Genomic DNA, 1,105,260 nt, shown 5'->3' with positions numbered 1-1,105,260 from the left:
AATGCTTTCAGTATTTTTTCATTTCTCAAGCCCCTGACCCATATACATCTACAACTGAGACTTCTCTCCACTGCTCCTAATAGCCTAAGGACTAGTAACTAGGGTTTCTGTATCCCAGGAGACTGATTAAATAAATCCATGAATCAGCTTTTACTTCTAGAGTTCTAGGAACAATCTAGTTCTATTGTACAATCTGGGCCAGGCTGCAGCTTCCTCAAAAGGTTCGAGTTCCAGCTTTACAAAGGAATCAGTGGTGTGGAGCTGGTCTCACTACTCCACTCCCTAAGTCACAGAAAACAACCCCAAGCATTGAGTTCTACGTTTATTCATTGGTGCCATCAGAGCCCAAAACTTTCCCCAGTTTTTTTCCTGCTAAGTACTGGTCTTGCATGATGATCTGAGGAAACTTAAAAAAATGATATTTAGATTTGTTTAAATGTTTAGATTTGTTTGGGAAACACTACATGCTGTGTTGTCCACTTGGAGACTCATACAGTGTGTTAGCATATTGAAGGCTCTGAGAAGTCCTGCAAGAAATAAATTTAATATTGTTTATGTCCAAACTTATTTATTTTTCATGGCTCCTATCACGATGTCAAGAATGCACTTTGGGAAACGTTAGTCTACAGAATTACAAGCTCTACAAACAGTGCTTCTCTATATGATTTAAACTTTCTCACCCTTACTAGTTAGCTCATTTTTAGCATCCATGATAGTATGCACAGCACAGCCTTGACCATTTACAGGTTCTCCCAAGCACCTCACAGGTTTTCACTGTAGAATGAATTGAGCATCACAACCCTACATACGACAAAGAGAAGGAGGAACCTGGGGGTCCTAGGGACACAGAGCTGAACAGAGAGAAAGCAACCACAGACAGGTGACCAAGGTTCCCGCAGGGAAGGCAGCCCTGTTACCTGGCCCTGTTTTATTAAATCCGTCTTGGGTGGTTAGTTGCTCAGTCGTGTCCGATTCTTTGAGACCCTTTGGACTGTAGCCTGCCAGGTTGCATGGGATTTTTTAGGCAAGAATGCTGGAGTGGGTTGCCATTGCTTCCTCCAGGGGATCTTCCCAACCCAGGGATCAAACCTGTGTCTCCTGTGACTCCCACATTGCAGGCCACATTGCAGGATTCTTGACCCACCGAGCCATCCAGGGTGCCCAAATCCATCTTACATTTGGGGAAATCGAGGCTTAGAGAAATGAAATGCTTGCTTTAGCTGACACTATTCATTCAGTGAACAGCTTTAACCTGAACCCACATGGCTGACTTCGTATCCCCTGCTCTTAAACTTCATTACATTTGGCATAATCTTCCACTGTCGCTAATATCGCCACTTCGGAAAAGGCATCATGATACAGTGGGTGCAGGCTCCAGCCAGTCCTCAAGTTCAGCTCCCTGCTGCCCACTGATTAGCTTGTGGCTTTGCCTGGGGTCCCCTCTGCCTCCGATTCCTCATCTCTTCAACAGGGAATAGTAATCTGTACAGGTCGGTTGATAGGATGAAGGGACTTGGTGTTCAGAAAATACTTTGAATGCTTCTCATTACTATTCGAGTAAATGATAGTTGCTACCAGTTATTTTTATTATTATTCTCCATAGCTTAATTCTCATGTTTTACAGGTTTCACAGCCAAGACTATGTCAGGAACTGTCAGGAACTACTGGGATCAAATGTAAAATTGAGTCCCTCTCTCTTTCCTCTCTCCTAAAGCTGAAGGGGAACGAAGGGATCTTCATATGTGAAAAATCACATACTTGGCAAGTAGACTATATGATATCCACCCACTGTGTGGTGAAGCGTGAGAGCACCGAGTGTGGAACTAGAAAATAGAAAACATCCAAGTGACTTGTGCTCTGAGGCTCAGAGTCGTATGACTCACAATTCAGACATGAGGGTGAGTTTTGCTGGGTCAAACGCTTTCTTGCTGACTCATGGCTGTGGATGTAGCTGAGCGAGACAAGGGGATGCTGAGAGCTTAAGCGCTTCTCTAACTACTCATTGGCTTTTGTATTGATTGATCTAATAGCTTTGATCTATAATCTGGAAAATAACTCATGTTTTTTTTTTTTTTTTTTTTTTCCATAATGGTGGGAATACTTTCCTGAGGGGACTGAGCACTTTATATGACTTAAAAACAAAGCAAAATACCTGTGAACTATTTCCAATATTCCCAAAATTTCTCCTTTTGTGTCGTCTTTTGTCTTAACAAGGTTGATTACGTTCAGGATTAAAATTTAACATTGGCAGGGCATTTAGTACATCAGTATATTTTGATGACACCCTACTGCAGCAGAGAGATGAATTTCATATTCTATTCGGGTCAGCTATGTAAATCAGCCAGATTAATGAGCTTTATTAAATCATCTTAGTAAAAGCTCCACTGTCTTAACTGTTTACCTAAATCTGCGTCCAACAAAAAACAGCTGTCACCTTCTGACAAATCTTATTCTGAGTGAGAGTTTTCTTCTTACAAGGGGGAAATTGATATAAATTGTAATCCTTCCTAAATGTCCTATGTTGAATCTTTTAAGAGGATGCTCTGTTATAAAATGCAAGACTCGTAGATTCCAACTTACTGTTAAGAAAGAACACTGATGAAGGGGAGAGTTCAAGGGGAACACTGTGCTTCTGACATTTCACTTTACATGCCTAGCATTACTTTACAGAAATCATTGAACGGCTGTACATACAATTGTGTGGACTTGGGGTGTCAACATCTAACAAGTGTGGGGGACAGGTGGAAGTGGGTTGAGCTGCAACCCCCTTCCTACTCTTTCAGAAAAAATTATTTCCTAAATAAATTGATACATAATTTTAAAACTGCTAAATAATTTTTTTAAATGTTGAACATTCTTAAGAAAATATAGCTTTCTTTTCTACATTCAAATAGTTAACACAAATAAAAGCTTTTGTAATAAATAAACTCTATGTGTTCAAAGAAATAAAGCTAAGAATTCCTCTTGTTAGCAGTGTGAGTTGCCTCTATATACTTAGATTAACAAAATTGTCTTCTTTCGAAAAGTTTTTTTTTGGCCATGTCCCTTGACTTGTGGGACTTTAGTTCCCCTACCAGAGATTGAACCTGTGCCCCTGGCAGTGAAAGTGTGGAGTCCTGCCCACCAGACTGCAGGGGAATTCTCCAAATTGTCTTCTTTTTTTTTTGCACAGCCTTTTTTTTTTTTAAGATTTTTTTTTTCCCCTTGGATGTGAACCATTTTTAAAGTCTTTATTGAATTTGTTACAATATTATTCTTTTTTTATATTTTGGTTTTATAGCCACAAAGCATGTGGGAGCTTAGCTCCCCAACCATGAGTTTAACTAGCACCCCCTGCATTGAAAGGTGAAGTCTTAACCACTGGACCACCAGGGAAGTTCCTGAATGTATTTTAAAAGATATTCTAAGTGGATGTTGTATTATTCCAGATAATTCTTTTTCTAAGACATTTACTAATTGGTCAAGGCATTAAATCCAAGCATGGATCTTAAAACTCTCTCTGGTTAAGCTCTGGAACCTTGTAACACCCTGCAGCCCCCACCCCACATGTGGAAAACTAGGATTTACTGGACTGAGAAGATGAGCTCATGTTTCAGGCTGTAGGAGATGGTGACACAGTGACATGGCATTTCTCTTAGAAAGGGGACACTCGTCCCTGCTCTGACTGTCGGGGGTAAATCAGATTCTCAGGCTGAGACTTGGGAGACAGACCCTATGTAGGCAGAAGAGGGAAATGACCTTTGCCAGTTAAAAATGAATGTGCGTCACATCTGGTGATGACAAGTTTTACAGTTCTTTCAGGGCTTCTTTCCCTGGTTCATTTATTCATTATCATTCATTCAATTGAACCGTGTTTACTTAGGGATTTCCCTGGTGGTTCATTGGTTAAGATCCCATGCTCGCATTGCAAGGGGCCCGGGTTCAATCCCTGGTCAGGGAACTAGATCCCACATGCCACAACTAAGGGCCCAATGCAGCCACAGAGATCCCTTGTGCTGCAACTAAGACCTGGCAGAGTCAAATAAATAAAAAAACAAAAACAAAAAAACAATGTTTATGTAACACTAACTTTGGGCCAGGTAACCTGCCTGCCAATGCAGAAGACATGAGAGACACAGGTTCAAATCCTTGGTCGGGAAGATCCATCAGAGAAGGAAATTGCAACCCACTCCAATATTCTTGCCTGGAGAATCCCATGGACAGAGGAGCCTGGCGGGCTACAGTCCCTAGAGTCGCAGAGAGTCAGACATGACTGAAGTGACTTGGCATACAGGCATGTGTCAGCTAGGGCTCTAGGCATTGACAATCCATAAAAGATGAAAACAGTCACAAATACAGGACTTCATGGCTAAGTAAGTAAATTACATAATGTGTTAAAAGATTATAGATGCTGGGTAGAATAGTAAAACAGAGAAAAGAGATAATGAATGCAGATTCAGGTGGTGGTTTATTGTATTAATTGGTTGTCAGGTGAGGCCACCCCAAGAAGGCTGTATCAGATCAGACATTAAGGAATCAAGCCATAGCGATACCTATGACAGTTTTTGAGGTGGAGGAAAAACAAGCACAAAGAGCGTGAAGTAGGGGGTCTTATCTGGAGCACACTGGGGTGGTGATGAAAGAGGTCGAGAAGAGGTTGGACCAGTTTCAATGTGGGGGTGAGTGTGACAGTCAGAGGTGCCCCGGACAGGCGCTCTGGATATAGACTCATATGGTAGTCTAAAGACTTTGACTTGCATGATGAAATTATTGAACTGTTTTGCACTTAACGATGTATATGTGAATTAATAAGGACCTCTACCTTAGCAACGTAAAACATCAAGTTTTTGTTTCTACATCCATACGTTTAGCAGTGTTAAAACAGGTACTGGCTAAAAACTGCTGACTACCCATCCTGTCGTGTTCAGAAGAGCCTGGTGGACTATGGTCCATGGAGTCGCAAACTTGTGGTCCATGGGAACACAACTTAGGGACAGAACAACAACAGCCCACCCCACTCCCTACCCAAGTCTTCTGCAAAGCAATGGGTCTTGACCTTTTTATTAAACGTGGTCTATGTTACAAATAAGTGCTAGTCCCTGATTCTCCATGAAAAAAGACAAGAAAAACAGTTGATGAAAGAACTAAGGAATAAAGACAAACACAGAAGAAGAGAAGCCAAAGGGAGTCACCACCAAACAATTCCTTTGGCAACGAATGAATGAATGAAATCTGATGACTGTGACAGACCTCACATCCAGCCCCAGGTCAAAGCCTCCTGTGGTGTCCACTTCTCAGCTGAGCATAAGATATAAGACTGCTCTGATTTTGGTAAAGATTCATCTTTATAATCAAGAGCATTTCTTTTCTTTTCCTTTCTGTAGTCAGCAATCGAACTTTACGACTTTGCTGCATGTCATATAAAAACTTCAGTGAGTACTCCTTCTATCTCAAAACCTAGGATAATAGTATTCACATCTTTTATTCATTTAGTATTTCTTTTTTAACAGTAGGTGTGGAGGAACAGAAAGCTCTGATATAAGGCAGCTTTTCAAATAATGACAATCATGGCAATAATATATTACGTAAAACTTGAGTGATTACAAATGTGCTGGGGTTGTTTTAAGGGTTCTGCATGTATTATCTCATTTAATTTTTATAACCCTATGAGGAAGCTACTTTACATGCAGTCTATAACTGGAGAGGCAGTAAGTGGCAATCTGGAACTGAAATCTCCCTCATTTTGATTCCAGAACCTATGGTCATCACCCCGATGCTCCACTGACAGTGTTTTTTTTTTCTAAGTTGACTTTTTGTTATGGAAAAATTCAAACATGAACAGAAGTAGAAGGGATAGTGTAAAGAGCTCCTATGCACGCATCACCCAGTTTTGATAATTATCAAATAAGGCTAGTCTTGTTTCATCTATTTTCTCCCCAATACTGATAGAAAGTGAAAGTGAAGTTGCTCAGTGTATCCAACACTTTGCGACCCCGTGGACTGTAGCCCACCAGTCTCCTCGTCCATGGGATTTTCCAGGCAAGAATACTGGAGTGGGTTGCCATTTCCTTCTCCAATACTGATTAATTTTGAATCAAATCCAAGACATCCAGATCATTTCATCTATAAACATCTTAGAATATATTTCTAAAACAGAACTTTAAAAAAATAACCACAATACCATTATCTCATCTTAAAAGTATTAATAATAATTCACTAAAAATGACAAATATCCAGTCTCATCTTAAAAGTATTAATAATAATTCACTAAAAATGACAAATATCTCAACTCTTTGTAGTTTAACTACAAAGGCCATAATCTTTTAGGTAGGACATGATTTGGTACAGATGAAATAAATCTACCAACTCCTAATTGTATCATTTGTATTCCAGCATTGACCCTTAAATTGTGTTTGATCAGATGAGACTATTTTACATGCAAGTTGCTGAGGCCATGTATTTCTCCAAATGGCATAGTAGAAAGCAATAGGATTTAGGAAATCTAGTTTTCAAGTTTTGGCTCCTATGTTTAAGTTTACTGCTTGTATTCTTGCGCCTTAGTTTTCTATACATAAAACAAGGAACTTGAACAATCAGTGGTTTATAATTCAGAATTCCCAAATTCTAGAACTTTCTGAAGGTTATTTTACACACACACACACACACACACACACACACACACACACATATCCCAAAGGGGTTTTGTTTCGTAAATAAGATTCCCTTAGTGGACTGTCTTTCTAAACTTGAAAAGTGGAATCATTGGTGTTAAAAAGGAACAAGAGGTAAATGATTTCCAGTAGCCTCTTCCTCTAACACTCAATGTATTTATCTATCTACCCATTCACCAGTCCATTTATCTATCCATCGATACACATGCCTACCTACCTGTTTATCTAGGAAGACATACGTCTAAAAGTAGTTTTTTACTAATATGTGAAATGAAGCTATTGTTTTTCACAGAATCCAAAACACAGTCAAGCAAGTGAACTATAACATTATAAGTATGGTTACTTTGTTATGTAATATGGAGAAAAAAGGGAAATAATTGCAAGCTCCGATGAGAATCAGACAGGAGGGCTTATGTGTTTCTAAAGAGAAGATGGTCTTTGAAGTTTCGCTTTTCTTCTTATGGGCAGATGACTCTGACCCTCACTGTCCCCTGCCCCCCACCCAGCCTTGTTTTACCAAGAAGAAAGTGATAGATCATTAAAATCTCATCACTTAAGGGCTTCAAGGAAGAAGTGGCTTTCAAAGAACTTTTTTTTTCTTCTTCCTAGGCTATTAGCTTAATGAGCAAGAGAGAGGAAATAATCTCAGAAAGAAGAGTCTGAAGTCAAACGTAAAGAGAGAGGGTAGGATGGATGAAGAATAATGAAGCTCCATAAACAAATTTAGAGTTTAAAGGAAAAAAGGAAGGATATACAGTACTGCAGGACCTTGGGCAGAAGCTGGGTAGACAAGGTTCTCAAAAGAACCATTTAGCACCCCCTTCTTAATGCATGTGGAACTTGTCTCCAGAACAGAGGGCAGAGCAAAGTGCTTGCTTAGTGTGCAGTGATTCAATATGTCTACTTAAGTGTTTTAGTCGCTCGGTTGTGGCCGACTCTTTGGGACCCCATGGACTGTAGCCCACCAGGCTCCCCCGTCCAAGGAATTCTCCAGTCAAGAATACTGGAGTGGGTTGCCATTAGTTTAAAATCCTCCACAACAGCTTCATTCATCTTTAAGTGTTATCTGTAGGTGCTAGGATATTAAATAAGACACTCAAATATAAGTCATGTTTGAGGGATTAAGTAGCTTGCACATTTTCAAGAGATGTGATCAAAATTTATTTAAAACTGTTTACAGTCAAAATCATAAAAAGTGTAATCCAAGAGGATTTTTTTTTGGCTGTCCAATGTCTATTAATGTTCTACACAGAGAGATAACGTGTAAAATGCAAATATTATGAGTAGAAATTCTTAACAACTGTGGTGCATCCACTTGGCTCAGTCAGATCTGTGTTTCTCCAGATTCCTTTCCTTGTATGGTTCTGGGTTAGCGCAGGTCACAAGAGACATTTGCTGGGAGGAGAGGAAGGGCAGTCGCAGCCATATTTGCGGCACTCGGAAGGTCAGAGCCAGGTTCCAGAGTCCGCAGCCCACGTGGGTGCACATCACCCTTGACCCCATAGCGGGTGGGGTCATAGCATCCCGCCTCACCCCACCTCCACCTCTCGCGAGATCTTCTCTTTCGGCTTTTCCGAGGCTCAGAGCCAGGTGCGCGTGCATCTCTGCGCTGAAACCCCAACTTCTCCACCTCGGCGGCATGGGGGACCCAGCTTTCTTCCTCACTTGCCGGTCTGGCTGGCCCAAAGGCTCCATCTTTTCGTCCTAAGATGGGGTGCACAGCCGACAAGACGCTGCACCACCGGCTCTCACACGTGCACACAGGCCCCGTGCGTAGCAGTTCTGCTTCTTGATCAAATCTTGACTGATGCACTAACTCCATGAGGTAGGAAAACCATTCAGAGACTGAAATTCATTTGGTGCTTACTGGAAAAAATATCCTCCAGAATGCATGTCAGTCAGTTCAGTTCAGTTGGCTCAGTTGTGTCCCACTCTCTGCGACCCCCTGGACTGCAGCAAGCCAGGCCTCCCTGTCCATTACCAACTCCCAGAATCCACCCAAACCCATGTCCATTGAGTCGGTGATGCCATCCAGCCATCTCATCCTCTGTTATCCCCTTCTCCTCCCGCCTTCAATCTTTCCCAGCATCAGGGTCTTTTCAAATGAGTCAGCTCTTCACATCAGGTGGCCACAGTATTGGAGGTTCAGCTTCAGCATCAGTCCTTACAATAAATATTCAGGACTGATTTCCTTTAGGATGGACTGGTTGGATCTCCTTGCAGTCCAAGGGACTCTCAAGAGCCTTCTCCAACACCACAGTTCAAAAGCATGAATTCTTTAGTGCTCAGTTTTCTTTATAGTCCAACTCTCACATCTGTACATGACTACTGGAAAAACCATAGCCTTGACTAGACAGACCTTTGTTGGCAAAGTAATGTCTCTGCTTTTCAATATGCTGTCTAGGTTGGTCATAACTTTCCTTCCAATGAGCAAGCATCTCTTAATTTCATGGCTGCATTCACCATCTGCAGTGATTTTGGAGCCCCAAAAAATAAAGTCTGCACTGTTTCCAGAATGCATATAAAGTCTCCTAAACTGGCCAACGATATGAATATTGCTTGTAAAATTGTAACTGTTATTTCTTGATTCATCAAGATATCTATTAATTAATATTCTGTGCATTAAGACTAAAAGGTCAAAACTGAAATAATTCTAATTAATTGATATAATTTATTATAATTATAATGAATTTTAATTAAATTATAATTTACTTTATAACATATATTTTATATTTATAACTAATTATAATCATTAGTTATAATTCTAATAATTCTAGATTGCCAGCCTTCTGATTAAAGCAAACTTTCCTTTCTAACAAAAAACCTAAATAATTCTAAATAATAAATAATTATAATAATTATTATGTAATAATAATTATTTGCTAAAATAACCAAATTAATTCTAATAATCCTAGGTTAAATTATATACTTCAGTCAGACATTAAATACTTCTAATAAAAATTGAACATTCATTAAATGTTGAATGGAATAATTATTTGGCCAATACAGAACTCGTGTGCATGCTCAAGTTTCATACAACTCTTTGGGACCCCATGGACTCTAACCCTCCAGGCTCTTCTGTCCATGGAATTTTCCGGGCAAGAATACTGGAGTCGGTTGCTGTTTCCTACTACACGGGATCTTCCTGACCCAGGGATCTAATCAGGGTTTCTTTCGTCTCTTGCATTGGCAGGTAGATTCTTTATCAGGTCGCCACCTGGAAGCTCATAGTACCAAACTTATAGGAAGATAAATTTATCACTCTATGAAGTCCAACAATATAGATTTTTCAGCTTCATTGTGTATTTTTGCTTTATCAACTATAAGTAAACTCTCAAAATTAAAGAAACAAAATCAAGGAGAAATGTCCAAAACCACCCATCAAGAGTTTAGCAGACAGTTTCATAAATTTCATTGCTTCAGCAATTTCCAATTTAAAAAATTTTTTTAATTAAAAAAAAAAATGTTTTGGCAGTGACGTGTGGCTTTCGGAGTCTTAGTTCCCTAACTAGGAATGGAACCCATACTCTCAGCAGTGAACATGTGGGCAATCTCCACTTTTGGATGACATCCCCCCAATGCCATTCAGAACTCCAAACCCATGTCCAATGTCTGCTAGGTGTATTCTGTGGAGTAGTCCATTGAAATTTCTCCCCCAAACTCAATTTTTCCAACATTTCCTTACTCTGAGCAAATATACTCTTTCTCTGGACTTCCTAATTTCTGTTAACAGCAGAAATGGATATTTGTCATGATCTGTAGCCTCTAAGTATCTTTTAAAAACACTTCTAGGCTTCCCTGGTGGTCCAGTGGTTGAGACTCTTCCTTGCAATGCTGGGAACACTGGTTCAATTCCTGGTCCGGGAGGATCCCACATGCCGAGGACCAACCAAACCCGTGTGCTACAACTATGGAGCCCACACACCACAACTGCTGAAGCCCAAGCACCCTAGAACCCATGCTCTGCGGCAAGAGAAGCCACTGCAGTAAGAAGCCTGCACACCCCAACAAAGAGTAGCCCCCACTTGCCACAACTAGAGAAAGCCCGCTTGCATCAGTGAAGACCCACCATGGCCAAAAGATAAAATAAATAAATACGTTAAAAACAAACAAACCAAAGAAAAACCCCACTTCCTATCTATATCTGGGGAATTTCCCATGTGGTTAGTCCCATCCCAGGAAACTCCCTTGCACCCCCCTCCCTTGCAGCTCTGGTGAAGGTTTCTGACATACTCCACCCCCATCAGTTGTAGCCAGGCAAGTCTTCCACTTAAACGAGACGGGGGACAGAGTAGGTACCAGGTGGAATTCACTTTCTGGCAAGAGTGGTGGTTGGATGATTTGGGTTTTCCAGGATAGCAAGGGTAGAGTTTCTGGTTTCTGTTGCCCAGTTCTGAGGTGAGAATTGTGATGTCTGCTCCCCATAGCAGCAGTGGGAACTTGGTGGTATGATTTGTGCTCTGTTCCTGTTAAATAGTCTCCAAGCCTGATTCTTTGTATATTCCGAAGACTTTATGAGCTAGGTAGGCAGGATTAAACACTTAATCCAATTAGACCAGATTCTCTTACTTGTGATTAAGAACCGTGGCTAATGTAGACACATAAAAGGAACACATCAGAATGTTTTTCATTTCTAAGCAGTTGCAAGATTGGAGTCCTTTTGCATCTATCTGCAAAATGCCTTTAGAGTTTGTCTTCTTCTTTCTCTCCCAATGTCACTACCCAGAGAGGCTCCGAAAATAGCTTAATAGGCTATCTTCCATATATGAGGACAGTCTAAGCTTTTTTTATGTTTTAATTCGTTGAAGCTTCATGTCAACTGTGTGATATATGCACCATTTCTGCCTCCATGAAGCAGACAGAGACAGGTCTCCGAGAGACTAACTTGCTAGAAAGTTGTAGAATGGGGGCTGGGAGCCAGGTTTATCTCATTCTAAATTCCATGTTGTAGTAAAAACTCGCACATGAATGTCTCAGTCCTTCTTTCACACTTGACTAGAATGGGTTTATCCGGATCATCTCAGCCTATCTGCACCCCTATGCAGTGTCTTCAATGACTCCTTGGTGCCTTTGGATAAAGTTCACACATCTGACTGTCATCTAAGATTCTCAAGTCTGACTACGATCATCTCTTCTTCATCTTTATCTCATGTTGCCCATGTAAGGCCCTCATGTATAGAAAGAGGAGACTTTCTGCTTTTCACAAGCCACATCTTGTCTTTCCCCACCTCTTATAACTGCTTTCCCAGGTCTCTAGATCTAGAATGTGCTGTGTGTGCTCAGGTGTGTCCTACTCTTTGGGACCCCATGGACTGTAGCCCACCAGGCTCCTCTCTCCATAGAATTTTCCAGGCAAGAATACTGGAGTGGGTTGCCATTTCCTCCTCCAGGGGATCGTCCCAATTCAGGGATCGAACCTGCGTCTCCTACATTGGCAGGCTGATTCTTTACTGCTGAGCCATTAGGGAAGCCCAATATCTAGAATGCCTCCTCCAATTTTCACTTCTCTAAGAGTGACCATGTGTTGAGATGATGTGCTTTTTGTGTCTGCTTGTTGTGACCTATATTAATCCTATCAATCTTCACATTAACTCTAGGAAACAAGCCTTATTATTCATTTCCAGTTAAGAAAATGGTGGGTGAGAAGAGTGAAGAGATTTACAAAAGGTCATCAGAGTTGTAAATGGCAAGGTTAGAGTCTGGACCCAGGTGTGTCTGGTAGGAAGCAGGAGCTTTTAACCAAGGTGCCATCAGCTTTCAGTCCTACCTGAATGAGGATCAGAGGTTCCTCAGGTAGGAGCCTTCCTTGGTCTTCCCATCAGGAGTCATCTCTCATCTCTACATGCAGAGCACTTGTCTGATGAATCTTGGATAGCAGCTATATCAAGACATTCTACTTTCAACAATGGCCATCCTTACTCGTGCTTATTCATTCAGTCAACATGAGGTAGGAGATGGATGGGCTGTAGGCTAGACATTTACAACTGGCCTCCTGTTCACACCTCCTGGGGTGAGAAAAAGATGGGCTTCAGGCCAGATACTCACTCCCAGGCTTGTGTTTACATTTCCAGAGGCAAGAGACAAATGGGCTCCAGGCTACATATTTATGACCATCATCCTGTCTACATCTTGACATCTGCACTTCAATATAAGAAACAACAACAGGAATAGGGTAGATAACTAGACATTGGGTACTTTATGGTAGGATCAGTGAGGGGCTAAACCCTGCAAAAGATCAAGAGGTCATACACTTCCCATCGTAGGGGCATGAGCAAAGGCTTCACGGGGTCAAAAAGGCAGTGGGGAAGGTGGGCGGGGGGGGGGGGGGCAGACCATAGTAAGTCTTGCTATTTTCCTCTCATATGCCTTTGCGATGAAATTTGTCTTGACTGAGGGTTATATGCACACCCAGGGGTGGGTCTTGAGACAAACTGGCCAGGGAGGTCAAAAAGATGATTGGCCAAGAAGACAAAGACCATGAAGCCTCCCCCTTATAGAGGATTCAGCTTCCCAAGGGTGCAACTCTAGCAACTCTCTCACTGAGTTTGCTCTGTGCATCTTTCTACATGTACTTTGCTCTCCTAATACTTTACTTTCTTCTAGAGCTTCTATCTTCTTGTCTGATTCCTCCTTATAAGGCAGGCAAAGACTAGGAACTTACAGTCTAGTCACTGGCCCCTGTGGTTAAGGTTCCTGGATTCCATCAAAGTGACCAGGGTTCAATTGCCAGTCAGGGAACTAAGGTCTTTCTTCTAGTCGCTGCTTGCTACAAGCTGCTACTCACTGGTTCATTCGTCCAAAATCAAACACGTATCTCTTAAGTACCTATTTGGGGCTAGGCTACATCTTCATGCTAGGATACAGCATAATAAGCAAACTCCTTGCCCCTGTGGAGCTTATATACTAGTGGGGAGATATCAAATTGAAGAGTGTATATGTTAAATATGAACTGTCACCCTGCTTACTTCACTTCTATTCAGAGTATATCATGTGAAATGCTGGGCTGAATAAAGCACAAGCTGGAATCAAGATTGCTGGGAGAAATATCAATAACCTCAGATATGCAGATGACACGACCCTTATGGCAGAAAGTGAAGAGGAACCCAAAAGCCTCTTGATGAAAGTGAAAGAGGATAGTGAAAAAGCTGGCTAAAAAACTCAACATTCAGAAAACTATGATCATGGCATCCAGTCCCATCACTTCATAACAAATAGATGGGGAAGCAATGGAAACAATGACAGACTTTATTTTCTTGGGCTCCAAAATCACTGCAGATGGTAACTGCAGCCTTGAAATTAAACGCTATGCCTTAAAAAGAGCATAACTTTAAGAAAAGCTATGACCAACCTAGACAGTGTATTAAAAAGCAGAGACATTACTTTGCCGACAAAGGTCCATCTAGTCAAAGCTATGGTTTTCCTAGTAGTCAGATATGGATGTGAGAGTTGGACTATAAAGAAAGCTGAGTGCCAAAGAATTGATGCTTTTGAACTGTGGTGTTGGAGAAGACTCTTGAGAGTCCTTTGGACTGCAAGGAGATCAAGCGAGTCAGTCCTAAAGGAAATCAGTCCTGAATATTCATTGGCAGGACTGATGTTGAAGTTGAACCTCCAATGCTTTGGCCACCTGATTCCAAGAGCTGACTCTTTAGAAAAGACCCTGATGCTGGGAAAGGTTGAAAGCAGAAGGAGAAGGGGACGACAGAGGATGAGATGGTTGGATGGTATCACTGACTTGATGGACATGAGTTTGAGCAAGCTCCAGGAGATGGTGAAGGACAGGACAGCCTGGCATACTGCATTCCATGGGGTCGCAAAGAGTCAGACATGACTGAGCAACTGAACAATAACAATATTATATGTAAGGAGGTGATTGTTGCTATAGAGAAAAATAAGATTGATACGAATTGTCAAGCATAGAAGGCTGCTCTTTTCAATAAGACGGGAAAGGAAGGGTTTTCTGACCACGAGCTGCTTGAAGAAGTGAAGTGAAAGTTGCTAAGTCATGTCCAACTCTTTGCGGGCCCATGGACTATAGCCCGCCAGTCTCCTCTGTTCATGGAATTCTCCAGGCAAGAATCCTGGAGTGGGTTACCATTTCCTTTTCCAGGTGCTGCTTGAGTAGAGACATTAAGAAGTAAGGAAGCCAGCTACTGGAGGTCTGGAGGACAAGTATTCTAGGAAGGGATATCAGCATGGACAAAGCCTGAAAGGAAGAAGGCCTGGTACATTGTCTCAGAAACAGCAGGGAGACTGATAGGACAAACTTGCATGCACAAAGAGGACAGTGGAAGTGGACAGATGGGAGAGGTAGCAAGGGCAAATCGTGTTGGACCTTCTGCAAGCAATTTGTAGGGTCTTTTGCTTTTACTCTGAGTCCTATGGGAAGCACTGGAGGGTTTTGAGTGGAAGAGTGACTCTTGCATTGAGGGTAGACAATGGAGGCCAGTGGTAGGAGTAGAGAGGCCGGCTAGGAAGCCTTCGATGGTTGCAGTAGGCAAAGATTGGAGAAGGAAATGGCAACCCACTCCAGTGTTCTTGCCTGGAGAATCCCAGGAATGGGGGAGCCTGATGGGCTGCCGTCTATGGGGTCGCACAGAGTCGGACATGACTGAAGTGACTTAGCAGCAGCAGCAGTAGGCAAAGACAGCAGTGGTAGCTTGGATCAGGATGCACGATCTGTGTATGTTTTGAAGAATCTATGTATGTTTGAGGGTCTTTCTGAAGGATTTCTGGAATGTGATAGAAAAATAGAAGCCCATGATGGCTCCAGGGACTTGGGCCCCAGTACCTAAAAGGATGGAGTTGCCATTTACTAAGGAAGAGAAGACCATAGGAGAAGCAGGTGTGCAAAGGGAATTGAAGGCGTTGGTTAGAGACAGGCTCAATAGGAGGTACTCGTTGGACATTAGAGAGAAGGCAGCTGAACATGGGTTTGAAGTTCAGTGGACAGGACTGGACAGGAAATCCAATCTTGGGAGTCTTGTTTGTACTAAAATCTTCTTGACAGCAGGATCTCTGTTTAAAATTTGTGTTCAGGATTGAAGTAGGGGTTCAAATCATAACTACAGTGGAAAAAAACAGATAAAGAAGAAGAACTAAGAATAAAAAATCAGGCAGTGAAAGTGAAAGTCACTGTCGTGTCTGACTCTTTGTGACCCCACGGACTATACACTCCATGGAATTCTCCAGGCCAGAATACTGAAGTGAGTAGCCTTTCCCTTCTCCAGGGGATCTTCCCAACCCAGGAATTGAACCCAGGTCTACCGCATTGCATGTTCCCCACCTCCCCGAAAAATAAAAAAAATCAGGCAAAAGACCCATTAATATTTTTCTCTAGAGGAGCATTACATTACTAAAATCAAAATTAGGGGAATTATGAATACTTCAAGTAAAGTAGTAGTCTGTTTGTAGATCAAAGAACACAAACATATCATTTATGTGATTTTTATCAAGAGAGTTGAGTATGAGAAAGCAGAGAAAATGAGCACAACGGGCTGGAAAAAACTGACTAAACACACACATATAAATGCCTGAACAAATGAAAAACTATTTCTAGGGCAAATGAAAAGAAAACCAATTGTAGCAACAAACTTTCAAGAGATTAGCGATACTATTTCAGGAAAATGAATAAACATAAAGCTGAGCTTGACACACTAATGGAATAAATGTAGAAACTTAATAACTTGGGCTTCCCTGATGGCTCAGCTGGTAAAGAATCCGCCTGCAATGCAGGAGACCTGGATTCGATCCCTGAGTTGGGAAGATTCCCTGGAGAAGGGAAAGGCTACCCACTCCAGTATTCTGGCCTGGAGAATTCCATGGACTGTATAGTCCGTGGGGTTTCAAAGAGTCGGACATGACTGCGCGACTTTTATTTCTTTCACTCAATAACTTAGGAATACCAGAAATCATCGTCGTAACCAGGGATGGGAAATAGATAATTTCACTTATTATAAGATGACTCTATTGCAGAGATTATGAATTCATTCATCAGTTTGTTCTGATTTAGTAAAAGTGTAGGGCATAAGGCAGAATGATTGTGCATGCAAGGAACAGTCATTTTTAAAATAAAAGTAGACTTGTTATATCAAGACAACTTATCTACATGAGAAATAAAGTATATATTTGTTACTAAAATAGAAAAAAACATCTCGCTGAGCTTACAGAAAGGGGAGTTAATATGGGAGGTACCTGACCTCCGCCGTTAAGTAGCAGGCTGGATAATCAATGTCTTTTGAGGTTCTGTGACTCTGCTTTTTAATTTGCAGTATCACTGAAAGCAATTTCCTGGCATTCCACAATCTAGCTCCAGGGGCAAAGTAATTGGTGACCCCTGGTCTACGTAAACACTCTGAATAACAAAGATCACAAAAGGGACATTAGAGAGACATTCAATTTAAATTGCATGTTTCTAGGCTGCTGGTTCTCAAAGACGGAGCTTCAGAACCATATGGGGCCAAGAGTATCTTGGAAATGGGAAAGGTTCAGAAGAAAGTATGTAGGGAGGATTATGGTAATTAGAACTGTGGGATTTAGCTGGTTCTTCAGCTTTTGCCTCCCCCTCACCCTTACTCTTCAGTGGTCTGGAGTTGGTCCTTTTTGGACTGAATCGCTTGGACTCCCAGGAGGAGGCATTTTCCTGTCTTGTTTGAGTTGCATTTCTGGAAGTGACTCCTACTTTCGTAGCACCAGCTGCTGCCCTGGGCCCCTCCTCTGTGGCCCCAGGAACACTTTCCCTGGCCTTTCCCCTTCAGCCCTGAAGGTGATAGCGGCTTCCACTGTTGATAAGCCCTGGGAGACTCAACTTCTCTTATAGATTGCTTTTACCCTGCCTTTCTTTACCTTTGTGGACAGTCCCTTCTTTAAAATCTTTCTCAACCATTTAAATTGGATTCTGCTCCCTCCAATGACACAGGAGTGTTCAGTAATTTCTAAGTGGCAACAAAATAATTGAAGGGTAGGGACTACATAGTTTTATAATCCCTAACACACCCTCTATGACACTTCAAATGCAGTGCAATCTTAATGTATCTGTTCAAAAGTTGCTGATGAATTATAGGCCCTGTGCAGAGCTGTTTGCCTCCTCTGGCAATTGGATCCACCTCCCCCTTAAGAATGTCGTTTCTCAGTTTTTGAGGTTTCCAGTCATGTTCAGAGAGAATGCTGGAGGAACAGAGCTTCAACCTTGCAAGGCACAAAAAGGTGGTTTATATTTGTTATTGTTTAATGGGACTGGTAGAGAATACAGTGAGGGAAAGATTAAGGTCAAAATTATTTGAAAACTGATGTTCTCTAGTCTGCAACAAATGAAACCTCTTGTACATATTTGTCTTGCTGGGACTATGGAAGTCCTTGGAGATGATCCTCCACTTACCTTTGACTGATGCTGTCGAGTGTAATGAATGTATAAAGTAACATTTGCTGTACCATTAGAAAGAAAAACAACACAGCGCAGATATAAGCCTCTCGCAAGTAAAATGGGTCGTTACCAAGCTACATGTTGACTGGCAAGATTGAAAATGTCCAGGATTACCAAGAATTGACCATTAGTGAAAATGTACCAAAAAGCTTTTAAAGTCACTTATCTTATCTAATTATCTGATACCAGGTATAATTATGCTATTATATATAATTTTAGTACCATGGCCCATATGGTGTTAATTCACTCTACGTGCCATATTGAATTTCTAGTTTAAAATTATCAAATTCAGTAAGATGTATAAATGAGTTCTCTAATTCAGCTATTTTAAGACCTTCTGAGAGGGCTATTTATTCATTCATTTATTTATTTGACTTTTTTTTTTCCCCCGAGCACCAATTGTGTGTTATGTAAGGTGCTAGGTTCCAGCAGAACAGTGACAAATACTCTGTACCTGAGGCACAGACAGTCCAAAGGAGAGCAGGGTTGGGAAGAGACAAATGATTCCTAATAGGGAGCCATGCATAGTGGAGGGGGTGAGCTGGCATCTCTGGGGTGGGCTGGGGGATAGCTGAAATCATAGAGAAAATCATGTCTTAGTTCTCTAGCAGCTCTGTGGCATGTAGGATTCTCTTGGACCAGGGATTGAACCCATGTCTCCTGCGTTGGCAGGCAGACTTTCCACCCCTGAGCTACTGGGGAAGCCCAGGAAAACAATTTTAATGGATAAAATAAGTACAAATTATTGTTAGTGCTACAGAGGAAATAAGGTGTGTGTTGAGAAGCGTGGGCCAGGGGAATGGACTTTGCGTGGGACGTTCAGAGACGACCTCTCTAAGGAGGTGTTTTGGAAGGAAAGACCTGGAGGCTAAGAAAGAAGCAGTCACACACAGACTTGGGTGAATGTTGCAGGCAGAAGAATATTCCAGAAAGATATTCAGGTACTATTATGCCCTGAGGTGGGCGAACAACTAGACCTACTCCAGAAAGGAAAAGACCAGTGAGACTGGAGCATATCAAGAGAGGAGAGTGATCCAAGATGGTGCTGGAGGAGTTAATAGGAGCCAGATTCCAGGAGACCAGGAAGGCCAGGGCAAAAGGATTGGAGGTTCATGCTCTAGGAAGGTGTTTAAAGGCCCTGAGCAGCGAGGATGACCTGACGTAGCCCTGGCTGCTAGGTAGAGACTGGGTTGCAGATAGATAAGATTGAAAGCAGGAAGACCAAGCATGTGGTGATTGTCCAGGAAGGAAGTCATGGTGCCTGGGACTGAGGAGACATGACAAGAAGTAGGTACATTTTGGAGGCAGCTCTGCTCTGCCTTCCGACAACATTGTTGTGGAATGAGGTGGCCAGCATTTAATCATTGATGTCTCCTAGCTTTCTGACCTGGACAACCAGGTCTGTGAGGAAGCCATTTACTGAAATGTGGAAACATCAGATGTAGTGGAACAGGAAATAAGACATTTACACTTTAGAAATTGCGATTTGGTGGATTTACTAAGCTTTGCAGGGGGTGTGTGAGATGTAGGGAATGTTGGGGAGACTTCTAGAAGTCTAAAAGATTCTACATTCTGAGGTTAAGAAGGTTCTAATAACACATTGGGAAAAAGAACTACAGTAGGGATGGAGGCAGCTGAGAGACGAGGAGAGCCAGGCAAAGTGATGGAAGGTGGTACAATGCAGAGAGGGATTTGGGACACTGAGAAGGTATGATGATAGCTCATGAAATGGAGAAACCTGGAGAAAGCAGGTGAGCCTGCTGGAATGGCCAGCAAGGAGGTAGAGAGACCCAAGGAGCAGGGAGTGGGCAAGTACCAGGGCTGGCAAGGAGCCCCCGACACAACCTTCTGAGCGGTACCTGCAGATTTAGCAATCATCTCACCCAGGACACGGGCGAAAGTAGCTGAAGAAGGATGGGTGGAGGCAAAAACGAACAGTTAGCGAGGAAATGACAGAGTCGACTTGAATCCTTCAAGCAGTCTCGTTTGAAAGCAAGGTTGGCTTGGAGTGCTAAAACATGGAGCAAATTGCAGCGTGAGTGCACACGCTGAAAGGAATGAGTCAGTGGTCAGGGCGCACATGAAAAGAAGGAGGATTGATTGACAGAGAAAGGCCGAGAATACAAAGAACTTCTTAATATAGCAACATCCCTCATGGGTAGCACCTACCCAGTAATTTCTAGTCACTTTACCTTGATTTTCACATTTAATCCCCACAAGAACCCAAGAGGTAGAAACTATAATTATCTACATTTTACTGATAAAGTAGTTGAAATTCAAATATTTTGCCCAGGGTTTCTGAAGCTAAAAATCAGTAACACCAAGATGCAGGCTTTGTTCAGTCACAGGAGCTGCCTCTTAAAACCCTGAGCTGTACATTCTTCCCACTCTGTCAGCTCTAAGCCCAGTGGAAACTGACAAGTCCGTGTGTTTCCATTAGTTCCACGTCCATCAAACATACCTTTCAGGGTTCAACCTTTCCACTCTTCCACATATTGCCCGCCGCCATCCTAGGCACCCTCGGTGTGTGAACCAAAGCCGGCAGAACCAAATTCAGTTGTTTGGGTAACTCTTTCTCCAGGGCCGACTTGTCTAGGGAAGCAAGTATCAATATTAAGAGAGCTCATTCATTCTCTCGACAATGGTGCTGCTGCTACTTTTTCACCTGCTGGGCTTCCCTTCCCTTTCAACCTCTTCCTGACGATCTACATCCGGTTCAGCTCTCCACACCAGGTCTCTGCCTGCAATCTTCTCTCAAAGCAGGTCCTTGCCTCTATGTAACCGTCCAGCTGAAAAGCATGCCAGGGTTCTTCAGGCTTAGATGAAAAATAGGCAGCAGAATCATCACATCAAAATATCCACCAAGTCCCTCTCAAATAAGCTGTCTGGGGACCAAAGCTCAGAACTGGTCTAGGGCTTATTTTTCATCTGCTGGCTTCATCCTTGGTTTGTTTCAAACTCCATGTGGAACTGATAATTGATATTGGGCATCTGTACGCCCTTTGACTTTACCTCCTTTTAATCTCAATGTCTTCCTTTATTACCATCCCAGATGACCTACTTGTTTCAGCGTGAAGTCTAATACTGTTCTCTAGTACAGTGTTTTCCAAATCATGACTCACAGATTCTTGGGGCTGCCGTGTGTGTGTGTGTGTTCAGTTGCTCAGTTGTGTCTGAATCTTTGTGACCCCCTGGACTGTAGCCCACCAGGCTCCTCTGTCCGTGGAATTTCCCAGGCAAGAATAATGGATGGGTTGCCAGGCCCTCCTCCAGGGGATCTTCCCGACCCAGAGACTGAACCAACAACTCCTGCGCCCTCTGCATTGGCAGGTGGATTCTTTACCCCTGGCGACCCTGGGAAGGCAGGTGGATTCTTTACCCCTGGCGACCCTGGGAAGCCCCCAAATAGCAGTGCGTGCTTTCTGCCAAGTCTCTCCAGTCGTATCTGACTCTTTGCAACCCCATGTCCTGTCCATGGGATTCTTCAGGCAAGAATGATGGAGAGGGTTGCCATTTCCTCCTTCAGGGGCTCTTCCCCACCCAGGGATTGAACCTGTGTCTCTTACATCTGCATTGTCAGGTTCTTTATCACCAGTGTCACCTGGGGCTGCCATAACTCAACCCAATCAACATTTCTGCAGGTGGAGTAATTCTGACCTCTGGGTAATTCCACCCTCTGGTGTGTAAAGACTTTCTGGCCCCTTCTCAGGATCCTGGGTTTCCTGATAGGCAAGCCATGGATAGCAAATAGGGCAGTTCATCTGCCCAGGTACCCATGCGCCTGTCCAGATTCAACTATCCTGGGGTACCCTTGTCTTCGCTGATGGGTTCAGTTCCACCTGCTTTCCAACTGATCTAACCTTTGGAGTATTAATTATTTTCCTGGGCTCTAGTAATAGCCCAGCTTTCAATTCCAAGTTACTTAACCTCCTTTCTGCCTCTGATTGTTTGCACTTCACATCTGCCCCAAGGACCAAGTCTGATCTTATTTTCTCTAATGACTGTTCAGGTCTGTGCCAGGGTCACACCCATATCAGAAGCAAAAATTACACTGGAAAATTACCGATGGCATCAGATCAAAGCTAAATAATAGCTGGTGCATTGTTGTGAAAGCACGAACAATGAAGATTTTTTTTTTCCTGAATAAATGTCCTTTGATATCAGGTCTACCTCAATTACTGAAGATGTTAATTTCTCACATTGCTTTCTTTCATTGGAGGATTTGAATGTTAAGCTTGAAAAGGCCAACCAAGCTGCCATAGTAACAAGGCTAACCAGGGGCCAGATGATTTCTTTCTTAAAGACTGCCAGTCTTACATGTCTACAGCAGGGAATAAAAATTAGGAAATGCATCGGAGTATAAACACCTAAATTATGACATACAAACACCTAAATTATGAATGTTCTATATATAGGAATGTACTGTGCCAAGTCCCACAGCATGGGTGGAACGTTTTCTTCTTCTCCTTTGAGAGGCCCCGGTAGACCACGGGGCCTTCTCACCTGCGCCAGGTGCCAGGTGCCTGGCACAGCTGCGGAGGGGGTCCCCTGCCCCGGGGACTCTTCTCATTGGCAGGGGAGTGTTTTTCCTGACTGTTCTGAAAGTGGGGGTGTGTACTCACAGCTCCCATTCATGAGTAAAATTTCCCCTAAGGATGGTGACTAGATTAAAATCATGCTGGTCCACACAATTCCTTTCAATCCAACACATGGCAAAATTATTTCTCTTACATTTTGCCCTCACTGTGATTAAACGGTCATTGGTGGGACTTGCTTGGCTGCCCCGTGGTTAAGACTCTGCCTTCCAACGCAGAGGACACAGGTTCAAAACTGGGCTGGAAAACTACAGACCCTTGGTTGGGAACTACAACTTCAGTCCCATGTGCTGCAAGGTACAGCCAAAATTTTTTAAATAGTAATAAAATAGGCAACATTAAGGGCTTCCCTTGTGGCTCAACTGGTAAAGAATATACCTACAATGCGGCCCCTGGGTTGGGAAGATCTCCTGGAGAAGGGAAAGGTTACCCACTCCAGTATTCTGGCCTGGAGAATTCCATGGACTGTATAGACCATGGGGTCGCAAAGAGTTGGACACGACTGAGTGACTTTCACTTTCTTTCAAGCAACGTTAAAACATTGGCTGAACTGACACAGATAACACGTTTTTCTGTGTGCTTTGAATTATAAATTTCAATAAGTATAAACTTACATGTGAACTTCTGGAACAAATCCTTATACAAATTGAAAATTTCTCCTACAGGGGGTTCAGGTGACAACGCTTCTATCAGAGATAGTCATTCCATTGTCTCATACACAGTAGCGTGACTTGATTGTAGGCATTTTGATTCTCAAGTAAACAAACACATTTTCAATTTCATTTGACTTATTTTCGATGAAAGTGCCCATCTTTCATTCATTAAAATTTTCAGTGTTAATATTTAGAATCAAGGCAACAGAAGATATTTTAATCAACAGATAAGTTAGTAAAAGATGAAACCAGTCTGCAAATTTTGAATAAGTAACCAGTTTGCAAAGGAATGATAGAAGCCGACATATTCTCTGGACATCGTAAATTCAGATTCAGGCTTCAGACTCTGTCAGATGGGTGTCTGAAGACAGATAATCAGTGTGGATGATAAGTACTCAGCATGGTGGTGATCACCCCTTGTAGGAGTTAGCCCTTCATAACTCACAACATTCTGTCATATGCACCATCTCCTCGGACAGGCAAAAGGCCGGGGTTTCCTTTCCAGTGATAAGAATATCAGTCCCAGAGAAAGCAAATGACTTGCCCAAGTCCTTAGATGTACATGGACAAACTCAAAGTTCTTCTGCCTCTAACCCCATCATTCTACTATTTTGCATTTTTGTTTTAGGGTAAATATCTGACACAGAATACACATGACTTTTCAAGACTTATCATGAGCAGTTATGGGAAACAGCTTTACCTCTCTATTTTCATTATCTTCACGTAAAAAACAAATTACATTCTATCTTCTTTCTCCTGTTATTATAGAGAACAAGCAAAATGATAGCTGTCAAGCAGTGAAAAAACTGCGAGGTGTTAATCGCTCAGTTGTGTTCAACTCTGTAACGCTATGGACTGGCCTGCCGATCTCCTCTGTCCATGGAGTTCTCTAGGCAAGAATGCTGGAGTGGGTAGCTAGTCCCTTCTCCAGGGGATCTTCCTGACCCAGGGATTGAATCTGGGTCTCCTGCATTGCAGCAGCTTTACCTCTGAGCCACTAGGGTAACCCCCCAAAACTGTGAAGCACTGTCCAAAGGAGAGCGAGGCTAACTCGACTAGTCTTCATAAAATGTTTTTATTTCACTACTGATGATCGTTTCTTTTCTTTTTTTTAAATTAATTTACACAAGGCAAGGGAACTGGAAAATTTATTCAGAACAGTGTCAGCATTAGCGAGGCCACGGGTCGGTTTCAGGAAGGGCTGATCTTTAGCTCCTGTCGCCTACTGTGGCCAGTTGGATTTGCTCTCTGTCCTGCTAACAGAGCACATGGACGCCAAGCGAGGGATCTGCTGCGGCAGGTGGCCAGAGCCCCAGGCCGTCCTATAGACTGCTGACATGTGTGGTTTGAACTCCTTTGCCCAAACACAGACTAAGTGGTAAAACACATATCAGTGTGGGCTACCTGGTATTTTTCTCTGTCATCTTTGTAATCAAGCGTGATTGAAGAAGCACGAGGGAGCAGGTGGCCCACACAGCCTCACCAGCTGCACTTGCTGTGCTGTGCTTTCCACGGTAAACATCGCTATCCATTTGCTGAAAATCGGCTGAAAGTCCTCACCTGTCCCTTTAAGTCGTGATCATCTTAATTTCATTTGTGTGGACTGAGGGTTGTGTAGATCTGCTGTTAGATGACCCAGGGAGACTCAAATAAATATATAGCAAGTTGTGTGCATCTGTGCATGTGTATACATGCACACATACATGCATATAGGCACACAGATACATAGATACACACTTGCCCTATACATGTGTATACATATAAATACATGTGATGTATATACATATAAATAAATGTGCATGCATACGTACATAGGGATGTCCTAGGTCCTTCAGATGGTAAAGAGTCTGCCTGCAATGCGGGAGACCTGGGTTGGGAAGATCCCCTGGAGAAGGGAATGGCAACCCACGCCAGTATTCTTGCCTGGAGAATTCCAAGGACAGAGGAGCCTAGTGGGCTACAGTCCATGGGGCCACAAGGAGTCAGACACAACTGAGTGACTAACACACACACAGGTATATACATTTATGCTGATACATGTATGAACAACAACAACAAAAGATATTTATGTACATGTGTTTACACACCCATATGTATGTATGTGTCCTTCCCCACAGAAATAAAGGACTACTTTGGTTCTTCTCCTACCAAAATACTCAATTTCACCTCAACAAAGCCAGAAGGCACTGATCCACCTTGAACTAACTTCTGTCCTTTTTCTCTGAAATCGGCATTTCCTGAGTTCCACCATATACTGAGTATCTATACAACGAAGATGGAAGACTCAGTCCCCTCCTACAACAGAGAGCGACCCAGGCAACTGAACTGCCTCCTGCTGGAATTCGGTGGATGGGGTTCTCACGGGGTGAGTACAAGCATGTGGAGCTCACTGCCTACCTTGGACTGACAGGTTTTGACTTCCTAGGTCAAGGGTCGCAGCACCTGTTTAAAGGATACAGTTTAGTAGCAGGTGGAGTTAGGAGAGTCCCGGAGGGAGAGGTGAACTTGTGTGGGTGTGGAAGCCCAGGATGGCATGGCTCTGTCAGGAATTTTGGGTCATATTGGCTGAGAGTGAAGAAGTCAGTGAGGCCTGGTTTGGAGAAGTAGATTGTGGCTGGGACCGTGAGAGATGACCAGAAGAGATTGACAGAAATGAGAGAATGGGGTGTCATGATGAGATTAGAATTTGAGCTCAAGGAAGCCCTGGTCCATGGCCCAAAGGAAATCAGTGTGGGTTTTGTGAAAAATAAAGCTTTAATGGTGTGTATTATTTTTGTCTTGCTCTTCTTTTTCTTTTGGCTTGATTTTCACATGTATCCTTGTTCTGGGGAAATTATATGCGCATCAGTTGCATACAAATGCTTGGTTCCTCAGTCAGTTGATTCAGAAAGCCATAAGAAAAAGTGGATCCAGTCGAGGAGAAAGCATCGTAGATTTCAGTACGTGTGTAGCAGATGTGGATTCTGTGATCTAAACAGAAATACAGGAGGAGAGGCATGTGTGTGTTCCCCAGTAAATCTCACCACTCTGAGATGATGGATATGATTACGGCCCCAAGAGCGGTGAGAATTCCTGATATTTGTGTGTGACGATAGTCATTTTGAGGCATCCTTATGTCCGCTCTCAGGTTTGTATTTGGGGAAGCATCCTGTGAGGAGTCTTGCACATGAATTTCTAGCTCCACCATGCAGGGAAGGGAGCCAGGATCTGGTGAGGTGATGGAATTACCCTGTCTCTTTGATGATGGCTGCGGCGGAGCCATTTGTCAGCCCAAGTGCCTCCTAAGGATCCTCTCACCTTTTGTAGTTTCATTTTAAGGACAATTACTCTGTGGGTTGAATTTAGGGAAAATATTCCCCCTGCAACCTAAAGCAGCCTTGTTCTGAGCATGAATCTATCAGTGGTGGTGATGAAAAACGAAATTGTTCCCCAGCAGATTTTTATAGTAAATCAAGGGCTACATCAATTCTCCATGGGCGAGGGGCTAATATCTTAGTCCTCATGAGCATTTAAGGAAAGATATTATGTCGGTTTCCTTTTTTTTTTTCAAACTGCATTCTGCATGATGTGAAGGTTCCCAGTGCCAGAAGGAAACAGATAGGCTTGACTTTCTAATTACATTAGGGAGCCTTATGCATGGCTCTGGGCTCTGGTTCCTTCTGTTTACTGCCACACCAGAAATAGGAGTGTGCTTCTCCTATTTTTGAAACTTTTAGCTTCTCAATTTCATTTTTGCCCCTCTGGCACACACAGAAGTCTTTGAGTTGCTTGCTACTTAGACAAAAATCCTGAAAGAATGTGAACCGAATGTAAACAGTAACTAAATCTCAGGGGTGGATTTAAGATGGCATTTATCTTATGTATCTTCATTTATAGTTACCTTCATTTCTGGGCAATGAGAATATATATTTTTATAAACAGAAAAGCAGTAAGGCTGAATTCCATTTGGAAACATAAAAATGGCAAACCTTCTAAACCAAAAAGCACATGGCTTGTACATCTCCACATCACTTACACTTTCTAAGCAGTCACCTGTTCATAAAAGTTAGGATCTTAAAGAATCTCATTCCCAGTAAAACAAAATAATCCGGACAAGGAATCAATGGCTAAAGACTTATTCTTCTCACTGAAGGTGTAAGTAAGACAATGGACTTCAATGGGTCCCCTACAAAATGAAGTCACTGAGTGATCGCTGGCAGCCCATGGGATTCAATTTCAGTACATCTTATGTTAAGCCAGAAATGCTTTCTGAGCAGTGGTAGTGACAGGTGTGGGCTGCTACCCCTTTCCACATATGATCTAAATACCAATGCTTGTGTCATGATGTACAATGATCACTTTTTAAAATGTTTATTTACTTATTTGACTGCTCTGAGTCTTAGCTATGGCACCTTTAGCTATGGCATGTGAGCTCTTAGTTGTGGCATGTGGGTTCTGGTTCCCTGATCAGGAATTGAACCCTGCCCACCCTGCATTGGGAGCACAGAGTCTTAAATGCTATTATCAGGGCAAACTGGTAAACTGAAAACAGGAATAATCTCTTTCTATAATAAAAGCCTAATTTGCTGTGACCTCCAGAAGAATTTGGAAGTACCCACAGTCAGAGAGGGAAGCGTCTATTGTTAGACTGGTGAAGGCCTGGTGCAGTTTTCTGGTTAGTAAGTGGAACATACATTGCATATGGGGAGATAGTCACACTGTCCTGTTTCATTCATTGACAAACAAATCTTGATAATATATATATTAGTTCAGTTCAGTTGCTCAGTCCTGTCTGACTTTTTGTGATCCCATGGACTGCAGCACACCAGGCCTCCCTGTCCATCACCAACTTGCAGAGTTTATTCAAACTCATGTCCATTGAGTCGATGATGCCATCCAGCCATCTCATCCTCTGTCATCCCCTTCTCCTCCTGCCTTCAGTCTTTCCCAGCATCAGGGTCTTTTCAAATGAGTCAGCTCTTCGCATCAGGTGGCCAAAGTATTGGAGGTTCAGCTTCAACATCAATGAATATTGATGAATATTCTAAATGAATATTTAGGACTGATTTCCTTTAGGATGTACTGGTTGGATCTCCTTGCAGTCCAAGGGACTCTCAAGAGTCTTCTCCAACACCACAGTTCAAAAGCATCAATTCATCAGTGCTCAGCTTTCTTTATAGTCCAACTCTCACATCCATACATGACTACTGGAAAAGCCATGCATTTTTGTATTAGTGGCTAGTGATAGCTAAATTATACTAAAATAATAAAGTCTACTATAATTATGGTCCTTGAGGAATGGTAAGCTATGTGTTCCACAGTACACAAATGAGCAGTTCTCCATGTGGAGCATAGGGTAGCATATAAGGAGATGGAGGGACCCACAATAACTTTGAGGTCTGAGAATGAGATTATTGCATGCATGCTAAGTCACTCAGTCATGTCTGACTCTTTGCGATCCCCATGGGCTGTAGCCCATCATGTTCCTCTGTCCATGGGATTCTCTTGGCAAGAATGCTGGTATGGGTTGCCATGCCTTCCTCCTTCTTCTGAGAAGATTGGGTGTTACCAATAACCAGGACTGGGAATGCAAAAGAAATTTTGCATTTCTTGGGGAAATTATAAATTCACTTTTTGACATGTTGACTTTAAGTTTCTATGAGTACCTCCTGGTATTGTAAGTTACCAGTTAGTTATTGAACATGGGAGTCTAGAGCTCAGGAAAGTTCTGGGATAATGATAAATTGCCCATGTCTTATGGATCTGAAAACCTGTCTAATCTAACAGGTGTTGATCTCAGAGTGCTGTTTCCAACCTAGGACTCGAGGTACTGAGGTCAGACACTGAAGAGATGAAAGCTGAATTATCAAGACAGGGCATCCAGGTGGAAGTCAGTCCAGTTCACTAATCCAAAGGGGTTGAGTAGAGAGGAAAAACCGAGGCGTGGGGCAAAGGTGGTGAAATAAGGAGAAGCAGTGACCTTGCAGGTGGGAGCTAGACTTTAGAAGGAGACCCTGAGTCACTGAAAAAAGCCATAGTGTTTTGTATGGAGCGTCTGGAGTTCTGGCCTTGAGTATGGGATAAGATTGTATTAGTTTCCTACCCCTGCTATAGCAAATTACCCCAAACTTAGTGGCCTAAAACAACACAAATTTATTATCTTACAATTCTGGAGATTGGAAGTCCAAAATTGGCTTTGCACACTAAAATCAAGGCATTGGCAGATCTCCGTTCCTTCTGGAGCCTCCAAGGGAAAAATCTTTCTCCTTGCTTTTCCTAGCTTTTAGAAGTTGCCCATATTCTTGGCTCATGGCCCATTCCATCTTTAAAGTATGTTACCCTATCCTCAGCTTTCATGATTAAAAAGCATGAAAAATTTGCAGGAACACAAAAATAATTGAGATAATATACTTGCAGTGTGAAAATAGTCCAAAAGGAAATATGTCAAATGAATATTGTTTCATTAGAAATATGGGAATACAAATCACACTTTGGCCCTTTTCTCTAATTCTCAAGCATTCTGTAATGTAAAAAATAAAATAATTTAAAACTGCTTTTAAAAAGTGACATAGTAAAGAATTCTTCAGGGTCTGGAAGAGATGAAAGAAGGGACTTCCCTGGTGCTCCCATGGTTAAGAATCTGCCTTGCTATGAAGGGGCCATGGGTTTGATCCTTGGTTGGCGAACTAAGATCCCATATGCCCCGGAGCAGCTAAGCCCATGAGCTGCCGCTGTTGAGCCTGAAAGCCACAACTTGCAGAGAGAGTCCTTATACTGCAAAGAAAGACCCCTCATGGCAACATGCAACAAAAATTCTGAGTGCTGAAACTAAGTCCCAAGGCAGCCAAATTAAAAAAAAAAAAAAAGTGAAGAAGAAATAATAAAATTGGGGAGTCAGATGGCCACTGGTGGTGGGTGAAGGAGGAGCAGTTTCGGGGTGAGGTGGGGAGGTAGACCAGACAGTGAGGGATTATGTTGGAGACCATCAGAGCAGATCCCTAGTTAGGAAGGGAAAAATGAAAGCAAAACTTTCTGGAAGCCAGGGACCAGTAAAGCAGTCGAGGTGGTTGTAGCTGTTGTCATCGTTTTTAAGAGAAGGAGGGGATTCTCAATTCTGAACAAAGCATCAGGCAGAGCCGAGTGACAAGAGCTAGGCTGTTTTGAATGTTCTCTTTAAATTTTCCTTGATGACACCACGTGTCTTGCAGGAAAGAGAAGCAGTGCCTTGTAGTGTTACAGCCATGAGAATATGCTATGACTGGGACTAGTCTTCTCTCTCCCTAACTGTGGGAAAGGTATTTCCATTTGATGAGCCTCAGTTTCCTCATTTTTCACAAGCATGGTTTGGATTAGATGGTCTCTAATGATCGTTTAAGCTGTAATACTTTATATTCATCTCCGAAATCTCTAGCTCCATTGAAAAAGCCTTCACTTCTCTCTCTCGTGAGAATGATTAGACAGAGCACAATGGTAAAGAAAAGAGACTGAGGGTTTGGCTTCATATCCAGTTGTCTGATTCCTATGGAGGCCAAACAATTAGTTCTCTCGCCTAGAAGCACTTCTATGTGAGCAATTCAACAATTGAAAAAAAAAATGGTAATGCCAGAAGAAGTAGGACGATGAACTCTCCCTTTAACCAACATAAGGCACCATTCACCTTGGTGAGGATAAGAAATTACCATTAAGGTTCCAATATTTTTTCCTTTCACACCGTTAAAAAATACCATTAGGAGGAAAATTAAAGAAGTAAAGGAAGGTATGCACTGAAGAATGCATATTTACCTTCCAGTTAGATCAGGCCGAGGTGCTTTCTGAGAGGTACCCAACTGCGGGCGTGAAATTGCCAAAGGTCAGGTGTTTACTGCTATGTATTCAGGAGAAATACAAACGAGTATCTGGGCAGAGAGGGAATCCCATTGGGCATTTGGCAGAGACTGATGGCAGATTGAGGAGGGCTCAGAAAAAGGCAGAGGGAGAGACCAGCGGGGTGATGAGGACACATTTGAAAAAATGCATCTCCCAAATAGAAAAATGTTAGTCTCGGGCAATAAACAATGGGAAGGAATTTTATGAGTGCACTGGAAACAGAAGGAATCTTCTTCACCGTCTGTGTAACTAAGAATAGAGGTAACCGGAGTTTGAGAACATAGTTGCTGAATTTTGAGTATTATTCTGAGAGATATTAGTAGAATTTGCTGCAATTTCTATTAAATATAATAATGGAAGGAATCATTGGGACTAACAGAGACACACAGAGAGACTGCTGGTACTGAACTATCAAAGCAGAAGAGAAAACCAAACGAGAGACACATCCTTCAGCCACATGTGGTTAAGCTTTCTTCCGTTTCTTGTTAAAAAGAGAGTAGAATTAAGAGAGACCTACTCTGTAACATTCAATTTTGATAGATCTGCATTCATGCTTGACTCCACTGTAATTGTATGTACTTCCATTTTGCAGTGGTGAAAAATCAGCCGTTTTTACTGATGCTGTAAACTTCTTGAACTTGAACAAATTACTCTTAATTGTTCTCCAAATATGGAGAATACTACACCACGACACTTGGTGGAACTTGCAGGGGATCTTTGTACTTCTTGCTTTGTTTTTGGCTGTCAGCATGCGTGCAGGAGATGCAGGTTCGATCCCTGGATCAGGAAGATAACCTGGAGAAGGAAATGGCAACCCACTCCAGTATTCTTGCCTGGAAAATTCCACGGACAGAGGAGCCTGGCAGGCTGAAATCCATGGGGTCACAAAGAGTCAGACACAGATGAGCAAACATGCACACACCCTTGCCAGCATGCATTCCTTTTCACGAGATCAACCCAGTTTCCTTGCCAAGATGAAATACACAATGGAAGGAAGGAATTCTCCAGGGTGAATTCAACATGTTCTTGGAATTCTGATTATCTGATTAACCTGGATTAACTGAGTGATGCCTCTCCTCCTCTTGCTCCATTGTGTTCCATCATTCTCATTAGTGGTCTTCCACCTATAAGCAAAATGGCCCGTATGTCACAAGGAAGACTTTAATCTGATAGTGGGAGCAGGGAGAGGAAAGAGAAGGAGCTCAGATAACATTTAATACATGCGTAACATCACAAAGAAGGAAATCTGAGGAACAGTTGCAATTCTTGTTTCCATATCTCGCCTTTGGGTAGTAGCTGAGTTTTCATGACTTCCTTCTTCCCTCTACTTCAGTTTCTGCTTGACTGGAGTCCCCTGCCATGCATATGCTTCTGAGTCCTAGATGGACCTCTCTGTTTAGGTTGCATGAGTCATCCAATGGACATGGTATTACGAGACAGAATAGTTCCCTTCATACCTCTTCTTTCCGTCTTTGAGTGGCAGCGCCCTATTGTCCTTTGAGAGTGAGGATCAAAGAAGCCAACTGAATGCTAACCCTTCTTTGCTTGCTTGTCCAGTGGTATGATGCAAAACCAGGTTCCAAGGAAGTTGCTACTCCTTTGCAACCATGTTGCATCCCCTGCTGGAAATAGAACTCCCTTGGACACTAAAATCTCTCAGGCTAGCACATCTGAGTTACAGGGGCAGAAAACAAAACTTTCCTGAGTATCTCATTGGATCCAGCCATGAGTGAGGTCACCTTTGTGGGGGCTGTGTACTCTGTTTACTGAGGCCATGGCAAAGGCTACACTTGTTCAAAAGCAACAATTTCTTTAGTAGCAAAATTATCTAGGGCTTCCCTGGTGGTGCTGTGGTTAAGGATCTGTCTTGCGTTGCAAGAAACATCAGCTGGATCTCTGGTCTGGGAAGATCCTACATGCCATGGGGCAGCTAAGCCCACGCACCACAACTATTGAACCCATGCTCTAGAGCTCAGGAGCGCAATTACTGAGCCCACGTGCCTAGAGTCTGTGCTCCCCACCTAGAGAAGTCACTGCAATGAGAAGCCTGTGAACTGCAACTAGAGGGGAGCCCCTGTTTGCCACGGGTAGAGAAAGCCCATGTGTAGCAATGAAGACCCAGTACAATCAATAAATAAATCTTAAAAGTAAGTACCTAAAACTTTCTGGGTGAAAACAACCTGGATTTCAGCAGGACTGTAAATTCTATCCCTCTTCTTGTTTTATCCATTATGCTTCCCTATCTTTGAGTTTGATTCTCTCAGATTTGAAGAAAACAGCATCTCTTGTAAAATACCTCACTTGTTGTTTGCATCGCCTATTCAATAAACATTTTCAGAGTTGTGTCCCTACACTTAAAGTAGATATCCTCATCCTGGAAACTGTGAATATATTACTGTACCTTGTATGATAAATAGGATTTTATAGATACAATTAAATTAAGAATCTTGTGATGGGAACTTTTTCCTGTATTATCTGGATGGGCTCAAGGCACCCACTAGGATCCTTATAAGTGGGAGGCCAGAGGGTGAGAATCATAGGAGAAATGACAATAGGAGCCGAGGTCAGAGAGAGAAAGAGAATGAGGTGGGAAGAGAGAAATAGATGCAGAAATAGGAACAGAGCAGATACACAGAGATGTGAAGATGCTCCTTTGCCGGCTTTCAAGATTGAGGAAGGAGCCACAAACCAAGGAATACAGAATGCAGAAGCTGGGAAGACAAAAGAACAGTTTCTCCCTAAGAGTTGACAACTTGGTTTGAGCCAACACCTTGATTTGTCCAAGCAAAGCCCATGTTGGACCGCTGACCTTCATTTTGTATTTCTGACCTCTACAACTGTAAAATAATAGACCTATATTGTTTTAAGCTACTAGCAGTTTGGACAACATGTTATAGCAATGATAGGAAACTGACATACCTCTGACGACATCATTTGTAGCTACCAACTCAGATAATTCTTCTATCCTCCAGAACTATCTAGCTAGCTAACTTAAAAATCTTCGCTTAGCTGTCTCAAACACAACTCAAGCTCAAAAACTCAGGATCTTCTCACCAAAACTTGATTCTCCTCCAGTTTCCTTATTATCTTTGATTGCTACCGTCAACAACTCAACAGTTCAAGTAGAATTTTTGATGCCTTTCCCTCATCACCCCTAACCAAATATGATGGAGTCTTGTTGATTTTACCACCTAAATCTCTCTCTGTTTCAACTCCATCTCTCTGTCTCCACCATCACACTTTTATCTGACTACCATTATCTTTCTTTGTACGATTCTTGACTGGGGTATTCTCACCCACATCTTATGCATTCTCTGCACTTGATCCAAACTCATCTTTCATGGAAATCTGATCACAATTATTCTATGCTACAAAGAATTCGATGCTTTTCCACTAGCCTTGAAAAAGACAAAAGTTCTCACGCTAAATAAAATGTGATGTGTTACATGGCCCCAGCATCTTTCTCCAGCTGTACCTTCAATCACTGTTTCCCTGGCTCTGTCTTCTCTAGGCACTTTCGACTTCTTTTTTCTCTCTCTGAAACACCACGTTCCTTTCTAACTTATGGCTGTCATGCATACGGTTTGCCTGGACAAGTAGAAACTGGATTCTCTGGTTAGGCAGCAGTCTCAGAAGATGGGGTTGGGCAGAATGGTGAGCAAAAGGCCCAGAGATTCAGGGCATAGTTCAAGGGAACCTGGTAACCACAAGTCTGAAGGAGCCAGCAGATCTGGAAACAAGAAGACATTCCGTTGAAGGGTCAGTCCAGAGAGGAACCTGGGAACTGGCCTGGAAGCGGAGTTGACAGGTACTGAGAGGAGTTTTCTGAGCCCATTGGCATGTCAAATAGAAAAGGCAGAAGCTCTGGAGGGATGAGAAGATAAGGAGTGATCAGAGGGACACAGAGAACAGGAGAATTGTGGTAGGTAAGACATAAAGAGAAGTCAGCTGACATCGTCAAACAAGGAAGTTGAATTCATGGGGTTGAACGACAAAGAGGCCAGTAAGAAACGGAGGGGAATAATTGAGTGACTGGTGAGAAATGCATACGGTGAGGACGATCGCCACTAAAGAAGCTGGCCTGTGAAGAAAATGAAATGGAGCAGAAAGTTGAAGAGAACGTGTCAAGGGAGGTTTATGGTATTCTTTGTTTTAAGATGGGAGGGGCTGGTGTACGCCTAAATGTCTGTGAATTACTCATTGCTTTTACTTATTGTGTAAGTGATTCATTCGATCTTAAATTTTATATACAACTTATATATATATATATATATATATATATATATTCAAAGGAATACATGTACAAAGTTTTAAAAAGTCAAATGGCTCAAAGACTAATAAAAATAACTATACTCCCCCTGTCTCAACTTTCCATCTCCAAGACTTACTTCCTAGAAACAGGCTTAATGCTTTTAGCTGTTTATGTTGATATTTGCCATTGTGTCTCTGATTAATGTTCATTTTGGACATTCCTATTGACTCCCTACCATGAAAGATGAGGTAGAAACACTCTTAGAGAAAATCTAGGTACCCATATCATATTTCCTTTCCCCTATTTCCTCAAAATGGTTATATAACAATTTTTATTGTATAAAAAATAATATTTATTTTTATTTAAATAAATGTTCAGGGTTTACTGTATAATTATTACTCATGTGGAGCTACAAAGTGCACTATTATTGCCTTTCTATCTTGCACAATTTCTTTTTCATCAAATTTCTCTGTGCTATCATTAATTCTTCCCCACACCTCTCCAAGAGAATTCTGTATTCCTGTTAGTATACTCAAACACGTAAATAAACCAGGTCCATTTTCATAGCTGTTGATGTTATTGAGGCCTCTCTTACTGTCGACATCTTTTCTTCGGCTTCACTCCACCCTAGCTGCTCTCTCTTTATGCCTGAGGGCTGTCATCCCGGCATTTTCTTTGCCAAAATCCCATGGATTAACTCACACAGGCTCTTTCTCTGTCAGAGTCCTTGTTTCCTAGATCCTATGTCTTTGGCTTTCTTGGTTTCCTCTATCATTCTGGTAGCACAAATTCTCCAGTATCTTCCTAAGAGCCAAGGCATAGGAGGTAAATTTTTGAGAATTTCACATGTCTGGAAATGGGAGTAATCTATGCTCATACTTAATAATTCGTCTTGGAGAATTCTAGGTGCAAAATCATTTTCCACCAGAATTTGAAGACACTGTTCCATTTTCTTCTAGTTCTCACTATTGTAAATGGGAATGTCTGATGCCATTCCAATTCTTGATCCTTAACAGGTGACACATTTTATCTTTATGGAAGTTTTTGAAATTATCTTCTTAACCTTAGTAAACTGAAGTTGAATGATAATATGTCTTGTTCATGTTTCCAGTCATTGTATTCTTTCAGGATTTCTTTTTTTACAAGTACAAGTTTTTACTTGTAGAAAAATATTTGTTTCTTGATAACTTTCTTCTCTTCTTTCTGTCTCCTGTTTCTGAAATATTGAACTAATGAATGGACCCCTATTTTCCTATTTTTTCTCTTCTGTTTGCCTTTTCTTTTTCACCTTTTGGTGCTACTTTATCTTGAACTGTATCCTCCAAGCTTCTGTAGACTTACTGATTTGTATTTTAGAATATAGTGTTTTAGAAATAATGATTTCTAAATTTGAAAAGTTTCTAGTTATTCTTCAGACCTTCCATTTTGATGGCAGCCTGTTGTTTTTTTCATGGCTGCAATAGCTTCTCTAATTTCTCTGGTATGGATGCTATATGTTTGTATTATTTTATTCCCTGCTTCATATCCATCTCCCAAAGTTTGTTTCTCCTTTATTGTTTGTTTTGTATCTGCCTCTCAAGTTAGTCAGTTTCCTCTGGAGATTTGACTCTTGTTTATTTTCATTATTTATTAATTGCTGCTGTTCTGTTGCTCAGTAGTATCCGACTCTTTGCGACCCCATGGACTGCAGCACACCAGGCTTCCCTGAGCCTCACCATCTCCTGTAGCTTGCCCAAACTCATGTCCCAGCATCAGTCCTTCCAGTGAATATTCAGAATTTATTTCCTTTAGAATTGACTGGTTTGATCTCCTTGTAGTCCAAGGGACTCTCAAGAGTCTCCTCCAACACCACAGTTCAAAAGCATCAATTTTTCAATGCTCTCGAAAAGTCCTCTCCAAAAGAGTTATGTATTCCTGTTAGTATAATCTACTATACTAGTTAGTATAATCAACTTATTAAATGCTGATTGTTATTTATAGGCTCATATTCATATTCAGGGCTTCCCTGGTGGCTCAGATGGTGAAGAGTCTGCCTGCAGTGTGGGAGACCCAGGTTTGATCCCTGGGTCAGAAGATCCCAGGAAGATTCATATTCAGGTATAAAAACTTAAATACCTCAAAAAGCTGGAGGGATATCTACTTCGGTAGTGGTAACGTAGTTCATTACAGAATAATCCCCTACAAGATACAACTGAAAACACACACCAATATATAAAAAACATTCTAATGAGAGGTATCACAAGGCTACTAAGTCATCTAGGACTTGAGGGACCAAGATCTGTGAGAGAAGGGGAGGTGGGTCTTGCATTCTTTGGGACATTTCCCCTCAGAGCATTTGCAAATTCTTATGCAGCACAAGCTGAACTTCTTAAAGATGCTGTTTACTCTCTTGCCAGTGCATTCCTGATGGCCTCGGTGACTGTGGTATCCTCTGGGTCCTCCTGAAGAGACAAATCCCCAAGAGGGACTTAGGGCCTCTTGTGGTCTATCTACTCCAGCAGGCCTATCTTTATTCATGTTTAAGCCTTCCTCTACCACCTGCCAACCTCTGCCACCCTGTTCTCCTTTTGCCTTCAATCTTTCCCAGAATCAGGGTCTTTTCCAATGAGTCCCGCTGAGGATGAGATGGTGGGATAGCATCACTGATTCATAGGCTTGATATTCTCAATCTTTTCTCTCAACTTACATATCCCTGGCAACCAGTCTGGGGTCTTTAGAAAGGAGACTATAACATTTGATGATCATATGATGGACATCACTGGACGTGAACCTGGGCAAACTCTGGGAGATAGTGAAGGACAGGAAGGCCTGGCAGGTTGCAATAGGGTCGCAAAGAGTTGGACACGACTTAGCAACTGAATAATATCAACAACTATCTGCCAGAGAAATCCAGGCATTTCAGTTTTTCTCAGTGCAGGGCAAGCATGTACAGGCCTTGTTTAATAGTGAGTCTGCTTCAAGCCCCAGAATCCTAGACAGAGTATTTAATTTCATTTTCTGAGAAAGAGCCCCCAAATCAGTGTATTCTCACTTACCCAGCTTTGTATTCTGGCCCCCTTGATCAATCGCTCTCAAATCTAATCCCTGGGGTGCCCTGCTTGTTCCTCCTAGTCTGTGCCAGCTAATTCTTCCAGCTTCTATAGTGACTAATCTCTTTCCTCCCTTATCAGCCCCAGTACATTCCAAGCAAGGTTACACTGGGATTTAGCATCTAGTCATTCTTTGACAGCCACAGGTGTTTTCTCAACAGAAAAATGTTATAGTCTCCTTTCTAACGACCCAAGTCTGGTTGCCAATGATCTGTGGGTTGAGGAGAGAAAGGACTGAGAATATCATGATCAGTTTATGGACTTGCACTGAATCCTCTTGTTTTCAAGGTGAGTGAGTCATCACCTCTTTCCCCTGGTTGCTGTGTTTCTGAGCCCGGAGAGTCCCTGCTTCAAAAGATTTTCCAAAAAGCAATCCTTCTAATACTGAGCAAGGGAAGGGTGATTAATCGGTTGCAAAGTGGGTGGTGAGATTTAGGAGTCTGCTTCTTATATAACCAATCCTGTTTTCAACCATACCTTTATAAACTGCCTTTTGAGGTATGGTACCTCACACCTCCAGTCTCAAGTTTGTGCTGGGGTTTATGGCATAAATCAACTTGCTTCTCTTGCTATTTCTCTATGTACATAGACACAGCTTTCAGCTGTTTTTCCTTTGCCAAGTCAACAGCCATTCATTCATACACCCTCTTTCCAGCTTCAAAATTTGGTTGATGTTTTATCATCACCCACTGTAGATTTCTGTCCTGTTTCTCTTTGTCCTAGTGGATCTGCACCATTTGTGTTCCTTTATTCTTATGGATTCAGGGATGGAAGTGGAGGTAAAGAAAATAGGAAACCTACTTTCTTTACCTAGAAGCTCTGAGATCAGAGGAGGTGTAAGTTCTGATGGGACTTATCAGTTGAGAATTCAGGAGGGGAGAGGGATAATCAATTATCTGAGGGCCTTCAGAGGAAGGGGAAGATGGCATCTGGAGACGAAAGGATACATTTAAATCTGAGAGCGACCAACTCTTCCATGTGGTCAGAAGAAAATCCGAAAGAACCGGGTACAGACAGGGATAGCTCTGTGGTTGTAGATTGAGATTTGAGGCTGTTTCCCCCGAATGCCCTCTGGTTTGTTTCCTCTTGGAAACCTACCGTCTCTCATGTCCCTTGCCCACCTGCCAGTATCATTCCGGAACAGTTTAGATTAGTTACCTCTCCACTCTATCTAAGAGAAATCTCCCTTTCCTATGTGTTATATACATAATGTGTGTGTATGCTCAGTCGCTTCAGTCAAGTCTGATTCTTTGTGATGCTGTGGACTGTAGCTGACCAGGCTCCTCTGTTGATGGAATTCTCTAGGCAAGAATACTGGAGTGCATTGCCATTTCTTTCTCCCAACCTAGGGATCGAAACTGGGTCTCCTGTGTCTCCTGCATTGGCAGGCAGATTCTTTACCCACTGAGCTACTTGGGAAGCCCCTTTATATATAATGCTTCAGTCGTGTCCGACTCTGTGCGACCCCATGGACAGCAGCCCACCAGGCTCCTCTGTCCCTGGGATTCTCCAGGCAAGAATACTGGAGTGGGTTGCCATTTCGTTATATATAATAGGGAAAAGCAAAAAAAAAAAAAAAAAAAATTGTAAAGCACAACATGGAAAGCTCCATATGTCCAAAAACATGTAGCATTTGGCCCTGGCCTTAAAGAGTTTAAAACTGGTGAGAGGAGCTTTCCTGGTGGTCCTGTGGATAAGACTTTGCTTTCTAATGCAGGGGATGAAGGTTCGATCCCTGGTTGGGGAACTAAGACCCACATGACTTGTGGCCAAAAAAATCAAAACATAAAACAGAAACAATATTGTACCACATTCAATAAAGACTTTAGAAACTGTCCACATTAAAAAAAAAAATCTTAAAAAAATGTAAAACTAGCGAGGTAGATGATGTAGAAAGGTTGTTTTCACATAATGTGGCAAATTTTTTTATGGCACGGGGATATAGAGAATGTTATGGAAATACAGAGGGGGACCTCTAAGTCAATTTGGGGACAAGGCAAGATCCCCAGAGGAACTGAGGTCTCAGCTAAGCCTTGGATGATACTAAGTCAGCCCGGCAAAGGGGGGAGGGGCAGACATTCCAGAAACATGGGTTAGAACAGCCAGTGTGCGGTGGTGAGGAATATTTATCCAGCTGCATGGCAGAAACTATGACCAAAGGGGTAAGTGGAAGGTTGAGGGGTGCCCTGAGGGATGCTAGATAGTGTGAGGGCCAGACCACGGGGTCCTCTGGTACTGCTTCAAGGAATTAAAGAAATGTGCCATGGTCTGACTTGGAAATTGATACAGTTTGATTGGAGAAGCAATGGGTAACCCACTCCAGTGTTCTTGCCTGGAGAATTCCACGGACAGAGGAGCCTGGAGGGCTACAGTCCATGGGATTGCAAAGAGTTGGACATGGCTGAGCGACTAAACAACAACAAAAACAACAGTTTGATTAGGCTCTAAGGACTAAGGAGAACTCAGGGCAGGCTGGCAATTGGCAATGAGAGCCTGAACCAGGTGGGTGAGAGCAGGAATTGAGGAGAATAAGGGCAGCAATCACAGCCAAAAGACCAGACTGGAATCACTGCTCTGCCAATCACTTCTGCATTATGTCATTCAGCCTCATTCCTACGGACCGGAACCATACTCTCTGCCCTGTGATTAATTCTGGGCTCTAGAGAGGCTGAGCCGGTGAAGAGCCTGACATGCTCCTTGGCACATAAGCTGCGGTTTCACCCCCTTTCTTCACTCCGTGTTTTTAAGTAACCTCCAGTATTCCCTTGCTTTTGGGAGCTATTTGAGGCCAATTGGCATGACCAGTAAACATGCTCTGGGGACCCTCATGCTTTAAACTAGTGCGCACCACGGTCCATGTATCCTCTGTGATATATCGCTTTTATAGACTGGTGGGTGCACATACATGTACACACACACACACACACACCCCACATCCTTCTTCTCCTTCCTTTTTATACTATAGTCATCATCTCAAGGAAGCCATGACAAATCTAGATAGTGTATTAGAAAGCAGAGATAGCAGTTTGCCTACAAAGGTCCGAACAGTCAAAGCCATGGTTTTTTCAGAAGTCTCGTATGGATGTAGATGTGTGTGCATGTGAACTCAGTTGTGTCTGACTCTTTGCAACCCCGTGGACTGTATCCTGCCAGGTTCCTCTGTCCGTGGGATTTCCCAGGGAAGAATACTGGAGTGGGTTGCCATTTCCTACTCCAGGGGATCTTCCCGACACAGGGATCAAACCCGTGTCTCTTGTGTCTCCTGCACTGGCAGGCGGGTTCTTTACCACTGGTGCCACTGAGAGCTGGACCATAAAGAAGACTGGGCACTTAAGGACTGATGCTTTCAAACTGTGGCGATGGAGGAGACTCTTGGGAGTCCCTTGGACTGCAAGGAGATCAAGGCAGTCAGTCCTAAAGAAAATTAACCCTGAATATACATTGGAAGGTAGAGAAGGGAATGGCAACCCACTTCAGTATTATTGCCAAGAAGATCCCACGGACAGAGGAGCTTGGCAGGATACCGTCCAGGGGGTCACAAAGAGTCAGACACGACTGAGTGACTAACACACACACACATTCATTGAAAGGACTGTTGCTGAAGCTCCGATAGTTTGACCACCAGATGCGAAGAGCCCACTCATTGGAAAACACCCCAATGCTAGGAAAGATTGAAGGCAAAAGGAGAAGAGGGTGGCAGAGGATAAGATGTTTAGATAGCATCACTGCCTCAGTGGACATGAATTTGAGCAAACTCCAGGAGATCGTGAAGGACGGGGAGCTTGACGTGCTGCAGCTCATGGACTCACAAAGAGTCAGACGTGATGCCTTGGTGACTGAACAACAGCAGCAACACCACCTCCCATGGCTCCTGTTCTCCATTTTCTGGGCCAGGAATCCCAAAGAATTTTGAGGATTTTCAGAAATTCAAGATGTAGTAAAGATTCTGTGAAATGTATTTGAGCACCTAGCCTATGACATCCAACAAGAAAACACCTTGCCTCTGGGGAGTTTTGGAAGCACTGAGGCAGTTGGAAGGCTTCTAGTCACACACTGACCTTCTGAATCATTTGTAGACAACATGTTCCCGGGCTTTAAACTGATGGCAGTGAGGTAACTAACAGGTGTCAGACGTGTTGTTTCATTTTGCCGATGGAATAGCGTGGCAATTTCATTTTTCATTCTCCTGGTATGTATGACTCTAGGAAAAATTGACAACAAATTCTCCTTTAACCACGCTGTCTTTGTATATGTCAGCCTCCCTGATACCTAAGGAGCCTGCACTCCTAAGCCACATCTACTAGAAAATTCGCCATCTCTTCCAGATTCGCTGCAGATTTCAGAATCCATCTTCCCGCTGTGGGACAGGACTTGTCACAAATAGCTTGGATTTATGGATGTGCTTCTGCCGCAGAAATCGTTTCACCTTTTGAGGTAACCTTTACAAAATCATAAAATCAATCAGTTTTATTTGACATCCAAATCAGAGCTCTACCCCAAATAAATTGCTTGCACTTTATGCAGAGAACAAAACAGAGACGAGGAATGAGCCCAGGGCTAAGCGGAAGAGAGCACTGGAGTAACAGCAGGAGGATTTAGGGTTCACAGTTGACTAAGTGTCAGGCAGTGGCCTGAGCCTCAGTGGCCTTGGGTCTCAGCTTGTGATGCTGGGTTCCACATGAATACGCTCTCCTCCTTCTTCCTGGAGTGGACCAATGAGAATGAATTGCACACAGGTTACCTCTTTTTTTCCTACCCTGTTTGGCTTGGTGTCCAAGAAATTCGTGTAGATTTGTCTAGTGGGAAATCAGGGATGGGGGGCGGGTGGTGCTGGATGGGTGGGGAGGCAATTCTAGATGTATTCTCTGTTGGCAGAAGGGCTGTCTTTGGCATGGTGAATTTTAAAGCTGTAATGATTCATATGGTGAAGAAAGGGTTTTAAGTGTACAAACTGTGTGTGGGTGTAGTGTACAGTAGGTACATTTACATGGCATGAAAGAAAATTTTTACCCTTCTAGTGATTTTGCTAAGTTCTCTCCAAAGGCATTTATTAAGCTGAGAAGCTAATATCATGCAGTAGCTATCAACAAAGCCTCGGCTACTAGATTGTCATATTTCACATTCTGACTCTCTGAAGTTGCAAGCTGGTTGCAAGGATCTTTGGGCAAGATCCTTAAACACTGTAGGCTTTGGTTTCCCCAGCCTTATTCATGAGTATTAAGTGAGAAAATATATAAGTAGTAATAGTGCCTGGCTCCTGATGAGTGCTGAGCACTATGGATTTATTATTGTTATAATTAAGTAGGAATGGTTGGCCACTTTAAAAAATCTTAGAATTGGAGTGAAGAGCAGTCCTGTGTAATGCTTCAGATCAGGCAAACCCACGTTTGGGTTTCAGCATTTCCACTGTCCAGCTTTGGGTAAGTTCATTACTCACTCCAGTGATACTTATGTCCTATTACTATTGCTGGGAGTTTTGAATGAGCTAGCACGTGTACGGCACCTAGCATAACGACCAGTTCACAGTTGATGCTCAATACACCAGAGTGATAATTGCTAGTATCATTCATACATACACACGTTTTAAATATCATCATAAAGCCACATGCAACTTTTAACCATCTCATAGTGCATAGAATTTAGGTTGATCTTAGTGAATAAGGGCTTCCCTGGTGGCTCAGCTCGTAAAGAATCTGCCTGCAATACGAGAGACCTGGGTTCGATCCCTGGGTTGGAAAGATCCCTTGGGGAAGGGAAAGGCTTCCCACTCCATTATTCTGGCCTGGAGAATTGCATGGACTGTGTAGTCCATGGGGTCGCAGAGAGTCTGACACGACTGAGCGACTTTCACTTTCTTTCACTTTAGGTGAGTGAGGAAATCGACATCCTAGTCACAGAAAATTATCCCAAATGAAAGGGGGCACTATGATGCGTAGTGTCAGAATGATTAGAATAACCACTACTAAAATTAGGAGAACTTCAGTCTGGGAGTTCTGATGACTTAGGTGGTTGATGTTAGGATGTGGTTGCAATATAAATAAAGGACAACCAGATACTTCTTATATTAGTAATTGGATTTCTTTTCCAAAATATGCTAAATTGAAGTCATTTCATTGGGATTCAAGTTGTGGGACTGAGCTCTCTGCTGAAGGGCCGTATCAGCCTGGCAGCACTTTAAATGAAGCAAGCATCCGGAACACCACCAAGTCAGCATCTAACACCATAGGGAGCGCCTTTCAAGCCTGTCCACCGAATGAGGTTTGGGAAGAGTAGCCCCAGTCATAAATGGGAGGGCGAACTGAAGGAGCAATGTGAAAGGAAGATGGGTAGTTTTGTTACTCGACTTTCTCACTTGACCTTTTCACATATCCTGCTATAAACTTCAGGAAAGGTGGAGAACTTTAAGTACAAAGGACAATTACACAGTTATTTTGCATTCATGATTTCCTTTAGAGATTCGAGAAACTTTCAAAAAATAGTAAACTATGTGACTTTGGCCAGCTTGAGTTTTCTCAGATAACTATGAAAGGAGAAAAATCTTGTTTTTGCAGAATTTCCAACCTAATGTATCTCATGTTGAGGACATTTGAGGAAGCACACACACATTAATAGGTAGACATGAAACCCTCTGATTATGTGTGTGTGTGTGTGTATTTGTTTTGTTGTTCAGTCGCTAAGTCATGTCCGACTCTTTGCAGCCCCTTAGACTGCAGCACACCAGGCTTCTCTGTCCAGCACCATCTCCCAGAGTTTGCTCAAACTCATATCCATTGAGTTGGTGATGCCATGCCACCATCTCATCCTCTGTTGCCCCCTTCTCCTGCCTTCAATCTTTCCCACCATCAGGGTCTTTTCTAATGAGCCAGCTCTTCACATCAGGTGGCCAAAGTATTAGAACTTTAGCTTCAGTATCAGTCCTTCCAATGAATATTCAGGGTTGATTTCCTTTAAGATTAACTGGTGTGTGTGTTTATTAACCCTTTACTATTTTTTTAAGAGCAGTTTTAGGTTCAGGAATGGTGAAAGTGAACATCCTGGCCTTGCACCTTATTTTAGGGGAAAATATTCCAGTCTTTCACCATCAAGTATGGTAATAGCTGTAGGATTTTTGTAGATGTTCTTTATCAATTGAGGAAATTCCTCTCTCTTCTTAATACTGAGAGCTTTTATCACGGAAACTATTATTTTCTCAAGCCCTTTCTGTTCACCACTGAATCTCCAGCGTGAGCAGAGGGTCTGACACCTAATTGCATCATCAGTCAGTTCGGTTCAGTCACTCAGCCGTGTCCGACTCTTTTTGACCCCATGGACTGCAGCACACCAGGCCTCTCTGTCTATCCCCAACTCCCGGAGTCTACCCAAACCCATGTCCATTGAGTCAGTGATGCCATCCAACCATTTCATCCTCTGTCATCCCCTTCTCCTCCTGCCCTCAATCTTTCCCAGCATTAGGGTCTTTTCAAATGAGTCAGCTCTTCACATCAGGTGGCCAAAGTATTGGAGTTTCTGCTTCAACATCAGTCCTTCCAATGAATATTCAGGACTGATTTCCTTTAGGATGGACTGATTGGCTCTCCTTGCAGTCCAAGGGACTCTCCAACACCAAAGTTCAAAAGCATCAGTTCTTAGGTTCTCAGGTTTCTTTATAATCCAACTCTCACATCCATACATGACTACTGGAAAAACCTTAACTTTGACTAGATGGACCTTTGTTGGCAAAGTAATGTCTCTGCTTTTTAATATGCTGTCTAGGTTGGTCATAACTTTTCTTCCAAGAAGCAACGGTCTCTTAATTTCATGGGTGCAGTCACCATCTGTAGTGATTTTTGAGCCCCCCCCCAAAAAAAAGTCTGTCACTGTTTCCACTGTTTCCCCATCTATTTGCTATGAAGTGATGGGACCAGATGCCATGATCTTAGTTTTCTGAATGTTGAGTTTTAAGCCAACTTTTTCACTCTCCTCTTTCGCTTTCATCAAGAGGCTCTTTAGTTCTTCTTTGCTTTCTGCCATAAGTGTGGTGTCATCTGCATATCTCAGGTTATTGGTATTTCTCCCGGCAATCTTGATTCCAGCATCATAGTTGACACTTGAACAATGCAGAGGTTGGATTGCTGACCCTCACTCAGCATAGCTGAAAGTCTGCATGTAACTTCTCAGTTGGCTCTCCATAAACTTGTTTGCATAGTCGCTGCTTCAATCAAATGTGGATCATATTGTACTCTAGTATTATTTATTGGAAAAAATCTGCCTATAAGTGGACCTGCAGAATTCAAATCTGTGTTAATTAAGGGTCAGCTGTATTCTGTATATGATCAACTGTTGCGAGATAGGAATGAAGCGAAATGAAACCACCTGAGATAATTACCCTCTCTATTTCATTGAACAAAATTGTTTCTAATACTGTAAGTTCCCTACATACAAACCTTCAAGTTGTGAACTTTCAAAGATGCGAGCATACCTCTGTTGTATTGTACTACTCTATTTTTCAAGGTACTGTAGTATAAGATTAAAAATGGTTTCTTATTTTTTGTTTGCTTTTTTAAATGTATTACTTGTGTGGAAAGTATTGTAAACCTATTACAGTACGGTACTATATAGCTGATCGTGTTAGTTGGGTACATAGGCTAACGTTGTTGGACTTATGCACAAATTGGACTTAAAAACATGCTCTTGGATCTGAACTCATTTGTACGTAGGAAACTGACCATAATAACTACAAGAACATGGTTGTCCAGTAAGAGTTACCTGAAATTATGGCATATTAAACAATCTAACTGGGATATATTTCTGACAAGTCATTGTTTGCCAAAATAGACATTTACAGGGATACTACATGGAGGGTTGCTTGGGAAGAATCCAGAAATAATAGATCATGTGGCTGAAGGAAGAGTAAATAAAGTTTCCTTCTAACGATGCAGCTTGACGTCCAAGCTCCTGCACTTTCTGTGTTGGGTGACTTAGGACAAATCCTTTCACCTATCAGAGCTTCAATAACCCCCTTTGTGATATGGCGAGAATGGGAACAGCTCCCCAAGAGGCTGCTGGGAAATCTAAAGAGACAAAATGCAAGAGAAAGCACTTAGCGTATTGCTGAAGTGCCATAGCAATGTTATGTAGCTTATTGTTTCTGTGAAGAGTGACCCGGTAGTCCTTGAGAAAACACTGTACCGCGTGTTGTTCTACATGAATGCTGATAGAAAATGGGGCTCTGAGCTGCGTGTGTTGACATGATGTTTGTAGCCCTGCATTGTGTGTGTGTGCTCAGTCATGGCCAGCTCTTTTTGACCCCATGGACTGAGCCTAGCAGGCTTCTCTGTGCCTGGGATTTTCCAGGCAAGAATACTGGAGTGGGTTGCCATTTCCTACTCTAGGAGATCTTCTTGACCTGGAAACCGAACCCGTGTCTCTTGCGTCTCCAGCACTGGCAGGAAGATTCTTTACCACCACCTAGGAAGCAAATCCTGTATTAGCCTTATTCAGTCTATTAAATACTTGTGATGTGCCTACTAAGTGCCACTGTTTAAGCACGGGGAATGCATCAGAAAATAAAACATGCAAAATTCTGGGCCCTTAGGGAGCTTACTTTCCAGTAGGGGAGGAGAAAAGAAACAAAGTTAAAAATCATATAGAATATCACAAAGTGGAAAGTTCAACCAGGGTGGTGGGTGGGGGAAGTAAAGTAGGAAATGGAGATGGAGATGGGGAATACAATATTTATATAGTACTTCCAGCCTCTTTCATTTCATAATATCTATTTTTTTCTTTACTGTTATTCATTTGTTGACAATTCTAGGGAACCACAGGGAAATGAAAGTTAATTGGGAATTATATGTGTTTTGGAGCTCTTCTTTTAAAATTTCTGCACTATTTTTTTGTTTTGTTTTTTTAAAGCATACACTATCAACGATTTTGGAGCTTCTTTCCCTCCTGCCACAATATATGCTACTATGGCAAGAAATTAGTCAATTTAAAATTTGGCAAATACGTAGGTTAAGGGACAAATAAAACACGCTGTGGGGACATGAGGCTTCCCTGGTAGCTCAGACAGTATGGAATCTGCCTACCATGCAGGAGACCTGGGTTTGATTCCTGGGTTGGGAAGATCCCCTGTAGAAGGAAATGGCAACCCACTCCAGTATTCTTGCCTGGAGAACTCCAGGGACAGGGGAGCCTGGTGGGCTACAGCCCAAGGGGTCACAGAGGATTCGACACGACTGAGCAACTAACACTTGGGGACATGATGTGAAAGTGAAAGAAAGTGAAAGTGAAGTCGCTCAGTTGTGTCCGACTCTTTGGGACCCCATGGGCTAAGGTAGCCCACCAGGCTCCTCCGCCCATGGGATTCTCCAGGCAAGAATACTGGAGTGGGTTGCCATTTCCTTCTCCAGGGGACATGATAGAAGCACTGAATCCTCAGACCTCATTTTCTATCTTCAAAATGGTCTATACACATAGGAACATAAGGAACTTAAGTAGAAGGAGAGGAAAATGTTGCCCCCAAGGTCATGTCTGTGATCCACATAGAATGAAATCTTGCATATACCAGCTTTATGACTAAATATGAAATTCAACTACAATTGTCTAAATATGTTAAACAAGCTGATTTACAAAAACATAAAATATAGTGAGTCTAATTTGAAAACCATGAAATACAGACTGATAAAAAGAGTTCTTTCTCTAGGGTTTTTTGGTTTTGATTTGGTGTTTATATTTAATACTTTATTCCCTTACTTTTTAGGTTTTCTATAAGAACTTCAACTTCCTGGTTTCCACTTCTAAGATCCACCTTTTATAAAAGTAAATCGTTAATTGATCTTCTGGTGTTTGGACAATGCCGACGGCAGCATTGTGGAGCATGTAGGTGAATGCTACAATTTAGAGGCACTTCAGAAGCAATTCAATCAACTTATCTCTTTAAACACACTCCTACACCCCTGTGTACTCTCCTACACATGTTCTGTTTGATTTATTTTGTTATTTTGGATATTAAGCTCAATTCCAGAGATTTCAAATTGAATGATTCTTTGCTATTTTATTCCATTAATTATTATTATTAATATAGGGAGGTGAAAGTCTTAGTCACTCAGTCGTGTCTGACTCTTTGTAACCCCGTGGGGTGTAGCCTACCAGTCTCCTCTGTCCCTGGAATTCTCCAGGCAAGAATACTGGAGTGCGTAGCCATTCCCTTTTCCAGGAGATATTCCCGACCCAGGGATTGAACCCAGGTCTCCCACATTGCAGGCAGATTGTTGACCATCTGATCCACTGGGAAAGCCCCCAGTTGGGAGGTAGTCACCTAATATTTTAATATTCATTTATTCATCAAGTCAACAAATATTATTGGGTGTTTGCTCTGTGTTGGGCAGCATTCATGGTATTTCTTTTATCTAAACTTTGTAATGAGAGCAGAGTCAACTGGTAGATCTGGGTAGAGGAGGCCTTCAGGTTGTTGGGGTTCCCCCATCCTTGCATGTTGCAGAATCAGAATTACCCAGAAGAGGAAAGAATTGAGGCACATGGTTGTCCTAAGCCTTATTTACCTTCTCGTTCACACCTGAAGCTAAGATGGAGATGAAAGGCATCCACTAGTGTAAGAATATGAACTTGTTAATAGATTGTCTAAAAGGATTTTTGAGTTCCTATGATTCATGTGCTGCCTGATAGTTTATTTAATTGGGGGAGGAAGCATCCTACACGATTCATCTCCTAAGTTAAAAAATCACCATGTCTGCCTCTAATATGGTCTTTAATCAATGTGGAATACCAACTTCATATTCAAAAGATAGTCATGCAATGTTTTCCCCATCCCCCCTAGGTTCCTAACAAACTGTTACTTTGTGTTTTCATGGCAACTGTCTGCTACAGTCAGAAAGGGTTTCTAATGGATTGTCTTGAAATATTGGTAAGCAGTAGCCACAGAGGGGAAAAGCACATTTTCCACCATGGAGGAATTATACCCAAAGTAATAAGTTACAGCTCCCAAATTTGGGAACAGATTTCAAGGCTCTTGGTATCCAAAGTTGGGCTCCAAATGTCATGGACATTGTGAATTATAGGAAGAGCCCCACCAGATTAAATGATTAATATTGATAAATATTTAAATGTATATAAATGTAATTTATAAAAAAATATATCTTTAAAAGCATATCCCTCTTTTGAATAAGCATGAATGTATCACTAGAGGTTCAAGTTCAAGATTCTCATAAAAAAATCCCTTCTAGGAAAGACCCTCACCCCAACAACCTGAAGGTCTCCTTTTACTCAATCTACCTGTTGTCTCTGCTCTCGTTACAAAGTTTAGATAAGGGAAATACCTTGAATGCTACCCAATACAGAGACAATGCCAGGAATATTTGTTGAGTCAATGAATCAATGAATATTAAAATGTTATTCCTAATAGAGGTACTACCTCCCTCTGTGAAGAATAATAATTAGTGGAATAAAATGTCCCGGTGCTGGCGAGTTGCTGGTCCTCAGATGTCTGTCATTCATGTGTCCCTATTGGTGAGGACTTGTCATCCTTTACTTCCCACGGTTTGTATCATCAAAGTATCTCTTTAAATTTTCTAGAATAAATCTGTATCACAACGTTGAATATGCTTTTCAAGCTACTCATGCCCCAAACCCTCAAACTGATGTTTTGTTTCACTCTCCTTTCCTCCGAATAATGAATTCAGAACCAAAGGACTCACAAAAGACATTGGAAAAATGATGTCAGGAAGATTTTTTTTTTTTTTTTTTGAGAAAAAGTAGCTCATCTTGGGTCAGTGCTTTAGATAATAGAGTTTAACTGTGTCACAGATAGAGAAGAACAGTAATGTAATAGCAAAGCCCCAATTAAATTAAGGTGACATTTCCCCTTTTAAGGGATTATTATAAGAATGTTCATTTCTCCTCATTCCCTCAGGCTGTATTTTTGCCTAGCCCCTTAGCATTTGTTTTGGAAATATAGTTTATTTTCTTTTCCTAAGTCTGGGAACATAATGAGACTGACTCTTTCCCTGGGAGGCCTACACTAGACCTTTGTATGTGGCCCAGGAGACAGTCATTCGTGGCATTGGATTCATCACATCAGGTGAAAAATCAGAACTGTGATTGCCTAGACTAAGAGGCTTTCTTCCCCCTGGCATTACTCAGAAACAGGGAAAATCAATCACCTGTTTTCCAATTGTAAAAAAATTATCTAAATTTGTCTGTCTCTAAAAGAGGAAGAATGGCTTCCCAGGTGGCTCAATAGTAAAACCATCCGCCTGCCAATGAAAGAGACTCAGGGGACATGAGTTCAATCCCTGGGTCTGGAAGAAACTCTGGGTTGGAGAGGAGAAGGAAATGGCAACCCTCTCCAATATTCTTTCCTGGAAAATTCCATGGACAGAGGAGCCTGGTGGGCTATTGTCCAAGGGGTTGCAAAGAGTCAGACACAAGTTAGTGACTGAGCATACATGCCAAAGAGGAAGAACAGAAAAATGGATGCAATACGTTATTTTTTTATTGGCATATAATTGATTTACAATGTTGTGTTCGTTTGTCCTGTACAATGAAGTGAATCAGCAATGTGTATACATATATCCCCTTGGGCCTCCCTTCCCCCGCTCTCATCCCACCCATCCAGATCACTGCAGCACTATTTACAATAGCGAGAACATGGAAGCAACCTAAAGTCCATCAACAGATAATTGGATAAAGAAGATGTGATACACAAACACACTCGCACATATTTATACACACAGTGGAATATTACTCAGTCATTAAAAGGAACGAAACTGGGTCATTTGTAGAGACATGGATGGATCTAGAGTTTATTAAACAGAGTGAAGTGAAGTTAGAAAGAGAAAAACAAATATTGTGTGTGAGTGCATGTATGTGGAGTCTACTTCTGCCCAGTTGTGCCTGACTCTTTGTGACCACGTGGGTTGTAGACTGGCAGGCTCCTCTGTCCATGGGATTTTTTCCTAGGCCAGAATACTGGAGTGGCTTGCCATTTCTTCCTCCAGGGGATCTTTCTGACCCAGAAATTGAACCTGCGTCTCCTGCATTGCAGGTAGATTCTTTACCACTGAGCCACCTGGGCAAGAATAATGGTAGAGATAAGCCTATTTACAGGGCAGGAGAAGAAATTCAGATGTAGAGAATGAACATGTGGACAGAGTGGGGGAAGGAGAGAGCAGAACAAGTTGGGAGGTTAGGATTGACGTATACACACTGCCATGTGTAAAGTGGCTAGCTAGAGATAAGCAGCTGTCCCGCACATTGGACTCCGCTCGGGGCTCTGTGATAAAACCTTTTAAAAGCCCCTGTTAGACTGTAACACAAGAGGAATATTTGCACTGTGCCATTCTCACCCCTCCCTCTTTGCTATGGCTGCTGCCTCCCCAAAACTTGTAATTAAATATTTACTTTTTTCCCCCTTTTGTGTGAACCTTCGCAATCATCTGCTCGTTCTGTATCTACTGAGTCCCTCTGTGTTCCAGGACCTGTGCTGGGAGATACGCGGTGATATGGCAGGTTAGCAGCGCTTAAAGGAATCACGAGTTAGGCACGGAAATCCGAACCACACCAGTATGATTGGTGCCTTAGTGAAGTAGGGGCCCATTTAGGGAGCACCAGCAAGCTGTGCCTGGCATTTTGAGGATGGTCTCCGTATGTTTCAAAAAAGTTGTTATAAAATGTATTGCACACTGGGTGGCTTAAGATAATTGAAATGTTTTCTCCTACAGTCCTGGGGCTGGAAGCTTGAGATCGAGGTATCAGCAGGACCGCACCCTCTCTGAAGGCTCTAGAGGAAAATGTGTTCCATGCCTTTCTCTGGGCTTCTGGTGCTGCCAGCCGTCCTTGGCCTGCCTTGGCTATCTCTGTCTCCGTGGTCACTGGGCCATCTTTCTTCTGTGAGTCTGTATCTTCACAAGGATTCTCTTCTCTCTGTGTCTATTTGTGTCTCTCTGTGTCTCTTTCTTCTTACAACAGAGCTTCCCAGGCAGCACTAGTGGTAAAGAGTCCGCCTGCCCATGCAGGAGGCATAAGAGACGTGGGTCCGTCCCTGGGTGGGGAAGATCCCCTGGAGGAGGGCATGGCAACCCCCTCCAGTGTTCCTGCCTGCAGAGCCCCATGGACAGAGGAGCCTGGCGGGCTACCATCCATAGCGTTGCAATGAGTCAGACTTAGAGACTTAGTGTGCATGCATTTCATAAAATAATTTTTTTACTATAATTTCAAACTTACAGAAAAATAACAATATATCCCACATACTTTTCACCTAGATTTCCCAAGTGGCACTATTTTATTACATTTTAAATTATTTTCTGTGTATATACATATTTTTTGCCTATAAGATTTTTTTTTCTTTTGAACTTTTTATTTCGTACTGGGATATAGCTGATTAACAATGTTGCATAGTTTCAGGTGAACTCTCTTCTTATATGGATGCTGGCTATACAGTCCTGTCTGAATCTCTGTGACTCTGTGGACTATATTGCACCAGGCTCCTCTGTCCGTGAGATTTCCCAAGCAAGAATACTGGAGCGGGTTGCCATTTCCTTCTTCAGAGGACCTTCCCAACCTAGGGATCAAAGCCACATCTCTTGTGTCTCCTGCATTGGAGCGTGGATTCTTTACCAACTGCGCCATCGGGAAGCCCTGGATTAGGGGCTCACACTAGTCTCATAGGACCTTATCTTAGCTAATTATGTCTGCAATGACCCTGTTTCCAAGTAGAGTCACATTCTCAAGTACTGAGGGTCAGGGTTTCAGTAGCTCCTTCCTTTAAGAAAGAGGATAAAAAGAGATCTTGGTCCTGATGGATGAACAGGAGTTGCCTAGACAGAAGAAATGGTGTGTGTGTGAGGTAGTGCTAATAGGCATTCCAGGCAAAGGTAACACTGTTAGCAAAAGGTGATTCATTGTTGGCAGTGGGGCCAGAGGGCCACCTTAAACCTGGGCAAGACAGCCCAGCCCTGGGTCCCACCCTCCAGCATCCCTGCATATATGAAACACTGCCACACAGCGACCTCCCACTCAGTCCAAAAGAAATTCTTTGCAAGTCATTGGCCAGCTGAGCAAATAGGAATGACCTTAGGGGACTAGAACCGGAAGACACCTGGGCCCCCAGGCCAGAGAATGGGGGTGGTTGATGAGAGTGGGTAGTGCAGGCAGGGGGAGGAGATGACCCTGACTTCTGCCCATGGGGACCAGAGAGATGAGGTACTTTTGCCTCAAGCTGGCCACACTAATCACCCGTTATACAATGCTCTTTCGACTTGATACCTTATTTTTCCTTAAATGTGTCAAGACAGAGCACATTCCTTGGCTGTAGTTTGTTGTCATTGTGTGGTTGTTGTTGGTGGTAGTAGTTTATAAATCTGATTATTCTGCAGCTGACAGTGGGTTCATCATGCTCAGGCTGGCAAAGGAAATGATCTTCTGTGATATTACTTCCTCTTCCCCTGAACATCTGAACCCCCCCTCCTAGGAAGCCCAAACTTCTCAAGACTTGTGGTCCTTCCCATCTTTCCTCAAATGCCCTGCCTCTCCTATCTTCTCATACAACCTAAAACTTCATAAAACCTAAAAACCTTGACTAGGTATGAAGAAAGTTTTCTGTTAGACCTTAAAGATAATTTTAAAAAAATGTAACTGCGCAGGTTTACACTCTTGAGCAATATGCAAAGATGAGTAAATTCCAAAGATGAGTCAATTCACTCCATCCCATCTGAGCCAGCAGGGAGAGGTGGGGTTGCAGCACAATCTCCTTTTCCTTCTTTGGTGACTGTCCTGACTTCCTCCTGACGATGGTGAAACAAGAGTGAGGAGAACCGCCAGATACCCATCCATTGTTGTCTTCTAGGACCTTCCCTTAATAGTTCCACAATTTCCCCAAGCCTCCTGCAGCAGGAACTGCTGTTGTAAGACAAAGAAACTTATGCATATGAATGCACACATGTATTTTAAAAAGTAACAGGTGTTCAATAGAAAATACACTCATCTCTCTACACAGGAGCATCCTCTATCTATGCAGGAATTCTTGTATATGAGCCACTGCTTCCATCTCAAACGTATTCAAGGTTGGAGCCCAGTAAGCATTCTGCTTCTTGGTCTCCCACCATACTATTTATTCTTAGAGTTGGCTTGGTGGGAGTGGTTCCTGAGAGTGTGCAGTACATGCAAAGGGAGGAATAGATCTCAACTGGGTGCACTCCTCAGACCCTGTGTTGCTGTGTTAAAATATAGAGCTTTTATCTTTTAAAAAGTCACTCTCAATATATTTTAAAAAATGGATCCTAGAGACTTCCCTGGTGGTCCAGTAGTTAAAACTTCACCTTTTTATGCAGGGCAGTGTGGGTTCAATCTCTGATTGGGGAGCTAACCATTTTGCATGCCTCCAGGCCACAAAATCATTTCACATGCCTCCAGGTCACAAAGCCAAAACATAACAAATCCAGTAAAGACTTTAAAAAAATGGATCCTAAACAATGCAATGTGTCTCCAAGTTCCAAGTAATTTTCATAGCCTGGGGCAACTAAAGACATGGCAAGCTCTTGTTCATCTACTGCGATTAAGTTCCCAGTTCTAACAGGTATGTTTATATTCCGTCAGAATTAATGACAGAATTCACGGTCATCTCAAATGTGCTCTTCTATTATAAATGCATATTTTAGATACTTTCATGGTAATTCCTAAGCTTATTGGTTCATTCATAAAAAATATTATAGCTACAGTGTTAATTATAATGAAAACTCATAATTAGTCATACAGATTTTGTCTGAAATTTTTAGAATCTAGGATGTTATCAAACCAGTCAATCCTAAAGGACATCAACCCTGAATATTCATTGGAAGGATAGATGCTGAAGCTGAAACTCAAAATACTTTGGCCACCTAATGCGAAGAGCTGACTCATTGGAAAAGACCCTGATGCTGGGAAAGATTGAAGGCAGGAGGAGAAGGGGGCGACAGAGGATGGTTGGGTGGCATCATTGATACAATGGACATGAGTTTGAGCAAACTCCAGGATAGTTAAGGACAGGGAATCCTGATGTGCTGCAGTTCATGGGGTCGCAAAGACTCAGAATTGACTGAGTGTCTGGACAACAACAACAAGGATGCCATTGATACTAAGGTAGGAGGAAGTCTCTAGAGTATCTGAAAATTCCAGCATCCTCTGGGAATTTCCAGCCTTAAAGTCCATCAACTGGCATGGAATCCACCCAAAGACTACCTTCATCCTCTCTGGTGAGATTCAACTTAGCTGCAAAAGGAGTCAAGAAGGTGATTATAATAGACAAGCCATGAGAACAGAGCCAAATATGAAGTCTCTAGAGGTGGGTGGGCAAAAGAAGATTCTACGTTCTTAAATAACAATGCATATGAAGTCCAACTGGATTGATTTTCCTTTCAACACCCAGTGCCATTGGAATTAGTCTGCACTGGCTTCAGTGAAAATCAACATCCTAACCAGTGCTTCTCAGACTCTGCTCTGCATATGAATCACCTGGGGATTTTGTTATAAAGAAGACAGAGGGATTGAGATCCCTTATTTCTAAAATCTTCCAGGTGATCTTGTCTACAGATCACCCTTTGCTCATTGAGGACTAACCAGCATCTTCCCACCAACCACAGAAAACCCCAACTTCAATCTCAGACGTGACTTTGCATGGCATTCTCCATCTTCATTGAAAAATTAAGTGCAAATTGCTTCTTTTCACTTTTGCCTCAACGATGGTGTCAGAAGCAATAAGGTTTGAAAGAAGTAAACAGTTATTGAGTGAAATGAAATAAGTCCCTCTTCGGCAAGCCATAAAGCTGATCTCTGGCTGCATCTGGAAAGCTCAGATTCCTGATTCTCATTCCAAGGTGTTTATCCTTGAGAATGAAAAGCTGATGCCAATAAATACGGTTAGCTCAGCTCTAATGAAGCAGAGGGGCAGCCACCCAGGCTGGAGAGAGCGTGAGCACTGCAGGCAGTGGATATTGGCCAACTGGGGTTGTGCAGCTTAACAGCACCCATCTGAGAGCAAGTGGAAAAGCACTTCCGTGCTCAGAGAATAAATGGGGGCTGAGAACAGGCTTAAATGGTTTATTATTGCCTCATAAATTACATTCCATAAATAAAATGGCCCAAACGCTGCCCTGAGTTACTCACCTACAAAGCCAAGAGAGCTTAGTGCGGGGATCCAAAAGAGAACTGATGGAGCCAGTAATTTTAATCTTCAAAAGATGCCTTTACAGTTGGCCATAGACCTTTTAAGCATATTTACAGGCTCACCCGCCTAATTTTGTCTGTGTCTCTATGTTCGTTTAGGTGCCTCACAATCAAGCCACTGAAACTGGTGTTGCCTTCTCTTCCACACTATTTCCAAACAGCAATTAAATGCAAACTAAATGCAGTTAGACAGAAACAAAAAAAATGACTGCTCTTTAAGACTTCTTGTAAGCAGAACTCATCCTGTTTCAGTGGACCTACATTTATTCTTACCTTGAAGCAATGATTGCTTTCAGTGAAAAACAATCTGAGATTTATTCAGGGTGTTCTTCTTGCCTATGGCAGCAAGGATGGAAGCGCGGAGCTCAGCAAGGTGAGATAAAAGCAATTTGGAATTTCCTTACGACTCACCTTAAATTACAAAATTGGCTTGAGAGACACTGCTTAATTCCAGAAGATTCTTTCACTCCAGAGTTCATGTTACAGAGATTCGTCCCCAAACAGCTATACTGTCTTTGAAACGTAAGAAAGTAACTTCCTTTCCAGCAAATATAAAGCCTTTGGATTTAGACAAGGGTGAGAAAGAGAGGAACAGAACTCGATTTTAGACAGAAAAGTTATTTAAAACCTGAATCTAAAAATACATATATTAACCATTGCTAAAGAGAACAACTTGGAATGAGAGCATGGAAAATGTGTTTCTGACTCACATAAAAATAGCTAAAAAATATCCTGAAGTCCATGGGTGTAATTAATCCCATGGTTCCCCAAAATCTAAGCCAAGGAAAGAAGGAACTCTGAAAATGAGCCCTTTTAAAAAGGCCCCTGCGAGCCTAGGCTCATCTCAAATTTGTACTTAAGGAAGCTGAAAGGGCTGGAATATTCATGTCCTGACTGTAAGATAAGCCACAGAATCAGGTCTACCCAAAGGATTCCTTTTTTGGAATCAACTCTATCTATTAACATTTATACAGTCTATGATGTATGGTCCATCTACTCTTAGAATCATCTTTCTAATAAGCCAAGGTGAATTTCAAATGAATCTGCTTATCCATTCATCTATCCATCCACCATTTATTCATTCAAGAAACACTTATGCAGTAACAATCACATGACAAGTACTGTGCTAGGCATTAGGGATAAAAGCAGAACAAAACTCTCTTCTCTTCTCTTCTACACTGCCTTCTCTGCTACTTCCAGACAGATTTAATCACTCCCTCCTTTGCACTGCTGATGCTAATCCATATGCTTAAAAACTCAACTTGGTGAAAAATAGGGTTAAAATCCTTTTGTGAAAACTAAAAACTTTATCCAAGATTCCTGTGAGATTGAGAAGATTGGTCCATCTCTTGTCTATTTTTTTTTAAAGTACATATCTAGTTCCCTTTTATGACTATAGGGCTAGTATGAAGAAATTCTACCTGTTCACTAATCAAGTTTCTCTAGCTTCGAGACATATTAGATACAAATGTTGAATGAAAGAAAGAAGGAAAAAGTGCCTTTGATTCCCAAATACACTATATAGTCTGGCACAGTGTATTTGTCCTCCAGAAATATTTAATTTGGGAAAGTGAATTTACAGAGTCAACATCTGGTGAAGGAGGCAGATATAGAAATTAATCATTAGAGTCTGGTTAGGTCTCTTCTACATAGAAGTATGTCAAAAGGTAGTCATAATGTATGGGAGAAATTTATGGGCACAATTTATTGAAAGCCAGCATATTGGCAAGTTTTTCAGGCATTAGGAAATCTCATGGTAAGTGGACATGGTCAAGTCATTGACCCCTTTGTTGTCAGCCCTTTGTGAATGGACACCAGACCTCTAGGATTGGGGGTAATATATCATGGTTTACCTCTGCCTGGAGTATACACTATCCTTTGTTCTGATCATTCAGAGAGTGCTCGCTTCGGCAGCACATATACTAAAATTGATCATTCAGAGAATATTCAGGTAGTCATAGATAGTTCTAGTCTCTGTATTTGTTTTCTCTAAATATAATCATTTTCTTTCTTGTTTTACATTTACTATTGAATCAAAAATCTATGTACACGGGATTAGAATAAAATTTTTTCTACAAGGCTTATTTTAAAAACCCAGCAGCCTCTTTCACCTACCTCCCAACTACTTTGACTTTTAACTACTTCTATTTGATTATTTCTTTTGATTATACTTACATTTATCTAAATAATGTGCCATACAGTTTCTGTCACTTTTTTAGTTCTCGGCAGATGACTAGAATTTTGATTTTATAGACCCTCTCCTTCAGCGCATATACACACAGACCCACCCGTCCTGATATTCTTTCTTTTCTATAAAGGTTTTTTTGATGTGGATCATTTTTAAAGTCTTTATTGAATTTGTTACACCGTTGCTTCTGTTTTTTGCTTTGCTTTTTTGGCCGAGAGGCAGTGGGATCTTAGCTTCTGGACCAGGGATCGAACCCCCACCTCCTGCATTGGAAGGCAAAGTCTTCACGGTTGGACCACCAGCAAAGTCTCAACCAATATTTTCCTTATACAGTTGTATTGCAATGTTGATTTGCACCTGTATATGGTCTTTTTTGTTGCCGTAAATTTGGAGAATACTTCACAACTGTGATGGGTAGTGAACTATTCCATTTCCTTTCTTTTACTCATTTTTGGTGCTGAGATAGTAATTATTTTCATTGATTGTGGGGGGTTGCTTAATTTTTTAGGTACCTGTTACTGATTAATCCCTAAACTCTTTAGCATAAATGTCAGTCTCCTTTTCGACACACGTTTGGTAAGTCATCGGTTCTTTTCTGAGACATCCTTCCAGAGCCTCTGTCTTTCTCCTCCAATCCAGAGTTAGTGAAGTGAAGTGAAGGTGTTAGTTGTTCAGTTGAGTTTGACTCTTTGTGACCCTGTGGACTGTAGCCCACCAGGATCCTCTGTCCATGGCTTCCTTTTCTTGTTTCATGAATGTAGTAATCCATCTCAGTCTTTTTGAAGTGTTCTTCTTTCTACACTGTCTTCCTCTTTTATTCCAAGTTTCTTTTTCTTTTTATCACTTGTCTTTCAAGTCAACATATTTCTTAATGTAACCAGTCATCTTTCACTAGCTGCTTACATATGAGTGTGTCTATAATGTGCCATAGGAGAAGGCAATGGCAACCACTCCAGTACTCTTGCCTGGACAAGTCCATGGACAGAGGAGCCCGGTAGGCTGCAGTCCATGGAGTCACGCAGAGTCGGACACGGCTGAGCAACTTCACTTTCACTTTTCACTGTCATGCATTGGAGAAGGAAATGGCAACCCACTCTAGTATTCTTGCATGGAGAATCCCAGGGACAGAGGAACCTGGTGGGCTGCCGTCTGTGGGGTCGCACAGAGCCAGACACAACTAAAGTGACTTAGCAGCAGCAGCAGCAGCATAAAGTACCACTGGAGACTTTCGTGGAGAGAGCTTATTCTCAGATGAAATTCTTTATTGAGCAACCTGGTTGGTCATTTCCTGGGGGGCACTGATGGCTGTAAGAATTTTCAGGTCCATGTTACCTCTCACCAACTAGTCAGATTCTCCAAGGGAAAAACTTTCAATATACTGTCTATAAGGCGTTATCCTGACTGCCTGAATACAGGAATCAAATAGTGAAGGGGATGAAGGTAGAGGTTATTTCACAGTTTGATGTATGAGATTCCACTTTTGAGAAATAGACACCACCAGTGTAGCAGTTGGGCAAGCCCTGAGTAGCGTCACAGATGTCCTTAACAAATACTGGTAGCTCCATCCTCACTTCAGGTGGTTCTGCCTTGTGCCAAAGATTCTGACCTCCATATTATTACCTGGAGGTCATTCTCGGTGGTCCTGGAGCCAGCTTGGCCCAGTTCACAGAAAGCAGATCATAGGCATCTCTTCCCTATTCCATGATCAGATGATCAGAGATGTTACGTTGTTTGCTTGAAACTAGCTTGGGTGCTAGTATTTCTACGTCTTGAAGTTGGTAATGATGACAAATCGTCTCTCTGCACCACCAACGCCCTCCCCAACCCCGCCCCAACCCTGAGTTGGTTGTTAACCAGAACTCCATGGAGCAGGCTAAGCCTGCCCGTAGCTGTGTCTATAGTCTTTCCCTGTACAAGAACTCCTCTGGTTTACCCCTCTAAAAACACACCTTGAGTCTCCTGCCAGGGCTGGGGGTAAGGAGCGTGAGTGGGAGAGAGAACAGAAATGCAGTATCAATCTGCCTCTCAGATTTTCAAACCACCCCCCAGTTTTCCAGGCTTCCTTGTGGCTCAGACAGTAAAGAATCTACCTGCAGTAGAGGAGACCCAGGTTTGATCCCTGGGTCAGGAAGGTCCCCTGGAGAATGGAATGGAAACCCACTCCAGTATTCTTGCCTGGAGAATCCCATGGACAGAGGAACCTGGTGGGCTACAGCCCACGGGGTCATAAAACAGACACACATGACTGAGCGACTAACACCGTTTTTCACTTTCACGCTTTCTCCTGTTTTCCACCCTCTCTTCACACGCACTTTGAAAAGGACCTGGCACCCCCACGCCTGAGTTTCTGAAGCATAGCCAGGTTGCTTCTTGTCTTTACCTGCTGCTGGCTGAGGTTTCAACTTTCTCATAACTGCCAAGTCAGTGGCCATTCACCCATCTGTTTTCCAATGTGCAAGGTTAGGTTTCTGTTGTTTCCTCTTTGCTGAGGGTTTATGAAAGTAAAGTCAAGCCGCTCAGTCGTGTCCGACTCTTTGCAACCTCCTGGACTGTAGTCGACCAGGCTCCTCTGTCCATGGGATTTTCCAAGCAAGAATACTGGAGTGGGTTGCCATTTCCTTCTCCAGGGGGATCGTCCGAACCCAGGGATCGAACCCGAGTTCTAGCATTGCAGACAGACACTTTACCGTCTGAACCATTTTTTTAAAAAACCTTTTATGGTCCATTTAGTGGTTTGAGGGAGGGGTAAAATAAAGGTAAGCTCACTCTGCCTTTTTTTTTTTTTTAATCCCAAAGTTGAGCTGAAGATTCTATGGTGTGTTAGGGGCAGGCTGAGTGTCAGAGTGGTTCAGAGACACTCCTCGTACCCTGAGATCACCCAGAAGTACCTCGCAGGACCCTGGGCAACCCCACCACCAAGGCAGCCTTCCTTGGGCTCCAGGTAATAATACGCAGGTCAGAATCTTTTGGGGCAGGGCAGAACCACATAAAGTGAGAATGGAGTATTTGTTAAGTCCTTGCTTAATGCTCTTCAGGGCTTGGCCAGCTGCTACAAACTTAGCAACTCTGACTTTTTGAAAACCCCCTCTTACTGGTCTTTGTGAACCATGTACATATTTTCTCTTGGAAAAGTTTCCTAGTACCAGGGCAACCTGAAGCGATCCCGTGGATTTGAACCATTACCTGTCGGCCTGTAAATTGGTTAGAATTTATTTGGCAATTGAGTAATAACTAATCTTGCCCTCATTCCATGCAGTCTGAAGGTTCACACCATTCATCCTGTTAAATTCAGGTTTTCAGCTCCAAGAGGTAAGGAGACATCTCAGCGTGAATAATTCTGGAGAACAAAAGGCATTTCTGGGCAGATTACTGAACAAAAACGTGTGCCCGACAAGGATAAAGCCTTGCTGGCTCCCTTCCTTCTGTGCCTGGTGGACGGAACAGTGGTGCATATAGGGTGGCTGATGATTGTGGATTGAAAAACTTTTCCACTTTTGGTTGCAAGACTGGCAACAATTTGGGAGACAAAAAAAAAAAAAAAAAAAACCACTCCTCTGACAGCAGGCAACTACCCCGAATGGAAGTACAATCGAAAACATGCTCCAAAGCTCCTGGGGGACCTTGTGTCTGGTGATTGGCATGGGACGTGGTGGGTGCAGCCCTGGCCAGTCATTTCCACAAACTTCCTGACTTCACGTCCGAGAGAGCAACTTCCCTGCCGAGCCACGAGGGAAAGGGATCCAGGTATCTGTCTCCTTAAGATTTAGCTTTCCAATGTGGGAAGGCAGTTGATAAATGATTTCATCGGAACATGCGAGGCCATGGAGGAGTAAAAGAGTCTATTATATAAGTACATGCATTCGGAGTTCGAAATATGGGGGTCTTAACCTCTGTCCCACCAGCCTCTAGGCATTTGTCTTTGGGCAACTGTCTTTTGCTAAATGCCGTCTTCCGGAAAATGAAGTAATAGTAAGTGTCTGGGGAGGTTACTGGAAGGAGTCGGTGAAAGGCAGTAGCCCCCAGGCTGGCTCACAAGCTCCCTAAATGTTTGCTATTCTGGGTCGTTCTTATGGGTAGCGTGTCTGCCCCCAACCAGTTCAGAGTTCTTCCTGGGTGGCTGCTTTTGTAGATATGGATCAAGAAGCAGGGTCTCGTCTCTTGGGAAGTGCCAGGCTGCTCTCTGGAAAAGCAGAGGATGACTTAGTGAATCTGAGGGAGACGCAGGGCTGTGCTGAGCTTTGCCGCTCAGTCGTGTCCGATTCTTTGCGACCCCGTAGACTGTAACCCGTCAAGCTTCTCTGTCCATGGGGATTCTCCAGGCAAGAATACTGGAGTGGGTTGCCATGCCCTCCTCTAGGGGATCTTCCCAACCCAGGGATCGAACCCAGGTCTCTGTCATCACAGGCGGATTTTTTACCGTCTGAGCCACCAGAGAAGCCCAAGAATACTGGAGGAAGCCTATCCCTTCTCTGGGGGATCTTCCCAACCCAGGAATCGAACTGGGGTCTCCTGCATTGCAGACAGATTCTTTACCAGCTGAGCCACCAGGGAAGCTCTGAAGAAGATGCAGAGTTGACATTAAATATTTACTGACTATTCAGATCATATCCCAAAGCAGATTTATCTCCAGGAACATTTCACTTAACTTAAGGCATTAAACATCCATCCGGAGCATGAACAGGTCCTCATTTAATCACTAGTGAGAAGGTACCACAGAAAGCTTAATATCACATTCTCCCCCTGCCTGCTAGGGCTGCATCTTGACCTCATTACTTTCTCTGCCCCCAGTTTTACACCCACACAGTTCAAAGCCCAGGCCCTGCATCTCCGAGATAAACAGCCTCAGCAATGGTGTGTCTTGGCTTGAGCACAGAACCTGTTCCCTCAAATCCACACACACAGTGAACAATCATGCGGAAAGTTCCCAGGTTTAAAGCTGGTTTTGGGTCTTTGCTCTTCTCTAGGAGTTTTTAATTTGTTTTGAATCATGAAGCTTCCTCTGAGTGTGTATGTGTGTGTGAGTGTGTGTTATACCACACCTGACTGCATATGTGTTTCTATGAAGAATGAAACTAATCAGTCCACTTTTAATAATAGTGATTAGCAGTACACAAAGTCACTTTGGATTTCATTACATCCTATGCAAGACCCCCATTAACTCTGAACATATCAGGTATATAGCATATACATTAGCAAAAAAAATCTTGAAGTTTTCCATGGAGGATAGTAAATTATAAAGTAATCTTGATCTATATCTTTTATGATGCTGCCTTATAGGATGGGCTTCCCTTGTGGTTCAGCTGGTAAAGAATCCACCTGCAGTGCGGGAGACCTGGCTTCGATCCCTGGGTTGGGAAGATCCCCTGGAGAAGGGAAAGGCTACCTGCTCTAGTATTCTGGCCTAGAGAATTCCATGGACTATACACAGTCCATGGGGTTGCAGAGTTGGACATGACTGAGCGAATTTCACTATCATTTTCACTTTCCTTTTAGGATCATAGATTTTTCTTCTTCTTTTAAAATAGATTTTATTTTGCAGCTGTTTTATATTCACAGCAATATTGAACTGAAGATACAGAGGTTACCTGTATAATAATCTGTAGATTAATATCTGTAGATCCCTTGCCGCTCACTTGCACAGCCTTCCCCATTGTCAACATCCCCCACCAGAGTGGACAGTTGTTCCAATTGACGAACTGACGCTGACACCTCAAAATTAGCCAAAGTTTGTAGTTTACCTCAGGCTTCACTCTTGCTCTTTGTTGTACATTCTATAGGTTTTGACAAATGTGTAAGGATTTGTGCCCATGGTTTATTTTAATAGTTCTTCGGGCTTTACCACCTGAGAGAATAGGACTTGAATACCGAGATTTTCCTCCCTGCATTCCACAGGCAGAATTGTCTCAGCTGTGAAACATTAGAAACTTTTCAGATGATACAGCAAGGCTCCGACAAAAAAATTTTTTTTTTCTTCACCAGTTCTCAGATGAACATTGTCAATAAATGAATATGCTTTCAGGGACAGTCTGCATTGTTATTGTTTTCCCTGTAACTAAAGTTCAGCATCTCTGCTTCTCAACCATGCCGACTCCTGTTCTTTCCAAGGTCAAGTTTGCACAGAGAAGTTTAGACTGACCAGAGCCTTGACCCATACCTGGCTTGCGGTCATATCTTCCTCTTTTCTAGTTCTCTCCTGTTGCTGCCCAGAGTCAGCAACAGGGTTCTGGCTGCCTTAGGGTTCTGTTTGCCTTCCCCTCCTACTCCCTGCACTAGGCATCTTTGTATCACTGCCTCTTAACGCTGGAGTCTGCTCAGTCACCTCCTCATTGACGCCCATGAGTCTACAGACCATGTCCTCAAACCGCGATTTCTTCTTGTTTCTGCTGAAGACCATGCCCTGGAGTCAGATGAAGCCATCTTTGCCATCCTTCCTTGGGTACCCAAAAACGGATGTTGACTTCAATGCTATTTCTTTTCTCTCTAGATATGAAGGGCAGAGAAAGCTCTAGTTTTCATTGGCTCCATTATATTTTTTACAGTACCAAACAGCTCCTAAACTCTAACCTATGTGACAAATGGCCTATTTCATTTGCAAGCTATAGAATGGGGTACCTATGAACATTTCTTTAGTTAGTGGGGAAAAAAATCATTCTAGATTGTCCATGTTGGGACCATTCCCAGCCACCGGTGGGCTATTGCTTTACTCTCAGCCAAAGTTACAGCACTGAGCGGGGAGGCATGATTATGGAAATAGAACTGCGGACAACCGCCAACATGAGCACACATTATATAAACACAGCTCCAATTACCTTCATACATTCTGAATTTAGAAATCTCACCAATCCACAGATGAAAAACACTCCTGCAAGGATCTCAGTCTGGAATAATATAAAGTGAATGGATAGTGCAATCAGCGCAAGAAGTACCACGAGGCGTTTCTCATGCTTCATGCAACGTGCCTACTTTTCGAGCAACCTAAGGAGCTGAAGAGCCAACCGTAGTAGTTCATTTAACTTTTCAGATTTCCAGCTGCTGCTCTTGTCTCTGCTCCTGTTTGGACAACTGCCTGATGTTCCCTTCCCCTATAATCTAGCGTCCAACACCCTGCTCCTGATGTTGCTGCCTTCCACCTCCTTTTTACCAAATTATCTGAACAAGTAGGGATCTACTGTGGTACACAGAACAGCGAGAACCCCATCCCCCTCGCAGCTCTGCAATAGACCCAAGGGTGGCCTTTCAACTGAGAGATGGCCATTGTGGGTTTCCTTGGATTTCTCATCCAAACCAGAAGTGGCCTCTAAGGCTTTGTTTTGATCTCCTGCACTTTATCCCCGGAAGCCAATAACCTCTCTGACTGTTGGGTGACTGGCCATGGTCCCCTGGGAGCAAAATATGTCCTGGGCATCCCTGGCAGTCATTCCTGGCTTTGGGTAGGAGGGAGGATTAGCCATGCATGCTAACAAAAATGCTAGAATGTGGCTTGGGATTCTGAATAGGAAAAAGGCTTTCTGTAAAGTCAGAGCTTCAAGTAATTTCCTGCTGTAGTCGTCCCCACAGCATAAAGGGTACTCCCTCCATAGGATCCTCTCTGTAGGTCTTTCATCACCCACTGGCTATTCTTAAGGCCCCTTGGTTAAGTGAGATCTCTAGCCAACAAGATTCTATTAGCAAGTCATATTTATAAACTGCAAACCTCCTTTCATTCTGAATGAAGAGTTCATTTTATACATGATGCTGGGTGGAATACTGGACAAAACGCTGTGATATTTTGTCCGTTTTGGACAGGATATGTTTTGAAAACTTTGTCTTTTAAAATGAGAATGCTTTCTTCAAATAAAATCTCATATGGAAGCCTGCTATACACATCAGATCAAAATGTACCTGCTCTGGTGGAAAACAAGCTATATCAATTGCTTGGTCTGCTTTGCCTTGTTTCAGGTAGCAGTGCCCGAGACAGCCATGCAGAGGTCTTATAGCCCATCAGAGCGTCTAAAGAGCTCAGAACTAGGTGATTCATCAAGTTCTTTTTTTTGCAACAAACTACTATTTCCTAATAAAGCTGGACTGTTCAGTTTCAAACACCATCCAATGTCCATATGTTTTAGCTTGTCTCTATGTAAAAATAACACTGGCCTCAAATATACAAGTTGAAGCATAACCCAGGGGATATTAGCTAACAACAATTTTTGAAATAAAGCAAAATGCATAGTTAGTATCAAAGTCTATACACTTACTTTCATATGGCAAGCATCATTCCAGGTATTCTGGACCACCACACCTTCCATTACCTCATTCTTTTCCCTTTGTCACTTTTATCATTATCTTTGTTCTTGAAATCCTCAGATCATTCTTTTCTCTCTTACACTTCCGTCCGTGACCTTCTTTTCTCCATGTCTTCCTCTATTCCTCCTTTCCCCCTCCTTTTTTCTTCATCTGTAAATCGTTCATTTTTTTTCTTACTATGTTTGTGTTTGGCGTTTTCTCACCTGCTGTCTGTTCCTTCAACATCGGTCAGGCTAGACCAAGTTACAGTGCAATAACAAACATCCCCCAACCCTCCAATGCTCCAAGCAACAAAGTCTTAGCATTCCACACCGTTCATGGCAGTTTGTCAGGGGGCGCTGCTCATTGTGGGGAAGCAGACATTGTCTCCAGAAGTTTCTACCTGGACATGAAATGTGTATCATACCTTTTTCCATAGCAGTTCCAAACACCTTCAAAGATATCACTGTGGTGGGAATTGTTTTCAAGGGGCTAGAGACAAAGCCCTTGCATTCAGCATGTGAAGATTCTATATACAATCGAGAAATCAGAGGTGAATATATTATTTCAGTAAGACAAGCCAAGTTTCATTCTCTGTAGGAAATCCAGTACTACTAATGAATGAATGAAAAAATGCACAATTATTAATACCTTCTCTTTACTAAACTTTTCTATCAAATCAACCATTTTCTACTGTTCTGTATATAATTACTAATAAATAGTGCAGTAATCAACTTGCCAACATCTGTTGGATCATAGAAAAAGCAAGAGGATTCCAGAGAAACATCTCCTTCTGCTTCACTGACTACATTAAAGATTTTGACTGTGATTCATCACAACAAACTGTGGAAAATTCTTAAAGAGTTGGGAATACCAGATTACCTAACCTGTCTCCTGAGAAACCTGTATGCAGGTCTAGAAGCAACAGTTAGAACCAGACATGGAACAACAGACTGGTTCCAAATTGGAAAAAAGTATGTCAAGACTGTGTGTTGTCACCCTGGTTATTTAACCTATATGCAGAGTTAGTGATGAACAACAGCACGGACAGTAATAACACGCATTGGTGGTGGTAGTGGTTTAGTCACTAGGTTGTGTTCGATTCTTTGTGATCTCATGGATTGTAGCCCACTAGGCTCCTTTGTCCATGGGATTTCCCAGGCAAGAGTACAAGAATGAGTTGCCATTTCCTTCTCGATCCTTAGGTGGAAAATATTGGCCGTGCTTTATTTAAGGGAACCGGATATTCTGCGATAGAAGAGCCCCAGAGAAGAGGTGAGCAAGCACAACTCTTCCTGTTGGAGAGGTGGCTCCTTGGCCTCAGCTCCCCAGCCTCTGCAAAGTCTACCTTCCATCTGCTTTCAGAACAGACAAACAGCCCCGGGCGATGTAGTAGCTAAGGACTCCAGTTTGGCACAGGAGTGACTCATGTCACAGACAAACGTGAGTCATTGTGTACTGCTCAGGAGTTTACCCTCAGCTTCGCAGAATCATCGCTCTCCCAGGGCCCCATTACCACCCCCACCAAAGCTTTGAGGACTTTGAGCTACATTAAATGATCTATAGACTATAAGCAAGGAGTGGTACAGCATGCATAAATTGCAGTGGGCACAGAAGCTTCAGATGAATTGTAGGCATAATATATTTACATTTTAAGACAGGAGAAAAAAACCACAAAAATATGTGTGTTACATTTAAATGAAGGATATTCAGCATAGAAAGCAATTGAAAGAATTCTAATATGTAGGACTTCCCTGGTTGCTCAGATGGTAAAGAATCTGCCTATAATGCAGGAGATCTGGGTTCAATCCCTGGGTTGGGAAGATCCCCTGCAGAAGGGAAAGGCTACCCACTCCAGTATTCTTGTCTGGAGAGTTCCATGGATAGAGTAGCCTGGTGAGCTACAGTCCATGGGGTCACAAAGAGTCAGACATGATTGAGTGATTAATACTTATATGCTTACTTATGTATGTCTTATTAACTCAGCTGTGTCCAACTCTTTGCAACTCCATGGACTGTGGCCCTCTAGGCTCCTTTGTCTATGGGAGTCTCCAGGCAAGAATACTTGACTGGGTTGTCATTTCCTTCTCCAGGGGCTCTTCCTGACCCAAGGATCGAACCCAGGTCTCCTGCATTGCAGGCAGATTGGGTGGCTTCCCTGATAGCTCAGTTGGTAAAGAATTCACGTGCAATGCAGGAGACACCAGTTTGATTCCTAGGTTGGGAAGATCCTCTGGAGAAGGGAACAGGTATTCTCTCCAGTATTCCAGCATGGAGAATTCCATGGTCTGTATAGTCCATGGGGTTGCAAATAATAGGACCCAACTAAACAACTTTCACTTCATTCTTAACCATCTGAGCCATCAGCGAAGCCCATGTCTCTAAGTAAACACTAATTCCTCAGTGGTTGACATAGTTGAATTTGGGGGCATTTTCTACACATATGAAGATTGATTTGCATTTCAGAAACATACATCTTGTTACCAGACCCATTCTATTAAATGTCATCGTAGGAGAAGACTCAGGAGAGTAAGCAGTCATGAGACTGCAGCTAGCTGGAATTTAAATGTCAGGTGTGGGACAGGTATAAAGGACAATTTTGATCATAACTTGGGTCAAAATGATTACCTTTGGGTTGTTTTTCTATAACAGTCCTTTTCAGAGAGCTTATGGTTTATTGGTTCATGCTAAATAAAGCATATTATTTTTCATAAGAGAAAAAAACCCTGAGGTTTTGGGATCTATAAATGGTAAAGGATATTCAGTATATCAGAAGTAAACACATTTTCTTTATAAAAGATAATGCAAAAGCCTTTCCAGACATTCTTTTTTATAAGAATCTACCAAAGACAGAGAATGAGATGAGCACAGGGAGTGTTTCTCAGAAGCCAAACCAAAAAGAAAAATCTTAGGAGAGATAAACATTATGTCATGTTTCTGAAACTTCCTGATCATCCTTAAAGTCAACCATCTGTCCCCGATGACAGAACTCGCTGGATGAGACCTTGAGGAATGTAACTCTTTGTAAAATTTCTGAAACAATGAATTTGTTCCCCTGTATTCCAACTCTGTAGCAAATCTGTTACCCAGATGTAAATTTAGAAGCATCAGAGCTCTTGGCTCCCCGAAGGAAGAATTTCAATTTAGGAAAGGCATTATAGATTCTAACAAGAGAAGAATGCTCGAAACCTAAATTACCCCAAACAAACCAGGTTTGGACATAAAGGAAGTGGATGAAGAATTCAGCAGTCAGGGAAGGTGAGCGACTCTTACCACTGGGAGGAAATTACTGTGAGGGCAAACAGAAATGAAACTCACCAACTGAACCAAATGCTAAATAGACAGTGTGGTTTTGACAAGCAATTCACCTGTTGCAAGCATTTTCCTAAGTGTCACTTAGTTCATGAATAATCTCAAATTTGACATTCACCAAAGGTGTACGGGTACGTGTTTGTGTGAATATGTAGGTATATCACCAACTCTCTTCAAAGAGGCAGATGGTACCAGTAAAAGAAAAAAAAAAGTTGTCAAACAGAGAACCGCAGTATAAATCATGATAAAATCCGTAAGCCAAGTTAAAAACAGGATGAGTTGTACAAAGTCAATGAGAAAAGCTTCAAGGACAGGGGAAATTGTGGAAGGCTTCAGGTAGTTGGTGCTGACTTGGAAAAGTGCTAAGCAATAGATTCCACATAACTGGAAGAGGAGCAGGAGAATGGGTCCAGCCTCTGTAGGAAAGTTGATGGATGTAACCCCTCATGATAAAGCAGTAAGGAGAGGTAAGAGGGGCGGAGGAGGAGACGACAACTGGTAGAATGGGAAACAGCATCTTCCCTCTGAGATATAGGGACTGCTACTCCTTGTCCCAAAAGAGCTGACCCCTGGCATCATCTCAGATCTGCCCAGTGGAGGGTCATGCAACTCACTGGCTGTGGGTGTCCTCAGAATCTCAGACAAGGTTCCCTCTGATTGTGGTCCATAAGCTGGACCACAACACACAAGAAGGCTCTTCCCGATCCACTCCGACCACACCTAAGGTTGCTTGAGTACACGAGTGCATGCTAAGTGGCTTCAGCCATGTTCTGCTCCTTGTGACCCCGTGGACCGTAGCCCACCAGGCTTCTCTGTCCATGGTGCTTTCGAACTTAAAAAGGCTCGCTGAAATGAATCTGACATATTCACAATATGCCTAATAGCCATTGTACATGTGGCAATTATCCCACAAATAGGCCTTGTAAATCACTACATTGCTTTTACACTGCCAAACCAAGGTGGTAATTTTCCATCTCGTTAGATGTATCATAGTCACGATAGTACAGTGAAGCCGTGCACCCATCACCAACAATGAACAATTATTAACATTCTGTACTTCATGTTCTGATGTCGTATTTCAAGTAAATTTCAGGCATCATAACATTTTCCTTCTGAGGACTTCAGCAGCATCCATCTCTAGAAACTAAAGGCATTTTTCTGTATAATCACCAACCCTTTGCTATACCTACCAGAATTACCAATAATTCCTGCATCTTTTGCAGTTCTTGTTCCTTATTCAAATCTCCCCTATTGTCTCCCAAATGTGTTTTTATGACTCACATATTCAAAGCAGCCTTCAATCAAGGTCCACAAGTTGTGTTTGGTTGTTCCATTTCTTTGTTCTTTCTGAATCTTGCAGAGCACCACCACACCTCCTGCCTGTACGTTTTTATTTCCATGTTATCAACCAGCAGAGGTGACTGGCAGGGGTCCCATGGAATGTCCTGCCTTCTGGATTTGTCTCATTACTTGCTCCTTGAGTCATTTACCTTGGTTTCTAACCTCTATGCTTCCTGTAAGCTGGGAGTTAGATAAAAGCTAGTTGAAACATTTTGGGCAAAATGACTTCATTGATGATGCTGCCTGCTTCCGAGCAAATTGTGGTGATATCCGCATGTCCCACTTTCTGTGATGTGAAGATGGATCAGTAGTTTAAGGTATTTAAAAAGCCCACTTCTGAACACCCAAACCAGCCAGAGGAACTGCCCATCGGCTGGCTGTTCTGTGCTTGTATCAGACCTAAGTCCAGGCTGAAATCTCCCTCAGCAAGTCCTTCCCAGGCCTCACTGTCCTTCACGTCTTTGAACTTGACCCACTGGACTAGACCCTCAGACTATTACTCTGTTTCCTGTGCTCACCATGTGATTGGTAGGAATAACTGATAGATACAAGCATTCATAGATTTCCAGCACCTCCATCCACCACGACAGCTATCAGTTCAGTTCAGTCACTCAGTCGTGTCCATCTTTGACCCCATGCACCTTGAACTGCAGCACGCCAGGCTTCCCTGTCCATCACCAACACCTGGGGCTTGCTCAAACTCATGTCCATCGAGTCGGTAATGCCATCTAACCATCTCATCCTTTCATCTCCTTCTCCTCCTGCCTTCAGTCTTTCCCAGCATCAGGGTCTTTTCCAATGAGTCAGTTCTCTGCATCAGGTGGCCAAAGTATTGGAGCTTCAGCTTCAGCATCAGTCCTTCCAATGAATATTCAGGGTTGATTTCCTTTAGAATTGACTGGTTTTATGACAGCTATAGTTAAGAGTAAACTAATGAATAGCATCTAATTTTTGGTTGGGTGGGAGGAAAGAGGACAGGAAGCAGGCCAGAGAACACAAATAAAGGAAAACTGTATGCAAAATGATGAAGAAACCAAATAAAAAGAGGAATTTGGGGAGACTTTTTCTTTAAACTCATGGAGTGACATAGCCTGGTACCTAAGCATACGGGTGTATATCAGGAGACTGTCATTCACACTCCGGCTCTCTTACTGCCTGGCTCTGTGCTCCTGGATACCTAATTTAGCATCCCTGGGCCCTGTTTCCTCATCAAGAACTACCAGTAATAAGAGGACTTCGCTGGTAGGGTTTCTGAACCACTCAATACATAACAAGTGCTTAGCAGAGTATCAGTCACACAGTAAGAGGAGATCAGTGTTTAGAGGTTGCCACTCTTACTAAATCCTGCAATGAGTTAAGGAACCCTTTGCTGATCCTTTATTATTTTTTTAATTGCATTGCTTTTATAATTGAGTTTCTTTATTTATTCGGCTGCCTCAGGTCCTGTTTGTGGTACACAGGATTTTGTTGCATCATGCGGGATCTTAAGTTGCCACACAAGGACTCTCCAGTCGTGGTGTGCAGGCTCAGTAGTTGCGGCTCTCAGGCTTAGTTGCTGCACAGCATTTGGGATCTTAGTCCCCCAACAGGGATGCAACTTACGTCTCCTGCATTGCAAGGCAGATTCTTAACCACTGGATCACAGGGACATCCTGTCCTCTGTTTTTCCATTAAACTCTCATGGGAGAAGGTGAGGGAAAGTCACCGGAAGCTATAGTTTTATGGGAGTTTCCCTGGTGGCTCGGTGGGAAAGAATTCAATCCACCTGCCAATATGCAGGAGACATGCGTTTGATCCCTGGGCTGGGAAGAAACCCAGGAGAAGGAAATGGCAACCCACTCCAGGATTCTTGCCTGGGAAATCCCATGGACAGAGGAGCCTGGTGGGCTATGGTCCATGAGGTTGCAAAAGAGTCGGACACAGATTCTTTACCAGCTGAGCCACCAGGGAAGCCCAAGAATACTGGAGTGGGTAGCCTCTCCCTTCTCCAGGGGATCTTCCCAACCCAGGAATTGAACTGGGGTCTCCTGCATTGCAGGCGGAGAGCGACTTTACCAACTGAGCGACCAGGGAATCCCAACAACAATAGGAACTCTCAAACCCAACCTGACCCAAGGATGGGTTGGGGATGGGAGTAGAGAGCAGCTAAAATGGAAACTGTCTTTCCTTCAATGCCACAGGGCTGGGGTGCAGGATTTCTGGGGTGCAAAAATTCTGGTGCAGAATTTCCTCCTATTCTTCCCTACCACGTGACCACAGAGTTGAAGGGATTTCAAGGGGTCAGAGGCTTCTTCTCCACCTCCAGGCTCCTTAGCAGACATGACCCGAATCCAGTAGATTTAAGGGCGGTGTGGTTTAATGGGTCATTTATGACACAAACTGACCTAGGAATCAGCCAAGAGAGGGGCCGGAAAACAGAACATCACCAAATGCCCGAGGCAGACATCAGTGCCCCCAGCGTGGGGGTGCGCAGCGGACCAGGCCCAAGGCTGAGGGCTTTCCCTCCCTCTGAAACAAGGGCTTTCTCACCTGCAACAGCTGGCTTGGTGGGCACCTCTCAGAGAAGAAATCTCGTCTGCCTTTGGGACTTCCATCATGCGGTGCTTCACTTCAGTACTCAAGGCACTCTGCATTCCATCAAAGGTGAACGCAAAGAATCCTCCCACTTGCAAATTTACCCTGATGGGAGTTGATGTGCAAGGTTTCCCATTTTATCGAGCCACCCACCAAAGGCAGCAGAGAAAGCCTGAATTCCTCTACAAGTTTAGGTGCAAGCCAAACAACCCAGATAAACATTTATGGTTCAGCTTGAAGATCGTTTCCCCAAGCCTCATTTTTAACTTGGGGATTTTAACATGTGCAGGGGCATGTTGTCAGGATGATGACCCCCTCGGGTTGGGGCACGTGCTATTCAGTTTAGGCATCAACTCCCAGAGGAAGGACTTGCTCACTCAGCTCACACCTTTTTGTTATCGTTTATTGCTAAGCCATGTCTTACTCTTTTGTGACCCCATGGACTGTAGCCCACCAGGCTCCTCTGTCCTTGGGATTTTCCAGGCAAGAAGATTGGAGTGGGTTGCCATTTCCTTCTCTAGGGGATCTTCCTGACCCGTGGACTGAACTCACATCTCTTGCATTGGCAAGAGAATTCTTTACCACTAAGCCACCGGGGAAGCCCGCCCACACTTAGTGGGTATTGACTCCTCCGCAACATTAGTGACCGTCCTACATGAACATCTCCAGGAGCTCCGCACGGCAGCTGCATCCTGAGACATTCTTCCCGATCTCCCCAACTGGTAAGGAGAACACATACGGGGAGAAGGATGAGCTCGGAGGAGAGAGAGGAAGCTGCCGGAGGTGATGAACCCGTCCTCACCTTCCTCTCTGCACCTACGGCAGAAGGGGAAGGACCCACCTGTCATCTCAGTAACAGTTCGTCACACCAGCAGCATCAGGGGTCATGAGGAGCAATGGACAACGTCCCACAGCTGAGACCCCTGTGCTGCTCTCCTTGGGAATGCAAGTGGGCATGCACCAGGCACTGAAAAGGCTGTTCCCAGTGAAGTCATTGTCCGGGAACTCCAGTTAATTTTTAAAAATACAATTGCTATCTCGTTTTTGGTGGCTCAGATGGTGGAATCCGCCTGCAATGCGGGAGACCTGGGTTTGATCCCTGGGTTGGGAAGAGTCCCTGGAGAAGGGAAAGGCTACCCACTCCAGTATTCTTGTCTGGAGAATCCCGTGGACAGAGGAGCCTGGCGGGCTACAGTCCATGGGGTCGCAAAAAGTGACCCTTTCACTTTCCCTTTCCTTTTCACTAGCTTTGTCTCTTTCCTCTAGAACATGACCCAGAGACCTAAAAGGGACAAAGTGAGTGAAAGTGAAAGCCTTCAGGTCATGTTCTAGAGACTCCTGGAAGCCTTAAGAGCCTTTATAGGGCAGATATATGCGCATGCTCATTTGGCTTTCTGTCATCTCTCCATCACCTAAGCATAGTACGGGGCTCATGGAAAGGACTCAAATATTTCTTGCTGGATTAAACAGAAATGCACTTATTAATATGCAGTTAATATTAATGGTAGTTATTAATATGCAGTTAATGATTCCATATGACTCAGCAGTAAAGAATCCACCTGCCAGCGCAGGAGACTTTGGTTCGATCCCTGGGTCAGGAAGATTCCCTGGAGATGGAAATAGCAACCCACTCCAGTATTCGTGCCTGGGAAATCCCATGGATGGGGGAGCCTGGTGGGTTACCGTCCATGGGGTCTCAAAGAGTCGGACATGACTTAGCGACTAAACAACAACAACAAAGATTCCATAGTACTTTTTGTTCCTTGTATACTTCCTGTGTGTCAGCATATATATGTACATTCATTTTTTCACACATGTTATGTTACTGGCTTCTCTCAGTAACCACGTGAGGCAGTTATCATCCTCATTTAAACATGAGAAAATGAGTATTGCAGAGGTTCCACCTGGGTGGAAAGTGGTGGGGTTAAAATTTAAATCCAGGCCCATCCAGCCCCATCACTCAGATTTTAAACATAATGGAAAGGAAAGAAGAAGGGAGGAAGAAAGAAAAATTGGGAAAATGTCAATCTCACCCTCAAGATACTTATACTCTCACTAGAGGGACGAGCTACATTTCAATGGAATGATCAAATAAGAATGCAACACAATAAGTTGCCTAAAACAGGTCCTTAGGTTCAGGCAGCAAATGCCAGGAGAGGTCAGAGTTGGTACAGATGAATGCTTATGGGGTGGCTGAGGAGGTGGTGGGACTGGAGGTGGGGTTTGGAAGATGCCATGCTTTTGACAGTTGGTGGGATAAGGAGGGGACTTGGGTGGGATGAGAGCAGAACCACATGATTAGAAGAGAGATGGCAGCTGATCTGGTTCATACCCTGGTATGACGTGCCCTGGGTGCTGAGTAGGAAATCCCAGTGGGCAGGGGAAGAGGTGTTGAGTGGAGGGGTTACAAACCTTGATAGATCTTAAAGGGAAAGATGAGGCATTCCTTAGGCAGGCAGAGCGAGTGAGTAGCCTGGTGGGAGCGGTATTTCAGGAAGACTGGTCTGGCAGGGGTGGGCAGATGTCACTGCAGGCAGGGGTCTAGAGATTGAGAAAGCACCTTCCAGGGTTTCTGTCCCCAGAAGCATTGAGAGAAGACAAGCTGTCTTCCTTCTTTCAGCCGTACCCTGTGGGGTGGACAGCTCTGCGGAGAAGGCACAGGCATTTGCCGGGGCTGGGACCAGAGTTAGAGATGGGTAAATATTTGCTTTGTCTCAGCTGGAGAAGATGGATTTTTAATCAAGAGGCAGCGTGATTCATGTCACAGAGTGTACCAACAATTCAGGAAAAAGTCACTTCAGACAGTTGCAGAAATGGCAGGCGGTGCCTCTGGGTGTGTGCTCTCAGGAATGAGGCCCCTTCTGTCTCTCTCTCTCTCACACACACACACGTACATGTACCACACACAGGCACATACACATACATACCTGTGTTGTTACTCAGGTGCTTCAGTTGTGTCTGATTCTTTATGACCCCACGGACCGTAGCCTGCCAGGCTCCTGTGTCCATGGAATTCTCCAGTCAAGGATACTGGAGTGGGTTGCCATTTTCTTCTCCAGGGGATCCTCCTGACCCGGGGATTGAACCTGTGTCTCCTGCATTGGCAGGTGGATTCTTTACCTCTGAGCCACCAGCGAAGCCCGCATACGTGTGTTCACACATATATTGTCTTCCCCAAGAGCCTCACCCTGCTCTTTGGTGCAACAATGGATCCGACAAGTCTCTGGAGGACACCTGGGTTCTGGCTCCTGCAGTCACGCCAGAGCCCCTGCAGGCCCAGTTCCCTTGAAATCAGTGCCATGTCTTGGGCTATGATTAGAGGAGACTGATGACCAACCAGATTGTGCTCTACCACACCCTTACCGTGACCCCTTGACCCCCACAGAGGGCAGAATTCCAAGATGACCCCATGAACTCCGACCCCTGGTGTCACACCCTGCATCATCCCTTCCTCTCAGGTGTGAGTGGGACCCAGACTTGCTGGCAAGGCAAAGCAACAGGACATCACTCCTGACATTATCTGGGGAAGGAAATGGCAACCCACTTCTGTATTCTTGCCTGGAGAATCCCATGGACAGAGGAGCCTGGCGGGCTACAGTCCATGGGGTCTTGACAAGTCCGTGAAGTCGGACGTGACTTAGTGACCAAACCACCAACCACCACCTGTTATTACGTCCCGTAACTGTCCATGCACGACTTGCTGGCAGACCAGCAGTGACTGTCTCTGGCTTTGTAGAGTGAGACGCTATGCTGTGAAGGCCCTGGGAGGGGGCCAGATGGTTGTTAACCTCGAATGGCCCCCAGCTGATGGCCAGTGAGAAAATGGGCACTTTAATCCTATGACAATGAGGAGATAAATTCTGCCAGCAACCTGAGGGAGCCTGCCAGGCACATTCTTCCCTGTGTGAGACTCTATATGAGAACACAGTCTGGCCAGCACCTGGAGTGCAGCCTTCCGAGACCCTGAGCAGAGTACTCAGCCAAACTGTGCCTGGACGTCTGACTTGCAGAAATTGCGAACTGATAGATACACATTGTATTGGGCCATTATGTGTGTGTGCTGTTGCTTTGACTCTTTGCAACCCCATGGACTGTAGCCTGCCAGACTGCTCCGTCTATGGAATTCTCCAGGCAAGAATACTGGAGTGGGTTGCCATTTTTTTCTCCAGGGGTCTTCCCAACCCAGGGATTGAACCCACGTTTCCTGCATTGCAGGTAGACTCTTTACCATCTGAATCACTAGGGAGGCCCCCTATCATTAAGTTGGTGGTAATTTATTACACAGCAAAGGATAGCTAATCCAATCTTGTTTTCCTGTCTCCCCAAGAAGTTCAAGGTGCTATACGGGGAGCCAGAGACTCTTCTAAAACAAATTGAAGGAAGAAGCATGGTATGGAGTTAAACATGAGGACGTGGCAACAACTGGCTATGTAATCTTGTCAAATCATTTTCATTCTCCAGGGCCCAGCTCTCTCCTCTTTAATTTTGTGGGATCAGGTGAGAGAGTCTTCAAGTTTTCTCCCAGTTTTAATAGATTCTGACTTACAAGACTGATGAATGAACCTGTCTCTTGTTTGTTGAGCATCTGTCCATGCGGTGTGCTAAATTTTGTTACAATTCATCTCATTTAAATTTCAAAAAAGAATCATGCTTGGGTTATCATTACAACTGCTGGCAAAGGTAAGTAAACTGAGCCTCAGAGAAGTCTAATCATTTGGACAAAACCACATGGCTTGAATATGGTAGAGCGGGGAATCAGACTTCTGATCTTTTCACTGCATTATGCTGTACTGGAGCCCACGAGGAAGTCTATTCAACTATTTAGAGAAGCAATCAGGGAAAGAGAAGTGCAGAGAAACCTTCGGAGGGGACTTGGAGTTGTGATAATCAGGTAGAGGGCCATGTAAGTGGTAATTCAATCTGACAGCTAAGACTGAACAGATTCCAAGTGATGGCCTTGTAAAAGCTCAATCACTGGGCAGGTTCATCAGAGGTCACTTTAGAGTGGAGAGGAGGGAGAAATCAGGAATTTGGGGGATATCTTCCAACATACCCTCAACACTGATGGCTCTAAATTGGTTTTTGTGGCCCAGACATCTCTCTTCGACTCCAGACCTATGTCTACAAACCTTTGGTGGTCTCAGTTTCTGACTCAATACACCTCAAAACCACAGTCATAATTGTGCCCAGTGTCACCTCCATTCTGGGTCCCCGACTGAGATGAAATGATTTATGATCCACCCCAGCAACAACTCCCTCTGCTTGTCCTTTACTTCTAGGAAGTCACCTACATCTATGAATTTCAGCTCCTAAGATTCTTGAATCATTGTTCGCCTCATCACCCTAACTCAAATTTCCATCACTTCTCTGCTGGGCTATTTCAGTAGCCTCCTAACTTAGTTCCCTGATCACCCCCCTACCCTCTCCTTATGTCAGTCCATCTTCCCTATTACTTTCAAGGTGAACTTTCAAAACTGCAAGTCACTGCCGTATTTAAAGCTTTCGAAATGCTCTCTAGCCTAACTGGATGCATTTCAACTCCTTGATATGGCACACAGGAACACTGCTTTCTGATTTCTGCCTCCACTTCCACCTCATCTCCTGCCACAACTCCTTGCTGTCCTTAACTCTGGTCTTGCCTTGTCTATAGTTTACCCCCTACCTGGGTCGTTCTTGCAGTGTCTTGTCTACTTACTCATCGCCTCTATCAACTCATGGGTCTCATCCTCGGTGAAGCCTTTCTGTGACTCCTCCCAGAGCAGCCATGTGACACCTCTCCAGCTCTCACCCATATTGGACCCAAGGGTGTTACTGGCAGAGAAAATCATACATGTGATCCTCCCGGAAATGTGTAACAAAGCAGTGCTGCAAGCTATCCTAGGTGAACTCGATCAGCCTCCCGGTGTGAACACATCTGATACCACATTTGTTTCCTCTACCAGACGTTAGTTTCCCAGTGGCGCTAGTGGTAAAGAATCCACCTGCCAAAGAGATGTAGGTTTGATCCCTGAGTTGGGAAGATCCCCTGCAGTAGGAAATGGCAACCCACTCCAGTATTATTGCCTGGAAAATTCCACGGACAGAAGAGCCTCATGGGCTAAGGTCCATGGGGTCCCAAAGAGTCGGATACGACTGAGCACCATGTTCATGCATGCACCAGGCATTAAGGTAAGCTCTTAAAATGCGAAGGCTATGTCTAAGTCATCTTGGAATTCCTAGTGCCCAACACAATGCTGAAAGTTTTCTATGAATCTTTGCTTAGTGATTCAGTGAACACTTGTATAAAGTCTTCCAATGTCAGCCTGTAGAAGAAAAAGAACTTAAACTATACATTCAAATGTAGAATTCATAAGGATAGACAAGTTTCTTGGGTCAGCTTATGTTGGGCCCTTTTGGCTTTGCCCCACCAAAAAAACCAAAAAACAGAAAACAAATGCCAACTGATTGACTGGAATGCCATTAGTCTGACGATACTGGTGCAGAGAAATATAGCCAGTCCTTTCCAACTGTTTTTGATATGCACACAAGCTAATTTTGCTCCTGATGAAAAGTTTCAGTGGGCCTGATTCCAGCCACATGGAATGGATTTTTTTTTGTCAACTTTGGAGAAAATTGGCCATTTCAGCACAATTTAAAATGTGTCTTTGGAAGGTAAATTGGTGTCTTTGTAGCTTTCTGGGGAAATGTAGGTAAATATTTAGTTGCAGTGAAAATATCCAAGGACTGTAGGAAAGCTTCATTTTATTTACACATTGAGGAATGAAGGTTCTCTGCCCACTCTGTTTCTTCCATCTGAACAGCAGACATGGTTTTTAGCCTGCACTAGAATCTGAGCCTCTCTGGGGATTTTAACTCAGCCACATAACCAGCAGCACAAACAACAACACATTGGGAAATTGATGATATGGGCTCTGGCCTTTCCCAGTTATTTATGGGCCACTTTGGGGTGTGTGCACGTGTGCACACGTGTGTGAGCTCGTGCACGTGTGCACACGTGTGTGCGCTCGTGCACGTGTGTGTGTGTGTGTGTGTGTTCTAAGGCTTCAGAACTATTCTGGTCTAGGAATTCCACTACCGTGTGCTCTAGTTCAAAGTAGACCTACTGTCTGGACAGAACTTCATAACTGCCCAGGATATATACAGAAGTTTAGGGGTTGATTTGCTATGACAGTTGTTTTTATTTTAATGAGTCACAGAGAGTAGCAATGCTTGAATGCCAAAGCACAGTAGATTTTCGAGAGATAGGCTGAGGGAAGGAGGAAGAGAGAAAGAGAGGGGGAAGGGGAGGGGCGGGAAAGGAAGAAGAAAGAGCTAGTTTGGTGCTGAAAAGAGTTTCATTTGGAAGATGGAAAGGTCAAGCTTGGAGGACTCAAACCATAGAATTTTTACAGGAAGTCTAGAACAGGGAAGGACTGAGGACCGTCTATAAACATGATATAAGCAGTTTCCTCTCCCCTGAAAGGCCTGGGGTTTGAACCAAGAGAAGTGTGGCATGCAAGAGCATTGGAATTGGATCAGTGTCCCTGAGTGCCTCTGGTCCAGTGTCATTAACCAAAATTGTTTCGGAGGGAGGGGATGGATGAGAGGTTAGAAACACCAAATAGGCTAAGAGGGACCCCGTCACCCTCAGGGCCTATGCCCACCAGCTATTGGAACCCTGGAAGAACTGGAGCACCTTGCCTTATGCTCTGAGCAAACATGTGGCCTCGAACACTTAGGTGAAGAGAGCCTGGCCTATTCTCACTGATTCTTTTCCATTAAGTGTGGGGAAAGGCAGACAAGATGTCAAGAGGGTCAGTGGTCCACAGATGTCGGGGGTCAGGCTAAGAAGGAGTGCATGGGCCCCGTGACTGAGGTTGCAGCAGGACCCTGGACTCAGCAGCAGGTTGAAGGGCAGGACACCAGGGACCCACCAGCCCCAGGAGGGTCAGGGGCCTTCACCCAAAGCCCAGCGGTACGGGACACCCCAGGGGAGCTACCACAGAGGACTCTGACCCGACCTCCCGTGCCGAGGCCGGTGGTACACACCCACCCTGATCTCCCAGAGAAGAAAGCACACAGGACTTCAATAGACTGAATTTAAACTAAGAAATGTCTAGTCTTAAGCTGAACAATCCTCAAGAGGCAAGAGTTTCCCATCCAGCAGTGAAAATGAAGCCTCATGAGGAAATTTAATTCAGTTATTGAAAAATAAATCTACATTTCTCCACATCCTAATTACACTGCATACATGGTATGTCCACTAAATGCACACCATGTTGTTCTAGAGATAACACAGACTTGGTAAAAAAGTCAAGGTTACTGCCTTATTCTGAAGTCTGGGAGAAGGAAATGGGAATTTGATGGCCTTTTCGTGGGGAAATATCACCCCAAAATTTCAGGGTTGAGAGTCACAGCCTGTGCTTTATTTCTTTATTTTTAAATATTTTAATGACCAGGAGACTGAGGCTGAGGGAGACTCTATAACTCGCCCAGGAAAAGGATGAATAAGTGGCATGAGTAATATTTGAGCCCAGTTGGCCTCCAGACCCGCCTCCGCTATCTCCCCTACCTCCCCACCCACACAGAGAGTGATTTCTGGCTCCAGTCTTACTGCAATGCACTAGAATTACAAGTCTTTCACCTGCAGGGCTGTGGCCTCCCTGGGTACAGGGGACTCCTAACACCTGTCCATGGCTCCACATGGAGGGGGCCAGCTGTCCTCCTCTCCATGACCAGAGCAGACCCTGCTGTGTCCCCTCAAACCTGCCTCCTGCCCCTAGGGTGTGGATCTTCTTGGTTTCCTGCTAGAACAGGAAAGCTTAGGTGGAACCCAGAGCCATGGGTACCCAGGGCTAACCACACACTCATCTCCTGAGGACAGAAATGGGCACAGAGCCCCACCTGTTGGGGAGACCATCTGGCCCAGTTTGCCTGGAGCTAAGAGGGCTTGGGTAGTTTCAGGAACACAGGACTTTGGGTTAAAACCAGGAGGCTCCCAGGCAAACCTGGGTGAGTTGGTTACTTTACTCTCTTCCATGTGGGAAAGGCCAGGTCAGCAGGGGAGGAAAGAGCAGAGATCCTTGTGCTGGCTGAGTGTAGATGGCAGGGTCTGGGAGCCCTTCTGGAAGTGCCGAGTTACATAACAACATGGAGATGGCTATGATTCATCACCACCACAAGTGGAAGAACATACACACACCTAAATATAATTTACAAGTGGCTCCTCTTCATGGTATTGCACAACCGAATTAGCTCCTTTAAAAAAAAAAAACACACCCACTTTAAAGCACAACAGATGATCTGTACTTATGCTCCAAAACAGAAAAGTTTGCTCTGGTGGCAGAAACGACAGAGACAAACAGGACTGGGTTTGGACTCGGTTCTAAGAGAATTGTGTTTTTATTGTACGTCACCCGGGATGAAGTCCTGATCAACTTCCTACGTTAAATGCTGGTCTTCACGCGTGCAGGGGTTCCAAGCGCACAGGCTGAGTATACCTAATTCCCTGCACCCTGGGAAGGATGGGTCATGACTGAGGGGGTTGGGGGTGGGTAGGCAGGGTTCCTGAGAGCTTGCATCTGGAAAGGCAAAAATCTTGACTGTGTTTAGGAATGATTGATTCCTCCCAGGAGAAGCAGCTCATAGAGGAGGATTGTAACAGTCCACGGGGTTGAGGTTTCAAACATCTAGAACTGGGAACGGAGGCCTGGCTTGGCGAGGCAACAGAGTGCGCCCTGCTGAGTTTATTTTGGAAGTCTGTTTTGAATTTACAGCACTGCCTCTTTAGGAGGGTATTTTAAGATGCTCTGCCAACCCTCGAGGGCTCCAAGTGGCTTTTGTTTCTGTGCTCACACAGATGAGGAGCTAAACTAATTGAGAGAGTGACCCAAATTTGTGAGTGTCACAGCGTCTCACGCTTGGCCTGAATTCCCGCACCCTTTGCGCCGATCTATAGTCATGTCCACTTGGAAGTCACTCTTGGAACTACTGCAGATATTCCCTCACCCCCCATAGACATTGTCCTTACATTAACTGTCGGTCCTCCGTGGTCATGTCCCAAGGCCCCATGAAGAATCTCAAGGGCTGAACTCGACCAGAGGCTATTGGTAATGTAAACACAGCTTAGTCAAACAATGACTGTTTTCTTTCTTTGTGCAATAACCTCCATGCAGTTCCTGCTCTGATATCTTCCTCCCACTGAAATAATTTGGATGTCCTAACGTGGATCTACCCAAAGTTGTAAGGGTAGGAGATTCACGTTACAGCCTCAGAATGTTTTCATTTTTACTCCTCCAAGGATAGTTTTCTAGCCAAGAGCACCTCAAGCTGTCAACAGAATTTACTGAAGAAAATAAAAGGGAACAAGTACCCCTGCCCGTCTGTCCCCCACCCCCACCTCTCCCCCCACCCTCCATACACGCAAAGGAAAAGAAGGAGGCATTTCAGGTAATGGATGGGTTTGCAGGTGCTGCTGTTGGGGGGGTGGGGTGGGTGGCTGTCAGAGGGTCTTCATTTCTAATGGGCATTTTCCATTTACTTTATACATTTCTTTCTCCTGTTCCTTATTCCCAGCTTTCAATCTCCTTCATGATTAATAGATATGCCAGAAAGCCTCTTACGCTCTCTTTGGGAATTATGCTTATAACAAAGAGTAATTTGTGCAAAAAAAAAAAAAAAAAAAGCAAGTGGCTGAGAGAGGATGGGCCAGGGATGCTCAGGAGGAGGGAAGGAGGAGCTGGAGGCAGCCCAGCCCCGGCAGGCGGGTGTCCTGCCAAGCCTGGCAGTTGGTAGGAACAGAAGGCTTCAGATGGACACCTCCAGATCTGGGCTACAGATACACACATTTACCTGCACTGCGTCAGGCTCCGTGCTGCCAAGCAGGAGTTAGCCCCGAGTCCCAGCTCCTGGTTAACCCAAACAAGTTCTTCACTCCAGCACGCTATGGTTATTTTCTTTGGTTTATTTTGTGGCTGCTCTGCGGGGCATGTGGGATCTTAGTTCCCCAGCCAGGGATCGAACCTGTGCCCCCTGCATTGGAAATTTGGAGTCTTAAACCCTTGATTGCCAGGGAAGTCCAGTGGTTTTTTGCCTTAGGTACAATTCAAATAGGGCTTTGGGAAAGTGTTAGTAGTTCAGTCAGGTCTGACTCTTTGCAACATGGACTGTAGCCCACTAGGCTCCTCTACCCATGGGATTCTCCAGGCAAGAATGCTGGAATTGGTTGCCATTCCCTTCTGAAGGGGATCTTCCTGACCCAGGGATCGAACCCAAGTCTCCTGCATTACAGGCACATTCTTTACCATCTGAGCCACTAGGGAAGTAATGGTAGGTTATTAAGTTGCTTTGGGAGCAGAAAAAGAGGGACTGAATCAACCACTGAATGCAGAAGTGAAAAGAAAAAAAAAGAAAGAATTTTGACTATTTCTAGAGCCTTGTTATTCAAAGTGTGGTCCCTTGACCAGCAGCATGAACATCTGCTGGGAGCTTATTAGGAATACATCATCTCAAGCCTCAACCTTGAGCTACTAAAAAGGAATCTGCATCTGAAATCTGCACATTCCTGCTGATTCATAGGCACAAGAAAATGTGGAAAGGGCTAACCTGAGATTTCACTTGGAGTCTTAAAAAATCTCCTCCGGCTCTTCTGTAGCCCCCTCCCCTGGGTCAGTGGGTCTGCCATAGGGTACAGGCCTCAGTCATTTTTAAATGCTCCTTGGATAATTTGAATGGGCATCCAGAGATGAGAGGAGGAAATGGCAACCTACTCCAGTATTTTTGCCTGGAGAATTACATGGACAGGGGAGCCTGGTGGGCTACAGTCCATGGATTGCAAACAGTCAGACATGACTGAACAGCTAACACAGAAATCACTTTATCGACAATATAGTCAAAGCTGTGGTTCTTCCAGTAGTCACGTACAGATGTGAGAGCTGGACCATAGAGAAGAAGGAGCTCAGCAGTATTGATGCTTGTGGACTGTGGTACTGGAGAAGACTCTAGAGTGTTCCTTGGATATCGAGGAGATCAAACTGGTCTATCCTAAAGGAAATCAACCCAGAATATTCATTGGAAGGACTGATGTTGAAGCTGAAGTTCCAATACTTTGGGCACTTGATGTGAGGAGCCAACTCACTGGAAAAGACCCTGATGTTGGGGACGATTGAGGACAAGAGGAGCAGGGGGCGACAGAGGATGAAATGGTTGAACAGCATCACCGACTCAATGGACATGAGTTTGAGAAAACTCAGGGAGATGGTGAAAGACAGGGAAGCTTGGCATGCTGCAGTTCCTGGGGTCACAGAGAGTTGGACACAACCTGGCAACTGAACAAGTTACACGCTAGAACAGTGACTCTAAAACTGACGTCTCCAGACCAGCAGCAGCGTCACCTGGGAACCTGTCATAAATGCATATTATTGGGCCCTACCCAGATCTGCTGAATCAGAAACTTTGGGAGTGTAATCCAGCAATCAATGCGTCTACAAACTCTCCAAATATTTATCCAGAACCACTGCCAAAGGGGGCTTCCCAGGTGGTTCAGATGGTAAAGCGTCTGCCTGCAATGTGAAAGACCCGGGTTCAACCCCTGTGTCAGGAAGAACCCCTGGAGAAGGAAATGGCAACCCACTCCAGTACTCTTGCCTGGAAAATTCCATGGTTGGAGGTGCCTGGTAGGCTACAGTCCATGGTTTCGCAAGAGTCGGACAAGACTGAGCGACTTCACTTTCACTTTCACTGCCATAGAAGGCTCCAAAACAGGAAAAACAATATATTCAACTCTATTACTCAGAAACTTCCAGAAATATCCATTATCTGTGGTAGAAGGCACAAGTGACACTCCAGATTCTCCAGGAATTTATGCAACATGACTTATTAAACATCTCTGCCATAATTCCCTTTAACATCTGTTACTAAAATGAGTGGTTTGAGATCCAAGGTCCCTTCCAGCAATAAAACTTAGTGATTCTATGCTTCCAAAGCTATTACTTCAGCCAAGTTCATTGTCCTCCTAAATATGGCACCTTAGATGCTCAACCTGCTTTGCTTACATTGGTCTCTCTTTCTTTCCATCTTCCCTGGTCAGCTGCTGTTCACTTTTTAAGGCTGTGTATAAATGATACCTTATCCATTAATTGGTTCTCCAGCCAGAATGAACCCCTCTCTCCACATTTCCTCCATCAGGACTGATTGCATTTACTTTATTGTTTTCTATTAGACATTTGCCCGATGCCTTGGCTCTCAGCCATGTTTACTGCTCCTTGAAACAGAACTGGGTTTTATTCCTCCTTAACTACCCCCACCTTCCAGCACTGCCCTCCACACCCAGGAAGTAGCACATAAATACTGACTGCGTTGAAATGAATGGGGTTGAGGGCTCTCAGAATAATGTGGATGTAAGATGAATCATGACTGGCTTTTCAAATATGGTACACAAAAAGAATTCCAACTCCCTCCCACCCCCAACAAGAGCATAGCTATCATGAGTCTAATAAAGTTGACTCTGTTGCAAAGATTTGGTTTCAAAATAAGTCTAAGTCACATTCTCAGCTGCATGCCATAAAAAGAAGTTATGCCAAATTTTACAATGACTGACACAGGTTAGTCATTCAATAATTATTTTGATGGATGAATATTGGTAGAAAATATTCTAGAAAAAAAGTTATAGAAAAGTGAAAATGTTTTCATTTCTAATGTGTGTGTGTGTGTGTGTGTGTGTATGTGTGTGCTCAGTTGTGTTTGACTCTTTGTGACGCCCAGAGGCTGTACCCCACCAGGCTCCTCTGTCCACGGCATTCTCCAGGCAAGAATACTGGAGTGGATTGCCATTTCCTCCTCCTGGGGACCTTTTCGACCCAGGGATGGAATCTGCATCTCCATCTACCTCCTGTGTTGGCTGGCAGATTCTTTACAACCAGCGCTATCTGGGAAGCCCCTTCATTTCTAATACATAGTATATTTCTAACACACACACACACACACACACACACACACACACATGATACTTTTTGTTTAAATTTAATTTGGTTTAACCCTCTGTCAGACACATTAAACTTTATCTCATAATCTTCATAATCCTAAGAGGGAGATATTTTTATTCATCCTTCTCTGGGTAGACTCAGACTCAGGAGGTTAAATAATTTTCTCAAGGGTCTCTGGTGAGATAAGAAGCAGGGTAAAGACCCACACTCAGACTTTCCAAGTCCAAAACCTTTACTCTCTCCATTGTAGAGAAATGCTTGATATTTCAAAGATCTCAGAAACTCCCTGGTGGTCCAGTGGTTAGGATTGGGCGCTTTCACTGTCAGGGGCCCAGGTTCAATCCCTGGCCTGGGAACTAAGATCCCACAAGCTGTGCAGTCAACAAATAGATATATAAATAAAACAGATCTCAGAAGACATACTCGTCCTATTGTGACTTTTAGACCGTGTGTCTACGTGTCCTTCTACATCTGTCATTGACTATATACGTTTGGACGGGAAGACAACCAATAGAACTTCATGGAATGATTCTTAATGAAGTGAAAGTATTAGGCACTCAGTCATGTCCAGCTCTTTGCAACTCTATGGACCGTAGCCCTCCAGGCTCCTCTGTCCATGGGATTCTACAGGCAAGAATACTGAAGTGGGTGCCATTCCCTTCTCCAGGGAATCTTCCTAACCCAGGGATTGAACCCGGGTCTCCTGCACTGCAGGCAGATTCTTTACCACCATCTGAGCCACCAGGGAAGCCTGATTCTTAATGAGCCCTTTTTAAAGAAGAGATTGAAGTGGAGAGGAATAAGGGGGATGAGAATGAGGAACACAGCCCAAGTTCTAAGTAGAGCGTAATGGGTATGCATTTCTGTGCCTGCTATTCTTCCAAGAGCACTGTAGAAAGAGGATGTCAATTGCTTCTGGTGAAATAACTCACACACACATGCATCAGCAACCTATGGGCACATGCCCAGGGCCAAGAGCAGAGGCTTCACACTGGTCTGCTGCAGGTGCTGCCACTGATGTGCTCAAGAAATCTGCAAAATATGTGATAATTTCTCCCCCAGCTCCCTTCATCAACAGCGCCATCAGCTCATCCAAAGGGCTGTCTTATTTGCTCAGACTCTGGGATCCTTATGTTTTTGAAACATCTCCCTACAGAATCATCTTCCTTCTTGACCCTCGGCATTCCACATTTAACAATGACACTTCTGTGGGACAAATGGAGAGAGTAGCATTGAAACGTTATCTGTTACCTTATGTAAAACAGATAGGGGGGAGTTAAACTGTATAACACAGGGAGTTCAATCTAGTGCTCTGTGACAACCTAGAGGAGTGGGATGAGTCGTTGGGAGGGAAGTCTAAGAAGGAGGGGATCTTTGTAGACCTGTGGTTGATTTACATTGTTGTACACCAGAAACCAACACAGCACTGTAAAACAATTATCCTCCAATTAAAAAATAAATTAACAAAAATTAAAATGACCCTTCTCCTCAATCTCCCACTTTTATCCAGGATTACCACTTTGCCTTTGAGTGATAACGTCACTTTATACTACAGAGTGGATGGCTGATAGTCATTCTACACTCGGGAATGCATCTGAGGAAAAAAAAGTCACATGATCTTAAATGAGTTTTCACTTGGTGAAACATGTGGAATTATTTCAAAAGGTAACCTGGTAAGTATGTATCTTTTGGATGAGGGAGCATGATGTTCCCTAAATCCTTTTTCATCTAATCCTTGTTTTCCACGGCAGGAAATTGACGACCCTCTACAAGTCAGAAGACTCTTGGTCTGACTTGGGTCTCGAGACCTGGAGTTTTTTTCTAGGCTAAACCAGGGAGAATCAAGCCAAACTCATCAATATGTAAACTGAACTCAGAGAGGCTGGGGTCAAAGTCAAGCATGGTAGAAGAAGAGAGAGAGGAACCGGGGATGTTTAGGAAAGAGCTCAGTGCCACAAAGGAGACATGAAATGGAGCACTGGAGTCAACGGCACCACAAACAGAAGTTGTCATGGAAACCCCGTTGGAAGGCAGGCAGTTGGGTTTTGGGAACCGGATATAGCAAGACTTGATGGCACAAGAGCAGCACTGAAGTCCCAGAATGAAGTCAGATGCTGAACGGGAACACCGCCCCTTCTCCACCTCTGTGTCCAGAGGTAAAACCGTACAACACCCTTAGACCGGAGCGTGACGGATTTGAAAGGCTGATCTACCCAGCCAGGCAGCCTAAGAGTAAACGTGTCAGAATCTTCCCTTTGTGGCATCACAGTGCTCATGACTCATCCTGCAGAACAAAGTGATGGGTGGGTGGAATCTCTTTTACAAGATTTCCAAGAAGAATAGGTGGCGTGTCCATGTCTAGCTTTCAGCAAAAATGATTTCTCCACTCACTCAGATGTTCAGAGTGGAGGCAGGTGAAAGAACCGCTGCTATGGTTTCCTGGGCTAAACACTCCCTTTCGCCTGTGGACAGGAGGATTGTGCAGGCCTCGCAAAGATTGATGCCTCTGTTTTCTGGCTGAAACAAAATCTGAAATTATATGATTACATGGACTTGTAACGTTGGCACTCGTAATGCACATGGATTGGTTTTTCATAAATTCCCTCTTAAAGAAGAGTCTGTAGTACTAAATGCACACATGTGGTTACAAAAATTTTCCAGAAGAGGAAAAGCAGAGAGTGAGCCAGAGCAAAGAAAGAACTCTTTCAGCAACACATAGCAACTACAGAAGGCTGATTCAAAAGTGGAGTATGCGTGCATGTTTTCATACCTGAAAATGGAATAAGAGATCCTTCAGGACAGCAAATCGTATATATGAAGAGATAAGGTAAAACAAGCTGTCATAATGTCATCTGTAGGGTAAAGAAAGTAGGTGACTTCAGCATAATGAAGAGCTGTCGTGAGTAGTTCTAACTGGTCTCTGCTTCTGTGTTAAATAATATGATGTCTTTTTTAAATGACCCTAGTGACTTCCGTTTGTATTTGTGAGTTCTACCCTAACTTGAGGTTGGGTAAAACAAGACTTGAAGCACAATTAGAGGGATAGACAAGTGTTATACTTTTAAGTAATTGACATGTTAAGACCATGCCCATGACTGTCTTCCCTGAAGGACATGCTGGGACTTCAAGAATAGACTAGTAGTAGAAGGAAAGAAATTAGGACAGAAGAGACCCAGGCCGTGCAAGCAAACTTGATGGCATGATTTGTCACCTGGAGAGATGAGGCAAACATTCAACCGTTAACCAACATGCACTGGAGCCAAAAAGCGAGTAAGGCATGAGAGCGGACATTTCCAGGCAGAAATGAATATCAAAGTCGGATGATGTCAGTCCCTTGGTGCCAGGCAGGTTGTCTAGTTTGGAGCACCAGTTCAAGCGGAAGAATAGATAAAAGGCCAGGGTTAAGTTTCCCAAACTTGATTTATTTCCAGCAAAACTTAGGGCATGCCAGCCTAGTGGGCTGGGGTCCACTGCAAGGATTTACTTCCTACAGAGGATTCAGAATACAACTCAGGAATGTCAGTGGAAGTGGCATCTGTGGATCTCTGCCATGCCAGATACCTGCCAGGTATTTCTGCCAGGTATCTGTGGATACCTGTTGCCAGAAGCTTGTGTATCAGCAAGCTTGGAGCTGAGGCTTGGCTTGAGCTCATTTTGATATGCTGGCCACCTGACTTGTGTGAGTCAAGGTTTGATAAGGAAAACAGAAACGTACACGGGATACTTCCAGAAGAAAAGGTCAAATGCAGGGTGGCAAAGGCTTACAAAAACCTTTGGGAGAGGAATGAAAGATAATGAAAAGTGCTTTTGGAATTCAGGGCATGAGGAAGAGCAGGAATTTGAGGAAACACTCATCAATGACCCCAGGTGCCTGCATTCAGGTGACAGGTGACAGGTGCAGAAGCAGACCTGGAAGTCTCACCTTGGTCTTCCAGGAAAGCTTTGAAATGTGCCCGTTGCTGCTGCAAGAAGGCGTGAGAACAAATTCTCTCCTACCTTTGAATCTTGCCTAAGGTTTTCTTTCTGGAACAATCTATGTGGGAAACCTCTGGAAAGGCTTCTGGGAAATAAAATTTCCAGGTAATATGGCCCATGTGATTTGGAGAACAGAGAAAGGAGAAAGAGATGATCTGACACAAGGTCTAGGTGGCCCCGTTGATGGCTCAGTGGTAAAAAATCTGCCTGCAGTGTAGGAGATGTGGGTTTAATCCCTGGGCCGGGAAGATTCCCTGGAGGAGGGTATGGCAACCCACTCTACTATTCTTGTCTGGAGAATTCCATGGACAGAGGAGACTGGCAGGCTACAGTCCCAGAGGTTGCAAGGGTCAGATAGGACTTAGCAACTAAACCACTAACCACCAACCACCAAGGCCTAAGTGAGGAACACTGATAATATCCTGCTAGCTAATAGGACGTGATCCTGAAAGGAGTCCCTGAAATGGGTCAAACTGACCCATGAACTTAATAGGGTAGAGTCTGCGTGGAGTTGATGCTGGGCAGGAAGGACCAGTTGCTTCTGTAGAAGTAGCTGACTGCCATGGAAGAGCTTGGAAGGATGGCTTGAAGAAGGTGTGGGAACACGAAGGGAGTTGTAGACAGGCAGGTCCAACGTGATGATCTCCAGAAGCAACACCAACCACGTTCTGTCTAAGAGCTTTCCCTGGAGGATGCAGTGTAGGTGGGAAGCAGACAGCACCATCAACTGGGGGCAGCCAGGTTAGGAGGGAGATTCTAGAGTAGCCCAGGCATTCAGCTGATAGTTCCTGAAAATGTTGTATGAATAAAATATTGCTCTAGATGAAGCAAAGTTGCAATGGCCTGAATTAGGGCAATTGTTGCAACTGGGGAAAAAAGGCAGAAATGGGAGACTTTGAAAAAGAAGTTGATAGGACCTGACAGCTCAGTGGGGAGCAGGGAGAGACCAGAGGCCAGAGAGGCCCTGTCTTGTGATCGGGTGACCCTGTGGATCGGGCACCTCTGTTGGCTCAGATGGTGGAGTCTGCCTGCAATGCAGGAGACCTGGGTTTGATTCCTGGGTCAGGAAGATCCCTTGGAGTGGGGAATGGCAATCCACTCCAGTATTCTTGCCCAGAGAGTTCCACGAAAGAGACCATCCATGGCATTGCACAAAGTCAGATACGACAGAGTGGCTAACACTTTCACAACCCTGTGAGTGGCTTTACTAATTGAGATACAGAGCAGAGATTAAACACTGGATATGAGTAGTTTTGTTTGGGGCCTGCTTAGTGTGAAGTGTGTTACAATGTCTACATGGAGAGGTCTAGCAATCTGCTGAAGATGGGAATGTGGTCCTAGTGGACCACTGAGGTAGGTGACAAGTAGATTTTGATAAGTAGGGATTTTAGAAATTCCCCAGTCCTATTTGCTGACACAATTTGATGTCTGAAATCTAACTATTAGCTCTTCACACCATTAACTTAAAGCTAAAGCTCTTTAAGTTTCTGCGCTCGTGTGTCCCACATAGTGTGGGGTCTGGGCAATGGCCACCTCCATCAACCCTTAGCCTGAATATGGGCCTGAGCATGTATATGTCTGAGAATTACTACTGCTCTCAGATCTAAAAGTATCACCAGGCAGAACTAGAAATAGAGGGACCTTTCAATCCTACACAATGCAGTGATATTCAGAGAGACAAGGAGGTTTTGTCAATAGAATATACCTGTGATTTCTCTTCTGTCTTCATAGGCTCCTTTACTGCTTTTGAATTTTTATTTTTTTATTAAGAACTTGAATGCTGAAATCTCAGGAAATTCCAAACCTATTTCTCCTATCAGAAAGAGAGGAGCTCATCAGGTGGACTCATGATTCCATTAACATTGAATGGAGCATCTCCATTAAACCATGATTTACATTGTAAAACAGATGAATAAAAATGGAAGTGCTCTGATGGAAGGAAAATGTATAAAAGAATCTTTGAGGGCTATCTAAATTACATGAAATAATATCATGCGAAAACCCAGAGAAAGAAAATTAGAGAGAGAAAGGTATTGACTGAGAAAAAAGCAGAACTGAAAACCTGCAAGCCTATTAAGTGATGTGACTCATAGGTCCTAGTTTTTGCTGGATGGCTGAAGCCAGAGAACATTCAGAACTGCAGACAAACATTTACATGAGGAGTCCTGGTAGAGCAAGGGATCCCACATTAAAGGTCTGTCCTGTAGCTCACACAAGGTCATTATTCATGTGTTCATTGATATAGCTCCCAAGAGCCCCTCCCAGCCAAAAGCAATGGGTTTTACAAATGGCTTCAGGTAAACCAAAAGTATTGCTCATTTCAGTCTATTCCAAAGAGTTCAAGAAAACAAGTCAAGACCTATGTCACATGTTCCATAGAACTCTGGTTGCTTAAAATCACTAAAAAGTGGTAAGAAATGGTAAGTAGTGCTTTAAAAAGCAGAGACATCACTTTGCCGACAAAAGTCCATATAGTCCAAGCTATGGTTCTTCCAGTAGTCATGTATGGATGTGAGAGTTGGACCATAAAAAAGGCTGAGCTCCGAAGAATTGATGTCTTCAAACTGTGGTGCTGGAGAAGACTCTTGAGAGTCCCTTGTATAGCAAGGAAATCAAATCAGTCAATCCTAAAGGAAATCAACCCTGTATATTCATTGGAAGGACTGATGCTGAAACTCCAAAACTTTGGCCACCTGAGTCAAAGAGCTGATTCATTGGAAAAGACCCTAATGGTGGGAAAGATTGAAGGCAAAAGGAGAAGAGGGCAGCAGAGGATGAGATGGTTAGATAGCATCACCTACTCAATGGACATAAGTTGGAGCAAACTCTGGGAGATAGTGAAGGACAAGGAGGCCTGCTGCTGCTGCTAAGTCACTTCAGTCATGTTCGACTCTGTGCGACCCCATAGATGGCAGCCTACCAGGCTCCCCCGTCCCTGGGAGTCTCCAGGCGAGAACACTGGAGTGGGTTGCCATTTCCTTCTCCAAGGCATGAAAGTGAAAAGTGAAAGTGAAGTCGCTCAGTCATGTCTGACTCTTAGCGACCCCATGGACTGCAGCCTACCAGGCTCCTCCATCTATGGGATTTTCCAGGCAAGAGTACTGGAGTGGGTTGTCATTGTCTTCTCCAAGGGAGGCCTGGTATGCTGCAGTTCATGGAGTCGTAAAGAGTCAGACATGACTTCAGTTCAGTCACTCAGTTATGTCTGACTCTTTGCGACCCCATGGACTACAGCACGCCAGGCCTCCTTGTCCATCACCAACTCCCAGAGCTTGCTCAAACTCATGTCCATTAAGTCGGTGACGCCAACCAACCATCTCATCCTCTGTTGTCCCCTTCTCCTCCTGCCTTCAATCTTTCCCAACATCAGGGTCTTTTCAAATCCTGCTCAACTCTTCACATGAGGTGGCCAAAGCATTGGAGTTTCAGCTTCAACATCAGTCCCTCCAATGAATACCCAAGACTGATCTCCTTTAGGATGGACTGGTTGGATCTCCTTGCACTTCAAGGGACTCTCAAGAGTCTCCTCCAACACCACAGTTCAAAAGCATCAAATCTTTGGTGCTCAGCTTTCTTTATAGTCCAACTCTCACATCCATACATGACTACTGGAAAAACCATAGCCTTCACTAGATGGACCTTTGTTGCTAAAGTAATGTCTCTGCTTTTTAATATGCTGTCTAGGTTGGTCATAACTTTCCTTCCAAGGAGCAAGTGTCTCTTAATTTCATGGCTGCAATCGCCATCTGCAGTGATTTTGGAGCCCCCCCCAAAAAATATTTGTCACTGTATCCATTGTTTCCCCATCTATTTACCGTGAAGTGATGGGACCAGATGCCATGATCTTATTTTTCCAAATGTTGAGCTTTAGGCCAACTTTTTCACTCTCCTTTTTCACTTTCATCACAACTTAGCAACTGAATAATAACAACAATTATAGCTATAGGATGGTATGGGGCCTAGAACCTTCCCTCGTCCCTCGGTCAGGCTGGCATTGCTCTTATGTACTTCATTTATTTATTTAAACAAGAAGACCTTTGGCCAAAAAACAATTTAGAAATCACTGGCTTAAAGGATTGGTCTGTCTGACAGAATTAGATGTTAGATGGAAACAATATGCAGAGACATGAGAAAGATCAATGGTCGTATTCCCCTGGAGAGGGAATACGTCAAGGACATGCTGGAGCCAGCTTGTTTGTACCAGCTCACAAGGAACAATCATGCACAGACATCTCCTCCCAGCTCAGCATTCAGCGACTTCTCATTAGTAGCTTGAACCTGACCATGGGAGAAGTATTTATACCATAGACGTTGGCAAAAGTCACCCATCAGGGCCTTTTCTTTTTCTTCCCAGAGAGCCAGTTATAAAATATTGCTCAAAAATAAAATAAAATAAAACAAAATATTTCTCAGCATACCACTGGAACTTAATAAAAGATGATCTGGCTGGCAAAACAGCCACCGCCCTGTTAACCTCTGACCAAGGGCCTTCTGGGTACAGTCAAGTTAGGGACTATGCAAAAGTTTGTAGACTCTGGAGAGAGGGAAGGAGCTCTTCTGGGAAAATGGGAAGAATTAAAGCTTAGGCAGGCAGTCCAAGGCCCCTTAAGGAGGAGGTGAACATTCTAGATCATTCTTTCCTTAAGCCTTGTTCAACAATGTATCTTATCTGAGATGTATCTTACCTTTTTTTAGGTCCCCGAACTAATGATCACACAGCACAAGGTCTTACTCAGGAAAATGCTTTTCTTAAGCTCTATGGTAATAATTATAATTGTAACAAATCTTGCCTGGGAACCTTTTTCTCAAGACCAGTCCCCCTGATTACATAGCAACAGTTATATCTTACCCAGAGATGTTGTTGGGAACTCGTTCTTCCTGGCTAATCTTGTACTGAAATTATCTCAGGATGTATGCCTTGAGAAAGGATCTGATGAAATTCTTGCAACCTTGAGGTATTCTCTTTATCTATTCTCAGCAACGGCTTTGACTGTGTGGATCACAACAAATTGTGGAAAATTCTTAAAGAGATGAGAATACCAGACCCCTTTACCTGCTTCACAAGAAATCTGTATGCAGGTCAAGAAGCAACAGTTAGAACTGGACATGGAACAATGGACTGGTTCCAAATTGGGAAAGGAATTGGTCAAGGCTATTTATTGTCACCCTGATTATTTAACTTATATGCAGAGTATATCATGCAAAATGCCGGGTGGGATGAAGCACAAGCTGGAATCAAGATTGCCGGGACAAATATCAATAACCTCAGATATGCAGATGACACCACCTTTATGGTAGAAAGTGAAGAGGAACTGAGGAACCTCTTGATGAAAGTGAAAGAGGAGAGTGAAAAAGCTGGCTTAAAACTCAATATTCAGAAAACAAAGATCACAGCATGGTTCCTTCACTTCATGTCAAATAGATGGGGAAGCAATGGAAACAGTGATAGACTATTTTCTTGGGCTCCAAAACCACTGCAGATGGTGACTGCAGCCTTGAAATTAAAAGATGCTTGTTCCTTGGAAGGAAAGCTATGACCAACCTAGACAGCATATTAAAAAGCAAAGACATTACTTGGACAACAAAGGTCCATCTGGAATCAATATTGTGAAACTGAGTATTCTACCCAAAGCAATCTATAGATTCAATGCAATCCCTATCAAGCTACCAATGGTATTCTTCACAGAACTAGAACAAATAATTTCACAATTTGTATGGAAATACAAAAAACCTCGAATAGCCAAAGCAATCTTGAGAAAGAAGAATGGAACTGGAGGAATCAACCTGCCTGACTTCAGACTCTACTACAAAGCCACAGTCATCAAGACAGTATGGTACTGGCACAAAGACAGAAATATAGATCAATGGAACAAAATAGAAAGCCCAGAGATAAATCCATATACCTATGGACACCTTATCTTTGACAAAGGAGGCAAGGATATACAATGGAAAAAAGACAATCTCTTTAACAAGTGGTGCTGGGAAAACTGGTCAACCACTTGTAAAAGAATGAAACTAGAACACTCTCTAACACCATACACAAAAATAAACTCAAAATGGATTAAAGATCTAAATGTAAGACCAGAAACTATAAAACTCCTAGAGGAGAACATAGGCAAAACACCCTCTGACATAAATCAGAGCAAGGTCCTCTATGACCCACCACCCAGAATATTGGAAATAAAAGCAAAAATAAACAAATGGGACCTAATTAAACTTAAAAGCTTTTGCACAACAAAGGAAACTATAAGCAAGGTGAAAAGATAGCCTTCAGAATGGGAGAAAATAATAGCAAATGAAAAAACAGACAAAGGATTAATCTCAAAAATATACAAGCAACTACTGCAGCTCAATTCCAGAAAAATAAATGACCCAATCAAAAAATGGGCCAAAGATCTGAACAGACATTTCTCCAAAGAAGACATACAGATGGCTAACAAACACATGAAAAGATGCTCAACATCACTCATTAGCAGAGAAATGCAAATCAAAACCTCAATGAGGTACCATTACAAGCCAGTCAGAATGGCTGCTATCCAAAAGTCTACAAGCAATAAATGCTGGAGAGGGTGTGGAGAAAAGCGAACCCTCTTACACTGTTGGTGGAAATGCAAACTAGTATAGCCACTATGGAGAACAGTGTGGAGATTCCTTAAAAAACTGGAAATAGAACTGCCATATGACCCAGCAATCCCACTTCTGGGCATACACACCGAGGAAACCAGATCTGAAAGAGACACGTATACCCCAATGTTCATCGCAGCACTGTTTATAATAGCCAGGACATGGAAGCAACCTAGATGCCCATCCGCAGATGAATGAATAAGGAAGCTGTGGTACATATACAGTATGGAATATTACTCAGCCATTAAAAAGAATTCATTTGAATCAGCTCTAATGAGATGGATGAAACTGGAGCCCATTATACAGAAAGATAAAGACCAATCCAGTATACTAATGCATATATATGGAATTTAAAAAGATGGTAATGATAACCCTATATGCAAAACAGAAAAAGAGACACAGATGTACAGAACAGACTTTTAGACTCTGTGGGAGAAGGCGAGGGTGGGATGTTCAGAGAGAACAGCATTGAAACAAGCATACTATCAAGGGTGAAACACATCACCAGCCCAGGTTGGATGCATGAGCCAAGTGCTCAGGGATGGTGCACTGGGAAGACCCAGAGGGATGGGATGGAGAGGGAGGCAGGAGGGGGATCGGGATGGGGAACACATGTGAATCCATGGCTGATTCATGTCAATGTATGGCAAAAACCACTACAATATTGTAAAGTAATTAGCCTCCAACTAATAAAGATAAATGGGGGGGGGGGGAAGCTATGGTTTTTCCATTAGTCATGTATGGATGTGAGAGTTGGACCATAAAGAAGAGTGAGCACTGAAGAACTGATGCTTTTGAACTGTGGTGTTGGAGAAGAGTCTTGAGAGTCCGTTGGACTGCAAAGAGATCCAACTAGTCAGTCCTAAAGGAACTCAGTCCTAAATATTCATTAAAAGGACGGATGCTGAAGCTGAAGCTCCAATACTTTGGCCACCTGATGTGAAGAACTGACTCCTTGGAAAAGACTGATGCTGGGAAAGATTGAAGGTGAGAGGAAAAGGGGACAACAGAGGATGAGATGGTTGATTGGCATTACCCACTTAATGGACATGAGTTTGAGCAAGCTCTGGGAGTTGGTGATGGACAGGGAGGCCTGGTGTGCTGCCATCCATGGGGTTACAAAGAGTTGGACATGACTGAGTGACTGAAGTGACTGATTCTCAGGAGCCAGCTGAGAAGTATATAAGCCCTGCTTAAACTAGAGAGGTGGGGACTCTCCTGCCCCTTCCAGTGCCTCTTGCTGGAAGCTTTCTCTAACCCTGTTACTTTAATAAAATCTACACAAAGCTCCAAGTGCCTGAATCTGTCTTCAGTCCCAGAGTTAAAGCTGCTTCTTCAGAGACCACAAATCTGGCAGCACCGTTCACCGTAAGCTTTCAAAACACACCTTTGTCATGCGGTCATAGACATGGTCGTGGACCAGGGACCTGAGAGGTGTTGTGGGAAGGGCCGCGTGGAAGGTCCGGCTCTGGAAGGCAGGAGGGGGAAATTTCTCACTTGACCAAGGACTCCAGGTAGGGAAGCAGGTTGAGAAGGCCATGGGACTTGGGAGAACCAGTGACCAGGGCACTCTGCCAGCTATTATCTGCTTCCACTGGGATCTAAAGGGAAGAAAGATGGGCCCTGACAATGCATTGCTCAGGTATTACAGAGAATGTTCTTAGACCCCGAGTCAGTGAGCTCCAGGCTGAGCTCTGAACAACGTGGCAGAAGCTCTTCCAGAGAGGTGCTGGGTGGATCCCATCTGTGGTTCCCGCCTGGCTGAAGCATAGTTTGGAAATCTCTTCTCCCTTCCTCCTGCCTAAGGCTACTCTGACAAGTCATGTTTTAACCCTGAAGCGGCTTCTGACAATGTGAAGGAAGAGGGGAAGCTATCAAAAGCAGAATAAGAACGTCCTGGAAGACCAATGAAATTTCCTTCCACTTTGAGGGAGAAGTCAATATGTTTGAATGAGTCTGGGACAAGCCGGCCTTTGCCTGAAAAGCCCTCTTCCACGCTGTGAGTGTCTACAATGCAGGGATCAGTTCAGGCGATGAACGCGCACAGCCCGTCCGGGCAGTGGAGGTGGTGGTGTGGCATTGGCATCAGGCAGCCAAGCACGAGGCTGCAGGCAACAGAGCTTGCTCATCTCAATCCAGGGCCACAAGTTCAAAGGCAATGTCTTCCCCCAAAAAGCTGAGAGAGCAGGCTTGTTTTTCCTAGAGGGCGGCACACTTTCCTGATAGCTTAATCTGGAGAAGTAAACTTTGCTTCCTGGAGAAAACACTGGCTTAGTGACATTAACAGAAACGTACCCGAGGGCAGCTTTAAGAGCTGATTTACACAACAGATAACAAGTGTGACAGGGACAAGGACCCATCAGCCCAGATGCTCACCTCAGTGCTGGGTCCTGGAGACCTGTGGGCCAGCCTTAACCTCTTAGGTGCTGGACTGGGTGGGTCCTGGAGCTGGAGGATGGGTCATTAAGTGGCAGAAGGACACCCTGGAGGAAGGGGAAACCAGGCACTCGAGGCATCTGCAATGTCCTAAAAACCCATCGAGCTGTTCCCATACCTCTGGCTGTGAAAGTCTAACCATCCAGGATCAAAGGGGAACAGTCACTTCTGGAGGTGTTTCAGTTTATATTATTGGTAAGCAAATGCCTGGGCTTCCCAGGTGGCACTAGTGGTAAAGAACACACCTGTCATTGCAGGAGACATAAGAGACACGGTTCGATCCCTGGGTCAGGAAGATCCCCTGGAGGAGGGCCCAGCAACCTACTCCAGTATTCTTGCCTAGAGAATCCCACGGACAGAGGAGACTGGGGGGCTGCAGTCCATGGAGTTGCAAAGAGTCAGACATGACTGAGGTGACTTAGCACACGTGTGTGCAATGCCTGACCTTGTGAGCTTTGAGCTGGAGGGCTGGAGTCTGGGATTTATATTTCTCACACGCGTGTCAGACTTCACATCAGTTCTTTATTTTCCTCTCCCTCTTCAACTTTTCCATTTTTGAAGAACGCCTTTTGATGTCACGTGGATGACATTTATTTATTATCTTTCTCCAAACCTGCTGCGGCACCGGTCCCTTTAGTCACAATACCCATCCGTGCTCAGCGCTTTATATTTAGTAACTCTCTCAGAAAGATCTGAGTCTGCATTTAGCCCTAAATAGCTACAAATAAGGGAGTAGCAGCAAGAGCCCTTCGAAAGCTTTTGTAGGAGGTGTTGTGCCAGGGGTGGTCTGCCATCCCCAGAGCTACAGGTGTGCATAACAGCTATAGGCAAATGCAGGTGGGAACGGATTACAGAAAGCGAGTTGTGTACTGGGAAGCGCATCCCTCCACCCTTCTCTGAGACAGGTTGTAAGGAAACACTGCAACGTGTTTGTCTGTCTGCCCAGCCCTATTTAGTGAAAAATGATTGCTCTTTGCTTCTTGTTACCATGCTCAGATGATACTATGGCAACCAGGCTGCATAAAAGGGAGGGGGGGAGGAGGTAGAGGCTGCTTAGCAACTTGAAGATTTTTAAAAGGCAAGTACTCATTTTAACAGCAACAGTTTTTAAAATGCCAGTTTCGAGGCGAGGAAAGAGAAGAACATTAGAGAAAGCAAATGGGAATGAAACAGGAGAGGAGTTAAACAACAACAACAAAAATATGAAAAGAGAGAGAGAAAGACATTTCCATGACACTTCTCAAAGCTTTTTCATGTGCATCCTTATGGAAATCCTCGGAGCTTAGTAGGGTCTCTGTTCGCTGATGGGGAAACTGAAGCTTCCAGGGTGAGGGGTGTCCCAGTGCTCAGCTGGTTCATTAGGAGATAGCCTGGAACTAAGATCCAGACAAGGCTGATTTCAAATCACACATTGTTTATCACACCAGGTTGAAAAAAAAAAAGATTCAGACAATCTGAGAAGAGGATTAAAAAATAAAACTCCATGAAACTGTCAACAACGTGAAAAGAGACAGGCATCTGTTTTTCAGGTAGAATGCCACAAAAAGGACAAAAATACATTTAAACATATTGGCAGAATTCGGTGCAAACTGAGAGGTGCCATTTGCTTATTTACTTGCCTATTTAGGGCCCAAAGTGGTGACCAGCAGATGGTGTTGAGTTGAATGAACCGGAGGTTGCTTGCTCTGGAAATCAGAGCATCTGGAGAGAGATTCATGGACATTGCAAGGATTCAAGTTAGCGAGGGTGGAGAGGAAGGGAAGGGAGGAGGGAAGAACAGCTCTGACTTAGGAAGAGATTGCCCAAGGGGAAAAACAGGCCTGGAGATAGATGACCATGTAGTTTCCCCCAGGACCATGTAACCAGAGAGGCTTCAAGCGCCTACTCCATCCTCACTGACCACCGTTAACAGTTCACAGCTCCTCTGACACTCCAGCCCTCCACCCTGGGAAGCAAAACACTGGATGGTTAAAAAACGAAACAGGCCTCCAGCGTGGCGTGATGGTGGTGTTCAGCTTGATCACAGTGCCCAGTAACAGGCGACGAGGACAGCAATGAGAAAACAACCTGTCGGGCTCACAAGTCATCTCTGAGGCAGAACCTGTTTCCGTGTGGCAGAAAGAATTTCTGTATACTATATCCTTTCCTTAATATCCCAGGGTTTAGAGGTGCCATTCAAGATGGAAGGGCTGAATCACAACCACGCTGGTGGAAGCTTTGCCCTTGTTTGGGGGCATTCGGTGGAATATGTAGATGGGGGAGAGGTGGGGGTGAAGGTTGAAAAGAGCTGCTGGCTGACTTTCCTGCCTGCCAGCCATTTGTCTGTGAGCATTTCTTTTTCTTTCTTTCTTTTTTTTTTTTTTAAAAAAATTATTGAACTACAGTTGCTTTACAATGTTGTATTCGTTTTTATGGTATGGCAAAGTCACCCAGTCACACTAATACATATAGCCCCTCTCTTTTGGTTTTCCTTCACATCTAGGTCACGAGCATGGAGTCCAGTTCCCTGTGCTCTATGGCAAGTCCTCCTTAGTTATCTATTTGTTCTCTCCAGTTATCTGTTTTAGACATAGTATCAACAGTGTCAATACGTCCTGGACATGAGCGTTTTCAGAGGAATGCCATGTGCCAGGCCCCAGCGAGCTTCCCACGTTGGTTCTCCTCACCCTCACTCTGCGAGGAGACGACCCACAGCTCCGAGGGCCTCAGATCGCCCAGAAGAGGCCACTGTTGCCCTTCTGCTTAATAACACGTTGCTGACAAGACAAGTGTTGTTTTGGGCTCCAGTGGTCACAACCCAGCTCCGTGTTGGCTCTTCTTGGCATTGTTTCCACTTGCTCTTAATGGAATGGATGCAGAGGCATTAAGAAACAGTAAACAGGCTTCTTTCCCCTGTACTTTTGGTAACCCCAAGTGTCTAGGTGACTCAGAAGGCTCCTAACCAACCTGATGCCACCGAGGTTGGGTTTCTAGAGCCAGGAGTTTGAAGGACCTGGGACTGGAAGGGTGAGGCTGTCTTCCTCACGACACAGTAAAAATGCAACAAGTCAACTTCTGGCTTAGTTCTAATTTTGCCATTGGCTCCACCTTCCAGCTCTTCATCACCCCTGTCCCCCTGTGGAATTTCTTAAGAGCCCTAAATAGACTTCCCTGAATCCTTTCCTACTGTCCATCAATTCATGCCAAGTCTTCTGTCCCCGCAGGGAAATACACTTCCCATCCTGGCCGCTGCGAATGGGAACAAGTTACAATGGACATTTTACAGCATTTTCAATATACAAAATACAATTTTCAGATATACAAATCATTTTCAAATGCATTACCTCATTTATAGAAGAAACAGCTATAGTTGTTTACATAGCAACAACCCCAGTTTATAGATAATGAGGATCAGAGACAAGTGGTTTAGTGGGTCTCCTCCAATGTCAATTCAGTCACGAGATTACTCGGAAGCTAGTAAGGTTTGGGACAAGGTCCAACTCCCAATACCCTGATCCTTAAGGATTTGGAAAACTCCTTCTCTTGCGGGTTACATTAATTAAACCTAAACCTGCCTTTTAGAGCAAAGCAAAACAAATATGCTCTCTCTTTCAAATATTGGCCCTCCAAATATTTGAAGGCAGCGACTGGCTGCCCTCCAGGGCCTCATTTCTCACATTGGAAAGCACACGGAATTCACCCCAGGGAGTTTGCGAACTTGTCCGTTTTGATCCGGTAGTTTTGGGGCGTGGCCTGAGATTCTGGTTCCTAACAAGCCCTACCTCCTCCCAGATCAGTTGCTCAGAGCAGGAGAAAAAAAAAATCGTATAAAATTAAGAAAAAGACTTTTCATATTCTTGTTTCCTGTTCCCCTGCATTTATAAAAGCTCCCAACTCACATAGGGCACTTCATAAAGGTCCAATATATTTGGACAGAAGGGAGGTAGACGCAGTGACATAAAATACCTCCCCCTTCTTCATCCCAGCCCCATCCTTGGTTTAGAAAAAGCCTTTGCTTCTTACCCATTACTTAACTCATCCGATTAACAGTTATCCTCTCTAAATCGGGAATAACTGTAAAAAGGACTATTAAGTGCCTGGTGTACAAAGAAGTCAGAGAAGGCAGTGGCAACCCACTCCAGTACTCTTGCCTGGAAAATCCCGTGGTCGTAGGAGCTTGGTGGGCTGTAGTCCATCAGGTCGCTAAGAGTCGGGCATGACTGAGCGACTTCACTTTCACTTTCATGCATTGGAGAAAGAAATGGCAACCCACTCTAGTATTCTTGCCTGGAGAATCCCAGGGACAGAGGAGCCTAGTGGGCTGCCGTCTATGGGGTTGCACAGAGTCGGACACGACTGAAGCGACTTGGCAGCAGCCGCAGCAAGCAGTACAAAGAAGACGCCTAATAAATCTCAGTGATCACCCCGCAAACAAAATCGAACCAAAGAAAGCAGGAACTTAAGCAAGAATTGCCAAAACACTGTGTTCTCGCTGGAATGGGACAGGAAAAAATGCTCCACTGGAAAGAACACGCTGCAAGGAGCACGCGGTAGACCTCCCCGCAAGGGAAACGGTGCGGCTCACTGGGCGCCGACCAGGCTGCGGGGGCGCCCGGCCCGAGCTCTGCTGCCCTCTACTGGCCGAACGCCCGCCCGCGTATCTCGTCGCATCGCCGCGGCTCCCAGGGGACTTGCATCCTCAGCTGGTAGGTTATACAACATCAGACTGCAACCAGAGCACGTGTGAGAAAAGGAAATCACTGACCTCTTGGCGCTTCGATTAAATACAAAAGATAAGAGAAGCGGAGGGCGAGAAAATAGCAAGTGAATTCTCAACATAGAAGGGACCGAGCAAGGATGTACTCAAATGCACTCTGAGTAGGAGCTCTTAGAAGCAGGGGGACCACTCCTGTTTTGAATATGAGGAACCTGAAGCTGGGGAGAGATTGGGGACGAATGTTACTGAGGGAAGTATCACTAGGGAGAGACCCAGCTAAGTTTGGAAGGGGGGGCCTTTCTGACTTCAAAATACCAGGTTTCTATACCTGGCTCTTTCATTCCTTAGCTAGGGGGCTGGACCAGATACTCGGTCATGTTGGGTCTTGATGGTCTTCATTTTTCAAATGAGGGACTGACTGAGGTGGGCTCTGTGTTGCCTTTCAGTTCTCACATCCCGAGTACAACACCCCGAGAAGACCATAATTCAAACAGGCACATGCACCCCAACCTTCACTATTTACAATAGTCAGGACATGGAAGCAACCTAGATGTCCATTGGCAGTTGACTGGATAAGGAAGATGTGGTACATGTATTTGCTCTTCTTAAGGAGGAGTAGACTATGGGTTCATCTCCCCCAGGGGGACCCTGCGTTTCTCATCAAACAAAGCTACTGGGGACTAGCTTTCACACCCACTTAGTAGCCCCAGCATACTGAACCCCCTGACGTATTCTTCAATTAGTTAAGCCACTCAGTCATGTCCGACTTTGTGAACCCATGGACTGCAGCTTGTCAGGCTTCCCTGTCCATCACCAATTCCCGGAGCTTGCTCAAAGTCATGTCCATCGAGTCGGTGATGCCATTCAACCATCTCATTCTCTAATGTCCCCTTTCTCTCTCCTCCTTCAATCTTTCCCAGCATCAGGGTCTGTCCAATGAGTCAGTTCTTTGCATCCAAAGGATTGGAGTTTCAGCTTCAGCATCAGTCCTTCCAATGAATATTCAGGACTGATTTCCTTTGGGATTGACTGGTTTGATCTCCTTGCAGTTATATTCTTCAGAGGCTACCAAATTATTATAAAGCTGTGTCCCTGAAACAACACTTCAAGTTTTAAATGTCCGATCACTGGTGAAATTTACCAGAGTCAATCTTGCCCACTCAAGATACACGGAATGCTGCCAGGAAATGAACACTACAGACTGAGCTGGTTCATCCATGCCTGTCAGGCTCCAGGAGACATGAACATTTTTTATATTTTTTGGCATGAGTCCCTGAGGTCCCACTTAATGAGCTGGTGGAAACTTTACATTTTTTAATCTGCTTTTGAGGTAAGATCAACATATAAAAAGTTGTTTATATTTGATAAATACAATTTGATGTGTCTGGAGGTAAGTATGCCCTCAAAACCATCATTATAATCAATGCCATAAACTTATCCATTGCCTCCCAAAATTTCCTCCCCCGCTCTGTGTTCTTGTGTTTCTTTTTCTTTTTTTAAATCATTCATTTGCTTCAGGCATACTTGCTTTCAGTCTGAATCAATCCTCAAGGCATTTTAGTTTGGTTCTTTACTGATAGGAAGTGGGTGGACGTTTCAGTCCTGTCTAGTTTGGATATTGACTTATGACATTCTTCTAGTTCATTGTGATCTTCAGCTCATAAAATATTTTAAGGATTGCTTTGCCCACATAGGGCTGCGAAGCATCTCCGCCTCTCAGACAATTTAATGGAAAATTTCAAAATCCCAAAACAAACTGAAAGACACCTTAGAGATTATATGATCCCATTCTCTGATTTTATGGAAGACAGTCTGAACTATTTGCCCAAATAAGGATAGTTCTCTAGAAACAATAAAAGAAGATGGACCAGGTGTATTTTCCAGGACTTCGGATGGGACTTTGCACATATTGGGAGGAAGGCATTCGGAAAACTGAGTCAATACAGATTCAGGGCAGCTATCAGAAAGTTAGGATTTGGCCTGATTATTACATTCACCAGTGAAGAAAGTCAGATCTAGTGCCAAAAATAAATTATCATCCTTCCCAGAGCTCTCCCTCTGAACATGGTGCCTGGAGGGCTACTCCAGTTTCATGAAAACACTCTCTTCACCTCATCTAAGAAGGCCCAAATGATGTCCATTCTTGAACTGATGATAAAATACCAATCAAACACTAATCAAACCCACTAAGTCAGAGGCAGCCAAGTTGCAGTCAGAGATGGTATCTGGCAGAGTTTCCAGACTGAGAGCACATGCCAAACGTAACTGAACATGAGTATGATAAACAGCGATGGGCCTCTGACAGACTGCGATGCTGTCAGGACACGGTTTCCAGCTATTTTGGAATTACGGCGAGATGCTTGGGAGGTGCAGCTGCATGCCCCAAATGCTGTCATCCCAGCTTAGAGAAAGTTCCTCCTCCTGTTCCTTTAAAAAATAAATAAATAACAGATTCATTCTGGTTTTGTTTGTCTCTTAGTTGGGTGTTTTTGTCCCATGGACTATTTTCCCTACTAACATGGAATTTCTGTGGCTTGTCTTTTATTTCAAACCATGCAGAGAAATAAACAGGCTTCCCTGGTGGCTCAGATGGTAAAGAATCTGCCTGCCACACAGAAGATATAGGTTCGATCCCTGGGTTGGAAAGATCTGCTGGAGAAGGGAATGGCAACCCAGTCCACTATTCTTGCCTGAAGAAATCCACGGACAAAGGAGCCTGGTGGGCAAAAGTTCATGGGGTTGCAAAGAGTCGGACATGACTGAGTAACTAATACGCACACACACACACACACACACACACACACACACACACACACACACACAGAGAGAGAGAGAGAGAGAGAGAGAGAGAGAGAGAGAGAAATAAAACTACACAGGAATGCACAGCTTCTCCTACCCCAGGGTGCTTAGAAGTGAGGCAGTGGGGTAAGGCTTCATGAAGTCCCAGGATGAACTTGGCCCATGTTCCAGGAACATATTTATAACTCACAGCTTTTATTATTTTGCAGGGGAATGAGAAAGAGATGTCACTGACATATGATGGAGTAGTCAGTAAATTTACATGGATTTTTAAAAGATAAGGCACAAGATTTTAAGGAAATTCCTTGTTTGTAGCTACTGACCTCTGAGATGTTGGGAACCCACACATGAAAAATTTAAGATTAGACATTTCATTCCATCTACAATTTTTGCTTTAGAAATAGGATTACTACTACTGCTACCAGGACGACTTCTACTACTTACTAGTCTTACTATTAGTACAATTACTTTTTCTACTATTACTGCTACTCATAATTACAGGCATTTCCATTTTCTTTTTTTTTTTTCAAGTTGGAGAAACCCCAGGTCTCCAGGAGGATAGAACTGCTGCTAAGCTCCCCAGAACCTGAAAATAAGATGCTTCCTTCCACTTAGCATCTAAAGACACATCTACGTAAGAACTAATAATGGCTAAAAATAATCATTAGTAACACAGGCCACTCTGCCAACCTATTGGCCATCAGCGCTTATAAGCTTGTTCAAATTTACTACAGACGTCCCATGCCAATGTCTGCGTGACACACGGGGCTGAGTGGATGAGGCTGTGCGTGGCCAGGGGCCTTGGGCAGAGGTCCAGCTACCCAAGGCCTTCTTAATGCTGAGCTGAAGGGTCCAACGTGGCACCTGTAAGCCATCTGTGGCACTCCAGAGCGTGATCTAATTTAGTCTCCTCATGGCAGCAAACAATTTTAACAGTTTTTCAGTTAAGAAAACAGAAGACGTCTCTCCAGACTGATTAGTCACAGATGTGAAGGGGCTTTTATGGGGAGAAGTTTGCACGTGACAGCGATCACACAGAAGCCTGTTGTTTTCTCTTCTGGGTCTGAGATGCCACTTGCCAGTGTTTCCCAAAGGTTTGAGCCCAGTCTGCTCTTCACTGGAAAAGAACATCATGGCGTTCATTTGTTCATTCCTTCAACACACACTATGGAATTCTGCCCACGTGCTCTGCACTCTGCTAGAAACTGAGGACGTACGAGTGAACCACCCGGACTTATTTCCTCCCTCTGAGGAGTTTTCCATCTAGAGAGGGACACAGAGACACAAGCAATGCGAAGGGAAGAAAGAGAGTGACGCGTGACACATGGAAACAGAGCGGAGGCCTGACGCTGGACATCAGGAAAGACTTCCGGGAAGGAGCGCAGCACGTAAGCTAAGGGCAGGCGGAATTAGGCAAATTAGATGAGCTTCGTGAGGAGCAGGTTGGCAGCAAAGATGGCGGCGGCAGGAAACCGCCGGAAATGCTGAGGACTGGCGGTCAGGAAGATGGCGGAAGGAGGTGGAGACCGGATACCGGCAAAGGCGGAAGTAGACTCTGCATCGTCAGTGTCAGTCAGAGCAACAGGGCCACCTCCACAGCCGGGTCCATTCTCACTACTTTTGGCTAAATAGGTCAGGCTTTTGGCACCCCGTCACTTAATTTAACTAGGGGCTGTCCTACAGACACGTTCCCAGTTGCTGTGCGTAGGAGACTTCATGTGAATAAATGTAAGTCTACTGGTAGCTGGATTAATGTTAGCCACTCGCCCCCCCCGCCCCCAGCCATCCAGATGAGGCCCAGGCCTCCAGGTGGTCACGCAGGCAGACCCAGGGGAGAGGAGTGGAGGGGAGGGTGTGTTATCCCAGCCAGAAACAGGCCTTAGGAGAAAGAAAGCATGTGGCAGGACATGGTGCTCCCTTTACTGCTTCCTGAAATGTATACCTAGGTCTTTATGATCTCAAAAACTTACATTACAGAGTGTGTATACACATGTGTGCATGCATTTGTGTATGTGTGTATGCATTTATGTGATGTGGCCTTCCAGTGTTGGGATGTAGTGAGACCAGAGACGCAGGAGGTCGGAATATTCCTGCTCATGTACATTCAGCTTTGATTCTGTGAAACCATAGCAGAAGCCTGAAGGCTAATTAGAGGAAATCCAGCTTGAACTGGAGCATGGACCACAGCATGCAGGCTTCCCTGTCCTTCACTATCTCCCGGAATTTGCTCAAATCCATGTCCATTGAGTCAGTGATGCTATCTAAACATCTTATCCTCTGTTGTCCCTGTCTCCTTTTGCCTTCAAGGGTCTGGCAGGGGGTGAATTTGACTACATTAGAATGCAGAACTCTTGTTCACATAAAAATTCTACAGAGACGAATTACTAGCTGGTACACACACATAAACCTATCTATAACTGAAGAAAGACTTAGTATCCTGAATACACAGAAATGTACACACGAATCAATAAGAAAGCAACAAATAAGGAAACATAAGATGGACTCAAAATTTTGACCGAAGGGGGAGCATAAATATTCAATTACAATCTGCAAAGATTGTAAGTTTTTTAGTAATCATGAAAATGTAAATAAAACCACAGTGGGGACTTCCCTGGTGGTTCAGTGGTTAGGAGTCTATGCTGCCAAGGCAGGGGTCAGGAGTTTGATCCCTGATTGGGGAACTAGGATCCCATATGCCATGTGGGGCAGCCAAAAGATTAAAAACAAACAAAAACTAAACCACAATCAACTACATTTTCCTACTATCAGATAGGTAAATATTCAAATGCCTGATCAATGCTAAGTGTTGGTGAGGTTGGTGAGTTGGCAGGAGTTAATGGTACAAACAATCTGGGAGACACTTTGGCATTATCTGGACATTTTCCCTAGTGGCTCAGATGGTAAAGAATCTGCCTGCAATGCAGGAGACCCAGGTTTGTTCCCTGGATCAGGAATATCCCCGGAGAAGGGAATGGCAACCTATTCCAGTGTTCTTGCCTGGAGAACTCCATGGACAGAGGAGACTGGTGGGACTACAAAGAGTAGGACCCAACTGAGCACCCAAAACTGCAAGCATCCCCTAAAATCCAGCCTTTTCATCTTTATATGTGAGAAGTAAGAAATATTTGTGAATACTTAATTCAGGGACACATAAAAATAGTCATAGAAGCCTTATCTGTAATGGGTAACACTAGAAACAATCAAAATCTAAGGTTGAATGAATGAATCAGTGTGATACACTCTTACGGCAGAATATTAGACAATAGTGAAAAGAAATTATAGTTACAAGCATCTCTTCTCCAGGGGATCTTCCTGATCCAGGGATCCAACCCTTGTCTCCTACATCTCCTGCAGTGGCAGGCGGATTCCTTATCACTGTACCACCTTGGGAAGTTGTTCTGGATTAGGAGTGAACATGCTCCTCAGGGAGCACTGACAATGTCTGAAGACAATTTATTCGGTCCCCACTGGGGAAAGAGGTCCTACTGGCACCTAGTGGGTAGAAGTCAGAGATGCTGCTAAACATTCGACAATGCAGCAGCTCTTCACAGCAAAGGATATTCCAGCCCCAAATGTCAGGAGGGCAAAAGTTAAGAATCTCTGGTCTTTTTTATTTTGGCCATGCCACAAGTCTTGCAAGATCTTAATTCCCCCAAGCAGAAACTGAACCTGCACCCTTGGCAGTGAAAGCACTGAGTCCTGACCACTGGACTGTCAGGGAAGTCCCCGAGAATCTCTTGTCTTGATAGAACTGATGGGTGTGCATGCCTTTTCCTTTGTTTTGAGTATTAGAATCTGTTTTTATAGTTTTTAAGGTTCCCTCCTGGATAAGGGAAGTTTTGTTGTGATTGTGGTTCACCAACAGGGTCAAAACTATGCTTCTCAACAATCAAAGTATCTCTTTACTTAGTAGAATATGCCATTTGAATACTTTTCCTTTTGTCTTACACTACTTTACCTGTTGTCTAGCTGGGTGACCAAATTTACCTGCATTAACTCTTCAGGAGTCACAGAGCTAAATGTGTTTCATTTTATATCACTGATGAAATTGAATGCAAAGATGGAGTGTGTATCAATGTCCCAATGACTAAAGATGTCTCCTTTTTCCTTCAAAATCCAAATGTTTCCATTTTCCAAAGCAATCTAGTTGTGTTAATTCTGGAAAACAGATGGAAAATACTCTAATTAAAAGTAACCCCCAATCCATATCAGTGTTAGTTCTCAGGCTACAAGTAAACTAACTAATCAGAGATTACAGTGGCTTCAGAAAGGTAGTTATACTCTATGGAGCCTAAAAATCAATTCTTTTATTTTAATTAACTCTTTTAAGGGGTCTGGTAGAATATTCACCTGGGTCTCAGTGAGTTGAATGCAGCAGAACATTGAAAATAGCCATGGAAAGATTTTCAGACATTGTTTTATATAGCAGCCTCCATGTTAATCCTGATAAAAACAGTACATGAAGGATTCCTGGGACAGTTTTATGAAACAAGGCAGATTACCAGGCTTCACCTTGAGAGACTCAAATTACCAGGTCCAGGATGGGAGCCCAGAATATGTAACAAGCCCCTTGAGGTGCTCTGATGCATGGTAAGAAACCATGGCTTAGAACGGCATGCTTAGACTTTCTTGCTTGACTGTCAGTACGTTATTAAAGGCATTTCTCTTTCACGTCTGCCCTTTACTGCAGAGATAAGTGATAATGATTTCAAAGAAGTAACCTTGATTTACCACTGCTGTGGAAATGTTTGGCCTTGGCACCATCTTTTTTGCCAAGGCAAAATGAAATTAGATGCTGCATGTGAAAATACTTTATCAATTGTAAAGGGGAAAATAAGTCTATTTTCATGCACTCAGCAAATAGATTATAGGTTGACTCTCACAAGACAAGGTGTTTGAAGGCATGACTAAGCAGAGACAAGCTACAGAACATCGAGATGTGACTCTGCGTTGTTCTCTCTCATTTATACCTTTGAAAACAAGGAAGGATCCCTAGGGACTGTTTGCTGATGTTCAACAGCAGGAAAGGAGCCCCTGATTCAAAGAAGCTTTGAATCCTGGCAGTTTGTCAGAGTGGAAGAGGACTCAGCAGAAATACATAACCTTGCAAAGAGTACATCAGCAGATTTTTTTTTTTAAGGAAGTCTCACACACTGGGATTTAGAATCTTCTAGAAGACTTGGAAACCTGGCCACTTACTGTCTTCAGTTCGATTCAAAAAATTGCTACACATCTGACCCTGACAATATCCTTGAATTCTCCAAGATGACTCTCCCCATTTGTGGCAATGAGACAGTTGCTGTGAGGATTAAAAGAAACAACATGTGATATGAAATGTGTACACAATACAGCATGTGTTCCCCTCTGCTTGAAACCTCTGCTTGAGACCTAGGTACCAGAGTATAGGATTGGGCAAGGCTCAAAAAGGACCGAGAAGCCATGCAGTGCCGCAAATCCAGTTTATTATTACAGCCAGGTGTCATGGGAGCTTGGCATAGGGATACCGAATATACAGTGATAAAGGTCTGAATGGTGGTACTTGAAGTCATAGTTAATCTATCCAGTCCATCTTGATGAGTCCTCTGCCTGTACCCTCCAACACAAGCGCGCGCGCACACACACACACACACACACACACACACACACACACACACACACACACACACACGGGGAGAGAAGGAGAGAGGGAGAGATTCTCCCTCATTCTCCCCAGCAAAGGTCACTTTACTTTTGCAACAGTATTCCTCCTACCTCTGAAGTTTTGATTACCATCTTTCAGCTTCACTGAGAGTTCACTCGTCCTAAAATTTCTTCATAAAAACCTGCACCAGTGGTCACCTCCCACCCATTCAGTCAATTATCATGGCTGCCCTAGAATTAGCACGGCTTCATGGGTGTTGTAAATCACACATTTTTCTCGCCTGAGGGTGTGCTTTATCGGCAAAGGACACTTGGAGTGAAGTGAAGAGTAGCACAAAGCAGCAAATGAGGTGGGTGAAGAGTCCCATAGAAATCTTGCCTTAGTCAATTAATATGTGTTCGTGAGCCCTGGACGTGTAGGATGGGGCTCTTCCCACCAGGAATCAGAGCTCTGACATTTATTTAAAACTACCTTCAAAAATAGTTTAAAATCAATAGGAAAGGTGAGTCTCTTCATTCTACTTGCACCTCTTTTTAAAACCATTTATGAGACTTACTCAGCTTCACCCATCTTAATCCCCTGACATGGCTCCAAATGTCAATTTTAAAAAGTCAAGTTCACCTTCACAGAATTAAAATTTGTGAGCTCTGAATATATTAAAAGAATGTGCCACAGGCTCTCAAAGAAATTCTCAGAAAGGAGTATCAGAAATGTTTTAAAATTAGAACATGTGTGTAATCTTGAAGTTAATTGCTTTGAAATGTAACATTTACGTGGAAGGGATATTTGATCTGCTTGCTTAACGCTATCGGTTACATAATTTTGTTTTTAAAGAGAAGAATCATAGTTCTATTTCTCCAAAAACACAGCATCAGCGATTCTTTGTTTGAGCAGCACATAGCCCTTGAATATCTTCCAAGGACTTTTTTAGGTGAATTCAGGTGTTAAAAGACCACTTCAACATGACTTCTTTCTTCCCAGAGAAGAAGAATGTTTGGTGTTGGATGGTGCCTGTTAAGAAAGCAAAGGAATTCAAAGAAGGGAAAGAATGTGCCTTGGAGGGATAAAAAAGGCTTCAAGGAGATTGAGATGGACCTAGAAACATGGCTTGAATTGATATCAGCAAAGGCATAGAGGAGGACAGCCCTGTAAAATTACACAGGTGGGTCTTATGAATAGGCCCACCTGTTAGTACTCTGGGGGATAGTGAGAAATAAAGGTAGGACCGGGTCAAACAGTAAAATACCTTCAAAGGTGGGAAGAGGAGTTGGAGTATTTAATAACTTAGGCTAGAAACAGTCATTATAGATATTGGTGGTTTAGTCACTCAGTCGTGTCCAACTCTCTGTGGGCCCGTGGACTGTAGCCTGCCTGGCTCCTCTGTCCATGGGATTTTCCAGGCAAGAATATTGGAGTAGGTTGCCATTTCCTTCTCCAATAGACATTGGAGCAGGAGAAATACAGGGATAAAAAAAAATGTTTTCAGAAAATTAAACTAAAAGGACATCTAGGGGTTTAAAGCAGGAAGTAGAGGAATCTATTTTAGTAATATAGGCACGAGAACACTAGAGTAACAAGCAAATTGTTCACGGCATCCATGTTTTTTTGTTTTTTTAATTTATCCTATTTTCCTCAGAATTTCTATTAACATTTGTCTCTATTGTTAATGTGCTTCTTCTGTACCACCAGTGTGATTTCAAGAGCCCATGTTCCTCTTCTGCTAGATTACATATTGGGAACATATCATATATTTGTACTTTTAAATGAATTTTTATTGGCATATAGTTGCTTTACAGGGCTTCCCCGGTGGCTCAGTGGTAAAGAATCTGCCGGCCAAGGCATGAGACCCAGGAGACATGGGTTCGATCCCTGGGCCAAAAAGATCCCCTGGAGAAGGGAATGGCAGCCTACCCCAGTATTCTTGCCTGGGCAGCCCCATGGACAGAGGAACCTGGCAAGATACGGTCCATAGAGGCGCAAAAGAGTCGGGCATGCCTTTGTGACTAAACAGCAACAGTTGCTTTATCATGTTGTGTTAGTTCCTACACAACAGTTTAGGTTTGCGTACAGCAAAGTGAATCAGCTATATGTATACCTATATCCCCTCTTTTTGTGGACTTCCTTCCCATTTAGATCACCACAGAGCCTTGAGCAGTTTCCTGGGCTATACAGTAGGTTCTCATTAGTTATCTGTTTTATACTGTTTTACATAGCAGTATATATATATCAGCCCCAATCTCCCAGTTCATCCCACCCCTCTGCCCACCCTGGTGTCCATATGTCTGTTCTCTACATCTGTGTCTCTATCTCTGCCTTGCAAATAACTTCATCTGTATCATTTTCTAGATTCCACATATAGGTGATATCATAATATTTTATTTTTCTGACTTACCTCACTCTGTATGATAGTCTCTGTGTCTATCCACATTTCTGAAAATTTCATAATTTCATTCTTTTTTATGGCAGAATTATATATTTATACTTCTTAATGCCTTGATATGCCCCTAAAATTGCTTACCCATGGTTGACAAAGAAAAAAAGGGAAAATATTCATGCTGACTAAATTAGAGGAATTTTAAAGAATCTTAATAAGCAATAGAGAAGTTAGGGGAGATTGTCAAGGTTCAGTTCAATTCAGTCGCTCAGTCGTGTCTGACTCTTTGTGACCCCATGGACTGCAGCACACCAGACTTCTCTGTCCATCACCAACTCACAGAGCTTGCTCAAACTCATGTCCATCGAGTTGGTGATGCCATCCAACCATCTCATCCTCTGTCATCCCCTTCTCCTCCCACCTTCAATCTTTCCCAGCATCAGGGTGTTTTCCAGTGAGTCAGTTCTTCACATCAGGTGGCCAAAGTATTGAAGCTTCAGCTTCAGCTTCAGCATCAGTCCTCTCAATGAATATTCAGGACCGATTTCCTTTAGGATGAACTGGTTGGATCTCCTTGCAGTCCAAGGGACTCTCAAGACTCTTCTCCAACACCACAGTTCAAAAGCACCAATTCTTCAGTGCTCAGCCTTCTTTATGATTCAACTCTCACATCCATACATGACTACTGGAAAAACCATAGATTTAACTAGATGGACCTTTGTCAGCCAAGTAACATCTCTGCTTTTTAATATGCTGTCTAGGTTGGTTATAGCTTTTCTTCCAAGGAACAAGCATCTTTTAATTTCATGGCTGAAGTCACCATCTGCCATGAAGCAGAGCCTTTCCTTTTGGAGCCCAAGGAAATAAAGTCTGTCACTGTTTCCATTGCTTCCCCATCTATTTGCCATGAAGTGATGGGACCGGATGCCATGATCTTAGTTTTCTGAATATTGAGTTTTAAACCAGCTTTCTCACTCTCCTCTTTCACTTTCATCAAGAGGCTCTTCAGTTCCTCTTCACTTACTGCCATAAGGGTGGTGTCATCTGCATGTCTGAGGTTATTGATATTTCTCCCAGTAATCTTGATTCCAGCTTGTGCTTCATCCAGTTCAACATTTCTCATGATGTACTTACTCTGCATATGAATTAAATAAGCAGGGTGACAATATACAGCTTTGACGTACTCCTTTCCCAATTTGCAACCAGTCTGTTGTTCCATGTCCAGTTTTAACTGTTGCTTCTTGACCTGAATATAGATTTATCAGGAGGCAGGTAAAGTGGTCTGATATTCCACAGTTTGTCATTATCCACACAGTCAAAGGCTTTGGCATAGTCAATAAAGCAAAAGAAATGTTTTTCTGGAACTCTCTTGCTTTTTCTGTGACCCAACAGATGTTGCCAATATCCATTGTCAAGGTTAGCTCCCAATTTTCTAACCTACAGCATAAAAGAACATAGGTGAGAAGTCATCCATATTTTCACTTATCACTGTCTCATTACATCATCCTATTATGACATTATTGATTACCTGTTCTGTTTCAAACAAATGTTTTATCTCTGTAAATATGGCAAATGCAGGATCCATATCTATTTTATTTTTGTGGATACTACTTTATACTTTGCACTACTTTATCTTCTTCAAAATACTTAGCACCGTGAATGATACATGATAGGTTATCAATAAACATTTATTATACTGGTTAGCAGATTGACAAGTATTTATAAGGATTTCTCAGCCTCAGCGGTGTTAACATTTTGAGTTGGCTAGTTCTTTGTTGTGGAGGCTGGCCTGTGTATTGTAGGATGTTTCGCGCTGTCTCTGACTCCTGTCCACTAGATGACAATAATATCACAACGCTGTCCTGAGGGGGGCGGGGTGACATGGCCCTGGTTAGAGAACCACTGGCTGCAACAGATGCTGGCTTAGAGATATCAACTTAGGAGTCATTTGATTAAAGATGATGCAGAAAGTCTCAGTTCCCATAAGAACTGGAACATAGGGAAGAAATAACTGGTGGCTAAAAACAAAGCTTTGGGTAATGAGTATGAAATTAGGATTGTGGGGGTGCTGGTAAGGGGGTTTTCAAATAAATTGCTAATTCCATGATACATCTACCTGTACCTTGTACTCAGTGTCGGCCAGCACTGTCCAGCAGAAACATGAGAACCACGATATAATTTTAAATTTCTCAGTAGTTCTATTTTAAAAAGTACAAATAAACTGATGAAATTAATTTTAATAATTAATCATTTCATTTACTTAGAAATATCCAGAATATTACCAGCTTAGCATGTAATCAATATGCAAAATTATTCATGAGCTACCTTGGGCATTTTTTGTATGAAGTCTTCAAGAGGTGGTGTGTACTTTACACACGACATAGCACATAATTTGATTGCCTATTTTAAGTGTTCTATGGTTGCATATGACTGAGGGTTACCATATTATACAGATTGGGACAATTCAGTGCATTTAAACAAATGTTTTCCTTTTGGACACCAAGTCGGAAAGGAGGGGTGGAGTAAATTGGGAGATTGGGACTGATGTATATTTACTATTGTTACTATGGACAGAATAGATAAGTAAGGAGAACCTACTATTTATCACAAGGAACACTACTCAGTCGTCTGTGGTGCCCTAAATAGTCAGGTAATCCAAAATGGAGGAGATATATGTACACACATAGCTGATTCACTTTACTCTACAGCAGAAATTAACACAGTATTGTAAGGCAAATACACTCCAATAAAATTTTTTTAGAAAATCAATAAATGTCATTTTGTCCCTTTAATTTACGTGATTATTCTTTTCAGAGAGAGAGCTACAAGAGCTAGTGATGTGTCTGAAAATTTTTATAAATTTACTTTATAAACAGCAGGAGTCATATTTTGGGCATAGAGTTCGGTGAGTTTTGTTAAACACATGAGGCATGCAACCATCACAACAGTCAGAGTACGGAACAGTTCTCTCACCCCAAATAATTCCCTTGCGCTGTTGTTTTGTAGTCAAATTCTCCCCCACCTTTACTTCTATTTTTTTCTTTCTTTTTCTTTTTTTAGGAGTAAGATCTTCCCCTTTTACCAACAACAACTATATGTGTGTGTGTAGGTATGTATATGAGCTTCCTTGGTGGCTCAGTCAGTAAAGAATCCGGTTGCAATGCAGGTAGACCTGGGTTCGATCCCTGGGTGGGGAAGATCCCCTGGAGAAGGAAATGGCAACCTACTCCAATATTCTTTCCTTGGAAATTCCATGGACAGAGGAGCCTGGCATGTGTGGCAAGAAGATAGAGGATGAACAGAAAAAGAAGTAGAGAACAGTATAGAAGACAGAACCCCTCGACTCTTGGTGCCGGAAGCGTATTCTTTCTAAAGCACACTGCTCCAGGTGCAGTGAGCCTGGCTTCCCTTGCAGCCCCAGGAGCCCACTCGGACAGTGGGGGCACGTGTGCGCCCCGCCCCTCATTCATCTGTCAGTCCTCTGCAGGTTACCGGGATAGCAGGCCTCTCCCAGAATCCTCCGCGGGACCGATGGCAGATGGCGCCAGGACAGACGCAGAAGGGGAGCGCGGGCAAGCCCTCCACAGGTGGGCGGCTTCCTGCAGCCCAGAGAGAGGAGACCCTCGCTGCCTGCTAGCTGTTCCTGACACTGCGGTTTACGGCTTCTCGACCGCCTCCGTCTTTTCATGGCCTCGCCGCTTCACTGAGGAGAGAGACTCTGGAGAGGTAGCCCGGTGGTGCGTGTGCAGCTCCCATGGCGGACAGGCCGGGGCGGCTGCTCTCGTCACAGTGTAGATGACCTGGGCTGTGCCAGACACCGCTAGGGCAGGTGACCTTGGGCCAACTGACAGCAGTGGCCCTGGCCGTGCCGTGCCTCTCAGCATTCCATTCTGTTCACAAAGCCCAGGCAGCAGATGGGCAGAGGCCTGTGGAAGCGCCTCCCTCACATACATGTCACCGTTGGCACCCGACTTGGGAAGGGGAAGGCTGCCCGTTTTTTTGACGTTGCTCCAGGAACACATGCCTCCTGTCTTGTCCTCACAGGCTCCAGAAATACAGTTCTGCAAGCCACTCACACACCCACAACACGCAGACACACAATATACACACATGTGAGCACATTACCCGTAGTTCACGTGGCTGAATGTTTATCCTTGCGGTTTGCCATTGTAACAATGCAATTGTGGTTTTTAGGGTGTCTATTCTTGAAGAGCTCCTTAGTATTCTCCATATTTTATATACCTCTCCTAACACGTCTTTTTATCTCCTTCTTTCCCTCACATAAAGTCTTGAAAAAAAATCAGGAGATTGCAATGATGTAAAGGAAGGCACTGACCTAAATATATATGCATTAACTGGCCAAGTTCTTTGAGTAATTACGTTGTAAAAGTTAAGTAGGAAAGCAATGCTGTCAGAACCATAAAAATCCTTTTAGACTCCTATCTCATCCCTCCCACAGTTTTCTAGCACCATGTTTATGCTCGAAAACTAGGAAGGCCTGCTTGTCTTCAATGGATGGCTAACAGTTAGCTTACCCACCTCATTTCTGGTTTACTATGTAGTTCAACAAAACGAAATATTCTCACTGGCATGCTATGACAAATCTAGACAGCATTTTAAAAAGCAGAGACATACTTTGCTGACAGAAGTCCATACCTAGTCAAAGCTATGTTTTTTCCAGTAGTCATGTACAGATGGAGAGTTGGACCATGAAGAAGGCTGAGCATCAAAGAATTGATGCTTTCAAATTGTGGTGCTCGAGAAGACTCTTGAGTGTCCCTTGGGCAGCAGGGAGATCAAATCAGTCAGTCCTAAAGGAAATCAGCCCTGAATACTCATTGGAAGGACTGATGTTGACTGATGCTGAAGCTTCAATGCTTTTGCTACCTGATACAAAGAGCCGACTCATTGGAAAAGACCCGGATGCTGGGAAAGATTAAAGGCAAAAGGAGAAGGGGGTGGTAGAGGATCATATGGTTAGATAGCATCACTGACTCAATGGTCATGAGTCTGAGCAAACTCTGGGAGATAGTAGACGACAGAGCATTCTGTCATGCTATAGTCCATGAAATTGCAAACAGTGGGACACAACTTAGTGACTGAACAACAACACTGGTAAGCACTTTAAAAGAGGGAATGTCCTATGGTCACTGGGACTTTTTAGGCAAAGGAGAAAAACATGAAAGTAGTGGCAGAGGTAAGACAAAGTGTTCACAAATTCCCATTTCATTTTCTTCCTGGGCTTGTGGGAAGGCCAGCTATCCCCTGTATCCCCTGCCAACTGAATTCTGGCTAGAAAATGTGGACTGGAAATGACACATACCCCTTGCAGACCTAGCCCAGAAAACCACCTGTCAAAACCTCCATGTGCTTTCCTTGTGGGCCAGCCAGGTACAGGACATCCCATGAGGACTCAGAGGCCCCCAGAGATGGTGGAGCCATTCAGCAGGAGTCTGGGTTTCTGCTTGAACTTCGCCTACTCCTCCAATTCTCCAACCCCAATTTACTGTGAGATGAGCGAGAAATAAAACTCTGAGAGTCACTGAGCTTCTGGAGCTGTTTGTAACAGCATTTTTCCTTTCCTAATCCACACAGGTACCAAACACTGATTCCCAACTGTCCTCCCCTCTGGTCTCAGGGTAGGTTAATCACAGCAGGTGCTCCTTCACTTGGATGTAGCTCTGAAGGATATGATGCTTATGACTCACTGGGGACCAGGACTTGTCTCCTGCCCTGTTAATTCTACTACTGTTCAGTTTACTACTGTCTACTGTCCAACTTTCATATGCTCGGTTCGGTCTAGAGGGGAAATCACTAGAAATTATCTGGGTCTCCTAAGATCACTGGGGCAGCGGTTACATACTCGTTAGAGCCTGATTGGTGGTGCATTGGTCAATATTTAACAATCAGTTCTCTGGAACAAGTCATAGGCATATGTACATATATGTATATACATATATATACACTAGTCTATTATACACTTTACTGATATTAAGCATTTGTAACACAATTTAATTATAAAATGTACAATAGTCAACTGATTCTCATGGAATGCTTTCATCTATTGTTGCCAAACCTTTTTTTTTGGTGGGGGGGCCACACAGCATGTAGGATCTTAGTTCCCTGACCAGGAATGGCACCCATACCCTTTGCAGTGGAAGCACAGAGTCCTAACCATTGGACCACCAGGGAATGCCTTATGTTTGCCAAGCTCTTGCATCCATGCCAATCTATTATTGCAATTCAGTCCTGATTTGACAGTTACATCTCAATCTGCTAATTCATTTCCTGATAAGTTATTATTTTCAAATCTGTTGTAAAGCCTACTATTTCTTAGCCTCAGACAAATTATGTTCACTAAAATGAAACTTCTTTCAACTTCAGCACTGGCTATATAGGAACTTCACTCATTTATCAATTATGAGCAATTTTTTTCCCCTGAATTGCACAATAGTTTTTGACTGCTAAAAGAATATTTCTATAAGTTTTTTTTTTTTTTTTTGCTACTCACAATGTAATGACTACATGTTTCACCTGTATTGTTTTCTCCATTATTTTCTCAAATCTAAATCATGGGTTTGCAAAATTTATCTGTAAAAAGTTGTGCATAACACATAATGTCATAATCTATCATATCTACCCTTTTAAGTAAAGGTAAGTTAAGATAATATTTTTAGGCTTTGTGGTCCAGATGGTCACTCTTGAAATGATTCAACTCTGCCATTGTACAAAAGTAGTTATAGACAACACATAAACAAATTCTGCCTGGCTGTTTTCCAACAATACTTTATAAAAACAGATCATAGGCTGAAATTGACTTACTAGCCATAGTTTGCCAAACCCCATCCAAGTAATCAGCGAAACAATAAATCAAGTCTTGATATGTAGGTTTTGCCAATTTGTTTGGAGTAAGCATTCCTACCATGGTCAGTTTCAGACTACTGTTGAGATGTTGCTAAATGCAGAGTTGTAAGAAGAGATGCAGTAACTGAGCATTATATATTTCCACCAGACAGAGTAGAAATAACTGGAAGTTATTTATAATAATAAGTTATTAGCAACAATAAAACAATTAGATGTAATAAAATGATAATGAGTATTTGTAACCTTTGCTTTTTAAAATTTAGTTTCAATTAAAGGATAATTGCTTTACAGTATATCACCTTTGTTTTTAATATAATTTAATTGGAATACTAGCTTCCAAGGTGGCGCTAGTGGGAAAGAACTCACCTGCAAATGCAGGTTGGATCCCTGGGTAGAGGAGATCCCCTGGAGGAGGGCATTCTAGTATTCTTGCCTGGAGAATCCCATGGACATAGGAGCCTGGCGGGCTATAGTCCATAGGGTCGCCAAGAACTGGAAACAACTGAAGTGACTTAGCACGCACGAATTTTAATACTATAAAATTTGATTTTTAATAATGGCTCTATCTAACAACTGCTTACAAAATGGCTGAAAATTTATAGGATCTCATAAGACAGTATGAAATATTTCTACTACAGCACTTGATCCTGAAGTGTTTCTCTTCTCCATGGCTGCCGGATCAGAGTTGGAGCATGTCTCCCATTGATTTATTTTCTCCTGAAGCACAGTTTGAGTTGTTGGAAGGTAAATATTGAAACAGTTGTCTTGCTCAAAAAGGTAACTTTGTCAACACTTAAAACTTAAAGCACCTATCAGTTCTTACATCTTCGAAATTATGACACATTCATTGCACATATTAAACCAAAATATGCTCAATGTTTTCCTTAAACACAATGTGACTTTAACTTATCTTTACTTTAAAAGGTAAATATGATAGACTATAACACTCCATAAAAATTCTTATGCACAGCCTTTTACCCTTTTTAAACATCCACCTTGAGGTGAGGAAATAAAAAACTCAAATGTAAATACACTACAGCAAAAGATGTCCTTACATTGAATGTCTGTGCATGAGGCAACATGGTTGAATTAAAAAGGATGCCACTAGAATCAGAAAATGTAGGTTCATATCCTCATATTGATAGCTCACTGTATGATCTACAGAATTTCTAAACTTTTTAAAGCCTCATTCTCCTATCTATAAAGTTAATCATGAGGTTGTTTTGAGGCTTAAATGAGGAAAAAATATTACATGAATATCCTAGTGTTCAGCTCTTATAAAGCATTCAGTAAAAGGCAGCTATTATTAGTGTTATTCACTGATAACACTAATAATAAATAGATGTTCATCCCACCTGATTCTGCCTCAATGAAGCAATAGAAAAACCTATAATTCTGCTTCATTGACTATGCTAAAACCTTTGGTTGGGTGGATCACAGAAAACTGTGGAACATTCTTAAAGAGATGGGACTACCAGACCACCTTACCTGCCTCCTGAGAAACCTGTATGCAGGTCAAGAAGCAATGGTTCGAACCAGACATGGAACAATGGACTGGTTCCAAATTGGGAAAGGAGTATATCAGGGCTGTATATTGTCACCCTGCTTACTTAACTTATATGCAGAGTACCTCATGAGAAATGCTGGGCTGGATGAAGCACAAGCTGGAATCAAGGTTGCCAGGAGAAACATAAATAACCTCAGATATGCAGATGACACCACCCTTATGGCAGAACGCAAAGAGGAACTAAAGAGCCTCTTAACGAAGGTGAAAGAGAAGAATGAAAAAGCTGGCTTAAGACTCAAGACTAAAAAAACGAAGATCATGTCACCTGGTCCCATCACCTCATGGCAAACAGATGGGGAAGCAAAGGAAACTGTGAGAGTCTTTATTTTTGGGGGGCTCCAAAATCACGGCAGATGGTGACTGCAGCCATGAAATTAAAAGACGCTTACTCCGTGGAAGGAAAGCAATGACCAACCTAGACACCATATTAAAAAGCAGAGACATTACTTTGCCAACAAAGGTCCATCTAGTCAAAGCTATGGTTTTTCCAGTAGTCATGTATGGATGTGAGAGTTGGACCTAAAGAAAGCTGGGCGTCAAAGAATTGATGCTTTTGGACTGTGGTGTTGGAGAAGAGTCTTGAGAGTCCCTTGGACTGCAAGGAGATCCAACCAGTCCATCCTAAAGGAAATCAGTCTGGAATATTCATTGGAAGGACTGTTGCTGAAGCTGGAGCTGCAATACTTTGGCCACCTGATGCAAAGAGCTGACTCATTGGAAAAGATCCTGATGCTGGGAAAGTCTGAAGGTGGGAGGAGAAGGGGACAACAGAGGATGAGATGGCTGTATGGCATCACTGACTCGATGGACATGAGTTTGAGCAAGCTCTGGGAGATGGTGAAGGCCAGGGAAGCCTGGTGTGCTGCAGTCCATGGGGTTGCAAAGAGTCAGACACCACTGAGCAACTGAACAACACACCCACCTCATTATGTTTTGTCATCATGCAGTTGGTGATTACAGTAGTTACCTAAGTGCTGATTATTCACACTTTTAGTAGCTCAAAATTTGGATTGGGGGCACTGTATTTCAGGTACATATGTATCCAAATCATGCACTGGGGACCAGCAGTGTGCTGAATGTTCAAGATTTTTCAGATCTACATGGTTGAATTGGTAATTACCAATTATCCTTGTGGGAAGCTGAGCTTCTTATGCTTTTCAACTGTACATAAAAAGGCCAAAAGTGGCATGCTAGCATTGACAATAGCATAGTGGTTTACCATCTCAATGGTTCATCTCTACTTGGCAAAGCTATCTGAGATGGCTTGCCATAGCTGATTGAATGGCCTCAGTTTCCAATCAGCTTCACCTTTCCTGTTCTGTCTCACAAGTGGGTCACACTAGATTTGGCCATGGTATTAAGACTGAAGCATCTGCTGCCTTTTGTGATTCTATGGGAGCATCTTAAACTATCTCTGTGGGCTTCTCCAGCGCGTCAGTCATAAAGAATCTGCCTACAATACAGGAAATGTAGGTTCAACCCCTGGGTCAGAAAGATTCCCTGGTGAAGGAAGTGGCAAACTATTCCAGTATTCTTGCCTGGAAAATCACATGGACAGAGGAGCCTGGCGGGCTCCATGGAGTCACAAAGAGTTAGACACAACTCAGTGACTAAACAACAACAACAACAACAACAAAACTATCTCCACAAATGTTCAAATAATTCTTTAGGAAGATTTCTCATATTAACTTCAATATGTGGTAAGCATGATGCCATCGTACATAATTGAGCATTCTAACCCAGCAATTAAGGAGCAGGTAGGCATCTGTTGGTATTGCCCAGTATTGTTTTTCTCCAATAATCTTTTTATCTATTATAACTCTTAATGGTGACAGCACAGCCACATGAAAAATTTAATTCACTATTTCACTCTGAATCTTCCCAAGTTCCCACTGCAATGGCTAAAAATATAGAGGTGATCCCGGACCTTCAATACAATCACCTGAACTTATTATTTTATCACAATTTAAATACCCATGCAGTGAGCAAAACTCATATCCTTGACCATTTAAGAGTGGCTAATGATGTCAATCAAATGTCATAATAGTGATAGGTAAACTTGATACATTTGATGAAAGTATTTTCTTCATCATACGGAGTACATATAGTTGAAAAATAACTATGTGCTCATTTGTTTTGATTTCTTTCAACATCTAAATAAAATATTCATCAGATCCAATATTGTCCTAAGAGCTTTCTGAAAGGAAAGAGTGTATCTTTCTTAATGATTCTTTTATTTCCTTTTTTCTTTCAAGAAATGTGTGCTTAAACATGACCTCTTGTTGTTGTTCAATCGCTAAGTTGTGTCTGACTCTTTGCGACCCCATGGACTGTAGCACAACAGGTTCCTCTGTCCTTCACTATCTCCCGGAGTTTGCTCAAATTTATGTCCGTTTAGTCAGTGTTGCTTATCTAACTATCTCATCCTTTGCCACTCCCTTCTCCTTTTGTCTTCAATCTTTCCCAGAATCAGGGTCTTTTCCAATGAGTTGACTCTGCATAAGGTGGCCTAAATATTGGAGCTTCAGCAACCAACCTTCCAATGAACAGTCAAAGTTGATTTCTTTTAGGATTGACTAGTTTGATCTCCTTGCAGTCCAAGGGACTCTCAAGAGTCTCCTCCAGCACCACAGTTCAAAAGCATCAATTCTTTGGTGCCCAGTCTTCTTTATGGTCCAACTCTGACATCCGTACTTGTTAACGGGAAAAACCATAGCTTTGACTGTATGGACCTCTGCCAGCGAAGTAGTGTCTTTGCTTTTTAATAAGCTGTCTAGGTTTGTCAGAGCTTTCCTTCCAAGGAGCAAACATCTTTTAATTTCATGGCTACAGTCACTGCCTGCAGTGATTTTGGAACCGAGGAAAATAAAACATGACCTCTACTGGCTATATTTTGATAATCGGATACTTTAAAGCAAAATATCTTTATTGAGCTGAGTTGTATTTTGCTGCCTGTATATTTTAGTTCTCCAACTTCAAACCCATAGCAAAGCCATATTTTCTTGTCTAAGGAATTCTTGAAGAACTGAAAGCAAAAGCCCTTCACTCTTCCTGCATTGTGTGAAAACCTGAAGACACAGAAGAGATTATACTGGGCTTCCCAGAGGGGGATGGGAGAAACTTGTGTGAGGTGAGCAGAAGAAATACCTTTAGCAATGGGCTTTGTGAGACATTATCAGAAATGTTCAGAGTGAGCAAAACTGACTTGGTAGTTTGGGGGAAGAAATGTGTTTTCATAACCCCAGAGATCATAAGGATAAAGTAAGTGCTTGTTGAGTTGCAGGGGTTCCTAGCAAGAGCTGGGCAGTGGCAAACATGGACAAGAAACTCTTCAACAAACAGTGGAATTCTCTGCTGAACAGTTTTTCTACAGGGAGATGATAGATAGATAGAGATTTCCCCCCTTCTTCAAGGATGAAAAGATTTGAACATAAGACTACATATTCAATATATTCAACATGTATTCATTTCCAAGAAGACTTATTTGAGCTCTGCATACTGGATGTACATAAGCATCTGAAAGGATAGGAAAACAAAGAAAATATTATACAAGAAAAAAAAAAATACCACAGTTCAAAAGAAGGGCATGCATCTGAGTTGTCAAGAGGAAACAATCTGTGATGAAACACGTTTTGCACCAAGCAAAATCCAGGAGATTTTGCTTTTTTAAAATCTAATTTCTCTTCTCAATATGATTCCCTGAGATATTATATAATGAAAAAGGAAAAAATTGAGAGCAGGGAAAATTACTTTCAGAGGGAAATTGTTGTACTAAAAGTGACAAATATAGTGGCGGACCTAAGAACAGAATGAATAGTAAATCGAGAAATTAGATAAACAGCTCAAAAAACCCTTCCAGAGCAAGAAACAAAAAGCAAAACCCACAAGTAATGACTGTAAGAAAAATATAAAAGGCAAATGGAATAGATCCAGGAGACGTAATAGAAATAAAATAGGACAGCGCTTCTCAGACATTTTCCCCCAGAGAAATAACAACATAAACATATTTGTACATATCTGTAATGGGGGTGGAGGTGTGGTAGAAAATAAGGAAGGAGAAGTTCTGACCAGGGGTAGGATATCAAGTGATTCACAGTGAGCAGCGCATGTATTTTAAGTCTTCTAGCTTTTAAATTCTTGCAAATGTAAATTTTACTCCCCAATATATCTAGGGGAGTAAAATAAATCTTGTTTATTTAACACTAGGAGGATAAAAGAAATGTTTCATAGTGCTTTTGGCTATGAAAAGAACTAAAAAAAATTGAATGAACTTTTAAAGTATATTAATGAAAATTCTAAATAAAGGCTACATTAATAAGTACCCCCAAAGTTAAGTAAGCATGGAAGATTCTTGCCTTGGTAATTTGGCAACACCAGTATACTAGAATCTTATTTTTGATGGGATTCTAAATTGGAAGAGATAGAAAATATATCCCAGGGTCTGCACAAAATGGGTCATGCCATAGGAGACTCTGCAACCAACTTCCTCTTCTCTCTCCCCAAAATGACCTCTGAGACTCCAAATGGCCATACATGCATGGGTGATGACAAATCAAAATGGCAAAGTTCATGGAGGAATTGCATACTGGTTTCAAACCCTTTGGTTACATGGGTGATATAAAGTCTTGAATTTTGTTTAAGGATGTCATGAAAAAATAGTGACCCCAGGCTTCTGGAAAAGGTAAAAGCAACTTTGCTTCTTTCTGGAATGAAGTACCTTTACTGTATGCCTCAAATAATTCCTATATATATATCTTTTCACATGCAATGTAACACACAGCTCAAGTTAACTGAATACCCAAGAAAATTAGTCTTCGAGATAACTGGATATCCAAGAAAATTAGCTTCTCCATCTGTCATTCTTCTCTCAAGTTTTACACTGGAGACCACATGTTCCAGAAGGTGGCATGAGATGGCAAAGGGCTGCCTAATCCACATTGAACTTGAAAGGATTAAGATATGAACCATTACTATTTTTTTTTAAATTTTTCAGTGGGTTTTGTCATACATTGATATGAATCAGCCATAGAGTTACACGTATTCCCCATCCCGATCCCCCCTCACACCTCCCTCTCCACCTAATTCCTCTGGGTCTTCCCAGTGCACCAGACCCGAGCACTTGACTCATGCATCCCACCTGGGCTGGCGATCTGTTTCACCATAGATAATATACATGCTGTTCTTTCGAAACATCCCACCCTCACCTTCTCTCACAGAGTTCAAGCAGATGACATGATCCTCTACATAGAAAACCCTAAAGACTCATCCAGAAAATTACTAGAGCTAATCAGTGAATATAGTAAAGTTGCAGGATATAAAATTAACACAGAGAAATCCCTTGCATTCCTATATACTAACAATGAAAAGACAGAAAGAGAAATTAAGGAAACAATACCATTCACCATTGCAACAAAAAGAATAAAATACTTAGGAGTATATCTACCTAAAGAAATGAAAGACCTATACATAGAAAACTATAAAACACTGATGAAAGAAATCAAAGAGGACACAAACAGATGGAGAAACATACCATGTTCATGGATTGGAAGAATCAATATTGTCAAAATGGCTAATCTACCCAAAACAATCTATAGATTCAATGCAATCCCTATCAAGCTACCAATGGTATTTTTCACAGAACTAGAACAAATAATTTCACAATTTGTATGGAAATACAAAAAACCTCGAATAGCCAAAGTAATCTTGAGAAAGAAGAATGGAACTGGAGGAATCAACCTGCCTGACTTCAGACTCTACTACAAAGCCACAGTCATCAAGACAGTATGGTACTGGCACAAAGACAGAAATATAGATCAATGGAACAGAATAGAAAGCCCAGAGATAAATCCACGAACCTATGGACACCTTATCTTTGACAAAGGAGGCAAGGATATACAATGGAAAAAAGACAATCTCTTTAACAAGTGGTGCTGGGAACCATTACTATTTTAAGCCTCTGAGATTTAAGGGTTTGTCTGCTGCAGCAGCAAACCTTGATTATTAAGACTATTACTCATATATAAAGAAGGCTGTACTATGTACTAAAATATTAATTATGATTTATTAATTACATTAATATCAACAAATTTATATTAATTATAAATATTTTGAGTGAATTTTCATTTTTTTCCTTAGTTATCATTATTTTTTTCTTTTTTTTCATTTATTTTTATTAGTTGGAGGCTAATTACTTTACAATATTGTAGTGGATTTTGTCATACATTGACATGAATCAGCCATGGATTTACATATATTCCCCATCCTGATCCCCCCTCCCACCTCCCTCTCTACCCGATCCCTCTGGGTCTTCCCAGTGCACCAGGCCCGAGCACTTGTCTCATGCATCCAACCTGGGCTGGTGATGTGTTTCACTATAGATAATATACATGTTTCGATGCTGTTCTCTCGAAACATCCCACCCTCGCCTTCTCCCACAGAGTCCAAAAGTCTGTTCTGTACATCTGTGTCTCTTTTTCTGTTTTGCATATAGGGTTATCATTACCATCTTTCTAAATTTGATATATATGTGTTAGTATGCTGTAATGTTCTTTATCTTTCTGGCTTACTTCACTCTGTATAATGGGCTCCAGTTTCATCCATCTCATTAGAACTGACTCAAATGAATTCTTTTTAATGGCTGAGTAATATTCCATGGTGTATATGTACCACAACTTCCTTATCCATTCATCTGCTGATGGGCATCTAGCTTGCTTCCATGTCCTGGCTATTATAAACAGTGCTGCGATGAACATTGGGGTGCACGTATCTCTTTCAGATCTGGTTTCCTCGGTGTGTATGCCCAGAAGTGGGATTGCTGGGTCATATGGCAGTTCTATTTCCAGTTTTTTAAGAAATCTCCACACTGTTCTCCATAGCGGCTGTACTAGTTTGCATTCCCACCAACAGTGTAAGAGGGTTCCCTTTTTCCCACACCCTCTCCAGCATTTATTGCTTATAGACTTTTGGATAGCAGCCATCCTGACTGGCATGTAATGGTACCTCATTGTGATTTTGATTTGCATTTCTCTGATGATGAGTGAGTTGAGCATCTTTTCATGTGTTTGTTAGCCATCTGTATGTCTTCTTCGGAGAAATGTCTGTTTAGTTCTTTGGCTTATTTTTTGATTGGGTCATTTATTTTTCTGGAATTGAGCTGCAGTAGTTGCTTGTATATTTTTGAGGTTAATCCTTTGTCTGTTGCTTTGTTTGCTATTATTTTCTCCCAATCTGAATGCTGTCTTTTCACCTTGCTTATAGTTTCCTTTGTTGTGCAAAAGCTTTTAAGTTTCATTAGGTCCCATTTGTTTATTTTTGCTTTTATTTCCAATATTCTGGGAGGTGGGTCATAGAGGATCCTGCTGTGATTTATGTCAGAGAGTGTTTTGCCTATGTTCTTCTCTAGGAGTTTTATAGTTTCTGGTCTTATATTTAGATCTTTAATTCATTTTGAGTTTATTTTTGTGTATGGTGTTAGAGAGTGTTCTAGTTTCATTCTTTTACAAGTGGTTGACCAGTTTTCCCAGCACCACTTGTTAAAGATTATCAAGACTATTACTCATATATAAAGAAGCCTGTACTCCTATGTACTAAAATATTAATTATGATTTATTAATTATATTATCAACAAATTTATATTAATTATAAATATTTTGAGTGAATTTTCATTTTTTCCCCTTAGTTATTATTTTTTAAACAGAAAACCTTTTGCATGATCTTCTCTTGCAAACTTGGGACTGAAAACAATATAAGTGTTCAGGGCTGTATTAGGGTTTTCCTAACCAAGACTGCCAGAAGAAATATCAATAACCTCAGAAATGCAGACAACACCATCCTTATGGCAGAAAACTAAGAAGAACTAAAGAGCTTCTTGATGAAAGTGAAAGAGGAGAGTGAAAAATTTGGTTTAAAACTCAGCTTTCAGAAAACTAAGGTCATGGCATCCGGTCCCATCACTTCATGGCAAATAGATGGGGAAACAATGGAAACAGTGAAAGACTTCATTTTCTTGGGCTCTAAAATCACTGTAGATGGTGACTGCAGCCATGAAATTAAAAGACATGTGCTCCTTAGAAGAAAAGCTATGACCAACCTCAACAGCATATTAAAAAACAGAGACATTACTTTGCCAACAAAGGATCATATGGTCAAAGCTATGGTTTTTCCAGTAGTCATGTATGGATGTGAGAATTGGACTATAAAGAAAGCTTAGCACCGGAGAATTGATGCTTTTGAACTGTGGAGTTGGAGAAGAGTCTTGAGAGTCCCTTGCCAGCAAGGAGATCCAACCAGTCCATCCTAAAGGAAATATTCATTGGAAGGATGATGTTGAAGCTAAAACTCCAATACTTTGACCACCTGATGCGAAGAATCAACTCATTGGAAAAGACCCTGATACTGGGAAAGATTGAAGGTGGGAGGAGAAGGGGACAACAGATAATGAAATGGTTGGATGGCATCACCGATGCGATGGACATGAGTTTGAGTAAGCTACGGGAGGTGGTGATGGACAGGGAAGCCTGGCATGATGCAGTCCATGGGGTCACAAAGAATTGGACATGACTGAGCGATTGAACTAAATGGATGCAAAGATCACATTAACTAAAGTTCAAATAACACATATGTTTACATTAGAGCTTTCAGTGAATCAGCAGTAACTTCTTATTGATCAATGGGAAAGATCTTTACTATCAGTTGATAACTATGTCTCTAATTAAGAAATAGTAGTTGAGTCAAAATTAAGGCTAGCGAATATTTACCAAACAAATACCACAAGCCCAGCACATCTACAAATTCATTTAGTGCTCACAATCACCCTGTGAGATGGGTACTACTGTTATTGCCAGTTTCCATAACAGATGGAAGACAGATGGAAGGACAGAAAGATACAGCCACTCGCCCATGATCTCAGCCTGTCCCAACTGCAATGAGGATGGCAGGCCTGGTGGTTGGTGTCAGTCCTGGGTTTTCACTCCCACACTATGTTAGACCCTACAGGGTACTCTTCTAAATGAATCTCAAGAGGAAACCTGTCTTAAGGGGTTAAGTACCTACTGTGGATCCTTGGGGAAAACAGACCAGGGTGAAGCAAATGTGTTTCTAACTGATCAAAGTGACACCAGAGAGGGGAGGGAGGCTAAAGGTATAGGACCAAAGAACAAAGTACTGCTAGATCACCAAGTCCTGATGAGAAGTAATGGTTACTTAAGCTTTTCTAAGTGTGATGATTAATTTATGAATCAGCTTGAGTGGGCCAAGGGACGCTCAGATATCTGGTTAAACATTATTTCCAGTGTTCCTGGAAGACATCAGTATTGGAATGCGTGGACTAAGTAAAGAAGATGACCTTCCCCAAAACAGGTCAGCATCATCACTCAATTCATTGAGGGCCTGAAGAGAACAAAAAGGTGGAAGGAAGTTAAACTCACCTTCGATAGTGGTAAAGAAACTGGAATGCAGGAGACATAAGAGACATGGGTTCAATCCCTGGCTTGGGAAGACTCCTCTTGGAGGAGGGCATGGCAACCCACTCCAGTATTCTTGCCTGGAGAATCCCATGGACAGAGGAGCTTGGTGGGCTATAGTCTATAGAGTCAAAAAGAGTTGGACATGACTAAAGTGGCTTCGCATGTTCACATACCACCTGACTCATGGAGCTGATGCTCTTGACACTGTTGGTTCTCAGATCTTCAGATTTCATCTGGAATCTGCACCCTCAGCTCTCTGGTTTGTGGGCCTTCCTTTGAACTATATCACTGATTTTCTTTGGTCCCTGGCTTGCAGATGGCAGACTGTGGGACTTTTCAGCTTCTGTGACTGCATGAGCCAATACTTTATAATCATTCTCTTATACATATGCCTGCATCTCCTATTGGTTCTGTTTGTGGAGAACACTAATACACTATGCATAGTTTGTTTATTCCCATGATGTTACCAGCCTGAGATGGTTGCAAAGATGCCCCACATAAACTTCAAGCCTAACAATGAACAGAAAGGATCTTAGACATAGCCTAAGGAAGATAAGTCAGGAAAAGTCCACCTAACTTCCACCCTGGAAACCCCTGACACTGTTGTCAAAGTCTGCTACTTTGGGAGCAAGAATAGAAGGTTGGGGTCAAGGATGGAAAGAGTGAAAGTCTCTCCTTTCTAAGACTCTCCTTGGAAAGTCTCTCCTTTCCAAGTCTATTCCTTAATATTTAGGACACTTCATTTGATAACTAACTGGTATTAAGAGTGCTATCAGGGTGATTCAGTCATGAGAGGGAACTAATAAGTATTAAATATAGACTGTTGGTAGTATTTTAACTAATCTGGTGATTCTGCACAGAGCAGTTGCCCATGTAACCGAAAGACTCTCAGGAGAAGCCTCCATAGTCATTGACTTAAATAAATCCCCTTTGCTTCTAAGTTGTTACATGAGTTTCCCACAAGTTGCTGGGTTCCAAGTGTTGTCACTTCCACCCACAACTTTGATTTGGGGCCTGTGTCTGAAGACACTGTTGTTTGCTTGGTCCACAATCTCTCTAATTCCCCTGGCTTGACTCATCCAGTTGGTAGTCACATCACTTCCTTTTGGCCTCACATCAGTTTCTCTGGACCACAAATCTCTAACCATAAATCCACAAGCTCCACCCCGTCCCCAGACTCTAACAATGTAAATTCCATGTTCAAGACCTGTAATTTTAAGCCATCCCACTGTTATCTCCCAATTTTTATAAAATTTAGTAGCAGGTAGAAAACTGTATTTATAGAAAAATTTTCCATTAAACATGTTTATCCATTAAACATTTTGAAAAAAGTACAAAGAAATATTCCCTAATATGATGAAATTGGTAGAGTAATAGAATTAAAGATGGTTACCCTAGTTTTTATTAAATGTTAGATTACTTTAGTAATCGGAAGGTTGAATAAATAGGAAAGCAGCCTAGTTTTTTCACAAAAAGTTTTATCATTGCTAATAAATGAATTCTTAAGATTATATTCATGTAGGCATATGCACAGAAAAATGTGTTATATGTGTGTGTATATGTATGTGCATGCACATATACATATCAAGTCTTAGAGCTAGAAGGATCTTAAAAAGTAATCTTGCTTCCTTCACAAAATCTAAAATTATCTGTTGTGGCCTGTGGTCATTTTAAACCTATTTATATTTTAATTTTTGTATTAATCAGCTGGTTTGCCAGGAATTGCAGAGAGGCAGAGAGTCATTGAATATCAGAGCTAAAGGAAACTTAATAGCCTCAATTCAGGCCCCTGCCAGGAAAATGATGAATTTATAACCATAATAAGAAGTGACTAAGGAAATCAAGCTCAATTTTATTAACAGGTGAATCTTGGGAGTAATTGCGTCTGGGTCAAAAACCAATCCAAGATCACTCTCTTCTAAGAGGAGTCTTATGTTCAGTCCTTTTGCTATGTTTTTGCAGTGCCAAATTGGCAACTGAACCATTTCAGTCAAAATGGCAAAATATCATGCATTTAGTTGGTCAGCATGATACCAAACCATCATATTAAGAGATTTTTTCTTGCCATAAATTGAACATATTTTGGTATCTATTGGCATAGTCTTTATATATGATTATTTAGGACTTCTAGAGGCTTCCTGATGGCTCAGTGGGTAAAGAATCTGCCTTAAATGCAGGAGACACAGGAAACATGAATTCAACACCTGCACTGGGACAATCCCCTGGAGGAGGAAATGGCGACCCACTCCAGTATTCTTGCCTGAAGAATCCCATGGACAGAGGATTCTGGTGGGCTACAGTGCATGGGATTGCAAAGAGTCAGACACAACTGAGCAACTGAGCACATTTATGACTTTCACCTTTCGATGTCCTGCACTCCCAAGTATCATCCAAATCAGTTTAACTCATACAGACACCATTCAAAAGTCAATTAGTCAATTTCAGAGAGCTTGAAACTGACAATTGTGAGAGACAAAATAATAAAACTTCTAAAAGATAATATGGGGAATATTTTCATGATCCTGAGGTAGGCAAAGATTTAACAGTACACATAAGAGCACCAATTAGAAAGGTAAAGATCAATAATTTGAAAATCTCTCATCTAAAAATATCATTTACAGTGAAAAGGTAAATGCAAACCACAACTAGAAGATACTTATTTTCAATGGCAGAGAACTTATATCCAAAATACTTTAATCATCTTGAATCCTGGAACCCAAATTCTGGAAAATCCTGTGATGCCTAAGAAAGTACCAAGATTTTTTTTCTGTCCTTGAGGCACCTAGACCTAATATAGCTCATTTTCTATCTGGAGATAACTGTTTGCCTCCAGAGATTATAATATATCCCACATATTTGTTGCTTTGAGATTTCTGTTTGTTTGTTTGTTTGTTTGTTTTCTGGGAGGGCCTATGGCCTTGGGCCCCAGGGAAGTTAGGGACTTCTGTGGTATTCTGATCTGAGGCCTCCATTGGTGGGACTACATATTAATATGTCATCTGCGTACTGAAGGATGGCCCCTTCTTGTAGATATATTTCCCTTAGCGCTTTTCCTAGGTCCTGGGAGAACAAGGGCCTGGGAAGGCTGGGCTTCCCAGCCTGGGCTGTCCTCAAATCCCTGCATCAATACTGTCCATTGTTGCATTTAGCCAACTGGGGGCTAGTTCACTCAAAGGCAAACAGATACTGAAATGAGAGATGAACAGGGATGCAAAAGCAGGCATCCTTGAGGTCAAGCACAGTACACCATTTGGCATCTCCAGGAATCTGGACTAACATATTATGAGAATTGGCTGTAAGGGGATATCTAGGGACTACTGCTTCATTTCCTACTTTAAGGTCTTGTACCATCCTGTATTCCTCATTTGACTTAACTGGCAGAATAGGGGTATTGCATGGAGACTGACAGGGCACTAAGAGGCCATGTTTTAGGAATTTATCTCTGAGGGCTTGCAAACCTTTTTTTTTGCTTCCAACTTTATGGGGTACTGTCTCTTGTTAGGGTAAGTGACCCCTGGCTGAAGGCTAATTTGTACAGGTTGTAGAAATACAGGCTAATTTTTACATTTATAGCCTTCCCAGAGATCCCTTTGTTCCAAACTGCAGGGTTTACTGCATGTAGAATATGACTGAGAACAGGTGCTTGTTCTTCAAGCTGATTTGTCTTAGAGCCAAGAAAATGGGCTGCTACAGGCCTCCTAACCATAATATGGCTCCAAGTGAACCCAGAAGGTCTCTCCCCAGAGGGGAGTAGGACAGTTAGGCACAACTAAAAAGGCAAATGCTGTTCAAGTTGACGGTATGGAGATCCCTTAAAAAACTAGGAATAAAACCACCATATGACCCAGCAATCCCACTCCTAGGCATATACACTGAGGAAACCAAATTGAAAAGACACATGTACCCCAATGTTCACTGCAGCACTATTTACATTAGCTAGAACATGGAAGCAACCTAGATGTCCATCAACGGATGAATGGATAAAGAATCTGCGGTACACATACACAATGGACTATTATTCAGCCATAAAAAGGAATGCATTTGAGTCAGTTCTAACGAGGTAGATGAACCTAGAGCCTAGTATACAGAGTGAAGTAAGTCAGAAAGAGAAAGATAAATACTGTATACTGATACATATATATGGAATCTAGAAAGATGGTACCAATGAATTTATTTGCAGGGCAGCAATGGAGAAATAGACATAGAGAACAGACTTGATTTGTGGACATGTGAAAGAACAGACTGAAATGTGGACACGGGGGGAGAGGGAAGGAGAGGGTGAGCTGTATGGAGAGAGTAACATGGAAGCTTCCATTATCATATGTAAAATAGATAGCCAATGGGAATTTGCTGTATGTCTCAGGGAACTCAATCAGGGGCTTTGTATCAACCTAGGGGGTGTGATGGGGAGGGAGATGGGAGGGAGGTTCAAAAGGGAGGGGACATATGTATAATCTACGGCTGATTCATGTTGATGTTTGATAGAAAACAACAAAATTCTGAAACCCTTCAATTAAAAAAATTAATTAAAAAAAAAAAAAAAGGCATGTGAGAGCAAACGCTGTGCAAGTTGACAAGTGAGCAACCCGGTGAAGGAATGAGTGTGAGGCTTTCTGTCAACACCAGTCACTACAGCTTTTGGAGGAAAGAGGCCCAGTGTGAGAAATCAAGACAGGGTAAGAGGCTCCAGTATCAATTAAAAAATTGATTTTCTTACCTGCCACATCAAGGACCATCTGGGGCTCCCTGATGGAGACAGACATCTCATGGGGGGCAGGAGGGGCGGCTAGACTCTCCAGGCTGCCTCAGTCAGCCAGCATTGGGAGCAGGAGCCCCACTTCCCCTTGGGACTGGGGACAGTCCCACTTTCAATGACCTGTTCGTTTGCAGACTGTGCATGGACCGTTGGATTCTTTTTGTTGCTCTGGGGCCCAGTGGTTGGTTGACTTACATTTGAAGTATTTGCCCTTACTGGTTTTAGAGGAATAGATTATTGATTATTCCTTCTTCTACAGAGAGGTAAAAAATAGGCCTACTAAGTTTTTGGAGGAAATGTTAAAAGCCAAGAAACAGGAAGAACAGGTCCCTGCTCCAAACTGTACCCCTGCCACTAACACTTCTAGGTTAGGTGGGAGTTTAATCAGCTCACAGCACCACAAGGCCATGTGGTCCTTGATTAGAATGACTGTCAGGCAATAAAAGAGACGAGACCCCTTTTTGCTGGGGTAGGGATTTAAAACATTTCCTGTTGCTCTGAAAAATCAGGGCACTGGCAAGTAGGACTTTGGACACTGACCATTGGTCAAGGGGTGCCCAATGGCAGGTGGAGCCACCTGTTGTGTCTTCAACACATCAGAAAACTTGTGGAGAGTTAGTATCCTGCTTATCCAGAAGCAGGGAAGTCCTCATGGACAGTGAAGAAGAGAGGACACCAAATTCTGATGTGCCCATGACTGCCGCTATGGAAAGTAAAACAGTTTGAAGTATAATGGGAAGTGGGGAAAAGTGGAAACTCAGCCAAGAATAGAAAAACTGCACTTTAAGTGGATAATGGAGACCACTATTTTCCTAAGATGCTCTCCTCAAAAAAAGTCACCTTTTAAATGATTTGATTTCACCACTAAATTGTTTGCTCATAAGATAAGTGCTCAATTAAGGTAGAGAGGGAGTTGTGTTTGAAGAGATAATGTTTCAGGCTTTTAGATCCCATGCAGAAGATGAAACCCTGGGACTCAACTACTTCTTTAACCTGCCAGAATGATGCTTCCCATCCTCCATGTAATTGCTGCTGGGAGAGGCCGGCCTTCCTGAATTAGCATCTCGCCTGGACCACTCACTTCCCTTAAAGCTGATTACTGGTAGGGCAGCTTTGGAGATGACCTGAAATGAACTCTTAGTGTTGCCTGACAGAGGTGGCGTGCTGTGCCCCAGAAACATCAGAGGGTAATTTGTCTGTAATACTCCTTGACTGGATGGAAATTGGTTTACTTGGTTTTTAAGCCAGGTCAGGTTCCCCAGAGTCCTGGCATCTCATCTCTGGAAAGCAAGGTCAATTTTAATGGTGGAAGTTAGAGTGAAGAGGGAAGATGAGCTTCAGGGTGACGGGAAGAAGTTGTTTAAGTATCTACAGTGTTTACCTTCCCCTGGAGGTTATCCAGGCATTCCTTTTTTTTTCCCCTAAGTAGCAGATTGGAAGAAGTCTCACCGATGAGGGGAGTTGGAAGACACCACTGCACACAAGAATGTAGATATTAAATTCCACTTAAACACTGGATGCATTAGTCTCCAGATTGTTCTGGGCACAGTTACTCCTCCTGTTCCCCTGCCTGAGGAGCTCATTACATGGAAGGTCCCAAAGAAGCACGGTTTGTAGTGGTTTTCCCTGGGCTTCACCCTTATCAAGTGGAAAGGCCAAAAGCAAACTGAACCTTAATGATGCCATGCACCACCCATCAGATTTCTGTAATGCAGGAGGAGGGCAGATGGGTTTGATAATCACATGTTCAGAGAACTGTCCAGATGGTGAGTGAACAGGTGATTTATTGCTACAGAAGGCTGAGAAGAGATGCCTAAAGGGAGCAGGACCCAAGAGATCAGTGACTCAGTGATTTCTTAATGCCCTGAGCCACCGTGCCTCCCTCCAATCCCAACGTGACAACAGGGATTCCCTTTGGAATGATTTTTAAGATAACAGGAAAGAGGATTGAAGCTATGGCAATAGGATAGCTGGAAAATTCTTTTTTTTTTTTTAACTGATACGGATGCATCACTGATTTATATTTGTGGGGTTTTGGGTTTTTGAATCATAGAACACTTCCTTACAAAACATAAAGCTGTGGACTCTCTCACGTTCCAGGGTGTGTGCATGTGTGTGCCTGCATACATACTAAGTCGCTTCAGTTGTGTCAGACTCTTTGTGACCCCATGGACTGTAGCCCACCAGGTTCCTCTGTCCATGGGATTCTGCAGGCAAGAACATTGGAGTGAGTTGCCCTCCTCTATAGGATCTTCCTGACCTAGGATTGAACTTACATGTGTATACATATACACATATTCGATTTTTTTTTTTTTTAACAAAGGAAAGACACAATTTATTTTGCCAAATACCAAGAATAAATGCATGGGATGAAATCACATAATAATATTAAAATTAACTACCTAATAAATTTAAAACTTAAAAATGTATAAAACATCACAAACAAAGTTAAAAGTAAACTGGAGAGAAATTCAAACATGACAGATAAATAGAGCAAAATGTACACACGATTTGGAAATTTATCAGAAAAAGATAGGAAACACACAGAGAAATGGGTAAAGGTTATCAATATACACAAAAGGAAGCCTAAAAAAGCAACATTCAAATTCATTAGCCATCCGAGAAATGCAAGTTAGAGCAACAATGATTTATCACTCTTACCTGTTAGAGTGGCCAGTAAGTGTAGAAAGAATGCAAGGATTTAGGAGCTCCCATGTGGCTGCTGGTGGGAATTCAGACTGGAATTACCATCAGGGATTGCCAAACAGAATTTATGGAAGTTAGGCTCCTCCCCTCCGAGAGATGCCGGGGATTGAGCGCCTATCTTCTGACGTTGACCAGAGCAAAAATTAAATTCTTTTGGGAGCCTTGAGCTTTCGCAGGCAGGCACATCAGGTGGGGTTCGGGGATACGGACTTGATGTGAAAAAGTGTGTTACTGTTTGTTCACTCAAGCTTTTACAGGCCAAGGTTGAGGCATAGTTGTGAACAGGGTGGAGGAGTCTGGCCAGCCTCAAGTTGCAGTTTCTGTGTCCCTGGAGCCCACATGTGGCTGCCCGTCCAGAAGTCTGCCCTGAGGTCCAGAGGCTGGCAGTGATGGTGATGGGAATCCAGTGACAAGGCAGGGCTCAGACTGGAAGCCCACAGATCAGACTTTACAAACAGTTTCAGAGAATCTTTGTGCCCCAAACTTACCCATTGAGCTCAGTTTAGGAACTTCTGCCTTGTATACAGTATGAGGGAAATGCTCTAAGAACAAAATTCTACCCTTCAGAAAGTTTGAAAATCTTTAATTAAAGAGGATGGGGTGGATATTCCTCATCAAAGCAAATAGGTAAATAGGAGACTTTTAAAAAAATCTCTGATGGAAGCTAAATCCCTATTTGTTTTCAGTGTCTCTTTCAGGCTTCCCTTGTCAATTTGTCACTTCTATAATTAAATAGGAGTAAAACTTAGACATCTATTGACAAAATATGTATTTAGCATTTATAATGTGCAAACAAATATGCTGAGAGCGCTGCCAAGTATGCAGAGATGAACAAGGCACATTCTAAATGCTCAAAGAGACTCTGAAAACGCTGTAGAAATGAGATACTCATCACAAAGGCAACTCCGGCGCTGCACAGAATGTGGCTACAAGACATCAATCCAAGAAGATCAAAGAGGGAAACTTCATTTCCGGATGACAAAATCCGGGGAGGCTTCATAAGGGACACGCAATTTAAACTGATGTTAAAAGTGGTTTTCAAACGATTTCATCCTGAACCCTCAGTGAGAAATACATTTCATGTCACAGGGTAGCACACAGACTCGTATATATCAATATATTTGAATAAAAATTTCACAAAATTATTTTTTCTAGTTGTGGGTCAAAATAGTGTTATGTCCTATTCTCCTCTATGTTACTGTTCTCCATTTACTCTTGTTTAGCCCCCAATCATGAATGGAACCCATGAAGTTTATTTCACACCCCAATTGTTGTCAACAATTTGCTAAACACTGCCTTAATGGATAGGAGGGGTTGGCGTACTTTGTATGATTAATCTTGATCTTCAGTCACCCGGTCATGTCCAGCTCTTTGCAATCCCATGGACTGCAGCGCACCAGGCCTCCCTGTCCGTCACCAACTCCTGGAGCTTGCTCAAACTCACATCCATTGAGTTGGTGATGACATCCAACCATCTCATCCTCTGTTGTCTCCTTCTTCTCCTGCCTTCAATCTTTCCCAGCATCAGGGTCCTTTCTAATGTTGGCTCTTTGCATCAAGTGGCCAAAGGATAAATATCAACAGATATTTTCAGAAATCCTATGCTGGGTACCAGTATTATCCCTGATGAGGAAACTGGGGTTGGAGAGAATAACATGTTGTGACAGTTTGGAGATCACGCAGTCATTGGTAGCGCAATGGGAATTGAACCAGCTCAATATGACTGTGTAAAAGCCCAAGATCATGAAAAGGCAGGGAGGGAAGAAAGAGTGTTTGGGGCAGTGTCCAGTTTGGCTGTAGTGTTGGGGATAAGTAGGAAAGTTGACAGAGATGATTATAAAAGGAATCAAAGTATTATGCTTAAAAAATAATTTAAAGGGATTTACCTGGTGGTCGAGTGGTTAAGAATCCGCCCTGCAATGCAGGGGACATGGGTTCAATCCCTGGTCAGGGAACTAAGATCCCACGTGCCTTGGAGAAGCTAAGCCAGAGCACCACAACTAGAGAGTCTGTGGGCCACAACCTAAAGATCCCACGAGCACAACTAAGATCCAACTCAGCCAAAATAAGTAAAATAAAATAAGAAAAATTCTTCTTTGTCTTTAATCCCTTGTCTCATTCTCAAAATCCTCCTGGAAAATCTCCCTGCAACTTCAGACAAATTCTCCTGTATTTGATTTGTAGTTACATCCATTAAGAAATACAATCTGACTTATAGGAGATAGTGGAAAACTTGCATGTTTTATTGCTCTGGAAAACAGAAAAAAAATATGACAAAAAGCCTATTTTAAAAAATATCTTACTGGACAGATAGGACCTACAAGATGAAATGACTATAGGTATATTAAACACATACATATGTAAAGTGAAATGCTATTTTTTAAAAAATAAAATGTATAAGACACATTACGTGTATAATCTGATAGTCAAGAAAGAGAAAAAATATTTTCAGTTGACTCTTAGGATGCTTTAAGAAGTAGATGGGATTTAGAAAGGTAATATAAGAGAAGGCATTCCAGGTAAGGTAATGATAAAGTGAAAGTGAAAGTCGCTCAGCCATGTTGGACTCTTTTCAACCCCATGGACTATACAGTCCATTGAAGTCTCCAGGCCAGAATACTGGAGTGTGTAGCTGTTCCCTTCTGCAGGCGATCTTCCTAACCCAGGGATCGAACCCAGGTTTCCCACATTGCAGGCAGATTCTTTCCCAGCTGAGCCACCAGGGAAGCCCAAGAATACTGCAGTGGGTAGCCTATCCCTTCTCTAGGGGATCTTCCTGACTCAGAAATCGAACCAGGGTCTCCTGCATTGTAGGTGGATTCTTTACCAGCTGAGCTACAAGGGAAGCCCATGATAAGGTGAAGTTCAAAGAAACCTGGATAATGGGTGATGGTGGGAGGCAGAGTGAGAAAGGGGATAAGAGGTGGAAGGAACTGTAAGAAATTAGAAGGGTGATAAAGAGAGTCAAGACTGAACTCATTCTGCTGAAGACCATTAATGAGTCTTCACTAAATTATCATCTTCTATGTGAAGAACTGACTAATTGGAAAAGACTGATGCTGGGAAAGATTGAAGGCAAGGAGGAGAAGGGGATGACAGAGGATGAGATGGTTGGATGGCATCACCGACTCGATGGACATGAGTTTGAGTAAGCTCTGGGAGTTGGTGATGGACAGGGAAGCCTGGCATGTTGCAGGTCACGGGGTTGCAAAGAGTCCGACATGACTAAGAGGCTGAACTGAACTGAACTGATTGTTGTTGTTGGGCTTCCCAGGGGGTGCGATGGTAAAGAATCTGCTTGCCAATGCAGGAGACATTAGAGACTTGGGTTTGACCCCTGGGTCAGGAAGATCCTCCAGAGTAGGAAATGGCAACCCATTCCAGTATTCTTCCTGGAAAATTCCATGGACAGAAGAGCCTGGCGGGCTATAGTCCAGGGGATCCCAATGAGTCAGAGGCAACTGAGCACACATCAGTCTGACTCTTTTGCAACCCCAGGCACTATAGCCCGCCAGGCTCCTCTTTCCATGGGGTTTCCCAGGCAAGAATACTGGAGTGGGTTTCCACTTCCTTCTCCAGGGATCTTCCCCACCCATGGGTCAAACCTGCGTTGCCTTCATTGGCAGGTAGACTCTTTATCCCTGAGCCACCAGGGGAAACCATCAATCTTCTATAACTAATAGAAAATGTAGAGTATACATCTGATTAAGCTGAGAATTTCATTCTTATAATAGTAGAGAGAAAAAAAATCTAAGTGTAAAAACAAAGCCCAAACCTAGCTGTCATATGAAACCTTATCATATAAAAAACTATCTATTGCATCTTTTAAGTCATCCTTATTATAATTTGGAAGAGAGCAGCTACATTTTGATCTGATCTGGGGACACTACAGATCATCTCCAACCCCCTCATCCCCACCACAGTGTTTTACTAAATGCCTTCTGTTGTGTTCTTTTAAAAGAAAGCACAGAACTTTGGATAGCTGGGTTCAGGTTCTTAATTATGACTATGACTGCAATGTTCATGAAACCACAGTTAATAATCCTCTTCATATTCCAAAAGTAAGGATTTTATTCTGTGTTAATGTGCTGGATTATTTGTCTTTTTAAAAATACATTGCCTGCTCAACAAAAAATAGATCTCAGAGTATCTTTTTTGATTATTTGTGCTTTACAGTCAACATCAATATCATAGAAAGAATAATTCGTGATACAGATTCCACTTTGTCTGGCTATCTGCAGAAAGCAAAAAATTGAGCAGGGTATCTTTAATAACTTCCAAATTCTAAGACAATGTCCTCACTGTTTCAATTGAAAATGTGTCTTCAAGAGCTCAGTACTCTCCTTCCAGAATCGATCCAGTAAGGAGAGGAAAAAAAGGTTCTTAGCTAAATATTAAAACATCAATTTGTTTACCATTTGGGGAGTGAATGTGTGTGTGACTTTGAGGAAAGTATTTTCTTATTTTATCTATTTTGTATGAAAACAGCTAAAAATGGCTTGACAGTCAAGCATTTGTCCTCAAAATCTACACCTGCCTGAAATACAGTTAATTCTTATTTTATAATAGTTATGATTTACAAAGTAGCTGTGACTACTGGTGAATACTGAACCATTGCTCCTAGGAGAAGTACAGGGTTAGGTTCCTTTTAGCCTCTGGTAACATTTTTGTCAAGTGATTAATATGTACCTGTTTTATGTGTGTTTCTGTTTAAGGACATCTTATTTTAATATCTATTAATGATTTATTAACATTGAACTTAGCCAACAGTAGTATCACTCATGCCTAAACAGAGATAGTAAGTTGAAGGGTGTCCAGTATATTTAAATACTGAATAAAAGAAGTTAAAGAGTAATGTGTTTAGTGTGTCCTTGTTTTATAAGAACCAAAAGCTGACAAATTTGTGTCTGCACAAATGTGCAGAGTTGAAATATGATAGCACCAAGCTGTTATTATCTTAGGGCAGTAAAGGGAGGGAATGCAGAGAATGGTATTAACTTTTTCTTTATGCATCCTGTATTTTTTACATGAAACATAAAATAAACATGTTTTGCTAGTGTGTTTAAAATAAATTAAAATGTGTTTTATAAAATTTAATTTCTATTTATTTATTTATAGAAGATAAAAGTGGCAATAGAATTAATACATCACTGGTCTCTTTAGTCAGGCAGGAGAAACCATAAATTAAAATGAGGAGGCATTATATCTGTGATTACTAATGAGGGGTTTTTAATTATTTAAATTAAATTAGCATTAGACTCAAATAGTGCTAATAGAATTGCAAATCTTGGTAAAAGTTCAGTGTTATAGAAAATACAAATGATCAAAATGACTTGAGAAAAAATAGAAAACCTGGAAAAATAATAACTGTAAAAATGAAAAACTCATCAAAGAATTACTTCTCCAAACAGACTAAGCCCTGATGATTTTTGCAGCCAATACTTTTAAACAGATGATTTTAAAATCATAAAAACAGTTGAGGGAAGGAACAACCTATAAAAGAAACTTATTTATTCCATTGAAACAGAAATGCATATGTGTGTGTTACACACACACACACACACACACACACACACATACACACTATAAAAGAAAATGCATCTATCAGCTTGCTGGGAAAGAAGTGTGAAACTAAAGAACCAGAAACATTGAACAATATTTGGAAGAAAAAGCAGACTGGATCAGAAGGGTATAAAAACCAGAGAAAGAAAATTACCACACAAGGAAAAGCAATGTACAGACTAAAACCACACTTTCCCCCATTGATGCCCTTGGGCTACTTAAACTTGGAAGGGCTCACACAATTCATAGAGTAAAAACTTGACTTTGAGCTCCAAACTGAAAAATACAGCAAATTTAACCTTGTATACATTGAATAATGTATAGTAATATAATTTGCAGAACTAATAAAAAATAAATAATAAAAAAAGACAAATTTGTCAGGAGAAATTAAAAAATTTTGCCAAAACAACGGAAAACTTTTCAACTCCTGAATAACTGATAGACCACAGACCAAGAAAAGAAAATCAGAAAAGATACACAGGATTTAAACAATACAATTAGTAAGGGCAATCTAGTAGATATTTTGATATTACTAAAATACTCACCCACATACCTGTCAGTCGGGCTTCTCTTGTGGCTCAGCTGGTAAAGAATCCGCCAGCAGTGCAGGAGACCTGGGTTCGATACCTGGGTTGGGAAGATCCCCTGGAGAAGGGAAAGGCTACCCACTCCAGTATTCTGGCCTGGGGAATTCCATGGACTGTATAGTTTATAGGATCGCAAAGAGTTGGACACAACTGAGTGACTTTCACTTTCACTATCTGTCAGTCAGGAGCCAGTCAAGAAAAGAGAAGCCATGTTAAATCTTTAAAACAGGGGTGAGGGGATTTAGTGCAAGAAATTGGTAACACATGTGATGGGCAAGTTGCAATGACAGATGGGTGTTCTTGAGCCAAGAGATTAGCAGCAGTAGGAAGCCACCACCATGCCAAGCTGGGATCAGTAATAATAGACAGCCTTTTCAAGCAGTTTACCATAATTATTTGGAGAGGGATTTGGGGTCAGGGTTTGGTTTCCTTTTGCTTTTTTAAGGGAATCTATCTCCTTGTTCCTGGAAGAAGAGGTTCTGAAACTGCTCTTCACGGCTGCTGGAAGTTGAGGTCCAAAGAGAGAGCAACTTAATGAAGAGCATATGGTGGTCCAGGTCTGCTTCTTGACTTTCTAAACAATAAAATCTAAATATATAAGGATCATTCTCTGAAACAAGTCTGCAAAGACTGAAGCAGCAGAGCACTGCGTTCCAAAAATCTGTAAATTCAGAAAGCTTAACACAGAGGCATATCCTGGTGAAGTGGTTGAACTTCAAAGATGAAAGATTTCTGCAGGCATCCAGACAACAGTATCGTATCACTGAAATAGAGAAAGTTGTCAGGCTGGCCTCCAGCTCTCTGTGATGATGCTGCTGACTGCAGGGCTGTGTTCTCAAGGAAAGAGAGACTAAGAACTAGCATCAGGATTCCCTGGGTGGCTCAGTGGTAAAGAATCCGCCTGTCAGAGCAGGAGACACAGATTCGATCCCTGATCTGGGAAGATCCCACACTCTGCGGAGCAACTAAGGCCCTGGTGAGCCACAACTATTAAGCCTTTGCTCCAGAGCCTGGACTTCCCTGATAGCTTAGTTGGTAAAGAATCTACCTGCAATGCAGGAGACTCTGGTTCGATTCCTGGATCGGGAAGATTGGCTGGAGAAGGGTCAGGCTACCCACTCCAGTATTCTTGGGCTTCCCTTGGGGCTCAGCTGGTAAAGAATCCACTGACAATGCAGGAGACCTGGGTTCAATCCCTGGGTTGGGAAGATCCCCTAGAGAAGGGAAAGGCTACCCACTCCAGCATTCTGGCCTGAAGAATTCCATGGACTGTATAGTCCATGAGGTCGCAAAGAGTCAGGCATGACTGAGTGACTTTCACTACAGCCTGGGAGCCGCACCCACTGAGCCCATGTGCCGCAACTACTGAAACAAGCCCTCCCTAGAGCCTGTGGTCCAAACGAAGGGAAGCCACTGCAATGAGAAGCACACACACGGCAACTAGAGAGTTAGCCCCAGCTCAGTGCAACTAGAGACAAGCCCACGCAACAATGAAGACTCAGCAGAGCCAAAAATAAATAAATAAATAGAATAAAATTATATATAGAAAAGAAGTAGCATACCCTAAACCCTGTCTTTCAAGCCACTAGCTACATAATTTGGGGGAGGGGGCAAAGCAAAATGAAAAGGTGGAAGCCCTTATTTAAAAGAATTAATTTCAAGACTAGCAACAGAGCATTAAGTCAAGCACAAGTCCCTTCTCGGTGGGACCTGTACAGTAGCACAGGTTGCACACTGGTAAAGCTGGCCCTGCTTTCCAGTATAAAGGGAACACTCCGTACAAAGCACAGTGAGAACCCTCTTCAGCAAATCATCTGATGACAAAAGTACAGAGTGAAGTAAAACAAAGAACTCAGAAATGCAGAGACTACACTGGTGGTGAGTACTGAATTTATCTCTATGTAAAACAAATAGTAAACAACTTTAGGAATTATGGTTACAGAATATAAATATTTGACAATTAGAGGAAGGAGGAAATTGCTAATGCACTTATCTATCCCTGCAGGTAATCAGCTGATACTGCCTAAAATCGTATTATGTATTTAATGAGACATAATGACTCCACATTCTCAAGGTTTTTTTTTTTTTTTTTTTTTTTTGGTATCTTTCCTTAATTTTAGAGAGAAGTTTTGTGGGGAAATATCTCATGGAATGTAGAAACATTTATGTAAAGCTTAAGGGAATCTCATTGATTTTATTCAGTTTATTTTTCTTCTATTAAATTCAGATAAATTAATATTTAATACGTTTATTGAGCAATACAATGGCTATTTTTATTAAAGTCCAAGTGCTAATGATTATTCATAGATGATGGAGTATAAATATTTTCCTTTCATTTTTGCCTTTTCTGCAGTAACTGAATTCTTTGCATCATGTGTAAACAGAACCTAATTTGCTTTTATTTTATTAAAAAACATTTAGTCCAATATTCTCCAAACAAAAGTCCCCAGGCCGGAGGATTTTACCAGTAAGGGCTAAAACTTCAAGAAACAATGTTTCTATATGCAGGTTGTTTTAAAGCACAGACAGCTAGAAAATTTCTGACTTGTTCTACAATACACCAGTGGCAACAAAACAAGAGGATTCATTACAAAAAGCTATATAGCAATCATTATGAATATAAATGTAAATTGCTTTGAATGTAAATTAATATAACAATGCTACATAAAAAATTTCCAGCAGACTGGACCCCTAAAATAACAATGCTACATAAAATATTTCCAACAGACTGGACCCCTTCTGATCTGTACGTCCACGTGTGTATGTGTGTAACTGACCAGCATGTCACCAAAAAGTTGGACGTGAGACCGAAGCCTCCTTTTGCCCGAAAGTGCTGTGATGGAGGTGTTTTCTGCCCCCCACTCCGACACCCTGAAAAATCTTGGTTGGACTGAGGGATATGGGGAGCCATGGGCAACAAAGAAGTCTCAGAGATGGGCAGAACCTAGACTGGACTGAGTAGATTCAAACTGTGGGATTCAATGCTTCTTGGGAGAGGGGATACCACCCAGGGTTCTTGAAGTGGGAAACCAAGGGAGGTGGTGGGAGGGGTCCACCCAGAGCATCGGCACAGAACAGAGTGCCTTGCCTGCAGAAGGTTTTTAAAAAACTGTAATAAAAACAGCTACAGTTACAGGTTAGTCTGCTTTTTATTATCACCATGTGTTTTCAGTTCTACACAATGTCAGTGATAAAATGCTCCTCTGTGAAAAAAATCAGTTCCTTTCGGAACTAATTTTATACATATGTACATTTTAATTACACTTCATTTAATAAACATGGCATTTTACACAGAATTTAAGTCTGAGATCTCCAAGTTATACGGCCAGCCATAACCATGCAGAATTAGCTACCTAGGACTTTTTTAAGAGTAAGTTTGCAATGGCTTGGAAATGGTGAGCTTGCTTTGGGAACAATTTGTATCAACAACCTCAGTACTGCTACATATACCTATGCTTTAGTTAGAAATAAATAATGATAGTACCTGATGAGAACAGCTGGCTCATTGGAAAAGACCCTGATGCTGGGAAAGATTGAAGGCAGAAGGAGAAGATGGCATCAGACTATGAGATGGCTGGATGACATCCCCGATGCAATGGACATGAACTTGGGCAAATCTGGGAGATGGTGAGGGACAGGGAGGCCTGGTATGCTGCAGTCCATGGGTCTCAAAGAGTCGGACATGACTGGGTGACTGAATGACAATGATAGTACAATGATTATGAAGACAATGAAACATGTTATTCCAATTCTATCAATCATGTGAACTTTAAAATGTTTTTTCTTTGGATTTAAAACTGTGCAAAACAGAACTCACTGAAAAGGTGTAATATCTTGATTTGGTAAGCGAACATCTTAATTCACAACTGAAATCTATACATTTTTCTTCATGATTATTAATAAAGATAATTTTGTAGTACAGAGATGGGTTGGTCAAAAGGAACCTATCTCAGTGTGAAACACGTGCCTGAGATGGAAACCCCTGTTAAAATGGTGACATGACAGAGAAATTACAGCAATGGCAGAGAAACAGACGGGAAGAGAAAAGTCCTCGAGGCATTGAGCACATCCTGGTTCTTTCTATCTCAGATGATGGAAGTCAGTACTGAGGCCTCTGGGCTGAATAAGAGTCCCAAATTATTACAAGAAGGGGATCCCAGGGAAAGAAGAATAGATTTCTCTTGATTTGTTGGCCAGAGGCTGGTATTCTTATTAATTTGAATTTTCTTTGAAGACTTCTGCTTTGGCCACATATAGCAACTGGAAATGAACTTGCTTTCCCAGCAAAACCAAGTAGAAAACCAGACAAAATGAACAAGGCAACTTTGTTCAGAGACTGGATGACAGGCAGCGGCAGGGCTGTGATTCCTGTGATCAGGGAAACAAATGAGACAAGCCTCAGCTTTCTTTTTGAAAGACTTTCTGGATAACAATGCAGAAGTGGGGATTGGGTTGTTCTTTAGTCACTCAGCCGACTCTTTGTGACCCCGTGACTATAAGCCCAGCAGGCTCCCCTGTCCATGAGATTCTCCAGGCAGGAACACTGGAGTGGGTTGCCATTCCCTTCTCCAGGGATCTTCCTGACCCAGGGATTGAATCCATGTCTGTATTGCAGGAAGATTCTTTACCAAGGTCTAAACAAGAGTGCAGGGGTCGCCCTAAGGTAAGGCAACAGAGATGGGAGTTTGGGAAAGATGAAGCATCCAGAATTTGTGGGGAAAAGAAGAAGAAGAAAATGCTACATAGAACAAAAGCTTGTGCAGAGGTTTCCACTGGAGTCTGAAGTTTGGGAGGTATAGGAAATGCTACAAATTGACCAAAGTATTCAGAGAGCTTTAATCTGAACAAGTCTCAGAGCCCACACAGAGTAAGAGAAATTCCAGAGCCAAACAGCCAGGATGGAAAGCTGCACACCCAGGTATTCAATAAAGACACCAGAGGAATCAAGCCTTAGTGGTGGAACTTAGCTAGACCAAGAGAAAAAGACTGCTTTAAATGCACCCTAACAAAATGCAATAGTCTCACAATCATCAGTTGGTCCACAAGTAACTTAAGCAAAGTCCAAAATTCTCTACAGGCAACTAACAAAACCTGGAACTCAGCAATATAAAATTCACTATGCTCAGAATTCAATACAAAAGCATCTTGTAATTAAATTCTCCCCATAGAAAATGGCTTCACTGTTGAATTCTGTCAATTATTTAAGGTAAAAATAATACTGAAACTTCACAGACTCTCCAGAATAAAAGACCCCCTTTATGAGACACAGTAGCATAAACCTAAAGAACTTTTAAGAAAACTACAGACTAATATTCCTCATGAAAATAGGCAGAAAGGCTTTAAAAATAACAGAAAATCAAATGTAGTAATGAATTATAAATATGTACATATGTGTGAATGTATCAATAGCACACAATTTTATATATTAAATTTTTGTAGCTTAATTGAGCTTGCCAATGTGTATTATGCCTCATTTATAGTTATACAAATATAAGTAGTACAAATTAATTGAAAAAATTGCAACGTTTATATCTGTTAAGGGATTTGTATCTAGATTATACAAAGAACTCATGACTCAGAAATAAAAAGATAACCCAACTAAAAAATGGACAAAGGAGCTGAATAGCCATTTCTCCAAAGAAAAAATGCAAATAACCAATAAGCACATGAAAAATATTCAGCATTATTGGTCACTAGGAAAAAGAAAATCAGCGAAAACCCTATATGCAAAACAGAAAAAGAGACACAGAAGTACAGAACAGACTTTTGAACTCTGGGGGAGAACGTGAGGGTGGGATGTTTTGAAAGAACAGCATGTATACTATCTATGGTGAAACGGACCACCAGCCCAGGTGGGATGCATGAGTCAGGTGCTCTTGCCTGGTGCACTGGGAGGACCCTGAGGAGTCGGGTGGGGAGGGAGGTGGGAGGGGGGATCGGGATGGGGAATACGTGTAACTATATGGCTGATTCATGTCAATGTATGACAAAACCCACTGAAATGTTATAAAGTGATTGGCCTCCAACTAATAAAATAATATTTAAAAAAAAAAAAAAAGAAAATCAAAACCATATTGAGATACCACTTCTAGGATGGATATATTAAAAAGTTATTAATTAAATTAAAATAAATAAATATATCTTAATAAAAGATATATTAAAAAGTTAAGTAGTAACAAGTATTGATGAGGATGTAGAGAAATCAGAACAAAACTTGTGGACTTATACTTTATACACTGCTTGTGGGAATGTAAAATGCTGTAGACACTTTGAAAAACAGTCTGGCAGTTCCCCAAAAGGTTAAAGACAGTCTATCATTTGACTCAGCAATTCCATTCCTGGATACCCAAGAGAAATGAAAGCATATGTTCACACAAAGTTATCTTGTATACTATGTTCATAGTGACATTATCAATAATATCCAAGAAGGCAGAAACACTCAAATGTCCATCAACTAATGAATAAGATGAGCAAACTGTGGTACACCAATAATTGAATTGTTTTGTGGTACACTAATTCTTGGGCTATCCAGGTGGCTCAGTGGGTAAAGAATCGCAGGAGATGCAGGTTCGATTCTTGGGTCAAAAAGATCCCCTGGAGGAAGGCATGGCAACCCCACTCTAGTATTCTTGCCTGGAGAACCTCATGGACAAAAGGAGCCTGGTGGGCTACAGTCCATAGGGTCACAAAGAGTCAGACAGAGTGAAGAGGCTGAGCTCACACGCATGCTAAAGCTTATGGAGTTTCCCAGGTGGCTCAGTGGTAAGGAATCTGCCTGCCAACGTGGGAGTCATAGAAGATGTGAGTTTGATTCCCGGGTCAGGAACATTCCCTGGAGGAGGACATGGCAACTCGCTCCAGTATTCTTGCCTGGAGAATCCCATGGGAGCCTGGCGGGCTACAGTTCATGGGTCACAAAGAGTCAGACATGACTTAGCAACACACACTAAATGCTTAAAGCAGCATTGCGTATAATCATCAAAAGTGGAAACAATTCAAACATCCATCAATGGATGAACTGAATAAGCAAAATGTGGTATATTCATACAATGGATTTGGCCATAAAAAGGAACAAAGTATTTGTATGCTACTACTTGAAAGAACCCTGAAACCATGATGCCAGTCACAAAAGACTACATATTGTATAATTCTGTTCATACAGAAATCCGAAATAGGAAATTTGTAGAAACGGTAGATTAGTGATGAGGGGATGGTGGGCTAAAGGGTGTGAAGTTTCTTTCTTTAAGATTATTTTGATGAGGACCAATTTTAAAAGTCTTTATTGAATTCTTTACAATAGCATTTCTGTCTTAGGTTTTGTGTTTTTTTGGCTGACAGGCATGTGTGATCTGAGCTCCCCGACCAGAGATGGAACCTGAACCCCCTGCATTGGAAGGTGAAGTCTTAACCTCTGGGCCTCCAGGGAAGTTCCTGGGGTTTCTTTTTGAAGTGATGGAAATGTTCTAAAATTGACTGTGGTTATGGTTGCATATCTGTGAATATACTAAAAAACACTGACTTATACACATTAGAGAGGTGAACTGTATGGCATATGAAATTATATCTCAATAAAACTTAAAAAAAAATCTGTTTTCTTACATCTGTAATTGGAACTGTAGCATATGTTGTCAGAGAAAGTGCCAGGTTCCTAGGCCACACTGGCCCAGAAACAGTCATGCTCCTGAGAAGTCAACTTAGGACCCCAAACCATAGCCTAAATCCTTATAAGAAAACAAGTGAGGTCAAAACTCGAGAAACTGGGAGCACCCTGACCTAGGCTCCTACCCAGAACAACAGCTGCCAGTACAGATGGGCCTTGGAGGGGCTCCAAGGTACCCCAGGAAACGGTCTGGGTGAGACCAGCTCTGCAGCGTCGTACCATCAGCCACTGGGTGAACCCAGGAACTTCAAGAGCACCTCCCTCGGTGTGGCGGGACTCCAAATGACCTCTGGAAGGTCACACTGCGCGTGTCTGATTGACTGGAGCTGCTGGGAGGGGTGAGGCCGCGGGCCACAGGCTCCTCTCTGGGCCGCAGGGCTGCGAACAGCACTTCCGCTTCCGGCTCCTGCCGGGCCCCGCCCCAGCCTCTCTGGGCCCTTGGCCGGCTGCGTTGCAGTCACTTCCGTTCACCAGACTCCTGCTCCCTGGCCCTTGAAGAAGCAGCTTCTCAGGCTGAACTGCCAGGTCGTGTGCTCAGAGCCCAGGAGACTGATGTCCCCTTGCAGACTTGCATCCCATGGTCCACGTCACTGGGCACATGGAGGATAGGAGTGACACCCAGCTGGGGAACTTACACTTCATCTCTTCCTGGAATCCGGGACCTGAAAGAGTCTATAAGCACTTCTGGACTTCCTGCCAGCTCTGGGTGGTCTTGTGAGTCCCCTTACTGGAGCACTAGATGAGGCATCTCAGGGTTCCCAGGGCTGACCGCCTCCTACTGGACGGCCCAACAATATGGGCACTGTGTCCTGCTGAAACGGAGGGTAATCCTCAGTTTAGTCCATGGTGTCAACAGCAAAGCCCACTAAGAATCAGAAGCATGCCCGTGTGCTAAGTCATTTCAGTCGTCTCTGACTCTTTGCTATCCAATGGACTGTAGCCCACCAGGCTCCTCTGTCCATGGGATATTCCAAGCAAGACTATTGGAGTGGGTTACCATGCCCTCCGGGGCATCTTCCTGACCCAAGGATCGAACCTGTGTCCCTTGCGTCTCCTACATAGGCAGGTGGGTTCTTTACCACTAACCTTACCTGGGGAGCCCAGGGACCAGAAGAGGGGTGGGAAATACGATGGAATCTAGGTGATAAAGCTCGAACCTCTTCTTTCGTGCTTCGTATAGTTTCACTTACCTAAAGGGGACCGTGTGCAGAGGCCTGGCCCCTAACGGGTCAAGTTAGGTTCCCAGCACAGGACTTGTGCCTGGCACCAGAATTCAAGATGGTGGCAGCAGCAGCTGGCCAGCAAGATGCGGGCTTGTGAACAACCTTTTCTCTGCTTTGGGAGTCTCAGTGTTGGACTTGCTAGGGGGTGGGCAGACCAGCCTGGTTCTTTTTAAGGGTCTCTCAGGGACTCTAGGTCCCCCAGGACATGGCCAGCCCAGGGAGGTAGGCCCCTCCTGGGGTCCCCCAGTTCAATGTCACCCTGGTGGCTCTGCAGCGTAGCTTCCAGCCCAGGGTGCCGGATCACCCAAACCGGCAGCTTCAGCAGAAAAGCAGCCCTGGGATGGGTTGGCGGGGAAAGCTCATCTCCCAGTGAAATATTATTTGACCATAAAAGGAGTGAAGTAATGACACATACTACAACATGGATGACTCACAGATAATACACCAAGTGAAGTAAGGGCAGTCACAAAAGATGACATATATGAGCGTGATACAGGTATGAGTCTGTGTGTTTGAAGTGTCCAGAACAGGCCACTCTGTAGAGACAGGAAGTAGATTAGTGGTTGCCTAGGGATTGGGGGATGTGAGGGTTGGGGTGGGGGTGGGGTGATAGCTAAAGGGAATGGGTGTTTTGGGGGATGGTGATGAAAATGTTCTAAAATGGACTGTGGTGATAGTTGCGTAACTCTGTAAATGTAGTAAAAACCACTGATTTGTGTAGTTTAAACAGGTGACTTGTATGATATATAATTTATATCTCAGTAAAGATGTAATAAATTTCAAAAAAGAGTGTTTAAGAATGTGGATAAAATGAGAAGTTTCAGATGCTATGGATGAGTGAGTTGGGACAGTCATTACAGGAAAGCAGTTTAGTAGCACATAGTAAAATGAAAAATCACATCCTCTGTGACTCAGAAATTCCACTTTTATGTATGTGATCTGCAGCAGCACTCCTCAGTCCATGAGATAAAGAGCTTCTGCCAGAATGTAAATAAGTGCATCACTCCCTTTCTCTAAAAAGTTTTGCTATGAAATGTCAGGTGAAATGAAAAGTGTGCTTTGCTTCATAGTTTACCTTTTCTGTCACAGAATCCCTATCTTGCCAAGGACTATAAAAAGTTGTGATTGAGCACCCAGGTTGTGGACACATTTTAAGTAGCACCAGTCTGGGGAAACTTGACCATGTGCACAAAGAAATATCATAAACAATTATAATAGTTTATGATGGTGAAAAACTAGAAACCATTTAGTAATCAGTAGTGAATGAATAAGTGGATGGTGGAATATTGATTCAATAGAATGCCATATAATCACTGAAAGGAATTTAATACATAATTTTCAATATAAAAAAGAATATAATGTCATTTACATTAATAAAAAGAATACCACACAAATCCATGCTCTTTTTTAGGTTCCTGGAAACTTAAAAGAATTTTGTTTTTTTTTTTTTGAATCGATGAGAAGATATACCTCTGGAAAGAAGAGAATTCAGACTGGGAATAGAGAGCAAAGTGATTTCAATTTAACCCATAATGCTTTATCATATTTACTTTTAAAAAAATGATTTGAATAAAATGTGTCAAAAAATGTTAACAACTTTCAGTGTTGGATGGTAGGTTCATGGATACTTGATAAGTGTTATTTGTACTTTTCCATAGTTTTAAATTTCTCAAGAAAACAACACAAATAAGGTGGCTATACTTTTAGTAAATGATGGCTGCATGTTACCCAGATATCTGCTCCAGTTATACTAAGAAGCAGGAAGTGTGAAACTCCACCATCTGTTCAAGAAAGTTTGACATCCATGAAAAGCATGGAAACATCAAAGACTGACGTTTATGCCAGATGACAGAGCAGATAAAGCTGAGGACGTTTGGACAACTGTAACCATTTGGGCAACAAATCCTGGAAACAAAACTCAGATTCCTTCACAAGGAGCACTTAGATCTCCAAGATGAAATTATCAGTGATATTAAGGTTTCATTTGTGACTTTTCATTAATTTCACTGCTGGGGAGGACTGAAGAGCTTTGTTTTGGTTTTGTTTTAGTTGAATTAAACTTGTTAAAAGTGTAAGCTGTTCCAAGGAATCCTTATGTCTATTCCAGTCGGTTATTACAGGATTAAAGTGTTAAGTGTGGGGAGGAACCCAGCATCATTTGAAAAAATCACAGCTTAAGCTCATCTCCGCCCCCCCCTCCCCCACTAGAAATGAATTGTTTCTGTGACTCACCTTTGTGCTGATAAATGCATTCAAAGGCACTTGCATGACAGGAAGTTTATTTCTTTGCTGAACTTTTGAGCTGGAGACCTGCTGAGTATTGACTGTGGAGCAAATTTCTGAAAGTAGTGCTGGCTAAGTACTTCCTTGGTAAATGATGCCCCAGTTAGTAAGTAATTGGGCAATCCTGATGTCATTTCTTTTTTTGTTAATAATATCAGATATACTTATGTTCCAATTCCATCCATTGGTTTAAGGCAGACAAATCTACAAATTATAAGTCACAATATTGACTGCTACAAGCTCATAGATCATAGAACTTTTAGATAAAATAAAGTTTTCAGTTTTGTTTATTAATTCAGTTCAACCAAATTTTATTTGGCATTTACTGAGTCCCAGATACTTTGTAATGCATGAAGGATATAAATGAAATTTACATTTCACTTGAAAATTACTTTCTCTAGCTTATACTGGTTGTCAAATAGTGAGGAAAAGAGATATGTAAACACACATTTAAAGTTCAGTAAGGTGGTAAAAGACAACTATGAAGACTTTTAAGCCCCATAAGGGCTACCTTACCTTTTTCACAACTATACTCTCAGAACTTATCCTAATGCATTGAATATACTACATGAGTGTCTTATTTTAATGAACAAAATTACTATAGAAGAGGAAGTGGTTATGATAAAAACTCTTTTTTTTGTCAGATGTTATCAAGGACAGTTGGTTAATCAAAAAGTTTGGGTGAAGTAGGTATTTAAAAGAATATCTAACAAAACATTTTATTTTAAATAAAACATCATTTTGGGAATTTTTTGTTTGTTTGTTTGCTTGTTTTTTGTCAATCCTCTAAGAAAGGGTCAAGCCTTTTTGCATGCCCACACTTTGGAAAACTTCTTGTGTATACCATGTTTCTACAGAATCTTGGCTGATTTCCAGTTTCAGTGTATTTACAGACCAATGAATCCAAAATGACTTGCTTGAAGCACCCAAGTTCCCTATCCTTCTAGATTTTTTCATGTTTTCCACTAATTTCACACTTGTTTTGCCTATTCGTTTTTGCATACTTTTTGCATTTTTGAAGACCAACCTTCAGGGAGGCCTCTCAGCAGGACATTGAAATCATTTTTCAGAGAAATATATCATTTTCCCATGCACATTTCTTGGTTTATGTAAGCTTTAAGCTACATGATTACAGTAATCCACTCTGCTGGTACAAGTGGTTTGAAGTGACTTTGGTGACGATGTGCCCTTTAACAGTGGACGTTGATTCCTATAGCTCTCCAGCTCTCCTGAAAGGAAGCTCTTTGAGCTTTCGAATTCAATTGTTCTGTGTCTTCATTTTCCTTGCGAAGGTTTCCCAGTCTATGGAGCCTAACGTTGTGGTTCATACCCACTGTTCTTGGGCTGTCCCTCTATAGTTATGATACTCCTCCCATTTGTGGGTAGCTGATCTTGGGATAGGGCTTCCCTTGTAGCTCAGCTGGTAAAGAATTTGCCTGTAGTGAGTGCAGGAGACCTGGGTTTGATTCCTGGGTCGGGAAGATCCCCTGGAGAAGAATATGGCAACCCTCTCCAGTATTCTTGCCTGGAGAGTCCCATGGACAGAGGAGCCTGACAGGCAAGAGTCCATGGGGTCACAAGAGTCAGACATGACTTAGCAACTAAACCAGACGTGGTGAGCACATGCTGAGCTGATGGGAGAAACCAGCTGGAGCACCAAAGAACAGCCTTAAAAGGCGGCCCTGGGCACGCTGTGGGCATTTCACAGAGCCAAGGGCATGCTAGTTAATGTGAAAAGCTAGGAAGTGAGGATGTTAAGGGAGACTCTCTAATATGAGATGAATTGATGCCAAAGCCAAATTTAAAAGATTAAGATTTGCTAAACTAGGAAGAAAACTGCCCCAGACAAAGAGACAAGTCATGCAAAAATACAAAGTTCTTAAATAAAACTATGCTTGGGGGCTTCCCTGGTGGCTTAGATGGTAAAGAATCTGCCTGCAATGCAGGAGATCGGGGTTGGAGCCCTGGGTTGGAAGATCCCCTGGAGAAGGAAACAGCAACCCACTCCAGTATTCTTGCCTGGAAAATCCCATGGGCAGAGGAGCCTGGTGGGCTACAGTCCATGAAGACAGAAGAGTTGGATACGACTGATCGACTAACACTTCAGGGGGAATCTGGTTTATTTGGATGTATCTTGATAAGATTTTTTTTTTTTGAACCAAGAATTACTTCTCTAAGAGTGCTACAGCCAGGATTATCAACCACTCTTTATTAAGGTGATTAACTGAGACAGTTAATATAGTTGCCATCTTCATGACCTATTATCAAACATACCCTCTCTGTGGAGTTAACATTTGACTTGCAAGAGGGTAAAAGGAATGAAGAAAGAGAGGGAGGGAAGGAGTATACATAAACTGATTCAAAACAAAAATTTTCTATAAGAAAAATTCTGACTTACACGCCTCTGTCCATAGAATTCTCCAGGCAAGAGTACTGGAGTAGGTTGCCATTCCTTTCTTCAGGGGATCTTCCCAACCCAGGGATCAAACCTGGGTCTCCTGCATTGCAGGCAGATTCTAAGCTATCAGGGAAGCCCTGGAAAGGAAGGAAGAAAGAGAAGAAGGGAGAGAGTATACGTGATTTGATTCAAAATAAAAATTTTCTACAAGAGAAATTCAGACTTACATGGTACCTTACCCTGGCATCTTAATCTATGAGGTCTTTCATTTCACTAAAGTTGAAAGAGTAGCTTTAAAATTATTTTTCTTGTTCACATATATATTCATCATTATCCACCCCCAACACATACATACATGCATATATAAATACTCAATCCCTTTTTAGAAATACTATTTTATTCTAAAATATGACCATAAGCTCTATCATAGCATCATAATTTCAATATTGTTGTATTGTAAAAAATGATCATTATATTTCAATGCCATATGTAAATTTCCATGGAGAACCTTTCCCTCAGAAAAATGTATTTCATTATGAGGGCTCACGACATTTATAGAATTATTACTGACAAATCATTAAAGAATTACGCAAGAGTGAAGATCATCCTTTAGGTGAAAGTTTTTCTTTAATTGAGAAGTTATAATTTTGTACTCCAAAGAAGAAAGCTTACAGTAGGTGGGGCAGTGGGTAAAGAATGCTCTTGCCAACACGGAAGACACAAGAGACTTGGGTTAGATTCCTGGGTCAGGAAGATCCTTCGGATAGGAAACAGCAACCCTCTCCAGTATTCTTGCCTGGAAAATTCCATAGACAGAGGAGTCTGGTGGGATATGGTCTATGGGGTCACAAAGAGTTGGACACGGCTGAGCATGAATAAGGACCAGCAGATTCTTCTCTTCGGATGGTTAAATCGTCCTGTCAGAAACCTTTCTCATGTTTCAAACACCTAGTTTTCATACTGGATTTTAATGGGCCCATTTAAAACTGTACAGAAATATTTTCTCAAAAGCCATGGAAACAAGCAAATAGAAACAAATATTCCTAAAACATTTTTGCTTTATTGCAGCTAGAGAAGTTCTATTTTAATGCTTTGTTCAACTTTTTTGTGGATAAATATGTATTTTAGTTTAACTGATACCAAAATAAAGCACACACATGCTTTTAAAAGTTAAAAATTTCCAGTGTGAGAAAACAGAGCTTTTCTGTCCATATTTTCTGCTTCATTTAAAAATCTTATAGCTTCCCCCTCCCCCCCCCCCCCCCACTTTTTAGGAATTTACCTCATGTTGTTGTTATTGTTTTTCGCTGAAGTATAGTTGATTTACAATGCTGTATTCATTTCGTGCTTTTGAACTGTGGTGCTGGAGAAGACTCTAGAGAGTCCCTTGGACGTTAAGGAGATCCAACCAGTCCATTCTAAAGGAAATAAGTCCTAAATATTCACTGAAAGGACTGATGCTGAAGCTGAAGCTTCAATATTTTGGCCACCTGACGTGAAAAATTAATTCACTGGAAAAGACCCTGATGCTGGGAAAGATTGAAAGCAGGAGGAGAAGGGGATGACAGAGGATGAGATGGTTGGATGGCATCACCAACTCGAAGGACATGAGTCTGAGCCAGTTCTGGGAGTTGGTGATGGACAGGGAGGCCTGGTGTGCTGCTGTCCATGGGGTTGCAAAGAGTCGGACATGACTGAACGACTAAACTGATAGTTGATTTACGATGTTGTATTCATTTCAGTGTCCAGCAAAGTGATGCAGATACATATATATATGTGTGTGTATCTATTCTTTTTCAGGTTCTTTTCCCTTATAGGTTATTACAAAGTGTTCAATATAGTTCCCTGTGCTATACAGTAGGTCCATATTGTTTATCTATTTTATACATTATGATGTATATATGTTAATCATAAGCTTCTAATTTATCCCTTCCCCCTTTCCCCTTTGGTAACCATTAACTTGTTTTCTATGTCTGTGGGTCTACTTCTGTTTTATGTAAAGCTCACTTGTACCATTTTTTAGGTTCCACATATAAGCAGTATCATATTATATTTGTGCTTCTCTATGTGACTTAGTTCTCCTAGTGTGATAATCTTTAGATACACCCATGTTGCTGCAGATGGCATTATTTCATTCTTTTTAGGGCTGCATAGTATTCCATTATATATATATATATATATATATATATATATATATATATAATGTGATATATATACCACATCTTCTTTTTCCATTCATTTGTCTATGGACATTTAGGTTGATTCCATGTCTTGGTTATTGTATTTAGTGATTTTCAAAAATATGCACTTTCTTTGACAAGCATATTTTCTGACTGGATGTGTAGCCTAAGTTACCACTAAATTCAAAGGGAAAAGGGGGAGGAGATCTCTTGTGAATCTGAAAATAGTCACCTCACTTGAAAAACTGCTCTCATTAGAGTTTATACTTGTAACAAACATGAGTAAGGAAGACAATGTTATATCCCCATCTTGTGGCTATAATATGTATCATGAGGCATAAAGAACTAAAACCCATCTGGGAGATATATAACTTTTCCACTGAGTTCATCTAAAAATGTATCATCTAAATCATCCCCTATCACCAGAACCCGCTCAGGCATACCCTACACCACATGCTCACCACACACACACACACAGTCTTCTTCTTCATTAATGATCTCACCTATTTATTGCTTTCCCTGTTTTCAGTTGGCTAATGTTTATACTTCAAGCAGATTGCAATTTGGAAGATAAAATCCAAAAGCTAACTTTAAGTAACTCCTCTTCTCCACAGATTCCTCCCCCCCACATTTTCCCTCACCTCCCCCACCCCCAAATTTCCTGTTTAGGATTTAACCAGTTGAGTTGTGGAGTATTTGAAACTTTTGCCTTCTCAAAAGCTGAATCTCTGACTTAATGTGAAATTTCTATATATGGAGTCATGCACAGGATAACATAAATTTAAATCCTCAACTCTTCAGCATTGATCGACTGCTGTGCAAATCAGGAACCCCTTGTGCAGACTTTGTCATCTCTGAGCCTCACACCATCACCTGGGTGAAGATGGAAACTGCAGAAGGTCAGGCACCGTCAGGCAGACAAGTCATAAAGGCTTGTCATAAAGGCAAGTCATAAAGGCATAAAGTCATAAAGGTAGTCACGTGTCTACCAAGCTCATTAATCAATATACTGAATAAAAACAAACAGTATAGACTGTGTTTGTTTGAGAGAAATGCCAGAGATTTTGAGATGTATATCATTCATGATACCCAGAAATGTGCAGATTATTGTGTTTAGAATCAGTCATAGCACCTTTTGAGATCAGCAAGAGCAGAGAGATCTATGGCTAATAAAACCGTCATTTTAAATCAACATGAATGATATGCCTTGTGTTGTGTAGAAGTAGGGAGGGTCAGCGGTAGGCAGGATAATAATCAAAGCAGTTTTGTACTTAAAAAAGAAAACGGAAATTGCTGCTTTGTCAAAGTAGAGACCATAAAGCTTGAATGGAAACTTTCTGGATGGCAGCTGTGAATCTCTAGGAAGGAGAGAAGATGCTGAGATGTTCCTGTTTATCAAATTGAGCCAAGGATTAAAACTAAGATAAAATACTTGTCTAAGTATGGGAGACCCTCTGCTTACTTTAGGTTCCCTATTTAAAACTTTTATTAGATTGGATAGATATTACAAAAGTGGGTTGGTGCCAGGTAAAAAAGTGCTATTGGACAATAAAAATGATCTCTTATTCATATTTCCAAACTGCCCAAGATGTAATTTAATGTTTACATGGCTTCCTCTGTGTTTTGAAGTGTTATTATTTTAAGTCTTAAAACTCATATATGGCAATGATTTTGTGGGACAGACCTCCTTAAGACCAAAGCTGCTATAGAAAGTTATTTTAAGAAATATTAAAAAAAAGAAATATTTTCCATTTCCTTTTTTTTCACAGTGAAGATTATAAGTACTTGATAAAAACAAATGAAGTTTTCCCAGGTGGCACTAATGGTAGAGAACCCGCCTGGCAATGCAGGAGACATAACGAAATGAGAGTTCGTCTCTTGAGGGTTGGGGAGATCCCCTGGAGGAGAACTGGGCAACCACTTAGTATTCTTGCCTGGAGAATCCCATGGACATAGGAGCCTGGCCAATCACCATCTGTAGGGCTGCAAACAGTTGAGAAGATCCCCTGGAGGAGAGCTGGGCGACCACTTCAGTATTCTTGCTTGGAGAATCCCATGGACATAGGAACCTGGCCAACCACCGTCTGTAGGGCTGCAAACAGTTGGACACGACTGATATGACTTAGCAAGCACACACGCATAAACAAATAAACTCAAACATTGATAAGGAGGAAAGTGAATTTCCTGTTTATATAGGGTAAAGATGAGACGTGAAATGAGGCTCAGAGCTTGGTCATTAAAACACTCAGGAGTTTCACCATGTATGACAGCCTTCATCAAAAAGCCTGCATAGGAATATTCACAAGGCCTGCCACTAGGGGGCAGAAAAGACTACTTATGTGATTGAGTTTTCCAGATATGGCATTGATAAATAATATTTTTGCAGATTTGATGAGGAAGCAAAAAAAAAAAAAAAAGAAAAAGAAAACAAAGCAAAAAGAGCTTGTCAATTTATTAAAATAAAAAAGAAACAAAGGACAGCTTTGCTGTATATGTTTACTCAATTCAATTAAAAACACTGGCAGCTATGCATTTTATGTGCATTCATAAGAGCAAAACACAGTAGTGAAATAGTACCTAAGAGTGGAGATCCCAGGACAGTCCAGGGGATTGGCTCTAGGACTCTTGAGGATACCAAAATTCTAGTATGCTCAAGTCCCTTGTGTATAATGTGGTTGTTGTTCAGTTGCTAAGTTGTGTCTGACTGTTTAGAATCTCACGGACTGTAGCCCGCCAGGCTTTTACATCCATGTGATTCTCCAGGCAAGAATACTGGAGTGGGTTGCTATTTCCTTCTCCAGGGGATCTTCCTTACTCAGGGATAGAACCTGTATCTCCTGCATTGGCAGGTGGGTGCTTTACCACATAAGCCACCTGGGAAGTCCGTGAAATTACATGTTTACAGCAAACAAGTATTCTTTGTTTATCTGAAATCCAATTTTAACTGGGCATTCTGTATTCTCACTTGACATATCTGGCGACCCTATGAGTTCAGGATGCCTGGAGATATGTAAACAAGAAAACTCTTGAGACAATTGAAACGTATGGGTTGGATATTCAAGAGAAAGATCTAAAGACCAAGTCAAGGCAGTCACAGTGAATTTTAAAATTTTGCCAGACAGTCATTCCACAAAGGAGGCATCACCATCCCATTTCAAACTATTAGTGACCTAGGAATTAGTGTTCCTTAGGAGATATAATTGTGAATATCTGCTTGAGGGGAAGGGGTCCTTTTGATTCCCTCATAGCACTGAGGGTCATTCTTTAGCTGTCTTCTACCGTGTATACATGCTAAGTCACTTTAGTCGTGTCTGACTCTGTGTGAGCCCCTGGACTGTAGCCCACCAGGCTTCTCTGTCCCCGGGATTCTCCAGGCAAGAATACTGGAGTGGGTTGCCATCTCCTCCTCCAGGGGATCTTCCCAACCCAGGGATCAAAGCCGGGTCTCTTATGTCTCCCGCATTGGCAGGCAGGTTCTTTACCACTAGCACCGCCTGGGAAGCCCAGCTGTCCTCTCATTACCAGTCAACTTGACCAAAACATAGCCCATATCCAGAAGCGAAGACTGACATCATATCCTTTTTGTCAGTGACCTTCTGAAATCAATGGACCAAGATTGAAAAGTAGCTGATTGATGGTAGAAAAGTTTTCCCTAATGAACCCTAAAACAACAGCATAAAATTTAGCTACAATGTATTTCTTAACTACCATAGGCAACAGAATTTACTAGAATATAGCTGACTCTTGAACAACATGGGTTTGAATGGCACAGGTCCACATACACAGAGGTATTTTTCATTACATATATTTTATTTTTATTAATTTATCTAGCTTATTTATTCATGGCTGTGGCTGGGTCTTCGTTGCTGCACGCAGGTGTTTTCTACTTATGGCAAGTGGGGGCTACTATTTGTTGAAGTGAGTGAGCTTCTCATTGCCTGGACTTCTTTCATTGCAGCGCATAGGCTCCAGGTGTGCAAGTTTCAGTACTTGAGGCCTGTGGGCTCAGTAGTTGTGGCATATGGGCTCAGGAGTCCCCAGCATGTGGGATCTTCCTGGACCAGGGATCAAACCCGTGTCCCTTGCATTGGCAGGCAGATTCTTACCCACTGAGCCACAAGGAATTTCTTTGAGTTCTGATTCTATCCAAACTGTTTCAGCTTCCTGTCTTTGAGTGAGTCATTTACCAATTCCTTGGTTTTTGAGGTAGAGAAGGCAGCACCTGGATTTTGAACTGCATGGGAAGTCGGTACCTCTAACCTCCAAGTTGTTCAAGGGTCACCTGTATAAGAAAACCTTTTTGAGAAGCAGATATCTTTAGCACCCCCAAATAACTGATACATCTGTGAAAGTAAAAGTCGCTAAGTCCTGTTGGACTCTTTGTGACCCCATGAACTACACAGTCTGTGGAATTCTCCAGGCCCGAATACTGGAGTGGGTAGCCTTTCCCTTCTCCAGGGGATCTTTCAACCCAGGGATTGAACCCAGGTCTCCCGCATTGCAAACAGATTCTTTACCAGCTGAGCCACAAGAGAAGCCCAAGAATACTAGAGTGGGTAGCCTATCCCTTCTCAGGCGGATCTTCCTGACCCAGGAATTGAACCAGGGTCTCCTGCACTGCAGGCAGATCCTTTACCAACTGAGCTGTCATCTGTAGACAATTATAATTTAAAAGATATCCTATTACTTGATTATAGAACAGTTCAGAATAAATGATTTTATCCTAATGTTACTGAAAGCAATGATCATGGCAGTTTTTCAGAGTAGTAGGATATTTGGGTGGAGAGGGTGTATAAAGATCACAGCTGTATTTTCTGGTTGGCCAGAATTCCTTGTACCTTGCTGCTGCCTTCACAGTGAATGCAGGGTCTAGAACAGTGCGTGGTTACCTCAGCAACTCCAACCCCAGCAGAGGTGCTCAGAATGCTTTCTGTGAGTCTCATTTCCATTGATTTTGGACACCTCCCCCCCAATACAGAATGTTCAGCCTTTGCAAATTCCACCTCCCCCCCCACCAATTATTTCTAAGCATTGCTAGAGTGCCTTGCGTGTGCTCACCAACAAGCTCTGTTCGCTGCCTCCCCGTGGCTCTGGTTTTGTTTTCTAGCCCTCTGCTCCTCCTGGCCACATGGAAGGAGAAAGACTGTGTACTGACCTCACAGAAATTCCTTCCACGCATCCACAGCCTCCTTCCAGGTCCTGCTGCCCCAGGTAGCAGAGGGCCACCAGATCATCTGAAACCCACCGGGTTCTTTGTGCAAGTGGGGAAGCACACTCTCTCCACCCTTGGTATGCTTCTTTGTTTTCATGCCAAAGCAGTATTGGCTTGTACCAAAGACTTACAGAGATTTTAGTAAAATAACTCTCATCCCTTCCATCAAATTTATCACTAGTGGATGGTAAACATTCTGTGCTAAGAGGTCACAGTGACACCTGCTGGTAAAAGGAAACATTTTCAGCTACATCTTTTTTTTTTTTTTTTTGAGTTTGTGAAACTTTGTAGTCTGGCCAGGGGAACCCTGATAATTCAACTGGTAAAGAATCTGCCTGCAATACAGGAGACACAGGAGATGCCAGTTGGATCCCTGGGTGGGGAAGATCCCCTGGAGAAGGAAATGGCAACATTTTCCAGTATTCTTGCCTGGGAAATCGCATGGACAGAGGAGCCATGGCAGGCCACAGTCCCCGGGGTCACAGAGACTCGGACACAACTGAACACGTGTAATGACCAATACAAACAGGTCTAATACCTGGTCGGCCAGAGATGTTTTCTTTTTAAAGTGCTGTTCTGTGTATTTTTAATGATGAGTATATGATATTTACCATTTAAGTAACTATAGGAGATTCTAACCTAAATGGGTGAGCAGGTAAGGAAAAGTCTACAAGACCTCAAAATTGTAGGTTTTTTTCTTTAACATTTAAAAATACTAATTTACCAGCTCTTTTGGAACCCTGTGCATCGAGTTTCTACCTCCAGTTCTATAAAGACACAAAATACAAAATGAACAACAAACTTGTATCCCACTCTCCCACGGTAGTATGAAATGGTAATTGGATATGTGACTTTGAGAGCTGCAGAGCCTGGGTTCGAATCCCAGATCTGCCACTAACAGCTATAACCTTGGGCAAGTAAATGAATTTCTCTGTGGCTCAGTTTTCTGATCTATAAAGTGGAAATAAAAATAATAAAAGCTACCTCATGGGAGATGGTCCTGAGCTGGTATGTACAAATATGAGCAAATGTGGTCCCTAGAATATAGTAAGCACTCTGAGTTTTAAGGATTATTATGCAATTTAAGTAGTGTTATAAAAGGCTTCATATTAGTCCTGAACGATAATCTGGAGAAGAGTTAGGAGTGGAAGAAATAAAACAGAGCTTCAGATACATCAGATATTTTGTCAAAATCAACATGAAGGCAAAATGAATCTGTCAGACAATCCTAAAATTTACAAACCTTCTTGAAATTTCAAAACAAGAAATTTTTTGCTATTCTAAAAGTTTTACAAATTGTTTTATTTACTAGCCTTTGAATATACTGAAAAAAAAAAAAGTCGAGACAAAATAGAAAATCACCTTTGCATCAAGACAGAGTTCTCTTTCTTTTAAAATTCCAAGTGAATAGTCTTATCAGTTAAAAATTGCTTTGTATTTTATGCATTCATGGATATTAAATCCTAAATTAAATATAAGCAGATCCCCAAGACTAGCATATTATTAATACATGGCATTATTTGAGTAGCATTAATTGAAATTTTCCTAAGACAAACAAGCACTACAAGAGTGTTTCTTGACCAAGAATAGTTTGTCCAGGGACTTCCCTGGCGGTCCAGTGGTTAAGACTCCACTCTCCCAGTGCATGGGGCATGGGTTTGAAACCTGAGCAGGGAACTAGGATCCCACATGCCATGTGGCAAAAAAAAAAAAAAAAAAAAAAAACCCAAAAAACAAAAAACGATGATGACCACAATAACAGAAAGAGCTGCCCTGTGGTCAATACAGATCCAGCCTATACCTCTATATTGTTCTAAAACAGAGGTTTACACACCTTCTAGGGCCAGAACTATTTAGGAGGGACACAGACTCGAAAGAAAACAAAGCGACATCCACCATTTGGTTGTTCCCCTGCAGTAGAAGTGTGAGCCTTAATCCCTGGGCCACCAGGGAAGTCCCTAGACATCACAGACAGTATAAATTACAACTTTCATTGAAGGATTGTCTCAATTTTCTCTGCAACTGGTCTCTTGGTGTCCGACTGACGGACCATATCAGAGGGCCACCACCAGCCTGGGTTATGTCTCCTTTAGACCATGCCTCCAAATTGTCTTGGTCTATTTGAAGGACTGGCCACTCCCTGAGTTGAACTGCTGACCCAGGTAAAGGCAGTAGACGAGACTACAGCTTTCTGCATCTATCCGGTTTTATTCAGGCTCTGTTATTGATCTACAGACGGACATGCTGAGAAGTTTCTTAACAGGAAGGTTTTATGGAATCTTAATTATTTCAATAAACAGCTCTTATGTACTGTACCAGCTCAGTCTAACTTTCACAGTACAGTTGTGAAAACTTGGCACTGTGGGCTGAGTTCTTGCTAATTCATAGATGGATCAATACAGACAATTTTCAAGTGGCCTTTGATATAAAACACATCAGCTCAATGACTTACAGCTGTGGCCCACAAAAGATGTGTGCTAAAATACTGTCTGAACCAGGCAATTTTCTTTTTGTAGAACTGCCCTTGGCCCTAATTCATCGAGATGTGTGAGACAGTACTGTGCTATTACTATCCATTAAAATGCTTTTGAAGTTATAAACATTTACTCACTCATTCCACAGTCTTCTATTTGGCCAGCTATAGACTAGATGGAGTTCAAGATGCCAGGCAGAAACTAGTGAACATGACAGACAAGGTCCTTGCTTTTATGGAATTTGTATTCTGATGGAAGAAGACAAATAAGTAGTTAATAGCACAGTTTCATATACAAATCAAGTATAGAAAAGAAACAGGGTAATGAGATTTACTGGGCCTGGGTGGAAGGTTAGATAGAGTGGTATGGGAAGATTTCCTGGAGGAAGTGGCATTTGAATCAAAACCAAATGTGTAGTAGCAGTACTTTGGAATCCTGGGAAGATTGGGGAAAAGCACATTTCAGGCTTTGACTGCATATCACAGGGAACTCTATTCAATATTCTATAATAACCTATATTGGAAAAGAATCTGAAAAAGAATGGATATACATGCATAAATATATATATATATCTAAATGACTTTACTATACATCTGAAACCAGCACAACATTGTAAATTAACTATATTTACAATATAAAATAAAAATTTGTGAAATGTTGAGCAAACATAATGAAAAAGAGTAAGGTCAAAATTATCAACATATTTAACAAGGACCGATGTTGAAGCTCTAATACTTTGGCCACCTGATGCAAAGAGCAGACCCATTTGAAAAGACCCTGATGCTAGAAAAGATTGAAGGAGGAGAAGTGATTGACAGAGGATGAGATGGTTAGATAACATCATCAACTCAATGGACAAGAGTTTTTGAGCAAATTCCGGGAGATAGTGAAGGTCAGGGAAGCCTGGCATGCTGCAGTCCATGGGGTCTCAAAGAATCAGACCTGACTTAGAGACTGAGCCACTAACAACAGAAGATGTATTAAAGTCCTAACCGCTGGCTCTTGTGACTCTGACCTTACTGAGAAATAGGGTTTCTGCAGATTAACTAAGGTGTAAGTGTAGCTGAGGTCCTGCTGGACTAGGGTGGTCCCTTATTCCAATAGGACTGGTGTTAGAGAAGAGAAGGGACACAGAGTCACATGTACCCACAGACTACATGTCACATGAAGACACGGACACACAGCAGGAAGATGGGCAGGTCATGATGGGGACAGAGACAGGGGCAATGTGTCTACAAGCCTAGACCTGCCAGGGACTGCCGGCAACACCAGAAGCCAAGAGAAAGGCCTGGGACAGGTTGTCTTTGACTGGCTTCAGTGAGAGTGGGCCTTGCCAACACCGTCATTTCAGACTTTAGGCTCTGAAACTGCAAGAGACTACTTTTCTGCTGTGTTGAGCCACCCTGTTTGGGGGACTTGCTTAAGACAGTCCTATGCAACTTAGAAAGTCCCTCCTGCCTGTCACAGCCTCGCTGCTCCCCTCCAGGGGTACCTGTTGGCAGGCAAAGGAGAAATGAGGTTTGTGGAGACCCACGCTTGCAAAGCAGGATAAGAAAACTGGAGCTAAGAAATGCACATAATAACTAGTACAGTCTCTGAGATCTTAGATAAGTTGAAAAACTTCTCTAATACTCAGTCTCTCCATGTATAAACTGGGGAGAATAATACTATGGGGTCCTCATAAGAGCATTGAGAGAATAAATGCACATAGTTGACATAGTTTTGTACTTGTGAAAAGAAAGTGCTTAATAAGATACTTCTTCACATACAGAAAATCGTTAACATGAGTTGAAACTGAAGGAAAAAGGACTTTATTTCCTGAGCAAATTTATGGCATGCCCACTCTATTTTGGGTGGGAAATAACAGCATGATAAAATGTCAACTCTCATGACAATTTAAGAAAACCTCTGCATTTGGAGCTGGAAGAGGACACATTTGTAACAAATCTACCAGGCCAGAAGATGCTACTTGGAAATAACATCCCAAATATCTGAGTTCCATAAATCCTTAATCCTTTCAGCATCTCTACTAAAAAACTGAACCTGAGGGGGAAAACAGGGCAGTCGGTTTTTTAAATGTCATATAACAAGCATCAACAATGCCGATACCAAAAACACTGGACTGCTTTAGTTTTTCAAGAAGGTGCCTTCTGCTGCCTCTAACCTGTCTGAATTGGAATTTTTTTATTGCTCCTGGTCACAGAGCACGTTTCCGACAAAGCAAAGGGTCATTGTTGAATCCATTTCATTCTCTTCTAACTATGATAACAAGTTAAGCTTTAAAATGAAAAATTAAAAGGTGAAAATAAATTAGGAGATATTCTAGGAGACAACTGGAACAAATTCGCTCAAGTTCAGTTCAGTTCAGTCACTCAGTCGTTCACTCAGTCGTGTCCGACTCTTTGTGACCCCATGGACTACAGCACACCAGGCTTCCCTGTCCGTCACTAACTCCAGGAGTTCACCCAAACTCATGTCCATTGAGTCGGTGATGCCATCCAACCATCTCATCCTCTATCATCCCCTTCTCCTCCTGCCTTCAATCTTTCCCAGGATCAGGGTCTTTTCAAGAGAACAACTTAAAAGGAGGTTACGGAAATACAGATTCACCTGTGTTTTCCTTAAGCATACCTACCCTCAGAATTCACAGGAGTTGACTCCAAGGAGAAGGGCAGCAGGAACATTTGGGGTCTGCAAATGTCCTGTGTATATTACAGAGCAATTGCGGGGTACTGATGATGCCTCCCTAGGTCAGACCCCATAGCTCAGTCCCTACCTCCTGGCCCCTCAATAGTAGCTCTGACTTGGTCAGTGGCTGCCACACCCCATACCCTGTACCAGGCATAAGGAAAACAGAGGTGAACACAGACTTGGAGCCTAGTGGGGAAAACAGACCCTGACCAGTAATTGCATGTGTAATGATTCTTTAAGACTTCTGGAAATCACTTGTGTTCAGGTCATCCTTGGATGCTTTAAGGCAGTGGTCCTCAACAGTTTTGGCACCAGGGACCAGTTTCACGGAAGACATTTTTTCCACAGACCGGGCAAGGGGGAGATGACTTCAGGATGATTCAAGTGCCTTATACTTATTGGTCATTTTACTTTTGTGTAATTATTACATAAGTTCCACTTCAGATCATCAGCACTAGATCCTGGAGACTGGGCACCCCCTATTTAAGGGCTTTCCTGAGCCCAAACTTGTTTTTTGGAGAACAAACCTCCAAGACTGAGCATGTATATAGCAGGGCTAAACACTGCAGAGTGTCTGACTTCTGCCGGCCTCCAGGGGCTCTCTGGCCAAATCCCTGGCTGGATCTCAAATGTCCAGTTGCTCCAAACCTATGAGAAATTCACCCAAGGAAGTGCTCGGCAAACCTCTGACTTTGAGTTCCCCCCTGCTGTGATGCCCTGGGGTTCTAAGAGCACTCTACCAAATGCAAAAACCTCTCAGGGATCTCTTAGTTGTCGAAGGGTGAACATCCCCTAACAAGTGGCTACCCAAACACCAAGTTCATCTGCACAGGATTTGTGTTCAGTGATGAGCACTGGGAGCCTGATCAAGCAGACCACTCACTCACCAGCACTGAAACATTACCTGAAAACTCACGAATAAACTCATGAAAAAAGCCACTCAGAGAAGTATCCCATTTTTCTGATATCAAGAAGAGATCTGAAAAGTTTCAGCATTACTATCTCAAGGAAGAAGTGGAAGTAGTGACAGACTTTATTTTCTTGGGCTCTAAAATCACTGCAGATGGTTGACTGCGACCGTGAAATTAAAAAGATGCTTGCTCCTTGAAAGGAAAGCTATGACAAACCTAGACAGTATATTAAAAGCAGTCCGTATAGTCAAAGCTATGGTTTTCCTGTAGTCATGTACGAATGTGAGAGTTGGACCATGAAGAAGGCTGAGGACCAAATAATTGGTGCTTTTGAACTGTGGTGCTGGAGAAGACTCCTGAGAGTCTTTTCTTAGCCAGCAAGAAAATCAAGTCAGTCAATCCTAAAGGAAATCAACTCTGAATATTTATTGGAAGGATTGATGCTGAAGCTGAAGCTCCAATACTTTGGCCACCTGATGCAAAGAGCTGACTTATTGGAAATGACCTTGGTGCTGAGGAAGTTTAAAGGCAAGAGGAGAAGGGGGCCCAGAGGATGAGATGGTTAGATAGCATCACTGACTCAATGGACATGAATTTGAGCAAACTCTGGGACATAGCAAAGGCCAGAGAATCCTGGCCTGGCATGCTGCAATCCATGGTGTTGCAAAGAGTTGGACATGACTTAGCAACTGAACCTCAATGACCTCAAGCTCTTAAAACATGTGGCCATGTGAGGAGTCCACTGAAATGAATACCTGATAGTCATTAGCAGAGGCAGAATTCGGTTCAGTTCAGTCACTCAGTCGTGTCCAACTCTTTGCGAACCCATGAGCTGCAGAATGCCAGGCCTCCCTGTCCATCACCAACTCCCGGAGTCCACCCAAACCCATGTCCATTGAGTTGATGATGCCATCCAACCATCTCATCCTCTCTCGTCCCCTTCTCCTCCTGCCCTCAATCTTTCCCAGCATCAGAGTCTTTTCCAATGAGTCAGTTCTTGGCATCAGGTTGCCAAAGTATTGGAGTTTCTGCTTCAACATCAGTCCTTCCAATGAACACCAGGGACTGATGTCCTTTAGGAGGGACTGGTTGGATCCCCTTGCAGTCCAAGGGACTCTCAAGAGTCTTCTCCAACACCACAGTTCAAAAGCATCAATTCTTCAGCACTCAGCTTTCTTTATAGTCCAACTCTCACATCCACACATGACCACTGGAAAAACCATATCCTTGACTAGACAGACCTTTGTTGGCAAAATAATGTCTCTGCTTTTTAATATGCTGTCTAAGTTGGTCATAACTTTCCTTACAAGGAGTAAGTGTCTTTTAATTTCATGGCTGCAATCACCATCTGCAGTGATTTTTGGAACCCAGAAATATAAAGTCAGCCACTGTTTCCGCTGTTTCCCCATCTACCTGCCATGAAGTGATGGGACCAGATGCCATGATCTTAGTTTTCTGAATGTTGAGCTTTAAGCCAACTTTTTCACTCTCCTCTTTCACTTTCATCAAGAGGCTCTTTAGTTCTTCTTCACTTTCTGCCATAAGGGTGGTGTCATCTGCATATCTGAGGTTATTGATATTTCTCCCGGCAATCTTGATTCCAGCTTGTGCTTCCTCCAGTCCAGCATTTCTCATGATGTACTCTGCATAGAAGTTAAATAAGCAGGGTGACAATATACAGCTTTGACGTACTCCTTTTCCTATTTGGAACCAGTCTGTTGTTCCATGTCCAGTTCTGACTGTTGCTTCCTGATCTGCATACAGGTTTCTCAAGAGGCAGGTCAGGTAGTCTGGTATGCCCATCTCTTTCAGAATTTTCCACAGTTTATTGTGATCCACACAGTGAAAGGCTTTGGCATAGTCATTAAAGCAGAAATAGATGTTTTCTGGAACTCTCTTGCTTTTTTGATGATCTAGTGGATGTTGGCAATTTGATCTCTGGTTCCTCTGCCTTTTTAAAAACCAGCTTAAACATCTGGAAGTTCACAGTTCACGTATTGCTGAAGCCTGGCTTGGAGAATTTTAAACATTACTTTACTAGCATGTGAGATGAGTGCAAGTGTGCAGTAGTTGAGCATCCTTTGGCATCACCTTTCTTTGGGATTGGGATGAAAACGGACCTTTTCCAGTCCTGTGGCCACTGCTAATTAGGGGCAGACATGTTAAAATTCTATTATTTTTACATGGAGGTGTCAGAAGCTATAAGTGAAGATTCAGGAACCAGTGAGTTCTATCAGATTTGAAAAAGGGATGTTTGTCATTTTCTTCCACAGAGCAGCCTTCTCACTAAGACCTCTTCTTCCCCCTCCCCCGATCAGTTGTACGTCCCCTTGATGTGTTCAAATTGCTCTTTATCATCGGACATATACTTTTGACCCTGAGAGAGCCAGAAATGCTATTGGATTCTATTTCATCATGCATGGGACCAGCGTTGTTTCAAAGGAATGAATGCAAAGGTCAGTACTTTAGAGCAAGTGGGGCAGGATGAAAAAGAGACAGAAAATATACCAGAAAGTATGGTGTCCTTGGGAGAAACAGCCCCATGTGTGCGCAGAGCTATTGGCATCAGCAGGACAGGCTTTGAGATTTCCTGGAAGATGCCTTCTCCCTCAGGCATCCATGTCTTCTGTCCTGAGTGTTCCATAAAGTCCCCAGAAGGAGCTCAGAGGTTTAAATAGGCTCACAGATTTTGAGAGCTTTGGGGGTGGGGAGGTGGGGAGGGAGCGCATTAAGAAGGCTTAGTTTTTATGTTTAGCCTATTACTATGGCTTTTCATAAAGCTAAAAATAGGGCTCCGAGGGAAAGATACTCACAGAGGATCTTTGAAAGGATTACCATATTGATCTCTTCCATAACTGATTCTGTGCAACATTCTACAGCTATTGTCTGTACTGAATGGGCGTGTGCATGTTCAGCTGTGTCCGACTCCTTGGTGACCCACGAACTATAACCCTCCAGGCTCCCCTGTGCGTGGAATTTTCCAGGCAGGAATACTGGAGTGGGTTGCCATTTCCTACTCCAGTCTGTACTAAATATTTTGTGCCAATAAAAGGAGATGACATGATGTCAAGGTGAAATCTGGGCTCTGAAGTTAGACTTCATGGGTTTCATATTGTGGAGTTTATTTTTTTTTTGGTGGGGGCTTCCCGGGTAGCTCAGCTGGTAAAGAATCTGCCTGCAATGCAGGAGATCCCGGTTCGATTCCTGGGTCAGGAAGTTCCCCTGGAGAAGGGATAGGCTACCCACTCCAGTATTCTTGGGCTTTCCTGGTGGCTCAGCTGGTAAAGAATCCACCTGCAATACGGGAGGTCTGGGTTTGATCCCTGGGTTAGAAAGATCCCCTGGAGAAGGGAAAGGCTACCCACTCCAGTATTCTGGCCTAGAGAATTCCATGGGCCATATAGTCTATGGGGTCACAAAGAGTTGACACGACTGAGTGATTTTCACTACACTACCATTTAGAGAATATGACTCAGGTGCCCTCCGCTGCCATGCTACTCGGAGTATGCTTTTCTTTCTTCTTCTGTAAAGCAAAAGGTTTTATGTTTAAGTGAGTTTCCACCTGTGTCTACACTGCAGCACTTCTGAGAGGGAGAGCCCAGCAATGAGGACACTTCGCTGCTGTTTTGCTTTTTTCTTTCTTTTGAAAGGAAGTTGCTACCAGTGGCTCAGCGGTAAAGAACCTGTCTGCTAATGCAGGAGATGCAGGTTCGATCCCTGGGTCAGAAAGATCCCCTGGAGAAGGAAATGGCAACCTACTCCAGTATTCTTGCCTGGAGAATCCCATGGACAGAGGAGTCTGGCGGGATACAATCCATGGGGTCATAAAGAGTTGGACATGACTGAGTGACTAAGCAAAGAACAGTTGGACTTCATATTTTGGGCTTTCTTTGTATTTTTAAAATTGAAATATAGTTGATTTACAATGTTGTGTTCATTTCTGCGGTATAGCAAAGTGATTCAGTTATACGTATGTATACGTTATCTTTTATATGTTTTCCCATTCTGGTTGATCATAGGATATTGAGTATAGTGCCCTGTGCTACACAGTAGGACCTTGTTGCTTATCCATTCTATATAATTCCCAACTCCCAATCCATCCCCTCTCCCCTTGGCAATCACAGGTCTGTTCTTTCTGTCTGTGAGCCCGTTTCTGTTTTATGGATAGGTTAATTTGTGTCATATTTTATATTCTACATTGATGGTATTCATCTCTCTTTCTGAATTACTTTACTTAGTATGATAATCTCTAGGTCCATCCATGTTGTTGCAAATGGCATTCTTTCTTTTTTATGACTAATACTCTATTGTATATATGCACAACTTTATCCATTCATCTGTTGATCAACATTTAGTTTGCTTTGATTATTGTGAATAGTACTGCTATGCACAGAGGGGTACATGGATCTTTTTGAATTGGAGCTTTGTCCAGATGGATTTCATGTTTTGGACCTGCCATTTTCCCATTTTCCTGTGGCTTCATGATGTACAGAATTATTCCAGGTCATTGCATTGCATTGTGTGTGTGCTCTGTCGCTCAGCTGTGTCCTACTCTTTTCAACCTCTGTCCATGGGATTTCCCAGGCAAGAACACTGGAGTGGGTTGCCGTTTCCTCCTCCTCTGGGGGATCTTCTTGAGCCAGGACAAGAACTTGTGTCTTCTGCACTGGCAGATGGATTCTTTACCACTGAGCCACCAGGGAAGCCCTGCATTTCATTACCTCATAGGTAAGAGGAAGTTTAATAGAACCAAATTTATAGGGTGAAGTATTGTTTGTTATTAGCAATACATAATGTGGAGACCTAAAAGAGCTTATTTGTACCATGTACACAATCTTTCTTCCCAAGTATATTGTGAGTTTCTTTCTGATAGGCATGACATCTTAGATATTCCACACTGCCTGGGGTTAGACACTTGCTGGTGATGCCTGACTGTTCAATAATCCTTAACAGTTTCCTTTATGGCATCTTATTAGATGTGCAGTTTTAAAACTTGTTCAATTTTCCCATGAACCGTGAGGTAGTCAAGGAGATAGTTTCATCTCTAATTTATTATTGAGAAAACTAGCCTCCGGAATTAAATAACTTGTCTAAGCTCATCCAGTTAAAAATATCCAGAGTCAAACTCTGAACAATGGAGGTTGTTATTTCAAACTCAGTGGCTGTCCTGTCTAGGGCACCGGGATAATTTTTACGGTGCTCCCTGTTAGCGTCTGTGCCCGGGTGTGGTTGACAGATGGGGCCACGGGTGACTGAATGCTGGGCACCTGGGGAGGTCTCACAAAGAGGATGTGCAGGACACTGGGAGTGCAGTGCACATTCTAAACTCAGCCCATGATCGACTCAACGGACGTGAGCTTGAGCCGACTCCGTGAGATATTGAAGGACAGGGAGGCCTGGCGTGCTGCAGTCCATGGGAGGTTGCAAAGAGTCAGACACGACTTAGTGACTGAACACACATATACTCAGCCCTGTCCACCCGACTTCCTCAGCTTCAGGCACGATGCCCTTGGCACCCGCTCCAGCCGAAGGGAAGAAAGGCAGCAGAGAGGGAGAAAGCTAGAGTGGAGGCAAAGTCAGTCTGGTCTTTGTTTACCCTGCACACACGTGGGGCTGGGTCAGCCCTCAAGGGCAGGGAGGGCAAGGAGGGTCCCCTACTGCTCAGACCTCGGAATCCAGCGCCCCGTGCCCGTGAAGGCAGCAGACTCACTCTTCTTCCCTGCTGCTGGGACAGAGGCGGGAGAGTGAGGGTCTGTTTCCTCAGCCCTCCACTGAACACACAGAGGAAAATGTGGCTGGAATGCTGCTCCCCAGAAAAACAGCAGCATCGGGCCCCAGGGTTATTTTGTTATTTCTGTTGATAGGCAAGTTCATTCTCCGAAATAAGTTAAAGAAGTAAGGAATGGTTGGCAACTTTCCTGCTATGCCTGAGGAGTCTGGGTTATTGGCAACGTCTTTGTCTCCAGTAATTTTAGAAGATAAAAGCTTGAACTGTGCATAGAGCCAGCTTAAAAATGTTGCTTACAAACAGCCTGCTATCTCAGTCCTTGAAGAGGGACACGATGTTATTGCTTCTTCCTGTTGCAGGTGTGTGTGTGTGTGTAGATGTGTATGCATGTATGTGTGTGCCTGTGTGTGTTGTATGTGTGTGTACTCAGTGCTGCATGACTTCTTTGGGGCAAGTTTGCAAAGTCTTTCTCCACAGCTCCACTTTTGTCTCTCAGGGCATTATTATCTACATATTATCCCCTTTGTGGATGATGGCCATCCACTAAAAGCTTCTAATACATCACACATGTACAAATGCCATGTCCAAAAGATAGCATCCCTTGAGAGGCTCTGAGCTGGGATGACCCAGAATAAACCAGAGATGGGGGTTCTGCACCTTGAGACTCAGTGAGGTGAGAGGCTGAGGGGCAAGCAGTCATTCAGACGTAAAATTCTACCAGGAGCTAGAGATAATCCAGCATGCTCATAGATTATGAAATTAATTTACAATGTAGAACAGAGCCTCCCAGTTGGTGCTACTGGTAAAGAACTCGCCTGCCAGTGCAGGAGATGTGAGAGACTTGAGTTCAATCCCTGGGTCGTGAAGATCCCCTGGAGGAAGACATGGCAACCCACTCCAGTATCCTGCCTGGGAAATCCCATGGACAGAGAGGCCTGGGGTGCTACAGTCCATAGAGCCTCAAAGAGGCAGACACGACTGAAGCAACTTAGCATGCACACAAAGGCACTTTTCTCCTACTTTTTAAGCAAGGAGACCCACATTTTCCTCGTGTAATGACCTTGCAAATTATAGAGCTGGCTCTGCTCAAGGCCTAATAAGTAAATAGGTCCACAGTGCAAAAGGAGGCTGCATTTAGTGTCCACTCCAGGTGATATTATCAGAAGGGAACACTTCAGGATCTCAGCTTTTAAAGGGCAAGTGAGCAAAATCCCTGGGTACCTGTGTGAGAAAGTCTAGGCATTCTTGTACCACGATTGGTCTGCAATTTGGCCTTTAGGGGGAAATTCTACATGCATTCACTTCCAGCTCACACACTCTCACACCCTTTGCTTTGCACCCACCTTGGTGTCACTGGGCTGTGACCACAAAGACCAAAGGAAATCAGGTTGGAAGGCAGTTACATGAGGGAATCACAGTGGCAGTGTTTATTTTTCAAATAAATGCATGACAACAAATACAGATGTATTTCTTCAAAGAATATCGCTTTGAGATTTTGGCAATCTATGGTTTTTCTAGTAATTATGTACAGATGTGAGAGCTGGACCACAAAGAAGGCTGAGAGCTGAAGAATCGATACTTTGGAAATTTGGTGTTGGAGAAGACTCTTGAGAGTCCCTTGGGAATCAAAGCAGTCACTCCTTAAGGAAACCGGTTCTGAATATTCACTGGAAGGACTGATGCTAAAGCTGAAGCTCTAATATTTTGACCACCTGATGCAAAGACCCGACTCATTGAAAAAGACTCTGATGCTGGGAAAGATTGAAGGCAGGAGGAGAAGGGGACAACAGAGGATGAGATGGTTGGATGGCATCACCGACTCGATGGACATGAGTTTGAGCAAACTCCAGGAGATAGTGAAGGACAGGGAAGCCTGGCATGCTGCAAGCTGTGGGGCTGCAAAGAGTTGGACATGACCTAGCAACTGAACAATTTGCCTCTAGTTAAAATAAAACAGAAAGCTCAGATATAAGGACTCAGAGAACATCTAAAACCACAGAATCAGCGATCAATATGTTTTGATATGGGGAGGAGGGTTAAGGGAGGCTTGCAAAGGCCAGGGATAAATCACATTTGAAGACCAGGTGCAGGTGAGTGACTGAATCACTTTTTTAGAACTATTGGTGACCCACATAGAGCTTGAATTGTCTCTTCTATTATCACTGGACAAATGTAACGATTTCACAAAAGTCTGGGTACGGTTAAACTTACATTTGTGATTAAAGTAGGAGCTATAATTAAAGAGGATTTAAAAATGTTCAATTTAATGAAACATCAATTTGGTATAATAAGGAGGAACAATAAACAGCTTAGTGATTTTAACTAAAAATCACAAAGAGCAGACTCTTGAGGACTGTCTATGAAAAATGGAAGAAAGGAAGAAATAGCTGCTATAATTAAATTTCTTGTGTTTTCATTTTTCCCTGAAGATGAGCACTAAGATGAGCCACTCTAAGATTAGACACGATGCTATCTTTCCATCTTAGTTGTGTTGCTGTGCATTTCAATCTCCTTTTATTCACACCAACTCCTCCACATGCAGAGCCTGTCCATCACAGAGATGAACTTGTCTAGCTTATTGTTCATAAAGCTCAGACTAGCTGAAAACTATTTTGGTTTCCTTACTCAAATCAGATTTCAACTTTGATTTTTCAAAGGTTAATAGGTGAGTATAGTGGTCTGTTGTGTCAACAGGGCCCTGGAAAAAAATTAATCATGAAAGCAATACCGAAAGGTCAAAAGGAGGAAGGTGAAAATGCTATAATAAAGAAATCACAGAGCCTGTTATGGTGGGGTTGGTTTTTTTTTTTTTTAATTTAGAGGCATTTTAATTCAAACACAGAATCATGACAAATAAAATAAGACAGTATTGCTCCATGTGGTTGCTGAAAGTGAAAAGTGACAGAAGACACTAAGAAGTGGGGAAACAGATTTCAGTAGCTCATGATCACCTCGTGTTCTCTAAGGAGGGTAATGAAAGAGGAGAAATCCTAACAGAGGGTGGGAGGGAAAGGGATCCCTTATAAGGAATTTTTTTTAAGGGTTAGATGATATAAATGCAATCAGTACTGGGTGCTACAGAAAATGCAAACAACCATTATTTCAACACCAAAGAATTTGAATCTCTGAACTTCCATTAGCATGTAGAAGTGATTAATATTCTGTTCCCACGGTGAATAGGATAAGGTGGGGTACAGAAGTTGACGGAGATGCTGGAACAAATTTAACCATCCTGTGCTGTTGTTACTAATGCCATTGGCATTCATAAAATCCCAAGTTGCATTATGGGAACCTCAGCAAAAGAGAGGGTGTGGAAGTATCTCTATATGGTGAATGGCTGTGTGTGAGCATGGTGGGGATGGAGACTGCATTCCTTCACGATTTAAAGAGGATGATGCTTGTGGGACATGCTGGTATAGTAGTTTCCCTTCTGCTGGCAAGAGACTGGCACTGACCCCTGAATCTACTAGTCCTTCATAAAACAAGAAGATAGCTTAAGGAACCATGGGATTCTGGTCCAACATTCTTTTTGTGTGTGACTATGCTAGAGGTCTGTAAGATCTCAGTTCCTCAACCAGGGATCCAACCTGCACCCTCTGGAGTGGAATAGTGGAGTTTTAACCACTGGACTGCCAGGGAAGTTTCCCAACATTCTTGTTATAGTGCCAATGTTTCAAAAGAAAAAAATGAGGAAATAAAACCTTAACCACAAGAATAAACACCTGAAGTTATTGTTGTTTAATTGCCCAGTCCGACTCTTCTGCGACCCCAGAGATTGGGACTTTTCAGGCAAGAATACTGGAGTGGGTGGCCATTTCCTTCTCTAAGGGATCTTCCCGACCCAGGGATCAAACCCTTGTCTCCTGCCTGTGTCTCCTGAGTTGCAGGTAGATTCTTTATCTCTGAGTCATTAGGGAAGCCCAAACATCAGAAGATGAAACCAAAAAACATTAGCAAAATATAAAATAAATATAACTTGATATATGAATAATATGAGAAATATGAGCAAATAATTCTTTAAAGTAAAAACAAGAACAAAACCAACAAAGTTGGTTCTTCTTTTCAAATACTTTTCTGGGATATCTTTTTTGACTTGGTGTAATCTTGCTGAATGATTTGAACAGAACATCTGTCTAACAGAAAAAATGAAGGATGATAAGGTACATTTGAGATCAGCTGGTAAAGAATCCGCCTGCAATGCGAGAGACCTGGGTTTGATCCCTGGGTTGGGACGATCCCCTGGAGAAGGCAAAGGCTACACACCCCAGTATTCTGGCCTGGAGAATTCCATGGACTCAGTCCCTGGGGCCGAAGAGTTGGACATGACTGAGCCACTTTCACTTCACTTCACTTATTACACATCACAGTTCAAACACTTTAAATGGCTCCCCATTGCGTATGTAATTAAATGCAATTAAACTTGCATTTGTTACCTATTGCTACATAAACGACCACATCTAGTGGCTTAGGAACACATGTATTTATTATCTTACAGTTTCTGTGAGTCCAGGGTTAGGAGTCCGAACACAGCTTAGCTGGTCCTCTGCTCAGGGTCTCACCAAGCTGCCGTTGAGCAGTGGTACAGACCTCAGTTCTTGTCAGAGGCTCAGTGTGAAAAGATCCACTTCCACCCTTCCTGGACTGTTAGCAAAAATGGTTTCCTTGTTGGCTACAGATTTCATGATTCACGGTGGCTTGCTTCTTCAGAGCTGGCATTAGAGGAAGGGAATTTAGTCTCTCCACAATGTGATCCCATTCTACTTTTTAGGACTTACCCATCCCCAGAACTACTCTTCTAGATGTACTTCTTACTTAATATTCCAGCACAGCTGAACCTCATGTTATTACCTGAACACTTCCTTCAAATCCTTAGCTTCCGTATTTTTACATGAAGTCCTGAAAATACTCCTTAAAACTTCTACCTTTGTCTATATTTTTCTTTTCTGGGGCTTGTGGGATCTCAGTTCCCAGATCAGAGATTGAACCTAGACAAGACAGTGAAAGCCCTGACTCCTAACCATGAGGCCACCGGGGGACTCCCTGGCATCTTGCTGTTGTTCAGTTGCCCAGTCCTGTCCAACTCCTTGCGACCCCATGGACTGCAGAACACCAGGCTTCCCTGTCCCTTATCATCTCCCGGAGCTTGCCCGAGTTCATGTCCATTGCATTGGTGATGTCATCCAGCCAACTCATCCTCTGATGCCTTCTTCTCCTTCTAGCCTCAATCTTTCCTAGCATCAGAGACTTTTCCAATGAGTCATCTGCATCAGATGATCGAAATATTGGAGCTTCAGCTTCAGCATAGTCCTTCCAGTGAATATGCAGGGTTTATCTCCCTTAAGATTGACTGGTTTGATCTCCTTGCTGTCCAAGGGACTCTTAGAAGTCTTCTCCAGCACCACAGTTTGAAGACATCAACTCTTCAGCACTCCGCCTTCTTTATGGTCCAGCTCTCACAGCCGCATGTGACCACTGGGAAGACCATAGCCTTGACTATGTGGACTTTGTCGGCAGAGTAGTATCTCTGTTTTTCAACACACTGTTTAGGTTTGTCGTCACTTTCCTGCCAAGAAGAAATCATCTTATTTCATGCCAGTTTCATGGCTGCAGTCACTGTCTGCAGTGATTTTGGAGCCCAAGAAGAGGAAATCTGTCACTCCTTCCACCATTTCCCCTTCTATTTGCCATGCAGTAATGCAGCTGGATACCATGATCTTAGATTTTTTTTAATATTTAGTCTTAAGTTGACTCTTTCACTCTCCCCCATCACCCTCACCAATAGCCTCTTCACTTTCTGCCCTTACATCTACCTTTGTCTAAATGCCACCCAAAGTCCATCTCAAAGGTGTGCTGTATGCCTTTCTGAAATGTAATATTTTGCTAATACTTCCTATGACAATTGGCAATCCTGCCATCTACTTTTGGTTCATTTCAGAGGAATCAACTTTAAGAAGCACTGGCAGCTGCCCGAAAGGTACCTCCCAGGAAGACAATTGGTTCAAGGGTTGAGGCTCAGACTCCAGAACTGAGTCACCTTTATCACTCCTTTTCTTTCCCTTGAATTTCCAGGTTTGTCCTGTGATGTTCCATGTCACCTTCTCAGTTTTATCTAGATGCCTGGCAGTCCAGGCTGTCATGTGATTGGTTTCCCAAATACTGGTACTTTCTCTGCTCCAAGTTAGAACTGCCCTTCCCTGCCAGGAATTGTTCTCCACACACCCTTCCTCTCTCCATTGAAACACTTGGTTCTCATATTCAGTTGCTCTGTTTATGCAGGAAGTGCTCTAACTTTATAAAACTCACCTGAAGAAATCTCGCTAATATGCACATTCCTGGAACTCACACCCACAGTGTATAACAGTACATCTATTCTGGGTCCCAGGAATGAACAGTTTTTTCCGAGCACCATAGGGGTCTCTGATGCAGATAATTGATGCTCATACTCTGAGCTCATACCCATTCGACCCCATTATCTAATTTCAAACCTTTCTCAAATTTCTCAAGGTTGCTTCTTCACAATCTCAGTGTCAATCTCAGTAGCTGAGTGGTTCTCAAACTTTTCTTTATATTATAACCACCAGGGAAGCTTATAAAAATCCCAATTGCCAACCCACTTCCCATACCAATTACATGAAATTTCCCTTTGGGGTTAATTATTTTTAAATCAAGGTGTAAATACAGTATTTATTTACAGATTTTAAATATACAGTTCAACAAACATGTTCATCTCAATCACCAGCATCCTAATCAAGATATAGAGTATTTATATCTTGTTTTTTATATCAGTATTTGAATGGAGCCCAAGATACAGAGTATTTATATCAGTTCCAGTATCAACCTGGAACTTGCCCATTTGGGCTAACCCTCCTCTCCCAGAATAAACCAAGATATAGAGCCAGCAAGTTATAGACTATTTATATCAGTTCCAGTATCAACCTGGAACGTTTCCTCTTGCCCATTTGGGCTAACCCTCCTCTCTTTCCAGAAGAAACCACTGTTCTAGTTTTTAACCTCATAGGTTTTTTTTTTTCTTTTTCCTGACCTTGATGGAATCAAAATGGAATCATACAGAGTAGGTTTCATTGTTTCTGGCTCTCTTTCCCTTTTTTTTTTTTTTTTTTGCTCAATGTCACGCTTTTGAACCATTCATGGTTGGCAGGAGTATTCTTTAAACTTTTTGAAGTAGTTACAATGTGTATTCAGGTTTGAGAATCAAAACGTATCCAAATCATTTTCAACTTTCTATAGAGTGTTAACCAGAAGAGCTTCAAAAAGTACCAATATTCATGCCCACTTTCACAGGTTCTGATATAATTGGTCTGGGGTGAGAGCCAAGTATTGGCATTTTTTTTTTTTTTTTTTTTTTTTTTTTTTTAATATTATTTTATTAGTTGGAGGCCAATCACTTTACAACATTTCAGTGGGTTTTGTCATACATTGACATGAATCAGCCATATAGTTACATGTATTCCCCATCCCGATCCCCCCTCCCACCTCCCTCCCCACCCGACTCCTCAGGGTCCTCCCAGTGCACCAGGCCCGAGCACCTGACTCATGTATCCCACCTGGGCTGGTGGTCCGTTTCACCATAGATAATATACATGCTGTTCTTTCAAAACATCCCACCCTCACGTTCTCCCCCAGAGTTCAAAAGTTTTTGAAAGCTCCTCAATTGATTCTAATACTCTGCCAGCACTGAGAGCCTCTGAACTAGCTTCAGAGATAATGAAATTTCATCTCAAGTTTGTGCAGATCTTCTCCCAACCTTCTCTTCTACCTCAGAGGAGTTGGCAGCCTTTCATTTTTTCATTTGTGCTCCTGGCCTAATCATAGCTACTATTTTAGCAACACTTACTATGTAATATGCTAGTGACTTCCTATATATTATTTAAGTTTTACAACAGTCATGTTATCCCAGTTTGATAAATGAACAAAATAAGGTTTAGAAAGAGAAATTCTATAGCTTATAAAGATAGGAGCCAGAATTCAAACCCATGTTTATTATTTGCTGAGTCATACATTCCAACTCATATTATAATGTCATGTCAAGACTAAATGGACAAGCCTTGTTCATTAATTATACTTCTTCAATCTTTTCTTCTCTGTTGGCTTTTTTCTTTCCCTCCATCTACAATAATGCTTAGGTTTCTCTATCCCAAAATAAATAAAAATAAAAATCTTTCCTTTAAACCTGTCACCTTCGAGCTATGTCCTTATTTCTTTCTTCCCATCACTCCTAACCACTTGTGACTCCCATTTTACTCCTCCATCCATTGCACAAACTAGTTTCAGGTGCCTACCATGTGACTGAGTGGTTTTCAGGTCAGCGAGGATTTCCTAACTGCCCCAGTCAACCTTTCAGCTTAGTTTTCATTCTGTAAATTCTTAACCACTTTCCCCCCACTTTCTTTTTCATATACTCAACTTACTGGACACATGCCAGTGGGAGACAACTCAGTCTCAACTCTAACTAAAATAACAGTATTAATCAAGATCTATTAATCAAGACCAATGCTGAAGCTTCAATAATTTAGCCACCTAAAGTGAAGAGTCTACTCATTGGGAAAAACCCTGATGCTGGGAAAGATTGAGGGCAGAAGGAGAAGAGGGTGACAGAGGATGAGATGGTTGGATGGCATCATTGCAAAAGCTGGACATGACTTAGTGACTGAACAACAATCAAGACCAAATGAGGAACCAGATTTATGGTTATAGTGATAATTGCCTAACAACAGTAGGCAGTTGTAATAGCCTACTCTGTACAGATGGATGGCTCTGTAAGTTTCAAAGAGGAGACTATAAACTCCTCTCTCTTGGGATATAGTTAATTTTGTTGATTAGGTAAGACTCAAGTTTTAAAATCTTTGTGTTTACTCAGTCACTCAGTCATGTTGGACTCTTTTCGACCCCATGGACTATAGCCTGCCAGGCTCCTCTGTCCATGGGATTCTCCAGGAATCTGGAGTGGGTTGCCATTCCCTTCTCCAGGGAATTTTCCCGACCCAGGGATCGAATCTGGGTCTCCTGCATTGGAGGTGGATTCTTTACCTTAATCTGAGCCACCAGGGAAGCCCTTATAATTCTATTAACAATTTCAAAGTGAGTAAATGCTGGATTACATGATTTAGACTACAAGTATAGTAAGTATTCAGAGAAGAGGAAATACTTCTGGGAAAAGATAACCATAGACTAGTGTTTTGGTAAGTCTTAAAGAAATTCTAAAATTCAAGCCAGAAAGATGGGATGGGAAGGGTGTTCCAAGCAGGTGACCCTCTACAAGCAAAGGCAAAGAGCTCTTTTCCTTGATGATGGTTTTGTAAATGCAAGTTCATGTGCCCGACCACATAGTGAGGCCAAACAAACTGGAACATTGGAGTTTGGAGCAGAGAAAGGTTTATCGAAACACCATGCAAAGAAATGGGTAACTAAAGCCCTAAAAAACTCTGAAGGACTCCTCAAAACACTTTTAAAAGCCAAATGAGGGAGGAGGGGGTCATAGGATCTGTGGTCAGCTTGTGCACAAATCTCTGATCGGCTGATGGTGCGGCAGCAGGGTGGTGTCGCGGGGTTATTATTATCAGTCCTTAAGCTCCGGGAGTCCTGGGGGTATGTGCTCTTGGTCAAATAGTTAATGTCTTCCATTTGTTGGAGGAGGAGGGGATTTTAACATCTGCAAAACAACTCATGAAATCTGGATCAAATACTATTATCTAGGTACTTCAGAGAGGAGCTAAAACAGAGGATATGGGGGCATGGGGGACCGGTCCTGGGAGGGCCACATGGGTCCTGCTTGGTTCCAGTTCATCCTCTGATTTTTCTATCCCGCAGTTTCTTTAGTCTCCAGTCTGCATGTCTCTCTGCTTTCATTGGTCACCATGTACAGGCATGCTAAGTTGCTTCAGTCGCATCTGACTCTGCGACCCTAAGCCTGTAGGGATGGTCCTCTGTCCATGGGATCCTCCAGGCAAGAATGCTGGAGTGGGTTGGGTTGCCAAATCCCCTCTAGGGGATGTTCCCGACCCAGGGATGGAAATGGAGCCTCCTGAGGCTCCTGCTTTACTGGTGGATTCTTCATGGCTGAGCTGCCAGGGGAAGCCCGCTGGGCACCATACGCCACATTAAAACTCCTGTGCAGACTGGGTGCCCCATCCTTAGCTGTGTCCATCCACAAGAGCTCTGCTAGTGCCAAGCTCTTTGTCAGCTTAGAAGACGGTGCTGTCTCCCTGATTATACCGGACTTGGATCTCAGGATGGACAGTCTAGCCAATCTCTTTCCTAACAGTTCTCTAACCCCAGAAGAGTCTCTTTTCAAAGAACACAATGTTTGAAAACATTTAAAAATCATCTAAGGGTGTTCACATAGAAGCATAGCAGGGATGGGAGGGAGGCTTAAGAGGGAAGGGATGTAAACTTATAGCTGATTCATTTTGCTATACAGCAGAAACTAACACATAATTACAAAGCAGTTATGCTCCAAAATTTATTTCATTTTTAAATTTGTTTTAAAAAAGAAATAAAGCAGCATAGCTGGGACTCACATGGCCACAGCAGTATCACACCTACTCTTCTAAGAGATTAAGCTTGGAGTTTCTTTTAAGTTTTCACAAGTAAGATCCCTTTAATCTGGAACCCACATTGGAAAGTGACTTGTCCAACCTCTGCTTGTCCTAGATGGAGCCCTAGGAAGGGAATTTCCTCTCTCAGTTAATAGAGTTGCTTTCCAGACACTACCATTCAGGCCTCAAATTTCTGTGACTCTCAACTGTATCATAATGTCTTCCTCCTCACTGAAGAAATATTGTAGGAATCTGGAAGGTCCTGCAATAGCTGAATTTGTTGCCTAGTAGAATATAGATCAAAAACTTGCTTCATTTAAACATGCATCTTCACCAAGAAATCCATTTTAAAGGCATTAGAAAAAAAGTTTACCATTTTCTAAAAAAAAAAGAAAAAAATCCAGACAATTCATTTCATGAAAGTACTGCTGTCCTACCAAGACATATCATACTGTGGCCGGAGTTGCAGAAGAGCCTGACAGGGCCATAAACAGTGCTTCAAGTATATAGACTTTCTATAATTCAGTGGTGGTGAAATCAACATACCGGGAGGTGTTACCATTGGAAGGGCAGTGTGTTACACTCACAGATCTCAAGAGGAAGGGCACTCTCCACCTCGGGAGCTCACATAGGGGAGCATCAGTTCCGGTCAGGAGGCAGAAGAAGAGGGCTAACTACGGCAGGAGCCTTTATTGTGGCTTCCGTGGAAAAGACCAGGCAAGGCGGGGAATCAGGCTTACGACTGGCTACCTTGAATAATTTCAGTGGGCTCTGTGGCCTAGGGGCTGACCCTAGTGGTCTGGTACTTGGTCCTCGGATGATTAGGGATGGTGGGTCAGAGCGTGAGAGCCCAATAAAGAAGCTGGCTGGGGAGATGAGCTCTGTATTGTTCTGTGTGCATTTGACAGGACACTCTCGGTTTACTTCACTCTGTATGACAGGTTCGAGATCCATCCACATCTCTATAAATGACCCAATTCCATTCCTTTTTTTATGGCTGAGCAATATTCCATTGTATCTATGTACCACAGCTTCTTTATCCATTCCTCTGTTGATGGGCATCTAACATCATGTATTAATGCATCTATGCGAAATCTAGAGAAATGGTACATAAGGATCTATTCACAGAGCAGGAACAGAGATACAGACACAGACAACAGAAATAGGGACACAGCAGGGAAGGTGAGGGTGGGGTGAATTGGGAGATTAGGATTGACATATATACTATCCCGTGTGAAACAGATCCCAGTGGGAAGCTGCTGTATGCACAGGGAGCTCAGTAAGGTGCTCTGTGATGACTCAGCGGGATGGGATGGGGAGGAGGGAGGTCCAAGAGGATGTGGATACATGTCCACATATAGCTGACTCACATGGTTGTACGGCAGAAATTAACACAACATTGTAAATAATTATACTCCATAGGAAAAAGTATACTCTTGGATGAGTTTATTATAGGAATTGGCCAACTCTGGGAGAGGCAGTCTCCCCTTGGTTGACAAAGTCCCAGGTGTGAAAGCATCAGAATACAGAACAGAACAGACATGGGTAATACAAATGATTGGGAATGATGGGGAACGATAACTAGGGGAGAGTGAAATTGTAGGGTCAATGCTATCACCAATTATTTGTTCTTTTCTCACTTTACTCTGAATGGGAGACTAGCTGTGTATGCGTGTTTAGTCATTAAGTCATGTCCAACTCTTGTGACCCCAAGACTGTAGCTCGCCAGACTCTTCTGTCTGTGGAATTCCCCAGGCAAGAATGCTGGAGTGGGTTGCCACTTCCTGCTCTGGGGGATCTTTCTGACCCAGGGATCGAACCTGCGTTTCCTGCATTCTTTATATCATCTGAGCCACCAGGGAAGCCAGGAGGACTAGTTGTAATAGGTATTAATATGTTAGTCCTCCTTCTTCCTGCCTTTGGAGGACGCTACTTGAATCTGCCTTTCCTGTAGAGTCTCATACGGCTTTTTGGAGCAGGATGCTTTAAGATGTCAGTGCTTCCTAATTAGAGAAAGTCTCAGTAGCCAGATTATTGTGGAGCTAAACACCATGCCCTGCTTCAGAGGAGCAATTGCAGCTCAATGCAGGTGGCACCTGTACTGCTCAAATAGCTGTGCGTCTAAATGCTGGAATCCTGCTCTATTGGGTGCTCATTTTAAAGAAGAAAATGCATTTCTGAACGTGGGCAAGGGACCAATTTTAAAGGGAAGCTGAGTTTTACCCTTATATGAGTCTTTGACTTTGGGTTAGCAAAAGACTACTTCAAGATCCAAATTTTAAGTTTAAAACATAGTCTAAATTAGTGACATCATTTGTCCAAGGCAAGTTGCTTTCAAGATATGTAAATTATAGTATTGTCTTTAATCTGAGATGTTTAAGATCTATTGGTTAGTATTTTATTTTATTTTCTGCTTTCCTTGAAATGACTACTTTATTCTTGAGGATTTCAAGTTGTAGTAAGAAGAAATATTTATAGATAACATTAAAAGCTAAAAAGACAGTTGCTTATAAAATCATCTTCTTGATGGAATCATTTTGGAGTGCTGGGTTACAGCACATTGTCTTCTTCTTCTTCTTTTTTTTTTTTTTTGGCCATGCAGCATGTGGTATCTTCAGACTTCCCAGATGACTCAGTGGTAAGGAATCTGCCTGCCAATGCAGGGCACACGGGTTCCATCCCTGGGTCAGGAAGATCCCTTGGAGAAGGAAATGGCAACCCACTAAAGTATTCTTGCTTGGGAGAATTCCATGGACAGAGGGGCCTGACGGGCTATACTCCACGGGGTGTCCAAAGAGTTGGACACGAGTTGGTGACCAACAACAACAACATGTGGAATCTTAGTTTTACGACCAGGGATTGAACCTGCACCCCAGCATTGGAAGCTTGGAGTCTTAATCACGGGAGGTCAAGGAAGTCCTAGCACATCGATATCTGAGAGAACAATGGCTCCCATCCAATGGCCCAGTTACCCCCAGCACAGTGCAGTCAGAACAGAGAATCAATGCCTTGGTTTAACTCAGGCCTCCCTGGCCTTGTTCTCAGGCTTGTTACTTGGACCTCTCTAATTCTCGGTTATCTCCTTTGTAAACAGAGACCTTAAAAGGGGGTTTTAAACAGAATTTTTAAAATCATGGTAAAATACATATGACATAAAATTTACTGTCTTAACCATTTTCAAGTGTACAGTTGAGGGACATCAAATATTTTCACATTTCGTGCTACCATTAGCACTGTCCACCTCCAGAACTGTTTTCATCTTTCAAAACTGAACTCTGTACCCATTAAACAAACCCATCCCATCCCTTCTACTTCCAGCCCCTGGCAACCACCATTGTATTGACATTTTCTGTCTCTATGCATTGGACTATTCTAAACATCTCATGTAAGCAGAATCATACTTTATTTATCTTATCGGGACTGGCGTATTTCACTGAATGTAATGTCCGCAAGGTTCATCCATGTTGTAGCATGTGTCAGAATTTCCTTCTTCTCTAAGCCTGAATAAGAGTCCCTTGTATGCACATACTACTTTTTACTTATCCATCCATCCACCTGTGGACATTTGAGCTGCTTCTACATTTTGGCTACTCTAAATAATGCTGCTATGAACGTGTGTGTATCCATATCTCTTTGAAACTCTATTTTTGATTCTTTGGGGGAATATACCCAGAATGGAACTGTTGGATCATGTGGTCATTTTATTTTTAATTTTTTTGAGAAACCATCATGCTGTTTTCCAGAGCATCTTCACCGGTGTACATTCCCAGGATTGGATGTTTGTAAATGTCCTTTCCACACCTAAAATTATAGGACCCAATACCTGTTTTTAAATAATCCCTTTGAGCCATTTCCTCTTTACCCCGACATTCTGATCACCAAGGGAAAATGCCCAAGCATCTTTTACTTGGGCAAGCTTCTGGTGATCTTTCTCTTACAATGGACCTGGGGCGAGAAACCCTCCTGCCAGGTTGCGTTTCAGTTCAGTTCAGTTCAGTTCAGTTGCTCAGTCTTGTCCAACTCTTTGCGACCCTATGGGGTGCAACACGCCAGGCTTCCCTGGCCATCACCAACCCCGAGATGCCTCCTCCGGGAGCCTACAGTATGAACAGTATGAAAAGGCTGTGTGTTGCTCGCTTGTCAATATTCCCTCTGGTCAGTTTCGCGTAAAACAGGCGCGGAGGATGTCCAGAGATCCCGGGGAGCAGAAGCTGATGTCCCTGCGTTGCCCATGAACGTGGATGACGGAGGATGCTGTCCTCTGCGGGCTGGGCTGGACCTGGGCGCGCACCTGCGGCGCGGGCTCCCGCGGTGGGAGGGACGGGGGCGGCGCGCTGCCTCTGCTGGGACCGTCCCGCCGCCAGGGCGCAGCCGCGCTCCGACGGCCACTGGGGCGCACGGCGGCCGCGCCTGGGGTACCAGGTGAGCCGCGACCTGGGCGAGCTGGGCTCGGGAGGGAGGGAGCCGGCTGTGGGGGGGACCCGCGCTCATCCGGGAAAGGGGACCTGGGATGCGGGATGCCCCCACCCAGAGGGAACAGAGCCTCCGCGCCAGTCTCTGCTGCAGGACCCAGCGAAGGAGGGAGTCCCCGGCCCCCAACTTAACTACAGGTGTAGCACCCTGCGTCGTGGCTTGGAGGAGGGACGCACCTGGGGGCAATTAAAGCCTAGAATGGCCAGAGATTTGTCTCAGGGAGACCTGGAGAAGTTCCTGACTGTAGGTTTCCTCTCTTACCTGTTTCAAGACCGAGCGTTGGGACTCTGGGGGCAGGAAGTTCCTCTCTGACATTGGTTGGCTCCCCGCTCCGGATGCGTTCTTAGCTCACACTGTGTGTTTCTGGACTTTATAGTATTAACAAAGTCCAAAGACGCTGTCTGGCAAACCCCACCACAAACAAGCGGACAAACACATTTCCCCCTGAAATACTTCTAGTATATCTTGTTTTATTTCCTTGCTCTAGATTAAGCGAACTAATACGATCTCTAAAGCTCCAGATTGTATGTAAAACTTGTGTGTGTCTTTATGGGCATTTCCATAGATTTTCTTTAAGTGGAGAATATCAAAGATCAAATAGCTAAAATCACATCTTTGGGCTCCATCAGCATGGCAGGTCCTGAGGCTTTTCAGGGTACTGGACTTGCAGATGCTCCTCTGAAATTTTGGGTTTGTGGGAAGAGTTGGGGAAAGGGGGTTCCTTCAGGGTCCAGGGCAGACAACATTCACCCTCATCACAAAGGAAGGCTAAGAGTTGTTCTGTTTTCCACTAGTAAAAAATTCAACTAGTTTATAAATATGTAGATTAGGAAACTGGAGCTTTCCAGGCGGCACTAGTGGTAAAAGAACCTGCCTGCCAATGCAGGAGACATGAGAGATTCAGTTCAATCCCTGGGTTGGGAAGATCCCCCAGAGGAGGAAATGGCAACCCACTGGCAACCCACTCCTTTATTCTTGCCTGGGAAATCCCATGGATGGATGAGCCTGGTAGGCCACAGTCCATGGGGTCACAAAGAGTCAGACACGGTTGAGCGTCTCACTTCCAGTATTCTCGCCTGGAGAATCCCATGGACAGAGGAGCCTGTCCATAGGGTCTCAAAGAGTTGGATACAACTGAAGTGACTTAGCATGAAGACATGCACACACAGATAAGGATACCAGGATGAACCTTTGTGAATGAAAGGTATATCCAAGGTTTCTCTTGGTAACCACATGCAACCGCAGCTGCAGGGTTTCAGAGGACTTGGGGAGGGTGAGAGGGGCAGGGTCAGCAATGGATGGTAGCTTAGCCTTAGAGCAGCACTAGGAAAACCCAGGGTGTGCTGTGGGGAACTGCAGAGGAGTCGGGGGGAGGGTAGGATAGGAGTTTGCTAAAAAATTCTCAGCTACCCAAGAAAAATCACATTGCATCTTGCATCCCACTGGACTTGTTCCCTCCAACAGTCCTCCATGGATGCAAAGCAGTATATGCGGCCCTGTGAGTAGACGCCATGTCTGGTCCTGCCTTCTTTATCCACAAAAGCTTGCAATCCCAGTCTATGAGGTCTGTGGGTAGGCTGGTCTTGAACTGGAGGTCCTGAGCTGTGCGTTTTGAAAACATTGACATCCTACAGTTTGCCTTAAGCCCTTGCAATCTCTTCCCACTTTTAGAGAAAAAAAGTAGAGGCTAAAATAATGGGGTTTTCCATTTTAAGAAAATTCCCGAATCTTTGGTGCTGGCTTTTATTTGTGTGCTGTCTAGTTTAGTTGAAACATATCTGTCTGGATTTGTTGAAGCTTGATAGATTATTATCTCTAGTTTATAGAGAGTCTGGTAGTCCTAGCTGGTCTGTAACCTCCCTACGACTGAGATCAGCTGTTGTGGTCAAGGGTAGGGAATAGACTGCATTATTCTACAATGTCCTTTGAATGGACATGGCTCCTTTGTGGCAGCCTGGTGCTTTGGTAGCAGTTGTGAATTGCACAGGACTCCAGGACTGTTGAGGAAAGAAATCGCCTCATTTTACTTGGCTCACAGCCCCGACTAGTTTTTGCCTCCTGTTCTTAACCTCACACGTGTTTGGTAAACTCAAACTGTTCTCTCAGTGAGGTTTAAGGGATGGAGGTGACATTTCTCAGTCAGTCACTCTTCAATAAATCCCACATTGAACTGTTGCTTTTAAAAACAATGAGGTAGTTGTTTCTACCTACAGCCTGCCTTTTCCTGATATGATTATGCTTTAAAATGGACCCATTAATGTGGCAGGGGTTTATTTGCAATGACAGAAATTAATTTTGCTCCTTCCTTGAAAGCCATTAAAAGAACCAAACTTTTTTTTTAAATAACAGTTGCTGCTTCACTAGCTTTTCGGCACAAGATAAATTTAGCTGATGTTACTCATGATTCTTTTATTCACAAATGTTTATTGAGGCCCTCAATGTGTCAGCCCCTGGGGTAGGAGGTGACTTCTTGTTTCTGCTTTCAAGGAGTTGATAGATAGGCAATGAGGTCTTGAATCTGGACTTGCTAAGAACAGATTTCAGGAAGTGCTGCTTCGGGGACTCCCTGGCTGTTTTCTTTGGGGTCTAAATGACTGCCTTCTATCCATGCATGAGCACATTATGGCTTTTGGCCAAGGGACAGGCTGTGGTCCTCTGGCCTCACAGCATCCTTGCTGGTCAGCAGTGCCTGACTCCTATCACCCTGAGTGCTGTGTCCATGATAGTTCTGCCAGTAGCATCGTCCCTGAGGGTAAACTAACTGGACCAGGGGAAACACATTCACGTTGGATGAGTAATATATGGTCCCAGGGAGCATTCAGGCTTCCCTGGTAGCTCAGATGGTAAAGAATCTGCCTGCAATGCAGGAGACACAGGTTCAATCCCTGGGTCAGGAAGATCCCCTGGAGAAGAGAATGGCAACCCACTCCAGTCTTCCTGCCTGAGGAGTCCCATGGATAGAAGAGCCTGGCAGGCTACAGTCCATGGAATTGTCAGAGTTGGACACGACTGATCGACTAACACTTTCACTTTCAGGGAGCGCTGGCCTCTTGAGTGAGGATTCTGACAACTGCCCTCCCCACCTCTGGTAGGTTCCTATCCTTGAGCTATTCTTGCCCCAGTTCATTCACAGTAAAAGTGATAGAGGTTTAATGCATTCTGAGGTTTCTCCTGAAATCCCTTGAACTCTGTCAGATCCCACTGCCTTTGCAATGCTGTTTTCTTTGCGTAGAACTCCTTCCTCTCCTCTTGCCTGTTTCCTGAAAAGCTGAAATGTTCCCTCTTAGATGATGTTCCTTTAGGGCCCTGTCCAGTCCCCATGTAGCTGATCCCTTTCCTTTTTGTAATATGTTGAAAGTCAAAGGGTTAGTCACTCAGTCGCATCTGCCTCTTTGTGACCCCATAGACTGTAGCCCATCAGGCTCCTCTCTCCACAGAATTCTCCAGGCAAGAATACTGGAGTGGGTCACCATTTCCTTTTCCAGGGGATCTTCCCAAGCCAGGGATCAAACTGGGGATTCCTGCATTGCCAATTCTTTACCATCTGAGTCACCAGGGAAGCCCTTGTTATATCAGTAACCTTGCACTATTCATGTATCAAAGGACTTAGCAATTAACATGTGAAAGTCGCTCAGTCATGTCTGGCTCTTTGCGACCCCATGGACTATACAGTCCATGGAATTCTCCAGGCCAGAATACTGGAGTGGTTAGCCTCTCCCTTCTCCAGGGGATCTTCCCATCCCAGAGATCAAACTCAGGGCTCCCGCACTGCAGGTGGATTCTTTACCAGCTGAGCCACAAGGGAAATCCAAGAATACTAGAGTGGGTAGCCCATCCCTTCTCCAGTGAATCTTCCTGACCCAGGAATCAAACTGGGGTCTCCTGCATTGCAGGAGGATTTACCAACTGAGCTATCAGGGAAGCCCCTAGCAATTAACAGCTACCATTTATTGAGTGCTTGTGAGAGTTGGATGGTGAAGAAAGCTGAGCACCAAAGAACTGATGCTTTTGAACTGTGGTGTTGGAGAAGACTCTTGAGAGTCGCTTGGACTGCAAGAAGATTAGTCCTGGGTGTCCACTGGAAAGACTGATGTTGAAGCTGAAACTCCAATATTTTGGCCACCTCATGTGAAGAGTTGACTCATTGGAAAAACCCTAATGCTGGGACGGATTGGGGGCAGGAGGAGAAGGGGACGACAGAGGATGAGATGGCTGGATGGCATCACCGACTCGCTGGACATGGGTTTGGGTAGGCTGCAGGAGTTGGTGATAAACAGGGAGGCCTGGCATGCTGCAATTCATGGGGTCGCAAAGAGTTGGACACGACTGAGCGACCGAACTGAACTGAACTGAACTATTATGTGTCCAAGTGTTTTTCTTGTCTTTTTGGGTAGTGGTGGTGGTGGTATATTGACAGTTCTATGAGGCAGAGTTGTACTTTGTTAAAATAATTTCTCTGTCCATCTCCCCAAGTAGGCTGTGATAGTGGCTTGTACATCTGTGCATGTTATTCATTTGGTATCTCTAGGATCTGGCAGACTGCCTAATTAATACACAGTGGGCACTGCATAAATATGTAAGTGGATACATTTTACCAACAGCTATTTACATCTGAATAATAAGCTAATTGTAAGTAATTCTTCTTTTAAATGAACTTCATGCTGAAATACACAGTCAAAATTTAGGCAAACACTGATAAGCAAGAAGAAGAAAGTTAAAGTGCAACTCCCCCTCCTTCCCAGAACTGGAGAGTGTAAGCAACTTGCTTAGGGACACACAACTCCTCTTTGACTGAACAGAGTCAAGGTCAGGTCCTCTGGTTTACTGCAGTCTATCTCTTAACACTGCATGGAACTGCTGTTCCTTCTTCCCCTTCAAATGCCATGCACCCCCCTCCCCCCCAATACAACATGAACAGATTACATTAAATGGGTTGGAAGAGCTGAAATTTGAAAATGAAATCCACTGGACATATCAAGTTGGAATGCATGAAATCTACATTTAAAAATGTCCAGTATTCAGTCTTTTCATCCCTTTGCACTTCTCATCACACCCCTCATTTAGGGCCATCCAGACTGAAGCAGTTTGGAACATACCTCAACATAATAAAAGCTATATATGACAAACCCACAGCAAACATTACCCTCAATGGTGAAAAATTGAAAGCATTTCCCCTGAAATCAGGAACAAGACAAGGGTGCCCACTCTCACCACTACTATTCAACATAGTTTTGGAAGTTTTGGCCACAGTAATCAGAGCAGAAAAAGAAGTAAAAGGAATCCAGATAGGAAAAGAAGTGAAACTCTTGCTGTTTGCAGATGACATGATCTTCTACATAGAAAACCCTAAAGACTCTACCAGAAAATTACTAGAGCTAATCAATGAATATAGTAAAATTGCAGGATATAAAATTAACACACAGAAATCCCTTGCATTCCTATACACTAACAATGAGAAAACAGAAAGAGAAATTAAGGAAACAATACCATTCACCATTGCAACAAAAAGAATAAAATACTTAGGAGTATATCTACCTAAAGAAACAAAAGACCTATACATAGAAAACTATAAAACACTGATGAAAGAAATCAAAGAGGACACAAACAGATGGAGAAACATACCGTGTTCATGGATTGAAAGAATCAATATTGTCAAAATGGCTATACTACCCAAAGCAATCTATAGATTCAATGCAATCCCTATCAAGCTACCAATGGTATTTTTCACAGAACTAGAACAAATAATTTCACAATTTGTATGGAAATACAAAAAACCTCGAATAGCCAAAATAATCTTGAGAAAGAAGAATGGAACTGGAGGAATCAACCTGCCTGACTTCAGACTCTACTACAAAGCCACAGTCATCAAGAGAATGCATTCTAAGTCAGACAAACGGAGGTTCAAATCCCACCTATGCCACTAGATGTTATCAGGAATAGGTTGCAGTTTTAGTCTCTTCTGTAAAATAGAGATAATAAGAAATACTTCTCAGCTTTTTATCAAGTTTAGAGTTAATACTGTGGTGAAGTGCCTCATGGGTGATTATTTAGTTTTGGTGACTGAATCTTTTTTAAATTTTTATTTTATATCGGAGCATAGTTGATTAATAATGTTGTGTTAGTTTCAGGTATACAGCTAAGTGACTCAATTATACATATACACGTATCCTTTTTCAAATTCATTCCCATTTAGGTTACTCCAGAATGTTGTTCAGAGTTCCCTGTGTTATACAGTAGGTCCTTGGGAGAGGAGTTTGGGATTGACATGTTCAGGGGGGTGCTCAGTCGCTCAATTGTGTCCAGCTCTTTGTGACCCTTTGGACTATAACCCACAAGGCTTCTCTGACTATGGGCTTTTCCAGGCAAGAATACTTGAGTGGGTTTCCATTTCCTCCTCCAGGGCATCTTTCCAACCCAGAGATCGAGCCGGTGTCTCCTGCATCTTCTGCATTGCAGGTGGACTCTTTACCTGCTGAGGCATCAGGAAAGCCCAAGATTGACATGTACACACTGCTATATTTAAAATAGATAGCCTTATACATGATTAATGGTGGATCTTGTTGTGGGTAAGTCTCTAATGGTGATACCTTAGAGCTTGCCCCAGTAGCAGCCTGCTAAGTTGTTTTTTCACAGCTACACGTGGGTTTTTCCACTCAAATCCTTCATTTTAATTCTTATGAAGTGAACTGAAAGTCTCTCAGGCATATCTGACTCTTTGTAACCCCATGGATAATATGGGCTGTGGAATTCTCCAGGCCAGAATACTGGAGTGGGTAGCCATTCCCTTCTCCAGGGGATTTTTCTCAACTCAGGGATCAAACCCAGGTCTTCCGCATTGCAGGTGGATTCTTGGTCAACTGAGCCACCAGGGAAGCCCTTTTCACAGCATTTAACTTTTATATAATTGTTAGATGCCTTTAGTAACTTGCCTTACAGTCATTTTCTTAGAAATTCAATTTCTTCTCTTTGGAGATTAAAGAGAAAGAAGTGGCCAATTGAGGCTGTTCAAGCAATTTTTGTTTAAAAGTGGATCATAGTTTTCATTACCCTACCATTAATGTTTTCTATTTTCCTTTATCAGTGAGTTACTTTCTCTTGGTCCGTATTGCCAAACTGAACTCTCTTGTTTTCTTGCAAGATGAAAGGAGACAGCCATGAATGAGCCACTAGATGATTTTGCAAATGCCTCTGATTTTCCCGATTATGCAGCTGCTCTTGAAAATTGCACCAATGAAAATATCCCCCTCAAGACGCACTACCTCCCTGTTATTTATAGCATCATCTTCCTGGTGGGTTTTCCCGGAAATGTGATAGCCATCTCCACGTACATCTTCAAAATGCGGCCCTGGAGAAGCAGCACCATCATCATGCTGAACCTGGCCTGCACCGACCTGCTGTATCTCACCAGCCTTCCCTTCCTGGTTCACTACTACGCCGGTGGAGAACACTGGGTCTTCGGGGACTTCATGTGCAAGTTCATCCGATTCGGCTTCCACTTCAACCTGTATAGCAGCATCCTCTTCCTCACCTGCTTTAGCATCTTCCGCTACTTTGTCATCATTCACCCCATGAGCTGCTTCTCCATCCACAAAAAGCGATGGGCCGTGGTGGCCTGTGCGGTGGTGTGGATCGTGTCGCTGGTGGCCGTCATTCCCATGACCTTCCTGATCACAGCCACCACCAGCACCAATAGATCCGCCTGCCCTGACCTCACCAGCTCGGATGACCTCACGACCATCAAATGGTACAATCTAATTTTGACCGCCACCACTTTCTGCCTCCCCTTGGTGATAGTGACGCTCTGCTATACAATGATTATCTACACCCTAACTCAAGGACCTCAGATGCACAGCTGCCTGAAGCAGAAAGCACGCAGGCTCACCATTCTGCTGCTTCTCGTGTTTTATATATGCTTTTTGCCCTTCCATATCTTGAGGGTCATTCGGATCGAATCTCGCCTGCTTTCCATTAGCTGCTCCACTGAGCATCAGATCCATGAAGCGTACATCGTTTCAAGACCGCTAGCTGCCCTGAACACCTTTGGTAACCTGTTACTGTACGTGGTTGTCAGCAGCAACTTCCAGCAGGCTGTGTGCTCCATGGTGAGGTGCAGAACAGGTGGGGACCTGGAGCAGGGAAAGAAAGTCAGTCAGTCAAACAACGCTTGAAACGCTCCATATCTTCCGCCAGGATGAAATGTTGATAATTTAATTATAACTTCTAAGAAGTCCGGACTGTCTCCCTCAGTGGAATTCTCAGTCAATATTGTGCACTCAGGTCATCGTGTCCCAAAGCCAGGGTGGGGCTGCTGTGAGTTCTTTGCAATCTGTTTATTGAGATCTCCCCTTGGGTAGATATAAGAATGGGATACACGCATATCAGTAAAGAATTCAGATGCAGAGTTGGAACCATGGGAACTCAGGGCTCTCTGGGAGGACATCTAGTCTCACCAGCTTTATATATATATATAAATTATATATTTATATTATATAAATATATATATTTATATATAAAAATATAAATATTATATATATATATAATTACACACACATAGTTTATTGTTGCTGTTGTTTAGTTGATAAGTCATATTTGACTCTTTTGCAACTCCAGGAACTCCCACCAGGTTCCTCTGTCCATGGGATTTCCCAGGCAAGAATACTGGAGTGGGCTGCCATTTCCTTCTCCAGGGGATCTTCCTGATCTGGGGATCAAACATGCATCTCCTGTGTTGGCAGGCAAATTCTTTACCACTGAGCCAACCAGTATATATATAAAAATGGAAGTTCACCTACTTGCCATAGATTTAATGCCATGATAAGAGAAAGTCAATCGTCTAACTTTTTTTTTTTTTGTCTTTTTTTGGGGGGAGGGGGCTCAGATCTGTTTGTCATGAGCACCTAAACTACTCAAAGCCTTATTTGTGTATTTTTTAATATTCACTTTTAAAAAACCTCATGTCTTTAAATTTTTTTTTCAAAATTTGCTCTGAGATTACTAAACTGTGCTTTTCACTAGGCTTTAGTCAGTTTTGTAGATTAAAACAACTCAGTGTGATACTCTTGAGACAATTCAAAGATCTCCATGCAAATAGCTAAAACTAATACTTGCAAGATATTTGGGGAATTATGTTTTTATTGTTGTGGATAATTTTAAAAATTGTTATTGAGGGACTTCTCTGGTGGTTCAGTGGTTAAGACTCCATGCTTCCACTGCAGGGGGCACAAATTTGATCCTTGGTTGGGGAGCTAAGATCCTGCATGCTGCCCAGCATGACCAAAAAAATTTTTTTTAATGATTAAAAAAATAAAAACTCTTATTGAATTTATAAAAATTGTCATTTTATTTTAAGTTGTACTAGTAGTTATCAACATTTCTTGGATAAGGAAGAATTGGGGATAATAAAAGTACTTTTCAACATAATGTATATTTTTTCTTTTTTTTTTTTTTGGTCGCTTAGTTGTGTCTGACTCTTTTTGTCGCTTTGGATGTAGCTGGCCAGGCTCCTCTGTCCATGGGATTTTTCAGGCAAGAATACTGGAGTGGGTTTCCATTTCCTTCTCCAGGGGATCTTCCCCACCCAGAGATCAAAACCAAATCTCCTGTGTCTTCTGCATTGCAGGCTGAGCCGTTGGGGAAGCCCCATGTATATACTGAGTATTAAATAAAATCTAGCATTGTTTTGATTTCTGTGAGAAAATATTCTAGGAAATACTGATTCTCCTTAGATACCTTTTGTTTAGTGCCTCTGTTGAAAATATGTCCTCTGTTGTAACAGCTAAAGCTATTTCTGAATTGTGTGTACTTAATTAGCACTAAATGTAAATATTTAAGAAAATGCCTAGTCTGGATACTCGAAACCTTGGTAAATGTGTTGATACAATTAATAAACTAATTTAAAATCACCAAATAGGCTGATAATAGTTTTCTGTGAAAATGCAGCCTTACTGTTCTATTTACTTGAAGCTTATGTTCTCCATATTTATGGTACAAAAATAACTTTAAGAGCCAGTTATGGAATAAGGCTGGAACAGATGATTTAAACAAAGGAGAGGATACCATAGGAACACTTTGTTATTTTGGGGATCTTCTAGAACTTGCCATATTACTCAGACCTAAGTAAGGATGCTTGTTGGGATACTCCAGGTAAGCAGGGGAGAAAGAGGAAGGCCGGCAGCTCTGTACATGAACTTCTCTGGATGATGGTGCCTCTCCACAACCAACCTTCTGGGCCATCTTCTGCTGGGCTTGTGGGATCTTAGTTCCCTGACCAGGGATCAAACTCAGGCCCTCATCAGTAGAAACTTGAAGTCCTATCCTGGGTTGTTGTTGTTGTTTTGTAAATACCACGTGGAATGATTTACAATAGCCAGAACATGGAAACAGCCTAAATGTACATCAATAGAAGAATGGATGGAGAAGATGTGGTACATATATGCAAAGGAATATTCAGTTCAGTTCAGTCGCTCAGTCGTGTCCGGCTCTTTGTGACCCCATGAATCACAGCACGCCAGGCCTCCCTGTCCATCACCAACTCCCAGAGTTGACTCAAACTCATGCCCATTGAGTCGGTGATGCCATCCAGCCATCTCATCCTCTGTCGCCCCCCTCTCCTCCTGCCCCCAATCCCTCCCAGCATCAGGGTCTTTTCCAGTGAGTCAACTCTTCGCATGAGGTGGTCAAAGTATTGGAGTTTCAGCTTCAGCATCAGTCATTCCAATGAACACCCAGGACTGATCTCCTTCAGGATGGACTGGTTGCATCTCCTTGCAGTCCAAGGGACTCTCAAGAGTCTTCAACACCACAGTTCAAAAGCATCAATTTTTTGGTGCTCAGCTTTCTTCACAGTCCAACTCTCACATCCATACATGACCACTATTACTCAACCATAAAAGGGGATGAAATTGGGTCATTTGTAGAGATGTGGATGGACTCAGAGTCTGTCATACAGAGTGAAGTAAGTCAGAAGGAGAAAAACAAATACTGTATATTAACATATATATGTTGAATCTGAAAAAAAAAAATCAGTATAGACGATCTTATTTGCAAAGCAGATGGAGACACAGACATAAAGAACAAAGGTATGGGGGAGAGAGGGAGGTGGGATGAATCAGAAGATTTGGATTGACATATATACACTATTGATGCTATGTATGGAATAGGTAGGGGCTTCCCAGGTGTCTTATATGGTAAAGTGTCTGCCTGCAATGTGGAAGACCCGGGTTTGATCCTTGGGTTGGGAAGATTCCCTGGAGAAGGCAATGGCAACCCACTCCAGTACTCTTGCCTGGAGAATCCCATGGACGGAGGAGCCTGGTATGCTCCAGTCCATGGGGTCGCAAAGAGTTGGACACGACTCAGCGACTTCCCTTTCACTTTTCATGAAATAGCTAAGTGACGAGAACATACCACACAGCACAGGAAACTCTTCTCAGTGCTCTACAGTGACCTAAATGGGACGGAAATCCAAAAAAGAGGGAGTATATGTGTACTCACAGTTGGCTCATTTCACTGTGCAGTAGAAACTAACAACACTGTAAAGCAACTACACTCCAATAAAATGTTTTTTTTAAAGCCCTTTCACTTGAGGCCCGACTTTTCCATCTGAGTAGCCACACAGTGTGATTTTTGCTGTTTCTGTTGTTTAGTTGCTCAGACGTGTCTGCTTCTTTTGATACCCCGTGGAGTATAGCCCACTAGTCTCCTCTGTCCATGGGATTCTTCAGGCAAGAACACTGGAGTGGATTGCCATTTCCTTCTCCAGGGGATCTTCCCCACCCAGGGATCAAACCCACATCTCCTGTATTGGTAGGCAGATTCTTTACCACTGCGCCACTCGGGAAGCATGAGTTGCATTCAAATGTCCCCTGGGAAACTGAAAGCTCAGTATTTGTCCTCCCCACAACCTCCACCCATGGATACGCAGCTCCTTTCCTGGGCCATCACCGAAGTGTGACCAGATAGATCAGCCTTTCTACCATCATTGTTATTCTAGCTGTGGACTCAAGCCCCTTGCCTTTCTCTCTATTTCTTATTTCAAAGGTTTCATCCACCAGAGAAAATCCACCTCAGTCTCCTTCATCTCAATCTCAACTTGTCACTGTAGCTTCTTTTATCCTTTTCCTTCTTCCCACCAATGTACAGAACAACAAATCATCTCTCTTTCTAATGCTCATTCCTCCCACTGTGCCTTTGGTCCTTATTCTGCTCTCTTAGGGACTTGTGCCAACACTCAATCCCACTTTCTCAGATTTTTAACATCTTTATTACCCTGACTAGTTGACCTTAGCTGAGGAACATGCATCATTTTCCTTTATCCTCAGAATTCCTTCGCTTGATTCAGCAGTTCTGTCATTCTCTTATCTGACCGATTCCCTGCAGTTGTGGGTCAGGTACAGATGACTCTCTGCCCTCCAGGGTTCTGCTGATAGAATGTAATCACAACGATCCAAGCTAAATTAGATTCAAAGGGTCACTTTTCTTTTCCAGAGTAAAGCGTTGTGCGCAAATTGTGCTGGAGGATGCAGTTTGGAACTGAAGCCAAAAAAGAGATTGATGATACTTCTGAAACTAGAATGGGACCTGAATGCCCTTTGCCCAGTTCTCCCAGTTGTAGGCAGGGAAAGAGTATGAACAGAAGAGCCAAGCTCTGGCTGTCTGCCAGAGAGGGAGCTGGCTGGTCTGCCCATAGTCTAGGGACTGGAATCTGCATCCGGACACACCTGCTCTGAACTCAGGAGACATTAACCCCTCCATTTCATCTTTAACTTTGTCACATGTGTGAGGGTGTGCTCAGTCATGTCTGACTCTTTGCGACCACGGACTGTAGTGCACCAGGCTCCTCTGTCCATGGAATTCTCCAGGCAAGAATGCTGGAGTGGGTTGCCATTTCCTTCTCCAGGGGATTTTCCCAACCCAGGGATCAAACCCATGTCTCTTGCATCTCCAGCCTTGGCAGGGAGGTTCTTTACCAATAGCACCACCAGGGAAGGCTTCAAATAACCACAAAAATTAGAGAAATTAACAAGTGACCTCACATAGCCATGCCTTACTTTCACCAAGAATCAGCAACCTACCATCCTTGTTTCATCTATCCTTTCCCATAGATTTTTTCCCCCTAGAACATCCAACAGCTAATCCTAGAAAACAGTAGTTTCACCAATAAATTCTTTCACATTGATCTCATTCAAAACATATGATACCAAAACAAAATAAAAAACTGTCCCTTCATATTATCTAATATCTGATCCATATTTTCTCTCCCCTCGTTACCTCAAATGTGTCCCCTCACGTTTTTTTCCCCCCCAAATCAGGTTCCAAACAAGGCATATGTGTTACACTGGGTTAATAAATCTGTTAAATTTCTTTTGGTCTATTAGAGTTACCTCTCCCTTTATTTATGAACAAGTCCATTTGTCCTGTGAAATTTTCCACATTGTGAATTTGATTGTTTGAATTCTGTTTTGTTATTTATCAATAGTCCTCCATGCCTTGTATTTGTTTTGGAAACAGATACAAATACAAGTTGGAAGGTAGGGCTAGAGGTAGAATTAGATACAGGTTTGTTCTTCCCTGCCTCCCACCCTGCTTCCTTCCCTCTCAACCTCCCTCCTTCTCTCTTTCCCTCTTCTACGTTTTTAAAACAATATCTATGTATTTATTTGCCTCGGGTCTCAGCTGCAGCACTCCGGATCTTTCATTGTGGTGCATGGAATCTCTAGTTGAGGGGCAGGTTTAGTAGCCCCCCAGCAAGTGGGATTGTAGTTCCCCAACTAGGGATCAAGTCCACACCCACATGCAAGGTGGATTCTTAACCACAGAACCACCAGGGAAGTGCCTCTTTCCTTTCTTTTTCAGAAGCTCTAATCCACCAGAGGAGGTGTGTGATGTCCGACCACCTTGTAATGTGTTGATCGAGCAGGGTTTCAGGATGTATTAGCATGATCCTTCAATTATAAAACTAGCTTTCTAGTCATCACTTATTGTTGTCATAATCCACTGGGCCTTTCACCGTGGTTGCTTTAAAATTCAAGCATTCTTCTGCTTTTGTTAGTCATGGCTTTCCAGTAAAGATCTTTGATGCCTCAACTGCCTTTACCCCTTCCGCTCTGAACACATCTCTCACTGATCGGGTTTAGCTATTCTTCCACCTGTGGAAAGACATAAGGAAGGGATAAAAAGAGATATGGAAGCTTCCTCTCCAGTATTTCCTCCAAGAGACTTTAAGTGTTGATAGAATTTCTCTTCCATATGAGAAAAAAATTTTTTGATGACCATGAATTTTATTTTAAGTTAAGTTTTAATGAAGTACAATTGCTTTACAATATTGTGTTAGTTTCTACTATACAGCCAAGTGAATCAGCTATATGTATACATATGTCCCCTCTTTTTGGAATTTCCTTCCCATTGAGGTCACCACAGAGCACTGAATAGGACTCCCAGTGTTATCAATAGCGTATATATGTCAATCCCAATCTCCTAATTCATCCCACCCTTTTTCCCCCTCCTTGGAATCCAAACATTTGTTCTCTAGGTCTGTGTTTCTATTTCTGTTTTGCAAATAAGACTATCTACACAATTTTTCTAGGTTCCATGTATAAGTATTAAAACACGATATTGTTTTCCTCTTTCTGACTCACTTCACTCTGTATGACACTCCATCCATGTCTCTATTAATGACTCAACTTCATTCTTTTTTGTGGCTGAGTAATATTCCTTTGTGTATATGTACCACATCTTCCTAATTCATTTCTCCGTTAATGGACATTTAGGTTGTTTCCATGTCCTTGCTATTGTAAATATCACTTCAATGAATATTGGGGTGCATGTGTCTCTTTGAATTATGGCTTTCTATGAGATAGATTTTTGTTCTTTAACTCATTGAGGTTTACTGATCACAGCCATGCCTGTGATCCATAGGGTTGGAGCTGTCCCCTTGGGGAAGGAGGTCATCAGAGGAGCTAGAAAGCTGCTGCCAGGTTTGTCCTCCAAACCCGCCTTATTGCCTTTGTGTGTCCTTTTGGACCAGTGGAGGCCAATTTGTTTTCCCCCTAGAGGTTCTGATAAGGAGCAGAATAAGACATCATTCGTAACTACAAGGCCATGTAACACTTAGGGCCAAACATTAATTCCTGTTCTAATTTTGTTCTTAAATTCTACCCAACACCATTCAATATAGTCTATCTGATGTTATACAATTAGCTCAAATTATATCAAATGATAGAAGAAGAACAATAATGTAAAAATGACTGAAGGGTGAGAGCCACTTCTGTTACTGAGTTCCCAGGAAGAATAGTACACACTAGTGCCTTTTTTTCAATTCTATTTCCTTTGTTGTGCTTCTGTCTGAATATTTTCTATTGATCGTGCCTTGTATTCTATGCAACTTGCTGTTAACTGTATCTATTGAATTCCTAATACCGATACTATATCTTTTTCATTTATAGAATGTACATTTGTTTCTTTTAATGAACTCTACCATATCAGTGAACTTCTTTGTCTTTTAATCTATTTTGTCCTCCTTTCCCCATATTTTCTAGAACTGAATAGTCATAGTTATTTTACAGTTCTTATCTTTCTATAACTGGATTACCTTTGGGTCTACTTCCATTGACTGCTATCTTCCTCATTTTTATTAACCACATGGTTCTGTCTCCTTGCATGTCTATTTATTTTTGATTGAATGAATGAAATTGCCTGTGAAAGAATCAGACAGGCTTTCCTGAGAGGTTTTTGTTTCAGTTATTCTACTTTTCAATTCTAAAATTTCTTTTGATTTCCATTGCTCTCTGAAAGTTACACTGGTCTCACTCACTGAATAAATAATTTTTTCCCTTTAACTCTTTAAGCATGTCTAAATAGCTGCTTTAACATCATTGTCTGTTAAATCCAGCATCTGGCTTGTATCCCTTTCCCCTGGATGCTGAAACAGTTATGACAAATTTAGTGGCTTCAAACAGCACAAACCTACTCTCTTTCAGTTTGAGCAAACCCCGGGAGATAGGAAAGGACAGGGAAGCCTGGTGTGCTGCAGTCCATGTGATCACAAGGAGTTGCACTTGGCTGAGTGACTCAACAACAACTCTCTTTGGAGGCCAGAAATCTGAACCAGGTTTCACTGGGCTGATGTCAGGGAGTTGGCAGTCTTGCCTTACTTCTGGGAGCTCTAGAGAGGAAGTCATTCTTTTGCATGTTCCAGCTCACATACACCACCTGCATTCCTGGGCTCATGGCGCCTCCTTCCTTGTCAAAACCAAGAGTGTGTCATCTTCAAATCTGTCTGACTTGGGCTTCTATGTGAATATCTCCCATCTCTGACTCTGACTCTCTTGACTTCATTTTATTGTAAATCTTGCAATTCTGCAGATAATTCAGGGTAATTTCTTCATCTCAAAATCTGTCATTAAATCCCACCTGCAAAGTCTATTTTTCTATGTAAAGTAACATGTTTGGGGCTTCCCTGGTGGTCCAGTGGTTGAATCCACGCTCCCAATGCCCGGGGTCAGGGTTTGATCCCTGATCAGGGAACTAAGATCCCACACCCTTCCATATGTGTTTTGGGCTTTCCTGGTGGCTCAGAAGGTAAAGAATCCACCTGCATTGCAGGAGACGCAGGTTTGATCCCTGGGTCAGGAAGATCCCCTGGAGAAGGAAATGGCAACCCACTCCAGTATTCTTGCCTGGAGAATCCCATGAAGAGAGGAGCCTGGTGGGCTACCATCCATGGGTCACAAAGAGTCAGACACAACTGAGTGACTAAGCATGTAGGTAAATGTTTACAGGTTCTGGGGATTAGGACATTTTGGAAAGGGTAACACACAGCCTATCAGAATGATTTCTTAAAGGACAGCCAGTCAAAACAACAATAATAACAACATAAAGTGATCTAGAGGTCAATTTCTAATTGCTTTCTTTGGCTGTGGAACACATCCTTCTATTTTGTGTGACTTGATGCTTTACTGAATACTGGGTATTGTGAATGAACCATTATAGAGGCACTAGATTCTATTACTGTCCTTTGAAGACAGTTGACTTTTCCTCTAATAGACAAATCAATTACTTGCTAAGCACCTGGAAATTGCGTTGACTTGGTTTTACAATTTAACGACAGATTTGTGAAAAGCCCAAGATGTTTTCCAGCCCGTTTAAAAAGCAGGACCCAACTGCCAAATTCTGTTTCTCCTACGGTTAGTCCAGACTTGCTTTTAACCTTTTCCTTAAAGCTTGTCTAGAGCAGACAGCCCTTACTCTAGGGCGTGGTCTTTACTCCTAAGGCACAGGTTTCTGTTTCTCTTTGCAAAATGAGTTAATGAAGTGTTAAGGAGGTTTTTCCTCTTTCAGTTCATTTCAGCTCAGTCGCTCAGTCATGTCTGACTCTTTGCGACCCCATGAATCACAGCATGCCAGGCTTCCCTGTCCATCACCAACTCCCGGAGTGTACTCAAACTCATGTCCATCGAGTCGGTGATGCCATCCAGCCATATCATCCTCTGTCGTCCCCTTCTCCTCCTGCCCCCAATCCCTCCCAGCATCAGGGTCTTTTCCAATGAATCAAATCTTCGCATGAGGTGGCCAAAGTACTGGAGTTTCAGCTTTAGCATCAGTCCTTCCAGTGAACACCCAGGACTGATCTCCTTTAGGATGGGTGCAAACACCAGGTGTTGACCAGGAGTGTCTCTGATGCCATAATAGCATCTTCATGGTTAATTTCAAGGAGTCTCTCTGTGCAAACATGGCACTTGGCCCAGGAGTCACAAGAAATCTCCATGTATTTCTGCCCCTTCTCTCTCCATCATCGGTGCTCTGCTTCACACATTTTAGATACATCAACAATGTTAAACTCTGACCTCTGGCCTCTTGGCTCAGTGGGACCTCTGTGCTCTGGTTAGACTCCAGAACTCTGTGCCATGATCAGGAAATTATGCCTAAACAGCGAGCTGGGGTGAATGTGAGGCTCACAGTCTTGCCTTGTCTGCTGTCCCATGCCTGAAAGCCTTGGATTCACATATTTTGCCCAGTTTTTTTTTTTTTTTTTTTTTTTTTTTTAATTTTACATGTTGTTTCACACGTTGCTCAGTCATGAGATTCTCATTTTTCTAGTAACTTTATTTATTTATTATTTTTTGCTGTGCTGGGTCTTTGTTGCTGCATGGCCTTTTCTCTAGTTTCAAGGAGTGGTGTGAAGCTCCTCTCTAGTTGTGGTCTGAAGATGTCTCATTGTGGTGGCTTCTCCTGCTGGGGAGCACGGGTCTGGGGCACTCAGGCTTCCGTAGTTGCAGCACACAGGCTCAGTCATTGGGGCTCCCAGATCTAGAGAACAGGCTCAGTAGTTGTGACATATGGGCTTGGTTGCCCTGTGGCCTGTGGAATCTTCCAGGATCAGCATGTAGGATCTTCCCAGACCAGGGATCGAACCTATGTCTCCCACACTGGCAGGCGGATTCCTTAGCACTGAGCCACCAGACACTCTGCCCAGTTTTATTCATTGGAAGGACTAATGCTGAAGATGAAACTCCAATATTTTGGCCACCTGATGTGAAGAACCGACCCATTGGAAAAGACCCTGATGCTGGGAAAGATGGAGGGCAGGAAGAGAAGGGGATGACAGAGGAGGAGATGGTTGGATGGCATCGCCGACTCAATGGACCTGAGTTTGAGTAAACTCCAGGAGTTGGTGATGGACAGGGAAGACTGGCGTGCTGCAGTTCATGGGGTCGCAAAGAGTTGGACACGACTGAGCGACTGAACTGAACTGAGGAGAGACTCTTTGTTCTACTGTAGTCTATGGCAGGTGAGGGAGCAGGACCTACGTGGAACACTTCCTGTTCTTTTCACATCAAGAGACTGCTAAGCTTTTGAGGTTGAACCAGAAACATTCTTGACTTGAGGACAATTTTTTGAAACCTATAATTAATACCCTCAGAAGCATCCTTGACACAGACAGGAGTTCTAAAGGAATGATCATTCAAAGAACAAAAAATAACTCTGGGATACTAAGCTGGAGGAGATTAGTGAGGTTGTTTCAAACGCCCTCCATTCCCTGCCTATGACTTGATATGTTCTTTGTACCTCTACACCCTGCAGTTGGGTGTATTTCTGGCATCTTATTTCTATTTACCCTAACTGTTTGATATCTAGAAGAAAGTCTTAGGGGCTGGTAGTATGATGCCAGAGGTGTTTCCTGATCTCAGTGAGGGTGAAACTTCCTCTGACTTTTGTTCTTTTGTGTACATTTGAGGTTTTAGAACAGTGGGACTTTTCAAAGTGCACCTAAATCACTGAGCTTCTTGCAGTTGCTCTGTTTCCTTATTTTTATTTTGTCTCTATGATTCCATATTATATGATATAGGAGTATATGGTATGTGATAACATGATAGCATTTAATTTGTTCTCCATGATTTGAAAATATGCCCCTAGCCTGATCATATTGTTTTTCTTTTTGGAAATGCTCATTAACAGTACATTCATGCCTCTAAATGATGCTTTCTGGATTAATCACAATTCCTTCCACAAACATTTGAAAACTAAATAAAGATGCATAAACATTCTTTATTCTGTTTATATATTTGCTTATTGAATACAGGGTTTTAAAGAACAGAGGAAAGCCTACATGTTTAGAATTACTATATCATTTTAAATTTCTGTTCAGGTTAACTACCACCAGCACCTTCTAAACTTCTACTGTATGCGAAGTACTATGTTATACCCTGGAGACATAAACCCTAATAATAAACCATTTTGCTTTCAAAGATACTACAGTCTTGCAAACTTACTGTATTATTCATGTGTGCCTTTTAGGTTGAGTCTTTATATTGTCCTGTAGTCAAATCTCAATGAAATGTTATCAAATTCTTTTCACCATTTCAGTTTATTATTATTCTAGTTATATCTAAAAGGCTCAATCCAAAGGGAACATTTCAGGAACACATATAATTATCTAAATCCCTCTCACCAATAACCCTGAAGTCAGTTCTAGGTGGTAAATCCACAGAAATTTCCAAGGGTGCTAATTGTACATGATTAAATGCCCCATTTATCTGTTTAAATCCACCTAGAAGATGAACACCACCACAGTGTTTGGTATTAAATGCTTATTATTATCCCATTATCAGAGACCACATTATAAATATCTGTATCTCACATCACGAAAGTCAAGAAAAAAATCTACAGGTGTACCACAAATGATCTTCTTTGTATAAATAAACTATTCATACCTTCTTCAGCTTTTGTGAAATTTTCTCTAACTCCTCAGCCCAGGATAGCCAGTCCTACAAACTCTTTTTCTTATTCATGAAGCACTTTGGGCACTTTATCTTACAGGACTTGGATTATCACTCTTCTGTGTCCATGTGTTTTTTTCTCCCCAGTGAGATTTTTAGCTCCTCCAGCACATGGTCACGTGATGTTTCCAGCTCTTGGCAATATGCTAAAAGGTGTGATATATAGAACAACAAAAGACATGAGCCTCTTATAAAATGAGGAATACCTGCTTTTTTAATCCCAATTCTTACTCTCCCAATTTCTAGGTAGAGGGGATTCATGCTTAAGTTGAATCTTTAGATTTCCTTCTGTTTTTGGTAACAGCTAGATTAAATTTACTGTACAACCTTTCAATTGGAACCAGTGAAAATGGCTAAATAAAATATTTTCATAAATACCTATAAAAAATGCTCACTGAGCTGGTAAGAAACTAAAGAATCCACAAAAGGGAAAAAAAATAAAAATGAAGATGGGAAGCTAGATGTCAGTAAACAGCAGAAGCAGCAGTTTTCCAAACAGGAGCTGCAAAATCACGGTGGTTTTGAGCCTAGGTTTTTGAGCCCAAGATACCTGTGTTGGGAAGAATAAGGTGATCATACCTCCTGATTTATCCAGCACAGTACTAGTTAATGTCTGTTGCCCTGGTGTAATTATTAATTGCACCTACTTTCATTCTTAAAAGCATATGGAATGATACATGCTCATCTTAAGTATAATAGATAGGACATAATGTATGGAACTCAAAAAGGTAGGAGTTCTAATAGATCTCTGCAAAACTCGGCCCATCAATGTTAGAGGGAATATTAAATAAGACTACAAAGCAGAAGGGAACAGCATGTAAAATAGCCTGCATTTACTTTGACACTGGGTGGAAGGAAAATGAATTTGCCCCTGAGAAATCATTGTCAGCATCAAACTCTCATGTAAATTTGTTGTTACCTGCATGTTAAAATTGAAGTTCAAGTGGAGAATTGAATTTAAAGTGATTTCCAGATGGATAGGACTACCAGGGAACTGGCAGAAAACATATGCAAGACCTCTCTGAGGGAACAGGGCTTTAACCTCGGTCTCCGAGAATTCCTATTGGTAAAATTTTCAAGGAAAATGAGAAACACATCTAAAAATAAATCAGAAGAAGTGTCATCAGAAAGGCACAATGGGTGAAATAACCTACATCAGAATTAGAGAATAGAAGAAAGAAATTGTCAAAGAGTTCATATATGAGAAATATCAGACACTGATTGCAAAATAGAAGGTTTATTTTAAAAATTGAGTTTTATTAAAGTTTATTTTTTAATTGAAGGATAATTGCTTTACAGTATTGTGTTGGTTTCTGCCAAACATCAACATGAGTCAGCCATAGGGAGCCATACTTCTCCCTCTTGAACCCCCCTCCCACCCACCTCCTCATCCCACGCCTCCAGGTTGTTACAGAGCCCTGGTTTAAGTTCCCTGAGTCACACAAAAGACTGTCAAAATTGAGTCTTGAGACTTTCCTGGTGGTCCAGTGGTTAGGACTCTGAGCCTCCAATCATGGGGCATGGGTTCGATCCCTAGTTGGGGCACTAGATCTAGCATGCCACGTGGCTCAGCCAAAATAAAAATATGAATAAAATAAAAGACACCCCAAAACTGAGCAGCTTGAGAAAATCTTATTTATTTAAAAATTGAGTCTTGAGAAGAAGAGTGATGAAAGTGAGACTATAATATTAGTAAGCAAAAACCCCTCAGACATCTATAACTAACAGACATAATAAGTTAAAATAAAAATTTTGATAGGTAAAACCAGAGACCTAACACTGAAAAAGAAAATTGAAAAATTGGAAATAAGAACTAATTCCCTGGAATGGAACCCAAAGAAACAAGAAAATGAAAAATTTGAAGGAATTCCACCTTGAGAAAGTGAGAAAGCCCAATATATATCTGAGCAGATTTTTGGAAGGAGATTAAAAAAGAGAGTGGGAAAAAAACCAAACAGTTCAGTAATTAGGTCACAAGTATTTACTATATTAATTAACAAGCAGGCAAATGGATTATATAAAGTTTTTATATAGAACAGTGATGAAAATCTGTCCTAAACTAAGGATATGATTAATTCACTTCTGTTTACTGGGAATTATAAGTGATAGAGAGATAATCAATTAATCCAAGTGACGTCAAGAAATAAGAGGGAAAAAGAAACAGAAAAGTGGGACAAATGAGGTCATAAAATAAGATGAAAGAACAAATACAAGTATGTCAGTAATTGCAATAAATATGATGACTAAATAGTCCAATCTAAAGTCTAGATTTTCAGCTATAATAACAAAAACAGTGTTGAACTGGCCTAAAGATAGACAGATTCAGAATGCAATCATTTGCAAGCAGAGTGATATTACATGGTCAAAATATTTTCTAACATGGGAAATTCCCATGGACAGAGGAGCCTGAAAGGCTTCAGTTCATGGAATCACAAAGGGTTGGACATGACTGAGCCACTGAACACATACACACCAAGTCAAAACTTGCTTGCTTTGTTTTGAATGACTTTAATTTTACAAAATGTTGCAAAGATACTGCAAATAATTTATATATATATTCCTTACTTAGTTGTTGTGTAGTCTCTGAGTCATGTCCGAGTCTTTTGTGACCTTATGGACCATAGCCTGCCAGGCTACTCTGTACATGGGATTTCCCAGGCAAGAATACTGGAGTGGGTTGCCATTTCCTTCTCCAAGGGATCTTTCTGACCCAGGGATTGAACCCATGTTTCCTGCATTTCCAGGCAGATTCTTTACCAGTGAACCACCTGGGAAGCCCTTCTTACTTAGTTACTCCTACTGTTAACATCTTATATAACGATGGTACATTTGTCAAAATTTGAAAATAAAAGTAAAAAAACGTGTAGATTTTCAGATTACATTCTCGTGTAACTTGTGCTAAAGGTTCCCTTGAAGAAGGAATGGCAACCGACTCCAGTATTCTTGCCTGGAGAATCCCATGGACAGAGGACCCTGGCAGGCTACAGTCCATGGGGTTGCAAAGAGTCGGACACGACTGAAGCAACTTAGCTCATATTATGATGATGCTTATAACTTAGTGACTGAATAACAATAACAAAAACACCCTTTTAAAGAGACACATCTAAAATGTAAAACAACTTACTAACTAAACAATAAATATATAAATAAACAAAAGAAACACAAAGTATTGAAAGCATTAGAAATTGTCTCAACACAATATAATCTTGACGTGACGAGACGTGAAGTCGCTCAGTTGTGTCTGACTCTGCGACTCCATGGATTGTAGCCCATCAGGCTCCTTGGTCCATGGGATTTTCCAAGCATGAATACTGGAGTGGGTTGCCATTTTACTACTCATTAAACAATCAGTGCCAGTGTTCCTGGGCAGATGGGAGCTGTTGTTCACATATTCAGGGATCCGAATGCCTTTCAACTCATGACTTCTCTACTCCTTAGCAGAGAAGGCAATGGTACCCCCCTCCAGTACTCTTGCCTGGAAAATCCCATGGACGGAGGAGCCTGGTAGGCCGCAGTCCAGGGGGTCGCTAAGAGTCGGACACGATTGAGTGACTTCACTTTCACTTTTCACTTTCATGCATTGGAGAAGGAAATGGCAAGCCACTCCAGTGTTCTTGCCTGGAGAATCCCAGGGATGGGGGAGCCTGGTGGGCTGCTGTCTGTGGGGTCACAGAGTCGGACACGACTGAAGTGACTTAGCAGCAGCAGCAGCTACCCCCTAAAGCCTTGGAATCTTCTTAATCCCCCCTTTTTCTTAACCACCTTTCTTACAGTTCATTGGCAGTAACTGATCACAGATCTCTCCAAATGTCCTGGTTGTAGATCTTCATTATCTGGCAATTTAGAGATTAAAAGGCTAACTTTATGGCAATTGTCCCAATCACAATACATAAAGGCAGAGCAGATCACAGATAACTGCAATATAAAAGCTGCTTCAGGAAAGGGAAAGGATTGAGACAAGAATTCTGAAATCCTACCATGTAGGCATTGTGAAGACCACTGAGCCCTAGCTGTGGTGGAAGTTTCTCTTTTTTTTTAAAACATTTATTTCTTACAATCCTAGACACTGAGATCTCCAAAGTCAAGGTGTCAGCAGATACCTTCATTCTTTTTTAAAGATTTTTTTTGATGTGGACCATTTTTCAAGTCTTTATTGAATTTGTTACAATATAGCTTTTATTGTTTATGTTTTGATTTTTTTGTCTGTGAGGCATGTGGGATCTTAGCTCCCCAACCAGGGATCGAACCTGTGTCCCCTGCATTGGAAGAGGAAGTCTTAGCCACTGGACCGCAAGGGAAGTCCTTGAAGTTTCTGGATTAAACTCAATTCTATTCTTTAGAAGAAATTTCCTTTGCACTGTTCCCCACTGTCCTGGAGATTCTCCTTAATTCTCTCTCCTCTGAGGCAGTGGTTTCGAAGTCCTAGCAAGCATCAGAATCCCCTGGAGGACTTGTTACAACTCAGATTGATGGGCACCCTCCTGAGAGTTTTGGATAGAATTTCTGGAGAGTTTGCATTTCTAAAAGGTTCCTGGGTGATGGTGAGGCTCATGGTTTAGGGAACACACTTTGAGAGAACCTTTGCCCTAAGGCTCCATCTGAAATGCGCTCGAGGAATATGTCCTCTTCGAGGGCACACCATTTTCACTACCAGCTACCTACTGGGACAAGTTTGGACTCATGAAGGCAATTTTATAGTCACAGGCTTTTAAAAACAGACTGCAGTTTTTAATTAAAATTTTTTTTATTGTGTTAAAAGTCACATAATACAAAACATACTATTCTAACCATATTAAACTGCACGGTTCAATGGCACTAACTACATTCACATTGTTATGCAATTCTCACCATCATCCATCTCCCGGATTTTTCACCTTCCTCAGCTGAAACTCTCTCCCTACTGCCCACCCTTTGACCCCTGGCGTTTACCCACATACTTTGTGTCTCTATGAATTTGACTATTTTAGGTACCTTATATGGGAAGCCCTGGTGTCTCAGGGGTAAAGAATCTACCTGCAATGCAGGAGACACGAGTTCAATCACTGGGTTGGGAAGAGATCCTGGAAAAGGAAATGACAACCCACTCCAGTATTCTTCCCATGGACAGAGGAGGCTGATGGGTTACAGTCCGTGGGATGGCAAAGAGTCGGACACAACTGACCACACACACACAGGTACCTCATGTAAGTGGAATCAAATAGTATTTGCCTGCACTTAATGTATATTGGAATGCATTAAAGGTTAGCTTAATACATCAGATTGTAGTTTATTTAGCAAGACAATTCTCACAAATACTTAGCAGGTCTCACATCTATTTGCGTCCAGTAAACCCCATGTATGGATAACCACATTAATGCTTCCCTGACACAATTTTCACTATGATTCATACTTTTGCTTTCTACTCCCACCTCCCCTGGTTGCCTCTTTCACTACATTGGCAGGTACCTTGGGACCATCTCATAAAATAAACTTGAGTTGGAAAAAAGTAATCTTAATCTGATCTTTGGCACAAGGTCCCATCCTTTCCTGTAGCTGAGAATTCCTCAAAGACCTTTGTTGCTCAAAGTTCTTTCCATTCTAATTCTTAAATCCTGGCTTGGAGTGCAGAAACAGTCAGTTTTACCAATCCTTGAAACTCTAAATTTCTGGACTCTTTCCATCTCTGCTCTCAAGCCAACCACTTCTTGCTGGGACTCATTTTTCCTCTTTACACCTTGCTATAAGAAGTGAGTAGAAACCCACACATGCACTAACATTTCTAACTCCTTCCAACTGCTTCTTGCCGAGCTACACATCTGCTAGGCACTTGATCTGCTTTAAAAATTTCAGCAGGCCAAATTTTATGCCGCCATATAACAAAGCTCTGTACTTATGTCTTGCTTTATTTTTCTCGCTGCCTGCCAGCCACCCACCATGCCAAATCTGCACATTTTCAAATTTGTTAAGGCAACTTCCCATGTCAAGATGCCAATTTCCACATTGGTTAGGGTAATACTAGCTGATGAAACAAAATAGCCCTCTGGTTTAGTGGCTAATGCAATAGAAGTCCTTTTCTTCCTCAAGTGACTGTCCAACATAGGGGTTCCTGGTTGGCAGGCAATTTACCTGCAGGCAGTGATTCACACATCTATGTTTCTTCCATCTGTGATGTCGCCAAATTCAGAGTCTTTGCATCTTTATGGATGAGGAAATAGAAGGCACACACTACTTCTGAAGGTACCACATCACTTCTACACATAGTCCATTGGCAAGAACCAGTCATATGGCTCCATCTAAATGCAGAGATGGATTAACTCTTTGCTGAGTGAGCAACTGCTTCCCAATTACAACCCTATCCCTTGGCAAAGGGCAGGGGCATGAAACCTTGGCTGACTGTTAGCTTTCATTGAAATATGAAAGACAATTCAGTAACACTGTAGAAGGGATAGGAGCCCATCTTTAAACCTGGGGAAGGAAAGGATCTTTAAATAAGCCACAAAAGATACAACTCATAAAGAAAGTGTTCTTAAATTCAACTACATAAAAAATTAATGCTATACAGAGTGAATTAAGTCAGAAAGACAAAAACAAACCGTATATTAACACTTACATGTGGAGTCTAGAAAAAGGGTATACATGAACTTATTTGAGAGATAGAGGCATAGATGTAGAGAAACATAGATGCAGAGGGACATAGATGAAGAGAAAAAATTTATGGATCCAAGGAGGGGGAGGGGAGAGTGGGATGCATTGGGAGATTGGGACCGACACATATATACTACTGACATCATGTATAAAATAGATACAACGAGAACATACTGTTAGCATTGGGAGCTCTATTCAAAGCTCTGCAGTGACCTAAATGGGAAGGAAATCCATTAAAGGGGGGACATATGTATATGAATATCTGATTCACTTTGCTGTACAGTAGAAATTGGAAAAGACCCTGATGCTTAGAAAATATGAGGGCAGGAAGAGAAGGGGGTGACAGAGGATGAGATAGTTGGATGGCACCACCAACTCAATGGACATGAGATTGAGCAAACTCCAGGAGATAGTGAAGGGCAGGGAAGCCTGTCATGCTGCAGTTCATGGGGGTCAAAAAAGAGTTGGACGCCACTTAGCAAATAAGCACCAACAAGAGATTAACACAGCATTGTAAAGCAACTTTACACCAATTAAAGTTAATTTTAAAAAATTAAGAGCTTCTCTTCATCAAAATACACCATAAAGAGTGCAAAAAGAGAAGTCTGTCTCTGAAGGCTGCCTGCCAAAGACTTTGGCTATATTACCCACATACCCAGCGTATATTAAAAACTCTTACAAGTGAAAAAAATAGGTAACTCAGTAGAAACATTAAATAAAAATACATAGATATTTTCAGAAGAAGCAACGTGAACAGCCAACAGGTATGCGGAAAGCTGTTTCAGTTCAGTTCAGTCGCTCAGTCGTGTCTGACTCTTTGTGACCCCATGAATCAGCACGCCAGACCTCCATGTCCATCACCAACTCCCGGAGCTTACTCAAACTCATGTCCATCAAGTCGGTGATGCCATCCAGCCATCTCATCCTCTGTCGTCCCCTTCTCCTCCTGCCCCCAATCCCTCCTAGCATCAGGGTCTTTTCCAATGAGTCAGCTCTTCACATCAGGTGGCCAAAGTATTGGAGCTTCAGTTTCAGCATCAGTACTTCCAATGAACACCCAGGACTGATCTCCTTTAGGATGGACTGGTTGGATCTCCTTGCAGTCCAAGGGACTCTCAAGAGTCTTCTCCAACACCACAGTTCAAAAGAATCAATTCTTTCGCGTTCAGCTTTCTTCACAGTCTAACTCTCACATCCATACATGACCACTGGAAAAACCACAGCCTTGACTAGATGGACCTTTGTTGGCAAAGTAATGTCTCTGCTTTTTAATATGCTATCTAGGTTGGTCATAACTTTCCTTCCAAGGAGTAAGTGTCTTTTAATTTCATGGATGCAATCACCATCTGCAGTGATTCTGGAGCCCCCCAAAATAAAGTCTGACACTGTTTCCACTGTTTCCCCATCTATTTCCCATGAAGTGATGGGACCAGATGCCATGATCTTAGTTTCCTGAACGTTGAGCTTTAAGCCAACTTTTTCACTCTCCTCTTTCACTTTCATCAAGGAAAGCTGTTTAACTCGTTACAATTCAGAGTAAAGCAAAACTGAACTGCCGCAGGCTACCGTTCCTTGTTTCACTTCTGTCAGATGGGTAAGTGTTTAAAAGTTGGACAATAAGTACTGGTAAGGAGATGTAGTGAAGTGAATTATCTTATAGGACTGTCAGGAAAGGACATTTACACACTAGTTTGTAAAACCTCTTAAAGGTAGTGGGCAAAAGGGTATTTGCTTTTTCATTATTCTATAGTAAACTGTGTGTGTGTGTGTGTGTGTGTGTGTGATCTATTTCACAATTAAACATTTAAAGCCATAGTCTTGGGGTTTCCCTGGTGGTCAGGTGGTTAAGAATCCACCTGCCAGCGGACACAGGTTTGAATCCTGGTCCGGGAAGATCCCACACGCCACGTGTCAACTGAGTCCGTGTGCCTGTGTTCTGGGGCCCAGGAGCTGCAACTACTGAGCCCGCATGCAGAAACTACTGAAGCCCGTGCACCACGGAGCCTGTGCTACATAGCAAGAGAAGCCTCCGCAACGAGAGGTCCACGCACCACAACTAGAGAGGAGCCCCCACTTTCCACGACTAGAGAAGCCTGAACAAAGAGACAACCCAATGCAGCAAAAATTAATACAGATTTTAAAAAAATTTTTATAAAACAATGAACTTTTGAAATTGCACTTTAAGAATCATGGAAAAGATGGTCTTGGTGGCTCCGCCTTAATGACGTTGGAAACATTTTGTAACATATCATCCTGCTTTTTCCCCCTGCCCACCTATTTGGAACTGGTCCTTGGTTCTATCACGCATAAGCAGTGGGTAGCATGATTCTTTGATCAATGTGACATGCCAGTCTGAACAAATCCACTTCATCATTTGAATCTCTTGAGGGTTGGTGAATAAAGGGGTGAGAGGGCAGAGCAACGCAGGCTTTTCCATCCCTACACACCATCCTATGGGGAATCTCAGGGACGACGCCTACCGTCTGTTGATGTCAGAGGGGTTAATTAAGAAGAGTTGGTGTCATTTCCAATAATTACCAGGGATCAAAATTTACAGAAGGCACAAAAGGGGCTGGCAGCTGTACCGAAATGAATCTGCCCGGAACCACGCAGCCGCAGCTGTTACATCTCAGAATGTATTTTTCGAATCACCTTAGCTTTTTGAAAAGTCCAACCATGAAAATAGCCTGATTCCTACAAAGTTCAGTGCACTTGAAAACAGGAAGAAGGGCCACACAAAATGCCATATGAGTCTACAGTAGCCTTAAACACTGACACGACTCTTTCTATTTCTCAGAGAAACGTATTCTGAAGCTTCATCTCCAGGATCTTGAATTTAAAGACAGAAACAGACTCCTCTCTGTTAACTTTTGAATGAAAGTAACCAATCTGCATGGGGCTTCTCAAGCAGTTCTAGTGGCAAAGAACTTGCCTGACAGTACAGGAGATGTAAGAGATGCAGGTGCGATCCCTGGGAAGATTGGGAAGATCCCCTGGAGGAGGACCTAGCAACCCACGCCAGTATTCTTGCCTGGAGAATCCCCTGGACAGAGGAACCTGGCGGGCTACATTCTGTGGGGTCACAAAGAGTCAGACACAATTTAGCAACTAAACAACCAAAAAAACAATCCTTATAATGAATTATCAAGTAGTCTGAAGCAGAATTTCAAACAACCCCATGATGGTGAGCACAGGAAAATAGGTTAGAAAAATAAAGCAAAAACTGAATCTGTCCTTGTGGAATGGGTGGTGAAGTCTTCCTAGAATCCCACTCCCCCCGCCCCCACCACTAAGGGAAGACACCCCAGAAACCACTTCCAACACTAAGTGGGTACACAGCAGTCTCCCTCAGGTGAACTGTCGCTGCCCAATTGTACCTGACCTTGCTTCCAATGCCAGGAACAAAACAGTAACCACTAGAGGGCATAGGAAACCTTATTAGAAATAAAAGTGCCCCAGAGAAAACCATCAGCGCCTGAAAAACTGAAACGCATAAAATGTTCTCTTAGTCAAATACTGCTGGAAAAGGAAAAGGGAGGGAGAGAGGGGGCATTACTTTTTTAAATGCAATTGCTTCCTGTAAAGCCTGATTCTTCTTTTGGAATATGAATGAAATAGGTAAAATTAGTTCATGTACCACTTTTCCCATTGATGCGAAGCAATTTCTAACCTACCTTACAGTTTAGATTAGCCCGAAGATACCAGTGTCTTTTGAAAAAAGTTTTCATCCTGAAAGGTCCGTTATAAAAAAGTAATACAGTGGCTATTAAAGATTACAGCCTTGTTGGCTCACAAAAACAACACTTTTCTGACTAGCTCTGCTTAGAAAAGATTTCAGAAGTGACCTGAACCGAAGAGATGGGGCCAAGTGTGTGGAGATTTTGTTTGGGAAATAGTATGATCCTCTCTTTTAGGAATTTGATCGCTCCCTGAGCTCACTGGACTACAAGGCAATGATCCTTTTGACTGATTGGTTTACAGCCCTGGTTTGCATTGATGCAGGTGATGGTGGTTGCTGGTGATGTTCATCTCCATCTGTGTATGCCTTTTTCTCCAGAAGGTAAGAAATGCATATCAGCCTTGGAATCCTACTTTGTCATGAAAATGGATTGGTAGTCACGCTATGACTTCGCTTGCAACCACATTTCCTTTTGTGTCTGCTGAAGTCAAACTATCTCCATCTTACCAAAACCACTGGGAGTTCCTAGCTAACTCTTAATAAACATTGATGCACAAGGAAGACAAGAGCCTTTCCTGGTTCCACACCTGCCTGGGAAAGAATGGAGCAGAGGACGTGGGCTGGAAGGAGACACTGAGGGAAGTTTTGTTTATTCCAATAGATAGTCATTAGTTTTAAACCTGCAGGAAGAATAGAAGTCAAGGGAGAAATTGTCAAGAAAGAATAAAAAATTATCTTGTGAGTTATTTCGTTAAATGGAGTTCCTGGCAGATTAGAAGGAAAAGAAAGAGTGAAAAATGAGCCAAATGAGATTAACTCATTATAATAGAGCATATGTTGACGCAGAGACTACTATTCTCTTTGTCTTTGGGAAGAGAATTGTGGATGAAGGGCAAACGGGAACTTTTGGGTAACACTCTGATGTTTAATATAAAGGACTCAGTCGTGTGTGACTCTTTGTGATGCCATGGACCATAGCCTGCCAGGTTCCTCTGTCCATGGAATTTTCCAGGCAGGAATACTGGAGTAGGTAGCCATTCCATCCTCCAGCGGATCTTCCCGACCCAGGGATCAAACCTGCGTCTCCTGCATTGCAGGCAGATTCTTTATGATCTGAGCCACCAGGGAAGTCCTAGAAACAGGTATAGTTTCCAGAGCAAATAATTAAAGAGAATCTCATCTAAAACTCCCTTTGGTGTTAGAGGGACCCCCAAGTGAATAGAAATTGTAAGAATTAAGCTCTCTCCTTAAAAGGCAGTCCTAGTGCTTAATTATTTACCGTATACTTGGCTTGGCGTGTGCTACAGTGGAGACTTTCCAAATCAGAATTAAGAGAAACCACTAAAGCATAGGACAATGAAATGGCAACAATGATGATGCGGGTGATGACAAGAGCAAATTCTTTATAGTGCTCGTTTGTAAGCACCTTACATTTGTTGTTGTTTAGTAGCTCAGTCATGTCTGACTCTTTGCGACCCCATGGACTGCAGCATGCCAGGCTTCCCTGTCCTTCACCGTCTCCCAGAGTTTGCTCAAACTCATGTCTGCACCCTACATGTAATAGCTCATTTAATTCTTCCAATAACCCCATGAGTTAGTGATTATTATTAATGTACCCATTTTATAGATGGAACTGAAGCACAGAGATTAGGAGACTGGCACAAGATCAGAGAAGTAGAAGACACCGGAAATGGAGTTGAACTCAATTCATCTCAGAATCTACAATGTTAACCACTGGTCAAACTTCTTCTCTAATGGATAGATACACTTTGCTAGCATTTTTATTGCTCCTTATTTTATTTTACTATATCATTGCCTTCTACTATTATATTACTTTATTGTCCATTATCACCTAGGATTGTATGAATGAAACGTAGAAGTGTAGTCGTCTGCACATCCACGTCATTCAGGGGTCCCAGGCCAGCTACTTGGATCCCTGGTTAAGGAGATCACCTCATTATAACAGCGAGAACTACGAACATATTAGCTGTAATGCAAGGACCACAGGATGGAGTCTGCAGACCTGAGTCCTGTCGTGACTCACCCATTTCTGAGCTCTGTGCTCTCAGCCAAGTGGCTCAGCATCCCTGATGCCCCATGGCTTCTTTGTAAGGTGCAGAAACTAGTAACGACTACGTGTCCGAATGCTAAAAAGTTCATGTGAATTGTCACAGGCAATGTGCCTAGCCCGGAGTCTGGAATATAGTAGACAAGACATAGGTAGAAGCTCCCTCTGTTTACCCAGGTGCCTCGTGTTCACCCTACATGACATCGTATTACCGCGAAATCCTTTATTTTTCTCCCAACTATGTAGCAAAGAACACCTGTTTATCTCTTTCCTAGTCAGTACTCTTTAAATTTCTCCTCATGACAAAATCTTCTAACAAAAATGATAACTTACATTTATGTAGTTCTTGCTATGTGCTAGGCATGGATCTACACACTTCATCTATACGAATTCATGTAATCCCCACAACAAACTCCCAAATTAGGAGCTATATATAAGATATATTTTATACATAACTTTCATATTAATAAACTGAAGCACAGATAGCATTTAAAATCACACAATCAACACATGTTGGAGTCAGGACTTGAACTCAGATTCTGTGGGGCTTGCCTTCTGCACATGGTGCCGAAGATTCTCTGATAGCTCCTAAGGACCTCTGTCCAGGACTCTGCTGGTTCTGTGTGCGCCTAGTTAATGTATGACTAATGGCAAATTGACCTAATTGCATCAATATTTGCTCATTTTAGAAATGACAACAGTGCCTTCTTTCCCCAATGCAAAACAAACAGACCTGCCGTCTTTAAATAGGGTTGAACCAACCAACCCAATCCCATTCTTTCAAATGATTGCTCTTTGTGACGGTAGTTTCTTAAATACAATTAGATAATTCCCTCTAGGAGAAACAGAAACAATTTAATATTTTCCTTCCAAATAATTGCATTTTAATGAATTGATGGAACTGAGTCCTCATAGTCAATTGCTACTCCACAGCCTATGTTTCTTGCTAAGCAGCCTCAGTCATATACAACTTTTGCAACCCCAAGGACTGTATGTAGCCCGCCAGGCTCCTCTGTCCATGGGATTCTCCAGGCAAGAATACTGGAATGGGTTGCCATGCCCTCCAGGGGATCTTCCCAACCCAGGGATTGAAACCATGTCTCTTACATCTCCTGCATTGGCAGGCGGGTTCTTTATGACTAACGCTGGGAAGCCCACCTTATGTCGATCATCTTTAAATTACTGGGTGTGGAAAGAAGGCAGTGTTGATATTTTTGCTTATATCAGCATGTTTGTATCCACAGATTACTGGAGACTTCTCTTTTATGATAACATAATTATATAAGTGTCTACACACATTGTATACACACCCAAGTAATAATTTCAAAACACATCATGATTTTTAGAACAGATGTGGACACAACTGCCAGAAGAATCAAAACAAGCCATTGTTTGGTGCCATGAGCATACTTCTCTTAATTTGCTTTTTCTCCCCTCCCCTTAGGTGTTAAACGACTGTCATTATTTGTGTCATCTTCAGAGCCTAATCAAGTTCATTCACAGCACAAAATATTTTTCCACAATAGGACATAACTTCTATTAGTTTCCCTAGGCTTGATTATATGCTTAGATTCCTAAAATATTAAAACTGGGGGTCCCTGAGGGACCACCTAATTTATCCCCCTAATTTTATAGGTGGGGAAACTCCTGGTATATGGTTCACAGTGGGGAAGGGAGGCAAGGATCTGGAATGGGGGAAGGATGCTATTTGTATTTCTTTTTCTAAATTTCCTTGCCCGTGCAGACAGCTCATTTTCTTTGGAATTTTTTTTTCTTGTTCTGTTTTCTTTGATCTCCATCCCTCTTGCTCAGTCTTGGTGTCAACTGAAGCCTGGGTCACAGATCTGTCTCCTTCATACTCCGAAAGCTCCCATCATTCAGTGCTATCACCACAGGAAGGAGACTTTCTTTGGGGAGACGTGGGAGATGCAATGACAAAATTGCGCCTCCTGACCACACGGTAGGTGGATTTCAATTGAATCTAAGATTCCTCTTTTCATGACAGTCTCCTCTGCTGACTGGACTCTGGAGATGCACATTTCCACCTCCCACTGTGCTCCTTTTATCTCTTCAGTCCATTCCTCGACCTCTCTCCCCCGTTCTCTCCAAACTGTACGTACCTTTTCGGAGTCACTGTCTGTATTGCTTTTGCTAACCTGTCTCCTCAGGCGCCTTACACTCTGTGAGCTTCAGCTTATCAGTGCATTTTCCTAAAGAAAAACACTTCTTCCCCTGACAGAAATTCTGCTGCCAACAACAAGGCAATAAACACTTAAAAAAGAAAAACAGTTATATCACAACAGAAATATATTTAAAGGGCCTTTTGAACAATTAGACGAAGGCACTTCATTCCCTTAGGGTAGGTTGGGCAAGGTAACGTTTGTCCTGGGAAACTAAGGAGGCAAGATTTGGGAAGGGAAGCGTAACTAGGCAAATAGAGCTACCTGGAGGTGAATACCTATAGAACCAGAGGCTGACTGAGGGCATGGAGGGATTTCACAGTTCCTATGGCACTGGGAGATGACGTAGGGGAAGACAGGGTCTTTTATAAGCATTTAGATGGGTAACAAGATCTGTTCCTCTGGTTCTTTAACCCCTTAACTAATCATACTTACTCTCCATCCACTCTGACACCACCTTAGTCCAGACTGCCATATCTTTTTCTTGGGCTATTTTGAGGTACAGATGCAAGTGAGAACATGATACATTAGGACAATGGATTGTAAACTCAGGACAGAGTAAAAATGTGTGAAGGAGTGATAGGAGATAATCTGAGATGAATAGGTGCCAAGACTATTTCCAAGGTCAACTTTGCATCTACTCAACTCTTTTAGGTCTTGGCTAACTAACACATCTATTTACCCAGCTCCTAGGAGGGAGCATTCTACCACCAAAGTCTCTCTCCCATGCCCCTCTGGAAAAAACATGAATGAATTAAGATTCTAGTAAATTTCCAGCATAGTATGAAGTTTATTATGAAAATGAATATCAAAATAACAGTATTGTATTGATAGAGATCAAAGAAACTCGTAGCAACATTCCACATTTACAAGAATGGGTTGTAATAACGTTTAGTTATTTCCGGCCATCTGTTCGAACATGGAAATAGCCTCATTATATGTAAACACATAATAATAGCAGTTATTAAAATTTGATTCCCTTTGTAGTATACTCAAACAAAATGAGAAGCAGAGATGCTAAGGTACATTTTCTATGAATGTAGAATTAGAGAAATAATTAGATGTTTAAAAAAAAAGCCCTAGGGTTTGAAAATTCTTTCTAGGATATCTGAAATTTTTATTAGAAAATTCAAGGTGCCCCATAGATTAACCTAACCATTAGCCTAACCTTCATCACCCAGAGCTGAGCATGTCTTGTACGTGGAGGTCCACAGTCACGGATATGCTCTGCCTTGCTGTGCGCTTGTACTGACTGGTCTGTCCCAATCCTTTACATCTACTGAGGCTCTAATAAGTGGTCACCTCCTGCCCTTGTTTTGGGTGGGGAAAGGGCTCTACTACCCCCACTGGATTTTTTTTACTTTTGCTACTGTCGATCTCATGTGCTTGTGTCAAGTATAGCAACAGTTTGTTGGGTCCCAAGTCTCTGCCAGGCACCCTGAACAGTATTTTTCATGTTCAACTTCAATAACTTCAGCTATTGAATGAGTGCTCAGGACTAGAGAATTAGTAAACTAAACTGCCAATATTTAGTTCATCTTCTTGGTTTTCCAAAGCTAGTGTTCTTCTTGTATCTTCCTGTTCTTATGCCATCAGGTTTTCCCTGTGGGACTTATAGGCTACTTACAGAGGCTGAAAGCCTTTTCTTTGATATCCATTGAAAGAACGATATCTAACACTTTGAATCAATCTAAGTTTAGGTTTTATAGTTGAAGTAATCTTACTACTCATTCATTCACACTTGAAATTTCTTTGAATACATGCGGGCTAAGTCGTTTCAGTAGTGTCTGACTCTTTGTGACCTCTTGGACTTTAGCCCGCCAGGATCCTCTGCTTATGAAATTCTCCAGGCAAGAATACTGGCGTGGGTAGCTGTGCCCTCCTCCAGGGGATCTTCTCCACTCAGGGATCAAACCTGCATCTCTTTCGTCTCCATCATTGACAGGCAGCTTCTTTACCACTAGCACAACCTGGGAAGCCCCCCTTTGAATACACGTAGTCCTTATTTTGCAGATGCAAACTGAAACCATGAAAAGTGATTTTAATAATCAATTTGTGAAATTATGATCGCTTCTTGATCTTTAAAAATTTATGTTGAAACATTAAAAACTCTCTAAGTCAGTTGTAAACATAAAGGGAAATAATGAAAATAGTAAAACAATGTGAATCTAGTATACTAAAATTTAAAACACTAAGACATTGAGAATGAAAGTGCTTCATTTTTTGGTAAAAAAGTGTCGAGAGTGGTTTGAACAGAGCATAGGGCTTCCCTCGTGGCTCAAATGGTAAAGAACCTTCTTGCAGTGCAGGAGACCTGGGTTCGATCCCTGGGTTGGGAAGATCCCCTGGAGGAGGGCATGGCAACCTACTCCAGTATTCTTGCCTGGAGAGTTCCATGAACAGAGAAGCCTGGTGGGCTATATATAGTTCATGGGGTCACAAAGAGTCAGACACAACTGAGTGATCTACACTTTCACTTCTTTCTTCACTTTACTTTCTTCGCGTTGTGGAACTTAAAACCTGCACGGAAGAAGCATCTTTCCACGCACAGTTGAATCATCTTACTCCTTTCTAAGGCTGAGTCACTTTTCAACATCATGCTCTTGGTGTCTTCAGTGTCATGAAATATTGCTGGGTATTCTTTTAACGTGAAGCCTTTTGGCCAGCTTCACTTCCTCTGGGACATCTTTATCTTCAACAAGTTAAAAAATAGAACTACCATATGATCCAGCATCTCCATTTAGGGTATATACTGAAAAGAATTGAAGTCAGGATCTCTAGGCAATACCTGCATGCTCCTGTCACTGCAGTACTGTTCACAATAGCCAACTTATGGAAATAGCCCACATTCCTGTCAACAAGTGAATGGATACAGAAAACGTGGTTTATATTCACACAATGGGCTTCCCCAGTGGTGCTAGTGATAAAGAATCCATCTGCCAATGCAGGAGACACTGGAGACGTAGGTTCTAGGTTTGTCGTAGTTTTTCTTCCAAGGAACAAATGTCTTTTAATTTCATGGCTGCAGTCACCATTTCCAGTGATTTTGGAGCCCAAGAAAATAAAATCTTCTACTGATTCCACTTTTTCTCTATCTATTTGCCATGAAGTGATGGGGCTGGATGTCATGATCTTAGGGTTTTGAACATTGAGTTTTAAGCCAGTTTTTTTCATAAGCATATATGTACATCAAATTCATCAAGTCATAGACATTAAGTACGTAGCTATATATCAATTATACAGTTGATATTGTATATCAATTATATCGTTTTAAATTGTTTTTTAAATAAGACCTTCTAAGTTCAGAAAAGGAAAAGTAAATTGTCTGGGGACTCTGAAAGCTTTATTCCTGCTTTTGGTACTATGTGAAAGAGTCACTTTTAGTCTTTCTCAATACAAATCTTTAAATCTTCTCTTCAGAGAATTATTTCCATGAACATGTATTTGCCCAGTTCTTGAAGTCAATGAAAAAAAAAAACCTGCTTTCACTAATATTTACTTACTGCAGTTAACAGATCTAAATGTTAAATGGCAGCTGGCCACCTTAGTATCCAGTGGGAGTTTTCTTATCTTCTTTTAGACATGAATTTATTTGACTCTGTCATCCCAGACTTTCTTTGTGATAAGTCAAGATAGTTGCTCATATAAATAGTTTAGGAAGAAATACAAGGAGCCTCTGAAAGAATTTTTTAAGAGGTGATAGATTTAAGTCCAGATTCTCTCTGTACTCTGGAGGCTCAGATGGTAAAGAATCTGCCTGCAATGTGGGAGACCCAGTTTCGATCCCTGGGTGGAGAAGATTCCCTGGAGAAGGGAATGGCTACCCACTCCAGTATTCTTGCCTGGCGAATTCCATGGACAGAGGAATCTGGCGGTCACACATGGTCTTTGTGACGATGGGGTCACAAAGAGTCAGATGCAACTGAACAACTAACACACTTTCTCTTCATACAACACCGTACAATATACACTTCAATTCTTTCTTCCTGTTCTTTAAACATAGTAAAAAAAAAAAAAAAAAAAAAAGATACTTCATCAGTGCAATCTCTCCAGCCTTGAAGTGTCTTCTACAAAGAGCCTAAAACAAGCCCTACCTGGGGCTGAAAGAATAGCTGCTCTGTCTGTAAAATGTGGTATGTGAAGGGCGTCTGACTTTTATCGTCATTGTGCAAGGCTATGTTGCTATGGAATGCAGGAGGGAGCTTTCAGAATGATTATCTTGTGATTTTAAAGAGCCTTAATTATGCTAAAGGTGATATTTGGCCAATTCTTTCAACAATGTGGAGGGGGGGAGACTTTGTGTTCAAACGACTTAGTTCCTTAATTATTTTAAAGGTTCCCTGCTTGTGAAGAGGTCTTCTCCCACCTCCCCCCATGAGGGGAGCCCTTGGGCGCTTTCTGTGAAGGAGGTAGACCTGAGTTCCACTAGGCAGATTATCCTCAAGGACCTGCTTTAATAAAAGGAACAATGGAGATCAAACTGCACAGCTGTGATTGTAAGCTTTGTGCTTCCAAATTCCCCCATGCCTTAGAGTAGTTGAAGTTCAGGGCCTGCCATCTGTCCAACAAACAGTAATGGTTCCAGCTGTGTCCTCTGCTATACTACCCACTTATCCCTTCAAAGATCTAAGAACAGGAGTCAGATTTTGAATAAAAAGCACATGTCCTCTTTTGATAGATCAAGACCATCTCGGTGAGGTGGAGGATACTGTGTGCTTTCCCAAAGGAAGTAGTACAGCAAGCCTGAATTTGTTTGGAAAATAGCAGTGCAACCATCTTCAGGGAATTTCATTGTTACAGGATGCTCTAAAATGCTAAAAAATTTTTAAAGCAAAAAAGAGGATTAGCAATAAAACTATTAGTAAGTAAATATCAAAACTAGGAACAACTAACATTAATTCAAGAGACATTTAATGAGCAAATACTTAGTGCTGGGCAAGGCTCCTCTGGATGTTCGTGCAATGTATAGACTGAACAAAAGCACCTGGTTACTCACAAAGAAAGGGTTTCCTTGGTGGCTCGGTACTAAAGAATCTGCCTAGCAATGCAGGAGACACAGGTTCCATCCCTGTGTGGGGAAGTTGCCTTGGAGAAGGAAATGGCAACCCACTCCAATATTCTTGCCTGGGAAATTCCATGGACAGAGGAACCTGACGGAGTCAGAGTCCATCAGGTCACAAAGAGTTGGGCACGATTTAAAACTAAACAACAGCTCACAAATAAACCGTGTGGCTAGAGTTAGGGAAGGTTTTGGCTCTCGGGATAAAATGATAACCCCAAAAGACAGGCTCTCTCCTAATAGAGCTTACATTTCAGTGGAGGATGCAGACAGGTTAGTAGGCAATTATATATATGAGTGTGTTGAGTGTTATGTTTGTGGAGTGCTGTGGGCATACTCACGAGGATTCTGATCCAGGTAGAGGCTTCCAGGAGAAGGTAGCGAATAGGCTGACACCAGTAGGTAACTAGGATTTAAACAGGCCCACATGCAGACTGTGGGCAATGGGAAGGAACGAGAGTGGCAAAAGGCCAACAGTGTTACTGAGTTTGGTACTGGCTCTGCTTGAATTCCCTTTTAGTTGGAACATCAAGAGTAAGGATAAAGCATGAGGCTGGAGAGGTGGGCAAAGTCTGTCTCATGCACAGGCCAGTTGCCCATAGTGAAATGGCTGGAGCAGCGAGCAAATGTTTTCAATCAAGAAGGGGAAGGGGCCAGGTGACAGGATCTGCATTTTGAAGAGACCATTCCGAGTACAAGGTCCAGACTGATTTTAGGAGAATGGGAGCAGAGGGAAAATATAAGTGAGACTGCTTTGAACATACCCCACATTGTAGTTTTTACTTTGAAGCCATGTTAATAGTGTGTTTCAACAACATTTAAATAAATTAAGTAATCACTTAGAGTTGACTCTAAAATAAAATGGATGACTTTAACTATTTATCTATTTGGTAAAAAAACCACATGAAGAAGAGTTATTCCAAATGACTTTAGAAAACAGATTGATTGTCTGACTCTGGTGAGATAGATACAGAGGCAAAAGTACTGTGGAAAAAAATTCCTATGCTGTTTTCAGCAATTGTTTTATTATAGGAAATATTAATGTGACTATTCTGAGATTTTTCTGTGTGTTTTGTGAACAATATCAAACCAGTAGTTACATGAGCTTTTCAGCAGAATTGAAAGGAGATATAAATAAAAAATTGATGAGGTTAGGTGAAAACTTATAGGCTTGGATTTGAACTATAAATTTATGCTACATATTTCTGTGCAGAACATAATATTTATTTATATATATTTATGTTTATTATAAAAATTATAATATTTATATATAGATTTATTTATTTACATTTATATAAATAAATATCATATTTATATTATTATATTATATTGTTATACAATCTATTATATTATTTATATTTATTTAAGAAAAATATATTATTTTCTACTGTGTCCACTGAAAATGCTAGAAACAATGGCTGACTCATTTGCCATGATACAATTAGTACACAGAACGTTGTCTATAAATACTGAAGGGGATCAGGGATCTCTTGAGAATAAATTATCCTAGGTCTAATTTACAATGTGTACAAAACAAGCCTGTAGTACATTTTCACACTAAAAGAGCCTGTCTGAATTAGTTCCCATCAGCCAAAGATGAGAAAACTTTAATAAGTACTATGGATTAAAACACAGTATCTAAGTTTGGGTTGCTATAACAGAAATACCATAGACTGGACAGCTTATAAACAACAGAAATTTCTCACAACTCCAGAGGCTGGAAATCCAAAATTAGAGTGCCACATGGCCAGGTGTGGAGACCCTCTTCTGGGTTGCAGGCTGCTAACTTCTCCTGTGTCTTCACATGGTAGACAGCAGAGAGAGAAGCAAGTTCTCTGGAGAGTCTTAAAAGGGCACTAATCCCACTCATTAGGGTTCCACCCTCCTGACCTTATCTTATCCTAATTACCTTCCAAAGGCCCCACCCTGTTGTGTTTTTTTAAACTATTTCTTTTTCTATTTTTGGCTGTGTTGGGTCTTCACCGCTGGTTGGGCTTTTCTCCAGCTGCGGTGAGTAGGGGCTGCTCTTCATTGCAGTGTGTGGGCTCCTCGTTGCGGTGGCTTCTCTTGTTGCAGAGCACGAGCTCAAGGGCACTTGGGCTTCAGTAACTGCAGCCTCTGGGCTCAGTAGTTGTGGCTCCCGGGTTCTGGAGCACAGGCTCAACAACTCTGATACACGGGATTACTTGCTCTAAGGCATGTGGGATCTTCCCAGACCAGGGATTGAACCCCTGTCTCCTGTGTTGGCAGGTAGATTCTTCACCACTGAGCCACTGGGCAAGCCCAGTCTCATCTCCTAATACTATCATACTGGGGAGTAGGATTTTCAGATAAGAATGATGGGAAAACATGTTCAGTCTATAACAAACTACAAACATATTTAAACACATGAATTCACAATGAAACCAGAAACAAAACAATACGCAAATCAACAAAATAAATCCATCACTGGTCAGCATTGGAGGATGAGAATGACTGGTCTAATGACCAAAATTCCTTAAAAGTTTCAGTCATATGTAAACTCTTAGAGCAAATAGTCAGCTCCTGGATACAGGCTTACACCTCAGATTTAAGCAGTATAGCACGTCTCTGTGGTTTCTGTTTTGCAATGCTTAAAAATCTTATTTACACTATGGGTCTAAGAGAAAGCACATTATTACTTAAAGCAATAGGCCTCACTCACCAACCTGATAGCACCTTTCTCATTATAAATGGAACTGCAGTTCTCTTTGGGCTGTTAGCGAAATTTTTCTAAGGCTCTTCCATCATGTAAATGAGATTTCCTAATCAGTTATGTGCAAAGAATTCCCAGCATTCTAAAGAAGCTAACCCTCTAAGTTTAAATAAGTAAGTGTATCTTTTTAAAAATACAAAGGGTGACAGTTACAGAAGTAAATATCAAACACATAAACGTATTTCTCCCATTAAGTAATTTCCAAAGTTTGTCATTTTCTTAAAGGCAAAACAAACAGAAAAAGACTAATACAAATTTTACCTAATTGGGAAAAATCTCATAGTTTGCTAACTTATGACACCATTGTCTCTCTTTTTTTCCCTCTAAAAACGGCAGCAATAATAAGTAAAATTGTGAAGCTCTGAAAGAGAAAATAAAAGTTACCATGGAGAAAAAAATATAGAGTGGCTAATCTTATGCATTTAGTTTGGTTAATTGATTGCTTTCATTATATTTTTTAATGCAAGAAGAGTGATATTCATATGGGGATACCATAAGACATTGGATAGTAAACCTCATAAGTAACCCAATTTGTTTCCAGAATCTTACATCTCCTATCAGCCTTTGCTCTCTCTGGCTTAGGAAAAGTAGCTACCTGCAACCTAAACTGTAAAAGGATATCAACTTGCATTCGTTGTGCTCTTAATTAGTGTTTCTTACAAATCAATGAAGAAAAGCAAATGAATTAGAAAAAATGTGTGAGGGATGTGAAGTTCCAATTCACAGGACAGGAAAACCAGTGGTCAATAAGGACATCTCATTTATAAGGAAGAAAGAAGGATTAGGCAGCAAGTCATGCTATCTCTCACCAGCCTGGCAGACTGACAAAAACTACAAGTCTGACCAACAGAGATTGGATGAGGACATGGAGTAATAGGAACTGCCACGAACTGCTTGTCAGAACAGTAATCAATGTGTATTTTGAAGGGGAACTTGGCATCATCTAGAAAAGATGAGGGCTTCCCAGGTAGTACTAGTGGTAAAGAAGAGATGCAGGTTAGACCCCTGGGTTGGTAAGATCCCCTGGAGTAGGAAACAACCCAGTTCAGTATTCCGACCTGGAAAATTCCATGGACGGAGGAGCCTTGCCGATTATAGTCCTTGGGTTGCAAAGAGTCGGACACAACTGAGCACACACACGTCACATCACGTATATGTCTGTATGCCAAATATTGAACCTTATATAAATGATATTATATTACATATTCCTTCCTTGGTCATGTTATTTTTGTTTTGTTTGGGCTCACCATTAGCTTTTTAGGATTAATTTTTATATCTGTGATACATATAGCTATTGTATGTTCATTTTACCTTCTTGCAGTATTCCTTTGATAAACATACCACAACTTGTTTTCCAATTGCCTATGGATGATCAGTTAGTTTTATTTTCCACTCATTTTAAAACCTAATATAAACAATACTGCAATAAGCATTTCTCTGTAGATATTTCCTCTGGAAATGTGGGTGAGTTTTTCTGAGTGGACTCTAGTGTGGAGTACATCTCCTCAATCTCCACAACTTCTCAACCCTTAATACGCACTTAACTCTTAAAAAAAAATGAAGATTCTGATGCAGTAGATCTTTGGTGGGAATAGAAATTGTGCGTTTCCAGCAAGTCCCAAGGTGATGTCGATGTTGCTGGACTGTGGACCACCTCGGGAGTTTATGGAATTGTTTCCCAGGCAGCTTCTTAGTATATCCCAGTGTCCATGTATCTGTGAGTTTGGAGTTTCCATCACAAATGGGATTGGCATCCTCTGCTACGGAACCCCACGTGGCAAAAACACTGCAGGCAGCCTCTTGGGGCTGAGAGTCCCTCCCCCTCCACAAGCTCCAATAGAAAGTGAGAAAGTAAACAGTCAGTCCTACAACCACAGGAAGTGAATTCTGCCAGCAGCCATGTGAATTTGCAAGCAGATCCTTCTCCAGTCACACCTGCAGATGAGAACACAGTCCTGCCTGCCCCCTGGGTGGCAACTTTGGAGAGAGCCTAGCAAAGCCAAGCCCTGGTTCCTACCCCACAAAAATTGTGAGGTGATAAATGTGCATTGTTCTAATCACCAAGTGTGTAACAGCATTACACAGTGACAGGAAATGAACACAGCACCCTTCCACAAATAGTGTACAAATGCAAAAGACTTATACCTTCTTTCTCCAGCCTTAGAAATTATTCAACATGGTTTTACGTATATATGGCTTCCCAGGTGGTGCTAGTGGTAAAGAATCTGCCTTCCAATGCAGGAGACAAAAGACATTTGGGTTTGATCACTGGGTCTGGAAGATCCCCTGGAGTAGGAAGTGGCAAGCCACTGGAGTATTCTTGCCTGGAAAATTCCATGGACAGAGAAGTCTGGCAGGCTACAGTTCATGGGGCAGCAGAGAGTGGGACATGACTGAGCAACTAATTGCACACGCACACACATACACATGTATCTACTATCTTAATTTTTTAAGTCTGAGTTATATTCTAGCGATTTGGTTTCCAAATTTTATGTAACTAGTCCCATTTGATGGATTTCTAGGTTATTTTCCTGGGCCTTCAGAAGATCCCATACTGTCGCCATGAAAAATAAAATAAAAGAGTGACCTCAAATGCCTAGGAAGAAAGAACCAATTTTTAATAAACCTCGGCTTGAATTCCTGTTTACCAGCACTGTTTGTCTTCCTATCGCTTCTTTCAGCTGAGGTTTTAATCAAGGCTACTAACCTTTTGCTTTGCTCAGGAATGTTTTTTCAGGCATGCATGACTTCTCAGTATTAAAATTGGGAGAATAGTTGATCACCATGTATCCCCTTTAAAAGATCAAATGAAAGGAAAAACAACCAATTCCAACAATTGCAAGTGACTTCCTCAAAGCGATACAACTGAGTGACTAGGCATAGCCAGTAGTGAAGGAAGGAGTTGGGAAATGGTTCTGCTCATCTCAACTTAGAGTTCCTTCTGTGACCTCCAAAAAATAAATATGCAGCGTCTCCACTTTTTAACAGCATATTTTTAATTTTAAAAAAATCTTTAAAAATGTTTGGCCACACCTCAAGGCATGTGAGATCTTAGCCCCCCAACCAGGGATCAAACCCACGCCCTCTGCTTCAGAAGCTCAGAGTCTTAACCACCGGACCAGCAGGGAAGTCCTGCAATATCTGTCTCTAACACAAAAATGAAAGGAAGACTTTGGATTTTCAGAATAAGAATCTACTTCTTACCATCCAGAGTGATAAACCACTCAACCTAAAAGAGTAGTAACCACACAGGGCTTGGATTAGCTCCTCATGAAACAACAGAGTTCTCCTATTATCACCTGAAGAAAGTGGCCATCAGGTTGGAACAAATAGACCAGGCAGAAACAGTCTTTGAAAAAGAAGAGGCTGCGAATTTTACAATGTTTGGAGTCAGACAGGCTAGAGGCCTGGAGTCAATTATGTCACACCTCTGAATCTCAGTTTTCTCATCTGCAGGGCCTCGTAGATGGCGGGTGTTTAATACATACAGGCCCCCGATCTCTCCCTCTCCGTAGAGGGGATGACGGACATTCCACAAGGAGCAGGCAAGCAGGGTGTAACTTAATGCTGCTCCACACAGTACATGTCCCGGCAAGCAGGCTCTGAGCAGAGGCTGGAGGGAGTGTGTGACCTTGCTCCCTGCACACAGACAGAAGAGCAAGGTTTACTGAACACCCAGACATGGTAGATCCAGAGACAGAGACAGGGCCGATCTCTTCAGGAGTACATCTGAGTGTTTCTACAGGGAAAACAGGAGGTGTTTCTCAGGGCTTCCCAGCTTGTGCTAGTGGTCGAGAAACCTGCCTGCCAATGCAGGAGACACAAGAGACGCAGGTTTGATCCCGGGATTGGGAAGATTCCCCTGGAGAAGGGCATGGTAACCCACTCCAGTATTCTTGCCTGGAGAATCCCCATGGACAGAGGAGCCTGGCGGGCTACAGTCCATAGAGTTGCAAAGAGTCAGACATGACTGAGTGACAGTACGTATGAACGCTTTCTCATGGCTGCTGGGAAGATTTCTTGCTCTAGGTTTACACTTCCAGTTTTGTTGTAGGCATTCAAAGCTATCCTTCTCTTTGCTGCTGCTGCTGCTAAGTCACTTCAGTCGTGTCTGACTCTGTGCGACCCCATAGACGGCAGCCCACCAGGCTTCCCCATCCCTGGGGTTTTCCAGGCAAGAACACTGGAGTGGGTTGCCATTTCCTTCTGCAGTGCATGAAAGTGAAAAATGAAAGTGAAGTCACTTAGTCGTGTCTGGCTCTTAGCAACCCCGTGGATTGCAGCCTACCAGGCTCCTCCATCCCTGGGATTTTCCAGGCAAGAACACTGGAGTGGGTTGCCATTTCCTTCTCCAATGCATGAAAGTGAAAAATGAAAGTGAAGTCACTCAGTCGTGTCTGGCTTTTAGCGACCCCATGGATTGCAGCCTACCAGGCTCCTCCATCCATGGGATTTTCCAGGCAAGAGTACTGGAGTGAAAAAAAGCCTTTCAGATACTGGAAGACTGTAAATTAGAGTACTTTTCAGCCTTCTCTTTCATGGACTCAAAAAACCCAATTCACATACCACATCCTCAGGAACAGCAGACATATCAGTGTGGTGGCTTTGGGCCCTCCAACTGCAGCTGTCATTACACAGTTATGGGGCTCAGAGGCTCTGAGAAGAAGCTGTTACCTGGGCTTGCCAGCTCAGTAGTCAGGTTAAGTGGAAATAAAAGGAGCCCCAGGCAGCAGGCACCCTCCTTTCACTCATGGTAGTTCTAAATGGAGACACAGATGTCTATGTGTTTGCTATTTTTGGTTTTGAGAGTCCTGTCTGCTGAAGGGCATTTAAAAATAAATAAACCTGCCAATCCAGGAAACATAGGAGACTCAGGTTTGATCCCTGGGTTGGAAAGATCCCCTGGAAGAGGGCATGGCCACCCACTCCAGTATTCTTACCTGGAGAATCTCATGGACAGAGGAGACTGACAGGCTACAGTCCAAAGGGTCGCGGAGAGTCGGACACGACTGAGTGACTAAGCATAAACATCTGATGAGGAAGGAAAGCGAAATTATCAGTTGAGAGCAATGAAAGGTTTCTGATGATTTTTAGAATCAACAGGAATCTGGCGTCTCCCTCGTTTCACATAAGGAGGTGTTATGAGAAAGAGAGCTGTTGTTAGACCACTGTTTCTGGGCCACGGGGCCAAGGAAAGGAGCCAGAAAATGGGAAGAGCAGCAGACAAACTTCCTTTGGGAATTCAGACAGCAAGGAGAAGTGAAGCGGGGGTGAGAAGGGTAAGCCATTCTGGTTCCTTCTCTACTTTTTAATCCTCTTACATGGCTCAGTCCCCACTCTCACACTCTGCCTCTGAGACCTTTTCGTGATGGGCTTCCTGACTGTGGAAACCTATAATTTTTAAAGCCGTTTTAGGAAGAAGCCAGGATTGCCTCCCTGAAAATGTCATTCAAGGTTTTTGCAAGAAGCATTTTGGTCTCCTTGGTTACTTCAACCCATCCAGATGACGTGTGCATCTTTCACAGGGACACGCAGAGAGGAGGCGGTTGAGAACTCCAAGCTTTGGGCAACAGGGTGTAAACTACCCACATGCAATAGTCATCGTTGCAGAAAAGACATTTATGGAGAGCTGGAAAGGGACCCAATAAGGATGTGTGTTTCCACTGGTGAAGTTTTCACTGTCCTAAGTCATTCATTCACCGATGAGGTATTTCTTCAGCCCTAACCACTTTCCCCTTCATGTTCCTGCTTTTTGTGCAAACACCTTTAATCTCCCTTGCTCCTCCATACCAGCCTGGTCAATACCAATCCTGAAGAAAGCCAATATCTACTTATTTCATTTCTGCAGCTGAGTAGCCAAACTTTGGGTTAGCCAGAGCACACAATTGCATGTGTTAGTCTCACTTTAATACATGCTCATACATTTCCAGTAGGCATAAAATGCTGCTTGCTAATCTCATTATAGATTCCTGGCATTCCCTTTCCCATTTCCTAAAGTGACTTTTCAACACATTGTCCTCTCTGCTCAAACATCTTGCTTCTTTTTTACCCTTTTCACTGTTGACAGATCATCTTGCCCTAAAATTCGGAGAGAAATTACGTGCAATGAGATAAGAATTCCTTCCCCCTTTCCTCTATTAAATTCATCAACTTACAAGATATCAACCTATCCTCTTCCCCTTCCTTTCAACTGGGTGAATAATCTATTCCTGTTTCTATCCATCACATATTAACCATCCTCTTTTTCTTCCTCAGTAAGACCTTCACTCATATACGTGTTCCTTTTCTCTGGTGTCTTTGGTTTCTGTTTTGTACCGGATCATTCCAATGTAAAGCAAAAGTGCCTCCAGTCTTTAATAAAATCAAAACAGAACCACAAAGACCTCTCTTGACAATTTCCGCATAGCTACCGATTCCTTATTCTTTCTTACGCTCCCCAGGCAAACATCCTTGACGTGTTGTCCTAAGTTCCTATCTTCACTGCATCTTGAGATCCAGCTAACACTGTTCATCGGAGTTTCCAATGACCCTCACTTTTCTGCCTTCCTTTTCTGTTGTTGCCTTACCTGATTTCTAGGTAGCACTTTGTGCAGATGGACATTCTTTCCTTCTTCAAACACATTTCCTCCTTGACTTCTGTGATATCAATTTCTCCTGATTTTCCTTTTATTTCACTGGGGCCACTCACTCATACCCATTCACTCCTAGCCTCTTCTATTAACTCTTGCTCTTCTGCTTAGCTCTTACATGTTGGAATGGTCCCAGGGATATGTCCCGGGATTCCTTATCCTCTGCCTTGTACACTCTGCCTCGGTAGTTCCTTGTGTCTCAGTTAATTGTCATCAATAGAGTGAAAAGTCTCACATTTGTGAATATGCCAGACTCTTATATATAACTGATTAATAGATGCCTTTGCTTAGCAGCATACTTCCTAATCTTTCCCACATCAGTAAGTGATACTAGGAATTGAAAGTCCAAAGGGGATGGAGTCCTTTTTGTTTTCTCTTCTCCCTCATCCCTCAAACACAATCCATTAGAAGGTTCTGAGGACTCTTCCTCTAGAAGACATCCTGAATCAATCTGCTTCTCTGATTGCTATCTGTGTAGCAATTCATTACCATTAATGAATTCATTAATTCTCTGGATTGTTCCATTAGCCCCTCAATGGTCTCCCTGCTTCCATGTAGGTATTATCTTTATTTTAAGCATGAGGAAGCTAAATCTCAAAGGGGTGAAATGACTTTCCATATTTCAAAGGGTTTTCCAGGTGTCATTAGTGGTAAAGAACCCTCCTGCCAATGTAGGAGACACAAGAGATGTGGGTTTGATCTCTGGGTCAGGAAGATCCCCTGGAGGAGGGGTTGGCAACCTATTCCAGTATTCTTGCCTAGAGAATCCCATGGACAGAGGAGCCTGGGGGGCTACCATCCACAGGGTTTCACAGTCAGACATGACTGAAGCGACTTGGCACACACGCACACATTCATTCAAAAAACATTTCTGAGCACCTAACATGTGCTGCTGGACGCTTGCCTAGGTTACATGATGGATAGATGGCAGTTCTAGTTCTATCTGACACTAAAGTCCTATTCTCAGTCTCATGCTGCTATCAGGAATGTTCCAGAACATTCCATCCAATGCAAGAGAGAGAGAGAGACATAGAAAATAATACTGGTACATTGTACATACAGACTCTAGTGTGTAAATAGATCATGTGTTTCCTAAAAGTGACAACAGACCAACTGAGACTGAAGGCTTTGGGAAGGTTTCTTAAGGGAGCAAACTCATCTACAGAAGTTTCTACCAAGGAGTTTGAGCTCTTTTCCTTTACCGATATGGCTTACCCTATCCAGAATGCCTTGCAAGTCACATGCCTGGTTAATGACTACTCAACTTTGCAAAAGCATCACCTTATCTGGGAAATTTTTCTTAACCTCTTGGTGTCAACAAAGATTCCCTTTCTGTGTGCTTCTTAGTTGTCTGAGTTCATGTTTATCATGACACAATATGTTGTATTGCATTTTGGGTTTATATCTACAAATGATGTAGTCAAATGCTTTTAAAGATACTAGGTACAAATGATAAATCTAAATCTATATACTTGAAAAATCCATAAGAAAATCAGTCACTACACCAGGGTGAAAGACAAATTCAATTTCCTTAGGTTTTTCCAGTGAGTCACTTAAGACTCTTTTGCCTTTCTTAGCAAAACGGTGGTAAAGTGGTGATGGTGACATTCCCAAAGGCAAAAGGTAAATCTGAAGCACCTTTTCCCTCCCCTCTAGAAAGTGGAGATCCTATAATCAAACCATTATAGACTGAGCCATCCAACTCTCAAAGGAAGTGGGAACTAGGTGTTTTGTTATCATATACACACACACACATATATCTTAGTCAGAATGACTTGAAGTTTAGTTTTAGAGGATATTGAGACTCTTAATTTAACTCTTCATCTGGAATGCATCTGTATTCAAACAAAGTTGTTTATGGGTGGTTGGTGTAGCAAGTGGGACCCACACTGCGGAGAATCAAGGCCATCTCAGCAAGAGTGTTAGGATTTGGGCTCCTGTGAAGTGATTTGGGGAAATTTAAGGAAGCAGAGGTATACTCTGGATAGGGCACTGCAAGGGGTAATTCAATAATTGGGCTTCCTGATGAATTTTATTCAGAAGCAGAAAAATGGAGCGAAATTAAAGCTTTATCTGATACAAAAGAGGTAGTGACTCAAATTTGTCAGGATTACAATTTATAAGATATCCAAATATAGATATAGATATATACATATGATCATTTAGATGACCAGAGTATGTTTCTCATATATATTTGGTCTTCATACACAGTTCCTTGGACCCCTGCAGGATGGCAAAGGACCCGTTCCACACCTGAGCTTAGTGGTTAGGCAAACCCAGTTAGAACTCCTGAGGTCCATTGTGATGAGTGGACAGGTCTACTTGGTAACAGCTGTGGAGCCTGCAGGGAGCAGTCTGAATTGGTCCTTCCAGTCCCCTGGGCTCTGCATGAGGCTGCCTCTAAGGCAGAAGTCTTGGGCCAACTGTCGAAAAAAGCACTCTTGAACGTGATGTCCCAGAAGTATCATTTTTCCATGCTCTTTCAAATGTGTACTTTCACACACAGTCGATCCCAATAAAACCTGCAAAGCTACCACAATTTTTCTCTTTTAAGAAGGACCAGCTTCCAATTATAGGGCGGGGCTCTGCATGGCAAGAGCTAATGCTGTAAACCACAAGGATGGGTTCTGCACACGGTGACTCCTTGCTTATGAGCTTTTAATGTCTTCTTCTGTCACTGAGGAAAATGCTATTTACTCTCTGCCAGAGCTTTGGCTTCTGCCCTTGCCCCGGCCATAAATGTAATAGCCACTGTTTGCGCATGATGACAAATCAGACAAGGCAAATATTATACCTGCGGTGTACAAATCTACTTGAACTCTTTTTGATCCCTTATCACAAGGTTATTTGGATATGTCAGAGTAAGAGGATTTGGTTCTGTTTCCTTATCAGTGCAAATCTTGCAAGCAAGCGGAGAAAATAGGCAAATACAGAGTTTGATTCAAGAGGCATAGAGCTTGTCTTCTGTCCAGCTCCTTACCCTCCACAAAGTCTTTCTATCTTCTCCATCAGAAGCATTTGAAATTAGAGAGTCGATCAATGGAGGAGATAGGCTTTGTGGAGGATGGCGAGTTGCATTCAAATCATTTGTGTTCAGTTGCTCAGTTGCATCCAACTCTTTGCTACTCCATGGATTGAATGCTGCCCGGCTCCTCTGTCCATGGAATTTTCCAGGCAAGAATACTGGAGTTGGATTGCCATTTCCTACTCCAGGGGATCTTCCTGGCCCAGGGATTGAACCTGCATCTCTTGCATCTCCTGCATTGGCAGGAGGATTATTATGTGCCACCTGGGAAGCTTCCATTCAAGTCATGATAAGAGTTTAAGTTGAAGAATCTATTATTGGTTGTGTGATTCAACAGCAGTTAGCCTGTGGTGGAGGTACTTGCTTCAGCATGGCTGGTTGAAGTCAAACAGTATTGAGCTACAATTTACCATACATAGCACAGAGAATCCCCATGAACAGAGGAGCCTGGAGGGCTACCATCCATGGGGTCACAAAGAGTGGAACATGACTGACTGACTAAGCATAGCACAGCACAGTATCGTAGGTTAGTGTCCACTGGATCTAATAATACAGATAATTCTTTTTAGACCACATGCCCCACTGCAGCCACTACATTCTGCTTTGGCTCAGTTTTCTGCTTATGATTCAATATGAGGAGCAAATAGCTGCCAACATGGATCATAATGAAAAGAACTTAGTTAGCAGCTTGATAAAAAGTAAAAAATTCTAACATCCCACCTCTGAAGAACCTATGCTAGTTTCTAGGAGCACATTCCCAAATGGGTTGAATATTAAGGAGTCTGGAGTTGGCTTTTCTAGGGCTATGTTCTAAAGGGAAGTCCATGCTCTGACTTTGGGAAAAGAAACCTAGACCAAGGTCTGCTAGCAACCATTGTTTTAACTCCGGGTGCAACTGATTGCTTTATCAAAGAATACACAGTCTGCAGGTGGTCAGTTGGCTATATTTGGAAGATGACACATTTCACAAGGAGCCACTGCATGGATTTCTAATAGCCAAGCCTCAGTTGAGCTACCTTGTTTTCAGTTGCATGCTGAATGTCAGAAATGGGTGTTTATTGGTGAGAAGTGCTGATTTGTTGACTAATGTAAGGACTGTTAGAAATGGGATCTCATTGGTAAAACCAAAGTTTCTAAGATATATTAGAAATATTTAGAGACATCCCTCCCACCTACTCTGCCTACCTCTCACACAGCCATAAAATGGCTAGCAAGGACTATAGCCTGCTTGTGTAGGCAAAGCACCTGTGGTCCCTAAATGTCCCTTGGTCCAGCCATTAGTTAGGAGGGTTTCTGAATGTCTGATTACAGGGCCCAGAATACTGTCTCTGCAATGCTGTTGTGATTGGCTTATTGCAAAGTAAGGCCAGAAGGTTTGAAAACTGAAGGTTGGCACTTCACTGACCTTATGAATATTTTGTGCATGTTTGCCTCCTTGCTTAATGTTGATTTAATAAATGTCTTGCAGGTGGATTGGCATTTATGACATACCCTCTTTAGATTCTTGAATCATTTTTTGTAGCCACTATTCTAACAAACAAAAACACAGAGTTCTATGTGATTTTTTTTTAAACCTTTTCAAGATGTAGTTTGAAATAATTTTCTAGAAGGATAATTACATACTATGTAAGTACCTTTCTAAATATAGGGATCTGTGGGAAATTTCTCTAGGGATACAAGAAACAGGCAAGGGATAACAAAATGGAATTAGAAAAAGCTTTGAGTCCTTGAAGATGGCATTCAAAGAAAAAGACCACAAGAAAAAGGCAGAGAAAGATTTCTGCTTTGGTTCTGCCACTGGTTATCTGTGGTTGGATTTTCCTTTTGGACTTCATTATTGTCAGCTGCAAAATAAAGGAAATGAATAGCAAACCCTCCAAGGTTCTTAAATTCTTTTAAAAAATTATTTATTTGGCTGCACTGAGTCTTAGTTGCAGTATGCAGGAATTTTTTTTTTTTTTTTTTTTTTTTGTCACAGCATGTGAACTCTTAATTGTAGCATGCGGGATCTAGTTCCTTGACAAGGGATATAATCTAATCCCTCAGCACTGAGTGCGGAATCTTAGCCATTAGACCACCACGGAAGTCCCAGGAACCCCAGAGGGCAGAAGCAAACAGACTTCCCTACTTCTTTGGCAAGTCAGCAGAAAGGTGATTTTATCCCAAGCCAACTCATCCTTCTGCTTGGCACTCAGCTAACTGGACATACATTGAGATAAACAATGGCTCTAACAGCCCGTGTTCAAGGTTTTATCCTACCTAAGATTCTGATTCAACCAGAAGTTTCAGGAAAGAACTGAGTTGTCACTGAATCCTCAAATAAAAGACGTACACAATCCTTATAGCCAAATAGTGAAAAAAGTCCAACAGTACAGCCTTCAAAACCTAGGTTCAGACTGTAGATAATTCACATTTCAGAGGGGCAAAATGTACCATCATGATCCTTCTGTTCAGTTTCAGAAATATGAGCCATGGTGCTTCACTTTTACCAGCTCCAGAGGATTGGAGAGACCATTTAGAATGATCCATTGCTATCAAAAACTTTCTAGAATCTCAAGCTCAAGTCTTATTGTACCCATATCTCTGTACCTACACGCTGTTGAGATTAATTTTCACAAGGAAATTTTTTTTCTAGTTTTTGTTTTCTTTTTGGGTATTAAGATATGAAATTTCATAGTCACAGAGCAGACAATACTAAAGCTTTTTTCTTTTTTAAATAGAATAGGCTCTTCCCTACTTAATAGGTAAATTCCTAATTGATATTTATTTCTAGTTCTAGAATTAGGGGAGTTGGTAGCAGCATGGATGTGCCCCCTTGCTAAAAACATAGGGTTCCTCGGGTCAAAAAGGCCAGGGGAGACCAAGAACAGAGATTAGCAGTTTGACTGAGATTTATGGAGTCCTAAATACGCACTTTTCTGTCCTTGTAGATGCAATGGTACAAGAAGAAGTGCTGGAAGGGCCCTATTCTCTCTGAGTAGGAGGACTCTTTATATATCACAAGCCTGTCCACTGGGGAGTCTGATTTTAGCAGATAAATTGAGTAGGAGGTGTCTTGACAACTCTTTCTCATCCATTCTCTAACTTTACCCAAGAGAGACAAACTTATTAATTCCATCAAGACTAAATATTTCCATCAGGCTAATAATCTTTATATTCCATAACTGTGTTATCACACTTCTGGGAATTTAAGGGAATAATTCTAGGCAAGAAAATATAATTTTACCGGCTCTTTGTAGCAAATTGTTTATAATTGCAGGATCAGGACCATTGGGTTCAACATTAATATCGTACAAGGGGAATGTCATGGAAACCATGCTGCTTCCCTGATAGATCATCGACAGCAATAATTATTAAAGCCATGTGGCAGTCAGGGAAAGCATGTACAGTTAAATTTCAGCGAGAAAATAAAAACACAAAATACCACCTCTATTATGGTTGCAAAATATTAAATGTAGTAATATGGACCAATGAGAAAAAAAAGTCAAAATGAAAATATTTATCAGCAGTTGTTGTTGGATATTTGGTTGCCCTTTCTTGGATGTTTTGTTTGTCCTGTGTGGTTACTGTGTAGTCTAATTCTGGAGCAGCTGCTCTCCAGGGAAGCAGCTGGGACTATCTGGTCTCTGACAGAGCCACCTGGGTGTGTTTCATGGTACACGAGTCAGGTCTGGGATGTTAAGGCATTCGGTGAACACCACACAAAGCAAAATAAGAAAAGTTTTTGACCAAATACATGTTAAAACCATTTGCTCTTGAAATTGTTACCATACTGCTCCTTGGAACCTTAAGCATGTATGCTAACACAGAATGTGAATGGCCCAGAAGAGAAATAAATATGCAGGTCTTTCAAGATATTTCAGGCTCTGATAACATCTCTCCCGACACCCCTACCCACCCCCACACGTACCCCCAGTACCCGCATGGTCCGGGTTCTGTTGAGGAAGCTGGGGGTAATGTCTAGTTCTGACTCACGTTGCTTCTCTGCTCTGCCAGAGCCAAGCAAACACGGCTGCAGTGTTCATAGGGCACAGTGGTAGCTCTATGAGAAATTTCTTTTCATCTTTCAAGGTCCCTCTCAAGTGGCGCATCCTCTATGAAAACCTTCACAACCCCTGCAGGCAGAACTAATCCTACTTCTCCTTTGTTCGCTTTCCATGCCGCCTTTTGTCAGAACACAGCGTCCTCTTGGGCATGTCTTTGTGTCTGCTCTTCAGCTAGAAGAGTGATTTTCCCTCTTCATTATGCTTCAGCATCAGCTGGGAAGCTTAGCGCAATACAGATGCCCAGTCACTGTCCTCAGAGTTTCAGTTTCATTGGGTCTGGATCAGCAAGATCTGCCTGGGGATCAGAGCGACTGTGTCAGCTTCTCAAGGCCAGATGTGATGAGTTCTGCTTGTTTCTGTATTACTAGTGCCTGCCACTAGTGGGCAGACACAGACTTGTGCTAAGTTAATGTGCCATTGGGAGAAAAAAGAAAATGTACTTAAGTACGGATTGTTTAATTTCTCCTGGAGAGCTAGATTCCTTCGTCTGCCATTTTGATAATGGAAAGATGGCGACCAAAGTCATCCACAAGATGAGGGGGGAAAGAACACAGAAGGTCAGCTTGTGGGACATGAGGAAGAGTGAGGAGCCCTCTGGTGTGAATCAAGATTACTGAGTTTTCTGTTTCACTTCAGTGCCATACCTCACTGCTACTCTCAAGCCTCAAGGAATGGCTACTCCTGTGAAAGAGTCCGAAGTTCAATGGGCCGGATCCTGGACTGGTCTGGGCTTCCAGTTACTACCCAAAAGGAAGATGGACCAGAGCTATGTTGTTGTTATTCAGTCTCTAAGTCACGTGTGACCCCTTGTGACCCCATGGACTGCAGCATGCCAGGCTTACCTGTCCATCACGAACTTCTGGAGCTTGCTCAAACTCATGTCCATTGAGTCGGTGATGCCATCCAACATCTCATCCTCTGTCATCCCCTTCTCCTCCTGTCCTCAATCTTTCCCAGCATCAGGGTCTTTTCTAATGAGTCAGCTCTTTGCATCAGGTGGCCAAAGTATTGGAGCTTCAGCTTCAATGTCAGTCCTTCCAATGAATATGCAGGGTTGATTTCCTTTAGGATTGACTGGTTTGATCTGCTTGCAGTCCAAAGGACCCTCAAAAGTCCTCTCCAGCACCACAATTCAAAAGCATCAATCCTTTGGCACACAGCCTTCTTTATGGTCCCACTGTCACATCTATACAAGACTACTGGGAAAATCCATAGCTTTGACTATGGCGACCAGAGCTTAGATTAGGGCAAAGTGAATGTGGTACTCACTTTAGGTGCCATAATACTCAGTAATCAAGATAAATACTATTTTAATGCCATATTTTAAAAAAATCAAAAGGAAAGTAAAAAAAAAAAGGACTATGATAAAAAATCAACACTTTAACCATACCAGCACTTGAGGCAAAAGGAAAAATCAAATCCAAAAAATTTAAATCCTCTCTTTATTTAAAATTTGAAAAAGAATGTCTATATGAATAAAACTGAGTGACTTAGCTATACAGTAAAGATTGGCACAATATAAATCAACTATATGTCAATGAAAAATTAAATTAAAACATATTATGTTCATCGTGAACTCTAGCATTAATTTTGATTGTTTAATAGGTTGTATACACACAAACTTTGACTATATGACCAAAAGTATGAAGAAAAAATCCTCTGATATATACACATATCAGAGAGATCATTGCAAAGGGAAATATAACAGGGCTGTCAAATATAGAAATGGAACTAAAGATGGCTGAGAATTAGGATATTTTATGTGAAACCTTTTGAAATAAATGAACTAGGGTGACACAAGTGATTTACAGGGATTCCTGAAGTATTCTTGCCAGTGAAGTTAAACTAGGATGAGGGAGTTTGGGAGGCAGTATTCCACCCCTGGGTCGGGAAGACCCCCTGGAGAAAGGAATGGCTACCCACTCCAGTATTCTTGCCCTGAGAGTTCCATGGACAGAGGAGCCAGGTGGGCTACAATCCATGGGATCACAAAGAGTCAGACACATGACTGAGTGACTAACACTTTCACTTTCACTATTGGCTGCTTTTAGAAAAAAAATCCTAAACAGCAGAGTCAGTGCTAAAAGTCCAAAGCAGCCAAAGGGTGGTCACTGTGGGTTAAATTCAGCGACAGGAGATTGTATTCCAGACTCTGAGGGAAGGGGTGCTATGGGAATCTTGACCTCCGGCCAGGACACTGCCCACGGTCTGCCAAAGGTGTGTGGCCAGTGAACAGGATAGCTGTAACTCATGGGTGCATCCTGCTCTCCTGTTTAGGAACCCAAGCGAACAGAGTAGAAAACTGTGCACCTATCCACCCCAAAATAGGTGCGCACTGCTATATCTAAAGTGGATCACTAACAAGGACCCATTGCAGAGCACAGGGAACTCTGCTCAATGTTATGTGGCAGCCTGGATAGGAGGGGAGTTTGTGGGAAAACGGATATCTGTATATTTATGGCTGAGTCTCTTTGTTGTCCACCTGAAACTATCACAACATTTTTAACTGACTATAACCCAGTGCTTCCCTAGTGGCTCAGAGAATAAAGAATCAGCTTGCAAAGCAGGAGGCCTGGATTTGATCCCTGGGTTGGGAAGATCCTCTGGAGAAAGAAATGGCAAAACATTCCATTGTTCTTGCCTGGAGAACCCCATGGAGAGAGGAGCCTGGCAGGCTGCAGTCTATGCCGTCACAAAGAATAAGACACGACTGAGCAACTATAACTTTCACTGCAAAATAAAAAGTTTAATTTAAAAAAAAAGAAAAAGAAAAATGTACAGAAGCATGGAGACAGGGCTACCCAAAGCTCGTGGACTCAGTGTGGCTCCAGCGTCGGCTGGTTAGGGCTCCAGGTGTGGAGAGACCATGCAGAATTCTGAATGGCGAAGATTGGCTGGACAGAGCACTTGGATGACAAAGAGAATTGCTCTGCTGTCAGTGGGAGGCAAGGAGAGCTTCCTGCAGAGAGGGGTGCTGCCCCTGCTCTGTGTGAGGAGTGCCCTTGGCTTCCAGCTCCACCTCCAAGTGGAGGTTGAACACCCAGCCTTCCCTCTTGAAAAATCTGCTGGGAATTCCCATTCTGGATGAAACCAGGACTCCTAAGAAAGAAAGAAAGAATAAAAGCTACAGTAGAGAAAATCTTGGTTGGGGGTGCTTGAGAAATTCACTTCCTAGTTATGCTTAAAGGCACTGCTCACGGTCTATAATACACGCGTGGTGTACACAAGTGGCTTGATGTGTGTGACCATTTTCTTTTGGGGATCAGTGAAAACAGTTATTCAAGTTTCCCGAGCAAGTACGTTTCCTTTCTTTCCTCCATTCCCATACATCAACCAGGGCCAGAATCTGAGCATTAGATGCTCTTGCAGGGGCTGCAAAGATTTTCCTGAGAGGAGTAGGTAGCAAGAAAAAAAAAAAAAAAAGACCCCAGACAACTATCGGTATATCGCCTACTGGCAGACTTTCTTCCTACTGGGATGAGGACATTTTGTTGTTGCTTGTACCAAGATACCTTGACAAACTGTTCGTGGCCTTGATAAGTGAGGGCAAGGCGGAGGGACCCACCTTGCTCTGCCTTCTCAAGTGGGAGGCGCTGTGAGCGTCTGAAGTCGCAGTGATGGATGAGATGCCCTCGCTGGAGAGTGGAGATGAAAGGAGACGGATAGGGAAGGCTGACGCGGGGTGAAGGGCTGAGGTGCCTGGGGAGAGAAACCTGCCGGGCAGAAACTCACTCTCCAATCGGGCTGCTGATGCTCTGTTCACAATTAATCTGCTGCACCGGGCTTCGCTGTCGCCTACAGACCCGGCCTCCCTTGTTTCAACACCAGTGTATCAGCAAAAAAATCTATAAACAAAACAGGCTTCCACCAATGGTGCCTTGAAGGAAAAGCACAGCAAAACCGGAAGGGTTCATAATCTGTGTGGGGGCTCAAATACAAGGGGGTGAAAGGGAAATGAACTGAATCGTCACAGAATGGGAGCTTCAGGGGAAATTAAGAATGAAACGGAAATAAAGCCCGGAAGCAACAAGAGAGGAGAAAAAACAAATGCCCTTGAAATCACCCTTGGCCCTTGGCAGGTGGGGGAATGGAGGGATCAAGAATGAAATTCCTTCCTCCTGGGTTGGTGGAGCTCCTGTCAGCTCATTTCACTACTGCAATAAAAGGGGCCCCCATAGGCTGGGGGAACTGAGGACTTATAAGTGACTACAACGACTTACAAGTGACTACAAGAAAGTGGGAGCTTAAACACCACTGCGTGTCATGCACCTAAATGGCCTAATAGAATTTATTTTCCCAGAATAATAATAACGGATTTGACGAAAAGCTTTTACATGAGTAAAGAGAACATAATTTCTGAATATTTAATGCAAAATTGCCATAGAATAAAATGATCATTAAATATGTAAATGCTATCTACACATGCTTATTACTTCCATAACTCATCCCTTGCATAATCTGATCTCTGTGCCCTCATTTGTCACTTGGTCATGGGCTCCACAAATCAGAATGTGGTGCAGTGTCTCAGAAAGAAGTATGCTGATGAAATGCGGGAGGAATATCTCTTGTGGAGCTAAGAGGAAGTTTCTGCATTCAGCCTTGTTGGGCTTAATCAGAGGAGGAAAGATGGCAACCAGCCCCCTACAGAGAACTGATGGGATGCCAGGTGGTAAGGAAACATGTGGATCAAAGATAAGCCCAAGTACCCAATCTCAAGTACAGGCCAGTGGTCTCCGTAGGCTCCTTTCATGTAGTTCTTAGAAAAGATTTTTTAAAAAAATTTAAATTACCTTTTCTAACCGTCAGCCCTGCTAATCTAAGAAACTAAGTTCATATCCCAACAGGAGGCAAAAGTCTCCACAGTCCTCAGCAGCAACTCTTTTCCTTCCCACTGGTTTCTGGGATTTTTCTGAACGCTCCAACTTTTCCACAATGACCAAAGCTTCAGGAAGTTTCCTTAGTGATTTCTTTGATTCTTTCCAATGCACTTACTGGATGTACATCCCGGTTCCTCTCATGATCAGAACAGATTCATTTCCTAGACGAAACCCTTTGCTCCATATTATTTACGGTGGTTCTGCTTCCTCCATGGCACACTCATTAAGGATACAGTTTGGGAAACCCTGGTTTAGGTTACACACATGATTAATAAGAAACACTACAAATTATCCATTTTCAGCAAGCCCACTGGCCCCACCCGTTAGAGGGTTATCTAAATGAAGTGTGTGCTTTGCAGTCAGTGCCCTAGGGAGCTGTGGAGGTCTCTGATAGCTGTTGGTGAGTGCTCTTTATTTGCATTATTAGAATTAGTTAAGTGGGAACAGTGGGGATTAGTTAAGTGGGGGAACTTAATTAGTTAAGTGGGAAACCTACTGAAGTCCCTTCAGCTTGGTTGAATGTTTTAGCTCAAAAGAGGTGGAAGGTAGGAGTAAGAAGTTCCTACTTTGGACACCTCCTTATCGGATTCTTATAAGATTTCCTGCTGCATTTCTGGATGATCAGCTATAAGCTCTGAGTTCTCTATTAACTCTTTCTCTTTCATTTGCAAACAATAGAAGCTGACTCAAGAAACTTTTGATGGTTAAAAATGCTGTTTTTTTCTCACTTAGCTATATTTTTCTTAGAAGAGGACTCAACCAGTTTCAGGTGTGACTTGATCCAGGGACCTAGTGACATCATGAGGACTTTCTTTCCATCCCTCTGCTGCGTACCCTCCTGTGTTGGGCAGGATTTCTTTCAGTGGCTCCTGGAGAGAGTTCACAGCTCTAAGTCCAGTAGAACAAAGAAGAGAGTGTCTTCTTTCTGGTCACTCAGTCAAAGATTCTGGGATTGGCCTGATGGGACCTGAAGTTCTGACCGGTGTCCTTTGCTTAGCCATGACTTCTCTACTTGGCAGGAGAAGGTATGCTCTGACAATCCAGGCCTAGGTCATAGGCCTCAGTCCATCCTACTAGCTGCAACTGGAATATCTTGACATGAAGTACTGTATGATCCTGGGACTGAACACCAGTATGCAGAAGGCGGTTCTTTACAGTGAAAATAAGGAATAGTTGTTGTTGTTGTTGCTCAGTCTCTAAGTAGTGTCCTACTCTTTGCAAACTCATGGACTGTAGGATGCCAGGCTCCTCTGTCCTCCACTGCCTCCCAGAGTTTGCTCAGATTTATGTCTACTGAGTCAGTGATGCTATCTAACCATCTTATCCTCTGCCATCCCTTTCTCCTTTTTCCTTCAATCTTTCCCAGCATCAGGATCTTTTTCAATGAGCTGGCTCTTCACATCAGGTGGCCAAAGTATTAGAGCTTCAGCTTCAGCATCAGTCCTTCCAAAGAATATTCAGGGTTGATTTCCTTTAGGATTGACTGATTTGGTCTTCTTGTGGTCCAAGGGACTCTCAAGAGTCTTCTCCAACACCACAGTTTGAAAGCATCAATTCTTGGGCACTTAATCTTCTTTATGGACCAACTCTCACATCCGTACATGACTACTGGAAAAAACCATAGTTTGACTATGTACAGACCTTTATAGGCAAAGTGCTGTCTCTGCTTTTTAATATGCAGTCTATGTTATAGCTGTAGGCAGGCACAAATAGTCATCACTACTGTATCAAAACCAATATATAGCTACCCCAGGCTCATACTATAAAACACTTAGGGTTTTTCTGCATTACGTTTCTAGAAAGCAAATATAATAGGACATCATGGTTTCTAAAATTTTAATTCACTAAATGTTCATTGTTGAAATTTTAGAAAGTGCAGGAAAGCATAAAATAGAGGAAAAAAATTACAGTAATCTCACCACCAAGAGAAAATCATTGTAATCTTGTAGGTGTGTAAACTTTATTCCAAGTAATTTACTAAAGAGTATTTTCCATGTCATTAAATGTACTTCTACACGGTGCTTTTCAATAGTTGCATAGCTTTCCATTGTATGTTTCTATTTTTCAACCAGCCTCATTCTGGTAGACCTTTTAATTGTTTCTAAATTATGAACACGGTGTTTAAAATACTTACATGTAAATCTTTGTGACCATCTACAATGATATCCACAGGATAAACGCCAAGCAGAGAACCTGCTGTGTTAAAAGACATGAACATTTCCCAAATTCCACTATTTGCCATCCACAAATGTTATATCAACTTATGTTTTTACCGTGTATATTTTGCTGATTCTTCAATGATTATTAAAAGTATAATTTAAGCTTGCCAATTTGTTAAGCAAAAACAATATCATTGTTTCCCTGGTACTGCTTCATGAAGTTAATACATTTTTAATGTGAATATTGGTGCTTTTATGGGGATGCCAGAGGATAAGACGGTTGGATGGCATCACCGACTCAATAGACATGAGTTTGAGCTATCTCCTGGAGTTGGAGATGGACAGGGAAGCCTGGCTTGCTGCAGTCTATGGGTTTTCAGAGTTGGACACAACTGAGCGACTGAGCTGAACTGAACTGGCGCTTTTATATCTTTTTCTATAAACTACCTTCACATGCCCATTCTCAAAACTAGAGTATTTATATTCCTGATAGTTCTGTTGGGCTCTTCCTGTCTGAGGGGCATTAATTCTTTAATATATGTTAAAAATATTTTTCCCAGTTTAACATATACTTTTTAATTGTTTTTAATTGAAATTCAGATTTTTCTATTTTTCTATAGTCCAAAGAATCTTTCCGTTTATAACTTGCCTTTAATATCATTCTTAAAAATATTTTCTTTACTCCGATAAAGAGGAAAAACAGATGAAAATAAAAAAGAAATTCCAAAGTCTCTTCTAGGCACTCTGTACTTTTGAGTAGATATTTTGTGGCTCACTTCACTGGTGTGAGTTATATGGGGGTTCCAGGTGGCGCAGTTGGTAAAGAATCTGCCTGCCAATGCAGGAGATGCAAGAGATACAGGTTTGATCCTTGGGTTAGGAAGATCTCCTGGAGTATGAAATGGTAACCCATTCCAATATTCTTGCCTGAAAAATTCCATGGACAGAGGAGCCTGCCTGACTCTAATCCATGGAGTCACAAAGAGTTGGACCTGACTGAGTGCGTGCACACACAGATAAATTGCACCATTTCTGCTCCTGTCTCTCCCAATCTCCTTACCAACTAAGGGGTAAGTTGTTGACAACTATTTCTGATGTAATATAATGTTATTTTGCACTGCATTTCCCAAATGAATTTGGGTTTCCTTGCATTTGCATCATTCATTTCGAATGATATGTGTGTCTGTTCTGGTCCCAGAAACACAATGCTTAATAACCACTACTTTGTAGTGTATTTTATTTTCTGCAAGTGCAAGCCACCTCTTATTATTCTGATTATGTAAAATTTGACTATTACTGTATCATTCTTTGGGATACTCTGTAGGATTATTTTGTCAAGCTAAGTTCTTCTGGAATTTTTATCAGAATCACTTTAAATTTATGAATTAACTTTTAGAAAAGATCCTGATGCTGGGAAAGATTGAGGGCAAGAGGAAAAGGAGGCAACAGAGGATAGGATGGTTGGATAGCATTGCTGACTCAGTGAACATGAGTTTGAGTAAATTCAGGGAGGTAGTGAAGGATAGGGAAGTGTGGCGTGCTACAGTTTATGAAGTTGTAAAGAGTCAGACATGACTTAATGACTGAACATCAAAACTTGTCGAAAAATATTTCTTCCCATACAATAGAATTGCATATCCTCCTCCACCTTTTTTTCCCCCCTCTCCTAGAGCATCATCCCTTATTTTAAGCCCCACAAAACCAGGTCACATCTTTCCTCTGGCATTTGGAAATCTCAGGCCTGCGGCTGACAGCAGAGAAAAGGCTCATCTTTATCCTTCCTGGCCATCCCCACCATCCTTCTGGCATTGCCAAGGCCTTCCAGTGAGGACCGGGAGCTCTCTGTAAAAATCTTCACAGCCGAATGGGAGCTGAACTTGGAACTCCAGTTCTGCCGTGAGAAAGAGAGAAAACCAAGTCAATAGGTCCCTCCCATGGTCTTTGCTCTGACAGGAAAGAAGACAATTTGCAGACGCTCAGCCTTGCAGCAGGCTTCTCAAGGAAAACTGGCCAGAACTCACGGCGGCAGAACCGGTCATTTTCTTCCACCTCAGAGCAAATTCTTTTAGAGCAGCAGGAAATGAAATGGTATTCACACTATCAATTACCCCAGCTGTTTACCTAATGAACTCAGCTGCCGAGACAGCCATTTTCAAGACCAAAAGAATATAATAAGCCGATAGTAACCCTGCAGTAACAAGCACCTTGGCAAACTCAAGGTCTGAATTCAGGCGATTACAGTCTAGCTGCCAGGAAGATGCCATCCCTTTATTGACTTATAATGCTATATTATTTATGGGGATAATTATGCTTTTCTATCCCTCAGGGGCCCAGAATCAGAGAAAGTAAGCAATTTATGCTTATTCATTCAGCATGTGAACCAATTTCAAATTAGAATAGATCTCTCCAAGATCTATTATACGAGGAGTGGGCATCCTGCTAGCTTCGGTCCCTACCCCAAAGATCACAGGGCTTTAGAGGGCATTGTGTGAATCAGTAGGAAGTTGGTTCTCCTAAGTTCAGTGAAACAAATTTCTGTTTTTGTCAGAGAAATTTTGCCTGGAACTTTCACTCCCCACTCCCAAATGTCAGCATCTTATGCCTGCTCTCTGAGCTCCTTTATAGTATTGTATGTATATAAATGAAACTTTAAAGAGCATTACATATATTCCACAGAACACGGCAAGGGCGTTATTATTCCAGATGAAGAAAGAGAGGTTCAGAGTCGTGAAATTACTTCTTTGGTGGACACAAGTTAATAATTTTCATTTTACTGAACATAATTCAATTGTTTATTAACCTAATTTCCCACCAGGCTTCCAAGTCCTTGAAATCAGATATCTCCTAGTGAGATCTCAAATGCACTAGGCTCTGGTGTAGTTCCTGAGAGACAGTGGGAGTTTAATAATTGTTTGTTGAATAGGGAGAAAAAATTGAACCAGTCACTAAAGTATTGAAGTCGCTGAAATGCAGGGATCCAATCTCACTTCTAATAATTATTAGCCGTGTGAACGTGGGTCAGTCGCTTTTCTCTGGATCTTCGCTTTCCTCATCTCTAAAGTGGAGTTACTGACACCACATAGTACTAGACTGTTCTTTCTCTCTCACAGGTTTGTTGTAAGAATTAAATGAAATTCAGTGTGGGAAAAGGTTTGAAATAAATTATGAAGTATAGATAAAATGAAATCCATATTATTAAGTACTTGTTAAATACTGCATGCTGCAGTCCATGGGGTTGCAAAGAGTCAGACATGACTGAGCCACTGAGCTGACTGAAATGCTTGTTAATAGGAACTGATTGGTGGCTGAGTGATAAAGAATCCCCCTGCCAATGCAGGAGATGTGGGTTTGACCCCTGATCGAGAATATCCCCTGGAGGAGGAAATGGCCACCCGCTCCAGTATTCTTGCCTGGGAAATCCCATGAACAGAGGTGCCTGGTGGGCTACAGTCCGTGGGATCACAAAAGAGTCGGACACAGCCTAGCAACTGAGCATAGCACAGGAATTGATTAGATAAGAAGAGACCATGATGGATCTTTTCTTTTTTAATCCCTCTTAGCATGCAGATCAGAGCTGTTTTCATGAAATCAGTGTTTACTGAGTCTACTCCAGTAAATCTTTCATTTTGACCATCTGATCTCTATGCTCTGAACCCATTTGAGTGATGCAGTGGGAAGATCTGTGAATACAAAGGCAAAATATTCAGATTAATACTTGTTTTGCCAGTAATAAAGCATGTAATCAAATTACTTAAACTGGACTTTGGTTTTTATTTTCTTTCCTGTAAAACAGTGATGATGATCATGTTGGTGATGACATAAATGGAGGGAGAGAGGGATGGGAGGCTGTTGGCTAGATTACCTCTAAATTATGCTGAAACTTTATTATTCTGTGATTCTACGATTCTGTGATACGTGTGCTCTGAGATTTTATGATTATGGTCAAACTAGAGTTTAGAGGAAGCGGTGTGAATAAGATGAGATGGGTAGAGTTTGCATCCTATGTGTAAGCACACAGGGTCACTGATGAAGAATAAATCAACCATTATTTTGTAATAACTTCAAATGGTGTATAATCTATAAAGACATTGAGTCACTGTGTGATACACACCTGAAACTAATATAATATTGTAAATCAACTATACTTCAATAAAAAACACATAAAAAAGAATATCATGTCACCTTCTGCCCCTAAAAGAAAGCATTTTACATATAGCAGTAGGAGGTAAGACCTGACCCAGGCTTTGGCCTACTTTCCCTGGGGCTAGAGTTAGACTTCACTTCTATCACCAAGTACTGTTTAACTGGATGGCTTCCTCCTTAAAGAACTCCTGGAGCTTTGGCAGCCAGGCCAGACCGTTAGAACCTGAGACATTGACTCCATCAGTGAGGGGAGGGTACTCATGGGGATGTTGTCCCAGGCATCGGATGGGACTTTCTGAGGTCAGCACAAACTGTCAGCCCGAATGCTACTTTTTTTCCCTGCTCTTCCCACTTCTCCAGCTCTTTCTCCTTCTGGAGGTGTCCCCAGCTCCAGCCTTCTCCGTGTCCCTAATGAATATTGCCAGTTGTTGCAATTCTCCTGCAATATCTCTAAGAAATATCTACCTTTTTCTGGCAGGCTTTGAACTTTGCTGCTTACTCAGAGGATGGGATCTAAAATAAAACTGGCTTACTTAGCAGTGGGAATAATACAAATTTCATAAAAATCAAAGTCCCATTTTCTCTGTTGTATTTCACATGAGTTTCATGCGATTCACATGAGTTGCCATATTTTACCCGAAGAAATTGATGCTGCAAGTGGGGAATAAAAAACCATGCATTCCAAGTTTTCCATGGAAGCTTTTCCTATATCGACCACATTACTGCACTTCCACGGGACTGGTTAGTTACAGACTCTGCTGAGCCCTGATTCATATTCATGGGAAGAGAAAACAAGCCTCTTAAGACATTTTTGAACTTAAGAGTGAAGAAAAATGCCTTGAGGAGACATTTCAGCTCCAGAGTACAGCTCAGAGATACCAGATCTATGAGAAAGCTGATGATGAAAGACAAAAATATTTTTTAGTCATGGATTTTATAAGCTAAACCCTGGGGATTAGGTCTTGGTGGTGGAAGACTGTGAGAAGCACATGGGCAAACAGAGTGATGAGCAATTTTAATGACCTTTCCTATGAATAAAATAGTTTTATTACTTTGTACCTTCACTAAGGACAGGGGCTTAAGAAAAGGCAGGCAGAACAGAGAAAGATAGTGGGCTGTGACTTCACTGGTGGAAAATATATTTTCAAAATAATTGCACTGGACAATGGTGTGCCACTGGAAGGGACTAATTTTTTTTTTTTAATTGTAAATTATTGAGATCCAAACTCAGTTGGGGTCTCAGTACCATCCAGCAGGCTTCTCAGTTTTTTTCTTTAAACTGCTATCTTTCTTTGTTCAGAATGGCAATTTCAAGGTTTCTCTACTTATCTCCAAGCGCCCCATGCCCTATCCTGACAGATGCCCCAGAGATGACATTGGGTCCAAGTTCACAGTAAAAAGTAACAACCATCATGTCAGAACTCCCTTGATATCTTGCCTGCCACGTGCAAATTTACTGCCACTTGTACCCTATTAGTCAGTTAGGGCTGTGATAACAAACCACCTCAAACTGAGTGACTTTGACAACAGAAATGTATTATCTTGCTGTGCTGGAGGCCCGAAGTCCACGATCAAGGGTTGGTTATTTCTGAAGTTGCTAGTGAAGGATCTGGTTCAGGCTTCACTCCTGACTCCTGGTGGTTTGCTGGCAATCTTTGATGGCCTCTGCTGCATCACCTCAATCCCTGGCTCCATCTTCATATCTTGCACTCTTTGTACATGCATGTCTGTGTCCAAATCCACCTTTTTTATAAGGACACCAGACATATTGGATTAGGTGCCCACTGTACTCCAGTGAGACCTCATCTTAACTAATTACATTAGCAATGATCTCTATTTCCAAATCATGCCACATTCCGAAGTACTGGGGAGGGTTAGGGCTTTAACATAGGAATTTTAAGGAGATGCAAGTTAATCCATAGTGGGCATCCTGCCCCATTGTTTCAGAAGTTCTGTTCCTCTTCCATGCGGCTACTCCCTCTGCAGCTATTTTTGACATGCAACCATTCCTGTCTTTTGAGAAACACAGGCATCTTTTCTATTTTCAATAGCTACCATTGCTCCATCGATACCAACTCTTTCCAATCATCATGTGAACAATTCCACTGCTCTCCCAGCTCAAGAAGCAAGAACAAGCTTCCCATGACCTCACACCCACATCAGCTTTGCCCCTGCACTTTTCTACCTCCCAGGCTATGTCAGCTCTCTGCATTGCTATCTCCTCTTGGCTCAACTCAGTGCAACCTGGCTGCCTTTCTCATCACATCACTGAAACTGTTCTTGTTAAGAACAATGGTTGGCTTCCTCTGTGCTCATTGCTATGGCCTCAACAGGCTTCATCTCACCTGACTTTTCATCAGGACTTAACATCGGTGACCTACTCTAGAAGTGGTTGTGTGTTTCAGCCTCCACAGCTCCCCATTCTCCTGGCACTGTGTTGTCCAGTTTTCTTCCTAACTAATGAGCTACTACATCATGGTCCCTCTTGCTGGCTCATCTTTCTTTGTCAGTCCCTTAAAATGTCAGCATTTCTCAGAGTCTCATCCTCAATCCCCTAGACACCAAAGTTCCCCATACTCCAGTGACCATCAGTATGCTATGACTCTCAAATATATAAACAGTTCAAGCTTGGAGGGCTCTCCTGAGTTCCAGACCTAAGTATCTAATTATCTGTAGTCATCTTCAGGTGGATATCCACAGCCAGTTCAAACTCAGTTTAGTCTAAATTAAATTCATTATGAATTATTCAAGTCTATTTTTCTATCTATGCTCAATACTCAATCCATGGTCCTGCAATTTCCCCCAGAAGTGTCTAAGCCAGAAGCCTTGGATTCTTCTTTACTCTTTTCTTTCCCACACATCACATCCAACCACACCTATTCTTTATATCCTCTCTTATTATCTTTTGAAATTCTCCATCTGCTTCTGGAAGTTTTAGTTTATTTTAGGCTGAAAGCTGATGATTGAGATTTCAGGAATATCAGCCTGCTACCTCACCACCAACCAATCAGAGGAACATTACACCCTCTGAGGCCCTCCTACCAAATTTTGCTTATAAAATCTTCTTCCCTGAAACCTGCTGGAAAATTTGAGTCTTTTGAGCATGAGCCACCTATTTTCCCTGTTTGGGCCTTGCAATAAACCATTCTCTGCTGCAAACTCTGACATTTCAGTCCATTTGGCACCAGGCACACAAATCTGGGTTTAATGACAAATCTACATTTAAAAGCCGTGAATCTTATTGTGTACTTTTTATATACCTCTGTAATTAAAAACTTTTTTTAAAGAAATTCTCCCCTCCCCCCTACCAATGAGGACATACAGTCATAGGATCATGAACTTGAAACAGTGATACAAGAGGAACATGATGAGTGTGAATCAGGCTCATAGACACAAAATCAATGATTATCCTGTCTAGTTATTTAGGGCATGTGAACATGTCTTCTCTGCTACATTTAAGAAAAGGCACACAAGTCATGAAGATTACTGATTATTGCCCAGTGGGAAACACTGAACTTTTTAAAGTTTCTAGAGTTGCTCGTTGTATAGGTTCTACACATTGAATCCAAGAAAGAAGGGCTTGGGGCAGCCATGTGCCCAGCTGAGGGTTTGATAAGAAACAAAATGCTGAGCGCTTCTTGGATGAGAAATATATTCTGCAGCCATTTAGTCTACAAGTATTGGCTAAATGACCACCCTCTTCTCTCAGGAGAAAGGGTAAGAGATCCCTGAAGCAAAATAGAGACAGGTTGGATTTTTGCAGCATGGTGGTTACATGGTTCCACCATCGGTCATACAGGTGTCCAGCCTGAAGTGCAAGCCAGCCACCAATTCTCAGGAGTTCTCTGGAGGCTAATGCACTGACTTTCAGTCCAGAACGAGGTGTTGCTTATTAAATACCCGAGAATCACAAATGGATGTTTATGGAAGAACAGATCAGATTTGGTCACTACGTAGAACAGAATGATCTGTAACTCATATTAAAAACAGATATTAAGGAAATATTGCATTTGCCTACAGACTTTGTCCTAAAGGTCAAATGTATTGAAGCCTCATTATCCCAGCTTTGCCTCTGTGACCCTGGGCCTTCTGTAGCCAATGAGTCTCCTAAGTTCTATAGTTAATGGGAGTCAAACTCAGGCAGAGGTAAGATGGAGCAATGAGCTGAGATGTAGAGTGGAAGGAATTCTGCAGGCCTCCTGGCTGAGAGGAGATAGTGAGGGGAGACGAGGCAACCAGCCTGCAGAGTTCTGGGGCTCCAATGCAACATACTCTGAAGGTCCTCCCCTCCTTACAGCTATTTTTCTTACTCTTGCAGTTTGCTGGCAGCATTCTTACAATCCAGTGTTCTTTGGCACTTGCAGAAGACAAGTCCCAAAACAGCTGCCATCTTTCTAATTAATAGAATGATTACCAATACTCCATAGATAAGGAATACAATATAATATAAATACTATGTATATAAACCCTTGTGAATTAGTGATGCAATACAAATAGTTTAGAGAAGTTGAACAGGAAATAGTCAGATAATTTGCAAAAGAAGAAATGCAAGTCTTTAATTTACACTAAATAGATCCAAGTGTCACTCATGAAAAGTCTAAAGCAAAATGAGCTAGAGCTTTTCAGGTCTCAGTTTGGAGATGATTTGGAAAATAGTCATGAGTATACAGTAAGACAAGGCTTGCAAGACATTTGGTCCACACCCAAGGGTCCCTGATATTTGGTCCTGTCCAAAATATCCATGAGTATATGTGGTCCACACCAAGTTGTAGAAATAGACAGTGGTGATGATTGTACATTTTGAATATAATTAATGTCATTAAATAGTTAAAATGGTGAATTTTACATTTTATACATTTTACCACAATAAAAATAAAGTTTGAAGCACGTGGGCAAAATATAGAAAAATATTACAAAAATATTACAAATATTACAAAAAATAGAAAAATGTTACAAACTTTTGTCAGGGAGTTAATATTATATTATTTTTTCCTGATTTTTGTGATGTTGGAGGTTATATTTTGTAATTTGTTGTGATTTTCTCATTTTGAATAAATTTTAATATTGTTTTTAAAAAAACCTAGATAGAGTCAACAAGTAGCTGATATAGTTGTTACCCAAATGGTGTGTGTGTGGTTAGTCGCTCAGTTGTGTCAAACTCTTTGTGGCCCCATGGAGTGTAGTCCAACAGGCTCCTCTGTCCATGGGGATTCTCCAGGCAAGAATACTGGAGTGGGTTGCCATGCCCTCCTCCAGGGGATCTTCCCAACCCAGGGATCGAACCCAGGTCTCCCACATTGCAGGCGGATTCTGAGCCACCAGAGAAGTCCGTCCCCAAATGATAGGCTTGAGGAATAGCTAACTGTTCTAAGTCCCTCCATCTTGTTTAATCCTGCAGCATCCTTGGGCTGTGGGTACCAATATCCTCTTGTCATGGATGAGAGAAGTGAGCTCTGGAGATAAAGGCATCCAGCTTCTAATCAGAAGATCTCTCTGACTTAGAAGCCTGTGCCTATAGTTGTCACTGCATGATGCTGCCTCTGATTTGAAACTAGTTTAGGCTATAATATAGTTGAAGAAAATAAACTCTGTGCACATTCTATAGTTTTATTTTAAGCAAATATATGCAAAAGCCTGAAAATCTTAGACTGAAAGCAATGAGCTTTCTCTCTGAAAGAAAAACTGCCATCCAACCCTGGCTAAGTCACTGACAAGCCAGGGAAAACAGGCAACCATCTAGCTGCTTCGGGCCTTGGCGACAGCATCTGTAAAAGCCAAGTTGATAGTATTTACTGAGTGGCCACAAGGCTCAAGACTCCGGGTGAAGGTCTGAAGGATGCGGAGGCAGCTCCTGGACAACTCAGGATTTCGTTGAGGAGACAGGATCTAGTTGAGCGGAACAGATGGACCTGTAAAAGCTGGTGGAAGCCAGAAGACAGGCCATCAATTCTGTCTGGGGAGGCAACGCCTGATGGAGTGTGAGAAGGAAATTGATAGGCGTGTAACTGAGTCACCAGCCTTTGTTGCTTTGGGGCTCGGGGTTCAGGCTCCCAGAGGCAGTCAGTGAAATCGGTTCTTCCGGTGAACTGGTTGGGTGACGCCCCTGCTTTGCTCTCTTGAGTTCTCTTTGTTTATGATGAGTGATCTCAAGTGCCTGTAGGTGATTTACAAGGGATTGGAGATGGGGATGTCTGTTCTCCATCCTTTACACAGTCCCTGGTCCATGGTGTTTTTGCATGCGTGCGCATACACACACACACACACACACACTCCAGAAAAGGTGAAGAGCTTTGCTCTCAGTTCTCAGCAGAGGATGGCAGAGAGATTCTCGGGCACAATTCAGGTCTCTGCAAGTCCTAACCCAGGGCCTCCCTGCCCCCACCACCCCACTGCCTCCACCAGCTGACCAGCTGTGGACCCCCTCTCACTTCCAGACTCCAGAGAGTAACCCTTAGACTCTCTTTGTCCCTCCCTCCTCATGGCTCTGGCCCTAAACCTACTTTCTTTCTTTAAGTCCCTCCACCCCCTGGAGTCTTGACGTCCAACACTCTCAGGCTGGTCTTCCCTCACTGCTTCTCCTTGATCTTAGAGAACTTGGAGTGAGCTGTGAGTCACTCTATTCCCCTTTCCTGTTGTTTCTGTTGTTGTTTTGGTGGAGGTAGTTGTGAGGGAACTTTGGGTCCTAAAAATGCAAGACGCTGAAGGGTCATTTTAAGGAAAGAGATTCTAAAAGACAGCCTTTTTGTCTTTCCTTAATCTTTAATTACATCCCACATTATATTACCTTTATTTGCCTGTTTTTAATTCTTGACTTTTTTAATCCCCCCAAATTTGACTACTTAAAGGACCACAGGACCCTCCCAGCTCAGATACAAAGGAGAGAAGGTATTTTTGGCAGAGAGAACAGACAGAACAAAGAAAAAGAGATGGGAATGTGCATGGTACATTGAAGGCATGGAAGTAATCTAACCTCTGCAGTGAGTAGGGTCCTGGCAGATAGTGGTAGGAAATGAGTTCTCAGAAGTACATGAGGGCCATGCCATGAAAAGTCCTCAGTGTTTCAATTAGACATGGTGATTTTCTTTCTGCAGCAAATGGAAGGTGACCATGAAAAGTTTCTGGACAATTAATGATATGATTGTGTCTTTGTTTTGGTTACTTCTTGTGGTTGTGTAGAATGAATTAAAGGGAGAGAATCTAGGAAAATAATGGTTTTGCTAATTAAACAAATACTTATAAATGGCCGACAATCTGCCAGGTACTATGCTAAGCACTGAAATAGTGAACAGAATGGACAAAATCTCCTGACCTCACAGAGTTTAAGGGCTATTGGTTGGAATACTGTGGATTTGTGGTTTTAAATGGAGCAATGACAGTCAAAATAAATATGGAAGATATTTTGGAAGTGCCATTAACAAAATGTAGAAACTTAGAGCATGAGAGAAGGTGATAATAAAATTGACTAATTTTAACCAAGATAAAATTCAGAAAATTACAAAGTTTTCTATAAATGTCATGTGGTTCAGTTGGTAAAGAATCCACCTGCAATGTGGGAGACCTGGGTTCGATCCCTGGGTTGGGAAGATCCCCTGGAGAAGGGAAAGCTACCCATTCCAATATTCTGGCCTGGAGAATTCCATGGACTGTATAGTCCATGGAGTCACAACCGAGCGACTTTCACCTTCAGACATCCTAAGTATAAGCATCTTGTAATATATTCCTCAATGGTGTCCAGAAGGCAGTTGGAAATGTGCCTCGAGTTTGGGAGACAGGTGGTAACGACAGAGTTGAGAGACTTCAGAATATAGGTGATAACAGAAGCCACAGGTAGAGATGGAGTCATCCTGAGAGAATACGGATTGTGCGAAGAGGAGAACATGAAGCTCGGAACTTTGGAAGAAACATACCTTCAGCATCAAAAGGCAAGAAATTAACGAAGGAGCAAGAAAGATTAATCAAAGAAGTAACAGGAGAAGCAGGAGAAATGGATGCCTTGGAACTCAAAGGCGGCAAGTGTTTCAGAAAGGGATGAGCAGAGGTAAGTGCAGAAGGATGTTTAAGGTGGCTCAAGAGAGGATGGAGCCAGGACGGAAGCCCTAAGAATGCAGGTTTGTTTGAGTAGAAAGAGGCAATGGGGACATGTGATTTTATAAAAGAGGTGATAGCAAAGGGAGATCAAGAAATACTGTAAGGCAACTCGGTATTTCTTAACTTGAATCTAGATTTTTTTAAAAATTTAATTAATTAATTAATTAATTTTTATTTTTCCATTTATTTTTATTAGTTGGAGGCTAATTACTTTACAATATTGTAGTGGTTTTTGCCATACATTGACTCTAGATTTTTATAAAGAGTAGTTTAAGCGTTCTGTGACTTCCTCTGTGACATTTAACAACATTTCTTTCCTAAAATTTTCCCTGTGAATCCCAAGAGACAGCATGTAGGGGATGCAAAGGAATCAGCGTCTTCCCAAGGCCACCAGGGAATGTTTGAGAGTGGTCTTGCCCTCAGTCCTCACAGAGCTGAACCTGGGTCCCTCCCCCACTGTCTGTAGAACGGATGTGAGGACTGTGGTGACTCCACTGCAGTCCCAGCGTCTGAGGACATGGCATGGATGTGTTTCTTCTCTCACAGCAGTACAAGGACTTGGCTTCAGATGAAAGACAACCTTCCAATAAAGGCTTCTCTGTGGTCAAGACGTCTAGAAGCTTTTTGACTGCAATGCTCTTGAACATCCTACAGAAAATAGGATCTGTTGCGCATTTCAGCATCAGTATCTCTAAGGCATCAGACATCAGTAACTCATCTTCTTTGGATCAGCAATAAACTGAGAGCTCTTCTCTGGACCAGGCCTGTAGGAGATTTAAGGGATTAATAGCTCAACCTTCCTCCTATCCCCATGATGTCACAGCTTGATGCTGTCATAGGAACACCAAGGACCTCCCTTTGTTTTTTAGTGTCAGATTGCCTCTTATTTCCTCCCATGACAGTTTTCAGTGAGTTTTGTGGCTAGCTCATATGAATTTATTTGTTCAAGTCTGCCCCTTTCAGTTTTCCACAGAGGTTTCAAAATTAAACATAACCACCTGACCTTTTCAATTGGAAAAGTTCAGAAATTGGCCTGTTGGGAGCTCAGAGGTAATTCTGCCAGGAGCAACTGTGACCTCAAAGAGTCAATAGTGAATAATCAGTCAGAGATCTTGGGCCAAAAAATGACAAATGTGTAGCAAGACACAAGATGTCACGTATAGAGTCGATTTAAGACGAAAGCGACAGAAGTGACATTTCTGACAATAAACCTTCATCAGAAGAGGAGCTGACTGTTTTCAAGGGAGCTCAGAGGGACAAATGGAAGAAAGCGTGAGGGCCTCCATTCACCCTGGAGTTTGCACTGCAAGTGCTACATCATCACAGGGGCCAAATTTATTATTTAAAAATTACTCAAAATTGTTTTCCAGTCTTATTGGATTGTTGGGTAGCACCAGCAGAAAAGAGGCCAAGAAATGCTTTAATGAATGAGAGAGAAAAAAATATAAAGTCATAATTATATGGCTTGAAAATCCCTCAGAAATCTAGTATCTAAGACAAATAAACAAAATGTAACTGATTGTAGCTCAAATGTTCGTCATGAAAGTTCTATAAATATAGAAGTGTGTGAGAATAGAGAGTGAAAAATAGACCCATACATCCATGGCTGACTGATTTTAACAAGGGTGTCAAGACCATTCAACAAGGAAAAAATAGTCTCTTTAAGAAATGGTGCTGGGACAGCCGAACACCTACATGGAAAAAAATGGATTGGAACACTTATCTCATGTTATATACAAACATTAACTTCAAATGGATCAATGTCTTAGAGAGAAGAGCTAAAACTCTTAAAAAAAAAAACAACATAGGTGTAAATCTTTGTGACCTTGGATTTAGCTGGTGGCAGCTCATAAAAAATCCACCTGCAATGACGAAGACCTGGGTTAGATCTCTGGATTGGGAAGATCCCCTGGAGAAGGGAATGGCTACCCACTCCAGTATTTCTGGCCTGGATAATTCCATGGACTATGTCCATGGGGTTGTGAAGAGTTGGACACTACTGAGAAACTTTCACTTTCATTTTTTCACTTTCTAAGATATGATACTAAAAGCACACACAAAAAGAGAAAAAAATAAATAAACTAGACTTCACCAAAATTGGAAAATTTACATCAAAGGACATTATCAAGAGAGTGAAGACAAACTACATGTAGGAGAAAATATTTACAAATAAAATATTTGATAAAGATCTAGATATGCAGAATATATAAAAACTACTTTACAACTCAACAGTAAGAAGATAAACAAGCTAATTTTTTAAATGGCCAAAGAACTTGAATAGACATTTCTCAAAAGAAGTGATCCAGATGGCCAGTAAGCACATGAAAAGCTGCTCAACAACGTTACTCATTAGGTATATTAAAATCAAAACCATAGAGATACCACTTTTCATTCACTAGGATGGCTAAAATTAAAAAACAAGACAATAACAACTGCCAATGAGAACGTGAAGACACTGGAATCCTTGTTCATTGCTGCTAGGAGTATAAAATGGTACAGTTAACCTTTAACCTCAAAAAGTTAATCATAGAATTATCAGATGACCCAACAATTTTACTCCTAGGTATATACCTAAAAGAATTAAAAACAGATAAACAAGTACAGGTACAAGCACCTTCATAGCAGCGCTATTCACAGTAGCCAAAAGTAGCCCCAAATTTGGGAAACAACCCAAATGTCCATCAGGGAATGAATGGATAAAAAATTGTGGTATATACATATAAGAGGATATAGTCAATCATAAAAAGGAATGGATACATGTATATGTATGGCTGAGTCCCTTCACTGTTCATCTGAAACTCACACAATATGGTTAATTGGCTATACACCAATACAAAATAAAAAAATTTTTAAAAAAATGAAAAGAAATGAAATACAAACATAGGCTATAGTATGGATGAATCTTGAGTACATTATGCTAAATGAAATAACTTGGGCACAAAAGGTTACATATTGTGTGATTCCCTTTATATCAAATTTTCAGAATACATGAATCCATAGAAGCAGAAAACAGCTCGGTAGTTGCCTGGGGCTTGGGGGAGAGGCGGTTAGAACATGACTGTTCCCTGGGCACCAGGCTTCCTTGTGGGGCAGGACTGCCTTTTGGAAATAGGTAGAGGTGGTGACTGCACCAGATGGTGAGTATGCTAGTGCCACTGAAGTGCTCACTCTAAATGGCTCATTATATTTTGTGTGGATTTCACCTCAAAAAATTTAATTTTTTTTTATTGTGGTAAAAGTCACATAATATAAAACATGCTATTTTAACCCTATTTAACGGCACAGTTCAGCTGTATTAAGTGCATTCATGTTGCTGTGCAATTTCACCTTCTTAAAGAATGTTCCACCTTCTTAAACTGAAACTGTCTCTGTTAGATACTCACGCCCCATTTCTCCTCCCCAGTCCTCCACCCCCTGACTCCTAGCATCTACCACTGTTCGTTCTGACTCCAAATTTGACTATTCTAGGTATCTTGTGTAAGAGGAATCAAACAGTATTTGTCTGCACCTAATGTATATTGGAATGCGTTTTTAAGATTAACTTAATGTATGTCCTGGGGCTTCCCTGGTGGCTCAGATGTGGGAAACCTGGGTTTGATCCCTGGGTCAGGAAGATCCCCTGGAGAAGGGAATGACTACCCCCTCCAGTATTCTTGCCTGGAGAATCGCATGGACCGAGGAACCTGGTGGGCTATAGTCCACGGAATCGCAAACAGCCAGACACGACTGAGCAATTAATACTTTCACTTTTTCAATATATGTCCTACAAACACACTGTACCTTCTTTCTCCCCCTGCGCTATGCAGTAGTTATCTCATCAATTATCTAATCAGTTATCTGTTTTATACATAGTGACTGTATATATGTAAATCCCTGTCTCCTAGTTTATCCCATCCCTCCTTCCTCCCTTGGTGTTCAAACATTTGTTCTCTAAGTCTGTGTCTCTTACACTGTTGCTGGGAATGTAAAGTGATACAGCCACTATGGAGAACAGTATGGAGGTTCCTTAAAAATTGAAAATAGAGTCCCCATGTGACCCAGCAATCCCACTCCTAGGCATATATCCAGAGAGAAACATAATTCCAAAAAATGCATGCACTCCAATGTTCATTACAACACTATTTACACTAGCCAAGATGTGGAAATAACATAAATGTCCATCAGCAGAGCAATGGATAAAGAAAATGTGGTACATATATACAATGGAATATTACTCAGCCATAAGAGGAACGAAACTGTGTCATTTGCAGGGACATGGATGGACCTGCAGAGTGTCATAGAGAGTGAAGTAAGTCAGAAAGACAAAAATATTTTTTTTTTAAATAGAGAGGTATAGCTCATAAAATTGAAATCATGAAGTCCATACAGCACAACCTGGACTGTCTCTTTCAGGAAGCACTCGAACCTTGTAAAGTAAAGAAACATATTTCCATAAAGCTTGGCCCATGCCAATACTTCATATATTATGAAACTGCTTTTGAGAGGTGGGTTCACACCCAGAGGCTGTGGGTGGGTTCAAGGAAAATCCTTCTCTCAATTTCATCGTCTCAGGAAATCTCATGCATCTCGTATGCCTTTAGCTTGGGACTCCACAGAGCGACAGCACGTAGGAAAAGGCTCAAGAAAGCCAGTAAATGCATTCCCACTATAGCGACGCACTTCTTCAAGACACTATTACCTTTCTGGGAAGCATAACAAATGTTCCTGGGCAGAATTCCTCCTTCTCTGAGCTTCTCAGCTTGCTCATGCCATTAGTCTCACTGCTCCAGGCCACTTGTCAAAGACTCAGAGGTAGCAGACTACCTCAGGTATAAGGCACATCAATGCAATGCACTTACGTGGAAGCACCTCTGGCAGATAATCTCATGTCTCACGCTCAGTACCAATGTGTTGCTGTTCTCGCTAAACTGAGTCTGACTCTTTGCGACCCCATGGACAGGAGCCCACCAGGCTCCTCTGTCCATGAGATTCTCCACAGAAGAAAACTGGAGTGGGTTGCCATCTCCTTCTCCAAGGGATCTTCCCAACCCAGGGATCAAACCCGCTTCTCCTACATTGTCAGGGGGATTCTTTACCACTGAGCTACCGGAGAAGCCTACAGATGTATTAGTTTCATGGTAATTGTGTGTGTGTGTGTGTGTGTGTGTGTGTGTGTGTGTGAGGCAGAATATATTTGCTTGTGGAAGCCTCTTCATGAACATGGATCCAATCATCTCACCAGAGAACCTCCTGTCAATCAATGCCTGTGGGCATATCAGTCTTGCGGCCACAGAACTTCTGTCCTTCAGAGAGTAGAGGTGTCATTCAGAAACCAATGCATTAACCTAATTTCACCTTTGAAATAAGTAGATGGCCTCTCTGAGATGGAGGCAGGGAGGAGCTGGAGCAAAGTATTTGGTGAACAGTGACTCACTGGTCTCTGGAGGACTGTGGGACCAGGAGGCGAAGAAAGCCACCTACTGCTCAGCACACAACTGGGGTTCTGTCGCCCCAGACAGGCTGTGGAGGGGGTTGGGAGCTATTAGTCTCTGGCAGCATCCTTCTGAGATGGGGAACAGAGGGAGCAAGGAAATGCAAGAGAGGAAATGCAACCACTAAAGCGGAAATATACTTTCCTGCCCCAATCCAGAGTCAACTTTTTGAAGTCAAAACTTCTTTCTCTTTGTATGAGCTCTCTCTGAAAAATGTCTGATTGATCTGAAAGTGAATTCAGAACCCTGTGCGGCATGTAGCTGGTGGCGGTGGTACTGGAAGTGTCTGGGTGTGAGCTGGGTCATTAGAGTCTGCATTCCTAGCACCCACAACAGTTGTGTCCGACTCTCTGCAACCCCATGGACTGTAGCCCGCCAGGCTCCTCTGTCCACGGGATTCCCCAGGCAAGAATACTGGAGTGGGTTGCCATTTTCTCCTCCAGGAGACCCACCCAACCCAGGGATCAAACCCACATCTCGGGCATCTTCTGTATTGGCAGACAGATTCTTTGCCACTGAGCCATCAGGGAAGCCCAGGACAGAGTGAGGGTTAATTTATTTAACCTAAAATTTGAGATCTAATGTACTCCCGTTTCACCGAGCATTACTGCTGCTGCCCACAGCACACTTTGGTTCTGTGAGCGTCCAAACATCTTGTAGTTTATCTCTTCCACTAAACCCTCGGGAAGGAGCTGCTCTGTGTGTGTGTGTTTTGTTAATATGTTTGCGACTGTTTTCAGTGAATACCCATAGCGGGCCTTACCACCTCACTAGAAATCATTTCATTGGCTTCCTCTTACCTCATCTGGTTGACGCTTCCGAGGAAAGCTGCTGTGAAAACAACTTGACTCAAGTCTGTGATTTTGATAGGAAAAGATAAGAAGCTGGAGTCAGGGGGTGTAGGCAACACAGGGCAGTGGGAGCTGCCAGAAAGTGGGTGCATTGTCACAACACAATTTAAAAACTGTAGTGAAATCAATATAGTGTCAGTAAATATTTTTATCACCATGTACCTGCAATTCTCAGCCATGTCAATGCTAAAATACTCCTTCCCGCCAGGGCAAATCAAACCATTGGCCTGAGTGTTAATACATGATTATGTTTAGCATGTTCCTGTAATGCTTACTGTAAAATATTTTAAAATGTGGAAACATAGAATGTGTGCATGCATGCTCAGTTGTGTCCAACTCTTTGGGACCCCATGGGCCTGTAGCCCACGAGGGTCCTCTGTTCATGGGGTTTTCCAGGCAAGAACACTGGAGTGAGTTCCCATTTCCTTCTCCAGGGGATCCTCCCGACCCAGGGATTTGAACCCACGTTTCTTGCGTCTCCTGCATTGGCAGATAGATTCTTTACCACTGCATCATGTGGGAGGCCCATAGAAACACAGAGTATTAAGAACAAAAGGCAGCTTAGATATTCTTTCTTTCTTCATTACATTCTTTGATTGTGTGTCCACAGCTAGAGATGATGTTTATCAGGGCATGCCCCTTGTCCTTGAGAAGCTGGTAACGTCAGAGAAAGAGCAATCAGGACTTTCTCAGGGTCACATGGAATGTTGAAAGGCTGACTCAAAGCAGGATGGTGATCTTTTCAAATGACCTTCCTTCCCTGAGGGGTTTAGAGGAGGTAGGACCGCACAAATGACAAGGCCCTGAAACACCATCCAACCTTCGACCCCACAAAAAAAGCTTAAAATTCTTATTATTCTTAATGAAAAATGCGTTCCCAGTTTCGCATTTCCCCTTGGTACACAGGCATTTCCTGGAACTTTGCAAAGGCTCCTCCCATCCCCCCACCACTCAGTATAGGGATATTTTTCCAGCAGCACATTTTGAAGTTTCTGCTTCCAAGTTAGTCCTAACAGTTGCCTCCCCAGGTGCCTGAGCTGAGTCCTCCCTCTCCCCCCTACATACACCACCTCAAATGACTTTTAATTAAATCCAACTCAGTCAGTCGTGACTTACGCTTTGTGCTTCTGTTTTCTACATCTGAGGTTCTATTTATAAACCATTTAGTCATATGGGCCACTGGATCGGGAACCTAATTAGAGCTGTGCATTACGGCGCAGTGGCCCCAAACCTGGCAGCTCTTTCCTCCGAGGCAGGCTCTCCACTGCTTGTGGAGTGCTGACTGCACTCGCCTCCCCAGGTTTGTGCATTGATTGCATCTCAGAATGCACAAGATGGAATAGCTTGCCCACACCAGCCTCAGTGACTGAAGACAGGCTTTGGGAAGGTCCCGGATCACCATGCAGTGCTCTGATACCCTAACAGTCCGCTGGCACTAACGATCTTCAAGGTTGAAGCTCATTTCTCCTCCCATTTTGGATGGAAGCCAGGATTTAAATAAAAGAAAGAATGAGAAAAAGAAATCAAATAGAAATTCAGCCACAGGAGTCAAGGGCAAGTGAAATTGATTTTAAAGGGCTGGCTTCCAGCCACAGAAACAAAGATGAGGTGGAAACTGTTGCTGTGGGTTAAATCGCAGCCATCGGGGAGGGAGAGGTCTGCAATGAGAACGTGGACAAAACTGCTTCATTTTTAGCTTGGCCGGTGTCCTGAAGACTAAGGCAGTGACGCACTTTTTGAAATAAAAAAAAAGAAAAGTGCTCCCGGAGTAGTTCTGTCTGCCTAAAACTTAAGCAAGAGGAACTAAAATCAGGACAAAATGGGAGGGTGGTGGGAAGAGAAACACAGCTTGAATCCTTCAACTCCACATTGCTTCTAGTGTTTGATTTCTCTAAAGTCATATACTTTGCACGGTGTAAATAGCATGTCCAAATTTAGACATCATAACCCCACTTATGCAATTGACTGCCAACAATGTAAGATCTATTGAGAGGAAACAGCCTGAATTCAAGTGTTAGCTTTGCCACTTATTAGCTGTGTGGCCTCAGGCAAATTACTTGACCTCTCTAAGCCTCAATTTGTTCATCTGTAAAATGGGAGTATACGAATCATATCTAGATAATATGAACTGAGACATATAAGGTGGTCCAAGGCAATATTTGCACATAATAAAATCAGTATAAATTGTTTCCTTTTGTTATTAAATATTAATATTTTAAGCTGCTTCTCTTACATTTTTCTCAAAAATCATCTACACAAAATATTCATGTGCCAAAAAAATGAATTTTGAACCATATTAATATTATATGCAAAAATTAATTCCAGGTAAATTATAGCTATAAATAATAAAGTCTCTTCATAAATCTAGAGGAATATGAAAAAAAATGTTTTCAGTACTGTGTGGTAAGGCAAAAAAGATTTTAAGGAGGACATAAAAAGCATATACTATAAACATTATCAAAAAATTAGACTACTTTAAGAAGAAGAATTTCTTTAGTCAAAAAACATATTGAAAGAGGAAAATGCAAGCTTTGGCAAGAAAAGATAGTTGCAACCATACAAAGGAGTCATATCCAGAATGTACAAAAATTCCTGCAACTCAACAAGAAAATATCAGACAATACAATAGAAAATTGGACAAAAGAGTTGCAAACACCTTAGAAAACGTAATTTCCAAATGCTCTGAATAAAAAGATGTTCAACATCCCTAGTCACCAGACACATTTAATTGTTAACTACATTAAAATCCTTTATATACCTGACCAGAATGGCTAAAAAAAAAAGATGCAATGTGTACACACTGCTGTATTTAAAATGGATAACCAGCAAGGTCCTCCTGCATAGCATAAGGAACTCTGCTCAATGTCACGTGGCAGCCTGGATGAGAGGCAAGTTTGGGGGAGAACGGACACATGTATAAGTATGGCTGAGTTCGTTTGTTGTTTTCCTGAAACTATCACGACATTCTTAGTTGGCTTTACTCCAATATAAAATAAAAAGTTTAAAAAAGATGCAAAATACTAAGTGCTGGTAAGTATGCATAGCAATTGGGACTCGTATACTATGGATTGAAGGGTACGTGGAAAGAACTATTTTGGAAAATTGTTCAATGGTATCTACTAAAACTGATCCTGTGTGTGCCCTATGACATGGAAATTTCACTTCTAGATTTTTATTCATAGGTATGTGCCCCAAAATGTATGTATAAGACTGTTTATATCAGCATTATCATTAATAGAATAAACTAGAAAGAATTCAAATTCCAACAGTATAATGAATGAATAAATTATGACAAATTATTTATTCTACAATGAAATACTATAAAATAGCAATAAAAATGAATGAAGTATTGTTATATACAGTAATGGGGAGAAATCTGAAAAAAAAATCTGTAATAAGTCAGATACATAAAATAGTAGCACTGACTGGTTCAATTTATATAAAGTCTAAAACAAGCAAACAAATATATGATATTAGAAGTTAGACCTACGGCTGATTCATGCTGATGTTTGGTGGAAATCAACACAATCCTGTAAAGCAAGGGGCTTCCCTGGTAGCTCAGCTGGTAAAGAATTTGCCTGCAATGCGGGAGACCCTGGTTCAATTCCCATGTCTCGAAGATCCGATGGAGAAGGGATAGACTACCCACTCCAGTATTCTGGGGCTTCCCTGGTGGCTTGACGGTAAAGAATCTGCTTGCAATGCAGGAGACCAGGGTTCAATCCCTGGGCTGGGAAGGTCTCCTGGAGGAAGGCAGGGCAACCCACTCCAGTGTTCTTGCCTGGAGAATCCCCATGGACCGAGGAGCCTGGTGGGCGGCAGCCCATGGGGTCACAAAGAGTCGGACACGGCTAAGTATAGCAGAGCACTATAGAGCAATTATCCTTCAGTTAAAAATAAATTTAAGACCAAAATAAAGAAGTTAGGATGGTGGCTATCTTTAGGGAGAGGGTTTAGTTGTCAGACGAGACAAAGAGTGGGGTGCTACTGGGATGCTAGTAGTGTTTTATTTATTCAGTGATGGTTTCAGTGATGTGTTCTTGGGAAAATTCATTGAACATACGCTCATGACTTGTATACTTCTTTGTAAGTATGTTATACTTCACTAAAGAAATTTACTTGAAATTATTAAGGCTATGGAATTCTAACAAATATTCATAAATCAGCCAAACAGCAAATTTAACCCTTCATGTCTTAACATTTGGTTATAACCAATTTACCTCTAAATTGAACTGAGTGTGTTTAAGTATACGTGTGTGCATTGCTAGAATGTAAGTTCCATGAAGACAGGGTTTCTTAACTGATGATTTGTTCTTCCTGTCTCTGGATGCTTCAATAGTGTTTGATACGTAGTAGACAATAAATATTTGTTGAATGCATGAAAGAAAAAATTACCTTCATTTGATAAATTAGAGAAAAGTTCATTTAATACTGTATTTGTGGACCTGGAAAATAGAGCTTCTTCCCAGGAGGTATACATATTATGATTGATCTACTTTTATGTTTCCGCCAGCCAGTTTTTCTCAAGCAGAGTTCATAATTGGAGAGAATGATATATGAGGTACAGTCAACAGTGGGAACCAGCATGAGAGGCCATGAAACATAAAGGAAATTAATTTCCAAGCTCACCAAGATATCTCCGTATCTATCACTTAACAGAATACATACATTGCAGTAAAGACAAGTCTAAAGCAATTGCTTTAGTAAAAGGAAATCTATTTTCCTATTGGAACTCTCAGAAGCTAAATGGATGTTTTCACAAGAAAAAGTCCTACAATAAATGAGAGTGAAGAAAAGTCTTTTAGTGGGAAAAGGCACAAGATGGGGGGTGATCAGCTTCGAGACTTAGGTACAAGACAACTAGAGTTTGCTTTCTGGCTGCTGTCATTCCCACCTTGTTTATTGTTTGTTCGCACAAGTTTCCCAGTCTTAGCATTCTCAGTCAGGGAATACATTCCTGTGAGACCCTGACTTCCCCCTCTCCTCTGTAGGTTAGGGTACTTTTTGTATAAAATGAAGCTGGACTGTAATAGCAAGCTTCACCTGTATCAATAATGATGTCACATTCTCGCTTGAAAACCCCTCAAGTCTGAAGTTAAAGGTTATGTGAAAGAAATTTCTAATGTGGTAGATTCAAAATCAGGTCAATCAACCTTCATTTTCCTACTGGCTGAACCTGTACAGTTTGCCCGCAGAGATTCTAAAGCAATTGAGTCAGAGTACCTGAGGGAACCACCTCGTCCAAAATGGTTTCAGAGACCTTATGAGAACAGAGGAGAGTCAGGTCAGAGTCTGAACCCACATCTGCTACTCTTGTTTAGGGAGTGACCGTGAGCTTCAGTTTCCTTATTTGTGAAACAGATTAAGGTTCCTAGCTTGAAGATTTGGTGATTTAGCGTATGTGCTCCACAGATTAGCAGCTTGGTGAGTGGTATCATCTTATTCATCATTGCCATCATCACTGTTTTCATCATCACCATTTTCATCCCAACAGCCAGAAAGTAGCCAAGTCATGTGAACCCAATGAACCAGCAATTACTGCTGGTTGCAATCTGGATAGCAGAGAACTTGAATTTAGTTTCCTTCTAGCTGGCTTAGTTCAGCAGCCTGACTAGAGGTATTAATCAATTGAAGAAACTGGCTATGATGAAGGCTGTTTCTGGCCCTGTGGTTGAAGAGTAACTCATGACTGTGCTTCATATTTTCATCTGCAAAATGGGGATGAGCACCCACTTCCCCTCTCCCCAGCCATCATTTCAGCACTGCCCATCTTGGAAACTGGCTGTGGAATAAGCAGAATTAGCAAGGCGGGCAGCAGGGAGGTAGGAAGGCCCTTGGGTTGCTGGTTGGAAGCTGAGAACTGGAAATAATTCTCTCTGATCTATTGCCTGGAGAGCACCATGAGCCAGCTGGCCTGAGAAGATAAGAGAACTGTTCTTCTCTGCCCTGGGAGGTGCTGTTACCTAACAAGGAGTTGGGCAAGATGCTTAGGGAGCAGGACTTTTACTGTGTGCCAAAGTCTGCCCGCTTTTCATCTGGATTCCAATTTTCATCCTTTGCCACATTTAAAACATTATTTTAGATGTTCCCTGGAGGAAGGGACCACAATTTCTCCAGTTCTTCTCATACAATTTGTTCTAAGTGTAAAAGACTGGAGGGGGGGTGGGGCGGTGGGAACAGACATTGAATTAGCCAAATTTGAGATTGAAAAGAAAATGCTGATATTTTAAAAACATGACTCGGAGTCAGTAGATTTGCCTCATTGCTCTAATGCCCTGCATCCCTTCCTTGGTCTGTTTGTATGCTTGCTCTTGGAGTCATACTCTGCTTGAATAGAAGCAGAGTCTGGAAAACTAAGAGGAAGAATAGGGGGCTGTTGATTTTCACCCCTGCAGGCTGGTGCGTAAGAATGGAAATGAGCGCTGTGGTGGGCAATGTTGTGTCGACTTGACCAGCGTATGGTTCCATTTGTGGGCTCCAAGACCTATCTAGATGTTTGCAGTAAAGGTATTTTTTTTTCAACGTGATTCACATTTAAATCAATGTGAGTTGATTTCACTGACACCAATTTCAGTGTGTGAGCTTTCCGGCACCACCAAGCAATTCCCTGGAACCAGCTGAATGTCCTACAATTTAACTCAATTCTGATATTATCTACCTGGAGATAGAGTCAGATCCCAAAGGATAAGGGCTTAGTCCCACAAGACTGCTCCTTCCCCCAGAGGTCAACGGCAAGTCCAGGTTGTTGTCTGTGCCTCTGCTCACCTGGGTTTAGACTGGAAGTTCCCACAATCCTCTTCTTGAATATGTTTGTTAGAGAAGCTCATAGAACTCAAAGCAACATTTTACATACTAGATTACAGGCTTATTATAGTAAGATATAATTCAGGAACAGCCAGATGGAGAATAGATAAAGACCAGGGAGGTGGGAAGGGGTGGAGAGCTCCCATGCCCTCTCCTGGTGCACCCTGGCCTCTGGCAAAGGGCTCCCCAAATCTCCATGAGCTCACCAACCTAGAGGCTCTCAGAACCATTCCCTTTTGGGTTTCTAAGGAGGCTTCATGACACAGGCAGTATTGATTAAATCATTGGCCATTGGTAGTTGAACTCAATCTCTAAACCTTCTTTCTCCACCAGAAGTCAGGGTGCATGTGTGTTTTAGCAAGCCTCTGAACTGTAACCTTCCAGGCTCCTCTTTCCATGGGATTTTCCAGGCAAGAATACTGGAGTGGGTTGCCATTCCCATCTCCAGGGGATCTTCCTGACACAGAGATCAAATCTGAGTCTCCTGCATTGCAGGCAGATTCATTACCGTCTGAGCCATCCGGGAAGCCCTATTTGGCCTTTAGCTTGGCAAATTGCTCAGATTAGCTACCTGGGCATTGAACCTTGAAAAGAGACACATAATACTGACTGCTGAAAATGGAGTCCTATTCTGACATTCACAAGCCCTGAGAGTCTGGGGCAGAGAAGGGAAGTCCAAAGAGTAGGAAACAAGCTTCCCTGGTGGTTCAGATGGTAAAGAATCTGCCCACAATGCAAGAGACCTGGGTTCCATCCCTGGGTCAGTAAGATCCCCTGGGGAAGGGAATAGCTACCCATTCCAGGGTTCTTGCCTGGAGAATCCCAAGGACAGGGGAGCCTGGCAGGCTACAGTCCACGGGGTCACAAAGAGTCAGACACGACTGAGGGACTAATATTTTCACTTCATTTCAAAGAGTAGGAACAGGAGTTGGAAGGGATCTCGGGAAGGAAGGTGAAGAGATTCCAAGAAGACAGTATGTTTTCTTTAGTAATATTATGAATCATCAGCATGATAATATTCATAAACCTCAGCCTGGCCATCCTGTCACTGGAGATAGATCTCAACGTGCACACTCCCATGGGCAGCAGTGGCGAGCTGGGTACCAGAATGGCAGAGTGAAACCCCACGTCCTTGACCGCTTCTAGCCCCAACTGGTCATCCAAGCAAGGAGCCGGATAACCCTGCCCTGTCAGCTGCACCCAAGGATTTTACTTTCTTGATACGAGGAAAGCCAGCTCAGACTCTTTCAATTGACCTAACTTCTCCTCCCCTGGATCTCATCCCTGGGAACTAGACCTTATACCGCAGTGGGTTTTTGCTTGGCAGTAAATGTTTTCCTCACACTTCTCAATCTTTGCTTACATGCTCAGTCATCCAGTCATGTTTTAACTCTTTTTGTGGTCCCATGGACTGTAGTCTGCAAAGCTCCTCTGTCCCTGGGATTCTCTAGGCAAGAATACTGGAGTGGGTTGACATTTCCTCCTCCAGGGGATCTTCCCAACCCAGGGATGGAAACTATATCTCTTGCATTTCCTGCTTTGTAGGTGGATTCTTTAATGCTGAGTCACTGGGGAAGCCCTCTCAATCTTTGGTCTCTTAATATTCTTATTCTCCTTAAAAATAGTTATCATTGATTCAGTTTCTATTCTCTTATTCTCATTTCTAGCCCTTTGGTATTAATATTGCTCCATTTTGCAGAAGAGCCAACTGAAGCTGAAAGAACTTCCCAGTGTCAGAGGGCAGATGGGAGCCCAGTTGGCTGAGGGCTGGTACTTTAGCTGAGTTACAAGAGATTCCAGAAATGATGGAGAAACTCTATGGCTGAGGCACCTTGGACCTGAAAGGGACTCCATGGCTGGGCTCTGTGCACAGTGGGAAGCAAGAAGAGAAAGGAGTTATTTAAAATGAAAACCGAGAGCTCTTTATTCTCTCAGTTTAAATGCAGACCTGACATTAACGGCATGATAACCCAGGAACACTGACGCATCGCTCGTAATTAGACCTTGCGAGTCTTCATTCTTTGACAGATGCAAAGGATTTCAAAATATAATTAAACCTTCCAATACCCTTGTGAGGAGGCGGCATCATATTCATTTTACAGATGGGTGAACTGAGGCCAACAGAAGACAAGTCTCTGAAAGTTAACTCAGGAATTTGTAAGAAAGCATTAAGGAAACCCCGTGGTTCTCTGCTCCTCTATACTTTAGCTGAAACCAGCCCAGAGCAAGTGCTCTAGAATTTTTAAGGAAGGAATCAAGATTCCATGTGGTTAGGAAAACTTCTGGGCTTACCTAAAGGCTCAGATGGTAAAGAATCTGCTGCAACGCGGGAGACCTGAGTTCCATCCCTGGGTTGGGAAGATCCCCAGAAGGAGGAAACGACAACCCACCCCAGTATTCTTGCCTGGAGAATCCCCATGGACAGAGGGGCCTGGCAGGTTACAGTCCACGGGGTCACAGAGTTGGACATGACTGGGTGACTAAGCATGAAGGGAAACTTTTAACCCATATTTATCCATCAAAACATCTAAAGAAACCAAGTGAGATGACAGAACGAAAGTTCACATGTGTTCTAAGCCATTACAGTAGTTGCAGTGGATTTATCCAGGGTTTCTGCAAACGCGCTTGGTCATAGGATTCTATCACGATATTTGTTAATGATTTAGGTTTTCTGAATTCTCTGCTAGAGATTCTGATCTGGTCAGTCTGGGTGGATCTCACAAATCTGTATTTTTGAGAAGCTGCTGGGTAGCATTTTATAAACAGGCAAGTGTGGGAAATGCTGGATTAAACATTCAGTGGGTGCTTTGGAAGCCTATAATTTGTGGGCTTAGGACTGTGTTAGGTTCTGTAGACTCACAGTGTAAGAAACAACCTCAAAGGCTCCTTCCTTCCTCTTACTCAATGTAACGAAGATTGCAGCAAATGTTGAATGCATGTCTATTCTACTGAGCGTGGGGTTTGTTAGGTGCCTCTGAGATACAGAGGCTGTCAGTTGGAGGGAGGTGTATAGGAGAGAGTGGTGGGAGGGTGAGGTTAAGAAGGTGATGGGAGGCAGAGAGGAGGGGGGCTTGATCACAAAGTGTTCTCTAGGCCATCATATGGAGTTTTCACTTTTATTCTGAGTGAGAAGGAAAAACACTGGAGGGTTTTAAGTAGAAGTTACTTGATCTGATTTTTGTTTTAAAGGTGTCACTCTGAACGTTGTGATGAGAACAGCATGTAAGGGCTAAGAGCAGATAATATGAGACCGGAGAAGAGACTACTGCAAAGATCCAGGCAAGAGACCATGGCAGCTTGGGCCTGAGTGGAGGCAGTGATGGTGGCATTAATACCAAATGGTAGAATTGATTTTGTCTTTTGAATTTGTTAAAAGGGTGGATACAGGGCATGAAGGAAAGAAGGAAGCTGAAGATCCGGGGCCTCATTCTAGAAACTGCTACAATGGCATGACTCGATCTACACTTTGGTGAAATCTTTCTGGTTTTCAGCTGGAAGGCAGGTGGAAGGTTATTATAACAGACAAGAGATAAGAAAGGTTGACCAAGACTGGGTCTGTGAATTCTAAAGAAAGAGTCATGATGAGAGAAGCTCTGGAAGAAGAAGATGCAGAATTTGGGGACAAATTAAATGTGTTGGGTGTGACTGGTGCATGATGGACAGAGTGGAAGTCATCATGGTAGAAGAGACAGTGAGCTTTGGCTTGTAGACCTTGAGAGGTCTGTGACCCTTGGTTGAGCAGTCATTAAAAGACCATGAGCAGTTCTGCTCCACCTTTTGGCAGAGAAGACATGGCTGGGAAGTGGTAAAGACAACCAGTGATTTTGGATCTTATATGCTAATTTTCAGTTCAGTTCAGTTGCTCAGTCATGTCTGACTCTTTGTGACCCCATGGACTACAGTATGCCAGGCTTCCCTGTCCATCACCAACTTCTGGAGCCTACTCAAACTCCTGTCCATTGATGATGGCATCAGTGATGCCATTCAACCATCTCATCCTCTGTCGTCCCCTTCTCCTCCCACCTTCAATCTTTCCTAGCCTCAGGGTCTTTTCCAATGAGTTAGTTCGCATCAGGTGGCCAACATATGGGAGTTTCAGCTTCAGCATCAGTCCTTCCAATGAATATTCAGGGCTGATTTCCTTCAGGATTGATTGGTTGGGTCTCCTTGCAGTTCAAGGGACTCTCAAGTGTCTTCTCCAACACCACAGTTCAAAAGCATTGATGCTAATTTTAGATCTTGCCAAAAATAATGATTACTATAATATATGTTGCTTGTATTATGAATTTAAGCATCAGGGGAGCTTAGGAAATGCCTGGAGATAGAACCAGGCAGGATGTCAGTGATGAGTGGAGGGGACAGTGTGGGTTGAGAGAAATTCCCCAGCCTCCTTGAAATGGCCCAGCCCTACGAGCAGACTTTATAACCTGTGAGTTTTGTCTTAAGTATAATAAACACACTCATAAATTGTCTTTGCATTTTTCAGATTTCATCCAGGTTTTTTTTTACCTTTTCATTTTATGTTGGAGTATAGTCGATTAACAATGTTGTGGTAGTTTCAAGTATTCAATAAAGTGGCTCAGTTACACATATGCGTGTATCTATTCTTCTTCAAATTCTTTTCCCATTTAAGTTGTTACATAACATGGAGCAGAGTTCCTTGTGCTGTGCAGTAGGTTCTTGTTGGTTATCTGTTTTAAATATAGGAGTGTGTACATGTCAGTCCTACACTACCTAACTATCTCTTCCCCCCACCCATCCCCCTCTGGTAACCATAAATTTGTTCTCTAAGTCTGTGAGTCTGTTTTGTAAATATTCACTTGTAACATTTCTTTGTCTTTTCATTTCTAAAGTATGAAATGGAGAGCCTCGGAGAAATCCCCAAATGGGCTTTGAAGCCCTAATATGAGCCATATGGCATTATTTTTTCCCATTGTGCTTATAGGTTCAGAGGCTATTATTAACATTTAAAATATTTTCTGGGTCAAGGCGGGCCAAAAGTCCGTGCCCCTTTTCCTAGCAAATGTCTTTATGATTACACTGGAGATAAATGAATAATATATACAGACTTCTTTCCTTGGCGTTTCTTTGTTTGAGAAGTTTGTCTCCATAATTTGCATACAGACTTGTCCCTTGTTTCCCAAATGAGTGTGAAAAAACATCTAATGGAAATTTGCTGTGAGCCTTATAGGATTAAGCCACGGGGGAGATTATTAATAGATTTCCTTGTGGGCATCAATCTTTGCCCCAGGAAAGGTTATTTAAAAAGATCAGGACATCCACTCAGCTTGTGGGAAGAATTACCCATCATTACTCTCAGTGGTGTGATGGTTGGTTGGAGCCAAAATCCCTTTATGCCCTCCCCGGCATTAAGCTACACCAGCTCTGGAGTCCCCATCAGTTAAAAAATATCCAAGAAGTTTGCTTTTGTTAGAGATCTGAAAACTGTACATCATATCTAAGTACTGAAATTTGCATCATAGTGTAATTAAAAGAACCAGAGCCCCTCTAGCCCAGAAAAGGAGATATCATTAACTTTGGCAGCCCTAAATAAGCATCTCTACCCATTTGAAAGCTTCCACATCACTGACCCATGCGATCCCCCAGGAGTCTGAAGCTGGACCATGGGCAGAACTGCGGTGTGTACTGGTGACTTGAGGATCCTGAGGAAGGAAAGGGAATGTGAACTTTAGTCCTGAATCTGTCCCCAGGGGCCTCAAGCACAATAATCTTGGCAAAGTCTGTAATCAATAGGGCTACTCTGTCTCACTCATAGGATGAGGCTGACGGCAACGTGAGGAAGCAGATCCAAAATCATTTGAAAAGGAGCAGAGTCCTTTGATACTGTCTCAAAGCAGGAAGGAAGAAGACTTTGCTGAGAATACTTGGGAGGTAAAGGAGGCTGGAACTTGCTGAAGAATAGGGCAAGTTTTGTGCTCAGGGTGTGTGTGTGTGTTCAGTCAGTTGTATTCGATTCTTTCACAGCCCCAGGGACTATAGCCCACCAGGCTTCTTTGTCCAGGGGATTATCCCAGCAAGAATACTAGAGTGGGTTGCCATTTCCTACTCCAGGGGATCTTCCTGACCCAGGGATTGAACCTGAGTCTCTCGCATCTCCTGCATTGGCAGGACGACTCTCTGCCAACGCAGCACCTGGAAAGCCTTGATTCCCAGAGGGAAACACAAACAGAGTCACAGAGAGAGCATGCCTGGCTACTTGTGACACGTGGCCTCCTGTAATGCCTTCCCATGGTCCATGCCTTCTGATCTTCATGGTCTTGATTGTTGACTGGACGGTGACTTACTTCCAATGCCAAGAGCTGGCCAAAGTGACAGGGTGTCACTCCTAAGGTGAGGCTATAAAAAGCTGTGACTTCTCTCTTGCTGGCACTTTCTCACTTCACTTGCTCACTTTGATGAAGTCTGCCTACAACTGCTGAGTGAGCTTAGAAGCAGATCCTGACCCAGATGAGCCTGGAGGTAACTCCACTCCCAGGAGAGATGTTGTCGGTAGCCTTGTGAGAGATCTAGGCAGAGGCACCCAGATCAGCCATGCCCAGACACACAAAAATGATTAAGATAATAAGTGGGTATTCTACTAAGCTGATAAAATGTGGGATAACACAATAGGTAAGCAGTTCACCAATTAACCTAGGATAACCTGGAATGGTTCTGGAGGAAAAGAAACAAAGCGTCTGATGTAAAGAAGCTGCAAAGCTGTAAAACATGATCCTGACATGGGAAGAAAAGGGGGAAAAAAGGCTCCAATAAGAACTATGGCAGAAAGTAGAGAGAGAGAAAGGCAGAAATAAACAAAGGTCAATCAAATGAGATAGGCAAGGGCTATTCCTTCAGAGCTTGCGGTAGCAGGCAGGCAGCCACTGTGAGTTGCATTTGATAGAAACTCGACGGCAGGCAGGGGACCGGGAGATCGTCAGAGAGGAGAAAAGAGAAGGCGCGCCACCTGCCCTGAATGGACGCTATTGCCCTAGGGAAGCTGGGGGCGGGCGAACTAGGAGTGGGTCTCCTATGTGATTGATTAGGTACATATTTGGCTTTCTCTGCTTGGCCCCAAGTTAGAAGTGAGGATGCACATGAGGGAAGCTGGCAGTTACTAACCAAGACCTGATCATTTGGGGTCAGTTCTCAGGATTATTATTTGTCTTCTTGGATTGTTGCTGGAGATGTAGTCCTACTTTCTACCAGTCTGACTTTGAGTTGGCCAGCCTCTGGGGCTGCTTAGTTTAGATCATGTGCTGGTCGCTGCACATTGTGGGTCAGAGTTTATTATATATGGTCTAGCAATGGTCCATTTTGGGCTTCCCAGGCGGTCCTAATGTTACAGACAAACAAACAAACCCGCCTGCCAAAGCAGGAGACATACGAGACATAGGTTCGATTTCTGGGTTGGGAAGATCCCCTGGAGGAGGGCATGGCAACCCACTACAGTATTCTTGCCCTGCACATGGTTCATTTGTATATTCAGTCTCAGAGAGAAAAGAAGTTATGAGGAAATGGGGTGCTTGAACTAAATTGAGGGGATTCCACAAATGGACTTCAGACATCTGTAAACCCAGAAAGGGAAAGGATCGGGGGATCCCACTGCTTTTCCACAGACTTACAGATAAACCCACAATGAATAACACAGAAAAAGCTTTCTCCATAACATTGCTTCAGAAATCTGGACCCATGACAAGTCACTAGTCCAATTCAAGTACCTTGTGACCACGTTTTAGCCACACCTGTTTTTCCTTTCATTACCTGGGTCTGAAACCAGGTTTGCAAAGCCATTTCTACAATACACTTTATAGTCTTTTTATACAGTTTTCTTTGCTCTCTGTCACGCTTCTCTCCATAGAACTCGCATTAAAATGGACTCTTACACTCCAGGTTTTTCTTTTTTTTAGTACCAGTCCCCTGGAAAGTCTTCACCTCCGTGATCCTGAGTTGCAACGTAGCTTTCTTTGTTGAACTCCTTTTAATACTATCTTTTCTCACAGTCAGACTTTGGAGAGGTCCATTTTATTTTTCCTTTTAGATTTGCCTTTTTGCCTGCTGTTTAACTTGAAAATTACCCTCCACCTAGGAAGGTAAATGCTCTCTTCTCCTGTTGTTAGAATAAAAAATTATCTTGTAACTTTGCTCTGTCGGGCCAAGCTACATCAGATCAACACTCCCTCTTAGCAAGCAGTGACTTTCAGAAGGGGGACCCAGACCTGGATAATGACAGCAGGGCTTGTAATCTTGCCTGTGTTAATGAGGGTCTCTTCCTACCTGACTTGTAGGCCTTCTACCGAAGTTAAAGCTTCTCCTGCTCTAATTAGCAATGGCCAAAGGAGCAAGAGGGCTGCGCCTTTAAAGATACCCATCTTAGCCATTTGAACAATGCAGAGAACCATTATTTGCAGGCCTGACAGCAAAGATGGTTAATTAAAATAGTGACGATGCCAAAAAGAAGAATGACAAATGGGGGTCCCTCATTAATGAGCATGGTCACATTCTCTGTTCCCTTCTCCCCTTGCTCATCAGGAAATAGCAGAGTGGAGCCCCCAGGAGATTCCTGCTCAATTAGACCCCACAGGCAGAGGAAGCTGTCAAAGGTTCCGTGAAGAGAAAATTAAACTGCCTAATTTGGGAGGGAAGGATCCAGGGCATGGGCTTTAATGGAATATGCCACTGGCACTTCCAGGCCCACCGCTGATGGGACCGCCATTTGAAGTGGTACCCGAAGAGGTGGATATGTGGCATGAGGGAGAGACAGGGGTTTTGAAGTCACACAGGCCTGTGATGGGACCCTTACTCTAGTGATGTTATTCCACCCCTCAAAACCTGGTTTCTCACTGAAAAACACAAAGATAATAACAGTGACCCCATGTAATGTTGCATGAGATGATATGTGTGTATGTGGGCAAGTTGGCAGCAGAAGGCTCAGATCACACAGGAAAAAACTCCCTTTCCACCTTCCCATGGCCCAACACACCTGCCCTGATGGACTGCCTGCCTCTCCGTCATCGCTTTTGCAACCCGCCCCTCACGGAGGTGGGAGCTGTTTACAGTGGTCCACCCTTTGCCCCGCTGTCCAGTGTTACCTGGAGGGTGGTCCTGAAGACCTTGTCCTGGGCAGTGTGTGCCATTTCTTCTAGAAGCCAGCCCTCTAAGGGGAGACCCTGTTCCTTCTCTGTCTTTGTCATCTTCTCACCATCAGTCCTTAGTGGGACCGATAATCCCATGGGAGTTGGACACCTCCTGTTCCTCCACTGCCCCTATCAAGGAAGAGTCCTTGGATGGACTTGGGGAGCGAAAGAACCCGAATCCTTGCTCCTTTAGGTTGAGGGGGAACCCTCATTGGTGCTAGCATCTGTCTCCATGGAGCAGAATCATCTTGCTATCTGACCTTTGTTCTTTCCAATGACCCAGTGAAATCAGTAGGCTGGGCAGAGATCCTCAAACTTGGCAAAAATCTAGCATTTAGGGAGAGGCAGAACTATAAGCCAGATATTCCCAGGAAAAGCTGGAATATACTTTCCATTCTTCAGGAAATAGCCAATATTAGATTCTGTATCACTCAGGAAGCATGCATGCTCAGTCGCTCAGTCATGTCTGACTCTTTATGATTCCTTGGACTGTGGCCTGCCAGGTAGGTTAGGATGATCTCGGTGGCCTCCAACAGGCCAGGTTTATTTCTCCTGCAGGCTGCGTATCCATCCCAGGTTAGCTGGGGTCCTCCTTGCTTAGTTATGCTTGTAATGGTTTGCACTCTGAGGCCCGGACTGATGGAACAGGCAGTCTTAGGAGCATTGCTAACAGCGGGGACGGAGGGAAAGTCAGGTGAGCATAAGCACACAGTTGGTGGTGGTTTAGTTGCTAAGTCCTGGCTGACTCTGTGCGACACTATAGACTCTAGCCCACCAGGCTTCTCTGTCCAAAAGATTCTCCAGGCAATAAATACTGGAGTGAGCTGGCATTTCCTTCTCCAGGGCTTAAGCACTTGCTTGTTCCTAAAGCATCGGCCTGAAAGAGATGCCTTTCACCTCATTCACATCTCAGTGACCAGGCTTGAGTTCAGCAGGACCGGGAGGTGTGACCTTGAAGTGTGCGGGTTGAACACTGCTGAGCGGTGACACAGTCTGTCACCCACCCCATTGTTCTTTGTCTCAACTCCTGGGTGCTGTTGGAATGAGGGGAGGCTGGGGGTGGTCCACTCACCTTGGATAATGATGAGAGACTAGACGGAGGACTGTGGGCCCTTTCTCCTGCCCTCTTTTGAAAGCAGAGACCCAGGAAATATATACACAATAGTGTTTGCTTTGAAGGAGATAAATTAGAAGGTGATGTCTGAGTTTGACTATCAATAACATGTTTAGATCTTGGACTGAAAGTTAACATGTTAGCAACTGTAAAAGGAGACGCAGTATGTGCTATGTTCCCACCTCGGGCCTCTTCCCACAGGGAGTCAACCACGGTTCCAGGTATGAGAGCGATTCAGAGTCTCAAAGGTTTAAGACTTTCTAAACAATGTTCCACATTTTTGTTTGCTTGTTGGCAAAAAGAAAAAAAGCAGTAAGTAACTTGCTAGGGATAAAGGCCACATTCCCCCTCCCTGCCAAGAACAACAGAAATAGCCTTTCTGGGATGTTCAGTATTGCCATGCAGAAGACAGTCAGGGACCTCAAGCAGAGGCGAGCAGCTGGGTTCTCCAGGGCCGGAGCTCTACCAGGACAGGCCACTCGGCCTCACCATCTATATCTGCAGTGCATGGTTTATTTTCATCTTATAAAACTGACTTGTTTGCAACAACAAATAAAACCCCACAGATTCTCCTTCTGGTTCATGCAGCCTCTTCTGTATGGATAAATATAAAATACATTTACTTACTGATTTAGACTTCATATACCCCTACTTCTGGAAGGATCTGGAGTAGGGTCAGCTGTAAACTTCATGTGAAATAGGACAGTCAGAATGGAAACCAGAGCACGGACTGTGGGGTGGGAGCAGAGAAGAGGTTCCCACATCCCGGGACGGCTTCCAGCCCATTGAGCACCGACTTGCCTCCATATGTTCTGGGCGATGAGGCACCAAAGGCCCACATTGGCCTCCTTGGGAGGTTGCTGCCGCTGACAGTCCAGGTGATTATGCAGGTGAAGTGTCACTGGGAGGGCTGTCCTTTTGGCTTTGCTGGCACTACCTGTCCCCTGGTCTGGAGGCCTAGGAGAGGCTGATGGATGACTAGGATGGTGGTTTATTTGCTAAGTCGTGTTCAACTCTTGTGACCTCATGGACTGTAGCCCCAGGCTCCTTTGTCCATGGCATTTTCCAGGCAAGAATACTAAAGTGGGTAGCCGTCCCCTTCTCCAGGGGATCTTCCCAACCTAGGGATCGAACCCGGGTCTCCTGCACTGCAGGCAGATTCTTTACTGACTGAGCCACCAGGGAAGCTAGATGACTAGGATATGGGTGCAATGACATCTTAGTGCCAGCCCACCCATCAACAGCGTCCACAGACCTCTCTCCACTCTGGCCCCGCCAGGCCTCCCAGCTACCTTTCTTGGGAAAAGAAAGAGTTTGATCCACCTCTGTGCTCAGATGTTGACTGAGACGACCTTAAGATGGGACTTGATCCAAGGGGTTTTGTTCAATTACATTTATCTAAAATTAATGTATTGGCTAGCTATCAGAGCCAGGAAGTACAGAGATGAATAGGACAGAAAGTCTGAGCATGAAAACCCTTGGCCCAGGGCTTTCCTGGTGGTTCAGTGGTAAAGAACGTGCCTGCCAACGCAGGAGACAAGGGTTTGATCTCTGATCTGGGAGGATCCCACATGTCACGCAGCACCTAAGTCTGTGCACCACACCTGCTGGGCCTGTGCTTTAGAGCCGGGAGCAGCAGCTGCTGAGTCCATGTGCCACAACTACTGAAGCCTGGGAGAACTAGAGTCTGCGCTCTGCCACAAGAGAAGCCACCACAATGAGAAGCCTGAGCACTGCATCTAGAGTAGCCCCTGCTCGCCACAACTAGAGAAATGCCCATTCAGCAATGAAAACCCAGCACAGCCAAAAATAGAAAAATAAATTAAAATTTTTAACAATTAAAAAAAAAACCAACTCTTGGCTCAGCCCACCAGGACTCCCAGGCTTAGAGGGGCCACCCTGGTCCTCCTCCAGTCCTGCCATTTCCTGGTAGGGGGAAGGATTCCAGGTCCAGGAGGGATGTGTCAACTGACACCTGTGACCCTCCCTCATTCGACTTCACATTCTGGGTACACAGCGCCCCAGACTATCTGCCCAAACAGTATGCTGGACAAGCCACTCCTCAAGGTCCCACCTGCTCTGGTGGGAGTCCACCTAAGGGGTGAGTGTGGCAGAGAGAGGTGGCCACAAATTGGACTTCTAGCCTGAGGTGTCCACGGACTTGAGACCATCCCCCTCCCAGTCTGGGATGAAACAAGGAGTGGGAAGCAGAGGGAACTGGTCAGCTGGGGAGATCCTCTATTGGGATGCTCGTCCTGGTCCTCAAAATGCGGGGATGACCTCATGATTGGGCAATCCGGAGGGTGATGGCAGAGCAAAGGTTGGAGGCAGGAAGATCCCAAATCTAGAATGGATTTTTTTCTACCATCAAGGAGTTAATTCACCGCTGTTACCTATTTCTGATTGTTTACGGGAAGATTTGATCATGAAGGGCCAATGAAGGTGTTCAAGAGTCTGATTCTTCTTGTCTATCTAAATTACTATCTCAGGAGGTAAAGCAAACCAATTTACTTTGAGGCTTTCATCAAAGAAATCCGTAGACAGTCCAGGAACCACATGCTAACAAGATAGTGAGTCCTAAAGCAGGAAAACAAACTATAAAAGCCAAACTCAAACTAAAAGATATTGCTTCACGATAAGCTCCCACTTGTTCAGGCCAAGGAATCTGTGGATAGCAGTATCATAGGAAACACAAATATTCTGGTTAACTAAATGATAAGTTAGAATTATCTTCCCCAAAGAATCAAATAGGACAATGTTAAAATTATACTCAGTGCATCTCTGTTTTGTCACTGACTCAGCAATTTTGACAAATTGCTTTCCTCTTCCTCTACCCTACCCCCAGCTTTCTTTTTCTTTTTTTTGAAGCTGCCTATATATTCTTAGGGTCTTTCCTCCAAAGACTGGCTAAGAAGTAGAAGTGTATTAGTTGCTCAGCCATGTCTGACTGTTTGCAACACCATGGACTGTAGCCTGCCAGGCTCCTCTGTCCATGGAATTCTTCAGGCAAGAATACTGGAGCAGGTAGCTATTCCCTTCTCCAGGGGATCTTCTCAACCCATGGATTGAACCCGGGTCTCCTGCATTGCTGGCAGATGTTTTGTTGTTGGAGCCACCAGAAGTAAAAGTAGGTGAAGAGACCTTCAGTGGTCCCCTCGTTGTTATGACCAAAGACAGACCCAGAACTTGTCCTCAGGGAGAGTCAACCATGACCCTACAGGCATGGCCTCCTACACAGTTCATGGTTTCATTGCTGCGGTGGTGCCTCAATATCAGATTGGACTCTTCTTGATGAAAGTGAAAGAGGAGAGTGAAAAAGTTGGCTTAATGCTCAACATTCATAAAACTAAGATCATGGCATCTGGTCCCATCACTTCATGGCAAATAGATGGGGAAACAGTGGAAACAATGGCTGACTGTATTTTTCCGGGCTCTAAAATCACTGCAGATGGTGATTGCAACCATGAAATTAAAAGACACTTAATCTTGGAAGGAAAGTTATGGCCAAACTAGACAGCATATTAAAAAACAGAGACATTACTTTGCCAACAAAGGTCCATCTAGTCAAGGATATGGTTTTTCCAGTGGTCATGTATGGATGTGAGAGTTGGACTGTGAAGAAAGCTGAGCGCCGGAAAATTGATGCTTTTGAACTGTGGTATTGGAGAAGACTCTTGAGAGTCCCTTGGACTGCAAGGAGATCCAACCAGTCCATCCTAAAGGAGATCAGACCTGGGTGTTCATTGGAAGGACTGATGCTGAAGCTGAAACTCCAATACTTTGGCCACCTGATGGGAAGAGCTGACTCATTGGAAAAGACCCTGATGCTGGGAGGGATTGGGGGCAGGAGGAGAAGGGGATGACAGAGGATAAGATGATTGGATGGCATCACTGACTCAATGGACATGGGTTTGGGTGGACTCTGGGAGTTTGTGATGGACAGGGAGGCCTGGCATGCTGTGGTTCATGGGGTCACAAAGACTTGGACACAACTGAGCTACTGAACTAACAGTTATCTGGAGTGTGGTGCTCACTGAAAAATTCCCTTTAGTCAGAGAATTTCATTCTTCTCCCCTCTCCCTTCTGCACTGGGTATAGAACAATAGGTGGCTATTCAGTCAAAGCAGTCCTCTTGCTATGTGAGGTCCTCCACCTAAAGAATGTCCAAGTCCCTGCTGTCATTTAACTCTCCTTATATTCTTGTTTAACTCCATCCTTACCCATCTGATGACGCATTTATATGTTCAGTTGTTCAATCTGTCCAATTCTTTGTGGCCCTATGGACTATAGCCCACCAGGCTCCTCTGTCTGTGGAATTTTCCAGGCAAGAATATTGGAGCGGGTTGCCATTTCCTTCACCAGGGGATCTTCCCAACCCAGGGATCGAACCCACATCTCCTACATTGGCAGGTGGATTTTTTTTTACCAAGACATCCACCTGGAAATCCCCATCTGAAGATCCCCTTAGGCTTTCATCCCCACCCCCACCGCCCCCCCCCCCCAGACAACTTGGGAGATTTCTCCAGGAATCTGTGTGACTAGCAGAATAAAGGACAGATTTAGTAGAGAGCAAGATGACATCAGAGGGTGTGTGGGATGATGGGTCCTAAAGGCCCTGTTGTAGAGTGTTCACTTGATCCAAAGGTCAACTGGTCACCATTAACAAGACTGAACAGGGAGGAGGACACGACCAGGTGTTTGAAAAGCCAGAATATCAGGCCAAGAGGAAAGGTTTTGGAGGTGGGGAGAAAATTCTCGCATGCAGAACTTGGGACTTTGGGCTGAAGCAAGTGAAAGTGAAAGTCACTCAGTCATGTCTGACTCTTTGAGACCCCATGGACTGAATTCTCCAGGCCAGAATACTGGAGCAGGTAGCCTTTCCCTTCTCCAGGGGATCTTTCCAATCCAAGAATCGAACTGGGGTCTCCTGCATTGCAGGCAGATTCTTTACAAACTGAGCTATCAGGGAAGCCCATAGTTGACTTAAAATCCTAGTGCTAGTACTTATTAACTATATATCCATTAGGTGTTTTTAAATTCAGTTCCTCTGATCTTCAATTTCTAATTAGAAAAAGTCATAAGCTTTGCAGTATTACCATGAAGATTAAATAGGTATAAGGAGCTCCCACTGGTATAGTGGATAAGATAGGAGGCTACTCTAAACCAGGGCAGTGGTGGGAATGGAGAGGAGGAGATAGACTTTGCTGACAGCATCACCAGGATGGGATTTGAGGGTGACTAGGAGTTTGACCTTCAGTGACCCCCAAGTGTCCTATAGTTCATGGCTGAGCGTGGGTTAACAAAGGACAGAAGAACAGATTTTTTTTCAGATGATAAAAAACCAATAATGAGTTTCTTCTGGATAGTTAAATTGAGGAATGAGTGGAAGCCATTTAGGCACCAGTGGTGATTAGTTCACAAAAACAGAGCTATCTAGAGAGCACTGTCTATTTAAGACCCATCAGAATGGAGGTCCTTGTGGTCAGTATGGAATGTGCCTGGCTTGCCCAAGAGGACAAGCGGGATTCATCCTCTCATTGATTCTTTCACCTACTAAGCCATTCATCAAACATACCCTGAGTGTCTCCTATGTGGCGAACAGGCAGAAGTTGCCCTGAGCCTCAGAAACCTATCCTGTCTTAGGGTAGAGCATCTGAGTTGGCCACGGTTGCCCCTGCCCTTCAGTCCTGGGTGGCCAGGATGCCAAGCCTGTGTGTGGGCTGGATGCCAGGATATTTAGTAGGGCATGGAACGGGGTAGCACTGGGCTGTGGGTGTGGGTCGTGGCACAGCAGGAGGGAAGACCGTCTAGGCAAAGAGTGTCTGAGAACAGAGGAAAATGCTCATCCGCAGTAAAGTAGGTACAACACTGGACCAGAGAGGTGGGATAAGCACGTTCAGATGGTTGAGGATGAAGAGATTCTCTGAGGTATTTCTCGGGAGCAGGGGCAAGGCAAGAGTCTTTTCTGGGGAACCCGCCACTTGACTGTAGGTGATAAAGCGACTGCTAAAAACAATCAGAAATTAGTGTTTTGTAACAGAAGGACCCTATTCTTTTAACTTCGGTACCTGGCATCATGCCTGGTAGAACACACTCAGTGAATGTTTTATAGAGTGGAAAGAATAAAAAAAGGAATAATAGAAAGAAAAGAAGGAAACATCAGAAAGAGTTAAGTTTTTCTTTTAAAGATTTGTTTAAAAATGTGAACCATCTTAAAAGTCTTTATTGTATTTGTTACAATATTGCTTCTGTTGTTTATGTTCTGGTTTTTTTGACCCTGAGGCAGGTGGTGGGTGGGGGGGGGAGGGTGGTGGGTTGGGGAGGTCTCAGCTTCCTGACCAGCAATCAGACCCACAGCCTCTGCTTTGGAAAGTGAAATATTAACCACTGGACCACCAGGGAAGTCCTGGAAAGATTTAAATCATCATCCTTCTGGGATATGGATTTAGATGGCAATAAAGATATTGTAGAATCTCTATTGACCTTATACTGCATCATAGAAATTATTATGGGGGACAAAATTCTTGCTAATCTGAGTTTGGGGACTACTGAAAATTAATGAAAGCATGCTCCAATGATTTTGAGTAAAATTGGTCATCAGTAACTCCAGGATAGGGGACATCATAATACTATGAGTTAATTGCATACCTTTTCTAAATTTCAGAATCTAACCTAGGGGTGGCTTTGTCTCCTAGAGAGCAAAGAAAATGGCATTAGCAGAAGACCAAGACTCTTCAGTGGTTACTGAGATAATGTATCATCCTTGGTGGCTTCTACCTTCACATGGGGAGCAGGGACGGGGTAGCTGGGAGTGAGTGGCCGTGACCTGCAGCTGCGTGTGTGGACAGAAACCTTCAGGAATGGCTTCTTAGAACAGTGATACATATGCTTCTGCTTAAGACTTAGCTGGCAGGCGTCCTGGCAGAGCTCCTGGGCGTGATGCCCTGATTGGCATGAATTTAATGACTCCTTGTCATTTAACACCTGCAGGTACAGAGACAAGAGGGTATTAGTACAACTCCGGGAGAAAGTGGAGGACAGAGGAGCCTAGCATGCTGCAGACCATGGGGTCACAAAGAGTTGGACATGACAGTAAGTGAACAAATCATGCCCCAGATCAAGTGGGCATCACGAATTTGTGAAGGCACTGTCTTTCCTTTCCAGAAAGAATTATTTATGTTATATTTATTCAATAGCTGTTACTTTGATATTAACACTCACTGTTCTTACTCAGAAATATTTTAAAATTCTATTCTTAAATTTCAAAACTTCTGTTATTAACTACAGAAGATTGATTTATCCCCTCTCACCTCCTTTGTGTATATTACGGGTTTAGTTAGTCATAAATTAAACTTGAAAACTATTGTACTTCTAGAGTTCTGAGAAAACTTTCACTCCTTTAATTTTTTTTTTTCTCATTGAGCAAACACATTATTCACAGGAATTGATGACATCCTGAAAGCTAGCTGTCCCCATGGCTTTCAAACACCAGTATGAGAGGTCCCAATTTCCTCTTTATCCTCATATCTTCTTATTTCACATGCAACAACTGTATGAATTATTTAAATGATCAGATATGCGAACATCACCCAGAAGTGTGACAACTTTGAGTTTGAAATAGCTCAGTATTTCCAGACTAGGATAAGAACAACAGTGTGCTTAATTTACATTCTCTTATCTCTTTTTGATACAGTTATAATGGTAACAGTAGTAACACTGTGACAGCAGCAATAACAGTGTAAATCTCAAGTCCCAGATTACATCTAATCCTGGGTTCTTATATCAGGTAATTAAAGCCAACAAGTGGAAGCAGGATGAGAGAAGCATTTAAATGTAAACATCCTCAAGTCACACGAAGGAATGTCAAATAAATATGTTTGGATTCTTAATATTGGTTCCAAGAAAATCATGGCTTATCAGGATAACAGAACATAAAATAGAGGAGAAGCATAAGTAGTGAAATCATAAAACAAGAGAATATCAGAGGATAGCAACCTAAAACTCATAACAATTCTCGAACTAAAAGACAAAGGCTCAGACCATGTGAGGAAAAATAAAAGTGCGTGTACACTGCAAATTGCAAAAAGTTGAAAATAATGTTAAAATGAAAGGAGAATTTAAAGCATAAAGTATTAAATGATACAAAGAAGATAATTTTATATTAATCACAGCCTCATCAAAGCAAAATGGAAGTCATAAACAATAAATAACAAGTCCCCAAAATATCTAAGCTAAAAACTGTTATGAAAGGATCCAAGCACAGTTACACTGGGAGATTTTAACAGGCACTGTGTCTTTGATAAATTATGTATTTACATATATATATGCACATATATGTATATGTACACATGTAATGATTATATACAATGCTATATATGCAATGATAGTTACAGTATACCTTACATATGTATTTATATTATATATAGATAAATTTCTATAGATATATAATTTAATAATGCAATACATATTCTTTTCAGGTATCCATGAAATTTTTACAAAAATTGAGTACATACAAAGCCCCCAAAGAACCTCAGTATAGTTCAGAAAGTAGAAATTGTGCAGGCGGAATTACCTGACCACATGTTGATTTAAAATAGAAGAATAAAATGTTTCAAAATAAAGAAAAGGGACTGTTATAACCAACAGGGAGAAATTGAAAGAAACTTTGATAGAAAATGCACTTCCCTGGGGGCTCAGATGGTAGAGTCTGCCTGCAATGAGGGAGACCTGGGTTTGATCCCTGGGTCAGGAAGATCCCCTGGAGAAGGAAATGGCAATCCACTCCGGTATTCTTGCCTGGAAAATCCCATGGATGGGGAGGAGGCTTGTGGGCTACAGTCCATGGGGTTGCAAAGAGTTAGATACAACTGAGTGACTAACACTTTCACACTTGATAGAAAATTGAGTATAAGGACAAACTGTCTATAAAAATAAGAAGCTAAGCATTAAGAGATAGATAAAATTGGTGAGATTAAAAAAAGATAAAAAGCTAGACCAATAAAATAAAGGCTTGAAAACAGTTTTTTTTAAAAAACTACAAAGAAAATTAAAATGACAAACCCAAGCATAGATATAAGACTAAAAACTGAAAACAAAAATTAAGAGGTGGAAATGTAAAGTAAAATATATACAACACATGTAGGTGGGAAAATAAAAATATCATTGAGGGAAAGAATACAAGCAGGCAGGTTTTGGAAAAGATAAGCAAACAGAGGGAAAAGCCCCTCAAAGTAGAAAAGGAGGGAAAGTTAATTGTGAAAATCTGGAGTCTCAAAATAGAAAATGTGATGAAGGGCCAAATAATGGAGAAGTTGTAGAAGCACAGACTCAAAGGAGATTTCAACATTTAAAAGCAGACTTGTTTCTAGGAACTTGACAAGCTGAGCCAACACAGATTCCTCTTACATCTACAAACAAGTAGAAATGTTGGACAAAATATGCCATAGTAATGTTTCAAAACATAGCTGAGCTCAAAAGATAGGAAGTCTGCAGGTGCTAGAACAAGGACGACACGCGGCAGAAGGCTGCGGAGGCTAGTACTAGGAGGTCCGAGGCAAGTCTTCCTTCCCGGAGAGCAGAGTCCTGGTGATGTGTGTGTCCAGAGCTGATTGGGGTCACACCTGTCGGCAGCAGGATGGGGTGGACAGTGATCCGAGATACTTGGCCATGCAGTCCTCAGCTGAGCCTACAGGGTGCGTTGCAGCTGAGATGCAGCCGGTCAAAAGACCTGACCTTCAGCTCCACAGCAGAGTCATTCTACATGACCTTTCCGCAAAAGGTGGCATGACCTTGGAGGAGGCCAGGTCCCTGAGAGGCTCAACTGGGAGCTATCAGCCTACAGCTAACACCCCCAGCATCTTGGGAATGAGAGCTTCAATCCAGGGCCAGGAATGTGGTTCTGGAGACATACAGATATTTTTCTTTGATTCTATGAATAACTTTTCTTTTTTCTTAAATGTTCATTTAGCTCCATTTAAGTAATTTTGACAATCCTGAATATTTTTTCCTTCGGAGTCGTTGGGAAGATACAAATAATTGATCCATTGTCTTCTCTCCAACGGGGATACAAAGACACTTGAATAGATGCTACTTGTGTACAAATATATTCATTTCAGTGTTATTTATATTAGTGGAAAAACTGAAAATGACCAGAATGCTCCAAAATGCGGGAATGGTAAAATTATATGCAGCTATTAGAATTGTGTTTTCAAAGAATGGGTGCTAAGATATTAACATATGTATTTACATTGGATAGACTGCATGATTTTAATTTCCTAAAACACTTATTACCTAAATGTTACTCTAATTGCTAATGTATTAAATAATAGGAAAGAAAATAAATCAAAATAATGTCTGAGTTTGGCTCTATAATTTACGAACCTTTTAATGTTTTGTATTTCCCAAATTATCTAAGTTCATATATTACTTTAATATCATAAAAAAACAAATTATTTATAACACCAAGAAATAATTATATTGAATTAATCTACTCCATTACTTTTTAAATATATATTTGTTGTGAAAAATGATCTGTGAAATAGTACCATATTGAAAGCATATTTTCAATAATATATTTGAAATAATATATTTAAATTTTGTTTTTAACATTATTTTCAAGGTGAATGAGACAAAGAAGTAAATCTTGGATGTTTCTTAGTCCTTCTCTTAATTTGTCTGAGGTTTTCCTTGAAAGATAAGAGTCCCCCAAATGTCTCTCTGTGTGTGTAGATGTACAATTAACTTCCATGTTTTGGATTCTTTTTTATAGCTACTCCAGTTGCTCTAGAGTCAATGTCCCTTTGCATATGATTCTCACCAGATGAAGGAAGCTGGTTGAAGGACCTTTTTCTAAGGCTCCAAATCTCACTAACAAACAGCATAAGGGGCAGTTGACAATTCCCACCTCTACAGAACAAAAAGAAAATGATACATTGTATCACTCAAGGGATTTTTGAATGAAGGAAATTTTTCTCTCCTAGAAGTTAGTTTTGTTTCTTTGTATTAGAGGAACTAGTCTTAAAAAAAAAAAAAAAAAAAAAAAAAAAAAAATCTGGCAAACCATACACAGGGAAACTGGAGGCACCCATAATGGATTGCATTAATGTTTGGGTTTTCCTCCTCTCTCTCTCTTCCTCTTTCCTCCCTTCCTCTGGTTTCTTTCCTTTCTTTTAGCTTGAATTCCAGACTCCTTTCCTTTAACCCCTGTTGTTCCTCCTCCATCATTCTTTCTCAGACCTTTGCTTCCTCCTTTAAGTCTGCAAGTTGCTTTCTCCGTTTCTCTGTGAATTTCAGTGTGCTGAGTGGGCACTGAACTGGGGAGCCTCACCAAGAGTCATGATTTTAGAAATTCACATGTTTGAGAGTCTGTGAAACCCTCCCTGGCCTCAGAGATTTGAAATTGCTTCAATCTATATTTTCTTTGTCTTTTATGCTTTTAAAGTTTCACATCCAATAACCACATTTGTATCCAAAGCATGGATTTTTAGAATTTGACAAAGCTGATCCCCTGTATTCAATTTCCACAAATCCCTTAAAGTATTTAACCAGCTCTTCTCCTTTTGCAACGATGTCTAACAAAATCACAGAGGGAAACAGGTGTTCTTGACATCACAACAGTTTAATATGTTAACTTATTCATTAAATTGTGCTTCACATCAATGGGAATCCTCAGTTCTACAAACTATCATTTTTAAATAGCAATAAAGGTTGATAATCTCACAATACAATCTCCTAGTACCCGAGTTCATACATAGTATTGCACAGAAACAGAAAGAAATAGCTTAGGAGAAATCACTTACTATCTATTGGATAACTATCTTTACATCTAAATTGGGGCATCAGACACAAGTCCAGATTCTTCTTTCCACCATTTTTCATCTTGGATTTGTGAAATGAAAAATAATACAAGAAGGTCCTTCTGGGGAGGGAGGTGTGGAGAAGGAAGGAAAAGAAAAGATGGTCACATGATTTAAAAAAATGACAAGTTGGTGGAAATAAACGGGACTAAATCACACTGTCATCGTCACAACGACCGTGACAAACCGACACTGTTCCCTCAGCTTTCCCCAGCAAGAACGGAAGCCTTTCAGCACTGCCATCTGGCCCTTTGATAAATCCCCACAAACTACAATAGAACTTGTAACCCACGGAGGCTCCATTTAAGGTGCCGAAGGATGACAGCTGTAGTCTTGTCCATAAACGACCTAGAACACAGGCTCAAAAAACATCTGTGCTCTCGTGTCCTCAGATCCGTAGTTCTGTTAGGTTACCTCCAGTCCTGGCTTGGAAGTTCAGGGGCTTTTGTCTTGCAGCTGTTGCTGGTGTTCATAGTGAGGCCAGTCCTCTGGAAATCTCAGCACCTCTGCAAGGTAGGTTGGTTCTGCAGGTGTGTTTGTGAGGGTGGGTCCTTACGCAGCCTGCCCATTAGGCTACAAAACACACAGGTCTCAGAACCCTGCCCATTTGCCCAGAGGGGCTAATAAGGGAGTGAGTTCAGGTATGTCTAGGTGGATATGGTGAGAGAAAGCAGGCTTATGTCCAGTAGAGATGGAGGGAGGGGGGCAGAAGAAAAGCTGAAAGTGCCTTGGAGAAAGAATCTTTGCCATGCTGCTCAGAGATGACATGAATGGGTAAGGTCATTGGACTCAGCCAGCCCCAATACCCACCTGCAGACTTTCAGCTGGAGTTCTGCTGACCCGCGGAAGCACAGTAACAACAGAAAAGAAAGACCTTAGAGACACAGCTGTGATCAGATCACAGTGCCCTTTGCCAAAGTCCACCCCAGCTTTCTCTCTGACCCAGCTCCTGTTCAGTCCCTAAAATTATCCCGAATGCTCTGATCCTGTCTCACAAGCCTCAGGCCTTGTCTTGCTCTTCACAATGGCCCAAAGAATCCAAATGGCTCCAGACTACTCTTGACACTGAGGATGAAAACTGTCCCTGACTCACTTTCCTGTTTCCCTATTCCCTGGCACATATTAAACTTCTCATCTTTCCCCCTTTTAAAGACCTGCCTGCTTTTAGAAGCCCTACTTTCCTCTGTAGCTGCCCCTACTCTTTCAACCCCCACGTCTGCATGATCCCGTCCTACAAGCTCCGCTCTCAGCTACAAGTCCGAGTTGGAGAGGAGTCAGGTAAACCCTTGGTGGGAAGGTATTAGCTTATGAAACTGAAAGCATTCCCTCTCCCTGGCAAATGTGCAAAGTGATTCATTTAACAGCAAATAAAAATTTTAAGAACCAAAGCGGTATGTCGCTGATAAAATTCCAGGGACTGAGGAAAGAAGTAGAGAGGAAGGGAGATTTTTCAACCAGGAGTTCTCTTGCACCTTTGTAAAGCATTTCTATTCAGGCTGCCACTGATTCAAAATATTTCTACCACTGAGCTTCCCTAAGGAGTACATTCCCTTGGGCTTCATCTTGAATAGCTTTTGGATTGGATGGGGTGGACGTCCAACAAGAGGTGTTTGAGTGGTGATGCTTCAAGATTTCCCTGTAACACTGCCCATCTCTTGGCCATTTCACTCTTAATAAGAGGCTTCCTCCCTGGAGGCAGGGAGTTGAGAGCCAACTCTACCCCTCTCCTTGGCGTTTTTTGAGTCTCTGCAGTTCTATGAGAAGGCAAGGGAAGCTATAAATCAATAGAGATTGAGATTTCATATTCTTGCAATTCTCAATCCCAATACTGATGATGAGTAGCATAAAGTAGCAGAAAAATATGAAGCCAAAAGACAGGGGACTCTGAGCACCTGTCTTGTTAATAAACTAGAATCTTTAGGAAATCTTTCAACATCACTGAATCTCCATGGCAAACTATTGAAAGGGATTAATGAGCAACGGTCCTATTTTACATACAAGACTGGTGAAGATCAAATGAGATACTAGATGTAAAAATGTTTTGAAAAGCATGAAATACTATACAAAGTTACACATTTTAATCTTAGCCTTAGCAAAAATGGGTGATGAAATAGATGACATTGAAAAGTACTTGAAATATTTTTTCAATTCCTTTTTGTGTCAGAGACTGATAGTTTTGATTAGTATTAATTTTCACATTGTTTCTTTAATAATAGAACCTATATATTTATCAAGGCACAAGGCAACCAATAATGATGACATTTCCTGGTCTTCTTAGCAGCTAGATGTAGCTAATAGCTAGGTGTTAGCCTATGAGATGTGACTGGAATTGATATGCGCAACTTCTTCCCGCTTCTTCTAAGCTATCTGAAATAAAAATGAGATGGCAGGAGCTGCAGCAGTCATCTTGGACCATGAGTTGAAAGCTGCATGTTAGGATGATAAGAGCAAGAGAGGGCCTGGGATTCTGGTAATATCACACGGTTTTCTATTGTTGAGAGTAGGTAGCCAAAAAGTTAAAAAGAGACAGAATATATAGTACGTATCTTATTCCTTAATAATTTAAACACACACATACATAGACACTTTATCCCAGTGTGGTTACTGATGTTGCCATTGCCAGAGAATGAAAGGAGGGTCTACCTGGGAATTTCAGGAGTCAATAGGATGTGGAACTCCTTAGGGATTTTTCATTTTCTTTTTTTGCCTCTGCTGGGCTTTTAACACAGGTATAACTGGAATGACTTAGTTTTGGGTCTTAATATTCATTGGATGGACTGATGCTGAAGCTGAAGCTCCAATACTTTGGCCACCTGATGCGGAGAGCCAACTCATTGGAAAAGACCCTGATCCTGGGAAACATTGAGGGCAGGAGGAGAAGGGGGCAAGAGAGGATGGGATGGTTGGATGGCATCACCGACTCAATGCACATGGGTTTGAGCAAACTCTGGGAGAGAGTGAAGGACAGGGAAACCTGGTGTGCTGCAGTCCATGGGGGTCGCAAAGAGTTGGACATGACTTAGCGACTGAGCAACAGCGGCAACTTTAAGGTTGCTGGCCACTCATGGATCCTTAGACCCAGATGCCTTCTGCTGACATTCTTTCCCTGAGCTGAGGATCACTACACATGTAGGCGCACTGTCAATTTTCAGAGAACAAACTGCATCCTCACCTCTTCGTTTCTATCAACAGAGGACCGCGGGGAGAGGACGAGTGTGCTGCTTTAGAATGAAATGATACGAAGGGGGACGTTCATGTCGGTCTTTTTAATTTGCTCAGCACTGGCCTCGGGCCAATGCAGAGAGATGGTTTCTCCTCTGAACATCCTGATACTGGGTCTCCAGCGGAGCCTCACACATCACGCCTTCAGCAGTGAGGCCACAGAAAGCCTTTGGATAGAAACCCCGAGGCGCCTAAGGAACGGTGTGAAGTTAGCAGAGGCTGCCTTCAAGTCTCAACTAGGCACGGATTCTCTGCCAAAAATGTAAAGGGAGTTTAAAAGAAACAATCTGAACGCTTTCTAACTTGTTTTGATTTTCCACATGACAAAACATTGGATTGTTAGCGTGTGTGTGTGTGTGTGTGTGTGTGTGTGTGATTCACAGCGACATGCAGAACAATAATTTGCAGCTCTGCCATTCTAGGCAGCATTAGATCTTCGCATTGAAATGGGAAGACAGAGAGAAAGCTGCTCATTAATCCCAGTAGCAAGCCTCCTTTCTCACTACTTTAGGAACAAATAATCAGGAAGGGAGATGCTAATATTTTGTGAGCCTAATCTCTACCAGCTAACAAGCTATATTTTTGGCCCCTTTAACCCACCCCATCTACGGCTTAAGAAGTACAACTGCCTATAAAGTCATCAGTCTCTCAGCTCCTTGATGGATGACTGATTTGGAGGAGACTGGACTCACCCCAGGTGACATGGCACTGGCTTGGAGCTATCACACTCAGGTGGGTTAGACTCAGACCTTTCTGGACAATAATGGGTGGTTTCTAGCACGACTGGCAGGAAGCTATTATCCCATATGGAAAACATTATGGAGACCAAAAAAAAAAAAGAGTTTGCTCTCTGCAGCCAGCCAAATCTAGCTCACAACCCATGAGGAAGCTACTTATTGTCTGTGAATCTCACTTTCCACATCGTAAAATTGGGACAAACAGTATCTATCTTCTTGTGAATAGATCTGAGTTATGAAAAGGGCCTCCCAAAGTTCCTGGCACAAGGGAGGTCACAGTAACGCCTTTCCTCCCATGAGAGATGAAGCCGAGGGTAGTATCAGAAATATCTAAGCCTCTTCTCCAGAATTCTCTTTGATGGAGACACCAGGCTCCCCTCTGTGCAGGCGAGTGCTCCATGAATGTGGGTTGATTAACTCTCAACCCCAGCGAGAGTATTCTGGAGGCTGAGACGCGGCTTATGTAAAGCTGGCTTAAACATCAAACACGTTGGATATCAATGAAATAGGCTTTTCAATCTGATTTAGGGGGTTCACTCATTTTGCCTTCAGCTCCTTGAAAGGATTGATCAGATCAGTCTGTTGTGAAACTTTCTACTCACTCTGATCCCCTACTAAATGCTAGGCAAAGGTTTTCTACTCCCTCTGCCATATTTCTCCTCTTATTATTCAATGACATTGTGTTGTAGCTGTGGCTGGGAAGAGGTGAGAATAAGAGTGCTCGGGGCTGGTGCACTGGGAAGAGCCAGAGGGAAGGGATGGGGAGGGAGGTGGGAGGGAGGATCAGGATGGGGGACGCATGTAAATCCATGGCTGATTCATGTCAATGTATGGCAAAACCCACTACAATATTGTAAGTAATTAGCCTCCACCTAATAAAAATAAATGAAAATAAAAAGAAGAAGCACTTGGCAATGCAGCACATTTTTTCTGACCACACTCTCACAACAGGTAGAGATCATGCATGGAGAAAAAAACAATACCAGGCTACAGATATTCAAATGTTGGGAGGTAGAATCTTTCTAACTCCTGGAGTAAACAGGCACTGCATTCCATGTCTCATGGCCTAAGTCAGAGTTATTTTTTAAGTTAGTGATCTTGACTTTATTTTGCAAACGTGCTAGCTGAGCTCCTATACTAAAGGCCAAATTCCTTTTAAGTGTCTTTTCCTCGATGACAGTAGAGTTTCAAACCTGGCAGTGCTGTATCAGATAAGAGGCCTGCTCCAAATAGGAAAAACTCTAAAATAGCCCTCATTAAAAAAACTAAGGTTCTGCAGTCAGATTGGAAACGGTGGACAGGTAGTTATCCTCCTGCTTTTCTCCCTTCTTAATTTATCTTTCATTCCTTATACTGAAAATAAAAATTGGTGAAGGGTGTTCACCTTAGGTATTCATTAATAAGCCTGTTCTCTCCTGAATATCCTTACCCATGTTCCTTTCTCTGGGGCCACAGGCAGACATCTCCTGAATCTACTAGCTTTTCCATAAAAGATGGGGGAGAAGCATGGCTCGGGGATAAGATGCAGAGAACATGAGTCTGCAGTGATGGTCAGTAGCAGGGTAATCATGTTGAAAAACAACCATAACAACAAAACACGTTACACTACTTATGATTTAAACCACACTCAAATAGAGTTCAAAGATGAGAGCCAACAGCTGAGAGAGTTGGCGTTAAACCTCATGGGAAGGCTGAAAAAGCCTTCTCTTCCTCTCTCTTTCAACAGCAGTATTTCCATTAAAGAGACAATATAAACCGATCAGTTTCAGCAGAACATCCAAGCCACACTTTGGCTTTTCATGTGTACTTGAGTAGGTTCCAATTGCCCAACCTACTACCTGGGCTGCTGCTGCAAAAAGAAAAAAAAAAAAAAGAAAAAAAAAAAAAAACAATCCCAAGGACTCTTTCCTTTGTTGATGTTTTGCCCCTTGACCTTCTAAAGAGGTCTATCCCGTTGGGTGCATTCCTTACCCTACTTAATATCACAGATTGGCAAATGTCAGAAAAATAAAAAGAACCAGATGGATCATCTCTGGCTGGGAAAAGGTGAAGACAGAGGCAGCAAAGCGGGGAGCGGGTCCCAAGCAAGCCACCTACGGGCCAGACGTCCTCGGCGTGGTCCCACATTCTCCAAGGTGAGGCCGGTGCGCGCGCTCAGGCTCCCCCTTCCGCGGGAGGGGAGGCGGCGGCCGGGTGGGGTCACCACCTCACCACCTGGCTGTTGTAGTCCTCCGTGACGGCCCCCTCGGGGCTCGCCTCCTGCCGGGGCCAGCGGTGGCCCCTGCGGTCTCGCTGCAGCCTGCGCTCCCCGCGTCTCCTCTGCCGGTCCCTCTGGCGCTGCAGCTGCTTGGTGCGGTGGTAGCGCTGCTGGAAGAGATCCTTGGCGAACTCGTAGAGCTGCACGTCGAGGAAGTTGAGCTCCTCGATGCGCCGGCGGGCGCCCTCGTTGATCTCCACGTTGGAAGCCCGCGTGATGTTGAACTGCGTGAAGGGGGAGATGAACTTGAGGTTGAATGTCCTCTCGAAGAGGAACTGCGTCTTGCGCTGGAACTCCGTGAGCCCGAAGAAGGCCATGTTCTTGAGGTTGCTCTTGGCGCTCTGCAGCAAGATGGCATTCCTCTCGCTCTCGTTCATGAAAGTCAAGTTGTAGCAGCCCACCAGGCTGAGGTCGGCCAGCATGCGCACCTGGCGGTTGTTGGCCAGGTTGTAGGTGCAGTCCATGAACTCCCGCAGGCTGACCCCGGACCAGTCGTCCCCGGGGTAGCAGGTGGGCAGCTCGTCCGGGGTGGGGCTCCGCCCGTCGCACATGTGGAGGGAGGTTTTCCACGTGGCCCCTCTCTGGACGTGTTTCCACTCGCTCAGGTATCGGGACACTGGATCCCGCAGCATGGTGATGTAATAGAAATTCCTGGAAGAGATGAGGGGGAGAGCGTCAGTCCTCCTGAATTACAACCCTGCCCACTCGGGCCTCTGTAGCCTTTATATCAGCATTGAGCCCATGGACCTGTCTGCCAAATGGTCACCTGAGAATGTCCTTCCAGGGCTCACGTGAGTGGCGGCTAGGCCAATGTTCCTCTCTGTGCATGTTTCTGTAAACATGCATGAATGGGTTTTCCGTACCATTTTGCTGCGTTTTTTCTTTCTGCTACAGTGTGGGCAGCCTATTCCAGTATTCTTTGCCTGAAGAATCCCATGGACAGAGAAGCCTAGTGGGCTATATATAGTCCATGGGGTTGCAAAGAGTCCGACAGGATTGAGCGACTTCTGCTCACTCACAGTGTGGGGCGGGCTGGGGTTGGGGGAGATAGATCATGCCTTCATGCAGTAACTATTCACTGATAAATTACAACCAGCAAGAACACCTTACTTTAAGAAAACTCACCGTGATTATTGAAAGTTATCACCAGAATGATATTTTATCTGATCCTTTAAAAATTTTATCTGATCCAGATAAAATGATATTTTATCTGATATTTTATCTACTACTAAAAGGTACTTTTGTAGTAGATATTGGGGACTATTTGATAGGGAAACATGCAAGGGGGTTAAAATTATTTATCCAAAGCAGGAGACTAGAAAGAGCAAAGTGGAAAGCCGAGTCTCCTTAATCTTTTCTGTGTTAAGAGGTAGGTGGGGTAGGGGAAAGATGTGTTGTGTGGAGACTAACATTTACTGAGCACTTATTATGTGATGGAAACTGGACTGGGTGCTTTGTGAGTACTGGCACAGATAACCTTCAACATAACTTGTAAAATGGGTTTTATCATGACTTAAAAAAACAACCAAAAAAACCCCACAAAACCTGAGAACACAGAAGTGAAAAATACAGCCCAAGATCCTAGAGCAAATGAATACTTGAACTGTGATAAAATTTATGCCTATTTGATTTCAAAGCTTCTGTGCTTTCCTGGGCAGCAAATTTTAAAAACAAAAAATGTAACTAATATTTATTGAATGCCTATCAATTGTCAGGTGCTGTGGTTCTTAACAATCCCAGGTGTCATCTCATCTGATGGCACCTAATGGAGCACAGAGAAGAGATACATTTTATAAATGGTTAGCTCCAGAATGATTAGGTAAAGATCAGGGTACAACTGGCTCAAAAGCACAAGAGAGATGTGAAGAGGCCAGAAGGGATTTGGAACATCGACAGATAGAGACACAGCAGTAGGCATTAGAGAAAAGCAAATATTGATTCCAAGTCAGGAAAATCCTTCTCATCATTTGAGCAGCTGCCAATGGAGCGGGATGCCCACCCCACCTCTGTCACCAGGAGTGACACTCAGGGTTTGCCCTGGGCAGACAAAAACAGCTCTGAAAAGTTCTGAAAAGAACACTGCTTCCCCTGACAATCTAAACTGTACTAAAAAATTATCTATCTATCTATCTATCTATATATATATATATCTAGCAAAAGCAATGACAAAAATAAGGAATTGAAGTGTTAGTCACTCAGTCACATCTGACTCTTTGCAACCCCCATGGACTGTAGCCCGCCAGGCTCCTCTGTCCATGGAATTCTCCAGGCAAGAATACTGGAGTGGGTAGCCCATCCCTTCTCCGTGGGACCTTCCCAATCCAGGGATTGAATCGGGATCTCCCACATTGCAGGCTGATTCTTTACCATCTGAGCCACCAGGGAAGCTGGCGCTCTGTACTCTTTTTCATGCTGCTTTTAAAAAAAGGAATTGATGAGCTATATTTAAAACAATACATTTACTGTATTCAGTTATTTTGAATGTCTAGCCAGACAGTTTTGAAATGTGCTAAAGAAACTGTGGTGTTGGAGAGACGCTTGAGAATCCCTTGGACTGCAAGGAGATCCAACCAGTCCATCCTAAAGGAAATCAGTCCTGAATATTCATTGGAAGGACTGATGCTGAAGCTAAAGCTCCAATACTTTGGTCACCTGATGCGAAGAACTGGCTCATTGGAAAAGATCCTGAAGCTGGGAAAGATTGAAGGCAGGAGGAGAAGGGGACGAGAGAGGATGAGATGCTTGGATGGCATCACCTACTTGATGGACATGAGTTTGGACAAGCTCCAGGAGTTGGTGATGGATAGGGAAGCCTGGTGTGCTGCAGTCCATGGGGGTCACAAATTTGGACACGTCTGAGTGATTAAACTGAAAGAAAATCCAAAATCTTAAGTAATACTCTCATCCCTTTAAATCAGGAAGAAGAATGTACTGAAACCACCACAGAAAGGCCAGCCTGAGCCCTGCTTTGCCAATCACCATTTTTACATTACTCTGTTGTCTTTCTCTATGACAGATTGACAATTCCATCAGTGGGGGAAAATTTTCCAAAAGGTCTGAAGGGAAAGCTGAATATGACTGACATTGTTTCTGGGCTCCACAAGGAAATGCTGACAATAAAGATTTTCCGGATATTATATGGTTGAATGTTATATGACACATCATTATTAATCCTGCTTTGGTCCTATGTTGAAACTTGTTCACATTTCAGTTCTACAAGCAGAGACTTATTTTTATTTGACAGTGATATAATAAATATATAAACACAATGATGACGATGGTGGTTATAATGTAACTTAGGTGAATTAAGGAACTCAGACTCATTAGGACAGAATACCTTAAATCAGAGAGATCTTTGCTTGGACAAATAGGATCACAAATGGGAAATTTATAATTTTTCTGGTTAGTTGGATAAAATGGAAAATGCACAAAAAAGGATTTAAATGAAAAAGATGACAATCAATTGACAAGACTTAACCCCATTTATGTGTCTCAGATTTATACACAGTCCAGATTTTTAAAATAATCAAAAAAGCTGTGAGATTTTAGGGCTGAGAATGATAAATGTTTGTGGCATAAAGGGATAACTGGAACCAGCTGCTGGAATCTGAGAAGCTGTTGTCTCACTTGGAAAAACTTGCCAAAGAATTCCCAGTGCCTTTGCTCCATGGGAAATGCACATGGTCTCCAAGCTGACTGAAACTAGCTTACACTTAAAATGGTCTTGGTTTCAAATTTTATTCAATGTAACACTATGTTGAAACACTGATTAGGCAGATTTTAGGGTAATGTTTATACAAGTAAATCATTCTCAAATGTCTGCAGGTTCTACTAGCCAAATAGGTCAGGGGTCCATTTGTAAGTAAAACTAACTCTGACACAAAGACACAAAAATGTACTAGTGCGACATTCATACTGATAAAGTACAGAGTTGTCCCCTCCATGGTTCTGGAGCCAAGTGCCTGAGAGCATTTGGGTGTTGCTTTAGTCAGACATACTCTCCTGCATGGTTTGTTTCTTGCAATCCTGCAAAGCAGTCACGATAGAAAGCTAAAAACAATAGGATTGAAGAACATCCAACTATTGAAGGAAAAAAAAAAAATCACAATTTGACTCATCAAATCATTTTTTCTTCTGTACTTTCACTTGCTTTTCTACTCTCAGCCAGAAAACTTCAAGGTCACTGATGAAATGACATTCACCTCCAGGCCACAGGTCCAGCCTCATATGTACAAGCTTCACTCCAGTTTCATGAATCTCCTCCCCGCTCCCAAATGATGGAAACTCATTTTCTTCTGCTCCTGCCCAATTCAATTTCTAAAGAAAATTCTTTAAAAAAAAAACCTAAATGTTTTTTCATTTTATTAAAAAAATTTTTATTTTATATTAAAGGATAGTGGGCTAACAATGTTATACTAGTTTTAGGCATACAGCAAGATCATTCAGTTATGCATAAACATGTATCTATTCTTTCTAAATTCTTTTCCCATTTAGGCTATTACAGAACATTGAGCAGAGTTCTTTGTGCTATACATTAGGTCCGTGTTGATAATCTATTTTAATATAGCAGTGTGCACATGTCAATCCCAAATTCCCAATCTATCCCAACCTAAGGAAAATTCTTAGAAATACCCTGAAATCTGCAACTTTCCTTTTCAAGGCTTCCTGGTTCAACAACACAATGGAGGGCAAAACCAAGACCAGAGAAGGACAAGCAAGTTCCCCAGGAAAGAGCGTGTGGCCACGTGCAGAGGTTCTCCCAGACCCAGTCCCTTTTGACAGTCCCCTAAACAGAGGCAGAGCTCCATCTGTTCAAACACTTAAACACTATTTGAACTGTTAAACATTTTTCAGTTAAACTCTTCCCAGATTTTGGAAACATTAACAAGTAGACTATGATTTCCTCCCTTCACGCATCCATTCACTAACCTAGGAATCCTCCAAACATTAATCGAGCCCCTAGTTATTTGCCAAGCACTGGCTTCCCAGGTGGTGCTAGTGGTAAAGAATCTGCCTGTTAATGCAAGATACGTAAGAGAGTCGGGTTCGATTCCTGGGTCAGGAAGATCCCCTGGAGAGAGCATGGCCATCCACTCCAGTATACTTGCCTAGAGGATCCCATGGACAGAGGAGAGTCCGGCAGGTTACGGTCCATAGACTCGCAAAGAGTCAGACACGGTTGAATTGACTTAGCAAACACGTGCGCACGGGGCTAGGCAGTGGGGACCCCAAGATCACCAAGACATGGTCCTCAAAGTGATCTCAGGCCAGAGATTTTGGTAAAGTGGGACAGACGCTAACCACCAAGTTAAGGGACTGTTCTGCCAGTATCCCTGGATCAGAAAGATCCCGAGGACGGAGACTTTGTCTTAAAGACAGCTTGCTGCCTGCAGATTTCCTGTTTGCCACCTGCCTCTTTGAGAGTTTGGACAAATTCATGTAAGAATGTCTGAAAAGCAATTACAGCTCTTTAGAAAAATTCCTCTTGTGAGCCCAGGTTAAAGATGGCACAGCCTTGTGTACTCAGGAAACTTAGAGCACTTTGGTTAGTTCAGTGATCATTTCAGCTGACAATTGTTATAGGGACCATCATGGCTTACTACAGTGTAGAGACTAGGAGCATGTGCTTTTTGGTCTCTTGCTCGGCTGTAAGGTAATCCTATTAAAGAATTCGAAACACAGCACAAGGACACGACTGCCTTCCCTCAGTCTTTGACTTTTCCTTTGCTCATTTGCATCCTGCTCATCTTTCCTGGCCCAGCTCAAGCCTCATCTCCATCTCCCCTGGCTTTTCCAGCCTTGAGGGTTTACTGCATCACTTACTGCACTTTTAACATGTGTATGAAAGTCCTGTTCACATCTCCCCTTTAAGTTCCTTTTTGATAACTGGACCTTAGGCCTGGTGCCTCACAGCACCTCCACAAAGTCCTGCTCACTACAGATATTCAATAAATGATGCCGTGGAAAAGAAATGACCTTCAAAGGAGATAAGTGTATTCTAATGACTAAGGTTAATATTGCCTTTGACAAATAGGCCCTTCTTTTTTCCCCATAAAAACTAATCCGATACTATTTCTAAATGCCCAAAACATGTGAGAAGTGTAAAAAGACATAGAATCTTCTAATCCATCCATCATTCAATCATGATGGTTAATATGCAGAGAGAGTCGTGAGAGGCTTTAGGTAAAAGGCAGAATATTTCATACACCAGATAGTTATTAGAAATGAGATTTTTTAAATGCTAAATTTAGTGGTTTTCTTCCCTTCTGCTTCAAGAACCTGTATTTCACCAAGCAGTTAATTGTATTTATAATTGCTCATTTCTTTAATTAGCAAGTCATTTAATTAACATATGGCTTATTGAGGGTTTTGTGTGTGTGTGTGTGTGTGTGTGTGTGTGTAAGGAGCTGCTCTAGGAAATGTAGAGAATTAAAAAAAGAATAAAATGGCCTCAAAGTGTTATAAATGTAAGAGTGATAAATTAGGAAAAAAAAAAAAAGAGGCATTGATGAGCAAGTCATGGAGGTAAGGAGTGGACAAATACTTAAGAGAATATTTCAGTAGGGACAGAGAGCAGAGTGGCCTAATGAGACCAGCAAGTTCATGTTGTGCATTTCACTGAACGTTTGTCAATAAATGAATGAATGAAAAGAGGGACGTAAGCTCCAACTTATTGGAAAAGACCCTGATGCTGAGAAAGACTGAAGGCAGAAGAGGGCCACAGAGGAAGAGATGGTTGGATGGCATCACTGAATGGACATGAGTTTGAGCAAGCTCCAGGAGATGGTAAGGAACAGCGAAGCCTAGTGTGCTGCAGTCCATGGGGTCACAAAAAGTCAGACATGACTTGGTGACTAAACAACAACAAACGAGAACAGGGGGCTTCCCAGGTGACGCTAGTGGTAAAGAACCCATGATTTTGTTCCCTGGGTCGGGAAGATCCCCTGAAGGAGGGTGTGGCAACCCACTCCAGTCTTCTTGCCTGGAAATCCTCACGGACTGAGGAGCCTGGCGGGCTACAGTCCATGGGGTTGCACAGAGTTGGACATGACTGAAGCGACTTAGCATGCATGCAGACAAACTGGAACAGGATACTGAGGTCGGTTTGCTGTGAGTTCTGCAGGCACCTGTGCATTGCCAAAGTAAGAAAACTGTTGATGTGGGAAGCTTCATGGAGCAACAGAGTTTACGAGGGACAAAAGTAGGCAGAGACCAGGAAAGACATTGGACAGCCCTGGTGAGAGACCAGCAAGGAAGAACCCAGAACTGTGGGTACTGATGGGAAAGAATCAAGGAAGAATTATAAAACTATCATATGCCCACCTTCACCGTTCGTTCCCCTCCCTCACTGCCAGTCTTCTCTAAACCACCTTTGCCTCCTCTGTATGCCCTCCTTCCCTTCCATCTAATCCTTCCATTTCAGTTCTGTGATGGAAAAGGGGCAGCACAGGTATGCATCCAGAAATGGTAACTGAGGAGTAGAAGGCCCTGGAATCACTGTGCCTCTGCTGATTAAAAACTATTCCCTTTCATGAGGCTATGACATGCCTATCCAGTAAGAGCACATTTGAAGGAAACTACAAAATGCCAGGTTCACAATGAGGGTTAGTCATATTCCTTTGACCACCAGCTTAATGCTTGCAAAATCAAGCAACACAGTTAATATCGCCACAATGCACAGTTCAAAGCATTCATAGAAACCAGCTCAACTAGATACTCCTCCCTTCAGCCTCCTGTGATGTCCTCAGCAGAAGGTGGCCCTGCCCCCAACCCCACCCCTGGAAACCTGTGCTGCTCAAGCTTTTATCTTCATTCTGGGGACCAGGGAATGTCCTGTGAGCTGGCTTTATATATCACTCCTCCTTCAGCCTTCAGAGCATCTGATACATGACCTTGTACTTGATGGGTGTTCAGCTGTTCAATGTTCATGGAATTAATAAATAGATACATTTTATCAGCCACCATTTTAGGAGTTCTCATGGTGATTGTCCCCGGGAAACTGAACTTGGTGCCTTGATCTGCAAAAGTAGCCCAGGCTAATGATTTCCCTTAGCCTAGACCTTAGGAAATGTATGAGAAACAATCAATTTGTCCTCCTTCTTCTTGTCCTATAGACTTTTATTTTGTAACCTATTCTTCTGTGTTTTCTGTTTTAATTTTTCCAATGTTGTGTTGAGTTCTGCTGTACAGCAAAGTGAATCAGCCATAATATTATTTAACTTCTGTGCAGAAGACATCACGAGAAATGCTGGGTTGGAAGAATCACAAGCTGGAATCAAGATTGCTGGGAGAAGTATCAATAACCTCAGATATGCAGATGACACCACCCTTATGGCAGAAAGTGAAGAAGAACTAAGAAGCCTCTTGATGAAAGTGAAAGAGGAGAGTGAAAAAGTTGGCTTAAAGCTCAACATTCAGAAAACTATGATCATGGCATCTGGTCCCATCACTTCATGGCAAATAGATGGGGAAACAGTGGAAACAGTGTCAGACTTTATTTCTTTGGGCTCCAAAATCACTGCAGATGGTGATTGCAGTCATGAAATTAAAAGACACTCCTTGGAAGGAAAGTTATGACCAACCTAGACAGCATATTAAAAAGCAGAGACATTACTTTGCCAACAAAGGTCTGTCTAGTCAAGGCTATGGTTTTTCCAGTGGTCATGTATGGATGTGAGAGTTGGACTGTGAAGAAAGCTGAGCATCGAAAAATTGATGCTTTTGAAGTGTGGTGTTGGAGAAGACTTGAGAGTCCCTTGGACTGCAAGGAGATCCAACCAGTCCATCCTGAAGGAGATCAGTCCTGGGTGTTCACTGGAAGGACTGGTGCTGAAGCTGAAACTCCAATACTTTGGCCACCTGATGGGAAGAGCTGACTCACTGGAAAAGATCCTGATGCTGGGAGGGATTGGGGGCAGGAGGAGAAGGGGGCAACAGAGGATGAGATGACTGGAGGCATCACCGACTCAATGGACATGAGTTTGAGTAAACTCTGGGAGTTGGTGATGGACAGGGAGGCCTGGCATGCTTCAGTTTACGGGGTCACAAAGAGTTGGACACAACTGAGTGACTGAACTGAACTGATAAATATATATATCCCCTCCTTGTTGAGCCTGGCTCCCCTCCCTATAAGGTGGCCTTGGGGACATCGAAGGAGCTCTTTGGTCCTCAGCAGGGTGCAAGCACAGATGACCAGTCCATCCTAAACACAAGCTGATGCTGTAACTGACAGGGACCCCATGGGACCTTCGGGCGTGGGGGGCAGGGCTTTCCCCATATCCTCTGCTTTAGCTCCTCTCTGAAGTACCTGTGTTGTTAACTTGCTAAGTCGTGTCTGACTCTTGCGACCCCATGAACTGTAGTCCACCAGGCCCCTTTGTCCAGGGGATTTGATAATAGTATCTGATGCACATTTCCTATGTTGTTTTGCAGATGTAAACAACCTCCCCTTCTCCAACCAGTGGAAGATGCTAACTACTTGATGACCTTAAGTACATAAACCCAGGCCTTCTGGAACCTAAAGACTGAGAAAGTTAACCCCTGTGACTCCACCCTGCTGCCTCACCATCAGCCAGTCAGAGAGCTGTGCACCAACTGATTACAGACCCTGCGACCCCCCTTACCTCCTCACCTGGCTTTTTAAAGTCCTTTGCATGCCAAGTTGCTTCAGTCATGTCCGACTCTTTGCAACCCTATGGACTGTAGCCCTCCAGGCTCCTCTGTCTATGGGATTCTCCAGACAAGAATACTGGAGTGGGTTGCCATGCCCTCCTCCAGGGAATCTTCCCAACCCGGGGATTGAACCTGTGTCTTTTACGTCTCCCAGGCATAAGGTTCTTGACTGCTGAATCACCCCTAAAAGTTCTTTGCCAAAATGCTTTGGGGAACTCGGAGCTTTTTAGGTCAGGAGCCACCCGTCTCATCCCTTTGCAGGGCCCTGCAATAAACCTTTCTCTGCTCCAGACTCCTTCGTTTCAGTTTGGTTAGCCTCACTGTACTTTGGGCACATGAACTTGTGTTAACAATGTATGCATTTTTAAAAAGTGAAACTTAGGTCTCCCACCCCGCTGTGCTGTGTGCAGGAGTCATTTTCCAAATGCTCAGAATGGAATTAATTTCTTGACTCTCTTTAGAGCCACGCGCTCATTATGGACCGCCCATTCTTCATTATCTCATTGGAGTATTATCTGCACTGTTCTGTATCTGATAGGGGGAATCACAGCACTCAGAGCTTGGCAATCAGAATGCCCTTTGACACAGTGATGAAAAGGCCTTTTATTTGAGCCTTGAAAACAAATTAAGGGATTTAAGAATGATGTTCTAAGCAAATGGGAAATTGGGAACGATGATTGTTAAGTGTTGTACTAAAGAACTCTCGGGGGCTGACAATGGCATCTGTCAGAGCGATTGGTTCTAAGGATGTCCGGCATTGTGATGAGAAAATGGGAACATTCACATATCCTTATCTCACCCCACACAGAAACCACGCATCCCCCACCCAGCTGCAGTCACCTCCTCCCTGACAGCGACTTACAGAGCAGCCAGACCCCTTTGACTAAGGAATTTTTATCTGACTTATTACCCAAAGATCTTGACTCTTTTCAGTTGGGAGGATGCTGGGGAGAGGAAAGCCCATAGCGCTTCCCTGCAAAGGAGAAGGCTCGGTGTCCCTCTTCTTCCTGGGGTATCTGGTAACGTTAAAGGGAGAATACTTTGGAGGTAGTTGGTCTTTCTTTCTTTCTTTTTTTAAATCATTGATCCCCATGCCTAACCCCAGTTAGAAATGCAGTACATTGCCATTATGGAAAATATGAGCAATGAAAAACCATAAAAATAAAGAGAAGAGAATGAAAATTACTTAGAATCATGTCACTCAGATATAACCACAGTTAAATATATATTTCTTTTACAGATTTGAGATAATACTGTACGTTCTGTTTTAACATGTATTTAAAACTTAAAAGGGCTTCCCAGGTGGTTCATTGGTAATGATTCTGCCTGCCGATGCAGGAGACACAGTTTTGATCCCTGGGTTGGGAAGATCCCCTGGAGGAGGAAATGACAACCCACTTGCCTGGGAAATCCCATGGACAGAGGAGCCTGGAGGGCAACAGTCCATGGGGTCACAGAGTTGGACACAACTGAACAACTGAACAAAACCTTAAATATATCAGGGGAATATATTTTCCATCTTACTTAATATTCTTCCATAGGAGCATAGTGTTCCAATTATGGATGTACCATAATTTATGTGACCAAGCTCCCAGTTTTGGACAAATAAGCTGATTCTATTTGGAGCGGGGGCTACTAGAGACAATAATCTGATGAACTCCTTAAGCCATAAATATTTAGGCAGAGAATAAGTAGCTAGAATTTCTGACTGGCTTCCTAGGTGACACTAGTGGTAAAGAACCTTCTTGCCAATGCAGGAGACGATGGAGACTCTGGTTCATTCACTGGGTCAGGAAGATCCCCTGGAGAAGGAAACGCAAACCCACTGTAGTGTTCTTGCTTAGAGAACCCCATGGACAGAAGAGCCTGGTGCTATACGGTCCATAGGGTTGCAAAGAGTCGGACACGACTGAAGTGATTTGGCTTGTAGAATTTCTGAGTCAAAATTGCCCCCATTGGCTTCCCTGATAGCTCAGTTGGTAAAGAATCTGCCTGCAGTGTAGTAGACCCTGGTTTGATTCCTGGATCAGGAAGATCCGCTGGAGAAGGGATAGGCTACCCACTCCAGTATTCTTGGGCTTCCCTTGTGGCTCAGCTGGTAAAGAATCTGCCTGCAATGCGGGAGACCTGGGTTCCATCCCTGGGTTGGGAAGATCCCCTGGAGAAGGGAAAGGTTACCCATTCCAGTATTCTGGCCTGGAGAATTCCATGGGCTGTATAGTCCATGGGGTCACAGAGTCAGACATGACTGAGTGACTTTCACTTTCATTCACTTTTTATAATCAAAATGCTGAAGTATAGCTAAGCGTAGTTAGCATAGGCAAGGAGACAGCCATTCTGTGTGACCTAACTTCATGGGGTGTTTGGGGACAAGTTCACCTGAAAGTTGAGGGAAGGCCATGAAACAGGCTCTTGGCTCTGCCCCCTCCCAGCTGGGCCGGGAAAGATGCCCTGTTCAGATCCTAAGCCTAAAAGATGGACATCCTAGGACAGCCAAATGGGGTTTGTGATGTGGTGCTGAGGAAACATTCTTCCAAAAAGATTTGTTTATTCTACACTTAATGAGCAGCTGGAATATCAAATTAGAGGCTAAACATTTGTGGAATCAAATCCCACTCATCAACACTGCAGCTATATTAAAGCCGACATCTAGATCAGAAAGAGGGAAGTTCCTCGCCCGATTATATTCAGTACCAGTACTTCTGGACACAGCCTCCCTCTTGTGATGGAGCTTTTCTGCAAGTCTATGTATCAGCAGGGCTTCCCAGGTGGTGCTAGTGGTAAAAAACCCATTTGCCAATACAGGAGACGTAAGAGATGTGTGTTTGATCCCTGGGTTGGGAAGATCCCCTGGAGGAGGGCATGGCAACCCAGCCCAGGATTATTGCCTGGAGAATCCCAGAGACAGAGGAGCCTGGTAGGTTACGGTCCACAGGGTTACAAACAGTCGGACCCAGCTGGGGCAACTTAGCACACAGCACAGCTATCAGCTAACTTTAATAATGGGAAACTGCACATGTCAGTAAACCAACCAAACAAAAGCACGAAGTAAGAGATTTTTGGAAGATACCGGTCATTGGTCATTTTTCTAAGAGGAATAGTCAACCCCTCAACCCAGTTCACCAGGAAAAAAAAAGGTAGACTTTCTCAGTAAGATGCCATTTTAAATCTTGTCACATGGCTTCTTTGTATTGACACAAATCCTGAGAGCCTCAGACTCACGAAAATGCCATGGTTTTCAGGTGCTTGTCATATTTGCTTTCAGTTTCCCCCAAGTGGCCGCTGCAAGAATAAATTTCAGGGAATGCATGTTCCAGGGACGTGTTTCTGCTATCTTGCTGAGTACAGTTCCTCCCAGTACAGTTTCAGATGTGCCAGGGAGGGTCCTGCTCTCATGCATTATTCAGGGACTTCTGTGATTATTTGGTTCAGAGGCGCCCTGCTTTGCACTGGCGCGCTGGGACTCGGGCAGGAGGAGTTCTCTAGGCGCTCTGCTCTGCTCTGCAAATCTGTGGTTTATGCATGCGGGCATCCACCTGAAGCCTGGAGCCGCCCCGGCGTGAGATAAGGCCCAATTCAATCTCGGGCGCAGCGCTAATCCCCAGCTGGGCAACGCGGAACACCAGATAGTACACTCAGATTGTGTTATTAGGCCCGCGTGTTCAGTCGTGCTCGCTCTTTAGTTAATTTCTCAGGCGCTGCTTTCAGGGAATGTGGGAATTTCCCAGTAGCAGCAAGGCGGTGTCTTCATTGCCATTGTTTCTTAGCAGCTGATTTGGCAAAGAAAAAAGAAGTCAATCAGGGTATTCCTTCAAGGTCAAGGCATGCGTTTTGATATCTAGGTTTATAATTGACAGCTTGGGTCCAGGTTTTCCTAAAACATTGCAAGAACCAAAAATTATATCACCTGTGTCCAGATTTTGCTATGTTCTTCCCTGAAAGAGTCTTTCGTGTTAGCATTTTCCTAGATTCTGGCATCAGGTCTGAGGAATCATTTTTAACATATTTAACAAAATACTTAAGAGAGCGCCACCTGATTCCTTCTGGGTTCTCAAAGAAAGAGTGCCTTAAAGGTCATCCCCCAGGCAACAATTTTTTTAAAAAGATTTTTTTTATGTGGACCATTGTTAAAGTCTATTGAATTTATTACAACATTATTTCTGCTTTATGTTTTGTTTTTTGACCACAAGGGATGTGGGATTCTAGCCCTCTGATCAGGGATTGAATTTGCACCCTCCCACCCCCATGAATTGTAAAGCAAAGTCTTAACCACTGGACTGCCAGGGAAGTCCCCCCTGCAGACAATGATTAAAAGCAAGCTAAATTAAAATATGGAAAGTTTCATGTGAAACAAAAATTGTTATTAATAGCAATAATAATAATGGATAACATTTACTGAATACATACTATATCAAAGTGAAAGTGAAAGTCACTCAGTGATGTCCTAACCTTTGCGACCCTGGGGACTATACAGTTCATTCTCCAGGCCAGAATACTGGAGTGGGTAGTCTTTCCCTCCTCCAAGCGATCTTCCCAACCCAGGGATAGAACCCAGGTCTCCCACATTGCAGGAGGATTCTTTACCAGCTGAGCCACAAGGGAAGCCCATTATATCAATGTACAGTTCTAAATGATTTATTTATTAAAATGAAAATTAAAATTTTTATTGACTTTTCAAATCTAATGTATTTATTGAAGCAAAATTGGTACTAATAGCAATGATAATAATGGACAACATTTATTGAGTGCACACTATGTCCAAGAACATTTCTAAGTACTTCTATTAATCCCAAGTGGCACTAGTGGTAAAGAACCTGCCTTCCAATGCAGAAGATGTAAGAGACATGGGTTCATCCCTGAGCTGGGAAGATTCCCTGGAGGAGGGCATGGCAATCCACTCCAGTATTCTTGCCTGGAGAATCCCATGGACAGAGAAGCCTGGCGGCCTACAGTTCATGGGGTCACAAAGAGTTGGACACGACTGAAGCGACTTAGCATGTGTGCATGCATTGATCATGCAACTCAACCCTTTGAGTTACACAGGCTTTTAGATGATGTCTGACATTTCATAAAATGATGGGAGTTCTGACAGTCTCCTCCATCATCTTGTGTCAGGCTGTCGTAGAGATGCTTTGTGACGTAATGCATCAGTGGTCTGGGCTTTTGTTGAAGTCAAAGCTCCAGAAGCAAAATTAGCATCTCACGGTGAGGGATTTGTGTTTGCCTGTGGGTAGATGGGAGCGAGGCAGCACACTGCGGGGGCCGGGAGGAGAGAGGTACCAGGCTCCTCTCAGGGTCAGAGGTCAGCTACTCAGAGCTTAGGAGTAGTCCTAAACACACTTTTCCTGAGTTCACACACCCTCTCAACTGTGTAAAAAATTCACACTTGAGTAAAGGATATTAGAGACAAAGGGGAATTTACTGCAGTTCCATTCTTTTTTTCTTCTTTTTTTCCCATTAATTTTTTTTCTATTAACATCTAGTTCATTGGCAATGTTGTGTTAGTTTCTGCTGAAGAGCAAAGTGATTCAGTTAAACAGATATATACATTCTTTTTTCATATCCTTTTCCATTACGGTTGATTGTAAGGTATTGAATACAGTTCCCTGTATCACTCCCAAGTAACCTGGGAGACAAAAGCTGTAGTCATCTCGGGACAATAAAGTGTGGTTAGAAATAGCCATGCAAGAGAATTCAGATGAAGCCAAAGCTCCTGCAATGCCATAGTTCTTTTTCTGTTTTTAAAATAGGTCTTTTGAAACACAATGATACAAAGGTGTTCGAAAAAGGTTCTGGGATCCTGACGCTGGCTGATCTGACACCTTTATTCAGGAAGAGAAGATTCAAGGAAAATACAAGTCAAGCTCAACCATTGGGATGGATCATTAGCAAACAATTTCAAACATGTTGGGAGCATCACCTAAGGTGCCATGGAAAGAAAATAGGTTTGAAGTTAGAAAGATACAGGTTTCAATGTAAGGTCCACTTCACATTTGATGTGAGCTGGTCAGTGTATATGACCTCTAGGAGGCTAGTGTTCTCATCTAAAGAGCCAGGGTATAAATGCTTGCCTCATAGGGTTGAGGGAATTAATGATTAAAATAATGACTATAGGAGGTCCAGCAGTAGCTGCTGCATAGCAGACCCTCAACATAAGCCCACACTCTCCGCTTCAAAAGCTTCCCTTCTCCCATATATATCAGAGCTTCAGAAACTACCCAATACAGTGAAATTTTAAATATTAAACAAGCTGCGTTAATAATTTAAAAAATAGCTGATAGTGCTTTTCTATTTGTATAACATACTTATGGTTTCCCAAACACTTTCCTCATCCATTATTTCACTTGATTCTCAGTACAAAATTATGTCAGAGGCAGAATTTACAGATGAGGGAACTGATGCTCGCAGATATGAAAGGATGTTCCTGAGATCAAACAAATAGTGGAGCTGAAACTTTTCTTTTTCTTCTTCAGCTATGAGACGAGTTTATTTACTTACCTAAAAGTATTTGTTGATTATGTATTTGATGCTAAACACTATGTTAGATTCTTGGGGTATAATGGTACACAAGACGCAGCCTGACCTCAATAACTGACTGTGAAGTCTTCTTATTTTGTGCTAGTATAGTTAAGAGTTAGAAAGAAATTATGATATTAGCTCATTATTCTATGTTTGAGGATTCCACTGGTTTGTACATTAGCTCATGTTCTCTTTGAAAGCCCACTGAAAATGGAAAGCCAGAAGAAATACTAAGATATGGATGGCTTTATGCGTGCATGCTCGATCGTGTCTGACTTTTTATGACTCCATGGACTGTAGCCAGCCAGGCTCCGCTGTCCATGGGATTTTCCAGTCAAGAGTAATAGACTGGGTTGCCATTTCCTCCCTCCAGGGGATCTTCCTAACCCAGGGATCAAACTTGCATCTCCTGCGTCTCCTGAATTACAGGTGGATTCCTTACCATTGAGCTACCAGGGAAACCAGAACACCTTCAGGTAATATTTAAGTTGTGGGGGAAAAGTCATTCTGGAATAATAAATCATTTTTTCTATGTAGGCAGTTTTGTGGACTTCTGTTTGGAGGCACTAATATGTGGTGGTTTGTCCTTTTGGGGTGCCACAGCCACTGATGATCATTGGTTAGATCGGGGGTCCATGGCCCATTAGGAACCTGGCCACATAGTAGGACGTGAATGACGGGCAAGTGAGTGAAATTTGTCTGTATTGACTGATATTCCTCATCGCTCACAATACTGCCTGAGCTCTGCCTCCTTTCAGATCCATAAGGGCATTCTGGCCAGTTGTATAATTATTTCTTTATACATCACAATGTAATAGTGGAAATAATCGGGTGGAGAGGGAGGTGGGAGGGTGGATTGGGATGGGGAATATATGTAAATCCATGACTGATTCATGTCAATATATGGCAAAACCAACTACAATATTGTAAAGTAATTAGCCTCCAACTAATAAAAATAAATGGAAAAAAAAAAGTGCAGGATAAATGCAGTGTACATGAACCATCCCCAAACCATCTCCCTGCCCCCCTCTCCCCAGTCTGTGGAAACATTGTCTTCCTTGAGATCAGTCTGTGGGGATGGTTGTGTTAGAGGACTGTAAAATAGTGATACTATAATCTGATACTTTTTTTCTTCAATATTAGCTGCCATGCTTCTATAAAGGCAAATTCTCCCAACCTCCGTAAACTATGGGATCCTCCAAGGTAGATGAATCTTTGACTCATTTTATGTACTGGTTTGCAAAATAACAGCTTGCTTGCCTAGAATCCTTCAAAAGGGCTTTTTGTTGAAGCTGCTTGTTTGTTTTTATATCATTATGAGCTCATGAATATAAACATATTAAATGAGTTTCAAAACACTGAAGTCATTATTCTTACTGATGTTCAAATTATCTAATTTTTGATCAGTAGAAACTTATGAAAGATGCAACCTGAATCCCCTGGGTGCAGCCCCTATAGCTATTTATGTGTCTTCTTAAAGGACCTTGCACCAAAGATCAAGAAAGACGGTGTTAGAGATGGACATTTTCTGCAGGTCCTTAGGAGTGGAATGGTTTCTGCTCAGCATCTTATCCTGGCCAGTATTACCTGCACACCACAGTCCCCTTGTTTCACTCCCCACCGAGCCAGGTAACTGCAATTTGTGTTCATTACACCTGTGCATTGAAGGGGACATGGACCAGATGCCACCTTTAACTTTCATATGTCCTATTGAGGCCCGAACATCAGGGGTTTTCTCTTTCATTTTTCTTCTTAAGCTCACATGCGTGGCAATTTCCTTGGCGCTGGGAACAAAAGGCAGGGCAAGTGATTCATTTGTGACCAGACGTTAGTGTCACGATACATGCTAATCTAGAAGAAACCAAATGATGCTGCAGGAAATAAAGCAGAGCCCTGATGAGGCTCTCTCCAAAATCTATTTATTCACGATAAGAGCCTGAGCTCCTTCCAGAAGCCCAGTGACCACATGGACACTCAGCGGCATCTTTTAGCCACTCAGCCACGGTGCATTCCAAAGCATGGCTGTAATTCTGCCTAATTAATAACTCAATGACAGAAATGCAGAAAAATATACATGCAGGTTCATTTAAACCTACCAGAAAAAAATCAATTGGTTCTGTTTAAACTTTGCCTGGGGTGACCCTTCATCAATTGAAGTACAGAGCACAGTGACCTGAAACTGCAAATATTTTTTCTTCAGGCATGATTGAAGTATCAGACAGGAAATAACTTTCAGTATTCATTTCTTAGAGATTTTAAAACACTCAAACAAGGATACTTATTTTCCCACCTTCCTCTGCTATATGTAAGTCAGGGATAATAAGCTTTAAGATGTTCAAAATAATGTAGCTTGGAGTTGTGCTAGAGATGGCTTCTACCTTTGTGCAATCAATACCTGGATTAAAAATCAGAGGAAGCATCCTTTAAGAAATGGAATAACACAACTGCAACTCCCTTGCTTTGGGAAGGGAACTTCCCCAGACATATCGCCTCTGCATTTATTATTTATCTTGGTGATAAGAATCTGAGTTTAAGAATCATTAAAAAAAGAAGTAGCCTGTCCTTTTAACGTTGACACCAGCTACCGTCACTGCATCCTCCATTGAAATGATGTGGAATATGCTAACATTAATCTAAAAAAAAAAATTCCAAACTCTGGAGCAAGCAAACAAATGTAACCAAGAAGAAAGAGGGGGGAAGAATGAACGAAAAACAGCAACAATAAACCAGCTCAAAGCTTTTCATCGGTTTTCAGGTTAGGTTTATGACAGCCACAAGAGGGCTCTCAAATCTTTCCAAATGCAAGGTAAGTGCTGAGAGATGTTTTCCTAGTAATTAATTTCCACAAATCAATATTACCTATTAATGTCCATTATAGAGACAAGCTTCTGACTTCTGACACTTTAAGCTCAAGTTCAAGAGAGACTTTTCTTATAAAAATTCTAGGGGCCCGCAGTGATTGTAAGTCAAAACCAAAAATGAGTTGCACCTGTGATTTCCTGTGCCTGCTCTAGCATGAAAATTCCCAACACTGCAAATTTCATCAAAGGTTAAAACTGAATTTGAAGCACTGTGTATATAATGGAATACATTGACCTCCAGTGGATTTTAAAGGCTATTCCGCCTCTTTTTTGCCACATCCTGCATCCCCCAAACAGCCATGGAGGCTGACACACCAAAGTTAAAATGCAGTGACCCTCTCCTGGGGCAGTGAGAAATTTCTGGAGCCATTAGTTTTGGAGATTTTCAACTCCCGCTGTGAGCTTGATGCCATTGATGGTGTTTACAGCCTGTGCCACAAAAGACACATGGAAGTCAGAAGGGATTTTAATTTTCTGTTCAAGCTGAAAGGTAGGGCAAAATACTATATAGCATAATAGATAATGCTGCACATGGGAAGAATGGGAGGTTTCAGCAAATAAGGACAGACTGGAAACATAGCTTTCTCAAAGGTCCAGCAGAAGACAGAATCCCATCTGTCACCCCAACACAGGGAGAATGAACAGAACATCCCATCAGGTTAGTTAAAATATCAAAATCACCTGGCGCAAAGTCAGAAAGCCCTGTTGACATGAGATGACTGTGCATAGCCTCTTTGTGACTCCTCTGTCCCTGACTCTTTGCTGATGGCCTTTTCTCTAATGGTAAAATGATCCTATGGACAGGCAAGGATGGGTAGCAGTTCTATTGTCAGAGGGCAGGAGTGCTTCCCTGGCACCGTGGAGATGTGGTTTTTCTGGCCAGCCTGCAGTCCTGGACCTTGGCACCAGGAGGAGGGCTGAGGAACGCGGGGTGGGGGGGGCTCCGGCTCGGGCCACCGTGTCCCTCCTGATCAGAATGCCCACACCTCGTGCTCCTGCATTCACTCATCTCTGAAATTAAGAATTACCATAGAGTAAACTCCTAGTTAAAGAGGGTCAGCATTCTGCCTCTGTCTTGGGCGCTCAAGAGAGGTGTTCTGGAGAAACGAAGCTCTGTCTTAGGAAATTTTACACTGCTTGGCATGTGCCCCCAATACAAATGGAACCCAACCTCGGTGTAAACTATGTGGATGTTTTTAGCTAATACTTTTGGGAGTTGGTGGTTCCCCAAGTTTAATTTCCAGCTTGAAGAGGAGTAATCCCTCTTAATTTGCCTTAATCCTTCTCTTTTAGAATTTCAAAAAGTGCCTTCTAGGAAGCATCATGTATTTTTAAGATCTAATCCAGATTCCATTTAAATCCATCCTCTTTGACACTTAAGAGAGTTCCTTTTGCATTTTCCCACATTTATCCCATTGGCCCTGTATACTTTCCCTCATTGATGAAGCCTCGGAATATTGCCCTTTTGGTGGTACAAACCTTGTTAAAGCATTTCGGCCATGACCTGGGATTGACATCTAGTCTAGGGATTGTGTGCACAGACAAGAGCCTTCAGCTGGCCCTGACTCAGAGTCCTGCCCTTCCAGAGTGGCAGGCAGGACAGAGACAGACCCTATAATGGAGGCGAAATCCAGCATCAATCAGGATCAAACATCCAGATCCTTAACAGATCGTAACATATCGTAGGGCACTTTGGTTTTGGACAAAGCACATCCAGTCAAGTTTAAGAATGTATCTTTGCAATACTTTTTGATCTCTGTGCTTCAAATAACTCAAGGTCATAAAGATAGGGAATTTCCCCCGCCCTAAGAGGAGGCCAAATATTACAGGTTACATGTTTGTGTCTCCCTAAAATTCATATGTTGAAACTCTAACCCCTAATGGATGGTAATAGGACATGAGTCCCAAGGGAGGTGATTAAGTTTGGATGAGGTCCTGAGGGCAGAGCCTCATGCTGGGATTAGTGTTTTCACAAGAAGAAAAAGAAACCAGATCTTACTCTCTGCCATGTGAGGAAACAAGAAGACAGTGGTCTGCAAACCAGGAAGAAGTTCCTCACCACACACGGAATGTGCTGGCACCCTGACCTTGAGCTTCCCAGACCCTAGACCTATGAGAAATACATTCCTGTTGTTTAGCCACCCAGCATGTGGCATCTTGTTGTAACATGGGAACTGATTATTAGAGCAAAGGTGGGTGTTCTAGAGAAAATAAGGGAATTCTTTCTCCATTAGGCTTCTCTTTTCATAGAGCATCTGGTTACAGTAGTATGTGACCACACTAACACCAGATCTCTAAAGAAATTAAGTGACTAAACAATCCATTGCAATAAAAGAGTTTGGGAGTGAGGCTTGGAGAACTAGTCTTTCTCAATTTAGATATTACTAGCCCAACTGCCAGAGAAGGCAATGGCACCCCACTCCAGTGCTCTTGCCTGGAAAACCCCATGGACTGGGGAGCCTGGTGGGCTGCAGTCCATGGGGTCGCTAAGAGTCAGACACGACTGAGCGACTTCACTTTCACGCATTGGAGAAGGCAATGGCACCCCACTCCAGTGTTCTTGCCTGGAGAATCCCAGGGACGGGGGAGCCTGGTGGGCTGCCGTCCGTGGGGTCACACAGAGTCGGACACAGCTGAGGTGACTTAGCAGCAGCAGCCCAACTGCCAGTCTTTACTAATCAACACAAATCCCATCATCGATCCCTCACTGAAAAAAATGTTTTGGGTTGAATTGTTTCCTCAAAAGATGGTGAAGTCTTAGCTCCCAGTACCTGTGACTGGGACTTCATTAGGAAATTGGATATTTGTAGAGAATCAGGTAAAGACGAGGTCATTAGGGTGGGCTCTGATTCAGTATCACTGGTGTCCTTATGTGCGTGCTAAGCTGCTTCAGTCCTGACTGACTCTGAGCAACGTTACGGACTGTGGCCCGCCAGGCTCCTCTGTCCATGGGATTCTCCAGGCAAGGATACTGGAGGTGTTGCCATACTGTCCTCCAGGGGATCTTCCTGACCCAGGGATTGAACCCACGTCTATTGACCTCTCCTGCATTGACAGGCAAGTTCTTTACAACTAGCGCCACCTAGGAAGTCCTGATGTCCTTATACAGAGAGGAAACTTGGACACAGAGATAGACACCGTGAAGAAGGAAGACAGTGTGAAGACCTAGGGAGAGGCTGGCCATCTATAAGCCAAAGAATGTCTGAGGCTACCAAAAGCTAGGAGAGTGCATGAGACAATGGTCGCTCCAAGCATCAGAAGACCCAACCTTGCCCACACCTTGTGTGGATATCTAACCTCAGAGCTGGAGGAGAAGAAATTTCTGTTATTTAAGCTTGGAGTGCTTTAATGGTAGTAGCAAAACTAATGCAAAGGGAGACTTTTATTGGAGAAACAGATGAACAGACCTAATGGCAGAGGAATTCTCACTACCTGCATTTATTAAAACTGTTTTTTATTTCTACATATGAATGGATCACAAAGGATGATTAAACATTTGAGGAAAAAATGAGCAAACTGAATAACTGCCTAGAAGAAATCGGTAATTTAAGAAGCAAAAATATTATTGTGACTCTCAAGAGAAGTGACTGCACCATTAAATAAGAATAGGATAGGAGGAAACAAAGCACCAAAGATTTCTTAGAAATTAATTTATATATTGGGCCTGAAAATAGTCAACAGTCAGAATAAACCCGCCAGATATGATAGGGAGGAAGAGGACATGGAAAATAGGAGAAATTTAATTGAGACAAAAAGAGATAGATTCCACAAATTTAATGCTCATCTAGAAAAGATTCCCAAATAGAAAGCAAAGAAAAACAAGAAAGCACAGGAGAAAATAATAAAAATAAAAACAGGATATCTCCTAAACCTGAAGGTACATAAAATTTCAAACTGAAAAGGCCTGTGGAATTCAAATGGTGTGAATAAAATTTTAGAAGTCTAAATATCAAGATCCAGAAAGCTTCCAGAGAGGAAGGACCTAAAAAGAATTAAGATGGAATAGAAAGCAGATTGACAACAATTTTTAAATCAGAACTCCAAAGGCTAAAAAACACTGGGTCAGTGCCATCGAACTTCTGAGGGAAGATGATTTTAAATATTGAACTTTCTACCTAGTCAAATTATCAATTAAATGTAGAATTAAAAAACACTCATACGCTCAGAAAATTTCACTCCCCTACACTTTCTGGAAAAAGAGAACTGTATTTGAGAAACTATGCCAACATAAGTAAAAAAAAAACTCATGAAATAATGATGGACTCTAACATACTTATTTTAATGTCTTTAAAGGAAAGATTTACAATGATGACAACTCAGGCATCTCCAAGATATATGAGGGGAAATGGGTTCTCTTTAAACAAATACTAGGATTCCAGGATTGAATATTTTAGATAATAAAAAGAGGCACAGAATTCTTCTCTCCACAGGATAAAAGAAAGGCAGTTAGAAATTCTAAGAAAAACACAAAGCTAAAAGAGAAAGTCACAAGTAGATGCAAAGCAAGCTAAAACAAGACATTATTTTAAGGACTAAATGGAATGGAATGTGTGAGAGGAAAATCCACCCGACTTCAGTGGAGGTTGGAGGAATCAGTATACATTTCCTTTTTTTAAAAAAAATAAATCTGTTCACAATAGTTGTGGATATTTTACACAGTCACATTAAGCATCTTGTTTGCTGGTGTCTTAATTTTTGTTTTTACAATCATCCTATAGAATGAGTCCAGAAGTCTATGTTACATCAGAGGCTAGAGTGCAAATTTGAACTGTGGTGTTGTAGAAGACTCTTGAGAGTCCCTTGGACTGCAAGGAGATCCAGCCAGTCCATCATAAAGGAAATCAGTCCTGAATATTCATTGGAAGGACTGATGCTGAAGCTGAAACTCCAATACTTTGGGCACCTGATGTGAAGAACTGACTCATTGGAAAAGACCCTGATGCTGGGGAAGATTGAAGGTGGGAGGAGAAGGGGACAACAGAGGATGAGATGGCTGGATGGCATCATCGACTTGATGGACATGAGTTTGAGTAAACTCCAGGGGTTGGTGATGGACAGGGAGGCCTGGCATGCTGCAGTCCATGGGGTTGCAAAGAGTTGGACATGACTGAGCGACTGAACTGACCTAAACTGAGGGAAGCCTGGCCTGCTGCAGTCCATGGGGTTGCAAAAAGTCGGACACGACTGAGCGACTGAACTGAACTGAACTGAGAGTGCAAATATTCACAAAAGCCTTTCAAGATGAAGATGAAGCCAACAGATGCTAAGGGTGAAGTGAATTGATGGGGGTGGGAGGGAACATAATGCGCATGAATTTCCTTTTTTTCCGTAATGAAGAGTCAAGACATCTCTGAGTGATGGAGAAATAAACAAGGCATTTGTTCCTTGAATGCAAGTACGTGCTGATCCCTACAAAGGCAAGAGTAGGAGCAGCACCCTAGGCTGTGGTCCAGGCCTTCCTGATTGGACAGTGACAACACCCATGACAGAGAAGATGGAATAGATCCTTCTCCAGATAGAAAGTTGATGCTTTTTGCCACATTTACCTTCAGTCCAAATTACATTATATGGGACAGACTTTCCTAAAGCTGAATGTAGAGTTCATACCATACCCCTTTTATCTATTTTTAACACCTTCTTTCCTAGTTTGGCTTTTATTCCTTTTTGTCAGATCCTAGAATGGCTGTGGGGCAGGTAAACCTGCATTGACACTACTATCTTCCTGGAAGAAAATTGCAAAAATTTATCTTGAGACCCAACTAGCCTCAGAAGCAAAGGATTTATATATAGCTCCTCTGCCAGACCAGAAATAAGATAAGAGAGCTGGCAGAGCTGATCTCACAGGTACTGAGATCAGAGAAAAGGAATAGAAAGAATCAGGCCTCACCATCACCTGAATCCTAAGAAGCTGATAACCCTATATCAGATTCCTTCAGGCTCAAATCCGCAGGAGTTAGTGGCAACATAGAACCTTCCAGCAAACTCTAAGTCAGGTATCAAAGATACGTCTCCAGTGTCTAACACCAATGGCTATAGGGTGTGTGTGTGTGTGTGTGTGTGTGTGTGTGTGTGTGTGTGTGTGTGTGTGTGTTCAATTTTAAATACAAAGATCATTCATCATATTCAGAAGGAGAAAAGACACCATGATTGGTTAACAACTTTATAATGATCAGTGAAAGTTGCTCAGTTGTGTCCGACTCTTTGTGACCCCATGGATTGAAGCCCGCCAGGTTTCTCTCTGTCCATGGGATTCTCCAGGCAAGAATAGTCAAGTGGGGTGCCATTCCCTTCTCCAGGAGGTCTTCCCTATGATGATAAGAGCTTCAACCAATTATTGGAGTAACCACTATCTCAAAGCTTGAAGAATAAAATGGAATGGTTAGCAAACTAACAACTGTTATAGCAAAACCTGCCCCTCTGTGTAGCTCTTCATTGTCCCCATGTGCTAATGAGGAAAGAAAACAATTATCAGAAGGTTATCCTAAGAGTCAACTTCAGAATTCTTTGCAGGAGAACTGAGTTTGCTGAGTAACTTACCTACATTGGTGTGTGTATGTGTTTATAGAGCAAAAGCTCCAGTGCTCAGCATGGAGGAGCTGGGGGGAGATAAAGTGAGGAGACGGACACTTTTGAGAAGAAATTAATTTGAATTTGGAGTGAAGGGAAGTAAGAAGGAAAAAGAAGTTTCAAGAAAGAGAAAAGCAGTGTTAGGCCAAGCATTACGATGGAGGCAGGAGGGGAAATATTAACCAGAAGGCAGCTTCTGGAGACAGAGTGGTGGAAAGACTTGCAAAACAGAGATGACTGATTTTTTTTTTTTTTTTTTAAATTGGAATATAACTGCTTTCGGAGAAGGCAATGGCAACCCACTCCAATACTCTTGCCTGGAAAATCCCATGGACGGAGGAGCCTGGTAGGCTGCAGTCCATGGGGTCGTTAAGAGTTGGACACGACTGAGTGACTTCACTTTCAGTTTTCACTTTCATGCACTGGAGAGGGAAATGGCAACCCAGTGTTCTTGCCTGGAGAATCCCAGCGACGGCGGAGCCTCGTGGGCTGCCATCTATGGGGTCGCACAGAGTCGGACATGACTGAAGGGACTTAGCAGCAGCAGCATAACTGCTTTACGATGCTGTGTTAGTTTTCGCTGTACAATAAAGTGAGTCTGTTATATGTATACATATATCCCTTCCCTCTTGGACCTCACTCCCACCCACCCTATCCCACCCCTCTAGATCATCACAGAGCACGAAGCTGAGCTCCCGTGCTAGACAGCAGCTTTCCGCTAGCTGCCTATTTCACACTCAGTAGTGTATATACAACAATCCTAACCTCCCAATTTGTCCCACCCTCCTCTTCCCGCCCTGGGTCCACATGTTCATTCTCTCCATCTGTGTTTAAATTTATGTCTGTGATTCTGTCTTGGAAGTCCTCTTTGCCACCCCCAAACCATCAGTAGTCTGTTAATCTAACATCTTGCACAGTGTGTGTGTGTGGGGGGGAGACTGAGGCAATCTAGGAAAGGAGGTTGAATTTTTGATCTGTGCCAGAGTTGAAATCTCATTGAATTCAGGTTATCAACAAAAGGTGACCTTGAAAAGAAATGAATTCCTCACTGGGCACAGTAAATTGGGGAAGGATATCTGTGCTCCTTGCTGTCCCCCATTCCCCATTTCCAATTCTAGGACCCCAGCCCATCTAGTCAACCCCAGCCTCACTTCCCAAGTACATGCACTCTCTGGCCAAGACTCCTCCATTACCTAAGTCTGTTTTGAACAAGTTCTTTCTGATCTAATAAAAACTGAGTTTGTTACTGACTTGGGCTGGAGACCCAGGTATTTCTGGTTCTTTCATACATCCGACTTTGAATTTCAGGTCTCAATAGTCTTTGTATTTTCAACAAAGCTTTCTTTTGGTAGTAAAAGACAATTACAAAGGTAGGCACAAATGGTTATTTATTGCAGGTTTTCAAATTTCTAATTTGCTTTTAATGAGGTCTCTTATGGTTATGTTTTTATTCATTAATTCCTTCAACAGATACTTATAAGCCTACTATGTTGCTGTTCCTGTATGTTCTATGCTGTGAAGTCATCCCACCATTTTGTACACTTAATGTATTTGCTTCCCAGTATAGAAAAAGTTGAATAATATTGGCCTTTTCTTTGATATCCTTTTTACAAATAGCTGCATTTTTTCCCTATTTACATAAAGCTCAAGACACTTATTGAACGTTTTCCAAAGATTCTTTCACAGTCCAGCCAAGTGGGAGAAAAAGAATTGCTATTCCGATTCAAAGATGATTTAGGCAAAGGGCCCACGTCGTATCAGAAGTAGAAAAGCCCTTTAAAAATAGGCCCATTCCTCCTTGGTCTCTCTGCCAAAGCAGCACAGGGCAAGTCTCCTCATGGGGACTTATCACTCCCTAAGCTTACACGCTGAATGGATATTTCTTCCGCAGCACCAAGGTCAGTAACAAAAATGGCTTTTCATTTCTGCTGTTGGTTTTACACAAGTAAAGATGCTCATTTTACCTCATTAACAATAAAAAAAGATTCACACGGTCTAGGAGCCCGCTGCGCCTTCATATAGAGCATTGTTTCCTATCGTTTGTCCTAAACAGACCCAAGGGAGCCGGGAGGTCAGTGGAGAATTTGGCTTCAGATGGCCCCCATTACTAATACTTAGCATACTGTGCCCAGTACAGAGGGCTATAATTAAGCTGCAGAAAAACTTGAATGGTAATTTCTTCTTTTTGAGTAACACAGGTCATAGAAAAATTACCTAAGCTCTTCAGTCACGTTTTTTTGCTGTTTTGTTTTGCGTCTCATGGTCAGTTTTCCACTGGACGAAGGCAAAGCAGATTTTGTCACCCCAAGACGTACACCTAAGCTTTAAGTTGGGAGCAAATTCCCCAAACTCAGGGCAACTCAGGTCTCCCCCTCATTTCAATTTAACCACTAACCCATATTTAACACTGTCCTAAATTTGCTCATTGGACAGGTTTCAAACTTGGACACTACTGACTTGAAAAAATTATTTAACCTCTCTAAGTTCTATTTCTTTTGTGATAAAAATAGTACCAACCTCACAGGGTTTCCTGCGAGGATTTGGTGAGATACAGTAGGAAGAAATCTTAGCAGAGTCGCCTACATGTTGTTGTTGTTAAGTTGCTAAATAGTGTTTAACTCCATGAAATGTAGCTTGCCAGCCTCCTCTGTCCCTGGGATTTGTCAGGCCAGAATACTGGAGTGGGTTGCCATTTCCCCCTACGGGGATCTTCCCAACCCAGGAATCAAACCTGCGTCTCCTGTGTTGGCAGGCAGATTCTTTACTACTGAGCCGCCAGGGAGGCTCCCATCGATCAGCTTACAAGTACTAAATAAAGATCGGTTGGGCTTCCCCGGTGGCTCAGAGGTAAAGCATCTCAGTGCAATGCAGGAGACACGGATTCAATCCTTGGGTCAGGAAGATGTCTTGGAGGAGGGCATGGCAACCCACTCTAGTATTCCTGCTGGGAAAATCCCATGGACAGAGGAGCCTGGAGGGCTACAGTCCATGGGGTCACAAAGAGTCCAACACGACTGAAATGACTGAGCACCCACGCAAGATCAGCTACTCTCAGCCTTCACAAAGTTTCATGATAAAAATAATAAGTGATAATAACCCAACATATACCTTTTACGGGGCACTTCTATTGTGCTTGGTAAGGAGAGGAGACTGGTTTGCTTCCTCTTTTCCTCTTTGTCTGCCTTCCTTACTGAAGGGGGAAGAAGGGATTTCTAGTAATTTTGGATAGAGTCTAGAATGTGATGGCGTTTATCTTCAAAGTGAGCCTCCATAGTGAGACCACCTTATACTTGCTTCTCTCATGTTAGGGAGCCAGGATTCCTCACTGGGTTCTCCAGGTCTATACCACATTTTTCAAATTAGCCTTGACTTGAATTCAGCTTTGTGGTGTATTAGACGCAGTCTCAGCCCTTAATCAAGGGGAACTCTGATTCTATTTGACAGTGCTTCCTTAGTCAGGAACCCGAATGGTAGCCTTTTTGTGTGCCGGTCATAACACCATCATTTCAGTATTAAGATCCTACTCAAAATCCTTGCCCCCAGGCTCTGCGCCAAGTTCCATGGAAGCACAACCTGACTTAAGCTCCATAATCCTTAGGGAGGAAGGTGTCATTATTTCCACTTTCAGAGGACCCAGCCAGGTCTAGAGAGGTTACAACCCCTGTTCCAGAGCTAATAAGTCTTGGAGCCAGCATGTAAATCCAGGTCTTTTCAGTTGCAAAGCTGGCGTCTGTAAGTCTTATATAGCTCTGCCCTGAATGTGCAGGGAATTACAATAAGTTCAGAGATACCAAGATAATGAAAATGGTGCCTCTGTTCACAGGGTTTGTGGTAGAATCTAGAGGCACAGGGTCAGTATTGTGTCCCTCCAAGTGGCACCTGCAGATGCCCAGCACACAAGAAAGACCTGGGCTACTTCTCAGCCCCCTTGTTTTAGATATTAGGGATGCTACAACAACAGCAACAACAAAACCCAAATGAACAACAACAAAAAGAAAAAACCAATGACAGAAAAAAACATAGATTTGGTGGCTGAAACAATCATTTATTTCTCATTGTTTTGGAGGCTGGAACACCCAAGATAAAGGCACTGGCAGATTTGGTGTCTGATGAGGACCCATCTCCTGGTTCCCAGAAGGCCACCTGCTTGCTGAGTCCTAACCAGATAGAAGGAATGAGAGAGCTCTTGTCTCTCTTATGAGGGCACTAATCCCGTTCATGAATGCTCCACCCTTATGACCTGATTACCTCCCAAAGGCTTCACTTTTTAATACCATCCTGTTCAAGATTAGGAATTCAAAAAGTGAATTTGAGAAGATTCAGATATTTAGTCTTTCCCTAGTCATGCTGAATCAGAATCCTTCTGAGGCGGGCATGAAAAAAGAAAGTGAAAATGTTAGTTGCTCAGTCATGGCTGACTCTTTGTGACCCCATGGACTGTAGCCCGCCAAGCTCCTCTGGCCATGGGATTCTCCAGGCAAGAGTACTAGAGGGGGTAGCCATTCCCTTCTCCAGGGGATCTTCCCAACCCAGGGATCAAACTCGCGTGTCCTGCATTGGCAGGCAGATTCTTTACTGTCTGATCCACCAGGAAACCCTTTTACTTTTTCTTTTGCATATGACTCCTAAAGTAATTAAAAGTTGAAAACTGGTTTCAAGTTGAAAAGCTAAAAGACAAGACAGAATAAGATGCAACATCTTCTCAGGAAATCCTCCTAAAACATTCATCCATAACAGTTTTCTTTTTGTCAAATATATCTAAAATCTTAGCTGGAATGTACTTTCCTAAGGTTGCTTGAATCCACCAAACATAATTCTTAGGAAGAATCATGTTAGCATTGGATTACAATAAAAATTTTACTACTGGGTTTCACTTTAGAAAAAAGAGGACATTATTAAAGGACTAACAAGAACCATTACTCAAATGTGATGAATGCAAAATCGGAAGTCCAAGAGCTCTTGCCTTGCTTCTAAAATATTAAGCTAGTAGCTCAAAAAGTTACAGGTGAATCTATAAATTCTCCCCAGATTAGCACATACTTTGTTTTGCTCCTTTTTGGAGGAGAGTAATGCTACCAATTTAGAAACTTTTATCTTCTCACGTCTCATCTGCACTCTGCAGTAGTCGAGCCGAGCTCCCTTCTTTAATTCCCGTGGACCACTGCCTTCCTATGAATCATCAAATTAACTTCTCACATCTAGCTTCTATTCAAATCCAGTAATAGACTCCTGAAAGAAGTCTCCACTTCTTACTCTGACATGCAAAATTCTCTGCAATCTTGGCTCCCTCTTTTTTTTTTTTTTTTTTAAAGAATCCACTTCTTTTCAAAATTAAGTTTTTTCAATGGGCTGACCTACTTAAGAGTCTACATTCCCATATCTGTGCTTCCTCTTTTGCCTTTTCTCCTACGAGTGCTGAATCAGTAAGAATAGGCCTGGTTATCTGTAGTAACAAAACAGCCACTGACTCTCAGTGGCTCAGAACAACAAAGGCTTATTTTTTTTGCTTAGGTCACACGTCTGTTGTAAGCTGGCACAGGAGTTGGCCTCATCTTTCACACTACAGACTCAAGGGATGAAGTAGCCATTTTGGACATCGCTGATTGCCGTATCAGAGAATGAAGACAGCTCGGTGAGACTCAGACAGGCAATTAAATGCTTTGACCTGGAAGTGACACATGTCACTTTCACTGTCCACTCAGTCATCAGAGCTAGCCACATGACCTGACCCATTAGACTCAGAATGTGCAATTCCACCAGTGACTCAAATGGGAAAAAACAGGGGTAAATAGTGTTCATGAAAGTACTGGTTCATATTCTATCAGTACTAAAGGCTAGGTTCCAACCTCTCAAAACAGAGCCCAGTTGGATGGCAGTGGTGGTCTTTTTCCCTTCACTTCTGGAACTTTTACTTTCTGTTCCATTCATTTAGCGCTGTCATATTTAAATGTATTTTAAGTTATTATTTCAAGCATTTATGTCTTTTCTCCTCTGAGACCAGAAACCGTGTCATTTTGGAAATCATTCACCTGAGCTACCACAGTTAAGAGCACATAATAGATGTTTAGTAGCTTATCGAGGTATTGATTACCTTTCCAAATTACATTTAAAATACAGCATGTATCACATTATACTCTGATTTTTGTGTGTTTAGTTGCTCGGTAGTGTCTGACTTTTTGTGACCCCATGGACTGTAGCCCACCAGGCTCCTCTGTCCATGGGATTTTTTTCAGGCAAGCATAATGAAATGGGTTGCCATTTTCTCCTCCAGGGGATCTCTGCAACCTAGGGATAGAACCCACGTCTCCATTGCAGGCAGATTCTTTACCCACTGAGCCATTGAGAAAGCCCATTAGAACTGTGAACTCTTTGTTTAATCAGTTTAATTTTTAGGATAATAATTTCAAATACTATTTCCTTCGTTGTTTTATCAAGCACTGATATTTTATCAAATACTTATTAAATATTTTTAAATGTCTTGTGTTCTAGCCCAAACACATAGGATAATGCTTGAAAAATAAAAATCGCCCAACAAATATCTCATTGAATAATTCATTCTGTGTTCAAAATGATCTGATAAGAAACTATCTCCATTTTACAGATAAAGAAATTGATGCTAGTTTAGGGAAGTCTGGCAGATAATGCAGGATAGTATTCTTATGTGGCAGGCAGATTCTTTACCATTTGAGCCACCAGGGAAGCCCCCAGGATAGTATTCTTAAACAAAATAAAGTTTCTTTTTTGAGCTGGGTTCTTGATGGCAATCGAGAGAAGCCAGCTTAGCTAACAGGGGCAGAAAAGGAATTTTTATGGGCGGAGGGTGGACGGGAGGAGGTAAAGGAGAGCCTGTACAGTTGATGAGCCAGTTAAAGAATCAGCTCAGAAAGGAAAAGCAGGATTTAAAGCAGCAGGACCCAGCTGCAGTCCCACAGCAGGAAGTCTGCTGCAGAAGCCAGCCCTGGTGCCCTTTCCGCTGTCCCCTGGCCCCACTGCTGCTGGACTGGACACTCTGCTGTGACCCTCTGTCCATCTTCCACTCACCTTGGACCTGTGAGCCACATCCTCAAGAACAGAGGGCCTGGTACAAGCCTGGTGCAACCTCTGTACATGTTTGTACTACAGACGCTCAATTAGGCAAGACAGGGTCCTGCCTCCCTCTCATCTTGGGAGAGATGATAAAAAGAGCAGAAAATGAACCAAAATGGCAACTTCCCAATACAGTTATGTGGGGTTAATTAGACCCCATGAGCTGGCTTGGCATTCCTGACCACAAATCAAAAAGCCACCATCATCAGACTACCATATATAAAATAGAGAACAAACAAGGACTTACTGCAGTGCCCCAGGAACGATATTCAGTATTTTGTAATAACCTATAATGGAAAAGAATTTGAAAAAGAATACATGTATATATTGTCAGGTTTGGAGCCACATTGCTCAGAATCCCTTCCTCTGTATGGCTCTAGGTTAGAATTTCCAAGCATGAAGATAGGTGAGATTTGAGGTGTGGAAGCCTGGCAGCACCGCTTACACTCTGAAGTCATCACTGGGGAGAAGCTAAGATGTGTGCAGAGACGTGGTTCCCACAGGGTTCGCTTGACCTGCTCTGTATCAACAATATCTCAGTCTCAACATCTGGCCCTGCTGACCTCCAGACCCACACTACACGCTGTGCTAGCAAGCGCCAACAAGCCATGAGCAGTCCAGAACCCTCCATAGACTTCTACAACACACGCCTCTTGGCCCCATTATGCCAGTGATTTGTCCGTGCCTTCAAGACCACCTTGCAAGCTTCAACTCTTGCATCTACACCAGTGCTGAGCAATGATGCTTCTTAGATTTTAAAAATTTCCTTTTCAAAATGGTACAGATGAGCTTATTTACAAAACAGAAATAGAGTAACAGATATAGGAAACAAACTTTTGGTTACCAAAGGGGAAGAAGGGAAGAATAAACTGGGAGACTGGATTGACATAGACACACTACTATATACAAAACAGACTGCTAACAATGAACCTAATGTACAGCACAGGGAATTCTACTCAGCACTCTGCGGTGACCTAAATGGGAAGGGAATCTAAAATGAGGGGATATGTGTATACATATGGTTTCCCAGATGGCTCAGCGGGTGAAGAATCTGCCTGCAATGCAGGAGACACTGGTTGGATCCCTGAGTCGGGAAGATCCCCTGGAGAAGGAAGTGGCAGCCCATTCCAGTATTCTTGCCTAGAGAATTCCATAGATAGAGGAGCCTGTGGGTCACAGCCCAAAGGGTCGCAAAGAGTCAGACATGACTGAGCAATTAAGTACATGTTTATGTATAACTGAGCTTCATGCAGAAAACTAAGATCATGGCATCTGGTCCCATCACCTCATGGGAAATAGATGGGGAAACTGGAAACAGTGTCAGACTTTATTTTTTTTGGGCTCCAAAATCACTGCAGATAGTGATTGCAGCCATGAAATTAAAAGATGCTTACTCCTTGGAAGGACAGTTATGACCAACCTAGATAGCATATTAAAAAGCAGAGACATTACTTTGCCAGCAAAGTTCTGTCTAGTCAAGGCTATGGTTTTTCCAGTGGTCATGTATAAATGTGACAGTTGGACTGTGAAGAAAGCTGAGCGCTGAAGAATTGATGCTTTTGAACTGTGGTGTTGGAGAAGACTCTTGAGAGTCCCTTGGACTGCAAGGAGATCCGACCAGTCCATCCTAAAGGAGATCAGTCCTGGGTGTTCATTGGAAGGACTGATGCTGAAGCTGAAGCTCCAATACTTTGGCCACCTCATGCGAAGAGTTGGCTCATTGGAAAAGATCCTGATACTGGGAGGGATTGGGGGCAGGAAGAGAAGGGGACAACAGAGGATGAGATGATTGGATGGCATCACTGACTCTATGGACACGAGTTTGAGTAAACTCCGGGAGTTGGTGAAGGACAGTGAGGCCTGGTGTGCTTCGGTTCATGGGGTTGCAAAGAGTCGGACACGACTGAGTGACTGAACTGAACTGATATGTATAGCTGATTCACTTTGCAGTATAGCAGAAACTATCAGGATATAGTAAAGAAACTGTACTCCAATAATTTTTTTTTTTTAAAGAAGACAAGTTCCAAATACAAGAAGTGATGGAAAGCAATAGAACAGATCATGTCCTCATCAAAAAGATGATGAAAGGAAATTAGGCACAATTTTAAATCAATATAGTTGGCATTTTGGTATAATAAATATATTCTCAACAATGCAACCTGTCAAGGCTGAGAGAAGAAGTTAAGAAAAAGAAAAACACTCTAAATAATCCACTACATATTTTCAAAATTGAGTCCATAATTAAATCCTTTCACAAACTAAATCCCAGACATAGATTTCTTCACTGGTGAATTCTTTCATCTCTTAGGAAACAGAATACAACACTCTTACACAAAGTCTTCTAAAGGACACAAAAAGAGAGAAGAAATTTTCAACTCTTTATAAAATCAGAATAATCTATACTGAAAACAGCAACACCCTACTGAGAAAAATTAAAGATAACTTAAGTATATGGAGTAATACACCATATTGTGACAGTCACTCAGTCATGGCCAACTCTGCAATTCCAGGGACTAACCCATCAGGCTCCTTTGTCCATGGAATTTTTCCAGGCAAGAATACTGCAGTGGGTTGCCATTTCTTTCTCCAATATTGTAGCTGATAGACTACAACTCTCTCCAAATTAACTTATATATATATTATGCAATTCCAATCAAATTCCACCAAATAATATGCATACCATTCCACTGTTCCTCATTATGGTGTGTTTTAAAATAATCTATCAGTACTTTCCTTAACATTCAATACTTTTCATAGTGCATTTTGATTTTTATTCATTTTTCCTTTCATTTTTAGATTCATTTTATATTTGGAATTCTGGAATCAACCTCTATTTATGTATGTATATGTTTCTATAAATCAATAGAAAATAAAAATAACTTAAAAATAAAAGAATGGATATATGTATATGTATAACTGATTCACTTTGCTATACAGCGGAAACAACACAAAATTTAAAATCAAGTATACTCTATTAAAAATTTCTTAAAAAATTCTCCTTTTCAGATCCTTACTTTTCAACTCCTCCCACAACTGCAGAAATTCTTATTAGTCAATAAATACCTTCAGGCACAGTGGCTGTCCTTCTCTGATTGAGTCTTGATAGATCTGTATGCATGAGCTGAGCTGGGCCTTAGCCAAATGCACTTGGAAGGAGGGGAGATGTCAGCAAAGGTGCAGAACAATAGAGCCTGGGATGGCGGGGCGTGGTGATCCCACGTGCTTGTTCAGGAAAGAGGGAGAGGGCAAAGGGGGCTGACTTCCTGTCTTGGTGGGGAGCTGGCATGTATTAGTTTGCTAGGGGTGCTATAACAAGGTATTCCAAACTGAGAGACCTAAACAAAAGAAATTTATTGTCTCACAGTTTGGAAGTCAGAAGTCTGAGATCGAGGTATCAGCTGGTCACGCTCCCTTTTGAAGGTGTTGGGGAAGCATCTGTTCCTACCTTCTGGAGGCATCACCTCTATTGATCTCTGCTTTCAGTGCACAAGGCATTTTCCGTGTGTGTGTGTGTGTGTGTGTGTGTGTGTGTGTGTGCTGAGTCGCTCAGTTGTATCCCACTCTGCGACCCCATGGGCTACAGACCACCAGGCTCCTCTGCCCATGGGGGTTCTCCAGGCAAGAACACTGGAGTGGGTTGCCATTTCCTCCTCCAGGGATATCCCCAACTCAGGGATCAAACCCAGGTCTCCCGCATTGCAGACAGATTCTTTACCGTTTGAGTCACCAGGGAAGCCCTCCCTGTGTGTGTGTGTGTGTGTGTGTGTGTGTGTGTGTGTGTGAGCACCCAGATTTCTCCTTTTTATAAGGACAGCAGTTACACTGATTTAGGAGCCTCCTCTGCTCCAGGATGACTTCATTTAAACTAATTACATCTGCAAAGAATCTAGTTTCAAGTAAGTCACATTCTGGGGCATTGGGAGTTAGGATTGCAATATATGGATTTTTAGGGGACAATTAAGGAATTTAGGAAGATACATGAGGGAAAACAGACAGCTCACTTTGTGATGTAATTGTAATAACAGCCATCATCTTTTTAAGGGCTTGCTGTGTGTCAAGAATACTATTCATCTCTTCATGTGCTTCAGCTCACTGATTCTTTGTACGTGATTCTTAGTGGTGGTGGTAGTTTAGTCACTAAGCTGTGTCTGACTCTTGCAACCCCATGGACTATAGCCTGCCAGGAATTTCCCAGGCAAGAATACCAGAGTGGCTTGCCATTTTCTTCTCCAGAGATCTTCCCAGCCCAGGGATTGAACCTGTGTCTCCTGCATGGTAGGCGAATTCTTTACCAACTGTATTGTAGGCAGATTCCTTACCAACTGAGCCACCATGGAAGCCCAAGTAATTCTTAACAGATGATTAAAATTAACATTTCTGCTTTCCAGAGGGTTAGAAAAGAAGTCACAGAGAGGTTAAGTCACTTGGACAAGGTCACACAGCTAATTAGGAGCAGAGGTTGACTTTGGACCCAGATATTTCTGATGCAGAACCCTTGCTCTTAACCTTTATGACATTCCTTCTGCAGGGAAGTCCATGTAAGAGGGGGACCTAAAGGGCAGTTGTATCTGGTGAAGAAACATATTTGGAAAATATTGGCATAGAAAAAGATTGGGCATTCTGGAATCTGTCCAAATCTAAGCATATATGAATCTCACCTGTAACTGAAGTGTCAACATTTAACCTGATTCATAGTTATTTTGTTGTATGTATACATTGATCCACTCGGTTAAAACTATACTTTACACTCTGACAACCAGGAGGACTGAAGGTGTAGCAGGTGCTTCCCTGGCACTGGTTATTGTTTTAGGAAAGATTTCATAATATTTACTTTAATATATTTTTTCTAAACTGAGGTTGTGTGCCCATAACCTGATTAAATGCTAATATTCTTTTAAATTTCTACTGAAATGCCATTTTTTCAGGAAAATCTTCTCTCCCACAATAAAGCAGACACCTCTTCATGGTGCTCCCTGTTTGTGTACCATAAATCCATCAGATCGTGGTTCTAATCACTTATTTAGCCATCAGTATCTCTTAGTAGACTGTACACGCAGTGATGAGAGAGATTGAATCTATTTTGTTTCCATGACACCTCTAATATCTGGCACTTTGTTCTTGGACTTAAAAACGTTTCAAAGCTGTTGTATGTAGTGTGTATTGTTTCCATCCATGGATGTTATCTGGGTGAATTTATAGTCACCTGTTTGCTTATGTGCCCTTGTTCATCTCTACCACATTTATAAGATGGAATCAATCCCACCTCTAGCTATGGGCTGGGCTGGCTGGGTTGGAGGAGACCCAGGTTCAATTCCTGGACTGGGAAGATCTTTGGAGGACAGAATGGCAAGTATTGCAGACGTCTACAATTCTAGGTATTTGTCAGGGTGCATAGTTTTAAAATTAAATAAAAAACCATGAAATTAAAAGACGTTTGCTCCTTGGAAGAAAAGCTATGACCAACCTAGACAGTATATTAAAAAGCAAAGACATTGTTTTGCCAACAAAGGTCCATCTAGTCAAAGCTATGGTTTTTCCAATAGTCATGTATGAACATGAGAGTTGGACTATAAAGCTGAGCACTGAAGAATTTGTGCTTTTGAACTGTGGTGTTGGAGAAAACTCTTGAGAGTCTCTTGGACTGCAAGGAGATCAAACCAGTCCATCCTAAAGGAGATCATTCCTGAATATTCATTGGAAGGACTGATGCTGAAGTTGAAACTCCAATACTTTGGCCACCTGGTGCGAAGAACTGACTCATTGGAAAAGACCCTGATGCTGGGAAAGATTGAAGGCAGGAGGAGAAGGGAATGACATTGGATGAGATAGGTTTGATGGCATCACCGACTCAATGGACTTGAGTTTGAGCGAAGTCTGGGAGTTGGTGATAGACAGGGGAGCCTGGTGTGCTGCCGTCCATGGGGTCACAAAGAGTCAGACATGACTGAGTGACTGAACTGAACTGAACTGATAGTTTTTAAAAGCTCTGAAAGAGAATATGTGGAACATTGCTTTGGTGCTAGAACTATTCCTGTTTCTAGGTGCCCTAAAATATTCCTTGGATTAAACAAAAGCACTGAAGCCCTGAATACCTAGAACAAAAGTGTATAGATTCTTACAGAATTTCAACAAACTTCACTTGGATAAATGTAACACTGTAACAACTTGATAGTTTTCTAATGCTATCGAATTCAATTAGATTCACCGGGAGAAGATTGGGGCTTCCCTCATAGCTCAGTTGGTAAAGAATATGCCTGCAATGCAAGAGACCCCGGTTCGATTCCTGGGTTGGGAAGATCTGCTGGAGAAGGGATAGACTACCCACTTCAGTATTCTTGGGCTTCCCTTGTGGCTCAGCTGGTAAAGAATCCGCCTGCAATGCAGGAGACCTGGGTTCGATCCCTGGTTTGGGACGATCCCCTGGAGAAGGGAAAGGCTTCCCAATCCAGTATTCTGGCCTGGAGAATTCCATGGACTATACAGTCCATGGGGTCTCAAAGAGTTGAACAGGACTGAGTGCCTTTCACTTTCAGGAGAAGGTAATTGAGGAAACTGGCCACTCTAGTTCATTGCAACTTCCTGCCAGTGATCCATGGAGCAGTATCAAGTTTCATATTCTACTTCCTTTGGAAAATCCATTTATCTTTATCATATCATCAAGAATTGGGTTCCTTACCTGAAAAATGAGGAGAATAACAGTATCCACCTCAGAGTGTTTGGAGTGAAGTGAAGCTTGCTCAGTCATGTCTGACTCTTTGTGACCCCATGGACTATATAGTCCATGGAATTCTCCAGACCAGAATACTGGAGTGGGTAGCCTTTCCCTTCTCTGGGGGATTTTCCCAACCCAGGGATCGAACCCAGGTCTCCCTCAGCAGGCAGATTCTTTACCAGCTGAGCCACCAGGGAAGCCCAAGAATACTGGAGTAGGTAGCCTATCCCTTCTCCAGTGGATCTTCCTGACCCAGGAATTGAACCAGGATCTCCTGCATTGCAGGCAGATTCTTCATCCACTGAGCTACTGTTTGGGACAAGATAAAATGGGGTAGCACCAGCTAAATGCTTACTTAGCTCAGTGCTGGATGCATGTTAAGCAATTAACAAGTATTGTCACCATCATCATGGTTATCATCACCATCACCATGAAACCTTCACTACCTTCTTGGCATTTATGATTGGAAAGCACAAAGAAACGTTCCTGACCGTCTCAACCAAGTGAAATTTGCTTGACGGACAAAATAACCTTCAGTTTACCATCACGTTTCCTATTCTTACTTTTCCCTTGAGCCAATTTTTTTCATTTACATATTTCTAAGTGCATTTTTGTTCCAATGCTTAGATGCTGGCCTACAATCTTTGTGGAACAAACTGATATACAGACGTACACAGTTGTTTTCAAAGGGCACAGATGGACCGCAGAGAGGTGAACTGGCTTGATTCAAAGTAGTGAAGGAGGAAGAATTCTAAATCTTAGCTTTAGGCACTTTTTGTCTAGAAAGCCACTGAAGGCTTTCTTTGGCTGAATGTCTAAGCAATCCCTTCAAAGAGTTTGATGTGGCTTTTGCCACATTCCATGCTACTTATTGTTGAAATGAAAGCTTTCCTTCTTATTTGGCACCTTGAGGAGGGAAGGACCCTGAGGGAACAGATCACAGTAGCTGGAAAGGAAGGAAGAAGGAAGTGTTCCTGGAGTGTTGTGTACTGCCTAGGTAACCTCAATATCAACTAGTGAACTGATATAAGCAGGGATTTTTATATTATTAATATTAATCCATCCAGCTACAGAGCCCTTGAGGATTTACAGCAACGTGCTTTTGATGAATGTAAGCTTATAAATAACATTTGTAAGCCCCAAGCTCTACCTTTCAATACATAAGGCATTGCCTGCTTCACACTTGATACCACACAGCCTTGGGAGCCACATAAAGGACACTGGGGGCTGCCACCTGCCCTACGTTTGCGCTACCGAGATTGAGTTTTTTTCTGTGTTCTGACCACTTCAGTTGCATATCTTTCCTGCCTCCACCACTATCACTCCCATCTCTGGCTTTTATGCTCATATTTTTTCCATTTGGTTTTGGTAACTTGATTCCAAAGTATTGGGTTGGCCAATAAGTGCCATTCGGATTTTTCCATAAGATGCAATGGAAAAACCCAGACGAACATTTTGGCCAAATAATATTTGCCTTGGCACAGACAACCAGAAACCCCTTGTGGAATGCTGACACAAGCAATTCTGCCACTGCTCAGTCTTCACATTTATAAGCACACATCTTGCCCTTGAAGCTTAGCATCCCAGGTCCCCAGGATTTGTCAATAAGCATGTCCAGCGTCCTGCAAAGACAGAGGGAGAGATGGGTCCTAGATAGGTTTCCTTCAGATAAGCTGCAGCCTTTTGCAGGCAGGACCCACTTTGTTCCCACTATCTATAGGTTTTGCAGAGATAGAATCTTGTTAAAATGTCTTTTTTGAGGGTACATTCTCCCCCAAGCAAAGCCATCTAGATTTATATTCCACATGACTTAATAAGTGCTTATTTAAGCAGATTATAGAAAAGAAACAAAATCACAATTCTCCACTCCTGTTGTCAATGACTCCAGCTACTAGAATCAACACCCCTGTGACCCCTCCCCTCAGCCCTCCCCTCACAAAGCTTCTTGTCTACTCACTCTCAATACAGGATCTTAATCTGTGCACAAATAAATAAATTCTGTCAAGAGCTCAGATTTTAATATAGGCTGTATGCCAGAAAATACTGAGTTCCAACCTTGGTTTTAACTCAGAGTCTCTTTTTGGTCTTTAGAAAGAAAAACAAAGCAAAACACATTTTCTCATTAATTTGTGCCAAGTCATTCTCACCTGCCCCTCTGGGTACAGTGAGGATTAACGACTTCTATTTCCTAACAATACCCCAGTCCCTCCCTGGTAGTAAGTTAGGGATATGGGCCCATTAGCTGCAAATGTTGCTCTAGTGGCCTTAAAGGATTAATGTACCTCCCAAAGCCCTTAACTTACTGGGACAAATCTGGCTCAATGAGTTAATGGGCTAATTAGTTAATTGTCAACTCTGCAAAGATGCGAAGTATTGTTATTTTGCACTTTATTAAATTCTTGAGGATTAACAATAGAGAGAGCAGACGTTGAGAGGATTTGAAAGAGGCTGGATGATTATGGCGCGCCACAAACTCTTGTCCAGCCTCCACTTGGGGAGAGAGCTGGTGATGCCATTAATTATATCCTATGGGTATATGATCCAGAGAGGCTGGAAAGAGACTGGTATCCATCATGTACAAATCCTGTGGATATGAGAGTACCTCTCCTAAAGGGTTGCAGAATAATTGTCAGCTTCAATGCTACTAAGTGAGACAGAGATTATGGAGTGATGTGTCAACTGAAGCAAGGTCTGATCTGCAACATAACTGGATACATAGGATGGTGAGGTACTTTATATGGAGGCCTGATAGTGCCACTTGAAAATGCGCTTTACTTCAGAGCCAAAGAAAAGAGCAAGGAGAAAGTATTTGAAAATGTGAGTATTGTATAAATGAGAGTGAGGTGAGATCGGCACAGGGCAGTGAGTCACAGATGCTGTTAACAAAGGAAAGTCACTGGAAGATGTTCAAATGGTTCGTTGTGATCAGAGATGATATAGCTCAGGCGACGTGTTCCTGAGGAGCAAACTTTAAAATTGCATGAGCCTCTGGATGATTTGGGAATGTGTTCAATCCCTCTGCATACCAGTTCATTTTGAAAAATTGGAAATCCTACACAGAACAGTCACAGACCAAATGATGGATAATTAAGCATTCCTGGTACCACGGGAAGCATGTTTTATTTAAGGCTCTTGCCAACAAAAAAGCTCATTAGACTTTTGAAACAAAAGTAATGTACAAAGAACAATTGAAAAGTTGTTCTTAACAAAGTGAAGCTATGTAGAAGGGGGAAAAGGCTTCAAAATGGAATCTACACAAACACCAATATGCAGTCACAGATATTGTGCCCGAAACATTCCTTGAGAGGTAGAGTAGCTTGTCTGTGCAAGAGCCCTCTTTCATGATACCCAAACCCCGATCTTCTTGTTTGCAATCCAATCTCCTTACTCATGAATCAGGCTGGATGAGTCTAAGCCATTAGGGATCTATTGCTCCCAAGATGAGTAGTCTATAGGTGCACATGTAGCCAGTTCTGTCAACAAGATTTGAGAAGTTGTATACCGGTGCTTTTGAAAGCTTTCCTTCATATCAAATTTCATAGGTAAAAACTATCTCCTTTTCTATTGCTGGATGGTGTTCTATGTTGGTGTGCTTCTATTAAGTACTTCTGCCATCTTGCAATTATAAGGAAAAACAGCCTTTAGATGAAACCAACAGAGACCAACAGAAAAACAGAGAGCTGGAAGGAGCTTAGACGCTTGAGGACACTTCTGAGCTTCTGATCTGACTGTGACTTAAGTAATGAGAAGTTCACTGGGGTGATGAATTCCATTATTTATTTCAGTTGACCTTTCTCTGTTGCCTACAGCCAAAAACATTATACAAATCTAAAAGAAATGGCCACCTCCTGACCCCAAATTCCTGTTTGCTCTAGAAATGCTAAATGCAACATAGCACGGGTATAAAGAACACCAACAACAGAGTCAGACACAGGAATCTGGACAATTCAGACTCTGCCAGGGACTGTATGAACTTGGATAAGACACTTAAACTCTAAGTCTCAAGTTTCTGTCAATAAAGGGATAATAGCCACTATTTTACAGGGCATGTGAAAAGATTATGTAATAGATGGCACGCAAAGTGTACTCAGTAAATAGTAACCAAAATACAAACACACATACACTCTAAAGGCAACTCCAGCAGCTGTTTTCAAATAGGAAACAAATCAAGTGAGAAAATAAACACCATTCAAGCAGCAGGATAAATAAAACTAGAAAGGCAGATGGTATACTGGACAACATCTGAGTATAGGAGTTAAAGTCTATTTTTTTTTTAACACTTCATGCAAGACAAAGTACAAAAATATTTCTATTTTCTTCTGATCTCTTAAGAACCTAGCATCTGAGGGGAGGATCCCTGAGGAACCCAGGATCTGAGAAGTAAGTACTTGATGTTTTAGGGCTTTGAGATTATCAGAGAAGGATCGCATAATGAGGATGAGATGGAGAAGCCGGTGATGTTGATAGGGCAAAAAATAAAATAAAATAAAATAAAATTGAACATACTGATGCAGAAGCCAAGAGAAGAAAGCGTTCCTGAAAGATAGAGTGGACAACACTGCCAAATGCTGCTAAGAGGACCAAGTATAGCAAGAATAGAGATGGGGACACAGGGATTTCCATGAAGGAAGATGATTGAAAGATGACTGGAGTGGGCTGAGTAGTAGATGAGGATTAATAGATTGGAGACAATGACTATAGTTACCTTTCATATTCTACTAGGGCAGGATAAAAAGAAACAGGGCAGTAACTACGGGTCACTGAAGGTGTTTTTCCCTTCCTTTCTTCCTTTTAAAATGAGAGATGCTAGGACATGTCTGAATGTTGATGCAAATGATGCACTGAGGGAGAAAGTGACAGAGCAGAGAGGAGAGAGATGATCACAAGAGTAAAGTTCTCAAGGAGAGATAATGATGAGGAATCTGGCCTTAGGTAGGAGCTGGGAAACTTTCTTCATTTAATAAGATGGGAGGTACAGTGTGTGCAGACAGATGCAGGTACTTTGGTGGGTTTGTGAAGACAAGCAGATTTCCATCTGTTGACGTCTATCTTGGACAACAGACAACATGATATAAAAGTCAAAAGTTAAAGAATTTCCCAGAAACAGGAAAGTCTTACACATTTACCTTGTTGTGGATTTCAAAGTTTCGACCTTGGGTTAAAAGTTCGGAATTTTGAGAAAGAAGAACAGAATTCACCTCTAACTAGAGACCACTCTAATGGTTCAGACGCTGAGCTGCCTGGATGAAGCGCTCCTTTGGAGTAAGTAGAGTATAAATGCTTTGGGACAGGGTAGTCATGAGTTTAATAGGAAGATGATTTCTCTGACTACTATCCAATTGGGAGCAGTGCAATGTAGTAGAAAGAAAACGATTTGGGGTCAGAAGGAACAAGGTACACTCTCAGGGCTAAATCTGACACACATCAAATGTTTTGGGGCCAGTATTTTACCTTCTCTTCACTCCAGTTTCTCTAACTACATAGACACTTGTTTTGATGATAATTTACACTTAAATTATTATGCTAATGTATTTGATATGAGGCTCCCCAGGGGCTCAGTGGTAAAGAATTCACCTGCCAATGCAGGAGATTTGGGTTCGATCCCTGAGTTGGGAAGATTCCCCTGGAATAGGAAATGGCAACCCACTCTAGTGTTCTTGCCCGGAGGATTCCATGAACAGAGGAGCCTGGAAGGCTACAGTCCTTAGGGTCACAAAAATGTTGGACACGACTTAGTGACTAAACAACAACATTTGACATGAAAATCAAATTACATGGGAATAACATGAAGAATGTCCCTAACAGCAATAGGGACTATTACTAACTAGGCACCTAGTATGATGAAGTAATTCTGAAGTCTACTTTCTCTCTGTATATTGTTCTGGGCTAAATCATATACCCTCAAATTCATTTGTTAACAACCTATTCCCCAGTGTCTCAGAAGACGACTGCATTTGGACATAAAGTTTTTACAGAGGTGATTAAGTTAAAATGAGGCTGTTAGGGTGAGCCCGAATTCAATCTGTCCAATCTGACTGGTGTTCTTAGAAGAATAGAAAATTTGGACACATGGAGATATGCCAGTGGTTGCACACACACAGAAAAAAAGTCACGAGGACACGCTGAGAAGGTGGCCGTCTGCAAGCCAAGGGGAAGGGCCGCGGGGGAAACCAACCTCCTGACACCTTGATCTCGGGCTTCCAGCCTTCATAACTGTGAGAAAACAAATTTCTGCTGTTTAAGCCACCTTGTCTGTGGTATTTTGCTATAGTAGCCCTAGGAATACACAGTATAAATAGATAGAGATATATGTATGCATAATACAGACACATATATGTATAATAATACATAGTATAGATAGATAGAGATATATGTGTGTATAATCTCTCCTTACCTCTACATAGTAAGTGTTATTATCCTCATTTTATTATAAGTGAAGACACTGAATATTCCATGTCAAACCATAATAGAAAAGAATATGGAAGACACTGTGTATATATGTAGAACTGAATCCCTTTGCTGTCCAGCAGGAATTAACACATTGTAAATCAACTGCACATCAATAAAATAAATTAAGAAAATAAATGATGAGACTTAGAGAGATTAAGCGACTTCCTCAAGGTCACATATGTCAGGTGATTTCTTACCAAGTCATATTGACTATAGGATCCCTCTAAAAGGCAAGTGTAAAAATTGAAGTCATAGAAACAGAAATTTAAAAAAAATTAATTTATCTATTTCCTATAACCATACTGAGATCTCTAGCTTATACGCTATGATTTCATAGATTTTTTCCCCCCGTCATTATTTTCAGAGGTCCAACACCACTGTCTCTCCAAGGTTCATTAGAGTTTTTAAACATCCTTCTTACTGTGCCTTTTATTGGCCCCTTGTTGCAATTCTATCACTCAAACTCAATTAAGCAGATTGCTTATTCCCTCGGCCTTTGTTCGCATCTCAGCTGGATCACGCCAGGGGGTTGCAGCCTGCCAGTTCTGCCATGAGGTGCTCAGATTAGAACTCTGAGTGGGACCCAGATTTCTGGGACAGCGCTGCCATCAGATGGCGCCTGTGTCAGAGCAACCTGGGACCTGTGGCTTTGTAAGCATCTGCGCTGTCTGTTCTACCCTGCAGCGTTTTACTCCCATTCAAAGTGGGGCTTCGAATCTCCCTGTGCCTTCACACCTGGGCCCTGGGTGACATCCAGTGAAAGGGTCAAGGCATCTAATTAAAAGGCTCAGCCAACTGGATCTCATGCTCAGACGATCCTTCCTTGAAGGGCCAACTCTCTCCCACTCATAAATGGATTTTTTAAAGCAGGAGGGCTGTGGCAGGTTGCAGATGCCCTCAGCCTATGGATTTGCACAGCTTCATGTCTGGTAAGTTGTATTCAGGCCTTAGGTTCATAAGAAGACACCTTTATAGGCACAATGTTAAACAGATAGTGTATTCTGCATTATTCCCTGTTCCACGGTCCCCTGCTGAAGAGAGTCATCCACTCAGATCTCCGCATACACAGACAAGTAATAATGCCATGAAAATAACAGAGAGACGAAAAAGGTCATAGCTAGTTTCTTAAGCAACTAATATATGACAGAGCTTTTTTTTTTCTTGGATTCTAATATACCTCAGTCTTATTTCTTATTATAACTTGGCAAGTTGCCACTTATTATCAATGCTTCTCTCTCATTATTAAGGAGACCAAAACTTGGTAAATTTATGTAACATATCCAAGGCCTCAAAATTATAAAGTGTCTGAAACTCTCTCCATCTCCAAAGTTCATGTCTTTTCACTATATTAAACTTTCCTTAGTGAAGCATCACTGATACTCCCCAAATATGACTTTTCTTTAAAAAGTTACTCTTTGAAAATTCATTAAGTTGAATGGTGCTTTCTTGCACCAACAGTCTGAGCCGTTCTCCTGTTTTAGAAGCCTAGATGTTCAGCGATCCTTTGGATTATTGGTTTATTGCCATATCATTCAAAAGAAATGACAGTGTGTTTCATTTAAAAAATTTCTTTTGCATCTGAGGTTTTGCCAAGATCTGTTTATTGCTGTCATGTGGAAAAGGAAAATACGACGAGGCTTGAGATGTTCAAGTCTGAAGTTTCCCTTTCCCCATTCAAATAAGGGCCAGCAACAAATCAAAAGGCAAGATTTCATTTTCAGTGATTGACTTAGACAAACTAAAGACTGAATAAATGCCAGATGATTTAGAAGTGGTGACTGTTGCTTAAAATATGTGAATCTTGTTACTTCTGAAAGGTAACAGACTAGAAACAGATCTTCTATCAATACTAATGGTGACATCAAGGATCATGATAATGGTAATCTGGGTTTGTGGTGCTTTTTCCTTTCCACCATCTCAAAGCTGTCAACAGATGTATCAAGGAAGCAAAGACCACAAGCGGATATGTACAGTGAGCACCATTGGGCCGGACCACTATGCCTCATCTCCAACAAGCAACAGCCCCTCGAGGATATCCAGTTTCCTGCCATTTGATGGACACTGCATAGGAGAATTCAGTTAGATGTTTGTTGCCATGGGAATAAGGGTTAGGAAAAGAGCTTTTGAATGAAAACGGGTCTCCCAACATAAAACCCTTCCCTTTAGATAGGGTCCTCTTTGGGTTCTCTGGGGGCCAAGTTGACCACAATTTTCAAAAAACTCAGAAAGTTGAATGAGTAAAAGCATAATCTTTAAAAAAAATTTAGATATTTTAAATGTAACAACTTAAAAATAGTTACATTTCTATTGCATTTTTTTGTTTGAAAAATATAAGGCAGATACAAATGAATGAAGAAGAGAATCATCAACTTTATACAATTCTGAAAGCTGAGCAGTCAAGAGAATGAGACTGGGACTCAAAAAGACCAGCTTCAAGTATGCTTCTGCCACATGTTAGTTATATGGTTTTGGAGGTTGTCCTCAACTCCTTTCATCTTTAGGCTCTTCAACTACGTGATGGAAATAGTGTTTTACTTATAGAGCTGCTGGAAGACTTAAGAACCATAATGAGTATCAAGCATATTTGAAGTACCTGCCACAAAGACAACATTAAAAATAGTATGTTTTAAATATTAAAATTTATTATTAATATTATTACAGTATTGTGATGACAAGACTAGGAAATAATGCCATCAGGCAGTTAAAAATGGAGCTTTATAATATGCACTTCCAAAGCTAATAAAGAGGATGAAAAAGAGTGAAGGATTTGAGAGATAATAGAAGAACTTGGGCTGTGATGACTTTGCTATAAATAGATTTTTTTTAGAGGGTGGGCTATTTTAAAAGAAACTAAACTGCACATTTTTCAAAACTAGGTTACTAAGGTGGAAATCACAGATGAAAATCAATATGCTTTGCCAAAAATATAAACAAGAAAATTCATCAACTGGAAGAAGCATTGTTACAATGTGCATGCTGCTTCCATCTGGAAGAAAAATGCCAGAAAGAAACTTAATATTCATGACTGACACATTTTCTTTGTACTGTCAGTCAGCTGGAACCAAGATACGCAGCTGGTTGGAAAGCCCATCTCTACTTCATGTTTCATCTGATGACCTTATACATCAAATCAAGAATTGTGGGCTGAAACGACACTCTTCATCCTCGTTTATTTTTTTTCAGAGGATGGTACAGTGACCAAAATCTGCCACAATGTAGCCTGCTTCCTTTTTTCACCTTTCAAGTTCTCCTCAGAAATCAACACCAAGAATCCAAAAATAGTTGTCCACTTAATAACTCCAAAAATAAGTGAAAAAAAGAAAAAAAAAAACACTTGGTCAAATATCTTCTTTGCAGACAAAGTAATTTGTCAAATAGAAGATTCATTTTTGTTTTCAGAGCACTGAAGTTATGTACAGATAGCTTAAATACATTTTTGAGGGGAACTTAACCATAAGTATTCAGAAAATCTAAATGTTAGAAAGACCTTCATTGTTAAAATATATCTATATTTTATAGATCGCAAATTTCTGGCATCAAATCAAACCTTTCATTACAGTTTCCTGGAACTATAAACTGCATGGAGTATTTATCAGAAAATTTTGCATAAAGTAAAAATAACTCATTTACCAAATTACAAGTTCGGGGCTATACGTTTTCACACTGAAGGGAGTGTCAAAAGTTTTACTGTTTAATCTGTCATCAGGGATTGAAACAAGCCAACTGACACATAAAGAATGACGCTGAAGTGTCTGGTCTCAGAAAAAGAATCCCTGCCATCTTTCTGAGTGGAAGATGTCATAATTGCAAAATCAGTAGAAACACAAGTAGCCAGGTAAAGGCGTACCTAAATCTTCCCAATCATGCCACACAAGCATTTATTTTTAGTACATTTTATTTTTTCATAAAATTGCTAATGCCAAAGCTTTGTATTAAAATAAATAAAAAAAAAAAAAAAAAAAAAGACTCCTGCTTTTACTTAGAATGTCATTGTATCCAGTCAATAAGAAAATATTTGGGTGATGATGAAAACCTAAAATAGAATGCATTATGACCTTTAAACAATATTTAAGGTGGGAGGTATTTCTTACAACCATAATAATATCCTTATTCCCTCTCCAGGGATTCCTTAAAACTAGCATACAAATCCCAGAGCACTGTAGTGGAAATAAATTCCTAGCACCTCGGCCTTCTGAGAATTGATTGCAGGTTTATATGCCTTTGCTTGCTCTACGGTATAGAGCGAATTGTAAAGATACCCGGATGGTGGAGCGTGGTTGTGATTCTGTGGTCGGAGAGATTTAATTAGACAGCAAATGTGCATTGTCTAATGACGGCTGTTTAAATTATCAAGAAACACACTGCAATTCTCATGCCCACACACCGGAAGGATGCATGAGGTAAAAATCCAGTAAATTCTCTGTTGACATAATGGGATTCAGGGAAATACCATGTTACTGCTGGCAGGCTCACAACTCACCAACTCCCCTTCGCTAACGTCTGGACTCTTCTGCATCTCACAGATGATGGCGGCTTCTCCTCGGTCTCCCAGCTACCATATTTATTCGCCATCACATGGAGCAATTTCGTACATTGGCTTATTTCATCCAGAATCATGGTTCTGGTTTATGGAAGCTTAGCTTCTGTGGCAAGCAACAAATACCCAAGAGCTTCCAGGGCAGCAGTGATAACTGATGCTGGAATGAGGAGGAGCACCTCCCCAATCAAAAATCAGCCCCCACTTCTCCGCCCTGTCAGTCCTCACCATCCAGGGAGAAGCGGTGATTAGAATCCTGCTGTGCGCAGCTGTACTTCTCAGAACAGCCTGTTGGAGGGGGTGGGTACCCAGAGGGCACCTCATTACCACGACTTTCAGGCTGCAAGGTAAAGAGTAATGTGAAATGAATCCTTTCAACTAAAGGTCAGGCGAGACACCAACTCACTTCCTTTGCAGATTAAGCAATGCGTCTCATTTCCCTCTATCCCGCTCATGTACAAGGCATGGACCACACAGGATGGAAGAGAGGCAACTCTTGGCCATGGCCGGCACACTGGTGTGGTGCCCGGAGGGAAGGAAAACTTGCTGATTAGAGAAGGATTGATGACGGCAAGTGTTTTCCTGCCATAAACCATCCAGGCAGGTGTCTTTTAACTAAGATTAATAAACATATGTCACTGGCAAGTCTCTCATTACAAGATGCGTGATAATGGAGAAGCAAAATTTTCAAGTCAAATTGCCAGGCTGCCACAGAGCGAAATCTCTCCAGATAAACAAAGCCGTGCCAGCTCGAATAGGAAAAACTGCCCTTCCTGCACCTGGAATACTTTATACCCAAGGTAAATAGTCCCCTTTCTTTCTGGAAACAGTGAACTTGGACCAGAGGTCTCTCTTCCCAGGCCAAAACACAGGTTTTCAAATTTTTCCTCAACTGGCAGTCTGTGCTCATATGGACCAAAACAGCATCCTGTCCTCTAAGTTAATGCCTGAATTCAAGTAAGGGGCTATTTCAGAGACTGTCATTAAAATTGGAAGTCAGGGGGCTGCAGAGATCAATAGTTTCACAGGCAGCTACACAAAATGTGAAGATGATGGTGACAGATGTAGGAAGTGTTCCGTGGAACACCAGGCAGAAACACACATGGTCAATTCGGAATTGAGTTTCTCCCAGAATGTCAAAATGGGCCAGCGCTCTGAGCTCTCAGGGAGCCATCTGAGCTATAGCTTGTGTTTCAAATCCAGGGATCAAAGTATATATTTTCATTCTACAGCTCATATGTGTAAATCTATCGGTGAACATTAGTTTGCTGTGAAAATTTGGGCCAGTTATGCTCACAGAGATAGTTAACTGCTTAGAAAAGAGTATCTAATCCCCTTGTCCACAAAAGATAATTTTTAATGCTCCCATTTCCTTGAACTTGTAGTGGAATGGCAATCTATTTTTCATTTTAGACTTAGGGGCTTCCCAGGTGGCTCAGTGTAAAGAATATGCCTGCCAATGCAAGAGACACAGGAGATATGGGCTCCATCTCTGGGTTGAAAAGATCCCATTGGAGGAGGAAATGGCAACCTTCCAGTATTCTTGCCTGGGAAATCCCAGGAACAGAGAGGAGCCTGGCAGGCTTCAGTTCCATGCAGTCACAGAGTTGGACATGACTGAGCACACATGCATGCAATGTATATAATATATATTATAATAGAGCATGTAATATATAATAATATTAATATATCATATTATTCACATGTATTTGCTGTTGTTTAGTTGCTAAGTCATGTCCTACTCTTTGTGACCCCATGGACTGCAGCATGCCAGACTTCCCTATCCTTCACTACCTCCCAGAGTTTGTTCAAACTCACGTCCATTGAGTCATTGATGCCATCCAACCATCTCATCCTCTGTCTCCCCCTTCTCCTCTTGCCTTAATCTTTCCCAGCATCAGGGTCTTTTCCAGTGAGCTGGCTCTTCGCATCAGGTGGCCAAAGTATTAGAGCTTCAGCTTCAGCATCAGTCCCTCCAATGAATGAATATTCATGATTCACATGTACATTTGTATATTAAATATATATGTATATGAAATACATATGCATGCACACATATATAATGTAATATATGCTACCATTTACATGATTTAGGATACATGTGTGTACTATTTATATATAAAAATATATACATAGAGAAATAACAATAATATTATTTTGTCTAGAAAACCATTATATTGATAAGAAGTAGACAAGCAAACCCTTAACAAAAACTTACAAGAATTCATCATTAATTTCAATGTAATTTTCCCAGATTATACACATTGTTATCTTTTATAGCCTGGCATAGTTACGGCAACTAAATGTCATTGCACGTATCAAGTCTGATGGCTTGTCATTTTTGCCCCACATCAAGGATTCTGCACTGAGAAGGATTCTGATGTTGCATCTAGGTTCAAGAAGACAAGGGATAATCAATAAATGGTATCTGCTCTGACAAGTGGTTATTACATGCACATACCTGTCATGATTCATGCCATACCTAATAGGTGCTTGTTCAATGTTTATCATTGATAGTAAAGAATGCAATATTAGCATGCAAAATAGCAAAAGACCAAAGGTCAGAAGTTAAAGGGTGGTGGAAAGCAGCACGGGAAAGAGAAGCTTCATCATGAAAAAGAGGTTCAACAGGGTTAACAACTTGAAGAAATGGGCTGCTGCCTGAAGGACTCATCTTCCAACCTAAGAAGAATCTACTTCACATTGCAAACTAGAGGACCTGGTACTAGAAATAGCTATTAGGAGTCAAATGTAGAAGCTTCTTCAGAACTGCATCTAATGTCAGTGTGGGTAGCAGAGGGGAAAAGACCTTTAAAAACAGGATTTCATGAAAAACAGTAACAATTTAGCTAATCAAAGTACACATGCTCTTTTGTGATATTACAGAAATGTGTTAAAGGCATTGGAATGGTACGTTCCAGGAAAGTTAGATAACCATTTATCAGAATTTCTTGACGGAATTTATTCATGAGATAGCCAAAGTCACTCTGAATCAAGGTGGGACACCAGAACCACTGTGGAGACAGCTAATGAGCTGTATTATACGAATTTCAATGCATGGGATGGAGGATTGTGTGCTTTATTATGTCCTCAAGAAATCCTGACACATCTAAGATTGGGTAGAAGATAAACTTACAGATTTAAGAAGCTCGTAAATCCCAAGCAAGACAAATTCAAAAAAGCCCATACCAAGATACATCATAATCAAACTGCTAAAAACTAAAGGCAAGGCAGGTGAAAGTGTTGTACTATATACCAAGGAAGGATGAATCAAATGACTGAGCTTCTCACCAGAAACCAAGGAAGCCAAGAGGCAGTGCATTTTTTGATTTAACATTTAAAGAAAAGAACTACCAATGTAGTTTTCTATATCAAGCAAAATTATGTTTCAGGGATAAAGGTGAGATAAAGACAGTCTCAGAAGGAAAAATGAGAGAATCCAGCCGCAACAGATATACTCTAAAGAACAAAAGTTCTTCAAGAAAAAGAGAGATGATATCAGTGGGAAACTTGCAACTTCAGGAATGAAGAAAGCAAAACAGAAATGACAGATATCTGGTTAATATAGTAGACCATTTTTCTCATATTAGTCTTGAAATGTGACTGATGGTTGAAGGCAAAAATTATACTATTGTCTGACTGGGACTTAAATATATAGAGATTACAACTTAAATGAAATGAATGATGAAGATGATAACACAGAAGAAGAAGGGCTAAAGGACTGCTATAGTGGTAAAAATTTCCACATTCCACTAGAAGTGATAAAATATTCACTATAACTAGACTACAAAAAGTGAAGCATGTATATTGTAATCTTTAGCCAAGTGCTAAGTGCTAATGCAAATAGAAATATTTTCAAATTTTATAGACAAACTAAATTGGAATTATTTTAAAAAATTCAAATAATCTAGAAGAAGGCAAGAGAATGGGAAATAGAGGAATGTAAAACCAATGGAAAAAACAAATATAAGACAAACAATAAAAACAGAACAGTAGACCTAAATCTGAGCATATCAATAATTGTATCAAATGTAAACAGTCCACACAGCAATTAAAAGTAGAAGATTATCAGTACAGCCAAAAACAAAAGACTCAGTCATATGCTGTGTAAAATTATCTACTTTAAATATTACCAGGTATAAAAAAGGAATTACAAAATGACCCCAGGGTCAATTCATTACGAATATGTAACAATCTTAAATATATATGCACCCAACAATAGAACTTCAAAAATCATGAAGTAAAAACTGATAGGACTAAAAGGAAAAATGGACAAGCCACAATTAACCTCTTTTGAGTAAAACTGCACATCATCAACCCATGGAGCTCAGTGACATTTAAAGAACACTCCAAAAAGAGCAGCAAAACTATATGTGAAAACTACAAAAGGCTGATGAAAGAAAACCAAGAACTAATAATTGACCTGATGTACCATGTTCATAGATTAGATGACTCAACGTAGCTAAGGTACCAGTCCTCCTCAAATGGATCTATGCATTTAATATAATTTCAGTCAAGATTCCAAGAGGTTGTCTTATAGATAGAGGCAAGCAGATTCTAATGGAAAGGCAAAATAGTATAACCAAAAAAATTTGGAGAAAATTAATGCTGGAGGAATCACGCTACTTGATTTTAAGACTTACTCTAAAGCTATATTCGGAGAAGGAAATGGCAACCCACTCTAGTATTCTTGCCTGGAGAATCTCAGGGTCAGAGGAGCCTGGTGGGCTACTGTCCATGGGGTCACAAAGTGTCAGACACAACTGAGCGGCTAGTTTCACTTTCACTTTCAAGTACACTAAACTGATTTTTGACAAACCTGCAAAAGCATTTCAAAGGAGGAAGAATATTTTCAACAAATGATGGCAGAGCAATTGGATATCCATAGGCACAAAAAGAATCTTGACCTCAACCTGACAAAAATTAAAAATGGTTCATCAACCTAAATATAAATGTAAAGCTAGAAATCTTATAGGAGAAAACATAGAAACTTTCCTGATGTTGGGTTAGGCAAAGAGTTCTCAGATAAAACACCAAAAGCACAATCCACAAGAGAAAATTGGATAAATTGGACATCATCAAAATTGAAAAATGTTGACAGTGCTAACAATACTGCCAAGAGAAAGAATAGACAAGCCACAATCTGGGAGAAAATATTTGCAAATTATATGTCATAAAAAAAACTTGATTGCAAAATATATAAAGAACTCTTACAATAATAACACAAAGAACTCATTTTTTAAATAGGCAAAAATATTTGAACAGACATTTCAGTGAAGAAGATATACAGATGCAAATAAACATATGAAAAGATTCTCAACATTATTACCCATTGAGGAAATGCAAATTAAAACCAAATGTGATACCACTACATATAGTAGAATGGCTAAAACAAATTAGTATAAATAAATATGTATTGCCATGAATAAACAACAAAGCCAAGAGCTGGTAAAAATGGGGAACAACTAGTGATTCTCATACACTGTTGTGGAGAATGCAAACTGGTACAGTCACTCTGGGATACACCCTGGCAGTTTCTAAACATGCATTTTTCACTCTTGTGATAAGAATGATCTGACCCAGCCATCCTACTGCTGGGTATGTATGCCAGAGAAACGAAAATTTATCTTCACAAAGAAAACCGTGCTCAATGTCTAGAGTTGCTCAATCTATAATTGTAAAAAAAAATTGGGAACAACCTAATGCCATCAACAGGTGAAGAGATAAACTGTGTTACAGTCAAACAATGGCGTGTTCCTCATTAACAATGCAGAACAAACAATCAGTACATACAACAAATTGGCTGGCTCTCCATGAAGTTATGCTAATGAAAAAAAAAGCCCATCTCTAAAGGTTACATGTTGTGTGATTCCGTGTGTGACATTCTGAAAAGACAAAAGTCCCAGTGATGGAGAATAGATGAGTGGCTGAAGTAGGGGAGGATTTAACCAAAGGCAGCACCATGAGGACATTTTGGTTCTGTGCCCTAGTTGTAGAGATTGGTGATAAAAGTCTGCACATGAGTTAAATGTTATTGCACATCTGAAAAAAGTTAATTTTGCTGTGTATAAATTAAAAAAAATAAAATTCTCTTTTGATATGTCAGATGTTCCTGTTCATAATGTTCTCATGCAAAAGTGTGCCGTCCATTGTGTTTTGCCTCTGTTTGTAACTCTCTATCTCTGTATCCACCAACAGGAGATCCTTATAGTCTGTTAGAAAAAACACATGCTTTGGGGGCAAATCTGAATTTAAATTCTTGCCCCCCAACTTTATCCATATATATTAAGCACCTACTATATGCCAGGAATGTATAAGTTTCTTAGAATTGAAGGATAAAGAAAACAGAGATTTAGACAAGGAATTTACAATCTTGTGAGAGAAATGAACAGTAAACAGACAAATTCTAGAATAGGTAACTACAGATGATTGTAGGCTGTGGTGAGTGTTATCCAGAAAATAAACAGGGTGAGGCGCTACAGCAGGATGAAGGAGGGGCGGAGGGGACACTTGAGATCTGAAGGAGGACGATGAACCGCTCATGCCAAGGACCAGGAGAAAAGGCATGGCTGTTACAGGAAAGAGTAAGAATAAAGGGGCAGAGGTGAGACTGGGATGGTGCATTCTGGGGACAACAAAGATGCTGATGAGGCTGGAGTGTTGTGATGGGCAAAAGGGAAGAGGTGAAGCGGTCACATCTCAGGGGCGGGTAAGACATGGCATATGGTCAGGTTGCTTTTAAGGGCAATGGGAAGCCACTGGTTTTTCAGGTGTTCTGTGTTTTATTTCTGCTTTAAAGCGAGGGAGTGACCATGATCTTGTTTATATTACAATGTGACCTTTGGAAAATTCTTTTAACTTTGCATTTCAGTCTCCGCAGATGCCAAGCGGGAATAATCACACACTGAGCAAAAAGTTTGTGAGAATTATATATATTGGATTATATATATTGTATATATAATTATATATATTATATATATTGTCTAGAATTGTGCACGTTATAGCAGGTACTCAATAAAATGTGAGTTTCTTTTCTTCCATTGTGTTTGTATCCTTTTATTGCTCTTATGCTTGTGTGTGAACCTCTCAGTTCTGTCCCTTTTTTCCTACCATTCCGTCTTTTGCTTATTCTTTCTGACCTCTTGCACAAGCACAGGCAAAGCCTCTGGTTTCTGCTATCACTGCATACTTGCAGGAGCGGACTGGGAGATGGGCAGCTCTGATTCTATTTGGTTGCACTGTGTGAAGCAGCTATTTGGTAGATCACAATGGATTAAATTAGGGTGAGCCAGTTTTACGTGATTCAGCTTCATAGCACACTTAGACGGGACCATCACTGTTCCGAATTGCTTCTTCATCTACTAGAAATTAGATGGTTTTTTAAGACCCATTGCTGTCCTAAATTCTGCAATTCTATTCAGACCCATTTTCATCAAAGAAACACCTTTTCTCACTAGTATAAGTGAGTATCCTTCTCTCTGTCTCACTGCCTGGTGACCAATAGCTTGCCGGATTCTCTTTATAGAGTCACAACATTAATATACAAAGAGCTTTCCCAAACACTGCCTTCTATATTAGAGGCGTTCAATCCTTGCTATCTTTTTACCAGGCAAACTTCATGGCTTCATTGCACGAAACGTCATTTCCATGACTTCCTTGAGGATGACCCTGATAAAAGGTACAATGAAATTAGAAAATCAAGTCTAACAAATATAGTCAATTGATAAAGTTCTAGTTTGCATGTTCAATCTGAGGCACCCAATTTATAATTCCTTGAGAAGGAAATGTAACATCTGTAAAATACATTTTGCACAATGCTTTTTAAGCTAATTTTTGTTTGAAATAGAAATCCATTCTCCACTGCTTTTTAAGCAAAGCCAAGTCATTTTTATCTGTCTTCAGGCAAGAATGACATTATGACTCCTTACCTGAATAATGTCCTACAACATTATGTGTGTGCATCATATTAGATTTCAGCATATGTCATTTTATCCAGCTCTCTGCTTTCCCTGGACAAAAATAAATAGATAAATCTTTAAAGTTACACACTCTACGAGCTCATATCCTAAAGAGCAGCTTGCCACTCCTTCCCTCTTCTCCTCTTCTTTGTTGCATCTGCTAACTCCACTGTTTGAAGCACTGACTTTTACCAGGCTGGTCAGTTACACAGGTCATCTTAATTTCTGGAAGGGTTTTCATTCCCACTGTTAATCTTTCCCCAGATCCTCAGGAGGAGATAAAGCAGATATTGATACAAATAAACATGCAACTTATTTATTTGTATCAAATCCCCTTTCTTCTCAGCAGGAAGTGAATTTCAGCCTCAGTCTCTAGTCTCCCAATGGTGATGAATCAAAAGGTTACAGCCGGAAGAACTTGAAAATATCAAGATGAGGAGAAGCCCTCAGGGTCTGGCTGTCCTCCACTCACTCCCTCCTTCTACTGAGTCTTTCTTCGGGGTGTTGCCATTAAGCTCATTGGTAAATGTGAGGAAGCAGCATGGTGGGAGCTTCTGAAGATCAATGATGCAGCAAATATGATGGTTTTAAGGCATCCTCTTCTCAACCCAATCAATAACAACTTTGATGCTATTTCTTGATGCAGAGTTCTTACATTGCTCCCAGGCTTCTTCTGATTACATGTCATGTTCCTCTTCAAGAGTTTCTACTGCAGAAAACTGTACTCCTCATCTCCCAGTAAAAGGAATTGGTTTATACTGTCTCAAATTGTCTGGCAAAACTTCCTTGGTTTCACCCTGGCCATAAGTTGAGGTATCGATGCCTAAGACCCTGGAAGATTATCTTCCTTTCATAAGAAAGAAGAAATATCTTTACTTTTCTAATACCCCATAGTTATGTGGTGGTAGTAGAATTCACATTTTATTAGTAGAAAATATAAAACTATTTTGAATTTCAAACTCAGAGACAGAAAAGGAGATAGGCGGGGGGGAAATGCCAGATATTGCTACAGCCTGCGGGATGCTAAAACATTGAATAAAAAATAAATTCAGCCAGCCTTCTTGAGGTTTAGTTGGTAGGGTGTTCATGCCCTAATGGGACAAGGAGCAAAGAAAGCAGAGTCATGACCCACTATGGCTACACATCAGCCAAGCTCAGGCATACGAAGACCAGCTAAAGCTGCCGATGCCTAAGTAATGGTCCACACACAGCCTTTGTGCAGAGTGTAAGGGCTCATTCAGTGCCGTACCATATATGTTTTCATATTTTGGGGGTCATATCTGTTGAGTTCTGCCCCCAAGGCCACAGGTGCGAGCCCTGTACCAAGGCTACAGAAGTGGAGCCCAGAACCAAGATTACCTCCGAAGTGGTCTGAACTCCTTTGTAGCTGTTGCCAAAAGCCCCCTAATCATCACTAACAAACTTCCTGGCTCCAAATTAGGCAAAGATGTCCGTTCCAGTAATCACCCTAGAGTGCCCTAACCAATCATCTAACACCAATGTTCTGGCAGGAACTTTCTCTGTCTTGAGGCTATAAAAATTGGCTAATAACTCATGAAAACTGTTGACTCTTCCTGGCCTGCCAGGCATTGTCAGTCTGTTATGCTCAGAGCACCCACTTTTTCTCTGCTCTTCATCCTTAAAAAACTCACTTCTTTCTACAATACTCTATATCTGGAAATTCTTTTCCAACCTGCTCTTAGATTGCCTCAACAACATCCACGTTCCCCAGCTAAGACTCTTAATTCCTAAGACTCTGTTCCTTCGATAAATAATATGCTGTATTTTGCTTTCGTTTGATCACATGGTTTGAAATAATTTACTCTAGTTACGAATTATTTCAGATCTTATGAATTATTTTGGATTTGGTGCCTTTGTCTGTTCTTATAGACCATAACCTCCTAGAGTTCATCGTTCCTGACATTTGCGCTTGCCCATTTCTTCTGTCCCTTCCTAACAGGGACCCAGATATTCCCGTTTTAGTTATTTGGAAGGCTTTTCCTCTCTCTCTACTTAGAATGACTGATTTTAAGCGAATATCATACAAGTCTGTTTAAAGAAGCCTCCCAAATTTCAAAACTCCCTTTGTATGTTCACCGTTTTAGAGCTGGCGGATGGCCACTTAGCACTTCACTGCCATGAGTCTATGTGCAAGAAATGACACTAAAGCCAAACAGAAACAAAGAAAATTTGTTTTATTTGGCAATGATCTGATGTGTTCATAACAACCACTCTAGAGACTATGGAGAAAACTGGCAATCTTTAATTCTGGGATAATTTTACTGCCTTCAGTTTCCTAAATAATTCAATGGCCTTCTTGGCTTGACCATTAACATATGAAACCTGTGGAAATTGGGGGCAACAGCAGAGTTGGATGGGTAAATTGATTATATTCTCTGAAGAAAAGCCTCAGACTCTGGGAGAAAAGAGAGAATAGCTGAGACAAGTGTGAAATTTCATAATCAATATGGATGCTAATACATCACAGAATTTGCCTTATCATTTCTATGTATGTTCCTAACAGATTTCCAAGTTATCTACAACCATTGCTGTTTCACATGGAAAGTTTATATTAAGGCTAAGGGGCTACTAGACATGAGATAATTATTTGGGAACATTTATGAAAATAAGATTACTTTTTCAGGGTTTTAGCCTGTGATTTTTCCTTCAAGGTTTGACAACTAACTAATAATAATGCCAATAAACACCAACAATAACACGTTTGTCATTTCACCATAATAGCTAAGTAGAAGCAATTTTAGCTAAACATGATCATCCCTTGCAAACAAGATTTGGATTCACAAGAAATGAAAAAAGGGCTCACGTTTTCCCTAATAATGGAAAAGAGATTATTCTTGAGGCCCAAAGACAGCATAAGTTGTTTTGAATTGGGTTTCATCTCATTATTGATATATTTTCATTTGCTGAACTGCAGCAGAGTTATGATCTGCCCTGGTTTCCTGTTGAGAGTTTTATCTTTCCATTTTTATAGTACATGCTTTTTCAAAAGAGTAAACTTCCAGAGCAATTTATTTAAGAAGATACAGCTACTGAATATCAAGATCACTAAGAAACTGCCATGAATACACTATGGCTTTTCCTGAGAACAAAGCTTTGTCCTTGGCTCTCCCCACCTCTGATGGCATTTTGGAAAAAAAAAATGGCTTCAGGAGGCTATGTAGAGTTGGGCAGGTTGTTCACTGCACAAGGGCATCTAGCCAAGGGGTAAGTGGACTGAAATTTGGCCCACACTCTCCTTATTCAGCCGTATACCCTGGCACTGGGCTGCCTCCAGCTGGAAGAAGGAGGCCCTTTTACTAATTTTCACAGAGGCATTTACATGCTAGTAGAGGTCCTTATTTAGCTTGGCAGCTGACACTGAGTATGAAAACTCAAAATGTTAAGATTAAATTTTGCTTCATAAAGGCCAGAAGGAAGAGACTGTCTCCATAAGCAAGATTCGGGATTCGGAGATAGGGAAGGAAGAATTCCTCAAAGTCAGAAAGACATAGTTTTCTGCCTCTGGATAAGTCAAAATTAACTCCTTCTAGCTCAGCTTCATTATCAGTCAATTAGGTGCAATAATGTATATGTAGCAAGGTAAGAGCTACCCAGGTGGCTGAGTGGTAAAGAATCTGCCCGCCAATGCGGGCCACTCGAGTTCACTCCCTGGGTTGGGAAGGTCCCCTGAAGAAGGAAACGGCACCCCACTCCAGCATTCTTGCCTGGAAATCCCCATGGACAGAGGAGCCTGGAGGGCTACAGTCCATGAGGTTGCAAAGAATTGGACACAACTGAGTCACTAAACAACAACAATAACGAGGTAAAGTGCACCATATAACTTGAATTGGTCCTACACGTGGTGTCTCTGGATATACAAACCATTTTCACCCCATGTTCAGTCCTGTCTGACTCTTTGCGACCCTGTAGACTGAAGCCCACTAGGTATGTGTCAGGGAAGATGCTTAATAAATACTGTTTTATTTCCTCATATCTGTGCCCTGAGGACAAGAAGTATTTAACTTTGGTATATCACCCTGTATAATGTTTCTTATAAACACATGTATAATACAATATTCTGAGCATCTGTTGACCACGGCCCAGTGAGCACATGGCTTTTTCGTTCTCATGTCCATTTTCTTGCTCTGTCCAACATAACATTGCTCATTTTGTTTCTTTTACTGGATGTGCTTAGGAGCGAAGAGGAGTGCTGGAGTTGACCATCCGTGTTCCTGTTGAAACTAGGTATATCACAAATTTTTTGGCTTCCGTGGTGGCTCCGATGGTAAAGAATCTGCCTGTCATGTAGGAGACATGGGTTTGATCCCTGGGTCAGGAAGATTCCCTGGAGGAGGACATGGCAACCCACTCCAGTATTCTTGCCTGGAGAACTCCATGAACAGAGGAGCCCAATGGGCTACACAGTCCATGGGTTGCAAAGAGTCAGATATGACTGAGCAACTAGCAGTTTACCTCTGGAAGGTGAATCTCCAAATTGGGGGTTGGCAGGAGACCAGCAGCACCTGGTAGTCTAAGTAGCCCCAATTCTGACAGTCTTGCTGACTTTCACTCCCCCCTTGAGTCTCCCCCACCTTGGTTAGTATGAGCTGCACCCACATCTTGGCTGCCATTGTCCATATAAAATGCTGGCCTATGCACAGAGCCAAGTATCTTTCCTTGTTATCCCTTGGGAAAGCTGGAACACAATGGAGTTAAAAAAATAAAAAGGCTTCATGAAATATGAAAGGAAAACAGAAATACAACAACGAAAAAATAACAAGTGCAAACTCGGTCATGAGGTCATGATTATATCACACACATAGAATCGCAATATTTCATAGCTAGTATTTCACTGTCACTATCCACTGCTCATCCCTGTTAGGAGTGATGGGAAGATGGTCTCCTTGAAAAACACTGTATATATTTAGTACTTCCTGGTAGTCTTGCTTCAAGTTGATGCCTAATCAGTTGAGGATTTTTTTTTTTTTTTCTATCAGGATGTGATTATGAATATCAAAAGCAGCGATGCCAAGATCTTCTCTAACTGTCTGGGAGAGAATGGAATGCCTGCTGTGTAACAGGAAAAAAGCTGCCAAAATCTTGGAAGGTTTGGCACCTTGATAGAGGAAACAATGAATATTTGTTTACTGCAACTTTCCTGAAATATACATATGTTCTCTCAACTCGGGACTGGAATGATTAGGTTTCTACTCCCTTAATCCCTCAGCCATTTGTGACCTGCTTATATTGTAGTTCTATGAACAGTTGAGCAATGACATCATTAGAATGCTTCCTGAGGTTTCCTGAATTCTTTCAAAAGATGACTCTTGCTTTCGGTATATCATCAATTTTGCTGATCCAACAAGAGTCATTCTGCCAATGGATTAAGCGTCTACTATAGCACCACCCTCCTTTCAGAGATAATAACTGATGAGACATCTGTAACCTCATCAAGACTACTTTCGATAGGGCATCCTAAACACCCCAAAAGCCTTCTAAAGGATGACCACAGATCTTAGATCCCAATTCAAACTTGATAAAAGTGAGTAATGTTTTTAACTCTTTTGTTGGCTTCTGATAATTACTACCCAATAAGTAATCAATCTATAATTTAATACCACCTATTACTCATTGTGCCATAAAATCTACTATTTTTTCCTAACATCTCCTTGTATTTCATCCTCCTCCCTCAAGAGAATCAAGTACTTTTTGTTTTGCACCATAGTTTTCAATATATTGCAGCAGGCAAATTTTTGCCTTACAAAACCACTATTCGTGTGATATGTATAATATTCAATTAAGAATAACTTGGTTCTATAAGGCAGGCATGTAAGTTAAACATGAAGGTGTTAGGCCTCACTTATATTTGCCCTAAGTTTCCAGTCATTTAAAGGGTGAGAACATATCAGCATTAAAATTACACTCAAGAGAAACTATTGAAGAATTGCTAAATGGCAAAAACCACAAACAGGATCCATTCTCAATTCAGTTCATCCCCGGGAACTCCAGTCTGGCATCTACAAATAACTTAACTGCATTGGGCAGGGAAGCCAATATTTAGAGCCAATAGCTGTGTGCACACCAAGTTCTGGACAATTTATTATTCTGTACAGTAAAGGGCTGGCCCATAATTCACAGGCTGAGAGTTAATGAGAATATCTGTCCCTAATACCCATAAGAAAGATAAGGGCTGGTATAATGCGGTTTATCCAGGACTTCTGAGCCTTTCAAGGGCAGGAATGAAAGCCTCTGACAGCAAAATGCAACAAGAAATATTGTACTGACCTACAGGCTTCCTGTTCTCCCATCAAAACAATCCTTGTGTACATGCATTAAGGAGCAATTCATTCTGAATAACTGTTCCCAAATAACTAGATCCTTTTTAATCACTGGTATAATTAACTTAATGATATAATTGTGTGGCTCCCAAAAGAAAGGGGTAGAGAAGTGATAGTAATTTATTTCTTCCTCATAACTCAGCTGAAAAAACTAGAATATATATATATATTATATATTTTAAATACTATATGTAAATACATATATTCCATATATATTCTAGTCTAATATATATTTCATTCAAGGCCATATCTATCTATCTATCTATCTATCTATATGGGGAGAGCAGTGAGAAACAAATTAAACAAGGAGAAATTCCCGCAGATGACTAATTGTTTATTAGACTAAGTGCTTTTATTACAAACCTTTAGAAAGTAAATATATGCCTGGGGTTTCATCAGAGTGGTAATAAATATTAATAATGACCAACTGACGAGAGGTTTTAAATGGCCCTTCTAAAGCAATGTGTCAGCAATGCTGTATTCCGATGAAACACAGAATGAATGTCTGCATTAATGGCTTCTCCTCTGTTTGGGGTTTTAAAGTCAGGGATGTGCTCAACGGTCTATCCTAATGTCCCTCTAACTCTCTCTGCTATTTCCTCGAAGGTAGTTGAAATGTCTTGTAAAGAAGATGTGTTACCAGTCTATCCTGAAATGAACCTACCAAATCCCCTGCCTTAAATAAAAGCAGATTGTGTGTGTGTGTGTGTGTGTGTGTGTTGTCCTAGGTACCTAACAGTTTTTATTGTTCTCAGTGTGGGCCCTTTGGCCTGGAGCAGTGCTCCCCCAAATGGTTCATGGGCCAGCATGAACGTCAGAGTTTGTTCGAGCTGAAAATTCTCAGGCCCCTCCCATGGCCAACCTACTGCATTTCCGGAGCAGAGCCCAGGAATCTGTATTTGCAAGCTCTGCAGGTGATGTATTTGCTCACTAGAGTTTCTGAAGTATCGATCTAGAATTTTCCTGCACTGTGAATAAAGAGGGTATAAACAAGCAGAGATCAGCAACTAAATAATGCGCTTGCTGGCATTTTAGATTTTGTATAAATGGCCCATTGGATCAATGGCATTGCTTGTACACTGACTGAAGAGCTTGGATATTGCTTTTTATGAAAGTCATGTTTATGGGATCCCAAAAAGTGGTATTGAAACTCTTTTTTCCCCACTTGCATGGTGGCTTACATGGCAGGAAAGAATCTTTTCTCAGTTGAATCCTACTTCAGTCATAGTACAAGAAATGGAGTTTGAATATTCATGTTAAAATTCTAGATCCTCAAACAAGCGTGTCGGAGGAGACGTGAAGAAAAAGCTAGAGAAGGATGCAAAATGGACATAGCTGGAGTTTGTGATCATTTGCTCAGAAAGGCTTATGTGTATGCACTTAAATGTTGGGCCTGCAGCTGGTCCGCCCCAAATCACTGTTGTCAATTACTCTGCTACATGGTCAACTAGCTGAGGGGGTGATGCTAGGCAGCTCCCTCTGGCAGAGACAGTGTTCAGATTCTTTTCCCTTTAATCTGCTGCCTCAAAAGCAGTTAAGAGTGGTGCCTATACGCTGAGCCAGTGTGACCTACCTTCCAAGCATAAGCAAGGTAAACAAAGAGAGGAGGAAGCTACCGCTAGTGATTCGAAAAATAATGAAAGCATTCTTCTTCCCAGGCCCTCAGAAAGACTGTGAGTCCCTGAGACTCTACTTTGCCTGAATGAGAAGCAAAAAAAGAAAACAAGGAATAAGAAGATCTCAAAGATGTTTTCCTTTCCACTCCCTGGCTTCGTTCCTTTTTTTTTTTTTTTAATTAATTGTTATTGGAGTATAGTTGCTTTACAATGTTGTGTTACTTTCTGCTTTACAACAAAGTGAACCAGCTATACACAAACATATACCCACTCATTTGGATTTCCTTCCCATTTAGGCCACCACAGAGCACTCAGGAGAGCCCCCAGAGCTATACAGTAGGTTCTCATTAGTCATCTATTCTGTACATAGTATCAGTAATGTATATATGTCATTCCCAACCTCCCAATTCATCCCAGCGCCCTCCCATCCCCCCCTTGCCATCTATACATTGTTTGTTCTCTATGTCTGTGTCTCTATTTTCCTTTTGCAAATAAGATTCTTCTTAGCTAGAATGAGAAAGCAAAGCTACTATGGCTTCCAGTGAGAGCGGAAGATTTGGAAGTTAACCTGATTTTAATATTAGCTCCTTCCAAGGACACAAGGCATTCCAGGTCCTCAGCCAGGTCAGGGTGATGAGTATCTTATTCAATAAAGTTGTATCGATGCTTCCTGTTTTTCACTTTTAATCCAGGGCAGACTCAATTTTTTGAACACTTAATAATTAATTTCTAGGCTGATTGAGATTTGGACAATATAAGAATCTCACTGGCTTCATGCCTTGGCCTGCATTCCTCAACTCCCAGACTAATTTCTTCATCCTGATCTATTTCACATGGCTTCAGGCACAATTTATCACCAAATACCATCCAGAGCAGAAATTTCGTCAAAATCCTATCTGCTACCACATGTATACACCCAGGGCCTCAATTCAAGAGTTTCTTAAACAAACGAAAGCCGTGTATAAGATGCATAACAGGTTACATAAACGGGCAACGTGTTTTTGCACCCACACCTCCATTTCCTCCCAAAGTTATAATTTCTCAATATCACAACAGGTTGAGAACTATCTGACCTTCATTTTCCTAAGCCTTAGGGTGGGGTGCAAGTGTGCACTTATATGCACATGTGTTAGTGTATACAAATGCATGTGTATGTGTGTGGTCATCATAGTGCATCACATACAGGAGGTTTTGGTAAATGTTTGTTGAATAAACAATTGAAAATAATTATTAAATACTTGCCATATAACTAGCACTGTACTGTAGCTACAAAACAAAAAGACCACAGAGAGGATTTTTATGTGTATGTGAGGATTCCAGGCATGATGGATTCACTGTAATCTCGTAATTAATGGTTATTTATTAACTATAATGTGGGAAAGAATGTATTCAAAGAGTTCAATGAATATGCTGTTAAAAAATAGCAGGTAATACTTGCACTCTGCACAGAAATACACTAAAATAAAAAATACACTAAATAAATAAAATTTAAAAATTACACTAAAGTCCCTTTATCCAGAGTGTCTTCCCGACCCAGGGATAGAACTTGGGTCTCCTGCATTGCAGGCTGATTCTTTACCATCTGAGACACCAGGAAGTTCCCAATAAAAATACATTAAAGTTAGAAACACATGAGACACTCAGAGACTGGTTCAATTCAAAAGTAAGAGATCTCTTATACAACATTGTATCTAGAATGAACAATATGGCGTTGTAAATTTAATTTGCTAGGAGAGTAGATCTCATGTTAAGTGTCCTTACCATAATAAACAAATATATATAAATAAATATATGCTATTCATAACAATACTTTTTCAAAAGCAAGCTAACTCTGGAGTGAATCTCTTAAGAACATTAATCCTTTCAGATCTAATAGAACAAAGCTAGTATGCAGTTTCTTGCATGGACCAGAAGAAATCTCAGATAATCTTGTCGAAGGGCAAACATCCAAGCCAGGGATGGCCTTGTAGCTATATATTATACTTTGGTGACAAAGCCGGGGTGGGGGGTGTATTTTCATCAGAAAATGAAAAGAGTGATGCTGATGCAAGGTTACCTCTGAAATATTTCTCCGTGACACCCTTTAGAGAAAACTGCAATATTTCTGCTGGCTTGCATGTGGAAGGATTTCCTCTTAAAGATGCTAGAGACTCTCTGAGTCCCATGAACAATTAGCTGAAATCATGTAATCAGTCACCTCCAAATGTTATCCCACCTAGGCTCACAAAACTTGGACTTAATGATTTTCTCAGGCAACTCCCTCCCAAGGGAATTTCTGCCTGAAGAAAGGAGGGAGGGGGGTGGAATAGACGTATGCTAAAGAATCTTCTTAGTTAAGAGGTAGAAATAATAAGCAAAAGACAATTAGCACATGTCATCTGAACATTGGAAACTGTCCGCGTTCAAGGTTTCAAAATTCCCGCTTTTAAGATGACTAACACCATATTGTCACATTTACTTTTCAAAGGGATTGAAACAGAAGTTTTGCATTATATGATTTTTTTTAAAAGCAATGTGTTTTAGTTTGAAAACCGAGGTTCATAAATGTTTCTTGCTGGATCATTAGTTGTTGCCCTTTCATGTGGACACTGGGGAGAGAAAGGGAAATTCTAATTTCCACCATTTTAACCTCTATTTTTCTTGCTTTTTTCCCCCCTTACTACCTCGGGGTGACAAAGAAAAATGGAACAGAGACCAACTTGCAGTTTGGATTGATCGGTGACAGGCTCTACTGCTAGTTTATGCGGAGAATGTATACATGGAAATTTGGAAGAATTTACTCATACAATCAAATAAAAATCAGGTGCTACCCTGATTTCATTAACTGTAATAGCATTTATTACAGTGTCATTCCTACATCTCACATGAAGCTTTTGTCTCAAAATAGAATGTGTCCTCATCTCTTTCTGAGACCTATTTCATAGTAAAACAGCTGCCAACACTCATAAAAGCAAAAAAAAAAAAAGCTCTTTAACTCTGAGGCTATATTTAGTACACAAAGCTTTTGTTGAATACATTACCATATTCTTTGTCAAGCACTTGGTTCCAACATACAAGGTGAATATATGAGAGGTACATTTTGCTAGATGGAGAGAGAGAGATTGCAGGGGAGAGCCTCTGCTCAGAGAATCCAAGGTAGTATTGCCAAACCCAAGAAAAGTCCTTGGGAAAAAAAATCACAGAACGCTAGTGCCAGAGTGATCTTACAGTCATTTAATCCAACCTTTCCACTCTAGAGATGCAAGGACTGAGTCTGAAACTGAGAGAGAGAATGCATGGCTATTGAGTGCTTGAAATAAGACTAGTGCAACTCAGGGACTGAATTTTTAATTTTATTTACCTTGAATTCCAGCTTCAGTAGGCTCTTATGGCTAGTGACCATCCCTACTGAGTGACCCTGTAGTGGCTATTGCTTTATCTTTCTCCACCATCACTATAAAGAAAGCTGAGCACCAAAGAATTGATGCTTTTGAACTGTGGTGTTGGAGAAGACTCTTGAGAGTCCCTTGGACTGAAAGGAGATCCAACCAGTCAATCCTAAAGGAAATCAGTCCTGAATATTCATTGGAAGGACTGATGCTGAAGCTGAAACCCCAATACTTTGGTCATCTGATGGGAAAAACGGACTCGTTTGAAGTAAGCACTACTCTAGTGAGAAGGCTGCCTTCCTTCTTTCCATTCTGGCTTTTGTTGACATGGTAGCCAGACCTTCTATGGGACTTGTAGCCAACACAAAGTGGGTAAGACCTCGAGTTCAGTATTTTTTTGCTGCATCTATTATTGCAAATGGAATGTGTCATCTGGCAGCACCTTTATCCTCCACCTATGTCGGGCTCTGTATCTACGCGGAATTCTTTGGATTTGCTTTTGGGTGGCTCAGCTCAGTACTGTTTGAAACACTGATGGACCTTGTTGGACCCCAGAGATTCTCCAGTGCTGTGGGATTGGTGACCATTGTGGAGTGCTGTCCTGTACTCCTGGGGCCACCAGTTTTAGGTCGTCTCAATGACATATATGGAGACTACAAATACACACACTGGGCATGTGGCATAATCCTTATTGTCGCAGGCATCTCTTTTCATTGGCGTGGGCATCAATTACTGACTTCTTGAAAAAGAACAGAAAGCTGAGCTGCAGCAGAAAAAGGAAGGTAAAGAGGAGGAGACCAATGTAGATGCTGCTGAGAAGCCAAAAGAAGTCACCGATGCAGCAGAATATCCAGAGCATAAAGCCACAGAAGGAGATCCCAAAGAGGCGGAGAGTCCAGTTTGAACCTGTCGGACTGAAGGGTAAATGGTGCAGCTCATGACCCAAAATATTCTATTGGCCCTACCAGTGGTGCTCAATGCAAATACTAGACATTTCTGTGGGAATCATACCAGGGGTTTATTGATGGAATTTTTGTTTTACTCCTTACTAGTAGTCTGGATTAAAAATGCCTAGCCTTGGGAAGGGAGTGGTTGAAAAAGAATGAGAAAAGGAAGTCAGTTTGTGTGTTTGTTTCTGTGTTTAAATCTTTGCTTTTAACAGTGTCATGAAGATTATAATACGTGCCTTAATTAAGTTTTAGTCTTTAGGGAGCCTTAACTATTAACTATTCTGCTTAATTCATCCATTTTCAGGGTTCCGTTACAAATAAAAATAACTGCTTTGAGGCAAATCTAAAAAAAAAAAAAATGAAAAGATCCTGATGCTGGGAAAGATTGAAGGTGGGAGGAGAAGGGGATGACAGAGATTAAGATGGTTGGATGGCATTACCAACTCGATGGACATGAGTTTGGGTAAAGTCTGGGAGTTGGTGATGGACAGGGAGGCCTGGCGTGCTGTAGTCCATGGGATTGCAAAGAGTGGGATGTGACTGAACTGAACCGAACTGAACCATTACGTTAAAAAACATGGCCAATGAGTTAAAATTTGGATGAAAAAGACAAAAGTCATTTACAATGAATGAGATCCCCAAAGGTTTCTGGTCAACCACAAATATGGCATGCATTTCAGGCAAAAATGACCCATAAAACAAAGATCTACAAAAACCAAAACACTTGTGAGGACTTCAATTCTTCCTCATGAGCTGAAAAGATGAGAAAGAGTCAAAGTGGCACAAGAGAAGAGGCAGGTAAGTTCATCTATACCGTTTTCCTAGATTTCACATATATTTGCAAAGCAGAAAGAGACACAGACATAGAGAACAAATATATGGATACCAAAGGAGGGGGAAACAGACTGGGAGATTGGGATTGGCGTCTACACTACAACTGATGAGAACTGATTGCACAGCGCGGGGAACTCTGCTCAGCGCTCTGTGGTGACCTACGTGAAGCCGACTCTTTGTGACCCCATGGGCTGTAGCCTACTAGGCTCCTCAGTCCGTGGGATTTTCCAGGCAAGAGTACTGGAGTGGGTTGCCATTTCCTTCTCCAGGGGATCTTCCCAACCCAGGGATCGAACCCGGGTCTCCCGCACTACAGGCAGACGCTTAACCGTCTGAGCCACCAGGGAAGCCCTAAATGGGTAGGAAATTCAGGAAAGAGAGGATATATGTATATGCGTGGCTGATTCACTTTGCTGCACAGCAGAAACTAACATAACATTGAGAAGCAAGCATATTCCAATAAAACAAACTTTTCTTTGCCAAATTTAAAGATATATAAATGAAATAAGCAGGTTAAAATATATACACTACTATGTATAAGATAATGAACAAGGACCTACGGTATAGCACTGGATTAGAACTATATATAGAACTATAAATACTAAAAAAAAAAAAAAAAAAAAAAAAGGAGAACAAGCAGGAACACACTTGTCATTATGACCCCTTAACTGGCAAGAATCCTTCCTGAACAAAAATGATGTGAAGGAAAGCTTGCTGAGAGCAATCAATGAAGAATAACAGGGGAGCCACTGAGCAAGATGGCGGGGTTGGAAAGACTGAGAAAATCACCCTGCCCATCTCCTCTCCTCATTGTGCATGAAATCAATGCTGAGAGGGTGAGTAGGCAGCGGACACTAATCAAGTGTATTGGATTTTTATGGCTATGTTGGCAAGCTGGAGTATGACCTTGGGAAGCCGCACTTAACTGGCTATCTCTCTTGCTTCATCTATTTAAAGAAATGATAATGAGGCTTGGTTTCAAGTACTTTGGGAAGCCTAGGATGGAAGTGTAAGATATAATCATTACTTGCTTCTTTTTCCTTTTCCATCAGGCCATACTTCTCTCTCCAGTTAATAAGACCAATCACTTTCAAACTAGCAGTCCTAGTTTCTTGTTATAGAAACCCTCTTTGAAAACAGTCAGGCTTAATACTTTTTTTAGCTTCTTTCAAAATATAACAATTGGAGCTAAAATTAGTGTTGTTCGTGTACTCAATAGAAAAGGCTTTAAAATATTTAAGGAAGGAGCAAGACCATGTGAGGAAGTCCCTAGAATCTAAAGTGGGTGTGAGTAAATGTTGTTCTTACACTATGAACTATTTTCAATTAAAGTACAAATGGTTGTGATTCTGTAGGCACAGCTGCAAGTCATTGTAATTTCTTTCATTTTTACTGTTTTCCTGCACACTACATTTTCCTTTGAAAATTATTTTCTATCTTCAAGGTTATCCAAGAATAATTATCTTTGAAAAGCACGTCAATGCAATAAAACTTGTAACTCTCTTGTCCAATTTTTCCCCATTTATTTAACTTTTACCTATTCAAGAAATTCAATAGTGCTAGTTATATGTCCAACATTATTTGAAGTGCTTTACAAATATTGTCTCATTTAATCAACAACGTTTGAAGGTAGGTACCACAGTAACCTCCAATTTATAGAGGAGAATAATGCAAAAGGAGGTTGAGAATATTGTCCAAGCTGTGTATCTCCTAAAGGTGGATCCAGGGTTTGAACCCACCCAGTCTGGGTCTCTTAACCTTTGTGCTGTGCTGCGCTTAATGGCTCAATCATTTTTGACTCTTTGTGACCCCATGGACTGTAGCCCACCAGGCTCCTCTGTCCATGGGGATTCTCCAGGCAAGAATACTGGAGTGGGTTGCCATGTCTTCCTTCAGGGGAATCTTCCGAACCCAGGTCTTCCACATTGCAGGGGGATCCTTTACTGCCTGAATCACCAGGGAAGCCCAAGGATACTGGAGTGGGTAGCCTATCTCTTCTCCAGGTGAACTTCCCAACCTAGGAAGGGAACCAGCGTCTCCTGCATTGCAGGTGGATTGTTTACCAGCTGAGCTACCCAAACTTTGAAAGTGAAAGTGAAGTCGCTCAGTCGTGTCCGACTTTTTGCGACCCCGTGGACTGTAGCCCACCAGGCTCCTCCGTCCATGGGATTCTCAAGGCAAGAATACTGGAGTGGGCTGCCATCTCCTTCTCCAGGGGATCTTCCCGACCCAGGGATCGAACCCAACCTTTAGGCTATGTTAATTCATTTGAGGTATAATTTTTGAATGTCAAATTTTTGAATAACCTTGGTAAAATTAACTGGCTTGGAAAACTTCTTAGTAGGTCAAGCTTTTCTCTCCACTGCTTCTTATCTATGCCTTCTTTCCTCAGACTTCCAAAGAACCTAAATGGGCAATGTGCTACATCATTTCACATTTGCAAATCATTTCTCTCAAAAAGGACTAAACCACCCTTGTACAAGGGCCATATTAGGGGAGAAGATTGGTTCCAGTAACTTGTTTTTCTTTTTTAAATGTTATTGTATTTTTTCCTAAAACTTTAAGGACTGAAATGGAGAGAAGGCAGTCTAATGAAATAGAAAGAGGTGGAAGGGATAAGTAAAAAAGGAAAAAGAACAGTGAGAGGAATAAGGGAATGAAGGAAAGATGCAATACCTTTCAACTTTGCCAAGCCTTGTAAAATGTTCAGTTCTCACAAGATAAATTTAGTAAGTGCTAATTATTTAGAATCAGTGACTTGAACACTTAAAGAGCAGGTTGGGCTTCAAATAAAAATATCTCATTCTCCTAAAAAGAACCAGTCTTGAATAAGGCCGTTGAGCCAATGAATAATTCTTTGTTAATTTTATTCACAGGGCAACAAGAACAACCTGATAGGAGAGAATAAGGTTCCAGTTGGAGTCTGTACAGAGCCAGCCTGCAAGAGCGATGAATACAACTATAAAATCACTTTTTATTATTGAGTATATGCAATGTAAAAGGTTTAAAACTTGTGTCCTAACAACTCTCAACATTTAGAACATTTTAAAATAACTCTCCCACTCTGGTTTGATGGTATATATCTAAATAGCTACATGTTTCAATTGCAAGCAACTTGACAATCTCACACATGCACACCTTATTTTTTCCAGTTTTATTCAGCTGTAACTGATGCACATCTCTGTATAAGGTGTATAGCATAATGGTTTAACTTGCATATATTGTGAAACGATTACCAAAAGTTTACTTATCATCCATCATCTCATGTAGATGTAATAAAAAGGAGAAGATAAAAAAAGAAACAATTAGTTTTCCTTGTGATGAGAATTCTTAAGAGTTTCCTATCTTAACAGCTTTTCTATATATTACACAGAAGGGTTAATTATAGTCATTGTGTTGTACATTGAATCCCTAATACTTATTTATTTTCCAATTGGAAATTTGTACCTTTAACTCACTCCAGTGTTCAACTTCCCTGTGGCTCAGATGGTAAGGAATCCCTCTGCAATGTGGGAGACCTGGGTTCAATCCCTGGGTCGGGAAGATCCCCTGGAGAAGGGTGTGGCTACCCACTCCAGTATTCTTGCCTGGAGAATCCCCATGGACAGAGGAGCCTGGTGGGCTACAGTCCATGGGGTCACAAAGAGTTGGACATTACTCTTTGAGTCATGTTTGACTGAGCAACACTTTCTTTTACTCCATTTCCCCAATTCCCCTTCCCCCATACTCCACCTTTAGTAAACAGAAATCTGACTTTTTTCTAGGAGGGTTTTTTTTTTTGCATTTTTTTGTTTGTTTTGTTTTTTGTTTCTTTTTTGTTGTTGTTAGCTTTTAGATTCCACATGTAAGTGATAGTGATTCTATTATATAAATATAAAAAGATAATACATCATGGACATACATGGTTTGTCAGGGAATGGAAGATTTGATTACTATATGAAAATGAATCAATATAATTTACTATATTCACTAAAGGAAGAAGAAAAATTATCTCAATAGTCAAAGAAAAAAATGAACAGTATTTAATATCATTTATCATTTAAAAGTTCCAAAAGTTACAAAGGCAGTTTGACAGTAGAAATCTATAATACAATTCAGCACTTTAATAAGTAAAAGAAGAAAAAAAAATTATATACCTTCTCAATTCATGAAGAAAAATTCATGATAAAATTAATACAATTAGTAAGCTGGAAATAAAAGAGAACTGAGTCCAACAAAGAGTAGCTCCAAAAACCCAAATCCAAAACATTCTTAACATTTAAATGTTAGAAGTAATAGCTTTAAAACAAATAGCAATAGAACTATGTCCACTATCTGCTTTTATTCAACTTATATTATGGGTTCTTGCTCTGTAGTAACATATGAAAGCTAAAGTTTACAATATAAGAACTAGAATGGAAAAAATATGTCATTATTCACAGATAATATAATTACCTACACAGAAAATCTAATTACTAAATTAATAAAAGTTTAGCAATCAGGCTAGAAATAAGATTAACCCACAATCAATATACCATCAATAACAATTTTAAAATGCATTTTTTTAAGATAACATTTGAAATAGCAACAGAAATATAAAGTATCTAAAAATCTAACAAAAGATGGAGAAGACCATTATGAACATGTTTGCTAAGTGCTTCAGTGGTGTCTGATTCTTTGTGACCCTATGGACTGTAGCCCGCCAGGCTCCTCTGTGCATGGGATTCTCCAGGCAAGAACACTGAAGTGGGTTGCCATGCCCTCTTCGAGGGGATCCTCCCAACCCAGGGATTGAACCTGCATCCTTATGTCCTCTTCCTTGGCAGGTGGGTTCTTTACCACTAGCATCACCTGGGAAACTCCCTAAAAATCTAGCAAAAGATATAGAAGACCATTATGGACATAATTTTACAATGCTATGGGAAGACATTAAAGAAGTCATAACTAAACAAAGAGATTTAGCATGTTCAGGGGAAGAAAGACTTACTATCATAAAAGATACATTCCTCTCCAAATTTATCTAAAGATCAAAGTCCCTTCAGGGTTGTTATTTGTTTGCTTTTAAGAAACTTACCCAGGTGATTCAATGTGTATATTTAACAGCAAAATGGCAAGGCTGCTGAAAAAGATAAATAGGTTGTGAAGACTTGCCCTACAAGATCAATTTAAGGCTCCAGCAATTAAAACACTGTAGGGTAATTACAGGGATAGATTGGGGGGGGGGGCAATAAAACTGAATTGAGAGAACAGATTTATGACAGACACGGCAATACAAATCTCTAGGAAAACAAATGCCTCTTCAAGAATATGCCCTGAGACAACTCGTAAGTGAAGAAATTAAATTTGAACACTGCCTCTCACACCACTGACAAAAATCACCACTGAATCTTTTAAATATAAAAGGCAGCATTTTGCAGCTTTTAGAAGAAAATATACTCCTCGAGGTTGGAAACAGTTTTCAAAAGACACAAAAATTAGAAAAAAAAAAATGATAGGTACATTTAATTCCATTAAATTAAACTTTCCCTAAGAGATATTATAAAATTGATGAAGTCAGTTCAGTCACTCAGTCGTCTCCCACTCTTTGCAACCCCAGGAATCGCAGCACGCCAGGCCTCCCTGTCCATCACCAACTCCCAGAATCTACCCAAACACATGTCCATCGAGTTGGTGACACCATCCAACCATCTCATCCTCTGTCGTCCCCTCCTCCTTCTGCCTCCAATCCCTCCCAGCATCAGGGTCTTTTCCAATGAGTCAACTCTTCGCATGAGGAGGCCAAAGTAATGGAGTTTCAGCTTCACCATCAGTCCTTCCAACAAACACCCAGGACTGATCGCCTTTTGGATGGGCTGGTTGGATCTCCTTGCACTCCAAGGGACTCTAAAGAGTCTTCTCCAACACCACAGTTCAAAAGCATCAATTCTTCAATGCTCAGTTTTCTTCACAGTCCAACTCTCACATCCACACATGACCACTGGAAAAACCATAGCCTTGACTAGACGGACCTTTGTTGGCAACGTAATGTCTCTGCTTTTTAATATGTTATCTAGGTTGGCCATAACTATCCTTCCAAGAAGTAAGAGTCTTTTAATTTCATGACTGAAATCACCATCTGCAGTGATTTTGGAGCCCCCTAAAATAAAGTCTGACACTGTTTCCACTGTTTCCCCATCTATTTGCCATGAAGTGATGGGACCAGATGCCATGATCTTAGTTTTCCGAATGTTGAGCTTTAAGTCAACTTTTTCACTCTCCTCTTTCACTTTCACCAAGAGACTTTTAGTTCCTCTTCACTTTCTGCCATAAGGGTGGTGTCATCTGCACATCTGAGGTTATTGATATTTCTCCCAGCAATCTTAATTCCAGCTTGTGCTTCCTCCAGCCCAGCGTTTCTCATGATGTACTCGGCATATGTAACTTAAATAAGCAGGGTGACAATATACAGCCTTGACGTACTCCTTTTCCTATTTGGAACCAGTCTCTTGTTCTATGTCCAGTTTTAACTGTTGCTTCCTGACCTGCATATAGGTTTCTCAAGAGGCAGGTCAGGTGGTCTGGTATTCCCATCTCTTTCAGAATTTCCCACAGTTTATTGTGATCCACACAGTCGAAGGACTTGGCATAGTCAATAAAGCAGAAATAGATGATTTTCTGGAACTCTCTTGCTTTTTCAATGATCCAGAGGATGTTGGCAATTTGGTCTCTGTTTCCTCTGCCTTTTCTAAAACCAGTCTGAACATCTGAAAGTTCACGGTTCACATATTGCTGAAGCCTGACTTGGAGAATTTTGAGCATTACTTTACTAGCGTGTGAGATGAGTGCAATTGTGCAGTAGTTTGAGCATTCTTTGGCATTGCCTTTCTTTGGGATTGGAATGAAAACTGACCTTTTCCAGTCCTGTGGCCACTGCTGAGTTTTCCAAATTTGCTGGCATATTGAGTGCAACACTTTCACAGCATCGTCTTTTAGGATTTGAAATACCTTAACTGGCATTCCATCACCTCCACTAGGTTTGTTCGTAGTGATGCTTCCTAAGGCCCACTTGACTTCACATTCCAGGATGTCTGGCTCTAGGTGAGTGATCACACCATCGTGATTATCTAGGTAGTGAAGATATTTTCTGTACAGTTCTTCTGTGTATTCTTGCCACCTCTTCTTAATATCTTCTGCTTCTGTTAGGACCGTACCATTTCTGTCCTTTATTGAACCCATCTTTGCGTGAAATGTTCCCTTGGTATCTCTAATTTTCTTGAAGAGATCTCTAGTCTTTCCCATTCTGTTGTTTTCCTCTATTTCTTTGCATTGATTGCTGAGGAAGGCTTTCTTATCTCTCGTTGCTATTCTTTGGAACTCTGCATTCAAATGGGAATATCTTTCCTTTTCTCCTTTGCTTTTCACTTCTCTTCTTTTCACAGCTATTTGTAAGGTTTCCTCAGACAACCATTTTGCCTTTTTGCATTTCTTTTCCATGGGGATGGTCTTGATCCCTGTCTCCTGTACAATGTCACGTACCTCTGTCCACAGTTCATCAGGCACTTTATCAGATCTAGTCCCTTAAATCTATTTCTCACTTCCACTGTATAGTCATGATAGGTGCAAATTGAGAGAATATATTTACAACATATGTAACTGACAAGGTATCTAGAATATGCAAAGAAATCTTAACTATCAACATGAAAAGACATGATTCAGTAGAAAAATGATCAAAAGACATGAATAAGTATCTCATACAGTGGGAAATACAAATGGTCTAAAAACATTTTAAAATGCTCAACTCAATTATCAATCAGAAAAATGCAAACTAAGATCACAAGATCCCATTTTGCACTTAAGAGACTGGAAAAATAAGGTTCTTAAACTACCAAGTTTTGGAAAGTATGTGGAGCAACAGAAAATGTTACTACACCGCCAGTAGGAGTGTTAATTGGTGTCAACACATTGAAAAAACAATTTGGCATCATTTTCTACAGCTAAATTTGTGTACATCCTTAAACAAGTCCAGTACACAATGGGACAGGCCCAGGCATGTTAGTTAGTAGCAAACACTAGCAAATGCTGCAAATAACTTCAATATACATCAGTAGAAAACCAGAAACACAACAGTAAGTGTAGCCCATGGATCAATCATAGAAGTATTCACTCAGTGATGAAAGCATCTCTGAAATGAATACATTGACTGTGATACCATTACAGAAACTCAACAGGAAAGCAATATAGAATTTAGAGAAACCTGGGTATAAAACTTTAAAAAACATGATATTTTTTGTTTTTAAACTCAGAGTAGTTACTTCTGAAGGATATTCCAGAGTATGTAGGAGCAAGAAGATCACATATATAGCGTCATCAGTATTAGTAATAATTCTGTTCTTAAATCTGGTGATCGGCTCATGAGTCTTTGCTTTTAAATTATTAGCTTAAAAATTTTTCTATTCCCTAGAATTCCCTGGCAGTCCAATGATTAGGTCTCAGTGCTTCCACTGCTAAAGTCTGGGTTCAATCCCTGATTGGGGAACCAAGGTCCCACAGGCCATCTGGTGCAGTCAAAAATTAAAAGAAAAAACATTTCTATTTGCAAATTATGCAAATAAAGTGAAAGTCATTCAGTCATGTCCCACTCTTTGTGATTTTATGGACTGTAGCCCACCAGACTCCTCATGGAATTCTCCAGCCAAGAATACAGGAGTAGGTAGCCATTCCCTTCTCCAGGGGATCTTCCTGACCCAGGAATTGAACACAGGTCTCCTGCATTTTAGGCAGATTCTTTACCATCTGAGCCACCAGAGAAGCCTGTGCAAATAATTATAACCTAAATAATTCTATATAGTTCTCTATATATTTTAGATTATGTCTGTATATGTATATATTACATGCATTATACATGTTCAGTTCAGTTCAGTTCAGTTCAGTTGCTCAGTCATGTCTGACTCTTTGCAAGCCCATGGACTGCAGCATGCCAGTCTGCCCTGTCCGTCACCAACTCCTGGAACTTGCTCAAACTCATGTTCATTGAGTCAGTGATGCCATCCAGCCATCTCATCCTCTGTTGTCCCCTTCTCCTCCTGCCTTCAATCTTTATCAGCATCAGGGTCTTTTCCAGCGAGTCAGTTCTTCACATCAGGTGGCCAAAGTATTGGCATTTCAGCTTCAGCATCAGTCCTTCCAATGAATATTCAGGATTGATTTCCTTTTACATGTGTATATCCATTACATAATTTTTTTAAGAGTGGAGGTGCAGTATACTTTGTGTGTGTGTGTGTGTGTGTGTTTGTGTATGTGTGTGTGTATAGATAGATAGATATAGATATTTGTTATATATACCATATGCAACACGGTCCTGGAAATCAGCTTTTGTTCTTTTAAAAATAATATTCAAGAGAAATTACTTTATTAGCTATGGCAAGTTAGTTATATATTTACTCCTTTTGAATACATCGGAAATGGAGGTTTCACTTAAGAATGTATCCACTTGTATCAATTTCCACGTGTGTACATGTGTATTCATTTTCTAGGGCATAAAAAATTACCACAATTTTTTGCCTTAAAGTAAAGGCTCTGGAGGCCAGAGCCCGAAGTCAAGGTGGCAGCGGGTCTGTGCTCCTTCGAGGGACTCTGGGGAGGTTTTGTCCCTTCCCTCCTCAGTTTCCAGGCGCTTCCTTTCCTCTTCCAGCTTTTCTGGGTTACATCACTCCAGTCTCCACCTCTTTCTCACCCAGCCCTCTCCTCTATGTCTTTTTCATTTCCCTCTGCCTTCCTGGTATAATGACAAAATTGGATTTATGGCCCACTCGGATCAGTTGGGATGATTTCATCTCAGCATCTTCAACTTAATTACATCTTTTGTTGTTGACCAGCCGATCCGTCGTGTCCCACTCTTTGCAGCCCCATGGACTGCAGCATGCCAGACTTCCTTGTCCTTCACCATCTCCTGGTGTTTGCTCAGATTCATGTCCATTGAGTCAGTGATGCTGTCTAATCACCTCATCCTCTGCTGCCCTCTTTCTGCAAAGAACATTATTTCCAAATAAAGTCATAGTCGTAGGTTCCAATGGATATCTTGTGAGAAGGGGCATCAGTCAACCCATGACAGTAGGTATATCCACATACATTGTGTTTTAAATATTATTTACAAATCTGAGAAAATATTCATAATATGTGATGAGGGGAAAAATAGTTGTATTATTTCCTTAATACAAACATACAAAGATAGATGTTTGAAAGAGATATGGGCTAGATTATGATTCTGCCTGCGTGGAGGAAAACAGGAAATTTTAATTTTACATTTTTCTATGTTGCTTGAAAAGGTGTTTCAATGAACCTATAATTTTTTATAAACAAAAAATGATGCTCTTTTCACTTTGGAACTAAAACGCTATTGACATGTTTCTTTTTTATATTTTAAAAGCTTCACCAACATTTCAACTTAGGCTGACAGAACATAAAGGAAGCCGATGATATTTCACAGTATGCTATGTCATGCCTAGTGTCTTGCCCGTTGGGCAAAGTGTCCAGTGTTTCTTGAATTTGTTAATGGTTAATTGCTTTTTCTCAACAGAAGGCACACGGGTCAGACTCAGATCTGAGATCAAGGCCAGAGGAACAATTCTTCTTTCAAAAAGAGCTTCTTTCTTTCTTTTTTTTTTTTTTTTTTGGTCAAAGACATACAAAGCATTTTGAAAGCATTATCTCATTAACAATAACACTCCTGTTGATATAATGAAAGAATTGCAGGGAGGCGGTGCGTGGCATACCTTTCTCTTTACTTCACTGTCAAAGACAGACAGGCGTGTTAAAGGTGGGATGTGGCTTCCTAGTGATGAAGGGAAGGTCAAGGACTGGACCCAAGGTCAAGGTACTAATTCTTGTACAGGCTGCAGCCGTAGGATGCTGCATCTCTTATAATCCCTGTTTTTTCCTGGGGTTGTACAGAACTAGACAGCATGTATAGAAGCAATTTCAAAAGATGGTAGTTTTAGTTGTGCCATGTAACTGTCACTGTTATTAATATTTTTTATCAACTGCCTGTCTTGTAATGCTTGGTAACTTGGTACAGTTCTCTTCAATGATATTGTTGTTGGAATGTAGCCCACCAGGCTCCTCTGTCCGTGAGATTTTCCAGGCAAAAATACTGGAGTAGGTTGCCATTTCCTTCTCCAAGGGATCTTCCCAATCCAGGGATCACGTCTGCAGGAGACCCAATGTCTCCACCATTGGCAGGTGGATTCTTTACCACTGAGTCACCAGAGACGCAATGGTACTAGAGTAATTTAAATATGTAAATGAGGGAATCTGGAACATATGATTACTATGTCTTCCAGTTATTATGGGCAAAACACTTGTGAGAGATTTCCACTGTTATTAAGGACTCTTTACACAAAATAATTTCTTCTTCAATTTAATTATAGCATAATAGAGTGAGAGCCAAGAATTTTAAGTTTGATTTGTTCTTAGGCCCATGGAATAGGGTAATTGATAAATCCATTTCTTTATTAACTCTGGATTATGATACTGAGGGATATTTTGAATTAAATGATAAATGCAGCAGAATAAACCTGAGGAGAGCATAGAGGTAAACTCATGAAAGATAAAATTAGAAATTAATTAACAAGAAAACTAAGAGACTATAGAGCTGAGGAAATAAAAGTGTAAAATATATGAAGTTTTGACCAATCTGATAAAAAGGGAAATACAAATAATATTAGAAAAGTGGCATTTCTGTAGACACACAAGATGATTCTAAAAATTATCTGAGGGACTTCCCTGGCAGTCCAGTGGTTAAGATTTTGCCTTCTAATGCAGGGGGTTTAAGGTTCAATCCCAGGTCAAGGAGCTAAGATTTTACATGCCTTGTAGTAAAAAAACAAAACACGAAACAGAAGCAGTATGATTAGAAATTCAATAAAGACTTGAAAAATGGTCCACATCAAAAATAAATAATTAATTAAAAATGAAAAGTTATGTGAGTGTACTAAGTACAGTTGAAAATACCCACGAGAGGGGCAATTTTTAATGACCATATAAGTTACCAAAATTGACTAAAAAAATTTTAAATGTTTCAATGAACAGATGGCCATAGATGAAATTAAAATTTAGTTAAATCTCTATAGTTAAAGTACAACCCAGATTATTTTACAAGTGAATATCAAAAAAGAAAACAATGGTAATGAAGAATTTATTTAAACAATTCCAGAGCTTAGAAAAAGATTGAAAGTTTCATGCTCATTCTACAATGTTCATATAATATTGACCCAAAACTGGACAAGGAGAGCACAAATACACATATACACACACCTAAAATTAATATCATTATAAATGATCTAAATGCAAGATCTCAAATAGAATATTAACAAATCCAGAGGCATATTAGAAAATTAATGAACACTGCATTTATGTATATCATTTGCATGTCTGTGTAACTATATAGTTACATATATATTAATAACAAGACATTAGATTATATATATTGTGTTTTTTCACTTAAAATCTTGTTAAAATAATCTTGATTTCTTATCTTCAACAATGTTACTTTATCAGTTGCATAGTATTCCATTGCAATAACCATGTTAAGGCAAAATAAGGAAATAATTTACTCATATTAATCACAGAGCCTATTTGCAGTGATATTAGGCAAAAAAAAAAAAAAAAAAAAAAACACCTGACAGTTACACATTCTATGCTAGTTTCAGAAACTCACCAAGTAACTATGGAATCAACTGTAAATTTTCTATTTCAGTGAGAGTAACATGGCAGAAAGAGAAGGTGGACAAAGAAAGGCAATTCTAAAGATCTGGTGAACTAAAACTAGTTCAATGTCTGGGCTATCTATTGCCTAAATTAAAGGGCAATAAAGGAGCCAGGGGTAGGGGAGACCAGGGAATTTGAGGGAGAATACCAAGGGCTTTTCTGGTGGCTCAGACAGTAAAGAATCTGCCTGCAGAGTGGGAGACCTGGGTTCGATCCCTGGGTTGGGAAGATTCCCTGGAAAAGGAAATGGCAACCCACTCCAGTATTCTTGCTTGGAGAATTCCATGGACAGAGGAGTCTGGTAGGCTGCAGGCCATGAATTCGCAAAGAGTCAGACACAACTGAGTGACTGATACACCAAATGCCAACTCAAATGAAGCCAATTTGAAAAGAGCAAGAACTTACACTGTTATAGAGCACCTAATTTCAAAGAGTCTCTACCAGTCTCTCTACAAAGGGAAGAAAAATGCATGCTTATTATTCTTCACAGACATTTTTGAGGTTCTACTATAAGCCAGGCAGAGCAATTGGCAACATACAGTCACTTAATGAAGCTTGAAAGTGTCCACTGTAATGGATGAGATCAGGTAAAAACATTTATGAAAAGAAGTCGTCCAGGGAGAGAACGTAAGGATCGCATGTCAGACCCTTTCAAGCTAGCTTAGCTCTGATATAGCTGTGTAAATAGGGCAGCAGGAGTTACATTGATTGGTTCTGCATTCGGATTAGTTGTGATTAATTAATTCACCAGAACTCAAAGCTTCTCCTCCATATAAATTGAGAACTTTTAATTTTGGCTGGTGTTGTTCCTTTCCAACTGTATTAAAAGGTTTTGTCCCAATGACTTTCATTTTCCTAGGATCTTAAACCCCCAGGTCACTGGGGAACATGGCCTTGATCCAAGCAAGCATTGGATCTCTATTTCTCCATCCACAGTGACTGGCCCAAGAAAGGATCTAAGCAGGGCTTCAGGAAATCTTGTCTTGGAAGTTGTACCTGGGCTTCGTAAGACACAGTTCTCTCTATACTTCTTTGCTAAACAAGGAAGTTGGAAATCTGGGGATACCTATAACCATCTTTCATGCCAGATGGAAGGCACTTGTTTGCAACACTGAGGATGAAGTAAACATAAGAATGAAAGAGACAAGCTGAGAGATATATCAAGAAAAATGACCTACACATATGAGGTGAGATTCACCTCCAGCTTTCCATGAATGGATGAATTTATTTTTTACATTAGTTAAAATTTTTGACATTTACAATCAAACACCTCTGGAATTTATCTTCCTAATATCTACCCTGCTCCTAAGAGATTTTCATGTGAATTGATTCATGTGACACTCTAGCACCATCATTTTTTGATTATACTGTCTCCATGACCCTAAATCTCAATCTACTTCAAACACCATTGGACCCTTGTCATTACTCAAAACTGCCACACTATGAAGGGCTATCCTCTAATAATTAGAGAGATACACATATTCATTAGTAGCTGGATTATGCAAAATCAACAGTGACAGATTGCTTAATATAATTAGGTGTTATAAAGTTTTTAAAAAGATTCTTTCCTATTTGGAGTAGTAATACTGAAAAAAAGTTCAAGGGTTCTATATAATTTCTAGCTAAGCATATGGCACTTAAGAGAATAGATCGTGTTAATGATTTTCACAGTCCCTATTTTAAAACACAAGATATTCTTATATATTGATTGGTCTTTAACCAAAATAGACAAAAAGGGAAAACCATATTATTCCAATCTTGCTGAAAGCTAAGTATAATTGATCTTTTTTTTTCCCTTCATATTTCTTTCAGCCGTATGCTGCATTTTTAGGAAGCATATAGAGTTAATTGAATGTGATGAGCAACTGAAGTGTTTTGAGATAGCACTGGGATAATAGAGAGGTGAGGAGCTGGGCTACGGTTAATCATAACAACATCCCACTTAAAAGCTGGAATGCATCAGCAGTCTGCTGTTGCCATATTGATTTTGCTTAGCCCTTCTGGATGGAGTATCAGGGAGATTTTCCAATGCAGAATCAGGACAGATGGTAGGGAGGTTGGGGGAAAAAATAGTCTTGTAGTGTAATAGGAGTCAAAGCAAAGCTTTTTGAAAAATATTATTATAACTCCTTGACAAACAACTGACATCAAACCAAAAACATGTATTAGTACCGTGGCACAAATCAATGGCACAAGAGCCTTTCAATCTTCAGCAAAGTTCACTAGTTCTCTAGCTGTTTACTTTTTATCAATGAGGTTACACCTTTCAGGACTATTGGTATGACTCTCTTAGAGGTGAGTTTCTCAAATCATTTTAAAAATCATGATATAATACCATTAATTAGATTGCAGCTTCAGGGGAAATCTTGACCTGAAAAGGAATTTTCAAAATTACATTTAATTACAGAGTGTTTAAATTTTATATCTTTAATAAAAAAGATCATATTCATGAACCAAACATTAATGTTAGTGACTCATGATTTCCTATGAGATCAATATAGAAGCTCATATCATGTTATTCTTGTGATGCAAAAAAATGGAAGTCCACTCTTCCATAGGAAGTGATCAGTTTTATTTATTTTACCTGAAGCACTGGAAGTGACTATCCTATATTTAAAGGAGTCACCTCTATATAGTCACCTCTACTATCTTCTATAACTAACTACTAACTAACTATTAACTTCTATAGTTATAGAAGTTACTCTATCTTCCTTATGTCTATCTTTCACTTATTATGCTTTTTATTTTTTGATCTTTAGAATTTGAGAGGAACCAAGATAATTATAATTCTATGTACTTGCAAAAAGAGCCCAGTGGGGAAAAAAAAGTAGAATTTTGAGGTCAAGGGTTTTAATCCAATTCTACCACGTACTAAGTTTTTGACCTTAGACAGTTTACTTAACCTTCTAAACCTTCAATTCCTCAATGCAAAATTGGAATGATATCAAATAATGTTAAATATTATTAAGAAGATTAGACACATAATTATATAAAAGTGCCTGGATTAGTCCCCTTACTGTCCGTCAGTCTCAGCAAGAAAGTCTACTATCTCTTTAAAGAGAGAGTAAGGGACTGGATAATTTTCAAGTAGAGTTTCTTGCCTCTTCAATGAGTCTAATGCATTGCTTGGGTCTAGTCCTAATACGAGGGGACTGACTCTCTACATTTTTTTAGAGCCATTTTATGGCTGTGAGGAAAGCCAATTCAGCAAGAAATTGCTGTTCAACACACTGCTTGGGCTCTGTCTTTCTGCAGGAGTGGCAAAGGCTGAAGCTAAAAGCAAGGCACCAGGACCAAGGCCAAATGAGTAGAAGCAGAAGTTTAGGAGAAGTTTGCTTCTGTCCGGAGCCAGCTGCCAGATGGCTGCAAGAGCCAAAAAAGAATGGTCCAAGGGTGTGTATGCAATGACCTCAAGTTGGGTTAAGCCAGAGACCTAACTAACTGAATGCACTGAAATTGGTTCTGAGATATTAAATATTAACACTAACTGTAATTGGCTTCCCTTGTAGCTCAGTCCATAAAGAATCTGCCTGCAATGCAGGAGACCTGGGTTCAATTCCTGGGTTGGGAAGATTCCCTGGAGAAGGAAATGGCAACCCACTCCAGTATTCTTGCCTGGAAAATCACATGGACAGAGGAGCCTGTCAGGCTACAGTCCATGGGGTCGCAAGAGTTGGACATGACTTAGCCACCAAATCACCACTACCAACAACTGTAATTGACCAACACAGGCAACTCTTTGTTCTCCACAAGGAGGTGGCCTTGACCTCTTCCTCTGAGCTGAAATCAGTTCACTGAAGGAACGAAGATGACTTGTGCCTTGCCAAAACATAGCTGTCTCCAGTCCTGCTCTGACGCTCAGCTCCTAGAGAGATTTGACTCATTTTTTTGAAAGGACATACAGTCATGTATATTTTATGAGATGAGGTCTTCACTTTTATGACTCGGTTGGTGACTGCCTTAAATCTTAGCCCATGTGGTTACTACCACTGTTAAGTACTTTATTTGTTCTGTGTTTGCCTTTTGATCTCCTCCTACTGTCTCTAGAGGTAGGAACGCAGGTTCAGTTAAGATAATCGAGGACATAATGCTTGAGCTGAAAAGTGCATTAGAAAATACTTATTTAAACTTCCTCATTTTTACAAAGGTTGGGGGTGGTCAGGTGACTTGCAGGGATCATATGACAAGTAGTAGAGACAGGAGTAGAACTCAAGATGTCTTGAGTTCTCTTTTGTTCTTATGACACAACCCATTTGCTCTTGAATACAAATCATATAACCTGCTGGATACTTAGTAGGGCTTCAACTATAGATGTTGGATAAGTCACTGTTTAGCAAGTAATGGCTATGTACGACAGTACGATCAGTACTAGATCAGTAACTAGATTCCTCCGTGAAGCTGATGTAAAGTAGAAAATCTGATTTGTGTGTCACCATTTTCTCCCTGTTTCTTTAGATGTGAGAATTGTAAAACAGAACAAGTGGAAAGAGCTTAAGTAAAATGTATTGGCAAATGCTTGGGCAACAGCTTTGGTTCTGATGGGCAAATACGGTCCTGTTTTCCTCTGTCAACTTGGCTACCTTGCTGCCTCAGAAAGTTCTGCTCTCTGGACTACAGTGCATTTGCTTATGTGAAGTTGATATTAAAAATCTGGTTCATCAAAAGAGAAAAAAAGATGACTGTCAGAAGGGTAAGACTTTTTAGAACTGAAGACAAGCTGCTCCTTTCCAACTGAAAATGTCAAACACTTATTCATACAGTTTTTACCAGACTTGATTTATATGAGCAACTGCCAATCCTCAACCTCCCCCTCATGCAAGTGCAAATGGGAAGCCTGTTCATTCAGCCATTAATATCATGTTAGTTTTGTTTGATACCCTGAATAGAAAATCATTTCTTCCCTCCATGTGGGAGTTATTGATTTACCCCATCATTCTCTTTAAAATTCTCCTAGTTCCTAAGTACGTTTGGTGTTTACCTGCAGTGTTGTAAAAAATAGGATTATTTTCTTTATGGTTTTCTAGAAGTTTGACTTAAAAATATAAACATTGCTTATGACCTGACTTGTAATTTTAATTCACATTCTCCAAGCTCAGTGAAAATTACACCCTTTACAGAAAGAGAAAAAATCAAAATAAGATAAAATTTCACTTATGCTTCCCAGCAATAATATGGCTTATTTACTGAAACCTATGCATTTTTCTTAAGAACTTGCATATTATCAGTTTTTTACTTCTTGTATTTCTTAGATGAGCTATGACTTTTATAGAAATATTCTTTAAATGAGCACTCCCAGAGAGTGAGAGAATTAACACAAAAAATGACATGAACACAACTGGGATAGACGAAAACAAGGTTTTCAGTGAAAATGAAAAATAAAAGGAATAAAGAGGAGCAAGCTTGGCCCTACAGAATGAGTCACTTATTTCAGAAAGAGAAGAGGGAATCAGAAAACATGATTTACAGTACCATGGTCCAATAAATCATAGCCAAGAAAAAGAGTTGTAAGGCACAAAACATTTCTTGTGATATGCCTCTTCAAGCACCAGATTGATAAATCTTCAAAAATTAGTCCCTACCCTCAAATGTATATTACAACTGAGAACTCTCTTGAAATCTCCTGATTCACAACACCCTCATTGTCAAACTAACAAAGACAGGACCACACGCTGCGTTTTGATTTTATTTCATACAACAGGAGGACTAAGAGCTCTAGAAAGACTACAAAGAAACAAGCCCCCGTTTCCCCACTTCAAAAAGAATAGAAAGATCAGCTATTCACTGAGCAGGATTTCCACTGTCATTATGGGATTTCGCTCACAGTATGTAGCACTCCTTCAAGAGAAGAAAAGAGGGTGCTTAATGGCCACATTCTCCAGGGAAGGCTGGGTCATCACAGAAGCTCTCCCTCCCAGTACTAATGTTCAGTCCAAAGACTGCCAAAGAGGCCAGTCAGTACCCGAGTGACTGTTCGATCGTCTCTTGATAGTTTTAAAGCATGAATTTTGAGTCTCTCCACTTTTTTCAAACTTACTTTTTCCACATTAAATGTCTCTCTTTTGAGACTTGCCTGATGAATCACTCAGAACAAAGAATGACTTGAGACACGGCATAACTTAACCATTGGTTGGATCCTAAGGAAATGAATCACCTCCGGCAGGATTAATGAAATCAGACCTGATCATCGGAGGTTGTCAGTGAAGCATGGGAAGGATTGGCGGTCTCTTCCGGAGTCTCACACTCATTACCGCACCCCCAGGAGGAAATGTATCACCACTTAAAAAACCAGCCCCTTTGTCTGTAAGTCTTGGAGAATAACGAAAAGGTGAAAGGTGAAAGGGGACCTACATGTTTCTCAAGGAGATTCCTCTCCACCCCAACCCTGGCAGTCTGAACTGAGCTTTATCAAGGGAGCTGTCGGTCCCCAGCATTCCCTCCATTAGCAAAACAGGATGCCAATTCCTCCTGAAGTCAGTTTCACACACTCTTCTCCATCTAGAGCATGTAACAGGAAAATGAAATGAACATTGGCAGACACAGGAATGTAATTCTAGTTTATGAACAGAAACTTAAGACATTGGCGTTTTCTAGGAAAAAAAAAATAACCTCAGAATTGAAAACAAGCCTGAATATTCACCTGACATATCAAGGACCCGAAATTGTGGTATTTAATTATGTGTTATTATTCCTTTAGGATGTCTAGGATCTGGAAATCTTATAGCTATATAATATGACTGCAGTGGCCTCAAACACATTTATTGTTAACATCCAGGTATATATTTCTCTTTTCACTTTCAGTCTTTCTTTCCCCTTATGTTCTCTCTGTGTCATTTTATGTGTCACTGATAAACAGAATATTGTGAATTTCAGTTTTATTTTATTCAAACTAATCTCTCTGAATTTTAAACTAAAGAGTTTGTTCCTCTAATATGAAGTGAGATCACTGATATCTTCGGAATGACTTCCAATCATCTTACTTTATTGTTCCCATTTGTACTGATTTTATCTAGGTTTATTTTATTCTCTTTGCCATCATATTTTTGAAACAAATTTTCAAATTCCACTCCTCTGCCTTCTGCCACTGGCTAGGATGTGATGTACTCTGTTTCTATTCTTTAGTGGCCACTTACATTAACTAGGATTCATTCAGAGTAAGTGAAGCCCTTTGTAGTTTTTCATATCATAATAACTACTGGCTTCATACCCCCTCTTTCAGCAGGATACTGGTGTAACTTCAAAGCTGACACAACCCAACCTTGCTTACAGAGAAACGGCAGATTTTGTTAAACTTGTGAAACCACAGAATCACATGAAGACAGAGCAGCACAGGAGAAAGGCAAGTATATCCATCACGCTCCCATGGTTAGTCTGGGCTGAATTCATTCATCCACTCAGCCATGTATCCAAAGAGCAGATTTTTTTGTTGCATGCCCTCATACTCTTGGTATATTAACTTGATAGTAAAATCAAATGGCTTTATATATAAGGAGTTTGTCTTCACTGACTATATTGTGCATTTCAAAGGAACAAAGACATGGTTTTCAATTTATTTTCCATCCTTTCATTCAGTAGTTCTCAAACCTCAGTGAGCAGCGGAATCACAGGGGGATGTTTGACAGTCATGAGGGAGACCTGGGGATCTGCATTTTAAACAAGTACTTTATCAGACTGAGATGAAGCACAGTCACATGGTCTGTCCAGTCAAGTCTGCACTTGGTGGTGATGCGGTAAGTGTCTGCCACAATGAGGTAGGCTGTTGCACTAGAATGGGAGGAGGGAGGAGGCAACATTTGTATAAACCAGTAATTCAGGTGTTAATTGACAAGGTCTTGATTGTGTGCTGTACAGAATAAAAGTTAATCAGAAGTAACAATAATCATGGTTACATTTTATCTTTATATTAGTCTGACCCATTTCACCCCCTAAAGCTGTACCAAGAACTCGACTCATTCAAAATCATCTCTGGCTGAGAAGCTCTCAAAATAGATGAGGCCGATTAAGACAGCAAGGGAATCTTTGGGATTGCAAACATGTTATCCAGTGGCCAGAAAAAATTCACTTTAAGAGAATTTCAAGACTTTAATAATGCCACACAAAGTCAAACGGCAGCCAATCATACACTTTTCTAAAAGAAGACATATTTCTGGTGGGAGTCAATTGTTTTCCAGACCGTAAGTTAATTTGGGAAATAATCAAGAATGGAGTTTTTCTCTTTGTTAGTTTATATTTCAGTGGAAGTGGGAAATGCTTAATGTCAGCAAAGTGCCTTTGCTCTGTTGTTATTCAGTCACCCAATCATGTCCGACTCTTTGCAACCCCAAGGACTGCAGCACACCAGGCCGCTCTGTCCCTCACCATCTCCCCAAGTTTGCCCAAGTTCATGTTCATTGTATTGGTGATGCCATCCGTCATCTCATCCTCTGCTGCCCACTTCTTCTGCCCTCCGCCTTTTCCAAATCAGGGACTTTTCCAATAAGTCATCTGTGTGCATCAGATGACCAAAATACTGGAGCTTCAGCTTCAGTATCAGTCCTTCCAGTGAATACTCAGGGTTAATATCCCTTAAGATTGACTGGTCTGATTTTCTTGCTATCTAAAGGACTTTCAGGAGTCTTCTCCAGCACCACAGTTCAAAGGCATCAATTCTTTGGCGTTCTGCCTTCTTTACGGTCCAGTTCTCACAACCATACGTGACCACTGGGAAGACCATAGCCTTGACTATACGGGCCTTTATTGGCAGAGTAATGTCTCTGTTTTTCAACACACTGTCTAAGTTTGTAATTGTTTTCCTGCCAAGAAGCAATCATCTTCTGATTTCATGACTGCAATCACCATCCGCAACGATTTTGGAGCCTAAGAAGAGGAAATCTTTCACTACTTCCACCGTTTCCCCTTCTATTTGCCATTTAGTAATGGGGTCAGATGCCATGAACTTAATTTTTATTAACATTTAGTCTTAAGCTGGCTGTTTCACTCTCCTCCTTCACCCTCATCTAGAGGCTCTTTTGTTCCTCTTTACTTTCTGCCATTAGAGTGGTATCATCACATATCTGAGGTTGTTGATGTTTCTCTCACCTATCTTGATTCAGTTCAGTTCAGTTGCTCAGTCATGTCCAACTCTTTGCAACCCCATGGACTGCAGCACGTCAGGCTACCCTGTCCATCACCAACTCCTGGAGCTTGCTAAAACTCATATCTATTGAGTTGGTGATGCCATCCAGCTATCTCATCCTCTGTCATCGCCTTCTCCTCCTGCCTTCAATCTTTCCCAGCTTCAGGGTCTTTTCCAATGAGTCAGTTCTTTTCGTCAGGTGACCAAAATATTGGAGTTTCACTTTAGCATCAGTCCTTCCAGTGAATATTCAGGACTGATTTCCTTTAGGCTCAGTCATGTTCAGTCGCTGAAGCCGTGTCTGACTCTTTGTGACCCCATGGACTGTAACTTAACATACTCTTCTGTCTAAGGGATTATCCAGGCAAGAATCCTGATCTCCTTGCAGTTCAAGGGGTTCTCAAGAGTCTTCTCTAACACCACAGTTCCAAAGCATCAATTCGTCGACACTCAGCTTTCTTTATCGTCCAACTCTCACATCCATACATGACTAATGGAAAAACCATAGCTTTGACTAGATGGACCTTTGTCAGCAAAGTAATGTCTCTGCTTTTTAATATGCTGTCTAGGTTGGTCATAACTCTTCTTCCAAGGAGCAAGTGTTTTTTAATTTCATGGCTGCAGTCACCATCTGCAGTGATTTTGGAGCCCAAGAAAATAAAGCCTCTCACTGTTTCCCCATCTATTTGCCATGAAGTGGTGGGACCAGATGCTATGATCTTCGTTTTTTGAAAGTTGAGCTTTAAACCAGGTTTTTTACTCTCCTCTTTCACTTTCATCAAGAGGCTCTTCAGTTCCTCTTTGCTTTCTGCCATAAGGGTGGTGTCATTTGTGTGTCTGAGGTTACTGATATTTCTCCTGCAAATCTTGATTCCAGCTTATGCTTCATCCAGCCCAGGATTTTGCATGATATACTCTGAAAATAAGTTAAATAAGCAGAGTGACAATATATAGCCTTGACGTACTCCTTTCCCAATTTGGAACTAGTCTTTTGTTCCATGTGTGGTTCTAACTGTTGCTTCTTGACCTGCATACAGAGTTCTCATCTCTTTAAGAATTTTTCACCATTTGCCTTTGCTTCACAACATCATAACCTATACTTCTAACTCTTCACAATTATGTGCCAGCCAGTATCTAGCAATTATTTAATCAAGTATTGTTTCTGCTCTAGTCTTGTTGCCAGAGACACTGGGTGAATCCATTTTGGGAGCAGCTATCCTTCTGCCAGCCAAAGGTTGGCCTTTGCTTTTCTATTAGAAGGGAAGAAGATATCATTTTGCTGTGGTTCCAGAGCTAATTTGACTCTGATCTCAAGAGCCCTGGCCATCTGGACATTACATTTCTGCAAATTCTCTTTAAAAAGTGGGACAAAGGAACAAGAGAGAAGGAACTAGTAATGGAGAAAATCACCGCCATTCCTCCTTACTGACTTCTATTAAAGTACCACATGACTAGCAGAGACATGTCCAGAGCAAAAAGAGTAATGAATGACTCCAAGCAGGTAAAGAATATTTCACACTCTTGGCTCAAAATATGATACTCCATCCCACCTTGCAGGTGAGATTATAGCCTTTATTTAATATTTTAAAATTGTTTGCAAATGGTCTAATTTGATTGTTTTAAATACATAACATGGCATAAAATTCAAAGTTTGAAAATACATAGATTGTCCATTTGTTCCCTAGAAATCCAGTTCTAATCCACAGAGAGGCCTTGTCATCATTCTCTTGGGTATCCTTCCAGAACTATGCTATGCTCCTATAAAGAATTAATCAATGTGTCAGGCACTGAGTATGGCACATGTATCAATGAACAAAAGAGTCAATATTCCTTGCCTTCCAGGAGTCTACATTCTAGGCAATCAAATACGATAAATGTGATAACTCTGTAGCCTATTAGAACATAATCATTGCTATGGAGAAAATTCAAGCAGGGAACTGGAGAAGTAAGTCTTGGAAAGATGTAGAAATGGGTGGCAAAATTTAAGAGTGGCCAGAATGAAGGTTTACAAACAAAGTGACACTTGAACAGACTAGAAGGAGGGCAAATAGAGAGTTCTATGAACATCAAGGAAGAGCATCCAGGAAGAGTGAGTCTGGGAGGAAAGGATGGGAAATGAGGGCAAGGTACACAGTGGGCCGAGTTGGGCTGAGCTGTGTCACTACAACAAACTTGGCTTTGATTCTGAGGGCCAAAGCTATGGTTTCTCCAGTAGTCATGTAAAGATGTGAGATTTGGACCATAAAGAAGGTTGAGCACTGAAGAATTGATGCTTTTGAACTGTGGTGCTGGAGAAGACTCTTGAAGTTCCCTTGGACTGCAAGGAGATCAGTCAATCCTAAAGGAAATCAACCCTGAATATTCATTGGAAGGACTGATGCTGAAGCTCTAATACTCTGGCCACCTAATGTGAAGAGCCAGTTCATTGGAATAAACCTGGATACTGGGTAAGATTGAGGGCAGGAGGAGGAGGCGGCAGGCAGAGGATAAGATAGTTGGGTAGGACCACTGACTCAGTGGACATGAGTTTGTGCAAACTCCAGGAGATAGTGAAGGATAGGGAAGACTGGTGTGCTGCAGTCCATGGGATCACAAAGAGTTGGACATGACCGAGCAACCCAACAACAGCAGTGACATGATCTGACTTACATTTTAGCAGGATATCCTGGATGCTCTGTTAAGAAGAGCCTGAGGACTTGGGAGAGCACTAGGAAGGACATGGCAAAAATACAGTCAAAAGAAGATGACCTATGGCTTGGACCAGAAGGCAGCAATGAGGGTGGTAAGCAAAGGCTAGATTCTGGATAGACTTTTTGAAGGCAGAATTAACAAGAATAGACTATGGGTTCAAAGTGGGCTTAGAAACGAAGTCAAGAATTGAGAGCACCTCTGGGGATTTTAGCCGGAACAGAGAGAAGTGTCATTACTGAAATAGGAAACCTGAAGAAGCTTTGAGGGGAAAAGGAGAAGTTCAGTCTCAGCTATCCTAAGCCCAAGACGCTCATTAGACAGCAAATTGGAGATGCTAAGCAAACAGTTGGATATATGAATATGAAATCACAGAACAGATCTGAGCTGGAGATACAAATTAGACACTCATAGGCAAATCGATGGTGTTCAAAGCTGTGAGTTCAGAAGAGACTCTGACAGAAGTGAGTGTAGGGAAGAAGGGAATAGGGTGGAGCCCTGGGATCCTGCCACCGTTACTAGTGAAAACGATGAGGGAAAATCCAGCAGACTGACTAGGAGCAGCAATAGAGAGGAGGAAATCACTGTGAGATGTCCAAGAAGCCAAGGGAAGGAACATATTTCAAGAGGAGGCACGCCAATTGTACTTCATGCTGCTGAACGATTTATCAAGACCGAGGTCAATGGTAATATTGATGAGAAGCGTTTGAGTGGGACCAAAATGAATTAGAATGGATTTAGGCCTTAGAAGCAGAAGAGAAACTTGAGAAAATGTGTATAGATTAAGTCTCTTGAGGAGTTTTGCTGTAAAAGGAAGCCAAGAAGAGAGGTAAAAACTAGAGGGAGAAAATGTGATCAAAAGCAGATTTGCTTTTTTAACAGGAGAAACAAAACGCTTGTCTGAATGCTGATGTTGATGATCTAATAATGAGGGGAAGTGTGTGTGTTTACACATATTCATTCTGTTGTACATGTGATAGTTACATATTAATCTGAACTTTTTACCCCACTTAGCAACAGTACTCCATCAAGTTCAAGTTCTCAGTGGCCAGAAGACACACCATTGTTATCTTACCACTCTGAAAGAAAAAAATATTCTGCCACTTAAATATGACAGGCCATTATTTGAAAGACACATCCTGATTTCAGAAATGTTAAAATGTTAAAAAAAAAAAAAAGCACCTCTCATATACAAAGACATATGATCTGCATCTTGGTGTTTTTCTCCATCTCAATTCAAAGAAATTGAATTATTTTCATGAAAGTCTGAAGAATATTCCATTTTATTAATGTGTCTTAGCTTATTTAGCCATGTCTTTTTGGTGATGATTTACTCCTGTTCAATTCTTTGATGTTTTAAAAATGCTGCAGTGAATACCCTAATATAAACAATTATTTTTACCGTGTCTAGGTGAATCCATAAGAGAAATTTCTGAAAGTGCAACTGTCATCTTAAGGATAATTCAAATGGATGTTCATAAAGGTTTTATCAACCTTCAGCATTGTCTGAGCATGCCTTTGACCCACCACCAGCCAACATATGGTGCTGTCAAACATGTTAATCTTTGGCAATATGGTGTGGGAGGCAGAATAGTTGCCTCCCAAAGATGTCTACATACTAATCCACAGAACCTGTGACTATATTACCTTACATGGCAAAGGTGACTTTGTGATTAATTTAAGGATCTTAAAATGGAGAGATTACTTTGGAGTATTTGGGTGGGTCTCATGTAATCTCAGGGCTTCCCAAGTGGCTCTGTGGTAAAGAACCCACCTGCCATGGATTTGATCTCTGGGTTGGGTGGATCTCCTGGAGAAAGAAATGGTAACCGACTCCAGTATTCTTGCCTGGAAAATCCTATGGACAGAGGAGACTGGCGGGCTACAGTCCATGGTGTCGCCAAAGAGTCAGACATGACTTACTGACTAACAACAGCAACAACAATGACACATAATCACAGGGGTTCCTACAAATGAAGGAAAGAAGCAAGGGAGTCAGAGAGTGTGTGAAGCAGAGGCGAGTGATGCGATTCGTGACTTTGAAGACGAAGGGGCCACCAGGCAAAATGAATTCCTCTAGAAAATAGAAAGGCAAGCAAACTCTTTTTCCCCTAGAGATGAGAGCTTCATTAAAGTAACATGGAAACTTTCCTCCATTTTTCTATACTCTGAAACAGAACAGCATTGGAATTACTCATTATTTAACATTTCAGTAGAAGTGTGCTTTGAAATAATCGGTGTTACAGAAGGTGGTGTGTATAAATTTTCTAAATACTCTACTTTAATTACAAATTTACTCTTCTCATCTATATTATTTATTATGTTTGCATAGAACTGAGCAAAATAGACTCCTATGACTCATTTTCTACAGCATTTGCTCATTTAAAATTTTTTTTGTGTGTGTTTTGCTTTCTTTTTTCTCTAAGTCAGCTGATAATTTATCTTTTTTTCCTGTTACCTAACTTTTAGATTTACTTATTGGTTCTGTAATTTTTCAGTTTTCCCATTCATTAAGATCTGTTTTTATCATCCTCATCAGTCTTGTTTTTCTAAGTTAGAAATTTAAATTCTTTTTCTTGTTCATTATTAAATTATTTAGTACTATGACTCTCTCTGAGTATGAGTTTAGATGTCCAATTAGGTTCTGGCACATCATCATGCTTTCATCAATCCTTCTAGATGTATTACAATTAAAGTTTTGATTTCCTTATGTCTCAAGGATTAGGGGAAAAATTTGAAATTTCCACATGACTTTTTTTATTTTTAAATAGTTATTTTAGTTTCAATAGTTATATAATAACTTATAATTATAATATTTATAAATATATACTTATAATAATTATAACTATATAATAATAGTTATAATAGTTTCAAATTTCTCCTTTTATTGCAATTGATCAAAAATGACTTTGATCCTATTACAGCTTTGATGAATTTGCTGAAGTTTTATTTATGGTCAATATGTAATTTTTTTGCAAAATTAAAGTAATTAAATTTCCTAAGCATCTAAAAGAAGAAATAATCGCTGTTCTCAGGTAGTTGGTCTAATATGTTTATATATATTCCATATATATTTATGTGAAAGTGTTAGTCGCTTAGTCATGTCTGACTCTTCTGACCCCATGGACTATAGCCTGCCAGGCTCCTTTGTCCGTGGGATTCTCCAGGCAAGAATACTGGAGTGGGTTGCCTTTCCCTTCTCCAGACAATCTTCCCAACCCAAAGATGGAACCTGGGCCTCCCACATCGCAGGCAGATTTTTTTTACCATCTGAGCCACCAGGGAATCCCCTGTGTAAATACATATATACATTCCATGTACATATATATGTCATCTTATAAACTGTTATCTAGGCTTTCTGTACTCTTAATACCTTAATTATTTTTGTTCATTTGTTTTATTGATGATTGTAGCTTAAAGTCTCCAATTCTGCCTTATGTTTCTAGTGATTTTTATAATGATTTTGGTGTTGTATTATTTCATGACTGGGTAGTCACCTGGTTTGAGCTTCATTGTGGGCTGTACTCTATAGCCCTATAAAGTGTCATTCTCTATTTAGATTCTCCCCAGATTAAAATTCATCTGAAGTCAAAGTTTTATTTTTTTCACATCTGCCTGGGCTGTCCTTGTTTATCCTGTGACTTCCTCCCCTTGGGGGTCACTCAGACTTCTTTTCTATAGAATATAGGCGGGTTCTTTATTGCATGTCTGAGAGTCTCTGAGGTGAGTTTGACCAGTTTTTTTTTTTTTTTTTCTATTTTGCAAATTTCTTTTTTTTTTTTTTAATTAGTTGGAGGTTAATTACATCACATTTCAGTGGGTTTTGTCATACATTGATATGAGTCAGCCATAGAGTTACACGTATTCCCCATCCCGATCCCCCCTCCCACCTCCCTCTCCACCCAATTCCTCTGGGTCCTCCCAGTGCACTAGGCCCGAGCACTTGACTCATGCATCCCACCTGGGCTGGTGATCTGTTTCACCATAGATAATATACATGCTGTTCTCTCGAAACATCCCACCCTCACCTTCTCCCACAGAGTTCAAAAGTCTGTTCTGTACTTCTGTGTCTCTTTTTCTGTTTTGCATATAGGGTTATCATTACCATCTTAAACTATCTATATATGATAGATATAATTATTTCATCATTTATTGCTTATACTTGAAAAAAAAATTTACTTGAAGTATGGTAGGAGAGAGCACAGGTTCCAGGTATTTATTCAGTGCAGAGAACTTAGGAAGTCTGGAGAAACAGATACACTTAAAGGCCAGAAATGATGGTCTTGGTTTTCTCTATCATTTGCTCCTCAGATACAAAGCAGTGTTCTGACCCAATATCCTTTCTATGTTCTGAACAAGTTTTCACACTTTGAGTTTAATAGCCTTCCTCATGTATGCCAGTGCTTCTCTTATAGTGAATTCTTGTAATGAATAGTTCAGTAATGAATAAGAATTATTTGATTAGCAATTAGTATAGATATAGACGTACAGTATAGTATAGGATAGAAGTCACTAGGCTTCCCCGGTGGCTCACCGGTAATGAATCTGCCTGAAATTCAGGAGATGAAGGAGACGCAGCTTTGATCCCTGAGTCAGGAGGATCTCTGGAGGAGTGCATGGCAACCCACTCCCGTATTTTTGACTGGGGAATCCCGCGAACAGAGGAGCCTGGCAGCCTACGGTCCACAGGGCTGCAAAGAGTCAGAAGACATGACTGAAGCAACTGAGCGTGCACGCACATACGTAACACCTATAATGAGTTATCAACATATTTCCTGATTACTTTCCAATGATTCTTTCCTTCCCATGGCCATGTTCTGCCTCCAACACACAAAACACACAAGCTATTCTCTGACTTTTTAAAAATAAAAATGAATTTTCCTTTAAAGAGTCTGTGTGCTCCTCTGTTTTTTGTTTTCCTTGTTTTGGAAGGTGATTTTCATCATGCATCATCCTGAGCTCTTAAAAAAAAATCATGCAGGTAAATAGCACATTAGAACTTCTCAGCTAATGAAATGCACGCAGCTGAGCAGTCTACTGAGTTGTGCAATCGAAAGCCTGATGATTTTACTTTCTTTGTCAACTTTATATATTATCTTCCTAATTTGAGTGAGTATAAATGTCAAAATCCTGCATTCTAAATAGCCCTGCAGCATCTCAACCTTCAGCTTTTGGGGAGAATGCCAGAGTTTGTTCTCTAAGATACTTCTTAACTGCTAGTGATTAGCACCTCAAAGCTTGAAGGCACTCACAACTCCTCTTCAGAAGAAAATACCCATTAGCGGAAGCTGCACTGGTATGTGTGTGTGAATGAAGAAAAAGGAATTTCTCCAGACATCACATCCTGAAGAGAGAATCAAATGCTGGGTGAGCTGTCACTTGCTCATTCTCTGTGTTAATGCTGCTGCAGGCATTGAACATTTTAGTTTTCCATTAGCAAATAATCTTATTAAAAAGATGGTCATGATAACACTGACTGATGGAGAGGAAGCATGCCTGGTTTAAAATGCTCACAATTTATAATCAACTGCGCTTTAACAATGTAAAAATGTCATTTAAAATGCTGTGTATATTTAATCTATTTCTGAGGGAGCAATTACATCTATATGAAATTCTAATGATTTGAATGTAATGTTCATCAGAAGATTCTCCATTTTTATTCCAGTCCCCTCCTCTTTAACAAATAGTTACTTTCATCTATAAGAACTGCATTCTTGAATACTCAGTGATTATTATATGTCAGTGTCTGGGTAATGAAGGTGGAAGCAATGTAGAAGCAATCATAGTTTCACCATTTCTCACTGCTGGATGGCTATCAGCAGTTTCAGAACACTGACTTAGAAGGTGAGTATATGATCAAGTTGGCAGAAAAGCTTTTTTCCCTTGCAGCAATAGTGCACAGCATTCCTTTATCCAGCAAATATTTGTAAATGTTTCTCCGGTGGCTCAGACGGTAAAGAATCTGCGAGCAACACAGGAGAACCAGGTTCCATCCTTGGGTCAGAAAGATCCCCTGGAGAAGAGAATGGCTACCCACTCCAGTATCCTTGCCTGAAGAATTCCATGGACAGAGGAGCCTGACAGGCTGCAGTCCATGGGGTCGCAAAGAGTCGGACACAGCTGAGTGACTGACACTTTGACCTTGACTTTCCGATGTATTAGGTAACGTGCCAGACAGTGCCAGGTATATGTTGAGTGACGGATTGGTCCCTGTCCTGTTCAGACTTGTGGGCTGAGGAAAGGAGGTCAGATCATAAGGAAACAAGAAGGTAGGATTTTTATTTCAAGTCAGTGAGAAGTCCCTGCAAGGTTTAAGCAATGGAGTGTCAGGCTCTAACTCTGAAAAGGTTAGATGCAGCTGTTCCGCAGGCAGTGAACTAAAGGAAAGCTGAGCTGAAGCAGAGAGTCCAGAAGCAGAGAGTCCATTGTAGCAACCAAGGACCCCGTACAGGGGTGGCAGTGGGTGAATCTAAGAAAGTGGCAGTGGTATTTGCTATTGTTTGGACCTGGAGATGAAAGAGGAAGCGAATCACATGTTTCTTCTAAATTTCATGCTTGTGCTATGGGGCAGAGGGACCACTTCCTGCAGTCAGAGAATGCCGGCAGAGATAGACCCAGAGCACATCATGAGCCAGAGTGCTCCTAGTGCCTTACCTACACTAGCTACCCGGAATGATCGTCTTTAACTGCATATGGTTAAAGACGATCATTCCATATCACTGATGGAGAAACTGAAATTGAAAGAGGTCACAAAATTTGCTTGAAGTCATGACAATGAACTCATGACAATGGAGTCAAAATTCAACCTTATTCTAGCTTCTAAACTACCACTTTCTTCTCCCTCATGCCATTCTTCCCATAGCTTAGGAATTTAAAGATATGTTGCTTTCCTTCTTTTCTCTCTTGTGTTCTCCTTTGTCCTATGATTATTTGTTTTGGTCTTATTGTAAATATGTATTTATTATAAGATATCTTAAATCCAGTTAGGAATTTGGTAGGGTTATCAGGACATTTTAAAAACTGATGAATGGTAAAGTTACTAGAATACATGCACACACACACACACACACACATGCACACACACACACATAGGGTATTTGGATATCTTCCTTCCTTATTATCTAGATCAGTACCTGGATTAAGATAGTGTCTAAATTATAAAAAGAAATGAAGCACCCTTAATCATTTAAAAGGACTAGAAGTGAAGTGAAGTTGCTCAGTTGTGTCCGATTCTTTGTGACCCCATGGACTGTAGCCCACCAGGCTCCTCGGTCTATGGGGTTTTCCAGGCAAGAGTATTGGAGTGGGTTGCCATTTCCTTCTCCAGGGGATCTTCCTGAGCCAGGGATCAAACCCAGGTCTCCCACATTGTAGGCAGACGCTTTACCGTCTGAGCTACCAGGGAAACCCCAAAAGGACTAGAGAAAGTGCTAAAAACTGTTCTAAAAAGTCTATCAACAACAAAAAAATTGTGTTCTTTTTTTTTTTTTTTGGTAGCATTCAGTTCAGTTCAGTTCTGTTGCTCAGTCACGTTTGACTCTTTGAGACCCCATGGACTGTAGCACCCTAGGCCTCCCTGTCCATCACCAACTCCTGGAGCTTGCTCAAGCTCATGTCCATTGAGTCAGTGATGCCATCTAGCCACCTCATCCTCTTTTGTCCCCTTCTCCTCCTTCTTGGTAGTGTTGGGGAGATCCAAACACACTGAATAAACCAAATAGCTGCCCTAGTGACCCAATTTAGTTTTACTAATGTTTATCTAGTGCTTATTTTATGCAAGGTACTCTATGAGATTCTGAAACACAGTCAGAAAATTAATTTAAAATGACTGAGTGCAAGCAATATCTGGAGGATTGGAAAGTGGCTGGCAAATCCTCAAAAGAAAAAGATGATAAAGGGCAATGTGATGAACTGCAAAAAGATGACCAGAGGGAGCCAGGGGAATGAATGTCAGCTGCAGTTTGAGCTACAACTTTATTAATGATCTGGAAGAAGGCGTACATTAATGAAATTTCCAGATGATGCTAAATAGGGAATTGTCAAACACACCAGTGAAAACAGAGAAAGAATATTACGTGCAAAGGCTAATAATAGCAAGAAATAAAGGTTAGGCATACAGAAAAGCTATAACTGCATGGCATTCTACATTAAGAACCGCTGTATTCGACATAAAGAACAAAGATTCAAAAAAATAAATAAAGGCTAATTGGATTGAGAATGTACCAGAGGTGAGAGAGACAAGTAAAATAATAAAATCCAAGGAGACCAAGGTGTTATATATACAGAAGATGAAGGAAGTTGGAAAACCAATTGCTAACCAAATGGACTAAAAATATTTTGCAATGTTTTGCATATAGAAAGTATAAACCATTTTTAAAAGCCTCAAACAAGCAGTGAAACAGAAGGCAAGACTGAAATAGGTTACTGGTTGGAGCATCTTACACCATGAAGGTTCTGCCTCCTTCCTCTGTTTTTTTTCTAGTTCAAGGTGCAGGACAGCTCTCTACCCTTTGAAGGCAGAGCCTCTTTTGGAAAACTGCTGGCTGAAAGGATGGAAGACGAGCACTACATTTTTAAGTCAGTGAAGGTTCTGTGTTCAAAGCACCTCTGGAGGTTGGGATTCTAGATCAGACTGGGCATTCTATTTATTACCCCAGAAGAGAGATGCCCTCCCCACACCCCCACCCACCAGGACACCATCATTAACTACTGCAACTAGAAATCTACTCTTTTCATCTCCTTCTCTTTCTTAGATATACTAATTTTATCTAAGGTTGTCCTGGGATTAGACAGTGAAAGGAGACTTCAGACCTCACTTCTCAAGCACCCAATGTGCAATCCCATAGATGACTTATGGTGCTGGATAAGGCATGGATTACTCACCTACAGATGAAAACTTGCAATTTGGTATTAAGCAAATGTCTGGCTATTTTGCTTTCTCTCCTTCACACTTATACCAGATGGAGGAGGTAACTTCCATTACCATTACTACTTGGTTTCATAGTTTGGTTTTAGGTTAAATGGTACAAAATACTGTTTCAGAAAGCAGGACTAGTTCATTTGGCAATAACTATATGCCAGACCACTGGCGCACATTAGCTCTTTAATGCCCCATAACAATTCTATGACATAAAGATCACCAACTCCATTTTTGGAAAGCACTTCTTTTAATAAGACCCAGAAAAAACATGTCGCTTTTCCTTGAATATGATTATTTTTCATGTATTGGACCAGGAGTGGTTGATTAGAATTATGATTATGGGAAGGTACCACCAGTTTCATAAGGTTACCTGATAAAACTTTTCCACATTTGAGCCTGTTATATTGTAAAAATGGTGACAAAACAGGATGAAGTCATCAACTCTCTAACAATGAAAAGGACTATTAGATTTTGTTTAGCATAATTCATCAGCTAGAAAAATATCCAAGCAGTGGGTGACCTCCTCCTTCCAGGAGAAGATATGTTAAATATCAGAAAAAAGAACACTGTCTTTGTAAATATTTAAGGCTTTTACCAAGTTATGTTTAATCTCACTTCTAGGGTATCTTTCTGTTTTATCTATATTTTAGGATACAAAACGATGCCATAGAAACCTGAATCCTGAGTTTTAGATATGTCTAACACAAATTTGGCAAATGAATATAACATTGGGCTTCTTTATTCTTTCAGTAAATATTTACTAAGCAGAAATCAGAAGTAATATATCTCACTTCTGAACTTATATCCTGAAAGTTTATCTCAGTTATTTACCTTGTATTTATGTCCTTGTCCTTTCTACTTTATTTAATCAATAAGTATTTATTGAGTGGGTCCATTCTGTCAGGCCATGTGGGACTGGTTTTGCCTTCAGGAAATTTATGATCAGTGGACGAGACAAACAAGAAGATAGATAATTACAAAACTGGTGTTCTGGAGAGGAAAATATATGTAAGGAAACTGTCCAAGATTAGGGAAAGAACCATTTTAGAGTATAAGAGAAAACATCATTTGGCTTGTCACTCAGGTCTGGGAACTGTACTTGTTCCCATTAGTTAAATTAGATAAACTGAAAACTCATAGGTTCCTGAATAAAGTATTATTACCTGATCCCACCTTGAAAAAGAATAGATTCTAGACTTAAAGAATCTATTTCCAAGAAAATTAACTGCAACCAGGTAGAAAGTTTATGAATATTTATAGGAATACAAAAATATCCATCCCAACAAAGTAAAAATGACAATGCCTGGAAGCCACTCAAAAATTATCAGACACGCAAAGAAGTGACAAAATGATATCCATAATGAGGGGAACAATCAATCAAACAGACCAATACTAACCCAGATATTAGAATTAGCAGATAGGTATACTAAAAGCTTTAGTTTCAGATCCAAGATCCCCTGGAGGAGGGCATGGCAACCCACTCTAGTATTCTTGCCTGGAGAATCCCATGGACAGATGAGCCTGGCAGGCTACAGTCCATAGGGTCACACAGTGTTGGATGTGAGGCGAGCAGAAGTAATGCCATGGCAGGCAGCTTAGATTAGGAGTAGGCCTTCCTACTTCTGGGTGGTAAGATTATCAGGCCACCTGGATACAACCAATTAGCTTTCGCTTAACACTGACAGCTGTTTGCCAATTAGGAAATTAGGAATGGGGCGGAAACCCCCAGGAAAGTCCCGCGCGCGCAAAAGTTTTGACCAATGAAATTGCTTTGCAAACTTGTAACCAATCCGCTTAAACCAACTACCAACGGCTTGTGCTCACCCTATAAATTTGGGTAACAGCTTGGGCTCGGGGCTCTCTGACCCTGCGTTGGTTGCAGCAGAGGCCCTGGCTTGAGTCAGTAATAAACTTCCCTTTTTGCGAGTTGCATTGTCTTGGAAGCCTTCTCTATTCCCGCTCGGGGATTCGGACATCGGGCATAACATTTGGGGGCTCGTCCGGGATCCCTTGCCCGGGGGAAGAGAACACTTCCAGGACAGAGGGGAAGGATAGATAATAGCACCGGTGCTCAGGAAAACTCAGGAGGCCCGAAAACCCAGCACTGTGTTGTCGGCCGACGTTTGTCTGTCCGTGTGTTTGTCTTCGGCTCTCTGTGTTTGTGTGTGTGCCGGCATTGTCTCTGGTCTCGTTCTCTTCTGGTGCATCGCTCTCTTTTCTCTCTTCTGACTTATTCTCCTTCTCCCCTTCTTCTCTGATCTGCCCTCAACTCCTACTCTCTTCAGGTGTTTCAGTGAACAGGTGAATGGTTGTGGGGGCAATTGTTAAGTCCTGGCCAGGGCTACACTCTGGCGGACTCTGAAGGCCCTACAATAAGTGAGCCTCAGTAACTAGAGCCCGACCAGGTGAAACTCTCCTTTCACTCACAACCCCACCTGGGACGATTGTCAGCAGCTGTTGCAGGTGCTCTTCACCATAGAAGAACGGGAGCAAATTCTGGAAGAAGCGCGGAAACGGGTCCCGGGGGCCAATGGGAGGCCAACCGCCCAGCCTCATCTCGTGGACGAGGGGTTTCCTCTGTTGCAGCCTAACTGGGATTTTGAGCGAGCGGAAGGTAGGGAGCGTCTTCGAGTGTACCGTCAGACTGATGGCAGGCCTGCGGGCCGCAGCAAGTAAGCCGACAAATTTGGCAAAGGTAAATTTAGTAAGGCAAGAGCCCACTGAGAGCCTGGCAGCCTTCCTAGAGAGGCTGATGGAAGCTTTCAGGCAATATACACCTATGGACCCCCAGGCTGAGGAGTCACGTGCTGCAGTTCTGTTAGTGTTTGTAAATCAGGCAGCCCCAGATATTAGGAAGAAATTACAAAAGATAGAGGGATTGGGAGAACTGACGATATAGGCTAAAAAGGTATTTAATAATAGGGAGACCCCAGAAGAAAGGGAAGAACGAATTCAACGGGAGGAAAGGGAATTAGCTGAGAAGATCAGGAAGGAAGATAGAGGACATAGAGCGAGGGAAAACTGGAAGAACCAGCGGGAGCTAGCCCAGATTCTTTTTGTGGGGATAAAGGCCAGAACAGAATTGAGGGAACCTCGAGACCCCCCGACGAGAGAAAAAGAGAAACCAAAAAGGCAGGCCCTAAAGAAAGATCAGTGTGCCTACTGCAAAAAACAGGGGCACTGGAAAAACGAGTGCCCTAAGAGGGACCCAAGGAGAGGAATGACCCAGAGAGAGAGAATCTACCCTAGAACTTGAGTTCTATATGCGGGGGAAGACAGTGACTAGGGGAGTCAAGACTCGGCACCCCTCCCCGAGTCTTGGGTAACCATACATGTGGAGGGAAAACCCGTTGGCTTTGTGGTAGATACTGGTGCCCAACACTCTGTTTTAAATCAAAAACTGGGACCAATGTCTAAGAAAACCAGCTTGGTGCAAGGAGCCACGGGGACAAAAATATTATTGGACCACAGAATGAAAAGTAGATCTGGGGACCCACCAGGTGTCCCATTTGTTTTTGGTGATACCAGAATGCCCAGCCCCCCTACTTGGAAAAGACTTGTTGACTAAAGTTAATGCTCAGATTCATTTTGACCGATGGCATTCCCTGTGGATATGTTGGATAATTGCAGTCATGAGGAACTGGAAAATTCTGCTGAAGATTACATGTTAGATCTGAGGTGTGGGGACCCTGAAAATCTGGAATGTTTTCCTATTAGCCTGTCAAATGTAGGCTTTGTACCTCTCTATGGTGGAGATCAGACCCAGAAAGTTCTTGTTCTTTTTGCACTTGAGGACTCACTCACAGCTGTGGCCCTTTACCTTGCTGATCAGTGGTGGGCTATTGATGATATTGTGAAAACATCTGTCCCTTCTAGAGAGGGGCTTAAGCAGGTGAGAACTCTTGGGGAGAGAGTGGTTAAAGCAGGAAATGGAAGAGAAATGAGATCCCATTCCTGTGTCATAGCAGTACTGATTATGCTAAGATTCTGTGGAAGAAAGGAGAGGCCATTGGGTTTTATTCATTTAAGCCTACAGAGCTGGGAGAATGACAGTCATGGATGGACTTGGACAGGAAATACATGTCTTATCCCTAGCCTTAAGAGATGAATAAATACCTGTTGGCCTGGGCTGAAACAGCAGGGATGGGACTGGCCAAACATAGACATCCGGTTGTCATCGAGCTAAAGGCCGGGGCAACTCCTGTGAGGGTGAGACAGTACCCCATGAGCCAGGAAGCTCGGCGGGGGATCACTCCCCACATTCGACGTCTCATGGATGCTGGAATTCTCAAGTGGTGTCAATCCCCTTGGAACACCCCCTTACTGCTGGTGAAGAAGCCAGGGGGGACAGATTATAGACCTGTCCAAGACCTGCGAGAAGTCAACAAGTGGATGAGTGACATACACCCCACTGTCTCTAACCCGTATACCCTCCTGAGCAGTTTGCTGCCTGAGTACACTTGGTACACTGTGTTGGGCTTGAACGATGCCCTTTTCAGCCTACCCCTGGCGGCCCAGAGCCAGGAGATATTTGCCTTTGAGTGGACCAAGGGGGAAGGCCAACCGGTAGTACAATTAACTTGGACCCACCTCCCACAGGGGTTCAAGAATTCCCCTACCTTGTTTAATGAGGCTCTGAGTGAGGACCTCTACGAATATCGGACTTGCCACCCAGAGGTCATTCTGCTACAATATGTAGACGACCTTATGTTGGCTGGAACCACCGAGGAGGCATGCAGTCGTGCCACCGGGAACCTCTTACAGACCCTAGGCACCTTGGGGTATCGCGCTAGTGCAAAGAAGGCGCAAATAGCCCGGCAAGAGGTCACCTATTTGGGGTATAAGATCAGGCAGGGGCAAAGGTGGCTAACTCAGGCCATGAAAGAAACAATATTGCAGATACCAGAGCCCAGGACCCCTCGCCAGGTGAGAGAGTTTCTGGGGACTTTTGGATATTGCAGACTGTGGATCATGGGGTTTGCTGAGAAGGCCTGGCCCTTGTATGAGGGAAGTAAAGAGACCCCAAACTGGACTTGGACTGAACCAATGAAACAGGCTTTCCAGACACTCAGACGGGCCCTACTAGAAGCCTACCCTTGCCCTGCCTAACCCAAATAAGCCATTATGAAAAGCAAGGAATAGGAAAAGGGGTCTTGACGCAACAATGGGGACCGTGGAAACGGCCGGTGGCATACCTTTCGAAGCGATTGAACCCGGTGGCCACTGGGTGGCCGCCTTGCCTTCGCATACAAGTTGATGTATGGACAGCAACTACACCCCCCACGCCATTGAAGGGGTTTTGAAGCAACCACCAGGTAAGTGGATCTCCAATGCCCACTTGACACATTACCAGGCCTTGCTGCTCGATGCCCCATGGGTGCATTTTCAGACCCCTTGCTTCCTGAATCCAGCCACACTCCTACCTAACCCAGAGAAAGACTGCCCTCTCCATGATTGCAGCGAGATACTGGCTGAGGCCCTGGCGGCATGAAAGACTTAACTGATGTACCCCTAGACAACAGTGAGCTAGTATGGTTCACCGATGGGAGCAGCTATGTAAAAGATGGGCAAAGGAAGGCGGGAGCCGCCATAGTTGATGATTCAGGGCAGACGATATGGGCTGAGACACTTCCCCCAAACACTTCTGCGCAAAAAGCAGAACTGATTGCCCTAATACAGGCTCTGGAGCTAGCCAAAGGGAAGAGAGTTACCATTTTTACTGACAGCCGATATGCTTTCAGCACTGCCCATATTCAAGGTCTGATACACCAAGAAAGGGGATTTCGGACAGCTGAGGGAAAGGAGGTCAAAAATTTGCCCGAGATTCGCAGGCTCCTGGAAGCTGTCCAGCTGCCCTGGGCAGTAGCAATAGTACATACCCCCGGTCACCAGAAAGGAGAAGACCCTAAGGCACGGGGTAATATGATGCGGCCGCTGGAGAAGCGGCTAGCCGGAACTACGCCGCCCCCATATTAGCCGTGGGACTTCCACCTCCTGGTATGGGGACTCTGCCACCAGTTCCCGAATATTCCCTCCCTGATCTCGCCTGGATCAACAAGGATGCCACCCTCCAGAAGGATGACCAAGATGGAGGGTACCAAGACCAAAACAACAACCTGATATTGCCTGCCACCCTGGGTCGTAACCTGTGTGAACACCTGCATACGAGAGATAATTCAGGCCTGCAAAGCATGCCAACTAATGAGGGCAGGGAAGAAGCAGCACTCAGGAACGAGGTACCAAGGGGAAAAGCCAGGGCAACACTGGGAGATAGATTTCACTGAGGTAAGGCCAGGCAAGTACGGGTACCGCTATCTGTTGGTTCTGGTAGATACCTTCTCGGGGTGGGTGGAAGCTTTCCCCATTAAGGGAGAGACAGCAATAGTGGTTGCTAAAAAGATCTTAGAGGAGATAGTGCCTAGGTACGGGCTGCCAGTGACTATGGGCTCTGATAACGGACCCGTCTTTGTGAGCCAGATTGTACAAGGGCCGGCCCAAGCTCTGGGGACGAAATGGAAGTTACATTGTGAATATAATCCCCAGAGCTCAGGATAGGTTGAGAGAATGAATCGGACCCTAAAAGAAACTTTGACAAAGTTGGCAATAGAGACTGGCGGGGACTGGGTGACCCTCCTCCCCTTTACGCACTTTCTGAATCTTACCCCTTTTGAGATTCTATATGGAAGACCCCCTCCTGTGTGTACCTGAGGGGGGTCTTCCCCGGGGAAGGACCCTGGGGGAAATACCAACAATTCGGGCCATGGGGAGCCGTGGGGACCAGGAGAAAACTAGGCCAAGAGGGGTTCTTCGTGTGCCCGGGCAAACCTGTGGTGGCATGGAAAGTTATTATTGCAGGAGCTGGAGCTGTGTAACCTCTTGTGATGGGCCCCAGGAATGGGACATAGGAAACAGATTTGGTAGCCCTGAGTGTGGCTCAATCCCCAGGGCCAAGTACCTCAGCTATGGGCGCCTTGTTTGAGGTGGTCTTGCAGAATAAGAAAGGATTAGATTTGATTCTTCTCCAACAGGGTGAGGTCTGCACGGCTCTGGGAAAAGAATGTTGTTTCTATGCAGACCATACAAGAGTGGTAAGAGAATCTATGGCAAAAGTGAGAGAGGGACTGGCACAACGAAAGAGAGAATGGGAAGCCCAGCAGAGATGGTTTGAGTCTTGGTTTCAACGCTCCCCCCGGCTGGCTACCTTAATTTCCACCCTCCTGGGTCCACTTAACCGACCAGTATCAGCCAGTGGCCCAAGATGGAAAAGAGGAAGATTCCTCTACTTGAACAACAGACAGGGGGGAATGTGAGGCAAGCAGAAGTAACGCCATGGCAGGCAGCTTAGATTAGGAGTAGGCCTTCCTACTTCTGGGTGGTAAGATTATCAGGCCACCTGGATACAACCAATTAGCTTTCGCTTAACACTGACAGGCTGTTTGCCAATTAGGAAATTAGGAATGGGGCGGAAACCCCCAGGAAAGTCCTGCGCGCACAAAAGTTTTGACCAATGAAATTGCTTTGCAAACTTGTAACCAATCCGCTTAAACCAACTACCAATGGCGTGTGCTCACCCTATAAATTTGTGTAACAGCTTGGGCTCGGGGTTCTCTGACCCGCACCACTGCATTGGTTGCAGCAGAGGCCCTGGCTCGAGTCAGTAATAAACTTCCCTTTTTGCGAGTTGCATTGTCTTGGAAGCCTTCTCTATTCCTGCTCAGGGATTTGGACATCGGGCATAACATTGGACACGACTGAAGTGACTTAGCATGCACACAGGATACTAAAACTATATTCAGGACACTCTAACTGTATTTAACATGTTCAAAAACTTAAGGGGAGACTTTGAAACTATAGAAATAACTGCAAATAATCTTTTTAACATGAAAACAACTTACTTGATGAGATTAATCATAAATGAAAGAAAACATACTGGATGGGACTAATCACAGACTAGAGATGACCAAGAAAAAAATAAGAATTGGCAAACTGGAGGATATAGTCATGGAAACTATCCAAATGACTTTCCAAAAACTATCCAAATGAGGAATCTTTATTTTTCTTTTTTTTTTAAATGAGCAGAGTATCATTGAGTTCATGGACAGGAATAATCAATATGGTTAAGATTTCCATTCTCCTCCAACTGATCTATAGATTTAAAGCAATTACAATTAAAATCCCAGACATTTTTGTAGAACTTTTAAAGCTGTTCTAAAATTCATATGGTAACACAGCCACCTAGAACAGCCAAAAGAATTTTGGATTTAAGAATATATATGTAGAGTTTATTGTATGTCAATTATATCTCAGAAAAACTGCCTAAAAAGGTAGAGATAGAGCCCAAATCTCGTATTTTACCCTACTTCCCTCCCTGCTCCCACTTAATCAATTAAGCAAATTAACAAATTAAAGTTAATTTGTTATCTATTCAGTGCATTTTTTGTTACTTTTTCTACATTGTTGTGTGCCCAGACAATGTATACTACTGTTTTATGTGTTTCAAATGCACATAAAGTTAATATAAATGCACATTATATTTTAATGACTTTAATCTCTCCAGAGTGCTGTGAAGGATGTAGGAGCTTCACTTCTGAAGTTGTACTGCCTTCTGGGAAGAAGCCAGTATAATCCTAAGAGAGAAATAAAGAAATGAAGAGAAAACTTTTTCTGAAATGGAAAAATGAGACTGAAAAAAAAAAATTTGATGAAAAGGTTGGAAGAGAGGAGACAAAGAGAAAGCCGAAAACAGTGTTTCACAATGAAATATCAAAAGAATTATAGAATCAAAAAATAGGAATTAAAGGAATTTAAGATGAAACCATTAAAGAGGTCTTTAAGAGGTGCAGGAAAGGAAAGTAGGATTAAGCAGAAATGTAATGGAAAATGCTTTACGTAACAAACTACTAGTTAATTGGAGATCATGTTGAAGGGCTGGGAGAAAGGAGGTACCTGCCAGGCCAAGGTGTGGGGAGGAGGTACCCACAGCCGGGCTGTGAACGCACCATTGGAATTAATTAACCAATAAGCCCAAACTGGAAGGTTCTGAACACCTGCAAAGTGCCAATAAAAAGCGGATTGTGAGCACAACTCAAGAGAATCAACATCTATTGAAAGCTTTAACAGGTAGAATTAGGTTCAGCTGTGTCAGAAACCCCACAATAACAGTGATTTAACAAGATGGACCCTGGCCTCTCTCTCGTGTGAAAAATGCAAAGGTAGGCTGTACCTCACTGAAGGTTGCTCCACAGAGGTGTCAGATGCTTCCCAGGTATGCTCGTTACTCCTCCATCCCTAAGGTGGGGTCCCCTATCATGGTTCAGGCATGCTTTCTGGAGGCACCTTTTCCAGATTCCAGGGTACAGGAAGGAACAACAAAGAGCAAAAGGTACCTGCCGGCTGCTCCCTCCGGACTCCTGGAAGGCGCCACCCAGTACTTCTGCGTTCACTTTATTGACTGCGATTTTGTGTCATGACTACTCAGCACAAGGAAGGCTGGGAGATGGAGTCACTATTTACAGTGGCCTAAACCAGCTAAATATAAGGTTCTGTCATTAAGCAAGACGAGAACAAGGACTGCTAACACAATTAGAAGCCTTTATCACAAAGTCCTTTAGCCTAAGCACTTTCACACACATGTATTTTTTAAGTTTCAATAAATCCTACAAGATAAATATTACTACTCCCACTTTAGAGCTGAATAAAATGAGGTATCAAGAGTTCAGTAAATTATAAAAAGTTACATAGGATTAAAATCTAGATCAGGCTTCAAAACATACATTTTTTTCACAATTAAAAATGGGAAATTTAAGAATGAGAAATCCATTAAAAATGGGAAATCTTTCCTGGGGGGAGAGATTCTTGGGAGCAACATAAATGTAAAGACAAAAATGAGGCAGGAGACCCAGGCAGAATGGTTAAAATTTTATAAAAAAAAAACAATGTATTGATAATTTGGGGAGATTTTTTAAAATGAGAAATTGATGTCTATGGAACATTTTTTGTTTTTTGTTGGTGAAAACTTTGGTCCTTAACATATATCTTGTATAGGTTCACAATCTCTTATTTATATGCCAAATCCTCAGTCTCTGAAAGCCAAAATTTTTTCCCCATTTATCGGCAAAACCTGATGTAAACTGATGTGAGATGCTTTATATTTGTTACTTAACTTATTTTGTGTGACTATTGGTAAGTTTTCCTGCAAGTCAATGAACATAACTATAGAGACTGCTTATACAATCCCTGGACGCTGTGGAATAATAGTATATGTACAATATTACATTTAAAAGTCTGATACTTTTGTAAAAGAAGTATACTTGGCTCCCAGGGTTCAGATAAGGAAATGTAGATTCTACAATAAAAAGCTTTCTAACTATTGAAAATCAGATAAGGTAATATCTGTGAAAGTGCATGGGAAAGACTTGAGAAATTCATGAACATGTAATATGTTATTATTAGTCTATGGCCAGGTTGGCTCATTTACCTTTGGCTCAGCAAGTCAATATCTGAGGTTTTATTTTCTTCCATAAAAAAGAATGTGTATGTACATTTACCTTGAATATATATTTCTTAGACATTATTATTATTAGATAAATATTGTGATTTATGCTAACATTCCAATTAGCCCCGTTCAATTTGGTTGTGGAAAAATTCCTCCTCAGAGACAACACTTTATGTGTGGTTAATCCCCGAAGACTCCTGACTGGAACACAAATCAGCCGGAGAGGCAAATATGAGGTCATTAAGTCGATAAAGATATAAAAACGCTGTGTCTTGTTCTAAAATAATATGTCTGAGCCGCTCGCACTCAGGTGATATGCACCATAAAAACGCATAAACAGCTTGTTCTTCAACAAGAGGAATTACTACAAGCCTCAGAATACAGGTAATCAGCTTGAGAGAGTTTTGAAGACTTTAAAACTTGGCCGCAGTTGGCTCATTAATTCGCAGCTTCTTGGTCTCCACTATGCTCACCATGTGTCTTTCCACAAATGGTATGATTTTTCTTCAGTTTCTGCAGTGGTTATCATTATGTTGTCTTGCACTGAGTACCTCTGAAGAGAAGCAATGAAGACAGAACAGGAAGGTGTGCTAATGTGGATTGTTCTTTAATGACACCCTTAAACATGAGAGATGAATGACATAAAACATTGTTTCCGAAGTGAGCAGTGAACCTCCAGATACCACAAAACATGCATCCATGTCAGCATCTTAGGAGCCAGAGGCCTATCAAGGTCCTGGGATTATAAACAAAAAGAGAAAATCTTTATTTCCATATGGCTTTTTGTCAATAGGAGAGATTGCCTTTTGCAGCACACATTGCCTTCTCTTCTTTTAACTATTTCAGGATGAGAATAAAAACAAAGGATGGTGAAATAGCCACAAAACAAGATAGCAGTGGCTTAACCAGGTTCGAGAACCATAGCTAACTAACCATGTTAGCTCACCTAGAAGTCAATCATTCCTATAAAAATTAAAAATAAATTAAAGAGAAAAGTTGCCAATAATAGTCAATTAGTGAGAACACAGAAGACAAGGTCACTGAAAAGTTCTCTAAGTTCATTCTTTTCCTGACCTTCCTAAATGTCACGAGGCAAAAGAAAGCTAGTGTCAAATCCTCAGAAGGTAGGAATATGAACAGTTCTTCTCTGCATCAGACCAAGCAGAGGCATCTGCAGGGTTAGTACACGATGAGTAATATACAAGGGAGGAAGACCGGCTTGACCTTGTGGAGGTCATAATCTATCTTTCTGCGATAAAAGTACAAGAAGAAAACAAATTTTAACAAAGGCAGTAGCCATAGGTGACGACTAGGTCTTAGAACCAATAAACACTCTAGGTACTTAGAGGCGAGAGAGATTATTTAGGATTTTTCCACAAGTGAGGGCTTCCCAGGTGGCGCTAGTGGTTAAGACCCTGCCTGCCAGTACAGGAGACATAGAGATGTGGATTCCATCCCTGGGTCAGGAGATGTGGTTTCAATCCCTGGCTCAGGAAGATCCCCTGGAGGAGGGCATAACCCACTCCAGTATTCTTGCCTGGAGAATCCCCATGGACAGAGGAACCTGGTGGGCTACAGTCCATGGGGTCACAGAGTCGGACTTGACTGAAGTGACTTAGCACACATGTGCAGGAGCCAAGTGACTTCTTGTATCACTCTTTCCAGTGTCCTGGTGACCTAAAGAAATGAGCAGGGAGAAAGAGTGAGGAGAAAGGTGATCCAGGATAGATGCTCGGCATCTGGGGCCCCAAAGACACACACCTCCAATTTGTCAGCACCTTGTCAGGGAGGGTGAGAGTGTCCCCTTGAATCCAGAGAGAAATGTGACTGCCTTGCAGGTACAAGGTTGACATCAGAGAGGGGAGAAGGAACAGACATCGAGGATGTTAGGAAGCCTGGGATCTCGAGGCAGTGAGAGTTGTGTGGGTATTCTTGTTCTGGGATTAACTCAAAGAATCTCTAGGACCACTTTATGAAAGCTAGATTCACAGTGATAGGTAACCACATAGGTGCTAAATTATTTAACCACATTTTCTTTAGTCCTGCAAGCAGGAGCACCAATAAACCTGTGGAAAGACTTGATTCACCGAAAAAGCTGAGTGCAGATCGCATAATGTAAAACAGTAATTATGCTGGCAATTACTCATTTTAAAGTCTAAGCAAGCTGGCTTTAATAAACCACAAACCACATATCACCAATACTTTCCTTTTTATTACAATAAAATAGCACTTTCAAGCTTGTAATTGCTTTATAGACCTCGAAATAGAATGTTGATGAGATTATTTCCACAGGGTTCAAATATTTATGAAAATCCTAATAATTTTAAAAGTCAAAACACAAACATTAGCAGAAAAAAACCAACCTCATAAAATAAAACAGCCTCTCTGTTGCTTTTTCTGCTGTTTTTAAACCAAGAATTAATATTGGTCTCACATTTTCTGGCTTCTTCAAGTGGGAGATGCTTATTTCCCATTTCAAAGAAATGATTTCATAGAGAAATTTGGATGTCTGGGTTATTTTTAAAGGAACAATCTTTATAAAGGTGCACCTTTACTAAAGTTTTTTTTTAACCAAAAAGCTTTATTAAAGTTGTTACAGGTAAGAGGAAAGAGGAGACAAAAAGTGAGAGAAGAGGAGCAGAGATGGCTGATGAATGAAATGGAAATTAGTGGCCACAATGGCTAATGTGTTTACCAAATGCTTAGTCCATCTGGGTTGTTATAACAAACTGGGGTAGACTGAGTGGCTTATAGACAACAAACACCTTCTAATCATAGATTTGGAGGCTGGAGTCCAACATCAGGATCAGCTCTAATGAAGGTCTTCTGAGTTGCAGCTCGCTGATCCTACTCCTTATGTCCTCCAACCATAGAGAGCAGAGAGGAAGCAAGCTCTGGACACTTCTAAGGGCACTAATCCCATACATTAGGGCTGCACCCTCATGATCTCATCTAACCTCCCAAAGGCTCCACCTCCCAATACCATCACATTGAGGGATGAGTTTCAACATTTGAATTTTAGAGGATACACAGATATTCAGTCCGTAAAGTCAAATATAGTATTCATTCATTCATTCTCTCACTTAACAGATTTTATTTAGGGCCTCTTCAGTTAACAGCACTAATTTTTGGAAGTTATATCAGTAGTTATTCAGTTTTATTTTAAAATTAAATCTTATATTGCATCTTATTATATAAGATATATTAAAGAGGTATCTTATGAAGCTAGATTGTATGTCATGAACTCAAGGTTATAATCTATTTAAAGATTTTTAAGTAATTATTAACTTTTGGCTGAACCAACCAAAATGTGGGATTTTAGTTCCCCAACCAGGGATTGAACCTGCACCCTCTGCATTGGAAATGCAGAGTCTCAACTGCTGGGCCACCAGGGAAGTCCCTCATTTATAATCTTTATTTGCTATGGTCAATCACCACACAATATGACTATTTTGATAAGCCTTCAAGTTTGACATTGGTAGTTAGAGCAGTTAGTGTCCAATTTATTTTTTGCCCTTCCCTTTTTGTTGTTGTGGATTCCATAAAAATCTTGAATCATGCCAGAAAGGAGTCACAGTTGGTAAGACTTCCTTCACAGCATGACAGCATGTCCTGTCATTTCAGGGTCCTCTTCAATTAAATAGCAATGAAAGAAAGGCTTTGATCTGAGGTCTACACAAAAATGATTTAACCTGGTATTTATTTATAGACTCAATAAGTCACTGCTAGAGATATAGCGGTGAGAAGCTATCTGGTCACCTTTGTGAAATTGAAATCTGGCAGGGGAGACAGACATTATGCAAGTCATTATTTAATAATCATTATAATAAATGCTACAGAGTGCTATTGGAGTATGTGGCTAGAATGCTGACTCAGACTGGGATCCAGGAAATCTCAGGGCTGGAGGACTGGTTGGGTGTGGAAGGCTGCAAAGATGGAGATGCTTAGGACTCTTGAGTGGAAACTGAGTCAGGGAACTCCAAGGTGGGGCAGATTTGTTACTCTCATTTTATTTTGCTGGGTGGGGGGAGTCATACAAGGTGATCTCCAATGTGTTAAAATTTGGATATCACACCTCTGAGTGTACTTTATTATATTTTTAAGATCCAACTAAATGATGCATTTAAAACATAAAATTTGCCCCTCACACACAAATGGAACCTAGAAAGCACCTCTCTGGGATCTTTGTCCTGCCCTCTAATCACAGAAGTTTTGGGGACACAAGGACAAGATTAAGTTCAAGTTCACCACCTCTAGATTGATATCTGACAACTTCTGTCTCATTTCTGAGTGTTGATTTCCTCACCTGTGACATGAAAGCAATAGACCTACCTTCAGGAGATGTGAGGAATAAATGAATTTAAATATGAAGGGCCCCTTGAACACTCCTTAGTAACCAATAGCCATATAACACACATTAATATCCATTTCCTTATCTCTCTATCTCTTATTTGCTGTGCTTAGCCAGTCATGTCTGACTCTTTGCAACCCCATGGGCTGTAGCCCGCCAGGCTGCTCTATCCCTGGGGATTCTCCAGGCCAGAAAACTGGAGTGGGCTGCCATGCTCTCCTTCCCTCTGCAAAACAGGAAAGGAGATCCACGCCTGCCAGGGTTAATGTAGGGATTAAATGTCATGCTCTATACGGAAGCACACAGCATATGGTATACTCTCAAAAGTGTGTGCTTAGATGCTCAGTCGTGTCCGACTCTTTGCAAAACCATGAACTGTAGCCAGCCAGGCTCCTCTGTCCATGGGACTCTCCAGGCCAGAATACTGGAGTGGGTTGCCATTTCCTTCTCCAAGTCTCAAAAAGTATTAGGGAGGAAAAAGAAAACTGGAAAAAGCCTGAGAAATACGGCACTTCACACTTTCTTGGTTACTCTTCCCAGAACCTGCTCCCTCCCAGCACATAATCTATCAGTTACAGAAGGGCCAATAGGCTCCTGGTTACCTATCTAAACACCAGCCCCTGGGGTGCCATAGTGGAGACTGGCTTCATGCAAGAGGACAGCAAAATCATATCATCTGCCACATGAGTGTCCCTGCTCTATAAACCTGTACTTTCTTTCCCTTTCTTGACTATCTCTCTTTTAGATCTATGGGTTAAAAAAAAAAATTGATGTACGCTGTTCACAAATTACTCCTGGAAGTTTACTGCCATCCCGGACACAAGGCCTAGAGCTTCTCAGGCTGTGGCACTTCCATGCAATTTCCCAGCAGAGCTCCACAGTTCAGACTCTGTGATTTGTGGCTGGACCTCGACATCTGGCTCACCCAGAAGGAGGAAAGTGACATCAGGTGTTCTTCCATCACAGTCTGCCATTTAGTTCACTACATTACAGGCTAATAGTTGCTCTTCTATTTTGCCCACTTACTGCATTAGTGGAAAAGGCAAGAGCATATTCTATCTTTACCCGTGTTTTTCTTCTCCTTTTGCTTTGATTTGTACTGTATGCTGTTTTCTTATTCATCTTTTTAAAATACTTTTTAACTTACTTGATGTAATTTAAGGATAGTCTCTTTACAATATCGTATTGGTTTCTGCCATACATCAACATGAATCAGCCATAGGTAAACATATGTCCCCTCACTCTAGAACTTCCCTCCGACTTCACACTCCATCCCACCCCCCTAGGTTGTCACAGAACACTGGTTTGAGCTCCCTGAATCACATAGCAAATCCCACTGGCTTATCTATTTTACATATGGCAGTGTGTATGTTTCCATGTTACTCTCTCCCTTCATCCCACCCTCTCCTTCCCTCTGCTATGTCCACACGTCTATTCTCTATGTCTGCATCTCCATTGCTGCTCTGCAAATAGATTTGTCAGTACCATCTTTCTAGATTGCTGTATGCTGTTTTTTAAAAGTCTGAAAACCCCAGGAACAGAAATAAATGGCATAGATATAGGCATATATTTGGATAGATGGATGGCTAGATAGGTGCTGGACAGACAGATGAGAAATAGATTAGGTAGGTAGGTAGGCAGATAGATAAGAGCTAAATGATAGACAGGAAGGAAGGTGACAGAACTGTGGACAGAATTCTCAAGGTGCCCCCATCTCCAAATTTTTTCAAACCTTGTTTATTCAATCAAGCCCTAATCTAGGTGCTACTTTGAAGGAATTTTACAGATGTAATTAAAGCCCCAGGTGGGTCTGATCTCATCACTGAAGCTCTTCACAGCAGAGAGCTTTCTTTAGCTGATGGCAGAAGTCAGCAGTTTGAAGTTGGAAGATGGAGTGGGCCATGTGAGCAAAAAGGCAGGCAGTCACTAGGAGCAGAGAGCAATCTTGGCTGACAACCAGCAAGGAAATGGGATTTCATTATTTAAACCACTAGGAAAGAATTTTGTTGACCATATCAATGATTTGGAAGCAGATTCTTTCTCAGAGCCTCTGGACAACCACCCAGCCCAGCTAACATCCTGATTTAGGTCCTTGTGAAACCCTAGCTGACAATCCATCGAAGTCCACCCATAATTCTGACCAATAAAGCCATGAGCTAAATTTGTGGTAATTTGTTTTGCAGTAATATCAAGATAATGCAGACAGATATGCAAATAGATATCGCTGCCAGTATTCTGCATTGGTTAAAATATTTCAATAGAGAGTTAAAATTACTCAGTGACCTGGCATAGGAGGATTATTTGGTGATAAGTCTAGATCAGGGGCAGGGCTTCCCTGGTGGTTCAGACTGTAAAGAATCTGCCTGCAATGCAGGAGACCAGGGTTTGATCCATGGGTTGGGAAGGTCCCCTAGAGAAGGGAATGGCAACCCACTCCAGTTATTCTTGCCTGGTGAATTCCATGGACAGAGGAGACTGGCGGGCTACAGTCTTTGGAGTCACAAAGAGTCAGACACGACTAAGTGACTAACATACACACACACACACACGGTCAAGTTCAGCCCCTGGTTATTACTAGATACAGAATTTACATTATGTTCTTGGTTGCTATTTCCTCCAGAAAGATTTTAACCTTAGTTTAGTATTAAGTCAAAGATTCAAGAATTCATTTAACATGTCATTTAACAATTATGGGTTATGCTTTCAAGTAGTAGGCTTTAGATATCTAGTAGGCTATTGTAGTCATCTGTCCAGATTCCCCTTTTCTTAAAAAATCTTTCCGAGTCATATCAGCCCCTCAAATGGAATGGAACATTTGATATTATGGAACATTTGAATAATTTACAGACATAATAACGGTAGCTAATTCAAGAAATAAAGGCAATTAAATTTTCCAGAAAAAGCAAAAAGCAACCTGAGACAGGAAATAAAACTATGATTCACTGTTTGGATCTATTTTAAACCACATAAAATAATCATAATAATAAAAATATTTCTTATTGATTTTGACCTTTTAGAATTAGCTCAGAGACAAAACATTGAGATTTAATTATGATTATGAAAAAGAATGCAGATGTTATCAATCTGAATAATGTTAAAGCACAAAAGATAAAGTCTCAAAAGGTGGAAGGGGAGGAAAACAGTAAGAAGAATCCATCTTAGAAAGCAGAGCAAGAAACACTGCCTGTAATTGATGCAATAAGAAGTGTAAGATTTAAATATAATATTATTTCTTAAAACTCAGTATGAACTAATGAAGAAACTATACATCTTGATACAGTTATATTTAAAAATTGTGGAGGGAAGGTAGGAAGTGGTATAAGTTAGTACAATCATTAACTTTCATGATGGGAAATAGGTAATGTTTCAACTGATAGGATTTTCATCTTAACTAGAGATAGAGCAACAATGGCTAGAAGAAATAGCTAAAGGTAGTTAATAACGGTTGCCTCTGGGAAGAGGCACAAGTCATGGAAGGAAATCTGGAAAAGAACCATTGTGTGTGTGTGTTTTAACTATAAATAGTTCAATTTATACAAATAGATAATAATAGAATAAACATCACAGTAAACCCAGTTTTATCAAATTTAGTATATTCCCACATGTGCTTCAGATTTCTTATTTAAAAAGTGTTTGGAAAGTGTTTAATTAAAAAGAAATAAAATACAATAAAAGAACCTGATGGACCTCCCTAACCCATCATCTACCCTCCCTCCCTAGAGTTAAAAACTAATTGGAGGTTAGGATTTTATTTCCCTGAATGTTTTGTTTTTCGCTTCATATGAATAAATCCATAGCATAACCAGTGCTATTTTGCATGCGCTTAAACTTTAAATTTCCAGCTTACCATTTTTTCTTCAACATTACTTCTTAAAGATGTACCCATGTTTTCCATGATCTACACCATTCTAGATGTTTGTTTTTGCTATTTAGTATATTTATCAAATGACCCTTTTCTTTTTATGACCGCTGTACAATTTTCAAATTACTCCTTTCACCAATGGACAGTCAGTCTGTTTCCAAATCCTCACCATTAGGAGCAATCATGAATATCCTTGTAAATCCACTTGTGTGCTGGTGTACATATGTGAGGGCTGTTCTGGGCTATGTAGCTCAAAGAGAGTCCCTAGAGAGTAGAGAATGCACTCCCTCAACATTTTCACCTCTTGCCAAATTAATACATCAAATGATGCTGATTAAAATTTCCACCTGCAATGCATGAATATTGCTCCATCTTTCCAAATCTTGGCATTTTCAAACATTTTAATTTTGTGTGCTTGATAAAGTTAAATGGCATTACTTTGCTTCATTTTGCCTTGGCCTGGTCATTAGTGAGAAGCAGCATATTTTGGCATGTCTGTCAGACATTGGGTTTCCTCTTTGTGAGTGTTCTACCTTAACCTTTCAATTACAATTTTCCCCCCTTGGTAATATGTAGAAGTGATCTGTTGGGTTGACCAAAAAGTTCATTCAGGTGTTTCCATAACATGTTACAAAAAGACCCAAATGAACTTTTGGCCAACCCTGGCATAAGTGCTCTTGGAGGAGGCTGCCATTAGCCCAGCATAGAGCCACCAGAACTTACGCAGGACTGGGGAAACAGACTCTTGGAGGGCACAAACAGACCCTTGTGCACACCAGGACCCAGGAGAAAGGAGCAGTGACCCCACAAGAGACTGACCCAGACTTGCTGTGAGTGTCCAGGAGTCTCTGCTCGAGGCGGGGGTCGGCAGTGGCCTGCTGCAGGGTTAGGGGCGCTGAGGGCAGCAGTCCCTGCCTGGGACGTTTTAAAGGAGGTTGCCTTTACCTTCATTACCTGCACCAGAGTTTGGCTTCAGGTCAAATAATAGGGAGGGAACACAGCCCCGCCCATCAACAGAAAATTGGATTAACGATTTACTGAGAATGGCCCAGCCCATCAGGACAAGACCAAGTTTACCCCTCAGTCAGTCTCTCCCATCAGGAAGCTTCCATAAGCCTCTTATCCTTCTTCATCAGAAGGCAGACAGGCTGAAAACCACAATCACTGAAAACTAACCAATCTAATCACATGGATCACAGCCTTGTCTAACTCAATGAAACTATAAGGCTTCCCATGTAGAGTCACCCAAGATGGACAGGTCATGATGGAGAGTTATGACAAACTGTGGTCCACTGGAGACGGGAGTGGCAAACCACTTCAGTATTCTTGCCCTGAGAATCCCCATGAGCAGTATGAAAAGGCAGAAAGAAAGGACACTGAAAGGTGATCTCACCAGGTCAATAGGTGCCCAATATGCTACTGGAGATCAGTGGAGTAATAACTCCAGAAAGAATGAAGAGACAGAGCAAAAGCAAAACAACACCTAATTATGGATGTGACTGGTGATGGAAGTAAAGTCTGATGCTATAAAGAGCAATATTGCATAGGAACCTGGAATGTTAGGTCCATGAATCAAGGCAAGCTGGAAGTGGCCAAACGAGATGGCAAGAGTGAACATTGACATTTTAGGAATCAGTGAATTAAAATGGACTGGAATGGGTGAATTTAACTCAGATGACCATTATATCTACTACTGGGGGCAAGAATCCCCTAGAAGAAATGTAGTAGCCATCATAGTCAACAAAAGAGTCCAAAACACAGTACTTGGATGCAATTTCAAAAATGACAGAATGATCTCTGTTCATTTCCAAGGCAAACCATTCAATATCACAGTAATCCAAGTCTGTGCCCCAACCAGTAATGCTGAAGAAGCTGAAGTTGAATGGTTCTATGAAGGCTTACTAGACCTTCTAGAACTAACACCCAAAAAAGATTCGTTATAGGGGACTGGAATGCAAAAGTAGGAAGCCAAGAAACACCTGGAATAACAGGCAAATTTGGCCTTGGAGTACAGAATTAAGCAGGGCAAAAGCTAACAGAGTGTTGCCAAGAGACTGCACCAATCATAACACCCTCTTCCAACAACACAAAAGAAGATTCTACACATGGACATCACCAGGTGGTCAACACCGAAATCAGATTGATTATATTCTTTGCAGCCAAATATGGAGAAGTTCTATACAGTCAGCAAAAACAAGACTGGGAGCTGACTATGGCTCAGATCATAAACTCCTTATTGCCAAATTCAAACTTAAATTGAAGAAAGAAGGGAAAACCACTAGACCAGGCATGGCCTAAATCAAATCCCTTATGATTATACAGTGGAAGTGACAAATAGATTCAAGGGATTAGATCTGATAGACAGAGTGCCTGAAGAACTATGGATGTTTCCTGTACAGGAAACAGGGATCAAGACCATCCCCAAGAAAAAGAAATGCAAAAGGCAAAATAGTCTGAGGAGGGCTTGCAAATAGCTGAAAAAAGAAGAGAAGCAAAAGGCAAAGGAGAAAAGGAAAGATATACCCATTTGAATGCAGAGTTCTAAGAATAGCAAGGCGAGATAAGAAAGCCTTCCTCAGCAATCAATGCAAAGAAATAGAGGAAAACAATAGAATGGGAAAGATTAGAGATCTCTTCAAGAAAATTAGAGACACCAAGGCTAACTTTCATGCAAAGATGGGTTTGATAAAGGACAGAAATGGTATGGACCTAATAGAAGCAGAAGATATTGAGAAGAGGTGACAAGAATACACAGAAGAGCTGTACAAAAAAGATCTTCATGATTCAGTTAATCATGATGGTGTGATCACTCACCTAGAGCCAGATATCCTGGAATGTGAAGTGGGCCTTAGGAAGCATCACTATGAACAAAGCTAGTGGAGGTGATGGAATTCCAGTTGAGTTATTTCAAATCCTAAAAGATGATGTTGTGAAAGTGCTGCACTCAATATGCCAGCAGATTTGGAAAACTCAGCAGTGGCCACAAGACTGGAAAAGGTCAGGTTTCATTCCAATCCCAAAGAAAGGCAATACCAAAGAATGTTCAAACTACCACACAGCTGAACTCATCTCACATGCTAGTAGAGTGAAGTGAAGTGTAGTTGCTCAGTCATGTCCGACTCTTTGCAACCCCGTGGACTGTAGCCCACCAGGCTCCTCTGTTCATGGGATTCTCCAGGCAAGAGTACTGGAGTGAGTTGCCATTTCCCTCTCCAGGGGATCTTCCCGACCCAGGGACTGAAGCCGGATCTCCTGCATTTCAGGCAGATGCTTTACCCTCTGAGCCACCAGGGAAGCCCCTAGTAAAGAAATGCTCAAAATTCTCCAAGCCAGGTTTCAGCAATATGTGAATCATGAACTTCCAGACGTTCAAGCTGGATTTAGAAAAGGCAGAGGAACCAGAGATCAGATTACCAACATCTGTTGGATCATTGAAAAAGCAAGAGAGTTCCAAAAAAAATCTACTTCTGCTTTATTGACTATGCTAAAGCCTTTGACTGTGTGGATCACAACAAATAGTGGAAAATTTTTCAAGAGATGGGAATACCAAACTACCTGACCTGGCTCCTGGGAAATCTGTATGCAGGTCAGGAAGCAATAGTTAGAACTGGACATGGAACAACAGACTGGTTCCAAATTGGGAAAGGAGTATGTCAAGGTTGTATATTGTCACCCTGCTTATTTAACTTATATGCGGAGTACATCATGAGAAATGCTGGGCTGGATGAAGCACAAGCTGGAATTAAGATTGCTGGGAGAAATGTCAATAACCTCAGATATACAGATGACACCACACTTATGGCAGAAAGCAAAGAAGAACTAAAGAGCCTCTTGATGAAAGTGAAAGAGGAGAGTGAGAAAGCTGGCTTAAAACTCAACATTCAGAAAACAAGATCATGGCATCTGGTCCCATCACTTCACAGCAAATAGATGGGGAAACAGTGGAAACAGTGATAGACTTTATTTTTTGCAGCTCCAAAATCACTGCAGATGGTAACTGCTGCCATGAATTAAAAGATGTTTGTTTCTTTGAAGAAAAGTTATGACCTACCTAGACAGCATATTAAAAAGCAGAAACATTACTTTGCCAACAAAGGTCCGTCTAGTCAAAAGCTATGGTTTTTCCAGTAGTCATGTATGGATGTGAGAGTTTGACTATAGAGAAAGCTGAGCACTGAAGTATTGATGCTTTTGAACTGTAGTGTTGTAGAAGACTCTTGAGAGTCCCTTGGACTGCAAGGAGATCCAACCAGTCCATCTTAAAGGAAATCAGTCCTGAATATTCATTGGAAGGACTGATGTTGAAGCTGAAACTCCAATACTTTGGCTACCTGATGTGAAGAACTGACTCATTTGAAAAGACCTGGATGCTGGGAAAGATTGAAGGTGGGAGAAGGGGACAACAGAGGATAAGATGGTTGGATGGCATCACTGACTAACTGGACATGAGTTTGGGTAAACTCCGGGAGTTGGTGATAGACACGGAGGCCTAGCATGCTGCAGTCCATGGGATCACAAAGAGTCGGACATGACTGAGCAATTGAACTGAACTGAGCTGAACTGAACTGATATATATTCAAGATACTAATCCTCTGTTATACCTTACAGATATCTTTTTCTAGATTGTCTTTCCACTTGATATATGATACATTTGTATATAGATGTTACACATTTTAATATAGCTTAATTTATCAATCTTTTGCTTTAAAGTTTGTTGGAATTTGTACCTTAAGAAACCTCTCTCTACCAGGAGGCCATAATATATTCTCTGAGATTTTCTTCTACAATGTTTAAGGTTTTCATTTTCGCATTATTTCTTTAGTCCACATAGAAGCTTTTGGAGCCTAGTGTAAGCTAAGGGTATAATTTTGTCCTTGTGGATAACGAGTTATCCTAGTATCACTTACTGACTTGCCCATTCTTTATCTATTGGTTTATATGTTACCTTGTTATACTACATTTTCATTCATGTAGTATATGTACATTAAATACAGGAACTTTCTAAGGAGTTTTGTTCTGTCCCAGGAATCATCTATGTTTCACTATCAGATTTTCCAAAATATTTATTTTAATATTGTATGTATATTAACTTAAAAATAATAAGTATTAATACAAATAAAAAATCAAATAATGTTTTTTACTGCAAAGGCAGAGAATTTTCCCTTTTCTTTTGAGCCTCTATTGCTTTTAAAGAGCTTTCAGTATAATCACAGGTGGCTGCTTCTATCAAATCAGATTACTTTTACAAATGGTCACAAAATTGTTGAACGCACACGCTTTGGAAAATATATTTTATTTAAAATACTGGATAAATTACTCAGTCACATAATCTCTCTTGGTATAAAATAAAATTCATATATGGGAGGTATTCAGGATCTATTCTTGGAGAGGAGTTATAAACGGGCTCTAATGCATCTTTTGGAGCCATTAAGGCTTGCCAGGTAAATAATGTGTGTTTTAAACATCCCTGAATCTATATTTACAGTCATATGATAAATGGTAATGGCTCCAAAGAGAAACCTTAAGATCTAATGGGCATTTAAAACAGCCCCTCAATATGTATTTATGCAGGGGATCCAAAGAGACTCAAAAGCAGTTTAATTCTATTTGATCAACGGCGATCAATGGTTTTGAAAGATGTAGAATATTTAGAGTCCATATTTAAAACTTCTATAACAAGCAGGCTTACAAGCTTATGGTTATAAATGCTTCTTTGTAGCTTGGGGCAGATGTGGAACTTTTAAAATATCCCATTAACATCACACCCAAAAAAGGCCAAGAAAATTTAGCACAGAAAAAGATGACATTTCACAATAGTGAAGTTGTGGTACCAAACAAGAAAAGCTGGCTCATCCTTTTTATATCCTCAATTGGATTTTCATTTCATGTTACTCGGTAGGAGTCATTTTGAAGACAATTTCTCCTGAAAATAAGCTTTGAAGCTTTACTGTTCTTAAAAATCTCATTTGATTCAGTTTGCACCAGCCTTGGTTTCTGTTTCCTTTCTCTTCTCTCTTTAGAGTCACTTACATTTCCATTGTATTGTTTGCATCACACCTACTGAATCCTTTCAGAGCCCTGGGTGTGTGGGGAGGGAGAGGAGGTCCCAGAACCAGATTCTTGGAAAGCCTTTATTGACTAAATAAAGAGTGTCAAAAAAATGTGGGGGACATTTGGAAGCTACCCAACAATTGCTTATCAACATACGAAATGCTTATCAACATGTCACCTTGACTTATTTGGATAGTAAACCAACGTTTCATACTCTGGAAAAATGGCTACTTGACATCCCCAAAGGATTAGGTGCATTCCTCCATTCATTGTCTGACTACACACAACACCTCAGCCCTCAGCCTGGATTAACAGAAACTGTAGACTTTTGCTTGGGTGAGTTTGAGATCTCATTGAGTTCAACATATGGAATCCTAATCTAACAGAGTCTATCACCATGAAACTCAAATTTCTATAGCTCCAAATCATCCAGTGATGCCTAATTCACCCATTTCATCCTTTATTGGTGTTTTAAGTTCTCACAAGCCTGTTACATCAGGAAGTATCTACAGATATACTGGTGTCAAGAAACAGATATCTGTATCTCTTAGTGTTCATGCCCTAAAACTGTGTTTAATTCTCTCTAGCATTTTTCAATTTAGCCATTTTTTCACAAATCTAGGGAGCCTTGACACAGTCCCTCAGCCAATAGGTCACAAGAGAAAAATCAGGACTGGTTCACAGAATAAAAAAATGAAATCAGACCATTCCTGGCTGGCATCTTTGGACAAATATGCCATAGAAGAGTAAGTAATGCATCTGTTATTCCAGAAAACTGGAGTTCTAACAAGTCATATATTTCCTATTCTACTAGGACAGAGAATCAGAATAAGAAATCTTAACTTCACAGAGAGAATACTCATCGATCTACTCAATCTACTGCAACTATATTAGAAACCATGCTTTATATGGGATATCCCTGAGACTAAAAAAAATTTAGATTGAGCACAATCTGGATTATAAAATCACAAGGTAGGGATATAAAAAAGTATGAAGTCATAAAGAAAACCCACAGAGAGAGTGTGGCACAAAATATACAGGGAAACACATGGAAAGTCTGGAAGGAGACACGCAATGACACATAAATAGAAAATATGTGGGAAGGCAGTCCCTGAAAAAAGGCCTATGGATGTGCAGGTGCTTAATTGATGCTTTAGATGGTAGCTTAATAAGGAGACATCCTTAGAAGTTCAGAGAAAAAATATATGTATGCAAAGTAGAAACTAAAAGGTTCATAGAAGGACATGAAGTAACAACAGCCAGAGAGAATGAAGACAGGCAAAGATGAGGACCATCTTGTCATAAACACTCAGATTCTATTTTCATACAGAGAATTATTTAATAAACATATTTACCATATAAAAATGATTCATCTCAATGTTAAAGTGTTTATTTATTATTATTCTATTACTACTTACTACTTTATTAATAAATTGTGCATATGTTTGGGAATTTCTGCATTATATGTCATTCAAGTGCCCGGCTACCTTGTTCTCACCACATCATTATATGATTGATGGATGTTTTGGTTGGTCAGGCTCTGAGAATTTTAGAGAGTAGTTCGTTCAGGCTAGGTTAGGAGGACATATAGGTTGAGGCCAAGCAAGGGGAAAATAGGTTAGCCTAAGGTTACTGACTGGTGCAGCTAAAGGTCTAAGAAAGATGCCCAAGCTGCGTATGCAAAAGCTTAGTTTCTACAATCTGCTCACCTCCCTTTGGACTGGGAAGGTTACACATAAAGCAGGTTAAGATACAGGGCAGGTGGGAGGCATGAGTCAAGTGCTCGGGCCTGGTGGTCTGGGAAGACCCAGAGGAATCAGGTGGAGAGGGAGGTGGGATGGGGGACCGGGATAAGGAATACGTGTAACTCTATGGCTGACTCATATCAATGTATGACAAAACCCACTGAAAAAAAAAAAAAAAAGATACAGGGCAGACTCAGGACAAAAGTTATAGTTTTGTTGATGAGACCAGCAAAAGACCAGTCAAGGTATTAAACTGTTGAGAAGCACAAGAGAAACGTGCTGTTCTGAGACCAGCATGGTTCACCCAGATCCAGATACGTGCACTCTGAGATAGCCCTTGTTTCAACTTCAAGGGTTGGGATGGTTCACTAGGCCTGGTCTCCCAGGGCACAGGTAGGTTCAGCTTTCATCCAGAATTCTCCAGTAGGTCCTCTCACAGATGGAGGAAGCATTTCTCTGCACAAAGGGCCCCATCAGGGGTCTCTTGGTTTGGATCTGGAGGGGGAAGTTGTCTAGGAGACAGCACCTGCCAGGAGATGGAGGGATGATGGGGGTCCCACTGCAGTGGGATCAGCCTGGCAAAAGGAGCCTGGGGGCTGGGGCTGTGCCTGGCTTAGTAGGTATTTAATAAACATGTGTTACATAACAAGTAAAATAATGAGTTATCCGCCTAATTTCTGCATTTGTTTACAGAGAGAGTCTCCACTGTTCTTTGTGCTCTCCTACAAAAGGCCAATGCCTCATACAGCTCAGTATTATCGCTTTCATCTCTGGGACCTGAAGCAACCAACTCTGGGTGGGCTGTGCTCCCAAAGTCTTGCTGGTGGGTGTGGGGTTCTGGATAACCCAGGGCCAGCTGCCTGAAGGCAGACCTCTGCTGAGTCAGGCCCCCAAATGAAAGGAGCCAGTTCAGGCTGGGAACTGCACTATGGTTTAATTTCTAAATTTATTGTTAAATGACACTGCCTAATACTTCATCCTATTTCTTTTGGCTGTCTTTTTAGCCTTTTTCAAAATGTTAAACTGTACATTTAGTAGGCTAATTATATATAGTGGGAACATTAGAATAATAGTCATTGCAATAGACATTAATAGCATGGAGCAATTACTTACTATGAACAGAATTGGTTTAGCCACCATGCCTCCCTCATACGTCTCAGTGAATGAGTAAGGGCACAGAGTGGCACACAGTCCCCCACAGACAGGGACTGTAGACACGAGTTCAAATATAGCTCTGCCACTTAGAGCCCTTTGTTTGAATTCGAAATTATTTTTTTATGTCTTTTCCATGTTACAAAATAGTAATCATAATAAGGAAGATGGAGCTATTTCAATTTACCACTTCACATAGATATTAAAATTAAACAGTATCTTTAAATGTTTCACCTTGAGTCATCAATCTGGCACTTATTGATTGCTTACTCTCTTAGCTCAGGCTGCTATCACAAAGTACCATAGACTGGGTGGCTTAAACAACAAACATTTACTTCTCAACATTCTGGAACCTGAACATGTGAGATCAGGGTGCCAGCAAGGTCTGTTCAAGGACCCTCTTCATAGTTGATAAATCGACGCCTTCTTGCTATATCCTTACATGAAATCCATCTCTCTCTTTTCTCTTCTTTCAAGGGCACAAATCCCATTCTTGAGGTTTTCACCCTCATGACCTAAATTAACTCCCAGAGGTCCTCTCTCCAAACACCAACACACTGGGGGCTAAGGCCTCAACAAACAAATTTGGGGTATCACAAACATTTAGCCTGTAGCGCTTACCACTGGAAAAGGCTCCAGGGATACAAAGATGAATAAGATACATTACACAGCTGAAAGTAATACAGCATTGTAAAGCAATTATATCCCATTAAAAATAAAAGGTACAATGCCTTCACTGAAAGCAACAGTAGTCATATGCACATATGCTTCTATGTATGAAATGGAAAAGGGGAGTATGACAAAACCCACTGAAAAATAAAAAATTTAAAAAAAAAAAAAAAAAAAAAAGATGGAAAAGGGGAGAGAGTTAGAGCCAGACGTCAGGAGGGTGGGGGTGGGGATAGAAAAAAGATGGCATTTAGGAATAGGGTGGGAAATGGGTAGTCAAACATTATTTTTTCTCTTATCCTTTCTTCCATCCTATCAACAACTGAAAAGCATTTACTTGGTAACACTGCCTTTCCACTCCCTTGTTCCTCATTGATAGGCTTATCATTTTGCATCTACCTAGGAATGCTAAACAGATTGCAATGCTCTGCTGATGAGTGGAAGGAATAATCACCTAATTCCAGCTCAGTCAATGTGGTATCGGAGAAGGCAATGGCACCCCACTCCGGTACTCTTGCCTGGAAAATCCCATGGATGGAGGAGCCTGGTAGGCTGCAGTCCAAGGGGTCGCTAAGAGTCGGACACGATTGAGCAACTTCACTTTCACTTTTCATTTTTACACATTGGAGAAGGAAATGGCAACCCACTCCAGTGTTCTTGCCTGGAGAATCCCAGGGATGGGGAAGCCTGGTGGGCTGCCGTCTGTGGGGTCTCACAGAGTCTGACACGACTGAAGTGACTTAGCAGCAGCAGCAGCAATATGGTATAGTCAGGACTGTTGGGTCCCGCACCACTGGGCCATTTTCTCCCTAGAGACAATCAGTCTCTGGGTTGTGTATGAGGGCTACTCAGTTAAAAAGCCTGAACTATGTGTAGAGAGGGCGGGGGCCATATGAAGAAAGAAAAGAGAGAGGATGGTATTATTGGCGATAAGAAAATAAGTGAAGGGTATTAGCAATATTAGCTAATTGAATTTAAGCAAATATTAGCAAATTGAATATTACTACATCAGTATTTTTCTGACCTTTCTCAGTCAAACAGCCTAACAGAGGCCAGAGAAAGGGACTGGTGCCTTCTCAGATTAGACTGACCGTGCCTTGGGAGTCAGAATACTATTACTGAAAATTGCATGTTACACTCTGCAAATATGAGGTCTGATTTTCACATGGTCTCATAATTTTCAGAAACTTAATGCAGTCACTAGCTGGTCTCAGATAATTGTGGGGAAAAAATGTAAAGTGACTTCTAAGTGCAACACTTTTTATTTTCCACAAACATACTATGAAGTAGGGGACAGGTAAGCAAGAGCCCTGGAGTGATTTCTGACCGCTGTTTTCTTGAACTCATGACACCAGCATTTAGTGTTTTTCTGCAGGCTGTCTGAAAGGTTCACAAATCCAATATCCCCAGGAGTTATTTCATTAGATTTCCTCACTTTCAAACCCATGGTGCAATGCCCTTATTCCTTTGCTACTCTTATTGACTGACACTGATTATGCCATCAGCAAACCTCACTAACTCCACTGCTTCATTTAGATCATTAATGGTCAATAGAGGGTCTGAGATGGTTCACTATTAACTGCTTTGCATTCAGAGGACCTTTCATTCAGAGGACTTTCCTTTGTGTTTTGCTGCCTGCTTAGCTTGGCTCTCTGTTGGGAAAAGGAGAGGAGAGGGAAATAAATCCTGGTTCGTTCCTACATCCTTCCTATGGGGACACCAGCCCTGGGACTGTCAGAGACCTTTTATGAGCCTGAGGACACAGAGTGCAAAGATGTATCCAGGGGGTCTGGCTCCCGGCGTGCGTACGTAGAAGCCAGAGGAAACATGGCCAACGTGAGCCGCTGGCATCAACTACATACAGCCTGCTACAGTAGTTCTTCAGCATCAGCTCTTTGGTTCAGCCTGGATGCATCATAGTGTCGTGGAAAGGCTTGAAAAACTGCAGATTCCTGGGTCACACCTCTAGAGATCCTGATACAGTAGAAGTGAAGTGGAACTCAGGAATCATTGTTTGTTTGTTTGTTTGTTTTTAAGCTACCCTGGTGATTCTAATGCAAAGTCAAGTTTGAGAACTGCTATTGAGGGAAATGTTCAGCATCTCTCCACAGCCTGTAAGTGGCAAGGGCGGGAGAGAAAAGGAAGATTATCTGTTGATGCTGCCAGAAGTACTCAGCCATGGGGGCAGCTCTGAGTAGGTTAACAAGCTGTCACTCCTCTAAACTAGTATTTCCTCTAAACTAATAGTGTTAAAACACTTTCTAAAGATAGGTGTTTGTACACATGAAAAAATTTTTTTTAATAATTTTAAAATTAATTAATTATTAAAAAGCAGAGATATCACTTTGCCAACAAAGATCTGTCTAGTCAAAGCTATCGTTTTTCCAGGAGTTGTGTATGGATGTGAGAGTTGGACTATAAAGAAAGCTGAGTGCCAAAGAAATGATGCTTTTGAACTGTGGTGTTGGAGAAGGCTCTTGAGAATCCCTTGGACTGCAAGGAGATCCAACCAGTCCATCTTAAAGGAAATCAGTCCTGAATATTCATTGGAAGGACTAATGCTGAAGCTGAAACTCCAATACTTTGGCTGTATGATGCGAAGAACAGACTCTTTGGAAAAGACCCTGATGCTGGGAAAGATTGAAGGCAGGAGGAGAAGGGGATGACAGAGGATGAGATGGTTGGTTGGCATCACCAACTCGATGGACATGAGTCTGAGAAAGCTCTGGAAGTTGGTGATGAACAGGGAAGCCTGGCGTGCTGCAGTTCATGGGGTCATAAAGAGTCAGACACGACTGAGTGAATGAACTGAACTGACACACAAAAAAGAATTCTTCTTTTTGAAATTTAGTAATTTTTCACCAGTTTTTCTGAATGTCTTATGGACATCTAATAACAGCGTATGAGATACAAAATTTTAAATACATTTGTGTAGGCTATAAGATCAATATAAATTAAATATAAATGTACTATATTTAACTTATTAATGACATCATTCAAGATGCCCCATTCTTATTTTTTCTGCACTTGATAAAATATTCTCGGAGACATGTTAATACATCTCACTATGATTACATATTTTTTCTTTCTTTATATTTCTTCTTGCTTTATGTATCTTGTTTCTTTGTTGTTAGCGGTCTAATGGTTTATGATGTCTATCTTCTTTGTGAGTTGTATCTTTTATCATTAAAAATATTCATCTTTGTTTCATTTCAAATAAATAAATTTTTAGAAATATGTGTTTGTGGGAGAGGCAGAATGTTGCATATGGAATGGTGGAAGACAATGGATTCTTACAAACAGAGCTCATTTTAACCATCTCTGTCCTATTGAGGGTTCAACTCTGGTCCTAAACACATAGCATTCCCCATGCCCTCACCCTTGGCAAACAAAAGCCCTTCAACCAAATGGACCCACTGTCCTGAGAATAAATTTACTTGATCACTCGTTCTTGCCAAAACCTGACTCAATATCACCCCATCTAACCAACACCTATGCTCTTTAACCTACACAGTGCTTTGCCTGGTAAATATAAGATTTTCCTTGCTGTTGTATTTGGACTCATATTTTAGCTCTCAGAGACTTTTTTTTCATGCCTTTTTGATATAAGATCCAGGTTACTAACAGCACTCTCCACCCCTCAGTCCAGCCCTGGGTGTAAACACGACCACAACAGAGCTTCCAGGGGCCACCTGCTCACTTTCTAGGGGGAATGATCCTGGAAAAAGAGAAACATGATCATTTCCTTTCTGCTCTTTGGGGACAGATGTACTAAAAAGAAGTAAATTTCCTTATTTGTAAAGAGTAAAAAAGACGACTCACTATATTTCGTGGGAAGTGCCACGAGAAACAAGGAACCAAAGGATTATTCTAAAAAAAAAAAAAAAAGGATTTCTAGATGAGTCTGGATCTGGCAAACTCTTGTAATAAAAGTATACAACTCACCAGATACCAGGGCTTCCCTGGGGGTTCAGGTGGTAAGGAATCTACGTGCAATGCTGGAGACCCGGGGTTCCATCCCTGGGTCAGGAAGATCCTCTGGAGACTGGAATGGCTACCCACTCCAGTATTCTTGCCTGGAGAATCCCATGGACAGAGAAGCCTGGGGGGCTACTGTTCATAGGGTTGCAAACAGTGGGACATGACTAAAGTGACTTAGCATGCACACATGACTCATATTTTGTGAGAAGTGCCACAAGAAAAGGAACCAAAGGATTATTCTGAAAAAAAGTTTCCAGTTGGAGATTTGATGAATCGTGGCCACCTGGGTAGGTGTGCAGAGCACCAGTGGGAGAAAGAGGGGCTGGAGTGGTTGTTGGAGCCCATGCAGGCTGCTTTCCCCCGCCCCCGCATCAGATTCCTCATGTGCTACAGGCAAAGGCTTGCTTTGGAGGGAATGCACAGAGCGAGTTCCTGAGGATGTGAGTCATGGAGAGGACCATGAGGGTGGAGCTGGAAGCCACCCACTTTTAAGTTTCAGATGTGGGCTGTGGAAGGGCCATCAACATCTGGGTGTGGGTGTGAGGAAGGAGCTGGAAGAGGTTGGGAGGACTGAGTGGGCGCTAGGATCTTTTGGCAGCATCCTGATGGAACTCCTGATTCTAGACAAGGAAAAGTTCCTAAGCTGCATAGTATTCCACGCATGATATCACCTGGGAGAATCTGAGTACAGAATCACACTGACAGATGAGTTAACCTAAGTCATTATTTTCACAATTTCTGTCTTTCTAAAGGTTATACTTACATTGGTTCGTATGCAATTTAAAAAATCTTAACAAGTTAGCAAGGGAGGGAGGGATAAACAGGCAAAGCAATAAGACTCTTCTGTATATGAAGAAGGCAATGGAAACCCACTCCAGTACTCTTGCCTGGGAAATCCCATGGACGGAGGAGCCTGGTGGGCTGCCGTCTATGGGGTCACACAGAGTCGGACACAACTGAGTGACTTCACTTTCACTTTTCACTCTCGTGCATTGGAGAAGGAAATGGCAACCCACTCCAGTGTTCTTGCCTGGAGAATCCCAGGGACGGAGGAGCCTGGTGGGCTGACGTCTATGGGGTCGCACAGAGTCAGACACAACTGATGGAACTTAGCAGTAGTATGATACTGTAATACACACATATGTGGATATATGACATTATACAGTTGTCGAAACTCATGGAAGGTACCACACCAAGAGGGAAGCCTAATATAAACTATGGACTTGAGGGGATAATGATGTGCCAGTGTAAGTTCATTGGTTGTAATAAACGGATCAGCCCGGTGGGGGATGTTGATAGTGGAGGGAGCTGTGTGGGGCCAAAGAGTATATGGGCAATCTCTGTACTTTCCACTCAATTTTTTTGTGAACCTAAAATTGCTTTTAAAAATAATGTCTATTTTGCAATGCCCTATTAGAGTCTTTTTAACAAGTTAATTTGCTTTAATAGTTTCTGGGAAAAAAAACCAAACATCCAACGGCACCTCTATGCGATTCCAGGCAATCTGGATACTTGGCACTCCCCTCTCATCCCTGATAGAGACCTCAGGGTGCCCTGTCAAGCTGAGTTGCAGGTTCAGATATTTAGGAACTTGGGGGGATTCCTCATTCTTCCACACCTGCGACCTAAAGCTCCCTGACACCTGGTGTCCCAGTTCTCTGAGTTTCCATCCTGCTCCCACATACCTGCCTGCTTCTCCGCTAAGGCCCATGAGGTTGACTCTTTAGATGGTCTGGACCTGGTCCACTCAGTCTGCCTATAAGTCCAGTCCCTAGAGCTTTCAACTCATGAACAACATCTCAATTCCAAACTAGGAATTTAGACTTCTGTGTGTATGTGTTAGTCACTCAGTGGTGTCCGATTCTTTGCAACCTCTTGGACTGTAGCCTGCCAGGCTCCTCTGTCCATGGGATTTTCCAGACAAGAATACTTCCCTTTCCTTCTCCAGGGGATCTTCTGACCCAGGAATCAAACCCAGGTCTTCCGCATTGTAGGCAGATTCTTTACCGACAGAGCTACCAGGGAAGCCTCAATTGAGACTTGCCGTTTCTAAATAGATTCAATCATTTTAACTTCTGGTCTTTGCTCTGGATCAAATAATAGCATTAATCTATAATTATCTTTCCACTCGAGACTTCCACATCCATTTGCCCTATCTGACTACTGATGTCTGTCCTTGGCAAGATGGTTAGGACAGGCCAGCTTGGGAATGAGTCCTATAAACTTCCCAGATAAGATCTAGATTATGCATGGAGAACCAAAAAGACTCTCAGGTTAGGGTTATTCTTGAAAATACCTGGCGTGGAACCCCATCTGATTCGTGTAATGTTGACCAGAGACAGAGCTTGCTGTCTGCTGATATTTTTTTGTTGTTGTTCAGTTGCTAAGCTGCGTTTGACTCTTGGACTGCATAGCATGCCAGGCTCCTCTGTCCTTCACTGTCTCCCAGAGTTTCCTCAAACTCATGTCCATTGAGTCAGTGATGCTATCTAACCATCACATCCTCTGTGGCCCCCTTCTCCTCTTGCCTTCTATCTTTCCAGCGGATATTATAACCCACGAACCTCTATTTTGTGGGTCAGTGGTAAAGAAGCCACCTGCAATGCAGGAGACATGGGTTGGATCCCTGGGTCAGGAAGATCCCTGGAGAAGGAAATGGCAATCCACTCCAGTGTTATTGCCTGAGAAACCCCACGACAGTCTTTGGGGAGGCAAAGGAGTAGAACAAAACTTAGTGACTAAACAACAACAATAAAACCTTGATGTGCTTCAGGACAGGCCGTGGAGTTGCCTGAGATATTCAGGGCTAATTGGAAGTGCCTTCTGAGAACCACTGTGAGGACAAGGACTGAGACCAACATGTTCAAGTCAAGTTTTTTTTGTTTGTTTGTTTGCTTTAATAGCAAGAGACATCTCGCATCCTTCGTGAAGTGCCCCGGTAGTGAAGGAAGAAATCCCAGCCAATCCAGCAAACAGAACATAAGACAGTGATTATCAGTGAGTAGCGGTAACACTGATGCCTATGAATTTGCGACGTTTTCTTTGTTATTCCCACTTTAGTCATACGAAAATATTTGTAGCAATTTTATGCTGAACAAAAAGCAAGCGCTCAATCAGGCTAAGTGCCTCTGATGGGAGCATAACATTATTTTCATTCTCCATTTTTAATTAGGATGCACCAGAAAATTACAGGTTGGTTACTCTTCTCACAACCTTAACAAATGCAGATGAGGAGAGCTGCTTGGCGGGTTAAAGCTAAAATTCTCAGTGCCGTTTGTTAAATACAGTTCTTGAGCCCAGGGAAAGCCTTCATGATAGGCAATGCCAGTGTCAACAGATCATGTAGGAAAGTTCGTCTTGAGTGGAAGCTATCTCATAAGATACACATGGTTTGCTATTTGGAAGCAGGAAATCTTCCTGGTAACAGCCTATGCTCAGTATTTGAATTTCATGTTAATGGAAGCAATTCAGAGAGCAAATATGCCTAATAAACATGAATGTTTTAAACCTGGAAGAGACTGGACCTTGAAGATCCTCTAGCTCAATCATTTTAGCAGCCAAAGAGGTCTCAAGGTAGCTCTGAGTTATAGAAAGTTCTGTCTGAAAGACCCTAAGTGAGAGTCGCTCAGGCGTGTCTGACTCTTTGCATCCCCATGGATTATGCAGTCCGTGGAATTCTCCATGCCAGAATACTGGAGTGGGTAGCCTATCCCTTCTCTAGCAGATCTTCCCAACCCAGGAATCGAACTGGGGTCTCCTGCATTACAGGCAGATTATTTAAGCCCAAAGACTATCACTAAAGGAAGAAAAATCCCTATCAGCTGCCTTGTGCATCATTTCACTGGACTTCCCCACTGGTTCAGCAGGTAAATAATCCACCTGCAATGCAGGAAACATAGGAGACATGGATTTGATCCCTGGGTTGGGGAGATTCCCTGGAATAGGAAAAGGCAACCCACTCCAATATTCTTAGCTGAAAAATCCCATGGACAGAGGAGCTTGGATGGCTACAGTCCATGGGGTCATAGAGTCGGATGCGACTGAGCATGCACTGGAATGACTGCAGACAGCGTTTAACCTAAAAGGAAAGGACCACACGTTCTTTAACAGTTTCATCTGCAACTCTTGATTCTTCCTCACAACTCACATGGAGGGAACAACCAATACAGCCTCTAATTAATTTCACCGGGATATTGAATTCCATAAATTCTGCACAGCCACGTCTGTTCCTGTTCCTCTCATCTCCCTTTTACAGTCCTCTGCAAATTCTAATCATCACCTGATCCAGCCTCTTCTATCCATTGTCTATGCTATGTATTGTTTTTTCACCTCCCTTTGCTTACAGGTAATTCTTACAGTCTTTCTCATTAAATTATAAACAATCGGATCATGGAGACTCCTTTTTAAGTCCACTAAGTACCCAGAATATAGGAACACACTCTGAATATTAAATTTTGACTGACTTAAAATTTGACTGACTTCCCACCTCTGTGAGTTCTGTGCTGTTGGATTTTATTTTTGTGCCCAGAAAAAAGAAATCTAAGGCAAGTTAAATATGTTTATTTAACCATTTCCAAGAGTTATTTAAAATCCATCCTTGTCTAGTTTTATTCTTAAGCTCCATAATTGGGATTTGTCTATACATAAAGCGGAATCTCAATGAGCTACCACACTATTTGATTAGTCATTCTCTACATCTTCAGACGAGTAATTAGTATTTCACCTGTCTCAAATTGTACAAGTATCGTAGATGAAATGAAAACAAAGTGAAATGCTGGCTTTAACAATACGGCATGCCGGCTGTCATAATAGAAAAATTGTGACTCTGGTAACTGAGGCTCCAGAATTTAATTGACAAAAGAAGTATAGTACTTCTTTTGTTCAATGGTAATTTTGATTGATAGATCAACCCAGCTATTTAAAATAGCTTATTACTATCCAACATGTTTCTTCTCTCCAAATCAGCTAAATAAAATTGTTCTGCTTATTATGATGATCAAAACAACACTGTGAGTAAACCATTCCCCCTTAAATCATGACCATGTCATTCCAGGAGGTGAATTTCCACTCCAGGGATTACTTCTCTGGATGAACTGAATGGGACTTGGATGTCCCAATGCCCTTGCCATACAGAAGGAACCAGTTTACACTCATTAAGTCATTATCTAGCCTAACGATTAAACCCAACGAAATAAGAGTGAATCATTCGCTCTAGGGGAAGTGTGTCATCTATTTTAGGCCAAAAAGAAACGATTTTGCAAATGACCTTTTCCAGTGTGACAAGCAGTCCCTTTGAAGCCAGGGGGAAATTAAGGCCTCTTCTTCCTTACAGGGGATAATATTTCCTCCTCTCCTACACAGGCCCAGATATAATAGGATGACAAGCAAAAGATTCAAGTTGTTTCCTTGGCTTTAGGAATAACAGATTTATTAGTTTAGGTTTAATATGTTAAGATAAAAACCAGCATTCACAAAAATGCTGACAACGTACATGATGGGCTTGTTCGAGCACAAAGAATTGAAAAAAGGATAATGCAAAGCTTTGGACACAACTACAAACAAGTAAAATAAGAAGGTCTGCTGAGGTCCTGAGCAGGGCAGATACGTTTTAAGGAGATGGAAATGAAAAATAGTTTAAGGGCTGAAACTGTCAATAAGTTTAATAGGATGCAGCAAAAACTACCGTCACCAAAAAGAGCTAACATAATCTTGGTCCACTGCTCAGTAGAAATAAAGTAACTGAAAGGAATTATGCAATAAACCTGCAGTATTAATCACTGATTAGTCTGTATTTGGTATTTTGTGTTTGCTTTATTTAAAAATAATTCACATTTTTAAAAATATGCATCAGTCTCTGGAGAAAATTAGAGTAGAATATAAAAATATCCCCCTCAAGAAAATGAAATAACCCATCACTCCACCTTTCAAAAATAACCACGGGCTATTAGAATTCTGGGATCAAAACTATTTCCCCTTACACTTTTACTTTAAATGCACCATATCATTGTCTTCAAGCATGCACTGCTGCTGCTGATACCTCCTTCAGGGGTCAGCTTTATTTTGTCTGAATTTTCTCTTTTTCTGGAAACTTTAAGGACATTTTCTCAATTTCACATGGATATGTCTAATTCTGATGTTAACTAGTTTGTCCTAGTCAACACTCACTGGAAACCGTTAAATGGAAAAATCTTGTCTTCTATTTGCTCCAAAAATGTTCTTGCCTTGGTTCTTTTCTAGTTTTTCTGGCTGTATTGTCTCCACTCTTTTGGTGAAACTTTTAATTGTCATATGTTGGAATGCATGGGTCGATTTTAATGTCTCTAATACATTTAGCTCATGTTTTCCCATTAGTATTATTTTTACTATTGTTGCAATATACTTGTCTCTTTTTTGCACACAAACACACATATTAATTTCTGAGGGGCTTTTTTTGGTCTCTTTATCTTGTTCATGTCATCTTGTTCTTGTTTCATGAATGTATCATCTTCTCAAATATCCCTGAATATAATAGTTACAGTTATTGTGTATTACTTTCTGTTTCTTGAACATTCTGTTATTTTCTGGCAGTCTTGTCATTGGGCTTTTTCTTTCTTTTTTTCTTTAAATGTTGCATTCTTGGCCTCTTCTCAAAGCCAAATGATGCAGGCCTTACTTTCATCTGTCAATACCCAGGTTGGTAATCCTAATTCTTCCCAGATGTTAGTTTTGCTTCCTTAGAGAAAAGCTCTCAAATTTTTCACTCGGGTTTAAAGGTTAGTTGCATGATACTGTACAAGAGCACAAGTAAGAAAGATGTGGAAAAATCAACCGACCTTCAGCAAATACCTACTTTTCTGCTTCACTTCCCAGTCCTACCTAAAAATTGTCCCAGGGGCTCTGCCAGGCTCCCTCCTCTGTTGTGGCCCCATTAAAGTATTATGTATGCTGGGACTTCCTCCTCTCTGATTGGACACTTTTTACCAAGCTGTGTCTATCTTCTGGTGTGATAGTCAGTTTCATGGGTCAATTTGACTATACTAGGCTCCAGTTCCCAGTTATCAAACACTAATCCAGCAGCTGCTCTGAAGCTATTTGTAGATGAGATTTAAAGTTCCCAATTAGTTGACTTTAATTATGGGAGATTATCCTAGATCATCTGGGTGGTCCCGATTCATTTAGTCAAAAGGCCTTAGGGAAAAGCTGGAGCTTCTTTGACAAAGAAGGTATTCTATTTGTTAATACCTGCTTCAGCCCCTGCCATGAGCTCTCTGCCATGACAGCCTGGCCTGTGGATTTTGGAGCTGCCTAAGGAGCCAGGATCTTTGGGTCCAGGAAGATCCCCTGGAGAAGGGAATGGCAACCCACTCCAGTATTCTCACCTGGAGAATTCTGTGGACAAGTGAGCTTGGTGGGCTGCTGTCCATGGGGTCAGAGAAAGTTGAATACATTGAGGGATTAACACTTTCACTTTCAAGGAGTCGGAACAGTCATGTAAGCCAATTGTTTGTACTAAAGCCCCTATTAATATATAAATCCTACTATTTCTCTGGCTGGCTGCTGATGGATACCTTTAGAAATTTGTTGAGTTCTCTCAACCACCCAGAGACTCCTTCCCCGGTATAGTTCTGCTTACTGTTATGGATTTATACAACTATATTTAAATAAGTTATTATGAAGGAAAAACATATGAATATATATTCTTAGTCTATCACTTGATGCCAGAAGGCTCTGATGATTTAATTCACTCATTAATTTTGGATAATTCAGTTTTTTCAAGTTTTCATTATTAATATTATTATTATTGATATTGTGTGGCATATCATGTGTGAACCTTATATATCTCAACGCTTTTCTACACTAAGCTCCTACAAGAGAAATTGTTGAGTCAAAGAGTAATCACATTGTAAAATCTTTTGGTTATATATTGCCGAATTGTCCTCCAGAAATTTTAAGCCTATTTTCCAATCCTGCTTGTAATGTGTCTGAGTGACTACCAAAATTTCCAAGAGGCCATCGGACTGGAACCCCTTCAAATGAGACTGTCTGTTATGAAGGACAGAGGATCAGAAATTGTCCTATAATCAGGAGAACTAGGGATGGTTGACCCTAGAGAAGACTCAAATGGTACAGAACAGTTTTCATTATTTTGCCTCAAAGGCATAAACTAGGACCAATGAGTAGAATCTAGGAAGAGAAAGTTTTTGTTTTTGTTTTTTTCTGGCTAACATAAGAAAGAACATTAAAATATATTTTAAAAAATGTTTTTTTAATTTAAAGAGAACTACAGGGACTTCCCTGGCAGTCCAGTGGTTAAGATTTAGCCTTCCGATGCAGTGGGGTGTGGGTTCAATCCCTGGTTGTGGAACTAAGATCCCACATGCCTTGCAGCCAAAGACCAAAACAAAACAGAAGCAGTAGTGTAACAAATTCAATAAAGACTTAAAAAAATAAAAAGAACTACGATAGTACCCTTCGCTGAAATGGGTTTTCTCATCACCTGCCTTGTTTAAGCATTCAACCAGATGCTATTACTATCAATCATCACATGTCTAGGACTTTGAACCAAAAGATTTTTAAGGATACTTTCAACCCAGAGTTTCTAAGGTGTCTGTGTTTCTGAGCAACTGCGTGTATGTGTGTGTGTGTCCCTTATTTTGATACATCAAGTTGGTTTTATTCTCATAAGATTTAATACTATGGACAGGGAAAAAAGACATGACTGCCTGCAGAGGTGAGAAGCACATTACTGCTTAAGTTTAGTGGCTTTTAGGGTTTTAGGTCTGCAGGTGCAATCGGGTGCTGAGAGCAGCATGAATTTAAGGGTAAGATCTGTGCTGTTTAATTTAAAGAGGAGTCCCTTTTACAGGGTTAGAGTGAATTTCCAAAGGAAAGATATTCCCAGATCAAGAATGTGAATATGAAAGCAGTCCCTCCTGCCTTTAACCTTCCCCAGGGATGGGCTTACACTAGTTCTGCTGTTCCTTGCGCATGCCTGCTCAGCTGTGTCTGACTCTTTGCAACCCCATAGACAGCAGCCCACCAAGTTCCTCTGTCCATGGAATTTTCCAGGCAAGAATACTGGAGTGGGTTGCCATTTCCTGCTCCAGGGGATCTTCCTAACCCAGGGATCGAAATCCACATCTCCTGTGTCTCGTACATTGGTAGGTGGATTCTTTACCACTCAGGCACCTGGGAAATTCCCCCCCAAACTGTGCTTATAGCCAATAATCATTTTACTAGGAGAACAAATAGCTGAAACATGTTGGGTTATGCAGTAACTCCAATGCAACTCTAAAGAATCTAGCTAAACATTTTAAAATGGCATAACAAAGTCACATATATCTGACATTAGAGAAGGTTGTTCTATATTCAATAAGGAGGTTGGGAATCTGTTTCCATATTTTTAGTAAAAACAGGGGAACAGGACAATAAGCTTTTTCGTCTCTCACCTGTCGAGAAAGCAGCCTTACCTACATAAAGGTAGATAATACCTGAAGGGTGAATTCTATCTTACAGAACTAAAATGAAACTGAGAATTTGGGATTATAGATGCACATCAACCCTTGGGAGTCACTGCAGCTGAGTGTGAAACTTATTTTTTCCAATAGAAATTATCCTTTGGCCACAATGCTGTTTTCAAGCAAAAATTCCAAAATGAGCTTGATAAAACACAGACCAGACTATGTCTCCCAAGGCACATATTTTCTCTTATACAGTGAATTTTGAGAAAAATAATCAGATTTGTATAATTATGAACACAAGGTATAGGTAGATAAAACCAAAGGATTACTGTGTGCTAAGTTGCTTCAGTCATATCCGACTCTGTGAGACCCTATGGACTACAGCTCATCAGGCTCCTCTGTCCATGGAATTCTCCAGGCAAGAATACTGGAGTGGGTTGCCAATTTTTTCTTCAGGGGATCTTCCAGACCCAGGGATCGAAGCCATGTCTCTTATGTGTCCTGTATTGGCAGGCAGGTTCTTTACCACTAGTGCCACCTGGAAAGCCCAAAGCATTTATAGGAAACCAAAATTAGTAAATAAATGAGAGGGAAAATATACATTTTTTGTTTACTAATTTGACCAATAATAGCTATGCCAGAAAAAGAAAAGATGTGAAAAATGAACATCTGTTATTCCATGAAACATTATTAATATTCATATAGAAATAGATACTGCTGAATCATTGAGTATGGAATCTTAATGTAGTTTAATTATTTTCATCTTCAGGATTTGTACAAGCTCCCTGAAAGCAATCTGTGATTAAAGTTCCCAGCAGATTCGGGAATCTGTAGCTGCCCTAATACTGGCAAATGTCCTTGAATGTACTAGGAAATTAGTGAAGTCCCTGAGGCCACATAATTCTGAAGAAATGAAGAAATTATTTCCCAGAAATATTTGTTGTTTGAACAAATTGGAAAATTTCAATCTGAGCTGATGACTGAAAGATCAATTTTCAGCATTCTAAATGTTAGTCTTTTTCATCCTCATACGAAACTATTTAGTTCAATCAGGGCGGTTGTAGTTAAAGGACACTGTACTTAGGCTTAGGCGCAAGTTGGAGTGCTATTTCTCTCACATGAAAATAGTATTACCTTGAGTGTACATTGCTTAACTTCTGCCATTGTTTTTTTCTTCTGTAAAGTAGGAATACTAAGGAGAGATAAGAAAGCCTCCTTAAATGAACAATGCAAAAAGATAGAGGAAAACAATAGAATGGGAAAAAATAGAGATTACTTTAAGAAAATTGGAGATATCAAGGGAACATTTTATGCAAGGATATGCATGATAAAGGACAAAAAAGGTAAGGACCTAACAGAAGCAGAAGAGATTAAGAAGAGTGGCAAAGAATACACAGAAGAACTATACTAGAAATGCCTTAATGACACAGACAACCATGATGGTGCGGTTACTCATCTAGAGCTGGATATCCGGGAGTATGAAGTCAAGTGAGCCTTAGCAAGCATCACTATGAACAAAGCTAGTGGAGATGATAGAATTCCAGCTGAGGTTTTTCAAATCTTAAAAATGATGTTGTTACAGTGCTACACTCAATATATCAGCAGATTTGGAAAACTCAGCAGTGGCCGCAGGACAGAGAAGTTCAGTTTTCATTTCAATCCCAAAGAAAGTCAATGCCAAAGAATGTTCAAAGTATCCTACAGTGGTGCTCATTTCACATGCTAGCAAGGTTATGCTCAAAATCCTTCAAGCTAGACTCAAGCTACACTATGTGAACAGAGAACTTCCAGATGTACAAGCTGGGTTTCGAAAATGTATAGGAACTAGAGATCAAATCACCAACATTTGTCAGATCGTGGAGAAAGCAAGAAAGTTCCAGAAAAATATCTATTTCTGCTTCATTGACTATGTTAAAGACTTTGACTGTGTGAATCACAACAAACTGTGGAAAATTCATAAAGAGATGGAAGTACTAGACTACCCCACTTGTCTCCTGAGAAACCTGAACGCAGGTCAAGAAGCAACAGTTAGAACTGGATGTGGAACAATGGACTGGTTTAAAATTGGGAAAGGAGTGCGTCAAGGATGTATGATGTCACCCTGCTTATTTAACTTATACGCAGAGTACATTATGTGAAATGCCGGACTGCATGAACCACAAGCTGGGATCAAGATTGCCGGGAGAAATATCAAACAACCTCAGATATATAGATGACACCACTCTAATGGCAGAAAGTGAAGAGGAACTAAAGAGCCTCTCGATGAAGGTGAAAGAAGAGAGTGAAAAAGCTGGCTCAAAATTCAAGAAACTTAAAATATTCAAAAAAAACTAAGATCATGGCATCTGGTCCCATGACTTCATGGCGAAAAGAAGGGGGAAAAGTGGAAGCAGTAGCAGATTTTACTTTATTGGGCTCCAAAATCACTGCATATGGTGACTGCAGCCATGAAATTAAAAGATGTTTGTTCCTTGGTAGGAAAGCCATTAACCTAGACAATGTATTAAAAAGCAGAGACATCATATTGCCCACAAAGGTCAGTATAGTCAAAGTTATGAATTTTCCAGTAGTCATGTGTGGGTGTGAGAGCTGGTCTGTAAAGAAGTTTGAGTGCCGAAGAATTGATGCTTCTGAATTGTGGTGCTGGAGAAGCCTCTTGAGAGTCTCTTAGACTGCAAAGAGATTAAGTCAGTCAATCCTAAAGGAAATCAACCCTGAATATTCTTGGGAAGGACTGATGCTGAAGCTGAAGCTCTAATACTTTGGCCACCTGTATGAAGAGCCAATTCTTTGGAAAATATCCTGATGCTAGGAAAGATTGAAGGCAAAAGGAGAAGGGGGTGGCAGAGGATCAGATAGTTTTGATATCATCACTGACTCAATTAACATAAATCTGAGCAAACTTCAGGAGAAAGTAGGCAACAGAGAAGTCTGCTATAGTCCATGTGGTTGCGAATGACTTTGCAACTGAACGACAACAATGGTGATTAACAGAGCTAAGAGTTACACGAGATGAAACAGTGCTTTAAGAGTTAGTTAAGAGGTAATTTCTTTAGTAGTCAGGTATGGATATGAGAATTGGACTATAAAGAAAGCTGAGCACCGAAGAATTGATACTTTTGAACTGTGGTGTTGGAGGAGACTCTTGCAAGTCCCTTGGACTGCAAGGAGATCAAAGCAGTCAATCCTAAAGGAGATCAGTCCTGAATATTCATTGGAAGGGCTGATGTTGAAGCTGAAACTCCAACATTTTGGCCACCTGATGCGAAGAACTGGCTCATTGGAAAAGACCCTGATGCTGGGAAAGATTGAAGGCAGGAGGAGAAGGGGATGACAGAGGATGAGATGACTGGATGGCATTACCAACTCAGTGGACATGAGTTTGAGTAAACTCTGGGCATTGGTGATGGACAGGGAAGCCTGGCATGCTGCAGTCCCTGGGGTCACAGAGACTCAGACACAACTGAAGAGACTGAACTGAACTGAACTGAACTGAATTTCTTTAGGGTACATATCCACCGAATTTGCTATATTTCTTTAAGCTCTTCTCTTTGCTGAATTAAGTGTTCAGGTTGTTCTAAAGATATAGGAAAAGCGGAAAGAAAAGAAAAGGAAAAACTAAGCAGAGTTGCCTGAACTGAATAGCAAACTCTCAAAAGACCAAATGTGTCATCCTACAAAGTCAAAAATTTCACTACAATAACTTTACTCAAAGTTTTGTTCCTTTCTTCAGCCCTCTCTCTATAACTACCAGTATTAAGAAAAGATACAACAGGCTTCTTTCACTGGCCAACAACTTGAGAGATTATAGAGATCAAATGAGCAAGGGTAGGTGCATAGGAAAGCTGGCTACCACTCTTAGATTTAACAGTCCACGTTAAATCCTGTATCTTTGGTAGCCTGTCACCAGAGCAATCATTTACACATGGCCCTCTGACAATGTGTCAATCATGAGACAGCTGCAAATTAAATATTTTGGCTGAAAACACCCCCTCCTTATGTCAGGACACATTCGTTTGAAATAAACATTCTGCTGGGATGTGAAATGAAGCAAATCCATTAAAGGCTACTAGTCATGTGTTTGGAATCATTACTTTCTGATGTAGTATTTGCTGTTGTGCAGACGCAGAAACCATTGACCAGTGTGATGGATTTTCCATAGGACAGCAAAGGAGCTGCAAATTATAGAAGGCCTGCTGTGTGCCAAGGATGGTGGTGGACACTTTACTGTTTTATTTCCCTATAATTATCTATTAGGCTATCCTGGTGGCTCAGATGGTAAAGAATCTGCCTGCAATGCAGGAGACCTGGGTTCAATCCCCAGGTTGGGAAGATCCCCTAGAGAAGGAAATGGCTATCCATTCCAATATTTCCTGCCTGGAGAATCCCATGGACAGAGGATCCTGGCAGGCTATAGCCCATGGGGTCACAAAGAATCAGACACGACTTAGGGACAACAACAACAATATGTTAGGTGGGTATAACTTAGTTTAGCAGTTGAAACATTTGAAACCTATAGTTGAGTGGTGACAATAAGAATAAAAACCTTATTCAAATTTTTTCCCTATATCTCTCGTGGGCATTCATTTCACAAGAAACAAGACCCTTTCATGTGTTCTGAATGGATTTTTCTTGTTTCCCTATTCCAAGTTTCTGTGCAGGGCAATGATCTCTGCACAGAGACACCTTGAAAAATGATCCCAAAATGCATTTCCACAATTTCAGAAATCCTTGACAGTGCTTGATGGGTAATCTCCATCCGGTAGATGGAGGCAAACAATATAGGATGCCAAAGCCCAGAGTATTTCTTCTGCATTACCTCCTGGCCTGGGAGATGATTTTCATTTCAGATGATCCATGCGAGTCTGAGGGAACACACTAGAGATGTCTGTGTTGTATTTAAAAGATATCCCACTCTCTGGTTTCAAACACCAAGTTGGAAGGGAGCCGTGCAACAGTGTCTAGAAAAGCTTTTGTTATGAAAACTCAAAATACAAATCTATCAAAGATGACTTGATTGCATTTTGAATAGTAAACCGTATACAGCATACTGTCTGCATATAAATTATAACCCAAAGTAATGAATCCAAATGCTCTAGGATTCTTGTACTTTTGTCTTATGTTTGGAGTTGGTCTACTCTTTGTTTCCAGGTTTTTTTAAGGATAACTCTCTCCTTTTAATTTCTATTTCATTTAATTCAAAGGTTCATTCATGCTTTTAAACCTAATAGTTTAAGATGGGATGGTATGAACTCCCTTTGTAGGAACTGAGTCAAATATCTCAAGTCTCTGGTGTAGCAGGGAGGTGATTTCTACCCTTTTCTGTCCATGGTATCCCCCACAGGCTTTCTTCACTGTAATTCATAACGTGAGTAATTAAAGGACACGCAGAGCCTTTCTCAAAGTGGGCCACTTTTCCCCACTTATACCCTCTCTCCTGTGAACCTTCAACATATCAGTCAGTCTATGATTTGGCTAAATTATTAACACTGAAATAAAATCAAGACTGGAAGTTGCATATTCTTAATAAGAAAGAAGATGCCTGTGGACAGCATGATCTGAGGTATTACGTATTTCTCAATAAAGATCTACTGACAGAAATTTCGAGATGCTTCTAGAAATACGTATAACTGGACTTTCCTGGTGGTCCAGTGGTTAAGAATCCACCTGCCAATGCAGGGGATATGGGTTCGATCCCTGGTTCAGGAGGATTCCATCTGCCGAGGGGCGACTAAGCCCACAGATCACAACCACTGAGTGCACCAGCTGCAGCTGCTGAAGCCCACCTCCGAGAGCCTGTGCTCCCACCCAGAGAAGGCACGGCACCGCAGCTGGAGAGGAACCCCCTACTCGCAGCAACTAGAGAAAGCCCGCCTACAGCAGTGAAGACCCAGTGCGGCCAGAAATTAGCTCATTAGTTAATTTTTTAAGAAGAAGTATAGCCAAAGAAGCAGCTTTCCTCTTTCTAGGAGGAAGATGAGCCAACATCTGTACTGCATTTCCTTCAGAGGCTGCTCTGTCCATGGAACTTTCCAGGCAAGAATACTGGAGTGGATTGCCACTTCCTTCCCCAGGGGATCTTCCCAACCCAGAGATAGAACTCGTGTCTCTTACATCTCCTGCAATGGCAGGCGGGTTCTTTACCAGCTGAGCCACTGGGGGAAGCCATAAAGTAGGGGCATTCTGTATTTGTTTCTATATGTCAGTCAACCACACAATTGCCAAAAAAAAGAAAGAAAGAAAAAAATCCCCGCAAACACAAATCTTGCTGACTAGGCAACAAATTAATTCATTTTTGGAGACCATTTCATTAAGTATAAATTACGAAATGGTGCCTATTCTTACATGAATGGCAGTACAGATGGGGATGTAGGGTGTGCACATAGACGACACCAGAATGTAGTTTAGAATAAAAGCAAATATGCTACAGATCAGTATTTTAGGAACTCAGATGAGGGGGAAATATGGGAATTAAAGAAGAGTCTGGATTCTATGTCTCTATAAGTTTGTATCTATTTTCCAATTCCTCCACTCACTAGCTGCCGGAGTAGTGATTCCTACCTTCTATGACCTCTCAGCATGAGTGGTGATCACGTGCCTGGTGCTGACTATGGGTACTGAGCTAACCCTTACAGATGCCATTTGATTTAACCCTCAGAGCAATTCTAAAGGGTTGTACTTTGATTATTTTACAGAAGATGAAACTAGGACTCAGAGAAAGTAAATAACTCTCCCAGGTGACACAACTGATAAGCCGCAGAACATAGCTGGACTCGTGACTGTCTCTCACCAGCTTTCCTGCGGGGACTACAAGGGCCTAGCACAGATGCAGATAACATTGAAAAGTGAAAGCAAGCGAAAGTGTTAAGGTGCTCAGGCGTGTCTGACTCTTTGCAACCCCATGCACTGTAGCCTGCCAGACTCCTCTGTCCATGGGATTTTTCAGGCGAATGAATACTGCAGTGGATTTCCCTTTCCTTCTAGAGGGGATCTCCCCCACCCAGAGATTGAACCCGGGTGTCCTGCATTGGCAGGCAAATTCTTTAATGTCTGAACCTCCAGGAAAGCCTTAAGAGAACAGATGCTCTCTAAGAAGTAGCTCTTTGGATCACCGTTTAGACAGCACCTGCTGGACTTTGAAGCATAAGTAGGATTCAAATAAGTAGGCAGCAATAGGAGGATGCTTAAAATGGGGGGAGTCCTGCCAGTAAGGACATACTGTTTAGCATAGGGAACTCTACTCAACATTCTGTAATGGTCTACATGGGAAAAGAATAATTAATTCACTTTGCTATATACGTGAAACTGACACAAGACTGTAAATCACTATACTACAACATGAAATCCCTTTTATGAGGAATGTAAAAATAAGGGAGACAAATGAACTTATTTAGAAACAGAGACTCAGAGAGCGAATTTATGGTTGTGGCAGCTGGGGATGTGGAAGGGATAAATAGGGAATTGGGGATGGATAGGTACACACACCTATGTTTAAAATGGATAACTAACAAGGATCAACTATACAGTGCCTGGAACTCTGCTCAATGTTATGTGGCAGCCTGGATGGGAAGGGAGTTTGGGGGAGAATGGATACGCGTGTATATATATATATATGGCTGAGTCCTTTTGCTGTTTACATGAAACTATCACAACATTGCTTGCTAACTGGCTATGCCCCAATACAAAATAAAAAGCTTTAAAGAATATGGGGTCTTGAGTAAATAAAGATTGGTGAAGCACCTTAGGTAGGTCCTAAGCCGATCGCTGTGACTAGATGAAAGATACATGCCTGGAACCAGTGGGGTCATTTGTATGGTGATGGGCAACTTACTGAATGCAGATTATAAGCATATTTTATCACACTAAATAGGTAACTGTAGATGAGAGAGAGTTCAGTTCATATATAACCTACAGATTCATAGATTTAAGAAAAAACTCATTAAGAAAAATACACTTAAATTCTGAGGTTGTGAATTTGGCAGCTGACACAGTCAGAATAAACCTCTCTTTCAAGTTATTCCTTCAGCCATGTTCTTCAAGACCCGAAAAGTTGGGGGCAGCGATTAAAAACAGAAGGTAGAAAGAGTACCTTCGATCTACCAGCCTTTGGATTTACACCAAACTAATCCTACCTCTTCATGCCAGCAGCCAGAGGAAGTCACATCAATCACAAATCACAAAATCCATTAAAAATAAAAGCAAATTTTATTTGCATATAAAAGCATAGCATCCAGCTGAGCTCCACAGCCTTGCTTAGTACCAGCAGGGGGAGGTTTGAAAGGTTTTTGTTGACAAAATTGGAGCCAGAAGAGTCAATTCCTTTCAGGGATCTATTATCCAAATGGCACAAATGAGGACTAACCCGGTGTTCGATTGTCTCATTCATTGTGTTAGCCAATTTTTTAGTGGGAAATTGCGCTGTGTCAGTCACTGCGCCTCACTGGTTTTTTCTCCTTCCTCCATTGCCCATGTCCCTAAAAAGACCCTGGGCCTCCGTCCTTCCCAGATCTCCTAACCTTTTACTACATTATGCCCTTTGCCACCTATCAACATGTCTGCCCTCGTCCAAGATAATATTTAGATACATCCAGCCATGGTGTGAAGTGCCTCTTGGATTGACATACACACTACTAGATCATTTTAGAGATAGAAAGTGCTTCACATTTTTCAGAGATTGGCTGATATGTGAGTTGGAAATATATAATCATTTCTGCCCTTCATTTCCTGCAAATCTGAAATACCAAAGTGAGTTCAACTGTGAGCATGTTTAGAGACACTCTGCATATTGTAGTCATTTTTAAAATTCACCCTGTCTAGATGTGTTACAAACATAAGTTGCCCAAATTCAAAGTAATTGACTTTCAGCCAACTGTGACCAAATCATAAAAAAAGAACAAGCCATGTGTTACACCACAAAAACCCACCCCAAACTCAGAACTTTCCACCCCAAAGGAAACTTTTAATAGTCTGCCTTGAAATCACACACATATTCTAAAAATAAGGTATTCACTGGGGGTGGAGGGTATAAATTTGTCTCACTGCACAGATTATTTTTTAACAGAATTATTTTGTCTATTTGTTATACTGAAAATATTCACAAAAGGAACATTTTGCCACCATGCGTGTAAAAAAAATGGATAAATAAAGCCTCTTCTGGCTGTTTCAGAATATATTTGGTATTTGCTCCGTGTTTCTTTAACGAAAAGGAGAAAAGAGCCTGGAGGAAAGAAAGCAGTAAGCATGCATAAATTAAATTGCGTTTCTATCTCTGGTGAATATTAAATACCAAAACCCACATTTTAATATAGCTTATTATCACATGCCTTGGACTCCACAATGGGGAATAGTGTTGAAAAGTACCTATAGACAATAGATGCCAAATTAAATGCCTCTGTAACATATGGCCATGAATTCCATTCCTCAACACCAATGTTATACAGAGTTATCTTCTGAGTCAGTTTCCGCAATGGAAACATTAAGCGCTGGAGCTATAATTTTACATAGGGACACCGATTAGAAGACTGGAACAAACATATGGCATTTTAACTTTCCTTGACTGTAAGCGTGCTTGCTTTATCAAGGAGTCTTTCCTTTTTTCTATTTAGTTGCACAGATCATGAGCTTCTTGATGGAAGGGGCTGTCTCGTGCGTTCAGTGTCTCAGGAATGAAAGTTATTAGATGTACTAAATTAAAACAACAACAACAGCAATAAAAAAATGACTATCAATCCTTCTAAGACGTGCCTAGCCAACATAAGATAGAACATTAAACCCGAATAGGTTCAGTTACCTTGCATTCAATTGAAAACTACAATAACTCAAGACATTTTTTCGATGGCTTTGGCCTCTGAGCTGGGTGTACTAAGCACCGTTTCACCACTATTTACACAGGTAATAAACTATAATTATTAAAGGGGAAGAAATGCAGTGCTGCGGGCTAGACCACAGTCTGGTCTTTACATCAATAAAAACACCTTTTCACTTGTGACAGTTCTTTTCTGGGCTCGAAAGGTCATCATTTGCTTCAATAAATAGGCAAAGAGGAAGCCTTTCAAGCTGTGTTTGTAAGGAAAATGAGACCCCAAATTGGAGGAGACATGTATGGTAATGAGAAAGTGTGATGATGAGCTGTGTCTAAGTGCAGGCAAGTACCTTCCTCTTTGTATGAAAATTTAATGATGGGTTACTTTTCCAATGGGAAAATAATAACTTAGGTGAGCAAAGTTGTACATGCCAAAAATGAAATTATTTTCAGTTTTAAAATATAACCCCAATGCCATATACCTGCAATTTGGTCTGCCACTGTCATTAACTGAGCATCTAAAATGAACATCTCATTCTCTGAATCACTCTCTGGATTTGGCAGAGAGCTAGATAACATGACATGGATGTGGATCACGTCACTCAGCTCCTCAGAAGTCCTGGAAAATTATTCTGGGTAAAAGAAAGAAAACAGGAATGAAATGCATTAGTTGCCATCTTTCCCCTGGTTTGTCTGTGTGTAAGAGGTGATATTTTATCTTCTTGAGGGGTAATTCTACTTCTTCTCCCTTTTAATCTTATCATGGGGCAAGTGCCCTGTAAGATGCATGCTTAGTTGCTCAGTCGTGTCCGATTCTTTGCAACCCTATGAACAGTAGCCCACCAGGCTCCTCTGTCCATGGGATTCTCCAAGCAAGAACAGTGGAATGGGTTGCTGTGCCCTCCTGCAGGGTATCTTCCCAACCCAGGAATTGAACCCAGGTCTCCGGCATTGCAGGCAGATTCTTTACCAGCTGAGTTAAGTACTATTAGATTGTGAAGTGAAAGTCACTCAGTTGTGTCCAACTCTTTGCAATCCTATGGACTATACAGTCCATTTAATTCTCCAGGCCAGAATACTGGAGTGGGTAGCCCTTCCCTTCTCCAGGGGATTTTTCCAACCCCAGTTTCCCATACTGCAGGTGGATTCTTTACCAGCTGAGTCACAAGGGTACTTGGGGCTGTAAGATTAGGTTCAGTTCAATGACTCAGTCTTGTCCGACTCTTTGCGACCCCATGGACTGCAGCATGCCAGACCTCCCTGTCCATCACCAACTCCTGGAGCTTACTTAAACTCGTGTCCATCAAGCCAGTGATGCCATCCAATCATCTCCTCCTCTGTTGGCCCCTTCTCCTCCTGCCTTCAATCTTAACCAGTATCAGGGTTTTTTCTAGTGAGTCAGTTCTTCCCATCAGGTGGCCAAAGTATTGGAGTTTCAGCTTCAGCATCAGTCCTTCCAATGAATATTCAGGACTGATCTCCTTTAGGATGGACTAGTTGGATATCCTTGCTGTCCAAAGGACTCTCAAGAGTCTTCTCCAACACCACAGTTCAAAAGCATCAGTTCTTCGATGCTCCAATTTCTTTATAGTCCTACTGTCACATCCATACATGACTACTAGAAAAAGCACAGCTTTGAATAGACAGACCTTTGTTGGCAAAGTAATGTCTCCACTTTTTAATATGCTGTCTAGGTTGATCATAGCTTTCCTTCCAAAGAGCAAGCATCTTTTAATTTCATGGCTGCAGTCACCATCTGCAGTGATTTTGGAGCACACACACAAAAATAAAGCCTCTCACTGTTTCCACTGTTTCCCCATCTATTTGCTATGAAGTGACTGGACCGAATGCCATGATCTTTGTTTTCTGAACGTTGAGCTTTAAGCCAACTTTTTCACTCTCCTCTTTCACTTTCATCAAGAGGCTCTTTAGGGGCATAATTTATACGTGGCACACACCTACAGAACAGGCAATTTCAACTGCATAATAATATCTCAAATATCATTGTTGCTCAGCATACATTGATTGAATTAGTGAACAAATGTCATGTTTATTCTCTATGCAGAATTCAACTCAAATACTTCTTACTGCTGGTATGGAGCTCACTAGGTAAATGATTAGAAATACAAACTTGTGCTTGTGATGTAAACTGGAGTAAAGTCACAAAATACAATATGGCCTTTCTTCTTCCATAGTCTTATGCCAGATACTTAAGAATTAACACTCTTTCTACAAACAGTTATCCCATTTCCATCTTTTTTTTATGACCAAAAAATAAGAATGCGGTAATGAGAAATAAACACTCTGCATATAAATCCTATTGATCTCAGTAAAATCAATTTCTGGTCTACTTAGTGCCAAAGTGATAGGTTTGACCCACATTATCTTTTCATTGGTTTGCTTTGGAATCAAGACAGAGAGAATAATAGTTAAATGACATTTCTCTATTAAAAATAGAAGACTGTCAGATTAAGAGAACCAGCCCACTGCCAAGTAGGTCGCTTTCATGTGCAGTGTGCTGAATGCTTATTTTACGTATTGATCATTTTTTCAGCCATGTGTTATTGTTGCAAGCTAAAGAACCAAATAAAAATGCTGCATAAATATGATTTTGTTGCATATGTGTATACTACACACACACACACACACACACACATACATTTTTACATATACACACATACATACACACACACACAAAGCATTTTTCTACTGTGACTCTTCTGGTAAGCAGCTCTGAAATGCACCTAGTCACTTCTTGCTTGGCTGGGTCTTCTGTGGGCATCCTTGCTGTCATATGTGACTGTGGAATACATTGTAATTAGCTGTACATTTCATGTCATGGGGCTGCACTATCAAATGATAACAGGTTAGGGCTGTCAGTTCAAGTGTCAAGAGTATAAAGGATATTAAGTGCAGAGATGACAACACAATGTGAATACTGCAAATCCAGGAGTCACTCAAAAGTGTGGGCCTCTCTCAAGCAACAGGCTACCTTTGCAGGAGAATCTATTTGTAGCATCAACTGGCCCTCTTCACATTTCTAGCCAATATGTGCAGACTGAGAGCTTTGTTCTCAGTCTTGAGTTTTGGAGAAGCCTTTAAAATTATACACACAAGTCTACCAATCCTCTTTCCACTTATATTTCTGACTGTAAGTGAAGACATCATTCAAAAGTATTGACTGGTATCAATGATATACCAACATTTAATTAACTACTTAAGGCAACTCAAAAGTTAGACATTTCCTAATTGATCCTGCACATGGTATCTCTGGATATACAGACAGTTAACGTGTTTGCTCAGTCATGTCCGATTCTTTGTGACCCTAAGACTGTAGCCCACCAGGCTCGTCTGTCCATAGCATTTTCCAAGCAAGAATACTGGAGGGGCTTGCCATTTCCTACTCCAGCGAGTCTTCCCAACTCAGGGATCGAACCTGCGTCTCCTGTGTGTCCCTTGCGTTGCAGGCAGATTCTTAACCTGCTGAGCCACTGAGGAAGTTCGGATATACAGAAATGCAGTTTAAAACAGACCACTGTTTGGAGTATCCATGTAGAAACAAACAAAAAAAGGTATGTTAAGGAAAAATAATCAAGTTAAAAAGAGACATGAAGATAAGAGATAATTATTTTACCTGGGTTCCTAGAAATTTTATATCATAGAAAATACAGAACTTTTTACTCTGAGCAAAACAGTTTAGTTATTAGCGCAACGAATGTATGTGTGAATTCAGTGTTTAACCTGGGCCACTCAAACCTATTATCTCCAAAGTTACAGCTGCTTAATGACTTCTAGGTAAGTGAATATTAATGGGTGTGTGGAAAGTGACTCAGCTCTCCACTTAACCTTTCAGATTTCCCCGTATACAAAGATCATTTCAGTTAGAGAAGTATATAGGGTAACTTGGCACAGAAAGGCCTACTTCTATTGAAAAACAAACATTAGGCTTCAAATCCATCCACCCACGTTTCAGTTGCTTCCAGATACTGTGTGGTTGGTAATTCTTATACCACAAAGTTTCTATCAATTGAACATAGCAGTAATTGTGTTCTATTATGCTAAATGACCTGGGCATTATTTAGATTTTGTTATTATTGTTACTGAAGGTTTTTTCCCTACAGAAAAATGTTAGGACTCTTTCTGGTGCAAGCAAGTAATAGTCCAGTAATACCAATAGAATTTACACATATGGGACTTCCCTGTTGATCCTGAGTTTAAGAACCCGGCTGCCAAGGCTAGGAACATGAATTAGACCCCTGGTCCCAGAAGATTCCACATGCCACAGAGCAATTAAGCCCATGTGCCACAACTACTGAGAGGGCATGGCCTAGAGCCTGTGCTTTGCAACTAGAGAAGTCACCTTAGTGAGAAGCCCAAGCACCACAACTAGAGAGTACCCCCAGTTGTCACAACTAGAGAAAGTCCACAGGTAGCAATGAAGGTCCAGTGTAGACAAAAATAAAAATAAGCAAAATAGTAATAATAAAAAAATAAATTACACATATAATAAGAGGGCATTTCCCCCAAACTGAAGATGGTTTAACAACAATGTGATGACTTGGCCAAATAAATCAAAATCTATTAGTACAAATGGCTAACAACCTTGTCTCCACAGTGCTTCAGCTAGCACTTGCTTCGAACAAGTGATGAAAATAAATGAATTACGCACGTATTAAACCAATGATGAAATCATATCTGCTAGAACTCATGCTCTTACGATGTCTTTAATGAACATGCAATAAAAAGGAGCCTGCTTTAGAGGATTGTCTCTATCAGTAAAAGTTGTGCCAAGGCACACCAAGATTTAATTAAAACATCAAAATGTAAGGGAGGAACACAATTTGACAGATAAATGTGAATATCATGGCATTGTCACTGAGCTTTTCTAATGAGATTAGATTCTTCTTTAATTGACATTTCCAACTGAGGCACAGATAAAACAGATTTAATTTTTTAGAGCAGTTATATACAGCTGGACTGTAGCTGGGTGAACGGGGTTTGACATTTAAATATCATAAATGATATTTTATACGCTTCCTTCACTAATGCACTGTCAATATTAAGAAGGATAAGCAGATATGTTAAATACACAAGGCACAGAAAATAGCACAAGTGATGCAAATAAACCTTACAACAACACTGGTGCATCAGACCAACTTTTGTGAAACCAATTTCATTCAATGCATGTGGGGCCTTCTGTTAAAAAGAAAAAAGCCTCACAAAGAACTCCTAAAGGTAATTTCATGTTTATAAAAAGGAATGGGAGGACATAAAGTTTCTTCTGAAAATGTGTCAAGGATTTTTTTTTTAATATCGTTAATAAGGTCCTTTCCTGGAATTATTTTCATTTTATGTTAACAAACGGCATGGGAGAAATCCATCAGCTAATGCAAGGCTGTATCATGATCAAGACAAAAGAAATAAACCCATCATTTATTTTAAAACGTCAATATAAGAGATTCTTCCTTTATTGGCCTTTAATGAGCTTTCCACCATTAATTCACCTGAAGCATTTTAGCTTAATGAATGGAATTTGCTATTATGAAGTCTCTTTTGTATCAAGTCTAGCATCCAGGAACTGCAGCTCCAGTATCTATGCATGATCCACTATATTCAGTTCTCCAAGAGTTTCTATCTGGAGGTCCTCTGATAATTCAGCATGCATCAAAGCATCATTGTGTTTCTATGTCTTTATCCATAACAACGTAAGAACAAAGGAAAAACTAAACATAGAAGAGGAATAAAGCATTTAGCTATGGAAGGCAAGGTGTCCCTGAACACGGTCAATATAAAGAGAATATAAATGATATGAAGGTTGGATGCTTTAAAAATTATTATGCCACCTAATAATAACCCACAAGGACTTCCCTTGTGGCTCAGCTGGTAAAGAATCAGCCTGCAATTCGGGAGACCTGGGTTTGATCCCTGCGTTGGGAAGATCCCCTGGAGAAGGGAAAGGCTACCCGATCCAGTATTCTGGCCTGGAGAACTGCATGGACTGTATAGTCCACGGGGTCACAAAGAGTCAGACAAGACTGAGCGACTTTCACTTCACATGTCACCTAAATATTTATGAGTTTAATTTATGCAATTAAACTCATAATTTCAGTGAGTTTAATACTTATTTGTGAATATGAAGAGGTTATATATTCATGTATAAAGACATATGTGTCTGGTTATGGACAGGTAGTCTTAATAGCTATCCTTAGCCCTGTGTATTAATTAATGTTTTCTTGAGAGGAAAAATAATTGTTAGGTATATTGACTTGGATGGTGAAGAACCTGCCTGCAATGTAGAAGACTTGGGTTTGATCCCTAGGTTAGGAAGATCCCTTAGAGAAGGGAATGGAAACCCCCTCCAATATTCTTGCCTGGAAATCCCATGGACAAAAGAGCCTGGTGGGCTACAGTCCATGGGGGTGCAAAGGGTCGGACACAACTTAGTGACTAACACTTCCACTTTCTTATGAAATTTACTTTTTTAGTTCCCCAAATACTGAAGCATCCACTACAAATATGTATGAAGTACCCTCTTTGGTCCAGACACAAAACTAAATAATACATGTCATTGGTCTCCAATAGCTCAATCTATGGAATATATCCAAACAATTACATTAAATAAATCCTTGATTTTGCTTGAGTAGTCAACACAGGCTTTGCAGAAGGGGATACCAAACAGAATACTGTGCTAATGGATGAGGAGGCATTGAAACTGGCAGATTTCTAGATGAGGCATAAGAATAGGATTATTCAATAAATGGTCACAAGTCAGCAAGCCTAGACTGAGACAATGGTTTAAAAAGTGGGCTACACAGAACCTCTTGGTGCAGAAGGGAAGGGGGCGCAGAGGAAATGGAAGAATGAGTGTTGAGGACTCCTGACTCCCTACCCACAGGTGAACCGGAGCAGCCTCGTTTCATTCATTTTTCCTATCAGGTTGAAATTGGATTTCCTTTGAAGAAGTAGTCTGCTGTTAAGAAAAATATATTTGAAAATTAATTCGTTAAAAGTATATGATCCACAGTGGGATGAACAGGTGGCAATACTAAAAAGAATCTAGGTTAATGAAGGGCCATGCATGACCATCCAACAGGTTTGGACTTTAATCTTGGACAATGTGGCCAATGAATACTGTAATTGGGTTAGTGACAGGTTCAGTTTTGCTTTCTGGGGAAGTAAGTGTAGTAGCAGCAGAATGAAGAATAGTTCTCAGTGTGGGTAGCATGACAGAAGCTGAGAGATCCGTGAGAGTCCAGAGCAAAGGAAATTAGGATGGAGAGAGAGTACAGTCAAGCATCTGAGTATGAGGATGAAAGAAAAGTTGGATATCTCAGATTTGACAAAGGCGACTGGTTGAAAACAGGTGTCATAATTTCCCATTTCACAAAATATTCTTACCTTGCACAGCATAAACCTTGCTTTTTGCGCCTAGTTTTATTTCAAATATACATGCATATAACTGATCCAAACAAAATTTATATGACTAAGTGCTATTGTTCTTGTTGGAGCCGAAATTGGGGAGAATCTACAAACCGAGCCTATTATCCCAGCTCTGCAGCCTATTTCCCTTTCTTGCCCTCCTTCCTCATGTTTCTACCACCTCTGCTTTTAAGTTAACAATAGGGACTTCGGAGTTTCAGGAACACCATTTCTTATCACATCCACACTTCCCCGATGAATTCTAGAACTTTCAAGGCCAGGACTGGTCATTTGGAACTTTTGATCCCATTACTGGATCTCAGCAAATACCAGATCCTTACATGTTTGATGAATGCATGTCTGACGTCTGCCTCAAAGAAAGAAATGGCAAAAACCAATCTGCTGCATACAGTATGGTTGCCACAGTAACTGCGGGTTGACCTCCATGAAAGAAGGTGTCTGTGGACACAGGAATCTAGGGAAGAGCACAGACACATCCACATGGACATTTAAGTACCTTTATGTAATCCCTCATTCTTCATCCCACCCACCATCCATGACTACTAGAACCTTCAGTAATCATTGCCTGTATCACTTTGTGCTCAATTCTCTTCTATATCTTAGAGGTACTCAGATATATACGTGCGTGTGTCTGTGCAATTGTTTTATAGTAAGAATTTGTGTGGTTTCTGGGCTTTCAGGGTAGTGAAGAGTCCCTGGTCCTACCTGTCTCTGGGATGAGGCAGGTGGAGATGCTGCTGTGGGCCTTAAGCAAGCCTGCTCAGAGCTTTCTAAGGAGATGCTCGCATTTCTCATTATCAATGAACCAATTAGTTAACTAGTTGAACCATCAGTCAACTTTTGACTGTTAAGATCCTGGGATGCAAGCCTCTTGTAGATAATATGAAGATGCTCAGAACCCAAACATAAGTGCTAAATTGAAGTTGCTCAGTCATGTCCGATTCTTTGTGACCCCATGGGCTGTAGCCTGCTAGGCTCCTCCGTCCATGGAATTCTCCAGGCAAGAATACTGGAGTGGGTTGTTATTTCTTTCTCCAGGGGATCTTCCCAACACGGGGATTGAACCCCACACTGTAGGCAGATTCTTTACCACCGGAGCCACCAGGGCCTCCTAACATAAGTGCTGGTCCTACCCAATAGACTACTATGGGAACAGGTTGATCTGAAGATCATATAGCCTTATGGAAGTGCAATAACAAGCACGGAGGAACTTGCCAGATGGATGAGGGCATTGCACTGACTCCCTTGGTCCCTATAGGAGTGACTTCTTTGTTCTTTGACCACTCGAGGAAAGAGATGCAATTTTCCCATCATCTCCATACTCAGGGTGAGCTTGGGGTTGACATTTTAACCAATTGTTTTATAAATAACAAAAGCATCCATTTGAAATTCTGCTTTCTTTGTTCTTTTCTCCTCATGCTGTGCAGGCTGCATGAAGTGCTGATCTGATAAGAAAAATAAATAAATGATGAAGTGCATAGTGTGGTAATTAGTAGGTACACAGTTAATGAGGTAAATTAGAATCTGAATCAAAGTGACTCGATTCAGAATTATCATCAATTCTTCACATTGCTTCTGAGTTTCAGAAGACCTATCTTGCTTTTATCTGGTTTTAAGTGTTAGCCAGAAAGCGATAATAATGGATTATAAATAGGAGCATTACCAAGTATTGTAGGCCCAAGCCCTAAAAAATATTTCACTATGTTAAAGAACTGAGTATGAAAAAAAAAAGAACTCAGTATGAAACAATAAATAAATAAACGTTTTGATCGAGTACAATATTCACTTAAATTTGAAATGAGATTTATGTGAGTCTAGTATGACTCAAGTTCTCAAGAGGAGAAAAGAGATGTAATCAAATATTTACAACACAATGTCATAAGACATACAAGAGAGTTGAGCACAAAGTGATACAGGCATAGAGTTGCTAATAATATCTTGAAAATAAATCTCTTTAAAAAAGAAATACAGCACAGGGAATGAAAATTATCTGTAATCTTCTCTTTCATTTTAATTTTTTTGAACGACAAGAAAAAATGCTCAATATGTACGCACGCACACACACACACACACGTACATGCCTAAGTGAAAATTGAAATGCCAAGAAACACTCATGACCACTGTAGGAAGACCAGCTCATTCATGTCCTATTTAATAGAGAGGCTTTCAATACATCCAGATGCCACATCTGCCGACAAAAAGAGGAGGAGAGACAAAGATAGCCAAGATGTAATCAACGATATCTGACTCACTCACCTCCTCTTTTAATGATATGTCTCATCTTACAATTTATCTCATCTTTATTGACAGAGAACAGACATACTGTCAAAGTACAAACCAACCTAATTAACTTGCTTTAATATAGAAAACTCTGAGCCTCAAGACAACAGCATAGATGTTCTTGTACTTTACCCCATATTATGTAATCTAAGACTCAATATCATGTGATGATTTTCCTTTAATCTGAAAATTTCCCTGACCATCCGTAAAGATGAGCCATGCTCTACTTCAGAGATCTCCTGCACATATCATGATGCAGTATTGACAAAAGGCATATACAACAGAGACTTGAGATGGTTGGATGGCATCATTGACTCGAGGGACATGAGTTTGAGCAGACTCTGGGAGATGGTGAAGGACAGGGAAGCCTGGCGTGCTGCAGTCCATGGGGCTGCAAAGAGTTGGACACAATTGAGTGACTGAACAAAGTAAAATAGAAAGTCACCCCATTTCTACTGACTATGACCATGATCCCTCTCCTGTTTCTAGTTTACTTAGAGAGATTTCCTAACTAAAGAACCTGCTGATGGCCACACCCAATGAGAAGGTGCTGGAAGAACCAAAATAACTTTTGGGGGAACAAATCACAGCCATCTAAATTACTCTCCTGACAGAGTAATGGATCTTACAGATGAAAGGAAACAGAAGGTGTCATTTATCTTGACTTCACAAGACTTGTCAGATTTTCTCGGTCTTTTTTGAAGAGCGCAATCATAAATAATTTAGAAAATTATGACTTAGACCTCAAAAACTTTGAGCTAGACAACCACAACCGGGAAATGTGGACTTTCAAAAACACTGTTGTCTGTGTGTCTTAAGGAAGGCATGGGAAACATAAAGCAATTTATCAGGGAAACGTCTTGAGTCTGGCACTACCTACGATTGATAGGAGGGACTCCTGGATAATTCAACTTCATTTAATTCAGTTTGTTTCATTGAAATGTAACAAAGCTGAACATTGCACTGAGCATGTCAGTTATGATGCTTGTACCTTAGGAGCAGGTTTCTGGTTCAGGCAGCTTTACCCCATAGAGCCTGTTAGGAGTTGAATTTCGTCCTCTCAAAAGTTCAGAATTTGAATTCCTAGCCTCCAGTAGCTAAGAATGTGACTATATTTTGGAGATACGAGTCATTAAGAGGTAACTAAAGTAAAATGAGGTGCACTGTAATCCAGTATGACTGCTGTCCTTCTAGAAAATTCGAACTCAGAGACAAACAAAGGGAAAATGATATGAAAGCACAAGGAGAAGACAGTCATCTATTAAGACAAGCTAAGGAGAGAGGACTGGAATAGATCCTTTCCTTACAGTCCTCAGAGGGAACTAACCCTACCAGCACCTGGATCTTGGACTTCTAGTCCCTACAACTGTTAGGAGATAAATGTCTGTCATTGTGGCTCAGCTGGTAAAGAATCCACCTGCAACGCGGGAGACCTGGGTTCGATCCCTGGGTTGGGAAGATTCCTGGAGAAGGGAAAGGCTACCCACTCCAGTATTCTGGCCTGGAGCATTCCGTGGACTAGTCCACGGGTCGCAAAGAGTCGGACATGACTGAGTGACTTTCACTTAAGCCATCCAGCCTGGGACTTTTTTACAGCAGCCCCAGCAAACTAATACAAAGTCCTGCGCTAAGACGCAGCGCTGGGGTCCCTGGGGTGCACAGGTGGCTCTTACTGGACCAGGGCTTAGCAAGTGACACCGGGGGAACTCGTGTTTGGGCTGCTGACTCTGGGGGTGGCCGAGGACACAGCTGAATACCCAGCTGGACGGTGACTGAGCTGCCCAACCGACTGGTGTGCACCAGCATGCATGTGGTGGCTACGGCGACTCAGAGTCAAATATAAAGAAGGTACAGCTGCAAGGAGAAAAGCGACAGCACGGGGACAGACCATGAGGGCTCTCAGTGAACAGGTCACCAGCCCAGGTGGGATGCAGGAGACAAGTGCTCGGGCCTGGTGCACTGGGAGGACCCAGAGGGATCGGGTGGAGAGGGAGGTGGGAGGGGGGATCGGGATGGGGAACACATGTAAATCCATGGCTGATTCATGTCAATGTATGGCAAAAACCACTACAATATTGTAAAGTAATTAGCCTCCAACTAATAAAAATAAATGAAAAAAAAAAAAAAAAAAAAAAACTGGAGAGAGGGAACTCCTTCAAGCTGACTCAGGCTGATTTCCAAATCCAGTGCCAAACCTCACTTAACCTTACAGTTAGCTCTGCTGGCTCTCCCCTTCTTCACCTTCCTTTTTTTTTTTTTTTTAAATCACTTTATATATTTTATTTATTTATTTTATGGTGAGAATACTCATGTTCTACTCTTTTAGTTTATATAAATATAATAAAATTATACTTTAATTATACAGTACAATGTTATTCACTATAGTCACATGCCATACCCTTGATCCTCAGAACTTACTCATCTTGGAGCTGAAAATCTGTGCCCTTTGACTTACCCCTCCCTATCTCCTCCACCCTCCCAGAACTTGGCAACCACCCATTCTATTCGCTATTTCTAGGAGTCAGGTTTTTTTTTTTTTCCTTCTAATTTTACATATAAGTGAGATTGTTCAATATTTATTTTTCTCTGATTTAGTTCAGTCAGCATCATGGCATCTATGTTGTCACCAATGGCAGATTTCTTTCTTCATGATGGTTGAATATATTCCAATGTATATAAATATACCACGTTCACTTAGGTTGTTTCCATGTCTTGGCTATTGTAAATAACACTGCAGTGAACACGCGAGTGCAGATATTGCTTCTCAAGAGTGATTTAATTTCTTTTGGATGTCTACCTAAAAGGGGCATTGTTGGTTCATAGGCTAGTTCTACTTTTAACTTTTTGAGGAACCTCAAATACTGTTTTCCATAGTGGCTGTACCATTTCATATTCCCACAAACAGTGCACCATGGTTCTCTTTCCTCCACATCCTCACCAGGATTAATCACTTGTGTTTCAACAACAGTCATCCTAACAGCTGTGAGATGATATCTTACTCATTTTCCTGATGATTAGTGATGTTGAATGCCTTTCCTTGAAACACTTATGTAACTAGATGCCTGAGACACTTGATCTTACACTGTTTTAAAATAGGACAAAACTGTTGTTCCAAATGATAAAAGGAGAAGCATACAAATTGAAAATGAGATTTAGTTTTGGGAGAGACCATCCTTTATTTGAGAAGAAAGCTTTTCTCTCTTCCAAAAAGTGGGACCTTTTTCATTCTGCAAATATGAAAAAGTTTCTGCTCACTTAACCACTTTATTCTTGAGCTCAGTTAAATAACCAAAATGTCCTTTTTTTTAGAATGAAATAAAAATATATTTTTTAGTACTGGATTGAGTAAATTTTAATTATACAATACAATGTTATTCACTGTAGCCACCATGTCATACCCTTGATCCTCAGATCTTATTCATCTTACAGCTGAAAAATAATATACGTATAATATTTATTTATTTACAATAACATATATATATTTATAATATAGTGATGAATTATTGCTTCTCAAAGTCGGGAAATATAGCTCTTGATTTTTATCAAATATGGGTTTAACTTTAGCTCTTTAGGAAGAGCTAAATTTATAGAATTACATGTAAACTTAAAGTTTCAATTTATATCAATGTGTATGTGTGTTGGTTTTCTGTTTGCATTTTTGTCCAAACTCTGGCTTCTGCAAGATCAGGAATGGGGACTGAAATCCTACAGTAAAAGATGTAGGCCTGGACTTCTCTCCATCTTACCCTGGAAGAAAGGCTGGACTTGGTGCAGCCAAAGCTGGAATGGATTATTCGGATGCTACATTTCCTGGTATTTCACACTAAGGTTAAACAGGGTAAGAGGAATCCTTGCATTTATCTCTGCCTTCTCCTAAATCGTGACTTTTTAATTTAAAAAAAAATAGTAAAGAATAAAAAGGGCATAAAGTAATAGGGATATTTCTCTTGAGAATGGGAGAGGAGACCAAATCAAGTAAGAGACATCGACAAAAATGTTTAAAGCGGAGCTGAAATATCGGTCTACAGTGTATGGAGAGAGGGGAGGCATGGAGATGGAGGGGGAGGCATCGAGCTGGGGGCTAGGTTAAGAAGAAATGAGTCAGTGAACACTGCTGACCCCAGACTCAGAAACTGGAAGAGCCATGTGCTGCCAAGGCTCTCATCCTGAAGAAGGACTGTTTATTTCTGCTGAGGCTAAATCAGTTTGTGAACTCGAGAACCGTAAGTCCATTTGAGGGTCATGGAAGACAGGCTGAATGGAGGAACTCGTGAATATTTGCTGCTGGAGTGATGAGAAACCTGGCCCCTCTCCTACTGAACTCCCACAATGCTAGCAGCTGGTTCAACCCCTTCAGGAGGATGCTAGACGGTATCTAAGAAAAAGGACCACCTATATGAAGAAAAGAAAGAGAGAGAAATTGACACTTGGAAGTCACCCAGCCAGGAAAAAAAAAAAAAAAAGCTGACATATTTGATGATCTTCTTATAAGATTTTATTACTTACTAATAATATGAGCAAATATTCAGACACTTGAAAAAAATCTCCCTGCATAAAAGAGGTAAAAACACACCATTATTTTTAAAGCATTTGGAAGACAAGGAAGTTTAAAACAACTAATTAAAAGATCCTAAGGGGTGAGAAAATATCGTGATCATGAACCAAGAATTGAATGCTATTGAAAGGAGGAACATGGTATTAGATATTAAAATTCTAATATTAGAAATGTAAAATATCAATGTGAGGATCAGCAGGTACAAGGTAAGTTTAAGAAATCTCTCAGAGACTGAAACAAAAAGTTCAAGAAACAGAAAGCACAAGAGAAAATAATACATTCAAAAATCAATAAGGAAAATATCCTTGAAATAAAGGACATGAGTTTCTAGATTAAGTTGCCCACAAGTGCCTACAAAGCAAACCGACTGATAAGAAGTAACACCCGAACTAATCAGAAGTGAATTCCTGTTGTTTAAGCTGCTCAATCTGGGGTTCTTTGTTATGGCAGCCCCAACATGGGAACTGTGTCACTCACGGTGACTGCTCTGTCTAGGGCATGGGTCGAGGACACGTCCTTGCAGTTAGTTAGGCAGAGATTCGACTGAAGGGAATTGCCACTGTCAGTCATCTTGGGAAGACAGTAAACTCTGGTGAAGAAAATGAGCAGCTCTTTAAATACATAAAGGAGATAAGACTTCCTTCTGGTCTGAGTTCTAAAGGATTTGGGAGAGTGGGTATGATGGCTTTTGTATCCAGGACTCCTAAGTTCAGTATAAGTGAACAAGCTACTCGCAGGCAGTATCCTTTCATTTTCCCTAAGTAATCCGTAAACTCCTCCTGAAGTTCATGGCTGCTTCTGTTGCACTGGGAGGTCTGATCCCAAGTTTCAGAAGGCCTGATCAAGGGACAGTCAGAGTGGAACATCGGTGGTGGGACCCCCAAGGCAGGCAGCAATGCTCAGCAGAAAGCACTTACAAGATCTTTTGGCTGCACAGACAGCACGACATTTTCCATTTCTGTTATCTGCTCATTACTCATTTGACACAACAGTTTTTAAAGCATCAGTGGATTACTCAAAGTCTTGGGAAAATATCTGATTACCTGAAACAAAATCTGACTCAAATATAAAGAAAGAGCAGTTCAGTATTTTATTTAATGAGCCAAATCTCTAAACCTCCTCCATCTGTACCCATATATGTGACTTCCGTGTGTTAAGTCACCTCAGTCATGTCTGACTATTTGCGACCCCATGGACTGTAGCCCACCAGGCTCCTCTGTCCTGGGATTCTCCAGGCAAGAATAATAGAGTGGGTTGTCATGGCCTCCTGCAGGGGATCTTCCCGATTTAGTGATTGAACCCACATCTCTTACATCTGCATTGCAGGTGGATTCTTTACCATTAGCACCACCTGGGATGTCCATATATGACTTCTATCCAATAACAAGAGACACTTCTCCCTGGATGGAGCTAGGAACAATACTCCACTTGTGTATTGGATACTATTCTCTGCCCGAAAGTTCCTTTCTCTCTAGAACCACTGTTTCTCTCATTTCTCTCTTCTACTGAATTATTTCCACCAGAATACATTCTTACTGTAAGATCTCATTGGCTTAAAAGAATTTACTCTTGATCTCATAGTCCCTTCTGCTCTCACCCTATCCATTACTTTTTATACTAAACTCCTGGGGAAAAGATGTCTATATTCACTAGCTCTGCCTTTTATCCACCATCCTCCCGTGAAATTATCTCAAATAGATTTTGTCCCTATTACACCACTAAAAATGACTTTGCCAAGGTCAACAAGGACCCCCTGACTCGACCTCTTAGCAGCATCAAACACAGCTGGCTGCTTCCATGTTCTTAAAGTATTTTCTTTATTTGGTTTCCAGGACACCTCATTCTCCCAATTTTCCTATTTCATCTCTGGCCTCACTTCTTCTAAGTCTTCTTTACTGACTCCTCCCCTTCTTTTCAGATCTCAAAATGCCAAAGTGCCCCAAGGGCTCAGTTCTTTCTATAGTAACTTCATTTTCCACATTTACTCCTTCATTGATCTCATACAATCCCATAGCTTTGAAAATAATCTATAAAGTGATGACTTTCAAATTTAAGTCTCCAGCTTCAATTTGTCTTCCCAACCCCACAACGGTGTATTCTATGCTACTTAAGGCTCAATTTTCTGCTCCTCCTCCCAATCCTATTCCTCTCCCCTATTTTACGGAGCTGCAACCATGGGCTGAGTCAATAGAATAACTATAATGACAATTTCCTATTATTTTTTTTTCTTAAAACGAAAGATCTTTATAATGTACCTGCCTTATTAGAGAATTTTTAATATTTTAAAATAATATCATTTTCAGAGCAGGATTCAGAACAAAATAGTGATATGAAAAGAAATTTTTAAGTGTTAAAGAGAAGACAAAAGGTTACTTCTGTAATATAGGAAACTTGGAGAACCATCAAATCACACATATCCTCTGGTTACCAACCAACTCTTCAGAAACTAAATAAGAGGGCATAGGCTTAAACCACCTCGGCAAAAACTAAGGGAGGCATGAGAGAGGAATTTCTTGATGTGAGCCCAGATGGGTCCCAGCTAGAAACGGGCCACTAGAACAGGGAGACACATTGTCCCTCCAAGCATGTACAAGACTTGGTAGGCAGCATTTTGTTCTGGAAGATGTCAAGTCAACATGTCCTTCCTGCAGGGAGAAGCAGGGATCCAATGACCTCCTGAGGGCTCCACTCGGATTCACGTGCACCATTACATTACCACCATGCTTTGGCGACGCAGTACAATAAACACGTAACATTAAACCAGCTCCCATCTGGGGCTTTCCTGGCCTAGACAAACTCAGTAGCCATCAGGGTTTACACTCAAGGAGGTGTTCACATATGTGTGCCTCCAGCATAGCTTATTTTATTCTATTTTACTTTATTTTAATACATAGTGCCCTTCAAGTTTCCTTTGAAGTGTACCGCAAATAACAGGTTTTAGCACATCAGGTGATATTTTGCTTCCTGAAGCATTTAAATTAATTTTCTATTACCAATGCAAATGTGTACTTTCCAATTTACCCGCTGCACAATAAAACCTAATTTAAAGCAATTAATGTTCATTAATGGCCCCATCTGCATGTTTATCGCTTTATCCTTAAATACTAGAGACATGGTATCCATATTTTATTGCTCACTTCTTATCAGCAAGAATTCTTATCCTCAAGGGTAAATGTAAGACTAATGCGCCAGTATCTCATATCTTTATAAGAAAACCACATTGCTTTTTTTTCCCTGTAAAAATCTAGATGAACAAGTTAAATGTGCAGTATACCAAATGTACCTAATACCAAAAAAAGACGATTTGTAATGGTGTGCTTGCGTGGATGCATGCATGTTCAGTCACTTCAGTCATGTCCAACTCTTTGTGACCCTATGGACTGTAATATGCCAGGCTCCTCTGTCCATGGGATTCTCCAGGCAAGAATACTGGAGTGGGTTGTCATGCTCTCCTCCAGGGGATCTTCCCAAACCAGGGATGGAACCCCTGTCTCCTAAGTTGAAAGCAGATTCTTACTGCTGAGTCACCTGGGAAGCCCAATGATGCGCTTAGCTCCCTCCATTGTCTTTTCTCCACCCCCCCCACCACCCCCCGAACTGGTGTGACACAATAGTTAAATGTGCCCAGCCCAGTCCTGAAAGGATTTTGCCAGGAATGGATGGAGTGTAGCAGCAGCACTAGGACCTTTTCCTACCTCACCACCTTCAGCAGATCAGTGCCTTGTAGGGAACCAGCAGGTAGGCGTGGATCTTATGACATCACATAGCACTCTGAGCATGCACTAGCCTCAGCCAGGCATGCTCTGCCACTTACTAGTTGCTTTAGTTGTTGCACTTGAGGACACTAGCTTACCTTTCTGAGCATCTATTTTCTCAACCTGCATGATCAGGTTTTTCTCAGGACTGAATAAGGTTGTATGCTAGAGGATAAACATATCGTGATATCGACTGGTCCACACTTCCTGGGTTCAAATCCTGGTTTCCTCTCTCCTGCTCTATGAATATGTATGAATCTCTCTGTGCCTAGGTTTTCTCATCTACAAAACGGGCATCATAACAGCATCTTATCTGTTTACAAGAGCCCCATCATAGCAAGGGTTCTTGTAAAAATTAGAATGAGTTCATACCTATAAATAGCTTAAAACAGAGCCTGACAAATAGTAAAGACTTGGTGAACATTAAGAGAAAACACAGTAGGTACTTTGGAGACCGCAGCTATTTTTATTAAAGGTTTTTCCCTAAAGTCACAGTCTGTGGTGCTAAAATGTGGCTTCTGGGCTTAGAGACAAGAATCCTGGCACAAGGAATCGTGCAGGTGGTTGGTTTCGCCACCCCCACCCCATCCTAGAGGAAGGCATAGCAAGTACCTCCTCTGTGACGCTCATGTCTAAGGCCCTGACTGCCAAATGCATATAGAGTTCTTGAAACAGAGAAGGAAAAAAAAAAAAAAAAAAGGACAGAAGAAAAGTTGAAAGTAAATAATATGCTTACACTATTGTAAGAAAAAAAGCAAATGAGTTTGGATGGGATTTTTTTTTTTAAATAAAGTTGCTTAACCAAGATAACCCATCTGATTTCTCTATTCCTAAAAAAAGAAAAAAATAGAAAAGTTAATAAATGTTTCCACACGTGTGATTTCAGTGAAATTTACATTTATGAGTCATTATCATTTCGGTGGAAGGCAAAATGATGTTCAGCTTGTCACTAGAGGGGCAGATGGAGATAGAGTTTAGGAAGTTGACATACTAGCTGACAGAAATGAGTATAATTTACGTTCCAGCCAGCCCAATGGCAAGCAATTATCTCTGAACTAGGATAACAAATGTGCTTTTTTATCCTCAAAAAGTTGACATGCATTATAGAAGTTTCCAGAAGGCATATTTCCTGTAAAGAAGCAACTGCTTTTGTATTCAACATTCAGTACAAGAGCATAATTGGATACTGACCCTTTCAGAAGATTTGGTTACAAGTTAAAGTTAGATATTAAGAGAATAAAATCTACCTGGAGTTGTCTGCTACTTTCTATTTACTATTTGACTGTTTAAATATTGCCTTACAAACATACTTTTACTTAGTATTCAATACCATTGATGGATTTGGGCTTTAGCAAAATAAAAATTGCTTTATGCACAATCCATAGTCATACTATTTTATGAGGATCATAAATAAAACAAATAAAAGTGGGAATTTGATGTTTATCATGGTTTAAAAACGCTCTTAGTAGGAGAAAGACATTTCTGATTCCATGATTAGTTGACATCTACATAAGAAAAAAACACAAAAACTGGTAAATACACTGGTGTAATTCATCATAGATGACATGATATAATTAAAATGTGTTAATATAAACATTAAGACAATTTAAATGTCTTTTAGTGTGAATTTTGACTGTTTTGACTCAACTTTATTCTACATAAAAAAGCCACTGAACTAGATGCACTGTCTTATCTACAAATTACACATCTTGAAACAGGGTGAAATATTTATATGAATTACTTTCATTTACTTATTTTCATCAAGGCATAAAATATAGCTGCTATTTAAGAAAAAGTAAAATTCTGAAAATTAACTTACACAGAAAGATCAGAAATGTGCATCCACAGCCTGTTAGAAATGGAAATGACCATAGTAATTATCTAGTTCCAATCCCTTATTTTGGAAATAAGGAAGATGAAGTTAAAAATATTGCAACATTCTAAACATGGTGTTAAATAACAGCAATGGTAAAGAAAAAAATGAAACTGTCTTCAGTCCTTTGAAAATTAACCATAACTATTTTAAGTGTTAAAATCTTAATTTAATAAAAATATTGGAAATAAAGCAGTATCAGAATAAAATCAATATATAAAATGGTATATAATGAGACCCTGCTGTATAGCTCAGGGAACTCCACTCAGTGCCCTGTGTTGATCTAAATGGGAAGGAAATCCAAAAAAGGAGGAGATACATGTATATATATAGTTGATTCATTTTGCTGTACAATAGAAACCAACATAACATTGCAAAGTGACTATGATCCAACAAAAATTAATTTAAAAAGAAAAAAATAAGCATGATTAATGTAGTTCAATGAATTGATGATAATACACCTGCAATGCAGGAGACCTGGGTTCGATCCCTGGGTCAGGAAGATCCTCTGCAGAAGGGAGTGACAACCCATTCCAGTATTTTTGCCTGGAAAATTCCTTGGACAGAGGAGCCTGGCATGGGGTGGGAGGTGGGGCAGGGATCACGGAGTCAGATGTGAATGAGCAATTGCATACGCACACATTAAGGTATATTTTTACATGCCATAAAATCCACCCATTGCATATGCAGAATTAAATAATTTTTATAAATTTTTACAGTTGGCAGCCATCACCACAAGACAGTTTTAGACCATTTCCATCACTTCAAGAAATTCCCTTGAGCCTGTTTGCACTCAATCCTGCTTTAACCCCCAAACCCAGGCAACCACTGATGCACTATCTGTCTCAATAAATCTGCCTTTTCTGGACATCTCATATAAATGGAATCAAAGAACACAGAGATTTGTTTTTTTGTGTGGCTTCTTTCACGTAGGATAATGATTTTGTGGTTCATTCATGCTGTACAATGTATCCGTATTTTGTTCCTTTTTATATTGCTAAATAGAATTTAATTATATGGCTATACCACATTTTTAAATTCATAGGCATTTTAATTGTTTCCAGTTTGGGACTATTATGAATAATGCTTCTGTGAACATTTATGTACAATTCTTTGTGAGGGCATATATTTTTATTTCTCTTGTGTAGATTCCTAGAAGTGGAATTTGGAATTACAAGGGTATGTGGTAAGGTTATGTACATTTTTAGGAAACTGCCAAAATTATTTTCAAAGTAGTTGTATCATTGTGTATTCCCACCCAAATGTAGGTGTCAAATGTGTTTCTGTGTCTACTGAAATGGTCATATGCTTTCTGCTGTTTCTTCTCTTTATGTGGTTATTATACTGATTGATTTTCAGATGTAAAACCAACTTGCATTCCTAAGATAAATCTCACAGGCTCACGGTACATAGTCCTTTTTATATGCTGCTGAACTTGTTAATATTTGTTAAGGAGTTTGCCTCTATCTTTATAAGGGATGTTGGTCTATAGTTCTCTTCTTCCGTGATGTTTTTATCTGGCTTTGCCATCAGGGTAAAACTGACCTGAAAAAAAAATGAGATAAGAAGTGTTCCATTTTCGTCCATTTTCTGTTTCTCAAAACATATTTCTTCTTTAAATATTTGATGGAATGCACTAATTAAGACATGAGGGGCTGGACTTTTGTTTGTGGGACAATTTTAAATTACTACTTAAACTTCTTTACTTGTTCTGGTCTTTTCTGATTCTCTATTTCTTCTTGAATCCATTTTGGTAATTTGTAAACAATTTTTTTTTCTGCTCTGATCTTTACTGTTCCCTTCCTTCTGCTTACTTTCAATTTGGCTTGCTATTTTCTTTTCTAGTATTTTAAGTTGAAAGCTTAGGTTACATTGGGATTGGAAACTTTCTTTTTTGGTGTTATAAGCATTTAGAGTTGTAAATTTTCCTCTATGCATTGCTTTGATTGCATTCCATAATTTACATTTGTTTTGTTTTAGTCTTCATTCAATTCCAAATTTTTTTTTTATTCCTTTCTGGTTTCTCCTTTGACCCATGGGTTATTTAGAAGTATCTTAGTACCCAAATAGTTGGCACAGATTTCTTTCTGTTTTAGATCTGCAATTTAATTATTTTGTGGTCAGAAAACAGACGTTGCATAATTTAAGTTAAAAAATGTACTGAGAATTATTGAATGGCTCAGCACATAGCCTGAGTTACTTCTTATATCAGTTATTGAAGTGGATTGTTGAAATCCCCAACTATTACTTCTTTAATTGTCTATTTCTTCTTTCAGTTCTGTTGGTTTTTGCTTCAAGCATGTGAGTTTCTATTAAATGCATATACATCTATTGTTGTGATATCTTTCTGATGTATTGACTCGACATTATGAAATGTCTTCTTTGTTTCTATAATATTACTATATTAAAATTTATTTGATATTAATATAACTACTCCAAGCCCATAATCATTGCTTCATGGTATATCCTTTTCCAATCTTTACTTTCAAGCTATTTATGTCTTTGCATCTCTTCTAGACAGCATACAGACATCACAAAACAGCAAAAAAAAACTTGATTTTTTTCTCCTTAGTTAGCACCTTACGGGTTTAAATTACAAAGCCAATAAAGACACCATCTACCCTAAACAAGCAATTGTAAAGTTAGGTAATGAGACACAGTTTTAGCACTGTATTCTTAGGAAAATTTGCATACTTTTTTCTTTTAAGTAACTTTTCAATTTGGAAATAAGTGTTTAACTGTTCCTGGAGATCAGATATGGCTTCTCTGAGTTTCTAGTCACTTCTTGTCTTCTTTCTCTGTGGTCTTGATGACTTCAGATATCCTGTTAGTTCTAAGGATATAAGGAAAACTTTAAAACATTTCTTATATATCTTAAAACATTTCTTATTTATATCTTATTCCTTCAAGAAGGCAGCTTTTCTTATTGCTTACAGTATCATCAACCAGGTAAGTGACTGATGCCAACAGAGCAGGTGCTTCACTTTTTAACCTTAACAATTTTATGACTGTTGGGTGCTGACCTGCCAGTTAAGATTCATTGCTTCTTTCCAGCCACTACATGTAGACACTTCATCTTCTTCTTGTTCCCAATAATACACACTCTTCTCCCAAAGTCTGCCCTTCAAAACACATATAACAATATATTGCATTCTCTTGAGAATCCAATTGCATCCAATTCCCATCATTTAATATTTAGAAAATACACTGCTTCCATGTCACTTAGGTTATTCTTTCCATGGACCAACATACAACAACAGGACACTGTTGACCAACATGTCCCAGAGCTGGAACTAGTGTTCTGAATAAGTCCATCTTTCTCTGAACCTCAGGAAGATAGGAGTGAGAACTATCCAATGAGTTAAGTGTGAGGAGCAACATTTGGGAGTGAACAAAGGTAGACACATCTTTGTTGATTTCCACCTTGGGCAGGCTCAAGATGGCAAAGTCATCGTGTATCCTACAGACAATTCTAGAATGTCTAAGAGGACCATTCGTCTGCATTGTCATTGCTGAAATTGCTAGTGTCCAAGCAATGCATAATTATTTGACTCCAACCATAGTAAACTAAAGGGCTGTTTTATTCTTAACATTTCCCCAGTCTTTGAATTTATGCCTGAGACACCTTTATTAATTTTTGCAATCCAGGCTAACAAGTCTACCTACCATGCTTCATAAGGTAGATGACAAGGAGCACGGGGGGCAGTTCCTCTTGAAACTTTAAAATAACTTATCTGGTCAACCTAACAATTACAGATTTAGGGGGGCTCTAATTTTGGAGATAGGGTAAGTATTTAATATATAAATTTAAAAGTACAATTTAAAGTACCTGAAAAAAAAATAAAAAAAATAATAAAGTACCTGAAGACTGGAGGTGTCTTCTGAATTAGAGGCTTGCGTCAGATAACGTCTGTTTTTTTTATAAACAGGTAAAAATGATTTTATGTCTGTCAAATAAGCTGAAAGGATTTCGTGTGTCAAACATTTATTACTTATCTATAGTAAAAATGTTTTTTTAATAGTTTCCATTTTTGAAAGCATTCCCATATCCATTAATAGGCTTTATTCTTATAATAATTCTGGGAGGTAAGTGTTATTATACACAAATTACAGCTGAGACCCATTCTGCACAGTTATTAAGGGGAAGAATCTTGATTGGAATTCAGTTCTTCTGATGCTGTATTGAATAGTATATTTCACACTATACAACAGAGGTCTCTTCATTAAAAATTTTTCATTAAAAATTAAAAATTTCCTTGCTAGTCTTACCACATGTGTACAGAACAAGGGTACATATATTTCAGTATATGTAAGAAAAAATAAATTTAGTAATTGAGTTCAAAGACCACTAGGGAATTAAGTAAATTTTAGTGCATCTACAAATTAAATCCTACTCATTAAAAAGTACTGTGTAGAATACCTATTAGCATGAGAATATAACAATAATATGTAAGCAGAAAAAATTTACCAAAGACTGTGTAAACAGAATAGATAGTTCAGAGATAAATGCACACGTATAGAGTAAATTGCTTTATAACATAGGTGCCAAAAATTCAGCAGGAAAAGAATTTATTTATGGTGTGACATAATTGGGCTATTGTACATCATCTTGAGAAACTATGGGTGGGAAACATTATTGGAGAATAAACTACTAATTTCATTAATGCTCTGCTTTGCATATTACTTTTTTTGGGGAAGAACAAAAATTAATTTATTCAGTATATAACTTTAAACTGTACCTGGCATCTAGGTCCATGACCATAATTTACTTTTCTTGCATTTGAAAAAATATCACATGACCTGGTAGCTCAGTGGTAAAGAATCTGTCTGCCAGTGCAGGAGATGCAAGAGACGCAGGTTCCATCCCTGGACTGGGAAGATCCCCTGGAGAAGGAAATGGCAACCCACTCCAGCATTCTTGCCTGGGAAACCCCATGGACAGAGGAGCCTGGTGGGCTACAAGTCCATGGGGTCACAAAAGAATCAGATATGACTTAACGACTAAATAACTGTTAACAATGTTTTTCTCAGAGGTTCAAAGACAAGCTTCACCATTCCCTTAGTTTATGAACAAAGACATAGAAATATTAGTCTAATTTGGAAGCCCTTGAGGGAATTATACCTAAAGATATGTTTCATACATTATCTGATTTTTCTCTTGGCAACCAAAGATTCTGAATTATAATTAAACCAAAGACTCATCATCATAACAGTGAAAATGAGTGAGATCTTTTACTACCAAAAACTATGTTCAGCTCATTCCTTTGTTCTTGAGACGCAAGTTCTCCTCTCAGAAGATACAAAGAGACTTGAGCAGCCTGATAAAAGACTGACAAGTAAGCAAGGTCAGGAGACACATCTGTGCTCTGTCACATTGCAGCCTAATTTTCTTGTCTTCCCTCCACTCCCCTGCCCCCAGCTATTCCTACCAAACTTCCAGAGACAAAACGCACATCCAGTGAATATGGAAGGGGAAAAATCTACAGGTTTTTGGCAGAGTTTCATCTTATTCTTTATCACCAATGCCTGACTTCCCACAGCACTAGCTCTAGTAATATTCAGCATACAAGCAGAATTTTCTTCGTGGTGATGGCTCACCACGGAGGGTCTTTGAACCATCTTCTACATGAAGTAGTAGTTCTTTTATACAGGCTTCCAAGAAGACTGATTATTGGGGGATAGATACGAATGAAAAAACCAAAGCAAAAATCAGTAGTCCTCCCTTTGACAGCTCCCCTCCTTTTGACATGAGTTTTGACTAAGAATTTAAAATGATGATGTTTTCTATTGCATTTATCCTTCTGGACATAAGCCATAATCATGTGCATTTCAACCACTTTTGTATTCCCCATTGAACTTGACTTTGAAACTCATTTTCTAACATATATGAAATGTCCCCTGATCTAGTCTCCTTAAGACAAAGTGACCACCCACCGGCATCAGGGGTGGGCTCACAGTTTCTTGAGTCCCTGACATCATGAATATTTGGTTTTTTGGCTTTTTTTGAGAAATTGGGTTGAACTGAAAAGTACGAAGTAAGGAAGTAAGATGGTCATTTTATTTTTTCCTGACAGATATTGGCAGAGAAAAAAATATAAACTTAACAATGTCCTAAGGGCTCAGGTGATATTTGCCCTCCACTGATAAACACCTCAAAAAATAACAAAAATTGCTGGTAAGCCAGCCAAGACAGCCAAAAATCTCCTTCAACTCCTGATGGGAAAAATACTGGTTCTAACCTTGTCAAATTAAATAATCACTTCACACAGGTTAACTCTATTTTTTTTTTTCTAATAATGATGGTTTTCAGAATAGGCATATATAAGCATGTGTAAAAGATAAAGATGAGATGCATGTTCTTTTTTTTTTTCCATTTGAGATGCATGTTCTTATACTAATGATTAAAAACAAGTCACAGAGATGCTGGTTCCTACAGATTTGATTTGTTTCAATTAGGATATTTCTTTTTTGCAAGTGACATTTTTACAAACAAAAATTGCAAAAGGCTTTATCCATAACCTACTATCTAGTCTCTATTAAATGGGAAAGAATGAAATATAAGAATCAAATCCACAGTGAACAGACAATTGGGTTTTCTAAAACTCTTGGATCAAGATCCATGCAAGTAAAGAAGTGAAGCTCCCCTGCCTTTGCATTCACCTCAGGAAAGATTTTAGCAAATGCAAGATCCCAAATAGTACTGACATTTAAAAAACTTGCTCAGAAAAAAAAAAAAAAGAAAAACTTGCTCAGAGCATTTCTATTTTCTGGCAGAGCAAACAGCCAACCATCAGAGTCTGGTCATCAATTCATTGACAATTACTCTGCTGTGACTGGAATTTTGTGACACTGTAAGAAAATCTGTTCCATTTCCTTTTATCAATGTTGCTTTTTTTTTTAAGAGGCATTTCTTAAAAACAACCAAATAGGAGGACGTAGATGGCCCTGCAATGCCTTTTTAAATTTACAGTTTTAGAGTAATTACGAGTGTTATCGCTGACTGCAGCAATATTTCCAGAAACTGTGCCCCCACAATTCCTCAAAGACTGGAGGCATAATTCACGTCAAAGGTTACTAAGCATCTCTTTGACTGAATTTAGCCTTCCCTTCAAAGAAAGATACAGAACAATTTGTCCTAATGCACTGTACAGTCAAGAGCAAACAGGTGAGATGCTTTCAAACCATAAGGCTGTATATCAACAATTCAATATGAAGTGATGATGGCTGTTTTACTCATCAGCTCCTTTTACTGTGTGTACCAAGTATATCAAAGCAGAGTCATATCTTAAAGATAAAGAATGAGGAAGCAAAAGATAGACAAACAGAAGGGGGAAGAAAGAGAGAGAAGGACAGGAGGGAAGGGAGGGAGAGACATAGGTAGAGAAGACATGGAATAGAGAGAGAAAGGCAAAGAAACAAAAAGTGTGTTTGAGCCTCTCTTCCACAGATGCTGAGACCATAGATGGAGACGATGACGTGATGACTGACTGGCCGGGAGTGGATTATCTGAGTTTGAATGAGGGGGATTAGATTTACACACAGAAGGGCATCCAGCATGTCCCAGCACTACCTCTCCCAATGCTCCAAAGGGCTAATCTCTTCCTAGAGAGATGGCTGCTCCCCAAGACGAAAAGAGTTAGGAATGAATAAGGGGGTTGGCCCAACAGGCACAGTGTCGGAATATCTATGACCAAGGGATGGAGGCAACAGCTGGGAAAATGCCATATTTTGGGTCCCCATGCAGAGAAATATGGGCGACTCTCAGCTCACAGCGTGGTCCCTCTGCCCACACCACTCACACGTGACTGCTTTCACTCACGTGGTCCACAGCCATGACACCATCTTGCCTGTACTTCCTGCTACTTAACTTGAGGGCTTTCTTGACACATTTAGCTCAAGGGAAGGTGATATTAAGCTTCTATTATTGGACTGTATATCAAGTTTTCTATATATATTGGACTGCATGCCAAATATAAAATTGTATACTTTATATAAGTGTGTGTATATACATATATGCACACATACAAATATATATGAATACAGTTGTTCAGTGGTGTCCAACTCTTAGCGACCCCATGGACTGTAGCCCACCAGGCTCCTCTGTCCGTGGGATTTTCCAGGCAAGAACACTGGAGTGGGTTGCCATTTCCTACTCCAGGGACAAATACATATACAGACAGACACACATATATACACACATACATACAAATAAGCATGTATATATTATATATCTATACCACTTACATATATACAAATGATTTTATATATATACAATAGTATATATACTATTATATATATACTATATGCTATATATATATACTATATATAATATAGTAGAATTTATATATAATATATTAATGTATAATATTAGATATTATAAGTGTATATTATAAGTGTACTTATAATATTATATATATAATAGTAGATATATATATAATAGTATAATTTAATTATATATATAATTATTTTGTTGTTGTTCAGTCACTAAGCCGTGTCCAAGTCTTTGTAACCCCATGGACTGCAGTGCACCAGGCTTCCCTGTCCTTCACTAACTCTAGGAGTTTGCTCAAACTTATGTCCATTGAGTTGGTGATATATATACAACAATATATATATATGTATATGTTCTCCTTAACTCTCTTATCTCCAAAGTATGTGGTTCAATTCTTTGCTCATAACAAAATCTTTAGTAAACTTTTGTGGAATGAATGAATGTACTCATAATTCATATTTGTCATGACATACAATGCCGTATATTGCTATCATGACATGTATCAGATATGTAGAAGCTTAATACCTTGTATCTAGTCTCAGACATACATACATACATATATATATATATATATATAGTTGTATATATATCACCAACTCAATGGACATGAGTTTGAGCAAACTCCTAGACATAGTAAAGGACAGGAAGCCTGGTGCGCTGCAGTCCATGCGGTTACAAAGAGATGGACATGGCTTAGTGACTGAACAACAACAAAACAATTATATATATATAATTAAATTATATTATTATATATATCTCTACTATTATATATATAATATTATAAATACATTAATATATAATACCTAATATTATATATTAATATATATTATATTATATATAAATTCTACTATATTATATATATAGCAAAGAATTGAACCACATACTTCGGAGAAAAGAGAGTCAAGGAGAACATGGTTTCCATAGGTCAAATGAGTTTCAAACTGCATTAAGGAAAAGTCATGTAAAGAACTCATTGAGCACTGAACAATATGAAGCCAGTGTCCTGATACAGATAAAACCAGAGGCTGAGAAGAACTAAAGGAAGAAGGGATTTTCACTGTACGGTCTCAGGGTGGAAGGGCACAAGGAAATGTCTCTTGAAGGAGATATTTTAGAGTTCATTTTAACAGTTGGGGAAGGAGTAAGAGTTCTGCAAGCCAGTAGAGAAATATGAGCAGGGCCCTGCCAGAAGGAGGGGACAACATTCTGAGGAATCGCATGGAGGTTCACCCACCTGGAAAGGAAGGTGCAGCAAGGAAGCCACGCCAGGGACAAGGTGGTCTCTGATGTGGACACCGTGCTGAATCTAGGTCAGAAGACGGGCAATTACTGATTTGGTCAGGGATGATAATGGGGAAAACAAGGCATTTTAACTAAGTATTAAACAATAAATATGGCTTCTATGGTCAGAAGTGGGATGAAAAAAAAATTTCAGAAGAATAGAATGGCTTTAGGAAATGGGCGTAGGTGAGAACATAGTGACTTAGGGAATGGTGAATGTACAATTAGGATAAGAATCTTTGCTCATTCCTGGCATATACCAGTGAAGTGAAAGTGAAAGCCACTCAGTTGTGCCTGACTCTTTGCCACCCCGTAGACTGTAACCCACCAGGCTCCTCTGTCCATGGGAGTCTCCAGGCAAGAATACTGGAGTGGGTTGCCATTTCCTCCTCCAGGAGATCTTCCTGATCCAGTCATCGAATTTGCATCTCCTGCATGGACAGGCAGGTTCTTTACCAATATAGCTAGCTGGGAAGCTCCAGTCACCAGTGAGGAGGTGCTAAAGGATAATCACAGGACCAGCACTGTGGATCCAGAACTGACATAAAGGATGGATTAGAGAAGTAGCAGAAAGAGTAGACCATCACTGTACCGCAGCCTCAAATTAACAGGGATTTAGGTAACAGTCAGAACTGAATAGATAGAGATAGAATGACTTTGAAAACATCAGAAAGGTAGAACTATCTACTGCTATCACATAGCTTTCCCAGACTGACCCACCCACAAGAACACAGTTTTGCAGGCCAATAAATATATACCGCAAGCTCTCTAGGCTTATTTTGGCCATGGTTTGGGTCTGTATACTTTACTTCCCCTCTAGTATCATTCTCATATTTTGGTCTTCTGCCCTATTAGCTCAATTGCCTGTTTCCAGGCAAGTTTCTATATCTCTCTTGGACTTAAAATAAGTTCTACTTCCCCGATTTGTGATCCAGCATACATTTTTTGCATTCTTTCTGGTTCCTGGTTACTTCAGGTAAATGTATCCCTCATCCTAGCCTCAGCATTTGGACCAAAACCCCAAAGGTGGCTTACTTGTTCAGAATCTACCCTATTTCTTGAGGCCCCTGGAGGTAGATCCACCAACGGAGGACTTGGTAGAGGAGGACTTCCATATAGATTGGATGTGGGAAGGAAATAAAAGTAAAAAATCAACTGCCTTACAAGACAGGTCATTCAGTTATAGATATTTATAGAGCTCCCACTGTATGCCAATCATAGCTCTTCATGCTTGATACTAACCAGGGAACAAAACAACTAACACTTCATTCTCTTGTGTAGCTTGATTTCTAAGTGGGGGAGCCAATCAATTCATGAGAAATGTGATAATATATATAAAAGATTGAGCCTGTTTGAAGATGCTAAGTGCTATCGGAAAATTAGAGCCGGGTATGGGGGAGTCAGTACTGAAGGCAGAAGAAGTGGATGTGACATTGTCAGGCTGGCAGCCCTCATTGAGGAGGGGAGCTATAAGCCTAAACTGGATAGAAGATGGAGGTAATTGGCCAAGTAAGTATCTAAGGGAAGAACATTTCGGGTAGGAATAATAGAAACATGTCTAGTGAGTTCTGCAAACAGCAAGGACACCAGGATAGCTCCTTCATGGTAAGTAAAAGAGAATCTTACAGTACATGATCATAATAAATCTGGAGAAAATCTTGTAGGTTTTTATAAGCCATTGTGAGGACTTCGGTTTTCACTAGGCACATTTGAGTCAAGTAACCTGACCTGCCTGACATTTTTAGGGATCACTCTGATTGTGCATTGACGAAAAAAAGGAACAAACTGTGAATAGAAACAGAAAGATCAGTGAGGAGGCTTCTACAGCCACCCAAGTGAGACAGGACAACAGTCGCATCAGGATGCAGCAATAGAGACTGTGAGCAGGGAGCAGAATTGAGATGTGTTTCATGGTAGGAACAACAGGATTTCATCCTGACGAGTTGGCTAGAGAGAGGGATGGATGGAGAGTCAAAGGGTTTTGTTGCCCAAACAATGAAAAGATGAAATTGCTATAAAAACTGAGGCAGAGAAGAGAGTGGCTGGAGCAGATGCGTACTGATAATTGGGACTGCAGCTCAGCACATGTGGAGCCAAAGGCGTCTAATAGATACCAAAAGACATGTTCAAAAGACAGTTGGATGTAGAGGTCTACAGAGGGGTCTGAGTTGGAGGTATAGATTGGAACATGCTCACATATAAACTGCATATAAAATAATGAGACAGGATGAAATTACCAAAGGAATAAGTGAAAAGCAGAGGACCAAGGACAGGATTCAGAGGCCCTCAACACCAAGAGATTGAGCAGAATAATGGTGCTGTCCCGAAGGGCGTAAGAGAAAGCCTCCGTGTTGTGAGACATGGCCAATTCAATAAACGAGTTTCATTTTGTACATGCTGTGTTTAAGCTGAACTTCGAAATTCAGGTGACCACTAATGACGTGCTGATAAATATTTAACAACTGACTCCAGCAGAGGGGAGTGTAATTTGCAGCATTTACCAATTCCTTCAGTGTAAATATTCCCATCATGCCCGATCATAAGCTACCAACCAGAAGTCACAACAGTTAGTGGCAGCTGGAAACATAGGGCTAGGACTCAAAACAACAATTTATTAAATTTTTTTGAAAGTTTTTCTTCTCTTGTACAATATTCTGGACATCCTACCCATTATTTGGCCTACTAGGTTTTTGTGTTGCTTTCTGCTCCATATAATAGGATTTGATGTTGGTAAAAAAAAAAAAAAAAAAGAATATTTTAAAGTATACAGAGTGTTGTAAGTTTTGGAATTTGTGGACACAGATTTACGAGATCACCATTCATCAACAGAATATTTTTTAAACTTTTAAATTTTGTGACATCATCTTTAGTGAAGGGAAATTAAAGTCCTAGGAAAGAATGAAATCTTCAGAGGATAAACAGGAAAAAAACTAGAGGCAAGATGTAGGAAAATGTCCATATTAAGGGGCTCAGGAGAGTTTCAAGTGAAGAAAGCAAAATAAGAAGCTAAATTCTAGGGATTTCCCTGGTGGTCTGGTGGTTAAGAATTCGCCTGCCAATGCAGGGGACGTGGGTTCAATCCCTGGTCTGGGAAGATCCCACACGCTGCAGGGCAATGAAGCCTGTGCACCGCGGCTACTGAAGCCCATGTGCCTGTGTTCTGCAACAAGAGAAGTCACTGCAATGAAGAGTAGCCGCCACTCACCGCAACTAGAGAAAGCCCGTGAGCAGCAACAAAGACCCAGCACAGACATAAGTAAAGAAATAAGAAGCTATATTCTAGATTAATTTTTCAAGCTAGCATCATTTTGCTACTGTTACAAAGTAGCTTTTTTTCTCTTTCTCTCTACATATTTTCCCTGATAGGTGAAAGTATATCAGATACAGACAAGAATTTTTCCTTTTAGCCTCTCATAGAATAGACACAAGTTCTTCACCATACCTATATAAGGATTTCAGTTTGAACTTAACTAAGAAAAAAAGTACCACTTTCAGCTCTCCTTAAAATGAGTGTCATCAGGACATCTAAATACTCCAACACATACATTATTTAGACTTTCCAAATGGTTAATGTGGTTTCCTAGATGTGCTCAAAAACAGCTTTTTTAAGGTCATTTGACATTTGCTACAAGGCATTGCCCTGAACAGCCAACAGGCCTGTTGCACTGATAAAACACTAAGAAAAGCCACTAGAAAAAAGGTGGTATCTAGATAATTTGGTTTTTTGTGTGTGTGTGACTAACTTCGTTAAAGAACAGAATCAAATGATTGTTAATTTTTAATTATTTAGATATGAATCATGCTATGGATAACTAGACATTTGTTATAACAATCAGATGTATAATTCTAAAAGCTCTATTTAGCTTTGGGGTACAGCATATGTGTACTAATCCTGTTCCTAAAAATTTTCAGGACAGTCTCACTGTCCTCACAAATGTGTTTGTAATTGTCAACCCATGTATTCTAATTTTTTCATTTGAAAAACATTAACACTGTTAGCAGATCTGCTTTGGGTGAAATTATATTTAGGTTCCACCCCCAGTGTCTGCCGGAGGGTAGAGAAGCCTACCCAAATCTCAGAATTCCACTCTCTAGTGGAAAACCTATCAGAAATCTAACCCACATGCTGTCTGGGTCTGCACTCTTAGGATGGCTTAGCTTATGATCGTGCCAAACGTTTTCTCAAATCACCGTTGAATTTCTATCCTAGTTCTTAGCAGAAGCTCTGATTCAAAAGGGTGCTATGTTCTCAGGATATTGAAATTATGACTTAAAAAAGAAAAAAAAAAACCCAACAACAAAATCTTTTTTATTGTATTTTCCTGGTTTGAAAAATCAAGTTGAAGACAGTGAGCCTCTTCCAAAAGACAAGATCATTTCCTGACAGTTTGGGGTCCTTGAGCAATGTCCCTCAGGACCCATACATGAAATGAGGACAATACGGAGACCCGCGCGTTCACATAATTGATCCACTTTCATCCACATAAAGGGATGAGAAAGCCTCAAATTATTAACAGTCCAGTGCTTTTACAGCTCCCACCTACCACACACTTACTGCTTTCCGATTTCTCCTAATTGAATTACTGAGAGCAGACCAAATGACCTTAGTTGTCCAAGCACTATTCATCACATTTTATTTTACATGAATTTCATTATTAAAGGAAAATATTCCCTTATTCCATTTTCCATCTTCTAGTAATTATATCCGTGTCGTCCTAAGTTTTCTCTGACTTCACTTTTCAAAAAACAACTATTAACTTTCAATAAAGTCAGTGACCTTGTTTGAATGACTCTGTCCCCTCAGGTGACCTTGAGGCAAAAATTACAGAAGCATCAGTTGGGAAGTTTGCAAGCATTCTGCAAAGTATGAAAAGGGTAAGAGCTCTTCATCTCGCAGCACCAGGACTCATCATGGAAAGACATATAAATAGAAAGGGCAAATTCCAGCGACACGCATCCAATAAATTGGAGACTCTTGTCACAGTAAAAGCCAATTCAGCAGTTTATAATCACAATGTATAACGTGGTTACATTACTTATTTTTTACTCTCTAAATAAGGCATTTTACATTGTTTCTCTGTGTCATCCTTTGCATCACTGAAAATTCTAACTTTTATCTGCTATGAGATCGTCTTTCTGAGCTCGTTGACTTTCACCTCAACTGTTAGTAACAAGTCCTTTTTGAAATGACATTGCATCAAGAATCACAGATTTTGAAAAATCTGAAAGGTCACTTTGCTCCAAGTAGTGAAAGTGAAAGTGTTAGTTGCTTGGTTGTGGCTGACTCGTTGTGACCCCATGGACTGTGGCCGACCAAGCGACTCTGTCCATGGGATTTTCCAGGCAAGAATATTGGAGTGGGTAGCCACTTTCTTCTCCAGGGGATCTTTCCTGACCCAGGGATCAGACCTGGGTCTCCCACATTGCAGGGAGACTCTACTGTCTGAGCCACCAGGGAAGCCTGTTCCATGTAGACCATCATACAAAATAAACTAGAGGAGAAATAAGCTATATGTTTGTTTTTAAACTATTTGCAAGTACAACAAACTCCAGAACTTCTCTTAGCAATTTGCCTGGCATTTCATCCCTTTTAGGCAGGTAAATGGAATCCAAATTCTCTGGCCTGAATTGGAGTTGATTTTAAAACCAGCAATTAAGGTGAATCATCATTTTTTTCAATATATTAATTTATGAACTAAAGGAGTGTATTTGACACATATTACAGTGGTATCAACAGAATGTCCACACTAAGTGATTTCTATATTAAATGGGCTTGAATTTTTTCACATAACATGAATCCTATAACTAAAGTGCATATAATAAGGACAAACACACTTGTGAATATTTTCACACATGTTCAGGTATTCTCACCTCGATATTATATTTCACCTAAATGGAATATGTGAGAGAGCAGTAACATGAACAAACATTGGACAAATGGGAACATGGGTATGGGGTTAAGGTCCAGCTCTCTGACTCATGAATTCCAGTAGACAGTCACCCAAACTCCCTGCGCCTTAGTTTCCTCATTCATGAAGCTATATCTGAAGTCATATGATACTATAGGCCCATGTCGAATACCAGATTAATAGCAGGCTTTTGCTGTTTTCTCCTAAACCAAAACAAAGCAAAGCAAAACCAAACAAATAAATACACAAACACACACAAAATCAAAACCAACCAACTAAACAACAACAACAAAAAGAAAACAAAGACAGAAAAGGCAGAAAAAACACAGCTGGCCTTAGTTGATACCTAAGGTGGTTCTGAATTTTTCATCTTTGCAATGCTACTCCTCAAGCACAGTGTGAGTATTCAGCAACAGTGAGAAGTGCTACAGAGTTATTAAACCATGCTCAGCTGTGCCAAAGATGCTTGAATCCTATTAAACAATACATTTCTTTTCTTAAAAAAAAGTCTCAGTTTTCTGAATCTCTTTACATTTGATCTCTAGTGATTGAAGCACATATATTAGAATTGAGCAGTTAGTACATCTGGTATAGGACTGATGCAGCTTATAAAGCAGAATCTTTCCTCTACCCAAAACAGAATCTTCTTTGAGATCATCCTTCAAATGATTGTCATTTATGGAAGTATAGTATGTCATCTCTGCAGAAGGAGCCACTGAGGGAACTCAATTCCAGGGATGTCTTTTCTGAAACATGGTTTGTCTGTTTGCTGTATCAACAAGCAAACGAGATGTTTGAAAATTTTGTTTTCCTGAGTAAGATGCTCTTACAACATTACTGATCCTAAGGTACAGCCATGGCTTTCTGCTATTGATTTTCACATCCTATTAGGAGTTGGCCAGCCACATGTTATAAAGCCAGTCCTCATCACATCCCAGCAACAATGCCAATCAGCTTTCTAGGCTGCTTCCCCTCTTTGCACACCACCCCCTGAGGCAGTGCCCTAAATCATCCCACACAAGCCCTGGCAGATTACCAAGCCCACAGGCAACGGTGAACTCCAAACTAGACCCACTAAAAAGACGAACGTCTCCTGTCCACATGATGCTATTATAGGCATCTCAAGGCCTTCCCTGCCTTAAAATCAAGATTCCACTTTTTGCACTGATACTTCAAACTCCATTAAAAAAATAAAGACACTTTGACTCAGTATATATCTTCTTCAGAGAGAAAATATATGACCTGAAATCCATATAATTGATTAATCTGACATAATTGATCAATAGAAAATCCCTTTCTGAGGACAGACATGAATGAGGAGCCCCTCCAGCAGGTGAATCGGGAATAGTAGAGACGAAGGAGGTGGAAGACACCAAATATTTTGCTTCAAAATCATTCGTAATATAATAATAATGATATTCATATTATCATGTTGTTGAGCTAATTGAGAACGATAAACACCATTAACTGAGTCTTTCAATAGTGAGAAGTAGCATCATGAAAATTTTGGTAAGGACATCCAAAAAGCCTCTTCTCTATAAAGACAGTGAGAACATTGGTAAAAATTGTCAGAACTGACATGTTTATAACTGAAAATTAGCTATAAGCTTGCAGCAATTCACAGGGCATGTTTTTTAAAAGGATAAATGTCATTAAGAAGAGCAAGCTTTACAGTGCTTTAAATTGCCCTATTCCCAACCCCACCCCCAAAATTTCAGTGCTCTTGAAAACCAACAACCACAATCACAGTTAAAGCCAGCAGTTTGGCAGCCTTTGGAAGGGGAATAAGGAGACTGGAGTATCTTCAAAGCTCCATTCCCAGAGAGTTGGCCATTGTTTGACCTGTTTTGTGGTTTCCTAAGAGATCGCACTTGCAAGGCTGTCTTTAAATGTTGTAACTGGAAGCTCACCCGATGCCAGAAGCCTTTTTTCCAGGGGTATTTGGGGGAAAAAATATATATATAGGAGGCGATTGTTTAGTGCAACTTTCTGAAGCAGTGGCTAACAGTTGAGACAATAGGTTAACAAAAGCTTAAAAGAAAAAGATGGAGAATGAGATGTCCATATGAGGCTTTGAAAACCCCTAACATGTTCCTGGGAATTTAGAAGCCCATGTGCATGTGTTGGGTTGTGTATCTGACCAGGACTGTCTGTGCTCAGCAGAGACTAAAACATGCTAACCTCTGGCTAGACCTGAGGTTCTGTGCAAGCAGAAAATGAAGGCTTAAAAGCAGCAGTCCAGCTGAGTGCTAAAGGTGTTACCTAGTATACACACACACACACAGCGCTAGGCAAAGACTGGGGGACTAAGCAGTTCTAGGCTTTTAGGGAAGTCTTTGTTGAAGCATTAGCTGACCATTAAGATAACTGAGCAGAGACTTCCCTGGCCACACACACAAAAGAATACAGACACTATAGAATCTGTTCAGAAAAGTCGCTAAATAAACATCAACAGCAACAGCAACAAACCCTGGGGAAGAGGGAGAATCTGATTTCCAGATTCGCTATATTATATGAGGCAAAATGTTTAGTTTTCAACAAAAAATAGGAGAAATACAAAGAAACAAGAAAGGATGGCCCATACACACAATAAATAGAAAACTGTTCCTGAGGCTGGCCAAACATTGGGACTTAACAATAGTGAGTTTAAATTAGTTATTTCAAATATGGTCAAGGAACTAAAGGAACCATGTCTAAAGAGCTAAAGGGACAAATGTGAAAGAGTGTTTCATCAAACAGAGTATGTCAATAAAAAGACAGAAATTATAAAAAATCCAAATAGACATTCTGGAGATTAAAAGTATAGTAAGTGAAATGAAAAATTCACCTCAAGAGTTCAACAGCAGTTTTGAGCAAGAAGAATTAAAGATGAGTGAACCTGTAAATGAACTGAGATTACCTAGTCTAGGGAAAAAGTTTATAATTTTTTATATTTTTTATAAATTTATAAATTTTTATAATTTATAAAATTATCATTTTAAAATGATAAAAGGGTTGTTGTTGTTGTTCAGTTACTAAGTCGAGTCTGACTCCTTACTACCCCATGGACTGCAGCACGCCAGGCTTCTCGGTCCTTCACTATCCCCCAGAGTTTGCTTAAATTCATGTCCATTGAGTCGGTGATGCCCTCCAGCAAGCTCTGAACCTAACAAAACAGTCCCAAAATACATGTAGCAAAAACTGACAGAACTGAAGAGAGAGATAGAGCATTCAATAATAATAGATAGAAATGTCAATAACCCATTTTCAATAACGGATAAAACAACTGGTAGATGATCACAAGGAAATGCAAATCCTGGACAACACCATAAAACAACTAGACCCAATAGACACTTATTGAACACTCTACTCAGTAAAAGAATATTCTTAACTGCCCATGGAACATTCTCCAGGATATGTCATATGTTTGGCCAAAGGCAAGCCTCAATAATCTCAAATATCCATTACTAAAATGCAATGAATTAAAAATCAGTGGTTGGTGCATGAGAATTCACTCTGACAGACAGCATCCTCTTTTTCTTTCTTCATAGGAGTTTTCATAATGTGAAATCATAGTTCCGGGTCTGAAGACAGAAAAGCAGATAATATAGATACTGTGAACGACTTGTCCTTGTTTGCCTGAGACTTCTCAAGGGTTGACACTGATGTCCCAAGTACTGGGGATTCTCTCGGTCTTGAGAAAATCAGAGTAGTTGGTCACACTAAGGAAGAGCTAAGCTACAAGCGTTAGCTCACTGATGCCGCACAGCTAGGTGTTCACTCCATAAGTCAGAAGCGCTATCATCACCTAGGAGACAGCGCTGCAGCCAACCTTCTTTCCCTGACAACCCTAAGAGTCTTCTAGACCTCAGGAGGGTCTCTGTCTACACCTACAAGCTGCCCTTCTCAGCTACCACGGAAACAACATGTAGGAACTAAACTAACCCAGCCTTTGAAATAAACAGACTCTCCAAGATAGCACCACCACTTTGGAATGCATTCATAATGAATGAATGCATTACTGTCTCTTTACTTGTTTATTCTGCTTCTTCCCTAAGCTATTTACTCTTATGAGCAGGAGACTCACATTTTTGTTCACTACTGAACATTCAGTATCTAGCAAATGCCCGGCACCTGGTGAATATTCAATAAATATTTGAGTCAATGACCACGAATAATAACTTCTAAGGCCTTGCTCTTTATCCTCATCTATTGCCAGCCTTAAATTTTCCTGCCTTAATATAAATATAAACTAATAGTATGAACTACTCACATAGCATGTAGGCATGATGTCATTCTAATAAATTGACAGAATAAGCTTTTGAGGTAATCATCCCCATTTTCCAGATGAAGGAACTGAGGATAAAAAAAATGAAAGAATTTGTTCAAGACCTCAGAATTAATCTATATTTGTTCAACAGATGTGTGTTGTAATTTCTTGACTCTATCATCCTGGCAAGAACTATTTCTGTGTTCATACAATGTAAAATAAGGTGATTGATAAATGTTCCTTATAGAGACCACTTATAGAGCCTCTACTATTGTTTATCATATGAATCTGGTAAACTAAATGTTTTCATACCTAACATAAAGGCAGTACCAGCCAAGCCCCTCTCCAATTAACAAAATTCAAATTCACACACAGTTACGTAGGGCTACATAGTTGTAATAATAACCTCTGAATTCATTAAGCTGTGGCAAATTTTTAGTCCACAAATCCTGTCAAAAATTTTTTTCTTCCAATTTCTGAGGCAACCAAAAATCCCACTTTCATTCATTAGTTTATTTCTTTATTGTCCATCACCGACATGACTCCAAAACCTCTCCTTTTTTCTTCTTCTTTTTTAAAGAGAATCCTCAGGTGTTCATGCATGCTATTTAAACTAAGTTCCCTAAAGCTGAATACAACTTGTCTTCAAACAGCTGAGAGGAAGGAGGGCAGAAATCTTCAAGTATATATAAATTTATAGCTGGCTTCTGTTGAATTCCTGCTCTTGACAACTCGTTTAGAACACAATTTTCCAAATGCTACTGCTTTCTGGGATTCAGGAGAGAGGAAGAGAGCTCTTTCATCTCATTAGATTTGTGTCAACTCCATTGTAAGTTGCTAGCAACAGGAACTCTTAGAAAAATATGCCGAGCTTCCCTTTGGGGCTAGGCTGCTGAGATCTTGGCATCGCAAAGCATCAAAAGTAAATAAAATGACATACACTGTGTTCCATGCACAAGGAGGCCCAAGAGATAGGGTGAGGAATCCAGTCGATATGCCCAGGACCCTACCTCCAACGGCATGCTGCTGTTTTCTCCATATTCAGAGCTGCAGCCATGGCCAAATGACTCACTCTGAGCCAAATTCTCCCCTCAGCTCCATGTAGGCAACTTTATCCAAAGCCACAAAGGTGTATAAGCGCATCTCTAAAACTGACTTTTGGCAATGGTGCCACTGAATTCTCTTATGGGCTGCATACTTACCATGTGGGAAAGTGCCTTTCCACCAATTTTTGCACAAACATGAGCCTGTTTGCTCCTCTCAGACGGCAGCGCTTGCTGCAGTTACCTCACTTCTTAAAGCTTTTTGTGTTTTACCAGTCAGGAGCACATTTTGCAAGTCCCTGGCAAACACAAATGTACTTTCTTCTTGGCTTCCACACTTGCGGAAGCCAGATGAAGGGAACAGCTCTCCAGGAAAGCTTCAAATTTCATCAACCTGTAGGTGAAGTGATGCTCCACCTCTCAGTCAGGTTTCTGAGGGATTGTGTTTCCTTAATTGAAGAAGTAAAAGTGCAGAAGCGGAGAAGTGAAGAAAAGAGTTCAAGTTTTGCCTCATTTGAGAAGTATATTTGGATCCACCCCTCCAGTCTGCCCCCCTCAGGTTAAGTGGGCAGTTTCCACACCCCAAGCGCATCTTTTGGCTTACTCTGTGGGGGTGAGGCTTGCTAGGTACTGTCTGATGTGGGCTCTCTGAGGCAGAACCCATATTGTGGTTTTGTGAGGTATTTTTAAATTTTTTTTAATGGACTATTTCAAAAATCTTTATTGAATTTATGATATTGCTTCCATTTTTCTGTTTTAGTTTTTTGGCCACAAGGTTTGTGGGATTTTAGCTTCCCAACCAGGATTTGAACAGGCACCCCCTGCCTTGGAAGGCGGAGTCTTAACCACTAGACCTCTACGAGGCCCCAACCAACCGATAATTTTTACCTAGAGCAAAGAGTCCAGCAGTCGGATCAAGACGCATTTGCTGGCCACCTACTCTGTGCTAGGCACCGAGCCTCCTCCCAGGGATGGGCTGTCTTTCCCTTGAGGAACTTAGGGTCTAGTCAGTCCATGGATGCATCAGCATAATATTTATGCACAAGGCAACTAGAGATGACATGGGGTATGACCGAGATGCCAAAGGGAACACAGCAGATGGATTCATAATCCTGGTTGGTAGGATCAAGAAGACCTCTGGGAGAAGACTGTGCCAGTGATAAGTCCTGAAAATAAATATGAATTAAGTCAAGAATTAGTAGAGAGGGGAGTTCCAGACATGGGCAGCAGCAAGAACAAACGCAAAAGGGCACAGAAGACCATGCAGTGTACCCTGCAGATTTCAAGCAGGAGGCTAGGAACAGCAGGCCACTAAGACTGCAGAGGTGGGCTGTATCCAGGTAACCAAGGATGTTCTTAAACCTTATTTTTGAGAAAGATAGTCACTGAAAATTTTCAACTCTAAGGGAAATGGGCTCATATCTGTGCTTTAAACTGTTCAAAGTGGGAGCTTAATAAAGGGGCTGGCTTTTATTTGTGCAAGGTTGGAAACAGGGAGCCCAACTGGGAAGCAATTTTAATTGTCTTGGTGAAAGATCATAGGAGCCTGTATTGGGGGTATTATTAGGGCTGAGAGGAAGGCTACATAAGAAATATTGACAAGGCAGAATGGGAAGGATATTGCATTGTATTAGAGGCAGGAAGTGAGTAGCTTGATGGTCTCGTTAGACCTTGAGATATATGAGCTTGAAGTTCAGAGAAGTGTCAGGGATTAAGATTAACGTATGTGACTCCTAATTTTATAGGAGCTGAAATTATCCTTGAGAAGAGATGAGATGTTCCATGAAGAATTCTTGATCAAAGAGAGCTGCAGCAGCTGGGAATCTGGGGGCGGGGGGGAGAATCTGATTTAGAGGGTGATCTGGGGAACAGGTCCCCCTGAAGGTGACGAGGAGACATTTCCAGAAATCTGTATGTGAGACAAAAAGAGTGTGAGGTCTTGGAGCCTAAGGGATTTGCAAAATATGTAAAGACTTTTATAGAAAAGGCAGAGAATAGTGTCAATGCCCCACTGTGGTAAACAATCTAGAGTGATGTCCAATAGCTTAGGCAATAAGGAAGTCTTTGAAGTCCTTCTCTGTGGCAGACACACACATGCATATTGTTTAATAAATATACAAATGAATGAATGGATAAAACCAAGTCTTTAGAGACTTTAGGAAATAAAAATTGGGGCTTAATTTGTTGGGTGAAGGTTGATTTTCAAAGGACCCCAAATCTCAAGCTTTATGAATCCTTAATTAGACTTAATGACACAAAACAAGTCATTCTATCTCAAGCCTTTGCTTTCTGACTTTCCTTCTCCATATCCTTGGCCGTGCATATTAATAATGATAGATGAAGCAAGTCCTAGGGTGAAATTACAGAATCCAAGGATATGCTCCCTTCATCACTTGTCACAAATAGGACCCACTTGCACATTTATATGTATATTTGGGGTCACAGGTCAGCAGGTATGTTTGGAAACATGGAGAACTAGATGCCACGGGGTCAGAGTTTTAACACCAGCCCTTTCCTAGAGCAGCCTGTTGCCTTAATTTGAAGTAACAGGCTAAAGGATTTCTAAATTTTCTTCCACTTAAAAGTTTTTCTAGAGCCTTTACTCTCAAAGGCCTTCGGAGCATCCTAGATTCACTCTATAAGTGCTCAGCAAAGATGGTGGTCTCTAATTCAGTTCTTTGAGAGGAAAAGTTTTATTCTTAAGCAAACAGAACTGTTTGCTCTTTGTTTCCTGAACCAAGCTGAGATTTATTTTACTTTCTGGAGTTGCTCTTCATTTCTGCTTTCCCTGTTGTGTTTGTACATATGCCTTCACTTTATATTCCTGCCTTTCTCTCTGGAAGTCTGAGAAACGCTGGTCCCTGCCAATGAGCACACCCATGCTGACTGATCCATGGAAGAGTACCAAAATCCGCTCCTCCATACTTCGGCTCACTGCAGGGAGGAGGCCCACCGCCAACTTTGTAGCTTCCTGTGTTCCAAGAGTGACAGGAAAGCGAGATGAAGGAGCAAGAAAAGAATTAGAAGAGGTTCTGATTATATGTGTGGCTTGCAGCACAGTGAGAAGCGAAACACAAATAAATGGCCTGGCTGATTGTACCGTCAACATGCACATCGCCTTCACGTAGCCCCAGATTTTTACATCTACTAATGTCTTGCCTGGTGTATTCAGACGATGCACCATATGGACAGAGGCAATGTTTTCCTTAATCCTTAGTGTAGTGTACAGCCTGAACCATCAAAGTTCCACCACCAACACTAACAATAAAAAGAAATGGTATTGCTGCTGCAAAACAGTGATTCGCTTTCAGTATGGAAGCTGCTAAGGGCAGGAATCCTCTTTATGTTATATACTATTCTCAGAGCTCGCTGGGCGCTGACTAAACGGCAGAATCAAGGAGGCCCTCCTCTTTCGCTGACACCATACATTTAAGCATCTTCACGATCACCTAATTTCCCTGCTGTTTCCAAAGGTGGTACTTTGGAATTGCTTTGCAAGGGTTATTTTAAAAAATCAAATTGCAGAAAACAAAGTGCATTTGAAGTTTTACTAGCTGATATTCTGAGACCCCAAAGTTTTACTGATATTCTGAGGTCCCAAAGAAATAACCGTCCACCAGTTGATATTCTATAATTCCATGAACTTCAGTTAGGTCCAATCAATGGGACAGTACCTCACTCCTATCTTAATAAACCTGAGCTCTAACTTGCATGGATTTTCAGGTATGTCTCCATGGGATTTGCCAAATGGCAGTCCTTCCCACTCTGCTTGGGCATGCAGAGTTCCTTGGTTTTGTTTCAGGGAGATTTTCATGAGCCCCATAGAACTGATTCTGACATCTTATCATTGCTAGAGATGTTTAAGAAATATGTGACATCTCTACCAATGCAAATTAAAATTAATTGGCTCTTTGGGAAGTTTGCAATATTATCTGGATATATCTAGAAAAAAACCTTGAGTTGATGTTTAAGAAATACAACGAACAACCCAAGAATACTGATGTTAATTGCATATTAGTAACTCTGCAACCTGTCTGGGATATCAATAGATAACTAAGATGTTACAGACTGGAGCTGAAAACCGGTCCTTAATGATAACAAAATCTCCCAATAGAATTACTGGTAGTAAGGGTTGATGCAGGAAAAAAGAAAAATGGAATAAGTAGCTATTTCTTTTTCCAAATAAATAATATTTTTTACTCTTAGAAGTTTCTTATTTATTTACCTCATTAAATTTTAAGACTGTTGGACAAAATCAGTGTCTAATGTTATCAGTCTTTGAGAATGAAATTTATAGCATTCATAGCTGTCATTTCATGACAAAAAATTTATTATTGCTCTGCCCTTTGATCTAAACAGGGTCATGGGATGCTAAACTTTTATTTTCAGAAATAGAGAGGAATTGAAAAATGATACCCAGGCACAAAGGAAGGGAAATGTTCATAATCTGTGCTAGAAAAAAGACACTCTGAAGAAATATTTGAGAAAAGATGCGCTGTTCTGTACATGCCTGACCCTGCCCTTGAAACTAAAGGGGTTGCCTGAAATATTACTTCCACCTCACAGTTCACTGGATTACAACCCAGATCTGTAGACCATTAATTCCTATAGGAAATTAACAACAGGCCCTATCTCATCTGCATTTGCACTCTCACATTCCAAATGTCTCTGCCTTGAATTTACATTTAAGAATAAGCGAAAACCATTGATTTCTAATTATAATGGTTATAATTAGAGCTGCATTTATAAAAATGTAAAACCCAATAACATGAATTTCATTCACATCCCTTATTCCAATGGGCATTTTTTTTTAAGTCCGTCTAGAGAGGACTTCCCATTTCTAAAAGTATATGGTAGGCTAAATTTTCTGTTTCCCTTGGAAAGTTCCCAAAATGAATGAATAAAGTCATTTTTAAAGCATAGCTTTTCAAAGCCATCTTGGAAGTCATGGGGCTTCCCTGGTGGCTCAGATGGTAAAAAATCTGCCTGCAATGCAGGAGACCCTGGTTTGATCCCTGCATTGGGAAGATCACCTAGAGAAGGGAATGGCAATCCACTTCAGTATTCTTGCCTGGAGAACTCCATGAACAGAGGAGCCTGGTCAGGCTACAGTCCATGGGGTTGCAAAGAGTTGGACACAACGAAGTGAGTAACACTTCACTGGAAGTCATGAGTAGTAAAGAAATTCCAGATGAATCAAGTCTCCAAAATGAAGTAAAAGCCGGACCCCAGAGAAGTAAGACACCATCAAAACCTAAGGGTATAGGTATAGGCCTAAGGGTATAGGCCAAATCTTGGGACCTTGACTCACTTTTAGGATGGATTGTCAGGGCACAGCAGGTAAGAGGTAAGAGTAAGAGTCTTCTCAGAGTCAGAAACTTAATACAGTTCTAAATAAAGCTGAGATTCCAGAGTGGATGAGTAAATAATAAAACAATCCTCAACCCAAGAAAGGGGAGGAAGGAAACTTACATGACGCTGCCTGTCATAACTGGACACTAGGTATAAGGAAAACTAAATCCCCCTGAGAATTAGTAATCAAAAGGCAATCCTTATAGACACTGTGGAATTTGTAGCCCATGCTCATGCTTTCTGAATGTACTGATAAACCATTGATTGTAAGCTTGGACATCTTCTCTAGAGGAACTCAACATCAGGTTGGAGCTCTAATAGTCTTCACTGATAATTCTAAGAAAAACAAGGCAATCACAATAAAAAAGATCACCACACACAAGAAGCACACCAAGAATGTGAGATTGCAGAATCATCTGTCAATACAAAGATTTCAGATATTGAACACTTAATATTATTAATATAAAAGAATTATGTTTACTATCATCTAAGAAATAAAAGACTTAAAAACATGAAAAATAAGACATTTTAAAAAACAAATGAATGTTTAAAAGAATACATTGGATATACCAATATTTTTCATGAAATTTAAACTCAGTAAGATAAATTAGCAAAATCAACACAGCTAAGAGAGAAATAATAAACTTAAAGATAAATCTGAAGTAATTGATCAAGAGAAAAAATATTTTGAGTAGAAAATGTTGAAAAGATCACAGCTGCATCTAAATGGAGTTTCACAGGAAGTAATGAGTAAAATTGGGAGAAGGAATTATTGAAAAATATAATAACTAATATTCTCAACAATTATGAAAGACACTAAATTCATGTCAAAAAACCTAAAAAATTTCTGAGCAGACTAAATAAAAATATATTCACACCTAGACATTCTTAAAGGTTGGAAAAGGATCATACTAACTGAAAATATCACAAAGGGGATAGAAGTTAAGGTGAAAATAGAATGTGCAGAGATAAAGTCTCATCCTAATGATAAAAAGTTTATCAGTTAGGCATAATAATTTTAGACTTATATAAAACATCTCAGTAGCACAAGGTGAGTTTATACAGAGTTTATAAAAGTTTCCCCCAAGAATATATACTCACATATATGCTTTCACATAGATTTGGAGTAGCAATCTTTATTACAGCATAATACAAGGATCTACAATCTTAAAATTTAACATAAAATATTCTTGCCAGTAATATTCCTGAGATTACTGCTCCCTCTCTCCACCCTAATGCTCCACCCAGACTGCATGAGACTCTAATGAATAAAGCCCCCCAAAAAATAAGTTCACCACCCAAAATGGTTAAATAATCCCCCTAAAATTAATCATGTGAAAGCCAATAGACAAGTAGAAATCAATGTCTAAAAACAGATTTCAGATAACAGAACTATAATATATAAAATAAAAATTAAGTATAGTTTAAATTATTGAGGACATAAAAAGAAATTAAAAATATTTTAAAATTATGAGCCCTGTCACAAAGCCAGAGAGACTTGAAAAATTACTACCTGGAATTTCCAGGAATAAAATAATTGAAATATAAAACCCAAAAGACAGATTAATAGTGAAATAAGACCCAGATGAAGACAGAATCAGTGAACTAAAATATAGAGATAATAAAATTATTAAGGAAGCAGGACTGAAAAAAAGTATAAAATGTGAAAGAGTCATGAAAGGCACACTATGAAGGCCAACATTTATTCATTATGAGTTCCAAAAGAGCTATATATTTACGATGTGGGCAAAGCAGACAATATAGAGACTCCTGGGAAGAGACAGAAATAAGATATTTAGTGATTTTTGAAAGACACTTGATCAAACCTTGCCTGAAACCCTTTCCATACCTCAGTTTTTATCTTGTTAACCTACACACCCCTTAATTACTTAACCTCATTTATGTCGAGTATTTTGTTCTTTGCAAGTTAAGATTTCCTGACATTAGAAATAAGAAAATTAAAATTAGACTAAGAAAGTTAAAAAAAAATGTAACTGGCCATTAAACATCTAGAATAATAGAAAGTTAACACAAAACAATACTCCTCCCCCACCCCCATAATGCAGCTGCAAAGTATCATAAAAATCCCTTTCTTTGAGTGACTACTGCTATTTTAACTCACTAAGATGCTTTGGTTTCTAAAATCATTAACTCTCAAAAACTTTGTTGAAAATTATGTCAGTAAAAACGAAATACCCCACTCTTGCCTAGAGGATCTAAGCCCCTCTGACACAGAGGCAGCCTCAATTTCCAACCAAGTGCAGAGCTTCAAATAAGGGGTTTCTGGACACAACATCCCACATCTATCTTAACTTTGTCGTTTCCAAGGAAACAGGACCTCAGATCCACTTCACAGTCCAGACTTGATATTAAAGCCTTTGCACACAGTCTTGTTTTCCTCTGAGCCTATCCAAATACTTCTTTATTTAAGTTTAGCCTAAACTCCATCATCCCTCAAAATCCCATAATAACCTCTATCTTTTCCTTTGTTAGGCACGATGTCCCACGGTTTCCCTGGAAAGCAATCTCCCTCATTGGAATGGTGCAATATATCTGACTCTGCTGAATAAAAGGCCATTTCTGGTGATCTTAGGCTGATTAAGCGAGGACAGGAGGCAGGGTAAACAAACTAAATAAACCAAAATATAAAATTATATTTTTTGCATTTGGCTAAAGAGACTCATTGGGAAAGACCCTGATGCTGGGTGGGATTGGGGGCAGGAGGAGAAGTGAACGACAGAGGATGAGATGGCTGGATGGCATCACCGACTCGACGGGCATGAGTTTGAGTAAACTCCGGGAGTTGCTGATGGACAGGGAGGCCTGGCGTGCTGTGATTCATGGAGTCGCAAAGAGTCGGAAATGACTGAGTGACTGACCCGAACTGAACACAAAGAAAATCATGGAGAGAGGAATAGAAAAGAGGTAAATGCTAGTTAGAATCATTTGGTTGGACTGAAACTAGAGAGAGATTGCATTGATGTTAGGTTCTTGGAGAAGGGTAGTCTTGAAGAGAGAGAAAGAAGTTCCTTTATGCTTCATTAAGAACATGGAACAAATGGCAGAAGTGCTAAAAGAAATTTAAAAAGCCCCCTTTCTTCTGGTTGCCACTGCACGCACCCTTCCAGAGAGGGACAGTTCCTTGTTCCGTGCTGGCAGCCCACGGGGCTCCCAGAAAACCGAGTGCCGCCTAAAACAAGCGCCAAACACACTCTTGGATCCAACTGCCTCGCAGGTCTAGGGCCGGGCTTCTGGGCTGTATTGTCAGCAGTGAACTGGCAGTCATAAATGTCAAGCCCTGATCAGCATAATCCCCTTAGCTCTTCCAGCTTAGTTCACAGCGAGGAAAGGTGGCATCAACAAGATTTCCTATTTGGGGAAAAAAAAAATTTGCTGAACTTGGATCGACATAATGTTAGCAGTGTTAATGTTCTATATGGCTTCTATCTCTAGTAGGTTCGAGATGACTCCAGCATTTGTGGGAATTAGATTTTTTGGTAATCAAGGCAAAAAACAACATTTTGGTATATCTTCTCTGATTGCTCAGGATTGTTATTTTTCAGGTGAGGGGACCATGGAGAACATATCTGGTATAATACCTCAGTAAAAATACATTTAAAAAGTGAAGCATCACACTGATGTAGCTCCCTGGCAGCCTGTGTTTCAAGAAGCCCCTGCTCTCTCTCTTGCCTTCTTTAAGTCCTATGTCTTCAACCTTGAACAATGAAGGTCATCCCCACAAAGCCTGCGAAGGCTGTTATGAGTGTCTCAAACTCAGAGCATTTGTGTGAGTAAACGTGGAGGAAAACTCTACAAAAATCAAGCACAACTGGATTTTTAATAGCTTGAAAACTGCTCTACCCCTAACTAGTTCAGCTTTAGATTACTGCAGTCTCCTGGGCTCTTCCAGTCCATGTGTATGCTTTTCTAAGCAACTTTTAATGCCAAATATGTTGATTTTCTTGGCTAAAAGCATACTGAATAAAAAGCATCATAAAGTGTGTGCGTACGTGTGTGTGTGTGTTGGGAGAAGAGAGTGTTGATTCTAAATTGAACACTGAAAGATTATATGAGGACACAACTTTGTTTTATAGCAACAGTCTGGGGCATTTTTAAATAACTCAGATAGGTCATGCATGGATAGCCTCTCTCCCCAGTGGAAAAGCGTCATCACCAAACTCCATCAACTTTGCAAAGCACACCTCACCTGCCAATCTCTACAGGTGTCAGCCTTGCATGAAAATATGACAACCAGCATCTCAGAAAGGAAAGAGATCTGCCAATTCACCTACCTTGTATATTTCACAGACAGGAACTTTGAAAAGGTTTCAAGTCCCGAAGTTTGGTTGTTTATACTGATCCTGCCACTGATAAGTTGCCGGGGCCTGCCACCTGTCAACCTTGTCCAACCTCCCCCAAAAGGAAGCTGGAAAGGTGCATGTGCCATTACTGTAGAATATGGGATATTAAAATAAAAAATATTCCAGCTCTTTGATTTCCTCTGATTTTGTGGGTAATACAATAACCAGAATGAGATAGCTGAAACCAATAAAATCTGATTTATAGCATTAAAGGCAATCTTTATAGCACTTATTTATGGTACATTACATCTAAAATCCAATTTCACAGGCTGCTGTTTGAAACTTTCTGTTCAATCATAAATATACTACGTACACTGTACCTCAGTGCCATAGAGTTAGATTATATAAATGTCTGTATCCCCAGAAGGTATTAAAATTCGGTTACTATGGTGGTGAGTGAGCTTGACAGTCATTTTCCTAACCAACTCTTCAACCAAAAAGATCCAGTCAGCACTTGATAAATACTGAAACTGCTAGTATTCCTATCATTAAACCAAAAAAAAAAAAAAAAAAATCACTGCTCAAATAACTCTGTGTTCTGGAATGAAATTAATTGAAAAGAAGTCATATAGAAATGTGATAATTGGTGATGCTGAAGGATACTTGCTTCAACGTCATGGGGTACATTTTCAAGCCAGTGAGCAAAAGTACCTCCTTACAAGACATCATTGATATTAAGAAGAGACACATGGCTAAGTCTATACATGCTACTTTGGAAATATAACCTTAAGTGTCTACATTCGTACACTTCAATGGAGAAGACTATATTCTGTTCAATTACTATAATCATCGTCAAAGAGAGGGCAAAGAATGCAAGTTGACTTTCAGAGAACTGTCATTTGAATCTTAAGCAACTTCCTATTGGTTTAAAAAGAGTTTTATCTTAAATTTAACTCTCCATACACTTGGTTTGTGATGCATTAGATAAATGTAAGCAGAGAGGCTGGGATCTTTACTGGATCTGACAAGCAAGCGGACTCTCGCTCTGGGAGAGCTCATACCCCTTGGCAATGAAGTTTCCCAAACAGATTTCAGCCTCATTGTCATCCAGAAAAGTGCACCTGGCTTAGGTGCTAGGCTGGGAAGTCAATCTAGAATACAATTCAGAATTCAAATGTAAATGACCGAAAGTGGCAGAAATAGTGACTGGACTCAATCCCCAAATAACCGACATCCATTATGTCCCTGGCACATTCCAAGCATTGCCCTTTGCCAGGAGGGTATGCGGCTTGAAGCTCATACACTTAGAAGTTCTCCTTTTAAAAAAAAATAGAAATTTCAAAACTTAATATTATTTGGTAGGTCCTTGTACAAGTTCAGACAGTTCAGCATCATTAGTGATAACGTAAAAGTATTTCCAGGTCTTAATTTTTCCATATCATTTCTGATCCTCACACAAGTCCAGTAAGGTCAGCATTATTCTTCAGACTAGGAACCTGGGGTTCAAATTGGTTGCCCCAGAGGACTGAGTTAGGAATCTGCTCATTGAGATGCAAGCTCAAGTTTGTCTACCTTGAAAGCCATGCATACTGTTGCGTTTCAGTTTTAACTTGATTGAAGTTTGGGGTGTGTGATCTGGAGTTCCCTGACATGGGGTTTTAGGCCCCAGAGAATTCCCCACAGTAAGGGAAGGCTTGAGTATGAATCAGAGACACCTAGAGGGCTTGTGAAGCCACAGACCGTGGACCCCGCCTGCAGGATTTCTCATTCAGTAGGTCTGGATGGGGTCTGAGAATTTCCCAGGCGACACTGACATTACTAGTCCAGCACCGCACATTCAGCCGCTGACCTAGAGAAACTAAGTTAATCCCAACATTCTGTCCATCTGTTGCCTTTCCCCAGTGAAACCACGATTACTGTGGTTCAACGGTACCTTAACCAGCTCAGCTAAAATGGAGCTAAACCCATCCCTTTGTGAAAGAGTTGGGCTGGATTAACAATAGTTAGAATCCAAAGAATGCTGAGGAGAAAAAACATTACTGAAGAATTAGGTTGGAAGAACAGACATTACTAAAATGTAATTCAACAATGATAAACTCAATATATTTAAATTAACCTCACTATAGCCCAAATTTAAAATTGCTAAGTAACTGTAGTTAATGTAAACACATATAAGTACCCTAATTTTTCTGTAAATTAATAGAAAAATAGAATCAATGAATATGGTGAGAAACCAAGGAAAGAGAATCACCAGGTAGAGGGAAAAATAACTAAGAGACTAAGGGCATGAAATGTCATTTGAAATTGAGTTAGTAGGGTTTAATCAAGGTATTTAAATGCATTCTACTATACAGTACAACTTACATTCTGTATTTAAGTGAGACTCAATATAATAATGATGAACTTTTATTACACAAAAGCTATTCAGAGATGCTTATGAAATGATTGTAGACAAATTATCTCTATGACATACCACAAAAGTCACATACATAAATTAGTTTAAGATGTCAGCACTAAGTATATTAAGGTTCAAAAGACTTTAGTTCACTCTGAACTCTTAATAACTCTTGAATATGTTTATGGAGAGAAGAGGTAATACTTTTGCTATTAGTAAGTGTCTCATGGATTATTCTGTAGTAAACAAAGTGGGTATTTGCTCTTTGGTTGGAAGCCTATGCGACTCTTTTTTTTTTTAAGCAACTTATTAGGTGCCAAGGTTACACAAATTAATAAGATAGCAATTCAAAGAATTAGCCAGTGACATTATCATCGTTCTATTCTATCTGAAGAAAGGAAATAGAATTAATACAACTACCCAGTAAGTCATCTCAGAGAAAGAAACATAATTTGAACTTTGGGTTAATGAAATTTTTCTTCTGATAGGTATGCAACCTAAAGGGATACATGGTCAGAGATCCATAGTTTTTCCCCATAGTGATCTTTATATTGGAAAAAAAAGACTAATTTCTAAGAAATATTGTGAATATGGGCCCCTCGTTATATATTTTCTGCTTCTAGAAGCAAGGTTCTTGGGCAGGGTTTGTGTGCATTGGTGTCCAATAGGAATTGTTTAAAGAGTAGGAATTGGTGGCAAGGCTTAGGATAAGAGGAAATTAAGTTTTTCCAAATAGGATCACAGATTTTCAGGAAACGAACCAATGATTTTCTGGGGAACTGGTAATAAAATTTAGCCTTTAATCTAAAATGATATTAAAGAAAGTTTTGCATTGTTTTAGAAAATGTACCACCACTGGCAATAAATCTTAGCTCTGACCTCCTGTCAATTATCTAGTTTATGGATCAGTGTACAAGAAAACAATGAATTCCCAACAATTATCATGGGATACAGATACCTTCACATACAAGAGATTTCCTAAGAAAATAAATATATGTTCTATAATATCAGCATTTAATACCACTCTTCCTTTCTAGAAATGACTTCTATAAATTTATTTTTCACTCTACCTTTCATAGGCAGATGGTTTGAAAAAATACACTTTAGCAAAAAAAAAAAAAAACTCAGAACAAAAAAGTCACTTTTTCTCACCGGTATCAACTATATTTCCATTAATCTACAATATCTGAAAATAATCCTCTCTTAACATTCTTTTTTTTTTTTTTTTTTTTTTTTTTTTTTTTTAGGATATAAACCATGTTTTTATTTTTAAAAAACTTCAGCATTATGGATGAATTCAACTTTCTTTAAAATCAGTCACTTTCCTGTTAATGACAAAACAACAGTCAGAAGAGCAGATACTTCACTCTTCAGAGAAGCTGTGCAGTTTACAGAATTTGGACAGACCCGCTCTCTCATCAGCCAGTGAACAAAATAAAGTCGCTTTGGTAAATTCCATCAAGAAAAAAATATCTTTCCCCCAAAGCACACCAATAAATATTTATATTAAAATCCACAGAGCTATTTTAATCAGATACAACAGAAGAAAAATTCATTTTTACATTAATGTTTGTAGATAAGAAAAAGTATTATTCATGTGCATAATCCAACCCCACTCTGGCTTGCATTCGGCTATGAGGAATGAGGGGTGCGAGGGGCCGTTCTGCCAGCTGTGCATCACGTGTGTCCCCAAGGGGGTCGCAGGCACTTAGCATCACAGCACACCGGCACAGGCTCCCCGAGGTGGAGGCTGTCCCACCTGCCCCGCCCCCCCCACCCCGCGCTCTCTGCCCAGAACCTCAAACACACAGTCCCTTCCCTGCACCTCATCACAGGATTAGCCCAAGATGAGCCCGAAGCTCCTGCTTCAGATAGCTCATCTCAGTCACAGCAAGTGTCTCTAGAGAGAAGGACTCCAGTCAATGAGCTGAACTGTTTACCTGAGGAAACACGGTTTTCAACTCCGCTATTAACCACTTCAAGGTTCTAACACAAATAGGATTTTACCACCACTCACATGTCCCCCTTTCAAGGCTCGGTGAAGTAAACTTGTCTATTAGAAAGAGAAGGACATAGGTGATTTTGACAGACGCTACACAGATGACAGACACAGATGGTTAGATGACATGGAGACTGTGGCTAGACAGCTGGTAGTCAGATGACAGAGTGTCCACAGACTGATGGATCGAGAAATAGCAGGTGACAGGCAGGTGCTCTGTCACCCCCGTCACCCCTTGGGGTCCACAGAAACGCTAAATGACACCCCTTGTGTGGAACAGCATGGAACTGCTCACTGAATACCTTGAAGACAGTGGCTTTCACAAGGGAGGAATGCACAGTGTAACTGGAAGTTTTTCTTTTTAACCAGAAACCCCTACACCTGTTCTGATCTCAGAAACACGTGGTCCTCCTGTGGGTTGGGTCTGTCTTGCTGAGGACACACGTGCTTCATACCTGACCTGGAGCCCACTCTGTCAAGGAGTCAACAAGCAAGTTCGGAGACACAAGAGATGCTCAGTGATGCTCCTGAACCAGCCACAACACATAGCTTCTCAGGGTCCAACAGTCTCATTTGAAAAAACAAAACCCTGGGTGTTACAGAAGAGAGGCACTTTCAGCATTTTACCTACAATTTCAACTCTAACAAGCAAGTTAATATTTTCCAAACAAATTGAAGTGTCAAGTTATTAAAACTGATCCATGCTTTATAGCATTCTTTAGTCTGCAATCAAAATAAGAGAACAAACTTTTAGAAGAAAAGAAACATCAGTATTTAAAAGTTCAAGAACCTCAAGATGGGAACACTGTCACCATCTAATACGCTTGTGGGAGGTGAAGCTGTGTTTGCAGACTGTGTATTTCTGGGGATGATACAGCCTTCACTTCGCCAGCATTTAATTTGCTTGCATATTTTATGGTTTAATACAAAAGAAGAGTGAGCACAATGTGACGTGACCTTTGGAAGATTCACGTTACACCTGGATTGCAGGTTTCTGGCAACAGAAAAGAAGTGTGTGGCTGCTACATTCTTGTGTCATAGATTACAGGTTATGTGCTACATGCAGAGACAGGGATCAAGTCACAGAACACAGAACCGCAACTCAGGACACAGAAAGACAGTTTTGTGGCAAACAGCAAATCCCCACTGCGGTGAACTTCCCACCTAAGGTCAGCAACACGCGGGTGACAGGTGGACCCTGTGCGTGCCCACTGAGATCACAGGACGCCTGGCATTTCCTCACTTGGCATTTGAAGAGGAAAGCCAAATGAAACAGCACAGAGCAGATTCTCTGTGACTTTCATCTGGGAAAGACCAAACAGGACACTATACTAATAAACACCACGATACCGCAGACTCTAGGAATGTGAAGGAGATGAGATACAAAGGTGCACGATCAGGCAGGTTTTGGTGTGAGGACACGTGGGGGCTGGGTGGTCACTCCAGCTCCTCCCAGTCGTCCGTCAGGTGGCCTCTGCTCTGCCGGCGGATGCTGACCAGCTTCCCGGCCGACCTGAGGCTCCAGCGCGAGCTGCTCCCTGCACTGGCCAGGCTGGTGTACTTGGTAGAGCCCTTGGTGTCCTCCTGCCAGCCCGGCCGAGACACACGGTCACTCACAGGGCCGCCCGAGTCTGCTGCCACGTCTTCAAGGGCAAGTTTTGGAGGTTCCCAACCTTCTATCTCATCTGGTTTCTTAGACTGTATGTTCTGTTTCAAAACCAAATTGTCCCAAAATCCAGCCTTCTTCTCTGTCTTCAACTCTTCTTTTAATCGTAAGTTAGTGGCTCTGGACTTGGGGGATTTTCGTCCTTCCAGCAGCTGCTGCTCGTCATCCTTGTTAAATAGGGAAGTCACTTCTTTCCAGCCTCGGAAACTTGCTCCTGGAACCTGAGCAGCGGCGGGGGCGGTGGCGGGCGGCGCACCCCCTCGCAGGCCGTCCTCCTCCTCGGGGGGCTCGTCCAGGAGCACCCGGCTCCGGCCCAGCTTCCACATGCTGCAGGCGGGCTGGCGGGCGCCGGTGTCCCTGCGTGCCCCTCCTCGGCCGGCCCGCAGCACCGACGCCCGGGCTGCGGCTCCTGGAGGACCGGACGCTGCCAGTGGGGCCGGGCGGGGCCGGGCTCCTCTCTTAACATTCTTACAGAGCAGAAAAGCTCTGTAGTAAAATTAGGGAAATAAAAATTCCTGTTAGAAGCAGATCGCTTGAACAACGTGACTGCCTTACCAAGTAAACTTCAGGTCACATATATCAAAAGGTCCCAAGGCCGATAGGAAACCAGTTTACAGTACATTCTATCTGAAGAGGTGCTGCCCATTAGCAGGATCCCTAAGATGACATGTCCAAATGCACTTCACAGGTGTCACAAGGTCTTAAGACCTTCATGCTTCACCAAAATCTTCTAACCAGTTCCTCTAATGGTTGGGTTTATTCTGCTTCTTTTATTTTCAAGTTCACAGCAAGTCTCCAAACTCTAAACTAGGAAAAGACCTTGGACATGATTTAGTCTCTTCGCTTCCAAAACATCTTCAGGTGTGATTAACAGAGACCCAGAAAAGTCTACTGCTCTGTCCAGTGCCTACATGCAGGTGATGAAAGGGCCCAGCTTGATCGAAATCCTCATCACGTGATTCACTGGCCATCGACGTGGCTGTCACTGTGGCCTTGATCAATGATCCTCATGGAGCCATGACACCTTCCTTGGAATTACCTGCTCTCAACAGCGATTTGAGTGCACTGCATTTTGAAGAGCCAGTAAAAAGAGAAGCAGGAACTTGTACATGGAATTCTGAACTAGCTGCCCTTTATCTAACCCACAGAACAGAACTAGGATCAACTAATATAACAGAGGTAAAGTGATAAAGTAACAGGCTTCGTCCACCATAAAGCATGATACAAATACGATAAGGAATTTTCAAGATCATAAAACCTAAGATATTGTTCTGAGAAAGTTTTGTACAGGAAAACCTAGATGTCTTGCCAAAGATGAATGGAGTACCACAACATATCTGTGACAAATTGTCCCCCCAAATAAAATGATTGGATGCATTTTAAAGATGTATTATAAACAAATGTTAAGAATAATCTTATTTCAAAAATGTATCTGAGATGGAAACAAACCTGAAATTCAGCAAAAATTTAACCAGTATTTGTAGAAATTTGATTGCTTTGTAAAACTGTAACAAACTGTCAGTTCTAAGGGGAAGAAGTTAAAATAAAACCATTAATTCCAGATTTTCATAATTAAAAGGAAATACATTTTCAACTGCCTATAAAATGATAACATTATTTCCTGTCAGCAACTTTTATACATAATGCAATTCTGAGCCTGCAGTCGTCTTAAAACTATTTATAGAGCTCATAAGAAATTGGATTCTCACAAATTAACAGACGTTTTTCCCCCGTGAAAGACCAACTTGAACAAAGATTCATAACATAGAAAGTTTCTATTCTTCATGTGGCTTTTTTACTGTCTAGAAGGCAGAAACTTCGGGAGCTGGTGATGGACAGGGAGACCTGGCATGCTGCAGTCCATGGGGTTGCAAAGAGTTGGACATGACTGAGCGACTGAACTGAAGTGAACTGAACTGAAGAAGGCCTGTAACCCACCACCACCGCCAAAAGCCCCTTCCTGCTTGACTCCCAGCCCCAAGTCAGCCTTGCAAATACTCGCTAACCTCTTAAGAAACCTAACTGTCTCTCCTCTATCAAGCCTGTCCTGTCATCTCTCTGGCTTTACCCAGTTCTCCAAACACACAGCTCTATGTTCCTACTGCCCCTGGTAATAATCTCTGCATTTACTAGTCTATCTTCGTCTCCTAGACTTTGGACTCCAAAGACGTAGGGGTCCTTACAGGTCTGTGAACTCCAGCACAGCACAGGGAATGGCACTTCTGACGATCAAATAAGCTCACTCAGTTTGATAAAGCTAACCTTTCTCCTCAAATATCTTTTTATCGGTTACTTCCCGCAGCGCAATTAAAAAGAGGAAGTTTTCGAGACAAGCACTCTTTTGATTAATTTGCTCAACTCAGCACATGACCATAAAAAATCAGTCAAGTATTTAATATTTAGTATTTACTGCTGAGTTTACAATAACAGTGTTTTAATAGAAAATGGCATCATGCAGGCAGATAAAAAAATTCAGAAAGCACAAAGAAAGTTAAGTGATAGTCTAAGAAGAAGTTCTCAGAAGAAATAGTACATGGTGATTAAATACAAACAAACTTTCAAAGTAATAAGGTCAAAGTTTATTTCTTCACTACATACTGAACCAGGTCACACCCTAGTGCTGGGGAAGCCACACAACAATGAACAAAAGTCCCCTACTTTCAAAAGACAGCATGACTTAGTAGTGGTGAGGAAGACAACCTTGGATTTAGATTCAAGCTCTACCACATACAAGCTGTGACATCTTTTGTAAATTACTTAATCTCTCTGGGTTGCAATTTCCTAGTCTATAAAATGGGAATAATATTACCTATGTCATGGGTTGTTATGAGTTTTCACTGAGTTAATACTTGCAAAGTTTTTTAAAGAACACCTGGAATGTATGATATAAATAAATGCTTGATGACATTTCAAGGTGCTTAATTCTACCAAAAAGAGACAAACACAAAACACATCCATAGGTAATTGGCTGTGTGGTGATGACTGCTGTGAAGATATTAAGAACAGAGAGAGAAGAGAGGCTGGGGGTGGTCTTTCACACAAAGTGGTCTCCCCCAGAATGCCTCTCTGATAATGTGACTTCTGAGCTGAAACCTTAATAAGTGAGGGAGGAACTCTGGAAATCTTGGGAGAGTGTCACAGGCAGAGGAAACAAGTGAACAGGCTCTGAGGAGGGAGACAGCTTGGCACATTGACAGAATCACAGGAGATTAAGGCGAGGTGCTAAAGCAAAGCCAGAGAGGAGAAGAACGGCCAGGGGCCAGGTCAGAGCAGGAACGGAGAGAGGGACCCTGCAGGGCCTTGCAGCTCAAGGGAAGGACTGTGCATTTTAATGAGAAACCACAGGAGGATTTAGAATGGAAGGGTCATGCTTCTGAATTTTTGTGATAAAAGAATCACCATGGCTACTGTGTGGAGAAGACTCTAAGGGGTGAGCCAAGAGTGAAAATGGGAAGATCAGTAAGGAAACAACAGTCTAGGTGAGAGATGATGTGTCTTTGATGAAGGCGGAGGGGAACATGAGATGTGGCCTAGGTTAGTCCTCAGTTTCCTGACCGAGGGATGGAAGGTAAGAGAGAGGGGTCTAGGATGACTCCAGAGCTTGGGGTCCAAGATTCTGCAGTGATAAAGCTGCCATCAGTTGAAATGTGCAAACCAAGAGGAAGTTTTATTCATCATAGATCAGCTCATCTTCCTCTCCAGAAATCCTCAGTGAGCCCTGCTTACTTTGCAAAGTAAGTCCAGTCCCTGGATCTTCCATTCGAGGTCCTGTTGACACCACACCCACTTGGTCCATGCTCTTTCTGCTCCAGCCAAGCTCGACCCTTTTGCTGGTCCCCAGGCCTTCACGACTGGATGACTTTCTCATGATGTTCTTTTCCTTGGATGCATTTCTTCCTCTTGCATGCTTAAGAAAAGATCACTAAATCCCTAAGTGATTAACTTGGATTTCCAATTCTCTGATGCAGCTTCTCTGATATTTCTTGGCAGGAAGCGTTAGGCTTTGTACTTTTGTCACACATACTCCATTTTACCTTAAATTATTTTACATAGTTGTCTCATCAAACAGACCGAAAGCTCTTTTCAGGTAGAGATCATATCTTATTTTTATCAGTAGTTCTACAGTTCTTAACATACTACTTGCATTAAACAAACACATTTCTATCAAAATAAAACTAATACGTATTTCTTCAAATACTTCTGATATAAAACAACCAAGTGCTCTCTTTAAAACATGTTCATTTTGTCATTTTGTTATTTTTCATTCCTTCAAATAAAGGTCTATTTAAAATTTTTCTTCATTTATAAAATGGTGACAGATAAATTGGAACAGAAAAGAAAGTTATAATGAAAGGGAGAATCCCTATATGTAAGACAGCAAAAGAGACACAGATGTAAAGAACAGACTTTTGGAGTATGTGGGAGAAGGCAAGGATGGGAAGATATGAAAGAACAGAATTGAAACATGTATGTTACCATATGTAAAATAGATGTCCAGTGCAAGTTCGATACATGAAGCAGGGCACTCAAGGTTGGTGCTCTGGAACAATCCAGAGGGATGGGATGGGCTGGGGAGGGAGGTGGGCAGGGGTTCAGGGTGACTGGCTGATTCATGGTGATGTATGACAAAAGGACAATATTGTAGAGTAATTAGCCTCCAATTAAAACAAATAATTTTAAAAAGAAAGGGAGAATTGATGTGTCTCGGGTTTTTTGCTTTGTTTTTAAAGTTGACACAATTCTTTGGCTGATTATGAGGGTAATACCCTTGAGTTTTACATGATAAGGTTAAAAATGTCTCTCTGATATCTAAATATATAGTTCAAGCAATATGCCTTAAGATTTTATTTTTTCTTTCTTTCTTTTTTTTTTTTTTTTTAAGCACAGCTACAGGCTTCTCTGGGGAACTGGCTATAACACAAAGATTTGGTACTGTCTGTCTCTTCCATTTCAAAAAACTACAAATTATGCACTTTGAGACATGAGGAAGGAAAACATTGATTGTATAGGACATTTCAGTAGAGTAGAAGGTATTCTAATTAACATGATAATCAACACAAGGCTTTTTCATTGGAACAGATTGCATAATCGAACATTTTTATGGATTTTGATAAACATACTTTACTCTCAGAGGGATTTCAAGTTTCTGGTGTGATTCTCCTTTCTGGACACCACGGTACACAATTAAGGCAAAGGAAGAACCCAACATTAACTTATAAAGCAGCTATTAGTGATTGACTTCAGCTATAAGTCAATTGATTGATAAGGAAACAATGTCTGTCCCTGATAGTTCTGAGAACTGAATACACTAAGTCGTAGTTGGGGCACTGGAAACCACTAATGGCCTGAGAGATTCTCTAGCATTTTTTATATTCATGCATAAGCATCATTATCCATCCCAAATTTATGCTTAAAAATGAATAATTCTAGCTGGGGCAGGAAGAGCAGACAATTATTATTTTTTTTTTTTAAACTGCAAACTCTGCCACACGTGGAACCAAACATTTTATATACAAAAATCTTAATTTTCACAATAACCTGGGAGGTTGTTCATTTTATCCCCAAAGGCAAAGATGGAAGCTTGGAGAGATTAAGTCACTTCCCCAAGGCGGCAGCAGCCATTAGCTGTAGGAGCTGGGGGCTGAACCCAGGGTATCAGATGCCAGCGTCCACCCAGAGTTACTCCTTTATGTTTCTGTCTGTGTCCTGAGATCCCCCGTGTGCCTGTGTGCCCCGCACTGTGGTGTCACCAGATGCATTGGTGACGAGGAGCATAAAATCTGCTGTCACGCGGCTTACCTTACAGCTCTGTAACAGAGAAAGGAAAAGGGCTTCTCTGTCTTCCTGAAGATGTAAGGAGAAGGCCCTACTGCCCAAGCTAGAATAGTTCCCATCAACGTATGTTATTAGAAACATTAAAGTATTGTCTATTTCAAAGTAAAGTATGTTTGAATGGAATTGTTTCTATTAAATTTATGGGGAAATTTCCATAGAATTTAATTTTAATTTTCCCCCTGCTATAGTCCCACTTTTGTTAATTGAAGAATATGTCCCTGTGATCTTGAAAATGTGGAGCTGTGTCTGACAGGGCCTTCAGAAGAATCTATGAACACATACTAGGAGGCAGTGTCAGCTGAGTCCTGGTGCAGGCAATCGCCATGAAGTGCTCAGTTCTCAGCTAGCTATCAGATGCTCATCACATGCATTTGTATTCTAATGGATTGCTGTCAATAAACACCCATCTATTATTTATGCTTTGTAGCTCACAGAAACATTTTGCGCTGTCATGTCTGTGACCACAGGTTCTCAAAACATCCATATTCCTATTTTGAAGCTAAATTTTGCAAGGATATAGAAAATGAAAAAATAAAAATCCTCCAAGGTATAACCCACAGAGAAATCCTCTCTTTACAGTTTGGCGCCGTCAAGACATTTTTTTATTCATAGTCATCCAAACAGAAATTCTCTTCTTCTCATTTTGGACCATTTAAATATTGACTCATTTTATTTTTGCTTCATTTTTGCCCAGTCTTCAAACTTTAATGGAACCTTCTTTTGAATAACATTTATAATATATCATTTACTTTATGCATTGGGGTAGAATCATTTCAATTTTACTAGATACTTTGGTTAGTATTGGTTGTGGGAGATAACATGAACAATTTATAAGGCTCAAGAGACTTAAGAAAATATAAGTAGGTAATATTTCTTAGACAAACCCTAAAGAGTAAATAAAAAGCTATCGCTTTAATTCATTCTGTCCAATAGAAAGAAGCTATAAGTGATATATAATGGGATCAAAATGTGTGCTTCTAAGATGGTTCATCTACTTCAGACCTGATAATTAGTGAATTGCTATATTTTTCAGAATTTAGTCATTATTTCAAAATAATATTAATGTCGAAGAGGCTCCTATAATCCACAGGAACATTGTTAACTAATTGTTTTCCATTCCTTCTGTACAACATATCCCTTATCTTTAAAGGGAATAATATATCTCCACTGATAGGAAAGATTACTCTCAGGTCCCAAAACATATAAGAACTGGAGTGGAGGCTTTTAAAAAAGTCTGTTGATAAATTATTTAAAACTGACTGAGCTAAGAAACCACCAGAAGAGAAAATATTTACTAAATGAGGTAGAAATCTTAAAAATCGTCAACGCTGGAATACTTTAAAGCCCCTTCCCTGTTCTTCACACCTCTCCCTTTAGCCATCAGTTCTCCAAATGTCAGCTTGAACCCTCTGGCCAAATCCTGTTTCAGGGAATATACTTGTGGACTTGGCACAGCAGGCATTAAAGATGCCATTAAGCTGACATCTGCTCCTGGACGTGAACCTTAAACGGCCTGAAAGCATATAATGTGCTATGCCAGCTAAAGAGAAATAAAAAGCAAAAAAGAAAAAAATGAAAAGAAATGAATTTAAAGTATACTTAAATGAAATTTTAATTTAAAGGTGTGCATTGGGGTGTGCTCATACACACGTATATACACACTCATATGTTCCACTTGTTTTAGATTCATAGCCTGAGTACAGAATTGGAATGCCACAAGAGCTGCTCTGATAGTGACATATGTTTTGCATTATTTTTAAAGAACTAATCCTTATACTCTTTTTGCCAAAGTGTTATATTATCATTGGTGCTATTTATATCTCTGTGACCTTTGCCCATACAGAGAAAAGTTCTCTTCATATTCTTTTCAAAGAAGCCCAAACATACATAGCTAATAAGACAAAGGTATACGTCACCCAACATGCTTTGTCATCCGAAAGCACTGCAATTCTTTCCCCAGAACCCTGACTCCAAAGATGCTCTCAGTAGCTCCATCTCTAAAACGCATTGGAAATTAATGGAAAGTTGATTACACCCACTGCCTCTATTTTTAAAAATATTTTTACAAAGCGGCAAATTGTTTCCACTCAGTAAAAATGATGGATTATTGTATAGTTTGAAAAAATTAATGAACAGATGGAATATCAACCCATTATTCATTAAAATATTTCACTGGGTTAATTCAGCAAATAAAAATGGAGAAGAGCAGATGGCCATTTATAGTTCTCTTGATTTCTTAAACTACTTCTTTACAGCCAGAACTGCTCCTATATTTAACTTGAAATGCACAGCTCTCACCATATGCACAGTAAGCAAGTATTCATGTGACCTCGTAAACTTTTCATATAAGACAGCAATGATTTTTACGATTTACTTAAAGGAACGCTATACACTTACAAAGTAAGTTATTCCCATAGCCCCAGTATTCTGGGGATAATTTGAATTTCCTGGACTCAGTAGATCCTTGCCATGGTTATCTGGTTTGAAGTAGGTTCAAGTAGGCCCATGGGTAAAATTTCACAAAAGGAAGTGATCATCTTTGTTATAAATGCTGAAGTATGCCAAGCATGCATAAAATTATTACAGAGTAGGCAATTGTTTCTCTTAAGGCAATACTTTATTTTTTCATTATATCCTAATCCTATAAGTTACTGCCTTTGAAAAAATTTTATCCTCATGTAGAGCATATGGGACTCTCATATAAGCAAATGGAATTAACCACTTTGGAAAACTGACTGTATCTAATACAGCTGAACATATACATACTCTATGGCCAACAATTCCACTCTGAGGTATAAACCCAACAGAAGCACATACATAGACCCACAAAGACACTGCTATAAACTTTCTTAGATGCATTATTTGTAACAAGAAAACAACTGAGATAGAATCAGTAAACAAATTGTGACATATTTATACAATGGCATAATAGACGACGGAAATCAACAAACTTCTGCTATAAAACAACAGGAGTGAATGTTAAAAGCATAAAGCTGAGTGAAAGAAGGCAAACACAAGAGCACGTACTGTGCAGTTCCATTTATGGGAATGTCAGAAGTTGACAAAAATCACCGTGATGACAGAAATCAGCATAGTGGTCACGTTGGAGCAAAAGTGGGGAGCAGTGACTGAGTCAGGCAGGGGTAGTCTGAGTGCTGCTCGTGTTTTTTTCCTGCACTGCATACTTACGATTTGTGAACTTCTTAGTAAGTATGATAGACTAATCATTTTTAAAGTTTAACGTAGAAGACAAACACAATGAAGACAAAAGCCCTTTTATCAGTGCTAAGGGTAGTAAAGAAATTAGACCATAATGAACAGCAAGAATTACATTGTATCAGTGAACCCAAGTGATATAGTACAATAAATATATCTAAACACTATTTTCATAAAATTCTCTAGTCTCCATATTCACACCTTCACATTGACACCTTTCCCCTGTTATAGAAGACGATGCTTCTCACAAATGCTGAACCTTCCTCCTTCTGAGGAGCATCCTTTCATTTGTGAAAATCCTTTTCCCAATTCTCCTCCACGTGGCCTGTGTCCCATGACACTCTCCCCAGCCCTTCTGGTGAGCCAGGGATGGGTCAAGCCAGAGTTTCTCTCATGTACAATGTTCTCAATGGGGCAGGACAATTCTTTGTTGTGTGGGGCTGACCAGTTGACCCAGGCACTCTCACATGGTTAGTTTCCTTGAAACTAGGCTGTTTCCTTGAAACAGATGCCTGTAGCTTATAGGGTCTATAGTTCTTATAGCACAGAGCTCATGACTGGGATTCTAAGACGTTAGAGACAAGAGACCAGGAATAATGTCCATTCATTGCTATTCCACCTAAAGCTAACAGTGCCTGGGCATGTTACCTTTTCAGTAAAGGTCATTTGAACTTATTAAGCATGTATTCAGTAAATGTTCGTGAGCACCTTCACGTGTGAGGCATGGTTCTCAACAACAGGGATAGAGTGATGAATAAAGCAAACCAAATCTTGCACGTGTTGATTCTCTTCTAGTGAGAAAGAAAGAGATAATTAACAAGTAATAAACACAAAGAGAAAAAACAGCATAGTGATAAGTGCTGAGAAGTTAGGAAAAATAAGATAATATGATAGAAATCAATTGAAAGGGGACTGGTTACTTCAGAGGTTCTCAGCGGAGGGTGGTTTTGCCTCTGGAGACATTGGATTTTAATTTGTAATTGTCACAGCTGAGGAGCTTTAGTGGGCAGAGCTAAGGATGCTTCTGAACATCTTACAATACACAGGGCAACCCCTCTCCACAAAGAATTAGCTAAGCCGAAATGTCGATGGTACCAAGATTGAGAAACTCTGCTAGATGGAGATGAGGGAAGGTGTCCCTGAGGAGGTCCCACTGGACTCACTACCTGAATGATGATAGAGAAATCCAGGTAAGCAAAACTTTGAAGAAAAGGCTTCCAAGTCAAGGGAACAATGAGTGCAAAAGCCCCAAGATGCAAGTCAGTTTTGGTGGTTTGAAGAAAATAAAGAAGAGTTTAGGGGCTAGCTCAGTTGGTAAAGAATATGCCTGCAATGCAGGAGACCCCAGTTCAATTCCTGGGTCAGAAAGAGCTGTTGGAGAAGGGATAGGCTACCCACTCCAGTATTTTTGGGCTTCCCTTGTGAATCAGCTATAAAGAATCCACCTGCAATGTGAGAGACCTGGGTTCTATCCCTAGGTTGGGAAGATCTCGCTGGAGAAGGGAAAGGCTACCCACTCCAGTATTCTGGCCTAGAGAATTCCATGGGCTGTATAGTCTACGGGGTTGCAAAGAGTTAGACGTGACTGAGAGACTTTCATTTTCACTTTCAAAGGGGCTCAACTTAGCCCAGGGGAAGAACAGTACCATTAAGAAGAGTTTGGGAGGTCACGGTACATTCAAAATAACACTGGACAGCAGGCAAGGGCCAAGTCATTTAGGGCCTTACAAGTCATGGTAAGGAGTTTGAATTTTATTCTAAGTACAAAGGGGAACTCCTAAAATGTTTGAAACAGAGAGCTGACATAATCAGATTTTAAGAAAAGGCCCTGCCTACTGTGTGGAGAATGAACTGTAGAAGGTCAAAAGTGAGAAGAATGGGATGATAAGAAGACTATAGCCCTGGTCCAACAGAAATAAGATGATGACCTGGATGTATGTGTGGGGAGAGTTTTCAAATAAAATACAGGCAATCAAGCTAAATTTGGCTTTCAAATAAACAAAGATTCAATTTTTTTATAAGTACCATGCAATATTTGGGACATAGTTAATAAAAAAATTATTTATTGTTTGTCTGAAAGTGAAGTTGCTCAGTTGTGTCCAACTCTTTGTGACCCCATGGACTGTAACCTACCAGGCTCCTTTCTCCATGGGATTCTCCAGGCAAGAATACTGGAGTGGGTTGGCATTTCCTTCTCCAGGGGATCTTCCCAACCCAGGGATTGAGACCGGGTCTTCCGCATTGCAGGCAGACACTTTAACCTCTGAGCCACCAGGGAAGCCCTCAGGAAAGGAAGAAAATTTAACTCAGCATCCTTTATTTTTATTTGTAAAATCTGGAAACTCTATGCATGCATGAAAGGACAAATATCTGCATAGGTAAACAGAATAATACATACTCAGGAAATGAGCCAACTGGGTATTTTTCTCAAATGCAAAACTACAAGGTTGTGCATGAATGATTTCTGTATGAGAAAGAGGCATATGTTCAAGTATATATTGCTTATACAGAAGATCAATTAAGTGCCTAATCAATCTTGACATTTATATCTCCCATTCATTAGTTTAAAATCTCCAACTAAATTCAGGTTATCCCTCTAGTATCTTAGTGAAAGTGAAACCATATGTAATAAATTGATTCTCATTGTTTCCTAAGCTGTTTTCCATTCCCATCAACGGGGAACCCCAAACTTAAAACCCTGGCATAGGATTCTTGCATGACTTTTATTTTCAAATGAGAATTAATAAAATGTATAAGTTCTGTCAATTCTTTTGCATTTCTCTTAAAATAGACTCCCCTTCTTGTTCAGTCACTCAGTGCTGTCTGACTCTGCAACCCCATGGACAGTAGCACTCCAGGCTTCCCTCTCCTTCATCATCTCCCAGAGCTTGCTCAAACTCACATCCATTGGGTCGATGATGCCATCCAATCATCTCATCCTTTGTCTCCTTAGAAGCATCAAAGAAAAGAGGGGATTGGAACTGGGCAGAACCCTGCAGGCATCCCCTCACGTATGAAGTCCCCTCCTTGTACCCTGCCTTTTGCTTATAGAAAAGGTGAAGTCTCCCAAGTCTCCCTGAGTCACAAAAGAGCAAGCTCAAGCAGTTAATGCTTAGATCAATAGAGCCATAGACTCACACAACAACCTGATTCCCAGTGGCTCCCCAGGAAAAGAACACGCCTGCAATACAGGAGACACAGGAGATGCAGCTTCAATCCCTGGGTTGGGAAGATCGCCTGGAGAAGGAAATGGCAATCCACTCCAATATTCTTGCCTAAAAAATCCCACAGACAGAAGAGTCTGGTGGGCTACAGCCCAAAGGGTCACAAAGAGTTGGACACAACTGAGCAACTGAGCAGCAGGCATGCCACAGATTCAGTGTCTGATGCACATTCCTGAGTTGTTTTATAAATACTGTAACTGCGGCCAGAGGGAAAATGCTAACAGCAAGATGACCAGACTGCAGCCATGACAGAAGCCGCTCTATCTTGAGCAGTGCTACGGTTAGCACAACTCCAAGAACTGGCCTTAAGAGAATGGGATCAACACGATTACTATTAATCTATATCACTGTGGACATCGAAATAATTGTGGCTTGTTCTGCTCATATATGTAAACAGGCGACTACAACTGTCAGCAAAGAAATGCAACAGACCCATGTTGCCATTGTGCTCTCTAAGAATACGGTGCCCGATGTCAGCTTGCAGATGGACCCTCTTCCATCATCCCACAGAAACAGAATGATGTTCTGACGAGTGGGGACTTGCGGTATAAGCAGCTTTTGGCAGGAAAGAGCTCTCCTCAGGGGGCCCCTTTTGTCTTGTCAGTAACCTTAAACCAGCTCCCCCCAACCCACGCTCTCCTCATCTCCAGCCCACCTTCCAAATCCTTTGATCGCACAATACTTTGCCTAACCTGTTGGTTCTTTCCATAGATCAAAGAAGTAGAAATGAAGAATAAGTAATTAATAGAGAACAGATCTCTTCCCCAGACTCCCCTTCAGTAATCTCGCTAACAAACCATGCGAACAAGAGCATCTAAGGAAAGATCATAGGAAGTCGACAAGCAAACACCATGGGGGGAGGCAGCAACTCTAACCCCCTCTCTCAATGACTAACTGAGATTACTCTCCTTTTTCCCTTTAAAAATCTTCACGGCCAAGCAGAATTGTGGTTTTCGGGGGACGCTGAGTCCACCGTCTCTCCAGATTGCTGGCACTCTGATTAAAAGCAACCTTCTTTTCTATTAATACCCAAAACTGCCTCTTGGGTATTGATTTTCTAAGGGACCTGAGTTCGGTAGCACTCTTGGGTTTAAACCTTCCAGTGTTCTTTATCATTGCAAAGAATTGTAGACTGGTAATTCTTAGGCTGTGTCAGACTAGCAGGTATCTTTAATTTGGCTCACAGAGTAGTAAAAAAGAGTCAATATTTAAGGTTAAGAGCATTTTCTTTAAATTCTGGGTGTTTATGCTGCATTTGAAAGATCTGGCCAACTGGATCTGCATTTACTCTAAGCTGTAACAGTTGGAGTTGAAAAGAAACATTCCTCTTTACATAGAGTATATAAGACCTCACCTGCTTGGATGACTTGGTTGACATCTGACGCTGTGACCAAAACTGGATTATACCCATACACCTCTATCGCAAATATGAGATCTCTTAAAGCTCTTCCCCTGTTCCCCACTTCAGTCTAATAGCCCCAAAAATCTCATTTTGTCTCCTGCTCCTTCAGCTCCAATAGCTTTTATTTCATGCTCCTTCACCACATTTTCTCTTCTCTAATCCAGATTGTTTTTCCTTTGGTTTAACATTTTATTTAAATTGTTCTCACCAACACTGTTCATTACCTTGATTTCCCTCCTGACAATTGACACATATATTTTGTGGTTGTTGTTTAGTTGCGCAGTCCTGTCTGACTCTTTTGAAGCCTGCCATAGGTCCTCTGTCCTTGGAATTCTCCAGGCAAGAATACTGGAGTGAGTTACCATTTCCTTCTCCAGGGGATCTTCCCTACCCAGGGATTGAAACTGCATCTCCTGCATTGCAGGCAGATTCTTTACTGCTAACCCCCTGGGAAGCCCCATGCATATATTGCCCAGGTATTTGTAGGTGTTTGTCTTATCTCACGAAGACTACTCTGTTAGCTCCCTTGATACATATTTTAGCAGCTCTGGGCATCCCAAAAGCATTAAAACATTAGTGGTTGCATGAAATGACTATACCGCCATCTAATCAGCATATAAGAAGAAAAATGTACCTGAATACATTCCTTTATTTTGGAAGGTACACTAATATGCTTTGAAACTGGTTATTTTTTCTAAAATCTACTATTTTTTTAAAAAAAATAGCATGTAAGAAATAGAAACTAAGCAAGAACTTTAAAGTTCTCTAAAGTAATTTAATAAAGTCCATTTATTAAACTACACTATCTCATTTTATTCCATAGATATATTTGATTCTATGACCAATAAAAACTAAAAATTTCACTCATTTTGTTCTTACTTCTTATGAGATTATTAAAACTCAAAGACCTAATTTTCCATCATTTTAAGAAGGCTGATTACTTAAATGTTAAAGGCTTGAAATGAAGAAATAAATTATTCTCTGGGTTTGCATGGATCTATTAAGACTTAAGGAAATAGATGGGAAGCCTGAATTCTAAGAAAAAATTTCTAGTTATATGAGCAGATACCAAAATCTCTTTAAATGTCTTTGCAAAAAACAGTGAGTTTTACATAATTCACTTTAGTCATATACCTTAAAAGGAATAAGATTTAAAGTAAGTCCAAAACCTAATATTTCCTCAATTAAAAAAATTCTTTCCACATGATAATTACCTTTAAAGAAAATTTTAGGAAGGTTAAAAGGAAAAAAAAAATAATTAGTAAGAAATCCACTCACAGTAGGAATTAGCAAACAATCTATGTTTTCCTAAATCAGCTCCTCTTGATGTTTTGTCAGGATCACAAGGCATGACAAATTTAAATGGGCTTACTGCCGAGAACTAATCCATAAGGTACAACCATTTCATACACACACACACACACACACACACACACACACATATGCACACACACACAATACAAAGAGGTGAATAAAGTAGCAAACATGGATTAACTGCTTCCATTATAGCCAGTTAGTGAAGATGAAAATAATAATATTATAGACAAATCTCTTAGAAAAGGCTCATAGGTTAACATGCTTTGTGAAATATTGGTTGCATTGTTTATAAACATATATATATATATATATACACACACACACATATATATAGCTTGGAAGATGCTTATGCATTAACAAAGAAAAAAAAATTCCCAATCAAATTGAATCTTTGGAGGCAGTAAAGAAGAATTTGGAAGGGAAAAATACATTAAGGACATTAATTTCTAATTCTGTTACACCATATAGTGAATCAAAGTTGAAAAAAACATGAAAAATCGCAAGACAGGGAAAATTCATCATCAACTCAAATGTAAGATAGAAGTCTTCAATTATCCAAAAAAGATTATATTGTTCCTTACCCATCACCTGACTTACTGATATCAGAATATTTGCATAGCATCATATCACTTTAGCACTTGGAATCTTAATGCGTGTCTAAGACCTGTCTGTAGTTAGAAATACCACCAGGGAAACTCCTTATAGTGATTCATGCAAAGTTGATCAATTTGCTAGTGACAGAGGAAGGGCTAAAAGGTGGGTTTCTTGCTTTTGAAAAAATACTAATATTTTTTTAATTAGCTGAGTTAATTATTTGCCTTGCTGAGATCTTGCTTGTTGTTAGATTGTTGGTTTCCCTATTTTTTTATACAATAGCCTATTCTATCTATTGTAAGAAAGTTCAAGAAAGGTGTAAAAGGCTCTTTGATCTGGGATATGGCAGCTCAGGTGGTAAAGAAACTGCCTGCAATGCAGGAGACCCAGGTTCAATCCCTGGGTCAGGAAGATCTCCTGGAGAAGGGGACAGCTACTTGCCTGGAGAATTCCATGGACAGAGGAGCCTGGACGACTACGGTCCATGGAGTCGCAAAGAGTCGGACAGGACTGAGTGACTAACACTTTTACTTTCACCAAGCATAGTCTGGGAGATAGGCTTGGAAAGTGAGTCTAGGGGAGTCTCACTTTCAACCTCATCTATGAGCAAAGTGAGGTCCAGAGAGGTGATGTGGCTTGCTCTGTTAGCTGATGGCATGAAGGGGACGGAACTCAGTACCCACATAGTCTAGGGTTCTTTCCTCTGCAACTTGTCCTTGAGTTGTATCTTCAGGGTGAGGCTTCACTATAACATTGAAAGGGAATTCGTCTTCAAGCAAGATAATCATATTACATGTGAATGTGAACACCACACTCCAAACTCCATATAAATGACTTTTTGATTATTTGGTGTTGTTCAACATATCTATTATGCTCCTTGCAAATAGAATGGCTAAACAGTTATTGCCTTGGGGTATTGCTCATATGTCTATAGTGTTCATCACAGGCAAACAGGACCCAGACACTACCAACAATTCACTGATTTTAGAATTCAGAGTTGTGTCAGGCACTGACTGAATTAGTGCCATAAAACTTAATTAATTCATCCATCTTGTGGGGAATAGCATACATGGTGCGGGCTAGCAAATCAATAAAAAAACAAAGTCAGAAATTAAACAGTTTTGGAGAAGTCCATAACAATTATTTTGAAGTAAGTAAAAGTAACCACTTAGATACTGCCAAATATAAGTCCTGTAAGGCTTACTTCAATAACTGAATAACTTATCTGTAATTAGCAGATAAACTGTCTATATGCAAATGGCATCAGAAAGCATTTGAAAAATATGGCTCATCAAAAAATGTGCCATCAAATCTCATTTATCCCAAATTTTGCATGGAAAACATTTCCCTACAGGTTTTAGTCCAATTCTAGTTAAATGATCAAGAATATTCACAGAGGGACTTTCCTGACAGTCCTGTGGTTAAGACTCCAAGCTTTCAATGCATGGGGCATGGGTTCAGTCCCTGGTCAGGGAACTAAGATCCTGCAAACCATATCATACAGCCCTCACCTCCTTGCCGCCCCCCCAAAATACTGTGAGTAGCTGATAGTAAATACTATAAGTAGCTCTTACTACTATCAGAAATGATAGTGATAATAATTTATTTCCAGGCCTCAAAGGGAGCCTATATGTAATTTTCTACTCTGTGCCCAACAGACCTATGTGCTCTGAGGGTGAATAGAGGTGAAGGAAATTTCTCAAGGTAGCATCCAAGTTCTACAGCTTGTACCAGCATCCAGGGGTCCTCTGACCCTGATATGTACTTTTCACTCTTCCACTTGCTCTCCATGAAGAGCACAGAGTTCTGGGTTAGACTCAATGGGCTCTGATGTCATTTTTCTTTCACTCCCTAGGTCTCTATTTCTATGGCTTTATGTGTGCTATGATCTCAAGAAGAAAGATACACATTACACATATGTGCAATTGGAGCTTCAACTCACTGGATTCCAGGGACTCTAGAATTCTCTTCCATGGCTTGTTTCAGTATTTCATGGATTAGTACCTGAATTCAATAAATCCTTAAATCCTCAACTATTTTTGATTCGTCTGATTCTTTCTCCTGAACACTAGGTTTAATTTATAAATGAAACTGAGTTAAATATCACTTAGTCATGTAATGGCAAAGAAAACTGATAGCTTCTTATCTATCTACCATTAACATTACCAAGACCTAAACTCATGGACAATCTTTTTTCAGGCAACAATTACTGTGAGCCCCACTTTGGTGGGGAGAGCAGAGATGCCAAAAGAAAGAATCTTAGAGATTATTTTGTTAAATAGAGAAACACATCCATAGTAAATGCTTTTATGCTGCTAAGTTATTAATAAAGAGGAAGTTGAAATAAACATACACGTATGTTCAACTGTAGCTTCTCTTTCTCATGATCCTACATGTATGCCAATGTCAAGTCTATTATTGAGTTTACTAATATTGCTATAAATACTGAGCTGTGTTGACAGCTCAGTTTGGAGACTCTTACTGGTGAAATGTCACCTCTTCGTCTTTGTGTATGATAAAGGAGAGATATTGTTTGATTGATGTGTGTGCACACACATAACTGCCCATTGACAACAGGTTAGAATGACCAGATGACTTGTAACTGATCAACATATAGAGTTGAGCAACATACACGAAAGGAGGAAAGAAGCCTTGAGCTTTAAATAATTCCGTGAACAGATTAAGTGAGCATTCCTGACATCACTCTATCAGTGATTAGCATCTAGAATATTCAGGTTGATTTCTCACCATGCATATGCTCCAACCCCAGGCCTCCTAAACTACTTACTCACGCTTGCTTCAACAACAATTTTCTTGCCAGTATTCCTTCGCAAATCCTGTTTTCTTGCCTGAAATAGTCCCTTTCTCCTTTCTCTTCTCCACCTACAGAATTCTTCTCATCTTTAAATACCCATTTTATTTTTCACTTTCTCAGAGAAGCTCTAATTAAGTGTACAGTGGTCTCTCGGTATCTGCAGGGACCCCCGAGGAGACCAAAATCCACAGATGCACAAATTCCTTATATAAAATGGCATAGTATTTGCATATTATCTCTGTACATCCTCCTGTATTCTTTAAATTGTCTCGAGACTATTTATAATACCTAATATAATGTAAATGATCTGTAAATACAATATAAATGCTGTGTAAACAGTTTTCAGCTTGTGGTAAACTTAACTTTTGCTTTTTGGAACTTTCTGAAATTTTTTTCAAATATTTTCAATCCGTAGTTGGTTGAATCCACAGATATAGAACTCATGGATACAGAAAGTCTACTGTATACTTATTTATACTCAAAAGTACTTTGGTCAAGTCATTCCTGTATCACTGACCATAATGCACCATAATTACTTGATTAGTTATCACCTTACCCGTTAGACTGTACATTCTTTGTGGCCAGGATTGTTGGGTTATTCCTTGTCATATTTCTGCTGCTCCTTGGTCACGTGCTCCTTACACCTGCCAACAGGCTCCCCAGTGTCTTGCAGGCTGATGGGCATAGAGTAAGTTCTATAAATGTTTATTGCCTGAACTAGAGTGGGGGTAGCCAGTGGATAGTTAGGATCTAATGGGTCATTAGATTTGTGTGTGATGAAACCCTCCTAAACATAATGTGTTGACCCAAAGTCTCAACTCCTTGACCTTTCATTTAGGTTGCAAACCAGAGTGTATGAATCTTTGTTCATCCTTTTAATGTGCTATCCACTTAGATTTCAGGCTTACATTAATCTGAGATATTAATTCCACCAGCACTTTTGATGGAAGCTATAATTTATATCACAGAAAAACCTTTCTGTAGCTTAATATCCAGAGAGGTAAGAATACAAATGACATTAAACATTAACTAGGCAAAGAGGTATGAGTGAAGAAACTGTGTTGTGTGAAAGCTCAGGGCCAAAATGAAGGCTACAATATCTCACAATTAAAACAGGGTGAAATGGACAAGTGCCACAGGTCCTCCTGCATTAATCAGAAAGGACATAAACCAAACCAGAGGCACATTTATTGCTTAAAAAAATCTTCAAATCCCTGAAGTGCCTATAATTATTAATTATGTATAAACAACTCTGGAAGTGTTGACACTGTATATTCCTATAAAATGAAACATAAAATAATAATGCCTCAATCTTATACAGTCCCTTCAAGTTAATGGAAGATTGAAAAGGGACTCTGTGAAGTTTTAGGTAGACAAGCACTGATGACCACCCAGAAATGGAATCTGTTGTGTTAATACCTCCCTTGTTTACACACACACACACACACACACACATACACACTCTCTCTCTCTCTCTCTCTCTGACACTAACACCATATAGAGACAGTATGAAGTGGTCAATCCAACCCTATAATTGCTGAGTGACCCTGAACAAGGTTTCTATTACTTTAGGCCTAAAACTCCTTATTTAAAGGAAGGGACTAGAATACTGTTTCTTTATGTCCTTTCAATTTGAATACTCAATCATTCCTATTTCTAAGGCTTATTTATTGCTGCTCTTACTTTTCTCTTAGAGGAAAATGTTGGTAGTATGATAAAACATATGCAATTTTTAAGCATACTTGGTAGCAGTAATTTAGCTTATTTTAAAATGTTATTCATTGTGATGCTACCAGCCTCAAATAATAGAAAGTCTAACTTCACGCAAGAGTATTATCTCATAAGGGGGATATTCAGAGAGTGGATGGGCACAGGGCAGGGTGAAAGATATTATCAGGGAACTGGGTTCTTCCCCATCTTTCTGCTCTGACTTCCCGAGTGTCAGCTTCCTCTTCAGACTTGTAGCAAGGCGCTTGTCCTAGGGTACACTAGAGAATATGAAGACCAAACTCATAAAGTCAAATCTGGGAAGATGTCATCATTCTCCTCCAAGCTAAAAACCAAAAGCTCAGCAAAGCATCTTCTCCTCTCTGCCATACTATGAGTTTGAGAAGTAGCTACTGAACATCAGCACGATGCCAGGAGGCTTCCCTGGTGACTTAGATGGGAAAGAATCTGCCCGCAATGCAGGAGACCCGGGTTTGATCTCCCTGGGTTGGGAAGATCCCTTGGGAATAGCAACCCATTCCAGTATTCTTGCCTGGAGAATTCCATGGACAGAGGAGCCTGGTGGGCTACAGCCCATGGGGTCACAAAGAATTGGACATGACTAAGCAACTAATACAGACAGATGATGCCAGGATTGTTCATGATACAATTTTAAAAAATATAAAGGAAAAGCCATTCAGTCTTTCATTGTGAGATCATGACTAGTTCAGATAATGAAGCACAGTTGCCCCTCAGTATCTGTGGGGATTGGTTCTAGGACCCCTACTTGGGTACCAAAATCTGATGATAATCAAGTCCCTTACATAAAATAGAATAGCATTTATGTACAATCTTTGAACATCCTCCATATACTTTAAATCACTCCTAGATTACTTATAACACCTAATATAATTTATATGAATATAGCTGCCATTGCATAGAAAGTTCAAATTTTGCTTTTTGGAACTTTCTGGAATTTTTTTTTTTTTTTTGGCATATTTTCCATCTGAGTTTGGTTGAATTCATGGATGCAGAATCCATGGATACAGCAAATCAACTGTAAATCTGTTTCAGAACTTTAAAGCAGGACAGAGATACTCTTGCCATGAGGTTAACCCTGCCCTAGCTGACGCTCCATATATGGTTAGACAGTGTGACCTAATTCTTACTTCTGAAGAGCATGAATTCCATTCTTGCAAACTCTGTACTCAAGGATGATTTTTCAAAGGAATTTATTATCATAGGCTACACTGGCGTTACTTTTGAAGTGACCAAAGCTGAGAAATGCAGAATGCATTTCGGATTGCAACCAAGGGTTTGTGAGATGTTTAGAATAAGATTTTCAGCAAGAGTAAGCACAATCAGGTGGTGCTAGCGGTAAAAAACCCATCTGCCAATGCAGGAGACCTAAGAGACGTGGGTTCAGTCCCTGGGTTGGAAAGATCCCCTGAAGGAGGGCAGGATAATCCATTCCAATGTTCTTGCCTGGAGAATCCCCATGAACAGAGGCGCCTGCTTGGTTACAGTCCATGGGGTTGCAAAGAGTCAGATACGACTGAAGCGACTTAGAACCCATGCAAGCATAATCATAGTCGTTCTAGATTAAACTATATGACATATGGTATGTATAGTGCATTTCCAAACCCATTGTTCTCAGCTATATGCTGTTTTGTGTTGGCAAATATTATACTATGGTCTAAAATTGGACTGTGTAATGGAATAGTAATCCTAATACCCAGGTCTTAAATGTAGAGATTTGCAGAGTCAAATGGTAGTGTGTGTTAAAAGCACTATAGTGTGAATATATTATAGAATACCTAACCATGTCCCTATTTTATATTTCCAACAACATTGTAGTACTGCCTTCTGGAGCATAAGAGTGACAGTTTCTCTGCGTTGGAGACCTGGTAGGAGAACTCCTCCTGGGTCATGGAGTATGCACATTTTTCATTTTCATGAATGCTGCCAAATGACTTCCACAATGGTTGTACTAATTCCCACCAGCTGTATATAAGAGCTTTTGCTTCACTAAATTCTCATAAACACACAATATGATAAGACACTTTAATTTTTACCAATCTGGTGGGCGAGAAATGGCATCTCATTTTTTTCCTCATTTGCACTTCTCAGAATCCCAATGAGATTAAACTTAAACATCTTCTTCCATGTTCATTAGCTATGATAAGCCTTTCTTCTTCTGAAAAGTGCCTATTTGTTCTGTTTGCTCATTTTTCTACTGGAATGTTTTTTATTTCATACTGACATTAAGTTTTGCGGGTGCTTGTGTGTTAATGGTTTTTTTATGCCTTTGTTGTTATAGTTCAGTTACCAAGTCATGTCCATGTCCAGTGACCCCATGGACTGCAGCACACCAGACTTCCCTGTCCTTCACTATCTTCCGAACTTTGCCTAAACTCATGTTCATTGAGTTGAGTTGATGAGGCTATCCAACCATCTCATCCTCTGTCACCCCCTTGTCCTCTTATCTTCAATCTTTCCCAGCACTTATTCTTTTACTCTCTTTTCATTTGTTTATTCTTGATATGCTTGAGCACTATCCCAGAAGCTAACTGTGTAATTATTTAGGTCCATGAGCAATAGCTGTGCATGGGTGATCAGTTGCTTCAGTAGTATCTGACTCTTTGCAACCCCATGGACTGCAGCCCGCCAGACTCCTCTGTCCATGGGATTCTCCAGGCAACAATACTGGAGTGGGTTGCCATGCCCTTCTCCAGGAGATCTTCCTGACCCAGGGATCGAACCCGTGTCTCCTGTGTCTAATGCGTTGAAGGTGAATACTTTACCCACTGAGCCAGGAGGGAAGCTCCAAGGAATAGCTGGCTTATTTTAAAACTAAGGATGGGGAAGGGGGAAGACTCAGTGTAACGAGATAGTCTTTTATTTCTGTGAATTTAATTAAGAGCTCGTTATTTTAGATTTGCCCAGATCTTCTCATGAGAGTGCATCTCCGCATGAATTCTCCTGGCATTGTGCTTTCTCTTCCTGTTACCTCCATGTTTATTTGTTATGGTGTTAAAGAGGCCCTCCTAGTCAAATAGGGAATATCTTCTGGTTTCATGATGCTTAAGCAGCATGCCAACGAGACATTCATTATGCAAGGTGCTAAAGCAAAGTACTCAATGATCTGTGAAGGAAACAGAACTTCATCTTCAGTTTTTTAAAAGGACTCTCTAAGACAGATTATGGCGGTTCATCATAAAGGGGAAAAAAATAATCTCAAGTAATTTTATAAGACAAAAGAATAGCAAGGATGTACTTTCTTCACTTAAAAACACATAAACTACATGCAGTCTGAGTTTTTCCCAAACAAAGAATTCCTGAATAGGAGAAGAAAAGTTCTACAAAATGCATCAACCAGAAGTACTATACTAAATTGTCCAATTACTCATGCTCTATAGAAACTTCCACAATGCAGTTCACACCACTCGCCGAACTTGTTAGTTCATTTTCAACTGCAAGAAACAACAGGGCAGTTTCTTTTCCCTATTTCTGGGTGGTGAAAAATGAGTAAGGTCATAAACCAGATATGTATCATTACCATTTATGTCTGAAGAGGATACAGCCAATTAGATTTTTTTTTTGTCTTATCTGCAGGGCAATAAATAGAGGTAGGAGAAAAGTCAAGATGTTGCTTGTACACAGGCTGGCCTATGGAGATGGCGCAGACCTCACACTTGGGAATTGAGTGGGTGAGGGGGTGCACATGAAAGAACACTTGCACTTGGATTTACTTCTCTTACAAAAGCCCATCCTCTCAGAAGGAGGCTGTATCATAAAGGAAGGTGATGAATTTTGGCATCAGGCATGGAGAAGGAAATGGCAACCCACTCCTATAGTCTTGCCTGGGAAATCCCATGGACAGAGGAGTCTGATGGGCTACAGTCCACGGGGTCGCAAAGAGTCAGGCACAAGTGCACACATATGCATGTGTGGCTGTCCAAAACACAACATTAGTAAGTCACGTAACCATACAAGAGAAAAAGGTACGATAATACATACTTTGGAGGGACTCCATGAAGACTAAGAGATATGATCCATGTACCACGAGCAGCAAAATGCATTGCACTTAATAGATGCACAAAAGTTCTTTCAAATCCCTCCTTTCATATTCTGTAATGGGATGCACTAAAGAGCTGGGCACATTGAGCAGCTACATAAAGTGACGTGATTCTGTGGGACTATCAGAGGCCCCCTACACTCTACACTCTCTGGCGCAGGGGCCCCCAACCTCTGGGATTAATGTCCGATGATCTCAGGTGGAGCTGATGGAATAATAGTAGAAATAAAGTGCACAATAAATATGATGCACTTGAATCATCCCCAAACCATCCCTCCACCTCTGGTTCACGGACAAATTGTCTTCCTTAAAACCGATCCCTGCTGCTCGAGGTTGGGGACCACTGTCCTGGTGCATCTCCCAGTGAGGTCTGTTGATTGTGACCTGCCCTCCCTTCCTTATCTTACATACTTCTGATTCCTTCTCCCAAATGTAACTTAAAATGTTTCTTCCCACTGTTTTAAGATTACTTCAAGGATAAAAGCAAATATTGGAAAATGGGGCAGCTTTAAAAAATTTTTATCTAAGACTAATGGGTGTTCATTCTAAAAGAGCAGGGATCAAATATAATACTAATTTTCAAAGCCAAACAAATGCTGTTGGCTCTGTCACCATCTAAGACACGTGGGGTTTGATTTCTTGTTAAGGTTTTTTTTTTTTTTTTCCAGTCCTTTATAATACCTGTATGTGTGATAGGTTCACCCTTTCATCAGGAACGGGTCTGAAACAATGTGATAGAAAGAAATGTCTTTGCTAAACCACTGCCAGACCTGTGTCATGGGTCATTTTTTTTTTTTAATTAAAATCTCTTTAGATCATTACAAGTTTGATGTATTAGAAAAATTAAACTGAGATCAAAAGAAAACATTTTATCGGTTGAGTGGCTGACTAGCTTTCCATCCTGAGGCTCCTTTTTTATTTCTTCTAGTTGAATCCATTGCTCAGCCTAGCTCCTGCTTTCTCTTTCTTAACTAGGAAACCTGAGAGTTTCTATCTGGATCTCAGAGCACTGCTTTTGTGGATTTCTCTGGGTGTTCCCCTCCTGACCATTTGTGAACCCCAAACAAGGCACTTCTTGCAATTTCCAGAACTCTAAGATCTCTGAAGCCTTCTACCTAATACCTCATACTACATGGTAGGCGCCTAGCTCCTTCCCTCTGGGTGAAAGTCACGCTGTCCTTCTGCCTGTGGCAGGTACACAATGCAACACAACCCACAAAAGCCCTTGCCTGTAAAACATGTATTTGGAATACTATTGGGAAGAAAGTAAATCATTTTTCCAAAATAAATAAAAATTATTTTACTGAAATTCATTTGCAAGGCAAGTTTTTTTTCCTGTTGTAATTCTGAAAGAAAGAAATTCAACTCCCTCAGTCAGACCTTTGACTCTATATTTTAAAGAATCTGAGTGTCAAGAATAATTTAATAAAGACTATTTAGAAATTGTGTGGGAAACAAATCTAAATTTACTACTTACATATGATCTCTAGTGTTCAGCATCTTTTTTAAAGAAATACAATTTATTAGGCACTAGTGAAGGGCTTGATGCTAAGGGTTTACTTAATACAAATCATTGTATTTTATTCTCACAAGGTCACATTATCCTCAGAGGTGATTAAATAAAATGCCTAACAGGTAGCCACTAGTAAGTTCATTGCATATCTTTGAATTCAACCAAGAACACTCAGGCCACACTCAAGCCTCTCACTAGCACCTTCTACAGTGAACAGCATATCTGTCCTTCATTTAGTAGGTCAGATCAGCTTCAGGGATTTTTCCAACTATAAGCCTGTGGAGGGCCTGAGCTGAAACTCTCACAGATCTCAACCCTAGAGCATGCACAAAGGCATCTTGAATACATGATTTTTGATTAGGATGATAATAATTAAAAATAGAATTATATGAATGATCATAGGGAATACTGATTAGACCAATTTAATAAAATCTGCATTACCACTCCACTAAAGATACATTTTAGCATCTTGATGATTTAACAGAAAATTGCTATACTGCAATTCCCAACTGCACAAAACCTATTCTCAAGCATGATCATTATAATCTCGTGCTTTATTAAACATCTGAAAGAAATGGCATAATGGTCCTTCAAGGACAGCTCCATTAGGGGGAAAAAATAGAATAATCTACAGTATAATGTGTTTAAAACGCTTTTTAAAATAGTGTTGTCATTAAGGTGATCAGCACCTGGGTTATTCTCATTGAAACAGCCTAAGGTTTGCTGATTAAAGAGAGAATGACATACCCTTTGCCTGGCCCATTAAATGAACCAAAGATATAATCTATACACGTCTTCCTATGTCTAGTTTCATTAAGATGAAAATCTTCAAAAACCAGCTAGATATCAGTGCAATAAACTAGGCTGGGGAAAGAGGAACAGAATGACACATAGCTTTATTGACCAATAAAATTTAATTGACTATCTATATTCTCATTTAGAAATTGGTCAAAATGCCCCCCAAATTCAGTTTGATGCTAATAGAGCTTCCTTTTAAAGTCAGAACGTGCTTCTCAAACTGGAGAAGGAAAAGGCTACCCACTCCAGTATTTTCACTCAGAGAATTCCATGGACAGAGGAACCTGGAGGTCTACAGTCCATGGGGTCACAAAGAATCAGATACAAGTGAGTGACTAACACTTTCACTTTCAAGCTTTTCAAAAGGCATAAGCCTACCATTGTTCATCTACCCTTGGCCAAAACTGTATCAGGTGTTCAGAAGGCATCTTGTCCAAGAGTTAATGATTATTCCCCAATCTACCTCTTCACTTACAGGTGGAACTTACTGGTCTGAAAAAGGATAATAAGATTAATAAAACTTAACATTTCTATCATGACATAAAATCTACAATTTTCATGTCTGTTTCCACTTATAAATTCTCACATTAACAATAGTGATTCCCATTTTCCAGATGAGGAAATTGAGGCTCAAAAAGATGACATGACTGGCCTGAGATGACATTGATCTTAAATGGCTAAAAGAGAATTCCGAGCTAGAACTTCCAACTGGTCCTGGGCTCTTCAAAGGATGTGATCTTTTTTCAGTTAAAAATTTCCCCTTACCTGGCACTTGCCATACAGTCCAAATTCTCCAGAACATTATTACATGCTTTGTAAATGAATCTGTAAATGGTTTGTGAAAAATGAACCTCTTACGCTCAGCAGGCAGCAGGCACTGATAACCGTTATCTGCCTGCTGTGAGGCTTAAGGCAAGTTAGTAAATCTCTCTGAAACTTAACTTTCTGTTCTTAATATCAAAATAATAACATACTTGCCTTTGAGAGAAATCAACAAAATAGCATGTCAGAGGAACTCTCATAGAACTTGGCACATGGTGAGTTCGCAAAGCCTATTTAATATGCATCTCAGTTTGAGCATTATCGGAACCTACATGATAATTAAAGCTGTGAATGCAGTTTTTTTCCTTTTCAAAGATGGAGTTGGTGTGGGTTAAATAGTGCCGAGTGCACTGGATGGTTTGCTTATTTGTAAAATAGGAAATAAAAGAGCATTGGGAAGAGATAGAGATAGGACAAGAGCAAAAAGATTAAAAAGCTGAGAGAAATAAAAAGGATTTCAAGAAAAATGATACCTACACACATGCACATGCAGCCTATGGATGATAACTGCATGATCCAAAGCAGATAGAGTACTTAGATACTTATTACATCCTCCCATTAACTCTATGAGATAACTATTATAATTATTGTCCCCATTTTACAGAAAAGGACATTGAGGAACAGAGAGGTTAGGTATCTTACCCAAGGTCACACAGCTGAGATTCAAACCCTAGCTCTTTGACTCCAAAGACTGTGCTCTTTTCCCATGTTGTTCTGCTCCTGGCCTGTGCTAGGAATCAAAAGCAGCAGAGGGGTAGATTGGATACTGAAAATATTCAATTAGTCAACCACAGGACATCTGGGTCGATGGCAGAAACCACTTGAGTGCACTATGGTTTGGACAGACCTGGTCCAGTGCAGGAGGTCCCTAGGAACTTGGGATGATGAGACACAAAACAGACAGTGTTCTTCAAACACTTGCCAAGGTTGTTGAGGGATCACCTACATGGAGTGGATGTGGCTGAAAATGCTAAGTTCCCCCAGCAATCCATTTCCAATGTTGAGCTTGTGAGGGCTGCCCTTGCACTGAAAGCTCAGGGAGGTCTGCACAACGTACTGGAGAAGGAAATGGCAACCCACTCCAGTGTTCTTGCCTGGAGAATCCCAGGGACGGGGGAGCCCGGTGGGCTACCGTCTATGGGGTCGCACAGAGTCAGACACTACGGAAGCGACTTAGCAGCAGCAGCAGCAGCAGCTACCTCTGTGTAACATCCTCAGGGCTGTTCTGAGGCCATGGCCTGCCCTCCTTACTCATAAACACATCAACTTCAGCTCACCTGTCAGTTGCTGCTTATGAGTCCCACTACCTGCCTTTGCCACACAGCCTATCAGCTGAAGCCCTTCAGTACCATCTCTGCAGTCAGAACCAGCTCAGGCCGGGTGGCACCATTGCTGGTACAACAGGACACTTAACCTCCTTGACATTTAACCCCAGGAGTACATCTCCATCTCCAAAAAGACATACAACAGGATCTAACACCCAGGGAAGGTGCAAAGGCACGATGAGATGACACCTGTGAAAGCAATCTGGTGTTCCATAAATATTTACTAAATTTGGACGTCGGTAGCAAATATCACTTATGAATGGCTGAACTGTTTCTAGACTCTCACTGTTGGTGAATCCATCTCAACTTTAAAGATGATCTATAAATCACCTGGATTAAGTAGTTTACGGAATTGGATGTGACATCAGAGACAGGGCACCTCTTTTCCATACACCCCACAGTCGTGCCTTGCTGTGGCCGCTGCTACTGACATAAATGTGTGCAGCCTAAATATCTTGAGCCATGATTATATATCATTAATGTCACTTTTAGCATTGGAAAACTGCTTTTCTGTCATTTTTATGAGTAGTGACTCACCCATGCCTGGGATGCAGTTACTATTGTTAGCTCTTCTCATAGAAGTGGATGGTTTGGAACACACAAAATAGTTGGTATCAGAATCAGGATAAAAGCTGCACTTGTATTGCATAGCCCAATCCTCTTAAAATACGCTCATAGTTTCAAAGTAAATAATTTTCTCAATTAGCCCAAAAGGACACCCGAGTAGAAATTTTTTTTTTTTTAAACTGGGGTAATTCCAGTTGACAAATTTAGGGACAATGAGTTCTGGCCAAATCTGAGAGTGATTATGGAAATTTGAAGATGCCCATTTAGATTTCAATTTCTAGGAATAGATAAGTAAAAATGGCAAAATTTAAATAAAATATTCTTACACTGGAAAGGAACTTTATTTTAAAGCTAACGAAATGGAGGCCATAACTCAAACGACCTAGTTACATACCTAGTTAGTACAAAAACTAGCATTAAAACCAAAATCTCCTCCAAGTTCAGTGTCATTTTTTAAAGCATCATAAATATAGGGGCATGAAAATCTAAAGCATTCCTATTATTTTATGAGCAACCAGGTCACTCCTAGTTTAATATTTGAAATCTCGGATATCTCTCTAAATTTAAGAATAGTCTAGGGAGGGCACATGGTCAGTAGTGATTGATCAAAAATCCATTTCCATTGTACTTTCAAAATCTTCTGTGTTGTGGGTTTAAATAATGCTGTTTATTGGTAGTCTTATATAGCCTGTAATAAATAAGAATCACACAAAAAAAGAATGGCCTAGATTCAAGGGGTAAAGGCATAGAGCCACCATGACTTTCAGACCCTTCCTGAAATTTTCTACATCTCTTCAATTTGTATATACAGGAGATCAAAATATAATAATCTATGATACTAACTTAAGGTGGCTGAGATACTGGGCAAATAAATTGTCTGAAGCAATTTTCCTGCTTAAAAATTGAGAATTTATTGTCTCTGGCATTTATTGCCATTGACATCTGTGAAGATTTTCAGACAAGAATGTATTGTCTTCCACATCTCGCTTCAGTTCAGTGCACTGTATTCCATTCAGGACTTTTTTTTTTAAAGAACCATCTGTTTAAAATTACTTTATTAATTCCTTTTGGTGTATTTTTTGACATGTCTACAAATTAGAGATCATAAATTTTCTAATAACAAATCTTTCATAGAGCTCTAGGCAGAACCTAACATGAGAATCTAAATATAGAGGTGGTATTTACATATGCACCCAAGTAACTCATACATCATGGAAGCCAAGTTTGTTAACGCCAAGACCACCGGTAGGCAATCTCTAATAGCAGGGAACACAGTGCAGGTGGACTTTCCCTCAGGTCTAATGAACTCTGCAGGAAGGCTGCAATTTGACTCTCACTCTACATCTCCATCTTATCTCATCGTTTGCTTTAAAAATAACATATTTGACTTGAAGCTTAAGGCATACGTTTCCCAGGAAGTTTGCTCTCAGACCATTATCTCTTCATTGCGAGCCAATGGATCACTGGCCTGGTTTCCGGTGGTGTTCAGAAGAGCAAAAGGAGAATTAGGTGTAATACTGTTTGTTTACAAATATACACACAGCATCTCACTTTATTCTGCAGATCGTAAAACTTTGCAACCACTACGCAGCATCAAATCCCATAGTGTCTTCTAGCTCATGACTGGAAATACCCAAGGGAGGCTGGGGCTTCGATGCCCGGCCACAGGCCTGCAGGAGGGCATGGGCTGTTGAAAGATGGAGGGCTCATATGCCTAGCAGCAGGTAAGAAAGGGCTTATGTACTTGTTTGGTTACAATACTCATATTCATCTTAATTGTTGACTTTTACTGTTCTGTCTATACCCCCACTATAAGTAATTTACCCAAACATATTTTACAATTCTTTCTGTGGAGAGCAAGTTATGATACCTTCTCCATGAAACTCTTTATCTCTTGGCTTTGAGACACTGATACACTCTTGTTCTCATCCATTCTGAATGGTCCTTTCTCTGTTTCTTTCTCTTCTCCCTCATTTTTCTTCTGTCTTTTAAATGAGTATGAAATGCCAAGGTTCTGACCTCTCCTCTGTCTTAATCCCTAACACATCCCCTGAGTGGTGGCACTGCATTTTAATTACTGAACACGATCACATCTATTTCCAGCTAACTGCCTAATCAGGATATTTGTATTTCAGTTCTTAGCATTCATTCCCTAGCCTAGTCAAGTGCACACACCACACACACACACACACACACACATGCACACACACAGGACCAACTCCTCCTCCTAATTTCCCTAATGCTATTTATTGCACCAATATTCTGAGTCAGTCAGATTCAGACCTGCACCATTCCTGATTCTTTTCTCTCCATCAGGAAATTGCTATCACGGGCACTTCATGATGTGGCCCCAGTAGCACAAGCTTTCTGACATGGCTTTCTTCTTTGAGTCACCATTTAATTTACTCTGGATAAAACCAAACACCTCTTTGATTGTATTAATCTTATGCATAAAATACTCTGGGACAACTCCATGAAGCTTCAATGTAATTTAGTGGAATTACATGTAGAACTCTTTTTATTGAATTCACTTTATGGTGCCTCACATATACTGAGGTTTTCACAAATTGAAGTTTTGTGGCAACCCTGTGTCGTGAAAGTATATTGGCATCACTTTTCCAACGGTATTTGCTCACTTCCTGTCTGTCAGTCACAGTTTGGTAATTCTCACAAGATTTCAAACTTTTTCATTATTATTTGTCATAGTGATCTCTGATGTTACTATTGTAATTGGGGAGAGCATAAGATGGTACACTTAATGTGTGTTTTCTGCCTGCTCCACAGACTGGCCATTCACCCATCTCTCTTTCTCTCTTGGAGCCTCTCTATTCTCTGAGACACAACAATATTGAAATTAGGCCAATTAATAACCCTGCAATGACTTCCACATGTTCCAGTGAAAGGAAGAATCAATCAATCCAGCAAACTTGAATGTTGTCTTATTTTAATAAACTGTCACAGCCACCCCAGTCTTCAGCGACCACCACCCTGAGCAGTCAGCAGCCACCAGGATCGAGGTCACACCCTCTGATGACCAAAAGACTACCTCTCGCTGAAGACTCAGATGACGGTTAGCATTTTTTAGCAATATTTTTAATTAATATATGTACATTTTTTAGACATAATGTTATTGTACACTTAACAGACTGTAGTATAGTGTAAATATAACTTCCCAATGCACTAGAAAACCCGAAGATTCCTGTGACTCACTTTATGGCCATATTCCCTTCATTGTGATGATCTGGAACTCACAATATCTAGCAGATCTGTCTATAATCTGCCATTTAAGACCCTACCAAGGGTAGCCCTGAGACATGTCTGTGCAAGGGTATGTTTCCATGCTAACCTTTCATGTCCTGTTCTAAACACCAACAAATCTAGAGGATGTCTACCTATCAGAACATCTACTCTTTCCTCAGCCTTATTTCCTTCACCTACAGCTACTAAGATGTTACCCTCTTCCAAGCCTCAGTTCAAAAGAAAGTTCCTCTGAGAAGCCATCTGCGTCTACTCTTGGGCACATCCTTCTCTGCCCTGCATAGCTGTACAGTAGACCACTCTGACCACACCTACACAGGTGCCTTGACTTGTCCTCATGTGCATCCTTGTCCTAACTCACCACTGGAGTGGCAGCTTCTTGACACTGTGCCTCATTGACCATGGCAGCTCCCAGGGCAACCGACACATGGACTTGAACACAGTAGAGAAGAAAATGCTGAATTTTGAACAAGGGGTGTTTGAGCTCCCAGGTAGAGGAAAGAGGCACTATAAACCAAGAAACAGAAGCATCACTACATAGAAATGACTGGAAATAAGGAAAATAACTGCATGTGTGGGAGCTGCATGGACCCTTTTGAATGCTCTTTGAGTTTTATGAAGCCTGATACCTTCAGTGACCCCAGTGTCCACATCCATCACTGATCCGTAATGGCAGGAGGTCCTTTCCCAGCCCCTCCCTCACTCCTGTCCTTGTCGCTGAACAACACAAACCCCTACCAGACTCCAAGGGCCTTCCCTAGAAATTCTGCTCTAAATCTTTTTTCCGGCCATTAAAACTTGGCGTACTTCTTCTTCTACCTAATACGCCAGCCTGGCAGCTGGATTGCTTTGCTTTATGCTATGGCTGTTAAAGAGCTAGTCGCTCAGTTGTGTCCGACTCTTTGCAGTTCCATGGACTATTATAGCTCATCAGGTTCCTCTGTCCATGGGATTTCCCAGGCAAGAATACTGGAGTGGGTATCCATTCCCTTCTCCAGGGGAGCTTCCTGACCCAAGGTTGAGCCCAAGTCTCCTGCGTTGCAGGCAGATTCCTTACCATCTGGGCCACCAGGGAAGCCCATGCTATGGCTCTCCCTTGCTAATCGTCCTGGTGCCCTGAGCTTTGGATTTTTGTGTTTCTCAGTACCATCTTCACATCTCCTCCAGCACAAACCCTTAGCACTTGAACCTCAGCCCGGCGCCACCGATCTGCTTAAAACAGCTCTTAATACCCAGCACGTGCCTCCTCCAAGGCCACTGCCACACTCCAGGCTCTGGTCCACTTGCCCCCACTGGTCCTTACTCTGCCCTCTCCCCCTGGCACTGGCTCTTGCTGGCTTGGATATTTACCTTTTAGCTCCCCTAGATATGCGCTCAGAGCAGGCAACTTGATATACATCCAGAGGGCCCACAGCACCCAAGTGAGAAGGTCTGAGTTATGCCCTGGGACACTTGCTCTCAGGGACTTCCAGCTCTAGTTGACCTGGCTCTGACCACACGTGTGACAAGCTGACAGGAGCCAGCTGCCGAGAGCCTACAAACATACAGCAGAAAGCCCATGCCACCTTTAGGGCACTTGGGATCAGCTATTGCCTCTAGCTGCTTCTGCTCTTAGGTGACCCTGTAAGGCTGTGGTCAGAAAAACACAAAGGAACCTACTTCAGAAAAGGGAGACATTTTTAAGAGGAAAGACATTGAAAATATTATTGCAAGCCAGTCTATTTCCGCAATAGGTATATAGCATGTATCAAAGCAATAAATACAAGCACTTTGAATTGCTCCAAAACCCTTGAAATAAACCAAATTTCATTTTTAATGCATGCAATAAACTTTTTCCCTAGGATATCAGTTAAGATGGCTCTAACTTAAAAAATAAAAAATAACAACCGACTCGTTCTATATTCCTATGACTGAGAATAAATAGATCAACTAACTTTAAAGTTGGCAGGCTTACAGTTCTCACAGAGAAGAGAAATTAAAGCCAAACTGAAGATAAAACGTAAGTATTTTTTATATTTATGAAGTCTTAAAATTACAGAGCTGAACATACAAGGTCAATACAGAGCTGGCAGAGAGCTGCAGTTAGACATCTCCTACATTAGCTTTTTTTTCTAAAGTGAGAAAATGTGATTGAGGGGGTGGAGTTGTGGGCTGAGCCAGAGACCAGGGATGGGCCTTGGCTCTGGGGCTCTGAGCAATCTCTTCATCCTGAATAAACATTTGCAGGTAAATCCCCAACTCCAGGTTCTGCTAAATCTCTTCCCAAAGAAAAGTCAAAATATGAATTGTGAAATATAATGCTCTCTGGAGTATTTGCAAATTATCTTGTCTTTATTTTGCAATTATTTTGTGTTTTTTCCCTAGGTATTTGCATTCCGTCACCCACCAGCAGTAAGCTGCACAGGACAAGATTTCTGAGTGCAGAGAATAAAGCCTGACACGTTTGTTTCTTTATAAAAATCTGTTGAATGAATATATTTTTATTCTTACTGTGGTGATTTAGTCACTAAGTTGTGTCTGACTCTTGCAACCCCATGGACTATAGCCTGCCAGGTTCCTCTGTCCATGGGATTTCCCAGGCAAGAATACTGGAGGGGGTTGCCATTTCCTTCTCCAGGGGATCTTCTGATCCAGGGATCGAAATCACATCTACTGCATCTCACCAACCTCAGCACCTATTCAATGCCTCTCCAAAAAGGAAAAAAAAAATTTGCTTGTTCACTAAATATATAAGGACGATACAAGCACTATAATTTAAGGTGTCACTTTCAAAGGTAACATTATATTTTATCACTTTGAGAGCCTGTCACTGAAGCTGAGAAAGAATATTAATCTTCCTTGTATTTATCGCTCTGATCACTAGAAACTTATTAACATTTAATTGTCTTGAATTTGAATTTGGTTTCCAGGAAGCTTCAAAGAATTAGCACACTCTGAGTAAATCCTTGTAAGATATTAGTTTTTGATCTCAAAGGATAGTTAATTTAGCTTGTTTACATGACAGACTTGGACAGAGTTAAAGGTTAAATTCTACCCTGGAAGTCTAAATATAACTGGCAGTTGATATTAATAATTTTATAATTATGGAAACTATGATTAGAATTGTCTAAATACCTTGTGCTAGTAAAAAGTGTCATATGATTCTGATTCATCCTCCTGAGAGATGACCTGACTTTTGGGTTTTCATTACCCTTAGAATTATCAGCTTCAAAACAGCATTTATGAAAAGAAATTAACATAAACCTTTAAATGAGTTTTTTTCTAAAAAGCTACTTGCTCATATAAAGTTGAAAGTCAAAAACGAAATTACTTAAATTAATCATTCCTTTACTCACTCAACACATAATTACTGAATGCTTGGTTTGTGTTGTTTACTATGCTAAGTTTTGGTGAATGCAAAACAAACAAAAACAAATCCATAAGACACTGTCGCTATTCTTGAGGAGTATAGTGGGGGAGTCAGTTTTTATTTGTTGATTTCATAAGCATTGGTATTTACAAAGACGATATGGCTTAAGTTTACATTAGGCTGGAAGCTCCATGAGGGCAGGAGCTAGTCTGTGCTGCTCACCACTGAATCTCTAACGCCAGGAATATCAAAAAGTATGTGTTTCTGTGTGACATTTTCCAAGGTGTTGGTGCAGACAGAAAGACAGATGTGAAAACAGAACAACATACAATGTGACAAGTGACATAATAAAAGAATGCACAGGGAGCTTTATTGCCTCAGTATACTTTCTTAGCTGGCCTGCGGAAGGCAGAGAAACAGACATTGTTGAGCTGAAGCTCAGTTGGGACGCCAAGCATGAGAGGATGCTCCAGGCAGAAAGGAGGGCATGGGAACAGGAAAAGAACACAGCATACTCTAAACCCACAAAGTTTTATTACAGCTAACAAGGAAATTTCAAGAGTGCTGTAGATATCACAAGGATTTTTCTCAGGTTTCTATATAAACTGTTACCTAAGCAAAAACAATGTCTCTACAAGTAATTGACACGAAAACTCATAAATGGACTAAAGTTGATCTCTTATAATTATTTAATCAAAGGATAAAGAACCTTTCATTATACCATTTGAAAAGTTTGAGTTTTCTTTTTGAATATTATCATTTTTGATGACTTTCAGAAACATAGTTCAATGGTTTTCATAACACCTGAAATCAAATCAGAGCTGCAGTTGTTCCTGATGCAATGAGGATTTAATATTCTAAACTTCTATGCTCTGAACAAGCCAGCAGTGAAACCCCAAGCCCCATGCCACCATTTCCCCTAGTCTGTTAAACTATCTCAACTGTGTATTGAAAAACACAAATAAATTAATACATGCATTCAACCAACAAATAAATGGTGTTTCTTGGAGGCTGAAGGAGTTCTTTATTTTGTGTGCACATCCAGGAATAACTTCTCCTGAATGCCTTAGGAGAATAAAACTAAAAAGGTAAGTGAGGTCTGGTCATCCTTGGATAAATGGACAGGGAAAAACAGCTCTGGTCTTTTGGAATAGGACTGTGGGAAGGAGGGAGGGTGGGGGCAAGGCATAGTGCAATTCACAGGAGGGTAGCCAGGGAGCTAGTGTATCTGAAACTCAGTTGTAAGAGGAATGATTGGAGGTCTAAGGTATTTAGGTTGAAGAATTATACATTGACAGGAATAATGAACTGTTTTCAGATGATGTAGGGAAAGTGTGATGGTTAATTTTAGGTGTTAGTTTCACTGGACCAGGGGGTGCTCAGAAATTTATTTGCTCAAACATTGTTTTGGGTGTTTCTACAAATGTGTTTTGGATGAGATTAGCATTTAAATCAGTAGCATAAGTAAAGCAGATTGCTCTTCCTTGTTTGGGTGGGTCTCGTCCAATCAGCTGAAGGTCTGAAGAGAACACAATATTGACCATCCCCCAATTAAGAGACACTTTTCCTGTCTGACATCCTCCCTACTGAATATATGTTCTTCCTGAATCTATAGCCGCTTTCAGCTTTGAACTTAAGCTGGTATAGCAACTCTGCAGATTTTAGACATGAAATTGTATGAGCTCATACGATTATGGCTCATAATCGTATGAGCCAATTGCTTATAAAAAATCTAGATAGGTAGATAGATACAGAGAGAGAAGGGGCTTCCCAGGTGGCACATTGGTAAAGAATCCTCCTGCCAATGCAGGAGACATAAGAGACACGGGTTCAACTCCTAGGTCAGGAAGATGCCCTGAGAGAAGGAAATAGCAACCCACTCCAGTATTCTTGCCTGGAAAATTCCATGGACAGAAGAGCCTGGCTGGCTATGGTCCATGCAGTTTCAAAGACTCAGACATGACCAACTGACTGAGTACTTACAGACAGACAGACATATCTCCCACTGGTTCTGCTTCTCTGGAGAACACTGACTAGTATAGAAAGTAGTGGTGAAGGGGGGATAGCATGAGAAAACACAGAAGTTAAAAAAGTATAAGGCAGTTGGGGGTGACAGTGGATAGGTCAGTTTGTAAGGGCAGAGTTCTCACAAGGGCATCGTGGAGGAGAAGATGGAACAGCTAAATTGGAGCCATAGGCTTGATTCCTGCAGGTGTCCACATCAGCAGATGTCTTTTGAGTGAGGCAGGGATATAATTATCACAATGTTTCAGGAAGATGTGTCTGGATACAGGGCATAACCTCCTGAAGGAGGACAAGTCCAGAGGCCTTGCGTCTAGTCACACATTGAGGAAGAGAGAGCTCCTCTACAGAAACCTAGTTTTCAACCAAAAGAACTGAAAAATACTTTCAGTTAAAAATTAGGCTGGTTAAACTCGGAAGGGAAAGCCACCACGAAATTAAAACAAAATCACTGAACAAGAGGTAAGAAGACTGGGATTGTCCTTCTCTAAAAATTACATTTTTGCAACGCTTGCACTTTTCTGCCATTTTTCCTAAATAAAGCTTCACAGTGAAAGAGAATTGTCATGACTTCCTTGGGTGCCTCTGTGACAGCTTCATCTTTCAAACAAATCAATAGGATCAAAAAGGATTCACAGGCCTTAAAGCACCCCCAATCACACTGTAAGTCTTTTTTTAAAAAAAGTAAACTTTAGGCCAAGCAACATTAAGACCTAAAACTGGAACCGACTGCATTGCAATAGATAAACACAACTACTCACTGGAAACACTGGCCAAATCCCAAACAACCCAGATTATAGATGAAGAGGCAGAAATAATCATGGCGGCAAACAACGCATTGAGGCTGTATAAAGTGTGCGCGCTAAGTCATCTCAGTTGTGTCTGACTCTCTGTGACCCTAAGAACTGCAGCCCACCAGGCTCCTCTGTCCATGGGATTCTCCAGGCAAGAATACTAGAGTGGGTTGCCATGCCCTCCTCTAGGGGATCTTCCCTACCCAGAGATAGAACCACGTCTCCTGTATTGGCAGGCAGGCTCTTTACCATGAGCACCACGTGGGGAGCCCATATAAAGGGTAGAATTGATTAAAATTGCCTAAGTTGCATTCTTTCTCCCTCCTCTCTCTTTTTCTCTTTCTCTCTGCCTTTCACTTTTTTGACAACAAGGAAACCACTAAGGTTAATCTTAAGGAAAACTGCTCTACTATATTTAAGTTACAAAAGCAATTCTAAAGAAATAATAAACATCTCATTAATATAACACCTTTAGTTTGTCTCAAAGGAAAGATTTCTACTGATGGTACAGCTCTCTCTCCAGTGGCTTTTAAGCAATGAAAAATACTAGACGGATGAGTTGGGCAAACCACAAAAGGAGGACAGAGACCCTAGAATTGCTGGTGGATTTACTATGAGCTGATTTGGGCATCAAGTTGACATCCTGATGTAAATAGCTGCCTGAATCATACCAGGGGCTTCCCTGGTGACTCAGATGGCAAAGAATCCACCTGCAAAGTGGGAGACCTGGGTTTGATCCCTGGATTGGGGGAAATCCCCTGGAGAAGGGAAAGGCTACCCACTCCAGTATCCCTTCCTGGAGAATCTCACGGACAGAGGAGCCTGGCGGGCCCCAGTCCATAGGGTCGCAAAGAGTTGGACACACCTGAGCAGCTAACACACAGCCTGAAACTTCACCCATGCTCTGCACCCCCAGTGACTCTCTCGGGGGTTAATTTCTTCTAGAGATATTTATGGAACCCCTACTGATAGGAGCTCTCCCTAGTACCTCCTCAGTTCTACTCAGCTCCCACTGAGCTTGTTAGTAACAGCAAGCTTTCATCCACCTTACTCCCATCAAGTAGCCCAACTCTTGCCAGAGACAACAAGGCCACAGACTCTAAGAACCCAGACCTTCATACCTTTTCACTCCTGAACTTACCATTTTCCCTCTGGCATCAGCAATGGGATATCCAGATCATATGCTCCTCCTGCTGTTACCTATAAAGGAAAAGGCTGGAATAACTGTGGACATTGCTGGCCCTCCAGGAATTTTCCCTCCCTGATCCCAGGCCGATGCTGAAATATGTATTCTAGGGTAAATGCCCATTGTGACTTGGGAGTTTATTTTAAATTGAATCCTTAATATGCAAATGTAAGATTCACCTGGGGCACCATAAGAATGAAATCTATCTTCCATCCTGTCTCGCGCTTTTACATTTAAAGGAAAGAAGAGTAATTTTTAACACACCCCTACGATGGTTTTATGCAAATTCTTCAAGCTAGGCAAATTATTTTTGTGTTAAAATTTTTCAACCCCATAAAAACAGGAGTGAATTTATGTGGTATTTTAAAACGATGTTAGGCACATTGTAAAGCTATTTCATCTCATTTATAAAGAAGAGTGAACATAAAAACAGGCCATGGCATAATTAATAGTGAAATGATTTATGGCACCAACTCTTTCTCCATACATATTGATACATTTTCTGTAGATGGTACGAGTTCCTCCCCTCCAGACCCCAATCCCTGCCCTTGCCATATGAGAGAAATGGTACCAGGCAAAATTCACAATATGATGCTTAAACTCTCTAACTTACCTGCACACAGGCACATGCATACACACACACACACACACACACTCACACCCAGCTGCATGTGCACCATACTCCTGTAATGATTTTTCAAACTTGGCTGCATGCTAGAATTTCCTGGTGAGCCCTAAAAAATACTGAAACCTGAGCTCCACCCCCAGAGGGTCTGCTTTAATTGGCTTGGTGAGCAGCCTGGAGCATCGAGATTTTTAAGAGGTCCCAGGTGAGGCTAATATAAGGTCCAGATTGCGATTTACTACATTCAAAAATTTTAAGAATATGAGGCAAAGTTATCACATGGAATTTAAATGTTCCCTGTGAAATGACTTGAGTTAATTTAGAGGCCACACTATAAGGTTGCTCCATTTCTAATTCACCCTGCAATTGATTACAGCAAATTTACCAAATATTTCCTGGGCACCTACTATGAGCCAGGCACTGTGGAAGGTCCTGCAGATATAAGAATAAACAAGACAGATGTCAGCAGATGTCTGTGGGCAGCATTTTCTACTTCCTGTATTCCAGCTAATGTTTTACCTGTTATTGATATTTAAACTGTATCAGATGATTCTTGAAGTAGGTGTTGGATTTTTCCATTTTAAACTTCTGTTTTTAAATTTCTTTTTTTTTTTTGCTTTTTATTTTTTTATTAATTTTTTCCATTTATTTTTAAATTTCTTATGAATACACATGAAAGCTACTAAACTCGTATATGTTTATAACAGCAGTAAGAACACAGGTCATAAAATGACCTTGAAACTAATGATCATTTCAGAAATCACCGAAAGACACATAGGAAACATTATCTCTTTATGACAATTTGATCCTCTGTTGTGACATTTATAAGAGAAGCACAACTGAACTTCCTACTCTTGGTAATAAGACTGGTTTCCATCAGAAGTACAGTATTGAGCTATATCACTCTTCTTCCTGTGATTACTGATGTGGGTTTGAATATAATTTTAAATAAATTCTAAAATATTTGCTAAGCATTTCAAAAGAGTAGTTTGAGCTAAACAGGGATCACTGGACAGTAAATATGCCAGCAGCATTTATGGAATGTCATTCAATTTCTCTTGACTATGTTCATCTGAGAATTCTGCTCACAAATGGTTAGATGAGATGAACTGAAATTATTTCTTCATTTTTTTCCCCATTTATTTTTATTAGTTGGAGGCTAATTACTTTACAATATTGTAGTGGGTTTTGCCATACATTGACATGAATCAGCCATGGATTTACAAGTATTCCCCATCCCAATCCCCCCATTTCTTCATTTTTAAGGAGAACAGGAACACAACAAGGTGAGTTACCAAACTCACAATCCCACAATCCAACATGGAACAGACATTTGAGCAGGAATTGATTCAAATGTAAGACATATTTCAGCCCTGCCTAGAGTCCACTACAACTATCTACACAGGCTGCATTAATAATGTTAGCGAGACTTCAAGAGCAGTATCCAGAGACGTTCTCCAACATTTTTATTACATATTCACCAGGCAAGGAAAGCATTTCCCATTTTTTAATTATCAGAGATTCATTTGACTCTCTCTAAAATACCAATTTTGAAAGAAGTTTCTTCATTGTTATAATTTCCAGATATTCCTCCCAGTACAAGCTTCATTTCAAAGCAATACATGTGTGAATTTCTAACAAGGTTCATTTTTAAATAGTATAATGAGCCCAAGTCGCTCCCTGGTAGATTGCTGAGCCTTTCAGTCCAGTAGGGGCCCACTCATCACATCTATCAGACACCCACCAGCTGAGACTGCACCACAGAATTTGATATAAACATCATGCATGCCCAAAAAGGCAGAGAGATGAGGGATTCAAAGCTGGAAAATATTCATATTTTGGATTTTCCCATCTTGTGGGTCAAGAAGGAAAACTAACAGAACATAGTCTTGAAGGTGGAAACTGAAACAAAACAGAGATAACTAAAAGGGATTTACATCTGCTCAAACCCCTGTTTGAACATTTTCAGGGACAAAGAGCTCACCACTTCATTAGGGAACTCATTCCACTGTTAAGGCTATTTCAGTGAAGAATTCCATCTACCCATCATTAGGACTCCGGTGCAACACAGTTACTATTTGTTCTGCTATAGGCCGGCCATGTAAGTATTTACAGTTTTACTATAAGCTTTTTCTTTCTGAGTTCAATTCCTCAGTTCCCAAAACAGTTCACTATATTATACAGCTTCAGATGTCCTTCCATTGGATTTCCACCATTTTGAATGCTCTGTGGTTTGTAATTATTCCTGTCCATGAGTTGTTGTTTGTTGTTCACTTGCTAACTTGTGTCTGACTCTTTGTGACCCCATGAGCTGCAGCACAAAAGGCTTCCTTGTCTGGCACTATCTTCTGGAGTTTGCTCAGACTCATGTCCTTTGAGTCGATGATGTCATCCACCATCTGATCCTTTGTCGCTCCCTTCTTCTCTTGCCTTCAGTCTTTCCCAGCATCAGAGTCTTTTCCAATGAGTTGACTCTTCAAATCAGGTGGCCAAAGTATTGGAACTTCAGCTTCAGCCTCAGTCCTTCCAATGAATATTCAGAGTTGAGTTCCTTTAGGATTGGTAGGTTTTATTTCCTTGCTGTCCAAGGAACTCTCAAGAGTCTTTTCCAGCACCACAATTCAAAAGCATCAGTTCTTTAGTGCTCAGGCTTCTTTATGCTCCAATTCTCACATCTGTACATGACTACTGGAAAAATCATAGCTTTGACTATATGGATCTTTGTTGGCAAAGTGATGCCCCTGCTTTTAAATATGCCATCTAGTTTTGTTATAGTTTTTCTTCCAAGGACCAAGCACCTTGGAAGTGCTTGCTTCCAAGTACTTTTAATTTTGTGGCTACAGTCATTGTCCACAGTGACTCTGGAACCCAAGAAAGTAAAATCTGTCATTGTTTTCACTGTTTCCCCATCTATTTGCCATGAAGTGGTGGGACTGGATGACATGATCTTCGTTTTTTGAATGTTGAGTTTTAAGCCAGCTTTTTCACCCTCTTTTAAATCAAGAGGCTCTTTAGTTCCTCCTCACTTTCTGCCATTAGAGTGGTATCATCTGCATATCAGAGGTTATCAATATTTCTCCCAACAATCTTGATTACAGCTTGTGACTGGCTGTGAGTTAGTCTCTGAGTTAGGCATAATATTTCAGATTTGAGTTTACCAGGGCTGATGTCTATGGGAACACATCCTCCCCTGTTCTAAGCGTTTGTCCTTTGTTGCAATATCATGCTGTGGGCATCGGGTAAGTTCACAGTCTACTGAAGCCCTCAGAATCTATGTTAACATTAACTATTGTTAGGTCATGTCCCCCCTACCCTGAACTTATGCAGATAAGATTTCAAATTGAGTATTTTATATTTATTCCTGTCATATTTCATATCCATGGTTGAAACACATCATTCCATCCTGTTAAGAAAGCATTTTGATTCTGTCATCTATTCTTGGCCTTGGCCTGTTCAAGATTTTTTTCTAAATAACTTTTATGAAGATATATTTTAAAACGTATTTGCCATCCTTCATATTTTGTGTCTTACACAAAATTCAGAAGTGTCTTTTTTATGTGTAACTGAAGCACAATTTATCCACACTTGCCTGAAATGCTACTTAGAAAAAGAATAGATTCTGAACTTGATTCCTTTTATACAATGATTATAGGAAATGTCTTGGTCAAGAAATTGGCTTGGATCTAGATTTAAGGGAAGCTACATTAATTGCAAAGTTTTTGCTCAATGTTTAGGTAACTAAGAGTTAAGAGTTGACCCATAGGGAATAGGTGGGCTGGTTTTTTAATATCACTACAGATTTCAGCGTAAAGAATAAATATCTGCAAATCAATAATGATCTCTCATGGGAAGAGGCAACTGTGAAAGTTAAGCTTCTCTTTTTCAGCATGTGTTTTTTCCCATCTCTGAGAACAGTTCTTGAGGTTGGGCGCCATTACCCAATGAATGACTACCAAGATGAGTAGACCACAGGCTGGCAAGGAGCCCTTAAACCAACCTGACCTGGGAGAGGAGAGCAGCTAAAGTCTCCCAGGGAGTTATTCTATACTGAATAAATCAGATATTGAGTAACACGCTGCTAAGTATGCCCTACCCCAGGCTGTCTAAAGAGAAGATGGGAAGAGAGATAGAATCCTGTCTCTCAGTAAGGGTTGCATTCCCCATAAGGAGCCAAACTATGGATGTGTGAAGATACGAACATGGTCATGTGAAGAATTAAAACCATAGTTTCTTTTTTTTTCACAGTGCTACTTCCTAACTGAGAGCATCTTGTTTATATGATATTTTTTGAGGAGGGTTACCCACCACAGTTTTTCACTTGTGTCCGAGCATCTGGAACAGTAACTAGAGAGACTCTCAATGACTACATGAAGCTACAGGGAGGGACATTTTGAAAGACTGCGACCGAGTGGGACCTGAAATTAGCAGAGCAAAGACCCAGACTATGTCTCTAAGTGAAAATCCCCATTAAAGTTTAACCTCATTAGTCCTTTTCCCTTTAGTGCACACCTGAAAATGTCACGTGAACTATAAAGGGACAAACTGGGAGAGGTGAATGCAGTCACCTCTGTGTTTACCACTCTGCCTAATTCATGTGAAAATATAGCAAATATAGGGAACTGTGGTCAGGAGGTCAGAAAGGGACCAGGAATGAAGCGAATGCTCTGGACTGCATTAGGAATATGAGGCCAAGCTCCTCTTTCCGAAATATGCCAAAAGTGGGCCCTTGAAAGTGTGGGAAGCACTTTGCTTAATTACATATCTACATAATCATGAATAAAAAGCACCAAATGGGACTACAGATCACCTTGCAGGTGACATGCATCTAATATTTACATACAGGTGTTCAGTCAGAGTCCATTTGGCTCTGTTATCATGACATCCATTTTATCCCTACTCATCATGAGCATATCCGTATCAGTAGAAAAGCAGCTGGATATTGTAATAAAAAATGAAGATATACTGTATATATGGTTTATAACTTTTTCCTCCTTCTGCCCAGTCCAGTAATCCTATCCACAAATGTGAGAAAGTAACTTTGTTATGTCTTATTCTTCATGAGCCAGGAACCACTTTTTTCTTATGTAATTATTCAAATGTTATTTGTTAAGTATTTGTCCCAAGGAGTTTTGTGTCCCTGGGGATCCATGAATCAAAAAGGTTTTAGATCTATAAATATGCATAACTAATCCACAGGAGGTAAAAATATTTTGGTCCAATAAACTGAGAGAAAAAGTAAAAGCAAAAAAACTCTAAGAAAATGTACACTACATCTAATTGTATTCCTATAGTGTTATACTGGATCTCAATTGACAGAAGAACACTTGGACAGTTGTGGAAACACATCTAAATCAAATAATACAATGAGTTATAGTTTACCAAGAAAATCATTCTCATGAATAATTTAGCACTGACAATGATACCTTATATGTGGGGCCCTTGGGTGACTATTTTTGGCATCAAAATTACAAGCCATGACTAATGGGCAAACATCCCCAGAGGTTCAGTGAGGTCACACAGCATCAGTTGATTTGAAGAGGCTCCTCCCAGCTGGCCCTGGGCAGACATCAATCATCCCATTTTCAGAGTTTTCTCAGTAAAGTTATCATTCCCATTACATTTTGCATTTTCACAGCCCCTGTAATCATAGCTCCCAGGCACTACACATTGTTAATTTATTACAGTCATTTCAATTTTGCTAGTTAACTCTCAGGTTTCCTTATGTGCAAAGCCCTAGAATCAGTGAAAAGAACTGAAACTCCTAAGCTCTCAAACCAGTGTATGTTCTTAGGAATCAGGAGACCTGGGTTCTAATACCAGATTTTCTACTAATTATCTCTGGGACTAAGCAAAGTCACTTCTGATTTCTAGATCTTAGTCTTCCCATGAATAAACTAGAAGGATTGGACTAAACAGCCTCTGATATCCTCTTCAGCTCTAAGATTTTCTGGTTTTGTGTATCAGCGCTCTCAGGAAGATGTATCTGACACACATCTGTGCATAGATATGGATTAATCTGTTCCTGGGGTCACTCTTACTCTGCACTCTTTAAGTGCATCATCCATCCTGGTACTTGCCAGTTGACAGCTCCCTGTGGAGGACTCCATGTCAAATTTAATTCCTTAAGGCCCTCAGAATCAGAAATAAATAGGAATGCCTAGGGCTAATTTAGATGTCCCAAGCTAAGCAAAGAGAAGTGATTCCTTCTTGAGATTTATTTTAGAACAAAAATGGTTTGCAGGAGGAAGTGAAGGAATGGCATTTAGTTACAAGAGCATGTTAGTAACTAATGGCATAGCTTAAAATGTCAATTTAACGGATTATCCTCAGAGAGAAATCCATTAACCAAATTTAAACAACGTTGACGAGGCCCCTTTGGCTGAGGAGGCATTGGGGACACTGGGTTAGATAATGAGGATCAGATAATGTTCCTTAATACTGCTTGCCCTTCACATGCTTAGAATTTAGCAGATAAAATGAATCAAACACTTAAGTGAAGGGATACATTATAAAAAAGAAAAAGAAAGAGACATAGAATTGACAGCACATGATAGATAGTTGGGAAATCATGAATAAGTTTTATACCCAAGTACTGTGACAACCTCAGGATGAGCATTCAGAGAAAGTTAGAATTTGTTTTGGAAAGTGATTTAAAAGAATAAACGGGCTTCCCCAGTGGCTCAGCTGGTAAAGAACCCACCTGCCAATGCAGAAGACACAAGAGATGTGAGTTCGATAACTAGGCAGAGAAGATCCTCTGGATAAATACATGGCTACCCACTCCACTATTCTTGCCTGGAAAACCCCACGGACAAAGGAGCTGGCGGGCTATAGTCCATGGGGTTACAAAGAGTCGGACATGACTGAGCACACACACACTTGCTTTTCTGAAGGAATAAATACAAATCATACATCGGAAACTATCTATGAAGCACTGGAATTAGGTTGAACTCATCAGAATCCATTGTATTAATGTATTAAGGTCTACAGCAGTGCTCACCACATAGCAAGACCCAACCTGACTGAAGATTTAACAGCTCTGCCTGGATGTCCCAAAGTTAGTTTTCAAAGTTGTGTCTCCATAAAGGAATTCTACGCAGCCACTGGGTTTGACCCAACAGCCATGGCCCCCTCGTCTGGCTCATCAATGACCTATAGTCAACACTCTGCTCTTTCCATCCATCAGAGAGATCTTGGGAGGGAAGGAATAAACAAGATTCTCAGGTGGAGAAGTCTCAGTCCCTGGAGTATAGGACAATATCAAGCACATTTACGGTAGAAGCCACAGAGGAGAGTACCACTGGATGAGCGGGTGGTTGGGCAGTGCAAGCTCACAGCACTAGCTAAGGATATTACCCAGGGAACCTGGAGGACAAGCAGATGTGTTAAGATACAACAGGGAACCACTGTGGCTTTCTGATCCTCAGAGAAGTTACACGAGGGAACTCAACATCTCTTGTTAATCAGCCAATGAGCCACTAGAGGATTTCCCCTTACAATTCCAGTGACATATTAAACTGTGAGGATAACAATGAAGAACCACCTGAAAACAGAGTTTCAAATGAGCACTCCAGCCAAGTTGGGCAAATGCCTTCTTCCTTGGACTGGCTTTTACAGTCTTTACAGTCATGAGACAGATACAAATGTGGGCTCAGATTAAAGTTTGTAGAGAAAATGAGTAAACCAATACAATGACTACTAGAACAGGACATAAACTGATAGGGACATTTTGAAGCGTATAATTTCCCTATTTCCCAACCCCTTTGCCCAACATATAAAGCATCTACGTCATGTCAACCACTGTTTTTTTCCTAGATGGCCTGGGATCATTCTCTGTTAAGAAAGACCTGTTGAGAAACCTCAAAGGAATAAGCCACTCTCATGTCTTGATGATATTATCACAACATGCTTCCCAGGTGCTAGTGGTAAAGAACCTGACCGCCAATGCAGGAGACATGAGACGCAGGTTCGATCCCTGGCCCTGGGAGATCACTTGGAGGAGGGCATGGCAACCCACTCTGGTATTTTTGCCTGGAGAATCCCGTGGACAGGGGAGTCTGGTGGGCTATAGTCCATAGGGTCGCTAAGAGTCGGACACAACTGAAGCGACTTGGCATGCATGCAGAAGCACTGGGGAAGGCAAGGTGTTAAGATCATGTGAAAAACACAGAACAAGAGACCTTCCCAAATGGAATTTATAGGCCAGCGGAAGATGGAAGATCTCCTCTGTCCCAGCTTCTCTGTAACCCACCTTCACCAAGAAACAGTGAACTGGGTTTTAAAAAGTCTACTGAAAACACAGAACTGATAAAATTTAGAGATTTTTTTTGATAATTTGTCTTCAGTTTTTAAATGCTCCAAATACTGCTGAAATCAATTTCCACACATGCAACTATTTCCCTAGGACATCTCATAATGTTTTAAAACAAAACTATTTTCCTCTCAAATTGTTAATAAATTTATAATGCAAACAACCTCTATAATTAATATATAAGGCATGGAGAAAGGCATGGCCACTGTGTTTTTTTTTTCCTTTTCCTTCAAAGTGTGATTAGAATTACCTCATAAATTATTCACATGCTGTACTAGAATAATAAAACAGCATCTCTTTCTATATAAATCACTTCACTTATTTGGAGTATGTAGTAAAATTCCCTCAAAATGTTGTTTTGACAGCACGTAAGTCAAGGCACCTCGAGCGATGATTAGTACTTGGTTCTTCCTATTTTGAACTCCAGAGTGTGAGCTTCACACTTGAATTAGCATCTGTTTCATCTGCATCTGTTATACATGGAGCATAACCTGTAAGGTATGCCAAGCCTTCGGCAGAATTGTGAGGTTGAGGGGAAGAGTCCGTTTATCTCACTCCCCCCACTTTTTCTGGTACCCTCTTTACCATTTGAAAGCATCACTACTCACCCACTCCTCCCACCATGTCATACATGGATCTTAAAATAAACTTCTACAAATGGAAACAGACCTCTTTCTCTTGCTCCTCTATAAAGTAGATATCTAACATCCGACATCCTATACTATGAAAATGTCTCAGTCTTACCTAGAGATTATCATATTAAGTAAGTCAGAAAGAGAAAGACAAATAACATAGGATATCACTTATATGTGGAATCTAAAATATGACTAACTATGAAACATAAAGAAACTCACAGACATAGAGAACAAATGTGTGGTTGCCAAGGGGGAGGGGTAAAATATAGGATGGATAAACAACTATCTTATATATAGGATAAATAAACATCCTATATATAACATCAAGGAGAAGGCAATGGCACCCCACTCCAGTACTCTTGCCTGGAAAATCCCATGGATGGAGGAGCCTGGTAGGCTGCCGTCCATGGGGTCACTAAGAGTCGGACACGACTGAGCGACTTCACTTTCACTTTTCACTTTCACACATTGGAGAAGGAAATGGCAACCCACTCCAGTGTTCTTGCCTGGAGAATCCCAGAGACGGGGGAGCCTGGTGGGCTGCCGTCTATGGGGTCACACAGAGTCAGACACGACTGAAGCGACTTAGCAGCAGCAGCAGCATATAATATCAAACTATTATATGTAGGATGGATAGGACCTATCAAAGTCCTACTGTATTACACAGGACTTCTGGGGCATATACATACATATATATATGTATACATATGTCACTGGATCACTTTGCTGAACAGCATAAACTAACACAACATTGTAAATCAACTATACGTCAATGAAATAAATGTTTAAACATGTATCAGCCCTAGCATTGACTTATTTACTAGTATCCTGGCTTGAGACATACCAATGAAATTTACTGAACCAGGATAAAATGATTTTTTTCTGTTGTATTATAGTTAACATTTAATGATGTGAATAGCATCCTACAGGTCATTAGATAAGTCAGGTGTATGAGACACATCCCCTGTCCTAAGAAAAGCTTATGATCTCATGTCTGTAGGGAAAGAAACACATGTGTATAAACAAAGGAATGAATGGTTTGAATGAGGGGACAGCACAGAGAAATAAATATCCAATACAGGATGAAGATGGAACAGGGGATGGGGGCCTCTTTTCATCATGGTCTGTGATCAAGTCTTGGAGGCAAGAGAGAAGTACTTTAGTCCAACTCCCAGGGTATAAACTTCTCAAAAGAGTCTCACATTATATACAGAGAAAAGGGACTATAAATGTTTAAAGAATAATTCTTTAAGTGAGAAGAGGCTATAAGGGAGGGACCATCAGGTATACATAAGTGGAAGAGTCTCTCCCCAAAAGCAGGCTATTGACATTCTTCTGAAACCACATAACTTGGGTAGCATCCATGTGGGATGGATGTTTTTGCATAAATCATTCATGGAGAAAGTATTGCTAATCACAGAATCTTTTTTTTTTTAATAAACTTTTTATTTTGCATAGCTGCTTCCCAAGTGGTTCAGTGGTAAAGAATATGCCTGCCAATGCAGGAGACTCAGGTTTGATCCCTGGGTCTGGAAGATTCCCTGGAGGAGGAAATGACAACCCACTCTAGCACTCTTTGACTGGAGAATCGCCTGGCGGGCTACAGTCCATGGGGTCACAAGAGTCAGACACGACTGAGTGACTGAACACATACATAGCTGATTGGCAATGTTGTGAAAGCTTCCAGTGAACGGCAAAGGGACTCAGACACACATATACACGTACCATTCTCCCCCAAACCCCCCTCCCATCCAGGCTGCCACATAACATTGAGCAGAGTTCCCTGTGCTATACAGGAGGTCTTGCTGGTTATCCATTTTAAATGTAGCAGTCATCACAAACTCTCTGAGGGCCCCAAGGACCATATTTTACCTGGCTGTTTCAGATTTTCCTAAAGGAGGTTAGCAAGTACCAATCTGTCCCTTGGAGACCATAGTTTTCCATCTTGTTCAGCCAACCAAAGACAGCATTGCAGGCACCTCCTTGCCTTTCCTCCCCCCAGGGACAGATGGAGGATAGCCACAATTTCCAGCTGTCTAGAAAGAAACGAATGCCCTCAGCTAAGAATGCCCTTTATATTTGATCATTCAAGATATGTACAGATTTTTTTTTTCTCAATGCATCCCTGTGTGTATTATGCATGTAGAGAGGGAGCATCTTGTTTTCACATTGTCTGTAATAAATTATAAGTGTAACAACAGGAGCTTTTTCAATACTATTTGTAAATGCAGCCAGAGGCTATTAAGTGATTGGTGTATCAAATAAACATAATTAGTAAATAGCAAAATAACATGTTTGTAAACTGCCTTTGGAAATATGTGATTAGACCAAAGACAACAATTTCTGCCAAAGCTTCTAAGTGTTTCCAAGAGATACCAGAAAAAATGCTTTAACAATTTCATAACAACTTTGAAAAATTTCTATGTAAATCTGCTAAGAAGGTAGACGGTACATTTACTTAGTCCAAATGCTTTTTGAATGCCTGATGCTGAAAATTTAAGTGCAGGGGTATACTTAAGTGCACCATAATTTTTTCAGGGGAGTTAAGATGTGCTTGATTATTGACTATAAGTCTTTAAATTGGCATTTGATGAGGTTAAAAAGAGTTATAAATATACCTCCATGTGCAAAGTGCTCTCAGGCTCTGGAGTTATTCTCAATTACTAACACTTCAAATTATTCCAGCAAGTCAATCAATTTGGAGTGAGGGGAACTCATCTTGCCCTTATCTCTTACTGGCTTTATGAAAGGGAGTTTGCTTTGGCAACAGAAAGAGTCACCCAAACCCATCGATTCTTCCTCTGAGAAATGCAGAGAGAGACTCACATTTGTCCCTCACTTTTCTTCTTTTATCTCAATTCTGGTTTCTGCTGCAAACACTACCTATCGCTCCCAATCCATAGACATTACTCTTTCCAGAACCTCATTTTTCTACATGATCTCTGGTAAAGAACCTAAAACAGATCTCTATGCATACCTATTAGGCCACAAGTTTAAACCTTAACCTCACTGTCAAGGTTCTCCAAAATTTAACTCCACCCACATCTATATAATTTAACGTTCTACTAACCCCCAGTCAAACCATCTACTCAAGTTAGGCTGATCTCCTTAATATTCTCCTGGGTCCACCCAATTCCAGATACACCTCTGTTCTCCATGTCATTCAGGACTCTCTGCTGCAATGACTTAGCCTCTACGACCGGGATTCTCTCCCACTAACGCAGAGTTCCCCAAACCCACCCACCTGAGCAGGCCCCACACTGAAATTCTATGCATTTATAGGGTTGTTCTGCATTTCCCTGTTTTGTTGTTCTTTTGTTTGTTTTGTTTTTTCATTTTTTGTCTTCTCAGGCAGTTAGAAATTCCTTCTAAGAAAAGTGAAAATTTAACAAATTTCTTACCTCCTCTACAACACGAACATTGGTGCTGAGCAAACAGCATGTAAATAATTATAAGTGAGGATGACTTTGACTATAACGGCAACTAATATATATTGATTCTTTGTTTACATGGCAGGCAGTGCGCTACTCAACGTCAATACATTATTGCATTTAAATCTCATAACAACCACATGGAATAGAAATGGTTAAATACACCATTTAAACATGAGCAAACAGAGGCATACAAAGGTCAGCTTGATTAACTAGACAGTTAATCAAACAATTTCAAAGAGTTAGGTATACATAATTATTCTTGAGACATTTAATAATACGGTCAATGTATACATCTGCATCAAACTCAGAAATATATGGCTCTTAGAGCCCTTGGCTGAGTTTCATAAGCATTTATTTACTATTTACTCATTCATGCAATAGATATTAATCAAGCTACCTCCATGTGCCATATGCTAATTTCTAAACTCTAGGGATAAAAAAGAAGAAATATAGTCCCTGCCCTCAAACAGCTCACAGTTTTGGGCATTCCACAAAATAACATTTCTAGTCTTATTTTCCATGAGTTGGAGCTGGGGGAAGAATACTGTGAAATGTTGGAGAAGGAACAGTTTAAAAGCAATCAAGGTACAATAGTCATTCTAGGGCTTGGATGATCAATGCCTCATAGGGTAAAGAAAAAAGAGAAAGGAAAGAGATGTATAAGGAAAAGACAGATTGAGTATGTGAGAGGGAGAGGTGTGATAGAAACTTCTGGAAAAGCAAAGATTTCTAGAAAAATCATCTCTGGCCCCCTGGGGCAGTGCGCTTAAGCCCATATTTATCTGTCCGTTGCAAGGGTGTGAATGTGTGCAAAGACCTCAAGGCCAGATCAAATGAGACTGCGCTTCTTTCCAGTTTGGGGGCCTCTGGGGATTACTTTAATACTGAGCACTTAGTCATCATGTTTGATGGCTTTGGTGGCCTCATTTATCAAGGATCTATAGTTAAATTTAATTTTCTTGTGAGTGGAGGACAGACATGGCAGCCAGGCTCCTTGTCGCTGATCTGTCCCGGGTGATGTCTTCTGAAGTGGAAATGATGGATGCCACATGTTCTGGCTGTGATTAAATTTGCTTTGACAAAGCAGCATGGAAATCTGATTTTCAATAGACTTCTGCATTTCACCTAGTGCTGAGTAAACAGATACAGAACATAATGCTTACATGGCTGTCAGACCGACAGCTAATTCATTGTGCCCATCTAATCAGGCTGTCCATTAAATTATTATTTGTCAATAACACGCAGGATCATTTTGGAAACTCTTGAGGAATGGGCAGTTTGTTTTTAAGTAAATAAACATGGAGGGCTTGACAGTGTCCAGGGATTTTTCTGCGTGCGTGCATGCTAAGTCGCTTCAGTCGTGTCAAACCCTATGGACTGTAGCCTGCCAGGCTCCTCTATCCATGGGATTCTCCAGGCAAGAATACTGGAGTGGGTTGCCATTTCCTTCTCCAGGGCGCTTTCCTAGGAAGGACCAAATAGCTCATCAGTCTCCGTGGCCCCCCTTCTCTGAAGAGTCACAGCACCATTTAAGAAGTTTTTAGTTTCACTTCACTTGGCTCCCATTTCAAATGCAAACAACATCATCCAATTACAATAGAGAATGAAGCTACAAACATTGACACTTTAGCTCCCCAGTTTATCTTTAAAGGAGAATGAAGCAGAAAATCACATTAAGTGTGCATCTTATGTTAGAGCTTTTAACCTCCTGCCTAGCAGCTCTGAGTTCAGACCACCTCCTGGAAGAAGCTTCTGCTTTAGGGGGTTGCGGGGAGTGGAATGCTGGGGAGGGCTGTCTCATCAGGCCAGCAGAAGTGGCAGAAAGCATGATTAATAATGTTTTTTTTTTCCCCAATCAGTGGGGTAAGTACAAAACCTGGGTTCCATGGAATACTCGGAAATGTCCTCTTTGTTATCCTCACATAACATTTCCCCCTCCAGCCTACTTTCATTCAGACCTCTGCACTTTCATGGCTTCCCTGGTGGCTCAGATGGTAAAGAATCTGCCTGCAATGTGGGAAACCTGGGTTCGATCCCTGGATCAGGAAGATCCCTTGGAGAAGGGAATGGCTACCCTCTCCAGTATTCTTGCCTGGAGAATCCCATAGACAAAGAAGCCTGGTGGGCTACAGCCCATGGGGTCACAAAGAGTCAGACATGACTGGGCAACTGACACTTAGAGAATCCTTGTACTTAATCTGCACTTTCTGTACCTTTTAACTTACTGAAACTCCAGCCAAGCATTTTCTCATACTTCTGTGAGCCCTTCTTGAACATCTGGGCCTCCATCAACACTCTGCTTTTAAACTGACTCCACCCCTCTCCTGAAATACATCCACGTCCTGAAATACATTTGCCGCCAGAACCGAAGGACCTCATACTTTTCATATTACTAAAGCGTTGAAAGCATGCAGTACACTTGTGGATCCATACTAACTGAAAAGACTTGGGCAAGTTTCTTAAGCTCTATAACTGTTGCATCTCTCATTGGAAAAATAATATGCATATTAAAATGCAGTGGCAATAACTGCAGTGCAATTATTAGATGGAATAACGTATGTGTAGAAGAAATCATTTTTTCCCTTGTTAGTTAACCCTCGTGACACATCAAATAGGAATAGGACTTCTTTCTCAGAATTCCTGGGTAACCAGCTATCAGCCTTCCCATCATTGTTGCCCTTCCAAGAGACGAGGTGACTGAGTGAGAAGGTTGACTGTTCTTTCAATCCAGCTGGGGCGGGTCCTATCTCATAGGAGTGGGGTTTCTAGAACGGACTGCAGTACTTGTCTGGCTTATTGGGAGGCTGATATGTTTAATTCAGGAGAGAAGAAGAAAGGATGAAGTCTTGGCCTCGTGTCAAAGTTGTATTTTTCCACCCCACTCCACTGCTGCTGCTTAATCACTAAGTCGAGTCCATCTTTTTGTGAGCCCATGGCCTGCAGCCTGCCAGGGTCCTCTGTTCATGGGATTTCCCAGGCAAGAATACTGGAGTCAGTTGCCATTTCCTCCTCCTGGGGAACTTCCCAAGCCAGTAATCGAACCCACGTCTCTTATGTCTCCTGAATTGGCAGGAGGATTCTTTACTACTGTGCCACCTGGGAAACCCAAATTCATGTATACCCAGGATTAAAAAGTAGTAAGGCATATGGGTAAATAAGGATGAGGTGGAGTATTAGAGATACCTGAATCATCACTAAATGTCATAGGTTCTAGCTTCAAAATATACTCTTGAATTCAATGTATTCTTACCACATCTACCATCACTACTCTAGTCTAAGAGTTTATCTCTCCCAGCTAGCCTCTATATTCTCTCCTGCAATCTATTCTGATCTCCAGTAGCTACAGTAATATTTTACTTATAAATTAGATCTTGTTATAGTGAAAGTCACTCAGTCATGTCCAACTCTTTGTGACCCCATGGACTATACAGTCCATGGAATTCTCTAGGCCAGAATACTGGAGTGGGTAGCATTTCCCTTCTCCAGGGGATCTTCCCAACCAGGAAGATCGAACCTAGGAATTGAACCAAGGTCTACCGCATTGCAGATGGATTCTACCAGCTGAGCCACCAGGGAAGCCCAAGAATACTGGAGTGAGTAGCCTATCCCTTCTCCGGTGGATCTTCCCGACCCAGGAATCGAACCGGGATCTCCGGCATTGCAGGTAGATTCTTTACCAACTGAGCTGTCAGGGAAGCCTATATCCTACACCTAAATTCTACCTATGATGTTCCATCACACTTTGAATATAATCCAAATTTCTAACTCTGGATCAGCTCTTCTCAAATAAGCCTCAGGAGCTCAAAATATATCACTAGCATCAATTAAATTCTTAAAAATTATTCAGTACTTCAAAGAGCTTTTGTTTACGTGAATTATATCTATTGATCTCTGCTGTATCTTATATTAAAATTGAAAAATATTAAAATCTTAATATACTAATTCGTTTATAAATATCAATAACAAATCCATTGCATGTTTACATAAATAATGTATTTATATGAAAAAGTAATAATAACACTCACAAAAAAATCAGAAGAAAGTGATTGTTTTCTATTTTGCAAATCTTTTAAATGTCTGGCTTAAAAGATGACAGTTAGACTTATACCTGCTTCTGCATTTGATCTGTTTTGATATCTGATTTTCATTGAAAGATATGAGAAAATCTGGCTTTCAAGAAATACATAGTTGGACAAGGGAGGAATATTTTAATGTCATTCTCAGATGACTGTGGACATTTATCTTTGGTGCAAACTTGATGAGTGGTAGTGTCTTCAAGTTATTTAAAATGTGGAATTTGAAGCTTTATCAATGAACTTTTGTAAGGTATCACTATAAAATACATGGATCTGTCTTGCACTTTGAATGAATCTTACTCAGGCATGTTTTTTGTCATTATGCATTGGTCACTGTAAACTATCAGTTCATCGGGTTATGGAGAACTTCCAAATGTTAATATAATTCATTACATGATATTTTTAAAAATCACACTTGTTAATATTACTACCAATCTCACCAGTAAAGTCTTAAAGGTCTTTGGAATATTGGGTACCTGCCTTGGAGACTGATACAGATTTTCCAAAACATCTAATTTTCTCTTGAAAGCTCAAAGTTTATCATTAACACCATATAAAGATTTTATTTCTTTTCAAATGATAGCCTCACTTTCAAAGTGATAGGTTCATTCTTGAGAAAGTGTCTGCCAAATACCCATGTCAGCATAATCGTAAGTTGTAAGACATTATTTCAAGTAAAAAAACGATGTTCCATGAAAAACCTTGCCAGTTCAGCTCACCATCAACTGCACCAGTGCTTTTCCTTGGGACAATCGTCATCGTTCGGATCTATGGCAGAAGTGTTTAAAGCGTACTTCCCATTTCATGAAAAAGAATGCTAAAGAGATGCGTACTCACAGCTCAATGCAATTAATAATTGCACTGCTTTAACAAGGTCATTCTTAAGTGAACTTGACATCGTGTGAACTGGTCTTGAATGGCAATGAAGAATACAGTGACTGGTACCATTTAGTGCTCCTGCCTTGATAGATACTGGGGCATCGCCGTTGCCTTTCTATCAGGATTGCAAATATTAACACAGTAAATAGTTCTGACCTTACAGAGACCCCTGAGTGGTCCTCGGATCCCCAGGGGTCTATGAAGCACACCTTGAGAACAACCCAGCCTACTTCTCCAGGGCATCTCTTTGTCACTCTCCCACCTCACTCGGCCCCAGCTGCAAAGGCTTTCTTGCTATTTCTTGAACACGCAGAGCTTGTTTCTGCCTCAGGGCTTCTATATTTGCTATTTTCTCTGCTGGCGATGCTCCTACCTGTGGTTTATCCAGCTGGTCCCTCCTTCACTTCCGGTTTCTGTTTAAATGACAGTTCCTTCCAAGATGCTTTTCTTGATTTTCCTATCCACAAGCAGCTCCATCTTCCCCAACAGAGCCTCAAGAAGTTCTCTTAGCCTCTTACTCTGCTCAAGTTCTTCATACCACTCAGTACTATTTAGAATTCCATCATGCACGGACTTGCTTACTTATTGCTTGTCTGCCTCCCCAAGTAAATTATAAGCTCCATGAGAGCAAAGACTTTGTGTCATTCACCACTACAGCCATAATGCCTAGAAAATGCTGAACATGTCACAAGCAACAAACACTTGCTTGATGAACAAACTAATGTACATTTTAAAAGATCCCTTAAATGTTCTCCCTATGCTATTTTTCAGTGAATAAAGGAGATTCTTCTAAGTTAGTGTTGCCTAACAAAAATATGAGTCACAGATATAATTTTGCACTTTCTGGAAGCCACATTAAAGAGGTAAAAAGAAACAGATGGGAATAATTTAATAATCTATTTTATTTAACCTAATACATTAAAACCTTATGATGTAAACATGTAATCAACATAAAAATTATTAATATGTTCTACTTTCTTATTTTTCTCACTAACACTTTGAACTCTGGTGTTTATTGTACATTTACAAATGTTTCCATTCAGATTAGTTACATTTTAAGAGATAATTAGCCACTTGTCACTACAGGCTTCTGTAGAGGAACACACTGCCTAAGGAAAGATGGGGAAAAACTAAACCAAAGTATTTTTTTCTCCCAAACTTAATGGAATAAAGAAAAGTCAACAGTAGCAACTAATGATAATAATAATTAGAGATGCAATCAGGTAAAGGAGGAGTCCTTCATACCATGAATTTTACAAAAATTGTGGCTATGGTTGAGGCAAACATTTGGCTAGCTTCCACATTTCTATCCCTGTCCACCTCAACTCCCAGAAATGGAGCCAGGCAGAAAAGATGAATTATCAATTTGTTGGGAATTTTCACTAAAACCTCCTATTTTGGAGAGAATTAGAAGGAAGAGGTGAACAGGCAGCCCAGCCCTTAACTGTCCCTTCCAGATCTCAGCAGAAATAAAATACATTCTCCACAGCACCACACTGATTCGAGGGCAGAATTCTAAGGCTCCACACGGCATCCAGAGTGACCTTTCTAAAATGCAGTCCCGATCACGACACTCACCTATTTTAAATCCTTCAGTTGTGCACCTCATCCTCTGGAGAGGTTCCAAGCTTGTCAGTGCATCTCACAAGCTCCCCAGGCTTGAGCTCCTGTGTCCTCCCCACTCCTTCATCCCCTTTCATCTTGACCTTCGCATCTGCATCATACACTTTTACTACATCAAACAAATGGCAGGTCTTCAAATCAGGATCCTCTGTCTTTTCGCTGAGCTACTCTCTTTGCCCAGATTATATTCTGTCCTCCCTTTTCTTGGCAAACTCTAAAACTCCTCCTAATTCAGCTCAACAATTTACCAAAAGGCTTTTGTCATCCCCCAGGTTATCTAATCACGGGTCCCTGTGTTTACACGGTGTCCTGGGAACCCTCGGCCTCAGCACACATACAGCACCATAATTGTGGATCTGCTTGGACGTCTTGCCGACTGAAGCACAAAATCCTTGAGCTGAAGAACGGTGTCTTTCATTGCTTTGTCATCAGAGCCTAACACAGAGCCTGATTCATCACTCACACAACACAGGGTTGTAGAACAAGTGAATTAACATGTTTAGACTTGCTGTCACTTACCAGTCCTCATCACACTTATAACAGGTACATGACAAAAGAAAATTGGTAATGAAACAAAAACGTAGGCAGAATAATAATTCCAATGGAAGTTCTTCCAAAGTCACAGATTATATGAAATCATTGACAGCAAAACAGATCATTAAAGACCCAAAATTGGGTTTGGATGTAATTGTCTGTGTATGTGGGGTGTGTGTGTGTGTGTGTGTGTGTGTGTGTGTGTGTGTGTGTGAGTATACGTGTGTTTAGTACTGACACATTAGAAATATGCTCCAAGCTTTTGCATTAGTGTATTTTCAGGAGCTGGTGTGCCCCATTGGCTGAAGAGGCAAGAGCCAACCTTCCTGGTGAAACCCCAGGTTCAGAGTCCACTGATGACCAGGAGGGGTTGGGAGTGAAACAGAAAATGATATGCATAATTAACAAAGTACATTCATCTCCAATCTCCCATCTCCACCCACACAGATGCTGACAGTGGGCAGCTCAGAATTCACCTCAAGGCAAAACAACTATAGACCTCATTTTTGGCAGAAAGTAAATAATGTTCCTGTGGAAAACAAGTATGGGTTGTGAAAGGGATTGAGGTTCAATTTGCTTGCCTATTTCACACCCAAACACTCTCTAATTAATGCTCAAGAAACATGATTCAGAAAACAAGAGACATCTTTCAAAAAATGAATATGATTCTCTCATATATTTAAGGAGATGTTGTCACCATAAAATAAAAGCAGGATGCTATAAGAAAGAATCATATGTGAAAAGAAATAGGGTATAATTATCTTACTTTTATAATTTTATAATTATCACAAAATCCAAATAAAGAGTTGCAATTTTTTTTAGGAAATCTAGAACAAAGGAGAAAAGCACACACAAAAATATAACATTTAAGAGAGAAAAAGATTCAATCTAGGAGAGTCAACATTGAGCCAGTGGGAATTCCAAAAAGAGAGAGAGTACAAAAATGGAAGGATACAATCAAATAAATGACAGAAGAAAATATTTAAGACCAGAATAAAAATAAAAAGATTCTGCACCCCAGCACATCCTTGTGAAATTTCAGAACAGTCAAAATCAGCAGAAAATCCTCAGCCCAGAGGAAAATGAAACATGAAGATGATGTCCAAAGTATTCGGTGTTAGACTTTTCATTATCAACACTCGATGCTAAAAGACAATGAAACAGGGCAACAGAAACACTAGGGGCATTCCATTATCCAAGAGAGCTAGGCCAACCCAAAGTGTCAGTTACAGATGGGGACAAAACGCTCACATGCTTGGGCACTCAAGAACTCAGAAAACCTCTCTCTCGGGGACCATTTCATAGGAAGCTATTAGTGCATATGCTCCAATAAAGTGACCTGCATTGCATGCTTGATTACAAATCACCAACTTCCATAAACATAAATGAGTTATCAATCTACGAAAAGATATAGAGGAAATTTAAATGCATTGTTCTGATTGAAACTCTACATACTGCCTGATTCCAACTATAGAACATTCTAGAAAAGGCAAAACTTCAGAGATGGTAGTCTCTGTAGATCTGGGACAAGCAAGGGAGGATAAATAGGTGGAGCACAGGGAATTTTTTAAGTAGTGAAACCCTGTGATACTTTAATGATGAACACAGAACACCATGTGTTTATCAAAACCAACTGAATGAAGAGTGAACCTTTATGTAAACTAAGGATTTTAGTTAATAATAATATATAAATATTCATTCATCAACTGTAACACTAGTTAATGCAAGATAATAGTAATTACGGAAACCATAGTGAGAGATGGTATATGGGAATTCTCTCTACTTTCTGCTCAGTTTTTCTACGAACCTAAAAATAAAGTCTGCTAATTAAAACAATAAATGACAGCGCTGCTCCTCGTCCACCCTTCTGGTCTCCTTTACCTTGGTTTACATTTTTTATTTTCTTTCTATAACACTCATCACCTTTTGCTGTTGTTTAGTTACTCAGTCGAGTCCAATTCTTTGTGACCCCGTGAACTGCAGCACACAGGGCTTCCCTGTCCATCACCAACTCCCAGAGTTTGCTCAAACATGTCTGTTGAGTCGATGATGCCATCCAACCACTTCATCCTCTGTCATCCTCTTCTCCTCCCGCCTTCAATCCTTCCCAGCATCAGGGTCTTTTCCAGTGAGGTGGCTCTTCACATCAGGTGGTCAAAGTATTGGAGCTTCAGCTTCAGCATCAGTTCTTCCAGTGAACACCCAGGACTGATCTCCTCTAGGATGGACTGGGTGGATCTCCTTGCAGTCCAAGGGACTCTCAAGAGTCTTCTCCAACACCACAGTTCAAAAGCATCAGTTCTTCTGTGCTCAGCCTTCTTCATGGTCCAACTCTAACATCCGTACATGACTACTATACGGACCTTTGTCAGCAACGTAATGTCTCTGTTTAATATGCTGTCTAGGTTTGTTATAGCAGTTCTTCCAAGGATCGTCTTTTAATTTCATGGCTACAGTCACCATCGGCAGTGATTCTAACATATCTATATAGTTTACCTTTTTTAATTGCTTATTTTCCATTTTCCTGGCTACAGCGGGTATTCCACAAAGATGGGGATTTTGTCTATTTACTATACCTGTGCTCAAAATTACTGTTGAATAAATATAAAAACAAAGTAAAACTCGCCAAAAATGTGAAGTAAAATAAAAACAGGGATTCCTGAAAACAGGAGCCATTACCCAGCATATCAGTGAAAGAGGCTCCCTGCATGACCCCAGGCTGCTGACCTGAAAAGAAGCCTAACCACATGAGTGGGGGGATGGACAGACCTTAGGAGACTGTCTTGAGATATAAAGTAGATTTAGGAAGAGGTTTAGAGTTTCACGGCTAATAACACATAAGTGGGATATAAACTCATTTGGCCAGATTCCAAAGTTATGCCTGTGTCTATTACACCATTACTGCCTGCCTCCTAAGCTATATATTGACAAATCAATGTTGTCTCCCCAAGTTAAGTGTACACTGCCCAAGGGCAGAACTATTTGCTACTCATTTTTATACACCCTTCTGTGGCCAGCTCACTACTGAACCCATCGCTAGAACCCAATAAACTTCCACCGTTCAGACCCTGTCCAGAAACATCCATTCCTTTGCTCCCCTGTCCCCAGTGGTAGGTCAGCACAGGTAAGAGTTCAGTCTAGCCACAGTCATTCAAAGAACAGGCACAGGAGCCACCTCAAAATGGCCAATTTCTGTCCTACAATTTATGTGGAGCTTATAGGCCACTGAGGGAAGCCACAGTTCTTATCTAGCAAGCAGACTATCAGACACTACCAATTTCCTACCAGCCCACTAGGCATAGTCATTAACACCAACAGTTCAAGGAGAACTAAGGCCACCAGCCATTAACAAAGCGATTCAAATGCAGTATTAAACACGCTTAAACCCTTGGAAGAGTCTCCAGGTTTTCTCTGCCCTGTCCACTAAGATCACATCTTCTAAAAGCCAGGGAGAATGAACTCCATTACCTTGTGCTCAGTAAATAGCTTTTAAACAAGTGTTTTATCACTGTAGACAACTTACCAATAAAAAATAAAACAGAATGCACATATTGGGATCATAAACCCTCTATTCTAAAGTCATTTTCAGTCAAGATGTGAAAATAAATGTTTTTTAAAGGCTTGACAATAGGAAGGATAGGAATAATGTTCCAGAACTCAGAAGCCTGTCTTTTTTAGAAATAAGTGAAATGATTTGAGCAGGACTGCCGCTTCATAAAACAACCTGAAAACTGTAAGATGACTTTGAATGAAGGATAGGCATTATAAAATACAGCCTAATAAGTAAGTTCAAAAATGCTACTAGACATTTCCTTTTCAAAGACAGTTTCTTTTAATAGGAATACAATATAGATAAATAATTATATTATGCTGCCTTAATGCAGACATTCCAATTTCAACAACTTAAATATCTAGTTAACTACTCATTTAAGATAAATAGCTACCTACACCAAGCAAGTAATAGAAAAGAACATTTGCAGAATTTACTTTTACCATATGAGGGGGAGGAGAGGTAATGGTGACATACACAGGATAAAATTCTTCTGTAATACTTTTTATAAATAATTTCCAAAAATGCGATATAGCATATCCAATATATACTACATAGATTAAATAAACAGTACTGCTTTTCTCAATATACTCTAAGCAATTGAATTAACTAGTAGTATTCTAATTTCTTACCATAAAAGAGGAAATAAGAATTAATTTACAGTCATGCCCACTGCCTCATATATGACATTTAATTAATATTTGAATAGTCTTAATCAGAAAGAAATTCATGATAGTCTAGGTCTTACTGCTTTTCCTTCAGTAAAAATCTGTTTAGGTGATGGTGTCTCCATTATGGAAAACAAAGCACTTCAAGGAAATCCAAAATGAGCAGAGAAAGCAGAGGCTTTAATAAGGGTGCATGGGTCACAGCAACTGTCTAAATTTCTGGAACTTCCCCGGTAGCCCGGTGGTTAAGAATCTACCTTCCAATTGCAAGGACACAGGTCAGGGAACTGACATCCCACATGCTGTGGGGCAAGTAAGCCCATGCGCTGCAACCACTGAAGCCATACATCCAGAGCCCACGCTCCACAATAAGAAAACCCTGCACACCAACATAACTAGAGAAAGTCTATGTACTGCAATGAAGAGCCCAAACACTGACAGCAACAAAACACCAGCGCAGACATTTTTTTAATATTTAAAAATTAATAAATTTCTACATTAAGGAAAATTTACAAGTCCAATGTGGTAGATTTGATTATGGCCCTTGTGGCCCCTGTTTTCTGGTCTGCAACCCCAGCCCCAACCATATACTTCTCTGTCCCACTGTTGTTGGGTTGGCCATAAGATTGGTTTGCTCAATGGAATGTAGGAGGGAGTGATGATATGCCAGTTCAGAGCAAGACTTCTTGCCCTTCTGGAAAGACTAGACTAGAACAAGTGCAATTCTTTTCAATGTGTCCATTGAGGTCCTAATATAAATGATTGTACTGGGCAAAAACAAGGGCAAAATAAGGTTCGATATTTTCCTGGGCATAGAAAAAATGCAAATTAAATCTTTATTCCAAAATATGCAAATTAGAGAATATTTACATTTCATCAAAATATATTAGGGATGGAAAACATTTTGCTATTGGTTAGGTATTTATTGAGCATCTATTAAGTGCTCAACAGACATGAATATACAGGTGAGAAATACAGGTTAAGTAAATAAAGTTATTGACAGTCACATAGTAAGTATGTCATAAATATTAATGCTGTTACTATCTTCATCATCACCATCTAGACGAACAATAGCATATGTTATAATTACAATGCAATACAATAACTGCTAAATAGAACTCTGCACAGCTGAAATACAAGTATAGTGCACAAACAGCCTCTACTGCTTTAAGGGATTTGACAGTCTTCTAGAGGAGGCAGCATTTAAGGTGAAAGTAGGAAGATACCTGAGAGTCTGCAAATTCAAGAGCAGTAAAAAGGCATTTTAGAACATACAAAGGCACAAAAGAGGGATGTACTCAGCATATGTAGAATGAATAACGCAGAAATGACTCTACTATTAAAAGATAAACAAGGCCATTCCTTCAGGGCTACCATTAGCAAGGACATCACAAGCTCAATGCCTCAATGATAGTCTGATCCCCACAGTCTGGACTAATGGAACCTTCCTCCTGGGCTGCACACTCACTCAATGAATAGAAATGTCTTCTTCAATTCTTACAGAGGAATAAGAAATTCTACAGATCTTGTTTTTTATTAGAGCTACATGTTAGTCATTTATTCAAGTTACCAACATTTGGTATTCATAAATGAACACTCTATTATTCCTAGCTAATAGGAAACCAAGTCAAGAAGTACAGCAAGGAGGCCAGCCACCACACCAGCTTCAGAGCTCCTTCCTCGAAGGCCAAAGGGCACATAAAAATAGACAGAATTCTTACTAATTTCAGAAAGAATTCTTTGTTTTTTGTGCACAATCTGTGTTGCCTTGAGGTAGCTCTGACTTTCAATTGCTGTTCTCAGTTTTTTTGCTATAAATTACTGTTAGTTTACCTTCATCATTATTAACACTTTTCCCCTGAACTGCTTGCTACTAGACAACATCACTTGCATGTCTAATAGAATCTCAAATTTAACCTGCCAAAATCGAATATTTTGATTAACAACACTACCGCAAAAATACTTAAGTAAATTAATAAAAAGGATGTCATTCAGAGTTACCTTATTAGTCTATTCTGGCTGCCAAAACAAAAACATCACAGGCAGGGTGGCTTAAAAAAGCGGAAATTTACTTCTCACAGATCTGGGGCCTGAGAGTTCAAAATCTAGGTGTCTCCAGGGTTGATTTCTTCCTAAGACCTCTTTTCTTGGCTTATCAGTGGCCACCATGTGCTCCTGTGCTCACATGACTTCTTATTTTATGCTCCAGTAGAGTGAGAGAGATAGAGATCACTTTCTGTTCCTCCTCTTCTAAAACCACCAATTTTGTCATATCAGGGCCCCACCTTTAAGACTTCACTTAAGTATGATAGATTCTAAAGGCCTCAGCTGCAAATACAGTTCATTGGGGTTAGGATTTCAACAGATAAATTTTGGGAAGACATAATCCGTCCATTGGAGCAGGAAATGGCAACCCACTCGTGTACTCTTGTCTGGAGAATTTCATGGACAGAGGAGCCTGGCGGGCTACCGTCCACAGGGTCACAAACAGTGGAACACGACTGAGGAACTAACATACAATCTGTTCATAGCAGTTGCTTGTGTGTGTGCTAAGTCACTTTCAGTCGTGTCTGACTCTTTGTGACCCTATGGACTGTAGCCTGCCAGGCTCCTCTGTCCATGGGATTCTCCAGGTAAGAATACTAGAGTGGGTTGCCACGCCCTCCTCCAGATCTTCCTGACCCGGGGATTGAACCTGTGTTTCTTACATCTCCTGCACTGGCAGTCGGGTTCTTTACCACTACTGCCACTTAGGAAGCCCACAGCAGTGACCTATGGTGGCAAACTGCATCACCATTCACTCCAGTAGCCAGGCCAAGAAAGACCTTGAAAGTGGACTCCTTTCGCACTTTTTATATCTCACACTGAATTTATCACCAAATCCTTCTGGCTCTACCTTCAATATAAAGCCCAAGTCCAGTAAATTCTACCCTGCTCCAGTCTCATCAATATAGTAAACTAGGTGTCTTCTAGTCTCAAAATTATTACAACTGCTTCCTGTATGTGCCCCCTGCCTTCATTCCACCCCTGCTCTCTCCAAATCTATACTCTTCACAGCAGCCAGAGTGACCCATTGAAAAACAAGTTATGTCCTACCACCCCTCTATTCAGATGCTCACTGGCTTTCCATCCCACTGAAAATAAAATCCAAATCCTTACCAAATACCATAGGCTTACAAGCAAATTCCTAATCCCCATGCCAACCGCATGTCCTCCCCTTGTCTGTTCACTCACCTAAATACAACCACACTGTCCTCCTTTCTCTCCCCTGCACACCTTAAGAAGATTCCTGTCTCATGGTCTTTGTACTTACTTGTCCCTCTGCTTGGGAATCTCACCCCCAGAGAGTCACATGACTCTGTTTGTCATTTTATCTCACTCATTTCCGGTCTCTGCTCAAAGATATCCCCTTAAGAGATCACGTCCCTCTTCACCATGTTGAAAATATCTGCATGCCTTAGTTTGCTACCACAGTACTTTTTCCATAGTAATTTGATATATATATGTTCATGTACGTGTTTATTATTTATCTATCCCCATAAGCATGAAAGCTTTATAAGGCATGAAGTTTCCCCTTTCTCTTTCCTTCTACCGCTATCTCTACTTCCTTCTTTTCCCCACTATATTCCCTCTACCTAGAGGAGTACTTAGACTATACTATCAATTTAAGTAATATATCTTGGATAAACTAATGGATTTGGTTGTTATGGTTTCTTGGTTCATCTTATAATATGTGATGATACATATTGCATCAACATTATTTTAACCTATAATTTTCCAGTAACTAGAGTTGAAGATATCTGTGGGCTATGATACAAATGTAAACCATCCAGTTCCTCAAACCTACACTAAAGATGCCAGTTTTACACTACAAACTTGCTTCTACCTTATCATTGTATTTTTGTTATGTTGCCACTGGAAAATAAAACCTGAGAGCATGGACCACAGATAAAATGTTTGAGAACCACTGTGCTAACCAGTAATGAACAAATTCTCAGCAAAAATGAATGATCCTTAATAGTTGCACACAAAAGTATCCTTATTTACATGTCATTCACGTAAAGTATGCAAGTATTTATATATTTTATGAACACATCAATAATGTGAAACCCTACCCAAGACGCAGATGCATACCTCCTCAGACCATAGGCAGGACACAGATGTTCTCAAATATGCCTGTACAGTCTTCAGAGGAATATTCAGGGATCCTTGGATTAAAGTCATGAGTGAGATTTAGAGCCACGGCCATACACATGAAAGGTGGGTGAAGATTTTTAAATCACAATTGAAGACTTTGGAAAATCAGGGAAAGATTGCTAAAGGAGAAACCATGACATGCATTTGTTTCTGTTGTTCATCATCTAGTTTTTCTTCAGAGAGACACTGGTTTACAAAGCAGGGAAGATGAAGAAGAGAGACATGCAAGAGCCACATGACAATAGTAAGACATCGTGACCTAAAGAGTGTTGCTCTGAGCCATGGCGGCCTCTTGAACACCACATCTAAGAGGAGTGCCTAGTGAGACTGAGTGACAAGAGTTTTCAGATTATTTCATCTCCTTAAAACATCTTGCTTTCATGGTCCACATGTGCTTTATACAGTAAATATCAGTCCCTGTTACTACAGAAGCAACCACTTGAAAGGCTCCAGTAACACAATTACGCATAAAATCTGGAAGAACAGAGGAATAAAGAAACAGGCGTATACATAACAAGAGGCAGTACCCAAGGAAACACAAGCAAAGTTCAGATAGCTCTCTGCTGCCTCAAAGAGAGTATTGACAGTATGATGGCGCTAAAGATAAGAGCTCAAGAAAGTGATACAAGAGTTCAAAGAATATTTAAGACAACATAAGAAAATAAAATAAGCTGGCAGAGCTCAGACAAGAAGTGGAAGGGAAAGAAACATAAAAATTCAAACACAAAAATGAGGGTTCCTACACATAAAGCCAGGATCATGGTGAAAACCACAGAAAACAAAATAGAAATTAGCAACAATATTTAAATGTTGATAGACATGAAAACAAACTCCAAATGAGTGTTATTAGTATTTAGAAAGAACAGAACAGGGCAAAAATAAATGAAAACAGAAGTGTTCAGTGATACATTAGGAAAATAAATTGCTAAAATAAAAACTTGAATATTTAGATCTTATCCAAGGAAAAAAAATACAGAATTATCAATTTCAATATATACTATGAAAAGTCTTTGTACTTCAAGAATAAGGAGAGATATTATATAATATCTATATAGCATAGATATTATTATATTCAATAAAGCATGTTGGGGGAGAATATATTTGACAGGGGAAAAATACAGTTTGATCTCAGATTTATCCAAAGCAACAGGCACTGCTGTGTGATAGCAGTCCACAGAATTTAAAGGGGAAAAAAGGTTTTACAATAATGTCAGAATCATTCAACTGGGGTAGCAGGAAGATAGTCTAAGTGTAAAAGAACAAAGGAAAAACAATTTTCATGAAGCTTTTCCTAAAACCACTGAGTAGTTCTATCACTGTCTCTGGTGGAAGATCTACCCGAACTCTCAGAAACCAAAAAAAGAAAAGAAAGAAAAGGTTAAAGATCAGAAAAACGACATCAAGAGAAAATGATACATTATTTGTAGGGGATACAATTGCCACGTAGAGCAATCAAACTGCTAGAAGTAATAAGAGGGTTCTGTGAGGTTGACAGAAACAAGATCAACTTTACAAAATCAGTAGCATTTTTTTACAACAACAATGAACTACTAGAAAGTATAGTTAAGAGTCAAGATATTCATAATAAAAATAAATTTATGAAGTGTCTAGGAATTTTAAAAGAATTCATAAGTCCTTTATATAGAAAAATGTTAAATCTACTGAAGAACTTAGAGAAGGCATAACAGATGGAGAGTTCATACTCTTGGATGAAAAAACTTGATATTAACAAGAAGTCAGGGACTTTTCTGGTGGCCCAGTGGTTAAAACTTCACCTTCCAATACAGGGGGTATGAAGTGAGTTTGATCCCTGGTTGGGGAAATAAAATCCCACATGCCTCACAGCCAAAAAAAGCAAAACATAAAACGGAAGCAATATTGTAGCAAATTGAATAAAAACTTTAAAAATGGTCCACATTAAAAAAAACTTTTAAAAATTTTTTAAAAATTGTAAAGAAGTCAATCTTTTCTTAATCAATTTAAAATTCAGTGCAATGAAAATAAAAATTCCAGCTGATCTACTGGAGGATTTTGATAAACTCAATCTAAAAATTGTTTTGAAAATTTCAATGAAAGTTCCAAGAACTTCCAAATCAATTTAACATTGCAAAAGAAAATCAGAGATGGGGGACTTGCCATAAGGAATATTTTTTAAACACACAAAAGTCATAGTAATAAATACAATATGATACTGGGGCAAGAAAAAGAGACTAACTGTATATTCATATATCTTTGTATAAGATAAAGTTGGTGAATGTTAGTCTGCGTAGTCAGTAATGTCGTGAAAATTGACTCACTATATGGAGAAAAAATTTATATTCTCATCTAACAGTGTTTTCAAACCAAAATGTGGGAATTAAAGCAATAAAGTTAATAGTCAATGAAGTGGAAGAGAACTTTATAACCTAGGGATGCAGAAAGAATCCTTAAGAATAAGCCCCAAAGCACTGATATAAAGAAACAGTGATGGGTTTGATTAAATAAAAAATGAGAATTTCTGTTCCACTAAGGACACTGTGTACAAAGTTAACGACAACGAAATGATATACTGGGAGATGAGTGCAATCAGACATCAGTAAGGGAATCATATTGAGAACACCAAACGAATCAAAATCAAACAAAAAAAATCCACAATAAAAAATGGGCTGTGCAGATGTGTAGGCAATTCAGTGGAGGAAGAAATTCAAAGGCTGGGAAGCCCAAAGTCATTTGTATTTAGAGAAATTCAACATAAAGTAACATTGAGCCATTCCTTTAAAGCCATCAGACTGATAAAAACCAGGAAGCTTCGGGATGTCAGCTGTTGGGCAGATGTAGGAAATCCGAGAATCCTGCACTACCCATAGCTTACACAGCTGCAGACATTCCGGAGCACCACTGGTAAGTCAGGCATACCAGTCATACGTAAACCTCTCACCCAGCTACCCCCAGGTGTAATTTCTGAGAAATTCTCTTACAGTTGCATGAGGGACGTAAACAAGCATAGTCATCTCGGCATGGTTTGTAGAGGCAGAAAGCTGGATGGACACAATCTAAGTTTCCATGAATACAGCTCTGAAAGTTTGAAATGTGGAGAAGATTCACTAAGGATAAGGTGACCATGCCTCTCAGGAGCCTGGATCAATCCCATTGTGTGTCTACTGTCTTGATAATCTTTCTAATAGGGCCCTTTTTCGCCTCAGAAATGTCCTGTTTTGAAAAATAAATTATTCCTAATGCTATGCAGAGATGAAAGCAGGTAACTGGATCATGCTTACAGGAACATGGATAGAACCTAAAAATATCACGAGTGATGAAGGTAATTCAATGAGGTTAGCACAATATATGTAAAACACATATATGTAAAATATAAAATACATAAAAGTTAGGTAGAATACATATAACATATAAAATACACATAAAATCACAAAATATACATAAAATTATGAAAAATACAACAGTGCATGGGGCTTCCCTGATGGCTCAGACAGTAAAGAATCTGCTCACAATGTGGGAGATATCAGTTTGGCCCCTGGGTCGGGAAGATCCCCTGGAGGAGGGCAGGGCAACTTACTCCAGTATTCTTGCCTGGAGAATCCCATGGACAGAGGAGCCTGGTGGGCTACCGTCCATGGGGTGGCAAAGAGTTGGACACGACTGAGCAACTAACACTATTTTAATAACTACTACAACAGTGCATGTTTGATAAGGAAGTAAACTCCTATGCATCAGACACGTGGGGTATTCATCAAACATAGCAGAATGATTGTCTATGGGGTAGGGTGAACAGAATGAAATTATCAAATAAAAGAGAATAAATAATAGTGACAACAATAATAAAACAATGATAATAATTGTGAAAAAGAGGGGTTGTGTCCCGTGAACTAAAAAATGCGGTTAACTCAACCTCAAACTAAAATCCAAAATAACAGCAGTGGGAAGGTGGCTACAGCTTAACAGATTCAGCCAGTTATGGAATGAATCAAAGCAAAAGATTAAAACTCAGTAGTAGAAAGGCTCAAGGTAAGCATTCTATTAATTTAAATATCCCCTTAAAATTATGAAACCATGGGAATTACTATTACCCAGCAAAAGGTAAATGTTACAAACTTCGATAATATAAAACCTAATCATGTAACTAATAAAAATAGTGGGTGGTGGGGATAAAAGGGCAAAAGCAGGCTAATTTCCTTATCATTCATAGCAGGGAGTATACAGATAAAGTCTAAATTTCACACATGGTCTAATAATCATTGTAATTTCAACTTTGAAATTTCTTCAGTTCTTCATTAACTCTTCTTCTTAACTTTGGATGCCTTCAGGTTCCAATGTTCCTTTCAAAGGATTTGCCTGAATTTCAATTCCTGTAGGTTAATTTAGCTTCTTTTGTTAACTTCACATAAAATTCAACTTCAGAGTTAATATTAAACTTGTATATACTATATAATACATTCTAAAGTTATTTCAGGTTTATTCTTTTCAGTCTTTCGGCTTAGGAGGGGATCTGGGATGATGCTCACCAAAAGTTGGTAATTAGTAATTATATCTGAATGTTTATGTTCATTTCCTTGACTTCATATTTACAGGAATAATAGTTATTATTAATAAAATAGAGGAAAATAGTGGGTAAGTAGTGATACTGACTAAAAGCCTTCTTAAAGTGTTGGTTGCTCAGTTGTGTCTGACTCTTTCCAAACCTATGGACTGTAGCCCGCCAGGCTCCTCTGTTCACAGACTTTTCCAGGCAAGAATACTGGAGTGGGTTGCCCTTCCCTTCTCCAGGGGAGCTTCCCAACCCAGGGATAGAACCCAAGTTTCCTGCATTGAAGGCAGATTCTTTTTACCATCTGAGCCATCAGGAAAGCCCTCTTATTAGCTGTTAGATTATAAAATTATTATATAGATGGAAAGAAAATCAAGCACTGTGTGCCAAGATTTTCTCACCCCATACATTAATTGCAGAGAATTGAAAGCAAGAATGTTATTTTGAGTGAGATCTTAGTTGTTAAATTCTGCTCCCTTTCCAGAGATAAGACCCATCTTAGGATTTCAGAAAGGCATAACCCAAACTGAGTCTGATTTTACTCTACTGTTCCTGACTGGAAAGGCACAACCACAAAGGAGAGTGAACAGAAATGATGTCAAATTCATCACTGACAACCAACCACTCTCTATTCTTTTCAGGATACACACCATCACATTTTACATTAGAAGGTTAACCAAAATAGCTCCCAGGACTGGTGCACTAAATTGCCACACAGAATTCTCCAACACAGGCTCCACTGTAGTCATCTTTAATATCCACAGTTATTTGAGTTAAATGAAGTCTGACATATTCCCACATGGAAAGAGTAAGGAGAAACATTTTTTTTTTCAGTCTATTAAATTTAATTCATTGTGTATGTTTTCCTTCCTTATCAGCAGTTCAAATTAATTTTTCTCATTGTCAACTGGCTGACAGTCTCCCACATCTTTAAATCCGGGCACACAATATTTGCTAAGACTATCTGTACCCACGGGTGTGGAAAACAACATGTTCATTCCATTAGGTCTTTGCAAGGCTCTAACAATTACACAAAATAATTTATCCCTCAATGATCAGGTACAGCTGTATCTAACTCCTCCTGTCAATTTCCATTTCAGCAGCAGAAATGGTGATGTTCTCGGGAGAGGAGTGACTGGTTTTCAATTACACACGGCTACAGGTGGAAATCATCTGAAAATCATAATGCCTGCATGTGGATAACTTATGTAGCAAGATAATGACATTTGTACATCCTTTACAAAGGCTGATCCACGGCTATAACTATCTGATCAGTTGCACAGGCGGCAGAAATAATATGGATTACTCTAGTCACTGACTGCATTGAGCACTGAAAAAATGAACACCATCTAAATGAAAGGGCAGAATTTAACAGGAAAATAAGTGATAAATGCAATGAAAGATACTTATCCTATTGAGATGAATTAATGACAGACACCACTTGTAGAGACAACCTTAATGGGAAGTTTCCCAACTCCTCTAGAATTTGTGATGGAAAAGGGTTGACCATTACAGTACATCCCCTACACAAGAACAAGTCCTGTTCCTAGAGCACATTTGTAAATCCAATTTGTTCCTAAGTCCAACAGAGCTAGCCAAGGTGGGGCTTCTCTGATGGCTCAGTGGCAAAGAACCAGCTTGCAATGCAGGAGCTGCAAGAGATGTGGGTTCGATCCCTGGGTTGGGAAGATCCCTTAATAGAGGGCATGGTAAACCACTCCAGTATTCTTGCCTGGAGAATCCCGTGGACAGAGGAGGCTGGTGGGCTCCAGTGGTCCACAGAGTCACAAAGAGTTGGGCACGACTGGAGCAACCTAGCGCACAGGCATGCACACAAATAACACAACTGGCTATACAGTACAGTACGGTAATAGGTTTATAATATTTTTTGCACAAATATTACATTAAAAAACAAACAAAAAGATTAAAAAAAATTTTTTAATCTTACAGTACATGCATGCTAAGTCGCTTCAGTCTTGGCTGACTCTTTGTGACCCTATGGACTGTAGCCACAGGTACTGTATACAGTCTATACAGTACAATGCAGTGAAGTGCTCAGAAGCACACCACTTGTAGAGGGTGCATGACTGTGACACTGTATGCCAGACACAAGAACTAACCTTTGATTGGATGTGAGAATGCACGTTCACATCTTTGAAAGTTGTCAACTTGAGGGTTCACAGGTTTGGGGCTTACTGTATACAATCAAGAAAAACTCTTGGAATCAGAAATACTGTTTTTGAAAATTAATACTCATTCCAACATGTCTCTGCTTCATTTTTTCACTGCAAAGTGAGAAAGTCGGTACTTTTTCATTCTTACCTCTAACGGGTATTTTGAGGACAAATGGAAAAATAATATCAAAGTGGTTAGAACTTTTGGAAGAAAAGTTCTCTGTTAATCTAAGCTATTACTATTATTATCACCACCAACTGCAGAGTGGTTTCAAATCCTAAATCTAAAATCTAAAAGCTTTTTCAGACATCTATTATTCAAATCTTATTTTAAAATCCTGCATGATTTATTAATAGCTCCTTATTAGAGGTGGGTAAACTGAGGCCTGCAAAGAATAAGAAACATCCTCAAGGTTACATTGCGACAGAGCTGGTAAAGAAAGAAATATTGATTCTGTGCACAACATTCCAAACACAGTGACAAAGTGAAACAGAACCATTAATATCAGAAAGAGTCTGAACCAGCAACTTTTAAATTAAAAAAAAAAAAATCCAATTAAAAGCACCAGTCCAGCAAAAACCTTATACCTTTACAAAAGGAATATGCAAAACCACTTTTTTCGGCCTTTCTGAGGTCATATTTCTTGAAGTGACAGATATTTTAGTGAGAGTAAACAAAAAAGGTGCACTTCTGTGTAGGCAGTTTTTCTGTGTCCTCAGGAAAGGATTTTTAAAGAGTTCCCCAAATTTCTTCATTGAAAACTGGAGGTCTAATCAGGCAAAGTTGTCTTGATTTGCAATGTATATTTAGAACAGATGAACCCAAGTAAATATTTTCCTGCAAATACATTTCTCTCGATTCATTAAAACCCAATAGTTTCCAGAGTAATCTACATATGCCAGTATTCTCTGGGTGATGGAGAGGGTTGTTGGACAAAAGGCATGTTTAGGCTGGACAGTTCCATTTGTTGTTGTTGCTCTGTCCCTAAGTCATGTCCAGCTCTTTACAACTCCATGGACTGCAGCACACCACACTTCTCTGTCCTTCACTTTCTCCTGGAGTTTGCTCAAAACTCATGTCCATTGAGTCACTGATGTTACTAACCATCTCACCCTCTATTGCCCCCTTCTTCCCCTGACCTCCTTCTTTCCAAGCATCAGGGATTTTTCCAGTGAGCAGGCTCTTCACATCAGGTGGCCAAAGTATCAGAGCTTCAGCTTCAGCATCAGTCCTTACAATGAATATTCGGGGTTGATTTCCTTTAGGATTGACAGGGTTGATTTCCTTGCAGTCCAAGAGACTCTCAAGAGTCTTCTCCACACCACAGTTCAAAAGCATCAAATCTTCAATGCTCAGCCTTCTTTATAGTTCAACTCTCATTACCCGTACATAGCTACTGGAAAAACCATAGCTTTGATTATTTGAACCTTTGTTGGCAAAGTGACATCTCTGCTTTTTAATACATTGTCTAGGTTTGTCATAGGTCTTCTTCTAAGGAGCAAGCATCTTCTCATTTCAAGGCTGCAGTCAGCATTTACAGTGATTTTTGGAGCCCAAGAAAATAAAATCTGTCACTGTTTCCACTTTTCCCCCTTTTACTTGCCATAAACTGATGGCATCAGATGCCATGATCTTAGGTTTTGAATGTTGAGCTTTTTCACTCTTCTCTTTCACCCTCATCTAGACCCTCTTTAGTTCTGCTCCACTTTCTGCCATTAGAGTGGTACCACCAGCATATCTGAGCTTGATGATATTTCTCCTGGTACTCTTGATTCCCAGCTGTGATTCATCCAGCCTGGCATTTCACATGATATATTCTGCATATAAGTTAACTAAGCAGGGACAGCTCCATGGCACAAACTGAACAACACTCAGTCCTATGCCAGGGAACATTCTAACTAGCCTGGGCTACGCTGTGAGAAGTCTTAGAAATGTCTTTCAAATATAAAGTTCCACCTGAAAAGGCTTTTTATTGGGAAGAGCAGTCCTACAAAGGGGCCCCCCTTTCATGAGGCACTTGCTGTTCTGACTGTGTTTTTCATTCTAATGGAAGTTAGCCTGCTCATATTTTCTCACATTGTTTTGATAGCTCTAAACGGTAGATTCCCATCTTTGGGGAATTCTCCCACATGATTACATGGGATATAAAGTAGCAATTACAAAGGAATAAACTTGTCCCATAGTAAAGATATTTTCAGCTGCTTGGAGAGATTTAGAAAGTTTTGGAAATGCTTCTATCATGTGGATAAGCATAACACCCTTATAAGGAGGATGTCACCAAAATCTAGTATTTGAGTATATATTATAACACTTTGGGTCAGAACTTTCTCTTTTGGGATTCCATTTCCCCAAAGCAGCAGGCAGAAAAGCTAGACGTCCAGTCATTTGTTATTTTGAATTTCATTTGTACATTTCACAGTTGCACCTTGAAGTTCTAGTATTATTTTATTGAATATTTTAGTACTATTTTCACCTTGACACTCTAGTATTACTGTTACATAAGAGTTGGACAACAGAATTTACACATTCCATACATTTTTGCAAGCCATTCTATCATAACTGAACTTCTTTGAAGTCGTGGTCTGACATTACAACATTCTCATAAGAAACACATTGAAAGCAAAAATTAAAATGAACCCCATTTTCTTTTTTCTCATTGAACTATAATTACTGTAATATTGCACAAGTTACAGGTGTACAATATAGCAATTCAAAGCTTTAAAAGTTAACCTCCATTTATACCTGTGTGCATGCTCAGCATGTCCAACTCTTGTGACCCCATGGACTGTAGTCTGCCAAGTCCTGTCCATGAAATTCTGTCCATGGAATTTTCCAGGCAAGAATATTAGAGTGGGTTGCTATTTCCTCCTCCAGGGCATCTTCCCAACCTAGGAATCAAACCTGAGTTTCCTGCATTGGCAGGGAATTCCTTATACTTATTATAAAATATTGGCTACAACATAACCCTGTAGCTTATCTTATACACAATAGTTTGTACCTCTTACTCTGCTACCCCTATAATTGTCCCTGCCTCTATCCTTCTCCCCACTGATAACCACAAGTGTGTTTTCTATATCTGTGAGTCTGTTTCGATTAGGTTATATTCACTGGTTTGTTGTATTTTTTTTTTTAATACCCCACCTGTAAGTGAAATCATGTAGTATTTGTCTTTCTCTGTCTGACTTATTTCACTTAATACTGTTCAAGTCCATCGTGTTGTTGCAAATTGAGCCAATTTTCTAAGGGGGAAAGGTCATATTTAATTAAGTGAGATACTTTTTGACGATGTCAAAGCAACAGAGAACAAAGATGCCACTGACCGTCACTGAGGTGAAGGTCTGCTCCACCCTGCCACTCTGGAGCATAGCCGCCCGCGCCCCTCTTTCCCTCTCTGTTGCTTTCTTTTCTTGGTGTGCCTCCCTATTTCTGCCTCTGTCTCCTTCTGTCCCGGGCTTTCTCCTTTTCCTGTCTACCTCCTAAGACTTGCTGAACTCTGCTGGCAACACGCATTGCTAAGCAACTGCTAACACGTGTTCAGAATCCACTTCAGATATCTGAGGTTTCTGATATCTGAGACTCCCTAGCAAGAGTACCAGTTGCCACAGCCACCGGCTGCCAGCGGGGCAAAACAGGGTGGCCGTCACAGGTATGTTCAGAGTCATGCTGCTTGGGTTCCAAACCCACCTCCATCACTTATCAGTGATGCAACCTTTGGGCAAGTTACTTAACTTTCCCAGGCCTTAGTTCATCTTCCATTAAGTGGAAATAATGGTAGCGACTACTTCATAAAGTTTTGGAATCATTAAATGTACTCAGAGATACAATATTCAGCACGTGGCAGGACCTATAAGTGCTCAATAAATGTGAGTTATTATCATTAGTCCAAACCCCCCTACGACCCCTTCCATTTACTTGCTATTGTATAATACACCATGTTCACGTCTTCCCCAAGAGTGGACATTCATCTTACTAGGCTGGGATGCCTTCCCACATCCTTCCAGTTACAAATCCTATCTTACCTGATAGGCTCACCTCTGCCATGAGCTGATCTTAGATATCTCAGCGATCTCCCCATGCACTTTCTGTATCATTTATATTCTCAGACCCTTTCATTGTGAATTAGAAACTCTCGTGAGTAATTTTCTTGGTGTTTTCCATGTATTCTTGCTATCATCAGAACTAAGTGCCAACAAAGGCACTGCCCTGACCTGTCTGTGTGTGTGTATGTGTACTTAGCCACTCAGTCATGTCTGACTCTGCAACCCCAAGGATTGTAGCTTGCCAGGCTCCTCTGTCCATGGAATTTTCCAGGCAAGAATACTGGAGTGGGTAGCCATTCCCTGCTCCAGGGGCTCTTCCTAACCCAGGGATTGAACCTGGATCTCCTGCATTGTAGGCAGATTCTTTACCATCTGAGCCACCAGGGAAACCAACCCTGACCTACAGGCAGTTCCAAACAGGTGTCAGTTTGCTCCTTTGTGAACATTCTAGATGAGTTTGCTGTGCATTTAACCACAAAAAAGAAGTTTTCCAAATTTTCTCTTCCATTTCATTCAGTCTTAGCATTTAGAAAACAAGCTGTCCATGCAGGAAGAGTTCTAATCATCACACAAAATGAAGCTCACTGAAAGCCCATTTACTATAAAAAGCTCTTTTCTCACAGCATAAATAGTAGCTGGACGGAATGGATGCCATTTAGTTACGTTACACTCAGTTGTAACCAACTGCCCTAATCAGGAATTCTCAGCCCGGGGATGACAGCTCACATACTGGTCTCCCCACCCTATAGAGGAGAGTCTGTTATCAGAGCCTGAGTCAACAGCAGAAACTTTGCTAGTTAGTATGATGAATGTCAGAATGAGTTTCACTGGTGAAATTCATGGCTTGGTCATCCACATTAAGGATCTTAGAATTGTTCTCATTGGTGTTTAAGATATGGGCTTGTTTAAAATATTTTAGAAATACACTTCACAGCTTGGGGGTTAATCCTCATATAATTTACAGTTATACCTCCAGTTCCTCCACATCTACAGATTCAATTAAATGTGGACTGTGTAGCATAGTAACATTTTATTATTGAAAAATATCCATATATAATTGGACCCACTAACTTCCCAGATGGTACAGTGGTAAAGAATCCACATGCCAACGCAGAAGATGGTTCGATCCCTGGGGTGGGAAGATCCCCTGGAGAAGGAAATGGCAACCCACTCCAGTATTCTTGCCTGAAGAAGCCCACAGACAGAGGAGGCTGGTGGGCTACAGTCCATGGGGTGGCAAAGAGTTGAAAACAACTGAGCATGCATTCCTATTACCTATTAGTAAGTGGACCCAAGCAGTTCAAACCCATGTTGTTCAAGGGTGCTCCATGAACCAGAATTATGAACCAAGTTCTGCCTACGAACCTGGGTTCTTTCCACCCAGCTCTCATGCTTCCTCTTCCCACACATCGAAGGCCAACACATTATATATGATTTATTGCTTTCCTAATTCATCTGTTACACTCCTGATATACGAAAAAATCCTGATGAAGGTAGGAATATACAGTCTACAAAACATCAAATAAGTCTCAGTGGATTTGTTGCTTGATGAGCCAGTTTGTGAACTTGACCTTGACATATACCACAAAACTTTTGTTCTGAACAACATCCTTGACTGAATGAGGTATAAAAAGTATGGAGGTTCATTATCAGCACTGTGAGGACTGGTGTCTGCTCCTGTTTCCAGACCTGGCATTAGAAGACCTCCATAAAGCCACCAACAGAAATTTCCAAGGTATCCTGACTTCGGAATATTGTATATCTGACTCCAGTGACTATTTCTGGCAAGGTCAGAATATGCATCTGCTTTGTCCCTGTTTGCTAATAAATGGGTTCTTTAATAATATTTAAAAGCTCATTTGTGAGAATATTTAAGGAAGAAATCAGTACTTTAAACTGCTTGCCTGTGCATGTTGAAACTTATTCCGACCCATTCCGTCTGACAGTGTCCAATACTGTCAAATAAAAAAAAGAATGTGATATAAATGTTGACCAACATGGTCAATGTAAGATACGCTGGTACTTTCCTAACCAGAAAGGTGTGGCAATCAAATCAATCAATCAATCAACCAATATTTACTGAATGTCTGCTAGGTGCCCAGAACCATGAAACTGCAAGGTATCAGAGACTGGCACTTCAGATCTCTCCTAAAATAAATCTCTAATCTGGTCAGGAATAGGAAGTGAACAGTAGTCTACACAGTGAGGTTAGGGTACCTGAAGGCTGCTAGAACATTGTTATTTATGAGTCCAGCTTTCCTTGACAGGGAGAAGTTAGGTATCTGTCATGCAGAGCCTGAACAAACAGTCCTGATTTACTGCCCATACATTTGGTTATAGGTCTAAGGAGAGAAGGGAAGGATTGGACAAATGTAAGCAAGAGGATAAGATGTAGCAAGAATTAAGTCTCAGTTTCCTTGAAATGTTGCTTCATTCACCATTACAATTTTATACTACATGACAAAAGTTTTGTGGTATATGTCAAAGGTCAAGTTCACAAGCTGGCTCATCAAGCAACAAATCCAACGAGGCTTATTTGATGCTTTGAGACTGTATATTCCTACCTTCATCAGGACTTCTTAGCTTATCAGGAGTGTAACAGATGAATTAGGAAAGCAATAAATCATACATAATGTGTTGTTCTTCGATGTGTGGGAAGAGGAAGCCTGAGAGCTGGGTGGAAAGAACCTAGGCTCCTAGGCAGAACTTGGTTCATATTCTGGCTCATGGAGCACTCACTATGAGCCAGGTCCTGCTCTAAGTTTTTTGATCATATTAATCCTCAAAACTGCCCTGTGTGGTAGGTTGTTAGTATTACTGAAAAAAGTAGTGGGGCTTCCCTGGTGGCTCAGAGAGTACAGAATCTGCCTGCATTATGGGAGACCCAGGTTTGATCCCTGGGTCAGGAAGAGCCCCTGGAAAAGGAAATGGCTACCCACTCTGGTATTCTCTCCTGGAGAATTTCATGGACAGAGGAGCCTGGTGGGCTACAGTCCATGGGGTTGCACAGAGTCAGGCACAACTGAGCCACTGACACTTTTGCTTTCAATAAAGTAGTAGATAAGGAAAACAGATCACAGCACAGTTACATAATGTGCCCAAGGACAGCAGTTATTAAGTGGAATTGCAAACTTGGCAGTTTGGCCCCAGAATCCTTTCTCTTAACCACAGCGTCTGCTCAGAGGATGCAATGAAGGCTAGTGTGGGAAAAGTATGTAAATTAGTAGGCACTCAATACACTTGACTGCACTTTTCTCATGTAGAAGCCAACTGTATACACTGTGCATGCTCAAAGAATAGGCATGCTTCTGCAAAGCAGGTAATTGGGCTGTAAACAGCAGCATGCGCTGTGCTTCGTCGCTCAGTTGTGTCTGACTCTTTGTGACCCCCATGGACTGCAGCCCACCAGGCTTCTCTGTCCATGATGGCTCTCCAGGCAAGAATATTGGAGTGGGTTGCCATGCCCTCCTTCTGGGGATCTTCCCAATCCAGGAATCAAACCCAGATCTCCCACACTGCAGGATCTCCCACATTGTAGGTGGATTCTTTACCCATTGAGCCATGAGGGAAGCCCAAGAATACTGTAGTGTGTAGCCTATCCCTTCTCCAGGGGATCTTCTCCACCCAGAAATCAAACTAGGGTCTCTTGCATTGCAGGCAGATTCTTTACCAGCTGAATACAGCAGCATAGCATACTAAAAACAGCAACATAGCATACTAAAGATCCACCAGGCTCATGCATTGGAACTCAACAGATGTGGGTTGTGATCTCCCTCCCCACCTTCCCTCTCATCACCTTCAGAAGACATCTTATCATCAGACATGTGTCAACTGTATTATTTTTCTATATCTCTCCATCTCCTCTCATAATTCCTTCCACTCAAACTTTCACTTTACTAAAGAAAAATAGACATTGCCCAGATGTGTCATAAGCTGTAATGCATTTCATAGCTGAAGAAGACTACAATTGGCAAAAGCATATAAAAACAGCCAGAAATTTATTCTTTGCAAGCCAACTACAGTTACATTTTACGGTTCTAGTCTTACTGCACAATTGTATTTTAATACATTTCATGTTGGTCCAGTACAATATCATTGAACAACAACAACAAAAATCTCTCTAGAAAGCTACAAAGTGTGAGTCCATTAACTATGGGACTTTTCATGTCATTTCCAGAATGGCAGGCAGACTTCTTGATGTGTTGGGATGACATTCATCCTGAGCAGTGGCTGTCACTAGGTGTCCATGAATCAGCCTCATCCTAGGACTTGTGGTTTGTTAAAAAGTTTATCCTGCAGTCACATCCTCTTTCATCTGATTACTATGACAACCTCTACCTTTGAATCCCTTTAGTCTATTCTCAACAAAGTAGATAGAGTGATATTTTTAAAAGAGAAGTCATTAGGCTAGGAAATGTATATATCTAAAAAAACAAAACATACTTTCATATAAAAACTTGTACATGGATGTTCACAGAATTATTCATAATAACCAAAAGGTGGAGACAACCCAAATGTTCGTCAACTGATGAATGGCTAAACAACCTACAGTATACCCTTACAATGAAATCGCTGTTGCCATTTAGTTGCAAAGTCATGTCTGACTCTTTGTGACCCCATGGACTGTACCCACGAGCCTCCTCTGTCCATGGGTTTGACAGTAAAAGAAATGAAGTACTGATATACGCTAAAACGTGAGTGGACCCTGAAAATCTACAACACAGATGCTAAGTGAAAGAATCCAGACACATAGGACTATATGATGTATGATTCCATTTGCATGGAACATCCAAAATAGGCAAAATCTACAGATACATTCAACACCAGAAGACACCACATGGAACAGGAAATGCACAACCCAGTTGAGTCCATGCTGGCTTTACCAGCATGTCTGGTATCTTACCGGGAAGGTAAGAAAAGTTGAAGAAGGCTGTGGGAGTAGGCAGAGTTCTTCCTCCATGGCTTTTCCATGAGACTCATTTGAGCATCACGGTCTCGAGTAATCGGATCTCTTACCTGACAGCTAGCTTCCAGTAAGAAAAAGACCTAAAATGTCACATCTGCCATATTTTACTGGTCAAAGTCAGTCAGAAGGCTGGCCCTTTCGAGGAGGGGGAGTACAGACCTGTCCCCCACTTCCTGAGGGTAAAGCAGCATAAGTGTTCAAGGGGGAAGGAGTTGATGGCAGCATCTTTGGACAGAAGCTCCCAAAGCTTCAGGGTAATATCTAGGAATTACAAAGGTTCTCTCCCCACAGTCTTCAACTCCATTCCCAGGAAGAATGAAATCTGCCTATAGTCAAAGATGAAATGAATTATCCAGGGATAAAATGGGGCTGCTGGAATCTGGGGTCTTACATCTAGCAATAGGATAAAATGGATTTTAGGTGAACTGAGGTTGGAACCCAGCTCTGGCACCTGTCTTTGCAACTTTCTTTGGAAAATTTCCTTGGAACTCATTGTCCTTTCTTCTCACCCTCTTCTTAACCTGGGAGTTTGAGCCAAGGATGTCTTGGACCAGATCAGCCAGCTCACATATACCCTATGTCCAGCCTCATGCTGAAGGGATAAGAGGAACCACTGACAGTTCATGAGAGTAGCAGGTATATGAGAAGGCTAAAGTTTAGAGTTCTTTGAGTTTTTTGAAACAAAAGCATGCTTTGCTCTGCATGTATATTTTCTACTAATCTAGTATTAGAAGAATACAAAGGGAGATATTCAAAATTACTAAGAATTCAGATCTTTACCACAGTGTACACAATTAACAATGTGTGACCCTATGAATTCATATCAATAACGCTCCCCCTGCCCTTGGCTGGAATGATATTCGAGTCTTCATTAAATGGCTCTTTAACTAAACAGGCAATATGTTCTTTTCATTAAGTTGTTAATAATCTTAGCTTGAACAGGACTAAAGAAATCACTAAAAGAAGCCATCAACAAGACAAAAAAAATCTCTCCGCTTATTCTGACTATTTTCCTCATCCACGGTTCTACCTAAGATGGAAAAGCACAAGTTCTCAGGGTGGAAGTCGCTGTTAAAATTCTAAGCAGGTAATGGTAAAACCATTTTCTCTTAATAAAGGCTATTATAAAATATGGGCAATAGGGGAGCTGATAACTAGCCAAAAAATAAAAATAAATACAAGAAGGGATGTGTAATTCTTAGAAGTAGCCATAGCTTTCAAAACAAAAATCCTCATGACATAGCATCTTCCATGCTAGTGCTGAAAGAGAGGGAATGAGAAATTAGAGAATTAACACACTCCGCACCAACAAATTCTTGAATCCATGGACCAAGCACTGGGTATCATAAGTGGGATATGGAAAAAAACACATCCCCCCCCAAGGTGACTGTGGAAAAGAAAACAAGATGACATCAGTCAGGAGGAGAGAAAGAAAGATAAAAACAGAATAAGAAGAAAAGCAGGAGATTTCCTGCTTTCACTGGCGGTCCAGTGGCTAAGACTCTGCACTCCCAATGCAGGGGCCCAAGTTCGATCCCTGGCCATGGAACTAGATCCCACATGCAACAGCTAAAAGATTCCGCATGCCACAACTAAGGCCCAACGCAGCCAAATATATATATGTGTGTATATATATATATATATATATATATATATATATATATATATATATATATACATCTTTTACTTTATATTTATGTATTTTAAAAGCAGGAGGCCAGCTGGGAAAAGCCAAGAAGGAGGGTGCAAACATAAGAAGAGGAAAGAAAGAAAGAAAGTGAAGTCTCTCAGTCATGTCCAACTCTTTCAGATCCCGTGAACTGTAGCCTACCAGGCTCTTCCATCCATGGGACTTTCCAGGCAAGAATTCTGGAATGGGTTGCCATTTCCTTTTCCAGGAGATCTTCCTGATTCATGGATTGAACCTGGGCCTCCCTCATTGTAAGCAGACGATTTACCATCTGAGCCACCAGAGAAAAGGAAAGGTTAGAGTAAAATAAGATGGAGAAGCTCTATACAGTCAGCAAAACAAGACCGGGAGCAGACTGTGGCTCAGATCATGAATTCCTTATTGCCAAATTCAGACTTAAACTGAAGAAAGTAGGGAAAACCACTAGACCATTCAGGTATGAATAAATAACTAAATAACTCCCTAAATAAACTCCATAAATAAACCCCCTTATGATTATACAGTGGAAGTGAGACATAGATTCAAGGCATTATATCTGATAGACAAAGTGCCTGAAGAACTATGGATGGAGGTTCAAGACATTGTACAGGAGACAGGGATCAAGATCACCCACAAGAAAAAGAAAAGCAAAATGGCAAAATGACTGTCTGAGGAGGCCTTACAAATAGCTGTGAAAACAAGAGAAACTAAAGGCAAAGGAGAAAAGGAAAGATATTCCCATTTGAATACAGAGTTCCAAAGAAAAGCAAGAAGAGATAAGAAAGCCTTCCTCAGTGATCAGTGCAAAGAAATAGAGGAAAACAACAGAATGGGAAAGACTAGAGATCTCTTCAAGAAAATTAGAGATACCAAGGGAACATTTCACGCAAAGATGGGTTTGATAAAGGACAGAAATGGTATGGACCTAACAGAAGCAGAAGATATTAAGAAGAGGTGGCAAGAATACACAGAAGAACTGTACAAAAAAGATCTTCATGACACAGATGATCACGATGGTGTGATCACTCACCTAGAGCCAGACATCCTCAAATGTGAAGTCAAGTGGGCCTTAGGAAGCATCACTATGAACAAAGCTAGTGGAGGTGATGGAATTCCTGTTGAGCTATTTCAAATCCTAAAAGATGATGCTGTGAAAGTGCTGCCCTCAATATGCCAGCAAATTTGGAAAACTCAGCAGTGGCCACAGGACTGGAAAAGGCCAGTTTTCATTCCAGTCCCAAAGAAAGGCAATGCCAAAGAATGTTCAAATGACTGCACAATTGCACTCATCTCACACACTAGTAAAGTAATGCTCAAAGTTCTCTAAGCCAGGCTTCAACAGTATGTGAACCGTGAACTTAACAGATGCTCAAGCTGGATTTACAAAAGCCAGAGGAGCCAGAGATCAAATTGCCAACATCAGCTGGATCATCGAAAAAAACAAGAGAGTAACATCATCTATTTCTGCTTTACTGACTATGCCAAAGCCTTTGACTGTGTGGATCACAATAAACTGTGGAAAATTCTTTGAGATGGGAATACCAGACCACCTGATCTGCCTCCTGAGAAATCTGTATGCAGGTCAAGAAACAACAGTTAGAAGAACAGTTAGAACTGAACATGGAACAACAGACTGGTTCCAAATTGGGAAAGGAATAGGTCAAGGCTGTATATTGTCACCCTGCTTATTTAACTTCTATGCAGAGTACATCATGAGAAATGCTGGGCTGGAAGAAGCACAAGCTGGAATCAAGATTGCTGGGAGAAATATCAATAACCTCAGATATGCAGATGACACCACCCTTATGGCAGAAAGTGAAGAGGAACTAAAGAGCCTCTTGATGAAAGTGAAAGAGGAGAGTGGAAAAGTTGGCTTAAAGCTCAACATTCAGAAAACTAAGATCATGGCATCTGGTCCCATCACTTCATGGCTAATAGATGCGGAAACAGTGGAAACAGTGGCTGACTTTATTTTTCTGGGCTCCAAAATCACTGCAGATGGTGACTGCAGCCATGAAATTAAAAGACGCTTGCTTTTTGAAGAAAAGTTATGACCAACCTAGACAGCACATTAAAAAACAGAGACATTACTTTGCCAACAAAGGCCTGTCTAATCAAAGCTATGGTTTTTCCCGTGGTCATGTATGGATGTGAGAGTTGGACTGTGAAGAAAGGTAAGCACCGAAGGATTGATGCTTTTGAACCGTGGTGTTGGAGAAGACTCTTGAGAGTCCCTTGGACAGCAAGGATTTCCAACCAGTCCATTCTAAAGGAAACCAGTCCTGAATATTCATTGGAAGGACTGATGCTGAAGCTGAAACTGATATTTTAGCCACCTGATGCGAAGAACTGACTCATTTGAAAAGACCCTGATGCTGGGAAAGATTGAAGGAGGGGGGAGAAGGGGACGACAGAGGATGAGATGATTAGATGGCATCACCGACTCAAGGGACATGAACTTGAATAAACTCCAGGAGTTGGTGATGGACAGGGAGGCCTGGCATGCTGCAGTCCATAGGGTCACAAAGAGTCAGACACGACTGAGCGGCTGAACCGAACTGAATTGAAGTGAAACAACTTTATCACTAATCCAACAGGACTGGTGCCATAAGAAGAAAATACCACAAGGGCACAGAGACACAAGAAGAAAGACAGCCATGAGACAATGAGACAGAGAATGGAGTGATGCCTTGACAAAACAGGAGGCCTGGCGTGTTGCAGTCCATGGGGTCACAAGGAGTTGGACACGACTGAGCAACTGAATTGAACTGAGAGTAAAATAACCAGGTCCATCACTGTAAGCAGTCAAACTCTATTTGTTATTACAGCAAAAATATTCCTAATTATTCTTTATATTGCTCCATTCTTTAGCATGCATCCAAGAGAGGGCTCAAAGCAAGGTGTCTGGACAAAGTAGTCACAAGGAAGCGTAGGCTACTAGCAGGACCAGTAACAATATAGAAATCAGTCATGTCATTACTCCTTTGTTAAAACCCCACACTAATGGGTTCCTCCAGTATTTGTGCTCAAAAGCATACTTTCTCTTCTTCTTAGCCCTTTCTTAGTGGGTATGTATGTGTTTTGTTGATTTGAAATTTGATACTGCAAAAATTCCAACTGAGTTTGATAAAAGTACTAATTCCTAGACCCCACCTTCAGAGATAGTAATTTACTAAATATGTGGCAATTCCTGGCATCTGTAATTATAATAAGCTCCAGAGGTTGTTCTGGCACATCACAGACTAAAACTTACCAGCACGGTAGAAAGACTTGAACAGAGATTAAGGATATCATACTTGAGTCCTGACTTTGAACTAACAACTTTTAAGAAACTACCTAAGACCATGCGTTCTTAGGTAATCAATTACTATGCAAAATTTATAACAATATTTAGTCATTATGTTAAATATGTGAGATATTGACACTTCAATAAATCATACTATTTATCTCATAATTTTGTATGAAAGTGAAAGTGAAAGTCACTCAGTTTCTTTGAGACCCCATGGACTATACCGTCCATGGAATTCTCCAGGCCGGAATTCTGAAGTGGGTAGCCTTTCCCATCTCCAGGGGAATTTTTCAACCCAGGAATCAAACCCAGGTCTCCTGCATTGCAGGTGGATTGTTTACCAGCTGAGCCACAAGGGAAGCCCAAGAATACTGGAGTGGGTAGCCCATCCCGTCTCCAGTGGATTTTCCCAACCCAGGAATCAAACAGGAGTCTCCTGCATTACAAGTGGATTCTTAATGAACTGAGATATCTGGGAAGCCCGAATTTTGAATACCTGTCTCTTTTTATCATTCTACTACACTGTCATTTCTAGCACATGGCATTTGAAGTTTAAAAGACATGACCATAAGAAAAATAAGCAACAACAACAAAGAGAATGCTCAACCTTTTGCCAGAGGTTTTGACAAAGCAAATCCAGGATGCATTTCATATTTTGCTACTGCGGAAACAATGTAGTTCAGTTCATATGCTGGCATGCTAACTTTTCCCCCATAATATATACAGTCAGGAGGGTAACAATTTTATTTAAACTATAGGCTCAGAGAGAAAAATTACTCCATACTGTGCCACACACCATCACAAAGAAACACCATAACACTGATTTTTAGAATGGTTGTGAAGAATAAAATAATGAGTCATTAATTAATAATGGTAAACCCTGTAAAACATTCTAAAACTTAAATGAAGATCATTATTAGGTATATATGTAGCAAAGGGCTCTACTGTGATTCTTACATATGTATTCTATCAAGAAAGGTATCAAAGAATAATTTTGAATTCCTTAAGAAAAACCTTGAGAAGAGTGAATAGAGGGACACAGAGTTCTATAGGTAACCTCCGTCAGAATAACGAACTGACTGGAAAATGGGTATAGACAGACCTTTTGTGTTTTAAGAACAAAAAGAGAAAAGCTGCCCAACTTCCAGGTACAGGTCTTCAGAGGCAGTAAGAAAATAGCTGGTTCTAGTTCTGAAAAGGGATGAAATTAACTGAATAGCAAGAACCGTGACCTTGGGAAGCCAAGTAAAGGGCAACCTTATTGAGCGTGGCTCTGAGAAATTAAAGTTGTCCTCGCTCAAAAGTCAACACTGGCAGAGGGCCCTTGGCCAGTGTAGAGATGTGAATTAGCAGCATCTGTCAGAGCAGGGAGCATGGTTTTGCAAACAGCCACCCAACTTGGCAGCCGCAAGCAATAGCATTAGCAAACCGAAGAGGATTCAATCTCTTCACTCTTCTAATGGAAATTGAGCTGAACTTTCAGTCCTATTTGAATTGGAAAAACCCTAAGGTTTCATGGAAATTTTAAGAGAGGGAGGCCCCCCCAAAGGGTAGCTACTGCACTTCTGATCAATATATAAGAAAACTCAGATGAATTATAATTTGTGTTGAAAAGTCATGGAGGAGTACTCAGTTATCTACTCACATATATATACATTGGGTCTCAGTAAAGGCCATTCTTCTTTTTTAAAAAATGAAACGTTAGAAATGGTGCTGATATCTTAGAATTGACCCGTAGATGCTAAGTGTCAGAGCAGGTCAGCACCAGGGAGGAGATGAACCTCAGACTGAGTAGTCTCACGCAATAGCCCTACGCCCGGCCTCTGGACAGCTGGTGGAGTTTCCATGATAGAACAAGTTTTGAAATAAAACGAGGAGCTAGCCTCTCTAAAGTTGGCCAAGAGAACTGAGATCTTGCCCAGTTACTGTAGAAAGAGTATCACTGCCTGGTAATGTGTGGATTTAGCAGCAAAGGCAGGGAAAATGAGCCAAGTCCCTGGAGAATGTAGCCTAAACAACAAAATGGTAGATTGTGCGATACAGGAGTTGGGATGTCACGGTGAGAGTGGGCAGAACACCACCATCAAAGGCAGCCTGACCCATGCACAATTCACAGGAGGAGAAAAAACAGGTGGTTTATCCTCTAGAATAGAGATACACCCTTGAGGAGGATACATGTATAGGACTGGCCAAAATCTTGGGGTTTATAACATCTTACAGCAAACCCAAATGAAATTTCTGGCCAACCCAAATAGAAGCCCCAGAGTTATTAAGGAAAACACTCTCATAAGGGGAGCCAGAAGTGAAGTATTAGTAACAAAATATGGGTTGAGATTAGATCTTCCCACTCATTCTTCCACCAGCTTTTAATTTTTCTGTTTGATATTTGTTGTTGTTCAGTCACTAAGTCATGTCCAACTCTTTCCAACCCCATGGACTGTATCACAGCACACTTCCCTGTCCTTCACTATCTCCAGGAGTTTGCTCAAACTCGTGTCCATTGAGTCAGTGATTCCATCCAACCATTTTATCCTCTGTCGTCCCCTTCTCCTTCTGCTTTCAATCTTTCCCAGCATCAGGGTCCTTTTCAAAGCAGTCCATTTGGTATAGATTTAGGAAATCAGAGTTTCATAATAAAGCTGTCTTACCTGAGCGAGATACATCACTGGTGATGATAACATCTACTGAGCTGTTGTGAAGATTAACATAAATGGACCCGACAGGACAGTAGCCTTCATTTCCAAGGCCAGGCCTTCACAGTATCAGATAGTCAGGCTGATACAATGAGATACTTACTAAATATAGCAATGGACTATCAAATCTCTATGGATTACACACAAACTCACAAACTGTAAAGAAAGCAGGAGTAGTACAAGAGGATCTAATTACAGTTATCAAGAGGGGTGAGATTTCTAGTGCTGGACAAGAAAATGTGTGAGATTTTTCAATTCAGTTGAACACCTTTGGGAGTCAATTAATTTTTATGTGCCAGGCACACAAAACTAACTATGGACCAAGTACTTCCACAGGAGGCATAGACAAGGAAGAAAGACAAGGGGAGGCTGTAACTCGGGTGAATGTTGAACCAGATAGCCAATTATTGGGTAGAAGCTAGAATGAGGCATGATTAAAGAAATGCAAGATGTGTATTTGTTTATATTGATTACCTGGGTGAGGAGACTAGTTGGGGGAGTGGCATGGAAGGCTTTATTAATAAACATCAATTATGGCTCATATTGTACAATAAATTAATTCTCTGGGCGTGGGGAAACAATAAACAAATGATAACAAAGTGGTCTTTGAGACACATCTATCAGCAAAAGTGGCTGGAACTGAAAGATCTGAAAGTGAGGGCAAATATGAGCACAGGCTCCATGACCGTGGCCTCACGGAAGGGTTTATGATGAGTCCAGAAGGGACCACGTGTGTAGGTTGGCTAATAGGAAATAACACCAACAGCCAAGGTATAACTTATTGACAGAGCCTCAGATGGGCTCACATACATACTAGTAACCAAGCAGACAGCGGCAGACTATCCATTTACAAACGATGTCACATTCGAGGGCAGAGAGTGGGGAACTCCCAGTTTCACTACATCCTTCTCAGAGTCTTATAAATACACAGCTGCACTGTTGTGTGTGTCTTATGCACAAGAACACTACAATTATACAGTTAGTGATAACTCTATACTAGGACGATTCCCTTCCTCCCTTTGAAAACATACTGTTTCTCTCTGTTTCCTGCCCTTTCATTAACTGTATTGAGAAATGCATCCCTGAGTCCCTCCAGCCCGCACAGAGTACTGAAGCAATAACCATGGGGAGAAATACCAAATGTTATGCATATGGCGTTGGGAACAAGTTTCAGCATATTTACTTTGGTTTCTCTTTTGGATTTGGTTTTGTCTTGATTTTTGTTTTAGCTTTTCAAAATGTGTTTAGGTAGCAAAAAATAATAAGATAATTCCCTCAAAGAAATGAAATCTCTCCCTTGAACTTCACTGGTTAGAACATAACACTCCGATTATTGTGGGTCTTCTTCGGAACTGCTCCAAGAAAGTAAATGATGCTAAGAACTGACCCGTACCTGATGGTCCCCCAGCCTGATTACGAAGAAAGTCCTCATGGCAGGTACCCAGGATGGCTCACAGTCGCCAGTTACACACTCGTGTCCTAAATCCACAGTAGCAAGAGCCCCTGTGTGGTTCAGCATATGTGGTCCCCCCGGCTGTCCAGATGTGACTCAACATTGGCTGGGAGGACCACAAATAGCACAGCGTGCTCCCAGACTGGAAGCAGCACAGCCTGACTGTCAGTACAGTAATAGAAAAAGAGCGTGGGGCGATCACCAAGCTGGCCTACTCACTTTGCGAATGCTGGGAGAAGATCTATGTTTAATAATTTACCACTTTGGAAACATTCTGGGGAGTTCTATTTATAGACCAGATGATTCAGAAGAGCCAATAAAACACGACTCTCAAGTGACATCATGACCATGAAAAGCAATTGTTTGGTATTTGAAAAGACCAGGTCATTTAAATATCCTCAGCACTTTCAGTTGTATTACATGTATTAATATTTTAGATGAGTTTGTAGTCTGGCCAATGCAAAATAGTCCTTTCATAAATCTTTCAGCATTGTGAGACTACTTTCATTTGAATCACGCTAATATCCTTAAAATTCTGCCTTGCACTTTTGTTTTTACTTATGACCCTTAAAAATACATTGAACATATTTGTTCATGATTCAACAACTTATGACAATTCTGACCTCAGTTCATTCTCTGAGATTTACACTCATGTACACACGTTTCCACTTTCCTTTTTAGGATGCTACTATGAAAAGATGCCCTTCTTCCGTTGTACACCATAAACATGTAACAGTTCTAGAATTAAGATTCTGGGTCTAAACTAATTATGGATGTTTTCCTCTTGAATTAAGCTCAGCTGCAGCTAAATCCAAATATGTTTTAAAGGCTCTAATTCCATGAAATTGTACGATTGATTATAATTATTGCCTATATAACTAAAAGACCTACTTCTAGAAATTTAATATATTTGCCCCTATATGAAACTGTTGAATGCATTGCTAGGTTTCTTTAACATGCAAAGGAAGGCTCAGAGCTGAGAGTGAGAGGAAGAAAAGGATGGAATCAATTTGCTCTATACAAGAAAACATAATGAAATGTATTTCTGTTTATGTGGAGAAAGGAGCAGAAGTGAGAAGACAGAAAAATGACTGGCTGAGCTGCATGGGGGAGGCAATTTTAAGAAAAGTATTATTTGATATTCCATGATATAAATGTATTCTTCCTCCCAAACATTAACAGAATGTGCTCCAAACATATAAGAAGTATTGGAATGTGTGCGTGTAGGTGCAATTTAAACAAGTTGACACATGTCTGGCACTTGGGAAACTCTTAAAGAATGTTAGTTCTTGTGATTCATATTAATGTCATCTACCACTTACAATGTTGCCTAAAGATAGGAATACAAATACTACAGTACACATAAGCGTGCTGTTGAAGAATGATTTCTTTTCAGAAACCATGGGAAAATACTGGAGATTAAAAAAAAAAAAATCTCACCAGCATTGAGCTGCATTGAGCTAGTTACTATAATTAAGAATAAAATTTAATTCTATGTTTCTTAGTTGGAAGTTGAAAATAAAAACACAATGTTTTGTTTGTATCTTTTACTAATTTGAGAAACAATATATATGTTTATATATTCAGAAAAAAATTTCCTGGCACAAAATCTTGTGCGTTTATTGTGTGTCTTGATGAATTAAGAGTCATTGAGTAATATGAAGTGTTATTTACTAACTTTAGCTTGTTCTCTAAGTAGTCATTTTGCAAAACAAAAAATAAATCTGGATAAAGGCTGAAAGTATAACATTAAATCATAACTTCAAAGGCAGTTCTTTGGGGACAAAAAGTTAATAGAGGCTAGAAACACTATTTCCTTTACATTGATAATATAAAGATAAATCTTAAAGCATGTAAAGGAATGGTTTGGTTAACATACCTACTGTGATATAATTTACTATTTTTCATGAATGTTTCTGAGTATCACAAACTTTGTTAAGTTTGCGTCTCCTTAGTAAATAAACCACACACCCCTCAAAAAGCACACATACTGTATTACATGTATAGTCCATTACACATATTCCCTTGAAATCTTTTTGTATGTATTTTCCCCAAGAAGTAAAGAAAAACATGCCTTTTGAGGATTCCAAAATTTGGGGGGAAGTGGTGTGAAATGTATTCCTATGTATCAAAAGTGAGACTGATATGGAAGCATTCAAAATAACCAAGAATATTATTTTAACTACATATGTGTTCTACTTGAAAAAGGAAAACAAGTATATAGGGGGATTATTCACTGTATCAAAGATGATCCGATGAACACAACTGTTTATGGTCACATTCTTACTCACCAAATGCCCTTTTTCTGATCTTTATAAGTAGCCACTGCTTGATGAAGATAAAGCTAGAGAACAAAGAAGCTCAGCTTTGAAAACATAAGTAAGCAGGGCCAATGGACATTCAGTCAGACATGGCAGTAGAAGTCAGTGGGGATGATGAATCAACCCCCAGTCCAATTTTCAGGAACCCATCCCTCTTACTAAAAACACCTTGATGTACAAATACCAACATATGACCTAATAATACTGGATAGTGTATAGCATCAATAATTAAAAGATTTCATCTTAGAGGCATCCTCAGAGTCATCAGCTTTCAAGTGTAGGAAGATATTCTCAGCACGTTAAAATATAGCAAATGGAAGGGATACATCATCTTTTGCACTAAAATTAACTGAAGCACAGAAGAAAATATAAGCAGACAAATTGCCCTTCTTACCTGTTACAGGAGAGAAGAAGTCAAGTTTGTAGGGTCCATATACATCCAAGGAGAGGACGTTGAAGAGGGAAGAAAAAAAGAGGAAAGAAGAAAAAGATCATTTGGGGTAACATTAAAGTGTGGGGTAACAATAAAAATTAAACATTTTGCAAAGAAAACCATTCTCCTTCAATGGCATCTGATTGCATGAATTTGTTCAGTTAAATTATTTTTTTCTGCCAAGTAATTTGTCTGCAATGTGGCTGATCTCTTACTCCAGACACTCCCAGCTGTGCCTACTCACAGTGAGAAAAGTACAGGACCGGTGTCATTTTGGAACATAATTCTACAATACAGAAAACTCTAGCAAAAACACTAATGATATCAGTGTCACAGAGCAGCTGCAGGAACTCTGCAGTCATGTTCAAAATCACAATGAAAATGGATTCTGAGTCTGATGTGAATATAGCCCTACATCAGAGACCTGGCATGTTAGGTTCTAGACCAGAGCATAAAGCAAATATCACAATAAAGTGAGTCAAACATTTATTTTGTTTGTTTCCCAGTGCATAGAAAAGCCATGTTTATTTCCATGGACAGAGGAGGCTGGCTGCTACAGTCCATAAGGTTGCAAAGAGTCGGACACGACTGAAGCGACTTAGCACACACACAGCCTACTAAGTGTACAATAACACTATGTCTAAAAAACAATGTGCTTATCTTAATTAAAAATACTTTATTGATTAAAAACATTAATCTGAACCATCAGTGAACCATAATCATTTTGCAACAGTACCATCCAAGATCACTGATCACAAATCACAACAAATACGATAATGAAAAAGTTAGAAATATTGAGAGAATTACCAAAATCTGACACATGCAAAATGAGCCAGTGTTGTTGGGAAATTTGGTGCTTTGATTCACCTAATATTCTACATGAACATGACTTTCATATCATATAAATAGCAGTAACCATCACTGGAAACCATCCATGAGTTCTGGATTTGACATCACCGAAAAGGTTCCCTAATATCAGCCCTGCCAATAAGCATTAGGCCCTGTTAAGATTCATTTAAGACAGCACATTTGGAACTGAAGTTTAAGCATGGAGATATTCCAAGATTATTTTGTGGTCATTGATCAATCTCTTAGGCACTGAGGCACCACTCACAATCCCAAACCAACATCATCTCAACAGTGCTCCAGGAAATCTCAAGTATCCCAGCAGTTTGACCTTTAAACAAAGCTCTATTAGAATTTTCTACTTTTTCCTTAACTATTTTATGTTATTTGGGAAGGGTAGAAAAAGGAAAATCCACACGAAAAAGTTAGCTCTTCCTTTAAGAACAAACTGGATGCAACTCCAGTGGGTTTAAAATACTTCACAACAAACTGATCTTAATCAACAGGGTTCAAACTTATCCATCTTATCCTTGTTCTTCTATATGGATCCTTTCCAAGTAATGTTTCACCTCTTAAGTTCCCAGTCACCCTATCCCTTTACTCAACTTTTGCTAAACAATTTCCCTAAACTAGAATTTTACTAGTTTAAAAATTTTACTAGTTTACAAATTTTACTCAACAATTTCCCTAAACTAGAAATTCTGTCTCCCTGTGAGTCTGATCCAGTGGCATCTTTGCTACTGAAAAACACGTTATATCAGTTTACTACCTATATAGTTAAGAATGTCATTTATCAGATGGGGGCTGCTCTAAGTCCAGGCTCCCAGTCACTGATTTCAATCACTCTGTATATCTAATCTATCTATTCAAGGGCTCCTACTAAATAATAGAGAATTCACAAGGAAGTTCATATACTTCTGAAAGGAATCTGAGAACTAATAAAGTATCTTAGACTATTTGAGCTGGCCAAAAAATTCCATACCTATTCATAACACTAATGTTCATTCATTCATTCAAATCTCTCCTTCATCCATTCACGTACTCAACAATTTAATAAGCCCCCAATGTGTGTTAGGTGCTAATGTGTAAAAAGATATGAGGATAAAAAACCCTTCTCTCTCGATGTTCATCTGTTGAGTGAGAGTCACAAAGATACATGATAATATAATGTGATAAATGATTAAGAGTGGTGAGCCAAAGAACCATATGCTGCAAATTTCTCAAAGTGAATATATTTCTTAATTCTGAGAGCACACTCTATACTCCTTTCACTATGAATATTTCTTTTAAGATTAAAAATCATATTGTGTCATAGTCCTATTTAAAGTGCTTTAGACAATTCCCATGATCCCTCCCCATGGATAGTCCATCTGTCCTCAGATGCCTAGCTTTTTCCATCTCTCTCACCTCACCCCAAACCACTGCCCCCCTTGTCCTCTGAGCTCTGATCACAGTGTCCTGCTTTCAGTTCCTCCAAGATGCATTTCAAAGGCCCACCACTGGGCCTTTGCACTTGCTGCCCCCTCTTGGAGGAACTCTCTCCTCACAAGCTACAGCTTTGGGTAATTCTTATTCACCCTTCACATCTCTAGGATCACTTCTCTGATTGCCATACTCTCAAAAATCTGGTCATTGCCATGGTTAAATGTGTTCATAAAACCAGATTCCTTTCCTTCAGAACTCAGATCTCGGTTTGCTTTCATAGTTTCATGAGCACGATTAACTCCTTAATGACTGTCAGGTCTGTAAAATGGAGATTACATCTGCTTTAGCTCGTTAATCTTATCTTCAGTGCTACTACCTGGCATGATACAAGTGCTCAGAAAACACTACTTATTATCAAATCTGTTGATGAATTAAGACATTATTTAGTTTATGGCATACTTAAAGTAGACTTCCCAGGTGGAGCAGTGGTAAAGAACCTGCCTGCAACGCAGGAGACACCAGAAATGAAGGTTCGATCCTGGGTCAGGATGATCCCCTGCAGAATGAAACGGCAATCCATTCCAGTATTCTTGCCTGGAGAATCACATAGGTAGATGATCCTGGTGGGCTACAGTCTATAGGGTCATAAAGAGTCAGACACGACTGATCATGCACACATACATAAAGCAAAACTATAAGGAAAAAAAACAATATTTGCTGGGGACACATAGAAGTCAGGGAAAAAAAAAAAGTACTCAGCATTTAAGGCATGGCCATGTCTGTAAATTATCTTTTCTATTTAACAGTTTTGCTTAGGGTCTCCTTTGAATATAATGGCATCAACAACCAAGGGTAACATATGTATGTGAATTAATCTGTCTAGTTTTACACTTTCCTACAGATTTCTATTTCACCTACTTCCTTATATGCAATGTCTGATTGCACTTGAAGTGGGGCGAGACAAGTGCTATCTAGGATTGAAGGAAAGTCATTTTGAAAGCTGCTCAGGATCTAGACAGCCTAAGCTGTCTCAGCCCAGGAAATGACCTTAATCAAGTCACTGGATTGTTACTGGCTTCTAACAGCGCCGGCGAGGAGACCAAATAAAAAGTTAGTCCCCATAGGATAGACAGTACTATATCCAAGCTGAGCTTTATGGGGAAAAAAAAAAAAAAGCAGGAATGTGAATCCTACGATATTGAAAAATATTGTCGCAAGAGCAGAAAATACATTCTGTTTGGTTTCAAGGAGTCAGATTTGAAAGTTAATGACTCGGTATCATAACCTCCCAAGCAGCCTCAGCCTCTGATCAGTCTCCACTGCGAAGTACCAGAAAGAAAGCAGATTAACAGACCACCTAATGAGCTTGCATTTGCCCCAGGAGAAAAGCCCCTGAAGATCAGTGATACAGGTAACTAGTAAATACCACTGCTGATGCAGAAATAGATCACTCTCTGGGTTATTATGAGCAGGAATATTTATCAAGCCTCTGCAGTGTATGAGAAGCCCTGCGAATAATATACTTGAGGACAAGCAGGGGGAAATAGGAAAGAGCATTGTGCTGAGACTTCCAACAGTAATAACAGATTCTTTTCCCCCATTCGTATTCCTTCAGCTGGGCAGTTGATGAAGCACGCAGGGTGAAGATCTAAGAGCAAGGAAGTGAGCTTGTTGTGAAGAGAACAGAGGTGAGTAGGACACAGAGAACCGAGAAAGGAAAGGAGACGCAAAGGTGAGCTGGGTGACAGCACGGTCAGAGAAAGAGAATTTTGACAAATAATTAGTTTCTCTTTAGAGCTTGTCGCAGAGTGCTTTCCAGTTTCCAAAGCACTTCATACACACCACTTTATCCTGCCTCACGTTAAGCCTGTGAGACAGACTGGGCAGGGATCCACCACCCGGGTTCTTTTTCAGCTGATTACCTGAGGCTCGGAGAGGATGTAAGTTACCCAAAATCTCAGAACCAGCGAGTGGAGGAGTGGGATGGATCTGCTCTGTGTTTCTGACAGTGAACACATCTTTGGGGGTAGGGGGACAAAGAAACTCCACATTGTGAGGTTGGCAGAACATAAGCCTGGGCTTCCCTGGTGGCTCAAGATAAAGAATCTGCCTGCAGTACAGGAGACGGGGATCTGATCCCTGGGTCAGGAAGACCCCCTGGAGAAGGGAATGACCACCCACTCCAGTATTCTTTTCTGGGAAATCCCACGGACAGAGGAGCCTGAAGGGCTACAGTCCATGGGGTCACAACGAGTCGGACACGACTGAGCAACTAACACTTTCAGGGCAGGAGCCTGGGTAACTGCTGGTATTATAGTAGTCTGGGGGTTAAGCAAAGAAGCCTCTAGAAAGGAGAAATCCTTTAAATCTCATTTTTCTACTTTTAACTGATTCTACCAACGTTTACTTCAAACCTACTCTAGAGAAAAGTGGACCCTGAATCTTCCCTGAAAGAAACACACCACTTTCTTCTCTGCTTACACAAGAGGAAAAGCAAGGAGCACAGTTCTTGTCATGATTGCTTTTTGTAATCAACAGACACATTCAGATTCTCACTTTCCATCCTCAGCTTTTCTCGAGAGCCTTGACAAGAATCCTAGATCATGTGCTCTCGGATTTCAGAAAGTTCATCTGACTCCAACTTAACTGTTATCTAAGCACAGGACCGAGATATGCATGATATATTTGGAAGGTGCAGATCTTGAAATGCTTTACGCAAAGGAAACAAATTCTAATTCCCACTAAAACCCTAAATCATATTTTAAAATAGAAAATAAGGCTTTTTAGGTGGAGAAGGTGTTGGTGTGATTAATCAATCTTCTTTATGATTTGGAATGAATCTAAACAAAAAAGTGTCTAAATCATTTAGTTTTTCTATAATACGATGCCCTTTTCAAGGGCGAGGAAACATTTCTCAAGCAAGGGCCACTGTGGGCTCCTGAGCAGGCTGTGACCACACTTGAATCCACAATCTGGGGCTGTTCACACAAAGGCTGAGGAGCGAAGATGATCCAGTATTACATTAAACTTCCCCACAAATCATTTTTAAGGAACACTTACACCAAGATGGCAGCTGGGCGGGAGTGGATTTGTGGAGTAGCAAGGTGGAGACCAGAGTCCCAAAAGCCTCAAGGATCCAGCAATGGACCCTCGAATAAATATCGATCATCATCAAAACAAAGCAGACAAATTTGTGAAAGCTGCCAAGATCCACACTGGATCACTGGGCAAGTAGGACAGCTACCTGAAAAAGTTGCCTAGACCTACAAGGCACTCTGTATGAAAAAGAGATAAGGTTTTGTTATACTAAGGAGACCTGGGTGCTGCTTTTTATAGAAATATAACTTAGTTAACCTAACTAATTCTGTCCACTTTTCCAAATTATTAATCACCAAGTTCTCTTAATTTCATCTCATCGATATTTCTCAAATCCATCCAATAATTGTAACCACTGTCACTATCTTACATCAGGTTATCATTTCTTGGCTGTCTTAATGGAGCAGGTCTCCCTACCTCTCATTTGGATCCTTTCTAATCCATTTCTTATACAGCCAGAGTCATCATTCTAAAGTGCTCGGGACTTTGTCTAAAACCAAACAACGGTTCCCCTTTGTTCCCAGCGGAACAAGAGTTCCTTAAAATAAGTGTTCCTTCAAAGCTCTCAGTAATCAGACCTCTGTTTGCTTCTCCAGGCTGGTCTGTTGACATTTCTCTCTCTCTGCTTCGGTTCCATAACCATCCCACCTCCCTGGAACTAACTACCAAAGTTTAGGTATTGTTTCTTTTTCCTAAAACACTGTTGTCCGCACCGCCCAAATTTCTCAGTTAATCCCTTAGAAACCTATTCAGGCAACATCTCCTTTCTTGGGGTCTTAAGGTTGGATTGAATGTTCCAGAGTCAACCTCTGCTCAGCCCCGTTAGTGATCATTTCTTTGGGACATATAACTGTCTCTCTGCTTGACACTTCTCTGCTAGAGTAAGGGAACCTTGACACAGGGACCATTTTCTAGTTGTTATTCTATCCTCAGGGTTAGCACACAGTAAACCTTTAACGAGTATTTGTCAAATGACAAATAAATAAGTGAAAACTTAAATCTAAAAAGCATCTCTCCCAGCTTTCCTTCCCAGTTATTTCAGGCATTTAAAAAAAAAAAGAGAGAGAGAGAGAGAAAAGACTTCAAGTCTGATCAATCTGGCTTCAGATTCTTCTTCTACCACTTGGAAACTGTGTGATCCCAGTCAAACAACTTAGCCTTTCTTAGCCCCCAAATCTCTATTTGGGAAGTGTAATCACATTTCCATGGAGTAATCACACCTCCATTATGGAGTTGTAAAATTTGGAGTCATGAACATAGAACAGCCAGAGTGACAGGCACAAAGCAAATGTTAACCATAAAAAATAGGGATAATATTACTCCTGTTATTATTATTATTGATCACATGAAAACTAGTCCAATGGCAGCAGTAGAAATGCACTTACTTGGAAATGAGATGGACTTTTATTTCAAGCAGGAACAAAGAGTAAACAATTAGACTGGAAATGAATCCAGGGAACTATATGGGGGATAATGGACCTCTTCTCAGCTCCCCTGCCAGGCTCCTCTGTCCTCCCCATCCTTTATAGTTTTCTAAACACATTAGTTTTTTAAGCTACTCCCAATGTTCTTTCCTTTCTTGCCTCTTAGGACTCCTGTCATTAGCCCCAGCATTCTCCATGTTTTTGTCCCCTGTCATCTTTAAAACTTCTCTCTGCAAATTTCCCTTTTGATAGCCCTGACCAAGAAGAAGCAGGCTGTCAATGAGCACAAGTAAGACTGACCAATCCACCCTGACTTAAAATACTACGTCTTAATCCCAGGTCTTCAAAAGTCCATGTCAGTCATTTCACACACGTTGCTTGAATACCTACAGAGTAAGGCCTGGGGCACTGGGCTAGGTGCTTCTTTCTTCTCTAAACAAACATTAATTAGTTACAGACTACTGGCCACATCTAATTAGAATAAAATTTCTTGGAGAAAAGCCAGTCCCCTTCCAGACTGAGGCCTCCGTCATACCCAGACAGAGGGGGTTTATTTTGTTATTGTTGTCGATTTAAATAAAATCATGTAGCAAACGGTAGTACACATGATATTCCATTTTCGTATATGTGAAAGTAGGCAATTATTCATGAAAATTAGGCATTCGTTTGGTTGAATCAAAGGCATAAGGACATACATGCAACTCCGACTCTCTGCAACACCAGGCACTGCAGCCCGCCAGGCTCCTCTGTCCATGGGATTTTCTAGGCAAGAACACTGGAATGGGTTGTCATTTTCTTCTCCAGGGGATCTTCCCAACCTAGGGGTTGAACGAGCTTATGTGTCCTGCAAGTCTGCAGTGCTGGCAGATTCTTTACCATTGATCTACCAGGGAGAAAAGTATAGAACACTGTCATATATTAAAGCACATGGTAATATTTTTAGGTATTATATTGCTTTGCATCTTTTGAAATAATATTTGGGTATATTGGGTAAAATGTATTATTAAAACTAATTTCATTTACCTTTTAAATTTTTTAAATTAAAGCATAGTTCCTATGATTTAGTAATTAACTTCATTTAGGGGTGTGTGTTTATGTGGGTGTGTGTGCTCCCACAGATTCTTATTAAAATTTTCAAATGTAAAAGTCTGATTTTTCCAATAGTGGCCTCTGGCTAATTTAGTCAATGAAGTTTTAAAATTTATGGTTGGCCCACTTAATTAAACAGAGGTGAATGTCTATTTCCTAATTTGCTGTTTGACCCTATGGAAACTACTTAATTTCTTATCTTTTCTATTTAAATAACTATTTGCCTGCAATTCAGGAGATGCAAGTTGGATCCCTGGGTCAGGAAGAACCCCGGGAGAAGGTAAGAGCAACCCACTCCAGTATCCTTGCCTGGAAAACCCATGGACAGAGGAGCCCACAGCAGGCTGCAGTCCACAGCATTGCAAAGAGTTGGACATAACTTAGCGACTAAACAACAGCAACAACAAAATAGCTGTGTTAGCTTTAGAAGTACAGCAAAGTGACTCAGTCATCCACATACATTATTTTTAGATTATTTTTCATTATGGGTATCACAAGATACTGCGCTATACAGTTCCATACAGTAGGTCCTTGCTGTTTATCTATTTTGTATGTTGTTCAGTCGTTCAGTCGTGTCTGACTCTTTGCAGCACCATGGACTGCAGCACGCCAGGCTTCCATGTCCTTCACCATCTCCTGGAGCTTGCTCAGACTCATGTTCATCAAGTCGGTGATGCCATCCAACCATCTCATCCTCTGTCATCCCCTTCTCTTCCTGCATTCTATCTTACTCAGCATCAGGGTCTTTTCAGGTAGTGTAATTCTGTGAATCTCAAACTCCTAATTTATCCTTCCCACTCCCCTTTCCCCTTCGGTAACTCTAAGTTTGTTCTCTATGTCTATGAGTCTATTTCTGTTTTTGTGTGTGTGTGTGTGTTTGAAAATATTTATTATTTTTATTTTATTTTATTTTTTTTTATTAGTTGGAGGCTAATTACTTCACAACATTTCAGTGGGTTATGTCATACATTGACATGAGTCAGCCATGGATGAGACAAGTGCTCGGGCCTGGTGCACTGGGAAGACCCAGAGGAATCGGGTGGAGAGGGAGGTGGGAGGGGGGATTGGGATGGGGAATACATGTATTTCTGTTTTTTAAGTAAGTTCATTTGTACCATTTTTTTTTTTTTTTTTTTTTAGATTTTACATGTAAGTGATATCTTATGATAATTATCTTTGTCTGACTTACTTCACTCAGTATGATAATCACTAATTTGTCTTAACTTTTCACTTTGTGGAACTTGAAACTGTCATTTGAGGTCTGATGCCTGAAATAAAAAGTCAGGTTATACCACTCTCTTCTTCCCCATGTGTCCCTCTCCTCTGCCCTGTCCCCCATCACACTGCCTTCTGTACAAATTAAATGAAGCAATAGCATCCTGGAGAGTTTGCTGGTCCAGAATTCCAAAGGTTTACCTTCCTATACTTCTAATTAGAGCATGATATGTGGGGGGAAAAAATAGGCCACTGTTAGTCTCAGGGTCCTCATGAAGAAAGTGAAAAGAAATGCCACATGACCAATGTTTTACCAAAACTGGTTGGTTTAAAGCAACAACAACAACTCACAAAGGAAGTTGATGAGTTACTAACCTTTCTTAGTAACTCATGCCCCATATGGAATTCATGAAATTCCTCCTTACAACTTCTTCCAACCCTCCCTATGTGTGGAATACTCTAAATTATTCAGGCGGACTCAAAGACACTGTCAAAGCAACGTGTTGTCATTGTAAGCTCCAATCGACCATCCTTTGAAATGAACTCTTGCTTAAATACTGGTTTCCCATTACTTTCTGCACAAATATATTTCTCTTCCTACAAATGAAGATAAGTAAGTAAAGTCACTCAGTTGTGTCTGACTCTTTGCGACCCCATGGACTATAGCCTATCAGGCTTCTCCCATGGAATTTTCCAGGCAAGAGTACTGGAGTGGGTTACCATTTCCTTCTCCAGAGGATCTTCCCCACCCAGGGATCAAACCTGGGTCTCCCACATTGTAGGCAGACGCTTTACTGTCTGAGCCACCGGAGAAGTCCATACAAATGAAGATACTTCACCACAAATAGACCCCATCCTAATGAACCACATTCGGCAACATTCACAAGATCTAATGTCACCACGGGTTGTAAATACTTTCAAGGAATGATTCACGTCTTAGTTCTCTGCCTCCTTGGGCAACCCATCCATCAGATTTATCTAGGGATCCCGAGTAGCTGTGGAAGAAAATTAGCCTAATTATCTGTGTTCTTAGAGTATTACAGCTCCAGCAAAGATGAAGACAGACTCTTCTTATCATGTCCATGTCAGAGTTACTCCTTACATTTAAGAGTTTTCACTAGCTATGACAAAGCACCACTCATTCCTTTCAAAAAGAGGATAGTTCTTGCTGTTTTCAGATGGTGGTTGCTAAAATCTACCAGCTGCCTAGGTCACTGTGCATCTCAGCAGGTGAGATTATGTTCTTCTAAAGCAGTTCGAATATTAGGGCTGAGAAGACCAGAATGAGGTTTCTTTGTTCATTTCACGGTTCTTTGTTCCTTTTGTGGATGAAAAAATTTAGATGAGGTTAATCTAATTGTCATTAAGGGCCATTTCGACTTCTGGATTCCTCATTTTGCAATATGACCACAGATGTCTTTGTGCCTTACCAGGTTTAGTGAGGGACAAAGTTAGAATGATTTCATGTGATTTTTCCCCCCTGTGACTATGGTTGGATGAGTAAAGTCCCTCATTAACAATGCAATGGTTTTGCATACCATTAGCAAAACAAATTCAGGAGTTTTTTGTTTTTTGTTTTTTTTCCTGTGTAATACTTGCTGATGGGTAATGCCACTATTTTCTCAAGGCAATATTCTAGCCAAATCACTTCTGCTGATACGGGCCTTAACAGACTGCTGATGGTCAAGGAGAGGATAGAGGTTTCCAGGGAAATAAAAGGAAACTTGTGAAAACCCACTTGAAGAACACATTACACACTTATTATCAAGCAATTGAACTATTAGGTTTGTATTAATGCCCCAGGTCTTAAAAAATGTGGAACCTATTTTAATAACTGCTATCAACCACCTGTCATCCCTGTGTCATGATGTGTCCAGAGCTACATAAGCACAGACTGTCCTGGGAAAATGCATTGCTTAGAACCAGAAGCCAACCTTTAATCACCACCCATCTTCTTGGTCCGAAAGCAAAATGGATGACACTGAAGAGGAACAATAGCCCAGAGAATTAACACGTTCTAAACCCAAGAATATTCATGACATTTTATTACTAGTTATCAGAGCAAGAGTTTCCTAACGCAATATGTAAATTAAAGGTCCATACAGGAACAAAATAAATAGCCTTGGCCGGTGAGAAGAGAGTTGCATTTTAGCTTTGAATCTTGCTTTTCCCTACTTGGGAAAATTCCAATAACTGTTGACTGCGCCCCAAGAAGATAATGTGTTTCAATTACCAATCAATATGTAAAACGTTTAGGGTTTTGAGTTCTTCTCTAAGAAGTTCTTGCATTTAGCTTCCGTTTGATAGTATGCAATTAAAAAAAAAAATCCTGTGCCTCATCTGAGAGTTAAAAATATGGAGAGCAATATAATGATTATTCAAAAGAAATAACTAACACAAGTTCTAGCTAGAGACAATACTTGCTGTACTTACTACAATTTTTTTTATTATCCTGTTTGTATTAATTTGAACAAACCTCCCTTGGGCAAACACTCTAAGAGATTGTGATTTCTGGGCTTCTGATTTCTCTTCATTATGAGAAAATGATTCTTCCCCATAGTATGGTGACGAAAAACATGCCAGTAACTCCAAATCCTTAACTTAATATATTAAACTTATACTACTGTAGCCTAATATCAATAACCTCAGATATGCAGATGACACCACCCTTGTGGCAGAAAGTGAAGAAGAACAAAAGAGCCTCTTGATGAAAGTGAAAGAGGAGAGTAAAAAGTTGGCCTAAAGCTCACCACTCAGAAAACTAAGATCATGGTGGCATCCAGTCCCATCACTTTATGGCAAATAGATGGGGAAACAGGGGAAACAGTGGCTGACTTTAGTCTTCTGGGCTCCAAAATCACTGCAGATGGTGATTGCAGCCATGAAATGAAAAGATGCTTACTCCTTGGAAGGAAAGTTAAGCCCAACCTAGACAGCATATTAAAAAGCAGAGACCTTACTTTGCCAACAAAGGTCCGTCTAGTCAAGGCTATGGTTTTTCCAGCGGTCATGTATGGATATGAGAGTTGGACTCTAAAGAAAGCTGAGTGCCGAAGAATTGATGCTTTTGAACTGTGGTGTTGGAGAAGCCACTTGAGAGTCCCTTGGATTGCAAGGAGATCCAACCAGTCCATCCTAAAGGAGATCAGTCCTGGGTGTTCATTGGAAGGGCTGATGTTGAAGCTGAAACTGCAATACTTTGGCCACCTGATGCGAAGAGCTTACTCATTTGAAAAGACCCTGATGCTGGGAACAATTGAGGGTGGGGGGGAGAAGGGGATGACAGAGGATGAGATGGTTGGATGGGATCACTGACTCAATGGACATGGGTTTGGGTGGACTCCGGGAGTTGGTGTTGGACAGGGAGGCCTGGTGTGCTTTGGTTCATGGGGTCACAGAGTCGGACATGACTGAGTGACTGAACTGAACTGAACTGTAGACTAAATGCTTTTTTTTGTTGTTGTTTTGCATTCTCACAAAACCATCAATGCAGTAACATTGTGTTAAGCCAAAGATGCATTCTAAGTCCTATGCATGCGTGCATGCTAAGCCGCTTCAGTCATGTCCCATTCTCTGTGACCCTATGGACTGTAGCCTGCCAGGCTCCTCTGTCCATGGGATTCTCCAAACAAGAACACTGGAGTGGGTTGCCATGCCCTCCTCCAGCGGATCTTCCTGACCTGGGGTTGAACCGGTATCTCATGTCTCGTGCATTGACAGGTGAGTTCTTTACCACTGGTGCCACCTGGGAAGCTCTCTAAGTCCAACAACTGGCCCCATATGGATTTGACGTTACTCACTTCCCTGAGCCCTATATTCATTCTGTTCTTCATCTACAGGTCCTGTTACCAGTGTCCTTTATTTTGTTTGTTTTAAATGTTTCCTATCCATTTGAACATGATCCATCCAACCTCTAAGCTAATCTGACGAATCCTAATACCATGGTCCCCATCCATCCATTGTACAGATGTTCTCTAATGAGAAAAGCAGGCATCATCTCACTTATCCAAGCCTCGGCTTCATCTCACTGTGTTCCTCACCAGACTGAGCACGTTGCATCCCTAACAACTTCCTGTGACCCAAGGAAGCGGCAGTCTCAGTACCATGCTTGATTCAGGGCAGTCACATTAAGATGTGTCCAACAGGGAAAAAATATTGAGGGGGGGTTGTATATAAAATGAAGAGGATTCATTGACTAGCAAAAATCGATGAAGCAAAAATGAACCATTTTCCTCTCATTGATTTTCTCTGCTCATTGTGTGTTGACAGCCATCTCTGCAACTTTTCATTCATCTTGTAGTTTCTGGGGAGGCCATACAAGGCTACGGGAACACTCACAACACTTAGCCAGGCCCTTCCCATTCCACTGAGGTAAAACACCACACTGGAAAGAAAATTCTCACTGAGGAACAACTACAGTTTCTCACTGAAAAGTAAATTGCAGCCAACACGTTAGTGAGCAGCGCTGTCCTCGCTGGACTCTGATGAAATCACACCAGGACCTTTGCTTGGTGGCCTCTTGACTTTGTCTGGCTGTGTTCTCAGGCTTTCCTGTGAGAGCAGAGACCTTCCCTCTTCCGGACTCAAGCTCCTAGCATTCTAGAGAAATCATGCTCTACCAAAAGTGTCATCCATCATCTGTGAAAGCCAGGCAGCTTAAGTTCCTGCCAAGAGCAGGGGCAGGGATTCTGAGTAATTGGACGTCGCCTGTGTGAGCCAAGTGCCGCCAGCAGCTGGAGACAAGAGGTGAGGTGAGGAGAAAGCATCCCCCCTTCTTCCGGAAGAGGCTGCAAGGCCAGACCTCAGCTGCCATCTCCAAGGCCCTCAGGTGTGTGTCAAACTCCCTACCTATTTTTAAACAGCACATGCATTCAAAAACAAGTCAGCATGTACTTTTTGAAGGAGTTATCTACCATGAGTTGGCATGCAGTCACTTAGGCTCTAGAGAAATTCAGATAAAGATTAAACTCCTTTTGATACAAGCCAAGAAGACGGAGGAACCCAGCCCTGGCTACATTCCTCCCGTTTTGTTAATCGAATAAAGAAAACAATCTACAACCAACTAAGTCCCCATTTCCTTATTACCATCCCACCAGGGATACTCAAGACCATGCATGTTAACTACCTATCAGTCAATTACAAAGCAAGAGCACTCCGTGTTAGTCAACTCACCTACGTGCATGCAGACAAGGTGGGAATCAGAAAACACTTATAGGAAAGTGAGAAGGGCACAAACTTGGCTTTGGGAAGAGACTGGTGGTTTAGACATGTACTTGGAGAACTACTCCTCTGTCCATGGGATTCTCCAGGCAAGAATACTGAAATAGGTTGATATTTCCACCTCCAGGGGATCTCCCTGACCCAGGGATCGAAAGCTCGGCCGCTACATCCCCTACAAGGGCAAGTGGATTCTTCAGCACTGAGCTGCCTGGGAAGCCCACTCAATGTCTAGATGCTCTCAATAGGAGAATAGTGCCTGCAACATTGAGCTAACTATGCTATGTTGGTTAAGGTCCAGCATCTCTCATCTATAAAAAATAAGGTATTCCTACATAAGCTCCCTGGATGAACCCAGTGAATGAGCAGTGCCACAAGTAACCAGCCACCATCTTCCATTCCCCTGTCTTTCCCCTCCCCACTTCACTTTCTGGCCTTTTCATTCTTCTCCTTTCCATTCACAACGCTGACTGGATGCCTGTAAGTTTCAGGCACTGTGTTAGTCCCTAGGGATGCAAGTTGATTAAGGCGTTACTGTAGTCCTTGAGAAACTTTCAGTTCTGTCCAGAGGAACTGAGAGTTACAGCAATGATATGGCGCAGGGGGTAAGGACAATGAGAGAGGGAAACATCAGACACTAAGAAGTACAGAGGCAGGATTCAGGGCCAGCTCAAGGCAATCACGGGAGGCTTCTAGGAGGAAGTGTTTCCTTGATCTTAGTTTTAAATGGGAGTTCGTTACATAAGGAAGGGGAGGAAAGTCCAAAAGAACAGCCTGAGACAGTATGAAACATGCCAGGTTCAACAGTGATCCTAACTGGCCTCAGTCACACTGTTCACACATGAGGACAAATGAGAAAAAAACGAGGCTCACGACGTCAGCCAGAGGCAGTTACAGACTTAGCAGCTTAGCATACAGACCTAAGAAACTGGAAAGTGAAAGTGAAGTCGCTCAGTCGTGTCCGACTCTTTGCCACCCCGTGGATTGTAGCCCACCAGGCTCCTCCCTCTATGGGATTCTCCAGGCAAGAATACTGGAGTGGGTTGCCATCGCCTTCTCCAGGGGATCTTCCCAACCCAGGGATCAAACCTGGGTCTCCCACATTACAGGCAGACGCTTTAGCCTCTGAGCCACCAGGGATCGGAACTTACCCTTAAAAACGAAAAACCCATTGAAATCTTTTAAGTGATTGAGGACTATGGTAGTCGAATGCTGTGTCTCTGACTTTATAAACAATAGGACAGTTGCCAAGTCTGAACCCAGATCTGCAGAAGCAACCCCATTTCCACTCAGGATTCTGCCCAGGAGGAGCACATTCCACAGAGCCCCTGGCCCTTCAGCCCAGATTCTGAAATGATCAGACCCACACCTGGCTGCATCACGTTCAGTCAGAATCAGCCAGACCTCAGCTCCTGCAGATCCCAGAGCAAGAAAAATAAATGCCTGTGCTTTTCAGCCCCGAGATTTGGGTCACTGTTCATCACACTGCATTCCCGTAGCAATAACTGACTCATAGAAGTACTGAATCTATTTCTCCCACTTTTTTTTTAACCAAAATAAGAAGACGATGGTCTACTCAGACTCCAGAAAGAACTCATTTTAGATAAAAATAGCTCTTTTGATAAGGACAATATATCCCACTGTGGGACTAAGGGGAGTGGAGAGGAAGGTTGAAGCTCTGCAGGCTAAAATCACTTTCTTGTCAGTGAGAAATATTAGTGTTTGGAGAGTTTAGATTGCTTAAGGAAATGAGAGAAGATGGGAGAGAGATGCTCAGTCATTCACCAGATTTTTAAGAGCCTGCTGAAATGGGAATGTTGGCCTGCCTCCTCCGCTCCTGTGAGCAGAACTTCTGGGGGTTTCTATCACTCGTCCCCACTCCCCTGGCACAGGCAACAGGATCTGAGGACCTGTAAACCCAGAGGAGCAAAAAGAAAGCTTATAAGCAGGGAGAGCTGGTCTGTAAAAAGAAAAAAAAAATGGGGGTGAAACAGACAAGGAAGCAGGAGTTCATAGTTCATTGGCTCCAGAGGGCAGAGTACATCCAAGATCAACCATCTTGGTTCCCAGACATGCTGCTTCCTGTTCTCAGCCCCCACAAGGCCTGGCAGCACTTCCTGCTTTTTGATCTGAGATGTAACACTGAATCACAGTAATAAATCCTCCATTTGCCTAGGCAAGTAGTGTTATCGCTCAGTCGTGTCTGACTCTCTGCGACCCCATGGATAGTCGTCCAGGTTCCTCTGTCCGTGGGATTCTCCAGGCAAAAATACTGGAGTGGGTTGCCATTCTTTTCTCCAGGGGATCTTCCCACCCCAGGGATCAAACCCAGGTCTCCCATATCTCAGGTAAATTCTTTACTGTCTGAGCTACCAGGGAAGCACTTTCATTTGCTTAAGCTCAAGAAAAGATGTGCTACTCAAAATTGAAAGAAATCTGAGGAAAATAGTCATACATCTGCTAGGCATGAGGGATACAAAAGAGGCAGGACAGATAAATGAATAGATTTTGGCCAGCAGTTCAAAGTTGTGATATAAACACCGATGCTCTGGAATAACCTTCCCAGACTTGGACAAGTCTAGAAGCGGGCTATCGGTCTAACAGCTTATCAGAGAAGGTATAATCAACAAGGTAGAATGCCATCTAGATGACCAGGAAGAGTCTGAGGAATGGGCTCTTGGTTGAGCAACAATCAGTTCAGTTGAGTTCAGTTGCTCAGTCGTATCTGACTCTTTCTGATCCCATGGACTACAGCACGCCAGGCTTCCCTGTCCATCACCAACTCCTGGAGTTTATTCAAACTCATGTCCATTGAGTCAGTGATGCCATCCAACCAACGCATCCTCTGTTGTCCCCTTCTCCTCCTGCCCTCAATCTTTCCCAAAATCAGGGTCTTTCCAAATGAGTCAGCTCTTCGTATCAGGTGGTCAAAGTATTGGAGTTTCAGCTTCAACATCAGTCCTTCCAATGCATATTTAGGACTGATTTCCTTTAGGATGGACTGGTTGGGTATCCTTGCAGGCCCAGGGACTCTCAAGGGTCTTCATCAACACCACAGTTCAAAAGCATCAATTCTTCGGTACCCAGCTTTCTCTATAGTCCAACTCTCACATCCATACATGACTACTGGAAAAACCAGAGTTCTGATTAGACAGGCCTTTGTTGGCGAAGTAATGTCTCTGCTTTTTAATATGCTAAGTTTGTCACAAGCTAGTAAAATAATTCTCAAAATCCTCCAAGCCAGGCTTCAACAATTCATGAACCATGAACTTCCAGATGTTCAAGCTGGATTTAGAAAAGGCAGAGGAACCAGAGATCAAATTGCCAACATCTGCTGGATCACCAAAAAAGCAAGAGTGTTCCAGAAAAACATCTATTTCTGCTTTACTGACTATGCCAAAGCCTTTGACTGCATGGATCACAATAAACAATGGAAAATTCTGAAAGAGATGGGAATACTGCTTCTTGAGAAATCTGTATGCAGGTCAGGAAGCAAGAGTTAGAACTGGACATGGACCAACAGACTGGTTCCAAATAGGAAAAGGAGTACGTCAAGACTGTATATTGTCACCCTGCTTATTTAACTTGCAGGAGGAGTACATCATGAGAAATACTGGACTGGATGAAGCACAAGCTGGAATCAAGTTGCCGGGAGAAATATCAATAACCTCAGATATGCAGATGACACCACCCTTATGGCAGAAATCGAAGAAGAACTAAAGAGCATCTTGATGAAAATGAAAGAGGAGAATGAATAAGTTGGCTTAAAGCTCACTATTCAGAAAACTAAGATCATGGCATCTGGTCCCATCATTTCATGGCTAATAGATGGGGAAACTGTGGAAGACTATTTGGGGGGTGGGGGCTCCAAAATAACTGCAGATGGTGACTACAGCCATGAAATTAAAGACACTTACTACTTGGAGGAAAAGTTATGAGCAAAAATGGTCATTGGCTAACGTTGAGGGGAAATTTGCAGAGTGATCAGGACAGAATCCAGACTGCAGTGGGTTGAAGAGAAGAGGAGAAAGTATAAACAAAGGGAGACAACTCTTAAAACACTTCTGAGAACCACAACAATAGAAGAGGCAGGGCTTTAGGTGGAGGGTACATGGCTGGGTTGAAAAATTATTTTTTGCTGTTGTTGTCTAACGGGAAAGATATGAGGAATAGGTGTCACAGGTTACCTCTCTAGAAGAGGAAATCTTTTGTGGGAAACAATGAACAGAAGGAACAATACAATGAGATTGGAAAATGATATGTCAAGAAGATAAAGACAACCCACTCAGAATATGCGAGTTTAGTCAAACTAAACTCTTCTTATTACAAACCAACTGCTTGGGAGGAAATTATTTTGGGTGGAAAAATGCATTGCCATGCTCAAATGGAGTGTCTGAAAACTAATTACTGTTCGTAACTTATTCATCCCCAATACCTCACCAACATGATCCTTCTGTAATAGATTCATATTTCAAAGTGTGGAATGGAAAAAAATGTGCCAACTAGCAATGACACAGAGACCATACTCCCAGGTATAAAAGCAGTTGGAAAAGTGAATATGGGGAGATTTTTAACACGACTATATCTACAGCGTTAGTTTTCTTTTTATAACTCTCATTCCCCAAGGGTACCGAATGGGTGCCCAACAAATCATTGAAAATATGTTTTGCTGACTTTGAGGTATCTTCTATATGTATGTAGCATGTTTGATAAAGGCTTCCCTTGTGAAAATTAATTGTATTTTTAAATACAGAAAAATATTACTATAGAAAGAGGACCACCTGTTGTAAATTGAGCAGCACAGAGAGAAAGCATTGCACCAACCATATTTCTTAGAATCTCAACTGATTTTGATGTTTTTTAAGTCATTGCCATACCCCTTCTACCACCACCATCAGTGCCATTACTTATCACCACCACCATCATCATCACCATCATTACCATCACTAACACCACCATCAGTGCCATTACTTATCACCACCACCATCATCTTCACCATCACTACCATCACTAACACCACCATCACTGCCATTACTTATCACCACCACCATCATCATCACCATCGCTACCATCACTAACACCACCATCACTGCCATTACTTATCACCACCACCATCATCATCGCCATCACTACCATCACCAACACCACCATCACTACACCACCACCACTACAATCACCATCACCACTGCCACTGTCACCATCACTACCATCAACCATCTCAAAGACCATTCCTACCACCACCTCCATCACCCTTACCACCATCACCTCTACCAACATCATCACCATTAGCTAGTTTCCCACTATAATTTCTGAACCATGAGTTGCTATTTGGATCAGTCATTTCTGATATGGCTCATCCGGTTGCAAAAAAATTTCTGTGCCACTTTTTCTCCCGAAGCACCTTTCCTTCTCTGGTGGTGGTGGTTTAGTCGCTAAGTCGAGTCTGACACTTGCAACCCCATGGACTGTAGCCTACCAGGCTCTTCTGTCCAGGGGATTCTCCAGGCAAGAATACTGGAGTAGGCTGCCATTTCCTTCTCCTTTCCTTCTCTATTTGCATAATAAATGATAATCAGTAGACAAATGTGGGCCAGCATCAGGGGCAGAAATGGAGAATGAAGGCTCGGGGCAAGAGATGGAGGAGCAAGTACCAAGTAACCAGACTGCAGCAGTGACCTGGTTTTCAACACACACTGATGGATTTGTGATAGGAACTTATACAAGTACCATGTGCAGCCAGGGCTTTATTTTTAATGTCCCAGCATTGATCAAAAAAAGGCGGGGAATTCAACTAAGCCAATGATGGAGAAAACTAATTTCATGGTAAAATAATTCCAAAATGTATTTAAGGTGCACTGGCAAGACCATTTTCAAAGAAATCTGCATTACAAAACATGCATGGGAATTGAAGACTCCATTCAGATAACCTCCAGCTGCTAAAGAAACACTGTTATTCTTTTGCTCTTTCCCACTGTTTCCTGTAAACAATTTTATGAAGGAGAAAAGCTTCCTTACCACATCTGCCCTTGTCAAAAGAAAGGCACAGCATGGTGCAAATATGTTGTTTTGTTTCTTCCATTAGCAAATATTTCTTTTCTCTCCTAAAAGACATGAATAAACAAGAAGAAAACAGTGGTGCTGAAATTACTCACTAGTCTCCTTGAAGGAGATCAATATGGAACAGTAATCGAAAATGGACTTTTTTAGGTCTTGCCAAAGAGAGGAGCTTGGTAAAGGCAGCTCTTCTTGTGAATTACTGTATTTTACCTTCAGTGCACCAAGATTTAAAATAAATATTTTATGTCTTAAGAACATGTAAAATTCTAAATGATCATGTCATAGCCTTTATAAACAGAGCTCCATAATATATGCACAGTAGATTTGTCTTTTTGTTTAAGACGGTGACACCTTGACTCAGCATGAGTGTGTCGGTTTGACTTAAACTTTCAGTGGGAACAATCACTCAAACACAGTTATGGATTAGCATGTATTTTACTTTCAGTGTCCCTATTTTCCTTGCAGAAAAAAAGACATCTGATTAACCACATGATGCGGGTGGGGTGGGGTGGTGTAGTCTATTAAAATTCAAACGACCACACAAAATATATTCAGTCAAATGACCACAAAACCAAATAAATTCTTCATCAGTTCAATTTCTGTGTTCTTACTCACCCTTTTTTTCAATTTAAAGATGCAGTTTCTTGCTTCCTGTGCTTTCTCATAATTTATGAGGAAAACCCATTCAAGATGCCTAGTACATCATGCCATACATACATTGTTTGCACACTTGTCTCTAAGTCTGATTGGTCATTTTCTTAGATTTAAGGCACCGAAGTTTTCATTTAGGATGGTGTGGAGCAATTTCTGACATTTTGAAGTGTAAATAGTTGCTGGGAAAAGTCAACATTTAGATACACAGAAAGAAAACAGAAGTTTTAATCATTAGGAAGACACAGACCTTGAATGCCAACCTAAAAAACCACAGGACTGACCAACACTGACTATACCACACCAGGAATGGGTCTTTAATGAAGTCAGTTTCAAATTCCCGGGTTTCACTTGGCATCTTCACCCTGACTAGTACTACTTTCAGTCCATACCTAATTCTTGCACCAACCTTATTTTCAGCTTTATTGTGTAGTGAAGTTGAACACCATATATGTAGTGGGTAGAAACAGTGGGTCTACAGTCAGGCTACCTGACCACGAAACTAAATAAACGTTCCATCAGTTCAATTCCTGTATTCTTACACTTTTATCAGTTTGCTGCTGCTGCTGCTGCTGCTAAGTCACCCGAGTCGTGTCCGTCTCTGTGCGACCCCATAGACGGCAGCCCTCCAGGCTCCCCCAGCCCTGGGATTCTCCAGGCAAGAACACTGGAGTGGGCTGCCATTTCCTTCTCCAATGCATGAAAGTGAAAAGTGAAAGTAAAGCTGCTCAGTTTAAAGGCATCCAATTTCTTGCTTTCTGTGCTTTCTCATAATTTATGAGAAATGCATATTCAAGATGCTGACTGTACCTTTCAGAACTTTTTAAATTCTGACTGTACCCATCAGTAGTACTATAACTTAGGGCACATGATTTGATGTCTCAGTCTCAATTCCCCCATCTGCAAAATGATATCAAATAACAGCCATGTGATGCAGTTGTTTGAATACTGGATGACTTCATATATAAAGGCTGCTTATAGAGGAAATGCTAAATTAATTCTGTGGTTGTTATTGTCATCACTTATAATAATAATGATCATTACTTTAAATATTGTATGTGTTTGAGGTGTCCGGCATGATGTTTTGATAAACATACACACAGTGAAATGTCTAATATAGATGTCTAATATAAAATGTCTAATATGTCAAAATAACTTTGTCTATTGTGAAAAATGCTGTAACAGTACTAAAAGTTCAAGCAAAAAAAGCAAAAATAAACAATTAGGTCTACATCAAACTAAAAAAAAAACTGCGCAGCAAAGGAAACAATCAATGAAATGAAAAACAAATGGATGAATCAGGAGAAAATATTTGCATACCTAATATCTGATTCAAAAAAAAAAGGTTAATTCAAAATATGTATCCAAAATATATAAGGAACCCCTATAACTCAACAGCCAAAAAAACACCTCAATTTAAAAACTGGCAAAGGTCTTGATTAAACATTTCTCCAAGAAGATATACAAATGGCCAACAGGTACATGCAAATCAAAACCACAATGAGATACCACCTCACACCTCTGAAAATGGCTATTATCAAAAAGAGAACAGGTGACAAATGCTGGCTCTCGCAAGGATGTGAAGAAGAGGGGACCGCTGGGCACTGTAGATGGGAATGTAAACTGGGGCAGTCACTATGAGAAACAGTATGGAGTTTACTCAAAAAATTAAAATTAGAACAACCAAACCATCCGAGAATCCCACTTCTGGGTATATACCCAAAGGAAATGACGTCAATACCTCAAAGAGAGATCTGTGCTCCCAAGCTCATTGCAGCATTATTCACATGAAGTACTATTGTTAGCATGGTTGTCCGTTCCTATTGGTCATAAGGGAAAAGAGCAGGCTCTGTATACTTGTACAGTTTGAACAATGCCTTGTATAAGGTAGGTGTTCCACAACCTGTGCAGTCTCTGGTTTTTGCTAGAAATTCTACTGAGGTAAAAAATAAAAATGACCAGAGGCACAATTATAAAAGAATAATGAGAATTCCAAAAATATCCCATTTTGCAGCACGATCTTGCTTCTCTTTTCTCATGAGACTAATTAAAAGGAAAGGGGACTAAGGACAGATTTAAGTAAACGATGGTGCCAACTGCTATGATGGCGCTCCTGCATGTAATCCTGCAGTCATTTTTCCTCATCATATTAGATGACCATGCTTGAGAAAGACCTCTCCACTGAAATGCAAATAAGAACACAAGGAGAGTTGGAAGCACTTTCACATTTTAAAACACTGTACACAATGAGATCCATATACGCGATGCATTGAATTCTGCCAGCATGGAGGACTCCACCTTAGAAGGTAAGTTGATAAGTGCAACCACTAATGTGCAAAGGATTCCTTAGACAGTACTTAATGCCCACCCACCCAAAATGAAAAGCAGGACATGATGTCACGTTGAGAGAGAAAAAGCAACAAGCCAAAAAACGATCTCACTCTCAGTTCAATATGCATATCTTCCAGTTAACTTGCAAATGGGAGGAAGAAAGAAGAAACTGGAAAAATATGTATAAAGGCAAAACAATTGAAGTCGAGGAAACTAGCTTCAAGTGACACTGCTTTTTTTTTTCTAACCTTTTCCCCTAACGTGTCTTGCTAAGAAAAATAAAATTCTACTCAGGGGCACCAATCATTTTAATCTATGACCAAGGACTTTTCATGGGTGATGCATGTGTCCCCTCTCATCAAATAAATTTTTTCCAATTTAAAAATGCTAACATGCATGCATGCCAAATTGTTTCAATCGTGTCTGACTCTTTGCGACCCTATGGACCTTAGCCTGCCAGGCTCCTCTGTCCATGGGGATTCTCCAGGCGAAACACTGGAGTGGGTTGCTATGCCCTCCTCCAGGGGATCTTCCCAACCCAGGGATAGAATCTGCATCTCTTACATCTCCTACATTGGCAGGCAGGTTCTTTACTACTAGCACCACCTGGGAAGCCATGTCATTTCAGTTGAAAAATATTAAGAAAAAGAAACAAATCAAAATTATCTGTAATTCAATGGCTCAAAGAGAGAGATATCCTCATAGTTTGGTTTAATGTTTCATTTTTACATTTTTATTATTGTAAAATTGACCATGATATGATCACCTGGAGAAAACATATGAAGATTTTTAAAAATTATAACAAAGTAAGCACCTGTATCCATCCAGTCCATCCTAAAGGAAATCAGTCCTGAATATTCATTGGAAGGACTGATGTTGAAGCTGAAACTCCAATACTTTGGCTACCTGATGCAAAGAGCTGAATCATTTGAAAAGACCCTGGTGCTGGAAAAGATTGAAAGTGGGAGGAGAAGGGGATAATAGAGGATAAGATGGTTGGATGGCACCACCGACTCAATGGACATGAGTTTGAGTCAACTCCGGGAGTTGGTGATGGACAGGGAGGCCTGGTGTGCTGCGGTCCATAGGGTCGCAAAGAGTCGGACACGACTGAGCGACTGAACTGAATTGAACTGAAGCACCCATGTCAGCACCACCCACATTCAAAAGTAGAAAACTGCACCATCCTTTAGAAGTTCCTTGTTGCTCCAAACCCAGTTACCCTACACTTCCTCATCACCGCCATCCTCTCTTCCTGAGCCTAACACTTCTTTTGACACCTGTGGGTTGCATCTCTAAATAATGTTAAAAGTTTCATTTGTTAAAGATAAATTGTACAACAGAGGGAATCATTGCCATTATCTTTTTGTTTTGTTTTGATTTTTTGTTTTTTTTTTTAATAGCCGTTATCTTGTAGTAATATGTGATGGAGTATAATCTGTAAAAATGCTGAATCACTACATGGACTCTGTATGCCAGAAACTAACATAATATTGTGAATCAACTATATTTCAATAAAAATAAAATGCAAAGTAAAAGTTTTGTTTGTTAACTTGAGAGAAGTGAAATTGTACACTGTGTATTATCAGAGGCTTGCTTCTTTTCATTCATCATTACGTCTGTGCAAAACCCATCCGAATGAAGGCACAAGCTACATTCCAGTTATTTTTATAGCTGCCTAGTAGTCCACAGAGTAAGACCTCATGTAGATTTTGATTCTAATCCTGATGGTCATTTGGGTTGTTTCTATGTTTGATGCTAAGGTTATTTTTATGCATGTGTCCCAGTGAAAATTTGCAAGCATTCATGAGAGTTTCCACCTAATAGCAAGTACGCTGGGTTTAAAGGTTATATGCAGGTTCAGATTTACTCAGTAATACCAAAATGTTTCCCAGAGTAGTTATACCAATTTTTTACTCCAAAAAAATTGGATGAGAGTCCCCATCTACAACCTAACACTTAGTTTCATCCAACTTCTTAGCATTTACCAATCTGGAGGGTATATATAATTTAAATACTTAATGCTATTAAGCTGGAGCCTCTTTTTCTATCAGCTTTGCCATTTTGAGTTTCTCTCTGAGTGTTTCTGTGAGTGTGCACAAGTGTGTGAAGTGTCTTGCCAATATCATAATATGTTTATAATGGATACTACAGATGTGCTGTTTTCAAATTAAGAGAGGAAGTACTTCTCTGGCCTTTTATAGCTTTAAAACTTAAAATAAATATAGAAATGATTAGAGAAACTATCATGGTCAATAGCACCACTATTGACATTATTGCTCAAACTAGTAGTGGAAATCACTCTACCTCTTTTTTCCATTACCCCATCTTCCTTCCAGAAGGTAGATTCTCTACTATCTTCCAGTAGGTGATCAAATTCTATTGATACTACTTCTAAATTATATAGTTAGTTCTAGGAAACCTATGGTTCCTCTCTTTCCATGATATAAATATATAAGCATACGTACTTATGGGGCTTCCCAGTTGGCACTAGTGGTAAAGAACCCACCTGCCAGTGCAGGAGACATAAGAGACTTGGGTTCAGTCCCTGAGTTGGGAAGATCCGCTGGAGGAGGGCATGGCAACCCACTCCAGTATTTTTGCCTGGAAAATCCCTTGGACAGAGGAGCTTGGTGAGCTAAAGTCCATAGGGTCACAAAGAGTTGGATATGACTGAAGTGACCTAGCACGCACACATACTTATTTATAAGCTCCACTCTTGTTTCTAGAATAGCTGTTATGATCTATGGTGCTAGAAACATTTTTGTACAATGTGTATAAGCATTTCTCCCTGTGATATACATTAAAGTGGTATTTAGAAATATGGAAGTGTGTGAACATTTAAATTACTAAAAAATTCCAACAGTGAATGAGGGTTCTCCACTGCTGTTCCAACCACATAAAACTCTTTTCTTGGTAGCTTTAGCGAGTGAGTAGGGCTTCCCTGATAGCTCAGTTGGTAAAGAATCCACCTGCAATGCATGAGACCCTGGTTCAATTCCCGGGTCAGGAAGATCCCCTGGAGAAGGGATAGGCTACCCACTCCAGTATTCCGGCCTGGAGTTGGAGAAGACTCTTGCAAGTCCTGTGGACTGCAAGGAGATCAAACCAGTCATCCTCAAGGAAATCAGTCCTGAATATTCACTGGAAGGACAGATGCTGAAACTGAAGTTCAAATACTTTGGCCACCTGATGCAAAGAGCTGACTCTTTGGAAAAGACCCTGATGCTTGGAAAGATTGAAGGCGGGAGGAGAAGCGGATGACAGAGGATGAGATGGTTGGATGGCATCACCAACTCGATAGACATAAGTTTGAGTAAGCCCCGGGAGCTGGTGGTGGACAGGGAAGCCTGTCGTGCTGCAGTCCATGGGGTCACAAAGAGTCGGACACGACTGAGTGACTGAACTGAACTGAGAGTGGGTAATGGTATTTCACTGTGTTTTTAATTTTCATTTCTCTGAATAATGTTATTTAATACATTGTCATGTGTCTGTGAGCCTTATAATTTTCTCTTTCTTTTTTAAATCTTGGGTTTTTTTTTTTTTCTATTTTGTATTGGATTGTCTTTTTCTGACTAAATTGAGGAAGTACTCTTTGTTATCCAGGCACTAGTTGTTTGCCAGTTGTATGTGTTGCCAGTTTGTGGATTGTATTTTCACTCTGTTTACCAGTGCCTTTGATAAAGAATATCTTAATTTTAATATGATGAAATTAAATCCTCCCTTAATGATTTGCATTTTGGGGTCTTACATGATTTGGGTCTTTGTTGAAGAAATCTCTTTCTATCCTGTGGTCATGAAAACATACTCCTATATTTTCTTCTAAATGTTTTATAATTTACTCTTTCACCTTAGTGAAAGAGTAAAATTTTAGTCAATTTACCCTTTTATAAGGATATAATAGGCACCAAATTTCAATCTTACCATACAATTGACTAATCATTTGTCCATTACTGTTTATATTTACCCCCGTTATGTAATGCAATCTTTATAAAGTTTTCATATATACCTGTCTGCATTCTACTCCAGAGTTCTACACATTCAACTCTGTACATTGCCTAAATATGGACAATGAAATATAGACTTAAATACAAATTTAAAAGAATATGCCTCACTTCTTCTTCTTCATGGGTGTTCTGGATATTCCTTGGACTTTGTTTTTTCAAGTAATTTTTTTAAGCTTATCTAGTTACACAAATACATACCATGCTGTTGAGCTTTTTACTAAATTGGCATTGAATCTATAAATCAACTAGGAAAAAAATAACATCTGATCTAAGACTCTGACATATGGCTCCCCATTTTTTTGAGATTTTCTTTAATTTCTTTGTAATAAAATTTATAATCTTCTACATTTTTTCCTGGGTTCTATTTGTCTAACTTTACACATTGTTTAAATAGGCATATAGTATTATAAAACTTCTCTCAGATTTATTATTTCTTATTACTTTCATATGTTGTTACACTAACTTCTCAGGGTTAGCCTATAGAAATGAAACTCACTTTTAGATATTGATTTTATATCCAGCCACCTGCTAACCTGTTTCATTAATTCTAGCAACATATTTACATATCTTTTTGTGGTTCCTACATAGATAAGTTTTGAACAACGACAGTTTTGCTTCTTCTTGCCAATTCTTATTTTTCTTTGTCTTATTGCATCAGCACAGACCTCCAGTACAATATTGAATAGACGTAGTGACAGCTCTTGGCCCCAAAAAGAATGCTTTCAGTATGTCTCCGTCAGGTGAATGTTTGCTGTAAGTTTTGTATAGATTCTTTTCATCAGACTTTCATTATTCTCTTAGTTTGCCAAGAATTACTTTTCGGAAATCATAGATAGATGCTGAAGTTTACAAAATTCTTTTTCCCCTGAATCCATTGGAAGTTTAAAAAGATTATTGTTTTGTGTGATAGATTAATCAATTTGTTAAATAAACTTTGTATTCCTGAGATAACACTATATACCATCTTTTTGGATGTTATCTGGATTTCGTCTGCCACAACTTTACACATCTGCATCTAATTTCATGAGGAGAAGAGCTAAAATTTTTCTTCTAACCTACTTGCCTTTTCGCCAGGTTTCTGTATCAAGGATCTGCTTGCCCCATACAAGAGGTTTCAGACTGCCCGCTTTCTTCCTTCTGCTTGGAAAGAGTTCTGTAACATTGATGTTACCTGTACCCTGACTATCTGAAAACACTTGGCCCTGATGAGAAAGTTCAAGGTCTCATGGACTTGGCAGAAACCCCTGAAGTGGAAGTTAGCTTTGGAGCTCACCCAACTTCCCGAATTCCAGATCTCACTTGAATTTGGGTCTCTTTAGCTTTGTTCAGATTGTATTCGCTCGGCAATGCATTTATAGAAGATTTAAAATTTTTTTTTCTCCAGCTTGTGATTATTTTAATCAAGTGATCTTTCATAACATCAGAAATGGAAACAGTAAAGATCTTCTAATAGCATTTGACCTGTCCTTACTTCTCAGACCAGATATACTCAAGCCCACCTACTATACGCCATGTCTACTCTTACATATAGTAGAGGTTCAGATAATGTTTATTAAATGAGCAAATGAATATCGTTAACTGCATTCTACATATTTTGTTATTGCCGTTTTCTCAACACATTATAATTTTTACTTACATGTTTATCACCCAAGCAGAACTGTCAGTTTTTGAAGAATATGAAGCTGTTTATATCTGTTTATATGTCTTCTTATCCCCAGTGTCTAGCACATAAATTTACTGAATAAACGAGTGAATAAGTATACAGACAAATCAATCACTGTAGTTAATTTGAATATATGTAGGTTAAATTTTACCCAGATGCTTTTTAATATGCTAACAAATAGGTAATTAATGCAATGCAGGGAAACCAAGATATAAATCATCGATTTCTGCAGCAAAGTAAATGTACTGTCATTTAATTGGGTGTATCTCCCATTTCATGGAGTTGCTTATGTAAATTTCAGATAATTAAAAGCCTACAGTGAGATGTTCAATAGCACTCAGGATGCTTTTTGAGTTTTTTGCCCCCAGGCAGCTTGTTTTTGGCAGAAGATGTCCAGTCTAGATGCATTATATGAACATAAGTTATACGTCTTGACAAGATGCTCTGAACCTCATCACTGAAAGAAAAGGGATACAAGTAGATGGAGCTATGCAGGCATGCTGCCAGACCGATTTCCTTAACTGAAAACTACCTGCAAATAAAATTCAGAGCCATATGAGCTGTCTAATTCTTAAAGCCTCTGTTATGTGAAGTAATGGCCTCCTACAGTTTACCACTAAGTATAGATACATGAAAAATCAATACCAATGCACAGATAGTTCTCTGAAGAAGAGCAAATGTTCCTGCAATAACTAACAGTATCCAGTCTCAGAGTGTGTAGAGACCGGGTCAATGGCTGATTGACTCCGCTGCATTCAAAGTTGGAAGACAGCAGCCTGTTTCCTAACCTGAAGTTCAGAGAATATAAAATAACTAAATATATCTTTACAAAACATTATGGAGTCTTATAGAAAAATCTATGAGCACTGAGAGGGAAAGTGTTCTAGGATGGCGCTTAGTTACCAAATTAAAAGAAACTTGTTTCCTGTATATAAAACCATCAACAACTTAAATAACGAGTGGAAGAATTCCAAACAAATCAATTCACTTTCATAGTTAAACTCCTTTCACTTGTTTAAGTTTCTGGTAAATGTCTGATAGTTGAAAGCCAGACTTCTCTGTTCGTTGTTGGGTTTGCTTTCTGCTTCCACTAATAATGGCACAGTGACCTGGTTAAAAACCCACAGAAAAATGGTTCAATCTCGGGGAAAACAGCATCCTTTCACAGATTATTTCTGTGGCTGTGGTGTCATGTACAAAACCTTGAACTCCAAGTAAAAGAATCTACTGAAACTCTTGCCTTTCATAATTGCAATATAGTGAACTTAGCTACTCAAAAGTAGTTAAAATAAACCAGTTTGATCATTAATCATCATTATAGTTACAAAGAGAATCAAGCAAATAACCTTTCAAAATGTTTCTAGGGCCAAACTTCAAATTACTCCAGCAATTTTCAAACATTGAATTGTAAAGGGTTCTTTACAAATATATGCACAGACTGTAACCAGTTAATTAAAGCAGATCTTAATGATGACATTATCAATTTATCATTTTTAAGTTACAAAAACAAATGTGAACACCGATCATTCCCTTTATAGTTGGCAGGGCATCATTCTCCAGAAAGAATTTATTGTCTCCTGTGTGCCTAGAGCCAGGGAAAGAACAGGCTATGCGGTCCTGCCAAGAACTGTTGAAAACAGGAAGACAATTAAAATCACCCTTTTAGCGCAGTTAATAAGCAAGAAGGAACACAGTACAACACTACAACCACAGACACATCAGAATTCATCTTTATTCCAAAACTACATGCCTAGTCCTGATATCAGGGATTTAAACTGACCTACTTAGAACTGTAAGTGTTGCACTCTTTAGAACTGTGGGCTCCCCTTGTGGCTGAGATAGTAAAGAATCTGTCTGCAATGCAGGAGACCTGGGTTCCATCCCTGGAGAAGGAAATGGCAACTCACTCCAGTACTCTTGCCTTAAGAATTCCATGGACAGAGGAACCTGGCAGGCTACAATCCATGGGGTTGCGGAGTCAGACACAACTGAGCGAATTTCACTCACTTTCAGATACAGCCAGTGTTTATCCTTTACACACTACCCTGAAACCAGTATGACTTCCACAGTTTGTTGAACGCTTCCAATGCAACGACCAAGACTGTCTTCATTATCAGCAACTGGATGATGATCTTGACATCCCCTTTCTTGAAATAATCCATGTCTGTCAGGCTCAGAACAAGATAACATGCATATGTCTTTTTCCTTTGCCTGATGATTAGTAGAGAAATCCATTTAGTTTTTTTATTCCTTATTTATGATAAAATTCATAAAAACTGAATGGGTATGAATTATAATCTCAGAAGAGCACTGACCGCAAGGGTTCCAGTGTCCCTCCTGTCAAGACCAATTACAAACCACGAATGTTCTCCCTCTTTTCACAGCTTCTGTCTTACAAACTTCTTCTTATCAGTGTCTACTGCAGTCTCCACTTCCCTGATGATTTTAATAATGTCACAGCTCCCTCAGAATACGTACAGCAGGAAATAGAAATGTGATCTGGGAATTTTAACTCTCAAGCTGCAATTCAAAAATCATCTTTTTTTTTTTTTTTGTCTTGAGAACTTGACAAATGTAACAGATTGGGGAGAACAGTCTCTTAGAATCTATTTCAAGTGTTAAAAAAGGAAGTCAAATCAGAACCAAAGCACCTTGAGTCTGAAACACAGCTGTTTGCCCAGGCTTTGTCCCTTTTGATTACTCCCCACTCCTTTGAGTGAGTGTATCTCAGCACTTAGAGAGATGGTTTCATTAGAAGAACTGAGCAGAAAACATCTAGAAAAACTTCTTTGGGTGTTTTCTTAAAAGATGAAAGTATCATAAATCAGAGCCAATCCATAAACCGTATATAATTTTGTTACTACAATTTTATGAATAAATGTATAAAATAGAAAAATATAATTTGGCAATCCTAATGTGCTATGTATTCCCTTTTTTAAAAAAGATTTTTTTTTTTATGTGGACCATTTTAAAAATCTTTATTGAATTTGTTACAATGCGGCTTCTGTTTCATGCTTTGGCTTTCTGGCCAAGAACTATGTGGGGTCTTAGCTCCCTAAACAGCGACTGAACCTTCACCCCCTGCATTGGGAGGCAAAGTCTTAACCCCTGGGCCACCAGGGAAGGCCCACAATGTATTCTTGATTCCAAGTCACCAACCAGGTACCCCTGAGTATAGCAAAGTTCAGTAAATGGGTTTTGAATACATAAGGGTAAGATGGCAGTACGGGAATACAGAATACAAAACAGAAGTGGGTTAACTGAATGACAATAAAAGAAAAAAACACTACCTTGCTATTGGTCAAATAGTTCTTTTCTTACAAAATTCTATGTTTTTCCAGTTCCTAAAACTATATGCAATACTATGGAAAAAATGTTTCCACTATATATAGCAGCATACAGTAGAACAGGGGTATGGTACACTAGCTAAGGCCCTCTTAGCATTTTTATTCAGAAAAACATAATCCTCAAAGAAACACCTGACATGTTAAAAACAAAAAAGATAAAAAATTTACTGTTAAAAGTGCCTACATGGAATTTATATCTTAACTAAAACGTTTGAAATCTTCTTACTCAAGAGTATCTAATGATGAGATTTCCAGGCCTAAATTAACAGAGCTACTTCTCCCTGATACAGAAATAGGTTCCTATTGATCAAATTCAGCAGAGGGCAAACTAAGCAGTCTTGTCTGCCCATCTGTATGTGTTTTGCCAGCTCAGAATATCCCTAAAGAGGAACAGAAGTGCTTGGAATCAATACTGTCCAATTCAATTTTTTTTCATGGCTATCAAAAAGAGTTTGGTAATTAAGAAGCAATCCCATTAAAATGTCCAGCACCTATACTATAACCAACAGAGCCTTAGATGGTTCTCTGTTTCTGAAATACTATTTACGTGTTCACTTCGTACATCACATTTATAGAACTGCCACATTGTCACCAAGCAAATAACTGTTTTCTGTTTGTACCACCTATGCTGCCAGAAGCTGCAAGTTAAGGGAAATCATTTTATTTGGTTTGCAGTTTGAGATTCTTTTAAAGAGACCCAACCTGGGATTATCAAGCTTGTGATCTTCAGCATTTTTGCACTTTAAGCTAAGTGTTTCCATCAAGTGTTTTAAAGATAAATCTCAATCTTGCCATATTCAAATGACAGAAATTTTCGATTTAAAGGGTAAATATGTGTTTGACCCTTGAAGCATACATACGAACAAGAACAAAATGAGAGGAGAGATTCTAACCAGGGCCATTAAACTAATTGTATTCAGTCTCCATGAAATTGTTAGAGGTTAAACATATCAACAATTTTTTGCCTATTATTTTGCTACTTTATTAAAACATTGCATCCATAAATACTAAAGATGAGAAATTATTTGCATACACCAAGGGTAGCTATGGTAATAATTCAAAAAGATTAATTTATTTCATAAACATGCAAACATTATAATTATATACAGTAGCTACATTTTCCAAAGCAAAACCTCTAGACAGCATCCTAATACTTGACCTCAGACTGAAAAATACTATTAAAAATCAGGACTGCTCAGTAAAATCTATGATTTACATCAAAAAATTAGTTGTAAATGTAAGTAAATTTTACAATTTCATATAAACTAAGTTATAGGGAAAATCAGGTTAACCTAAGAAAGTGTTAAGTCAGTCATGTGTGGCTCTGCAACCCTATGGAGCGTAGCCCACCAGGCTCCTCTGTCCTTGGGATTCTCCATGCAAGAATACTAGAGTGGGTTGCCATTCCCTTCTCCATAACCTAAGAAAATCTCAGTTTAAATACCATCACTAAGGCAAAAAGAAGCCTTTGTAAGCCTCTAATTGTCACTTTCTCAGATGACTTTAAGATAAATAAGACAGAAGTGAAAGTGTCTCCTAGGAACTTAGAATCTAAGTTCATCATAGCATACAAAACTAAGGACATGTATAACAGATATATAAAATAAATATATATAGAATATATGAATAAGATTACACATTGTATAACTCATTACTAAGAATAATACACTCACTTATTACAGAAATGTATTTACATATCAATAATGTGTGTAACTGAAGTAGAGGGCTGTTGGACAATCAAATCTTGATATAGTGGGCCACTTGCCTCATCTGCAAACTGACTACAAATGGATAATGCATGTTCTTATTAATCTACTCATTTTTAGTTTTTCACAGCAGAAACAACTTATAACAAAGGGTCAAAATGCTGATTATATAGCTACATCAATCCGAGTATCTTCAGTCTCACATAGCAGTAGTCATAACAAAAGGTTAAAAATATTGATTATATAGTTATTATATACATGTTATCTTTACCATATTTATCCCAACACATCCAGATAATAAGGAAGAAAATGAATTTGTTCTTTCAAAAATTTACCTAGAACAACCGAGGCTCAGAATTCAACTAAACATACACATACTCTTCCACAAAAGATAACACAGTCTCATTACTCTGGCAGGAACAACTCAGAGGTTATACTTAACTTAAGAGGCCAAAGTTAAGCCAACAGTTTTTAAAAAGGTATTTTTCTACTGTAATTCCACTGACCTGGTTACTTCTGTTTCACAAAGTACAGGATTTCTGTTTCCACTATAAAATCACCATTAAAGAGTTTTAAACTGACCTAAAACCAAGGGCTAACTTGACCATGGATAAACAGTCCACACTGTTTTATAATAAAGACAAAGTTCAAAATGACCTAACCACTAAAATTTTATTTCTAAACTATACTAAAAGTACTAAAAGGAGCCAGTGATTTGAGTTTCATCTCGGCAAACACCAGCTTTCTTTCCATCTTGTTACATCTATCAAGTTCTGGGGAGTGAAATGTGTGGCCTGAGTATTCAACACTCAGTAATTAAGACACTGATGCTCAGTCATCCCCTTCCAGTGGTGAAAACACTATTCTTTGGAGAAAATACCTAATGGGACTCCTCTTACTTTGTTTCACTTCATTCTAATGTGATGCCACACTAATAAACTTTAAAGCAAAGTGGTCTTGGGTAACAGACATTGGTAAAATTAGTAGTCAGACTGACAAAAATATAAATGGGAAGGCTAAGTCCTGACTCAGAAAACAGGAAAGAGGAATTTATAGCACTCATCCTCCCATTCTCAGTTAATTCTTTGAACTTCCATTTATTTCAGCATATTAAGGATATTGTATACTCCTCTGCCTGGGTGGCATGAAGGTACACATCATGTTTTCTAGGGTTCAGTGATATCATTCCTTGATAAGAACAGAAGGGGCAGAGATAAGAGGTGTGCTTACTAAGTCACTTCAGTCGTGTCCAACTCTTTGCGACCCCATGGACTTTTTGCCAGGCTCCTCTGTCTATGGAATTCTCCAGGCAAGAATACTGGACGGGGTTGCCATGCCCTCCTCTAGGGGATCATCCCAACCCAGGGATCAAACCCAGGTATCCTGCATATGGGCAAGCAGGGACTTTACCACTAGCACCAACTGGGAAGCCCCCAAACAAGAGGAGGATTAGGTAATTAGCCACTAGGCTTAAAGTCTTAAAATGACAGCTTTCCTGCTATTCCTAACCACTCTCCAGGTGGCACAGTGGTAAAGAATCTGCCTGCCAACACAGGAGATGCAGGAGACAAGGGTTCGATCTCTGGCCAGGAAGATCCCCTAGAGTAGGTAATTGCAACCCACTCCACTAGCCTTGCCTGGAAAATTCCTTGGACAGAGGATCCTGGTGGGCTACTGTCCATGGCGTCTCAAAGAGTCGGGCACCACTGAGCAACTGAGCATGCATGCACACCTCAAGATGCAAGGATTCTACTGTTCATAGTGACCCACAGTCAGCCTGCCTACAAATTTACCTTTGCAATACAAATGAATCTCTCCATCCATGAAAAAACCCAAAACATGTTAGGCTGTAAGCAGAAAGCCCTGCTACTTTAGCAGATGCCCATCCAAACGAAGATGAAGCATCACGCAGAGCAGATTTTAGTGTAATCATCAATGCAACTTAAAAGCATTGATCTGACACATATTTAGCATCATGAATAATCATTGTGCTGCCTGGTAATTAGGGATAAATGTTATGTCCTTCATATAAATGACTAAAATTAATGTTGGGTTTACACAGCAAAATCACATTTTCATGGTACTACACTTTTCATTGAATTACCCCCAAAATCAATGACTGCTATCATACATACTGGGGCCTCCCAGGTGGTCCCTGGAGAAGGAAATGGTAACCCACTCCAGTGTTCTCGCCTGGAGAATTCCATGGACAGAGGAGCCTGGTGGGCTACAGTCCATGGGGTCACAAAGAGTCGGACACGACTGAGTGACTGTTTTCCCAGGTGGTGCTGTTGGTAAAGAATCCGCCTGCCAATGCAGGACATGGAGGAGACGCAGGTTCAATCCCTGAGTCAGGAAGACTCCCTAGAGGAGGAAATGGTAACCCACTCCAGTATACCTGCCTGAAGAATCCCATGGACAGAAGAGCCTGGTGGGCTACAGTCCATGGGGTGGCAAAGAGTTAGACACGACTGAGCAGAAGCATCAGTAGCATTTATGGGGACATCTCCACTCTGCATCAACACAGGCTCCGCTATGACATCTTTCATGGCCCATAGCTGAGTCCCTAAAATATGCCCTAATCTCTAGACCCTTGATCCACCTTGAAAGCACCTAGTGTAATATAGTCAACTCTTGACAACACTACTGGTCAAAGACCCCAGCATATCCAACTACAGCCACTCAGGTTGGAAATTTGACCATCTCTAAGGAACCAAAGAAAAAAGTCTGAGTTTAGAAGGTCAAAAGCAAGCTGGCTGGGGGTCAGACGTTAGGACTGAGACTAAAGATGAGACTCTTCTTCTTTCCTACCACCATATTTTCAAAGATCTTATACAATTCTTTCCGATAATAACCAACAGGGTAAAATAAAGAATAAAATAAAGGGGTGGAGGCCCAGAAATGGAAGTGCAGCTATCATTAAGACACTCATTTCTATATTAATATTTTGATCAAACCTAACTCAACAATAGTCAGCAAAAGTTGACCAGGACATATTCAAAATTACCAGACTACTCAGAGGTGGGGGGAGAAAGGAGTTTCAGGTGTTAGGAGGAGCTATGACAAATTGGAGTTTCCTGTTGCTGATTTCCAGGTGTGCGATGACTTTTGCATGATCAAAGGAACCAGGCACCAATGATGAACTTGTGACTGTAATAAAAATAGTATACTAGAACCAGTTTAGTTTTACTTTCATATGCCACTGAAAGAGCACCCGATACACTATTTGTGGAGAAGTGGATGCAGGCAGAGTCCAGATATTTTCACTTAGCAGTTCAGTTCAGTCACTCAGTCGTGTCCGACTCTTTGCGACACTATGGACTGCAGCACGCCAGGCCTCCTTGTCCATCACCAACTCCCAGAGTTTATCCAAACTCATGTCCATCGAGTCGGTGATGTCATCCAACCATCTCATCTTCTGTTGTCCCCTTCTCCTCCTGCCTTCAATCTTTCCCAGCATCAAGGTCTTTTCCAATGAGTCTGCTCTTCATATCACGTGGCCAAAGTATTGGAGCTTCAGCTTCAGCATCAGTCCTTCCAATGAATATTCAGGACCAATTTCCTTTAGGATTGTCTGGTTGGATCTCCTTGCAGTCCAAGGGACTCTCAAGAGTCTTCTCCAAAACCACAGTTCAAAAGCATCAATTTTTCAGTGCTCAGCTTTCTTTATAGTCCAACTCTCATATCCATACATGACACAATTCTCCAAGGTGTTTCTCCACATGTTGTTCCAGTTTTTGTTTGGCCTATCTTTTCAAGGGTGTTTGGATGGCAAATATCCTTAGAAGATAAAAATAGTGTTTCCTTCCAAGGTAAAGGTTGGTCTGGTTTACACACAGTCCATGATAAAATATTGGATTTCCTATACTCAGAGGTCCTCAGCTGTGCCACACGTCCACTGTGTACCCAGCATCCTAGGTGTACCGCTGTGTACCCAGTATCCTAGGTGTACCGCTGTGTACCCAGCACCCCACCTCCATGGGGTGACTTGGGGCAGGAGAGGTGGGTGGGGGCAAAGGGCAAGCAAGGGGAAAACAGAGAAGAGAACCAAAGCACCCATGAAGCTCATGCTGCTGCTTGTGCCGTGAGTAATAAGGTCCTTTGTCTCTGAGCCAAGGGTCTCATACCTTTGGCCAGCATCCCTGAAACTGTGAGGCTTGCGTGATAGCTTACAAGCAGAGTAAAATCTCTTCCCTAAAAGGAGTAAAATCTTACCCCTGGGATCATCCTCCCAGGTATCAGTTGCTATGGATTCTCCAATCCCCCTGGGAACAAAATACAGGAGTATGTCTTATCCTAGCATAGGTAGTTCTGGTAGTGAAGGGAGAATAAAAAGCCAGGTGAAGAACTTCTCCAAAACCTGAGAAACAGTCATATTCCCTGCTTCAAACACTCTAACAATTCCCTTTATTGCTTATCATTAAAAAAAAAAATCGCTTTTTAAGACACAAGTCTTCGTTTTCGATTCCTGATAGAATAGTAGGGAATTCAAATAAAATTAAGACACATTCAGAAAACAAAATCTTCTTAATACTAATTTTTAAAAATAAAACTTCAATAGCATTGAAATCAGACTTTTTATGGCCCTATATATTAAGGCAGCCTTCCCACAAAATATTAACCTTAAGTTCAGTCATTTTTCTGTCTCTATTTTTAGTCAATCTTTTGAGATGAAAAAGGGTGTTTTTTTACAATTCCCTGGAATATGAAAAAATGTCTCCTTCATCCTTGGGTTTCTTCTGCTCAACTGTGTCATTTGGTTGCAGCACAAACTCAATGATACTGTTTCAAAACATGGCTATTTACTCTCAAGTTCTGAGCCTCTATGAATTTCACAGGTTTCCTATATAGATTCTGTTGATGATTATAGTTCTCCTTGGTTAATTAACGCTCTGCAACATTTAATTTTGCATTACACAAATACCAGTAAAGAGATTGAAAAATAAAACTAGATGCAAATTTTATGCTCATTGCAATGCACAAATTAGGGCATAGAAAAACCCCTGGCTGGATCCAGAGTTTTCTTGTGCCAGCTAGAGCCTCAAAAAAAAAAAAAAAAAGTTAAATTATTTTTCACCAAATCAACAGAGGTAAAAGCGATCACATAAAAACCAGACTAAACAAAAACAAGTCAATGAGGCTGCTACACATAACGCTTTATACAAATGAAGTACTGTCAAAATACTTCCAAATGTCAGAAATTAATTTAGAAATGTATCTTAAAAAAAAAAAAAACTCTTAGTGTAAATCTGTTTTCTATAAATTTAGTCCCAGCCTCTCATTATCGCAAAAATATCTGTCTTCTCAATTTCTAGAACTGCTTCTATAATGTTATTTTGCAGAGTACATGTGGTCTGCCAGTATTATCTCTCAAAGGTGGCCTCCTTGATCAGAGTGTTTGAAGAAGATGGACTCGCAGGACAAAATCATACACAAGAACAATCAACCCTGAACAAGATGGCTTTTCAGAATTGTTTTTAGACATGCATAAATCAGAGATGCATTTGTGTTACCTAATCACCACTAATGAAGCTTGAGCAGAGAATTCGAACTTCAATATTTAGCTAAAATTTCAAAGTGCAGCATCTGAATTAAACTAATACCATTGCTTGGAAAGCTAAGATAAGGTATTGCCATATTTTCTAGCCAAACACTCAGGGCTGGATAACAGGACCATGTTTGTTACCTTTTAGACTAGAACAAAATTAAAATGCAAACAGATATAAAACCAACTTGCTTAATTTGGAAATTCAAAATTTAAAAAGGTATTTTGCCTTTTAAAATTAGGTTCAGTTCAGTTCAGTTGCTCAGTTGTGTCCAGCTCTTTGCAACCCCATGGACTTCAGCATGCCAGGCTTCCCTGTCCATCACCAACTCCCAGAGCTTGCTCAGACTCATGTCCATTGAGTCAGTGATGCCATCCAATCATCTCATCCTTTGTTGTCCACTTCTCCTCTTGCCTTCAACCTTTCCCATCATTAGGGTCTTTTCCAAGGAGTCAGTTTTTTGCATCAGATGGCCAAAGTATTGCAGTTTCAGCTTCAGCCTCAGTCCTTCCAATGAATATTCAGGACTGATTTCCTTTAGAATTGACTGGTTGGATCTCCTTGCAGTTCAAGGGACTCTCAAGAGTCTTCTCCAACACCACAGTTCAAAAGCATCAATTCGGCTTTCTCAGCTTTCTTTATGGGCCAACGTTCACATCCATACATGACTACTGGAAAAACCATAGCTTGGACTAGATGGACCTTTGTCAGCAAAGTAATGTCTCTGCTTTTTAATAAGTTGTCTAGGTTAAAATTATGTTATCTATGTCAACATCATTGAGGGTTTTTCTTTTTAATTGTAGAAAAATTAGCAATATGATTACCATCTATCTCTTTTTCCCGCTCTAACATCATGTGATTTTTGCTATGTTGGAGGAAATGAAACCTGAAAAAGAGCCAGAAATGAAATTGCACAAGTATAGTTGCAGCCATAGAGACTAAATCTCCTTCCATAATTTTGGAGGGTATTTTGACATGGCAAAAATCAGCTATTGGTTCCAGCTGGGGTCTTCACACAGGGGTTTCAAGAGTCTCCATTATGATTTCACAAGTCACAACCAAATGTTAGTCTAAGCCAGCATACTTGATACCCGCCCAGGCTGTTTTGCCAATAACATAATTTTTCCTCTTTAGCAGAGCTGCCACATGCTGTATGACAGTCTACAACTGCACTTTCGGCCACATCTATTTCATAATGAACAAGAACAGTTACTGCCTTTCCCTCAGCAGAGAAAATATCACCAGAGCATAATTTCTTATTAATCACAGGCACCATTTCTAAGGACAAGTTAGCTAGAAATCTCTTGGGAAATTTGTATGCTCAAGACAATCATCTCAACTTCTTGAGGGACTGGTAAATATTTGTACTGAAGAATGAAAGTTGGATGGCTAGCCTCCAGGGCATGGAAAGAATACTCAACAGTTATTCCAATCTAGCCAGGAAAAAAAAAAAGCTTAGAGGTAGGCAGGGATCTCTATTCAACACCAAATGTTTAAAGGTGTCTTTATCTAAAAATAAGCAGATCTCACAACAATTCTATAAATAGTCAACAATGGTGAGATATTTCACACAAACATCAATGTTCTGTTGAGATGAATTGACAAGTTTTTAAATGAGCCTCAAAACAAATTGTAAAAGTTCCTATGGCAAATACCAGGGGGAAAACAAGAAAGTAACAGTCTATCAAAAAGGCTCATAAAACTGATAAAAAGCCAACAGCACGACCCCGAAATTATGATTTTGTTCAAGCCAACTCATTTATGAGAACCACCTATCTCTCAGAGTGAGTTACAGATTCACTGAGCTACCACTGAGCAAAACATTCGTTTGAGGTCAGAGGAAAGCAGGCACCACACGAAAAGACTCGTGGGGTCTCTGGGAGCAGAAGGCATAAAAAGGTCTTGCTCACCTGGGGCTGCTCTACAATGTGTTTTTTAAAATCCAAGCTATGTACTTGATGTGTAGTTTTCTTAAGTCCAATTAGAGTTTTAGCAAGTAATATAATATATAACATTTTTATCTGTGCAAAATTCTTTGAAATTCCATGATCTCTTTTTGTATTGGAAAAGGGCAGCAGAGGGACCTGCTGCTGTTTATTGTTTTTGAACGTGTTCTTAAGAAGTAAATCTATTGTAATAAACAGCTGGACAGCCTATTACCTGCATTCTCTTTACTAAAAGACAACTAGATCACTACAGTGTTCTGAATATTTAAATATATGTAGGTAGGTGGATAGATAAATGTTAGAAACATTTTTATATGTTATACACACACAGGAGTAGGGTCTTCTGAAGATAAATCTAGGCACACATGCATATTTACTTATTCGTCTTTTTCAGATTTAACATGGTCCTAGTCTATAGAGAGGTCTATTTAGTACTGGTGTTTGGTAACAACAGAGCCATTGACCATGAGGTAGAGTTGAGTAAGGGAGCCAGAAGACTGAGTCAGGGGAAGCATCCTGTCTCATAGAAACTCCACTGGAACTAGGATCAAGCAGACTCATAACAAAGGCATGTTATAGAGAGCATTAGCAGTGTCTTCCTGAGGTGGGAGGGGAAAGAGAATGTTTTTTAGGCAATAGTTCATACTTAGCATGACTTCTCTGAGGTTTCCAGACTATACCTGTTCATCCAAAAAAGTAATAAAAATATATAAATTTATAAAATTTGAAAATATATTTATAATTTTAAATATATTTATATATTTAAAAATATATATTTACTACATATTTAAATATATTTTAAAATATATTTATAATTTGTAAAAATTATAAATTTATGTATTTATAAAGATTATAAATATATAAATTTATAAAGATATAAAATTGTACCTTCTCCAAAAATTATGCTCATTCTGTACCTGCTAACTTGCCAGCCATGACATGTAAAGATGAAAAAAAGAGAGACAGGCTCTCTCAGGCTGTCTCTAACAGAGACAGGCAATTAAACTGAACTGTAATACAGGCTAAGTGCTACAGGGGAGTTACGGAAATAACGTGGAAGAGCACCTTGTTGGGGAGGGCTTGGGCATTGGGTGCAAAGGCTCCCTTGGGGAGGCCCTCCAGAGGATAATCTAGAAAGTCAAGAGGATGGGAAGGAAGAAAAGCTGCGGGAGCATTAGATGGAGGGAAAAGGCAAAGGAGCAAAAAAGAACATGATTCCTTAGAAGCACAAGTGATGGGACAGATAAGTACTCTTTTTAGTATTTCTTAGGTACCATGCCCTGCAATAGACATGGAAATATCCTGAACAAAGCTGTGTTCAAGAGACCTATATGAAATAAGGACTGAAAGTTAAGCCAGAGATACACTAGGACAAGCACTAGATGCCATTTTAAATATTTTGGTCTTTAGTGTAGATGATTTTAAAAATTGACAAATTGTAAGCAAAGGGGGAATATGATCATATTTGCATTGGAAAGAGACACTTTGGAAGCACATATGGGGATGGTGACAATGGTTGATTATTTAAGAAATACATGGGAGTAAGTGGGTCTATTAATATATAAGAATACTGATTCCAAACAGGGAAAGGAGTACATCAAGGCTATATATTGTCACCCTGCTTATTAACTTATATGCAGAGTACATCATGAGAAATGCTGGGCTGGATGAAGCACAAGCTGGAATCAAGATTGCTGAGAGAAATATCAATAACCTCAGATATGCAGATGACACCACCCTTATGGCAGAAAGTGAAGAAGAACTAAAGAGCCTTTTGATTAAAGTGAAAGAGGAGACTGAAAAAAACTTGACTTAAAGCTCAATATTCAGAAAACAAAGATCATGGCATCTGGTCCAACCACTTCATGGCAAATATATGGGGAAGCAGTGGAAACAGTGGCTGACTTTATCTTTTTGGTCTCCAAAATCACTGCAGATGGTGATTGCAGCCATGAAATTAAAAGATACTTACTCCTTAGAAGGAAAGTTATGGCCAACCTAGGCAGCATATTAAAAAACAGAGACCTTACTTTGAAAAGACAGCCCTCAGATTGGGAGAAAATAATAACAAATGAGGAAACAGACAAAGGATTAATCTCAAAAATATACAAGCAACTCCTGAAGCTCAATTCCAGAAAAATAAACGACCCAATCAAAAAATGGGCCAAAGAACTAAACAGACATTTCTCCAAAGAAGACATACAGATGGCTAACAAACACATGAAAAGATGCTCAACATCACTCATCATCAGAGAAATGCAAATCAAAACCACAATGAGGTACCATTACACGCCAGTCAGGATGGCTGCTATCCAAAAGTCTACAAGCAATAAATGCTGGAGAGGGTGTGGAGAAAAGGGAACCCTCTTACACTGTTGGTGGGAATGCAAACTAGTACAGCCACTATGGAAAACAGTGTGGAGATTTCTTAAAAAACTGGAAATAGAACTGCCATATGACCCAGCAATACCACTTCTGGGCATACACACTGAGGAATCCAGATCTGAAAGAGACACGTGCACCCCAATGTTCATCGCAGCACTGTTTATAATAGCCAGGACATGGAAGCAACCTAGATGCCCATCAGCAGATGAATGGATAAGGAAGCTGTGGTACATATACACCATGGAATATTACTCAGCCGTTAAAAAGAATTCATTTGAATCAGTTCTAATGAGATGGATGAAACTGGAGCCCATTATACAGAGTGAAGTAAGCCAGAAAGATAAAGAACATTACAGTATACTAACACATATATACGGAATTTAGATAGATGGTGGCGATAACCCTATATGCAAAACAGAAAAAGAGACACAGAAATACAGAACAGACTTTTGAACTCTGGGGGAGAACGTGAGGGTGGGATGTTTTGAAAGAACAGCATGTATATTATCTATGGTGAAACGGACCACCAGCCCAGGTGGGATGCATGAGTCAGGTGCTCGGGCCTGGTGCACTGGGAGGACCCTGAGGAGTCGGGTGGGGAGGGAGGTGGGAGGGGGGATCGGGATGGGGAATACATGTAACTATATGGCTGATTCATGTCAATGTATGACAAAACCCACTGAAATGTTGTAAAGTGATTGGCCTCCAACTAATAAAATAATATTAAAAAAAAAAAATAATAAAAAAAAAATAAAAAAATAAAAAAAAAAAAAAATAAAAGAAAAAAAAAAAAAAAAAAAACAGAGACCTTACTTTGCCAACAAAGGGCCATCTAGTCAAGGTTATAGTTTTTCCAGTAGTCATGTATGGATGTGAGAGTTGGACTATAGAGAAAGCTGAGCACTGAAGAACTGATGCTTTTGAACTGTGGTGTTGGAGAAGACTCTTGAGAGTCCCTTGGACTGCAAGGAGATCCAACCAGTCCATCCTAAAGGAGATCAGTCCTGAGTGTTCATTGGAAGGACTGATGTTGAAGCCAAAACTCTAATACTTTGGCCACCTGATGCAAAGAACTGACTCATTGGAAAAGACCATGATGCTGGGAAAGATTGAGGGTGGGAGGAGAAGGGGACGACAGAGGAGGAGATGGTTGGATGGCATCACAGACTCAATGGATATGAGTTTGGGTAAACTCCAGGAGTTGGTGATGGACAGGGAGGCCTGGCGTGTTGCAGTCCATGGGGTCGCAACGAGTCAGACATGACTGAGTGACTGAACTAAACTGAACTGAACTGATAGAATTTAAGATTATTTAGTGAGCTGATTTGTAAAGATAACCCAGAAGCTTTGTGCCAAGAGAGAAAAATAAGTTCTATCATCCTCGTTTTTAGGCCAGAACGAATGAGAATGTAGGATGAGCAATGTAACATGGACAGTTCCACAGTGGGCACCAGCGATCGCATCTTCAGGAACAAGAGCAGCCCCTCCTCAGAAGACAGTTAGATGGAAATGAAGAAAGTTCTCTGAGGATAGGAGTGCACAAGGGAAGGCCTTCTGGGAGCTGAGAGTTGGGACACAAAAGAGAAGAATAGGAGAGAAAGAAGAGGTAGAAGGGGAAACGGGCTTTGGACATTAAAATTGAGAATTTGGGAAAGCTGCTGATCTTGCTATGTCAGTGATACCTCTAGGTCTCCCTCAGCTGGCAAATTTGAATGGGACTAACGTAGAAGTTTAGCATCCTTACATAGGGTCCAAGGAAGGCCCATTATGGAGTACGGAGTATGGAGAATACTACTGCAATGGTCCAGATACTGAGGGTTGTAGTGAGGATATGGATGAGTTGGAGATGAAAGAGGCAGAAGAAAAGAAGACTTGGGGAAACACCCAGAAAAAGAGGTGTGGAAATGACAAAGGAATTCCATGTTTCTGCTTGGATATGACATTAGTCTCACAAACTGGACTATGCAAGGCAGAAGAAGGACCATGTCCAGAAAGGCAAGCAGTTTGCCTTTCTGGATCTTGGTTTCCTTTCCATGCCTATGGATAACAGCATGGTCCTAGAGGACTCTGATGCCCACACCAGTGTTGGCTGTCTCTGCAGATAAGAATTCACCAAGAACATTCCGCTTTCAAATAGATCTCACCCACACAGCTCTCAGGGGCCCACTAACATTCTTAGTCTTTTCTACTACCAAAGCTGTGCATGAATTCAGTAAAAAAAAGAAACCCCTGGAATAGGAATAATGAAGCCCAGTTCCAGGCAGCTGGGAGTGCCAAGTATTCTTTCTTAAGAGGGAGGTCACACCAAAGACCTTGTCAATCAGATTCTGTTATCATTATGAGAGGAGAAAAATACTCCCACTTGTAACCCTGCACTAGTCTTCTCTCACATACAGGATTCTTTTACTGTTAAATAGCAGTTATCATACAAAAGCACACATATTTGAAGGTGTTACTGTTGAGTAGGTCAATATGCATAATAAGATGTGGCTGATTTAATTTAGTTTCAGTTCAGTGGTCTAAAAAGAAATCCTATACCTTAAAAAAAAAAGATTAACTTCCTCTGGAACTCATTTTTTATCAAAGATATAGATTTAAGATTGATAGCTATCTTGCAAGAATTACATAAATAAAACTTTTTAAATTAAAAACCCTAACATCATGATTTTAAATTATTGTTTCTACCAAAGTGGTATAAAGGAATATATATAATACAGGGTACTCTCACAAGGCTGATTTTCAGTCTTTAATAAGTAATGTTTTGGTAATAATGGATATTATTTGCTCTTTGAAAAAGGCATTTTAGGTTTCATAAAATATAATCCATGATTTCAAATTATTTTTTAAAAAACCATAAACTATAGTTAACTATAGTTAACTATAAACGAACAAAACTTATTTGGTAGTCATAAACTCTGGTTACCAACACTGATGTCAAGAATCCCTCTGACATACATTTTGCCCAACTGATTGTTACATTTCCTTAAAAAACATAATAGCTTCAGCATTTTCTTCTTCAGTAAACACTGGGTGATATCTGGTTCAACGCTTTTCAGCACAAAATTACGCCAAAGAAAAAGGCCCATGTAATAGGTTTGACCTATTGTTTTTACCTATTTCTTTCCAATTTTCACAACCTATTGTAGCATCCAGCATGCCTAATGCAGGGTGATTCATTTCTGACTCCACAATTGACCCTTAACGACACTGAGGTCACTCACTACATTTGATATCCCATTTTTTTTTTACAACTTCTCCTTACATTTAGATTATGTTTTTATTTAGACTGAGTATAGTATGCTCTAAATCTTGTGATCGTCAAAGAATGCGTTTACAAGCTTCAAGTGCAGTTTGAAATGAAAGGAAAAAATTCTTTAAAATGCTGTTTCAGCGGACACCATCCATTCAGTCTATTTATAAGAAATTACCAGATGAAACTCTTGGTCTCGCATCACTATTCTAAGAGATGTCACATATATAAATAGCAGGGTAACAATATCTGTTTTATATACCATATAATTGTATACTTGATCATGCTCAAATCCTTTTATTGCCCATAAAAAGGTGAAGTCTACTAAATATATTCCTACATAAGAAGCCATATCATTCAGGTATCATACTGAACCCAGAAAGCACAGTAAAAAATGTCGCTTGCATACAAACCCATTTGTATTCACTAAGAAAATTAGAATTTCAAGATTTTAGTATTAAGAAATTAATATTGATTACTGAATCACTAAGCTGTCTTGCTACTTAAATTTCATTCACCTCACAGAAATAAGAGTGAGACCTCACTGTTTAAGTCAATTTTAATTAAACATGTAATGTCCATTAGTAGAAAGCCCTCATTATAATACAACTTTCTTTTTGGCTTATTCCCATATTAGAGTCCATTCCGGAATAACTGGTTAGTGTTCTGAAATTTACATGCCTTGTGATATAGGCTATCACTTTGGTCATTCCCAAGAAAGCGTATGTATGTGGTTGAACTGCATGAAACTGTAAAGCGCTTCCCTTTATACAACCCAACCCCACATACAGGCTGCTCTAGGAAACTCACTTTCACCTTCAATCAAAGTGCACATGCCCATGACTTAAAAAGCAAACTGCTCAGAAGGATCTACAATCAAAAGAAGAGACCCCTGCCCCACACTCTATACTTTTCTCCACCTCTCCTCATCTGTTTCTTCCAGCTGGTAGGGAAATCTGTAATGTGGGAAAAACTGGAGTGCAACTAGTTCAGAGTGAGGGGTAAATGAGTCCATATATGTCACTTCTTAGAGGGTCAGGATCATAGCACATACAGTATAAATAAAATCTGTGATGACAATTACATTTTCATTATCAGAACTGACAATATCAAGATCTACCACAGTTATATTCTGTACTATAACTAGAATTAAGTCTTTGCCTACATGTTGATTCTGGAAGCTGAACACTAGGAAAGAGCACTTACTCTATTATAACTATGGGGAAATTGTTTACTTCTTCATCCAAGCTGCACATTGTTTTCTGATTCCTTACTATGGGCCAGACACTCTTCTACCTGCTGGGTGTAGCAATGAACTAGACCAACATGGTGCTTGCCTTCTAGTAAGGAAGAACAATAAACAAGCAAACAACTAAATAACACAATTTTAAACGGAAATTGGTGTCATAGTCCCCCTGCTGTGCTTTTTGATTTTTGAAAGAAAACATTTACAAAGTTATTCCTTCTTTTTAACAGTCTATGATTGCTCAAAATTAGCCAGTATTCTAGTTTGCTTCCCATTTGCACATGTTTTCCTCAATTTTTCCACTCTTTGTTCTTTTTTTTTTTTAACAACCAATTACCGATTTATTAAACAGATTGATTTGAGCATCTGCAATGGTGAATTCAACCCTGACTCCTGGCTCAGTACCAATGGAAATGAATTGCTTCACCATCTCAGAAGAATTGTGCAAGTCAGTGAGTCGCTTTAAATTCTCAAACAAAAACTATCCCAAGTCTTAGAACCTTCATCATGCCCCTTCTTCTCAAAATCTCTACAGCTACAGTCTTGCTGGGGTTCTTCAGGTGGAACCACTGCTGCCTCCACCACTCCAGAAGCCACATATAGTCATAATATTTTATATCATGAAAGGCAACAGGATTCAGAACAACTGGACCCCAAAGATAATTTCTCAAGATTCTTGAGAAGTTCCATTAGCATCACCTGCACTGGTCTGGAACAACCAGGAGGTCTTTGAATGGAGTCAATATACTTCTTGTGAAGTGATGTTCATAGTAAGCCAACTCCTCTGATTAAGACATGGGAATAACATTGGAATACCCAAGTAACTACTCTACAGTGAGCTAAAGTGGGTCAAACAAGAAAGAGCCAAATAAGAAAATGAGAGAGAGAGAAAGAAAACACAAGACTAGAAGTTATGAGATCTAGATGTGGATTCTAGTTCCATCCCTATAAAATGAGACCTTAAGTAGGGCACTTCACCTTTCTGGATCTTATCTGTAAAATAAGAATTCCACATGAGAAAAAGAAGCATGATGAAATATCGAGTCACACGCCAAGATCTTTGTCAGAACATGGTTAAAATTTATGCATATGTTAAATCTAAAAATGTACTTGTTTTATATACTTAAGGTGGAGGAGGAAGGAAATTGAATTATTATAGAATAAATAGACACAAGAACCAGCTAAAAGTGAAAACAGACATCAGTCCCTCGACACAACAGAGTATGTATTGAATGAATGAACAAACGGCAAGAAATAGACGTTTAGAGCAATGAAACTCTTAAAAGACGAATGTTGCTGACATTTGTAAAGAGTAAAAAGTCATGACATCATAACAGATGTCCCCCAGTGAGTCCACTGTTAAAAGTGTTACTCCTCCCTAAGATGGGTTGGAGATTTCCAATAACATTTGTCTGTGCCTCTGACTGTCAAAGGAATTTATTGTGCATTTACACAAGCAAGAAAGAAAAATTAGAAAAGAGACCCATTCTCATACTTTTTAACATGAGAAGTATCCCCACCAGAGTTACTAGGAAAACAAAAGTTCCCCTTAAATAATTTAAGTACCTTTTCATCAGATGCATTGAACCATCAACAGTAGTTCTCTTTCCCCTAGCATATCATGAACTGACTACAGCAAAAAAAGACCCTGAGCAAGAAAAGGCAAAAGTGTAGTATCACATAATAAATCTTTCTCTGCATTCAGTCTATTCATTTCTTACATGTTGATACTTCCTACAGCCCTGTTTCTGATCCCTTGTTTCTACTTTAAATAGTCATGAAGAATCAGAGTTGTCAAATCCTCTGAACTTAATTCAAGAATTTAAAATAGATAACCAGTAAGGATTTCCTGTATAATGCAGGGAACTCTGCTCAATACTCTACAATAACCTACATGGGAAAAGAATTTGAAAAAGGATATATGTATGTGTATAATGGACTCACTTTGCTGTACACCTAAAACTAACACAATAATGTTAATCAACTATATTCCAATATAAAATAAAAACATGTTAAAGAGAATTAAGTGTCCCCGTGTGTTCAGTGGTACAATAGTTCCTTTGGGATGAGGATGTGGCAGAGATGGTGGGGGAAGAGGAAAAATGAAAAAGAAGTGATAGCACTTCCCTCGCCTCCAGAATATAAAACATCTTTGAAGCATAGTAGACAAAACACTGAAGTGGCTGAGCAAGGAAATGAAACTGACAATGATATTCAGCCACCGAGGAGCAACCTCAGTGAATAACATGAACAAGGGACTGAGGCTGAGAAGGAAGAGATCAGTGCAGACTGAGTAGTCAGAGTGATCTCCCGGAAGGAGGGTCAATTACCATCCTGCAGGCGAATGGGCCTGGTTTGCATATGTGTGAAAAGGCAGGGAGGCAACTTGAGTTGCGAAACTCAGAACTCAGAGCAGAACTAAGATTACATTAGCAAAGAGACAAAGAGGGAATGGACCACAGGGTGGTTTAAGTTATTTGAAGAACACACACACCCTATTTGGTAACAACCATGGCCTTTGGGCTTCCCTGATGGCTCAAACGGTAAAGAATCTGCCTGCAATGCGGGAGACCTGGGTTTGATCACTGGGTTGGGAAGATCCCCTGGAGGAGGGCATGGCAACCTACTCCAGTATTCTTGCCTGGGAATCCCATGGATAGAGGATCCTGGTAGGCTACAGTTCATGGGGTTGCAAAGAGTCAGACACGACCGAGGACTACTAACTTGGCCTTCTAAACCACTGCCCTGAGGACTGTTCCCACAAAAAAAAAAAAAAATGAGGATAACTAGAACAGCTAAAAGAGAAAAAGAGAGGCCCTTTACCCCCTTTAATATTCTCCAACTCTATCAATAAATACAAAATATTTGAGTGCTTACTTTTGCTACTGGGTTGTTAGTAGTTTGATACTAACAGAATACAATAAACTGAGAGGCTTAAAAAACAGAAACTTATTTTCTCACAATTCTAAAGGCTGGAATTCCAAGATATAGGTGTCAGTAGGTTAGTTTTTCCTGAGGCCCTTCTCCTTGGTTTGCAGATGGCCACCTTCTCAGTGTATCCTCATATGGCCTTTCTTCTCTGAGCACACATACCTAGTAATTGTATGTCTAAATTTGCTCTTCTTATAAGGACCCAGTCTGATAGAATTAGGGCCCATCCTAAAGGGCTCTTTAAAGATCCCATCTCCAAATACAGTCACATTCTTAAATACTGGGGGTTAGGGCTCCAACATAGGAATTTAGGGAAAAACAAGTCAGCCAATAACATGTATAACTTATAAACATTTTAAGTGTTTCAATCATGAGATAAATTACACTGATAACTATACACTGTACTGTAAACACAGCATGATAAAATGGATATAGAGGTAAGTGATATGTCATTTAAAAATACAGATTGGCTCACACGGTAAAGCGTCTGCCTACAATGCAGGAGACCCAGGTTCAATCCCTGGGTCGGGAAGATCTCCTGGAGAAGGAAATGGCAACCTGCTCTAGTATTCTTGCCTGGAAAATCCCATGGATGGAGGAGCCTGGTAGGCTACAGTCCATGGGGTTGCAGAGTCTGACACGGCCAAGCGACTTCACTTTCACTTTCACGGATAAATGCAGCTTGAACAATTAAACTCCAAAAGTTTGCAAGACATGGGAGTTACAAATTTAAACCAGAAAATGATAATGTTGACCCTTGGTTCCCCTTCCTTTGGACGGATAAAATATCTGAATAGACACATTTTGGGGCAAGGCCTTTTGGTAAAATGACTGTGCCCTAGAAGAACGCAGGGCAGGAGTGAGGAACGCAGTAGAAAGAGCCACAGATCGAGACTTGGGCATTCTGGAGCCTGGTTCAAGAAAGAAAAGGCATCCAAAGAGAATGATAAAGAGAAAAGAGAGAAGTTAGGAAAGAACTACATTATAGAAGCAAAGAAAATAGAAATTGTAAGAAGAGGAAGTCAGCCAAAAGTCCACTCCTGTGAAGAAATCAGACAAATAAGGCCCGGGAAGACTCTATTGACATTGCACTTTGGAGTTCACTCATGACCTTCAGAGGAGCAATGCCAGTATAGTAGAGACAGTTAAAGGCAGACTTAATGAACTGAGAAGCAAGTGGGAAATAAAGTATAGAAAATTCGGGATTTCTTTTTTTTTTATACCTGGCTTCTTTTTTTAAAATCTGACCATTGGAGACATATGGTGGTGGTTTAGGGGAACCCTGGACAAAAGGAGTTTTTCTTTTTCTTCTTCTTCTTTTTTGTTTTTGCTCTTTTATTCTGTTTTCCTTTTTTAGTTTTCAAAGATGAAACCAGAGTTTATTTGCAAGTTTAAGGAAAGGGCTCTGCTTAGAAGTGGGGTTTAAGAGATCAAAGGAGGGAGGTCTTCTCCCTGTATTCCTGGAACCCATGTGTGAGAAATCCTAGCACTGTTTGTCATTCTCTGCTTTTAGAAGTTGTGGGATTAGCTGGGATACAGTTACCCAGAGTCGTGTCTCAATGGCCGAAAGTCGAGCTTTGAAGAAGACACAGAGAAGGGAGAATCTAAGTGTCAGTCAGGAGTCTGAAAAGATTTCTCAGCAAAGGAAAGTTTGCTGGATGGTCAATGTGTCAGGTTAACACAAGAGAGGAGACATTTCACACAGAAGATTTGTGCAAAATCAGAGACATGGAAAATACAGACAGACTCCCAGGAGGGGCCCACTTTGGAAAGGCATGGAGATACTTCTCTCTTAAAGAGGAAGGACAAAAGGAAATGTGGAAATCCACATGGTCAAGTTTTGAGAATGAATGGAGGGAAACAGAACCACAATCTCATCCGTTGTCTTCTTAAACAACATGAGCTGTTGGTCATATTTAACCACCACTTTTTTTAAAATGGGACCTTAGTTCCCCGACCAGGGATTGGACCAGGGCCCCGGCAGTAGAGGTGTGGAGTCCTAACCAATGGAATGCCAAGGAATTCCCTAACCACCACATTTTGAACTTTAACTTCTAAAACTACTGAAGTGCTTCAAGGCATTGTTTAGTATATCAAATATTGACACCCTCAGAAACTGATAATGTAAGATGGATGAGGTTGAGGGTAGTTTTTAAAATTTACCTGTAAAGAAAGGCAAAAACACTGAAGACAAGCAGACAAAAATGGTTCTGTCCATCAAGATAAAAAGCTCAGTTATAGGTGTAAAATGGAATTATTTGATCAAGAACGGAGGCATCGAATCTAGAATTCTTTTAATTAACTTTTTTATCATTCATAAAGAGGATTAGTTAAGGCTAATAATCTTGCAGAGGAGATCAAACATAAGCAAAAAATACTAGTGTAGAAATTGGAATATAAGTACATAAAGACCTGGGAAACACCTGATGCTGGGAAAGATTGAAGGCAAAAGGAGAAGAGGGTGGCAGAAGATGAGATGGTTAGATAGCATCTCCGACTCAATGGACATGAATTTGAGCAAACTCTGGGAGATAGTTAAGGACAGGGAAGCCTGGCCTGCTGCAATCCATGGCATGTCAAAGAGATGCGACTGAACAACAGCAAGGACGTAAAAAATAAGGGATGTTCAGCTCTCATAGAAGCAGTCAAAGTAAAGTTAATGCTATCTAGAGACCAGATCATCCAGAAAAAGCTCAAGAGCAAGTGTGGGAAGCTTGGGGAGAGGCGAATAAAGGATCTTGGTAAAGCTGGTAAGGCCAAGACCTATTAAGGTTAGAGGCAGGACCACCCAAAAGAGGAGAAAGGACTGTGATATGGAGCCAACTGGAACACTCCCTGGCACCCTTCAGAGCTAGCTCTCAAGTCTGGGTGAACTTGACCTCTATTTGGAGGTCAATGGGTCATCTGACTAGAGGGCAAGGGTACTCTAGAGAGTCATTCAAACAGCTAAGCCCAAACCTCACCTACTTTGACTGAGGCAGCCACCAGTCAAGGTAAGGAACTCAGGCAACTGCTATGATGGTTAGGATTGACAGGTAGCAAAGCAACAGAAAGAAAAGGCTGGGTGATGGAGCAGTTAGGGCTGCCACAGTAAGTCCCACAGATGGGGTGGCCTTAACCACAGAAATTCACTTTCTCACAATTGTGGAGGCTAGAAGGCAAAGACCAAGGCTGTAGGGTTGGTTTCTGCTGAGACCTCTCTCCTTGGACCATAGATGGCTACCTTCTCCCTGGACCCTCACATCATCTTGCCCCTGAGTGTGTATTTGTGTTCAAATTTTCTCTTCTTCTAAGGACACCAGTCATACTGGATTAAGGCCCACCCTAAAGACCTTATTTTAATTTAATTTCATCTTCAGCCACATTCTGAAAGGTTCTTGGGATTAGGCAATATTAGTTAAAATTTATTAATAATCATAGGCATACTTGCCTAGCTTTGGAAAATATAGCAATATTCAGATGACTACATTCTCCACTACATAAAGATGACACCCTTGCTCAATTGGGGAACTAGAACACTAAGTACAACATTGTTATAGACTTTTTCTTGTCAGAACTGAGCATTTTGTCATCATCCGATTATTCCACCTCAGATAAAGACAGAACACAAATTTGTGGAAAACGCTTTTAAGAAAATTTAAATAGACTGTGACTTTGGCCAGTTACCAAATTCATTTTTCTTACCATTTATTAGCTAAATAAGACTTAGGGTTTTTTTTACTTAAGATTTAAAGTCAAAAAAAGGAAGGAAAATTGCCATGCACTCTTCACTTATGGTTTTCAATATTTTAAAAAGAGCTTAAAGACCTTTTATTTTACACAATTGGCAGTAATTGTCTTTATAGTTTTATTGGTATTAATTTCATACAGCTCATTTAGAATGTCAAGCCACATATGCAACATAGTAATAAAGTTATTATTACTGCATAGAGATATAATTATAAGTAATTTTGATTCTCTCATTTTTGTCTTTCACATTCTTCTCATTTCTGCCCACGTTTTATAAGAATGAAGATGAGTTTGCTGACCTTTTACTAAAGAACATTTAGTATGAAGAAACTGATGATTTCATCCTGACTGAGTGAGGCTGGTGAAACTTTTATTTTCTAGCTCCATTAGCTTTTTCAGAGTAAGCCTGATTATAATATTGCTGCATTACAAATAAACTGCTAAATTTGGAGGAGAATGCAAATGCTACAAAACAGTAAATAATTCAAATAATATGGAGCCTTTTAGCCAATGAACCATAATTCAATACAATGGTTTTCTCCTTTATTAACAATTACTAGAGAAGACATTATTTAAAAGAAAAGAAAAAAGGGGTAAGAGGAAGAATAAAATTTCTCATTATTTGTTAAAGATGTGATAACATACATCATTAAGTATAATATAATAAAGTTTCTAAGATCAGGTCAGCAATTTAAAATATGTAGTAAATGTAATCTATGCCCACTAAGGTAATTTGCATGTTTCTACTGACTTCATTAGCTATAATTTTGAAGGACTTTACGGATCTATTAATTCTTACATAAGAGAGCATACTAGCAGGCACATGGTAGGGATAAGGTATCATTTGGGCAAATAATTTAGTCCCAAATGTAAAGAGGAAAAGCCAAAAAGAAATGGAAAGTCCTATTTCCTGGCCATGTGCTATGGTGGGGACAGAGTAATGTTCCCTTCTGGGTTAAGGAATTAGAACCTGGAGTCTTAAGAGGGGGAAAAACCCACTAATTTCAAAGCTTGTACCATTGGGGGATGAAATTCGAAGAGTGAAAGGTACCTTAGTGCTGACCCTACCTTTGTTCTAAAACAGACACAAGTGTAGATCATTGATTTATGCAAATATAAAACAAAGGACATACTGCACATTGAAAAGTTTGAGAAGCTGGGGCTTTGAGAAACAAAGTTGACCCATACGAGACAGTTTGTAAAATGCAAGAGTTGTAACTACACACACAGTCTTCTAATTGGAGAAATAGTGCTGGGCATGTATTGCTTGGTCCTCTGGGTAAGTATATGTTTTATTCCAGCTGTTTGCTCCCAAGTAACCAGAGCACAAGAACATTCAGATGGTAGAAAAACCTCTGAAAAGGAACTGAACTAGGCTAGCCAAATGTCAGCCTACAAGTTCAATGCATGGCTTTATGTAAAAAAGGAAATCCACAGACACTGAGGAATTTCTTAATTAAAGGATCTGTCTTTGTTCTTGCAATTCAGAAGAAAAGGCAAGGAAAAAGTCTAGTACTGCAGGACTACAGCTTTCTGGAGTGTGGCTGTCTTTGGGGAGAGAAAGGTTAAAGTCATGTCCCTGAGTAGAGGACGGGACCTGAAGGGATTGGATGTCTTGACTGTCAGTCACCTTGGAGACAAAGACCTTGAGACTTGGAGGTGGGAATAAACTGGGAAGACAGGAACTCCATCTTTTCTCTTGGTATTATTTTCTTAGCCTGGACCCCAAGGAAGATTCCTCAAAGGTAGACAAAAATAGTGGCAAAAATATGCCTCTGAAAGATAGAGACAGGCAGGGGGCTGGCCGAAGAGCACCCCATGATCAGGAAGGGCAGTGTGATGTGAGTGAGCAAGGAAGCAGCATCAGGTGGATGACTGGATGGACTCGTGACCTGTGAGAGGAACCATGAGTGTGTGCCTACGTCCTCAGTTGTGTTCGACTTTTTGCGACCCCAAGGACTAGCCCACCAGATTCCTCTGCTCAGGGGATTCCACTGGAGTGGGTTGCTATTTCCTCTTTCAGAAGATCTTCCCCTCCCAGGGATCAAACCCATATCTCCTGCACTGGCAGGCAGATTCTTTATCACTGAGCTACCTGGGACGCCTGAGAGGAGCCATAAGTGAGTGACCAAGGAGAAGTCTGTCTGGGTGCTCTACTTCTCCTGGGTCATCTCTGAGCTGCTGCTACAGGGAGTGACAGGATCTCCATGGTGCTAAAGAGATGATCAGGGCCCTCTGAGGCCAGCAAAGAGGGCAGCAGAAGCCCAGGCGGCAAAACAAGCAGATATTTGGGATGGAGGCTTTAATCATGGCCACGGTGAGGACCAGGAACCATAGCCCCGGGAAAGCCTGAAGTTGGCTTTCTTTACAAAGGCCACGCAGTGCCCAGCCTGGCAGCCCAGGCTCACGGAAGCACCGTCCCGGAAAAACATTAGTGAAAGGAGGTCATCTTGAAGAATCCAGAAGGAAGAAATTTCATGTACTATAGTGCACCAGGCAAAGGGAGCAGTTTGATTTTAATTTAAATGTGACATCATTTGTATTCCTCATGCTGGTGAGGTCTAGGATACATCTGCATACACTTAAAATCAATAACTCCCATGAAGCCAGAAATTAGGGCTACTTTAAATTCATACATGGGAAATTGAAAGACTGTGAGATTTTCTCAAACTTAAAAGTGTAATACCCCAAATTAGAGCCCAAAGCTAAGCTGAGACACTGGTTGCAATGTTGTCTCAGGGAGTGAATACCCAGCAGGCAAACTACAGCAATTTCTGAAGGCATAGTGATCAACGTCAATTTGGATTCCATGAATGAGCCCCCTAGATTTTACATGCCTTTCTGTCAGGGTTTATTATCTGTTAAGGAGTTTAAATCTACAATGGAAAAATATTTCTGTGAAATCCAGTAATACACGGTGGTTAACCGTAGCTGAATTTTATAAACTATTATTTGTCAAATAATTCAGGCTTTTCCCCAAACACAAGGCCCTGCATTATTCTGACAGCAAAAAGAGTTTTACCTAGTCCCTATAATTTTGCATTGAACTGACAGCCTATCTGTTTTACCTGGATTCTCAGAAGGTTAGGCATTTAAGCCCCAAAATCACTTTGTGATAGAAAATGTAAAGTCTTCAGAGCTAAAAAGACTGGAAATATCATTTCTTTGAACTTCAAATAATATCATATATGCCAGTTTAGGTTGAGCAGAGCATGCTGGCTGCATCTTTTAGACACATCTAAGAAATGAAATTATTCAGGGGAGTAACAATCAATCAAACTAACAATTACTGAGTGGCAAGTTCTCTTCTCCATCTGCTAAATTTACATTAAATCTGCTAAAATTATTTATAGTAGCTCATTTCAGCCTTAAAAATAATGAGTCTAGGGTTGAAGTTCTGGGTCCAAGATCATACAGCTAAATGGGGGAGCCGGTAGCTAAAACAGAGGTACCTAACCCCAACACCCATGTTCTTACAAAATCATGCTTCTTCCATCTGTTATTGAACCGGTATTTAACCATCAAAAAACCCCAAAATTTTCTGTCTGAAAATTTTTATTCTATTCTATTCTATTCTAAATCTCATTCACTGCCATTTAAGTCTGTTTACTTGAAATCTGTTCTTGTAAAGTTTTGAAACAGCTGGTCACTCCTTGGTTTAAGAACTCCCTCACACACACAGTTCTCCGAGATAATTAAATCCCCAATCAGCAATTTCTTTTTTTGGCTGAATAAGCCCTTTTCAGTGTTTCTTTAAAAAGATTTCTGTCCCTTTAAATATCTTGCAGCATCCCATATCATGTTGACTTTTACAGATGGAGTACTGGCACATGGTTTTTTTTTTAAGACTCATTTAAATTTCCAAGGCATCATCGATTCAGTGAACATGAATCTACACAAACTCCAGGAGATAGTGGAAGATGGAGGAGCCTGGAGTGCTGCAGTCCATGGGGTTGCAAAGAGTAGAACACAACTTAGCAATTGAACAACAATAAATAATTCCATGAACCAAGCTTTCCTCCCATCCCCATCATGTTCTTTAACCAACTATCTTCTATTCAATGCTGAAGCAGCTTGGTTCTCCATCGAGCATTTTGTCCTCAGCGAGTTTCATTATGATTGCTGTGATCATTTCTACCAATTTGCCAAGAAGCTGCTTCTATTTCTGAGTATTGCAGATCACTCACCATCCTGGTGAAATCCTTTGTGACTTCCATTTCAGTGTATGTCCCTGCTTGAGAGGCACCTGTGATGGACTCAACTGTGTCATTCCCACATCTCGGAAAATCCATATGTTGAAGTCCTAATCCATAGTGATGGTGTTTGGAATGAGAACATTTAAAGGTAACTAAGATTAAACAAAGTCAATGGGATGGACTCTAATTTAATATGACTGGTTTCCTTATAGGAAGAGATTAGAATACAGAAATGCATAGAGTCAAGACCATGTGAAAACAATAAAAAAAAAATGTCACCTACAAGTCAAGGAGAAACCCAACCCTGCCAACACCTCAATCTCAGACTTCTAGCATCCAGAATTGTGAAGCAAATTTTTGCTGTTTAAACCATCTCGTCTGTGATATTTACTATGACAGCCCTAGGAAACTAATAGAGCTCTCTATAAAGTCTCATTTCAGTAAATATAATATTAATTATTTAAACAGCCCTATACATATCAATATCATGTACTTAATACTGAACAAGGTATATATCACTTTAGCAGTATTCATGTCAAAAATACCTCAACTCTACCCATAAATAGGCATTAAATAAATCTTAAAATATGAAGCATTCTCCAAAATAATTGACCAGTGCTTTTCAAAATGTCAAAGCCATGAAAACAAGGAAAGATCAAGAATTGCCACAGAATGTAACAGAATGGGAAAAACTAAAGATATATGACAACCAAATACAATGTGGGATCCTGGACTGAATCTTGGAAGAGAAAAAGGATGTTAGTGGAAAACTGGTAAAATCACAATAAAGTCTGTTCTTTGGTTAATGGCATTCATTGTATCTATGTTGACTTGTTACTTTAAATAAAGGTATGACTGTTGTACAAAATTAACATTAGGGAAAGCCAGGTAAGAGGGTTATGAAAATGCTCAGTTCTATCTGGGTACTATTCTTACAATCCTAAAATTGTTTTAAAATTAAAAGCAAAATAATAATAAATGCATGATAATAAACAATGCATCATGAAGGCAAATCACAATATTTCATATCATTAAGGCAAATTATAATGCTTCATAATTTAAACATTTTATAAATTTATATGTTATAAATGTATTATAAAATGATACATATTACAAATGATAATATAAATAAATAAAATATATGAACCACTTAATAACCACCAGGAAAGAGAAACCACATATTTAATCACTGAAGTATCCTTTGAAATACTCTATATTAAAGAAGTGAAGAGAAACGAGCTGGATTTCATGGAGATCTGTTGGATTTTAATTATCACAACAACACTGTCATCTGTGAAACGTGACAACTGATAAAACAGGAGCTTAGAAGCATTTGAGTAACTCATCCAAGGTCACATACCAAGTGAGAGACCTGGATTTCAGATCCAAGTCCATTTAAATCTAATGCACCATGTTTGTTCTAAGGGTTAAGCAATAATTTGTATAGCCTTATCTACTAAACATTTATTTAATTATCTAACTCCATGCTTCCCATTCTTGGCTGCTGTTAGACTCACCAGGGGAGATATAAAAAGTCCTGAGGCCCAGATCCCACCCCAGGAGATTTGGATTTAATTGTTTTGGAGTTCAAACTGATCTCAGGATTTTAAAAATCCTTCCAGATGATTCAACAGGTAAAGAATAACGCTACTGGTTTTTCAATGTTAAAGTCATACAAAACAGAACTAAAAGCTTCCCAAAAGATAGGGCAGTCATATCTATTACTTTGGCCACTTGATGCAAAGAGCTACTGGGAAGGATTGAGGGCAGGAGGAGAAGGGGACAACAGAGGATGAGCTGGTTGGGTGGTATCACCAACTCAACGGACATGAATTTGAGCTAGCTCCGGGAGATAGTGAAGGACAGGGAAGCTTGGCGTGCTGTAGTCCATGGAGTCACAAAAAGTCGGACATGACTGAGCAACTGAACAACAACAAATCTGTTATTTGTCTGGGAATAAGCAAGTATCACCAAAATCAGTTCACTTCGATTTGTACAACATATTCCTTATGGGAACAACAAGAGGAGAAGAAACTCTTTGAAAGACACATGGAGAACAGAGACCAGCTGTAGAAGGGCTGTCATCAGCTAGTTGCACATAGCACCAAGAATTTAGAGACAGCTGACTTAAGAGAGAAATCTCCAAACTCTTCCCATAACAGAGAAGAAAGCAGTAAGCTTTTGACTAGTAGAAGTCAAATGACTTATGTCTTTGATTTTAATTTCCTTGAATCCTTTTAAAATGGCAAAGGGAGACTATCAAGCTATGTAAGACTCTAATTGAAAATAAACATTTTCCTACTTTTGAGCGGAATTAAAGCTGGGAAAAAAACGAATAGCTTCAAGGTGAAGAATGAAACAGGAACGCACCATCAAGAAGGCTGCAATGAGGGTGTTTGGAAACCATTCCGTTTGCCGAATTGTCAGCCATGCAAATGCTTATAGACAATTACAACCTCAAAAAAACAAATAAAAAGTGTGTAAGTAGGCACTTTGATACTTCTTCCTAATTATAGGGTTTACGAGCTGGATTCTAAAAACACAAATAGAGGCAATGCAAACAATAGTAACCCTGAAATGAGGTTATGAAGCTTATTAGCTGTACATAATTACACAGCTGTGACAGGTTGAAGGGACCCCAGCCTGAAACACAGTTCCTCTCCTCTTCACTATGGGGTCTTAGAGCAAGGGTGCCAGCTTTTCATGTTAGCAGAATTTTTGTATTTTTTAAAAGTACAATTTAGGTTCAATCTTACGGGACTGCCAATATTTGACCAGCAAAAATGGCAATTCCATATTCTGAGTGACAGTATGAAGATCTTCATCTCCCTTGGGTTTCTCAGGGGCATGGACTTGTTTTTCTAGAACCTTTCAAACATCCACAGCACCAACCAACCACAGAGCATGCTTACATACGAAAGGAATATTGCAATAAATGAAAGGATCTCACCTACTCTAGAGAAAAGCTGTATTTTCTAAAATCTAAGCGATTGAAAAGCCCTGGAAACCACTATTTGTGATATATAGACCAAATAAAATTTCATTCTGGTAATTGGCCTGGGTACCAAATTGCACCGGCAAATCAGTTGACTGTCTGGGGTTGATAGAGAATGGTTATTTACTGTCCCTCCTGATTTTTTTGTGCTAAGCTTTGGAATTCGGTTAGGATAGTTTCTCTCTCACTCTCTCTGTCTCTCTCTCACACACATCCATATACAAAAGAGGGCTTGTAATTAATAACATCACATATCCATAACTTAACAAAGGTTAATAATTGACTTCTCTCTTTTTTAATGTAAGAAAAAAGAATCTCAGAAAAAAATAAAAAGAGCAATCCACAAGAAAGGCACAAATTAATTCCAAGTTGTCTATTTTTGTTTTTGTTTTGTTTTGTTTTTAGTAATGAAAACCTCTGTATGAACTCATATGTCACACAAACATTTTATGTTTGAAAAGTCAAATATGAGCTTGGAAGATTTTTCTCATATATGCCAAAGAGAGATTTACCTAGGAGGTTTCATTCAAAAGCAGAACTGCAAAGTTCTCCAAGGCTTCGGGCAGCAAACTGCAGGATAGAATAATAAAAGCTCATATTTGTTTTGGGCTTGTCGTATTTGCTGTTCTAGTGCTTTAAACATATCACTTATTTAATCCTCACAATGATCTTAAGAGACTGGTACCATGTTTATTCCATTTAGTGGAGATGTGAGAGGTGGCAATGGGTTATTTTCCCCAAACCCCATGCCTCTCCATTTTTTGAGATTTACTTGTTTTATTTTTGGCTGCCCTGGGGCTTCATCACCGTGCGCGGGCTTTTTGCAATTTGTGGAGAGCGGGGGCTATTCTCTGGTTGCGGTACAAGGCCTTCTCGTTACGATGGCTTATCTCGTTGCAGAGCATGGGCTGTATGCTTCAGGAGTTGTGGCACATGGGCTCAATTGCTCCGTGACATGTGGGATCTTCCTGGACCAGGGATAGAACTCATATTTCCTGTGTTGGCAGGTGAATTCTTAACCACTAGACCACCAGGGACGCCTACCAAATGCTTCTTAAAAGAAAAGCTTGGGCTCTGCCAAGGCAGCCTCTCAGTAGAACAAGTGGTCAGACTCACCACTCGCCTGTTCTCACCTAGGTAGCTCACGCCAGTCAACCTGCTGCAATGTATCCACAGCCACATACCAGAATCACATAGCCCAGTTGTGCACTATCTTGATGCATATATTAGTTTATTACCACCTACCTGAAGTTTAGCTCAGTGGGAAAAAATGAGAGGCATTAATCTTCCAAAGAGGCTCACAAAAGTTTCTTTTATTATGGTCATCAATTCAAAGTTGATTGCAAGTTCATGGTGTCAAAGAATGCTGGTCAAAACACATGAGGATGTAGCCAATGCTTTTGCATTATGTTTCTACATGAAATGCTAGCAAACAACTTTAGGATTTGCAATTATTGCAATTTATTAAAAATTGTTATTGCTTTGTGTTTGGAAACTGATTAACTGAAATCATTTATAATTACAATCATTAAATAAGAATTGGTTTATTTCGACTCTTGCACTGAATGAAGCACAAACTGGAAAAAAGATTGCTGGGAGAAATATCAATAACCTCAATTATGCAGATGACACCACCCTTATGACAGAAAGTGAAGAGAAATTAAAGAGCCTCTTGATAAAGCTGAAAGAGGAGAGTGACAAGGCTGACTTAAAAGTCAACAATCAAAAAACGAAGATCATGGTATCCGGTCCCATCACTTCATGGTAAATAGAAGGGGAAATAATGGAAACAGTGAGAGACTTTATTTTCTTGGGCTCCAAAATCACTGTGGATGGTGACTGCAGCCATGAAATTAAAAGATGCTTGCTCCTTGGAAGAAAGTCAATAACAAACCTAGACAGTGTATTAAAAAGCAAGGACATTACTTTGCCTACAAAGGTCCATATAGTCAAAGCCATGATTTTTCCAATAGACATGTATGGATGTGAGAACTGGACAATAAAAAAGGCTGAGTGTCAAAGAATCATGCCTTCAAACTGTGATGCTGAAGAAGACTCTTGAGAGTCTCTTGGACAGTGAGGAGATCAAACCAGTCAATCCTAAAGGAAATCAACCCTGAATACTCATTAGAAGTACTGACAATGAAGCTGAAGCTACAATACTTTGGCCACCTGATGCAAAGAGCCAACTCATTAGAAAAGACCCTGATGCTGGAAAAGATTGAGGGCAGGAGGAGAAGGGGACAACAGAGGATAAGATGGTTGGATGGCATCACCAATTCAATGGACATGAGTCTGAGCAAACTCTCGGAGATCATGAAGAACAGGAAAGGCTGGTGTGCTGCAGTCCATGGGGTTGCAAAGAGTTGGACATAACTGAGTGACTGAACATCAACATGTTTTACCCATTAAACATAAAATATATCCATTGAATACACCCATAAAATATACCCATTAAATACACTGTGAGACATTTTGGGACCTCCCCAGCAGTCCAGTGATTCAGACTTCACCTTCCAATGAAGGGGATGCAGGTTGGATCCCTGGTCAGGGAACTAAGATCTCACATGCCTTGAGGCCAAAAAACTAAAACATGAAACAGAAGCAATATTGTAACAAATTTAGTAAAGTCTTTAAAAATGATCCACATCAAAAAAAAATCTTTAAAAAGAAATAATTTGAATTGTCTTTATTTTTATTGGAAATATTCCATTGCTCTGTAATTCATTGGTTGGGTAATGTCAACATTGGGTAAAATGTATCTGTGATAAATGTGATCAGTGCAATTGGATTTCATGATACTGGACTGGCTGGAGAATGATTATGCTTTATGAGAAACATACTCTTATACATACTCTTATAATCGGAGCATGCATAGTCCCTGTGGTAGCTTTGAATCCAGTCTTCATGAAGTGTAAAATTGGGATAACAGGTTTAGAGTATGCAATGCATGTGAATAATCCGGATTATCACTGCTAAGATAAAATCACATGTTTGGGAATGAAGTAGGTTTGGAAGGTCACAGGCTCTGTCATCATTCAGTCACCTGGAGAGCGACAGCAGCCTCCTAACTGGTCTTCCTCATTCCACATTATTCACCCTCTGTAGTTGACTCTCAACACAACAGCCAGTAAAACACAAGTTACTCTCCTATAGTGTCCAGCACCACCAGAACACCATATAAAATCCTGACCATGGCCAACAAGGTCCAGCTCCTTTCTCCTCCAGCTACATTGACCTCTTTGCCATTGGTCCTCACCCTTACGACATGGGCTCCAATCACAGAGTTTCTGCACCTGCTGTTGCTTCTGCCTGGAATGCTTTTTCCAAAGAGTTTCAAATGGCTGGACTCTCACTTCATGTGGGTGTTCAAATGTCACTCCTTGAGGCCTTGCTGTTCCCCCATCTCAGAATCACCTTCACCCACCCCAGCACACTCTCCATGAAGTTAACCCATTCTATTTCTCACTTACTTTTCACTACCTGAGGGCATTGTTGTTTCCTCCTTTTCCACTAGGAAATAAATCCACTGAGAGCAAGGACTTTAATCTGGACCCAGGACCCAGAATGCCAATAAATCCACTGAGAGCAAGGACTTTAATCTGGATCCAGGATACCAGAATTAGGGGCTTCCCTTGTGGCTCAGCTGGTAAATAATCCACCTGCAAAGCAGGAGACCTGGGTTCAATCCCTGGGTTGGGAAGATCCTCTGGAGAAGGGAAAGGCTACCCACTCCAGTATTCTGGCCTGGAGAATTCCATGGACTGTATAGTCCATGGGGTTGCAAAGAGTCAGACACGACTGAGCCACTTTCACTTTCACCAGAATTAGAATAAAGATGGGGCCCACATCTTAAAAGAAAGCAGAGTTTGAAAATAGATTCTATATGGATGCTCACTTTTCAAAAACCTATAAAGCTTGGGGAAAATATATGTGTTCCTAAAATATACGTAAAGGAGATTTTGTGTATTTATCACTCATTGGTGATTTTTGTGTCAATTATATATTTATTTCATTTTACTGCTATTATTTACTGTTAAGTATGTATGCTTCTCTTAATGTCCACATTAGAAATATATTACCTATGATGTTATGATAATATTGTATAAGCTAAGTGGTAGGACCAGATGCTTAAGAAAGCAAGGAAAAAGGGAAAAAAGCCAAAAACACTTTAAAAATAAAAAGAATGTTACTTTCTATTATGGCTTCCTGCCAGTTTGTTATTTTGGATCCCTCCAATCATATGCTTTACAAGCTTGCATTTGATTCCAAGAGTAGGCGCGCACCTCATTTGGAGGATAAGAGCGGGGGATGGTGTGTGCATTCCTAGATAGGGCTCAAAGAGAATTAGCACTAATGCAAATCACATGACAGGAAGTCCCCGTGGACATGCCTCATACAGAGCCAGTTCCTCCTTCAACTGCCTCAAAAATCTCATGGAACCATGGAACACCTTCCTCTATAGAATCCTCCAGATGTCATTCTTAACTGATCCTGACCATATACAACACTGCAAACCATCAACTTTGGTCAACAGGGATTTTCCGTACTCTTCATATTGTCAAAGGACTTCCACCAATCCCTAATTTCCTGATCAATGTTATCTTCTATTGTCTAGAACATCATTTGAGGAACTTTCACACCACTTTTATAAAGCCCACATTTCAACATTTAAAAGGAAACTCTTGTTTTGAAGAAAAGTGCATCAAAGTCTTATAAAAAAACAAGTGACACAGAGAGAGAATGCTACAGACCAAAGTTCACATGTTGCAGAACCCATCCAACTCGGAACGGCCCAGCGGATTACTGGTTAGGAGAGTTTTAAGTGAGATGTGCTGAGGCAGCCAGGCCGGAAGTATGCGGTACAGTCTGCCGAAACTCTCATTTGTCGTTGCTCAGTCGCTCAATCATGTCTGGCTCTCTGTGACCCCGTGGACTGCAGCACTCCAGGCTTCCCGGTCCATCACCATCTCCTGGAGTTTCCCCAAACTCATGTCCCTAGAGTCGGAGATACCATCCAACCATCTCATTCTCTGTCATCCCCTTCTCCTCCTGCCTTCGATCTTTCCCAGCTTCAGGGTCTTTTCCATTGAGTCAGTTCTTTGCATCAGGTGGCCAAGGTATTAGAGCTTCAGCTTCAGTGTCACTCCTTCCACTGAATATTCAGGACTGATTTCCTTCAGGATTGACTGGTTGGATCTCCATGCTGTCCAAGGGACTCTCAAGAGTCTTCTCCAGCACCACAGTTCATAGCTCTCAGAGTATATGGCAAAGAACACACATTAAGAGTGTGCTGTAACTTTGTTTTAATCACAAAAATACTTCTAAGATAAATGGTGCTATAAGAGATCAAAGTTAGGGAAGCATGAAACGTCTGATATGTTCAGATGAAGGTGATAATTATGTCACAAACGATGAAGCAAATTATGTAAAGATATGAAAAACTGAATTGTGGAGAAAATGAGCCAAGGCATGAAAACATGCATTCATTCAATAAACATTTACTTATCCATGTGCCAGAGAGTGTGTGCCAAAAAACATAGCCCACTGGAGAAGGGAATGGCAAACCACTTCAGTATTCTTGCCTTAATAACCCCAAGAACAGTATGAAAAGGTGAGAAGATAAGACACTGAAAGATGAATTCCCCATGTCAATAGGTGCCCAATATGCTACTGGAGAAGAGTGGAGAAATAACTCCAGAAAGAATGAAGAGATAGAGTCAAAGCAAAAACAACACCTAGTTATGGATGTGACTGGTGAAGTAAAGTCTGATGCTATAATGAGCAATATTGCATAGGAATCTGGCATGTTAGGTCCATGAATCAAGGCAAATTGGAAGTGGTCAAACAGGAGATGGCAAGAGTGAATGTCGACATTCTAGGAAGCAGCGAACTAAAATGGACTGGAATGAGCCGGACAAGACTGAGCAACTGAAAAACAATAGGGCAGTTATAATCTTTTTCCTTTCACTGAGAACTTAGGACACTGATAGTATCCTAAAGTTCTACACCAAGGAGCGAGGAAGTCATGAATGAATGGATGACTTAGTATTTTACAAATCTCAGTTCTCTTCTATCCGTGGTAACAAAGCAATCCTAATTTTGTAGCTAGTCTAACCAAAGGGTGTTTTGTAAAATAATCCCAAAAAACCAAGGTTTTAATAATTCAATGGTAATTAACATTTGTTATTAGCTTTCTGATGCGACTCTCAATTTCACCCATGAATAACCTCCAGGGCAGTCAGTATAAGTCTAGCATCTGTCAGGAACTCTCAGTAAAATATCAAAAAAAGTAAATTTTATGTGGTGAACTTTCCTTTAAAAAGGCAGAGACACAAGAGTTAAATTGCATAAAAGGTGTCAGTGGAGTAGAAAGAAGGTAAAACTGGAACTAAAATCACTGAGGTTAAGAACACAATCTCATTCACTAACTGTGGAAACCTCAGCAAAGGGTTTACACTGACTCGACATCCAGCCAAAGTGAGGATAACAGTACTACTCTCTGACTGTGCAGAATTGTTTCCCAAACCAAAGGAAAACCATGCAGGTAAGTCAAAAGCACCAGATACCCATCTATATGGCCTTCCTAGCCTAGGTTATGAAGATCTGCTTATTATATCTGTCTATAGAATATAAGGTGACATAAAAAGGGCAAACGTGGGCTCTGCTGTGATGAAAGTCATAAATCCTATGCTAGTGCATATTTGATCATCAAGGGTACACTATTTTAAAATATTTAAGATGTATATTTGTTGGTTTAAAGATAGCTCTTCTTCAAATGTTCACCTACTGCCAAAAGAAATAAAAATTTCAAATAAAATTCTTTATCCAGCAGAACCCTTCCAAGTGTCATCTCACAATGCATTCAGTAAATCTCTCATGAATCTGATAAAGAGACCGGATGAGGGATAGAACGAAGAAAATATACAAAGATCCCCAGGAAAGTAGACATAACATAGGGACCCTTTCAAACTCCAAAACTTAGCTTTCTTTTTAACTTAAAGATGCCTCATGAATATTTATTGGAAGAAATGATGCTGAAGCTGAAGCTCCAATACTTTGGCCACTTAACACGAACAGTCAACTCATTGAAAAAGACCCTGATGCTGGGGAAGATTGAGGGCAGAGAGAAGAGAAGGAAGGGGGTGACAGAGGATGAGATGGTTGGATGGTATCACTGACTGAATGGACAAGAGTTTGTGCAAGCTCTGGGAGATAGTAAAGGACAGGGAAACCTGGCATGCTGCAGTCCATGGGGTTGCAAAGAGTTGGACACGATTTAGCGAATGAACAACAGAAGATGCATCATGAACTCCTTTACATAAACGTTAAGCATTCATCAGGTAATCCCAGCACCCTCCTCCCCACCCAGACAGAATGAAGTGGATGACAGGATAAAGTTCCAGGGCAGGTAGATGTGTGTGAATTGTCAGCTGTGTTTGAATTGCTGCTGGTGGCTGGAGAAGAGGAAAACTCCCAGTAGCAGAGGAACAGAGAAGCAGGCCACAGACAAGCTGTGCCTGCAGGGTTGTACCCCAAAATTATACACAAGATTTTCATGAACCATATAAACTGAAAGTGAAAGTCATTCAGTTGTATCCAACTCTTTGCAACCCCATGGACTCTAGCCTGCCAGGCTCCTCTGTCCATGGAATTCTCCAGACCAAAATACTGGAAAGGGTTGCCATTTTCTTCTCCAGGGGATCTTCCCAGCCCAGGGGTCAAACCCAAGTCTCCCGCATTGCAGGCAGATTCTTTACCACCTGAGCCACCAGGGAGCAATCCCTCAATTATAGGCTGATTTGTGTTCACCAGAAGGTATATTGACATCCTAACCCCTAATCCCTACATGTGAATATGACCTCACTTGGAAATAGGGTCTTTGCAGATGTCATGAAGTTAAGAGGAAATCATTAGAGGGGGCCCTAATCCAATCATAAGTAGCTTGGGTTTGAACCCTGGCTTGAAAAGATCCCCTGGAGGAGGGCATGGCAACCCACTCCAGTATTCTTGCCAGGAGAATCCCAAGGACAGGGTAGTCTGGGGGACTACAGCCCATGGTGTCGCAAAGAGTTGGGCATGACTGAAGCAACTTTAGCACGAATCCAACAGGACTGGTGCATGAGAGGAAAATGCCCCGTGGGCGCAGAGACACAAGAAGCAAAGACAGCCATGAGACAGTGAGGCGGAGAATGGAGTGATGCCTTTACCAGACGGGAACGCCAAGGACTGTTGGCAAGCATCAGAAGCTAAGGGAGACAAGGAAGGATTCTCCTACACATCTCAAAGGGAGCCTCGCCCTGCTGAAACCTTGACTTTAGACATCAGTACTCCAGGCCTCTGAGATAATAAACTACTGTTGTTTCAAGTCACCCAGTTTGTGGTACCTGTTTGAGAAGCATTAGGAAACTAACATACTGTCTTATACAAAGTCATCTATATAGCAATCTCTCTCTCTCCACATATTTATCTTTCTACTATCATCAAGACACCATGCCAATTAGAGCTGGTGTTTTTGTAAATACTCCACCAGAGAATCCAACTATTCTCTGCCCAGCCCCAATCCAGTGCAAACGGGTCAAATTTACTTTTTTTCTACATAAGTTGTTCCATTTTTCTCCCTACAGTTCTATGCGGTTTTATTGGTACAGTTTTATTGGTTTTATTGGTACAGTTCATGCTACCAACACTTGAAGGATGATTCCACATTGAAATAGAAAAAGAACTCATAATTAGTAATTTACATGTGTTGATTAATTACATTTTAACTGAGAAGCATTCATACTAAATTGTTACAACTGAATCTTCTTATGATCTTTGCCTTGCCTCCGTAATTACAGAATGAAAGCCTTTTCTCCTCAATAAAGGAATTGCAGCATCTGCCTATTCAATGGACACTTGGGGGAAAAAAGGGTGACTTAAAAATTTGTGAAAAGTCTCAAGACAGTTAACCCATCAAGAAGGGATTTATGGGGGTCCTCCACGCCCTGTGGCTAAGCTTTGGGCTTCAGGAGATGCGGAGGTGGGTCAGGTCACTCCTGCCTTGAAAGGATTGCCAGTCAGCCGGGAAGAGCTATGTCTCCAGGAGGCTGGGCCAGCAGGATTCTGAAATGTGTTGATGACTCAGTGAAGCCTGGAGTTACAGCTGAGAAACAGGAATCTGACCCCAAACAGAGAGCAAGGTCGTGCTGCCACCTGAGAGTTTCCACGCAGTCACCGCTTGCATCCTCTCCTCCAGCCATTTCTTCTCCAGTTCAGTATTCAGGGCTCCTGGGAAGCGATCCGGGCATGCGCATGGGCTGCTGGAGTCACTGAACCATTTCCATCTCTCGTGGCGCTTACCGGGGAGAAGGAAGAGGTCTGGAGTGCTGAGCCCTGCACTTGCACAAGAGAGGGGCTTATCTGTCCGTCCTCCTCTGAGCCTGAAACTGCATCTCCGGCTTTGAATTACAATCCATCCAGAGCTAAATCTACAGCTCAGAACTCATTGAGAAAGGCAGAAGGTGCAATTTAATGTATATCTCTTTATACAATCAATCCTCATTATTTGCAGATTCCATATTTGCAAAATCATCCACTCGCTAAAATTTATTTGTAATGCCAAAATCAATACTTTCTGTGCTCTCGCGATCATTCAGACCAAATGCTCAGAGCAGCAAAATTTTGAGTCACCCAACGGGCATGTTCCCAAATGAGGTTGAATAGGCAACATTCTGCCTTTTTATTTCAGCTCTCATACTGCAAACAAGCATCTTTTTCGTGCTCTATTTAGTGCCATGGGTTTTTTACAATTTTGTGCTTTTTTCTTGGTAATTTTGCTGCTTAAAATGGTCCCCAAGTAGAGCTGAAGTGCTATCTAGTGTCCTAAGCACTAGAGACACAAGAAAGCTGTTAATGTGCCTTTTGGAGAAAATACGTATGTTAGATAAACTTCCTTTCAGGTATGAGTTATGGAACTGTTAGCTGTGAGCTCAGCAACAATAGACATTAAATAAGGTGTCTTTAAACAGAAACTTACATAAAACAACACTATGTATTGATTACTTGATGAAAATGCTGTGACCAGAGATTTGCAGGCATTCAAACTTGCAATTAGTATCCACTAATTCTAGGATCAAGTAGCATTCATTAATTCAGTGTTCACCATCACTTTATAAAATGTAACTACCACAAATAATGAGAATAGACTCTGTCTATACATATGCACCTGTACCTATGTAAAACTGAGTCTATATACACACATAAACATACTTACATGTTTGTGTATTTCTACTGTTATATATTACATCATATAGAGGCCATGTTATGTCACGTTATTTCACTATGCTTTTCCCTATATAGGTGGTAGCCAACAAAACAGATATGGCTCCATTTTTCATGCACCTTAAAGTCTAATCAAGGAGTCAAATATTAATTAGCAAAGTCCTTTGGGCTGCCAAGTGGAAAGGCACATTCACTAATCAGCTCATCAGTAGTACAAGTTGATGTGTTTATCTTCACTGTTTGATCCCTCTCTGTATCAACTGGCTATGAGGGAGGGCAAGGAAGAAGAGTGTGCTTTGGGATGTAAGTTCAGTGTGGCAAGAATCTTTGTTCATTTTGTGCTCAATCTCCAGCTCCTAACATAGGTATCGTGTACACAGTGAAAAGTGAAAGTGAAAGTTATTTAGTCTTGTCCGAATCTTTGCGACTCCATGGTCTATATAGTACTCTGGCCTAGAGAATTCCATAGACTATATGGAATTCTCTAGGCCAGAGTACTGGAGTGGGTAGCCTTTCTCTTCTTCAGGGAATCTTCCCAATCCAGGGATCGAACCCAGGTCTCCCGCATTGCAGGCAGATTCTTTACCAGCTGAGCCACCAGGGAAACTCAAGAATACTGGAGTGGGTAGCCTGTCCCTTTTCTAGCAGATCTTTCTGACCCAGGAATCAAACCAGGGTCTCCTGCATTGCAGGTAGATTCTTTACAACTGAGCTATCAGGGAAGGCCCTATACACATTGGTCACTCAATAAATGAATAATATTATCGGTCTACCAAACATATCAACAACTGGTGCCTGTAAGAAGAAGGAGCGGAAGCAAACTGCAAAATAAAACTAGGAAACATATTGACATATCTGATAATAATTCTACTAAACACTGCCTCCTTGCTAAGAATTTAAGAAGGTGAGCTGGCACAAGAAGAGTCCCCCTGTGTCTCTGCAAATAAGCAAGCAGCCTGTCTCTCTAAGGCAGCAGTTCTCAACATTTTGGGCCCAAGAGACCAACTTCATGGAAGACAGTTTTTTCAGGGACCAGGTTTCTGGATGACTCAAGCACATTACATTTATTGTGCACTTTGTTTCTATTATTATTACATCAGCTACACCTCAGATCATCAGGCATTGGATCCCAGAGCTTGGGGACCCCTGCTCTAAGGGATGGTGGACAGCAGAAAATAAGCTTTCCAGAAACAAGCTTTAAGAGTTTACTCCTGTAAAAGATTCTTCTTTGTGACTACCTAATACCTTTTTGTCCTCCAATCAATTTATTGAGTTCAGTTGCTCAATAAATTTGGCCTGTATAACCAGCAATGAAAATACTTTAAGCACTTCAGAGATGATCAATAATAGTAAATGCCACTAATGGGGGGAAAAAATACCTATATGTTTTGGTTTTTTTTTTTAATTCATAACCCTCTGGTTATTGACTGCAAAATTTATACCATTTCAGCTATTAATCTTAATATTATGCTAAAGGGGGTATTCCCCCAACCCAACTCTGCAAATGATTTAAACATCTCAACAGAAAATATTTTTTTCAGCTGACTGCAAATGTATTTTAATGTGTGCATCCCAAGATCTTGGCAACACCAACTGGATGAGAAGAGGCAGTTTGGCCAGATGCCATTTCGTCACTAACTAAAAAAGCCAAGGACTGCTCTGCAAATCTCCTAAATAAAAAAGCAATCTAGTTTCTGGCAAGGAGATCAGCAATGGCCATTTCATATAAATGAATCTGTCATGATTTCATTTGCGCATGAGCTCGATCATCCAAAATAGCAGAAACAGCAGGCTGTGGTGTGGCTTTTCTTTATCTGTTTTTGATAGACTGCGTCTCCCCCTCCTGCCCCAAATGATGACTGCCATCTATGAAACCCTGTCCTGTGAAATTGCAAGAAAATTATTCTCAATTTTAATAGTCAACTGACTTAGCAAAGAGAAATCGTCTCTTTTATTTTGTTAGGGCTTTACAGATTCCTAACACAAGATCAAGTGCAAATGTGATCTTCCCTTTATATATCTTCATCAAAATAAGCTAAGTGGAGTATGACAGACTATAAAACACATTCTTTGCTTATTGGTATGCCCACCTGTTCCAGATCGTTTGCAGGGCTGCCAGTAACAGAAGGAAGTGGCATAAATGATACATGTCTTTTTTCAGTAAGATTTTCCTGCAAGATCCATAGAGAACATCAACCATTATTTTCTAAAGCCAATCAGAGGTCTTCTGAGCCCATATGCGCATCTCGACGGCTCTGCAAGCCGGTCTTATTTCCCCCAACTCCAGCTATTCTAGTCACGTGGTGCCTAAACTGCTTCATTAGGCAGAACCAGCAAAGACAGTGTTCTGGAAATGGTGTGCCCTTGATTCCAAATAAAAGCAGAGCACTCTTTTTTTCTTCCCTTTAAAAGGCAATGAAAATTGCTGTAGCTTAGCAAGATAACGGAAATGCATCACTGGTCTCTGAGAGGCTTAAGACTTGTGTTGGACTGTGTCCTTTCCATCCACACAACTTGGGGACTCCTCACCGAGTCCTGAGATTTCCCAGGTGAAGGAAGCGGATGACTCTTCCTCTCCCTCCTCCTGTGTTCCCACCCCATCTGTACTGAACACCATGTTCCCAGACAACTTCCCTCCGGAACTGTAATTTTCTGATTAATATTACGCTGTGAGAAGATGCAAAATGGATGAGCAGGTCACCCCATTCCCTAAAGAACCGTAATTGGAAGGCAGAAATATCCCAGCCTGAAGTTTTTCAGTTATGCATAAAATATTCTATTTTTAAATCTACATTTTTAATGTAGATTTTTTTAAATGTAGTTAATTATTATAACTATGATGGCTCTGTTAAGGAAAATAAAATCTGTTGAATCCCCAAGTGATGTTTGGGGTTGTGTGTGTACTTTTTTTAAGGGAGGTGGAGTTTAATTTCTCGCTCAAATATCACAGGGTTCTAAGAAAGACTCCATCATTTCTTATAAAACATATCATTTTCTTTGCACACCTGAGATTCAATTTTGTGCAAAATGAAAACAAGCCCATATTTACTCTGCAAGAAGGAGCACTGGGTTAAGAAAGACTACTGAAACATGAATCAAAGAATTTGAGTTGTAGTTGAAATCAAGAAACTAGACAAAATTTGGCTTTGGGTAAATGCATCTTTGGGGGCCCCATATTTTGTGTACACAAATTAAAAGGTCAGACTAAATGACATTAAGATCCCTTCAGACTCTAAAATTCCACTATTCTAATAAGCTAAAGACAAAAATGATTAAAAATGATGTCTTAATTTAACATTTAGCAAATCACAATGGAATAAATCTTCTCTCTGAAGAAAGTGTTCTATGTGAACATTTTTTAAAAGTTTATCTCCTTAATACACATTATTAAAATACCTCATTTCTTAAGGGTAGGTCTAAGATTAAACACGGCCATTCATGGAGAATTAGAACTGCAACAAAAGGAGTAAAACTCACCATGTGGGCTCAAAGAGACATTGAAAATCTCATTCTTATTTTTTGACTTCGCCATCCTCTGAAGGAAATTTGGCTATTGTCCAGTTTAATTTATGTGACACTTTGTTGCTGTGTTTAACATAATTGCAAACATGATATGCATTCATAATTTAAACCTAAGCTCGAACAGTCTGTTTTTTATCTCATCAAAAGCTAGCTGTTAGAGGAAAGGAATTCTATCAGGGATTTTTAAGTCAAATGCTAGACAGCAGCAGGATCCAAACTTTTCAAAAGACATTCTCTATGTTTGTGCTATTTGTTTAAGAGAATGTTAGATGGTACTTTCTGTATCATTAAATATTATCTATAATGTGGCTAACTAATATTCTATGGGATATAACTGGAATAATTTTGATTAATAATTATGATTAAGAAATCATAATTTAACCCTTTCCTATTACACATTTAATATTTTTAAACTTTTTCACTCTTATAGATAACACTACAACAAATAGCCAGTACTTTATTCGAGTGTTATATTCACAATTTCTCCCCAGGACAAAGTTCTGTTTTTTTAAATCTTTCACAATTTGGTAGATAATATGAGGCATCTCCTTATGGCTTCAAGTTTTGAATATCAGTGAGGTTGTACATGTTTTTACATATGTATTGTCAATTAGTATTGCTTTGGAAAACTGCTTGTTCCTTTCTTCTGCCTATTTTTAATTAAGAAGTTATAATTTTTATTGATTTATGACACTTATGTTATCATGAATCTTAACCTACTAATGCATATTTTGTGCTTTTCACAACTTGTCATTTGCTTTTCAAATTTTGATTCTTCTGATTTATAGAAGCTGTAAATATTTACATAGTCAAATCAATCTTTATTTTTATTGCTGTTTCTTTTACTGATATTATATACAGAATATCTTTCTACAGAGGAATATGACAAAATATTAACCTTATGGTGCTTTTATGATTTCTTTTTTCCTTTTATCCTTTTCTTTACCCTATAATACATCTGGAATTTACACTGAAATACTGTTTAAGGTAAAAATGGAAATTCTTCCCCACTAAAATTAACTTCATTCCTATTTATTGAGTAAACTTTTATTTTTACACATGTTTTAAAGACTATATCATCACAGATTATTTTATGCTGTGTAATGAATCCCTTTAGGAGTTCTCTGCTTCTAGACTCATTTTCAGGTCTTACTAACTTTGTGTCCTTAAGTCAGTTCACTTCTGTTGCCTTTTTTTTTTTTTTCCTTTTTGTACCATACCATGAGGCATATAGGATCCTAATTCCCTGACCAGGGATTGAACCTGCACCCCCTGCACTGGAACTGCAGCGTCTCAGCCACTGAACTGCCAGGGAAGTCCCAGTCCGTTCACTTAAGATGTCTAATTCCGTTATCTGCCAAACAGAGCTAGATTTCCTTGCAGTTCATTTTAAAGATCAGAAATAATTCATGTGAAAAGCTTATCACAAACATATAGAAATTAGAAGCACTCAATAAATACAAGTTCCTGTTTATTATTATTTTTAGTTGATCTATATCTTGTACCAGTACCACAATGACAAACACATTTTGAAATTTACCATATGCTCTGATACATCACCATGGGGAAACTGACATGTTTACTTACCACACAAGCCTAATTATCAACAACCTCTACGCAGAAGTCATAAATTTAACATCTATCTAGGCACATACAGTATGAAGACACTGTATTAGGCACTGTAGGGGATACAAAGATAAACGAGAACACGGAATACCATTCAGCAATTTTTTTAACCTCAGTATCCTTCTGTTAATGCACAATGTAAATGCAATGTTTTTGATTCACCCAAATATTTATTAGCCTCTGCTATGAGCAGACACAGTGCTGGGGCTGAATACTAAAACACAGAGTATTCTGTGCAGGATTCCCCATATAAATCTGCACATATCAGATGTGAACAAATATCTCCAGTTTGGGGAATTTACTGAGATAATCTCCCAACAAAGTTCAACTCAAATACCTTCTCCTTCATGAAGTCCTCCCTGATTTCTCCATGAGAGGTCATTATGTTTACTCAGAATCCTCCTATTTCTCTTTAATGGAGTCTCACATATCACACTCCTCTGGCTTCCTAGAGCATCTACACAAAGTTCTGTTCCAGCTGTTTTGTATCGCTGCTGTGTTTATCTGTATGCCTGTCTGTCACACATCCATTTTTGGACTCTCCTCTCCTCAAGGTCGGATCTATATATTTTCACCTTTGCAGCCCTAGCAAACACACTGCCCATTTAGTAATAAGAACATGTAAACGATGTTCAGTTTCTTTCCCCATGTAGAATATGCTGGTTGAATGAACTTATCATATTATAGGGACTTCCCTGATAGCTCAGTTGGTAAAGAATCTGCCTGCAATGCAGGAGACCCCAGTTCAATTCCTGGGTGGGGAAGATCTGCTGGAGAAGGAATAGGCTGCCCACTCCAGTATTCTTGGGCTTCCCTTTGTGGCTCAGCTGGTAAAGAATCTGCCTGCAATGCGGGAGACCTGGGTTTGATCCCTGGGTTGGGAAGATCCCCTGGAGAAGGGAAAGGCCATGCATTCCAGTATTGTGGCCTGGAGAATTCCATGGGGTCACATATTATATCTCATTGTTATGTGCATATTTGTACAATATGCTCCAGGTTATGGATATTTTTTCATTCATTTTTGTTTATCTAGTAGGTCATATTGGTTCTCAAGCAGTAAACCATAAATATTGTACTTTATTTCTATATTATATATTTCTAAATATATACTTTGTATAAAAATATATATTTATATTTACTAAATATATTTTATACTTATATGCTTTTATACGAAGTTTATATATAATGTATATTTATATGTAAAACATGTATTTATACTTTGGCCACGTGAAGCAAAGAGCCAACTCATTGGAAAGTACCCTGATGCCAGGAAAGACTGAAGGCAAAAGGAGAAGGGGACAGCAGAGGATGAGGTGGTTGGATGGCATCACTGATTCAATGGACATGAATTTGAGCAAACTCTAGGAGACAGTGCAGGACAGAAGAGCCTGGCGTGCTGCAGTCCATGGGGTCACAAAGAGTCAGACAGAACCTTACAACTGAACAACCACAACTTCAAAATATGAATATGGAGGGAAAACAGAACATGCTATTATCAGTAGCAAAAACGCATAAAACCTCAAATGTTACCCATATTGAAATTCTGTGCTGTGCTTTGTCACTCAGTTGTGTCCAACTCTTTGCGACCCCATGGACTGTAGCCCGTCAGGCTCCTCTGTCCATGGGGATTCTACAGGCAAGAATACTGGAGTGGGCTGCCATACCCTCCTCCAGGGAATCTTCCCAGCCCAGGGATCAAACCTAAATCTCCCACATTGCAGGCAGATTCTTTACCAGCTGAGTTATCAGGAAAGCCCATTGAAGTTCTGAGGTGTAACTAAATCTCCCCTGAATTCTGAGGTTTGAAATTTCATTTAGCTCCTAAGATTCTTATTATTTCCATCACTTACTAGAGTCATTTTTAAAATCATTTTCATTAATCATTTTACCTGTTATTTAATTCAATATTATTCTTGAACTTTTCCAATGTTCAGGTCTTATCATCCCTACCTAGAGAGTAATGTAAGTTCCTTACAGACAGGGACAGCTTCTTATTCTGCTGTACATGCTTCATGGTGTCTTGATCTTTCTAGGTCATCAAAAATCTTATTTATTGATTCAAGCAATTAGCACTTAACTCAGGAATACATTTAACAGATTACCAAAACGAGTATAACCTATCTAGCCATGTGTTTCAGAGTCAATTTTGTTCTCAGAGCCCCAAAGGACTGACTTATTTATTCAATAAATAATTTAAGCATGTTTAAGACACTGTACTAAGTGTGGGATATAAAATATGCATGTCCATTGAGCTCCTAATATGTGCTTGATGCAGGGCACGTCACATGGTCCTATGCATTTAACCATCACAACTCTCTCAGGTGAATATTATTATAATTCCCCTTCCACCAGATAAAAGAGAAAAAAAAAGGTTTAATAAAGCTGTGCATGCATGTTTAATCACTCAGCCATATCTGACTCTTTGCAGTGACCCCATGGACTCCAGTCTTCCTCTGTCCATGCGGCTCTTCAGGCAAGAATACTGGAGTGAGTAGCCATTCCCTTCTCCAGGGGATCTTCCTAATCCAGGCATTAAACCCTTGTCTCCTGCATTGTAGGTGGATTCTTTACCATCTGAGCCACCAGGGAAGCCCTTAGTAAAGCTACCTAAATTTAAACAGGCAGTGAACAGCTGAGCAAAGATATGATCCCAATCCATCCAAGAGCTACACTCCCTATAGAAGTATATAAGGATTTATCACTGAAGAGATAAATCTGGCCTTTTTTCATCAGATGAAATTGATAGACCCTTTAAAAATAGCTTTTCCCTATGTTTAAAATTTTACAAAGAACATTTTGCTTCAGCAGTAACAAATTATCTCAGTAAGTTTCAGTATTAGCAAATACATCCAGTTCAAAGACATTCCCTAAACTTAAAGTCAAACACTTACAAATAACATCAGTTTTTAAAATCACTACATTGTAGAATGTTAATACAAATATCCAGAGGCTGAAGTAGAGAAAAATTATTAGGTTACAACTTCCCTTGAGAACAAGAAAACTCTATTTCAATGTACAGTTGTATGTATATCTTGTCTACAGAAAAGGTTTAATGCATGCGGACGTAATGAGTCAATATGAGAACACAGGGGACTTCTATCCACTTTTGTCTCTCCTCCACAATATCCCAAGAAAACAGTATGGATGGTCCAGACCAAAACCCGATCGTAGAGTATCTCCTGACAATGAAGATTCTAAATACCTGAGATGCACTTTTATCTGACTCCGAGATCTGCATTGTCCCCACCCGCTGATGCAGGAAGACATGCTAGACTTAAACAGATTGTAGTGTTGCTCTTACATTTTGCAGTTCTTTTACCTGAAAAGAACACATGCTTCTTAAAAACTCAAGCCATTCCAAGGAAAACTGAGAATAAGTGTAGAGCCAGTGCCTACCTCCCTGTTAGATTTGAGTAAGTTGAAAATCTCCCTGGCTGTAAAGTACACTCTGTCATGTCTGCCTCTCTGTGACCCCATGGACAGTAGCCCACCAGCTCCTCTGTCCATGGGATTTCCCAGGCAAGAATACTAGAGTGGGCAGCCATTTCCTTCTCCAGGGGATCTTCCCAACCCAGGGATTGAACCCGGGTGGGGTTCTCCTGCATTGCAGGCAGAATCTTTACTGACTGAGCCACCAAGGAAGATCACAAATGCTAGCTAAAATATTCTGATTCCAAACTTCCAAAGCTGGATGGATCCACACTGCATTTTCCTCTTCAAGCTTATAGCTAATGAACAGCAGTGGCATTTTCACCAATATGAAAACAAAGTACTATAATTTCATGAACCTAAGCAAAATGTATATGAATAAGCAATGGTTGTATTCACTAGTATTTGAGAATAAAGAAATCAGTGTCACTGTGTCAAAGAATTATGGTTCAAAGTCTTATATGCTTCAAAGTACTAGTTGAATATTTTCTTTTTTTCTATATTAAGAAGCTGTCATAATTATCTGTGTGTGATACCAGATTAATGTCTGCATAAAAACATAAAACAGATTAGAAAAGACTGAGATTATAATTGAACTGAACTAATCCAAAATAAACACAACAGTTTAATGACATTAGTATTCCAGCTCTTTAAACTGTTGTGGAAACCTAGCATAAAAGGATTACAAATTTCAAGAAACCTAAACTAATCACATAGCTAAAAGTGAGCTGGAAAAATATTTCCCAGTGTTATGAACTGGCTTGAGAATTTTATTTTCTATTGGTTTTTTTTTTAAATCTTTGTAAAATTGATGTACAGTTGATTTACAATGCTGTATTAATTTCAAGTGTGCAGCAAAGTGATTCAGTTATACATTTATTTTTATTGTTTTAAGTTTTCTAAGTCGGGAGATTTTCTTTCTTGCTGGAAAAGTAAATTGGCTCAAAACTCACCCCTGAGAGTTTATGAAGGTAAATTGATTCTTTGAAAAATACACCAAAAAGTGTGAAAATGTTAGTTGTTCAATTGTGTCCAACTCTGAGATCCCATGGACTGAAGCCTGCCAGGTTCCTCTGTCCTTAGGATTTTCCAGGCAAGAAACCTGCAGTGGGTTGCCATTTCCTTCTCCAGGAGATCTTCCCAAGCCAGGAATCGAACCCAGGTCTCCCACATTGATGGCAGATTCTTTACCATCTGAGCCACCAGGGAAGCCCACCAAAGGTACTTAAAAGAAAACGTAAGCAATACTCTGAAATCCTGTTTTTCTTCCTACCTTGTCCTTTTCTGTACAGCCAGGCCTTTTAATAACAGTGAGTGGAAACAGTCTTTCCAAAGATTCTTGTCTTGCTATGCCACAGTAATCTTTTTGCATTAGAAAGGCAATTTACAGCAGCAAAGAAGGTAGAAAAGTTGGCAATCATGTAGATGCACTTACTATTGCAGAGAAAGAACTTACTGCATTCTATCAAGAAAAATCACTATTAATAATAATTATAATTAAAATGTAATAACTTTATACTTATAAATATAACTACAAATATAATAATTATAGCAAAATATAATGCTTATCATTATAATATGATAATTACTTATCCATTATAATAATATGGACTTAGGTGCATAGTACAGTGTTAATTATTTTAATCATGCTGTACATTATATACAAAAACTACTGAGTTCTCATCACAATGAAAAAATATACATATATTTTTGTCTATATATGAGATGATGGATGGTCACTAAACTTATTATGGTCATCATTTTACAGTGTATGTCCATCAAATCATTACACTGTGCACCTTCAACCTATACAGTGGTATCTGTCAATTATATCTCAGATGAAAAAAGAAAAGAAAGGTCATTATTATGAAGTAGCCAAGTCAAGTAGAAAGCTCTTGAATCTGAATTTATTCCATCCAGTGATGTTCCTCATGTATCTAGAAACAAGGACTGTGTCAGACCCAGAAGGTAGGAAAATGTATAGCTATGTCTCCTTCCTTCTAGAAGCTCCCATCAATCATGACCAAACATGGTCACATCATTTTTCCAAATAAAATATAAAATTCACTCGAATCCATTTGTTAACATTACAAATGCTAATCAATTAAAATTTTGTACATCTGTCTAAGTTTTCAAATGCTTAGACAAATGATGGCATATATGGCCATAAAACTGATACATTTAAAAAATAATTTTATTTATCTTTGGCTGTGCTGGGGCTTTGTTGCTGCATGGGCTTTTCTCCAGTTGTGGCAAGCAGGGGCTCCTCTCTAGTTAGAGTATGCAGGCTCCTCAGTGTGGTGCACAAGGTCTAGCGTGTGCAGGCTTCAGTAGTTACAGCACATGGGCTCAGAGGTTGCAGCTCCCAGGCTCTAGAATACGACTCAATAGCTGTAGCCCACAGGCTTAGTTGCTTGGAGGCATGGGGGATCTTCCTGGATCAGGGATCGAAAATCCCTGTCTCCTGCATTGGCAGGCGGATTCTTCAACACTGAGCCACCTGGGAAGCCTGGACATGAGATTTAGAAAGAGCCTGTGGACAATGTCACCTGCTGTTTCAGTAAACATTGAGTCATCAAGCCATCAGTCTCTGAAGTTACCCCCAAAGGTACACCCTGAGGGGATTCAGGATGGAGAAGAACAGGAACCTGACCCTAGAGAGTCAAGGTGCATACCAAAGAAATTATCTCATTAAACCCAGGCTCCTTTGTCTTCCCATACATAGAAAAGTTCTAAATTTAGTATCTTGAAATGTCTGTTTTTCCTTCAATTAGCAATAATCTTTTGCTGTTCAACTACATGTTTGTCTTTTTTTTTTTTTTTTTTTGCAAAAATTCCTGCATATGCTGGCTCCTCCCTTATCTTTTCACAGCAGTCCTGCAGAGCTATCTGAGAGGCCGTCTCCTGGCCTTGTGTCCTCAGTAAGTCCACCTAATTAGATACAAGTCTCAACTTTTAAGTTGTGCTTTTTTTTTTTTCAGTCATCAGCCCTAAACTTGGTGGAAATACATATATGCTCCAGGCAGCGCTGGTGGTAAAGAACCTGGCTACCAGTGCAGGAGACATAAGAGATGTGGGTTTGATCCCTAAATTGGGAAGATCTCCTAGAGGAGGGTGCAGCAACCCACTCCAGTGTTCTTGCTGGAGAATCCCACGGATAGAGGAGCCTGGAGGCCATAGTCCATGGGGTCAAGGAGTTAGACATGACTAAAGCAACCTAGCACGCACACATATGTGTGTGTGTGTATATATACACACACACATAATTTGGCTATTCAGATGTTCCCTGCCCTGGGGTCCCTCTGGACACAGAACCACCTTTCATAACCTGACCTCCTTGTCCCCCGTCTCCCACCATCCTGCTTTCATTCATCATGGCTTTAGTGTGAGATAGGGGCTGCATTGTCAGTTTTTAAGGTGCTGACATTTTGGGAGCTTCTTGGCTTGTTGTTGGTTTCATTTGGTACTGAAAAACTCCCTAAGTTTTTTTTCCCAAACTTTTCTTCCGATATTGCTCTAAAAAATGTCTCCCAAGTCTCTCCTGCCACAATTCTCACTTACTCTAAATTTTTTTCCCAATCCTTCATCACACTGACAGATGAGAGACAGCAACAAAAGGTTCAGAAATATATCAGCCCACTCTTTAAAATGTTAAGTAATTCTTTCACTGTCGTCAAGTAAAGAGAAATATTGAGCTGGGTCTTTCCAGGACAAGTGCTGCCTCCTGAGAGTATATTAGGCTCTTCTGGAAACTACCTGAAAATTTTTGGGTCACAGTAGAACACTAAATTGTATCCTGGGGGCATATAAGGCACAGAACATCCTCCAAAGGAATTCATCTCCTTCCTAGGGAATAGTTTTTTTTCCCCTTAAAAAAATTAATGTTATTTAAAATGAAATCATTGGAGGATGACTTCTCCAGTCCTTCATATGGGATATGGAAAAAGAGTTGAGTGTTAAAAGGTATGAGCTTTTAAAAAATGTTTTATGATTACAACCCTTTTCATGTGAACAACAGATGTTGAAAAAAAACACTATTCTGCAGCAACAGTTTATTTTAAAATAAATCAATTAGAAGACGTTACTGAAGATAAATAAAAATATCGGTATATTTCTCATTTATATTCAAAGCTAAGGATTAGGAGAACAACCCAATTATTCATCCAATCTGCCCATTTAAGCACCTGTCAACTAAAGGGATTAATATGCCTTATGTTTATGGAATTAGGGGCAGCTCTGTCACAGTCTTTGCCTGAGAACCATTAACAAACACATTTTCTAAGTATGTATTAACATTTCTTAGCTGTCACTATTGTAATGACCCTGATACAAGCTAATGAAAGCATTCGAACTGCACAGCTACATTACTGTACAGAGAAGGTAATGTTGTTGTTTAGTCACTAAGTCGTATCCAATTTTTTTGTGACCCTGGCAGGCTTCTCTGTCCTTGGAACTTCCCAGGCAGGAATACTGGAGTGGGTTGCCATTTTCTTCTCTAGGAGATTTTCCTGGACCAGGGCTCAAACCCATGTCTCCTGCATTGGCAGGTGAATTCTTTGCTACCGAGCCATCTGGGAAGCCCACAGAATATAACGCATATGTGCTAAGTAGCTTTAGTCGTGTCCAACTCTGTGTGACCCTGTGGACTGTGGCCCACCAGGCTCCTCTATTCATGGGATTCTCCAGGAAAGAACACTGGAGTGGGTTGCCATGCCCTCCTCCAGGGGATCTTCCCAGCCCAGGGATTGAACCCAGGTCTCTTATGTCTCCAACACTGGCAGGCGGGTTCTTTACCACTAGCGCCACCTGGGAAGCTCCCATAGAATATAATGGCCCGTGCAAAAAAGAGACAGTCGCTCTCTCATCTAAAAAAAGCTATGATTTAAATACTCAATTCATAGAAATTAATTATTCTCATATTCTCACAGGGATTTTTTTTTCACCTTTAACAGATAAATTAAAACAAGTGTAGGAAGGGGATGATTAAGTCACAAAAGTGTAAGAATGCAGAGAACTACATAATGTAGACTTCGAGTTCCTAGAGATACCATATGTAGCATCTGTGAATGATTATCACTCTCAGATGGTAGCAACACCTGCTTTGGCTCTGGTTTGGGTGTGAAACTCTGCAGTCAAGGTACTGAAACTTTACCGAGTCTATCTGAGGATAAGTAAACCACTCTGGCAGGGATTTCCTCCCACTGACAAATGGATTAAATACATAATAAATGTGCTGTCCACATACAAATAATTTGTAATATAAGTGTTCAAATTACATTAAAATAATTAATAACAAAAACAAAAAAATTAAATGTTGACAAAAGACAGGAACAGACACTTCACAAAGTTAGATGTATGAGTGGCCGACAAGCATGTGCAAAGTCCTTCCTCACCAGTCAGTAGGGAAACAGCAGAAATGAAAAGTATACATGGATGAAGAGAACAAGTGTATGGATACCAAGGAGGAAGATGGGGTGGGATGAGCTGGGAGATTGGGATTGGCTACACAGTATTGATACTATGTATAAATTACACAACTAATGAGAACCTAGTGTGTAGCTCAGAGAGCTCTACTGGATGCTTTGTGATGACCTAAATGGATGTGAGAGCTGGACTGTGAAGAAAGCTGAGCACCGAAAAATTGATGCTTTTGAATTGTGGTGTTAGAGAAGACTCTTGAGAGTCCCTTGGACTGCAAGGAGATCCAACCAGTCCATCCTAAAGGAGATCAGTCCTGGGTGTTCATTGGAGGGACTGATGTTGAAGCTGAAACTCCAATACTTTGGCCACCTCATGCAAAGAGTTGACTCATTGGAAAAGACCCTGATGCTGGGAGGGATTGGGGGCAGGAGGAGAAGGGAATGACAGAGGATGAGATGGCTGGATGGCATCACTGACTCGATGGGCATGAGTTTGAGTAAAGTCCGGGAGTTGGTGATGGACAGGGAGGCCTGGCGTGCTGCGAGTTATGGGGTCGCAAAGAGTTGGACACGACTGAGCAACTGAACTGAACTGAACTGAACCTGTAAAAATACTGAATCACTATGCTGTATACCTGAAACTAATTTAATGTTATAAATAAAACAGTCCAGAAAATCCAAAAATATATACAATGCAGAAAAGCAGCAAGACACAAAGGAGTACATATTCTATGATTCCATTCATTTGATGTATGATAACAGAGAAAACTAATAGAAATTAGAATGATTTTGTTTTCTAGGAGATGTGATTAACTTCAAAGGGTCCACAAGGAACTTTCTGGAATGATAAAAATTCTATATCGTAATTAGACTGTGAATTACATGGTGTACACAGTTGTCAACTGGAGTAGAAAATGGTAACCCACTCCAGTATTCTTGCCTGGAAAAATCCCATGGACAAAAGTAACCTGCTGAGCTACAGTCCAGGGGGTCACAAAGAGTCAGACATGAATGAGCAACTAAGCACACCTGAACACAGTTGTCAAAAGTCATCAAACTGCACATATAAAATTATCTATTTTATCAATGCAAAGTATTCCTCAATAAACAAATACAGATCTAAAAGTGATCAGTCATATTTACAGTGACCATGTCAAATCACCTAATGATAAAAGTATAGTCAAAGCTCTGGTTTTTCCAGTAGTCATGTACAAATGTGAGAGTTGGACCAAAAAGGCTGAGCACCAAAGAACTGATGCTTTCAAATTGTGGTGCTGGAGAAGAGTCTTGACAGTCCCTTGAACTACAAGGAGCTCAAACCAGTCAATCCTAAAGGAAATCAATCCTGAGTATATCTTCATTAGAAGGACTGCTGCTGAAGCTGAAGCTCCAGTACTTTGGCCACCTGATGCAAACAGCTGATTCATTTGAAAAGACCCTGATGCTGGGAAAGACTGAAGGCAGGAAGAGAAGGGAACGAAAGAGGATGAGATGGTTGGATGGCATCACCGATTGAATGGAAATGAGTTTGAGCAAGTTTGCGGATATAGTGAAGGACAGGGAAGCCTGGCGTGCTGCAGTCCATGGGGTCACAAAGAGTCGAACACAACTTAGCAGCGACTGAACAAAAACAGCAACAAAACTTACATAGAGTGCATATATCCCAGACTGTTCAAAGCAGTTTACAGACATTATCTTACTTAATCCACCTAACAATCTTAAGAGGCAAATGCTATTGGTATCCCCATTACATTGATGATAACCTGAGGGAACTAACGAGGTGGTACATCCATCACATTTTTAAAGACAGTTAGTAAGTCTAAACATAACCTACATCAGCTCTAAAGACTCCTAACAGTTCAGCGTCTGGGTCAATGAGTGCTTTAATTCATGAACTACTGAATTATTATTACACAAGGTCATAAAAAGGTCATTATAGAGTATCTCTGATTCATGAATGCATATGCATATGACAACAATGTGCGTGTGTGCACGCTTGTTCCCTCAGTCCTGCTGGACTCTTTGCAACTCCATGGACATTAGCCCACCAGGATCTTCTGTTCATGGGATTTCCCAGGCAAGAATACTGGAGTGGGTTGTCATTTCCTCCTCCAGAGGATCCTCCTGACCCAGGGATCAAACCCAAGTCGCCTGTGTCTCTTGCACCGGCAGTCGGATTCTTTACCACTGAGCCACCTGGGTAGCCCCATGACAACTCTAACCCTTAACAAATAAAGATATAGGAAACTGAGGATAATTTTCATCAAGATTCACTCTCAGGTACTATCAACTTGTAGGGGAAAGAAAGATGGGCACAAAACTGGGAAAGTTATCAGTTTTCTCTTGAGAGTCCCTTGGACTACAAGATCAAACCAGTCAATCCTAAAGGAAATCAGTTCTGAATATTCATTGGAAGGACTGATGTTGAAGCTGAAGCTCCAATACTTTGATCTCCTGATGTGAAGAACTGACTCATTGGAAAAGACCCTGCTGCTGCGAAAGATTGAAGGCAGGAGGAGAAGGGGATGAGAGAGGATGAGATGATTGGATGACATCACTGACTCGATGGACATGAGTTTGAGCAAACTCCAGGAGTTGATGATGGACAGGGAAGCCTGGCATGCTTCCTGTCAGACATGACTGAGAGACTGAACTGAATTGAAGGGACATCCAATGAGGGGATTCTGGGGCCTGATTGAGGGTTTTGAAGGATGACTTGGATGATGAAAAAACAAAGAATACTTATTAATACTGTATTGACCTCCAACTTGAGGACTTAAAGGGTCAGACACAGTTTCAAATAACCCCTATAAGGTGGAGTTACAGACAGAATGAGGCTCAAGAGTAACAAAGATAGATCTTTCCAATTACAAAAAGAAAGGGAAAAAGTGCAAAAGACAGGACAATTTTCTGTTGAAGTTTCCCATTACTAGGAGTTTGGAGTCTCTTGTGTACTCTAGCAGTATCCACAGCATTTTAATTACTTTGCTGTCTTCTCTATACTTATTTAAAACAAACATTTAATAATCAACATATTTTAAGTTGGAAATACCCAGTCTCATATTCAAATATTTTCATTCCAGAAAGTTATGCTTTAAAGAATTTTTTAACATATTTTAGCTCTTTACACTGTCTGTTTCTCCCTTCATTATCTTCAAATTAACACTCTGGGTCTAGAAATCAGGGGTTAAGTTTACTCTTAGGAGGAAGGAAAAAACAGCTCTATAATCTTGATGGAGCATATGTCCAGCACATTATTTATTGTTGTTGTTCAGTCACTAGGTAGTATCCAACTTTTTGCAACCCCATGGACTACAGCATGCCAGGCTTACCTGTCTTTCACTATTTCATAGAGTTTGCTCAAACTCATATCCATTGAATCAGTGGTGCTATGTAACCATCATATCCTTTGCCAGCCTCTTCTCCTTTTGCCTTCGTCTTTCCCAGCATCAGAGTCTTTTCCAATGAGTCAACTATTTGCATCAGATGGCCAAAGAATTGGAGCTTCAGCTTCAGCATCAGTCCTTCCAATGAATAGCAGGGTTGATTTCCTTTAGGATGGACTGTTTTGACCTCCTTGCAGTCCACGGGACTCTCAAGAGTCTTCTCCAACACCACAGTTCAAAAGCATCAATTCTTCGGTGCTCAGCCTTATTTAGGGCCCAACTCTCATATCCACACATGACTACTGGAAAAACCATAGTTTTGACTATATGTACCTTTGTCAGCAAAGTGATGCCTTTGCTTTTTAACATGCCCTCTAGTTTTGTCATTGTTTTCCTTCCAAGAAACAAAGTCATTCTAATGATAGATCGATAAATAGATAGACAGACACACAGGTATATGTGGTGGTGGTTTAGTCTCTGAGTCATGTCCAACTCTTTCGACCCAATGGTATGTATCTAGATACATAGATACATATAGATAGATGTGAGGGAAGAAACAAATCAGATGTAAACCACAGCATATCTTTTCTGCTCCAGAGATTGGCTCAGAGGTTAAAGCGTCTGCCTGCAATGCGGGAGACCCGGGTTCGATCCCTGGGTCAGAAAGGATCCCCTGGAGAAGGAAATGGCAGCCCACTCCAGTACTCTTGCCTGGAGAATCCCATGGACAGAGGAGCCTGGTGGACTACAGTCCATGGGGTCGCTAAGAGTCAGACATGGCTGAGCGACTTCACTTTCACTTTCCCAATTCCAAAGTTACAAAGCCCTGCACCATGGATGGGATACTTCTTCAGCCCTTCAGCCTCAATGCCTCTTCTCTTGTCTGTTCTTCCCTGTGGCCTCATCTCCCTATTGCATCCCTTCCTGATATGCTGCTGTTATTAGGTCTCTAATTACAGCTATTAGCAACTTCCTACTTCCCATCAACTGTGATGCGTTCCTGTTTTCAGCCCTCTAATTATATCCATTACCCACTTCCTAGCCGCACTAACCAATTAATTAATTAATCAGTTAACAAACATCGAATTAATACCTATGAAGTCACATTACTAGATACTATGGGGGATAAAAACTGGTATATGACACTCTTCTCTTTATAGTCCCTTTAGGGAACCAAGAGTAAAAAGTGCGTGTGTGTGTGTGTGTGTGTGTGTGGTTGTTTGATTTCAGCACTACCACATCAAATGGAACATGCCAGTGTGCTGAGATGAACAGAGGCAGCAAAGGAGAACTTGAGCTTCCCCGTCTCAAGGAAGAGCAGAGTTTTAACTTGTAGTGAGTTGAGTTGAACAAAACCCAGAGGTGGACATTTTAAGGCCAGTATTCCTTGGAAATAAAGTGAAGAAAGACCTTACAGAGCCAGGTGTAGAGTTCTTACTTATTCTACAGGCATAAGGAGTCAACAGCAATGCAATAAACATTGCGTCCTCTGCAGTACACACCAGATAAACTTATTATTCGTTGGTCTCCCAATCCTAAATCAGAAGCTGATGTACTGATAGCTCATGAGAAGAGGAATGCCATGACCACTGGCACCAGGTGGTGAATATGGATGATCATCAGATATGTCTCTGCTTACCTCCACTCTGGCAACCTTCAGGGATTGTCTATAATGGGTAGAGCTGACATCAAAGTTCTTTGAATTTGTCCAATGCAACTTTGGGCATTTCTTCATTTCCAGAAATAAACAATATAAAGATTATTATAAAAAATCATAGTGGAAATTTCAAAATGCACAGAGGCAATGGAATGCAGTGTAAAGGTGATTCAGTTTTCTCATCTACAAAAGAAAAGGTTTAGACTAACATCTCTTCGAGCTGAAAAGTTTCTGTTCTAGGTCATTTTAAATATGTCAGTAGTGAAAATTTACTAGCCCTCTGACAATTTAAAAACTAGCTTTTATTTTGCTCCAATTACAAATAAAATTTAAGATATAATTTAAGGTCTAATGCTAAAGTGGCAAAAAAGAATCACAGTTTGCCAGGTATTCAGAAACTTGAATAGATGTATATATTTCTTATCAACTGCTACATAACAAAGTACCACAAATACGGTAATAGATGTGACTTAAAATAACACAGTTCTGGTACAGGCTGTTGGGTCCTTTGCTCAAATTTCCATAAAGTTGTAATCATGGTATCAGCCAGTCTGTATGCCTTTCTGGAGCTTGGGGTCCTCACCCAAGCTCAAATGGTAGCGAGAATAGCCAGGACTTGATGGATGTCATCTGGAAGTCACCATCATGCCCTAGAGGCTATCTGCAGCTCCAAGCCACATGGCCTTCTCTGTTGGCCTCTCACTACACAACATCCTTATTCCCTCAGGGCCAGCCGGAGAATCTGGTATTCTTATCCACTGAGACAAAGAATTCCATAATGCAACATCTCTACAGGAGGGATAACTCATCACCTTTGTCAAATCTTTTTTTGCTAGAAGCAATTCACAACTTCTACTCACTGTTCAAGGCTGGTGGATTTTACAAGGGCATGACCCACCGGGGCTTACCTTAGGGTGTGTTTCCAAAATGTGGAACAGAACACAACAGCATTACTATAGCAGCCTGACTTTCTTCCTATTAATTAAAAACTTAAAAAAAAAAATGAATAGTTAAGAACCTAAATGAGAAAGAAGGCCACTCTTAGAAAGCTTTCTCATAGCAGCCATGACAAGAACTAGAGTGGAAAGCACGTGTGTAACTCTTCTAAGTAATGAGCTTTGTACACGTGATATTACATTAAACAGTCACCAGGCAGATTAATCTCATCACACAGCAAGAAGAGTGAAACAGATAGGCGTAGCAGCTTGCTCAAGTCCACACAATTGGAAAGAATCAGAGAATGCTTAGAACCCACAATTCAATTCCATGTACAGCAACAAAGGGAATGTCTAGTAATTTTGTAAATCTAGCAATCAGATTTCTCAGCAAATCATAATAGCCATAAGCTCCAGTTTCTCATCTGTAGAATGGGGGAGATAATGATACCTGCTGTAGAACTCTCCCAAGCTTGTTGTGAGGATAAAATGATAATAGAATATGTAAAGCCTTTGCTCAAAAACTGACACTTGCTAAGTGATTAATATGTGTGGTATCATTGCAGTTCTGTTGCAGGCCCTATGTAAACCCTAACATATTATATGTATAAGGACAGTGAATTAAATGGATTTTTTATGTTTTATTTGTTTGTTTCAATTGGCAGGAAATTTTCAGGATTCTTTAGCAATCAGCCCACTACTTTTCTATGGTTGAAAGGCCCTCAAGGGATAAAAAGGAATAAACAATCCATCTATCTTTCTGTAGGAGAAGCAATAAAACTCTCTTATCTCCAAATAAATTGAAATGTAAAAGATGTTTTTTAACAATTCATTTTGGTGGGTCAAAAACATGAACTGATCACATGCTTGTTAACAATGTTTGAGTTAGCCTTTGTTAAAATGTAAAAAGTACCAAGATAGACAAAAATTCAAGAGAATCAGTGGATCAAAAAATCAAGATATTTAGAAATATTTAATAATACAGTAATAGTATTACAGGTACCCTTAATAACTCTACAACATGCTTAAAAATTCAATACCTGTATCATTAATTGTCCAGCCTAAAAAGGCAGATATTTCTGAGACTTGGGGTAACATATTTCTCCTTGAATTCCTTGGCTTTATCTTTGCCATACATTTATTTCATTTTTAACTGTTACTGTCAGATTGTTGCTGGCAACATTTACACGTATTGAATTACCATACGAGACAGTCACAAATAGGACACCTATTGCCCGTGCCCAAGGACCACCTGTAAGACGGAGGCAGGGAGGATTAGGGCAGCGCTGCGCTGGCCAGTGTCCAACATCCTGTGTCTGGGAGGAAAACGTGTTGGTCAGTTTCTAAGCCAATTTCAATTTACCAGTAGGATGACGCTGCTCAGGAGATGGGAAAAGGTGGCTCCAGCATACCACACGGCCCTCATGGAAAGATCAGAAGGACACCATTAAGAGAACATCAAATTTAGTCTAATGTATAACCTATGTATCTACATGCTGAAGTCTTGGAATTTCCAAACTGGGCTGGGTGGGACACATTTGGGAAAACTTCTAGAGGAAGTATAGGATTTTTCAAAGGGAAAGGTTAGAAGGAAAATAATGAACTTATTGCATATTCTACAAAGGTTCTCTCAGGTATTCCCTGATCATCCACAAAAAGGTAGGTAGTATCATTACCCCCATTGTACAGATAGGAAAACAGAGGTTCAGGCAAACAACCCCATAGCTAGTAAGCAGCAGACTAGCCCATCCTTTTGTCTCTTCCAAACCTCTTCCCTACTTTTCTTCCTTTCTTTCTCCTTGCCTTCTTCTCTCTTTCCCTCTCTCTCTTTTTCCTTCTCTCCTTTATGGCCCTCCTTCACTAAATAATCATCCAGTGTTAACTGTGCCCAAGACAGTGTGCCTAGAGCAGAGTATTTTTAAAAACACTACAAGTGAACAAGCAAATATTTTAAAAATCTTGTCTTCAAGGAGTCAACACTATTGAGACCTGGGGAGAGCAGGAGTCAAGACAGATAGAAAAATGTGGTTTGAATGAGGTAGGTGCCATGAGAGCAGTGTGAACAGGCAGACTGGGGTAAAGCCCAGGAGGTGGGAGGCACTACTCAAGTCAGTATACGAAGTCTGATCCCTAAATGCTTTCTGTTGCTGCAGTGGTGAGGGTGGTTTGACATATGCTGGAAGGAAAGAGTCATACAGGACCCCAAAGAGACAGAGAGAACATATTCATACTATGACAGCAGACTCAGCACAAGACCACCTACTTAGAAATGAGAGTGGATTTTAGTCTGCTGTTGGAGATAAATCTGACCTAACTAGTTTGTTCCTTTTTACAAAATAGGGAATGATTACAGTTGCTAGAAACTTCACGGGGATGCTAATAAACACCCCTCTTTGTTGTTCTCCAGAAGTACTATAAAAATTCTACAATACTGTTATTATTACAAAAACACAATTTATCTTTAAAGTCAGATGCTGGAAAAAGGAATAGTGTCTCTCCAATATCCTCTGGAACAAACAGAAATCTTCCAAATTATATGAGTGCGTTAGCCAAAAGCTTTCCTTTTGAGAAGACCACAAAGCAATAAATGAACAAAAGAAGACATAATAGAAAGATCTTCCTAGTATAAATAGGAAGACAAAGTGATATTTTAATGTTTTTGTCACATCCACTACTTAATTTTTTTCTACAGTTAGCAAAACAAAATAATAAAATAGGTCCTAGTTTTTACACAGCATATAATACTGAACAATTCTGAGTATTTGATATTACAGTTCTCTCACCTTAGTGCATGTTTTTTCTTTCAAACATCTAAGTCTCACTTTGTACAAACATGAGTTTGAGCTTGCAGGATTCTCATAATATTCTGTAGCATAGTACTAAACAATGCACAGTAAGGCAAGGAAAATTCAAATAATAGGATCACACTCTAAGCTCTTTATTACAAAGATTATTGGCAGAGAGCTATATTCATCTCTTTCTTCATGTCTAACAGTGAGGATTATACAATTTTCTACAAAACCATATTTCTACCAGATATGCATGGTGTCACCTCTAAAGTCAATTTATCAAACTTCAGGCATAGCTTTACAAAGATGACACCACGCTGATTTAAAACTGAGACTGCAAAGACAGAAGAGCCCCTCCCTTGTCAAGAGAGTTAAAATGAGAGCAAGATAGGAGTTAAGATTGGAAGAGCAGCTTAATCCCTTGGTAGATCCTAGAAGAGGGGCTACAGCCCCTTATTGCAAGACTTCAAGCCCTAAACACGACTGAACTCCTCATTAACAGCTGTGACCACTGCATTCTAGAAGAAATCTAGGCTCAGCCTATCTTCAACTAAAGCACTCCTCTCAGTAGGCATCAAGGACCACAAGAAAAGCTGTGGAGAAATGTAACCAATAAGGGAGCCACAACTACGACCAGACATCTGATTTGCCCTGCTCCCTGTGTGCAGACAGTAGAGAGAGGAAACTGAGAGAGCACAGAGATTGCAATCTGCCAAGAGAGGCTGAAAATAGTGGGAAAGGCACGCTTCTCTTTATTTGCTCAGTCATTTAAAATGGATACATTATAAGAAATTTCATGGGCTTCCCAGGTGGCTCAGTGGTAAAGAATCCACCTGCCAAGCACAAGACAGGAGTTCAGTCCTGGGGTTGGGAAGATCCCCTGGAGAAGGAAATGGCAACCCACTTCACTGTTCTTGCCTGAGAAATCCCATGGGCAGAGGAGCCTGGAGGGCTACAGTCCATGGGGTCACAATGAGTCAGACATGACTTAGTGACTAAACAACAGCAGCAAATTTCATACGACATAAGACTGAGATCATTCCTTCCCCACAATTATTTCTTTACCGAACAATTTTCTGGCATCAGGGGCTCAAAACAGTTACCAGCATCTGGAATGCTAACCGGCTTCTTCATCCACTGAGAAGACATCTTGGTCTGTTTAAAACTCTGGCTAGCTCATTTTCCTCAACTCAATCCTAAAAAATGATTTTTAACTTGGAAGTTCACTACTAACATTTTATGAGATGTCAAGAAATTGACTCTTGCTGTTTCTCTAAACAAGCCCATCTCCCTTCTTGATCACAGGTTCTGCAGCCTGAGTTCTTTTTCCAAAAGACTAATTTCAAATGTTCACTATCACAACCAAGATGAGCCCCCAGTTTTAAATTCTTAAGTGCTTAACTTTTCTATCTTTAAAAAGTGAAGTCCATGGGGTCACAAAGAGTAGGACACGACTGAACAACTTTCACTTCACTCCACCTCAAGAATTTTACTGGCAAGCAAGCAACCTTTTTTATATACTTCAGGTGTTACCAAATATACCTATTTGGCTATGAACATTATTTAAAAATGTATACCATCAGTATGAAGGCAATAATTATTAACTCAGCTTTTCAAACTAAAGGCAAGAAATTTAACTTTATTTGAATCATTTGTTTCTTAAATTATTATGTTTTAAAGCAAATCTTCATACATTTAGTAGTTTCCCAGATAATTAAAATAACTTCCTAAGTGAGTCTACCTAGGTCATTCTAGGTTACTTCCACCCCTCTAAGATTCATTCTTCATCTGGACGCTGAGTGACCCTTTTGGAATCCAAATACGTTTACGGAAGTCCCATGTTTAAATCCCCTGAATGGCTTCCTACAGCTCGTAAGATAAGGACCAAAGCCATCAACATTGCCTTTGAGACCCTGAGGATCTGCTTACTCCCTTGTCTCCAGCTTCTTCTCCACCTATTAAGCTCCCAAGTCCTTACTGCTCTTTGGCTATACAATTTATTTTCAGTTCCTTAAATATGTCACGTTCCATCCTGCCACTGGGCCTTGGCCCAGGCTGTACACCCATCTGAGACACTCAAAACTCTCTCCTCTCTCCTTTCCCATTTCATTCATCAAGTTAGCTCCCACTAAATACTTTGGATCTCAGATTATGGATCACTTCTTCAGGACACCGCTACTTCCTTGAAGCCCATCTCTAAGTAAGGTGTCTTTCCTCTCCTTCACTTCCCATTTGTTTTGTTATCACAGCTAATTATTGAGAGTCCACCCCTACGGTGGATTAGGACAGCAGCATCACTCTCTCCCTGCTCATCATTCCAAATCCATCACTGATCACCGTGCCTGACACAGAGGAGATGCTCAATAACTACTTATTGAATGAATTAGTGAACCAGTCTGTCCTTTCTTGTGTGGCTGGACCCAGGTCAAAGGATAAGTTAACAGGAGTGCCCCAGCGGAAATCTGCAAGGCAGTCGGCCTGTAAGTATGAACTGAAGTAAATTGTTTATACTGCACAAAATGCTTAATGAAGTACTGTTTCTATGAAGGCAGTCTTTTTCTTAAGTAGAGAGTGTGAATAAAGATGCTAGAAAGGGGACATCCCTGACAGTCCAGTGGTTAAGATTTCATACTTCCAAAGGAGGGGGGGTGTGAGTTTGATCCCTGGTCAGGGAACTAAGATCTTGCATGCCTACACAACATAGCCAAAAAAAAACCCCAAAGATGCCAGGAAAAAAGAATGACAAAGGGGGTGGGGGGTGGAGAAAGTTAGAAAAGCAGTTGCTGCAGCAAAGACTGGGTCAAGCAAGGAATATATGGTAATAATGTATCTTCAAGTTTATGCAGCATAGCTGAAATTACACATCAGTTATCTCATTCTTCACTCCTTCTTCTCCACAATAGGGTAAGCAGGGTAGGGCATATATTATTCATATCCATTTTATGAATGATCAAATAATCTTAAAGAATGATTTATCCAAGGGAAGAGACGCAGGGCTTAAACCAGATCTTCAATGCCTGGTTCCTTTCTTTTTCCATGAACCATGTTAATTCACAAGTGTGTTACTCAATCTGAGAAAAGGGTAAAATGACTATCAATATGTGCAAAAAGGAGTTTCAGCAGGTTTCCTCATTGAGACTGTTAGAATGAAACTGATCTTCTCATGAACCACTAAATACTGGAAGGGAGGAGAGCTATGAATGGCTCTCATTTACTCATCTGACCTTCCACCAAATATCTACAGAGAGCTCTCATCATTCACAGTAGTTCTGTTATACAGTCATTGCAAACACTGAAATCCTGTATATTCAATCATTGCTGCTAGGTGAAATCAGGGTTAAGTTCCTGCCAGCTCCTGATCACAACATTTTCAACCAACCAACACATAAATTTGTTTTATCTGTGTTTCTGTTAAAGCCACCTATTTTAATTTATATTCTTCATTTATTAACATATGAATTCACAGCCAACAGCATTATAGATCCTGTTTGAACTTATTTAATATACATATTTTCCCCATGAGGCACTTTATCATTATGTTTTTTGGGGGGAGTAAATTTTAAAAAGCAGAATTGTCTATGAAATGCACAGAAATATGAAAAGGATGGCACTAAATAGACTGTTAAAAGGACATAGTTTACAGTATGAGAACTGAAACAAGAAGGCAGTGTCAAACCAGCTGGGGAAGTGTACTTCAAACAGCTCAAAATCTTCCCATTCTGTACATATCTGTGAATGATCACGAAAGCATTTGTTTTGCAGTTTCAAATAAATTCTAGTGAGTAGGCGAATTCTCAAAAAGGAATCCATGAATAATGAAGACCCATATTTGAGCTTCTCCAAATACAAGATGATGAGGATACATGGCCAAAAAAACATGTTTCTGAATTTATACATACCAAGAGTCAAATGTAACAAATAAGAATGCAATCTATCAAGGGAGGAGAGAGAAAGACATGCATCTTGAAGATGAAGGCATTTGCTGGCCTCCTTGGTTGGGAGTTAGGAGGAGGTGGAATTGGAAAGAAAGTCCAAAATGTCACAGGAACAGAGACAAGGAGTGTGCATAAGAAGCAAAGGATGCTGTGAGTGGATGCAATGGAGCTAGAACTTCAGCCACTCAACAGTGGGAGCAAATGACAGATTTTAAGCCATGCAGTGACTGGAAAAAAATTTTTTTAAGATAATTTGAGGATGATAAGAAAGCTGGACTGCATAGGATTAAGAGAGGAGGACAGAGATTGGTGGACAGTTAAAAGGTTGTTGCAAACGTCAGCCCAGAGGTGATACAGCCTGAATTAGAGCAGTTTAGGGGGAAGGGTAAGGAGGAGGGTATATATTGCCACATTCCTAAGAGGTAAAAATCAACAGAGTTTGGTGACAGATTGAGTGTGCTGATGAGAGAAAGGGGAAAATGATCTAAACATACTGCCATTTACAAATATGTTTAATATCTATTTGTAAGTAGATTGCAAGATTCTCACTGGAGAAGGAAATGGCAACCCACTCCAGTCTTCTTGCCTGGAGAATTCCGTGGACAGAGGAGTCTGGAGGGCTACAGTCCATGGGGCTGCAAAGAGTCGGACACAACTGAGCAAGTAACACTCAAGCTTCTCATAGAGGAAGATCATTCAACTCGTCCTTATTGGAATGAGTTAAATATCCTTTGCAGTATTTTGACTAATACTAAAGTTACAGATAACAATAAATAAATCTTTAAATAAAAACTTTGTATCAATAATAAATACATTCTTACATTCCACTGACTTTAAAATAACAAAGAAAAACAAATTATTTCAAGCCTGAAGAAATACTGTTATCCATACTACAACAAAGCGTAGGAAGCAAGAAAAGATATTATAAGCCAAGTTCTAAAGTGACAGCTTGGTTTTGGTAACCTCTTATCTGTCTCCTTGCTGAGGGAGTCCTCAGTAAGCACAACATTATTTAAAATGTTCTGCTTTCTCTTGGAATGTGGGAAGAATAATAAGAAACAGGAAATCAAAAGTCAAAGTGTTAGTCACTTAGTCACGTCTAACTCTTTGCCATCCCATGGACTGTAGCCCACCAGGCTCTTCTGTCCATGGGATTCTCCAGGCAAGAATACTGGAGTGAGCTGCATTCCCTTCTCCATGGAATCTTCCCAATCCAGGGGATCAAACCCAGGTCTCCTGCATTGCAGGCAGAGTCTTTACTTCCTGAGCCACCAGGGAAGCCTAACTGTAGTTCAAATCTCGACTCTGTCTCTGTTAAAATCTGGGACAAGTTCTTTCAGCTACTGAGTCCTGAGTTTCCTCACCTATAAAATAAAGACTTTCTGCCAGTTGCTTTTGAAGATCTCTTCCATTTTTAATAGTCTTTGTGTTACTTAAAGTAGCTTAAATATTAGATACTCATATTCTCATACATAGTACTTTTTTGTAGAGAAAAGGTGAGTTTAGGGAACTAAAATTCACTAATTACCTCACAAAATAAATGTCTGAAAACATATTTTTAATGTGAAGCATCCATATCAGTGTGTCCCATAGAGAGGAAAAAAATTCGATATACATCCCCCAGAGTAGATTTTTAAAATAATTCACAGTTATTTCTATCAATTTGGTATATGTGTTTATTTCTAACCTGTAAACTTGCTGAATATTTGACAAATCCATAAGATTTCATAAATCTTTCTCAGATTTATTAGGGTAAGGATTCAGCCAATTATGAAAAAAAAGATCAGATTTGTGGTTATCAGAGATGGGGGTAGAAGAAGGAATTGGAAGAAGGTGGTCAAGAGATACAAACTTCCAGTAAAAGATAGATAAGTACTAGAGATGTAATATACAAGATGATAACTATAGTTAACACTGTTGTATAGTAAAGAATATCTGCCTGCAATGCAGGAGACCAAGGTTTGATCCCTGGGTCAGAAAGATCCCCTGGAGAAGGAAATGGCAACCCACACCAGTTTTCTTGCCTGGAGAATTCCATGGACAGAAGAGCCTGGCGAGCTACAGTCCATGGGGTCACAAAGAGTCAGACATGACTAAGCAACGAACACACACACACACTGTTGTGTATGAGAGATGTTAAGAGAGTAAATCCTAAGAGTTCCCATTACAAGAAGAAAATGTTTTCCCTTCTTTCTTCTATTCCTTTGTATTGTATCTTTAGAGACAATGTTAACCAAATGTATTGGGGTAATAATTTAACTATATACACAATACATATGTATATATATGTGTCAAACCTTTATGCTGTATACTTGAAATTCATACAGTGATGTATGTTAATTATGTCTCAGTGGAACTGGGGGGAAAAGGATGGTACCCAACAGCAAGAAGTTTTAGAGGCTTTAAAAAGGTATAAGATGAATGATATTTTTCTTTTTCTAGTGTCAGAAATTTTAGATATGATCATATTTTTTAACATCTCTAGGCCTATGGACCCATTCTAATTCAAAGATTTGTTTATACAATGTGCTTTGTTTGTAGAAGTCTTTGAAATCATTTTAATTAATTGTTGTTTATAATCACCATCTTGTTTAGTAAATTAATATTGCCCTAACATATTCATGGAGAATATGTTTATTAGGCATAAGTATGATGGCAATCCTTTAGAAACTATGACACACCATCCTTGTGAATATTAAACTCTTCTAATTACAATCCATGGACTCACTGTTCTTAAAACCACATCTAACTTATTACTAAAATAACTCAACAAGGCTATTTTGACCCATCTGAATATCCATATAGAATATTTTCACACTTGCTCCCTGATTAAACTCTAGAAATTCAAATGTCACACATACTGTTTGGATGTAACCAGAAGCATATGATTAAATACCTTGAAGCTTATTTTCCAGCGAACAAACCACAGATGAATTTGTGACAGTCAAGGCAGACCAGGGGGTACTAGACAGTTTAAAAACCATCAAAGTTAGCCAAATGGTTGTTTTATACCAGAATGGGTGGTAAATTCATGCTGGGGGCTCTATGGCTCTAAGACTCAGAGGCCACGGCTGTACCAGATGGCCAGCAATCAAGGCACCTGGCGCAGTCACCTACAATGGTCCCTAACGCACAATGTGGGAACAAATACAGGCTTTATGGAATTCCCTGTTCAGAGCATCATGCAAAGCTTTTGTGCATTGGTGGATCCAAAATAAATAAATAAATGAATAAACAAGCAAACAGTAAAGCATCAAAGTTTCACTTTTTAGTAATTGATTAGTTCTGCATGGGGCAGACCATATCAGGGCCTTGGGGAAACTGGAGTGATCCAGTTGGCCCATGACTATAACCATGTCCCCCCGCCCCCCCCAGTGTAGAATAATAAAGCACAATGCAAAATTTAAGAACCTTCTATAAAAATACCAGCCTCCCCACTGGATTCTGCTCAACATGGATGTCACGATATTATAATTCTCTGCATTCCATGCTATCTTTTTGATTTCCAAAGGAAAATGTGTTAACCAACATGCACAGACAGATGATAAATAGAAGAATGATTCCTGTATAGAATAGCATAATGGTTCAACCATCTAATCTTACATGTAGACAAAGGGTTTAAATGATTAATTTTGCAGGTGTGGATTATTTGCTTTGATGATCACCCACGGTTAATTTAAAAACCTGAATCACTCAACACACTTCTGATTATCTTTCCACGGTGTTCAAATGTATACTCAAGGAACACAAAGTGATCATGGTCTTAGGCAAACATAATAAGGATGACATAAAAGGATGATTTTTCAAGAGTCATGTAATGCATTCCAAAACTACATATTATTGTATTATCTATGCCACAGCTTCTTTTCAATGCAGAAGACTTTTAAGAATTACCTTCATTTGAAAAAGAGGCAAAAGGCTTTCAAATGAAGAATCAACTCAAAAATGTTTCTTAAACACTGCCTTTGGTCTGTCACAGTGCTGAGTTCTGCAACCAACAAGAGAAAAAAAAATGGGAAAAGGCTTACATCTGCCTAAAGGGAACTTAGAGTCTTACTGGACAAAGAAACTTACTCAATACATTCATATACACTAACGCATTATATACTAACACATTATACCATATTACAAGGTTGAACATAAGTAATCAAAGTAATCTTACAGTTAATAGGCCACTGTTAGTGCTATAGAAATTCAGGCAGACAAGATCACTGGAAACAGTATTAATCAAAGATTCTTTGGAGAGTGTGTATCATAAAGCTTCCCTGGAAGGATACCCTTCACATTCCCTTCACACATCCAGATCACCTAGTACAGTAAGAGGATCACAAAACAATTTTTCTGAATTTAACTAAAATGGGTTTGCAAAACAGAAGTAGAACTTTCAAGCCAAGAGAGCAACATGAAGAAAGAAGAAGTGAAAAAGTAACAAGTCAACATGTTACCTATACAGTATTTTTGCTAAAAGTTTAACTAGAACATAATCATATGGAAACTATCAGACAAATCAAAATAGAAGGATATTCTACAAAAACACTTCATGTACATTCTTCAAAAATACCAGTGTCACAAAACATCATCCACGAGTGTCCTATATTAAAGAGACTAACAGCCTAACACAATACAATTCTTTGATTGGATTCTGGAAAGAAAGAGAAATGACTTTATCCACCCAAAATTGGAGAAATGTGAATATATACTGCATTTTAGATAATGTTATAAATCAGTGCTGAATTCTTAGATGTGATAATGGTTGTGTAGGAGAACATCCTTATTTTTAAGAGATGCAGCTGAAGTATTTAGAGGTGATGTATCATGTCTGCAATTTAGTCTCAAATGGTTCAGTAAAAAAAAAAAAAGAAGAAACAAATCTATAAATAAACACACACCCCCGAAGAGAGAGATAAAGCAAATGTGGCTTTGGTGAATCTCATGAAATAAATAGTTGTGGGGAGAGAAATAATGAGTCAGATGGGAATAGATTAGGTGGATGGATGACACTACAAAGTGATGGAACTGGGGCTAAAATCTGTGAATAGAGAAGGAGTAAACAACCGATAGAGATCTTCAAATTATGAAATCAGGAACTTGGCCTTGACTTGGAAAAACAATAGGGACACAGAATACACAACAGTCTCTAGCTTAAAAGTAAAACAGTGACTAGATAAACAATAAGGTCCTAATGTATAGCACAGGGCACTCTATTCACTATCCTGTAATAATGGAAAAGAGTATTTTTTAGAAGAATGTATAAAAGGTAAAACAGTGACTTTTATACATCAGAAAAATTAATCAGGCAGTGATTCCACCAGAATTTGACCATAGCAAGACCCCACTCTGCTAAGATCATTCTCACAGCATTCGTAGCCTCAGCCAGGAGTAACCCCCAATAAAAAAGCAAGCTTCAGGAGACAAGGTCTGTGTTTCTCTTGTTCAACCGATGCTCAGCATTTACACAAGAGCAAAAAGGAAAGTGACAAAGAGGAGCCAAAGGAGAGAAGGGGGTCAAAATGTCTGTGAGATTTCCAACGTGAAAGCTGGGAGAAATGGAGACATGTGGGAGAACTTCTGGGAGAGAAGGTGTCATTCTCCAGGTTATGAGCATCTCCGTGGACTGGAGAAGCCCCAAGTTACATCAGCAACTACCTGCAGTAAGTTTTCTTCCCAGCTTGTTTTTGGTGCCGCTTTGCTTAAAATACAGTAGATATACTTACTCACATAATTAGTTTGTCTGACTTCCTGTCAAATCAATGTTTATTCTCAAGAATCAATTTTGTTGCTCTGTCCCTGAAGGCATTCGGTCCATCTGTCACCATAAAGCAACTTTCCAGGGATTTTTCACCTATGGATCTTTTTTTTTCTATTTCTACCCAATTTATTCCTGTTCTCTTATTACCTAATTCATTTTTGTTTAGATTTTAGTTTCTTTATGTCTAAATCATGCTAGAAGTTTGGTTTGTGTATTTTTCTGCATGCACTCTCTGTACATAAAAACAGCTACCTACTAGATACTCGACTTACTTAACTTCCTGTTAAAGATAAGTTACTTAAATTTCATAAAATGGATACACCAACATGTATAGCTCATAAACACCATAATTCAATTAAAAATCATCATTATTATTATTATTGTACTTAGTATTAAATCTACTTTACTATGTAAGATAATAATCTGTGACCAACAATATCACTGTTGTACCTTTACAAATTAAGAGATGGAAAAGAATTTCAAAGAATAAATTTTGAGGACCATTGTCCAAACCCTCTAATTCAATTAATGTTCATAGAGATGAAGGAACTTCTCTGTAGTCACACAGCTTATAAGCAGTAGGATTCAGTCCACCCAAGGTTTTCTGTCTTCCAAGCCAGTGAGTGCCTTAACCACTTCTTCACAATGCTATCTGGCTGGTTAAAAGCTGAACTATCAATGTCCACTGTGATTGTAACACATTCCTACAGCTAATGCTGTGCTCCAGTGTGAACAAGGGAGCAAAGAGGCATGTTCATTGAAGTCTTGTGGACATGAAACAGTTGTTGGAGCAGAAGACTTTATTTTCTCAAGGTTAGTGAAATGTCTTTTGACAACAATTAGCACACGTTCTGTTTCAGAGCTAGAGTTTCTTCCTCGGCAGTGGTCCCCAACTTTTTGGCACATGGACTGGTTTCATGGAAGACAATTTTTCCATGGACAGGAGGTGGGGGGTGGATGGTTCAGGTGGTAATTCTAGAGATAGGGAGCACTGGGAAGCACCAGATGAAGCTTCACTCACTCACCTGCCACACATCTCCTGCTGTGTGAACCAGTTCCCAATAGGACCAGGGGTTGGGGACCCCTGTCCTGAGGGACAGCGTTTTAACTCTAAAAGAATCACATTAAGAGCGCTTCTTAATTATATGTATCCAAAGCAAGTTACCAATGTTTATGTTTGGGGCCTACAACAGGACTTAAACCTAACAAGAATCTGAGCTTGAGTTAGTAAGTGCATGAAATCGCTTTGTCCCTCACACACAGCCTTTGGTGTATGAAGGTGAGACTAGGTTATTGGCAAGGGATTGTAGGTATTTGCATCTTAGGGTTCTTCTAGGATGGAAGGTATTGAGCCTTTTCTCTGACGCTCAATGTTGTTGAACCCTGTTGAGTGAGACTTGACTAAGGACACGTTGAAGAAGTGAGATCAAATTCACCATAAGAAGGAGCATCTCTAGCAAGGCCCAACACCAGTGTAAGGAAGGGCCTTTCTCACCCACAGCCACAGACACGGCAGTGGACAGGGCTACTTACCAACAGCAAAAACCCTCATTGGCAAAGGAAGCAATACTCCCAACTTGCCGGATATCATTCAAGACAAGATTGGTGAAGAATGCCCTTTGGTTTTCAGTTACCACCCTTGACCATCTTGGACGTAATATCGGAGGAATTTCTGGGAAGAGCAACATTAGACTTAACTGCAAGCAAGGGAGGAGCTCAGGGTTATTAATATCATTTGAAAATCACAATAAATTTAACTTTACTTATAGTCACAGGCTGAAAGACTAAGGACACCTCAATGTAATACCATGGAAGGTTATATTAGTAAACTCAGTGATGGCCTGGGCAGAGAACCCTTTCCAAACATATAACTTCAAGGTGCCAAACAGTCTCCCCCTTTCATGGTTCACTTCTGCCCCTGGTAGCTTTAGGAGTTCTCAAGAGGAAACCGCCATGTGGTCCGAGGTCCCTCAGGAGCTGTCTCAATGCCCCCATCTGCCCTGGACCATCTTCCTTCCCCCAGTGTTTCTTCCCAGGCTGCCTGGGGCACGGGAACATTTCCCAGATTGTTGATGCCCTCTCAGAACATGACTGAGCAACCAAGCGCAGGCTGCACTGACCTGCCTTACGAGGCTCTTGGACTTCATCCTGACCTCTGACCTCCCTCTGATGCTCGCTGTCCACTAACATTCACCCTGAAGCCAGGATTTCATCTTGTCTCGTGATCTCAGTCAGATACTATCTGCCCACTCACATTCACTTCATGGCCAGCTGGCTGCTCTCCACTGTTTTGTGTCCATCTCTCTTGGCCAGCTGCTCCCTTTTCTCCAGGTCCTCCTCTCCTTGAGAGGTTGTACCGCAGAGCTGTTTGGCTCCCAGGATTTGGTCCTTTTAGGTTTTCCATCCATAAGTGTTCACCCCTATTTAGGGGTTCATCAATAGGTGTTTGGCTTGGTTGTACACAAACCATCAAGGGCCTGACAAAGAGCAGGATCAGTCAGCAACCTCACACCTAGCCCAGAAACACAATTCCCTTCTGACCTTCAAACTCAGTTGCCCAGTATGACTCATTGTTCCAGAAAGCTCTTCTGCCATGACGGATTCCTATAATCTCCTTTGTACTTGGTCTCTCTTGAGTCCCTTTCTCCCATTCTCACTCCATCCATCACTTCTCAGACTTGTCTCTATGTGGGCTCCTGAGCCCACCAACCAATTGGTACCAATTTACATCACAGTGGGAAGTATACCGTCGGCCTTTCATACCTACTCTGTAGATTCATCAAAGATATGCTATTTGTAACACACTCAGACACTCAAATACACATGGCAAAAAATTTAAAATTATATGTATGTATTCTCTCACTTTCATCTGACTATTCATTCCCATTAATAAAATGTACCAAAAAAGAAAAAAAATCAAATTATAAGTTAATCTTAGTTTAAGGGAGGTAGATAAGTAGAGACAAGAAAAGTCCTTAATTACAGAGCTTTTCATAACTATGACATAATTTGTCAGTTGCACATATTGATCTGAGAAGTAAACCAGCATGATCAGCCAGAAACATTAACTGATGTTTGCTATCTACAGGTAAATGTCATGAAACTCACCCTTTTCTAGAAGTGCATGACCCTTGGGCTGTAATTACTAAAGTGATATGGCTAAGTTTGACAGCTATGTTAGTTATATTATCACGAATCTTACTAAAACTCATTAATTTTCCATATTGAAACATAATCCTTGACATTAAAAGAAAGAAAAGAAGTTTCAGTAAGAATGTGAGAAAAATCTTAACTTATGCAGTGGAGTTTACCAAGGTGTTTTTCCCAGAGCATTATAATCAGAATACAGTCAGTACTTTCCAAATCATATTCAGTAATAGCTTATTTAATAACTGCATATTTGTGGAGTTAAAAAGATACATTTTGTAGCTAAAAAGATACATTCATTTTAAGTCGTATCTCTTTTACAGAGAGAGAAACATTGTTACAACAAGATCAAAGTGAATTACTCAGAGTCAGAGTGTAATGTAAGACCTAAAGCTAAGGTTCAATCTCAAGCAGCCTTGACATCTGGTAAAATCAGGGGGGTCTTGAGTGGTTTCACTGCAAGTTCCCCTCTCCTCTCTGCATCCATAGAAAACTTCCTCTAGCCAAACATTCCTCCTTATCAAAGGGGTCAAGCGCAGTTTTTGATTTTTTTCTGAGTAGCTGGTTTCAGTTCCTTGTCAACCCACAAAATTGCTCACACAAGATGACTCCATCCTTCCATGAGAGCTAGGAGACACCCCACCCTGTTGATACTACAAAGCCTGCCTCCCAGAGTTCCTGACTGCTCATTCTGTTCCCAAGCGTAACTCCATGTAACTCTACACAGTGCACTATCTTCTTCCTTGGGCTGTGAGTACGTGTAACTGAAGAACTGCTCTCTATCTCATCTGTCTAGTCTGAGGTGTCCTAGCTTCCTATCCATGCCAACAACCCTGGTTGAGGGATCCTTCAGTCACCAACACGATGAAGCAGAGGTGATCAAAACACAGAGCAAGCACATTGCAGAGAGGATGCTCCAAGTCAGGCTTTCCGACTCCGCAATCACTGCTCTTCCACTGCCATATGATGACAATTACCACTGAGGGAGAAATTTCTATGTGCCACGCTCTTTATGGGCTTTTTACATGAACTATCTCATCTAAGTTTAACAACTACCCCGCGAGGTAGGTACTATTATTCATCCTGTGTTACAGATGTAAGACTGAAGCACAAAGAAGCAGAGTAACTAGCTCATGAGGGATGGAGCTGAGATCCCAATGCCACTGCCCAAGAACTCCTGGCCTCAGAATGAATGAATCCTCTGGTAAGTAGATTTTATAAAAACATCATCATCAGATGAAAGCAGTTGAAAAATATAAGCTATGAACAGAAAGTTGAGTTTACAAAGGTTCCTCTGCTTTCAGATCTGTTAACTATTAAATAAACGGTAGTATCTATTGAGCAGACACATCTCCCTGGTGGCTCAGATGGTAAAGAATCTGCCTGCAATGCAGGAGACCCAGGTTTGATCCCTGGGTCGGGACGATCCCCTGGAGAAGGAAATGGCAGCCCACTCCAGTATTCTTGTCTGGAGAATTCCAATGACAGAGGAGCCTGGTGGGCTACAGTCCATGGAGTTGCAAAGAGCTGGACATGACTGAGCAACACACAACATATGAATTGAGTGTATAAACTGAAGAAAAACTTTGCCTCAAACATGGTTAAGAAAAAGCAGCACACTAAATATGATTATCCTCTATAGTCATAATTTATATTAAATATTTGAAAATAGTATGTCTTAGGTCCTGTCTTTTTCCTACAATATACTCAGTTTTCAAACATAGATATAGTTATATACAATAACATCTCTAGCACAAGCTACCTCTGCTCAGATTTCCTGACCCAGATTCTATACTTCCATTTACCTGCTGAATATCTCAGGATAACTTGAAAGAAAGTGAAAGTGAAGTCACTCAGTCATGTCCGACTCTTTGCAACCCCATGGACTGTAGCCTACCAGGCTCCTCGGTCCATGGGATTTTCCAAGCAAGAGTACTGGAGTGGGCTGCCATTTCCTTCTCCACGGGATCTTCCCAACCCAGGGATTGAACCCGGGTCTCCTGCAACATTCTTCATTAGGTCCATATCTTTCTTCCCTTGTAGACTATGATCTGTTTGTGAGCAGTAACCAAGTCTTAGGCATTTCTTTTTTACACGGCCAAAATCTACCTCAGTTCCTCAATGATTTTTTTTTAAACAAACAAATGCATGAATATAAAAGTAAACATAGTCTTGCAAGGAACCATTTATTTTTGAAAATGTCAAGATGTTAGTAGCTCCTTTATTTTGTCCAAAATTAGTTCTTCACTTGAAGGTTAGATTTTTTTATGAACATTTTGACAAATGTTTTGAATAGAATTTACCATTTTTGTACAAAGTGGTAAAGTAGTTCCCTAAAAATAATTTTTGAAAGCTTGTTGTCTTTTTTAAAAGTGTGATAATTTGGAACTAATATTTGTTATGCCATTCATATGCAATTTGTGAACACAAACACATGAACATATACACATGCATGGCTAAACTGTGGATGACCAAAACTGGAACAGAATCATCTGAGAAGCACTAGATTCCTCACTGAAAATGAAGTGCTTGATGACTACTCATCAAGGATGTGGAAAACAAAATTTATGCCTGAGTAAAGATTGAATCAAATCCTCTCAAAACAGTTTGAATCACAAGACTGTGATTTTCAAAGAAACCACAAACATCTCATTATTCTAATATAAGCTGATATTAGAATACTTTCCTTCTTTCCCGTTCATTCTCTGCTCAAAAAAAAAAAAAAAAACAAAAACCCAGATTGTTCTTTTATGTACTAGGCTATGTCCAAATTCTAGAAACCTTCCTTAAAAACTGTATAATAAAGTACAGACTCATTTTAGGCAATAATTAACCTAAGTTTGTAAGAATCCCCTAAGGAAGTCACTAACATGCAGATCCTAAATCCCATCCCAACCCCCAACATACCTCATACCAGAGACTATAATTCAGTAGATTGCAAATATGGTGAAGAAATCTGCATTTTTGTCAGGTCCTGTCTGATAGGGAGGGGGATGTGTGGAGGGTTGTGTCAACTACACTTGGAAAAACATTGCTTTAGAAAATGTGAAGTCAGTTCAAACAGCAACCTTAAATTTAGGATTTTATGGTGATGTGGAGAATGATTTCAGGGGAAAGAAGCTGCAATCAAGAAAATCTATTATAATAACCCAGATGGAAGTTTATGTGGGGTTAGGAAAAAGCATAGAATGGAAAGAGGATAATATTTAAGAGATTCAAAACTCACAACCTAAATCAACAAGAATTGGTGAGTCAACAGTTAGGCATACTGTGGTGGAGAGGGTTAGGGTGAGAGAACAGGAAGAGGGAAGGACAAGTTAAGTTCTAGAACTCAAGCTCTGGAGATGCAAGAGCTGGAGGTGCCACTGAGATAGTTTCTTATCATCAGATTATGAGTCAGAATTGGAACTTGTGCAAGTCAGCAGGCATTTTGCCAGTTCATACAGTATCTTTGTAAAAATTAGAAAAAGTCATCACTGTCTATGTAGAAGTATACCTCTGGGTGCATCCTGGCAAGTGGAACACTCCTTTGGGCAAATTAGAAGGTGCTTCTGTCCATGAGCAGATGTAGCCTTGTGCCAGGACCCACAGCTGGAGAACAATAACAAAGACTGGATTTCAGCTCCCACTTATCCCTCATGCAAATCATAATGTGTCCAGGGAGACACTAACAAGACTCAGGATGTGGCCTTGGGAATGGATGGTAAAGTCACTGGAGGGAACATTTCCCAGGAATTGTTAATTGATGGATGAGATGCTACATGCATGATGAATTCTTCTAGGATTGATTACTGAAAAGGCCACCTAAAGTCTCATGAAAACCCTTTCCACCTCATCTGATAGAGGTCAGATATTCCTGAGACAGGGACCCAAGGATAAATTTAAGGGGGAGCGTCTTTGATGTGGGATTCACTGTAGTAGCAGATGAAAGAGGTCGATGGTGTCTCATTCACTGCTGTATGTCTAGCACCTTGGACAGCACCTACATGGTTATGAGAATTCCTAAAATCTATTCTTCAATAATATTCTTCACCCCATTTGTGGAAACATGATTTGAGGTTTTCCTAACCTTCTCTGATACCGTAAAATAACATGAACAAGACTAATCGTATAAGTAACAATTGAGTCTATCGAGCACATCAAAACTCAACAAATAAGGGAAAAATAGGCTTGCCTTGGAGATTTCCCAGTTATAAAGGAGGATAAATTGAGCTGCGCTGGGTGTAGGAGGGCCGAGGGGAGCTACTCCACGTTCAAGGTCAGGAAGGGGCGGCTGTGAGAAGATACCCCTCGTCCAAGCTAAGGAGCAGCGGCTGCGCTTTGCTGGAGCAGCCGTGAAGAGATACCCCACGTCCAAGGTAAGAGAAACCCAAGTAAGACAGTAGGTGTTGCGAGAGGGCATCAGAGGGTAAAAACACTGAAATCAAAATCACGGAAAACTAGTCAATCTGATCACACGGACCACAGTCTTGTCTAACTCAATGAAACTAAGCCATGCTGTGTGGGGACATCCAAGACGGTCGGGTCATAATGGAGAGGTCTGAATGAATGTGATCCACTGAGAAGGGAATGGCAAACCACTTCAGTATTCTTGCCTTGAGAACCCCAAAAACAGTATGAAAAGGCAAAATAATAGGATACTGAAAGAGGAACTCTCCAGGTCAGTAGGTGCCCAATATGCTACTGGAGATCAGTGGAGAAACAACTCCAGAAAGAATGAAGGCATGGAGCCAAAGCAAAAACGATACCCAGTTGTGGATGTGACTGGTGATAGAAGCAAACTCCAATGCTGTAAAGAGCAATATTGCATAGGAACCTGGGACGTTAGGTCCATGAATCAAGGCAAATTGGAAGTGGTCAAACAGGAGATGGCAAGAGTGAATGTCAACATTCTAGGAATCAGTGAACTAAAATGGACTGGAATGGGTGAATTTAACTCAGATAACCGTTATATCTACTACTGTGGGCAGGAATCCCTTAGAAGAAATGGAGTAGCCATCACGGTCAACAAGAGTCCAAAATGCAGTACTTGGATGCAGTCTCAAAAATGAGAGAATAATCTCTGTTCGTTTCCAAGGCAAAACATTCAATATCACATTAATCAAAGCCTATGCCCAACCAGTAATGCTGAAGAAGCTGAAATTGAATGGTTCTATGAAGATCTACAAGACCTTTTAGAACTAACACCCAAAAAAGATGACCTTTTCATTATAGGGGACTGGAATGTAAAAGTAGGAAGTCAAGAAACACCTGGAGTAACAGGCAAATTTAGCCTTGGAGTACAGAATGAAGCAGGGCAAAGGCTAATAGAGTTTTGCCAAGAGAGCACACTGGTCATAGCAAACACCCTCTTCCAACAGCACAAGAGAAGACTCTACACATAGACATCACCAGATGGTCAACACCAAAATCAGATTGATTATATTCTTTGCAGTCAAAGATGGAGAAGCTCTATACAGTCAGCAAAAACAAGACTGGGAGCTGACTGTGGCTCAGATTATGAACTCCTTATTGCCAAATTCAGACTTAAACTGAAGAAAGTAGGGAAAACCACTAGGTCATTCAGGTATGACCTAAATCAAATCCCTTATGATTATACAGTGGAAGTGAGAAATAGATTTAAGGGGCTAGATCTGATAGACAGAGAGCCTGATGAACTATGGACAGAGGTTCATGACATTGTTCAGGAGACAGGGATCAAGACCATCCCCATGGAAAAGAAATGCAAAAAGGCCAAATGGTTGTCTGAGGAGGCCTTACAAATAGCTGTGGAAAGAAGGGAAGCTAAAGGCAAAGGAGAAAAGGAAAGATATTCCAATTTGAAAGCAGAGTTCCAAAGAAAAGCAAGGAGAGATAAGAAAGCCTTCCTCAGTGATCAATGCAAAGAAATAGAGGAAAACAACAGAATGGGAAAGACTAGAGATTTCTTCAAGAAAATTAGAGATACCAGGGGAATATTTCAGGCAAAGATGTGTTTGATAAAGGACAGATGGTATAGACCTAACAGAAGCCAAAGATATTAAGAGGTGGCAAGAATACACAGAAGAACTGTACAAAAAAGATCTTCATGACCCAGATGATCATGATGGTATGATCACTCACCTAGAGCCAGACATCTTGGAATGTGAAGTCAAGTGGGCCTTAGAAAGCATCACTACGAACAAATCTAGTGGGGGTGATGGAATTCCAGTTGAGCTATTTCAAATCCTAAAAGATGATGCTATGAAAGCGCTGCACTCAATATGCCAGCATATTTGGAAAACACAGCAGTGGCCACAGGACTGGGAAAGGTCAGTTTTCATTCCAGTCCCAAAGAAAGGCAATGCCAAAGAATGCTCAAACTACTGTACAATTGCACTCATCTCACACGCTAGTAAAGTAATGCTCAAAATTCTCCAAGCCAGGCTTCAGCAATACATGAACTGTGAACTTCCAGATGTTCAAACTGGTTTTAGAACAGGCAGAGGAACGAGAGATCAAATTGCCAACATCTGCTGGATCATTGAAAAAGCAAGAGAGTTCCAGAAAAACATCTATTTCTACTTTATTGACTATGCCAAAGCCTTTGACTGTGTGGATCACAATAAACTGTGGAAAATTCTGAAAGAGATGGGCATACCAGACCACCTGACCTGCCTCTTGAGAAACCTGTATGCAGGTCAGGAAGCAAAAGTTAGAACTGGACATGGAACAAAAGACTGGTTCCAAATAGGAAAAGGAGTCTGTCAAGGTTGTATATTGTCACCCTGTTTGTTGAGCTTATATGCAGAGTACATCATGAGAAATGCTGGGCTGGATAAAGCACAAACTGGAATCAAGATTGCTGAGAGAAATATCAATAATCCCAGATATGCAGATAACACTACCCTTATGGCAGAAAGTGAAGAGGAACTAAAAAGCCTCTTGATAAAAGTGAAAGAGGAGAGTGAAAAAGTTGGTTTAAAGCTCAGCATTCAGAAAACTAAGACCATGGCATCTGGTCCCATCACTTCATGGGAAATAGATGGGGAAAGAGAAACAGTGGAAACAGTGTCAGACTTTATTCTTGGGGGGCTCCAAAATCACTGCAGATGGTGATTTGCAGCCATGAAATTAAAAGACACTTACTCCTGGGAAGGAAAGTTATGATCAACCTAGACAGCATTTTAAAAAGCAGAGACATTACTTTGCCAACAAATGTCCGTCTAGTCAAGGCTATGATTTTTCCAGTGGTCATGTATGGATGTGAGAGTTGGACTGTGAAGAAAGGTGAGCACGGAAGAATTGATGCTTTTGAATTGTGGTGTTGGAGAAGACTCTTGAGAGTCCCTTGGACCGAAAGGAGATCCAAACAGTCCATCCTAAAGATCAGTCCTGGATGTTCATTGGAAGGACTGATGCTGAAGCTGAAACTCCAGTACTTTGGCCACCTCATGCGAAGAGTTGACTCATTGGAAAAGACCCTGATGCTGGGAGGGATTGGGGGCAGGAGGAGAAGGGGACGACAGAGGATGAGATGGTTGGATGGCATCACTGACTCAATGGACCTGAGTTTGCGTAAACTCTGGGAGTTGGTGATGGACAGGGAGGCCTGGCTTGCTGTGATCATGGGGTCGCAAAGAGTCGGACACGACTGAGTGACTGAACTGTACTGAACTGAAATTCTACTAGGCATTTCACTGAGTGTCTCTGTTTACCCAAATTGTGTGCTTTTCTGTAAGAAGACATTTGCCCGATGTTGACCACCTCTAGTCCTGTAACATGTTTCTTCATATACCCGTTCTGGATTTTCTTTTACTCTTTAATGACATTGCTTTTTTGGCACAGTCATTTGATTTCCTTATTCTTTTTATAACATGACTTAAAACTGTTTTGACTGAAGGTGTGCATCAGACAGAAACAGCACAGATGTCAGCACCTGTATGCTAAGTCTGTGCCTTAATATATCATTTGGTTTATTATTTTATAGATTGTACATCCATAATAAAATTTGTTGCTTCTTTATTGAGAAAAAAAATCTCAAGAACTACTGCTTTCATTCCTTTTATAGGAATATTTGTTAGTGCTCATACTCTATGCCTAGGAGATCTCATTAAATACAGAAAAAATACCTAAGAGCTACCACCAATAATTACAATATATATGTTTGTGTGTGCATTTTTTTTTTTTTTTTTGCTTTTAAAATTAAGCTTCATTTTCTTAGGAAGAATAAATCCCTAACTTTCAAAAGTCAAAGTTTCTAGGGAAAGGGAAAGGAGAAAAGAGGGAACAAATCATCATTTATGCACTATATGCCAGGAATTTACAATACTTCTCAAAATATTCTCACAATAATTCTGTGATATTCTTTCCATTTTATAGATGAGGAACTTCATAAGGGCTACAGAACTTGCTGAAAATAATAGATATCATAAACAATGTGTTGACGATGTTGGCAAAAGGCAGATCAGGAATTCAATCCCTGATATGTCAGGCTCTTGTTAGGCTACCAGGCTTAGACATTTTTGAAGCAAGCAACTTTCCTGAACAAAACATTACAGTCCATTTTGAAAGTACGACATATCAGTGTCATGTGAACGTAACACAAAAGAACAAATTTATCTCTGGGTTAAATCACTGTTATCTGACTCTTGATGTGAAGGATAACACAAAGGTTCCCAAGCATTTGTCTGTTTACCAAGAGTTTCTTACAGAAGACAACAGTAACATACTAGCATCTGTAGTTAACAACCCAAAAGCAATTTTAGATATCAACCCAGAAAAAGCACAAATGGTAGTTGTAGTGTATTTGCACATATGTTCTATAAAAGATAAAATACACTTGTATCTTAGCTAGGCCATGGAGGCAAGTTTATTTTTCTTTATTTAGCTTAGTCTCTAGGATATTATTATCCACCCTTTTTAACTCCATCTGCTCTTATGACTCGAGTCACACCACCTACTTGGTGGAAGCTTAGATTATGTTGATCATTTGGGGTTCCATATGCTTCTAAGGGCATGGTTACCATATTGTCTGACTTGCAAAGCTCAGAAAACAGAGTATTAAGGAACTTAAATGCCAGGAACTCAAAATACTGAATACAAAATATGTAAATAAATCCAGAGAGAAATGTTGGCTGAAATTGTCACTGAAATATAGTCTTAAAAATATACACAAAGAGAGATAGTTTTATCTTTCCAAGCCCTCTGGCATCACTAATTAGATGCTAGTGCAACAAACAGCACTATTCATTAAAAAATCTTCACCAGTAACATTTAAGTTGTTTAAGTCCATGGGATGTATTTTCCACATCAAGTAAATAAGAACATTCAATTTTCATTCAAGGTCAAGTGTAGTTAGTATATTACAATTTTCTAGAGTTTAGGTGGCACATGTTAATTGGCTTTTATCTCGTGTTGAGACATATTACTGAACAATAAAGACAAATAATTGAGAGCCAAAATAAGCACCCTGCTATACACATTGACCCAGGTCACCGGCTTGAAGATAGAGATTCTTAGAGGGATCATGGTAATTTATTAAATGTGCTTTATTCGAGAGCAATTTGATCTACTCAGGAAAATATATTTATTCAGGGAAGTTTTTTTTGGATATCTATCTATATATTTTTCTAAGCATTAAGATACAGCAGAAATAATCCAGAGAAGATTTCTACCCTTAAAGTACTTACACGCAGACTGCTGCTGCTGCTAAGTCGCTTCAGTTGTGTCCAATTCTGGCGATACCATAGATGGCAGCCTACCAGGCTCCTCCGTCCCTGGGATTCTCCAGGCAAGAATACTGGAGTGGGTTGCCATTGCCTTCTCCAGCACGCAGACTAGAGGTAGTCAATAAAAAGGAAATAAGGAAGCAGGAGGCACTAGTGGTAAGGAACCCACTTGCCAATGCAGGCAACGTAAGAGACAGGGATTTGATCCCGGGGTCAGGAAGATACCCTGGAGAAGGGAATGGCAGGCCGCTCCAGTATTCTTGCTTGGAGAGTCCCATGCACAGAGGAGCCTGGAGCCTATGTTCCACAGGGTCGCAAAAGAGTCGGACACAACTGAAACGACTTAGCACAAGGAAGTAAGATCATTACAGATTATGATAAAGGCCGTAAGGAAAATTAGTGGGACTTGTGGTGGTCCAGTGGTTAAGAATCTGCCTTCCAAGGCAGGGGACGCAATCCCTGGTCAAGGAACTAAGATCCCACAGGCCATGGGCCAACTGAGCCCTCACATCACACCCAGAGAAACGAAGACAAAGCACATACAAAATAAAAATTTTTAATCTTTTTTAAAAAAAGAAAGAAAATGAGCAAAGTGATGGGAAGCAGCCAGGAGCCAGGAGTAAGTGGTTGAAAGGGTAGGTCTTTACAGAGGGAGCAAGCAATGACTACGGAGAAGCCGGTGTATCTGCCAAATCCTGTATTAGCAGAATGAGAAGAAAAAGAATGATAGTAGCCAAAGAACCATGTGTGGAGCAGAGGAAAGAGCAAGTGCAAAGATTCTGCAGCATTTCAGGGTCTTCTGTGTTAAAAGAAAAGAACATGCGTCTGTGCGATTAGAGTGAGATGAGCAAGGATGAGTTTGGCTGTGATGAGGTGGGGAGGTGGGCGGGGGACAGAGCTTCCTAGTGTGACAGGAAAGACGCAGAAATGGTAAAGATAAGTAAAAGGCCCTGGTAACCTGCTTCATAAATGAAATTAATGCAGTCTACCTGGGCCAGCTAGTGAGTTAGAAGAAAATAATAATAAAATTTAGAATTGGAGGGTAGTTTGCAGATTATCTATTCCACACCTTTGTTTCATAGATATTGACCAGGAGACCCTGGGAGGTCAATGCAAAAGGGAGTCAGAACTCCTTGTTCTCCGATGTCCGGTGACCTTTTCATGATGCCCACAGGCTATGGGTGTTACTCCTTAAGATTCCAGAGGCTCTGTCCTAGCCCTTATTCCCTAGCAAACATCTGGTGGAGAACAAAGCTACTGAAGTTTTTCTCTGCGGATGGAAATTAAATAGAACAAGAGAGCATTCCAGCCTGTCTACAGGAGTGTCTTGAAGGCCCTGGTGATTGCTCTTTCTTAGACAGACTGTAGCTTTGAATGGCATCTATAGAAACAGACAGGGACAAAGATCCAGCAAATGCCACAAGAAGGAGAAAACTAATGAAATGACAGAGGATGGGAAATCCCACAAGGTGAAACAGCGTTAAGTAGCAGATACCAAGATGGAAAGCTGGAAAGGACATGGAGCTTGCCAGAGAAGTAAACAATGACAACAACAAAAAAACACATTAAATAATAACCTTAAGAATTCAATATTTAAAAAATCTCCAGTTATTGAATGCTTGTTAGATCAGGTTCTCTCCTTGATGTATTTATTAATTTACTTATTTTTGCCTGCGCTGGGTCTTCTTTGCTGCCCACACAGTCTTTCTCTAGTTGCTGTGTGTGGGCTTCCCATTGTGGTGGCTTCTCTTTTTGCAGAGCCCTGGCTCTAGGATGCAAGGGCTTCAGTAGTTGCAGTTTGACCTTAGCTGTCCCATGGCAGGTGAGATCTTCCCAGATCAGGGGTCAAACTCACGTCCACTGAATTGGCAGGCTTGGACCACCAGGGAAGTGCCATCAACATATTTTAAAATTCTTTTCACTTTTTTTTCCTAACTAACCAATATAAAGAAACAAAAATACTGTACAGAGCAAAATGATAATATAATCATATAAGGACATATGATAGAATACTTTCTTGAGAAACAAACTAGTAATGGTTAAGACAGGCCCTATCTTTCCGGAGAAACAAGAGGTTGGACTGGTCTGGTCAAGGTGTTTGACTGCTTGGGGGAAGAAAAATAGACAAATAATTTTGTAACTAATGCTCCCCTAAAAAAAAAAAAAAAAAAAACTGAGTCATTTTGTTCTCTCTAAATGCACAGCATGATCAACAGGGTCAAAATTCTATGAGATGTGGAGAAAAGGGAACCCTTCATACACTGTTGGTAGGAATGTAAACTGATGCAGCCACTATGGAAAACAGTATGAAGATTCCTCAAAAACGAAGCACAGAACTATCATGTGATCTAGCTATTCTACTTCTGAAGAATACAAACACACACATACACACACAATGCAATACTGCTCAGCCATAAAAATAGATGAATTCTTACATTTGTGACAACATGGTGGACCTTAAGGATATTACACTAGTCAAATAAGTCATATAGACAAAGACTTGGTGGTTCAATTGGTAAAGAATCTGCTTGCAATGCAGGGGACCTGAGTTCAATTCCTTGGTTTGAAGACTCCCTGGAAAAGGAAATGGCAACCCATTCTAGTATTCCTGCCCGGAGAACTCCATGGACAGAGGAGCCTGACGGGCTTCAGTCCATGGGGTACCAAAGAGCCAAGCGTGACTAACAACCAACACTTTCACTTTTCCCTATGTGGATTATAAAAAGCAAACTCCAAAACAAAATCAGTGAACAAACCAAACAAAAATAAACATTTAGAGACAGAACTGAGTGATGATTACCAGAGGGGAAGGGGAGCATGAAATGGGTAAAGGAGTCGATTGTATGATGACAAAGGGAAACCAGGGTTTTGGTGTTGAACAGAGTCCAGTGTATACAAAGGTAGAAATACAACACTACACACATGACGTTTAAATAATGTTACAAACCAACGTCACCACAACAAAAAATTTTAATGTTTTTAATTCTGTGAGAGAGAAGGAAAGCAGATTTAAACTAACATCATGACAAAATAAGATAACTGCAACTTGGAAGTTGTGATAGACATAGCAGTGTTTTTAATGTCGATAAGTGTGTCAGGCAAACTGTGATTTGTAGACCCCCGGGGATTACACTGGGAAAAACCCTGCCACTTATTCCAATCAAATTGATGAGAACAGACATGATTGAAATAAGCAGAGGATGCTTGAGGAAGATTCTGCTTAACATTCACAGCTTCACATAAAAGTAAAGCTCCTCTTACATCTCCTTAAATCACATATTTGTTAACAACATGAACAAAAATCCAAACTCATGAGGAATGTAAGTTAAGAGAACAGAAAGCTTATCCTTCATATCAATGTTGGACTTACAAATTATTTAAGCCACAATCAATATGTTTACCCATTCTTGTCCTTTTAATAAATATAATACACAGCCAAATTCTTTTTTAAAATATGTTGTTTTACAGGTATTGTTGTTATCCAGTCCTCAACTCCTGTCAGATTCATTGCGACCCCATGGATTGCAGCACACCAGGTTTGCCTATCCTTCACTACCTTGCATAGGTTGCTCAAACTCGCATCCACAGAGTCAGTGATACCATCCAACTATCTCATCTTCTGTCACCTTCTTTTCCTGCCCTCAATCTTTCCTAGCATCACGTCTTTTCCAATGAGTTGGCTCTTCACATCAGGTGGCCAAAGTACTGGAGCTTCAGCTTAAGCATCAATCCTTCCAATGAATATTCAGAGCTGATTTCCTTTAGGATTGACTGGTTTGATCTCCTTGCACTTTAAGGAACTCTCAACAGTCTTCTCCAGCACCACAGTTTGAAAGCATCAGTTCTTTACTGCTCAGCCTTCTTTATTATCCAACTGTCACTTCTAGTACATGACTAATGGAAAAACCATAGCTTTGACTATACAGACCTTTGTTGGCAAAGTGATGTCCCTGCTTTGTAATATACTCTCTAGGTTTATCATAGCTTTTCTTCCAAGGAGCAAGCATCTTTTAATTTCATGGCTACAGTCACTGTCCACAGTGATTCTCAGTTCTGTTCAGTTCAGTCGCTCAATCATGTCCAGCTCTTTGTGACTCCACAGACCGCAGCACGCCAGGCTTCTCTATCCATCATCAACTTCTGGAGTTTACTCAAACGCATGTCCATTGAGTTGGTGATGCCATCCAACCATCTCTTCCTTATCCCCTTCTCCTCCCGCCCTCAATCTTTCCCTGCATTAGGGTCTTTTCCAGTGAGTCAGTTCTTCACATCAGGTGGCCAAAGTATTATAGTTTCAGCTTCAGCATCAGTCCTTCCAATGAATATTCAGGACTGGTTTCCTTTAGGATGGACTGGTTGAATCTCCTTGCTGTCCAAGCGACTCTCAAGAGTCTTCCCCAATACCACAGTTCAAAAGTATCAGTTCTTTGGCACTCAGCTTTCTTTATACGCCAACCCTCACATCCATACATGACTACTGGAAAAACCATAGCCTTGACTAGACGGACCTTTGTTGGCAAAGGAATGTCTCTACTTTTTCGGTTGATCATAACTTTTCTTCCAAGGAGTAAGCGTCTTTTAATTTCATGGCTACAGTCACCATCTGCAGTGATTCTGGAGCCCAAGAAAATAAGGGCTCAAGACTGCCTCTGTTTCCATTGTTTCCCCATCTGTTTGCCATGAAGTGATGGGTCTGAATGCCATGATCTTCATTTTTTGAATGTTGAGCTTTAAGCCAGCTTTTTCACTCTCCTCTTTAACCTTCATTAAGAGGCCCTTTAGTTCCTCTTCTATTTCTTCCATTAGAGTGATGTATCATCTGCATATCTGAGGTTGTTGATATTTCTCCCAGCAATCTTGATTTCAGTTTGTGCTTCATTCAGTCCAGCATTTTGCATGATGCACTCTGCATAAGTTAAATAAAGAGGGTGACAATATACAGCCTTGACGTACACCTTTCCCAATTTGGAACCAGTCTGCTGTTCCAGGTCCAGTTCTAACTATTGCTTCTTGACCTGCATACAGGTTTCTCAAGAGGCAGGTCAGGTGGTCTGGTACTCCCATCTCTTTAAGAATTTTCAAGTTTATTGTGATACACACAAGGCTTTAGATCCACACAGGGCTCAGATCCTGATAGCTCAGTTGGTAAAGAATCCACCTGCAATGCAGGAGACCTCAGTTTGATTCCTGGGTTGAGAAGATCTGCTGGAGAAGGGATAGGTTACCCACACTAGTATTCTTGGGCTTCCCTTGTGGCTCAGCTGATAAAGAATCTGCCTGCAATGCAGGAGACCTGGATTTGATCCCTGGGTTGGGAAGATCCCCTGGAGAAGGGAAAGGCTACCCAATCCAGTATTCTGGCCTGGAGAATTCCATGGACTGTATAGTCCATGGTGTCACAAAGAGTCAGATACAACTGAGTGACTTTCACTTCACTTTCACATAGTACTTCAATATTCTGAAAGTTTTAAAGATCTGTGATGATTCTTATATTACTAATAAATGAGTTTCTGCTGTACTCAGACACAGTCCTAGATATTTTGATGGAAAAAAATATATGCATATTGCTTGATTCACGCATAGAGAACCATTAGTCAATCACCCAAGTATTTCTGGAGCAACCACCAAGTACTAGGCACCATTTCAGGTCTCAGGAATGCTGCAGTAAACATGAAAAAAGTATATGGGCTTTTGGTTTATATCACAGCTAAAAGGTACACTGATAAGACATGTTTTATAAACATGATAAGATGATAAATCAGATTACCAAAGAAGGAACAGAACTCTTAGCAAGCTAGAAATGGAAAGGAACTTCCCTGATTTAACAGAAGGCATCTCTCAAAATTCTACAGCAAATATCATGCTTCACTGGTGAAATGTTAGGAGCTTTTCCTTTAAAACGGGTGACAAGAAAAGGATCCGACATGTCACCACTTCTACTTAACATCATACCAGCAGTCCAAAAAGCACTAAAGGACAAGGAGAAGAAAACAAATGTAGGGAAAAAATAAATGACTAAGATAATTTGCAAATGATATGATTATACAAAAAAAGCCCCCAAATATCTACAAATTATTAGAATCAACAAATTTAGCAAGATGGCTGGATCTTAGATATCAGGGTACAGAACAATTTCTTAAAGCACAGAATACAGAGGTAAAAAAGAATAATGATTTGTCCTATTAAGATGAATCATTTCTCATCAAGATAACATAGAATGAGGTTTGCAACACATAAAATTGATACTTCCACATATAAGCCTTGCTAGGAATTAATATCATAAGTGGGTAAAGAGGGACTTCCCTGGTGATGCAGTGGGTAAGAATTCATCTGCCAATGCAGGGGTCACAGGTTCAATCCCTGATCTGGGAAGATTCCACATGCTACAGAGCAACTAAGCCCATGTGCCACAAATAATGATTCTGTGTTCTAGAGACTCCAAGATGCATCTACTGAGCCCACAAGCCGCAGCTATTGAAGCCTGCACATCTGGAGCCTGTGCTCAGCAACATGATAAGCCACCGCAATGAGAAGTCCGCATCCTAGAACAAAGAGGAGCCCCTGTTCACTGCAACTAAAAAAGCCTGCACAAAGCAATGAAGATCAAGCACAGCCAAAAATGTGTCTAAAATCTTAAAAAAAAAAAAAAAAAAAGAAAGAAAAGAAATGGGTAAAAAAGTAATACATGTTGATAAGGAAATAAAAACAATCGCTATTAAAAAACGGGCAAAAAATCTTGAACTGGCCTTTCATTGAAATGAAAATTCAAATAGCAAGTAAACACATTAAAAATGTTTAGCAATCAGGGAAATGCAAATTAAGACCACCCTGAAATACCAATTTATACACATCAGTCTGGCAAAAATTCTAAAGGTTTACAATACTGTGTGTTCATAATATGGAGTGGAGTAAAGTAACATGTTACCCAATATTCATAGTCAGCAGGATGATATATTAAACTGTGCTATGTTCACCAAAATGGAATATTATACTGCAATGAAAACAAGTGAAATACATCTATACTCAGCAAGAATAACTCAAAAACAATTTCAAGTGAAAAAGAACTGTATATGGTAGCACAGAGTATATTATTTTTATCTTGCTCAAAATCCAGCCAAAGCCAACCAGGTACATATTGTTTAGAAATACATTCTCAGAGTGACTATAATGAATATTTTAAAAACAGAAATAGTGAAGGCAAAGTTCATAACCATGACTACCCTTGAGGGAACCAGGAGATATAAGAATTTAGAGGAACATATAAGCAAGTACAAAACTAATGGTGGGGCTCTACTTCTTAAGTTCATGGGTTTTCTTTTTCATTTTTACTTGGAGGATAATTACAATACTGTAATGGTTTCTGCCACACATCACCATGAATCAGCCATAGGCATACATACGCCCCCTCCCTCGGGGACCTCCCTCCCCATCCCACCCCTCTGTTATCACAGCTTTATGTTCCCTGTGTTAGACAGCTAATTCCCTGACTGTCTATTTTACATATGATAATGTATATGTTTCAACACTACTCTCTCAAATCATCCCACCCTCTCCTTCCCAGACTGTATCCAAAAGTCTATCCTTTATGTCTGTGTCTCCTTTGCTGCCCTGAAAACAGAATCATCAGTATCATCTTTCTAGATTTCATATACAGTACATGGGTTTTCATATGACTGTTATGCTTTGCAATTTTCACATATGTTACATAAAATATTTTATAAATATTAGCTAGAAAAAATTTTAAAGAAAAAGATGGAATAAACAAAAGAACTGACAAATTGCAATACTCTAAGGGGAGGATGAAAGGTTGCAAATAAACAATTACAAAATACTGCAGTTGGAAATAACTGTAAGTGTAGGTCTTTGGTTTTCAACCCTAGCTATACATGAGCATCACTTGGGGTGTTGGAGGTTTTCAAAAAAGATCAATGCCTGGACCTCATCAGATATCAAGCAGATCGCAGTGTACAGGGCTAGAAACCAGTAATCAAATTGTTAGTTTTCTTTTGTGTTTGCCTTCATCATTTGTCAGATGATTTTAAGGTGTAGCCTGGAGGACAGGTCTCCAATTTAAACCAAGCCTCCTATTTCCTGTTGAGAAGCTGAGATCAGAGAGAAGTGACTTGCTACATTAGTATTAGCAAAACCCCAAGCTTCAAGTCATCTACTAACTCATCAAACAGAATTATACTGTCAGGAGATTTTTACCAAACTTCTTTAAAAAAAAAGAAAATTTAAGAGGTGGAAAGAGGATGACATTTTTTAAAAATCTCATTCTGAAAATAGCCACCAGTCCTCTGGCATCCTAGCTCTCCCCACACATTTTCTCCAGGCAAAAATTATATAAAACCTCATCTTTTCCCTTCGCTCTCATGATGGGTGGCGGGAAACCCACCCCGCTTTATATCCTTTGCTTCACTTTGTACTTATTGAAGGGCATCGAAGCCCTAGAAATCACCCGGAAGAGGGGTCTAAACAGCTTCAACCCCGTGTTCATCCGTCTTTTTGTACGTCCGCTGTCCAGATGACAGAGGCCAGTGAGGTGCTGACAGATGTGCAGGGCTGGCTGGAAGGAGCATAGATTACAAAAATAACTTTCAGCATCTTCTTTCCGCGGGCTTGGCCCAGAAAGGTTTCTGTGGCAGCTCACACGATGGCCATATCGCGGGATCCCAGATTATCCTCACGCGGAGTCATCAGACATCTGCTAACAAGACCTGAGGCAACTGGGCATGTGAAGGCGTCTGCTTTCTGCTTCACTGTGCAGAAAACTGGGCAAGGAGGGGTTATCTTTTGATTCAATAACCAAATAGCCTTCTGCCCACTCTGCTGCGGTTGGTTCTGACCGGGAGTCAGCTAGTCACTGCTTGGTAATTGCTCAAAGAAATTTCGGTCCCTGCCTCTAATATTCTGCAAGAGGGTTAGCGCCACTAGGGGAGGGTTTGGGGTTTGGGGCTCCAGGGGAAGGGATAACAGTTTTGAAACGCCTTGGGTCCTTACCCTTCATGGTTATGAACGACACACACACCCCCGACACACACCTCCCTGCCCCAAAAGCACAACCTCATGGAGGCATCATTTTTCTTTCACAGACAATCCTCCTAAATCCAAACACAGTACACTCTGATGGAATTGTGGCTTCTCCTAGATCCCAGTGGTACAAAGATAAATGCTTCCTGAGGGTGAAATGTATCATTTACACATGTTCACCAAGAAATGGAATTAGGAAGATCATAAAGACTTGGATCGTTAGTAACAAACATTGGCATGTGTCAACAGTTTTGACACATCCTGCTTTTGAACCTTTATGCAAACTTTACAATATCATAACTTACTCATTATTTAGTCTCCTTTCATTTCCCTGGCGAATACAGAATATTTTGTCTAAACTCAAAAATAAGAGAGGAAGAGGAAAATGGATGGAGTAAAACCCAACACAGACAAATTCTAAATAATTGATAGTTGACTAAGAAGAGCAAATGCATAAATATAACTGGCAAAATATCAAATTTTGACTCAGTTTTATTATGCCTCTGTTAAAATGAAGAATTATACTGTAGATCCTGAATTATACCATGTAATTTAAAACAAAGGAGAAAATTATGGTTTTTTAAAAGCTCTGAACATCAGGCTTTCTGGCTCAAGTCTGGATTAATGCTTATGGTGAGGGGAGTCTTTTTTTCATTGGAACATGTCTGCCAGCTAGATTGCAAACACATCTTCTTCAAATAAACTAAAGATTAATATGATAGACATTTACATACAACGTTCTTTAATACAAAACAGCCATTCTCTTATTACTGAGTTCTGAAGAATTTTTTATTTATAAGCACTGCATCATTAATCCAAATAGGGTGACCCTCTAACTGGAAAGCCCTGAATTTTGGAGTCAGTTCTAGGTTTCAACCTGTAAGTGTAGAAGGAGAATCTCGATTTAATGAACTATTACATGGTGGCTCAAAGGAGAAGGCAATGGCACCCCACTCCAGCACTCTTGCCTGGAAAATCCCATGGACGGAGGAGCCTGGTAGGCTGCAGTCCATGGGGTCGTGAAGAGTCAGACATGACTGAGCAACTTCACTTTCACTTTTATGTATTGGAAAAGGAAATGGCAACCCACTCCAGTGTTATTGCCTGGAAAATCCCAGGGATGGGGTCGCACAGAGTCGGACATGACTGAAGTGACTTAGCAGTAGCAGTCAGAGGGGAAAGAATCTGCCTGCAGTGCGGAGCCTGGGGTTTTATCCCTGGCTTGAAAAGATCCCCTGGAGAAGGAAATGGCTACCCATTTCAGCATCCTTGCCTGGAGAAGTCCAAGGACAGAGGAGCCTGGTGAGCTACAGTCTATGGGGCGGCAAAGAGTTGGACACGACTGAGCGACTAACACACATGAACACATGCATAATAAATGGGAGAAATTTCAGTGTCTCTAAGGAAAGGGGAAAAGTAACATGCAATACTTTTATTGGAGTGGGCATGCAGGGGATGTTGAACAAAATCTGGGAAATGTAGGTTTTTGGAGTGAAATATTGTGCTCTGTGCACTCTCTGTTTGACCTCATACATTTCCAAGGGGAAACAACTAAAAATCGTAACACGTGTTTCAATGAATTATCAATAGAAATTTGCTCAGTATGGATTTAGAGTCAAAATAGTTATTAGGCGAAAATAAAAGAGTGCAGTGGGCCAGTGGTAAAGGGAGAGATCACAAAACGATCTCAAAACAAGCCCCGTTATCAAGCCAGCTTCTCCTTCTCCAGGAACTTCAATGTGACTGAGTCCTAGAAACTTCTGAGTTGTTTGCATCAACAATAATAATGAGTGATGTGGTTTTGTTCTTAAATTTTGCATAGAGCTTTAATGTTCTCTCATTTACATTCCTTTCATTTTCATCATTGTTAACATCTAGGAAGTAGACAGGTCTTAAAAAATAGGGGAAAGAGCCAGTAAGAACCGAGAGGCAGGGAATTAGGAGTTTATCTCAGAGTATAAGCAGAGTAAGATTGTACCAGCACCAGAATCAACAACTATGATTTTAGTAAAGTGTGGATCAATATTTAATTAAACACATTAAACACAGGGAATAAAACATGCAGATATCAGATACGCAAAAATATATTTGAACCCTATCACCCTATCACCAAAAGATTTTAAAATGCAAATCTTTTAATTATTCATTTCTCAATAAAGAGTGCTTTTAAAATATCACTGCTGTCTAAGAATATAATCTTAGAGTTATATAAAGTTTTGCCGTACAGAATTAGAATATTTACTTCAGCTCTTCTTTTAAAAGTATTTTTAAACATTGCTATTACATCTATCATACGGACTATTTATTTTACACAACAGGAAAATACAAATTGTAATTATTTGAAGGTCAATTTACAAACTTATTATTTAAATCCACGTTTCTTAGGTGATGGTTCTTGGACCACCCAGGCCAGAAGCATGTGGGGTACGGATCCCTGGGTCTTAGCCCTAGAAGGGGTACAGCATCCTGGATCTGGGAAACAGCCTGGGTGTGGGGAATTTTCAAAACTCCCTAGGTGCATTCAAGATTGAGAACTACTACCCTAGACTCACTAAAGAAGAATGTCGGCTCATGGACCCTGAAATTCAAGGACCCAGGTGAATCTTTAACACAATAACTATATTATGAAAAAAAAAAAGTTTCTGATTCACATGTGCTTGAGAAAGGTTCAAAGATATTCAAATGTACAACAAAATTCAATATCATCCATTCCTTTCATCCCCTCCCTAGAGAAAGAGCAAAACTAATTCAGTAGTAGATAAGGTCATTTTTAAATAAGCATAGTAAAGAGAATGCCTCTTTAAAGTATATTCATGATTCTGAAGGATATCTTTGTAATTTATCTCATTTAGTATGACAACAGCCCCTTTTCCAAAAAGAGCAGCAAGACCCTGTAAGACTAGGTGAGTGTGTCTCTAAGGAGTGTGGAAGTTGCATTAAGCAGTCAGACTTTGTCTCATCTACTTTGCCTTCAGAGGAACTGGGCTTTTCTGTTTGTTTTGCTTTTCACTTACTTTCAGCTCCTCGTGGACTAGGCAGTCAGAAACTTAAAGGTATTCTAGCTGAACCACTTCCCAAAATACGAAACTCCTCTACATCCAAAATAAGCCAGGAGCCTCATTCCCTGTTTTTATCCTCATCTTTACATTGTTTTCAAGTTCAGTTGGCCCTTGAACAATGTACTAACCCTTCAGTGCACTGGAAAACTCTTATAACTTATAGTTATAAGGAACCCTCCACACAAACGAGGTTCCTTTGTATCTAAGACTCCTCATCTGGGGATTTAACCAACTTCAGATGATATGAGCTAAGTCATTCAGTCACGTCTGACTCTTTGCAACCCCATGGACAGCAGTCCACCAGGCTCCGCTGTCCATGGGATTTCCGAGGCAAGAATACTGGAGTGGGTTGCCATGCCCTTCTCCAGGAGATCTTCTCGACCCAGGGATCAAACCCTCCTCTCTTACGTCTCCTGCATTGGCAGGTGGGTTATTTTCCAGTAGCGCCACCTGGGAAGACTAGTACTATAGTATTTATTATTGGGGTAAAAAAAAAAATCCCTGTTTGAGTGGACTTGAAGTTCAAAGGCCTCTTGTTAAGGGTCAACTGTAATCGAGACTGTCATATGGGAAAAGGCAAGTGAGGTGTTACTTTACAAGGATATGATTTAGGATCCAAAGTCAGACACGGGAGGATGAGACCATCTTAGCTTTCCCTAACAGCTTTTTAAAAGGAATCTTCAAAAATTTCTTACTAACATTTTTTTTTCTATTCCACATTATTCAGAATAAGAGGAAGTAAAGAAAGTCATTCAAAACGAGCCAAAAACATTTTCATAGTAGGATCAGCAGAGCCTTATGATAAAGTAAGGCATCAGAAGATTAGAATGCAATCATAATCTTCTTCCAATGAGTCGTGAATTTAATTACTGTTAGCCTGAACCCTCTTCATTCACAATATGGAGATAAAAGCATACCCCTTACTACTCTCAGGTATACCACATCCAACCGTGTACATCAAAGCACTCTCTCAACTGGGATTATCAGTTCATTAGCTATTAATAGCCTAATTATTCATATCATCTACTTTTATTTAATATACCATTCTCACATAGTGTTTCCAATAATATTTTAGGCTCCAGGTTAAGCTCTCATGAATATCTGGTATATAAGTGTCCTTTTGCCTCCTCTTGTATTTTTTAATTATACAAAAACATCGTAAATCATGCATGTGTGTGCTCAGTCAGGTCCGAATCTTTGCAGTTCCATGGACTGTAGCCCGCCAGGCTCTTCTGTCCATGGAATTTTCCAGGCAAGAATGCTGGAGTGGGTTGCCATTTTCTACTCCAGGGGGCCTTCCCAACCCTGTGACTGAACCCACATCTCTTGTGTCTCCTGCATTGACAGGTGGATTCTTTATTACTTGGCTATTAATCAACGTTGGTGTCAATAGAAACCAAGCCTGACAGAATATTAGCCACTCTCTGAAAATGGCAACCCACTCCAGTGTTCTTGCCTGGAAAATCCCATGGACAGAGGAGCCTGGTAGGATACAGTCCATGGGGTTGCAGAGTCGGACACGACTTTGTGACTTCACTTTCTTTACTTTCTTTTGCTGATAGCAGGTGACTGACATTTTCTCGGCACCCTCCCCTGACTCCTCCCACCTGTACTAGTATTGGAGAGTTGCCTTGTTCTCTGCTCCTTTCCCCGAAGCAGATGAAGGTCTAATCTTTCCCAAAGCCCAAGAGGGATTCAACACGAATCCCATTTGTCCTACACCCAACAAAGGAGCACTGAGACATTTCCCCTCCCCATTCATCTCATTGTGTCCTACAAAATATCCAAAAGGTACCCAATTTTGGCCCAGAAACTAGCGTCCCCGGCGTCTTCATGTCCCATCAGAGTGGAGTCTCTTTTAACCTGAAACATCAAACTACTTTTAACTTCAAAGCCGAGTCTATTTTTACCCCTCCAGGAAGAGCCACAGCTGCTGCTTTGCTTGGATCGTGCCAGCACCTAGTCCTTCAACAATGGGTCCAGCTCCTACTTTCCCAGACTCTGTTTGCTCAGGCCCCCTGAGCGGGCCGGACTCACTCTACACTCCACCTCTGTCCTGTCCTCCGGAAGTGTGTCCTTACTTGCTCTCCAGAGGACCCAGCCAAGGTCCCTCTCCAGGGCCCCTGACCAGTGCTGGAAAGAGGCTGGCTCTCGTGTGTCCCATCTCCTCTGCCCTAAGCCCACTCCTCCCTTACCTGGATACTCATCTGGTAAATCTTCCCTTGGCCAAGGCCGGAGGGGCTTTACCGACCCCTGCTGGGACTAATCATGGTAGAATCATTTTGCAACCTAATATATTCAGAGGTATCAATCCACTTCCTGCAGCTCTACCTAATTACACCAAACATCCCAGAATTTTTTAGTGCTTTCAGCATGTTCAGATCAACGGTATGAAGAATCCCAAAATCTGTGTGACGTTCCTCTGCACAGCAGCAGGTCCACTGGTGGCCATTTCTGACACCTATGTGTCAATCAGGGAACCTGTCAATTTCATTCATGTAAAACTTATAAAGTCAGATTAAGGGCTTCCCAGATGGCGCTAGTGGTAAAGAATCTGCCTGCCGTTGCACGAGACTCCGGAGACACAGGTTCGATTCCTAGGTGGGAAGATCCCCTGGAGAAGGAAATGGTAACCCACTCCAGTATTCTTGCCTGGGAGAATCCCATGGACAGAGGAACCTGGCAGGCTACAGTCCATGGGGTCACAAAGGAGTCGGACACAACTGAGCGTTTGAGCTGAAACTAAAAAGATCCTGCAACTGCAGATTGCCAGACTCCACTTCCAATTTCTGTTTCATTTGCATTTCTAACAGTTTCTCAGGTGACATGGATGTTCCTGGTCTGAGAACCCCATATGTAGAACCAGTTAGTGGTTAAAAAGAAAGAAAACTTTAATGACGGGAAGCAAGGTTTTCTAAAAGTATACTGATACAGTTCAGTTCAGTTGTTCAGTCGTGTCTGACTCTTTGCGACCCCATGAACCACAGCACGCCAGGACTCCCTGTCCATCACCAACTCCCGGAGTTCACCCAAACCCATGTCCATTGACTCAGTGATGTCATCCAACCATCTCATACTCTGTTGTCCCCTTCTCCTCCTGCCCTCAATCTTTCCCAGCATCAGGGTCTTTTCCAATGAGTCAGCTCTTCATATCAGGTGGCCAAAGTATTGGAGTTTCAGCTTCAGCATTAGTCCTTCCAATGAACACTCAGAACTGATCTCCTTTAAGATGGACTGGTTGGATCTCCTTGCAGTCCAAGGGACTCTCAAGAGTCTTCTCCAACACCACAGTTCAAAACCATCAATTCTTTGGCGCTCAGTTTTCTTTATAGCCCAACTCTCACATCCATACATGACCACTGGAAAAACCACAGTCTTGACTAGATGGACCTTTGTTGGAAAAGCAATGTCTCTGCTTTTTAATATGCTGTCTAGGTTGGTCATAACTTTCCTTCCAAGGAGTAAGCGTCTTTTAATGTCATGGCTGCAGTCACCATCTGCAGTGATTTTGGAGCCCAGAAAAATAAAGTCAGCCACTGTTGCCACTGTTTCCCCATCTATTTGCCATGAAGTGTACTGATTTATTTGCCCATATAACTAGATAGTTTTCCACATTCCTACTCAGAAATCCAGTCCAAAAATTTTAAAGCAATGATAAGCTGTTCAACACTCTGACCACCAGTCAATTATGGAGTACAGATAACCCATTAAAGTTAGAAACAGTTTTAGGAGGAAAAAAAGTGATCCTGGGTAAAGTGGCCCCGAAAATACATTCATTCACATTAACAACCATAATTTGTTTCTAGTGAAAATAAGAGTTTCATTCACCTTGCCTCGTTAGATCCTTCTCAAGCACCCTCTCCAAAGATTGTGATTTTACCCCAAAGGCAAAGATGAAGTTGGCATCCAGCTCCTACTATTGCATTCATCAGAAACAGTGCAAGCCATTAAGCAGTGCTTAATATTCTTTTCATTTTGCAAAGCTTCAAACCTATAGAACATTATAGTAAAATACCAGTGTACCCTGCTCTGAGATTCCTCAATTATTATTTTACCACATTTGTCTTCTCTCTCTCTCTCTCTATAAATATGTATAGGTAGATAGACAGATATATACATATATACATATATACATATATATATATATATATGTATATATGTGCTGTGCTTAGTCATTCAGTCATGTATAGCTCTTTGTGACTCCATGAACTGTAACCTACCAGGCTCCTCTGTCCATGGGATTCTCAAGGCAAGAATAATGGAGTGGGCTGCCATGCCTTCCTCCAGGGGATCTTCCCAACCCAGGGACCAAACCCAGGTCTCCCACATTGCAGGCAGATTTTTTACCATCTGAGCCACCAGGGAAGCCCATAAATATATATATACACACACACATTAGTATATGTTCTGTAGTTGGTTGAATTTGCAATGAGGAAGAAGCAGAGAGGGCTGCTGATTATAAATTATATTTGGATTAACCCCTGCATTGTTTGAGGGTCAGCTGTATATTTCTTCCCTTCCTACAGCATCTTCTAAGAATAAATTTTTCCTAAGTAACTACAAAACTATTATTATACCTAAGAAACTAATATTAATTCAATTTATGACCCATTATACAGCCTATATTCAAATTGTTCCAATTGTTCTCAAAGCCCCCAAATAGTTTTTTATCATTTCCTCTCCTCTTTATTTTTAATCCAGCATCTAAATTTCATGGAATGCATTAGGTCTTTCTAAATCTTTTTAATTTAAATATTCCCTCTGCTTTTTTTTATGAATCATAATATTAACTATTTAAATAATCCAGGCTAGCTATCTGTCACAATCTCCCTCTTTCTAGATTTGTCAAATTGTTTCTTCATGATTAGATTCAGCTTAACATATTTGGCATGAATATTACCTAGGTGATATTAACATCAAATCAGGAGACATACAATGTAAGATTGTTCCACTACTGGCAATATTGGTTTGATCACATGGATAAGGTGGCTTTCACTGTACAGATGTATTTTTCACTCCGTAAGAGATAAGTAATCTGAGAGAAGAGACGTTGAGACCATGTGATTATCCTGTGAATACCATCTTGCTCCAAAAGGTATAGTATCCACTGATGATCCTCAACTGATCAATCATTGAATTAAGGTTGTCACATTGATTTTCTTATTCTGCCTCCTCTATACTTATTAGTTATCATTTTTCTGTTAAAAATGGATCTCTCTTTATATACTATATATGTAAATAATACACATATGCATATAAATCATTGTGGACTTATGCTTTTACTTTTTATTTAATGTGTTATGATTCATTAATATACCTGTTTTGATGCTCATACTGTATGAATTTAGCCAGTTATATCTACTTCATCCCAGTTCCCAGAGGCAGACACTTTCTCATTTTGATTAGTTTTTTGTTGAGTTGCTTAAATTTTTCAATGGACTCTCATTTTAATGGATTTTTTAGATTTTCTATGAGAAATTATTTACATAGTTTAGGTAGGTGGGTAAATTATTGATCATCTAAAGTTAGCTTGAATCAGAAGGTATTGGTTCCAAGACACTCCACAGATACCAATGTTCAAGGGTGCCCAAATCCCTAATATAAAATGGCATAGTATTTGTATATAACCTATACATATCCTCTGATATACTTTAAATCATCTTCAGATTACTTACAATGTCTAATACAATGTAAATACTATGGAATGAAAACAGTTGTCAATGCACGGAAAATTCAAATTTTGTTTCTGGAGTTTTCTGGAATTTTTTGCCAAATATTTTTAATCCTCTGTTGGTTGAATCTGCAGATTCAACCCTCAGGTACAGAGGATTGACTGTAGTCTGGTTTAGTACACTTGGAATATTGACATACAACATGGTTGTATATTTGATACAAATAGTTCTTTAATTCCATTTTAATGGGGTTTATTTCAGACTACTTTATTTAAATAAAACTACTAATACTAATAGTAAAGTGGTATTAAAAATTAAAATTTAACCAGAATCTCACAATCACTACATTACTTTTTCTTTTCCATTTTGTCACCTCTATGCATTTTATATTATGATAATAATAGTTGGATTATTATTTGTTGCTATCTGCTAAAAAGAAAAAACAGTAAAATTATTTGCTTTTTTCAGAGGAACCAAACATAAACTGAAGATGTATGGAGCTTCATATCACATATGATAAAACTAAACCCTATCACAGATGAAAATTTTAAATTATTAATTAATTTTTATTATAAAAATAATTTAGACAAGACCAAAAAGAAAAGTTAAAAAGGACAAGGTGGAATACAGTGAAATTATGTTTTCTTTCTATACAAAACCCTATCTCTCTGTCCTCAAAATCAACTGCTGTTCACATCTTTCAACTTCATGAAAGACTCCAATCCCAAACTATTCAGCTAAACTGCTCCAAAATTCTTGACACATGGAAACTATGTGAATTAATAAACATTTGTTGTTTTAAGTCATTAAGTTTGTTATGCATCAGTAATACATCTTATCACTGGCAATTTTATTGGGAAAGCACTGAATTTATAGACTAGTTTATGGAGAACTGACTTCTTCATAATATTGGACATTTCTATTGACATGGAACTTCTTTCCTTCCACGGAGTCCAAAATTAAGTCTTGATCATCTATGTCTGGCACATTTGTTTTATTAATTTTGTTACCTTCCTTCTATTTTATACTCTAAATTGTATTGATACTGTCAATTTTAATGCTGTTACCCTTCTATTAATTTTGTAACCTACCAATTTCCTGAATATCATCATTTTTCTAGCAGTCAGACAACTGACTGTTTGGATTTTTCAGTTGTGCAATTATATCATCTACAAATAATGATAATTTTGCCTCATATTTTCCTTTTTATAGCTATTATTTCTCTCTAACTGTTATTATTTTGTAGCTATTATTTTGTTATTGCAATGGCTAAGGAATAAATATTAGCTCTAAAAACATATGATGGCTGAAGATACTATATATATCAGCAATATTTATGAGTTTGATTTTTTCTATTATTCTGAATATTACTGTAATTAAAGACTGATAGATTCCCCCAATTTGGCTGAAATGGTTACCAATTTTAATCTATAAAATCTCATCTTTAATAGAAACATTTAACAATCAATTTTTAAGTTATACCAAATCAGACCTTGTTTTCAAGATTTTAGTAATATGACTAAAAATGTAAAAAGGTGACTAAGAGATGACAGTCACTGTTGTCATGGTTCACTATCTTTCATTTACTATCTTTAATCCTACTTGACCTTTGACCAAAAGACTTAATTATCTTCCTAACCCAAGGAAAGTTGAAATCAAAACTACATAAATAAATAAAAACATGTTCCTAAGTGACAGTTTAACATTGAGAAGGAACAGCATCTTGATACTGCTGAGGAAAATAAAACCTTCTCAAACAAAATCTTCTTTTAATAACATTTAAAAGTAATGAAATTTTTGAAATACATAAGCTAAAAAAAATTTTTCAAGATGAAACAAGTTGGGAGGAAGCAGTGGGGAGTATTTTTGATACCCAGGAAGATGAGAACTCTATAAGGTAACTGATAAATTGACTTTTAATAATGTTAAAAGCTTGCAAACCCTCTCTCTTCACTGTGCTGCTCTAAGAGAATACACTAGCAGGTATTAAAACACCCGCCAAGGATTTTCCATTTCATTAGTCTATCCACGTGAAGGAAAGGAAAGCTAAAATAACACCTAGGTAAGTAAAAGTTTATTATTACCTAAAGTCAGTTAGTGTCAGTTTTTTTTCCTTATCTGTGTCCAGCAGAAGAATGCCTAGCAAATTATTCAGAAGGCAAAATGAACATATATATTTAGCGTTGGAGAGCCTGCATTTTACAGATGCTAATTCTAGAAACAGTATCTCACATATAAATCATAATTCTGCTCCAGAAGACCTTTTTCTGTGCTTTTCAGATGGATGTGATGCCAAGACTTTCCAAAGTGACTTATCACAGTGCCAGATTGATAAGCAGGTTTGATCAACACTAGCAGAATCATCTCACACCAAACATTACAGGATTTACAAGAGTACAGACCGTGACGGAAACATGTAAGCTGGCTTTTTCTGTGCTTAACTTGGAACGGCAGACGTGTTCAGCTCCAACCTTTTCAAGTCTTAACATCTGTTGTGAGCATGATGAAAAACAATAGACTTGGGAAATTGGATTTATTTCAATACTAATTTCAGTGGGCTGAGTCAATGTAGCTACAGGATTGACATGAATAATGACGAGAACAAGAAAGACTATTTAATCCAGACAAGGAAATTAGGGTTTGGGGGGACTCTGCAGATTTGGATCCACTCTTAGGAGGCTGCAGAACAGTGTTTCAAATACTCCCTTCAGAAGCCTGGTGTAAGATTTGTTGCAACACCTTAGTCAATAACTAAGGAGAGAGGGTTTCATTTTTACTTCCTGTACCATCTGAACCAGGATTATATGATTTCTCTTGAAGTAATTTGTTGATTTTCTGTACCCCTTTGCACAACTCCAGTCAACATTTATACCAGCAACATTTAGTTTTTATATATAACTGAATCGAAAGTTGCTCTGTTGTGTTCAACTCCTTGCAACCCCATGGACTACAGAGTCCCTGGAATTCTCCAGGCTAGATGGAACACTGGCGTGGATAGCCTTTGCCTTCTCCAGGGGATCGTCCCAACCCAGGGATTGAACCCACATCTCTCGCATTGCAGGCAGAATCTTTACCAGCTGAGCCACAAGGGAAGCCCAAGAATACTGGAGTGGGTAGCCTATCCCTTCCCCAGCAGATCTTCCTGACCCAGGAATTGAACCAGGGCAAGCAGATTCTTTATCAACTGAGCTATCAGGGAAGCCATAGATTCTCCTTAATCTTTGCTAAATAAGCACATCAAGGTCTTGGCCTTGATTTAAAAAGTTAAATATTCAACCACATTTTATTTGTAAAATTTTCTCTTCCTCTCTTAATTCTACTGAACTGAAATGAGCAAAATGGTTTAAACATTTGTCTTGTGTTGCAATAAAGTCCTATAATACATATTTGAAAACCAAGCTTGCTGTATAGAAAGATGACTGGCAAGCTAAAACTTGCACTAAGCTACATCATCAATATACTATTAGAAGTGGAATGAATCTCAATCTTCATGGGGTTGAAATACAATACCCCTGGGTATTTCCTTTCTCAGGAGGTGTGACATTCCATTTAAATTTTTGAAAATAATATACAGCACTTTTGGAGCGAGTTTTTTAGAGAGAGAGAAATAAACTTAATCAAAGAAAAATATGATTCAAAAACAATCATCACCACAATAAGTCCCTTAAAAAACTAATATAGAATACACAAACACACCTGACTCGACTTATTTATTTAAAATATGGAGAAAAGCTAAAATCTTGTGGATAGATTGCTTTACTTTTTAAATTTAGCAGACCAATACCCATCAATAACAGAAAACAAATGAATATCGCACTAATACTTTAAGATTATTGCAACTTCAGAAGAAAATTAAAACCAAACACTGGACTGAATGTGAAACCAAATCTTTCACTTAAGTTTACAAATTTCTATGCATAGGGAACAGAATACTTAGGGTATCAGGAATCAGTTAAGGACAGATTGTTGCAGGACATAGATTGTCATGAAATTTTAATTTTGTAAAAGCTAAATTTGTTTACCCTCTTTTCCTGTTGGTTGCCTGTATTCAAAAGATCCCTGACTTTTACCTGTAACATCATCAGTAAAAACCAACTGCCACATATAACAAAGGACACTCTGATTAGTTATCAGGCTTTTCTTCACTTTTATTCCTCTCTGAGAAAAAAAACTCTAATCTTCAAGAGCATGTGTGGCTGAAAGAGATCTAGACATGAGGAGAACGGCTGCTCCTATAAGTGCCCACCATTACGAAGAGTGCCTTGGGAAAGCAGTTAAGACCTTTGTGAAGCTGGACTCTCCTAACTGCCCTGGATGCAGGGTCTCTGGATGACAAAACAGATGTCTGCAGTCATAAAGACAAGTCAAGGTCCCTCTGTGAGACAACCTTTCACAACACAACATTTAGCCATTGTTCATTGAATCCACAAGTATACATGTTGGTTTCAACAATCTTGACAAATGGTCTTTTAGGGGGAAAAAAATGCTACGGAAGGCATATTTGCCAATTATGTCACAATCAGTTACATTTCATCTTATGTGGTTAGTCATTGATTAGCATGATTTCAAAAAGCTGAAGTACTTTCCCAGGCATATTCCTCATATCCTGTAAATGTGATACAATCCACAGCTTTTCGGGTCACATGAACAGCCAGCATCTCCTGATGCTGGGTAATTGGAACCACAGTAACAGGTCCTCAAACTGACTCTAATGGATTTTGAATGTTATACCTCCCTAGATGGCTTTCTCTTTGCAGAATCTATACCCAACACTCCTGACTTTTCCAGTCGAGTGCGGCTGTATACTGCAGAAAAGCAAGTGTTAGTGGCTCTCCACAACCTGTAGATTTTCTAGGGCGAGCACCTCCTCCTACATTTTTGCTGATGCCATTGGTAAGTATTCTCTGACTGCATAATATAGACATTTTAAGTTTATTTCTTTAACAAATACTTACTGAGTGCTTACTCTATACCAGAGAAAATGCCAAGGGCTAGAGACACGGGATGGATAAGATATCTATGCTCCTTGCCTCATGGGGCCTGAAGCCAATTGGGAAATACCAATAATTAAACAATAACTCTTCAGCAGGAGCACTTTAGAAAGCTAAAGTAGGGGCACTCGGCCTAGTCAGGAGGAACGGGAAGTGAATAAGGGAGTCTGGGAAAGTATCTAGAAAAAGTGTCATTTCAAGGTGTCACTAGTGGTAAAGAACCTGCCTGCCAAATGCAGGATACAAAGAAGTGCAAGTTTGATCCCTGGGTTGGAAAGATCCCCTGGAGAATGGCACAGCAACCCAGTCCAGTATTCTTGCCTGGAGAATCCCATGGATAGAAGGGCCTGATGGGCTACAGTCCATAGGGTTACACAGAGTCAGACACAACTGAAGCAACTTAGCATGCAAAAGATGATTGGCAAAAAGAGATAGGAAAAGGAGGCAGAGGGTAGGAGTGGAATTTTTCCTAATCACAGAATATATATCACATGTTCTGATCCTCTGAATTCCAAGGCCAAAAACAACATGGTATCACTGCCTAGCATCTATTCCAATTGTATTATGAATTTCTATTAATGTTAACTATGGTCTAGTCAGAAGGAAGAAATTATTAAGGATTCCAAATATTAGACAATCCTGCAACACAAAAGTCTTAAATTCCCGCAAATTGCAAAGACGGAATATATACACAAGGCTACTGTTTTGACCAGGCTGCTGGTTTCACTGATGAAATTAAATTTTCTGAACAATGACTGATAAAGATAATTTCCTCAAGCCAGAATATTAGGAAAAGAGACAGCAAAGAGAATAATGAGGCATGAATATGGTTGGGATGTGTGGTCAACCATTACATGCTGTGTTGGCACTCCCATTATACATTTCATGATAGAATGGAAGTGTGGGCAGAAAAATTCAGGGATGCAGGCTATACCAGTTATTGACGTCTGTACAAAAATTACCATAAAGCTTAACAGCTTAAAACAACAACGCACACTTATTATCTCATAGTTTCTGTGGATCACAAATTCAGACACAGCTTGTCTGGGTCCTAGGCTTCAGAATCATTAGCAAGTTGTAATGAAGGCATCAAAGTTGAGTCTCACCTATAGCCTTGACTTCAGAAGAACCCACTTCAAGTTTATGTGGTCGTTTACAGGATTCAGTTCTTCACTGGTTGTTGGAGAGAAGTCACCCTTAGTTCCTTACCATGGGAACTTCTCCACCATAACACCTTGTTTCGTCAAAGCATACAAGCCAAGAAGCCAATAGAGTCCATTGTCAGGATAGAAATCATACTTACACATTGTTGTTGTTGTTCTCCAGCCGCCCGGCTGTGTCCAACTCTCTGCGACCCCATGGGCTGCAGCATGCCAGGCCTCCCTGTGCCTCACCATCTCCCAGAGTTTTCCCAAGTTCATGTTCATTACATCAGTGATGCCATCCAGCCATCTCATCCTCTGACACCCCCTTCTCCTCCTGTCCTCAATCTTTCCCAGCTTCAGGGACTATTCCAATGAGTTGTCTGTTCACATCAAAGGACCCAAATACTGGAGCTTCAGTATCAGTCCTTCCAGTGAATATTCATGGTTTATCTCCCTTAAGATTGACTGCTTTGATCTCCTTGTTGTCCATGGGACTTTCAGGAGTCTCCTCCAGCACCATAGTTTGAAGGCATCAATTCTTTGGTGTTTTGCCTTCTTTACGTCCTTCTCTCATAACCATATGTGACCGCTGAGAAGACCATAGCCTTGACTATATGGACATACACATTACTACATGAAAGCTAGATAATAAGGGCCTACTGTATAGCACAGGGAACTCTACTCAGTACTCTGTAATGGCTTATATGGGGAACAAATATGGAGCAGAAAATATTAAGAAGAGGTGACAAGAATACACAGAAGAACTATACAAAAAAGATGTTAGTGACCCAGATAACCACAATGGTGGGATCACTCACCTAGAGCCAGATGTCCTGGAGTGTGAAGTTGAGAGGGCCTTAGAAAGGATTACTACCAACAAAGCTAGTGGAGGTGGTGGAATTCCAGTTGAGCTATTTCAAATCCTAAAAGATGATGTTGTGAAAGTGCTGCACTCAATACACCAGCAAATCTGGAAAACTCAGCAGTGGCCACAGGACTGGAAAAGGTCAGTTTTCATTCCAATCCCAAAGAAGGGCAATGCCAAAGAATGTTCAAACTACTGCACAATTACACTCATTTCCCATGCTTGCAAAGTAATGCTCAAAATCCTTCAAGCTAGACTTCGCTAGCACGTGACCCAAGAACTTCCAGATGAAGGAGCTGGACTTAGAAAAGGTAAGGAGCCAGAGATCAAATTGTCAACATCCACTGGCTCATAGAAAAAACAAGAGAATTCCAGAAAAACATCTACTTCTGCATCTTTGACTAAGATAAAGCCTTTGACTATGTGGATCACAACTATGGAAAATTCTTAGAGATGGAAACAGCAGACCACCTTACCTGCCTCCTGATAAACCTGCATGCAGGTCCAGAAGCAAGTTAGAACCAGACATGGAACAACAGACTGGTTCAAAATTGGTAAAGGAGTACGACAAGGTTATATGTTGTCATCCTGCTTATTTAGTTTATATACAGATTACATCATGCAAAATGCTGGGCTGGATGAGGCACAAGCCGGAATCAAGATTGCCAGAAGAAATATTAATAACCTCAGATATGTAGATGACATCACCCTTATGGTAGAAAGCAAAGAGGAACTAAAGAGCTTTTGATGAGGGTTAAAGAGGAGAGTGAAAAAGATGGCTTAAAACTCAACATTCAAAAAACGAAGATCATGGCACTCAGTCCCATCACTGCATGGCAAATAGATGGAGAAACAATAGAAATAGCAGCAGACTTTATTTTCTAGGGCTCCAAAATCACTGCAGATTGTGACTGCAGCCATGAAATTAAAAGATACTTGCTCCTTGGAAGAAAAGCTATGACAAACCTAGACAGGGTATAAAAAAGCAGAGACATTACTTTGCCCATAAATGTCTGTACAGTCAGAGCTATGGCTCTTTCAGTAGTCTTGTGTGGATGTGAGAGTTGCACTATAAAGAAGGCTGAGCACTGAAGTATTGATGCTCTTGAACTGCGGTTTTAGAGAAGATTCTTGAGAGTCCCTTGGACTGCAAGGAGATCCAACCAGTCAATTCTAAAGGAAATCAACCCTGAATATTCATTGGAAAGACTGATGCTGAAACTGAAGCTTCAGTACTTTGGCTTGATGTGAAGAGCTGACTCATTAGAAAAGACCCTGATGTTGGGAAAGATTGAAGGCAGGAGGAGAAGGGGATGACAGAGGATAAGATAGTTGGATGGCATCACCGACTCAATGCACATGCATTTGAGCAAGCTTCAGGAGTTGGTGAAGGACAGGAAAGCCTGGCATGCTGCAGACCATGCGGTCGCAATGAGTCAGACATGACAGAATGACTGAATAACAATGTATTTGTATGCTAGATTTGTATGCTAGATGTATTTGTATGCTAGATTCACTTTGCTGTATACCGGAAACTGAATTGGCACAACACTATCATTCTAATAAAAACTAAATCCAATAAAAACTTTAAAAAAAAAGATAGAAGTCATGAGCTCTTGAAAGTGACATTTCTTCAATATTACCATATTCTGTATGTCAGAAGAAAGTCACTCAAAGTGGGGGGGATTATCTGAAGCCCCTGATACCAGGAGGCTGGGGTCACTGGGGGCCATCTGAAAGGCTGCCTGCCTTACAGGCTGATTGGTGGTTCGTTCTGGTACGATTTTGGTCAGTGTGAAATGTGCCCAAGTTTTAGCACATTTCCAATCTTCTAGCAATGAAATGCAAACAAGTGTCTGTTTTTCTTGGCTTTATTTTTTTAAGCAATATTTAGGATAGTAACAAGCATAGCTGGTTCCAGCAGAAAACTGCATTATATATAGATAAGGAATCAAAATTACCTACTCTTTCCATATACAATGCAAATGAACGACATGTAAACACTGTCCTCCAGCAGACATGAAAGAAACAAAGGAAAGACAAATGATAAATAAGTATTTTGGGTGTGGCCAAGATGTATTCTACTAGCCAAACAAAATTCTTTCACACCTAGTGGTTTTTGAAATCCATTGGCAACATATCCTCAGACTGTTCCAGCAAATAATACTGGACACCAGATATACGCACACACACTTAAAAATTAATCTAGTCACTAAGACAAACCTTCTTTAGAAAAAAAGCTGTCTAGCCCTATAACAACAAAGCTCTGAAACAACAATATGAATAGGAATATTTCAGGTAAATTGCTAGAGGCTATATTTTGTTTTCTAAGTAATTGCATTTCTCAAGGATTGATGATAGCCTTCTGAAAAACAAGTCATTGTATGCTCACTTTGAGGAAGATTTCTCCCAAAGGCTGCCTAATGCAATGCAAATATATCTCTAAAACAAAACAAACAGCACAGTGTCCCTCCGTAACCCTCATTCTAGGGCGTTTCTCAAATTCTGCCCTAATCCGTGCTGTAGGGTGAGATTATTACTAACCCCAATGTTTCTTCAACATGAAACCTGAAGATAATTTTCCTAGAAAACGTGGCTCTGTTGTATTACTTTGGTTCAAATCCACACACAATTGAAAGAGAATTTTCCTGTCCTTATTATTTGCATGCAGACAATCAAATAACAAGAAAGCGAGACAAAAGATCATGTCATAATATTCCTCATCTACCTAAGGGCAACTCAGGTGTCTGTATAAGACCTCAATCAGCAGGCTCAGCACACTGATTCTTAGGGTGGTGTTCTAGAACACCAATGACATTATTCACAAGCAATGACCTTCACTAAACAAAAATATCCAGTATGAAAGCAACTTCAAAAAGAGGACGTGAAATACAAACCAAACACTTTTTGTAGTAGAGGATACTTCAAGGTCAGTGTGTGTTACTAACCACCACAGGAGAGAGAACAAATTCAATAAACATACCCAAATGCAATATGCCTACTCACCATGTTTAAAAAGTAGCCAATCAATAACAAAGAGAAAGTGGTGGCAATGCATAACCAAATCTATAAATATTCATTAGGCAGCACAGTGTCATATGACATAAAACTCATATGCTTGGCATCCCAAGTATCTATCAACTACCAACTGTCTGACCTTGGGCAAGTCTTAATTTTGAGACTCACTCTAGGAAATGACAATTATACCTACCTCTCTGAAGCATCTCTTCCTTCCTGATTAGTCTACAAATTTTTTGGTTTCTTTCATCATAAGTAAAATGCATAAATAAGAAAGGATTATATAGATTATTATAGAATCTGCGAGACAAACTATTTTCTTTAAGCCTCAATATCCTCATCTATAAAACAAAGATGAAAATAGTGCCTATCTTAGGACAGTTTTGTAGGGTCTTTATGAAAATTAAAATGTTAATATTTTCTAAAAGGCTTCATCTTGCACCTACATATACAGGTATATATTAAATAAAGCAAAAATAAATAAAACATAGCAAGTGGATGAATAAAGGCTACTATGAATAAGGAGTGACAGCAAAGAAATAAGGGGAGTAGAAGAATAATTTAAAGTTGAATTAGAAGAAAAAAAGAATGGAAGTTGCAGTCATGAGGATAATATCCTTGCCCACAGCCCCAGCACAAGGTGTCAAGGTCCTGTCTCCAGAACCTATGGGTATGTTATGTGATGTGGCAAAGGAAAATGAAGATTGCTAATCAGCTGACCTTATAACAGAGATTATTCTGGATTATCCAGGTGGGTCCAATGTAACCACAAGGGTCCTTAAACTGGAAGGAAGAGGCATTAGAAGAGGTTTGAGTCATGCAGTGTGAGAATTGGCTCTTCCTTTGCTGGCTTTGAAGATGGAAGGGAGCCACAAGCCAAAGAATGCAGGCAATTTCTAGAAGCTGGAAAAGACAAAAAAAAAAAATGGATTTTCTTCTCGAGCTCCAACAAAAGAATGCAGACTTGCTAACAGCTTGATTTTAGCCCAGAAAGACAAATACTGGACTTTTGACCTGTTCTCTTTTAAGCCATTAAGTCTAGTAATTTTGCACGGCAGCAACAGGAAGACTGACACAAGAAGTGTGGGGCAAAGCAAGATAGCATACCTTTCAGACAGAAAAGAAACAGACTAATGAGTCTGGTTGCTATTGACATTGAACAGAAAGAAACTTCTACTAGGACATAATTCCTCTCAGATGAAAGGAAAGTTTCCAGGAATCTTTGGTTAGTTTGGCTATTGTTACAGGTCCCTTTAAGAGAAGAGCGAAGCAGTACAGTATTGAGTACAGAATACAGATACAGAGGGAGAAGACATGGTATTTAGCCCCGAATACTTAGAAACCCTTTCTGAAATATATCCATTTTCTTTAAATTAGAGTCACAGATGGAAGCATTTCTTTTTGAATAACACAAACCCCAACAATAGTGAGAAGAACAGAAATGTGCCCAGATAAATGAGCTGCACTTGACACAGCATGGCTTCTCTCTAGATAGGGTAAAAAATTTAGCTGATAATTAAGCATCAAATGAGCCATTTGAAAATTTCAGTGCCATGAGCATAGGAAAATTAAATTAAATCAGAATTAACATATTAGGTCTGGGTTGAGTAAAGACAGATTATTGCTTTGTCTGGATTCTGTCTTGTTAAGGAGAAGCTATTCTTCAAAACATTCAAGTTTAAAACACAATTGATAGGATGGCATTAGCAAGTAAACATGATAATTAAATCATTTAAGTTCAAACTAATGTGCAACAGAATGTTCTGTTGGTTATAAGGGCGATGCTTCAGGGGAACTATATGAATGTGTTTGTTATTCAGTTCAACCCAACACCTACTGTTGAGCTAGGCATAGTATTAAGTGGTTAGACTTTAAAGCTAATAAGACACAGTCCTTACCCTTTACAAAATTCATAGTCTAAAGGAAGGAAATGTGGGTGGTAAACAAGGAGCTAAACTATTACAGTATGCAGAGAAATATAAACTGCCACTGGATCTCAATGAGTCAAAATATGAAAAGTAACCATTTGCTTATAGAAGCCCCATCCTGTGAATAACAAAGTTTAAAAAAATGTTTTTCAATCAGTAAGTTCTCAGGTTGGCCAAAAAATTTGTTTGGGGTCTTTTTTCCATGGACACTAACCAAAATATTATTTTTACCATCAATTGATTCATAAATCTGAGGAAAATCATGGATCTTTCTTTGGGAGGAAGACTAAGGAGTCTGATTGGCATTGATGCTAAAGAGTAAGAAACTCCTATTGGTACCCAATTCCGAAAGTTCAGTGGTGAAGAGAGGGTAATGAATACAAACGTACTCACACATGTATACATTCAGTTTCAGGGAGTTCATCTGAACTCCTGATTTACAGCAAAATATATCAACCAAGATATATAAATTACAAATCCCTTGCAGGACATTTGGTCCTGTCCAAAATGTCCATAAGACATCTGGTCCTCACTAAAAGGTCCTCGATATTTGCAGGACCATTTGGTCTTGTCCAAAACGTTCATAAAACATTTGGTCCACTCCTAAATGTCCTTGATATTTGGTCATATTTGGTCCTATCCAAAACATCCGTGGAGACACTTAGTCCACACCAAAAGGCCTTTGATATTTGGTCCAAAACCATTTGGCATGGACCAGATATACTCATGGATATCTTGGATAGGATCAAATTTCAAGGGCCTTGTGGCCTGAACCAAAAGTCTTTTGGACATTTTGAATAGTATCAAATGTCTGCTAACCTACAAATCACTTCCACATATGGTAATTAAAATAGACATGCAAAATTGATTAAAAATTTTACAGTAATGGTAGAGGAGAATGAAGATGCATCTTGTAGAGTTTGGGAGTCCTACTCTTGGCAAGCAAGATGTAGTCTCTCAGTCTCCATTTTTAGTTTTAAAAGTGCATAGAATTTTCATCCAATTCCACAATGTATCCACTTTTTATTGTAAAAATATTACTTACCATTTAAGAAATTCTTAACATAGCTTCAACTCCATTTCTCAGCCTCATATCTCTCAAAAAAAAAAAAAATTCCAGTGAAGTTGACACCTCAGGTAGATACACCAAGAATCATATTTACCCTAGGGCTTCACAGCAACCCAGGATGTTACTATATATCCCCAAGGTAAGAGTATCTCAATTTGAAATGCACCACAAAGAACTGGCTGAGTTATCTCTTCATAGGAAGGAATTTGTACATAATATAATTTACAAAGTATAATAAATTTATATATGGGCTGCATGCAAAAATTGAAAACTATTCATATATATATATATATATATATATACACACACACATATATATTTATAAATTTCTCAAGATTCACATAGTGCAAGGTCAGCCACATTGAAGAAAAACTAGTTCTACAGAATGAAATAAAAGCCCATCTCAATAGCAGACAAATATCCTCAAGGAAAATATGCCTCAAGTTTAACACAAAGTGATTTTTAACTGGTTTACATTTAAGCATTTATTTTATTGTTTTTAACTTGTACATTGAAAATGCCATCTAAAAATTAACACCACTTATATTTCAAACCACTTTTTAAACATAGTAAATGTTTTTCAAAGCAATGCTTCAGATTCTCTTTTCCACGTTTGATAACAGGCCAAATTTTGCACACAGATCTAAATAAAAAGAACACTTTATAGATGATTATTTTTATTCCAAAGAAAATGACTGCCATTTCCCCAAGACTATAGTAGCTTACTCAGGAATAAATGACTTATTTTTCCACATATCCCCCGAAAATGTTTAATTACAAAGACCTTTCTTATTTTGCTAGTTTACCCATTACAGCTGAGAAAGTAAAATATTCAACATTTCTCTAAAAAATAAGCTGGAAGTGAAGAAAACCTAAAACATCATTTTTACAAATGTTGACTTAAGAATGGAATTCGCAATAAGTAGATATTCATTCAGAAACCATTTACTGCACATGTGTTACATAGCACGGTATTGGGCCCTAAGACTACAGAGCTATAAGATGCCTGATGCTGCCCAAGCAGGGTGTTGGGCTGGACAAGAGAAACAGACCAGACAGGAAAGGACGCCATGGCAGAAGAGCTGGCGTGCTTAGGAAACCTTAGACTGATTCCTGAGCAAATGCACCTAGTCTTGCTATCTCAGTAGCTAGAAGCACAGCATCGTGCCTACCTCAGTTTGACTGTGGTCAGAAGCTGATCAGATGGACGTAGCTGACACGGACTGCGCTAAGTGCCTCACATACACTATTTTATGACATCTTGACACCAACCCTTGGAGGTAGGGATTATGATCATCCCCTTTATACTGGAAGAAAATGCACTGTGGAGAGGTTAATGTGCCTAAGGGTGCAAATGACAGGTTAGGTTTGCACCCTGGTTCATCTATCTCCAAATCCTCAGTGCTGAATCAACCACCATCTGCCCCTGATGTGGAGGTGACGTTTGGGTTGTGCTTCTCTTTGTCTTCCTACATTGAATTAGTTTCTTCCACCTGCTCCAAGTCCAGGACCTTTGAGCGACTTGTTATCCACTTCTTAGACCATGAGAGAGATCTCTGCAATTCAACCACACCTCACATACCAACACAGCTCATATACAACAGTCAGTAAAAACCCAAAAACTGCAGTTAAAAAAGCAAAGTAATTCAGAAAAAAAGGGGGACTGGGAAACACTGCACTGGGCTTACTGGTTCGCATTATAAACCACACCCAACTAGACAGAAAGAGCCAGGACTCTGTCCTGGATGAGAGAACTAGGTCTTCATCAGCAAACTTGTCAAAATCTGTTCTACTCTCTGGAGAGACTTTCTTGGATCCCTGTCTTCCAGAATCTGTGGTTATACCCACAAAGAATGCCATCCTTTTCCATTGTCCTCCAAATCTACACACAGATGATGATCAAGAAATTCCTTCTCCGACCCTGCGTATACTGTTAGTGGAATGTAAATTAATGTGGCCTCTATGGAAAACAGCAGAGAGCTTCCTCAAAAGGCTAAAAATAGAGTTGTCATATGATCCAGCAATACCCACTCCTGGCCACATATTGGAAGAAAACATGAATTCAAAAAGATACATGCACCCCCTATATTCATTGCAGCACTATTCACAATAGCCAAGACATAGAAACAACCTAAATGTTCAACAACAGATGAATGGTAAAAGAAAATGTACACAAAATAATATATACCCAATAGAATACTACTCAGGCAATAAAAGTGAAATAATGCCATTTGCAGCAACATGGATGGAACTAGAGATTATACACTAAGAGAAGTAAGTCAGAAAGAGAAATATCATATTGTTAGGTAGTTAGAATAGGAAAAAGGAGCCCAAATGGCAGTGGCTACAAGACAAGGAAGGGAAAAGTCCATGAAAATAGAACAAAGGAAGGTCCAAGGACCAGAGTGAGGACCTCAGGTAAAACAAACAGCATTCCTGGCTAGCCCAATTTACATAGGGCAGGCTCAGGGGGAGGAGAAAAAACATATAAAAAGAGGAGCCAAAATTGGGCTGGGGGGCCTCTCTTCTCTTCGCATCTTTTGGGTCAGCATGCTCTCATGGCTTGAGGATGTATTTCCCTTTACTTTCTAAATAAAACTGAGCTGTTACACTGGTCTGTCTGAGAGCTGTAACGCTGGTCCATCCAAGGGCTGTAACACTGGTCCATCACTTCAAATTATTGTTGTTGACAAGACAGAACAGAGAAAATCACAAACTCCCCCAACAATATATCACTTATGGCTGCAATCCTAAATATGACACAATGAACTTATCTACAATACAGAAACAAAGTCACAGATACAGAGAACAGACTTGTTGCCAAGGAGGAGGGATGTTTACATAGAATGGATAAACAACAAGGCCCTGCTGTATAGCACAAGGAACTATATTCAATATCGGGAATAAACTATAATAGAAAAGAATATGAAAAAAAATACATGAATATGTATAACTGAATCACTTTGCCATACAGCAGAAATTGACACAACATTGTAAATCAACTATACTTCAGTAAAACAAATTGAAAAAGCAAACAAACAAATCACAAAAAAAGAAACCACTTCTCAAGATTTGAATAACAATAGTTGTTGTTGTTTAGCCAGTCAGTCATGTCCAAATCTTTGCGACCCCGTGGACCGCACCATGCCAGGCTTCCCTGTCCTTCACCGTCTCCCGGAGTTTACTCAAATTCATGTTGATTGAGTCAATGATGCCATTCAGCCATCTCATCCTCTGTCCTCTCCTTCTCCTCCTACCTTCAATCTTTTCCAGAATCAGGGTCTTTTCTAGTAACCCACTATTAGTTCAGTCTGAGGAGCGGTCATGAGAGGATAGCAGAGGATTGTTTTAAGAGATAAACATTCATAGGCTATATGTAATCTACTAAACTGAGTTTCTTTGGTAATCACTTCTTCAACTACTTAATAAACATGGTCTCTTTGCTTTCTGATAGTTTACTTCTGGAAACTGCAGTGTTCCTGCTCCAGATCTCTGGGCCCTGCCTAGCCCTTGGCTTTAAGGAAAAAAAAAAAAAAAAAACCTTTTATTTTATATCAGAATATAGCCAATTAACAATGTTGTAATAGTTTTAAGTGGACAACAAAGGGACTCAATCATACATGTACATGTATCCATTCTCCCCCAAACTCCCCTCCCATCCAGACTGTCACAAAATGGTGAGCAGAAGGCCTCTGCCTGCAGGCAGTGAGAAACCAGAGCCTTGAGCAAGGAAGTACCACCCATTATGCATTCTTTCCCCTCAGGCCTGATCACTTTGCAGGTACAAAAGAGTCAGAGGAATATGGGAGCTCCTGACAGCTCAGGCTCATTTTTTTGGGCCCCATTTCATCTCCTGTTAAGCATCCACCTCTCTGCCTCTGCTTGTTTTAGGGACAGAATTTGGCTTTTTAATCAACTGACAAAGATTTCAGACCATAGCCAAAGTCAATGTCTTTTAGAAAAACTAATTATTTTTGTGCCTCTATTTTTTTAAAAATAGACCATTGTCAGTTCAACCTTTTGTCTTTCTTATAGGATATTACCAAAGTTTTCACAGAGGAGCCAGCATACTGCACAATCTAAACTTTCCCTACTATTCCCCTAAAATGCTGACTTAAGAGACGTGACATCTATACCTCCAGGAGCAGGCAGCAGTTTGACTAACTTTGCAAACACATAGCAAGATCACCAGTTTCTGAATCCTTATAGATGGCCGTCTTCTTCCAATGTCTTCACAGGCTTCTCCCCCTGTGAAAGTTCATGCCCTAATCTATAAGGACACCAGTCAGATTGAGTTATGGCCCACCCTAATAACTTCATTTTAACTTAATTACTTCTTCAAAGACCCTACCTCAAAATATAGTCACACTCTGAGGGACTAGGGGCTAGGGTTTCTGTACATGAATTTTGAAAGGGCATAGTGAAAGTCACTCAGTTGTGTCCGATTCTTTGCGACCCCATGGACTATACAGTCCACGGATTCTTCAGACCAGAATACTGGAGTGGGTAGCCTTTCCCTTCTCCAGGGGATCTCCCCAACCCAGGGATCGAACCCAGGGCTCCCACTTTACAGGCAGATTCTTTACCAGCTGAGCTACAAGGGAAGCCCAAAAGGGCATAATTCATCCCCAATTAACCCATAGGTCAGTAGAATAATCTAAAACTGAAAAATTATGTTATTAGAAATATGAAAGTAAACAGAAGTTCAAATAAAGTAGCTGTCTCTGCAGAGGTGGACAGCGTATAGAAAGGAACTTTTCTATTTTAAGTCTTGTACATCTAATTGTCTTTTTTTAAAGCACTATTTAAATACAATAAAAATAAAAAAATCAGAGTTTTTTAATATAAAATAATTATGAAAGTATGGATAATAAATACCATGACCAAATAGTCAGAACTTTCAATGTATTACCAGATGCTTGAGGGTGCAACAATTTATGACATTTAGAGCCTAAATAACTAAGGAAAATGGTGATAAACTAACCAGAATTCACAGTGTTTTAAAATGTCAAACACAGGTTTATTATTTCCCAGGCACCAATAAACTAAAGAAAGGCCACGTGTATAAGACATTGTGAGCCTAATCACAGAAGAGATTATTCTACCACTGACATCCACAAGGAGTACTTTTCTTTGTTTTCTATACATCCTTGGAAAAAAAACAAAAGAGTGAATTATGCAGGCCATTAATACCTTATCAAATAACACTCTATCCAAGAGGCTGAAGGAAATAAATCTAGAGAAGAGCATTATACCAGTCCCCATGTGATTTGCAAAACTACACTCCAAAGGTAGCAACTTAGTCAACTGGAGCCATGAGGACCAGCCCAAGCTTCCCCCTCCTACATGGCTTATTCCAGAAGTTAGAATCACCATGGAAACATTTGCCCCAGCTACCGCTAAAGGATAGTTGGTATAGGCCATGAGTAGAGTCCTACTTACAGTGGTAACAGAGACCCAAAGACCCAAGGCATGAAAACGGAGGCCAGCGCTATCAGGACAAGCTTCTGAATGGCTCAGCTGGCAAAGCCAGCAGTCAAGCATATCACTGGGGCCACAATACAACTTAGGCTGCTCACTGAGGTCTGTGAAAACCATTGAATGACTGGTATAACATTTATGCTAAATACGCCATCACTTGGGACAAGCTCTTGGTCAAGAAAAGGCTTGGGTGAATCTTAAGAGACTTTTCAACCCCTTTCAACCTACAAGTGTTCCTGCAACAACTAACTCTGACTATGCTTTCTACTTTATCCATTGGCATGGCCTCAAGGCTCTTTTGCTTATGGGGATGGCCCTCAATAAAGACATGACACCTCCTGCACCAGCCACTCCCTATTAGCAACAACCAGCCCCCTCCCATGCCACCAAGATCCTCAGCCTCCACAGGACAGCAAGATGCCCAATGGCCAATTTACACACAAACTTTGAGTGGTGTTGGGTGGGGCTCTCTAAGATCTTTTAGTTCCCTGAATATCTGCCCTCCCCTGCCATCCACTGATCATCGGCAGAATTGAGAAGCATCATTTAGGTACTTAAGCAATTATAAAGGCCTTATATCTGCTGTAATACAGTTTCTTTGTTTTAAATGCCATCTTGATCCAGTTTTGAGGTCATGGCCAGGGGCCAGTCAGTTCTCATTCCCGCCCAGCTAATTAAGTCCACACCCTTACCATTTCCTTTATCAGGCTCTCACACCATGGGCTCCAATGCACCTGCTCTAATTGTCCCCAGGCCAGTTACTGGAGCACTAAGAACAGACCCTATGCCCTGGAGCCTGCAGAATTATTCAAAACATCAAATCCACAGAAACCCCATAACACCTAGCTAACCCACTTGCCTACACAAGCTACCTCCTGCAGTTCCAACCTGCTGTTATCCTGTCCATGGGAACAACCTTCCCTGTGGCCTTGCCTGATAGCCTGCCCTTGTTGGGAGCTATAAGCAACAAAGAGCTCTGCCTTCATCCACCCGAGGGTCGATGTGCTGTATCCTGTCATCAACAGAAACGTTAAATTTTATAAAGCACCTACTCCTCAAATCCACATTTGCAGAATTTGTTTATAATGACACACTGCATCTTTCTACTCTGGACACAACTAGGGCTTCCACCCTTATCCATTTCCCCTGCAAATCCCAGAACCACTGTTACTTCAAAAGCTTATCAGCAGCTGAAGGATGCTACAAGCTTTCCCAGAGCTCCCAGGACCATCCAGCCCTGTAAGACTCCAAAAAGAGAGAAGGGACTTGATGCTCAAACTGACACCCTTCTGCCAGCCCCATCACCTTTCCTTTGTCAGTACCTGATGTTTACCACAAGTCCTAATACACAGAACTCTGAAGACTTATCACTTTAGTTTAGTGATCTGCCGAAGAAGGACATAAGGTTGGAAATCACCTATACTCTGAACCCTGAATTGTAAACATGGAATCTTTGCAGAGAACCTACAGAGAACCCAGCTTAGCTGTCATACATGCAGTTATGGTCTTAAATCTCAGCCTATGACCCAACATGTGCAATGAGTCTGCATTTCCATTGCCTTTCCACAAGCAGATATTGCCAAAGGTAGGTTTACATCTTGTTACTGATGGAACATTTAAATAGGTTCAGGGCGTCCCATGTAGCTCAGCTGGTGAAAGAATCCACCTGCAATTCAGGAGACTCCGGTTCGATTTCTGCGTTGGAAAGATCCCCTTGAGAACGGATAGGTTACCCACTCTAGTATTCTTGGGCTTCCCTGGTGGTTCAGCTGGTAAAGAATCCACCTGCAATGTGGGAGACCTGGGTTCGATCCTTGGGTTGGGAAGATCTCCTGCAGAAGGGAAAGGCAACCCACTCCAGTATTCTGGCCTGGAGAATTCCATGGATTGTATAGTCCATGAGGTTGCAGAGAGTCGGACACGACTGAGTGACTTTGCCCTTCACTGATGAAACATTTAAATAGGTACTTTGCAAGTCAGTGGATATTTAGACACTAAGCAACCATTTGTGCAAAATATGAAAGACTTTCAAGTTTGTTTCTTTGCCATCCTTTAAGTCACAACAGCCTTCTCCAAATTCTCACAAATCATGCAGTACTTTTTCAAATGAGATGTTCTAAGAGGGTCTCTACTGATGAAAGGACACTAAAGCCAGTTAGAAAGCAAGACACCCCACCTAAACCAAGAGAAAATTTCAAACAGTGCCATGCAGACTCTAAATTCTTGGCAGAAAGAACCACATATCTAAATTTTGTCAGGCTCCACAAAGACATCAAGAGGCAAATTAAACAGACTGTTAAAGTTTTATAGATGCCAAAAATGAAATCAAAAAGGTGAAGAGACTTTCTCAAGGTCACCAGTTAGCTGGTAGTTAAGCTAAAGCTAGAACTGAGATCCAAACTTTACAAGGCCTGCAAGAATCATATATGCTCAGACCTTCAGGGTTTTTATGTATTACACAAAACTGTCAAGTATCTTTAAGTGTAATAAAATTTAAAACTGTGATATAAAAATTGGAGGAAAGAAATCTGAAACATGAAAGAAAGTAATCAAATATATCAGATATGTCTAAAATTAGGGATCTCACAAATAGAGCCAATTGGATAATATTCAGTATTATTACTTGAGTATATTTTTCCCATTGTCTCTAGCCTACAGTTTACTTAGTATACAAGGATTACCTCCAAGTTCATTATCACTATGGAAATTTTAAAGCCACTGTTCTCTTCTTAGATCTTTTCTTTCTTACAATAATTTTCAACTAAATTAAGTATTTAAAAAACATAGTTCTGTGTATATATTACCATATCTTAAGATGCATAATGAATACAGGAGGGAAAAGATTTTTAACATAGAAAACCACTTCCTACTAACATGAAAGTCTGTCAATTTAAATGAACTTCACAGTGTCCTAAAAACTTTCTCATCTGACTTAAATGACAAAATTTAGCCCCTCAAAGAGTAACCCTTACTTCCAGACTCCATCATAGTCCCAGGAGTTAATGTTACATGTTTAAGATAATGTGAAAACATTATCTGGCCTCAGGAAGCTCAGAGGGGGTATCATTCTTTTATGAATTGCACTTGTAGAGCAATATTCCTTAAAAATACTTCTTCACATCTAGCATTAAATAGTTAAACATAATCTGTCCTTTTATTTGCAAAGTCAGCCTTACAAATGATACATTTAAAAAGCAAGTAAAATTATAATTCTTTTCATTAGATGTCTGAGAATGTTATCATCCATGCTATGATTCTACTAGTGAGCAAGTGATAGATGGAAATTTTCTCTAGATAATTAAAATCTAAAGCTCTGCTGTTTAAATAAATTATCTGTCCTAAAATAATATGTCCAAGATATATGCAGTATAAAAGTAAAATAATGAACTAGTTTCCTAGGTCTGTGCAACAAAGCACCACAAACTAGGTGGCATAAATCACAGAAATGTATTGTCTTAGAGTTCCAGAGGCTAGAAATCTGAAATAAAGGTGTTGGCAGAGTTACTCCCTCCTGAGGGCTGAGGGAGAATCTGCTCCAACCCTTCTTCTAGTTTCTGGGGACCTCAGCTTTCCTTGACTTGTAGATGATGCTCTGTCTGTGTCTTCATAATATCACCCCTCTCTATTTGTCACATTTCCCCCTTCTGTAAGAACATAGTTCTGATGCTTCATCTCAGGTTAAGTATCTGCAAAAAAAACAAAAAAAAAAAACCACTCTATCTCCAAATAAGGTTCCATTCACAGGAACTGGGATCAAGACTCCAGTGTATTCTTTGAGAGGGGACAACATTCCACCTATATCAGGTACTAACTGTCGTGAAGTTCCTTAGCTCTGGCAAGCAACTACCTTCAAGTGTTCTGTGTGTGTGAGCTAAGTCACTCAGTCACGTCTGACTCTGCAACCCTATGGACTATAGACCAACAGACTCCTGTCCATGGAATTCTCCAGGCAAGATCACTGGAGTGGGTTGCCATCACCTTCTCCAGGGGATCTTCCTGACCCAGGGATTCAATGCATGTCTCCTGCAGCTCCTGCCGTGTGGGCAGATTCTTTACCACTGAGCCACTGCGGAAGCCCTCAGATGTTTTACTTTACTACAATTAATATTAGTGAAGAAGAAGGGTACTTTATGCCCCTATCCTGAAGCTATTTATGAAGCCCTCAACCCTCCTGGTGAACCATTAGTCATACAGTAAAGTTTTTGAAGATGTAGAGTAAAGAAGTTTCTTCAACTTCTGCAGCCCATTTGTTCTAAGCAGCTGCCTCTATCAGTTTCCTCCTGGAGGCTAGTTTTCTACCCTCTACTGCTGCAAATCCCCGTGACAAGCACAGAGGCACAGGGGACTGGTAAAGTAGCCTTCAGTTCCTCAATGTGGTTCATTTAAAGGAGACTTGTCACCTCGCATCATTTGTGAAATTAGTGTTATAATAAGAAAGAAAGTCCAATTTAAATTCACATGGTATGCATGTAGCAAATATTTATTGAGTTCCTTTTATGCCAGGCACTGTTCTTGGCACTGAATGAAATGGACAAAAATCCCTGCCCTTTATGAAGCTTATTTTCTACTAAAGGAGGGAGTAAAAAATAAACAAGATGTAAAATAGACAACACGTTAGATGGTTATAAATGTTATACAAAATAGAGAAGGAAGGAAAATAGAAAGTGCCAGAAGGCAGCAGATTGCAACTTTAAATAGGTTCTTCAGAGAATATGAAGCCATGGAAAGAAAGGAAGGGGTATGGAGAACAAGGTAGCAAAAACAAGTAACAGGTGTCCTCGCTGCTCCCAGGAAGGGGGAGATGGTTCTTTACACTGAGTGAAGGTAGAGGCAGATTGGAGAAGGCAATGGCACCCCACTCCAGTACTTTTGACTGGAAAATCCCATGGACAGAGGAGCCTGGTGGGCTGCAGTCCACGAGGTCGCAAAGAGTCAGACACGACTGAGTGACTTCACTTTCACTTTTCACTTTCACGCATTGGAGAAGGAAATGGCAACCCACTCCAGTGTTATTGCTTGGAGAATCCCAGGGATGGGGGAGCCTGGTGGGCTGCTGCCTATGGGGTCGCACAGAGTTGGACACAACTGAAGTGACTTAGCAGCAGCAGCAGCAGAGGCAGATTGGTGGGTCAGGCCAGAGCGGTGGCTTAGGTTGCCTGCCCACTCCCTTGGTGCTGCTCTGCACCAGGATCATGGACAGTACCCTGCATTTTGTTCCTGGCACCTCCCTCAGAAGTGGCAGTTGGTCTGGGGCCTTTTTGTATCTTATTGTTCCTAATTTACCCCAACTGCGTATGTGTGCAGTTATTTTTATTTTATTTTTTTTTTTTGTGCAGTTATTTTAATGCCTTACAGTTTCTTTGTATTTTGTTGCCCAAGGAGCTGCTTGTCCAGGTGCCAGCGCAAGCACCCTGAGAAAGGGTCCCAGGTCCCACCGTCTCATGAGGAGTGATGGAAAGATGTGCAGGCTGGCGATGCTGATTTGGATGCATCATTCATAGGTGGTATTTACAGTCATGAGCCTGGAGACTTCCCCGATGGTCCAGAGGTTGATTCCACCTTCCCACTGCAGTAGGCGCAGGTTCAATCCCTAGTTGGGGAACTCAGGTCCCACATGCTCTACACATGGCCAAAAAGCAAACAAACAAACAAACTCTATGAGCTCTGGATAGAAAAGTCTGCAATTCAGCTCAAACAAGTAAGTAAATAAAAATAAAGTCATGAGCCTGAATGAAACTACCAATGGGAGGGATGGAGGAGATGTCCAAAACCTAGCCTTGCAATGTGCCAATAAAGGAAGGTTGAAGAGGTGAAGGGGAACTAGCAGGTGAGACCAGGAGGAATCAACTACAAGGCGGGAGGAAAGCCTGGAAAGCATGGTGTCTGGGAAGCCTAGTGAAGACTCATTCAAAATGAAGGAAGTGATTGACTATGTCAAATGCACGATATGGCCAGAGGAGAACTGCAATTGACTGCTAGATCTAGCTAAAGAGAGGTCACCAATGGTCTTAACAAAGCAATTTCAAAGGAGGGGTAGGAAGAAAGCCTGACTATAGTAGCTTCATGAAAGAAAGCAAGGAGTAGAATGGAAACAGTAAATTCAGGAAATACTTTTTAGGAGCTTTGTTATAAACTAGAGTAGAGAAGGAGAGCAGAACTTGAAAGAGATATTGAGTCAAGGCTGAGTCTTTTTTTCAACAGGGGAAATAAACAGCACTTTTATCTGTTGAGGGAGAGGACCAAATAGAAAGGGAAATTGCTCATGCAAGTCAGAAATTCCTGGAGTTCCTGAAGAGACAAAGCAGTAGAAATTACTAAATAGGTTGAGAAACTGGTTTGTTTTAGGTGCTGAAAAGTTTGTCTATGGTCGTTGTTATAAAAGCGGAGTGTGTAGGTTGATGAGATGTTGAGAATCTGAAAGTTCTTTTCTGATCACTGCCATTTTTTTTGTTGTTGTTGTTAAGTAGAAATAAAGTCATCAGCTGATAGTGAGGATGGGGGAAAATGTACTAGGGGTCTGGGGGGAAAGGTATGAGAGTGAGCAGGAAAGTTGAAATTGAATGGGCTAAGGAAGCATGGTATGGGCACATTTGAGATTCATGGTCATGACTTAAAATGAAACTTCTCAGGATGATTGTCTATTTTGCTCTGGTCACATTCATCTGCATAGGTACAGATGCAGAGAAGTGAATATGCCTAAGGTTGTGGTTTCACCAGGCAAGTACAAAGAAGTAATACAGTAGTCAGACACTGAAGCAAAAGACAAGGGAAAAAATACAATCATTAATCATGGAATTTACTTCGTGTATTGGAGGAAAGAAAGAGCATACGGGGAGAGGAGCGAGAGTGTAGTTCCAGAGAAGTTGAAAAATTTCTGGAGTCATGCTACAGAGAAAAAAAGTGTTGGAAACAACATGGTGGTAAGGAAATGGTATTTTAAAAATTAAGATGTGGAGGATTTGAAATTAACAGCAATAATGACATCCAGGGTGGACCAACGGAAGAAGACTAGAGGAAAAAATCATAACCAGATGAGGAGGAGGATCAAAGAAATGAGGGGCAAGAATAGAGACAGCATCATCCACATGGTTATAGACTTCACCAGAAAACATGACATGAGCAGTTTTGAAAAAGAGACAGTAAGGTAAAGGCTCAATCCTTAAGGATCCAGGAGAAATGATCTGGGGTCAGGGAGACTTCAACATGGAGAGATCATACATTATTTAATCCAAGAGGATCAGATTCAAAATAGAGGGGTTAGAGAACATTTTCCCCTCAGTATTCCACGTATTAAATAAGAAAGCCAAAAGAAGATAGACCTATGTTTCTTTTCTTAAAAGTCAATTGTATCACAGTCAGAAAGAAAATATACTGATTATTCATCACAGCCAGAAGGGATGAAAAAAGTAATTGTGGAAAACAAAATAGGACCTGGACCAAGGAAATTAGCCTTGCTCCACAGCCCAGCCCTAGGCAAGGGTCAGAAATCCACATTATAAAATCCAAAGACATTAGGCAAGTCAGTCTGATCTGGATGACCGTCAGTGACCTACACAACGGGCCTTGGCACAGAGGCAGCAGTCTCTGTAAGAAACCAGACTCACCGAAGCATCAAAGGCTTGAGACCAGATTGATCCAAGATCCCACTCACTATGAGAAATCGAGGTCTTGGCATCTGTTCCCTGAGTTGGGGATGCTGAGGGCCATCCGGAAGCCCTCCAACCAGTTGCGGGGCCATGCTGGGGCTGCTGGCCACTGACAGTGTTGAAGTTAACTAAATGATGTCCTGATTAGAAATAAATATGACCCACTCTCATGTCAGAGAAAGCTTCAAATGGGAAATAGTATGTGATGAATCTCACCCCAATTTCAATGTCAACAAGTCTCACTCTCAAACCTTCTGTGTTTCTTTGTCAGTTTTCTGTACACATTTATGCCTCAACACAGTCTATTTCCATAACAACACGTCTATGCACAATTGCGAAAGAGTGAGGAAAACGCATTAGAACTGAATGTTCTCACAATCTCAATGAAAACTTCAGGGTGAGAGACAGTATAGCACCAGGCGCTTGTGAAGGTTTGTGCTCTCTCCCTCCAATAGTTCCATCTCAGGTCAAGAAACACACTCAGATATACTTCAGGCTTTGAATGAAGAAGTAAACAATTTCAGAATCTAAAGGGGAAGAGCATTAGACAACTCTCTTGGTAAGAAAACAGTGAGTAAAAGATCCAAGTGCTCACTCCGGCGTGAGAATGACTGCTCAGGACAAAAGAAGAAGGAAACCACGTGAAGTTGAATATTCAGTCTCTAATATATAGCCCCAGGTGGCGCAGTGGTAAAGAATCCCCTTGACAATGCAGGAGACAGAGGAGATGCTGTTTCGATCCCTGAGTCCCGAAGATCCCCTGGAGGTGGAAACGGCAAACCACTCCAGAATTGCCCAAAAAATTCCATGGACAAAAGAAGCCTGGAGGGCTACAGTCCATGGGGTTGCAAAGAGTCAGACAGAACTGAACACATACACACACAGCCCCAAGATACTGTGTTGGGGAGTGCTCTGATAGTCTTTTTATCTTTGTCTGTTTTGAAAGGAGTTATTTGAGGAGTAACTGAAAACCTCACTGCCATTTTGAAGCACTCAGTGGCAAATCTCATCAGAAGCCATAACCAGAGACTCCTATGTGATGTCCTTGGAGAACAAAGAAAAGCAATTTCTGGGGTAGCAACCTTGCTTTCCCAGTATTCAGAGAGCTCTAGAACTGGTAAATTTTCTGACTCCTAATAAAGAGCTCTAGAAAGATCATTGTCAAGTTATATGCAGTCAAATCTTAAACTGTACCTGATAATGTCCTTAACAAGTTTGATAAATATTGGTTGTGGTGTTAACAATGTATTGTTGAGGCTAAGTATAGATTTTTATACTAATATGGCTCAACAACAAAAACGAATGAAAAATTCAGGACAGGGAGACACTGGATCCCTGATACACTGCTTCTGGGAAGGGAAAATGCTGCAACAACCTTGGGAGACAGTTTGGTAGTTCCTCAAAGGTTTACACATAGAATCACCATGTGACTCAGCAATTTGATTACTTGGTATAGACTCAAGAGTAATGAAAATATGTGCTTGCATGCTCAGTTGTGTCCGACTCTTTGCAACCCCATAGAACCAGGCTCCTTTGTCCATGGAATTTTCTAGGCAAGAATACTGGAGTGGGTTGCCATTTCCTTCTCCAGGGGATCCTCCCAACCCAGAGATTGAACCCCTGTCTCTTGAGTCTCCTACATTCTCAGGGGGATTCTTTACCACTGTACCATTTGGGAAGGCCAATAAAAACACATTCACGTGAAAACTTGTACATAAATGATCACATCAGCATTATTCATAATGGCCAAAGACATGAAAACAACCTAAATGTCTACCAAAAAATGAATGGTTAAAAAAACTGTGGTATATCCATACAGATCAATATTATATGCTACAACATGGATGAACCTTGAAAGCACTGATAAATTAAAGAAGACAGTTATCAAAACTTATAGATTTTTATTCCATTTATATGAGATGTCCAGAACTGGCAAATCTATACAGACACAAAGTAGATTGGTGGTTGCCAGGTGCTAGGGGAGGTTGGGGAAAACTGGAAGTGACTATAATGAGCATAAGGTTTCTTTTGGGTTGATGAAAATATTCCATTTGTAGTTATTATTGTAAAACTCTGTGAATATACTAAGAAGCATTGAGTCATAAACTTGAAATGGATGAAATGTATGGTCTGTGAATTATATCTCATTAAAACTATTATTTTGACAAGTTGAGGACAAATACTAAGCCAGAATTAGCATTTACCTTTATGAATATCTATATGCTAAATATTGCTTTTCTTTTTATATTGCTTTTCTTATTATATGCCCATTTATTTTAATACATTTTTTGTCCTTTTGTTTTCTTAATTGGAGTATGGTTGCTTTACAATGTTGTGTTAGCTTCTGCTGTCCATTAAGGTGGATCAGTCTCACATATACACAGATCCCCTCTTCTTTGGATTCCCTTCCCATTCCGTTCACCACAGAGCATTGAGTAGAGTTCCCTGTGCTATACAGTAGGTTCTCATTAGTTATCTATTTTATACTTAGCTTTACATATGTATGTATGTATGTATGTATGTATGTATGTATGGCCTTCCCTGGTGGCTCAGATGGTAAAGAATCTGCCTGCAATGTGGGAGACCTGGGTTCGATCCCTGGCTAGAGAAGATCCCTGCAGGAGGGCATGGCAACCACTCCAGCATTCTTGCCTGGAGAATCCCGTGGATGGAGGAGCTTGGCGGGCTACAGTCCACGGGGTCGCAGAGAGTCGGACACGACTGAGTGACTAAGCATAGCGCAGCATAGTACCGAGTAATATAGAGAGAGACATATATATATATATATGACAGCCCTAATCTACCAATCCATCCCTCCCACCCTTCCCCCTTGGCATCCATATGTTTGTTCTCTATGTCTATGTCTATTTCTGCTTTGCAAATAAGTTCATCTGTATCCTTTTTCCAGATTCCACATATATGCATCAATATACAACATTTGTTTCGCTCTTTCTGATGTGGAATTCACAGATGACCAACATCTAAAAAGTGATTCTTCATGATTTAAGGGTGCCTGTCCATTTTTTCTATGTTGCTTTATGTATAATATAGAAAGTTTTGAAAAAAGAGAAGGGGGATGGCATGTTTATTCTTATGAGGAGAAGAAATGTCCAGGAGCCAGAAAAGTAGCATCTGCTCCTGCTGCCTGTGACTAAAATTAAGCCCTAATTTAGCTTTCAACTAAAATTATCATAATTGAAATAAAGCTAACAAACTAGATGTGACTTGCAATTTTCTCATCATTTAGAAGAGAAGGGGCCAAATGGTAACTTAAGGATAGTGGTCTTCTCCCCTGCAGGGTGGCCTTATGGTACTGAATGGACAAAGACCATTGATGAAATTGTACTTCTTCCCAAGTCCTCCAAATCCATGATCAGTAAGTTTCACATGGAGAAAACTCAAGGAGGCAATGGAGATGAGCATCTTGGGAATGCTTGGAACCTAGAAAATTATGGGGTTTTTCTTTATTTGACTGTTCTTCCTTGGTTCTTCCTTAAAGAGAGACTTTCACATGCATTCACACTCACACACACACACACACACACACTACATACACCCATATGTGGACTACATATATCCATTTATGGATTACTTTAGGTATAAGATTATACACACACACACATACACACTATAGACACCCATATGTAGTGTGTGTGTGTGTACAATCTTACAGCTACAAGCAGTCCACAAGTACTGATTTAAGAAAACAAAACTGCACTTCCTACAAACATGTGCTCCAAATATGTGTTCAATACAAACTGTAAATATTAACACAATGATGATAATTTAAAAATATACAACCAGAAGCGAGCACTCCAGGGTTCTGGAAAGAAGCCAAGTGCTGAAGCATGTCTGGTTTGCTCCTTGATAATGTCAACTCTTGTTTTTCTCACAAAAGGAAAAAAGGGAACATGGTCTTACTCTAAAGAAAACCCACTGACTTCATACACAAGTTAGAAAAAGTCACATCTCTCTTGGGTATCTATGTCACCTATTCAAAGGACTTGCAAGCTTGCTATTGAAAATATAGAGGAAAAGAATATCCTCAGCTGAAAAGGTACCGAATCTGTGAAAATACATATAATTATATGATTAACACAGTCTCTTATAAACAAAATGGCATTTTCATTTGTTATATTAGTTGACAAGGAGAATCAAGTAAAAGGAAAAGATATTAATGCATACAAATGGGGAAATTACATTCTAAATTATATAAAGCTGTAATTTCACCATGAGCTTTGACACATTCTGTATAGAAAGAGCTGTTGAATTTTTCTCATTTTTCATCTCTAAAAGGAGATATTATCAAAAACCTAGAAGTAAATAGTGGCAGTTATTGTTCTGAATGTAAAGAGAGTGTTTAAAGGCAAATTTTTGTACTTCAAGTAACAGATTCCTAGCTATCAGGTTAAATAATGTGTTATGTTTATCTTTATTTCTTCTGCAACTATTAATAATAATTGGCTATATTTTAACTTTTCTATTTGCACAGAAATGATGACGATCTGTTTCTTTATAATGGCTTGGGTCATAACCAACCAATATCAGTTGTCAAGATCTTAGAGAAATATGTCTGAACTTCACAAGAATAATTAATCTAAATCCTTTGTGCAGACACTGGGTGTAGTATGACATGAGTCACTGATTTTCTCCTTTACAGTTGATATATTCAGCAATAAGAAAGGCTTTTTGTTTAGTAGTAATTGTACTTTATTTTCTCCCCAAGGTCAAATACATTTAGGTGAGACTTGTTCATTCACAGATAGGCCTAATGCCAGGAATTAAATTGGAATTTAAGCATTTCTGATACACTCTGCTTTGTTGATATTGGTATGTTGATGTATTTTCTTTTTGCTTTTGTTGTCTAATGGATGTATTTATTATACTTTGAAGTATAGCATACATACAAAACAGTATGAAGGTTATAAATATAATTGCATAGTTTAAGGAACAGTAATAAAACAAAATACTTGCATCTGATTCTCAGACCAATAAGTAGAATATGTCCATACATCTCCGAATTATATTTACTACTTTTGTACATAACCTTAAACAATTCATAGTTTGGTTTTACCTGTTTTTATACTTTATTTAAATTGAATAATACTAACTATATTCTCTTCTGAGATATGTTTCTTTCAAGGTATATTTTTGAAAGTCATCCATGTTGATGAATGTAGCTATTGTTCCTGACGCTGGCTTATTTTTCACACAAATATCTACCTTTTCCAAAGACATATAGACTGATTTGCCTCTTTCAAATAGAATAAGCATTAGATGAATGGGCGCAGTCTGTTGAGTTACATAATTTCAAAGATGTGATGTATATAACTCTACATTTCTTTCTTTCTCCCCTTCCTCTACACCCCACCCTTACCTTCTCCTCCCCCCACTCCCTCAAAAAAATAGGCCATTTTTTTGCAGAGCTATTCTAGATTTTCTTCTCTTGGAAAGTTTAGAAGAAGAAAAAAAATTTAAAAGATACAGCACCAATATTCAGAAAACAGGTGGAGTCAACGAGAAAATGCTGATAACATTTTTGCTGCATAGTTCTTTCCTCCTGCTCGATCACACCTCCAGAAATAGCTCGTAACAGCTGTATTTTGCCACCTGGGTTCTTACCTCCTAGTGACCACATCGCTAAAGGAGGGCTTGCAAGAGAGCACAAAGCTGGCCTCGAGCTGCTACAAGAAGATAGGTTTAAAAAAAAAAAAAAGAAAATAGGTTTGAGTTAGGGCAGAAGTAAATGAAATGCTATCGTCTTAGTAGCTACCCTAGAGGTTTCAGTTTAGGAAAATATCTTGATAGGTTACTCGATGGATTAGTTAGAACCTGAGACTGTGGATCTACTGAAGTCAAGGGGGATTTTTTTTCCTACTGTTTCCTACTGTTTAGCCCTAGAAATAATCAGAAATTTGGGGCATTAAGAGGAGAGTTGGGGAAAAGAGAAGCCAGAATGTTGATGTAAGCCTAGAGCAAAAGTTGGGGTGCAGGGAATCAGAAAAATGATTTCTGATGAAGGGGCAGATGAATAATTTTTAAGAAAAGATATGGAAAATAATCACATTTAACTTATTTAACTTACTTTATCTTTAAAAGAATGCTAAAATAATCTAGTTAAGTTGCTTTGCCTTGCTAGATATAAATCTCTAGCAAAACACTTTTGTAAACAATAACTGCCTTACGTGAATGAGTTTCCTTGTGGAAATTAAGAAAATGAATTTCATATCTGGATTGATGTGGTAAGAAGAAAACAGCAAGGATGGCATGCGAATATGATCCGTAAACAGCTAAACCTGTGAGAACAGGAGATTGAAGACAGAGGTGAACTGGGGAACCGCAACTCTGCTCCAGCCCAGAAAGGGATGCATGCTCAGTGGGCAGTGGTGATTCAAGACCATCTTACCTGGAATTCAGGAGGCAAAGAGACTCCAGTCACCTGATGGGGTAGGATATGAATATGTTAACCTCCTTCTGGTTTCTATCTGGGAACATCATAAAATTAGAGAACAAATAAGATTATGAACCATAATGTCATATTTCTGTGACATAAGGGAAGACAGTAATAGGTGTGCAGAAATGGAATACATCGGCAAGCAGCAGAATATCTGTAACTATCACGTGGGACATGAAATGAGCACCACCCTGGGAGGAATCTCTGGCATTAGGAAGACGGGCAGAAACAGAGAAGACCTCGTTGGAGGGAAGTGGGGAAGCAGGGCAGGAGCTAGGACATGTAAATGACTAGGACTGAATGAAATCAGTGCTAAATGAAAGTATAAACAGTATAAGGAAATTTAGAGGAAGGATGGTTAATTTTGCCTGACACTAAAAATCTCTCTAAAGAGGAAACTTTAGAGATTTTAAGAATTTTAAGGATTTAAATGGGCAGAGAGTAGAGGAGAACTTTTCTCACAAGGTGATGGTTTAGTCGCTAAGTCGTGTCCAACTCTTGTGACCCCCATGGACTGTAGCCCACCAGGCTCTTCTTTTCATGGGATTCTCCAGGCAAGAATCCTGGAGTGGGTTGCCATTTCCTTCTCCAGGAGATCTTCCTGACCCAGGAATCAAACCCAGGTCTCATACTTTGCTGGTAGATTCTTTACCAACTGAGCTATGAGGGAAACCTAAGATGCCAGGTTAAATAAACCTCCTAAAATGTTAAATACAAGTATTTTTTAATCTCTTTATTTTAATTGGAGGCTAATGACTTTACAATATTGTGGTGGTTTTGACCATACATCGACATGGGTCAGCCACAGGTGTAAACACAAATATTTTTTAAAAATCAGTCCTAGTGCAGGCTGAGCTTACAAGATGATAAGAAAATAAAGGAAACCCTTAAAAATAACAGAAAGCTAGTACAAGAATCCAAGGTGGCAAGAAGGCTCTCAATTCAGCAACTATACAAAGGCACTTGCCCACTGCTTGTAACCTAGATAGAAAGCAATCTATAGGCAAATACCACCCAAAAGGAAAGTGATATTGCTAATTATATTACCTTAAAATGCATTTACATTTGAAAGCCATGAGAATTTTCAGCAAAAAAGAATATAAATACATACTGCTAAAAGTTTCATTCCTTCAGGAAGATGTAATAACTCTAAACTTGCATACAGCTAACAACATAAATTCCAAAGAAATAAAGCAAAATCTGACAGAACTAACAAGCAAGCTTGAAAGATTCACTATGATATTTGGAGATTATAAATAGGGATCTTTCAGTAACTAACTGATGACACAGGGCAACAATAGCAGAATGTAAACCAAAAAAGATATAAACAACTTGAATGAAATTAACAAAGAATATAAATTATGATTTATATACATCATTTGGAACATTTATGAATATCAACCATATAGCAAACCATAAACAAGTCCATACAGGTTTCAGATGACAGGTATCACACATATCACATTCTCTGACTATAATGATGAGATCAAGTGAGAAACCAAAAACAAAGACAATTAGGTTAAAATAGCATGATTTTTTTAAATATATAAATAACTCATGGATCAAATAATGAACCATAATGGAAATTGGAAAATATTATATATCGAAGCCTGGGAAGTTCAACTTAATCATTACCTACAAAGAAATGTATGAACTTAAAGGTACGAAGAGAACATCTGAAGGTGTGCGCACATGCTAAGTCTCTTCAGTCATATTCAACTCTTTTGCGACCCCATGGACTATAACCCAGCAGTCTCCTCTGTCCATGGGATTCTCCAGATAAGAACACTGGAGTGGGTTGCCATGCCCTCCTCCAGGGGATCTTCTCAACCCAGGGATCAAACCTGTGTCTGTCATGTCTCCCACATTGGCAGGCAGGTTCTTTACCACTAGTGTCACCTGGGAAAACTGAGGAGCTGAATACTATTGGGTTAAGCATCCAATTTTAGAATGCAGAAGCTTACCAGAAAAAAATCCCAAGAAACTGAAAAGTTGGGTCAGATTCTGTGGTGCTGATTCTACTCTATGCTGATTCTAATTATGCTACTCTATTCTACTCCAGCTGTTAAGAGTCTGTGTGCTTTTCAGGAAGGAACAGGTACTGTATCATACAGTATCAGTTAGGAATATTTCTGTTGTAGATGATAAAAGAAAGAAAAGCTTAAAGTGGATTAAAACAAAAAAGGAACTCAGTGGCTGGTGAAAAGGAAAAAGTTAACAGATTTACTTAAGAACTGAAGCCTGCAAGCATATCTTGAAGCCCACCCTTCTCCATATTGGTTTTATTCTCAAGTTCCTCTTGGTGGCTGGACAGTTGCCAGGAGCTGCAGACTAGCATTATCCTTGGATTTACCCATCCCCATGAAAACCACATCGCATCTTCACGCCATCTCTGAATCAATTTCTCTCCATAGGACACTGCAAAATGTTCTATTTGTGCAGGCCTCAAATCATGTCCGCCTCAAACATGTGACATATGTGCAGACGAATCTAGTTTCTCAAAGGAAATCTACTTTACTTTTACAAGATGAGGGATGAATACTTTCCAGGCAAAGCACTGAACAATCATTTCAACCTGTTTTCTGCCGATAATTCCTGGAACACGCCTGGTAGTAGAGTCAGAGAAGGGGTGGAGCCAAGGCCTCTCAGCTCTGGCTGACCCATCTCCTAACTGGCCCTCTTCAGGTAAGACTTTGCAAAGTGTTCCCCAGCCAAGTGCCAAGGTTTAAATTTCATATGCTTTGGTGGCCTGATATATGCTTCTGCTCCACAGTTCCAAAAGGTCTGAGCAGTGAAATGAGAGGATAGAAAAGAAAGAGCTTACAGATCATCAACATTGCGGAGGTACTTCATTAAGCCTCAGAAATCTGTCTTCCCTGATGACTTCTTGACAATGGGGTGGAGTTCCACGGAGCACTTACCTGGTCATGTAGATATCTGGATTCCTCTTATGAATATGGTACCTAATATGGTGGGATTTTACAGCTTGTCAAACAAGAAAATATGATAAAATTCACTCTTAGGATAATGCTCGTTCATTTGTCTTCTTGGTTTCATTAGAGTTATCTGGACCCAAGGTAATAATATTTTTGAATCTGATTCCATGATTTTGAGAGGAGCTTTTTTGTTTGTTTGTTTTGGTGGGCATGATCAGTGGGATCCATTCAACACAGCAACATAATATTTGCTGGGAACTCTCTAGCTTCCAAACAAAAGAGAAACACTTTTATAATTAAATTATAGTTCAATTAATATCCAGGGTAACTCTGTAAGGGATAAAAGACAGAAAGAACTCAAAAAAGTGTTCATGTAGTGTTGAAGGATGTAGAGAGTATCCTTGATAATTGTATGGATAATACAGGAACTTCCCATTTTATCATTGGCTGGTAAAGTTGACTTACTTTCTCCAGTGCATCTATTTTCTGAATCCTTCCGACTTTCAACCTGTGCCCCAAAAGTTGAGCTATCCCCCTAGCCTGCTGCAAACCTAGAACTTTTAAGCAAAGGATAGATTCATTGATGATGGAAGCATCAAAACACAGTGGTAAATAAAATTTTGTTTCAATGATATTTAAGTTATTATAATGTCATTCAAGAAGACTGCTTTCTCTACTATTTGGTTATATGTAAATGTATATATGTATATGTATACAAGTTTGTATGAGCTTCTCTGGTGCTTCAGTGGTAAAGAATCCACCTGCAATGCAGGAAATGCAAGTTAAATTCCTGGGTCGGGAAGATCCCCTGGAGAAGGAAATGGCAACCCACTTCAGTATTCTTGCCTGGGAAATTCCATGGACAGAGGAGCCTGGTGGGCTAAAGTCCATGGTGGTTTTAAACACTACTTAGCGACAAACAACAACGGCAATATGTTTGTGTATATGTACATGCTTGTGTTTATATTCAAATGCTTAAAGAAAGATAATCAGTCTGACAAAATGCAAAGAACAACTTCTAAGACAAAAACCTTCTAAATACTATTCACTATATATATATATTTTTGCTGGGAAGGAACTTACAAACAACAGAAATTTATTTCTCACAATTCTAGAGGGTGGAAATTCAAGGTCAGAGGGCCAGCATAGGTAGTTCTGATAAAGGCCCTCTTTCAGGTTACAGACTGATGACTTCTCCCTATGTCCTTACATGGTAGAAGGGGTATATTTTTAAATAAGATTTGAAGAACAGATTTTAAAATACAGATTTTAATAGCTAAAAGGAAAAAAATTAAATATATAAGATTCACCACCCAGGAATAATCACTACAGATCTTTTGAGGATATCTCCCTTGTCTTTATGTGTCTAGATATGTACTTATCTGAAGTATATTTAATTATATACTGTATATCTACTGTACATAAGCTTTGTAACATACTTTCCCACTTGATATTTTTAGTTATTGATTTTCTCTACCAATATTCCTCTCATTTAAAGTCTCTTCTTATGATTAAAAGTAAGGACATTAACGTGTTCTTAAACTTTAAAACATAGAATGTAGTGTTGAACAGGAACATATGTTCTTAATTTTTCATCAAAATTTAATTCAGATGACAAAGCAGAGAACATGTGACAATAACAAAATCTGGAATGTTCACCAAAACGACTCTTTAACTCAGTCATTTTTTATTCTTGGTTAAGTCACAGACTTCTTTAAGAAGCTAATAAAAGTTTTGATCCTCTTTGCAGAAAAATGGACATGAGTGCAACATTTGCAAACTATTTCTATTAATATTAAACCCATCTGTAGAGCCCGAGGGACTACAGAACTTGGTTGAAGTACCCTAATATTTATGAAACTTTTGCTGCTAAAGAAACTAACCTTACTCAGAAGAGGACTTCAATTAAATAGATCTAATAAACAAATTAGCACCAACCTCTTAAAACATTATATTTACATTCTTGTCACAGTAAAAATGAAGTTTCCCATCATTTTGATCATCATTGATGTTGACTATCATTTTCAATTAAACAGTACCTATCGAGCATCATCTGTGTGCCATGATCATCATGGAACCAAGCAGATGCTAAACTAAATGCCCCCTCCCTCAAAAACATCTGACTGAGTGAGAAAAATAAATAATAGAAACCAGAAGGTGATAAATGCTAATTTAAGAGTATATCAAAGTACAATGGCATCCAAGTGCCTAATTGAGAACAACATAAGAATAAAATTTGAGGAAAATAAATACTTGCAAACTAGGCTAATTATATATTTGATCAGAAAATTCACTTAGAAAATATTTTAAATTAGTGTTTTTCCACAGTGAAAGACTGTGTAAATATTTTGTACAAATATAGGAGAAACATGCCAAATATAATTTTCCCTTCTTTCCCTCTAGACAAAGGTTAATTTTCCTAATCTTCCCAGGAAATTCTTAAATTCCTATCAGTAAAACTCTCTTCAGTCAACACATGTATGCAATTTCCCCATTGTAACAGGCTATAACGTGCATGCCACAAGACAGCAAATTGTCATGGACAGAATCTTTGCTCCCCAGAATGACATGCATATTTATGAAGCTGTGAACTTGAACAGAAAAAGATAATCTTAACCAAACATGGCTGTTGAGAAGGGTTCTTGTTGGACGCCAGAATGAAGAGTGTACAGGAAGAAAAGAATAAGAATGGAATGGAAATGGAAATAAGAATTAAAATGGCACATCAGAAATTACTTTCACCCCTAATTTCCCAGAGTTAATAACACAGTTAATAACATAAGCCCTGTTGATGCAATACCTACAAATTAATTATAAGAAAAAGGAAATAATGTTTATTATTTTAATGACCTTCATATCTAATTTTTAGGCTGTCTACAACTCAGAGGGTTTTTTTTATTATTACTGTGGTGCTTATATTTTCTGTTTTCCTAATGCTTCACATCTACACCATTGTCTTGTTCCCAGCAATAAATATTTTCTACCTCATTATGACTATTTGACTAAGAAGAACTGAAATGAATCTCAATTACACTTCTAAGCAGGATAATGAATACCAAATTCAAAGATCATCACAAATGCTTTCAAAGAAGCTGTACAAAAGGAATCGATTGTGTTCCTTTTAATGTAACATCTAATGTTGTCAGTTAAGTAAAATGCAAATCATCTAAAAAACCATCCTCTAAATATAAGAATAACTATTTTCTTAAAGCTTGAAAAACATCCACAAAGTGCGATACTAACATTTTAATAAATGCTTTCTCTCATCTTACTGATCACCATATTAGAGCAGTAGTTAAATGTCATCACTGCTCCATATTGATACCCTCGACTCTTCATCTTATCTCTCTCTTTAAAATAAATTACTTCTTCATTTCTCAACAACTGATGGAAGTGATGTAAATCCAAAAAGCAGCAATTATGCAAAAACTAAAGTCAAAACCATTTTCTTCCCTCCCCCCCACCCAACAGCTTGTAAGCATAATTAATCAAATCAAGCTTCCCTCTCATTCTGGAGAGCTGTAATTTCAAAAAGCAAATCACAGCATTCTTGCGGCAGCACATACAAAGTGTATTAAGAAAAAAATGTATATGAAGTAGGAGTTGGTTCTCCGTGATAAATTTTATTTTATTAAATCTCACTCTGTATCATGAATTCATATTCATATTATATATACTGCCCATCGAAGGAGCTATCTTATTATTAGGAATTTTAAATAATTCAGTATACAATACATTACAATATTTCCTGTGCCACAATAAATCAAGCAAAGAAACATAATTAATGGACACCTCATCCTCAGGAATAATCTCAAGCATATCTAACGAATTATATTAATAAGCATACCTTGGCAGTTCATTTTTCATACTCCTCACACGCATGTAGAAAATAAAATGTAGCAATTTTTAAAAACTATCCATAGTGTTCCAAGTCCAGAATTAGGATATTATCAACTTCTAGTGAGATAAGATTTTTTTCAATTTTTCCAGGAAGCTACATTTAATAATTATTCCTATTATTTGCAGAAATGTATGGGTATGACTCCCATAGTTTTGAAGATTCACTATGTCTACATGTCTAAATAACTGCCCACGATGATGAATGCAAGAAAAACACCAAAATAGGAATTTGCTACCCAAGATAGGATATTAGAGAAGGCACATTCTTTCACTGAAACATATCTTAAAATCCCTCCTCTTTCTTATAGCTTCCCTAGACTAACTGAATGTAGAAGACTAACAGAAATTTCATGGCTTACTACCACCCTTTCATATATAATTATTCCTCTGGGAATTATAATGCTATTAAGTTATCTATTTGATGTACACATTTTTTAAAATTTTAACATTGGTTGAGCGGTCTGCATCTTCCTTGTATTTACTTGAATCAATGTCGTCCATCGACTCAGCACCCAGCCCAGGACCTGCTCCAGATAAGGCACTTTCAAAGGCTGCTTGATATAAATGATGACGAAAAATTATGTGTTAGAATCAATATTTCTTATCATCTAGAATCCAGTTTTATAAGGAAGGAGGTGCATTTTTCTCTTAAAAGTTAAAAGATCATTTATTGGGGTTAAACACTTCCAGATGGAAGTCCTGGAACACAGAAAGGGAGCTATCGACTTGCCCACTGAAGCAAGAAGGGCATATGTGCAGAGCAAGCACCCAGTCTTACTTTTTTTATTGTTTATTTATTCTTTTAAATTTATTTATTTTAACTGGAGGCTAATTACTTTACAATATTGTAGTGGTGAGTCTTTCTGATCAGAGAAACTGACTCCATCAACAGGGCGCCTCTGCTCCTACTGAGAAAGAAAAACTACTAACGAAGACTTTCATTCTAAGAGGGACTGTATTTAACTCATCTTCATATAGATGATTTGAAGCAAAAATCACATGGGCTCATTTTAACTAAGGGGATCAGTAAACCATGAACCAGACAACAATTCATATGAAGGCAAGTAACCAGTCTTGACTTAGTTTGCATGTCCAAGGTATATTTTGCATATTCTTGTGGAATACATATAGATTGCAGTATAAATCACTGATAATTATTTTTATGTATAACAATTGCTAAGGATATTAAACTATTAATGATTTACATGGGATTTGGTATTAGTTGCTAAAAGTAGATATCATTTTATATAAATATGATAATGTGAAAGAACTTATGTAAAATTTTCATGCATACTGAAAATTTTATATGCAATATGTATATTTACACAGGAGAATATGTACAGATTCTAAAGGATAAATTGTATAATTTATATAAATACTGAACTGCCTAAAATTTGACAAGAATAAAGACTAATACAAGTTAGAAAACTCCATAAATGATGCATTTTATATGTTCTTTGTGGTTCAAGAAAAATTTACTATCAAAGTATCTTGTCTATCAAGGAATATAAAAATTAAAGCATTTATGAAGTACTTTAAAACTAAATATTTACTTAGGAGATAAATATGAATAATTTAGAAATATTTATACATATATCAAGCAAATATGAATGATATTTGAGAACTAAGTTTATCATTGTCAATACTGTTCTTACAAATTCATTTCTTTCAAATAAAATGTCATTAGGTTTTCTTGCCATAATAAGATCCAGGTACACAATTCCCACAATCTAGAGGTAGGAATGGATTTCAGAAGAATTATTAGAAGCCTCTGTTCTCTTGTAAGGATGGAAACATGGAATACTCAAAGCAGGAAAATTATTGTGAAAATATCCAGTAGTGACACTCACATGGTTGAGCTTTGAAGCCTTCCAGAATATACATTGTAAACATGTTATTCTCTCTCCTCTTCTCTAGGCCATCAGTGAGTTCATAGTGCCCTCCAAAGACATCTCCTCTCCGAAATAACCAACCATCCACTCTCCCATCACCATCATTCCCAGTAACTAAGGCAGCTCTCCAATAGATGGTCACCTGATCTGACGTTGTCACTAATATATAACAAATAAATTCATGGTCCTTAGGTCTAATGACATCTAAACTTCTCTGACTCCTCAGTATGAGTCAACTTGGATCTTGATCTTTCCTGGCCTTGTGAATTTAACAGTCCTAAAATTATTAATATAATATATAGATCTCTATAGAATTTTTACATATGAATATTTACCTGAAATAATAATATTAAACTGTATTTTAACTGAATTAGATTTTTTAAATGATGGAAATCTCTAATTCAATGTGTAGAAAAGCTTTCTGTAAAGGGCCAGAAGATGAATATTTTAGGCTCTGCGGGTCATATGTGTGCATGTGTATGTGTGTGTGCTCAGTTGTGCCTGACTCTTTTGCAACCGAGTGGACTGTAGCCTGCCAGGCTCATCTCCCCATGGGATTTTCCAGGCAAGAATACTGGAATGGGGTGCCATTTCCTTCTCCAGGGGATCTTCCCCAACCAGGGATCAAACCCAGGTCTCCTGCATTGCAGGCAGATTCTTCACCATCTCAGCCACCAGTGGGTCATGTCTCTATCAGAACAACTCAGTTCTACCAATGTGGCAGGAAAATAGTCATATGTAATATGTAAATAAATGCGCATGGTCATGTTCCAATAAAACTTTATTTACAAAATCAAGTAGCAAGTCTGAGAGTATAGTTTTCCAATATCTATTCTGAAAGAAAATTATAGGACCATAGAACTTTAGAACAAGAACAAGAGCCTGGCAGGCTACAGTCCATGGGGGTCACATGACTTCAGCATGCACACCTGAGGGGGTGGAGGGAGATGGGTTGGCAGCAAGAAACAGGTAGAGTTTTTTTAAAAAGAGTTAGAATTATAAATCATCTAGCTTAGCAACTTCTTTGTAGTCAAAATTGCTATATAACAAGTATTGTCCTTCGTAAAACACAGAAACAACATTTTTTAAAATTTCTAAATGAAAGGAATTAAAGAGGAGAGCAAAAGTTACCTCTACTCTCATGACACTGAAGTAGCTATTGTTAACATTTTGGTGTTTATTCTTCTAGTCATTATGTATATATCTCACATATATATAAATAAATTTCATATTTTTCATATTTTATATGTAATTTCTTGCAAAGCAATTATCATACTACACATGCAATTTTGTGAACCATTTAGCTATTTAACAACTTTACATAAGCATTTACTCATGTCCTTAAGTAATCTTCAAGAGTATAATTTGAAAAGTCTACATCACTTTCTCATCAGCTGCATATGCTATAAGCTATTTAATCAGTCCCACAATACTAGACATTTCTTTCCAGTTGCTATGCTAGTATAAATAACTAGACAATGGATCTTGTTGAGCATAAATCTCAGTATGACAATCTGATTACTTCCCTATGACAAATTCCTAGAAAGGGAATTCAGAATCAAAGAGCATGAAAACATTTTTTTTTAAATTCTGAGACTTCTGATACATATTGGCAAATTGCCTAACCTGAGCAGATTTATCAGTTTACACCTCCATCATCAGTATACTGCAATACCTCCTGTCGTGCAATCTAGTGATGTTCTCCTTTCTATTTGCCACCTTGATGAGCTTAAAAGGCTATCACTAGTGCAACATGCATTTCTCTTATTAGTGAAAAGACTCGACATTTTTCCTAACTTTGAAAAATGATTTTCTTACTCTGTGAATTTCAGCACTCATTTGAAAGACAAGAAGGATGCTGAGGTTCAGAAAGATTATGTATTGTCTCAAGGTCACAAAGTTAGAGAGAACCCTTTTCACTGCCTCTGCTCCTCCCACACTACCCATCTGTAACCTGCACATGTGCATCAGCCTAATAAGGCTCAAAAGTTACTTTTGGTTCATTTTATTACTGAGAGAGTTTAAGTGCAACACAACCAATCAACTTCCGGTTTCCTTTGTTCTTTCCTCTTGCCAAAGTGTTTCAGATCAAGGTCTTACTGTAAAGGCAAATTATATAGTGTGTTGCTTAATATTTTGTTTTGTTTAATGCATATTGCTGAAAGATTAAAATCTAACATTGTGAATGACAAATATACCAAATAATATATTTCCAAAGCTAAAGGAGTCGTTCTTAGATATGATCATACATATTTGTTTGGCCAGAAACTATCTCAATTAACACCTCTTATCCAGAATAACAATTAACAGGATCTTCTCTCACTTTCAAAAATGTCTCCTTTGGAAAAAGATGGTAATCACAGGTGTATGTGGGAACCACTGCATCATAACAGAAGTGTCTCCTTCTTCTAGAACACCAGACTTAACGGAGTTCTATCAAATGGCATTTCTGGTATTTTTCAACATCTATGCAAAGTGTAGTCCAGTCATCTTTCTAAAAAAATATTTCTCTTGAAGTCATTATAGCTTTATCATTATTAAAAATCTTTAAAAGTAAATTAAATGATGCATTATCATTAAATTGTTTTTAGTTTTACCACCTACTAGAGCAAATACAACAATTTTGTGAACATGTTGAGGTGTGTATGTATATATGCATACAAGCTATAACACCATAAAGTGACTTGTGAAAAAGACCACATTTATCTTCCCTAAGCTTTTCTTTAATGAAAGAAAAAACTAATCTGTTCCACTGATTTAGGAAATCTGGAAATTTTATTTTTGTAGGTAAGACTTCTTCATATCACAATTTACATTTTACTTGTCTGGTCTCCAATTTCCACCACCATCTTCCTTAAAAATATCAAAGTCACAGTGATTTTTTTTCTTCAGTGCAAACCTAAGTACGCCACTATGTTAAAGATACTTCACGAACCTCTGGTAGCCTTCACACCAAAGTGTAACTTCTAGCCCATCCTCCAAGTCCTTCCATAATTTGGACTTGCTGCCTCTACTGTCTCACACCTGGATACTCCATCCAACACAACCATGTTTTCTCATGCTATTGTGTAAGTCCTTCAAAATTAGTCCCATCTGATGGCCATTTTTTCTATACATGGTGACATTTACATATTCTTCTAGACTCCACTCAAGTAGCACCATCTATGGGAGACCCTCTATGAATTGAATCAAGTATCACTTCTCCAAGTTCTTTCTCTGCAAAATCCCCCCCAATATCTCACATATTTATTCAGCTTCCGCCACGTACAAATCATTGTGCTATATGCCAAGGAATGCAGCAATGAGCGCAGCACCATTCTGTCTTTATGTAGTTTCACATCCAAAGTTTACATTATGTCGCCATATTCTCAGAGTTGCTTTACTTGGCTCTCTTAGCCAATAGATTGCAAATTACATGTAAGTAGAGACTGTCTTCTTTGTCTTTGGATTTTCCAAGATCTGAATTAAGGCTTGGGATTTAGTAGGATTTTAACCTATCATGAGAAATAGCATAAAGAAGCATGACATCTTGGATTTCTAATTTTCTAGGGTAACAATTCAGAAACAATCAGTAAAACTGGAGAGTTCAATGAATTAGGTGTACTGAAATCTCGAGCTTACTTTAAAAATTAAATGTTTCAAACTGTATTTTTCTCTACCACTATTGAACCTGCAGGTTGTAAAGATATATTGTTTTCCCCTCATGTCCAATAGATATTGCTAAACTTTATTTGTTGCCTGCAATATGAAATTTCCTCTACTTAATTTCAAGTGTTTGATAGGAGTGAAAGCTACCCCAACAAAGTTTAGGTACTGAGCCTCACTTGTACTGAGCTGTTAGTTCCTGCCCTTAAAATAAGAAGAAGACAAAAAGGTCAAGCCCTGTAACTTCATTCTTTGTGATGGGTCAATTAATATCTATAAAATTGAGACAGAGTTTAGTAATAAAAAAATTTTTGCAATCGCCATAGAACAATTTGGGTGCTGCTTTATCTTGATTTAGGTAGCAGACTATCAGAGATGACTCTGGATTCAAACAATGTGCAAAAAAGGGCAAAGCACCCAACCTGAGGGAAACCCCTGTGAAATGAACAAATACAAACCCATGCATTCACTCTCAGGACTAGTGTTCTTTGCCCATGAATCTAATGAGAAAACTTACCTTTTAATACTCATCTTAATACCAAGCTTTCTAATAACCTATATATTTTGAATGTCTTTCCCATTTCTCTATTTCTTTCCTTCCACCATGCTCTGTGTGTTTTGTCTGTGTACATGCAAAACCATGGTCATACAAGTGCAAACATATCTCTATTTACCTCATGATTAATTCTGACACCTTAGCATTTAAGCACACCAAAGAATTCATGACATAACCACTGTTAAAATAAGATATCTCCCTATGTTTAAATCCAAAAAACTTGAGCATTTCAGTAATCTAAACACACCATATCCAAAAAGCTAAAGCCGGAAATTAATCATCTTACCATCCTAACTCAGAGTTAGGATTATTAATGAACTCAGAGTTCATTAATGGAACAGTCAAAATAGCAGGTTTCTCTAAGAAATTTTCATTTAAAATAGGTATAGTTTTGTAAATAAAACTTAATAAAATGTTTAGTCTTGGAAATAAGTGATACAATTCATTTATTCACTAAAAATATGCTTTTGAGCCTGAACTGAATACCAGATTATGCAGCGGGCATTATGGGGAACCAGAAAAGCTGAATCAGTAATAAATTGTTACCAAGGAGTTCCCCCTTCAGTAGGTGAGATCATGAACGCCAGTGGACATTATGATAAAGTGTTGCCGGAATGCAGATAGGTGAGCGCACTGCACACTAGGGGAATTAGAAGTGCCTTCATCTGGACATAGCTTTTGTCTGGATGCTTAAAAAGTGTTACAGAAGAGGGAAGAGAACACGATGTTTAGAAGGAAGAGCATCAGACAAGGCAAGGTAGTAAGCAAAGCAAGGCACAGAGAATTAATTCCGTCTGCATGGACCACCGTGAGCACGAACACTTGCAGAGTAGGTTTGAACCAAATCATGGCACACCTTGAATGCCCAGCAAAGAGCTTCATTGACTTTAATCTACACTCTGTGGGGAAACCACTGAAGTAAGGATTCACTGTTGGGTCTTAGTTCAGTTACTTTGATAAAAGAAGAGATATTTCTTCCTCTGAGAAGAGTGAAAGGAAAAGAAAATGGGCAAAATGTATGAAAATGTAGAAAAGAAGGAAGTCAAGAAAACCACCTCAATTTGTACAATAAAATAAAATACTCATTGCAAAGAACAAATAGATACAGATGAGGTTGAGAACCTATGCAAAAAGGGAGAAGTTTATAAAGACTATGGATTTATTAGAAATATATTAGAATAAGAGGGAAGGTTTTAAAAAATATTTTAAAAACTGGAAATAAAACTGTCATATGATCCAGCAATCCCACTCCTGGGCATACACACCGAGGAAACCAGAACTGAAAGAGACACGTGCACCCCAATGTTCATCACAGCACTGTTTATAATAGCCAGGACATGGAAGCAACCTAGATGCCCATCAGCAGACAAATGGATAAGAAGGCTGTGGTACATATACACCATGGAATATTATTCGGCCACTAAAAAGAATACATTTGAATCAGTTCTAATGAGATGGAAGAAACTGGAGCCCATTATACAGAGTGAAGTAAGTCAGAAAGATAAAGACCAATACAGTATACTAATGCATATATATGGAATTTAGAAAGATGGTAACGATAACCCTATATGCAAGACAGAAAAAGAGACACAGATGTATAGAACAGACCTTTGGACTCTATGGGAGAAGGTGAGGGTGGGATGATCTGAGAGAACAGCATTGAAACATGTGTATTACCAAGAGTGAAACAGATCGCCAGTCCAGGTTGGATGCATGAGACAAGTGCTCAGGGCTGGTGCACTGGGAGGACCCAGAAGGATGGGATGGGGAGGGAGGTGGGAGGGGGGTTCAGGATAGGGAAACACATGTAAATCCATGGCTGATTCATGTCAATGTATGGCAAAAACTACTACAATATTGTAAAATAATTAGCTTCCAACTAATAAAAATAAATTTTAAAAAATAAAAATTAAAAAAAAAAAGTTTGTTGGAAACATAGTTAGAAGGTGGATGAGAGCCAGTCTGTTACAGGCCACTGGACAAGTGCTAAGGACTCTGACTCTAATTCAGCAAGCCAGGAATACAGAACACGATCAAATGTGCATTTTAGGAAGACAATCCTAGGAGCATCATTGGGGATCCACATGAGAGGGGATAAATCAGAGATAACAAATCACTTTATAGGCGAGTACAACAAACTAGGTGAGTGAATGTGAAAGTCGCTCAGTCGTGTCCGACTCTTTGCGACCCCATGGACCATCCAGTCTGTGGAATTCTCCAGGCCAGAATACCAGAGAGGGTAGCCTTTCCCTTCTCCAGGGATCTTCCCAACCCAGGGATCGAACCCGGGTCTCCCACATTGCAGACGGATTCTTTCCCAGCTTGAGTCACAAGGGAAGCCCCTTATTCGTGTAACTACAGTTATTCTTTCATGACAATCAGCGAATCAAACCATGACGGTTCCCATTTCAAACTCAACTCAGCATCAAACATCAGACACCCTCCTTAGTGTACGCTAACGCTTTCCATTTTCCACTTACGCAGCACCAAACCTGTCCACAGAACATAAAGGATAAACATAAGGTTCCATAAAGCCCGGCAGCCTTTTAATAAGACACATGGGAACATCCTAATCGAGATTTCTGTAGGCAGATACTTCATCAAAGGTTAATCAAAGGGCTGGGCAATGTGGGAACATCTGTATCAGGCTCAGCACTTTTTTTAAAAAAAGAGAATTCAACATCTGCAGTGGGTCAGGATCGCTCCTTGGGGACAACCCTAGGCCTTAAAATGGGCAGATTTGCAACTGCATCAACTGTTGTTATGTTAACGTGGCTTCTCTTCAGCAATTATTTCTAAATCACACTGACACCTGGGAGAAAAAGCAAAGGAAAACTCTACTTTCTTAAACTGAGTATTTTTCTTTGTGGAAACAATAAATAAATTTGGCGAGTGTTAACCTATTGAACACTTAAGATATATTATCACTGTTAAAAACTAAAAAAGGAAAATATTTGAGATATTATTATCAAATGAATAAGGTCTAAGTGGAAGCATTTTCATTCTATTATATGTAACCTGTTTAAAAGGTACAAAGTACCTGGCTGAGGCCATCTGGTGAGACAGCTGGAGACTAAAACCTATCCATTGATCACCCTCATGTGATTGTTAACACAGCCCTGGTTTAACCACATACTAGTTGTTTATTTTTAAATTGATTATAAAAATCCAATTGCTTTGTTTCTTGCTAAGACTCCTTTAAAATAAGTTTCCTTCTTATTCATCTAACTAACAAAGAAAATTCTAAATAATATAGAATTAGAGCAATGCTATTAAAAACCAGGCAGGGTTTCTATCACATGCCTTCATTCTTATGTGATATTTATATAAATTCACATTCCTCATTCAGAAAAAATTTAAAAAAAAACCTCAGTTTCATTATCAACACCCATATTTTCACAACCTAAAACAAACAGTACATTTTTCAACAATCTCAAGAGTAACATTACCCTAAAATGGTCACAGAATAAAACAACCTTATTTAGGCCATTTTATATAAGGGTCTAAGCTTATAATTGCAGTATTTTTTTTCCCACAAACTCTAATTTGAATACTATTGCTACCAATTTCTTCACCCACCTATTTTATTCTATTTAGGTTCATTCCACTGGGGCAAGAAAACAGTCATTCTTTTTTTCTTCCAACTTCAAATATTGCTTGTGAACCAAAAAAAAAAAAAAAAAAAGTAGCAACTTCAGCCACATTGAATTATTACCTTATACAACAAATTAGGAATATAAATGCACAAACATATTGCCTGATATATCAACAGAAGGGACTCAAAAGACATAGGAACTAGTCTAATACTAACTTAAATGCTGTGTCAGTAACAAAAAATGATCATAATACCAGCTCCCTAAATAACCATTCGCATTAAAACAATGTAAGTATATAAGCAATGCCCTGCATCGAATTTGCACTGTGTAGAATCTTGCCTACAGAAAAGCAGCCCAAAACGTCAAAACAGCATTCCCAAATCCATCCAAGTGTGAAAACCCAAGAAAGGTAATGTCTCTCCCCTAGACATCACTAGTCCCATTACTGGCTCCCTAAGTCACAATAGGTCTTCTGTCTTGAACTATAATTTAAAGATACTGCCCCACCATGCCACCTCAAGACTCCTGAAAATGTCAAGAGAAGTGCATGGACAAGCAATACCCTCTATCGCTCTTTTTCCTCAATCTGGGGAATCTGTAGTGGGGATGCTGTGGGTATCGCTTTCCTGTGAACACTTTCAATCTCAGCTTCCTCCTTTCTGCTTCATGGAAACAGCAGTTTCTGGACAGCTTCCAGTTTATTTTTATTACCAATATTCTCCAGAGGTGATATCAAAATTAACCCTTAACTGCTTAAGAGCCAGTGGTGACCTAAATATCTGAGAATCATGTCACCATAATACTGTTAAAGGAAAAACATTCAATATTCATTAAATATGACATGACTGAGAAAATAGTGACCCTGAAAATAGGTACACATGTTGAGTAGGGAATGAATATGTATATGTGTATATGTGTATTACTGGCCGATATGAGTTTATATGCATTATATGTGTTTATGTAACTGTGCAGACATATGAAAAGTTTTTATAAAAGTCATCTCGGATCAGTTCACCTGAGATCACTGTATGAAAATATGATGCTCTCTCTCTACCTGAAAGGGTCCCTGAAAAGGTAAGTTAGATATGCCAAACTGTTAAGTGCTAAAATCTATAATGACCTTTGTTCTGAGCTTCAAAACAATGCATAAAATTATAGACAAGCTCTAAAAGCGCCAATACTGAAGTAGAAGACCATCAGTAGCCCTTTATAAACTTGTTATTAGAGTTGCTGTTTTTTCTGAAAATATATCAAATAATTGTTAGATAAAATTTTCCAAATATAGTACATTGTGAAGCTCCGAATTAAATATGATTATTTTATAATTTTACAAGTTGTTCTTGCTCCATTCCAAGTGGCTATTGTTTCACAAATACCTGTGTTACCTCTCATTATTAATATAATCTTTACTGGAGGGAATAGTTTCCTTCATAGCTCTACATTCTTTCAGTTCTAGATAGAAGCTGCAGGATTCATTATTACTGAAGGTCATCACCCATTAGCTGCAAAATAAATCTGTGACTTGAAAATTAGGACATGATAATGTAGCATATAAAAGCCACAACCTGTGTTTCGCATAAATTACTTTGTCTAAGAAACATTTTAAGCAATTTAGAATTTTCATTTTAAAATTTGAAATCATTTGAAATGGAACAAAACAGAAAACTTGTTTTCTGTTGTCATTAATAATTAGGAAGAAGATTAAAGTTATCCTAATAATCCAGCTATTTACTCACCAAGATGAATTCTGCATTAGAATGAATTCACCTTGGAGTGAGACTTTTTCTTCCTCCCAGTGCCTATATGGTACCACAGTAAATATTCGGCCAACTCAGTAAATATTCGCCACTCTATTGACTATTTAGTTGAAGTACTGTATACATAGCGTTGTACTGTTGGCATAAATATAACTGAAATTAAGAATTTCAAATACATACATTTCTTTCTATAGATCAAAAACTGACCTGAATAATGAATAGTGGTTTGGCTTTAATAAAGCATTTTTCATTTAAATGGCCTTTCTAAATATCAGTTGAATAGACATAGCCCTCCCCCACTCAATCCATGATGAATCATTGGAAGAAAATTAAAATTACTTTACCAAAACTTGGTTTGCTAAAATAAAGTGATCAGACTACCTCTGTCTTGTAGGTAGAATGATCCTAAACTGACTTGCGTAGAACACCATTTGCAAATAAGTAGTGTTATATAATAAAAGTGTACCATGATATGAGAATTATAACATACTTCAAAACTCCTCTCAGTCCAATCTCAGAAGTAAAAATTTTCTAAACATACATAATCTCAGAAAAATCTGTATGTAGGTCAAGCAGGAACAGTTAGAAAGGGACATGGAACAACAAACTCGTTCCAAATCAGGAAAGGAGTACGTGAAGGCTGAAGATTGTCACCCTGCTTATCCAACTTATGTGCAGAGTACATCATGAGAAGCGCTGGGCTGGAGGAAGCACAAGCTGGAATCAAGATTGCAGGGAGAAACATCAATAACCTCAGATATGCAGATGACACCACCTTCATGGAAGAAAGTGAAGAAGAACTAAAGAGCCTCTTGATGAAAGTGAAAGAGAAGAGTGAAAAAGTTGGCTTAAAGCTCAACATTCAGAAAACTAAGATCATGGCATCTGGTTCCATCAGTTCATGCCAAATAGATAGGGAGATAGTGGAAACAGTGACAGACTTTATCTTTTTGGGCTCCAAAATCACTGCAGATGGTGACTGCAGCCATGAAATTAAAAGATGCTTGCTCCTTGGAAGGAAGGTTATGACCAACCTAGACAGCATATTAAAAAGCAGAGACATTACTTTGCCAACAAAGGTCCGTCTAGTCAAAGCTATGGTTTTTCCAGTGGTCATGTATGGATGTGAGAGTTGGACTATAAAGAAAGCAGAGCACCGAAGAATTGATGCTTTTGAACTGTGGGGTTGGAGAAGACTCTTGAGAGTCCTTTGGACTGCAAGGAGATCCAACCAGTCCATCCTAAAGGAAATTAGTCCTGAATATTCATTAGAAGGGCTGATGCTAAAGCTGAAACTCCAATACTTTGACCACCTGATGTGAAGAAATGACTCACTGGAAAAGACCCTGATGCTGGGATGGATTGAGGGCAGGAGGAGAAGGGGATGACAGAGGATGAGATGGCTGGATGGCATCACCGACTTGATGGACATGAGTTTGAGTAAACTCCAGGAGCTGGTGATGGACAGGCAAGCCTGGTGTGGTGCAGTCCATGGGGTTGCAAAGAGTTGGACATGACTGAGTGACTGAACTGAACTGAACTCTCAGCCTACTATAATTTTCCACAGAATACCAGTTTGACAAATGAGACAAAGGGTATATACTCAATACTCCACCATAGGAACAAGAATGTGCTTTTTTGCAAAAACCTCCCCCAAAAAACATACACACAATCATTGGCATCTTCCTAGATACTGAATCTGATCATTATTTTATATGGGTTTCACTGGACTGGAATCCTGCCTAGATGAGCTTTCCAAAATCAATCCTATTTTTTGGTTTTGCCAGCAGCACTTCCCTTTCCAGCGTTAAGTCTGTAACAGAAAACTCAGTCATAGCACAAAACTATATTTCCATCACTCTTCATATCATCAGATCAAGAAAGTTTTTCTCTTCAGAGAATTTATTTTTTTAATAAATATATTTCGTATTCACTTGTCAGTATCATCAATATTTTTATTAAAAACAAAAGTTTATTATCAAACTACTTCCCAATCAGACACTTTATCTTCCCAAGAAAATTTTCCCCACCTTTTCCCAACACATAGATTTTCCTCGTTTCATATCCAGAAGATTGTTGTTGTTGTTGTTGTTGTTGTTGTTGTTTGGTCACTAAGTCAAGTCCAACTCTTTGCAACCTCATACACTGGAGCATGCCAGGGTTCTCTGTCTCCACTATCTCCCAGAGTTTGCTGAAATTCATGTCAGTTGAGTCGGTGATGCTATCTAACCATCTCATCCTCTGCCACCCTGTTCTCCTTTTGCCTTCCATCTTTCCCAGCATCAGGGTCGGCTATTCACATCAGGTGGCCAAAGTATTGAAGCTTCAGCTTCATCAACAGCCCTTCCAATGAATACTCAGAGTTGATTTCCTTTAAGATTGGCTGATTTGATCTCCCTGCAGTCCAAGGATAAGGTAACAGTACTAAGTAATAGTTCCTATCATATCGCAAAACGTGGATCATACCAGGGATGCTGAGAAGTCAGGGGTGATCGTTCAAGCTCACAAAACCAACCCTGTCAGAATCACCATGTCAGACTTCTTCGATTATTATTATGATTATTGTTCACTTGTCATATACATTGGAAATAACACCTCAAGCTATGGTGTTATTGCCTCTGTAGCATCTGCAGTACTCAAAATTGTCTTTATGTAGCCTTCTCTTCAAGGAGCTTCTAGATTTCTTGCCTTGGTTAGAAAGGTCTTTACAACTTATATATTTCTACATGAACTATTAATTTTGTTCTAGAATTTTATTTTTAAATTTAAACATTTTACTCAGCTGAAATTAATTTATATATGAAGTAGTGGTAGCCATTTATTGTGATTTCCAATTGTGTGGGCACAATTTATTAAATAAATCATCCTTTTCATAATGAAATAAAATTTCAGCTTTATCACATATTAAGTTTCCCCATCAATTCCCACCCCACATATTTCTTATTAAGGTTATTTTGTAGTTTATTTTGGTATCTGATAGGAAAAACAGATCTTCATTATTCTTTTTCACATTCTAATTTTTCTCAGATATTCATTTTTTGTCACCTTAAATTTTGAAATTAAATTCCAAAAATAACTTGAGATTTTAAATGAAATTGCACCAGATTTATATATTATGATCAAGATATTAGTCCTTCTATTTATTTTTATCTTGTTTTCTATACTTCAGTACTACCTTATAATTTTATTCATACAAATTTTGTGATTTTCTTGTTAAAAAAATACTTTACATTTTTTGTCATTTCTGTGACTGAGACACTTTCACTATTTCCACTTTTTTTCACCAGAGAAGTCCTTTAATAACTTCTTTTTTTAAAACTATTTCCCTTTTTAAGTGGCTATTAGTAGTATAAAAGTTTTTAATTATTTTTCTTAAAACTAGACCCTTTATAAAGTTCCCTTATCAATTCTAGTCATGTTTATTAGAATATGTTAGGGATTCTAGGCTTAGAAAAAATATCTTCAGCAAAAAAGACATTTTTTTCTTTGTAGCTCTTATTTTATTTTCCTGACATCTTGCATTTACTTCGACCTACAAAGCAACGCTAAATGATAGCAGCAATGGAAGACATTTTTCTCTCTGTCCTGATTTCAGTGCATGTGGATTTAGTGTTTTACTATTTAGGATGATGTTTGCTATTGGGCTTAGTAAATAATCTTTATCATACTATAGTATTTTGCTTTATTCCTATTTTGCTAAATTTTTTATGAGGAATGACTGCTAAATTTGTCAAAAACTGTTTCACAGCATGTGTGCATTTTTCTCCTTTAGTTTATTAATGCAGTAAATTATGTTAATAGTTTTCTAGATATTGAGCCATCCTTATATTCCTCAAATTAACCATAGTTGGCCACAGTGCATATTTTAAAAAATACATTATACTGCATTGCTGATTTCTAGCTGGTAGCACTTTGAGTAATCTAGTCCACAAGTATAATATATTTTCTTAAATAATCACAGGGGTAAACTATATGGAAGTTATTTAAATCCAAGAGTTTTCAATAACTTATTAAGAGGCAAAATAAAGCATAAAATCTACAGGAATAAATTCAAACATGTATTGTATACTTATAAAAAAGGTTAAAATCAACAACAAGAACACAATTTTCAAATCGAGTTAAGAGAAGAATGATATGAGAGGTTCTCAAAGTGAAAGCAAAAGTATTAGTTGTTCAGTCCTATCCAACTCTATGCAGCCCACCAGTCTCCTCTGCCCATGGGATTCTCAGGGCAAGAACACTGGATTGAGTAGCCATTCCCTTCTCCAGAAGATCTTCTCGACCCAGGGATCAAAACCTCCTACATTGCAGGCAGATTCTTTACCATCTGAGCCACCAGGAAAGCCCCTCAAACTGAGGCATGGCTGAAAATCACTGGAAGGATGTGTTAAAATACAGATTGGCAGGTCCCACTCCCCAGAGTTTCTCATCCTTAAATCTAGAGTGATACCTAAGAATCTGCATCTCTCTAATAAATTCCTAAGTGATGTTGACGCTGCTGGTCCAAGGACTACATCTTGAGAACCCAGTGAAAAATAGCAAAAACTAACATTTATTTAATGTTTACCAAGTGCTAGGCTCTGTTTAAACCCTTTGTGTACGCTAGGTTGTTATTTGATTCATGTAGTGATGAGGAATGCTGGTTATCGGATGTTGAGGTTGATGTTTCAAAGTATAAAGCCTCGAGTTCTAAGCAGTTAGCTGCTAAGAAGGCAGACAAACACCTCACCTAATACCTGTATACTGCTGCCACTTTATGTCAATATCTAACATACAAAATTAATGGCAAAAGAATTAAGAAGAGAAGGAATATTCATCTCTGTATGAACTGAGGATAAAAAGTATTGTAATGACTTTCAGTCACTGACTCTTGAATTCTCTGTAAAGGAAAATAAAATAAATCATCAATGTTACTTTAGATTTGATGTTAGGTATTATTCCATTTTGAAATATTCACTAAATTACTTTTCACACATAGCTCGGTATTAAGTAATGGCTTAATACCGAGCTATATGTGGATAATGTTCTTTAATGATCTTAAAATATCTCTAAGGAGATAATGCTCCTTAAGGATCTTAAAATAGCCAAATATTCAAATATTTCAAGGTATTATATAAAAATCTCCTGTATATTTTTATGGTCGAAACTACTTGAAATGAAAAAATTTGGATTTATTTCCTAGATATTAAACATTTGGAAGTACACCTTAATAAAAGAGATTCATTTAGGTTTTTAATTAGGAATTGGACAGGGACTTGTATGATGTTATATAGAAGCGCATCTGATTTACTTTTATGAGAAAACATTGGGGATTAGGGAATATGACTGTTGGAGTCCGTTTCTACAATGCTGTGCTTGGCAACAAAGACCTCTTTGTGTTCTGAGGTCCTCCAGAGAAGAGCTTAGCCCTGGCGGTGCTGCCGTGGGGGCTAGGGAATTTGATTTCTCTCCCAGATCTCTTTCCCGGCTCTGCACAGCTCAGCCTGGCACCTCTTCCCCATGATACATGCATGCACACAACCCATCTCTCCTCAGGCAGAGTTAAAGGCATGTGTTTGTACCATCCTGAAATCAGCAGTATTAAGCAAAAGCTTAAGTAGTGGAAGTGAAAGTCGCTCATTCATCCGACTCTTTGTGACCCCAAGGACCACACACTCCATGGAATTCTCCAGACCAGAACACTGGAGTGGGGAGCCTTTCCCTTCTCCAGGGGATTTTCCCAAGCCAGGGGTCGAACCCAGGTCTCCCACATTGTAGGTGGATTCTTCACCCAGTATTAAAATTCCCAGTCTTCCTCTCCACTCAGCTCCTAGGGTAATGGAGCCAAATATACAAACCTATCATCCATTAAGAGAGTGAAGACACCTTTTCGGGCAAGTGTAAACTGTTCAAGAGAAAAACCTTAAGGATACTAAGCTAACTTTTGGAATTAGCATTTTCTTGGCTATCAGTTCAGTTCAGTCACTCAGCCATGTCTGACTCTTTGGGACCCCATGGACTGCCGCACACCAGGCTTCCCTTCTTGGCTATAATCAGTTAGCTCTTTTGAGTCCTGGATATCTTTGCTGTTATTTATATATCATTATAGCTTCCCAGGGCTTCCCTGATGGCTCAGACAGTAAAGAATCTGCCTGCAATGCCAGAGACCTGGGTTTGATCCCAGGGTCAGGAAGATCCCCTGGAGATGGAAATGGCAACCCACTCCAATATTCTTCCCTGGAGACTCCATGTATAGAGGAGCCTGATGGGCTACAGTCCAAGGGTCTCAAAGAGTCAGACATAACTGAGCAACTGAGCATACACACATATAACATTATGCCTATATACCAAGATATTCTACTTGTGTTTTAAAAGATATCATAGTCGATGGCTATTTGGGAATCAGCTCTTTCACTTAATAAATTCTGAACATTTTTACATTATATTAACTATTAAATAATAGTATTTTTAATGGCTACATCAACATACACTATCTTTCCCTACCCACGCACACATTCTGAACTTCCAACCATCCTAGGTACACAGAGTAAGACAGGAAGTAATTAAGCACGGAAATAGGAATACATTGTATTGACAAATAAGAGTGATTTTAAGAGTTAAAGGATTAAGAGTTAAATAGTTAAATGAGGAGAGGAGAAGAGGATACAATAAAGGATAAGAAGGAAAGCATTAAGTGGTTCGGCTACTCAGGAAATAGCTCATTCCACTCTCTGAGATTGGCAATTAAATTAGCACATCTACACATCTACAACCACAAGCTGTGGATGGCCAGCTTGGCCACTTCCTGGAAAGAATGAAGCCAACACCAAGGAAAACAGAACTGAGTTGCACAGAGAGAGAGAGAGTTGATAACTTGATTAAGCCCTGGATCTACCTCTGCCTGAAGCTAGAGAACCAGAGGAATTTGCCAATCATATGAGCACAGACATTTCCCTTTTGGCTTTAGATGTGAAATGGGTTTCTGACACTTGCAACAAAATAGCACCTTGTCTTTAATTAAACTTCCACTCTTGTATCTCTGAACAAGCTAGAGAGACTCTCAAAACCACAACACACTTCTCAAATTCATCAGTTCTTAGAATAATGGTAAATATTGTGTGAAGTCATTCACGACTTCTTCCTCCAAACACTTAATTTCTCTCACGAAGGTAAACACCCATTAGAGCCAAAGAGCCCAATTCCCCCATTCTAGATCATGTTATTAAGTAACATGGAATATGTGGCCACATTTCCATTTCTCAAAGGCTCAATGGCCCTTCTGAAATTGGAAGGTGATTGTAGTTTTACAGCCTGACATTGTGAATTCAGAAGCAGAATAAATAGCACTAAGTAACAAGTATCTTTTAATCTCTCTGAATGTAAAACTATCGCGAAATTGTATATCTTTAAGAGGATCAGAAGTGTCAGCTGCTCCTTGAAATTGATGCACCGGGGAATACAAGGATGATAAATCATCTACCTATCAGTGCTGTGGATCTTTCATCTGAATCACATTGAAGAGCAACTCAAAGTTCTGTCACACGGCTCCCTGCTCTTCCCTTCCCCACTGATTATCTTATACTATTAGGACCTCACCAAAGGCAAAGATTCATTTGCTGATGGAGTGCATGACCAGCAAGTAAAAACACACCTTTGGTCTTAGAAGCCTCATGTATAAAGAAAGCCATACACAGCCAACACACATTATCATTGCCTGAAAATCCCAGCTTTCCACAAAATTTGCCCAGAATTCTCCCTACAGGAACCATGATAGAAAAGCATCCAAGAAAGCAATCACAGGGGGAGATTGGTTGACTGTTACCTGAGCATTTTTTATACAAGGACATGGCTCATCATCATTCTTAGGTCAAAAGGAGTCAGCCTCATAATTCTTTCCACAACCTCCATCTTTTCATCAGGTTTGGGGGCAGAAATAAATGCAATGAAAATGTATATTTTCAGGAAGATATGCTTCCCAGGTGGTGCAGTGCCAACCTGCCAATGCAGGAGACTGGAGTTCCATCCCTGGGTCGGGAAAATTCCCTGGAGTAGGAAATGATAACCCACTCCAGTATTCTTACCTGGGAAATCCCATGGACGGAGGAGCCTGGCGGCTACAGTCCATGGAGTTGCAAGGAACTGGACATGACTGAGCACACACACATGCATGCCTGAGCTTATTCATTTTAGGGAAAGTCACAATCTATTAATTGGGAACATTCAGTGTATTCCATACCCTCTATACCTTTGTTGATCAAAGGGTGACACAAACCAGAAACATGAACAAGAAGACCTGGGACCCTGCTAGCAATACACAGTTCAGGTCCCACTGTGAACATACTGACTCGGGATTCAGATGCTTGCAGGCTCTCATGTGATTTGTGTGCATAGTAAAGTTTAAAAAGCCCCGCTCTAAAAGAAGCAAATCATGGAGGCTTCTTCAAAAAACAATTTTGTTTAAAAAAAAAAAAAAAAAGCAGATGATAGAAATTGGATGCAACAATATCCATTCTGAGATTACAAAATTAAAGAAACTAAATGGTATATTGCTTAAAGATTCAGACTTATGCAATTTAAAAAAATAATAATAAATTACAAAGCAATTTAGGACACTGGCCGCCTCTGGAGGTAGAAGAGGTACAGAGAAGGAGTAGGAAAGGAGGACAAGATAAGGCAAAAGAGAGTCGTTTCTAGTTCATAATTGAAAGGGTGGATATATGGGTGTTTTTTTATAATTAGGCTACATATATTTGATAGCTGCATATCCCTAATAGCTCAGTTGGTAAAAAATCTGCCTGCAATGCAAGAGACCCCGGTTCAATTCCTGGGTTGGGAAGATCTGCTGGAGAAGGGATAGGCTACCCACTCCACTATTCTTGGACTTCCCTTGTGGCTCAGCTGGTAAAGAATTAACCTGCAATGTGGGAGACCTGGGTTCGATTCCTGGGTTGGGAAGAGCCCCTGGAGAAGGAAAAGGCAAACCGATCCAGTATTCTGGCCTGGAGAATTCCATGAACACTATAGTCCATGGGATCACGAAGAGCTGGACATGACTGAGTGACTTTCACTTCACTGTATATATTTTGTATATTCAAATATTACACAATAAACACTTCCTAAAGTGAGGAAACATAACCTCAACTAGAATGAAGATCATGCTTTGTAGTCATAAAATAGCAGTTTTTGCACAGGCCAGGTATACGGAGAAATTGAAAAGGACCCAGCAGGGTTGCAGGGCATTATGAAGCAAGAACAATGATTTAATCCAGGTGAGTAATAAGGTATACTTTATTAATTAAGGATGGAAAGGTAATAACATACATAAACAGATCAAATATTCATTTGTATTTATCTGAAAAAAATTTTTAAAAGAAGCCCACCATCCATCACTAACATCTCTCTGAAACGAGAAGCAAATGGTACGTCTGGGACAGCAGATGCTTGGAGAACAGTCAGGAAGAGATATTCAAGAGATGCTGAGCCAGGTTATCCATCAGGGGCTTTTGGAACCAGGGACAGCTGAGAAGTGAATGGATTTTTCCAGCCAACAATGATGCCCTCAGGTAACCAGGCATGTGTTCCTTGTTTGCAGTTTTACGTTAAACAATAACACATTTTAAAAATGCATGCTCATAACAACCCTGAATTTTAACACTATGCTTGCAAGGAAAGCAACCTGAAGAAGCAAACATGTAGCCTCAGATTTTTCTGTACCCCTCCTAACCTGCACACTGCTTCACAACACTGCTTCCAACTCTGGTGCCTCACAAGAAAGTGAATCTTCCAACCATGGATCCCATGTTTCTCATAAAAACTTTACACAAGAATTTACATATTCTTGAGCTAAATAGAAACTAAGTAGATCTTGCACTAAAAAAAGAGGTAGGTTTAATTCTTGGCATCCCGTGGCATGGGGAAGAACATCCTTAGGTAAGCTGGTTGACCCTACTGACCCTCATGTGTTCCTCACTGGTTAACTGAGTGAAGCCAGCTTTTTTTGAACACAAGGATCCTATAGTTAATAGGCATTGATATACTGGGTTGGCCAAAACATTCATTTGTGTTTTTTTCTGTAACATCTTATGAAAAAAGTCTAATGAACTTTCTGGTCAACCAACATCTCCTGAAGTGTCTTTTCTGAACTTCACCTACTTCATTATTTCTTAATCTCTAGGATGCTGACCTTTACTATTGTTTGCTTGTGCTTGTGCCAAAGCACACCCAGCTGGACTACTTCTAGACATCTGACCTTGGCTGCACTTCCCCACTGCTAACTTTCTTTCTCTTCATGGGAGACTGACTCCAGAAGACTGCTCTCATCCTCCCACCTCTACTGAGATTCCCCTCCTAGTGAGAATCCCCCTCTACCCTGTGACTTGGTAGAACTAGCTCCAGGTGAAGACTCATGGCAAGTTTTACCCCTAGACTCACTGGGGCAGACTGAAGAAGATACTAGGTGTGAAGGCATTTTGAAAAATTTTAAATAGTCACTGAGAACAAGTAAGAGATTTAAAATACAACAGAGGTTAACCTGTCCATAGAATTCATAAAATTTATTGAAATGATCTTCCTAACTATGACTGAAATTTGGAACTTCACATAAGTATTATCATGACCAGAGGCCTTAAGTCCAGATATGTCACCAAGTGGAAGATTCTAATTGGAAATTTTCTGAAGTTTTTTCTGGAGCATTGATTATATATCATTTTAATTTTTGTATAAGCAAAAGAGAGTTATGCAAAAGACAAAAGATCAGACGTATCTGATGCTTCATGAAGAAGTGAAGTGAAAGTCGCTCAGTCGTGTCTGAATCTTTGTGACCCCTTGGACCACAGAGTCCCTGGAATTCTCCAGGCCAGAATACTGGAGTGGGCAGACTTTCCCTTCTCCAGGGGATCTTCCCAACCCAGGGATTGAACTCCTGCATTGCAGGTGGATTCTTTACCAGCTGAGCCAAAAGGGAAGGCCGATGCTTCATGAGGGAAGTCCGAAAGAACTCACAGATTTAATTAACCTTGGAGAGAATCCAGTATAACTCCCTTGCTTTCCATTTTTGGAAATATACCTAAAATCATATAATGACTACCAGAACCAGGAGTAGAATCTAGGTCTCATCCAAAAACTAATTCCAGTCATTTCATGATGTCTAATAAATCCATCTGAATGCAGGCAATTTAATCACTTTAGCCTGGTGACACTTTGCTATCTTTAACACCATTGGGACAAAACTTCCACAACGGCCCTCAGAATCCTGTTGCAGCGCCAGAGTGACCTTATTGCTGGTCTTTCTCCTCACAGTTCTCTAAATTACTCTTGTAGAAATTTTACCAATTTGTTTCTGTTAGTATTGACAAAAAAAATCATGCACCTCTGTTTTTATTCTTCACACATGCAATACTCAGATTTATGAGAAACTGGCTGGTTTTCTTCTCAGAGCTCAAGGCATGAACCATCCTTAAAGATATAAATTTCTGTTGCTACACTGGAGTATGTTAAATAGAGCTGCCCTGAGGAGAAGCAGTACTATCAGAAACCAATATCTTTAATTCAAGAAGACCAGAATCTTATATTGAAACCATCATTTGTTATATAAAGATATGGTGTCTGAATATGTGTGTTTTGCCTCTCTGGAATGTCAGTCACGTAGACCTCTTATTCTACCTCAATACTACCTCAATTCCACCTCAATACTAGCTGTTGCTTCAGAAAATGACTGTCGTCTTGCAAGTACAACAGGATAAATTTTGTTTAGGAAACAAAGCTTCTTTGAAGATACGCTATAACAGACCTATCCATTATATTACACTCCAGCTAAAAATACATCCAGCAGGTTTTGTGTTATATGATACAAGACAGATGAAAAACATAATTTACTGTATATTGATTACAAAATACATACTCTCCCACGGCTCTCTGATTGTTCAAACAGTTTAGTAGAATCCTACTTTCTATTTCACTAGTCGTTGAATGGAACACATCCTGAATTTGTCATCTCTTCTTTCTCTACACTAAGTCCCTTATGTTGAAGGTAATCAATCAATTGGTTTATAATATAATACCTGATAAATTACAGTTACACATCACTTCACTGATGGGAATAATAAACCTAGAATGGAGAAATAGTACATATTTTTTAAATGAACAGAAAATAAAGAAGGTTTCATTGGCAATATTTGGCAAATATATCATCAAAGACTAGAATATACAGCCAAGAAGAAATGGTTCATTTCTTGAAGAAAACATATTTCATCACAGCCATTAACCACCAGGTAAGAGACATGTCAAAAAAGAAAATTCCTGTGACACATCACTTTTGCAGAACCACGCAGGAGCAAACACGGTGCACAAAACAAGCTTTGTGTTGACAGACAAAAAGAAATCACCAGTGTAATATGCTGCAAGCTACTGGGAACACCCAGTCAAAGAACTGACAAACCCAGAAGCTTTGTCCTCTTACAGTTAAAACCACAAGAGCAAAAACTCACGTTTTAGGGAGTTGTAATTCCCTACCATTTGTTATACAATTTAATCATTTTTCCAAAAAATATTACATCTCTTGCTGTTGTTTAGTCACTAAGTCATGTCTGACTCTTTGCCACCCTATGGATTGTAGCCTGCCAGGCTCCTCTGTCCATGGAATTTCCCAAGCAAGAGTACTGGAGTGGGTTGCCATTTCCTTCTCCAAGGGATCTTCCCAACCCAGGGATCAAACTCGAATCTCCTGCTTGGCAGGCAGATTCTTTACCACTGAGTCCCCTGGGAAGCCCATTAGATCTCTTATAAGAGTGAAATACAAATCATCTTTAAAAATTAAAATTAAAGTAGCACAAAAATATTAGTGAGGTGACACTGAGAAGAAACCCCTAAGCACCAAACAACTGTAGACACAGTTGAGAATTTCCAACCACTGCCAAACTGTGGCCAACACAAAATGAAAGAAATATACTGATTGAATGCCAACTACTATCCTTTTTAAAATTGAATTATACTTGATGTATAGTACTTTGTCAGTTTCGGGCATACAACATGGTGGTTCAACATTTAAATACATTACAAAAAAATAAATAAATACATTACAAAACGTTCACCTATGAGTCCAGTAACCATCTGGCAGCATACAAAGTTGTTACAGTATTATTGACTATATTCCTTATCCTATATATCATGCCCCTGTGACATTTATTTTATAACTGGAAAATTGTACCTCTTAATCCCATTCATCTATTTCACCCAACCCACCACTCCCTTCCCCTCTGGCAATCCCAGTTTGTTCTCTGGATCTGTGAGTCTGTTTTCATTTTGTTTTGCCCATTGAAGCATTATTTACAATAGGAAAGATACGGAAGTAACCTAAGTGCCCATCAGTGGAAGAATGGATAAATAAAATATTTTATATATATATATATATATAATGTTATATATATATATATATTTATATAAGAGTTGGACTATAAAGAAAGCTGAGCACAGAAGAATTGATGCTTTTGAACTGTGGTGTTAGAGAAGACTCTTGAAAGTCCCTTGGACTGCAAGGAGATCCAACCAGTCCATCCTAAAGGAGATCAGTCCGGGGTGTTCATTGGAAGGACTGATGTTGAAACTGAAACTCCAGTACTTTGGCCACCTGATGTGAAGAGCTGACTCATTGGAAAAGACCCTGATGCTGGGAAAAATTGAGGGCAGAAGGAGAAGGGAACGACAGAGGAAAAGATGGTTGGATGGCATCACTGACTCAATAGACATGGGTTTGGGTGGACTCCGGGAGTTGGTGATGGACAGGGAGGCCTCGCGTGCTGCGGTTCATGGGGTTGTAAAGAGTCGGACAAAACTGAGCAACGACTGAACTGAACTGAACTGAATATATTTATATTAGAATTAATGAATTAAATATAATCATTAATATAACTATTTGGAGAGGCAGCATAGCATAATGATTAACAGCAAAAAACTCTGGAGCCTGACTGCCTGGATTTAAATTCTGTTTCTTTCATTTACTATTTATATGAACCTTGGAAAGTTTCTTAATCTATCTGTGAGTTTGTTTCCTTAATGCAAATGAGGTTAATAATGCTATTTTCCTTACAGGTTATGAGAATTAAAGACATTATTATTTGTAACATGATTAGAAAACTAAATAGCCATATACATGAGTATTAGTTAAGTAATTATATTTTAATGTCAATAAGATATACTTGTTTGTAAACATAAGAAATGAATTTTTAAAACTGTTACCTATGAAGTCCAATTTGGTATTCCCAAGTATGACAGATCACTACTACCAACAACATGACATGTTCTATCCAATACAACTGTAAAGAGTAAAAGCAAAATCACTCACTGAGATATCAAATAAGTGGTGAAAAATTACCTCAATGTTCCCAAACAATAATAAATAATACCTAGGAAAAGCTATGAAAGTGGATGAGAGTGCAGCAAAACTGTCAAAAGATGTCAAAGACCTCCAAAAATTCTCTCTTCCATAAAAGTGATGAGAAAATTGGCAAGAATGTCAAAAATAATTTTTTCAGAACTCTGCAAATTACCCAAATGTGCACAAAAAGTGAAAAGTACTTCTTCAAGATGAACAGCTGAATATTATTTTTAAAATTTGTGGCATTTAACTTGCCATCCTCTGCCCTCCAGGTCAGATTTGGGCTGAAAATCACCAGCTTGGTGCACACCAGAGGAAAGCTTGAGCTCTTTCAATGCCTCATTCCCAAAGAGTTGTCCTTATTTGCCTAGGAATGCGCTTCCCTGGAAAACTCACTTGAAAATCTGACTCTAGTATTTGATCTGACTCAAAGCCCACTCAGAGCAAAAAAACTCCTCCCCCAGATTCTTTTCTTTTCAGAATGTTTTTCGGTAGCAATTACAGAAAATTGTTCAACTCTGTGGCTGCCTGAAGTGGTGGACAACAACTGGGGAAAATAATATGCTAACAAAAAAACTAAAAGGATTTTATATTTTTGCTTTAAAAAAAAAACTAAAATAATATGCTGACAAAAAAACTAAAAGGATTTTAGCTTTTTGGTAATGAAAAACTAAAAGGATAATCTGGGGAAAGAGATGCCCACAGGGAATTTGAGAAGCTCCAACATATTCCTGAGAAACTAGAAGGCTAAGTACATGTGTAGGGCTGTGCGCATGTCCAGGGTTGAATGTGCGCTCAGGAAACATAGAGGAAGCTCTCACTTCCAGCTGATCTCTAAGCAAGCAGGAAGTGAAGAGTAAGGCAGAGATATAAATTGCCTAGCTAAGTGGTGAAGGCATACCCCAACATGCACACAGACCACCTAGGCAAAAACTGAGAGGCTCATTCATTCCAGGAATTTAAGGCAATCTCTGACCAATCATTTGCTGATGACAAAGCTAACTAGGTAGAAATTCAAGAAAAGGCACATGACAAAAAATACAGAGCATACAGAATTCCTTCAGAAAAAGCACTAAAAAAACAACTATTACAACAAACAGTAAAAACAACAAATCCCAAGGAAGAGGGAGGGAATCTGATTTCCTGATTTGCCACATTATATAAATTGTTCAATTTTCAATAAGAAGAAAGTGAGACATGCTTTAAAAAGATATTCATTTATTTCTCGTATATACAAAACTCTCAGCTTACATTTTGTTTGATGAGGGTGACAGGGGCTCAGGCTCCTTCTATCTTGTTCTCTGACATGTTCACATTACTCTAATACCATGACCCAAGCTGGTTCCTCCAGCCCCTAGCTATTTTATCTGTGTTCCTCCCAGCAAGACAGACAAAAAGCAGTAAGAGGTGAACATACCTGTTGCGTTAATGGCATGATCTGGAATTTACACACCGTCCTGCTTACAACCCATCATACAGAATTTAGATCCACAGTCACATGTAGTTGCAAGAAGCCTGAGAAGTGTAGCCCTCAGCTAGCCAACTAGGTTCTCTTCCTATCTAAAAGGAAAGGCAGATATTGGGAAAAACTAGCAGTCTCAGCCACACTATCACTCAAATATCCACTCAAGTTCCATGTCCCCCAAATAGCTCAAAGCCTATTCCACCTTTATTACTTTTCTGAGTCACTTTATCTACAGTTAGTATGACAGTTTGAAAGTCAGTTATTCTCTGATTGTTTTGTAAGTGTCCAGTATGTCTGTTTCTCCATTTATATCCTAAGGTCTTTGAGAATAGTATCCACACCCTATGATGCTTTTGACTCACTTCTCTGCCTCCATGGTACCTGGAAATATACTGGGTACTACTCTACTATTACTTGATGGTTAAGATAAAACCAGGGATTCCCTGGTGGCTCAGATGGTAAAGAGTCTGCCTGTAATGCAGGAGACCTGGGTTCAATCCCTGGGTCAGGAAGATTTCCTGGAGAAGGAAATGGCAACCCACTCCAGTATTCTTGACTGGAAAATACCATGGACAGAGGAGCCTGGCCAATTACAGTCCATGGGTCACAAAGAGTTGGACATGCCTGAGTCCCTTTCACTTTTACTATACTATTACTTGATGGTTAAGATAGAACAGGTAAAATACCTGAAAAACACAAAATTACATTAACATTTCAATAAATATGTTCTGCAAAGGTACTGAAAATGTGATTGCTGAAACTCATGAGTAAATTGATAAGTTGTAGCTCCTCCAAAATACAGCTAAAAGCATATACAAGGATTTGAATAAGGTTAGATAACCTATTACTTACATCATTGTAGCTATTAAAAAACCTAAGGTTAAAATTACAGTTGATTCATTTTATTCACAGTTGATTAATTATAAGACTTGATCAAAATTAAACAGTCGATGTGAAACTTCAAAAGAAATTATTGATTTTTCTCATGAGCAACAGCCAATTAAAACAGTATGGTGTAAGACTGCTCTAGTTCTTAGTATTCTAATTTTGGAATTTTTTTCTCTTCGTTTTTTTTTTTTTTAAACAAAGAACATTATATAAAGACTTCAAATTAGCTCATGGCTTTTCCTATTCAATATCAACCACTTACCGAGTGCCAATCATTTTTCTGAATCTTCTTTAAAAAAGAGTTTTGCCAGTGGCACCACACATGAAAAGAGATGATGAGATAATCATAGCAAAATCTTACTCCAGCGTGCTGCCTTTTTTTCCCTGATGAAAACCCCACAGGACATTGTTATGTGGGGAAAGAACATGGTGATTCAAACACCGGAAACTGTTTCTTGTCACACAAACAAGACACAGAGTCCCCAAAAGATGCAGATCTTGAACAAAAGAAGTTTAAGGAATTAAGATTGTCATAGGTCTTGAATATTCGATATCTTAAGGACAGTTCTACTTTGGGGGGGAAATTGAAATTGTACCTTATTAAATAAGTAGCAGTATTCCAAGATGGATCTCCAAAGACATCATAGCCTTGTTCTTAAAGCATCCCCTTTATTAAGAGACTGTTCATTTCTGTTTAAGATAAAAACTAAAACAAAAGGCTATCAGAATCAGCTCATGCATTGAAGGCTTTGTGAAGTCTATAGAACTCATTTTATTTTCCATTTCCAGAAACTGAGTACTTTTTTTCCCTTAGTTGACCACAATCCAAATTATTACTGTATTTTTTTAGTTATTATGAAAATAGCATCCTTGTATTAAAAGAAAGTAATTTACCCATTAATCTATCACCTAAATATAACTGTCTTCATATTCACATTCTCTCCCAGCTTTGATTCACATTTTTCCATAGCTGTAATTGTAATATAAATATAATTTTAATTATATTCTATATTCTTCACTTAGAATTAAAATAGAATCTGTGACATTTTCATGCTAGTATATAACCATCATAGTCATAATTTTAATGAATGCATATATTCCATTTAATTAGCACAATATACTTAATCATCACTCTTTTCCCAGGACACTTGTAAAATCTGTCACCTTTCTGAAAACTTGTGCTTTTTTGAAAGATGGTGTTTGCTAAGCACCTAATGGAGGCTCCACATTATAACAGAAGTGGTATGAAGTACCCAAAAGGCTAACACATGGTCCCTGATTGCAATCAATTTATAATAACAGCAGATGAGACAAAAGCAGAGGATAAAACTCAACTGAGACTGCATAGGAAAGCTAGATCCCTGGAGCTACTGAAGCAAGTCTTCTCTGGGTAGGCTGAAGTTGTGTGGAGTCTGGAAATATGAAGAGCCATAGAATTTCCTAGGAGAAAATAGCTGATCAGATTTACAGAGATTATTTTTCAACATATATCTAGATGTGTACCTCCAATGAAATGAAATAACTAACCTCTACACAGCAACTATCGCAACTTACACATTTTCATATGGTTTACTGTTTTGAATCCTTACAACATCTGTTATGAGTTAGATAAGGTAACTGTTTATATCAGTCCCATTTTCTAAATATGAAAACTAAGGTTTAATTTGCTAAGCAACAAACAGGCAGGTTTGGGTACATGCTCAATACATGTTTGCTGGATGTGGAAGGTCAAAGCTAATCAGTGGAAAATTAGGTGATGGAATTAGAAAGTGGCATTATGGTTCCTGGCAGCTGGCCTGTTGGGAGTAGGGTAGGTACCAGACAGGGTACTGTTCTGGGTCCTGCCAGCAACTGAGGGCATCAAGGCATGATGGAACCAGTGGGCAGATCCCATCAGAACCAGGCCAGCTCACTCCTACCCCACAAGGCTGTATCTAGGCTGTGTTTAACAGGTACAAAGAGACTTTACAGATCTAATTTTATGTGTGTTTGGGAATTAATTCAGAACCACCACCACAAAAAAAAAAAAAAAAAGAAGAATGTTACTGGCATTTAGATTATTTAACTTCACAGCTACTGACATTTCAGAAAAGCTATGATTGTCACCTTGAGCCTTACATAAAAGCTAGGGAAAACAAAGGAACATGACTTCCGTAAACAAAAATTTCAAACAAGAATGCTTTTAACCAAAATGATAGCTTATGGATGCAGTCCTTTTACATATTTTTTACTCTAAATATACAATCCATTCTTAACATCATGTAGATAACTAGAGAAAGTACAATGTGATACTCTTCCTTGAGAAACATTATTCTATTGATCAGTAATGTTAATAGGAAAAAAAAATGTTAATAGGAATGGGGGACCATGAATACACAAAAACACTCTGAAAATGAGAATGAAAATGCACTGTCTTTTGCTGTATGACTCAAATTCCCCAAATAATTATTGGTAGGGTCCATTGCCATCTAGTTGTGTAAACATAAATGAGCCCAAGATAACACCCAAAGCTCAAAGAGTAATGACAAAGGTGGAAGAGATGGTCTAGTCAGGCATGAAATTGATTTTATAATAACAAATATCTGTTGCCTTCCATGTGCTTAAGTAAATAATTCTGAAGCAGGGGGTAAAGATAATAAAAACAAAATCATTAACTGCTCCCACTAAATCAAACACAGAGAGAAACCCATTGTCATGCTGACCCCAAAGCCTGTTTAATAGCTAATTAAAGCAATTATTTTCATCAAGACACAGACCTTAATCATAGGTACCTTCAGAGCTATAGGAGACCTTGGCTGGTAACTTTGTTGGGTTTCTACTATACTCCTCAAATTTACATTGAAAACACAAATTTCACCGCTCACATGAGGCAGAAAATGAGAATAGTAGGTCTTAAACCTAGTGCTGGAGCTTCAACTGAATCATAAATCCCACAATTTGACCTTTGAAGGCAGACTTAAGGTGATGCAGTCTAATTCTTTAGTTGTTTTTTTTTTTTTAAGGACCAAGTTAACTAAATGCAGATGGACGCTTATGATCAGCTTTAAAAAGTCACTTTGAATGTCATTATGTCATTTACGTTCCCACAGCTCAGCTTGGTTGATTCGAATGTAACTCTACAAAGAGCAGAATTTCTGGTTCAATACCCAGGTGGGTCAGTTGACTTTACTCAGTCTCTTGGCTTCACAGCTCATTTTTCCATCCAGCTACTTTCAAATATGAGGCTTTTATCTAAAAGGAGTCACAAAAGAGAGCTGGGGAGTGGGGAAAGAAATGTCAACATTACTTTTTAAAAAAAAAATTTCAGCAATAACTCTAGGAAGGCTCTAAGCATGTGACCTCCTAATGGTTTCCACCCACTTCCATGAGAACATATGAAGGAAATACCTGATGTCTTTTGTCTTCCTAGCACCCCACTCTTCTCCTCAAAGCTATTCTTCTCCTTGTCCAAATGTTCCAGAGGTACTGCCCTGGTCCTATATTATGACCCAATCTTCTGGTCTCAGTCAGCTGATTAAGAAGTTGACATCTTTCCAAATCTGAGCCAAAAGGAAATCCTTGCCTGGGATATTTAAAACTGGATTCAAAGAACATCTATAAGTCTGTCATTCTTAATGATGGAAGCAGTCAGATTTGGGAGAAGGCAATGGCTACCTACTCCAGTCTTCTTGCCTGGAGAATCCCATGGACAGCAGAGCCTGGTGAGCTGCAGTCCATGGGGTCGCAAAGAGTCGGACACAACTGAATGATTCACACACACAGTCAGATTTAGATTTAGGGGCTTCTGGAGGCCATGGTTTGCCCTGCTGTGGAGGAAATTTGGCGTTAGTGAGAAGTAGGTAGGCTCCACAAAAATAGAAGTAGAAACAGAAGGTGGATGTGAAGGGTCTGACAGCATTCCATCCCACTCCACTCTGGCTGTGGCTGATGCTCAGCTCCATCTGTGGCCTAGAACTGTTTTATTTTTTAGCTTTTCTTGGATTCCAAGTGCTACGAAATTCCTTTGCTTTGCCTCAGTGAGTTTGAGTTCCTGAGACTTGCAATCCAAATAATACATATATACTCACTTAAAGGCAATAAAACAAAAATGAAAATATCGTTTTCAGTTCTGGCACTGATTCCATGTATCAGTCTGAATAGGAGGTTATGCTGCAGTAACAAACAACCCCAATCTCAGGAGCTGAAGATAACAGAGAATTAGTCCTATGTGATCATGTGTCTTCGTTTCCTTAGGACAGTCCAGGTTTATGTGTCTTGCCTCAGCCAAATTATTAACAAAGCCTCCTCTAAGTGTCAAAAGTGATCTGGTTTGAATGAAAAATTGTGTGGTCACATTATGTATTTCTCATTCATTTTATCCATCCATCACAGAGACCCAGGCTGACACAATGATCACTATCTGGAACATGACATGTCTAGTATCTTAAACTAGCAATTAAAGACTCCAGACTAAAAGTATCATGTCTCCTAACAACTCACTGGCCAGAGCTGGTCACAGCTGCACCTCATAGCTTGGGGCCAAGAATTCAAATTATCTGCTGAAGAGTATTGATTATAATATATCCAAACTCTAACTCTGTCCTTACTGTATATCAGCTTTCCTATTTGTAAATCTACAGTTCTTACTCATTTTTTCTATTGGTCTGTTATGTGAGTCCTGAGATTAGATCAGATTATTTTTGTTTGTGCTTCCTTGTCTAAATGCATCTCTTTGACAACGTGCACTATTTCATTTGACAGTCACGGGATGTCAGTTAGTTAAACACAGTGCTAATTGTTGAAGGATAACACAGTGATTAAGACATGATCCCTGCCCCCAGAAACTTAAAGCACTTTTTAGTATTCTTTAGAGTATCTTTTAGTTCATTGTACCAGTAATTTACTAAGTGATTCTTTTAAGAACTGCCAGAGTTAATGTCCCCAAGGTATGGTTCACTCATCTGGTAAGACCTACTATAGAAAATCTCTATGCAAATTTGACATAGCTTATTCTTCCAATTTAAGTTTAACTGTATAGCTTATATTCCTTTGCAGTGAAAGCTCTGGTTTTAATTAAACAAGTATAATACAGAAAATACTAATGTAAAAGAGTTGCTTTAATAATATCGTAGATTGTATGTAAAGTCTCTTAGAATTTATTTTCCATTATAGCCAGTAGAACTCCCTCCCCTATACCAAATTTCTGTCTCCAACTACTAGGGAACTCAGAACTTAACTTTCCTTGTCATGACTAAAGCTGTTCCTATTCTTGTTACTTAAAGTTTAAACAGAAATTGGAGAGGAGGAATTCCTATAATTCTTGCCAGAGATGCAAAAGCAGAAAATGTGGGTTGGGAACCACAACTGGAACTTGAAGTACATTTTCTTGCAGAATATTCTATAAGATAGTGAGCTATTATATTATCACTGTTACATTTCAGCAACATTATGGGTGAAATGGGCTTTCATGGACCAGTCTAGAGACCTCAACACCATTTATAGGCAGAAATACATTTTAAATTTTAAGCAAGTAAGTTATACATTAACTTTCAGAGTACTATTTCATAAGTTGGTTTATCTGAATGTTACAGGTACTAGGGAGGATAATTGAATTGAATGCAATGCCCAAATAAATCCTCTGCTATAAAGTTGAGTACTCTTTATCATGGTTATGTTATATACTTTCAACACCTGGGAGTCAATCATTTAACCAACACATACTGAATACCTCCTATGCTTAAGAGAATATTCTAGGTGCTGGTGTATGCTGTGTGCAGGGGAGAGATAGAGGAACTTGACACCCTCTCTGCTCTTTTCTGTGGATTCTCTGCATTGCAGAGGACAGCCTTGAAGCCAGACTCTTCAGCCCTTCCCAGCATGGTACTAGGTTAGAGTCACCCAATAGGAGATGCTCACACAATACTTGGACATCTCTGGGGGCAGCTGCAGGAGGACTCATGGGCAAAGGCTAGTTCCTGAGAACCCCTAAGATCAGAAGTAGCAGTTCCCATTGAGACTGCGAGAAGCAGGGACAGCTTCTGTGTTGGTTCCTGAAAGTCAACTGCACCCAACCATCTGTTTCCTAGACCTTCCAAGGTGTGGGAAGCCTCTAGTTCCTTGTGTAAAGGCCTTCCTATTTGGATAACTAGGTGGGTTTTGTTGCCCCTACTGCAAATGACTCATAGAGCAAGCAAACACAGTCCCTGCCTTTACACACTTACATTCTCATGGAGAAGACAGTCATCAAACAACCAACCACACACATAATTATGTCATGGTCGGGTGTGCAGGAGCCAGCTTCCGCTAGTTGTCAGAGCTCTTTGCTGAATTTTTAGAATTGTGCAAGCCAGTCGCGAAACAGGCAATATTAAAAATTAAACCATATAAACTTGCAATTAATTCTATGAAAAACAAAAGGAATAAATACTTTAAGCTCACCATGTTCTAACCAATTTACTGTTTTCTACACTCTTGAAACTACTTAAATATGTATTTTCACCTTTATGGTGGAAATTGTACATCATGATCTGCTACTGTATAGCTTCTCAACTCTACTTGCAAAGACATCACAGTGGTAGCCTGATATCACTGAACTGAGGACATTTATATCACTGAATTGAGCAAAGGCTACAAATCAAAGTATCTCCTATCCAAGAGAGCTGATTGTTAAACATTTACCAAAACACCACAAGTACCTGTGATAAGCACCAGAAGTATAAGAGCATATTAGCCCAGCACTGGAAGACTCTTCCATAACCAGGGGTTCCAAGGAAATGTCCACAAGGAAGTAATACCTGAGTTGAGCTCTACCACTGGAATGGATGGAGAAGAGAACTCCAGGGAAAGGAAAAGCATGAGTGAACTCTGTGAGGAAGGAAAGATTTTGTCCCGGCAAATGACTGAAAAGCTGATAGGGAGAGACCTCAAAGAGAGAGAACCTGTTATTTCTGTCCAGACTTCCTTTCCTGGCAGTCACCATGGTCTGCTTTACTGTGTTTTTATGTGTGAATTTCTTTTCCCTGTTGCCCAGCAGATAATTCTGTTGAAGACAGAGACCATGTCTTCATCTTCCTCTTACCAGGTGCCTACCTCACTTTCTTCCATCCCCCGAGCATATTTCTAAATGAGTAACTGGATGAATTCTCATAACACTAAATTCAGCAAACATGAATAGTTAAATTCCCAGAAACGAAGACAAAATCCATAATTCAACTTTTTAAATTAAAGCAAAAAATAGGTTTTATATGAAAAAAGACTATCAAATCTATATAAGTACTAATTATTTATAAGTTAGAAAAATTAAAACTGAGCTAATAAAGATATTCAGTGTTAAAGGATGATATGTATATTGGTCTGCTTGGGCTGCCATCACAAAATACCATCGACCAGAAATTTACTTCTCACAGTTCAGGAGGCTGAAAAGTCCAAGATCAAGTGCTGGAAGGTAGGTTTCATTTTGAGGCCTCTTCTCTTGGCTTGTAGGCAGCCACCTTCTCACCATCGGCTCATACAACCTCTTCTTTGTGCACAAGTAGAGAAAGAGGGAGATCTCTGGTATCCCATTCTCTTTTATAAGGAAGCCAGCCCTGTCCATTGCGTCATGGCTTCACCCTCACAATCTCATTTAATCTTAATCACCTTCTCAAAGGCCCTCTTTCCAATAGTCACATGGCAGGTAGGACATCAACATGTGGATTTTGGGGGGTGTGGAGGGACATAATATAGGAACATACATCAGATTTTTGGTTCAAGAATAGAAATAAATCATTTATAAAATTACATCAGTAATCATGATAGCCATTACTGTATATAGATATGACATTCTCTCTTACACAAAACTGAAATATGCCAACTTGAAATTCATGATTTAGTTTTTATATTATATATATTAATACTACATATTTTATATTATATATAACACAAAAAATGTGAAGTAATACAACCCCCCCCGCCACACACACACACATACACATACATACTTTAAAAGTCATCCATGAATCATGTCTCTTCAAAGCTCCAGCTGAGCAAACTGGCCACAAACAGCATTTCTTTCACTCCCACAAGCCAGCATTACTTTGGCTGGTACGCAGAAATATCAGAAATAAAAGTACCCATATACCACACTTGGCTTTAAAGCCTGGGCACATTCCTGGAATTATTTTGTGACTATTGTCCTATTCTTTTACTGTTCAGATATTATAACTTATAATTGCTTTTATATCCCATAACAGTATCATGCATTGAGTGGTGAGGCTGTTAAACGCACCCCTCAAATCAAACACCATGGAGTGAAATTAGATGTGATTAAAAGCTATGAAAAGGGTCAAGGTTTATTTATGCATGTGTTATTTTTATGTTATTTGATATACATAAAAAGTATATTTAAAAGTAAAATTACACTAGAAATGCGGTAGATTTATGAAGTCTGGGAACGCATCCCCTCCATTACAATATATTACAATAGGAAAATTAGTTTTGAATTATTTGTGTTTCAAAAAATGCAATGTCTTTATGAACCTATTCCTCACATAAAATGTGACTGCCTCATGCATACAACTGAGAAGCATGGATATCTTGTTAACCCAAATACGGGGCAGAGGGGAGTCATTATGCCTCTTTTCATGAAACATTTGTACCTGCCTGTTCAGAAATGTACATCTCTGCGATTATTTAAATAATCTGCAATAGAAAAATTGGGTCTATTTCCTTGAAGTAGTACCAGGAAGGAATTGACAAAATAGTATCAGAAACACTAAACCCAGAGGAAAGTTGTCTTTAACTCTAGCTGAGCTTTTGTTCTAAAGTCATTTGATATGTGAAACACACCTCCTTCCAGATTCATTAATGTACAATTTTGCCAAGAAGCAAGAGGATAAGTGAGATGATCTGATGTCCTCTGCAGTCTGATAAATGAAGGTAATTCTTGGCAGTTCAAAATGTAGCTATGTTAGATTTTATCTTTTGTTGAGTCAACCCCCTCTGCCCTAATCAACTACCTCAGCCCTCAGAGAATCACTTGATAAGCCTTCTTGGTCTCTGATTCCCTGCACACAATCCCTTCCTCCCAGCAAGATTGATCAAAATGCAGCCAAGGGCAACCAGACTGGGATCTTAGGTGAATGGTAAGACCCCAACTATACCTGGTTACTGTCTCAAAGCCGGATTCTCTCTCTACTCCCAAACTGTCTCTTGATAAGCCCATTCCTTTGCGCTCTTCCATGGCCTAAATACCCAGAATCTGCTTCATCTCCATTCCTTCCTGTAAGGTCCTCACATAATCACTGCAAAAGTAACCAATCTCCTAGCCGAGATACACACACACATACAATTCTTGATGCTTCAGCCTACACAATTTCTCACCTCAACTGGAACCATCTTGCAAATGTTACAACACAGCATTCACAAAATCAGTCTCATACTCTAAATTTTACAAAACTGTTTATATTAGCATGAAGAAAATTAAGAGATGCAATCTAACAGTTGAGTTCATCATGGTACTAAAGGCAATCACATGGTATTACACAGTGCAGAGCTTTGACAAAGCCTGACAGATTTTTACTAACATAAAGATATCCAGGTAGTCAGAAGGGCAGATTTTCTTCTTTCCTGCTGAGAAAAAAGCAGAAAGGAAAATACTTAAGTAGAAACCAGAGGAGGTTTAGTTAGATTTAAAGATTTACAAAATGTTATATAGGATTAGGTGAAGAAATCTAAGATACCCTGTTGATGGATAAGAAGAGAGATGCCTGTCTATCAGGAATGCTTAGAAAACATAACTCAGGAAGCCTGACTGACAATCCCTTTGAGGCAGGCACCGTACTTATTTTGTTCACTTCTGATTTATCAGTAATGGAAATGTGTGTATCAGTTAGACATCTATTGAACAGACATACAAAAAATATTTGTTGAATGAATGAAAGCCTAATCAAAATCTGAAGTCAAATATGTTAGCTATAGTGTATCCATTTTAGCCAATCCTCAAAACTATTGAAACTGAGAAAGATCTTAGAAATCTCAAGTGATGTGCCTTTAGTCAAACAGGAAGATGAAGGCAGATTGGAAGCTTGAGTCTCCAGTCCTAAGCTGTGTAAATTAAACAATCAGGAACTCTATCCAAAGAATAAGAATTAGCAACTTATATTTTCCCTAGAACATCAGATGAATCAGCATATGAATGCCCTTAAAAAAAAATGAGTGTCATGAGCCCCAGTAATTGGCAGTAGATTCAGACCAACCAAACTAAAATACTTAGTGTCCAGTATTAGCTGAGCATTGCTGTGGTGTTCTTCAATACGTGTTTATTTTGTAAATTTCTGCACTATTCTGTGAAGTAGGGATTTTTACCTCCATTTTAGAGATAAAGAAAATGGCACAGAGAAGTTAAGCAAACTGCCTCAAGTTCCTCAGTAGAGACTGGAAGCCAGATAGTTTGATTCTACTTTGGTTCTCCTTCTGCTATACCTTGAGAAACCATGGAATTCACTGAACGATCAAATGGGATGACCATCTACTCCATCAGCCACATGAAGACGCTCGTTGAGAATGAAACAACTATGGCAACAAGCACAGCTGGTTCTGTCCTGGGCAAAGCTGGAAGAAGATCACCCTGGTCCTTTCCCTAGATCTTGCCTCCAAGAGAGCGTGTCTGCAAGTTCTCCACAATCTTAATCATTCCATCAGAAATCTCTACTTCTGGATCAGTATATGTGTCTGTAATTCTTAAGATTCCTAGGTAGAATTTTTCACACTGCATACTACATAAAAGTATCTGGAGTGTTTCAAGGAACCCTAAGTGAATTAGAGTCGGTAGTGTTCTGGTGTGCTAATTAGAATTGTTGAAAGAAAGTGAATTTCGATTCAAAATTTCCAAGCAACAGCAAATGTTTTTTTCTATTTAGGGTGATATCAATAATGATTTGCAGGGGGACTGAGAGAGTAATGGGACTAGGTTAGATGTTGAGACCCCAGTTTCCTACCCAGCACCACAATGTCATTCTATATTTATATAGTGGCTTTGGGTTGGGAACTTGAAAAGAGGGGGTTATTAGCTAAGTAACTTCTCAGTGAATAGTAGAAAATGTCAATTCTCACTTGTTATTGCTTAATTAGAACTTTCTGAAAGTTATTTTCAAATTTCAGCATTTTGAAATGCCAACTTGTAACACTTGCAAAATTTTTTTTTGAAGCTGTGCAAACCAAGCCTTCTAACTTCACCTTTTAGAAATAACCCATGGTGACACTGGGTGGCTTTGGAGAACTGGAATGCCTCTCATCTCCCCAGAGCTCACTTCACTGTACTCTAAATTAAAGCTGAGAAAAGGGCTTGAACTGGAGTTCCTTAGTGTGAGCTCAGAGTCCATCAGTTTAGTTTCTGTTGCCAGTCATCTGGGAGGGTCAAGCTCTACTTTATAGGCAGGGCATCTTTAATGAGAGACCAGTCAATTCACCATTTGTTGGGGCCAGAAACAGAAGTAATCTAATTGGTTGTGGCCCATGCGCCATGTGAATTATCCTTCAGGTGTGGACAAGCTAGGACTAGTTGAAACACTTCCCTAGAAATCTGAAAGGTTTGGGTAACTAGGGAGAAGCTGGCACTTTGATGTACAGCCTTGGGAGTTCCTTTCTCTTGTGAGTTTTAAAAAATGGCTGTGCATGAACAAAAGGCACCATTTCCTTCCAGGATCTTTCTCCTGGAGACCTCACCCATCTCCATACCTCCACACCTCTTCCAGTATTTGCAGTTCATGGAGCCATAGTGATATCTGTATGAATGTGTAAGACGATTCTTAACATTTTTTACTAGGAGAAACTGCATTATTTGAGGTTTTAAAAAAATATCATAAAACACATACTTTGTGTTCCAGATATGATGTCCACTCAACTACATCCCATCTGATCACCTAGATGAAGCCACTAACTTTCCAACATCCAGCTAGAAGTGAGGAGGAGGATGAAGATGTGTCTTCTACCCTGGCGGGCTCCCAGCCCCATGAGGTGACCCATAAAGTGGTTTTCACTCCTCAGGAGACCAGGCTCCATCCTGAGCCCTGCCATGTGGCTGCCACCACAGTGAATTCCCTGACCCCTCACTAACTATGAGCTCTTTGTCAAAGAAGCTGTTTTTCCTCTTGGGAATGTATTCAACAAGGCAATACTGTAAATCATAATGAAATATCCAGGGACTTCCCTAGCAGCTCAGTGGTTAAGACTTCTCCTTCCAAGGCAGGTGGTATGGGTTCCAATCCTGGTCAGAGAGCTAAGACCCCACTTGCCTCAGGGCCAAAAATAACAAATTGTAAAACAGAATTTTTTGTTACATTTTTTGTTCAACTTTGTTACATTTTGTTGAATTTTTTGTTACAAGATTGTAACAAATTCAATAAACACTTTAAAAATGGCCCACATCAAACAATCTTAAAAAAGCAAAAATGAATGAAATATCCAGACCTGGCCCTGGGTCAGTGGCTGCTCTATTGTTGTCCAGATTTGTGGTTTGTAAGCCAGTAGTTGATTCCATGTAGTTAATGTCTGATCTTGGCTCCTGCCATCTATAATCTATATCAAGTCTTTTGTGATTCATTAAATATTAAGAACTAGTCAACAAATGTACAAAAAGTAATCCTCATTTTCTGAAAGCTCACAGCTTTTTTAATAACCTGAGCTATATTAATAGTCTTATATCTTAAGGAGAAAGCTAGGAGAAGACAGGTATTCCAAAACACATCAACATTTTCGATCAGGATCTAGTATTCTGGTTATATATTAAAGAATTGATCTATTTTCCACTTATTTTATTAATGTGGGAATTTATATCCATCTTGCCTTTCTCTGTGAAAGCTAAGTCAACCGTAGAGTGCAGACTGGGGAAACTTCTAGACAAACAATTCTGAACCTGAGGTCCTTGAGCTCTCAAGGGGTCCGGGGATGGAAACCCAGAAGTACACTGGTTTGGATAGGGGGGAAAAAATCTTTATTTTCTCTACCTCCAGTGAAAATTAACATTTCCTTCAATTATGAATATAGACAACACATCATCACAGTATTAGTCAATCCTCTGGCTGAGTCACCCATAGAATTTGCATACATTTTCATAACATATTAGGTTGTAACATCTGTCTCACAATACCAATTATATTCATCATTATTCCAAATTCATGGTACTTAAAAGACATCTACCCCATAATACATTTTTATTTTGTATAATTTTTAGCTTATGAATTTTTATTAATTTATAAAAATATTTTTTTCAATTTATATTAAGGTATAATTGGCATGTAACATTATGTTAGTTTTGGGTGTACAATATAATGATTTGATATGTTTATATAGATAAATGATCACCACAATATATCTAGTTAACATCCATCACTATACCTAGTTACAAATTTTTTTCTTGTGATGAGAACTTTTAAGATCTACTCTCTTAGCAACTTTCAAATATTCACTTCAGTCTTATTAAATTTAGTTGCTTCCTTTGTATAATTTTGAAAATAACTTTTCAATACTTAAGGATTTCTTTTGTTACCCTCTGTATTTTATTTTATGTATTTGAAACCATTATTCTAAGAAGTCACTGCAGGCTTCTATAGACCAATACAGAGATCTGAGTTGCAAAACAAGTTAAGAATACTGGTAGACATTCATATTTAATAATATAAATAAATGCAGGGAGCTAATACACAAAAAAAGTTTCTATGCTCAAATGTTTAAATAAACAATAATACCATGGGACCTATTTTGAGTTAATTGCAGATTTCAATTCTCATCAGTTCTATTGATTTTCAGAGGTATTCGCTCCTGAAAGTTGAAGAAAAAGAGACCCTCCCAACTCTCTGGTCTATGCATGGTACAATGGTGAGTGGGCTAGATAAGGTTACATTTCTGCTCTGATAAACCCACGATGGATAAAGGAACACATAACTGACCATCCTGCTGACCAGTCTGCAGACACTGCTTGCAGAGAATCTTTTCTTATATTCTTTGTTGCCTGATTTTTCATTTCTTTAATGTGGTTAAGAACCAAATTACTTACTATGTAAGGAATAATTATAATCAAGGTTTGGTCATAATTTCCTTGATTTTTCGCAAACAAATCACCTGTTACCCTCAGACACAGAAGCCACAGAGGCAGAAACATTTAACTAGAATCCTCATGGGTTTCAGACTTCACCAGACAGTTAAATGTAGAAGGAAATGGCAGCCCACTCCACTATTGTTGACTGAAGAACCCCATGGACAGAGAAGCCTGCTGGGCTACAGTCCATGGGGTTGCACAGAGTCAGACACAACTGAAGTAACTCAGCAGTAGCAGCAAACACTTAAAAGCCTCTGTCTGACTGTTAAGCCCAAAATTCCAGATTAAGACAAAAAGTCCCTCTGCCCCAAGAACTAAAAAATAAATAAATAAATAAAAAGAACAGATGTTTGCCTTCTGTTCATCCTATTTTTATTTCTATTTTTCAGCAACTAAAAACCTACCTTTTTCTCCCTCACCTTCATTCAGTAGAGTCAATCAAACAGTCAAATGGCCCTAATGTCCTGGGAACAAAGGAACCTAGTCGTGATGCTGACATCTTACTTCTAAAACATGCTTGGATTACAGCTGGGCTTCGCTGTTCTGATGACCAGCATTCACCCCAAATAAACACCACAAGGGATAAATCTCCTCACTGTCATGGTAAAGTACACTTACTTTTTAAGATGATTCTAGGACTTCCAATAAAACTTCATAAATGCAGTTGATCCTTCTCTCAATTTCTTCTATGAGAGATTTGGTTCAGGGGACCTGTGTACTTGGTGTAAATTTCTAACATGCTCACCAGCCCTTGTGAAGTGGATTAGTCTGGTACCAAAAAACCCCTCTTTATTTCAACATTGAAAAACCCCAGTAGGATAATCCACAGCCTCTACATATTTCTATCGTCACACCACTTACTGAGCTTCGAAGAACAACATTTCTAAAGACCTCAGAATTCAACGATTTCATTCTCCTGGTTTCACAGACAAGAAAGGGAGTCCTTAACACCTTGAGTGACTCGTACAAAACCATTCAGCTGCCAAAGCTCAGGAAAACAGCCTTCTGTGCTTTTTCCACTTCACCATGCCATCTCCTTGCCCTCAACTTAGAACCACTGTGTTTTCTTTTATTTGTGCACATTTCATACAGTAAAACTATTATCAAGGTTATTTACTAACATTTTTAAAACAGTAGTATATACCCAACTTTCTTTTTTCATTCACAGGCCCTATCACCTTTTTCTTCAACTGGCACTCTCCTATATCCTATTTTAGCCCCAATTTGAAGCCTACCATTACTTACAAATATATACCTAAAATGTATTATTTTGAAGTGTTTATATTAGCTTTCCAACTACAAAACAAAGAATCAATTTCTGCTATATTTTATCAAAACTTATTGGTATTTACTAACAAATTCTGTGAAACTGAATATAAAATTTTTATGATTCACAACTCAAAGACATTTTGAAAGTAATGAATTTGCTAAATCAAACAAACTTCAAGACATCATAATATGCCCAAATATATGCATTTCTGTTCTTACAATTAAATCCCATTTGGCTTTTACTGTAAAGCCCAGGACGTCACCCATTGTAGACGGGATTAAAATAAGAGGCAAACAGACTAAAGTCTTAGAAAATTCACTCAATGAAAAGAAAATATTTAAAAAGTCATTCAAGCTAAGATCCTAGCAGAGTAACAATCAAGTGATTTAAGTAAGAACATCAAAGAATATTCATGTATAGTAGTAGTGAAGGATCTGCTTTGGTTTTTCCACGCTCCCAGTGCCAGGGGCCCAGGTTCGATCTCTGGTTGGGGAACTAGATCCCTCGTGCTACAACTAAGACCCAGCACAACTAAGTAAATAAATAAAATATTTTTTTAAAAAATAAAAATAAAAGGCTCAGATTCTTGACTCTTTTCGTGCATGTAGAGGGCTCAGATGGAGGCAACATAATATAGTCATCACCAAGTGAAGGCACCATCTAGAGGACAATATTATGGAAAGCGTTGCTACATATCCGAGTCATGGTCTAATACAGCCATCAGTTTAAACTTTATGCTGTAATATAAATGCTATTGGAACTAATAAACAGGAAACAAAACTTTAGCTCTACTCTATATGACTGTTCTCTGAGAGGCTAGTCATTGATTATTACTCCCAATCAAACAACTGCAGGTAGAAAAAGGAGATGGATGGAAAAATCCAAAAATTAAATGATCAAATTTAAATACCTATAAAAACATAAGCTAGAAAGAACCAAAGGAAAATTAAAAGGAAAGTAGCCCTAAACAACATAAGTGACTCTTGCAAAATCATTCAGATCCTAGAACTGAGGAAACTACTCTTCTGTGCTTTTTCCACTTCATCATGCCATCTCCTTGCCCTCATCTTAAAACCACTGTGTTTTCTCATATTCATACACATTTAATACAGAAAAGGTTACAGTGGTTGTTTTCAGACATTAAAACACTATCTTTATAGTTAAACTAAAAAGTCTTAAATATAAAATATTTTCCATCATTCTTAAAGTATAGAAGAATCCCTTTGTATAGTTCAAACCACAGTTTCTCTAGACTGAATTTCTCTAGACTTTACACCCAATCAGTCCCAATGTTCTCTTATTCTTCTATCCTGAGATCTTTAGAATCCTAGCTCAATCCTCTTTCCAAAGACACTGTAGCTCCAGAGGCTACAGAATGCCCTCCCCCCTGTATATCTACTTGGTGGAATGAGCTCAAATATCTCACCTTCTGTTAAACAAATTTCCCATTTTAGCAGAGTGCTTCCTCATTCATGCACCCACAGTGTTCTGTACAGACTCTACAATGCACTCATGACCATGTTGATTCTCTCTTTTCAGTGTAGAAGCCCCTGAGGGGAGGAGACCACATCACATCCATCTCTGTTTCCCAAGTTCTTAGCACAGTAACTAACATAGAACGGTTATTCAATTAATGGTTGATAAATTAATGGATTTAGATAGACCATCATTCATTCAACATTGAATCTTAATATATATATATTTAAATATATATATATTTAAATTTATATATTTAAATAAATATATATATTTAAATAAATGTATATTTAAGATCTGCTGTATGTCAGACACTGTGTGGGATGTTGGAGATGTACTTTTAAAAAAGGTATGATCTCCATGACAAAGATAGTCCAGTGAATTGTAGGGAATAGGAAAATGCCTACACCAAGTACCACTAAGGATAGCTGCTTTGACATAAATGATTTCATTTAATCCTTACTCTGACTATATGAAAAAGTGAAAGTGAAAGTCACCCAGTCATGACTGACTCTGTAAGTCCATGGGCTGTGAATTTTCTAGGTCAGGATACTGGAGTGGGTAGCCTTTCCCTTCTCCAGGGGATCTTCCCAACCCCAGAACAGAACCAGGGGCTCCTGCATTGCAGTCAGATTCTTTCCCAACTGAGACTATATGAGAAGGTATCAGTCCCATTTCAGAGACAGGCTCTGAGAGCTTAACAAGGTTGATATAATCAATCCCAGAGTCTGCATACAATTCTACCTCATTCCAAAGCCCACACCTCTTTTCTTCTGCATCTTTTTGTTTTTCTAACATTTAAACTTCTTGGGTTCTTTGTTGTTGACTTTTTAAAATTTGACGTGATAATAACATGACCTTGTTCATCCTACCCTGAAGCAATGAGACCACTCTCTCCAGGATTTAGGAGCTGTTGCTGCCAGATTCTGTGCTGTCCTTTCAATTCTATGAATGTATCCATTTTCCTGCTTCAGTCAGAGAGCTCAACAACAGACATACTGGAGCTCAGCAGGTAAAGAATCTGCTTGCAAGGCAGGAGACACAGGAGAGGCGGATTCAATCCCTGAGTCATGAAGATCCCCTGGAGGAGGGTATGGCAACCCACTCCAGTATTCTTGCCTGTAGAATCCCATGGACAGAGGAGGCTGGTGGGTCCATGGGGTCATAAAGAGCAGGACACAACTGAAGTATCTGAGCCACACACACACGTGCACACACACACACACACAAATCCACAACAGTCTCATCCAGACTTCAATAAAGAACTATCATTCAAAACCTCTGGGTCCTGAGGTTAGACCACTGTATTTAAATGATATAGTAGACTCTCAAAAACAAAGTTTAATATATTATAACTGATTAAAATACTGATGATAGCAATGACAATACTAAAAATAACAAAAATGATTGCAGCAGCCTCCCTGAAAAACTCAATGGTGCTCAAAGAATAAAGCAAAGAAAAATTACATTTGTCTCCTGCATTCTTTATACCTGATAAAATGCTGGATCTTCCAAGAGAGAGACTTTTTCTTTAAATCTCGTAAGGAATGTATTTCCTACTGGTCTCTCTATCTACCGGTCTCCCTTTCTTTTATTCTTTCCTTTACTCTTACATGTATGCCTGTGAGCATTTCAAGTTTAATATCACTAGCACCAGATAATATGTAGAAGTTTTACTTACATTTTTTGCTTACAAATATTTACATAGTTCTTGCTCAGTATCACACTGTTGCAAACATTTTACATGTATTAATTAATTTAACCTTTGCAACATGGCTATGAGGCAGGTACTATGATTATCTCCATATTATTAATGAAGAAATTGAAGGGGAAAAATTAAGTCACTTGCCCAGGGCCATAAAACTGATGTGGGCAGAGCAAGGATTCCAACCCAGGCCATCCGGCAGCTAGAGTCTTGGCTCTAAACACCAAGCTGGTCTATCTCTCAGATAAATACACTAATCCATATAGCAATCCTGGAAAGGAATATTAATATGTATCACTGGGAAACTGCAAACAGTATCTGAATAATCTTTGGCTTTGAATCAGAGAGCTTTATATTCCAGGGGCTACTGCAAAACTAATAGACACCTCTAGTAGATACAGAGGACGCAATGGGGAAGGCTCTTCAGAAACCAGGGAGATTAGATTATGAGAGGGGAATCCTCTGGTCTCTTGATAAATCTACTAATCTCAAGGTCAAAGTATCATTGCTCAGTTAAGGACAGCCAAGTGATGACAAGCATTCACTGCCAGAAAGATCACCAACACTTGTGAGAAAGATGGTCCTCAAGAATATGTCCACTCAAGCTTAGAATGTAGTTATGACATTAATTCAACAGAAACAGGAAGTGTTTTTGAGAACCACTCCACCTTAAACCAGATCCCAAATGATCAACATCAGCCACGAATAGAGTGACCATCTATCTATTCTGCTCGGACAAGTCCAGATTTCAACTGTGATTCGGGAGTAAATATTTATAGCACATTCTTTCTCTCTGAAAAGCATACTGGCTAGGGTGTTAAAACATGTTGTAACCCTCACCAAGGATAACCAAGGGTTGGGTGTAACTCAATACATCCAGATGAGAATTATCTCTACAGTTGAACATGTACAGCATATATAAAAATCCCTAAACTTACCATATCTGTTTCACGACTCTTCATCTAAAATTCCATTCAACTGTTAAATCACTTGTACATATCCTGACCAGGGAAAATAATAAAAAAGTACTTCTTAACAACCTGCACAGAGACCCATAAAGGGGGGAAGAAATGGCCCCTGCTCTCCAGGTGGTTGAGAAGTGGCTGAAGTGCCGTTGCTGGCTCAGCCCGCACTGTCTACACCGAGTCAGCACACCACTCAATCCTCAAAGCAGCGCTGTGAGATAACAATCAGTACTCTCTTTTTAGAAAAAGAGAAAAACTGAGGCTCACAGGTCACTGCTGAGCTGATAAAGTCAATTAATAATTTGGACACAATTGAAATAGCATGGAATTTCTAGGTCCCATTACCACTGTACTTTGGAGATGATAGAATGTTTTAATATACATACACATGACAAAGTCTCTGAGATCCATACCAACCTCTCCTTTCATTTATTACACAGTGAAACTCTATTCCCTCTCTACTACCTATTCCACATAGAGATCACCTGGTCAAACACCAGGCTACAATACGGCCTGATGGCAACACCAGTGTGTGTACGGGAGCATTTCTGTGTCTGTATACTTAGCTGCTTTCTTCTTTTCTGTTTTTATCCAGCAGAGTAGAAGACAGAAAAATGAAAATGCTGATTGTGGTACCAATCCAATTTATAAAATGTGTCTTGTTGTTAAGCAAGCCAAAAGCAAGACATCAAAATCTCCTGATACATGAGTTGGTCAATTATGAGTTTATTTGTGAAGGAAATAGCATTATTCAATGACATCCAAGACATGATGAAAATTAAGTAAAACATTGTGTCTACAATTTGAGGTGTGGGGTAAAGAAAATGGTGATATTTGTAAATTTGTGGATTACAGATCAATATCAGGAAAGCATTTGAGTGATTCAGAAATTGCTAGAGCTGTTGATATGGATAAAGTTTCCTACAAATTTCTTATAAAGGGAAGAAAAAGACTAGTTTTAACCTTTTCTGAGCAAATTTTGTATAAAAGTTGGTAAGTCCACAGTCAAGGCATGACCATAATTGCCTGCTGAATCCCTCAACAAATTACAACCAAAAAGCCTGCCCCACTGTTAAAATACATTCCCTCTCTCATCTAAAGTCATGCCAAGTAATTTTTGAGAGACCCAAAGCCTCAGGTAGAAAATTATTTCTTAAATACATGCACATACATGTACTCAATATGAAAACAATTTTTTTATATTAGACACTGTAAAATTTAGACATTGTAAAATTTAAAAAGAAAACCCATATACCATATGTGATGCCATAGTTAGGATTTTATCGCATTTTCACTTCTATGGGATTACTCTCCACAACTGCCTACTCTTAACCTGCCAGTCTGTGTTACTCAACTTTTTAACATGACTTCCATTCATGTTTTCAATAAGACTGTCTAAAATAAGATAAAATGAAGTGAAAATTGTTTGCTTTCTCAGCAATGCCATGCTAGAGGAGGTCCCACTGCCCTAATTTTGACCATAGCTCCCTGTGGGTAGAGATCCACTTATCTCTCAGCCTGTTCCAGTGCCTCGCCTGTTCCAGCTTGGTGGCAGGTTATTAATTGTTTCCTGAATAAATTTGTAAAATAGTCTAAAAAGTTAAGGATCTTTACAAAAGCAAGAATCATAGAATGTCTCTTCCAACCTAACATTCACCATTTACTCTGACTCACTCTTGCTTTTTAAACTGCTGAAATCCACTTACAATTCTTGCTGAAAGTTGGCTTTCTTATTCACTCTATGGAGAAAGCTACAAGGTCAGGATTTAACCTAGTCAGCTTTTTTCTTTGGGTCTTCAGAACACACAGCCTTCGCTTTTCTAGAACAACTTGAAGTCCCTTCTTCTAAAAGCAATTTTTCTTTTCCTTTGAGGCAAAAAGAGCCTCCTTTCTTTGGTTCCTCCAAGCTAAATAGTTTCTGAGCTTCTCTCTGGAGTCTTTCCATCCCTTTGAGGCTTTCCACTTCTTTGTACCTTAGAGGCCCCAGATGACATCACTTTCTTAGACAGATCCCAGCTGTGTTCTTCCAGCAGGAACTGTGAAGATTAACTACAAATTTCAAAGGGCCAGGCTTTCTGGAAATCATAAGGTAGACCCATAGGACTAATCAGGAGAGCTGTCCATGGTGTACTTAAAAGGAAAAGGTACACTGCAGAATAACATGCCCTTTTATGGAAAAAGTATATTTATAACAACTTATATACATCCAGAAAATGGGAGGATACATTCCAAATGATGGAATTAAGGGCAAGACTTGCCCTTTTCACTTTCTAAAAGTATACAATGATTGAAATTTTAATAATAAACACATTTTTGTAATTAAAACAAAAAAGAAGGATGATTAGGCTTTTCCAGTATGTGATGTTTTCTTTATGAAGGCCCTGCCCTAGAGACCTGGCTTCCCAGGTGGCTCAGTGGTTAAAAAAAAAAAAAAAAAAAAAATCCACCTGCCAATGCAGGAGACGTAAGAGATGCAAAGAGTCAGACACAGCTGAGCACACACACATGGTCCTAGAGACCAGAGCTACAGGGATAAATTAAATATGGGCCCTGCTACTTCTTTGTAAGTTTTCTAGCCTTTCCCTCTTCTCTCTCCTCCTCCTCCTTTTCTGCCCTTCCCTCCTAGCCTCAAATCCCTAGTTATTGTATTAGGTTGGTGCAAATGTAACTGCAGTTTAGGAGTCAGTTTTAAATCATTATAACTAGGCTCAAACACATGTTTATTAGTCAAAATAGAAACCACCACAATCAACACATTTTTGCCAACGAGAAATAAGCTTATTTATTCCTGTAGCATAAAAATCCGTGCTTCGGGATTCAACCAACTCTTGAAAAGCATTTTCTGCCTCCTGCTGGCTGTGGAAGTGTTTTCCCTGCAAAAAAGTTGTTGAGATGCTTGAAGAAGTGGTAATCAGTTGGCCTGAGGTCAGGTGAATATGATGGATGAGGCAAAACTTCGTGGCCCAATTCATTGCCTTGGTTATGCAACATGCTATCAGGAGTAGTTGTGCAAAAGAATTGAGCCCTTTCTGTTGACCAGTATCAGCTGCAGGAGTGGCAATTTTCAGTATATCTCATTGATTTGCTGAGCATATTCCTCAGATGTAGAGATTTTGCTGGGATTTAGAAACCCGTAGTGGATCAGATGGGCATCAGACCACCAAACAGTGACGATGACATTTGTTTGATGCCAGTTTGGCTTTGGGAAGTGCTTTGGAGCTTCTTCTTGGTCCAAACACAGAGCTGGTCATTGCTGGTTGTCATATAAAATCCACTTTTCATCACATGTCACAATTGAATTGAGAAATGGTTCCTTGTTGTGTAGAATAAGAGACGCCAGCATTTCAAGACAACGATTTTTTTTATTTTCCATCAGCTCATGTGGCAACAATTTATCGAGCTTTTTAACCTTTCCAATTTGTTTCAAATGCTGAACAACTGTAGAATGGTTGATCTGAGTTCTTCGGCAACTTCTCATATAGTTGTAAGAGGATCAGCTTCGACGATCCTCTCAGATGTTCATTGTCAACTTTCGATGGCCAGCCACCGTGCTCTTCATCTTCAAGGCTCTCATCTCCTTTGAAAACTTCTTGAACCACCACTTGCTCTGTACTTGCTTGTTAACAGTTCCTGAGCTAAATGCATTGCTGATGTTGCGAGTTGTCTCTGCTACTTTACAATCCATTTTGAACTCGAATAGAAAAATCACTCAAATTTGCTTTTTGCCTAACATCATTTCCCTGAGTCTAAAATAAATATAAAATACACAGAAAGCAATAAGCCATTAGCAAAAAAAATAATAATAAAGTGAGAAGTGCACATTAAAATGATATATAACATAACCACATTTAAGGATGTATTCCAATATCAAACAGCAAAGTTCAACAATGCAAAACTGCAATGACTTTTGCACCAACCTGAGATGTTTAGGGGGACTCAGTTACCTTTTCTCACCTTGTCATCTGTCAACATTTTCTCTCGGGGTCTCAATTTGCAGCATCAGTTGGCTTACAGGGCATTTTTATAGACAAAGTCCACTGCCTCCCAAATGGAATTTCTTGGGCCCGCTGTTCAGATCATATATTTCCTCCCTGCTATGTTATATTTGAAATGGCATTGGGACACAAGTGTACAAAAGCTGCTAGTTGAAAATGGGAGGCAGTGGGATGAGATAGAGAACAGAGTTTAAGATGAAGAGATCAGCAGAACAATAAGATCAAAAGTTGTCTTCAGGGCAGAGAGGAGAGAGAAGACCCAAGGGCGCTGACCCTTTACAACACAGGTGGAAAGAATGCAGCCAGAAATCAAGAAAATTTTCAAGAAATACACAAAAGGTTGTAAATGTATTGTTTAATAGAATAGGAGGCTACATCAATTAAACTGGATGACAAATGTCAGGATGAGTCTTGCCAAAGGTTTCAAGATTACTACTATAGCCTGCTATAGAAAATATACATGGGTGTGTGCTTGGAACAGAAATATAGGCAGCCCTCAACTGAATCAATTCTTTACTGAAAATATGTTACACAGCAATTTTTGGTGGGATGGAAGCCTATCACACTGTTATTTTAATTGGGAAAATTAATATGTTCCCACCCCACCCAAACACCTATCCAGTTTCCCCAAATATCAATAAAACACCTGCAAACATGCACATAGCAATCCAAGTCCACCTAAGATTTCTGAATGATATAAGTTAGATCATTTCAAACACCCAATTACCCTATTCTTTAACACATAATGAAGTGTTTGGAGGGTGTGTTTGCATGCAGTACATAAGGAATCCCTTCTTATAGTATCAAATGGGAATTATGTTTTATTTTTACACGTGCAAAGAATACATACTGTAATGTAAGTAGACATGACATAATATGTTAGACATACTAAAGATCCTATCTAAATTAGACCCTGGTTGGAAACGCTCCCAGATGCTGGCAGAAAGGAACTCAGATTCAGGAAGGGGACAACATTCAGGCAAAAGGGTGAGGAAGATCCTTACAGAAAATGCAAAAAAAAAAAAATTTGTTTTGCCTATGCTGGGTCTTAGTTTCAGTCTGTGGAATTTTTAGTTGTAGCATACAGGATCCAGTTTCACTGATCAGGGATCGAACCCAGTCTACCTGCATTAGGAGCATGGACTTATAACCACTGGACCATCAGGGAAGTCCTGCCAACACTTTTTAACAACCTGCTCAAAGTACCTAAGACTTCAGCCCCCTCACTCTACATCCTCTGGCCTGATCTCAACAACAACAAATGGTTTTCATTTTACACGTAAGGCACATTGATTACAGTGAGATGTTGATTCAGACGGTGAGTTTAGGGGAAAAAAAGGACTACAAATCCTTATGGCAAATATTTGAATAATGGAAGCTTACATACACCTGTGTACTTCAAAGGGAAAACAAGACTCCAGAGAATTAGATAACCTTAACTATTCTCGCGTTATATCAATTCTGAATTAAATCCACATTTTAGGCTTTTGTCTCTAAGGGATTAATGTTACAGAGTTGACATAGAGTGAGAACACAGCTGGAAGGTATATTGGAAACAGAACTAACCCTATTATTATACCTAAAGAGATTACATAAAATTAAAAGCTCCCTCAAATTCACTAAATATACTGAAATATTAAGCTGTAGTATGTAGTTTAGATTCCCAAATTCAATAAACTTATATATACCATAGATTCTGTTTCAATCATATTAAAATATGCTCTGTTACAGAGAATTGATAAAAGAAATGTGATGCACACGCATGCACGTGCGTGCACACACACACATACACTGGAACATTATTCAGCCATAAGAAAGAAGGAAATCCTGTTATTTGCAACAACACTGATGGACCTTGAGGGCATTATGCTAAGTGAAGTAAGTCATACATAGAAAAGTAAATACTATATCATCTCACCACTTACATGTAGAATCTAGAAAAAGCTGAGCTTTTAGAAACAGAGAGTAGAATGGTGGTTGTCAAGGGCTTGCAGGTGGGAGACACAGGGGAGATGTTGATCAAAGGGTACAGACTTCCAAGTACAAGTTGAATAAGTCCTAGGATGTAATACACAGCATCGTAACTATAGTTAACAGTACCATATTATATACTTGAAAGCTACTAAGAGAGCAGATCTTAAATGTTTTCGCCACCAAAAAAAGTTACTTATGTGAGGTGAGGGCTTCCCTGGTGGCTCAGTGGTAAAGAATTCACCTGCAATGCAGGAGATGCAAGTTAGATCCTTGTGTCCGGACAATCCCCTGGAGGAGGGCATGGCAACCCACTCCAGCATTCTTGCCTGGAGAAAATCCCATGGACAGAGAATCCTGGTGGTCTATGAGCCATAGGGTCGCAAAGAGTCAGACACAACTGAAGCAACCGAGCATGCACGCATGTGAGGTGATGTGAACCAACCTTATTGGCAATAATCATTCTGCAACATTTATGTGCATCAAATCATCACACGGTATACCTTAAACTTACAAAATGTCCTATGTCATTTGTATCTCAGTAAAGCTGGGGAGGGCAATAGGCCATGTTATGTTAGCATCTGATAACACCTATTTGATGTTGGCAGTTCAACGTCATTCACTTCAAAAGAGGAAGAAGAGCAGGGAGGGTAGGAGGCGGGGGTGGGGTGGGGTTGGCTGCATTCAAGCAGGTGTTTCCCCCACGCAAAAAATCCTGTTAAGTAGGTGTTATGCCCGATGTCCGAATCCCCGAGTGGGAAGAGAGAAGGCTTCCAAGACAATGCAACTCGCAGGAAGGGAAGTTTATTACTGACTCGAGTCAGGACTCCCTGCCACAACCAACGCAGTGGTGCGGGTCAGAGAGCCCCAAGCCCAACCTGTTACACAAATTTATAGGGTGAGAAGCAGATTGGTTACACGTTTGCAGAACAATTTCATTGGTCAATACTTTCGCGCGGGCGGGACTTTCCTGGGGGTTTCCGCCCCGTTCCTAATTTCCTAATTGGCAAACATCGGTGAAAGCTAATTGGTCCTAATTGGCAAACAGTGGTCATTGTTAAGCGAAAGCTACCTGATAGTAGGAAGGCCTACTCCTAATCTAAGTTGTGTTACTTCTGCTCGCCTCACAGTAGGCACCCTGCCACCAAAAGGAAAGGACCCAAGAACTGGGGAGGTGTCCTGGGTGCAGAACGAGAAAGAAACGTTCTGCAAAATTTTTCTTGGAAGTTAAGATTTTAAATATTACTATAGGAAAAGGACGTATCTGATTGGTTTTCCAAAATGTAGCTTTCTCCACCAGGGAGTAATGAGAGACAAAGTAATCTCTCTAAAATCTGTCTAAATCTCTACACATCCTCACAAACATGGGAATACTTTGCTCTAGATTTTTCTTTTTTATGCAACCCAGGCCTCCAGGTTTGTTTTTAGCAGACACTAAGCAAAATCAATTACCATTGCCAAGAAATAATCCCACTGAAAAATTGTTTTTGAAGCCTGTCACATCTTTTACACTATCTGGCCCATAAAGTTATAAATCCTCTCCCAATAGAAATCCATTCCATCGTAAGGAAGAAGCTAAAGTTCTGTGCAGCTCAGTCTTCTCCAGGGATCCAAAGACAATTTCACTTTTCTTTTTTTAAATATCTTGAAAATTCCTTACATTTGCTTAAAAGGGCAGATTAAAGTTCCCTACACACACACACACACACACACACACACACGGGAAATAACAGTGAGTTTAGAGAAACTACAGGAGCAGCTTCTGTAGTAAATATTTCAATCAAGTCTCTATTTGTAAATCTTTTCTGAAGTATCTGCCTTAAAATCATGTAATCTAAAAACCAGGGTACAGAAATTGACATCAATAAGCCATATCATCCCTCATTCCACAGGACTGCCCCCAGGCCAGGGCAAAACGGTAGCTGCCTAACCATTTTCTGAAATAACCACTGCAAATGTCCTTGATAATGTATTTCAATGTTTCAACCTATTAGGATCAAAAAAGTTCATCCTGATAGCTAACCCAATTTTCTTCAATTGCAAAATCATATCATTCTCAGGCAAGGAGAAAAGAAATGAGCAAAGATGCTGAGCCAGAGGACTGACTATATTCTATATTTGCTGTGTGACTCCATGCAAGCTGTGGGTCTCTGTTTCCCACTATGAAAAGAAATTACTGGACTAGATTGTATTTAAAGATATGGTACCGCTCTGAGAGAAGTAACTAACTGGCTTGTACAAGCCAAACAAAAGTCGTTCATATATGTATTATGACATATATAATTCATATTTTAGAGAGCTTTCTTTTACTCAGATTGACTAACCCTAACCCTTTTTTTAATATTTCCTAAACCCTATTCAGTGTGTTTGTTCTTACAGAGAGCAGTATTTTTGACATATTAACTGATGCAGTTTTTCTGTCTAATCAGTTGATTCTTCAACCACAGGAATTTGAACTGCGTGGTTCCACTTACATGCAGATTTTTTTTCAATAGTAAATATGACAGCACCACACAATTCCCTGTTGTCTGGATCCAAGGATGCAGAATCCCAAGAAATACACAGGAACCATGGATAAGGAGATTGACTAGAAGTCACACATGGATTTTTAACTGTGTAAAGGGCCAGCACCCCTATACTCTTCCCCAAACCCTGCTTTCCAGGTTCAGTTGTATTTCTTATTAACCCAGGACACTCTTCCACTCCCACATTATTGCAATCTAGGAGACAGGTAGACATTTGGAGAGAGTCAAAGAAGCAAATTCTTGGACTTCTGCATCTAAAAAGTCAAAGTGCTAGCATGCATAAGAGACCTACTTGAGAAAAGAATATGCTGTTTTCCAAACCAACCAGGAGACTACTACAATTTGCACAGGCTATCTAGGAACCCGAGATAAGTCCAGGGTTCACCGGATAAACGAGGAAGTGGGGGGCCTATACCCCTAATCCTTATAATCAAACAAAGAAGATTTGGAGCAAACTGCAGGGACCAACACATAGGGTCCACGGAGAGGACCAGAATGTCTTGGCATCTGCAAGGGCCCTAGAAATTAGTTGGAACATATGAGAAAGCAGAAACCATAGACTAACTGGGGAAACTTTGGACTGACAGCTATTACCCTGAATTGTCAAAAGACTTGAAAGGGAAAAAAATTAAGTCACATCTGTTGGAGACCCTAAGTCTGGGGTCTTACTGCCTTACCATTTATACACTTCTCTGACTGATTCAATTCTCTGAATCTTGCATAAGTAGTAAGGTCCAAACTAGACATGATGACCAAGGAGCTGGCTCCAAGTCAAGTCCAAAAATCACTTCACTGTTTGCAATGTCATGTGTTGATTCCAAACCATGACTGAAAGCTCTATTTCAATCATCCAAGATGATTTAGCAATAACACACAAAATTAGCACCACAGTAGCTGATCTCATTCATCTAAGTGGCTTATGGAGTAAAATTTCACCGCTGCTGGAAGAGATTAAAATTAATGTTCAGTACATGCTGTGACTTCCTAGCATAGACAAGTGAATAACATTTAAAGTTAATAGGTATTAGCAGCAACAACAATCTTATTTTCAAACACATCTATACCTACCTTAGAGAGAAAATGCAATATATCCAGATTTCCCTTGAGGGAAACTGACAACAGTTCATTATCAATGTACAGAATATACCATATTTGGCAGACTTCTGTTATGAGCCACCCATAGACTTCAATCCCTAGCAGAATGCACCTCAATAATTAGCACCAGAGGCTTCAAATTTCAATTCCATTTCTTCTAGTAAAAATTTAAAACTAACTTGTATAATCCATTTCCCACCTGTAAATTACCTAGAACAAGATTAAGAACACAGTTGGTTTTTTTCCCTTTGATTAATACCAAAATAGAATACTTAACAACTCAATTTGCTTTGTATTGTGATAGGAATAAGCATTTCTGATTCATCACAATGACATCTCCTATTGCTGCCCCCCAAACCCCTACCCCTCCCCACCCGCTGCCAATGCCTGGGTAAAACTTTTAGGAAATCAACTGCATCAGTTAAAAGTAAATCAGCACACCTTGATTGCTTTAACATAGTGGTCATAATTAAAAAAAGAAAAAAAATCCCTGCACTCTGCAATTGCTCCAAGGATTTGTATTACAAAACTGATTCTGATATCATAAGTTAATTTTAGCATAAAGTTATTAGAACAAAGTGATCACTCTGTCAACCCTCCTCCCTATTCAGTACACCTCAAAGGTTTCTAATGTCATAGAGCTGCAGTTTAAGAATTTGCAAGATTGAATTCATATCACTGCAATCATAATGATGGAGGCTAAAAAAAAAAATTCCTACCACTCAGAATAATTACTGTTTTTTCATTGACCCTGCATATAAGAGTGATGTAATTTCCCCAAAGGAATTGTTTAAAATACTGTGCTAAAGTTCAGACCAGCTTTTTAAACCCGTTTTATTATCTCCCTACATTCATTTGAGTTTGAACAAATTAAGATTCTCAAGGGGCCCTTTCTCACTTTGTTTATCCTGAAGGCCATAACTCTCATATAAAGGCTTATCAGAAGGAGATAATGACATTTTCAGAATCTAGGCAAACTTCTCTTCCCTGCCTCCCCTAAGAAACATGAAAACTTTTTAAGGGACTGGTTAGTACAGCTAAGCCAATTTATTTTTAAACCTAGGTTCTCAGAGAAGTCAAATATAAGCATGATAATATTAACCAACTTGACAAGTACCCTGGGGAAAATTTACACTCATAATTTTTTTTAAGAGCATCTAATATCTTCCAAATAACTATTAATCTGCATGGAAAGATGCTCATACTTAAAAGCTGTTGTGACGGGATGTAGCTGAAAAGACACCACAGTCCCACCCTCATGATGCTCATAAATTTAAATGATTGTCTAATTACACAAGCAACAGCTATTAGCAGCCTTGTCAATTATTTAAAAGTATGACAGCTTTGTTTTTCCAAAAAGAGCTATCCTATTCCCAAAGGGCCAGTCAACAGACTGGTATCGCCAAAGCAGTTTAACAAAAAGTTTCATTAATCAAAATAATTTAGCACGTGGTAGATGGATATACCGTACAATGGCTGAGCATTAACAGCCCAGCACCTTAAGAATATCAACGAAATGCCTTTTAGGATCTTACAGTCTGCTCAGGAAACCACAACATTCAAGAAGCAATCGGCAAAGAAAAAATGGAACTTTTACCACTAATAATTGTCATACAGATTTTCACTGTCCAATAAGGCAGCTACTAGCTACATACGGCTATTAGCACTTGAAATGCACCCAGTTCAAATTGAGATGTGCTATTAATGTAAGATATACACTGGGTTTTGAAGACAGTACCCAAGAACACCCAGGATATAAAATATCTCTTTAATAACTTTTGTATTGATCACACATTAGAAAGATAATATCTTAGATAAAATGATTTAAATAAAGCATATTAAAATTAACTCCCACTTTTTGTTTTACTTTTGTAAATGTAGCTACTAGAAAAATAAAAATTATCTAAGTGACTTGCATTTATCATTGATATTCTCTTTCTCCTGGACAGGGCTGGTACAGAGGAAAAGTGGCATACTTGTACTTGTGTGAAAAAGTCACAGACTGGCTGATCTTTAAAGGATCCAGAGGACTCTGAAGATGGATTTAGAAGGGAGACATGTGCCAGAAAGATGCTGGAACATTAAATTCTAGGGGCAGAGGAGAGATGGGCCTGGAAGCACATTTGTGGGGTTTGGACATTTGAGTTGAGATAAAGTTCTAAAGTCAGGCAGAGGGGGACACACACACTTTTCCTAACTTCTCATCTCACTTCTGCTTTACAAACTCGGTGTGAGAGATACCACAGGGAAGTGCAAGGTAAGATTATAACACCTTCAATGGAAAAGCAGTAAGTTAAGATTCCATCTGCCATCCCTGAAAGTAATCTTTGGTAAATGATTTATCATCTCTGCCTCAAATTACCCTTATGGCCCCTTAATATTACATAATTTCTAGAATTGTTAAGGTCAATGTTATATATTGACTTTAAGAATTTCCTGCCAATAAGCATGTGAAGACTCTCACATACCAAAGAAATTGATACTACTCTAGCATCACGGTCAGCCAACCTCCAGACAAACTTCCCAGCCACTGGTTGAAGCTCCTATCTCCGTATCAGCTAGTTTAAACATTAAACTCTCTTTGGATATTCTTCCCAACTCCACCTGAACTCTCATAAATGGCTTAATCTCAATTCCATAGAGACAACTGACAAACCTATATCTAATAAGCCTTTTCTTGCTTCCTTTCTTTGTTACACTGGTGAAGGTACTGATTGAAAGATCTTTGAATAATGATGCTTCCGGGAACCAAACCTCCTTTCTCTTTTCATCCTAAGCCAGTGGTCTTAAAACGTTTATTCTCATGTACCTGCTAAAATGGTTTTGAAAAGTCTTTCTAACATTTTTAAGTTGACATCCAAAAATTGCCATCTAATTTGGTACTAGATATCATTGGCAAAGGATATAATTGCCTCTGCTTTGTAAATTTTGTAGCAACATTAAAAAATACAACAGTTACCTCATTCTTTTAAATATGTCCAATGTTTAAAATGTGTGAAATCACTAGTGGTTTTATTCCCACCTTCATCCAGTTAAAAAATACATGAATAAGCTCTTCTTTAACATCAGAAATTGCTATATCATTCTTTTCAGTCTTGGAACTTATTATTCTGTTCTATTGTGCCAGCAAAATTTCAGTCCAGTGTGATATATTTTATGCTTGAAAGTCTTTTATTGATCGTCTTATCATACATCTCTACAAAAAAAATGTTAATATGTTGGTAAATTTAATTTTTTTAATCTCCTGGAACCACAAATTTGTAAGTGATAGCATTTTTCTTCCGGATTGAATTCTCATTAAATTACCATTACATGCAATTGATAAACACAATGTAACATATTTTATATTTTGACATATTTATTAATTATATCAAACAGCATTTATACGGAGCTATTAATTAATTAAAATGGGGTTTTTTTTTCCAATTATTCCATGGGTCCATGAATAATATAACTTATTGCCAGAATTAGACAATGTTCTACATCAGGTTTGTTTTTCATTTTTCATGGAAGTGCCTAGAACACTCTTTACATAAATAGGTAGATAGAAATGGAAGGATTTTATTACAGCAATGTCACTCAATTTTTTAAACTCCCAAGTTAAACGCCAAAAACCAAATAGCCACCTAGCATCAAAATGATTTTGATAATCTATCAGCTGACATTTCAATGAGACAATCCTTTCATTTCATGAAAGGCAAAAAAAAAAATATTACTGCAGTTACAAAAGGATTTATACCCTTTTTTACCCATTTGGGTCAGTCACTTTCTCCATATAATTGCTATTGCTTTTATGTGGGGCTCACAGAGGCACCAGGCAGTGTGAGGATGAAGAATAAATTGCAGGTTTGCCCTTCTTTTGTCAACGGGAGAACCCTGTGAAAGGAGATGGATATAAGAGGAATCTACTTGACCACAGAAGGGTTCTCAGGAACACTGATCTTAGGAAGACAACATATGGAACTTGAGGACCTAACAACTGGATTCCCTTAAAATTACACTATTTGTGTGCCCACAGAAACCTTGGAGTCTTTATGTGGCACAGGTACCTCAATGAGAAGACCACAGTTGTAGGCCTTTCACTGATTCCTGTAACTTCACCTACAATATGCCTAAATGCTGATAACTTTCAAACATACCTCCGGTTAGTCTACTTTCTTGAGATTCAGAACCACCCACCTACTGGCCACCTACTGACCTACTGGCCATTCTACCTCATCAGCATTTCCTAACCCTATCCACTTGCCTTTATCCCCAACACCCACCCCCATCCTTGCCCAAGAAAGCCACCATGCTTTCTTACCTGGATGTTACATTAACGCCCTCCCTCCCTCATCTCCCTGCATCCAGGTTTATTTCCTTCTCACTCATTCTCCACACTATAGCTAGAATAGTTAAAAGCAGGGGGTGTCAACCTCCGGGATCTAATGCATGATGATCTGAGGTGGAACTGATGTAATAATAATAATAGAAGCAAAGTGCACAACAAATGTAATGTGCTTGAATTATATCCCAAAGCCACCCCCCTACCCCTAGTCCCTGGAAAAACTGTCTTCCATAAAACTAGCCGCAAGTGCCAAAAAGGTTGGGAATCACTGGTTAAAAGGATAAAAAAACTGGATCACATTCTGACCCTTCTTAAAATCTTTGGAGGCATCCCAGCATTTAGATTCAAGTACAAACACTGGGAAAGACTGAAGGCAGGAGGAGAAGGGGATGACAGAGGATGAGACAGTTGGATGGCCTCACTGACTCGATGGACATGAGTTTGAGCAAGCTCCAGGAGTTGGTGATGGACAAGGAAGCCTGGCGTGCTGCCGTCCATGGGGGTGCAAAGAGTCAGACACGACTGAGTGACTGAACTGAACAAACTCCTTTATTATTATGCACAAAGTAATCCAAACCCATTCTCAATCCATCTCCTGGGCATATCTCTGCCACTTTTCCTAACACTCTAAGCTCCAGCCAGTCTGGAGCCAGTTTCCATTTTCCAAAGGCTCCAGGACCTAAACCTACACATATGCTCCTTCCTCTGTCCTCTTTGCCTAACTCCTACTTAAACGAAAGCTTAGTTTTAATTGTAACTTCCTCCAAGAGGCCTTCCCTGATCTCCATGAGGTAGAACCCTCATAGATGAATCCTCCCGGTACTCTTAATTCCTCTAAGCTGCATATATCACATGTCATTGGAGCAACCTGTTCAATGTTTCGTTTCACCTTGAAATTTTCAACTTTATATTGCAAGAACTATATCTACCTTATATATCTAGTACTGACCCTGAAATATTTTCTATATCTAGTACTGAGCCTGAAATATTATGAGTGCTACATAAATGGTTGGTCAATACGACATCTACTTATGAATTCATAACCATAATTTTATTATGGGTATAGTCATCATTCCTTGACCCAATTATTTGTATGTAACTCTCCTTTATCTCATGAAGACAAGTTCAGAGTTCCTTTCTGATGACTCATAAAAAGCATCAAATATTCCAAAGTGACTAAATAGAGAGATCTAAGCACCAAGAATTTGCCTGTCTGTTGTGTTAAAGATGCTGTTAGGGAAAAAGCCAGTTTTCTTGGGAGGACCCTGATTGTAGCTTTCACCACTATCCCATTTAGATATAATCATGTCAGTCATCTCAACATGGACCCAGGTAGGAATATTATTGATTTAAAAGTTTTTCTTCCCTGAATGCTCTACCAAGACTTAAAACAGAAGTTATTAATTTCTGACAAATTTCCATATGCTATATTCATGTCTGCCTTGCCTCCTATATATAAAGTCTTTGTGTGATAACATTCATTATTTTTATCTGCACGCTCACAGTAATTGACTATTAAGTATTTCAAATTTCTTTTGTACAGTAAAAACGAGCCAAAACAAATGTATAATTGGCTTTAATAAAACAAATGAGTGCATTGCAAAAAGTATTGTGTTTGCTAAGAATACAGTTAAATTGTATTCTTTAGCAGTGTTTGCCTTATTAAACCACCCATTACGATTGCCTTTATGGATAGCATCTTTCATATAAAGTAGTGCAATATGATAAGCCAACTGCTGCTAAATGATCGATTTCATTTATGTAGCCAGATGAAGGGATGTCTTTCATATGAACACTGTAAGGCATAAGACAGTCATCAGGGGAATTCTCTGATAATCAATAAGCATGTCATGAAAATAACCTTCCTCTTAACCATTTCTTTGGTGTGTATTCATGGGCTCACTGGTATGTATGCAGTTACCGAGGACCTGATACCTATCCAACTTTTCTCAATTTTAATGCTCTCCTGTTTTCTGTACTATAGTCTCTCCTAGGTAGTTTTGTGAATTCTATTTTTAAGTCAGGTTGCCCGAATGATTTTTTAAGTATAAGATCTCCCACAAAAGTTAGAGAATACCGAGCTCCCGGCACTTTTTCCCCAGACCTTTCCATTGCCCTCTTTCCTCATCCCCACAAAGATATAATCATTTTGTCATTTTTCAAGTTCTAAACCTCACTGTTATATTTTTCATTTCCCATATTGTGCTGCCAATCCTTACCACTTATCCTGTGTCACCCAGGCATCACGGTAATCATCTTACAATCTGGATCATTTTTATCCTTTCTTTTCATATCACTGGCACCAAATAGAATCAACACTTGGCAAACATTCATCCAATTCATTCTGTTCACAAATACCTATTGAAAACATACTATGTTTTCATACTATGCACAAGCACTGTGTCAGGAACTGGGGTAAAACAGGGGAGGCTTTGGTTTTATCCTTGAGGGCTTCCAGCCTAGCAGACAATACATCCAACAAACATGCAACTATACATAATCAGAGATTATAAATGTTATTAAGAAAACTAAAATAGTTCTGGGCTGGAGAAAACTAATGACAAGAAGATTGACTCTTGTCAAAAGGTTAGGGGAAAGCCTCTTGGAATTAACTACATTTAATCTGAGATCTAAAAAAAAATAAAATCTCAGTAGCAAACTAGATAGAGGCACACAATGAGGTAGGGATGACAGACCAAAGAACCTTCTTACCGATAGTAAAGAGGCCACAGTTCATCCAAGCAGCAAAATTAGATTTAACTTTAAAAAAGAAAGCACTTTTGGCTGAAGAATGAATGAAAGGTGGCAAGACTGGGAGTGGGGGCAGTTTGGGGGCTGCAGCAGTGATTCAAGTCGGAGACTGTGTGACGTGGCTTAGAAAATTGACGACAGAAGTGGGCAGTAATGGATGGCTCTGAGATACATAGAAAGTAAAAGCTGTAGATCTGGATGTGAAAGGTGAAAGGGACAAAGTGTGGATGACTTTCAGTGTTTTTCTCAAACAACTGGGTATATGGTGGTGGCCCTTATAGAGACAAGGCAGAATGAAAGAAGAACAAATCTGGAAGAGGCTGGAATTCAAGATTGCATTTCAGACATGGGAAACTTGACAAGCCTGTAAGACAATCAACTGGAGATGTCAAGATGGCCATTGGAGACAATGGTAAACTCATGGTTACAGAGTGAAATCTGTAAGAGAGAAAGTGTAGGGAAAGAAGAGGGGAGAGAGTCCCACATTTAATGGGCAGGAACACCAAAATTTTGTAATGGAGGAGTGAAAAATCATCAAGGAAGAGAAGAATAAACCAGAAAAAAAAAGTCCAAAGTTAAAGAAGTCAAAATGAGATTGTATTTCAGGACGGGAGTGCTCCCGAGAATCCAGTGCTGAGTGAACTCTCAGATCAAAGAGAGCAAAGGTGAGGCCACTGAACTGGGCCAAGTGAAGGTCATTTGTGACCTTCAGAAGCGCAGTTTCAGCTGAGTGTTCAGTTAAACAAGAGTGGAGGTGAAGCATTAGAATTTGTGTAGACAATTATCTTAAAGGAGGGTGATTATCAAGAAAACAGGAATGGAACAAATGATTGAGAAGAACAGGGGACCCAAGCTTTTCAGTCTGATTTCACACACTGATCGGGAAGTGAGGAAAATATCAATGAGACAAGGTGAAGGGAGAAGGCAGAGAAGAAAGGCCTGCAGAAGGAAGAAAACTAGAGCTAGAGTCCAGTGGAAAGTTAAAGCACTGGAGTTGACAGAAGGAGGGATGGTGTGTGCTGTGTGTAGTTGTGGAGACTCTTGGGGACTCATGGAGTCTCTTTGAGACTCCATGCATGGTAGCCTGCCAGGTTCCTCTGCCCGTGGAATTCTCCAGGCAAGAATACTGGAGTGCGTTGCCGTTTCCTCCTCCAGGGGATCTCCCCAACCTAGGGATTGAACCCATGTCTTCTGAGTGTCCTGCATTAGCCGGTGGATTCTTTACCACTGCACCACCTGGGAAGCCCCAGAAGGAGGGATATTTCCCGTATAACACCGAGAAAGACATATGTAAGTGAGTGTACAGATTTGGTATACTGTGAGGCGAGCAGAAGTAACGCAGCTTAGATTAGGAGTAGGCCTTCCTACTTGGTAAGATTATCAGGTAACTTTCACTTAACAATGACCACTGTTTGCCAGTTAGGACCAATTAGCTTTCACTTAACACTGACCGATGTTTGCCAATTAGGACCAATTAGGAACGGGGGCGGAAACCCCCAGGAAAGTCCCGCGCGTGCGAAAGTATTGACCAATGAAATTGCTTTGCAAACGTGTAACCAATCTGCTTCTCACCCTATAAATTTGTGTAACAGCTTGGGCTCGGGGCTCTCTGACCCACACCACTGCGTTGGTTGCGGCAGGGAGTCCTGACTCGAGTCAGTAATAAACTTCCCTTCCTGCGAGTTGCATTGTCTTGGAGGCCTTCTCTCTTCCCGCTCGGGGATTCGGACATCGGGCATAACAGTACAAAGATAAGTTAACTGTCTCCCTGATTGCTTCTGTCTTCTCGATGATGTTAGAAGCAGGGTCACCAACCACGAAAGACGCAAGAAGTGTTCTAAGAGATTTGAGGAGGGCAGGTGATAGGAAACAGCCATTCAGAAAGTGGGAAAGTGAGTCTGCTAGAGAAATACAGAAATAGAGCAGTGAAGCAGCAATTGACTATTTGAGGTTTGTGATCATGCATTTAAAAATAAAGTTAAACCAGGCTGCCCTCCTATGTGTTTTTTTAATCTAGGAATATTCAACTGCTTGGACACTGGGAAGGAGACAGTGAATGGCATATTCATAGGATCAGAATTTTTCTCGAGATGAATAGCAGAGGGAGAAAGGTAAAAAAGAGTTGAGGGGGTTTTCAGGAAAGATATTTGGGTACACAGCCATGGACCCTCAACTGGATAAGGAGGAAAATGAAGAGAGTACAGTGGAGGTGATGGGTGGACTGTGAAAATGTATTCAAACAAGAGATGCTTGTTTCAAAAGGTAGAGGAACCAAGCTGGATGAGTAGATGGATATTATAGACACTGAGGAAATAATACTGACAGGGCTCAGCGAGGGTAATAAGACTATGAAAATTAGGAGCTAAAACTTTTCAATGAATGAAGATGGGTGACCAGAAGATCAGTAACAGACGGCAGCATGGACTTGGGGTGAAAGTGGTCTCTCTATTTGGTGTAACATTCAGAGCATCAGGGGTTTTGATGTAGGGAAAAGGAAGGCTCAGTCTAAAAACAGTAAGACAGAACAAGGGGAAAACAACCCATGCCTCCCCATGCCTTTCTTTAAAAAAAAAAAAAAAAAAAAACTATTTTGGTCTTTGTATAGAAACAGGAATTTATTTGCCACAAAGGATGATCCTACCCTACCTCTGCTGGAATCAGGACACAGCCTCCTCTTTCCTGATTCTATGTTTGGCCCCAAAGCTGTCTCCCCTGTTTTTGAGGTACTTGACCTATGAGTGAAAAAGCAGTTTCCACTTGATGGGGCTATAATAGACCACCTTCAGACATCAAATGACTGTGTACCCTACGTAGGATGAATTCTTATCTTGCAGATCAACCACAGGACTTCTTAAAAGCCAGATTCCCAGACAATCATTCCTTAACTATACATTTTTCTATTAGTAAACATAATGATAAAATATCCAATATTCATCCACACATTCATATAAATATTTCTTGCCATATTGTACCAACAGTTGGGTTTAGGAAACTACATCTTTTCCACTTGGTAGCCTCTCATAAAGAATTTCCAACAACATTAAATCTTTTCTACAACACAATGTTAACAAATGCATTGTATTACATTGGATAAATCAGATTTAGTTAATCAATGTGCTTTTATTATATGTCTAGGTTGTTTCCAAATTTGAGATATAATAAATAAAGCTGTAATAAACATCTATAAGCATAAATCTTTGAAGACATCTCTAATTATCACCACCTATAATCAATCCCTTGAAGCAGTATAATGTAGTAACAGAAAATGGATGTTTTCAGGGTTTTTGAGTCATATCATCCAACCATCTTCAAAGACAGTTTGTACAAGTAGTATCTAAGTCTTCCTTTGTACCTTGCCAAGCTTGTCAATATTCTTTGTATTCTTTCTTTTTATTTTTCTATAATATGTATTTTTAAATTTTTATTGAAATATAGTTGATTTACAATGTTGTGTTAGTTTCAGGTATACATTAAAGTGATTCAGTTATACATGTATATATATATTTTCTTATTTTACATCTCTTCTATTATAGGTTATAACAAGATACCAAGTGTAGTTCCCTGTGCTATATAGTAGGTCTTTATTGGTTATCTATCTTATACATAGTAGTGTGTATATTTTAATCCCAAACTCAATTTACCCCTCTCCTTCCACCCTTTAGTAACCATAAATTTGTTTTCTATAATAAGTGTATTTGTATCCTTTTTTTAGATTCCGCATATAAGCAATATCATAAGTTTTTGCACAGCAAAGGAAACCATAAACAAAACAAAAAGCCTACAGAATGGGAAAAAAATATTTGCAAATGATGGGACTGACAAGGGATTAATCTCCAAAATAATTAATTAATCTCCAAAACAAAAAAAATTAATCTCCAGAAACAAACAGCTCACATAGCTCACTACAAAAAAAAAAAAGAAAAATGGGCAGAAGACCTAAATAGACATTTCTCCAAAGAGTATACACAGATGAACAAAAGGCATATGAAAAGACACTCGACATGAGAAATGTAAATCAAAACTATAATGAGCTACCACCTCACACCAGTCAGAACAGCCACCATCAAAAAGTTTACAAATAATAAATAATAGAGCGCAGAGAAAAAAGGAACCCTCCTACACTGTTGGTGGGAATGTAGGTTGGTATAGCCACTATGGAGAAGAGTATGGGGGCATATATATGAAGAAAAGCATAATTTGAATATATACATTCACTCCTACATTCATTACCAAGCTACTTACAATAGCCAGGAAATGGAAGCAACCTAAATGTAAAGTGACAATTAGGTTATGAATGAAGAAAGAAGACGTGATACACATATGCAGTGGAACCCTATTCAGTCATAAAAAAGAATGAAATAATGCCATCTGTAGCAACATGGACGGATCTAGAAATTATCATACTAAGTGAAGCAAGCCAGAGAGAGAAAGACAAATACATGATACATTTCTTTACTTTAGCAGATCAATATGTAAGGACCCAAAAGGAAGGGTCTTGTTCATAAGTCGGTCTCCATTCCAGAACCTGGAAGGCTGACGTGACTTTCCATTCCAACAGAGTAGGGAACATCTCCAGTACTCACCTGCCCTAAGATGCCTTTCTCTAGCTCCTTCCTGCTCCCATACCCTGAATGCTAATTATCTTCCCTGATGTCTTTTAACTTTGCACAAAATCCCCCCAAAGCTCCCTGGATTAAATTTAAATGCCTTCACAATTTTTATTTCCTGTTTATTGACTTGCTTAGACCCCATCTCTAACCTCCTAGATCCAAGTCATGATTAGCTTGCTTCCCAAGCTCTTCAAATCCCCCACTCCTATCAAATTTAATTTCTGAATTAAAGCTTCCAGGTAAACACAAATTTCTATCATTTCATCTTTTTCTATTGTGTCTCATTATCTCTTTTACTGTTTTCCCAATTTCCTCTGTCTCTTCCCTCTTCCTCATAACTGATTTCACTTTGATTTGTTTGGTATTTTTTCCAGACCTCATCACTGAATTTCTTTCCATTTCAGATTTATTGTGCTAAAGTTCTTCAAACTATAGTTTCTTTCCTAGTTATTTCAAACCCTGGATAATAAAGGGAATGCTCTATATTTGTCAAGTTCAAAAATAACTTTCCCCACTGGCTATTGCTTTCAGCATGACAGTATCACTACACAAAACATAGGAATAAAAAGAACAAAGAACCAATACTGCAAATTGTGGTATCCTACCCATTCTGGAGACATGGCAAACCTTTTGCATGTGGTATGTTTTATAGCTTCAAAAAAAGGGGTCTATCTCTGGATGGGGTATTATTCCTGATAGCCTGACATTGGCCCCACTTAGGAAGTTAGAACTTCATCCATTGTAATTTTCTCTTTTCCAATTTGTAGGAAAAAGAAATATTTCCATGGCACAATTCAAGGAGAACATATTACCTAAAAACAAACAAACAAAAAACCCACCACTTTAATAAGGGAAAACAGATGTATCCATCAAGCAATAAATTATTTTGCTTTATCATTCAAAAAATTCATAACATGTTTATCAAAATTATGGACTTCATTCTTTACAGTTTTCTTATTTTTTATGCATAAAATAAATAGGCCTCTTCTTTGTCCAACCAAGATCTTACACGGTATGGAAGATATGGGACCTATGTACCACAACACATCTGCCTTGGGAACAGGTTTGCAGATTCCCTTCCAAATATCTTTTTTTGCCTGTAGTCTCAGTGAGAACCCAAGACCAGTCAACAACACCTCTGCCCCTTTCCTTTGTTGTCATCTTTCAGCACTGCCCCCAGATAATCAACTTTAGGCACCAATCATTTCTCTCATTCTCATCTTCTCAAGGCTCTTTCCTTCCTTCTCATCCCTACTGATTCTTCCCATGGCCAATGCCCATCCAATCCTTCCTTCTGGGCCCTCTGGAAACACCCTGCTGCTTCCCACAACTCACACTCCTGTCTTCTCAAGCTCATGTTAGGATGCTAATTTTTCCTTACCCTAAATAGACCCAGCTTTCTGAGGATTTGTTTCTCCTGTTTAGCGGGAGCCCGCTCATTTTCCCACACTCATCCACAAGCATTCTTGAGTAGAGTTTTCTCTGTCATTTCTGAACCATGACTTCTCCACCCTGTCTCACACTTCTCAGAGGCACGTGGCATCTGCCTAGCCCATCCCAGCCCCATCACCTCATTACTGTGATCCTGTGATCGATCTCACAGCTGATGAGGGTGTTGGCATCCATCTTTCCCCAGTCCGCAGCTCTGCCATCTATCTGAACGGATACTGTTATCTCTCAGGCTACCCACCTCTGCCATCCCACACTGTCAGTTCAGACTCTCAGAACACTGGCATTCCCCTCTCACTCTTGCGCCCTTACTACTATGGTTTGGGGTGTAGTCTTAAATTACACTGTCTTTTATAACATTGTATTAAGCAGTTGACTTTTTCTCCATCTGAATGAAAAATTCCTTGAAGGCAAGAATAACACTTCAGATTTTCGATGCGTCCATTCCATCACTAAACACATTTTACTCTGTGTAGCATGGTGTTTCATGAAATGCATTAGAACTGGTCAACAAATGGGCCACAGACCAAAACTGGCGCATGCCTATTCGCAAAGGACTCACAAGCTAAGAGGTGGTTGTGATAACGAATGAACTAGGTGGTCCAGTGACAAAGAATCCACCTGTCAATGCAGGAGATGCAGGAGACATGGGTTTGATCCCTGGGTCAGGAAGATCCTCTGAAGGAGGCCAGAGCAACCCACTCCAGGATTCTTGCCTGGGAAATCCCATGGATAGAGTCTGGTGGGCTACAGTCCATGGGGTCGCAAAGAGTAGGACACAACTGAGTGACTGAGCATGCATGCACAGCTAAGGATATTTTTTATATTTCTAAATGGTTGCAAGGGAAAAAAAAAGAAGAATATTCATGACCTGCGAAAATTATATGAAATTTAAACTTCAGCGTTTCATAAATAAAGTTACACTGGAACACAGCCATGTTTATTCACATACGTATTGTCTATAGTTGTTTTCATGTCACAACAGAAGTTAAGAATGTAGTTGAAATAGGAACCATATGGGCTGCAAAGCTTGAAATATTTACTATTTGACTCTTTACAGAAAGTTTGCTGATCTCTGCATTAGAAAGTTGAAGCAACTGAATTAAATTCACTGGATTATTGAAATATTCACCCCAAATATCTCCCCCACAAAACAAAACAAAACAAAAATCACACACAAAAAAACCTCAAAAATAAGTAAAGAGTAAAAGAAAAAGAAATTATGTCTTCTCTGAGAGTCCCCAGTTGCAACACTATCCATGACATAATCTGATACTGTGAGATCACAAAGCAATCTGAATTCAGGAGAAAAGGTCATGTCCCCAGATCATTTTGCACCAAAGTCTCCCTAGATGGGAAGCAGCGAGAGCACCCTCCATATTCTTTACCTATACAATCCATACTGAAATTAATGCAAGAAGACATAAAAGAGCTGTGTTTCCAGCTGTTGAAACCCATGTTATACAGAAGGAATATGAATCATGGATTGGAAACAATGAGGCTTCTTTTCTAATTAATCATTTTTATGCTCTCACTGCAGATAGAGATCAGTGGGGGGGAAAAAATGACCCAAAAGAATGGAAGCTTCCATAGCTGCTTCTTTCTCCTGCGACGCTATGAATAAATGAAAGTTAAAGCCAGTGGTGTCAGAGCACAGAGCTACTTTGATCAAACGATGGGAAATGCAAAACCTGGAGACTTGACTCAATAGTTAATAAAGTGCTGCCTTTACCCCACTGTAACATCTGTACTTGTCCAGCCATGGCCACATAGGTGCCAAGGCACTAACTCAATCAGCTTCCTACCTGAAGTCTCAGCTTAATTAGGACCATTTATCAAAATGACACCTGTTTTGGAGGCCAGATCAAATTGATTACTGTTGTTCGGGCTGGATCTCTGCAAATGCTGTTAAGTACCTATTTTTAGAGCAAAAGATGGGTAAATATTTATCCCAAAGATGGTGGTAAATACAGTATGTTGACAAGAAAAAATATATCTGATACGTGAAGAACATCCATACTTTAAGAGGAAAGCCGTATTTTTACTCTTGCACTGAACCTGCAAAATGTGGGATCCTGCAAAATCAATGTTTCGCAGCTTTTCTTTCAAAGAGATTGGCTAAAAACATTTCTGGTTTATATCAAGGTAAAGGGACTAATTCCAGCAGCCAGGGATTTAACTAAACACAATGTTAAATATAATAAAAATATTTATGCAGCACACTAGCCAGATAAAGTCACAATGGGGCACCAGGAAGCCACTGACTGTCTAAAGATTAATCAATTAATCTAAATGATGTCAAGATGAGTTGGCTTCCACAGTAATATCCATTGTTAAAAACGCTTTACCTATGATGTACCTGGCAAAGATATCATTTCCCATCTTAGCTTAATATTTCATTTTACTCTCTTCATGTGCCATAAATATGCATTCATACCAAGGTTTGTAGCATAGATTACGGTCTCCAAGCACATAACTGTGCCATTGTATTTCTCTTAAGTAGAAAAATACACTCTATATGACAAATATTGAAATTATAACATGTGTTGTTCCATTTAAATGGTACATGTTCAAGAGATAGTTCACTTTTTTTGACCAAAATAAAAATCACAGCAACAAAACAAAAGATAATGTAATGTCTTCATTTCTTCATCTAAATTCTGAAACTGTTCAAGGTAGTTCCCTGAAATAGACACAAAAGCCAGGTGTTAGTTGTTTTTAAATGCTTGAAAATCTTTAAGTTAGTCCATCAAATCCATTTTTAAATGCCTCATTCCCTCTTCAGAACTAGTCATCCTTGTTATGTCTTCACTTAACCTCACGCCCAGGATGAGTGAGGGTGAAACAGAAGCCCAGAGACTCAACCAAAAAGGACTTACCAAGATCAGCCCGGTAGTGGCAAGACAAATTTTATAAGACATTATCTCAGAATTAGCCACAATTAATGATTCCATGCTTATAAAGTACTTCCTTGCTCTTTTAATTTTTCCCCAGCTGAAGTACATTTTCTCTTATTTCTTAAATTTTAAGATACTTGATGAAAGTGAACTTCACTTAGTTGTGTCCGACTCTTTGTGACCCCATAGACTATACAGTCCATGGAATACTCCAGGCCAGAAGACTGGAGTGGGTGGCCTTTCCTTTTCCAGGGGATTTTCACAACCCAGGGATCAAACCCAGGTCTCCCGCATTGTAGGCGGATTCTTTACCAGCTGAGCCACCAGGGAAGCCCAAGATACTTGATAGTCACTTAATAATAATAACAGTATTACAATAATATATAACTAATATATACATAAATATATAAGTAAAATAATTTAAAATGTAAAAATAATGTATAAGTAAAAATGACACAATAATAATTTTGGTTGTTCACAAAGACATGAAAACAAACAAACCAAAAAAACAAAAAACTGGGTAAATAGAATTTCCAGGCAAAGAGTTAATAAGAAAGAAACAAACCAATCAATTTATAAGCTGATCACTTATTAAAAACAGGAAAATGAAGTTATTGTAATGAAATGTTCTATCAATGATGTAGTCATGCAACTAGGAATGGATGTATAAGAACTTTAAGATATATTGCTTTGCCTTTTCCAATATCACTTCTTGCATTAAAAAATTAAAGGTGGACACATCAAACACAAGTATCAAAAACAATCCTATCTATGCAGTGAGGAAAGCATTAACAAGTACTGATGTTCATTTCCAGTAAAAATGTGCCACTTTTGGAATAAATGTGACTTTTAGAATGTTGAAGTCTGCTGTTTTTTAATTTGTGGACTTTGGAAGTTATTAGATTAATTCAAGAAGAGAGTTCCAAGTCCCAGAATAAACTCATTGTTTGCACCTCCTAGTGGAGATAATCTGTAATGACAGCATCAGTGTTCCCACTAGGTATGTCCCTGGGATAATTTAATTAGGCCAAACTCAATTGGGTGCCCATTTACTTCTTAAACAGCCTTGTATATGGGTATACTTGTCAGGTACAAGCAATTAAACCTCCTGTCTACACAGGATGCCTGTGATCAAAATTCACATTGTAAGCTCCCAAAATACTTATGATGCTTGGAGGAAATGTTTTATTCCTAGTGACTCCCTCAATTGCCGACTTACAAGCTAATATATTGCTGTGCATAAACCATGCATTCAACTTCAGAATAATTCAATTACCCTTTGGAAAAAATTAAATGCACTTCCAGTAATAAGGCAAACATGCTCCACTTACACAAACATAAAAGTTTGCCCAAATTATTTAAGAATGGCCTAAAAGAAATCTAAGTAATGGATGACTGGATGATGGAGAAGATATTCATCTCTAGGGAGTATAAGATTCTCACCAGAAGAACCCTGTAGGAAGATCACTAGTCTAGGGAAATTGTTTTGTGAAACAATTACCTGGCCCTGCAACCTTGGGCTAAGCTAATCCTATCTGGCTATCTCTAACTCTGCATTCTTTTATCCTAAAACAAAGATAATTTACATTCCACCTAGAACATAAGACTGTGAACATATATAAAAATGCAAACTTTTCTTCTTAATTTCTAATAGATGCCAAACATCCAATCTCAGGTTTCTCATGTTAAAATTTAGTGCAAGCCTCAAAGTTTCACTCTTCCTTGTCCAAACCAGCAGTGCTCACAGTTATGGGGCTCTGGAGTCTCATTTGCCATCATTAGCCTTCAGAACCACAGCGTGACTGAAAGTACCATAGAAGCCAATATCCTGACATGGAAATCAGAACATCTTGAAAACCCACAGGTAACATGTAAAAGGAACTAATGAGTATGTCTCTAGGAGACACAGCTTGCTGCTGTTGGGCTGAGTCATGCTCTTAGGTATTCAGTTAATTTATACTCTGAAAAAAAAAAAAAGGTGGGGGCGGGGAGAGAAGAGGAAGGGAGAAGAGAGCAGAGGGGAGGGGAGGGCAGAAGAAAGAAGAATGAAAATAAACTGGACTATTGTGCTTGAGATTACATAGGGAAAGGAAATGTGTTAGTCACTCAATCATGCCCAACTCTTTGCGACCCCATGGACTGTAGCCATCCATGCTTCTCTGTCCATGGAATTCTCCAGGCAAGTACACTGGAGTAGGTAGCCATTCCCTTCTCCAGGGGATCTTTCCGACATAGGGATCGAACCCAGGTCTCCCACATTGCAGGCAGATTCTTTACTGTCTGTACCACCACGGAAGCTCATATATGGAACTAGCTTCCATCTGAAAGACAGAGTGGAGTCTGAACTAGATATCCAAGGGTAGCATTTTTTTTTTACCTCCTATGGTAGCAGCTATTAGGGTCAGTTAGATAACTATTACCCAAAATTGTAGTGTGTATGGTATTGTAACATATGAGCCATCTTCTTCTCTCTTTTACCATCCCCAAGTTAGACACAAATAAAGGAATAACTTAAAAAAATTTTTTTTTTAATTTAAAGGTTTTTTCCCAGAAAAGGTTTGTTCCAGAAAGAATATCCAAGGGGTTATTTTGTGACACCATAAAGTATAGGTATTTTGTCCTGAAAGCAACTTCTCTGGGTCCATTGATGAATGTCAATACTGGAGATGATTCTGGGATTCAGGCCCAAAATGAGGCATCAGAAGGGTGTTCCATATACCTCAACCTGCCAGCACCAGTGTGGAAATTAACTGAATGATATTGGGGGTGGATTTGAGCCAGTGTAGGGGCAGCCCCATTGCAAAAGGCATTAGAATTGACTGTCTTGTTCTAAAGTTGGGTGCTGTTCTGAGCAATGCAACAAGAATGCCTATATGCCATCACCTGGGCAACAGGGCATCTGCTGAATAGCCACTGTCACATTTCTGATGACAAAAGAAAGGTGACCATTCTCTCCATTGCTGCTTCCCTTCTCCAACTTCACTCATGGTTCATCTCATTCTTGTCCTGGCTGGATTTCACACCTAACATGCTAACACAAAAAATTCAACCAGGAAAAAATGTTTTTTTCTTTGAAGAAACAAAACATTTCAAAACAATTCTAGCTTACAACAACAAGTGGCTACTTAACATGTAAAAACATCCTACAGATCATAAACAAATACTAGGGAATATTACCTGGTTATACTCTATCTCTAAACCAAAACACAGCACACCTTCAATTCTGCCGTTTCAAGATGTAATGGTGTCACAGAAGCTCCTTTTTGAGGAGGGTTGACACCTTTTACCAAATTCATATCCATAAACCTACTGAAACAGATACACAGGAAGAACTGCAGGAAGAGATGTCCCCTCTGCAAAAGAATTCTAACATTAAATTGTGTGAGCTATACCAGTCAGAGGGGCCACCATCAAAAAATCTACAAACAATAAATGCTGTAGAGGGTGTGGAGAAAAGGGAACCCTCTTACACTGTTGGTGGGAATATTAACTGATACAGCCACTATGGAGAATAGTAAAGAGATTCCTTTAAAAACCTAGAAATAGGGGGATCGGGATGGGGAATACGTGTAACTCTATGGCTGATTCATGTCAATGTATGACAAAACCCACTGAAATGTTGTGAAGTAATTAGCCTCCAGCTAATAAAATAAAATTTAAAAAAAATAAAAAATAAAAACCTAGAAATAAAACTATCATATATGACTCAGCAATCCCACGGGTGGGCACATTGCCCTGAGAAAACCACAATTCTAATAGACACAGGCACCCCAGTGATCACTGCAGCACTATTTACAATAGTTAGAACATGGAAGCAACCTAGATGTCCATTGACAGATGAATGGATAAAGAAGCTTTGGTGCATATACACAATGGAATATTACTCAGCCGTGAAAAGGAATGAATGTGAGTCTGTTCTAGTGAGGGGGATGAAAATAGAGCCTGTTACATAGAAAGAAATGTCAGAAAGAGAAAAACAAATATTGTACATTAACACATATACATGGAATCTAGAAAAATGGTACTGATGAACCTATTTGTAGGGCAGCTGTAGAGATGAAGATGTAGAGAATAGACTTGGGGAGATGGGGTGGTGGGGGAAGGAGAGAGAAAAACATAATTACCATATGCAAAACAGATATCCAGCGGGAATTTGCCGTATGATGTAGGGAGATCAATCCAGGGCTTTGTGATAACCTAGAGGGGTGGGATGGGCAGGAGATGGAAGGGAGGTTCAAGTGGGAGGGGACACATACATACCGTGGATACCAACAAACAATTCAATTGATATATGACAGGAACCAACACAATAGTGCAAAGCAATTGTCCTCCAATTAAAAATAAATTTAATTTTAAAAAAAAGTGTATGAGCTAAAACATGCTTTCAGATAAATGAGAAATTTCTGAAAAGAATGGATAGAAAACCATGATATGAGGTCTCAAGTTTTAAGCTGCCTAATTATTCATCTAAAATTCACTAACACACACAATAGTTGTCTATAAATACATTCATTTTGATTATTCCATTACTGATTCAGTCACTGGGACACTTACTAGTTGTTAGGCCTGGATAATACACTTCTGTTTAAACGTGAGTGCTCTAAGAATGAAATCCTCCAGGAATGAGGAAAAAATAACTGAGCCCATTTGCCTGGTAGGAGTTCAGTGGGCAATTTTCATTAAAAATACCTAGACACGGGTGTCAGCTATCACTGATCTTGTTAACTTCTGGCTTAGATATTGACCTTGCTTCAGCTATTTTGCCTCTGGTTTTCTCTGAGCTTTACTACAATACGTGCTTTAATTTCCTGTGTTATTAATCTTCAGCCCAGGGAAAATGAAACTGATGTACCATAAGAAATGTTGCTCATCACCTTTCCACACTGACATCTATAGCATCTTCTAAGGCCAGGAAATTATTAAAGTCCATTTCAAGACCATTACTCCTTTGTCTTAGGTGATTTGTGCCTTGTTAGAATGGAAATCAATTTATTCCCTGTTACATCATAAAGTGCTAAGAGCAAAATCATATTTACTTCAGCATCTCCACATTGTCTTAGGAAGTTTTAAATAAAGAATTGAGATTGGTGTTTTACGGTTGCCCATGGAAAAATAATCTTGATTTTATCCCATCACGCTGTCAATTTCACCATCTGTATTTCAGAATTTGAGGAATTTCAAAGTCGATGTGCTACAGTTTACTGTGCAACCATCTAGAATTAATTATAAAATTAAGAATAACAATTTATTATCCTAAAAGGAAAATTTCACATTATAACTAATGTTGGGTTTTTTTTTCCATCTTGAGGGAGAAACACAGGTTTGAACTGCACAGGTACACTTAGATGTGAATTTTTTCCCTAGTAAATACTAGAGTACCGCACGATCCATGGTTGGTGGAATCTGTGGATAAGGGACAGATACAAGGAATTGCAGATACCAAGACCCAGCATTAAGTTATACTCAGAATTTTGACTGTGAGGAGAGTTGGCAATCTTAATCTCTCTGGTTCAAGGGTCAACTGGAATCACTGTTTTCAATCATCCATGGTAAACAGACAAATTACTGAATGTAAGGGACTGTGTCATATCATCTTTGTAGCCATCACCCCCAGTACCTGTAACCTGCCAGGTTACTTGCACCTTAGAACCTGTTGATAAAGACTCCAGCTGTCTGGAGTTCTAGGCAGACAGATGTCTATGGTCACTTTCCCTCTGGCCCACGAGATTTTTGGAACCGCCTCTTACCTTGCTAGAGCCACAGCTACCCAGGTCACTGCTCGCTAACAGCATCATATCTCCTCGACTGCTGCCTGCTAAATGAATTTTGTTTAGTGCATTCATCTGAGTCCGTCCCTCCAAGTTCTAACTCCCACCATGATACTGCGGTTCAACAGAATGTGGATTACAAATTGAATTTATTGGTAGCTGTCATGAGCATTGTTCTCTGTGTCTGGAACACTGTACTGTTTAAGACCATCACAACTCCTATCTTGAACTCTATAGATGGGACTAAACCATGAGCAATGAAACTAATAAGCACCAATTTCAGCGAGTAGTCATCTCCTAGCAAGGTTCCAGGATTGATACCATGCTGCCCTGACCACAATCTGAGTAAGGGTCATATTTGCCCCACACAAAGAGAAGGTAATTTGATTATTATTTCCCCCCAAAGGCTTTCCCTGACCCTAACTGCTTTCCAATCAGTCAAAAGGGAAGGTTGTCACTAACCGCTTTCCCATGAACGAAGCAGCACCTATTTTCTTTGCTTTAAAAAATAAGAAGTTTTGTTTTGTTTTGTTTTATGGTGGGAGAAGGATTTGAGACACAGGCAAGGCAAAGTTTCTTATTAGCTATTGCTGTCTATTCATTTCATAACATATAATAATATTTAAAACATTCTGATGTTAAAATATTTTAAATTAAGTGTATGGGTCAGCATTGCAGCAGGCACTAGAAGAAGCCCTCAGGTCCGGTGATGTGAGGGAAGCTGAGGAAAGGGATTTCTTACAGAGAAGTGTCAGGAGACGGGCCAAACAGAGAAGACACAGGGACTGCAGTGTCCTGAGACCAATAACTTCCGGGCTGTGACCTCCACTAGACTGAAGGGAAGGAGATGCATCAGTTATGGCCACTGGAGTGAAAGGAAGCGTGGAGTTGGCTGACTGACGGGCAATATGGCCTTGGGTCAAGAGGCACCAGTCTATGACAACCCTTGACTTCATTGTTCTCCCTCCTCCATCTCTTCCTGATGCTCCCCACTGGCCAGATTCACCAGTAAGCCAGAGGCAAGAAATACCTTGATGTGGGATGCACAGGTCAGCTTCCCAGGTGTCATGGACCAGACGTGTGCCCCCACTCCAATTCATGTGTGACGCCCTAACTCCCAGTGCGATGGTATTTGGAGACGGGGTCTTGGGGAAGTAAGTAGCATTGGATGAGGTTGAGGGCGGTGTCCTCCCTATGGGATTAATGCTCTTAAGAGAGGAAACACTAGAGAGTTTGGTCTCTCTCCACACACACGCACCAAGAAAAGGTCATATGAACACACATCAAGAAGGCTGCTGTCCGCAAGCTAGAAAAAGAGCTCCAACCCAACACCAACCCCTGCTGGACCCTGATCTTGGACTTTTAAGACTCCAGACCTGTGAGAAAATGAATCTCTGTTGTTTACTCCACCCAGTTGATTTTATTTTGTTAAGCAGCCCAAGATGACTAATACTCCAAGAGACAAAGAAGGGCAGACAGGAGACTTTGAGAGGCAAGCAGACAAGACTCAGTGTGTGCAGATGGGTTTCATAAATAAAAAGTTATCAATAGAGTAGCTCAAAGAATGAGCTAGTTGGTACTGAAATTATTTACTCAGATAATATTGTTCATGTATTCTGTAGTGCATTTTTTTTAACTACTTAAAGATAGACGGCCTCCTCAATCTTTTTTTTTGGCTAGTTTGTAAATGTCATTAATGGCTAAAATTTTTAAAGGAGTTGACAAAACAAACGCTCACTTGTACTCTAGTATTATTAAGGTTTTAAGATTATTTTTTTGATGTTTAATTTCTCTTCATGAGACTAGTGTTTTGTAGTGGACTGTCATGGTTTAAAGAACAACACACTTACCCTGAACAGAAGGCTTCAACCCTGAGGCATGAAAAATAGGAAAATCATGACATTGTCAGACCACATTAACATCAACAATTACAGGATTAAATTCATGAAGTCAGTGGAACAGCCTTAGAGTTTTATATCATATGACTTAGTTTTCTAATACATGAATTTATAGAATCCCTGGGCCAGATGAAATGTCACAGGTTTATTAGCAGATATAAAATTATGAGAAGGGAAAAAAGTTAAAATAAAGTTTCAATGAAGTTATTTTTCTTTAAGATAAAGTGTCTGGATAGAGCAGATTGTCACCAACAACCTCGCTAGCTGGAATAAGCCGACAGTTTAGAGGAAGAGAAAATCACCACTGTTTCTAATTAAAGCTCTTTAAGAGGCAGAAAAAAAGAAAGGTGACTTTAGTTGCCTGAGAGAGAACCCCTCTACCTTGCACCCTTAAAAAATGCATCTTTTGATGCATGAGACAGGGTGCTCAGGGCTGGTGCACTGGGATGACCCAGAGGGATGGGATGGGGAGGGAGGTAGGATGAGGAACACATGTACACCCATGGCTGATTCATGTCAATGTATGGCAAAACCACTACAATATTGTAAAGTAATTAGCCTCCAATTAAAATAAATAAATTTAAAAAAACAAGCTAAGAAAACAAACTGGAAATTTAAAGCTTTAGTGATGCTTTAAAATTGTCTACTTAAAAAGGTCTTTCAAAAGTATTTTCCTTTCAGATAATCTTTTGCAAGAATCTTAAAAATGTATTTATTATCATGTTTAGTATCTGAAGGAAAAGGATGACAAATGAGATTTATTAAGCAACCACTATGTGTCAAATTCCACATTGGCTGCTTTATATACATCATCTCATCCTAACAAGCACCCTCCCAGGTAGACATTATTTTCTTTATCTCATAAAGTCATCTGCAGCCTGCTTTGTGTATCTCCAATTTCTCAGAATCTAACCAAAAAATAAGTGTATGGCACTTAAGTGGCATCAGTAAATGTTGTTGGAATGAATGAATGAATGATGCTACTAGAATTTAAGAATCTTACCTATGCTAATATAAGCACAGGCCCATCCGGCTCCACTATTCACACTTTTATCAACACGCCATGTTGAAAGAACAGAGTTCAAATTATAGTTACAGGAACTAATGACCACAAAGTTGTGTTCTCAGGAAACACAGCCTCTATCACACACAGCAATTCTTTCATGTGATTTAGATGATGTTCTACCTTTAAAATATGGTCACAAGGATGATAAAACTATACTGGAAGTTAAAATAGATAAGAGAGAAGGAAAGAATAATGCCAAGAATCCAACAGGACAATTATCCAAGGTGGGAACCTTAAGCAGAGCTAAAAGAGAATAAGACCACCTATGAGCCAGGTACAGCATCTGAGATCTGAAAACACACACTTTTATGTAAGGATTTTAGTGTAGGCAGACTACTCAAGGGGAGGGGGTATACAGGAACCTTCCAGGGCTCAAGGCTGGTCCCCAGGGCACCTTCGTGTGAAAAGCGGCAGCCCTTAAGGGGAAAGCCTGGGGAGTCATTGGGGTTTTTCTGGGAAAAGAAAAGAAAAAGACTCAACCATGAGCAACAGTCCTAGGCTCTTCACTAAAATGATCTCCTGTGAAGTAGCATGCGCTGGGGACTGGAGGGAAAAACAAAACTGGTGACAAAGACTGTTCCTTCCGGGCTTCCCTGGTGACTCAGTGGTAAAGAATCTGCTGCAGTGCAGGAGACCCAGGTTCGAGTCCTGGGTCGGGAAGATTCCCTGGAGGAGAGCATGGTCACCCATATCAGTATTCTCGCCTGGAGAATCCCATGGACAGAGGAGCCCGGTGGGCTACAGTCCGGGGGGTCGTGCAGAGCCGGACACGACTCAGCGACTTCACCACCACCACCGCTGTTCCTGCCAAGAGAGCCAGAACTGAGCTGAAGAAAGAAGGGCGCATATTCAAGCTTGGTTCAGCGCCATCTGTCAAGTGATGGACAGCAGCAAATAACACCAGACAGCCCAAGACAAAAACACTCAGAAGCTGCTGAATCCACAGTCCTTTCTTTACCAGATGCCTTCCCAATGAAGTGGGACCAGGCTGCCTTTCTTCCTTGCAGTCTCCATCACTGGCCAGTTCTTAATTAATGCTTTTGAACATACTCCTAATGCCCGTTGTCTCCCCACAAGGCAACAAATGATCAGGGTAGCTAATATTCAGAAAAACTGGCATGTTCCCAGAGGAAATGTGAGGTCCTAGAAATAGGCAGGTTAGTAGAGAGAAAGACATCCTACAAAGTCCTCCTTGGCCACATCTCATTCCTTGGTCGTTCCAGATCCTTCCGGGTCTCTCCACCCTGCCCTCTGTCCTGGAGGCTCACCTGTGTGGACTATAATAAGAAGCACCCTTCCCCTGGCTCCCACTTGGACTTGGCAGGTGGGAAGCCCTGGCGGGACACTAGGGAAAGGCGAGCAGAGAGAGGTCTGGGGATTTATTCTCCTGACCCCATTCCCGCAGGGTCCCCTCGAGCTGTTGTGTCCCTCCTCTGACAGTCATCAGGCCTCTCAAGCTGCCTGCTCTAAGGCGGCTTACTCTTCTCTGACCTCAGTAATCTCCTTCTTCTCAGCCCTCCACCTTCCCTCGCCAGCTTCTTATCACAGTGGACCCAGAGATGGTGAACAGATGGGGACTGCCAAATTCAGATAATCTGAATCCTCAGATTTTCCATGACTCTTCTATGCTGTACTTTTTTTTTTTCTTTTTTGCTTTTTTTAAAAATTTCTTGGTGGCTTCCCTGATGGCTCAGATGGTAAAGTGTCTGCCTGCAATTGCGGGAGACCTGAGTTCGATCCCTGAGTTGGGAAGATCCCCTGGAGAAGGAAATGGCAACCCACTCCAGTACTCTTGCCTGGAAAATCCCATGGATGGAGGAGCCTGGTAGGCTACAGTCCATGAGGTCACAAACAGTCAGGCACGACTGAGCAACTTCACTTTCACTTTTAATTCTTATTTTAATTTTTTTACTGGAAGATAATTGCTGTACAAGATTGCGCTGGTTTCTGCCATACATCAACATGAATCAGCCACAGGGACACATAGGTCCCCTCCCTCTTGAAACTCCCTCCCACCTCCCACCCCATCCCACCCCTCTAGGCTATCACAGAGCACTGGGTTGAGCTCCCCGTGTCACAGAGCAAATTCCCGCTGGCGATCCATTTTACATAATAATGTATATGTTTCCTCTATACTCTCTCAATTCGTCCTACCTTCTCCCTCCCACACTGTCCACAAGTCTGTTCTCTATGTCGGCATCTCCAGTGCTGCCCAGAAAATAGGTTTATCATACCACCTTTCTAGATTCCATATGCAAATTGTGGTACATATATACAATGGAATGTTATTCAGCTTGAAAAAAGAATGCATTTGAGTTAGTGCTAATGAGGTGGATGAACCTAGAGCCTCCTGTACAGAGTGAAGAATGATAAATATTGTATATTAACGCATGCATATCCTGTTCCTTTTTAATGAGTCATTTCATAAATAAATTCATCTTGAACTATTTTGAGAGTACCATCCCCTTCATATCCTTTCTACTGAGACCTTGACTTACATAAACATATTCATTCACTCAACAAATATTTATTAAATACCTACTGTGAGGCAGGCATTATTGTGTCTGCTGGAAATTCAGTGGTAAATAAAATGGGCAAAGAAATAGAAATATGCACATGCATATACATATTCATATAGCCACACATTCACAAATATAGTTACACACACAAACATGCACACAGACTGCTTCTCTACAATACAGCATAGTTATTACCCGTAGAGACTCTGAAGTTAAACTACCTGGTTTCCAGATTCTGCCCTGCTCTTGACCACTGTAAGATTCTGTGAGAATGTTTATTCATGTGTAAAATAAAGCATAGATTGTTGATGTTCAGCCACTCAGTCGTGTCTGGTTCTTTTCAACCCCATGGACTGTAGCACGCCAGGCTCCCCTGTCTTTCACTATCTCCCAGAGTTTGCTCAGACTCATGTCCATTGACTCAATGATGCCATCCAACTATCTCATCCTCCGTCCCTCCCTTCTCCTGCCCTCAATCTTTCCCAGCATCAGGGTCTTTTCACAGATAGATAGATAACAGGAGCTACTTCCTTAGATTGCTGAGAGGACTGGATAAAATAACACAAGTGAAGTCCTTAGTGATAAGTCCTCAATAAGCCAGGAATAAACACAAACATTTTTTATTGTCTCCTGGAGCCTTCTTTCTGATGGAGAAGGACAGACAATCAAAATAGTCTTGGATATACTATACACAGGCTATGGTGACTCCAAGCACAGTGCTTTAATTTTTCAAGATTGTCTTCTCATTCATCGAGTGAAGAAAATAAACTCTATCTTGCAGTTTGTGTAAGAGTTAAATTAGATGGTATAACTAAAACACCAAGTACAATATGTCACTCAATAAATGCTCTTCTTCTGTCTCCTTACTTCCTAAGCCAGACCCCTTGCTTCTTAGGCTAGCGACAGTGTTCAAAATCAGCTTCTCCTGGCCTGACCCAGGAAAACGGCTGCCTTCAGTGCTGCTCCCTGACGCCCTGCAAAGGCACTGGATGAGGAAGGGTCCAGAAACACACCCTGGCGTCCAGGGAAGCCCAGAATTGGAGAGAAGAGAGAGTGGAGACACCAGTTACAGTAGGCAGACAGGACTCCGGGGGAGTCAGGGCCCGGGGGCAGGGAAAACAAGCATTGACAGAAAATCAGGCTGTTTGTGCTTCTTGTGTATTATTTTCCTTTATCTTTTGTTTTCCTTTTTTTTTTAAGTCAATTCCCCTTTGAAAATTGTAACCTGTTTTATCCTCCTCAGAAAAAAAAAAAAAGGCCGACCATCCATGCTCAGGCCAGAACAATAAACAGCGAGCGAGGAAGAAGGGTGGGGATGGAGGCAAACTTGAAATCTCTCTAAGAGGAGCTGTTGCCAGATTGTGTCTGCCTCCCCCCACCAATTATCTCTCCCCCTTCCACTCTATCAGGATAAAGCTTTTGCTAGGAAAGGAAAAATCTAAAGTAAATGTGGTAACGCATCAACTTGTGTTAATCAGTGTTGAGTCCCGGGTGTCTCATATTATTTTCTGTACTTCTTTGTATTGATATATATGAAGTATTGTAAACATTAAGACAAAATACCCTTGAAAAAGAATGAGAATTTTCAACAAACTGTGGACACAATAATATGTCTCTAATTATTATGTAACAGTGAGGGAAACGGAAAGAAACCTTAAGTGATCAACATTAAGGCTTAGAGAATCATGGTGCACCCATTCAGTGGAATGCTATGCAGTCATTAGAAGAATTAAGTTAGCACTGTGGATTCTTTGGTAAAAGTAGAGCAAAAAACTTTATATGCAATGTGCTGTGCTTACTCGCTCAATCGTGTCTGACTCTTTGCAACCCCGTGGGCAATACAATTTGCTAAAACGCCAGTACCAATTGCCCAGAAATTGCACAATAATGCACAATAATTGCACAATAATGATAATAAACATTGACTTATTATTATATAGTAGATTTTATTTCAAGTTGTTTATCTATGTTAACTTATTTATTCCTCAAAACAACTCTGATTGAATACTCCTATTACCCCCATTTTACGGATGAGAAAATTGAGAAGTTAAAGAATTTGTCAAAGGTTGTACAACCAGCAAGCGGCAGAAATGAGATTTGAGCCCAGGCAGTCAGTTCTGGCAGGATGCTCTTAACCACTCTGCCACACTACCGCCCATAATCAGGCTGATAATAGCAGTACCTACCAACTTCTAAAGGCAGCACTGATCTCACAACAACCCTGTGTGTAGGTAATATCAACCTCAATAAAAAGATAGAGAACTCGGCATTAGAGTGGGTGAAGTGATTCACCCTAAGACACAAGAACTGAGAAATCAAATCTCACTCCATAGCTCATGTCCTAATCATGACATTGTATGTTAATTCCTCTTTCCACTATTTGCTAAATCTTCTACAGTAAGTATATATTACCTTGATTAAAAAAAAAAAAAAAAAGAACAAAGGAAGTCCAAAAGGAAAGCTACTTTTAACAAGAAAACAATTTAAACTACAAAGTATCAATAATATAACATTTTAGATAAAAACACAAAATTTAAACTTATTTTACAGCTTTCTTTTATGTCTTCTTAAATATTCATTCGTTGCATTACCATAAAAGAGCATACACAATTTTATGTCACCAAGAAATCATTCTGGCTGGTAACACTTGGGAAAAGCAACACTTCTTTATATGATCAGTTGGATAAACCGACTGCCATCGGCAGTTCGCATCTAGAATTCAATTTAATGAAATGACCAATGATTTTCTCTCCAAGCTATCCAAGTTGTGTCTCATTACCCATGAAGAACCAAGAATTACTAATCACCGGGTGAACAGAAAGCCATACATAGGCACATGAAACATCACAAAACAGAGCCCTAATTCTTTGGGGAATACAGCATCACAAATTGGACAAAGCAGGTCCATGATATTTATAAGCCGCTGTTGTGATGCAGTCACGAAGAAAGGCAGCATCTGCAGAGCAAACTGCCTTTACTACATCCTCGTGTGTGTGTGTGAGTCCTTCAGTCATATCTGACTCTTGGTGCCCCCATGGACTGTAGCCCATCAGGCTACATGGGCCCATGGGATTCTCCAGGTAAGAATACTGGAGTGGGGAGCCATTCCTTCTCCAGGGGATCTTCCCAACGAGGGATTGAACCTGGGTCTCCTGCATTGCAGGAAGATTCTTTACCATTTGAGCCACCACATCCTTACCCAGTCCTGAAAACTTGCTCCACCTCTGAGCACCCGCTCCTTCCATGAGGTGGAGTGGAGGTGAGGGAAGGGATGGGGATTAGATACCATTTTGTCAAACTACATTCAGGCTGGCACCAAATATATGTTACAGCCCAGCTCACATTCTAGCATCATGTCTGTCTTTTTTCTCAGAATTCAGTTGTATTTCAAGAGTCTAAACCTCAAATTCTTAACTTCGCTCCTACAGTTATAATGCTCTTCATTTACTTCCATATATAAGCCTCTTTGCCTGGTTTTCTGTTTAAGATTTTGGAGATAAATATTTCTATTCTTTGTCAGTCTCCTATTTATGCTAACTGGACAGACGTTCAGGTCACAATCTACTCAGGGCTCCAGGCTCAGTTATATTCTGACCAGTTCTGTGCCCTCAATAATTTACCTCCACAGTGTTTAGCAAACACCTTTAAAATAATGGTTTGCAGGGATCGGTAGCCTACCTTAGAGGCTAACCTAGTTAATACAGTCTCTATAAGCAATAAAGATTTTTGAACATTATAATAATGTTACCAAAATGCACATCTGTGTGCTTGATGCACAGTGAGGCCAAACAACATGTCAGAGTTTGGAGCAGAGAATGGTTTATTGCAGGGCCATGCAAGGAGATGCGTGGCTCCTGCCTTAAAGACCCCACACTCCCTGAAGCTCTTAATAAAGCCCTTTTCTAGGAAAGGGAGAGGTGGGGTGAGTTGTCGTAAGCATCTTGGTGTCAGATCCTTTGTTCTTGAGGTCTGGTCACAGACAGATAACCATGTTCCAGTAAACCTCCACCAAACAAAAGTGATTCTCTGTTCTAACAAGAAAGGGCATGGTTCCGAGGCAGCACTTTCACCCTCTGAGGTCCGGGTCATAGCTGGGAAGAGGCAGATCTCAGCCGGCAGCTCCTTCAAGGCCAGGTCCCCAGATGCTGTCATAACTCAACTGGCCCTCAGGCTCTTCACATGGGGCCAGCCAAATGGGGGCGGGGTAGGGCAAGGGGCTGGGTCCCACAGACTGCAACCCAGGCTCACTGCCGCTGCTGTCAAGTCAAGAGGCAAGGATCAAGGAGAGGTTCACCGCCACCTCAAGGACTGGGCCCGGCCAATGGGTGGCCTGGTGAGGGCTCTCGAGCCCTGCATGACACAGCTCCCTGTTGTTTTCTGGGCACCCCCAGCTCAGCTACTGGCCTGAGGCTGGGTGAGCTGGAGGCCCCCAAGAAGAAGGCCAGGGCCCACCTCTTCACTCCCTATAGGATCCTCATGACCATCACTCCCCTGACCCCCGGCTGAATGGGCTCACTATGGGTCCCTCATTGGCAAGTGGTTGCTTGTGGCCAGGGCCAACTGCGTCACCAATGATGGCTGAGCAGGACCACCAACGGTGGGTTGGAAAAAAAGTTTGACAATACCATTGCTGATGCCAGTATGGAGCAACTGGAACTCTTATACACTGCTGGCACAAGCATAAATTGGACAGTAATTTGACAATATCTAGTCAAGTTAAGTCGGGGAGGGGTTTCCCAGGGGGCTCAGATGGTAAAGCGTCTGCCTGCAATGCGGGAGACCCAGGTTTGATCCCTGGGTCAGGAAGATCCCCTTGAGAAGAATACGGCAACCTACTCTAGTACTCTTGCCTGGAAAATTCCATGGACGGAGGAGCCTAGTAGGTTATGTCCATGGGGTCGCAAAGAGTCGGGTACGACTGAGCGACTTCACTCCACTTCACTTCAGTCAAGTTGAAATATGTCTACGTGTGTGTGTGTGTGTGTGTGTGTGTACGTTTTCAGTCACTAAGTGCTGTCCAACTCTTTTGTGACCCCATGGACTGTAGCCCACCAGGCTTCTCTGTCCGTGGGGTTCCCTAGGCAAGAATACTAAAGTGGGTTGCCATTTCCTTCTCCAGGGAAACTTTCCAACCCAGAGATTGAACCTGCATCTCCTGAATTGGCAGATGGATTCTTTACCACTGAGCCACCTGGGAAGCCCCATGTAGACCTTACAACATGACGATTCTACTCTTGGGTAGATGGCGTAGAGAAAATCTCAGACTTCTGCACATGGAAATGTACACTGCATCAACTGCCTACAATGGGAAAATCTAAATGCCCATCAACAAGAGAAGGATAAATAAAATCTCGTAAATTCATACAATGCATGCATAGTGCAATAAAAACAAACTATATATTTATTAATGTGATTGATCTCTAAAACACAATTTAAATTAAAAAGCAAATTGTGAAAGTACAGCAGGTATCATGATACCTTTTCTAAAGATTTTAAAATATATAAATCATCTCATTTTTGTTTATATTTGAATGCAAATGTAATACAAGTATAAAAATATGCAGAAAGTGATCACACCACACTTGAGCTCAGGACTACATATGGGGAAAAGACCATGAGATCAGGAAGAATCCACAGGGATTGTCAACTGTATTTGTTAAATTTTATTTTTTCAACTAGGGTTTTAAGGAAAATGCTATGCTATTCTCTGTACCTTTTTTTATAGGCATAAACTATTTCACAATAGTAATCAGCAAAAGAACCCCACCCATCAAGGTAAGTATAATGAGTGAAACAGGACCTAAAGGTCTATGACACACATACTCTGCAATAGTATTTGAGTATCGAAATATCCAAACTTGGCATATGAGACCCATCTGCAAAAGTAAATACATTTTGCTTCTCTAGGAAAACAACTAAGTGTACATAACTTGAACACATACACACTAGATCTACATACAAAAGTGATTCTAGGAACTTCTCAAGTTCCTGTTCCTTTTTAAAGGACATTGTTTTTCAGAGGTAGATAGACACTGAGACTCTACTCACTGGTACCAAATGTCCTGCCCTGGGGCAGGAGTCAGTTACAGACCCCAGAGTAGAGGACATCAATTCACCTAACCTGGTCTTCACCTCACAATGCACAGGCAGGAAAAAGGAGACCCACAGAAGGACAATGCACAAAATCTTTAGGTCTGGACAGGAGAAATGGATGAACATATATCTCCAGCAAATTCATAGAAAAGAGCAAAGGAAGAGAGGAACCACAGAAAGAGCAGTATGTGCGGACACAGAAGTAGATTCCAATAACGAATTGTGCCCTGTTTATGGCTACATTATGGGAAATAAATGACAAATACATGTACAAGGTGGCCAAGATTTTAAGGAAACTCTATGGCTGTGTTATGAAAACTCCAATGAGTTAAATTAGATTTTTTTTTTCCTTTTGAAAAGTCAATATTTGGATTTGTAAAGTCCAAGATAAGCCAGTACAAAATAGCATAAAAATCCCTTGACCTAACTCACAGTTTATACATTAAGTCAAACCGAAAATAAGTTATCAGCGGCTCTGTCAGTATAGAAAAATCAATATTTTCCTATCATACCATCTGCTTTAGCAGTGCAAGTTAATAAATTTAGCTGGTGAAATTTTCTTCTTTCTTTGGATTCTGGAGAGGGAAAATATATTTTCAATAGTTAATCTAGTCACTTACTATATCGAGCAATGAAAAATGAAATACTATTATTCGAACGTGTGAGTTTCCCATGTTCAGTAATAGAACTCTTCACCACTGAAATTCTTCACCTGTATTACATCTGCGATTCAGTGCACTACACCCTGGTCCTCCTGCTTTCCTGCTTCTGGACCTCTTTGCCCTCCAAAAAGGAATCAGCCCATCAAAGAGAAGAAAATCATCCAAACTCTAGAAAGCAACTTAGCATTTGCGACCCATCTTCAAATCTACATATATTTTGGGTTTTCTCTGAGAATATAAAACCGACTACACTTATATAACTTGCACACACGTGGGCTAGATCTACAAACATAGTCAGAGAATTTGCCAAGTTTTCTCAAATCTTGTAAGGAGACACTGCTATTGAAAGACAGAGATACACACTGAGACTAACTAACCCTGGATGACATTTAGCTTTTAAAGAAAGTAAGTTAAATATGATTTCAACTTTTAAACAATAGTGAAATACTACACAATAGAAATAGGCTTTCAAAGGAATGTTCAGAATAATAAATATGTTTTGAGTACCTACTACATGCCTAGGAGGATAACGACTTCATGTTTTCTTATATGCACTGCTATAATATGCAGGCACTAAAACCGATGCCAGTATTTCAATTCAATTCTTCTTTTATAATATTTCCAAAATTCTACAAAAAGCTTTCTTTTCATTTTTGCCCTAGAGATATTTTCCTATTAATGTGCCTGGCAGCAATTGACCAGTCAGATAAAAGCCCCTTTTGATGTCAGTTTTTAAGTTTGTAGGGTATTTCCAAATTGCTAGAAATACTAATTAGGAAATACTCTGGTTTGAGAAATGGTGAAATTAACAGAATTTTCTCACTTCTGATAAACTCTATCACATCAAGAAAACTGTCTATCTCTTCCATAACTTTCTTCCCGTTGCCATTTATCTCATCCTCTGGGGTTGTAGAGAATTAATATCTATAAAAGGTTTTGTGTTTTCTTGACCAGAAGAGAGTAAGTGAAAGAAAGGCAGTGGTATATTACTGTAATGTGTAGACATTTAGGTGAGTTTCATGCAACCTGGATGCAAAATTTTAAGTTTCCCAGAAACACAATATAAAGACAGCTGTACTTTCACAGGAAAATAGCATACTCTGTATTATCTTTTTTTCTCTCCTACCGGAGAAGAAAATAAAGACTTTTGAAGTAAGAAAGTGTCTAATAAAATAACAGAAAACAATATATTTAAAAGATTCCAGCATTCTCACAATATAAAAGACATTTAGACATACATAACTCTGCTCTCTGAAAATTGGAGTAGCTAATTCAGTTCCTGCAAAGTGTTTACCGACCTGGGATTCAGCAAAGCTGCTGTAAAGATACTTATGCAAAGGTAAAAGAGCAAGCTGAGAATTTGTAACCATGATGTAATCGCTAGAAGTGGACAGCAGTGACCCAACTCCAGATGGATCGTGGACCATGGTTTGAAGTGGATAGGTGGGGAAGACAGGACCAGCTAAGGACTGATGGTGATAAGGTTTCCAGCAGCCTAAGGGTCAGAAGTTTACCTCACCAGCCAAACAATAACCATGATAACAAAAATTGACAAAATAACAACAATAATGACGATGATATAAATAGGCAGTTAAGTTGATATCATAGAAGAAAAAATAAATAGGAAGACAACATTTGTTCACCTTGACTTCTACTAAGGCTATGGGTATGTATGTGAGCAGGGACACTGGTGAATCTCCTGGGACCCAAAAACACACCCCCAGACGTGCCAAAATGAAGTTCACTGAGACTCCACAGTGGCCGGGCTTCCCGGGTGGTTCAGACGGTAAAGAATCTGCCTGCAAGTGCTGGAGACCTGGGTTCGACTCCTGGGTCGGGAAGAAGCCCTAGTGAAGGGAATGGCAACCCACTCCAGTATTCTTGCCTGGAGAATCCCATGGACAGAAAAGCCTGGCAGGCTACAGTCCACAGGGTCGCAAAGAGTCGGATGCGACTAGCACTTTCACTTTTCACTTCCACGCACTGTAGTCTGCAACAATGAACAAGACCAACCGGTGCTGCTCTCACAGAGGTACAATCTACTAAGAAAAGACAATTAAGAGACAAATGAATAGGCCTGATATTTTTAGACAGTGATAATTCAGCAAAGGACTTTTAAGAGGAAGATAGTCTGGTAGGAGGAAATGCCACTGTTACAGTATATAGGGTGGTCGCAAATGCCCCTTTGAATTGGAGCCAAGACCTGAAAACTGTGGAGGTGGCAGGCATGCTGCCTCTGGGACAGAGTGCGGCTGGGAGCAGTAACAGCAAAACTGCATCCCTAAGCTAGGTCAAAGTCAGGGTATCTGAGGACATAAAAGCCTAGGTGGATGAGTGGCATGAGAAGAGGTAAGAAAGGTGGCCTGGACCACACAGAAACCTGTAGCGGAGCCTGCTGACCCCACTATGGGCAAATATCACTTTCCCCCAAAGATATCAATTACTTTCACTACTATACAACTCACTATTCCTAAATCTATTTTCATGGATTCTTAGGGATAAACAATAGCCAAGTAATTTTTTTAATCTCCGAGGCAATTAAAAAATAGTTGCAAAGCATCAAACACGTTACATAATGGTGATCTAATGTAGTATTAATTCAATGACCTCAGGCCTTCCCTTCAAAATCCAGCATGGTTGGGTGACAAGAAAACTGGCTTAGGAGTCAGAGAGCTGGTTCCAGTATGAGCTCTGCCATTGCTCACTCAGGATTTCCACGAACTACTTAACATCTCGTGTTCTCGGTTCTCTCACTTATAAGATCAAGTATATAGCTAATCAGCCTTTCCATCTTTATTACTATACTGACTTCAACATCACATCTCTATTGTTACAGTCGAAAACCTATGGTAGTATGGTATCCCAAGCCAAACTAAAAAATCAGAAATGATCTATTACATGATTTTGGAGAGTGCATAAACTCATGAATTTAATAAGGCACTCAGTGAAGCAGTAATTTAAAAAGTAGTAGCTTCACTTCCCAAAATGGCTTTTTGCTAATTTCTCTACACATTCTGTATTTCTAAGAAGATGCTTGTACACAGAAAACGTCTGCCTTACTGTCTGTGGTATTAACATCTATTCCCAAAATAAAGAGAATAAACAAAGAACAATGATAATTCTCTTTTCACCCTGTACCTTTTTAGCTGAGGCTATCAAAGTACATTATGCATAATAATAACAAATAAAAGGATTGCTACCATTTAACACTGGCGAATGTTGTGTTTTGAGTTAAATATCAAATGAAAATCATATACTATACTATCCTTACACAGAAGTTCATTTCAAACTCAACCACAGTAAATAAAAAATACAAGTATTCATTCTTCAGCCCCAACAACAATCAGCATAATCATCAAAAGGAAAGAAAATATTTCCTAAAAGACTTGAAATTACTTAGTCTCTGAGGAATCAATTGAATCCTAGGAAATTAGGAAGGATACTAAAATGTTAACTGCATATTTCTAGCAACTCTTTTTCTGGTAATTCATCTAACAAAAATAACTGCTTAGATATGTGCCTATGTAGACAATAATGCTCTGTGCAACACTGCAACTGACAGCAGAAATCCAAACGTGGCCTGTAAGTCCACCAATAGCAAATGATTCAATAAGGAGTGACATATACATATAATAGATCCTTGGCAGCCATGAAAAGGAAGATTTTTTTTATGATGTATTAAATGAAAAATGCAAGTTGAGGGCCAATATATTTAGCATGACTGACTGTTGAAGGGAAATAGAAAAGAAGATGTGGAAGAGGGCACTTTAATATTTTATTATGTTATAATTATAAAAGTAATATATACTTTTGAAATATTCAAAAAAGAAAGCAACAGATAAAACTATTTCAGTGACTTGCTGTGTATCATCTATTCTTTTTTAATGATTTGTATTATATGCACATTTTTAACCAAAATTAAATCTTATGACACATACTAAGGTGAAACTTACTTGTAAGCAAAAATTACCCTCTTTTTCCCATTTAACTCTTTTTGTTGAGGTAGAAGTGATGTACAATATTGTGTTAGTCCCAGAAAAACAGTAAAGTAATTCAATTATGAATATTTTTCAGATTATTTTCCATCATAGATTAATACAAGATATTGAATATTGTTCCCTATGTTATACAGTAAATCCTGATTGCTTAGCTATTTTAGGTATAGTAGCTTTTACAATACCACCCTCTTTTAATCATCACATAATAGTTCACTATATGAATGTACGCAAACTTACTCAGCTGGGTTCATTTTAATAGATACAAATATCTAACCCTGCTTCTTCTATGACTTAAAATCTTACACAACACTTTAAGATATGGATATGAATATAAATGTGGATTGCCTCACGGCTCAGTGGTAAAGAATCCACCTGCCAATGCAGGAGATGTGAGTTCAATCCCTGGGTTGGGAAGATTTCCTGGGGAAGGAAACGGCAACCCACTCCAGTATTCGTGCCTGGGAAATCCCATGGACAGAGGATCCTGGTGGGCTACAGTCCATGGGGTTGCAAAACGAGTCGGACACAACTTGACAACTAAACAACATGAATACAAATACTATATATTGAGTGTTTTTAGACTGTAAGTGGGTTTCCCTGATAGCTCAGGTAGTAAAGAATCCACCTGCAATGCAGGAGACCCCAGTTCGATTCCTGGGTCACGACAATCTACAGAAGGGATAGGCTACCCACTCTAGCATTCTTGGATTTCCCTTATGGCTCAGCTGGTAAAGAATCTGCCTGCAAGATAAACATTTTTTTTTCTTGCAGATAAATCTGCCTGCAAAATATTTATTGAATATAAATACTATATATTATATAAGGGGCTTCCCAGGTGGTGCTGGTGACAAAGAATCCACCTGCCAGTAGAGGAGAACACAGACTTGAGTTCAATCCCTGGGTCAGGAAGATCCCCTGGAGAATGAAACAGTAACCCATCCCACTATTCTCGCCTGGAAAATACAATGGCAAAAGGAGCCTGGCGAGCAACAGTCCAAGAGACTGCAAAGAGTCAGACATGACTAAGCACCACATGCCATGTTAAGTTCAGACAGTCAGTCAGTCGTGTCCAACTCTTTGCAACAACATGAACTGCAGCACGCTAGGCCTTCCTGTGCATCACCAACTCCTGGAGTTCACCCGAACCTGTGTCCATTGAGTCAGTGATGCCATCCAATCAGCTCATCCTCTGTCGTCTCCTTCTCCTCCTGCCCTCAATCTTTCCCAGCATCAGGGTCTTCTCAAATAAGTCAGCTCTTCGCTTCAGGTGGCCAAAGTATTGAAGTTTCAGCTTCAACATCAGTCCTTCCAATGAACACACAGGACTGATCTCCTTTAGGATGGACTGGTTGGATCTCCTTGCAGTCTCTCAAGGAACTCTCAAGAGTCTTCTCCAACACCACAGTTCAAAAGCATCAAATCTTCAGTGCTCAGTTTTCTTTATAGACCAACTGTCACATCCATACACGATTACTGGAAAAACCGTAGCCTTGACTAGACAGACCTCTGTTGGCAAAGTAATGTCTCTGCTTTTTTGCTGTCTAGGTTGGTCATAACTTTCCTTCCAAGGAATAAACATCTTTTAATTTCACGGCTGCAATCACCATCTGCAGTGATTTTGGAGCCCAGAAAAATAAAGTCAGTCACTGTTACCACTGTTTTCTCATCTATTTTCATGAAGTGATGGGACCGGATGCCATGATCTTAGTTTTCTGAATGTTGAGCTTTAAGCCAACTTTTTCACTCTCCTCTTTCACTTTCATCAAGACGCTTTTCAGTTTTTCCTCACTTTCTGCCATAAGGGCGGTGTCATCTGCATATCTGAGGTTATTGATATTTCTCCCGGCAATTTTGATTCCAGCTTGTGCTTCATCCAGCCCAGCATTTCTCATGATACTCTACATATACGTTAAATAAGCAGGGTGACAATATACAGCCTTCATGTACTCTTTTTCCTATTTGGAACCAGTCTCTTGTTCCATGTCCAGTTCTAACTGTTGCTTCCTGACCTGCATACAGGTTTCTCAAGAGGAAGGTCAGGTGGTCTGGTATTCCTATCTCTTTCAGAATTTTCCACAGTTTTTTGTGATCCAGATAGTCAAAGGCTTTGGCATAGTCAATAAAGCAGATATAGATGTTTCTCTGGAACTCTCTTGCTTATTCAATGATCCAGCAGATGTTGGCAATTTGATCTCTGGTTCCTCTGCCTTTTCTAAAACCAGCTTGAACATCTGAATGTTCATGGTTCACATATTGCTGAAGCCTGGCCTGGAGAATTTTAAGCATTATTTTACTAGCATGTGAGATGAGTGTGATTTGCGGTAGTTTGAGCATTATTTGGCATTGCCTTTCTTTGGGATTGGAATGAAAACTGACCTTTTCCAGTCCTGTGGCCACTGCTGAGTTTTCCAAATTTGCTGGCATATTGAGTGAAGCATTTTCACAGCATCATCTTTCAGGATTTGAAATAGCTCAACTGGAATTCCATCACCTCCACTAGCTTTGTTCATAGTGATGCTTCCTAAGACCCACTTGACTTCACATTCTAGGATGTCTGACTCTAGGTAAGTGATCACACCATCATGATTATCTGGGTCGTGAAGATCTTTTTTGTACAGTTCTTCTGTGTATTCTTGCCACCTCTTCTTAATATCTTCTGCTTCTGTTAGGTCCATACCATTTCTGTCCTTTATCAAACTCATCTTTGCATGAAATGTTCCCTTCGTATCTCTAGTTTTCTTGAAGAGATCTCTAGTCTTTTCCATTCTATTGTTCTCCTCTATTTCGTTGCATTGATCGCTGAGGAAGACTTTCTTATCTCTCCTTGCTATTCTTTGGAACTCTGCATTCAAATAGGTATATCTTTCCTTTTCTCCTTTACCTTTAGCTTCCCTTCTTTCCACAGCTATTTGTAAGGCCTCCTCAGACAACCATTTTGCTTTTTTGCATTTTTTTTTCTTGGGGATGGTCTGGATTCCTGATTCCTGTACAATGTCATGAACCTCCATCCATAGTTCAACAGGCACTGTGTCTATCAGATCAAGCCCCTTAAATCTATTTTGCACTTCCACTGTATAGTCATAAGGGATTTGATTTAGGTCATACCTGAATGGTCTAGTGGTTTTTGCCACTTTCTTCAATTTCAGTCTGAATTTGGCAATAAGGAATTCATCATCTGAGCCATAGTCAGCTCCCGGTCTTTTTTTGATGACTCTATAGAGCTTCTTCATCTTTGGCTGCAAAGAATATAATCAGTCTGATTTCAGTGTCCACCATCTGGTGATGTCCATGGGTAGAGTCTTCTCTTGTGCTGTTGGAAGAATGTGTTTGTTATGACCAGTGCATTCTCTTGGCAGAAATCTATTAGCCTTTGCCCTGCTTCATTCTGTACTCCAAGGCCAAATTTGCCTGTTACTCCAGGTGTTTCTTGACTTCCTACTTTTGCATTCCGGTCTGCTATAATGAAAAGGACATTTTTGGGGGGTGTTAGTTCTAGAAGGTCTTGGAGGTCTTTATAGAACTGTCCAACTTCAGCTTCTTCTGCATTACTGGTCAGGGCATAGACTTGGATTACCGTGTTATTGAATGATTTGCCTTGGAAATGAACAGAGATCATTCTGTCATTTTTGAGATTGCATCCAAGTACTGCATTTTGGACTCTTTTGTTGACTATGATGGCTACCCCATTTCTTCTAAGGGATTCTTGCCCACAGTAGTAGATATAATGGTCATCTGAGTTAAATTCACCCGTTTCAGTCCATCTCAGTTCACTGATTCCTAGAATGTCAATGTTCACTCTTGTCACCTCCTGTTTGATCACTTCCAATTTGACTTGATTCATGGACCTACCATTCCAGGTTCCTATGCAATATTGCTCTTTACAGCATCGAACCTTGCTTCTATCACCAGTTCCATCCACAAATGGGTGTTGCTTTTGCTTTGGCTCCATCCCTTCATTCTTCTGCAGTTATTTCTCCACTGATCTCCAGTAGCATATTGGGCACCTACCGACCCGGGGCGTTCATCTTTCAGTATCCTATCATTTTGCCTTTTCATGCTATTCATGGGGTTCTCAAGGCAAGAATACTGAAGTGGTTTGCCATTCCCTTCTCCAGTGGACCACATTCTGTCAGACCTCTTCACCATGACCCATCCGTCTTAGGTGGCCCCACATAGCATGGCTTCGTTTCATGGAGTTAGACAAGGCTGTGGTCTGTGTGATCAGATTGACTAGTTGTCTGTGACTATGGTTTCAGTCTGTCTGTCCTCTGATGCCCTCTCTGAGTGCCTACTGTCTTACTTGGATTTCTCTTACCTTAGACGTGGGGTATCTCTTCACGGCTGCTATTATACATAAATACTATATTACTAAGTACAGTATTTATGAATATAAATGCTATATACAGTAATCTTTGAGATGTAGGAGTAAAGGGATGTATAGGGCTTCCTTGGTGGCTCAGTGCTAAAGAATCAACCTGCAATGCAGGAGACCCAAGTTCATTCTCTGGGTTGGGAAGATCCCCTGGAGGAGGGCATGGCAACCCACTCCAATACTCTTGCCTGGAGAATCCCATGGACAGAGGAGCCTGGAGGGCTACAGTACGAGGGGTCGCACAGAGTTGGATATGACTGAAGCAAGTAAGCAGCATATGGATTCTAGTTTATTTCATTTCTTTATACAAGACCAAAAATGAGGTGGAATTATGTGTAGTATTTCCTACTTTTATGTATTTTCCAGTTACTTTAAATTTGAACCCTACTTTGAACTCAGCTTCCTGAAGAAAGTATACAAGACTAAATTCACTGCCCATGTTTGCCTCTAATCATCATGGAAGGTTTTTGACATACAGAATATGGCTTACAGCACCATTCACACATCAGCAAGTTAGCTCCCGAGAAAGCAGTCCCAGTAAGAAGGGGTGTGAGGCTCTAATTTGGAAGTAGAGAAAGCAGATGGTAGAAATGAATTAACTTTAAAAAAGGCTAAATCTAGTCTAAGATAGTGTAACAGGATTGGGGTTTATGTTAAAAGAAAGGATTAAGCCCCAAATGCCTGTATAAGAAGAAATGTGGCTGGCACCATAAGTAAGAAACAAAGAGTAAATGAATGAATAAAGGAGTGAATGAATATGAATGAATTGGATGAATGGGTGGAGGGCTTTATCATTGATCAGTCTCTTCAGCCTTCTTCATAGCCTATTAAATACAATGAATTTTTGCCTCCTAGTATCACCTTGGAGCTGATCAAGTGCCGAAAAATATCTCTAAAAAGTCAGAGGTGTGACAATAAAGAGCAGAACTGAGTCTTCTCCAGAAACTGTTCCAGGTTTTCTATTTCAGTGACCTGAGTAATTCCCTCAATGGGCAAATCAGTTTTAAATACCCAGAAAATCAAGCAGGATTAGACTCTCTAACCTTTGAGATTGGTTCCTAAAATTCTGAAAGGTGAAAACTCCCTGAGAGCTCTTGGAATGAAAAAGATGATGGAAAGAAGGTCACACGGATCAGAGTTATCTGCCTCCTAGAGGAATCCTGGAAGGAACTGTGGCAGATGAATGGGGATGGTTGCTCCAACTGAATATCATAGAGTTGTATCAGGAATGCTGAAGCGCTAAATATCATAAGGCAGTGAGCAAGGTGCCACAGCACCATGGGGTGGAGGAGAGGCCATGCAACATCATTTAGAGATGGGACCCTGGTGTAGATGGTTGTAGATGATAAGCGCAGGAAATAAGGACTGAGGAATTTGAAGAAACCAGTGCAATCACATAAAGAAGTAGATTGCAGAGAGGATAGTAGGTAGAAAGCCTTAAAACCTTTGATCAGAAATTTTAGATGGATATGAGAAGCACTCGAATAAGGACAGTGCATTTCCCCTTTACCTGCTCTAATCATCTGATGGGGCATCAGGCATTAAAATGTAGTTCTCTAATGTGATTCATTATAACAGGTTCACTACTGTCAGGTCAATTCATTTTTTAAAAGACATTAAAAAGAGGATTTAGGGGGTGAAATAATCTTTTATAGCCACTGCAATGTGTCATGGTAACTCAGCAATATGCAGGTGTTAATTTTAGAGGGCTTATTTTAAAAACAGATCTATTTTAAGATGGTTTGGATGTTTAAATTCATCACAATTTTAATTTTAACTAAGTGCTTCACTTTATTTCACAACATACAAATGCTTAATTTGAAGGTCACAATTCCTTTGATACAACCATCCAGTATTTGGCATAAATAATCTATTTGTATATACATATACATATTCAAACAAGTATTTCGGTGCATTTACAGTTCAATGAATATATAGATGGAAATCTATTTTATATTGAAACCTGAAATGAAACTGTGCTACTCTTATTACCTAATAAATATTAAATACCCACCTTCATCAATTTCATGAAAAAGCATTCATATAGTTTCCACGTGGTGCTTGCCAAGTGCTATAAAAGTGATACAGAGAGTCCCCAGCTCATTATTTAGTATCTTTCCTTTCAGATCTGAAGCTCACACTCCAAGAATGGTGCTAACACCAACGTACTCTGCAGTTCACAGAGCCATGTACTTGGAGCACTGGAGCAATGCTATGCAACAGGAATTAAACATTAATGCAGCATTATTCATGCAATGGCACCAAAACACAACTCTCCATAAAAATGATGGATTTTCACTTTCTATATCAATTTCTAAATGTTTCTATTTCGTTGCATTTCTTGTGGATTTCACAAGTAGAGATCAATATTAGTCACAGAAACCCGGGGTGGAAGATATCATTATTCCAACCAGCCTAATCTAGGATGGCTTCCTCCATGCGAGGGATTTAGAAATTTGAAAGGGAAACTAATTGGAAAGCAGATCAGCTCTCATCTGAAATTCTGATGATGCCATTTTACAGGCCAAGCTTCCTTTTAGACAAGGAATGTTGCCCCTTACATCAGGTCCCAAATCGCTCCATCTATTTAGCTGCCATCATCAGAAATTCTGAGACACGCCAGAACTCAGAGGGAAACAGGTGCATCTGCAATAGAGCAGTCTGAGGGAGGCACCCCCAGCCCATGCACAGCTGGGATGCGGTAATAGATGCTTGGCAGGTTGTCATTTATCAACTGAGTCTCTAACCTCAGAGATAACCAGGCAGAATACCATGGCCACCCTCCATGAACTTGCAGTCATAAGTTTTTGGCCTGGGCTTTCTGGCCTCACAGACCCATTCATGGGTAACCACAGAACACACACGAGAAGGGGATTGTGGGATCAAACTGGGAATGAATGAAAGTTACAGTCTAAAGCAAAGTCAGATCACATACTAAACAAAAGGGTAACTTGTGAGGAATTCAAATGTGAGGCATTGTGAATGGGACATGACAGATAATCTGTAGTCACCCATTCAGTAAACACAGCCATGCAATTCTCTAGGTACTTGAGATATATTAGTGAGCAAAGATCTTTATCCTCGTGTAGCTTGAGGAAGACTATAAAAGCAGGAGACAGAGTAAATAGGAAAATAATATAGTTGTAATATGGGAAGTAACATGACAAAACAAAATCATAAAGCAGAATGAGGAAGGTTGGGTGTGGCAGGGTTTGGGGAGAGTGGGGAGAAAGATGGCAAGTTGTAACTATTGGCTGGGGAGTCAAGATCCTGCCTGCTAAGTCACTTTAGTCGTGCCCAACTCTTTGTGACCCCATGGGCTGTAGCCTGCCCAGCTCCACTGTCCATGGGACTCTCCAGGCAAGAATACTGGGATGGGTTGCCATGCTGTCCTCCAGGGCGTCTTTCTGACCCAAGAATCAAACCCGCATGTCTTCCATCTCCTGCATGAGCAGGTAGGATCTTTACCACTATCGCCACCTGGGGAGTCAGGGTCAGGGCAGGCAAACTGTGAGAATGTGACATTTGAGCGTAGACTTAAGGAGGACTTAAGGGAATTAATACATGTGAATATGAAAAAACGCGAAAGTGCAATTTCTCAGTCATGTCCAACTCTTTGCAACCCCAAGAGCTGTAGCCTGCCAGGCTCCTCTGTCCATGGGATCCTCCAGTCAAGAATACTGGAGCGGGTAGCCATTTCCTTCTCCAGGGGTCTTCCTGACCCAGGAATCAAACCCAGGTCTCTTGACTTATAGATGGATTCTTTACCATCTGCACTGTCAGAGAAGAGTGTACACTATAATTGGTTGATAAGTCTCTTGGTTTCTTATGGTCTATAGATTTCCTGTCTAACTTTTTCTTCCTGACTTTTACATTTCTTGAAGAAATCACCTTGTTTGTCCTGTACAGTTTCTCAAAATCTGGATTTTACTGCCCACCTCTCCATGGAGTCACTTAACATGTTCCTTTACTGTTGGCATTTCTTATACAATGATAGAATTATTGAAAGCTTGATCTGTTACTGGTTCTTTTTTTTTTCTACTCTTGGTAAGACCACTTCAAACACCATGTGTATGCTTTCAACAGGAGGTATCTAATACTTGATTATCTCTTTTTACAAAGTTAGCAGTCATTGATAACCTAAACCAACTCATTCATTAGAATTGCATAAAGATGATATTCTTATTCTAGCATCCCTTCTTCACTTATTATCTGGAGTATGTCTATAAAAATAAGCTTCCTCTCATCAAATATTTTATTATCCTGGGGAACTTTTTATATAAGAAAGTAAAAGTCAATTCTTTCCTTTATCCAACAGTCTCCTCAAAGAAAGATGAGTTTTATATACTACAAAGATGATCCATGAACTTGGGGGATTTCTGGTGGGGAGAATTGTTTGTCTTATTATGAATCCACAGATTTAAATGTATTTGATGTGTTTAAATTTATTTATTCTTTTTGATGCATAAACCATCCTAGCTTTGTCCAGCAGGCACCTAAACAAGTTGGCCCAGAACCCTTTTGATGGTCTTTGATAGCTTCCTTGCTTTCTAGAATGACAAGATACTGTAGGTTCATCTTGTATATTCTTGGGAGTGTGTGTTCAGTCACATCCGACTCTTTTCGACCCCATGGACTGTAGCCCCACCAGGATACTCTGTCCATGGAGTTTTCCAGGCAAGAATACTGGAGTGGGTTGCCATTTCCTCCTCCAGGGAATCTTCTCAACCCAGGGATCGAACCTGCATCTCTTACATCTCCTGCATTGGCAGACAGATTCTTTACCACTGTGCCACCTGGAAAGCCATTTCTTACCCTTGACCAGGAATCAATTTTTTTTTTTGCAAGAAATTCTTTCATTTTAGTGAAACATGGTGTTTAGAAACAACAAACTAGGCAATGGGGTTGTTCATGGCTACTGGATTAGTCATTGTTTCTGTAGTTTTCCAGAAGAGAGAGCTAATAATACATACATACATACACACAAAATACCTCACGAGTTTACAATGATACTTCTACTTTAAAGTCAGGACCACAGAGCTTTAATTCATCTCATTGATCTTATATTTCTCAATACTTATCCTCCGCATCAAAAATCCCAGTGCTTAAGAACACCAACATAATTACTACTCTTTTATATTGCTGTTGCTGTTCAGTGACTAAGTCATATTTGACTCTTTGCAACCCCATTGATGGCAGCACGCCAGGCTTCCCTATCCTTCACTATCTCCCAGAGTTTGCTCAAACTCATGTCCATTGAGTTGATGATGCCATCCAACCATTCTCATCCTCTGTTAACCCCTTCTCCTCTTGCCCTCCATCAACTTTATATTCTATATGACACAAAAAACAATCTCAGAATACAGATTTGGAAACTATCATCAACAATATAAGGGCTCCCCTGATAGCTCAGTTGGTAAAGAATCCACCTGCTGCAATGCAGGAGATCCCGATTTGATTCCTGGGTCAGATAGATCCACTGGAGAAGGGATAGCCTACCCACTCCAGTATTCTTGGGCTTCCCTGGTGGCTCAGCTGGTAAAGAATCTGCCTGCAATGCAGGAGATTTGGGTTCAATCCCTGGGTTGGGAAGATTCCCTGGAGAAGAGAAAGGCTACCCACTCCAGTATTCTGACCCAGAGAATTCCATGGGCTGTATAGTCCATGGGGTCGCAAAGAGTCAGACACCACTGAGTGACTTTCACTTTCACTTTCAGGGCTTCCCTGGGGGCTTGGATGGTTGGTCAAGAATCTGCCTCCAATGCAAGAGATGCAAGTTTAATCCCTGGGTCAGGAAGGTCCTCTGGAGAAGGGAATGGCAATGCACTCTAGTCTTATTGCCGGGAGAATCCCATGGACAGAGGAGCCTGGAGGGCTACAGTCCGTGGGGGTGCAAAGAGTCAGACACAACTGAGCAACTAACACACAACATGGAACGAGGCATAGTCTGTAGTTCTTAAAGATGTTTTATTTGGAGACTTGAAACACATGAATGTAATTCATTGTCGGTGTCAGAAATCAGTTTGAACTCCTAGAACAAACACAGAAGTCTGCTACTTTAAGAAAGTTTAATTGTAACCCTATTCTCATTCAACCTGCTAGCAAGCTATTCAAATAATCACAGGAAATCAGAATCTGCATGTCTTTGGACTTCAGGGCTGACCAATGGGCATTCTTAGGCTTTTCTCTACCAAAACTGAGTAAGACTGTCAGTGGGTTGTTTTCCTGGTAAGCCAAGCTTCTACATTTCAGGTAACATATATTACAATTTATGAAAGCCTCAGCCTTGTCTTAGAACAAGTTATAGTCTAACTTTTAAAATTAAAAATAAAATGATACACACAGAAGCAAAGCAGAAATCAGAAGCTAAAAAAAAAATCAATAGATGTTTAATGATTCTCATTTCTTTATAGCTAACACTCAGTTATGAAAATGAATTAATGCTGACTAGGCACTTGGCCACATAATAGACCACTAATTCCCATCCAGTGAGCTTATAATTAATTTTAAAAATAATATACTTGAGATCCCAGAGAAAATATGTAACTATCCAGAGATCTTCTGTGGTTGTTCTTTTCTCAAATAAAGCCATCTCTACCCTGTACACAGAATCTCACCTTCACTACAGTTGTTCAACACCATATATGAATACATTTGCCTGTAGCCAAAGCTTTATTTTAACTCAGTGAAGCAAACTAATTTACATATTGCTTGTATTTAGACATACTTTAGCCCTAAAAGCCAAAGACAGTTTCCATCATCTACTTATCAAATATATTAGATTACCTGTCATATTGTTGTCACTGAACCTGTCCTGCATGAATCATATAGATTCATCTGGAGGTCACACAGAGAAACAGCAACAGAGCTAGCAACATGAACCTCAGGATGGTGCAGAAACACTGCTCAGAAAATTGCGTTTCAGAGCAAGGAAGGCACTTCCTAACCTGGAGAAATAAAGGCTGTGAGATGATTGGCAGCTGACCGTTGAGAGGGCTGAAGAGAAGCCATGACCTTGGGGACTAGCCAGGTTTCAGTTCAAGTCAAGGAGATGAGAAAAACATCTAGAGAAAGAAATGGAATGAGGAGAAGGAAGAATGCAGGGTTGGTTCACAAAGACAATAGCTTGGTCATGCCGAGTGACCAGAGGGCCTTGGGTTTGACCACTGATCAAAGGAAAATAGGACTGTGCAGCATGAATAAACTCAGCCTCATTATGTTCAGAAGGGCTTCGCTGGTAGCTATGTGGTTAAGAATCTGCCTGCAATGCAGGAGACTCAGGCTCAATCCCTGGATCGGGAAGATCCCCTGAAGTAGGGCAGGGGAATCTACTCCAGCATTGCTTGCCTGGAGAATTCCATGAACAGGGGAGCCTGGTAAGCTACAGTCCATGAGGTCACAAAGAGTCGAACACGACTGAACAACTGACACGTTCATTTTCATCGCGTTCAGAAGCACTGAACGGTCAGGCTTGAGGGGACTCCACTGCCCACCCAGCGGCTACAGTGTGAAGCTGGGCTACAGTCTTCCTAGTGTCCACTGCAGTAATAGTCAGGAGCAGTGAGCAAATACAAGCATACAAGCCACAGGGTCTTTTGCCCAAAACGCTGTTTGCACATCTGGGGGGCAGCTCCCACAGCTGGGCTCAGTTCTGTGATTCTCAGGGGTCTCAGGTGTCAGACAGTGAATCCGTGAGCATCCAGCCTACTGCTGACTCCTGTGTCCTGACCCAGTGGTGGTGGGGACAGGTAGCCTGCTTGCCTACCCTCTTCATATCCAGGACTCCTGAGTGGTCAGAGATCCTCTGTACTTTCCTCAGGACCCTAGTCCTTGGAAAGATTTTCTGGTGTCTGGCCTTTTGTGCCTATTTGTACTTGTCCCTTGTGCCTGTTCTCTATCTTATATTTTTATAATTTTCTTCTAGATGCTGTTTTGTGTAGCTGTAGACTTAACATGGACTTAACTGTGTTTCGTTATATATATTTAGCGACAAAAAAGACAGAAGTGTCCTTTTTTTCTTCCCTAAAAGTAGCCCAGAGAAGCAGTCCCAGGCTGGTAGCACAGCTCCACGGTGTGCTGGGTCACCAGGGACCCAGTGTCCTAAGGTGAGGCTTTCCACCCTCAAACTCATCACATCTGAGTCATAGGGCCAGGAGTAAGGATGTCAGAAAGGAGAAGGGCATCTAGTCAGTCAGATCCTCTTAGACCCTTTTGGTGCTAGGGACCAGTTTTGTGAAGGACAATTTTTCCATGGACCAGGAGATGACTTGGGGATGATTCATGCACATTACATTTATTGTGCACTTTATTTCTATTATTATTACCTCAGCTCCATCTCAGATCATCAGGCATTAGATCGCGGAGGTTGGGAGCCCCTGCTTTAGACAACATTCTCAGTTGCCTCACATGACCCTTCACTCACAACTCAGCAAGCAAACAGTGACATGACCCCATCTCGCCACGAGGAAGCCGGAGGGAACACATCCATCTCAGATGGCGGTGTGTGTGTGCGCTCAGTCACGTCAGTCGTGTCCAACTCTTTGTGACACTAAGGACTGTAGCCCGCCAGGCTCCGCTGTCCATGGGATTCTCCAGGCAAGAATACTGGAGAGGGTTGCCATGACCTCCTCCAGAGGATCTTCCCAACCCAGGGGTCGGACCCCCATCTCTTATGTCACCTGCATTGACAGGTGAGGTCTTTGCCACTAGCTCCACCTGGGAAGCCCCTCAGATAGGAATGCGAGGAGCTAAAAACTGGGATCCTGTAATAAAAAAAAGGAGAAATGATTACTAGGTGAAAACTGGCTGTGTCTGCTACATCTGTGGAGCTCCGCTTCATTTATGATCCACTTAGAAAGGTCCCTCGGAAATCTCTGGTGTCCGCCTGGGACAGCTCTCCCTCAGTCAGCACCACTGTGTGGTGGGGGAGGTGGGGAACATTCATCATTGTCTTCCCAAGTCCCTGCTCTGAGCTGTGAAAAGTGAAAGTGAAAATCACAGAGTCCGACTCTTTGCGACCCCATGGACTATACAGTCCACAGAATCCTCCAGGCCAGAATACTGGCGTGGGTAGCCTTTCCCTTCTCCAGGGGATCTTCCCAACCCAAGGATCGAACCCAAATCTCGCGCATTGCAGGAGGATTCTTTACCAGCTGAGCCACAACGGAAGCCCGCTCTGAGCTGTACATTTACCAATCACCAACCATCCTTAATGTGGTCATCGAGACCTAGCAAGTCATTCGTCAGTCCTATGGCCATGGGAAGTTATTTATTCTCTCTGTGCTCTTTAGCATCAATTGTACAAGAGGATAATAAACGCCTACAGCACAAGGCTGTTGGGATTCTGATCAACGCAGTACCTTTCTCCTTTCTGACAATAGAGAGCTGAGGAGGCTTAAAGGGAGATCCAGTAAAAAATCTAACACACAGGGACTTCCCAACAGCCATACACGAGCCATATTCCAAACAGACTTCCCGATGACTCAAGCAGTGAAGAATCCACCTGCAATACAGGAGACGCAGAAGACTCAGGTTCGATCCCAGGGTCAAGAAGATCCTCTGTTGGAGGACACAGCAAATCACTCCAGTATTCTTGCCTGGAAAATCTCAAGGACAGAGGAGCCTGGTGGGTTACAGTCCATGGGGTCACAAAGAGTCAGACACGACTGAGCATGTGATAGATGGATAATCCAAACAGGTGAGGCCAGGAGGGACAGAGTAGCTAAGAAACCAAAGTGATGAGAAGAACAGAGACCAGATTTGAGGACAGATCTGAACAGAAGGGTGGCGGGTGGGTGGCCCTAGCTATTCTGTGAGGCCCCGGTGGTGGCTTTCTCAGCCTTTTCCATGGATTGCAGAGAGCAAGCAGTTAATGTGCTGACCCAGCATGACACTCCATACTCTAAATGATTCTTCACTTTCACTCACATCTATGCTCTCAGAAGTTTACTGGAAGACTACAAAATTATGCCTTCTACTTCAGGAAAATGCACACAAGTAAAAGCACACACAAAAATAGAAAGAAATCATTTGGTTCCTGAGATTGATGAACTCAAGGAGCCTGCTCTTAAAAGCAAAGAAAAAAAAAAACTGCCTTAAACTAACATTTGAGAGCATATTTTATTATGTGCCATGCACTCTGTTCAGGATGTTCTGGGTGCTATATTTCAGCTAATCTCATATTAATTTTATTTGTGAGATAAAATAATATCCCTGTTTGGCACAGGAGGAAATTGAGGCACAGAGGTTAAAGTACCTTATGCTATCTTTGAACACTTGGAGTCATTGGGGGATGGAGGAGAATTTACAGAAATGGACCAAGGGATGTTTTTCAGGCATCCACTCTACAGCAAACAATCAGTGATGTTGACCAGCATGGTGAGGAGCTCATAGCCAACCTTATAACCCTAAAAATCTAAGTACAGAGTGATCATCTGGGGCCATGTTTTACATCAAGCCCCACACACAGTGCTGCTTGCAGTTATTCACAATGAGGTCGTAGTTCCTTCCTGACAGAATTTATGCACACACTTGAAGATATGTAAGGCCGTGAAGATGGATTAAGCATGCCACTGGGAATGCACTTATGCACAGAGACGAGAAGATGCTCTGGAAAGGATAAACTATTTCTGCAAAGAGTTTTTTTTTTTTTAAACCTTCGAAGCTATACAGTAGTTCTTTTTATCAAGCAGAAGCTCAAAGATGGCATTAAAGATTTTCTCTGTTATTCATTGCTATTTTCAGGCAGCAGGGAAGTCTGCAAAAAAACATGTTCCATCTTCCAATTTGACATCCTCAAATAATATAATTTCCTACGTGGCTCTGTTAATGTTATTTTTGTTTCCCTTTTTAGTTTTGACATTTCAAAATGAAAATCCTTGAAACTGGCAGACACATCTTGAACTGGTAGCAGTGAAGGCATCATTTTTCACCCAGCACATTGCTCTCTTGAAGGAAGTAATGGTTTTATGTCTGAAATCGATACAATTGCATTTTAAAATAACCATCGCACATAATATTCACATTAATTCCATGAGTAGCACATGACCTCCAAGTTTGATCAATAACAAAATGTTAATTAAAGTTTGGAAACGGGATCAATTTACCTAATAGGAATGATAGATAATTGTTATAAGAAAGGCTAAGGGGAATTAAAAGAAATAAGAGGAACATAATAAGATTAATTTTCTGGGCAAAAAGATAAGCCTAGGAAATAAAGTTCTCCATATTTCCCTGGGTTTATAATTGACAAAATACATCAAAGGAATTACTTGAAAAACTCAGAGACCAGGACTAAATATCTTCAGATGTATTCTATCTCTTTTACCTCTCACTTTCTGGTTTTGTTTCTTGGCCATTGGGTTTAGGCAGACACAATACACTTCCTGCAAGCAGATTTTTGGGTCCCCTCTACATTTTACAGTTTCATATACATAATGAGATGAGGACACCAGGGAAACAACTATAATATGTTTGCAGCAAGATGGCAGCAAATAAGGGGAACAAGGCTTTTGAAACGGGCTGGGGAAATTCTCCAAATAGGATTGCTGCGAGGATTAATGGGGAATTGTATACAACTCTGAGCCCAGCACCTAGCACACTGTCAATGTCAATCGCTCGTGTCTATTGTTACCATTACTGAAAAGCAACAAAATTATTCCTAGAATGCACATTTTGAAGCTTCAGGGGCTCCTCAAGGATTTACACTTAATGAAGTAGTAGATTACCAAGTGTATTAATTAGCTCTGGTGTCCTAAAAGACTTTATTCAATTTCCAAAATAATAAGACGGCTAGGAAGGGTCTTAATGAAATCCCATAAGAAACTCCAATACTGTTCTTTCTAAATGCCCTGTGTACTCAATACAATGCATGCTCAGGTACTACCAGAGCAACTGCCAACACAAAGACATGGGCTTGATCATTATTGTTTTCAACTCTCTCTCTCTCTCCTCCCCCAATGCCCTTTTAAAAATCTGTAACATCTCCAATTTTGAAAAGTACGCCCATACTCCACACCATCCTACATTTTGAACATACCCACAACACAGTCTCTGACCTCTTTCAGTCGATTGCCATTTGGAGAGTTCAGCCCTTTTGTTGATCCTTAGCATCATCATCCCCTGTTTCACAGCTCTCTCAGAAAACTTACACCAAAGCTCTCTTCACTTTTTGTACCTCTGCTTTTACTCAACCACTTATTCCCTCCCTTAGTTATTTATACTAGCTTATTGACATCTGCAAGAAATATAGACTCGAGTACCCAATGGGAACTTAAAAATGCTGGAATGGAATTGAACTGTGGATCAATGTTCCTTCTGATTCCCATAAGCTCTGACTAGATGATTCTATTCCAGCAATAAAAACATGAGCATCTTGGTTAATGACAAGATAGAGGTGGAAAAATCCACGGGGTTCACCTAAAACCTAAGAAAGATCTCTGGGCCATGACAACCTTGACTTCTCTTATTTGGCTCTAAACAGAAACCTGTATCCAAACACATCAGAAGAACCAGGGGAGGGGGGGTGGGTACTACAGACAGGGCTGCAGTGGAGAAAGTAATAGCTTCGTGTTTTTGCAATCTGCTGAGAGAGGAGCAGCGCTGAAGGAAGTCCAAGGCCTTTCAGAAGACTTTTTTTTTTTGCCACATCCACACAGCATGTGGGATCTTAGTTCCCCAACCAGGTATCAAACCTGCACCCCTTGCATTGGAAGGCGAAGTCTTAACCACTGGACTGCTGGAGAAGTCGCCTCTATGAAGACTCTTGAGGATCATAATACTTCTGGGAGAGCTCAGAAACACTTTAACCTTTCCACATATTGTCCCATTTTTCACGTCTTCCCAACGTTTTCAAGTCATTAAACTAAATATATTCCTATACTTATTTACTATCAATATTGCCTTTTAAAAATGATCATATTTGATTGACATTATAACCCTTGGTGAAAATAGTCAAGTCTCTAGTTTTACTAATGATAAGAGTAGTAATAATTGTCAGGCAATTTTCTAAGCACTTTCATTATCTCATTTAATCCTCACAGCAATACTAAGTGAAATAAGTCAGATAGAGAAAGACACGACATGGCATCATTTATATGTAGAATCTTAGAAAGAAAAAAAAAAAAGGTAAATTTGTAGAAACAGGGAGTTGTTATTGTTCAGCCACTCAGGTGTGCTTGCGTCTCTATGACCCCATGGACTGCAGCACCCCAGGCTTCCCTGTCCCTCACTATCTCCCTGAGTTTGCTCAAATCATGCCCATTGAGTCAATAATGCCATCCAACCATCTCACCCTCTGTCAGTGAAACAGTAGAAAATGGTTGCCAGGGACTGGAAGTAGGGAAAATTGGGAGGTTAGAAAAAGGATATAAACTTTGAGCTATGAGATGAACATGGTCTGGGGATCTAATGTAAAGCATAGTGACTAGAGCTGATAACACGGTACTGTATAATTGAAATTTGCTAAAGTAGAACTTATATGTTTCCACCAAAATTTTAACAGATTTTTTAAAAATGTATGAGTGATGTTTGAGTAGAAAGGAATAACACAAAGGGTCATAAGCATGCATGAAAAAAAACCTGAAACTCTCAGTCACTAAGCAGTGTCAGACTCTTTGTGACCCCATGGACTGTAGCCCGCCAGGCTCCCTGTCCATGGGGATTCTCCAGGCAAGAATACTTGAGAGAGTTGCCAGACCTCCTCCAGGGGATCGTTCCAACACAGGGACCGAACCCAGGTCTCCCGCACTGCAGGTGGATTCTTTACCATCTGCGCCACCAGGGAAGCTCAAGGACACCGGAGTGGGTATTCTATCCCTTCTCCAGGGGATCTTCCCAACCTAGGAAATGCACCAGGGTCTCCAGCACTGCAGGCAGATTCTTTACCAACCGAGCTACCAGGGAAGCACTTTCACTAACTGTGTCTAAATAAGCATGGGCTTCCCAGGTGGCACTAGTGGTTAAAAAAGAAAAATTCTGCCTGCCAACACAGGAGAAGCAAGAGACTTAGGTTTGATTCCTTGGTTGGGAAGAGCCCCTAGAGTTGGAAATGGTGACTGACTCCAGTATTCTTGGCTAGAAAACTCCATGGGCAGAGGATCCTGGCAGGCTAAAGTCCATGGGGTTGCAGAGTTGGACACAACTTAGTGAGCACAGCAAATAAGAGTCATGTATATTATTTCTGTTTTAAGGAAAATGACTCCAAAAAAAAAGATTAAGAAGCTTAACTAAAGTCTTACTTTATTTTCTAGAAATTTTACTTTGATTTTGAAGCAAAACCAATATTCTATATAAATTATAATGAGAACTGATAGCCAGCTTTATCTGAAAATTACTATGATCACCATACTTACTAAACTATAGCCCTATATAACACACAATGTCTCACTGTCTAAAGTTTGTTAAATGAAACATAAAAGATGGTCAGCATACTTGAGAGAGATGATTATCCCAAGGATGTGCGCCAGACGCATCTTCCATGACCCCTGTTGCAGAAGGAAGGGGGCACAGCAGAAAATAGGTATATACTTGTTTTCTACCATATATACGGTAAGAAATTCACTATCTAACCAGCAACACTCTGCAAATGAAATGATTAGAACTTGAATTGCTAAAAGCTGGCAGTTGCCAGAAGAAAATCAGCCTAGATACCAACCTCTGCTTAGAAGAATGTAAACTCATTTACAGGTGTTCATTATCAATGGAAAGAAAGAAATTGTCCCTGAATTCTGCTACCTGGGGAACAAGCGCTTTGACAGCAGCTTGACAGATAAAGAAGTAGCCAGCCAAATCAGAAATGTCAACCTGTCCTTCAGCAGACTGGCAGACAGACCAGGACACCAACATAGCATTGATCTACCGTTCAAAGGGCACTTCCTGGAGTCAGATCTACAGTGCGTCAAGGTAGTGGAGATCTGCCATAAATAACACAGTTAGCGTCTTGCAAACTGGTCATGCTTAACTACAGAGAGTCGTATAGCCAACAACCAAGGGCCAGAACCTATTATGTAACCCATAAGCCACGGAGCACTGTCATCATGGGAAATTTGGGCCTCGGTGTCTTGATAGACCTGGGTCCCAAACTGATTTTGCAAGTGTTAATGTACAAACTGGAAAATATTGAGCAAATTGACACTGACCCTCAATTTCCTCATCTGTAAAATGGGAATAATGCCTTGCCTTTCTGGCAAAGAATGTATGAGATAGCATAGGTAAGACGCCCGGTACTGCATTTAGAAAGTACTCAGCAGATGACAGTTATTTATGTTCCTAATCATTTGATCAGCTTGGAAGTGGTGTTCTCAGCAGTATACTTACTCTTCACCAGATATCGGATAGAAAAGTGATATCGCAGAAGCTGCTGCAAGGTGAACAGAATTCAGGCAAGTACAAAAGGCAGCAGAAAAGTGTTTTAAAAGCACACTGAAGAACAACCTCAAAGAGCATGTTTATCCCTGCAAACCACTGATAAGCAGCCGCTGCCGCCACCACCAAGCCATAGAACATGTTAGGATGCCTCTCTTGCAGCAGCAGTGCTAAACGGATCATGAGAATGAAAGCCAGGACCCCCGGTAAATCAGATCTGATCACAGCCAAGAGGGCCCTGTGCCACAAGCCGAGAAACAGTTTTCATAGCAAAGTACATCACAGAAATGGTTAATCACAGTGGCCTCTTCAGTCACATCCACCCACAACGCAAGCATCATCACAGACAGCAGTATCCCTGAACTTGAAGGACAATAAACTAAAAAATGGCTCCATCAGTCCACTGTGAATAAAGGTGAAGAACACACACTGAGAGTTATGAGAATTCACACTTAGATCTATAAAACAGGAAAGGGAACTTATCTATCAGACAGGCTGATTAGAAATAGATATTTAAAGGAACATTTGGGGGCAGGGGGAGTAGCTTTTCTCAGAAAAGTGTTTTGTATATTAGCCCGCAGAGTCAAACATAATAGAAAATAGTCTACTGTGCAAAATTTACTTGGATTTTCAAATATCTTTAGATAAAACTTTAAGTCCTAGGGTGTTTTATACCCACACACAAAGGTCTCCATAGTGGAAGGCATCCAGGCATTACTTTGAATCACATCAAACTTGCAAGACCCATCCACAGAACAACCACTAGGTGTGTGACAATGTAAAGCCAAAGCTTAAACTTGTGGACGTGTGCCGTGCGGCTCAGCAGCAGAAAGGTCACTAGAGACAGGTGAGAGAAACATCCGATCACTGTCTACAATCACACGTGCTACTGCACTCAGGATTCCTGCTGCTCCAGAAGACCCGGCAGAGCAAATTCCAATGAAATCCCTGGAGCTCCACCTTCCTCAGACCTAGACCCTGAGATGATGGAGCTCGTATTCTTTGTGCTCTAAGCCTGCTTACCTTTCCTCTTTCTCTTTTCACAGAGGGAACATACTTCGGAGGACCTCCTCTGTTTTCACTGCACAGATGGAAGGTGATGCCTCAAGAAAAACAGCAAGACTGGTTTGTTCATTGTCAGGAGGAAAAAAATATATACACATACATATATGCACATAGAGCTATATACATGTACATATGCACATGTATGTATCGGTATTTGTGTATAGGCATATATACACATTATATGCATATATACAACATAGGCACATAAAATATATATGCACACATGAGTACATATGTATTTGTATATATCATATACCCACATTGTGTGTGTGCATATATATATATATATATACACATATATATACTAACAAGGACCTACTGCATATATGTATATATAATGTGTGTAACGAGGGGCTACTGTATTGGAGGAGGGCATGGCAACCCACTCCAGCATTCTTGCCTGGAGAAGCTCATGGACAGAGGAGCCTGGCGGGCTACAGTCCATGGGGTCGCAAAGGGTTGGACATGACTGAAACAACCTAGCGTGCATGCACACACCTACTGTATAGTACAGGGAACTTTGTTTAGTATTCTGTAATAACATAAAAAGAATTTGAAAAACAACAGATATGTTTATATGTATAACTGAATCACTTTGCTGTACACCTAAAACTAACACAATATTGTTTATCAACTATACTCCAGTATAAAATAAAAAATGTTTAAATAAACAATATATACATGTAAAAATATACATATATACACATACACACACACTCATAGACATAGAAACACATACACACACACACATTATATGACTTCATTAAGACCTACTCTACTTTTGTAGCATCTCTGCCCATTTGGGGAGAAGCAGATGGACTCTGTATGTGTGAATAAATGTTTCCAATCACAAACATCACATGGTAAATACCCTCACATGGCCAAAACCATGTGCAGTCAAAGCAAACAGAAAGAGACAGAGAGTCAAATTCAGAAAGTTAAATGACTGTAAGTGACTTTATTTCTCTTTATTTTTCTCTAAATTCAAGCAAAATATACAATTTTGCAATTGAGCCATTGCTGATGGAAAAATTAGAACAGAGTATACATTTGTGTGTTTTTGTCTACTGCCCAGGTGCTCAATCATTTAACATGTAAGAAAACGCAGCAAACTTATACAGGCAAACTCACAACAATTAAAAACCCTAACGATACATCATTTTACACCACTTTCGAATGATCTCCGTCTCTCCGCTTGGGTACAAAAAGCAGGCAGCAGGCATGCTAAAGACAGAATAACAGACACACAGCCAGCTGACCTCAGCCTGAACCCACCCTTGCTGTGCACTAGCGCTGGAATTTCAGAAATTAAGTCCCTCTTCTATAAAAGGCAGATAATCGTACCTACTTCACTGCATTGCTATGAGGCACAAATAAGAAAACATTCTGTAAACATTAAAGCACTCCACAAATAAGAAATAGAAAAACATAATCTTTATAACTACCCTAAAGTGGATGAGACATTATCATTATCCAACTTTCACAAAGAGGCTCAGGGTAGTCGGTCACATGTCAGACTCAACGTTCTGCAACATCCAAACTGGCAACTGGCTGATTCTACTTTGCTGTTCTGAAAATACAATTCTTAATTTTTGTGATTATTAGTTATTAAGGTCATATATAGTAAATATCTTTGAAACAAACTACAAACACACAATTTCTTCAAGTCCATGATTAACTATGCTATCACAATGAACTATGTGATGTATCTCAGTCAAAGGAAATTATCTGTAAACTGTGAGAGACAAAAAAGTTGTACAAATATGTATATTGCTGTTCATTCATTCAATAAATTCACTGAAGATTGACCATGTTCTGCACCCTGTACTGGGGCTCGGGAGGTTTAGCAGAGAAGATGAGATCCCTGCCTGCATGGAGCTTTATTCTTCTGGAAGAGATAGCCAACAATCAACCAAACAAACAAGAAAAGGACATAATGTGGTAAGTGTGCTGAAGAAAATAAATAAGGGTTAAGAGCACAACATACCTGAGGCTAGGAAAGAAGGGGAGGGAGGAGGAACAGGTAGAAAAGATGGCGCGAGAGGTCCTCTGTGAAATGTATCCTTTGCCGGAAGACCTGAAAGGCCAGCCTAGTGAAACAATGGAGGACGATTGCTTCTGGTACAAGAAGCAACTCAGAAGAAACTGAAAAAGGCTTAGTTAGAGACCAGTTAGGAGGTTGTCGCAGGAGCCCAGGAGAGAGAAGGATATAAGCTCCATGAGGGCAGGGATCTCGGCTTCTCTGCTAAACCTCCTGAGCCCCAGAGAGGATGGTGTCTAGCATAGGCCCCTTGTGGCACAGACAGAAAGCAGATGGAACAGAGAGATGTATTTCAGGAGGAAAATCACGGAGCAAAATCACCCAGACTTGGGGATGCACCAAATGTATGAGGTGAGAGAAAGGAAAATTACAAAACACAGTGATTCTCCTTGAGAATTAACTTAATTTTACTGCAGCACGTTGACTTGGATCATACAGTCTTTGACTTTTTAACCTGTGTGTGTGCTTAGTCGCTCAGTTGTATACCACGCTTTGCAATCCCATGGACTCTAGCCTGCCACACTCCTCTGTCCGTGGAATTTTCCAGGCAAGCTTACTGGAGCAGGCTGCCGTTTCCTACTCCAAGGGATCTTCCCGACCCAGGGATCGAACCCATGTCTCTTGCCCATGTCTCTTGAAGGTCCTGCATTGACAAATGGATTCTCTCCCACCGCTCTACCTGGGAAGCCGATATTAACTTTTACTTGCAATTAATTTTAGACGTGGAGTTTAAAATGGCATTGAGTACCTGGGTGAATATTTTGTAGGTAACAATTAGAAAAGGTGAGTCTATCTAGTTGAGGAAAGAAATTCTAGATCCAAGAGATGGAATGATATATTTTTTTAATTATTTTTGGTTGTGATAAAATACACATAACATTTTTGATGGAACACGAGTTTGAGTAAGCTCCGGGAGTTGGTGATGGACAGGGAAGCCTGGCGTGCTGCAGTCCATGGGGTGGCAAAGAGTCGGACATGAGTGAGCAACTGACTGAACTGATCATCTTAACCATTTTTAAGTATGCAATTCCCTGGCACTAAATACATTCATACTGCTGTGCAACAATTACCACCCTCCACCTCCAAAACTCTTTTCATCTTGCAAAACTGAAAGTCTGTATACATAAAACAACAACTCCCATCTCCCTCCCCAACTCTCTGGAAACCACCACTGTACTTTCTCTCTCTATGAATTTGCCTACGCTAGGTACTGCATAGAAGTGGCGTCAGACAATATTTGTCCTTTTTTGACTTGCTTATTTCACTGAGATACTGTCCCCAAGGTTCATCCATGTTGTAGCATGTGGCACAATTTCCTTTAGAGGATATTTTTATGACGTGGGCATAGAAAGAGTAATAGAACCTGGAGCAGAGTCTATCTGGGCAGAAATTTAATGGAAAAAGAATGAAGCTAATAAACTCTAAGGATGGGGGAGGAGAATTGAAAACCACCTCCAAGTACCCACAGTGATTTCTCGTAAGACGCACTGAGTCTGCACAAACTAAGGTGGAGATCATTCAAAGGTTTTTTCCCCCACCTGAAGCGTCTAAGTTTCTATTGGTCACTGACACTGGGGTGAGACCCTGAGGAAATCAACACGCTTTACTTTAGTCTCTCCCACCAAACATGCAACTGGACCCAGTCAATAGCAAAGGTAAAGAAAAACCAACTTCTATACAAGTTTCCCCCCCAAAGGCTTTAACATAGCACTCTGTAATTTCCAAGCTTATATTTTCAATTCAATCATTTTCCGAGAAAATGGAGGTTATCAAAATGATCGCTATTATCCACAACATTCCGTAAGAGAAAAACAACAGGGCCAGGTCCCATGTGTCTCTATTGCCATCTAGAATCAGTCCTCAAACAATTTCTATCACTTCTTTCATTCACCCAGGAGGAGCCTCATGACAACCGCTCTCCTCCACGAAATGGAAATCCTTAATCTCCAAATGCTGGATAAAGAAAGAAATTGCAGAAGACTTTGAAAGGAAGCTAATAATTTAGGTTTGAATGACTGGGCTGGCTATTTTTCTGCTATTCTATTTGATTCCTAATCTCGCAGAGGTCTCCAGTTCAGAGGAGAGCCTTCAGAGATAAGAAGGAAAGACTATGACACTATTTTGCAACTAAGTACTAGTACAAGGAATTTTGTTAAGGATTTTATTTGCTTACTCACAACAGGTCTATTACATTTGATGTTACTTCTGCTGCAGAGTGCAAAGAAGTCTGTGCCTTTATTCACAACAGCTACCGAACAAGAAGAGAAGGCAAAGTAAAAATATCAAGGGCTTCACAAACTGCAGTAGCTATAACAGCAAATGTAGTATAATTAAAGTAAAATAAAATCAATACCCCTCCTCATTAATATTCTACTTCCCAAACTTAAGAATATTACCCATGAATATCTAATTGCAGTTTTCCCTCATGAAGTTCTATTTTGAAACCTCTGTCAAACTGAAATTGAACGCCCTGATCACATTAGTGAGCAGAATTATTTTAGGAATAAAGGATTCTTGTCTTAAATCATTTAGACACTGTCTTATGGCCAGGCTTACTTTAAGAAACTGCTGGAATCACAGTGCCCTAGAAGTCATAATGAATTGCAGAGTTCGAAATCATTTCAGCAAAAGTCAAGGAGTTGGCAATACAGCAAAGCCTCAGAAACTCAAATTAATTGAAGGGATCAATTCATGAAAATTGTTATTTTGAAAGTGTTTTATATCAACAGTATGGTCTAGTCTCAGGACAAATAACCCCGATATTACAAATTCTAAGCTTGATGCTCTGATTGCTTCAACAGTGAGCATATCATTACATTAGTCCCTGACATTCTTCCTGGCTGTAGTTTCTCACTTAATAGAATTTTTTCTGCAAACTCACCGGCTCATGGGGCAGATAGAACAAAATAGGGTAGGTGAAAGTGCTTTTAAAACCAGAAATTACTAAACTTATAAAGCTGTTGCTGTTCTTCACTCTCTAAGGCATGTCTGACTCTTTGCTACCCCATGGACTGCAGCACACCAGGTTCCCCTGTCCTTCACTATCTCCCAGAGATTGCTCAAACTCACGCCCACTGAGTCAGTGGTGCGATCCAACCATCGCATCCTCTGTCGCCCCTTCTCCTGCCTTCAATCTTTCTCAGCATCAGGGTCTTTTCCCATGAGTTGGCTCTTTGCATCAGGTGACCAAAGAATTGGAGCTTCAGCATCAGTTCTTCCAATGAATATTCAGGGTTGATTTCCTTTAGGATTGACTGGTTTGATCTCCTCGCGGTCCGAGGAACTCTTAAGAATCTTCTTCAGCACCGCAGTTCGAAAGCATCAATTCTTCAGATTATTAAGTAAAAAAAAAACTACTGGGTAAAAAAGATCAAGTAAAAATCATGTGATAGCCTGTGTAAGATTAAACAGATAAAGTGAAACAAGGCAGGACAGAGGTGTGGGTACAAATTCAGAGGTTGTTTTTGTCTCAAAAAATAGTTTTCAAAATGCAGGAATTCTAACCAACCCTCTGCCATTGTGAGGCTGAAGGAACCCAAGGTCAGTTCAGAGGCAAGGATTCTGTTCAAGGAGAGTGTTGGGTGGTCTCCAGCGCTCCGATGGAAGTGAAATTCCCCATGTAGAATCAGCCTTCCAGGGCATATCTCACCTCCTGGGACATGGATTGCCAGCAAGATGTTCTGAAAGGCAGATCATGTGCCTGAGAAGGTCTGTGAGGAGGCTTGAGGACAGCTATACAGCCTGGAAGCTTCTAGCTACTGAGCTCAAACAAGGCAGAAAAACAGCCTCTGCCTTCCTGAGGAAAAATATTTGTAGGGAAGTTTTTTCCAGTCCTTGCTAACTATGATAATTGCATTTGACATTTCAGGAGCACGACTCAATAGCTAAAACATGGAAATGTAAATGACTTGCAGTAAGAAATATAAATGGGCATACATTCAAAGACCAACTGCTCCTCCTGTGAGGAAATGTGCTTCCAAAGTTTCCCACAGTTGCAAGTTAAAAAAAAAAATCTGTAGTATATCATGAATTTTGAGTAGGCTTTTTTTTTTTCAAATTTTATTAAAAGTATTATAGGAAAATAAAATCTCTAAATTCAATTGTATTGAGTTACTTATGTAATAAGATGATAGTCGTGTTTCTTTACTACATGCAGAGTAAAATGTAGCAACTGAAATCCAGCCAGTACTACTGTTCACTAAATGATAAATGCGTGTGATAAGAATATTAAGTTGCCTCAGTCATGTCCAACTCTTGAGACCCCATAGACTATAGCCCACCAGGCTCCTCTGTCCATGGCATTCTCCAGGCAAGAACACTGGAGTGGGTTGCCATTCCTTTCTTTCTCCAGGGGATCTTTGCTACCCTGGTGGCTCAAACAGTCAAGAATCTGCCTGAAATGCAGGAGACCTGGGTTCGATTCCTGGATCAGAAAGATCCCCTGGAGAAGGAAATGGCAACCCACTCCAGCATTCTTGCCTGGAGAACCCATGGATAGAGGAGCCTGGTTGTTCTACAGCCCATGGGATCACAAAGAGTTGGACATGACTGAGCAAATAACACACACATTATTACCTTAAGCTGAATGTCATTTTTTTTTTATTAAGTAGGTCGTGGTATATGTACTCTCCGTAACACCAGAAGGAGGGGAGGAAGGGAGGGAGAGAGGGAAGGAAGAAGGGAGGGAGGAACCAAGGAAGGAAGGAAAGAAGGAAGATTTTGATACTTTGATACAACTGTTAAGGTTAGTTGAAACGTCAGACTCACCTCTTGATAACTATGGCCATATTATTTAATGCCTTTAATCTGCAGTAAAATAGAGATAGGAGAGGCACCTGCCTCACAGAATTGTTGTGAGGATTAAATAAGGTACTCCATAGAAAGGACTTGGCTTAGTGCCAGGTACATACAAATACTCAATCATTCTCCTCATTTATGTGTCAGATGCTTGCTACAAGGCAATTAATCTTGCGGTTTTCAAGATTCTATTGATATCATTTAGAACACCTGAAAAGTTCTTTATAAATATTTATTAACCCTTTCTTGTGTCTGTCTTTCCAGAAGGAACCCCTAGAGTTTCATGAATGAAAGCATTCTAAAGAAAAACAAAACACTGTAATTGAGGGGGCAGTGTTCTAACAATAAGGCTCAGTACCAGAGAAGGGAGATAGACATCATTTTCACTCTCCTCCTGGTAGGAGGAGGCTGAAAAATATGGAGGAAGGCATCAAGCTGTCGGCTGAGGGAGCCACGATGTAGTAAAAGGCATCTGGCCGAGTACTTTAGAGTCTCTCACTACTGTGCATGATGGGGTTCTGTTGGTTGGCTGGTTTGGGGGGTGTGTGTGTGTCTGTCTGTCTGTCTGTCTGTAATTAAGTCATATAATTGCATCCTAAAACCAAGAAATACAAAACATACAAATGACAGTTTGGAAGGTGGCAAATAATAACACATAATAAACAAATTGTATTCCTAACCTAATGGAAGAGACAGATACCTAACTATAATCCAAGACAGACTTTGGTAAGTATTATTTTAGAGATGTCAAGTAAAAGGCGATAAAACTGAGAGCAACTGACTTAGTAGAAATCCCCATACAATGGTCCAAGAGGGAAGAAGGGTCCTGGGTGACCTCTGCAAGCTCTTAATTCTGTGAGTGCAGAGACCTTGTTTACTTCATTTACCACAGTAATCCGACACCTAGCATAGAACCTGGGAGATGTAAGCAATGATAAATATATGCTGAACAAATGAGTGAATATATCAATTATTTCAGGATGATGAGCTCAAGGAGTGAAAAGACAGCGTTATGAGGAACTTCAGGGGAAAGTACAAATATGATGCTGGCTTGCAGCAGGGAGAATGCAAAGGATAGGGTTTAGTTATTGATGCAGTAAGTCTGCTGAAGTTTTTGCAGAATACAGAGTTAATGAGATCTTCAACAGCACCATCTCACAGTGTAGTGAAAGAATCCAGATAAAATAGGATTCTGACTATTAAAAATATAGTCCGGATTTCTTTTGGAAAAGATAACTTCTCCCAGGGCACAATCACCCTCAACTTACACTCTTCTATCCACTCCCATCAAGACTTTCTCCATTTAGGCTGACCACCTTATCATTTTGCTACTTAGTGGAGTTTGTCATGTCCCAATCTGAAAGTCCACTGTTCAAACCTGTTTCTTTATTACCTCCGTGAAAATCTAAGAATCTCTGCACTCATATTTTATTAATCTGCTAACTTCACCCACTGAAAGACACATGTATTTCCCTAGTATTAGCCAACAGCACCATTTCTTGGCCCAAAGTCAATATAATTCAGCTTTGAAAATATTCCTCTATAAAAAACCTGGTCAATAACTTTACAAACCTAAATAAAAGATCCAGCGTGAGTTTTAACTTCATCAGACATGTGCTTCATGAGACAACAGTGTCTTTTCCCAGAAGAGAACTCCAACCTTCCCTGTTCGCTTGCTGTTGTTTAGTCGTTAAGTTGTGTCTGACTCTTTGTGACCCCATGGACTATAGCCCACCAGGCTCCTCTGTCCATAGGATTCTCCAGGCAAGAATACTGGATTAGATTGCCATTTCCTCCGCCAGGGATCTTCCCAATCCAGGGATCGAACTGGCATCTCTTGAGTCTCCTGCATTGGCTCAGATACTTAACCTCTGGGCTTCCCTGTTTTCTACTGCTGCCCATAGAGAAGTATTCCTGGCCTGCAAAAGGGCAAGGGCAAAACCATTTCCCAGTGTCGTATGGGAATGATGCTTGGAATCAGAGAGATAACACTCCAAACTATGAGATCTCAGGTAGACTGCATTCTAGGTGGACTGTAGGATGGCAATCAAGCTAACTCACTGAAAGTTTCATTTTTTCAATTAGATTCTACTGAAGAATAGCTGCTTTACAATGCTGTGTTAGTTTATACAGGACAGCAAAGTGAATCAGCTCTACTTAACATCTGTTGTTGTTCAGCTGCAAAGTCATGTTCGACTTTGCTTCCATGTCATGGCTATTGTGAAAGGCGCTGCCATGAACACTGGGGTGCATGTGGAAAGAATTATTTTTAAAACATTCCCACCCTCACATAGACAGGGCATTTGCCCCAAAATGAAACCTAAGATCTTGTCTACAAGGCATTTACCAAGGCAGACCAGAGTTTCAGGGCAGGAGCAGGGGTCCCCCTCCTTCTTTCGGCGTTTGCATACGCCAGACACCCTCAAGGGAACTCTGCCAGTTAAAATTCCCCAGCCACCTACAAGGAGCTCAAAGTCAGCCCTCCCCACAGCGGAAAGGTATGATGACTAAAAATGTCCCTCTGAATTACCAGAGAAATCCATGCTGGCTAGCTATTTTTAACCCAAACACGTTTTCTATTCTTTATTCTTTTATACTTGTAATTATGAAAAATTCCAAACATACAAAGGTGTATGTTAGAATAATGCACCGCTCCATATACCCAAAATCCAGCTTCAAAAGTGTTAATTCAAGAATTCTTGCCCAATCTTGTTTTCCACATGACCCAACCTGCTACCCAAATCCACACAAATGTTTAAAAATTCCCAGACATTATGCTATTCCATCATGAAAAATTTAGGTATGTATCACTGAAAGACAAAGATTCTCTTTTCAAATCATGACAACAGTATCTAAATCACAGTTTCCATTAAAAAAAAAAATTCCTTGACGTTACATTACTCAGAGTTCATACACTTGGTTGTTCTAAAAATGATCTTTTTAAAAATGTAATTTATTTGAATCAGTATGAAAACAAGATTGGTGGTTGTGTTAGCAGCTCAGTAGTGTCTGACTCTTTGAAACCCCAAGGGCTGTAGCCTGCCAGGTTGCTCTGTCCATGGGATTCTCCAGGCAAGAATACTGGAGTAGGTAGCGAGGCCCTTCCCCAAGGGTCTTCCTGATCCAGGAATCGAAGCCAGGTCTCTTGCATTGTAGACGGATTCTTTACCATCTGAGTTACCAGGGAAGAGTATACAATATAATTGGTTGACAAGACTCTTGGTTTCTTATAGTCTATAGATTTCCTATTTTTTTCTTCCTGCCATTTACATTTCTTGGATAAATCATCTTGTTTGTCCTGTAGAGTTTCTCAAAATCTGGATTTTACTGTCCACCTCTCCATGGAGTCAGTTAACATGTTCCTTTATCGTTGGTATTTCTTATTCATTGATAGATTTATTGAAAGCTTGATCTGTTACTGGTTCTTTTTTTTCTTTTCTTTTCTTGTTAAGACCAATTCAAACACAGTGTGTATGCTTTCAACAGGAAATATATAATGCCTGATTATCTCTTTTTACAAAGTTATCAGTCATTGATAACCTAAACCAACTCATTAATTAGAACTGCATAAAGATGATATTCTTATTCTGGCATTCCTTCTTCACTTATTATCTGGAATGTGTCTATAAAAATAAGCTTCCTCTCATCAAATATTTTATTATCCTGGGGTACTTTTTATAAAAGAAAATGAAAATCAATTCTTTCCTTTATCTTTTAGTTGCTTCAAAGAAAAATGAGTTTTGATACTACAAAGATGATCCATGAACTTGGGGGATTTCTGGTGGGGAGATTTGTTTTATTATGAATGCACAGATTTAAATGTATTTGATGTGTTTAAATTTATTTATTCTTTTTGATGCATAAACCATCCTAGCTTTGTCCAGCAGGAGCCTATGCAAGTTGGCCCAGAACCCTTTTGATGGTCTTTGATAGCTTCCTTGCTTTCTAGAATGACAAGATATTGTAGGTTCATCTTCCATATTTCTTGGGTCTGTGTGCTCAGTCATGTCCAACTCTTTGTAATCCCATGGACTGTAGCCCCACCAGGCTACTCTGTCCATGGAGTTTTCCAGGCAAGAATACTGGAGTGGGTTGCCATTTCCTCCTCCAGGGAATCTTCCCAACCCAGGAATCAAACCTGCATCTCCTATATCTCCTGTATTGGCAGGCGAATTCTGTACCACTGTGCCACCAAGAAAGCTATTTCTTACCCTTGACCAGGAATCAACTTTTTTTTTTGCAAGAAATTCTTTCATTTTAGTGAAACATGGTATTTTGAAACAACAAGCTGGGCACTGGGGTTGTTCATGGCTACTAGATTGGTCACTGTTTCTGTAGTTTTCTGAAGAAGAGAGCTAGTAATACATACACACAATACATACACACAAAATAACTCACAAGTTCATGATGATACTTCCACTTTAAAGTTAGGACCACAGAGTTTTAATTCATCTCATTGATCTGATATCTCTCAGTACTTATCCTCCACATCAAAAACCCCAGTGCTTAATAACATAGTTACTACTTTTTTTACTGTTGCAGTTGTTCAGTCACTAAGTCGGGTCCGACTCTTTGCGACCCCATGAACTGCAGCACACCAGGCTTCCCTGTCCTTCACTATCTCCCAGAGTTTGCTCAAACTCATGTCCTTTGAGTCAGTGATGCCACCCAACCATCTCATCCTCAGTCATCCCCTTCTCCTCTCGCCATCAACCAACTTTATATTGTATATGACACAAAAAACAACCTCAGAATACAGATATGGAGACTGACATCAACAATGTAATTGATGAATTTAATTATTTTTTTCCTTGAGATGCATCTCTCTGAGCAGATACAGATCACTGTGCTTTAAAGCACCTGGAATAGTTCATCCCTGTTTGGTTATACTGCTAACTGAATATACAATCAGATTCATTGATTTTGTTTTACTACTGATGTGGGGGGATTATCTTTTATATTTTAATTTTTATTATAGTCATGTAAAACACATACATGGTCCCAAAGTAATATTTATAAATAGCATCAACTTATATCCTCTCTGCCCAAAAGCTAACATATTTTTAGATTTTATAGTTTACTCTTCCAATTCTTAAAACACAAGGATGTGTGTATATATTTATATCTCCCCTTTTGCAGTACATAGTATCATACTATACATACTTTTCTCCACCTTGCCTTTTTCTTAATCTAACAATATATCCTATAGATCACTCCATGAATATATATATATATATATATATATCCTTCTTAACATCTTCTCTATTGTATGACACAGTATCTACCCTGAAGATGTTTCACTGTTTTGTTCAAGCAGTCCCCTACCAACAGACATTTGGATAACTTCCAATGTTTTCATACTACAAATAGTGCTGTAAACAATAGCCTGGATAATACATATTTCCATGCCTTTGTCATTTCCTACAAGTGGGTAGCCCTCTGTTTTAAAAGATAAACAGAGAAATAAATGTCATCAAAATTTTTGGAGAAAAAAAAACACTAGAAGACTGAGGAACAGGGAGAAACACTGGCTTCAATGAAAGTAATATTAATATTACTTAGTAATAGTAATAGTAAAGTATGAAAATAATATTAATATAAAAATCTAACTTAAAATCTAATATTAATGTTATAAAAATAATGTTAATATAAAATCTAATCTAATATTAATATTATGAAAATAATATTAATATAAAATCTAATTAGTGTCTTCAGAGAAAATCAAGTGAATACTGCAGTCAGAAAATAAGAATAAACTGCTTTTAGAAACATATACCATATGTAAAATTAGACAGCCAGTGGAAATTTACCGTATGACACGGAGCTCACGACTGAGCGACCTTTAGAGAGACAGGGAGCTCAAAGGAGTGGGACAGGGTGGGAAGTAGAAGGGAGGGTCAGGAAGGAGGGGACACATGTATACCTATGGCTGATTCATGCTGATATACGGCAGAAACCAATTCAATATTGTAAAGCAATTATTCTCCATTTAAAGCAAATAAATTAATTTTTTAATGATAGACAAAAGTAAAGAATGCCAGATTCAAAAGCCCTTGTATTTACAGTGTTTGGGGCTGCCTCTTGCTAATTCAATTATAATAAAATTACCGCAAATTCAAAAAAAAAGAATCAATTGCTTTTATTTTTTTTTTTCAATTGCTTTTAAATGTGGGAGATGAGAAAAAAAAGTAAAAATATGACCTAAAGGATGTTTGAGATCAATTCCTTTTTCATGAGTGGGATCAGTAGATATTGTCTCAGGTTGATACAGTAGGGGATAAATGTGTAACCCATTATAAACCTAGAATGTTAATGTATAAAACTGAAAAATCTGGAAGCAGTTGGCTCTGGGGAGTTGTACTAGAATCAGAAAACTGTGTACTTTTCATTTAAGCCCATTCTGCATGGTTAGAATGTTTTCATAATAATAGTTTAATTAAACATAAAATATGAAAATGAATTTAAAAATGTGAACTGGTATTTATATACTTTCATTTGCAATATGCTTCCCAGAGCACTGAGGAACAGAAGACTATTCTTATCTGCTGAAAATCTTCCAAGAGTAGTGCTAACAGGTGATAACTTACTCTGATGCCCAAAACACAGTGTGACAAGTGTGATTTACCTACAGCTAACACGTCTCCCTTGCAGCCTTCTCAGTCTCCTGTCCATCACTCTCTTGCTCCCTTTTCCACTGTTCTCACCAGAAAAACAATAAGTAAAAAATACATTACTATCCTTCGTAGGTGGTCTTTCTTATATAATCCCTTAAAAATTCAGGTGAATGGAATATTTTCCTTTACTTTCACAGAAAATGAAATTAAGTTGTTTAATTCGAAATGTGATTCCCACTTGATGTTTCTCTTATTACTAGCCACCAGTCAACATGAAAATGCATTCCCCTTCTTGAACTAAATAAATATTATTTTCCTCCAGACCCCATTTTTTTTCCAACCTGAGAAGTTATCTCATCAAAGAAACCAAGTCTTATTTGTCCTCAGAGAAATCACTTTGCACTATCACACCCAGCAATGTTTGCTTGTCTTCAGTGATTCCACCCTCAAGATAATAGGTTTTATCTCCTAGATAAATATGCAAAAGAGACTGATTTTCTGTAGTTCTCAATTCCTTTTTTTTTTTTTTTTTTTTTGGCCTTGTGTAGTGTGTAGGATCTTAGCTCCTTGAGCTAAGATCAAACCCATACCCCTGCATTGAAGGTGCCGAGCCTTAACCACTGGACATCCAGGCAAGTCCCGTGTAGTTCTCAGCTCTTTACAGGTGGGAGCCAATGTCAGGAAATCTCAGGTACTCACAATGACACATCCACTCACACATTTCCGTAAGAATGTTCCTAATTTTATTGCTGACTTCATCCAACATTTGGTTGCATTGCCTCAGTTCCTTGATTAGAAATATTTGAATCCCACTTAAAGTCTTTATACCTGGAGAAGGAAATAGTAACCCACTCCTGTATTCATACCTGAAAAATCCCTTGGGCATAGGAGCCTGGTGGGCAACAGTCCATGGGGTCACAAAGAATCAGACACAACTGAGCACACCATAGACAAGTAACTTAACTTCTCTGAGATTCAGTTTCATTCTCCATAAAATGAGGATAATATCACCTATTTCACAGTATACCCCTGACCACCCTATCTAAAGCAGCATCTCTAAAATTCTCTGTCCCCTTCATCTAATTTACTTTCCTTTTCTTTCTTTTTTTTTAATATTTATGTACTTGGCTGTGTGGGTGTTGGATCTTAGTTGCAGTATGTTGGACCCCAGTTCTCCAACCAGGAGCATGGAGGCTTAGCCACTGAACCGTGAGGGAAGTCCCTGATTTGTTTTCCTTAACCGCTGTCTTTATCTCTACCTACTATTTCTCTATTCTTTCGTTAATTATCTGTCTCCCATAAGTGAAGTCGCTCAGTCGTGTCCGACTCTTTGCGACCCCATGGACTGTAGCCCACCAGGCGTCTCCGTCCATGGGATTTTCCAGGCAAGGATAATGGAGTGGGTTGCCATTTCCTTCTCCAGGGGATCTTCCCAACCCAGGGATCAAACCCAGGTCTGCTGCATTGCAGGCAGATGCTTTAACCCTCTGAGCCACCAGGGAAGCCCACCTGTCTCCCATACTAGACTGTAAATTCCTTGAGGATAGGGCTCCACCTGTTTCATTCACACATATACCTGTGGCCCTTAATATGATGCTCGGCACACAGCAGCTGCTCCATGAATGTTATTGAATAAATGACTGAATGAAGTTTATTGCTGAATGATTAAATGAAATAATGTATATAAAATGCTTGGCATTTAACAAAAAGTAACTACCTAATGAAAGGTAGCATTAATTTTTTAAATAGCCACAACTGCTAGGACATAAATACTCATTAAGTTGTTTGAACCTAACTGCTTAAGCAGAATCATTAAGTTTGTTTATTTGGTTGGTCTTTGCCTAAGGGCTTCAGGAACCAATGAGGTTTGGGAACCTCTGCTATAAGAGCTACAAGCAAACCACATTATCGCATGTAGAAAACAAAAGGTGTTAATGTGCCAAGAAGTTCTGTGAGACTAGCTGGAGGCCCACCGAGAGAAGAACACAGGCAAAGAAAAAAATACTCGAGGGGACTTCCCTGGGGGCTCAGGGGTTAGGACTCCATGGGCCCAATGCAGGGGCACAGGTGTGATCCCTGGTAGGGGAACTGGGGTCCCTCACGCCTCAGGCTGCAGCCTTAAAAAAAGAAAAGGTACTCGAGGAAGCAGAGAGGCCTGAGCAAGCTTCTTGGAGGCTGAATCAGAGTGTGTAAATGAAACTCTCAGAGGGCATAGGAACAAACCCTGCAGATCAGACTGGGCTTCCCTAAGACAGAAGAAAGGAAGAAAATCCATTTGCATACACCATGCCAGCTCCGGACTATGAAACTACCCATGCAGGGCTGATACAAGAGATGGGAGATGAGAAGAGGTAAATGGAGGGTGACTGGGGGTGGAGGGAGACCATAACAAATTTTTGGAAATTCAGGATTTTATGGTCATTGCGACTGCGCCTTCAACCACCTTCTGTAAGGTTTCTTACCAATGAAATAATACTTAATTTGACATCTGGGCATTTCCTGTCATACTGGATCCTAAAATTGTGATTGAGCGGTCTTAACCCAAAATCTAAGTTCTACATTTCTTCATTAAAAGGTATTCATCTAATATATACTTAAAGTCCACTCTTATTACTGAGATTAAAGCTGGCCTGAGATTAAAGCTCTCACAATCTTTCTTTTTTTAATAATTTCAATACAATCTCATTGACCTCTGTGGAGTGTATAGGTGTTTGTGTGTGTTTTAAATAATATAAACCCCTTGTCAGTCTATCATTCCTATTTTCAGAAATTCAAGAGTTCCCTCTACCTAGTTTCTGTGCTACAGCAAGGCCTTACTTTCTGTCAATCGTCCGATTAATCATTTTGGGGTTTTAGGCTTCCGGAAGAAAAACTCCTTTCTGCCACTTCCCACACTTATCAGATATTCAGCTCAATGGTTTCACTAGCTTCTCATCCCCATTTTCCACCCCCATCTTCCTCCTCCAGAGCACTGAGTTCCCCCTGACAGTGCCAGTGAGGACTTTATCTGTGTCTTAAGTTCTTCCTTACTCATCAGCATTTCTCCAGCTGTTAGCTTTTTATAAAATCCACTCTCCCACCATTTTTAAACTTCAGGACATCTGAAAACTTAAGAAAACTCCTAGGTTACATCTTTGCTCTGGCAGGAACAATTAAGTGAGAGGATCATACGAAATGACTTATTTTCAGGCAAGAGGACAAAAATGTAAGTAGGCTGAACCATGCTGATGCCAAGATGCTCTTCTCTGATGTTTGACATCTTTTCTTCTCCTGGAGGCAACGGGCCAGGTTCAAATTCCACCATCACCACTCATTAACCTTGTCACCTTAAGAAGGACAGGAAACTTCCTGATTCTCAGAGTCGTCATCTATAAGATAATAATACCTTTTTCACCTGAGGGTAAAGATTGAATATAAGTAACCCCCAGGTAGAACACAGCACACACTGTCAGTTTTCCCCTTCTTGGGCTGTTTGCTTTTGATATTGTTTATTCACTAGCTGCTATTATTTATTCATTAACTGCTAATCAATTCAACTCAAGTTATCAGTATGGATTTTGTGATGGATTACACACAACAATAAGAGTGGAAAGACTAACATACAAGTCAGATGGTTTTATTTTTATCATAAGCAAGTTCTAATTCTTCCTCAAAGCTATGCTCCCATCTTTCAGCAATACTATAAGCAGTAATTCTAACTAGGTGGGTTAACAAAAATAGGTTAAATAAGCACAAGAGGTTTCTTTACACATTGATTCTAAGCCCTGCTGTCCTCACATTGCACCCCACACATATTTTTTTAAATTATTGTTGTATCTATTTATTTATTTTATCTATTGGCAGCACCGCACAACATGTGGGATCTTAATTCCCCGACCAGGGATCAAACCCGTGCCCCCTGCAGTGGAAGCATGGAGTATTAATCGCTGGACCTCCAGGGAAGTTCCCCCACACATTTTGAGAGCTCGTCATTGGGAGGGAATAAGAAGAGAGCATGTGGGTATTAAAAGTCTGTTGAAGCCCAGGACTGGAGTGTTAGATTATGTATTTGTTCAAGGTTCCTTTCCACTCTATGATTTCATAACTCTACCAAGACAACTTCTAAAACTCCAACCCTACCATACAATTTTCCTACAGTGGTGTTATTTAAATAAGGGACTTTGATTTACGTGGAAAAGGCAGGACTGTCTTCGGTCTCAACCTGAACGAGAGCAGAAACACTATGCTGGAAATCTGAAATTCAGAACTGAAATGCACTTCTGTAATCGTCGGTCACCTGATCTGAAAAATGTGGGCTGAGCTCAGCAAACACTTATGTTTCATTTCAGCTTTGAAATTCTGATTCTGGGATAAGGCTGCAGCCAGTCACCATGGCAGACACAACAACAGGCCTGAAATAAATATGAGGGAACGGTTACCTTTTCAGAAGTGATCTATGACCATCACCACTTTCAGCAGGTTATCTCTGAGAAAGGGGTGAGGGTGGAGAAGGATAATTAAAGAACAAATGAACAGACATGGATAAGACCATTGGGTGCTCCCTGCTCTATTCTACAATAATAACTTAAAATAATCAGTCAGAGATGTGCCTTTGTGCACCAGAAACATTCAGAAAAGGACTCATATCTGTCTCAATGACAATGATCCTCCATACCAATGATGTTATTGTCTCGTGGGCTCAGAAATTAACCAAACTGCTGGCTGCCATAGCCATCCTCCCTTCTAGACAGCTCATAAATTTCCTCTTCACCAGCCCTAGAGAGTGTTTAATTAATACCATCATGGGCCCAAAATAAGTAGAAGACTAGTCCTCACTATCTAAAAGCCCAGATTATTTTAATATTTCAAGAGTAACCAAGGCAACCAGAGTTTAAGCAACACAGTATCACTGCCAATAAAACTTTCTGATTTGTTCAATTTTGTAAGTTATTCTTTAAAACTGAAAAAAAAAATGGTGTTAAGTTTTAATGACACTTGGGAAAATTTTTGATGTTAACTTCCATCTTTATAATCTAAATAAGTCCACACCAATAAAATCTTAACACACTCACACACACACACACAGAATATATTTATATATCAAAGATATCATATATTTAGGCATATATTTATAAATAGGCCCAAAGAGAAATATTCAGAGAAATGTTAGTAATTTCCATAAAAACCTTCACATACTGCATGACACTGCATATAACATTTTAATTAATTACCTATTCATGAACCACTTGGGGCCTTGCACAATTTGGATGATTAATGAGCACGAGTGTGAAGACTCAGTAAAGACTGCCTAATAAACCCTTCCTCAAGATGCTTCCTATTTGCAAAGCACTGCAGCTCAGTAAGTGACCCAGTGGTCTGGCAGAAATGCTTCAATCTGTTCTGCCCGAGATCCGGCCTCTTCTGGTCCTGTTTGATTGAGGCCAGGCGAGTGGCATGGGAGATCCTCAGGCTATGAGGAAAGACAGAGCCAGAACACATGGCATTCTGCAATCCCCAGAAACCAATTCAAAACTAGATCTGTGTTCCTTCCTCCTGAACAAAATACTGGAAATGTGATTGCTGTGGGGAAATAACTCTGGCAGAGGGGAAAGAAGAGTCAGAGACTTCCCTTTCCTAATAATCATTACCATTTATATGTTCCCACGAGGTGCCAGCGCTGTGCACTCTACAGACATTATCTGACACTTTCTTTAAAACTCCCTGCAAAATATGCGTGGAAACACCATTTCTCTGATGGGAACCCAGAACTCAGGTAGAAAAGGAACAGAGATCTGAGCCCTAGTTTTTGCAACTTCAAAGACTACACTCTGGCTTCTTCTTTAAAGGAACTGTTGGGAAATCTGTGCTCTTAAGAGAGATTTTTATATTTGTAGCTGATAAACACAAGAGGTTTTGCAAACCTCACGCATACATTCATGCCACCTTATTGCAAAGAGCTGAGAGAAGAGAGAGCTTCCTCCATGAGGTATTGGAAGACTATTCAGGGACCTGTAGGCTATCCTGGTGAGCCGGGGAGTTACAGTAGGAACTGAGTGGTCGGAGAAGTCTAGTGGTTTTTTGGCCATCGGGGATCCCACAAGAGACGGGAAAGAAGTGGGCAAACAGTTGCCCCAACTTTCTTCACAACACACCGTCCTCCAGGTGGTGGACCTTAGAGGTTACATGGTTCTTCTGGGTTTTGTTTTGCTTTGTTTTGATTTGTCCATCCAACCTTCCCCTTGGGTGGGTATAAAGGAGGCTATCTCCAGTTACGTTCAGTCCTAGTGGAACTCATTACAGTTATTTCGCTACAAATGGACAAATTTCATTCTGAGAGCCTATTTGTAAGTCCAATTTGTTCATAAGTCCAACAAAGTTAGCACAGGTACCCAACTAATCGACTATATAGTATTGTACTGTAATAGGCTCATAATACTTTACATACAAATAATAACATAAAAACAAACACAAAAAATAAAGACAACACTTTTAATCTTACAGTACAGTACCTTAAAAAGTACAGTAGTATGGTACAAAAGCTGGCACGCAGGGGCCGGCATCAAGGGAACAGGAAAAAAGAGTTGCTGACTAAAGAGGGAGAGGTGGGAGATGGCAGAGCTGAGAGATTGGCAGCAATAGGAGATGGAGGGCAAGCTGCAATTTCACTCACTCCTGACTTTGATGGAACACAGGTTTGCATCTTTGAAAGGTCACAGCTTGAAGGCAAGTATGTAGGGGACTTGCTGTACCCAACTTCCCGTTACCAAAGCCCAAGTTAGCGCTCACTCCTTCCCCATTAGCCAGGGGCCAGGGCCAGGGTATGTGAGAGAGATAATCCCCTCCTCGTAACCCAGGGTGTGTGGCCCTGGCTCTGCCAATCAGATATTCTAAGCCACACTTGGGCTCTGGGCCAAAACTGAAGGAATGGCCAGCCTTTATTCACAGCAGGTGCAGTAGTGGATGGTGGCAGCCACATCTTTACCCAGCAGTGGACAGTTCTGGCTGTACTATCTTTGCCAAAAGGTGGGGGGCTGCTGTGTATGTTTTTTCAAATTTGGTTCTTCAACTCACATCAACTCCGTGAGCTCCGAATAGTTTACAAATATGCATTTTTCTTTTGATGGCAGACAGTATTGGTTTCTGTTGTTTCCAGTCAAGCAAACTTCACACTCACACATACATGCGTGCACACACACACACACTCACACACTCTCCACTATGACAATCAGACTGTATTATTGTTCTCAAATGTTCACCAAGATGGCCTTTACAGTCTCCTTAGCTTGAATAAACTTTACACAGGCTTCTTCCTGACTCCAGGCCCCTGACCTCCCCTTTCTTATACATATTCAGTTTAGAAAACTTGTAACTATAAATTCTTTCTCTGCCCCTGTGAGATGTTAACCTTTCTAAAAGCCTTCTGCCAGTTTCACAACCCTAGACTGTTTCCTCCAAGACCTGGGAGCCATCTTTTTGAAATATAGTCATGAGAGAGGACAGGGCGCCCCCACCCAGGCCCTGCCAGGGGTTGGAGGGTAAGAGCCTAAAGCCAGTGAGTACATCATTCCTATTGTAAAACTACCTCCTGTCCAAAAAAATGAGAAACTTCAGGTTTCCTTTTGTATGGATAAGACCAGTTAGGAAACACAGATGGCCAGTGATCCCCTAACCCCCACTCTAGTCCTTAAAAAAAATCAAAGCCCTGCACTTTGTTTCAAGCAGAATTGCCTGCAGACTGTGATTGAGTCTCTTTCTCTTATTGCAATAGTCTTGAATAAAGTTTCCCTGCCTGTGTAACTTTGTCGGCATAAATTTTGCTTTGATAATATTGACTGACCCTCCCTGAAAAAGGACCATGCTCCTCACCTCTACTGAAACCAGGTTTGGCCCATGAACTCACTCTGATCAGTGAAAAGTGAGCTGAAAGGCCATGCCATCCGAGGCAAAAAGGTCTGGGACCTAACCTGTAGTTGGCACCATCTCCTCTCTACCAGACAGAGGCTGATCATCCACCTGAATTCTCAAGTGAAGAGGACAGGAACACAATCAGCAGTGACCCACATACGCACATGCAGCGTGAGCAAAAAATACATCTTGGCTGTCAAAAGCCACTAAGATGTTGGTATCATTTGTTACCAGAGCACAACCAGCAGTCTTGACTGTTCACATACCCATTCTGACCCTTGGCACCACAAAGAAGCAGCTCTGGAATAAACCAATTGTCGCTGGGAAGAATGCCCTCTGACACTGCTTTCCATTAGCTAGCAGTGAGCTCCGGAAGTCCTCCTGGATGAAATATCCCAGAGGGAACACAGGGTGAACAGCGGGGCTTTACAAGCAGCAAGTATGATCCACCAAAAAAGGTAAGCTTGTATGAATAAGGAACCAACTGAGGTCTCTGGAGAATCCCAGGTAATGTTTAAGGGACCTCTTTTCAGTGTTATTGAAAATACTTGGCTTGCATTCCTCCTATATGAATTTTGGGGAAAAAAATATGTACCCTCTTTACACATTTTTAAATTGTCACCCCCAAATTTTCATTATAAGTTTAAAATTAGTTTTTTGTTAGTAGGAGATATGAAATAGTAAATATTTTATAAGACAAAATATGATGAGGATCAACTTTGAAATCAATATTTCATGACATGCTTTGATAAAATAAGCTTTAACTATCATATTGAAAACTGCACTGAATCCAAAAGAAACCACATGAAATATGTATTTGTGGTTTTATCCAATATATCTTTAAAACTTTGGTAGTCCTGGAAAACACAGGTGTTGTGTTCAAAAGAACCGACCTCACTAACCTACACAGCAAGGACCAGCTTATCCTTGTCAGAATTAGATGCAAGATACAGAAAGGCAAGATATCGACCAGGTCTAAGTTTCTTTGATGAATCATTAAAGGAGCCGTCCTCCAAAACTAATATTTCTAATTATCCTTTTTTTTATCTTTTGATGTATGGGAGGTTTCTAATGCTGGAGCAAATGTACTATATTTACACATCAGATGGCCTTTCACTGTAAAGTGAGAAGAGAAATGTGCAAGGCAGACACTTTCTCAGGCAATTTTAGAAAAGAATCCATGTGGAAGTTGAAAAGCTTGAAAGCAGCATGTTACTGCAAATCATGAAATTTATCCATGCATGAGTATCCCTGGAAGGTGTGCGTGCCTGTGTTGCAAGAATATGTTTTGGGACATCCCTGGTGGTCCACTGGTAGAGAATCCGCCTCCCAATGCAGGGGACACGGGTTCGATCCCTAGTCTGGGAAGATCTCACAGGCTGTGGAGAAACTGAGTCCAAGCGCCACAACTACTGAGCACGTGCTCCAGAGTCCCGGAGCTGCAACTACGAAGCCCATGTGCCTAAAGTCCATGCTCCGCAGCATAAGACGCCACTGCAGTGAAAAGTCCACGCACCACAACGAAAAGTAGCCCCTCTTGCTGCAACTAAAGAAAGCTCGTGCGCAGCAACGAAGATCCAGTGCAGCCAAAATTAAATACATAAATATTTTTTTAATTTTTTTTTAAATAGAAGGCTTTAAAAAAAAAGAAGAAGAATATGTTTCACACACACATGAAACACAGTTGGGGTGCATATGACAAAAAAGCAGACAGGGAGGCTGACTCTCCAGGGAGCTTTCTGGATTCAGAAAACAAGTCTGAGCAGAAAGCCTAATCCCAGTTGAAGTTACTCTTCTCCAGACCCAGGGGACAACGCCTCCCTGTGCCGATATGTGCAGTGGTGACAGAAAAGCACCTGGAATCGTCCAAGGGCACCGCTGAAGACTGAAGTGTGTCCCCCAGCGCTCAAACCATGTATCTTAGAATGCCAACAAGGCCATAAACCGTTTTCCCAGTTTTATACATATTTAACAACTCGTGGGTAATATATCTAAACTCTTCTCTTAAAAAGACCCCTGCTAGCAACTACGCTTTCAAATAAAGAACTGTCAACACTGGCAGATTCAGAACTTCTGCTGAGAAGAATTTACCACAACAGAGGGATCTAAGTACTTCATGCCATGCCATAGTAATTTAATAATGATATATTCCAAGGCTAAAGGGGGGAAGGGTTTTTTTATTAAGCTATGGATACATTAAATACATTACAAATTCATCCTCTGCCATTATTTCAAAGGAATTTTTGGAACAGAGCACTGTTAGTTCAAAATACCAACTGGACAGGTATCAAAAAAAAAAGAAAAATACTGCATACTGCTCCAGTTTAAAAAAAAAAAAAAAAAACTATATCAGAAACATTTACATACCAAATGCATTAAAACAACAGAGAAAAAAATTATAATTTTACACCCACTGTCCCATGAAAGCAGCATGCTTCAAAACCAAAAGAGCATTTTTATAAAATCAATATCTCTCCTGCTTTCTTAAGAATTGATAAATATGATTATTCTAGCCTCATTACGAGTGTGGGGTCAAATCCTATAATTAGGTTGTATATATGTTATATAGGCTTCCCTGGTGGCTCAGAAGGTAAAGAATCTGCCTGCAATGCAGGAGACCTGGGTTTGATCCCTGGGTTGGGAAGATCCCCTGGAAGAGGGCGTTGCAACCCATTCCAGTACTCTTGCCTGGAGAACCCCATGGACAGAGCACCCTGGCAGGAGCCCCAGGACCCTGTTCATGGGGTCACAAAGAGTCCGACACCACTACACAACTAAGCAAATAACACACATATGTTATATATATCAGATTTGGGGAGGAGACCTCTTATTTAAGCAATTTAGTAGCTATGATGATTTAAATACATTTCTTTTGGGAAAGGAGTGGGGTAGAACGAGAAAAGACACATTATGGTCTATATGGGAAAACATTAGTAAAAATCAAAGGCAATGGTTAATTAACATATCAAACTTACACTAAACAACATAATTCAAACACAAAATATGAAAAGAACTGCCTGATAACAAAACACACTTGCCTTTCATCTTCCCTGTGATCAATTTTTAATGAGACAGACCTCTTTGTACCACAATCAACTTTGATTTAATAAAGTAAAACCACACAGTACTACAATGGTATATCAAACAGAATTCTCCACACCATATTTTATCGCATTTCCCATCATATTATGCACTTGGACTCCTTTAAGTACTGCCTCCATGATCTCTTTCTTATCTTGCCTCTGTGCTTCATTACTTAATTTCCAGATGAGTTCAGTTCAGTTCAGTCACTCAGTCATGTCCGACTCTTTGAGACCCCATGAACTGCAGCACGCCAGGCCTCCCTGTCCATCACCAACTCCCAGAGTTTATCCAAACTCATGTTCATTGAGTCAGTGATGCTATCCAACCATCTCATCCTCTGTCATCCCCTTCTCCTCCTGCCTTCAATCTTTCCCAGAATCAGGGTCTTTTCAAATGAGTCAGTTCTTAGCATCAGGTAGTCAAAGTATTGGAGCTTCAGCATTAGTCCTTCCAAAAAACACTCAGGACTGATCTCCTTTAGGATGGACTGGTTGGATCTCCTTGTAGTTCAAGGAACTCTTAAGAGTCTTCTCCAACACCATAGTTCAAAAGCATCAATTCTTTGGTGCTCAGCTTTCTTCATACTCCAACTCTCACATCCATACACGATTACTTGAAAAACCATAGCCTTGACTAGACGGACCTCTGTTGGCAAAGTAAGGTCTCTGCTTTTTAATATGCTGTCCAGGTTGGTCATAACTTTCCTTCCAATGAGTAAGCATCTTTTAATTTCATGGCTGCAGTCACCATCTGCAGTGATTTTTGGAGCCCCCCAAAAAATAGTCTGCCACTGTTTCTACCGTTTCCCCATCTATTTGCCATGAAGTGACAGGACCGGACGCCACGATCTTAGTTTTCTGAATGTTGAGCTTTAAGCCAACTTTTTCACTCTCCTCTTTCACTTTCATCAAGAGGCTCTTTAGTTCTTCTTCAGTTTCTGCCATAAGGATGGTGTCATCTGCATATCTGAGGTTATTGATATTTCTCCTGGCAATCTTGATTCCAGCTTGTTCTTCCTCCAGCCCAGCGTTTCTCATGATGTACTCTGCATATAAGTTAAATAAGCAGGGTGACAATATACAGCCTTGACGTACTACTTTTCCTATCTGGAACCAGACTGTTGCTCCATGTCCAGTTCTAACTGTTGCTTCCTAACCTGCATACAGATTTCTCAAGAGGCAGGTCAGGTGGTCTGGTATTCCCATCTCCTTCAGAATTTTCCACAGTTTATTGTGACCCACACAGTCAAAGGCTTTGGCATAGTCAATAAAGCAGAAATAGATGTTTCTCTGGAACTCTCTTGTTTTTTCAATGATCCAGAGGATGTTGGTAATTTGATCTCTGGTTCCTCTGCTTTTTCTAAAACCAGCTTGAACATCTGGAAATTCATGGTTCACATATTGCTGAAGCCTGGCTTGGAGAATTTTGAGCATTTTAATTGTGCAGTAGTTTGAGCATTCTTTGGCATTGCCTTTCTTTGGGATTGAAATGAAAACTGACCTTTTCCAGCCTATGGCCACTGCTGAGTTTTCCAAATTTGCTGGCATATTGAGTGCAGCACTTTCACAGCATCATCTTTTAGGATTTGAAATAGCTCAACTGGAATTCCATCACCTCCATTAGCTTTGTTTGCAGTGATGCTTCCTAAGGCCCACTTGACTTCGCATTCCAGGATGTCTGACTCTAGGTGAGTGATCACACCATCCAGGTTATCTGGGTTGTGAAGATCTTTTTTGTATAGTTCTTCTGTATATTCTTGCCACCTCTTAATATTTTCTGCTTCTGTTAGGTCCCTACTATTTCTGTCCTTTATTGAGCCCATCTTTGCATGAAATGTTCCCTGGGAATCTCTAATTTTCTTGAAGAGATCTCTACACTTTCCCATTCTATTATTTTCCTCTATTTCTTTGCATTGATTATTGAGGAAGGCTTTCTCATCTCTCCTTGCTATTCTTTGGAACTCTTTCCTTAAGAATGTCCACATAGCTATTTTTCCTGCATTTTCAAACCAAAAAAAAAAAAAAAAAAAATCCAAAACCTAACTGAAATGCCTTGCACACAACTTTTTTTTCTTCCTAAATTCAGTGGCATCATCACCTATTTACTCCCTTAAAAGCCTCTTCAACTCTTCCACCTTCACATACACCCTAGACCCAAACATTTGATAAGTGTTCCAACTTTCTCACATATTCAACCATTCAATACAACTCAGTCCATTCTTTTGTATTCCCATTCCTCTACTTTCTCTTTTGTCTTTTTACCTTCTGTACTTTCATGTCATTATATGGATGTTGGGATTTATGAATCCATCCTCTACATCTCTTAAGTTTAAATTTTCTATCATTTTCCATATCTTTATTTCTGCTTCATTCTGGGGAAATCCTTAGGTTTACTATTAGGGAATAGTTTACTATAAACTATTAAGGTTTACTGGTTTACTATTAAGCTGTATCCAAGTTATCACATGGGCTTACCTGGTGACTTCAATGGTAAAGGTAAAGGTAAAGAATTTGCCTTCAATGCAGGAGACCTGTGTTCCATCCCTGGGCTGGGAAGATCCCCTGAAGATGGGAATGGCTACTCACTCCAATATTCTTGCCTGGATAATTCCATGGACAGTCAGGCCTGGCAGGCTACAGTCCATGGATTCACAAAGAGTCAGACACAACTGAGAAACTTTCACTTAAGATAGTACATAGTCTACCAGCTATAATTTCACTTTAATAATTTTATTGCTTATTTCCAAGATCTCTAAATATCTTTTTTTTTTCATTTATTTTTATTAGTTGGAGGCTAATTACTTTACAATATTGTAGTGATTTTTATGGTAGAGAGGGAGGTGGGAGGGGGGATCAGGATGGGGAATACATGTAAATCTAAATATCTATTTTTATATTACAAATACTTGTTTTGGTTTTATAAGTGTGAAGACATTTATCACTCTGAAAATATTCAATATTTTTATTTTACACTCTTTTTTTCAGACATTTCGATTATCTCAGTCTCCTTACGAGCAAATCTTTGTGTGTGAAGTAATTGTGATCTCTTTCAGGATAGAATTCTTTCTCAGGCCCTTATAATTCCCTACTAACTTCCTCTTTAATGGGAGATAATTTCCGCTTGTGTTCTTATGCTTAATCTCATCTACTTTCTTCTTTTAGTGGAGATATATAACAATTGGTTTTGTTTGGAGGATTTTTTTTTGGCCTTCCTGCATAAAGATTTTATTTTTCTTGGAGTATAGTGTTTTACAATGTTGTGCTCATTTCTACTGTAAAGTGAACCAGCCATATGTATACATATTTCCCCTCTTTTTTGGATTTCTTTTCATTTCAGTTCAGTTCAGTTCAGTTGCTCAGTCATGTCTGACTCTTTGCAACCCCATGAATTGCAGCACGCCGGGCCTCCCTGTCCATCACCAACTCCCGGAGTTTACCCAAACCCATGCCCATCGAGTCGGTGATGCCATCCAGCCATCTCATCCTCTGTCGTCCCCTTCTCCTCCTGCCCCCAATCCCTCCCAGCATCAGGGTCTTTTCCAATGAGTCAACTCTTTGCATGAGGTGGCCAAAGTATTGGAGTTTCAGCTTCAGCATGAGTCCTTCCAATGAACACCCAGGACTGATCTCCTTCAGGATGGACTGGTTGGATCTCCTTGCAGTCCAAGGGACTCTCAAGAGTCTTCTCCAACACCACAGTTCAAGAGCATCAATTTTTCGGCACTCAGCTTTCTTCACAGTCCAACTCTCACATCCATACATGACCACTGGAAAAGCCACAGCCTTGACTAGACAGACCTTTGTTGGCAAAGTAATGTCTCTGCTTTTTAATATGCTATCTAGGTTGGTCATAACTTTCCTTCCAATGAGTAAGTGTCTTTTAATTTCATGGCTGCAGTCACCATCTGCAGTGATTTTGGAGCCTGAAAAAATAAAGTCTGACACTGTTTTCCATTTAGATCACCACAAAGAACTGAGTAGAGTTCACTGTGCTATATAGTAGGTTCTCCGTAGTTATCCATTTTACACATAGTATTAAAAGTGTATATATGTCAATCCCAACCCCATTCCCTCCTTTCCCCCTTGGTATCCATGTTTTTCTCTATGTCTGTGTCTCTATTGCTGCCTTGTAAATAAGAGTATCTATACAGTCCATGGGGTTGCAAAGAGTCAGACACACTTACTAACTGAGCACACACACAATTTTTTCAGAATCCATATACATGCATTAATATTCGATGCTTGTTTTTCTCTTTCTGACTTACTTCATTCTGTATGACAGTCTTCTCTTTTACATATTTCCCTGAGTTTTGTGTGGGAAGAGAAGCTTTCTATATATGCTTTCTCATCCATCTTGAACTAAAGGTCACTTATCACCCCTTCAGAGTGTTGGACAGTAGCCTCCTAATTTACCTCTTCTTCCCACTAGTTCAAATCACAACTCAACCAGTGCTATTATTAAAGGCTCTGCTAAGGACCGGATCATTGAGTTTGGTGTTATTCTTTCATCTGAAGTACAGTAAAATTAAAAACACATTTTTAGATTCTTCATTCTCGGGAGAAAAAAGAACTCTGTAGTAGAGATCTTAGCAGAGACTACAAAGGGTAAAACCCCTAAATTTTAACCACATCTCCTTTTCCAATCTACTTCCCTACTTCATTGTTTCAAAATCGCTACCCTCTAGCCATCCTAACTATTCAGAGAATCTATGCAATTTCATGCTTCCCTGCCTTTGCTGAAGCTCACTTCACTTCCATGTCCCATTCACTTGCAAAGATCCAGATAAATTCCCACTATCTATTCTGTGAAACCTCACATATACTATGGACATTTCATTATCTCAGCCTCCTATACACATTACCCGACTCCCTATAGCTGCACTTATCTCATTCTGCCTTAATGAATTAGAATCCCTAACTAGGCCATAACTTCTTAAGGGTAAAGGTTATTTGTCACTTCTTTCCATATTTCAAGCAGCATCTAGCATAATGTTCAGCATACAGTAGACACTCAACATTTTTCAAAGGAAAGATGACATGACCCTTGTTCTAGTGACTCTAGTGCTGTATAGCAAATATATACTCATAAAATTAAATTCAAGAAATTAAGGAATTAAAGGAAATCAAGACATTCAAACTAGGATTTGGTATTGTAGCCTTCAATTATAGGAAAAAGAAGTTTTTGCTTCTTGAAATTCTGAATCTATACCAGCCTCAAGTATTGTCTCCCTTTCTTAAAAAAAAACCCCAGTCCTCTGAGCTTGACTACTGCATGCTTGGCTTTTTCACTGCATTTTTACCACCCAAAGTGCAACTGTCTGTATACCCATCTACCCTACTACATTATATCCTCTCCGAGAGCAGAAATCAGATACAATGTTTGTCAGGGCATAAATAGAAAGGCTTTGACTAAACAAGTGCTTAAATATTACATCCCTTATTTGTCTGCAGAATAGCTATAAGGAAAGCTGTTATTTTCATATTCCAGTAGATAGCCAGAGTAAATTCAGGTTAAATGAACTCATGATCACAGGAGAAAGAAATCTGGTAGTGAAATTTAGGTCTTCCTGAAATTAATCACCATATTTCTAAATATTCTTATATAATATGAAGCATCCATAGTCAGGAATATAAGAAAATGGACAATTTGAAGCTCTTTTAAATACCCCTCAATAACATAGTGAATAAAAATGTTAGTCACTCAGTCATGTCCAATTCTTGGCAACCTCATGAATCGCAGCCTACCAGGGTTCTCTGTCCATGGAATTTTCCAGGCAAGGATACTGGAGTGGGTTGCCATTCTCTTCTCCAGGGGATCTTCCTGATGCAGGGATTGAACCCAGGTCTCCTGCATTGCAGGCAGATTCTTTACTGGCTGATCTACCAGGGAAGCAACTAACATTTAGGTAACCCCCAGAGATGTGTTCCAAGAGCTTCTGGCACATAAGTAACATTATAAAAAAAAGTTGTCATCCACACACTGATCAGCATAGCATCATCATTTCTAGATACCCAGGCCAACCGTATTAATTCAACCTGTTCAGAAGGACTTTAAAAAGCAATAAATATTACCCGATTTAGTGTATGTTAATTTCTACCAATTCAGCATTTTCATTAAACACAACATCCTCTACTACAAACAAGACGCTTCTACTAAAATCTTATATACCTCCATATATATTGTTATTATTGCTCTTATTATTCATTATATTGGCTATTTATTGAGTGCTTACTACATGTTAGGCATGTTACTAAAAGGTGCATAAATTATCTCATTTACTCCTCATAAAAATATTATGCATTAGGTACTATCATCATCACATTTTAAAAATCAAAACAAGAGCTCAGTGATATGAAGCAACGTGCCCCAGGTCATTCAGCTAATAAGAGATGTAGATGAAAATAGTTTTCAGTCCTTTCTGGGGCCACAGTCCTGGCTTCTCCCCACTACAAGCACTGACTCACATTAGTGTCCACTGGAAGGATATATTTGTTCAGATACTCTCATAAGTTTAACATTATCAACAAGTTGAACTGTATGAAACTGCTACTTTTGTAGACCAAAAATGGTCAAATGGTTCATCCTAGTAGAATGCAAATATTCTATTCTCATATTAATATCCACAGCTTTTGGTTCCTTGCCAATGTATTATTTTCTTTTTATTTTGTACAGTACATGTATTTAATGACTCTGGGAAAGTGCTGCACTCAATATGCCAGCAAATTTGGAAAACTCAGCAGTGGCCATAGGACTGGAAAAGGTCAGTTTTCATTCCAGTCCCAAAGAAAGGCAATGCCAAAGAATGCTCAAACTACCACACAACTGCACTCATCTCACACGCTAGTAAAGTAATGCTTAAAATTCTCCAAGTCAGGCTTCAGCAATACATGAACCGTGAACTTCCAGATGTTCAAGCTGGTTTTAGAAAAGGCAGAGGAACCAGAGATCAAATTGCCAACATTTGCTGGATCATTGAAAAAGCAAGAGAGTTCCAGAAAAACATCGATTTCTGCTTTATTGACTATGCCAAAGCCTTTGACTGTGTGGATCACAATAAACTGTGGAAAATTCTTCAAGAGACGGAATACCAGACCACCTGACCTGCCTCTTGAGAAACCTGTATGCAGGTCAGGAACCAACAGTTAGAACTGGACATGGAACAATAGACTCGTCCCAAATAGGAAGAGGAGTACGTCAAGGCTGTATATTGTCACCCTACTTATTTAACTTATATGCAGAGTACATCATGAGAAACCCTGGGCTGGAGGAAGCACAAGCTGGAAGCAATATTGCTGGGAAAAATATCAATAACCCCAGATATGCAGATGACACCACCCTTATGGCAGAAAGTGAAGAAGAACTAAAGAGCCTCTTGATGAAAGTGAAAGAGGAGAGTGACAAAGTTGGCTTAAAGTTCAACATTCAGAAAACTAAGATCATGGCATCCAGTCCCATCACTTCATGGCAAAGAGAACAGAGATATCAGTGACTGACTTTATTTTTCTATATTTCTCCAAAATCACTGCAGATGGTGATTGCAGCCATGAAATTAAAAGACGCTTACTCCTTGGAAGGAAAGTTATGACCAACACAGATAGCATATTAAAAAGCAGAGACATTACTTTGCCAACAAAGGTCTGTCTAGTCAAGGCTATAGTTTTTCCAGTGGTCATGTATGGATGTGAGACTTGGACTATAAAGAAAACTGAGTGCCGAAGAATTGATGCTTTTGAACTGTGGTGTTGGAGAAGACTCTTGAGAGTCCCTTGGACTGCAAGGAGATCCAACCAGTCCATCCTAAAGGAGATCAGTCTTGGGTGTCCATTGGAAGGACTGATGTTGAAGCTGAAACTCCAATACTTTGGCCACCTGATGCGAAGAGCTGACTCATTGGAAAAGACCCTGATGCTGGGAAAGATTGAGGGCAGGAGGAGAAGGGGACGACAGAGGATGAGATGGTTGGATGACATCACCAACTCGATGGACATGGGTTTGGGTGGACTCTGGGAGTTGGTGATAGATAGGGAGGCCTGGCATGCTGTGCTCCTTGGGGTCACAAAGAATTGGACACAACTGAGTGACTGAACTGAACTGAACTGAAAAATGTTATTATTACAAATTGTAGTCTAGAATCAATAAGACATAAACACCAGTCCATCCCTTAAATAATTCTCCAATTCTGATCAAAGGTTGATTATATAAGAAACACATTGGCAAGATGTGACTGGGAATCTCCCCCTAAGTAAACCCTTTCCAGATCAGCATTGTAATAGAGCTTCAGACAATGACTGGTTTCTGCAAAGCTGAAAGGATTTATTAGTATGATATTTCCATTTCCTTTAAAATGCATACCAAAAGTAAAAAAAACTATGCAATTTTAAGAAAATAGAGTAAAATAAAATAAATGCTACCAAATGCTAGTATTGGAGAGCAAATGTGCCTTTGGTAAATATTTAAAAACTAAGGCATTCACACAATCCACTGTCCTCTTTTCGACCTTCATTGATCACTGTGTCTTTCCTTGTCTTAGAGGAAAAAGTGCCCTGCTTCTTCAAGACGTAATCCTCCTGTTCATACTCTTTATCCCAACCTCTGCCACCTCCTCTGGAAACTTCCTCTGTAAATTTCCCCCTCTCAGCATCCTGCATGGCTCCCTCCCTCCTGGCTGCAGCTCTCAGATCAAATACAAACACACTCAATTCTTCTGCACTGACATAACACTCAACACCCATGGAACTCTCTGCCCCTCCTTTCTTCTCTCTTCTCTGCCAAAGGGTTAACCAAGTAATGTGTTCTGCCTCCATCGGCTCCCCTCCCATCCACTCATCATTCCAAAGTAGCCTGGTTCTTGCTCTCATTTCTCCAAAATCATTCTCATCAATGTCACCACTGACCCGTTACCTCCTGGACTCTCAGTTCTCATCCAACTTAATCCTCCCTAATCGGTGCTAATGCTGCCTCCTCCATTCTCAAATGCTCTCTCTGTGATTCCTTCCGGCTACACTTTCCTGGTTCTCTTCCTACCTCTACGATCATTCCTCTCCAACCCTTCCTACTTTCTCTTCCCGTGTTTGTTCCTTGACCTTTCCTTCCAAGAGTTCAAGCTCTTCATTTTTGTTCTTGCTCTCCTCTCCCCCAATACATACTTCAAACAACTCAAAGCCATGTTAGCTTTTCTCTCTTTAAAGTCACTCCTTCTTTTTGCCCCAACCTAGATCCACTCCATCTCCCAAAAAGAAACCACCTTGTCATTTTGAAATCTTTTCCACACTTTCTTCTGCACCCTCACCTCTTATCACTCACTCTTATCACTCATGTAAACAAGCAACCATGAAGGCATACCAGAGTCCTAGTCCTCATGCTGGGTGGTCACTAGCTTTTTTTTTTTTTTATGAAAGTAAGTCATTTTTATTTTCATGGATTGCCATATTTCCACAAAATCAAGGAAATTAAAGATTCCAAGAAAAAGGCTCAAAAACTGTGTACTATCTCCCACAGCTCCAGAAATCTCCAAACTTGTTCCATGTTGAAGAGATGAAGAAAGGGCTAAAGACCCTTACCTGCTGATTCTTTACAAAGGTTTGTAAGAAAAATGGTGTCTGTGTTTGTCAAGAGCCAACCTGACAAACAAATTTCAGCTTTAGCCAACTCTTCATCTTCTACTCCTTGACAATTAGGGGAGTGACAAGCGTGGGAACCAAAAGATTGGATATGGAGTTCTTTCCAGAGAGGACAGTAAATAGAGCAGATACTGTTCTGGGCTTTTGATATCATCATTTGCCTGAGAAAAAAAGAGAGGCACAAAAAATGCTATGTGATTCTGTTTTTTATTCTCTCTGATAAGTTTTATACCTTTAGACATATTGTTTCATTCACTCGATATAACCTTCAGCCTTCGGATTTCTGCTCACATGTCACATACTTTGTGAAGCTTTCTATTCCTTCTTAGAAATATTTGGTTCCTCCTCAGTGTTTCCACAGCAGTATGTGCAAGCCAGTAATTTACATTATTTAACCAGTTGGCTCCATGGTAACTTTGCAGTCCTGTCCCCTTTCACTCTTCTTGCCTTGACTGTTCTTGGAAGGAATGGACTCTGTTGCTTCCCCTCTGTACTTCGTGTATCGCACATCTATTGCTTAGCCCACAGTAGGTCTTCAAAGATGTCTGTTTCATTAAGTTGATCTATCCATCTGGTCATGTTTATATATAATCCTGCTCAAGGGTAAGGTCTTATATTAAGGGATTTTTGAGTCCCTTTGAACTCTAATAATTCATCACATAGGACATTAAAAAAAAAAATCCAAGAAGTAATGAACATTGTTTTCCTCCTGAAATAAACACACTGTCACAAAATATGGCCCCTTAAGGTACTTGTTCAGAGAAGGTTACTTCCACCAAACAAAGAAAACGGATTCTCTGAGAACACCAATCAGTTTCCCAAGTCAGCCAACTGCTCACTCGCATTTTCTTAACTCCTACTTTAAAAGTCCAAAATGACAAATTATCTCACAGGTCCCTGGGCAAATACTTCATTGCTTTCTGAAATGTCAGTGCTGATGCTTTTTCCAACTCAGTTTTGCCTCATTTTAAACCAATGGAAATATCTCTTTCTGCCAGCTTACATTTTGTCTTATAATCCTTTTTCTCCTCTCTTATTTTTCAGGATGTAATTTCTTTGATAAACTCCCCCTCATTTCTAAACTTTGGGGGAATTAAAATCTCTATCATTTCATGATCCCACTGAATGGCAGAAAGACAAAACTGAGTTCCAGGTAAGATGGCCATAAAATTAAAACTGGAAAAAAAATGACAGCCAAAGACCTTTCCAACGATAACATTTACTAAACGGCTTCAAATCCTAAAGAAATAAGAAAGCAAGTCAGCGATTAAAGACATTATTATCTAACTTTCATCTTCATCAAAGTAAATGTCATTATCCTTGTTTAACAGATCAATAAACTGAGGTTCAGAGAGGTTCAATAATCGTCCAAGGTTATCCACATAATAAATGGCAGCCTTTATGCCATATGTTGGAGTGACCTGAAGGAATCTTCTCAGAAAAAAAACTGACCTGCCTGCAGGTCCTCTGCTTGTTGGTAAGTGGCTCCCAGTCAACCATCATTATTCCCATAAGAGGACATCAGTGCTATACCCTGCCTGCATTTATGCTGTGTACTCTGCTAAGAGCCTTCATACATTTTTGTGGCATTAGCAGTAAAGAACCTGCCTGCCCGTGCAGGAGACTTAAGAGATGCGGGTTCCATCCCTGGGTCCAAAAGATCCCCTGGAGGAGGGCATGGCAACCCACTCCAATATTCTTTCCTGGAAAATCCCATGGACAGAAGAGCCTGGCAGGCTAAACTCCATGGGGTGGCAAACAGTCGGACACAACTGAAGCAACTTAGCATGAATGATTTATGAATGGGGCAGTACGATGTATCGCCTTGTAAACAAACGAATTTTAGAACTTGCAGTTCAGAAACAAATCCAAGATCTCCCAGACAGTGAAGCTTCTCAAAACCAAGGCTACTGCCTCCTTTGACGGTTGCATGGCCAGTGCTACCCGAAATCAGCAGGACCTTGCCTGGGAGGGAACAGCCCCAGGAACTGGGCTCTCCCATTCTGAAATTGGTTTGTAACAAGTCATATTTGATCCTATGCATCTTCCAGGAATTCTAAAACATATCTTACTATCACGTTGTCCAATCAGAGCATCTTGTACCATTCACTCTGGGATTCTCATAGCAGAGCCTGCCCTCGATGAGTCATTTCTGGGTTTTCAGCCACTTGGGGGGGGGCCTGAAAGAAACAGGGAGTGCAGGGGTAAGGCACCAGGCTCCGAAATCAGGGGGGCTGGGTTCCAATCCCAGGTCTCTCATGTACAGTATGACTTGGATGAGTCATTTAGCCTCTCTGGGTCTCAATTTATTACGCATTTGTAAAACGGGATGATGAGCCTACCTACCTCAGTGGGCTTCTCTGATTATATAGAATGGTGCCATCTACATAATAAAGTTCACTAGATATTCGCTAGGTATTTTACAGATTGTTAGATGACTCCAAATTGTGAGAAGGGAGAAACAGAAGGAAAATCATGAGAATATAGCCTTCTGGAAGCTGAAGGGAAGCCATACTTAAAACAAGAAGAAATTAGGTGTCTGATCCTTTCAAAGGTCACTGTATTGGTCTGCTTGAGCTGCTGTAACAAAACAACACACTGAGATTTATTTTCTCACAGTTCTGGGGGCTGGACAGTCCAAGACTGAAGTGCCAGCAGGTCTCACCATGTGGGGTCTGGTGAGAGCTCACCCCTTAGATTGAAGATGACCACCTTCTCTCTAAGTGCTCCTATGGCCTTTCCTCATTGCATAAATGCAGGGAGAGAGAGCTCCAACTCTCTGTGTCCCCCCTTATAACACTAATCCTATCTGATCATGACTTCACCTCTAGGACCTCTTATAGACCTCATTAATTCCTCGGAATCCTCATCTCCAAATATAGTCACACTGGGAATAAGAGCTTCAATTTATGAATTTGGGGAGGATAAAAACATTCAGTCCATAACAGTAACTGAAAAAGTGAACTTTGGATTTGGTTTCAGGGAGGTCTTTGGTGTTCTTAAAAAAAGTTTTCTTGACTAGATGACTTATTCACCAAACGATGTAGCATGTTTACAATTCCTATTTATTTATTCAGGGGAACATTTTTGGAAGATTAAACACAATTCTAAATCCCCTATGTTTTGACAGAAAAGTAGTATGATAAATTACAGACCAAGATAAACCAACTGTACTTACATTGTTGGCCACATGGAAAATAGTAGTACTTGGTATATACAGAAATCTTTTTCTGTTGTCAATGTTTCATTATTAAAAATTACTACCACTTATAGCTTTAAAAAAAAATCCTCAAGCTTCTTAAAGGAAAAGTTGCCAGAATAGCACGGACATGAATTTTCATTGTGTAAATCAACCCAGTCAAAATTTGTATTAACCTTTGACATCTTCACCCTCTCCTACTACTGAATCCAGGGCTCATTAATATCTATTTACGTATTCAGGTTTTGCCCTGGAGGCCAATATAAACTTGTCCACAAGGCAAGAATCTATCTGCCCAAAATTCAATAATAATCTTGATGAGGAGAGAATCTTCATTTCATAAAACATTTTGCATAAACTCTAAGTACTACAACAAAAAAATCAGCATAACACCTCTATTAGGTATAATTTAGGCTTTTCCTTCAAGTTTTTCACATATATTTTTATAAAACTTTAATTGTGGTATATATATAGAGCTATATATTCTGTTTTTCTCAACATTATTATTGTTTTATGAAAATCAAACATTATTTCATTATTTTATATGAAAGTGAAACTCACCCAATCATGTCTGACTCTTTGGGACCCCATGGACTATACAGTTCATGGAATTCTCCAGGCCAGAATACTGGAGTAGGTAGCCATTCCCTTCTCTGGGGGATCTTCCCAACCCAGGGATAGAACCCAGGTCTCTTGCATTGCAGGCTGATTCTTTACCAGCTGGGCCACCAGGGAAGCCCATATATATATATTAACCACATATATATATTATATATATATATATATATATAACCATATATATATATTAACATTGTTGCAGTCTTCATAACTTTTCTACTAATTTTTTTGGTTGAACTGGGTCTTCATTGCTGTGCATGCCTTCTCTAGCTGTGGCGAGCAGGGGCTGCTCTTCATTGCAGTGCCCGGGCTTCTCATTCAGCGGCTTCTCCTGCCGTGGAGCACAGGCTCCAGGTGCATGGGCTTGAGCGGGTGCAACACTCAGGCTCAGCGCTGCAGCTGGCAGGCTCTGGAGCACTGGCCCAGTAGTTGTGGTGCACTGGCTTAGTTGCTCTGCAGCACGTGGGATCTTCCCGGGCCAGGGATCAAATCCGTGTCCCCTGCATTGGCAGCTGGATTCTTATCCACTGAGCTGCCAGAGAAGTCCCCAGGCTTCACAGTTTTAAATAGTATTGTGATGAACATCTCGTGCATATACCTTCCCCTGTCTTTGTATTATTGTCTAGGTTTAACTTCCAAAGGTAGAATTGGGAGTCTACCGGTGCAAATATTTACAAGGCCCTTGATACATATTCTCAAACTGAGAGAAAATAGTTTCACCAATTCTACTACCTCCAATAACCTAGGTGAGTAATAAGTATCTCTAGACCCCAATTCTCTGTAGCAAAAAGTTTTCCTATCACAATAGGCAAGACATAAAATAGACATTTTGCTGTCTTCATTTCTACTTACCTTATTACAGAGAACATTTTCTTCTCATGGTTATTTTCGTTTTACTTTTCCTTTGTGAGTCATCTATTCATTATCTTTTTCTGTCCATCTATTAGAAAGCTCAGTTTTTCATTGATTTGTATGAGGCCATCTCCTTTACTCATAAAATTATTTAATACTACAGGTAATAATATTAGAAGGATCCTTGACATTTTGCTGATGTTACACTAAGAGAAGTAGTGAAGTCACAGTCACTAATAAATGAAAATTAAAGTATTTTAGGAATACTTTAACACCTAGTTCTGACATTATTTGAGGGACAATTTGAAGGCTTTGAAAGTCTTTACTTTCCCTGACACCTGTTGTAATTATACTTATCCTTTGAAATTAAAATAAAGGGGTTTTTTCCCAGACATGTCACACCACCCAATTAAAGACAAATTGTCTCATTCTCTATTCCTTCCCCTGACCTTTTAATGCATTGTTGAAACAATTCAATTAATGCAAATAAAACGGATGATTCTGCCACTCTAAAACTGATGCTTATACTAAATCTCAAAGTATCTGACATTATTTAATACTAGCATTATTATTAATCACCTCCATTCACTGAAAAATTCCTAAGCACCAGAGAACATGCAAAGTGGTTTAGATAAATTATCTCATTTGATCCTCAAAATAAACCCTTCAGATGGATACTAGCCACTCCACTTTACAACTAAGGAGCGTGGGTTCAGAACAGCTAACCACCTAGCCAAAGCCAGTCAGCTAGCAGGTGCTGGAGTGGAATGCAAACCCATGGCCTTTTCCCCTCACCACTAAGTAACTGGCCTTATATTCACGTAAGCCCTTATCATTTTGATACTGTGTACTCACTACTACAGATGAAAATAAACTTATTATAGAAACAGACATTTTATCCAATGCATTTAGTCTATGTATTCTGATTGGAAATTCCTCCACTAATAAGGGTCAACACCACTGATTATATTTTTTAAGTTTAACCTATATAACTTGCTAAAATTCAAAGAGGGATTTTTAATACTGTTTTAATACTAGTTATAATAGTAGCAATAACACTTATGTAAATAACATGAACTTCTCAAATTAAATACATTGTTTTTGACATATCTGGCATACAGGACATTAGGTGGATCCAGGTAAACTACTACATGTCCTGGACATTGACCCAATTGCTGCATCTGCTTAGCCCTTTTCAGAGGAAGTTCAACCCCCTCCCCACACTCAGGGGAAAGGATAAGTACCAGAAGCCCAGTCTAGCTGGTGGGGAGATGTCCCATGTGAAACCAAGGCGTGAACCCCTACAGTGGCTCCCCAGAGCCTCTCCCTCTCAACAGAATAGCCCCAGCAGCCAATGCATTTAATAAGTTGGTTGCCATGTTTGGTAATCTGCACTCAGATTTCTGTTGATTGAACTAGTGCTTCAGAAGTCTATTTCATCCTCTTATATGCTCAAATTATAGGGTTAACAGGATCAAGGCAGCATCCTTGGCCACTGGCAGAAGACACAGAATGGACATGCTACCTACAAGAACTTTAAAATTTAGGGCCAAGCAGTCAATCCTAGAGGGAATCAGTCCTGAATATTCATTGGAAGAACTGATGCTGAAGCTGAAACTCCAATACTTTGGCCACCTGATGCAAAGAACTGACTCATCTGAAAAGACCCTCTTGCTGGGAAAGATTGAAGGCAGGGGGAGAAGGGGACGACAAAGGATGAGATGGTTGGGTGGCATCACCAACTCAATGGACATGAGTTTGAGTAAGCTCTGGGAGTTGGTGATGGACAGGGAGGCCTGGTGTGCTGCAATCCATGAGCTCTCAAAGAGTCTGACACAACTGAGTGGCTGAACTGAACTAAGCATGCATGCATCCACATTCTCAACCTGGACAGGGACGTGAGTAGAAAAAGATTTGTTTAGATGATAAATGTCTCAAGTCAAGTACCTCAATGCACTTGGAGACTCAAATGAAGGTGAGAGAACATCTTACTGGTAGAATTGGGAAAAACTTCAAGAGGTGATGATAGTTCAGGCGCCAGGGCGGAGTGGTTGAAAATTTAACAGGTAATGGAGGGAGAGAGGGAGGCCATTTCAATAAAAGCAACCAGTATGAGTTAAACTGGGGCTTCCTTGGTGGCTCAGACAGTAAAGTATCTGCCTGCAATGCTGGAGACCCAGGTTCAATTCCTGGAACATCCGCTATAGAAGGGAATGGCTACCCACTCCAGTCTTCTTGCCTGGAGAATCCCACAAACAGAGGAGCCTGGTGGGCTACAGTCCATGGGATCACAAAGAGTTGGACACGAGCAACTAACACTACTACTACCAGTTAAACTGAGAATGTGGAAAAGGGCAGAGCTTTCTTGGAGAATCGTAAGCACTTGTGCCAGGCTAGTACACAGCGTACCTGTGTGAGAATTGTGAGAACGGAGGCTGGAAAGGGCAGAGAGAGCCAGGTCACGCATGACCTTGACTGCAGAGGGAAGCTCTGGAGATTTAACTGGGAGAAGCCAGTGGATGTTTCTGAGCAAGGGTGCATTAAGAACAGAGATGCACTTTAAAATGGAATATACTGCACTGGAAATCATAGAGAAGCACATAGACTAGATGGATGTTAGGAAATGGGGGGAAAGAGGGAAGGGGGCAATGAAAAATATACTCTAATATCTCAGCTAGAAGAGCAAGAGTCTGAACTGGGAGTGGCAATAATAACAAAAAGATTTGAGAAACATTTTATCCCATCATGTCTTGGTGATGTGGGATTACCTGGATAGAGGAGTAAAGTAAGAGTCAAAGTGGGACTTCCCTGATGGTCCAGTGTTTAAGAATAAGCCTTGCAATGCACGGGGCATGGGTTTGACCCCTGGTCAGAGAACTAAGCTCCCACATGCCATGGAGCCACTAAGCTCGTGCACTGGCGGCAACTGTTAAAGCCCAGACTCTGGAGCCTGAGTGCCACAACTACTGAACCCACCCACCGCAACCAGAGAGTCGGTACATTGCAACAGAAGATCCTGCATGCCACAACCAAGACTCAACAGAGCCAAATAAATACTTTTTTAAAAAGAGTCATGCGCCTAGTCGTTTAGTCGTGTCCGACTCTTTGTGACCCCATGGACTGTAGCCTGCCAGACTCCTCTATCCATGGGGATTCTCCATGCAAGAATAGTAGAGTGGGTTGCCAAGCCCTCCTCCAGGGGATCTCCCCAACCCAGGGATCAAATCCAGGTCTCCCACACTGCAGGCAGATTCTTTACAATCTCAACCACCAGGGAAGCCCAAAAAGAGTCAAAGTAACTTTATATCTTGCTGATGAGAGAATGGAAAGTATTCAAGAGCAGATTGTGTTGGAGATAAACAGATGATTAGATAAAATTTGAATATGGTGATTGCCATGGGTCCAATTGTGCCTCCCCCATCAAAAAAGATATGTTGCAGTCCCAACCCCCAGTTCCTCAGACTGTGATCTTACTTGGCAATAGGGTCATTGCAGATGTAATTATTTAAGATAAGATCATAGTAGACAAGGGTAGGTCCTTAATCCAGTATGACTGGTTACTTTTCTTTTCCTTTGAAAGTATGGTCAGCACTGTTTATAATAGCCAGGACATGGAAGCAACCCAGATGCCCATCAGCAGATGAATGGATAAGGAAGCTGTGGTACATATACACCATGGAATATTACTCAGCCGTTAAAAAGAATTCATTTGAATCAGTTCTAATGAGATGGATGAAACTGGAGCCCATTATACAGAGTGAAGTAAGCCAGAAAGATAAAGAACATTACAGTATACTAACACATATATACGGAATTTAGATAGATGGTGGCGATAACCCTATATGCAAAACAGAAAAAGAGACACAGAAGTACAGAACAGACTTTTGAACTCTGGGGGAGAACGTGAGGGTGGGATGTTTTGAAAGAACAGCATGTATATTATCTATGGTGAAACGGACCACCAGCCCAGGTGGGATACATGAGTCAAGTGCTCGGGCCTGGTGCACTGGGAGGACCCTGAGGAGTCGGGTGGGGAGGGAGGTGGGAGGGGGGATCGGGATGGGGAATACGTGTAACTATATGGCTGATTCATGTCAATGTATGACAAAACCCACTGAAATGTTGTAAAGTGATTGGCCTCCAACTAATAAAATAATATTAAAAAAAAAAAAAAGAAGAAAAAAAAAAAAAAGACTTCACTGAAATCCAACAAACATACTTCATTTATCATCATCATTATTAAAAAAAAAAAAAAAAAAAAAAGAAAGTATGGTTACATACTTTTGGAGTGGGGCCATTATATGAGAAACTCTTTTATTCTTAACAAGTTCAAAGAAATACAAATTATCATCATCATCGTCATCTATATTATTACAACCTTATATCCTCTCAGTTGATGCCCCTTCAAGGACTGACACCAGTACTCACACACAACAGAGAAAGGGAATTGGCCCCAATAAAGTCAAAGTTCCCTAATAAAACGACTTCTTTTTGCACCAGCCACACAATCCTAAGTTCAGTCATTTAAGCTTCTGCAATGTCCTTTTCATTAGGCTCTGTGAAAGAGTTCAGGCAACATCAGCCATTCACAAATATCTTCTTAAACGTTCTCCTGGGCTACAAAGCATATGTTTCCTTAGAGTGGCTGTGTGATAGAATTCTGATCACTGGCAGGAAGACCTCTGTTTGGGGGAGGATGCGGTTCCCCAAATCAAAAAGGAGTGGCTTGATATCAAAACCCCGATGTCCCATCAGATTCACACATTCTCCTCACTGCACAGAATGTGGTTTGATGCTTGACTGTGAGGCAGCCATACTGAGGTTTGAGAGAACAAACTGTGCAAAGTGCCTGCATGTAGATAATGCAAGAGAGAAAAAAAAAAGAAAAGGTACCTTATAAGTCTTCTCAGCCATTTTATCAGCCATGAGCATCTGTCTATGCACATAACACCAGACATACGTCTTTTCTACGCATATGCATTAGTCTGTTCTTGGCATAACTGGAAACAAACTATAAGCCTCAGAAAAAGATTCATTATTATATTCAGTATTTCACTTATACCAATGTTAAAAGCAAGCACAAACTGCTACCCAAAATCATTGCATCAACTACCGCAATTGGGAAAAAAAAAAATCCTCTTTCCATTCCAGGCAAGGTTGGTAAAAAGACAGCATGGGCTATGAGAAAACTGGAGAAAGACTAACCTAAAATCTAAATGAAAGTGAAAGTCACTCAGTCGTGTCGGACTCTTTGCGACCCCATGGACTGTAACCCACCAGGCGCCTCAGTCCATGGAATTCTCCAGGCAAGAATACTGGAGTGAGTAGCCATTCCCCTCTCCAGGGGATCTTCCCAGGTCTTCCCAGGTCTCCTGCCTTGCAGGCAGATTCTTCCCCATCTGAGCTAACAGGGAAGCCCAAGAATACTGGAGTAGGTAACCTTCTCCAGGGGATCTTCCCGACCCAGGAATTGAACTGGGGTCTCCTGCATTGCAGGCTGATTCTTTACCATCTGAGCTACCACAAAAGCAAAAAAAAAAAAAAAAACCTAAATAAACTGTTGAAAAAGAAATGCTCGCTGCCTCTGGATAGTTTATTTAAAGTTATTTTTTAAAATTCAGAGAACGCAAGGCCTAGTTCCTGTAACAGGAAATGGCAACCCACTCCAGTATTCTTGCCTGGAGAATCCCATGGACAGGGGAGCCTGGCGGGCTACAGTCCATGGGGTCACAAAGAGTTGGACATGACTGAACATACATGCGTGCTAAGTCGCTTCAGTCGTGTCTGACTCTTTGCGACCTTATGGAGCTTTCCAGGCTCCTCTGTCCCTGGGATTCTCTAGGCAAGAATACTGAAGTGAGTTGCCATGCCCTGTTCCAGGGGCTCTTCCCTACCCAGGGATCAAGTCCTTTTTTTAAATGTCTTCTGTGTTGGCAGGCTGGTTCTTTACCACTAGCTTCACTTGGGAAATACTAGCGTGTATGCATGCACTGTTAGTGGAATTGAACTGTGAATCAGGCAGGAAGTAGCGTTGACTGGGAGAACAGTGCTACAGGAGAAGATTGTGTACCATCTATCATCAAGACATTGTAGTCTCCAGATAAGGAGTTGAGATGCAGAGAGACAGGAGAGCTGATGGAGTGACTCAGTGTGGTTGAGGGACCTCTTAAAAGTAAAACTTCTATTTTCTCAAAATCTGTACATATTCAATACTTTGCCTGTTTTAACTGAAAAAAGGGCAGAAGGGCAGATGTGTTTTGTCATTCATGATAGTGATCAAAGGATTAGCTTGATTATTGATCACTGCTGGGAGTTTCTTTCATAAAAAAACCCCACATTCACTAAAGCTGTATATTTTCCCCATTTTACCCTCTATTTTTCATGTTACTTAGTGACCCTTTGACCAGTTTATTAACTATCCCTCACAAATGTTGCGAAGTTTCAGCTGAATGGATAAGTCATAGTGAGATTGAAGACTCATTAGCCATCAGTCTAAGTGCATATTGGAGATAACTATTTATTTAACAGGAGAATTATAGCACAGTCAATGAATTAATGGCAGGAGAGTCTATCTGGAACACAGTCAGATAGGAACACGTCTGAGTAGGCTCTGGGGAGAGACAGAAGAGAGGAGAGATTGTGCTGTGTTTGGCTCTTCTTGATTTTTGGCCTGCATACCAAAGCTATTTCTTTAATGAACATCTCAGTTAATTAAGAAACTTCATAAAAAGGTTGGTAGTCTTTGTGTAAACTTCAAAGAAGTGAAAACAGCAATGTTAAGAAAATGAATTTCAGGAAAGTCAACTTCAGTAAGCTTAAATAAATTATAAGAAAAGGGTCTGTAAGTGGAAGAATCCATGCAACCGAGATGATTTCTTAAATCAGTGCTCATAAAGCAGCTCGAAGACAGGAAAGCAGGATGAACCTGGGGTAGGTATGCAGGGCTGCAGTTCTCAAGGGCCGTGAAGTGTAGGATTAGAAAGGAATAGTAGACCAGAAACAGGGCATATCAGTGAGGGCATGTGAGAATAAAGCCAGGAAACATGGTGAATAAAACAGGAAATACACCAAAATTGACAAAAAATATTCTTTAAGTATGCACAGAAGACTGAAAGAAAACAACAACAACAACAACAACAACATTTCCTCTATTAGATGCAAAGAAAGATCTGGTACCAAAACAGAGAGCAGAATCCAGTTGTTCTTTAAGAAAATGGAGACTTTTCGATGAAAGTGTATAATTTGGAAAATGAAATTGGAAACTATGGTTGAAGGGCAAGGTAACAAACTCCACTTGACAGGAAATTGATCAAAAATCATTTAAACAAACAGATCCTGATGGCCTTCAAATTAGAATGCCAATTATTGATGATTCTGGCTCTCTGACGCTAAAAATAACATCTTTTTGTTACAATGCAAACCTATTCTTAGTGATTTTTACATCACCGTGAACTGTTAGTGCCTGCTTCATTATGCATTATGTCAAAGGACACAGAAGGAAATTTAATTTTTTATTATGAAAGTCATTCATGATCATTTTTGCCAAGTGCCTTCATTTTTATGACATTTTTCCTCCACAACTTAGTGTTATCTCCATTTTCCTGTATCGATGGGATATAATGGGACAAAAAGCTCACCTCATTTTAGGGTGACTTGTGTTCACAGTAAGAATTATAGATTTGTCTCAAGCAAGAAAAGCCCATCTGTGTTTCCCAAAGCATCCAGGGCATCAGAGAGGAGTGGACCTAAAGATGAACCCATGGCAATACCCACCTTTAAGCATATTATTTTTTATTAAAGCATAGTTGATTTATAATACTATATTAGTTTCAGATGTACAGCATAGTGATTCAGTATTTTTGCAGATTACACTTTATTATAAATTACTGCTGGATGATGGCTTACTTTCCAGTCTTAATTTCAAAAAGCAAGCATTTTATTTGGATCGATTAAAGAAAAATATATATCTATTTTTAAAAATTATATGATCCTCCCCTGTAAAGATAGCTTTTTATTATGTCCGTGACAGAATGCAATGTACAACTTTACATTTTGCAATTACAGGGATTTGAAGAACCTGGCAAACCTCCATGAAGAGCTTCAAAGATTACTCACCAGTAGCCTGTGTGTGTGCTCAGCTGCTAAATCGTATCTGACTCTTTGCGACCCTGTGGACTGTAGCCTGCCAGGCTACCCGGTCCATGGGAACAATGCCTACACATATAATTTAATATGTGTTTGCTCTTAAGATGTCTGAGGATGAGTCAGTCCCGTGGAGGATAACCTGTTACCTGAAGACAACTAATTATCTGAAGAGAGCTAGTCATCTGGAGGCAGCTAGTTTTCACTAGCAGTGAAACTACTAGTAGTAGTGGAAGTTGATTGAATATATTCACTTTAAAAAAAAACAGAAATAAACTTCTGGTAAAGGTCTACACTTTATCTAGAAGCTGTAGAGGAAGGTCCACACCGTTGTTTAAAGTAGTTCCCCTGCCATAAAAACAGCTCGCTGAGCAGCAGCAGCAGTGGAAATAAGACTGCTTTCCTATCTGAGTGGTTCTTGTGACTCTGGCCAGGACACTTCAGCTCTCTGTCCTCTTATTGCCCTAGGCTAGGTGCCCCTGAAGGATGCTTTCAGGCACTCGGATTCTCTTTTGAATTCTCTCTTTTTTAAAAAAATTTATTTACTTTAATTGGAGGCTCATTACTTTACAATATTGTAGTGGTTTTTGCCATACAATGACATGAATCAGCCATGGCTGTACATGTGCTCCCCATCCTGAACCCCCTCCCACCTCCCTCCCCATCCCATCCCTCTGGGTCATCCCAGTGCACCAGCCCTGAGCGCCCTGTCTCATGCATCCAACCTGGGCTGGTGAACTGTTTCATGTATGGTAATATGCATGTTTCAATGCCATTCTCTCAAATCATCCCTCCCTCGCCTTCTCCCAGGAAGTCCAAAAGTCTGTTCTTTACATCTATGTATCTTTTGCTGTTTCTTTTTGAAAGTTTGTGTAAAGAATCTACATATAAGATCTAAATGGACCAGACTTTTGTGTCACTCTCTGTATGTATATACATATCTCCATATTCTTAAGGGGAAACTGAATGAGGAAATGTGGGTGGCAAAATCTCTTACCATTTCCTTTTGGCCTGTGGGTTAATGACTTGAACATATTTCTAGGTAGATGCCTCCTAAATGCTAAAGATGCCCATCGGTAGGAAATTAAGTTATGGGACTTCCATGTGATCCCCGGTATGCTAAGTAAAGAATATCTGGATATGAAATAATATGAACAATGCACATTCCATTAAAAAATTACACACACACACACACAGACACACACATATGGTTTGGGTGGATTTATACCCAGTGTCAATAATCTTTGATGGAGGGCTTATAGGTGACTATTTTTTTTTTCATTTATTTTTATTAGTTGGAGGCTAATTACTTAACAATATTGTAGTAGTTTTTGCCATACATTGACATGAATCAGCCATGGATTTACATGTGTTCCCCATCCCGATCCCCCTTCCCAACTATTTTTGTACTTAGGAATAAAACCAGTAAATATTAAAAAAAAAAAAAAAAATCACCTGTTAGTTTCCTAGGGTGACTGTAACAAAGTACTGCAATTTGGGTGGCTTACAACACCAGAACTATCTTGTCCCACAGTTCTGGGGTCTGAGACCTGAAATCGGGGTGTCCAAGGGCTGTGATCTCTCCTTGGAACCTGTAGGGGAGAGTCCTCTGCCTCTTCTGGTTTCCCGTGTTGCTCTCCAGGCTTGTTGGCCCTTGCTGCTGCTCCCTTCCAGTCCGTCTGCCTCTGTGTTCATGGCCGTTTTCCTTCTGTGCGTCTCTGTCTCCACGTGGCTTTCTCTTCCCTTTGTATATTTCTCTTCTTATAAGGACACCAGCGTCACTTAGTTGGGAGAGAAGTTTGTCAATATACCCAAAAAACAATTTTTCCCAGAGATTTATTTCTTCACAAAGTGATTGCACCTGGATATGAATTAGTTTATGAAATTGCTTCCTTCCCAAGCGAGCGTGAAAGGCCTGGGAAGCACAGCCAGGCAGGAATGGGAAGAATAAGACGTAATCTCTGTGACATGATTTATAACTGCATTTTCAAGAAATCCAAAAATATACTCCAGAGCATCTATCAGAAGTTTCCGATTTCTTTGAACATCAAGGTCTTCTAACATATTTAAATTTCTACTTTTTCAAAAGAATTTTATATATAACCAATTCCAGGATCATATCTGGTCCACACATTACATAAATTGAGATCTTTTTGTACATGACTATTTGACAGCAAGTACGACCCAAGGAAAAACTGAGGTCTCTAGAGTTATCACTTTGAACGTTCTCTTCTGTGTTTGTCTCCTAATTCATGGAAATCCTCTGTGCATTAAATAAAATTGGTACATGCTTATCTATGACTTAGAACCACCGCCTTCATAGGATTACGTAAATATTGGGTCATTACATTTATGTGTTAAAACTCTGACCAATGATATTTCTGATAACTACTTTTCACAATATAGTTGGCAATCAATATAATCGAGTAACAAGTCTCTAGTATTGAATATGTTGCAATAAACTGAGAAACACACCAGGTAAAAAATGTGCAATGCTGCATACCAGATTTTAACATATATTATTATTAATTCTCAAAATAACACTCTATGACAGATATCTTATCCTCCATGAACGGATGAAAAAAACAGAAGCTAATAAAATATATTATCTTTCCTAAAAAAAAAAAAAAAAAAAAGATAAATTATCTTTCCAAAGTCCTACAGTTAGTAATGGCAGCACTGGGATTTGAACCCCACTGTGTTCAATTTCAAAGCTCTTCACTATATCTTGCTGCTGTTATTTTTCAATTAAGTTTAGAATCCTCTAAGTTAATGAAAGACACACATACTATAAACTAAATCAACAGTACACTGAAAACCTGATTTTAACTAACAGCTTTTGGGAAAAACATTTTGCTAACGTTAACAAGAAAAACACTGACTCATCTAACTTCTGTTTTTTAGGCATTTCACCTCTATCACCCAACGCCATTAGGATGGTGTAAACACTAATATGAACAGAAGGTAGACAGCAGCCAGAAAAAGAAGAGAAATAGAAAGGGTCTGAATAATCTTACAAACTGGGTAAGCACCTCACAAACAATCAGTCGTAAACTGCATTAAATGATTTGTTTAGAGGGTATCTAGGAAGACAAAACAATTCATTTGAAATACAAAGCAGTCTTCATTAATTTTTCAGTAAACTGTATTCATTTTAAAAGTGACAAATGACCTCAAGTTCTTAAATCCTACCAAGTATTTTTTTATACATCTCTTCAACTTGAATAATTTAGGGAATCAATTCTAGTCACTTGCAGTAAACCATATCCAAGTATTTAAGATTATTCTTGAAACTACCCTGTTAATACATCCAGATAGGATCATTAACTTAAAGATAAAGAGGTTAACGAATATTTGAAAATGAAAATAAAAGTGGCTCAGTCGTGTCTGACTCTTTGCGACCCCGTGGACTATAGTCCATGGCATTCTCCAGGCCAGAATACTGGAGTGGGTAGCCTTTCCCTTGTCCAGGAAATCTTCCCAACCCAGGGATCGAATCCAGGTCTCCCACATCGCAGGTGGATTTTTTTTTAATTATTCATTTATTTTTATTAGTTGGAGGTTAATTACTTTACAATATTGTAGTGGTTTTTTTGCCACACATTGACATGAATCAGCCATGGGTGTACATGTGTTCCCCATCCTGAACCCCCCTTCCTCTTCCCTCCCCATCCCATCCCTCTGGGTCATCCCAGTACAGCAACCCTGACCACTTGTCTCATGCATCCAACCTGGACTGGCGATCTGTTTCACCCTTGATAATATATATGTTTCAATGCTATTCTCTCAGATCATCCCACCCTCGCCCAAAAGTCTGTTCTATACATCTGTTTCTCTTTCTGTCTTGCATATAGGGTTATCGTTACCATCTTTCTAAATTCCATATATATGCGTTAGTATACTATATTGGTGTGTATCTTTCTGGCTTACTTCACTCTGTATAATGGGCTCCAGTTTCATCCATCTCATTAGAACTGATTTATAATACCCAGGACATGGAAGCAACCTAAATGCCCATCAGCAGACAAATGGATAAGAAAGCTGTGGTACATATACACAATGGAAAATTACTCAGCCATTAAAAAGAATACATTTGAATCAGTTCTATGAGACGCAGATGGATTCTTTACCAGCTGAGCCACAGGGAAGCCCAAGAATCCTGGAGTGGGTAGCCTATCCCTTCTCCAGCAGATCTTCCTACCCAGGAATCGAACCAGCGTCTCCTGCATTACAGGCAGATTCTTTACCAACTGAGCTATGAGGGAAGCTTTATGTGTCACTATTTTTACTCCAAGTTTTTGTTTTGATCTGTGAAAAGTTTGGGGGAGCTCTGTGCATTCTGAAAGCTCATTGTCTCATTTCACAGTGATAGTAGCTCCATGACACAACGAGAGTCAAGCGTTGAGTGACTGCTATCAATAGGATCTGTGTTCATCCACACAGTCGTTTCAAATGCAGTGAAAAACATTTACAGACTACATTATGTTATGATAGTGAATGATTTTAAAAGATGTCAAGTTCTGCTTAAAGAGTTTTATATGAAATAGCATTTATATTAGAGGAAGGTTTGGGGGAGGTGAAATATGTAAGTCATCAGATTTTCATTTATTTTTAAATACAATTAAGCTCTCAGAGCATCAGCACTTTTAACTCAGAAATATCTCTTTTTAAAGACATTACTGAAATATCATATTCCTATTTCTTGATTTTTCTAATGCATCCCTGAAAATGAGTTCACATTAAGAAGTGGGAGGATTTGTGAAGAAAGCTAAACCAGAAGCACAAAGGAAGGATAAAGTGTTTAATTGCATTAACTGTACTTTCATGATATGCCTTTGTTTCTGGCATATATCTTTACCATGTTTATAAATTTCTAGAACAATTCTAAGATAAGACATGGTCATGTGCATCCAAATTGCCTGTATTCATGATTCACATACCTTATTACAACAGGTAAAAGAAAGTAAAATATATACCCTATTGTGCAAAGGACCATCCTCTTCCTGGTGAATATTATCTTTCATGCAATATTGGTTTACACTTTCACTGAGGACTGAAATAACTGTCTCAGTTATCTCAGTTATTGGCCTGATCCCAGATTCAGTCTCATTTTACCTACACTAACCTGTAATTTGAATGCAAAATAATAAATTATTACTTCTTTGCAAAAAGTGTTCTCCAGGAGAATGACTTACCCAAAAGTAAGAAACACTACTACTACTGCCATATGACCCAGCAATACCACTTCTGGGCATACACACTGAGGAATCCAGATCTGAAAGAGAAACGTGCACCCCAATGTTCATCGCAGCACTGTTTATAATAGCCAGGACATGGAAGCAACCTAGATGCCCATCAGCAGACGAATGGATAAGGAAGCTGTGGTACATATACACCATGCAATATTACTCAGCCATTAAAAAGAATTCATTTGAATCAGTTCTAATGAGATGGATGAAACTGGAGCCCATTATACAGAGTGAAGTAAGCCAGAAAGATAAAGAACATTACAGTATACTAACACATATATACGGAATTGAGATAGATGGTGGCGATAACCCTATATGCAAAACAGAAAAAGAGACACAGAAGTACAGAACAGACTTTTGAACTCTGGGGGAGAACGTGAGGGTGGGATGTTTTGAAAGAACAGCATGTTTATTATCTATGGTGAAACAGACCACCAGCCCAGGTGGGATGCATGAGTCAAGTGCTCGGGCCTGGTGCACTGGGAGGACCCTGAGGAGTCGGGTGGAGAGGGAGGTGGGAGGGGGGATCGGGATGGGGAATACGTGTAACTATATGGCTGATTCATGTCAATGTATGACAAAACCCACTGAAATGTTGTGAAGTGATTGGCCTCCAACTAATAAAATAATATTAAAAAAAAAAAAAAAGAAAGAAAGAAAAATAAGTAAGAAAAAACACATGCTGTGATTTTCATTTTTTTATAGAATACAGTCTCTTTTTTAATGATCTAACTTTTAATGGAAATTGATAATAGTATTGATCTATGCTGTCACTTTCATTTCCTCCTACTATACTAATGGGTGAAAATAAGACTTGCAAATACTCATTTCTTCAGGCTCAAAATAGATACTTGGCTTAAAGCCTAAGTGCTACACCTAAAAGAACGCACTAAACTCTATGTGTCTTATGACCAGACATATTAGTTGCTCATTTTTATAATTTTCATAGCACTAAGGGGAAGCCTACTAACACTTGATAGGTAATTACTAGTTTGCTAAGTTGAGAAGTAAAAATAAATATACAAACTTTATTTTTATTTATATTACACATGCTACAAGTTCTACACAAAAGAAGAAAATTACTTTTTACAATGAACATTATTTACAAAAAAAAACGTAATTTGCTTATGTCTAACAACTTATTTTAATTTATATGTGCTTTTTTTGCTGAATCTTTCAGGATTTCAGGAAAAAAAGTTTTTATTCCCAATTGACAATCAGGAACAGCAGTTCATCCTTAATTCATTAAGTGCCATTTTTTACCCGCTTACATTTGTCAAATTATAGGATTCATTATAACAGGGATGTAGAGTTATGGCTTTAGCTCTTTTTGTTCTAATCCTTTTTTCATATATTCTTTCTTTTGATTTGTGACCTTCATTATCAAGAGAGCTCCCTTAATGCTTTCAGTTCAGTTCCAGGAGGATAAGCAGTCAGATACTGTAGGAATTATTTTACATACCATACTTATTAACATGATTACTCAGAGAAATTATATTAATATGCAAGGCACTATAATACTTCCAGAAAAAGAAAATGCTCTTTATCAGAATTTTTCCTTTAACACAGAGACACATTCTTCACTGTTTACAATTAAAATCCCCAAGTGAAAGCTTCTCAGTCAAGCAGAAATGTATTCTAAAGAGCTCACTGGAGACACAGGCCACCTCGTTCATCGATTTCTTTATTTTGATTTTTTTTTCTCATTGTAAAATAATGTATTCTGATTACACTGAATTTAGAAATTAGAAAAATAGTATAAATTAAATAAAATCACCTGTAATCCCACAAGCCCCAAAATAAACATATCATTTTAATGTTTCTTTCATCTTTTTTCTATTTATGTTAAAGGTATTTGGGGTATGTAGATTTTAAATCATTCCATATTTATAATTTTACATCATTTTTGCACCTAGTTTATGAATACCTTCCCTATAATTATACTTCAAGATTATTATTCTAACAGAATATAAATGTACCATAACTTATTTTAACAATCTGCTACTGCAACTCTATCCAAGTCAAATTAATATATAGTGACAGAAAGCTAATCAGTGGTTACTGAGGGTAGGAGATAAGGCAGGAGAGAAAAGTTTAAAAGTTTAAAAAGTTTAAAAGGGAAACTTTTGCAGATGATGGATAAGTTCATTATCTTAATTGTGGTGATAGCTTCACGGTGCAGACATGTAAAAATGTATCAGATTTCACAATTACTCACAAAACTAGTCACAGTTATTGTATGTCAATCATGCTCATAAAGCTAATAAAACAATTTATTTACTATTCTCCTATTGGACAGTAGGTTGGTTCCAATGTTTAGCAATTATAAATAAAGTGGCAAATATAATTCATCACTTTCTTTCAAAGAGAATACTTTGTATATTTAAAGCATATTCATGGATTTGATAAAGATATTTCAATTCCTGTGCAATTTGCAACAGATGTTATTAAATTCTTCTGAAACTCATTTTACTAACATATTTACTATACCATTAAAGTTCAGGACTAAAAACTATTTGTGCAAAATTAGGTAAACTGCTAATAGCTGTTACTAGAGCTCACATTCATTGAAGACTTTTCCTGAGCTAGAGACTGTATTCGCAATTTATATTACACAACTATCTTATTTGTTTCTTTCAATAAAAATAGGCAAAATTAAGTAAAAATATGACAATACTAGGTAATGAGGTCAGGAGGAAGCTTAACTACAGAAAGCAAAGTCTTCTGGGAATGTTCAACATTGTCCCTCTAGGTTTCAAAAAAAATAAAATCTTCAGAGGAGCAAATGGACAATGAAATACAATAAAAAGGAACGAACTACTAATCCTGTATTAACATGAATGATGAACCTCCAAAACACTACAGTGAGTGAAGAAAGCCAGATACAAATGGGTAAGGTTATAGGATTCCATTTATATGCAGCCCTAGAAGAGGGAAAACTGTAGCTACAGAAGTCAGAAAGTGTGGGATCTATGGGAGTGAGATGGAGAAGAAATCAATTAAAAAGGGATGTGAAGGGACTTTTAAGAAGTGGCTACAGGGTTGTATACAATGGTCAAAACTCATCACATGCATGCATGTTCAGTCACTATTCTTCGCAACTCTTTGGATTTCCCAGGCAAAAATACTGGAGTGGGTTTCCATTTCCTCCTCCAGGGGATCTTCCCCACCCAGAGATGGAACCTGTGTTTCTTTCTGCATCTCCTGCATTGGCGGGCACATTCTTTACCACTCAGTCATCTGGGAGGGCTTCCCCAATGATGCTGATGAGAAAGGACTTCCTCATCACTAACAAAAAATAATTAAAATTAAATGAGCAAACCTATTTAAACGTCAAACACCCTATTTGAAATAAGCTAATCCGATCATTTACAATCTGATTTAAGGCCACAGGTAAAAATGAACATAAGACCAAAGAGTCACAAAACCTTCAAACTCCCCTCTCAAATAAGCCTGTTGTGGACCATTTTGAAGCAATATGGTGTATGGCTGAACAGTTTCCATATCTGAATTGCTTTTCTTCCACAAACACAGCCGAAGTTGGCTCCCTGTAAATTTCACCCACTGCATCAAGTTCTGCCCTATTTAGCAACCCCCTCTTCCATGGCAGCCCAGGGCTATCTGCCAAGAGCAGGCAAATCTCGTTTAAGTTCCTGTTAAAATTAAGCTAAACAGTTCCCTCAACTATTCCTCATGCAGTATGATTTCTAAGTCACCTCACTATTCTATTTAAAGTGTATGTTCCAGATCAGACTTGATGATTCCGTATGTGGTCTAATCAGAACACAGGGCAGCGCAGTTCTACGTTCCCTCATCCACACTTCTATTTGATGCTTTCAAAAACGAAAAGGAAACTTCTTCATGATTATCACAGTTCACATGTCCCCCATAATGTGAGAAGCAGACACACCCAGGATGTGCCCATAAACCTGCTAAGAGGGCTGGCAGGTCAAACTCAGCATACAAAGCAGACTAACATAGAACAGATTTCAGGAGCATGAGGGCATGATTGTGGTTTCACCATAAAGCTGCCTTCCACAATGGGCTTTGGAAAGTTTTCTCAGCAAAGCCAGGCCATGGAGGTGCTCTTCCCCTACTGACCTCTTTTTTGAGCAACACGACACCCTGCTGAACAATGCTTGAGTCAGATAAAATGGTTGTGAGAATATCCAGCCCCTCAGGCCAATATGAGATTCAAGGAAATAAAACCTTACTAATTTTAATATAAAATGTGCCTCTTCATCAGGAGGATCATGACTGCCTTTGGAGAATAAATTTACCGTATACACCTCTGCAGATATCAATGATGATATTACTTTTTCCTGGAGTATTAACACTGAAGGCAAATGGAGTGATACCCGAGAAAGCCAAAGGAGCAACTATTAGGGACAGTCAGGAGAAAAACATCCAAACACTGATTAATAAGAAAAAATTTCTTAGCATTTTTGCCCCCAACAAATGCTTAGGTGTCTGTAATTTCTAAAAAATAATAATAAAACAAATTAAAATACTATAATAGGAAACCAACAAATAGACCAATAATGTGAAGGGATTTGGAAGATTACAATGCAAGGAATTACTAAAATTAAAATCTATAAAATGGATAAACTCAAAACCTCAAAATAAAGAGAAAAACTATTATATTGATAAAATATAAATGGAGTAAAAAATAATAATCAAGGGAAAGAGCAAAAGAAAAAATATCAAAGAGATTAAAGGGAGATGAAAAACTACAACACTAAGAAAAGTGAGGGGGGAATATAAGACAAGTGAAAAATAATAATTATATAGAGAATATTAAAAGAATTTGAAGAAGAAATTCAAACATTAAAGATACATAAGACCATAAGCTGAGACATTTAAGAGTGTAAATATGCTAAGATAAGTATAAGAGATTTTGACTTTTTAAAAATTAATATGATAAGCTCTCAATAAACTAAGTATAGAAGGAATGTACTTCAACATAATAAAGGTGTGTATAAGTCCACAGCTAACATTATACTCAATGGTGAAAAATTGAAGTTTTTCTCTTAATCAGGAAAAACGCAAGGATGCTTACTCTTGCTATCTCCTTATAGTACTGGAAGTCCTAGCTGAAATAAGTAAGAAAAAGAATAAAAGGCATTTAAATTAAAACAAAGTAAAAATTTTTTTAAGCAAAATATATGTATATATCATATGATATACATATGACATATGGTAAAATGATATGGGCAGTGGAATAATGTTCAGCCTGGTGGATTAGCTGGTAAAGAATCTGCCTGCAATTCGGGAGACCTGGGTTCGATCCCTGTGTTGGGAAGATCCCCCGGAGAAGGGAAAGGCTACCTACTCCAGTATTCTGGCCTGGAGAATTCCATGGACTTTATAGTCCATGGGGCTGCAAAGAGTCGTACACAACTGAGCGACTCTCACTTCACATCCATATGTGACAATATGGATGAAACTTAAGGACATTACGCTAAGTGAAAATAAGCCCACCAGAGGAAGACAAACACTGCATGACTCCATTTACAGGAGGTATCCAAAATCATCACATTCATCGAATCAAAGAGCAGGATGGTGGTTTCCAGAGGCTGGAGGGAGGGGAAATGCAGAGTCACGAATCAACAGGTGTGTTGTGGGTGTTGTTATCTAGTTGCTAAGTCCTGTCCAACTCTTTTGCAACCCCATGGATTGCAGCCCACCAGGCTCCTCAGTTCATGGGATTTCCCAGGCAAGAATACTGGAGTGGGTTGCCATTTCTTTCTCCAGGGGATCTTCCCGACCCACGGATCAAACCAGCTTCTCCTGTACTGCAGGTGGATTCCTTACCAACAGAGCTACTGGGGAAGTCCAAACAACAGTAGTTTCAGTCAAATCAGAGGCATAAACTCTTCAGATCTGCGTGCAACATTGTACCAACAGTAACTTTGCAGGCTGACTCTTCACCATCAGAGTCACCTGGGAAGCTGTCACAATAACATATTGTACACCTAAAATTTGTTAAGAGAGTGGATCTCTTAAGTGTTTTTTCTACAATAAATTAACAAAAAAATTAATATGATAAAGAAAGAATAACAAAATAGAAAACTTTTTAAGCTAAGCTAGGGAGTTTTTTAATTTTTAAAGAGAAAGTATCATAAGCACTAAGTGGACTAATAAACTAAGACAAACAATGCTAAGGAGAATAAACAGTAAGTTTAAGCAAATAGAAGTTCTTCACTAAAGTAAAGATACATGCTTCTCTTGGACGCAGTTAAGAACATGTTTTGATTTCAACACAAAGGCAACAGATCTATAGATTTCACCCTCCAAGACATAACAGTCCCTGGCAAAGGATTTCAAGGTGGTTTAAATTGGAAAGCCAAGGTCACTGAGCTGATGAAGCCTAGAAACATCAGAAACAACACACTTCTCATGGCACATTCTCACCCAAGCTCTGACATCATCTGCTTCTCAAATACCCTGCTTGGGAGTAAAAAGAGGGAAGTGAAGAAATGATTAAAAATTCAGGCAGTTGAGATGGGCTGCAGGGCTATGAGGAGGTGTTTGGGTAAAGCTTGAACAGTTTGAGTAATACAGGGAATAAGGCACTAGAGAGGAGAAGGTTGAAAATCTGAGAGCAGTGATAATTGAAGGAGGAAGTTCCAGACTAGATTGGATAGGATAAAGAGCTCAGAGAAAGCTGCAGAGAAATTCATTAAATGCAAATCCTTTTATAAGCAGTTTTTAATGCGATACTACAGAGCTCCCTGAAAAGACCAAGGCTTAACCAATAGGGCCAATAATGAATGCAGATTTGGGGATATGCTTGCTTCTGGCATGACTTCAAGAAAAACGAATCAAGAAAGACAAGTTCACAGACATCGGTTAGTTATCTCTCCCCATGTTTCATAGACCCTAAAACCTTGCCCAACTAGGATGCGGTAACCCCTTCTCTGATGGCTCAGATGGTAAAGAATCCGCCTGCAGTGAGGGACACCTGGGTTCCATCCCGGGTTAGAAGGTCCCCTGGAGGAGGGCGTGGCAACCCACTCCAGTATCCTTGCCTGGACAACCCCCGCGGACAGAGGGGCCTGCTGGGCTACAGTCCGTGGGGCCGCAAACAGTCTGAGCGGCTAAGGATAGCACAGCACAGCAACCTGGTTGTTGAGTGTCAACAACTAACTCAGCCTCGGGCTTCCCTGGCGGTCACGGGGTACTGACTCTGCCTGCAATACAGGAGACCCGGGTTCCGTCCCTGGGTGAGTCACTGAGAGGCTAACACTTTCACTTATAAAAGAAACCTCTGATCAATCTGGAAAAAATTCTATCTCTAAATAAGGTCACATTCTGAGTTCTAACTGAGGGGTAAGATCAGCAATATCTGAACTTTGGGGACACACAGTTTAACCCGTAACACATACTAAAACAGTATACGTGGATACATGACTATTACTACCACTTATAATATTAATTCAGATGAATTTTTTGAAGATAGAACTAAATGCTCCAAAATTAACCTTGACACTTGGTCCCAAGCCATTCTTGGTTTCATACAAACTAGCAAAGATATAGTTCCCAGAGACTTTCAATGACTTTATTGTAATATAATCATAAGAATCAAAATAGAATGTGTTTCAGCAAATCAAACTTTCAGTTATGTAAAGCAAAACATTATGCTACAGCTTCTATACTCTGTAGTTTAGTCATTAGATTATCTGGACACATGCTTGTCTGCCACAGCATCCTTCGTGAGAAGTAAAAAAATGATCTTCTTGCAGAAACAAAACAATCGTGGCCAGAAGAAACTACTCACAATATTGGCTACAGCCCATCACAGTTGTCATGTTTAAGAAACAGCTTTGAAGGAGACATCTTAGAAAGCGAGACAGAGAAAATGTTATTTCCAGAATTCCTCTTAGGAAAAGAACAAGAAAAAAAAAATCTGAAAAATCTTTCATGATGAAGGGAAAGTCACAAGTTCACTCATATTTTTAAATGATCATTATTAAGATCTCTGCATCAAGCAAGGAAGGGAATGTGTAAATCTCTTAGCACAGAGAAGGACCAGGATGAGGGGAAGATAGAGAAGGGAGAGAAGCAGAGAAAGCAGAGAACTGGGAGGCTAGAAAGGCTGTAGGGCACAAGCTGTAATTCCCACCTGAACCCTCAAATCACCAGCAAACTCACTGAAGGAAGCGGGAGCTCTGGGAGCTTGAAAGGAGCTCAGCTTTGCAACCATGTGGAGCAAAACCATTCGGCTTTCCAGAAGGGGCCAGGGAGGATGGAGCTCCTCAACTGACTTCTGGGTTATAGGAAATAGCCATCTAGTTGTCTCCAGTTGCACTTTAACTATAAGAAACCTAGACAGCATATTAAAAAGCAAAGACATCACTGCCAACAAAGGTCCATGAAGTCAAATTTATGGTTTTTCCAGCAGCCATGTATGGATGTGAGAGTTGGACCATAAAGAAAGCTGAGCACTGAAGAATTGATGCTTTCAAGTTGGGGTGCTGGAGAATATGCTTGAGAGTCCCTTGGACAGCAAGGATATCAAACCAATTAATCCCAAAAGAAATCAACTCTGAATAGTCATTGGAAGGCCTGATGCTGAAGCTCCAATACTCTGTTCACCTGCTGCAAACAGCTGACTCACCGGAAAAGATTCTGGGAGAGACTGAACGCAAAAGGAGAAGGAGGTGGCAGAGGATGAGATGGTTGGATGGCATTACCAACTCAAGGGACATGACTTTGAGCCAACTCCGGGAGACAGCAGAGGACAGAGGAGCCTGATGTGCTGCATCCATGGGGTCACAGAGAGTCAGGACTGAGCAACTGAACAGCAGCAGCCCTGAGTGTAACATGATCCAGCATTGCTCAGAGTCAGAGACTGTCTATGAGAGGACAGCTAGGGGACAATCCAGAAATCCCTGTCTTTGAAACATTCTGGGCCACCACACTGCTAGTGCCTCATGAGACAGAATCTAAGACTGCATCAACTCTACTAGCTATAAACACATAACTGGACATGGGAAGAAGTGGGGATAATCTTGATGGGCCTGGTTTTCATGATGCAGCAGTAACACAATGTCACATACTGAGGGTTGAGAGTAAGAGGCAGAGGTTAAAGAGGCAGAGGTTAAAGGGGGAGCCTCAAGAGAGAGGTAAGACTTGGGGTCCATTATTAATGAGACAAGTATGGATGAACTGGTAACACTGAGGTTCAGCTGAGCCAGAATCCTAATGTCATGGCAACAGCCTACACAGTTGTGTGGTCTTCTCCATCAGGGTTCAGCAAATACAGTCAGGTGGAGAGGAACAAATTGTAGCATCAATCTTGATTCCAGATTTTGCTGAACTGGCTAAGTCTAAGTCTACTTAAACCTTTTGCCCAAGGATAAGGATAGCACAGCTGAAGTTGTTGGTGAAGAAAGAATAATTTGGATGATAGAAAGTCAGAAAGGAATAGAACTCAAGAGAGGACTGAATGGTAGATGGGGGAAAAGAGAGAAGCTAAGAGATTAATGATCTACTTGAAGTCAAAAAGCAAGTACAGTGGGAGTGGAATTATGAGAGTTGAGGCAAGAAGAAAGTATATGCATTTACAGAACTAGAATTAGTCATGGTCATTGGCCAAAATGGCCTAACAGAAGTTTGATCACATGCTGTTATTTGTATAACTTTATAGTCAATTATAAATGACCACGTTAAATGATTCTGCATACATAACAAAAACTACAACTGAAGATCATTCCATCACATTGCTTATCTTTGTCTACACTGTACCTTATGCTATGAGGGATTTGAATAACTTACAAAGTTATAAAAAGCATAATAGAATAAATTTAAGATAAGTAAAAGACATGGACCTGATAGCCACTGGACCTTTTCACTTAAAACTGTCATCTCCATGGTTAATTTCATGCCTTAAAAATTATTTTTCAATTTATCCTATTCTAAAATCTTTTCTCTTACCTTTCTACACATGGAAGACTGTGACAAGGTGAAATATCCTCTGTGAGTTTAGCATATCACTACATTTATCGGTTTATTTTCACAAGTGGAATATCACTGAAAATATTCTGTATGTTAGACCTACAAGTTGTATTGCTTGTCAGCACACTTTTGTTGTTGTCAGCACCCTACCTGCCACTATTTACTTGTACCCTATCATCAAAAACAAGAAACTTTAATAGCTGGAAGAAAGGAAAGTTAGGAAAAGAAACTGCTTATTTATAGCCAATTTTAATCGGAGGACTCACTAGATCAGCAAAATGTGTCTTTACCTAGGTACATCCCCAGCAAGTAACGCATGGGACTCTTGACAGTCCCTTGGATTACAAGGAGATCAAACCAGTCCATCCTAAAGGAAATCAACTCTGAATATTCATCGGAAGGCCTGATTGAAGTTGAAGTTCCAATACTTTGGCTACCTGATACAAACAGCCAACTCATTGGAAAAGACTTTGATAATGGGAAAGACTGAAGGCCAAACGAGAAGGGGTGGCAGAGGATAAGATGGTTAGATAGCATCGCTGACTCAATGAATATGAATTTGAGCAAACTCCAGGAGATAATGGAGGACACAGGAGCCTAAAGTGTTGCAGTCCAAGTGGTTGCAGAGTCAGACCTGACCTAGCGAACAACGAGCTTCTAGAAAGTAACCTATGGGCCTCTGGCTCAACAGTAGAAATCCAGAATAACCCCAAATACCATACCAAAGGATTACCCATCATCACTGCCATTAGATGCTTATAGGTCTTTTAAGTCAAAGTTGCTTACACATTTCATTACTGACATGGGAATAAAATAATTTCTACTTTATTTTTTCCCTTTAACTTCATTTATTTCATTTTAGTAATTTTAATGAGTCAATAACAAATGACCACATTAAGTGATTCTGCATTTCTTATGAAAATTGCAATTGAAAATCCTACCATCACACTGCTTATCTTTATTTTGTATACATTGCTATGGAGGATTTGAATGGTTTTCACATGTATTCAACTAAACAAGAAATGGGAAGTACCAAAGTTAGGCAGCAGACTGGTGGGGTCCATCTGCCAAAGATGCTTGGCTGAATGATATTGCCCACAGGGACCTTTAATATCTGAAACCAGTTCTCCAATTCAAGTCTCCAGTGGTCTCCTTGTCCTAAAGGATAGCCCTCTTGAGATGGTTAATAACTTCTCACCTAAAATCACTATTCCTGGCAATTCAGTGGAACAACGGGCTAGAAATTGCCATCAAGAGAGCAATAAGCTCCACTTCTAAAAACTATTAAGGAAAGCTCCTGAACGTTTTACTTTCTTTTCTTTTTAATATCTGGGATCATTCAGTCCCTATATGACAAATATGAGAGCTTAAATCCATGATCTTCAACAGGCTTAACCTTATGATATTGGACAAACCTCCTTATCAGCCCAGGTATGCAACAACTAGCGTTTCGATAAGCTCTGCATTTTTAATTTTCAAAAAACAACCAGGTGGTCCTTTTCTATAATGTTGCTGTGAGGGAGGCACAATAGAGGATTGTTATCCACACTATTTTGAATTCTCAAACCAGCTTCTCTGGAATAAGCTTCAAAAGGAATTTTCCATCATATAAATCTTTTATCTGCATCCTTTGCTCATGAAAATTAAGGGATAGCTAGGTATAAAGGCAATCAAAGCCTTGGCTTTGCCCTTTTCACAAAAGCTATCATGCCAAAATTCCTTTGGTAATAAACTCCACTTGATAATTCCAGACTCCTTCAAGCAAAGAGAATTTATATGTATTCTAGTTATACTTGAGAGTCCCTTATGGTTCAGCTGATAAAGAATCTGCCTGCAATGCAGGAGACCTGGGTTCAATCCCTGGGTTAGGAAGATCCCCTGGAGAAGGGAAAGGCTAGCCATTCCAGTATTCTGGCCGGGAGAATTCCATGGACCATGTAGTCCATGGGGTCGCAAAGAGTCGGACTCAACTGAGCAACTTTCACTTTCACTAGTTATACTAAATGCTGGATTTCCAGGAATATTTTTCCTCAACAGCAAAAACTAGTGTCAAATAAATAGCTAGTGGGAAACTAGGGAGTTCAGCTCAATGTTTTATGATGACTTAGAGGGGTGGGATGGCACGGTGGAATGGAGGTTCAAAAGGAGAAATATGTATACTTTTGGCTGATTCACATTGTGTACAGCAGAAACTCACACCATTGTAAAGCAATTATCTTCCAATTAAAGCTTTTAAAATAATTTTTTAAAAGTAGTTTAGAAATTTCTTTAACAGTCATTTAGCTTTTAATAAGGGAGACAGAAGGTTTTCATGAGTGGACATAAAGCAGTTCAAAAACAACTAACCAATCTGAAGAGCCTAAGCATCACCTCCAATTCTCTTTTTCCAAAACTTTTTCTGATATTTCTACCAAAAATGTCATTAATTCACAAGACCATTTGTCTAAGGCTCACTCTGTTCAGTCTAAGTACTTTTTACTCACCAACTGATAGGAAGAGAGGGAATCTATTGCACTTCAAGAATATGTGTTCACCCTATTATTTAAGAAGACTCAATTCTTTTTAAAAAGACAAGCCAAATGAACAGAACGTATGGAACTTGAGAAATGTGATGCATAGAAAGTCAGTACGCTAATAGCATAAGTGAACACCAAAACTTAGAGGATGCATTAAATATAAATAATGAGCAGCTTATGAGACAAGGTATATAATGATATAAATAGTAAGTTAGTAACCCATAAGACAGGTTAGAGATATTAATAGAATAAACGGAATGTATGGCAGAACAAAGACTATTACTTTTGGACTGGAAGGTTCAGAAGGACCAAGTTTTAAGGTAACATCACGTCATTCTGGGCTGACAACTATGTTATCCTTAATCTGTCTAATATGCTTCCATTCTGGCACTACAAGTGTTCTCCCCGAAAGAACACAGACAAAACCCAAAGCTGTTCGGCAGGCTAATTGGCAAGCAAAGCTATTGGCAGGCATGCCTGCCCTTGCATCTCTTTGACAGAGCAAGTATGTGCCCCCAGACACCTGCCATCTGTCTGTCAGAGCCCCTTTCTCAAACCACACTCTCGTCTTCATGAACACAGCACCAGTTTGGAGGCTGATTCAGCAAAGAAGAGATAAGATATATGAATGTTGTGTAACCTAGAATTCAGGTTGTGATTTTCCTTTCACCCCAGCTGAACACTATCATAAGTGCATGAACTTACCCCACCTTTTTCCTCTTGATTCTCACTATTTATCTTAAACTGATTTAACAAACCATGTGATTGGGTCATCTTTTTTTTTAATCTGTGAGCCTTTCTTTTCAGTGGTCTCTGGGTATTGTACTGAGAGGCTACAGTGTAACTTCTCATATAGCAATGTGAGTGGGGAAAGAATTAGGTTAAATAGAAAATACATATGATGTATTTGGTTACAGGGTTTGCAAAAGTATAATCATGAGATTATGTTAATAGAAACATAACATACTATAATCGCAGATTTAGAAGAATATGTCTTTATCTTGTAACATTGGAAGATGATGATCAAAGATGTAATTGGAAAGAAACAAACACATATAGCTAAGTTTCTGGGCTATTACAATCAAATGCAAAATGCATTAAGAGGTAAATGCACAAGCTCCCGAGATCATATCCTGGCTTCACCACTTCCTATCTTTGTCATCTTGGGAAAATCTCCTCTTTGTGCCTCAATTTCCCCATCTGCAAAATAGGGACAATGATAGAAATAAAATAATAGTAACCCTACATGAAAGGATTATATTGATGATTAAGAGATTACCAGCACATAAATCTCTTATGATAGCCAGATCATAGGAAGTGCTTTACATTTTTTAACTATTAAAAATGAAAAGAGTGAAAGTTAGACTATGACCAAAAGGAACAAAATCTTGGATGACAAGTTGCACAAACATTACTTCTCATTAACAGGACCCTCTGCTCATGCCAGTGTCGTTGTAATGAGTACAAATCACAACATATAAAGCCTGTATTCATGTTAAGTCGCTTCAGTCATGTCCAACTCTTTATGACCCTACAGACTGTAACCTGCCAGGCTCCTCTGTCTATGGGATTCTCCAGGCAAGAATACTGGAGTGAGTTGCCATGCCCTCCTGCAGGGGATCTTCCCAACCCAGGGATAAAACCCACGTGTCCTGCATTGCAGGTGGATTCTTTACCACTGAGTCACTGGGGAAGCCCACATAAAGCAAGAGTAAGTAATCAGTATAGAGTAACAAGGGGTCTTGTGAGTTCTTCTTCAGGGTTGGGATGAGCTTGGGAAGAGTTGAGTACTGGACAAAAGAATAAGTTCATCCAGGGAAGAGGTTGGGTGGTAAGTGAAAGGTGATTCAGGGAGTCCAGCATCTGGAAAATTGGGGGGGCAGCGCCAGGGCCAGCTGCTCCTCCAAACAGAGTGACTGCAGCCAATAAAAATAAGCCAAGTGTTCATGAATATGTAATGTCCTATAAATAACCATAACCGTTGCCACCAGGAAGGGACCTTGGATAGTTGGAGAACTAAGCTCCCTCTTCAGGTGGCTGTTATAACCTGGCCTGGGCCTTTAGCAATTGTGTCCATCTGCTGCCTCATTATTCCCCATTCCTTGTGGCATCAAGAGGTTCTAGCTGCCCAGAGGGAAGGAGAGTAGCCACAGATGTCAACCTACATTGTAACTGAATAATAGCAGAGAATGTCTTTTCTCCAGACATCTGCACTCTGCACCACTTGGGGTGACCCTCTCTTCACATATCCTAGCTTCTCTGTGCATTTGCTTGACTTCTTAATAAACCTCTGATAAACTGTACCAGGAAGTCCATAAAAACCTACCCACTTGGATATATCTCAGTCCAGCTAAATTAAATTAGTCCCAATTCAAAATATTAGTAAATCAGTAACTCTGAAATGGCATACTTTCAAAACTCCAAAGGGAAATGAAGGCATTTTTAAAACCTTAGGGTGATTGGGAACACACTTAACAAATAACTAAAAATATTCTTCAGATAGGTGTGCAAACGAATTTAAATCCTCTGTGACCAGTTTGAACAGTTTCTATTTTAAAAGGTCTGGGGTTTGGGAAATGAAATTCTTAGTGTCCAAATTTTATTAGGCACTTTTCCTATCCAGCCCATGCCACACCATTTCATTTCAGGCCAATGAATCTCCATTAGTTTCAGAACCTCCCATATTCATCCCAAATTTATCCAGTTTCCAGATGAGACTGATTTGCTCTGTCTTAATATATAACTTCTTCAATTTTTTTGTGTAATACAGGTTCTTCAGATATGTCAGCTTCCTATATTTTATACATTCTAAATGATTTGTTAGCGTTAGGCCTCTTGCATGCCAGAGCTGGTAATGGCTCTGCCAAGCTCCTTGCATAGAAATTTAAATTTCAAAAATTGCTTAAAGTTGTGTATTTTTCATGAGAGAGGATAGTTGCCTAAGTCACAGAAAGACAATGCCAAGGAAAATACATTTTCTTCAAAAAATTCACATGGACAGATTTTTGCCTCCTTATAAAATCTGAAAAATTCTGAAAAATGTAATGAAAAAAAATTGTCCTAAATGCTTATCAGAGAAAACAAGTCTTAACAATATGATGTATAGAAAAATTGGAGGACTATACCTAGACCCATTTGTGTATTTTTAGATGATAGGAGTTAGAGCATACAGAATATTTTACATACCACCTTTTCAGTGATTAATACATTGTGGTCATTTTTTTTCATAACCTTAAAATACTCAAGAATATGCTTTAGGGCTTCCCTGGTGGTCTAGTGGTTAAGAATCCGCCTGCCAGTGCAGGCCACACAGGATCGATCCCTGGTCCAGGAAGATCTCATGTGCCATGGAACAACTAAGCTCGCACACCACAGCGACTGAGGCCCACAGGCCCTAGAGCCCAGGCTCCGCAACAAGAGAAGCCACCACAAAGAGAAGCACATACCCCGCAACGGGAGAGTAGCCCCCTCTCATCACAACTAGAGAAAGCCCGTGTGCAGCAATGAGGACCCAGCACAACCAAAAATAAATAAAAATAAATCTGTTAAAATACGTATTTTAAAACAGAACCTGCTCTAAATGTCTACAAAAACAGCAAAGTCCTTGAATTTGTTTCCTAGGGCTGCTGTAACAAAATACCACAAACTACGGTGGCTTAAACCAATAGAAATATATTCTCTTTCGGATTTGGAGGCTGGAAATCTGCAATCAAGGTGTCAGCAAGGCCACAATTCCTCAAAAACCTCCAGGGAAATCCTTCTTAGCCCTCTTCTTAGTTTCTGGTGTTGCTGAGAATCTTTGCATTCCTCGGCCTGTAGCAGCATAACTCCAATCTTTCCCTTTACCATCACAAGTATGTCTGTCTTCACACAGTCATCCTCTCGTAAGGACACCAGTTACACTGGCTTAGGGTCCCACTCTACTCCAGATTGACCTCATGTTAACCAACTGCACCTGCAGCCACCGTATTTCCAATTAAAGTCACATTTTGAGATACTGGGGGGTTAGTATTTCAACATATTTTCAAGAAGAGAAGACACGATTCAAACTTTTAAAGACCTGTATGGTGCACGAGTGCATGTGTGTGTGCATATGTGTGTGTACTCAGTCGTGTGTGACTCCTTTCCATCCCTGGTCTGCAGCCCAGCAGGCTCCTCTGTCCAAGGGATTTTCCAGGCAAGAATACTGGGGTGGATTGCCATTTCCTCCTCCCAGAGATCTTCCCAACCCAGGGATCAAACCTGTGTCTCTTGCATCTCCTGCCCTTGCAGGCAGATTCTTTACCACTGTACCACCTGGGAAGCATCTATGGTAGAACACAACTTCCTTTTTTTCACTGTTACATTTAATGCAGATAAGGAAGTCAACCCTGAATGTTTACTGGAAGGACTGATACTGATGTCGAAGCTCCAATATGTTGGCCAACTGCTGCGAAGAACCATCTCATTGGAAAAAACCCTGATGCTGGGAAAGATTGAAGGCAGGAGGAGAAGTGAGTGACAGAGGATGAGATAACATCACTGACTCAATGGACATGAGTTTGAGCAAACTCCAGGAGACAGTGATGGACAGGGAAGTCTGGCATGCTGCAGTCCTTGGGCTCGCAAAAAGTGACACAACTTAGTGACTGAACAACAGTAGTCTGTGAAAGTAATTTTAATCTTGACATACTATTTCAGGGCCCTTTAGCCCTCGCAACAACCTCATCCCCACTTTATTGAGTGAAAATTGAGCAGAAATAGTAAATAACTGCCAAAGAGCATCCAGAAAATACAAGAAGAGCTGCCACGCTCTCTGGTTCCATAGACTTTGAGATTAACCATCCTATACAGTACGGAATGGAATAGTGGCAATGCGGATTTCATTTAATCAAAGATTGAAAATAACTGATTACTGAGCAATTAGGGATTCTTTATTGATCTCAATCCTTAAGTATTTTGAGTGCATGCATGATCAGTCATGTCCAATTCTTTGCGAACCTATGGACTGTAGCCCGCCAGGCTCCTCTGTCCATGGGATTCTCCAGGCAAGAATATTGGAGTGGGTTGCCATTTCTTCTTCCAAGGGATCTTCCTGATCCATGGATTGAACTCGTGTCTCCTGTGCCTCCTGCATTGGCAGACAGGTTCTTTACCACTGAAGCCCAAGTAAGTATTTTTGACCATTTTAAAAGCTACTTCCCCCTAAAAGTTATCTTAAGTCTCAATTTTGATATCCTAAATTCTAATGATAAAAGAATATCTAGCATCCAAATCTTTATACTTTACAAAGTACATAAATACCTATTATATTTAATTCTATTTAATAAAGATATATTACAGTCATTAGCATACTTAGTAAAATCATTCTGGAGTAAAATACTATTCTCTTGTTCCCAGTTTTTTTAATGTTCCCCATTATTTTAAATTCCTTTAAATAGGTTTTACATCTTATAAACTGATAGTTATTCTATATAATTTTACATTTATAAAGTGATTAATTTTTACTGCATTTCAGAGGTGTTGTTTAGCTGCTAAGTCATGTCCAACTCTTTCTGACCCCGTGGACTGCAGCATGCCAGCCTCCTCTGACCTCCACTGTCTCCCAGAGTTTGCTCAAATTCATGTCCATTGAATTGGTGATGCTCTCTAACCACCTCAACCTCTGCCACCCCCTTCTCCTATTGCCTTCAATCTTTCTCAGTATTGAGATATTTTCCAATGAGTCAGCTCTTCACATCAGGTAGCCAAAGTATTGGAGCTTCAGCATCAGTCCTTCCAATAAATATTCAGGGTTGATTTCCTTCAGGATTTACTGGTTAGATCTCCTTGCACTGCAGGGGACTCTCAAGAGTATCACAATTCTAAAGTATAAACTCTCTGACACTCAGCCTTATTTACGGTCTGACTCTCACATCCATATTTGACTATGGGAGAAACTATAGCTTTGACTAGATGGACCTTTGTTGGCAAACTGATGCCTCTGCTTTTTAATATGCTGCCCCAATTTGTCATAGCTTTCCTTCCAAGGAGGAAGCGTCTTTTAATTTCATGGTTGCAGTCACCATCTTCAGGGATTTTGGAATCCAAGAATATAAAACCTGTCCTTGTTTCTACTTTTTCCCCTTCTATTTGCCATGAAGTGATAGGACTGGATGCCACGACCTCAGTATTTTAATGTTGAGTTTGAAGCCAGCTTTTCCACTCTGTTCTTTCACCCTCATCTAGAGATTCTTTAGTTCCTCTTCACTTTCTGCCACAGGTGTATGTATGCCATAGGTACGTGAGGTACTAAAAACTGTGGATTTATCTTATGCTATAACTGTACTGAACTCTTATTACTATAACAGTTTTTTAGTAGATTTCTCAGTTGATTCTTACACATACAATGATGTCTGTACTTAGTAATATATGTTATTCATCTGGTCCTTTGTGTTTTTTCCACTCATAGTCCTGTGGCAAGCATCTCTAATACTGCTAATTAGGAGTATTGATAGAAGACAGTTCAACACTTTTCCTAGTTCTCCTTCCATAAGTTCTCCTTCTACAGGCTAGAAGAAGTCTCTACTTCCTTCCTATGGTTTTCATCATCACTCTTTCTTTTGGGGTTTTGGTTTGCTAGAGCTGTTGTAATAAATTCTCATAGACTAGGTGAATTAAACAACAGAAATTTATTTCTTCACATATCTGGAGGCTAGAAGTCCAAGATCAAGGTATTGGTAGTTGATTTCACTCTATGGGCTTTCTCTTTCACTTGCAGATGGCCATCTTCTATCTTTGTCTTCACGCTGTCTTTTTTCTGTGTGTATCTGTGTCCTAATTTCCTCTTTCATAAGGACATATTGTGTTAGAGCTCCCCCAATGAGCTCATTTAATCTTAATTACATCTTTAAAGGCCCTATCTCAAAATACAATCACACTTTGAGATGCCAGGATTAGGACTTCAACATATGAATTTTGGGGAGACACAGTGCAGCTCATAGCAGTGTCCCTATTCTTTAGAGATTTATCTCAATCTATTTTCTATATTCATGCAACCTATTATATATTTTTAATTCAATCACATAGTGCTACATTTTATAACTAATGTAATCTTCACTCCAGCACTCTAAGCTTATCGTTTGCACCCTATCTTATTTTCTGGTATTTCTGCAGCATTTCCATGTGCTGCAGTCATTCATCTTCACTACATGTTTTTATAGATAATATACCTTCTTTTCTGTCTTCTCAAGTGGATATAATCATTCAACCTTGTATCTTTGTCATTTTTAATATTTTTTCCACTTTCACCAGTGCAAATACTTGGTTGTACAAACGTGCTCTTCCTCTTTGGTGTTAAAATATTTTCACAGTGAGATCTGGTTGTTTTTTAAATGTATTTTAAATTTTTGTCTATTGCTTTTAAAGGTTATTTTCCCTCCGTGATACTTATTATGATTTCTGTAATTCTCTTGCTATTATTTTGATATGTTTAGACCACAGAGGGCATTTTACCATGTTAATCCTTTTAGCATTTTCCTGGAAGTCTTTGTCTTATGAAATATTCAGTCTCTTTCATGCTACAGAAATCAAGACTCTTAGGACTCCACTGAGAACTCTCAAAGTACTTAAGGAGGTAGGAAGCAAGGAGAGAGAAAGAGAAAGGATTTAAATTACTAATACCTACTACATCCTAGAAAATTTATTTCACAATCTCATTTAATACTCAGTCCTAAAAACTGGATTAAATTATCTACCTCATTTTAGAGATGAGTAAATTGAGGCTCAGAGAACTTAGTGACTTTCTCAAGTTCCTATATGTAGTAAACGATAAAGCTCAGGCTCAAAATTAATTTGTATACTCCAAAACCCATGCTTTTCCCATGATCTCCTACAAACTCCCTTTGATCCCTAAATATATTAAGACCTACCTCCAAGTTCCCCTAAGCCTATCTACATAAGGGGAATGATTAGAACACAAGTCAGGCACACCAAAATCACAACAGGACAGTGGTTCTGCACCTGTACCTCTCTAGCTTTCATTTTTAATCAAGTTTAAAACAGTAGTGTGCCGGCATTCATTGGAAACCTTACTGCAGTTTAGCACTTGCTATGAGAATGAACTAGAAGACATTTGAAAGTTCAGTTCAATAAATGCCCACTGAGTACTTTCTGCATGCCAGAGACCACACCAGTGGCTTAAGATACATGGATGAGTAAGACACCCATCCATCATTGAAAAACTTGTGATTTGGGTATTGAGTGGGGAGGGGAGATGGCGACACATGAAACAGGTATGGAGATGATTGTTGTACTATCGTTCCCTTCTCAAGGAACCTGCCCCAAGCTACATCTCTGATGATGAGGAAACAGCCACCTATACCTCATCGCTAATGTCAAACCCCCACACCCTAGTTGGGTCAGGTGAGGTGGGCCAGTCAGAGTTCTCAGTCGAAAATTTATAATAGGCATATGAGAAGCATGTCAGGTAGTGGCAGTAGAAAAGACGCCAAAACAAGGAAGAGAACATGTAGTCATGTTGATGAAGGAGAGCTAGATTTTATGCATCCCTGCTGTCTAGTTCCTGAACTTAGATTCTGAGGACTCTTCCTAACACCTGTCACACAGAAAAGAACTGCTATTGTACTATCTGCTTTCCAGAGACGTTGTTGTGGCCTGTCAGCATCTTAAACAAACACCACTTTTTGTATGAGCTAGTTAGATTAATTTCTGTCACTTGGAAGTAGGTGAGCCCCAGCTAATGCAAAAATGTAAGTCGAATGTGATAAATGTTATAACAAACCTATCAGAAGAGCTGTATGTCTGTCGAGAAAGAGTTCTTGATCGACCCTCAACTGAGTCCTGAAAAACTAGTAGGATAAGCAAAGGCACAGAGGTGGAGGGAGAAAAAAAGAGGCACAAGTTCAAAGAGGAAAAACTCCTATGGTTGCCCAACTATTAAGCCAGATCATCAAAAAGTCACATATCTGGGCAATTCAGTCAAAAAACACTTATTGATTGCCATGACCCAGCATGTTATAGAAATGGATAAAATTAGAGTCCATGTTCTAGCGAAAGTCACAGTCTGGCCCCAAAGTCTTTGCTCTCAACACAAAGGTTTGTTGCTTGTATTTTCCAGGTAGCACCAGTGGCAAAGAATCTACCTTCCAAGGCAGGAGATGTAAGAGACACAGGTTGGATCCCTGGGTCGTGAAGATCCCCTGGAGGAGGAAACGGCACTGCACTCCAGGATTCTTGCCAGGAGAATCACCCAGATAGAGAAGCCTAGCGGACTATGGTCCATGGGGGTGCAGAGTCAGACATGACTGAGCATCTGAGCACAGAGCACATTTATTTAGTTACTTTTGGCTGTGCTGGGCCTTTGTTGCTGCACCAGCTTTTCTCTAGTTGTGGACAGTGGGGGCTACTCTCTAATTGTGGTGCTCAGGCATCTTATTACGGTGGCTTCTCTTGGGCAGCACGGGCCCTAGGTCTCACACACTTCAGTAGTTGAGGCACATGGGCTCAGTAGTTGCAGCTCCCCAGCCCTAGAACAGAGTCCTAGGGCAACAGTCATCGTACTCTGGCTTAGGAACTCCTCCTATGTGAGATCTTCTCAGATCAGGGATCAAACCCACATCTCCTCCATTGCCAAGCAGATTCTTCACCACTGAGCCTCTGGGGAAGCCCCACACAAAGATTGATGAGAAGTCAGTGTCTATTTATTAGGCCTTGGGATGGTGTTTTGTGAGAACAGCATTTTATTTGGGGATTTTTCTAGTCTTTTATATCTTATTAGAATCAACAGTATACCAACAGCTACTAATACTGACACAGTGCTTTGTATATGCCTGGCACTTTTCTAAACACATTCCAAATATAAACTCATGTAATTCTCACAACTCTCTAACACAGGTGCTATTATTACCCCCAATTAATAAATGAGAAAACTAAGACACAAAATTGGTGAGTAGCTTTCCCCACAGCTAGTAAGCAGAACTGAGTTATATACTCACTCTTTGGCTAACTAAAAATCTAATCCTCCGGTGTGGTTGTGTATCTGCAGTATTCCTACAGGAACCCAACCCTCCTCTTTCCCATTTTATTCCAGTTCTATTGTTATCACTGTACATGCTTCACATTTTTAGCAGAGATATATCTTTCAGACTTTTTCTTGTGCTTTTCTTTATTGCTTCATATTTTGGAAAGGATCACTCTTTCCAAGGCACTCAAATAGGCCCAATTTTATATTATCCCAAAGCTTATATTATAGTACTTTTGTATGCTTAAATATCGAATTCATTTGGAAAATAATTGGCTCTGTGATATGTGATACGGTCTTGAAAGAGTCTGTCCTAAATGTTGTTGGGAGACTGGTTATGAAATGACTGCTTTTTTTCCTATTGTTCTGTGATAACTATATCATACATTCAATTCACAAATATAATCGTATCAATTTCTGGATCTTTCCATCCTATTTATGTATATTTCCAGCTATGCATCAATATATATAGTTTTTTCACAATTGCTACAAATTTTATTTAATAACGGTCCCTCAGAACTTATAAGGCGCAAATTTCCTACTATTTTTACTGTAAAATAAATTTAAACTTTTAAACTTGAAAAAGAAAAATGTACATTTTAGAATTTTTTCAACACAGAACTTTAATGCTGTTTCATATTGTGTGGACAATGCAGTATCTAAATATACAATAGAGAAGGTAATGGATTGTCATTAGTCACAAGGCAATTAGCTGAAAATAAGATTTGCAGAAAAAGAAAAAAATTTGTATCTTTGAACCTGAGAATTTGATCACTCTGAATATTATATTCTTCTACCCCATGAAAAGGATTAATTTTTAATGGACTGGTTTCTGAAACCAGATTGAGAGGAAAGGAAATTCAGAAGAAAGCATTCTCAGAAATAAATGAGCAGGACTTTCCTGATGAACCAGTGGCTAAGAATCTGACTGCCAATGCAGAGAATCCTGGTTCGATCCCTGGTTCAGGAAGACCCCACATGCTGCAGGGCAGCTGAGCCCGTGCACTACAGCTACTGAAGCCCGCATGCCCTGGAGACCGTGCTCCACAACGAGAAGCCACCGCAACGAGAAGCCCGTGTCATTCAGCGGAGAGTAGCCCCTGCTCGCTGCAACTAGAGAAAGCCCACGTGGAGCAACAGAGACCCAGTACAACCAATAAAAAATATTAAAAACAGTACTTTAAAAAAATAAATAAGTAGACTATTGATCTGCAAAGACTATTTGCTCCAAAAGGTGACAAAAATGACATGAGTTTTGATAGTCACGTTCTTTTTGCTACTTTTCACAACAGGTGTTTTCCGGGCTTCAGCAAAATTTGACACATGGACCCAGGCTAGCAGCTCTACATTCAGGAGCTTGTGTAAGCCTGTAGATGCAATTTTACTTATTTACTTTCTAACGTGGTTACTCCACTATAGCATGGAGTAACTACACCTCTTCACTCTTCTCTTTGAAAGATACTTCTGGTAGGCTGAGGTTTTTTTCAAAAGTTTTAGAACGATTTTATCAAGAAAAGACCTAGCAGATTTTATTATTCTGAAACCTATTAATTAACTTGATAAAAAATTTATTAATTAACTTAATAAAAATATTTATTGTAGTCATTCTTCCATTCAAGAAACAGTTGTCTATTCATTTATGCTTCAAGTATATCTCCAATGAAGTGCTGTAGTTTGCTTTATTAGGGATCCCTAATAAAGCTAATTCCTAAGTATTTTATATCTTTGTCATTACAGTGAGTATGATCTTTTCATTATATTCTACAATCACTTATTGCTGATATGCCAAAATCTTTGTTTTATAGAGTTGACGTAAGTAACAGCCTTTTGAAGAATGTTCTGAATCTTCTGCAAAACTATCATGGAAACATTGTTCTTAGTGTCATTCCATATCCTTTTAAGCAATAAATTTCTTCCAGAGGTCAGAAAGGTCTTTTTTCCCCCTGAGTCAAACTTAACCCAATGATAAAAGCTAAGTGTTTTGCTTTTTGTCCTAGAAGACAAGATATTAAAAGCTTAAGTTCATGTTTAACTACACAAGTGAACTAAACTTACATGCCTGGCACACACATTTTTCTGTTCCTTTTAACTGGTTTTGGTTTTACCCATATTTTTAATTGTCCCATTTTAATTCTGTAATCCACCTTAAATTGTCTTTGGAGGTAGGCAGTTTGCCTAGGAAGGTTGGGTACCTTAATATGCACATTCACAAGTAATTAAGCTGTATGATAATTGAATAGTATTGTTCATCTGTTCCTAATTATATATGCTAAAAACAGAGTAATCAACCTTTTTCCTCAGGACACACTCTAAATCTAACCTTTTATAATGTACTCAAGAAAGCATTACAGAACGTAAGTATAATCCCATAGGTCACCTTGGGTCCTTTTTCGTCTTTAAAAAAAAAATCATTTTTCATAAACTGGTGCTTCCAATATTTTTGGTGATAAGTCACTTATGGTCCCACATAGTAACTGGTCAAAGTGCAGCAAATGGCATGGCATCAAGACACATCTGGACACAAATGGGTGAAGAATGGGGAGAAAATGATTTTGGAGAAGTTCCTTGACAAGGTGAAGTAAGTCATGCGCAGATCCTGAATCATAACTTGTGAAGTCTTTACCATAACCTTTGGACAAAATCCTCCTCTCTTTATTCTGAGTTCTGATGACTATTATTACTCCATTCCCTCCAGGCAAGCCTTTCCTGCCCATGTAGGCTGTGCCTCACCCCTTTACTGTGTTTGCACTTCACCTACATTTCAGCCCATCCCTCGTTTCATTACAATTGTCTGCTTTTCAGTCTGTCCACAGTAAGGTCCTTGAGAATAAAGACAATGTCTCAGTCACCCTTGATCTCCCGCACCCAGCACAGTACTTAGCACTTTCCATCTCCTCACATGGTATCCTAATTATTCATACTGTTGTCCCCCATTAAGAGAGAGATTTTTTTATCAGCAGGGCCTTAGCCACCTCTGCAAGCCCAAACGTGTCCTACATGACTAAACATTAAGGGAAAGGGCTTAACAAATATTGGGTGCCGTGCCCCTCCACCACTTTTTAAAATTATTTATTTAGTTTTGACTGCACCAACCATCATGTGGGATCTTAGTTCCCCGACCAGAGATCGAACCCATGCTCCTGCATTGGAAGCACAGAGTCTTGACCACTGGGGCTTCAGGGAAGTCCCTCTTCAGCCATTACTACCTTCCTATTCAAGCTTTCTTGGGCCACTTTTGGATCTTATTCCTAGGCCCTTTCTGGATCCCTCTAAGCCTTTTGATGCCTCAAAGTCACCAACACCAGGATTTCCTTGCTGGTCCAGTGGCTGAGACTCCACGCTCCCAATTCAGGAGGCTAGGATTCAATCTCTGCTCAGAGAACTAGATCCCACAAGCTGCAATAAAGATCCTGCATGCTGCAACTAAGACCTGGCACACTCAGATAGAAAAGTCACTAACACCAGTGTAACTTCTTGTACCACCTCCATCCCTTCTCCACAACAGAACAAGAGGATATCAGATTCTGAATAACTCTAAGTAGCTCTCCAAATGTGAAAAGAATCAAGCTCTAGACAAAACACGGGCAAATTCATCTATGAACAAGGCTACCTCCATATATAGGCAATGTCAGACCTGTTGGAAACCATAGTAATTACCATGTAATGCGTCCTTCTCCCAATGCATCTCATTAAAACCACAGGTGCTTTGAAATAGTCTGACCCTCCTTTATGAATGTGAGTTGTCTCCTCGAGAAACCTTTATTTCTCAGAAACCCATCTACTCAGATACTGCCATAGGATCTGCTGAGTCATAGCATGTTTCCAGAATCTAGGGCCCAGCTCGTATCCATGGTCACACTTTATTTCCTTTGAGGTCATCTGTCCACTAGAAAATCTCATGATTCTGGCAATATAGGGACAAGGCTGTGCTGTGTTAGGGCCACAAGGGGCATAACAGAATCTCAGTCCCCTTGGCACCAAGGCTTAAAATAAAAAGTGTTTTTAGATAGAAACCTTTACTAGTATTATTCACATTTCTGCTATAGAGAATGCCTAATAAAACTGTGTTTTTAAGATATCTATTGACTTATTTATTACTCATTGGCTGTGCCAGATCTTAGTTGCAGTATTTGGGATCTTTAGTTGTAGTATCCGAACACTTAGTTGCGATGTGTGGGGTCTAGTTCCCTGAGCAAGGATCAAACCCAGGCCCTCTGCTTTGGGTGTGTAGAGTCTTAGCCAATGGACCATCAGAGAAGTCCCCAAAACTGTCTTTCCATCACTGCAATTAAGTGACATCAGTAAAGATCATGGAAGTCATTAGACTTCGCCTTTCCTAGAATGCTGCCGTCTGACCTTACTGTCCTGGAGCTTCTATGCCCTTAACTTAAGGAGGAGGAGTTTTCCCCTTCTCTGCAGACATACTTGGGTCCTACCACCTCTTTTTTACCTCCCTATCTCTACTTCATTCCTATCTTATTTTTATTCTCTGCTCCCTCCTCTCTCCTTTGTCCCTCTCCTTGATTCATCACAGTCCTGAGTAACTCAATAGCCTAGCAGTCTGACCTGAGGGTCTCCTGCCCACGCGTCATTCCTTATCACCTTTAACCCAGCATGGACCTCCTCACCTTCCTCACCAGGCTCTCAACTTTCCTCTCTTACTCAACTTCTACCATCATTCTTGACTTCAACCTTCCCATGAATAATCTATGCAACATCTTGTCCCTGCCATTCTTCCACCTTCTCAGCTCCAAAGATCACTTCCCCCCATACTTCAGGGCCCCCTTCACGTGGATCACAAGTTACAGCCCTCCCTCCAGTATCTCAGTATCCCTGTTCTCTGGCCATCATCTCTTCTAGACCAGCAGCCCAACTCTCCTACTACAACTCCCCAAACAGACCTCTTACCATCAACACACTGTGAACCCTACTGCTTTTCTTCCTGTCGATCATCCACCCTTATATCCTCATTTCTTCCCTCAGTTCAGTTCAGTTGCTCAGTCATGTCCAACTCTTTGCGATCCCATGGACTGCAGCACAGCAGGCCTCCCTGTCCATCACCAACTCCCAGAGTTTACTCAAACTTATGTCCATTGAGTTGGTGATGCCATCCAACCATCTCATCCTCTGTCGTCCCCTTCTCCTCCCGCCTTCAATCTTTCCCAGCATCAGGGTCTTTTCCAATGAGTCAACTCTTCACATCAGATGGCCCAAGTATTGGAATTTCAGCTTCAGCATCAGTCCTTCTGATGAACATTCAGGACTGATTTCCTTTAGGATGGGCTGGTTGGATCTCCTTGCAGTGCAAGGGACTCTCAAGAGTCTTCTCCAACACCACAGTTCAAAAGCATCAATTCTTCGGTGCTCAGCTTTCTTTAGAATCCAATACATGACTACTGGAAAAACCATAGCTTTGACCAAACAGACCTTTGTTGGCAAAGTAATGTCTCTGCTTTTTAATATGCTGTCTGGGTTGGTCATAACTTTTCTTCCAAGGAGTAAGCGTCTTTTTATTTCATGGCTGCAGTCACCATCTGCAGTGATTTGGGAGCCCCAAAAAATAAAGTCTGCCATTGTTTCCACTGTTTCCCCATCTATTTGCCATGAAGTGATGGGACCAGATGCCATGATCTTAGTTTTCTGAATGTTGAGCTTTAAGCCAACTTTTTCACTCTCCTCTTTCACTTTCATCAAGAAGCTCTTTAGTTCTTCACTTTCTGCCACTTCTCTCCTAACCAGCCTAAATGACATGACCCCGCACTATAAATGCCTCCAGGTAAACAGCCATAACCCTCCTGCTCTTCCCTTAGTAAAACCTCAGTCCTAGTTAAACCCAACTATGTACTTAGCCCATGCCTCCACCAGAGCAGCTTAATGTTGCTGAAGAAAAATCCCAGAACCACATGCCAAATGGACTGGTTTCAAATGTATAATCACAGAACTCGAAAACAGAATTCAATTCTGTCAGACAGCTTACTTCCCTAGGGAACGTGTTTTCCCAACTTCTGAGATCATTATTCATATCTTCTCTGTTCTCAAATTTCCAGCATTCCTTCCTCTCCTCCCCACTCTCAGCTAATGACCTTGCTTCGTACCTCACAGAGAAAAGAGATGCAATCAGATTAGAACAACCTCATCCTTCAACTATCAATTCACCAGCCTTCCCGTATCAGTACACAGACGCTCTGCCTTCATTTCTGCTCAAAAGGGAAGAAGACAGATGAGATCCTGTGTCCTGCGATCAGATCACCTCTCGTTTTAAAAACATCACTCCTACCATCACTTGTCTTGGCTTTATCATTCCTGTGAGCCTTTAAACAAGGCTCAGGGGCCCTGTCAAGGTTGCCATCTCTACAGACTAGATGGGGCCCGAAGGACCCCCCTGCCAAGCTCACTTTTAGGAGATTTCAGCTCCTTGCCATGTGGGCTGCTCCATAAGGCTGCACAGAGCACGGCTTCACCCAGGACAAAGGATCCAAAGGAGAGAGAGAAAGAGAGAACACCTAGCCAGAAGCCACGGCCCTTCTATAACCCAACCTCAGAAATGGCATCTCATCCCTTTGGTTGTATTTGATTCATTAGAATCAAGTTACCAAAGTCAACACTGAGGGTGGAGATAGGAACAGAGCTTCACCTCTGGAAGATAGGAGCATCAGAGAATTTATGGACATATTTGTAAAACCATCACTGTTTAAGAATTTCAAGTTATTCTAAATTTGATACTGAATCAGAATCACTTCTTCAACCTAACATATATGCAGGGGTCTCCATAAACTGCCCCTCATCCACCCAAGTATCACCCAACTCTTCAGCCAGTTCAAAGCCTTTATTATGTGCCTTCTTCACTCCTGCAAATGTTCACCCTCCTTCTTTCTTTGAGCACATCGTCTTCAGAATTTCTATATCTAGCTCTGATTATAACACCATGAACTGATTTAAATGTTGTGATGTAAATATTTCCAACTCATTTTATCTATGACTTACATATACTATGATTTCACTCCTTGAGAGCCAGGACCAAGTCCTCTTCTCAATCTGTGTCTTCTCCAGTGCCTGGTGTTAGCTATGTACAATCATGAGTCAACCAATCAATCAAGCTAGCTAGCTAGAAGGAAAATGACCTCAAAATAAAATTAGATATGTTATATCTCTCCTGTCAACCAGTCAGTGTATTTTACAACATTGCTTAAAATTATAAGTAATGGGCTGTCTCAAGTTTTGCTTGCTTTGGAGCTTTACACCCCTTCCCTTCTCTCCCTGCCTCTGTTATCTATGTCCTCCTGTATCTTAGAACTATCTGGCTTAAAGACCTGGTCCCACTCCCATCTCTGCAACCAATCCACAATCCTGATCATGAATATGAGGGCACTGATTACTCTAATCCTGAAGTCAGTCTCAACTTGACCTTGCACCTGTATTCTGACACCTGGTTTCTACACTGATTCAGAATCCACTTTTCATCACTTTTGTGCTTCTTAATAAGTAGATTCTTTGTCCTGTGTTTGAGTTTCAATCTTGGGGATGGTTTTAAGGATACTTGGAATTTGTTTTAATCTGGTAGGGTAAGACAAGCAGAACTATGGATGGAGGTTTGTGATACTGTACAGGAGGTGGTGATCAAGACCATCCCCAAGAAAAAGAAATGCAAAAAGGCAAGTTGGCAAGATGTCTGAGGAGGCCTTAAGAATAGCCAAGAAGAGAAGTGAAAGACAGAGGCAAAAAGGAAATACATACCCATCAGAATACAGAATTCCAGAGAAGATCAAGGAGAGATAAGAAAGCCTTCCTCGGTGATCAGTGCAAAGAAATAGAGGAAAACAATAAAATGGGAAAGAACAGAGATCTCTTCAAGAAAATTGGATATACAAAGGGAGCATTTCATGCAAAGATGGGCACAATAAAGGACAGAAATGGTATGGACCTAACAGAAGCAGAAGATATTAAGAGGTGGCAAGAAAACACAGAACTATACCAAAAAGATCATGACCCACATAACCACGATGGTGTGTTCAAATCCTAAAACATGAGCTGGACAAGTGCTGCACTCAATATGCCAGCAAATTTGGAAAACTCAACAGTGGCCACCAGTTTGGAAGAGGTCAATTTTCATCTCAATCCAAAAGAAAGGCAATGCCAAAGAATGCTCAAACTATGGCACAATTGCAATATCTCACCTGCTAGCAAAGTAATGCTCAACATTCTCCAAACTAGGCTTCAACAGTATGTGACCCAAGAACTTCCATGTTCAAACTGGATTTAGAAAAGGAAGAGGAATCAGAGATCAAATTGCCAACATCCATTGGATCATCAAAAAACCAAGAGAGTTCCAGGAAAACATCTACTTCTGCTTTACTGACTATGCCAAACCCTTTGACTGTGTGGATCACAACAAACTATGGAAAATTCAAGAGATAGGAATACTAGACCACCTAACCTCCCTCCTGAGAAATCGGCAAGCAGGTCAAGAAGCAACAGTTAGAACCAGACATGGAACAACCGACTAGTTCCAAATTCAGAAAGGAGTACATCAAGGTTGTATATTGTCACCCTGCTTGTTTAACTTCTATGCAGAGTACATCATGTGAAATGCTGGGCTGGGTGAAGCACAAGCTGAAATCAAGATTGGTGGGAGAAATATCAATAACCCCAGATATGCAGATGACACCACCCTTATGGCAGAAAGCAAAGAGGAAATAAAAAGCCTCTTGATGAAACTGAAAGAGGAGTGAAAAAGCTGACTTAAAACTCAACCTTCAGAAAACTAAGATCATGGCATCTGGTCCCATCACTTCATGGCAAATAAATGGGGAAACAATGGAAACAGTGAGAGATTTTATTTTGGGGGGCTCCCAAATCCCTGCAGATGGTGACTGCAGCCATGAAATTAAAAGATACTTGCTCCTTGGAAGAAAATATATGACAAATCTAGACAGTATATTAAAAAGCAGAGACATTACTTTGCCAACAAAGGTCCGTCTAGTCAAGGCTATGGTTTTTCCAGTGGTCATGTATGGATGTGAGAGTTGGACTATAAAGAAAGCTGAGCGCTGAAAAATTGATGCTTTTGAACTATGGTGTTGAAGAAGTCTCTTGAGAGTCCCTTGGACTGCAAGGAAATCCAATCAGTCCACCCTAAAGGAAGTAAGTCTTAAATATTCATTGGAAGGACTGATGTTGAAGCTGAGGCTCCAACACTTTGGCCACCTGATGAGAAGAGCTGACTCACTGGAAAAGACCCTGATGCTGGGAAAGATTGAAGGCAGGAGAAGAAGGGGACAACAGAGGATGTGATGGTTGAATGGCATCACTAACTCAATGGACACCAGTTTGAGCAAGCTCTGGGAGCTGGTGATGGACAGGGAAGTCTGTTGTGCTGCAGTCCATGCGATCGCAAACAGTCAGACACAACTGAGTAACTGAACTGAACTGAACTGAAGACAAACTGACATGAAAATGACTGTCATGAAGGAAGAAGTTGTTTATGCTCACAGGTACCTAGAAATGAGGCACAGTATACCACACAGGACCACAGAGGGAAGCACCAGGGTCATTCAGGAGACGAGGAAGCAAGAGGGGAATGTGGGCAAGAGCCTTTGCTGTGGTTTCCGAAGGAAGAACAAGTGAAGCAGAGTGAGTGGGTTCAGGCAGGACTGGCTAGTCTGAAACTGAACCAATAAAATAAAAATAAAAAAAAACAATAAACACCCCCAGTCCTGGGACTTTCCTGGTGGTCCAGCAGCTAAGACTCCACAGTTTCAATGCAGGGGGCCCAGGTTCAATCCCTCATCAGGGAACTCGATCTCATGCCACAACTAATATCCAGTGGTGGTTTAGTCACTAAGTCATGTCCAACTCTTTGCAATTCCACGGACTGTCACCTGCCAGACTCCTCTGTCCATGGAATTCCCCAGGCAAGAATACTGGAGTGGGTTGCAATTTCCTTCTCCAAGAAAACAGTAGGCAAGTGGTGATACTGACTAGAACCCTTATAGTGTTGGTCGCTCAGTCATGTCTGACTCTTTGCAATCATGGATTGTAGCCTGCCAGGCTCCTCTGTTCTCGGAATTCTCCAGGCAAGAATACTGGAGTGGGGTGCCATTCCCTTCTCCAGGGCATCTTCCCAACCCAGGGATCGAACCCAAGTCTCCTGCACTGAAGGAAGATTCTTTACCATCTGAGCCGTGAGGGAACCCATATATCCAGTGCAGTCAGATAAATAAATAAATACTTCTTAAAATAATAACAACCCCAGTTCTCTGACCAATCACAGAAATGCAATACTTTTAGCAGACATAGATTAGAATATTTGATAGGCTAAAACTTGGAGTGAATCCTGGGTTGGAAGTCTAGCTTTACAATTAATTCCAAGTGACTCTCTAAAACAAGATGGAGATGGTATTGCTAGCCTCTCCAACATCCATCTCTCCTTTCCTTTGCTGGGAGAGCCCCCAGTTTGTTCTGCTGTCCACATGTGACTCAGGGGAGGGCAATCCTAGCCCCATCTTCAGGATCAAATCCTAGAGGGTGTGATGCCACTGCCAGCAATTGGTTTCCCGATGGGGATGTCACCATTTACACTCTAGTTGTTGCTCATGTGGCCAGGAAATTCTCCATGCACCACAGCGAGGAGACCCCACTCACCGTAACTAGAGAAAGCCCACCTGCAGCAACGAAGACCCAGGACAGCTAAAGATAAACCAATAAATAATTTTTTAAAAAAGATCATATGATGCTCACCACTAATACCTGGTAGGGATGTTTTTTTTATCACTGTTTTACACAAAGAGAAAGAAGCCTAAAGAATTCAGCAATTTCAGCAAAGTCTCATAGTGAATACATGCTAGAGTCAAGCTTTAAATCCAGGGTTGAGTTCCATAATTTATATTCTTCGCTTAACTGGATCTGGAAAATGCTACTGAGACAGAATCAATCCGTTCCCTCTGGGCTTGTTATGAGATTTAAAAATGTCTTATTAAGGCAATTTGAATTTGAATTTTGCTAAATGCTGCTGATGGCATCCTAATAAACATATATAGATTCTTCATCTTCAAAATGGGATACTTCTCCCTGCTTCCGAGGGCTGCTGTTAAGACGAAGAGTTCAATAAATGATCATGCTGCCATCAGTTCTCCCGGATCACCTCCTTCCACAGGCATCACACCTCTCATGGTTTTCCATCAGTCTGCTGAACCTCTTCCAACACTCCACTCTAGGTCAGGAGCTGTGTGTGCTTCTAGGTCTCTGCCCATGCAAGTGTGTATATCCTCTGGAAGCAATCAGGCATTGCCTCATGTATAAAAATTAACTCATTACTAAGGAAAATTATTCTCCTAATAGATGTGTATTATCATGCAAACTCTAGCCTCTGGAAGATTTTATTTTATGTTCTTTCTTTCTCCATAATTAGCTGCAAAACCAAGTTATATAGTGAAGAGCTCAGTGGATTATCACATCCTAAATCAGCTCAAATGAAGAAGTTACATCCTGAGCTCACTTGCAAGACATATTATTAACCAATAGCCTTAATTTATAGCTGTCATGTGAAAATAATGAAAAAGAATGAATACAAAATTTAAAATATTAACTCCTAGATAACTTTCTCAAAAGGGTAAAGCAATGGGAAAGAAAAGAAACTTTTGTACCTTGATCTGTGCCAAATCCCTGGGGGAAAAAAGGGTTTCCTGATAGTCTAAGGAAAAGACTTATGCGTTCTAACAAGCCTTTTAAGATATATTATGTCCTGTTTTAAAAGAAAGTGCTCATTACTTCAACAAGTTATTGAGCTGAATGTGTATTTTGCATATTTTTCAACTGCATCTTTGTCATTCCCAATTTTTGAAGCTCTCTATAAAAGCTGAATTATATATGCAGTGCACTTCCAAAATCCAACTTTCCTTCCTTCTCCATTCTATATCAAATGGTTTCTCACTGTCAATATAAATTTAAATTTGTATAGCACTTTATACTTTATGAAGTGCCTTCAGAGTCATTTCCTTAATCCATAACAACTCTTTTAAAAAAAGAGGATATACAGTCTTATCCAAATTGTCCAATAAACCTGTAAATTTATTTATGCTTGTTTTCATTTATTCAGTGATTTACTTGACAGCCATGATGTACCAGCACTAGTCTAGGCACTGAGGATGCAGAAGGAAACAAAACAGTCGCCATCTGCAGGAAACTTAAATTTTGGCAGGAAGGCCAAACAATAAACAGCAAATCAATGAGGAAGTCTAGATTCAAACTCTGACTGCCGGATCGCAACTGTAGAGCTTTTTACAGGATACCACTTTGCCTTCCTGGTCCAAATTCACTGATGCAAATGATCTCTTTGCCATGAATGTGGACAGTTTGATTTCTTGGACTTGAATCTCACTGGGTTTCCAAAAGGCCTCAGACTTTTTTCCACTCTCTTGAAGTAATCCAATGGACAACAGTCAAAATGGCACTTGATAACCAACACATTTAGGACACTATTATATTCCCCCAAACAAGAGAACCATGGGGATAAAAATTGAATTACAAAAGGAACATATGTACATGTGAGTGTTTGTGTGCCTTCTCTCAAGTCCTCATCATCATTAATCATTGGATGACCCAAGAGCTGGACCCAAGCAATCAGAGGCTCCTCTCCCATTCCTTGGTCCTTGAAATGGAAGTGCCATCCACTGTTCCCACCCTCGAAGCTGTTTCAGAGACACAGTCTCAAGAGAGTAGAGTGTTGTTGAGAACATCTGAACAGCCTCTGTGCATGAACCTCACTAAAACCTCCATATAAACTCTATATAAGACCTCTATATAAAGATTCTAGTAGGTAGGTGCAGAGGTCTACCTATCTTGTTACCACTAAAGACAAACCTCACATGTCACCTTCCTTGCTTATTGCACCTGCCACCTACCCCCCTGGAGTGATCTGCCTCTTCCTTCAGTCTCTCCCTGCTCTCTCTGTGTGATGCCACCTTCAGATTTCACCTGGCAAGTCCCCTAGGTTGCAAACCCACACTTACACCAGGTAGGAAGTTTCTATCACTGTTTTACAGATTGAGTGTGTGAATGTGCTCTAATTCACAAAAGAATTCGTGGTAGGATCAGGTCTGGGTGTGCTGTTTGCTCAGTTGCTCAGTCTTGTCCACCTCTTTGCAACCCCATGGGACTGTAGCTTGCCAGGTCCCTCTGTCCATGGAATTTTCCAGGCAAGAGTACAGGGGACTTCTACTGGACTTCTACTCCAGGGGATCTTACTGACCCAAGGATGGAACCCGTGTATCTTGTTTCTCCTGCATTGGCAGGCATATTCGTTAAGGCTGAGCCACCGGGGAAGCCCTGGTAGGTGGAATCAGGGCCTAAACCCAAATCTAGGCTTCAGAACTGATGTTCTTTGCCTCTTGGCTTTACTGGATCTAGGAAATGCTATTGAGATAGAATCAGCCAATGCTAAGACCTTTCTTTACCTGGAAAAAAATAGGTTCACATTAAATTTGGAAGCACAAATGAATGTCTTGCAAGAGTCTGCTCATTTAGTTATCAGCAGTTGTCCGGCTACCCAGAGTTTCTATAGGACAGCGTCTCAAATGACTGCCCTCGACTGTTCTCCATCTCGTGGCACTCACTAGCAGGTTAACCTGTCCCATGTATCATTAGTAATTCATGACTTATTTGTGGAAGTGCAGAAACAGCACTACTACAGACCTAATACAATGAATATCTTATTAGGAAGAAATTAACAAATGAATTGTTGCTGATCAATAGGTGTTGAAGAGAAAATTACAATGATAGTAAAGCCTAAATAATTTATACACGATATCGATTTTTTCATTACATTAATTATTCTTTATAGCACACATAAGGAACTAGGAGAATAAAACTTTCAAGGCAAAGAAATTTATCTACCATAGTGGATTGTAGGCTTAAGTATGAATTTAAAAGACAAAGAATGGATCAGGATAGTTGACAAATATTTTCAGACTAAAAACGCATCGGGTAATAAATTTGACACTTCCAGCGTCGCTAAGTTCCTTCATGTTGCCAGACGTTTTTATACACAATACTTTTGATATTTATTTATCAAGAAAAGTATTAATAGCATGTTTATAAATATAAATATTAGAAGTAGAACAATCCATTAATCTACTTCGTTCATTTTATATGGAAGGCACAATGATAAATTTAGTGAAGCTATGTGGGGAAGAAAAATTTCTCTGAAACTTCTCCCAGAATCTTTCAGTTGACTGGACTTAAATCCAGTTGAACAGCGTGCAGGTTCCTTACTGCTAATGGCTTTCAAAGCCAGCAGAAAACAACACCCTAAGCCCGTTTTTTCAGGGCAAGTCACTTTCATACAGATGTACGGGCCTGAAGATGACCCTTAGGTTTACAGAGTGTTGCTGACTCTAACCTTGTCATAAAATGCTGTCCCAGAGAATGACAAAAAAGTATTGTGCATAAGAAGGGCCATGAAAGAGGATAGAGGTTGGTGTGTTCCTAATGGCGGATGGTGCTCCCAGCAACACAAAATCCACCCTACAGATCAGAGAAATGAACTTAACACCAACCCCAATCCATGCACTAGGTACAGACATTGCACTAAAAATGGCTTTTGTCATCTACGAATTCAAATGTTGAACAGCATTTTGCTCATGGTGTTATGACTCTAGAAACTCAAGCAGGGAACTGACGATTTCTTTTTCTTTATCTTTACTGAGTTTTCTCAGATACCAACTTCATTTCGTTATTTTTCAGTAGCCGGTCCCTTCTGCAGGGGATTTTCCCAACTCAGGGATCAAACCGAAGTCTCTCACATTGCAGGTGGATCTTTACCAGCTGAGCCACCAGGGAAGCCCAAGAATACTGGAGTGGGTAGTCTATCCCTTCTCCAGCAGATCTTTCTGACCCAGATATTGAACCAGGGTCTCCTGCATTACAGGTGGATTCTTTACCAACTGAGCTACCAGGGAAGCCCATATCTAATATTAAGAGATTCCAGGTCCCTAATGTTTTTAAACAGAGTTTCATGAATATATACTTTCAAGTACATCCTTGTTGCTATTGTTTAGTCGCCAAATCATGTCTGACTCTTTGCAACCCCATGGACTGTACTTATCAGGCTCTTCTGTCCATGGGTTTTCTCAGGCAAGAACACTGGAGTGAGTTGCAATTTCCTTCTCCAAAGGATCTTCCCAACCTAGGAATCGAACCTATGCCTCCTGCTTGGCAGGTGAATTCTTTACCACTGAGCCACCAGGGAAGCCCCAAGCACATCCTATCCCCCTCAAATAAAGATGGAAATAGTGTTTCAAAAGCCTTTTAAAATTAAAACGGAAAACATTAGAATAGTTTTAAGTGTGATATAATTTTTTTCCTCCCTCATCTGTTACCTTCAGAGACTTAAAGCTACATTATTATTTTTAATGCACTTAATAGTCTTAGAAGAAAATCTGAGCAGCAGAAAGCATCTCATCTCATAAACTGGAGCCAGTTCTGCAAATTATTTTGTAGTGTCTTAACCAGTGTTGTTATGTAACTTCAAATTTATAAAGTACCACACAGAGATTTAATTTAAAATGTATATTATCTGGATCTGCATCAAAATACAGATCTAACTGCTCAAATACATCATGATCACCAGTCAATTCTGGGGCACCAGGGGAGCAAAACACCCAAATCCAGGATTCTTTTTATTACCCAGTGAAAAGTCACTTGTTATGGTGACAGCTCCATTGCTGAGTTTTCTTTGCTTCCTCCACCATTCTTTGGGTTGGAGACTAGCGGTCCATATAGAAAACACGTGCTACAGGTTCTAAAGGAGAGGGTACTTGTTCTCAGTCTCATGTGTAGGATTGAATGGGGCATTCATACAATGAATCAGAAGAAACTTCCAACTATTTTAAGTCACTGTGCAAGTTATTCTCCATGTTCATACCTGCTACCTCTGCAACCCCAAATCCATTCTCCACCCTTCTCTGCCTCGGTGAAGCATGTGGAATGAGGATTGCACATGTCCTTTAGCTGCCAAGTAAATCCAGCCACTGGAAGACAGTGAGAGGACAGGTGGGAGGGGAAGGAGACAAGGTATTTCCTCCCCACGCCCTCCTCTCTGCCTCAGCTCCATATGCCGGCAGGCAGCCCTTCCTACCACTGAGACTGTAGCTTTGGTAAGACACCTGTAGTCATGGAGTGTTGACACTGCCTGCCCAACTCTCCTACTTCACGCCCAGGGTGGTTAACTGCTTTCCTTGTTACTACTTACAAAGAATCATATGTCCAATATTTGTACCGTTCCTCAATCCCCACCTCTGTTAGTAGTCCCTTGGCAATCCGAAAGGGTGCCTCTGTTTGCTGCCAGGACCTACAATACAGCTACCCGTGTTTGAGACAGCAACCTGATACAGAAAAAGAATGTGTAAGTAAATAAAAGAACAGCAGCAGCATTCGAATACACCAGCCCTGCAAGTCAGATGGCCTCTTAGATAGGTGCTTCTTAATACTCCCCATAAATGTACTAATGAGACAAATCATTGCATACAAGGTGCATTTCTGACCTCTACACTCAATATCACCATCTTTCTGATTCAGTTCTTTAAGGATTTCAAACTTCACCTTGACTACTTTCGTCCTTCTCTCCTCGCCCTCCTCTGTAGCATCCTTCTAATTTACACTCTGCATTAGCACTGTCTGTTCTCTCTTCCTTGACATGTCACCTTGCTCTTTACTGTGTTATATAGATCCTACCTGCAGATTTCCACACACAGGCCAAGCTACCACATACTTATGTTTAAAGTTATGGTTACTCTTTCTTCTGGGTCTATGTTTTCATTTTTAAGTAAACCTATATAATTCTGCAAGTTCCTAACTAGAGCCCACAAAATACAGAAGCTGACATCCAGGTTTTCAGTCTTACATCCATAATCTTGAATTCTTCAGAAGAAATACTCTGTAAAAACATAATAAATGGATATGGAGGACATCAAGGTGGTTAGCTTTTCTATCCTCTTTTGTTTGTAAAGAAACTAGAACACAGAGGCAACCGTGAACATAAGGTATTAAAGGCAAGCTCCTGACAATAAATGACCCAGTACTTACCAATAAAAGCATGGTACTATATTAACAATAGCAATGAACTACAAATATTTATGTGCCCACAGGCAACTAATTCAATTTCACTGCAGGACTGCTTCATTTATGAATTTAATTGTATGTGTTTAAACATTTTTGTTGCTATTTCATTAATATCCCATAAAAAGATAAAATGATATGCTGAAGAAAAGAAAGAACAAAAGTCTCTATGCACAGCATTAATTAAGTACACATTGCATGGCCATGGTATCCAGAGAATTAACATTTACTTTTATCATTTATGGTTTTTCTCTTGCATCATACCTTCCAAGTTCATTTTTGCATCGTTCAGGATGAAAAGTTGCAGATTCAAAACACAACATACAGGTTTACCTATCATTTTATTTTCACACAGAACAGCACAAATGTTTGAGACCCATGAGAAAATAAAAAAAGAGACTTTTTCTGTGCCAGGCTATTTGAAGAATGCCACACGCATTCTTAGCACTCATCATAAAATAATATTATTATTCCTCCCATTTTCCAGAGCAGGTAACTGACTTACTCAGGATTATGTGACAGCAAGTGGTTGAACCAGGTTAAAATCGAGCTGATTTGACTTCACAGCCCCTACTCTACACATGACCCTAATTGCATTCACAAGCTGGGCATCAGCACGATTTTCAGGAATATTCAGGGGCTAGTGTATTTTTCACGGATTTTCTCCAGTTTCTGCTGAGGGCTTTTTTCCTAATTCAAGGTCTCCTTCCACTGCTCTCCAAAATGACTATCCCTAACCATAACCACCTCAACCATCTGGCTTTAACCAGTAATAATTCAGAGTCTACATTATTGGTAATTTTATCCTCCACCCATCCAACATCAGAGTTCGCATGCTCTTGGTTTCGGCAGATTCTTTGCCTCAAGTGAGAATGAACGATGAGGTTAACCTTCCCAAGAGGCAAGAACATCTGTCTGTACCCAAATGAATTTCTGAGCTGTGGCATATTAAGAGGAGAGACCCCCTAGAATGTTCTAATAAGCCCTGGGCTGGATACTTACTTTGACTCTTCTTCTGGCAAATAAGAGGAATTGACATCTTGCTAATTATGAAAGGCAACTATTAACAGTTCAAATTTGCATGGCACAAAATAAGAGAGGTAGGACACCAAATGTTTGATGATCCCAACTTTCAAAGAACCAAAGTCTGGTCAAGTTATGCTGATCTTTTTTAGAAGTAATCTAGAACATAGATTATATGTTTAGCTAACATGGAACTTCTATAGGTTAGTCTCTGTGCTGGGAACTTAACATATGTTTTACTGAATAACTGCATTTGCTAGAGGAAGATACAAACAAATAACACTCTCTAGGTTAACAAGTATTTGGTACACTTTCCAACACAAATTTAAATGCTTAGCTATAATTAAAATGAAGTTCTATTAGCCAATTAAAATCAACAGAGAATTTATCCATAATATCCATAATTTAACAAACTCGAAAATAAGATAATTGATTAATACAAAATATTAATTTGGGTTCCCCATTTACTTGTTTTCATACTAAATCTATCCCTTGGCCCAATAATTTATTTCATGACTCTTAAAATCACATTAGGATTTGCCAGTCTCAATTAAACCTGTTTAATTCATTATCAAGCATAAATAACTTTCAAATGGAATAAGCTTCTGATTGTCCTTAGTCAAAATGAGACGGTAATAATTAGCTTTGAGGAATAATACTATAACAGTCCAAGATTAGGCAAATCCACATCGCTAGTGGCTAAATTTACTTAGCTTCCAATTATTACACAAACATTTATATTTCTCTGTATTCAACCCTTTTAAAAATCCCAAGGTAATCAGCAAGGAAAATGCAGAAAAATAAACCATATCTTAGCATTTACCATTTCCAGTTTTATCTTCACAACTCAAAAAAAAAAAAAATTGAATGAGTTTAATTCAACTTCCTTCTGATTTATAGCAAATATCAGAGGTTTGAACCAGAAGCCATACTTTAAGAGAGCCTGTAATGAACATGTAAGTGGATATGGCATATAGACAGAACAATCTCTTATCTCCTTGGTTTTATACTGCACACAAACCTGATGGTGAAAATTAACCTTCTTTGCAGTTCAACATTTCTAATTAGAAGAGACATCAAAAAGATTATCCCTTAGAAAGCAGTATGGGCCATAATATTCTAGATAGCCTTTGAAACAGAGCTCTGCTGCTTCCTATGTATTTTAGACTGCTGTCTAAACGAAAAGCAGTAACCAGATGATCTTTCAAAGTGGTTATGGCTTTATGTGCCAAGTTGTGTTATATTTTCTCATCTTACCTTTTTATACTTATTATGAAGAAGCAGACATCCTTGTATACAGGACCTATTTATTGCTTTTAGCCCTGAATATATAAAATAGTCTATACCATCAAATCATGCTTTACTAAAAGTTTCCTTGGTAGAAATATTTACAAATCTTCAAGAACTGACTAGTTCATTGAGAATCCTTTTGTGCCTCTATGTGTGTGATGGGGGCTGTTTTGTTTTCTCTGCACAAGGCAAGAAAGGAGAGGCGAAAGATGCTCTGAACTCAGCTTAGAACACAGAACCTTCAAATAAAAGGCCACACAAGCTAAGCTCTTTCCCAGGAAGAAATTCCTTTCCAACATCAGTGGTTAGTTAGCTAAAATGTTCACTGCTGGGGAGCACGCCACTTCACAAGAGAGTTCCTTCTCTTATAGACAGTTACACGTTTAATGAAGTTCTTTCTTACTCTGAGTTGAAATCCTTGTCCTCTCATTTCTCTCTTCCTATCCAAATCCCATCCTTTGGTAAAACACAGAACAAATCTCCTGCACCTTCCATATCTTCCTTCTATGAGTAGTTGAAAGCAATCCTTATGTCTCTCCTATTTTTCCCACCTCCATATTAAATATTACCAGCTCCCTCAATAATTCCTCCTATGACATGGTTTCCAGATGTTACAAATAAACTGGAATTGTAGCATGACTCAAAACTTTTCTTAAAAAAAATTTAAAAGAGATCTGAAGGTTATTTCTCATTTATTTACAAGCATAACTAATACAATTACAATGACTATCCAGAACCCAGTGGTCTTCCCAGAAACTGTATTTATGCTAGCTTGCCTTCTTGTGATACATACATACACACACCACCACCACCACCACCACCACCATTCATGTGATACAAATTGGGTCAGAGAACCTCATCTCCCTGGCCACACCGATTGGCTGAAAGAATAGTCATAAGTTCCAAGCTGGATTAATCAGAGTCATTCCCCAAGGTTTTCAATTGGAACTCAGAGAAGGCTTGCGTTCCTCTTAGCCCTAGATCTACTAGATTCAACAGCCATTTACTCATTTCATGGAATAAGCCATTTTGATATAATGAGTCCAATATGAAAAGGGGTGTGGAAAAGGGTTCAATATGAAAGACAGGGTGTACCTCTGTCTTTCCTGCGTTCTGGCTATTAAACTAGAATTTCCCCTTTGTCTGAACTGAGTTTGAGTCAGGTTTGTATCGTCTATAACACAGAGGGTCCTATTGAACACAGCATTCATAACCTTGCAATCAGTCTAACAGGACCAACAGGATGTGGTCATTAAAAAAATGCCATCCCACCCTACAAAAGGAATGGATGGAATCTCTTTCCATCACAATTTTAAGAATGACAGCAATACTCACTTACTAAAGAAGATCAAGGTCTATCTTACCTAAACACCTGAGTTCATAGGACTGACACTATTTGCTCAAACTATATTCTGAGACCTATCACAGGGCCTGGCACATAGTAGGTGCCTAAGACACACTCCACTATACTTGTTAAAGTGAACAGAAGAAACAGTGGGCAAAACATTGAATATAAATGATCAAAATGAAGACATGAGTTCCCTGTGGAAACCTTAGATGTATTTCACATCTCCTTAGTATTAGATAACCCACTGGCCACACAAATTATGGAACCAGATTATCTCTTCAGTCTTTTTTAGCCATAAAATATTAGGAGTCTATCCATACTCCACAGAAGGTAATGAAGTCTTCTAAAGACTTAGGCAGGCAGACAAAAATGGGAAACATGCTGAGATAATGAAGGAAGCATAAGGACGAGAAACAATAACCTACTAAAGAAATAATAGAGAAAAGAAAGAAAAAGGGAAGAAATCATCACTAATACGATAAAAGAGGTCCTTTAGACAAGCCATCTTCCTATTACCTTCCTGTCTTATTCTAACTGATTTCTGTGATCAGAAATGCCCTCTGCACTGGATTCAAACTGCCAGCCCCAGAGCCTTGCTCCTTTCTGGCCCCTTAAAACACACAGGATGGCTCCTTCCACTCTTCCAAGAATCTCCTTCCAGAGTTGGCTCCCTGCTGCAGCCTTTGGCCCCAGATGTTCCCAACTCCTCGTTCACCATTCCAAACAAACAGTTTGTCTTTGTCACCCACAGAATACACTCAATTACACGGTGTGCCTTCCCATCCCTGTTTCCCAGACTGCACTCTGCAATGACTGATGCCCAGATGTTCATAATTTTCAATTTATTGATCAGTGTTTTGAACTTAGGATTTTGTCTCCACACAAATAATCATAAAATGGCATCTCTGTAAATTAAGGTGGTCCATTTGCATCAAGCTCCTTGAGGAAATGACCTCACATCCTTTTGTGGAAGAAGGCCTTGATTAGGGCAAATACTGTTATTACAGGTAGCAACTAATATTTAAGTATTACTATATAGCTCCATACCAAGTATTGGGTGCTATGTATCAGCGTATTATACTACGCACAGATATTATGACAACACTATGTAAAGTATTTTACATGCATTTGCTCTTTTAGTTCTCATAAGACCTCTAAGAGGTTAAGTACCAATTATTATCCACATATAAGATGAAGAATCTGAGGCTCAGAAAGAGCAACTTACTAATTCACACAGCTAGTAAGCACAAGAGCCACACGACCTGACTCCAGAATCCTCCCTCTTACAGGTATTCCACGACCCACAAGGACATCGATCCCTGTGAGTAACGGAGAGGGGGGACAGCGGAGGAACCAAAAGCAAAAAGACTAGGGCACTGAAGTCAACACGATCTACTTCTGGATTTTGCTCAGAGTCAGCCCTATTTGAAGTAGAACCTTGTTCCCATTATGTAGCAATAGATTATCTGCCATTTTGCATTGTGGAAATGTACCCTCCATTATCCAGGCTAATCTAGTTGACTGTAGAACGCTGTACACAGACACTCTAATGACAGACAACTAATTCGATCTTCTGTGTGAGGAAGATGCAGCTGAACATCTCTTCAACTTTTTTCCCTATCACTTTTGATGCAGGGTCCTTTACATACACCACAGCTTTTCCTCCCTACAGCATCCAGAGGAGAAAAGTAATTGAGAATATCAGGAAAAGGGAGAGGGGGTGAGGATGAAGGGGAAGAAGGATTATAAAAATGGTGCCCCCAAAAAAACATTATTAGAGATTTTTTTAACAAGCAAACCAATGCAGGTTGATTTGAAAACTTTTGAATCTGAGAGAAAAGACTCTATCATTAAACACAGACAAACATTTGACTGTGCAATAGAAACCCTATGTTCAAATAGCCAAGGTGGCATTCTCCTCCATTACCCAGCAGAGAGATGGTATTTCCTCTACCATCTGAACCACCAGGGAAGCACCTGAAATAGTGAGCATTTCCTGTAGAAGTAACCTTGCTGCTGCAACCTATGCAGGATCTGAAGTAGCAGCAGCATGTCATCACTAAGCAAAAATCCAAGTATTCTTAAATTTCATCATTTCTAATTGCTCCAAAATCTTCATCTACTCACTAAAGGTTTTATGGACTTTGATAGAAAATAATGCCCATCTCTACTGAAGAATCACTAGCTAGGTCTATGTGATAATTAATCTCCAGTTCAAGTGAAATGGAAGCTGGGATTCACACTAGTGAACTCTCTGGGGTCATTCAGGAGTTATTACATAAAGGTATAAATACAAAAAGTATAATTTGTGATGAAATGTAGCAGAGACTGTCTCTCACTGAAATAATAGCCTCCTTTGGTAGGAAGTTTGGCAGTCATTATCAACTGAAAAACTGTTGCAAGCTAAAATACTATACAGGATCTAAAACACTATACAATTAGAAATCTTGAAAAGTTAAAAGTCCTTAAAATATGCTTAGGAAGGAGACATGCTTTCATTCTAAGTCCAACCAGTTTCTTATTCTAAGCAATTTCCATTAAACAGGCAAAGGAGCAGGGAGGAGAGAAAGTATTTGAAAAACTGCCAGAGTAAAAAATCCCATAATGAAATTTTGCTCATTCTTGGAGAAATGAAGTAGAATTAGATGCTTCAGTGGTGGTGAATTCCAGAATCTGGGTAGCTTCCAGTAAATGAAGCTTTTCCATAATGTCAGAGGCAAAAGCTATCTGATATCAACATATTGAGCTTGAGTTTTTAAACTCCTATTTCCTTACACCAAACTGTTTGAAACCTTTGAGATAAAAACCTCAATAAACCAGTGTTCCAAGCTTTTAATATTTTAGTCCCTTGAGCAAGCATGTCAGATTAATCTTCAAATTGCAATGGGCAGAAAGAACATTAAACCGAAATTCTCAAGCCCAGTGCCTCTCTGCAAGGATGTTAATAAGCTAAGCAGTTTCATTGGCTATTAAGATTTCAAACTTTCCTAATTCTCAGCGGCCTGACCGTTTTAAAGTGGGTGGGGATAGAGGTGGGAGAGGAAGCTAAGGATTTTGTTTCTGACATCTTTGTATGCACCGAGCATTGAGCACATGGCCAGGCACACAGGAAGCCTTTAACAAATGCTTTCAGAATGAGTTGATGGATTGGTCTGGGGGGTTGGGGGAGAGTGCAAATATTGCTGAGAACAGGAGGAGTCCAAATACTGGCGCTGCTCAGCAACAAAGCCCATCTCCAGAATAAGGGTTATGGAGGTGGAGCAGAAATTCTAACGTGTGTCTTCAAAGTGGCAACAAGAGCCTTGAGAACAGCCACCAAGAAGCCACTTACAGAGGGATCAGACTCGCCTCTGGCTTCGCCCTGCCTGGAAAACTCCTACCCTGTCTCTCCACGTCCAGCTCCCTCTGCCTTTCACCGGGTTTGAGTTTCCTCTCGCAGAACTTCGGTTCAAGATTCGACCTCGGGGGTCTAACCCAGGCCTCCTGGCCATTCCAGGGGTTCCACGCACAGAGAGAGGTCACACCGTGCTAGGCATAAGGAGGAAGGTCTCTCTCTCTCTCTCTCTCTCTCTCTCTCTCTCTCTCTCTGTCTGTCTCACACACACACACACAAACACACACACACACACACACACACACGAGGACTACAGCTCTTGACACCTTTGGAGAGGGGGAGAGAGCGATGGGGGTTGGGGGGGGGGAGCGAGTTCAAGACCAGGACACTTTCCAGAGGTTTCTTCTCCCTCTCCCAAAACCTCTGCCCGCATCGCGGGACGATGCTGGGGAACCAGCCGCCCGGCGCCGCGGAGGGAGCGCGGGGTGGCCCGCGGGGGGCGGGGGGCGGGGTGGTCGGGCCTGGGGTGGGGGCGGCGGGGTGGGCTGGAGGGGGGAGGAAGGTGGCCGGAAGCGAGACGCGGCGGGGGGACAGTACCTGGTGTGGCTGTGGTTGCGGGGACAGTCTTTCTTCTCCATGATGGCCGGCACACAGTTGGTGAGCTCCGTCCAGTCGGCGTGCAGCCCGCAGCTCCAGCCGGTGGAGAAGCGGGAGAAGAGCCACGTCTCCTTCTTGCCGGGCCGGTGGCAGGTGCACTTCTTCTGGCCGGCTTTGCAGCTGCACGGCTGCTCCAGCCGGATGTTCTTCACCAGGTGCCGGCCGAACGTGGTGCCCCCGGTCTTCTGGATGTGCAGGAAGACGATCACGTCGCGCCCCTTGATGTTGAAATCCACGAAGCGGGTCAGGTCCTTCGGGGTGAAGTTGAAGCGCGGCACGAAGCGGGGCAAGGAGCCGTTCTCGGGGGCCTCGGGGTCCGGTTCCTCCTCCTCCTCCTCCGCCTCCTCCTCCTCGTCCTCGGGGTCCCCCGGCTCCTCGTCCTCGTCCTCCGGCGCCGCGGCCCCCCGAGGCCCCTCGGGCGGCCCCCGGGGTGGCGGGGGCAGCTGGGGCCGCCGCTCCCAGTCCTCGGGCGGCGCCTGTGCCCGGCGGGCGGGACTCGGGGCGGCCGGGTGGCCGGCCTCTCCGGCGCGGGGCTGCTCCCCGAAGTTGGCGCAGGAGCTGGAGCAGGAGGGAGACACGTACTGGTACATGATGACCACGAAGAGGAGAGTGAGCACCGGCGTCAGCAGCCACTTGTTGAACCTTTCATCCATGGTCCCGCTCTCAGGCCGGCAGGCTACGCGGCGACAGCGGCAGAGACGCGGACGCGCGGCAGCTCGGAAGTTTCGGGGACTCCGGGGCGCGGCTCCGAGCCCGCCGCTCCTCCATGCCCCTGACGCCGGGGCGAGCTGCTGGCTGGCAGCCCCGCGGCACTCCGGCGCTCCGGGGCTGGCAGAGCCGGGCCTGCGGATCGAGCGGGGAGACCGGCGCCGGCGCGCGGCGGCAGCGGCGGCGTGGGGCGCCCTGCGCTCCCGGGGGCGCCCGGCTCCCGGCTCCCAGCCCCGGGCGCGGCGCGCGCTCTCAGGCGGCGCGGGGCATCCCGCCGCCGGCGCTCAGGCGCTGGGGAGCGCGGCTCGGGTCCCGGACCTGCCCCAGGCAGCCGGGCAGCTGCGGCCGCGAGCGCGGGGGCTGCATGGGGCTCTCGAGGGCGCCGGCCAAGGGCGAAGGCACGGCGCGGCCCCGCCGCCTCGGCCACCCGCGGGCCCCGCGAGCCGCACGCGCTCCAGGCGCCTTTGCTCGGATCGCCAGGTGCTGGAGCCACGAGGACGCACGGCGCCCGCCGCAAGTTTGCAGAGGAGCCCCCCGCAGCGGCTGCGGGCGAGGCGCCGGTGCGGAGCCGCCTCCCCCGGGCGAGGCGCACTGCTGCTCCGGGTCGGTCCGCCCAGGCGCGGGCACGCAGACACACTCGCACACACTGGCTGGCACCGCCACAACCCGCCAGCCGGTGTGACAGGAGCCCTGCTACCCGCAGCAAAAAAAAAAAAAAAAAAACCTGCCCTAGGTACGGAGCATGCGCCAAAGCCTTCCCCAGCCCCCGAGGAGTTTCCAGGGGAGGAGTCCGTGGCTCCGCGGGGCTCCGAGCAGGCAACTGGGGGTGGGAATCCCTTCAGCCTTGAGCGTGGAGAGATTCGGAAGAAAGGCAAAGGCGGAGCGAGGAGAGGATGCAAGCAGGTCGTCGCTGGCGCTGATCCGAGACCTCCAAATCCGCAGCTTTCTCCATCTGAGGGTGGACAGAAATCTGGCCAGGCGATTTGCACGAATAACACGTGCCCACTACTGGGCAGACCCACCTAGGCAGGACTTTGCACAAGTTGGCTGGTCCCTTGCTGGCAGGGCACACTGGCTCAGGATTGCTTTTCATCTCTACACAAGACGTTCTAACTGGTGCTCAAGTTTTATTCTGGTCCTTCCACAAGTACAGACTCGGTGTGTTCAATTCTACAACTTTATTCAACCAGCATCTATTCATCGATTATCCATTAGGCGCCTACTGTGGATCTGACTCTGTGTTCACGGCACACTTCAATGCTTCCAGTACCAGACAGTCCAGCCCACAACCAGAGAGGAATTTAGGGGTCACCTCCTAAAATTCGTCCGACTACCACACACGGAGCTTCCCGATGTGCAAGTTTCGCCCCTCCCCCCACCCCAATAGGGACTATAAGATCACCTGTATTTCACAAGCCACAAAGCTCTTGATTAGGTGCAGATTTTAACTTTCTTTGTCAAACTTCTTTATTTTGCATTTATCTGAGAAGCAATTCTTTGTTTAATAACAGTTTCTCTTTTTCAGATAATGAATGGAGGGGAAAAAAATTTGAAATAACTGCCCCTACCCAATTCCTGGACTTACTCGACGGAAATTGAGAGTGGCAGTGTACTGAAGGTGGACACAGTGCAGCTTGAGTCCGTGGCTCAGGCCAACATGTCCCTCCTGGGTGCCCTGCCAGTCCTAGTCTCCCAGCCCCAACATCCCAGCCTTCATAGCAACCAGCCTTCCCTCCTGGCCTCTTCCTGGATCTATTCTGTACTTGTCTTTTCCTGAGACACTGTGCTGATTTCTTTCATTTGTCAGACTGCCCCCGTCACAGCTATTAGTTAAGATCCAGATCTCTTTCAGAGTTGCTAACACTTCCCCAAAAGAGGCCATTTATATTGTTCTAGGCAGGTTGGACTCTTCTAATGAACTTCCCTCTGCTACTTCCTTTCCTATTTTCAACTCTGTTAACAACCACAGTGTCCTTCCTGACACTGTATGAGATTCCATGAGTATGAAAGGTGTTGGGTAAGATGATTCAGTTTCTTTAAAGCTTACTTAATCCCATTTCTTTTTGTCACACTTAAAGTTTAAAAGCCGATTAATGGCATCACACTACTCTCCAAAGTCAGGAACTGTGATGAACAAATCCCAATGAAACCCAACAATTATTTTCTGAATGCATCTAGTTAATGGTGTTACTTATGTTTTAAAATATGCCTTTGCATTAGCGAAGTAAAAACCCATTACACCTTGTTGTATTACTTTATTTGAGAAGTTTCTCGTTTTCTATAAAATCACTTGATGTCACATCGATAAATATAACTCCATTAGCTACCCAAATGTAAAACCTGAGTACTGGTGGCACTTTATATAGTGGAAAGCACTTTCCTAGCCATATCTCGTTTGCTCCTTGGAACAATACTCTAAGGAGATAAGAGAAGTACAGTCCTACCCCTCCCCTAAATCCTGGGATGCTCAAGTCCCTTATATAAAATGGTGCTGTTCAGTCGCTCAGTCGTGTCCACTTCTTTGCAATCTCATGAACTACAGCAAGCCAGGTTTCCCTGCCCTTCACTGTCTCCTGGAGTTTGTTCAAATTCATGTCTATTGAGTCAGTGATGCTATCTAACCAGTTCGTCCTGTCACCCCCTTCTCCTCCTGCCCTCAAATCTTTCCCAGCATCAGAGTCTTTTCCAGTGAGTCGACTCTTCCCATCAGGTGGCCAAAGTATTGGAGCTTCAGCTTCAGCATCAGTCCTTCCAGTGAGTATTCAGGGTTGATTTCCGTTAGGACTGACTGGTTGGATCTCCTTGCAATCCAAGGGACTCTCAAGAATCTTCTCCAGCACCACAATTCCAAAACGTCAATTCTTTGGCGCTCAGTCTTCTTTATAGTCCAACTCTCACATCCATACATGACTCCTGGAAAAACCATAACTTTGAGTATACAGACCTTTGTCAGCAAAGTGATGTCTCCGCTTGTTAAAGTGCTGCTTAGGTTTGTCATAGCTTTTCTTCCAAGGAGCAAGCATCTTTTAATTTCATGGCTGCAGTCACCACCTGCAGTGGTTTTTGGAGCCCAAGAAAATAAAATTTGTCCCTGTTTCCACTGTTTCTTTTTGCCGTAAAGTAGTTCCATATAACCTACACACATCTTCCCATATACCTTTAAGTCACTCTAGATTACTTATAATACCTAATACAATGTCAATGCTATGTAAATAGTTTTTGACACACAGAAAATTCAAGTTTTGCTTTTTGGAACTATCTGAACTTTTTTTCAAGTATTTTCAGCCCTTAGTTGGTTGACTGTGGATAAGGAACCTGGGATACAGAAGTCCAACTGAATAATATGCCATTTCAGAGATGAGGAAACTTAACCAAGGAAAACTAGGTGAAAACAGAGCCAGAATTAGAAACCACTATCATCCCTGAAATGCATTCAAATCACCGTTTAAGAAATCCAATGAACATCAACAACAGAGCCCATAATTTCCATTCTCCTCTCTTGAGATCCTTTGAGTCAAGAGGCAGGAAGAGACAACAGAACTGCAATAGAACAATTAAATTATTTTTCTCTCTCCTTCTGGCTTTGCAGGCAAAGCTGAGCAATCTCTACATCGTGCGTTGTTGTGGAACCTAGTCTGTGAATTTCTAGATAAACAAGGGAACGACAATGACAATCTTAACATGATTATGTCATTGTAAGTTACCTAGGAGAATTTCAGAAGATATTACAGCAAACAGATATAACAGCTATGTTGCTAACAAAATGTATGTTTCTATAAATAAATGCACTTTTAACCTTTTTCAAAGAACATTATCCCAGAAGATCTGTTTCTGCTTTCTGTAAAATAACTAATGGAGTGCCACCGTTTCTTTCAGAAGAAAAACAATCCATAGCATCAAGCAATTACATCGATAATTCAGGCATAGACCCAAGTATTCATTTTTAATGATGGGTAACTTTAGTTGTGTAAACAGTCTGTCTCAGGTGTGCTCTTTCTATTATAATTGTGGAACTTGGTGTGAACCTAATCAAAGCTCTTAAATCAGGAGCAATAAACAGGCTTCCTTATCTATGTGGGCAGACCTCACATTCAGGCAAAAATGAATAGAAACTTTCTCAAATTGAATCCTCTCCAGGTAAAAGGGAAAACATGTTTGCATTCAGCCTACTATAGTTACTCCACGATGACACCAGCTGGCAATTGTTTCTGGCTAACAGATTGCAGCTACTATGATTCCTACACAAATTATTAAAATAATAAAAATAATGTTTTCAAAGAGCTCTCTTCCATTTCCTCTGCCAGTCTAGCGATGAGCTTGACACTATCTGTGAAGCAATTTGTTCACCTAATTTTAAGCCTATTAATAAGCTTTAACTACAGTTATTCTTGCCTGATGCCTTTTCTGCCTTAACTTTGGTACTCTTCCTCCTGGTTCTTCTCAAATATTCTCAAACCCATTAACAACACTGCACTCCCGTAGGATTCAAACTTTTGATTAGAACAGTCCCCATTTAATCAAGTTCAATTGGGAGATAAAATTGCATCTCAGCTTCTCCCTTTTCCCTTTGGTGCTAGAAACTGCCTTTGAGAATGTTGAAGAAACCCTGGAGAGATTAACAATCCAAACAATCACAGAGAATGGTTTCGGATCCCCTACATTTGCACACAGGAGTATATGGATATGAATGCCCTTCAATACAGATCAAAAACAAACTAGATTGTATAAGTCATTGGCATCATAAATCTCTCCTTCAAGAATACAAAATACTCTTACACACTGAAATAACAATTTTTTTTTCATTTTTGTAAACAACCCCCCCCCCAAAAAAAAGAAAGAAAGCCCCCTGGGGTAAGCAGTTTTGCAAATAACCAGCAAAGCAGTAGCTTTCTTTTTCCAGAGGAAGTTAAGCAGAAGAGTTTGTATAGATAGGGCAAATTGTAGGAAGAATGGTGATGTTTACTGAATATATTCCAGTTCACTACATGATTATAACTTTGGGGCAAACACAACCCTGCATACTGTTTCCCATAAAGTTCTATGTATGTGAACAGTTCATTCCCTGCTTTATTGTATGACACTCATCATCCACCACTGATGGGTGCCTGAAAGTGATGAATGGAGGTTATTTACCTGTATGCACAATTCATTCATTCAGTATGACGTAAGCAAATGCAATACCATTTTCATAGAAGATATTCACATTCCTTTAACAAAAATTTGTTAAGCACTTAGTATACACCAGGTGCTCTTCTGAGTGCTTTGTATATCACATTTAAAAGACCAGTAAGGACCCTGCCTTCATGCAGCTTTCATTCCAACAGGGAAAAAATAAATGATGAAAAAGGAAACAAGAATCATCCATTTACCCCAAGGTTATTTATTGATTCCCCTACTGTGTTACCAGGTACTTACAGGTACTTGGGATACTTTAGTGAACACTAGAAACTACAATTTTTGTCCTCAAGAGTTCAAATGCAAGCAGGGTAAAATAGTTGGGCTCTGTGGGCTATTGCAAGACATTTAGTGTGAAAGAAATAGGGAGGCAATGGGGGCGGGTTTGAACAGTTTTTGAAGTGTCATTTTAACTGTTTCATTGAGAATAGTCTGGAGGAGGGCCAACGTAGAAGCAGGAAAAGCAGTGAAGTGGTATAGTAAGTCCCCTACATACAAATGAGTCCCATTCTGAGAGTGCTTTCATAAGTTCTATTTGTTAATAAGTCCAACAAAGTTAGCCTAGGTACCCAACTAACACAATTGGCTATATTGTACTGTACTGTAATAGCTTTATAATACTTTTCACATAAATAATACTTAAAAAACAAACACAAACAATTTTTTAAATAATTTCAATCTTAAAGTACATTACCTTGAAAAGTACAGTAGTATAGTACATCAGCTGGAATACAGGGCCTGACATCAAGTGAACAAGCAAAACAAGTTTCAGACTAGAAGAGGGAAGGGTGGTGGAGATGGTAGAACATAAAGATCATCAGCAGTAGAAGAGAAAGGGCAAGCTGCAATTTTTACTCATGCCTGACAGTGATGGAATCCTTGTTCACATCTTTGTAAGTCTGCAACTTGAAGCTTTGCATGTAGGGGACTTACTGTATTCCATAATCAGGAGACATGATATGGCTTAGACCAAGACAGCAGGCAAAGGAAACATTGGGAAATGGTCAACTGCCCCCATTTTCAGGACAGAGCCATCAGTGTTTCCTGTTAGATTGAATGTGGGGTATTGGAGGAAAGGAGAGCCAAGGATGATGCCAAGGTCTGGAGCCCTCGAAATTGGAAAGATGGAGTTGCCATCAACTGAGATGTCAGCTGAGACAGACCATTGCAAGTGCTATCAGAGTAAATAAGGAGGGTGATGTGACACTGAATGGATGGCAGGAACAGAGAGGAGGAGGTAGTCATCTCCAATAGGCAGTCAAAAAAGACTATTGCTATTCAGAGTCCAAGAGGATGAGCCCTGGATGATTACGAGGAACCAGCCCCGCCAAGCACTTCTAGAGAAGAGCTTCCTACACAAAACAACAAGTGCAGAGGTCTGGAGCAGGAAAGAAATTGGCAGGCTCAAGGGAGAAATGAGACATTAGGGAAGGAAAGCTATGACAAACCTAGACAGCATATTAAAAAGCAGAGACATCACTTTTCCAGAAAAAGGTCTGTATAGTTAAAGCCATGGTTTTTCCAGTAGTCATGTACAGATACGAGAAAAGACCCTTATGTTGGGAAAGATTGAAGGCAAGAGGAGAAGGGGACAGCAGAGGATGAGATGATTAGATAGCATCACTGACTCAATGGACGTGAATCTGAGCAAACTCTGAGAGATACTGAAGGACAAAGGAACTTGGCATGTGCAGTCCATGGGGTCACAAAGAGTCGGACTCAACTTGGCAACTGCATGACAACACAAGAGAGAGTGGTTGGGGAATATCATTCCGAGCAAGGATAATGGTGCAAAGGAGCTATCAGGGAACCTTCAAAGTAAGAGAATGACATGACTGATGGATATTAAAGGCTCACTCAGTTCCAAGAAGAATAGGTTATGATTAGGAAGGAGAAAGCAAGGAAACCAGCTAAAAGGTGAGTGCAGTTTTCCAAGCAAGAGATGATGGGAGCTTGGAAGAGAATGAACAGGGAAGGAAATAACTTACAGTCATGAGTCCGCAATCTGTGTGAAAATAAGTCATTTTTTTCATTTTCAAATAACAGAAAGAAATTTTGCCTTCAAGATTCCATTTCCTGAGAAAGAGGAAAATGAAAGCATCCAACTTAACTCAGTCTCTTCTTGGTTACCCTCTGTCTCTTTAAAGTAAATAGTGAAGCTGGTGCTTCTCCCCTTCTCTTTCTCTTTGGCTTCCTCTAGGGTGATCTGTGGAGAAGGCAATAGCAACCCACTCCAGTACTCTTGCCTGGAAAACCCCATGGACGGAGGAGTCTGGTAGGCTGCAGTCCATGGGATCGCAAAGAGTCAGACATGACTGAGTGACTTCACTTTCATTTTTCACTTTTCACTTTCATGCATTGGAGAAGGAAATGGCAACCCACTCCAGCTTTCTTGCCTGGAGAATCCCAGGGGCAGGGGAGCCTGGTGGGCTGCCGGCTATGGGGTCGCACAGAGTCAGACACGACTGAAGTGACTTAGCAGCAGCAGCAGGGTGATCTGAGCTAAGGGAGTTTTTGGAGCATCTTTGCATAGGCCGAAGGAGATACAGTCTGTGGGGAGTGTCCTGTTCCCACAGCCTTTCCCCTCAGTGTATAGTTAGTCTCACCTGGACTCAAGTAGAGGTTTTGATTTCTGTTGGGTCTTCTGCTGCCTTTTTATGACCTCAGCTGTCATGTCCACATGATCTACATCTTACTCAACCATACTGTGGGCCCCTTTCTGTCTGCTAGTCTCTTTGGCTTTTTCTTTGGCCTCTTCTCAAGGGCACACTACCATCTAAATCAGTGGTTTTTAACCCCACCAGACAAAGCACTCATTTTTATTGAACCGATGTTTTTAAATAATCCCTTTAATAATCCGAACTTAAATATCATAGATAATAGAATCCACTTACACACTTGCACCTTCCCTGGTGACTCAGACTGTAACAATCTGCCTGCAGTGTGGGAGACGTGCATTCAATCCCTGGGTCAGCAAGATCCCCTGGAGGAGGGACTGGCAACCCACTCCAGGATTCTTGCCTGGAGAACCCCACAGATAGGGGAACCTGGTGGGTTACAGTCCATGGGGTTACAAAGAGTCAGACACGACTGAGCGACTAACACACACATACACATCTACACACATAGTTTACCAAACTAACCTAAAATGCCCAAATTGTAATGTTAAGATATAAAAATTAATTAATAGTAGAACACTGTATATTTTAAAGTGTCAATGCTCAGACCTGACTTCGGTAGACAACATAAAGAAGTAGTCAGATGCTTGTGTCTCTTAAATACCTTGTTTGAATACAAGAGAAGTAAGCCATCCCTTTCAAGAAGAACTTGAAAGATCAGAGGTGTTGGTGGATACTAGAATTTAAAATAGTGCTAGAATAAGTAAGAATAGCCCTCATTTATAAATATACATATGATAAGAAGAAGAAGCAAAAATAATACACCAAGACAAATTGCAGATTTTTGGAGTGAGGAAAATAAGGAAGTGTGATTCTCATCAATGAGCTAGATTTTCTTTTTCAGTGTTGGATCAAAATACTTCTCCATAATATAAAATATCTCAAAATAATCTACTTTCTATCTCAAAATCATGCTATACATCAAGGCTACTCCGATTTCAAAATGTAGTGGACTAGTATTTAAAGTCATGTGGAAGCAAGACAGTTCTCTCATTGCAACCATCAAATAAATGTAATAGAGTCTCCACATTCTTGTGAGAAGCCCAGACACCCCCAGGGCATTAATACCACTCCCACTGAAATTCTGGTTCACTTCAGTTCAGTTCAGTTGCTCAGTTGTGTCCCACTCTTTGCGGCCCATGGACGGCAACACTCCAGGCCTCTCTGTCCATTACCAACTCCCAGAGTCCACCCAAACCCATGTCCATTGAGTTGGTGATGCCATCCAATCATCACATCCTCTGTCATCCCCTTCTCCTCCTGCCCCCAATCCCTCCCAGCATCAGGGTCTTTTCCAATGAGTCAACTCTTCACACGAGGTGGCCAAAGTATTGGAGTTTCAGCTTCAGCATCAGTCCTTCCAATGAACACCAGGACTGATCTCCTTTAGGATGGACTGGTTGGATCTCCTTGCAGTCCAAGGGACTCTCAAGAGTCTTCTCCAACACCATAGTTCAAAAGCATCGATTCTTTGACTCTCAGCTTTCTTTATAGTCCAACTCGCACATCTATATATGATCACTGGAAAAACTATAGCCATGACTAGACGGACCTTTGTTGGCAAAGTAATGTCTCTGCTTTTTAATATGTTGTCTAGGTTGGGCATAACCTTCCTTCCAAGGAGTAAGCGTCTTTTAATTTCATGGCTGCAGCCACCATCTGCAGTGATTTTGGAGCCCAAAAAAATAAAGTCAGCCACTGTTTCCACTGTTTCCCCATCTATTTGCTATGAAGTGATGGGATCAGATGCCATGATCTTTGTTTTCTGAATGTTGAGCTTTAACCCAACTTTTTCACTCTCCTCTTTCACTTTCATCAAGAGGCTCTTTAGTTCATCTTCACTTTCCGCTATAAGGGTGGTGTCATCTGCATATCTGAGGTTATTGATATTTCTCCCAGCAATATTGCTTCCAGCTTGAGCTTCATCCAGCCCAGCATTTCTCATGAGGTACTCTGCATATAAGTTAAATAAGCAGGGTGACAATATACACCTTGATGTACTCCTTTTCCTATTTGGAACCAGTCTGTTGTTCCATGTCCAGTTCTAACTGTTGCTAGATGTTTTTCTGGAAGTCTCTTGCTTTTTTGATGATCCAGCAGGTGTTGGGATCGGTTCCTCTGCCTTTTCTAAATTCAGCTTGAACATCTGGACGTTCAAGGTTCACGTACTGTTGAAGCCTGGCTTAGAGAATTTTGAGCATTACTTTGCTAGTGTGTGAGATGAATGCGATTCTGCAGTAGTCTGAACATTCTTTGGCATTGCCTTTCTTAGGGATTGGAGTGAAAACCGACCTTTTCCAGTCCTGTGGCCACTGCTGAGTTCTCCAAATTTGCTGGCATATTGAGTGCAGCACTTTCACAGCACCATATTTTAGGATTTGAAATAGCTCAACTGGACAGAAAGGAACTGGCAACCCACTCCAGTGTTCTTGCCTGGAGAATCCCAGGGACCGGGGAGTCTGGTGGGCTGCCGTCTATGGCATCGCACAGAGTCGGACACGACTGAAGTGACTTAGCAGCAGCAGCAGTTGGAATTCCATCGCCTCCACTGCCTTTGTTCGTAGTGATACTACCTAAGGCCCACTTGACTTCACATTCCAGAATATCTGGCTCTAGATGAGTGATCACACCATTGTGATTATCTGGGTCATGAAGATCTTTTTTGTACAGTTCTTCTGTGTATTCTTGCCACCTCTTCTTAATATCTTCTGCTTTTGTTAGGTCCCTACCATTTCTGTCCTTTATTGAACCCATCTTTTATTGAAATGTTCCCTTGGTATCTCTAATTATCTTGAAGAGATCTCTGGTCTTTCCCATTCTATTGTTTTCCTCTATTTCTTTGCACTGATCATTGAGGAAGGCTTTCTTATCTCTCCTTGCTATTCTTTGGAACTCTGCATTCAAATGCAGAGATTCTGGTAACTCCCATTTCTTTCCACTATCAGTATAAATCAGTTTGGGGGAGATAAAGAGACCAAATCAGCACTCATTTTTTCCTTCACTCAGTCAGACTTTGATTCCTAATAGGCAAAGTCACACTGTTAGAATTTTTTTTCAACAATACCTAGTGTAGTTTTACATTTGAAACCAGGACTTCCAGACAATTACCCAAGGTGGCATAGCTAGTAAGTGATGGTACTTTAGTTTAGTTTGAACCATCTCTGCTTCAGAGATGGAACAAGCAACTGGATTCTAGACAGAAAGTGAAGTTGCTCAGTTGGACTCTTTGCGACTCCATGGACTGTAGCCTACCAGGCTCCTTCATCCATGGGATTTTCCAGGCAAGAGGATTGGAGTTGGTTGCCATTTCCTTCTCCAGGGAATCTTTCCAAATGAGGAATCGAACCCAGGTCTTCTGCATTGCAGGTAGATATCTGAGCCAGCAGGGAAAGCAGCTTCTCCCAGACAGAAGCTGGAAGCCAAATCGATAGGACTGGATAAGGGGGAGGGGACAGAGGGTGAGTCAGAGATAATTCTGAGGTTTTTCATTGGAGCTACTAGAATGCTGACAGTTGTATTTACTGAAAAGCTAGATATAAAGGAGAACCCAGTTGGGAGGCTTGTGATTCAGGAAGAGTGAATTCTGACGTCAGCTTTGGATCAAGTTATTCTAATGTGTTGTCTATAGATTATAAGATAAAGTCAAACATGTATCTGCTGATACTTTTTAAGTTGACCTGCCTTTATACTTAGAAATGTCTCTTAACAGTAGGCGTCCCTGGTGGCTCAGATAGTAAAGAATCTAAAGAATCTACCTGCAATATAGAAGACCTGTATTTGACCCCTGGTTTGGGAAGATCCCCTGGAGAAGGAAATGGTAACTCATTCCAGTATTCTGGCCTGGAGAATTTCATGGACAGAAGAGCCTGGCAGACTACAGTTCTCGGGGTCGCCAAGAGTCAGACAAGACTGAACAATTATCACTCACTCACTCAAGTGCAAAATACTAATGAGAAAGCCAAATGGAGATATTAAACAAGTGGCTGTACATAGAATCTAGAGCTCAGCTATGACTAGAGAGTAGACAGAATTGTGGTGGTTTTAATAACATAGGTAGTATATAGCAGTGAGTCCTCTGTAAATATGTGTTAAAGGAATCTCTGAAGGACTAAGTAAGCAGTTACTATAGTCCAAGTGAAACATAAACAAAAGGAGTAGTAGTGGAATGAAAGAGAAGAAATTTGAGGAATATTCCAAGGGCAGAATCCTTAGGATCTAGTGACTAAGTCTGAAGATATGAGAGAGGAGAAAATTGAGGATTTTTTTTTTTTTTTTTGCCTTTTTGGCAGTTTATTTCATTTATTAAACTGTCCTGAAGGTTCATCTTTGCTTAGTATATTACTGAATTTCCTTCTTTTTAAATGCTGAATAATATTGCATTGTAGGTATATACCACATTTGGCTTATGGACACTTGGGTTTCCTCTACGTTTCAGCGAATGTAAACAATGCTACTATAACCATGAGTGTATAACAAGCTCTTAAAGATCCTGACCTCAGTTATACCCACAAGTAGCATTGCTGGATTATATATAATTATATTTTTTTAATTTTTTGAGGAACTCACATACTATTTCCCACAATGGTTGTGCCATTTTACTTTCCCGCCATTAGTGCAGAAGGGTTCCAATTTCTCTGTGTTGTTTCCAACACTGTTCTTTCCTATCTTTTTTTTTTCCCCCAATAGTAACCATCTTAATAGAAGTGAGGATGTTCTAGCTGGGAAAGCTAGATGAGTAGTAATACCATTACCATGGGAGGAGAAACAAGTAAAGGACCGAGAGTGAAATCAGTGTAGATAATTATTAATTCATTCAGCAAATTTAAATGTTTGCATTTTTCAAAAGGGTTTGAGCTTCAAAACATTTACATTTCATTTTAAGGAAGACAGCTTTAAAAATAGACTTTCATTTTTCTGCAGTAAGCCAGATAAACTTAGTTTAATTATTAGCTTTGGAAACAAGTCTATATAGAAGTATGTTTTGTAAAGACTATTTTCTCTTTTCTAACATTTCAAATGATAAATCAGGATGCATTGCTCCACTTTTCCACTCTGGCAATGAATTTTACCCTTTCTCTCTCTCTCTCTGTCTCTCAGTCTCAGAGAGAGAGCTCTAAGATACACCTCTATCTGTATGACTGATGAGAAATCAAATGTCTAAAGCAAACTCTAAGAGATATTGGAAGCAGTTGTGTTTTGCTCCATTAGGATGGCATTTTCCAACAAGACAGAAACACAGATGGAGGGAAAGCTCCCTGAAGGCAGCCTTTAAGTAAGACTCTTTCAAAATCACATAGCACAGTGCTTTACACTTAATAAGCATCTGAATAAGTGTTCTTTGAATAAGTTACAAATAAACATGCTGCCCTTTTAAAGGGCCAAAAAAATTTTCACAAACTCCATTCCTAACATGTGCTTAGCCTCAAACTCCATGTTAGGTGGGAAAAAAAAGCATCCGTTCCTCTGGTAAGTTATTCGATTGTGTTCATACTACTGCCGTCATTCCAGTGACACCAAAATCTCCAGATGGTCAGAGTCCCTTTTATAAAACAGCAGAGTACATTGAATACAGTTGGCCTTTGGTGTCTGTGGGCTTCCCATCTACAGATTCAAGCAAATTTTCATTCGTTGAATCCCCAAATGTGAGGCGAACAGATACAGAAGCCAAATGTACTGATAAAAGTCTTTTAAGTACGACCTTTTGCTACTATTTCAACCAATGTTCCTAAAGCCTGATGACTTATACCATAAAAAAGCAAAATTCTAATATAGATATACATTCTAATATGTTATACATATTAAATTCTAATATATATATATATATTCATTCGTCAAAATGACTTGTCACTTTGCCATGGAAGCATATCAGACAAAATTAGCTATTAGACAAAATTATTTTTACCACCTTCTAACAGGTATCATACAGAATGTGATTATCTTCAAGACTTTTATAATTATTTCTTTTTCCTGTAAGCAGTTAGTAAACACTTATCTTCAGAGCATTTTCTTGAAACTTTCATCTCTTCTCATTATTGTTCTAGTTTTGTATTTTATCAAGAACGCACATTCTAAGTGCAAAAAAAAAAAAAAAAAAAACCCACAACTGTTTAATGTAGCTACAAACCTGCCTACCCAAACTCAAGTCAAGGTCCTACGCACAACCTCAGAAGTGTGTATCTATTTTTATCCAATTAAAAGCATAAGTGTTTTTAAAATCAGGCTATGAAATGCATGGGGTTTCATCCAATTAATTTTTAATTGTGCTCCAGACACCCAAATTCAATATACCTTTTTGCAGAAAAAGCCATTTCAAAACAGTTGCTCTTTCCTTTTCCTCTCTTCACAGAGTGGAGCTGTCTGTGGATGCTTCTTCCCAGTGAATCGCTCTTAAGCATTTAATGCTAATTCTTCCCAACTACCGTTAATTAAGTGTTATTCTTGTGATTTTATAAGGCAATGATACATCATTTAAGTATCTAACACCAAAGTGCTGTCCTAGGTCCTAATGTAGCAAATGCAGAAACATCTCATTCCCCTGAAAAAAAAAAAAAAAACACAAAAAACGAAATTGAAACATCTATCTTAATGGGTCTTTGTTGTGAGAAGTTCTTTTTGCCAAAAACACAAAATGGCAGAGAAAGCTTCACACAATGGCTACTTATCCAAACCAACCTGTATACTTATCTGTCTAGACTGGGTCATCAAGTCACCTCGTCTCCCTCTGCCACACTCCGGTGACAAAGACCCATGCCTCTCTCCACCCCCGACACACACAATTCCTGACATAGGTGGACTAGGAGTCTTCCACTCAGGATCCATCCTACCCTTCCACACTCAGCTGAAACATCTCTTCCCTAAAGCCACCTGGACACTCCAGAAGCCTTCTGTTGCAGTTGAGTTAATTATCCCTTCCGCTCTCCCATCTCACTACAGTTATGTAGCTCTAGTTTTTCAGTCGCTAAGTCAAGTCCGACTCTTTGAGACCCCATGGACTGCAGCACGTCAGGCTTCCCTGTCCTTCACTGTCTCCTGGAGTTTGCTCAAGTTCATATCCACTGAGTCGGTGATGCCAACCAACCCTCTCAGCGGCAGAGGATGAAATGTAGCCCTAGTACCGTTCTGTATTTAAATTACACTCATATGACTGACTACTAAGTGAGATTGTGAACTGCCTGTAGGCGGGCTCTATTGATTACTGATATCTGCGTCTATGTAGCTGAGGTAGGCAGAATTTTGGGTTTCCCGGGTGGCTCAGTGGTAAAGAATCTGCCTGCAATGCAGGAGACCTGAGTTCGATCTCTAGGTTGGGAAGATCCCCTGGAGGAGGGAATGGCTACCCATTTCAGTATTCTTGCCTGGGAAATCCCATGGACAGAGGAACCTGGTGGGCTACAGTCCACGGGGTCGCAGAGAGTTGAACTCACCTGAAGTGACTAGGAAGCTGGAAGAATTTTGGACTGCCCAGTTGGCGCTAGTGAAGAATCCGCCTGCCATCACAGGAGGTACAAGAGATGCAAGTTCGATACCTGGATCGGGAGGATCCCCCAGCAAAGGAAATGGTAACCCACTCCAGTATTCTTGCCTGGAGAATCCCATGGACAGTGAGGACTAGCGAGCTACAGTCCATAGCGTCGCAAAGAGCCAGACAGAACCGAAGTGACTTGGCACACATGCACGCACGCAGGCAGAGTTTCAAGGTGACTCCCAATGCTCCTTGCCCTGGTATCATCCCATCCTGTTGAGAGTGGGCAGAAGTGGTGATTCTGTTTTGTTAAATGGCAAAGAGGAGATAATTCAAGTGAGACCTGAGTCCTCTGAAAGCAGAAAGTTTTCTCCAGCTGGTTGTAGAGGAGGAAATCAGAGAGATTCATTTCTGCTAACCTGGAAAAAGCAGCAATAATCATGTTGTAAATTATCCATGAGGGACCACGTGGGAAGGAACAGCAGGCAGCCTCCAAGAGCTGAGAGCAGTCCCTGACCAATAGCCAGTGAGAAAACAGGGACCTCAGTCACACAGCCTGAAGGAGCCAGATTCTGTCAAAGCCTGAATGAGCTAGAAAGCAAATTCTTCCTCAACACCCCCAGACAGGAAGTTGGCCCAGATGACAGCCTAATTTTGGTGAGTGATTATGAGTGATTAATTGAAGAATCCAGCCTGGAGTTATTACCTACGGAATTACAACTTGTTTTAGGCCACTATGTTTGTGGTAATTTGTTATATTACCATAGAAAAGTAAGCACTAGCCTAGTGCCTGATACATAATAAAATATTGATTGGTTAGTTATTGGGTGAAATGGCTTGAATTAATGAATGAGGCTATGGAAGGAAGGGAGGAAGGAAAGAGAAAGAAATATAATAATTGGAAAAAAGGTTGGCATCATGATCCATTCAAGGACAAATGAATTTTCAGAGAATGAATAAAGGAAAGAATAAAGAAAAATCAGTCTATAAAATGATTGATGGGCCTTTCTGAGCTGAACAAGTGTGGCAGACATACTGTGTCTATTTATATTAGTTTTTTCTTTTTTTTTTCTGTTCACGTTTCTAACTCCCATTCCATTTCTCATTCCTAATCTACCCCTGACCATTGTGTTATCCCTACCCTGACCTGATCCCAACTTGTCTGGTAAGAAAGAAACACAGCATTGACAACTGTTCGCTGGTACCTGGCTTTATTGCTACCAGCTAAGCCAGCGTGTTTTCCTGTTTTATATAAGCAGCTTCCTCGGAGAAGGCAATGGCAACCCACTCCAGTACTCTTGCCTGGAAAATCCCATGGACGGAGGAGCCTGGTAGGCTGCAGTCCATGGGATCACGCAGAGTCAGACACGACTGAGCGACTTCACTTTCCCTTTTCACTTTCATGCATTGGAGAAGGAAACGGCAACCCACTCCATTGTTCTTGCCTGGAGAATCCCAGGGACGGCGGAGGCTGGTGGGCTGCCACTATGGGGTCGCACAGAGTTGGACACGACTGAAGCGACTTAGCAGCAGCAGCAGCAGCATAAACAGCTTCCCCTAATATTGTCATCATGTGAGGACTCCATGGTTATGAACAAGATAAAAAACACGACCACTCCGTAAACAAGCCTGAACACTGTGCAACCACAAAATTACCAAACACCTCCTTCTCCCAGAAAGAACAAATGACAACTGCTTCCTTCCCAATGATAGCGCTCACCCTATAGATTTAACCTTCTAAATACTCCTTAGAACTTAATAAGCTGAACTACCATTATCCACTGCTTTGGTTCACAATTCATCCTAACTGGTTTTCCTGATTCTGTGTCTTTCTGTCTATTCTTTACCCTTAAGTTATAATACTCTCCTCATATATCTGATCCATATTATTTTCCTGTGTACAATGCTTCAATGGCTTCTCATTGCTTAGAAGATAATGACCTAAATCCCTAAAATCGCCCTCAAGGCCCTCTTTATGTCTATCTCAGCCCCCTCACTATCTGTACTATAGGCATAAGGGTCTTCTTTCATTTTCTAGAACATACCATGGATATTGCATCTTGCCTCAGGACCTCTGCACATATAGTGTCTCTCCTAAAACACAATATCACCCCTCCCCAATGCAGAAAGTTAATTTCTACTTCTCCTTCAGAGCTCAGTTTAAACGTCATTTTTTCAGAGAAGTTCTAGATCCATTCCACCACCATGTCTAATCCTTCTCTTATACAACACCTCTTCTTCTAGCACCACGTACCTTCATTCCACAGCATTTTAACTGCTTTTAATTGTATATTTATTTGCATGTTATTTGGTTAATTATTTCTCTCTTCTGTACTAGACATATGTCTAGTAAAGGGGATCACTGTCCAAAGGGCAGTAATGATGTTTTTATTCATCAGTGCAACTCTATTGGCCAGCATAGTGCCTGGCATATAGTGAACACTCAATAAATATTTGCAGAATGATTGAATCTAGACTTCCTGAACATCCTTACCCTGCTCATCTAGAAAGACAACTTTTACTCTGGTCTGTATGCACTCATTATCTGCATACATTAGGAAGACTACCATCCCCAATCTTGGCAAGAGACAGCTCAATTCATATTTGGACAAAGGATAGTAAGAAAGTCTTTCTGCATTTTAAGGATGCTTGTTTCTTGCATCCCAAAGTTTCCTTTTCCTTGTTGATAGCTGTTTGGTCTGAGTTGTATTATATGTCCCTATAAAGTTTCCTGAAACTCTCACTCCCTCTGCTAGAAGTGGCTTGGTACAAAAATCTCTTGAGAACTAGAGACTAATTTATGATTGTATCACCAGTAACCTCTAGGGGGCACCAGAAACAACAGCTATTTCAGCAAAGGCACTCCAAAGGAATTTGTTCAGTGTTCTCCAAAATAGCAAAAAGGAAGCAAGCTTATGTAACACCATATGCTACAGGGTTGTATTTATAAATACCCCTTTGCTGTATTCTGAGACAAGCCATGAATCTACTCTCCCTGTTGGCTCAGGCAACACACCTTTCTCTGACTGCTTCCCAAATTATTTCCCTGCTCCATCCATTACCATAGAGGACAATGAATGAGCATCTTGCCTGATGTGGGGTCAAGCTTAAAATGGCTCACTGCAAGCAACAACTTTCTTGGCAAGACATGTATTCTATCTTAGAAACCTCATGCAAGCGCTTTGTTTTATTCCATTAGATATTGCAGTATACTTTCATTTTAGGGATGTTTCGAAAGAACAGCATGTATATTATCTGTGGTGAAACAGACCACCAGCCCAAGTGGGAGGCATGAGTCAAGTGCTCGGGCCTGTTGGGCTGGGAAGATCCAGAGGAATCGGGTGGAGAGGGAGGTGGGATGGGAGACCGGGATGGGGAATTCGTGTAACTCTATGGCTGATTCATATCAATGTATGACAAAACCCACTGAAAAATAAAAATTAAAAAAATAAAAAATTTTAAAAAATAATAATAAATAAAAAAATAAAAAACCATAAAAAAATAAAAAATAAAAAAAAAAATAAAATGTTTTGCACACAACACTTTGACTAAAGGTGATGTTCTCAAATCCTATGTCTACCCTATACTCTTGCATAACCCTTGACACAACTCTTTGCCAAGATGATATATATACACACACACACTAATTTTTCAACGGGACTGTGGAGTTATGATTTCCATTTATATTTAAACAATAATATCATATACACAAAGATGTACATAACATGTAGATATAGTTTTACAAAGCCATCCCTCCAGCTTAAGAAAGAAAATATTATCTGTAACTTTGAAGCCCCATGTTATTCCCTCCTAAATTTACCTTCCCTTCCACCTCTTCAAAGAGGTATAAAGTTCACTTCTTCAATTTTGTATTGTTTCCTATTTTCTAAGGTTTAACACTACACGTATATCTCTCAACAACATATTGTTTTGTTTGCTCTGTTTTTTAACTTTATGTAAGGGACTCATCCTGTCCATTTTCTTCTGTGCTTTGCTTTTTCACTAATCAGTGTGCTTTTGAAATTCGTCTGTGTTGATACATACAGCTGTCGTGCATTTCTCTGAGAGCCTAATATTTCTTCCAAGCAGTGTCTCAAGTCAGAATTTCTCTTCTAACTTTTTGCCAGAGGGCATAGGGACAATCTGAAAACTGAGAAATGTGCACAGCCACGAGTATCCATTCTTTCCACAGGGGAAATACGAAAACTGCCTCTAATTATCACCTCAGGTTACTTACATTTTCTGACTCAGGGGTAATTTGCATTTTACAATTCTTCTTTTAATTTAAGACACAGATAGATAACAGCAAGGACCCCCTTCCAGGCTCATAAAATTCTTTAGAGTGACACATTTGCTGTCTTTCACTTCCAAACAATTTTAGTTTGTAAATATATTTCCCAAATGATGAACACCTATTATAATTTAGTTATTGAAATACAAATAGTATCTTCTAAAGGATTTCTTGATTATTTTTTTCAACTTGCCTGTTTTAGAACTCTAATGACGATTTCAATTTTTATTGCCAAAGTTACCTCTCAGGGTCATACTTTGAAGGAAATTTTACCCACAAAATAGTTTTTAAAAAATAACCCATAAATTCTAAATGAAAATGCAAACAAAAAAAACTATAGTTGGTAAACCAAGCAGGTATTGTTCTTTAGATGTTTACTGAGCATTTGCTAAGTGTACTGACTGAGGATTTAGGTTGACTCGGGAATGCATAGAACAGGATATCTTCATAGGAGGGGTTCACATGCTCAGAATAGAGACACCCACTTGTGTAGCTATAATATGGACAGGGAGTTGAAAGAGCTGCAAACAGAGGATAGGAGTTAAAGAGGAAAATACTTTCCAGCCAAGGAGTCAGAGAAGGCTTTAAAGAAAAGTTGGTATTTGAACTTTCTAAGTTTAGAAGGATTTTAACGGCCTGAAGGAACAGAAGTGACAAAGGCTATTAAGGTTAAAACATAAGCACAAAAGTGCAGAGATAAGAAGGGGCAAAAAGCTCAGGAAGCTGTGAGTGGTCTCATTTGACTGTAGTAGGTCATTTAGAGGACACTCAAGGAAGTGTTCCTATTTTTCTCTCTTTTTTTAATTAAAAAAAAATTAAAATTTAAAAAAATCCTTTGGCCATGTTGCATGGCATGCGGGATCTTAGTTCCCCGACCAGGTATCAAACTGCACCCCCTGCATTGGCAGCACAACTTTCACCACTGGACCTCCAGGGAAATTCCAAGTAATTCCTATTTTTAAATAATTTTTATAATATTTCTGTGAACAGAGGATAGGAATTAAAGAAAAAAATTTCCTTGGGTCTTACTGGGTCAGTTCTGCTTTTACCTAATACCCAGTAGTCTGTATTGACATAATAAATACACACACAGAGAGCATTCAGTTGTTTGACTTAAAGTATAGATACAGAGAAATATCCTGGTGACTTAGATGGTTAAGAATCTGCCTGCAATGTAGGAGTCCCGGGTTCGATCCCTGGGTTGGGAAGATCCCCTGGAGGAGGGCATGGCAACCCACTCCGGTTATTCTTGCCTGGAGAATTCCATGGACAGAGGAGCCTGGTGGGCTACAGTCCATGCAGTTGCAAGAGTCGCAGGACTGAGTGACTAACACAATCTATAGATACTGAGATTATGTCATGCATCCCATAGCAACCTTGACCATGTATTTTCTTTCCTCCCTAGAAGTTCCCTCTGCCATTTAGCTGCACACTTCTGTATCTCTCTACACCAGAACATACTTCTTCGTCCCTCTCCCAGTCTCTTGTGGGTAATCATTCCTCTAGCCTTCAACCCTTAACTAGATTTTTCCTTCTGAAGTTCTCCCTCCCCTTTCGTCATGAAGACTCACTAGCTGCATAGCTCAGAGAGCTCAGCTCGGTGCTCTGTGATGACCCAGAAGGATGGGATGGGTTGCGGGGTGGGAGGGAGGGAGCCTCCAGAGGCAGGGGATAAATGTATACATATAGCTGATTCATGTTGTTGTACATCACAAACTAACACAACATTGTAAAGCAGTTATACTCCAATTAAAAACAGACCCATGTGGCTTTCATTGTCTCAAATGTTTCTTCCCAACTAGCAGCAAAGAAGGCCTCAGAGCTTCGGAAAAAGAATAGGAAGATGAGTCAAAAAAAGAGGAGGAGGAGATGGAGACGGAAGAGAAAGGTAAGGATGGAAAAGAATGAAAGAAAAAGAGAGGGAGGAAAGGTAAATAATTTCTTCACTAGAAAGATGATAAAACAAGATTACAAAAACATACTTCAAATTTTATGTGAACAGTCACAAAACTTGGCTTCATCTCCAGCATTCAGACAGTGTAGATGAATTGTAGGCCATCAGGGTCCTCCATGTATTCAAGAGCACTGGGTGTGTGGTTAGTTGCTCAGTCGTGTCCAACTCTTTGAGACCCCATGGACTGTAGCCCGCCAGGCTCTTCTGTTCATGGGGATTCTCCAGGCCAGAACACTGGAGTGGGTTGCCATGCCCTCCTCCAGGGGATCTTCCCAACCCAGGGATCAAACCCAGGTCTCTGGCATTGAGGGGGATTCTTTACTGTCTAAGCCACCAGGGAAGCCCTTCAAGAGCACTGGTTGATATTAAAACTTGGGCATTGGTATCAAGCTATATCATCTTGTAAAATCCTGCCCTAATGGTCTCTCTCATTATTCCAGGTTGTCTATGCTTAATTCCTACCTCTCTATTTGCAATAGCTGTTGTCGCCCATTCCTTTCTACCATATACACCGCTTCTTGTTGATTTTTCCCATGGGTGGCATAGTCAGGCAGACCATGTTTTGAATATTCATGGCTCAACCTGTGCAATGAAAACAGAGAACAAGGAAAACAGCTGTCAAGAACTCTACAAAACTCTGTTTCTTGGATTAAGACCATAGGACGCACCTGCAGATAAATGTTATTACATCTTTTTTTTCCTTTGCGTACACCTATTAAGCAAAGAGATATTGTACTCATTGATTCCACAAACCCTGTTAGTAACCGACTGCATCAGGTGCATGCAAGTAGAAGGTAGTTAAGCGCAGCCTGCTCCTGCCAAGAACAGTCCCCTGGAGCCTCCCCTGCCTAATCGTTTACTCCGACAAACACACTAGACAAGAAAGTCGGTGCAGAACTAATGTAAAACCCAGGGGGCAGAAAGTAATAGGAAACTCAACTACTTAAGCTTCCTGGATCTCGGGAGAAAATCACTTCTAAACAATTACAGTATATTTTGTTAGCATCATCTCCTCCAAGCCAAGAAACAGAATTGCTTTTGATTAATAAGCAAAAGAGAAAGCAGATACAGTAAAATTAAAATAGCAAAGCTCGCATCGTATGTGTTGATTAAAGAATGGTCTATTTTCTCCAAGATCAACTTACTAAAGATTTTCTAAATTCAAAGGCAGTGCTTCATATAAAATCAAATATTAGCTTCAGTGGGAACCTTATCATTATTGGTTATCATCACTGTTTCAAAATATGCACCATCCAGCTGCTAAGCCTAAAAAGGCATCCACTGGCATAAGTTGACGTATTACAAATATCAGAGACACGGGAAACTTGGGAATCACCAATCAGCAGATTGTTTTCATTTTTATGACTTATGAGGTATGTGTATGTTTGTGTTTGTGTGTGCATGGATACTAGTGAACTATCCTAAGAAAAGAGGTTTTAGCTGTTGCAAAATCTGAGGAAAGCAGGATATTTATGGAAATTGTTAAATAAAAATTCACTTTATCCCTGAATACACATTCTCTTAATATGAGAGCCTGGGTGATACAGAAAAAACACCCGACTTGGAGTCAGACAGAACAAGCTCTGTCACTCACCAGCTGAATGATCTAGACTGGGTAAACACCTTCTTTCTGTAATGTGGAGATAGTCCTTTCTACATCATGCTGAGACTGAAAGGTTTAAAAGAAGAGTTGCCAGTTGAAAAATGTCTGTTCCCCCTTCCGCTCTCTTGCCTATCCTTGACAATTAGCATCTTCTAAACATGTGCATTTTCTTGATGAGACGTGAAAAATTTGTCTCTAGAATGGGACTAATCTCTGAATAACGTGAGAAGATGCTCAGACAAGCAAAGGAGCTTTTAATACAAGAATTTGGATTTGTTGGCTCACTGGTTGGTTGGTTTGATGTGGGGGCAAAGGAGAGAGCTTACAGGCTGGTGTGATTTTGATGCTACCAAGAGGAAAACAGAGAATCCTTCATCTTCCCTTCTCTTTCAGGAATCAAGCTTAGGTCTAACATTCAATTATATTTAAAAGAATGGGACACCCAGAGAATGGGACAAAGACAGTACATGACAACACTGAGGTTTTCACCTTTGTTTTGAATCCTCTGTTTAAGCCAACAGACTGGCCACAGGGATACACAGGATATATGTAGGCTAGAAAAGTCAAATTATTGTTTCATATTTCAGGTAAAGTGCTAGTCACTCAGTCGTGTCTGACTCTTTGCGACCCCCATGGACTGTAGCCTGCCAGGCTACTCAGTTCATGGAATTCTCCAGGCAAGAATACTGGAGTGAGTAGCCGTTCCCTTCTCCAGGGGATCTTCGCAACCCAGGGGTCGAACCCAGGTCTCCCACACTGCAGGCAGATTCTTTCCCCCGTGAGCCACCAGGGAAGCCCGTATTTCAGATAAACAAACTGCCTATTTCAGGTAAACACTATGGAACTGAATTCTGTGAGTTCTTTTAGGCAACGTATTAGAAAGTAAATAAGTACTTGATCGCTACCTCTTTATGTCTTTTATCATTTTATTTCCCCCAGTACTTCCAAGTATTAGATGCAATATGACACTCCCCATTTTTTGAGATCATAAAGATTAGACTATCCTAAATTTTTGTTCCATTCTCCATTAGGACATTTCAGCAAAACATAAACACTGTAATAATAAAACTTCCACAGGGACAAATCCTTCATTGTTTCAATAGATCACATTTGGTGGAGAATACCAGGCTTTGGGCACTGATCTTGTTCCAACTTCAGCCTTAAATGTTGACACATTAATCCCGGATACATCCTTTCGCATTTCATTGCAAATAATTAACTTTACTCCTCTTTGCCTGACTCATGATAAGCTAAGTGCTTTTATCCATTTTTAAATTGTGGTATAATATACATACCATAAAATTGTTATGAGCTTGAGCAACGCATTTAACCTCTCCTATTACCCAGATTTTCTCATTATTTAGATTCCAAACTCTGCCACCTATGCCCTAAATTCTTGCATGGAGATATGGACTACTCAGGAATTCAGCTGACCCTACAACTCTATAGGCCTTTTGGACCTGTGTGTGTGCTCAGTCATGTCCGACTCTTTGCGACCCCTTGGACTGTAGCCCACCAGCCTCCTCTGTCTGTGGAACTTTCCAGGCAAGAACTGGAAATTCACTGGAGTGGATTGCCATTTCATTCTCCAGGGAATTTCGTCTTTAGAGTTACAAAAACCCTCTTAAGACTTACCTTTGGTGGACATGTTATATAAGTATCTAGAGATAGCATGTTATGGCTTAATGAATTCTTCCATCACCATAGAGTGCAGACGACCAGTACATCAGCCATGATATGGAGGGAACTCTCACTGCCGTTATCCTGCCTCATCACTATAACCAGTTCCACGTGTCTTTCCGTTTCTGTCAGCCTCCATTGCATACAGTCCTGGATCCAGCTGATACTCATATTTTGGTTTCAAGGATGGTAGAGTCAGTTCACTTCATATTTGATGGAATCCAGGAGTCAGACAGGGCTCCCCTAGTGGATCAGACAGTAAAGTGTCTGCCTGCAATGTGAGAGTCCTGGGTTCGATCCCTGGGTAAGTAGGATCCCCTGGAGAAAGAAATGACAACCCACTCCAGTACTCTTGCCTGGAAAATTCCATGGATGGAGTAGCCTGGTAGGCTCCATGGGATCACAAAGAGTCAGACACAACTGAGCAACTTCACTGGTACTGTTAGAAGTCAGACAACCAATCTTCCTTCATGAGAGGACAGGAAACTTGGGCAAGTTGACTCAAAGAGGCAGATTGGTTTCCTAGGGCCACCAGAGCAAAGTATCACAAACTGAGAGGCTTAAAGCCACAGAAATGTATCATCTCATGGTTCTGGAGACTTGAAGTCAGAAATCAAGGTGCCTTAAACCTGTAAGGGAGAACCCTTCCTTGCCTTTTCCCAGCTCCTGGGTGTTTACTGGCCATTCCTTGCATACCTTGGCTTGCGGCAGCAGCATTTCAGTTTCTGCCTCCATCTTCATACGGTGTTCTTCTCTTCCTCCCCTGCCTTCATACAGCGTTCTTCCCTTCCTATGAAGACAGCAGTCACATGAAATTAGGGCCCACCTTAACAACCTGATCTTAACTTGATGACATCTGCAAAGACCCTTTGTCCAATAAGGTCCCAATCATAGGGACCAGGTGATTGGACTTCAACATTTGTTTTGGCCCAACAATACTGGAGTGGGTACCCTATCCCTTCTCCAGCGGATCTACCCAACCCAGGAATTGAATCAGGATCTCCTGCACTGCAGGAGGATGCTTTACCAACTGAGCTATAATGGACACCCATTTGTTTTGGGAAGAACACAATTCAACTCATAACAGAGTCTCACCTGGAAGACTGTGGAGAACCAGCTCTAGCGACTAGCTTACCTTGCTGCCATCTCAGGGAACATGCACTTTACGCATCCTTCTAGCAGTTTCCCCCTATTGACATCTTTCAGCTTCTTCTCACCTTTTTAATAATTTTGTTCCACCTACCAACTGCTTAGCTTTCCCTGAAGCTCACATTCAAAATCAATCAGAGAATATGATTATTCTAATGAGTTACCTGCTCTTCTCTTGTGCAAAACTCTCAATTCTAATCACCACTCAGGCCTTTGACAAGTCCATTCGTTGCATAAAGCTGGGGAGGGAGCTTTATGCATCTTTTTGCACCTTTATCTCATCTGTGGCCAAGGGAACAGGGTCATGAGATGTCACTATAGCCCTTTAAACTTATGCAATCATCTAGGGCTACTTTGCATGGCAGAGGATCTGGTGCAGGAAGTGATTGACTGTCCAGGACACAAAGAAAGCCTATAAATATAGAATAGAATTATTAAACATAGACATCTATCTATGCCTAATACTTTAAGAATGTAAGTTATGAAGTTTAAAGAATTCACCACATACACCATAAATCTACCTCACCACCGAGATGTATTGTGATATAAATTTAATATACAGTGCAGTGATTCATAACTATCTGTATGTTAATGCTGCTTTGGGAATCATAATTTTTAATTACCTGGATTTTACACATTTAAATTTGCATATATATTGTTCTATTATTTCAGCTTTAAAGACTATATATGTACTGTATGTATATGTGAAACATTATAATGTGTATGTGTATAATTATAATTGAACTCAAGGGATTCCCATAATGATTCAATAACAGAGAGGGGAAAAAATCAAAGCCAAAAGTGATAAATCCATTTTAATTACATGTTTAATAGCTCGTGGCTGCAGCTTTTTTATTCTCATTCATTCATATGTACCTTTTTTGTTTTGCATTGATTTTAAAGATATTTCTTGGATGTTTTATAACTATGACCCCATGTAAATCAGCTCAGTTGAAAATTTTACATATTCAAATTAAAGGGAAAAGATATGAGATGTTCATTTATGTTACTGAAAAGTAATTGTTACATATTCACCATAGTTATGTTCAAAATAAGCAATTGCACAGACTCTGTGATTAAATGACTGCAACTTAAATGCTATGTTTAAAGTCATGAAAATGATAAGTTGTTATATAGACTCAATGTTTTTGAGAAGAAAATATTTAATTCATAATGGACTCTTTAGTCTACCAATTTGAAATACTATAATCAGAATGTGATTTATTGTATTTCCCAAAGCATGAATCAGATATCGTGATTGCCTGATAATGTCTTGGTCTTAGTTATCAGTATATTTTCCGGTTTTGTTTTACTGCATTTGAAATATATGAGGATTTGATTTTAATAGGAGCATGAGCCTCAATCCTCATTTGGCTAAAGCTGAATATAATACTAGAACTTGTGCAATATGTCTTTCTTATCCTCACTAGAAACTCAGCACCCAGAAATCGCAGTGGTGCATTGGAGAGCAGCAAATGGAGAATAATGTTACTGCTTGTTTTTGCTTGAGTATGGTGTAGTCTCCGTTTATACACGGCATGAGAGAGCCATCTACAGAAAGTTAAGAAAAGAACCGTCTTGTGCAATAAGACCAGAAAGTCCGAGATGTCTGTTAGAGATATTACTTTATGGTGACATGTGAAACATTCTGCTGTCACCCAGCAGACACAAAATTGGAGCCCGGAATGGGCTCAGGTGATATTATGTTGATGTTGGAAGGATTTAAAAAAACCTTGTCATGGTAATACAGGCCAACATCCCTGCTGGTCTAAGGTCCAGAAAGATCTGATGACAGGCAAGGGAGAGCAGGCGTCACCAAGAGTCTGGGATGCTAAAATCAGGAAGATCCTGATGCAGGAAGCCCTGAGCCAGCATGTAAAGGACTGTTTAAGACTCCATCTGCTCTTTGAGGCAGGATCCTTCCAAGATGAGGAAACCCAACATTCTGAGACTGTGATGCTTTGTTTTGGTGGAAGCATGAACACAGCTCCTCAGAATTCTGCTAGCTTCTCTGTAATTTTTGTTACCTGCAGTCAGGAGCTTTCTCCTGGTTCCCTGAGACATTCATAGGGTCTTGGAGAAATGACTTCTGTGATTACATTTGCTTTACTAGTTATTTTTATCCCTGGTTGTTTATCTTTTACACCAACTAGACTGAAAGCTCCTTGAAGGGAAGGGTTTTTCTATTCGTTTTTGTTGTTTGGTTTGGTTGTTAGCCTGTTTGTTCACATATTTGGTTGGTTGGTTGATCATTGAGTTACGGGTTTGCTCAGGGCTTATAATGGGTGTTCAATAAACTTTGAATAAATCCTTACAGCACAGGATGGAGTGCTGTGTTAAACACCCTATTATGTTTAATCTAGAGTGATCCAGGACCTAGACAATTTGTCAGGGCAGGTATCATAACAGTGCCAGAAAAACTGAAAGCTAAACACAAATAATGTTTGCTCTGTAAATGCATCTTCAAGTCCCCTAGTTCTGCTTCCCACAAGATTTTACCCCTCTGCCCCTTGTATGTAGAAACTCTAGAGGGTTGAAATAATCAGAATGAAGCTTTTATTATAAGTGAGAGTGAACACTTACTGAGGTTTATGTGCTTAAGGTAGCAACTATTATTAACATTTGTTTATTCTACAGATTCATTTGAAAAGTATCATTTGATGTAGATTATGCACTTCTCAATGTTATTTACCTTGTTTTGATCATTGTGCTATGGTTATAAAGAGCCTAACATTTAAGGAGGCTTGGTGAAGGTGAAGTGGAACTCCACCACTTTCGTAACTTTTTTGTAAGTCTGGAAATTTTCCAAAATTAAAAGTTTTTGAAGTATAATTTGACCACTCTCTATCACCTATGCGTGTTCTAAGCCTTGGGGAAACAGTAGTAAAAAGAACAAAGTACTTGTTCATGAATTTGAAAACTGAAACAAAGAAGCTACTCCAGAGCCCACGGACATAGTCATTAAGCTATAGCATATTCACAATACCATAAAGGAAAAATTAAGTATGCTTGTGCAGGAAAATTAAATTGTGCAAATAGAATACAAGAAATAACTGGTATATATAGACGTTACGGTTCATTTATAAACATAATGAGACCGTAATGGCATGAAAATTGTTGTGCTAAGATCAAATATCATTTTAAGCTCTCTCCTAATTTACAATATTAAAAAATTTTTATTTTGAAAATTTTTAATCATATATGAAACTTGAAAGAATAGTGTAATGAACTCTTCTAAACCCTCAATTTCTTTTCAATAATTTTGCCAAATCTATGCACCATATTTTAATCATATGAAAGTATGTCACAGACATTTTAAACTTCATGCATCTGCAAAAAATAAATCTGTTCTCGTATATAACCACAGTTTCCTTATCACAACTGAGAAAATTATTTAATTAAATTAATTTCAACTGTTTTACAGTGTATGTAAATATCCCATTTATGCTCAAATTTCCTCCCAGTTTTTCCCAAAATGTCCTTAATAGCTATTAGGAGCTTTTGGTTTTTAAAAACAGGGATCCAGTCAAGGCTCTAACATTGTATTTTGTTGCTACCTCTCTTGAATCTCTTTTAATCTAGGACAGTCCCAACATCTTTCCCCACAAGTCATTAACCTACAGAAGTTCAGGCTGCCTCTATTGCAGACACCCCCAGGTCCTGAATCTGTTTGGGTGTTTCTCATAACATTGTCTAACTTGGTCCTCTCTTCCATATAGTTCCTCTAAAGTGGAAATTAGGCTGAGAGGTTTGAACAGATTCAGGCTTAACATTTTGGCCAGAAATACTCCATCATTGATTTTGGAAATGTCTGATCGTGCCTCATGAGAAGGTACATGACATCATATTGTCTCACTCCGTTGTTTAGTTGCTAAGCCATAAGTGACTCTTGCAACCACATGGACTGTAGCCCGACAGGCTCTTCTATCCATGGAATTCTGCAGATGAGAATCTTGGAGTGGGTAGCCATTTCCTCTCTAGGGGATCATTCCAACCCAGGGATCGAACCTGCGTCTGCTGCTTGACAGGTGGATACTTTACCACTGAGCCACTTGGGAAACCCCTTGTCCCACTCTTTGAGATGCTGAATGTGGTCACTTGGCTAAGGCAGTGCCCCATCCACAGTTGATAGTAACCAATTTTACAGACTAAATTGCAGAGTTGAATTGCCTCACAGTTAAAATTCAGGTGAATAATTTCTGATGAACACTGGCTAAAGTGGCTTCTAAGACTGGCACGATGCCATTGTCATCAGTGACAAAATGCTGATGTCTTCTTTTACCTCCACAAAACCACAAATGATGTTTTACCTCCAGCAATTAATCATGGACTAGTTGGATATCACATTCAGGGCTTTTTTAAATGGAGTCAACCAAAAATAATAGCTAGTCTCTGGAGCCCTCTATATTTTTCAAAGTGATTTAAAATATTTTATTTTAATCTTCAAAAAAATCCATGTTTTGAGTCCAGGTGCATAACCCAACTACCCGTAACCTATCTCTATTTGGATTCCTCACAAATCCCTCAAACTCAGTATATCCAAAACTCATCAGTTCTCCCTGATCAGTAATTATCAACTTGCCCAAGCTGGAGTACTGACGATCAGCACTCACACAGTTATTTCTTTAATGTATTCTTCCCTACACATTCAACCAATGAAGATTTTGCATTCCAACATTCAGAAAACTAAGATCATGGCATCTGGTCCCATCACGTCATGGGAAATAGATGGGGAAACAGTGGAAACAGTGGCTGACTTTACTTTTCTGGGCTCCAAAATCACTGCAGATGGTGACTGCAGCCATGAAATTAAAAGATGCTTACTCCTTGGAAGGAAAGTTATGAGCAACCTAGGGCATATTAAAAAGCAGAGACATTATTTTGCCAACAAAGGTCTGTCTAGTCAAGGCTATGGTTTTTCCAATGGTCATGTATGGATGTAGGAGTTGGATTATAAAGAAAGCCGAGTGCTAAAGAATTGATGCTTTTGAACTGTGGTGTTGGAGAAGACTCTTGAAAGTCCCTTGGACTGCAAGGAGATCCAACCAGTTCATCCTAAAGGAGATCAGTCCTGGGTGTTCATTGGAAGGACTGATACTGAAGCTGAAATTCCAATACTTTGGCCACCTGATGCAAAGACCTGACTCATTGGAAAAGACCCTGATGCTGGGAAAGATTGGGGGCAGGAGGAGAAGAGGATGAGATGGTTGGATGGCATCACCAACTCAATGGACATGGGTTTGGGTGGATTCCGGGAGTTGGTGATGGACAGGGAGGTCTGGCTTGTTGTGGTTCATGGGGTCACAAAGAGTCAGACACGACTGAGCGACTGAAGTGAACTGAACTGAACATCTTAATATCTTGAATCCTACCCATCTCCTCACCACGTTGCACCTCAAACTCAGCATGTCCAACACTGAACTCATGCTTTTCCTCTAAAACCTGCTCCATCTTCTAGGTGAATAGAAACCCCTCCATCAGGTTGTCAGGCCTAGAAAACCGTATGTCTGTCTGGATCCCTCATGCTCCATACAAACCAGACATTCTTGTGTTTTTCTTTTCCAGTCCTACTCTACTGCCTGACTGACTCTTCATCCTCTCTTACCTGAATTATTTCAATCATTCTTTTTTGTTTTGGCTGCTCTGCAGGACATCTAAAATCTTAGTTCCCTGACCAGGAATCAAACCTGTGCCCCTTGCAGTGTAAGTGCAGAATCCAGATCATTGGACTGCCAGGGAAGTCCCTCAATCATCTCTTTTCCGGACTTTGGGGCTTTTGCTCTTCGTGTTGCTGCAGAATAACCTTTCACTTATGTCTGATAATGTACTCTCCACTTGAAACAACTCTCAAATGTGGCATCGAATTATGTTCAAAAACAAATAAAACTAATGCACTGCTTTAAAATTCAGGTTGGTGGTTACCTTTGCAGAGAAAGCCTTGGGTAATGACTGTTAGGAGGTGGGAGGGGTGCATACTGCCAATATGTACTATTTTGTGATCCTGGTAGAGGTTCCATGAGTATGATAGATGTACGAAAATTCATTGAGCTGTACAAGTATATGGGGTCACTTTTCTGTATAGATTTTCTTTCAATTAAAAGTTAATTAAATTAAAATATAATTAATTAGTCAGTTACTTTCCTATTAGGATTAAGCAATAATTTCAGTTTTTTATGAACACATTCATCATAGTGAGCTTCTGTTTCAATTACACTCAAAATCAAGCATTCGGCTCTTAATATTTAATCATTGATGACCTGAAGAAAGTCCCATATTCATTTATTACAGACAGTTGGAATTTATTGATTCGTTTCATGTCATTGTGATAATGCAGCCCCTCACTGCGAAATATTCTGTCTTCCAACAGTAATTCACTCTACGAGATGATTCCTATCTGCTCGCTTTTGTCACCACACTGCTTAATACCAATGTGCGGCAGTTTTGTGAGTCAGAGAGACATTTTGGTGTCACTAGCATCAATATGCTGATGCAGGAACATCAATATGCTGATATAGGCTCAACTCTATGCCAGCTGGTATTACTATTCTACTCTTCCAGCCAGGCTGAACTCGAGATAAAAATGAAAGCAAATGCTTAAGTATAAATCCAGATAAAACAGCAGAGAAACTGATCGGCAATGAGATACCTCCTGAGTCAATGACAGAAATTATTCTGACATTTTGAATTAAATAAACTTGGAACATAAATTTTAGGTGAAGATATGACTTATAATTCTCAGTAGGATTAACAAAACTCCACACTAATGTACCCACCAGTTAGTGAAATGCATGAACAGAAAACTCTATGGTAGGAATATGAAAATTATAACAATGTGGAACTGAAGGATAATCTCATAAAACATCTATTAATGATAAAGTGATATATTGCATTACAACAGGATATAATTGTTGTATAATATGATAAATATACAATAGGATGATATGATTAATTATGTATTTGCATTTTTTAGTGCCTGCCATGTACAAGGCATGCACAAGGCATTTTATAGAGATTACTTTACTCTATTTAATGAAATTCTATGCACACGTCCTAGGGTACATTGCAATGATATAAGGAACAGTGAGAAGTTCTCCCAAGTCAATTCACAGTGTCATTATTCTTAGAGTTTTTATACTCTGTTTATTGTTTTTCGAGTATTCATAAAGTGCTCAATTGGCAGTTCAATCTTTACCATAATCACATATGTTAATATAGTAACATAATGCATTAAAATACCTAAGTCCCCAGTAGCCAACTGTTGGGAAATTTTTGTCACACATTACTGATGGTCTCCACTCAGCTGCAATGTACGCTCTGATTCATATTTGCCTACTGCCTAGCACCCTCTGGAGGGCTTTCCTGGTGGCTCAGATGGTAAAGAACCCATCCTCAATGCAAGAGACCCAGATTCAATCCCTGGGTCAAAAAGATCCCATAGAGAAGGAAACAGCAACCCACTATAGTATTCTTGCCTGGAGAAGTCCATGGGTAGAGGAGCCCGGTGGGCTACAGTCCATGTGTCACAAAGAGTCAGACACGATTGAGTGACCAACACATACACTTAGCACCCTCTGAGATGTTTCAGAGAGGTACATTCATCGGCATCCCGCCTACCTTTAGAAATTCTAGCCCCACATATTCTGGATGCAAAATGATTCAGAACAAAAAAAATTTCTGGGGCAAAAGATGGAAGCGCTAGTCTCCTAGGTGTTTATATAGTTTGGGAGGAGGAAGCAGTGCTCTCTCAGGTCATGTCCAGATCCCTTTTTCTTACAGGGTAGCTGTGAGCAGGAACAGTGAATGACCTTCAAACATGCCAGACAGCTCTTCCAAATAACCTCCCCCCAGCCAGCAACTCTAGCTTAGGTTTGGAAATGCATTCACACTAAATTAAAAATGAGTGATATCAGATTAACAGTGGAAGGGAAATAAAGAAGAGATGGGGCCCCAAAGTGGAATGTAGGTGAAAAAAGAAACTAAAAATTTACCAACATTGTAAAACCTCCTTTCACTTTCTCTCCACCTCTCTCTCTCTCACTCACTGTCTCCCTGTTACATACTCATAAATTACCTATTTGATGTGCTATTGGAAAAGCCTTCATGCTCCTTTATTTTCCAGAATCCTTCCTCCCTAATGCTAGAGCTGAATTCCACCCTCAGAATCAGATGAGAAAGTAAGTGGGAACAATGAATTTCCCTGGTCTTCCTTTAGCTAGGCAAGAATAATCATTTTGGCTTTTGAAATAAAACAGTTATTTGATTATATCAAGATCAGCTGCTGGGTCAGGAGAATTTTAAACCAGAATAACACAAATGACCTAAGTTTTCTTGGCCCATGATTCTCGATATGACTAGTTTTAGACAAAATGATTTTTTAGCATTTTCAGCTTCAAATATAACAGATTCAAGATAACAGTCAATACTAAATTTTGATATTTTGTTACATTTTAATTACAGTATTTTTTAAAATAAACTCATGTCTTAACTTACAGCCATCTGACTTTCAAGTGATTTTTCAACCAATTAAACCCACATTACCTGCTGAGCCATTGAGGAAGCCCAATATGAATTTCTATATGATCCAGTAATTTCACTTCTAGGTATATATTTTTATTTATATATCTGGGTATATATTTATGTATCCAAAAAATTGAAAGCAGTGTATCTAAGAGACACCCACATTCATAGCAGCACTAGTCACAAAAGCCAAAAAAATGAAAGACTCCCTCATATCCAACAGATGAAAGGATAAACAAATGTGTATAAATACAGAGGAATATTATTCAGCCTTAGAAAAACAGGAAACTTTGACATGTTCTACATCACAGATGAACCTTGAGGACATTATGCTGAATGAAGTAAGCCAGCCATAAAATGACAAATACTGCATAATTCCACTTACATGAGGTTTCTAGAGTAGGCAGATCCATATAGAGAGAAAGTAGAACGGTAGTGAGAAGGCCAGGAATGCGGGAGCAGGGTGAGCTGGGGTTTAATGGGTGTAAGAGTTTCAGTTTTGCAAGATGAAAAAGTTCTGGAGATGGGCTGTGCAGCAATGTGAATATACTTACTACTGAACTGTACACTTAAAAATGGTTGAGATGATAAATTTTATATATGTGCATTTTACCACAATTAAAAAAACACTTCTGCCAGTTGTAGCATCTGATGAAGTACATATCCACTGAAGTGGGACTTTCTAGGTTGTTTGATTCAATAGACAAATTATGAAATGTTTGTTTAAAATTAATTTCATTGCTTTATAGTCATTTGGGATATGTATTTCATTGAAATCACTGAAAATAATTGACAACCTGAAAGAATGTAGAGAAGTTACAATTCTATTCCACTCCTCACTGAACATTCAATATATATTAGTTGAGCACTTATTATAAGCTAAACTGGAGATAAATGGTGACTAAGACATTATCTCTATATCCTAGTAAAATTTAAAAATGCATGGACTTCCCTGTCAGACTAGAGGCAAAAGAATGAAAGTGAATTCCAACTAAAAGTTATAAAATTCACATTAAACAGAATACATAAAATGGGTTGCTAAGCTAAAAAAAGGGAAAATAACTTTAAGAATAAGGAAAATGGTAATGTGGTTGAGAACAAAGGTGTATATGGGTATAATGGGATCAGAGCGTTAAGTTTTTCCATTTTTTTTAATGCAAGGAAAATAAAAATACTTATAGAAAGATTCTCTAAAAACTTAGCCATTCCAAAAAAAAAACTTAGCCATTCCAGGAGAGGGTATTTCTAAACAACATGGCAGGATTTAGAACATCAGCAGAGGATCTTCCAGGAAATGAGAAAACATACACAATATTCAATTATGGGATTCCTTGGTGGCTCAGACAGTGAAGAATCTACCTGCAATACAGGAGACCTAGGTTTGATCCCTGGGTTGGGAAGATCCCCTGGAGAAGGGAATAGCCACCCACTCCAGTATTTTTGCCGGGAGAATTCCATGGACAGACGGACCTGGCAGGCTACAGACCATGCATGCTAAGTCAGTTTAGTCGTGTCTGACTCTTTGCAACCCTATGGACTGTAACCCGCTAGGCTCCTCTGTCCATGGGGATTCTCCTGGCAAGAATACTAGAGGGGTTGCCATTTCTGACTCCAGGGGATCTTCCTGACCCAGGGAACAAACCTACATCTCATGTCTCCTGCATTGGCAGGAAGGTTTTTACCACTAGCACCACGGGGAGGCCCAGGGGGCCACAAATTTCACATTTAAAATCTAAAGTCTTTCAAGCAGTGTATATGTGAGGAATTTCATCTTAATTTTGCAGGCAATGAAGAAGCATCGGGGTTTTTTAAGGAAGACATTGACATAACTCATTTTGCGGCTTTTTATTTCACTTTGTAAAAATTATGAACCATGTCACCAAAAAGTAAGACCCATGTACCCACCACCTTTCCTAAGAGTTAGACTACTACTGTTATCTTTAATAAAGCTCTCTGTGGGCTCATCTTTGATCTTATCTTTTTTCTTACCGAGAGATCATAAATATACTGAATTTTGTGTTAATCATTCTCTTACTTTCATTAGTTTGGATGTATCCCTAAAGTTTATGTCATCAGGTACTATCTCAATTTGAACCCCATGTAATTGATTCTTTGTACATGTATTCTTTGACGACTTGCTTTTTCATGGACATGTTTTTGAGATTCATCTATGTTTACTTATATAGCTGTGACTCTATTGTCACTGTTAGTATTCCATTGAATGAATGAACCACAATTTATTTTATCATTCTACTTCAGTGGATATTTGAGCTGTATCCAGTCTTGTTGTTGCTACCAAGAATAATTCTATGAGCTTTCTTGCATAAATTTCCATAAAACTTTCTTTAAAGCAAAGGTGGACATACTGTAGCTCACGGGCCAAATATGTATAACCCAAAAGTTACATATTTTTTTAATTTTTAAAAAAGCAAAAGAAGATTATTTGTGACATATGAAAATAGGGAGTTCAGAGTCCATAGTAAAGTTCTTTGGAACACATCCCTATGCATTGTTTTACATATGGTCTATGGTTGCATTCATGCTGCAATGATAGAGCTGATATCTAAGTCATTCATAATTTCCTCAAAGTGTAGTCACACCAGCTATTCTGGGAGGCTTTTCTTGAGACACTCTCTTCCTTTAATTCCTGTCAGTATTATTACAATATGCCAGAACTTCAGATCTTGTCACATAAAACTTCTTACTAGTTACTTTTTACGAACTGCACTATTACATACCTTTCTAACCAAATATGACAATATTTCATGACAAATGTAAAGTAGCTGCTGTACATATGCCTATTTTTGTGGTTGAAAATCATGACAATGTACTTCAGATGCTTCCTTGGTGACTGAAAGAATTTGTGCAACTTCTTAAAGGGCTAGATTTAAACAGGAAATAATTATAATGGGAAAATTTGCTAAAGCTGTTCATTTGTTTACTGGTTCAACAAGATTTCTCTAAAATGTATCTTAAGGAGTTTCATAAAATTTATTAACTTTTCTCTTGTAATAAATATATCAATATATGTTCGTGTATCCTTACTATGGCCTTTGAGGACATTAAACATTTTACCTCGGTATTTTTTCCAATTTTTGATGTAATCACCTTCCTATAGATGATATACAATTTATCTTGAAGGAAATAATGAGTTTGTGCACATAACTATACAAACTTCTACTAGAAGATGTAAAACTAGAATATACATTTCTTTGTCTTCCACTAACACTATTCAATCCTGACTGTTTTGTTGAAGAAACAAATTTAGCAAACTTTGAACACATAATCATAAAATACTGACCATATATATAAGAATAGAAAGCTGCTAAACAGCAGGTTTAAAGTTCTAATATCATCCCCCAAATAATTAATTTAAAAATTACTTATTTCACATACTTAATTTGCTGTTTGAAAATTTCATCGAACATTCCTGAAATCACACATTTGTGAAGCATTTGTCATCTCTTTTAAATAAAATATACCAAACCTATAAAAATCAAATTTACTGCTGATACTTAAAGGAAACTAAACTATTACTAATTTGATTATGTGTGGGTGCTCAGTAACTCAGTCGAGTCCAACTCTTTGGGACACTATAGATTATAATCCGCCAGGTTCCTCCACCCATGGGAATTCTCCAGGGAATAATACTGGAGTGAGTAGCCATGCCTTTCTCCAGGGGATCTTTCCAATCCAGGGGTTAAAGCCAGGTCTCCCACATTGCAGATGGATTCTTTACCGTCTGAACCACCAGGGAAGCCCAAAAATACTGGAGTGTGTAGCCTATCCCTTCTCCAGGGGATCTTCCTGACCCAGGAATCGAATCAGGTTCTCCTACGTTCCAGGTGGATTCTTTACCAACTGAGCTACCAGGGAAGCCCAGTTTGATTATGATCTGGGTGTGATCTTGCTTAAGGAGGAAAAGCATAACGAATCAGTAACCAAGTCTATAAATTCTTCCCATCTGGAATGAAGGGCAAGATTTCAGTTACCTGTGATCAACTGTGTCCAAAACATTAAGCAGAAAATTTCAGAAATAAGTAATTCATAAGTTTTAAGTCTCACTCCATTCCCAACAGTGGGATGAAATCTTGAGCCATCCCACCCAAGAGGTGAATCAGCCTTTTGTCCAATGAATCCAGTCAGTTAGTCACTTAGTAACTGTCTGGCTTATTACATCAACTGTTGGGATATCATGGTGCTTTACACTCACATACACACACTCTATATGACTTAATAACGGCCCCAAAGCATAAGAGTAGTGATGCTGGCAAATCACATATGCCAAAGAGAAACCATAAAGTGCCTCCTTTCAGTGCAAAGGTGAAAGTTCTTGCCCTAATAAGGGGGAAAAAATCACATATACTGCTGACAGCATGAGGCTGCTAACATCTATGGTAAGAATGAATCTACTGTTCGTGAAATTGTGGAGGAAAGAGAAATTTATGCTAGTTTTGCTGTCACATCTGAAGCTTCAAAAGTTATGGCCATGGTGCCTGATGAATAGTTAAGGTAGAAAAGGCTTTATATTTGTATAATAAGGTATTTTGAGAAGGAGATACCACCTTAATATAACTTTTATCATAGTATGCTGTTAAAATTATTCTATTGTATTATGGGTTATTGTTGTCAATCTCTGTGTCTAATTTATTCCAAGTATGCGTGTATAGGAAAAGTATAGTATAATAGGAATGCTATCAATGGTTTCAGGCATTTGCTGGAAGTCTTGGAAAATAACCACCAAGGATAAGGGAAAATTGTTGTATTTAAGATACTTAGATTAACAAATGAGAATAGGGTCTTTTTTAATAAAAGAAATCTGGAAGACGTAGGAGTGATAATTTTAAAAAGCTGCTGTAGCTCTGAGACTTTATTTAGGTGGAAAAAATTAAAGTTTTATTCTACTTACTATGTGATAATTTGGCAGTAACTTTATCCTTACAGAGCACCACTATTTTCATTAAATAAGTATAGCCTATGCTGTCTAAAAAAAAGTCAATATGATTTATTCTATGAAACACAATATTCTTATTATATAGCACTCATTAATCACTTCTTCCACATACAATGAAAACAGCTAATGTCATCAATTTTCACTTATATTACCCCGATGTGAATAACTTTGAATAACATTTTGCCAAGCAACATTAAAATACAATTGTCTCTCTGAACTGCATTCAGTTCACAGCCAATCTGTGCCAAAGGATTATGGATAATAAAGGCTGGAATACTTTGTTGCTCCACTAACTTGAGTGACCTTTCTGAGTCACTTAATTTTTGCATTTTAAAAGTTTTTCTATCTGTCCTTAGAAATGACACATAAAAGAGACCTCAAAGTTGGTTCACAACCTCAGGAGTTCCCCAGGTGAAATTAGAATCTGGCCCCCATATACAGATGCCAAAGAGAGACCAGAGAATTAGAAAGACCACTCCAGATCAGTAGATGGCAGTTTTCATCCGCAAGGGAACTTACACACCAGGCTTGTCTTGGGCAGCTACAAGATGAGTCAAACTCTGAACCCACCTGCTAGAATCTTAAAAATTCACAGAGACCTTAGTGGGGTTCAGGCATGGATACAGTCCAGATGGTCTCAATAACACTATTTTCTCAAGGCTGCTTCCTTAGAGTGGTTCCCAGCGTGGGAACAGTGGGTGAAATGTACATCCAAGGACGGGGTAGGGGTTAGGTGTCTCTGATTGACCAGGTCCCGCTTAAAGATCAGCTGGTGGTCAGGTCCTCTTGGTGACCTTCTCCAACATTTAAATATCATTTAGTCCTACTCTTTCTTTTGTCCTGCAGTAGAGGAATGCCCAGGAATGACCTGTCTGAGGAATATTTCAAATCCGTTTATGTGTCTAGGAAAATGCTATAAAAACTAAAATGTATAATATTTATGTAAACAAATAACCCTGCACTTGATTAATTTCATTCTCTTTAAAAGAGAAATGTAGTATTCCTTACTATCCTGAACTCAAATGTACTGGAATGTTTAATAGTATATGTTTTAGTAGTATTCTTTAATAGTGTATTTCATGTGACTTTTTATATGGGAAATTATTTCTTAAAGATTTGCAACCCATCAGATATGCTGATATTTGACATTTACTGCCAATAGTTTATTTCCTTTATCCCACAATCTCAGTCAAAAATTCAGTCCAAAAATAAGTGGAAATGAGGAGTTAATTAAATGTTTGTGAAAGGTTCATAATATATATTTTTTTCTTATGCTCTATGAACAGAAATAAAGTTCCTTACTCATCTGCCTTAGATTTCTGCCTACTGACCCATAAAACAGGAACTCTTCAATATTTATTTAGCCTCAATAACATGTACTATGCTAGGTACTGCAAGAGATGCTAAAAATGAATAAGGCATGAGCCCCCAGGGAATATATCATCTCTAGGAGGAGAATAAATAAGCACTGTATTCAAATTCTAAAGTGAGAATTATAAGTGGTATATGGCAGTTAAAATAAAGAACTTGTGGGAATTTAGAGGAGGGATAGATCATACCAAGTGGGAGAAATCAGGAAATGAAGGCTAACCTCAGGAAGTGAGACCTGAATAGAATTTCCAGAGCAAGGTCCTCCAAGGAACCAGAATGCTTACAAGGATGAGGGGAAAAGAAAAAGTGGAATGATCATGTTTCAGCAACTTGAAGAGACCCAGATTCCCTGTAGTGCAAAAGAGTAAGGAGGAAAAAAGGAATGAACCACGTGCAACCCCTAAGTTAGTTATCCCGGCTGCTGCTTCTATTTACCATATATTGTAATATATATAATAAATTTACTCTCTTCTGAATAGAAAAAGGATCATTCCTGACTAGAAGCCAGAATCTTGAGGCTCCAGCCTTGCCCAGTTAAATAAAACTGAATATTTTGAGTTGTTGAGTCATACCTACTGGAAAAACAGTTAACTCTGCTCCAAGGCTTTGTCATTGAACTTGGATGTACTAAATTCAAGAGTTTGGGGGTTAGACAGTCCTTGATTGAAAGTGAGTTTCAAGCACAGCTGACAATGATTTTGGCTGATAATGACAAGAGCAACTATCACTTTTCTATACATTTTCACCTGTTTTTTCTCTAAACTAGCTCTTCTGAAAACTTTAATGTGCACAGATATCACGTGAGGTGCCTGTTACGCCAGGGGTTTGGATTCAATAGGGTTGAGGTGGGGCCTGAGATTCTGCATTTCTAATGAACCCACAGGTAATGCTGATGCTTCAAGTATGTGGACCACTTTTGAGGACGAGAGGCTTTTGCACAGCTCCCAGACAGCAGAATCAGCATTACCTGGGAACTTGATGGCTATGAAATGCAGATTATCAGACCCCTGCCCAGACCTACTGAATCAGAAACACTGGGATGAGACCCAGTACCTTGTGTTTTAACAAGCCCTCCAGGTGATGTCACTGCTTTTCGAACACACTCGAAGCACCTGGCGGGAAGGCTGGGTAAAATTCTACTTATTGAAGACAGAATCTCAGCCCCAGATAGCCCCCTGTAACTGGTGCGTGGTGTGGTCTGGGCAACGGGCTGTCTAAAAACTCTACCAGGTGACTCAGATATGCAATAAAATTTGAGAATCCCACGAGGGAGATATTTAACTTTTGGCAGGCCTTCATTTCCGCCTATGTAAATATCCACGCTGTGGATAATATCCACGCTGATTCCTGCCTTCGCGTCCAGATTTTGCCATCTTCAGCCACACTTGGTCAAAATCCCACTTCAGTCTCCCCTCCCGGTGTCCCACATCTTCGGTCCGAGAGCCTGAGGTCCCGGTGGCGGGACCCGCCAGGACACCAGCCAAGCTCCGCACTCCGGCGCCGCCTTGCATCTACGTGGCCCAGGGGTCCGCCCTCGGGGGCTCCCGGGACAGCGCCGGAGCGCTCGGCGCATGCGCTCGGCGCCCTCCAGGCCCCGGCCCGTGTAACGGACTCGCGCTCCCCCCACCGGAAGTGGGCGGTCGCGCTACGGGAGGAGCCGGCGGTAGCGTGGCGGCTGCGGGGCTGAGGGCGCGGGGCTCGTGCTTCCCCGGACGCACCATGGCAAAGGCCGCCGGCGTAGTGCGGCTGCTCCTGGGCTTCACGGCGCTCTGGCTCTCGCTGCTCGGAGCCCGGACGGCCTCCGCGTCCAAGGCGGTGACGGCCCACTTGGCCGCCAAGTGGCCCGAGACCCCGCTGCTGCTGGAGGCCAGGTGAGGGAGTGCGGGCCAGACCCTCCGCCGACCCCGCGCGGAGGGAGGGTTCGGCGGGGCTGTGGGCGCCCCGGGACCTCGACGGCGACTCAGACGCTGAACCCCGGGAGCATCACCTCCTCCGCTTACTACCCTGGGCGCCACACTCACTTGCGGCTCTTTTTCCCCCTCCATTCCTTCTTTGCCTCACCCACGGGTTTGAAAACTTTTAATTCCTTTGGATTTTCTTAGCATTTACGTGAGAGAAAAGGAAAACTCGGGGGTGGACTGTGGTGTTTAGTGCAAGCTCTTCAATTGATGGAGGCAGTTCTAGTTTTTAGGAACCGGTATTTGAAGCACCTAATTTCATACGATGGCTTTCTGTGGAGAAGAGAGCGTCCCAAAGCTCTGACTTCTTTCTGAATCTCCTCAGCTGGAGTTAGTGCATAAGGTATCATGTACCTTATGTGGAGAAACAAAACTGGGAGATAATGAATTTTAATCTTAGTATTCCAGTAGTTAAAATTTGAAAGGTTTTTTTTCCTTTTTTAACCGGCCTGAAGTTGTTTTGTTTTGTTGGCGTGAAGTTTTTAATGCCAGTTGCTTTTGTATTAATACTTCATCAGAGCCATAGCTTTTGGTTCCAGAGTCTTCATCACCTCCGTGATGTTGCATATATAAAATATGAAAACAGATTTTTTAACATTGAGCTATAATTTATGTAATTATTATATTATTATAAATTATAATTTGTGTAATTATTATGTAAGGTATTAGTTTCAGGTGTGCAACATAATCTGATAATGTGTTCACATGGTGTGAAATTATCACCATGGACATAAGTCCAGTTAACATCTGTCAACACATAATTACAAAGGTTTCTTTTCTTGTGATGAAAACTTTTAAGATCTCTCTTGGCAGCTTTCTAATATACAGTTCTTTACCTATAGTCACCATGCTTGACTGATTATTCATATTGTAGCCAAAAATTTGCACCTTTTGACCACCTTCGCTCATTTCTGCCTGCTTCTGGCACCCAATCTCTTCGCTGTGTAGGAGCTCATTTCCTTACTGTGTTATGTTTGTTTTAAGATTTCATAGGGTATTTGTCTCTGACTTATTTCACTGAGCAAAATTCCCTCAGGTCTGTCCAAGTTCTCACAAATAGCAGTATTTTCTTTTTTTATGGCTGAATAATGCTCGCGCGCGCGCGCGCGCGTGTGTGTGTGTGTGTATGTGTGTGTGTGTGTGTGTACATTTTCTGCACTCTCCAACAGCCCCAAATGCTTCTCCAGTGTCCCGCACAATTTCCCTGATATGGGGAACTGACCCCTGCTTCAGGTCCCCCACCCACCCATGTGCAGGTGCAGTCCTACTCACTCACCTTTTTTTTCCACTTCTCCTTTCATCCTGCCAAATTTTTCATGGATCTATATATTCCTTTCTAGTGATCAGGGACGCTTGCCCATTCTCAGCTGATGTTCTGCAAGATCTTCTGTGTCTGAAGGGGTATTCCTGATGCATCCATGGAGAGAGATGCACTCCACATCCACCTGCTCCTCTGCCATCTTCCTGTCTCTACATTTTCTGTATTCTTTTATCATTCCGCGGATTCTTAGGTTGTTAAGATGTCTTGGCCATTGTAAATAATGCTGCACTGAGCATAGGACTACCTGTATTTTAGTTACAGTGTTTCTCACCCAGAATTGGAATTGCTGGATCATATGATAGTTTGTAAAAATTTTTGATGAACCTCCAAACTGTTTTCCATAGTGGCCGTACCTGTTTACATAAGCAGCAAGGGTGCACATGGATTCCTTTTTCTCCACAGCCTCACCACACTTGTTATCTCTCTTTTATATTTATATAATTATATATACATATAATTTTATTTATTATTGGCTCTACTAAGTCTTTATTGCTGCATGGGCTTTTTTTGTAGTTCCTGGGCTCTAGAGCATGGGCTTAATAGTTGTCATGCAAAGGCTTGGTCCTCCACGGCACGTGGGGTCTTCCCAGATCAGGGATCAAACGGATGCCTCCTGCATTGGTGGATGGATTCTTTACCACTGAGCCACCAGGCAAGCCTATCTATCTCTTTGGGTTTTGTTGTTGTTGTTGTATATGGCCTTTATTATGTTGAGAAGAGATAGGCTGCCCACACCAGTATCCTTGGTCTTCCATGGTGGCTTAGACTATAAAGAATCTGCCTGCAATGTGAAAGACCTGGGTTTGATCCCCTGGAGGAGGACTTGGCAACCCACTCCACTTTTCTTGCCTGGAATCCCCATGGACAGAGAAACCTGGTAGGCTACAGTCCATGGGGTCGCAAAGGGTCAGACATGACTAAGTGACTAAGCACAGCACATGTTGAGGATGTTCCCTCTATACCTATTTTGAGTTTTTAATCTTGATACTGATTTTTTTCAAATGCTTTTTTTTTTTTTGCGTCTATTGGGATGATCATGTGGTTTTATCTTTAATTTGTTAATATGGTGTTTCACATTTGTATATTTGTGGGTATTAAACCATCCTTGCCTTCCTGGAATAGCTTGATTATGGTGTATGATTCTCTTAATGTATTGTATTCAATTTGCTAATATTTTGTTGAAGATTTTGCATTTATGTTCAGCAGGAATGTCGACCTTTAATTTTCTTTTCTTGTGTCCTTTTCTGGTTTTGGTATCAGCATAATGCTGGTCCTATAAAACAAATTTGAGAGTGTTTTATTTTGGAAGAGTTTGAGGATTGGTATTCTTTATTTTTTAAGTGTATTTTTAATCAAAGGATAATTGCTATACAATATTGTGTTGGTTTCTGTCATACATGTTTGGTAGAATTCAACAATGAAGCTATCTGGTTCTGGACTTTTGTTTATTGGGAAGCTTTTGATTACAGATTCGGTCTCCTTATTAATAATAAGTCTGTTTGGATTTTTCTATTTCATGGGCCAGTCTTGATAAGTTGTATGTTTCTAGAAGTTTATTCATTTCTTCTAGGCTGCCCAGTTTGTTGTTGTTTAATTGTTCATAGTAGTCTCTTAAGATACATTGAATTTCTGTGGTATAGATACATCTGTATAGATGTTACAATATATAGATATTTAGATGTAGTATAGATATTACAATAAAATAGTTTTTATTAAACAAAATATTCTAGTTTAAAATATGTCCTATTCCTCTACCTTTTCGCCAGTTTCTTCCATACTTTGCATGGATATGGTCTCACACTCAGTTCCAAATCAGTCTAACTTCTTCCATTATTAGACTGGCAGTTGGAGTGTTTCAATTTCTACTTGCCTCAAGAGTCTGAGAATTGGAACTCCCATAGGATGCTCTAAGGAGCATCCTTAGATTCTTCACAGTCTAGCCCCACTCTGTTGTACCATCCCCATAACTTGTAGTGAGTTGAACGGTGGCTTCCAAAAAGATATGTCCACATCCTAACCCCTGGAACCTGTGAATGTTACCTTATTTGGAAAAAGGCTCTTTGACAATGTAATTAAGGGTCTTAAGACATGATTCTTACGGATATGGATGGATGCTAAGTCCATTATGCTTATAAGATACATAAGAGAAGACACAGGAAGACCAGGATATATGAATAGAGACAGAGATAGGGTTGATGTAAGCCACAAGCCAAGGACCACCTTAAGCCTTCAGAACCTGGAAGGTTCTCCCCTAGAGCATTTGGAGGGAGCGTAGCCCTACCAATAACTTGATTTTGGACTTCTCCAGAACTGTGAGACATTAAGTTTCTGTTGTTTTAAGTCACCAAATTTTTGATAATTTATTACAGCAGCAATAGGAAACTGATTTTCTTTTGTACCTTGAAGTAGGGTACTGCTGTAACAAATACCTAAAAATGTAGAATTACCTATTGAATCTGACAGAAGCTGGAAGAGTTTTGAGAAGCATGGTAGAAAAAGCCTAGATTGCCTTGAGGAGACTGTTGGCAGAAATACAGAACACTGGAGTGGGTTGCCATGCCTTCCTCCAGGGGATCTTCCCAACCCAGGGATGGAACCCAGGTCTCCCACATTGCATGCGGATTCTTTACCATCTGAGCCACCAGGGAAGCCCAGGAATGCTGGATAGCCCAAGAATACTGGTAGCCTATCCCTTCTCCAGGGGATCTTCCCGACCAAGGAATCAAACCGGGGTCTCCTGCATTGAAGGTAGATTCTTATCAACTGAGCTACCAGGGAAGCCCTAAGACATTTATAATTTAGTACTGTTTGTTAGGGATGTTTATAGGCTGATGAGGCTAAGTTGTTCAACACCTATACCACAACTTAAACATTTAAACTGTATTTATTCCACTGGCATTGCTCTTATTGAAAATATTTTTTGAAATAACACTTATAATTACTGTCTGGCTCTTTAGTACATGTAAAATTATTCTCTACAGAAATTTTTTTTATCTATGTTAGAATAGATCAAATTCTTTTGAGAAGAAACCTTGTTATTTGGTGCTAAATATTATATAAAACAAATAAACAAACTGGAAATACCAGAATTTTGGATTTTTTTTTCTTTTTTGCTTTTAAAAATTTTGACCAAAGTAATAACTTACATTTTTGGAAGGTAAGATGCTGATTTAGATGGTCTCTCAAGGCTATTTTGTCCTCTAAGAGTAATGATTGGCAAATTGCCCATGAAAGTAATTCAAGAAGAGTTCTCAAAGTGTTAGAGCAGTGATATAGTGAAGTAGTAATTGTGAGGGAATACTTTAGTAAGGTGATTACTTTGAAGGATCATACTCGTATGTATAAATTCTGACATTTGGAAGAAGTCTTTTTCCCATAGTTGCACAATATATGAGCATTGTCAATAGTGTTTGGTCAAGTCAGTTAGGTAATAAGTGTTGTGCTCTACTTTTCTAAAGGTTTTGTACCATCACTTTTCGGTTACATCTTATTTAGTGTTTCCCATAGTTTCCTCTCCTTTTAGCCTTTTTGTTTGTTTATTTGCCTGTTTTAATGCCATTGAGTTGGACACCATTAATAACAGGGGTTGCTTTGGAGTTACTGCTTTAAATTCATATGCCTGTCATGTTTAGTATGTTGATGAATTAATCAGTTTTCTCACCTCCTTTTCTGCCTTTATCTCAGACTCACAAGAATTAGTTAACTTTGCATGTGTATTGAATGCCCTCAATACTTTCCATTTATATTAATCATTAGGTTTCAGTTCAGTTCAGTCGCTCAGTCGTGTCCGACTCCTTGCGACCCCATGAATTGCAGCACGCCAGGCCTCCCTGTCCATCACCAGCTTCCGGAGTCTACCCAAACCCATGTCCATCGAGTCGGTGATGCCATCCAGCCATCTCATCCTCTGCTCTCCTTCTCCTCCTGCCCTCAATCTTCCCCAGCATCAGGTTCTTTTCCAATGAGTCAGCTCTTCACATGATGTGGCCAAAGTATTGGCGTTTCAGCTTCAGCATCAGTCCTTCCAATGAACACCCAGGACTGATCTCCTTTAGGATGGACTGGTTGGATCTCCTTGAAGTCCAAGGGACTCTCAAGAATCTTCTCCAACACCACAGTTCAGAAGCATCAACTCTTCGGCACTCAGCTTTCTTCACCGTCCAACTCTCACATCCATACATGACTACTGGAAAAACCATAGCCTTGACTAGATGGACCTTTGTTTGCAAAGTAATGTCTCTGTTTTTAAATATGCTATCCAGGTTGGTCATAACTTTCTTCCCAGGAGTAAGCGTCTTTTAATTTCATGGCTGCAGTCACCATCTGAAGTGATTTTGGAGCCCAGAAAAATAAAGTCAGACACTGTTTCCACTGTTTCCCCATCTATTTTCATGAAGTGATGGGACCGGATGCCATGATCTTAGTTTTCTGAATTTTGAGCTTTAAACCAACTTTTTCACTCTCCTCTTTCACTTTCATCAAGAAGTTTTTAGTTCCTCTTCACTTTCTGCCATAAGGGTGGTGTAGTCTGCATATCTGAGGTTGTTGATATTTCTCCCAGCAATTTTGATTCCAGCTTGTGCTTCTTCCAGCCCAGCATTTCTCATGAGGTACTCTGCATATAAGTTAAATAAGCAGGGTGACAATATACAGCCTTGACGTACTCCTTTTCCTATTTGGAACCAGTCTGTTGTTCCATGTCCAGTTCTAATTGTTGCTTCCTGACCTGCATACAGGTTTCTCAAGAGACAGAAATCATTAGGTTTACTGAGGCTAAAAAAAAAGAAGGTGGGCAACAGCAGAATCTGTACCATCTGTTTGATGGTTGTATCCTTTCTAGTTTAAATAGTTAGATCTACTTGTTTTTGGTGTCTTGCACCTTGTTCCAAACAAGACTGAATAACCTTTCACCTATTTCACTATTTCCAAAAGGCTTTACATTGCTTTGGCTATTTTTTCTTTCCTATGCTTTTTGGATAAATGGCATTTTTTAGGGGGTTTCCAGGCCAAAGACTTAATGCAGTGTACCAATTTTCTGTTAATTTTTTGATTAAGGTGTTTTCTGTTTGAAATAAGATTGTCTACACAAATAGGTAGCTAAATAAAAATAATATTGCTTTATAAAGATATTTATAAGACCAGGTTTTATTTTTTAAAAATGGGCTATTTTTTACCTTTTTACTTTTATATAACACTGTCTGTATTGCCATTAAATTATACCTCTCAGGGCATTTCACATGCGTGCATGCTAAATCAATACAGTCATGTCCTACTCTTTGCGACCCCATGGACTGTATGTAGGCCACCAGGCTCCTCTGTCCATGAGATTTTCCAGGCAAGGATACTGTACTGGGTTGCCATTTCTTTCTCCAGGGGATCTTCCTGACCCAGGGATCAAACCCTATATTGCCATTAAGTTATACTTCTCAGGGCATTTCAAATAGAAGACAAAATAAATTATCCATTTTTTACCTAATAAAGAGGAAATACCAAAAGTAATTTGTCATATAGTCTTTTCCAGTTATGATTATATTCCTGTAGTTTAGAATGGTAACTCAGGAAGAATCATCAGTGTGTTCTCTTTTTGTATTATAGTAGATGGAAATCGGTAACCTTAGTTTTGGGAGTTTTGGTTTTTACCAGAAGTTGTAATTTGGCTCTAAAGTACATTTTATAATATCAAAATCATTTTTTAATTTCTAGCTATTAACTGATTACTTTTATTTTTAATAGTGAATTTATAGCAGAAGAAAGTAATGAAAAATTTTGGCAGTTTTTGGAAACTGTACAAGAATTAGCAATTTATAAGCAAACAGGTAGGTGTGTACATCTTTCAACTTCCCAGATACATATTTTCGTGCCTATGTTAGACATGTTTATTTTTAATGGTAATGTTTAAGTGTATATACTTAATTTAGTAAATCTGAGTATTAACTTTGAAGATATTTTAATGGAAACTATTCCAGTCATCCATTTCCAAACATATAAGGTTTTAATAACTTATTATAAGAAAACTTATAATTAGCAGCGTTTGGCTATTACATTATAATCAAGAAATAGAAATTGTTGAATTATGGTTTTCTTTTTACCTAGACTTCTTTGAAATAGTATTAGTTTTGCATGTAATAATGGTGAAAGAATTTTTTTTGCCATAATACTTTTACTCCTGAACTCTTAAAGAGATTTTTAATTTCTTCCCTTAACAAGCCAGATAACCTGTATACTTTCATTTTATCATTTAGAAAATGGGGTTAATCATTCCTACTTTTTATACGTGTGTATGTATACATATATACGTATATACATACACACACACACATATACGTATGTAGTTTTAAAATGAACACATGTTTATTACTGTGTTTCTTAGGGAATATCAGATGCTGAAATTAGATTTTAGCAGTGGAGGCTGAAAGGTTAATTATTGTTATAAGGAAAGGTTAAAAAAAAAGATTAGTTTACTGTCTCTACAGAGAATGGAATAAATTATGTTAACATAAAACCCCTCAAGTGGGAATTTTCTCGCCTTTTAAGCATAGAGAAAACTTCTTAGTAGGATGATTAAGTAGTTTAGGGTTTTATTCCTGAGTGTAAATGTAAGGTGAACAATGGTTTTGAATGTTTTAAGTGTTCCTTTACTAGAGCTTGTTTGGCTTAAATGGCCTATAAGTTCAACAATTTTATGATTTTTATGAGATAGGCTTAAGATAAAGAGAACAGACATACCTTTAATATTTTAAACTGAAATTATTTCCAAAAACAAGTAAATTGCTCTTTCAAAAAACTTACTAAAAAGCTTCACTATTCAGTAATCATTATTTGAATCCTGAGAGACAATATGCACTGCTTTAGATACTGAGAATACAAACATGAATAAGTGTGATCTATGTTCTCCAGACCTTGTAATATGATGGAAACAGCAGAACTGCTACTTGTGCTAGTAAGTGATCACAGCTTTACTAGGGACAGGTAGGTATAACATGGAAGGATATAAAGAGGTGCCTGGTCAGTATTTCAGAGAACACGACAGTCTTTCCAGTGGTAAGTGCTGGAGTTGAGTTTGGATGACAGGATTTAGTGAAATCATAGGGAAAGGAAGACAAGCAGAAGAGACAACAGGAGTAGACTGCAAGGAGAAACTGTGACCACTTAGAAGTCTACTTGTAAAGCAATGGGAGATTGTTGGTTTTGTATTTATCCCAGTTGAGCTATTTCAAATCCTAAAAGACGGTGCTATGAAAGTGCTGCACTCAATATGCCAGCAAATTTGAGAAACGCCACACTGGCCACAGGACTGGAAAAGGTCAGTTTTCATTCCAGTCCAGAGAAAGGCAATGGCAAAGAATGCTCAAACTATCGCACAATTGCACTCATCTGACACGCTAGCAAAGCTCAAAATTCTCCAAGCCAGACTTCAACAGTACATGACCTGTGAGCTTCAGATGTTCAAGCTGGTTTTAAAAAGGCAGAGGAACCAGAGCTCAAATTGCCTACATCTGTTGGATTATTGAAAAAGCAAGACAGTTCCAGAAAAACATAAATTTTTGCCTTATTGACTATGCCCAACCCTTTGACTGTGTGGATCACCACAAACTGAAAAATCCTGAAAGAGATGGGAATGCCAGACTACCTGACCTGCCTCTTGAGAAATCTGTTTCCAGGTCAGGAAGCAACAGTTAGAACTAGACATCAACAACAGACTGGTTTCAAATAGGGAAAGGAATATGTCAAGGCTGTATATTGTCACCCTGCTTATTTAACTTATATGCAGAGTACATCATGAGAAACACTGGGCTAAATGAAGCACAAGCTGGAATCAAAATTGCTGGGAGAAATAACAGTAACCTCACATATTCAGATGACACCACCCTTATGGCAGAAAGCAAAGAAGAACTAAAGAGCCTCTTGATGAAAGTGAAAGAGGAGAGTGAAAAAGTTGGCTTAAAACTCAACATTCAGAAAACTAAGATTATGGCATCTGGTCCCATCACTTCATAGATGGGGAAACAGTGACCAACTTTATTTTTTTGGGCTCCAGAATCGCTGCAGATGGTGACTGCAGCCATGCAAGCCATGTAAGTCACCAGCTTACTCCTTGGAAGAAAGGTTATGTCCAACCTAGATAGCATATTAAAAAGCAGAGATATTACTTTGCCAACAAAGGTCCATCTAGTCAAGGCTATGGTTTTTCCAGTAGTCATGTATGGATGTGAGAGTTGGATGGTGAAGAAAGCTGAGTGGCAAAAATTGATACTTTTGAATTGTGGTGTTGGATAAGACTCTTGAGAGTCCCTTGGAATGCAAGGAGATCCAACCAGTCCATCTTAAAGGGAAACAGTCCTGAATATTCATTGGAAGGACTGATGCTAAAGCTGAAACTCCAATACTTTGGCTACCTGATGCGAAGAACTGACTCATTTAAAAGGACTCTGATGCTGGGAAAGATTGAAGGTGGGAGGAAAAGGGGACGACAGAGGATGAGATGGTTGGATGGCATCACCGACTCAATGGACATGAGTTTGGGTAGACTGTGCGAGTTGGTGATGGACAGGGAGGCCTGGCGTGCTGTGATTCATGGGGTCGCAAAGAGTCAGACGTGACTGAGTGTCTGATTTTCATTTTGCTATTTGATATTTTTTTTTTAAAAAAAGCTAAATTAATATATCAGGTTTTCATGATAGTTAAAAAAACTAACACCAGATTTTCTGACTTTCACTTAACATCCTGAGTGTCCCTATCTCACATTTGTTCCTCTCAGTACCTGTTTATGGACTTCATTGGTGACATTTTCTATTGGAGAAGCTGTCTTGAAAATTACTTTTATAAATTTTGAAATCTTTAAGTCGCTTAGGTTTATTAGCATATTTTATACCTAAATGAAACATCATGTCTGGACAGACTGGAGGCAGGTCATTAACAAGTTGGAATATAAGCTCAGGAATACCTAAACCCAAACATAGGAGATGTATATATTTCAAGGTTGAACAGCTAAAATGAATTGTATTAAGGAAAATCAAACAAACAAACATAGGAGATGTATATATTTCAAGGTTGAACAGCTAAAATGAATTGTATTAAGAATTACTAACACAAAAATATAATTCTGTTGAAGTTGTTCATAATGGTGAGAGTCAAATGCATATTGCTGCCTTATTACTGATCTTGTTAGGCATAGGAAGAAATGGTATATATGAGGAATTAAATATGTTAAAAACTATCAGACTTCACTGAATTTGTTTTCAAGACATTATCCTAGAGGATACATTAAAACCCTTAGTTACTCATAACTTTCTAGGTTGTTGAATCTCCATGAGGCCTTTTCAGTACTCTTCACTGAAGAATAATTTCAGTGATATACTTACCTAAAACAAATTGCAAATGTTGAACATTAACTTTTTTAATTCAGGTGCTAGTTTTCTGCTATTTCATGAGGACAGTTTACATTATGTACCAGCACATTAAGACTTTTTAAACATTGAATTACCTGTTTTTAAATGATTTTGTATGGTTCTGCTACAGAGTTATGTATTTATTGATGTCTCAAGATACTTAGCTAACCTGTGTTGTTTTGTGTGGTGAATCAGAAATGTCAACCAAGGTTTATCTGACTCCAGAGTCTATTTTCATTTTTCCATGTTCTCAGCATATAAAAATTCTCAAAGCCCATAAAGATTTTAATAGTTTCTACACAAGTAAAGTTGTCTATATATTTTAAAGGAAAGGTTTTTAGAAAAGGTTATGACATCTCTAGCTTAGTTACTTATAACTGAGAACCAGGTTTGGGGTAGGAAAATGTTTGCTGTCTGGATGTGCCACATTTGAAATACTTGTGGAATATCCAAGTGAGGATATCCAGTAAGCTGATATGAGTGAGAAATTTAGGTTAAAAAATCTAAGCTAAAAGATAGGATTTGGAAGTTAGCAACACCAAGAAGGTAATGGCAGTTATAGGGATAAAGGATGGAATGAGAAGAAAATAGATAAAAAACACCAGTGTTTAAGAGATAACCAGAGAAGAACATGAGACAGAGTCTAAGGAGTACCAGTGGAGGTAGGCAAAAACCTAGAAAATGTGGTTATCATGAAAGCCATGTTGAATGGTAAATGATAGATGTTATCAAATACTAAAGATGAACCAAATAATATAAATATTAACCTTTATCAACAGAAAAATTAGTAGTGAGTTTGAGAGCAATTTTACCGGTCTAGTATTGAAAACTATAGTAAGTTGAGGAAGTAGAGATAAAGTATTATTAAATTTTCCAGGATTGACTATGAGGCAAATAAGGTGAGCCAGTACCTAACCCATCAAGTGCTGCTGTGGCTTTTTTTTTTTTTTAAATGAGTGATTTATGTATATTAAATGTCAATATGTAAAAAACTGAGTGAAAAGTGAAACTAAAGATGAAAGATATTGAAAGGGCAAAATCATTCTTGGTAGGTTAGTTGGTGAGCAAGGATTTAGTTGTTTTTAAACATTACCTAAAATATAAAATAGCCCAATGCATTCATGATTGTCTTGCAAGTTAAACCTAAAATACATGTTTACTTTCTGTAAACCCTTGAATCCTACATCTGTTACTACATTAGAGATAGTTTGGTGGCTCAGACAGTAAAGAATCTGCCTGCAGTGCAGGAGACGTGGTTTCAATCCCTGGGTCAGGAAGATCCCCTGGAGGAGGGCATGGCTACCCACTCCAGTATTCTTGCTTGGAGAATCCCGTAGACAGAGGAGGTTAGCAGCTTATAGTCCATGGGGTCACAGAGAGTCGGACAGGACTGAGCAATTAACAGTGACCTTGACAAATTTTGATGTCTGCCTGGTACTACTCAGATTTGTTTCTGTTGACTCAGTTCTCTATTTTCATGTAAAACCAATCCATTTTAACTGATGTAGTCTTATTTTTGTTATGTGATTGAATTTTGAGTATGTTATTGACCCTGTAGCTATTAGGGTTTTTTAAGATCCATTTTTAAGATAATGCCTCCTCTTTAGTTGCTTTTGTGTTGCTTTTACTACCAAAGCAAATCTTGCATTATTTTTTTGACTGTTGGAGAGAAACTCAGTATAACTTCCTGAAAAATCACCTGTAGTTTGTTGTAGTAGAAGTGAATGAGCACACTGAGTCTCATATGATGACTCTTTGAAATACAGGCTTAGGAAAGTATTATTGACCTTAATGAAAATGTCTGTTCACTTCTTAGATATTACTTCCATAAATGTATTAAATGTCTATTTTGTGTGACAAGAGTAGAAAGGTATAATTGAAAGGCTAGAAAAGATTCCTGCCCCAACAGCTTAGCTTAATAGGAAGGACAGCATTAAACAAATAATTATACAAATAATTTTTAATTGCAGTTTAGGAATTGGTCTAGAGATGGTGTAGAATCCTATGCTGTTCTTAGTCTCCTCTTAAATTTTAAGTAGGGTCTATATCTTATCCATGTATTATAACTCCTCAACCTGGGAGTGAATGTTGTTGTCTTCCACTTAGATTTTAATGGCAAGATTATTTTAATCTGGACTTGTATTGATTTCCTGGACTTCACTGGAAGGTACAAATGAAGTAAATAATAAAATGGAGATCTTGATTTTCCCTTTTGCTGTAACACCTTCTATTCCAAACTTAAAATATGACATTAGTTTAGTTAGGTATACACTGAGAGATGTGCTAATGTGTTGAAATACAAAATACTAACATCCTTTTCTTTTGAATTCTTTTTACAGAATCAGATTATTCTTACAACAACTTAATCCTGAAGAAAGCTGGACAATTTTTGGACAATTTACATATCAATCTCTTAAAGTTTGCTTTCTCTATAAGGGCATACTCTCCAACTATACAGATGTTTCAACAAGTATGTAAAAATACCCAGACTGTATTTGACAAAGAAGCATACTAGAAACATAACTAAATTTCTTAATGTGAATATCTTTAGTTAAAAAAGATCTACAAATTTATTATACCTGGTTCCATAGCCTACCATTGATTGTATTTTCATTGTTACCATTGATTATAATATAATTAAATATTTCATGTAATTTTATAGTTATTTGATATATACAAAAAGGCAAAATGGTTGTCTGAGGAGGCCTTACAAATAGCTGTGAAAGCAAGAGAAGTGAAAGGCAAAGGAGAAAAGGGAAGATATATCCATTTCAATGTAGAGTTCCAAAGAACAGCAAAGAAAGATAAGAAAGCCTTCCTCAGTGATCAGTGCAAAGAAATAGAGGAAAACAATAGAATGGGAAAGACCAGAGATCTCTTCAAGAAAATTAGAGATTCCAAGGGAACTTTCCATGCAAAGATGGACACGATAAAGGACAGAAGTGGTATGGACCTAACAGAAGCAGAAGGTATTAAGAAGAGGTGGCAAGAATACACAGAAAGGTTCTTCACCACCCAGATAACCACAATGATGTGATCACTCACCTAGAACCAGACATCCTAGAATGTGAAGTCAAGTGGGCCTTAGGAAGCATCACTACGAACAAAGCTAGTGGAGGTAATGGAATTCCAATTGAGCTATTTCAAATCCTAAAACATGATGTTGTGAAAGTGTTGCACTCCATATGCCAGCAAATTTGGAAAACTCAGCAGTGGCCACAGGACTAGAAAAGGTCAGTTTTCGTTCCAATCCCAAAGAAAGGCAATGCCAAAGAATGCTCTAACTACCACACAATTGCACTCATCTTACACACTAGCAAAGTAATGCCCCAAATTCTTCAAGTCAAACTTCAACAGTACATGAACCGTGAACTTCCAGATATTCAAGCTAAATTGAGAAAAGGCAGAGGAACTGCGATCAAATTCCCAACATCCGCTGGATCATTGAAAAAGCAAGACAGTTCCAGAAAAACGTCTATTTCTGCTTTATTGACTGTGCCAAAGCCTTTGACTGTGTGGATCACAACAAACTGTGGAAAATTCTTAGAGAGATGGGAATACCAGACCACCTGACCTGGCTCTTGAAAAATCTGTATGCAGGTCAGAAAGTAACAGTTAGACCGGGACGTGGAACAACAGACTGGTTCCAAATAGGAAAAGGAGTATGTCAAGGCTGTATAATGTCACCCTGCTTACTTATATGCAGAGTACAACACGAGAAATGCTGGGCTGGATGAAGCACAAGTAGAATCAAGACCGCCGGGAGAAATGTCAACAACCTCAGATACACAGGTGATACCATACTTAGGGGAGAAAGTGAAGAACTTAAGCGCTTCTTGATGAAAGTGAAAGAAGAAAGTGAAAAATTTGGCTTAAAACTCAACATTCAGAAAATTAAGATCGTGGCATCTGGTCCCATCACTTCATGGCAAATAGATGGGGAAACAGTGGAAACAGTGGCAGACTTTATTTTTTGGGCTCCAAAATCACTGCAGATGGCCATGCAATGAAAAGACACTTACTCCTTGGAAGGAAAGTTATGAACAACCTAGATAGCATATTAAAAAGCATAGACATTACTTTGCCAACAAAGGTCCATCTAGTCAAAGCTATGGTTTTTCCAGTAGTCAATTATGTATGTGAGAGTTGGACTGTAAAGAATGCTAAGTGCTGAAGTATTGATGCTTTTGAACTGTGGTGTTGGAGAAGACTCCTGAGAGTCCCTTGGACTGCAAGGAGATCCAACCAGTCCATCCTCAAGGAAATTAGTCCTGCATATTTATTGGAAGGATTGGTGCTGAAGCTGAAACTCCAATACTTTGGCCACCTGATATGAAGAACTGACTCTTGGAAAAGACCCTGATGCTGGGAAAGATTGAAGGCTGGAGGAGAAGGGGATGACAGAGGATAAGGTAGTTGGATAGCATCACTGACTCAATGGACATGAATTTGAGTAGTCTCCGGGAGTTGGTGATGGACAGGGAAGCCTGGTGTGCTGCAGTCCATGGGGTCGCAAAAAGTTGGATACAACTGAGCAACTGAACTGAACTGAGATAAGGAAATAATGAGGACAGATCACCATTGACATTAGGTATAAAGAATATTTTAGTTTAATGGTACATTTTCAATAATTTCAAAGTATATTTTCCTACTATAAAGTTGATTTTGTTAAATTGTGATTCTGCCTGTGTATAGATACTTTTACTTTAATTAGAGCAATAACTTAATAGTAGTTGATAAGCTGTTTTAATCAAAGTAATGTGTGAGTTTTAAAAATGATATTGTGATTACCAGCTACTGTTGCTAAGTATCATCTTTGAAATCTTAGATTGCAGCTGATGAGCCCCCACCAGATGGCTGCGCTGCATTTGTGGTTATCCATAAGAAACACACCTGTAAAATTAATGAGATTAAAAAGCTGCTGAAGAAGGCTACTTCAAGGTAAATTAATGATAGCCTGTAGTAAAAGGAGCAGTTTATAAAGAGAGATGAGGGTTGAAATAGAAATTTCTTGCAATAAAAATTGTAATATTCTAAGGCTGTGTTTAAAAGAATGTGCTCTGAATCTTTATCTGAATCTTAAGTCCTTCTCTAAAATATATAAGTACTTTCAATATTTTGTCTTGATTAGATTTTGATTTTAGAATGCCAAAATACCATAAAACACATGAGAGAGATATTTTATATACATAAGTTATTTTTTTCAAATACAGACAGACCTCAAAGATATTGTGGCTTCAGTTCCACCTCAATAAAGTGAATACTGCAGTAATTCACATGAGGTTTTTGGTATCCCAGTGCATATGAAAGTTACGTCTACACTAAACCGTAGTCTGTTGAGTGTACAAATGGCATTTTGTCTAAAAAATGTACATCCCTTAATTTAAAAACACTTTATTGCTAAAAATTGCTAGCCATCTGAACCTTCAGCAAGTCTTAATCTTTTTGCTGGAGGAGAGTGTGAAATACTGCGAGAATTAGAGAATTACAAAAATGTGACACAGACAAGGAGTGAGCAAGTACTGTTGGAAGAATGGTACCACAGACTCGTTCAACACAGTTGCCACAAACCTTCAGTTATTAATGCAGTTGTCTGTGAAGTGCAATAAATGAAGCAAAAAGCCCAATAAAATGAGGTATGCCTGTAAACATACAAAACTGTGGATTTATCTAGATTATATCTCTTTAAATATAAATTGAATGTGTACCTTGGAAATTAAAACTAATAGCAAAAATACAGAATTACCTTTTTATAAACACATTATTCAAAACATTTTTCTTCTTCCAAGTATTTAATGCAAATTAATATGAGAAGTAAGAAGGAGATTATTAACTTAATAGTGATTTTTACAGAGTAGTACCTACCAGTAGGTGTTTTACTGCCTGATTGTTTATACTTTAAACAGTATTAAAGTTGTTTCTCTAATTTTGAAAGAGTTATTTATATATTAGACAGTAATGTATATTTAGTAATTCATATTAGTACTTATTTTATTTGTTGGAATCTTTCACATATTTTCTTATATTTCATATTAATTTTAATATTTGGAAACTTTTATGTAGCCTGATTTTTCCTTTATGTGTGTATGTTTTTATACTGAGACTGTTTTTTCCAAACCTGAGTAAGAGATTTTACTAATATTTTCTAGTAGCTTTCTTAAAGTTTTTATTTTACCTTAAACTTTTAATCTATGTTTATATAATTTTATTTTCATAGGAAGGCAAGGATCCAGTCAGATCTTTCCCTTCTTCAGGTGCTAGTCAGTTATTATATTCATCATATTTATACTGTGATCTATTTTATAACTATTTGTTTTATACTATTATGTTTCTTGTAACAGTGCTATGTTGTTAGTATTTATTGCTTTAATAATTTATTCCAGTGTCTCACAGGACAATTTCCTCTTCATGGCTGCTTTTTTTCCCCCCTCCAAAAGTTCTTAGCTCTGCACTCATTGATCCTTTCAAACTAACATTAGAGTCCTTTTTCTCCTGTCAAACTGACTCCCTAAAAAACCTGGGTAGAGTTTTAATTAGAATTATGTTAAAGCTATTAGTTAATTTAACAAATTTAAATGTTTACTATATCAAATCTCAGTGGGTAACATCATATGTCTTCTGTTCACTCCTTCTTTTAAAACTTTGAAGTTTTATACTCTTCTCTGTTTTTAGAATCAGAAATGATTGTATTATTTTATGAACTGTTTTTCACCTATTAAGATGAATTAAAGTTTTTCTCTTTGGACATATTGTGTCATATATTTTAAACTATTACACCTTCTTTGTGTTGCTAGGGAAAACTATTTCTTAATGGTGTGGTATTAATTTTTGTTGATTGCTTATGCTTTTATTAAGACTCATTTTTCTACTTTAATGAGATTAGCTATTATTTAAACTGTTTATGCCAATTTTAATGGTATTCTAACTTCATATAGTGAATTAGGCAACCATGTTATTCTGTAAGAGTTAATTTAGCATAGGAATTATATATTCCTCTAAAGCATTAATAGACTGACTCCAAAATTATCGGCCCTATTGTGTTTTTTTCTTTTCCTAGTGCATTTTTAAAAGGGAATTTTGATAACTTTTAGTTTATAATTGCTATTGATTTCTGACTTCTGATGTCTGATGTTTCAATTTTCTTACGAAAACTAATATTAAATTTAAATATTTAATATTTAGATATTAAATCTAAATTAATTTAAGATTTAACACAAGGTTAACATCACGTTGTTAGGAGAGGCACCCTGCCATGGACCCTGTGAATTCCTGCATATTCTTGCTGGGTCTGACAAGTAAAAAAAGGCAAGATCTGGACTGCTTTTTACTTGAACCATTTTTCATGATTGTGTTTGTAGTGAGCAACCTTGAGGAATTACATAATTCCTAATTTTGAAAAGAAATTTCAAAATTTTGCCTTTGAAAAGAAGAGTGGGCTTGTTATAACACGGTGATTTCCCAGGTACAGTGTTCCTTGTATACCCACTGTTTGTGTAGTATCCATTTGGGTCCATATTTTGTTACACACACCCTGTTTTGGAACTTAGGGACCAGGTGTAATGCTCATTCTGCTTGCTATGCCCTGAGCGATAAAGTTCTTTGTCTTTGACACAAGAGTCTCATGTCTTCTGCCAGACTTGAGGCATGACAGAATCCCAACTTATTACTTTGTAAGTAGGCTGAAACCAAGCCATAGCCCTTTTACAGTTCTTGACAGTTTTAGAAACAAGGGTGGGATGTTGACAGACAACGTGGCTTTCTGGGAGAGGAAGGACAAGGACCCCCTGGGTTGGGGAGACAAAAGCTCAACACTTGAATTTCTTTCCTGCTGCTCCCCCCTTTCTCCCCCTGCTGTTCTTCACTCCCTGTGCATCTGGCTGGGTGATAGCAGTCTTCTGATACCTGCTACTGCAGGTCCTCATACAGTGTTAGGTCTTTGTTACTTCAGGAAAAGGCACCCAGACTCAACTGATGCGGTTTGGAAGATGCACATAACGGGAAAGGGAATTAAAATGATCGCTAGGCCAATTCGGGCTTCCCAGGTGTTGCTGTAGTAAAGAACCTGCCTGCCAGTGTAAGAGATGTAAGAGACGCAGGTTCAATCCCTGAGTCAGAAAGATCCTCTGGAGGAGAACAACCCACTCCAGTATTCTTGCCTATAGAATCCCATGGACGAAGGAGCCTGGTGGGCTATGGTCCATCAGGTTGCAAAGAGTTGAACACGACTGAAGTGACTTAGCATGCACACTAGGCCAATTCAGTGTACTTTTATTTTTACTGTTTTGGTTCCCACATCTGAATCTGTAACTGGTATTGATATTGTACATGTATATACTTTGAGTGCTGTGAACACTCATGAAGTCTAAAAGGAGACGCTATCATTGGGAGACTACCACATGTAGTATATTCCCAGGTGGTCCAACAGAAACAACATAGAATCCCAGGAGGGAGAAGAGGAAATCACAACTTCAGTTACAGACTGAATGGCTGCCTGAGTGCGCAGGAATGCACTTTCCGAGTACAACAGCACCACCTGCCTGACTCAGCCATCAAGTACACCCCTTTTAAAAAGGAAAACCACTGCTAAGCTTTAGTTGAAACTGAACTCCTGACTCAGGAAGCCTTGTAACTCTACTATCTGATGTTTACATTTTTGCCTAAATCAACTAGGATTCAATGACTAATAGGGTGGAAGGGACCCAGCAATTGTCTCTGGTCAAGTGGAAATAGTATATTCAAGAGCACTGTTACTTTGACCTTTTGTGATCTTAGGGTTACACAGTAAAGGGGCAGCAGTTCTCCTTTGGGACAGAGCACATGCCCTGGTCCCCTGCGTGAAGTAAAATCTCTGACTCAGTGGGACCGTCAGTTCGGTTATTCCCTTAAGGCTTGCATCAAGTTATTGATACATTCAGCTCAGTTCCAAGTTGATGGTGTCTTAGAGTTTCTGCTGCTGTTCATCCAGGCTCTGTGTGTGCTAAGTTGTGTCAGTCATGTCTGACTCTGCGACCCCATGGACTGTAGCCCACCAGGCTCCTCTGTGCATGGGGTTCTCCAGGCAAGAATACTGAAGTGGGTTGCCATGCCCTCTTCCAGGGCATCTTCCTGACCTAGGGATTGAACCTGCTTCTCTTATGTATCTTCCTGACCCAGGGATTGAACCTACATCTCTTATGTCTCCTGCATTGGGAGGCAAGTTCTTTACCACTGATGCCACCTGTGAAGCCCTCATCCAGGGTGCGTCTATGTAAAGCCAAAAGCAGATGTGGTCACTCTCTGTGGGCAGAATTCAAGGCAGTTCTCTTATCCCTGAAGAATCCTTGACCCTTAATGAAACTTGCTACATTTTTACTGACCCTGGACTGTTGCCAGTGGCCTACCTGTCTGGTCTGCCACTTGGAAGACGACCAACTGGCAGATGAGAGGCACCACTCTTTGGTTTCATGATTTATTTCTCATATGCTCTTTACTTTCAGTTCTTGTTTGTGTTTTGTTTTCATTTTAGGCCCAGACCCTATCTGTTTAAAGGAGATCACAAATTTCCTACAGACAAAGAGAATTTACCAGTGATTATTCTCTATGCAGAAGTGGGTACAAGAGCATTTCGTAAATTTCACACAGTGTTGTCTGAAAAAGCTCAAAATGGGGAAATTCTTTATGTTCTTCGGCATTACATTCAGGTACATGCTTGCTTTATTCAAGATTACTTTGGCTATAAAAACTATTTTTCATAACTACTTTTTATAATTCCTCTACTAGATTTTACATAATAACTCCTCCTAGAATACTTATATCTGATAACACAACTATCAAATGTGAATTTTATGTGGAAAAATATATTGGGATTCTGTGTCTTTTCTGGAAAGTATCCTGTTTATGTTTCTTTCCCTTATATATCTCTGGAACAGATTTACAGCTTGGATAAAAGACAAAACCATACAACAATAGGATGCATACTATTTGGTAGGACTAATAAGCATAGTTATTTTCAATGAAAATGTGTTATAATGAGGAAATCTAACTTGATATATTGATAGTATATATTAGTTCATTGTGCTAAGCGTTGTATAGGAAAGCTCTCAAACCAATCTGTTTGAAAGGCTGCTTACTTATTCAAGTTTCAGATCAAATGTGTTGAATTATCCCCCACTCTCCTCACTCTCACTGCTATCACACTCTACCACATTATTCTGTTTTTAATGACTTCATAGAACTTAGTACTATGCTACCTCAATATTTATTTAACACCTCCACCCCCACCAACACATACACACAACCAAACTCTCACCTCACGCACTAAAATGGCCCTTAGAAGGACTTTTCTTTTTATACTTCCAAACATGGAAAGAGTGTTTTAATTTGCACTTCCCAAAATACTCATGATAAGTATTAATATACAGTTCCTCTGTATCCATGGTTCAGAATCTGCAGGTTCGACCAACCAAGGATTATGTAATAGTGTAGTTTACTATTGGAAAAAAAAAAATTCATGTATAATTGGGTCATTGTAGTCTGCACAGTTCAAACCTATTTTGTTCAAAGCTTTGATTTGATTTGATATCAAATCATTAAGTTTATTGTACACTGTAAACTAATACAATGTTATATGTCAATTATATCAGAAAAGGAATGTGAGATTACAGTATATGTTTATCTTTTTTAATGAAGTTCCCAAGTGATTTTAATATGCTCCTGCTATTGTGGCATTTTCATCTATTAAAAATCAGTGTCCCAGGCTGTTCTTTGGAGAATGTGACCATTAAATATACTTCTGTGAAAGCATACTCAACAGTTACCTGGGTACTTTGTAGCATCAAATTATAACCTTCTATTTAATTAATTACATATTGTGCATCCAAAATAATTATACTGTAAATCTAGTCAACATGTAATTCTAATAAAAACAGACTTATTCACACTACCTTTTGAATAGATGCTTTTTTTGTAGGGAAAGAAGAAATAGGATGAAGAAGAAAGATTCCTTTCAACAGTTGATTTAGCTTGTGAGAATTTTTGGTTTGCAAATCCAAAGTTATTAAACTACAATTCACATTTTTATATTAATGCATTTTCAGATAGAGAAAGTAAATATGAAATTAATGAACATTTATCTTTATTACTGAGGAGCTAATACTGTTCCAGAACTGATGATGGAAATTGGTTATGTGAATTGCATTTCTTTCATGAACTATTAACAAGATATGTGAATTTAAAGCTTAGACACCAACTAATTGTCTTTTGAGTGGACAGTCAAAATGTATTTTTAAATTGAGCTGTATGAAATTGAAAACTCTTTAAAAGACTTCAAACTTTGCCAGGTTACTATAATTATAAACAACCCAGTTTTCTCATGCTATCTTTTATTGTAGCATGTGCCTGAGAAATTAGCAAATTAAAATTTTAGTGTGGACATCTATGTTAAACACTTTATGCATATCTGAAGCTAATTCTTACATCATCTTATTTGAAAATAGGACAGTTCAGGAATAGTCAGGTTGTGTACTTACTTATTTTTAAGGCTTGGGGGAAGTTTAGGGAGGAAAGAAGAGAGTGAAAAGAGTAGTATACTGTTAAGATTTCCTTTCCATTTGGTGTCTTCCTCTTCCTCTGTCATGTGTAGGATTGCAAAACTGCCCTCATGCAAACCTTAGTTAGGCCAAGGCATAGCATCTTCACAGGAGTTTGCTAAGTACTAGGTTAAACAGTTTTTCTAACCCATGGAAGAATATGCCAAATGGTAATGATTATAGCACAACTGGTAAGAATTCAGTCTAGAAGCCAGAAAGAACCTTAGACATCTTCTAAAGTTTACATGTATTTATCCAGGTTGCTTACTTTTTTAAAAAAAACATGATGACTTCTTTTTCTTCATACAGTGACTTCTAGAAGTACATTTTATGTTTACCCATAATATATAAGGTGAAAGAAAGAAAGATACCAAATTCTGATCACAAATACTTAAGACAACTCAGTTTTAGGCAAATTGTGACCTCTCACTGCAAGGATAGGTGCTAACATGTGGCATTTGGTATATTTTAATCATCGAGAAACATGAAGAAAGAACTGAATAGGTTGCTCAAGGCACTGTTTTTTTGTTTCCTTTGCCTCTACTTTCCAGTATTTGCTTTTGGGGACACTCTAGTTGCCCTTCATCCAGACAACTAGCAAATGAAAGCACTTACTGGTTTAGGAAATGTGTAGTTCTCAAGAGTACAGTTTTGTTGAAACTCACTTGTATTGGATCCTCTGTTAATTAACTCATGAGAAAGATGGCAAAATTATCATGGTATAACAGAAAAAGATCAGATACTTTTTTCATTGTAAAAGAGTAATTAATACATTAGTGTCATGACAAAGGTTTTAGAAAGTAAAGAAGTAGTCATCAACAAGTTCTAGTTCCTTGATAGGCTGTCTCTAGAGAGAATATAAGTATCACCTGAATACAAGTATTTCACAGTGATTTAGAACTTCAGTATTAATGGTTTACCCTCATGTCCTAACACACAATCATTCTGAATTCAAAAGCAGGTGTTTGACAAAATATTTTCTCTCTTTTTGAAAAAAAAAATGTGTTTGAACAGAAACCATCCTCACAGAAAATGTATTTATCTGGCTATGGTGTGGAGCTAGCGATTAAGAGTACAGAATACAAAGCATTGGATGATACTCAAGTCAAAAGTAAGTTTATTCTCTATATCTGAGTAAAAAAATTTGGAGGGTTATGTACTTCTATTTAATCCTACACACGTTAATTTGAGGCTGGAGACAATTTAATTTTAAACTAACATGTATTTCATGTTATTATGCTCTCAGAAATTTCAAAAATTGGAAGTAGCATATTATTTTGGTTATATTCAATGGCTTCCCAGTCATTTTCAGCAACATATAAAAATTGATACTACATGTAGGATGTGTAGAAGAAATAGGTGAGGCTGCTTGTGACTATGAGGGGGCTCACCCAGTTCAGACTGGACTGTGATGTACCAAATCATCCCCTGGGGGCAGAGATGGTGGCTCTAAAGGGGTTGTGTCATAGTAAACCTGAAACTCATTGGTAGCACTGCCTTACAAAGCTTGGTCTGAAGTATTTATTTTTAATAAAGTTAGTTTTGTGTTTTTGTTTTGAAATGGGATGGGAAAATCCTGTGAATATTTGGTTAGATTGATTAGATCTGCAATCTACCAATCCAGTATCTGTATACTGAATGCATGCTCTAGATGAAAGAATCTGGAGACCTAAAAACAATAAAGAATTTTTCAGATTCTTATGGAAATCTTTTATTACCTGGCTCATTGGAAATTTATTTATACCTGATTCTTGATTAAGAATTTCCAGTTCATTCTGTTACATGCTCTCTGATGCTGCTTCTGCTTCAGCTTTGTTTTTCTGTTCAAGATCTGGCCCTGGAGGCCTTGCTCTGATTACAGCTTAGCTCTAGTCCCTCCTACTGAGTGTGCTACAGATCAACATCTGTATTATTGCAATTGAAATCCTGCTGGTTACTGAAAAAGTGTAGCAGAAATAGTAGTGCCCAGATTTTTTATATTTCTGTATAGCTGGTATATTGCTCTACAGTGCTTTATAATTTAGTATCTTGTTTAGTGCTTCCCAGTGGTAAAGAATCTGTCTGACAGAACAGGAGATGTAAGAGACTTGGGTTCAATCCCTGGGTCAGGAAGATCCCCTGGAGGAGAGCATGACAATCCACTCCAGTACTCTTGACTGGAGAATCCCATGGATAGGGGAGCCTGGTGGCCTGCAGTCCATAGGATTGCAAAGAGTGATTTAATACGCACATGCACACACACATCTTATTTAACAGTCATGGTAGTAGCATAGGCATTTTCTAACTGTCCTTGGGCTTGTAGAAGTTTCTTTAAAAAATCATGTGATTACATATATTACCTATATTACAAACTGCAGGTTAACTTTTATCATATGTTTGGAATATATCTTCTCTCCATTCTACTTGCCACTCCTTTAATTCACTTCTTTTTTCCCCTCTGCTTATGACTATCAGGCTTCCAACTGACCTTCTCTTCAGGACCCTTAATCCTCTCATCTCCAAAAGAGAATAATCCATCTGTTCTCCACAGTGCTTTCTGATTGAACTTCCTATGTTCAATCAGAACTTCTGACTTTGTGATTCTACCAGTTGAAAATCCTTAGTTACCTAAATAACCAAGTAACCCTAGTGGTTCCTTGTAACCGCCTCATAAATTAAAGTCCTGTAACACAATGGAGCTTTCCACAGCTGGTCTCTTTCTGCCTTCTCACTTTCTCTCAGACCTCTGATTTGTACCCTGTGGTCCTGTAACACTACACTGCTACACAGAACAGTTTTCTGTTTCCTGGATGGGTCCATGTATTGCTCTGTGCCAAGCCTTTAATGACCTCTGGAGTACTTTCATCGCTTAACATATGCTGTTCCTCTGCCTGAAACATTCTTTCCACCTCTTGTCTGAGATCTACTCATCTTTTAAGGTTTATATGTCTCAGTCAGTACCTCCGAGATGGCTGCCTATGTTCCTGCTGTCAGAGGAGGCTTTTTCCATTTTCTGTATTCCATATATTTTGTGCTTCTTTTTGGAAAAGTTTTAAACAGTCTGTTAAAGCTGTCTATTTGTCTCTCTCATTTTCAACCCAGTAAGGTTTGTGTCTTTTGCATCTCTCCTCCTGGTGTCTATCTGGCAGGCAGTGGGCATTATAGAAGGCAGTCAGTAAATGTTTACCTGATTAAAGCATTCCAGGTTTTTTAGTTGTAGTCTTAGAAATCCAGACTCTCAGACAAGTAAGAAAGAAGTGTACTTTATGCACTCTGATAGAGCATAGCCCCTTGCTGTAAAAGGTCACATATTTTTAGAACCTGAAGTACCCTCAAACACACCCTTACCACACTGTATACTATAAAAATTTGGTAAGTAAAGGAGAGGGGAAGGGAAATGAATATAAAATATATCTTTATCCTTTGAGGCCATGAGTTTTGGTGTCTGTCTAAAGGTTTCTTGATTATGTCTGAAGGTGTCAGAAATATGTGAGAACTCCTGTATATTTTAGGGTTTAGATTTCTTGCTGGTATAAGAGGTAAACCCAGGGTTTCTTGCCGACTTCTTGGTTTATCAGTTCAGTCTAGTTCCGTTGCTCATTAGAGACTGACTCTTTGTGACCCCATGGACTGAAGCACACCAGGCTTCTCTGTCTATCACCAGCTCCTGGAGTTTACTCAAACTCATGTCCATTGAGTCAGTGATGCTATCCAACCATCTTATCCTCTGTCATCCCTTTCTCATCCTGCCTTAAATCTTTCCCAGCATCAGGGTCTTTTCCAATGAGTGAGTTCTTCACATCAGGCGGCCAAAGTATTGGAGTTTCAGCATCAGTCCTTCCAATGAATATTCAGGACTGATTTCCTTTAGGATGGACTGATTGGATCTCCTTGCAGTCCATGGGACTCTCAAGAGTCTTCTCCAGCACCACAGTTCAAAGGCATCAATTCTTCAGTGCTCAGCTTTCTTTATAGTCCAACTCTTATATCCATACATGACTACTGAAAAAACCATAGCTTTGACTAGATGGACCTTTGTTGGCAAAGTAATGTCTCTGCTTTTTAATATGCTGTCTAGGTTGGTCATAACCTTCCTTCCAAGGAGCAAGCATCTTTTAATTTCATGGCTGCAGTCACCATCTGCAGTGATTTTGGAGTCCAAGAAAATAAAGTCTGTCACTTTACACTGTATCCCAAACTATTTGCCATGAAGTGATGGGACCAGACCATGCTCTTAGTTTTCTTACTGTTGAGTTTTAAGCCAACTTTTTCACTCTCCTCTTTCACTTTCATCAAGAGGCTCTTTAGTTCTTCTCTTTCTGCCATAGGGTGTTGTCATCTGCGTATCAGAGGTTATTGATATTTCTCCGGGAAAACTTGATTCCAGCTTGTGCTTCATCCAGTCCAGATTTCTCATGATGTGCTCTGCATATAAGTTATATAAGCAAGGTGACAGTATACAGCCTTTACATACTCCTTTTCCTATTTGGAACCAGTCTGTTGTTCCATGTCCAGTTCTAACTGTTGCGCCCTGACCTGCATACAGGTTTCTCAGGAGGCAAGTCAAATGATATGGTGTTCCCATCTCTTTAAGAATTTTTCAGAGATTTTTCTGATCCACACAGTAAAAGCCTTTGGAATAGTCAGTAAAGCAGAAGTAGATGTTTTCCTGGAACTCTGTTGCTTTTTCGATGATCCAGCAGATGTTGGGAATTTGATCTCTGGTTCCTCTGCCTTTTCTAAAACCAGCTTGAATATATGGAAGTTGGCGGTTCACATACTGTTGAAGCTTGGCTTGGAGAATTTTGAGCATTAATTTACGAGCATGTGAGATGAGTGCAAGTGTGCAATAGTTAGAGCATTCTTTGGCATTGCCTTTCTTTGGATTGGGATGAAAACTGACCTTCCTGTGGCCACTGCTGAGTTTTCCAAATTTGCTGGCGTATTGAGTGCAGCATTTTCACAACTTCATGTTTTAGATTTGAAATAGCTCAACTGGAATTCCACCACCTCCACTAGCTTTGTTTGTAATGATGCTTTCTAAGGCCCACTTGACTTCGCATTCCAGGATGTGGCTCTAGGTGAGTGATCACACCATCGTGTTTATTTGGGTTATGAAGATTTTTGTTTTTCTTCTTGCCACCTCCTCTTAATATCTTCTGCTTCTGTTAGATTCATACCATTTCTGTCCTCTACTGTGCCTATCTTTGCATGAAATGTTCCCTTGGTATCTCTAGTTTTCTTGAGGAGATCTCTAGACTTTCCCATTCTGTTGTTCTCTATTTCTTTGCATTGATCGCTGAGGAGGGCTTTCTTATCTCTCCTTGCTATTCGTTGGAACTCTGCATTGAAATGGATATATCTTTTCTTTTCTCTTTGCCTTTTGCTCCTCTTCTTTTTACAGGTATTTGTAAGGCCTCCTCAGACAGCCATTTTGCCTTTAGACATTTCTTTTTCCTGGGGATCGTCCTGATTACTGCTTCCTGACAGCGTCACAAACATCCATCCATAGTTCTTCAGGCTGTCTGTCTATCAGATCTAGTCCCTTGAATCTATTTGTCATTTCCACTGTGTGATTGTAAGGGATTTGATTTAGGTCATATCTGAGTGATCTAGTGGTTTTCCCTGCTTTCTTCAATTTAAGTCTGAATTTGGCAATAAGGAGTTCATGGTCAATGCCATAGTCAGCTCCTGTTCTTGATTTTGCTGTCTGTAAAGAACTTCTTCATCTTTGGTATTACTGATCTGATTTTTTGTATTGACCATCTGGTGATGTCCATGTGTAGAGTCTTTTGTGTTTTTGGAAGAGGGTGTTTGCTGTGACCGGTGCATTCTCTTGGCAAAACTCTGTTAGCCTTTGCCCTGCTTCTTTCTGTACCCTAAGGCCAAATTTGCCTGTTACTCCAGGTGTTTCTTGAATTTCTGCTTTTGCATTCCAGTTCGCTATGATGAAAAGGACATCTTTTTTGGTTGTTAGTTCTAGAAGGTCTTGTAGGTCTTCATAGAATCGTTCAGCTTCAGCTTCTTCAGCATTACTGGTCAGAGCATCAGTTCAGTTCAGTTCAGTCATTCAGCCATGTTCGAGTCTTTGCAGCCCCATGGACCACAGCACACCAGGCCTCCCTGTCCATCACCAAATCCCGGAGTCCACCCAAACCTATGTCCATTGAGTCGGTGATGCCATCAAACCATCTCATTCTCTGTTGTCCCCTTCTCCTCCCACCTTCGATCTTTCCCAGCATCAGGGTTTTTTCAAATGAGTCAGTTCTTCACATGAGGTGGCCAAAGTATTGGAGTTTCAGCTTCAGTATCAGTCCTTCCAATGAACATTCAGGACTGTTCTCCTTTAGGATGGACTGGTTGGATCTCCTTGAAGTCCAAGGGACTCTCCAAGAGTCTTATCCAACACCACAATTCAAAAGCATCAATTTTTCGGTGCTCTGCTTTCTTCACAGTCCAACTCACATCCATACATAACCACTGGAAAAACCATAGCCTTGACTAGAGGGACCTTTGTGGGCAAAGTAATGTCTCTGCTTTTTAATATGCTGTCTAGGTTGTTCATAGCTTTCCTTCCATGGAGTACACATCTTTTAATTTCATGGCTGCAGTCACCATCTGCAGTGATTTTAGAATCCCCCAAAAATGAAATCTGCCGCTTTTTCCACTGTTTCCCGTCTGTGCTGTGAGGTGATTAGACCAGAAGCCATGATCTTAGTTTTCTGAATGTTGAGCTTTAAGCCAACTTTTATACTCTCCTCTTTTACTTTCATCAAGAGGCTCTTTAGTTCTTCTTCACCTTCTGCTTTAAGGGTGGTGTCATCTGCAGAGACTTGGATTACTGTGATATTGAATGACTTGCCTTGGAAATGAACAGAGATCATTGTGTCATTTTTGAGATTGCATCCAAGTACTGCATTTTGAACTCTTTTGTTGACCATGATGGCTACTCAATTTCTTCTAAGGCATTCTTGCCCACAGTAGTAGATATAATGGTTATCTGAGTTGTTAGGAAGAGGTGCCTAGAATACACCAAAGAATTATACAAAAAAGATCTTCATGACCCAGATAATCACGATAGTGTGATCACTCACCTAGAGCCAGACATCCTGGAATGTGAAGTCAAGTGGGCCTTAGGAAGCTAACTACAAACAAAGCTAGTGGAGGTGATGGAATTCCAGTTGAGCTATTTCAAATCCTGAAAGATGATGCTGTGAAAGTGCTGCACTCAGTATGCCAGCAAATTTGGAGAACTCAGCAGTGGCCACAGGACTGGAAAAGGTCAGTTTTCATTCCAGTCCCAAAGAAGGGCAATGCCAGAGAATGCTCAAACTACCGCAAATTGCACTCATCTCACACGCTAGTAAAGTGATGCTTAAAATTCTCCAAGCCAAGCTTCAGCAATACATGAATGGTGAACTTCCAGATGTTCAAGCTGGTTTTAGAAAAGGCAGAGGAACCAGAGATCAAATTGCTAACGTCTGCTGAATCATTGAAAAAGCAAGAGTTCCAGAAAAACATCTATTTCTGCTTTACTGACTATGCCAAAGCCTTTGACTGTGTGAATCACAATAAACTGTGGAAAATTCTGAAAGAGATGGGAATACCAGACCACCTGACCTGCCTCTTGAGAAACTTGCATGCAGGTCAGGAAGCAACAGTTAGAACTGGACATGGAACAACAGACTGGTTCCAAATAGGAAAAGGTGTACGTCAAGGCTGTATATTGTCACCCTGCTTACTTAAATTATATGCAGAGTACATCATGAGAAATGCTGGGCTGGATGAAGCACAAGCTGGAATCAAGATTTCCCAGAGAAATATCAATAACCTCAGATATGCAGACGACACCACCTTTATGGCAGACAGTGAAGAACTAAAGAGCCTCTTGATGAAAGTGAAAGAGGAGAGTGAAAAAGTTCGCTAAAGCTCAACATTCAGAAAACTAAGATCATGGCATCCGGTCCAATCACTTCATGGCAAATAGATGGGGAAACCATGGAAACAGTGGCTGACTGTATTTTTCTGGGCTCCAAAATCACTGCAGATGGTGGTTTCAGCCATGAAGTTAAAGACACTTACTCCTCGGAAGGAAAGTTATGCCCAACCTATACAGCATATTAAATGTAATGTTGACATTAAATGTAATGTTGACATATTAAATGTAATGTTGACATTACTTTGTCAGCAAAGGTCCGTCTAGTCAAGGCTGTACTTTTTGAAGTAGTCGTGTATGCATGTGAGAGTTGGACTATAAAAAAGGCTAAGCGCTGAATAATTGATGCTTTTGAATTGTTGTTGGAGAAGACTCTTGATAGTCCCTTGGACTGCAAGGAGGTCAGTCCTGAGTGTTCATTGGAAGGACTGATGTTGAAGCTGAAACTCCAAAACTTGGGCCACCTGATGTGAAGAGCTGACTCATTTGAAAAGACCCTGATGCTGGAAAAGATTGAGGGCAGGAGGAGAAGGGGACAACAGAAGATAAGATGGTTGGATGGCATCACCGACTCAATGGACATAGGTTTAGGTGGACTCCGGGAGTTGGTGATGGACAGGGAGGCCTGGCGTGCTGTGGTCCATGGGTTCGCAAAGAGTCAGAGACGACTGAGCGACTGGTCTGAACTCAGTTAAATTCACCCATTCCAGTCCATTTTAGTTTGCTGATTCTTAAAATGTCAGCGTTCATTCTTGCCATCTCCTGTTTGACCACTTCCAATTTGTCTTGGTTCATGGAACTATCATTACAGGTTCCTATGCAGTATTGCTGTTTACAGCATCAGACTATTTCCATCACCAGACGCATTCACAACTGGGTGTTGTTTTTGCCTTGGCTCCGTCTCTTCATTCTTTCTGAAGTTATTTCTCCACTGTTCGCCAGTAGCTTATTGGGCACCTACTGACCTGTGGAGTTCATCTTTCAGTGTCCTATCTTTTTGCCTTTTCATACTATTCATGAGGTTCTCAAGGCAAGAATACTGAAGTGATTTGCCATTCCCTTCTCCAGTGGACCACGTTTTGTCAGAACTCTCCACTATGACATCTCTCTCAGGTGGCCCTAAATGGCATGGCTCATAATTTCCTTGAGTTAGGCAAGGCTGTGGTCCATGTTTTCAGATTGGTTAGTTTTCTGTGCCTGTGGCTTTCAGTCTGTCTGCTGTCTGATGGAGAAGGGTAAGAGGCTTCCTGATGGGAGAGACTGACTGAAGGGGAAATTGGGTCTTGTTCTGATGGGCTGGGCCATGTTCAGTAAATCTTTAATCCAATTTTCTGTTGATGGGTAGGGCTGTGTTCCCTCCTTGTTATTTACCTGTGGCCAGACTATGGTGAAGGCAATGAAGATAATGGTGACCTCCTTCAAAAGGTCCCATGCATGCACTGCTACACTCAGTGCCCCCAGCCCTTCAGCAGGCCATCGCCAACCCACGCCTCTGCCAGAGACTTGGACACTTTTGGGCAAGTCTGGATCAGTCTCTTGGTTTATCACTCCAGTATAAAATAGAGCTTGACTACAAAATGATCTATAGAGCATATAGCTGCTTGTAAAGTATTTAGTAGTCAAGCTTGTTTACTAAGAGCACACTCTTGTATCATTAGACTGATCCATGAAAGAAAAACAAGGTAAAAAAATGGAAGTTGATTTTGAGTTCTAATTTTTTATCACATATTCCTCTTCCAGTCTGAAATATGTTCATTTTGTTTTTGTTTCCAAAATCCAGCTGTTACTAATACTACTGCAGAAGATGTTACTGAAACAAATGAAGTTCAAGGATTTCTCTTTGGGAAATTAAAGTAAGTCTGAATAGAAATGAAACTATTATTATACTATTAAGCTTGTTTTTAAAGGAATAGATTCAATATGTTGGATTGGCATATGTTTCACATTCTAAAAATATACATACTACTGTTTTTATTACAAAAGTAACACATAGTTAATGGAAAAAAGCTCAAAATTGAAAAATAATCACTAATTCCACAGGATAATGAGTACGATTAGAGATAATGGAAATTTAAAATTCCAGAGTTATCTCTGGCCAAAAATAAAACAAAAATTTGTAGAATCTTTTGTGATGGGTTACAAAACTCATAGTTATTATTGGGTTTTTAGCATAAAAAAATCAGCACTTTTATGTCTTAAAAGAGAAAATATTTATTTCCCTAAACTTCTGTCCCAAGATTGCCATATTAAATACCTTTTAACTTCTGGTCTTCATTTTATATACACATATAAGTAACTTTTCCAAAAGTAAACTTCTCCCACTTTGTTTTTTCCGCATCACTGATTGAAGACCAGGAATAGGATGGTGAGTGCTCTCTGATTGTTAATAGATGGGAGTTTTAGTTTTATGTGTGGTTTTTCTTATTAACAAGAAGGGCAAGTTTGTGATTGCATTATAAAGGCAAAATTAATTAAAAATAAAGAACCATTTTTAAAAATATCTTTAGTTCTTTACTTAATATTACAAATATGTATAAAGGACACTTACATCAGTTCTGTGAGGACATAATTATACAGAGCAAGGGGAGCATTTTTGGCCACTATATTGCTTTGTACAGATGACTGAGTTACATTTCTGTAGTTTGCTGGACAAATTCTATGCTTGTAACCTGTTAATGCTTCTTGTAAAATGGATTTAAGTAAGGTTTTTATTTAGTAGATAACATTTTTATTCCATTTCCAACTATGTCTCACATTGTAGAAACCATACTTTCTTAAACATAACTATTTATGGGAATAAGTTGCTTGTATTCCAAAAAGCCTTTGGAACCCTGGGATATTAGTTTTTTTGGAGAGGAAGTATCCAGGATTTACATAATTGACTTAAGCAAAAAGCTTTTGCTTTGAGGTATTGTATGAATAATGTCTTTTTGCCAGGATTATATACATAATTTTACCAGTGAAAATTATCATTAAGCTTATGATTAAACATGAAAAGCAACACAACAGCTTTTACAAACTTCATATTACTCTGTAACAAAATATTGTGAAAGGAGTGGTTAATTCATAGTGAACCTCTTTTCAAAGAAGTTCTATTGCTTTTTCACTTTAAGAACAGTCTTGATTAGTTTTCAAAATGTAGTCCCACATTGGAAGAAAATTTCAACATAGGACATTGCAGTGCATGTACTATTGTTAACTATGAGATTAATCCATTTATGTATGTACTGTATATTTAGTTTTCCTCTCACTTTAAAATACTCATTTCTCCTTACTGTCGAAAATGCAAAATTTATTTATAAATTGTGCCAATAGCTAGATAAACTTTTTTAAAAAGAATTCTCTCCAGTAATAGGAAATGGTACTATGTGTTGAGTTCATGAGAGATTGGAGAATAAGATGATAATTTTTATTATATATATGGTAAAATACCATTAATTCTGCATTATTATTTGTCAGTTTTTAAGAATACCTCATTTCAGTTAGTCACTCTGTCATATCTGACTCTTTGTGACCCTATGAACTACAGCATGCCAGGCCTCCCTGTCCATCATCAACTCCCGGAGTCCACCCAAATCCATGTCCATTGAGTCAGTGATGCCATCCAACCATTTCATCCTTTGTTATCCCCTTGTCCGCATGCCTTCGAATTTTCCCAGCATCATGGTCTTTTCAAAAGAGTCAGTTCTTCGCAGCAGGTGGTCAGTGTATTGGAGTTTCAGCTTCAGCATCAGTCCTTCCAGTGAATATTCAGGACTGATTTCCTTTAGGATGGACTGACTGGATCTCTTGCTGTCCAAGGGACTCTCAAGAGTCTTCTTCAACACCACAGTTCAGAAGCATCAATTCTTCAGTGCTCAGCTTTCTTCACAGCCCAACTCTCACATCCATGCATGACTACTGGAAAAACCACAGCTTTGACTAGACGGGCATTTGTTGGCAAAGTAATGTCTCTGCTTTTTAATATGCTATTTAGGTTGGTCATAACTTTCCTTCCAAGGAGTAAGCGTCTTTTAATTTCATGGCTTTAGTCACCATCTGCAGTGAGTTTAGAACCCAGAAAAATAAAGTCTGCCACTGTTTCCACTGTTTCCCCATCTATTTGCCATGAAGTGATAGAGTCAGATGCCATGATCTTAGTTTTCTTACTGTTGAGATTTAAGCCAACTTTTTCACTCTCCTCTTTCACTTTCATCAAGAGGCTCTTTAGTTCTTCTTTGCTTTCTGCCATAAGGGTGGTGTCATCTGCATATCTGAGGTTGTTGACATTTCTCCCAGCAGTCTTAATTCTAGTCTTGTGCTTCATCCAACCCAGCATTTCACATGATGTACTCTGCATATAAGTTAAATAATCAGGGTGAAAATATATAGCCTTGACATACTTCTTTCCTGATTTGGAACCAGTCTGTTGTTCCATGTCCATTTCTAACTGTTGCTTCTCGAACTGAATACAGATTTCTCAGGATACAGGTCAGGTGGTCTGGTATTCCCATCTCTTTTAAGAATTTTCCGCAGTTTGTTGTGATCCACAGACTCAAAGGCTTTGGCATGGTCAGTTAAACAGTAGATGTTTTTCTGGAACTCTCTTGCTTTTTCCATGATCCAATGAATCATATTCAGTGAATTGTAAGAATATGTAAGATATGTTTAATTGGGCAAAATTATCTTATATAAGTTTTCTTTATAAGTTTCAAAGATGGAACTTTTCAGAAATAAGCTAAAACTTTATGGGAAGCTTTGATATCTTTCTTTATAAAATTGTTTTTGTTTTTAATTATGAAAGCAAGACTTGAGCAATTTATAAAATGTTAAAGGAAAAGTGTATAACATAAAAACTAATAATTCTGTCCTCACACTTGGATCCCTTATAGGTACTGTTAACAAATGACAGTATATATCTCCATATTTTGTTTTGTTTTATACATTGAAAAAAAGAAGACATGCATGTCTCCTTCCATATTTTTAAATTCTGTCACTATCAGTTCAGTTCAGTTGCTCAGTCGTGACCAACTGTTTGCGACCCCCATGAATCGCAGCACACCAGGCTTCCCTGTCCATCACCAACTCCTGGAGTTGACTCAAACTCATGTTCATTGAGTCAGTGATGGCATCCAGCCATCTCATCCTCTGGCGTCCCTTTCTTTTCCTGCCCCCAATCCCTCCCAGCATCAGGGTCTTTTCCAGTGAGTCAACTCTTTGCATGAGGTGGCCAAAGTATTGGAGTTTCAGCTTCAACATCAGTCCTCCCAATGAATACCCAGGACTGATCTCCTTTTGGATGGACTGGTTGGATCTCCTTGCAGTCCAAGGGACTCTCAAGAGTCTTCTCCAACACCACAATTCAAAAGCATCAATTCTTCGGCACTCAGCTTTCTTCACAGTCCAACTCTTACATCCATATATGACCACTGGAGAAACCATAGCCTTGACCAGACGGACCTTTGTTGGCAAAGTAATGTCTCTGCTTTTTAATATTCTATCTAGCACTATAGCTGTATCATTATTATTATCTTGAACCATTAGTTTGTGTCTTAAGTATTAGGAAGAGATAATTTCAAAAATATATTGCTTGTATAATAGTAGTTTATAATACATGATGATAATTAACATTACTTAATATTCTTATACAGAGAAAGATATTCAGATCTTAGAGATAATCTGACAACATTCCAAAAATACCTGATTGAGAGTAATAAAGAAATGATGCCTCTGAAAGTCTGGGAACTACAAGGTATGGTATTTCAGTCGATGTTAAAACAGCATATTGGTAACTGATCTCTGTTTTATTAAATAGGCTTTTATATAATATGATGTAAATTATTTCTTAGGCAATAATAATTACCAATTATGTGACTAATATGCATTACTTTTTGTGGCCATAAAATTTAGTTGAAATGTTATTCATCAAATAAGTTATATTTTTTATCTCTGGAAGATTTAAAATTATATAACGTGCAGTTATCTGATATTACCTAATCATTTTTAAAGTATGTATGAGTTATCTTGTATGTTCATCTCAGGTATTAAACTATGTTTCAGGGTATCTACAGCACTGGTTAAAATTCCTGATTAGTAAGTTAAGAGAAATCAGAACTAAATCTTAGTTTCCTACTCTTTAAAATTTTGATCTTTAGAGACCATTACATGTTTCATTATGACCTCAAAATAGCTTCTGTACTGACATCCTATAAGCAGATATTTTGAGACCAAAATTTAGTTTGAATTAAACTGTAATTCCTTTTCAGTTTGTAATTTTCTATTTTATTTATAATTTCTAATGGGTCATAGGGGTGTCCTTTTTCTGTGGAGCCCATAACTTTTATCACATATCATCAACTTCTTTTAATACAACAGCCAATTGAAATATACTTGATGAATTATACAGTTCACCATTTAACGAGTAGAATTAAGTGTAGTATATTTTTAGAGATTTTTAACTGTCACCATACTCAGTTTTAGGGCTTCCCTGGTAGCCCAGTGATAAAGGCTCCACCTGCAATGCAGGAGGTGCAGGAACTGCGGGTTCGATCCCTGAGCTGGGAAGATCCCCTGGAGAAGGTCATGGCAGCCCACTTTAGTACTCTTGCCTGAAGAGTCCCACAGACAGAGGAGTCTGGAAGGCGACAGTCCATAGGGCCACACAGAGGCGGACAGGAGTGAAGCGACTTAGCACAGCACACATAGTCAGGTTTCTTTTCATCACCCCCCAGAAGAAACCAAGATAGCCACATTCAGCCACTCTCTGTGAACTCTCCAGCTCTTCAAGCTGTAGACAGGCAACAGTCTGCTTTCTTCTCCAAAATGTTCTCCACCATGCTGTCCTTCAGGGGATCTTCCCAACCCAGGGATTGAACCCATGTCTCCCATATTGTAGGTGGATTCTTTAATGTCTGAGCCACCACCACCACCACCAACAGTGTGTATGCTGAGTCGTGTCTGACTCTCTGCAACCCCATGGACGTGACTAGGCGTGCACGCTGTTGGTGGTGGTGGTGGCGGCGGCTCAGACAGTAAAGAATCCACCTGCAATACGGGAGACCCGGGTTCAGTCCCTGGGTTGGGAATATCCCCTGAAGGAGGGCATGGTGGAGAAGAAGGTAGACTGCTACTTGCCACCAGGGAACCCAAAATGTTCTCCAAGGGACCCATAATTTAGAAAAGTGTAAGTAATAGAGTGCTTTTAAAGACTGGTAAACAGAGAACATGCATAGTTAGCTTAGTTTTAATTAACCTCCGTAATGTCTGTGTAAGGTATATTTGAATAGATTAGAGATAGGAAGTCTAGTTAAGACATCATTGAATTAGTATAGTGAGATACAGAGCCTGTGCTGTGGTAGAGACATAGATGGTCAGACTGGATTTAGCAAATATTCAGGAGATTAAAAGACTCAAAGATGACTTTAAAATTTCTAACTTGGAGCCTCTGTAGAGAGAATATAAAACAGGCTTGGGGTTGAATACAGGGCTCAGAGATAATGAGACTGGTGTTTAAAAAATGGACTTAAAGTAATTGTGACATATCCAGATGACCAGTTCCAGTGGTGGGGTGAATATAAAGTCCTTCTACTGAAAGGAGAAGATTTTAAAAGTGGAAAATGTTAGCATAGAGGTTTTTTAAAGGTGAAGGTGCTAACTCAAAGTGCAGAGTAACCAAATTAGTGCACAGGGGAGAGTCTGTTTGTTCATTTATGTGGGACAAGTAGACACAGTGGAATGATGATGATGAGAGATGGAAGAGCACGTCACAGAAGCCAAGGAAATAGATTGAGGAAAAGGGAAGTGATCAGAACCTTTTCTTTTCCTTTTTTGATAGATTTAACAAGTATTTATTGAAAATCAGTAATGTCCCTACAACCATGGTTTTATAATTTTTGGCTGACACCTGGAGTAGGAAATATATTTTACACCAAGACCCATACAACAAATGTATAATGCGTTAATACATAGATACACTTAAAACTAAAAAAAAAAATTCACTATAGATATGTATGTTTACTGTGTGTGTGTGTGTATATGTGTATTAGTCACTCAGTTGTGCCCGACTCTTTGCGACCCCATGGACTGCAGCTGACCAGGTTCCTCTGTCCATGGGATTTTCCAGGCAAGAATACTGGATTGGGTAGCCATTCCCTTCTCCAGGAGATCTTCCCAACCCAGGGATTGAACCCAGGTCTCCTGCATTGCAGGCAGATTCTTTACCATCTGAGATACCAGGGAAGCCCCATATATGTTTACTGAAAGTGAAAGTGAAAGACGCTCAATCGTGTCTGACTCTTCGTGACACCATGGGCTATTTAGTCCATGCAATTTTCCAGGCCAGAATACTGGAGAGGGTAGCCTTTCCTTTCTCCAGGGGATCTTCCCAACACAGGGATAGAACCCAGGTCTCCCTCATAGTAGACTGATTCTTTACCAGCTGAGCCACAAGGGAAGCTCAAGGATACTGGAGTGGATAGCCTATCCCTTTTCCAGCGGATCTTCCCAACCCAGGAATCAAACTGGGGTCTCCTACATTGCAGGTGGATTCTTTATCAACTGAACTATCAGGGAAGCCCAATACTACATTTTGTTAATTCTGATAAAACTTTCTTTTATTATACCCTGCTTCATTTGATTAAAAAAAAACCTTCACATTACCCATTAATCTGATTTCACTACTAACTAATGGGTTGCAACTGACACTTTGAAAAACACATATTCCAAAGGTAAAAAGAGCTAAAACGGACATCATGTTTTCTTTAAAAGATGTTGGATAAACATAAACAATTTTAAAAACCAGTATAAAAATCACTATCACAATTGCTGCAGAATAAAGGAACAAAAGGTTAAGAAAAGCATATGTCAGGAAGATCTGAGTGGTGAGATAGAGGCAGAGAAGGGGCAACAGAAAAAGGAACCTTCCTCAAGAAGGAATGATTGAATAGAGGTCTGAGGACGGGTTGGAATAAACTCGAGGGTGGGTTATTTAGGGAGAGTATCACAGACCTTTCTAAGTGTTGGAAATGGAGTGTGAGGGAGAAGAGACACCAGGAACAACTGCTGGATTCATGGTTTACCCAGCTGGATGGACAGTGGTGGATTTGTTGTAAAGAGAAGACCAAAGAGGACCAGATTTGGGCAAAGTTGGGCAGGAATATTACAAATTTGCTACTGAACATGCTGCTTTTGAATTATCCAAGTGGTAAAACCAAGAAGACAGTTAAATATAAGAATCTGGATTTGAGAGGCAAAGTGAAAGACTTAAATAACAATTTGAGTCATCTAGGTATGGAACAGTTTAGAAAAAAGCAAAAACTGGTAATGGACTCTAATAATATTATATTCATTTACTTGTTATTTACACTGTCTCAGATTTTATCAGTAAAGGTAAGTGTAAAACTTATCTTAATTGGATAGAAGTGGTTTCCATTTTTTTTTTTTTAAAGTTCTGAATAATGGTAAGTATGAGTGTTTTTTAATGTGTCTATATATGAATATATGGCAGGAAGGGTTATTTAAAGTACATGGAAATGTCTATTAAGGTCTAACATATCAGTTTCTTTAATGATATTTTTTTCCTTCCAGATCTTAGTTTTCAAGCAGCGTCTCAAATAATGTCCACTCCAGTTTATGATGCCATAAAATTAATGAAAGACATTTCGCAGAACTTCCCCATAAAAGCCAGGTATATTAAAGGTTATTGATTGGATGATAGCCAGAACTCTTTCCATTAAGTAAATTTTATGAAAATGGCTGATTTCATTCAACTTAATGATGTCAGTTAATTCTGGTATCTATAGTGTTTATGAAATGAGGGTCTCCATTCTGTATATTGGGTTTTTTTTAAACTAGAGGAAAATATTGTCTTGTGCATGCATATTGTTACATACTACAAAATTGAACTCTTGATCACATCTCTCCAGTTACTTCAGTAATTCATTACTCCATGAACTTGTGGATGCTTCCTCAGTCTGAGGATGAAACAGATTGGGTTTCCTCCAGACCCCATCAATGGCGCAACCATAATTAATGCCCAAGGCTAAAAATCTTGCCTCTATTTATGTTCAGACTTAATAAAAGGTTTTTATTTTTCTTTAAAAAAAAAAAAGTCACTCTCTAGACAACCAGGAAATGTTCATTGAAATGAAATACTTGATAAATGAATGAAAAAGTTTGCATTATCAAATTTTCAGTTGCAGTTTTATCTCAAATGCTGCCAAATTTTAGGAAGTAATACACACTTATTTTGGGTTGTTTTAAGATACCCTTTCTGTTTGAGTTTTACTTAATGTCAGCTTTGAATTAGCAGTCTTTTAACTTTTAAATCTTTCTTCTATGCATAAAATTGGCAGATAAATAAGCATTCTTAGGCATTATTAGGTCAAATAAATATAATCAGTAGACTTATTTTAAAAACATTTGTGATGTTTTTAAATTATAAGGGAGTTATAAGCTCTTTAAGAGTAAATACATGAAGTCAATATTATCAGTATTTTAGAACATATATACTCTGGTATAGATCCCAGGTTAACCAAAATTCTTTATGTAAAAATATTCTAAAAATTTCTTATTTGCAGCAACACATATAATGACAGTGGTAATTTCATACAGAATTTCTCCCTAGAGGCAAAACAAGACAAAATAACATTTTCAATCAAGAATACTTGAAAAATAAATACCTAGTAGTAAACAAGCCCTGATAGCACATAATGCATGCAGTGGGTGTGCATGAACTTTTTTACTGTCTCTGTTCCACATGAATCAAATACCTTGTCAAGTGAAAGCCATTGTGCCGTCCATCAAATAGGCTGTATGGAAATGTGTGCTTCTCAGTTATAATGCCTTTAGAGTTTTTAGTTTCTCATCCAGAGCATTATCTTGCATTGAATCATAGTTTAGTCCTAAACATTTAAGGAAGAATGAATTATATCTCTACTTGTGTTCCCAGATCTCTTACCAGAATTGCTGTAAATCAGCTTATGAGGGAGGAAATACAGGAAAATCAAAAGGTTAGTTTGAATTCCTTTTTTAAAGAAATTTACTATACTAATAACACTGTATTTTAGACTTTGGATCTTTAATTTTCATACAAAAAATTTTAGCTTGTACTTTTTTTATTATTAAAACAGTTTAGGTTGTTCCATTTTTATATTGTCTGCTTTATATAGCATACAGTTTGTTATTCTAGCCAATCTTTCCTGACATAGATCCTACTTACTTTCTCATTAACCTTACATACTCGAAATTTTCTGCCCATGCTATATGGTTTTCTTCACAAGATAGAAAATAAAGGCTGTGAGATAATTCTTCTGTTTCCTATAAAAAGTTTTGCTTAAAAGCTTGTGAAGACTGAGGAAAATTTAAACCACTGGAATGTTGCAAGAATCCTATAGCATATAGTACACAGTTGATCACAAATTTGATAAGATTCTGCTAAATGGTCTCTTAAATTACCTACCTCAAGACTTTAAATGATCCTAATTGTGTAACTACTTAGGGAGTGCTTGAGAACACTGCCTGGCTTTATTACATAGGACTTAATTTGGCTTTAAGTAATATAATGCCAAGCACACAGGGCCTTAAACAGTAGGAGTTCATTTTTCACACATTTAAAAGAAGTCTCAAAGTAGGTTGCCACAGAAATGTTTTTTTTTTTCTTTTATGGTTGCAAAATGGCTGCCACAGTTCCAGACTGCTTATCTATATTTAAAGCAGAAAGAGGTAGGAAGATCAACCATGTTCATCTTGACTAAAACCTTCCTAGAACACTTCAGCCAACTTTGACTTCTATCTCATTGGCCAAAATTTTGTAATGTGGTTCTTCCTAGCTATGAGGGAACTAGAAAAGTTCCGTTCCTTTAGTCGTGTCTGACTCTTTGCGACCTCATGAACTGCAGCACGCCAGGCTTCCCTGCCCATCACCTACTCCCGGAGATTACTCAAACTGATGTCCGTTGAGTCGGTGATGCCATACAGTCATCTCATCCTCTGTCATCCCCTTCTCCTCCCGCCTTCAGTCTTTCCCAGCATCAGGTTTTTTCCAATGAGTCAGTTCTTCGCATCAGGTGGCCAAAGTATTGGAGTTTCAGCTTCAGCATCAGTCCTTCCAATGAATATTCAGGACTGATTTCCTTTAGGATGGACTGGTTGGATCTCCTTGCAGTCCAAGGGACTCTCAAGAGTCTTCTCCAACACCACAACTCAAAAGCATCAGTTCTTAGGCTCTCAGCTTTCTTTATAATCCAACTCTCACATCCATACATGACTACTGGAAAAATCATAGCTTTGACTAGATGGACCTTTGTTGGCAAAGTAATGTCTCTGCTTTTTAATATGTTGTCTAGATTGGTCATAGCTTTTCTTCCAAGGAGCAAGCATTTACTTTTCTAGTAATTGAGGCAATCAGAGGAGAAATGGCCTAGAGATGATGATAGGTTAGCCAGTTAACAGCGTCTGTCACACCAAGACAGAGTAAGCTCTTAGTAAATACAGGCTGTTTTAACGATGATGAATGACTACAATGATGATAATGAAGTAGATGCACGGTTCATTGGAGACCAAGTGATAGAAGCCACAGCACATCATCCCTACCTGGGAAGTTCTTTGCTTCACTAACCACTTAACAAATTCTTGCTTATCCTTTAAAACTAAGTATTACTCCTTTCTGTAATTTTCCTAGTTGCTCTCACCATTCTTCAAGCAAAATGCATTTTTTATAAGAATTTTTGTTTATGTTTGAATAATGCCACTTACAATAAGGAAGAGAGATTGGGAAAGAAGGGAAAAGAAAGGATTGCCAGTATATCAGTGGCATCACATAATCCAATTTATTTTTTGCTCATTTAAGAGTCCAAAATGGGTGTTCCTGGTCATCAAAGCTTTTCTCTGTGTGATTTTGATTCCAGAGGCTGAAGAGTTTCATGAGGTTTAAGAGGTGATATTGTGGGAGTAAAAGAGATGATTGGAAAGACCAAATGGGATTCTTGAGCTTCCCTGGTGGCTCTGGCGGTAAAGAATCCGCCTGCAATGTGGGAGACCTGGGTTCGATCCCTGGGTTGGGAAGATCCCCTGGAGAAGGGAATGGCTGCTCATTCCAATATTCTTGCCTGGAGAATTCCATGGATAGAGGAGCCTGGCAGGCTCGGCAACTTTCACTTTCAAATGAGATGTTTCCAAAGATAGACCACTTTTGATGACATAATCACAGGATGACAGCCAAAGCTAGCTGCTGAAGTAGAATGGAAATGAAAGTTAGGAGAAATGAGTAAATCAGAAAACTTTGAACCTAGAGGTTTGAATGACCATAATACCTGGCACGGAGCATTCTACCAGAGATATTTGTTGAATTGAAAACTTTTGAATATTTAGTTTACCTATAATGACTTCCCTGGTAGCTCAGATGGTAAAGCGTCTGCGTACAATGCCAGAGACCTGGGTGCAATCCCTGGGTCAGGGAAGATCTCCTGGAAAAGGAAAAGGCAACCCACTCCAGTATTACCTGGAAAATCCCATGGATGGAAGAGCCTGGTAGGCTACAGTTCATGGGGTCACAAAGAGTCAGACACGACTGAGCGACTTCAGTTTATAAAGCAGTCTGTATTTACCAGTATGTAGTTTTTAAGATGTTTTATATATTGTAGCTGTTGTTAATATCCTAATATATAAACTGAAATCCAGTGATTTCTTCTGGGTCACAGGGTTGGTACAAGATGGAACCAGAATTTGTGCCCTGGTTTACAGCTCATTTCAAAACAATTTAATAAGAATTCTGAATTTTTCAGTTGCCAGTCACCTTGTTATGTGATTGGAAAGATACTTAAGGAAATTAAGAATTTGATCTAGTCACTTTTCTTCTAAAAAATTCTTCAGTATTTCCCATTTTCAGAAGAAAAACATACAATGGGCTAGAGAAATGTATTTAAATAAAACTAGGTGGGAAGGGAGAGGCTGATATAGACTGTCAACTCTTCAGTAAGAACTCACCAGGGTAACTGTTGCACAAGCAAAGCTGAATTTAATAGACTGGCTACAGTGAGGGAGAGCAACCTTGACAGACTCTTGTTAGTGTCTCAAAAGGAGGAGGTTAGGGTAGAATATCTAGGTTAGAGAAGGTCTTTGTTCAAGTGGTTTAAGTTGGGTCTTTCAAGTTGGGGAGTTGGGATTGGGTAGAGTTTGTAACACAACAGTTTACATTGTGTTGGTAAACTTAAACCCTTAAAGTAATGGGTTTGATGAGCAACAACAAGGGAATGTGAAACTAGAACTGGAAGAACTTTGTGAAGGCATACAAAGTAAAGATAAAACCGTTTCTGAAGTAAAAACTAAAATGATAAGTGGCACAAAGGAGAACTGACCTTATAGGAAGCACAGTTAGAAGACATAGTAGATAGAAATAATAAATGTGGAGGGAAAAAAAAGAGGATTCAAAAGAAAATGATAAAGTATAGATAGGAAAAGGAAATCCAACATACCTATACTAGAGTCCCAAAATGGAAAAATGAAGCAAATGGACAGAATAAGTGCTTAAAACTACAATTATAAAATTTTCTGAAATGAAGATCCAAATCCACAAATTAAAAGATGCACTGTGTAACTTGGTACAGTTGACCATGAATGGTCAAAATGAAAACATAGACTGTTGAACTTTATGGGAAATAAAGGGAATTAATTTCATGGATTTATTTAAGAAGATTATAAGGAAAGAAAATCAGATTGGTGTTAGACTTCTCAAAAACATATTCAGTGTCAATAAACAATGAAGCTCTTCCTACAAGATATTCAAGGAAAGAAAAACTGTCATTCAAGAAGATATTAATATATGTCTTCAAAGATGTTAAACATCCAAAAATTTAGGGAATATTGCTCCCAAGAACACTTTCTGAGAAATTTCTTTGGGCAAAGAACTGACTGAAGATTCTTGGGCAGAACAACTGCCTTTTGGGCATTGAATATGTTTATGTGAACACTGAAACTAAAATGTGAGGGACAGGGTAATAGTGTAGTGTATAAACCGTACCTATTCTGACAAAGATAAAATATTGCTACTGGTAAATATAAGTGGGAAGATAGAAAATAGAATAAACTTGCTGATTCCATAACTAATACACAAGAATCAAGGATATAAAGTTGAAAAATCAAGCAGTGAAAGTCTAAAATTATTAAAAAGCACATAATTAACCACTAATGACTAAAACTATTGAGTAAAACTGGGTTGTTCAAGAGGAAAAGCCGCAGGAGAAGTTTAAAGGCTTATTCTATTGCTTTTTGTAACAATCATTCAGTTCAGTTCAGTCACTCAGTTGTGTCCAAAACTCTTTGCGACCCCATGAATCACAGCACGCCAGGCTTCCCTGTCCATCACCAGCTCCCGGAGTTGACTCAAACTCATGTCCATCGAGTTGGTGATGCCATCCAGCCATCTCATCCTCTGGCGTCCCCTTCTCCTCCTGCCCCCATCCCCTCCCAGCATCAGGGTCTTTTCCAATGAGTCAACTCTTCGCATGAGATGGCCAAAGTATTGGAGTTTCAGCTTCAGCATCAGTCCTTCCAATGAACACCCAGGACTGATCTCCTTTGGGATGGACTGATTGGATCTCCTTGCAGTCCAAGGGACTCTCAAGAGTCTTCTCCAACACCACAGTTCAAAAGCATCAATTTTTCGGCGCTCAGCTTTCTTCACAGTCCAACTCTCACATCCATACATGACCACTGGAGAAACCATAGCCTTGACCAGACGGACCTTTGTTGGCAAAGTAATGTCTCTGCTTTTTATTGTGCTATCTAGGTTGGTCATAACTTTCCTTCCAAGGAGTAAACATCTTTTAATTTCATGGCTGCAGTCACCATCTGCAGTGATTTTGGAGCCCAAAAAAATAAAGTCTGACACTGTTTCCACTGTTCCCCCATCTAGTTCCCATGAAGTAATGGGACCAGATGCCATGATCTTGGTTTTCTGAATGTTGATTTTTAAGCCAACTTTTTCACTCTCCTCTTTCACTTTCATCAAGAGGCTTTTTAGTTCCTCTTCACTTTCTGCCATAAGGGTGGTGTCATCTGCATATCTGAGGTTATCGGTATTTCTCCCAGCAATCTTTATTCGAGCTTGTACTTCTTTCAGTCCAGCGTTTCTCATGATGTACTCTGCATATAAGTTAAATAAGCAGGGTGACAATATACCGCCTTGACGTACCCCATTTCCTGTTTGGAACCAGTCTGTTGTTCCATGCCCAGTTCTAACTGTTGCTTCCTGACCTGCATACAGGTTTCTCAAGAGGAAGGTCAGGTGGTCTGGTATTCCCATCTCTTTCTAGCTATTGGTTAAAAATATGATGGAGGGTATTAAATAAATATACATGTTTGATTGTAACTAGTAGAGAAAAGTCTAAATCTTCTGAAGCGTGAAGAGAGCTGAGTGAACAAGAAAATAAAAAAGAGAACTTTAAAAATAAATCTTGAAAGAGTAAACAGCATGAAAGAATCCCATTTGAGGCTAACCAAGTCTAGGATATCAACAAATGTAAATAAGTTTAACATATGAGCAAAAATTTTGTTTGTTTCATTAGGTGTTGAAACAAGCACACCTAATGTTTGTATGTGAAATAAAAACCCTTAACATGATTCAGAAATGTCAAAGATGAAAGGATGTGCAAAGGTATATCAAGCAAATACTATGTTCTAAGGGTATGATCTTAAAATGCCATGAAGCCAAATTCAGATCTAAAAATATTAATGATCCAAAAATGGTCCTTTATAATACTAAAGGATACAGTTCATAATGAAAATAGAGCAGTTTAAAATATCTTTACATCAAAACACTGCAACACCATCATGAAACAAACTATAGGAAATGGAAGGAGAAGTATAATTTACCTCTCTAAGACTAATGAAATGGTCAAAAAGTAAGTAAAGATATAGAAGACCAAGTGAAAGTAATAATTACAAAAATTCCAGAAAGTGGAATAAATAGGAAAAAATTCTCAGTCTCAGTGCAAACTAGAAATCAATAACAAAGTCAGAAAAAGTTTATTCACTTGAAGGTTAAAACCTGTTTACTCTTAAGTAGAAGAAAAAATACATCAAAATTGTAAAAATTCTTGATAACATTTGAAAGCATAAGATATTAGAATTTTTACATCAGTATTTACATCAATAAAATGAAGATAAGTAAATGAAGTTTTAGTTAACTAAAAGTGAACATTGAAACACTTCTTTCATGGAAATTTAGGAATTTAGAGTGATTGCTAAATATTTACACATACACCAAAGTTTTGATTTCTGGTCTATCAAAGAATAGGAATGTGCCAGCTGTCAAATGCTAAGTGTTTGTGTGCACATGCACATACAGTATAAAATGTAATAGGTAAGTAGTAGTTGTAGCATTAGGAAATTAATATCACATGTTACAAAATCAAAATACTCAAGTATTGTCTCTCTAACCTTTTATAAGATTCCCATCAAGTGTGGGCAGTACTATCCACGTAAAGGCCAAATATGGCCTGCTGCCTGTCTTAATGCATAAAAGTTTTATTGGAACATAATCATGCTCGTTTGTTAATTGTCTGTGGTGCTTTTGTGCTGCAGGATGGAGTTGAGTAGTTGGCAAAGCCTAAAAATATTTACTATCCAACTCAATAGAAATAGTTTGCCAACTTCTGACACAGATCAGCTATTGTTATATCACTTGGTTAATGATTTTCTCTATTTCCAGCATCTTCAAGATAAATTTGATATTCAGCCAGGCGATGCTGGTCTGTATATAAATGGACTTCGTGTTGATATGGATTCCTATGATCCTTTTAGGTAAGTATTAAAATTACTGATAGAAACTCTGGTTTATGTGTAAAGGTGCACTTTTGTTCTGAATTTAGTATTTGTTGAAATGCAGATCTTCACTGTAAAGCAAATATATCTTTTCGATTTTGCAAAGCAACTCTGTTATTTTGGTAGAGTATTCTCTTAAGTGTCTTTGAATATCAGGGCTGAAAGAAACCTTGGAGAAATTTATTCAGATGAGAAAATTGAAGTTTCTGAATCCTAGACTTATTCTTGTCATATTATTTGAAACTGTCTTTAATTGACAAGTGGGTCTGTCATTAGCTTGAAAGTTTCTTGGGCCAGTGCTGGGTAGCTAGGGAGTTGTACCCTTCAGAAAAGATGTGAAAGGAGTATGAGATGTTTTCCCAGAATAAAGAAACCAGCAGGAAGAACTTTAAGT

At 40.3% G+C, this 1,105,260-nt stretch overlaps 4 protein-coding genes across 5 annotated transcripts in view; 2 read left to right on the top strand and 2 right to left on the bottom strand.

The window, feature by feature from the left end:
- The first annotated feature begins 197,087 nt into the window (after positions 1 to 197,087).
- OXGR1 (oxoglutarate receptor 1) lies at positions 197,088 to 206,913 on the top strand. 2 transcript variants are annotated; one of them, XM_065902165.1, is made up of 2 exons: positions 197,088 to 197,127; positions 204,317 to 206,913. In XM_065902165.1, exon 2 carries the CDS (start codon positions 204,333 to 204,335, stop codon positions 205,344 to 205,346), a length of 1,014 nt encoding a protein of 337 aa, XP_065758237.1. In that variant the 5' UTR covers positions 197,088 to 197,127; positions 204,317 to 204,332; the 3' UTR covers positions 205,347 to 206,913. The 2 variants fall into 2 exon arrangements, with proteins under 2 accessions (XP_065758237.1, XP_065758236.1); XM_065902164.1 differs by having other exon boundaries at positions 204,260 to 206,913.
- Positions 206,914 to 314,152: 107,239 nt separating this feature from the next.
- On the bottom strand, positions 314,153 to 1,014,028 carry HS6ST3 (heparan sulfate 6-O-sulfotransferase 3). The gene is made up of 2 exons (XM_065902462.1): positions 1,013,316 to 1,014,028; positions 314,153 to 314,861 (listed from the first exon to the last, which is right to left on the bottom strand). Exons 1-2 carry the CDS (start codon positions 1,014,026 to 1,014,028, stop codon positions 314,153 to 314,155), a joined length of 1,422 nt encoding a protein of 473 aa, XP_065758534.1.
- Positions 524,626 to 527,484, bottom strand: LOC136144233 (testis development-related protein-like). Its single transcript, XM_065901953.1, has one exon. The coding sequence runs from the start codon at positions 527,363 to 527,365 to the stop codon at positions 526,811 to 526,813; it is 555 nt and encodes a 184-aa protein (XP_065758025.1). The 5' UTR covers positions 527,366 to 527,484; the 3' UTR covers positions 524,626 to 526,810.
- Positions 1,014,029 to 1,056,581: 42,553 nt separating the features above from the next.
- Positions 1,056,582 to 1,105,260, top strand: part of UGGT2 (UDP-glucose glycoprotein glucosyltransferase 2) — a 133,547-nt gene continuing 84,868 nt past the window's right edge. Inside the window, exons 1-11 of the mRNA XM_065902092.1 lie at positions 1,056,582 to 1,056,788; positions 1,063,930 to 1,064,012; positions 1,069,925 to 1,070,055; positions 1,072,414 to 1,072,526; positions 1,077,091 to 1,077,265; positions 1,080,167 to 1,080,263; positions 1,088,848 to 1,088,920; positions 1,092,698 to 1,092,798; positions 1,096,632 to 1,096,731; positions 1,097,995 to 1,098,055; positions 1,104,754 to 1,104,845. Of these exons, the coding sequence (XP_065758164.1) occupies positions 1,056,637 to 1,056,788; positions 1,063,930 to 1,064,012; positions 1,069,925 to 1,070,055; positions 1,072,414 to 1,072,526; positions 1,077,091 to 1,077,265; positions 1,080,167 to 1,080,263; positions 1,088,848 to 1,088,920; positions 1,092,698 to 1,092,798; positions 1,096,632 to 1,096,731; positions 1,097,995 to 1,098,055; positions 1,104,754 to 1,104,845 (1,178 nt within the window). The 5' untranslated portion in view covers positions 1,056,582 to 1,056,636. The remainder of the gene's footprint in view (positions 1,056,789 to 1,063,929; positions 1,064,013 to 1,069,924; positions 1,070,056 to 1,072,413; positions 1,072,527 to 1,077,090; positions 1,077,266 to 1,080,166; positions 1,080,264 to 1,088,847; positions 1,088,921 to 1,092,697; positions 1,092,799 to 1,096,631; positions 1,096,732 to 1,097,994; positions 1,098,056 to 1,104,753; positions 1,104,846 to 1,105,260) is intronic.

Source organism: Muntiacus reevesi, chromosome 11 (genome assembly GCF_963930625.1).
Source record: "Muntiacus reevesi chromosome 11, mMunRee1.1, whole genome shotgun sequence".
Taxonomy (NCBI): domain Eukaryota; kingdom Metazoa; phylum Chordata; class Mammalia; order Artiodactyla; family Cervidae; genus Muntiacus; species Muntiacus reevesi.
Note: the sequence above shows the minus strand (reverse complement) of the source record. Positions and strands in the feature narration are given on the sequence as shown.

Excerpts from the sequence above, each read along its gene's own strand:
- LOC136144233 (XM_065901953.1), bottom strand. The coding sequence starts at position 527,365 with ATGTGGAAGCTGGGCCGGAGCCGGGTGCTCCTGGACGAGCCCCCCGAG.
- OXGR1 (XM_065902165.1), top strand. The coding sequence starts at position 204,333 with ATGAATGAGCCACTAGATGATTTTGCAAATGCCTCTGATTTTCCCGAT.
- HS6ST3 (XM_065902462.1), bottom strand. The coding sequence starts at position 1,014,028 with ATGGATGAAAGGTTCAACAAGTGGCTGCTGACGCCGGTGCTCACTCTC. Across the intron at positions 314,862-1,013,315 it reads CGCAACCACAGCCACACCAG|GAATTTCTATTACATCACCA; the intron begins GTACTGTCCCCC and ends CATCTCTTCCAG.